Source organism: Armigeres subalbatus, chromosome 3 (assembly GCF_024139115.2).
Source record: "Armigeres subalbatus isolate Guangzhou_Male chromosome 3, GZ_Asu_2, whole genome shotgun sequence".
Lineage (NCBI taxonomy): Eukaryota > Metazoa > Arthropoda > Insecta > Diptera > Culicidae > Armigeres > Armigeres subalbatus.
Genome location: NC_085141.1, coordinates 109,398,409 through 110,456,641, shown reverse-complemented (window position 1 = coordinate 110,456,641; position 1,058,233 = coordinate 109,398,409). Strand labels below are relative to the sequence as shown.

General features: G+C 40.5%; 21 protein-coding genes and 8 long non-coding RNA genes across 42 annotated transcripts; 15 read left to right on the top strand and 14 right to left on the bottom strand.

The window, feature by feature from the left end:
• Window positions 1-7,258: 7,258 nt before the first annotated feature.
• LOC134221879 (uncharacterized) lies at window positions 7,259-32,388 on the top strand. Its single transcript, XM_062701048.1, has 10 exons — window positions 7,259-7,810; window positions 7,870-7,939; window positions 7,999-8,543; window positions 8,606-8,951; window positions 16,950-16,963; window positions 17,240-17,524; window positions 30,705-30,899; window positions 30,978-31,163; window positions 31,231-31,854; window positions 31,915-32,388. The coding sequence occupies exons 1-10, from the start codon at window positions 7,270-7,272 to the stop codon at window positions 32,253-32,255; spliced, it is 3,147 nt and encodes a 1,048-aa protein (XP_062557032.1). The 5' UTR covers window positions 7,259-7,269; the 3' UTR covers window positions 32,256-32,388.
• A 17,926-nt stretch (window positions 32,389-50,314) lies between these two features.
• On the top strand, window positions 50,315-101,083 carry LOC134221877 (cytochrome P450 4c3-like). Its single transcript, XM_062701047.1, has 10 exons — window positions 50,315-50,556; window positions 60,574-60,768; window positions 60,848-61,033; window positions 61,092-61,715; window positions 61,772-62,109; window positions 86,398-86,569; window positions 99,387-99,578; window positions 99,647-99,832; window positions 99,895-100,503; window positions 100,624-101,083. Exons 1-10 carry the CDS (start codon window positions 50,391-50,393, stop codon window positions 100,962-100,964), a joined length of 3,009 nt encoding a protein of 1,002 aa, XP_062557031.1. The 5' UTR covers window positions 50,315-50,390; the 3' UTR covers window positions 100,965-101,083.
• A 108-nt stretch (window positions 101,084-101,191) lies between these two features.
• Window positions 101,192-149,183, bottom strand: LOC134221876 (uncharacterized). Its single transcript, XM_062701046.1, has 11 exons — window positions 148,933-149,183; window positions 140,438-140,632; window positions 139,934-140,119; window positions 139,233-139,859; window positions 138,838-139,176; window positions 132,021-132,303; window positions 115,984-116,354; window positions 115,662-115,914; window positions 115,243-115,369; window positions 115,024-115,179; window positions 101,192-101,964 (listed from the first exon to the last, which is right to left on the bottom strand). Exons 1-11 carry the CDS (start codon window positions 149,093-149,095, stop codon window positions 101,374-101,376), a joined length of 3,291 nt encoding a protein of 1,096 aa, XP_062557030.1. The 5' UTR covers window positions 149,096-149,183; the 3' UTR covers window positions 101,192-101,373.
• On the top strand, window positions 106,125-107,213 carry LOC134224463 (uncharacterized). Its single transcript, XR_009982947.1, has 3 exons — window positions 106,125-106,416; window positions 106,477-106,552; window positions 106,621-107,213. It is a non-coding gene; the product is annotated as an uncharacterized LOC134224463 (long non-coding RNA).
• An 18,503-nt stretch (window positions 149,184-167,686) lies between the features above and the next one.
• On the bottom strand, window positions 167,687-170,985 carry LOC134220106 (probable cytochrome P450 313a4). The gene is made up of 5 exons (XM_062699088.1): window positions 170,739-170,985; window positions 169,598-169,792; window positions 168,872-169,057; window positions 168,160-168,786; window positions 167,687-168,103 (listed from the first exon to the last, which is right to left on the bottom strand). Exons 1-5 carry the CDS (start codon window positions 170,899-170,901, stop codon window positions 167,763-167,765), a joined length of 1,512 nt encoding a protein of 503 aa, XP_062555072.1. The 5' UTR covers window positions 170,902-170,985; the 3' UTR covers window positions 167,687-167,762.
• Window positions 170,986-182,822: 11,837 nt separating this feature from the next.
• Window positions 182,823-199,073, bottom strand: LOC134219612 (cytochrome P450 4C1-like). The gene is made up of 5 exons (XM_062698398.1): window positions 198,847-199,073; window positions 184,982-185,173; window positions 184,727-184,912; window positions 184,057-184,656; window positions 182,823-183,993 (listed from the first exon to the last, which is right to left on the bottom strand). The coding sequence occupies exons 1-5, from the start codon at window positions 199,010-199,012 to the stop codon at window positions 183,653-183,655; spliced, it is 1,485 nt and encodes a 494-aa protein (XP_062554382.1). The 5' UTR covers window positions 199,013-199,073; the 3' UTR covers window positions 182,823-183,652.
• Window positions 199,074-215,246: 16,173 nt separating this feature from the next.
• On the top strand, window positions 215,247-239,610 carry LOC134221875 (uncharacterized). Its single transcript, XM_062701045.1, has 10 exons — window positions 215,247-215,579; window positions 216,686-216,877; window positions 216,947-217,132; window positions 217,190-217,816; window positions 217,869-218,205; window positions 237,657-237,898; window positions 238,084-238,275; window positions 238,338-238,523; window positions 238,590-239,216; window positions 239,270-239,610. Exons 1-10 carry the CDS (start codon window positions 215,411-215,413, stop codon window positions 239,608-239,610), a joined length of 3,099 nt encoding a protein of 1,032 aa, XP_062557029.1. The 5' UTR covers window positions 215,247-215,410.
• LOC134227784 (uncharacterized) lies at window positions 223,115-223,573 on the top strand. Its single transcript, XR_009983760.1, has 3 exons — window positions 223,115-223,232; window positions 223,303-223,414; window positions 223,477-223,573. It is a non-coding gene; the product is annotated as an uncharacterized LOC134227784 (long non-coding RNA).
• On the top strand, window positions 226,675-227,701 carry LOC134227782 (uncharacterized). 2 transcript variants are annotated; one of them, XR_009983757.1, is made up of 3 exons: window positions 226,682-226,856; window positions 226,918-227,134; window positions 227,216-227,701. It is a non-coding gene; the product is annotated as an uncharacterized LOC134227782 (long non-coding RNA). The 2 variants fall into 2 exon arrangements; XR_009983756.1 differs by having other exon boundaries at window positions 226,675-227,134.
• On the top strand, window positions 230,218-231,221 carry LOC134227783 (uncharacterized). 2 transcript variants are annotated; one of them, XR_009983759.1, is made up of 3 exons: window positions 230,306-230,376; window positions 230,438-230,654; window positions 230,736-231,221. It is a non-coding gene; the product is annotated as an uncharacterized LOC134227783 (long non-coding RNA). The 2 variants fall into 2 exon arrangements; XR_009983758.1 differs by having other exon boundaries at window positions 230,218-230,654.
• A 6,306-nt stretch (window positions 239,611-245,916) lies between the features above and the next one.
• On the bottom strand, window positions 245,917-247,470 carry LOC134221874 (cytochrome P450 4c21-like). Its single transcript, XM_062701044.1, has 2 exons — window positions 246,921-247,470; window positions 245,917-246,851 (listed from the first exon to the last, which is right to left on the bottom strand). Exons 1-2 carry the CDS (start codon window positions 247,468-247,470, stop codon window positions 245,917-245,919), a joined length of 1,485 nt encoding a protein of 494 aa, XP_062557028.1.
• A 12,902-nt stretch (window positions 247,471-260,372) lies between these two features.
• On the bottom strand, window positions 260,373-261,002 carry LOC134221873 (uncharacterized protein K02A2.6-like). Its single transcript, XM_062701043.1, has one exon. It carries the CDS (start codon window positions 261,000-261,002, stop codon window positions 260,373-260,375), a length of 630 nt encoding a protein of 209 aa, XP_062557027.1.
• Window positions 261,003-270,570: 9,568 nt separating this feature from the next.
• On the bottom strand, window positions 270,571-280,065 carry LOC134226538 (protein HGH1 homolog). The gene is made up of 3 exons (XM_062707373.1): window positions 279,732-280,065; window positions 270,753-271,477; window positions 270,571-270,690 (listed from the first exon to the last, which is right to left on the bottom strand). The coding sequence occupies exons 1-3, from the start codon at window positions 279,984-279,986 to the stop codon at window positions 270,591-270,593; spliced, it is 1,080 nt and encodes a 359-aa protein (XP_062563357.1). The 5' UTR covers window positions 279,987-280,065; the 3' UTR covers window positions 270,571-270,590.
• A 1,211-nt stretch (window positions 280,066-281,276) lies between these two features.
• Window positions 281,277-282,200, top strand: LOC134225192 (uncharacterized). 2 transcript variants are annotated; one of them, XR_009983189.1, is made up of 3 exons: window positions 281,277-281,367; window positions 281,828-281,940; window positions 282,016-282,200. It is a non-coding gene; the product is annotated as an uncharacterized LOC134225192 (long non-coding RNA). The 2 variants fall into 2 exon arrangements; XR_009983188.1 differs by lacking the exon at window positions 281,277-281,367 and adding an exon at window positions 281,395-281,688.
• A 3,402-nt stretch (window positions 282,201-285,602) lies between these two features.
• Window positions 285,603-347,088, bottom strand: LOC134224736 (monoacylglycerol/Diacylglycerol O-acyltransferase). 3 transcript variants are annotated; one of them, XM_062704265.1, is made up of 5 exons: window positions 287,127-287,497; window positions 286,869-286,967; window positions 286,617-286,755; window positions 286,448-286,551; window positions 285,603-286,389 (listed from the first exon to the last, which is right to left on the bottom strand). In XM_062704265.1, the coding sequence occupies exons 2-5, from the start codon at window positions 286,942-286,944 to the stop codon at window positions 285,719-285,721; spliced, it is 990 nt and encodes a 329-aa protein (XP_062560249.1). In that variant the 5' UTR covers window positions 286,945-286,967; window positions 287,127-287,497; the 3' UTR covers window positions 285,603-285,718. The 3 variants fall into 3 exon arrangements, with proteins under 3 accessions (XP_062560249.1, XP_062560250.1, XP_062560251.1); XM_062704266.1 differs by having other exon boundaries at window positions 287,367-287,406; XM_062704267.1 differs by lacking the exons at window positions 286,869-286,967; window positions 287,127-287,497 and adding an exon at window positions 346,970-347,088.
• On the top strand, window positions 301,734-303,178 carry LOC134224735 (plancitoxin-1). Its single transcript, XM_062704264.1, has 2 exons — window positions 301,734-302,003; window positions 302,069-303,178. The coding sequence occupies exons 1-2, from the start codon at window positions 301,906-301,908 to the stop codon at window positions 303,039-303,041; spliced, it is 1,071 nt and encodes a 356-aa protein (XP_062560248.1). The 5' UTR covers window positions 301,734-301,905; the 3' UTR covers window positions 303,042-303,178.
• On the bottom strand, window positions 303,103-304,478 carry LOC134224739 (uncharacterized). Of its 2 annotated transcripts, none has more exons than XM_062704270.1 (3): window positions 304,284-304,478; window positions 303,695-304,223; window positions 303,103-303,624 (listed from the first exon to the last, which is right to left on the bottom strand). In XM_062704270.1, the coding sequence occupies exons 2-3, from the start codon at window positions 304,109-304,111 to the stop codon at window positions 303,184-303,186; spliced, it is 858 nt and encodes a 285-aa protein (XP_062560254.1). In that variant the 5' UTR covers window positions 304,112-304,223; window positions 304,284-304,478; the 3' UTR covers window positions 303,103-303,183. The 2 variants fall into 2 exon arrangements, with proteins under 2 accessions (XP_062560254.1, XP_062560253.1); XM_062704269.1 differs by having other exon boundaries at window positions 303,695-304,204.
• On the bottom strand, window positions 314,875-316,696 carry LOC134220468 (uncharacterized). Its single transcript, XM_062699522.1, has 3 exons — window positions 316,464-316,696; window positions 316,247-316,387; window positions 314,875-316,196 (listed from the first exon to the last, which is right to left on the bottom strand). The coding sequence occupies exons 2-3, from the start codon at window positions 316,270-316,272 to the stop codon at window positions 315,380-315,382; spliced, it is 843 nt and encodes a 280-aa protein (XP_062555506.1). The 5' UTR covers window positions 316,273-316,387; window positions 316,464-316,696; the 3' UTR covers window positions 314,875-315,379.
• On the top strand, window positions 318,265-319,135 carry LOC134224740 (uncharacterized). The gene is made up of 3 exons (XR_009983043.1): window positions 318,265-318,489; window positions 318,570-318,691; window positions 318,902-319,135. It is a non-coding gene; the product is annotated as an uncharacterized LOC134224740 (long non-coding RNA).
• LOC134224738 (NKAP family protein CG6066-like) lies at window positions 335,715-344,080 on the bottom strand. Its single transcript, XM_062704268.1, has 8 exons — window positions 343,849-344,080; window positions 343,152-343,564; window positions 341,698-342,121; window positions 340,760-341,406; window positions 339,200-339,524; window positions 338,876-339,052; window positions 336,297-336,793; window positions 335,715-336,070 (listed from the first exon to the last, which is right to left on the bottom strand). Exons 5-8 carry the CDS (start codon window positions 339,263-339,265, stop codon window positions 335,908-335,910), a joined length of 903 nt encoding a protein of 300 aa, XP_062560252.1. The 5' UTR covers window positions 339,266-339,524; window positions 340,760-341,406; window positions 341,698-342,121; window positions 343,152-343,564; window positions 343,849-344,080; the 3' UTR covers window positions 335,715-335,907.
• Window positions 347,089-348,477: 1,389 nt separating the features above from the next.
• LOC134227313 (26S proteasome non-ATPase regulatory subunit 11) lies at window positions 348,478-351,530 on the top strand. The gene is made up of 4 exons (XM_062708696.1): window positions 348,478-348,636; window positions 349,272-349,884; window positions 349,949-350,218; window positions 350,555-351,530. Exons 2-4 carry the CDS (start codon window positions 349,348-349,350, stop codon window positions 350,996-350,998), a joined length of 1,251 nt encoding a protein of 416 aa, XP_062564680.1. The 5' UTR covers window positions 348,478-348,636; window positions 349,272-349,347; the 3' UTR covers window positions 350,999-351,530.
• Window positions 351,531-366,829: 15,299 nt separating this feature from the next.
• LOC134227945 (N-alpha-acetyltransferase 30A-like) lies at window positions 366,830-388,672 on the bottom strand. Its single transcript, XM_062709657.1, has 4 exons — window positions 388,517-388,672; window positions 387,501-388,387; window positions 369,097-369,279; window positions 366,830-367,446 (listed from the first exon to the last, which is right to left on the bottom strand). The coding sequence occupies exons 2-3, from the start codon at window positions 388,329-388,331 to the stop codon at window positions 369,115-369,117; spliced, it is 996 nt and encodes a 331-aa protein (XP_062565641.1). The 5' UTR covers window positions 388,332-388,387; window positions 388,517-388,672; the 3' UTR covers window positions 366,830-367,446; window positions 369,097-369,114.
• Window positions 388,673-393,584: 4,912 nt separating this feature from the next.
• On the top strand, window positions 393,585-394,449 carry LOC134226436 (uncharacterized). The gene is made up of 3 exons (XR_009983479.1): window positions 393,585-393,882; window positions 393,941-394,200; window positions 394,289-394,449. It is a non-coding gene; the product is annotated as an uncharacterized LOC134226436 (long non-coding RNA).
• Window positions 394,450-396,472: 2,023 nt separating this feature from the next.
• LOC134225475 (uncharacterized) lies at window positions 396,473-397,771 on the top strand. Of its 2 annotated transcripts, none has more exons than XR_009983252.1 (3): window positions 396,473-396,649; window positions 396,727-396,911; window positions 397,531-397,771. It is a non-coding gene; the product is annotated as an uncharacterized LOC134225475 (long non-coding RNA). The 2 variants fall into 2 exon arrangements; XR_009983253.1 differs by having other exon boundaries at window positions 396,475-396,649; window positions 396,727-396,907.
• A 13,610-nt stretch (window positions 397,772-411,381) lies between these two features.
• LOC134225474 (maternal protein pumilio) lies at window positions 411,382-844,236 on the top strand. Of its 6 annotated transcripts, none has more exons than XM_062705574.1 (15): window positions 411,382-411,628; window positions 415,421-416,327; window positions 422,413-422,655; window positions 442,824-443,027; window positions 464,109-464,570; window positions 510,210-510,442; window positions 510,511-510,646; window positions 519,635-519,780; window positions 519,838-520,192; window positions 520,260-520,349; window positions 813,335-813,691; window positions 833,243-833,456; window positions 840,748-841,878; window positions 841,956-842,124; window positions 842,278-844,236. In XM_062705574.1, exons 3-15 carry the CDS (start codon window positions 422,653-422,655, stop codon window positions 842,765-842,767), a joined length of 3,990 nt encoding a protein of 1,329 aa, XP_062561558.1. In that variant the 5' UTR covers window positions 411,382-411,628; window positions 415,421-416,327; window positions 422,413-422,652; the 3' UTR covers window positions 842,768-844,236. The 6 variants fall into 6 exon arrangements, with proteins under 6 accessions (XP_062561558.1, XP_062561556.1, XP_062561557.1 ...); XM_062705572.1 differs by having other exon boundaries at window positions 415,337-416,327; XM_062705573.1 differs by lacking the exon at window positions 411,382-411,628 and adding an exon at window positions 414,872-415,235 and having other exon boundaries at window positions 415,337-416,327.
• LOC134219704 (small ubiquitin-related modifier 2-A-like) lies at window positions 452,168-452,595 on the bottom strand. The gene has a single exon (XM_062698541.1). It carries the CDS (start codon window positions 452,506-452,508, stop codon window positions 452,221-452,223), a length of 288 nt encoding a protein of 95 aa, XP_062554525.1. The 5' UTR covers window positions 452,509-452,595; the 3' UTR covers window positions 452,168-452,220.
• A 17,620-nt stretch (window positions 844,237-861,856) lies between the features above and the next one.
• LOC134225876 (histone deacetylase complex subunit SAP18) lies at window positions 861,857-867,413 on the top strand. The gene is made up of 2 exons (XM_062706307.1): window positions 861,857-862,120; window positions 866,828-867,413. The coding sequence occupies exons 1-2, from the start codon at window positions 862,052-862,054 to the stop codon at window positions 867,209-867,211; spliced, it is 453 nt and encodes a 150-aa protein (XP_062562291.1). The 5' UTR covers window positions 861,857-862,051; the 3' UTR covers window positions 867,212-867,413.
• LOC134225875 (uncharacterized) lies at window positions 867,297-907,147 on the bottom strand. 2 transcript variants are annotated; one of them, XM_062706306.1, is made up of 4 exons: window positions 906,860-907,144; window positions 880,655-880,747; window positions 879,972-880,351; window positions 867,297-867,711 (listed from the first exon to the last, which is right to left on the bottom strand). In XM_062706306.1, exons 1-4 carry the CDS (start codon window positions 906,878-906,880, stop codon window positions 867,516-867,518), a joined length of 690 nt encoding a protein of 229 aa, XP_062562290.1. In that variant the 5' UTR covers window positions 906,881-907,144; the 3' UTR covers window positions 867,297-867,515. The 2 variants fall into 2 exon arrangements, with proteins under 2 accessions (XP_062562290.1, XP_062562288.1); XM_062706304.1 differs by having other exon boundaries at window positions 879,972-880,747; window positions 906,860-907,147.
• A 38,126-nt stretch (window positions 907,148-945,273) lies between these two features.
• On the bottom strand, window positions 945,274-1,049,093 carry LOC134227687 (organic cation transporter protein). Its single transcript, XM_062709344.1, has 7 exons — window positions 1,048,195-1,049,093; window positions 982,167-982,569; window positions 970,665-971,233; window positions 970,302-970,476; window positions 959,835-959,980; window positions 947,483-947,658; window positions 945,274-946,027 (listed from the first exon to the last, which is right to left on the bottom strand). Exons 1-7 carry the CDS (start codon window positions 1,048,600-1,048,602, stop codon window positions 945,940-945,942), a joined length of 1,965 nt encoding a protein of 654 aa, XP_062565328.1. The 5' UTR covers window positions 1,048,603-1,049,093; the 3' UTR covers window positions 945,274-945,939.
• Window positions 1,049,094-1,058,233: the final 9,140 nt, after the last annotated feature.

Genomic DNA, 1,058,233 nt, shown 5'->3' with positions numbered 1-1,058,233 from the left:
TAAGAGGATTGGACTCACGATCAATACCAGCAAAACGAAGTACATGGTTGCTGGCAATCAACGTGGGTTCATTAGTGGTGGTGGTAGCGAAATGGTGCTGGATGGTGAAAAATTTGAAGTGGTAGAAGAATTTGTGTATCTTGGAACATTAGTGACGTGCGATAATGATGTTACCCGCGAGGTGAAAAGGCGTATTGCAGCTGCAAATAGGGCTTATTATGGACTTCGTAACCAGCTTAAGTCCTGTAGTCTGCAAACGAAAACAAAACTCGCGCTGTATACTGCTCTGATTCTTCCGGTGGCTTTTTTCGGCCATGAGACATGGACATTAAATAAGGCTGATCGGAGAGCTTTCGGAGTGTTTGAGCATAAGGTGCTGCGGACAATACTCGGCGGTAAACAGGAGAACGGGATCTGGCGACGTCGCATGAATCGCGAATTGTACCAGGTGTATAAAGGGCTGGATATTATTAGGCTTATACAACACGGCAGACTACGGTGGGCTAGTCTCGTTGTTCGTATGCCGGAAGAACGTCAAGCGAAGATAATATTTAGTAGAGAACCCGGAAGAGGCCGCAGGCTTCGTGGAAGGCCACGTACACTATGGCTTTTTGCAGTTGAAGAGGACCTGAGGGCGCTCAATGTTCAGGGCGACTGGAAGCGATTGGCCCAGGATCGAGTCCAGTGGAGAAGGATACTCCATTCGGCGTAGGTTCATCGAAGAGCTGTAGCCCATCAAGTATCAAGTAAGTATGCTCAGCGTTGGATAAATTGTTTACCTGTTTTTCTTGATTGATGACTTGTGAGGGAAGTCTGTTTTGGAAAAGATGTTTAATTTTGATACACATAGTTAAGTTTACTATTTAAGGGTGTTTACCTGTGATTAAAGGCTGAATAAGTTATTTTACTCAAAATTGGGCTATAAGCCCAATGTACGGTTTTAATTGAAAACAACCCACTCTTTCGTAGTTTTGGGTTTCAGTATAGGATTACGTCTTTCGGGATGATAGGTGGTCATTCTGCATATTCAATTTTGAGACCGTTAATCTCAGACCGTCACGAAAAATGTTCAGGAAGTATACGCCAATAACAACCGATATTGAAGATTTTGATGTCAATCGATCGACGAACCCTTTTAGATTTTGCTCAACTATCAAAACCAATAGATTAAAGGCGGTAAACTATTGAAAAATTGAATTTCTCCAGATACTTAAAAAACGTAACCAATCCCGTACGTGCATCTCAAGCACAGACATCAAAATCGTACAACTTACGGCTTACCCAGTCAACACAAGATCGGTGCCGTGTAAGATGCTAAAGTGAAAACAATATAGATATTTCCCCATACAACATGTACGTTTATCGCCTCCACTGTAGCATCTTATATTTAATTATATACGATTTCGTGTTGACTGGGTGGTCTCTAAACCTCAGCGTGGTCCCATCGGGTTAGGAAAGCGCATTGTGGAAAGAAAATCAGTTCTTTTCAAGACCAACAATTTATGAGACGAAAGTTAATTTTTCGTTTGCTTCATCACGACGACGAAATGGCAGACTCTTGGATCATCGAATGGCTGTCAGACAGCAGCAGCTCAATCGAGTGAAATTTTAATACATGGTTCGGACTTGAGGGCTACGGATATGCTAAGTTTAGACAAGGTAAGTGAATGTAACAAGTCGCTTGAATTGAACGCGAATTGAAATTTCTACCTCAGCAGACAACGAGGTGGAAATTGCTGCGGTGATCGAAATGCGTCTGAGGATGGTCGAGACAAAGTAGTAGACCGAAACGTCACGCAGGAAAACAAATGGCGTATAGTTATTGTTCACCGAAAAATATCAATAAATCAAACCCAGATTAGTGATTCTCCCGGAATCGAATACACCCGATTCTGTTTCTACACGATTTTTTTTTACACGGCCGTGTAAAAAAAATCCCATAAAAAGTTTTGGCAAAGTTGCTCCATTTTGCATGATTCGTCGAGAAATCATAAAACTTACACGGATTTTCGAATTTTGAACTGAAAACTTTTTTTTTACACGGAACGCATCCCACGTGTAAAAAAAATGTCAGTGAATAAGTGAGTGAGTGATGAGTTAATCAGATGGCGAGGAAAGCCTGAGATTGAGAAAAAGTGAGAGAACGAGGGGAACGAGTGATTGAGTGAGTTAGTAAATGGACTGTTAGTAAAACAATTAGTGAATAAGCAATCGTGTGAAGCGTGTGAGTGACTGATAGGGTTTGTGAGCAAAAGAAAAAGTGATTAAGTGAGTGGATGAGAGGGAAATGAGTAAACGAGAGAGCAAATGAATGATTATTAGAGTAAGAATAAAAATTACTTATGCCTTTTTTACGCGGATTTAAGTTTTCTTGATGTAATTTTTAAAAAGAGGTTTTATTTCACGCCCATTTTATAATGTATGCGGTTTTCGGGATTTACGTGGTTTTGATTTACACGGAACGTATTCTTCGTGTATAAAGCGATTTCATTGTACTTTTTATTTGTTTAATTCATTTTTGGCTTGTCTCCTCAATCTTTTGTTTGACAATTTTGTTTTTTCAGCCTTCTATTTTATATTCTTGTTCTAGAGTCAATCACAAACAACAACCTTCTTAAACGCCCTTTAGAAACTTTGCAAATAAAAAAGGAAGACTTGTAGGGGAAGTTGGGGAGACTTCATCTCCGGGGAGACTTGATCACCCCCTGTTTTATCGAGATCTAAAGTAGTTTTGTTCTAGCGTATTTTTTAGTATAGATCCTCTAGACAAATGACCTTTATGTGGTGAGTTATTTTTTGGATTGACAACCTTATTTGTATGTTTTGACCTTCCTAAAGATTTTTGTATTGGCCACGCAAAATTTGAACAACTTTTCATAACAATGACCAAATGCTTTCTTTTTATCACTGCACAAAGCCATGAATATGCTTAATGATCTGTACTGATGAAAATGTCAACATTTCATCAAAGTTTTAGCATATTTGGATTTGAAGTTTTTGCCTTGATATTAGTCACCCATACAAAAAATTAGCGAAAAAATTCAAAAAAATATGAATCTTTTCTCAGGCTTCTATTTTTTTGTAGATTTGACAGATTTTATGAAGGGTTGGCAGGAAAAATTATTTATTGCGTAGATATCATAGAAAGGGGATCAAGTCTCCCCAAATTTTAAAATTACATGTACTGTCGAATTCAATAAACAAAAATCGTTTATGTATACGCACAGCAATTCGAAAATTCCGCGTGTTAAGAAGGAAAAATATCTTAAAAATCTGAGGGCACCTTTCAAAGCATGTTCTTGGAGAGGGATCAATTTCCTCCAAATATTTTAAAAGTCGATTTTTGACAGCACTCCCAAAAATCGATTATGTATCAATAACAACAATATAGTTTTATAAAATGAATTTAACATTAAAGTTGTGAATAACCGACAGTCACGATACATTCTGTCGAGTCGTTATGAATTATAAGTCAGTTTCCCCATGTTCCCCAAGCGCAATACGACTGAAATCTCTGTAATATGAATGATCTCTTGTTTTATATAATATCATATAATTAGTCGACATATGTACGCTTAGAAAGTGAGATAGTAAGATTATCGCACCTGTAAATAACTTGTAACAAATCGTAAGCTCAGATGAAACGTTCTGCTATAGTGGAGTTCTAGTTTCTAGCAAATGGATGTTGCTTTTGTTGGTTTTAGCCCCTACGACGATGGACGGAAATACCTGCTGTGTCCCTATTGAATTATTAAAAATGACGGCAATAAACGACCGCAAGGTAGCCACCTACGTTAAAATCAATCACTAAAGCCACCTACGCAATGCAGCAGAACGTCAACGGAAATGACAGGATTTGACAGTTAACCCCTTTTATTTTCTATCAAATTTTGCCATTTCCTCTGAATTGTGTTTGGTACTTGAAAGCGACAAAACCAAAATCAGAATCATGAGAGAACATTTCACTTGGCTGCTACTAACGTCATCCATGCGAATATTTTTTTTGCAGCGTCTTCCTCTGACGCATGCTTGTGGTTCGGCTGCCGGCGGTAACATTCTGCTTCCGCCAAGAGATTACGATTTGCACTTTGAAAAAATGTGTCTCTTATCAATCTTCTCTTCTATAGGATTGTGGTTTTAAAGGAACCGATTTATTTTTAATAACTCGGCCTTCCCCAGTATTGGTAAAATCTCAAACTCTCAAGCCTCATCGGCGATTCAAATCATGCGTGAGTCAATTCCCATCAGAATAATGGCCTAGAAAATCGCTCATGATTTGAACCACGATTTACATCATTGCATCTCCCTACAGAATCGTAAGCGAGTTAGATCGTGCATGAAGCCTCGATGATTGCGATTTAAGGATTATTCTACCAACACTGACCTAACCTATCATTAACAACGGCAAAACCAAAATCAGAATCTCGATCTCGAATCTCGTCTGCTGCAAATCCATCCAGACGCGCGCCTCTCAGGCTTTGTGCACAAATTTTGTAACGCGAAAAATCTTGATTTTAAACCCCCTCCCCACCACATGTTACAACAAGTAATGCGTGTCCAGAAACCCATTTGGCCGAATGCCACTAGGCCGAAAGTTGTTTTCCTTTCGGCCAAATGACCCTTTCGACCAAATGACCCTTTCGGCCTAATGACCCTGTCGGCCAAATCCTTTTCGACCAAATGACCCTTTCGGCCAAACGACCCTTTCGGCCAGATGACTTTCGGCCTAATGGTTTGTTCGGCCTAGTGGCATTCGGCCAAATGGCTTTCGGTCGAATGGGCTTTGATCAAATGACCCTTCTTCTTTTAAGCAGGATAGCTTGAGCTTGAGCTTGATTGACTGCTCGTAGTTGCTACTCCACTATGGCCAGATCAGCTGTTCTTGCACAGGCAACCAACAGATGTTTGCTTGGGACTAGCACACATCTTCAATGTACAAGTACTGGTGATCTCATTTGTAAGGTCATACTGACGCCACGTCAGAATGCAAGTGTAGGGAAGGGGGAGGAAATGTTGATGCAATCACTCGCCCACTGAAAGCCGAATATACCTCTGCACTTGCCTCTGCACTGCAGTTTATACGGAATCTGTTGAAATTTTTGGGTTAGGTTCGAGAGGCAAAGGTCCTTCTTGGTTAACGAGCTGCCAATGTGATATATAGATGAAAGCAACTGATGGATTTTCTAATTAGATGTAGGAAACGAGCTTTTTTTATAGCTCATTTCCAATTCTAGCAGATTACTGCTAGAATACTCAAGTTGAAGGTATGGAAGTTCATTTCCAGTTCTAGCGATTGCTACAATATGAGAAATATAGAGAAAGATATAAAGTAGGAGAATGGAACGGACCTGGGATTGAACCCACGACCTCCTGCGTATGAGGCAGAAGCAGTAGCCATATGACTACCAAGCCCGTTGATAGAGCTTGATTGACTGCCCGTAGTTGCTACTCCATTATGACCAGATCAGCTGTTGTTGCACAGAGAACCAACAGATGTTTGCTTGGGACTAGCACTCATCTTCAATGTACAAGTACTGGTGATCTCATTTGTTAGGTCACACTGGCGCCTGCCACGTCAGAATGCAAGTCAATGTAGGGAAGGGGGAAGAAATGATGATGCAATCACTCGCCCACTGCAAGCCGAATATTTCTCTGCACTTGCCACGAGTTTATGCGGAATTTGTGGGTTAGATTCGAGGGGAAGTTCGTCTTGGTTAACGAGCTGCTAATGTGACAGATAGAAGAAGCAACTGATAGAATTTCTTACTGGATGTAGAAAACGAGCTTTTTCAGTCTAGCAGTTTCTACTAGAATAGTAAAGTTGAAGGTATAGTATAGACATAAAAACGGTATGGAAGTCCATTTCCAGTTCTAGCGATTGCTAGAACATGAGAAATATAGAGAAAGATACAAAGTACGAGAATGGAACGGACCTGGGATTGAACCCACGACCTCCTGCGTATGAGGCAGAAGCAGTAGCCATATGACTACCAAGGTCGTCCATTCTTCTTTTAAGCAGGATATAATATTAATGAAAATTATGTATCCCATTCCGATTTATTTTAATTTAATCTTTTTTGTTACGTAACGATTCACAAACTCCCCCTCCCCCCTATGTCACAATAAGTAACGGTTGCTCAACCCCCTCCCTCCGCCTCAAGCGTTACGTAATTTGTGCACAAAGCCTGATTCTGCAGCCAAATACAACTTTCTGTTATCGTCAACGGATAATGATTTGCATGTTGAACGAAATTCGTCTTGGCTCAACTTTCCCTTGTAATTGTTTTTAATCAATTCATTTGCTTGGTGGGTTTATATGTATTTGCCGATATTAGTGGTAACGATTATTTTTCATTAAACTTTTAGAAAAAAAAATAAATAAAATCTAAGCATGAAAAGGTATTTTTGTCATATTTTGCCAAATCGAAAAACCAAAAATTAGTATAAGTTTATATTTATTTGACAATGCCTGATTCTTCCTTGTTGGTCATAATTGTCGATTTGAAGGGCATTAATGGGTACGGGTGTATTGGCTAGACTTCTTAGTTAAATAGTTTTCAAAATTACAACCATTCAAACTCGATATCTTTTCTGGCTAGTAAAATATTGTTCAGCGTTTAATAGAATTGGACAAATTGGATTAAGAGAAAATTATTGATATGTCTACTAATTATGAATCTATTGTACGTTTAATTATATTTATTGAGCGGCTACTCAGTCTTATAATTTCACAACAAGTTTATTATTTATCCGACGTTTCGACACGGGAATTGTCTTTTTCAAGAAGAAAATATTTCTGTTGTTGTCTGTTTTGTTGTTGTTTGTTTGTCAAAAAGCAGTATTTTCCCCTCAAAAAGACATAATTCCCGTGTCGAAACGTCTTAAATGCGATCAATAACGGTCCTAAAACTTTTGTCTATCATAATGAATCAGAAAGCACGTTTCCAGCTAAATGTGTTTCTGATTGAGTTAAACGAACACCTTCGAAGCGTTATGATTTGCCGATATGTCATTAGAATCGTGCATGTACGTGACTTGGCTACCATCATATCGAATGAAATGGCACTTTGCACACTATGGCCGACTTCCATCCCACGGGAATGATCGACAATTTTCCTACCAACTTCTTCGATAAGATCTAATATAATAAAACAGCTTTCATTCCTAGTCACAGAGTCTGGAATAGATCGTGCAATTATATCCCAACGTTTATATAAAACCTTCGAACCGTTCAATTGCTCCATACTTAACACGGATTTCTCCGCAGTAATGTTCCAGTTCTTAATCCTGATACCGCTCCTCCCAGTCGTAACGTACATTGTGCTGCGATGGAAACACCATCGCTTCTACAGGATATCTTCCGAGCTGCCAGGACCTGCCAACTATCCATTGATCGGATGCGGTCATCTGTTCATCGGGAAATCCAACGAAGAGCAGTTTGCCATCCTGAATGACATTACGAAAACATATCCATCACCATGTCGGGCATGGCTCGGCCCCAAAATGTTTGTGTTCATCGACAACCCGGAAGACATGCAGGTGGTCCTTAACTCGACAAATTGTTTGGAAAAGGCAGACTTGTATCGGTTTTTCCGCTGCGAAAAAGGACTATTCTCCTCGCCGGCCAGTATATGGAAGGTTCATCGGAAACTGCTGTCTCCGTGCTTCAGTCCAGCAATTTTGTCTAGTTTTGTGTCAATTTTTAACACAAAAAGTGAAATATTAGTGCAGCGACTTGAGAAGAATATAGGAAATGGGGCATTTAATCTGTTTGGAGATATATCAAGATGTACCTTGGATATGATTTGTGGTACGTGATTTGGTATTTCATATGCACAGTTAATATTGATTGGGAAACGTGTTTACTAGCAACTACACTGGGTACCAACATGGACTTACAAAGCAACGAAGGCACTGAATTTATCAAAGCTATTGAAGAGTAAATATGTGTCAATAGGTTGGCATAAATGGATTTATAAAAAACATGTTTCGTTTCAGTGCTTGTGAATTGATCAACTCTCGGCTATACAAATTTTGGTTGCATCCCGAATGGATTTACCAGAAAACAAAATACTACAAAGAAGAAAAAGATTGCTACTTAAAGGCATACAAAATGTCACACAAAATTTTGGAGTTGAAGCAAGAAGCCAGGATCAATCTCAAAAAACCTTCCAGCAACGATAAAATTGACTTGAAAAAGCCGCAGATCTACATCGATCAAATTTTACGATTGGCAGAAGATACAGACGTTTTCGACGACAGAGCGATTCGCGACGAGCTGGATACCATAATCGTTGGGGGGAACGAGACTTCGGCGTTGACTTTGTCGCATGTGATGCTGATGTTAGCCATTCATCAAGACGTTCAACAAAAGGTTTACAACGAAATTGTTAATGTTTTAGGAAGCCGGGATCCAACGATTGCGGTTAACAACGATCACCTTCCAAAACTGATCTACACCGAAATGGTTATGAAAGAAACGATGCGACTGTTTCCTGTTGGGCCAATAGTAGCCAGAACGTGCACTGCACCAACGCGCATCTGTATTGAAAATAACTCTTAGAACAAATGTTCCATTTCACCCAACCCATTCAAACCATTCCAGCAAAGACCACCATTCCCGAGGGAACCAACATTGTCCTGGGGGTCTACAACGTGCACAGAAATCCAAAACACTGGGGACCAGATGTAGACCGCTTCAACCCGGATAACTTTTTCCCGGAGCGGGTAGCAGAGCGGCATCCATACTCCTTCCTACCGTTTAGCGGGGGACCGCGCAACTGCATCGGCTACAAGTACGGTCTGATGTCGATGAAGATAATGCTGTGTCACTTGTTGCGTGCCTATCGGTTCCGATCGCCACTGAAAATGGAACAGCTGCAGCTGAAAATGAGTATCACTTTGAAGATTGCTAACCGGCATATGGTAACGGTAGAGAAACGGGAGGGGTGGTAATAATTAAATTGAAATAAACATTAATCATTGTTTATACTATATAATGTACTTATTTGATATTTGTTAGATTATTGTTAAAAAACTCAAAGGTGCAGCCCAATCGGGTTGTACGCAAAGGTGACGTAGGACTACGTAGCTATTCGAAATTGATGGTATTTGCCATAATAATTTGTGTCGTTTTATTAACATTGAGCAAACTGCTCGGAGGCCAACTGAATCAAGAAGTCGAATAGTTGTTCCCAGTTGGATGGACTTTGATTCTCTAACCGTGGAATTAACAAGACTCATCGGCCGCTGAAGCCACTCGACTGGCTTTCAGTCGGGGACATCACAATCCTTACTTTGCCACATACGCTTACATCGCGGGCGAAAACCAAACGTTGCAAATAAATATATTTGCGTTTGGTTTCACGCCACTTCTGATTCTGCTTATTTCTCTTTTATTTCGTCCATTTTTGAGGATGGTGTTCTCCAAAAAGGTCCTTATACAAAAGAAGGTTGATCCGACAATCCGATATAAACTTTCTTCAAAGTGCAAAGCTCAACCGTAACTAGCAAATTTGATAGCGCGGCGGAGGGAGATGATGCAATTAATTTGAACGGATGGAATCATTAACAGCAACCAAGCTGCCACGATGCCAAACCCGATGCTGCCGAAACAGTCCATTTTCGCAATTAACTCTTTCTTTCCATAAAATGCTGGTCCTGAGACGAACCGATTTTCTTTTCCCAATGCGCCTTTCCAATAACTAACTGCATCCAAACGCTTGTCAGCACCTTGCGTTGAAATTGTCCGACCGCCACTTGATTTGGAAAACCTCCACCATTTGGAAAAAAAATTAAGCATTACCACTGCTACCCACGCCTTCGTGCTGCTGTGTCCGCTCCGCTGCATCAAATTTTGTCGAACCGCTCATTCCGCTCTTTCCGCAGAATCCCGATCAAAACGGCTCGCGCGCGTAGTAGTAAAGTAGTAAAAGTAGTAAAATTCTTTTTTATTTCATTACTAGCTTTATGTACCCGGCCTTGCTCGGAATTGCCAGTTTGATTCGCAGTTTTTTTTTCACAATCGGAAAATGAATAAACCAATTGGTCAACAGGATAATTGCGTTATCTTATCGATACTTCATCATTTGATCAAAAGAAGGCAGATTTCATTTGAAAACATTGACTGATTTTGGAAAAGGGAGCGAATCCATAATCGCCATATTCCGGGCAAACGTCTATTTCTAAAGAAGGACAAACATCCACCGATGCCTTATTCCGAGCAAACGTCTATTTTTAAAGAAGGGATCACATTCACCATCCAGAAGGAAACACATTAATCATTGCTTTTTACGTTGGGCAAACCATGATTTCGATAAATGGTTGAATTGATCGATAACTAAACAATACAATAATGGGTTCAGAAGTTAGGCTGGAGCACACACAAACATACAAACATTGAGTTTTATATATCTCGGCAACTTATTCAAAACGACGTATGTGATTTTGTAAACAAAGATGCATACGTCGATTTGTCAAATATGATGACACTCCCACGCAAACCAATACAACGAACATGTAGCCGAAACCTCCCCTACCTGTATGTGGCGATAGTTTGCGTGGGAGTGCTATCAGATTGCAGAAATCAACGTTTAAATTTTTGTTTACAAAATCACATACGTCACATACGTTGAATAAGTATCCGAGATATATAGATAGCTAATAGCTATATGTATCCGGCTTTGCTAGGGACTGAAAAGTAAATTATAGAATTAAAATGTCCAATGCTGTAGCACGAAACCCACAGAGGTAGATCTACCGCTCATAGAATTGAACCTTTGTATCAATATATTTTTATATCTTTGTTTGGCCCTACCTTTTCAATAAACATCTTCCAAAAATAGAGAATAAGTGTACCAAATCTGGTTGGAATTTATCCTGGGAGTTACACTGAATTGCTCATTTTTAAAGACAACCCCTTCCCCCCATAACTTTCCCTTTTCCAAAATGACCCTCCACCTTCTTTGTTATCTTCTCCTTAGAATAGAAAATGTGTGCACCAAATTTGGCTGAAATTGGTCCTGGGAGTTGGGTGTTACACTGAATTGCTCTTTTCTAAAGACAACCCTTCCCCTTACCCTCCCTTTTCCCAATGATCATCCCACCCCTTTGTTATTTGCTCCTTAGGATAGAGAATGTGTGTACCAAATTTGGATGAAAGCGGTCCAGGGGTTCAAAAGAAACACTGAATTGCCTGTTTTCTGAACAATACCCCTCCCCAGACCCCTCCCTCTTTCCCAAATTACACTTCCATGTGATCGACTTCTCTTAGTGAATACGTGTACAATATTTGGTTGATATGGGTACTGGAAGTTGGGAGTAACACTGAATTGCTCGTTTTATAAAGACAACCCCTCCCCATACCCTCCCTCTTTTTACAATGACCGCCCCACCCCATTTGTTATCTTTTCTTTAGGGTAGAGAATGTGTGTATCAAATTTGGTTGAAATCGGTGCAGGGGTTCAGAATTTACTCTAAATTACCCGTTTTCTGAACAATACCCTCCCTCCAGACCCTCCCCTTTCCCAAAATCTCTCATATGATTGTTTCCTTATAGTGAATATGTGTACAAAATTTGGTTGAAATCGGTCCTGGGAGATGAAAGTTACACATAATTGTTCGTTTTCTAAACAAAACCCTCCCCTTTCCTAAATGACCCTCCCACCCCCTTTGTTAACTTCCCCTGAGGATAGAGAACGTGTGTACCAAATTTGGGTGGATTCGGCCTAGTGGTTCAGAAGTAGTTAGCGAACATACATACATAGATTGGTTTTTATATATATAGAAGAAGAAGATTTTTGTGGTCTTACATATTTTTGGTTACATATCAAGTGTTTGATTTTGAGATCCTTCATCTTTGCATGACTTCAATTTAATAATAGTCTAGTTCGAAACATTTGCATTGCAAAATCATGTTAGCCTACTAAGGCATTGGTTGGTTTCTAATTAATTTGATAACCTAGCTACTCTATAGGGCACTGCACGGGAACATCTCTTTCTCTTTCGTTCTTCATAAATTTTGACGTTTACTGGCCTTGTTGTTTTCTAATTTCTTTGCAGCGAGAAAGAGACGAAGCAGTCCGTGCAGTGCTCTATTTACATTACGAGAAAAATTTGATAACCTAGATTGGAACAAGCGCCCTAATCGCTACTTGATCCGAGAAGGCGCAACGAACCCTAAACTTTTCTTTACACTCACCAAAGCGTTCATGTAAGGTTTTTATCCCGGCCAGACGGTGGATGTTCTTGTCCTGGGAGGGGTGTTGAGGATCATCCTCTGGAATTTGTTTTGGACCCGTTGAAGTTTCAGGTGGTGGGTTTCAGCACAGCTCTCCCATACCGGCATGCCATATTCGATCACAGAAATGATGATTTGCTTGTAGACAGCAAGCTTATTTTTCAGGGACAATGACAACCGGCGGTTGATCAAAGGGTACAGTAGTTTCAACAAGACGTTACACTTTGTCACCGTTTTGTCAAACTGTTGCCTGAAAATAAGCTTGCTGTCGAGGGTCAAGCCAAGGTAGTCGGCCTCATTGGCCCATTCCACAGTCGTGTCATTGAGGATGATTTTACAGTCCCCAGGCGGAACAAGTTTAGGGGATTTTTAGTGGGGGAAAGACCTGGGTCTTCGCCGCGTTGATACAGATCTTCCAGCTGGTGAGGTACTCTGTCAGGGCATCCAGGCCTCGTCGGAGTTTTGCCACTAGCGCTCTGATCACTCTACCGTTGTAGACGAAAGAGGTGTCATCTGCGACCAAACACAGAAAGCCGCCTTCTGGAGGTTCTGGCATGTCGGAGGTGAACAGATTGAAAAGCAGGGGCCCGAGGATACTGCCCTGGAGGACGCCTGCGACGATGTTGTGCGCATTGGAACTCGCTCCGCTGATTGATACCCGGAATGTCCTTGCCGACAGGTAATTGTTGATGATTTTCATCAGGTAGCTGGGAAGATTGTAGCGTTGTAGTTTGTACACCAGGCCATTATGCCATACATTGTCAAATGCCTTCTCGACATCGAGTAAGGCCATGGCGGATGTTTTTGAGACAAACTTGTTCCGTCTGAGGACGTTGCTAACTCGGGTCAGTTGATCGATCGCGTCGGAAACTAAATTGTTCCTCGAGCAAGATGTTGAGATTTTCGGCAGACTCAAGTAACCGGTGATGAATAGCTTTTTCGAATAGCTTGGATAATCCTGAGAGAAGGCTGATGGGACGATAACTTTTGGGGGAAGAAGGATCCTTCCCAGGCTTCCGGATGGGGATGACTTTCGCTGACTTCCAGGCCGATGGGAAGTAGCTGAGCCGGAGACACTGATTAAAGATCAGCGAGAGGTGCTCAAAGAACGGTGCACTCATGTGTTTGAGCTCGAAATGCAGGATGCTGTCGAAGCCTGGGGCCTTCATGTTCTTCGATGATTTGATATAGGCCGTCAATTCGCCAGCTGAGATTCCCAACTCCTCCGAGAAGTCGTTGGGAATCAAATGGATGTTGTTAGCATGCTCGTTGACGGCTGCTTCGTGTGGACTGACGATGTTCTGCCCAAGATTGTTTGAGCTGACGAAGTGACGAACTATTTCAGCGACCTTCTCTGTAGGAGTTATCAAGCGATCCTAAGAGCCATTATTGTCTAGTGGGATCAAAGGTGGAATGGACCGATGTTAGTATTTTGGTCATTTTCCAGAACGGCTTAGCATAATCTATGAGAGTGCGGATCTTATTCAAGAAGTCGTTATTTTTAAGGTCCACCATTTTGGCCTTGATAATTTTTGTGATTCGATTGCAGCGTGCCTTAAGCTCAGTCAGTCCAGTACGCTGGAACTGCCTGCGAGTGACATTCCGCAATTGAATCAAATCTTTGGTGAGTGTATCGATGTTTAAGGAGTTGCTTACCTGCCGAGCCGTCGGGACATGCTGCTCTCTGGCCACCGAGATTGCCTCTTCGATGGTGCACAGCTGGCGGTCGATACTTTCAGGCGTCTCCGGACGCACCTCGTAATCGACGGAGTTGTCGACGCACTGCTGGAACCGCTGCCAGTTCACTCGATGATAGTTTCGCCGTAACTGCTGGTGCCGATTGACCGAGGAGTCCACTTCCGCCACCACCGGATAGTGATCCGAGCTGAGCTCCTGGTAGACGACCGGCTGCGAGACGTGGTCGTTCATGTTTGTTATGTAGAGGTCGAGGGTTGCGTGGACACCGGACCGACTCAGCCGAGTGGGGGAATCCGGGCTCAAGATCGTGTAGTGACCTTCCTCCATGTCGTTGCTCCAGATGGTGCCGTTTCGATTGCCGCGACTGTTACCCCAGGCTTGATGTTTGGCATTTAGGTCGCCAGCAATAATGTACTGACCTTGCCTCCACGTAAGCTTGACGATGTCCCTCCGAAGGGCGGCCGAAGATCCATCGCCGGCTTTGGCTTGTGTTGGACAGTACGCCGCGATGAGCGCAATTGTGCCGACCGAAGTGGTGATTTCTACACCGATGGCCTCGATGACACTGAGCTGGAAGCTTGGAAGCAGACATGAACATGACTAATATTCCGAACATTGGTGTTTTGACGCCCTAAAACTAAAACTTTCATCGGTTTTCCGTACTGACGATCAAGATTACAAACGAATTCAAGTTTCTGTCATGTTCGGAATTTGAGTCAAAACGGTATCGCCTCGAAAAAATTTATTCAAGTATCACATCTAACTATAGCGGCAGTACCAGAGCAGCACGAGGAGTTGGCTTGATGGAGATTGGGAAGCAGTTGAAGCGTGTTATCCAGTGGAAGCAGATAAGCGACCGCATTTGCATGTTGAGAATGAAGAACAAATTCTTCAACTATAGCCTGATCAGCATTTATGCTCCAACGAGCGATAAGCCTGATGACGTGAAGGATGAGTTCTATGAGAGCCTTGATAAGGCCTACGGAGAGTACCCAACACACGATGAAAAGATTGGCATCGGGGATGCAAATGCGCAGAAGGGGTGAGAAAGTTTCTTTCACCCTATCAGTGGTACGGAAAGCCTTCATAATGGTCTGCGACTTGTAACCTTTGCTGCTGCTAGAGAGATGGCAATAAGCAGTACCTACTTCGCACGTAAGAATATCCGCAAACACACCTGGCAACAACCGAAAGGAGACACTTGCTCACAGATAGACCAAGTGCTGGTCGACGGACGACATTTCTCGGATGTTATAGATGTAAGGTCCTTCAGAAGTTCGAACATCGACTCTGATCACTACATTGTAGCTGCAAAAATTCGGAACTGCCTGCCGGCTGGTTGGATGGCCTCATATGCCCAATCTATAAGAAAGGACACAGGGAGGGGAGTGTGCCAATTATAGAGAGATCACCCTTTTGAACTCGGCGTACAAAATCCTTTCGCGTATCCTATTTAACAGACTGAGACCGCTTGAGGAGTCCTTCGTCGGCGAATACCAGGCAGGTTTTGTGAGGGCCGTTGAACGACGGATCAGATTTATAGCCTGCGGATAAATCCTTGATAATGATGAATCCTCCTTGATAAATTATGGGAGTACAACTTGAGAAATGAGCTGTGGCTGATAATGTCCGAGCATGGTTTTCCGGCGAAACTGATTAGTCTGAAACGTGAAAAGCTGGATGGCTCGAAATCAAGTATCCGGATTGCAGACGAAGAAACCTCGTTTGTGACCATAGACGGATTGAAGCAGGGTGATGCACTTTCGAATTTATTGTTCAACATTGCACTCGAGGGCGCTATTAGGAGATCTGGCGTGCAGAGGAACGTCACAATCATCACACGGGTGCATATGCTCCTGGACTTTGCGGCGACATCAACCTTATTGGAATCGATCGCAGAGCAGTAGTGGAGCCTTTTGTCCCACTGAAGAGGGAGACTGCGAGGGTAGGCTTAACTTCCACTTCAGAAACGAACTTTTTATGACAGCTTCGGAGACCCATAGTGTAATATACGAATCAGCTCAGCTCCACGAACTGAACAAATGTCTGTCAGTTCGTATTTATGTGTGTGCGCGTATGTGTGTATGTGTATGTGTGCACAAAAGACCTAAGAAAAACATTAACCAATTTTTCTTATGGTAATCCTTAACCGATTTTCTCGCAACAAGTTGTTTTCGACGAAGGGTAAATCCTAGTTGATTACAATTTGATAACAATCAGCCGTTGCATTCAAAAGTTATGAAGCAAATGGAAACATATGAAACCATATAAGGTTGATGTCTTGGCTAAACGCGAGGAAGGCAGTATCATCTCTAATCGGTGAATTAATTTAGTTTTTTTTTGCAATAATTCTAGCCAAATCAAATCGATATTAATCCACACATACATAAATTCAATAATCGCTCAATTGAGTCAACACATATATTTTATTTGAATGTAGGTCTTTTTGTACAGACACGTGAATCTATAGATTCCAACCCTCCTTAGGATATAAGAATGCAAAAACGGTAACTTGGCTTAGAAACCTTGCAGTAAATAACTGTGGAAGAAGTGTTTAATAAACATTAAGCGGCGAAGCGGCTCTGTCCCAGTGTAGGGATGTAATGCCAAGAAGAAGAAGAAGAAGAAGAAGAAGAAGAAGAAGAAGAAGAAGAAGATTTCAACCGACAAAATGTCTGAATGTTCTATGGTGTTGAATTATGTACTTGTGAAAGCTCAGAACAATTTACGGTAGTAAATCTGAATTTTCCTTTCGAAAAAAGTTTCATGGTGGAGACGAGCCAGCCTAGGGCTGAAAGTCTCTTAAATAAAGACAATAAAAAAAGTTTCATGGAAATCCAGAAGTGAATTCTAAACTAAACGGTTTCTCAATATTAGTTTCCAATCCTAGAACAACTTTGTAGAAGATGGCATCTTCTTAAATCCCATAGACCCCGAGATATCGAACCAAATTGGTAGGTAGGCAATATCCTTAACTCGAAAACAATACTCTTCCTCTTCTTACGGGAGCTAGGCAGAAGGAAGGTGGTGAGATTTATACCATCACAAATATTGCCCTCTGCTCCCTTTCAAATCCACATCTATAGAACATTCTTTATGCCTGTCGTATCCTAACGGAACTATCAAATCTTTACTCTCGCCTCTAATTCTATCATCAACATGTATGTCTAAGTTTGGAAGATGATATTAGCATTTCCATATTATTGAAAAAATAACATAGTCATAAATTTAAATGCTTCTCTCACTCTCTTTCTCACTTCTGTTCGGAGGATTCCCTCTATAAAAACACTTGCTTCCTGGTAGCCGGATTGCAATATCGAAACATACGACAACGACCGTTGCACGCACAACGTGCATTTGCAAGCTATCGTTCCGAGTTGAACCGTCGTCGTCAAGTTTGGTGCGCGAATACGACACAGGCCATGTGGCATACGGCGGTGGTGTGGCTCATCCTAACGGTCGTGATATCGCTGTGCTACTACCGATGGAGACGCCGAAAAGTGATAGCAATGTTGTCGAAAATGAGCGGACCGCGTGCGATACCGTTTCTGGGACATGTGCATCTGATGAGGGAGTTCACGTCCGGAGGTGATTTCGTTTAGTTCCAGTTGAGTGATATTCAAGGACCATTGACAATTTTTTTGTGAAGTAGTGCAAGCAATTTGCTTGGAAATTGGACGAAATTATAGATGCATGAGATTTATTTAAATTTCAAAAATATAAAAAAATAAATCAAATCGGACACCAAAACATGATATTTTGGCGCCAGATTTGAAAATATTAAACATCAAGGCTACTCAAAACAATCTGTGTTACTTTAGACAAGAGTAAAGGAGGAACGAATTCATATCGAACGTGTGAAGAAAACAGAAAGCGATTTAATTATCTAATTAATATGTGTAATGCTATAGAAAAGAAACTCTGCAAGTGCTCTTCTACGTTCACCAAAAACAAAACAATTTGGAATCACTAAAAACATACATTAGGCAATATTCTGTGGTTATCAAAATTTGGTGGAGAAATTAGTACTCTGTTCGTACCAGTGTAGGGGAAATAGGAGAACTGTTCCGTTTTCCATCTCACTGAACATATATTCATCTCATCGCTACAACAGCAATCTCGTCGCTTCTTTTTGCTAACACGCGTGCTCACTGGTGAAAAAAATCACAAAAATAAGAAACCAACCAAATTCCTTTTCATTGGTTTGTTTTTGATGGGATGGAAATAGGAGCTATGGAATGAGGTGCCGAACTGTTCTCCTACTTGGTATTTGAGAGAAGTGCACAAGTCTTGTGTGATTATTCGGTCGATGATCTTTCTCAACCGTTGATTAAGGTGCAGCGTGTTTTTGGAATACGGAGCAGTAAAAAAATAATTGCATGGTGGGTAGTGCACTGGTAGAGCGTTGCTTCGGCTGCATTAAAATCTGATATCAAGATGAATTTAGTTAAAACAATACATTCGTCATTAAACCTTCTCCTTTCTATTTCACGAGTGGACATTTTAAGGATGCCACGATCTCTTATAACAACATATGTCACATCACCATTCCTTGCTCCTTTTGATCTTGCAAAAAGGGTTTTCAAATATTGTATATTGAGGGTGGGATGTTTCTGTCAACTTCTATTTATTCGATTCATTGTGATTTTAATGTAAATCACGAAAAAAAAGTTGATATCCTGTAGAGGTTCTGATGGAGGTGAACAGGTGAAACAACATGTGCCCGAAGGTCCTAAAGGACGCCTACGCTGCTGTCGCATTAGAAATCACTTCGCTGATTCGGAACAGGATTGTCCTCAACGGCAGATAGTTGTGATTGATTTTCACCAGGACGATTGTAACGTTATAGTTTGTACACAAGGCCAACATGCTAAACAGTGTTGAATGCCTTTTCGAAATTGAATTATGCAATGGTGGATGGTTCGAACGCAAACTTGTGTTCCTTCTAAGGATATTGGATACATAGAACAGTTGATGTACGGTTGATTGATCGCGTCGGTAATCAAATTGTTTTCCGAGAAAGATGTTATTAGGAACGATAGACTCAAGAGGCCGGCGATGAATCGCTTTTTCATACAGCTTGGATAGCATGAGAGAAGGCTGATGATACGATTACTTTTTAGAGGAATAAGAGTTTTAAAAATTTCATAATAGGCTACAGTTCGTTAGATGAAATCTCCTAAGAGTTGGAGATGTCGTTGGGCGTTACATGAAGGTTGTTCGCATACTCGTTAACAACTGCTTCATGTGGACTGACGAGGTTTTGTCTCAACTTGCGTGAGCTGAGAAAGTTACGACTTATTTCGGCCGCCTTCTTTGCAGGAGTTATGGAGCGCCTGCCTATAAATGAGGCATTTTATGAGACAGTTTTTGCCAACTGTTTAAGAGGAAATATGGTCAATATGCAGTCCTTAAGGAAAACTCTTAGTTTGATGATGATTTCATTCGAAAAATTGTATCTTCGAAGCGTTTTTCAATAATCCGATATATCAGTCATTATAGTGTTTTTAATGAAAACCAACGATATTGTAAGAAAATTATTTCATTCCAAAATTGTGCATTTCAATAAAAAATGAACGATGTTTGAACACGATTAGTGTAAGTAATATTCTTCACGTTAGTCAATTTCCCGTACTGGTGTCAATAAATAGAATTATTTTTGTATTTAAAGAAAAAAGGATTGAGAAAAATTGCATCAAAAAGATCCAAAAATGCATTTTACTTTTTAAATATCTACTTAAAAAATTTGGACCAATTTTTTATGTAGGGCCTACACATATTTAATGGTTTCAGCTGTTCTCGATTTTGTGACATAATTTGAGTTATTGTCTAGGAAAATGTGGTGGCACATTCTACCCAATCGGCGCAGTTTAAGAATATTTACACTACTAATATGTATGTCTTCCTGGGTTAACAGTTCGCGGGATTCCTTTAATTTGGTTGAATTAGTCAATGCACGATGGGTCACGCCGGGAAATGAGGAGGAAAAAGATATGTTCACCTTGAAGATGATATTTTAGGAACAAAGTGTCTTCAGGCCCTCCTTATCCGTGCGGTAAGACGCACGGCTACAAAGCAAGACCATGCTGAGGGTGGCTGGGTTCGATTCCCGGTGCCGGTCTAGGCAATTTTCGTATTGGAAATTGTCTCGACTTCCCTGGGCATAAAAGTATCATCGTGCTAGCCTCATGATATACGAATGCAAAAAAATGGTAACAAAGTAAAAGCTTATTATTCAAGTTTTATTTTTAAGTATGTTGCAATAGGGTAGTCCCACTACATTTTGAGATAAAATTTTTAACTTTTATATTTCTTATCTTAGCATTGTACGATGTTCTAGAAAGTTGTTCCTTATTTAATTTTTAGGCACTTTGCCGAAGAAACCATTATTGTACGTCGTTTGTATCATTAGTTATGATAATTTCAATTAATAATATTAGGGTGACCCTAAAAAATCAATATTTTGATTTGATTTTGATTGATTCCTGAGTTAGTAAAGTATACGCCTCCTGATTACTATAAACATTTTTTTAAAGAATTGGGCGGAATTTTCGGTTTTACACTTCTAGAACTGATGATTTTGATTTCCTCGTACAGAAATCCATTTTTTAAAATGATGAATCAATCCTCCCAAATTCCCCAGTTCCAAAATATGCAGAGCAATCCTAAGCCCTTCCTCTGTCTAACCCAGGGAGAAATGGATCCCCTTTTCCCCCATTCAAAAATACAGGCATTTGAAAATTGCGGATTTTTTCAAAAAAAAACTGTTATATCTCTGCAATTCACCAATGTATTCACTTGGTTATGCAAAAACAAATGCAAAAACGTGCATTTTTTTATGCTCTAAAACTTTGTAGAAGACGTCACTTCGATAAAAATTAAAACTTAAAGGTTACAATCAAAATATTGATTTTTTAGGGTCACCCTAATATTATTATTTGAAATTACAGTCGACTCCCTACATCTCGATATCTCTCCGAATGTTGATGGTATCCTCAGTCCCTTCAATCTACACACATTTGGGCTTTCTACATCTCAATAACCTCTCACACTTAACTCATTTCACAGTATTCGGTAAATTTTACCGAGATCTCAACAGCAGAACTGTTCGGTAATTATTTTACAGATTTTTTGTAATTTTTTCCATTGTCCAACTGTCAAAATAACCGAAATGCAGTAAAATTATTTACCGAACAGTTCTGCTGTTGAGATTTCGGTAAAATTTTACCGAATTCGGCGATTTATTTTAAGTGTGCTCTATCTCGATATCTCTCTATCTCGATGTGTTCTAATCATATTTTATTCAGGATTCACTCACCTTATTTCGATATGTTCAAATTTGTTGGCCACTAGACCATCATTGAACAAAAACAAACACATCAACAATACGAAACGACATTTGTTTTATTGACGATTTTCATAGCAACGAGCTTTTTTGGATCTAGTACCCATTTCAATTTTCCTTCCATTCCTTGATCTCTCCCTATCTCGATGGTCCCTTCAATATCGAGATGTGGAGAGGCGACTGTATTATAACTAATGATACAAACGACGTACAATAACGATTTCTTCAGCAATGTGCCTCAAAACTAAATAAGGAACTTCTTTCTACAACTACTACAACTACAACTTTCTACAATACGAGACGAGCCAGCCTAGGGCTGAAAGTCTCGCTAATAAAGACAAAAAAAACTTTCTACAATACTAAGATGAGAAATACCGAAGCTAAAAATTTGATCTCAAAATATAGTGGGACCACCCTATCGAAAAAAAAATCAGAATAATGCTTAAAAAATAAGCTTTGACTTTGCTGAAGCTACTTTGTTCCTGAAATATTATCTTCAAAGTGAAAATATAATTTTCCTCCTAATTTTCCCGCGTGGCCCATCGTGCAATGGGTTCAATTAGCATCTCTCTACACATTTATTTTTACGATTTTTATAATTAGATTTTTATCAAACGTCCTAAAATTATGCATACAACTTGGTATTCTAAGGGATATACCCCGTTAGCCACCATAAGTACGTTAGGCATAACGGACGATAGGCATAGTCTAGGATAGGATGTCATTAAAAATCGTACGGATTTTCTGTCACAATCGTACCGGTTGCTGATTGGTTGAAAATGACAATCGATTACTTCGATTGGTGGCGGCGCGTTTTTCGTAGGGCTGCATGTTGTTGGTTTGGCCGTGTTGCTAGTTTGTAAAGTTGATATTAAACAAAACATGTAAATGTTTGAGTTCCAGTTTTTTGGGACAAAACAAATTTATAATGAACTGCAAGCGCCATATAAGTTTATCTTAAATTTAAATTAATGTATCTAAAGGGTTGTAAAGGTTTGAAACTGTTTATTTTAAGCATTATCATTCACCTTTCTGGCATTTTCGATCTCAAAGTCATATTTTCATCAGCGAAAACTGCTCTCTGTTACTCTTTCGCTTCTCTTATGTAAATAATGGATGGAACAGAAAGAAAAACATCAAGCTTTGATACATAATGTTTAGAAGATTTTGTACCAAATTATTTTGGATGCGCTGGCGACCACCTCGTCAGAGCAACCGACTAAAAAACAACAAGGCAGTCTCAATAAGGAAGCAGTCAAAACGAGTAATGCATGAGATGGCCTTTTTTCAATGGTAGTCAAATCAAAATTCATCACTATAAAACTACTAATCAGTGCAAAATGAGTGCAGGAGATAATCCTTTCACCTCATACTTCATTCCATATCTCTACTTTCTTCTAAAACAGCATCATTTTCTATAAATTTGCAAAATACCTGATTTCCCCATGCATTTTATCGATTTCCAACTACCATTCTTCCATTCTCATTATGCAACGTACACACCAGTCAAGCAGTTTGACGAACATTGACTCCGCCCCCAAGAAAACGCTTCGGTTGCTGCTTTGTTTGAACGTGTGTGAAGTTGTTCGAACAACCATTTGACAGTTGGCGGCTCGGTTGGAAAAAATTAAAACGGTTTGATTTTGGTTTGAGTTGTCGGGGGTGGAGTCAAGATTCGCCGAACATGTTCGAGCATTTGTAGTGAAGTTGCACAAACCCCCATATATTTTTTGATGGTTGGTGCTCAAGTTGTCGCTTCGGTCGTTCGTGTGTGATATTGTTGGTCGAATAAATTGATTGTTCGTGCCGCTGTTGGAAAAACTTAATGGATGTTTGAATAAACGAGAGGTGGAGTCAATGTTGGTCAAACTGCTTGACCGTATGTACGTTCCATTATGGAAATTGTGAAAATCTCAAAACATAGAGTAGCAGGTTTAACAACACAGATAGAAACGCTGGAACCGCCACTCCGTGACGAGTACCGTAAACAACTTTTTACGGCAACTCCCTAGCAACATCTTCGTGTTTTCTTCGTGTTGGTCTATGTGCCTGCCAGTATTCCGGATATCCATCCTGCAGTGCCCTTGATATCTCGTTTTATTTCTTCCAGTTAAAATCCTTATAACATCAACACGTTTTGCACCGAAAATCTTAGTCCAACGTCTATTCACACTTTCCGCTTGGTTGCTAGTTCTCCGGTGCTTCCTGTTTCTCACTCTCAAAGGCTTTAGTAATGTCGTCAGGTGGTACGAAGGCCATAGCTTGGACCTTTTTAAAAGTGCTGAGTACTGCTGGATCTTGACAAAAATCATTCAAGAAAAATAATGTTGTTGCACAAACTTGAGAGATGCTTGGCATCTGGAAACTCAGCTTGAACTGATTTAATCAGGGCCTTTTCGGAGTCCGTGATGATACAACTTGGCTCTAATTCGATATCGACAGAATCTGGAAATCTAGTAAATAGTTTCAACTCATTGTCGATAAACAATAAGTTTTTTTAAATCAGTAGTGTGAAACTTAAAGGATCTGAGCTCATGACATCAAGAAAAATTTGATGTCCTTATTTTAAAATTAGTATTGTAAGAATGAAATAAAAATATTTTTGGTGTGTTTCTACAATGTGTAAAAAAATTGAAGAATTTTTAATATTGGAAGCAAAAGTGTAAAAATGAGTCATTCCAATGATAACGTAAAAGTACTTCTGGTGATTAAAGAATGGGAAATTTAGTGTTCTCATGAAATCACTAATCAGTAATGTAAAATAAGTGTTCATGATACTTTAGTTTTTAAAAGAACAGTCTATGGTGTAAAGAATGGGAAATTTGATGTTTTCCATTACCTTTTGGTGAAAAATGTTTGATTTTGCGTGGGAAATATTAAAAGTGTTACATTTTGAAAAATAAAATGTTTAGAATTTATTCTAGAACATACCTGATGCTTCAATGATTTCTTCCCATACCATTCGATACAACGGTTCAGTCTTGGAAGTCATCAAAATAAAAACTAGCGGAACGGTCTGCTGATGAGTTGGCACGATACTTCCATGAACAGTCAGATTTGCCAGAAGCAATTATAGTACTGTAGTCAGGCTTGTAAAATGTCATCTGCATGTCATTTGACTAATTTGTTCATAACTTTCTTCGGAAGCCAAATTTACATCAAAATTTTAGATGCACGCATAACGCTTGAGTAGTGCAATATTTCCGTCCAAAGGTATATTACTCTAAATATAACATCTGAGGCTAGAGAGTGAAATCTCTCCAAAATGTCACGTGTCATTTGACATAATGTCATTTGAATGACATTTTGCCTCCCACACCCCAGATTACATATTTACAGCAATTTCTTGTTAGACAAAGTTGTAGCCACATTTAAGCGCTATAAGTTCGCCATACTTGATAGTTGATTGCTAACTACTGAAAAAAGTTCTGGGAAAATTATGAAAACGAATGCAAATGACATTTTACAACACTGACTGTAGAAAACTTACTGTCCATTACCCAATACTTCGCCTCTCTTAGGCGTCGCAGATTCTCATTCGTGTCGGAAGTCATTGTTCCATTCTTATCCACCACATCAGCAATTAGTTTCCGGTCGCATATGTTGTCCTTTTGAAATTCTTCCGGAATCACAAAACCGTCCAACCGTCCGGATCCGACGCTGGCTTCAGTTTGAAACGAACTCGTTCAATAATTTCTTTGCGAGATTTGTACCTGAACATCCGATGAATACTCTGCCAAAGTTCCTTGGGTCAATTTTGACGCTCCTCCTGTATCTGTTCCTTCCCGCTTTTTCAATTGGGCTCGAAAATGAGTGATTTAAGGACATAGTTGGAAGAGTACCACGATGGCAGTCAATATGGCACCGGACCTTCCACAGGTCAACCCCACACCTCCCGCACTCCTCTCCCACCAACATTCGAATGCATAGAACAGCATCGAAGAAAAGTTTAATATTCAAATTACTAACCTGTTCACAGCATATTTTCTTTATTTCCTATGATAATGAACAAGTTTCTTCACAGAGTCCTGTGTATTTCGGCTCGAATTATATTATAAATCGGCAGTTTCGTGCCAATTTAATAGCCGTTCGCGTTTTGGTGGGTTTTTCACTGCACTTCACTTCTTCTCAAAGGGCATTGATAAAAATCATTTTTTACTCACTTCTCCGCACATGAGTAGCCCGGGATAGCTGGCGGGATTCGGTGGATGATTATGTTCGGTGAGGCGGTGAGGATAATTGCAAGAATGATCTACTTAACGCCTAATGGATATAATTACCACCTTGCGACGGCCGGGAAATATATATTCGGATATCGCCAGCATATCGCCGCCACGTGCCGATTCAAAAACTACGACTTCGATGTTCTCCATTTCGCACATTCGATTAAGCCTGCCGTATCAGTGAACGAGGCGTTAAAAAGTAAGAAAACCCAAAATGGAGTAGGGTGTCCAATCTTTATAACCTTGACAAACCCATTGTTTGTTTGTTTATTGTCCAAAAGCGTAACATAGCGTACACACATCATAGGCTCCGCCCCAAGAAAATGCTTCGGTTGCTGCTTTTTTCGGTTATTGTTTGTTTGGAGTTTTTTAGAACAGCTACTTGACAGTTGGCGGCTCGGTTAGACAAAATCAAAGCAGTTTGATCAAAAGTGGACAGCGTTTCGAACGTCCACGACAGAAGAAGAAGAAGAAGAAGAAGAAGAAGAAGAAGAAGAAGAAGAAAGCAGTTTGATTTGGTTTGACCTGTCTGAGGCGGAGTCAAAGCGTTTGTAATCGATTGGTACTATCTCTGATTCGAGTGGGTCGAAGCCGCTAAATCTCTGGCCTCGACTCATAAGAAACATCGCTTTACTCTTTGTTTGATGTATATGGAGCCCGTTGCGTTTGTCTGGACCAATGTACAGTGGCGGAAAGCCGGACAAAACCTCAATAATTTTTTCGTGATTTTCCTGAAGCCCACTTTTTTTTTTAATTTAACATATATATAAAATGAGCTAGTTCCAATTTTTTTTTTATTGTAGCTTGTAAATTTAATTTTTGGTGTCTTGTTGAAATACATTCCGTTAAGTGTCTCCCGAACAAATATGTATGGGAAAATGAAATTTGGCTACACTTTTTTGGGAAAGATTCGAAAAGATTCGATTCGATTGTCTACTTTCCGGAGGTTTGTGTGGTGAATTGCGCATAGCTGCACCAAAGCGGGAAATTGACAGGTGCAATGTTAGAATGAGGACGCTGTATTTGTTCTACATCCTAGGGCTTGGGCTTGCGGAAGCCCTTGGTTAACATAAAGTATTTTTTTTAACCAGTTTATTTATTTGGTAGGCTCAGTCGCGTGTGAAGATTATTCTTTCATATATAAAAAATGGCTTGAGCACTCAAGGAGTAAAATTGTAAAATTAAGCCTTCAAAGATTATTGCTAATTTGAACATTCCAATAATTGGATGGTTTAAGATTAAAGTATAAAAATACAAAGTTTTAGATTGAAGTATAATCTATTAAGATTTTCTATCTGTACAAGGTATATGGAATTTACGGAAGGGCCGTTTGGCCGAAAACCATTCGGCCGGAAAATGTCTGACCGAATATACCATTTGGCCGAACAGACCATAAGGCCGAAAATCAACTGGTCGAAAGGGTCATTCAGCTGAATAGGTCATTTGACCAAAATGGTTGTTTAGTAGAAAGGGCCATTTGGCCGAAAAGGTCGTTTGACCGGAAGTGTTGCTTGGTCGCAAACGCTGTTTGGTAAAAAAAAAATCACTGTGAAAAGGATTTGTTCAAAAATGATACCACAGGTTTTAGGGGGCGGGGAGGGGTATTTTGTGACATATACTAGGTATACATAAAAACGTAAGAGAGAAGAGAGTCTAGAAATCTCCAAAAGTAGTGGACGTCTTATTTGAATCGCTCCAAGTAAAAAGTAGGAAATAAGAGCGAGAGTCAGGCGTCTTCTAACTTCTAACTTCGTAATTCTCAATTTGCACAATGAGAAGTGAGTACAGGGTAAGAAGAAGTGAGAAGTAAGAAGTGAAACGTCTCATTTCGTACTTCTCACTGCGAAAACAGAAAGTAAGACGTCCCCTTCTCACTGTGAAAAGTGAGTCTCACTTATCACTTCACATTCCTCGCTTTTCACAGTGAAAAAAAGAATGCGAAAAAGAAATTATCATTCCTTACTTTTTATTTCTCACGCTTCCTTTCTCACTCATAATTTTTCACTTCTTATTTCCCACTACAAGAAGTTTTTCTACGTTTTCTTTAACGTATAAATCTGAGTGCAAAATATTCCTGTGCGATAAGAAAATTATTTTAAGCTTTTAGTGGAGAGTATTCACTTGTTATAAGACGAGTTTGTACTTTTAAATTAAATTCCACTACTGTAAAGTAGTGGAATCAAATGGAATAGCATAAACTCGTCTTATGACAAGTATCCCTGTATAATTATTCGTAGTATGAAAATGACTTGATGAATAGGGTGGCTATTCAAATTCCTACATAAAAATAGATCAAACTTTTTCTGAATCTAATGTTAGGATTATTGTGCTTTAATACTCTTATCGAAAAATCCTTTTTTCAAAGCTTTTTCACTTCAGGGTACAACAAAAACAAATGGTGCAATTGGATCAATTACTATCAGCGATTTATTCACACATTTTAGCTTTATCCATCCTGAATTGCAACCCATAGAGTGCTCCGTCATCATCACAATGCAACAAATAATTTACCTCATTAAATATAATTTTATATGCGTATGTATACAGCTTGTTAATAGGATGAGATCTCCCAGTCCCAGGAACCGGGACAAATTGGGTTTTCTAAGAAACAATTCCATATGCTTCGTTTTATACTATGTGCAATTGAACAATAATGTGAAATCTTATCTGTCAGAAAGGGAACCTCAATAGTACCGCAATTTGTTTACGCTATAATAATATATTGAGGCACAACAGAAAAAAAAACACTTTTCATAGGTATTTGATTTTTTGGCGTAATACAAAGCGTCATTGATAATAAGCAATGTGGGGTGTATGGACAATAGGGTGGCTCAAATTAGTATGGGAAAAACTTTTTTTAATTTTTTTGATGGGTCGCCCTCTTATTCGGTTCTATTTGATGTCCTGATGCTCTGGACAAAATTTCAGCCAATCTGGTCAACGTCTGATACATCCAAAAACAGTGAATTGCAGTTGGACGGCACAACTTACGATGAAGAACTATGATACTAAACCTAAAACCAACGAAAGCAACGTACATTTGCTAGAACTCCACTATAGCAGAACGTTTCTTCTGAGCTTACGATTTGGTATGTATGAGTTTTACAAAAAAGCGTCTTTTTTATTGGTTTTCGAGACTATGACGAACAGACGAAAATACCTGCCGTGTCCCTATATTGAGGCACAACAGAAAAAAAAACACATAGGTATTTGATTTTTTGGCGTAATACAAAGCGTCATTGAAAATAAGCATTGTGGGTTGTATGGACATTTTCGGCTCCATTTGTATCGTTTTTTGTTGTTATCATGCGTGCTCACTACTGAAAAATCACAACAATGTGAAACAAAGTTGTTGCACTTAAATTCATTGTTTTAGATTGTTATAGATATGGGTACAACCGCAACTGTAACACGCTAGTGGATCGCTCCCTATCGTTGATATTCATGCAATGCGAATTTTTATACGATTGATAAAATCATTTAGGCTGTTCTCATCATACATTGTTGCAGAATAGAGGGTAATTAAGCGCTAGTTGATAGGATCCAACGGTACTAAAGCTTGATAATAATAGATAATGCTTCGTTTGTTTTAGTTTATATCTGTTTATTATGAACTATGGTATTTGAGATTTTCCTTTTCAAGTAGGGCAATGTAGGGTTCGAGATAGGTTAGTTCCTTTGTGAAAATTTGTATAAATTGAAGGTGAAATATCTCAAAATTAAACATTGCCATAAAAAAGGTTCCTTACTGGCCAAATATGTTTCTGAAAATAGTTCGTGTGGTGTAAATTCTTCTGAAATTTGTATAGGGGAACTGTTCCGATCTCCATCTCACTGTACATATATCAATCTCATCGCTAAACAAAGAAATACGGCACCAAATTCGTCGCTTCTTTTTGTCAACATGCGTGCTCAATGCTGAAAAAAATCACAAAAATAATGAACAAACCAAATTCATTTCCATTGCTTTGTTTTTGATGGGATGGAAATAGGAGCTATGAGATGAAGTGGTGAACCGGGGGAAAATAAAATGGAAATTACCCAACAAGCATTGGAGATGGGAAAAGCGCTTTTTGTCCAAATTTTTTAAATTTTCTCTTACTGACGGCATGAATAGCTTTGGATTTGATATTATAGTGATTTTATTCTGCCATAGATTAAAATCTTTATAACACTTGAAATAAATAAAAAAAGATTCCAACCTACGTAATCAAAATCGGCAATTTCATACCATCAAAACAAGTTACTGATTTGATCTCAAGCTTTGCGCAGGATGAGAAATTCGTATGGTATCTAAGAAGAATTTGCACCACACGAACTATTCTCAGAAACATTTTTGGCCGGTTATGAAGGAACGTGATCATTACTATTCTAAACCTTTTTTTCATGGCAGTGTTTAAAATTGAGTTATTACACTGACTTGTATAAATTTTCTCAAAGGAACCTACCTCTAACCCTACACTGACTTACTTGAAAAGATAAATCTCAAATCCCATAGTTCATAATAAACTAAAACAAACGAAGCATTATATGTTATTATCAAGCTTAGTACCGTTAGATCCTATCAACAACCTGGTAACTACTCTCTGTTCTGCAACAAAGTATCATGAGAACAGCCTAAATGATTTTATCTATCGAATAGAAATTTTCATTGCATGAATATCAACGATAGGGAGCGATCCACTAGCGTGTTACAGTTGCAGCGGAACTGTTGTGATTATTCAGTAGCATGGCAACAACAACAAACCTCACAAATTGAGGTTCCATTTCTGACAGATAAAATTTTACATTATTGATAAATTGCACATAAGATCAAATCAAACATATGGAATTGTTTCTCAGAAAATCAATTAGCTAGTCCCGGTTCCTGACACTGGGAGATCTCACCATACTAACAAGCTGCATATATACGTAAATAAAAATATTTTTAATAAGGTAACTGATTCTTTCCATTGCGATGATGACGGAGCACTCTATGGGTTGCAATTCAGGGTGGATAAGGCTGAAATGCGAGAAAAAGGGCTGATACAAAATAATCGAATTATTTTATTAAATTTATTTTTGTTGTTCCCTGAAGGGAAAAAAACTTTGACAAAAAGTATTTTTCGATAAAAGTAACACAAAAAAACGCAACTCAGCTACCAAGACAGTGCTCTACAACAAAATAATAGTAATTTAATATTTTGCCTTTCTGTTACAGAAAAAGTGTTTCACACTCTGATGCGGTACAGTTCTCTCTATACATCCCCACTGGCAGCAGAAGTGGGCCCTTTGGCACACATCTTCGTGTACACCCCGGCTCATATCCAAACGGTCTTGACATCGCCGTATTGCCTGGATAAACCATTGCAGTATAGCTTCTTCAAAGTTAATCGGGCTATATTCGGTGCACCAGGTAGAAAAATAACGTTAACTTAAAATACTGTTAAAAATAAGAAATATTTTAGTTTCGCATAACACAATTTATTTCCAGGCGACCTTTGGAAGCTCCAGCGCAAATTGTTTACCCCATCGTTCGGACCCAGCATCTTGCACAGCTTTGTTTCGATTTTCAACGAGAAAAGTTCGATTATGGTAGATCAGCTGGCAAAATTTGTGGGAAAGCCCCAGAGGAACTACTACGGCGAAATTGTCTTGTGTTTCTTGGACACCATTTGCGGTAAGCTCGAATCAATTTGCGAAAGTAACCACGAATTATTGGTTTTCAATCAATCTAATCAATCAAGGTACGGCATTCGGAGTAGATGCAGATTTGCAGCGTTCGCCCCTAGGGGCAGAGTATGCCGAACTGCAAGAAAATTTCGTCGAGTTCGTGACAAACAGACTTTATAATGTGTCTTATTACTCAAACTTCATCTACACTATGACCAATACATACCGAAAGGATAAAAAGAACTTTGACGGCCTAATGTCTCTGTTGGTAAAAGCGACACAAATAGAAAAGCATGAAAACAGATTCAAAATCTCCGACACTGATAATAAACGTGAACATGACGCTGAAATCAAAAAGCCGCAAATATTCATCGACAAACTGATAGACGAGATTCAAAAGGATGGTGAGATCAAACGAGAGGATTTGAGACAACATTTATTGACCATTTGTTTCGCTGGTAATGACACAACCGCTACCACTATGAGTGCTCTTTTATTGATGCTGGCAATGCATCCAGATATCCAGGAGCGCGTATTTCAGGAAGTCATGGTAGTTTGTCCAGAAAAGAATCAATTCGTCACAATGGAGGATGCCGCTAAGCTCACATACACTGAAATGGTTTGTAAGGAAACAATGCGAATGTTTCCGGTTGCTCCTATGATTGGCCGAGTTGCCAAAGAGGATATTAAATTGGATGGTATTATACTAATTGTTTCGATAAATTGTTGCGTAAAATTGTTTCTTCCTTACTTTTCAGATGAATTGACAATACCAGCAAACTCTACGGTGGTTCCCTGCATCTACAAAGTCCACATGGATCCGGAAATTTGGGGACCCGATGTAAAGAAATTCAACCCAGATAATTTCCTACCGGATCGGGCGACCGAGAGGCATCCCTATGCATATCTTCCGTTCAGTGGGGGGCCACGTAACTGTTTGGGAGTACGATACGGATGGCTGTCGATGAAAATATTGCTGGTGCATATTCTGCGAAGATATCGACTGAGGACAACCCTTACAATGGACACAATGACGATCAAGTATTCTATTTTCCTGAAAATTGTGGATGGTTGTGCACTTATCCTGGATGAGAGATGATACCAAATAAGTGATTTTTAATAGTTCCTGAAAACATGTTTTTCTTAATAAGTTACAAAATTTATTTTATTTCATATATTTAGAAATATGACAAAGGAAACAATCGATTAATAAAAAGCTTCCTTGATGTAAAGAAAACTGAGCAATCTTTCGTTTTTTAAGGACTGATCGTCTTAATAGAGATAAGTTGACGTATTCGAAACATATGTTTGTTGTATTAAACTTTTCTCAATAATTTGAGCATTTTCCGTGTTTCACCAACACTATCATAAGTTCATCCCTACCCTATCGGTATTATGGCAGGGATGCCAGACATGCAGACATGTCTGTATACATACAGACAACATACAGACATCATACAGATTACATACAGACTTTTTATTGAAATTACAGACTTTTACAGACATTCAGTTTATGAATACTTTGGGATCCTGTTGGTCTTTTCCAATTAAACCATTTTCCTTCGCGGTTGCCTCACATCTCAGGAATTTGGTCAGCGGATTTTTCCCCATTTTTTGCACATATGCGATGGTTTCGGGATCTGGACACGGAAAATCAAAATCCCGGCTTCATTTAAAATGCACGGGACCAAAATCCGGCGAAAAAAATGCGATGTTTTCGGGATTTGGGCACGGAAAATAAAAATCCCGGCCCCCTTTAAAATACACGGGGACCAAATTCCGGCGGAAAATTTTCCCGAGGTGTAAGGTAGCCTTTAAGGTAACTGTTCGATAGCTGAGGAGCGCACCACTAGTTCTTTCCTTTTCTGGACTCCGTCGGGTTTACGGTGGATAATTAATAACTTATTATCTGATCGGAAGCTTTCTTTTTTATTAGCACCTGAACTCTATCTTGATCAACTGATTACTCATTCAAACAGAAATAGCCAGAGTGTCATGGCACCTGTTGAAAATCATTACAGTGAACTATTCATATTACGTACTAGCAAATTCAAATTATGTAGCGCAAACAGTAACCTTTAGGCTTCTAAACAAGATTCTCTTAGGTTTCAAACAGAATCCTTTTAGAATTCTAAACAAAGATTTCTTGATTCCTTTCGGATCGCTAAATTACCTAAATTACTCCATTCTGAATCCCAAAATGAGCCGACTCGAAACCCAAAAAATTTATTAGGATGCACAAAAGATATCCTTTCGTACGGATTTCTGTACAGAATTATGTAAACTTCCGAACGTAATCTTACTAGGTTTACTCACGGAATCCCATTTCTGAACGAAATTCTTTTGGGCTTTCTAAAGGAATCACTCTGGGATTCTCGAAAAAAAATCCTTTTGTACTTCCAAGCAGACTTCTGATGGGGTTCTAAACAAAATCATTCCACAGTCCCAAACGAAATACTTTTGGTCTTCTGAACGAAATCCGTTTGGACTTTCGAAAGAAATTCTTTTAGAATTTCGATTGGAGCATTCTGGACTTCTGAACGGAATCTTTTGTCTTCTTCTGGAGAAGGGATTCCGATTAGAATATTTAAGGGATTTCCTACCGAAGCCCTAAAAAGATTTTGTTCGGAACTGCAAAAAGAATCGATTTGAAAACCCAGAAGAGCTCCTTCCGAAAGCCAAAAAGAGCTCCGCTCAGAAAACCAAAAAAATCTCGGTTCGTAAACCCAAAACAAGCCCTTTCTCTGGGTTTCAGAACGAAATTATTTGCATTTTGGAAGAAATTCTTTTATGTCATATGATGTCATATGCGCCTGATACACGGTCAAGAAAGCGAGCACAACCATCTTTTCACTCATCTATAGATTCTACTATCTATAGTAATCACCATATATATTATAAAACCCGACGGAATCAGCATCCCAAGCATGAGAAATGTTGGAGAACAACACGCAAGTGGTTCAGTTGTGTAAAAATGTGATGGAAAAAATTCTTGAAATATTATTAAATAAGAACTAAATGGAATTAGCATACACGGTTTTGCCTTTCTCGTACAACTAAGTTGTACCGAAAGGCTATCATTTCACTCCGAAAACGAACTTTTTATAGAAGCCTCTGAGACCCATAGTATTATATACCAATCGACTCAGCTCGACGAGCTGAGCACATGTCTGTCTGTCCGTGTGTATGTATGTGTGTATGTGTGTGTATGTGTTTTTTTTTTCTTCCTAAACAATGGAGGGGGAATCTGCTCAACAGACATCCTGGGTTGACCAGGAAGTGCTGGGTTAGGGGCCACCTCCAATGAGGGAGGCAGGGCTGCATCCCCGACCAGCTAAACCGTTTCCATTGCCGCCAAGCCCATTCGGTACAACCAGAAAGTAATGCTTCAAAGGGGGGCCAGTGCATGACGCACCCTCGAGGTTAGCTGCGTGTCCTTGCAGCATCGAACATCGTGACTCGCTTTTTTAGAAGAACACCATGGTATCGTGCCAGCGCATTGCCGGCTTTCCAGGTGGCCTTACCACGCCCTATGTCCTCGGAAGGTGGGCAGGGTCGACTTCGCGCCTGCTTCCCTCTGCACGACTGGTATCAAGAATGATGATGCCGCGTGCACCCCAAATTGACCTTTCTGCGATAGGGCCTATTCGCCAGCACACAGAGGGACTTGCCGACGCGAGGCCTACGCCTGCCCCAGCCTTGACGAGGACCCCTTTCCGTCCTCGGGCTCGGAACCCGCCCGGTTGACGGACGCCGCGAAAGCGACGATACCATGTTGTTCTTCGCGCGGCCACTTGTTCGATAAAAGGATCGAGTTTGACCACAGAGCATGACCACCGGTATGACCCATGAAGCCGACTCCGATCCCTTGGACCACCTCTTATTTGCGCCTGAACTAGCCATCCTTGAGTCCACGCGCCACCTTCTGTGTAGCTCCGAGACGATTTGGGCGATAGCCGATAAAACGGCGTTCCAGCCAACTTCGTCTTTACACATCCTCCGAACTAGGTTGTCCGGGGTAGTGTCCAGACCACATGTGGCAAGCATGTGGTCACGCATTGCGCGAAAACGTGAGCACACGAACAACACGTGTTCCGCCGTTTCCTCTAGACCTGCGCACACCAAACACTCGGGCGAAGCCGAGCAAGCCAGCTGCTTTACCTGCACTTTGATTTTGCAGCACGCTTAAACGCCGGGCACATCGAGCCCCCCATGGGGTGCTTGCTGTTCACAGCTTTGCTGGAACAAATCAAACAATTGGGAGGGTTCGTGCAGCATTGTGCCTTATGTCCCTCCAATCCGCAGCGTCTGCAGAGATTGCTTCTGTCAGGGCCTTTGCAGTCCCATTGCTTGTGCCCCGGTTCCAGGCACTTGAAGCAAACTTCGGGTTGCTCGTATATGCGCACAGGGCATACCGACCATCCCACCTTGACGCTCCCTAACTTGACTACCTTGGAGGCGTCCGCTGCAGATAGCCGAACCAATGCTACCTGCGTCCCTGCCGGACCTTTCCGTAGCCGAACGGCTGCGGTGGGCGTCTCCACTTCACACTGTCGCCGCAGTGCCGTGACGAGCTCTTCGACTTCAGAGATCTCGTCCAGGTCTTTAACCCTTAGATTCACTTCCGTCGTGAGTGCCCTCACCTTGACCGTCTCGCCTAGGACCTCCTCCGCCAACTTCTTGTAGGCGGCGCCCTTTTGCGAGACGCCCCGCTTCAGCTCGAGTATCATCTCGCCCATCCGGGTACGTCTTATTCGACGTACGTCGACGCCGAGTTCACCGAGCTTGACGTCACTCCTCATCGCCTTCAAAACATCCTCGTCCGCCGTGATGACTAGGGCATCGCCCCTGGAGCGATTGGCGCCTACCCTAGACTTCTTGCTACCCTCATTCGCCTGGGCCTTCTTTTCGGCCCTAGACGTCTTCGGTTTCCTCTTGTTCTTGACCAGGGTCCAGGAGGCGTCATTCCCCTCTATTTCCATGGTCTGGTGCGGCTGAGAACTTTCAGCCTGCCGTAACCCCTTACCACCGTCTTGCCTGAGTGGACGGACCTTCCCAGGTCCTTCCTCCCCCGGTTTTGGAGGTACCTGACCGGGGTTCAGCTTCCCAGCCCCACTACCCTTGTTCGGGGTAGTAACCCTCCGCGTTTTGGAGCGGCCCCCAGGGAGCTCATCCCCTGGAGACTGTCTCCCCCGTTTTTGTGTCTGCTCCGTTGGAGTAGTCTCCCCGACGTACCTGCAAATACTTGAGCCTCAGTCTGGGCATACTTTGGCACCACCGTCTTCGCTGGCACGCCTTCGGCCGACTCGACCTTGCCCGAGTCCGCGAATCCTTGGGCCTCAGTCTGGGTAGACCTCGACTCCACCGATTTCACGGGTTTACACTTGGCCGTCCCGACCGCCCTCTCCAGCTTGGCGCGTGTGTGTGTATGTGTGTTTTTTTTTTATAGAGGGATGAAGGCAAATCTGCATACAGACACCTGAAATTATCACTCAGGGAGTGGGGTTGACGCGTTAGGCAGAAGGCCAAACCGCCGGACCCACTAAACCCACCCAAGTAACAGAAGGTTACTTGAGTTACCCTCTCCCCTAATACCCTGAACCCCCCGGGACTACCTTCCAGTATTACTTCTGGGGGATAGGCAGTACTAAATGTACTCCTTCCAAAATGGCACGTTTCACGGCGCCTCTCTTCGATTTTCTATTTACTTCTGGGCCATTTGGCTCTCTTGTTTGTACCAGTAAGCACCCAAAATTCTTTATCTTTTCCTCGTGCCATTCAGCACCATCTCCTTTTCGAGCCATTTAGCTCCCAACGTGGTCGCACTCTACTCAGATAATCCCCGGCGGCGGCTCTATCCTACTCCGACGGGGAGTCCCCCTGCGGCGGAAACTCCCCCAAAAACGACGACTTGCATCCGTGGAAGGCTGTTTCGTTATCAACACCACTAATACACCTGGTCAGCAGGTCCTATTGTGGTGATCTACCACTACATTGTCTCAAAGCATCTACCCGTCATGGTGGATCAGGACAATGAAAACCAGGCAGCTCATCGATAGGTAAATAATTATGAATATTTACTTCTCGATAGTTACCTGATCATGTATATATATTAAGGGTATGCGATAACACACTTTTTCCTAACGAAACGAAACGAAACGAAATTTAAAATGTCAATGTTGATTCGGATCGAAACGAAACGAAATATAGTTTTACTTTCGAGACTTCGAAACGATACGAAATCAAGGTTCATTTATTTCGAAATTTTTCGAAACGAAACGAAATTTTATTTTTTTTTCCGCGGAATTTTTATCGGAATGGTGTTACGCAATTCTGATTTAACTTTTTTGAAGTCAAATAACTATTTTTAGAGTTATAATAACAGAAGAGGCAGTCTGTGATAAATCGCCGCATTCTCGCCGCAAATAACATTAGCGATAAGACAATACCCCAGCATTTGTGCCGCTTTCAAAGGAATTCATCGTGGAGCGTGTGCTCCTGAATCTGATCAATTTTATATCAGCAAGTACATAAAAAATTAGAAATTGTGGGATTTTTCATATACGGATTCAAATTTCGTTTAAAACCTTAGTTCACTTAAGGTTATGTACATAATTATTAGAGTGGGGCGCAGTTGTATGGAAAAACGCAAACTTCGTCCGATCAAGTGAGATCAAGGTTTTTCTGAATCATTTTGGGACCCCAATCAACTGTGCAAAATATGGGCTCGATTGGTTGCAACCTCGCATGCCGCATCGCGTTTTAAATTTACATGGAGATTAGTATGGGAAAACGTACTTTTTTACATTTTTGCTCTTAGCGGCTTCAATTTATCATCAATCACGTGACTCAATACGTTAGCATCTAGTCTGGAAGATGCTGAAATACTTTGCCAAAGAAGGTACGTAGCTGGAAGGTCTACAAAAAATGTTATTACGTTTCGAAAATTGATTGTGTAAACCATATGCAAGAAATCAATGTTTCTGCCAGCACTACCGGACAACCTATGGTTCTCGAAGGGCAAAACCCATCTTCCTTCTCGTCGGATTTTTTTTCTTTGTGAAATGATTCCGGATAGCTCCCATTAGCTCTAAAGCCCTATAAGATCAATTATTTTGAAATAACACTCAATTAAATTATTGGTCTACGTAGTACGGCAGTGCTGGCAGAATAAACGATTTTTTGCATATGGTTTGAACACTCAATATTCTAAGCGTTATAACTTTTTTCGTGGACGTTCGTGCCTTCTTCAGCAAAGTTTTTCGGCATCCTTTGGGTTATACTTTAACGCAATGTGCCACTTGGTTTACGATGAACTGAAGCCTTTAGTAGTAGAAATGCAAAAATATACGTTCTCCCATACTAATTTCCATACAAACTTTAAACGCGATGCGGAAAGCGAGGAAGCAACCAATCAGTCCCAAATTCTGCACAGTTGTTCAGGACCCAGAATGGCTTCGAAAAACCATTGATTTGAAAAAATGACCATGACGCCCCACTCTAATAATTATGCTGAAGCACACTTCATATTTAGAGGTGTGCGCCGCCGCCCCACGCCACGCCGCCGCGGCCGACAGTTTTTGGCACGCCGCCGTCGCCGACATTTTTGCATCGGCGCGCCACCGTTTAAAATTTGTCACGCCGGTGGTCCATAATCTTCCACGCCGATTCAAAATTGAAGAAATCCGCAGAGTTTTCCGGAAAATCCGAAGATTCAATGAAATACCAATGATATTCTTAAAAATTCCATACAATTTTCGTTGAAATTTCGAAAATCCCACCGTGAAAAGCAAGATCAACTTCGAGTGTAAATTTCGAAGGATTTCCCATTGAAATCCAAAAAATTATCGTTGAAATAGATTTTTTGAACGGAGAAGAGTTGTTTGGTAGAAAGCTATTTTGTCGAGTGCAAGAATGCCCAACAAACATTTGAGGAGAATAAGGGCTCCCCAAAACCTAAGCGATTTCATCGCTGCGACGGTGACAACTAGTCACCGCGAATCTATCGTTGGGTCGCTGCAGCCAATATTCTGTTTACGCTTCCATACCAACGGCGACAGAATCACTGTCGCCAAGCGATAGAATCGCGTCACGACTGTCGCGTCACGTGTGTTTAGGGGAACCTTAAAGCGCATATGTGACTGTTATTGTAAAAGAAGGTCTAGTAGCCTAGAAATTCTCACGAGAAATAGAGAAAGAGATAGAGAAAGAGAAACTTGAACAAAAATGACCAGAACACATCGCGATAAGGCGCTCCTTAGCCTAGCGGTAAGACGCGCGGCTACAAAGTAAGACCATGCTTAGGGTGAGTGGGTTCGATTCCCGGTGGAAATTGTCTTGATTTCCCTGGGCATAAAAGTATAATTGTGTTAGCCTAATGATATACAAATGCAAAAATGGTACCTTGGCTTAGAAACCTCGAAGTTAATAACTGTGGAAGTGCTGAATGAACACTAAGCTGCGAGGCGTCAATGTCCAGTGGAGGATGTGATGCCAATAAGAAGAAGAAGACATCGAGATATGTAGGTTATCGAGATGTAGAAGGCCCGAATGTATGTAGATTGGAGGGACCGAGAAAACTATATATATAGAACATCGAGATGTAGAGAGTCGACTGTATAGCTAAAATTCAAGCTTTATCTGGCAAAAGGGTGAATGTCGCAAGAGAGAATTCTTTTCGTCGATTACCCCTCTTTCAAATAAAAGTAACAAGCAGAAGATTTATTTGCGGTTTATAACCTCAGAATGCATGTTTTTATTCTTTTTTCTAGTTTTCTGAGGTGATAAACTTCAAAGGAATCCCCTGCTTGTCCCTTTTATTCAAAAGAAGGGAAGTCGGTGAAGAGAATCCCCTCTAGCGACATTCGCCCTTATTCCAGCTAGAGCTTGAGTGGTTTGTTGGTAGGTCCGAAAGTTGCAATGATATGGAAATGCTAATATCATCTTCCAAACTTAGACGTACATCAGAAAAATATATTAAGCTCGTTTAGTGGAATTAAGTACTCTCCATTTAATTCCACCAATTATTTTCGATATCTTTGGAGATACGTATTTCGACCACAACTGTGTGGTCGTCTTCAGTGTCTCGTACTTGACTCGATTTTTGACTGTCAAACATCCATTTCTGCATAACGACATTTTCGTCCTTATAACCTATTCAGCCAAACGACCATATCTGCCAAATGACGTATTGGGGAAGAGTGCTTTGACCAAATGAAATTTCTGGCCAAACTGGTTTTCGTTGTATAACCGTTTTGCCCAAACGTTCATTTCGATCAAATACAATTCTGCTGGATGATTTTTGACTTAACGTATTATTCGGCTTAATGGCTTTCGCCAAATGATTTTCGAATTTATTATGTACAATACAATAAATTTCCTGTAGAAATCAAAATAAATTCCTTCAAAAATCCGATTTTTTTCGTTGAAATACCAAACGGTTTCCGTAAAAAAAATTAAAAATCACGTAGGAGCTCTGAACAATTTTAGTTTACATTCCATAAAATTCACCTCGAAATTCCGAAGAATTTTCCATAGAAAATTTGAAAATAATCCCGTGCAAATTCCAATGATATTCTTATAAAAATTATGATCCATTCGCTGTTGAAATCTAATTTTGTTTTGTTGATGTCCAGATTTTAAACAATCTCCCGCGGAAAATCTGAAGAACTCTCTGTATAAATTTCGAAGAATACTCAACAAAAACTTTTCGTGGATTTTCCGAACATTTTCCTGTAGCAACTCAATCAATTTTCCTTGGAACTTCCGGAGTTCTTCCTTGGAAATTCCGAAGAATTATCAAAACTTCAAAGTAGTAGTGCTAAGTAGTGCCATGGAAAGTCTGAAAATAATTTTCATATTAATATTTTGGAGAAGCTCAGAGATTTTTCGAGAGAAAAACATCAGATTTTTCAGACGAAATGCAAAGTCTTGAAAACATCTTGTAAAAATGCAGAAGAAAAACTAAAAAAACAAACGTTAAAAATCTGCACACCGATTCATGCCGCCGCTAAAATAGCTTTCGGCGTGACGACGAAAACGCCGCCGCCGCCTACCAAAATTCTGACAAACGCCGCCGCCGACGATTTTCGGACCGGCGAACACCTCTATTCATATTGTCTTCTTGCCAGTCTGGTTTTATAGCATCGTGGTAAGTCAAAATTAGGAAATGAATGCTTAGATTTATTTTTTTATTTAGTGGGATATATGCCAAGCGTATACGCAGATAGATAATTGATATTACTAGACCAACATTTGAAAAGAGCGTAGCAGCCAAAACTTATTCCTATTCTTATTCTTTGTCTACATGTATATAGCATACATTTTTACCAATATGTTTATTTATGAGGCTCGGATGTTTAATAATAAACTCTACGGAGCCGAAAACATAAGAAATAATAGAACTAATTATTCCAAAGAAGTTTCAGAAACATTTTTGCGTGAGGTCTTCTTTTGTGGGGATCGGTCCATTGATCCTTCAGTAACCAAACGATTTCGTCGCTGACTCGTAGATTGCGCTAGTTGCTTTTTATCCTCTTTCTCACTCATTTTTCTGAGGGAGTCAGTGTAGCCCATGATTCCTTTCTTCACGAACCAGATCCGATCTGTATTATTCTTGAATGCCATAGTTTCTGCTAGTTTTTCGCGTTCCACCATTAAATCGGGAATTCCAAGTGGTTCCATCCGTTCAGTTGAATCGGTATCCAATCCAATCACTTCTTCCTCAGCCACTTCAATTACGTCGTTCTGCGCTGCATCCGATGATGTTTAACGGGTTGCTGCATCAAATCCGATAACGACACCGGAATACGATTTCCGTTGCCCACCTAGCGTTGCCATATTCGCCTCTTCTTTCCGATTGATCGTTCCTTTTGATCGTTAATTTTTGTACTTTATGGACACGCATCCTTCCGGTGACCTTCCGCTTGGCACATGAAACACCTTGCCTTTCCATATAGCATACATTTGCTCACTAGAAGAATCCTGTGCACCTTTCTAAAATGCATAAAGTTATGTATTTCAGAATGAATTTCACAGACCCATATCTAACGCAAGATCAATGTACTTCGTTTAATAAGCTTCTACAACACGATAGATTCCGCACTAAGTAATTTTGTGCTCTTCGGTGCAGACATTAGTTTTATCACTTCGCGTTCTCCCACACTAGTTGGAGTGATCAGCATCAACACGATAGATTGCACACTGGTTGAAAAAATTTCTGCTACCCGAGGTAGATTTTTTCACTCATTGGCGTCCCACGATCGATTCCGCATTCATATTGTGCAAATAGTAAAAAAAATATCACATAATTTGAATATAAATCTTGGAAACACTGAACACGTTTTATAGAAGAAAACTGCATAGGGGAACTGTTCCGATCTCCATCTCACTGTACATATATCCATCTCATCGCTAAACAAAGAAATACGGTACCAATTTCTTCGCTTCTTTTTGTCAACATGCGTGCTCACTGCTGAAAAAAATCACAAAAATAATAAACAAAACAAATTCCTTTCCATTGCTTTGTTTTTTTATTGGATGGAAATATGAGCTATGAGATGAAGTGGCAAACCGTTCCCCTACGTATTTGTCTATTAAGAATGGGGTTATGTAGTAAGCGTTAATATAAAAATTTGTATAACATTAAGTTTTGAAAACAACTTTCGAGTTCAGCGGCGCAGCAAAATTTTTGATAATATAAATTATGGTTTACGTTTAAATTTGTTTCGAAATGCCGCGGAATTCCGTTAAATTTCGTTTGAAGCTAGTTTTTTTCAAGCGAAGTTTCTGTAATTTTACGAAACGAAACGAAATTAAGAAATCAGATTTGCCATGCTCAAATTCCGCGAAATTCCGCGGAATTTCGTTTCGAACCACCTGAAACGAAATTTTTCGGAATACCGCATATGCTTAATATATATAGTATGTAAGTAGATAATAAAATTAGAGTTAAGGTAGAGCTTGTTCTTCTCTCCACCGACAATATCACATTCCCTAGGAGCTGGAGATGGCTGAGGCCACTCCAGAGAGGACGCGGCTTCGCTTCATTGGTGGCAGCGGTGGGATGCGTTGGACATCAGAGGAGCATAAACGGAACAGGAAACGGAACTGAGGTTCGAAGAAGTCGGAAGTCGGCAGTGCCGATACGATAGAAGATGTGGTAAAAGTTGCACCCAGGTCCACGCATCGAATTGACAGCAGTTTGTAAAGGTAGGTATTCTAGGCAGGATGTAATGATCCTTCTCGAGATGAGGGCGTTATTGCAATCCTTTGATCACTGCCGGTCCTCGAGAGGTACCTTCATAGCGCAGGATTGCCAAAACACCATTGTTGCATAATTATTTGCACACCGACACATCCTGCTGAAGAAGAAGAAGCTAATCCGAAAAAATAAATGATTTAAATAGTAAATCATTTATTTTCTCATAGGGGATGAGTAATGTGGTGATCTACCACTACATTGTCTCAAAGCATCTACCCGTCATGGTGGATCAGGACAATGAAAACCAGGCAGCTCATCGATAGGTAAATAATTATGAATATTTACCTCTCGATAGTTACCTGATCATGTATATATATATAGTATGTAAGTAGATAATAAAATTAGAGTTAAGGTAGAGCTTGTTCTTCTCTCCACCGACAATATCACATTCCCTAGGAGCTGGAGATGGCTGAGGCCACTCCAGAGAGGACGCGGCTTCGCTTCACTATGCACTTTCTCACGTCAACGGGTTACCGGACGAGTGCCGAAGTCGATCCAGAGATTCCGGGTGGAGCATAGCGTCCGGTTCAATGGTGCCTCGACGACCCGAAACCGGCCCTTCAACGCGTCGCGATCTACTCGACCTAGTCCCCGGCGATGGATCTGGCCTACACCGACGAAAAAATTCCCGGCGGCGGAATCTCCCCCGGATCTGTTCTCCCTTGTCTATGAGCCATTCAGCTCCTAGCCTGATATAGGTCTAATCATAGTCTTTTAACAACATTCTCGTGCCATTCATCATCATCTATCAACGTTGAGCCAATTAGCTCCCAGTTCCGTCGCGGACTACTCAGATGATCCCCGGCGGCGGATCTATCCTACTCCGTCAGGGAGTTCCCCGGCGAAGGATTTTCCCTCGAAACCGACGACCCGCTTTCGTGGAAGGCTGTTGCGTAGCCTGAACTACTCTTAACATCTAATTTGTCTTCTCCAATCTTCAGTCCTTTCTCACTTCAGCGAGTGACCGGTCGAGTGCCGAAGTCTATCCAGAGATTCCGGGTGGGGCATAACGTCCGGTTCAATGGCGCCTCGACGACCCGAACCCGGTACTCTTATGCGTCACGGTCTACTCGGCTTAGTCCCCGACGGTGGATCTAGCTTACACCGACGCACCTCCCCGGCGACGAAAGTTATTACGAGATTGATAATCCATAACCTTGAGCCATTAAGCTCCCAGCTTAATCGCGGACTACTCGAATAGTCCCCGGCGGCGGATCTATCCTTTTCCGACAAGAGGCTCCCCGACAGTGGAACCTCCCCAGTTACCGATTGTATCACTCTCTCCCTATCTTCGCGTGGTCGCTGTCGCTGTCAATTCATTCGCTGGTCCCGTCTCCAAGTTCTTTGCAACTCCGTAAGAATGTGCGATACTACATTTTTGACGATATCCCAAGTGGCTTCATCGCGACACATCTCACCGACTATGTTCTCCACGCTCAAAGCTGATATTTCTCTTCGTATGGTCTCGAACCTAGGGCATTCGAATAGAACGTGTTCAGGTGTTTCCTCCGCATCCTCGCACACCGGGCAGCATGGTGAACGTGCGTGACCAAAGCGATGGAGATACTTCCTAAAACATCCGTGTCCCGACAGGAACTGCGTCAGATGAAAATCTATTTCGCCGTGCTTTCTGTTTACCCAACTCGTCAAGTTTGGAATGAGGCGGTGGGTCCACCTTCCTTTGTCCGAGTTATCCCACTCATGTTGCCACTTGGCCATTGATTCTATTCTCACTGTTTTCCTCACACCTCTAATGTCCCTTCTATGGTAGCACTCAATATCCTCAGCCAGCATTATGCCGACGGGAATCATCCCGGCACGCTTTTTAGCTTTGCCTGGTTACGCTTGGTTTTAAGCGCATTACCCCAGGCGGGGACACCGTACCTCGGGATCGATGATGATACGCTCGCCAAAAGCCGCCTTCTACTACTCCTCGAACCCCTAACATGATTCGCGCTAACGCTGTGGTTGCCTTCGCGCAGGCATAGTCAACGTGGCTATTAAAATTTAACCGATCGTCTATCATCACCCCCAGGTGTTTCAGTCAACGCTGAGACCGAATTACGTGCCCTCCGACAGAAATTTCCACCCTCTGTGCGACTTTGCAGTTACTCACCAACACAACCTCTGTTTTGTGGTGAGCCAATTGTAAACTGACACTAGCCATCCAGTTTTCGATTATATCGATCGTTTCAGCTGCCAGCATTTCCACCTCCTCTAGATTCTCACCCGTTATCGACAAGACAACGTCATCGGCAAATCCAACGATCACGACTCCTTTGGGCAGCTTAAGCGTTAGTATTCCATTGTACATCGCATTCCAAAGAATGGGTCCGAGTATAGAACCTTGTGGCACTCCTGCTGTGACCCTGATCGACCTTTGCCCGATGTTTGTTTCGTAAGTCAGGACACGATTCTCGAAATAGCTCTTCAAAATCCTGCATAAGTGGGCCGGGACACGCATACTATGCAGTGCTTCAGCGATAGCCTTCCAGCTAGCGCTGTTGAACACGTTTTTAACATCGATTGTTACGACAGCACAGTATCGACCACCTCTCCTTTTTTGCTTAGAGGCCATCTCGGCCCTCTGAATGACGGCCCGGATTGCGTCCACCGTCGATGTACCCTTCCGGAATCCGAACTGCATATTCGATAGACCACGCTCACCTTCTGTGTACTTTGATAGCCTGTTGAGAATAAGCCGTTCCAAGAGTTTTCCGAGGGTGTCCAACAAGCAAATGGGCCTGTACGATGTTGGATCCCCAGGCGGTTTACCTGGTTTTGGCAACAGCACCAGCTTCTGTATCTTCCATCTATCTGGAAAATTGCCTTCTTCCAGGCATTTTTGCATTACCGTCCTAAACATGTCCGGGAACGCCAGTAGAGCAGTCCTCAATGCTACATTGGGAATTCCGTCCGGACCAGGAGCTTTTTTAACCTTCAGAGCTTTCGCGACAACTTCAAGCTCTTCGCTGGAGACCGTAGCATCAACAGTGTCGTCTTCATCATCGTACGGAGTTGATGGCCACAGCGTTGGGCTGTGATGCGGGAAGAGACCGTCCACTATTATCTTTAGCCTCTCCGGGCACATTTCAACTGGCGTTGTTGGTCCTTTGGTCTTTGCCATTATCGTCCGATAAGCGTAGCCCCACGGATTGGCATCGGCTTCGCGGCTCAACTCCTTGTAGCAGTTCAACTTGCTCAACTTGATCTCGCGGTTCAATGCTGCCCTAGCCGCACGAAATACTACCTTATTCTGTTCTCTATCCTCTTCTGTTCGCGATCTTGTAACGCGTCTTCTTGCCCTTAAACAAGCAGAACGAAGATCCCTGAGTGACTCGTTCCACCAGTAAGCCGGACATCGCCTATTGCGTGGTTCCAATCTTCTCGGCATTGATGCATCACATGCCCTCGCTACAGTTTCTGTTAACTGATCTGAATTTAGGTTTAGATTACCACTTGCCACATCCTCTCGCAAGACCTCATCCTATGTATCGACGTAAGATTTCTTTGGCCGACGCTGTACTGGCCTGGTGATCACTGTGAGTGTAATCCTCACTAACTCTCCAGTTCATATCTCCCATCAGACACAAGCTACAGAACGTGATATCGATTATGGATTCCCGACCGTCTTTGCTAACGTTCCCTTCGTTACACAGTCTAACTTCCAGCTTTGCTAAAGCCTCCAGCAAACTGTAGCCTCTTTCGTTGGTTAGCCTACTGCCCCACTCTACTGCCCAGGCATTGAAATCTCCTGCGATAACTACTGGATTTCGGCCGATTAGCGTGTCGATAAGTACATCCAGCATCTGGTTAAACCGCTCTATAGGCCACCTTGGCGGTGCGTAGCAACTACATACAAAGATACCATTGATTTTGACGATTACGATTCCCTTGTGCGAACTATCAACTACTTCCTGTATGAGATATCGGCCCATAACTTGTATCGCAGCTATCCCTTCTTTATCCGCTACCCAATTACCGTTATCGTGAGGAATTTGATACGGCTTTACAATAATTGCGACATCACAGTTAGATTCTGTTTTAGACTGCTACAACATTTGCTGAGCAGTGTCGCAATGATTGGGGTTTACTTGGGTTATCTCCATCACTGTTGGCCTGTAATCGCCTTTTTATATGCGTGACATTTAAAGCCACCCGTCATGTGGTCGTTTCCGTCCTCCGCTTTACAAAGCATACATCTTGCTGGTTTCGTGCAGTCTATAGCAAAATGTCCTACCCCGCCACATTTCCTGCAAAGTGTAGATCTGTCAGGACCCTTGCAGTTTTTTGCCAGATGTCCGAAGTCCATGCACTTGAAACATCTCTCCATTTGTTTGGAAACTCTAGGGATGGCTTTCAGAGAGCACACCGACCATCCCACTTTGACTTTCCCAGTCTTCATAAGCCGGTTGGCCGCTTCTACCGGCAGTCGAATCGTCGCCGTTTGTGTGCCTCCATACGATTTCCTCAACCTATCGACATTGGCATGTCCCCAAGGTTACACTGCGCTTTTAGTGTATCTCTCAGATCATCGGCAGTGGTTATCTCGTCCAAATTCCTACATTCGACTAAAACCTTCTGGGTCAGAGCTCTAACCATTGCCTCCTCGCCTGGTGGTTTGGCGATGAGTTCCCTAAAGGCCGAACTCTTGATCGAGGGGTGTTTTTTTTAGTTCGAAGAGCATCTCTCCTTTCTGAGTGCGCCTGGTTTTAACCACGTTTTCGCCCAATTCCTTCAACTCAGGGTCTTCTTGCACTTTCCTGAGTAGTGCAGCATACGAAGTTTGGTTGTTTGCCTCCACGATTAGCGCATCACCCTTGTACTTCACTCTGCGAGCTCTGGGTTTTTGCTTTGTTCGTTCTGACTTTTTATTTTCGCCGTTATCTTTCTCTTTTTTCCTCTTCTCCTTCTGCCTCTCGACGGTCATTCGGTGTCTTTTCTTTCTTTTTTTTCTTCGCACGCCATCACGTTTTGATTTTGTTGGAACTTTTTCCTCCCCTGGAGAATCCCTAACCCGCTTCTCTGTGCGAGTAACTTCTGTTTCGTTGATTGTTCTCTCTGTATTCTCTATCAGCGTCTTTTCAGCAGTTTCAGGACTCAACCTCAGCGATTTTTGTTCGCGTTCAGCAGCTGTAACGGTGGATTTAATACACGTCACCATTTCCTTGATCTTAGTGTGCACGTTGTTCCTGTCTTTAATGAACTCGTAGAGCTCATTAACTTTTCTTCTCAATTCCACCATGCTGGACCTCCCGAATTGGAGGCTTTCTTGAAAGGCACTGCCTCCTGCTTTCGGTGTGAGCATCTGATTCAGAATCTCTAGTTCTCCTGGAGGTCTTTGTTTCTTGACCTGCTGGTTGTTATCACTGGTCCTATCCACCGCTTTCATTGTCGATGCTGGTGATCTCAGCAACTTTCCGCTCCTTGCGAAAACATTCTCTTCGCCTGCTCCTTCGTTGTTTTTGGTTTGGTTTTCCATTCTATACGGGTCCCCCCTCCGGGCCGTTATCTCTACCTGTTGTAGATAGTCGCCTTTTGTGATCCCATGGGTCCCTATGTAAACAGTGAGGTCCATGCAAGGGTTGACTCCGGTGCCTTATAGCACCGTGTTCAGAGCCGGATCGGCGTAAATCAGAAATGATGCATCTGAACCTACTAGCCACCGGTATAGGTGACAGGTTTTGAGCATTACCGAAGGCCCGCCAGGTTGTTTACTGGGACGGAGGCAGACGAACTATTAGCCTGCTTGCCATTTCAAAAAGATGTAATTCGTTTTTACTCAGGAAGTAGAATTGCTCGACTGTCAGCTCATATCCGTCTAATCCTATCGTTAATCCGAGAATCGTCCGATGTTGTTAGCCGTGACCAGTATACCATAATCAGGATCTCACTGGCATTAATCCTGATGTGCCGGTTGGCACTCCTGCTGGGCTTGTGCGCTTTGAGCGGCACACGGTCGCTTTGGTAAGGCTTGTTTGCGGACACGTGCAGCTTTTTATAGAGGTTTAACAGAGCCCACTGTCAAACCCCACCACGTCCTAGGCAAGCCCCCTAACTCGCAGTGGCCATGGGGAGGGGTCGTCAAGCCCTTGGACATAGTCCCTGCTGCCCCCAGTGTGTGTGTATGTGTGTGCACAAAAGCTTTAAAAAACATTAGACAACTTTTCGTATAGAAATCCTTAACCGATTTTCTCGCAACAAGTTTCATTCGACAGGGGATAAAGCCTTGTTGATCACTATTGAATTTCATAACGATCGGTCATTGCGTTTAAAAGTTATGAAGAAAATGGTACGTCGGACCATATAAACCCCATATAAGGTTGGTGTCTTAACTAAAAGCGAGAAAGGCACCACCAACGCTAGGTGGATTAATCTGGGTTTTTGCCTTTTTTTAATGTCATTTGATAAAATGAATATAAATTAGAAAATTAAAAACATGGCAATCGAATAGTAATAACATTCACTTTCAAAGCTTTTTCTGTTGCAAATCAAGAATAGTACTTTTCGATTTCAATACAATACCACTTGGAATACAAAGCAGAGAACATTTTTTCTCAAGTATTAAACACTTGTGCCGAAAGTATTTTGCTGTTTAAACTAATATGTGACATAATGAGTTACTGAAAGTGTTTTGCATTCGAGTTTCACATGTTTGGACAGTAGGGCAAATCAAAGTGCAAAACACTTTAGCGTTTATATTTTTTGAGTGAAGTAGTTCTATAGTGACCCATTCTCACCCTCATTTGAAACATTGTCATCCCCCACCGAGGCTACATGGGAAAAAATATTAAACCGTGTTAACAATAAATTTAAAAGTTTCTCTCCTCCGCTCGGAGGATTCCCTCTATAAAAACACTTGCTTCCTGGTAGCCGGACTGCAAACGACCATTACACGCACAGCGTGCATTTGAAAGCTAACGTTCCGAGTTGAACCTTCATCGAGTTTGGTGCGCGAATACGACTCAGGCCATGGGCAATACGGCGCTGGTGTGGCTCATCGTAACGGTCGTGCTATCGCTGAGCTACTATCGATGGAAACGCCGGAAAGTGATAGCAATGCTGTCGAGAATGAACGGACCGCGATCGATACCATTTTTGGGACATGTGCATCTGATGAGGGAATTCACGTCCGGAGGTGATTTCGTTCAGTTCCAGTTGTGTGATATTCACGGAAAAATTTAAGGACTGTTGACGCTTTGTTGTTTTATGTGAATTTGTGCAGAAAAACTGGATAGAGAATGAATGATTCTTTTCGAGTGATGCAACAGAACAAAATTTTTCGGCAATGGACGCAATTAGACTCAAAATATGAATCGTACATTATTGCCTTTCTCGTACACCAAGGTGTAACGAAAAGGCTATATATATATTCACTTCCAAGACGATTTCATGATAGAAAGTCCGGAGACCCATAGTGTTATATACCAATCGACTCTGCTCGACGAATTGAGATGATGTATGTCTGTGTGTATGTGTGTGGGTGTGTATGTATGTGCGCAAAATAAAACTCACTCATTTTTTAAGCACTTATCTTGATCCCATTTGTTTGCAATAAGTTGCACTCGACGGGGAATCCTGTCCCATTGTTTCCTATTGAAAATTGGCCAGATCGGACTATGGGATCAAAACGTATGGCCAAAATACAATTTATATACAAAAAAACACGCTTAGAAAATTTTACTCAATTTTTTTTAGCATATTCAATGTACGAGAAAGGCACCAACACCGCTAGGTGGATCAATCAGGGTTTTGTATAAAATATAGCTTTTTATGCAGATACTGTATTACAATAACACAAAATTGAATTTTTTTAAAAACAATACAGATTTAACTGAACAATCTCATAAAACAATACAAGAAGTTTACATGAACTGGGAGAACATTCGGTAATTTTGGACCGAATTCAGTGAATCAGAGTCCGCTTCGGCCTTCTGAAACACGTAATCATCCTTTCCGCACAATTTCCCCAGACTTGGCCTTACAACATTCTGTAACACTTCCATTTTACAACAGAAAGCGTTAACATTAACACCTTTCTCGATAAAAACTTGTGGCTTGTCGCGCTTGCAAATACCTGACTACTACGGCGAGATAAAAAAAAACAAAGTGTATGAGAATATATTGGACACGGTGTGAACATACCTATTTCGCATCGTGGGAAAACAGTCCATTATTATCAACGTAAACCAAAGCAAAATTGTTTATTTGAGGCGATTCAAATATGACGTCCACTACTTTTTGAGATTTCTAGACCCTCCTTCCCCCTCTGTCATGCTGTATATGTATTGTCACAAAAGCTTAGCCCCCACCTAAAACCTGTGACATAATTTTTGAACGACCCCTTTCCCGACGTATTTCATTAGTTTATGCCAAAGTTCAAACGTAGGAAAAATTCACTCATTTTGAGTGAATCAGTGGATTTACTCATTTAAATGAGTAGATCCACTTATTTTCCCAAAATGGGTGAATTTTTCAGCAGAGAGAAAGAGATAGCATAGAAAAAGTACCCATTAATGAGTAAACTATTTTTACTGGGTAGTTTAGCCATAGATATAATAATTAACCTTTACTGATGTGCGACAGCCTTAGCTTAGTAACCTTGTTTTAGTCTCCGGCGCGAATTGAACAAACTGGAGTGTTCGCCCGCCATCTTCACACAATTTTGCACACCATCCACCGTTGCTTTGATCAGTCAGGTAAGCATCCCAGGGTAGCTGTTCTCGTCCATAATTTTACATAGCTCTACGCGGTATATACTGTCGTATGCCGCCTTGAAATCAATGAACAAATGGTGCGTTGGGACCTGGTGTTCACGGTATTTTTGGTATTCACTGGTATTTTTGGAGGATTTGCTGTACAGTAAAGATCTGGTCCATTGTCGAGCGGCCGTCAACGAAGCCGGCTTGATAACTTCCCATGAACTCATTCACTAATGGTGACAAACGACGGAAGATAATCTGGGATATTACTTTGTAGGCAGCATTAAGGTCTGAGGAAAGCTCTCTCGAGGTAGAGCGCTATTTTCATACTAAAATGCCTATAATTCGGAATTGGGAACGAATTTTGCTTATCGAACCGAAAAGCTCTTTGAAATTTATCAAGGAATGTTCCTAGACAATTTTGTGGACCTACTATTTCCCAAATTTGAATTAAGCTCTAAATACTAAACTATTGCCCAACTAAAATTTTCGCTTCTCAGTACCTCTCTCCGATGCTTTGACAAAAATTTTGAAATTTTTCAATGATCATTTTGATGTAGTAAAAAGTATTAAATTTTTTTTTAGTAAAAAGCATTAAATTTTGAAGGAAGCTCTTTTTACTTCAATCAAGTTTTCCAAATTCCATACAAAAATTGCCATTTCGGGAGAGTAATCAACACCATATTTTATTGTGCTGCACGGCAGGATAGGAGCGGTGAGAGCGATAGAAAGTCCGTCAACTTTGTATGTAGCGTGACACTAGAAAAAAGCTTATTCCCATTCATAAATATTTGGACAGAGCCGCCTCGCAGCTTAGTGTTCATTAAGCACTTCCACAGTTATTAACTGCGAGGTTTCTAAGCCAAGTTCCTACAGGAATTCCTCTGGAAGTTCCTCCGGGAATTTCTCCGGAAGTTAATTCGGGAATTCCTCCAGGAAGCTCTACCGGGAAATCCTACGGAAGTTCCTGCAAGAATTCCTCCAGAAATTTCTCCTGGAATTCCACCGGAAGTTCCTCCGGGAATTCCTACGCAAGTTTCTCCGGAAATTCCTACAGATGTTCCTCCAGGAATTCCTCCGGAAGTTACTCCAGGAATTGCTCTGGAAGTTCCAAGTTCATCCTTGCGGAGGAATTCCTGGAGGAACTTTCGGAGGAATTCCTGGAAGAACTTCCGGAGGAATACCTGGAGCAACTTCTGGAGAAATTCCTGGAGGAACTTCCGGAGAAATTCCTAGAGAAGCTTTCGGAGGAATTTGTGGAGGAACTTCCGGAGGAATTCCTGGAGGAACTTCCGGAGGAATTCCTGGAGAAATTTCCGGAGGAACTTCCGGAGGAATTCCTGGAGGAACTTCCGGAGGAATTCCTGGAGGAACTTCCGAAAGAATTCTTAGAGGAACTTCCGCAGGAATTCTTAGAGGAATTCCTGGAGGAACTTCCGGAGGAATTCCTGGAGAAACTTCCGGAGGAACTTTCAGAGCAATTTCTGGAGGAACTTACTTTATTTATCTTCTTTGTCTTACCTATCTTATTAGTCTAATTTGTCTTATTATTTGTCTCATTTGTATTATTTGTCTTATTTGTCTTATTTACACCAGCACCATTGTTATTACCCAAATCCTTTTTTCAAAGCTTGTCTGGAAACCTTGTACAGAAATACTCCCACGATATTTTCTAATGTTGTTCTAGAAACGGCTCATGTTTTCATTTTCCAAAACCAGCTGAAGTTTGTTTATTTTGATCTCCTCATTGCGTGAATGGTCGGCGCTGCTGCTGTTCTCTCGCCGAACCACAACATGAGTGATAATTTTTTCCCCATTGTTGCCAATTCCTTTTGTACTCCGTTTACGGCAAATTCTAAAGTAATTGCAAGCTGCATAATGATGAAATAATTTTGGCGACACAGCGTAATTCTGGCGGGCTGAATAATTCTAATTATTAGGCAATTTTCTCTCTCAGAGAATGCTACCACGTGCTTTTTTAACGGAAAACCCTTCCCTCAGACCTTAAGGATGGTGATCGCTCTAAAGTTCTCACACTCCAGCTTATCGCCTTTTTTGTAGATGCGGCATATCACCCCTTCCTTCCACTCCTCCGGTAGCTGTTCAGTTTCCCAGAATCTGGCTATCAGTTTGTGCAGGCAAGTGGGTAGCCTTTCCGGGCGCATCTTGATGAGCTCAGCTACGATACCATCCTTACCAGCTGCTTTATTGGTCTTTAGCTGTCGGATGGCATCCTTAACTTCCCTCAAGGTGGCGGCTGGTTGGTTTCCATCGTCCGCTGAACTGACGTAGTCATCTCCTCCGCTGCCTTGACTTTCACTGCCTGTACTCTCAGCGCCATTCAAATGTTCCTCGTAGTGCTGCTTCCACCTTTCGATCACCACACGTTCGTCCGTCAAGATGATCCCATCCTTATCCCGGCACATTTCGGCTCGCGGCACGAAGCCTTTGCGGGATGCGTTGAGCTTCTGATAGAACTTGCGTGTTTCTTGAGAACGGCACAGCTGTTCCATCTCCTCGCACTCCGCTTCTTCCAGGCGGCGTTTCTTCTCCTCAAAAAGGCGGGTCTGCTGCACATTGGAACAACTCAGAAAAAAGACGGTCAAAACCTCATTGTGGCGTTTAATACAGGTTTAGAACCATGATTTTTTCATAGAATGTGTTCAAAAAGCTGCCCGACAAAATCTAGAGCGTGAAATCCACTATTATGTTTTAATGCGATACCCGAGTAAAAAAAAAAGTTTCAAAAAATTTTATTTTGTTCGGGTTTTTGACAATGTTTTAGAATATTGTGTTTTGAGAAATTTTGCTAAAGATACTGTATGTTTTCTTCCTAATTTTAAAGGTTGAATCGTTGTTTTTCGATACTGTTGTCTAAAACTCATATAAAAATCGATTTTCAATATTTTCAAAATAAATATACGACATATCAACACGTTTTATATCACAAAATAAAAAATGGCACTAATATACGATCGTTTTCAGATAATATGGTCTTTCTGATTGGAATTTCAGTCAAATAGAACGGTTTTATTGAAAAAAAATAGGCTAATTTCTTGATTAAATATCAGCCTTATAGGCACATTTTGGCAGCTAGATTTCCGTTATTCTAAAAGCTGATTTTGTATAAAAGAAGCCAGTGACTAAAGCTCAGTTGGGTCTGATGAGGCTCACTGATTGTTGTTCCAATTTTTATAGTGTAGTTTTCGATAAATATTTCTCTTTCGCATCATATATCCATTTCATCGACCTTATTGTGTATCTATTTATTATTTCTATAAGTAGGGTGAGCGTACCCTTTGCTTATAATTCAGTGCCTAATTCAGCCAACCTTTGAAAAACATTGTTTTCTAACAAAATAGATTGGTTTTAGTAGTAAATTTGACTAAATAATAAGTGTATCTTTATGAGAGCTAAAACATCACTAGAACTTCTAAAATATTTTTAATAAATGCTCGAATATGGAGATATGGCCAAAACTCGGTACTGTACCCGTATAATACTTTATTGGTTAAGATACTTGCACCTTACCGTTAATCGATAATGCGAAAATAACTGCCTAATAATCAATTAAAGGCAAACCAAATTGAAACAAGAATATTAGTATATGTACTTATATTTTACTTACTTATCATGTTTGAGCGCATATTTCTATCTTCCATATCTTAAGGGAAGGGGAATGCTTTTTGTGAGCGGGAGCTATAGCATTTTTAGTACTATTTTTAGTACAAACTGGATACAGGTGAAACACAACCTATTTTTTTCGAAAACTACACTATAAAAATTGGAACAAAAACCAATGAGCCTCATCAGACCCAACTGAGCTTTACCCACTGGCTTCTTTTATACAAAATCAGCTTTTAGAATAACGGAAATCTAGCTGCCAAAATGTGCCTATAAGGCTGATATTTAATCAAGAAATTAGCCTATTTTTTCAATAAAACCGTTCTATTTGACTGAAATTCCAATCAGAAAGACCATATTATCTGAAAACGATCGTATATTAGTTCCATTTTTCATTTTGTGATATAAAACGTGTTGATATGTTGTGTATTTACAGTCGACTCCCTACATCTCGATGTTCTGTATCTCGATATCTCTCCCTATGTCGATGGTTTCCTCAGTCCCTTCAATCTACATATATTTGGGCATTCCACATCTCGATAACCTCCCTATCTCGATATCTCTCTATCTCGATGTGATCTGATCACATTTTGTTCTGGATTCATCCTCCTTATGTCGATATGTTCAAATTTTTAGGCTACTAGACCATATTCGGAGAATAACAAACATATCAACAACAGGAAAAGACATTTGTTTTGTTGTCGTTTTTCATAGCAACGAGCTTTTTTGGATCTAGTACCCATTTCAGTTTTCCTTCCATTCCTCGATCTCTCCCTATCTCGATGGTCCCTTCAATATCGAGATGTGGAGAGGCGACTGTATTTTAAAAATATTGAAAATCGATTTTTATATGAGTTTTAGACAGCAATATCGAAAAACAACGATTCAACCTTTAAAATTAGGAAGAAAACATACAGTATCTTTAGCAAAATTTCTCAAAACACAATATTCTAAAACATTGTCAAAAACCCGAACAAAAAAAAATTTTTGAAAAAAAATTTTTGCTCGGGTATCGCATTAAAACATAATAGTGGATTTCACGCTCTAGATTTTGTCGGGCAGCTTTTTGAACACATTCTATAAAAAAATCATGGTTCTAAATCTGTATTAAACGCCACAATGAGGTTTTGACCGTCTTTTTTCTGAGTTGTTCCAATGTGTGCTGTCTCCGCTTCCGTCTAAAACGTACCTTGCTGCAGCGCGACCACCCGCGCTGCGTCCTTCTCGTCCAGTCTCCAGTTCTCCTCCAGTCATCTGTCTGCACTCTTCGTCGAACCAATCGTTCTGTCGACTTCGTCCCATATACCCGACGTTGTTCTCCGCTGCGTCGTTAATGGCTGCTTTGACTGCAGTCCTCAAGAGGGGCCCCATCGAGTTTACCCTCTTCCGGCAACGCTGCCTCGAGATGCTGCGCGTTGCTTCAGTCGCTCTAGGTCGTACCGCGGCGGTCGTCGGTACCGAACATTGTTGATGACGGATAGTTTTGGGCGCATTCGATGTGTCCTGACGTCGATAATGTCCGTACTCTCTCGTTAATTATTCGTTGCGTGAGATTTTTAAAGGCTGCCCTGACACCAGTCTCTCACTTATCATCTCTGTTTACATATGGGTCATTCCGCGCCAAGTGACCGAGAAAAAGTGAAAACTTGCAGGTGAATACTATGAATTCCAACCAAAATGGGTGTATCTACTTACTTTGGGCCTACATTTCGAAAAAGCATTTGATCCGACCGTTTGAGCCGCCCCTCCGGCCAAACACTCCTCCCTGTTTTTGAAGATTTTTAAAAACATGCCATTTTCAATAATCGATATTTCCGCCCCTGATAAAGCGTTAGCACCAGTTTTCCGCTTGAAATTTTGTGAAGATTTTACAAAAAATATTTCAGATGCAAAGCAGTGTTGCCAACTACATTATTTTTATTAAAAAAATAAAAAATAGCATTTTTCTCAAAATACGTATAAATATTTTTTTGATTTCTCAGCGGATTTGAGTTTATCAGGCAATTTCCTGTCAGGAACACTTATCGTTACAAAGTAAAATGAGCAGTTCCTGAGTTATGACGGTTTTAGTTAGGCATAATCGAAGGTTTTCATTCAGCATATCGTTCAATTCGTTCTGTAAAGGTAAACAACTATGATAATGTAGTTTTTTTAGTTTTATTCGAATAATTTACAAAAAAAAATATTTTTGCAGCGCATAATGCTTTTGAGGCCAGTGATGCCAGATTTCCACTGAATATGTTTTAATGGTTTAAAGTTATTTTTGCAATTCCTGTTCATAATACCTGGTTTACAGTTCGTCTTTGATTGATAAAACGGCCTACTTTTCCATACCAACGAAATGGGTGATTCAATGACCATTATGCAACTCAAATGGGTTGCATAAAGGTTCTCCCAAACACACGCGACGCGACAGTCGCGACGCGATTCTATCGCTGGGCAACAGCGATTTTGTCGCCGTTTATATGGAAACGTAAATCAAACATTGCCTGCAGCGACCCAACGATAGAATCGCGGCGACTAGTTGTCGCCGTCGCGGCGATGAAATCGCTTAGGTCTAGGGGAGCCTTAAATTTCATTAAAGCACTCATTTGGGTGCTGTAATGACAAACCAACATTAGGACAGTAGTTACATGACTACATTTTGCTCAATTAGCTCTGCTGGTGGGCTACAAAGGTTCAGTTTCAATAGATCTTTAAACGAGGGAAATGCTTTGATTCCATTAACTTCAAGTTTCAAGAGAGCTCCCGTAAACATCAATCAGTTTGAAGTACTCGTGGATTACACATACACATACTGTATGAGTGCCTGCTCCTGCTGCTCCTGCTAAAACGCATTCGGGCGGCCGATGTTCGGCGAATTTGATAAATCCAATTCAATGAACAAAAATTCCTTTAAGAGGGCAATATTTCAGTCAGATTCGCTAGAACCAAACGCTTCTGCTTTTGCACCCGTTTTCCTCCTTCACGCACGCTTTTGTACTATATTTTCCTTGAATTTTTTGTACGAACTACTTACTTTGGGCCCACATTTCGAAAAAGCATTTGATCCGACCGTTTGAGCCGCACCTCCGGCCAAACACTCCTTCCTGTTTTTGAAGATTTTTAAAAACATGCTATTTTCAATAATCGATATCTCCGCCCCTAATAAAGCTACAAAAAACGTCAGGACCAGTTTCCCGCTTGAAATTTTGTGTAGATTTCACAAAAAATATTTCAGATGCAAAGCAGTGTTGCCAACTACATTATTTTTCTAAAAAAATAGCATTTTTATCAAAATACGTATAATTTTTTTTAATTTCTCAGCGGATTTGAGTTTATCAGGCAATTTCCTGTCAAAAACACTAATCGACCCCCAGGGCAGTCGCGGGATAGTCATTGATATGCCGCGAAAGACAACTCTTGATTCATACTTGAGTCCCTTTTTTGTCCTAAAAATGTATACCAGCTTTCAGATTTGAATTTTATAAGTAATGATTAGATTTGGAATACTAATAAACGAATGAATAAGAACAACAAATTTTTAGAAGTAAATAGCTTTCTTTAGGTATCCAAAACAGGTGAAAATATGAAAGCTGAACTGAGCTGGTCGTCAAAATCCATGTCCAATCCAAAAACAATATAAATTCAATTGAAAAATCTATTCGAAATCCAATCCGTATCTAAACCAAATTCAAACCAAATCAAAATCCAGTCAAATCATATACAAATCCAATTCAAATCAGATCCAAATTCAATCGAAATCGAATCCAATCTAAATCCAATCAAAATCTGATCCAATTCAGATCCAAATCTAATCCAATCTAAAGCTGATCCAAACCCTATCCAAATTCAATCCAATACTAAACTAATCCAAATCGTTTGAAATTCAATCCAAATCTAAATCCAATCCAATCTAAAACCAATCCAAATCCAATCAATGAGGGAAAATAAAGTATTATTATATTTATGTTCTATTAAATTTATGTTCTGACATAATTATCAAAATATTATTATCTTCAGACTAATTTCAGTGTTCAGAACGCTTAGTAAGGAACATGAAAAAATGCGTTGAGACAAAAGGTATTTTGTGCTGTTAGTATGGCTTCGTAATAATAGAAAGAGAAAGTAAACAAAGAGAGCCTCTCTTTAGGACTTAGGACGTTTTCAAAAATCACGCGAGATTTGTTCTGATAATGCAGTTCAACTCGTTCTATACAGCTGTGCGGTTCCCAACACAAAATGAGCGAAAATCATCACTTCTCTGGGGGAGCTGCCTATCCGATTCTGGTTTTTCGCACTTGTATACAAGTTCGATAAATTTTAACAGTCTATGCCTTTCTTTTATCGTAGTTCTTTATCTACTAAGAGCGATTTCTGCAAACCCTGATAGGAACAGATGATAGAGAGGGCCAGTATTACTTGTCCATGTCCCATATAATTAAGGAAGCGATTTCGAAAAGAAAAGAATATTTAAAAGAATCAACAACACACCAACACCCGAATAGTATAAAGGATCAGCTTTCTGCCAATATATTGACATAGAAGAAAATATACTCCTATCAGTTGTTACGAATTGAAAATATGAAACGGACACTAATTATAATACCACTATTACTAGAACACTAACCCTTAATTTGTCCAAAATATGAGGGCGCTGGCTTTTGGATTCGGAGTAGCAAAGCGTATAGAAGAAGTTACGCAGAGAAATTTGTGACAGAGCACAAGCAAGGGACACCACGATCTTTCCTCACACGACAAGCTAATATATCATTGATTAATCGTAACTCGGCAGGAAGACAGGGCTCTATAACGAAATGGTAATTTAATATTATGCTTTTCTGTTACAGAAAAAGTGTTTCACACTCTGATGCGGTACAGTTCTCTTTATAAATCTCCAGTGGCAGCAGAGGTGGGCCCTTTGGCATACATCTTCGTGTACACGCCGGCTCATATCCAAACGGTTTTGACATCTCCACATTGCTTGGATAAAACGATGCAATACAGTTTCTTCAATGTCAATCGGGCTGTATTCGGTTCATCAGGTAGATAAATACTGATAAAAAGGAATACTCGTTTTTCCGATGTAAATTCCGATAGCACTAAGTAGAGCTCATTTTCCAGGCGACCTTTGGAAGCTTCAGCGTAAACTGTTTACCCCGTCATTTGGACCCAGTATCTTGCACAGCTTCGTTTCGATTTTCAACGAGAAAAGTTTTATTATGGTAGAGCAGCTGGCTAAATTTGTGGGAAAGCCCCAGAGGAACTACTACGGCGAACTTGTCTTGTGTTTCATGGACATTATTTGCGGTAAGTTCGAATCAATTTGCGAAAGTAGCCACGAAATATTGATTTTCAATCCATTTAGGTACGGCATTCGGAGTAGATGCAAATATACAACGTTCACCCCTAGGGGCAGAGTACGCCAATCTGCAAGAAAATTACCTTGAGTTCGTGGCAATCAGACATTACAATTTATCTTATTATCCAAACTTCATCTACAATATGACCAATACGTTCCGAAAGGATAAAAAGAACTTTGACAGCTTAATGTCTCTGTTGGTAAAAGCGACACAAATGGATAAGCATGAAAGCAGACTAAACATTTCTGATATTGATGATCTACGCGAAAAAAACGCAGAAACCAAAAAGCCACAAATATTTATCGACAAACTGATTAACGAGATTCAGAAGGATGGTGAAATCAAACGAGATGATTTGAAGCAACATTTATTGACTATTTGTTTCGCTGGTAGTGACACAACCGCTTCCACTATGAGCGCACTTCTGTTGATGTTGGCAATGCATCCAGAAATCCAGGAGCGCGTGTTTCAGGAAGTTATGGTAGTTTGTCCAGAAAAGAATCAAATCGTCACAATGGAGGATGCCGCCAAGCTTACATACACTGAAATGGTTTGTAAGGAAACAATGCGAATGTTTCCGGTCGGTCCTATGATTGGCCGCGTTGCTAAAGAGGATATCAAATTAGATGGTATTATACTAATTTAAAAAAAAAATATGTATAAACGTTTCTTCCTTACTTTTCAGATGAAATAACCATTCCCGCAAATTCCACGGTGATTTCCTGCATCTACAAAGTCCACATGGATCCGGAAATCTGGGGACCCGATGTGAAGAAATTCAACCCAGATAATTTCCTACCAGATCGGACGACCGAAAGGCATCCATATGCATATCTTCCGTTCAGTGGTGGACCGCGTAACTGTTTGGGAGTACGATACGGATGGCTGTCAATGAAGATATTGCTGGTGCACATTCTTCGAAGATATCGACTAAGGACAAATCTCACTATGGACACAATGATGATCAAATTTTCCATTTTTCTGAAAATTGTGGGTGGTTGCGCGCTCATTCTGGATGAGAGATGATATCAAGAAAGTCAGTTTTAAATAAAATAAAATTATGAGAAACGCAGCGGCGTGTTGAGAGGATTTCAAAACTGCTAAATTCAGCTCATTGAAACATAATTATGACTACATCGTCACTAGCGTTCTAGTGTTTATGCTTTTACTGGTTCGCAGGGTCGAACAAAATGTTCAAAAAAAACCGCTAGGAAATAGTAATAGTAAAGTTATGGAAATTATGGATGCCGTAATGACGCTTTTAATGAGCCATCAAGGCACATTGCAAAATAAAGTAATGAGACTGCCTGTCGTGATGTCTCATCCGGAAGCTAAAATTTTGAAAAATCATCGAGTGGCCGTCGGAAGATAGCAGGACGATGTGAAATTTCAACGCATGGTTCCGACAAGTGTTTTGTTGCAGTGAATTGTTGGAAAGGAGCATTGGGGAGAGAAAATTGGTTCTTCTCAGGGCCAACATTTTCTAAACAGAAAGGGAAGATTGCAAAAATAGGCTGTTTCTAAATAGAAAAACAAAAAAATTCAAAAAAAGGGTTACAATATCGGGTCGAAAACGTGATAAAATCGAGGGTAGACAAAATTGGGAAGTGACAAAATCGGGTCAACACAACAGAAACAAAACCAAAGAATCTAGCCTGAAACGTTCACTTTCTGCCGATGACAGCCTAATCGATGAAGACGCCAACTTAGTGGAAAATTTCTACAGCAACCACCCAACGGCGACTGTCGCTTAGACCGACAGACGCCAAGCAATAATGTTTTGTACTATAAAGAAATTTCGTCTTGGATAAAATTTATTTTCTTACTGTTCTCAACAATACGCATTTGGAATCACCAACCAAACCAAATTCAGAATCTTGCGATAAAATTTCAAAAAAGTCTCTCCGATGCTTCGGAAGAGCGTTCCGCTACCTGTGGAATTCCGATCAAAATGGTTCGCGCGCTGGAAAGCAGCTTCTTGTAATTAAAGAAGTAATCCCATAATCGCCACCCCTTATGAGTACACATCATATCTACACCCATAACAGATCATAAAGAGGCGGGGCTAATGGGCTTAGTTTATTACAGGGATTGCAGAAATCGCTCTCAATAGATAACGCTAGACCAACATTTGAAAAGGGCGTAACAGCCAAAATTTATTCCTTCTGATTCCTCGTCTACATATATAGCTATATACGTAGACAAAGAATCAGAAGGAATAAATTTTGGCTGTTACGCCCTTTTCAATTGTTGGTCTAGAACGAACAACGATAAAAGAGAGGCAAAAACTGTTCCGAATCATAACAAGCCATGATAACAAATTTATCAAAGTTGTATACAAGTGCGAAAAAACAAAATCGGATAGGCAGCACCCACAGAAAAATGGTGATTCTCCTTTCGTGTTGGTTACTGCACAGCTGTGTAGAACAAGTTGAAATGCATCATCAGAGCCAGTGCTCCCCAAATTTGGAGCTTTCTATAAGAAATTTATCATGGGGTTTAATATCCCGAATCAGTTCTCTAGCATGGCAGCTTGCGAAAAAAGTTTCTCGCGGTATGCTACATATCGTATATGTATACAGATATGATAAGTGAGAGACTTGCTCTTTCTCTTTAGGATTCAATCCCTGGTTTATTAAATACAAGAAAGCAATTCTCCGGCACGCGAGCCATTTTGATCGGGATTCCGCAGAAAGCGATCGAAAAAGACTTCACGCAGAGCGGACGCAGCGAAGCGTACACAGCAGCACGAAGGCGTTGGTAGCAGTTTCAAAGAAAAACCATAGCAGTGGAGGTCATTGGACATTGGAGTGGTTTCTGCAGATCAGCAGCATGAATTGAAATTTCAACGCATGGTTGGACGGCGCATCGGAGAAGAAAAATTCGTTCTTCTCAAGACCCGCATTTTCTGTGAAGAAAAGATTTATTTGCAAAAATGGACTGTTTCGGTGGAATCGGCGTTTGGCATGGTAGCTTGGATGCTGTTCGTGATTCCATCCATTCAAACAAATTTATTGCATCATCCCCTCCGACGTGTTGATTGTGATTTAGCTACCGAAGTGCAATTTTCTGTCGTCGCTTTTGCACTTTGAAGAAAATTCATCTCGCATCAACCTTCTTTTGTATAGAATAATGGCCCGGAAAAAACGATTTCATTTCCAATGACTAACAGAAACAAAACCAAAGAATCTTGCCAGAAAATTTCACTTTCCGTCGACGACGGCCAAATCGATGAAGACGCCTCTTTAGTGGTTAATTTTGTTTAGCTGCTTAAGTGTTTGAAAAGGCACATTATTAAAAATAAAGAATCTTTTTAAGATCGTCATTGTCGTTTAAACGGATAAATTCTAAAACTTAACCCAAATAGTCTGCTTGTCTGGGTGAGGATTTCTCTCAAAGGTCAATACCTCTTCTTGGATAAATAGGTTTAGTCCTGAAAAGAGCTGTTTGTAATTAATTTTTGAATTTTCTCTCACTTTTCCACCGGCGCCATAAAAAACGATACACGTATGCTTCCATCGCGGACGGACACCTAACATTGCAAATAAATATATTTGCATTTGATTTCACGCCGCTTCCAATTCTGCTTATTTTTCCTTTATTTCAGACATTTCTGAGGATGGCGTCTTCTGGGATTCTGATATCCTCCACTGGCGAAAGAGTCGTTTGGCCGAAAGCCGAATGCCACTAGGCCGAACGAACCATTAGGCCGAAATCCATCTAGCCGAAAGTCAAAAAGCTCGTTTGGTCGAAAGGGTCTTTTGACCAAAAGAGTCGTTTTGCCGAAAGAGTCATTTGGCCAAGATGGTCGTTTGGCCGAAAGAGTCATTTGGCCGAAAAGGTCAAAAAGTGAGACGTCTCACTACTCACTTCGCGCTCATTTTGTACAGTAAGGAGTGAGAAATGTGGAATGAGAATTGAGACGTCTCTCTTCTTACTTCTAATTTCTCACTTTTCAAATTACCTATTCGGCCAAATGACCTATTCAGCCAAATGTCCTATTCGGCCAAATGGCCCTTTCGGCCAAACTACCCTTTCGGTCAAATGACCATTCCGGACGAACGATCCTTTCGGCCAAATGACCCTTTCGGTCTAATGACCCTTTCGGCCAAATGACCCTTTCGGTCAAATGACCCTTTCGGCCAAACGACCTTTTCGGCTAAATGACTTTTGGCCTAATGGTTCGTTCGGCCAAATGGTATATTAGGCCAAACAAATTTCGGCCTAGTGGCGTTCGGACAAATGGCTTTCGGCCGAATGGGTTTCGTATACGGGAAAGGCAAAAACTTGTTTAAACGCAATAGAATTATGTTCAGTTTTTCTCTAAATAATTTTAATTAGTCATTCGAATAAATGAAATTTATGAAAAAAACATCATTTTTAAAATGTTTAAAAAATATGTACCGAATATTTTCTAGCCCGTGGCTTGAAAAGGTTGAGCAGGCCTGATGTAAACGGAAACGAAGACAGCAGATCCACCTCTTTCAAGAAAAGAAACGCCGCCTGGCAGTAGCGAATTGCGAGGAAAAGATTACATTTGGCGAGCCTGTGGCGCTACCGAGGATGGAGAAATGTTGCCTCCAGTGTTGTAAAATGTCATTTGCATTCGTTTGTATATTTTTCCCAGAACTTTTTTCAGAAGTTAGCTGTCAATTCCTGAGCTATGGCGAACTTATAGCGCTTAAATGTGCCTACAACTTTGTCTAACAAGACATTGCTGTAAATATGTAATCTGAGGCGTGGGAGGCAAAATGTCATTCAAATGACATTATGTCAAATGACACGTGACATTTTGGAGAGTTTTCATTTTCCAGCCTCAGATGTAATATTTAGAGTAATGTACCCTTGGACAAAAATATAGCCCTACTCAAGCGTTATGAGTACATCTAAAATTATGAAGTAAATTTGGCTTCTGAAGAAAGTTGTGAACAAATTAGTCAAATGACATGCAGATGACATTTTACAAGCCTGGTTGCCTCAAACCATGCATTGTGCCATCCTATTGTTGATTCAGTGTTATCTGTTTAGATGTAAGCTGAATAAATGAAATAAATAATACCAATAACCTTCCAAAACCGAGGAGAGTAACCATAATTCTCCTTACTCATGTGGTGCATATATCAGGGATGGTGTTTATATGGCGAACTAAAGATTGCTTCATTTTCGTGTTCACTACAAAGGTCTGAACCGGCTGCTTTTCGTTCTGCTATCAATATTGTACTTTTTCTTACGTATAAGGAAGGCAATTTCTAGAAATTAAAATTACGCTGCTCAACAGATACGCCCCGTCTCAATTACAGACGACGCCCAGTTACTCTGAATCCCATCTCAATGGGAGTACTGGAAGCTAAATGATGCTTAACAACAGTTAACCAACAAAAAATCAGTTCTAATGCCATGCTTTTAACACATCATTAGTACCGATAATGATACTAAATCGATTCATCTCCATCAAAAACCATCTGCTAAGAAACACACACGCACTCATAATAGTGGCAAGATAAAATCGTGCATGCAATTAAGTCAGTCAATTTAAACTTATTTTTTCTATGCATTTACATTGAAGCTAAAACATTCATTCTCTAGAATCTGGTATCTGTATGAGTGTCGCAAGAGTTAATGAAAAAATGGAATAAATATCTGTTTGTTGCATCTAGGGACACGGCAGGCATTTTCGTCTGTTCGTCATAGTCTCGAAAACCAATACAAAAGACGCTTTTTTGTAAAACTCATACATATCAAATTGTAGGCTCAGAAGAAACGTTCTGCTATAGTGGAGTTCTAGCAAATGTACGTTGCTTTCGTTGGTTTTAGCCCATACGACGATGGACGGAAATACGTACCGTGCCCTATGCAATAAATCTTTGCATTTCTATAATGTAGAATGAAATAACGACAATGGATTCATGGCGTTAATTGAATTCAAACAATTTCCCGTAAAAATTTCAAAAATTGTTGAGAATTAACAAAACAAGTTCCGAAGAATTTCCCGAGGATTCCGAGTAACTTTGTGAAAAAAATCAGAAGATTCTGCCAAAGGGAATTCTAAATATTTTTTTGAAGAAATTCTTCAAGGAAATTCCGAAGAATTTTCAAAAGGAAATTCAGAAGAAGTTCCTAAAAGAAATTCCGAAAAGTTTCTCAAAGGAATTTCCCAAAAAATTGTAGAAGGAAACTTTGAAGAGCATCCCAAAGAAATTTCCTAAGAAATTCCAAGATTTTCCTAGAAAAAATCAAACGAATTTGGGATGAAATTCCGAAGAGATTCTCGAAGAAATTCTGATGAATATTCCCGTCGCAATAAATAACAATTTCTTGAAGAAATTCCAAAAATCTTCTTACATGAAATTCCAAAGAATTACTCAAAGGTGATTTCGAAGATTTTCCAGAAGGAAATCCCGAAGATTTATTCAAAGGAAATTCCGAAGATTTTCCCAAATGGAAATTCTTAAAAATTACACCGAGGAAGTTAAAAAAAACTGAATAAATTATGAAGATTTTCTCGAAGGAAATTCCGAAAATTTTCTCATAAGAAATTCCGAACAATTTTCCAAAACAATACCGAAGAATTTTTACAAAGGAAATTGCGAAGAATTTCCTAAAGGAAGCTCCGAAGTATTTTCCAAAGGAAATTTCGAATATTTTTCCAAAGATAATTCCCCAAAAAAAAAATCCGAAGAGCTTCCCAAAGCAAACTCTGAAGAATTTCAAAAAAGAAATTCCGAAGAATTTCCCAAGAAAAAAATTCCAAAGAATTTTGTATAGGCAGCTTCGAAAATCTTTATAAAGAAAATTTCGAAGAATTACCCAAAATAAATTTGTATTGAATTTCACAGAGCAAATTATGGAGAATTTCCAGAAGGAAATTCCGAAGAATTTCCCCTAACAAATTCCGAATAATTTCCCAAAGAAAAAGTCCGAATGATTTCCCAAAGAAAATTCCATACAATTTTTAAAGGAAGTTCCGAAGAATTTTCCGAAAAAAATCTAATAAGAATTTTTTTTTTTCGGAAAATTCTTCGGAACTCGGAAAAAAATCTAATAAGAAATTCCGAAAAAAAAAAGAAAAAAAATAGGAGCCCTCCTTAGCCGTGCGGTAAGACGCGCGGCTACAAAGCAAGACCATGCTGAGGGTGGCTGGGTTCGATTCCCGGTGCCGGTCTAGGCAATTTTCGGTTTGGAAATTGTCTCGACTTCCCTGGGCATAAAAGTATCATCGTGTTAGCCTCATGATATACGAATGCAAAAATGGTAATGGCTTAGAAACCTCGCTGTTAATAACTGTGGAAGTGCTTAATGAACATTAAGCTGCGAGGCGGCTCTGTCCCAGTGTGGGGATGTAATGCCAATAAGAAGAAGAAGAAGAAAAAAAAAATGTGAAAGGAAGTTTCGAAGAGCTTCCCAAGATCCTAAGAATTTCCAAAAAAAAAGAGAAAGAAAAGAAAAATTTCCCCTAACAAATTCTAAACAAAATTCCGAATAATTTCCCAAAGGAAGTTCAGAAGTATTGTCCCAAGGAAATTCCGAATAATGTCCCAAATGAGATGCGCAACAACTTCCCAGCGATAATTCCGAAGATTTTCCCAAAAGAAGTACCGAAGAATTTTCCAAACAAATTGCAAAGATATTCCACTAGAAAATCAAAGAGTTTCTTAAATGAAACTACGAAGAATTTCCCAAAGGAAATTCCGAAGAATTGTTCAAAGGTAATTTCGGAGATTTTCACAAAGGAAATCCAGAAAAATTTTCCAAAGGGAATCCTAAAGCATTTCCCAAGGAAATTGCGAATAATTACCTAAAAGAAATTCCAAAGAATTTCCCGAAAGAGATTCCGAACAATTTCCCAATGGAAATTCAGAACAATTTCCCAAAGAAAATTCCGAAGAATTTTCCAAAGGAAATTCCGAATAATTTCTTAAAGGAAGCTCCAAAGCATTTACCAAACGAAAATCGGAGTTCCGCAAGAAAGAATTAGACCTGTGCGCCGCCACCGGTGGTTTTACTCACGCCGCCGCCGCCGGCGATTTTATGTCGGCGCGCTGCTAATCATAATTTTTCCACGCCGATGACTAATCGCAATAAAAAATTCAATTAAGTTGAGTCGAGTCGAGAACGAAACACTGAAGATGGCCTAACAGTTGAGATCGAAATACGTATCGCAAAGCAATACAAGTTGGTGGAATTAATTGAAATAGTACTAAACTCGTCTATTGACAATGATGTTGAGGTAAACTCGTCAGAATTCAATTTCAAATCTTCCTCAAGTGATGGTGTCTTGGTGTCTCGAAGTCGGTGTAGTGACATGCATTGTCTTGATTAATGGAAAAGTTGGTTGATTCTATTGAGAGTTTGAACGAAGCTTTATCTAGTAAAATAATACATATGTTAATTGTTTAACTGGTTTTTGGAATTCGTCTAAGCCAGGGCCTCATTCAGTCGGGCACCTAAACTTGTAGGAGACTCCTAAACCATGTTTGTTGTCGTAAATAAGCTTTTGCTCAAAGCGCCCCTTCCATTCTTATAGGATGTGACAATGCAATGGTGTAGGCAATTCATTGCAGTTTAGGAATGTCAAGTTAAGAAGCACATTCATTATCTTGACAATATTTTCTTTTTTATTTATCAAAATCAACCAGGCCAGTTTTCTTTGTTTTTAGATTTGCGCCATTAGGACAGTTGACTTATTTGGCAAAATTTAGCAAAATAATTAAATCCCTACTGTGAATGCTTTCCTGATTCTTTTTTATTCCATGTAACTAATTTTTATTTTGAAATCATTTTTGAATATGATTGACAAAATCACTTGGTATATTGCGAACATCAGTTGAAAACCTTTTTCTTTTCTTATTAACTGCCACTGTTGGGGATGTTGTCGCCTCGCCGCGTAGTATTTAGTAAAATTATTTAGATGAAACGCCAAGAGTTTCAAATATTACAAAAATTTATTTTATTGTGCAATAGTTTATTGTGAAAGCTCTAGGAAAAGTTTCTTCAAATACTTCCAATTCCAGGAATTCTTGGGAATAATTGAAAAAGTATCGGTTCGACATTCATTTAGGATTTCCTTCGGAATTTCTTCCAGGGATTCCTTCGGAAAATATTCCAGAAATTGCTACGGAAATGAATCTAAAAGTTTCCTTTAAAAAAACTTAGAAAATTACATCAAAAATTCTTTCGGAAATTTCTTTATATATTTCTTTGGAAATTCCTTACGAAATTTCATACAATTCCTTCAGAATTTCCATTACCGATTTCTGTAGATAATCCTTTGCGAATTTTATTCGGAATTCTTTAAGGACTACATACGAAAATGTGTGCACTACGAATATTCTGTTGAGACTCCTTAAGGAATTCCTTCAGAAGTTTATTTAGCAATTCCTCCGGAAATTCCTTGAGAAATTCCGTTAAGAGTTTTTCCAAAAAATGCTTACAAAATCCTTCATTTTTTAAAAGCAATACCTTTAGAAAATTCCTTGAGAACTCCTTCGGAAATTCATCTTTTGAAATTTCTTTGGAAATTATTTCATGAATTCCTTAAATAAATTCTTCAAGATATTAAATAAGAAATTCCTTCGAATTTTCCCTGAGGTATTTCTTCACAATTACTTCAAGCAATTCCTTAAAAACATTCTCCGGGAATTCTTTCAGAACTTCCTGCAGGAATTCTTTATAAAATGCCTTCATGAGTTCTTTCTGAAAATCTTTTAGTAATTTACTGATTTTTTTCAACAATTCTTTCTGAAAGTCTTTTAGGGTTTATCATTAAAAAAAATATATAGCTAAGAAGTAATTTTTAGATTATTTAATCAAGTGAATTTTTGGAGGAGTTTTTTACAAAAATCATGGAAGGTTTTGTACAAGAACTTCCAAATTAACTTTTCAAGGCATTTCCAAAAAAGAACCTGAAAGGATTTTCGAGAATAATTCCAAAGAACTGTTAAAAGAGTTTTTGAAGGTATTTCTAGAAGACTTCCCAAAAATATTCCTAGAAGAATTTTCAAAGGGATCCATAAACAAATATTTGAAGAATATAATATATAGAATAATATATAGTTTCCAGAGGTATTTCTAATAGTGCCTACTGGCATTTCTGAAGTAAAATCTAGATTTCTCCAGCAATTTCTTTGGACTTTTTTTTGAGTAATTTATTCGCAATTTCCACCAGAAATTCCTTTTTTTTCGATTCGTTCGGTAAGTCCCTCGGAAATTGCCTCAAGGAACTTGAGCTTGAGCTTGAGCTTGATTGACTGCTCGTAGTTGCTACTCCATTATGACCAGATCAGCTGTTCTTGCACAGGGAACCAACAGATGTTTGCTTGGGACTAGCACACATCTTCAATGTACAAGTACTGGTGATCTCATTTGTTAGGTCATACTGGCGCCTGCCACGTCAGAATGCAAGTCAATGTAGGGAAGGAAATGATGATGCAATCACTCGCCCACTGCAAGCCGAATATACCTCTGCACTTGCCACGAGTTCATGCGGAATTTGTTGGAATTTCTGGGTTAGGTTGGAGAGGCAGAGGTCCGTCTTGGTTAACGAGCTGCCAATGTGATAGATAGGAGAAGGTAACTGATGGAATTTCTAATTGGATGTAGGAAACGAGCTCTATAGTTCATTTCCAATTCTAGCAGATTACTGTTAGAATACTCAAGTTGAAGGTATAGGAATAAAAATGGAAACGGTATGAAAGTCCATTTCCAGTTCTAGCGATTGCTAGAACATGAGAAATATAGAGGAAGATACAAAGTAGGAGAATGGAACGGACCTGGGATTGAACCCGCGACCTCCTGCGTATGAGGCAGAAGCAGTAGCCATATGACTAGCAAGCCCGCTTCGAAACAAGAGATCACGCACAGAACTGTTTAATTTTATTACCGGCCGCGCAATGCAGAACACAATAATTCGTCCGACCGCGCTATCGTTCTGCTGTTCGAAAAAAGGGAGATTACGCACAGAACTGATTAATTTTATTACCGGCCGCGCAATGCAGAACACAATAATTCGACCGACCGCGCGATCGTTCGGCAGTCCGAAACAATCGCGATCACGCACATAACTGATTCATTTTATTACCGGCCGCGCAATGCAGATCACAATAATTCGTCCGACCGCGCGATCGTTCTGCTGTCCGAAACAAGAGAGATCACGCACAGAACTGATTAATTTTATTACCGGCCGCGCAATGCAAAACACAATAATTCGTCCGACCGCGCGATCGTTCTGCGGTCCGAAACAAGAGAGATCACGCACAGAACTGATTAATTTTATTACCGGCCGCGCAATGCAGATTACAATAATTCGTCCGACCGCGCGATCGTTCTGCGGTCCGAAACAAGAGAGATCACGCACAGAACTGATTAATTTTATTACCGGCCGCGCAATGCAGAACACAATAATTCGTCCGACCGCGCGATCGTTCTGCGGTCCGAAACAAGAGAGATCACGCACAGAACTGATTAATTTTATTATCGGCCGCGCAATGCAGAACACAATATTTCATCTGACCGCGCGATCGTTCTGCTGTCCGAAACAAGAGAGATCACGCACAGAACTGATTAATTTTATTACCGGCCGCGCAATGCAGATCACAATAATTCGTCCGACCGCGCGATCGTTCTGCTGTCCGAAACAAGAGAGATCACGCACAGAACTGATTAATTTTATTACCGGCCGCGCAATGCTGAACACAATAATTCGTCCGACCGCGCGATCGTTCTGCGGTCCGAAACAAGAGATCACGCACAGAACTGATTAATTTTATTACCGGCCGCGCAATGCAGAACACAATAATTCGTCCGACCGCGCGATCGTTCTGCTGTCCGAAACCAGAGGTATCACGCACAGAACTGATAAATTTTATTACCGGCCGCGCAATGCAGAACACAATAATTCGTCCGACCGCGCGATCGTTCTGCGGTCCGAAACAAGAGATCACGCACAGAACTGATTAATTTTATTACCGGCCGCGCAATGCAGATCACAATAATTCGTCCGACCGCGCGATCGTTCTGCGGTCCGAAACAAGAGAGATCACGCACAGAACTCCCCTCGGAAATTGCCTCAAGGAGCTCTACAAAAACTCCAGAAACGAATTCCAGAAAGTCTTTTAGAAATTATTTCGGAATTTTGCTTTTGGAACGTATTGCTTCACAAATTTGTATACAAACCTTGGGAAATTCGTTGAGGTATTTTTCAACAAGTACCTTCAGAAATTCTTCTGAGAACTCATTTGGAATTCTTTACAAAGTTCTTGGGCGAATTTCTAGGAAATTCCTTAAGTATTCATGAACAAGTTCCTGAAAGAATATCCTGAAGAAACTTTCGACAATCTTAGATTTCTCCAAGACATAGGAGATTCCGTCAAGAGTTCGTTCAGAAATCCCTCTAGGGATCGCATTTATTTTTAGGAAATAAATCTACAAAACAAAATAAATGTTTAAATTTCTCAAGCTATTCCTCCAAAAATTCAAAAAAAAATTCTAAGGACTATTTCAAATCTGCCCTCAGAAATCATTTAAGAACTTCTACCAGGATTTGTTTTAGGAAATTCCTTTGGACAAACTTCATTCCATCTTCCATGCTTCACAAAATCCTCTCGAATATGCCTTCAGAAAATCCTTCACAAATTTCTTTTGAAATATCATCAGAAAATATTTAAGAAGATCCTTCGAAAATCCGTTTTAGAATTCCTTCAAAAATTAACTAAAAATTCCTTCTAAAATTCATTTACGGATTCGTTCGCAAATTCCTTTAGGCTTTGAAAATTTGCTTAGAAATTTCTTTCGGATTTTTTTTAGAAATTACTTTGGAAATTTCTTAGAAATTCCTTAAAGGGTTCCTTATCAAGCTTCTTGACAATTTTTCCTGGAATTCCCATAGGAATTCTTTCAGAACAACCTTAAGCAATTCCTTGGAAAATTCTCAGGATAATCTAAAATAAATATAAATTCATTCCATTTCCCTCAGGAATTCCTTTATAACATTCTGATAATTGCATTTGAGATGCATTCGGAAATTCTGTTAGGATTTTTTTTTTAATTGTCTGTCTTCCGGAAATTCCTTCAAAAAGTTTGCCGAAAACGCATTTACAAACTCTTTCGGGCCTTACATCAGAAAGTCCTTTAGGAATTCTTTCGAAAATTCCTTCGGAAATATTTCTACGAATACCATCGGAAACTATTTCATTTCTTAATAAATTTCGTATGAATTCCAGCAGGAATATTGTATGATTTTACTAAAGAGAACGTGAATGGATTTTCGGAAGAATACCTATATGATTTTCCGCAGAAATTCCCGTAGGATTTTATCAAGACGAGCTCGGTAATCTAGTGGCTATCGCTTCTGTCTTAAAAACAAGAGATCGTAGTTCAATTATAATGTTCATCCCATTCCTACTTTGTATTTCTCTCTCAGTTTTTTTTATCTGTATTTCACGTCCTACCAATCGATTCCACACTAACAATTCCAAAACCCCCTGTGGTATCTATGAGTAGAGTTCTCTGTATCTTTGTTAAGTAGGTGTTCAACTAAACGATGGTTTCTGGGGCCCTCCTTAGCCTAGCGGTAACACGCTCGGCTATAAAGCAAGAACCTAGCAGTTAATAACTGTGGAAGCACAAATACTAAGCAGCGAGGCGGCAATGTCACAGAGGGGGATGTAATGCCAATAAGAAGAAGAAGAAGAAGTCCAACTAATCATCCCTGCTCTTTCTCAGCATTCGCAAGGACGTGGCCAGAATAGACCTCACCTGTTGAAGAGTGCTTTGCTTCCATCTAAAAGATAGTTTGTACCACCTACGAATTGCTCAATGCCAACGCTAAATTCTCGAGGAATGGAATTTCCCAAGTAATTAGGAGTTTCAACACAAAATCTCGTTTTCCTTCAGAAATTCTTTCAGAAACCAAGAACTTTTTTGGCACATTAAACCACTTTCAAAAATCCACGGTAAAATTGACTTTTTCAGCCATTGATTTTTTCATCCACGTCGATTCATGCCGCCGCCGCCGATGAAAACCAACGGCGCGCCGCCGGGGCACAAGTACCACCACGCCACCATCGCCGATTACATGACAGGCGCACAGGTCTAATTCGAATAGCCTCCCAATGGAAATTCCAAAGAATTTCCGAAGAAATTTCATGGAATTTTTAACCTTCTTCGGATATTAGAAAAAACTTACGAATAAGATGTTGGGGTCATATTGACCCAGAAATGTAAATGCTTATAAAACAGTCAAATTTTAACCGAATTACAAAGTTTATATACCGTTCGAAAGATAAACTCAACAATTTTGTGGCTATGTGGTGATATGCTGGTTCTGGAGACAATGGCCACCGGGAAACGACTTCCACGGGGACCTTGTCGGTCATATAAGGAGAACATAAAAATCGCTCCATATATGCCATTCGATCGCTAATTCTTCATAGATTCTCTTAAAACGGTAATGTATGGTCCATGAGAGGGCTTCCGATGAAAGTGGCCACTCCTGGTACATGCAAGGTGCCCCCGGGGAACCCGCAGGAGGGGACATTTCCGTTTTAGCACCAAAATATGCCGTGCGGCGGCTCTTTCGTCATGATTTTCCACCAAACAGATGGCTATGCGCTTGAAATCGATTAGTGACCACATTGGCCACTCCTGGTACATGCAAGGTTCCCCCGGGGAACCCGCAGGAAGGGACATTTCCGTTTTAGCACCAAAATATACCGTGCGGCGGCTCTGTCGTCATGATTTTCCACAAAATATATGATAATGCGCTTGAAATCGCTAAGTGACCACATTGGCCACCCTTGGAGCCTATGAGGTGCCCCCGTGGAACCCGTAAAAGGGGACATTTCCGTTTTAACACCAAAATATGTCGTGCGATAGCTCTTTCGTCATGATTTTCCACAAAATAGATGATTATGTGCTCGAAATCAATAATTGACCACATTGGCCACTCTTGGAACCTATGAGGTGCCCTCGGGAAACCCGTAAAAGGGGACATTTCCGTTTTAACACCAAAATATGTCGTGTGGCGGCTCTCTTATCATGATTTTCCACCAAACAGATGGTCATGCGCTTGAAATCGATAAATGATCACATTGGGCACTCCTTGTATATGCAAGGTGCCCCCGGGGAACCCGTAGGAGAGGACATTTCCGTTCTGGCACCAAAATGTGCGGTGCTGCGGCTCTTTCAACATAATTTTCCACAAAATAGATGATTATGCGCTCGAAATCGATAAGTGACCACATTGGCCACTCTTGGAGCCTATGAGGTGCCCTCGGGGAATCCGTAAAAGAGGACATTTTCATTTTAACACCAAAATATGCCGTGCGGCAGCTCTTTCGTCATGATTTTCCACAAAATAGATGATTATGCGCTTGAAATCGATAATTGACTACATTGGCCGCTCTTGGAGTCTACAAGGGGCCCCAGAGAACCCGTAGAATGGGATATTTCCGTTTTAACACCGAAATATGCCGAGCGGCGACTCTTTCGGTGTGTTTTCCCACCAAAGAGATGGTTATTCGCTCGAAATCAATAAGTGATCACATTGGCCACTCTTGAACCACATTGGCTACATTTGAAACCTGTGAGGCTCCCTCGGAGAACACGTAGAAGCTGACATTTCCGTTTAACACCGAAATATGTCGTGCGGCGGCTCTTTCGTCATGATTTTCCACAAAATAGATGATTATGCGCTTGAAATCGATAAGTGACCATATTGGCCACTCTTGGAACCAATGAGATGCCCACGGGGAACCCGTAGATGGTGACATTTCCGTTTTTATACCGAAATGAATAAGTGACCACATTTTCCATTTTGGAACCTATGAAGTACCGCCGTGGAGCTCATAGGAGAGGACATTTCCGTTCTTACTCTTACTCTTACTTAGGGCCGATGCCCACGTAGCGTGTTTTCAAGCTGCGTGCACGCCGCGTCCACGCAAGGTATCCGGCATCAAATGTAGTCGTGCACACGTTTACGTGTGCATTACTCCATTTGATGCTGGGTACCTTGCGTGAACGCGGCGTGCAAGCAGCGTGAAAAAACTTTACGTGGACATCGGCCCTTAAAGACATGCCGTGCAGCGACTCTTCCACTATAAGGTTAAAAGACTATTATTCTTCCATTTACTTCCACTATTAACTTTTTTATGTATCAACAAGCAGATACGTATTTCGTTTCCTACTTGGAAACTTCTTCAGTGTGTGTTATCGAGTCGATAACAAACACTGAAGAAGTTTCCAAGTAGGAAACGAAATACGTATCTGCTGATACATAAAAAAGTTAATAGTGGAATAAATGAAGACTAATAATCTTTAACCTTGTAACATTCCTCTAAGACGCTCTAAAATAATTAATCTTCCACTATCATTTTCCTTCAAATAGTTGGTAATGCTCTTGAAATCTAATATCAACAGGGAACCCCAGGCCCAATTTTAGTAATTGTGGAGTGCCTTGAAGAATTCATTGAAAGTGTCTGTGCACACAAAATCTAACTCACTTTTGAGGAACTTTTCCTTAACCGAATTGCTCGCAGTAAATAGCATTCGACGAAAATCCTGCCCTATTGTTTCCTATTGAAAATTGGCCAGATCGGACTATGGGCTCCGAAGTTATGGCCAAAATACTAATTTCAGCAGCTACATGGGAAAATCACTTTTCTGGCACTTATGCTCATCCGATTGGCTTGCAATAAGTTGCATTCAGCAGAAAGTTTTAGAATGCAAATAAACAAATATGAAAAATAAGAGCTATCTACCTATTAGTGTTATATTAGACTTTTCTTATATATTTCTCAACCCTTTTGAACGAACGATAAAGGCACCATCACCACTAGGTAGATTATTCTTGTTTTTTTTTAGGTTTAGGTTTTTTAGGTAGATAGGTCATTCATTCTGAACTTAATATCTACAACCTACAAGGTACCCGCAGGAGTCTCACAGAAAGAGAGATTTTTTTTATATCAAAATGTTGCGTTTTCATATCATTGTCCACTAGAGTGGGGCGTCATGGTCATTTTTTCAAATCAATGGTTTTTCGAAGCCATTCTGGGTCCCAAACAACTGTGCAGAATTTGGAACCGATTGGTTGCTTCCTCGCTTTCCGCATCGCGTTTGAAGTTTGTATGGAAATTAGTATGGGAGAACGCATATTTTTGCATTTCTACTACTAGAGGTTTCAGTTCATCGTAAACGAAGTGGCATATTACGTTAAAGTATAACCCAAAAGATGACGAAAAACTTTGCTGAAGGAGGCACGTTGCTGGAACGTCCACGAAAAAAGTTATAACGCTTCGAAGATTGAGTGTTCAAACCATATGCAAAAAATCATTTATTCTGCCAACACTGCCGAACTACGTGGAGTAATAATTTACCTGAGTGTTATTTCAAAATTATTGATTTTAAAGGACTTTGGAGCTAATGGGAGATATTCGAAATGCTTTCACAAAGTAAAAACTCCGACTAGAACGAAAATGGGTTTTGCCCTCTGACAATTAAAGGTTGTCCGGTAGTGCTGGCAGAAACATTGATTTCTTGCATATGGTTTATACAATCAATTTTCGAAACGTAATAACATTTTTTGTAGACCTTCCAACTGCGTACCTTCTTCGGCAAAGTATTTCGGCATCTTCCAGGCTATATGCTAACGTATTGAGTCACGTGATTGATGATAAACTGAAGCCGCTAATAGCAAAAATGTAAAAAAGTACGTTTTCCCATACTAATCTCCATGTAAATTTAAAACGCGATGCGGCATGCGAGGTCGCAACCAATCGAGCCCATATTTTGCACAGTGGATTGGGGTCCCAAAACGATTCAGAAAAACCTTGATCTCACTTGATCGGACGAAGTTTGAGTTTTTCCATACAACGGCGCCCCACTCTATTGTCCACGGCGATCGGTGAAAACCTCAAACTTCTATGAGTCGATATTGAAGGGACCATCGACTAATGGTAATATCGAGATGCGGAATAGAAAATCCTTGGAGAGCTGTTCGAAGGAATCATCACAGTAGCCCAGAAACTATTTTTTTAATTTGACTCAGTATACTCAATTTCAAATGAACTTTTTGAAGACTTGTGGCTAGAGTAGACAATGATGGACGAAGATAGAGCTGCCGCAAAGGTTCCAAGAGTAGACAATATCACTAATAAACTCCAAGCACATGACCATCTGTTTGGTAGAAAATACCAAAGAAAGAGCCACCGCACGGCATATTTTGGTGTTAAAATGGAAATGTACTCTTCTACGGGCTCCCGGGGGCACCTCATAGGTTCTAAGGGTGGACAATATGTCAATAATCGATTTCGAGGGCACCTATTTGGAGGAAAACCACGACGAAAGGGCCGCCGCATGACACATCAAACAACGCGGATATTGTTGTTTCAATCTTCAACGTTGTTGTTTCAGCATGTTCACATGCTTTATTCAATTGAACTTTATTGTTGTTTCAATCTTGCATCGCATGATTGAAACAATAATAATATCGTTTTTTTGACAACCATTTCTTGATTTGGAAAAACTGTATAAACTGATCAACATAGATCAACCCGTCTACAAGAAATAAGCACGGTGCAGAGGTAAAGGGGACTCTCACTCCCCATGTAACTAGTTCGATTCTGCTTCTTTCACTTTTTTCTCTTTTGTTGTTGTCATCATATTGTCGGTAAAGAAGTTTCACAGCATTTTCGAATGTAAAAACGACCATGAATATTGTTGTTTTCTGATGTATTATTTGACAGTGACAGCTGGAAAGCATAGTTGAAATAAATATACTCGAGAGTTGAATCAACTATCGAGTATGGTTGATTCAATCCTATTTGTGGTTGTATCAACAATAAATATTGTTATTCATAAATCAATGCAAAAATATTGTTGATTTAAAGCAGAATCCGGTTGATTCTACCTTATTTTTTTCACCGTGATAACCATCTGTTTGGTGGAAAATCATGACAAAAGAGCCGCCGCACGGCATATTTTGGTGCTAAAACGGAAATGTCCCCTCCTGCGGGTTCCCCGGGGCGCCTTGCATGTACCAGGAGTGGCCAATGTGGTCATTTATCGATTTCAAGCGCATAACCAAACCATCTGTTTGGTGGAAAATCATGACAAAAGAGCCGCCGCACGGCATATTTTGGTGCTAAAACGGAAATGTCCCCTCCTGCGGGTTCCCCGGGGGCACCTTGCATGTACCAGGAGTGGAAAATGTGGTCTTTTATCGATTTCAAGCGCAATATCATCTATTTGGTGGAGAATCATGACAAAAGAGCCGCCGCACGGCATATTTTGGTGCTAAAACGGAAATGTCCCCTTCTGCGGGTTCCCCGGGGGCACCTTGTATGTACCAGGAGTGGCCAATGTGGTCATTTATCGATTTCAAGCGCATAACCATCTGTTTGGTGGAAACTCATGACAGAAAAGCCGCCGCTCGGCATATTTTGGTGCTAAAACGGAAATATCCCCTCCTGCGGGTTCCCCGGGGCGCCTTGCATGCACCAGGAGTGGCCAATGTGGTCATTTATCGATTTCAAGCGCATAATCATCTGTTTGGTGGAAAATCATGACAAAATAGCCGCCGCACGGCATATTTTGGTGCTAAAACGGAAATGTCCCCTCCTGCGGGCTCCCCGGGGGCACCTTGCATGTACCAGGAATGGCCAATGTGGTCTTTTATCGATTTCAAGCGCATTATCATCTATTTGGTGGAGAATCATGACGAAAGAGCCGCCGCACGGCATATTTTGGTGCTACAACGGAAATGTCCTCTCCTACGGGTTCCCCCGAGGCACCTTGCATGTACCAGAATTGGCCAATGTGGTCACTTATCGATTTCAAGCGCATAGCCATCTGTTTGGTGGAAAATCATGACAAAAGAGCCGCCGCACGGAATATTTTGGTGATAAAACGGAAATGTCCACTCCTGCGGGTTCCCCGGGGGCACCTTGTATGTGCCAGGAGTGGCCAATGCACATTGGGCCACGGAGCAAACTAGCCGACAAAATACCTTGGAGCTTAGGGGATGCGTAATTTTGAGTTGGTGTCTTCGGAAGAGTGTCGTGTTTTGAAGAAATATGAAGCCCAGCGTCGAGCATTAGTTCAAATTTTCGCCGCATAGGTGGCGCTGAAATACAAACTTTTTTGTTTTACGGTTTAGAGCTTTGTTGTCTTCGGCAAAGTTGTAGAACGTGGAAAAATAATTGTAGTTGCCGAAGACACCTAAGCTGTATACCTTCTATTTGCAGAGATATAGTAAAAATTGTAAAGTTTCGTCTTTTTTTCGATTTTCTTGGACTATTTACGAAAAATGTAAAAAATATCATATTAAAACCTAGTAGTCTGTCACAGTTGATAGTGCTCATGGTTTATGCAAGAGTTTTGATATTTCATCAAGTTGAAAGAAATATTAACCTAAATATTGAAACATATCATGTTTTTTTTTGACATTTCTTCAACTTTTATTGGACAACGTGACATATGAAGGAAAAAATAATAATAAAAGGACTAATCTACAAACAATTATGAAAATGCTTTTATTTGCTCACTTCAATAGTTGTTGCACTGATTTTGGGAAGAAATCTCTGGCCGTTCAAGGAAACTGTTTTCTCGACAATTGTTCGTATGGTGATATTGGATACTGATATACTAATTAATGTATGATATGTATAAACTTACCTTGAGCCATATCGATTATCGGATAAAAGCAACAAAAAACACATTCGCTATAATGTTTAACAAGAAAACCATAATTGATGAAGATGAAATGTTTTGATTTTGAAATCTCACCTGCCCATAACCCTCGGTAAATATGTATACTAAGATCAACAGCATACGCTTTGCCTACTACGATTCTTAATCGATATGTTGTGGCAAAGATTTGCAGAACACGTTACCGTGCATCGATTATCAATATTAACTATAATTGGATTGTTTAGGGGTATATATGTTTTTACATTTTCTGAATCTGCATAAAAAACTGAGCCTAACCCCAATTTTTCAGAATTGTTTGAGCCCCGGAACTATTTTTAATTTGCATTTTAAATTTATATGGGATTAAAAAATGTTCTTATGCTACATGGGTCAACTGTCAGTCTATGAATGTTAGTGTCATTCTATCGGTTGAAATGGCTTATTGTTTGCTGTATATAAATGTAAATAAAAGGTTTACAAACAAAATAAAAATTTGTTCGAGATTAGACAAGCATGCTTTTTATGTTGGACTATAAAAAATCTCATATTTTTCTTTGCTAAACAACCCAATTGAACATCCTAGTAGTAGGACTTAATTTATCGTAAACAAATATATATGACTAAAAATGTCAATCATGTTATGCGTTTAGATTGCATTAACTCATTGAAATCGATCTTTATCCGATGATTTGTACTGTGTGTTTTGTTACTCGATAAAAATAAGGACTACTCTGATCGGTTCCTTTATCTTAATATGATAGTTTATTGTTTCGAATTCAATAACTTCCTAACTCTATGATACTTTTATACCAAGTTACAGTAAAAACAACTCAAGCATGGACCATAACCATAATAAATTGTGTAAATCAGTTAGTTCTGTCGCGTGTGATTAGCTTTTTAGCAATTTTGGGTAAAATAGTGCGAGAAATATAAAACTCAATGAAATTTTACAATTTTTACTATATCTCTGCAAATAGAAGGTATACAGCTTAGGTGTCTTCGGCAACTACAATTATTTTTCCACGTTCTACAACTTTGCCGAAGACACCAAAGCTCTAAAACGTAAAACAAAAAAGTTTGTATCGCAGCGCCACCTATGCGGCGATAATTTGAACTAATGCTCGACACTGAACTTCATATTTTTTCAAAACACGACACTCTTCCGAAGACACCAACTCAAAATTACGCATCCCCTAAGCTCCAAGGTATTTTGTCGGGCTAGCTCCGCCCCGTGGCCCAGTGTGCAATGTGGTCTTTTATCGATTTCAAGCGCATTATAATCTATTTTGTGGAAAATCATGATGACAGAGCTGCCGCACGGTATATTTTGATCCTAAAACGGGAATGTCCCCTCCTGCGGGTTCCCCGGGGGCACCTTGCATGTACCAGGAGTGGCCAATGTGGTCTTTTATCGATTTCAAGCGCATTATCATCTATTTTGTGGGAAATCATGACAAAAGAGCCGCCGCACGGCATATTTTGGTGCTAAAACGGAAATGTCCCCTCCTGCGGGTTCCCCGGGGGCACCTTGTATGTGCCAGGAGTGGCCAATGTGGTCATTTATCGATTTCAAGCGCATAACCATCTGTTTGGTGGAAAATCATGACAAAAGAGCCGCCGCACGGCATATTTTGGTGCTAAAACGGAAATGTCCCCTCCTGCGGGCTCCCCGGGGGCACCTTGCATGTACCAGGAGTGGCCAATGTGGTCTTTTATCGATTTCAAGCGCATTATCATCTATTTTGTGGAAAATCATGACAAAAGAGCCGCCGCACGGCATATTTTGGTGCTAAAACGGAAATGTCCCCTCCTGCGGGTTCCCCGGGGGCACCTTGCATGTACCAGGAGTGGCCACTTTCATCGGATGCCCTTTCATGGACCATACATTACCGTTTTAAGAGAATATATGAAGAATTAGCGATCGAATGGCATATATGGAGCGATTTTTATGCTCCCCTTATATGACCGACAAGGTCCCCGTGGAAGTCGTTTCCCGGTGGCCATTGTCTCCAGAACCAGCATATCACCACATAGCCACAAAATTGATGAGTTTATCTTTAGAACGGTATATAAACTTTGTAATTCGGTTTATAATTTGACTGTTTTATAAGCATTTACATTTCTGGGTCAATATGACCCCAACATCTTATTCGTAACTTTTTTTGTGGGGTCGTTCCTGTTGCACCTTAAAATACTTTTTTCATGTCAGATGCTTCATTTCCACAAAATATTAAAAGTCAAGAAATTTCAGAACGATCGTATTATCAGGTAAAAAGTTATTCTACTTTGAAGTTTCGTTTTGGGTCATATTGACCCCAACATCTTACTAAGGTTAAAGGAAATAGCGTAGGATTTCCCAAAAAGAAATTTCGACGAATTTCCCAAAAAAAATTCCAAAGATTTTTTTAAGATCCAAATATTTTTCAGGGGTTTCCGAAAAAATAACGAAGAATTTTGCGATGAAATTCCGTAGAATTTATCAAAGAAAATTACGAAGAAATTCCCATATTAAGTTTAAGATCAAATATTCATGCATATTAGGGTGCGGCTTATTTTTAGATTTTTTCCGAAACCTGGAATTCGTGTGCTTAAACGCTTTTTTATGGCAAAAAAAAGAGTAACCTCAGAATTTGAGGTCAAAATATTGTTTAGAGGTCGCGCTTTCAAAAGTTGTTTAGAGGTCGCGAGGTCAAAAGTTTAAAGGTCGCGCAAAGGAAAAAAAAAGCCTGTGTTGAATTTAATTTTTGAGACGAAAATTATTTTAAGCTTTTTGTGGAAAGTATTCACTTGTCATAAGACGAGTTTGTATTTCTTCTTCTTCTTCTTCTTCTATGGCTCTACATTCCAAATGAAACTAGGCCTGCTTTCCAACTTAGCAACTATTAGCATTTCCACAGTTATTAATTGAAAGTTTTTTCTATGCCCGCCAGTGCATGAGTATGTATCTTGTGTGGTAAGTACAATGGATACACTATGACCAAGGTGTCGAAATTGTTTCCCATCCGAAAGCATTCTGTTTCGGACCAAGAATCGAACTCGCCATCTCTGGATTGGAAATCTTACGCCTTTGAAGGCCAACTGGAGACCCCTTGAGTATTGAGTCAAGTACGAGACACTGAAGACGGCCTTACTGTTGAGATCAAAATATGTGTCTCTCAAAGGTACAATAAAGTAGTGGAATTAAATGGAATAGTACAAACTCGTCTTATTACAAGCTAATTTTTGTATTAAAAATACGCAAATAAAGTTAAAAAAAAAAATAAAAACCAGAGTAATACTCATGTGCCGCATTTATTGTTCACAACTTCAGTAATCGACTGGTGACTGGCGCTAGTTGATTGTTTGGGAACATTACAATATTATTTGGTCACAAAATAGAGGGGTTTTTGATTCGTTGAAATCAATTGCATGTTTTATGTTCGTAGTAGTATAAATACTAAATTATTTCGACAATCTGCCATGTTAATGTCCCCATGAGAGTCTCCCAGGAGCAGGACCGCTATGGATATTGAAAATGTTCATTATCATATAACCATACAACCATATGGAGATAGATGGTGCAGTACAGGGTGCGGCAGAAAATAATGCGAAAATGTTTAAACTTGAATATTGGGTTAATTCGAGTAGCTAGTGACTAATTTCTGCTGAAAGTATATTTGTTTATGTTTACTTTCGAATGCTGCATCGAGAGATTGTAATTGTTTTATTGCAAATTTCTAAAAATGTACACAAAAGAAGTGGTTACTACCTTGTTGCTCGCCCAGAAGACGCCGAATAAGATTACTATGGTGGTAGAATGTCTTTTGGCCACAGTTTATCGCCTTAAAACCGATTTTTTATATCAAAAGACATCAAAACAGTGATGTTAACATAAACAATCACGTTGCTAGCTAGTAACAAGTTGTTACCTTCATTTCCTTCATGAAAGTTTCATGTTTGTTCATTAGTTAATTATTCATTTCAAAATTTCTTGGCAACTATCTCATTAAATCACTAGGCTCCCCATATGTCACCTGCGCACATCTGACAGTGAGAATTGAAAACCAGATTACACAGAAAAGTGCAATCAATCGGAAGGGGAAAAACAATGTTCACTATCTGCGTGACGAACGCTGTTTATGAACGAAAAAATAATAAAACTTTAAAAAATTGTGCAGAAACTGATGGAATTGGTTCAAAAATATTTCACGATTTCATTCAAATCGGGGAATGTATTGTGTTTAAAATATCTATTGATAGAGGTTTCATCAGACTTGAATAAAAAACTTGTCTGTATATGCGTACCAATTTACACTTTTAGTCAGCCATTGAGCCTAATTTCATACACCCTCATAACAAAGTAATAATTGCATTGCCAATTATTCTCCCGTGACCATCAGCGGTTTCTCACGATTCACAGCCGTGCTAGATTTCAGTTATAAGGTTAACCGGAATTCCAGCATGGTAAGTGGTATTTTAAGTGCTCATAGCTGCATAATGTGTAACTGGAGGAGTCAAGCATTGCATTGGTCTAATTTAATTTCATACTCAGTTGGTCGTGAGCAGTGCCTCCGAGCTGCAGCACCATTCAATTTGTAAAGATTTTGTAAAAAAAAGTGATTATCATTTTTCATCGATTTTATTATAAAAATAAAAATGTGGTTACCTTTGCTAATACCGTACTTTTGTGTGGGAGTGGTTTTGGTGTATTCGTGCGTACAGTGGACCCGTAGAAAGATGTATGCCACATTGGCTAGCATGTCCGGTCCCAAGCCGCTGCCAGTGATTGGGAATGCTCATAAGTTCTACAATGTTACCGCGGGTAAGTGCCAATAGAGTAGAACCCGCGAATTGCCTGCTGCTTTTTAGTGTTTGATGGGACAGCAAAGTGCGGAAGGCACGAAGATTCAGCTTGTATGCTTGTGATATAATGCATAGCTAACATGGAGAAGTGAATGTGCTTTAACTTACATTAAAATGCATCCGCTAATGGATAATCAACTTACTTCGAAGCGCATTGGCTCGTTAAAATGGAAAGGAATCACGTACAAAATCATATTGAAGGCATGAGCCAAAAGCCATTAGAATCATATGTGTGACTGTGTGAGAAATAGACGTTTCAGTTTTCAGATGATATGTATTATGATATGAAGAAAAGTTCTGAAAACAGTTTGCAAGGAATGATGGTTTGCGGTTTGTAATAACGAAAATTATTCAAAAAAATATATTTTATTATAGACTATGAAACATCAGAATGATATACAAAGTCGGATAGCAGATGGCTCAACATATTATATAATGGAATAAAATAAACATCATCGGAGTGTAAAAAGTTGATTTAAGTTGGTTTAGTGGAAAAGGCCCCAGCTAGTCATTAGAATCTAGGATCAGCTAGTCATGTTCTTAAAGGGTTGAATTAGGTAAAAATATCCATGAAGAAAATAGTGAAAAGAAGTATTTGCTTAGCTAGGGCGTATTGCCTCCCCTTCCCCTACCCCTGCACATTTATGCAGGGGGAGAAGGCGGAGCACTGAATCCCTACCCCAACATGTGCGACATCTAGATTTGGTTTTAAACTGTAAACAACAGTGTTAATTCTCTACCACCTTTTTGTTATGGCGAGGCAATTTTTATGCACACTTTTGTTTTCGATATTTTATCAAAATTAAACACTCAATCATGCAGCAATATAACGATATGGTATGCTTGAGATACCTGCTTAATTATAGGGACTCGAAAAGAATTTATTTGCAGTAACTAACCAAATATAAAAAATGTTCGCATTAACGATTGCGCCCTAACACCCGTTCTAAGCTTCGATGCAGAGTACACGAGCTTTGTTCGCCAGTGACAGGCGTATGAGGCCCTTGCATTTATGTCTATAATGGTTCTTCCATTGCCGACATAAGTCATCGCCGTGGGACAAAATGCTACAGTAGCGACGAGTTCTAGTGTCTTCACTGCTACACGTCGTATCTATGCAACCGAATCATTATGACGCCACCGAAGCTCAAAGATTTCATTTTTATTGTTCTTCAATTGGCAAACATCAGTTTTTTCCAAAACCGTTGTAATGTTGCATAAAGTCGTTATGGATGTTATCGGAAGATTTTTGTTATAAGAGTTTCCACTAACTGAGTGTATTTAAAACGCCATTCTCTTTTAACTAATCCGACTCTCGAGTGACGTACGCTCAATAACGTGTAGAAGTGTCGTCAAAACTTTTAGTTGCACTTGCACGACTATCTGCGTGATAACCAGGTAACACCAAGAAACCGAATAGATGTTACGTAGTTCAATATTTATTTATTATCAGACTAAGGCCGGAGTGGCCTGTGCTGCACATAAAAGTCTTCTCCATTCAGCTCGGTCCATGGCTGCACTTCGCCAACCACGCAGTCTGCGGAGCAGGGTTGGGAAAAATCAAATTTTCGAAAAATCGAGAATGATCAAACTCACTCGCGATTTTACTTTTAAATTATCAAGTGATTAAAACTCGCCAGCGATTAAAAATCGTTTGAAAATCGTATCTTGATTTGAAGCATTTACCGTTACCTTTTAAACAATTTTTCCTTACTAGCATGAAACTAAAACGCAAAATAGAAGATATAACGGGACTGTTGACAATTAGCTATTATTAGTGAAGATTAATGATTGAATGAAAATTCTGTGTTTATTATCGTTTGAGTACAAAATTTGAGAAGTTGTCGCCGGCGACAACTCGCCTACTGTTTTCACGTGAAAAGTTTTCACATGAAAATTGCAATCATGATCGTCTGATAATGATTAAGCACAACACTGGTGCGGAGGGTCCGCAAATCGTCCTCCACCTGATCGATCCACCTTGCCCGCTGTGCACCACGCCTTCTTGTTCCCGTCGGATCGTTGTCGAGAACCATTTTCACCGGATTACTGTCCGACATTCTGGCTACGTGCCCGGCCCACCGCAGTCTTCCGATTTTCGCGGTGTGAACGATGGATGGTTCTCCCAACAGCTGATGCAACTCGTGGTTCATTCGCCTCCTCCACGTACCGTCCGCCATCTGCACCCCACCATAGATGGTACGCAAAACTTTCCTTTCAAAAACTCCCAGTGCGCGTTGATCCTCCACGAGCATCGTCCAGGTCTCGTGTCCGTAGAGAACTACCGGTCTTATAAGCGTTTTGTAGATAGTCAGTTTGGTACGGCGGCGAACTCTATTCGATCGGAGCGTCTTACGGAGTCCAAAGTACGTACGATTTCCAGCCATTATGCGCCTCCGAATTTCTCTGCTGGTATCATTATCGGCGGTCACCAGTGAGCCTAAGTACACGAATTCTTTAACCACCTCGATTTCGTCACCACCGATAGAAACTCGTGGTGGGTGGCTTACATTGACCTCTCTTGAGCCTCTTCCTATCATGTACTTCGTCTTCAACGTGTTGATGACTAGTCCAATCCGCTTAGCTTCGCTTTTCAGTCTGATGTAGTCTTCCTCCATCCTCTCAAAGTTACGTGTCATGATATCAATGTCGTCGGCGAAACCAAATAACTGGACGGACTTCGTGAAAATCGTACCACTCGTGTCAATCCCTGACCTTCGTATTACTCCCTCCAAAGCGATGTTGAATAACAGGCACGAAAGACCATCACCTTGCCGTAACCCTCTACGCGTTTCGAAGGGACTCGAGAATGCCCCTGAAACTCGAACTACGCACATCACCCGATCCATCGTCGCCTTGATCAACCGTATCAGTTTATCCGGAAATCCGTTTTCGTGCATTAGCTGCCATAGCTGGTCTCGATCGATTGTATCATATGCGGCTTTGAAGTCGATAAATAGATGATGTGTGGGCACGTTGTATTCGCGGTATTTCTGCAATACCTGACGTATGGCGAACACCTGGTCTGTGGTAGAGCGTTCACCCATAAATCCCGCCTGGTACTGCCCCACGAACTCTCTTGCAATTGGTGTTAGTCGGCGGCATAAAATTTGGGAGAGTACCTTGTAGGCGGCGTTCAGCAATGTGATTGCACGGTAGTTGCTACAATCCAGCTTATCGCCCTTTTTGTAGATGGGACACACGACACCTTCCATCCACTCCTGCGGCAGAACCTCATCCTCCCAAACCTTGGTAATCACCCAGTGCAGCGCTCTAGCCAGTGCCTCACCACCGTGTTTAAACAGCTCTCCTGGTAGTTGGTCAACTCCAGGGGCTTTGTTGTTTTTCAGCCAGCCAATCTCCTCTTGGATTTTCTGGAGATTCGGAGCCGGATGTCGCATGTCCTGCGCGCGTGTTCCTAGGTTCATACCGCCACCGTTGTCTGCCATATCGCCGTTCAGATGCTATTCGTAGTGTTGCCGCCACCTTTGAATCATCTCACGCTCGTTCATAAGAAGGTTCACGTTTATGTCCTTACACATATCGGGCTGTGGCACGTGGCCCTTACGTGAACGGTTCAACTTCTCATAGAACTTTCGTGCGTTATTAGCGCGGTACAGTTCCTCCATCTCTTCACGGTCTCGATCTTCCTGCTGGCGCTTTTTCCTCCGGAAAATCGAGTTTTGTCTGTTCCGCGCCCGTTTGTATCGTGCCTCGTTCGCTCTCGTGCGGTGTTGCAGCAATCTCGCCCATGCTGCATTCTTCTCCTCAACTAGCGTAGTTCAATATGCACTAGGTATATATTTTCACTTTCTTCACTTGACGCGAATGACTGTTGGTGGCGAAGGTGTATTAAAAAGCGGTGGTGTATTAAGCTGTGGAACCACCAATGCTGGAAGAGGGTAAAAAGGCTCTAAATGAGCTGAAAACAGTAAAGCTGCTGAAAAGAGTCTAACTTCTAAAACTTGGAAGTGAGCAGCTGCATCAATCGATCAACTAAATTTTTTTAAATATTGGAGAAAAAATAGCTGACTACCGGCTGGTTGGGTGGCCTCATATGTCAGATCTATAAAGAAGGGCACATACTAGAATATGCCAATTACAGAAGGATCACCCTTCTGAACTCGGCGTACAAAATTCTGTCACGAGTTCCACTTAATAGACTAAGACCTCTTAAGGAGTCCTTTATCGGCGAATAACAGCCAGGTTTTCGTGAGGGTCGATCAATGTCGGATCAGATGTTTAGATCAGATCAGCGTACCATTCAGTGGAAAGAAATGAGCTGTGGTAGATAATGTCTGGATATGGCTCTCCGGCGAAACTGATTAGGCTGATACGTACAACGTTTGATGCCTCGAAATCAAGTATTCGAATTGCAGACGAAGTGTCAACCTAGTTTGTGATCTTAAATGGATTGAAGCAAGGTGATGCAATATCTAGTTTATTATTCAATATCGCACTCGAAGGCGCTATTACGAGATCTGGCGTGCAGAGGAACGTCACATATGCTCCTTTGCGGACGACATCGACTTTATTGGAATCGATCGCAGGGCAGTAGTGGAGTTATCAAGCGATCGTTATTTCTTGTGGTATAATGAGATCAGTTAATTAAGCATCCGAGAAGCCCACTTCTACCACTACCGGATAGCTATCCGAGCTGAACTCTTGGTAAACAACCGACTGCGTTCATATTGGTAATGTAGACGTCTGGCTTAACCAACCAGATGGGTGTACGACCAGTTGATTCCTTCCCGGCTAACGCCGATCCGGCTCTGAGCACCGAGGTGTCAACCCCCGCAGGGCCTTACTGCATCAGCAAAGATAACCATGGGATCAAAATGGCGACTATACCAGCTGGGTTCGAGGGCAGCCCTGGGGACCCAACAACCATGAATAAAGGCAACTGACCAACAAAGCAACGGAAGTGAACCCCTTCGCAAAGAAAGGTTTGGAGAGATCTCCACCCAACGCATCGAGTGCGAGAGAGATAGAGCAGAAGGACACGAGTAGCGAAGTAAATGTCGTTGAGAGCGATAACGATATGTTAATAGTCGACCAGCAGCAACAAAATACAGTGGAGATAGGGTCAAGTGGCATCCTGGCGAGCTTGGCCGTAGTCATGGTGCAATTCGATGACACAATCGACTTCACCAAAGGACGGGGCAATATGTCGAGGGATCTAAAGCTGAACTTGCTAAAGCTTCGCTATTTGGTTCTTTCTGGCAGGAACAGGGAGTGCTTGCGGCCAGGCTGGAAGGCTGTGGTAAAGTGGAGAAGAGCACACAGACTGCTCTCTTCTCTTTCCATAGTACCACAACCATGGCACATGAGGCGTTAGATTTTGCACTCAGCGACAGAGCCGCAGAAAGGAGGACAGACAAGCGACCCAGAGACTCGCCTGGCATTAAGCGCCATAAACAGAACGCAAAAAGGCGTCGGTAGAGCGCAAATCAGGAGAGCGGGCCCACGGAAGCTGCAAACATGGGCGAACAGCGTAAGAAGAAAGCAAGGATGAAACGAGCCATTTGGCCACCGGAGAAGGGGAGCCAACCCGACCAAGACAACCAGAGGTCGAACGGTCCTCGGCAAACGGTAGTGAGGAAACCGAAGGTGAAAGCAGCAAACACGCGCCCGGCGAGAGCCAGGGAAAAGAGAAAAGCGCTACGCCGACGTGCTCAAGGTGATGCGCAGCGCCGAGAAACTGGCGGACCTTGTGATCCTTGTCTTAAGCAAGGGCTCACAGGTGAACCGCATCCCTGCGGATAACGGGAGCTGGGTAGCAGACGGATCCAGATCAGCGGCGATTTGTATGACTGAAAGATTTCCAATCCAGGAAGTGGTAAACACAAGAGCGGAGGGAGCAGTTATAGCTAAGATAAATGGCGTGTGCTACTGCAGCTGCTATGCGCCGCCAAGGTGACCGATAGAGCAATTAACCCAGATGGTCGATCGGCTGACATCAGACCTGGCGGGTCGCAAGCCAGTAGTCATTGCAGGGGACTTCAATGCGTGGGCGACGGAGTGGGGAAGCCGCCTTACTAATCGGAAAGGGCAAACGCTACTAGAGGCCTTAGCTAAGCTGTACGTCGTACTAGGAAACGTCGGCTCCCGCAGTACCTTCCAGTGAAACAGAGTGGAATTGATAATAGATGTAACATTCTGCAGTCCAAGTTTGGCCGGTGTCCTGCAGTAGAGGGTCTACGACGGCTACACCCAAAGTGACCATCTGGCTAACCGGTGCATGATAAGCAGCGAGCAAAAGAGATGATGTCGAGGAGCCACCCCTCCTACAAGCTACAACCAGAGCATGGAAGGTCGCCCACTTCGACAGTAGAACTTTCAGTAAAGCTTTGCGCCTGGATGAAAACACGGAATGTTTGAGCGGGGATAAAGTGGATGCGGTTCTGTCAATAGCGTGCGACGCTACCATGCCGAGGAAGACACGACCGCGGAATTGTCGATCACAGGTATACTAGTGGAGCGAGCACATTGCAGTCCTTCGAAGGAAAATGCAAAGAACATGCTCGGCGGAAGATAGGAAGGAATGCATCGAGCAATTCAAAGCAAGGAGACTGGCTCTAAACAAGGCCATCAAAGAAAGCAAGAAAGCCTTCGACAGACTGTGCCATAGCGGCAACCCGAACCCATGGGGAAACGCCTATAGGGTGGTGATGGCCAAAACAAGGTGAGCACTGGCAGCTCCTGAGCGATGACCAACGAGGCTGAAGACGATAATCGAAGCACTATTCCCGCACCATGGCTAAACCCATTGGTCGCCAGCAGCGAGGGTAGGAGCAAATGACGAAGCAATGGCGAGGGTGACGGTAGAGGAGCCTATGACGGTGGCAAAGTCTCTCGACCCGATTAAAGCACCTGGTCCGAACGAGATCTTGAACATGGTGTTGAAGGCAGCCATAATGACTAATCGGAACATGTTCAAGTTAGCCATGCAGAGGTGTCTGGACGAGCGGACATTCCCGGATGCGGATCTATGCAAGAGACCGTGAACCTGTTACCAAAACCTGGTAAGCCACCAAGAGAGCCCTCAGCGTACAGACCAATCTAATAGACACTGTAGGGAAGCTACTAGAGAAGTTGATCCTGAACAGGCTGTCGCCATACGTGGAGGAGGTAGGAGGATTGTCGAGCGAGCAATTCGGCTTTCGGAGAGAAAGGTCTACTCTGGGTGCTATTAAATCGCTGGTTGTAACCGCAAAGGTCGCCATTGAATGCAAGCGGCGTGGTATACGTTACTGCGCAGTAATAACACTCGATGTGCGGAATGCATTCAACAGTGCGTGCTGGATGACGATCGCGAACTTGTTGCTTCGGCTGGGAGTACCGGTAGGGATGTAAAAGATTCTGGAAAGCTACTTCCAGAATCGAGTATTGATCTACGAGACAGACGAAAGCTTGGCTAGCGCCCCCATCACGGGAGGTGTCCCACAGGGATCAATTTTGGGTCCATTACTGTGGAACGTGATGTACGATGGCGTGCTGAGTAGAGATTTGAAAACCCGAGACCCGACCCGAACCCGAACCCGACGGGTTCGGGTCGGGTACGGGTCGGGTTCGGGTTTGGAAAATTAGAACAACGTTGGGTTCGTGTCGGGTACGGGTTTGTGAGATGATAAAATGTCGGGAAGATTTCCGATCCAGGAAGTGGTAAACACAAGAGCGAAGGGAGCAGTTATAGCTAAGATAAATGGAGTGTGCTACTGCAGCTGCTATGCGCCGCCAAGGTGACCGGCAGAGCAATTTACCCAGATGGTCGATCGGCTGACATCAGATCTGGCGGGTCGCAAGCCAGTAGTTATTGCAGGGGACTTCAATGCGTGAGCGACGGAGTTGGGAAGCCGGCTTACTAACCGGAGAGAGCAAACGCTACTAAAGACCTTAGCTAAGCTGGAAGTCGTTTCAGGAAACGTCGGCTCCCGCAGTACCTTCCAGCGGAACGGAGTGGAATCGATAATAGATGTAACATTCTGCCGTCCAAGTTTGGCCGGTGTCCTACAGTGGAGGGTCGACGACTTGTACACCCAAAAGGACCATCTGGCTATCCGGTACATGATGAGCAGCGAGCAAAAAAGATGATGTCGGGGAGCCACTCCTCCTATAACCAGAGCTTGGAAGGTCGCCCACTTCGACAGTAGAACTTTCAGTAAAGCTTTGCGCCTGGAGGAAAACACGGAAAGTTTGAGCGGGGATGAACTGGATGCGGTTCTGTTATTAGCGTGCGACGCTACCATGCCGAGGAAGGCACGACCGCGGAATTGTCGATCACAGGTATACTAGTGGAGCGAGCACATTGCACGCCTTCGAAGAAAAATGCAAAGGACACGCTCGGCAGAAGATAGGGAGGAACGCATCGAGCGATTCAAAGCAGGGACACTGGCTCTAAACAAGGCCATCAAAGAAAACAAGAAAGCCTTCGACAGACTGTGCCATAGTGGCAACCCGAACCCATGGGGAAACGCCTATAGGGTGGTGATGGCCAAAACAAGGTGAGCACTGACCAACGAGGCTGAAGACGATAATCAAAGCACTATTCCCGCACCATGGCTAAACTCATTGGCCGCCAGCAGCGAGGGTAGGAGCAACTGACAAAGCAGCGGCGAGGGTGGCGGTAGAAGAGCCAATGACGGTGGCAAAGTCTCTCCACCCGATTAAAGCACCTGGTCCGGACGGGATCTCAAACATGGTGTTGAAGGCAGCCAAAATGACTAATCCGGACATGTTCATGTTAGCCATGCAGAGGTGGACGAGCGAACATTCCCGGATATATTCAAGAGACTGTGATCCTGTTACCGAAACCGGGTAAGCCTCCAAGAGACCCCTCAGCGTACAGACCAATCTAATAGACACTGTAGGGAAGCTACTAGAGAAGTTGATCCTGAACAGGCTGTCGCCATACGTGGAGGAGGTAGGAGGATTGTCGAGCGAGCAATTCGGCTTTCGGAGAGAAAGGTCTACTCTGGGTGCTATTAAATCGCTGGTTGATACCGCAAAGGTCGCCATTGAATGCAAGCGGCATGGTATACGTTACTGCGCAGTAATAACACTCGATGTGCGGAATGCATTCAACAGTGCGTGCTGGATGACGATCGCGAATTTGTTGCTCCGGCTGGGAGTACCGGTAGGGATGTAAAAGATTCTGGAAAGCTACTTTAAGAATCGAGTATTGATCTACGAGACAGACGAAGGCTTGGCTAGCGCCCCCATCACGGGAGGTGTCCCACAAGAATCAATTTTGAGTCCATTACTGTGGATCGTGATGTACGATGGCGTGCTGAGTAGAGATTTGAAAACCGAGACCCGACACGAACCCGAACCCGACGGGTACGGGTCGGGTTCGGGTTCGGGTTTGGAAAATTAGAACAATGTCGGGTACGGGTTTGTGAGATGATAAAATGTCGGGTCTGGGTCGGGTACGAGTTTGAGAAATAAAGTATTGATTATTTTTTTATTCGTTTCTGGTAATTTTAAGGCTTGTTCGTTGTTTGGGCCTATACCCTTTTGGGTGTAAGGAGAAATATAAAATATCTAGTTTGAATTTTCCACCTGAAAATTAGTTCGGGTCCAGTTCGGGCTTAAGACAGCAAAAAATGTCGGGTTCGGGTTTGATAAGATTTTTCATTCCGGGTTCGGGTCGGGTCCGGGTTTGAAAGGAATTTCCAAATCGGGTTCGGGTATACAAAATGTGAAACCCGACCATCTCTAGTGCTGAGGTTAAAGCTTCCACCTAGTTGGTGGGATTCGATGACGTAGCCATGAACGTGTACGGAGAATCCATCGAGCAAGAAGCTTCAGCTGGCGCATCATAAAACGGAGATGATAGTCGTTAACAACCGGAAATCGGTTCAAGAGGCGACAATTAGAGTCAGCGGCTGCGACATCACCTCCAAGAGATCTCTGAAACAATTGGGGGAGATGCTCGACGACAAGCTGAGCTTTAAAAGTCACGTCGACTACGCCTGCAAGCGCGCGTCGACGGCGATAGCGGCACTATGGGGGATGATGGCGAACAGCTCTAGGGTGTGCTCCAGCACGCGCAGGCTTCTGGCAAGCGTGGCGGTTTAAATACTACGATGCGGTGATCCAGTCTGGGGATCGCCGTTGAACGTAAACTGCAACGTATGAAAGCTGGAGAGTACTCATAGGCTAATGTTATCATGAGAATCATCAGCGCTTATCGCACCGTTTCCCATAAAGCGGCATGTGTACTAGCAGGCATGATGCCTATTAAACTGGTGGTAGAGGAAGACGAGGAGTGCTACGCCCTCAGGGGCACTGATAACGCTCGAGGGAATATCAAGGCAGCTAATTCTTAACTGGCTACGGATGCTTCAAGTGGTACCTACACAGGTTCGGACACGCGGCTTCTCCCGCCTGTCCGCAATGCCCAGGCGTGACAGAAACGGATGAACACATCCTGTTCACATGTCCCCGGTTCGAAACGGAGAGGCTTGCGATGTTGGAAGCATGTGGAACGGATACTACCACCGATAACATCAGAAAAATGTGCCAGATCCCAGAAAATTGGAGAGCGGTCGCAAGAGCGACGTCAAGGATAGCCAACAACGAATAGAGCAGCAGCAGGCAGCCTTTACGGATAGCGGACCATGAGTACTCTGTGAGCTATATTGATCAACGGTTAAGCTATATGACTGAACGGTAAAGAAATGGCGCAGTGCATGGGAAATCGGTTAATTGGAGTAGGCTAGGTCCACCGCCGGGGACCAGTTGAGTACATCGTGACACGCGAATGCTTCGGGTTGTCGGGGCACCACTGAACCGGAAGCTTCCATCCGAAATCCTTATCTCTTATCTCGGCACTCGTACGGTCACCCGTTGAAGTGAGAATGTGTGTAGGACTTGAGCGGATATCTACCAGGTGAAAGTGTAGTGTTGGTAATGTAACAGCCTTCCACGGGTGCGAGTCGTCGGTATCGGGGGAGCTTCCACCGCCGAGGGACTCACCGTCGGAGTAGGATAGATCCGCCGCCTGAGACTATCTGAGTAGCTTGCGAGTACGTTGAAAGCTAAATGGCTCTAAAAATTAAAATTAAAAAAGATGTGGTGCTGAAAGACACAAGGAAAAAATAAAGGGCTCAACGCTTTCGTGTGCTTACTGGCACCAACAAGGGAGCCAAAGGGCTCAGACGTAGAACAAAACATCGCAGAGAGGCACTGTAAAAGGTGTCGTTTTGGGAGGAGTACTTTCAGTACTGCTTTGCCCCATAGAAGTAATACTGCAAGGTAGTCCCGGGGGAACAGGACATTGGGTGAGAGGGTAACTCAAGTAACCTTCTGTTACTTGGGTAAGTTTAGTGGGTCCGGCGGTCTGGCCTTCTGCCTACCGCGTCAACCCCACTCCCTGAGTGATAATTTCAGATGTCTGTAGATTTGCCGTCATACGTCTATTAACCCTTAAAGGCGCAAGGCGATTTTTTTAGAATTCGTCGGAAATAATTTTAACGTAAATAATCATTGGAATTATTAACATTAAACGTATTTCCGGTTTGTTGTTTTAAAACAACATTGCGCATTTAAGGGTTAAAAAACACCACCTCCCCTGGTCAACCGATCGAGTCGTACGATGCAAAAGTCCGGGATGTTGACGGTCATCTCCGGTTTTAGATGCGTTTCGACGACGACGACGAAAAAATCCTTCAGCTCAATTGTTTTGCTCTTGAGTGAGCAACTGGTCCAACCTAGCAGCCATTTCCAATGATGAACATGCCAAGAGTGAAGTCCTGGTCGAAACGGGTTATGTAACCACGCAGTCGAGTGGCGAGCTCCAAGAAGGTAGGCATCAGTTGCTCCGGAATGTGTGGCTGGCGATGGAATCCAAGAAGAGGGACCTGCCAGTGGCTTGTGCGGTTGAAATGGTGGGACTATTAGAATCGCTTGACAGGGGCCGGGGTGGCCGAAAAGAAGACCCCGTTGTATGCAGGAATATGGTTCTTCTTCGACAGAGTTCTGGTGGAAGTCTTCTTCAGGATTTCCTACCGCTTCGCCCGCTTCGAACAGCCCCTTGTAGTGGTCCGATGATAATCACCATAGTTGGCGCACTGTTCAAGCCACCACGCTCGAGAATTTCCGGAACTCGGAGGTATTACTTCCCGTTCTCCTCGAACGGCGCACAGAAATAACTTGTTGATAGTGTAGCACTACCAAAACAGTTTCTTCCATTTGTTCGTTTTTCTTAACGAAAGGTAGACTGTTTCGCAGTGTTTGAAGCAACTTCAAGATCTTCACGATCAGCTTACCCTTTCCAAGCTCGATTTGTGAAACGCTCCAGGAGGTGGACAAGGTACAGCTGGTTCCGATTCTTTCTCGTCTTGTCGTGACGAGCGATTTTGTGGATGGCTACAGGCTTGATGCCACAACCCTCCAGGTCAGCAATTAGTCCCATCTCATTCATATCGGGGTGTCCAAGCAACAAAGCCTTGAGCGGCTTCATGCTGTGATGGTCATGAGTACAGTACTCACACTTCTGGACCTGAAGGAACGCCACGAGAGACTGGTGCTGATACTGCCACCGAGTCTTCCATGCTACCTGTTGCTGTATAAATCTCGATTGATGATTCTTCTGGCAACGTTTCAGCATTACTTTTGCTCTGTATGATACTCATGAAAATGATGAAAATAGTCTCAGTTTGATGTTTGTAGCAGTATTGGCTTACCTAGGGCATATTCCCTCCTTTTTGATAAAGATAATCCACCAATAAAACTTCATACCCGGTTTCACGTATCTATCATATATTTTTCAGAGGCACTTGCCGACACCCTGCGCTATTTTGGAAGCTTCCCATCGCCCGTTTGTATACACATGGGACCGTTGCCTCATGTTGCAATTTTTGATCCCGAATCGGCGCAAGTGGTTCTCAACTCGCAGCACTGTCTCCAGAAGACGCATCAATATTCATTCTTTTGGATTCCTCGTACACTGCTTTGCGCACCCGGTAAAAAATGATCACGAATAAAGCTTAAATACCATTGCGATTATGAAATACCGCTATTTCAATTACAGCTAACGTGTGGAAAGTGCAGCGCAAAGTCTTAAATCCTTCGTTTGGTCCAGCTATTCTTGGAAGCTTCGTCCCGATACTCAACGAAAAATGCATTACATTGATCAACCTTCTTGAGCAACACGTTGGGAAACCGCAGAGGGACTTCAGCAGAGATATTCTGAAGTGCACACTGGATCAAATATACGGTGGAATGCGTTTATTTTGACTAGAGATAATTGATCCCAATTACAATTACTTTTTTTTATAGAAACGGCATTTGATTGCAAATTCAATATGCAGCTGTCGTCGGATGGCGACAAATCCATGGATCTTTTCGAAGGTTTCATGGAGCTTGTTGCGGCAAGGTTCTTTACTGTTTGGAAGTATCCTGATTGCGTATATCAATGGACAAAGGCATACAGAGATCAGCGTAAATATATTACCACGTATTACCAAACCGTGCTGGAAAAAATATTGAAGCACCTCGATTTCGTTAACAGTATCACAAAATTGGACAAGAATGAAGATACCGAAAAGCCCCAAAACTATGTTAACAACTTGTTAAAATATTTGCGAATGCAGGAATCAACGTCCAAAGAAGAGATTTATTCACATTTTGGTTTGATGGTTTTCGCGGGTAACGAAACAACAGCGAAAACGATCTCTTTCATTTTGCTCATGCTCGCAATTCATCAGGATGTGCAAGAACGATGCTACCAGGAAATAGCCGGTGTTTGTCCTGAAATAGATCAGTACATATCTGCGGAGCACGCTGCAAATCTCACGTACCTTGAAATGGCATGCAAAGAAACTATGAGACTATTTCCCGTAGCTCCAATATTGGGACGGATCGCTACTGAGGACGTCAAACTGAATGGTGAGATTATTTGTTCGTTTTTTCTTCCTGCATAACTTTAAGCTCCTACTGGCAATACTAAACAGAGACCGTTTAGTTCAATAACTTTCACCGAAACTTATAGTACTCTACTCTTTTCAGATTGTCACACGATTCCGGCAAACGCCAGAATCATAATAGGCACTCATCAAATGCATCGGGACCCGAAAATTTGGGGAACGAATGCGGACAGGTTTGATCCCGACAACTTTCTGCCGGAAAATGTAGCCAAGCGACATCCGTATTCGTACATACCATTCAGCGGAGGACCACGGAATTGCTTGGGAGTGCGGTACGCATGGTTGTCTATGAAAATTTTGATCGCATATGTACTGCGCAACTACCGCTTGAGCACGTCACTGGAGTATGACCAAGTCAGGATATCATACGGAGTGATGCTGAACATCAAAAATGGCTGTCAATTAACGATTGAAAAAAGATGAGTAAAATTTAGGAGAAAAAACTCTCAAACAGATTTCTGTATTTGAAAATTTGAGAAAACACTTATCCACCCACCTATCATCGATGGTGCCTTTCTGTAAATGTAAAATAATATGATAAAGAAAGGAAAGGACAAAATAGCACTTTAGAGATAAAGAGTCCATTCTACATTTACTTGCCTCCATTTATTTGTCACTCGGTGCTGTAAACGAATATAACGTTTCATATTATGTTAGGAATCACCGTGATACATATTACTTTTTCGGAATTAATTTATTTGCTTTTTTGGCGGTAAACCGAAAAAGCCAATAAATTAATTTCGATAATTACATATAACTTTTATTGAATAATCCATTTTTCAACTTTTTCTTACCTAGATTGTCATGAATTTACTGCAATTTACCCTTTAATTTAACCATATTTCCTTTTTTCTATCGTAACAAAATGTTTTCCAGATAATACCAATGCAGCATTGAACCTAAATCTAAGGTCTTCGAATCGAACTTTGGTCCTAATTTTGTATTCCCTCAAAAGATACACTAACATCAATTTCATACTGATCATGGCGTACCGCCATCCGATGCAATTACGCGAACCTCCGCTGAACGGCAAAAACGCGTAGGGATGCCTTCCGATGGACCGCTCCGCCGAAAACCGTTCCGGGTCGAACTGGTTTGCATCCGGGCCCCAAATGTCCTCCCGGCGGTGATGGGCGAACAGCGATATTCCCAAAACGTTACCGGCTGGAATGTTAGTTTGGTCCAACACGATGGGAGCCATGTTCTGACGAACAATGGTCGGAGCGGTCGGGCACAAGCGCAGACATTCATTCAGGAACATTTCCGTGTAGGTGAGGGTCTTAAGTTCCTCCGGCGAAATGGGATCGGTGTGATGCTGCGGAACAATCTCGTTTATTTCCGCGTAAACTTTCTCCTGAACATGGGGATACATTCCGAGGAACAAGCAAGCGTACGCCATCAGCTGACCCGATGTATCGTTGCCCTGGAATGCATTCGAAATAGTTAGATACCTATTCAAAGAATATGATTTTAGTGAATTCGATGTTGAAAAATTCTTGTACAAGAAGGATTAAGAGAAAAATGTTGCTCCAAATATGAAAACTAAATAATCATTTATAAATTTCTTAGTAGATGTCTGATTTTGGTGATTCAATTTGTAATTTCTTGCAATAGATTAAATTGCGACAATTCCTTGGCAATAGATCTAGGAATGCGAAATCCGATTACAACTCGTAAGAATAGACGCTTGCATGCCTCTCTTGGCTCAGCATTATCCACCGACTACACATAAACTTCAGATCATAATTCTGAGTCCACCCGACAACAAAATTGGCAAAGTTTTTTACGCATATTTCTTTAGTCTTATGTCCAATTTGAGATCTTCACTAGACCTGTGCGTCCCCGCACCACGCCGCGGCCGCTGGTTTTACTAGCGCCGCCGCCGATCATAATTTTGCCACGCCGATGACTAATCGCAATAAAAAAAAGTCAATTGCCTTAAGTCGAGTCGAGTCAAGCACGAAACACTGAAAACGGCCTAATACTTGATATCCAAATACGTATCTGTGAAGAAATACAGCGTGCTGGATTTAATTGGAATAGTACTAAACTAGTCTTATGGCAGTTCATAAATGTTGTTAAGGTGGATCTCGTCTAAATTCAATTTCAAATCTACCTCAAACGATGGTGTCTCTACATAAGTCGGTGAAGTGACGTACATTGTCTTGTTTAATTAATAGGTTGGTTGATTAGTTTGAGAGTTTGAACTTGTATGTATTATAATAATACATAAATTGTTAAACTGATATTTGGAATGCGTTAAGCCAAGGCTTCATTCAGTCGGGCACCTAAACTTGTAGGTGACTCGCAAAATGGATTTGTTGTGGTTTAGCTTTTGTGGGGCCTGGGTGCATGACCGAAGCGTCCCCATTCTTAAAGGATCTGGCATTGTACAGGAAAATTATTTCAGTTTAGAAATTTCAAGTTAAGGTGCACATTAGTTATTTTGACAATTTTGTTTTGTTTTATAGTTTCTGTTTTCTTTGTTTTTAGATTTGTGCTATTAAGACAGTTGGCTTGTAAGGCAAACTGATTTAGCAAACTAATTAACTCCCAACTGTGAATGCTTTACCGATTTTTTTGTTTCGACTCCCGAGTAAGTAATTTATATTTTATAATCAATTTCTAAATATAACTGACAAAACCACTTGCTGAGCATCAGCAAATCAAATATTAATGAGCAAATATTACGAGCTCCAGTTAAAAACGCTGCTTATTTTCTTATTCACACCCAAAACTAGGGCGTTGTCGCCTCGCTGCGTAATATTTAGTCAAATTGTTTAGTTAAAACGCCAGGTATTTTCAAACATTACAAAAAATTAATTTTTATTTCTTGAAATTATTTAATACTGTATTGTAAAAGCCTTATTGTGAAATTCCTGGAATTTCTGAGAATATTCGAAGAAGTATCGTTTAAACATTCATCTATGAATTCCTTCAGAAATTAAGTCGGAATCGGAAATAAATCAAGAAATGTATTTAATAATTCCCCCAGATATTCCTCCGGAAAGTTTCTTTTGAAAACCCTTAGAAGATTATTTTAGGAATTCTTCCTTAAATTTGTTTGGGTATTCCTTTGGATATTCCTTACAAAATTTCTCCGAAAATTCCTTAAGAATTTTCATTACGGATTTCTTCAGAAAATCCTCTACGATTTTTTTGTTCGGAAACTGTTTAAGGAATGCTTGAATTTTTATATTCTCCTTCGGAGACTCCTTGAAGAATTTCTTTGGTAGTTTCTTTAGCAATTCCTGCGGAAATTTCTTAAGGGATTCCTTAAAAAATTCCGTTCGTTTTTTTGAGAATTTCTCCGAAAATTTTTCCTTTTGAAATTGTTTCAGCAATTATTTCATGAATCGCTGGAAAGAAAATCTTCTAGATATCCACAAGGACTACATTCAAAATTTGCCTAAGGAATTTCTTCAGAACTTCTTCCAGCAATTCATTTAAAACATTCTCCGGGAATTCTTCCGGAACTTCCTGCAGGAATTTCTTCGAAAATGCCTTCATCTTCCCGAAAGTCTTTTAGTGTTTGTTGTTTTTTGGGTTTTTTTTTCAAATTCAATAAGTAACTACATCGCAAACAACTTCATTTTTAATAAATTTCAAAGGATTTTCTAGAAGATCTCCCGAAATAAAAAACTTGGAGAAATCTCCGCAGGAAATCTCGGAGGTTTTTCGAATAATCTTTTAAAGAAGTCCCTGGAGGAATATCCGAAGGAATTCCGGGCGGTATTTTCTTGATTATTTAAGAAATAAAGTTCTAGAGGATTTTCCGAATACAAAAATGTAGGCGTTATTTAAAACATTTGTGTTGGGTTAATGCAGAAATTTCCAAATAAATTTTTGAAGGCAATCCCAAATGGATTTTCGAAAATAATTCCTAAACTAACTTTTGAGTTTTTGAAGGTAAAATACTTCCATGAAGAATTCCTAAAAGAATTTCTAGAGGGATCGAAAAAGGTATTTTTGAAGGATTTCATGATGGAATTTCCGAAGGAATTCTCAAAGGGAATTACGAGGAAATTCCTAATAAAATTTCAGAAAAAATGCCAACTGGTATTTCTAAAGTAATTCCTTAGTTTCTTCAAGAATTCCTTTGGAATTTTTCCCAGTAATTTATTCTCAATTTCCTCCAGAGATTCCTTTGAAGATTCGTCCAGGATTCCCTAGAACAGCGGATCTCAACCTTTTTCTTGAAAGGTACCCCTTCAAACAAACCCCTAGCGTATTTCATAAGATATATTAAAAATGAACACTTGGGTTCCCACAAGACTTGCTAGGGACCTTCGAGTCTCTAGAAGAGAGTCTTTTGAGCCTCTTGAAAGGAGACTTCGCAGCATTTTGAAAGGATCTTGAAGGAAGGCCTTATGAAAAAAAATCCGAGCGACTTGAAAGGAAGCTTCTGAGCCTCTTGAAAGGAGGCTTCCAAGCCCCTTGAAAGAAGAATTCCTGAAAAATTCTTGAAACGAAGTTTCCTAGCATCTTGAACGGAGACTTCTAAACGTCTTGAACTGCCGAGCAGGAGGTTTCCGAGCCTATTTGTAGGAGGCTTCCAAGCCTATTGGCAGGAAACTTTCAAGCTTTTCGAAAAGAGGCTTACGAGCTGCTTCGGAAGGAGCCTATTGAAAGGAGGCTTCCAAGCTTCTTGCAACGAAACTACTGAGCTTTTCGGAAAAAGGCCTTCATGTCTCTCAACTGGATGCTTCCGAACCTTTAGATTCTTGATTTTAGTTTTGAAGCATATTATTCAATATTTTGTCTCGATCAGGTAGATTATATTGAAGATTTAAATTTGATCATTCGACGTTTTGCCTTTTTTTTTTTTTTGGAACAAGAAATTTTCAAACTTTAAGTTTTTACTGGAATTGTAATGCATTCGCCATTACGCATTTTCGTTCGAGGCCAGCGAAGGTACCCCCCCGGGGTACATGTACCCCAGGTTGAGAACCGCTGCCCTAGAAAATTGCCTCAAAAAGTTCTACAAAAACTTCTTCTGAAACGAATTCCAGAAAGTTCTTCAGAAATTCTTTCGGATATTCCTTAAAATTTTCATCAGAAATTACGTCAGATTTTCCTCCACGTATTCCTTTGTTAAAAAGAACCTTAGAAAATTCGTTAAGTTTCGTTCTTTCGGAAATTCTGTTGAAAATTTCGTAGGAAATTGCTTAAGGAATTGCTTCATAAAATCCTTCAGGAATTCTTTCGTAATTGGGTTGTTTAGCAAAGAAAAATATGATTTTTTACAGTTTAAAATAAAGAGCATGCTTTGCTGATCTCCAACATATTTTTATTTTGTTTAAGAACCTTTTATTTACATTTTTATACAGCAAACAATAAGAAATCGATAGAATGACACCAACATTCAGTTGGCCCATGCAGCATAAGAACAAATTTTGAATCCCATATAAATTTAAAATGAAAATTAAAAATAGTTCCGGGGCTCAAAAAAATCTGAAAAATTGGGGTTAGGCTCAGTTTGTAACGATGTTACAATATTATTAGCTATCAAAAAAAAATCTTAATGAATAATCACGAAAAAAAAAGAAAATTGAATTCAAATATACTGGACAAATGAAACAAGTCCCCTCGTATTCTTTGGTAGCGAATAGCTGTGAGCTATAAAAAAATTCATGCAGTTTCATAGGAGCTCACAAGCAACCAATGAAAAACCAACACGTCGCCGCGTCCGATTAACAAAAGATTCCTTCCAAAAATCAGGAGGTAGAGAAATGAAATGCTAGCATCGATCTCAGTCCGGTTTAGCCATTCTTACAGAAAGCTGTGGTCGGTGTGATTAGAAAACCTATAGAAGCGATTGTGAACAAAGGAAAGAATTGTAAGCGAGCACGTGAAGTAGTCACTAAGTTGTAAAGTGAGTGAAAAACAATTAAAATCAAAATTGTAACTCTAACTTAATAAGTTCCTTAACTAGGGTCGTCGCTCGCAGTATTCCGTTAGGAAAATATACTATTTTCGGTTATATGAACGATTAAAAAACCGTTAATCAGGTAATTGAGTTATTCGCCTATCATATAACAAGTTACATTGTATAACGAATTGTATTCTACGTTTGAAGATTCCTTCAAACGAAGGTCGCCGGGTCGGGCTTAAGCCCTAGAACGCCCTCCGGCAAGAACACCGACACACCAACCGGAGAGAACTACAGGGGCGCAATCCCGTCATATAATAGCGCCCGGGTCCAACATCGTGAAATCCAACCTCGAAATAGTTCCCGTGATATAGATCGGTCTGAAACCCGTCCATTTGTCATCCGGACACTAGACCAGGAGCGAACAAGCAGTGAGAAGTATTTCCCCGTTATCGCTACCACCGGCGGATAATTTCCACTCCAGGTGAGACCAAAGCACACGAGGTGATTTCCCATCGACCCCATCAAGCTGGTTGTCGTACAGTATCACGGCCAAGTACGGTAATTCAGGCCGAGAAAACCACCCGCTGCCAGCATACACCTAGTGGGGTGGAAAAGCGTGCCAAGAAGCTTTTGGCGTTAAATTCATCGGGTCGCATCGTACCGGTACGCAACGTCATCGTCAGCATCTTCCCAGCCGCCCGTTTCTTCGATCGTATGACGTCACACTGCAACCTAAGACCAGGTGATGTACTAGATTAAGAGTCTAATAGGAATAAATGCCTTATGCAAGATCGAAGTACTAGTATACTAGGTAGGCTGACCATACGTACCGTATTTAACGGGACAGTCCCGTTTTTTAGACCTTATTGTGCTGTCCCGTCGTAATCTAGAAAATCCTCCATTTGTCCCGTTTTTTCATTGATTTTTCCAAACTGCTCCAAAATAATATTCAAATAAATTAAATATTTTGATCAGGAATCTCAAACCAAATACAGAAGCCTATCTATGCCGTTATGTATTTAGCATGGATCGACTTTTCTTAGGATTTTTAACAGTTAATGACAACATACAGTTTCATTTCAATAACTTTTTTCTGCTTAGCGCAGGGACAGACATTCTAATTTCCATATTAAGTTCATTTTCATTTCCATATTAAGTTCATTTTTGCGAAGTAGGCTAAATATTCTTTTTTTTTTTTAAATCTGCTTTACCACATATTTTTCAATCGTTTGATTCTTTTCGAAACATTAAGAATCATTCAAAATCTTTCTGCATAATTCTGAATGTTTCAAAATTATTTACTGTAAAAGAACGACGACATAAAAAATAATTTATAAATTAGCTGAACAAAATCGAGTTTACGGCAGTTTCAAACCGAGCTGTAAACCAGCTGCTTCTGCTCTTTCTGCTTATCTCTCCAATGCCCAGACCGGCTTTAAGGCTAATTTACAGTGCGGAAAACGTTTCACGTGATTTGGTCCTCCATGCATTTTTAAAAGGGCGGGATTCACGGGATTTGGGCACAGAAACCGAAATTCTTTGAAAATACATGAGGGACCAAATCTCTTGACACGTTTTCCGAACTGTAAACCAGCCTTTAGGCAGGGTACTTTAACTATTTTTTTGTTATTTTCAATTGTTTAGATTTGGAAAAGTTTTTGATATTGGTCAGTAATAAAATTCTTAACGCATGTTTAAGAGTGGATTAAAATAAAATTTCAAAATTCCTCATCTGTTTTTTTATATTTAAAAAAATGCGTAATTTTTTGTTCCTTTGTGCTTTTGTCCGCGTCCCTTTGAATAGTAAAATTGTGATTTAGTATTTTTCTATAACTAACTTAATGCAATAGAAGGTTATGTTGATGAATGATTCACTCTACACACTTAATTTTTTTTACCGGGATCTCAACATCAGGGTAGCAATATTTCACAGTCAATGCAGTGAAAAACATGGATCTCAGTATAATCTGCAGTCGCCTTCATCGCCGCCGTGGATAGTGCGACTGGGTGCAGCCAAAAAATAATTTCCCACACCGACCATTCAATTTCGCATTCAGCCACTCACAAGTCGCTCTGACAGTGGCCCATTTAAATACGTGTTGATTTTTTTTTTTCAACTTGCTGGGTGAATGTGTACATTTTGCTGTGGTAAATTTTATCTTCGCGGCGAAGTGGGTGATATGAGTACTGTTGTTTACTTTTCTGCCTCTCCGGAAATGTGAGATCGATTTCAAAGCAGGAATAAAATTTAAAAAAAAATGATATAAAAAACATCACCTTCATCCGAATATTTACAACCCTGCTCAGTATAATGTTCAACTTTTACCGAGATTCGCACAGGCGTGGCCCAGTAAACCTTTTTTTTCCTGAGATTTCTGTCTAAGTTGCTGAAAATCAGCAATCAGTTTGCCGAAAATCAGCTAACAAACGTCATTTTTGCCGGGATATCAGTTTTTCATGCTGCAGAAATAAAAACTGTGTGTAAATTTTTCTCTAACTTCTGACACGGAAAATGAAGCCCATAAATATCCCATTGATATATCCCGTTTTGTAAGTGCGTTTGTCCCGTTTTATTACCGAAATGATCTGGTCAGCCTAATACTAGGAGAAGGGTTGAATAAATTCAGGCGAAAAAGCAACTAGTAGTGGCTAAATAAACTGGTTCCTGTTATCATTTTAAATTTATTTCGGTCGTTAAATTTTTATTCTATGAATTCCTAGCAATAATTTCGGAAAGTGTTGGTTCTTTAATGGGTTGTTAGTGGCTTGTGTGTTTCGGAAGTGAACCTATCAGAGTCTCATCGGGCATTTGTTACATCGCGGCTTTGCGGCAGCTTCGCTGCCTGGCGCGGAAGCAAAGTTAGTTTAGTGAGCTTCCCCGCTTGTTTCAAGTTTTCCCTGCAGATTCAGAATATGTAAAAACATTGTTACCCCTAAACAACCCAATTCCCTTGGAAATTCTTTCGGATATAGGGGGAAAGACGGCTTTGGCAGGTTTTGTTCTATTATTGGCAGGGGTTTTGTCAACCAAATTTTATGAAATTTGGCCACAATATTCTTTGATATGCAAAGAATGTTTAGGCCAAATTTGAGCCTAGTCAGTCATAAAAAACCCCTGCCAATAATAGAACAAAACCTGCCAAAGCCGTCATTCCCCCTACCTTCCGAAAATCATTCGTAAATTTCGACAGAAAATATTTTAGAATTCCTCTAAACATTCCTTCAGAATTTCATTCACAGATTCCATCGGAAATATGGAAATGGAAATATAGTCTTTAAAAGTTTGCTTTGGAATTTATTCGGAAGTTAATACGGAGGATTATTTTATGAATTCCTTCGGATTTAAAAAAAAACGTTCGATTTTTTTTAGAAATTCCCCTAGAGGTTCCTTAGAAAGTTTTTTGACAACTTATCTTCAAATTCCCATAGGAATTCTTTCAGAGCTACTACGGGTAATCCTTTGAAAATTCTTCGGTAGCTTTAGGAAGAAGTTCTTGGACATTTTCCTCAAGGGTTCTTTCTAAAATTACGTAACGCTAAATTTGGACCACCACCCTCTCCCTCGTAACACTTTTTGTATGGAAGGTTCATTTTTTTGTATGGATCGTAACGCTCGGCTTGACCCCCTCCCTCCCCATTCAACGTTACGTAATTTGTGAAAGGCCCCCAATAATTCCGTCACAACATTCTCCATTTCTTTTGATTTTTTCGGGAATGTCTTCGGAAATTGCTTTTGGAAACCATTCGGAAATTCTTCTAGGAATTCCCTAGAACATTTTTTTGAAATTTACTGATTTTTCTGCGGGAATTCCTTCGGTTCCCTAATGTGAACTAGTTTTGAAGTCGGTGGTACCGGGCAAAATTATAAAATATCTATAACTGCCTGCGTGCCCAAAAAAAAATCCTTCAGGAACTCCACCAAGAACTTTTTTGGCATATTTTACCATCTTTTGAAGAAAATATTCAATTTATTCGGTCATCGTGCCCCAGTCTTACTCAGCCGAGCTCATTTAAGTTATGTTGATCATCTATTGAGATTTGTGCATACATGAACGCGATGTGGGGAGTAAACTGTCCATTGTAGTTGTCATTAGTGGATTCCATCATGAATGTCGTTCCAGGATCCAAGGGTCACAGGAGGTGAACGAAGTAGCACTGCAAATTATCTAAATATACTAGATATGCAGCCGCTCAAACCATGCCCAATTGTATGTGTAACTCAAAGAATAATAGTTAGTTATTTTTTCTGAAATTTAGATATATTGAGAAGTAAATCGACTGAAGTTTACCAAAATCCTGAATTGGAAAAACTTTTGGAAAAAATATTAACAAATTAGTTCTATGACACCGAAGTCTAATTCTCAATACTGCTCAAGGGTTACGAAAAGTGAAGCAGGATTCGTTGTTAAATTTTGATTAATCAAAATCAGAGAATAATGAAATAGTTTTAATTTAAATAACATTTTAGATCAGGTACTTATTAGTGTCGCTGGTAATTTACTATGGAATGTGCTATTTGATGATCGGCAAAAATAGAATATTACAATTTTATTCTTCGATTTTTATACGGGCGATTCGTACCGTGCGAATCAAAACCGCGTGAATTCAAAAATCCGCGTTTAAATTGATTTTTTTAGCCATTGATTTTTTCATACACGCCGGTTCACACCGCCGATAAAATCCAACGGCGCGCCGCCGTGACGCCGCCGCCGATTACATGACCGGCGCATAGGTCTAATCTTAACCTCTTATTCGAAAGATAATGAGTAGATCTTGAACTTGAAATATTTGCTAGAATACATTATACATATTGCAAATGTACTAGGCTACGTCGGTTGACGAAATAAATAAATAAATAAAGATTGTCCATTCTTATTAGAAAGTGTGCAATTCATCATTGCTCTTAACAATCAACCATCATGTTTGCATTGCTTACACTCGCGGCTCACTAGAATTGACTGACTGTAAAAGTGTATCTCGTACGATGGCTGCTGTGATCTGTCATCTGACTGAAGAGCATATGTAGGAATATTAGGTTTGTTCATGTTTATAGGCCTGTCCAATGCTACACATTTCCCTTTTTCTCTAAAAAAAAATGGCCGGCATCTTATACGTAAAGGAAAAAAACAATTCCGACATATAAAATACAATGGGATTACTCTTCCACTATGATACAAGGCCATATTGCATCAAATAATCACTTCCGGCAGTAATCGCAAAACACTTTGGTTATACCATTAAGAGTGCCAAACCTAAATATGAAAAACCACGCTCATACAAATCATCACTACTACTACTTCCACCTCTACTTTGAGCATACGTCTATTGAACTGTGTATCTGTATATGTCAAACAACCAGCAACATGAAACCAGAAACCGTAACCGGACCGGTATCGATAAACAGCTTTGTATCGATAAACAGCTTTTTAATAGTGGGGCATATATATTCTCAACGAAATCAAACTTTTTGAACACTTTTGACCTTCTGGATTTACAATAAAACCATTTTTCGTGCGGGCATCCCACCAACGCAGTGGAAGAAACTCTTAAATGCGGGCGTCCCACCACGCAGAATTGTGATCATTACGATCCACAATAACACCATTCTTCTTGCGGGTGATCTTTACGATCCACAATAACACCATTTCGCTTGCGGGCGTCCCATCAACGCGGATGAATTGCGGGTGTCCCACTACGCAGAGTTGTGATCATTTTAATTCACAATAACACAGTTATTCATGCGGGCGTCTCACCAATGCAGAGGAAGCAACTACTGAATGTGGGCGTCCCACAACGCAGAATTATGATTGTTACGATCCACAATAAGACCATTTTTCTTGCGGGCGTCCCACCAACGCAGAAGAAAAATTTATTGATTGCGGGCGTCCCACCACGCAGAATTGTGATCTTTCCTATCCACAATAGCACCATTCTCCTTGTGGGCGTCTTTTCACGCAGAACTGTGGTCCATCCACAGCTACGCCAATCAAACTCTTTTTGTTGAATTTTTACATAGCATCCACATATTTCTCTATATGATAGATCAAAAACATTCAAAAACAACTCCATTTTTTTTCGAGTCTTAACAACATTAGCCATGAACAATATTCACCTAATCGAAATATTGTTAATCGATTGCAATTATTGTAATTCACGCGGTGTTGTAGGAATTTTCTTTTATAGCATTATTCCATTTCACTAAACTAACGGGTGGCCACTAAATAGAGGGAATGAAAAGAATGGCTCGGGAAGAAAACCACAAAGGAGTACAGTTCAATCTGATACACGTTATATAAAGAGTTGGCCTTTGTATTTAAACTTAGAATAATGAATAATAGCATGTGGTCCGTGGTCCGCATTGTGGTGTAGTTTAATCTTGCAGGTATCACATGACCTATGGACGGCGTCCATCTCCGGATGATGCTTATGATCCCATTGATAAGCTACTTCGTGTCTTTGGCCTTCCAATCTCCTTTGAATACAATGGAGCTCGGTCTACTGATAATCCTTTAACAGTTTTCGAATCATTTTTACGTTCAAAATGGCTTTCCTTGTACTTTTCCCACGATCTTTGTTCGTTTGAAAATCATCCTTTTTGTTTTGACAGCATGTTTAAAACAACTGAACATGTTGGAGTAGAAGTGTGTGGACGACAATTTTTTGAATATTCTAAGGATTCATTTACATAAGGAAATATTTCTCTGAAAAAAATAATGTTCTCATAGAAAAGTATTGAAGTATTGAAATTCCCGTTTTTAAGTGACCACCCGTAAAGATACAAGGAACAATGCGACTGCGTTTTTTGATAAATAAAGCTATTGTAAGCCAGAAGAAGACTCTGAAACATTTTGTTTGAAGATGACATCACTGAAATTATAACACATAGGAGAAATATTGCATTGTACTGTATGTGAATTCATCTCCAAGATGAGTTGAAATAAACAATGAAATAAAGCACCAATTACATCGATTTTTTTGCTATCGCCAGCGTGCACTTCTAAAAAAAATCACAAAAATAATAATAAACCAACTAAATTTCTTTTTATTTCTATGGTTACAGTTACTCTAGTTTAAAAAATTGAAACTTTTAAACTGTTAATTATGGAACAACCGTTTCTCATCCGTGAATTGTAGAGTTTCAGACTGCTTACTGAAAATCATTCCTATATCCGTTAATTCACTTTTTTTAATTACACCAAACATTTTTTCCGTGTGTATCGGTAATCACACTTCTATTGAGAAAATCTAAACCCTAACTGGATCATGTTGCCTTAGCTGACAACAAAAGGAAACAGGGCAGCTTGTTCGGAACTTAATTATTCAACTTATTATCTTGCGCACGTCATACACTTGATATAACAACCGTAAATCAAATCCTGATCGGATCCAATAAACTGCTCCGTTTAACAAATCAAAAGAAAGTCTAACAGAAACTACTATATTTGACACCGGGAACTGAATAGGTGGCCAATTGGTCTACCCATTGGTCATACCCGTTTATTCCATGATAACAAAGCTTCGGAGTTATCGACCGGTAGTTCTCTACGGACACGAAACCTAAAAGATACTCGTGGAGGATCAACGTGCACTGGGAGTTTTCAAAAGGAAAGTGCTGCGTACCATCTATGGTGGGGTGCAGATGGCGGACGGTACGTGGAGGAGGCGAATGAACCACGAGTTGCATCAGCTGTTGGGAGAACCATCCACTGTTAACGCCGCAAAAATCCGACGACTGCCGTGGGCTGGACACGTAGCCAGAATGTCGGACAGTAATCCAGTGAAAATGGTTTTCGACAACGATCCGACGAGAGCAAGGTGGATCGATCAGGTGGAGGACGATTTGCGGACCCTCCGCAGACTGCGTGATTGGCAACGTGCAGCCATGGACCGTGCTGAATGGAGAAGACCTCTATACACTGCACAGACCACTCCGACCTTTGTCTGGTACTGTTTACTATTATAACATTCTATTAAACAAAATGCTATCGAAGTCAATATAGGGACACGGCAGGTATTTCCGTCCATCGTCGTAGGGGCTAAAACCAACGAAAGCAACGTACTTTTGCTAGAACTCCACTATAGCAGAACGTTTCTCCTGAGCTTACGATTTGGTACGTATGAGTTTTACAAAAAAGCGTCTCTTTTATTGGTTTTCGAGACTATGACGAACAGACGAAAATACCTGCCGTGTCCCTACATGCCTTTTCCCACTGAAAGTCGATGAATCGCCTACACCTTCTAAAAACTCTCAAATAGTTTCCGGATTTTTAGTTGAAGGCTTTGCAGACTTCCCTTGAATTTCGAATAAATTCTATTCAACGGCGCTTCCGAAATTTTGTTTAATAAACATTTTCTTCTAAAAATTTTGGCCATAGGGTTTTAACCCATGTTGTAATACACAGGAAATTGGAAAAATGGATTAAATCTTCAATATATACAAGACCTGTGATTGAAATTAAATTTAAAATCATCAAATCTTCTTCGCATAGTTTGATGTTGGCATGAAATAAACCTGAAGGTGTTTTGCTAGTTTGTATAAAGTTGAATGTTTTGAAAGAGGGGGACATCTCCAAGCACACAGCAATCTCTAAGTCAACTAATACTTACCGCGATTATCATAGTGAAAATATTGTGAATAATATCCGTTTCACTGAATGAACTGTCCAGCTTCAGCAACTGGTCCACAAAAATCCGCGGTTTTCCGTCGGTATCGTTCAACTTCTCGCTGGATTCAGAAGATTTCTGTCTTTTCTCAGATAATAGCTAAAAATGTGAGCTCAATGTTTAAGTGAATAATCCCTAAAACACCCTTATTTTGGAACCCACTTGTCGGACAACGTTGTTGCAATACTTCAAAGATTCTGTTTCCTTTTTCGATCTCTGAGTCAGTTGAAATATAGGCTCATAATGTAGATGGATGTTCAAAAACCGACTTGAAGCTATATTGAAAAATCTAAGACAAAGACCAATTTAAAATCAAGTCACATTGCTGAATAGGGTTACGGATGGTATTCCCGACAAGGTTTCTCAAAAATCAAATACAGAAACATTATTTTGCCAAGACTCCTACGTAATCAAATGTGCTCACTTAAAAATTTTATTATGAAGCTAGTTGGTATTGAATTTAAAAATGCATTTACGACTTTAGAAGGGTAAGGCGAAGCGCAATAGCCTGCCGGGAATATCTGCCTGAAACCCTACATTGTAGCACAGAAATTTGGAAATTCACTGCGTTTTTAATTTACCTCTTAATATGTCGAATAAGGCAATCACTTTCAGTCGGCGGTAAACATCCACTCCCCAAGCTCGTTTCAAAAACCATTTCTAGCGTGCACCTCGCTGTAAAAGGCATCACATCAAATGTTTCACCGTCGCTGAATCGATTCAAATCACTGACCATCCTATGACAGCACTTCTCGAATATCGGAATAAAACTGTGAAGTATCTTCAAATTGAACGAAGAATTCAACGCTTTCCGGTGCCGTTTCCACAGCTCCGCTGTTTCGACGAGAACAGAAAATCAAACAGCATCAGTGGGCTTCACAAAAATCCTGCTCAAAACCATACCTTCAGCGAACAGCAAACCTTTCTTGATCCTTATGAATTGGTAGAAGAAGGGCTTCTGCAAACAATCCGGATGTGTCAGAACAATTTGCACCAGATCTGGATGCGAAACTCCTATGAACACCACTGGACCGAGCCATAGTTTCCACAATCGATGCGGTAGCGAGAACGATTCTACAACTCGGCTGAATTTGTACACATCCGAGGCCCACAGCAGACGCCACAATAATTTCACCACCGACTCACCAGCACGTGTCACGGTTGGTAGTTTTTCCGCGAATTCATACTTGGTTTGCACAGTGTGCACAAAGTTCACGATTACAAGAAGCAGGATAAGCAGACAAACGAATAACGTGAGCAGTGTTAGCAACATCCTGCTGATTCAACTCAAGCTGAAGTGTGCGGTTTGTGATATTATACTCACTATTATAAGACAATACCACAGTCATATAATTATGATAAAATTGCGAAATCAATTGAAATTATCCTACCAATGGGCGCCGAGTAGCGTGCGGCCATGCATGATATGTGTAATCGTATTCAGTTATCAACACAACAAGTTGCAAAATGCAACCTTCTCTCCGAATTAGTCAATCGTAAATTATAACATCAGCTGGAATACAAAAATAGCAATAAAAATTATTTCCAGATTATCGAATTACCCCTTTTTACATTTTTCTAATATTAATAAAACAAAATTTGATGTTTAATATCAAACACGCTCTGTTTGAGAAATATCATTTATTCTTGTATAAAACTGACGTCCTTTGACTGCAAGGGACGAATTGTAATATTTAATCGTTAAAATTTCTTTAGCATTCAGAAAAATACGCTACATCTGATGAATTGTGAAAAACTCAATATATGTTTCTTTTGTTCAACCCAAATGAGCAAATGAAATGCATAATATTTCTCCAGTGTGCATGGTAAGCCAAAACATGTGCTAGTCGTAATGGTATGCAATTATCATCGGCAAGTTTCACACTAAGGCTTATTTGCAAGATGATATCAATATTGCCGGCGGGGATATAAATTTGGGGTTCTACCATGGAATTACTGATGCTTCTGTAGATATTGAACGTGTAGTGTGTGCGTGCGTACACAAACGATTTGAATGAATGAAGGGTTGTCCACAGTTAAATTGAATTAGGGTAAGGGAGGTATTTTGGACCACTTTAGGAGATGGCCGAACAATTTTGTCAAATAAAAGTTAGATTTTGTAATAATACTTGATCAATTCCCTATGCAACTAAAAAGTGGTGAATGCTAAGTAGGATTTGTAGGTAAAAATGTTGTAAATCCCACTGAAAGAATCAAACTACCATAAATTCTGAAGATATGTAAGATTTAATTTTGGACCACCTGTTTTTATTTTGGACCACCTGTTGGACATATTTTGGACCACTCGAACAATTTTGTATTGCTTGCAAAGTTATGTTACTATTGGATTAAATTAGCGATCTCCAGCATTTTCGGCGTTTTCATCCTGAAAGTCCTTGTGAAGCAATACATTTTTATAGGCATTCAAAGCTTAGAACAATATCTACAAGCTTAGGGTATTGAAACTAATTTCAATGTCAGTACCACTCGGTACAGCATCATCAAAGCAAAACAAACTTGTGGCCCATTGCCGTGATGTATACACCTGCATACATACCCTGCATATTTTTATGTAGTTTGTTAGATCTGTTCCATTTGCGCCAATGATAGTAGTGGATTGCCTGGTTCTTCCTTGCTCATTGCATAGTCTTTTTCAAAACGAAACATAATCGTAGAACGCGGAACTCTGTTGCATTGGCAAATAGCACGGACGGAGAGCTATAGCAAAGATTGGTTCTTGTCGTAGAGATTTCTCAACTATTCTGCTCACAATCGCATATTATGGGACAAATATGGATAGGAATTACAGCAAAGGTGGGACTGATATGCGATCATAGGCAGTATTTTCGTACGGAAATAATAAAAGCAGTTACATGTTGGGTTAATAGACATTTTCTAGGGCTTACATCAATAAACGGTAATTTATAAATGCGGTATGAACAGTAATTTATGAATGGTTTGATACTAGAGAAACAAATGGTTGCTAAAAACAAAAGTTTAAGAAATCTAGAACTTAAAAAGAAGATATGTCGAAAATATGTTAGGTTCAATAAAAAATGAACCTATTTTGGACATGCCTCAGAATACTGTTTTTAAACTTACAATGTTTCGTTCGAGATATGGAACTGCTTCAATTAGGTTTTAATGAGTCAACAACATCATTCACGTGGTTTAAATCTATGTACAAATAAACTTACAGCTTTTGAAAGTTGACTTCAATTTTACAATGTCGTCTTATTTTTGGTCTAATCCAGCCGGCATGGGTAAATACGTGAAAATATTCTTAATAATTGCAATATTTTATAAGAAACAAATGTAGGGAATACCTTATGGATAGTTTCTTTGTGCAATAAAATTTAAATATTGCACGTTTTATTTAGTTTTGTGTGATATAAATACAAAATTCAGCTAGGTGGTCCAAAATAAGAGCCCGGTCCAAAATACAGCCGTTACCCTACTTAGGACTACTCGCCAAAAAAAAGTCTCTAAACCAATATATAAGTCAATACATCCAAATGCCCGTACTTTTTTCTTAAAAGCATATATTGGGATCGATTTTCGATTTGGGCGTACATGATGATTTTGTAAAAATCAACAACGATATCTTGCTAAAGCAAGTATTTCCTGAGAAATCCAAGCTATGTATGACAGAATAAGCTTTCCTCTATCAAATAAGAGGATTAGTTTTGGAGAAAAACATTTGCGTTCTGCCGAATCTATAAAACAATGTTTACATAATGAGTTGAGCCCAAATTGAAAACGGTCCCTATATAAGGTATTGTATACAAGTTTTTCAGCTTTTGGTAAGGAAGAATCAAAATTAATGCAAATTACTCCCCATCACACCGAAATTGCGGTCAGTTTGAAGATACTGGGTTGGAATGAAGCACGAATTAAAAAAAAACGCTGAATGTCAAATCCTGTCGCTACCGTCGACATTCCGTTCCATTGCGTTCAGGGCTTTATTGAAAATCAACTTTTATAAAAACGTTTGGCGTGTCAGGGGGAGATTAAATTCGAATTAAAATCATAAAAACTATGTTTTGGACTGATATTTGTCCTGATTTTGGACAATTTTTGGAATTGTTTTCAGGATCACTAAGCAACACTTTTTTGATTGTTTGTTTTAAATTTTTCAAGGGAAGGTTGACATTAATATTGATAAAGCTAAAAAGGGTTGAGACAATAAAACTACAGGAAAGGTTGAAAGCAGAAAAATGTTGGTTCAGGTCGGTACAAGTTGGTACGAATGCATTCGGATGTGTTAAAGGAAACGAGATGATTAACTAAACGGACATGAAATTTATACATATTGTATTTCATTCCCTAAAATTCCATGGCAATCGATTGAGACATTTATTTTTGAAGAGTAGATCTAAGTGATGCAATTTAACTGTGGACACCCTTTGGGTACTTCTAACTCAATTTCCTCGATTGGACATGAAACTATTAATTTCAATAAACTATCTACGTAATGCCAGTAAATGATAAATAATTTTACTTTTCTAAACGTGTTTAATGTGAACCGGTACGACACGATGCAGGAATATCATTCCCACTGGCGGTGCCAGAGTTCTGGTAATGTTCATTAAGAATTTGGCGTCAGCCACGACAGAAGTTAAACAAATCCGTTTTTTTAACTCTAGAACTCTAGAACTCTAGATTTAAATAGCACATATGTCTGGTCGCAACATAATTGTTTTACTTTTAACGTAACCAAAACATTTGCATAAATGGTAAATTAGAATAACCAATTTACGAGGCCTTGTTTCAAGGGTGTCAGAAGCAAAAAGTGAAAAATGAGAAGTTCATTTTTCACCTTATCCCTTCTTCCTTGCATTCTTCTCCTTCTTTCTGCCTTCATTCTTCTTCTTTCTTCTTTCTTTGTTCTTCCTTCTTCCTTCTTCTTTATTCCTTCTTTCTTCTTCCTTCTTCCTTCTTCTTTATTCCTTCTTTCTTCTTCCTTCTTCCTTCTTCCTTCTTCCTTTTTTTCTTTCTTTCTTCTTCTTTTCTTTTCTTCCTCCTCTTCTTTCTACTTTCTTTTTCTTTTTCTTTTTTTTCTTCTTCCTTTCTTCTTTCTTCTTCGTTTATCCTTCTTTCTTTTTCTTTCTTTCTTGTTGCTTCTTTCTTTCTTCTTGTTTCTTCCTTTTTTCTTCTTCATTCTCAATTATTCCTTCTTTCTTTCTCCTTCTTTCTTCTTCATTTTTCCTTATTTGCTTTTTTTCCCTTCTACCTTCTTCCTTTTTCCTTCTGCCTTCTTCCTTCTTATTTATTCCTTCCTCTTTCCTTTTTCCTTCTTCTTTCTTCCTTCTTCCTCTTTTTTCTTCTTTCTTGCTCCTTCCCTCAGCCTTCTTCCTTCTTGTTTCTTCCAATTTCCTTCTTCTTTCTTGCTCCTTCCCTCAGCCTTCTTCCTTCTTCCCTCATCTTTCTTCCTTCTTCCTTCTGCTTTCTTCCTTCTTCCTTATTACTTCTGCCTTCATCCTTCTTTCTTCTTCCTTCTTTCTCCTCTCTTCTCACTTCTTCTTTCTTCCTTCTTCCTTCTTCTTTCTTCCTTCTTCCTTTCTTCCTTCTTCCTTCCTTCCTTCCTCCCTTCTTTATTCTTCCTTCTTCCTTCTTATTTCTTCCTTCTTCTTTCTTCCTTCTTTCTCCTTCCTTCTTTCTTCTTTCTTCTTCCTTCATCCTGCTTCCTTCTTCCTCCTTTTTTCTTTTTGCCTTTCTCGTATACTAAGTATGTATACGTAAAGGCTATATGTTCGCTTCAAAAATGAACTTTTGATAGGAGGCCTGGAGACTAGGGCTTTCATTCCCGGAAACGATTTCCCGGGAAATCATATTTCCCGGGATTCCCGATTCCCGGGATATATGTATCAGTTTTCCGAATTTCCCGGGAAATGAATATACTAAAATATTTTGTAATAATTGTCTTTTTTTTTAATTTGATGAAAACGGATTTTGGGGTATCAATTACATTTTTTTACTAGCATCATCTCACTATCTTTTTCACTTTTGAAGTATAAGAATTTAAGTTATAACTAAAAATGCTACAGAATCATATGGTGCATTCCAACACGTGTTGAAGAAGGCGAGACAAAGAACCAGTTTGTATCTATTGTTCCTTTATTCAGTGAATCCAAACGTCGCACAGAAGAGTAACTAGAACAAATTCGTGGACAAAACCCAAAAAAAAATTTTCAACATTTATACATTCTTATATTTTTTTTAGATACTTAAAAACATTCTGCATACTATGGCTGTTTCAGAAGTGACCCAAAACTTTGTAAAAAAATATAATTAGGGCTCAAAAATGAGGTATTGAATTGGATTTTATCTACTTTATTTGTGGAGTATTTGGAAAATCTGATTTTTACACAACATAAATGTTATCAACAAGCTATTATTAGTACACAATGAGTAGATTATAGTTGTATGTCTCCATTTTGTTCATGTTTCATGTCAAATTATAAATTTTATGTTTCAGGTGATGACCACTTGAAAATCACTATTTTTTCTATTTTTTATGTTTTTCTTCAGAGGAAAAGATAATCTATACGGCAAGATCCGGCAAAGATAAATCACTTGGGTGTAACTTCAAGATATGGACTAAGCATTCCACGTGAAAACCCGTCCGCAAACGTCCGCAAATTAGATTCTGAGCTATTTGAATAAAATGCGATTTTTCATCATTTTAAAACAAAATTTTAACATTTGTTCATAAATTACCACATATAACGAATTTAGGAAAAAAAAGTAAAAAGCATGCTATTTAGCATGCATTTTATCAAGACACAAATAGAATAATGGGTCTCCCATGAGTTGCGTTGATTCTTTTTGAAAACCTTATACACCCAGGTTTTTTTTTACACGGTTTGGTTTTAGTCGTTTAAGACCTTCAGCGTCAATGAAACAATGAGTTAACCCCATGAAAAAATTCACAAAAAATCAAAGAAAAATCAGGTGGTATTTAAAAAGCTCTAAAAGTTTGAGTTGACCGAAAAATTAATGAACACCAACCGCGTAAAAAAAAACCTGGGTGTATTGAAATCGCTTATCTATAAATTCTGCATTGTAGAGAAATCTGTTACAACCTAGATTTAGGATGAACCCGAAAATTGAAGTGATCATAATTTATGAACGGTACCTTATTATGATAGTTTCGTCATGGCTAGCTATGATCGTTGTGGTTTCAAGCCATGGTAGGGACACGGCAGGTATTTTCGTCTGTTCGTCATAGTCTCGAAAACCAATAAAAGAGACGCTTTTTTGTAAAACTCATACGTACCAAATCGTAAGCTCAGGAGAAACGTTCTGCTATAGTGGAGTTCTAGCAAATGTACGTTGCTTTCGTTGGTTATAGCCCCTACGACGATGGACGGAAATACCTGCCGTGTCCCTATATAGAATACAGGTGATTTATATTTTTTACTACAGGCTTCACCGAATTTTTAAGGTTAAGGTTTAAGTTAAGGAGAAAAAAGTGTTCAAGCAAAAAACAGTGTTTACTTTTGTGCATGCGAATTTAGACAATCATTTTTCTTTTGGGGTCTTGTGCATGGGTTAAAATAGGTTAGAGGTTTTTTTCCTATGTAAATGTTAGAAAATCCATTTGAGAATAGAGGTTTAACTAGGGTTTCTTGCTACTTTGTCAAATATAGCCATTTTAGAATCGTTCGCGTAGCGGAAGCAAGAGATTTTACATAAAACGCGAGGTTTTATTTGAAAACATATGTATTTTAACATTTTTATCTGGTTTTACACTGTTAGGTGGATAGATTTAGCCAAAAAATTGCATTTTCCTGCATAATTGGCAATTATAACTTCGCCCTAGGAATATCAGGCCCAAATAACCGCATAAAATAGTTTTGGCCGAGAATTGGCTTATTTACTCCTATGTGCGTCGGTAAGCGTTGTGAAGTCGAATTAAAAATTTAGTGTCTGTGGTGAAACAGCAGAGCTACCAATGTTCGCAGATCGCAGATATTCAGGCAATAGCAGTGACTGCTTTGGCAGGTTTGTCCTATTATTGTCAAAGGTTTTTTAAGACCTCCACTCCTTTTTTATTCAATTCCCGAACTGACTCATATTCCGAAGAGTCGTATGTATTTCGAGATATTTCTGGAATATTTCATTTGAATATTTTATAATATTGGTGGACTAACAGATCTTGATGGAAAAACAGATTTTAGGTCTTTAGTAGGCGATCATTAAAACTGTCTTACAAAGGGTCGTACACTTATTACGTAAGCAATTTTTCTAGGTTTTTCGACCCTCACTCCCCCATGTAAGATTTTTCCCATACAAATGATTTTTTATTTATATGGCGAGTAAGAAAACAACAGACCCCCCTCCCCCCAAAAGTGCTTACGTAATATGTGTACGGCCCCCAACAAATACTCGCAAAACTTTTGCAATTTGATACGTTCTAGGTTCTGTTCGCCATTTCAAGCAAAGATTGATTGAAAAAATGTTATAGTCAGGATCAATAAAGTATGACAATCAAGCACTCGCCTGAAAGCTCTTTTTTATTTTGAATGGAAGAACTCTCATTTCAAATATTTCATTCACCTGCTTTAAATACAAAATGTGTTCAAGTGGACGTACATGAATAAAAAATGGTTTTGATTCTATGCACTAAAAAAAGTAGTCGAGTATAAGAATAGTTCTTGTTAGGAATATTTTGGCGATAATAGAAGAGAATTTCTCAAAGCCGCCGTTGTCCAAAAACTGGAAAAAAATCGGATACAACCTGAAAAAGTTTTTAAAAATATGGAAAAGTTGTACATAGCGGAGCTCATCAGGACACTGCAGGACTTACTCTTAAGCCAGCGCAGATGCTGATACTTATTTCGAACTAAACAAAAACTTTCACAGACTTTCAACAACTTTTCATCATTTGAGGACAAAATGGCAAGCATTCCTGAAGTCGAATGTATATTTTCGAAATCATATTTTACGACGAAATTTAAAATACGATTTTGAACTAGTTTCGAGAGTTTTTTTTATTCCGGAAATCCCGGGAAATTATTATTTTATTTCCCGTTTCCTGGGTAGTTGATTCCCGGGAAAAATGGAAGCCCTACTGGAGACCCATAGTGTTATATACCAATCGAAACAGTTCGATGAATTGAGGTGATGTCTGTGTGCAGTGTTGTGAAATTTTTTTTTTTTTTTTTTTGAGCTTTATTATCGTGATTTTTTATTTTACATATAAGTTCATCACGTAGTGTTGTGAAATGTCATTTGCATTCGTTTGTATAATTTTCGCAGAACTTTTTTCAGAAGGTAGCTATTATTTCATGTTGTATGACGAACTTATAGCGCTTAAATGGACCTACAACTTTGTCTAACTTGACTTTGCTGTAATTATGTAATCTGGGGCGTGGGAGGCAAAATGTCATTCAAATGACATTATGTCAAATGACACGTGACATTTTGGAGAGTTTTCACTCTCTAGCCTCAGATATTATACTTAGAGCAATGTACTCTTGGACAAAAATATAGCCCTACTCAAGCGTTATGAGTATATTCAAAATTATGGAATAAATTTGGTTTCTAAAGAAAGTTATGAGCAAATTAGTCAAATGACATGCAGATGACATTTTACAAGCCTGTCTGTGTGTATGTGCGTGGGTGTGTATGTGTGTGAGTCTGTGCACACCCACATACCAAAATGCAGCAAAAGTGTCACTAATTTTTCGGGCACTTATCCTCAACCGATTTGCTCGCAACTCGACGCAGACTTTTATTCCTTTGATTCCTATTGAAAATTGACCAGATCGGACTATGGGATCGGAAGTTATGGCCAAAATACTTTCTTTACGGAAAAAAGTGTCACTCAATTTTCGGGCACTATCCTCAACCGATTTACTCGCAACAAGTTACATTCGACGCAAAATTCTGTCCCATTATTTCCTATTGAAATTTTGCTATATTGGACCATGGGCACGGAAGTAATGAACAAAATACAATCACCACCACCAAAATACAATAGGCACCATCTTCTTCCGTTCTACTTCTTCTTCACTTCGCACTACTCATTTCTCACTCCCCAGTACTCATTCGGCCTAATGGCCATTTGGCCTAATGACCGTTCGGCCTAATGACCATTCGGCCTAATGGCTTTCGGCCTAATGACCCAGCATCGTTTCAAGAGGCTCGGAAACCTCCTTTCAAGAGTCTCGGAGGCCTTGTTTCAAGGAATTGGGAAGCCACTTTTCAATAGGCTCGAAAGACTCCTTTCAAGAGGCCCCGAGGCCTTGTTTCAAGGAATTGGAAAACCACCTTTCGAGAGGCTCGGAAACCTCCTTTCAATAGGCTCGAAGGCCACCTTTCAAGAGGCTCGGAAGCCTCAATTCAGGAGGATCGGAAACCTTGTTTCAAGAGTCTCGGAGGCTTTGTTTCAAGAGGCTCGGAGGTCTCGTTTCAAGGGATTGGGAAGCCACCTTTCAAGAAGCTCGGAAGCCTCCTTTCAAGAGGCTCTAAGGCCTTGGCTCGGAAACCTTCTTTCAAGAGGCTCGGAGACCTTGTTTCAAGGAATTAGGAAGCCACCTTTCAAGAGGCTCGGAAGCCTCCTTTCAAGAGGTTCGGCAGCCTCTGTTGGCGCAATAGATGGCAAGCAGGCAACCCTACCCTAGCAACACACATGTTTCACATAAGCTACTGCAACTCTTATGTGACCAGATTTAGTCAAAATCAAGTTGCCGCAACCATTTTTCGCTGACTTGTGCTGCTTGGGTATCCACCGACATCCCTGAAGCGCTGCCTGATAGCTGTCAAGGCGTCGCGTCAACATACTCCAGATGTCATGGCAATGTGTCATGTAATACTTCCGGTCGTACATTACCTTAGCGACAGTCGTAATAGAGTGAGGAATCATTATCGTGCGTTCCGTGCGAAATAAATAATCTTCAGTTATTATAATAAGATAATTTCTAGTTTGTTTCTCTGAAGTGAGCTATATATTTAGCGATAAAGTGAGGTTTCGACAAATCATCGGTGTTCAAGTATCACTACAATATTGAGGTTAGTTAAACTCGTGTCCATTGAATTCTTGCTTGTAATTCCGTAATTACTATGTAGTATAGGGTCCGTGAATTCCGCATTTCGAGTTCGTCTATCCATCTGAAAGTAAAGAGAATCCTGAAAAGAAACAGTAAGAAGAATATATATATATAAAAGTGATGATATCAAAATACTTACATAATTACCCTAGATCCACAGCGCGAAAACCAGAACAGTACCTTAGGGTGAACTAGTGAATAGTGGTCCACCGAATTGTAAGTGATAAATACTACAACAAATCTTTGTACTTACCTGTTAATTCATATTCTAGTTGAAGCTCATAATAAAGCTCTCGAAACCGGTTCTACCCAAAATTCACCCTGAACTTTTTCGACAAACTTCAAAATTCGCGGTGGCATGGACGGCAAACAGGATAAGAGAAGAGCCAGAGGACGGTGCGGCGAGGAATCTAGCTGTACCGCTTGCCAACGACCAGATAATGCGGAGGATATGGTCCAATGCGACCATTGCGACGTGTGGAAACACTTTTCGTGTGCCGGTGTGGACGAGAGCATAACTGGTAGATCGTTTATGTGCGGTGACTGCTCAGTCAGAGAGACCGAAGACGTTATTTCGCTGCGAAGTGCATCAAGTAAATCCAGCTCGGCGTCCGTTTTCTCAATCTGCCTGAATGCACTCGTCGAACGGCAACAGCTAGAACGAGCTCGTTTGGAACTGGAAATGCAACGCCGGCATGTTGACGAACAGCAGAAACTCGTCGACAAGGCTTTGGGAGTAGATGATCTGGATGTCCGTGGTGATGTAGGTTTGCCTGGTGCTGCGAACCGCAAAACGACTATATCAAGTAAGCTGGCCGCTTTGTCAACTCTTCCAGACAAGCCGCTTGCTGAAGTCTATCGTCGTTCAAAATCACAATCTGAAGCTCCTAAGTCGACCGAACCAGTTATGGTTTCCATTCCTTTTACAAGGCTGGAACCGAACACCGTGAAGTACTTGCAGGGGAAGAAGGACCCCCAAGCTGCCTTGAAAGAACTCAGGAACCTGGTGCGAGACTCGCGCCAATCCTACATCTGATCAACTGTCAAATCTACAATCGCAGCTGGAATTATGTCGGAAAATTTTAGAGGGGCTGCAAACCAATAGCCGAGAAAACGAGTCAGACCCGACGAAGCTAGAGAAGCTGCTGCAGCACGAGCCAGCTTACGTGTGTGGGGAAACAGACAGGTGCCATACCGAAGGCAAACCGAATGTTGCAATCGGATCCCGAGAGCGATCGAATTCAACCTGAAAGTGATTCAGAACTTGTCGCCATTGGAGGAACCATGCCGCTAAATGATATTTGGCCGCTGAGGACGTCGGTAAGCCACAGTTGCCGGCCATCGGTAAGTCAACCAGCGGAACCCCCAGGTAAGCGTCAAGCCTTGAGTCACTCCACTGAACATATAAGCAAATTAGTCCCTGATCATTGCCCCACGACCAATAAACCATTAATCAAAAGGCAGCAGCGAATCTTCGCGCGCCCGGGAGAAATTGATCTGCCTCTTACAAATCCCAACGAGCAGCTGCGAGATTCATTCGCGCTCTCGAACGATGAATTCGTCCTCAACTCCCAATCCGAACAAATTCCAACAGACGAACAAACGCGAAATCTCCCCCTGCGTACTGTTGAGTCGTCTCAGCCCCCTCGTCAGTCATCACGTCCCCAACAAGATCCGATTGGACCTACCAAACATCAGCTGGCAGCTAGACAGTCCCTGGCCAAAGAACTACCTCGATTCAGCGGAGATCCGGCGGAGTGGCCGATTTTTATCTCCAACTACCGCTATACGACAGAAGCTTGCGGTTACTCGGACGGAGAAAACATGTTGCGCCTTCAACGGTGCCTAACAGGACCAGCGCTCGAAACAGTGCGCAGTCGGTTAGTGTTACCCACGGCAGTACCACAAGTGATCGAGACCCTTCGAATGCGGTTTGGTCGCCCGGAGCTGCTGATCAACGCGTTACTGCGAAAGGTGCGGGATATTCCGGCTCCGAAGTCCGACAAGCTTGAAGGACTCATCGATTTCGGAATGGCGGTGCAGGCATTATGTGACCACATAGAAGCAGCGGATGAACGCGCTCACCTGTCTAACCCTTCACTACTGCAGGAGCTTGTCGCAAAACTTCCGGCAGACCAGCGGATGATGTGGGCAGGGTACAAACGTGGTTTCCAACAAGTTGATTTGAAAATCTTCGGCGATTACATGGCATCGGTGGTGCAGGATGCGACAAGTGTGGTTACTTTCGAACCAGAGGTAAAACGGAGCAGCGCTCGTGATCGTTCAAAGCATGGGGGATTCATCAATTCTCACGCTACAGGAGCATCTAGCAGATCACCGACTGATGCGAAGGAACTGCCAAAAGTTCTCGATTGTGTCTATTGCAAAGGCAGTGGGCACCGTGTGCGAGACTGCAATTCGTTCAAACAGTTGAGTGTCAACGATCGCTGGCGCAGGATTCGCGAGCTTGCTCTATGCCAAAGTTGCCTCTTCAGTCATGGAAGAAGGGCGTGCCGAGCTCGGAAGATTTGCGATATTGATGGTTGTCGATATAGTCATCATAAACTTCTACATTCCTCCGCTGGACCTCCAAAACTGACCGCTCCACGAGTTCAGGTAGCCGAGAACCATACCCATCGTCTCCTAACATCTTCCACTATGTTTCGAATCATTCCGGTTACTCTACACGGAGCCAATAGTTCTATCAACACTTTCGCTTTCCTTGATGAAGGCTCGGATTTAACATTGGTAGAACGGGACTTAGTAACCATGCTAGGTGTAAAGGGAACTCCACTACCGTTATGTCTACGATGGACTGGCAATACATCGCGTGAAGAGAAGGAATCACAAAAGATTACAATCGAGATTAACGGGATCGGCCTGGACAAACGGCGGCAGCTTTTGAACGCGCGAACGGTTCAGAGCCTTGGTCTTCCCAAACAAAGTTTTGACATGGAAGAAGCGGTAAAAGTGCATAAGCACCTGAAAGGTATTCCAATCGCAAGCTACCAGAATGCAGTTCCCAAGATTCTCATCGGAGTGGATAATCTGCGTCTCGCGGTGCCACTGAAAGTTAGGGAAGGAGAAGGAATCGCTCCAGTGGCAGTCAAAACCAGACTTGGCTGGTGTGTTTATGGGCCTCGTGGAAATAATAATCATGGATCGTATAGCTTCCATGTTTGTGGATGTCTCTGTGATGAAACGCTTCACGAAGCAGTCAAAAGTTTCTTCGCCGTTGAAGGAACTGGAACAACAATGACGGAAATCCCGATGTCTACGGAGGACGAACGAGCGTTAACTATAATGGAAGCTACTACCAAGCGAGTGGGCAAACGTTTCGAAATAGGACTGATTTGGGAAGAAGATTGGGTGGAATCTCTGAGCATCTACTCTATGGCAGTGCGCCGACTAGAATGTCTAGAACGCATGATGGATCGCGGACTGAAGGAAAATCTCCGGCGGAAAATACCAGAATACAAACTGAAAGGCTACGCACACAAGGCCACGGAAGCAGAATTGGAGGCAGCGGACCCTAGGAGGGTGTGGTATCTTCCTGTAGGAGCGGTGATAAATCCCAAGAAACCCAACAAGGTGCGTGTAATCTGGGATGCAGCAGCCAAAGTTGATGCGGTATCATTGAACAGCGCACTCCTCAAAGACCCGGATCAACTTTCTTCTCTTCCGGCTTTATCGGGTGGCGATCAGCTCGGATATCCAGGAAATGTTTCACCAGGTCAGGATCCGTGAAGAAGATAAGAACTCTCAACGATTCCTTTGGCGTGCTGACCCATCTATGAAACCAGAAGTCCACTTGATGGATGTCGCTACCTTCGGTAGCACTTGCTCACCAGCTTCGGCGCAATTTGTTAAAAATCGAAACGCGGAGCTGCATCGACAACTGTATCCAGAAGCAGCGAAAGCGATCGTCAATGACCATTACGTCGACGATTATCTGGCCAGTTTTGGTACAGAGGAGGAGGCAGTGCAGGTAGCACGAGACGTACGACTCGTACACGCCAACGGAGGATTCTCACTGCACAACTGGCGCTCGAACAGCCGGGAGGTTCTAAAACAGTTAGATGTGGTCCAACCTGCCACTAACAAAAGTCTACTTCTTGCCCAAAATGAGAATACGGAAAGGGTTCTCGGAATGCTTTGGAATCCCGTAACCGACATGCTGAGCTTCTCGACCCAGATGAGTGTTGAAATGCAGGAGTTAATTCGAACCGCTACAAAACCAACGAAGAGACAAGTGTTACGGTGTGTTATGACGCTGTTCGATCCATTGGGGATGCTCGCACCGTTCCTCATACACGGCAAGGTGTTAATTCAAGACCTATGGAGAGAGGGCACTAAATGGGACGCGCAAATCGGTCCTGATGGATACGTGAAGTGGCAGCGATGGATCCGGATGATCGAGTATATTAGTGATGTACAAATTCCACGATGTTATTTCCGTCACGCTAACCAGACAACCTATCAAAACTCTGAGCTACATGTGTTTGTTGACGCCAGCGAAGTAGCGTATTCGTGTGTAATCTATTTGCGCACGCTCAGCGAAGGAAGTGACCCACGATGCTGCATTGTGGCTGCCAAATCCAAGGTCACTCCAATAAAACCAATGTCCATACCGAGGCTGGAGCTACAAGGATGTGTTTTGGGCGTGCGTTGGTCCAAGTTCGTCAGGGAAAATCACGATATTCCAATTACAAGAACGGTGTTCTGGACGGACTCCAGAACGGCACTGGCATGGATCCGAGCAGACCCCAGAAGTTATCGACAGTTCGTGTCCTTCAGGGTAGGTGAAATTCTTGAGCACACGATGGCAAGCGAATGGCGATGGGTTCCATCAAAGGCGAACCCAGCAGACGAGGCGACCAAATGGGGCAGCGGACCATACTTTGACCCCAATAGTAAGTGGTTTCAAGGTCCAGAATTTCTGAAACTACCCGAAACTGATTGGCCTTGCCCTAAAGAACCAGTGACTTCTACTAAAGGAGACATACGCGCATCCATCCTGCACCATTCCACCTACGAGCAGGTTATTGATTTTCATCGGTTCTCCTCTTGAAATCGGTTGCATCGAGTAACTGCTTATGTACTTAAATTCCTGCATAATTATATCAACAGGCATCCGAAGCATACCGGACCACTTCAACAGGAAGAACTTCGTGCGGCGGAGGAAACGATTTTCAAGTTGGTGCAGCGAGAATGCTACCCGAAAGAGCTCGCTGCATTATCAGGAAGAGCACCTAATCGAACTGGACAGGAAATAATAAGTAAACAAAGCTCCATTTATCGATTGTTGCCGATTTTGGACAACCATGGTTTGCTGCGAGAGCGAGGTCGGGTTGGCGTAGCTGAGAACGTTGCCTTCAACGTGCGTCATCCTATCATTCTCCCGAGGAAACATCCAGTTACTGAGCTTCTAGTTCGCCGATATCACCAAGAATACCGCCATGGAAATGCGGAAACCGTGGTGAATGAAATCCGCCAATTGTATACGATTCCAAGGCTTCGAATGATAGTTAAGAAAGTGAGCCACGACTGCACATCTTGTAAAATCCGTCGAGCAAAACCAGTGATCCCACTAATGGCACCACTTCCTGCTGCCCGCATGGCCCACCATGAACGAGCTTTCACCTATACCGGAGTAGACTACTTTGGGCCACTACTGGTGAAACTAGGAAGGTCCAACGTCAAACGCTGGATCGCACTGTTTACGTGCTTGACGGTACGGGCCGTCCACCTCGAAGTCGCATACTGTCGACGGAATCTTGTATATCATGTGTTCGACGATTCGTAAGTCGCCGAGGTCCTCCCGCTGAGTTCTATAGCGACAATGGAACGAACTTTCAAGGAGCCAACCGAGTATTGCAGTACCAAATAAGCCAGGGACTCTTCGCAACCTTTACAAGTACAACTACAAAGTGGAACTTCATCCCACCAGGAGCGCCCCACATGGGCGGAGCGTGGGAACGTCTGGTGCAGTCGGTGAAAAATGCGATCGGCGAAGCGTACAACGAAGGGAAACTTGATGACGAGGGGCTGCAGACGTTGGTCGTGGAGGCAGAGCATATGGTGAACTCAAGGCCTCTGACGTACATGCCACTCGAGTCTGAGGAGCCAGAGGCGCTCACACCGAACCATTTCTTGCTACTGAATTCTACCGGGGTAAAGCATTGCGATGGAGAAGTCACATCTGTAGTCTATTGCCATCCAAATGAAATAGAACGCAGGAAAATTCTGGGAAAATCCTGGGGGTTGGTACAGCGGCAGCTTGATGTTCTCTGGAAACGTTGGCTGGTAGAATACCTGCCGATAATTCGTCGGCAACCCAAATGGTTTGATGAAACCCGAGCACTAGTGGCAGGCGACCTTGTAGTAGTCGCGGAGCCGACGAAGCGTAACGGATGGCAGCGAGGTAGAATCATTCACACAATTGCGAACCCTGATGGTCGTCATCGAAGAGCGATGGTGAAAATTGGAGAGAAGGCTGTGCTGCGACCAGTGTCACGGTTGGCACTGCTTGACCTCCGAGGAATACGTGAGATTCCGGAGACCTCCGGAACACACCCGGGGGAGACTGTTGGCGCAATAGATGGCAAGCAGGCAACCCTATCCACCGACATCCCTGAAGCGCTGCCTGATAGCTGTCAAGGCGTCGCGTCAACATACTCCAGATGTCATGGCAATGTGTCATGTAATACTTCCGGTCGTACATTACCTTAGCGACAGTCGTAATAGAGTGAGGAATCATTATCGTGCGTTCCGTGCGAAATAAATAATCTTCAGTTATTATAATAAGATAATTTCTAGTTTGTTTCTCTGAAGTGAGCTATATATTTAGCGATAAAGTGAGGTTTCGACAAATCATCGGTGTTCAAGTATCACTACAATATTGAGGTTAGTTAAACTCGTGTCCATTGAATTCTTGCTTGTAATTCCGTAATTACTATGTAGTATAGGGTCCGTGAATTCCGCATTTCGAGTTCGTCTATCCATCTGAAAGTAAAGAGAATCCTGAAAAGAAACAGTAAGAAGAATATATATATATATATAAAAGTGATGATATCAAAATACTTACATAATTACCCTAGATCCACAGCGCGAAAACCAGAACAGTACCTTAGGGTGAACTAGTGAATAGTGGTCCACCGAATTGTAAGTGATAAATACTACAACAAATCTTTGTACTTACCTGTTAATTCATATTCTAGTTGAAGCTCATAATAAAGCTCTCGAAACCGGTTCTACCCAAAATTCACCCTGAACTTTTTCGACAGCCTCCTTTAAACAGGCTTGGAGGCCTCCTTTCAACAGGCTCGAAGGCCTCCTTTCAAGAGGCACGGAGAACTCTTTTCAAGAGGCTCGGAAGCCACTTTTCGAGAGGATCGCAAATCTTCTTTCATGAGGCTCGGAAGCATCCTTTCAAGAAGAGCCGCGGAAGCCTACTGGGAAGTCTACTTTCAAAAGGCTTGCAATCTTCCAAAAGTCCTCAAAATATGTTTAACCTTAATTTGAATTAGAAAGCTTCATGAAATAGCGAACATTTTATACAACTTTTTGAAGTGCCATATTTCCCATTAGTTTTCAAGTCCGTTTTTCAAACTAAGTAATGAGTTTATCCTAGAGTCTAGTGGCTACCAGTTCTGCCTTATAAGCAGGAGGTCGTGGGTTCAATTCCAGGCTCGTCCCTTTCCTACTTTGTATTTCTATCTTAGTTCTTTCTTTGTTTCACGTTATACCAAAAACGATTCCTACTGTTATAACCTTCCACACAATCCCAAAACCTCCCGTGGCACCTGTGAGAGGTCGTAGAGTTCTCTGCATCTTTCTTAAGTAGGTGTCCAACTAACCATCCTTCCCCTTCCTCAGCATTCGCAAGGAGGTGGCCAGGACAGATCTCGACTATTGGAGAGTACATTGCTTCCATCTAAGAGTTAGTGATTAGTCCCAAATTAATATATGTGGTAACGGATGAAAGTGATGCTACTCTCATACAATAGTGTTGGCTTGTACCACCTACGAATTTGTGCGAACTGCTAAATGCTAATGCTAATTATATTCACAGTGAGAAAAAATAGGGGGTACCTCAATGAATGTAAAAACTCGAAGGGCTACCTCTCAAGAAAAAGATTGAGAACCGCTGTTCTATAGAAATTCATGTGGAAATCCATTAAGAAATTATCGAAATTCTCTCCTTCTAAAATTTCTCTAGAGATTCCTCTGAAAGTTCCTTCAAGTTTCTATTTGATATTCCATTTGGAATTTCTTTGGTAATCAGGAGATTCCTCAAATATTCCGTTAGGATTTCCTTTGAAAATTTTATTGAGTAAACTATTATTACTTGGAATGAAAATAACTTTTAAAAAATCTATATACATAAAAAAGAAGCTCTGTCTTTTTGATCCTTCCTTCGGAAGTGTCTATAATTTCACTTTGTATGCGTTACGCAGGTGTGTTACGTATTAATCTATCAAGAAATCTCGTGAATTATTAAATAAAATGTATGGTATTTGAAACAAATTCACTTTGACATTGAAAATATAATTATAACAAATGATATGACATGAAATTACGCCTATTTTTCTGATTTGTTTAAAAGAAACAAATGATTTTAATTGAGGAACATATAGAAGCATGTACAAAAAAATCTTCTCAGAAAAGCAAAAACGTAAAAATTTAAAGGGATTTCAAAAATTTCTTCAGTGGAAGCTAGATAGCAAATGTGAGCATGTTTTGAGACACTAATAGATCACTTGTATGCATGTATGTGTGCGTATGAGTGCAAATTCTGAAATTTACTACCATAAAAATCTCGCTCATTTTTAAGGTATTGAACAAGTTTAGTTTTACCAAATTAGGCATCCATAAGGCGAAATATATGTTATTATTGAACGCTATTGAGTTTCGCTCAGATCAAGAACTGATTTAGTTAGTTCTGGATTAATTAATATCGAGGTCTCTGGAAATTGCGAGTACAATATATGCAACCAGCGTTACGATAGTTATTTACCATGTCACAATAGTTATTCAATCCAACGAGCGCCTTATAGATAAATTTAGCATTAGCATTATTACGGTGTAATTCGTAGATTGGACCCTAGTGATATTCATGTTTTACTTTTGAGATCCTTATCTAGATTGTTATCGGAAATCAAGAAGGGGAGTGGTCCTTGATTCCAGTCTTAAACAAAAATAACAAAAGCATGAGGATTACTACTCCTGGCCACGCCCATCTTCACCATAACTAGGGAGAGGAAGGAAGTGTTGATGTAGTACTTACTTAACGAGAGGCCACCGACTTAGCGACACCCTCATAAGTACCACGGAGTTGGATAATGAGGAAGGTATTCGTTGGGTCAGGATTTGCCTGTAGCTGGCAATGTAACCGTGGTAGATCTTACCCCGTAACACACCACGTAAAGGTGTCTACCCAGCATTACGGGTAATCCGACGAGCGCCTTATAGATAAACAGCATGAAGTACAGTACGTTATCATTCGTTGAGTTGTCACTCAACCCATGACATCCGCCTTTGGGTAGGCAATTATTTTGTCACTTTCACGGTAAATCGCCGTGGGAAGCTGAGTTGTTTTATCTCGTTTTAAATACTGGAGTCTGGAGAAAATTTCCTTATAACTAAGGAAGGGTCAAAATCTCACTGTAGGTGGATTAATCTGAGTTTTTTTTGTTAAATATCTTGGCTGTACATATGCACAGCACATATTTCGAAATGGACAAATTGATATGAAATTTGCGAAAAAGAATCCACGTGTCCTGGAGGGACTCGAACCCTCAACCTCCTACTCTTTAGATAGGCGTGATAACCCCTACACAACAAGACCACTTAGAGGTCACGTTTGCGGAAAAGCCATCAGAATCCGAGTACCAACTATTGTATATCCACAGTCAAGCGAGTACACGCGACCGCATGCGTAGCGCAATCAAACTCATCAAATGCTTTAGCCAAGCGAGCCTTTGGCACAGCAGAGTGTGATTGATTCGCACTCTATACAAATCCGCCCAGCCCGTTGTTGGAGGCATAGAGTGCGTCTCTCGTTTAATAAACAATGTGCACTCGCTTGACTGTGGATATACAACAGTAAAGCACATCCCAAGTAACATTTTAAGTTTTATTCCCCTCTTGGAATGGTTTTCAAGATCAAATCATAAGAACTAACAATAAAACTCATAGCTACACGACAACCTTCTGATGACCACTATAAGAGTAAAATATGGCCAAGTGGCCCTCTCTAGACAACCACTATAAACCTCTTAGAAGAGTATTTGAAAAACCCTTTTTGAACCACCTGCAAAAAAGGGAATTTGGCTGCGGCAGCTGTCAAAAATGTTGCTTTAAAAAGGGAAAAAAAATATTGCGGGAGATAATAACAAAATGGACTGATGATGAAATTCATGAAGAGGATGTCAACAAAATAAAATTTATCAGGTTTGTTTTTCAATATACTTTCTTTGAAATAAGCTGCGCTTTCGATTTTATGGTGAAATCTAGGTAAAAAATAAGATTGCATACCACGCGCCGGCAAAATAATGTAGTTTAGCGCTTTAGACTGAAAACAACTAAAACATCAACATCGTAAATATCCACTTAATATGTTGATGTTTCTCCTAATTCCAATCATTTAGCAAGAAAAGTGTTCTACGCGATGAAAATATCATTTATTTATGGATTTCAGCGATAAATTTCACCGACCTGAAAATACTTCTCCTTTTCCAATATGGCCATCATGCATTCCGCGCAGAAAAACGTTGCTCTTATTTCACACCGTTATAAACTCTTTGCAATGCAAATATTCTTATTGGGGTTATTCATTTGACCACATTACGACTAAAAATTGTGGCTTTGATCGAGCTTTGAAAATATGGCTTATTAAGCTCTTTACCACAACCGTAGAGTTGCTCATAAGATCAATTGGAATTTGACGTTTGAAGCTTTTCCAGTAGATTTATGAGTGGTTTATTGATAGTTATAAGAGCGCCGAAAACTAGTCTTGGCGGTTGCTGTCATAAAACCACTATAAGAATTAAATAAATCCAACAAGCATGGAAATTGTTACTTGGGATGTGAGATTGGACAAATCAAGCATCCGAATGATATTCAATTTGCAAAAAAGAGCTAACCGCGGTGGAGGTTGGTACTCGGATTCTGATGGCTATTCCGAAAACGTGACCTTTAAGTGGGCTTGTTGTGTAGGGGTTATCACGCCTATCTAGAGAGTAGGAGGTTGAGGGTTCGAGTCCCTCCAAGACACGTGGATTCTTTTTCGCAAATTTTATATCAATTTGTCCATTTCGAAACATGTGCTGTGCATTTCATTTTTTTCATTTATTTAGTTAACATCTAAACAGATAACACTGAATCAACAATTTGACGCCACAATGCACGGTTCGAGGCCACATCTCTCCATCCTCGGATACGCCCCACGCTCGCCAAGTCGTTCTGCACCTGGTCTGCCCATCTCGCTCGCTGCGCTCCACGCCGTCTCGTACCTGCCGGATCGGAAGCGAACACCATCTTTGCAGGGTTGCTGTCCGGCATTCTTGCAACATGTCCTGCCCATCGTACCCTTCCGGCTTTAGCTACCTTCTGGATACTGGGTTCGCCGTAGAGTTGGGCGAGCTCATGGTTCATTCTTCGCCGCCACACACCGTCTTCTTGCACACCGCCAAAGATGGTCCTAAGCACCCGTCTCTCGAATACTCCGAGTGCTTGCAAGTCCTCCTCGAGCATTGTCCATGTTTCATGTCCATAGAGGACAACCGGTCTTATGAGCGTCTTGTACATGACACATTTGGTGCGGTGGCGAATCTTTTTCGACCGCAGTTTCTTCTGGAGCCCGTAGTAGGCCCGACTTCCACAGATGATGCGCCTTCGTATTTCACGACTAACGTTGTTGTCAGCCGTTAGCAAGGATCCGAGGTAGACGAATTCCTCGACCACCTCGAAGGTATCCCCGTCTATCGTAACACTGCTTCCCAGGCGGGCCCTGTCGCGCTCGGTTCCGCCCACAAGCATGTACTTTGTCTTTGACGCATTCACCACCAGTCCAACTTTTGTTGCTTCACGTTTCAGGCGGGTGTACAGTTCTGCCACCTTTGCAAATGTTCGGCCGACAATGTCCATGTCATCCGCGAAACAAATAAATTGACTGGATCTGTTGAAAATCGTACCCCGGCTGTTACACCCGGCTCTCCGCATAACACCTTCTAGCGCAATGTTGAACAACAGGCACGAAAGTCCATCACCTTGTCTTAGTCCCCGGCGCGATTCGAACGAACTGGAGTGTTCGCCCGAAATCTTCACACAGTTTTGCACACCATCCACCGTTGCTTTGATCAGTCTGGTAAGCTTCCCAGGGAAGCTGTTCTCGTCCATAATGCTGTGCATATGTACAGCCAAGATATTTAACAGAAAAATTGTTTTCGTACGGCCGAGTTGCCGAATAATATGCAATTGAGTTCTGTCTGTCAGTCTGACTCTCATAGACTCTGATCAGCTAGTAATTGAACAATTTAACCGTCTATTTATCCCCTTTATTTTCACACTTCATTTTAATAAATAAACAAAAATAAAAATCAGAATATAAACTTTCCATTCCATACTATTATTTCGAATGTGTTGAACAACGGTACGATGAGATTCGATGAAACACCGGGAAAGGTACTCTATTGATTTCTGTTCTCTATACTGATGCAGCAACCGTTCGCTATTTTAAGAGTTGCAAAAAATTCTAGCGTTATTCTATCCATTGTGAGTGTCGTCGTCAAACGGTACTTCCGCAGTATATGAACTATCATAATTTTCATTGAAACCCACGCGTACTTCATGGCAATGCAGTTCCTTATCCCGCCACTAAACGGTAGATAAGCGTAAGGATGTATCTTGCTGAAGTTCTCCGGCAAGAAGTGGTCCGGGTTGAATTCGCTTGCCTTTGGACCCCATATTTTGGGGTCCCGATGCGCCACGTAAATTCCGCACATGAGAAAACTCCCTTCTGGAATCTCATATTCATCTGAAATACTAGTTCTCTAGAAGAAAAATGCTAACTTGAAAAATTAACGACCTTACCGCTTAGCTTGATGTCTTTCTCCGCCACTCGTCCAATAACTGGACCCACGGGAAACAATCTCATAGTTTCCTTGCACACCATCTCCGTGTAAGTCAGTTTGGTGATGTCATCCAATGATACATACTGATCTGTGCCTGGACATGCTTCCATTACTTCCTGGTAAACACGCTCCTGGACATCCGGATGCATTGCCAGCATCAATAATAGGTTACTCATTGTATTTGCGGTTGTATCATTTCCAGCGAATACGATTGTGTTCATGTGTTGTGTGATGTCTTCTTTGGCCAGCTGTAGCTTATTGTCCCTGGCCAGTTCAAGAACCTTGTCGAGAAACATCTTCGGTTTTTTGCCATCTATATCGTCTGCAGTTGTAGGCACTTCGATCTTCCTTGACAGGATGTCCTCTGCCTTCCGGGCTATCAGAACTCGATCCGTTAATGTTTTGGCATATGCCAATACCTTTTGTTCTCTCTTAAAATCTTTTGTCAATCGATAGATTCTTTCGATGTAGCACCACACCGAAAACATGCGTTTCACGACCAGGTGCAGAAACTGTTCTTGATAGCTCAGATACTTATCGCCTTCAGGCGCTACTTGCATGTCAAAGTTTAACCCGAAAGCAGTGGCTGAAATTTTTTTAATTATTCTTCGAATTCTGATACACAATTTTTTTAACTACGAAGCATTTTGAGTTACTTACAATAAATTGTATCTAAAGCGGCCTTGGCCATGTCCCGATGGAAATCATGTTCACCTTTTCCCACATGAACACCCATGAGTCTGGTTAGAGTGGCGCTCTTTTCATTGAATATCGGTACAAAACTGCTCAGAATGCCAGGGCCAAAGGAATGACTCAACACCTTCCGTTGACCTCGCCACAGATGAGCTAGAAGTAAACCATAGGAGTTATGATGATTCTTCTAGTTAAATATTAAATGCTAATGGTTAAATAAATTGACACGTGGATAGATATTGAAATTATTTAAACCAAGAAGTTTAAAAAGAAAAGGCGATGACAAGTTCTTATCAATTGGTAATTGCGATTCACGTGTAAGTGTCAACCGTAGACCGGCTTAAAAAAAGATTTTTAATTTGCTTCCGAAAGCGTTACCGATATCTCGACCAATGGATTCTTAATTACCGTTTTATTCAACAATTCGAGCTTCACTCGGAATCATACATTGAATCGTTTCTCCAATCTTACCTGGCGATGAGAATATTCCACGGCTAACGCGAAAAAATCCGTACCACAGTGGGCGACTTATGCAGTGTTGGGATGTCATGATCGTTTGCAGATGTTCTGGATGATGAACTGCGACAACATTTATGTGCCCCAGTCTTATACCCACAGGTGACTGGTAGGTGTTGCCGACATGGACCATGAATTTGAAGATTTTTGCTATTGGTAGAAATGATTGCCATTAGTGTTTAAATGTTTCATCATCAGAGAGTTTTGTTTCAATGTTAGTCAAAGTTTAATTGAAATATAATTTACAGTCTTATTTAATTTATATTTCCATTAATGAACTGATCATATTCTAATAGATCTCACTAATAGATCTCTAATAAGAGATTGTTAATTCGCGACTTAAGGTGAAGGTGGGTTGAGTACCAAAACAAAGCTTTGAAAGAATTGGTACAATACAAACTGTCATATACTGTAGTAGTGTTGGTGTTGTATTTATGGAAAAACAAAGAATATTAATAATGCATATGTACAACATGTGATAGATTTAGTTCGGAAAAGGTATTGGAGGGTAACCGCCCCTTCGGTGGGGTTTAATCCCACGACCCCAGTTCGCATGACAGGTGCTTTCCCTACTAAGCTACGAAGGACCTCCGTCGTCCACCACAGCTTAGCGGGTACTGATGAAACCAAATTCCCAGCACCAGGTACCAGCCGATCTCTCGCAATACATTTTCAGAACTAACTCTCTCATATGTATTTTTGAACACATGCCAACCAAGTAGGATGTAGGGAAAGCACATGTCATGCGAACTGGTGTCGTGGGATCAAAGCCCACCGAAGGGACGGTTACCCTCCAATACCTTTTCCGAACTAAATCTATCACATGTTGTACATATGCATAATCGAGTTTCAGACATAGTAATTAATTTCCACTCCGGGTGGCTTAATACCCGGCATATAGGCAATTAACTTTGAATGTACTGAACTCGAGTGGCGATCTCTCTTCGCTTGTGTGGTCGGGTTGGGATCTGACGACCAAACTGGCACAACCTCACACAACCCTACTTCATTGAGCGCCGTTGCTGATGAAGCAAGTGTGTAGGAGCCGGACAATACTAAATACTTCGTGAATGTTGGATATCTCACCCCACGGGTAATTCCGCTACGACTACTAAGTCAGTAAATTCCAAAATAACTTCAAGATAACATATTAAGCCTCCCAAACAACTTTGTAGCATACGATAGATCTCCATATCTCAGATTTCAATAGAACTAGCTTAACTGGTAGTCTCATGTACACTAAAATCGCTAAGTTATACATTTCAAACTGAATTTATTTTAAGGTCACTCCTGACGGAATCCAAGTTTCAAAGTGCTCGCGTTTTCGGGGGCACACCACTCGATACGGAAGCAACGCACAACTGTCATTTTTATTATTTCACGCATGCTGCGACGCAACAAAGCTAAATCAACAAAAATGACAGTTGTGCGCCGCCTCTGAATCGAGTTATGTGCCCCCGAAAACGCGAGCACTTTTAAACTTGGATTCCGTCAGGAGTGACCTTAATCAAAATAAATGCTTTTCATGACCCACCTTGGGATTTTCTAGATTGTCAACTTTTTTTTGGCAGTCTCCCAGACACGCCTTGTGGTATTGCAAACCACAAACCAGCGGTCTCTCATGCTTTGTGATTTTTCAAACCACAATCCATTTTTCAGCGGTCTTCCAAACGCGCTTTGTGGTTTTCCAAACCACAAACCATTTTCCATCTCTTCCAGGCGCGCTTTGTGATTTTCAAACCACAATCCATTTTCCAGCGGTCTTCCAGACACGCTTTGTGATTTTCCAAACCACAATCCATTTTCCAGCGGTCTTTCAGACGCGCTTTGTGATTTTCAAACCACAATCCATTTTCCAGCGGTCTTCCAGACACGCTTTGTGATTTTCCAAACCACAATCCATTTTCCAGCGGTCTATCAGACGCGCTTTGTGATTTTCAAACCACAATCCATTTTCCAGCGGTCTTCCAGACACGCTTTGTAATTTTCCAAGCGCTTTGTAGCAATACAAACCCATTGCCTTGTGTTTTTTTAATCATAAGATATTTTAACACATTAGCACATTACTTGAATTCAACTCACATTTTGAAATCAGCGTCAGGATCCAACAAATCTTCTGGCAGGATCGCCAAAATGTGTGGCCCCAAATGGCCGAGGCGAATTGTTATGACAGCAGCTCTCCGTGGGTACGTGTGCACGCCACGGAGGTCTGACCAGAAGAGGCCGGGTCATGACTTGCTGCGCACTGATCGACACGCTTAAGTGTTAATGTATAACACGCTGATGGTAATATACTCAAACCCCACAGTGATAACGTCGCATAACATTTAAGAAATTGCTTTTGATATGATTCCTATCATTTATTACAAACACATGTACAATGCGTTCAAAATGTTGTTTCGCGTTCTGCTAAGACGAGTTTAGTACTTTCCATTTATTTCCACTGCGTTCCAAAACGTTGTGGAATTAATTGGAACGTATACTAAACTTTTCTTAGACAGTTGAAGACATTCCACTAAAAGAGCTTAAACATTTTGTCCGTTTCCAGATTCTGAGCCAATAAATTGGCTGCTTGACAGGTCTCTTCCTCGATTGGCTGATGATTTTTAACAGTTCTATTGGCGACACATTCGTATCCGCATTTCTCCTATCCAGGCCTTCAATTGTACCTACATACTTAGGCTTGAACGTAACGACGACATACCTAAGTATGTAGATATTTGAGTTGATCCATTTTTTACGGAAAATAAGTAAGATTTCCGTTAGAAAAAAAAGAGACGTCCGTTACCCCAATGTTGCATGCTGACAGGGAAAGGAGAATGTTCTCCTTTTTGGAGGAGCCAATCTGATCGAGCGTATGGTTTTCGCATTTGAACTGGCTCAAAACCGCGTCTGTTACCCATACTAAGATCGGATAATGAAAGGCTCCCTCTTCAGCATCATGTAAGTAGCATTACTCTGGTGAGGTAGAGTACCAATGTTTCTACAGTCCAAAAAATTGCAAAAGTAAAGCAAATAGATAGACTAATGGCAACAGTTCCACAACAAATAACGGAAATCAGAGCTTGGAACGAACCCGCAACTGTTAGGATTCTACCTTGTAAGATGCAGAAGGTCGACATGGGCGTGGCAGCAATCCAAGAAATACATTGGCCCAAAACCGGTAAAACACAGCCAGTCAACACAAGATCGTATTTGATATCACATAAGATGCTAAAGTGGAGGCCATGTAGATACTTCCCCATACAATATGTACGTATATCGCCTCCATTTAAGCATCTTATGTTGCAAAACATATGATTTAGTGTTGACTGGGGTATCCACCGCTTGAAATTCACGCTCACGTCGACCTTCTGCAGCTTACGAGCTAATAACCTAACACACACAGGATAAACATTGAATAAAGTCATTTCAACGACGGTCAAGCGTATGTGGTTAAGAAGACTCTAAATGACCTTAAAACAGTAAAGCTGCTGGCAAGGATGGATTCCCAGTCAAGTATCTCAAACTGGGAATTGACCTGCTGGACCAATCGATCCACAAAATTATGCAGAATTATTGGAAGATGAAGAACTGCCTACCGATGGATTACAAAACTTCAATCATTCAGTTAAAATTACTGTACCTAGCGTTACAATTCCGTTATTAGTGAACAGTGAACAGTAAAACAGTGAACGATTAGGCCGAGTTGAAGAAAAACCTATGCGTTAGTTGTACACCACACAAAACATTTTGAAATTTAGTCTCTGGAATGAGCTATTGGCAAACCTACTACCTATCTACCTATGATCAAACCAAGTTCGAAAAAAAAATGAAAACAAGGCTAGATTTCTCGAGTATGTTGCGAGGCGACAGTGTCCCAGTGGGGTGATGTAATGTCAATAAGAAGAAGAGGAAGAAGGCCTCACAATTAGATCTCAAAAAGTCATTGTAACCAGAGGCCAATAACAACTGAAATTGGGAAGCAGAAATGGGGCAATGTCGGTCACACCTTGCGTAGGAGCGGAAACGAAACCTGTAAACAAGTTTTAGACTGGAACCCAGCTGGACATCGCAGCCGAGACAGATCCAGAAGCTGAGCCTTCATAAAGCTATAAAAAAAGTAATCGAAATCAAAGTTGGCAACATGTTAGGGCGATATCTGGACACCGCTCAGGATAGAGATCTTTCAAGTCAGCCCTTTGCACCACTCGGGTGTAAAGGACCCATAAGTGAGTAGAAAACGAAAACCGCGTAAGAAAAACTGTTCGAAAAATCGAAGCGTAAATAAATTGTAGAATGCTTCCACTCCTACAAACTTTGTGAATATTCTCCAAATTACATTGAAGTTTCAGTCATTATGGACTCGTTGAATTAAGGCCAAGTTCTATGACCAAAAATAATCGACATAAAGTGAAACTCATTTTTCTTGTTTATATTACTAACTTATATTAAAACTCTACCCGGTTGTTGACATCATAGTAAGTTTCTTTTAGTCACATTTTCGGCAACTGAGAGTCTCAATTTTCATCACCATGGTAATTAAAATCACTATAATTATGCGGCATTGATTGCAACCAGCCCTGGTTTTCCATAAATGTCCCAGACACTTTCAAAGGGTTTTGGTTGTTACATCAGTGTTATCTTCAACCTGTTAAGGACACTCCTCACAAAATCCAAATTTCCAAGTACTAGCGTTTTCAAGGGCACACCACTCGATTCGGAATTAACGCACAACTGTCACTTTTATAATTTCACGCATGCTGCGATGCAGCAAAGCTGAAATGATAAAAATGACAGTTGTGCGACGCCTCCGTATTTGTGTGCCCTTGAAAACACGAGTACTTTGAGTAAATGCAATTTCCGCAAGAATTTGTTAAACAGTTTTCAAATGAGTTCACAAATAAATTTATAAAATGAATTATTCCAAAAGAATTTTGAAAGGCTTTCCTGAAACAATATTTTTTGAAAAATGCATGTAGGAATTTCTGAAGGGTTTTCTGTAAGAATTCCAAACAAATTTCCAATAATAGAAATACCTAAAGGATTTTTCAAAGGAATTTCTAAAAGAATTTCCGAGAAAAAATCTTAAAGAATTAGTAACGGAATTCTCCAAAGAATCCTTGCATTTTCGTGGAAATTTTCAAAGTTATTTCCGAAAGTAAATTGGAAAAATAAATTAAAATTCCAAAAATAAATAGGATGATTGCTTTGGAAAATTCATAGAAGGAATTATAATAAAATTTCGAAAACTCATTCCCTCTACGAATTCTTTTAGGAATTTCCTAATAAATTCTTTAGAAAATCCTTCGGAAGTTACTTCATAAATACTTACCGAAATTGTTTCAGGAATACTTTCGGAAATTCCTTCAGGAGAAATCCTTCCAAAATTTCTTTTGCAAAACCTTTGGAAATTCCGTTAGGAATTTATTCGGAAATAGATTTAGGATTTTCATCGAAATATATTTCAAGAATTCTGCCAATACTTTCTCAAGTAATCCCTTCAAAAATTCTTGGAATTCCTTCTAAAATTCTTACAGGAATACCATCGGTCATTCCTCCAGATCTTTTTAAGCAACTCTTCCAGAAATTCCTTAAGACCTTGGAAGATTCCTTTAGTAATTCGCAAAGGATTCTTTTGAGTGTTCTTTCGGGAATCTCTTCAGAACATGCTGCAGGAATCCTTTAAATTGTTTAGGGAATTTCTTCGAGATTTCTTTAGAAATTATTTTCAGGAAATCCTTTTGATTTTCCGTTAGAAACTCCTTCGAAAATTCCTTTATGATTTCCTATTTCATTCTTCAATAATTTTCCGGAAGAATTCTTTCAAAAAAAGTTCCAAAATAATTCCTGCAGGAATTTTCAAACGAATTTCACATTGTTTTACTACAGAAGTTTTTGGAGAAATTTACGAAGGCATTTCGGGAGGTTTTATGGAAGAATCCCTGGAGGAGTATTCAAATGAAACACTGGGAGTTACTGGGACTTTTGTAGATTATTCCTGGAGAAGTTCCTAAAAGAATTTCTGGATCGATTTTAGAAGAAATTCCCGGTGGAACACCACAAAAAAACAGCTGCAAGCATTCCTTCAGGAAATTCTTTGCAGAATTTCTCCGGGAGCTCCTTTGAAAATCCGGACAGTAATAAAACAAAACCCTGTTTAGAATCTGGTATTAAGAGCTCATGCCAAATATAAAAAATATCAAGAAATCCTTGAGAATTTACTTCTTCAGCAATTTCTCCAATATTCATGCAGGTGATATTTCATGGATTTATCCAAAATTCCGTTCGGAAAATCCTCCAGGCATATTTTAGATAGTCATTATTAAAATCTTTTAGGCATACCTTCAAAAACTTTGGAATTCCTCCAGTGATTCAATGCAAAATTCCTCAAGAAATGTCTTCAAAACTGCTCAGCAAATAAATGTAGTGTTTCAAATATTTCTTAAGCAACTTTTTCGAACATTTCTTCAAAAATTTGTCCAAGAAATCTTTTAGAAACTCCTCCGAAATTTCCTTTAGCAATACTTTCAGAAATTCTTTGGAGTTTGTGAATGAATTCCTAAAAAACATCTAAATTCGTTATGCATTCCTCCAAGAATGCCTTCGCAAATATCGAATACCAGGGATTCATTCAACAAATTCTAAGGAAATTAATTCGGAGATAAGGATCTCATTTGGAAATGCATCAAGATATTCCTTAAACATTCAAACCTAGTGAAATGCTTCTTGAGAATTTCTTCGGAAATTACTTCCGAGATTTCTTCGAAATTTCGTCCGGAAATTCCTCCAGCGGTTCCTTCAAAATTTCTTTAACCAAATATTTTAAGAATTTATTCGGGAATTCTTTTGGAAATTCCATCGGAAAATCCTTTGTAAATTTGGTCCAACGAAAAACTCTTCGGAAATACCTACGGAAATTGTATCAGGAAAACCTCCCGAAAAAAAGGAGAATTCCTGCTGAAATTTCTTTGTGATTTCATTTAGAAACTGCATTAGGAACTATTTATGATTTTTTAAGGAATTGCTACAGCAATTATTTTAGAAATTTCTTAAACAGTATCGACTTTTTTCAGAACTTCTACATTTTTTTAGAAATACCTTCAAAATTCTTTTGTTTTTTTTTAGGAATTCCTTCAAAATTTAATTAAATAATCCTTGAGTCTTTCGGATATTCAAAAATTCTGTTTTGAATCATTCAAAAGATACTTTAGGAGTCCTTTTAGAAATTTCGTCTGGGAATTCCTTTGAAACTCCCTTAAGAAACTCTCCAGAAAATTCCTTTTTATTCCTATTTCATTATTTAATAAATTTCCGGATTTTTTTCCGGATGAATCCTTGAGGTATTCCTAAAGAATTACTAAAGATATTTACGAAAAAAAAATCCAATAAAAAAATCCTAGTGGCCTTTTCAATTATAGACGAAAAAATACAATAAAAGTTCCGCAATATTTGAAACTGCCTGAAATTTTGTTAAATACGATTAACGCCTCCAATTATAGTTCTTACTACTGATGCTAAATCATAAATGAATCAATTACAGTGCCTTTTGGATTTTTCATTAAACTTTGAAGAGTTCGAGCTGTCAAGCAAATAATTTCATGAACTGTTTTATTTCAACACCTTATGCTTCGGAGTTCCGGAATTTGTTTTAAGCCTTTGAGACGCATGAAACAGCTTTTTTCGAAAAAGTTCAAATCCCTTTTGATTTTTTATGAAGAAGAAGAGAAGAATCAATTAAGGTATGATATGATTCATACACTGTTAAATTTTAGGCTCTCATAGGGGAGATCACAAAATTACCGTAACAAGTTCCAATGGTTCCGGATGATAAGTTTCATTTGAAGAAGAAAGTGTGAGCACTGCTGGACTTCTTGAAAACATTTGAAGAGTTTTAGGAGTCGCCTGAATGGTTCTTATACGGTTTAATTATGGCTTGTCTTACTGAATTCGTGGAATTTGAACACCAGTTCCATGGCCCAGGGCGCGAGGTGTCGAACGATGAAGTTTATTTTTGTACACTTTTATTCTACTAGATTTTCATAAATAAATCAAATGCAGCAATACATAATATTAAATATTTGCCCAAACATTTTAGATTTAATTCAATCTTTTTGGTTTTCCTAAAAATTTAATAAATATATGGAAAATTTTTATTTTACTAATTTTCAAAAAATATGTAGCAACAACATATGCGTGACATTCGTGTCCAATCTTATTTCAACAAATCCTACTTGCTGCGAGTGTAATCAAGTTTGATTTTAAATTCATTGCCAATTTCTGTTTTTGTCCAAATCACTTTGCTTAAATCACTTTGTAGTGCATAAAACGGCGAACAGTATTCCTTCAATTAACGTTAACCATCAGATTGTTTTCATCATTTTAGTGTATACACCAGAATCTTGTTCCACTGTTTATTTTCTTCCTTTTCCAACTATCGATAACCATTTTAATACAAAATCTCAAAGCACCTTGACTGGTGAATTTGACCAGATATAGATGTCCGATCAAAGGCATCTTCGGCGGTCCATTCATTTTGGCCATAGCAGCTATCACTTTCCGTCGAGACCAACGATAGTAGACAGCAAGCAACGCTATTGCACCTACTCCACACGCGATTACAGCACTCCACATTGTTCCTACCACCGTTATCTGAACACGTTTCTCTAGTTTTTAGCACGACCTATATCCTTTGAACGCACGACAACGCAAATCGAAAGCGAATGGCGGCGAACGATCATGATGACCGAGATTTATTGAGATAATTTTCAGAAATCACTATCTCCCACAGGAGATACCTTCTTGAATGAGATGGAAATCAACAGTTCTATAGCAGTACTTCCGACGGATTCCTCACTACCCCTGTCCCTTAACATGATTCATAACAGCTAAGGTGTTGTTAACATGATTCGTTACCGGAGCGGTTGATCACAGCCGTTGCGTTGAATTAATGAACCGTTAAATTAGGGTTTATAACGTGTTTGCATATTCGATCACAGAATTCCGCACGCGCCACCACACTCAGTGCACACTGGGTCATGGAGCAAATCTAGTGTTGGCAGAAAATAGAGAATGCGACTTGCGGATTTTTGGTCCAATTCAAGAAAGATAGTGAGAGAAATAGTTTAAAGGGCAATGGAATTTCAAACCACAGATTTAATCAAAACTAATCGTTTTATCCGACTTATTTCGCTCAGCAGCCCAGTATGCAGTTGAACTACTGATCGGAGTCAGTTGTCTTAGTTCTACATGACGGAAACTTTTTTTCACATAGCTCACAATGGGCGTTTAAGAACAATTTGCATTTTGTGAGAATTGTTGTGAACTTGTTGCTCCTGGAAGCGATGGATAGTAATTTGCGATGGCTTTTTATCCCCGGACGTGACAGCTACATATAAAACTGCCAACAATCTGTAGTCTTATGTTCCTATAGAACTTGGACCAAAAACAGGGTTTTCGTGCCATTATAATAACACGCAAAACTTATAACATTCGCAGAAAGGGCAATTTTGACTGACAAAACTGACTAAATTTTGAGACAAAACAAATTACGCTTCAATTCTTTACTTTAAACTAGCTGATCCGACGAACTTTGTCTCGCAAAAAAAATCAATTATTGACAAGTTTTTTATGTACATAATTTATTTAATTAGGTTAATTAAGTTATTAATTTAATTAGGTAAACAAAATTGGCAAAACACAATTTTTAAAATTTTTAAATTCAAAGCAAATTTCAAAAATTTTAAAATTTTATGTAAATTGTGCAAAAAAACATTTCATTGAAAAGAGAGAGTTTTAATTTTCATAGTACAGTCAAACCTCCATGAGTCGATATTGAAGGGATGATCGACTCATGGATATATCAAGATGTGGAATGTATAATCCTTGGAAAGCAGTTCGAAGGAATCATCGTAGTAACCCAGAAAACGGATCGACGGGTATACAACTAATAATAGAAAAGGGTATTCTTTTAAACTAATTTAAAAAACTAAATAAAAAACCTGATTTCATCCACCTAGAGGTGATGGTGCCTTTCTCGTGCATTTTAAAAAAAATAGTATTTTGGCCATTACTTTTGAACCAATAGTCCGATCTGGCCAGTTCTCAAGTAGGTTAAGGATAAGTGCCTGAAAGTGAAGTGCCTGAAGTGACATTTTTTTACGCAATTTTTATATGAAAAAAAGTATTTTATAATAAGACAGGATTCTGCAATGAGACAGGATTCTGCATCGAACGTCACTTGCTGCAAACAAATCGGTTAAGAATAAGCGCTATAGCGGACGGACGGACCCACCAAAGAAAAGGGCATCTACTGATTTGCAATCAGACTGATTTGTAGCAGAATCAGAAATTTTATTGCTGGTTATGTGAAGAATTCCAAACAGAATACGGAATTCTAAGCAGCTATCTGAGATCCAAAAAAACCCTTGAATGCTTCAAGTTCTTTGGGACTTTCATATATTTTGGATCCTGGATTTCCTAGGTTTTAACTAATGATCTTTTAAAATTCAACTACCAATTTCTGGACATGATTGGATCCCAAATAAGCTCTCGTGTATATGGCTTTGAAAATTTATTTTAATACCCTCAAACCAAGGAGGGGCCCTCCTTAGCCGTGCGGTAAGACGCACGTAACAAGCGATTCTTTACTCTTCTGGAATCTCTGGAGCTGATTGACAAAAGAAAATAGGCTTTCTGCTCCAAAAAAGCATTTTTCCGAGTTGGGTTCCATCCTCGTTAGGGTCTAGCATGAGCTAAGTCTCATGTGTGTAGAGGACCACTGGTCTTATGAGCGTTCTTTCATTTCATTTATTCAGACTAAGGCCGAAGTGGCCTGGGCGGTATATAAGAGTCTTCTCCATTCGGCTCGGTCCATGGCTACACGTCGCCAACCACGCAGTCTACGGAGGGTCCGCAAGTCATCTTCCACCTCATCAATCCACCTTGCCCGCAGCGCACATCGCCTTCTTGTGCCCGTCGGATCGTTGTCGAGAACCATTCTCACCGGGTTATTGTCCGACATTCTGGTCCGGCCCACCGCAGTCGTCCGATTTTCGCGGTGTGAACGATATATCTAGACCAACATTTGAAAAGGGCGTAACAGCCAAAATTTATTCTTTCTGATTCTTCGTCCACATATAGAGCTTTATATGTAGACGAAGAATCAGAAGGAATAAATTTTGGCTGTTACGCCCTTTTCAAATGTTGGTCTAGATATGGTTTTCCCAACAGCTGATGCAACTCGTGGTTCATTCGCCTCCTCCACGTACCGTTCGCCATCTGCACCCCACCATAGATGGTATGCAGCTCTTTCCTTTCGAAAACTCCGAGTGCGCGTTGGTCCTCCACGAGCATCGTCCAGGTCTCGTGTCCGTAGAGGATTACCGGTCTAATGAGCGTTTTGTAGATTGTCAGTTTGGTATGGCGGCGAACTCTTGCAGAGTCCAAAGTATGTACGATTTCCAGCCACTATGCGTTTCCGAATTTCTCTGCTGGTATCATTTTCAGCAGTCACCAGTGAGCCCAAGTACACAAATTCTTCTACCATCTCGATTTCGTCACCACCGATGCCAACTAGCGGTGGGTGGCTCACATTGTCTTCTCTTCAACCTCTTCCTATCATGTACTTCGTCTTCGACGTGTTCATGATTAGTCCGATCCGCTCGGCTTCCCTCTTCAGTCTGATGTAGGCTTCCTCCATCTTCTCAAAGTTACGTGCCATCAGGGTTACTGATTCCTACATAGCATCATCTTTCGCTTGAGATGCCGATCAGTTATGAATACCACAGCTTTTGTTCGTGTGTATTCGTCACGCGTGAGAACACGATACGCAATGAACCAAACCATACATTTTGGGCTTCCCTTTTCATCCGTGCTTTTGCCAATCACTGAGTTACCAGTATCTGCAAATTGGAAGCAAACGGCACTCACCAGTTATTCGTATCTGCACGGATTCTTGCTTTGCGTATAAAGTGTTCATCGGATTCCTTGTTGATTGCATCACGAGCGATGGATCGCCAAAACGCATCGCGAGTGATGATGATTGGGTATGATTGGAAGTTGTAGGGAGCGTTACACAGGATCCTCTTATGGATATAAACCTAGAGGTTCTGCTTTAGCCTTTCGGAACATTTGAAGCGCGAGCCCACGAGCTTTGTATTTAGTACATTTAGACGTTAATTATTGTTATATCGCTTCAAACTTAAAAGATAGACGCTTACAGTCTTCATTAAAGTTATTTGGGAGATCTAGGGCTTTTAGTTGAAGATGAGTTCAGGGATGCATCCGCTTGACAGCGGTAGCGTATGTGCGACGACGTAATGGGGTCGAAACTTATACGATTTTACTCTTTGAAAGGCAGACGAATCTAAACAATAAATTAACAAAAACAACAATAAGACGCAATGTTTACATGGTATTAAACTCGAATGAATGTTTGTTATACATTAAACAGTTCAGAAACATTGGAAAATTTGTGGCAATATATTTGCCACTGCCTTGCAAGCGCAATTTCAGCAACAACAAAAATAAATAAAATATTTTTAAAAATTAGGTTTTACGCTGGGTGCTGCGGATAGAGCCGCTTTTCTGCGCTCAAGCGAGTAGAAGGATATTTTGAAATCACTCCTAAAAACAAAATTATTTTGCAGTTACTTGGTTGTCAAACATTTCCCGCTCTTAGAATTTTGCTTTCCATGCTGCATGAAAGCGCACAAATGCGCTAGACTCCACAAGACTTTACGGTTGTTTATTCTTGCTCCATTTAGCTGCTGAATCTCGTGAAATTTCGTAACGAGTGCTTTTTGTTGCATTCCTACTAATTTTCCACTCGAAATATAATGTGAAAATATTTGTCACAATGAATACAAAACTAAAAAAACGCAATTTCGTCGAAAATCCAAAATTAATGTATAAGATTATATGTATAAGAAAAACAAAGCATTTTTCACAGGGAAAGCCCTCCGTGATGTCTACGATGACTTTGGAAATTCCGGAATTTACTTTAGAAATTTCTTTACGAATTTCTTTGAAACTTCTTTTGGGAATTTCTTTGAAAAATCCTTCAAAAAATTCGGAAATATCTTTGTAAAATATTGCAATTCGATAAGAAATTCCTATGAAATTAATATACTTCCCCCATTCGCATATATGCCAGTCTCATGCCGTTTTTGTCGCATACAGATATAACAGCCATTGATGTTTCAAATCGCATGTTTCATATAAAGTTTCAAACAATCTAATAATGATGTTTTACATTAGATGTTATTAAAATTTTGCTGAGTAGTTTATCATTCGATAGATTACCGTGAAACAATTTAGTTAGGGTTAAACAGTGTTTGGTTCTGTGCAGTCAGGATGTGCGAATTCTTAATGAAACTATTATGCGAGTACTTTCAATATTGAACGCACATGACTTTGTATTTTTGGACATACAAGATCAACACTATCCATTCCCGAGTAGACGATAATAGTTCGATAATATCAAATGTTGATAGGATAGCACAATAAGATATGGCCATGATTGATATAAGAGATAAAAGATCAGACCATAGTATCAATATTTTGCACTAAAATATCATGAGAAGAACAAGTTATGCTATTTGTAATAAGTGATCAATATCATGTGCCATTAGTTCTTATAGGTTCTTATTCATAGCATATGTTGATATTTTAATGATATTTCGGTGTAATTTTTTTATATATTTGCCTGTTCTTTTATCTCTCTTATCAATTAAGTCCACATCATGTTTTATTATTCTGTTCATGGCTTCTGCCCTGGTTGGGTTAACTCAAAAGTGATGAAAAGTGAAATTTTATTGTTATGTGAGTGGGGCAGTATAGGAGTTTCGATGAAAATTTATTTAGGAATCCTTTCTGAAATTTCTTTATAAATGCTTTTGGATTCTTTCAATTAATTTAGTATTTGTATTTGGTGAAACTCCAGAAAACTTCTTGATGAATTGTTCCAGAAATTTCTTGGAAATTACAGGAATTTCTTCAGAAAATAATTTGGAGATTTTTTTTTACAAATTTTTTAAGACATTCCTTCGGAAATATTATCAAAATTGCGTATACACCCGATTCTGTTTTTACACGGATTTTTTTTACACGGCCGTGTAAAAATCCCATGCTAAATTTTGCAAAGTTGCTCCATTTTGCATGATTCGTCAAGAAATCATAAAACTTTTTTTACACGGATTTACTAATTTTGAACTGAAAATTTTTTTTACACGGAACGCATCCCCCGTGTAAAAAAAAGAATCGGGTGTATAATCAAATTTCAGAATAAACATTCAATTTGGTGGGTCACGTGTCCCATCACGCCCTAGCTCCATCAGTGCATATACACTAGCGCCGTTAAATTATTGAATTGCAGACTAAACTTACTTCCATAATAATGGTTCTTATCTGTTCTTACAAACCAAATGGATTTTTGGTTTTGTGAAGGCTGCCTCAAAAAATTGTCCTGTTCTGCCTCAGAAAATGAGCGGAAATCATTTTGTTGAATGCAGGTTAAGTTATTTGAGGAATACATGATGGTTCGCTACCGATATTTGACTTGAGTAAAAAAGTCTTTGAGGTCATTGAATGTCTCATAAGACTATCACTATAGAACGTCGTCAGTTGCATTCTAGTAAAAATTCTGCTGATGCCTACTACACATGATGGTATAACTGCAAATATACATTACCAGGTGACAGATGGTGTTATGTTGTTGCGTATTTGTATCAATGTGGTTCAGCTTCAGCATAAACACTAGCTGTATCTGCTGTTCAATATAGTAGATTTTCTATGTTCCTTCCACACACACAAGGTGGAGAACAGCCTTGAAGAAATTTAAAGTAAATAACTAGAGTTTAGTATGGAGACATAATGAAAGCTCTTTTATTGTTTTGAACTGAAACCTATTACATATTCCAAGCATTTTTTATATCGACGAGATGCGTAGTTGGTGAGAACTACGCATGGTGAGAATGGGTGATTTGTCCAAAAAAGGAAATTAATTATACTTTAAATGTTGTGGCGCCATCTCTTTCAAACAGCACCACCGTTTTAGTACAGGTTCCCTGAAGACAAATTGGAAGAAGCACTCCGCGCCATATTTTAGAAATCTAAGACTTCCGTTTGATGCATATCGAAAACCTATTGGAAAATGAATTTTTGCTATCACGTTGAAATCTTGGGCAATGTTTTACCCCAATTCATAACTTCTTCAATGCATTATAATGAATAAATTCTTTGAACAGTGCTAATCACATAAACCAATGTGGTAAGATGATGCATAGCACACTGTTTTTGTTCTTCATAAGAAATGCTAAGCCATGTTTACCAGTATTAAATATATCCGCATAACAATATCAATAGAAACTTACATAAACACGTAGGCATATAGCAATAATTAAATAATGTTCAATGTGTCATGCTATCAGTAATCTATGATAAACTACGACGAGCAGCGATATCATTTGAACCTCGCTCCATACCTCCCATACCTAGGTACCGTGGAAAATCAAATTTCGGACACACTCAAACTTCGGACGCTTCAATTCGTATGGGAAATTTTCTCAAATATTTCATCGAAATGTTTCGTCAAGCTGGATCGGAAGGACTAATAGTTTTAGCTTGTTTTAGTATAGTTACATTCTAATAAGACATGTTAAAACAATGCGACGAAATGATTAAAAGACAGTCTGAGCTGTTCAGTGCGAATTATTCTCAATTATTCTTCCCGGTACTGTGTAATCAGGTGTCCGAAGTTTGAATCTTTCTGTCCGAAATATGAATCCAACCCCGCCGGTGTCCGAGGTTTGAATCAAACAGAAGCCGGACATTTTCATAAATTGCAAAACTTCTTCGTAATATCTTGCACATATTAAATGCGCAGTTCAAAGATGAATACTATACTTAGTGATAGCAATGGTGATTTAAACGGTGTGACTTAAAATGTCAGTAAACAGGATGATTTTATATCAGGAAGTGCTTAAGCGTCCGAAGTTTGAGTTTGCACGGTAGGTATATTATTCTGCACCCGCATCGCTTGCTGTCCGTTGCAATGTTTGCCGGCGGACTGCGATGATTCAATTTTCTATCATCATCACCACTCATCGCCATTCATCATCGCATCCGATCGCAAATCTCCAAATTCTGCTGGAGATAAATCGAGGCCGATGCAAAGCAATACGAACAGTACAACACTTTTGCACACACCGGAGTCACTCACCACATGGTGATGAATCAAACCCGAAGCTAATGCAGTACGAATAAATACGAAACATATTCATACAGGATTCACTCGTCAGCTTTGGGAAGATGTATTTTGTGCGCTTCATTCGGGATGCATCATTTATCGTTCTTTTCCGATTCCGTTCGCAAAGTATGAGTGAATGCGAGATACTTGATGCGATTTCCAGTAACCCTGCGTGCCATAATATCTATGTCGTCTGCGAAGCCAAATAGCTGGACGGACTTATTGAAAATTGTACCACTCGTGTTAATCCCTGCTCTTCGTATTACCCCTTCCAAAGCGATGTTGAATAGCAGACACGAAAGACCATCACCTTGCCGTAACCCTCTGCGGGTTTCGAAGGGACTCGAGAATGCCCCTGAAACTCGAACTACGCACATCACCCGATCCATCGTCGCTTTGATCAACCGTATCAGTTTATCCGGAAAACCGTGTTCGTGCATTAACTGCCATAGCTGGTCCCGATCGATTGAATCATATGCGGCTTTGAAGTCGATGAATAGATGATGTGTGGGCACGTTGTATTCGCGGCATTTCAGCAGCGTTCTCTGGAGCTGGTGGAGCGTTCGCCCATAAAACCCGCCTGGTACTGCCCCACGAACTCCCTTGCAATTGGTGCTAGTCGACGGCATAAAATTTGGGAGAGTACCTTGTAGGCGGCGTTCAGCAATGTGATTGCGCGGTAGTTGCTACAATCCAGCTTATCGCCCTTTTTGTAGATGGGACACACGACAACTTCCATCCACTCCTGCGGCAAAAATTCCTCCTCCCAAATTTTGGTAATGACCCAGTGCAGCGCTCTAGCCATTTCCTCACCACCGTGTTTAAATAGCTCTCCTGATAGTTGGTCAACCCTCCTGGATTTCCTGGAGATCCGGAGCCGGTAGAATTATGTCCTGCACGCGTTCCCCCAGGTCCATCACCATACCGCCATCTTCGTCTGCCACATCGCCATTCAGGTGCTCTTCGTAGTTCTGCCGCCACCTTTGGATCCCCTCACGCTCGTTCGTAAGAAGGTTCCCGTTTATGTCCTTACACATATCAGGCTGTGTCACGTGGCCCTTACGTGACGGTTCAACTTCTCATAGAACTTTGGTGTGTTATAAGCGCGGCACAGTTGCTCCGTCTCTTCACGGCTCGATCTTATTAGCGCGGTACAATTGCTCCGTCTCTTCACGGTCTCGATCTTCCTGCTGACGCTTTTTTCTCCGTAAAATCGAGTTTTGTCTGTTCCGTGCCTGTTTATATCGTGCCTCGTTCGCCCTCGTGCGGTGTTACAGCAATCTCGCCCATGCTGCATTCTTCTCTTCTACTAACTGCTCACATTCGCCATCATACCAGTCGTTTCTCTGATCCGGGGGCACCGTGCCAAGTGCAGCGGTTGCGGTGCTACCAATGGCGGATCGAATATATCTCCAGCCATCTTCAAGAGACGCTGCGCCTAGCTGCTCTTCCGTTGGGAGTGCCACTTCCGGCTGCTGCGCGTATTCTTGGGCTAGTCTACCGTCTTGTAGCCGCCCAATGTTAAGCCGCGGCGTCCGACCTCGACGCGTGTTGTACACCGTCGAGAGTTTTGAGCGCAGGCATACTGCCACGAGGTAGTGGTCGGATTCAATATTCGCACTGCGGTAAGTGCGGACGTTCGTGATGTCGGAAAAGAACTTACCGTCGATTAGAACGTGGTCGATTTGGTTTTCCGTTTCTTGGTTAGGTGATCTCCATGAGGCCTTGTGGATATTTTTGCAAGGAAAGAAGGTGCTTTGGACTACCATTCCGCGGGAGGCTGCGAAGTTTATGCATCGTTAGCCGTTGACATTCGATACGGTGTGCAGACTATCCGGTCCGATGACCGGTCTATACATTTCCTCCCTTCCTACCTGTGCGTTCATGTCACCGATGACGATTTTGACGTCCCGCAGTGGGTATCCATCGTATGTCTGCTCCAGCTGTGCGTAGAACGCTTCTTTCTCGTCGTCGGGTCTCCCTTCGTGTGGGCAGTGCACGTTGATGATGCTATAGTTGAAGAAACGGCCTTTTATCCTCAGCTTGCACATCCTTGCGTTGATTGGCTGCCACCCAATCACGCGTTGGCGCATCTTACCCAGCACTATGAAGCCGGTTCCCAGCTCGTTGGTGGTGCCACAGCTTTGGTAGAAGGTAGCCGCCCGATGCCCGCTTTTCCACACTTTCTGTCCTGTCCAGCAAATCTCCTGCAGCGCCACAACGTCGAAGTTGCGGGGATGTAATTCATCGTAGATCATATCCTGTCGCAACCTGCGAAATCTAGCGACTTGCAGTTTCATGTTCCAAGCTTCCAATCGTGATCCTTTTTTTGTCGCCTAGGCCTTTTCCGATTATATCGAGTCGCATTATCTCTTATATTGTTCGTAATTATTGGTTTTCTAGGCGGCTTATTGGGCCTGCGCAAACCTCCTGTCTCGTCGGAGGGCCGTCGTGTCAGGGCTGTTTAACGTCCCACCTAACACCAGGACTTGAACGTTCTTTACATGATACATTTGGAGCGGGTATGAGTCTTTTTGACGGCAGTTTCATCTGGAGTCCGTAGTGTACTGTCACTCTTGCAAATGATCGGCAAACAATGTCCATATCACCTCCGCAACAAATATATTGACTGGATCTGTCAAAAATCGAACCCAGGCCGTTACACCCAGGTCTACGAATGACACCTTCTAGCGCAATGTTGAACAACAGGGACGAAAGTCTATCACCTTGTCGTAGTCCTCGGCGGTCTTCGAGACGCGCTTTATGATTTTCCAAATCACAATCCATTTTCCAGCGGTCTCCCAGACGCGCTTTGTAATTTTCTAAACCACAATCCATTTCCAGCTATCTCCCAGCGGCGCTTTGTGATTTTCCAAACCACAATTCATTTTACAACCGTCTTCCAGCTGCGCTTTGTGATTTTCCAAACTTCTATCCATTTCCCAGCCGTCTTCCAGACGAGCTTTGTAATTTTCAAACTCACAGTTCATTTTACAGTGGTCCTCCAGACGCGCTCTGTGATTTTCTAAACCTCAATTTATTTTCCAGCCGTATCCCAGCAGCGCTTTATGATTTTCAAACCACAATCCATTTTCCAGCGGTCTTCCAGACGCGCTTTGTGATTTTCCAAACCACAATCCATTTTCCAGCGGTCTCCCAGCCGCGCTTTATGATTTTCCAATTTTTTGATCGATTTTGAGGGGAGACCCTTGGGAAAAAACAATGAGTTTTTAATTTTTCCGAAATGCATGTCCGATCGAGCCAATTTTCAATAGCAAACAATGGGACAGCATTCCCCGTCGAATGCAACTTGTTGCGAGTAAATCGGATAATGCTAAGTTTCAAAAAGTGTGTCTATAAAATGTGTACACATACACACATACACAGACATCACGATATTTTGTAACTCGATATTTTGTCTAACTCGATGAAATTTGAAGTTCGTTGAATCTAGCATACTGCGCTCCCTCCGTAAGTCAATTTTTACTCAATTTTTCTAAGTCGAAGAAATATTCCAAAGCATTTTCACCTCGCTAACTCAATGTTGTCAGAAACAGTACATGCACATAGTTAGATGTTAGAAGTGAAAAGTGATAAGCGAGAAGTGAGAAATGAGATATGAGAAATAAGAAGTTAGAAGTGAAGAATGAGAAGTGAGATATGAAAAGTGAGAGAGGAAAAGTTGAGAACGAGAAATTAAAAGTGAGAAGTGAGAAATGAGAAGTGAGGAGTCTAAAGTAAGAAGTAAGAAATAAGTAGTAAGTGAAAAATGTGAGAAGTGAGAAATTCGGAGTACGAAGAGAGTTGTGAGAAGTGAAAAATTAGAAGTGAGATGTGAGAAATTCGAAGTGAAAGTGTGAAATGAGAATTTAGAAGTAAGAAGTGAGAGGTGAGTAGTGGGAAGTGAGAAATGAGAGGTGAGAAGTGAGAAGTGAGAAGCGAATAGTGAGAAATGAAAAGTAAGAAGGGAAAAGTGAGAAGCGAAAAGGTAGAAGTGAAAAGTTAGAAGTGAAAAGTAATGAGTGAAAAATGAGAAGTCAGAAGTGAGATATGAGAAGTTATAAATGAGAAGTAACAAAAATGAGATGTGAGAAATAAGATGTGTGAAGTGAGAGGTGAGAAATTAATAATGAAAAATGCAAAGTGGGCAGTGAGTAGTGGGAAAAGGGAGATGAGAAGTGAAATGTGCAAAAAGAGTGATGTAAGAAGTAGTGAGAAGTGAAAAATGAGAAATGAGGAGTGAGAAGTAAGTTGTAGGAAGGAAGTAGTGATAAGTGGTTAGGAACGAGGAACAAGAAGTGAAAAACGATATTTTTTCTTTTTCCTTCTTAATTTTTTTCTCTTCCTTCTTCTGTCTTCCTTCTCCTGTCTTATATCTCTCCACTCACTTCTCACTACTTAACATCTCGCTTCTCAAGTCATAATTATCATCTCTCTTTCTCTCTTTGCTTCTGTTTTTCTCATTACTCACATCCTTCTTCTAACTTCGCAACTATCACAACTCACTTCACACCACTTTCTTCTCACCTCTCATTTCTCACTTTCCACTACTCACATGTTACTGCACACATCTCACTACTCAATACTCACTTCCGTTTCTCAGTACTCACTTCTCAGTACTCTTTACTCATTTCGAAAATCTCATTTCTCACTTCTTAGATCTCGCTGTTCAACATTCACTTCGAGCATCTCTCTTCTCACTTCACTTAACACGTACGTCCCCAACCCCCATTTTACGACAAAACTCAAAATTCAAAACCACGCAGCTCAGCCAATTTCTAATGGATTTTCAAGCAATCCTCTGGAATCGATCACAAAATTCCTATAGTTTTAGGAACCGAAGTCAATTTTTGTCCAATGGCCATGGTTCCGGATATATTCCGGGGAGTACTGGGGTTACCTCCCTCCCGGAAAAAATGGTCACTGGCTTATCGGCTTCGAAATCCATCGTGCGTCAAACTTCATGATTTTGCAAAACAAGTACACTGGAGTACATTTCGGCGATTTTCGATCGAATTGGCCACCCTCCGGGTACTTCCAGGGCCTGGTTCCCTTGGGGAAGTGGCCAATTTTCATTCAATATTGGAACCCATCTTGCGACATATCAAACTTCATGATTTTGCAAAACAAAAACACTTGAGTACATTTCGGCGATTTTCGATCGAATTGGCCGCCCCCAGGTACTTCCAGGGCCTGGTTCCCTTGGGGAAGTGGCAAATTTTCATTCGCTCTTGGAACCCATCTTGTGACATATCAAACTTCATGATTTTGCAAAACAAGTACACTGGAGTACATTTCGGCGATTTTCGATCGAATTGGCCACCCTCCGGGTGCTTCCAGGGCCTGGTTCCCTTGGGGAAGTGGCCAATTTTCATTCAATCTTGGAACCAAAACAAAAACAAAAACACTTGAGTACATTTCGAAATTCCTGGAATTCCAGGTGGCCAAAACCAGTTTTACGGAGGGATTCCTGGAGGAACTTCCGGAGAAATTCCTGGAGGAACTTCCGGAGGAATTCCTGGAGGAACTTCCGGAGGAATTCCTGGAGGAACTTCCGGAGGAATTCCTGGAGGAACTTCCGGAGGAATTCCTGGAGGAACTTCCGGAGGAATTCCTGGAGGAACTTCCGGAGGAATTCCTGGAGGAACTTCCGGAGGAATTCCTGGAGGAACTTCCGGAGGAATTCCTGGAGGAACTTCCGGAGGAATTCCTGGAGGAACTTCCGGAGGAATTCCTGGAGGAACTTCCGGAGGAATTCCTGGAGGAACTTCCGGAGGAATTCCTGGAGGAACTTCCGGAGGAATTCCTGGAGGAACTTCCGGAGGAATTCATGGAGGAACTTCCGGAGAAATTCCTGGAGGAACTTCCGGAGGAATTCCTGGAGGAGCTTCCGGAGGAATTCCTGAAGGAACTTCTGGAGGAATTCCTGGAGGAACTTCTGGAGGAATTCCTGGAGGAACTTCTGGATGAATTCCTGGAGGAACTTCCGGAGGAATTCCCGGAGGAACCTCCGGAGGAATTCCTGGAGGAACTTCCAGATGAATTCCTGGAGGAATTCCTGAAGGAACTTCCTGGCAAAATCCGGGAGGAGTTTCTGGAGGAACTTCCCAGAGGCACTTACGGAGGAATGTCCAAAGGAATTTCTTAACGATCTTTTAAAAAATCTAGTGGAGGAACTTCTGGAAGAATTCCTTGACGAACTTTTGAAGAAATTTTGGCGCTTGAAACTGGTTCACGCCGATCCACGCCACCGCAGATCACCAACGGCGTGACGCCGCTGCCTGAAAATGATCTATCACGTCACTGCCGGTAAAATTTCAATCAGCGCACAGGCCTACCTGGAAGTACCCGGAGGGTGGCCAATTCGATCGAAAATCACCGAAATGGAGTCCAGTGTACTTGTTTTGCAAAATCAGTTTGATATGTCGCAAGATGGGTTCGAAGAGCGAATGAAAGTTGGCCACTTCCCCAAGGGAACCAGGCCCTGGAAGTACCCGGAGGGCGGCAATTCGATCGAAAATCTCCGAAATGTATTCAAGTATACTTGTTTTGCAAAATCATGAAGTTTGATATGTCGCAAGATGGGTTCCAAGAGCGAATGAAAATTGGCCACTTCCCCAAGAGAACCAGGCCTTGGAAGTACCCGGAGGGTGGCCAATTCGATCGAAAATCGCCGAAATGTACTCCAGTGTACTTGTTTTGCAAAATCATGAAGTTTGATATGTCGCAAGATGGGTTCCAAGAGCGAATGAAAATTGGCCACTTCCCCAAGAGAACCAGGCCTTGGAAGTACCCGGAGGGCGGCCAATTCGATAGAAAATCGCCGAAATGTACTCAAGTGTACTTGTTTTGCAAAATCATGAAGTTTGATATGTCGCAAGGTGGGTTCCAAGATTGAATGAAAATTGGCCACTTCCCCAAGGGAACCAGGCCCTGGAAGTACCCGGAGGGTGGCCAATTCGATCGAAAATCGCCGAAATGTACTCCAGTGTACTTGTTTTGCAAAATCATGAAGTTTGATATGTCGCAAGATGGGTTCCAAGAGCGAATGAAAATTGGCCACTTCCCCAAGGGCACCAGGCCCTGGAAGTACCCGGAGGGTGGCCAATTCGATCGAAAATCACCGAAATGTACTCCAGTGTATTTGTTTTGCAAAATCATGAAGTTTGATATGTCGCACGATGGATTTCGAAGCCGATCTGCCAGTGACCATTTTTTCTGGGAGGGAGGTAACCCCAGTACTCCTCGGAATATATCCGGAACCATGGCCATTGGACAAAAATTGACTTCGGTTCTTAAAACTATAGGAATTTTGTGATCGATTCCAGAAGATTTCTTGAAAATCCGTTAGAAATTGGCTGAGCTGAATGGTTTTGAATTTTGAGTTTTGTCGTGAAATGGGGGTTGGGGACGTACGTGTTAATAAAGAAACAAATTTTATCTGTTCGGTTTAACGGCATTCGGCCAAATTTAAGTGTGTTCCCTATCTCGAGTAAGGGAGAGTTCACTGTATTACACTATCAAGTTATTTTTTTTTGTTTGAGCAGTCAAATAGCCCTTCGGTTTTATTTTACATTCACTGTCACTTTCTGTTTTGTTCAAATAATTCTTTTCAGTAATTCTTTTTTCAACTTTTCGACGTAAAAACCTGGAATTATGCTACACAATATGTTTATTTTTTTCCTTTTTCTACTTTTAATATACGGTTTTGAAAAAAATAACTTCCTTTTACTTCCACTAATTTGCAAATAAGTGGAAGTAAAAGGAAAATAATTTTTTTTAAACCATGTAACATTTTCCCCTAAGATGCTCGAAAATAATTATTAATTACTTTTAATATTTTATTTTGGCTAGTGCTTTGGCTAGTGGATTTGAGCAAAAGCAAGATGAATACACAGCTAGGTGTTTCAATCTGCCCAGTTTATGTACGAGAAGAAGGCGGGGGTGAAAAATTCATTTTCGGTGCAAAACATAAACAAACCGGCTGGCTCTTCCATACTAAAATCCAAGATGGCTGAATCGTGAATTTGGCAGATTGGAACACCTAGTGGTGTATTCATCTTGAGCAAAAGTAGATGTCCGATCAAAGGCATCTTCGGTGGTCCATTCATTTCGGCCATTGCAGCTATCACCTTTCGTCGTGGCCAACGATAGTAGACAGCAAACAATGCTATTGCACCTATTTCATACGTGATTATAGCACTCCACATTGTTTGCACTACCGTTATCCGAGCTAGTAGGGTAAATGCTCCCATATTAATAACAGTCCGTATATTAATCGCAACCGTCAATACACCTAATTGAAAATCAATTTAATTACAATATCTCACATCGAACTTGCACAACAATGAATGGGCCACATTCTTCAATGTTTGGAATATTATTTGAAATCCCGTTTAAGTAATATTTTAGTTCATAAGACTTGAATTATTAAAAACAAAGTCATTATTTTTATTTTCCCACCTCTGAGCTGTTGGTTTAAGGTCACTCCTGGCAGAATCCAAGTTTCGAAGTGCTCGCGTTTTCTGGAGCACACCACTCGATACGGAGGCGGCGGACAACTGTCATTTTTGTTGATTCAGCTTTGCTGCGTCGCAGCATGCGTGAAAAAATAAAAATGACTGCTGTGCGTTGCTTCCGTATCTCTTTCTTCTTCGTTGGCATTACATCCCCCACTGGGACATTGCCGCCTTGCAGCTTAGTGTTCATTAAGCACTTCCACAGTTATTAACCGCGAGGTTTTTAAGCCAAGTTACCATTTCTGCATTCGTATATCATGAGGCTAGCACGATGATACTTTTATGCCCAGGGAAGTCGAGACAATTTCCAAGCCGAAAATTATCTAGACCGGCACCGGGAATCGAACCCGGTCACCCTCAGCATGGTCTTGCTTTGTAGCCGCGCATCTTACCGCACGGCTAAGGAGGGCCCCTTGCTTCCGTATCGAGTGGTGTGAAAACGCGAGCACTTTGAAACTTGGATTCTGTCAGGAGTGACCTTAATGCACTGCTCGATTGTTACTAGCAGATACACCTGCTTTCACGACGTTGTTTTCCACTCAATTTCAAGCTAAAACAAATGTGATTTTGAAATACACTTCACTAGAAATAAAGCACATTACATTTTCACTATAAATATAATTATATTTGAAAAACGAAACTATTTCCTATAGTTTGAAAAACGTTTATTCCGAATTCAAATTATCCTTGTCCGTATTCCAAACTGTTTACAAGGCTGGTAGTATCCTCCAGGGCTGCCGACTTAGATTTTTTTTTAAATGGTTGCATGAACTTTTATTGTGAAATTCAACTCTCATAATTGTGAAATAAGGTATATCGCAAAGATAAATTATGACAAACATAGAATCAGTTATCAGTTCATAAGATGGAAAACTGTAACAAAAACTATAATTTTGTAATTTTATTTCTAATAATATTTCAGTTGTTTCTACAGAAATACAAAACATTGAAGAGTTCGGCATAACTATTGTGCGTAGTTTATGTTGGAAATAATATTATCAAAATAGGTACAGGCATAGGATTTACTGTTTTAGAATGTTATTGAAATGGGTGCATGGTGGTGATGATGGTTTTCAGTTAAATACTTCATTAGTGTGATATTAATTTCATTTTAGAAGTTACCAAATTGTTCTCAATTAAACATTATGTAAATTAAGCACATCTATTCTCACGGTACTTGATAATTGGGTGGGAAATCAATGTACTTCATGTGCACATTGCTTTAATCGGAAGCGTATGGCGGCGAATGATCATGATGACCGAGATTTATTAAGACAATTTTCGGAGATCGCTATCTCCCAAAGCGAAAACCCTCTTGAAATGATTTGATCAATAACAACTTAAGTGTTGTTAACATGATTCGTTACATTGAATTAATTACTGTTGAATTTGGTTTGATAACGTGTTTGCATACTGGATCACAGAATTCAGCACGCGCCACTACACTCAATGCACATTGGGTCAGGAGGCGAATATAATGAATAAAAATTAGGGAATGCATTTATTAGCAAGTGCTCCGATCCGTGTTCGTATAATTTAAAAAAGATGATGAGAGAGATACTTCAAAGGGATAAAATAATAAAATTTCAAACATAGATTTCATCAAAAGTAGATAATTGTTTCGTCTGACTTACTTCGTTCAGTGGCTCAGTGTGCAGTAAAACTACTGATTGAACTACTGATGAGTTTGTTGCCTAGGTTTCCCGTGATGATTTTTTTTTTTCACATAGGCGTTTGAGAACAATTAACATTTTGTGAGAATTTTTGGGAACCTGTATTTCTCTGCAAATTATTTTTTTCATGTTTGCTCAGAATAGTGTAATTTTCCGCGTCTGTATATTTTACGCGATGATTAGTTTTCAAGACAAAATTTTCAAAACGGGTATCTGCTTTTGTAAACAAAGATTCAAACGTCGATTTGACGGATCTGATAGCTCTCCCACGCAAACCAACACCATCAACAGGTAGCGGAAACCTTCACCTACCTATTGGTGGTGTTGGTTTGCGTGGGAGAGCTATCAGATTCGTCAAATCGTCGTTTGAATCTTTGTTTACAAAAGCAGAAAAGTCGTTTTGAAAATTTTGTCTTGTTTTCGTTATTTTTTCCTGTGTGTGTTATAGCCTTTCGGTACAACTTTGGCAAAAGGATTATTTTTATGATAAAACTACAAAGAGATTAGAGTGTGCCCATGCGGTGCCCAAACAAATAAAATAACTGGGGGTCCACGATATGAGATAGGTAATTGGCAAAAAACTAATTCTCGCTTAACTTTTCAAAAGGACCTAAGTAACATTTTTTCATGAATTAATTTGAATTGCGCAATCAACACAACAACATGAAAGCTATTGATTGCGCTATTCAAAATAATTCATCAAAAAAATGTTACTTAGGTCCTTTTGAAAAGTTAAGCGAGAATTGAAAACAATATGACAAAAATAAGAATATTTTCGATTACTTCTCATATCTTTATTTTATAAGGTTGAATTTCAGAATGATGCGATACGATGTCACACCGAGAACGCTTTTCTATTGCTATCTGTTCTCTAAACTAATGCAGCAACCGTTAGCTATTTTTAGGCTTCCAAAAAATCCTAGCGTTATTTTATCCATCGTGAGTGACGTCGTCAAACGGTACTTCCGCAGTATATGAACTATCGTAATTTTCATTGAAATCCACGCGTATTTCACGGCGATGCAATTTCTCACTCCACCACTAAATGGTAGATAAGCGTAAGGATGTAGCTTGCTGACGTTCTCCGGCAAGAAATGGTCCGGGTTGAATTCGCTTGCCTTTGGACCCCATATTTTGGGATCCCGATGGGCCACGTAAATGCCACAAATGAGAATACACCCTTCTGGAATCTCATGTTCATCTGAAATAATAGTTCGCTAGAAAAAAAAATCACTTAAAAGTCAACGATTGCCTTACCGCTCAGTTTGATATCTTTCTCCGCTACTCGTGCAATTATGGGACCCACAGGGAACAATCTCATGGTTTCCTTGCACACCATCTCCGTGTAAGTCAGTTTTGTGATGTCTTCCATGGACACAGACTGATCTGTTCCTGGACATGCTTCCATTACCTCCTGGTAAACGCGCTCCTGGACATCCGGATGCATAGCCAGCATCAATAATACGTTACTCATTGTATTTGCGGTTGTATCATTTCCAGCGAATACGATTGTGTTCATGTGTTGTGCGATGTCATCTTTGGCTAGCTGTAGCTTATTGTCCCTGGCCAGTTCAAGAACCTTATCGAGAAACATCATCGGTTTTCTGCCATCCATATCTTCTGCAGGTGTAGAAATTTCAATTTTCCTGGACAGTATGTCATCTGCCTTTCTGGCTTTCAGAACTCGATCCGTTAGGGTTTTCGCATATGCCAATGCCTCTTGTTCTCTTTTAAAATCCTTCGTAAATCGATACATTCTTTCGATGTAGCACCATGTTGAAAACATGCGTTTTACTACCAGGTGCGCAAACATTTCTTGATAGTCAAGATACTTATCGCCTTCAGGTACTACTTGCATATCAAAATTGGTTCCAAATGCAGTCGCTGAAAATATATTTAAAACATATATAATCTTCTGATTCCGATACCGCAACCTTTTCTATACTAGGAAGCATCTCGAGCTACTTACAATAGATCGTATCTAGAGCAACCTTGGCCATTTCCCGATGAAAATCATGTTCACCTTTTCCCACATGGACACCCATGAGTCTGGTTAGAGTGGCGCTCTTTTCATTGAATATCGGTACAAAACTGCTCAGAATGCCCGGTCCAAAGGAATGACTCAATACCTTCCGTTGACCTCGCCACATATGAGCTGGAAGTAAACCATAAAAATAATCATGATTCTTTTGAGTAAAGTAGTGGAAAATAATCTAATGATAATTAGTCGATCGCACCAGACGGCTTTTTGGCTGACTTGTGGTAATTTGTTCGTACAAGGAAAATTTCATATCAAATCGTTAGTGAATTTGTTGTAGAATATCCATTTATATGGTTTTAGGTGGACTTGATAAAAAATTATACTACAGTATGGTTCATAAAAAAATGCTTTAGTTTATAGTGTGGCATTCTATAATTCAGTTTGATTTAGCGAATAACTTATTTTTTATAAAGTCTCGGCGAATCATGTGTGTCTAGTTTCCCCTATCGATTTTTTTTTTACCGTTGGATTCTTGACTATCATTAAATTTATCCATTTAAGGGCCGATGCCCACGTAGCGGTTGTTTAAGCTGCGTGCACGCTGCGTTCACGCAAGGTGCCCAGCATCAAATGGAGCAGTGCACACGTATACGTGTGAACGTGTGAACGACATCGGCCTTACTAGTATAAAATCGATCTACAGTCTAATCTTACCTGGTGATGAGAATAATCCACGGCTGACGCGCAAGAAATCGTGAAAAAAAGGGCGACTTATGCAGTGTGGGGATGTCATGATCGTTTGCAGATGTTCTGGATGATGCACAACGACAACATTTATGTGCCCCAGTCTTAAGCCCACAGGTGACGGGTAGGTGCTGCCGATATGGTTCATGAAATTAAAGATGTTCACTGTGGGAGGAAATAATTGACATTTTTTGTGTTTTAATGTTTCATCACTCATCACTCACTAATGTTTCGTAGTAAAATGTATCTTTATTTCTTTTTTTTTCAACTTTTGTACATAGGGAATCCAACCCAGCCACCATCAGCATGGTCTTTCCTTGCAGCCGCGCATCTTACCGCATGGCTAAGGGGGAAGGGGAGGGGGCATACATAATAATAATAAATTAAAACATTTAGGGAACCCACGAAATTACATCAAAATCCGTAGGATATTTCGTAACAAATCGAACGATTATAATTCGAATGGGATATTCATTGAAATATTCCAAGATTGAGGAAGCCAGAAAATTTCAATTGTACTGCTTCAAATTACTGAGACAACGCATAAACTCAGTGGATCTCCAGGAATTCTTTTTCAAGCTTGATTTTTGGAAACTTGTGAATTATTCATGTGTGCATAATTCTATGATCAGAATTATTAATTTTTGAGATTTTTCGGCTATGCAGTCTGGTTTATTAGAACAATTTTTTTTTTAATTTTGTCCAACGTTTCGACATCGGGTTCGATGTCTTCTTCAGGGAAAAAAATTTGATTGCTCTTTGTTAAGTAATTGTTGGACAAAATTTAAAAAAAAATTGTTCTAATAAACCAGACTGCATAGCCGAAAAATCTAAAAAATTAACACTACAGTCGAAGTCAACAACTGAAAATTATTAATATTCAACAAAAATCATAAAGCTTAAAAACAGCGTGGAAAAAAACTTCCAAATCACAGAATTGTTGTTAGCAGTGGGTAGATCGCAATACAACAGTATCTATATCTGTATTAACTGTCACTGTCACAATAAAAAGATAATTCTTCTACCATCATTTTGACATTATAACTGGACTTATGTTGAACTTTTTTTCCTTTTTCAACTATTCATAACCATTTTATTAAGTACAAAGCACCTTGATTAGTGAATCTGATCAGATGTAAGTGCCCGATCAAAGGCATCGTCGGCGGTCCATTCATTTTGGCCATAGCAGCGTTCACTTTCCGTCGAGACCAACGGAAGCAGACAGCAACCAACACTATTGCACCTAGCCCACACGCGATTACAGCACTCCACATTGTTTCCACTACCGTTATCGGAACTCGTTTCGGGAGATTTGGGCACGATCGATTTCCCTCGAACGAACGACAACACAAATCGAAAGCAAATGACGGAGAATGATCATGATTGCCGAAATTTATTTATATAATGTTTAGAGATCGCTATCTCGCACAGGGAATACCTTCCTGAATTTTATATAAATTAACAATTGTAGCAGTACTTTCGACAAGTTTCTCACTGCCCCTATCCCTCAACATGCTTCACAATACCTTAGGTCTTGTTAACATGATTCGTTTACAGCCGTTGCGTTGAATTAACTAATTAAATTTGAGCTAACGTGTTTGCATACCCTGCGGTCGCTTTTTACGCAGATGCATTTGACAATTTGGCGGCCCATCTCAATTTTCACACCTTTTTCGTATTCAACTATAGATTTTTTTGATAGGATCAACTCAATATTTTAATGCCAGAAACAAGCAAACACCAACCGCGTAAAAAGTGACCCCAGTGTACTTGATCAAAGAATTCCGTGCACGCTAGCGCTGAAGTTTAGTTGCACAAACTACTATAAAGTGCTTTGATCCGTGTTGGTACCGTTGGTACTGATCGGAGCTAATTGTCTTGGATCTATATAGGGGTAATGACGGCTTTCTCAGGTTTTATTCTATTATTGGCAAGGGGGTTTTTTATGACTGATTATGCTCAAATTTGGCCCAAACATTCTTTGCATATCAAAGAATATTGTGGCCAAATTTCATAAAATTTGGTCGACAAAAACCCCCCTGTCAATATTAGAACAAAACCTGCCAAAGCCGTCTGTTCCCCTACGTGACGGAAACTTTTTTTCACCGTTTGAGAACAATTTTTATTTTGTGAGAACTATTTTGAATCTGTTGCTCCTGGAAGCAGAGGATAGAAATTTGCGATGGCTTCTTGTTCCCGGATGTGACATCTAATCAGAAAACTGCCATCATTCTGTAGTCTTACGTCCCAGTAGAACTTTGATTTCCGATCTTTATCTCGATATTTTTTCTCAAAAGCTCATGTACCAACTGTCATAGCTGGCCTCGTTCGACTATCTGTGGCTTTGAAGTCGATAAATAGATGATGTGTTGAAACTTTTGTATTTTCGGCGTTTCTAGTGTACGAAATTTTGGTCCGTGGTAGAGCGATCGCCCATGAATACCGCCCCGGGGATTTGAAGCTGGACATTTTTGTCCTGCACTCGTGCTCACCATACCACCTATGTTAGCGACAGATAACGTCAGATCGGCATTCGTTCGGTACTCGTTCGTGAGAAGATTCTCCTCCTTGTGTTAGAAGGAGTTCATCACCTAGCTGGAGGGTTTCGGCGTCAAACCTGTCGTCGTCCACGAAATCGCTCGCCACGACAGTTTAGCTTAGCTTGATTGACTGCACAAAGCGTAGTGGCTTGTCGTAATTGGCTTAGAAACAACAAATCTAAGAACTTTTTTCTAATGGGCCTAATTGTTTCTGGCCTTGATTTTTGGAATGGCGATTGTGCTCCTAATTCTAACTATTTTGGCCAACTAATGCACCCAACAGAAAGAATAGATTGCGATCTATCTGGTAATAACGTTGGTTGAACGAAGTATGCTGAATAGAGAGAGTATGAGTCGTTTCAAATTTCAAGGTCAAATACAGTTACGCCTATTTGAAAAAAAATCCTATAATGCACAACTCCCCAATTGAACAATTTTCTCGGGAATAGAAGTCTATTCTCACTGTACAAGCTTCGGAGTTTCTTTAATTCAAGACCAATAATGATGCCGGCCACGTCCTCACAATCAATTAGGATAAAGAGCAGAAGACACTCATTGCAACAAGAGACCGAGGAATCCTCTGCATCTCCTTGAGCGCACTGGAAAAAAATAGTTAGTTGGGAAGGAAATCTATTGGAAACAGCCTCGGCTGACCAGGGGCGATGTGATGGCTATCGCTCTTCGCTACAACATCAACTGTCGTCTGCTGCCAAGCTTCCAGCTTGTGTCATCGGCGTCGAAGTTACGACTTCTGCCGGCACAATCACGCTCATTGCGACGTACTGCCCAACTCAAGCCAAAGCTAGCGATAGATTCTTCTGAGTCCGGCTTCCCAAACTCGGTTGAGTGGATCCGGAGCTCATGCAACAAATGACCTGTTCATCATGAAGCGCATGAAGAAACCCATCGAGGCGATTACGATAGCCTGGGACCATGTGCCAATGGCGCGACATGTAAGCAAAACCCTAATTATTGATGCACACACCAAAGATCTGATTCATTTGCGAAATGTCACTCATAGGTAGTTCCAACGTGCTGGGCTGCTTGTGCTTAAGACACATTGTAATCGACTGATGAAAAGAAACCCGGTCAAATTCTCAGCGGAGTTGGAGATCTCAGCTGGCGAATTGACGGTCTACATCAAATGATCGAAAAACACGAAGGCCTCAGGATTCGACAACATCCTGAATCCCCTGTCTCCGTCTCAGCTACTTCCCATCGTCCTGGGAGTCAGCCAAAGTCATCCCCATCCGGAAGCCTGGGAAGGATTCTCTCTCTCCCAAAAGTTATCGCCTCATCAGCCTACTCCCAGGGATTCCCAAGCTGTTTGAAAAAGCGATTCACTATCGGTTACTTGAGTCAGCACCGAAGAACACAACATCTTGCTCAAGGAACAGTTGGGTCTCCGACGCGGTCGATCAACCGTGCACTAACTAGCCCGAGCTACCAACGCGTTGGTCTGAGGCAACGTCCTCAGAAGGAACAAATTTGGCTCAAAAACCCCCGCCTTGGCCTTACTCGACAATGTTTGGCATGTTTAAAGCTTGGTTTTCTTTTGTTAAATAGATGAGACATAATAGATCACTTCCAAATACCGAGAAAGACCTCGACAGTTTATTGCAGGCCTATTTAACCAACCACAAACAGTACATGCATCTATTTACAAAAGATTATAATAGTTGACAGTCCTCAATTCTGTCACTGGATCGCGTTTCAAGATGAAACCAAAAACTAATTGAGGCTTGGGGTCTCTAGAATTTTTGAAAAAAGGGACGCGGCTTCAAAATCCAAGACGCAAGTTTGTATGGAAAATTAGGGATGTTCAAGCCAAAAGGGATATCAAACGTCGTCTTTGTTCCTGAGAAAATAAGCTTGCTGTCTACAAGCAAATCATCCTCCTTCGAATATGGCATGTCGGTCTGGGAGAGTTGCGCTGAAACCCATCATTAGATACTCAACAGATTCGAAATGAATTCCTGCCGATGATTGTCAATACACCACTCAGGACAATAATATCTAAGGTGCTATCCTAAGGTTCACCGTCTGGTCGGGATTAAAACACTTCACAAGCGCTTTGGTGAGTGTAAGCAAAAGTTTAGGGTTCGTTGTTTACACTTCGACAAGGCAGGTATTAGGGAACTTCTACCATATTTGGTTGTCAAATTGAAGTGTAAATAGATAGATAAGTCTTTGGAAACAATAATTGCGAGCTTAGGCAAAACTGTAGGTATACTATTCAAATCTAAATACATAAAAATGAAGTTCTGTCTGTCTAATTCTCGTAGACTCGGAAACTACTGAACCGAACGGCGTGAAAATTTGTATGCAGAGATTATTGAAGCCGTGAAACGTTCTAAAGATGGTTCTAAAGATGGCTTTGGTACGGAGGGTTCCCATACAAATGAAACACCAATTTCTTTATAACTCGAAAATTCTGCAAGCAAATGGAACAAAACCTGGCATGTTTTAGAAGAGATGAATAAAAAATACACTGAAGTCGGTTTTTACACGAGGGATACGTTTCATGTAAATCGAAACCACGTGAATTCCAAAAACAGCGAAAATTATAAAATCCGCGTGATATAAAAACCGCGTAAAAATGACTTCATCAAAAATCGTTTTTTCACGGGTATTACGTGGTTTTCGATCTTTTTAAATGCTCACTTAGTTACTATCTCACTCACTTTCTCACCTATTGATTAAATCGTCCGTTTTTTATTCCTACTCAAATAATCATTAATTTGTTCTCTCGCTTACACTTTTCCCACTCATTCACTCACTTACTCACTTATTCATTTGCTCACTCACCCAATCAGTCACTCACGGTTTCACACGCTTACTTCCTCACTAAATGATTGACTAGTCCTTTTACTAACTCACTTAATCCCTCGTTCCCCGAGTTCATTAAATTTTTCTCACTCTCAGTCTCAAGCTTTCCTCATCATCACTCACTCACTTACTCTTAATTACTTGCCCATGTACCCATGTACTGCCCATTAGGGGCAGCAGGGACTTTGTCCAAGGGCTTGACGACCCCTCCCCATGGCCACTGCGAGTCAGACCGGGACCATTGTCCCTAACCCCTAATCCCAAGGCGTCAAGCGACCCGTGCCGAGGGGATGCATGGCCAGGGGGGTGAAATAATAAGCTAGGCCTTCAACGGAGCCTGTGGGGTACCTGGGCACCCTCCACAGTAATTGTCCCTTACCGCGTCATGCTGGGCTCTGGCGTGGTGGACCTCTTTTTCCGAGCAACTCGTGGGACCAAAATGGAAAACCAAGGCAATTCTTCAACTAGTGGTAGTAGTGTAGGCGACAACCCCTTCGCAAGAGGTGCGTTGTTCAGGTCTCCGCCTAGGAGGCCAGAGGCAATAGTCGGCAGCTCAGTGCGCAGCGCCAGCGTGGGTCACTTAACCTTCCTCTCGGGTAAAAAAACGCCGGTAGAGGTTATTGACGGCCCATGGCTTGTGGAGGCGATGAACCGCAAACGCGATGGGCTTTCGGCCTTCGAGGTGGCGACGGAACAGCTGGTCGCCATCATCGACTTTGCGTCATCGAAGCATAATATCAGTAAGGACCTCAAGAGGAGCTTGCAGAAACTTCGAAAGTCGATGTTGGACGCCAAGCTGGAAAAGGCGGTCGGGACGGCCAAGTGCGAACCCGTGAAATCCATGGAGTCAAGGTCTACCCAGACTGAGGCCCAAGAATTCGCGGATTTGGGCAAGGTCGAATCGACCGAGGACGTGCCAGCGAAGACGGTGGTGCCAAAGTCTGCCCAGACCGAGGCTCAAGTATTCGCGGGCACGTCGGGGTGGCTGCTCCAACGGAGCAGACACAAAAACGGGGAGACAGTCTCAGGGGATGAGCTCCTGGGGGCCGCCCCAAAACGCGGAGGGTTACTACCCCGAACAAGGGTAGTGGAGCTGGGAAACTGAACCCGGGCCAGGTACCTCCAAAACCGGGGAGGAACGACCTGGAAAGGTCCGTCCACCCAGGAAAGACGGTGGTAAGGGGTTACGGCAGGCTGAGAGCTCTCAGCCGCCCCAGACCAGGGAAATAGAGGGGGATGACGCCTCCTGGACCCTGGTCAAGAATAAGAGGAAACCGAAGACGTCAAGGGCCGAAATGAAGGCCCAGGCGAATGAGGGTAGCAGAAAGTCTAGGGTAGGCGCCAATCGCTCCAGGGGCGATGCCCTCATCAAAACGGACGAGGCTAAGTACTCGGACGTCTTGAAGGCGATGAGGAGTGACGTCAAGCTCGGTGAACTCGGCGCCGACGTACGTCGAATAAGACGTACCCGGACGGGCGAGATGATCCTCGAGCTAAAGCGGGGCGTCTCGCAAAAGGGCGCCGCCTACAAGAAGTTGGCGGAGGAAGTCCTAGGCGAGACGGTCAAGGTGAGGGCACTCACGACGAAGGTGAATCTAAGGGTTAAAGACCTGGACGAGATCACTGAAGTCGAAGAGCTCGTCACGGCACTGCGGCGACAGTGTGAAGTGGAGGCGTCCACCGCAGCCGTTCGGCTACGGAAAGGTCCAGCAGGGACACAGGTAGCATTGGTTCGGCTACCTGCAGCTGACGCCTCCAAGGTAGTCAAGTTAGGGAGCGTCAAGGTGGGTTGGTCGGTATGCCCTGTGGGCATATACGAGCAACCCGAAGTTTGCTTCAAGTGCCTGGAACCGGGGCACAAGCAATGGGACTGCAAAGGCCCTGACAGAAGCAAGCTCTGTCGACGCTGCGGATTGGAGGGACATAAGGCACAATGCTGCACGAACCCTCCCAACTGTTTGATCTGCTTCAGCAAAGCTGCGAACAGCAAGCACCATGGAGGTTCGAAGTGCCCGGCGTTTAAGCGTGTAGCAAAATCACAGTGCAGGTAACGCAGCTAAACCTGAACCACTGTGATGCAGCCCAGCAACTGCTGTATCAGACAGTTGCTGAATGGGGACGGATATCGCCATCATAGCAGATCCTTACCGGGTACCCGCCAGGAACGGTAATTGGGTCACCGATGGGTCTCAAATGGCAGCGATATGGACAACGGGGAAATACCCAGTTCAAGAGTTGGTGTCTTCGACACACGAGGGCTTCGTCATTGCCAAAATCAACGGGGTCTTCTTCTGCAGCTGCTATGCGCCTCCTCGATGGTCGATCGAGCAGTTCGGTCGAATGCTAGATTGTTTGACGGCTAACTTGATGGGGCGTAGGCCGGTGGTGATAGCGGGGACTTCAACGCTTGGGCCGTGGAATGGGGAAGCCGATCCACGAATCAACGGGGCAGATCCTGCTGGAATCACTGGCCATGTTGGATGTGGACTTGGCTAATGTCGGTACCAAAAGTACCTACAGCTGGAACGGCGCCGAGTCGATTATCGACGTTACGTTCTGGAGCCCTGGCCAAACGAGTAGTTCGAACTGGAGGGTAGATGATGGCTACACTCACAGCGACCACCTGGCGGTTCGCTACAGTATCGACTATACGACCAGCATTCAGCGGACGGAAGAAGGGGCGAGGCCTAGTCCTCGTATGTGGAAGACATCATACTTCGACGACGAGGTGTTTAAGGAAGCGCTCCGCCGCGAGCACAATACTCTCGGTCTGAGTGGCGAGCAGCTGGTAACAGTACTCTCGCGTGCATGCGATGCCACCATGCCTAGGAAAGTCCACCCTAGGAATGGGAGACCACCGGCTTACTGGTGGACTCAAGCAATTGCGAACCTGCGCCGCGCCTGCCTACGGGCAAGGAGGCGGATGCAGCGAGCACGCACAGAAGAGGAGCATGTTGAACGACGGGTGGCGTTCGTGGCTGCTAGAGCCGCTCTGAAGACTGAGATTAGATCAAGCAAAAAAGCCTGCTTCGAGGGCCTGTGTCAAAGTGCCAACGCGAATCCATGGGGTGACGCCTATAGGGTCGTAATGGCCAGAGCGGTCTCCAGAGATGCTGGAGAGGATCATCGCGGGGCTCTTCCCACGTCACGACCCAAGCCCCTGGCCTCCCTTCGTGGAGCTGCCAGGAGCCAGGGTGGCCGACGAGGGAAGAGTAACTGTGGCGGAACTTGCGGGGATTGCACAGTCCCTTAGTGTAGGTAAGGCGCCAGGACCGGATGGTATTCCGAACCTGGCCATTAAAGCGGCCATTGCCGAAGCTCCCGAGATGTTCAGATCTGTCATGCAGAAATGTCTGGATGAGGAAGTCTTCTCTGATGCATGGAAAAGGCAGAGCTTGGTCCTAGTGCCAAAGGCGGGAAAACCACCGGAGATCCGTCGGCATATAGACCAATATGCCTGCTTGATATGGCGGGGAAGGTGCTCGAGAAGATCATCCTCAACAGGTTGTTGATACGCACGGAGGGTGCGGATGGTCTATCGAGTAACCAGTTTGGCTTCCGAAAGGGTAAGTCGACCGTAGACGCTATCTTGTCGGTTACCAAATCCGCGGAGATAGCTATCCAGCGTAAGAGGAGGGGAGTTCGCTATTGTGCAGTAGTGACTCTCGACGTGAGGAATGCTTTCAATAGTGCCAGTTGGGCAGCTATTGCAGATGCGTCCTGCGTCTTGGAATTCCCGAGTACCTGTACAAGATTCTCGGAAGCTACTTCCAGAATCGAGTACTGGTATACGACACGGAGGCGGGTCGGAAGTGTGTTGACATAACCTCAGGGGTTCCGCAAGGTTCCATACTGGGTCCGGTGTTATGGAACGTCATGTACGACGGTGTCTTGAGGTTGAAGTTCCCGGTGGGCGTGGTAATCGTTGGCTTCGCTGACGATATTACGCTGGAGGTCTACGGCGAATCGATCGAAGAGGTGGAGTTGACTGCAGCCCACTCGATCGCAATTGTGGAGGAGTGGATGAGTTCCAGGAAGTTAGAACTGGCTCACCACAAGACTGAGGTGGTTGTTGTTAACAACCGAAAGTCGGAGCAGCAAGCGGTGATAAGGGCAGGCAACTGCACGATCACCTCTGAACGCTCAATCAAACTCTTGGGGTAATAATCGACGATAAGCTCACCTTTGGTAGCCACGTCAATTACGCCTGCAAGCGTGCCTCCACAGCTATAGTGGCATTGTCCCGGATGATGTCCAATAGCTCTGCGGTTTATGCCAGCAAGCGCAAGCTTCTGGCTAGCGTTGCTCTGTCCATACTGAGGTATGGGGGACCAGCTTGGGGCACGGCCCTGCGTATTAACTGCTACAGAACGAAATTAGAAAGTACGTATAGGCTCATGTGCCTAAGAGTTGCGAGCGCGTACCGTACCGTGTCGCACGATGCACTCTGCGTCATCACCGGTATGATGCCTATTGACATCGTTATCGGTGAAGACATAGAGTGCTTTGAAATGCGCGGCACGAGAGGCATCCGCAGGACTGTCAGGTTGGCCTCAATGGTCAAATGGCAGCGTGCGTGGGACAGTTCCACTAAGGGTAGATGGACACATAGGTTGATACCGGAGATAGGTACGTGGGTCAAGAGGCGCCATGGGGAAATCACTTTCCACCTGACCCAGGTCCTTACAGGCCATGGTTGCTTCAGACAGTACCTACACCGGTTCGGACACTCGGCCTCGCCCGAGTGTCCGGTGTGCGTTGGTTTAGAGGAAACTGCGGAACACGTGTTGTTCGTGTGCCCGCGTTTTCGCACAATGCGTGACCACATGCTTGCCACATGTGGTCTGGACACTACCCCGGACAACCTAGTTCGGAGGATGTGTAAAGATGAAGTTGGCTGGAATGCCGTTTTATCGGCTATCGTCCAAATCGTCTCGGAGCTACACAGAAGGTGGCGCGTGGACTCAAGGATGGCTAGTTCAGGCGCAAATAAGAGGTGGTCCAAGGGTTCGGAGTCGGCTTCATGGGTCATACCGGTGCCCTGTGGTCGAACTCGATCCTTTTATCGAACAAGTGGCCGCGTGAAAAACAACATGGTATCGTCGCTTTCGCGGCGTCGGTCAACCGGGCGGGTTCCGAGCCCGAGGACGGAAAGGGGTCCTCGTCAAGGCTGGGGCAGGCGTAGGCACCGCGTCGGCAAGTCCCTCTGTGTGCTGGCGAATAGGCCCTATCGCAGAAAGGTCAATTTGGGGTGCACGCGGCATCATCATTCTTGATACCAGTCGTGCAGAGGGAAGCAGGCGCGAAGTCGACCCTGCCCACCTTCCGAGGACATAGGGCGTGGTAAGGCCACCTGGAAAGCCGGCAATGCGCTGGCACGATACCATGGTGTTCTTCTAAAAAAGCGAGTCACGATGTTCGATGCTGCAAGGACACGTAGCTAACCTCGAGGGTGCGTTATGTACTGGCCCCCCTTTGAAGTATTACTTTCTGGTTGTACCGAAGGGACGATGGGCTGGGCGGCAATGGAAACGGTTTAGCTGGTCGGGGATGCAGTCCTGCCTCCCTCATTGGAGGTGGCCCCTAACCCAGCACTTCCTGGTCAACCCAGGATGTCTGTTGAGCAGATTCCCCCTCCATTGTTTTAGGAAGAAAAAAAAAAAAACTTGCCCATGTCTTAATCACTCTTTTTTTATTTACTCGCTCACTTACTCACTCACTCATTTACTCACTTTTTTACTCACTCACTCACTCACTTAAGCAGTCACTCATTCTCTCATACAATTATATCTTTATTTATAGGTTTATCGCGTTTGTCTTCTCATTTGTTCATTCAAAAATGAACGATAATCTTCCATTCACTAGTTCGGACTCACTTACTCACTTACTTGCTCACTCACTTGTTCACTCACTCACTCATTCACCCATGGACGTGGGAAATCTACACCCTCATCAACTAGCATTTTGATCGGATTTTACATACAGTCATATATTTATAATACGGTGCACTGGGGTCGCTTTTTACGCAATTTGTCTTTGGTTGTTTTTGGCACTTAGAACTAATAAAGCTTTACGTTTATCGCTCGAAAAAATCTACAAAAAATCGCGGAAAAATTAGGTGAAATTGCAAAAGTCGTGGAATTTGAAGTGACCGAAAAATTGATTAAATCAACCGCGTAAAAGGCGAGCTCGGTGTACATGACACTGTTTTTATATGACAATAAGCAAAAAACAAAGTAATTTGAGTGGTTTACAAATAAAATAGTTTTATGTGCGACGGCAGCATCACTCATATGAAATTTTCTTGCAAGTTTTAGACTAGCAGAGTTTTAGACATCTCGATATTTCCACGAGTCGATGGTCCCTTCAACATCGACTCATGGAGGTTTGACTGTATGTACACCCGATTCTTTTTTTACACGGGGGATGCGTTCCGTGTAAAAAAAGTTTTCAGTTCAAATTTGAAAATCCGTGTAAAAAGAGTTTCATGATTTCTCGACGAATCATGCAAAATGGAGCAACTTTGCAAAAATTTTGTATGGGATTTTTTTTACATGGCCGTGTAAAAAAAATCCGTGTAAAAACAGAATCGGGTGTATAGGCAAATATTTTAAAAAATCTACATTTTTAAAATTTTTGATATAGGGCACTGCAAGAAAGAAGTTCTTCAAAGTTCGATAGTTGAAAAACATTCTGAAAAATAATGAAATTTACATACAATGTGACTGGGATATTATTGGCCATAATTATTTGGCGACTCAAACTTTGATGTAACTTAATTTTACGTTTCGCTTAATGTGCAATCCATTTTAAATCTAAATTAAAATGTACGTCACTCTTAGGTATTCATATCATATTTCAAAATCAATATGCGTAGCGCTGTGGAAATCTATTCAGTAAGACATAAACTTACGCCGCGCGGCATGACGAAAAATCTTCGTCACCTTGAACGACAGTTAAGTGAGAAAAACTACGAGAGCCGCTATAGTCCAGTTCTTTGTTTCGTGTGCTGTTTTAATCTAACTAACGCGAAGCTAGCTAGACTACTCTAGCTAGACTAGCTAGACCACTAACAGCAATTTCGTCCTGTAGGACCACCAATTTTCTATCAAACTTTGCCAGCACTAAATAAGAAGATATTTCCTCATGCAGGTACCATGTAGTTGTCATTATGTTTTTGGAAAATTTGTCCAGTCACTCGTTGTCATTCCGTAACAATAAAGTTGTACTTCAATATTTATAAATTGTAAAAATACTGATGCTAATAAGTTGCAAGGCCAACTAACCAGTGAGAAACTAAGATCCACGAAAGAAAAGCAAAATACCTTGACATCGTTATGAACCTGTTGGAAATTGTAGGCGAGGGTAGCAATTTGCGACGGCTTCGTGTCGCTGTGTGCTACCAATTAGGTGGAGTGCGCACAGTGCACGTGTAGTCGTCACACAGAGAATAACTGGAACTGGGATAATTGGGCACTAGAATCCAGTCAAGAATGTTTTGCCTTTCTTGTTGACTCATATCGTGTGGAAACAAACATTAAACTAGTCGACTTTATGATCTAAAACCTAGAAAAATCAATCATCCGTTTTGCTAATTCACTTTAATTTTCCCCGTACTTTAGCTATGTTAGTTTAATATTTAATTCTATCAAATTTGCTTGAATTTCCATCATTATTACTAAAAAGGTTCACAAATTGTCCACAAACGTTCACATGGGCTTCACTCGAAACAATTCAACAACGTAGTGTGAATCTCCTGTTTGGATGAAAAAGTGATAAACAATAAATTAATATACAATTCAGTTCTTTTTTCCCAAAATTTTATTCATCGCTTATTCATAGTTTATTATTTTTTTATTTATTCGGCGAAAATAACGTAACATATGTACCTAGATATCAAAACGCTGCCTGTAATGAACACAACTCGATTTATATGCAAATACACTGCCACCGCAAGCATAAATATCCTATATTGATATATTTTTCATATCAATATGGGATAGTTATGCTTTTGGCAGCAGTACCAGGGGGAAATATGTAATAATATTTTATTGGTATTCGAACGTAAATCGTAGTATGTATTATTGGGGAAATGTCTCAACTCTGGGGTCGCTTTTCACGCGGTGTGTTTCGCTTGGTTCTGTATTTTGAATTTATTGAAACATTTAGCTGGCTCCCCGAATAAATCCACACAAAAATCAAAGAACAATCAGGTGGTACTTTGAAAGTTGTAGCAATCGAGGAGGGCCAAGAAATTGATGAAATCCAACCAAAACGACCCCAGTATACAAGACTAGAAGAAAAGTTCCACTACATTTTTTGTACCTCAAAACTATTCCATTTTTACAAAAATCATCATCTGTTTTATGAATTTTGGGTAGCTGTCAAAGCTAGGACTATAACGTCGATGTTCTGCTCAATTAAGTACGTAATCAGTTTCGTTGATGCATCTGCATTATAAAACCATTTCCCCATTTATTTTAGAAACAAACACAAATAAAATTCCACTCATTTGTCATTTGTGCTATCGAAACAACATAGCACAAATAGTCGATCACCATAACGTTCAAACAAAAACACGTTTTTTACAAATGATATTTCCACTTCCTACGTTTTGTCCTACGACCACATGGCACTCGACGAAAACACTGATCAATCATCTTCTCTCCAACTGCAATAAACATCCATTTTCGATATTCAGCATCACCCCGTACGAGATCTTCAGTTGTTCGAAAGTAAGCGAAGTCTTCAGTCGATATTTTCTCAATATGTGCGCCGCTGTAATTTTCATGGAAATCCGAGCATACCGCAATCCCATGCAGTTTCTCGGCCCTGCGCTGAATGGAAGATAGGCATAGGGATGTCGTTGGGCCGCTTTTTCCGGAAGGAAATTATCCGGATCAAACTGCTCAGCGTTCGGGCCCCAAATGTCTGGATCCCTGTGGATCTGATAGACGCCCAGAATTATATTGCAATTGGCCGGTATTGTGTGATGATCTGTAACGAAACAAAATGCGATCAATATCTATTTAAAATTACTGTAGGTCATGACCAAATTACCGTTGAGCTTCACTTCACCATTGGTCACTCGACCCATTATAGGAACGACGGGAAACAGTCTCATAGTCTCTTTGCATACCATGTCGAGATACTTCATGTTGACGGCATCATCTGCCGATACAAATTGGTCCTCATCCGGGCAAACTCCGATGATCTCCTGATAGCAGCGTTCTTGCACTTCGGGGTATATCGCAATGAGCAATAAAATGTAACTCAGTGACTTGGCCGTTGTATCATTACCCGCAAAAAGTGCCATGTCAATGTGTGAGAACAGCTCATTTTGTGTCGGTTGATCAACTGTTTGCATGTACTTCATCAGACATTGAATGAAATTGTCCGTTTTGGTTGATTTACAGGCTTCGTTGTTACCTTGTTCATTCAGTTTAATTCTGCTCAAAATATTTGCAGTTATGTCATGATGGGCTCTTAGCAGTTCTTGCTCAATCTTGTAAGCGTTTGTCATGCGGTAAATGAGTTCAGGATACAGCCAAACGCTAAATAACCTTACTGATATAATTTTCATATAATCATTCATCATGTCTACGGTTTTGTCTCCATCAGGAGATATCTGCATCCCAAAATCACAACCAAATGCTGTTTCTGTAATTAAACAATAATATATTTTCTGTAAAACACGATCACATACAAAATATGCGGATCTTTATTTTACCATAAATCTGGTCTAGGAAACATTTGGATATATCTCTACTGTAGTCCCGTTCAGGTTTTCCAACATGTTGCCCAAGCAAATCAGCGAGGATTGCGCTTTTGTTGTTGAATATTGGAATAAAACTTCCGAGTATAGACGGACCAAGAGAGGAGCTCATCGATTTACGTTGAACTTTCCACAAGTGACCTACGCAGTTGAACGAAAAACTTGCTCTGTTAAACGCTGTGCAACTAAATCCAACTGAAACATACCTACCGGGTGCACTTATCAGCGTTCCAGGAACTCTCAGAAATGAATATTGCAGGGATTTGTCGAGACAGTTCTGCGAGTTTAGAACCACACGGGCCTGGTCGGGATCGAAAATAGCTACCTGTGGCGAGGGTCCCAGATGGACGCACACCGGCGAAGGGAATTCGGCGAAATACTTGAGCTTGTCGACAATCGATTCTAAAAGCGAGAGAAAAAAAATAAAAGATTCACAATTACAAAGTTTCCGTTATTTCTTTTGAGCTATGCAAAAAGAATGCATTAATGAATAAGCGTTTACGAAAACAAAGTCGACAATAATTTACAATGTAGACTAGTGGTTAAACGGGGGAAATCATTGAAGATGTTAGTTGCGTAGCCCTAAACGTGCAGCGCTCTCTGGTTCTCTTCATTTGCAACCCTTTAAAACCCCGCCTTAAGAGGCTTCCCTTAGTCGTGCGGTAAGAAGCTGCGAGGCGGCAATGTGCCAGTGGGGGGTAAAATTCCAATAAGAAGAAGAAGAAGAAGAAGAAGAAGGGGCCTGGACATATAATACGTTTCCGCTGTACTTGACAGTTTTCCCATGGGAAATGTGTCAAACGCAACACAAACGTATCCTATGTGGAGGGCTCTTTACACTTGATCCTGATTCGACAAACGATACACGAATCAACCGTATCAGTTTCGCCGGAAAACCATGTTCTAACATAATTTGCCATCATTCATTTAGTTTCACTCAATCGTACGTTGCTTTGAAATCAATGAACAGATGATGTGTCTGCAAGTTGTACTCCCGGAATTTATCTCAGGGTAACATTCGATCCGTCGTTGACCGGTGGTTCCTGTGGTGGTTTCGTTTTTCAGCTGCTCTGGTCTCCTTGCAAAGATCTCTTTTCAATCGGGTACCCGAAACCAATATCCGGCTTCTGGTAACGTTATTCTCGTCACTTAATCTCCTACACTCCACAACGAACCAACCCGTCCTGGGTCACCTCTGTGCGGTGCCTATCACTTCTCGTGCTGTTGAGCTAACTAGCAAGATCACGATCTGTATCGATATGCGATCACGATATAGGAGAATAAAAATCTCAAAGAGCACCTAAATAAACGGTGGAGTAAATTTTTGTTGCGGGAACTTCTTGATTTTTATACAAAAAATGTAAGCTTTTTATGCAGAAACTGTATTAAAAAATAATACAAAGTTGTAGGACTTCAAAAAAATGATTGTATTACATTTTCCGAATTTCTATATGTCATATTTGTATACAGATTTTATATGGTTTTAAAGCAGAAGTGTTTCCTTCTAATCGAGAAACCACTTGTCACAAAATTTTACATTAATACGTCTAAGTTAATGTACCAAATGCGTACCTATGCGTACTATTAAACTGGCAAGTCAACTGGGATCGGTACGAAACCAATAGCAATACATGGTTTCCCTACACGATTTATATATTTTCAAATCGGATATTCTAGATCAGCGGTTCTCAACCTGGGGTACATGTACCCCTGGGGGTACCTTCGCTGGCCTCAGGGGGTACCTCGGACAAAAATGCGTAATGGCGGATGTTTAACAGTTCCAATGAAAACTTTTCAATAAAGATCTGATTGAGACAAAAAAATGTTGAATGATATGTTAAGAATAAGCTTCTGAACTAAAATCTAGAATCTGAAGGTTCGGAAGCACCCATTTAAGAGGCTTAAGGGCAATCCTCGCGGAATCCAAATTTAAAAGTACTCGCAAGACACTCGACAGCCTCCTTTTAAAAAACCTTTTAAGAGGCTCGGAAGTCTCTTTTCAAGAGACTCGAAAACCATCTTTCAAGAAGCTCAGAGCCCTTCTTTCAAGAGACCCGGAAGCTTCCTTCAAAAGGCTTGGAAATCTCCTTTCAAGAGGCACGGAAGCCTCCTTTCAAGAGGCTCGGAATCCTCCTTTCAAGATTCCAAATTTAAAAGTACTCGCAAGACACTCGACAGTCTCCTTTTAAAAGGCTCGGAAGTCTCTTTTCAAGAGACTCGAAAACCTTCTTTCAAGAAGCTCAGAGCCCTTCTTTCAAGAGACCCGGAAGCTTCCTTTCACGAGGCTTGAAAGCCTCAATTCAAAAGGCTTGGAAATCTCCTTTCAAGAGGCACGGAAGCCTCCTTTCAAGAGGCTCGGAAGCCTCCTTTCAAGAGGCTCGGAAGCCTCCTTTCAAGAGGCTCGGAAGCCTCCTTTCAAGAGGCTCGGAAGCCTCCTTTCAAGAGGCTCGGAAGCCTCCTTTTAAGAGGCTCGGAAGCCTCCTTTCAAGAGGCTCGGAAGCCTCCTTTCAAGAGGCTCAGGAAGCCTCCTTTCAAGAGGCTCAAGCCTCCTTTCAAGAGGCTGGAAGCCTCCTTTCAAGAGGCTCAGAGCCTCCTTTCAAGAGGCTCAGAAGCCTCCTTTCAAGAGGCTCAGGAAGCCTCCTTTCAAGGGGCTCAGGAAGCCTCCTTTCAAGAGGCTGGAAGCCTCCTTTCAAGAGGCTCAGGAAGCCTCCTTTCAAGAGGCTCAGGAAGCCTCCTTTCAAGAGGCTCCAGCCTCCTTTCAAGAGGCTCAGGAAGCCTCCTTTCAAGAGGCCTGGAAGCCTCCTTTCAAGAGGCTCGGAAGCCTCCTTTCAAGAGGCTCGGAAGCCTCCTTTCAAGAGGCTCGGAAGCCTCCTTTCAAGAGGCTCAGCAGCCTCCTTTTAAGAGGCATGGAAGCCTCCTTTCAAGAGGCTCGGAAGCCTCCTTTCAAGAGGCTCGGAAGCCTCCTTTCAAGAGGCTCGGAAGCCTCCTTTCAAGAGGCTTGGAAGCCTCCTTTCAAGAGGCTCGGAAGCCTCCTTTCAAGAGGCTTGGAAGCCTCCTTTCAAGCGGCTCGGAAGCCTCCTTTCAAGAGGCTCGGAAGCCTCCTTTCAAGAGGCTCGGAAGCCTCCTTTCAAGAGGCTCGGAAGCCTCCTTTCAAGAGGCTCGGAAGCCTCCTTGCAAGAGGCTCGGAAGCCTCCTTTCAAGAGGCTCGGGAGCCCCCTCTCAAGAGGCTATGAAACCTCCTTCCAAGAATCTTAGAAGCCTTCTTTCAAGTGCCTCAGAACCCTTTTTTCAAGAGGCTAAACTTAATTTGAATTGGAAAGTTCCACGGAATAACGAAAATTTCAAACAACTATGGATGGACCATGTATATAATGGAGAGCAGGGCTGGATTTTGCCGGAAGGGGGGCCCGGGGCCATGGCTCCCCGAACCTCCCCAAAATCAGACCCTGATGAAGAGCCATATGTCCCGTTAGTTTTCTGGTCCGTTTTCATATATCTGGTTAGTTACGCTAATTTTCATTACGGCGGTAAAAATAAGGGGTACCTCAATGAATGAAAAATATCGAAGGGGTACCTCGCAAGAAAAAGGTTGGGAACCGCTGTTCTAGATTGTCCAAATCATTCTAGAATTAAGATCAATTGGTCTATCATGTTGGCATGGCACGGAAAATGCTGGGTAAAGCATACCATTGATACTTCGCGTACCTGAAGGAATAAAATAAACCACATCTCGCGGTCCTTAGCCTCTTACCCAGCAACTCCTATCCCTACCTCCCCGTGGTGCTGGCCGGGATACGAGCAACCTTAGGGAAGCAACCGGAGGTGCAAATCTTACTGAGCGTCTGTTATCCATGTCAGGATCGGCTCACAACAGCGTCTGTTCTCCATGTTAGGGGCGGCTGATCATCGTCCGAGTGCCAGCGAGGGACTCTAAGTGAAACTGTGCACCATGGTCCACCGGTAATAAGGAGGAATGGTCCTCCGGAAATTTAGGAGGTTTGGTGTCATGCCCTGCAAGCCAGCCAAAAAAAAACATAAGCAACGAACAATCAACAAGAGAGTACGGACCGGAACCATCGACGAAAACCACTGGGACGAAAAGGGACTAGCGATTGGAAACTCGGTTCGTGGAACTGCAAATCTATCAACTTCATTGGAAGCACACGGATACTCGCCGATGTGCTCGAGGACCGTGGATTCGGCATCGTAGCGCTGCAGGAGGTTTGTTGGAAGGGATCAATGGTGCGAACGTTTAGAGGTAATCATACCATCTACCAGAGCTGCGGCAACACACACAAGCTGGGAACAGCTTTCATAGTGATGGGCGACATGCAAAGGCGCGTGATCGGATGGTGGCCGATCAACAAGAGAATGTGCAGGTTGAGGATCTAAGACCGGTTCTTCAACTTCAGCATAATCAACGTCCATAACCCATACTCCGGAAGCACTGATGATGATAAGGACGCATTCTACGCACAGCTGGAAAGTGAGTACGACAGCTGCCCAAGCCACGACGTCAAAATCATCATAGGAGATTTGAACGCTCAGGTTGGCCATAAGGAGGAGTTTAAACCGACTATTGGAAAGTTCAGCGCTCACCGGCTGACGAACAAAAATGGCCTACGACTAATTGATTTCGCCGCCTCCAGGAATATAGCCATTCGCAGCACCTACTTCCAACACAGCCTCCCGTGTCGGTACACCAGGAGATCACCACTGCAGACAGAATCATAAATTGACCACGTTCTGATTGATGGCCGGCACTTCTCCGACATTATCGACGCCAGGATATATCGTGGCGCTAACATCGACTCTGACCACTATCTGGTGCTGGTTAAACTGCGCCCAAAACTATCCGTCATCAACAATGTTCGGTACCGACGACCGCCGCGGTACGACCTAGAGCGACTTAAGCAACCTGATGTCGCCACTGCACACGCGCAGCATCTCGAGGCAGCGTTGCCGGAAAAGGGTGAGCTCGAAGGGGCCCCTCTTCAGGACTGCTGGAATGCAGTCATTAACGACGCAGCGGAGAACAACGTCGGGTATGTGGGACGAAGTCGACGGAACGATTGGTTCGACGAAGAGTGCAGACAGCAAGGTACCCGGCAGAACGTGGAACGTTATAGACGAAAGCGGAGACAGAAAACCCACCTTTTTCAGGAGAAGAAGCGCCGCTTTTTTTTTTTTTTTTTTTTTTTTACCAGGGAGAATGCATTTACACACTAACCCAGTACACGTGCATTGTAGTTGCCAAACTACCACACGGAAGTGTACTGGAGTGTCGGACTCGACCATACCGGTAATACCGACTAAACTCCCTTGGGCTCCACCATCGTTTCCCCCAGGAACTACCTCGCAGTACTACTTCTGGGGGATGGCAGTACTAAACGTACTCGCTCGTTCTCGCTCACACAGGCACCCGTCCCGTGCGAGACTGACTTGGGTGCTCGCTCTATCGCACCCTCAAACACACCCTACATACTCTGTTGCACCTCTGTCATGCCGTGCGGGTCTAACTTGTGTGCCCACCCTTCTCATGCCATGTGGGTCTAACTTGTATGCCCACCCAAACCCTTGATTCATGCTCATACACTCCATGCTTGCACACTACGCTAACGCTCCTATGGGTCTGACTTGTGTGCCCACCCTTCTCATGCCGTGCGGGACTAACTTTTGTGCCCACCCTTCTCATGCCGTGTGGGACTAATTCTATGCCCACCTTTATCGTACCATGTGAGACTGCTCACCTCTTTCATTCAGTTCGCGCTGACACATACTACTCGAGTCATTCGACCTAACACTCCCTCTGGCATCCCTTGTGGGACTATTCGCTTAGGTTCCCACTTCTGACATACCATGTGAGTCTGACTCACCTCATTCATGCCATATGAGACTAGCTCAACACGACTCAACTCATTCCTTTCGTACCGTGTGAGACTGACTTGGATGCTCCCCCACACTCCTCTGCCACGCCACGGGGTATCAGTAGTCGTAGGAACCAACATTCCTGCGCTACTCCCAGCGCGGCGTGTGCAGTCCATACATACACCTATTCATTCACCCTTCTGCCATGCTTCGAGGTGACGATCTCGGTTGCCACCCGCTGCGCCATTACCTCTGCATGGGCAGACCATTCACACACTTCTTCGCGTTCGGCACTTTCGCTCTAACTTACCAATCACAAGTTAGTCATGCTTGTCGATTGTTGCTCGGCGCGCCAGATTCTCTGCAAGCTGCAGGCAATCTGAGTGGTTGCAGTCGAGACTGCGTTCCACTTCTCCACCGCTTGACACATCCTTTGGATAAGATTATCCGGAGTTGTGTCCCGGCCGCAAACGTCTAGCATTGCTCTTCTTTCGACGTCGAAACGAGGACATACGAACAGTATGTGCTCTGCAGTTTCGTCAACACCTGGGCAGTCAGGGCAGACGGGGACCTCCGCGTGTCCAAACCTGTGGTGGTACTGTCGGAAACAGCCATGGCCTGACAGGAATTGTGTCAGATGGAAGTGAACCTCCCATGGGGTCTCCCCACCCAGCTTGATATGTTAGGAATCAGCCGGTGGGTCCACCTACCTTTCGAGGAGTTATCCCACTCGCGCTGCCATCTGGCAACCGAAGTCACCCTGGTACGCTCGCGGGCTCCTCTGGTGCCACGTAGGTCAAAACACTCCTCGTCCTCCCGGATGACCAGCCCGACTGGCATCATACTCGCTATCACGCAGGATGCGTCGCGCGATACCGTGCGGTAGGCCGATATCACCCTGAGACACATCAAGCGGTAGGTGCTCTCCAGTTTCTGCAGGTAACTGGTTACCCCCAGTGCTTTTGCCCAGGACGGGCCGCCGTACCTAAGAATAGATGCGGCAACGCCTGCCAGTAGCCTACGTCTACTGGCGCACACCTTGGAGCTGTTGGACATCATCCTCGATAATGCCGCCACAGCAGTCGAAGCCTTCTTGCACGCATATTCGACATGGCTACCGAAGGTAAGCTTGTCGTCTATGATGACCCCAAGAATCTTCAGACTCCGCTTTGGAGTGATCGCGACGTCTCCCACGTGTACAACTGCATGTTGTGCCGACTTACGGTTGCTGACGATAACCACCTCCGTCTTATGTTGAGCGAGCTCAAGGCCTCTCGCACTCATCCAGTCCGCCACAGTGCTGATCGCGTGTTCTGCGGTTAGCTCTACTTCGGGGATTGACTCCCCGTAGACCTCTAGGGTTACATCGTCAGCAAAGCCGACAATCTTCACACCAGGAGGGAACTTTAGCTTCAGAACCCCGTCATACATCAGGTTCCATAGTACCGGACCCAGGATTGACCCTTGCGGGACTCCTGCGGTAATAGGAACACTTTTCTGACCGGCATCGGTCTCGTATAGCAGCACACGGTTCTGGAAGTAGCATTCCAAGATCCGGTACAGTCCCACCGGCAGGCTAAGCCGGTGTAACGAGAGCGCGATGGCATCCCAGCTTGCGCTGTTGAATGCGTTCTTCACGTCCAGTGTCACCAACGCACAGTATCGAATTCCTCGCCTTTTCCGTTGGATCGCTACCTCTGCAGTCTTGAGGACTGAATTGATAGCGTCCACCGTGGACTTACCCTTCCGAAAACCAAACTGGTTACTCGACAGGCCATCCGTACCCTCTGCATACGGGGTGAGCCTGTTGAGGATAATCCTCTCGAGCAGTTTACCCGTCGTGTCGATCAGGCAAATTGGTCTGTACGCCGATGGGTCACCCGGAGGCTTCCCGGCCTTCGGCAGCAGTACCAACTTCTGCCTTTTCCATCTCTCAGGGAAACAACACTCATCCAGGCATCTCTGCATAGCTAGCCTGAACATGTTCGGGTTCGCTATGATCGCTGCCTTAAGTGCACTGTTTGGAACTCCATCGGGGCCTGGAGCTTTGTTCATCCCAAGGGTGTTAGCCACTGCGAGTAACTCTTCGTTCGTCACCGGAGCCACCATTTCGGCCACACTCCCAGCGCCTTGCAGCGCAGGAGGAGGCCAGGGACTTGTGGCTCGGGACGGGAAGAGTACTTCGATAATCCTCGCCAACCGGTCCGGTGACCGTTCGGGGGGTGAAGAGCCCCCTTTGGTCTTGGCCATCGCGATCCTATAGGCGTCACCCCACGGATTCGCATTGGCACCCTCGCACAGGTTGTCGAAGCACGCTCTCTTGCTGCTCTTGATGGCCTTGTTAAGGGCCAGTCTCGCAGCTTGAAACACTTCCCGGCGGACCGCTCTTTCCTCCTCGATGCGGGCTCGTTGCGTCCTACGTCTAGCCTTGAGGCAGGCTGATCGTAGGGCTGCAATTTCGGCACTCCACCAGTATACCGGGCGTCTGCCATTTCTTGGCAGGGCTTTCCTCGGCATAGTAGCGTCGCACGCGCGTGATAGGACAGCTATCAGCGCATCCCCGCTTAGACTGTCGGTGTTGGCCTCCAGTCCCAGGGCCGCGGTGAAAACTTCGCTGTCGAAGTGAGTGGTCTTCCACCCACGGACCTGACAAGGATCTCCCGCCCTCGGACGCTGCACACCATAATTGATCTTGAAGCGAATTGCTAGGTGATCACTATGGGTGTAGCCCTCGTCTACCCTCCAGTCTAGGTCCGAGACCAGACTAGGGCTGACAAGCGTTACATCTATCCATGACTCGACCCCATTCCTACGGAATGTGCTACTGGCTCCGTCATTGACAAGCACTGCGTCGAGTTTTGCAAGTGCCTCGAGTAACGCTTGTCCCCTCTGATTGGTGCAGCGGCTGCCCCATTCCACTGCCCAAGCATTAAAGTCTCCCGCTATAACGAACGGGCTCCGACCTACTAGGTCGGCCGATAGCCTGTCGATCATCTGGTTGAACTGTTCCATTGGCCACCTTGGTGGGGCGTAGCAGCTACAATAGAACACCCCGTTGATCTTGGCTATCGCGACACCCTCCGCGGAGGAGTGTACAACCTCTTGAACGGGGAACCTTCCTGTTGTGCAAATTGCCGCCGACCTAGACCCGTCCGCCACCCAGTTGCCGTTGCCGGCAGGGACGTTGTACGGGTCGGACAGGAGGGCGACATCGATCCTCGACTCCGAGACCGCCTGCCACAGCAGCTGCTGGGCAGGTGCACAGTGATTCAGATTCAGCTGTGTTACTTGCACGGCTTTTTCCGATTGGCTTCTCCGAAGGGACACGCAGGCCCGCCCATAGCATGGTTCCGGGCCTGCTTCTTACTGGCGCAGATAAGGCACCTAGGTGCCTTGTCGCATTCCTGTGCTTTGTGTCCCTCCTCGCCGCAGCGACGACACATCTTGCTTCGGTCTGGGCCCTTGCAGTCATAAGACTTGTGCCCGGACTCAAGGCACCGGTAGCACCTGTCCACTGAAGGTGGCTGCAGCACGCTTACTGGGCATACTGACCAGCCGATCTTCAGCTTCCCTTTCTCGATGACCTTTTTGGCGTCAGCCACCGGTAGTCTGAGATAAGCTACCTGCGTACCAAAGAATCCCCCTCTTAGACGTACAGAGGACCGCTCAACCTCTGTGCCGCACTGCTCTTTGACGGCAGAGACGACGTCTTCCGCGGTCGTGACCTCATCCAGCTGCTTACACTGGAGGGTCACTTCCGCACCCAACGACCTAACCTGAGCGCCGTCACCCAAGACCTCCTGGGCAAGCTTTTTGTAAGCCACCCCGCTGGATTGCGCGCCACGCTTCAGTACCAAGATCATTTCACCGTTCTTGGTACGTCTAACGCTGCGCACGTCCTGGCCCAGGGCCGATAGGCTATCGGCCGCTCGCAGCGATTTAAGGACATCGGCGTATTTGTCCTTGTCGGTTTTCACCAACAAGGCCTCGCCTCTGTCTCTCACTTTCTTCATTGGTCGAGGGTGTTCGACTTCCGCCCCTACTGACCAGTTGCCAAGGATTCGCATCCCCTTCGGCGGGTACCGATGGCTGGCTGGGGCCAGCTTGTGGCTCAGCAACTTGTGCCTGTCTAGTGCCTTTCGCCTTCTTGGGCATACGCCCTTCAGGCTCCGGTGCACCATCCAGGCGACGCTTCGCCTTAATGGTAGCGCGTTTGGGTCGCTTCTTACTTGGCGTTTTCTTGCCCTCACTGGCCGTAAGGGCGGTCGCCTCTTTCGCCGCAGTAACACCGCTAGGGGAGGAGAGGGCCTTGGTCTGCGTACCTTTGGCTACCCTCTCTGCTTCCGCTACACGCCTGATATAAGCGACCTGTTCTTGTCTTGCGACACGAACAGCTCGCCGGAGCACCAACAGGCTCTGCTTGAGCTCCTTGTTGGTGTTCTGCCTGCCGCTTACGAACTCGATGATCTCATCGAGTTGCTCGGCCACCACCCGTATCCCGGGTAGTGGTTCGTCAGGCGTGCAGGCAGGGCTACTCCCCACCACCGCTGGAGACTCTTCGGTGCTGCCAATAGCAACAGCCGTCACTCCACTTGCCCCCTCTTTAATAGGGGACCTCGCTAGGCCCCTTTTGGCAAAGGGGTCCGTCACCTCCAACTCCAAAGATAGGTTTCGTTCAATACTCATTTCTAATGGGTCCCCCTTGCGGCTGCCGCCGAATCCTACTGGAGTAGTCGCCTTTAGTGATCCCATGGTTATCTATGCCTGCCTTGCGGCAAGCAGGGAGGCCATGCGAGGGTTGACACTTGCGTGTTCAGAGCCAGATCAGCGCAAGTCAGGAAAGGGCATCTGAGCCTACTCCCACCCAGTAGGCAAAACTGGATGGCAGGATTGGGCAGCGTGCTACAAGGCCCGCCACGGTTTTATGGGACGGAAGACAGCCTAGCCATTAGCCCACTCGCCGTTTCGAGTCAGTGTCACCCGACCCTACTAAGAGAGTAGAATGTCAGACTGCCAGCCCTCACTTCACAATATAACAATATCCAAATACGAAACCAGTACACGCAACCAGTATGCCATAATCAGGGTCTTACTGATATCAACCCTGATGTGCCAGTGGCACTCTCTGGGCTTGTGCTTTTGAAGCGGCACACAGTCGCTTTGATAGAGTCTGCTTACGGGCACTTGTGGTTTTTTGGGAGGGATTTTAGCAGAGCCCACTGCTAAATCCCACCACGCCCTAGGCAGTTCTCCCTGACTCACAGACAGCTGGGGAGGGGTCGTCAAGCCCTTGGACATGGTCCCTGCTGCCCCCAAGAAGCGCCGCCTGGAAGAAGCGGAGTGCGAGGAGATGGAACAGCTGTGCCGCTCTCAAGAAACACGCAAGTTCTTCCAGAAGCTCAACGCATCCCGCAAAGGCTTCGTGCCGCGAGCCGAAATGTACCGGGATAAGGATGGGAGCATCTTAGCGGACGAACGTGTGGTGATCGATAGGTGGAAGCAGCACTACGAGGAACATTTGAATGACGCTGAGAGTACAGGCAGTGAAAGTCAAGGCAGATGACCACGTCAGTTCAGCGGACGATGGAAGCCAACCTTGAGGGAAGTTAAGGATGTCATCCAACAGCTAAAGACCAATAAAGCAGCTGGTAATGATGGCATCGGAGCTGAGCTCATCAAGATGGGTCCGGAAAAGCTAGCCAGTTGCCAGCACAAACTGATAGTCAGAATCTGGGAAACTGAACACGAACAGCTACCGGAGGAGTGGAAGGAAGGGGTTATATGCCCCATCTACAAGAAAGGCGACAAGCTGGAGTGTGAGAACTTTCGAGCGATCACCATCCTTAATGCCGCCTACAAAGTGATATCCCAGATCATCTTTCGTCGTCTGTCACCATTAGTGAATGAATTCGTGGGAAATTATCAAGCCGGTTTCGTTGACGGCCACTCGACAACGTACCAGATCTTTACTGTACGGCAAATTCTTCAAAAATGCCGTGAATTTCCAGGTCCCTACGATCTATTCATCGATTTCAAGGCGGCATCCGACAGTACAGACCGTGTAGAGCTATGGAAAATTATGGACGAGAACAGCTTCCCTGGGAAGCTTACCAGACTGATCAAAGCAACGGTGGATGGTGTGCAAAACTGTGTGAAGATTTCGGGCGAACACTCCAGTTCGTTCGAATCGCGCTGGGGACTAAGACAAGGTGATGGACTTTCGTGCCTGTTCAACATTCAACATTGCGTTAGAAGGTGTCATGCGGAGAGCCGACCGGGTGTAACAGCCGGGGTACGATTTTCAACAGATCCAGTCAATTTATTTGTTTCGGGGATGACATGGACATTGTCGGCCTAACATTTGCAAAGGTAGCAGAACTGTACACCCGCCTGAAACGTGAAGCAACAAAAGTTGGACTGGTGGTGAATGCGTCAAAGACAAAGTACATGGTTGTGGGCGGAACCGAACGCGACAGGGCACGCCTGGGAAACAGATTTACGATAGACGGGGATACCTTCGAGGTGTTCGAGGAATTCGTCTACCTTGAATCCTTGCTAACGGCTGATAACAATGTTAGTCGTGAAATACGAAGGCCTACTACGGGCTCCAGAAGAAACTGCGGTCAAAAAAGATTTGCCACCGCACCAGATGTGTCGTGTACAAGACGCTAATAAGACCGATAGTCCTCTACGGACATGAAACATGGACAATGCTCGAGAAAGACTTGCAAGCACTCGGAGTATTCGAGAGACTGGTGCTTAAGACCATCTTTAGCAGCGTGCCAAATGAACCACGAGCTCGACCAGCTCTACGGCGAACCCAGTATCCAGAAGGTAGCTAAAGCCGGAAGGGTACGATAAGCAGGACATGTTGCAAGAATGCCGGACAGCAACCCTGCAAAGATGGTGTTCGCTTCCGATCCGGCAGGTACGAGACGGCGTGGAGCGTAGCGAGCGAGGTGGGCAGACCAGATGCAAAACGACTTGGCGAGCGTGGGGCGCATTCGAGGATGGAAAGATGCGGCCTCGAACCGTGTATTGTGGCGTCAAATTGTTGATTCAGTGTTATCTGTTTAGATGTAGACTAAATAAATGAAAATGAACAAACAACTTTCAAAATCAGGATCTTCCTCGCCTACAACTGGGATTTGATAAAAGCTACGTTATGCTTCAAATTCTTGCTACACGAGTTAATCATCTTCCAATGTTTAATGCATTCTTAGTGGGTAAGTTTTGGTGAACAATTGATTATGAAAATTGATTACAAAATTTAAATCAAGGATTGAATCCTGACATCAATCGTGCATGCTGAGATTAGAAAATTTCAAGATTTGAAACGATCTTGAAAATAAAGCATGCTTTTTTTAAATCTGAGAATTTAAGGATGCTCTTGAAACACTGCTTGTCACTTTCACGCTAGTATCAATTTTGTTTTTCAGGGTTCATAGAATTTTTCCGATAATCTGATCGCCATGATGGATCAGTTGGATTGTTGGTTCTCTGTGTAATTACAGCTGACCTGGCAATAACGGAGTAGCAACCGTGGGCGGTCAATCATGCTCATGCGAACATGCGTTTTATTTCCATAGCCTGATTTACTGCTGATGTAAAGTATTAAAATTACTGTACTCTGCTGTACCTCAATACAGTTTTTAAGTCAATATGATATAAGTTTTCCAGGATTGCGGTGATTTGGATTTTACCAACTATAGTGTACTATTAGTAAAACTTCCAAAGATTTTAGTTGTTCTCATTGCAAACCATTCACTAATCGGTCTTATCATTTCACACCATCAATTTTTTTTGACCATGTTTCAACAGAATTCTTTCGACAATCGGGACAGCTAGGATAGATTAAAAGCACATAAATAAGTTGAGCTATTGATCCCATTTCAAATCACTTTTTAGGGCTTCCATCTTTCCCAAGACCAAACATTTTCACTCAAATATTTGAAATGTTCCTGAATACTTTCTAAACAACCAATATATCGATTTTTAATCTATCACATACATCCAATACACTTCAATTCACTTGAATTAACGATTCAACACGGAACGATATTTCAGCATTATTAAGGCTTAGTTCATTATAAACTATTTTGATCGTTAAATGTAATTAGTTTTCTTTATTAATTAAATCATAGTGACTACATATTGTCGAAGATTGGTGACGACAAAGGTCAACGATCACTGCATGTTTATTTTACCTGGTGTAAGATTCAGAAACCTATGACCATGCCCGATGATTGGTAACGTCTTTGGACAGGACATGGTAGCCAGGGTTTTATAAAGTTTCCTTCTCGTCCATTGAATATACGAAAACACCGCCAGCACGGTCGCACAAAAATACAGTACGGGAAATAACCACCACATTGGCTCGAGATTCAATTTTAACAATTCACAATCGAAAACAGGCCCACGACAAACCCGACGCACTTCTCACATCCGAATGATTCGGAAGTTCGGTACTTGGTAACATTTATCTCCCCCCACCACGTCGCCAAAACAGATCAAGCATTTCAGAAGCCTAATGCTGCTGACTACTGACCTTTCCATTATGACGTCTAAATTCCGTCGGCCACCTGATCATGAACGCGCAAATGATAGTGAATTTCACGCGCTTGCAACTTTGTAGCATTAAAATGTGGACAACGCGATAAAGTACACCGAAAGAAGACAATAAATTATGTCTTGATATCAGCAAATATCCATGTTAGGGTTAGCATTTACCATTTAGAATGTTCACCTTGTCGTTTCAATACTTATATTTTATAATCGTAAGCTCAATTGCTAAATTCTTCATTTCAACCTAATTTGTAAAACCAGTATGTCCGAAATATCTAAACTTTTCTCACCGTGCACCACACTAATAAACTCGCTCTGCATAAGTCGTTCCATATTTAATAATTGCTTTAAAGCATCGCGTATTAGCAGATCATAACCCGCGTGCGTAAGATCTCGTTACATTGTAAACATCAGTATCGGCTATTGCATTTTGGTGTTAGTCACTCTCTATCCAATATTGTAGTTCAACTTGAAATTAAGCCAATCAATATGTATCGAATCAACCGGTATCATGAGTTAGCATACAAATTATGAAACTTTGTACAGTCACACACATTTATTAGTAGCATTGATAGATAAAAAAAATGAACCAGTGAAACAAATATACTTCAGATTGAATTCATGCAAAATATAACTCAATAATTAATTGTGATGATACTCGACGACCTAAACGACACAGAAATCTTGTGTTTACATATTTTTGCCTTTCTCGTACAATACAGTTTACATTTCACTCTGAAACGAACTATTTATAGTAGGCTCGGAAACCCATGGTGGTATACACCAATCGACTCAGCTCGTCGAACTGATGAAATGTCTGTCTGTCCGTGTGTATGTGTGTACGTAATTATTAACCGATTTTCTCGCAACAAGTCGCGTTCGACGGGAGACAAATCCTAGTTGAACACTATTGAATATAATCACGATCGGTATTGCGTTCAAAAGTCATGTTGAAAAAAGCATATAAGAATGGTTGGAAGCCGTAAGTTAGGTTTTTTAAGCGACAAACGATTGAATCGAGAGAGGCATCATCATCGCTAGGTGGGTTGATCTGGATTTTTATTTACCAGCCCTAGCTTATAATATTAACATCAAACAATATCCCAAACCATCGTGGACTAGTCATTTTCTACTTATTTCTTAGAATTTCTCAAAAATTATATTCCCGTAGGAACTCCACAGAATTTCTCCAGGAAACTTCGCAAAATTTTCTGTGGAAAAATCGAATAATGTTATGTAACAACTCGTAATAGTTTTTCGTACATATTCAAAAAATCCCTGCGAAAATTTTGAAGCATTTTTCGTGCGAGTTTGGACGAATATTTCTCAAAGATTCTAAGAATTTTCAAAAGATTTTCACGTGGAAATTGGAAACAATTTTCCATGGAAATTAAAAAAAAAATCCCGTGTGAATTCGAAAGAATTAAATGTGAACATTCGAAAGCATTTCCCGCAATTTCTGCGGAATTGAGGAGCGAAAAAAAACTCCCGAGGACAAAATAGAAGATGAGGTTGGTTGGAGGTTGGTTGAGGTTGGAAAAACGAGATTATGATTTCCATATACATTGACTTATATTCGCTTCAAGGCACGTGTTGTACTAATGGGGAGGACATATTTCTAGATAAAATAATGAAATAAATCATGAGGAAGTTTTGTTATGCTTGAATGACGAATTAAAAACATTTAGCGGTTTCTTTTTTCCCTAGATTGGTGAATCGTGGTCGCTACCGATGCGAGTAGAGTAGATTGATGAAAATCAATTATCGAAGGAATGGAAGGCTTATCGGATCAACGCAAGATGATTGTTGCATCTGGGTCGGATAGCAATTCCAGCGAGTATATGAGAACTTCCCAGATAATAACAAAATTCCTTTAGTATCGACAAAGGAAAACTGGTATAAAGTGGCTATAGTAAAGCAGGATACATAATTCGAACCAGGATACCAATTGTGTACTAGAAAGCTGTCGACTGAGGAAAATAAAATAGTAAAGGAATGAACTGTTTTCGCCCTTTATGATGCGCATCACGCGGCAACTCTCTGATTGTGGATTTGAGAAGTAGGGTTAAGGCAGGCATTTTCGTCTTCTCGTCATAGTATCGAAAATCAATAAAAGAGACACTTTTTGTGCCAAACTCTTCTGTACCAAATCGTAATCTCAGGAGAAACGTTCTGCTAAGGTGGAGTTCTTGCAAGTACCTAGACGTTACTTTCGTTGGTTTTAGCCCCTATGACGATGGACGGAAAATTGTGAGTGATTCGACTATGCGTCCAATTTGGGAATCTCGAGCTCATTCAGTAGCCGCTAGGTTGCGAAGGCCGACGGAGGTCCTTCGTAGCTTAGTTGGTTAAAGCACCAGTCTAGCGTACTGAGGGTCGTGGGTTCGAGTCCCATCGAAAGGAAAGTGGTTACCTCCAATACATTTTTCAAATCAATATCTTCCACATAATGTACATGTTCACATATGAGTTTTCAGAACATTTGAATTATTGTCCAAGTCGGGTGGTTTAACCCTTCATAAGGCAGTGGTAACTATATTGCCACCAACAAATTATATGTTTTTCTGTTCGTTGACAAGAGCTCTACTTATTATTTCCCATGTAGTGTCCGTATCTGCTACCAAGTAACTCCCCAGATGAATTTGAGCCACAAAAAAATTGAAATGTCAATTTGAGAACAGTTTTTTCACGAACAGATAGTATGTTTCGAGTGGAAGAAAGATTTTCAGTTATAATTCGTTAAAAAACGACAAAGATATTTTCCCGTTGGTATTAATTATTTTGAATCTCTTGTGTTAAAATATGGCGTGATTAACGTGAAAAATGCTGTGCCTTTCTTTATATTTGGTTTTAGGATTTTTGACGAAATTGTGTTTTAGGTCGATTTATTTTTGTATTTTTTTATTTCCCTGAAATTTTGCATATACATTCTTTATGGTCAAAAAACATAATTTGCATCATTGGTTTGCCATTTTGACTCTAGCCTAACTTTTTACAAGGGCCTAAGCAAAAACACCTTGACCACTTTCAAAAATATATAACTTGTAAGCGGCTTGTCCCATCATTTTGGTGTCTATATGTAATCTATATGAAAAAAAATACACCGTGAAAAAAAATGTTCAATAATTGAAAATAAAACTTCAAAATCGATTTTCTCAAAAACGAATTTTTCAATATTTTTTATTTTTTGATATGTTGTAGCAGATAATATATGTACTTTTTTGCACTATGGGTCATAATGGAGAAATGATGAACAAAAATTTTTTTTTTTTTAAATAAGTTGGTTTTCCAAAAATGGTCGAAATATTTTTTTTAAGTTTTCATAAGCTGGGTTTTATGGAAATACGTAAAATCAATGAAAAGGTGTACGTCAATGTTTTTCTAAGTTCTACCGTCTCTGAGACACAGCGATCATAAGATGAAATATACCGATTTTTCAAACTTTCAGTCGTTTTCGAATGTTTCTCGAATCAATTCAACCTAGAATCAAATTTTACAGAGCCGTTGATATTTATTGTGAAATGCTGGTAATGGAACAGTGGTTGGCCATTTTCATGGTATGAGAGTGTGAAGAAAAAATACTTCACTAAGTAAAAAAACAAATAATCTGTCTTCCGCGTACAATCTCACAGGCAACCATTTTAAAAAAGAGTCTAATTTTTGGTAGATCTTAGAGTGTAAGGCTTATATTCAATATTGTACGGTGGATCAGGATGGACAAGTGATAAAGAGATATAGGAAATGTATTTGAAAAACTTCAAAATTATGATAAAAAGGAAGCCTTGACTTTCCTTGGCCAATAGTAGAGGACACGCCGTGTGCATTCGTTGCAGTAGATGAACTTGTATTCAATTTCTTTTTTAGCATTGCACAAATTGAGAAATATAGCCAAAAGTTGAAACTTTCGAGCCTTAACAATGAATTTGCTTGAAAATTTCATTGAACTTAGATCAATCATTCAAATATTTTCCTTTCCGTTACCTAATAAATCATCACCACTAGATTGGGTAGTTTGTCTGGTCAATTCCAAATCTATACCAACTAATTTAGCAATCAGAAAGATTTCCAAAACGTTTTTCAAACACGTTTTTCTTAAGTCCTTACAACAAGTGTCCATCTTCAAATGCATATATACCTTCTAAACCAGCGGTTCTCAACCTTTTTCTTGAGAGGTACCCCTTCGAACTTTTACATTAATTGAGGTACCCCCTATAATTTTTTGCTGTAAATAAAAATAATCGTTACTCTTAAAGTATATGAAAAATAGACCTGAAAACTAACGGAATATATGGCTCTCCATAAACTTTTCTGAAATTTTCATTTTTTTAATCTTCCCAATTAAAATTATGTTCTTACATCGAGGGACTGACTGTAGGGACTGCTTTGACTATTGAAGGCTTCCGAGCATATTGAAAGGAAGCTTCCGAGCCTTTTGGAAGTAGGATTTCGCGCCTCTTCCGAGAGAACCTTCCAAGCCTCTTGAAGATAGGCTTCCGAGTCTCTTGAAAGGCAGCTTTCGAGTCACTTAAAAGGAGGCGTCCGAGCATCTTGAAAAGAAGCCTCTGAGCTGCTTTAAGGTATGCTTCCAAGCCTCTTGAAAAAAGAATTCCGAGCCCCTTGAAGAGAGGGTTCCGAGCTTCTCGAAAGAAGGCTTCTACCCCATCAAGGGAGGCTTCCGAGAGTTTTGAAAGTAGACTTCCGAGCCTCTTGGAATGAGGCTTTCGAGCCTCTTGAAAGGAGGTTTTCGAAGCTCTTGAAATGAGGCTTCCAAATCTCTTGAAAAGAGGCTTCCGAGCCTCTCGAAAGGAAGCTTCCGAGCCTCTTGAAAGGAGGCTTCCGAGCCTCTTGAAAGGAGGCTTCCGAGCCTCTTGAAAGGAGGCTTCCGAGCCTCTTGAAATAAGGCTTCAAACTCTTGAAAGGAGGCTTCCGAGCCTCTTGAAAGAAAGCTTCCTGAGCCTCTTGAAAGGAGGCTTCTGAGCCTCTTGAAGGAGGCTTGAGCCTCTTGAAAGGAGGCTTCTGAGCCTCTTGAAAGGAGGCTTCTGAGGCCTCTTGAAAGGAGGCTTCTGAGCCTCTTGAAAGGAGGCTTGAGGCCTCTTGAAAGGAGGCTGGAGCCTCTTGAAAGGAGGCTTCTGAGGCCTCTTGAAAGGAGGCTTCTGAGCCTCTTGAAAGGAGGCTTCTGAGCCTCTTGAAAGGAGGCTTGAGCCTCTTGAAAGGAGGCTTCTGAGCCTCTTGAAAGGAGGCTTCTGAGGCCTCTTGAAAGGAGGCCTGAGCCTCTTGAAAGGAGGCTTCCGGAGCCTCTTGAAAGGAGGCTTTGAGCCTCTTGAAAGGAGGCTTCTGAGCCTCTTGAAAGGAGGCTTCTGAGCCTCTTGAAAGGAGGCTTCTGAGCCTCTTGAAAGGAGGCTTCTGAGGCCTCTTGAAAGGAGGCCTGAGCCTCTTGAAGGAGGCTTCTGAGCCTCTTGAAGGAGGCTTCTGAGCCTCTTGAAAGGAGGCCTGAGCCTCTTGAAAGGAGGCTCTGAGCCTCTTGAAAGCAGGCTTCTGAGCCTCTTGAAAGCAGGCTTCTGAGCCTCTTGAAAGGAGGCTTCTGAGCCTCTTGAAGGAGGCCTGAGCCTCTTGAAAGGAGGCTTCCGAGCCTCTTGAAGGAGGCTTCTGAGCCTCTTGAAAGGAGGCCTGAGCCTCTTGAAAGGAGGCTTCTGAGCCTCTTGAAAGGAGGCTTGAGCCTCTTGAAAGGAGGCTTCTGAGCCTCTTGAAAGGAGGCTTCCTGAGCCTCTTGAAAGGAGGCTTCCGAGCCTCTTGAAAGGAGGCTCTGAGCCTCTTGAAAGGAGGCTTCTGAGCCTCTTGAAAGGAGGCTTCTGAGCCTCTTGAAAGGAGGCTTCTGAGTGTTTTAAAAGGACGCTTCTGAGCCTCTTGTAAGGAGGCTTCCAAGCATCTTGAAAGGAGGCTGGAGGCCTCTTGAAAGGAGGCTGAGCCTCTTGAAAGGAGGCTTCTGAGCCTCTTGAAAGGAGGCTTCTGAGCCTCTTGAAAGGAGGCTTTGAGCCTCTTGAAAGGAGGCTTCTGAGCCTCTTGAAAGGAGGCTTGAGGCCTCTTGAAAGGAGGCTTCTGAGCCTCTTGAAAGGAGGCCTGAGGCCTCTTGAAAGGAGGCATCCAAATCTTTTGAACGAAGGCTTCTGAGCCTCTTGAAAGGAGGCATCCAAATTTCTTGGTAGAAGGTTTCCGAGCCTCTTGAAAGGAGGCTTCTGAGCCCCTTGGAAGGAGGCCTGAGGCCTCTTGAAAGGAGGCTTCTGAGCCTCTTGAAAGGAGGCTTCTGAGGCCTGTTGAAAGGAGGCCTGAGCCTCTTGAAAGGAGGCTTCTGAGCCTCTTGAAAGGAGGCTTCTGAGCCTCTTGAAAGGAGGCCTGAGCCTCTTGAAAGGAGGCTTCTGAGCCTCTTGAAAGGAGGCTTCTGAGGCCTCTTGAAGGAGGCTTCTGAGCCTCTTGAAAGGAGGCTTCTGAGCCTCTTGAAAGGAGGCTTCTGAGCCTCTTGAAAGGAGGCTTCCGAGCCTCTTGAAAGGAGGCCTGAGCCTCTTGAAAGGAGGCCTGAGGCCTCTTGAAAGGAGGCTTGGAGCCTCTTGAAAGGAGGCTTCTGAGCCTCTTGAAAGGAGGCTGTGAGGCCTCTTGAAAGGAGGCTTCTGAGCCTCTTGAAAGGAGGCTCTGAGCCTCTTGAAAGGAGGCTTCTGAGCCTCTTGAAAGGAGGCCTGAGCCTCTTGAAAGCAGGCCTGAGCCTCTTGAAAGGAGGCCTGAGCCTCTTGAAAGCAGGCTTCTGAGCCTCTTGAAAGCAGGCTTCTGAGCCTCTTGAAAGGAGGCTTCTGAGCCTCTTTAAAGGAGGCTTCTGAGCCTCTTGGAAGGAGGCTTCTGAGCCTCTTGAAAGGAGGCCTGAGCCTCTTGAAAGGGGGCTTCTGACCCTCTTGAAAGGAGGCCTGAGCCTCTTGAAAGGAGGCTTCCGAGCCTCTTGAAAGGAGGCCTGAGCCTCTTGAAAGGAGGCTTCTGAGCCTCTTGAAAGGAGGCTTCTGAGCCACTTTAAAGAAGGCTTCTGAGCCTCTTTAAAGGAGGCTTCTGAGCCTTTTGAAAGGAGGCTTCTGAGCCTCTTGAAAGGAGGCTCTGAGCCTCTAGAAAGGAGGCTTCCTGAGGCCTCTTGAAAGGAGGCTTCTGAGGCCTCTTGAAAGGAGGCTTCTGAGCCTCTAGAAAGGAGGCTTCTGAGCCTCTTGAAAGGAGGCTTCTGAGCCTCTTAAAAGGAGGCTTCTGAGCCTCTTGAAAGGAGGCTTTGAGCCTCTTGAAAGGAGGCTTCTGAGCCTCTTGAAAGGAGGCTTCTGAGCCACTTGAAAGGAGGCTTCTGAGCCTCTTGAAAGGAGGCTTCTGAGTCTCTTAAAAGGATGCTTCTGAGCCTCTTGAAAGGAGGCTTCTGATCCTTTTGAAAGGAGGCTTCTGAGCCTCTTAAAAGGAGGCTTCTGAGCCTCTTGAAAGGAGGCTTCTGAGCCTCTTAAAAGGAGGCTTCTGAGCCTCTTGAAAGGAGGCCTGAGCCTCTTGAAAGGAGGCTTCTGAGCCTCTTGAAAGGAGGCTTCTGAGCCTCTTGAAAGGAGGCTCTGAGCCTCTTGAAAGGAGGCTCTGAGCCTCTTGAAAGGAGGCTTCTGAGCCTCTTTGAAGGATGGCTTCCGAGCTTCTTGAAAGGAGGCTTCCGAGCCTCTGGAAAGGAAGCGTCAGACCTCTTGAAGGGAGGTTTCTGAGGCCTCTTGAAAGGAGGCTGAGCCTCTTGAAGGAGGCTCTGAGGCCTCTTGAAGGGAGGCTTCCGAGCCTCTTGAAAGGAGGCTTCCGAGCCTCTTGAAAGGAGGCTTCCGAGCCTCTTGAAAGGAGGCTTCCGAGCCTCTTGAAAGGAGGCTTCCGAGCCTCTTGAAAGGAGGCTTCCGATTCTCTTGAAAGGAGGTTTCCGAGCCTCTTGAAAAAAGGCTTCCGAGCCTCTTGAAAAAAGGCTTCCGAGCCTCTTGAAATGTGGCTTCCGCGCCTCTTAAAAGGAGGCTTCTCAGCCTCTTGAAAGGTGGCTTCCGGGCCTCTTGAAAGACCTTACGAGCCATTTTATGGAAGGCATCGAGCCTTTTGAAAGAAAAAGCAGAAACAAAAATTATAGAAAAAAGCTTGGCTTCCAGGCCTCTTAAAATAAAGTTTTCGAACCTCTTAAAATGAGGCTTCCGGCTTACCCGTAACGCTGGGTAGACACCTTTACGTGGTGTGTTACGGAATAAGATCTACCACGGTTACATTGCCAGCTACATGCAAATCCTGACCCAACGAATACCTTCCTCATTACCCAACTCCGTGGTATGAGGGTGTCGCTAAGTCGGTGGCCTCTCGTTAAGTAAGTATCACATCAACATTTCCTTTCTCTTCCTAGCTACGGTGAAGATGGGCGTGGCCAGGAGTAGTAATCCTCATGCTTTTGTTATCTTTGTTAAAGATTGGAATCAAGGACCACTCCCCTTCTTGATTTCTGATAGCATTCTAGATAAGAATCTCAAAAGTAAAACATGAGTATCACTAGTGTCCAATCTACGGATTACACCGTAACAATGCTAATGCTAATGCTAATGCTCTTAAAATGAGACTTCCGAGCTGCTTGGAAGGAGGCTTCCGAGAAGCGTAGAAGGATTCTTCCAATTCTCTTGCAACGAAGCAACTGAGCTTTTCGGGAAAAAGTTTTCATGTCTCCCAAATGGAGGCTTTCAAATTTGTAGACTCCAGATTACATTTTGTTTTAGCATGGTAGATTTCATAGAAGATTTTTAAAATTTGTTCATTCGAGGTTTTGCCATTTTGATGTTTTTGTCTCACAACCCTTCATCCATTGTACTGGTTGTGGAGGTCAGGATTCAATATGCCATGATCTACTGATCGCCATGCATATTATGAACAAGACAAAGTTTAAAAATAAGTTTTGATTGAAATTGTAATTCAACCGCATTTCGTTCGAGGTACCCCCTAGGTTCGGCGAAGGTACCCCCAGGAGTACATGTACCCCAGGTTGAGAACCGCTGTTCTAAACTATTGTAAACTTGTAATCTGCTTGTCGCTGTCATTAGAATAAAATGCAATTTCTATGATACTTGTCAACTATAACAGGAGAGCGTTGCTAAAATATTTATTTTATATGATAGGGTAAGACGGTATAATGCGCCCCACCTGGCCAAAACGGCCCACTTTGATATCTAGGAAACTATAACTAAGGGTCAAATCAGTTGGTACCTATAAATATTTGTAAAACCATCATCCTATGTGAATATGGGAGTATTTTTGTATTACGTAATAAAAATAATACCAAAATACAAAAAGTTACAGTTTTGATGTAACTTTCACTGTTTGTTTGCTCAACATTCTGGAGCGACTCGAGCATACTGTCCGCAAAACTTGCACTGGAACACTCAGTTGAGTTGCACAAAATAACTTTTCTCAGTGGTTATTAAAATATAAAATTGCTTCCATCTTCAAAAATGTAACGTTTTTCAAAAATATGTTCAACTGGTCAAAACGCCCCAGTGTATGCAAGACGATATGCCCTTACCAACGGGACACAAGCACAGCGAGCTTGCAGCAGTTGCTACTAAATTATATGGAAATTATTGAAATTGAAAAAGTAATTCCAACCTGCTTTAATGGACTTATGTTGTTTTTTTTTAATGTCAAGCACATAAGGATTTGTATCCTTTTTGCCTTTCTCGTACAACTAAGTTGTACCGAAAGGCTATCATTTCACTCCAAATTCGAACTTTTGATAGAAGTCCCGGAGACCCATAGTGTTATATACCATTCGACTCAGCTCGATGAGCTGAACAAATGTCTGTCTGTCCGTGTGTGCGTGTGTGTGTGTATGTGTGTGTGTGTGTGCACAAAATGCCATAAAAAACATTAGCCAAATTTTCACATAGAAACTCTTAACCGATTCTCTTGCAACAAGTTGCATCCGACAGAGACTAAAACGCTGTTGATCACTATTGAACTTCATAATAATTGCGAATTGCAAAAAATAGATAATATTAAAATAGTGATGAGACATAATTACATAGAACAATAATGTGTTATGAAAAATGCCTTGCATCTATGAATATTTTTAATGTTTATCCATAGCTTGTCCCCATTACGAGTTTCATCGTACTATAAAGATGCTCGTGTTGCGCGCATTTAGGCGTAAGTATGCTCTTCGTTCAGTTTCATAGTACAATGAAATTGTCCGAAAGTCAAAATTCAAACATAGGAAATTCGAGAAACTGTTGGCAGCGCCATCTGTCGTCTACTAGTGTAAATTTTCTATCATAACATTAGACGGTGTAGCTGTTTTGCCTTTCTTGTATCATCGAGGTGTAGGCGTAAAGGCTACATTTATTACCTTTTTGCGCGAGAAAGGCACCATCACCGCTAGGTGGATTAACCTGGGTTTTATTATGGGATTGACAAGATACTTATGAAGGGTTATGAAACGTCTTTGGTTAAGGTGGGGCGTATTGCCCAGGCACTTTATGCAATCCAAATCCTTTTCAAAAATGCTTTATTACGTGTTATCTGTAATATTTTTATATGACTACTCACCGGCAATACATTTGCGACTTCCTGGACTACCAAATAACACAAAGTTTGCATAAATTGCGTTGAAAAGCAAAAAGTTATCAAGGACTTGCTTTAGGGGGGGGGGGGGCATATTATACGGTCTTACCCTATATGCGTTCCGGGTTTTACCTGCCTTTTTGTATTTTTTTTATTTTCATTGCCCACCTTGACTTACTATGCAAAAATTTGTTCTAGTTTTCCGCCATAACATAAATTAGTATTGCTGAAAGATTCTTTCCCAAGATGCTTCACTTCAAGGTTATATTTATAAGAAAAAAACAAATAATTTGTTTTTTAAAGTAAAGTAATTTTTCCACAACCTTATACCATGAAAATGACCAAACACTGCTCCATTATTAGCATTTGTCAATAAAAATCAACGACCCAGTAAAATTTGATTCTATGTTGAATAGATTCGAAAAACATTCGACTGAAAATGTGAAAAATCGGTATATATTATCTTATATCCGCCCCTTGTCAAAAGTTAGGCTAGAGTCAAAATGACAAACCAATTATGCAAATTATGTTTTTCACCATAAAGAATGTATGTGCAAAATTTCAGGGAAATCAAAAAAACCAAATTTAAATCTCTAAAAAAACATTATGATTTCACAGAGAATTGCGCTTTTCTAAAAAAAAAAGAAGCACTCGTTATCGTTTACTATGGTCAATTCACTTTCTTTATTTACTCGTCAACCGCTAATTTATAACCGTTCAACTCAATCGTCTCTACCATTCTCCTCTCTTGCCCTATTTCGTTTTATCCATTCAATGGATTTTATGGTTTGTTTATGTCTTCGCCGACCTTGAAGTGGTGGATAAATGCCTCCTGTATCAACAACGAGTTATAATCCCTCGTACAATGCATAAAGACAAACTAAACTTACTTTATTCCGACCATAGTTGTAATGGCCACTGTTGTAATTGAACAATTTACGCGACGGAACAATTAACGGGGCCCTGGCTGAGCGTAAATAATGACGCAGAACGTTTTGTAGGTCGATGTGAGACATGCAGTTGTATGTCAAAGTGTCAAAAAATAAAACCTGGCACAAGAGGGGCCAGAGAATATAAAATTCAAAATTAACAATAAAAAAATAGTTATACATATTTATTTAGAAGACATGGAAGAAGGTACTCAAATTCCACAGATACCCGCCAAGCAAACCAAGCGAAGAGACTCAGGCCTGGGGATTGTCGCGTTTGTCAGTGACACCTGACAAGATACAAACATGGTCAGTCAAAAAAAAACTTGTCAAGTTCCAGTTTCCGGTCGCACGACTGGATCCCCACGACCAGATGACAACTTTTTCCAATCGCGACAATTTGCTATTGTTAGAGTGTAAGATTTCAATCGGTTCCGTCAATACTAAACTAAAATAACTAAAATTCAACAACACATTTTGCAGTGTAATTGATTTCAGATTTATCAATAACCGATCAAAGCTTATTTATATTAGAATTGTGCTGCCCTCTGAATGTCACGTACTCTATGACGAAATATTTCGGTATGAATGTTTTAAGCAAACTTTCGAAAACCTGATCAGTCACCTAATTAAAGGCGACTACAGTGAAATTTGTCAATTGCGCAGTAGTAAATTTCCACTGACCTTCGATTAGTCGAACTATTTGAAAATGGAAATCAAAAGAAAATTTAGAAAATCTCTCACTCTCCAGAACTGACCAATGGTAAAAGAGGTATAGAGCCCATTGTACACCATTGGGTAGTAATTGCGTCTAAATTTTAGGTTCGAGCCATTTCGATTCGCGTTCGTGCTTTCTTTCTGGTGGAGTTCGTGCTAGTGAAAACACTATATTTTCCAAGTGAAAGTTTATTCTTCAACGCCATTTTGAAAAAAAAGTTTCGTGATTTGATTTAACTAAATTTCTAAAAAGTTTCCGCTATTTTCATTAACTTTAGCATAAATAATGATGAATATCTTTTAATAGCTGAATTTGAAAAGTTCGTTAGAATAAAAATTGAAATAAATTGATCGGAAATTGGAAGGACATATTAGTCAGGTAAGCTTTAGTGTGTTTTCGGTGGATAAAAGTGAAGTAAAGTTTATAATACGTTGTTCAGGCATAGTCAGGCCCAACAACGTGGGCGGTTTATCCGGGTTGGTTCGGTTTTTCCGATAATCCAAGCGTGAATTGGCGCTGAGTCGTCATCATACGAGCCACGCGGTGGCGATTTGGACCAGTCTATTCTTCGACGGACAAGTTCTAATTGTGGGTGGCATTTTCCACACTCGTTGGTCCAATTGGAATCCGTTCAACGGTGGTGGTCATACTTATTCACCACGTGACTCGTTCCGTCAAGCTGTGAGCCTAGAGCGACGCTACATAAAGCTCCACCGAAGCCCGGGGACACATATACCCCGAAGAAAAAGCTCACACACGAGTTGCAGATTTTGAACGCGGGTAATTCGGATTTGGATTGTCGTACGCAAGAAAAAGCTCGTCGAAGAATTGTCGACGCTAGAACGACGCCTATACCCAACCGCCGTTGGAGCATCGCCTAGACGGATGCAGGTTTGATGTATATGTAGGGCGAGTGAATCAATTTAGGTTACTCTGTACTAATTAAAAGCTTCGCTAATTAGACGTGACGTCACATAGCCGCTAGGGTTGCCTAGGCTAATAAATTAGAATCGAAACAGTGAATCGAAATAGAATTTTGTAAAACTTTTTAAATTCAACGACTATCGCTTAGAGACCGACTTAATAAATTATGAAATAAATAAATTACTTCGAGTTTGGAAAAGCTCTACCCGATTTCGGTCGTTGATGTTTTTAAATTTAAATCGAAGTTGCTTGAATCTTTTATTCGGATTGTTTTACTGCCATTTGGTTTTGGAACGTATTAATTTTCAACGCGGTGTGCTAACAAAATATTGGGTTCGGTTAAACGTTTGGGTCGAAGTGGAATATTAGTTCTGCAATAAATACTGTTGGCCTGCCCTGAGGAGGCAGTCTCATGCCGGGATATTTCTACAGAGATAACGGTCCTTTCTCTAAAGATGGCGCTTAAGCCGTTAGCTTAAACTAAACAGAACGGAACGTTTCAAGAGCACACATCTGCGACAAACGTGTGACAATGCATACACTTTCGGCTCTGTGTACGGAGGTGTATTGAGTTAATTATTAGCTAAGATATTATAAGTTGATATATTTTGGCTTTTTCAGTCTGATATATTCAAACGGGTTTATATTCGCATTGCCCGTCGTTTCGGCCAGTGCGAATATAAACCCGTTTAAATATATCAGACTGGAAAAAAAAAAACAAAATATATCAATAAACACCCCTGTCGGACTGTAATCAATAGATATTATTAGTTTGGATTTTGGACAGTTTCACAACGAATCACCCGTCCGAAAAATTCTTCCATCGTCATCCCAACACATTTCGACTCGCAGTTAGAAGGCATTCAGCGATACCGCTTACTTCTTGCGAACAGTAGGGACAAATGCCTGTTCCCAATGAATCGGCGGCAGTGAGGGACTTAAATGCGCGAGAAGCAAGAAACGTGATAAATAAATTCATATGATTTTCTTATTATAAATTCATATATGTTTCTTATTTTTGTGATATTTTCAGCAGTTGGCTTACATGTTGGCGCATAAAAATAGCGAAATTTAGTGGTTCATTCTTAGGTTGGCGAAGATTTTACCTGATTGGTGTGATTTGTTGTCAATATTTATTATTGAGGAGCATCCGGAATGTAGCTCAAACCAAGGAATCTAAACAGGTTCACCTAACTGACCGTTTGTCAGATTTTCTAAGTATTCTGTACCGTGGGCATTCAAATCCGTACACCTAAGCACTTTATTCTTGCAATCAACTACTATCGCATGCAATTCTTATCAAACTAACAAGTTTGTTATAATTTATGCTTGACATGGGTCTCCTGATGTGACATCTGATATCTTAAGCTGGTTTTACAATAATGTAAACTTGAACTATCGAATATCCTTTTCCACTTCCCCCAGAGTACCTTATTTATTTTCAAGCATTAATTGATTAAGAAATTCTGTTTTGTTTCGCCTAAAGTTATTTTTCATAGACATCTTTTTCCAAGCTCAAATATCAATAATATTTCCAAAACAGGTTAATTTGCTAGCATGTGTGCTTTCTGCTGAAAGAATTACAAAAATGAGAAAAAAAGCATTTTCCACTCAAATTCTTTGTTTTTGATTTTTATTGATGTTGGTACCATGGGTACAATTTGACGAAATACCGATTACCATTAGTTTGATCCCATGCTGAATCATCATCGGCCGCGCAGCGTTCGCTTCGAGATGTCTAGACAATCCTAGATGAATTACTATATTCTGTCAGCAATCATCAGCTGGAACAAACGCTTGATGCTCACACATAATAGCATACCTTCAACAAGTAAGGAATGATAAATGCCTTATCCAAATACAGAAACTAGCCTGCAAAAGTGATAAGATATGGATACATAACAACCCTTGCTGTACGTGCGATTGTTCTTGTATATCGATGGATTTAAATAAAAAACTAAAAAAAATTGCTGGGTGAGATAAAATTAAACCAAAATTAAACTATAGAATCAAATAGATTCCGATATCATGCGCAAGTAAACGAAGCGTGCGTTCTGGTTGAATTGTAAACCATGCGCAAAAAGTAGGCTGTTCTCGTAGCCAGTGAAAGTGGTGCAGACAGACAGCCTGCTTTGATATGCCCCATACGATACTCCACCCGGTAGGGTTTACTTATCGATGCGAAGCGATAGAACATCAACGTTGCTGCACACCCGTTGATATTGATCAACTGCGTTTCTGGTGCATCATAAGTTGCATTACATAGATAGCGGCCTGCCGACTGTGTTTTTGCCTTTCTCATAAAGGTATTTTTGATGAAAGCATATAATTTGATGGTAAGTGATGAACTTCTTTTTCATGAAAAAATCACGTTAATAAAAAAAATATATATATATAATTTGATGGAAGTTAACATGAACTACCATATATGAATGCCGAATTTTATATTATGTCTCAACTTAAGTAATTGAAGAAATAGAAGTCTGTAAGTATGAATGAATTTAAGTCTATATGCTGTTAACATGCTTGAATAAATGCTGTCATAAGGCCGATTTTTTGCCAGCTGAATTGGGCACAACTGACCACGAGAAAGACCATACCATCACCAAGTGGATTATTCGTTTTTAGGCATAGATTAAACCTCTGGTTCGATTTCTTCTCCGTGCAATAAGCTTCGATTCCATTTGTTCTACAATTTGCTTAACTATTCACACCTGGGGCGGCAAGGGCTATACTGCGTTCCGTCACTACTTGAACAGTAATGCACCACATTATTGGAAGAAATCCAAATTCCGACGCTCAGTTAGCACCAGGCCGCACATACGCCGTACGCTTACAAACAATGCAAAATCAACCGTTATCGGAATAAATATTGTTTTGGTTATGATTATAGCACCACTTTCGTTTGAGCTGTGCTTCCGATGTGAGCTTGTTAGGATCTTTCCGCAGTGTAGCCTATAGTGTGCCATTTTCCCGCGTCTTAGGTGCTTTGTTGGTGATCAGGATACACAGTGCAGCATGTGGTGGTGGGATTTATTGCTAACGTATGTTTGCGCGAGTGTCATCATGGCGGTTTTCTACTTTCGATGGACCCGAAGGAAGATGAATGCCAAGCTGGCTACCATGTCCGGTCCGCGGCGTCTGCCAGTGTTGGGGCATGCCCACAAGTTCTACCGAGCGACACCAAGTAAGGAAGAGCCGTGTATAGATGACGAGAAACAAAGTGTTGTGAATAGTCACCTTTCACGATACAGTGATTGGGAAAAAAACGGTACCATATTGTGCAGTGATATATGCATGAGTGGAAAATTGTAGTAGTATTTATTGCGACGCATTAAAGAATAAGTCATAAACAAACTTGAGTTGAACGAAATGTCCTCATTTTTTAATTTACCCAGTACAGCGCTATAGCATGAGACGTGAGATAACATTGGACGATATCAACTAATGACTGTGAAAGTGCATTTAGAACACGAAGTTGAGATCCGTGAATCAACTAATATGCCATATTCAATAAAACTAGTTAATTTTAGTAGCTCACAGTTTGTCAGTCGACAAAACTGTGCAGTTTATCAGATGGCTGATGACAGAATAACAGTTACTGCTCTTGCAAATCTTCCATTGGTAGCGCTTCTTTCGGCTGCAGCATGTATTCCCTGACGTCAATCAACTACAGTGAGTCCAAAAAGTAATCGTCTAGCTGTATGTTTTCTCAAAAATATCAAAGTTAGGATATACTCAAAAATAAAACTAACATGGTGCAGCAGATTATTCGTCTTCATTTATTAAAATCAAACAGAAAAACATGACATTCACAAGTTTAAATTTTCATTTTAGTAAAATATATGCAGATGGATGAATATTTTTTGGACCCACTGTATACTTTAACTCTGTCTCGTTTTTATACAGTCGAAAGTTTTTGGCACGAAAGTCCATCACCTTATCTTAGTCCTCGACGCGATTCGAACTATTGGTCTGACCGACGACGGAAGATGATCTGGGTATCACTTTGTAGGCAGCATTAAGAATGGTGATCGCTCGAAAGTTCTCACACACAATCTTATCGCCTTTCTTGTAAATGGATCATATGACCCCTTCCTTTCACACCTCCGGTAGCTGTTCAGTTTCCCAGATTCTGGCAATCAGTCAAAACAAAGAAAATTTAAACAAGGAAGCATCCCCACTAATGGCATGAATATTTAAATTTAAGAAAAGCCAAATTGTCTAAAACTCACCATGGAAATAAGCAATTCATATCAAATCTCATTGGAAGCTGCATTTCAATCTTTTCAGAGGCAATCGCTGGAACGCTCAAATATTTCAGTGAGTTCCCTTCACCCGTCTGTATACACATGGGACCCCTACCGCACATCGCCATCTTCGATCCCGAACAACTCCAAGTGGTTCTGCATTCGCAAAACTGCCTCGACAAATCCGTCCAATACTCCTTTCTTCGGGTTTCGGAAACTTTAATCAGTGCACCAGGTATGAATTAAAATCGAAATACACATAATTATGGCTCACAGTCAGATGACTTAACCAGCGTTTACACAGGTCACATATGGAAAGGCCAACGGAAGGCTTTGAATCCTTCGTTTGGACCCGCCATTCTGGCCACTTTTGCCGACATCTTCAACGAGAAGTGTGCCATCCTGACTGAACGGCTAGAACAGTATGTGGGTCTACCGGAACGGAACTTTTACCGAGATATTTCAAAGTGCACCTTGGATCAAATTTATGGTTAGTTTATTAATCGTTATCGAAACATCTTTCTAAATTGATGCATTTTGTTTTCAGCGAGCGCTTTCGGATGTGATTTCAATATGCAGAAAACGCAAGACGGAGAACGCTCTCTGGATCTGCAGGAAGCATACATGAAGGTCATGGCAAGCAGATTTTTCTCGGTTTGGAAATATCCGAATTTTATCTATCAATGGACCCCTGGCTACAAGAAAGAACTTGAGTTACGTCGAATTTATCACGAAACGATAACATGCAAGCTAGTTGAGAAGGCGGGTGTCCAGGAGAAGCTACTATCAAAAGAAGATATGGATTTTAAAAAGGAAGAAACTGGGAAAAGAATTGCCGAAAATTTCATCGAGTGCCTTGTGAAGTACTTGCGCGCGGAAGGTGAAACTTCGAAAGATGCCGTTCATCCTCATATTGATATGACTGTCTTTGCCGGAAATGACACATCGGCTAAAACCATTTGTTCCATTTTGCTAATGTTGGCGATGCATCCCGAAGCGCAAGAGCGCTGCTATAAAGAACTCATGGAAGTTTGTCCTGAAAAGGATCAGCCTATTTCCTATAATGATGCTGCCAATCTCACGTACCTTGAGATGGTGTGCAAAGAAACCATGAGATTGCTACCAGCCGTTCCTTTCATGGCAAGAGTAACATCCGGCGATATCAAACTAAACGGTAAGTGTTTGTAGTCCTTGAAATTCATTTCATATTCTTCTTTCATTTCTAGACCAACATACAATTCCGGCCAACGTTACAATCATCATGGGCATTTTCCAAATTCATCGAGATCAACGAATATGGGGACCCAATGCGGACAAATTCAATCCGGATAACTTCCTCCCTGACAACGTGGCCAAGCGGCATCCCTACTCCTACATTCCATTTAGTGCCGGTCCACGGAACTGCATCGGAACGCGATACGCCTACCTGTCGTCGAAAATAATGGTCGGTAGCATATTGAGAAAATACCGCCTCAAGACTTCGGTCACGATGGATACACTCAGGATTGCGTGCGGCTTACTGCTGCACGTTTCCAATGGATGCCTAATGTCAATCGAGAAGCGGTAACACTGTGATAAATTTTATTTTTATTGTATGCTCACAATGGTTTGACTTTTTTGAGAAATTCCCTGAATCAAACTGCTCTTCTGAGATTTTTGTTAACTCAAATCTCAATAATCGAAGCCTCATGCACGAGCTAACTGCCTTGCGATCTGCAGAGAGAGCATCGCGCATTAGTTTTTCATGCAGAATCGCATATTTTCCTTCATTTGCCTGAAAATGATTTTGCTCCAAAAGTACCAAAACCCATTCGAAGCTTATTTTATATTCGCGTATGATTTTATTAACCATTGTTTTAAGCAAAGAAAGTAAATTCGAAGTTTCTTCTCCTGTCGTAGATTTGATTTTCTGTAAGGCCGTCACGGGAGACCCACGTGCGTGACCTTGTGAACCGCTCGATGAGGGAAGAGCGATCCCCGATCACCATGTCGTTATTACCACAAAATTCTCCGTTTTCGCTCATTTCTCCGGGACCATGACGTCCCATAATGCGCTCAAGGTTCGAGTTGTCGGATCCGATCTTAATTTTACCCTTCGGAAATCTATCTACGACGAGATTGAGTTGGCTGTTGAAGTTCTCTTTGTCTTGCAGATCGGCAGCATTGGTTGGGGCATAACATTAGATTATAGTAAGATTTTGGACCCGTGTTCTTAATCTGGCAACGATAATCCTTTCATTTATATGTTCCCACTTCAAAAGCGCAGGATCTCAAGCATCATGCGGCGTGCCTCATTAGCAAGTTGTGCCAATTTACCTTGCTGGACTGAGGTTAAACCGTTCCATGTTCCTATTCATATCCTTTATTTAGCGCTAAGAGTCGTTACTCGTTACCACCGGGATGGGGCTGCCATCTTTGGTATAACTTCCGGGGAATAGTATTTCATACCCAGCCACTGGATGCCTGAACAGACGCTGGTAGAGACGCACCTTCTTGATGAACAGACGCTTAATTTCCTGTGAAATTTTTGAATAATATTCTCGTGTTGCATCGGTGGGAATAAAATCGATGTAGATGATGAGTGTATTTGAGCTCACTGGTGACCGTTGAAAATGATACCCGCTATGATATTTCGAAAAACATCATGGCTGGAAATGGGGGTGGGGGGTCTTGTAGCGTAGTTGGCTACACGTTCGCCTTACAAGCGAATGGTCATGGGTTCGATTCCCAGCACCTCCAACAAACCCTCGCCACTCGCCAGATCTGCATCCCATACGGTGGCGTTTGGGGTACGCGCCTTACCGTCACGGCTGCCTGATGACGACTGACAACTTGTTCTTCTCGGAGGCATTTCTCCAACGTTTCCCGGATAAACGGCAACCGAACAATGCAACGATCATTGGATACACACGACATGCACAAACGGACACAATGGACTCAGGATAAGGGAATCAATATTCGAGCAAAGCCTAACAACATACCCTTTGTCATCATGAGAGTTTGTTAGGGGAAGGGGGGGCAATATGCCCTAGCTAAGCAAACACTGCTTTATTGTCTTATTTGTAACGCTATTCATGGGTATTTTTACATTATGCATCAGTTAAACAAGATAGCTAGTTGATGCCATTCAAAAATTGTCAAAAATCTCAATCATATTGATAATATACACATTTCAAAAAAGTGGTGATATTCTGCTCCCGGAAAATTTATGAGGCAAAACGCCTTTGAACTGGCAGCTCCTAGGGAACAAAGTACCACGCGTCGGCGAATCAGCATTCTGGTATGGATAGTACGTGGAGACGCAAGTACTTTGTGGGTTAGTGCCACTAAGGCGTTTTGCCTCGCCAAAATGTTAGATGTTTCTTCAAAATGTGGAAATATTCGGTTTTTCCGACCTTCCTATATACTATTTTGAAACTTTTTTCGCCTAACCTACATAATTTTAGATCTAGTTTTGTTACGGCCATCTAAATGATGGTAAATACACAGAAAGAAAGAACATTGTTTCTTTAAATATGTTGTACTTTACAATTGAAAAGTGCAATATTTTGTTGAATTTTAAAGTGAAATTGTATACCGCAAAAGTTAGTTTATCATTCTAAAAGTATGTTTCATCAGTTCTGTTAATTTATTTAAAAGTTCACACTTTCACTGTTAAAACTGTAGAACTGTCAAATCGCACCATAAAAAAATCAACAAAAGGCATTAGATCAAGGCACCCCAAGAAAAAATAAATACATTTTTATTTAAATTAAAAGATTATCAGTTTTAAAACATTTCGAATAACATGGTGAAAAATACTTCAAAATATTACAAAATGGGATCTAATCTTTATTGAATTATCTTTCAACTCTAAATTAATAAGAAGGCATTAGAAATTAGCATCACGCTTCTTAAAAGTGAAATGCAATTCCAGTATGTCAGAATCATTTCTTACAGTGTATTCATCCGCAGTCAAAAGTTTCCCGCACCCGGTCTTCTCAGTTTTATTAAGGCTTCCCCAGACCTAAGCGATTTCATCGCCGCGACGGCGACAACTAGTCGCCGCGACTCTATCGTTGGGTCGCTGCAGGCAATGTTCCATTTACGCTTCCATACCACTATAGGATTTCGGGCGGTCATTAATCGAAAATGTCATGTCTTCCGAATTATTTTAAAATATTTTCTCTCCATTGTCAATACTCTAATTAAGAGAAATTCTGAATTTGAAGTCTCTAGGTGCACTAGTTCCAAAGATATAAGGTGGCAAAGTCAGAAATGGGTAAAAAGTTAGCAAATTTTCTGAAAAATATTTTATTTTCAACTATTTATTGAAATATTTTTAAATGTTTTTCTTCAATGTTAATACATCATTACAAAGGTTATTGTATAAGCTTTTAAATGGTGTGCAAAAACTAATGGTTACACTGTGAAAAAAATTGAAAAAATGCGGAAGCAATATTTTTTCCAAAACGACGCTATTTTCAACTTTGATAGTGAAGAACTTTTTTCCTCAGGAATCCCCAGGTTCTTTTATGATACACATCAAGGACAAAGCTTCGACTAAAATGTCCCGAAAGAATTTCTTGCCAGTATTTGCAATTAACAGAGTTAAGTCACTCTGATTTTTTTTCATTTGTTTTTTACCGTGTTTTGCCTCTCTCGTACTCCAAGGTTAATGCTCATTCCAAAACGAATGTTTGATAGAAGGCCCGGAGACCCCTAGTGGTATATATCAACTAACTCAGCGCGAAGAATTGAGGTGATGTCTGTATGTGTGTGCATGCGCGTCTGTATGTATGTGCGCAAAAGAACGCAATCGCCATTTAGACACTTATTTGTGTCCGATTTTCTCGCAACAAGTTTCATTCGACGGGAAATCTAGTCCCATCGTTTCCTATTGAAAATGGGTCAGACTGAACTATGCGCTCAAAGGGTATGGTCAAAATACATTTATTGGTAATAACTTCGACTTTATTTATAACCATTTGAGCTCATTTAATTAACTTTTCAAAGGAGTAAATGAATAAAACCCCAATGCAATGCAGCACAACGGTAACGGAAGGATTTAACAGTTCGCTCATATATTTCCTGTCAAATTTTACCGTTTCCGTCGCCATTCCGCTGAAATGCGTTTGGGGCTTGAGTGGTTTGAGTCATTCTCTAAACCTAATTTTCTGAGCTATTCATTAGCTACTGATGGAGAACTAAATATGAGATTTCATAATATGTAAATATTTATAAATCTCCTGGAATCAATAATTCCCGACATGTTTATTGCAAAAGTAAAGACGAACAATATCTTAGTTAGAACGGAGCGTATGAAATTCCTGCTAGTGTTCATGAATGTCTGGCTAATGGTAGGGAAATATTTATTCACTCATCTACACTTTGAGGTTCACTGGCTGAACAACCAGCGGAAAGTCAATATAAACAGTTGAAGAAATTTAGAACTCATAATGCAAGAAAATGATCAAGAGAGGCAAATGTTGACATTTTCCTTCGTGCCTTACATGAATCAGATCCATTTTAAGCTCGATTTGGATAACGAGGAGACGTTGGAAAAAATTTTTCACTTAGTTATTCTTATGCCATGCGTAATTTTGTAATATTTGAAGATTTTCAAAAGTTCTTTATCTTCTAATACTTTAGATGAATTTATCTCATCTTCCATCGTTGATGGAATTGAAGAAAATATCATTGAAGACTTAAACCTTGACACAGAAAAGAATGATGCTGTATATAACTTGTAGAAATCATGAAAACAAATCAAAAGTAATTCAAATAGTGTTGTTATTTAAATTAAAAGAATTTTGCTTTTCGGAAGAATGGAGCATTCTTACATTCCACAATGAATGTCCACATTTTTGAGAATATATTAATCTCATTTTTGAATAACTTGTACACGTAAAAATGTCATGGGATTGCGATTTCTAATTTGCTAATACCCTTTTTCAAAAGTTATTTTCAATTCTGATTATTTGATTAACATTTAATGCTTTATGATCCTTCAGATCCTAGTACTTTGTCAAACAAATTGTTCTAAATACAAATTGTGAGGCATGAGAGTGAGAACAAAAAATATCACGGAATGTCATGAAATTAATGTCATTTAACATGATCGCCGCCATAATGTCCATAAATTGCTGAACTTAGTTTTTGTACAGCCCCTTCCTTCTCCTTAAGAAAACGCACGAAATTTCAACTTCCCAAATAGGTTTGCTTTGTCACGTTAATCGAACCTATGAAAAAAATAATTACGTAATTCATAGACGATCCCCAAAGGGGGGGGGGTTGGAAATTGTATATTCATGCTATTTCGACCATACACAGCTAAAACTAAGTGGAAAATCACTTTAAAAGTCCAATTTTATTTTTGACCGCTCGCTTGTATGGGGATCCCCCATAGTGCATACCAACGGCGACAAAATCGCAGTCGCCAAGCGATAGAATCGCGTCACGATTGTCTCGTCGCGTGTGTTTGGGGGAACCTTTATTTCTCCGTCGCGAGTGGCAATCGTTTGAACACCGTTAAAAAACGTCGCATCCCGAACAGCTTAAGTGCTTCTCAGGAATTATTATTTACGGATACTATTTATTTACATCAGCAGGTTAGATCAATTGATATTTGGCTTATTTTTCAGCTTCGTGATAAATCAAAACCAACATTTTTTTTCACAGGGCCACTGGCTGAACCGTTGAGGACAAGGCAGTTCACCCAAAGAGGCCTTTAGTAACCGGATAGGAGCAATGGACATTCACATGACGACGCACTGTGGAAGCCGAGAAACAGGTTCGTTTGATTAATAACATTGAAAATACCGCTTCGTTATTATCGTTGTTTATTTTTTACAGATCCAAAATGCCGGCTAAATCGTTGACCCAGATGGTTTATCGACGAAGAAGCAGACTATATGTGACCAAATTATCAATGTGCAAACGTAAACACAAGTTGAAAATGAAAAAGAAATAAACATATTTTCTTTGAAATAAAAACTATTGATACAAACATTGGGGTGGATGAAAAACTTCGTGTTGGGCAGGTGACAGGGTTAATTAAAACTTTATTTCAAATTTAAAATAATAAACTTTTTTCCTATAGTGTGTCTATTTTGATTTGACAGTTCAACAATATTATTTTAAAAAGTTTGTACTTTTATTTTTAAAGCTGCATGCCACTTTTGAAACCTGGGTAAACAAAAGTTTTTGTACTTATTATTATTATAGCTTTATTTAAGAGGTTTTCAGCCGGAGACTGGTTCACCTCTTAGTTTTTGTACTTTTATTTTGAGCATACCGAACTCTCTACGAAAAAGAACCAACGCAACTTTTTATTTTAACCAACGTTTTTTTTTAATTTGATAAATGATTTTTCTTTCTGTGTATGAGGGAAACCACAAAAGGCGTTTTGCCTCGGGGGGGGGGGCGTTTTGGGGCCTCTTCCCCTACTGACAAACGCACCTTGCAACAAGCCTTTGTCAGAACCTGAGCATAATAGAGCGATTCCAAGCAACTGCATCAAAATTTAACAAAATTTTTTATTCATGATTTTCTATTGAGTTGAAACTTTGCACAGTTTTTCAATTTCATCTAAATCGTCATTTTTCGATATCAAATCTTTTTATTGAGTCACGACTAACTTTTCAAAAGGGTGTATGTGAAAATGGTTCAAAAATATTCAAAGAGCTGCACAGCAAAAACGGAATGTTCGATTGTTATGATTTTTTCAGCAAAGTTAAACAACTAAATGGTGATTCTTAAAAAAATGTACACCGTAAAAAAACATTTTTTTTTGCTTTAGAAAATATCATTTTTGTCACAAAAACTCAAATATCTCAAAACCCTATCTTTTTACGGTCGGTTTAACGGTCCATTATATTAGCTATCTACCATAAAAATTTGATGATGGTAAACTAATAAACAAAAAAGTTATGACATTTCAAACATTTCACAATTTTCACAAATAGTAAACAAAAAAAAATTCCGTGTATTTTTTTTAAGAATCGCAGTTTGATGCTGATTTTATTGTTAAGGGCCTTGCGTGAGTTGAACAAGTTGTTTTTATGATATTCCATATTTATGTATTCATCGATATTATGTATATTATATGTATAAATAAATAAAAATGAATTAACAGATCACAAAAATAATCTTAGATTTAACATTTAATATCAGCACCAGAATATTTTTTTGCAGGGAATGATCGATGAGTCTCTCTACTCGATCTATCATATTATCATAATTATTAAATTAAATGTGGCAGTTACACAATGTTGTTATAGAAACTCTAAGAGTTTTGGGTTTGAATTTCGGTATGGGTTATGATATCATGAAAACAGTTTATTATAACTTATTTTCTATTTATTTTTATTCAAATTTTTTAAAATATCTAACACTTTTGAATTATTATCAGCACAGTTTGAGTATAGTTTTGCTTTAATTTTATTTTCCGACAATGGAATGAAACAGTGAAATTTTTGGGTTCCTTGGATCGTTTTTGCATTATTATATTGCTCGCTGAGCTCTGAAGCCTTTATTTCGTACTCTTCAGTAGTAGTAAAACAAAATTATAATTTGGTTAAATCTTTTTCTTTTCTACGATTCTTTCTTTCGCAGTTTTAATTGGATACTCACGTTCTTTGGCTAAACTTGCTCTTGTGGCCATGCGCTTTATTGTTCCTCCAATAGCATCACAAGGACCTATGCCATGTGACGTAGCAAAAAAATGCCATTCTGCATCAATTCCGTACATTGATTTAAATTGACATAGGCTCGAAAAATTCTTACGATTTTTGTAATGCGTCGCTGCTCCATCAGACATGAAATATATCTTTTTGACTACTATATTCTTATCAACGCGTAAAAAGTTGATCATTTTTTCAATGAACAAGTTTACGGATACTGAATCGTGTCTTAAATCTTCGGAAATTATAATAAAACTTAAGTGTTCAATTTCGTACTTCCATTAAAATAAATAACGAATGGATGAATTGTAGCTTGTTGTACGTTCCAGTGATGGGACTGCACTTCATCTTGCAATACAAAGCTGTAATTTTCAGAAAATCACAAATGACTAAAATTTACCATTTTGTAATGTATTTTCGTATTTTTTAAAAAGCTGGATTGTTCTGTTTTAATGAAATCGTTAGGGATTAAACTTTCTAATTTCAAGCAAAAATATGACACAAACTCATCTACAGGTTTTTACAATAGTTTCTATGTCACACCTATCCGTGGTCACCCATTGCTCAAATGATAACTGATCAATATATTTTTCTTCAAACTCAGCGAATAAAGTATTTTCCAATGATGAAGAACCTGGACAATCCGAACAAGATCGTAGATAGCAATTTGATGTTGTATTTTTACACAAAAGACTACTTGTTAACATTTTAATATCCTTTGTTAAATTGATTCTTTTCAAACTATGTAAAATAAGATTAATATTCTCATGGGTTGTGCTCACACACACATTATGTGTTCCTAAATTGGAAAGAAACTTTAATTGCCTTGGCCGAAGGCTTGCAAATGAGGAAAAATCTACTTTAATATTATCGTGAATTTCCTTGAAACGTGTGTACGCTTCTTTCAAAGTTGTCATCATTAATCGTTTTTGAATTGCTTGACGCTTTCCATCTTTTTTTACTGATACATAATCTTTTTGACCAGGCATAGCTCGACTTACTTTGTAACCATTCGGTTCCAAATGTATCTTGCTGGCTCTACCGCAAGTCCAAATTCATGTCCCACCCTAATGAAATAAACTGACAGCATCATGACTCTCATTCTTTCCTTTCGTGACAACACTCATTTGCAGTGGTGTCAGGGCCGGATTTATGGGGGGGCCGGGGGGGCCGTGGCCCCGGGCCCCCACAAATCTTATGTACCAAAACCAAACTTTTTTGTACATTTTGGGGCCCCCACATACCATCGGCCCCGGGGCCCCCTTCCGGCTAAATCCGGTCCTGAGTGGTGTGAATGCTCTGTCAAAACAATAGCATGTCAAAATGATGTCAAGCGCGACACATAGAGTACGCCAGTGAGACGCACGGATGTACATGTGAGGTAAGGAGGAAAATGTTCAATGTAAAATCAATTTATATTATGATTTTTGCATTCCGTTCTTACAAATTAAAATCTTATAAATACTCGGCCATGGCTAAGAAAGCTCTTTTCTGTCTCAACCAGCGGACGAAATAGTAGTGCGCGTCGTGATTAGCGAAATGTATTAAAAAGTATTTAATTTGATTGTTAAAAGTGTTAACTGATTAATTTATGTGTTGTTTCTTTTTGTAGAAGTACGGTTTGTGTTCCTTAAAAACTATTAGTACGGGCAGTAGTACGTAAACGTTATATTTGAGAAGAATTAGAAGAAATAGTACGGTTGGTGTCATTTGTAAACAGTTACAATTGTTAAAACTTAAAAATACCTTATTCTAGTAGATTTTGCCCATAATGTGCCTGATCTAAATGTATAGAGATCTATAAGAATAGTTGCTGTGAAAAGAGAAAGGTAAAATATTATTGATTATCGATATTGTGCAATGTGGTGTAGAAGATGGCGTCACAGTAGGGTGCTAATCCATGTGGTTAGGTCCATCAAGGGCCTTTCTCTTTATTTTCTTTTCTTCGGCACAAGTTCCGGCTAGCCGCTGGACCGACAAAGCTTCGCTAGATGCGCACGTCTATCCGCAAAGTCATGGATGAGCGCAGAAAAGGAAGACATTCGAGAGACCCCCCCCCCACTTCGGGCAGCATACGTCGGAGAACGGTGAGTCAGCCATCTTGAAAGGCCTTTCCATGCGGGAAGCCGTCTGTCTCCGTGTCGAGTCGGGAAGCATCGATAACTGCCCCGAACTTCCGACGAAAGTATACTCAAGCCACTACGAACCACCCACCGACATCAGAATACGCCACCGGAATCAACAGCAACGCCACCTATCAACTGCCACCTGCAAGCCAAAACCACTACGGATCCGGATCCCAACGAAAGCCATACGCAAGTACCTTATGTGACGTCAGAGTGTAGAAGAGGTGTCCAAAATGGACAAGTTAGTTAATAAATAGTTTGTAATTGGAACTTTGTGGTGCCGTCTACTTTTATTAGAGCGCAGCCCTGAATTATTTAGTTTGCACTTCCTATTGTTTTACGTTGTCCGTGTTCAAAAGGGAACATTCAAGCCTCGTCTTCCTCTGGTGAATATAAAAATGCTTTCTTACGGCTTTTGAGCACCCTTGTTGTAAGGCTTTATTTGTATGTCCGTCGTTCTCGTGCAAACTCCTCAAGCAAGTGTTGTTTTATCATTGTGTTCCCCGTGCCAATGAGCCTCACCAAGGAACTGAATGAGATTGGAAAGATGCTGCTCAAACGACCCTGTGATTCCTTCCCATCCGGTGAGCCGGCGGGTTTCAATGGCGCCCAAACTAAAATTACTATTCCAAGTCGTTTCCGTTCCTTCGGGAGGGGCGAGAAAACAGATCCCTGTTTTGGAGGATCCATTCGTTCTCCAAACGAAGATTTTTCAAATTATTGCTTTTTCTACGGAGTAGGACTTGATGTTCCTTTCCGAACCCGGATTCTAGAACAATCGTGTTCTTAGTCTAGGTCAAATTTAGTCTTTTTCCAATTGCATGTATTTTGCATGCGTTAAACACTTAGAATAATCAATTAAATAGTTCAATTTTACAATTTTCCTTGTTTACAATTCCTAGAATATGCAAATGCGTATGAAAAACAATTAGAATTTCAAATCTCAATCGTAATCGTCCGGAAAGACTCACCGATAATCGTAAATTTCGCGAATAACGCAGAATACCGTATCCGCGAAGTTAATTTAGCAATTTGTACGGTCGAAAAGTTCGCCACGGAAGTCTGAAGCAATCCGTTCTAGCTCAGAAAAGTCGTTCACAATGCCGATTACTACGAAAATATTCAAGAACAATCCGTGTTCTTGCACTTCCGAACACCACGGAGGCCCAAAATCGTTTACAAATGTCGGTTACTATAAAAAGGTTCGAGAACATTCCGAGTTCTTGTATTTCCGAATTCCGCGGAAGGATTCGGTCGAGATTACAAATCCGAGAAAAATACATCGCGACGCGGCTGAAGTGGAATGCTCTCAAAAAGAACAATCCACATTTCGGAATTATTACCGAAATTCGTTTATACTTACCACGATAAATTGATCATACTTACCGAAAATTGTTCATACTTACCTAGCTCCGATGATTCACAAAAACGCGATCGCGAAACCGGCGAAAAGAAAGTGACATCGCGTGAGTTGACGAAAACGAAAAAAAAAAAATGCTTCGCGTAAGCCCTACCTAGTCCCGGGAACATTCTTTCGAAAAATCCCAACCCCTCAAACCCCAGAATCTTTATTATTCGGTGCTTCAGAGTACTACCGTTAAAGTACAGAAATCATAAAATTCATTTTCTCGGGATTCCAAGAAAGGCCTGAGATTATTAAAATCAATCATCTGCTCAGGTCTTCCAAAGGAACCTGAGGGTATTAGAATGGCAACTTTGCCGAAAAGTTCAATAAAGTCTCGTTGCGCACCATGCCGGATGCGATATACACGAGCACTATTACATGCAAGATCGGGACCAGCTCAATCGACGAGCTGGCGAATCCATATATCCCATTGCAGTATTCATTACATCGGACAATTGAATAGTCCAAACCTAGAATCATGATTCACCATTTAAAATCTTCAATTCAGTCGCAGAAGTAGATTGATTGAGTACTTACCATTGAAAAATATCGGTCCGGACCACCTCCATTCATTGAGGAACAATGACACCACATCCTAGAAACAAGAAAACATTAAATCAAAAGTCTGTTTACATAAACTGATCTTACCTGGCAGGAAACAACAAAGTTGTCGTAGATAATTTCCCTCATCGCTCAGTCGAATCTGAAACATAAAATGAGAACATGACCGGATAATGTATATAGATTTACTGTTTAGGCACTTACCGAGATAATTAATCCACGGACACTAAATTCCTCGCCGGAAACGTCGCGAAATTAGCGGAATTGAACGCGATTGTAGAACGAGGACTCGCGAACCTACGTCCTAATCGCGTTGTAAACAAAAACATCGATTGATTTTTCATTGATTTTCAATACATAAGTGTATTGGTTATGAGTTACCATTCAAGTGGAATACTATTGCTTCGTCGTCAGATTGACGAAGGTTATTAGGGTATTCCCGGTAACAAACATTGACAGCAGATATTTACAAATCATTAATTCACCATAATCAGTAAATGATATTGGTTGTAGTAAATGAAAACATTGTTTTCCTATCGTTTCAAAATGAAATACTTTCATTTTGAAGAAGGACGATGGGGTAATGTAACCGTTCGGTTCCAAATGTATCTTGCTGGCTCTACCGCAAGTCCAAATTCATGTCCCACCCTAATGAAATAAACTGACAGCATCATGACTCTCATTCTTTCCTTTCGTGACAACACTCATTTGCAGTGGTGTGAATGCTTTGTCAAAACAATAGCATGTCAAAATGATGTCAAGCGCGACACATAGAGTACGCCAGTGAGACGCACGGATGTATATGTGAGGTAAGGAGGAAAATGTTCAATGTAAAATCAATTTATATTATGATTTTTGCATTCCGTTCTTACAAATTAAAATCTTATAAATACTCGGCCATGGCTAAGAAAGCTCTTTTCTGTCTCAACCAGCGGACGAAATAGTAGTGCGCGTCGTGATTAGCGAAATGTATTAAAAAGTATTTAATTTGATTGTTAAAAGTGTTAACTGATTAATTTATGTGTTGTTTCTTTTTGTAGAAGTACGGTTTGTGTTCCTTAAAAACTATTAGTACGGGCAGTAGTACGTAAACGTTATATTTGAGAAGAATTAGAAGAAATAGTACGGTTGGTGTCATTTGTAAACAGTTACAATTGTTAAAACTTAAAAATACCTTATTCTAGTAGATTTTGCCCATAATGTGCCTGATCTAAATGTATAGAGATCTATAAGAATAGTTGCTGTGAAAAGAGAAAGGTAAAATATTATTGATTATCGATATTGTGTAATGTGGTGTAGAAGATGGCGTCACAGTAGGGTGCTAATCCATGTGGTTAGGTCCATCAAGGGCCTTTCTCTTTATTTTCTTTTCTTCGGCACAAGTTCCGGCTAGCCGCTGGACCGACAAAGCTTCGCTAGATGCGCACGTCTATCCGCAAAGTCATGGATGAGCAGAAAAGGAAGACATTCGAGAGACCCCTCCCCCCCACTTCGGGCAGCATACGTCGGAGAACGGTGAGTCAGCCATCTTGGAAGGCCTTTCCATGCGGGAAGCCGTCTGTCTCCGTGTCGAGTCGGGAAGCATCGATAACTGCCCCGAACTTCCGACGAAAGTATACTCAAGCCACTACGAACCACCCACCGACATCAGAATACGCCACCGGAATCAACAGCAACGCCACCTATCAACTGCCACCTGCAAGCCAAAACCACTACGGATCCGGATCCCAACGAAAGCCATACGCAAGTACCTTATGTGACGTCAGAGTGTAGAAGAGGTGTCCAAAATGGACAAGTTAGTTAATAAATAGTTTGTAATTGGAACTTTGTGGTGCCGTCTACTTTTATTAGAGCGCAGCCCTGAATTATTTAGTTTGCACTTCCTATTGTTTTACGTTGTCCGTGTTCAAAAGGGAACATTCAAGCCTCGTCTTCCTCTGGTGAATATAAAAATGCTTTCTTACGGCTTTTGAGCACCCTTGTTGTAAGGCTTTATTTGTATGTCCGTCGTTCTCGTGCAAACTCCTCAAGCAAGTGTTGTTTTATCATTGTGTTCCCCGTGCCAATGAGCCTCACCAAGGAACTGAATGAGATTGGAAAGATGCTGCTCAAACGACCCTGTGATTCCTTCCCATCCGGTGAGCCGGCAGGTTTCAACTTCATCATCTTCAAAATATTGAACTACTATTTCTTTTGTCTCATCTGTTAATGCAGTACTAGACCTAGTATTTTTGGTTGAAAGACAGTTATTCTTCAATTGTTTTGCCTCTTTTACTGTATTTCTATTGATTTTGAACTCATCAATGGCATCCTGAATAGACCACGAACTTGGCAGCATCGACAAAATCAATATTTTTTCTTTCCTTGTCGTGGCTGCATTCGAGAACATTTCCTTCATATTTATAATTACCTCATCGTAGTCTGTATTTTCCACATCATCAGCTCCTAATTTGAAGAGGTTTCTTCGTACAGCTTCGTTTATTTCACGGTATTTTTTCTCCGGGTAATAAACGTAGTCCATCTTACTCCATTTAATCGGAGTCACTTTTATCCCAGCTGTGCCCTCGTTAAAGCGTTCGATGTTGACCTTTTGGATACACTCATCTTCCGATTGATTTGTTGAAACAGATTTCGCTGATGGTACGGTGGCAAGGCTCTCAGCACTTGATACTTCTGGTAATTCCTCAGTTGTTGTCGGTGCATCTGGCAATTCCTCAGTTGTTGTCGTTTTCGAACTTCCTGCGCTCTGCTCAACCGATGATATACAGATTGCTCTTTTTTCAACGTTTAGACGCCAGGACGTGCAAATGCGTAAATTTGTATTCAATGTGGACATTGGAGCATAACCAGTCGCTTTCAGTTTATCTATGGTGCTTTCGGTGAGATTTCGTAACTCTTTTGAACACTTTTTTCATCAAACGGCCTACAACAGTTGAGAAAGCGGCTACTCATGTTGTTCTTTATATTCCAATAAACAAAATCACTTTTAAGTTTTTACTGACTAGTTTGGTGTCATTTGCTTGACTGAACAAAAAAAAACTCTCCCAAATTTTATGCCGTCGACTAGCACCAATTGCAAGGGAGTTCGTGGGGCAGTACCAGGCGTGTTTTATGGGCGAACGCTCCACCACGGAGCAGGTGTTCGCCATTCGCCAAGTACTGCAGAAATGCCGCGAATACAACGTGCCCATCACATCATGCAGCTAATGTACGAACACGGATTTCCAGATAAACTGCCACGGTTGATCAAAGAGTTTCAGAGGCATTCTCGAGTCCCTTCGAAACCCGCAGAGGGTTACGGCAAGGTGATGGTCTTTCGTGTCTGCTATTCGACATCGCTTTGGAAGGGGTTATACGAAGAGCAGGGATTAACACGAGTGGTACAATTTTCAATAAGTCCGTCCAGCTATTTAGCTTCGCCGACGACATAGATATTATGGCACGTAACTTTGAGAAGATGGAGGAAGCCTACATCAGACTGAAGAGGGAAGCTAAGCGGATAGGACTATTCATCAGCACGTCGAAGACGAAGTACTTTATAGGAAGAGGTTCAAGAGAAGACAATGTGAGCCACCCACCGCGAGTTTGCATCGGTGGTGACGAAATCGAGGTGGTAGAAGAATTTGTGTACTTGGGCTCACTGGTGACTGCCGAAAATGATACCAGCAGAGAAATTCGGAGACGCATTGTGGCTGGAAATCGTACGTACTTTGGACTCCGCTCCGCTCCGTACTTACGCTCCGATCAAATAGAGTTCGCCGCCGTACTAAACTGACAATCTGCAAAACGCTCATTAGACCGGTAGTCCTCTACGGACACGAGACCTGGACGATGCTCGTGGAGGGCCAACGCGCACTTGGATTTTTCGAAAGGAAAGTGCTGCGTACCATCTATGGTGGGGTGCAGATGGCGGACGGTACGTGGAGGAGTCGAATGAACCACGAGTTGCATGAGCTGCTGGGAGACCCAAGTAGCACATGCACGCAACATCTTCCAAAAAGCACCTTGTTTCTATTCAGTGTCATTAAAGGCATTCGAAAAAAATCAAAGCGCGAAAAAGTTGCATCAAGATGTCAAAAACGTTCGAATTGTGATCAATGTTTTATTAACATTGCACTGCAGTACGCATTTGACATTTGGAAACAAACTACCAAAGAAAACTGCACTGCATGTTGCATACACGAAACAAAATCATTAAGTTGCATACTTTTTACCATGTATCTTCAATGCGTCTTTTAAAATAGCATTGTTCAACGTCTTAACAACTCACAATTTATTCAAGTGATGGTGCAATCAAGTAAGGGTTCATTCACAAATTACATAACGCGTAAAGGGGTGGGTGGGTACACAACATTGCGTTACAAAATGTTACGGTTTGGCTAGGGGGTGGGTGGGTTTGTTTAGTTCTGTTACGGGTAACAATTATAATAAAATAATTTAAAAAACGAAATTTCTAATTAAAGGCTCCCCCAGACCTAAGCGATTTCATCGCCGCGACGGCGACAACTAGTCGTGGCGATTCTATCGTTGGGTCGTTGCAGGCATGTTTCATTTACGCTTCCATACCAACGGTGACAGAATCGCAGTCGCCAAGCGATAGAATCGCGTCGCAATTGTCTCGTTGCGTGTGTTTGGGGGAACCTTAAATTCGAATTTGACAGTATTATTATGTGCTACACTCAGCGAACTGGACTATCGAAATTCATAACTGGCGCCTTATGAATCTTCGACTGATTATTCCACGAACAGTGCTTCTTATATGCAGTACCTTCCCGAGTAATCAAGCGTCAATGGGCGTGTGGTCTACATACCGGCCTCTCAACCCCGACGTCCATGGTTCGAACCCAGTCTGCCGCACTTCACTTTTTTTCAAATGAAAATCATCATTCATAAGGCAACATTTTGAAATTCATACCGATTCCTTGTGGCAAATTTTCATAAGGCGTTTGATTGAAAATCAAACGTCCGTTTTCCTCAGTGTATGAAGGAAGTTAAGGAAGAGTTCAATAAAAATACCAATTCATCATTTTTGTGAAATTTTAGTAAGACGTTATGCGTCACAGATGGGGGTGGGTGGGTATGAAGGAAATGCATTGGCGTAACTACAGGGGGGCTAGGGGGGGCTATATAGCCCCACCTAGGATCTGGCTAGCCCCCCTAGAAAATTTGTTACTTTGTATAAGTATTGCACATATCTAGTCCACTGATTATATACGGGGGTAAATGCAGAGAAAGGATTGTCTTCATTATCCAATCCCTCTCTTCGAAACACTACAGCAAGTTGAATCTATTCGCTCAAGTTTTTGAACTTCGATTGCAATTGTTATAAGGCTTGTTCACGACAAAATCTGGACCCCTCAAAACACGTTATAACTTATGAAATATCAAAGGAAATACCTCATCATCAAGAGAATTAAAAAATATATTATTTATTAGTATTACAAGTACTTAATAGATAATGGACAATTCCTTAAGATTTTCAAATTTTTCCAGGTTCTGTGAGTAATTGTTATCTAAATCGAGCGTATGATCTTAAGCTTCCTAACTAATACCAATCCTAAAAGCTGCAGCGCATTTTAATTATCACTGTAGGCTTCTTGAGAAAGGTTCGGTAAAACTCTTAGATTTCAAGTAGAGGTAACTAAAAGTTGAATAAGAAAGAACTTTGTATTCTTTCGGATGGATTTTAGAAACTCCGCATACTATTTAATTCTCTAAACTCCTATTGTCGCTGCAGCAATGAAACCAGTGAAAATGTCTCAGTAGGCGTGAAACAGACATACTGAGAGAAAAGATGTGTTAAATGTTCCTATGTGTAAACAAATGCTCCTATAAGTTAATTTGTTGCATTTTTTTTTAACTAAATTGAAAATTAACGACCAATAAGTTGTATTGGGATGTAAAACTGATTTTTTTAAATCATCCTAGAAGTTATTCTAATCAAGGGTGGCATTGCGCACCTCGACTCGAAACGAATTATGAGTGAATTTTTTAGAATTTTTCATTAGTTACACCAATGAGGAAATGTTACAAACAAGTCACGGGTTACTGTCCGACATTCTGGCTACGTGCCCGGCCCACCGCAATCGTCCGATTTTCGCGGTGTGTACGGTAGATGGGGTGGGGTGGGGGGGGTTTCAAATCTGTGTTTTTTGCGTTATGTAATTTGTGAATGAGCCCTAGCAGGAAACCTGACTTCAAAACTTCATGATCGTATGGTTTTTATTGTGAGTCAACATGCAGTCCCTTCGAAGTGTTGAATGGTGTTATCAATCACAAGATCCATAGATCGAATCCAGTTTTATATTTTTAATTTTTTTTCCCGCTGTAGTATTTTGCAACATTATTGCTATTTTATTGCAATCAAAGGAGGTTTCCGTAGGCTCCACCCCTTGCGCTTTTTAGATTGCAAGAGAGTTATATTTGATGGTGCATACGCAAAGATTGTTTCTTTCCGAATAGTTGCAACAAATTGAAATGTTCAGTAGTGAAACAAGTTGTGCTGCTTTGGGAACTATCTACCGTACACACCGCGAAAATCGGACGACTGCGGTGGGCCGGGCACGTAGCCAGAATGTCGGACAGTAACCCGGTGAAAATGGTTCTCGATAACGATCCGACGGGCACAAGAATTTTCAAAAATACAAAAAGCGGCTAAAATTTTTGAAAATTGTGGGGTGACAAAATCGGGTCGAAAACGTGATAAAATAGGGGGGTGACGAAATCGGGTCGACACTGTATTCCATTTAATTGCACTACTTTACTACTTATAAGGTAGTGGAATTCAATGAAATACTGCCGTAATCTGAAAAAGTGATGTATGTGCCAAATCACAACCTACATGTTTTCCATTTTTCTGTTAAGAGCTCGATGAGTGCTCGTTAACAACATTTTTGGAAAATGACGTATGCAGAATAGTACAAACTCGTCTTATGACAAGGGAGATAAACTGGTGAAAAATGATTTTCGAATCTTCCGTAGACCTCTGTATTTTGCGTTATGTAGGTACCTACATAAGTACAGAGCAGAATTAGTTCGAAAATAAATGGTAAAACCAAAACTGATTTGAATGAGTTAATTTCTTATCTTCAACAAGCATCACATTCGTGTTTACTGCTTTAAGGAGTAGTTAACCCATGTAATGGATATTAGTTTCAACGGCGAGCGCCACTTTCTTCACATTCTATACTAAATACATAATACAAAACCAACCACTAAGCAGTTTATACTAAGGATATTGCATCAATTAGACGGATCGACCCAAATTTTATAAGAGCTGCTCATAATCACGTCACAAACGAAAAAAAATAGTGCTGTTCGTCTGATACCACTCGATAAAAGAACGACTCTAAACTGCTGTGAACTAACCCAGCCAGTCCATCGATATACGGAACAAGTTATTAATTATACACACTTGATGCATTAACCAACTATTACTCGGCGCATCAAACTTACCAGCGGGGGTGTTAGCGTAGCGGACCCATTCAGTCCTACTGCTTAGTTCATATCATATGTACGCTTTACAGATATGGATTTTGACTTTTAACGTCTCGTACTTAACTTAAGTAAGTCAAGTTAAGTATGATACATAGATGACGATACTCGTACTTCAAAATTTTGATTGAAAATGTGCAAAATAGCGTTGAAATATTAATCAATGGAATAATTGAATTAGGAACATGCACCAGTAGAAGGTGGCTCTAATGGACGAATGGAATAAATATCATCCAAATATATATATAAAAGTTAGCTTATTCAATTCGCAATTACTTGAAAGATATTGTTACTGCCAAAGAACAGCATACGGATTACTTAAAACTAATTTATAAAACATTTTCTGGAGTAATAAGCTAATTCGCGAATATTTTTTCTCAGGCACATTTGATGTTAATTGTTATTTTTTATAAACATACCCAAAAAACTTCATGGTTTTCGAGCATCAATAATACGAAAGACTGTTAACTTTGAACTGAGGAAGAAAAATATATGTTTTTTTGAAAAGAAATTTAGATCTCGGGGGTTTTGCTTATGCACCTCTTAATCGCGAATACTTTTTTCCGTCACTGTATATTTTTTGCCGCCTGTTATTGAATGGGCCATAGTTGGTCTCGATGATCGACACCTGAAGAAACCAAAATTCCAACCTGATTAGTACATGCAAAAACACCAGCTAGCGGAATGAGAGCCCTTTCGTAGTACTTTATCGCACCACTTTCGTTGGGGTTTGCTTCCGTTCTGAGGTAGTTATGATTTTAATTGACGTGGAAAAGCGAAGGTGATCGGAGCCGCATATTTCTTCCGCTTACTGATACCAACGGTCATAATCGTGCGCACAATGTGGTGGAATTCGTGGTTCACGTGCCTTTGCGCAAGTGTCTACTTGGTGATAATGTACTTGAAGTGGTCCCGTCGGAAAACCAATGCCAAATTTGCCAAAATGTCAGGTCCCTCGAAGCTGCCTCTGATAGGACATGCCCATAAATTTTTCAGGGCCTCGCCAGGTGAGCGAATTGAGCAGATTATTGACAGAAATGGAAGATTTCTGAAAAGTGCGCCAAAGTTAACATATCGATCTACACTAAAAGTGAGCGCCAAAGGCGTCTAAAGAACAGTGACTGAACTAAAACAGTGATACTAATGGAGCCCTTTCCTAAATTAAGCTGATGCTTTCTATCTGCATTTCCAGGACAAATTGCTAACACCCTCAAATACTTCGGTAGCTTTCCTTCGCCGGTTTGCATCTACATGGGACCCTTGCCACATGTTGCCATCTTCGATCCCGAACAGCTTCAGGTTATTCTGAATTCCCAGAACTGCCTAGACAAATCCATTCAGTACTCATTCCTTCGGGTTTCGCGAACGATGATAAGTGCACCCAGTAATTCAAATTCCATTAGATTTTAAAAGCATTCAACTGATCATTATTCAATCTTGGAACAGCACACCTGTGGAAAGGTCAACGAAAAGCCCTGAATCCCTCATTTGGACCCGCTATTCTCAGTAGTTTCGTCCCAATTTTCAACGAGAAATGCAAAATCTTGACAGGACTACTGGAAAAACACGTGGGACAGCCCGAACGTAACTATACCAGAGACCTTTGCAAATTCACTCTAGATCAAATCTACGGTGATTTTTTGATGAATGATTCGTAAAAATCCGTCAAATCATTCAAAGCGATTTTATCCCTTTCAGCTACCGCCTTGGGATGTGACTTCGACATGCAACGATCACCAGATGGAGAGCGGTCTTTAGATTTGATAGAGTCGTATATAAAGGTAATGGTAGCCAGAATTTTCACGGTGTGGAAATATCCGGAATTCATCTACCGGCTGACTAGCGGTTACAAAAGAGAACAGGAAATTCTCAACACCTATCATGACACAATAATCATGAAGCTGGTACGAGCGATCGACTTTGAAGAAAAATTGAAGCAACCGACTGACGGGGAGCTCCCCAGCGAAGACATCGGAATGAAAAAGCCCAACAATTTCATCGACGGTCTGCTGAAACTTATGCGCGAAGGAGACGAAATCACCAAAGAGGACATCTTTCAGCAAGTGGATATGATACTGTTCGCTGGCAATGATACCACAGCCAAAACGACTAGTTTTATTCTTCTGATGTTGGCTATGCACCCTGAAGTGCAAGAACGTTGCTACCAGGAGATTATGGAGGTTTGTCCGGGGGACGATCAAATCGTTTCCACGGACGATGCCGCTAATTTAGTGTATCTGGAAATGGCATGCAAAGAGACAATGCGACTATTTCCCGTTGGTTCCGTACTGGCCAGGGTTACGACGGCGGACATAAAGCTTAGCGGTAGGAAAACACAAATCATTCTTAAAAGATGTTATTCATAGTTGATTTTGCAGATGAACATATCATCCCCTCCGACTGCACCGTAATCATGGGCATCTATCAAATTCATCGAGACCCGAATATCTGGGGACCCAAAGCGGACGAGTTCGATCCGGATAATTTTCTGCCGGAGAAAATGGAGAAGCGACATCCGTATTCTTTCTTGCCCTTCAGCGGAGGTCCGCGCAATTGCGTTGGCATGCGATATGCATGGCTTTCACTGAAAATTCTAACAGTTCACATGTTGAAAAAATACCGACTGAAAACTTCGCTTTCAATGGATCAGATTAGGATCAAATACGGGATAATATTGAACATAGCGAATGGGTGTCTGCTTACCCTTGAGAAGAGGTAGTACAATATGTAATAAACTTATTTAGTTATGGTTGCTTTGTCATTGCTAAATAATATCCGAAAATCATGTCAATTCTGTTTGTTTGACTTTTGTCTTCAATGTAAGAAATAGATAGAGGCGCAAAACATAAAGGCTCTAAAAAGTTAAACAATGGGTTGAGCCAAAATTTATTTAATTCAAAAGTTTCATGTGGATTCCCAAGTTTGATAGATGAACGAGCATTTCATCCTATAATAATGTGACCAGCAAGCGTCCTGCGAAACGCGGGACGCCTATCCGGATTGCATTACTGGCTCGAAAATGAATCTTCCAAAAATGCATTTTGCATAGATTTTGATGATGATACTACCATTACAGAGAACAGAACTACATAGCAAGCGGCGTGTCTGTCATTTAAAGATGTGTGAGAATTTCGCGGTTTTTGTTCCGCACCTCGCCTTCTTGTTCCCGTCGGATCGTTGTCGAGAACCATTTTCACCGGGTTACTGTCCGACATTCTGGTTACGTGCCCGGCCCGCCGCAGTCGTTCGATTTTCGCGATGTGAACGATGGATGGATGGTTCTCCCAACAGCTGATGCAACTCGTGGTTCATTCGCCTCCTCCACGTACCGTCCGCCATCTGCACCCCACCATAGATGGTACGCAGAACTTTCCTTTCGAAAACTCCAAGTGCGCGTTGGTCCTCCACGAGCATCGTCCAGGTCTCGTGTCCGTATAGGACTACCGGTCTAATAAGCGTTTTGTAGATTGTCAGTTTGGTACGGCGGCGAACTCTATTCGATCGGAGCGTCTTGCGGAGTCCAAAGTATGTACGATTTCCAGCCACTATGCGCCTCCGAATCTCTCTGCTGGTATCATTTTCGGCGGTCACCAGTGAGCCCAAGTACACAAATTCTTTTACCACCTCGATTTCGTCACCACCGATGCCAACTCGCGGTGGGTGGCTCACATTGTCTTCTCTTGAACCTCTTCCTATCATGTACTTCGTCTTCGACGTGTTGATGACTAGTCCGATCCGCTTAGCTTCCCTCTTCAGTCTGATGTAGGCTTCCTCCATCTTTTCAAAGTTACGTGCCATAATATCTATGTCGTCGGCGAAGCCAAACAGCTGGACGGACTTATTGAAAATTGTACCACTCGTGTTAATCCCTGCTCTTCGTATTACCCCTTCCAAAGCGATGTTGAATAGCAGACACGAAAGACCATCACCTTGCCGTAACCCTCTGCGCGTTTCGAAGGGACTCGAGAATGCCCCTGAAACTCGAACTACGCACATCACCCGATCCATCGTCGCTTTGATCAACCGTTTCAGTTTATCAGGAAATCCGTGTTCGTGCATTAGCTGCCATAGCTGGTCCCGATCGATTGTATCATATGCGGCTTTGAAGTCGATGAATAGATGATGTGTGGGCACGTTGTATTCGCGGCATTTCTGCAGTACTTGGCGAATGGCGAACACCTGGTCCGTGGTAGAGCGTTCACCCATAAAACCCGCCTGGTACTGCCCCACGAACTCCCTTGCAATTGGTGCTAGTCGACGGTATAAAATTTGGGAGAGTACCTTGTAGGCGGCGTTCAGCAATGTGATTGCGCGGTAGTTGCTACAATCCAGCTTATCGCCCTTTTTGTAGATGGGACACACGACACCTTCCATCCACTCCTGCGGCAAAACTTCCTCCTCCCAAATCTTGGTAATGACCCAGTGCAGCGCTCTAGCCAGTGCCTCACCACCGTGTTTAAATAGCTCTCCTGGTAGTTGGTCAACCCCAGGGGCTTTGTTGTTCTTGAGCCGGCCAATCTCCTCCTGGATTTCCTGGAGATCCGGAGCCGGTAGAATTATGTCCTGCGCGCGTTCTCCCAGGTCCATCACCATACCGCCATCTTCGTCTGCCACATCGCCATTCAGGTGCTCTTCGTAGTGCTGCCGCCACCTTAGGATCACCTCACGCTCGTTGGTAAGAAGGTTCCCGTTTATGTCCTTACACATATTGGGCTGTGGCACGTGGCCCTTACGTGAACGGTTCAACTTCTCATAGAACTTCCGTGTGTTATTAGCGCGGTACAGTTGCTCCGTCTCTTCACGGTCTCGATCTTCCTGCTGACGCTTTTTCCTCAGGAAAATCGAGTTTTGTCTGTTCCGCGCCTGTTTATATCGTGCCTCGTTCGTCCTCGTGCGGTGTGGCAGCAATCTCGCCCATGCTGCATTCTTATCTTCTACTAACTGCTCACATTCGCCGTCATACTAGTCGTTTCTCTGATCCGGGGGCACCGTGCCAAGTGCAGCGGTTGCGGTGCTACCAATGGCGGATCGAATATCTCTCCAGCCATCTTCAAGAGAAGCTGCGCCTAGCTGCTCTTCCGTTGGGAATGCCACTTCCAGCTGCTGCGCGTAGTCTTGGGCTAGTCTACCGTCTTGTAGCCGCCCAATGTTAAGCCGCGGCGATACACGTGTTGTACACCATCGAGAGTTTTGAGCGCAGGCATACTGCAACGAGGTAGTGGTCGGATTCAATATTCGCACTGCGGTAAGTGCGGACGTTCTTGATGTCGAAAAAGAATTTATCGTCGATTAGAACGTGGTCGATTTGGTTTTCCGTTTCTTGGTTAGGTGATCTGCCGGAGGCTGCGAAGTTTATGCATCGTTGACCGTTATCATTCGATACGGTGTGCAGATTATTCGGTCCGATGACCGGTCTATACATTTCCTTCCTTCCTACCTGAGCGTTCATGTCTCCGATGACGATTTTGACGTCCCGCAGTGGGCATCCATCGTATATCTGCTCCAGCTGTGCGTAGAACTTCTTTCTCGTCGTCGGGTCTCCCTTCGTGTGGGCAGTGCACGTTGATGATGCTATAGTTAAAGAAACGGCCTTTAATCCTCAGCTTGCACATCCTTGCGTTGATTGGCTGCCACCCAATCACGCGTTGGCGCGCCTTACCCAGCACTATGAAGCCGGTTCCCAGATCGTTGGTGGTGCCACAGCTTTGGTACAAGGTAGCCGCTCGATGCCCGCTTTTCCACACTTTCTGTCCTGTCCAGCAAATCTCCTGCAGCGCCACGACGTCGAATTTGCGGGGATGTAATTCATCGTAGATCATCCTGTCGCAACCTGCGAAACCTAGCGACTTGCAGTTCCATGTTCCAAGCTTCCAATCGTAATCCTTTATTCGTCGCCTAGGTCTTTGCCGATTATATCGAGTCGCATTATCTCTTATATTGTTCGTAATGATTGATTTTCCAGGCGGCTTATTGGGCCTGCGCAAACCTCCTGTCTCGTCGGAGGGCCGTCGTGTCAGGGCTGTTTAGCGTCCCACCTAACACCAGGACTTGGGCTTGTGCGCTTTGAGCGGCACACGGTCGCTTTGGTGGGGCCTACTTGCGGATACATGCAGCTTTTTATAGAGGTTTAACAGGGCCCACTGTCAAACCCCACCACATCCTAGGCAAGCCCCACAACTCGCAGATGGCCTGGGGAGGGATCGTCAAGCCCTTGGACATAGTCCCTGCTGCCCCTAAGTCGGAAAATCTACGCATGGCAATAATATTTTTTAAAATCAGAGAGCACCTTTCTAGTTTTACCTACCAAAGCAAGTTATTATAGAAGATAGAAGAACCAATTCCCCGCCGAATGTATACGAATATACGAAGATATACGACAGGGATTGACGCGATGTGCTTTACTACAGGTGTTGCCCAAACCCTTGAGTAGTATTTGTTCAGCGAACTTTCGCTCTTTTTAGAGAGAAACTCTCAGCTGGGCTGCCGAAGATGGTCGAGTGCGACCGAATGTGACGTCACGTCTGGCATACTCAGTACATTTTTTATAACAGACGTGACGTTTCACTCCGCCCGCCCGGGTGGCATAATGTTTTGGTTATTTTTTCGACTAATACAGACATAGAGGACTTTGGCCCACACTTTTACTGAAGCACATCGGGATTGACGATAGACATTGAAATGGAGGACAAGCGCGAAGAAGACATTCATATTCGGTTTACGATGGACACCTGAATCTGTGATAGGGCTTGGAATCCTGCATTACCCGTCGTATTGGTTCCACGAGATCCTTTGAGGAGCTCACCAGAACATCTATTACCAGAGCATTCTTTTTTTATCAACCCAATGCCTTTTGTTCTGAAACAAAAAATGTTTTCGTACTGGAAGTGCGTTAAGTTGCCATGGAGGAAATCATAAGAAAACTCCATTAGTCGGGATTTTATTTCTTCTGTCTCCACTGTTGCGGGACATAGAACAAATTAACAGCGCGCACGATGACCGTGCGACGGTGTAGTGTTACGGGCCGTAACTTACGGCCGAGGCATATAATTTGCTGCGTTGATCACAGTGGTCGGCGGCAACAGCATACGACAAAAAGTACACTTCTTTTTGTATGCTGATGCAATGAGAAAAATTATTAATTATATTTAGGGATTGCTTTGTAGAGGGTTTTTGGGAATTTAGGGTCAGATTTTTGCTGAACTTCGGACGAGTTAGGCCAGATTAGGATTAAAGTTGTGGCCATATTTCGGACGAGTGATTAGTGAAATTAAGATTACCCGAGCAGAAGCCATGAACAGAATAACAAAACATGATATGGATTTGATTGATATAAGAGATAAAAGAACAGGCAACAATATCAAAAATTTGCACCGAAATATCAATTAAATATCAAGATATGCTATGGATAAGAACAAACCAATGGCTCATGATATTGATCACTTCTTACAAATAGCATAACTTGATCGCCTTTTGATATTTTAGTGCAAAATATTGATATTGTCGTCTGATCTTTTATCTCTTATATCAATCAAGTCCATATCTTATTTTGCTATCTAATCAACATTTGATATTATTTTGCTATTATCGTCTACCCGGGTAAGGTGCTAATTGGCCACAAAGAAAAATGTGATTTGTGATTATAGATATCACATTCCGTTACACCTGCATGTGCCTGCATGTTCCTCTATACAACTTTGTAATATCGTGCTTTTACCGAGAAGGCGATCTCCTGACATAATATGTACCTATATATCACTCGTTATGCTATGTTTCAGCAATAATTACCCGTTTCCAATGCCAATGAATATTAATTGCTGCTCACCAGTTCTGAGTAAATATCTGAGCTCATTATTGCAATGATGCGATTGTTCAAACGTTTATTCTAATGACCATTACAATGTTGCGTAGAGTTAGCCATGCTTTGGGCATGTAAGCAGTTAGTAAACACCTAAGTAAACGGCAATCATCTCAGAATACTGTTATAGGCCAAATACAATGGATACGTTTGCGTACGTTTTGACAGTTTTCCCATGGGAAAACTGTAAAAACGCACGCAAATGTATCCATTTGCATGTTTCTATTATCACATGTTTCCTTTGAAAATAAACAATTGTCATATTTAGTCAATCCATTGACTAAGCTGTTTCTTAAAAGCATACCCTGTGTAATTCGTATTTGGAGAAAAAAAATAATTCTCAATTTCAGATTTTCTTGTTGTTATCATGGATGATCAGTGCTGTAAAACGTAACAAACAAGTTATGTTCCATTGCTACCTAGTGAATCCCAGATAATCTAGTAGCGTTGTGTTGACAATTATGCATTGCTTCTGTATTGAGTGGTGTACCCTCGAAAACGCGAGTGCATTTAGTTTTGGATTCCGTGAGGAATGTCCTTAAGGCAAGATACTCGTGGGAGTAGACACTTGATACTAATTATAGACTATTCAGATTACGCCATTTATGATAATAATTATCTTGTTGAATATGAGAAAAAATTGAATGTTTGTAAATTGGCATGAAGTTACTCTTTATCATGATATGTTTTATCATAAATGGCGTAATCTGAATATACTATAAGATGGATCCTAAGGATCGTCACACTTCTTGCAACTCCCCATCCCCTCTCTAAGCGTTACGTAATTTATGGATATTCCCTATTAAAAACAACAACAATAATTAAATAACGAATTAGAGGACCATTACAATAGCAAAACAATAGCAAATTATTTGACTTTTTAAATTATTTTTTACATGGCCATGGGGGACCAGATCACGCGACACGTTCTCCGAACTGTAAACCAGTTTTTATGACAATTATATTCAAGTTTTTAAGGTACTAAACCATCTTTGGACAATAATAACCACATCAAAAACAATTAATATCGAGATATGGAAAGGCGAATGTGATAAAAAAAACCTCTATAATAGTTTCCGAGTTTTCCTCATTTTCCCATTTGATATTACTGGCGTAACCGATCAGCATGAAAAAGCAATCGAATCTATGGGTAAATATCATTAAAATAAACTATTTCCGTCTTTCATTCACACCAATCAAATGCTTATTCTCGACCTTCAGTGTCATCGCCACTTTCAATCGAATATCCTTCATCCGCAAAGCTGTTTTCAGCTCCAAATGCCACAGAATGGTGGTCAGCATCACCTTCATCGATAGCCACGCGTAACGCGTCCCGATGCAATTTCTTGGTCCTGCACTGAACCCCAGAAACGCATAAGGATACTGCGGCCGATCGAGAAATCTTTCCGGAACAAAGCGATCTGCGTCGTCACCCCAGTATCTGCTATTCCGGTGGATGCTGAAAACGTCGATAACCAGGTTGACACCAGTTGGGATCGACAGCCCATCCAAGAGCACATCGGCGCTGGTCCGTCGCCCTAGAATTGTTGTGATCGGCCACAGCCGCATGGCTTCCTTCAAAACTGCTTCCATGTAGACTAGTTGCTGTAGGTCTTCGATGGTTATATCCTGCAGGTTATCACCGAACAGCTCATCTATTTCTGTTACAAGTTTTCGTTGTACATTGGGATGCATTGCGATGAGAAGGAGGACGTTGGCCATCGTAACGGCAGTAGTTTCGTTTCCACCGAAAATCATTGTGTTCAGTTCTTTCTCGATTACTTCTTTGGTGAAGTAAGAATCTTTGGCGGCAATCTGATACAGTTGGTCGATGAAGATTTGTGGTTTGTGCAGGTTAGTTTTCGAAGCTTTGGTTTCGCTCAAAAGGATTGGTTTCTGGCGGAGCACTTGTTGCGCAGGAGATTTGAAAATTTGCCGAGCATGCCTTTCTCGTCGATAGTACGTCGTCCATCGATAGATCCAATCTGGGTGAAGTAGAACATTGGTTACACGGTTTGTTACCAGCTCGAATAATTCATCCAATACATCGAGATATTCACATGATGCCTGTTGTTGAATGTTCATTTCTATTCCGAGTGTAGTAGCTGTTCATCATGGATAGAAAATCAAGTATAACGAGTGGTAATAAGTCACTGAATTTTCGTGGAACTTACCATATACCATATCCAAAGTGCATGCCGCAATGTGACCATATACATCAAAAACACCATGGCTAACACTTTGATCTTTCAGTTTCCGCACCAGCACATCTACTTTAGCTCTAAAAATGGGAAGAAACGTCTTCAAAATTCCCCAGTTGAAGCTTGGCTGGATGGCCTTCCGGTGAATTCGCCATTTCTTTGTCGATAGTGAAAATATTCCTTCTAGTGGAGTGTATCGATAGATCCAAGGCTTGTCCAAACATGCGGCCGAATTCAGAATAGTTTGAGCATGATCCGGTTGATTTAAAATGATGAAAGGTTTTGCGCCTAGGAAGAATAGCACCGGACTACCGTTGCTTCCGTATGCGGTAGAAATCCGATGAAATGCATCCAAAATCTCGGAATAACTTTTTCCGAGGAAAATGTAGCTGGATCCTAGCAATGGAACGCACGGTGGTCCTGGCAGATGTCCTAATTGTCTTTGTATGATTCGGTTGCGCCACCAACTTTTAAGATAGATAACGAAGCAGATCAAAAAGATTAGAGTAATAACGTGATACATCGTCATCTATTCAAGATAATTTTGTGAGACATCGTTTTATTCATTGTTATGCTCCAAAATTGAAAGTCATTCTGATGATAAATTACTGTGTGCAGGCGTGCCCGTTTATCACGGTATTTATAAGTAAGGGAAGAGGCCCCAGTACGCTCCCCGTGGCGAAACGCATTTTGGATATTCACTCATATTTAGTGTTTGAGAGGGTTTTAACAAAAGTAGACCTAAAATTATGTGCAATAGGCGAAAAAAGAAGACAGGAAGATAGTAAAAACCTAAATTCTCTACATTTTGATGAAACATCTAACCTTTCGGCGAGGCAAACGCCCTAGTGGAACTAACCTGCAAAGTACTACGCGTCTCCACGCACTGTCCATACCAGAAAGCTGATTTGCCGACACATGGTGTATTGTTCTTTCAGAGTGGTTAAAAGGCGTTTTTCATGAATTTTCCGGCAACTAAAAATCACAACTTTTTTAAAATGTGAATATACCCAATATGATTGAGATTTTCTACAATTTTTAGATGGCATCAGCTAGCTATAATGTTTAACTGTTAAATGAGGTAAGAATACTCATGAAAATCGTTACAGCTATGACAAAGTAAGCATTGCTTGGCTAGTGCAAATTCAAAAAAAAAATGACCGCACCTTCACGGAAGCTTGAGAATACCCATTAATGGGTATTCTCGTACCCATTTTGTAGAAAAGCGGCATAACTCATTTAATGAGTAAATCGCGTTTACTTATTAATGAGTAAGTTGACTAAACTTCATAAAATGGGTATTTTTTCTACTTGGATTTTTTGATAGGAAGTGGGTAAAAAAGCCACATTTATAAAGAACAAATGAATGAGGTTATGGCATAGAAATAAAAAGATAAGGTACACCAGGGCAAGTTGAAACGGTTTTTCAAAGTTGAACTTTGAAGTGCTATGAAAAAATCGATCTTTGATAAATTTTGAATCCGTTTGCGGTGTTTGCTAGTTCGGGCCAAAGAATATACATAAAAAATAAGCAACCTCAGCAAACTTTTTTATAAATATTTAGCATACTGAAATTACTTTTTATGTGCATCGTTTCAACTTGCCCCGCGTATCGGGGCAAGTTGAAACACTGCGCTTCTTACAGACATAAGCTAATTTTTCCGTATTAAAATCACAATATATGTATTCAGTGAGACTCAAGATGCACGAGGTTGTAAAGGTGACTAAATTCGCATAAGAGTCCCATGCAATTTTTTGACGATTTTGATTTTCTTTCTAGAAATAAGCTTAAAACTGTCTCCTGTTTAAGTCACAAGAGTAATTTTCAGGGTCCAAATTCTAGAGAACGCACTACGCTGGAAATTTATCAGATTGATTACCTCCTACTGGTGACCACTCGGATTACTTTTCAGGATGGTTCATTATTTGGTTCACTTGAATTGTGCGCTTGATAAATTCGGTTGTGGCTTTTTAATAAATTCACATTCATTAACCAGTGTATCTCTCATAAACTCTTCGATTGGAGAATGAGTGGGCTGAATAAGTGACAGGTGGAGTTAACGAAATGTTTACATGCTCTTTGTTTTATTTTTTTGAGAGCCAGTGCTGACTACGAGAAAAAGTAGATTAAGAATCTCAAAACTAGACCATGCGGTTTAAACATGACCCCTTTTCATTTTATTCTTTAGTCGAGATTGTAGGATTGTTGCATTCATGACGGGATGGGCGAATATTTATTAAATTTATTTTCAGCAGTTTGGACCTTTTTATAAATTTATGTTTTCCGAATGTATTTACAGACCATGTTGAATTTTAGAAAAAAAAATTGCAAGGGAGACGTTTTGAATCGTTGTTTCAACTTGCCCCGCACCACACATTTCTATTTGCCCCGATGGGTTTGAATTGCGGAGCAATTTCAAACGACCGAAATACACAAATTAAAACGGATCTTCCATCGATTTTTCATAACCATTATGCTTGTTCAACGTTGAATGATTACCTACCGTGAAAATTTGATGAAAGCATTCTTCCAAATATCATTTTGAGACCTGTTTTATTGGCACGTTAAAAAGTTGGTTAAAATTTTGCAAAGGGCGAAAAATAAACATAGGCAGGGATTGCGTTTTTGTAGCTGCAATCTTCCGGGTATGGCAGTCAGAAGGTGCGTTCAGGGGAGTAGTTTGTTGTAAAAAATAATCAGGGCATTGGGTCATTTCCGATCCAAATTACAGCTTCCGTTTCAACTTACCCCGCATTTCAACTTGCCCCGGTGTACCTTACATGATTTAAAATAAAATTATCATGAACAAATATGTTTATTTCCACCATTTTTTGAATAACAAAAACACTTATTAAATTGGTACATTTATTTCCACTTCATGCAAAAATGTTTGGTTTGGTACCCTGGTCGCTCCGAAAAAAAGAGCATCGTGGATAATGATAATCTTTCGGCATTCAAGCACAAGCCGCTGATGAGATCGGCTATATTCATTTTAAACCGAGCAATATGCACCGAGGTATGCACCGGTATACCACCGATTTCTTCCGTGCTTCGGTTGCATCTTGTAGAACAGCAGCTGCAGGAGGCAGTCCCGGAGGCACTTGGTGTGGTGTCTGAGAAAAAATATTGGAATTTCAATATGGAACTTTCTGCGTCTACTGCAGCTTCAACAGATACATTTATGGAACTTTTCCTTACCTCTTGTAAATGTAACGCACCGCTGCAATTCTCAAATAAAATTGTAGTTTAATCTGCTGTTTTCTTCTCGAAAATGTCTAGTTTTTTATCAATAAACTTCCGACTTCGAATGGCTATTTGATTACCCAAATGTTTCAGAGGGTACCATTTACCCATTATTAGATCTGACATATACATTCTAACGAATGGGGATAAAATACCCTTTTTTCGTTTTCGGAAAAGGTCCATTTTTTGACACATCAGAGTGATTTCAAAAAATGGGTAAATAAACTCCATTTAATGGGTATTCTCAAACTTCCGTGATAGAGGTGCAAAGAAAATGACAGATGGACGTAAGGCCTATTGTTACCAACCCTGTCAGCAGTATAACCACTTTTGCTCGGGTACGGTGAATGCCACGATGCGACCGTTGTTACCATGACGACCTGAGCGCACATCGAAGTAGACGAGTATGGTACATCGTGGTAGGCAAACGTGATGCGTCGAAGTAGGCGTTTTTTCAATTTGAATTTTTCACTCAACCCACATCTTTCGCACGTGTAAAAACATTTTTCTATCAAATTGTTCAATAAAATTGAGAGCTGCTAAAATTAAATAAATGATTAGTAAGTTTAAAACTAGTACTTAATCAATAAAAAAACGAAAAAGTGATTGGCCCAATTTGGTACCCTGTGGTGTGGACCGTCCCTTCATCAGCGGAATAGGCTTAATGCAGCAGGTGAGCACTGTCCCCGCGTTTCGCTACCAGGAAGTAGCTTACATTTTGGTCCTTCGAAAGCCAACTGCCAGTTTATATGGAACCACAGTTGCGCCGCTCTAAACGAGAAAATAGAGGCATACCACCGAAGCGATTGGACAATATCCTCATTGGACTTCCAAGTCAATCTACAATGTTTCGTACACCGGTTAATCAGCAAGGTGAGTCAAATCAGCGAATTGAATAATTATTGTCAGTGCCCCCTTTCAAAAATGTTACGGCGAACAACCCTGTTACTGGTTCCCGTGCATCGATTGGTGCTGATCTTTCTGTTCGACGTTCGAATGCAAGCCGATCTTCGCGATTCAGCAAAGCCGATAGCCAACTGAAGGAACTGTTATTGGAAGAGCAGATCGAAGAAGAGGAACTGAAGGCTTCAATAGAACGAGACACTATCCTGGCTGAGCAACAACTAGCTGCGCTTCGAATTCAACAAGATTTCACGTTAAAAACGGAACAGAGAAAAGCAGCGTTCCTGAAACGAAAACGTGAGCGTGAGATGAAAAAAGAGGAAATAAGAAGTGGTTCAAATTACGATTCGAGTATTAACAGCAGGTCAAGTGCGTCCACCAGTGCTTTCAGCCGCGTTGCTGAATGGATTGCTGAAACCGAAAATGTCAACGTGAGCAGCACGAACATTGAACCCCAATTAGGTGCACAGCGAAATAAAATACTGAACCCCGTAGCTAGGAATGGAGTCCCTGCAGTCGAACCTGGTACGAATACGATACTTTGTGAAGCATTCAAGGCGTTGCAAGGCCGAAACGTGAAAGATTTGCCAGTGTTCTCGGGCTCATGGACTGGGCAATTTTTGAAAATGAATTCAAAACGTCCACTGCATGGAAAAGCACGCACGACCGTGGAGCCATTGCTGTCGTCTCCGGATAATGTCGATCAAGTTATAAGGATGTTGAAATCGAACTTCGGGCGCACAGAATGGGTTGTAGCCAACCGGTTGGAAGCGCTTAGAAATTTGGATGCCATCAAAGAAGGAAGTATCGAATCATTCCGAGCCTTCTACAATGCGGTGGTCGGTACAAAAATTGCGATGCATAATGTTAATGCAGATAACTACCTGTTGAACCCTGAACTCATCTCGCATCTGGCTGAAAAAATACCTGTTTTCAGCAAGCAGATGTGGATTCGACACAAGGCAGCGCTAATAAAAGAAGACGTCGTGGTGGATTTCAACACTTTCGTCTGCTGGTTGGAGGATGAGATGGACAATCAACTAGCCAGCATCAACCCCGTGTTTGGAGCCAAGAAGCCGAATAACCAGGTGAAGCCGAGACAGGTCGTCTTCAACGTCAACAGTCGCGAAGAAGTAGCAGAAAAGGAGTGTCCCTTGTGCTCGGTAAGTTCGCATTCTAGTCTAGAAAAATGTGTGCAATTCCGTAAACTTTCGGTTGCACAACGTCGTTCTACTGCCAAATCGTGCAAAGTTTGCTACGTCTGCCTGTTATCGGATCACGCTAGGAGAAATTGCAAATCCGATAAAAAATGTTCAATTTGCAACAAAAATCACCGGTCGGATGTAGCTTCGAACGTGTGTAACATAAATGGCAAGAACGTTAATACACTGCTTCGTGTTGCCAAAGTCAAAGTTTGTGGTCCAAATGGCATCGAAGAAGTGTTTGCCCTGTTCGACGAAGGTTCATCGTTGTCTATGATGGATGCAGATGTTGCGACACGAATTGGATTACATGGACGGACTTCCACAGTAAACTACCGATGGACGAACGGCATTTCGCATAAGGAGGAGCATTCAATGATACTGTCATTCAACATCTCTGGACCGTCGGAACAAGCAAAGTGGTTTAAAGCCAGCTACATCCACACTGTGAAGAACCTCGATCTACCCATAGTGAAGTTCGACGTTGCGAAGGTGAAGAAGCGATATACAATGCTCGATGAGGATAAGCTGAACGCGGTTCAAAACGCTCGCCCCTGCATGCTAATCGGTTCGAACAACGCAGGCTTGATTGTGCCATTGAAAACAGTTCAATATTCACTGGATGGACTGCAGTTGACACGTTGTCACTTGGGCTGGACTATACATGGCGTAATCGAACCCAACGGAGCTGGAGATTCTGACAATCATGCGTTTCTATGCTCTGAGGACGATGACATCGAGCTAACGGAGTTAATCAAGCAGATGTTCATTCATTTTTTTCATTTATTTAGTCTACATCTATACAGATAACACTGAATCAACAATTTGACGCCACAATACACGGTTCGAGGCCGCATCTCTCCATCCTCGAATACGCCCCACGCTCACCAAGTCGTTCTGCACCTGGTCTGCCCATCTCGCTCGCTGCGCTCCACGTCGTCTCGTACCTGCCGGATCGGAAGCGAACACCATCTTTGCAGGGTTGCTGTCCGGCATTCTTGCAACATGCCCTGCCCATCGTACCCTTCCGGCTTTAGCTACCTTCTGGATACTTGGTTCGCCGTAGAGCTGGGCGAGCTCATGGTTTATTCTTCGCCGCCACACACCGTCATCTTGTACACCGCCAAAGATGGTCCTAAGCACCCGTCTCTCGAATACTCCGAGTGCTTGCAAGTCCTCCTCGAGCATTGTCCATGTTTCATGTCCGTAGAGGACTACCGGTCTTATTAACGTCTTGTACATGACACATTTGGTGCGGTGGCGAATCTTTTTCGACCGCAGTTTCTTCTGGAGCCCGTAGTAGGCCCGACTTCCACAGATGATGCGCCTATCGTATTTCACGACTAACGTTGTTGTCAGCCGTTAGCAAGGATCCGAGGTAGACGAATTCCTCGACCACCTCGAAGGTATCCCCGTCTATCGTAACACTGCTTCCCAGGCGGACCCTGTCGCGCTCGGTTCCACCCACAAGCATGTACTTTGTCTTTGACACATTCACCACCAGTCCAACTTTTGTTGCTTCACGTATCAGGCGGGTGTACAGTTCAGCCACCTTTGCAAATGTTCGGCCGACAATGTCCATGTCATCCGCGAAGCAAATAAATTGACTGGATCTGTTGAAAATCGTACCCCGGCTGTTACACCCGGCTCTCCGCATGACACCTTCTAGCGCAATGTTGAACAACAGGCACGAAAGTCCATCACCTTGTCTTAGTCCCCGGCGCGATTCGAACGAACTGGAGTGTTCGCCCGAGATCTTCACACAGTTTTGCACACCATCCACCGTTGCTTTGATCAGTCTGGTAAGCTTTTTGGGGAAGCTGTTCTCTTCCATAATTTTCCATAGCTCTACGCGGTCTATACTGTCGTATGCCGCCTTGAAATCAACGAACAGATGATGCGTTGGGACCTGGTATTCACGGCATTTTTGAAGGATTTGCCGTACAGTAAAGATCTGGTCCGTTGTCGAGCGGCCGTCAACGAAGCCGGCTTGATAACTTCCCACGAACTCGTTCACTAATGGTGACAGACGACGGAAGATGATCTGGGATATCACTTTGTAGGCGGCATTAAGGATGGTGATCGCTCGAAAGTTCTCACACTCCAGTTTGTCGACTTTCTTGTAGATGGGGCATATAACCCCTTCCTTCCACTCCTCCGGTAGCTGTTCGTTTTCCCAGATTCTGACTATCAGTTTGTGCAGGCAAGTGGCCAGCTTTTCCGGGCCCATCTTGATGAGCTCAGCTCCGATACCATCCTTACCAGCTGCTTTATTGGTCTTTAGCTGTTGAATGGCATCCTTAACTTCCCTCAAAGTGGGGGCTGGTTGGCTTCCATCGTCCGCTGAGCTGACGTAGTCATCTTCTCCGCTGCCTTGACTTTCACTGCCTGTACTCTCAGCGCCATTCAGATGTTCCTCGTAGTGCTGCTTCCACGTTTCGATCACCACACGTTATTCCGTCAAGATGCTCCCATCCTTATCCCGGCACATTTCGGCTCGCGGCTCGAAGCCTTTGCGGGATGCGTTGAGCTTCTGATAGAACTTGCGTGTATCTTGAGAACGGCACAGCTGTTCCATCTCCTCGCACTCCGCTTCTTCCAGGCGGCGTTTTTTCTCCTGAAAAAGGCGGGTCTGCTGTCTCCGCTTCCGTCTATAACGTTCCACGTTCTGCCGGGTACCTTGCTGCAGCGCGACCGCCCGCGCTGCGTCCTTCTCCTCCAGAATCTGTCTGCACTCTTCGTCGAACCAATCGTTCCGTCGACTTCGACCCATATACCCGACGTTGTTCTCCGCTGCGTCGTTAATGGCTGCTTTGACTGTATTCCAGCAATCCTCAAGAGGGGCCCCATCGAGCTCACCCTCTTCCGGCAACGCTGCCTCGAGATGCTGCGCGTAAGCAGTGGCGACATCAGGTTGCTTCAGTCGCTCTAGGTCGTACCGCGGCGGTCGTCGGTACCGAACATTGTTGATGACGGATAGTTTTGGGCGCAGTTTAACCATCACCAGATAGTGGTCAGAGTCGATGTTAGCGCCACGATATGTCCTGACGTCGATAATGTCGGAGAAGTGCCGTCCATCAATCAGAACGTGGTCGATTTGTGATTCTGTCTGCAGTGGTGATCTCCAGGTGTACCGATACGGGAGGCTGTGTTGGAAGTAGGTACTGCGATTGGCCATATTCTTGGAGGCGGCGAAATCAATTAATCGTATGCCATTTTCGTTCGTCAGCCGGTAAGCGCTGAACTTCCCAATAGTCGGTCTAAACTCCTCCTCTTGGCCAACCTGAGCGTTCAAATCTCCTATGATGCCTTTGACGTCGTGGCTTGGGCAGCTGTCGTACTCACGTTCCAGCTGCGCGTAGAATGCGTCCTTATCATCATCAGTGCTTCCGGAGCGTGGGCTATGGACGTTGATTATGCTGAAGTTGAAGAACCGGCCTTTGATCCTCAACCTGCACATTCTCTCGTTGATCGGCCACCACCCGATCACGCGCCTTTGCATGTCGCCCATCACTATGAAAGCTGTTCCCAGCTCGTGTGTGCTGCCGCAGCTCTGGTAGATGGTATGATTACCTCTAAACGTTCGCACCATTGATCCCTTCCAACAAACCTCCTGCAGCGCTACGATGCCGAATCCACGGTCCTTGAGCACATCGGCGAGTATGCGTGTGCTCCCGATGAAGTTGAGAGATTTGCAGTTCCACGAACCGAGTTTCCAATCGCTAGTCCCTTTTCGTCGCAGTGGTCTTCGCCGATGGTTCCGGTCCGTACTCTCTTGTTGATTGTTCGTTGCTTATGATGATTTTAAAGGCTGGCTTGCAGGGCCTGACACCAAACCCCTAAATTTCCGGAGGACCATTCCTCCTTATTTCCGGTGGACCATGGTGCACAGTTTCACTTTAGAGTCCTCGCTGGCACTCGAACGAGGATCAGCCGCCCCTAACATGGAGAACAGACGCTGTTGTGAGCCGATCCTGACATGGAGAACAGACGCTCAATAAGATTTGCACCTCCGAGAGGAGCAAACCCCCTTCCCTGTCAGCATACGACCATAGTTCCCACCGGGGTTGGTTACCCGATCTTCCCTAAGGTTGCTCGTATCCCGGCCAGCACCGCGGGGAGGTAGGGATAGGAGTTGCTGGGTAAGAGGCTAAGGACCGCGAGATGGGGTCTATTTTATTCCTTCAGGTACGCGAAGTACCAATGGTACGCTTTACCCAGCATTTGCCATGCCATCAAGCAGATGTACAAGGTGGAAAACTTCGGAATCATTGGGCAACTGCCGAAGATATCAGACGAGGATCAACGCGCCATTGATATCATGAACCGTACAGTTATGCGCCGCGGAGAGCGCTTCGAAGTGGGACAAATCTATAAATATAATAACTTTACGTTCCCGGACAGCAAGCCGGAAGCCCTCAGACGCCTCCAAGTCATGGAAAAGAAAATGGACTCAAATCCTGATTTCGCTGCAAAGTACTGTAGCAAAATAGAAGACTGCATCGATATGCTCGGAAGCTGGAACCTGATGAGCTTCATGAAACTTCAAACACCTGGTACCTGCCACAGCTCAGCGTGGAAACCGCCGGGAAATTTCGACTGGTTATGGAGGCCAAAGCAAAATCCCACGGTTTCTCTCTCAACGATCTGTTGCTGAAGGGCCCCGACTTCGTTCCTCCATTGATTGCGGTTCGGATGCATGCACGAAGTAAGAAGTTCGCCTTTGTAGCAGACATAAAGGAAATGTTCCACCAGATCCTTATTCGTCGAGTGGATCAGGACTCCCAGCGTTTCTTTTTCCGAGGCATGGATCGCTCCATGCCACCCGACGTGTATGTAATGATGGTGATGATTTTAGGAGCTGTGTCCTCTCCTTCCATGGCGCAATTTATTAAAAATTTCAAAGCCAAAGAGTTGGAAGAAGTGTTTCCCGGCGTGGAACGAGCCGTTTTGAAGCAACACTATGGGACGACTTTTTTGATTGCGCGGACACCGAGGAGGCCGCTGTTGAACTTGTTCAGCGTTTCATCGAGCTAACCAACCAAATTTTTGTCAAACTCTGAAGTGATCCTGAATTCACTGGATAGAGAATCGATCGCTGAGAATGGTACAGGTACCACTAGTGTGCTTGGCATAGTTTGGGACCTTCGTTCTGACGAGTTCGTGTTTTCGTTGGAATGCCCAAAGCTAATTGAATGTTTCCGAACCGGCGAGAGTATTCCTACAAAACGACAGTTATTAAAGTTCATGATGGGCATCTTCGATCCGTTGTGTCTGCTTAGCCCAATCACAATACAGTTGAAGATAATTTTCCAGGAACTATGGCGTCTGCAGATAGGCTGGGACGATGAGATTCCAGCATGAAATTGCGAAGCTGAAAGAAGTTCGTGTCTTAAGGTACTATTTCCCTGAGCTATCATCGTTTTCCAATGCCAAACTGCATGCTTTCCTGACACGAGTGACAAGGGCTTCGCTTGTGTAATTTACATGGTTCATCGTCGGGAAGGTAATTCGCAAGTGGCCTTGGTCTATGCAAAATCGAGAATTACTTCCCTGAAGTCGAGAACTGTGTCACGATTGGAGCTTCAAGGCTGTCTTCTTGAAAGTCAGATGAAGAAAGTACTTCAAGAAGAACTTCATTGTGTTGTACCTTGCACGAAGAAAATTTGGTCGATCTGCCCGACAATCAACGTTTCAATCAGATTTCAATCGGTTGATAAGGTCAACCGCATATTATCTAAGAATGGGAAAAATATTGAGATTACCCAAGAACTGTTGAACGGGACAATGACTACCTCTCTACTCAACACACTTTGTTCCATCACAAAACTCTCTCATCCTCTTAATTATAAAGACTTTGTTTTCTCAGTGCATAATAAAAACAACAACAACCGTGTGCGGACTTGTAAAACCGGAGTTATAAATAAAGTTACTTTTATTTCGTATTTCGCGCGTTTGATTCCTCCGTCGGTATCCCGAATTCCCGTGTGCCATTCCACTGCTGTACCTCGACTTTGCCGTCAGGTTATCGGCCCAGCGACCGCGGCCACGGAAGTGTTTTTGTGACGGAAAGATTCGGCCGGGAAGAGCCGGATAGTTTTTGCTTCGAAGAGGGTGTGCCTCGTTTTCGCGTGAAAGTCTGGACGGTGAAAAAGTCGCTCGTGAGAAAAACTAGCGGGACATTTGTGAAGTGCCTATTTCCGAAAGTGCGATGGCTGAAGCAAAGTTTTCCGTTCCCTTGCTTAATGGGACGAATTGGCAGACCTGGCGGATCCGGGTCGAGATGCTGCTGGCGCGTGAAAATCTTTGGGAAGTGGTCGATGACGATGTTCCGGACCAAGGTGATCAAAGTGCTTCTTGGATTTCAAAGGATCGGAAGGCCAAAGCGACGTTGATCCTGCTTCTTGATGACAGCCAGTTATCGCTGATCAAGAACTGTACCCACGCCCAGGATGTCTTCAATGCCCTGAAGAATTACCACCAAAAGACGACACGATCCGTCCGTGTGTCGTTGCTCAAGCGGCTGTGTTCTGCAAATCTGACGGAAAACGGCGATATTGAGAAGCACATCGTCGTTTTTGATGATCTCTTCGATCGTCTTGATGGTGCCGGAATGAATCTGGATGAGGACACCAAAATCTGCATGCTCCTGCGGAGCCTTCCTCCATCGTATGACGGGCTTGTGACTGCGCTGGACAGTCGAACGGATGACGATATTTCCCTCGACGTGGTGAAAGCAAAGTTGGTCGACGAGTTCAATCGACATCTCGAAAGGAAGGGCGTGACGGTGAAGGTTGAGAAGGCAATGCGATCCGCAGAGAATAGGTCAAGCAACGAATCGCGAACCTGTCACTACTGCAAGAAAGCGGGACATCTCAAGAGGAACTGCCGCAAGTTCCAGGCGGATCAACAAAAGAAGAACGGAAACTCGTCGAAAGCGGATGCTGACCGGAATATGAGAGCAAAAGCTGCACAAAATGATGCGAGAGGCGTTGCGTTCACGGTGGCGGAAGAAAACCACAGTAGCTGGGTAATCGACAGCGGGGCAAGCGCCCACATGACCAACGATAAGAACTTCTTCAGCTCGTTGAAATTGTTTGCTGGTGGTTTCATCACGCTTGCTGACGGCAAGCGCACACAAATTCAAGGCGAAGGTTCTGGTGTAATATTCGGAATCGACGGAGCCGGTCGCGATCAGAAGATTGACTTCAGCGAGGTGAAGTATGTTCCGGGTCTTTCCACAAACCTGGGGTGGCATTGTGCATCTCGATTCGAACGTAATTCTATCGAGTCGAACATGTTTGGCATTACAACTTTCGATTCGATCTCGAAAACGACTCATCGTTCGAGTATGCTCGAGGAGGTACAAGAATAACGAGATGTTTTGGCATTATGGAGACTCGATAGCACACTGAAAAACGACTCAAGTCGAATGAAAATCACTCGTCACCTTTATAGTTTTCGAATGTTGTTCGAGAGTCATTTCTTGCTGAAAGTTTTTCATTATATTTGTTATTATTTCTCTACGGGAAGAGTATAAATGTTTCATTATTGTATCTTGAAGGAAAGAATGTCATTAGTATACCTACTTTTATAGTTTCCAGACAATATGCAATCTCTAATTATCCCGAAATCCTCGTTGTGATATTTACATTAAAACCTAATATGGTCCGCGAATTAATTATAATTTATTTCGGTTTATTTAGCACTACTTTCAGTACGCCGGAGTTTAAACCTGTGTCCACGATCCGAACTGTTTTTTCAAACTAAGACTCTCCTCGTTCAAGGCCTACTCTATTTCTAATTCACCACATCTTCCTTTTTCCCATAGGTCACGGTTGGCCAACAACATAGTCTTGTTGCCAGGGTGGTCGGTATGTTTGACGAGAGGGGCGTGTTCTCGTTTCTAGTCCTCGGACGGGTGAAGGACTCGTGATGTCCTCCGTGGCAGTCGGTGGCGATTCTTCGTTACAGATTGTATTAGTTGGTTTTTCGGCTCCTGGTTCTTCAAGCGCTGTGTCCGTGACTACGACGTTTTCTACTTGAGGAATTTTCTTAAGATGAGATGTGTTCCTTTTAAATGTCCCGCCTGAAATGGGAGCGAAGATTTTGCTCGACTTCCCTTCTCTCAACAACCACATATTCTGTTCTTCCAAATTTTGGTGTGAGTTTTCCCGCAGTCAATAGATTCTGTAGTAAAACGCGATCTCCTACTTGTAGTTCTGATGGTTTAGCATGCCGCTTCTGGTCTTTTCTTTCTTTTCCCCAGTACTTTAGAGTTGTATCTCGGTCGTGAGATTCGGAACCCACATGTGGTGTGTTTTCGATATCACTTATCGATGGAATCTTGGAGCGGATCAGCCGATTTTGCAACAACGCAGAGGGAGCCTTACCTGTGACGGAATGTGCGGTGGTGTTGTACATCATTAGGTATTGGAGTAAATCGGTTTTCCATTCTCGATTCATAGAATGGCTTATCTTGAGACGTTTCAGGAGGGAACTGTTCTGCCTTTCGACCTCACCATTGGCCTGTGGCCAGTATGGGGCGGTATGGTTTAGCTTTATATTTCTTGACTGACAATAGTTATCGAATTCTGTGCTGATGAACTGGCGACCATTATCTAGGGTGATAGTCCGTGGATATCCTAGCCGGACGAAAATGGGTTCGATTCGCTTAATAGTTTCTTCGGACGTGATTTTCCTCATGACGCATCGGTTGCCATTGGTAGCAATGACTGTTAGATTAGCCTAACAGACCACCAATCTCCTACGGTTGCCAATGGCAACGTGTCATTAAGAAATGATAATTCTCACAGCGTGTTGATGTCCTAAGGCTCGAAAGAGAAAGTAATATTGAATGCTAACTATAACAAAATACTACAATATCGTCTGTACAATTCTACAGGTATGGAGGATCAAATATTCAAGCTACCACCATTTGAATGCGACAATGTACCACTAACGGAACTCAGGCAAACATGGATCGACTACAAGAAGCAATTCGAATACATAGCCGCTGCTCTAGGTAAAAAGCTTTCTCGCCGTCGCTGGTCGTCAACTGCAGCGAATATACGAATGCTTACCAGAGGACAACCATACAGCGATCGGAAATGAAGAGGACGATTTTGACAAGGTATTGCGCCAGCTTGACAAATACGTAGCTCCCAAACGTCACGATACATTCGAAAGACATTCATTCTGGAATGAAAACCAGTCGCAGGTGAAACATTAGACAAGTTCTTGCTGCGAGCGAAAGTATTGGCCAACAAGTGTCAGTTTGGAACCACAGAAAAAGAAAGTAAAGATGCAGCTGTAATTGACAAAATTGTAATGCTCGCACCGCCAGAGCTCCGGCGGAAAATTTTGGAGAAACCCAACATCAACTTGGATGAGCTAACAAATTTAGTCAACACCCATCTATCCGTCCAACAGCAGATTCGCGAGCTCAACCAACATACTACTGGTTCATGGAACATGCCCGAGGGCAGTCGGGGAAACATGTTCGTCAACAAGATCACCGGAAATGACAACAAATCACGTCGGACAGAAAATCGTTTCTCAACCGAGTGTGGCAGGTGCGGAAATAAGCAACATAAGCCCAATGAACAGTGTCCAGCCATAAATGTTTCGGTGTCGTAACTGCAACCGTTTCGGACACTATGCCAAAAAGTGCCGTTTTCTCGCAACTAAAGGAACGATAGAAGCAGTTAGGCCAAAACGCAAATTTACCATGGAGAACCAAAACTATCATGCATCAAAGATACCGAAACTCAACGCCATCAATACAAATGAATCGGTGGCTCAGCGAGCATCTAACTTCGAACGAGAAAATCAGGACTCCTTTATACATGCTATCAGCGACAACCATGATGAAATGGTATGGTGCAGAATAGGGAACGTGCTCATCGAAATGATGATCGACTCCGGAAGCAAGCACAACATCATCGACGAGCCAACATGGCGATACATGCAAGATCGAAATGCTACCATGAAAAACGTTCGACCATCGTCCAAAAAACTTTCAGCATATGCTCAACGCATCCCGCTGGCCATCATATGCACATTTGAAGCAGAAATAGCAGTTGTCGAAGGAAAAAACATCAGTTTCACTACCAGCTTCTACGTTGTGAAAGGTGGAGAGCAAAATTTACTCGGCAGAGATACAGCTAAACAACTTGGTGTGCTGCTAATTGGTTTACCCAGCGTCGTTTGCTCAGAACCACTTCCACACATCTCCGAAGACTCAGTTGACAGATTCCCTGTAATTAAAGGTAGTTACTAGTTTATAATAAAGAACAATTAATAATGATTCAATAATAATTAAAGGTGTAAAAATACGTATCAAGATTGACGAAAGCGCCACGCCCGTGGCACAGCATGTGCGACGTGTTCCAATAGCCCTTCGCCAACAGGTTGAAGATCAATTAAATCGTCTTCTGAATCAAGGTATCATCGAAAAAGTCCGTGGGTGTCACCCGTTGTAGTTGTCATCAAGGACAACGGAGACGTACGGCTGTGCATCGACGTAAAGCGAGCAAACACTGCTATCGGTAGAATATCATATGATACCCACACTCGACGATCTTCTTGCAAGGCTAAACGGATCCAAATGGTTTTCTCGGCTCGATATTAAAGATGCCTATCACCAAAATGAATTGCACGAATCAAGCCGATACATAACGACGTTTATAACGCATCTGGGAATGTTCAGATATACCAGACTGATGTTTGAAATCAGTAGTGCATGAGAAAACTTCTAGAGAATTATGGAAACATTTTAAGCAGTTACCCCAATTGTTTCAATTACCAAGATGATATCTTCATCTATGCTAAAACAAAAGCTGCGCATGATGCTGCATTAAAGCATATTTTGGAAACGCTCGAGGCTCACAATGATGTTTTGAACACTAAAAATTGCTTATTCAAGGTAATTGAAACTGAATTTCTAGGTCACAACATTTCTCAACAAGGCGTTAAACCCACAGAAAGCAAAGTATTGGCCGTTCAGCAATTTAGATCGCCAAAGTCTGCAGAAGAAGTTCGCAGTTTCCTAGGACTTGTAGGGTATGTAGGACGTTTCATTCCTGATCTGGCCACAAAAACGTTCGATCTGCGACAGCTGACCATTGGCGGTTTTTGAGTGAACATTTTTCGTTTTTGTTTAGGTCAACGCTTCGTTGCCCAGGTAACCCTTGACTTTGCTTCACTTGCCTGAGATTGTCCCAAGTTTTCGAAAAAGAAGAGTTTTTTTATACCTACCGGATCAGCTTTTTTTAAATTTCACTTGGGTTCGCCTCGTCGCCAGATTATGTGATATTTACATTAAAACCTAATATGGTCCGCGAATTAATTATAATTTATTTCGGTTTATTTAGCACTACTTTCAGTACACCGGAGTTTAAACCTGTGTCCACGATCCGAACTGTTTTTTCAAACTAAGACTCTCCTCGTTCAAGGCCTACTCTATTTCTAATTCACCACACTCGTAAAAACGACTTCAACTAAAATCGTTTTTTTTTGCAGTTTTCACGTATTTCTTTACAATTTCGATAAACCGCGTGAAAATCTATGGGGAAAATCTGCGTAAAAACGTATATTTTCCAAAATCTAAGTAAAAATAGTTGACTTAAATAAAAAAAAAACGCGCAAGAGATTACCCAAGTGCATCTAACTGAAACACATGGAAACATCAAAGTGATTTATTATCGAATCCTTTTAAGCTTTAAATTATTTAGCTCAAAATTGGATATGTGGCATAAACTCGAATAAATATAATAAATGCTAAAGCATTTGATGAGTTTGATTGCTCTACGCATGCGGTCGCGATTACAATTAGAGCAATCAAACTAAACAAATGATTTAGAAAAGCCATGCACAGCCAAGACATTTAACTAAAACAAAATGGTTTTCGTACGGCCGAGTTGCTGATAATTTATTATAACTTATAATTTGTGTCGTAACTATATCTCAATTTATAAAACATGTCGTATCGGCATAATGTTTTAATCGGTTTCAACTACTCAATAAATAATATTGCTTTTATAGTCTTTGAGCACGATTTGCTTGTTTATAAATTAACTGCCAATTCATGAAGGATGCTTTTCCAACAGGCAACATGCTACACGCAGATGAAATTACTCTTATTCTCTTTGTTTACTCACATTCGCAATGCGCTGAAGGTTGTCTCTCCAGCGGGCGGCATGATAAACACGGAGACAGCTATCTCTTATTCTCTCTGTTTACATTTCGTTTGACAGAACATACTCGATTGAGCTAGTACAGCACCATTCGAAATCTTGTACTGCGACTGAATGAAGTCGAACGAAATACATAATGCCGCAATTTTTTCGAAACGAATGCAAAAACGTACGAATCGAGTGATTCGATTCGAGATGCGCAATGTCACCCCTGGTTTCAGTCAGCAAGCTCTCCCAAAAGGGCTATAAGGTGAGTTTTGATTCGAATGGATGCGATATTATTGATGCTGAATGTAACGTTGTTGCGACGGGAGGGCGCCACGGCGGTCTGTATTATCTGCGAATCGCAGAGGCATCATTGACTGCTAACGAAGGTCAACATAAACTGAACTGCCAGCATCAATGGTACCGGCGGCTAGGGCACCGCGATTGGGCTGCCGCCGAAAGAATCGTGAAAGAACAGTTAGCTACGGGTTTGAATGTGAGTGACTGCGGCTTGCGACTGGTGTGTGAGTGCTGAATGGAGAGTAAATCGGCCAGACTTCCGTTTCCTCCAGTGGTTGACCGAAAAGCATCTCGTGTACTAGACATTGTGCACACAGACGTGTGCGGGCCGATGGATTGTGTCACCCTAGCGGAAATCGGTACGCAATGACCATAACGGATGATTATAGTCGCTTCACTGTAACCTATCTTCTTCGCCATAAGTCTGAAGCTGCCAACAATATTAAAGAGTACGTAAAGTGGGTAGAAAACCTGTTTGGACGTAAGCCATGTGTGGTGCGTTCGGATGGAGGGGGAGAATTCGTAAATAATGAGCTGCGTGCCTTTTATAAAGCTGAAGGAATCCGACTTCAGTACACTACCCCCTATTCGCCTCAGCAAAATGGCATAGCTGAGCGCAAAAACAGATCCCTTGGTGAGATGGCAACGTGTATGTTGGTTGACTCAGGCTTAGACAAACGTTTCTGGGGTGAGGCTATTCTTACAGCCACTTACCTGCAGAACCGACTTCCTTCTCGATCGGTCCAGAAAACACCATACGAGCTTTGGTGGGGAAAGCTTCCGGATCTTGGTCATCTCCGTGTATTCGGCAGCGAAGCTTTCGTGCACGTCCCAGACGTCAAGCGGAAGAAGATGGATAGTAAGGCAATAAAACTCACATTTGTTGGCTATGCAATCGAACAGAAGGGATACCGGTTTGTGGACCTGGAAACGGATGCGATAACCGTCAGCCGGGACGCTCGTTTCATTGAGCTCGGCAACGGTTCGTCATCGGTGGAGATACCGGTTACTGCAACGAACAAGAATGCGGAGGAAGATATTCAGCTGATTCCCTTCAAAGAAGAAAAGGATGAAGAAGAAGCCAATGAAGAGGCTAGTGATACAGTGGTTCCTGTAGACAACGAAGCTGATAGCGAGGAAAATGGTGAACTAGAAGCTGGTGTTCGTCGGTCTCGACGTGTCACTCAAGGATCGCGGCCAAGGTACCTGGAGGAATACGATCTGGGATGCGCCGTCGGATATGCTGCGTGTGCAGTGGAAGGTCCAGTAAATCATCGAGACGCTTTGAAAGATCCGGTGTGGCGTGAAGCCATGAACGAAGAGCTTGTCGCTCATCAGCGAAACGGGACATGGAAGCTGGTTCCACGGCCGAAAGACCAGAAAGTTATCGGCTCAAAGTGGATTTACCGAGTCAAACGAAATGAAGACAACCAAATCGTCAAGTGCAAGGCACGACTGGTTGCTCAAGGGTACGCCCAACGAACCGGAATTGATGTGGATGACGTCTTCGCTCCAGTAGGATGCCAGGCAACATTTAGAACGTTCCTCACGGTGGCGTCGAAGTATAACATGTCCGTTCGCCACTTGGACATAAAAACGGCATACCTATATGGACATCTGGATGAAAGCGTCTTTATGCGGCAACCACCAGGCTTCGAGGTTGCGGGTAAGGAGAACCATGTATGTGAACTTCAGCGGAGCATCTACGGTTTACGCCAGTCAGCCCGGTGCTGGAATAAACGTCTGGACGAAGTGCTAGTGAAGATCGGGTTTAAGGCTTGTTCGTCTGACCCTTGTTTGTACGTCAAAGACAGTGGAAAAGCGAAGGTATTTCTGATGATATATGTGGATGATCTGTTAGTCGCATCGACGGACGAGAATGAACTGGATAAGGTGTGTGAAGGTTTACGTGCGGATTTCGAGTTAACTTGTCTGGGTGAAGTAAAGCATTTCCTCGGCGTAGAAGTTCAGCACGTCGATGGAATGTACAAGCTGAGTCTGCGCAATTATATTGAAAAGCTGCTGAAGGTTTTCGGAATGGAAGAATGCAAAATATCGAAGTCGCCGATGGACCCCGGCTACTTAAAAATTGTTGATGCTGAAGAAGTGATCGCAGATCCAACGTCTTACCGTAGTCTCGTAGGCGGACTTCTGTACCTATCCGTTGTTGCAAGACCAGACATTGCTGCGACTGCTGCGATCTTAGGACGGAAGTTCAACGAACCCAGGGAGCTCGACTGGACGGCGGCTAAACGAGTTCTCCGCTATCTTAAGGCGACAAAATGTTATCAACTGCAGCTGGGAGGAGACAAGAAACAAAACCTCGTTGGATTCTCCGACGCTGACTGGGCTGGCGACGTCAGTAGCAGGCGTTCGACATCGGGAATGGTGTTCCAATTCGCAGGCGGTACGATTTCGTGGGCCAGCCGGCGCCAATCAAGCGTCACACTTTCCTCGATGGAAGCCGAGTATCTCGCGCTCAGCGAGACGTGCCGGGAAGCAATATGGCTGCGACAACTCCTCCGTGACTTGGGCGAAACTCAAGATCAGCCCACCTTAGTTCTGGAGGATAACCAGGGATGCCTATCTTTCGTGCGGTCGGAGAGAAAGAGTCGACGAAGCAAGCACATCGACACACGTGAGCGTTTCGTGCAGGAGTTGTGCGTGCGAAAGGAAGTACGATTGCTGTACTGCCCTACCGATCGTATGTTGGCCGACATCATGACAAAGCCACTTGGACCAGTCAAACATCGGGAGTTTTCGGAACTTCTCGGTCTTATGAAGAATGATTGAAAAGGTATCATTGAGGGGGAGTGTGGAACGGGACAATGACTACCTCTCTACTCAACACACTTTGTTCCATCACAAAACTCTCTCATCCTCTTAATTATAAAGACTTTGTTTTCTCAGTGCATAATAAAAACAACAACAACCGTGTGCGGACTTGTAAAACCGGAGTTATAAATAAAGTTACTTTTATTTCGTATTTCGCGCGTTTGATTCCTCCGTCGGTATCCCGAATTCCCGTGTGCCATTCCACTGCTGTACCTCGACTTTGCCGTCAAGAACGAGAAGCCTAAACGTTTAACAATTACTGTACATGATATGTCCGATGCGAGAAATGCGTGGTACAGGAAGGTGCAATCGGAGGTCTTCAAAGAAGAGCATCGCAGCATAAAGAATTCAGGATTCGTGAAAAGCAGCAGTCGTTTGAGAACCTACTCGCCGTTCCTACAAGATGGGTTGATCCACATGCGAGGCCGCGTGCAAGATGACAGCAAGCCGTTCGAAGTTAATAACCCCGTCATTCTGCCGGACAATCATCCTTTTTCAACATTACTGATTCGCATGTACCATATCGCTAATGCACATCAAGGCTTAGAAACAGTTGTCAACAACATCAAGGAACGTCATCGTATTCTCCGGATTCGCTCGCAGGTGAAAAAATGCGTTATGTTTTGTGTCAAGTGTCGAGAGCTCAGGGCAAAACATCGAATTCCGCAGATGGGAATGCTGCCGCCAGAACGAACAACTCCTTTCGTATTCCCGTTTACCAACACTGGAATAGATTATTTTGGACCACTATGTGTCAAGGTCGGCCGTCGTGTTGAAAAAATATGGGTGGTACTCTTCACATGTATCGAAGTTGTACCATCGCTAGATACAAGCAGCTGCATTATGGCCATTCGCTTTTCATGTCCATCCGTAGATTACCGCAATGTATCATGACAGACAATGGTACCAACTTCACAGGCGCACACCAGGAACTAAAGAAGCTAGTGAAAGCTTTGGATCAGCCGCAACTTGAGTGTGAGAGGTGTCGAATGGAAATTCATTCCACCAGGTGCTCCGCATTTTGGAGGATGCTGGGAGCGTTTGGTGCGCTCCGTGAAAAGTGGTCTTCGTGCAATGCTTAAGGAAAGACATCCGACGGACTTGGTATTGCGAACAACATTATGTGAGGTGATGAATACTGTCAACAATAGGCCGCTTACACATGTTCCGGAGCACCTCCGGAGATGTTGAACCTCTGACACCGAACATGCTGCTGCTAGGCCGAAACAATTCGACACAGTTCGATCACGACTTCGACGAACACGACTTGGACTGTCGTGCCGCTTACAAGCAATCCCAGGTTGACGCCGATCGTTTCTGGCGCAAGTGGATAGCATGTTATCGTCCTGAACTGATTAGGAGTCGGATATGGCCTGACAACAGGAACTATCACGAATATCATATCGGTGATGTAGTAATGATAGTTGATGAAGCCTTGCATCGAGGAAGTTGGATAAAAGGCATAGTCGAAGCAGTGTACAAGGGTCCAGATGAAAAAGTCAGAACAGTATCGGTTAGAACATCAAAATCATTGTTTAAAAGGCCAGTGACCAAGATTGTGCTACTCCAGTCCATCAGCTCGTTTTCGGGCCCGGAGAATGATACCAACCCTGTCAGCAGTATAACCACTTTTGCTCGGGTACGGCGAATGCCACGATGCAACCGTTGTTACCATAACGACCTAAGCGCACATCGAAGTAGGCGAGTATGGTACATCGCGGTAGGCAAACGTGATGCGTCGAAGTAGGCGTTTTTTCAATTTGAATTTTTCACTCACTCCAATCATTTTTCTATCAAATTGTTCAATGAAATTGAAATCTGCTAAAATTAAATAAATGATTAGTAAGTTTAAAACTAGTACTTAATCAATAAAAATAAAACGAAAAACTGCTTGGCCCAATTTGGTACCCTGTGGTGTGGACCGTCCCTTCATCAGCGGAATAGGCTTAATGCAGCAGGTGAGCACTGTCCCCGCGTTTCGCTACCAGGAAGTAGCTTACATTTTGGTCCTTCTCCCGCAGGTGAGCACTGTCCCCACGTTTCGCTACCAGGAAGTAGCTTACATTTTGGTCCTTCTCCCACAGGTGAGCACTGTCCCCGCGTTTCGCTACCAGGAAGTAGCTTACACCTATGATTTTGGAAACTTTTTGCTCCGGAATAAGCGCTTCATCAAGCTAATAGCCCCAGTTCCCTTAGGGGCCATCCAGAAAACAAACGATCATACATGTGGGAAAGGGGGGGAGGTAGAAGGTGGAGTTTGACGTACAGATGTCGTCAAATTCCGATTAATCGATTAGTAACTTATCGATGACTCTCGATTCTTGTCGATTATCGTCGAGTAGTAATCGATTCATCGATTTTTACAACGATGTATCGATTGATCGAAGTATCGATTAATTTGCGACATCTTTAGTTTGACGGCTGAAGCACGTGGTTTTCAATATTATTATAATTAATGATTTGAGTGCATTACTTCTACGTGAAGTTAAACGATTTACAATGATATGGAAATGCTAATATCATCTTCCAAACTAAGACGTACATGTTCATGATAGAATTAGAGGCGAAAGTATAGAATTGATACTTTAGCCTCTAATTCTATCATGAACATGTAAGTCTAAGTTTGGAAGATGATATTAGCATTTCCATTTCATTATTTTAATGTTTGGTAACACAAAAAGCTCTTAACGAATGATGAAACTTACGTGTCCGGTAAATTCTATCTAAAACTCAGATAGTTCTTACCTAATTATCACGTTAAATGATAATTCTACCGGTAAAAGTTACGCGAATTTCAGGTGTAAAAAATCTACGTGTTTTTTTTTCAGGTGGAAACAACGTGCTTAAATAAATTTAGTTTTGGATTCCGGGAGGCATGTCCTCAAGTTAAATTAATAAATTGAAGGAGCAGTTGTCAAAATGGTAAGGGACTGTTATTCAACAATTGCATACAAAAGTTCAGCATCTATTAAGACATTTATTGCTCAATTTCATCATCCATTTTTTCAATTTTCGATAAAACGTCCTCAGGAATGTCCAAAGCCTTCAAGTTATCTTCGCCAATTTCGTCTTCCGTCCTACAAGAAATGATTCGCATGTTAAATTATTTTTTCATATATTTCAACTAACAACAATTTACCTTATTAAAATATCCACCACATTCTCACATGTGACCAACACTCGCTTCTCCCCTTCCGGACTGCATTCAAATTTGTGCAGCTCCCTCAACACTTCGTACGTTCCTCGTTCTCTCAGGTATTCCCGACCTTTACGGGTGGCGCACAGCTGAGCCAATGATTCCAGCAGCATTTTCCTTATGTCCGGATCCTCTTCCCGTTTCTTGTCGGGCCCCAGGTATTGCAGCTCCACCGGCAGCTTGTCGTTTGTGTCATCGTCAAACTCTTCCGGCCCTGCCAATGGTAGCAGGATGAAAGGTAGCACGTCCACCTCTCCACCCAGCAGCCAATCGTGCACCGTAGAGTCGAAGCAAATATTTTTGAGTATGCCTACGGCACCACCTCGGCGCACGATGCTTCCCTCGTGATGCACGAACGGGAGAATACGCACTAGCATATCGGCATTTTGGTTGCAAATAACGTCCCGACCTCGTTTGCTTTGAGATAGGTTACTGAAAAGTGGTGCAAGGTAGTTCAGGTGGCCTTTTTGCGTGTTGTAGTTGATGCGGGTGAAGCAGACAGTCAAGTTTTCGATTGCATGTTCGATTTTTAGAAGCTCTGTCAGCACCGGATCCACCAGTGTCTCCGGGCGGCTCACATTGCACAGAACCATGCTCCAAGGATCGGCCAGCTTGCAGTCTTTGTTGGTTATAGCTGTATATGCCATTGGAACGATTTTGCTGGCAAGCTGAAATTCAAAACTGCTATTGATTTGTTGTTTATTCTCATGATAACAAAATTACGCATTGTATAAAAATGAATTTCTGCCTGTCTGACCCTTATAGACTCGGAAACTACTGAACCGATCGGCGTGAAAATTTGTATGCCTAGGTTTTCGGGGCGGGGAAAGGTTCTAAACAATTTAACATGGTTAGAGACCCCTCCCCTCTTTAGAAAGGGGGCTCCCATACAAATGAAACACAAATTCAAGCAAATGGAACCAAATGTGGCATGTGGAGGTTTTGAAAGAGAAGATATGTTGCTGATGTGGTTTGAAATCCTTCTTCGGGAAAGGATCTTTACCGCACGACAAATTCCAGTATAAATAAAACATAGTCATCATTCCCTTTTTATGTTGTTATGACCAGCCCCCTGAAACGGCTGTCATCTGCATACAATGTGGTTGAAGCCGAAAACTTGGTGCTAAACTTGGTGCTAGCTGTCAAGCGATGGCTTTAAGCACGGGACACAGTGACGCATGCGACAATATCGCTCGAGGGCAGATTTAATTCGAATAAAAAACAAAATAAACAGTTTTTTTTTTTATTTTAGGTTCGATTTTAAGCTGTTGTTAAAAGAAAAAGCGCACCATCTAAAATATGTTTCAAAACTTTATTGCTATTATCTCTATAGCTGATTCGTTCATTTCAGATACACATGTTTCGCTATAGCGCAAAAGTTATCAGCACTGTCTTTGTCACAATAACAAATATCAAATTAATTATAATAACAAATTTGTCAAGTCTGCCTGATACCCATATCGATATCTAAACAGTTTGATAGATATCTGAAATAATTTGACAAATATTTGGCATTGTGATAAAGAGTGGGCCTTTAATTCCTAATGCATATGTTTGAAAACCAAATTTTTGCAAGTAGAAAAATAAGACTACAAACCAATTAACTGATTGATCAGCAGTGATTCATTTTTCCTTTTTTAGGTCACTATTCTCGTTGGGATCTGAAGCCATGTTTTAATTTTGTTTTAATTTTGTTTAAATAAATGAAAATTATCTTACTGCTCAGAAACGCCGGGTGAAGTGCATTGATCCGAATTCCGTAGTTAAAATAATGTTTTCATTCGTCAAAACATAAAAGAAATGTTTGAATCTCGTGATTCAATCTGCAGAAAATAGAACAAAGCTGTGCAACAGTTTTAAGCTTTTGAATCTGAACTTAACCAATCTAGGGCAGCTGCTGGGAGATGCATGTCTTAGATTCATATTAAAATTAAATGCGCCAATTTGAATCACTACTAAACTGATTTAATTCTTAGGTTACTTAATTAATAATACTTAGGCGACATGGCCAGTATAATTAGGTTTCTTGTCATCCAAAAGAACTTTTTCTGGTGCATGATAGTTATTATTTTTAATCACCAGATGTTTACGCTAAGTCCATTATGCTTCCAAAAACTTTTATTCTAACAACACACAAATGGTCCAGAGTAAAGCAAAATTTTATCCCAAATGTGACATCCACTTCCAGTTGGATCAGATCAAATGTTAAGGAAAAAGGTTCCAATAGTGTTTCATAAAACACCTGTCGATGACACGTACAATGACTAAGTAGATTAATTTATCTTAGTTTCGACGCCCATATTATAGTGAGCTCAAGTTTGTAACATATCTCATAATGGAATGGCAGTTCAATAATTATCGAATAACTGCAGAGCAAGATTACTTTTGATAGATTTATGTTTTAATGGTTTTGGAGGGTGCTCCAGCCTTTTTTAAGACTGGGTATTTATTAAATCTTTGAACTGGCACTTTCAATTTTAATTCGGTAAATGAGACGGACCTTAATGTGTGTTTTTATTCGGATTCTGATAAACTTATTTTACAGACAACAGACGTGACGTGATCGAACAAAATGTCGTGGAAATCGAGTGTAAAGATTTAAATCGCGCCTCAGCACCGCGAACACAGGCTGCCGACATGAAAGCTCAATCTCACTAAGCGATGGTGTTGGAATACACAACATAAGATTGAAGATGAACGTCTGTTCTCTGTACTTATTTCTCGGAGGACCTTAGCCGGCCCGGGGTCTCCAGTAGCCTTGCGAGCAAAGGCGTAGGATTGCCAATCCGGAGATGGCGAGTTCGATTCTCGGTCCGGTCTAGGATGTGTCGAATTGGAAACTTTCTCGACACCCTGGGCATTAGACTGGCCCAGATTAGTATGGGGAGAAAAAAAAGTTGTCGAATTCCACGGGGCACCCCCCAGAATTGTGTCTTTGGGTGAGAAAATCAATCTCTGAAAATTTCAGCTCAATCGCTTGTTGCATAAGCTGGCGCATTAGATTTGAAGTTTGTATGGGGATTTCAGCCAAAATGTATAGGAAAATACACCTCCGTCACTCATTCGATCTGGAAATTGGTTCTGATTGCTCGATTGACCTCAGAATTGCAAAAACGGCAGTTGGTATGCTACAGAACAATTTCACAGAACATTGCATGATGATTAAATGAACTTTTATATAGTTTTCGGCTGATTTATTAGGAGCTGATTTGTGTATTTTTGGATTTTTTTATCGAATCGCATCAGCCAAAACCTATATAAAAGTTCATTTAATCATCATACAATGTTCTGTGAAATGGTTCTGTAGCATACCAACTGCCGTTTTTGCAATTCTGAGGTCAATCGAGCAATCAGAACCAATTTCCAGATCGAATGAGTGACGGAGGTGTATTTTCCTATACATTTTGGCTGAAATCCCCATACAAACTTCAAATCAAATGCGCCAGCTTATGCAACAAGCGATTGAGCTGAAATTTTCAGAGATTGATTTTCTCACCCTAAGACACAATCCTGGGGGTGCCCCGTGGAATTACACAACTTTTTGTTTCCTGGGCCAGTCTACTGGGCATAGTATATCCATTGTACTTGCCACACAAGATACATTGGCATTGGCGGGCATAGAAAAGCTTTCAATTAATAACTGAGGAAAGTTGAAGCAGGCCAAGTTCCAGTTGGAATGTAAAGCTATTGAAGAAAAAGAAGAAGACCTTAGCCGGCCCTGTAAACATACCGTGAAAAAAATATTAAATCTCCGGTTCAGGCATCCCTAAATTGTCAAAATTGGATGATAATTAACAGAATTAAAATATATTAAATTAATTTCTCTCAAAATTTGCTTATTCCAGTTAGGGTAAAGTGACCAATAGTGGACCCCCAACCAATAGTGGACCCTCCAGCCATTTTTACATTATTACTGCACAATGTCAACATTTTGCTATGAAATTCTATCGGGAAAACCTACCTTACAGTCCTATGATTTGATTACATGCATTAGAAATGCTATGGAAAGTCAAATTAGAAGATTTGTTACAATTCTATAAAAAATAAACACGAGCGTATCCAATATAGGAATATTTTGGGAGTCCATAATAGTGAAGAAGAACATTCCGAAACGGCACATGAAAATCAAATGCAGTGTCGACTATAGGGAAGCAATTTCCTAATATGGACCCCCAGGGGGTCAACTATAGGGCGAATTCTGTTAGACTTTAAAATGTAAATTTCAACGAATAACGTCGTGTATTTGGGTGTTTTATGTATGTATCGTGAAGAGGGGATGCAGAGCTTGTTGTTAGATATCAAGCAGAGTTAATATGTTGAACATTTCTAAGCCTTATGACAGGAAGGGCAAAATTCCGCTACTAGGGGGTCCACTATTGGGCGTTTTACCCTAATTTGGTCATGTACAGCATTTTTACGAGCGCTAATGACCGCCTCAAGTTTCCCATGAACTAAACCACGATGACGTCATGCGCCGATTTCCAGTAAGAAGAAAGCATCCGCTGCGGGTAATGTTTACAAAAAATGAACCTCGACATGAACATCCGGTGAACTAAAATGCTCCGAGTTCACTGAAATATTCCGATAAGATATAACGATATAACCGATAAGAAGAAACATCGTGGAAAAAGAAGACGCTCGTGGTAAGGCGATTAAAAGTTGCAAGAAGAAGAAGGATGATATTTGAAAAAAAAATCACCGGGAGGCAAACGGGAATTTTTTTAAAACTCTTCCTAAAAATTCTAGAAGTATACGAAAATTATTTGAAGCTCTTTTGGTGGAATGTTTAAAAGTAATTTGATTAAAAACGGAAAGTAGTATGTACGTAGTTGGACTTTTCTTATACTGTGTATGATATCACAAAATTAAATTTGAAATCGAAAAATTGCGTTTATTATGCAGTAGAAGGAAAGTACAGCCCCGTAGTGCCAACCGTTTCTAATTAAATTGCTCCTAAAATTTTTCTGAAGAGTTCTAATAAACTTCCCGTATGCTCCCCCGTGCAATTTTTTTTTTTCAAATATAATCCTTAATAATTCTTTTTCTTCATGCAACCTTTATTGGTCAATAATGATAAAGGCATGAGGATTGTGATGATCGCTGCGATGTCAAACGACACAAGACAATCGTCAAATAGATTGCACCTTACCAGAACATGTTAAATTGTCGCGGCCTGAGAGTGGCGGCTACGAAATTAATTGATTGGCTTTTTTCGGTAATAATTTCGGCTGATTTCGATGATAATTATATTGTGGCGGCTATTACCGCACGTAAAATGCTGGATAACAGAACAATATAACTTGAGTTATTGAAATTTAAATTTACAAGATCGATAATCATTTTGCGATCATTAAATACCCGCGCGAAATGTAATCAGTGCAATATGAACGGAGCTTTAAACTTCAAGAACAGCACTAGCGCCACACCAACAAACGGTGGCTTCAAGAACTAGTGCTTGTTTCACGGGGTTGGTTATGACTCGTCACGTTTCGCCCAATATTCATTGGTCAGTGCAAACATTTTTTTTCTGTATTCACCAGGGATTGAATCCTAAAGAGAAAAAGCAAGTCTCTCACTTATCATCTCTGTATACATATACGATATGTAGCATACCGCGAGAAACTTTTTTCGAAAGTTGTCATGATAGAGGACTGATTCGGGATGTTATACCCCATGATAAATTTTTTTTAGAAAGCTCCAAATGTGGGGACCACTGGCTCTGATGATGCATGCAACTTGTTCTATAGATGTATGTATGTGTATACACAGCTGGGCAGTAACCAACATGAAAGGACCCCATAAAAAATCCTCCCGACTTTCCCCCAGACTAAATCGGTTCTCGTCGGTACGATCGACCGATGATGTTCCCGACGAATTTATAGATTGTTTCACCGAGCCTTATGGGATTTTTACAGGGGAGCCATACGACGCGACGCCAAACGAATTCGGTAGACTATTGCGCATAAGCCCCAAAATTTTATTCCCACCTTTGGGTTTCCGCGCCGAGCACTCAGCGCCAGACTCGGCGACAAGGAGATAGTCGTCAAGTTGGTACTCCTGATTTTTTGACAACTGATGTCGATTGGTTGTGTGAGTGCACCGGTGTCAAAAAATAGAGCTTTTAGCTGAAAAATTAATTGTCAAATGCACATTTTGACAGTAATATAGATGTATGAGTGAAGAAAATGTGTAAATGCTCTATCGCGGAAGCAGTCGTTGAAGACAAGTGTCAATGATTTCAGTGACGAAACGAAAAGTTTCAATGCAAAAAGCAATAATATCTACTAAATCGAATGAATAATAGGTCAATTTCGTTTTTAATAATGTGTGATGAAACCAGACGAAATAGAGTGATTGTTCGACTTATTAAATTTTATTATTGAGCCAACCAGACCAAATCTGTAGATTGATCGGTGTGGAAAATAATACAATCAGACGAAATAGGGTGATTTATCGAAATATTCAATTTCATCATGGATTGAATCAAATTTAGTCTATAGATTGATCGGTTCGCAAAATAATGAAATCAGATGATATAGGGTGTTTAATCGGTTTAATACATTTAATCATGGAGCAGGTCAGACTAAATCTGTAGATTGATTGGTGTGGAGAATAATAAAATCTGACGAAGTAGGGTGTTTAATCGGTTTATTTATTTTCATCATTTAGCAAATCAGACTAAATCTGTAAGTTAATCGGTGTTGATAATCATGGAATCCGACGATATATGGGGTTTAATCTGTATATCGAATCGGGTGGCACGTCTGATCATTCTAGGAATACCGTAGACACTTTGTAGTCGTGCGGGGACGTCTCGAGCTTCATGATTCTGTAAGAAATAGTAGTAATTGTAAAGTTATCTGAGGGTATTTTCTCCATTCAATCATATCACGGAAAATCTTAGAACACCAAATCTGCTAACAAAGTAACTACAGTTTGACTCTGAATCCTGGATTAAAGCCCCAAACGCAATACGGAACGGCGACGGAAACGGAAAATTTTACAGAAAATATATGGGCTAACTGTCGAATTTTCCGTTTCCGTCGCCGTTCCGTTGCATTGCGTTTGGGGCTTGAGTCATGCCTCGGAACGCAGACCTTATTCCAGTGTTCTTAGTTTCAATTGTTGCCAAGCTATTCGTTGTTTAGCGAAAAATGAGAATTGAGAGATTGTATTAAAACATATTCACTTCCTCTGGGAATCAGTCATTCTAACAAATGTTAAAATCTATCAAAAGTGATCACTTACCTTCATTAACCGCTTACAACAAGATAACCATTCTCCGGGATGTTCCGGAATATGTCACAACCGAAAAATCTTACAATTAAGATCTTGTTTAACTTAATTAAATAGCAAATACTACACTTTGCTTTACTCTATGTTCATAAACACAGGGACCCGATTTCGTCTGTTCAATAATCAGACGATCAAAATAAGCAATAAATACACAATCAATCGATTATTTCACCGATGAAATAGGCACCGATTGCTCGCGACTTAATCATACAATAAATCTGGCGACGAAAATATGTGGCCTACGACAATCGACGTAGTCGGTGTAAAAATAGTTCGATTTAGTAGGCACCCGATTTCATCGGGTGATCGTGAAAATTCAGAGCTGTCAAATTTTTTATGGGGGAGCGAAAACAAAGCGAAAATCGCCATTTTTCTGTGGGGGCTGCATATCCGATTCTGTTTTTTCGCAATTGTATACAAGTTTGATAAATTTGTTATCATGGCTTGTTATGATTCGGAACAGTTTTTGCCTCACTTTTATCGTTGTTCGTTATCTATTGAGAGCGATTTTTGCAAACCCTGGTATTCACAGTTTGAGTTTGGCGTTTTCTCTGCCATTCGATTTCATTTTACCCGTGAGAAACCTCTTTCACGAGAGAGACGATGATGAGACTTCCATTTCTTTCCACATGCCAAATTTGGATACATTTGCTTGATTAGTTCACGACTTATGCAGCACGACACTAAGTTTCTCTTTTTCGAGCTTGGCAAAATCGGGCGCCACTGTAACTCAGCAAATTTCGAAACAGAACTTCGGCAGAAATGTTTTAGTGAAACCTTGGGCGGAACAAGACAGGCAGTTGGTAACAGGACTAATTTCCATGGCGTAATTCCAGTGAGACTTGGATTTTGGGCGTAGTAATGTACACTACTAAAAATCCACACATATTTATTGGCAAAAATCCATAGATTTAACTTATGATGTATATCAGCGCACACATAACCATTCTCCACGCGAACTACTTATAAAATATATATCCAAATAAACTTTATGTGTGGTCTCGAATTAGCAATTATTTAATTTATGTGTGGTTCTATATCGATTATATTAGGGTGGAGCTATTGCAAAAATCTATAACGGCGACACATATATCTTATATGGATATTTTTGGCAGTGTAGTAATGCGCATGTAATTTCCATTTATGAATCCTACACTTTGTTGCATAAATATTGGCATAACACATCGAAGAGAACAGTGGTTTTCTTCTATTGAATACATAATATTCAATTTTCATAAAATAATCACTAAATTGGAATTGATTTACAAGCGTGGACCTTTGCAAGAAATTTTCTCGGGTTTATGATAATGGAACTCATCCATTTGCAAATGTTGGTCTAGATCAGCACTTCAATTCAGCTTACTTGAATTGAAAGTGGCAAGTCAATTAAATTCAACAAAGTCGATCAATACATTAACTTCTTCTAAACACAACATTATTTTTGTTTTTTTTTATGATTTTTGAATAAAATTGACAAATTATTATTTGTTTCTATGTTTAAACGAACTCTACTTTCAGTATTCATGTTGTTTTAGATTGATTGACGACAGAGATGTTAATTTCAATTGATTTGCCTGCGCACTAGTCCAAACCATGATTTGATACCCTACCGGAAGACATACATACCTGATTGACCAGAGCTTCGGCCCCATCCTGTTCGGCAGATATATTGACCAACGCAAGAACGGCGTCTTTACGAATGACTTCGGATTCATCTGCGCTTAGATCCACCACATTGGCTAGCAATTCCTGGCACTGGCCAATCAACGATATTCCGTCCTTTGAACCGGTCAAACCAAGAACGTGTGTCAGTGAGACTGCTTTAAGGTCCAGTCGAGCGGATTTACTCAGGAAGGGTGTTATTTCTCGTAGCGCTTCCATATCTTGGCGGTGTGAACCGTGGATCTGGTTGACCGAGCACGCTATACCGTAGATAAACACTGTCGTATGTGCAGGGCTCCTATGCACGCTGTTTTGTTTTTATTAGGTTCCTTGCCTCTCTCCATTCGCTCTGTTAACTTCAAAAGCACGTGCGATGTAGAGAGGAACGAAAAAGACTATACTGCGCATAGTAGTAAAAACTAAGCATTGACATGGACATAATATTTATTTAAAACATTCCCACGTTCGCAAATTGAACTGCTTGAGTAATCTATCTTCTTCTTCTTCTTCTTCTTCTATATACATAAAAATAAATTTCTGTCTGTCTGAACCTTATAGACTCCAAAACTACTGAACCGATCGGCGTGAAAATTTGTATGCAGAGGTTTTTGGTGCCGGGGAAGGTTCTTAAGATGGCGCGTGACCCCTCCCTCCTTTGGAAAGGGGGGCTCCAATACAATTGAAACAGGAATTTCTGCATAGCTCGAGAACTAAGCAGAGAATAAATCAACTTTAGGCAGACCCGACGAACTTCGTTTCGCCTTTGTGTTACACAGGGTGTCGACTACCTGGAAAGACCTGGAAAACCTTGAATTATCAGGGAATTATTGTCAACCTGAAAAAAATCAGGGAATTCGTGAACCAATCAGGGAAATCAGCAAGAGTCTGAGGCACGTGACTCACCAAAATGAAATTTTTTCTTTCAATTTGTAAATATATACCCCGGATAAAAATTTACAGTAACTTGTATGACATAACCCATTGAAATACAATAGATTGTGTGGCAAACAATACAAACTATTGTATGCTTATTGTAAAATGTTCACGGTTGTAAAAGATCTTTATTGTACGTACATTAAAATCACAATATATTTAAATGTTTCCGATATATTCTATTATATATTTATTGTTCCCTTATGTTTAGTATTGCTCATCCAAAAACTAAACAGTTTTTAAAAGTATTCGGTTTGGATGATCTGGAAATCCGTCTAATGTTATTGAATTAATATAATTTTGGAATATTTCATGGATTTATTATATTGATGAAATAACAATTGAAAACAATAAAATTACAATAGCTTTGTTTGTTAAATAAATAAAAATGTTATACCGGTTCTCAAGTATATATTTTCATATTGCAGGTCTTGTTGCAGGTCTAGAAATGTTTTGCAATAAAAATTTGATTTCAAAAAATGAAAGGGAACAAAAACTTTTGCTTATCATTTTCCTCGGAGAATGGCTGGATTCATTTGAGCGTGTACAGTTTGTTTATAATTAGTGAAGAGATGAAAATAATGAAACTGTATGGTGCAAAAGTGTTTTTTTCATTGCAGTTTCTGCTGCTGGGAAAGCGGTAGAACACTATGGCTGCTGTACCGTGGTGAGTATCTAAAGTGTCGAAGCGCGTTAGAGCATCATTACTGGGCGCGAGTATTTTGATCACTCTCACTGTACTGTCATTTTAGATTAGTCACTCTTTTTCGCATCGGTCACTATTTTCGGTATTTTCGGTTATCATTTCGGTGGCTGCATTCCGTATCGGTGACGTTCGACGTTTGATAGTTCATCAAATAGTAGCGCTGTTATTTGGTCAATTTGGTCACCTGTCAGCTGCGCTACTGTTTTAGCAGCGCGTTTAGTAGCGACCGGTAAAGTGTCAAGTAATGATACTGCGCTGACAAACGGCTTATACTCACCACCGGTAATCGTAATCTTATACTACAAAAGTTCAATGTACATAATGAGCGCAGTGGTTCATCCCGAACAAAAAATAAATGAAAATTTTATCATCATAGTACCTGATGACATGCCTGGTAACATGTATCCTTGTTCCTTTACAGAAATGAAGCTTATGATAAATAAAATACTGCTGCTGGCTGGTCACTGATTGAAGATCGTTCAGTGGCTACCATTGGCCAATCTCACCAACGGGATATAATAAGAATTGATGCAGGTAATTTTTTCTTTTCTTCTCGACGTATTTTTTCTAATAAAACTGACATTCTTTTATAATTTACATTTTTCACAGGTTTATATCTATTCGGAACAAAGTTAGTACACTTTTTAAACCGATGTTGGATTTTTCTCCAGATACAGGCAACCCACTTAACTTTGGAAGTAGTGCGCTGGATTCGTCTAAAGATATGCTAAACAACCGGAGGAAAATAAAATGATATGTAAAACAATTAATTGTATTGTATTTTTATTGTAATATTGGAGTATAATGTATTCTAAATCCTGTTGTATTTCTATTGTAAAACAATAGAAGCAGTAATTGAAAACATTTAAAACACATTGTTTTCTATTGTTTTGTCGCTCGAAATCATCCCATTGAAGAACCGTAAAATCAATTGTTTTGCTCCGAATTTTGTATGGAAAATTTTCGATTTTTTTATTGTAAAGATACATAACAACCCCCCTTTTTAATTGTAAAAGTCCCATTTACCATTCATTTTATCGTGGAAAACCATTATTTCTCATGTGATTTTATTGTCAAAATTCCATTATATTCAATGGTAAAAATTATGTTTTAAATGGTGTTGTAACATTAAAATTTATGATATTTTAATGATATTTTTTATCCGGGACGCCAATATTTTTGGATGAATTTTCCAAGAAATTCCTGAAAGAATTCCCAAAGGACTTCTTGTATTTAGGAATTTCTTTGGAATGAAATGAAATTGTTTCGAGAATCTTTTAGAAATTCTTTCGAAAATTCCTTCATGTTCTGCTTTAAAATGTCTTGAAAAATTCCTCCGGAAATGTTTTAAGCAAGCGTAGAAGAAAAGTTCAACCCCTTACTGCTTACCGTTTTTATTTAAATTGCTTTTAGAATTTTTGAGTTCTTTTAAGAGTTTTAAAAACTTCTTCGTATGTTACTATGTCTGAAACTTGATTATGCATATGTACAACATGTGATAGATTTAATTCGGAAAAGGTATTGGAGGGTAACCGCCCCTTCGGTGGGGTTTGATCCCACGACCCCAGTCGTCGTGGGATCGTGGGACCCAGGGTCGTGGGATCAAACCCCACCGAAGGGGCGGTCACCCTCCAATACCTTTTCCGAACTAAATCTATCACATGTTGTACATATGCATAATCAAGTTTCAGACATAGTAATTAATTTCCACACCGGGTGGCTTAATACCCGGCATATAGGCAATTAACTTTGAATGTACCTTCTTCGTATGGTTTCCCGTGAAGATTTTTTCGATTATCATCTTTATGCAACATCAAAGTGCCAATAGTATTTGTGGGGTTTGAGTAAAATGCCTTCAGCGTATGTTAATAGATTCGCACATCAGCGTGTCAATCGGCCAGCAGCAAGCCATGACTTTCCCTCTTCTAGTCTTCTCAGACCGCAGACCTCCGCGGCGTGCACACGCATCCACGGAGAGTCGCTGTCATAACTTCAAACCGGCCATTTAGGGCCACAAATTTTAGCGATCCTGCCAGTCTATTTGTTGGATCCTGTCGCTGATTTCATGAGGTGAGTTGAATTCAAGTGGTTAAATTGTGATGCTTGGTATATTTCAGTTTGCAAAACCACAAGGAGCCTCTCGAAAACCGTCGGAAAATGGTTTGTGGTTTGCTAAATCACAAGACGCGTCTCGAAGACCGTCGGAAAATGGTTTGTGGTTTGTAAAATAACAAAACGCGCCTCAAAGACCGTCGGAAAATGGTTTGTGGTTTGCTAAATCACAAGACGCGTCTCGAAGACCGTCGGAAAATGGTTTGGGGTTTGCAAAATCACAAGACGCGTCTCGAAGACCGTCGGAAAATGGTTTGTGGTTTGCTAAATCACAAGACGCGTCTCGAAGACCGTCGGAAAATGGTTTGCGGTTTGCAAAATCACAAGTCCCTTTGTTCTGCTGTCCGAAACATGTGTGGTACCTAACTGTCAAATCGTATGTATTTTTTCTTTCATTGACATTTAGATCCCCTATCCAGCAAAAGATGTTCCGGACAACCAGGCGTGTTACCAGACGTACTTACTTATATACTTACTATACTTAATGACACATTGTCGGAAGAGCGTTCGGAAGTGCGGAAATCGACTTCCGAACTTCAATTTGGTGCCAGCGACGTTGTCACTGTCAGCGACAAAACAAGCTCGATTTTGTAACAGATAACACCGTGTATTTATTTTATTTTTCCGTGTGAATCTCGTCGGAAGTTTGCCTTGCTGCCAGTTCATCAGCGTCATACAAACAGTTCTAAATGCACAATATGTCAGAATGCATGTTATATACTTCGCTTGGAAACATGACGGTCTATGTGGGAAAAAGGAATTTTACTGCTGAATCTGTTTTCCAGGAGTCGTATATATAACGGGGAGATATCGTCTTTGCGATCCCCAAACTTGCGTTTTTCGATAATAAAGAGTAATGGTGGATGATAAAGGGCGACAACGGTCCTCGACTCCGCGACCGACTGCCATAGTAGCTGCTGAGCAGATGCCCATTAAGATTCAGCTGTGTCACTTGCACGATTTTCTCTTGTTTGTCTCTCCGTTGGGAGAGACACAACGTGGTTACAGACTAGCTTTTTGCTGGCGCAGATGAGGCACTTGAGTGCCTTATCGCATTCCTGCGTCTTGTGATCTTCCTCACCACCTAGGTTGCTACGTTCTGGGCCCTTACAGTCGTAGGACTTGTGCCCCGACTCTAATCATCGATAGCGCCTGTCCATTGAAGGCGGCTGGAGTTTGCTTACTGGGCATACTGACCAGCTGATCTTCAACTTCCCTCGCTGCGTTACCTTTTTGGCTTCCGCGACAGGTATCTTAACGTAGGCTTCCTGCGTGCTATAGTAACCGCCTCTTAGGCGTACTGAGGATCGTACGATCGTACTTCTAGATCTCTATACCGCACTGCTCTCTGACGGCATAGACGACGTCGTCCGCGTTCGTGACCTTGTCTAGTTGCTTGCACTGGAGGGTTACTTCCACTCCTAACGACATCACCTCGACGCCGTCGCCCAATACCTCATAGGTCAGCTTCCTGTAGACCGTCCCACTAGCTTGCGCTTCGCGCTTCAGAACCAAGATCATTCCACCGGTCTGACGCTTCGCACTTCCTGATCCAGCACCGAAAGCTTTCCGGCAGCCCGCATCGATTTAAGGACTTTGGCGTTGGTGTTGAATTTTATCTGTAGATTAAAAAACACATAAATAAAGTTTAAAAAAAGGACTTTGGCGTACTTATCAGTTTTCCCCAACAAGACCTCGCCTCTGTTCTTTTCTTTCTTTGTGGGTGGAGATGCGCTCGACTTCCGCTTTGCCCTACTAATCAGCTGCCAGGGATTTTCGCATATTTTAGTGGGTTGCACATGTACTGCCGCTAACCGCAAGTCGAACACATCTGAATATAGAACCCAATATACAGGTGTGCTCGACTTGCGCTTAGCGGCAGTGTAGTTCTTATACGAGATGAGAGACCAGCAAAAGATACATAGTAGTAGAGAACATCAGCTATACATTCAGTCTAGCACCGATCTACACGGGCTGTACGACCATCATATGTAGGTAGGTATAGGCTGTTTTTAGCAGATAGGAATGATAGAAATATGGGAATTGTCCTTATCAAATAAAAGATAAAAAATAACCCTAACATAAACACTTTGACCAGAGTAGCTATATTTGCAAGCTTCATGTATGTATAAGTACGGATAAAGTAATATGAATGTATTAGTCATTATTTTCACATCAGTTCCAATGAGTTCAAGCTTCCTCACTCATTCTTCTTTTTCGTAATAAATCTGTCTATCAAACCATGCAAAATGCTACCGGGTATTCGTTGGTTTTTATTGATCAGTTCCTCGATGGCGAACGCCACTTTCTCCTGTAATTGTTCCGGCGTCAGCGATGGGTCATACTCGATCGGCTTACCCAAATGAGTTCTGAATTTGACTGGGAATCCCCCGTAAACCGGTCTTACCGGGAACCTTACAGCATTATATAGTATAATAAATAACCGTTTTGCAAAACCAATAGAGCGGAAGCCCTCCCGTAGGTTTTCCGTGAACATTGGAATAATGGGTGCCTTAGATTCGATGGCCACCTTGGCGAACCCGACGCGTCGCCTCCACAGCAACTCATAATTGCTGTCCCCGAACTGGGCCTCATAAACTCCACCGGGTGAAATCGACAACATATTGCCTTCCTTCAACACATTGGAACACGATTGTATTGTTCCCGGGCTTACTTTCATTACCCGTGCCAAGCAAGACCAACCGGGAAGCATTTCTAAGAAGCGATCACCGACGGTGTAGATCAAACGGGATCGTTTCAAGTACACGCGTGCCACCAGATAATACATATCTATGGGAATGGCACCATGATAGTAGATAATCAACGCTGGTCCATTCTCCGGCAAATTTTCCATGCCACATACTTCGTATCCTTCAATAAAAAAAAAAAAAGTTTTAGAAAATGTAAACGATTCCAGATATCTAATTACCATGAAATATCCACCCATGAGCATCCCACACCACGGCGACTAGAGTACGTGCTACATCCCAAAAATCGAAATCACCATCATTGTATACTTGTAAGATAAATCGACTGAAACAATGTATAATACACACGTCATAAACAATTCAATATAACAAAACATTTTTCACACTAACCTGTGTAGTTTATAAACGTAGAGAAATGAGATTGATAGATATATCAACAGCACGAACAGCGTCGGTAACACGAAGGTCAGCATCAACGGGGTTAGTAACCGATAGAGCCATATCGAGTAGTCAAGATCTACGTATTGACCTGAAATGCAACAAACTCTGTGAGAACAACTCTTAAAATGATATTTAAATCATCAGCTACAACAGAACAATCGTTGACATATGACCCCACTTGTAACGTGTGCTAATACCCACCTATGTAGCTGAAAATAGTAGAATTCATTACTGTGTCATTATTAAGTGCTATTAATTCCTCTGCGACGGTGCCCATTGTTTGCAAATACCTGCAAAATCCTACGTTACGTGATGTAAATTAGTCATACCAATGAACACACTCCAGAAGCTGATGTTTTGCAACGTGTTTAATCAATGGTTCATATACAGATTCATTCCCAACTCATTGATTTCTTTTATCATGTTATCACGTCTGACTCAATACCGATAAAATATTACTTGCTATTGTGACGTATCGTGAAGTCCTACTTCCTACAATTTCGCTTTGTTGTGCTTGAAGGCACCCTAATGTGGGTCATCGCCTTCGCTGCGAAACGAATTCAGCGTCAAACACAACAAATAGTAGCATAGCACTGAAGACGCTTGTTTATCTGTCCACACTTTCACTTCGTATCCAAAATGTAATAAAAACGTCCTCGAAAGATTACATCAAGCAACACTTGATTGTTTTCCAATTACAGTCGATTTCAGTGCTGCTGAAGATATTCTTGAGGTATCACGGTGCGCAACAGAATGACGAAAAACAGCGCTCGTACAAGATCAGCACTGAATCAGATGGATTGGTAGTCAGAAAACAGAGAAAAGTATCTTGCCATATACAAATACAGTACGTACGTGCTTTTTTTTGCGCAAAACAAGACTTGCGAGAGAATACACAAACGTAAATGGTAAACAGAGAGCAAACAGATGATTAGTGTGAGCGGAGACCGGAGAGACCAGATTCTGACAATATAACTGTCAAACTAAACAGCATAAGAGTGACATATTTCATAACGTTAGAATTGGACGTAAAACTAAGAAGCCTGGACAAGTGGCGCAAAATTTCCATAACGATGATCATGCTTCTCCTCACTGCTATCCATCAGAAATGCGAAACATGACTGCTAATGCCATCTTTTAGTTCCGTCCTGTTCCGTCTTCCTCCACTAAAGAACCCCATATGGAGCTGTCAGACTGAGCGTGAAGCATTTACCTTCATAGTCACGAATTCATCGTCTAAGACGAATTGAGTACTGTCCATTTAATTCCACCAGTTAATTTTCGTTATCTTTGCAGATACGTATTTCGACCACAACTGTGTGGTCGAAATACGTATCTGCAAAGATAACGAAAATTAACTGGTGGAATTAAATGGACAGTACTCAATTCGTCTTAGACGGTTTAATACATTCCACTAAACGAGCTTAATATATTTTTCCACGAATTCATATTGATTTCGAACTGCCACTTTTTTAATAATGCCAAAATGAGCCCAATGAGCCCGTTCTCAAACTATATAACGCCTTAAATTGACAATTTTTAAAGCCGACTCCCCACCCATTCTCAAGGAAATTCCTTCAATTTTTTTCTTGAAATCCTTTTAGAAGTTCTTCAGGAATACACACAGAGGGACGAATCCCTAGAAAGAGGATCAAAAGGTCATTTTTCAAAATTATGTATTTTATTTTTTGAATATTTTTCTCGCATTATTTAGGACGGAACAAATTATATATTCTTCTTTTGTCACTTGATCGTAACTTATGTCGAGGGGGGGGGGTGAATAAAAAATAAAAAATAAAATTTAAACCGAGGAAAATGAAACAGTCTTTTTTTGCGCAGCTTGATCGTATATATTTACATTTTAACTTAGAATACTTTACTTAGTTTTTGCTTTAACGTTACGCTGCTTCGAATTTACGTTTTTCAACACTGATGCGTAACATGAGCCACAAATATTGAGTTTGTTGTGTGTCACGGACGGGTTACTTACGAGACACTTCGCGCATAAGTTTTTAAATCCTTTCAGAGACGAACATTGGAAATAATGAAGATGAATTGGATCAAAGCATTTGATTTTAGGATTTTGAAAAACGTCTGGTAAACCTTCAAGTGGAACACCGCAAATATATAAGTTTTTATCAAAAAAGCGTTCTGTTTCCATTAGTTGCTGCTTGGTCATACTGTATTGAGAATACAATAGACGCGGAAATTTGCATTCAGTGCATGTAATTATGATGCGCGCTCTGGTGGAAGCTAATGCAAATGAAGGATGAGGCAACCTCTCTTCTTGTGTATGCATTGCCTTAATTTTACTTGGTTGACAATCGTCATTCGGTTCAGTACCGTATACTTCATCGAATTCCTTATATTTTTCTCCTTTGAGTTGAGGCGTCGGTAGCCAAGGGATGTTGATGGTTTGATCCATCCTCTTTGCCTTGTGAAATTTGCAATTTGTATCATTACATTTCTTCACCTAGAAATTAAATTTGTTTAGGATTAAATGAATCGAAGTACAGATAAAGTTATACTTTACTTGGAAGGTATAGGATGTCGCTTTAACATGTTTGTCAAAGAATTCTTTAAATGATGGTACGTTCATTGCTTCAGCTTTCGAAATTTTGCTCAAATTAATCTCAGGCCATTGGTCTGTAATATTTGCTTTTATCGTATTTATCTCTGCTTCGTTTGCAGCATAAGATACGATCACCTTTTCTCCTTTGTAGCGCAGTGACTCAAATCTTGATTTAAGTAGCCTTCGGGCATCTTCTGTTCCTTCTAGGGCCAAGCGAGGATAATCGTTGTTAGGGTTTTTCTCGTGAGCCTCCCGCCATTGTTTTTTAGACTTTCACCCAGATGATTCCTAGACAACGAAACTCCAATCAATGCTATGTTAGCTGTTGCCATGAATCGTTCTGCTGGATTAATAAATGAAAAATTTGGAGGCGTGCGCACTGCACACAAAAAATCCAAGTCGAGCTCGAAAAATATAGCAATGTAACTCAGCATAACCATGATGGAAGTCAGGTTATGATCAGGTCCTCCATCTGATCCGATAAACAACATTGGTCGATCAAGGTCATCTTCCGAATAACGAGTGAGAAGTTCAGCAACGTGTCTAAATGCAGTGGAGTGTTCGAATATAGCGTCTTTGAGAATTATGCACGGTTGTCCTGCATACCAAGCATTAGATAAATCCGTAGGAGGAATCAGTTTAATTGATATCGAAGGGGTTAGATGCTGCGGTATGTTGTCGTGATCTAAAGCGTTCAATCCTCGATTATCCAAGCCTGCTTTAAGAACTGAACGTTGTCTTCTTGTAGCGCTGACTGGAGCGCCTTCAAATCCCACCGGAATTGCTGCTTTGTCATCCAGAAAGAAAACTAGACTGGAAGTATGAAAACGACCTGGAAGGAAAATTTCAATCATGATACAAATCGTCAAAGCAAGCGTTAAATGTCTAATAGTATATACCTGCCATCATTTTCATGTACTGGAATTGCTTTGCCCCATAATGTTGATCGGGATGTGCTTTACGTAGTGTACGCACTTGCAATCCATATTTGATATCAAACCTACTGTAGTACCTTTCAGCGGTACGATTACGTGGGTTTCTGGGTGTAAATTGTAGACGAAAATACTCAGCTGAGGGTACGTTGTTGTTCGGACATCCTGGGTACACACTTAACTCATTTCACAGTATTCGGTAAATTTTACCGAAATCTCAACAGCCGAACTGTTCGGTAATTATTTTACAGATTTTTCGTAATTTTTTTCCATTGTTTAACTGTCAAAATCACCGAAAATCAGTAAAATTATTTACCGAGCAGTTCTGCTGTTGAGATTTCGGTAAAATTTTACCGAATTCGGCGATTTATTATAAGTGTGTAAAGCTGATTCATTTTTTCTTCGCATATGTCCATCAGATCACGCAAGGGAACGCACAGCGGTGAAATCCAGCTAGTTGTACCGTGTCGTCTTTCCTGAGCAACCGATAGATCCTTTTCGGCGATAACGATTTCAGCAGCTTTCCAGAAATTGTCAAACTTGCCTTGCCTCGAATTCAGTTGTTGGGTTTCAATATGCAAAACTTCCTCGATTTCATGACCATCGCCGATTAACATTTTAAGTCCGTCCAAGTCATCTTGCTTAGAACTGCTAGGATCCTCATCATCATCTGAAATGTCAAATAGAATGCTTAAATGAAATTTCATTGTAGAACGAAATGTATTCAGGTACCTGTAGCCAACTGGCTAAACTCCTTAACTTTTGCACGGTCCACGATGCTATTCCCCCGAAAACTGCAGCTGCCTGTTGCATTTATCAGCTTTAACGCGATAAACGATATCATCTTCCAAATGAACAATTGTATTTGACAACTGGATTTCCGACCGTTCATTAAGATGAGGAAGTTTCCACACGAACGTAGCATTCGGCTTGAACGATCGATACACCTGAACATCGAAGTCGAAACTTAATCCCTGGATATACTTATATCGTGCTTTGCGTTCTGATGGAGCATACAATATTAAATTAACAGGAGCGTATGCTTCTCCGCTGTTAAGTTGCTGTTCTAGTTCTTTATACATAAGTTTCGTCAACGATGTTCTGGATGAACTAGCTGCTACAGTTTTTAAAGACCGATTTTCCAACAAGCTGCATCGATGATCAACGGATTGACTTTCTACTCGATCTTCCACTTTGTTGAGGTAATTGATATAACCGGCATATGTTGCACGTAGCATTTGCACATCCGATTGCACTTCTGACCAGGATTTCGAATTCAGTATCGCCGTTGCACACAGTGAGTCCAGTTCATCGAATAGTATAATCATTGGCGGAACTAAGGGAAAACTCTAGGGGGGGCTAACTTGTTTATTAATGTTTCTACTCGTTCACTCAAAACAGCCAAGCTATCGTTTTCACTCGATGCTCAACCCATCTGTTTCCATGTTGGCCTACCAGACAAACATTGACCTACCAACCTACAACACATCGAATGGCGAATTGAATATTATAAATGATGATCCTCAACGCTCAGTCCTAATATCGAGATGTCATATGATTCCTTAAAGGCAAACAAAATTCTTATAACATTTTCCAGACAGAAATGCATTCGAAAAGTCTGGATTCGATACATGCATAGGATGTAAGGTTGTATCACATTTTTAAAAGGATTTTTTTTTAATAATTCTGCTTCTTTTGAGATTATGTTAGAAAGCCAGACATCATACGTTTAGTTTATTCAAAATTATTCACGAAACTTTGAAAACAAACTTGAAAATCTTAAAAGATTGATCATTCACAACGAAATTCCATTCCAAGGTTAAGATTTTTTTTGAAAATTCTTCGGTTACCTAAGCATCATGTGTTCCTTTGAAACATAAACAATTTGTTCAAACTTTTATGTTATTGCAATATTAGGACTATACGGGAAGTGCAGCATTTTACTTGAAATTTCTTCATTCATTGAAAATCTCAGAAATTATATTACATATTAGTTACCCAATCAGCATTGAATCAGCATATTATCACTGCTGGTTCCTACTCCACTTCAACTTCTGCAAAGCTATCTGGAGCTGAGAATCAAGGAAGCAAAATATCCTTTGCGTATAGCGTTCCTATCCTCGCAAGCTATAACAATTCAAGATTCAGGCAGATACATTTTTTTTGTAACTAGGGTTTCTGCAGATATGTTCCATTATTAATAACATGCTCCTATATCAATAACATTCGCAAATCAGGCAATTTAGGCTCAATTTGTGTCGTGTTTTGTTGTTATCCGGCGTGCTCACATATTTATATTGGGTAAATCGTTATTGAGCCGAAATCATGGTATTCAATACACTTCTTCATAATTCCTATAAAATTGTAAACGTTTGTCTACAAAACTAATTCCCTTATCTGGGCGTGTAAAAAATATTTCGAGCTTCTTGTCGCTCAGGGTCGTCAGTCGTTTGGAATCGTTTTTTTTTTCGATGCTCTGATTGTTGTCTAATAGTGCCAAGATGTTGTAGATGCCGGAACGGGCGCAAACGGGCGTATCCGGCGCCACAAAGTGCCGCACGATGTTCGCCTGTTTTTACCATCACGGTTAGAGTTCGACTGATAGAGCTGTCAAATTTTGTCTGCTGACTCATGGGTTACTATGATTGATGCTGCATGGGTAGTTTCGTCAGTGCGGGTGAAGGTAAACCCATGAAAAATCGGCAAATTTTGACCATTTTTTTAATGCAAACGTTACATATCGTTTTCGCAAAAAAAAGTTATCCTGAATTTTCCTAAATTTGAATACTTTGAATAATTCGTTACGCACATGATCAAAGAGCTTAATATGTGCAATACTTATGCAGAAAAGCAAAAATTCTAGGGGGGCTACTTTGGTCCTAGGTGGGGCTATAGCCCCCCCTAGCCCCCCTGTAGTTACGCCAATGGTTTAATCATATCGGTCCGCATCATACGAGGAAGTTTTTTTTTTCTCCTTTCCATGATACATCACCCGAAATGTTTCTCGTGTTTTCGGAGTGAAGCAAAAACCTGCCGGCAGTTGAGGAACACATGGAGCTGATGCCAATTTTTCTGATTGTCCATCTAAGTACCATACGGCCGAAACTACTGCACTCATGAATTGCTCCATTTCAGTTTTCTGGAAGCGTCTGAACCCTGCTTTTTTGTCTATAAAGTATTGCACAACACAGTTGTAGAGCTCTGAACGACCGTCTCGTTCTTCCTTTTTATTCGGATACAAAACTACGGCAGCATTTTTCATCAAATGATCAAATGCGTTTTGAGGTTGCTTTGGAGGGTCAAATGTTGGTTTCATTAGGCACAAAACTTTGGTGCAAGTTCCGATGGCAGTCACAGCATCCTGCAAAATGGTTGACGGGTCGACCTCGAACAAAGCGTCGCGATTGATAGACTTACTACCAGCAAATACTTTATCGATCTTCTCAGTTTGGTTCAGTTTTCCGTTCAAAACTTGGTCGATAATTGATTCAAAGTTTGTTGTTTTTAAAACAGACACAATAGATTGCACCATCCGTTTTCCGTCCTTTTCCACCCTAACAGCAATCGGAATCTGCTCCATGGTGATACACAAACGAAATATTTTCTTCTTTTGAATGCACCCCTCGATAATCAATCGGGTGGACACTGTGGATAGAATCAATGGAATAAACAAATATGAAAATCTGTATTTAATATAGGGAAATTTAAATGACTCACGATAGATTGTATTTGAGTATTCGACACTTTTTAACAGCACAAAACTCCTACACGTTTTTTTTTCTTCAGCTTATGTTTTGACGTTTTGAGTGATGGCTTTGCACGTGCACTCGATTAGAATACAAACTAAAGGTAAGGAATAGTAGTGAACGCAACTGTATTAGAGAATGGTAAAAATGTAAACAATTGGTAAAGCACAGCGCACATAAGATAAGTTTGCGTTGCGTTTAGTAGATTTTGCATGGGAAAATTGCAAATGTATCCTATGCGCGGGGCTCTTGACGTTCATAATTGCATAATTTCTTAGGGGAGCTCGATTGAACGTAGTAAGAAATCTTTTTTGGATATATATATATGAATGTCACGTACACAAAATATGCGTTTCCTCACCTTAATATCTATTATAATTGTTTTGCACAAAACAATCGTTTAACAGACAAAATAAGTTTAGTACCACTTGTTCTGTTCGTTAAACGATTCTATTTTTTGCAAAACAATTAAAATATGACATGGAAACGAAGGGGAAAAATGTAGAATGTAAAAAAAAACAATTGATTCAAATTTCATTTTTTTATTTCCCCCTCCACGATATTTACAAATTCTGAAGGGAAGGGGTGACAAAAGAAGAAAACTAAATTTGTTCCGGCCTTACTTACTTTACTTATGGATCCTGTACACCTCCGGTGGTGCAAAAGGCCGACTTGAAAGACCTCCATCCTGAGCGTTGCCCGGCTGTCGCTTTAACCTGTTGCCAGGTTAGATTTCGGTCGACTTCTTTTATTTCTTTATTGAGGCTTCGCCGCCATGAGCCTCTGGGTCTGCCTCTGCTGCGATGTCCCGCTGGGTTCCAGTCTAATGCTTGTTTACAGATTTCGTTTCCGCCCCTACGTAGAGTGTGTCCGACCCAGCCCCACTTCCGATCCCGAATTTCTGTTGCTATCGGCCTCTGGTGACAACGACGATGGAGCTCGTTGTTTGAGATCCAGTTGTGAGGCCACCAGGCCCGAATTATATACCGCAGGCATCTATTAATGAACACCTGGAGCCGTTGAGTGTTCTCCACTGATACACACCATGTTTCGCTAGCGTATAACAGCACAGATTTCACGTTAGAGTTGAAAATTCGTATTTTGGTGCGTTTACTTATCTGCCTGTTTTTCCAGAAGTTTCGTAAACTCACAAAGGCAGCCATTGCTTTCTTGATCCGTGCGCCTATGTCGATCTTGGTACCGCCGTCGGACGCCATTTGGCTACCAAGATATTGGAAGCTTTCAACATTCTCCACTGGTTGCCCGGCTACTGTGAAACTGGAAGGAGTCACCGATTTGGTTTTGTTGACGTTGATGACTAAACCTGCCGAGGAGGAGCGATCGGCAAGGTCGTTGAGCTTACTCTGCATATCAGAGCGCCGTTGCGCGAGTAGTGCAACGTCATCCGCCAATTCGAAGTCGTTTAGGTGCTCCATGGTTATAGGCTGCCATAACAGCCCGCGGTTTGGTTCACGGTCAATCGCATCTACCAGAATCTCATCGATTACGATGAGGAACAGTAACGGTGATAGAATACATCCTTGCCTCACACCAGCTACGACCCGGATAGGGTCGGACAGGACCCCATTGTGCAGCACTCTACACGAAAAGGCCTCGTACTGTGCTTCGATGAGGCCGATGATTTTCTCAGGAACCCCCTTGCGTCTCAGGGCGCCCCACATATTCTCGTGATTGAGACGGTCGAAAGCTTTTTCGTAGTCAATGAATACCAAGTAAAGGGACTCTTGGAATTCGTTGACCTGCACCAGAATGATGCGGAGTAGGGCTTCTATTCCCGGAAACGATTTCCCGGTAAATCATATTTCCTGGGATTCCCGATTCCCGGGATTTATGTATCAGTTTCCCGAATTTCCCGGGAAATAAACATACTAAAATATTTTGAAATAATTCTCTAATTTTTTTTTAACTTGATGATAACGGATTTTGGGGTATCAATTACATTTTTACAAGCATCATCTCACTTTTTTTCACTTTTGAAGTTCAAGAATTTAAGTTATAACTAATGTGACCAGACGTCCTGACGTTCTGGCCAGATGCTGCATTTTTGAACCTCCTTTTACGATTTTATTACCATTCATACAGCCTTAAAAATATTTTTCTAATTTTTTTTTTGGGCCGAAATCTATGCGAAATGCACTTTTGGAGAATCCACTTTCAAGCCAGTGACGTAATCCAGATAGGCGTCCCGAGTTTCGCAGGACGCTTGCTGGTCACATTAGTTTTAACTGAAAATGCTACATAATCATACGATGCATTCCAACACGTGTTGAAGAAAGGCGAGACGAAGAACCAGTTTGCATCTATCGTTCGTTTATTCAGTAGGTTCAAACGTCAGTAAGCGTTGTGAAGTTGAATTAAAAACTAGTGTCTGTGGTGAAACAGCAGGGCTACCAATGTTCGTAGATATTCAGGCAATAGCAGTGACCGCTTTGGCATGTTTGTTCTATTATTGTCAAAGGTTTTTTAAGACCTTCAATCCTTTTTGATTCAATTCTCGAACAGACTCATATTCCGAAGACTCGTTTGTATTTTGAGATATTTCTGAACATTTCATTTTACTTTAGGTGCTGTTCGGCATTTCAAGCAAAGTTTGACTGTAAAACGAGCAATGGGTAATGTTTTTAACATAACCGCGAGTAGACGTAGGACTTGTATAAACGTAACGTATTTACATTTAACTTCTAACTTTTGGATCTATGGAGTTTGATTAAAGGAATCGATATTGGAAATGTCAACTTCCATGCTGTATAGAATTATTAGCTATTTGTTTATTCAAAACTTCTGGAAATAAAACTAATAATTAAATACATAATTAGAATTGCTTTGTTTCTAACTATTTAGTCCTTGTTTACTCCTGCAAATGTAGGGCATTTATAGATCTCTTATTGATGATAGTATTTGAAGTTTAAAAATTCTATTTATAAAATTTTCAGACTTGGGCAAAATGTGCTATTTTAGGGGAACTGTCCCGTTTTCCAAACAAAGAAATACAGCACCAATTTCGTTGCTTCTTTTTGCTTACTGCTGAAAAAAATCTACTAACCCTACTAAAATAGAGGAGATACTGCTAATACGTCGACGAAAAATTATTCAATGTTTTGATTCCAAACTCCGAGTCTACGTCAAGTTTAAATATTCTTCTGGAAATATTATTTGGGGACTGTTTTAAAACATTTACATGTAATACAGCGAAATTTTCTAATCTGGATATTAACACTATTGCTGACTGTGCATATTTAATTGCTAATGCCTTTTGCGAATAAAGGTAAGTACACCCGAATCTTTTTTTACACGGGGGATGCGTGCCGTGTGAAAAACATCCGTGTAAAAATAATCCGTGTTATTTCGAGAAACCGTGTAAAAAAAATCCGTGCTATTTCGAGAAACCGTGCAAAAAAAATCCGTGTTATTTCAAGAATCCGTGTAAAAAAAACCGTGTAAAAAAAATCCGTGCGAAAATAATCCGTGTAAAAAAAGAATCGGGTGTAATTATATTAATCAAATTTCTATTTTTATCAGTGTAGTTGATTTTGTTTGCTGGGGAATCAGAACTGTTATAGTATAACCATGTTTTAATATACGTGTCGTTTAGTGCCAAGCACAACTTAACATATGGTCAGTCAAATGACATGACTCGTACCCATCCCGGAATCATGTGGATTATGAAACCAATCACTTTTCGTGGATGAGCAGACCAAATCTCTCTAAGTTTATCAGAGAGGCGACAACGGATTTTTTTTCATATGGAGTTTGGCAAGTATGACAGTACCCTCTTATTTGGCGCACAAATATATACTCCAATGTCAAAATGCTCATAATAATAAATTGTGGTGGTGTTTGTAAAAATTTGTATTGTTTACCGTTTTTACAAGAGAGAGTGGTGTCGAAAGCACATATTAAATTAAAGATTGCAACGAACAAAAATACACTAAATCCGTAAATATGTAGTGTTTTCACTTTTTTCCTTACGCTAAATATGCAGATAAATAATTATGTTGGTAGAAGAAACTCTGTGCTGAGCAGAAACAGTTGTTTCTTGCATTATCCAAACTTTGTGCGTTTCAGAACATTCTCACTCACTGCAGTGTTTATTTTTCATATACTACGGCGTAGTGTTAGTGCCGTCGGCATTCGCTCGATTGGAGGCAACAAATATTTGACAGCTTAGCACCCGCCTGAAGTTTATTCTTCTTCATCCACCACCGCTGCCCTCACTGCCTCCGCCATCATCGGCCTCTAGCCGTGAACTGCGAGCGATGCGATGGACGATTGCATCCATTGCAACCGACACCACTGCATCCGATCATCATCAAGCACAGAATGACAAAAAAATGCGTCCACTTCTTTCATGCATATTCGCAGACCCACCGGCAGTTCTACCGCAGGTGACTGCATGCTATCGCTGTGTAGGTAAACAGCAAACGAACGAACGAAACGAAAAATGCGAGAGCAAAAAGCACGTCAGTACGCGCTGCTGTCCCAAAATGTAATGACTCGCACACGGCAGGCACTTTTATACACAAAGAAAATCTTCCGGTAGACCCGAAGGCCCGTGAGATAGCGCATTCTGATGTCCGTGTTAGGAATGCACGGGATTGGTTACATATGAAATTTTTGCTGGCTTTGACAAGAATTGAGATTTTCAATAGCTTATCGTTAATAATCTTAAGTTTCAATGAAATGGGCAAAATGCTGGAGAGTGTCCGAGTCGATTGATATATAAATCTTAAAAATCCATCGAAGGATAAAGGCGCTAGTAACGTTCAAAATCTTCCCTTCCAGCGTAACGCTCTCGATTTCCAAAAATCTAAATGACACCCAGTATAGTAAAGAAAGACGTAAGTCCTACGTCAAAAATATTATAGTCAGGATCATTAAAGTACGAAAGTCAAGCATTCGCCTGAAAGCTCTTTTATATTTCGAATAGAAGAATTCTCATTTCAAATATTCCATTCATCTGCTTTAAATAAAAACGTGTTCAAGTGGACGCAAATGTGTTCATATCCTTCAAAGTTGACCTGAAGATTCTATGCACTAAAAAAAGTCGTCGAGTATAAGAATAGTTCATGTAAGGAATAATTTGGCGATAATAGAAGAGAATCTCTCGAAGTCGTCGTTTAAAAACTGAAAAAAATGGAGATACAACCTGAAAAAGTTTTTTTTTACATTATTGAAAAGTAGCACATAGCGGAGCTCTTAAGGACACTGCAGATCTTTCTCTTGAGCCAGAGCAGATGCTGATACTTATGACATGGCGAACGATAATTTTGCATAGAACTTTGAGAACGGTACACAGCAACATAATGCCTCGCTAGTTATCGCATACAGTCAGGTCACCCTTTTTGGGCACCTTCACTAAGATATCTTGCATCCAGTCGACCAGGAAAGTTGTGGGGTCCCAGATATAAACGAAAATAAACGATGCAGTAGTTGAGCGGATGTCATGGGGTCAGCTTTGAGCATTTCGGCTGATATGCGATCGACCCCTGGGGCTTTATTCGATTTCATGCTTTGGATGGCTGTTTGAATCTCTAGCAGTGATGGAGCTTCGGTATTGACGCGTGTTATACGTCGGATCCTAGGCAGATCATGCCGAGGTGGGGATGGCCTGGCTGGCACTTAAAAAAGTTGTTCGAAGTGCTCGAACCAGCGTTTCAGCTGATCAGTTGGGTGGTATAACTGATCATTCGCGTCTTCCACAGGCATCGTTGCATTCATCTTCGCCCGCTTAAGCGTCATGAGATATCGTAGAGGAGGCGAATGTCCCCAGTTGCGGCGGCTCTCTCTCCTTCGTCGGCCAGAGAGTCTGCCCACGCTCGCTCTGATCTGATCGCTCTATCGCAGCTTTGGCTTCTCTTCGCTCCTCTATCTCCCTCCAGGTCTCATCGTCTCATTGTCGGATCCGATCTTCGCAGTTAAGTCGCCCAAACAGATCTTATATCATCCTTCAGAATTCTATCTACGACGGCATTGAGTGGACTGTAGAAGTTTTCTTTATCTTGCAGATCGGCAGCATCGGTTGGCGCATAACATTGGATTATAGTAAGGTTTCGGACCCGTGTTCTAAATCTGGCAACGATTATCATTTCACTTATAGGTTCACGTCCCGCAGAGTGTGCCTGAGCGCTTAGTAGGAAGCCAACTCCGCGATGCCGTCTCGCAAAAGGGCGCCGCCTACAAGAAGTTGGCGGAGGAGGTCCTAGGCGAGACGGTCAAGGTGAGGGCACTCACGGCGGAGGTGAATCTAAGGGTTAAAGACCTGGACGAGATCACTGAAGTCGATGAGCTCGTCACGGCACTGCGGCGACAGTGTGAAGTGGAGACGCCCACCGCAGCCGTTCGGCTACGGAAAGGTCCGGCAGGGACGCAGGTAGCATTGGTTCGGCTATCTGCAGCGGACGCCTCCAAGGTAGTCAAGTTAGGGAGCGTCAAGGTGGGATGGTCGGTTTGGTATGCCCTGTGCGCATATACGAGCAACCCGAAGTTTGCTTCAAGTGCCTGGAACCGGGGCACAAGCAATGGGACTGCAAAGGCCCTGACAGATGCAATCTCTGCCGACGCTGCGGATTGGAGGGACATAAGGCACAATGCTGCACGAACCCTCCCAATTGTTTGATTTGTTCCAGCAAAGCTGTGAACAGCAAGCACCCCATGGGGGGTTCGATGTTCCCGGCGTTTAAGCGTGCTGCAAAATCAAAGTGCAGGTAACGCAGCTGGCTTGCTCGGCCTCGCCCGAGTGTTTGGTGTGCGCAGGTTTAGACGAAACGGCGGAACACGTGTTGTTCGTGTGCTCACGTTTTCGCGCAATGCGTGACCACATGCTTGCCACATGTGGTCTGGACACTACCCCGGACAACCTAGTTCGGAGGATGTGTAAAGATGAAGTTGGCTGGAACGCCGTTTTATCGGCTATCGTCCAAATCGTCTCAGAGCTACACAGACTCAAGGATGGCTAGTTCAGGCGCAAACAAGAGGTGGTCCAAGGGTTCGGAGTCGGCTTCATGGGTCATACCGTTGGTCATCATTCTTGATACCAGTCGTGCTGAGGGAAGCAGGCGCGAAGTCGACATAGGGCGTGGTAAGGCCACCTGGAAAGCCGGCAATGCACTGGCACGATACCATGGTGTTCTTCTAAAAAAGCGAGTCACGATGTTCGGTGCTGCAAGGACACGCAGCTAACCTCGAGGGTGCGTTGTGCACTGGCCCCCCTTTGAAGCATTACTTTCTGGTTGTACCAAAGGGACTATGGACTTGGCGGCAATGGAAACGGTTTAGCGGGTCGGGGATGTAGTCTTGCCTTCCTCGTTTGCTGTTGGAAGTGGTCCCTAACCCCGCACTTCCTGGACAACCCAGGATGTCTGTTGAGCAGATTCTCCCTCCATTGCTTAGGAAGAAAAAAAAACACGCACACACACAGACATCACTTCAATTCGTCGAGCTGAGTCGATCGGTATATAACACTATTGGTTTCCGCGCCTCCTATAAAAAGTTCGTTTTTGGAGCGAACATATAGTTTTTACGTATACTTTGTATACGAGAAAGGCAAAAAGCACTTTAATAAAGATAAAAAAAAATGTTTCTGCACTGGGTAGGGTACTGACCAACGCTTTCGATTAATTAGAAGTACATACAACGTGATCACCAACATTCGCTCGCACATTGAAGATGAAAGCTTTTAGTTTTGAACAAGCATTCGTCTGATGATTGCAGATCTGTGCAACGAACGCAACTATACGGGCGATCAAGCTGAAGCTCAATTTTTCACTCATACTATCAGATTTAAAAATCTTATACCAACGCACTTCAGTTGGAGGCAAAAGCATATAAATCGTTAGAATAAACAGACGCTATTACTTCATTTGAGTGGATTGAAATAACCGCTTACTTGATATTACTTTTCTATAAATTACGCCTACACTTTTGTTCAATGTAAGCGAATTATTGTAAGTAATTTCGTAAGAATAAAAATGTTCACTATTTTGGTACTCTCCATTCTTATTTGCACCTTTAAAACTTGCTTCTGTGAAATTGGATGTAGAGACGAAGACAACAACCTAGTTGATTGGTAAGTCGCATTCAACAGCAACGTCCATATACATTTATCACTTGTTTTTTTTACATCACACACAGGTACTATCTTTACAAATTGCCTGAGGCTGCAGCAGATCACCCGTCCAAGAACGCCACATCGGGATTGCATTATGCGTTTATTACATCGCAAAGCTCGACTGGTTGGCAAATATCCGAGAAAAATATTAACCAAAGTGAGAGCATTCCTGGAAGAACGTTGGAACCATTATTTTTAGGCGAAAGTAATGAATTGTTGAAAATTCTATACAACGATGAACCTCCCAAGGGCGAAACCGATGGTACGAGAGGACACACGAAAGGTGTTGTTGCAACTGATGGAACCACAGGATTTTGGTTGATCCATTCCGTTCCGAAATACCCACCAATGCTGAACGAGTCTTACCATTACCCCGACACAGGTAAACACTACGGACAAAGCTTTCTTTGCTTCAGTGTGGGGGTGGACCAGATGGAAACCATCGGGCAGCAGTTGATTATGAATGAGCCGCACGTTTATTCGTATCACATTCCGTCCGAATGGGAAACTCGTTTCCCCAAGCTAACCCAGGCCACAGAAATGAAACCGATTACAACATCGCCGTACTGGAATGCAGTCAATTTGAAATCCATTGGAGGTGTAGTCTTCCATTCGTTTGCAAAAAGTCGTCAGTTCAATAAGGAACTTTACGCTGATTTCATCGCACCCTCGTTACAGGCGGACTTGCTGGTGGAAACATGGCAGCATGGTGCCGGAAATCTGCCAAGTGATTGCCAAACATCTCAGTGGAAAGTAATGAACGTAAAGAGTGTGGAAGTTACAGATAATTTAAGATTCACAACCATGAAGGATCACTCAAAATGGGCTGTTTCTGTACCGGGGGATCGCGACTTCATTTGCGTTGGAGACATCAATCGGCAGGAGCATCAGAAGGTTAGAGGTGGCGGAAGCGTCTGCAGTCAGATAGAGAGCATTGTTCAAACCTATCGTGTAATGGTGCAGGACGTTGAAAGTTGTCCAAAAAATGCAGATTGAAGGAGTTTTCAAAAATTAGTTTGATAGGAATTTAGTTGAAATATGCGTGTACAAGATCTCATTTTGAATTAGAAAAATTGATATTATTTTTTGTATTTAAATAAAGTTAATACATTGAAACAAATTTCCATATAAAACCGTGTCAGTCTTCTTCTTCATCTTCTTCCTTGATTTTATCGTATTGCAATGGATCTGAATTGTGGGACTTTTGATCTGTTGCTTGCTGGTCGAATCTGTCAGGCATCATGATCATTGGTTCCCGCTGGAACGACTGATCACACTTTGCCTCCAACAGCGAAATTCTATTTTCCAGAATGTGCATTAAATCTCGCATTTGAAGGAATGTTTCCCGTATGGCTCTAACTTCGTCTCGAAAACTATACCCATCGGCAGCCGGGGGTATCACGGGTCGTACTTTTGGTTTTGGCCTTAGTGCTTTTGGGTTGAGCAAATGATCCGAAACGAATTCAAAGATCGGCCGTGAAGATATCGCCGTTGAGTACATATAAATACAGACTACAATTGAAGTGGAATTTTTCCACCTTTCAATGGCAGCAACGTTCAAATGTCTCCATGGATAGAACTGCAAGAAAAAATAAATTGACCTGTTACAAAGTACCGAATCTAAACTAAATCTAAATATAGTTACTTACTCTTCGATTTCGCTTATCAATAAACGTTATGAAGCGATCGCCCTCCTCCATTGTAGGCCTAGTTGAATCACCCCAATGTACATCCACCACAGTGCCATTCTTATCCGTTTTCACAACGACCGCTTGTCGTATATGCGGCTCGGCAAGTTGCCACAAATTCACGCGAAATGTTTCGATACAGTGAGCTCCAATTAACCAATGGTTCAACTCTTCCAAAATGATCCTTTGTCCAACAAACTCTCGTTTGGCCACCCTGAATAAGCAGCGGATGGCTCCGTATTCCGGTCCCACGGTTTGGTTTACAATATCTGAATGCGACTCTGGATATAACGTCTGTTGTACCTTTCCCTCCTCGAATTCCATCTCTATTTCTAGCTCTGGTTGTGCTATCTGCTGTTTTTCGATAACCGGTTCCATGACTATGGAACTACTAACTCCCGAATTTCCAGGGTAAAAAATATTGGGAGCCCAATCGATGTCCGATATACAGGTTTATTGGAGCAGCCTGTCCTGTTAGATTGGAAATAGACTGTCAGCATTCAATGTTTATGTTGATCGTAACGTAACTACAAATACAAACAAGACTCACCGCTAATGAAATGTTTCGCGCAAATTCTCGCACTACCGTTTCTAACGGGAATTAATGTTATTCAAGGTGGCCATACGCTTCCGGCTCAGATTTTGATGATGAATAAATTGATTGAAAACGGATTCGAATCAGGCCACGCATGAAAGGAAATATTATAAGCTTTCGTTGTGTTGCAATTAGGTATACCTATAGGGTTAGGCGGGGCAAGATGGGTCACGAGGTAAGATGGATCAGGGCCGTTTTTAAGCATCACTGCTAAAAAAGTTTACACATAAAAGACTTTGAAGTATGCTCTTTTGACTATACAGTATTCAATTATGACTTCAAAGTCCGGAGGGAAAAGCGCCAGCAGGAAGATCGAGACCGTGAAGAGACGGAGGAACTGTACCGCGCTAATAACGCACGAAAGTTCTATGAGAAGTTGAACCGTTCACGTAAGGGCCACGTGCCGCAGCCCGATATGTGTAAGGACATAAACGGGAACCTTCTTACGAACGAGCGTGAGGTGATCCAAAGGTGGCGGCAGCACTACGAAGAGCACCTGAATGGCGATATGGCAGACAACGGTGGCGGTATGGTAATGAACCTAGGAGAACAGGACATGCGACTTCCGGCTCCGAATCTCCAGGAAATCCAGGAGGAGATCGGCCGGCTCACTGTGTTGAACTTAATCCTTGAATTAAAAAAACACATTAATAAAGAAAAAAAAAAAATCGGCCGGCTGAAAAACAACAAAGCCCCTGGAGTTGACCAACTACCAGGAGATCTGTTTAAACACGGTGGTGAAGCACTGACTAGAGCGCTGCACTGGGTGATTACCAAGGTTTGGGAGGATGAGGTTCTGCCGCAGGAGTGGATGGAAGGTGTCGTGTGTCCCATCTACAAAAAGGGCGATAAGCTGGAATGTAGCAACTACCGCGCAATCACATTGCTGAACGCCGCCTTCAAGGTACTCTCCCAAATTTTATGCCGCCGACTAACACCAATTGCAAGAGAGTTCGTGGGGCAGTACCAGGCGGGATTTATGGGTGAACGCTCTACCACAGACCAGGTGTTCGCCATACGTCAGGTATTGCAGAAATGCCGCGAATACAACGTGCCCACACACCATCTATTTATCGACTTCAAAGCCGCATATGATACAATCGATCGGGACCAGCTATGGCAGCTAATGCACGAAAACGGATTTCCGGATAAACTGATACGGTTGATCAAGGCGACGATGGATCGGGTGATGTGCGTAGTTCGAGTTTCAGGGGCATTCTCGAGTCCCTTCGAAACGCGTAGAGGGTTACGGCATGGTGATGGTCTTTCGTGTCTGCTATTCAACATCGCTTTGGAAGGAGTAACACCGACGAACCGACGTGTCTCTTAGAACAAAAATTCTATTCAAGACTGTCTCAATAATTTGAATAAAAATACGTTAAAACTGGGGCGACATCTGTATAATGGTTCGCCTAGTATTCATAATTGATGACATCGAATAAAATGACAGACACGTTGTCAAATGAACAATCATTCGCTTTTCTAGCGTTACATGTTAAAAGAACTATTCAAAATTGATAATTTGTTGTTCCATAAATATGTATCACAAAACACAAAAGATTCTAGCATAAAAATATTCATATAGATTCATAGAGCTATAAATTGAGAGGGCCAGTTAAAATTTAGAATGGAAAGATGATTTAATTTATATCGAACAAGTGTTGGAAAGCGTCCGTTGTTTATTCTTAGTTCTTCGGCTTTCAATGATCAGCAGTCAGCTCGGATTTCAGTGCATCATATATTCATTATGCGACCGACAACTGTTTATACGGTTTATACACAACACATGACACGACGGTATCAGATTAGCCACCGACGAACTTAGCTGCACAAATATTTATTCATGATAAAAAAGCAGGTACTGAAATTATGAAATGTATACATCCTATCCAGCTTTCCACGCTAGCCATAATGGCGGGTGCCATAAAGAAATCTGACAGTAACTGCTTCCGACGCTGACCTGCTTCCGACGCTTGTAGTAGCTTAGTAACCATTTTACATTGTTTGTTTATTCTTTCGAAAATTGTTACGAAACGTAAAATCTGGAAAAAAAAATTCGTGACGAGCATTCCTGAATTAGAAACTATTTTTAGATATGATTAACATGTTCATTATTTCTTTATTTTAGATTGACGCAATTCTCCAGATAGCTTTGCACAATTCGGCTGGAATGTCCTACTATCTGCACAAAGAAAACTTATACCTACGCACTGATACTCTTTCCAAAGTTGCAACTCCCGTTTCTATCATTATGCGAATCATATTGGAAGTAATTGCTGATATTGTAGAAGTTATTGTTATACCTAGTATAATTTAGTTGTCTTAATTATTGCTAACGGCTGACGGAAGTAACGACTACAGAAATTAAAGATTTTTTGATAAGGCGTTTGTGTTGGACGATGGCATTTGTGTGGAGGTAGCGGACATGAACGATGACAGCTTCCGGTCCTATGTCTATAAGTAAAGAGCAGGGTTTGTCGTCAATTTCTTTATTCATCATGTGCCAAATCCTAACTTCCTTTACCAATTTCACATCGGGTGTTCTAAGCTAAACTAAGCTTAAATCGGTGGCTTTTCGAGATTCCAAAAAATGATGAACAAATTATTAAAAAAAAAGTAAAACACCTACGAATCGGTTGCAAGTCTATTTCTCAGACGCGACTACACAACTTTTCATGCTCAGATACAATGTGCGCTAGAATGTAACATATCTGGATAAGTAAAACCTTAATCAATTTGTTACTTGAAAAAACTCCTGAGAGTCTTTCAACCACGTTGATTAGCAAGAAACATATCGTATGGGTTACGAGCGCTATTGAATTTGAACAATCGCTGATACTTCTGGTACTTGTACTCTCCATTCCATTCTTTGGATGAGTTTTATTAAACGAATACTACCAAGGAGTTGACACGGATAACAAAGCCGCATGGAGGCTCTATGTCGTATTTCGATTTTATTTGAGAACTGCAATCTCACCTTGGACTTCTCCGAGACTGACTTTCGGAGATAGAAGCTTGCAATAATTTCAACCCGTTTGCTTGGTGAATAAATTAGCCGAAAATATACAGATGGGTGTATATGTCCGTGTTATTTAAACCGGAACACCTCGAAAATACTTAAATACTACTGAAACCAATCTAAACCACTGTGATGTTCCTTTAGTATATTTGCGGATTAGGTTTCTTTATGCAGATAGGATTGGTAATTGTGTTTCAATCATCTTACGTTTAAGCTTAACATTGTTTGTTTCAGCCAGGCAGCGGAAAAGTTATTTGGGAATATTACGTCAACCTAAAATAAAGAAAGATTTAATTACCGTGATGTGCCCTAATTTCGCGCGCGCCCTAACTTCGCGCATTTTAAAATCATTTATTTTTTTCAATTTTTAGGTACCAGTCAAAATTGAAAAATCTGGAGGATTTCAAAATATCATTGTTCTTAAATGTTTTTCACGAAAATGATTGAAAACAAACTTGGTTTAGTACACCAAATAAAATTATTTCAATTTGATCCTCCCATCGACCACCATATTTGCTTGTGCTTAGCACAGCGACGAAGAACATGACCCAAGTAAACAAATGATTTTACTGTACAAAACTGGCTACTTTTTGGAAATATTTGTATCCATTATGCTCTGTTGGATATGTTTATTCGCCATTACTATTGAAAAGTGTAAAACTTTATGTATTTTGTGTTTATTTAGACTTTCACTTTGTGAGCGAAATTAGGTATATGAGAGTAATTATGGTGCCTAATTTCGTTTATTGTTGTTGCGTAGTTTCATTTGCAACATTTTAATGAAACAAAAGCAATACAATACACAGAACAGTTTTACACTGAATAGAACCCGAAAAGTTCATTCCCATACGCTTTTATCTAATTTTCAGGCGGATAACCACCGACATCGACTAATGTTGACTTGAAAAATCTTATAGATCAGTGCCTGCAATAGCTACCAAATCCGATGTGTTAAATGCAGAGCATTAGTGAATAATCATAGATTTAATCATGATTAATGAATAATGGGTTATTTAATCATTATTCATTAATCATAATCATACAAAAAATACGATTAAATCATTAATCACTAATCGTTAATCATAGATTTTTGCATTTAATCATTAATCACTAATCATATTCATGATTGTATTGAGTTTATTCATTAATCATCAATTTTAATCATTGCATACATCGCTTTTATTCATTAATCTTTAATCATAATCATACAATTTCAAAGGTAAAAAAAACATAATTTGGTCGAACGGTTACTTGATCACTATGCAAATCATTTAATTTGATATTGATCACTATGCAAATCATTTAATTTGATTATTCATAATCATTAATCATTAATAATTTCGGTTGTTAATCATTTATCATACACATATTGTGTCAACATTTAATCACGATCGGTAATCATTAACCATACAGGGGTTAGACAGAAAGGTTAAGATAGGCAAAATTTTGTCGATGTTCAAATCAGCATAGCTTTGCGTAAAATGATCCGATTTCGATGACACTGGTACCTTCGGACGCGGAAACTCTTCTAGTATACTGTCCCCATGTAAAACCTCAGATTGGCCTTTGGCCACCGGAGATGTTCCGGGTTTTCCGAGGATATGTCGTTTTATCTGACGTTTACTGCCATCATGTTTTACACTCTCCCTGGGAACTATAACTAATATGCTGACCAATGCTGGCTGCAGATCGAAAATTCGTTTGGTATACGCAAAGATATGGCCATTTTCGTAAAATCGGTACGGGATTGGCCATACAACCTGAACAGATGTCACTTTCGCAGAACACCCGGAACCTGTTACAAATTGGCCAGAGAGTCTTACAGTCACCATAATGTATCTTTAATAAAGATCCTATATTCATCGGCTTGGGAAAACATGAATTTTGACACGCATATATGCATAGTTCCAAACGGTGCCAAAACCGACCCCTCCTCGAAGGCCCCTTGAACCTGCTAAAAGGGTGGCTGTGGATACTATTATTCTGGAAATGTTTCTGTAATCATCGTCTGGCAAAGCCATGAAGATAGATACCCATATTTGCATTATTCCGATCTGTTATCATTTAAGCATGTTCCCGGAACCGTTTTTACGGAAATGGCTATATCTCTGCGTAGTTTTGATGGATTCTCGATCTACAGCCACCATTGGCCGGAATATTAGTTCTAGTTTTTGGGGAAAGTATAAAACATGATGAAAGTAAACGTCACATAAAATGACAAGCAGTGGAAAAAATGCATCTTGAACATACCTTCGGAAAACCCGAAACATCTACGGTGGCCAAGGACCAATCCTAGGTTTTGCAGGAGGACAGTATACTAAAAGAGCATCCGGTTCTGATTGTCCTGATTTTATCAAAATCAGATCATTCTACGCAAAGTTATGATGATTTGAATTTCGACATAATTTTACCTATCTCAACCTTTTTGTCTAACCCCTGTACTTTAAACGTTTTATTCATTAACCATAATCGTTAATCATTGTCAAAAATTAATTTAATCATTAATCATAATCATTATTCATTGTCAAAAATGAATAAATCATTAATCATAATCTTTAATCATAGAGTTGAATGATTTAATCATAACAAATTTAATCATTCATTGGAAGCTTTATTCATTAACGCTCTGGAAATGATGCTAAAATGTGCGATGTCTAAAATGATGCTAAACTTAAGATAAAACTACAGCAGCTTTTTCGATAATGTATATAATATTGAAGATGTCTTGAATAAAACACATATTTGAAGATGTCCTATGTAAGAGATAGCGGAATTTCTTTCATGACGTCTCGAAAATCTAAACTTTTTTTATACACCAGCTAAACATTGCTCATACAATGCCTTTTTTCTTAAAATATGGTTTATATTTCAGAAGCAAACGATATTTTAGGAATTATGACTTGTGTCAACTAAAATGCATGAAGTAAAATCTCAGCAAAGCTCCAGGGTCGAAATATAGGCACATACCATTTCGACTAAAGAATGGGTCACTGACGGCTGTCAGATACCGTTATCTGCATATTTTTAACAATGGATGCATGCTTCTATTGGTTAATTGATTATATTTCATCAAACCTATAACGATATTCAATTCCAAACATGAGCGAAGTTAGGAACACTTTTGCGCGAAATTAGGAACTATCCTATTTTCTTGCGCGAAATAAGGAGCATACAACGGTCTCGGATTCATACTCCAATTTTTTTAAATAGCAGCAAAATTTGCAAGTAACATTTTTTTGAGAACCTAGAATCCTTCTACTACGTGATGCAGTAGCAAATGTTTCCAAATGGCCACTACATGTTTTTTAATGAACGTTTTAACTTTGTCAGATCTTAAGTGCGCGAAATTAGGGTACTTCACGGTATTATTCTTATAAAAAATAGCTTCTAATTCTGAAATTCTTGTTACGAAATTGTTCTTCCAGATTTTTTTCGTTTGGTGACCATTTTCGTAAGAATAAATAAACAATGTAGAATGGTTGCTAAGCTACTACAAGCGTCGCAAGCAGCTCAGCGTCGGAAGCAGTTGCTGTCAGATTGCTTTATAGCAGCCGCCATTATGGCTAGCGTGGAAAGCTGGATAGGAATCGTAATATTTGAACAATAACATTACAATTAAAAAACGTACAGCCACACAATATCCGATTTCATGCGATACATTTCATTTATTTATGTTGAATTTACAGTGACTATAATAACAGTGTCGTCAAGTGTCAGAATTGGAACAGAATTGTCTGTCAGTTCCATACAAATGCGCGTTCCAAACGAGCATGAGACCTGTCAAACGTGGCACATGACGTTACTCTTCTTATAGGACTCTAGTTGAATTGAAACAAACTAATAAGTTGATGTATTAGATCTTGTTACATGTTACGCTAGAATAAAAGTGTGTGACAGTTCAACGCGAAACAAAACAAACAACCGGTGACTATCGATCTCGGGCGACTGAATTTTAAGTGAACAATATTATATACGTACGGAACCGTTTTTAATAAATTCAGCATATTCAGCATATTAAACTTAACATGGTAAGTGCTTCTTCTGTCCTAAAATTCAAGTTACATAACCATACCATTGACGAATACATAGACGGAGGGGTGGCCATTTTTCCGGGCACCACTATATACCCCTGGGGAGTGACGGATTACAATTATTATAATCACTCGACCATTGAGAAGCCCCTCAATTCGAACCATGAAAACAAAAATGAAAATGACAACTGTTGTCAAACTGACGTGCACAATTGTCATTTTCATTTTTGTTTTCATCTGAAAACCGATCGCACATCGCGTCCAACGGTTGTTCTCGTTTCCGATATGGAATCGCTCCAACAGCAGCACCAGCACCATTTATCGGGAAGTGAGGTTGCCGGTACACGCACCGGAGGTGCTAGTGCTCCTATCACAACGATCACCACGCCACGACCAGCACCACCAGCTCCACCGCCGCAGTGCTACTTGCCGACCTGAGTTCAATTCGCATAAAAGGCGACGAATTGTCGCGGTCTGCTTCATCTCCTTTGGTAAGTGTTAACATTTCCTGAATCAAAATTTACCTTTGTTTTGTACTTAAATGCCAATATTTACAGTGAATTGATCTATCTTCTCATACAGATGAGCAGCCGATCGAAGGAAATACCCGGCCTGGACAGCCAACGGTCTAGCCACTGTTCAAGCAAGCTACCAATCAATCAAGCAACGACTCAACTAATCAACCAACCAAGCAACCCACAAAACAACATATCAACTAACCAGCCGACGAGCCAATCAACCAAGCAACCAAATTACCAACCAATCAATCAATCAACCAACAATGAAGCAACCAACCAATCAACCATTATACCAACTAACAAATCAAGCAGCAACCAACCAACCCATCAACCAAATAACTAACCAATCAATCAACTAACCATTCAAGCAAGCTACCAATCAACTTATTAACCAATCTACCAAGCTACCAACCCAACAACTAATCAACTAACCAAAGCAACCAACCAACAATTCATGCAAGCTACCAATCAACCAAGCAATCAAGCAACCAACCAGCTAATCAACCAATCAAGCAACCAATCAACTAACCAACCAATCTAGCAATCAACTTATTAATCAATCAACCAAGCAGCCAACATAACAACTAATCAACTAACCAGCTTACTAACCAATCAATCAACCTGTTAAGCAACCAACCAATCAACCATACTACCAACTAACAAATCAAGCAGCAATCAACCAAGTAATCAAGCAACCAACCAACCAACCAATCAAGCAACCAACCAACTAATTAACCAATCAACTAAACAACTTACCAATTAACGAAACGACCAACCAATCAACTAAATAACCACAACCAATCAATTAAGCAAGCTACCAATCAACCAATCAACCAACAAGCTAATCAACCAAATAAGCAACCAACCAATCAACCATTCAAACAACCAACAAAACAACTAACTAGCCGACCAGCCATTCAATCAACCAGTAAAGCAAACAATCAACCAAATAACCAACCAATTAAGCAATCAATCAACTAATCCAGCAATCAGCCATTCAGGCAAGCTACCAATCAACCAAGCAATCAACCTACGAACTAATCAAGCAAGCAACAAAACAGTCGAGTCAAGTACGAGACACTGAATACGACCACAAAGTTGTCGTCGAAATACGTATCTGCAAAGATATCAAAATAATTGGTGGAATTAAATGGAGAGTCCTAAACTCGTCTTAGAAGGTTGAACAAAACAGTATCAGCTAACCAGCCGACCAACCAATCAATCAACCAGTCAAGCAACCAATCAATCAAATAACCTCATTGGTTGGTTGGATTGGCAACCAACCAACAATCAATTGATTGATTATTTGTTTTTTTTTTGGTTTCTTGATTGGTTGATTAGTTGATTGATTGATTGATTGGTTGGTTATGCTTGATTTGTTAGTTGGTAGAACTGTTGATTAGTTGGTTCCTTGATAGTTGGCTGGTTGCTTAATTGGTTGGTTGGTTGCTTCATTGTTTGTTGGTTGCTTGGTTGGTTATTTAGTTGATTGGTTGCTTGATTGGCTAATCCAGCAATCAGCCATTCAAGCAAGCTACCAATCAATCAAGCAACGAATCAACTTATCAACCAACCAAGCAACCATTGAAGCAACGAACAAAACAACATATCAACTAACCAGCCGACCAGCCAATCAAGCAACCAAACAATCAACCAGTCAAGCAACCAATCAACCAAATTACCAACCAATCAATCAATCAACCAACAATGAAGCAACCATCCAATCAACCATTCTACCAACTAACAAATCAAGCAGCAACCAACCAACCCATCAACCAAATAACTAACCAATCAAGCAACCTAGCAATCAACTTATTAATCAATCAACCAAGAAACCAACAAAACAACTAATCAACTAACCAGCCGACCAACAATCAATCAACCAACCAACAATGAAGCAACCAACCAACTATAAACCATTCAACAATTCTACCAACTAACAAATCAAGCAACCAACCAATAATCAGGCAACCAACCAACTAATCCACCAATCAAGCAATCAACAAATCAACTAATCAACCCATCAAGCAACCGACCAATAATCAACCAATCAACTAATCAATCAACCAATCAACTGAATAATTAACTAGTCAACGATTCCAGCAACCAACCAATCAAGCAAGCCACCAATCAACCAATCAAGCAATCAACTAATCAGCCATTCAAGCAACCAACAAAGCAACTAATCAACTAACCAGCCGACCAACCAATCAATCAACCAGTCAAACAACCAATCAACCAAATAACCAACCAATCAAGCAACCAACCAACCATTCAACAGTTCTACCAACTAACAAACCAAGCAGCAATCAACCAAATAATCATTCTACCAACCAACAATCAACCAACCAACCAATCAACTAAATAACCAATCAATCAACCAACAAACAATGAAGCAACCAAACAACAATCAAGCAACCAAACCAATCAATCAACCATTCTTCCAACTAACAAATCAAGCAACAACCAACTAACCAAATAACCAACGAATCAATCAACTAACTAATCAAACAACCAACCATTCAAGCAAGCTACCAATCAACTTATTAACCAATCAACCAAGCAACCAACAAAACAATTAATCAACTAACCAGCCGACTAACCATTCAAGCAACCAACCAAACCATTCAACCAAATAACCAACCAATCAAGCAACCAACCATTCAACAGTTCTACCAACTAACAAACCAAGCAGCAACCAACCAATTAATCATTCTACCAACCAACCAATCAAGCAACCAATCAACTAAATAACCAATCAATCAACTAACAAACAATGAAGCAACCAACAAATAATGAGCAAACAACCAACCAACTATTAAACTGATCCAAAATTATTTATCAGATCGCTCACTGCAGGTAAACTAACAGAATTCTAAATATTTAGAACTTCTGCTAGATCAAAAATTAACTTTTAAAAATCACATTGAAGGCCTTCAAGCCAAATGTAACAAATATATTAAGTATCTATATCCACTTATAAACAGAAAGTCAAAACTTTGTCTTAAGAACAAACTTTTGATTTACAAACAAATATTTAGACCAGCCATGTTGTATGCTGTGCCAATATGGACTAGTTGCTGCAATACCAGAAAGAAGGTACTTCAGAGGATTGTTCCTCCTCGGACCACCACGATTACCAGATGGTCTTCCTTCAGTCCCTCCTCGGTGAGGTTGTGACATGTTCGTTTCAACAATTCTGTCGAAAAATCGCATGGCGGGAATGAGTAGAGCACACCGGTTGCTTCCGGTTTTTTATTGAGTAACGATATAACGCCGGCCGCTTCTTTCTGCTTCAGGTAGGACACTAGATTACGCAGTGGACGCGTCTGAACGCTGGCATCATCCGACGATGCTACCGATGACGTCGATCCCGGCAGGCCGAGGATGATTGCGTGCGACGATGACGTCGATATGCGCTTCTGCACATTTTCCAACTTGGGTTGATCGAGGCCTAGTCGCTGAGTAATACGAAGGTGGTGTTTACCTTCCTCGTCCTTCATCAGGCTGTCCACTATTTCGTGGTCTCTGTCCGTTAGGTGCAACTTGGCGGGGAATAGTGTTCAAAATCAGCGCCCCTTGCCAGACTGTGGTAGATTTCCGTGCCACTTCTGGTAACGTTCTTGCATTCGATAACATGCCATTCCTACAAGAAGACGAATCAGAATCAGCCGGACTGCGTCGCCTCGGTGAACGGGAGCGAGATCTATCGATTCCTGGTTCACGAACGACGGCGTGAATCATATTTGCCATCGACTCCTGATCGACGCCATTCATCATTGTCCCCGTGGTGCGGTGGGCCATCACGATGAAAACCGCCACGGAAACCACCACGTCCGCGGAATCCTCCACGGCCGCGGAACGGTCTTCCACCATAGCCGTACGATGAATTTTCCTCGTATGATGCACCGCCTTCCGGATATTCGTAGTCGGGGCCGCAACGATACTCACCACCTTCCTCAAAACCTCCACTGCTCTTTGAGAACGATGGTGTTGTTCCGTTATCAGCAAAATCGATACGAAGGATACGAAACGGAACACATCGGTGGCGGGAATGAATTCCAGCAGGCGCGTGGTGAATTCATCACAGGCGAAATTTGAAGCTGCCGATACGAGAACGTTGGCATTGGGTTGTAGTTTCCAAATTTGTAAAACTGCCTCTACGATAGTTGAAGTTTTTCCAGTACCGGGTGGTCCAAATAATATGTACGGAGCAGGGAACGAAGTCCGATTCACGATATTTCGCATAGCAGACAGCTGCTCGTGATTTGTTGCGACATATTTGTTGAACCATTGAAAACTGTAAAACATTGCATCATTTGAGTTCGAACATTTTGTAACACAACTCACCTCTCGTATATGATCTTCTTTTCCATCGGTGGCTTAGGGAACAATGTTTTTTCAAAGTCAATTTCCTTCACCAAAGATAGGACATAGTATTCCAGCTGAAATAAGAGCCGACTGGGTGGGTGCCGTTTGAAATTGATCGATCTACAAATCGAATATAAAAGCATATAGAAATAAAATAAAATTGGATTATAAAAAAAATACGCTTGTTTTTACATACCGACAAACGATAGTACTTCTCTGAAATACCGGGCACTAGTCTAGCTTCATCGATTTTGTACTTAGCAACACCGAATGGGGTGACACGTTCCGCACGTACACCAACGTTCTGGCGTAATCGGGACGGTAGTCCAAACGCACGGCAAAACTCGATTCCTCCAGAATGTAGTCATCAACCTGACGAATGAAACCAAATATGCGCCCGTGTTTCGTCATGTGTTTGGCAAAACGGTCGTCATCTTTGCACTGTAACCGGCATAATACTTTTATCAATTTTCGATGATGGATTAGAAATCATTTTCACAAAAAAAATTGTTCTAACTCGAAGCACGCGTTGGAGTAATCGATCTGATAGTTATTAGTCTGGTACTTATTCAAAAGGACGTATGTGACTTTGTAAACAAAGATGCAAACGTCGATTTGTCCAATCTGGTGGCACTCCCACGCAAACCAACACCACCAACAGGTAGCCGAAGGCTTCTCCTATAGGAGAAGCCTTCGGCTACATGTTGGTGGTGTATTGCTTTGCGTGGGAGTGCCATCAGATTGGACAAATCGACATTTGAATCTTTGCTTGTAAATCACATACGTCCTTTTGAATAAGTACCCGAGACAAAACCGAAATGACGTCGCAAGGTGAGGGAGAAAAACAAACAGACAAACTGTCAAAACGTCAAGAGGGGTAAGTCAGCGCTCGTAAAATATTTATGTATAATGTAATTCGTCACCCACGAGGGGTATTTTCTTCAAAATGAAGAAGAAGACATGGTGCCCGATTTTCTGATGGCTTTGTACCGGACATTTCGGTCTATGTATTCGTCAATGACCATACATTACTTATTCCATAGAATCATCAACAATCCGTCTTTCGGCACAGAGTATCGATCGAGTTGGTTTTTTCCTGGATGCGTCTCTTAGCCGGGATATTGTCTGATTTTCTCAAAATTGCACGCGGCGAACCCTTCATGAAAGGTACCGCCGCACTTTCTGCAACCCGTTTACTTGATTCTTATGGGTGAATAGCATTGCGGTGTATCGTTTGGCGCGGCCGTACCTTTCGACAGTCATTCGCCGCGTGAAGTTTTGTGCATGTACCCATTTGGGAACACTACAAACGCCGCGCAGTGTATCATATCCAGAAAATCTGACAATAAAGGATACGATAATCGATCAGGAATGCGGAACAAATGATCCGCCGAGAAACGAGCGTTGGGTGAAAAGCTGGCGCTATTTTCGTTTGTGGTCGATCGTTTCCCACTGCACCGAAAGGGATTTATTGCGTGTTATTTAGTGTGGAGTGAGTTGAGTGAACATTGGTGTGGTTCGTGATCAATGTTTTTGAGCACTTATGTTTGCCCCATTTATGCTTCAAAATATTACCCACGAGTTGCCGCTTACCTAAGTACCATATATTTAAGTGATCAATGTGATAATGTTAATAATAATAAAGTTGAAACAAATAAGTAAAGCGTCGGTGATATTATTACAAGAAAATATAATTCAGGATTTTTTTGTACATTGAAATACTTACAACGGCAAGCACATTCGCGTCGCTTTGCGGTTACGTTTAAAACGTTTAGTTTTATCCTTCAATGCTTGTTTGGCTTTAACAGTTTTGAGAAATCCTTGTATACACAGAAAAAACAAACATTGTTTCTTTAAATAATTTGCCTTCTTAATTTGAAAAGCGTTTGATTTTCTTAAAAATAAAAGTAGATTTGATTCAAGCAAAAGTTATGTTTTAACTTCGAAAGTGTTTTCAGTTTATTCAGAGTGTAAATATAAAAGTTTTTATTTTCAACGCAAACATTGTTAAACTGTCAAACTAACCAAACACTTTCTTGTTTGTTTTGGCTAGGTTTTGCCTTTGTCATTTTTTGCCGCAATTATCTGCTGAGTGCTGACGAGCCGGGAAAACAAAAATCGTGCCAATCACCTTGTGATAATTAAATAATTAAAATTAGTTTGTGTCACAAACTCTTCGAATGGAATTTACTCGCTGGCGCTTTCATCGATTTCTAATACAGGTAGGTTATTGGTAAATTACACTGCATGTTGTGTTTTTGTTTCATATTAAACTTTGCTTCAATATTTATTTTTATTCTAGAACCTATACGATCCTCCATCGATGGATGCAAAAAACGCCCCTCCAGGTACGCGTCTCATGGCGGGTTGGTTCCGCAGGAGATAATTCATTTCCGGGCTGGCACAGTTCCTCGAAATCGAAAGGTAGGTCTTATGTTTATTAAAATTATGTATTCGGAAAAGTACCGGGACGTAAAAAATACCGGTGTGAATTTGTCTCACTTGAAAAACAGCACATGCACAACTCCCAGTTCAATAGCGTGAAGCTGCGGTGCTGTTTTTACTTGTTGAAATAAAGACACAATATAATCATAAATGTTACTTTATAAGCTATTCGATCATTTTTTATTGTAGATAACCTGGCATTCCTAATAACGGCGAAAACAAATGGCGCGATATTTGGATGGCTACGATGCGAATCCTAAAAATGAATGAAACATGTTCACCCTATTAAATCCGGTTTTGGAAGCTCGGATAAAGCAATGTTGAAACGACTCCTTGATGGGATGTTTTTTCACGTTTGTGTTTGTGGTCCATAAATAATAAAATTTTGAAATATAGAGAAAAAACTAAAATTACGATTAAATTTAATCCAAGAGAAAACCATAAATGGAAAGTTGGGGGTGGGAGATTTCGTTTCCAAGTAAAACATTTCCATTCTTATTTCGTTAGTGCTACCATTTTGATTTGACAGTTCTATACTTTTACTTCGACTTTCACTTTGAATGTTCAAACTTTTAATTTCAGAGCGACACTCAATTTTTCAACCATGGGAGTAATAAAAGTTTTCCTACTTTTATTTTGAACACACGCAACTCTCTACGAAAAAGAACCAACGCAACTTTTTAGTTTTACCAACGATTTTTTTATTTCTAATAATGATTTTTCTTTCTGTGTAAGAGTGTTGAAAATTTTATCGAGCGCAAGTAAAAAACAAGTTTTACATAGGCCATCATCAAAAAGTTCATAGTTGATATAACGTTTTAGATTTGTTTTCACTCCTACCTTATTTTGACCAAGGAACTTAGAGAACTTTTGATTGAATGCTGCGAAGCATAATATGCCTATATTATACAGTTTTTTGTTGGGCAAGTTTAGATCGCTTCCTGTTGTGATTTGCTTAAGTTTCACGAAATTATATGCTTCGTCCAGATCATAGTCATCCCTTTTATGTGTCAAATTTTGAACACATTTTTTATGAGGCAATTTGCGTACCGCGGCTCCTGTAATGTACATCAAGCCGTTAAGTTCTCGTAACGTAATCTCTAATGGCTTAGATGTATCCAACGGTGGTAAGACCGATGATGGTAGAGTGGTATTAGTTTTGTCGGCTTGGACGGCAAAGGACACACTGTTTAAATCACTATTATTAATGAGTGGTAGCGTCGTATCAGGTTCGCAGTTTTCACCGTTGAATACCTTCAAAGATGCTTCAACGGCGGCATATTTGAAAGCTGTTCCAAACTGCAATGCGTCAGGTGTATCGTTACTTCCACATCTGCGTCGAATCTCTGAAAACAAATTCTCCAGAAAATCTTGACAAAGGTGGTTAGCACATAAGTCATCTGCATTGTAAGTATTTTGGAGGCAATTCCAGAGAAGTTTCAGTGAATTTATGTTGCCTATGAACCCACGAATGTAATTAGGGCATCGCTACGTGATGGTTAGGTCTCTCGATTCATGTTTTGCCTAGTGTGAAAATAAAAGTGTTTTTAAAAAATAGATTGCAAATTAAGGGTAAATACCTTTGAAAACTGTAAGCACGATTTCTTAGTGTAATACATCTTACTCAATACTGATTGGGTTTCTTCATGAAACGCCCAGTGCTCTGAATTATTTTTTAATGCTGCTTTCAAAGGCTAAACAAATAAATGCTTTATTAGTTTCAGTTCCCTGGCCAATGTTTGTTATACATTACCTTAGCGGAGCAGTTTTGCAATTTGTTATTAAATACATCAAACAGTTTGTCGTGCATTTCGATAAACGCAGCAGTCTGCATTGCACGCTTTGGAAGCTCTTGCGTATTGACATAATATGAAATTCCAGTTGCCACCGATTGGCTGAGTGTTCTGGTAGCTAAGGATACATTCATAGGGGAGAACGGAGGAACTCTTATGTGCTTTTCCGTTAATTTTGGGACAAGCCGAGGGTTTGACAGTGAATCAATATTGTACAGCTTTTCAATATCTTCAAAGCAAGCTACACTACGATTGAACACCGCATTGTGCTTTTTAAGCATATTCCTTGCACTTTTAGTCAGGTGCGGTGGATCCCATAAAATATAGACTGGTTCTCCATCTACAATAAAGTATGGCTTTTCAATAGTCGCTCCAGCCTCCTTAGCCATCTTAGTGTTAGTAGCATATTGATCCATTGTTAGCAACAGAGTATTCAACCCGATATTCCGAACCGCACGAATGGTTTGTTTCACTAACTTCAATTGTTCACTGCTTCCCAGAGTATTGTGGGTTAAAAAACTACCTAAACCCTATGAAATAAACACATTGGAATGTTAGAACATTAAACTAATGAATTGCAATATCATCTTCTTATTAAAGTGCCTACTTGTTAAAAAGGTTTGTAAACACCACGCACCATAACAGCCACAGCCTCGGTTGCCAATACTGAGCACTTATTTCGTTGGTTCCGTTTTCAGGTCCATTATCAGGAAACCCATGGAATACATCCGATTTGGCAGAATAGTTCAGAGTGGATTTTACTACCATGCCATCAATGGCCACTACAACAACTGTTTCAAGATCATTGAACTTTCGACATTTCTCCTTCATCGTGTTTAAAATTACGCTATTTAAACCAGGTTCGAAACGAACTTCATTAGTCCATCGTTTGATCGAACGTTTCGCTGGTAAACACAACACCTTTGACCGTTGAATCATTCGGTATGTGCGAGGACCACTGAGATAAAGTGATACAGCAAACTTTTTCATGTGTTTGCTATATCGCCTTGCTTTTCCAGGTCTCATAGAGTTCTTAATACTATCGTATACCACAGGATTCCTCTTAAGTTGTGTCAACATGTCATCATCTGTTTTTCTGCGCTTTCGAATTTGTTTAAACAATTGGTTTTTATTTCGAATTTCACCTGCCCTTCGTTGCATAGAGTAGACCCGTCTATTACTGGTTCTCTCAGTATTATGCAATTTACGTTTCAGTGTTTCCATTCTGCCTATGAGATGTTGCTGCTTTTCTGATTCGACACGTTTCGCTACATCCGTCATACGTTTAACCTGATTTGCTATCATTATGATCTGTTCTGCGCTCGGCTCTAGGTTTTGCTTCAGGTCATAGCTCGTACCAACTTCTGGGTACGCCTGCAAGTCTTCTTGTGTTACTAATGCAACTTTGCTTGCTTCATTTTTCGGTGTGCAGTGATAGTTCGTCGGTGGGGATAGTTTTGATCAAATTCAGCATAAGCATAAGCTCTGGTGTAGTTTGGCTCATCAACGGTAAGATTTTCTGTTCTGATCTCTGTCGGTGCCGGATTAACATTCGGCCAGACTTCTTCTGATTGATCCTTGACTTGGGCATTTGTCATTAAATTATCTCCTAGCCAATTCTCTTCATGAGATTTATTCAACAGATCATCGATTGGCTGCCCTTCGGCGTATTCGACTAGCATCGCTACCGGAAACTCTTCATAATCCATTACTTGTAAATCATTGGGGGAATGCTGCAAGGACTGTATCGGAAACTCATCTTCAGCTAAATCCGCTATCATCTCTACCGGATACTGCATAGAATCGGGAGACGAATGTATCGAAAAGTCAGCATATTGAGTCCCTAGTCGATGATTGCTTGACGTATTCGCATAACTCGGATTGAACAGCACCTGTACGGAACCATCAGCGTTTTGAATCGGCAGGCAATCATCTAGTTCATCCTCTTGAGCTAAACCGTAGGTTGCTTGTTCTTCGGAAAGACACCACGAGTCTAGGAAATCCACGGATGGAGCTGCATTTATCTTGAGTCTACAAGAAAAATCTTTTTGTTTATGTTCAACAAATAGCTTTAAAAATATAACTTACCCTTTATCAAGTCGAAGAGGGTCTAATAATGAATCGTAGGTGAAGTGATCAGAGCATAATATTTTCTTGCTTAGTCCCAAAGGACCATTAGCCCTGAACTCCTTTTCCAGCAGCGGGGACTGGCAATATTCGACCCACTTTTTACACCTGAAAATCATACATATCGCGATTTTGTAAAATTGCTTCAGAATATAATGCTTCAGAATATAATAACAAAAGATATTTTAGTTACTAGATAAAGATTGTCGCTTCGGTTCCCTTTGTTCTGCTGTCCGAAACATGTGTGGTACATACCTGTCAAATCGTATGGATTTTCCTTCTTTGACATTTAGCTCCCCTATCCTCGCCAGCAAAAGATGTTCCGGACAGCGACGACAGCGACAATCTTTATCTAGTAACTAAAATATCTTTTATAATAACTTACCGCTCGAAGTGTTTAGGAAACTTATAAAACGATCGCCCAAAACATCTTCTATCATTATTCCCGCAGAAAATAGCTTCACATTTCCGACCCATAATTTAGAAAAACTTGTTTATTTTTCATCTGTCATCATTTCCTAATTTCAACATGGCGAAGCTGTTTGTCAAAGTTTGACATAAGCGATCGCCCGGGTTCAAAATGATCGTTATTTTGGTTGGGACACTGCTTGAGTGTAAGTGACACGTCGGTTCGTCGGTGGGAGTAATACGAAGGGCAGGGATTGACACGAGTGGTACGATTTTCACGAAGTCCGTCCAGTTATTTGGTTTCGCCGACGACATTGATATCATGGCACGTAACTTTGAGAGGATGGAGGAAGCCTACATCAGACTGAAAAGCGAAGCTAAACGGATTGGACTAGTCATCAACACGTCGAAGACGAAATACATGATAGGAAGAGGCTCAAGAGAGGTCAATGTGAGCCACCCACCACGAGTTTCTAGTGGAGTGGTGACGAAATCGAGGTGACAGAAGAAATTCGTGTACTTGGGCTCACTGGTGACCTCCGATAACGGTACCAGCAGAGAAATTCGTAGACGCATAGTGGCTGGAGGCACTGGCTAGAGCGCTGCACTGGGTCATTACCAAGATTTGAGAGGAGGAAGTTTTTCCGCAGGAGTGGATGGAAGGTGTCGTGTGTCCCATCTACAAAAAGGGCGATAAGCTGGATTGTAGCAACTACCGCGCAATCACATTGCTGAACGCCGCCTACAAGGTACTCTCTCAAATTTTATGCCGTCGACTAGCACCAACTGCAAGGGAGTTCGTGGGGCAGTACCAGGCGGGTTTTATGGGCGAACGCTCCACCACGGACCAGGTGTTCGCCATTCGCCAAGTACTGCAGAAATGCGTAACTTTAAGAGGATGGAGGAAGCCTACATCAGACTGAAGAGGGAAGCCAAGCGGATCGGACTAGTCATCAACACGTTGTAGCCTAGCCGCAGCTCACGGTAGGGAATTTTCCACTGGGATAAGTATGTTGAGACAGGGTCGTTTATGCTGCCAGTCTGTTACACACACAATCATCCACGTTCATTCGAAAGGGAACAAAAAGAGAAAATAGCCAGAAATTACGTAACGCTGGAAAAGGCAAACCAAAGTTCCCAAACACTGAGTGCTCACAAGCCACACTTGTGGCCCCTTCAGAACTGTCCAACCAGGACGAGGCCTGGAACTCCTTTATGAGCACGGAAAACGAAAACAAGGCAGAACTAGGTGTAAATTATTCAACCCCAGGGATCACTATATAAAAACTGGGCCACACACTATACTCATTTAACAAATTTTTAGTACCCTAATTCGATAGGCCTAAATAGTGACGTCACTCTATCTGTTTGTTTGGTACTTGCGGTTTCGTTTTAGATGGATTGTTCGGTGCTCAGTGGCTGGCAGATGTGGTACGGGAACTGGTGGGGTACGGGATGCGATGGTGGATTACGATGGCTGTTGTGCGGTTTCTGCGGTGACCGAATTCACGCCGGAACATGAACCGGTCTGAGATGCTCGGCTTCGATGATGGCGAGCAATGGCGATTTCAAATTGGGTTCTGATCAGCTGGACCAAATTGACGCCGTAACATAAACCGGTCGGCTGGCTGGGTAAACCTCAGTGGAACGTTGGGCTGGATGAGGCTTCTGTACGTTCATGGGGGGATTCCTGATTGGAATTTGGTAACGGATTCCAATCCTTCAGCCTTTCCGACGACGTTCCGAGGGTTCTGTGGAAGATGGAGTTGTCAGATGACGATCCGGACAAGCACTCGCGAAAATCCCAAAAAAGTCCCGTTGGACGGACCTGCCAAAGCAGATTAGCACATTATCACTTATAAGTTTGCCCATCCCGCCAGTACCACACTAGATCCATTACCTTAATTCATCTAACTTAATTCTAATTACCTTTTGTGGCTGCTTAGTGGTGAACTTTACAATGCTGTTCACGCTTATTGTTGTATATTGTATTCTAATATAATGGAAACAATAGAACAATTAAAACAATATAACAAACACTCTTGTTTTTCAACTAACCGTACTACAACGAACTGTGATAATAGTTTTAACGTTTTACTACTATCGTAATTTTAAGTTTTCAACCTACAATGACACCAAATGATTAAACAATTTACACCAAATATATTTTAACAATTAACACTAACTTTAACTTTAAGGATCACGTCGCGCACTTCTAATTCCTTTGATGGACACGGACAGAAAGGACGACATCGGTTTAGGCCAAGCATATAAATTCTAAAATTTGGGAAACGGACACGAACAAGAACGGATTTTTCGGATAACGTCCTCTCTGGGTTACCTTTTTTATCAGCTTTGCGCACTTTCTTGCATACAAGTTAAAGTTCAAACCGCTACAAATAAACAATACGACAATTGGGTGACAGGCATAACAGCATAAACGTTTGAGTTCTTTTGACAAGGACAGGGTCGAACTACTAAACAAGAAAAAACTCACCAAGGATAAACAGGAAAACGAGGAATATTTGTTTGTGGTGGAGCTACAAACTGCATTTTGTGACCAACGGTTACAACGTCGAAGACGAAGTACATGATAGGAAGAGGTTCAAGAGAAGACAATGTGAGCCACCCACCGCGAGTTTGCATCGGTGGTGACGAAATCGAGGTGGTAGAAGAATTTGTGTACTTGGGCTCACTGGTGACTGCCGAAAATGACACCAGCAGAGAAATTCGGAGACGCATAGTGGCTGGAAATCGTACGTTCTTTGGACTCCGCAAGACGCTCCGATCGAATAGAGTTCGCCGCCGTACCAAACTGACAATCTACAAAACGCTAATTAGACCGGTAGTCCTCTACGGACACGAGACCTGGACGATGCTCGTGGAGGACCAACGCGCACTTGGAGTTTTCGAAAGGAAAGTGCTGCGTACCATTTATGGTGGGGTGCAGATGGCGGACGGTACGTGGAGGAGGCGAATGAACCACGAATTGCATCAGCTGTTGGGAGAACCATCCATCGTTCACACCGCGAAAATCGGACGACTGCGATGGGCCGGGCACGTAGCCAGAATGTCGGACAGTAACCCGGTGAAAATGGTTCTGGACAACGATCCGACGGGCACAAGAAGGCGAGATGCGCAGCGGGCAAGGTGGTTCGATCAGGTGGAAGATGACTTGCGGACCCTCCGTAGACTGCGTGGTTGGCGACGTGTAGCCATGGACCGAGCCGAATGGAGAAGACTTTTATATACCGCACAGGCCACTTCGGCCTTAATCTGATTAAATAATAATAATAATAGTGGCTGGAAATCGTACGTACTTTGGACTCCGCAAGACGCTCCGATCGAATAGAGTTCGCCGCCGTACCAAACTGACTATCTACAAAACGCTTATAAGACCGGTAGTTCTCTACGGACACGAGACCTGGACGATGCTCGTGGAGGACCAACGCGCACTCGGAGTTTTCGAAAGGAAAGTGTTGCGTACCATCTATGGTGGGGTGCAGATGGCGGACGGTACGTGGAGGAGGCGAATGAACCACGAGTTGCATCAGCTTTTGGGAGAACCATCCATCGTTCACACCGCGAAAATCGGAAGACTGCGGTGGGCCGGGCACGTATCCAGAATGTCGGACAGTAATCCGGTGAAAATGGTTCTCGACAACGATCAGACGGGAACAAGAAGGCGAGGTGCACAGCGGGCAAGGTGGATCGATCAGGTGGAGGACGACTTGCGAACCCTCCGCAGACTGCGTGGTTGGCGAAGTGCAGCCATGGACCGAGCTGAATGGAGAAGTCTTTTATGTGCAGCACAGGCCACTCCGGCCTTAGTCTGATGATAAATAAATAAAGCTGAAGCCAAACATCAAAAACGAAACACAGATTACACTTTGAAAAGCGCATAATACGAATCCATATAGGTGACAAACACAAAGCACATTGTAAAAAAAAACGCATAATGCGAATCCATATAGGTGAAAATTTGTTGAAAAACTAAGTAAAAAACATATTCATAATCCCACCCTTATTCAACCTCAAGTTGAGATTAAACAAGAGTAGCTGAAGCCGAACGTCAAAGACGAAACACAGAGTACACTGTGAAAAGCGCATAATGCGAATCCATATAGGTGACAAACACAAAGTACATTGTAAAAAAAAATGCATAATGCGAATCCATATAGGTGGAAGTTTGTTGAAAAACTAAGTAAAACACATATTCATAGCCTCGTAAAAGTAAAACACATACCATAACTCACGTTGAGATTGAGCAAGAGTAGTCAAAGCCGAACGTCAAAGACGAGACACAGAGTACACTGTGAAAAACGCATAATGCGAATTCATATAGGTGACGATTTGTTGAAAACTAAGTAAAATACATATTCATAGCCCCACTCTTATTTAACCTCACGTTGAGGTTGAACAAGAGTAGCCGAAGCCAAACGTCAAGGACGAGACACAGAGTACACTGTGAAAAAACGCATAATGCGAATCCATATAGGTAACATACACAAAGCACATTGTAAAAAACGCATAATGCGAATCCATATAGGTGACAATTTGTTGAAAACTAATTAAAACACATGAACCTATTCTTATTTAACCTCACGATGAGGTTGAATAAGAGTAGCCGATTATCTCGGAGAAGTAAAAAGTCAACTACGCCATAGCTCCGGTTAGCGCAGCGATGGCTAAAATACTGTGAAGGGGCCCTGGTGCTTCACAGGCTCCGTTTGCGGTTAGGTTCTTATTAGACCCCCCTAACCATTCATTCGTAGGCACGGTAAGCATAAAGCCGCATCACACCGAAAATTAGGGGTCACCTGTATGGTGGACTTTTACCACTGGAACAGGCAATCCGTAATGTTATTCTTAGCCAGATAACCAGCTGCCGACACCACACGGCTATCTAGGCTGTTCGTGGAGAGATGTTGACATTGACTTTACGTCAACTCTCAATGTGGCCGAACAGCCATTTCATTTGTCTAGGCAATTTTCGGATTGGAAATTGTCTCCACTTCCCTGGGCATAAAAGTATCATCGTGCTAGCCTCATGATATACGAATGCAAAAATGTTAACTTGGCTTAGAAACCTCGCAATTAATAACTGTGGAAGTGCTTAATGAACACTAAGCTGCGAGGCGGCTCTGTCCCAGTGTGGGGATGTAATGCCAATAAGAAGAAGAAATACATTTCAATGTGGAGATTAATGACTTGATGTTAATATTGGGAACCCAATCGATGTTCGATATGCTGGTTAGTGGAGCAGCCTGCCCTGTTAGATTGGATATATATACTGTCAGCATATTTCAATGTTTATGTTTATGTAACTACAAATACAAACAAGACTCATCGCTAGTGAAATGTTTCGCGCCAATTCTAGCACTACCGTTTCTAACGGGAATTAATGTTATTCAAGGCGGCCAAACGCTTCTGGGTCAGATTTTGATGATGAATTGATTGAAAACGATTTGGATCAGGCCACGCATGAAAGGAAATACTATTCGAAATAATATTTTCTCTAGCAAGATGGCACACAGCTACATGTATATTGTACATTCTGCGCCTGCAGGGACAGGGCGACTAATGATTGCACTCGCAGATGTTTTCTCATTTGACGGTATAAATATACAATATTAAAGCAATTCACGATTTTACGGTACAATAAATTCGGTCACATGTTGGCAATTAGATTTAGAATGAAACAAATTGTAAAGGCCAAAACTTTTTTTGAGAAAATAGTCAATTCTCGCGCTTAGTTTGATAGGGACGTAACTGTATTGATCGATTTCTCATAATCGATTTTATATTTTGTTAATAACTCAATTGTTTTAAAAGCTATTGTCGGGCCGCCACCAAACCGGACCGCGCGATTGAGCACTCGCGCTGCGCGGCGAGTCGCGACATTTTGAAATATACTACTAATGAAATATTTCAAATTGTCGCGGCTCGCCGCGCAGCGCGAGTGCTCAATCGCGCGGTCCGGTTTGGTAGCGGCCCGACAATATTTCATTAGTAGTGCGCATCATGCACGCATGGATGTACTATCATGCGCACTAATCAGAAATGAGTTGCGACGTCTGATAACTGCAGATATTTCATTTTATTGAAAACAAGTTTTCGATCTTCTACTATACACGGAATACAACCGTGATTATTGGTTCTGGTGCAATATCCAATCATCCTTTATCGCACCAAACCATTAAATCATCAACAAACTAGTGCAATTCGGTACAATAATAAAAAGAAAACATCGAAGAAGAGAAATCGATCTATACAGTTACTTAGTTCCATAGGGACTAAACGCGAGATTTGCCGTTTACAATAAAAAAAAGTGTCAAAACGCACGCAAACGTATCAATTGTGTTTGACCCATTACACTTTAAGGTAGTAAATGTTTGTTTTAGACAAAATATATTTTAGTTACTAGATAAAGATTGTCGCTTCGATTCCCTTTGTTCTGCTGTCCGGAACATGTTGGGTACCAAGCTGTCAAATCTTTTGGATTTTCTTCTCTGACATTTAGCTCCCCTATCCTCGCCAGCAAAAGATGTTCCGGACAGCGACGACAGCGACAATCTTTATCTGGTAACTAATATATCTTTTTTTAGACTGATTGTAATTAGGAGAAAAAAATTGTAACTAAAGAAAATGCATTGTTGGCGAGAATAACGAAAATGCATCATAAAGGGCCCAAAGGGGGGTCCCGTAGCGTAGTTGGCTACACGTTCGCCTTACAAGCGAATGGTCATGGGTTCGATTCCCAGCCCCTCCACCAAACCCTCGTCAGTCGCCGGATCTGCAGCCCACACGGTGGTGTTTAGGGGACGCGCCTGACCGTCACGGCTGCCTGATGACGACTGACAACTTGTTCCTCTCGGAGGAATTCCTCCAACGTTACCCGGATAAATGGCAACCGAACAATGCCACTATCAATGGATTCACGACATGGACAAACGGACACAATGGACTCACTACGAGATGGACTGGCACCGACGACAATAATGGTAATGGAAATCTAAAAATAGATTCTGTGTGGATTCTGTACATCAGAATACCACAGTAGATCTCGGCACAGTAGCGGTAAAGTAACACAGAGTGCCTAACAAATAAATAAAGAAATTAAAAATAAAAAGGGCCCAAAAAAACCTTTTTTTTTCACAATTTTGTAAAAAAAAAATCAAGACGAGGGTGTCTATTATCCAGCTTTTTACGCGACAGTGCCATAATGGTTTGAATCACCCCTTTTGACACATACTGTGTCCACTATAATTTTCCACTATAATTTGCATAAATGGATCTTAGCAATAGTCATAGATTGCTAAGATCCATTTATGCAAGTTAAAATTTTCAATGAAAACATTGAACTGTCCAAATTTTGTTCAAAATTCGAGCATGTTCCTAAAATGGTTTATATATTTCTATCAATGGATTCTTTGGAAACATATTCTAATTTTAAAAACATTTACTTATTTTAGGTGTCCATAAAAGACGAGCTTGGCATGCTTCTTGGTGTACAATTCTCGATATTTTTTTTTAAATTTCCAAGTAGAATACAATATGCATTGATAACGAGCAAATCATACCATGGGAAGAATAATGGATTGAAACCCTCAGAAAATATGTAAATAGCTCATAACTCATTTCAAGAATCGATTTAAAAACATCACGATTAGGTACTGCAAGTGAATTTAAAACAGTAATTCGGGGAAAACATTATTATTATTTATCTTTATAATCGAGACTTTCGGCCCTTGGCCGGCTCATCTCGTGAACACGGGGAAAATAATTTACTTCACTATAGTCAAGGGTGGTGTCACATGGGGATTTTAATCATGCAGGCAGACCTTATTGGGCATGGTTCGTCATCTGATCTGTGATTCACAGTAACTAGAACATGCCCGCTACGAACAGCCCACTTCCAGATCAATCCGAGGGAGCTTCGTGCTCCCATAGTGGCGTGTTGGGTGTTGCGAAACGATCTAGACCTTTCATTTGTGGATTGCTTGTAGCTGTTGATCACATACCACCTAAAAACCACTAAAATTCAATCATCGCCGCCGAATGTGTTGCATAATGTGTTTAAATGGGTGTTGATACTTTTTAATCCGGAAAATTCCGAATTAGCGAGATCCGAACTAACGAGTCGTCGGACTAGCGAGGTCCGGATAAGCGGGGGGATACTGTATATACGAAATACAAATTTATTCTCTAGAGCATGCACTAATTATTCCAAACATAGTTATTTTGATGTTAGCAAATATGACAGAAACATAGAATCTAATTCATGGCTACCAAGATATCCTTCTTTGAATTAAGTTCACGGTATATGTCAAATTTGATTCACCCCTTGTTGATTTATAGCTAGCGTAAAAACCTGGATAGGCAAATTTTGGATGGTTCATGATAGGGAAGAACATCCCGAAACGGAACATGACAAACAAATGAAGTGTAGACTAATAGGGAAGCAAATTCCCAATTAGAAACACGTTTAGGGGTAGAGTCCTATAGAACCCGCAGTTATTGAACGGTTACTGTATTAGATATTACGAGAAATTATTAGGATATTGAAAATTTTCTTTTTGGCAGAAAGAGCAAAATCCCTCTACTAGGGGGTCCACTATTGGGCATTTTACCCTATACGTCGATGATCATCAGATTATGGCAGTGCAGTGCAACTTAGTATTACATATTCTATTTACTCAGGCTTTGGTCCGATTCGTGAATTAAAATGGATAAAAACTTAAAAGTGACAGTTCAAAAATTTCCAAATAACCCTTACTTTTGACAGATATTGAATCATTTTCGATAGATGTTTTGTTGGTCTTGCTTGGTACAACCAGCCATTCTTATGAGCGGGGGATTTCATAATTTCCGAACTGTCACTTTTAAGCAAGCCTTGGAAAATTTGTTCAAAAACGAACGAATGCTTCGTTTTTAGTATACAGTGAGGTTTTAATTTCGGTGCACCGATTGATGTGCGCTGGACGAGGTACTGCTGGCTGCACGAATCAAGGAAGAGGCAAATACAAAGCATTCGTTTTATACATTGAAAGTGGGGAGTTTTGAACGTGGCATCGTCACAGGTAATCTAAACCACCTGGGACCTTCTTAGTGCTTCCCTTAATGCGGGGTGACTGAAGTGCCTAAAACACTCTAACTATCGATTATTTGCAATAGTTGTCCTATCTCCATATACCAGTACTGTGTCAATTATGCGACTATTTCTCAGCCCCTTAGGCCTAGCCAGGTAAACTAAACCACCTGGGACCTTCTTAGTGCTTCCCTTGATGAGGCCACGGGGTGACTGAAGCATTGACGAATACATAGACGGAGTGGTGGCCATTTTTTCGGGCACCACTATATACCCCTGGGGAGTGACGGGTTACAATTATTACAATCACTCGACCATTGAGAAGCCCCTCAATTCGAATCACGTCAGTTTGACAACAGTTGTCATTTCCATTTTTGTTTACCTCTGATGAAAGAAGTTTTCACTGAGGATTGATAGCAGTATATTTACGGTTGCTTCAAAACTAAAATAAAAAGAGAATACTTAGTTTGGTAACTTTTACTATGCTAGATTGGGATCTTACAATTCAGTGGATTCTCTACTTTGAGCGTCCTGATAGCAACAATGAGCGGGTTTTAGTCCTTCTGAAAACTGAATTATTCAATGCATAAATTGACCTCTATCGGGTTTACTATTAATATTCATAAATTTCTCACATTATTACTTAGAGTATACGGGTTGAGTTGTCGCGACGAATGCCTGCGGCAATGTAATGTTTACCTACATCAAATCAAAGGAAAATATAACTATATGGTCGAATTCAATTTCACACATCAGATTGTGAAGTTGTTTGACCAGTATGCTGCCCATGATCGCATACTTGTAACACTCGCATTTTTGTTTATTTTGTAAAAAGCCTGTGAATCGTTCAGAAAGCTTAATTTACTGCATCGTAACAATAATAAAATAGGCTTTACTATCTTGCTTATTGGTGGTAAGCGTGAAATGATTGAGTTTGTGAAAAGGATTGACAAACGATTTAGAAAATCAACCAAAATGCAAATGTTACATTTATGCGATCATGGGCAGTATGGTGGTAGCGGTATTCAATCCAATAATACTGGAAACCACACACAAAAAAAATCGTTGGTAAAATTAATAAAATGTTGGTAAAGTTAAGAAAATTAGTTAGTGATTTTCAGTAGAAAGTATGAAACTGTAAAATCTATTACAAGTACAAGAATGTCACTTCGGTAAGAACTGTGACAAGAGTTGATTTTTCAAAATAACACTTTCCTCTCAAAACTAAATGTGTATTTTACTTTCGAATTAACAGTATAGCTTTCCAAAAAGACAAGTAATGTGCGCTTTCAATTTTAGTGTAGTATGTCATATTAAAACTTCACGTATTGTAAATTGAATATTCCGTTTTCGTTTTATTTAATATTTTAATTCACGAATACTATTTTTGTAAACATAGTACAAATCATTATACACACAAAACAATTGCTAGCTTAACGTCACTCCGCATTTCCAAGCCCGGTGTTGAATCATCGCCTCGCTCCGTTCGATCTGATCATCAGCTGCTAAATGTCCTGCATTTCGTGGCAACGTTCACAGAAGTCCGCACTGTACTCCATAACCTCTTTCGATGTTTGCCCTCCACCTCCTTGGCAATGTTTTCAATGCCATTCCGACCGATTCGTTGGTTTTGACTTTTGAACTGACTGAAGTCTTGTTTGTTCCAGTAGGTGAAGCCTTGCGTCAGCAGCGATTCTTTCCCGAGAAGCTCCTAATCTCTGAGCGGGTCCGCTTTGTAGATATTACGCTGTTCCTTCTATTGGACCTTGCTTGCTTCCATGCCCAGGTCCGGATTCTTGGGAACCTTGAGTCGTGAACAATTGGTTGCTTCGGAGGAAGGGGAGGTATCGATACTTTGGGTTCGTAGATTCGACCTGCTTGGCAGCTTGCTCTGCGGTTTGCTTTTCACCTTTCTGCAACATATGGTCGAAAACGCAATTGATGCTGAATCGAATGATGTTCAACATGATTTTGTTGTCCACAAAACGCCTTTGTTGAATAACCAATTTAACCACTTGATTAATAACTTGATTTTCGCACGTGTTGACCGCCGTGTTGGCAGCACCCTCGTCTATACCTTCGACGTCAGGAGCAAGAAAGGCTTCAATACCACATGGAAACGATCAATCATTTTGATGCATTCATTAGCGTCCCCCGATGCATTCATTAGCGTCGAGGAGTCAGGAGTCAAAATCATTTCCGATGTTGAAAATATCCGGCAACAGAAAATTCAGCAAAGCCCACAACTCATGCAAATTTTTCTGCGTTCCTTTCAGCCGACCTCAACATCCTCAAAATTTCCGAAAGCCTTGATTTTTCATTCTTGATACGACGATAGGCATTGGAACTACCGAGGAACGAGATGCGGACCGCGACGAAGGGCAAGGAGTTGTAGAAGACGTGCGTTGCAACGGTGGCAGTTTGGGTTGCCTAAAAAGAGCATCCAACAACGAGAGAGCTTTCGTTTGAACTGCGTGCCGTTGACGTGGATTAACTACCGTGCTTTCACGAGGCGGTCTTTTCGGTTTTCCGACAGATGGGCTAGTTGACCATTTCAATGCGATGTGTTTTAGAATGCGCTTAAAGTAGAAAAGAAATAAAATTATTTTCGAGAACAAAAAAAATATCTGATTTACGATTACCTTTTATGATTTGGGTGCCTGTTCTTTGGCCTTCGATTGGATTGCTTCAGATTTTCTTTTTAATGCGAACGTCTTGATTTTGTCAAGTGTTTAACATAGTTTTTTGTGATGACACCGAGGCAGATGTTGCAGGTGGTAATTCTGGTTCAGATTCAACAATTGGTTGATTGGCATCTTGAGGGTTCAGAACGTTATAATCTTCAGATATTCGAAGAATTTCACTTCCTGTTTCGATTTTTTTCTGTATTTGCAATGCCTCGTCGTCCTGAGTTTCCTGAGTTTTCCATCCCACAGATTTTGATGTAAATTGACGTCGTTGTCATCGGACTCTTCTACATGTACCCAGCGCCAGCCATGGGAGTCAACTACCTTAAGCTTGTCCGGTGGATCGATTAAAACTGTTTCTGTCTAGAACGACCGTAGGTTCATTTCGGTGCTTTCACAATTTCCTAATTCCACTCCAACTCATCTGATTGCTGCGTGCTCAACTCGGTAGTTTTTTCAGTACAAGCTACTTCATCAAAATGTCCAACATTCTCACTTTGTTTTGGGCTCGAGGAATTTGGTTCTCGGAAAGTTCTCGGTCAGCTTCATGCAATTCTTGAATTACGCTAGTCACGTTTTTCACTTGGTGAACAGGAGTGCAAACATCGGGTCCGAGTTTGGCAGTAAATTGTCATCCGCAGTGTCCATGACGGTAGGTGTGGCGTCAACTGGGGTAAAGTTTTGTGACTCAACTACAATGACCGGAACTGCATCTTCGAAGTCAGTTTGATCTGAACAATTTTGCATTTCGATTTTGCAGATTGGAGTTGTGTTGTTGTTTTTCCATATTTTATCATTAGGATCACCGATACTGGTACCAATCGCAGTAGTCGATACGCTTTTATTTGCTTCATGATACGTTGTCTCATCCAAAGGCTCTGAAATGGAAGTAGGTATTATATTTTTCATTGTCCATAGGTCCATATTATTTAAAAACAGTAATATAAAAGATAACCCAAAGGTGGCGGCAGCACTACGAAGGGCATCTGAATGGCGATGTGGCAGAAAATAAGTATGGAGACGAACCTGAGAGCACGCCCGCAGTTAATACTAGTTAACGCCTGTTAACGCTAAACTACTCAACGCTTGTCATTGGGGTTGTTTAGAGCTGATCATCTCCTTGAACTGTGACAGGATCTTGTTTTTGCGCTTCTGACGTTCTTCCTTGCTGAACATGACCAGCGCTCGTTTTTCGTCCGCAGAATAGATTTGATTTTCCTTACGAATACGGACCGCCTCCATATGACGATGTCTGAAAAAAGAAAAATTATGTTATTCATTATATTTTAAATGAACACATCCATATAAAGAAGAAAATCATGGCAAAAGTAAAAGATAGCCGAAGCGAGAATAGAAGAACAAAAAATAAAAAAACTAAAAAAACGAAAAGCTTAATGGAAAAGCAGCGCATTAATGAAAGTACATATACGAAAATTAGTAAAACGACAGAGTGATTAAAAAAAAGTGATAAAACTTACCTGCTACCACTCATCACGTATCCAAAGTCCTCAAAGTTGACAATCTCATCCGATGTAAGCCCGATTTCACCACGCCGCGGAATTCGCTTGTCCTCGGTCACATAGGTGGCCATCGCGGCACCCTCACCCTCAATCTCGTCCGATGTAAGCCCGATTTCACCACACCGCGGAATTCGCTTGTCCTCGGTCACATAGGCGGCCATCGCGGCACCTTCACCAGGCAGCAGTGCCCGACCAAAGTCCTGGCTTAGATTACGGCTGGTTTTGGTCGGTCCCACGACGCCATCGCCCAGTTCCTCGTCCGCGCCACCACTACCCATGGAAGTTCCGGCTGTGGCTTCCGCTTTGCTACCCGACTTTTCGACCCACTCCTCTTCCTCCTCGTTGTTGTCCGATGATGACGAATCCGCGGATGATGAGGAAGATACCTTCTTTTTCTTCTTAATATGCTTATTCTTTTTGCGGTTCTTCTTATTGGATTTCATGAATGGCAATGGCTGGAAAAAAAGGTGAAAGGTTCGAAAGTTGTTCCAATTTTGAAGCCGGACAAAAATCCAGCGAAGGCTTTTAGTTATCGCCCAATCAGTTTGCTTTCTTCAATAAGCAAACTGTTTGAAAAGATTTTTTTAAATAGAATGATGGTTCATATTAATGACAATTCTATTTTTGCTGATGAGCCATGGGCATTCAACCACTCATCAGTTATTAAGAGTTACGAACTTAATTCGGCTCAACAAATCTGAAGGATATTCGACTGGAGTTGCTTATAGAGAAAGCATTTGACAGTGTTTGGCATGAAGGTTTGATTGTTAAATTGATGAATTTTAATTTTCCTCTGTACATTATTAAACTGATCCAAAATTATTTATCAGATCGCTCACTGCACTGAATTCTATCTGATAGATTACCGGTTAGAGCTGGTGTTCCCCAAGGCAGCATACTGGGGCCCATATTGTATAACATTTTTACTTCTGACTTACCTGATTTACCACCAGGGTGTCAAAAATCTTTGTTTGCAGATGACACTGGTCTCTCAGCCAAAGGGCGAAGCCTTCGTGTCATTTGTAGTAGATTGCAAAAAAGTTTGGATATTTTCTCCACTTACTTGCAAAAATGGAAAATTTCCCCGAATGCTTCCAAAACTCCCACATAAGCCGAGAGCTTCTTGTTTGAAACCTTCTAGCAGACATATTGTCACTATGAATGGGGTTCCAATTAATTGGTCTAGATGCTAAATATTTAGGACTTCTGCTAGATCAAAAATTAACTTTTAAAAATCACATTGAAGGCCTCCAAGCCAAATGTAACAAATATATTAAGTGTCAGACACTTATAAACAGAAAATCAAAACTTTGTCTTAAGAACAAATTTTTGATTTACAAACAAATTTTTAGACCAGCCATGTTGGATGCTGTGCCAATATGGACTAGTTGCTGCAATACCAGAAAGAAGGCACTTCAGAGGATTCAAAATAAAATTTTGAAAATGATTCTGAAGTTGCCTCCGTGGTATAATACCAATGGACTTCATAGAATTTCTAATATTGAGACATTGCAACAAATGTCCAACAAAATAATTTCGAATTTTAGACAAAAATTGTTGCAATCTTCTATTGCAACGATTAGCTCCTTGTACCCTTAGTATAAATTAGGTTAAGTTTAGTTTAGGTTGAAAACATTGTAATTCCTACATGGTTTAATTCAACCAGAGACAATATCCTAACTGCCAGAGGCAATTGAAATGTATTAATAATAACTAAAAGCGTAATATAGCAAATAAGGATGATAGTGTTAAGAAAACACGGAACACCTAGTCTAAGAGATAAATGCATGTATTAGATAATTAGCAAATAAAATTGGTTAAAAAAACGGATACTTGCAGCTTTTTCACTCTAGCTGATGTCAGATAGACAACAGTTCCCAGGCTACAATAACAGCTATGCACGCAACCCTTACCTGGCGAATTCCATTCGGAATCCCAACAGGATTCTACTAGGAATATCAAACAAACGGATACTACTTAAAATCTCAAAGCGATAGCATACGAGTCTCAATAGGATTTCAATCGGTATACCAAAAATACTCCATTCGAAATCCCAAAAGGATTCCATTCGCAATCTTAGAAAGAATCCATTCGAAATTTCAAAAGGATTTCGTTTGGAATCTCAAAAGAATTCCATTCCGGCTCCCAAAAGAATTCCATTTGGAATTTAAAAGGATTCCATTCAGATAAAGGATTCATTTTGAAATCCCAAAAAGATTCCATACGGAATCTCATAAAGATTCCATTCGGTATCTCAAGATGATTTCAATCCTAATCTTAGACGGATTTCGTTCGGAATCTAAAAAAAAATCATTCGGAAATCAAAAGACTGGTTCATTTGGAATCCTAATAGAATTCCATTTGGAATCCAGTTATTAGCAGGCCTAACTGGTTTGCGACCTCTTGGCAAACCGGAAGATTGGCCATTTGTCTCATAACAATCTGTCGTTCCCGTTCCTTCTTTTCCGACTCGACATCTTGTTCATCTACGATAGACATATAAATTTCCTCCAACAGTTGCCCTCCAGCATACATACCTTCGTCGCAACCACCGACTTTAACTTAAATTTCGGTCGCTGTTCCGTAATGTTCGCATCATCACCTTCCAAGATAGCAATCAGATTGTGGTCTTCCAGTTCTTTAGTAGCATGCGTCGCCGCCGGAATATCGCTACCTAGGATCAAGTCTATAGGAATCTCAATCGATCCACTAGACTAGAATTGAAGACCCGGGAATCTGATGCAATTGTAAAGTAGAAACATCACCATTCGGAATCTCAAAAGGATTTCATTCAGATAAAGGATTCCTTTGGAATCCCAAAAAGAATTCCATTCGAAATCCCAAGTTCAAGTATTTCTTACCTGCTGTTTGTGACTGCATACGTAGAATATTATATGTCGATACGTTGAGAACCGCTGGTGGTGCATTCATGGAAGGCCACTAACACGCTGGCTGTTTGCGGTGGAATCGGACCTTTCGGAATCGGACATTCGGGAAAACTGGAGAAACATCGCTCAAGACCGACGGTTATGGAGCCAGGCATAGCAGCATCGGTGATGTGGCCAACCAAGTGTCCATGTACTCATATAATCGGAAAAGGATTCCAGTTCGATTCCGGTCACTAGTCGTGGTAATTGTCCTTGTTGCTGTATGGCACTTTGGGTTTCTTCAATCACGCTTTGCAGGCTAGAATAGGTAAATACAAATCAATAAGGGAAGATCCATTAATTACGTAACACAAAAATTGGACTTTTTCAACCCCCCCTCCCCCCTATGTCACACTTTTTGTATGAAGCTTCTGAAAATTATGTATGAATCGTCACACTTCACTCAACCCCCACCCTCTCCCCCCTCTAAGTGTTACGTAATTTGTGGACGTTCCCTAAACGGTGGTCACATCTGACATCATGATATATTATTTCAAAAACCAAAAAAGAAAAGCACAACTACACAAAGCTACAGATATTTCCCTACATTAATCCCATTCCAAACAGAAGCTTTATATGCAACTACATAGTTTATTTGTGGACGCAGTAGCGCCCGTGGCAGGTGTTTTTTTTTTCATAATAAACGGTTCATTCATGCATTAAAAAAAACAAAATTTTTAACGTCTGTTTTCTGTGATTTTTTTTAATCAAATGCTGTGTCTGGTTGTCTAAGGTTGTCACTGGTTTTGTTTTCTGCATCTGATAGTAAAAAAGAATTGAGGTGTCCAATATTTTATTTTTTGTGCGTGCTGCGTCTGGTTGGTTAGCTAGTCACCGGACAGACGAACAGGGCTATTATATAGTACAAGGCTATTATATATAGTATATGTACATTTTCTTCTGCATTGGCATTACATCCCCCACTATGGGACATTGCCGCCTAGCAGGTTAGTGTTCATTAAGCACTTCCACAGTTATTGACTGTGAGGTTTCTAAGCCAAGTCACCATTTCACCATGAGGCTAACACGATGATACTTTTATGCCCTGGGAAGTCGAGACAATTTCCATATAAAATATCGCCTAGACCGACATCGGGAATCGAACCCAGTCACCATCAGCATAGTCTTGCTTTGTAGCCGCGCATCTAAAATGTTATGCAATGTTGGCGATATCAAATATGTTATTAAAACTCAACTGTTATCTCTTCCGTTTAATACAATAAATGAAAATTCAACATAATGGTTGAATCGCCATTTTAGAAGGCCGATTCCAAAATGCAATCTGTCGGGAATTCCTGTTGAGGGCCTTTTACAAATTACGTAACGCTGAAGGGGGAGGGGGTCAAGCCGAGCGCTACGATCCATACAAAAAAATAATAAACCCACCATTCAAAAAGTGTTACGAGGGGAAGGGTGCGTTACGTAATTTTAGAAAGACCCTTGGGTTTATTTGTACGCGCTGTGAAAATCAAAAACATATCTGATCAGACTCACCATTGGCTGCAGGTGCCAGAAAAATCCACGGTATATTCTTCGTCCCACTCCAAAAATCGCAAAACATCGGTTTCGGGAAAACATGCTCGTCCTGTTAGACCGTTTCTTCGACTGGATTCCGCTTCATCTCTTCCATCTAGAAAGGCCGGGAATCATCAAGTCGTTTTCTGTAGATTCCAATTAATGATCCAGGCCACACTTCAAATCTAGGATGTTTTCCTAAATAGTTAGGATTGTGGTCAGCATTCCCAGATGAAATTGGAATTTGGACAAACTGCTTTTGCACAACTTCGAGCGGCTGCTGATCCATTTATTTCAAGATGTCATGTTCCTTCCTCATGCAAACCAACAATGTTCGGTTTAGCACGAGATGTTCCGTGATTGCGTCCTCCTTTAATTGGGATAATGTCATAGGCAGAAGCTTATTAGCCACAAAATGTGCTGACTCGTACGGTCCTCTCGCACAGGCCAGTGGAACTTTGATACCGTTTTCAAACATTTTACAACATTTTTGTTTCCAGCGCCAGTTCAAATATCAGATATTCCTTGTTGCCACCACCTGGCATCAGCTCCAATTTCAAAGTATTCCATATATCGTCCAAGTGTTTTTCATATCCGGTATGTCAAACGCTCCGCAATATTTTTTTCTGCAAATATGGACCATTTTATAATAGGTATATCAACATATTATGATTAGCTCAAAAGTAGGTAGATATTGAAAAAACATAGAATATGATTCCAAGTTTTACAGCTTAAGAAAACTTTTCTCTGTATCTGTATCTCTGTCAAACGCAATGCAGCGGAACGGCGACCAAAACGGCAAGATTTGACAGTCAGCCCATATATTTTCTGTCAAATTTGCCGTTTCCGTCACCGTTCCGCTGGCATTGCGTTTGAGGCTTATAACTCAGGCTTATAAGGGTGCACTACATACTTACCAGCACCAGCAATCGTAACGAATCCATCTTGGCCACCAGCAACTTTTTGTATTTGGCACGTTCATCCTTCGCTTGGCTCGGACAAGGAATGTTCAAAAACTGGTAGCTGGAAAGTTTGACGGCCGAACCACGCCGGAAGTGTTTAATAGAGGCAAGTGTCAACACCCTCCAGAATAGCTGGAATTACCTAATGGTTTTTCAACCGGTCACAGTCGTTGCAGTAGTATGTGTTGTCTGTGTCTCGGACAACAAGTCGGATGAAAGATTTTTATGAACCATAGAAAGCAACTGAGTAGCTTTCATACGAATAACGGGGTCTTCGTGGTTTAACGCAGGGCACAGTTCTTCTCTTCATCAAACACTGAGATGTCTGGTTTTTTGCCAGTATAAGCTCTGTACGAATATACAAAATATGGGAGCTCGACTAAAACAATAACAAATAGATAGATTAGGGTCTGTTCAAATATTACGTAACCAGTACGAGGTGGGGGTTCTTTAATTTTTGTTACGATTTCTCGCTTAACTTTTCAAAAGGACCTAAGTAACAATTTTTCCATGAATTAATTTGAGTACTGCAATTAAAAGCTTTCATGTTTTTCTGTTGATTGCACTATTCAAATTAATTCATGAAAAAATGTTACTTAGGTCCTTTTGAAAAGTTAAGCGAGATTTGTTACGCAAAATGTAGGGGGTGGTGGTCCTTTAAGATTTTGTTACGCGTAGCAAATTAATTGCAGAGAAAAAAGATTAAAATTTTTAAAAAATATTCATACAATATACAATACATAATAATTTATTGTACCGTGTTTCAAATGTTACCAAAACAATACTTTTTTCATTAAACTGTTTTTGTTACGCGTTGCGCATAGGGGTGGGGGTAGTTCTGAAATTTGTTACAGATTGTTACGAGGGGGTGGGGGTTCTTAAAAACATCGTTTTTCGCGTTACGTAATATTTGAACAGACACTAAGTAAGCTAAGTAAGTAAATACTATAGGAGTATCGAAGGAAAAATCAATAAGGTACCAGTCAAAACGATTAATGCAAGAGATGGCGTTTTTCCAGTGGTAGTAAAATCGAAATTTCAACACTATAAAACTACTAATCAGTGCAAACTAAGTGCAGGAGATAATCTTTTCACCTCATACTTCATTCCTTATCTCTACTTTCTTCTAAAACACCTTCATTTTCCATAAATTTGCGAAATACCTGATTTTCCCATACATTTTATCGATTTCCAACTACCATTCTTCCATGAGCTCATGGTGAAAATTATGAAAATCTCAGAACATAGAGTTGCAGGCTTAACAACACAGACAGAAACGCCGGTATCGCCACTCAGTGACGAGTATCGTAAACATGGTGCACGGAAGGTTGTTGTCTACACTTTTTACGGCTGCTGCACCCTGGAAGTAAATGTCATCGAAGTAAACAGTCGGTCCCTTATTGCCTTACCATTTTCTGTTTTACCGCGAGGTGGCACTGAAACGCAGATTGTTTTCTTGCTCCTAATAGTTCAATTACTACAGTTTGTCTTTCATTTCTTTCTATCGGCACCGATTTGGGATTGTTCCACGTTCGTTGTACCAATCACGACGTGAAGTCACGACAGACTGTTTCTCCAGCAAATGGTTCGGTATCTCCTGGCTGGCTTCCATTAGAATCGAATTGCACGTATTGATAATTTTCAGGGATTCGCCTCGAGAATAACCTTTTCACTGGAAATTAACTATTGTTAGTATCTCCGTGCTGTTTGTTCGGTAAACGGCTTCGCATCTTCTACATGCGTTCGCTATCGATTCACAGCTTCTCGCAGCTGCACTAGTGGCAGAGTCAAACGTTTTTCCAGGGATGCTGTTTTTGTCAACCTATGGAAGAGAAAAACGTGAGTTAAAACATTAGAACATTTTCGCGACTAACAATACATATGAGACTCCGATTTTAAAAATCCCGTATGAAATTTAGAACGAATTGTAATTAAAAACTAAACGAGAAAAATGGAATCAGCGGAAAAAGTCAATGTTTACGTTTGAGACTTTCGCCGTTATGAAACAACAATGTCGTATCTTTCCATGACGTTGAACTTAAATTTCCTTACTGCTTGCTTAATATTAGGTGCTCTCAGATACATATTCAATCACAGAGTACTTACGTGTCAGGATCGTTCGGAAATCCGTAAAATGAAACCGTATCTCCGGTTCGGCTTCCGCAGCCGTGCACCACACATTTTTTGCCCATTTTTCATTTTTCGATGACGATGATAAGAGCGAACGGCGAACCAGGTTCCGGTCAACTAAATCCTTTCCGTTTTTATTAATGGAAGCGGCTCTCATTTACTTCATTCTGCACAAAGAAACATTATTTTCTATACGAAACGACGACGCAAGGTGAGGGAGAAAAACAAACAGACAAACTGTCAAAACACTCAAAACGCCGAGAGGGGTAAGTCAGCGCTCGTAAAATATTTATGTAATGTAATTCGTCACCCACGAGGGGTATTTTCTTTAAAATGAAGAAGAAGACATGGTGCCCGATTTTCTGATGGCTTTGTACCGGACATTTCGGTCTATGTATTCGTCAATGACTGAAGTGCCTAAAACACTCTAACTATTGAATATTTGCAATAGTTGTCCTATCTCCATATACCAGTACTGTGTCAATTATGCGACTATTTCTCAGCCCCTTAGGCCTAGCCAGGTAAACTAAACCACCTGGGACCTTCTTAGTGCTTCCCTTGATGAGGCCACGGGGTGACTGAAGTGCCTAAAACACTCTAACTATTGATTATTTGCAATAGTTGTCCTATCTCCATATATCACTATTATGTCAATTATGCGACTATTTCTCAGCCCCTTAGGCCTACCCAGGTACACTAAACCACCTGGGACCTTCTTAGTACTTCCCTTGGTGAGGTCACGGGGTGACTGAAGTGCCTAAAACATACTCTAACTGTTGAATATTTGCAATAGTTGCCCTATCTCCATATACCAGCACTGTGTCAATTATGCGACTATTTCTCAGCCCCTTAGGCCTACCCAGGTAAACTAAACCACCTGGGACCTTCTTGGTACTTCCCTTGATGAGGCCACGGGGTGACTGAAGTGCCTAAAACACTCTAACTATTGAATATTTGCAATAGTTGTCCTATCTCCATATACCAGTACTGTGTCAATTATGCGACTATTTCTCAGCCCCTTAGGCCCAGCCAGGTAAACTAAACCACCTGGGACCTCCTTAGTGCTTCCCTTGATGAGGTCACGGGGTGACTGAAGTGCCTAAAACATACTCTAACTATTGAATATTTGCAATAGTTGTCCTATCTCCATATACCAGTACTGTGTCAATTATGCGACTATTTCTCAGCCCCTTAGGCCTACCCAGGTAAACTAAACCACCTGGGACCTTCGTAGTGTTTCCTAACTATTGATTATTTGCAAATATTTTCATTCTTAATAGTATTTTGGATTCATTTGTTTAGAATAAATCGTTCTAAATTTGTAACACGATATGTGCGTCGGTTCTTCCTCTTCCCATATAGCTGCGTGGAGAAAGGCACTATCAACTTTTGGGGTGGATGAGCATTCCGGGACTCGCGCCATTGTAAAAAGTACAGCTTGCTTGTCGTTCACAAGTATGAGTGATCCAGAACTATGTGAGTCCCGGAAGGTAATCATTTTTTTGTGGTTCAGTCATATCCAGGAATAATATAGAGAAGAAAATTATTTGGTTTCATTTTTATTTTACTACATCCAATTTTGAAGTATTTACCTTTTTTTTTAATAATTAAACATATTAGATTTAATTAGCTCAACATTGCGGCAAAATTTGAAGATTTGCGCGAGCATCTTGCATGCAAGTTATATTAGGCTCGCGCAAAACTGCTCGCGCACTTGATTCTGCTCGCGCACTTTTAAGGCTCCCCCAGACCTAAGCGATTTCATCGCTGCGACGGCGACAACTAGTCGCCGCGATTCTATCGTTGGGTCACTGCAGGCAATGTTCTATTTACGCTTCCGTACCAACGGCGACAGAATCGCTGTCGCCAAGCGATAGAATCGTGTCGCGATTGTCGCATCGCGTTTGTTTGGGGGAACCTTTATGCTGCCCCCCTTTTTTTGTTGCCCATGATGAAGTTGACTGCTCGCGCACTTCGACCGCTCGCGCATTTAACAGCAGTGTAGGATATCCTCAGTTATGGCCTTAAGGGATATCCGATACGATTTGCGATCAATTAAATCTGCTAAACGAAAGTTTTAGCAGGAAAATCGGTAATTTTTCGTTGGCGCTTGGTGCGATTTGGCTGAACCCCGACCATATTTGAAAAATATTACACGGGGAAGCATACTGAAATTTTTTTAACTCTTCACAGAAATTCTAGAAGCAATTTAATTAAAAACGGAAAGCAGTACGGATTTGGACTTGTCTTTTATTTAGTGCGGTTTGCCTGAACCCCGACCATATCATCCTTCGACTTCTTCTTCGTGCAACCAATGCCAATTCGCGAAGTCGAAGCAAAATTCTTCGCACAAACAATGACAGTTCTTTATGGGTTTTTACAGTAGAGCAACAGCGAGAAGGAGATGGCGGCCATGTTTCACTCAAACTCTGACAGATAGCAATGGGGTTTCCCATAGGAGGGAAGAGCAGAATAGACCAATGCAAACTCTAACTTAACCTCACTTATTTTGACAGTTCACAGAGCTTGTTTACAAGGTGTTAGAAGAAAAATCGATGAAGGGAAAATTAAATTTCATATTTGTAGTTCAAAATTGCTGTGATCCGAATATTTTAGTGTTATTCTTTGCATTCAGCAAGAAATCAATCGCAAAGAACATCTACATGCGAATAAAATGACGAAACATTTTTATCGGAAGCTGTCCGTCCCGGAGAAAAAGCTCTGTGAACTGTCAACCTACGTCATCATGCACTGGTCAATTTGCTTCGACTTCGCGAATTCGTGCACCAAAAATTCTTCGGAAGTCGCGCACAGAAAAAACGCCCAATACTACCGGTGGTGGTGCACATTCATCTCTACCTCTGGTCATGGACCAATATTCTGAATCAAGAATCAAGAAAGGCCCGAAAGCCTCGTGTTGTGGGAACTTACCCCCAAAAGATTGGTCTCGGGGTGTGTTTAATAAAACACATAACATTACATTATTCATATTTTCGGATAAATCTAAGGAAATTGTATTTTATTTCGGTCAATGAGAAACAGAAAGTATTTTGAACGAAAGTAAATATATAGCTCTAGCTCTAAAATTATTACTTACTGTGAATATAACATCCTTGACTTGATAAATACAAAGTGTTACACTAACAACTTTTTGTGTACAACAAAATAAACAAAATTTAAATACATAAATGCAAATTACTGTGATGGATTCTTTTACTGCCATCTGCAGAATACTGTTTGATTTTAATTTTTGAACAAAGAATGTTATTTTTCTATCGACCGCCGTGCGACTCCGTACAGGTAGCGGAAACCTTCACCTATAGCTATTGATGGTGTTAGTTAGCGTGGGAGAGCTATCAGATTCGTCAAATCGTCGTTTGAATCTTTGTTTACAAAAGCAGATAAGTCGTTTTGAAAATTTTGTCTTGAAATATTACTTTATAGGGCACTGCACGGACTGCTTTGTCTCTTTCTCGCTGCAAAGAAATCAGAAAACAACAAGGCCAGTAAACGTCAAAATTTATGAGGAACGAAAAAGAAGGAGATGTTTCCGTGCAGTGCCCTATAGGGTGCTTTCGATGACAACGTCGCTGGCACCAAATTGAGGTTCGGAAGTCGATTTCCACACTTCCAAACGCTCTTTCGACAATGTTTTGGTAGCAAATTCAAATTTTGTTCTGACGTTCATGATGTCGGAAGTAAATTCGGAAGTAAAACGTCGGAAGTCGGAATACAATTTAGTGCTGGCGACACAATAGCGCAATCAACAGAACAACATGAAAGCTATTGATTGCAGTATTCAAATTAATTCATGAAAAAAAATGTTAATTAGGTCCTTTTGAAAAATTAAGCGAGAATTCTATTGTTCTCTTAGAGCATCATTATCGGTCGCGAGCATTTTAATCACCCGCGCAGCGCTTTCATTTTAGTTTCGTCACATGTTTCCGTATCGGTCACTATTTTCGGCTCTCAATTTGGTTGCTGTATTCCGTACCGGTGACGTTTGACAGTTGACAGTTCATCAAATAGCAGCGCTCTTATCGCGCTACCAAATTTGGTCACCTGTCAGTCGCGCTACAGCATCAGCAGCGCGTTTAGTAGCGACCGGTAAAGTGTCAAGTAATGATACTGCGCTGCCAAACGGCTTAAACTCACCACCGGTAATCTTGCTCTTATTGTACCAATTAAATTGCCTTAAAGTTGTTCCAATAAACGTACAATAAAATCTCTTGACAGAAAAATGTTGACAATAGAGTTACAATAAATTTATTCGAGAAACAAACGATTTTTTTTATTGTTACGGTAACTAACAACCCCTATTTTCTATTGTAAAACAACCATTCACAATAGGATTTATGGTGGAAAACAATATTCTCAATTGTTATTGTATTGTGAGCAACAATAGAGTATATTGTAATTACAATTAAATTCATCGTATTGTTATTTACAATAATTTCTGTTGTATAATTCTATTGGACTTTCTCATTTGGGAGTCCAGTAGCCTGCAAAATATCGGAAATTGATTTCGGAAATTGAATACTGGGTGCACTGCCGACTGCTACCAAATTATGTCCATCAGTTTCGTGTTTGCCAACCTTACCAGCTCAAAAAGATCCGCTCGTCTGTCAAACACGGCGACCGTCATCTTTCAACAGAAGAAGCAAAGCAAACGACACGAAGTTGTGTAAGGAAATCCAAAGCCGAAGTAAAACGTAAAATTCAGCTGGTGTAAATCATTAAAAGTTGTTAAAATTACTATACAAGGTAAGTTTGAACTTTTCCGAGTTGATTCTCACAGAAATTTACCGCAGTGCGGTCGAATTTGTACGTTAATTTGGTGGATTTTGACCCTTGTTGACATTCCGCAATGGGGCAAAATTGGTAGCGTTTGGATGACTTGTGCGATTCGAACGTCGCTCGTCCTCGTTTGCAAGTTGTCCTTTCCTCACCCATTCACGTTGTTGAAAGTTGCAGAGATGCCAGACAAAATATGTTGGAATTATTTTGCACATCGCGAAATTATTTTGAATTATTGATTTACCATTTTTTGATAAATTTGAAAGATTATTATTTAGGAATTAAAGCATGCAGGACAATTCAACAAAAATTTCGAATCTGCTGTTCTGATAACAGCTTATTAAAATTAAAATTTCTCTCTTTGTTTCATTTTACTTCTGTATTTACTTGTAACTCTTCATGTTTTCATCATTTTCAATCAAGTTTACCTATTTTGCCTTAATTCTAAATCTAAAACTCCACTTTAAACATTTTTGATCACTTATCTGTTCGTAAAAAATCTAATGGCATCCCTGATGTCCCTTGTTCATAAAAAATGGTTCAAGTTTGCTTAATCATACAGCAAAATAAGGGAATAAATATAGCTTTTTGTTGCGTTCTAGGCTCTGCTGAACAAAGAGGAAATCACTTCCGGGAAAATACTATTAGTGAGGATAGCTGTTTCAAATCCCGCACACAATGGCTGGTGCAATGATGTTCGATCGCGCACAGTCGCTGCAGCTGAATCGCCAGGATCTGTCCACGATCGCCGCGGATCTCGAAGTGGATGAAAACGATGAAGAGCAAATCCGGCAGAAGGAGCAGAAAATTCTCGAGCTGGGTGAGGCGTACAAAAAAGAGGGCAAGGCCAAGGAGCTGGCTGACTTGATCAAGGTCACCAGACCATTTCTCAGTTTCCTGAGTAAGGCCAAGGCCGCCAAGCTAGTTCGATCGTTGGTGGATTTGTTCCTTGATTTGGAAGCGGAAACTGGCATCGAAGTTCAGCTCTGCAAGGAATGCATCGAGTGGGCCAAACAAGAAAAACGAACCTTCCTGCGGCAGTCGCTAGAGGCCCGATTGATCGCACTATATTTCGATACGGGAATGTACACGGAAGCGCTGGCTCTTGGCAGCCAGCTTTTACGGGAGTTGAAGAAGTTAGACGACAAGAATCTGCTTGTGGAAGTGCAGTTGCTGGAAAGCAAAACCTATCACGCGCTTAGTAATTTACCCAAGGTGAGATTTTTTGTTATGCATGTGGCTCAACTTGGCTTAATGACAATGTTTGTTTTTCCTACAGGCCCGCGCTGCGCTGACTTCGGCTCGTACGACAGCCAATGCGATCTACTGCGCCCCGAAGGTACAGGCCACGCTTGATTTGCAGTCCGGAATTTTGCACGCCGCCGATGAGAGAGATTTTAAGACCGCCTTCTCGTACTTTTACGAAGCTTTCGAGGGCTTCGACAGCGTGCAGAATTCAAAGGCACTGACCGCACTCAAGTATATGCTGCTGTGCAAGATCATGCTGGGCCAGAGCGATGACGTGAACCAGATTGTTAGCGGAAAATTGGTAAGTTTCCTTTACAATTACTCCACATATGAATCGGTTTGGAATAATGGTTGAAGGTTTTTTTTTTCATAATTCAATCAATATGAAATTACAAGAAATTTGCAATTTCATCATATAAAACTGATGCTTTATTTTAAACATAGAGTTTTACTGTTCTCTCGCAGCAATGTTTGCCACACAAAATATATATTCATGCAATGGCAGGCATAGACAAGCTTTCAAATGAAAATGGTCAAATTAATGCTCTAAATTGAAAAGCAGTCTGAACTCCAGTTTCAATGCAAAGCCATTAATTACGAAGAAAGAGACTTATTATCATGCTTTTCTTCTCCGCAGGCAATTACCTACTCCGGCCGGGATATCGACGCGATGAAAGCGGTCGCGCAAGCCTCGCACAAACGTTCGTTGGCCGACTTCCAGGATGGTCTGAAGCAGTACAAGCACGAACTGGAGGACGATGTCATCGTGAAGGCCCACTTGGGAACGCTGTACGACACCATGTTGGAGCAGAACCTGTGCCGTATCATCGAGCCGTACGCTCGTGTCGAGGTCAGCTTCATTGCCAAGCAAATCGCCCTGCCCATCGCCCAGGTCGAGAAGAAACTGTCGCAGATGATCCTGGACAAGAAGTTCAGCGGAATTCTCGACCAGGGAGTTGGCGTGCTGATCGTGTTCGAGGAAACTCCGGTGGACAAAACCTACGACACGGCCCTGGAGACGATACAGCACATGGGAAAGGTGGTAGACACGTTGTACCAGAAAGCCAAGAAACTGACGTAAGTAACTGCATCGGACGCGAGACATTAGGTTCTATTTCTATTTAGGCTTTTTGTTTTCTGATTCGTGCGGAGAAAAATAATAATCTATTCAATTTGTCAATCATTTTGTCGTCTCTATTATCCGTTATCGTTGGTTGATTCATCTACAGAATAATATAGCAAAGAAATGAGTCCATTAGCTACAGAATCGGATTGCAAAACCACACAGCAGGAATGTAACGAAATAATCAATAATATTCTCAAAAATCACTGAAAAAAAAACTTGAATGCAACTAACTACTAAGACTTTGAGCATACGCCGAAAACGAGGATACTTAGGAGCGTTTAAATATAATTGTACGATTTACGCTGATGAAAACGTTATGAAGAAATTGGGAAAGTGAATAATGTGAAGATCAGTAGGTAATATATGAAAGTCAGCGCTTCTGATTGGAAGCATTGAAAGGTGTGCGCTGCTGAAACATAATTTAGGAAGAACAACTAGACCTACAACTATTATCAAGTAAATTATTTCGTAAAAATCCTGAATCAAATTGTTTTTTAGGATTTTTCCAGGTGATGACCTTCCCTATATTAACTGTCTGTTGCAGACGATGTACTTATTTATTTGTTTACTTGAAGTAAGGCCGAAGTGGCCTGTGCAGTACATAAAAGTCTTCTCCCTTCAACTCGGTCCATGGCTGCACGTCGCCAGACAGGCGGTCTGCGGAGGGTCCGCAAATCGTCTTCCACGACGGCAAATCATCTTGCAGACGATGTACTGCAAGTCGTTTATTACAATTTATACAAATTGTTCTTTACACGACGATTTTGTATCCGGTTCTATGTTAAATATTGGTTTCGCTATCTTCTTTTCTGACATTCGCACTAAGTGATCAGTCCACTGAAGTCTACCATATTTTATACGATTCACTATACACCCGATTCTTTTTTTACACGGGGGATGCGTTCCGTGTAAAAAGTTTTCAGTTCAAAATTTGAAAATCCGTGTAATTTTTTTTAATGATTTCTCGACGAATCATGCCAAATGGAGCAACTTTGCAAAAATTTTGTATGGGATTTTTCTTACACAACCGTGTAAAAAAATCCGTGTAAAAACGGCGGTACCCCGTTTGGCATAATGCCATATGGCATAATGCCGTTTGGCATAACGCCGTTTGGCATAATGGCCATTTGGCATAAGGGCCGTTTGGCATAATGACCATTTGGCATAATATGTATGCGGTGTCAAATTGAAGGCCATTTGGCATAGCGACCATTTGGCATAATTTGTATGCGGTGTCAAATTGAAGGCCGTTTGGCATAAAGGCCATTTGGCATAATTTATATACGGTTCCAAATTAATTGCCGTTTCCAACAATTCATATGCAAAAAGAAGGGTAAATTACAGAAAAAGTGAATAAAAGTTTTGCTATCAAGGCTTTCAAGAAATGGTCATTTCAAAAATTTCATTGAAATAAACAAAAAACTGCTCGCGTTTCAAAGAAGGGTGAATTATAGGAAATGAAAATGATAAAATATTGAAGTGAATAATCTTCAGCGGGATATAAAGTGAACCCTTCAAGAGACGATGTTCTATGACTCGATATCGAGTCATGGAAGCAAGTTATGCCATATTATAAAATATGTTATGGATTTCTGCGATGGTCCCTTGAAAAACCCTAGCAGCACATGTTTCACATAGATTACTGCAATTCATCTGTGGCCAGATTTGGTCACAAACAAGTTGCTGCACCATTTTTGGCTGACTTTTGTTGCTCGGGAAGCTTTTCAAGGATTATATATCCCACTTCTCGATATTTCCCTGAGCCGATGGTCCCTTTATTATCGACTCATGAAGGATTGACTGTATCAACAATTATATGGTGTACCGTTTCGTGATGCACGTGTTTGCCTGTTATAAGGCAAAATGTGTTATTTTGCCTTCTATAACTGCTCGCATTTGCCCGGTATAAGGCCAAATGTGTTATTTTGCCTTCTTTGAATACTCGAATTTGCTCGTGTATTGGCAGCAAAACGATTCACTGCAAAATAATTTTGACTGCGGAATGATACAAAACGCAGAATGGAATATTGCGCAATGGTAATGCTCGCAATATGGTACATCAATAAATGGATTACCGCGGAATGTTGTACCGCAAATTGTTGTATAATCTTTAGAGCTTTAAAGTCTACTTAGCATCATCAGGTAATTCACCTCCGATGATGGTAAGTAGATTCCTAAACAAATAATTTGGAACAGTATGTAAATTATGCCAAATGGATATTATGCCAAACGGCCCTCAATTTGACACCGCATACAAATTATACCAAATGGTCGTTATGCCAAACGGCCCTTATGCCAAATGGCCTTCAATTTGACACCGCATACATATTATGCCAAATGGCCATTATGCCAAACGGCCCTTATGCCAAATGGCCATTATGCCAAACGGCGTTATGCCAAACGGCATTATGCCATATGGCATTATGCCAAACGGGGTACCGCCGTAAAAACAGAATCGGGTGTATTTTCTACTTTGTACACTTGGTTGCTTATTTACTTTAAAATAAGTCCGGAGTGGCCTTTGTAGTACATAGAAGTAGCATCCATTCAGTTTGGTCTAGGAGGGTTCGCAAATCGTCTTCCACCGGATCGCTTTCTTGTGCCCGTCGAATGTTGCAACTCGTGGTTCATTCGCCTTCTCCACGCACCCTCCGACATCTGCACTTCACCATAGATGATACGCAACTCCAAGTGCGCATTGTTCCTCCACGAGCATCGTTCAGGTCTCGTGTCCGTCTAATGAGCGTTTTGTAGATAGTCAGTTTGGTACGGCGGCAATCTCTGTTTGATCTGAGCGTTTTACGAAGTTCAAAGTATGTACAATTTCCAGTCACGATTGGTTTACGAATTTCTCTGCTGGTATCCTTTTTGGCAGTCATGAGTGAGTCCAGAGGCGCGGCCACGTTCCGAGACGTGGGTAGGACAAAAACCTGAAATCAAGACAAAATTTTCAAAACGACTTATCTGCTTTTGTAAACAAAGATTCAAACGACGATTCGACGAATCTGATAGCTCTCCCACGCAAACCAACACCATCAACAGGTAGCGGAAACCTTCACCTATACCTATTGGTGGTGTTGGTTTGCGTGGGAGAGCTATCAGATTCGCCAAATCGTCGTTTGAATCTTTCTTTACAAAAGCAGATAAGTCGTTTTGAAAATTTTGTCTTGAAATAAGATAAATGACAAAGATGGCGTAAACAACATATTACCCCTGTCCTGTCACATGTCGAAAATACATTTTCTAGACCAAATATTTTGTTACGTTGTAACTAAGCTACTGACATAAAGAAAAATTTAATATGAACTGATGATTCGAGACTTTATTCAATATGGGTGCAGTATTATTAGTGACTGTCGCTACAAACAAAACACCATCATTTCTTCATGTAAATAAGGCACTGGATTGTATACTGGTAGTAACTAGTGAAGCTGTGCAAGTTCTAGCTATTACTAGTTTACTTTTTTTTTCATGGTGGTTACAATGGCAGCTGTCCCTTGCTATTAATCTACACTGCACCCCGCCCATATTGGCTTCTATGAGCTTCTATTCTATTCATCATCACACAGACGTTCCTAAGCGATGTTGCTCATGTGGTCACTGTTGGGGACGTGTTGATAAAAGAATAGTTTTGTAGAATAAGATCCCACCTCCATCATTATTATCACTTATCACTTTCAATGTAATACGATAACTCAGAGCTTCCCAAACTTTTGGGTATGCGACCCACCTAGCAAAATTCTATATGTCTCGCGACCCACCTAAGAAAAAATGAATTTTACCAAGCATTTGTATATCATGAGGCTAACACGATGATACTTTTATGCCCAGAGAAATCGAGACAATTTCCAATCCGAAAATTGTCTAGACCGGCACTGGGAATCGAACCCAGCCACCCTCAGCATGGTATTGCTTTGTAGCCGCGCGTCTTACCGCACGGCTAAGGAGGGCCTTCATGTACAAATGCAAAAAATGACAAACATGATATTGTAAATTTGAATGATATTATTTGTCAAAATGTTTTTATTTTACTTCATTAAGGGGGCAGCTTTTATGCATAAATGTTTTCGAAAATAGCGTGGTGGTGAATATTTAAAATAAAACGCGGTTCGAACTTGAAATTATGTTCCTGAAAAAAATTATCAAAAGGTTCGGCATTCGAGGTGCAATTAATATTTGTTCTACGCGACCCACCAACAATTCGCTCGCGACCCCCCTGGGGGTCGGGACCCACAGTTTGGGAAACCATGCGATAACTAATAACCACGCCACATTTATCTTCTTCATATATTATCTTCATCACTTCACTATTATCTTGATCATATCAGTACAATTATGTATAATTATTATTGTCACTATTATTATTTCTGTACATCCACTTGCTTTCTTACTTCACTTCAATTTTCGCTTTAGCTATCTTTTCTCGCCGTTATCCGAAAATTACTTGTGTATTTAATATAGTTATATTTATTTATCATTTGTTTTTATAATTTGTATTAAAGCTGGAATGTTTTATAAATATCATATGAAATAACAATAAGTTACGTGAGCTGTAACATCAAGACTCTCTTTATCAGTAAAATTAAGAGTTTTTTCCACTAATGCTGTGTCAATGTTCTGTTTTCAATTTATGTTTTATGCCTTTAATCAGATTTACAAGTTTTGAAGAATTATCAAGTTGTTGAATTATGCAGATACACAAACATCCACATACACACACATAATGGATTGATTTTAGATGTCAGTAAGGTGATACAAAAGGGTGATACACATTTCCGCAATTATACAATTTAAAAAAGTTATTTTGATTTACCTTTTCATGAGTTTGTTTTAACTACTCACCACCACCGCTCAACTTTATATTAGTCGGATCACCACTGCTTTACTTGATGTGATTAGGGTCTTGATACACATCGTTGTCTCGTCATCGTTGGTATTTTCGAAGCCATTCACAATTATCGGTATTGAAGAAATGAAACAAAACAAAATTTGTATTAGTGGAAGTTATTTCATTAGCTATGATGGTTTGTTGGCTTATTAGTTAACTGTTATTCGGGACGTCATAGGTGTTTTTTTTCTTTTTTTTTTTTTTCTTGAGCAAGGGTAAACGGAAATCTGCAACCAGACACCTGAGGAGGTACTCAGGTAGTGTGGGGATGGGTATGTCATGTAACTCTTACCCGACCCACTAAAACCAAAACCCTTTCGCCAGTCCGTACCCCCGGCCCGCAATTAAGCAATACATCAGGGGGGGACTATTGAGAACGCTCACGCCTATGCTAACGCACTTGACGTCAATACACACAACATCGACTTCAAGGGTGGCTCACCACCCGTCGATCGCAAGCTATGATAGTAACCTAGCGGTCCGTATCATAATCTCACGTTGGAGACGAGCACCCCGACAACAACCACCGCGCGTGAACCGCAATGACCTCTATATCTACATACTGAGGTCCCCGCAGCCCACCCGCGACATGTTGGTTGTCGGGGTGAGCAAAGTGTTCACTGCATCACAGGTGCCCCTACTGCACACGTTGGTTTTGTTCAAGACGCCACCACCGCTGCAGTTTCGACATAATCTGTTGAGATGCTGTGTTCACCGCATTCCATATAGCTTCCTCCCGGCACATCCTCTCGACGAGGTTGTCCGGGGTTGTATCCATACCACTAATAAGCAATTGCGTTCTATTTCGAATCGCGGGCATGCGAAAGGACGTCATATATGTGACTTACGATAAGTGTCATGTGATGCATTGTTTAGAATAATTTATTTATCCAACGATTTTTTCCTAAATGTTGGTTCAGGTTAATTTCTATTTATATTAGTTTGTTTGTAAGTGATGTGTTTGGTCGTTGTATGCTTGAGTCGGTTTTAGTTAGTTTTGATAAGCCCCCTTCATTTTTAGTGTTTGATCAGTGCATGATTTGTAACATGGTCCCTGATTTATGATTAAGTATGTCTTTGTAACAGCATAGCTGGGCCTTTCGATGACAATATCGAAATACAATAATTTTTCCTCAATGTGGTCCACGTTGTGTTGTAACTGATTTAGCAAAAAATAATCGTGCACCCCAGTTCACAACTCATTTTAAACATTAACCCAACTCACAATAAGTCCAAGGACCGGTTACATTCTGGTAGAAGTCGTCAAGTTTTGATATCAGCTGATGTGTTTCCTTTAAGCTATGTCGTGTAGGACAATTTAAATAACTAAATTAATGATTTCGTGTGTGTTACTTCTACGTGTAGTTAAACGATTTACAATGATATGGAAATGCTAATATCATCTTCCAAACTTGGACGTACATGTTCATGATAGCATTAGAGGCGAAAGTATAGAATTGATAGTTCCGTTAGGATACGGCAGGCATGAAGAATGTTTTTATAGAAGTCGATTTGAAAGCGAGCGGAGGGCAATATTTGTGATGGCACATATCACACGACCTTCCTTCTGCCAAGCTCCCGTATGAAGGGGGAGGGAAGAATATCAGTGTGGAAGCCAGTGGAGATATATCAGCTTCCACACTGATATTCTCCCCTCCCCCTTCATACAGTTGAAAACGAAAAATCAAGTTGAAATAAGTTTATATAACTCTAGAGAAATTAAGTTGTGGAATAAGGTGTTTGAAAATTTGTATCAGCTTATTACCGCCTTTGGCAGTATACAGTTATAACACAATAGGAGGACAAGTAGAACTGACTGACTATTAAAAGGCTCTTTATTCAATAAATTCAGTCGAATTATACTTAACCTCCCTTAGCTTCGATCCGCGACCGGTAGCACGCGCCCTGTTGGTCCTTGAGGAAACCGTATAGGAGAGTACGAACATTCAATGTAATTTCCAAATTTACACAACTTTATTCCATCTACGGTACTAGATGGGTTCCAATTAAGCCCCTGTTCGTACAATCCTACCAGCACAGAATTACATTCTCCCGAAGCAAAACCATGCCGATGAACCATTACTAAATCACCATAGAGCCATTGAAGATCATGTTGAAAGATGTTTATAACAAATTACATTGGCTGAAATTCAATGATCCATGAAACGGACTGCCAACTAGGCTGTTCGGCCACATTGAGAGTTGACGTAAAGTCAATGTTAACTTCTCTCCCCGAACAGCCAAGATAGCTGTGTGGTGTCGGCAGCCAGTTATCTGGCTAAGAATAACGCTACGGATTGCCTGTTCCGGTGGTAGAAGTCCACCATACATGTGACCCCAAATTCTTGGTGTGATGCGGCTTTATGCTTACCGTGCCTACGAATGAATGGTTTGGGGGGTCTTAAAAGAACCTAACCGCTAACGGAGCCTGTGAAGCACCAGAGCACCCTTCACAGTATCTAGCCCTTACTGCGCTAATCGGAGCTATGGCTTAGTCAACTTTTTGCTTCTCCGAAATAATCGGCTACTCTTATTCAATCTCAACTTGAGGTTAAATAAGGATGGGATTATGAGCATGTTTTTATTTAGTTTTTCAACAAATTGTCACCTATATGGATTCGCTTTATGCGTTATACACATTGTACTCTGTGTTTCGTCTTTGACTTTCTTGATAAGATACCAATTTGGTTTCATCGTTGCTGTTCATATTAATGCTGAAGTTGTGGAGTGCATTATCTTAATTTGCAATGGCTCCAGTTAAGATAGCTCAAATCAATCTTCAGCATAAAAGAACAGCAACGATTAATCTTTGTAGACTTATGCAAAATGGCAAATCCCAAGTGGCTTTGGTGCAGGAACCCTATTTTCGCAAGGGTAGCTTCTACCTAGGTAACCTAGTGAACCCGGTTTTTGCTGCTTTCAGTAAAGAAATGGCAAACTCTCGATCAATGCCGCGTGCATGTGTGCTTGTTAACAATGCTATTGTTGCTACACTTATCTCTGAACTAACAACCAGAGATGTATGTGCTGTCACAATTGATGCAACTGGCGGAACCCCCGTCAGGAAATACGTCTATTGTTCGGTTTATTTACCACATGATGAACCATCCCCTACGGATGCTTTCAAACGAGTTGTCATATATTGCACTTCAAAAGGCCTTCCGCTAATTGTCGGCAGTGATACTAATGCTCATCACATCATCTGGGGTAGCTCGGATATCAATCTGAGAGGCTCCAGCTTGATGGAATACTTAAGTAGTACCGAACTTAGTTTACTTAACATAGGCAATCGCCCAACCTTTATGGTATCTAATAGAGCAGAAGTGTTAGACATAACCCTTTGCTCCAATAGAATCAGTCACGAGTTGACGAATTGGCATGTGTCAGATGAGGAATCGATATCAGACCATCAGTACATCTACTTTGATCATTTGAATGTTACTTCGCAGACCTTGCGTTTTAGAAATCCTCGTTCAACAAACTGGGATCTTTACACAGAGTTGCTCTCTACCAAATTTCATGGATATCTACCTTCTATAGAAACTCCTACCGACTTGGATGATGCAGTTGATACTACAACGTTGCACATCGTGGAAGCTTTCGAAGAAGCTTGCCCTTTTTGCGTTCTGTGAAAACCTTGAGAGGAACTCCATGGTGAAATTCCGATTTGGCTAAGCTCAGGAAGTGCATAAGGAGTTGGAACAGACGCCATTCAGCAGCGACGGATTCTTTCAAGTTGGCTCGCAAAGCTTACAAGAAGGCTCTACGATCTGCTGAACGATCCGGCTGGAAAAACCTTTGTGCAAATGTTTCCAATTTGAGTGAAGTCAGTCGATTGAATAAAATTCTTGCGAGATCCAAGGATTTCCAAGTTGACGAAATTCGCAAGCCAAATGGCGACTACACTTCTTCTGATGAAGAATCGTTAGAGCACTTATTTGATACGCACTTCCCTGGATGCGTCGATATAACATCTTCGGATGATCCTGATGTCTTTTCATGTAGCTATGGGTCTTGGGCTCAAGCACGTAGAAACATAACTACTGAATCGATTCAATGGGCACTTAACAGTTTTGCTCCCTACAAATCTCCAGGGGAGGATGGGATTTATCCCGTTCTACTTCAGAGAGGTTTTGAGCATATCAAACATGTTTTGTAAAAGCTTTTAGTATGCAGTTTTGCTACTGGGTATATTCCCATATCCTGGCGGGATGTCACTGTAAAGTTTATCCCAAAAGGAGGACGTGCTTCGTATGAAGAAGCAAAGAGTTTTAGACCCATCAGTCTGACCTCATTTCTTCTGAAATGCTTAGAACGTATTATCGATCATCACATTCGTGATGACTGTTTGGCAAACATGCCTCTTCATGTTAATCAACATGCTTACCAATCTGGAAAGTCGACCGTGACTCTTCTACACAAGGTTGTGTACGATATCGAGAAAGCATTCGCTCAAAAGCAATCGTGCTTGGGTGCTTTCTTAGATATTGAAGGTGCTTTCGACAACGTGTCTTTCGATGCAATATTGGAAGCCGCACGTTGTCATGGGCTACCTAATATTATTACAAAATGGATTCACCAGATGCTTAAAAACCGACATCTCTACTCGACATTACGTCAAGCAGCGATTAGGAAATTAAGTGTCTGTGGATGCCCTCAAGGGGGAGTATTATCTCCACTTTTGTGGAATCTCGTTGCAGATACGCTATTGAGGTTACTCAATAATGGCGGTTTTCCTACCTATGGATTTGCCGACGACTATCTAACATTGATAGTGGGTTTGTGCATTACTACCTTATTCGACCTGATGCAAAATGCTCTTCAGGTAGTTGAGAGTTGGTGTCGCCAATATGGCCTTTCGGTCAATCCGAATAAAACATCTATTGTTCTTTTCACGGAAAAACGTAATCGTAATGGTATTCGTCCATTACATCTTTTTGGTTCTGAAATCAATGTAACTGATCAAGTAAAGTACGTGGGTCTAATTTTGGATTCAAAGCTTTCCTGGACTCCTAACATTGGGTTCAGAATCAAAAAAAACGTGTATAACTTTCGGCCAATGCCGACGAACCTTGGGTAAAACTTGGGGTCTGAAACCCAAATATATCAAATGGATTTACAAAACAGTTGTACGACCAATTTTGGCTTATGGATGTTTTGTGTGGTGGCAAAAGGGGGAAGTGAGGACAATTCAGTCTAAATTAGGCCATCTTCAAAGGATGTGCCTAATAGCAATGACTGGTGCGTTCTCTTCAACTCTCACGGCTGCTCTCGAAGTTCTCTTCGACGTGGCCCCACTACACATACATCTCAAACAAGAAGCATTTTCTTGTACTTACCGACTATGGGTACTCGGTTTTATGGAGGAGAATCCTATAAACCGCAGTTCTACACACACTTCGTTGTTACCGCTTATGGTTAATTGGGACAAAATTTTCCTTGCTCCAAATGATCTCACACACGTTAGTAGTTTTCCTTATAGGACATTTTCAACACAATTCCCCTCGCGGGATGAGTGGACATCTGGCTATTTGGAGAGAAGTATGTCGGACAGCATTGTTTGTTACACTGACGGCTCCCTCCTCGAAGGTAGAGCAGGTGCAGGCGTCTATTCGCGTGAGCTGAGATTGGAACAGTCACACTCACTGGGTACACACTGCACTGTCTTTCAAGCGGAAATATTTGCCATCATGTGTGGAGTGCAATCTGCACTGCAGCAACGCATTATGGGCAAAGTAATATAGTTTTGTTCAGATAGCCAAGCAGCTATTAAAGCTCTCGCTTCAGCCAACTCAAGGTCGAAGCTATTAATCGCATGTCGAACTCAAATTGAGGAACTGAATTTAGTTAATACTTTACATAATACTTATTCTTCCATAGCTGGAAATGAATTGGCTGATGAGCTCGTAATGGAACATCACATGACTTAAGCCAGCTATTCCAATATCCAAGTGTTGGGTGAGGCTTTTGATCAACTCTGTCACTCAACACAAATGGCATTGGAGTAGTCTGGATTCATGTCATCAAACAAAATTATACATCCTGGAGCCATCTCCAGTAGTGGCAAGCTATTTAGCTAATCTGTCTAAACAGAATTGCAGTGTCTTAGTCAAGGCCTTGACAGGTCACTGCCGACTGAACTATCACATGGCAAATATTCATCGCGTTGAATCAACTGTTTGTGATATTTGTGAATCCGATTATGGAACTTCTTATCATCTAATATGTAACTGCCCAGTCTATGCACAATTGCGCTTCCAAATATTTGGTAAACACTTACTTAGTGAAATTGACTTCAGAAACCTGAACCTTCAGAGTATTTTGTTGTTCATAACCCGTTGTGGTAAGGAGTTATAAGCTCTTGTACGCTTATGCGTTATATGCCCTCTTCAAGGGCCCTTTTCCAAACATTCCCTTTGTTCTCCCATCCACATTCCTTTCCTTTTTGTTCACTTCCTTTTCCGTCAGGTGTGTGATGAAAAAAGGCTGTGAAGGCGATGGCACAAATCTCCCAAATTGAGGTGAACGTGCCCCTGGAGCCGACGTTCTGATACCTGAAGGTGTTTGAAAATTTGTATCAGCTTATTACCGCCTTTGGCAGTATACAGTTATAACACAATAGGAGGACAAGTAGAACTGACTGACTATTAAAGGGCTCTTTATTCAATAAATTCAATCGAATTATACTTAACCTCCCTTAGCTTCGATCCGCGATCGGTAGCACGCGCCCTGTTGGTCATTGAGGAAACCGTATAGGAGAGTACGAACCTTCAATGTAATTTCCAAATTTACACAACTTTATTCCATCTACGGTACTAGATGGGTTCCAATTAAGCCCCTGTTCGTACAATCCTACCAGCACAGAATTACATTCTCCCGAAGCAAAACCATGCCGATGAACCATTACTAAATCACCATAGAGCCATTGAAGATCATGTTGAAAGATGTTTATAACAAATTACATTGGCTGAAATTCAATGATCCATGAAACGGACTGCAACACAGAAAGATACCCACCATATGTGTCTTCTGGAGAATTATAATCCATAGCCCAGGGTAGTTCTAGCTATTACTAGTTTATTAAATCTATATAATACTTTAAGAAAATTTCATGGACTTCCTGGAGATCTTCTTGGATTTAAAGAGATTTTTTCGCAATTACCATCAACTTCTAGGAATTTGTACCTAGAAGCCAACATTGAAGGTCTAAGCGAGGATGCGTTGGTAGCTGTCCTATCGTGCGCGTGCAACGCCACCATGCCGAAGAAAGCCCTGCCGAGAAATTGCAGACGCTCGGTATACTGGTGGAGTCGCGAGATTGCGGCCCTTCGATCAACCAGCCTCGAGGCTAGACGAAGGATGCAACGTGCCTGCACCGAGGATGAAAGAGCGGGCCGCCGTGAAGTGTTTCGAGCTGCGAAACTGGCCTTTAACAAGACCATCTAGAGCAGTAAGAGAGCGTGTTTCGACAACCTATGCGAGGGAGCCAAAGCGAACCCTTGGGATGGCCAAGACAAAGGGGAGCTCTTCATCCCCCGGATAGGTTGGCGAGGATTATCGAGGAACTCTTCCCGTCCTGAGCCACAAGTCCCTGGCCTCCTGCACCGCACGGCAATATGGGTGAGGGCGAAATGGTGGCTCCGGTAACGAACGAAGAGTTACTCGCGGTGGCCAAATCCCTGGTAACGAACGAAGCTCCAGGGCCTGATGGAGTTCCGAACAGCGCTCTCAAGGCAGCAATCATAGCGAACCCGAACATAATCGGAATATACCCAATCCGGTCCAATAAGCATATGCGCATAATGTAAACCCATTTTTTTAATACGAGATGTTCAAGGTACTTCAAAACATTCTTAAGTTCAGTCGAATGGACCATCATAGTAACTTCTTCTTCTTCTTAGTGTTCACTTCCACAGTTATCATTCTCGAGGTTCCTAATCCAATATGCCATTTTTGTATTCGTATATAATGAGGCTAGCACGACGATACAAGAAAATGTCTAACCCGAAAATTTCTTAGACTGTGACCGGAATTAGAACCCAGCCACCTTCGGCATGGTTTTGTATTGTAGCCGCGCATCTTACCGCACATATAACTAATGGAAAAAAAAATGGATTGAAGAAACAACAATATTCTGGATGGATTTCAACAATAAATATTGTTAGCTCAGGGCTAATAATATTTTCCGTTTGAATCAATCCATAATATTGTTGTTTTTACAATCAAGATCTCAGTTGCTTTATTGTTAAAACAACAATATTATTGTTGAAGTAATTGTGATTATATTATTGATTTAATGCGTGAGTACGATCAATTCAACAATATAATATTGTTGAATTCATTGGATATGTATGTAATTATGTTATTTCTTTTTTTTTCTCGAAGGTAAAAAAAACAAATTTATTGTTTGAAAATCATATCTCGATTAGAAGCATTTACCCTTACATTTTGAACTCTATTTCCTTACTATCATGAAACCCGTGGTAAAACCATTTCACCAAATAGAATATATATCGTGACTGTTGACAAATAGCTGATATTAATAAAGATTAATGTTTGAATGAAAATTCTGTGTTATTTATCGTTTGAGTACAAAATTTGAGAAGTTGACACCGGCGACAACTCGCCTACTATTTTCACGCGAAAAGTTTTCTCATGAAAATTGCAATCATTATCGTCTGATAATTAGGCTTTCTGCGAGCGTATACGCACACGCACATTTCACTCACACTTTTACTCAGTTTGTTTGCAATCACGAGCAGCTGTCACGGCAAAATCAAATGGGATTGTTTGCAACCACAAACCGTGCGTTCATGTTGGTGAGAAACGTCGGCAAGACCCTAATGATTCAGCACAACACTGTGTATTACGATCACATGGATATTTTTGGACATACATCTCGGTTTAGGACATTTTATTTCTAGACATATTTTTTATGCACTCTAGGATATGTACTCCAGAACAGTTTGGCCGGCCTAGGACATCCGAAAAAAAATGCAATGGCAGCAGACCTGTAATTGATTGTAAAAGTAATGAATACAATCCTATCGACACAATGAACCTACTGGGAAGTTCAGCGATGTACGGATGCACATTGCTCAGGACTTGGTTGATCGGATGGATCATATATTCTAAACTCCAAGACGTTATGGAGAACCGAAAAGGGATGTAGTAGTTTGTATTAATATGAATGCAATTCTTTTGGCTCAATAGATCTGCTGGGATGTTTAGCGATGCACGGATACATTGTTCTTGACTTGGTTGATCGGATAGATCATATGTTATAAACCCCAAGACGTTTTGGAGAACCAAAAAGGCCTGTAGTAGCTGGTAAAAGTAATTAGTGAAATCCTATCGGCTCAATGGACCTGCTGGAATATTTAGCGCTGATCAGATACACCTTTCATGACTTAGTTGATCGGGTAGATCCCATGTTGTGAGCTCCAGGACGGTTTGAGGAACCATAAAAGACCTGCAGTTGCTTTTACAGGTAATGAGTGAAATCCGGCTCAATGGACCTGTTGGGATGTTCAACGATGCAGGGATACATCTTTCATGATTAGGTTGATTAGGTAGATCACATGTTCTGAACTCCAGGACATTTTGGAGAACCATATAGAGTAATGAGTGCAATCCTATTGGCTCAACGGACCTACTGGAATTGATACCGATGCACTAATACATCGTTCAGGACTTGACGTTTTGGAGAGCCTGCAATAGTTTACGTTTATTCAAAACTCGATAAATTTATGTATTATGATCACATGGATAATTTGGACATACATCTCGGCTTAGGATATTTTGTTTCTAGACATTATTTTCTGATGTAGGTACTCGAGGATATGTATTCCAGACAAGATTCCAGAGCAGTTTAGGACATCCGAAAAAGGCCTAGGACATACGAAAAAAAAATTCAATGTCTTTTTAGTTCTTTCTATACTAGTTTTGGCAGGATCTAGTGAAAAAAGACACCACTGCAGGCCTCGGGTATAGTGGTGGAGCGATCAAATTGCAGCCCTTTGAGCAACCTGCCTTAGGACTAGAAGAAGACTACAAAGGTCACGCTCGGCGGAAGTGAGGCTAGAACGCACCGAGATTTTTGAAGCGGCGGGGATGGCTCTAAACAAGGCCATAAAAGAGAACAAGAAATACTGCTTCGACAGACTGTGCCAGAGCGACAACTCAAACCCATGGGAAGACGCCTATCGGGTGGTAATGACCATAACAAGAAGGGCCAACGAGGCTGAAGACGATCATCGAAGTACTATTTTCCGCACCACGGTCCAACCCATTAGTCGCCAGTAGCGAGAATAAGAGCAGATGACGAGATGTGTTGAGGGTGACCAGGAGACCTCTCAGCGTACTGACCAATTGGTAGGGAAGCTACTGGAGAAGTTGATCCAAAATAGGCTGTCGCCGTACGTGGAGGAAGCTGGAGGATTACCGAGCGAGCAATTCAGCTTTCGGTGAGGGCGCTCTACTCTGAGTCCTATTGAATCGGTGGTTGACACTGCAGAGGTCGCCATCGAATGCAAGCGACGCGGTATACGTTACTGTGCAGTAATAAAACTCGACGTATGGAATGCATTCAACAGTGCATGCTGGATGGAGATCGCGAATTCGTTGCTTGAACTGCGAGTACCGGTAGGGCTGTACAAGATTCTGAGAGGCTACTTCCAGAGTCGAGTATTGATTTACGAGACAGACGAGGGCTTGCCTTCCCCCCCTTATCACGTCAGGTGTCTCGCGGGAATCAATTCTGGGCCCATTACTGTGGAACGCGATGTACGATACCGTGCTAAGGATGAAGCACCCGCCAGTAGTAAATTTGCCCTAATGGAGATAGAACAGTGGTGATCAGAATTCCATTGAATATTTTACACGAAAAACGCATAAACTAGTAGTACGCCAGACATTCGACGATAAACTTTATTTACAGAATAATATACGCGTGTGTTATGTTATAAATTAATAGTTTGCTGATTGGTTTCCTCTGTGGTTTTTACTACTTGTAAGTCAGACTCACTTACACCTGCGAATAATTCGCCCTCCGCAAACGTTGGGCTGTACGTGTTTTTTGTATGCATGTGTGTATGTTGGACTCACTGTTGCGCATTCTTTGTTCATATAAGTTGATTTCAAATAGGTCTAAAATTGTTAATTTATTACTTTGAATCTACCATCCATCTCGGGTTGACACATATCTATTGTTTTATACTTGATGCTATGAAAGATTCGGTTATATAAATTACAAACCTTATACAGTATCACCTGCTCTAAAACGACTGCCTAGAGTTTAGCCTAAAACCTTACCACGAGCTCTGATTGGGCCCCATAGGTCCCTAACATGTAATTGCCGTCATTGCTTCCGAAGCTATTTTTTGTTATGTCCTATAGTTGAAATTTTCGGCAACTTACTTCGTCCGTAAGGATTGCCTTTCAACCGACACGCACACACAATATTTTACAACACCATCATCATAGAAAAAATGCCTTTCTTATTGAGCCTATACACCAGTGGTCCCCAGCCTGCTTACTATCGAGGGCCACACAGCAATTTTGAACTGTTGAAGCGGGCCGCGGTTTATTTGTAATTTTTGTTTATAAATAATATGATAATTATCATTCCGAATTGAATTTTGAAGTATATTACAATGTAATCAAAGAATCTGTTTAAAAAACATACTTGTAGGGGCATTACATTCTACAGTGTAGCTGAGTTTAAGTTCATATTACACACTTCTACGATAGCGGACTTAGCGTGAAATTTTAGTTTTGCAACAAAATCTCCTTTGCTTTACCAAACAAAATCTGTCGACCGATTCTAAGAGTTTGAACTGTTTTTATCCTCGATGATTGTTGTTGCAAATAACGACAGCATGTTTGAAACGTGCTTCTGAAGCCATGTGAACTTACCAGCAGTACTAATTTTCTGACTTTTTGACGTAGAATTACGTCTTTCGGTAGGATAGGGGGTCATTCCAAAATTTCAAATTTGGAACCGTCACGAAAAGAGGCCAGGAAGTAAAGCCAATAACCCAGCCGTTTTTCAACGGATTCTGGATATTTTGGTATGAATCGAACAATTAACTCTTTAAGATTTCATACTACTATTGTAAATAATTGATAAAATACATTTAACTATTGAAAATCCAATTTCGACACGTAGTGTTCAAATTTCACAATCACAGTAAATTGCCTACATTTCGGCTATATCCATCCGCAATGAACATGCACAAAAAATTGAATTTCGCATCCAAAATGGAACTATACGTAATTCTACGTTCAATTTGCGGTCGTGTATTTGATACAACCTTCTACATTTTCGATCTGAGATATTCAAACGGAATTACACCTGCATTACCCGACGTGTCGACTCGTTTATTTATTCGTTTTTCAAGGAAAATGCTTATCAGGAAAAAGACTCAGTAACGGGCCGGAACGTCGGACTCTGCAAATGTAAACCCGTTTGAATGTCTCAAACTAACTAATTCAGAAAATGAGAACAATTATCCCAGTCGAACTACAATCACTTACCAGCAGTATTGAATAGAAAATTGAGTAAATCTGAACTCTGAACTGTTTACCGTGTTTCCATTATTTCTAAGTAATTGAATTTTCCGGAAACCTTTTCTTTATCATCCCAACTAATAGCAGCATGACAAAATCTTGGTTTCGTTGAACATTTTTCTTAGTGTGAAGTACGTTAACATGACGCATTTTCAGGAATTATAAATCAAGCTATTTTTAATCGAATTTTGCCACAACTTAACTTATTTTGAAGAAGGTAAGAATTCATATTAGGGTGCAATGTATGACAACATTATTTTTACCTAAAAACGTTGTATATTCAGCGCCAAAAATACCATCAAAGTATGTTGCCGTTAGTCTTCATAGCATGTATGAAGTGAGAAATTCATTTAATCATGCTGATAAAAAGATTCTTGGTTTATATGTTTCTTGAACATCATAATGATGTGAACTTGACTTATACCCAGCCAGAGTACAACGAAAAACTGGACACAATGAAAGCTATTCCTAGATGTGATGTTTGTCAATGGGCCACATGTAGTGTATATTCTGAAAACGTTCGCGGGCCGCAGGAAAAGGCTTCAAGGGCCGCATGCGGCCCGCGGGCCGCACTTTGGGGATCACTGCTATACACGCACGATCATGGCGACGTTCATCGGAACCACAGTTTAAGCCGCAAGGCGTCCACGCCGTTCAGATAGTAGTGAAATAGGCGTTTATCTCGCACGAAGCCCAGATTTTCGTACAGTCGCAGGGCTGGTCGGTTGGTGATTTCCGTCTCCAAGACTACTTCATCTGCATTGTCCTCCAGCATAGCCTGTGGAAAAAGAAAGTGAAGGTCAAACAACATTGGATTTTTTTTCAGCCTAATTTCACAGCTCGGTTGTTTGAACGTTATATGCAAGAATCCATATCACAGAGTATTCCCAGTATTCCCAATTGAAACACTGAATATGAGTCCCAAATGTTCTGAAAATTTTATCAACAGTAGGTAAACGAGATATGCCTTTTGAATGATTTTGTATTTGAATGAATTCATTCACAGCTCTAGTGTTCTGAAGAAGCACGTAAAAAATCAAATACATGTATTGGGTCCTTTCGCATTTTTTGGGTCACCCATTAGATTTATATTTTTTCATTTTTCTGAGGACCTTTGCCAATTTGGACCAATATTCCCATTGAATTAGTTTTTGGTATTATGCGTTTTTGAAGTCTACAAAAAAATTGAATATCGTAAAAAAACATTTTTTTTTACTGATTTTTGAAGTGTCTTTATCCTTATTAAAAAAATATTCTTTTCTCGAACAACTTACGTACTACAAAGAGCTGTTTATATGGAATATTTTCATAAAAAAAGATCCAAGAAATGTTCTTTAAGGGCTGAGATATTTCAGTTTTAGTAAATAGTCAAAAAGTGTACAAATTCAGTACTTTTTATTTAGGTACATGTTGAAATTTCATCAAGATAGCACCAAAATTTAAAATAAATTAAAATCGTTTCAAAAGCAAATAAATGGGAATATTTTCTAGGTAACATAGATTTTCTTTCCGATGGAGTTCTTCTTCTTATTGGCATTACATCCCCACACTGAGACAGAGCCGCCTCGCAGCTTAGTGTTTATTAAGCACTTCCACAGTTATTAACTGCGAGGTTTCTAAGCCAAGTTACCATTTTTGCATTCGTATATCATGAGGCTAACTCGATGATGATTTCGGAAGTCGACACAATTTCCAATCAAAAAATTGCCTAGACCGGCACCGGGAATCGAACCCAGCCACCCTCAGCATGGTCTTGCTTTGTAGCCGCGTGTCTTACCGTACGGCTAAGGAGGGCCCCGATGGAGTTGGTTACCTGAATTACAGGAATTACAAGTAATCAGGTTTACTATGATCTCTTCATTAGTTTTGATTCAATCATAGGATGCTTTTGATATGTCATATGACAGTCAAACAATTTTTTTCGTCGTATCAGTTCAACAGCTTTTCCATGAGTTCACATTTCTTGGATCTGTTTTTATGAAAATATTCCTTATAAACAGCTCTTTGTAGTACGTAAGTTGTTCTGAACGAGAAAAAAATTTTTTGTATGAGGATGAAGTAACTTCAAAAATAAGTCCAAAAATGTGTTTTTCTCGATATTAAAAAAAAATCGGTCTGCGTAAAAACGCATAATACCAAACACTAATTTATGGAGAATATAGGGCACTGCACGGACTGCTTTATCTCTTTCTCGCTGCAAAGAAATTAGAAAACAACAAGGCCAGTAAACGTCAAAATTTATGAGGAACGAAAAAGAAAGATGTTTCCGTGCAGTGCCCTATAGGCAAAGATCCACAGAAGACGAGCTCGGTGGTCTAGTGGCTACCGCTTCTGCCTTATAAGCAGGAGGTCGTGGTTCAATTCTAGGCTCGTCCCTTTCCTACTTTGTATTTCTATCTTAGTTCTTTCTGTGTTTCACGTTCTACCAAAACGATTCCTAGTGATTAGTCCCAAATCAATATCTGTGGTAACGGATGAAAGTGATGCTACTCTCTACTCTCATACAATAGTCTTGGCTTGTCATTCATTTCATTTATTTAGTTTACATCTAAACAGATAACACTGAATCAACTATTTGACGCCACAATACACGGTTCGAGGCCGCATCTCTCCATCCTCGGATACGCCCCACGCTCGCCAAGTCGTTTTGCACCTGGTCTGCCCATCTCGCTTTAGCTACCTTCTGGATACTGGGTTCGCCGTAGAGTTGGGCGAGCTCATGGTTCATTCTTCGCCGCCACACACCGTCTTCTTGCACACCGCCAAAGATGGTCCTAAGCACCCGTCTCTCGAATACTCCGAGTGCTTGCAAGACCTCCTCGAGCAATGTCCATGTTTCATGTCCGTAGAGGACAACCGGTCTTATAAGCGTCTTGTACATGACACATTTGGTGCGGTGGCGAATCTTTTTCGACCGCAGTTTCTTCTGGAGTCCGTAGTTGGCCCGACTTCCACAGATGATGCGCCTTCGTATTTCACGACTGACATTGTTATCAGCCGTTAGCAAGGATCCGAGGTAGACGAATTCCTCGACCACCTCGCAGGTATCCCCGTCTATCGTAACACTGCTTCCCAGGCAGGCCCTGTCGCGCTCGGCTCCGCCCACAAGCATGTACTTTGTCTTTGACGCATTCACCACCAGTCCAACTTTTGTTGCTTCACGTTTCAGACGGGTGTACAGTTCTGCCACCTTTGCAAATGTTCGGCCGACAATGTCCATGTCATCCGCGAAGCAAATAAATTGACTGGATCTGTTGAAAATCGTACCCCGGCTGTTACACCCGGCTCTCCGCATGACACCTTCTAGCACAATGTTGAACAACAGGCACGAAAGTCCATCACCTTGTCTTAGTCCCCGGCGCGATTCGAACGAACTGGAGTGTTCGCCCGAAATCTTCACACAGTTTTACACACCATTCACCGTTGCTTTGATCAGTCTCGTATGCTTCCCACACACTTAATCAGGCTTCCGCTGTTCGGTAATTTTTTTTACAGATTTTAATCGGTAAAACATGAGTTTACTGTAATTTCAGTAAAATATGTACTAGTTTGCGGAATTAGCTGCAAACAAAACACTGTTTTGCAGATAACCCAGTAAATTTAATTTAAAATACTGTATACCGTAATGAAAAATACTGTTTTTTTCGGTAATTTATGTTTTCGTCGGTAGCAGAAACAAAATCGGTAAAAAATTGCTGATAAAGCCAGTAAACATGCTAACTTTACCGAACTGTCCGTTTAAATCATTATAGTTTACCGACTGTCTCAGTAGATATTTTTCCAATGCAAACCTATCCGCCATTTTCGAGCCGTCGGCCTCAGCTTGTCTGCACGTTGGTTTTTGTTCAATTGTAGTGTTTATTGGAACTTTCGCAGAAATTTTGGCCAAAAATGGAAAACATCGTTTGTAACCTGATGAACGTTGATGTAGGAGTGGAAGAATTGTTCCGTAAGTAATTCTTTACTATAATATTTACTTCACAAACTAGTTTATAATATACGGTATTATTTATACTGGATTGCAGTAGAAACAACAATGAAAATTTTTGAAATAAATATATTCCCTGCAGGGAAGCTGTTTTCGTCCATAATTCTAGAGTGCTTTGAAAATAGGTCGTATGTGCAAAAGAGAGTCTCTCTTTGGATCTATTCTCTTTCGATTATTACGAAACTATACAAAAGTTTACTTAGAATTTCTTGGCAGATATCCAAAGACAATAGCTTTGTCTATCATGCTGAAGTGGAATCGTAGCAAAACATGCAAAACTAGCCGATTTATTAGCGAAAGAGAGCGTGATCAAAGAGAATCTCTCTTTTGCACATACGACCTATTCTCAAAGCAATCTAGAATTTTCAATAGCTCTACGCGGTATATACTGTCGTATGCCGCCTTGAAATCAACGAACAGATGGTGTGTTGGGACCTGGTATTCACGGCATTTTTGAAGGATTTGTCGTATAGTAAAGATCTGGTCCGTTGTCGAGCGGCCGTCAACGAAGTCTTGGCTTGTACCACCTACGAATTTGTGCGAATTGCTCAATGCTAATGCTAATATAGGCAAAGATCCACAGAAAAATAAAAAATATATAAAACGAAAAAATGTGAAAGGACCCAATATTTGATTTTTTACCTAAAAAATGCTCATTTTTCAAAAATCGATTTGGCGCGACCTCTAAATATTTTTTTAGAAAATCGGTTTGTTCTACAAAAATTCCAGACACTTATATCTTTCATTTCAGGTTTGAGCACCATGACTTTTCGAACATCGATTTTTTTTTGGGACACCCTGTTGTAGAGGCTTCTTGGTAGATTTTTTCACATGAGCATGATTGACCGCCTACGGTTGCTACTCCGTTATTGCCAGGTCAGCTGTAATTACACAGAGAACCAACAGATGACGTTTGGAAGTAACGTCATCTTCAATGTGTAAGAACCAGGGTTCGTACTTTTCTTTTCGATGAGAAGGAGAGGCTTTTTTCGGAGATCTTTCTTCCACCCCTCTTTTCTCTAGAGCGAATATAGAAGGTAAGCGAAAATCGTGCTTACTTGATGAATTTCTTTTTTCGTTTCATCACTTTTACACATTGGCGTAACTACAGGGGGGCTAGGGGGGGCTTTAGCCCCACCTAGAATCCAATTAGCCCCCTCTAGAATTTTTGCTACAGAGAGTGATTTGTTTTCATTGTATCTCTACGAAACACTACAGCAAGTTGATTACACTTTATTAAGTTTCTGAACTTGGAATAATTCTCGCCTGGTTTTCGAAAACATCGAATGTCAAAAAGAGAGGGCTCCGGTCCATCAACCCCATAACTGAAAGTATCCTACAACAAACGTACGTATGAATTGATATAAAATTATTTACGTTTTCCTTTTACGAACAAAAAATATCACAAGTCAGTCAAAAAGCTGCTTGGTGCGGTTTGGCAGCACCCCGACCATATACAAATAATATCTGGCTTTCTAACAAAGGTGCGTTGCATTCCTGAAAGGATTATGATTAGAATCCATTGGATCCATTACCAAATTCATAGTTTAGTATGGCCATATCGTATCTATTTCTTTCTTCGTATTTGTCTGGTAAAGTTCGTCAGAACTTTGAGATTTCAAGGGAGGTAAATGAAATTTCAACGAATTCACACAACTCCTATGACTTCTTATGAGGTCGAAGCTAATGATAAATATCGTTTGTTATATCCAAGCCGTCGGAAGATGAGTTAAAATAGCAAACTGGTAGACCAACTTTTGAACAATATACATTATTTGGGTGCAGCGTCGGGCGAAAACGACAACTTTCTGTGTTTTGACTGTTAAAAAATAAAATTTTGAAAGGTTAGCCTCCCCTAGAATTTTTCGTTAGTTACGCCAATGCTTTTACGCCTCACTCAGTTTTTGCAAAAATTTTCGGTAAGCAATTACAAAAATTTTATGACCGCAACGGGATTCGAACCTAAAACATAAACAAAAATGACGATGGGATACGGTCTCTATAGCCATGCTACCACATCAACTGAATGTAAAGATTAGGTTGTTTGTTCCATAAGGGGCTGTCCATAAACCACGTAGACTCTTGAGGGGGGGGGGGGTTCGAAAAAGTATACGTTAGTCTACGACGGGCGGAGGTCTACCAAAAGTCTACGTAGACTCTCTTTAATTATTTTTTTAAACAGTTTATACAGCAGCTATGTGCGAAGTATCTTTTGAATTTCTCCAGAAAATCTAATGAATTCCACTGAAGCAATAGCTAGAACTATGGCTTAAATCTATTATGGATTTCGCCAGGAAATTCTTCTGTGTTGAGCAGGAATACTATGGACACATTCGAAAAAATTCAAAATTCCCACTTGGACTTTATTGCAGAATCTACTAGAACATCTTTTGATTTTCGGCAGAAACTTTTTTGGAAACTATAAGTGATTCTTTAGGATTTTCACGGAAAATTATGTCGCACTTCATCGGAATTTTTTTTTTGGAATTTGCAAAGGAATAATTTTTTGGAACTTGTAAGGGGATTTCCCTGAAATTTCCACGAGAAACCCTCCAGAATTCCCAGATTTTCTGTGAAGTCCCCGGGATATATCCCCTTAATTTCGGAAATTCTTCGGAATTTTCGCGAGGAATTCTTTGGACATAAAAACGATTTTCTTCTTTTTTTTGTCTTTATTAGAGAGGCTAGCTCGCCTCTATAAACGAAATTCTTTGAAATATCCATGGAAAATTCTTTGTAAATTTCACGGCAATTTTTTTCAGGAGTACTAATGCAAATTATTTCGAGTTATCGATAGAAAATCTTCGAAATGTCTAAAGAAATACATCATCAAAGAAATTTCCATCAAAACTCTTTAGTATTTTTGTATTTTAGTATTTAGTAAGTATTTTCAATTTTTTTTTAGAAAGCCTTTGTAATTTTCATGAAAATTGATTCGAAATTTTTAAGAGAAATTCACCAAAGTTTCAACTGAAAAATCTCCATAATTTCCACCGCAAACTATTCGGAAAAGTCTTTGGAATGTCCATCGGATCTTTAAATTTGCAAGAACGTAGAAAACTATTAGGGGTCTCCAGTAGCCTTGCGAGAAATGGAGTAAGATTGCCAATCCGGAGATGGCGAGTTCGATTCTCGGTCCGGTCTAGGATGTTTTCGGGTGAGAAACATTTTCGACATCCTGGGCATAGTGTATTCATTGTACTTGCCACACAAGATACATACTCATGAAATGGCGGGCATAGAAAAGCTTTCAATTAATAATTGAGGAAATGCTAATAGAATACTAAGTTGAAAAGCAGGCTAAGTTCCAGTTGGAATGTAGAGCCATTGAAGAAGAAGAAGAAAACTATTCTTTAATTCCACGGGAAATATTCCGGAATGTCCATTTAAACTTAAAATTACCTCGGGAAATAATTTAATCGGAACATCATCATGCATGGATTTTTCAAGAGTTTCAATACACCCAATATTTTTTATACACGATTGGTATTCTTAAATTTCCCGGTTAACCTAATTTTCCAAAGCCTTTTAAATACTACCTGATTTTTCTTTGATTTTTCGTGATTTTTCATGGGGTTAACTCATTTCACATCAACATCAACGCTAAAGGTCGTAATCAGCTAAAACCCACCCGTGTAAAAAAAGAACCGGGTGTATACATTATAGCCGATATTTTGGTGAATATTCAACATTTTTAGCAATATTTGCATAAAAGTCCCATACGCCAAATCGGCGTTTTTTAAGTGTGATTTTTTCAGAGAAGTTCACTTGTCATAAGACGAGTTTGTACAATCCCATTTGATTCCACCACTTAATTGTACCTTGACAGATACGTATTTCGACCTCAACAGTAAGGTCGTCTTCAGTGTCTCGTACTTGAGTCAAGTCAATTAAATGGGATTGTACAAACTCTTATGACAAGTGAAGACATTCCACTAAAAAGTTCAAAATAATTTTCTTCAGAGAAGTTGTTTGTTATTTAATTTCGATGAACCTTGCTAAAAATTTCAAAATTCCCGAGCCTGCTGTGATGATTTATTTGTTTATTTAGAAAACTTGACTGACTGAAAATCATTTCTTAGATTTGTACTGACTTTGAGTAAAATTCAGTTTTGAAAAAATCATGTTTTGCCTTTCTCGTATACAAAGTATACGTAAAGGCTATAGGATCACTCCAAAACCGAACTTTTGATAGAAGGCTCGGAGACCCATAGTGCTGGCCTGGTAGCGAGTCACTTTTTAGTGACTTGGTCACTATTTTGAGTCTAGTCACTAAAAAGTCACTATTTGCATCCAAAAGTCACTAAAGTCACTATTTTTCGGAAAATGGTCACTAAAGTCACTATTTTTGCATTGCCTATTGTAAAAAAATCAAAATAAAAATCATTTGTACCTACTATTATTATTAACCAAACCAAATGTAAATCTGGTAGCAATATAGATATACAATTTGGGACATATGCACCACAAAGTTCCAAGTGTGTTTATTTCCGATTCATGTCAACTATGATCTCTTTCTCCACGAGTGGAATTTGTTAACATGCGAAAGGCTGACCTCGAGTATAGAGTTCAGAATTGAGGAGTTTTGGAACCAATACCTCGTCTGTTGGTGGGCGTACCCTCTGGTCACAAAAATTGTGAACAGCTTCAGTTTCGTCACATGACAATGATGTTTGTTGTTTCTCAATGTCTTGCGACCCTTCGGGATAAGATAGGGATAAGATAGTTATTAATATTTAAATTGACAAACAACATGACACCGGAATACTTAACCCATATTATTGTAAGAGGTAGAAATGTACACCGACACACAACAAGACAGGCTGACGATTTACGGGTGGTTCCATTCACAATGACCACCAATCAAAAATCAATTTATTACAACGGAATACGACTTTTTAATCAGTTACCTTCAGACGTGAAAATGCAAGATCAGTAATGGAATTTAAAAGAAAATGTACTGTGTTTGTCAGAAATATGTATAGATTAAGTTAAACATTGTATGAATTGTATTATAAATTATCTGATGATAAATAAATGAATTACTACTACTACTACTAGTGGGAGGAAGGTTGAAAGAAATTGTAGAGCAAGTTTAAGTCAGAAGTAATTCTGGCACTAGCCAGGTAAGATGGCATTTTGATCTCGGTTTTGACCGCGCAGGAAGTGCAGGATATGCAGGAAGTCGTGAAGGAAAAAAAATGCTTGATTAACAAAATGACACGAGGCTGTGCTCATTTTTGCTAACGAGAGTGTTCATTTTACTGTACTTAGCGCTCTTAAATCCGGTGAGATTTGTAAAAAAAATATATAAAAGGATTGTTTATTAACAATTAAGAATAGATAACCAAAAAACTACTGTGGAGGTAAATAAATTGGTTGGATTTTAAAAAATCTAAAATATAACAAAAATATAATTTGATTTAATTGATTTTTTCAACTTGATATTATTTGGTCACCCATTTTTTATTATACTTAAAATCTTTAATACTAAAATCTGCCATTTAGAAATTACAGCTTATTAGAATTTCTGGATTTCTATTAAGAGACCATGTTTTTAATGGATTTTAAAATGTTCCTCAGAATGCCACGTCGTGTTCGAAATCTCAAAAACTTCATTTTAATTAGTTGTTTAACCGTAGGTAAATAACAGGAAAAATCGTATTTTTTCATTCCTTGCTTATTTTAATTACTTTATATTTTTCAAACAAATGGTCTTACCAAAGATTTATAACCTTTGTGAATCCGAATAGTTCCCGCCTGCGAACCAATTAGATCATTTTATATCATCCTTTTACTGTTATACAGAGAACTTCGAGCTCATATTAAACAACAAATGTTGTTGTAATTATCAACATAGTTTTGGGTAACAACTTGTAACACACTACCCGTTTCTCGTTACGCCGGATAGATACCTTCTCGTGATGTGTTACCTAATATGAGGAACCATGGCCACATTGCTAGCTTCTGGCTAATCCAACGAATACCATCCTCAATACCCAACTCCGTGGTACTTATGACAGTTTCGCAGTCGCTGGCCTCTTGCTTCTATCCTCTCCATCCTTACGGTGGAGATGGGCGTGACCAATAGCAGTAATCATCATGCTTTTGTTATTTTTGCTTTTTCTTGATTTCTGATAGCATTCTAGATAAGGAATTTGAAAATAAAACACTTGTTGGCAATCTACAAATTATAATGTAACTTGTAGCTCTAAACAAGCTTAAAAACTCCATACAAAAGTCACTACTCGGTCACTTTTCTGCAATTGAAAGTCACTATTTGGTCACTAAAGTCACTATTTTGAACGGCATTCATCGCTACCAGCCCTGTGTTATATACCAATCGACTCAGTTCGACGAATTGAGGTGATGTCTGTATGTGTGTGTGTGTACAAAAATGTGAGACACACTTTTTGGTACTTAGCATTATTCGATTAAGCATAATTCGATTCGCAACAAGTTGCAGTCGATGAGGATTGCGGTCTAGTTGTTTCCTATTGAAAATTGGCCCGATCGGTCATTGCGTTCCAAAGTTATTAAAAAAACATTGTTTTTCTGCCAAGGGTCCCCCCTTGGGAAAAAAAATTTCAAAAACGAAATTTTTTTTTTCATGGGTTGCAGCAATGCATTCAAATGACCGCAAATACATATGAATTGATGGAAAAAGTAAAATCTATCCCCCTAAAGTGCTATTTCGACCTCTCTTATGTGTTTTTCTTATTATTTTAATGGGCGAGAAAGGCAATACCAACGCTAGGTGGATTGATCTGGGTTTTTGGAATAGTATTTGTATGAAAGGGCATGATTTTTTCAGTCCATTGCTGTTTAAAACATCTGCCCGACCCTACGCACCTTTGCATCAATGACATATGTGAAAAATACTATACAATTGCCTTTTTCCGCGATTGAGCTCCAGACATTATTTCACCGTTATAAATCGTGTATTTTGTCATTATATTTGATTTTGAATAATCAAAAAATATCGCGTTTAGAGGAATGACGTTATTATTGTCGGGCCGCCACCAAATCGGATTGAGCACTCGCGCTGCGACACGAGTCGCGACAATTTGAAATATGTCATTAGTAGTGCGCATCATGCACGCATGGATGTACTATCATACGCACTAATCAGAAATGAATTGCGACGTCTGATAACTGCAGATATTTCATTTTATTGAAAACAAATTTTCGATTTTCTATTATACACGGAATATAAAGTTTTGAAAATGAACTCCGTAGAGAAACTGTTAACCCCATCTCACTTAAATAATGGTAACAGTTATGCCTGATACTTCAGTTCAGGTACCCCTCTAAGTTAACTAATGGTAGCAGAAGTGGCGTCGCGTAACCTCACTTTTTACCTGTGCACTGACCCAAAAAGTGAAAATTTTGATATTTTGACGGCCCAAATGGAAAAGAAAATTATCAGAGTCGTTTATACTAATCAAAATCTAGTTATTCTAGGCATTTCCGCAAACCAATTCCTTAAATTTAAACTCAGTGCACAGGTAAGACGCGCGGCTACAAAGCAAGACCATGCTGAGGGTGGCTGGGTTCGATTCCCAGTGCCGGTCTAGGCAATTTTCGGATTGGAAATTGTCTCGACTTCTCTGGGCATAAAAGTATCATCGTGTTAGCCTCATGATATACGAATGCAAAAATGGTAACCTGGCTTAGAAACCTCGCAGTTAATAACTGTGGAAGTGCTTAATGAACACAAAGCTGCGAGCCGGCTCTGTCCCAGTGTGGGGATGTAATGTCAATAAGAAGAAGAAGCACAGGTAGATTGAGGTTAGGGAAACGCCACTGCTACCGTAGCAGTGTCGCATGATCTAACAACAACTGCCTATTTATTAGTTAATTTGGAGGTGCCGGCAGGGCTAATAACAGTCTAACTAACATAACTCTAAGACAAACAAGACCCTGAAACCAACGCTTATCCGTAGAAAGTAGAAAATAGGGGCGTCCCGTAGCGTAGTTGGCTACACGTTCACCTTACAAGCGGATGGTCATGGGTTCGATTCCCAGCCTGAGTTATCAAATCGCTAGATCGCTGGAGTTTAGTCAATCAGCCGTAAACCCCATCAGCTTTTCTATATCCCTTGTAAATAAAAAAGCTGAATGCCGATAGTCTTTTCGTTGTGGAGTGTGGGAGTTTGTTACATTGCTGCTCGAGTAAGGGAAACTGTCATCAAATAATGGAATTACGAGTTTGTTGTTAACAAATGTGATCGTATGTTATAAACGTCTTATTTATAAACCACTGATATTTCACGGATAAGCTTTCTAAGCTCTAAGGAACAGAGTTTGATAGCCCCCTATGACTTATGAGGCCTATATTCCAGCCGCAAAGACATAAGTATTTTTTTCGGTTTTGTGCATTCCATTCTTTATCGCGTTCTGCAGGAGGTTTACACGTCATTTTTTTGTTTGATTTGGTTTGGTAGCAGAAGCCTTCACCTACGTACTGATGGTGTTGGTTTGCGTGGGAGTGCTATCAGATTCGTCAAATCGACGTTTGAATCTTTGTTTACAAAAGCAGATAAGTCGTTTTGAAAATTTGATATTGAAATTTAGAATTTTGTTGGTGGTGGCTGGCCCATGATTACTTCCGGTCTTTTACTATACTTAGTATAGTAATAGTCAAGCATTCGTTGTACATATGACTAATATGGGGGGCAGGCGTGATGAAATGTTGTAGAATTTAAAAAGAAAACGAATGTTAAGACCAAGTGCCACTGGATGACTCCAAACGGGCCAGTATAATGTGGGGTAGTCAGGGTTTAACTAAATTAGCTAATAGTATAACTTATTTTGCCACGCAACAATTTCAGTATAATTTGTTTCTACGAATCAAATTCCTAGAAGTTAGGTTTTCAGCATTACTTACATTGTTTTCTTTCCCCGATTCGGTGCGTTATCATGAAAGATCAGCACTCATGGAACACATTGCTTAACGCGAATGTCAGCCGGGATCGATCAAAAGTGTAAGATTTAGTGTAATTAGTTTAATTATTTTTATTTTTTAGGCATCAAATGATAGGAGCATGTTTTCAGCGTCACACAGCCCAGGAGAGGGTGTAAGCTCTGCGTTGTAATGGTGTAGTGTAGGCCGTCTTCGATTGGGGTACTGTGGGTCGCATGTAGTGGCTGTGCTCGGGGCAGTTGTGTGTTGAAAGCAGTTTTCAGGGCAGTTAGGATTGAGTTTTAATATAAACAGATGTAGGATTGAACGAGGTTATAACCTTCAGAGTTCATATTGTTCATATTGTGGAGACTATTGACAGCCAAAGCGTTGAGTATTGAGGATATGATTGTAGTTAATAAAATAGCAGATATGCATGTATGATAATAAGGCAGAATTATAAAAACTGTATTTTTGTCTTTGTAGTAAGATTAATTACTTACTAATGTTTTGCGGGCCGGCGAGTGAAAGCGGCCCAATTCTTTTATCTACCTCTTTCCAGACGACCAATGATGAAGAATTTACTTCAAGGAAATCTCATAGTTCCGGTATCAGCAGTGGTATTCATAACTAATACTACCTACAACCACCGTCAATACAGGAAGTCTGTGTTCACAACGTGATTACTTCAAGGACAATCCCAACATCCTCTGTGAATTGCAGATAAGTATTGCGTTTATATTTTAATTGCACTGAGCTCGTTCTAATCTGATCGGTAAATGAATTGACTTGTTACATATTCTGATACTTCGTGAATAATCAATATCATTAGCAAATTTGAATATTCTCGTAGATTAGAAAAGCAAGTGCATAAATTAATATTTTATGGCAACATATCACTGCGAAACGGGACCCTTCGGAGCCTTAAGTAAAATCTCGGTCCGGTTGCATCTAAGGAGATTTTAGTGCAGTGCACACCGGACGTGTTGCCCGGTTTTACAAGATTACAAGAAATGTAGAATTTTGTTAAGCTTCAAAAATATTCGAACCAATTTACCTTCACATGCGAAAATGTTTGACATCGAATCAAGTTAGGCTTTGGTCCGATTCGCGAATTAAAATCAATTCAAAGCTGGATTGAGACTACAACTGGTCAACTCTCGAAATAAAATAATATTTGATTTTGAATAATATTAAATAGGTAGTAAAAGTGTTGATAAAGTATGATTACAGATCAAATTTTCTTTTTTGGACTTTCTTTTCTAAATAAACAAATGAATCATCGCAGCAGGCTCTGTAATTTTGATATTTTTTTAACAAGGTTCTTCGAAATTAAGTGACAAACAACTTCTCTTAAGAAATCACACTTAAAAAACGCTGTTTGGCCGATTTGGCGGATGGTACATTTATGCGAGTATCGCTAAAAATTGTGAATACTGACCAAAATGTCGGCATTAATGTATATTGAAACTCATGGTCCATTTCATCATTCCAATGACTGTGAAGTTTTTTCCATGTTTAGACAAGGGCTGCCCCAGTGTGCGTCGAAAATCCTAAGTTCGTGTAGCAAATTAAAATAAATTTCACCAAAATTGACCCCCTCGCTAGTTAAAGTATCTTATTATGCAATCCCAGCACATACACAATAGTTTAATTTTCCATAAACCGCCAATTTTGCATTTAAACATTTGTTACCAATGATTTTCAATTGCATAATTTCCTTCACTTCCGGAACGATATCACGAAACTAAAGAAAATCTGCCGGAAGTCACATGTAAGCTTATTTTTCAAAGGAAACTTTGATGAAATCAACGGTAGATGTTAAAAGAAACAAATTTTCCATCCGGGAAACCACTCGGCGATACGATTTGTGCCCATCAAACATTTCACGTTATCTTAATAGGTAACAGAAAACAGTGAAACTAATGTCGAATTCGTTTTTAAAAAGTTCCAACCTAGGTTGGAACCAGTTCCAACCTAAGTGCTGTCAAAGTGTTTTTATTCGCTCAGGTTGGAACCAGGTTCGCACTAGTTCCAACCCCAAAAGCTGTCGGTTCTGCACTGTGTTGTTTCACGGTTTCGCACCCAGGTTCACCAATAACCGTACATCAACTGTCAAAACCATATGGGTGAAATAAACAAGCCGAAGGAAATACAAACCAGAGTAAAAACGAAACTGTTTGTGCATTTAATAAAGAATGCGCATCGAAAGCCGTTTTACGGATTTTTTTTTATTCCGTATGGTATTTGTCAACATTTGCATTATATTTAAATTCCCTTAGGACTTTTTTCAGTAATCCCAGGAAAATTTGTTTTAAACGGAAATATTATATTGCAATTTGTTTTAAAATTCCCCCATTAATTATTTATTAAAGTAGTTCTTCAAAAAATCATACGGAAATTCTTCAAAGAATTCTTATAATTCGTTCAAGTATTCCTCCTTGAAGTCTTGTATGCATTCCATTGCGAATTCTTCCCAGAATGCATTACATAGAGCAATATTTCAGGCATTCCTTCATTTTATTTTCCAGAAGTTCATCTTGGAAATTCCTCCAAGAGTTCCTACGAAATTTCTTCCAAGAATTTCTCTGGAAGTTCCTCCAGGAATTCCTCTGGAAGTTCCTCCAGGAATTCCTCCGGAAGTTTCTCCAGGAATTTCTTCGGAAGTTCCTCCAGGAATTCCTCCCGAAGTTCCTCCAGGAATTCCTCCGGAAGTTAATCCAGGAATTCCACCAGCTATTCCTCCAGAAATCCATCCGGAAGTTCCTTCAGAATTTTCCCCCTGGAATTCCTGCAGGAATGCCTTCAGAAGTTCCTCCAGGAATTCCTCCGGAACTTTCTCCGGGAATTCTTCCAGGAATTCCTCCAAAAGTTCCTCCAAGAATTCCTTCAAAAGTTCCTCCAGGAATTCCTCCGGAACATCCTTAAGAAGTACCTCCGGAAGTCCTTCCAGAAATTTCTCCGGAATTTCCTTCGGAAGTTCTTTCAGAAATTCCTCAGGAAATTTTTCCCGAAACTCCATCAGGAATTCCTTCGGATGTTCCTCCAATAATTTTCTCGGATGTTCTTCCGGAAGCTCTTCCAGGAATTGCTCCGGAAGCTCCTCCACGAATTTCTCCGGAGGTATTTCTGGAGGGACTTCCTAAGAAATTTCGGGAGGGACTTCCGAAGGAATTTTTGGAGGGACCTCTGGAGGTATTCCTGGAGGAACTTTCGGAGGAACTTCTAGAGGAACTTTCGGAATGAATTTCTGGAGGAACTTCCGGAGGAATTCTTGGAGGAATAGCTAGAGCAATTCCTGGAGGACCTTCCGGAGGAATTCCTGGGAGAACTTCCGGAGGAATTCCTGGAGGAACTACCGGAGAAATTCATGGTGGAACTTCCGGATGGATTTCTGGAGGAGCTTCTGGAGGAATTTCTGGAGGAACTTCCGTAGGAGTTTCTGGAAGAACTTCCGGAGGAATATCTGGTGGAACAGCTGGTGGGATTCTTGGATGAACTTCCGGAGGAATTCCTGGAGGAACTTCCTGAGAAATTCCTGAAGGAAGTTCTAGAGGAATTCCTGGAGGAATCTCTGGAGGAACTTCCGGAAGATTTCCTGGAGGAACTACCGGAGGAAATTCTTGAGGAACTTTCGGACGAATTCTTGGAGGAACTTCCAGAGGAATTCCTGGAGGAACCACCGGAGGAAATTCTGGAGGAACTTTCCTAACGAACTCCCTAGCTCTGAACGTAACTTCAGGAAGAAGAGGAACTTCTGAATAGATTCCTGAAGAAATTTCCGAAGGAATACCTGAAGAAACATCCGGAGGAATTCCGGAAAGAAATTCCGAATAAATGCCTGCAAGAACTTGCAGGAGGAATTCCTGAAGAAGCGAAAGGAATAGAGAATCTGGGGTAGATATATCCATCCAAAAGTAAATTCCGTAATTCGCGAAAAAAATCAGAGCGCGTTCTTGATCATTTTTATCATGATCTGATTCGTTGTGGCCTACAAACTGCCAGTGCACTAGTAAAGTCCGCTATGGTGTCGAGCATATGTTTCGAATCAAAACAAACACGATGCCACGCACACCACCATATCCAATGACAGATGGAACTGAAAACGTTTTTTTATTTCGTGTCTGGGCTAAGTACCACCCAGGTTTAAAAACGAATTCGCCATATAACATGGCAAACGGCGTTGACTCTCAAGGAGAGCCAACACTGGTGGATGGTTTGCTGCTTGTAGCGAGTAGGCATTTTCGAAAGAATGATCTCAAAGTATGTAATCGAGAAAATTCTGGATAGCAGGGAAAGAGGAGAACCGTTTTAATAACAGCTAGGGAAAGTGGGGCAAGATGGCCATCCAAGCGGTAAACTGTAAAATAGTGACACTCTTTCAAATTCTTTGATTTCCATGAAACATCTTATGGTGATCCGTCTTTGACATAAGTATCAAAACACTGATTAATAAAGTTTGCATCTTATAAACTGGTTTTAAAAGAGCTGTTTATGTTACCTATATTTACCATATGGGGCAATGACCACCCCTGGGCAAGACGAGATGGACTATATCAAAAAGACTTATTTAGAATAGGGCACATTTCTTTTTTTTCTTTATTAAATAGGCTCCTCTAGACAATTTCTTGCACTTCTATAGATTATGTTCAAATGAAGCTTCGTTTAAAATGTCGTATTTCATGTAGGTTTCTTTGACAACGGACTACGACAATATTAATATTGCCTAAAACTAATTTCTACTGATAAAACCATATCCTTTGTTTTAACCATCTCTGATTCACGCAGAAACTATTTTGATCATTTTTCAAATGCATTTAGGTTAGGACTCTAATCCTGGAGATGACCTTGTTCCATATAGTTGGCAATTCGCCCCAAGCCGACATATACAAAGATTTATAACTCTATCGAACCAATACGTGAATCTCCTCAAATTATTATTTTATATAGGCTATAGTTATAATAAAGCTTGTAAATCAATTTGTCCCGAAAAATTAGTAATTTAGGCTAATTGTTAAATGATGTAACTAGAAAATTATAAGAAAATTCAATTCAACTAAACCATCTTCAAATCAATATTACAAAACAAGAGAGTTGTCAAAGTGCATTTTTCGAGTTAGCCGTCATAATGCATATTTGTCCATGTGCTGGGATTTCCTATATATAGGGAGGCGTATAACGCAGTATCGCCCTTTTTACATTATTGTAACCATCCTGTAATAATAATGTGAATATAAGCTACTCTAAGGCATAATTACGTGGCTTGTCTTGCCCATATGGCCATCTTATCCCACTTTCCCTATCCAGGGAATGTCTGATGGTACATCTTTCTTGAACGCCATTACAAACTTTCAAACCGATTGTCTGAAAATATAAAACTTAACGGATAGTAGGAAACTAAATGAGGGGGTGCTCCGATTCTTTATTAAAACCTCTGAAAACAGCGTTGAAGAATGACCCAGGTTCAAAACATAGGATTAGTTGAACATTATTGTTTGTGAAATACATCGCCAACAAGTCGTATGTGTATTGTATTCGTATCAACAGGCATTCCAACCGGGTCAAAACCTTTTGACAGAGACTATGAATGTTGCATGTTTGTCTAGTGTGATGTTTTCCTCAAAGAGCACCATGCTCAAGAAATCTTAGACAAAATTTAGGATTGAAAGACGTAACGTAAGATTTCAAATAAAAAATGATATTGTTCATGAGCAATATATGAACTAATCTTATCAAATTTAGAATAGACCAGAAAAAATTTTTTCTTCTTCCATTTTGCCCTCCCTTCCTCTTTTTGAGCTGAGAAAATAGTAATATATAAAGCAAAAAAGTTTATAATCTAATCGAGGCTATTGGTAGTTCATAGGTAATGCTGTCTAGGTAAAAAATCCATAAAATTATTAATCGAGACATCAAGTCTGACAACCTGAGAAATTTATTTTTTTTTTACATTTTTAAATTATGCAGGTTTAATCGCATGAGCTTCCAATCTAAAACCCAATTCAGTGAAACGATATTCAATATAGGTACAACTTTATTGTACGGGAAATGAAAAAAAAGTCATTACATTGGATCCCCATTGTATCACCAAAATTTCCCAACTCACCTGAATAGCTTTTTGCACCAGCGTCGTTCCAATCTTGAGCTTCCGATAGTCCTTGTCGACGGCCAGCATCGCAATGTAGCCTCGGCGCACGTTCTGCCGGTGGATGTCCAGCTTGCAGACGATCGCCCCCACGCAGCGTTCCTCGTGCCACGACAGAAAGCACAGCCGGGGCCAGTTGTGGATGAAGTATCGATACGTGTAGATAGAGTACGGTTCCGATAGGTCCTTCTGGATGAGAGACATTATGCAGGGCATTTGCAGCTCCGATTCGTACACCTGGTACGTGATTATGGGCTTTGGTTGCTGTTCTGGTGCTAAATCTGGCGGTGGTTCGTTAGCCGGAAGTACGGATGAATCTTTCTTGGGCGGTTCTTCGGTTTTACAGTTTTCGCTAGTATGCGCCACCTGCAGTTCGCTCCCACTAGCAGCAGTAGACTGGTTCTTACTTTTCTGTCTGTTTTTATGTTTTCTTTTTCCTGTAGTTACTACTGATTCCGATTTGGCCACTTGATGGTGCTCTTCTCCCGACATGCTCCCATTGGTCAATCCATTTTTGCCCAGTTTTAAGCTCTGTTCTAACTTCTGACAGATGTTCTCCGCAGAACTGCCCTCATCCTGAGTGATTCCATTTTGCTTTCCGGTGGCAATTTTACCATTCTTCTCCTTTTCCTGTGAAATATGATGCTGTTCCTGATTTGGATTTGTGACGATATTTTTAGACTTATTTTTCCTTTTGACTTTCTTCTTTCCACTTTTGCCAGAAACTGAAGTTGCAATCGCTTCGAGTCCATTCGCCTGCGGAGCCACATTTTCCTCCGTCTTCACTTCCATCCGGTCAAGCTACGACTCAAGTTGCACTGGTACGGCTGTTGCACCTAGGTCTGTTACTATAAAGTCGGAGATTTTTCTAATTTCCTATATTTTAACAAACTGTGGACAAGTCGCGATTTTTAACGAATGCCAGAAATTTCAACAACACATTATGTAATTTAGAATTGTGCAAACACGATCATTACTAATGAACGTAAAAAGTATTTTTGATTAGAAACTATTGATGATCTGCAATAAAAGTTTAATAAAATCCCGTTTTTCACAGTTCTTTGGATATTTTTTGCGTGAATTTTGTTCTTTCACATTTTTTTTCCTTGATGGTTCGTTATTTGACGTTTCATTTGCATCACGAAAAAAGGAACGAAGACGAACTGTCACTCACTTTTGACCAGGGCTGAATTCTGTATATACTATATATCAAGACAAAATTTTCAAAACGACTTATCTGCTTTTGTAAACAAAGATTCAAACGACGATTTGACGAATCTGAAAGCTCTCCCACGCAAACCAACGCCATCAATAGACGAATCCAAGTAAAAATAAGAAGAAGACACACGACGGTGTTAACTTTGACAGATCCTACAGCTCAGCATAGGGAGATCATTTTAAAATGCTTATAATAAATTCTAGACAAAATGTAATTAAAATCTGATTGATGTATGATACGGAAAAAGTTCCGAACTGTATGATAGATACGTTTCCAGATATGTAATTCGGAACTTTTTCCGTACCGTACATCAATCAGATTTTAATTACAATTTGTCTAGAATTTATTATAAGCATTTTAAAATGATCTCCCTATGCTGAGCTGTAGGATCTGTCAAAGTTAACACCGTCGTGTGTCTTCTTCTTATTTTTACTTGGATTCGTCTATAGGTAGGTGAAGGTTTCCGCTACCTGTTGATGGCGTTGGTTTGCGTGGGAGAGCTATCAGAAGCCTCAAATCGTCGTTTGAATCTTTGTTTACAAAAGCAGATAAGTCGTTTTGAAAATTTTGTCTTGATATATGGTAAATAATATTTCTAGAGTGCTTTGGGATTAGGTCGTATCCGTATGTTCAAAAGAGAGGCTCTGCTCAGGGGGGGAGTAAGCCTGTCATCCACGAACAAATCCAGCCTACCTAAGGACGTTTTCACCGCTGCTCTATTTTTTTGGTCTATTTTTCTAACAGTTCCAAAAATATAGACCATCAAAATTAGACCAAAAAATTTCCATTTTCACCGGTGATGTTTCAAACTGAATGTTTTCGTTTTGATCTGAAATGTTTTGATCACAATTGTGATTGACCAGCGAAAGGGATTGTAATTCACAAATGTTTTTAATTTTTTAGATGCTGGAAATGAATAAATTGGGACATTATACATTATTTTTAGCTGAATGGATTGCATCGAATCATTTCAGCACAGGATGGTTTCCCAACACTTTTCACATTGGCGTCGTTCCGGGAACTGCTCGGAACACCGTGGTTACAGCTTTCGATGCAATTCAGTAACGTAGTATTGATTTTACGACCCCGCTGCACCATTAACAGCGGTTGGAAGGTCTTCGGCAGTTTTAGCGTTCCCAGAAGATTCAAGTTGAGTACCAACGAGCTCCAAATTACGCTCTAGTTGCAACTCGAACTCGTCGAAGCATATCTCGCTACGTTGCATCCCAAACCGGAATCACCCTCGGTCACAATAACCACCTAGCGTTCGTCAAAGCTCCACTTTTGGCGTTCGTGGTTCTCTAGGAGCATCAACAGAGGTTTGGCCGCCACCGCCATCAGTCCCACATACTTGAGCACATCGGTGATGCCCTTGCGCTGCAGGATGCCCTTTGCACCAAACGGGCCACTTCCAATTCAGAACAGCGCTTCGGCGGTTAGAGAAAGGCAAATTGTCCCGGGCGATGAATACTGATGGGAACAAGCAAAGTAGACGATACCGTTACGAAGTAAAATTTCCTTTTTGACACTGATTGGAAAATGCAAATCCAGATTTTCAAGACATGCAATTGTATTATTCTAGCGTATCACTTCTTGCTTTTATGTTTGCTTCCATCGTTTTCGGGTTTGAAGTTCCCCCAGGAATTCCACCTGGAGTTGCTGCAAGAATTCAACCTAGAGTGACCTGAGGTTTCTCTAAGAATTCAACCTATAGTTCCACCAGGAATCCCACCTGTAGTTCTGGAGTTCTTTCAGGAATTCAACCTGGAGTTCTTCCAGGAATTAAACCTGGAGTTCCTCCAGAAATTCAACCTGCAGTTCCTCCAGGAATCCAACCTGGAGTTCCTCTAGAAATTCCTACTGGAATTCCTCCAGGAATCCAACCTGGAATTTCTGGAGGAACTTCCGGAGGAATTCCTGGAGGACCTTTCGGAGGAATTCCTGGAGGAACTTCCGGAGGAATTCCTGGAGGAACTTCCGGAGGAATTCCTGAAGAAACTTTTGAAGGAATTGCTGAAGGAACTTCCGAAGAAATTCCTGGAGGAACTTCTGAAGGAATTCCTGGAGGAACTTCTGAAGGAATTCCTAGAGGAACTTCCGAAGGAATTCTCGGAGGAACTTCCGGAGGAACTTCCGGAGGAATTCTTGGAGGAACTTCCGAAGGAATTCCTGAAGGAACTTCCGGAGGAATTTCTGAAGGAACTTCAGGGGGAATTTCTAGAGGAACTCCAGGGGGCATTCCTGGAAGAACTCCAGGAGGAATTCCTGAAGGAACTATAGGAGGAATCCCTGAAGGAACACTAAGAGAAATTCCTGAAGCAACTCCAGGAGGAATCCCAGAAAGATTTTCAGGAGGAATTCCTGCAGTAACTCCAGGGCGAATTCCTGAAGGAATTTCAGGAGGAATTTCTGAAGTAACTCCAGGAGGATTTCCTCAAGGAACTCCAGGAAGAACTTCAAAGGAATCCTGAAGAAATTTTAAGAGGAACTCCTAAAGGAATTTCTAGGAGTTTCTGGAGGAGGTTCACGAAGATCTCCAGCATAATTGATTGCATATTATTCGGCAACTCGGCCGTACTCTCCAGCATATTTCTGTACAAACTTAAGGAAGAAATCGTGCTGGAACTCTTAGAAGATCTTCTAAAGGATTTGAAGTATCTCCAAAAGGAATTCCTGGAGAAACTCCTGTATGAACTTTTAGAGAATTTTGGAAACGATTCCCATCAAAATGCTCAAAGTATTCCCTTCGGTTGCCCTAAAAACTACAGTTTGAAAACCCTGAAGATTACAAGGATTCACGTCGGCATACCGAAAGGATCCGAATTTCCGTCGGTATTCCGAAAGGATTCCCGTCTAAATCACGTAGGGATTCCCGTTGGAATCACGAAAGGATTCCCGTTGAAATTTTGAGAGTATTCCCGGCGGAATCTCAAAAAGGATTCCCGTCGGAATCCCGAAAGGATTTCCGTCGTAATCACGTAAGGATTCTCGTTAGAATATCCAAAAGATTCCTGGGTGAATTCCCAAAAGGATTTACGTCGAAATCCAGAAAGGATTACCTATCGGAATCCCAAAAGAAGTGGTGTCGGGATCCTCGGGATTCAAAAGAATTCCCGTTAGAATCCCAAACTGATTCCCGTCGGAATACCAAAAGAATTCCCGTCGGAATTACCTGGATTTCTGTCGGAATACCAAAAGGATTCCCTTCGGAATCCTGGAAGAACTCCTGTCTGAATCCCGAAACAATTCAAATCGGTATCCCGAAAAGATTGTTAAAGGATTCCCATCGGAATCCCAAAAAAAAGTATTCCTCCAAAGAACGACCATCGAAATTCCCAAAAGCTTCCTGTCGGAATCCTCATAGAATTCCCGTCAGAATCCCCAAAGAACTCTTGTCGGAATCCCCAAAAGATTCCTGTATGAATACCTAAAAGATTCCCATCGGAATCCCAAATGATTTCCGTATAGGGATCTCGTCGCATGGGTCGTGATGAAAATTGCGCTACCTATTTCATCTTATTAAAAAAAAACGTTGTCGTTACAAGGTATAGGATTCTGTATGTGCTTATAGTTGCTACCGGAGGAACTGGCGGGACATGGTGACTCGAAGCCAGCTCTTCCACCACTTCCGGATAATACAAATCGCTTTTTCTCGGAAGTAATGGTGGAGATTCACTCTTGGTACGTAGTAGCACAGATAACAGATATTTAGGCTGGTATAGCATACGTGTGTAAATATCCGCAACCGTTAATTCAAATGCATCGAACATTTGGAACGCGATTGGCAATCGTTTGGAGATGGCGCGATGATCATTACTGTGTAAAACGCAGCCTAAACACAACTGTCAAACATATTGGCTGCGTTCGACGGTTACTTATCAGTTGCGTTCGTATGTACTGCCGCAATCAGTTGAGTAGATGGCAGTAGTGAGTCAACGTATATCATTTCAAAAGTTTACACATGATTTTCAATAAAATTTGTTCTAGCTTAAATATCTGTTATCTGTGGTAGTAGGCTTCGGATCCACCAAAAACTGAATTTAAGTGTCGCCCAGTTTTTCGGAATCGTTTTGTGGCCGGATAACTGCTTCCCTGTTGACGCTGGTTGCCTATTTGGCTAGTGGTTGCACTAGTTCCGCGGGATTTCCGGATCTCTTCCGCGAAATCCTTCTTCTCGTGCTGGTATACCGCTTGACTTGACGTTTTTCGACGTTTCAGAATCAAAACAAACATTCTTCTTTGAATTATTTTTGTTTTGATAAATTTGGAGCGCAAGTCGAATTCTGGTCCAAATGTGAAAAAAATTGAAACAAAAGTGTATGACAGATTCATTTATTTAAAACGAAACTGTTCGAAAAATAAATTTAGACCGCCCCGGTGGAAATGGAAAATTTAGATTTGGTCTATTCTACTGTCAAAATTTGGAATAGAACGCGATCAGTGAAAACGTCCTAAGATGTATTATCCGGGCCTCGCCGCTTGGGAAAGGCGGGCCACCCTGGGCCACCCCGCTTGGCAAGTGTAACATTTTTCGAACTGGAATCTTGTAGGATATTGGTTAACCTACACTACTGCTGACTAACGAAAAAAATGTGGGATTGTTTATTTACATTTGCTTCATACTACATGCAGAGGAGGCGCGATGCACCGCATATTACCCCCCTGGCTCTGCTTGATCCATCAGGCAGGGGACTGATGGGCCAAACACAATTGATACGTTTGCGTGCGTTTTGACAGTTTTCCCATGGGAAAACTGTCAAAACGCACGCAAACGTATCAATTGTGTTTGACCCACACGAAGAAAAAGACAGATAGTTTGAAACAACCATCATGTTGGTTGAAGCTAACATTAACATTATGGTTGTTCCAAACTAGATTTTTGTTGATTCAAATCCATAATGTAGGTTCAATAGAATTGTATTCTTAGTTTGAAACAAACTAAGAATGATGGTTGTAATCAATGATGTTTTGTTTGTTTTGAATATATCATATATGTTGATTCTACACAAAATCGTAGTTTGATATAAACAAAATATAGGTTGTATAGGGTTGTATTAGTTTGTTTAGAAAAATATAATCCTGCTCTCTGTCTAATCACCTCTGCTTTATGTACCAGGGAAAAAGGTGAATATTCTCTTACAGTAAGGTCGCTCAATTATCAGTGAAAATTTATCAATTACAGGCGAAATGGTTCCTCTAAGATCAACATGTTCAACAGAATTGCCGTAGTGTGGCTCAGAATACGTATGCTGTTGCAGAGCAGCTACAGTAAAAGTTGAGTTACAGATCGACTGGTCGAAACAATTAGTTCGTCGGTACCGGAAACAACCTGTTTCATAGCGTTGACCAGGCGGTGACTATGTCGCACAAAATCCCCCAAACGGTGATGGAGCAAAAATTGATTAGAAGACCGGAATAGTTCTGACCTTGCGGCAAAAAATGGTAAATGCAATTTATACAAAGCATTCATTCTATCATGCCACTGAATGAATTATATTTTAATGATAAAAGTGTTATTTTACTGTTACAGGACAATCACTGCTCTTCTGAGTTCATGTAATATGGCGTGCATATGGCAGAAAAACAAAACAAGTAGTTCAACGTCCCCGTTGAGTAGTCGATGCCGATAGTTTTGAATAAATTTTATAAAAGAATATACAACCATGTACATAAACTAAAATTTTATCAATAAATAAGTCTATTCAAAGAAAATAGAAAAAAAAATCGCTAATAATATATTTGTATCAAACAACCAATCCATTTTGATCCAAACTAAATTTTGGTTATTTCAAACTAATATTTTTCAGTTTGAAACAACCAACGTTGTTGTTTATTTCATCGACTGTCAAAAAATAACCATCGTTTTTGGTTGTTTCAAACAATATTTTATTGAATTTGACTACAAAGCAAGGAAACAACCAACATCATATTCTAGTTTGTTTTAACCAACAATCCTGTTTGATGTAAACTAATTTTATGTTTGTGCAAATATCAACCCAAACATTAGTTTGAAATTAACTTAGATTTGGTTGAAACTACCAATTATTGTTCTCCGTGCATGAAGAGAAGGCTAATACGTCTACCCACCATTCATTCAATATGGCGTAGAATGTTTTTGTTTTAATTTCGTTTAATTCGTGAAAACAACTTCGGAAGTATCGACGAGCTAATTTTCGACATAAAGAAGCCATACAAATACAAAAGGATCGATGTACCTCAGGGGGGTAGTAGAAATACTACAATAAGAGATCGGCGAAGACGCCATCTTGTTTCCAATCGAACCGTCAAAAGCGGTTCCAATTCGACTTGTTTACTTTATACTGTCAAGCAGTTAGTTATTGGAAAGACGCATTGGGAAAAGAAAATTGGTTCTTCTCAGGACCACCCGCATAATAAAAAACAGTTCTATATGAAGTTAGAACAGTAATATTGACCTATGAAATAATGTCACTGTTTATTTAGATGTTCTTTGATTTTTCAACAATACAAGGTGTTGAAAACTGTACTGTGCAAAATTATATGTTACTATTAGAGATTACTAAGGGCCCTCCTTAGCCGTGCGGTAAGACGCGCGGCTACAAAGCAAGACCATGCTGAGGGTGGCTGGGTTCGATTCCCGGTGCCGGTCTAGACAATTTTCGGATTGGAAATTGTATCGACTTCCCTGGGCATAAAAGTATCATCGTGCTAGCCTCATGATATACGAATGCAAAAATGGTAACCTGGCTTAGAAACCTCGCAGTTAATAACTGTGGAAGTGCTTAATGAACACTAAGCTGCGAGGCGGCTCTGTCCCAGTGTGGGGATGTAATGCCAATAAGAAGAAGAAGAAGAATTAGAGGTTACTGTGAATATACAACACATGGTTACTCTATTGTAATTCATGTTCAATTAACTCAGCGATCGACTTGTTTTGTTACTTGGCCATACTTGTTTTTTTTATTCTTCAGAACTAGCCGGCAAATATTTGGGTGAGTGTTTTGAACAAATAATTTTAATATTTTTAAGTTAATGTAAGTTCTATCTTCTACTACACTGGCGGAAAAAATATTTCGAATTCCTTAAGTTTTACCTTATGAAACCTTAAAAAATTCATTTCATTTCGTTTCATAAGATTCAAATGGAAATCAAAAGTCTACCTTATGAAATTCATAACAATTTCTTGCGTAAAATATTCATAAGGTATTCTTATGAACGAACCTTGTTGACTCTGGCGTTCATCGAAAAAAGGTGACAAAATGGATTATTTTCCATTCTCATTGATTGGTAAGTTTTTAAGCAGAAAAAAGCATTTATTTTATAGAATATTTATGATTCAAACACTTTTCAGCTAAAAAACAACGATTATCGACCACTCGATTTTCAACACCGGATTGCTTATCCGCGCTACGAGCAGAAGATTCAAGAAATCCGGGACGGACGGATCGTCATGAACCTGACGATCGTTCTTGCGGGAAGTAGGATGTTGGCAATGCCCCCGCTTAAAAAAAGCAACAAGAGCTACTCCATTTGGGAGAAGCAGTTCGTACCGTTGATACACACAAAGAGCAAACATGGTTTTACTAAATGTTTTGCGCTTTCAATCCAAAAAGTGTTTTTTTCTGCCTTAAATAAAAGTTAAAATGGTCAACCTTAATGCTAAGTTCTTAATAAAAAAGTATTTTTCTTATTTTCTGAGTGTAAATTTAAAAGTTCAACATTTCAGCATGAAAATAGTAAATCTGTCAAATCAAGAAAACAAAACAGCACATACCGCGCTATTTTCTATGAAAACGTCAACAGCTGAGCAAGAGAATCAGGATTGTTTTTCTACCGTCCCTGGCAATAATTAGAAATTAGCTACGGTCCGAGTGCAAGGCCACAGCACGGCACAGTGAAAATTGTCAAAAAGGTAAGAGACTAGATTAGGAATAATTAATACGTTTCCCAGTTCATCAAATAATCGTCATTTCACACAACCAATTACAGTTCCTTCTTTATTTCTGCGTCATCTGACTGTGCTCCTGGTCCTGCATTGTCGGAGCGAATGTGTGCCAATAAGACTGCAATTGTGCCATCGCGTGAAATCACTTGTCCAGTAGTTGACCGAACTGAAGTATCAAGCACAAGTATTTCGACCATGGAAACCTTATGTCGCGGCTGTGTTCAAGTAAGTAAGTTGAATACTATAAACAGGGACGGGAATGGTTGACATTTCTTTTTACAATTCCTTCTTCTATGCAAAAAAAATAAAAACAAAACCACGGCAGCCACAGCAGCAGCCACGCCAAGCAGACGACAGTCAGCACATGCTTTTACCATTTTCTCTCCCCACAATTATTGTTTTCGTACAATAATTTCACAACGTATAACCATTTTTGGTGGGAAATATTCATTTCATTACTACTTGCTTGATTTAGAGACAAGAACGAATAAATCAGTACCTATGGATAGCACTCCTTCTAGGCTTTGCGCCACAGGTAATTAAACTCGATTCTGTGCTGTTTGCGCTGCGCACGAGCCGAAACAAAAAATCTCACGAAAATGTTGACCGCGCGCCGGCACGACTCTAACGTAGCAGCCAGCAAACAGTTTGCTTCATCGGAAAAATAAATGTCACGATGTCACGTACATTTTTTTTGTAAAACTGTTTCGGCTTGTTTGGCGCAAGAAATTTGACTGAAAAAAAGATAAACATTCGCATAATCAAAGTGTTTTAATGTACATTTCCCAACACTGACTATAAATAAGCTCCATTCAACCCTTTGACTAACAGTGAATTTTTGTTATCAGGGACCCATACAATCTGCGTTTCTATTAAAACCATTTTCCGGAAGTTTTGATAAGGTGCAGAACTGCAGCGTCAAAGATGGACTACCAACGAGGAAACCAGTTTTTTCGTGGCTTCTCACCAAGGTTTGCAACAAGTCTGCTAGCCCAGAAATTAAGCGACTATTGCTACGCAGTAGAGAAATTATGCGTATGCCACAGAAGTGTGTGCTATATTTTACTATTGCATGTGTGTTTTTCAACAATACAGAGTAATAAAAAATTAGCTTAAAATGAAAAAAATAGGTTCAGTCGAATTTAAAAGAAAAGCTTGAATGGATAAATGGGAAAACCTTTTTTTTGGGAAAATTTGAACTTCTTTTCAGATTGAAAATATTAAACTTTTATTTCGACTATTTCGATTTGACGGTTCTACCATTTTATTTTAAAAGTTTTGCACTCTTATTTTCATAGCAACATGTCACTTTTGGAACATGGGTGTAACAAAAGTTCTTGTACTTTTGTTTTGAATAAACTAAGCTCTCTACGAAAACGAACCAACGAAACTTTTTATTTTAACCAACGGATTTCTTAATTTAATGTATGATTTATGATTTTTCTTTCTGTGTACACTCAGAAATAAATTTATACTAAATAGGTTAGAAGTCATACTAACTGGCTATTCGCCTGGTTGACCCCAAACTCGTATATGATCCAACAATACCACGATAGTATAACCAACAATCAATATGAAACTGGTGATTTTTTGGTGGTTCCTGTTTCGTAAGCTATGAACGATCTTCGGTACCCAGTAAATAAAAGCGTCGCTTCAGTACGTAATCTATTGATTCCCCTTTAGAACATATTTTAGCACTGCTGCCATAGCAACATTTTTGTAGTTTGTTTTTTCTTCAAACAAAAACAAACTACAAGAATGGAAGCCACTTCGGAAATTATTGTGACCATTTTCGGCTTTCCTCCTAATTTTAATATAAACTCAAAAAACGTTGAAAGATGTTGAGCTTATCATGCGGTTAGATAAAAAGGTCAGTTATTATTTATATTCTACAAGCAAATGAACATCGCAAAGGTGTTGTGAAGTATAAATGATAAAGCATAAATACCACCATTGAAAGCATAACGAATTGTTTTCAGATTCGAACACATTTTTGAAGCCAAACCTATAACCTATGAACAATCCATTCAGGTGAAAATTCGGCACCTATTCCAAATCCCGATTATAATGCACAATGCTACTGAAGCATTGCATAACGGTCAGCTCAAGGGAAATATGATATCAACGTGTTATGCGGACAGGTCTAGAAGCGAGCATCTCATTGGAGGTCGGTGGCCGTGGAGGATTCCGTGCTGAAAGGGGAAGATTCAACAAGCAATAAACCTTCGTGATGTGCACACGACTTCCAGCATCTTTAGCGCCACTCTCGGGTTAGAGAGACTGCTGACACTTTCTGCAGGTTCGGCTAAGATCTTGTCTTCGGGCGAGTTTTAAACTATGGCTCAAGCACTCCGTCTTCTTGGACGTACCGAAAATAAAGCAAACTGAACTAAAAAATGAAATAAAGGACCTCCGAGTTAGCTATTAATTTAAACTCAATTCAACGAAATGTTTGTATTTTGCTAGCATTGCAAATTAGTTGGAGCAGTCCTAAGGTGTCGGTGCTGGAAGTTGGCGGCTGATGGGTCTTTGCTCGCTATAATCCAATTTAGTGAGAAAAATAGACTGAGTACAGGCTGGCAGCTTACTTTGCTGGCATCAAGGCGCGTTGGCACCGGGTAGTATGAGAGGGTGTGATACCTTGACGTCACTCACTAACAAGAATACTATACGGTCGGAGCGGGCGTAGGTGATCACCGTAGACGCTGGCGGTCGAATTCACAAAACTTTGGCTCTCATGAAAATTCACCGGAAAGGGGTTGAGCACGGAAACAGTGGATTTCGAAAGGCAAGCGGAAATACACACAAATGATACCAATATCACCCGATCATCCATTGCCACGTATCCCGATCGCAGTTTCCCTTTGGCTATTATTTGTAGCACGGGCCGTAGATCCCAATAGCGAACGATGGGACGTTCGCTGATATGAATCTATCACCATACGACACCCATGCTCCGCATTCGATTTGCGATATATATGAATACGGAGAGAAGATTATGTGGTGCCACAAATAAAAAAAAAACGCGAACATAGCAGAGTATTTTTTTCTTGAGAGAGGCAACCACCACATGCTGTCAGTCGGATTCCTTAGGAAAGCCTTGGAATTCGTGAGGTATCACATAGAACCAGGCATAAAACATATTGATCTTATCGTTACAAGCAGAATAGATTGAAGTGGTGTAATGTGCTTCACATTTCAAGTTTGGAAAATATTATTAAAACTAATTTCAACGTTATAACATATTACACATCAAAACTCCATCATAGCTTTTGGAAGCTTGAAAATGACTAAATACAAGATTTCTGTTTTGTTTTTGACATTTTGAAAAGAAACTTTATTAATATCATCACCAGGAACATTACTGAACATACCGGAATACCGGTTCCAGTATATTAAAACACATATCAGTATTTCGAGAGTATTATATTTTCTCTCTATTTGTTTTGTATAGGTTTAAACGTTGCAGGCCGGGCTTGTCAGTTTCCCTGAATATGATCAGACAAACCAAGTGTAAATTTCCAAAGGAATCTATTTTAGGAAATTTTATCTAATTTCCAAGCAAAATTCTTTTAAATTTCTACTTGAAATTTTCCTGAATTTTCAAATGGAATTATTCAGAATTTTTAAGCGGTTGTTTTTCTGAAACTCCTGAGAAAATTTTTCAAAATAATTTCTTCTGGGAAGGGATATTCTTCTGAGTTTCTCCGTAGACAAAAACGAACAATGGGTAATGTCTGTGACATAACCGTTAAGTGGACGTAGGACTTGACTTGACCATGCCTTTAAGATACATAATATGTCCAAATTTGCCACATCAACTATTTTGGATAAATAATCGGCGTTGCATACCATTCCTTGGCAAAATTTTCTCATCAAACCGACACAGAAATCAAATCTACCTCGAACAAAAATCATCAAAAAAAAAAAAATCAGGAAGTATCTGTACGGTCACGAAATATTAGCCTCGACAGTGGCAACCTTCCCACTGAAGGACTGCCTGAAATAAACCACAAGTTGGCTCAGCAGGGGATGTAGACTGTATCTCAGACCTTCCACTGAAGGGCCTTCTAATCCGTGCGATAGCGACTGAAGGAGAACATTATTTTAAACTCTTAGAGCCTTGAAAAAGGCTGTTTGCTTCGGCTAAGTGCACAAAGTAAGAAAACGATCTTTTCAAATAACCGCGAATTTCTAGTGATGGTATAAAAAAGACTGAATGCTCTGCGAGCGAATGCACTTTTCTTTTATACAACTTAATTTTGAATCTTCTCTGCCTCCAATTGGTGGGCCAATCAGCTAGTGTCTTGTATCCCGCTTCTTTGTCAGCCAAAGCGTCATCATCATCAACGCGTTCGAGAAGGGCTTCTTCTTTTTTACGCTTGTTGCTCGCTGCTGGCGTCTATTTCTTAACGGGACTTTTCGCTTGATACAGGCCAATAAGCCGAGCAAGCGAGCTTAGAATTGCAGTTCAGGTGGGTAGTAGGGTGTTCTTTTCTGAGACAACATTGTTAGTAGTAGAAGGGAGGAAACACCCGGACATGGGATTTCGGGTGATAAGATTTAGAATTCATAACATGGGACGATCTTTCAGTCACGTTCGCTTTGTGTGCGGTCAGTATCAAACAATGTTTTCGGATTTAGTTTTAGGAGTATTTAAACAAATTAAGTTCTATATCTAAGGACGTTTATTTGAAAATTAGTTTTATGTCTATCTAGATGGGCTTTATTCTCGTTAGCAAATGTTTTCGAGAACAAAATTAACGTTTGTAGTTATTTACTAACATCAATTTTCGGATATTAACAAACCCTGTTTGAATTCCATGGTTACACTCTTGAGCATTGATTAAACAAATGTTATGAGGAGAGGGGCGCCACTTGTTGTCATTTTTAAATCATTCTGAAGCATGGCGCATTCAAAACATGTCTGTTGAAGGACATGAACACCCGTGCTTCCGCAGAAATTGTTTTTGATGTTGATTTTGAAAAAAAAAATGTTGAAAATTTTTGAAAATGTTTTCCCGGAAGAGTTTTTGCAGAGATTCCCAAGAAATTCCCGCAAGAATTCACGTTGCGATTTCCTTCGAAGTTTATTTAGCTATGATCACAAGAATTTCTGTGAAAAATCCTGAAAATTTAACAACAGATTTTTCGGAAGTTTTTCAGCAGGAAGTCACCAACCAATTTCTGTTAGAATTTCCCAAGTGATTTCTGTAGGAATTAATTAGGGGTGTCCACGTACAGTTTCCGAAAATTTCCTGCATATTGTTTTTGAGGAATTCACAAAAATTTACGAAAAAATTAAATTCCGCATAAATTTCCTTGGAACCTTTTGCAAGAATGGAGAAATTTCCACAGATGTTCTCGGAGAAACACCCGCAGACAATTTTGGAGCTACTTCTTCAGAAATTCCAAGAAGGACCATCTAGATGATTGCTTTTTCCTTAATCCTATTTTCAATTTTGTACAAACATGTGTATCGTTGAAGTTAAAACATATACTTAAAATCGGTAATATTATAAAAACGAACTCGAAAAAAGACGTTCACTAAATTGTTGTAATGTTCAGCGTAATACAGTCGGAATTCGCTGGTTGAGATCTTAATACTTGGGCCACTTTTTAGTTGGGCCTCCGCTGGTTGGGTCATGGCCCAACTAAAAAGCAACCGTACGTCAAAATTCAATGTAAACATGGAAAACGGGATTGGGCGTCACTGGACATCATTTGTGATGTTCAAGTCGAAATACACGTGTTCAAACCAGAGCGTTAATGAATAAAGCTTCCAGTGAATGATTAAATTTGTTATGATTAAATCATACAACTCTATGATTAAAGATTATGAATAATGATTTATTCGTTTTTGACAATGATTAATGATTATGATTAACGATTAAATTAATTTTTGACAATGATTAACGATTATGATTAATGAATAAAACGTTTGGAGTGTGATTAACGATTACCAATCATGATTAAATGTTGACACAATATGTGTATGATTAATGATAAACGATCGATATGAATAATGATTAATGATTATGAATAATCAAATTGAATAATTTGCATAGTGATCAAAAAGCAAGTAACCTTTATTTCAAATTGGGTTATTAAAAGGTATAAAAATTATATGATTATGATTAAATATTAATGAATAACAGCGATGTATGCAATGATTAAAATTGATGATTAATGAATAAACTCAAAATAATTATGAATATGATTAGTGATTAATGATTAAATGTAAAATTCTATGATTAACGATTAGTGATTAATGATTGAATCGTATTTTTTGTATGATTATGATTAATGAATAATGATTAAAATAGCCATTATTCATTAATCATGATTAAATCTATGATTAATCACTAATGCTCTGGTTCAAACGGCTGTCAGTTGGCCCAACTAAAAAACCGAATTCGTTAGTTGGGTCGAGGTCGTGGCCCAACCAGCGAATCGCGACTGTATTTAACATTGATATTTAACGTGTATTTGCTTAGAATTTAGTTTTGGGTCGCGCGGATTTGGTGCAGAATGGATTTTCATGTCGCGCGGAAATGGCGTGGATTTGATTTTAGTCGGCGCGGATTTGGCGCGGAAAATATTTCAGGATCTCCGTAACAACTCTGCAATTTCTATCCCGAAGGGAATTGAAAGCTTTGATATTGATCTCTATCATTGGCTCTCTGAAGAACCGTTTGTTTTTTGGACATACATGCTGCATCATGTGGCTTTTCTTCAGCCTGCCTCGGCTCATCACCGATGCCGGCCGGTCTCGGCTCGACTCTGCTGCTGCTGCCGGTATCTGCTCAGCATTGCTGCTTTGTCGGGTCTGTAGGGTGGACTGCTGCTGTACTGGCTAGGTTTCGGCTGATGATGGTGGCTTCGATGACTTCATTCCCTGCTAAAAGGTGTGAGTGCTGTTCAATCGATGATGCGGTTGCTTCGCTTGTCCCGGTCAGAATGAAAGGAAAAAATCGCGTTGCGCTACACTACTAAAAATCCACACATATTTATTGGCAAAAATCCATAGATTTAACTTATGATGTATATCAGCGCACACATAACCATTCTGCACGCGAACTACTTATAAAATATATATCCAAATAAACTTTATGTGTGGTCTCGAATTAGTAATTATTTAATTTATGTGTGGTTCTATATCGATTATATTAGGGTGAAGCTATTGCAAAAATCTATAACGGCGACACATATATCTTATATAGATATTTTTGGCAGTGTATTTTATGGCTTCTCGGCAGACCCAGCGGCTGCTCATTCGCTGGTGTCAGCACCAATCAGAACGTGGTAATGGAATGATGCAAGAATTATGCGGTACCCATATTTATAGGTTCCTTTGATCTCAATGTTTTTCATTGAAAACAGTTTCATGCCTATTGAAACAAGCTTTTCGGGTCTTATCAAGCATGGACATGAAAGGCATACTTGAAATCCGTCGATTGAGGGGCTTACCGCAGAAATTCGTCCACTGAGAAGAACGCTATTAACGTTTAAAATCTTTCAACACAGCGTAACGCGGTCGATTTGAATATTTTGTAATGACACCCGGTATAGTAAAGAGAGACGTAAGTCCTACGTCAAAATCCAATTTTCTACGGGAAAACTTTTTTTATCTTCACGGAAAAACCCGATTTAAGCTACCATACAATAACATAACGTTTTGTATGTTGGAGTATTGAGCGTTGAACTGAAAACAAATAAAAATATTATAACGAAGAAAAATCAAAACTACCGTATTCTTTCGACATTCCCAAAACATAGAAAAATAATAAATAAACAGCCAGAATGATAACCTTGACAACCGTAGAAAATTAGAACAACTCAAATTTGTGTTGAAGCGTTGCTTTATTTCACTGGGTACCGAAATCTTAGTACATGGAACCATAACATGAGTACTAATTTGCACTGACCCCAACATCTTGATTATTATATCTATGGTATAACTTTCAATTATTTGTGAATTAGTATAAGTTAGCTATATCATTATTTAGATTATCTTTCCAAGCAGAAAATAATCCAGGCTTTTTAGGTTATGTTTGCTTTTTCTTTGTTTGAAACATGTCCATCTTCCTGAAGAAGTTAGAAACTACTAATCTATTACTATTCCATTATGACTAATCCACTCAAGAACTACCAACTTCGTAAGTGTACCTCACCACCCAGCTCACCATATTCCATCTAGGCGGATGGTAAGGAACAGAGCTTCAATTGTATGGCTAAATTAACGTTGTATGGTCAATGAAGTTCTCGATCTTGACATCCAATATCGGCAACCTTGGTCACCAAATAAGTAGCAGCGAGTATGGGATTTACAACCGTTTTTTTCCTCTAGTCAACTGATCCATAAAAGTGTCAGGCATCACGGTTCTTTCCGGCTGGTTTCCTTCAACAGGTTCCTCGCAACGACATAAATTACTACCGAGTCCTTCGATGCCACTGGCTGCACAATGTCGACCGCTACTACTTCTGTTCCATCCGCTGGCGTTACAGTTCCAATGCATGTTGCCTCCTCTTCTGTTTGGCTGCTTGTTTTTGCATATCGCGTCCATTTATTCCAGGGACAGTTTTTGGCAGATGTGCAGCACTTTCTCCTCGATTGCTTCCGGTAATGAGTGCTTTGGTGCTTGGCCATATACTTTAATCCAGAATTGATAATGCTCAAAACCATTCTTCGGTTTCGGATGCCGTTGAATAACAGATCTACAAGAAAAATTCATAATATAGAACATCCGCATAAATATTTTAAACTGAACTTATTAGTATCTCACATTTTTATCGAGGAATTTCAGATGGTGTTTGTTCAAGGATATATTTAAGTAATTGGATTCACCACGCGCGAGAAAATAACAAATTTTTCTAGAGACAGAATACTAACCAAATATATATTCGCGTTATACCGGCTTAGTTTAAATTATAATGTAAATAGTATACATTTTTATACTATGCCAGGTATAATATTAAAAAATGACAAAAACGTTTAATTTCAAATCTTTCCGGGGTTATTTATATTTCTGAGTGTACCCCAAAGGAAATCGAGTGCATCGTTGATCTCGGTACTTGATTACCGGAAATGAGCTACGGTGCAATTACTGCCATCGGATCTTGTTGCTGCGGAAGCATCCGACAGCGAAAATGATGGGGAAGATGACGATGACGCTACCCAAGTAACCATGAAGCTATATATACTTGTAAAAAATACAGCCCTAAAAGCTGACTTAAAGTGGAAAAGGGCACTTATAAGACCGAATTAGTGGTTCATTACTTTCACATGTTGAAATAAAGCATAAGTAATGCATCGCTGCATTCGTAATGCTGATTTAGAATATCGTTGTCTGACAGCTGATAAATAAATGCAACTTCACATCGTTAAAACTGATTTAATGCAATTAGCATTTAGAATGCCGGTTTATGATTGATATATGTGCAATATTGTATTGCTTGGTATTACTTGGGTAGGGACGGTACGGATTCGGTGATTTATATCATCAAGGATGGACGTTTGATGTGTTCGGCTTGCGATGCGGTGTTCAGGCGATGACTGCGGGAAGCTATTCGTTAGTAAGGACAATTTGGAAAAGCTCATTCAAAGACACGCGGAATTGATGGAAGTGGGTTGGATGGGTAAGCTTTTTTGTTTATTTATTTTAAATTAATTTCATGGGAAAAATATGTATATAAATATAATAAATTCCATAACTTATAATTCTTATCATTTTAGGACCTCGGCACTGCCAAAGCGGAACAAAATACAATTGACTCAACGTATGACGCATTGACTATACCTCAAGATCCGATGAGACTGTTATCGGAAATGTCAGAAGTTGAGGTACAAGATAATTACGACATCGGAGAAGTATAAAATTGTGATGCCAGCTTCCGAAGTTCATCGTCCGATTCTGATAGCCCCTAATCCGATTGCGATCGATATAAAAAAATGAAAAAAGAAAATCATTCCATCTATGTGATGAACTGGCTCTTGTAGCAGAAGTGTCTTGATCGCCACATGGTCAAGAAGTACGATGATCGAGAGCGGCCCTCCAAGTGTTCAAATTGCTCCAAACCCTATTTGACCAACGATGACCTGCAAGAGTACTTCCACATGGCTCACTTGAGAATCAAATTCAGCTGTAAGGAGCTTGCAGAACTGCAGAACGGTTAAAAACTGTTATGTTTACTCTGGTGCTCAGAACTGTGTACCTGTTCTATTCCTGGTTGGGCCACAGATCATTCAAAATCACACCCCTTCAGTTCCGAGATCAGTTCTTCGAAATTCTAGTAATTTTCAATGTCTGACGTCATGGTCGTCGAATGCTATCAACCTTCGGCCAAATGAGACTCGATGAAGTAAAGTGCTTCTGTGACTATAGAGAAATGGGTAAGCGTAAACTGTAAAAAAATAATGGATGACGAAGGTCTCGGGAAAGAAAATAACGAATCGCTGGAAAGAAAATAACAAATAGCTGTACTATTTGTTAAATTGGATAAACGTGGCTTGTGCTCAAGACCACCAGTGACAGATTAAATGTCCAATACAGTAACAGTACTGCGGTAGTAGGGCCGCATTCATGAAAGCGAAGATCAGATAACAACGATTGCGGTGGCAGTTCAGGGCGGGCAAAGAAAGCCATCACCCAATGTTTGCCAGCAACTCATAAAAAATAGATGTCTGCCACTGGTAAACAAGCTATTCCAGACTGGAAAGCAATCAATGAGGTCCCATATAATAACCATCCGGCAGGCAGTAGGCGATAAACAAACACGAGACCTTCGGCGGGTTCATGTCCGAGGGTGATGCTAACAGAGCAAAAACACTTCCGGGATCAGAAAAGCAGTTATTTTAATATCTAATGAATATATTATTTAATAAACTATATTATGTATTACCTTCACTATTTTTGCCTTTCTCGTACACTAAGTGTACGTAAAGGCTATAATATTGCTTCATAAACAAAATTTTGATAGGAGGCCCGGAGGGCCGATTTTTATATACCGATCGACTCAGCTCGACGAATTGAGGTGATGTCTGTATGTGTGTATGTATGTATGTGTGTGTGTGTGTATGTGTGTATGTGTACAAATTTTGTAGACACACTTTTTGGAACTTAGCATTATCCGATTTACTCGCAACAAGTTGCATTCGACGGGGAATGCGGTCCCATTGTTTGCTATTGAAAATTGGCTCGATCGGACATTTCATTTCGGAATTATTGAAAAATCATTGTTTTTTCCCAAGGGTCCCCCCTTGGAAAAAAAAAAATCAAAACCGAAAAATTTTTTTTTTACGAAAATGGTGGCAATACATTTTAGCTAATGCAAAAACATGTAAAATGATCGAAAAAATGTGATCTATTCTCCTAAAGAGCTTTTTTGTGATTCTTTCAATATATTTTATAATGCACGAGAAAGGCATCATCACTGCTAGGTGGATTAATCTGGGTTTTTTTTATAACAAAAAATAAAAAAAAACAAGTAAAGCCAATTGATACTACCATACTGCATGCAAATGAATTTCATAAGGTTATCTTATGGAATTTCATAAGGTTGCACTAAGAGGAACATACTTTTCAATATGAGCATAGTTCACCTGAAATTCATTCTGCTTCATAAAGATACCTTATGCTTTTCAAACCGTTTTCTTATGGCTAAATTTCATAAGGTAAGTTAATGAACTTCGGAAGGTTTTTTACGGCAGTGTAGGATTTCTCTCATCTCATGTGTACTGAGCTCTCCTAGGGGTACATAGGGCTAACCTAAAAGATCTCCATCCTGGACAGCTGCTTACTTTAGCCTTGACTTGGGCCCGGGTCAGATTCCTGTCATCTTCCTTTATTAGCTTGTTGAAGCAACGTTGCTAGGATTCAGGATTATAAATTGTAGGCAACGAGACGAACGAGCAGATCGATTGAAAGGTATGATTTCTTTTTATTTTCATTATGAGATTGCTAATTGCTTTTTCAGAACGGAGTGCCCTTTGCAGTACATATATAAAAGTCTTCTTTGCTAGTTCGGCCCCTGGGGCTACACGTCGCCAACCGCATACATGCTACGGACCGGAAGGCATAGGACAACTTATTGATAACAGGCGGACGATTAGTACATTAAACGGAGTAAGTTACAAACACATTTGAATTACAGCTCCGGCTTCTAGAAAAGCATCATGCTTGTCGCGAATTGCGTATTCTAAGTTTTATTGCGAAGGTTTTTATAATGATTCATCGATTCGATTTTAGAATTGTATTTTTAATGTGGTTGAAACTATTTCTTGTATTAAAATCTGGGTGCTGCGGATAGAGCCGCTTTTCTGCGCTCAAGCGAGCAGAGGGATATTTTGAAATCACTCCCATAAACAAAATTATTTTGCAGTTACTTGGCTGTCAAACATTTCCCGCTCTTCGAATTTCTCTTTCCACGCTGCATGAGGGCGCACAAATGCGCTAGACTCTACATGACTTTACGATTGTTTACATACACAGCTGATTGGAGAGCTGCTGAATCTCGTGAAATTTCGAAACGAGTGCTTTTTAATTGCATTCCCACTAATTTTACACTCGAAATATAATGTGAGAATATCTGTTGCAAAGAATACAAAACTCAAACAAAGTTTATTTTTATTTTTTCCCAAAATAATAACAATACTTCTCAATATTAGATCAGAAACGAACATAACCACAATCTTCAATGTTTGGCTCCGGCACAATAGAAAATTTTGGCTTCAGTTTGACAACCAAATCGATTCTATCCGCACCACCCAGATTAAAATGTGCTTGTAAAATAATACAAACATGTGTATTCATTATTCCATCATGAAAAAAATTGAAAACAAAAAAACATTGCAAAACGAAAATTAAAGCACAAGGGGCACATTCTACTATTATGCTTTTACAATAACTTCAAAACTACGTTTATGGTTTGAATCTCCAAAAGTGGATTATATACCAACCTTCTGGTGTATAATTTTAAGAAAATTTTGTTCGAGGAAATGATCGATTTTTTATTGTAACATAACTTAACCGCCCTTTCCTCATATTGTAAATTTGTCCAAAACAATTTCTTGTATTGTTGGAACAATTCAGGGTAGTGTGGTGGTATGGTTGCGTAGGACCATCTGTACAATTGTACAAGTATTGTATCGAATGGTTATTGATGATACAGGAGATAGCAATCTAATAATCCAGATATATGCGGGCAGAATTTAATGGAAAGAAAAAGTTAATTGCGAAAATGGATTGTTTCAGCGGCATCGGGTTTTGCGTGGTAGCTTGGTTGCTGTTAGTGATTCCGCCCGTTCAAATTAATTGCATCATCTCCCTCCGCCGGGCTATCAAATTTGCTAGTTACGATTTTGCACTTTGAAGAAAGTTCATATCGGATTGTCGGATCAACCTTCTTTTGTATGCATAAAGACCTTTTTGGAGGACACCATCCTCAAAAATGGCCGAAATAAAGGAGAAATAAGCAGAATCAGAAGTGGCGTGAAACCAAACACAATTATATTTATATGTAACGTTTGGTCTTCGCCCGCGATGTAAGCGTACGTGGCAAAGTAAGGATTGTGATGTCCCCGACTGAAAGCCAGTCGAGTGGCTTCAGCGGCCGATGAGTCATGTTAATTCCACGGTTAGAGACTCAAAGTCCATCCAACTGGGAACAACTATTCGACTTCTTGATTCAGTTGGCCTCCGAGCAGTTTGCTCATTGTTAATAAAACGACACAAATTATTATGGCAAATACTATCAATTTCAAATAGCTACGTAGTCCTACATCACCTTTGCGTACAACCCGATTGGGCTGCACCTTTGAGTTTTATATTATTCATGGTAAGATACGTTTACAATGGAATGATATCAGGTAAAGCTTATTACAACATGTATAATCTGCAAATTATTGCATATAATCGGGTTATTATTTTTATTAATCATATAATTGTACAACTATCATAAAGTGTATGATGATGATAAGTGGAATGGAAAGCTAATGATATTAACCATTCGGCGTACGATTTATTTCTATTCGGGTGTTAGGAATGCACGGGATTGGTTACATATGAAATTTTTACTGGCTTTGACAAGAATTAAAATTTTCAATAGCTTATCGTTAATAATTTTAAGTTTTTATGAAATAGGCAAATTGCTAGAGAGCGTCCGAGTCGACTGATATATAAATCTTCAAAATCCATCGAAAGATAAAGGCGCTAGCAACGTTCGAAATCATTCCCTTCCAACGTAACGCTCTCGATTTCCAAAAATCTAAATGACACCCAGTATAGTAAAGACAGACGTAAGTCCTACGTCAAAACTGAGCTTGAGTGTGGCGGCCGAGGTGGCGGCCATTAGCGCTCGCAAAATGTTGGACAGGAAATTGTGATGCATTTTTTTCGAACTGCATATGCATATGAAAATATTTTCTTAATGTTTACGTGATGGATATAGGGCTTTTTAAAATGTTAAGCGAGAATTACGCAATATTTTGACATTTGCTGTCATGCGCACACATCAGAAAAGGCAACCCTGTGCATTTCATCTGACAGAGCCGCACGGGACGCCATGCTGATTTCTCACTCGATCAAAGTGCGAATGAAGGATCTCACGAGCACTCACTCATCCACGGTCCGCGGGTCCTGCTAGCTGAGAGCTGTGAGCTGCAAAGCATCCAAGCAAGTCACTGAACGGTTTCGATAGTGTGTGTTCGTGCGCGAAGCAAGCAAGCAGCAGTTTTCTGAAGAGCAAGCTAGGCTTCAAGCTAGTAAAAAGTAGAAGATACGGAAAATGTAAATTTGATTGGTGCAATTAGCGTTCATTATTGTTCGAATATCGGTAAATGGCCAGTGAAAGCATTGTACATAGTGGAAATAACCTAAATGCAAGTGAATTCGTGTGGGATCGGTCAGTGAAGTGCAGCAAAAGTGAATGATAAAATTTGTGAATAAGGTATTTGCTTTGTCTGCTCTTATGGGGCCCAGAAAACACGATTTTGCCGGACGTCTTTTTGTCGCGTTCTGAGAGAGTGAGTGACTGCTGATGCCGCTGCCGAGTGCTGAGTAACGAGCTTGGGCACTGACACGGGCTGCACTCAAGGTAAAGTGTTGGCAGAAAGTTAGAATATTTTGATCATGATCATAACACCTGGTTTGCAATTGGCGTATGAGTGATAAAATCCTACTTTCCGTAGTTGGGGATTCACTAATAGGGGAGGAGAAGACCGCCAGCCGTCGTCGAGAGAAAAAGGAGAATCATTGAAATATCCTCGGAAATATCACACGGTGTGGTATAGGAAATGAAGTATATTTTTGTTACAAAACAAAAATTAAAGATGTTTTTCAAAAAAATCTTGGTTTAAGGGGTTAGAATTTTAAAAGCACACAAAATAGACATGATATCTCGATTTTCATATTTTTTTTTCGAATATGCAGCTAATGCTCAAGATTGTTGAATTTTTAACCCCACATTAAACAAAAAATTGTTCGGCTGAAAAAATTTATAACGTAGAGGAATTTTATACCTCATTTTCTATATCATATGCCATGTCAAATTTCTATGATTCTACTTTTTCTCTGAATTTTGCCAGGTGGCAGCACTGATGAAGGAACCGCCCCCATTGGGGCGAAATTCAATTAAAAATCTGCTTAACGTCAAAATGTGTTATCAAAACCGTATTGACGTTTTGTTTCCATGTTTTGCGGAATCGATATGTTTGGCGCATTTTTTTCTTCTTCATTGGCATTACATCACCCACTGGGCATTGCCGACTCGCAGCACTTCCACAGTTATTAACTGCAAGGTTTCTAATCCAAGTTATAGTACGTTCAGATTATGAGCTATATCACTTGATATAGAGCATCTTGACAACAGTGTTTGTACATCTAGTTTTCACTGGAAATAATGCATATGGCATCTCATTTCATGATTCACTATATCAAGTGATATAGCTCATAATCTGAACGTACTATTACCATTTCTGCATTCGTATAAAATGAGGCTAACACGATGGTACTTTTATGCCCAGGGAAGTCGAGACAATTTCCAATCCGAAAATTGTCTAGACCGGCATCGGGAATCGAACTCAGCCACTCTCAGCATAGTCTAGCACAATTACCTCAATTCATTGAGCAAAATCGATTTAAATCGGGTTAAAATCAGTAATATTTGCCTAGTGTTCTATCGATTGCGAGGTTTATAAGCCAAGTTGCCGTATATGTATTCGTTTATCGTTTTATATCTGCAGGTTTAGCCCAGTTGCGCTCGACTTACAATACTAAAACAAGACATACACCCAGCGGTCTGTACTAGTGAAATCCATAACTGGCGCCTTCTTCGATTGATTATTCCACCAACAGTGCTTTTTATACGCAGTTACCTTCCCGAATATTCAAGCGTCGATGTGCGTGTATTCTTGATATCGACCTCCTGACCCCGACGTCCATTGTACGAACCTAGTCTGCTGCACTTTTTTTTAATGGAAGATCATTCCTTGTGGCAAATTTTCATAGGCGTTTGATTGAAAATCATACTTCCATTTTCCACAGTGTATGTTGCACTGCTTTATTCTACAATTTCACACATTTTTCACCAGTACAACTAGTTCGTAAATTCAATATTTTTTTCAAGCATTCCTGAAAAACTTTTGTTTAGTAAATTAGTCCAGAAATCCTTTCTAGTTTTTTTTTTATAAATCCTGGAATTCTATTCATTTTTATTTGAAAAATCTCCTTTGAAAATTCATCAAAGTTAAGTTATTTGGAGTTGATTAAAAAAAAATTAAAAAAAATCCTTATTTTCTTTTTAGATTTCTCTAGAATTTTCTTGGGGAATTCATTCGTGATTTTGTCAAAGTATTTTTTTTATTAAAAAGTATTTCAGATGATTCTTGAGGAAATTTCCAGAAAAACATCTCGACATGTGTCATCCCGCCTAAAATGATATCAAACATCAACCACAGGTCGTTAAGTATCATTACCATTCAAAAATGGTCGTTTTTGCTAACAAAAAAAAGCATTTGATGGTTCTCTAAATAATAATCGTTTGGTGTATGATCGAAATTTAATAATGAATAATTCGTCTTTGTAAACGAAAGCTTTTTCCGTCGCTGGTGCGCTTATTTGGTCAGGGTTCTGTCAAATCGCACCAAGCGCCAACAAAAAATTACCCATTTTTCTTCCAAAGCATTCGCTTAGCAAATTTAATTGATTCAAAATCGTATCGGATTTCCCACTACCCCGTAACTAAGGATATCTTACAAGGAATGTGTGGATGAATTGATATGAAATGATTTCCGTTTTAATTTTACGATCAAAATATCACAAGTCAGTCAATAAGCCGCTTGGTGCGTTTTGGCAGAACCCCGACCATTTGTACCAACGCCATACAGCGCCATTTAATGAAAGAAAAGAATTCGCTGTTCCTTCAGTGAGGTTGGATTGCGTGGGTGGGTTCAAATTCGCCCACCAGCGACGAGAGAAGTTTTTGTTCACAAAAGCTGTTTTGCCCTTTGAAAATGTTGGCGCCGAATTTATTTTTTCATCTGTATCATAAAATCGTTAATGTGCTATACTAAAAACACACCTGTGGTACTTGTACCATGGTACAAGAGGACAAGACAATTATTCCAAGACTATCTTTAATAAAGATAATAATCGGTACGATACTCATTTCAAGATTCTTGTACATTGGTACTTATACCACCAGTGTGTCATTAGTATTACTTGAAGAACTATAATTCCATGAATAGAAACTGAACAATTTTCCCGATTCCATGAATGGTTCATTTCTAATCGGGTGAAATATCTACGAAAATTCCTCGAATAAATCAGGAGCTCAGCAAAAAAAATCTTCCAGCAATTCCGTTAGATTTTTTTTCCACAAATTTCTACGAAATCCAGCAATTTTCCATGGAAATTCTTCCAAGAACAGCTTCACTAGAGATTCCTACAAACTTTTCAAATTTGTACAGAACCTTTCACGGGAGTTCTTCTGGAAAGGCTTTAATATTTTTTCGGGATTTTTTCAAGAATTATTATATTGATAATTACCAGGAAAAAAACTTTTGCTGACTTCACTGCACATTACATACGTGAGTGACGAAGTCTAAATTCCGAGAGTGAGCGACTCTGGTTACTCACTGAGCCAAGGGAACTCACCGTGATTCTTCGCGGTCCGCATTCGAGTTCAGAGCAGACGAGACAGACAGGACAGAGAAGTCGCGAAAAAACAAATGGCGTAACATCGTCGGTGCCCACATTCAAAACGGGACGAGTCTAGCTCTTTTGGAAGCTTTGCAGTCGAAAGATTGGTGTAATTTGCGTATTTTTTTAGTATCCGATGTGAAAATAGCAGCCATTGGACTGCTGCTTCTTGTAAAAAGTTCAAAGTTCTCGGTTTTTAGTTCTTAGTTGGTGGATATCCTGCGGCGTGTTTGTAAAAAAGCAAGAATAACTTTGGATTCCGCTGTTCAGAAGCCTCTTTGTAATAACTTTGTGCAGAGTGCAGAATTTTCGCAGGGATAACCGCAGCGGACATCAGCAGCCAGCAAGCGGAAGAGGTCGGGCAAAAAAGTGATTTTTCAGTGTCCCATTTCGGCAGAAACTGTAAATAGTGCTTCGGATCGGACGATCACAGAAATATTATCCATCAAATTTTCAGTTCGGTTTTACGGCATTTTCTCCGGGACGGAACACTCTGCTCCCTGTAAATTTGTACAGTTAGTGATAGACACGATTATTGCAGCATTTTCGCGATTCCATATCCGCGGAGAAGAAGACAGCTTTGGGCGGTCGTGAGTGTGTTGGTGAACCGATCGAGCGCTTCTGGAATATCCAGTTTGTCCAATTCCTCGGCGGCATTCGAAGAAGAAAAATCCTCCGCCGCAGTGGCGAAGAAGAGTTTGTGGTACTGGTGAAGCGAAATTCCCTGGCTGCAGCGCCCCGAGCCGCGTTGGAGGTGTGTGCGTGCGGTTGTTAGCATTCGGGCAAGTCCAGAAGTGTGAAGCTAGACCCGGGCCTTTGGGTGGTACTACTTCCGGATTCCTTGGCCGGAGCAAGCAGAAAACTGGCGTTAGATCGAATTGTTTGCGCGTGAACGGAAGTGACCGGATTGTGACTAATCGAAAAATTTGCTGGTAGAATAATTGGGAAGATCATTGGCCCAATCGGAAGAAATTGTGGAATTGTGTGGAAAAGAGTACCCAGAGAGGACGCGGAAGTGTATAATAGTGAGTGGTTTGGAGCATTCGGGAGGGCAAAAAATCGGCAAGTCCTGGGCAGAAGAGAAGTGGGCACACAAGTGCTAACCATAGCAAGAGTGCGGTGTTACGCCGAAAGTATTATAACAGCAGAAGAGACCCTTTTGGGTTCGGCTAAGTGCATGGTTGTTAGATAAGAGCGGAATAAAGTTAATTCGATTAAGTCGGAATCGAGGGCAAAACGGAGAAGCAGGAAACGCACAAGCGACAACAATAATTTTTGTTTGTGGATTTGTTTTCAAACAATTCACTCTTGGCAGTAATCTCAACGCAACGCAACATCGCCGTTATCGGTTTCCCAGCTAGGAGAAGCCGGCAAGCTGCGTTAGCTCTGGTTGTATTGCGGTGCGTGCTTTTTCGTGCGTTGAGCGGGTTCTGGTTGGGTGCGACAAGGTAAGTGGTTTGGATGGTTTTCGTTTTACCGGGTGTTGGACTTGGAATGTAAATTGAAGAAAACATTTTCAAATAAGTTTATATTTTTGAGTAATTTTTTATTTGGAATTTGTGTTGTGTATTGAGAAAGTATTCGAAATAACGTTTTGTTATATTTTGTTTTCAGAAGTGGGTACATAAATTGGACTGGATAAGATTTTAACGCAATATCGTTTCAATAACTCATAGCTTTAGTTTTTCAAAAGTTGACCATTAGTTTGGAAAATATATTTAAAAAAACTAGAAATTTTTACTCAGACTCTAAACATGTCCTGCTAGAAAAATATAAGGGCTGAGATGTTCGTCATATTTTTTGGTAGTAATTAGTAATTTCTAATTATAGAAGGAATATACATTTCCCAGTACGTCATGAACTTATGAACCAAATAAAAAATCACGGAAATAAAGATTTAAAAAAAATACCGGTTCTATCTCATTTTGACTAGTTGATTTATAATTATCGGGTGACCAAATCAGCAATTTATCAAGTGAACTTCTCGTGGTAATTCAGTAGCATTTCCTCTTAAAAGAATCAAGAGTTTTTTCCCAGAAAATTTGGTAAACTTCTCCCAAGAAATCCTGGAAATTCGTAAGGAAGTTTGGATACTTTCCCTGTTTCCCTTTTCTGTAGGAAATTCCCAAGGACTTCGGACACTTCCCCGAAAAAAAGGAAATTCAAGAACTCCCAAAAAAATTGGAGACTTTTCCGAAAAAAATGTGACTTTCCCGAATAAATTTGAGAGATTTTTATGACGCATTTTGTTCTACTTTCCCGAGGATATTGGGAAGCGATTTCCTGACGAAATTTGGGAGATATTTTCCGAGGAAGTTCGGTGTGAGATTTTACTGAGGACATTCGGGAGGGATTTTCCAAAAAAATTTAGTAAAATTTCCCAGAAAAAAAATTGGAGAGATTTCCCGAGGATGTCTGGGGAGATTGCTCGAGAAAATTCGGGAAAGATTGCTCGAGAAAATCTTGTAGAAATTTTCCGAGAAAACTCGGTAATTTTGAGAAGATTTCCCTTAGATTCCCAAACGAAATTTGGGAGAGATTTTCCAAGAAAATTTGGGAAAGATGTCTCGAAGAAATTCTGATGATTTTTGCGAGGAAATTCGGGTGAAATTCATCGAGAAAATATGGGAGAAATTTCTTGTAGCAATTCTGGAGAGATTTTCCAAGGAAATACGGGAGAGTTTTCATGAAAAAGTTTTTGGAAAAATAAATTGGAATCTCTACCAAGATTTCGCAAAAAAAATGGGGTGATATTTCCCGAGGAAATTCAGAAGAGAAGTATTTTTGACGGAAATGTGGGATTTAAATTTTCGAGGAAATTTCGGAGATTTCCCGAGAAAATTCGATAATTTTGAGAAGATTTCGACATGACTTTTGAAAGATTTTCCATCGATATTGGGAGAGATTTTCCGAGGTAATTCAGTAGAAATTTTCCGAGGTAATTCAGTAGAAATTTTCCGAGGAAACTTGGGGGAGTTTTCTCGAAGAAATTTGATAAAAATTTCTGAAAGAAATTCTGGAGAATTTCCTCACAAAATTTGTGAGAGATTTCTCGAGGCAATTCTGGATAAATTTTCGGAGGAAACTCGATAGACGTTTCCCGAGGAAATTCTAGAGAAATTTCTCCAGAATATTCAGAAGATATCTCCAGAGGGAATTTAGGAGAGATTTCTCGAAGAATTTTGGAAAGAACTCCCGAGGAAATATAGAAAATGAGCTAATTTTGAAAATAAATTTAGGAAATATTTCCCGCGGAAATTTGGGAGACTCATAGCAAATTCTGCTAAAGAAATTCGGTGGAGTTTTTTCAAGAAATTTCGGGAAAGTTTTCTCAAGGAAATTTTGAAGAGATTTATTGAAGAAATTTAGAGAGATTTTAGGGAAGATTTCCCGAGGAAATTCTGGTTATTAATTCAAAATTTCGTTGAGAAATAATCCCCGAGTTTCTTCAGGAATTTTTTCTAGAATTTCCTCGAGAAAACTCACCAGAATTTCTTTAGCAAATATCTCCAAATCTCCAAATTTATTCGTAAAATTTCTACCAAATTTACTCTGGATATATTTCTAAAATTTCCTATCGAAAACTTCCGAATTTCGAGAAAAAACTCTCCCAATACTTCTCCTAAATTTCCTCGGGAAATTTTTCTGAATCTCATCGGAGAAATCTCTCGAATTTCACGGGAAAATCTCTCCAGAATTGCCTCGAGAAATCTCCCTAATTTTTGCGGTAAATATCACCCGAATTTTCTAAGAAAATTTCTCTAGAATTTACTTGAGAAATCTCTCTCAAATTTTTTTGAGAAATCTCCCGAACATCTTCATGAAATCTTCTCAAAATAACCAGAATTTCCTCGGGAAATCTTCCCTAAAATCTCTCTAAATTTCTTCAATAAATCTCTTCAAAATTTCCTTGCGAAAACTTTCCCGAAATTTCTTGAAAAAACTCCACCGAATTTCTTTAGCAAAATTTGCTATGAGTCTCCCAAATTTCCGCGGGAAATATTTCCTAAATTTATTTTCAAAATTAGCTCATTTTCTATATTTCCTCGGGAGTTCTTTCCAAAATTCTTCGAGAAATCTCTCCTAAATTCCCTCTGGAGATATCTTCTGTCTCTCTTCAATTCTGGAGAACTTTCCGAAAACATTCTGGAGAATTTTCCGAGGAAATTCGGGTGAAATTTGGCAAGAAAACATTGGAGGGATTTCCAGAGGATAGATGATGTTCCTATTTTTTTTTTGGGAATTCCGGAGACTTTTCGGGAAAATTCAAGACTCTCAATGGAATTCGGAAGCTTTCCCAAAGATATTTTAGTAAGTTTGGGAGAGATTTTATTGAAGAAATTCGGGAAGGATTCATCGAGAAAAACTTGAGTAAAATTTCCCGAGGAACTTTCCCACGGAATATTTCTTGATGAAATTCTGCAGGGAATCCAAATGAAATGTTTGAGAGAAATAAAGGGAATTCCCGAGAAAATTCTGGATAGATTTCCGGAAGAAATTCTAAAGAGATTTCTCGAGGAAATTTAAGAGAGATTTCTCGTGGTAATTCTGAAGAGATTTTCAAAGAGAAATTTCCCGAGAAAATTTGGGAGAGATTTCTCAAAAAAAAATAAGGAGTGCTTTCCCTGAAAAAATTTAGAAAGATTACCGAGGAAGTTTGGTAGAGATTTTGCGAATAAATTTGGAAGATATTTCCCCAGAAAATTCGAAAGAAATTTTCTAAGGAAATTCGGGAGAAATTTCTGGGGGAAATTTGGGAACAAGTTTTCGAGGAAATTCTGGATAATTTCCTGAGGAAATTTGGGAGAGATTTTTCGTGGCATTTCTGGAGAGATTTTCAAAGAAAAATCGAGAAACGAGATTTTTTTCGAGGAAAATTGGGAAAAACATTTCATATAAGTTCTGGAGGATTTTCCCGAGGAAATTCTGAGGAGATTTTCCGAGGAAATTTGTTAGAAACATTGGGAGAGGTTTCCCGAAAAAAATCGAGAGATTTCTTCCGGAAATTCGCGAGAGTTTTCATTAGAAAATTTTGGAAATATATCCGAAGGAAATTTGGAACCAAATTCACGAATAAATTTGGATACTTGAAGATATTTGCTAATGAAATTCTAGTGAGTTTTCTCGAGGAAATTCTGGAAAAATTTCCTAAATTAACTCGGGGATGATCTCAACGAAATTCGGGAGAGATTTTCCAAGGTAATTCTGGAGAATTTCCTGAGGAAATTTCGGAGAGATTTTCTGTAGAAGTTCGGGAGAGTTCTCTATGAAATTTTAGAGAGATTTTCCGAGAAAATTCGGGAAAAAATTCTCGAGGAAATTTTGGAGAAAATTCGGAAGAAATTTTCTGAGGAAATTAGGGAGAGATTGTCCGAAGAAATTCGAAAGAAATTTTCCGAGAAAAAATCGAGAGAGATTTCTCGTGGCAATTTTGGAGAAATTTTCCAAGGAAGTTTGAGAGAGATTTTAGAAAGATTCCTCGAGAAAACTTGAGTAAAATATCACGGGCAAATTTTGAAGAGATATATTTTGAAATATTTTTGAGATTTCCCCAAGAAAGATTTCATGAGAAAATTCTGGAAGGAATCGAAATGAAATTTTGGAGAAAAATGGAGGGATTTCCTGATAAAGTTGTGGAGAGATGTTCTTAGGAAATTCGGTAATTTTGAGAAGATTTCCAGAAGAAGTTCGGGAGAGTTCTCAACGAAATTTTAGAGTGATTTTCCCAGAAAACTCGGGAAAAAAATTCTCGAGGAATTTCTGGAGAATTTTCCGAGGGAATTTGGGATATTTCTCTATGAAATTTGAGTTTTTCCTAGAAAATTTTGGAAAGTTTTCCCGAGGAAGATTGGTAGGAAGAGATTTCGCGAATAAATTTGAGAGATATTTCCCGAGAAAACTTTCTGATGAATTGCGGGAAAAATTCTGGAGAATTTCCCGAGAAAATTTGGAAGAGATTTCTCGTGGCAATTTTGGAGACATTTTCAAATGAAATTTTCCGTAGGAATTCGTGAAATTTTCAAAAAAAAATCGGGAGAGTTTTCTTGAAAAAATTCTGGAGAAATTTCCCTAGAAAATTTGGGAGAGATTTCTTGAAGAAATTCGGGAGAGCTTTCCCAAAAAAAAAGGAGTTTTCCCTAACAAAGTTTAGAAAGATTTCCGGAGAATTTTTTTTGATAAATTACTCGAGGAAGTTTGGTAGAGATTAAGCCGAAATTTTTTGAAAGTATTTCCCGAGAAAATTCAGGGGAAATTCGCTTAAAAAAATATCTGGAGAGTTTTCTCGAGAAAATTCGGGAGAGTTCTCAGGTAATTCTGCCGATTGATGCCGATCCGAGGAAATGTGAGAGAGTTTTCCTGAAAAAGTTTAGGTGAATTTTCTAATCTAAACTAAATTCTGGAGAATGTCTCGAGGAAGTTCGGGTGACATGTCTTGAAGGAGAGATTTCCCGAGTAAATTCTGGTGAAATTTTCCTAGAAAATGTGTGAGTTTTCTTGAGGAAATGTGGGAAAGATTTCTCGAGGAAATTCAGGAGAGATTTCCCGAAGAGATTCTGAAGATTTTCCGAAGAAAAACGGGATTGATTTCCTGTGGAAATTGTAGGCAGCTTTACAAAGAAAATGTTAGATAGTTTTAGAAATTAATAAAAACACCCGTAATGCTGGGTAGACACCTTTACGTGGTGTGTTACGGGGTAAGATCTACCACGGTTACATTGCCAGCTACAGGCAAATCCTGACCCAACGAATACCTTCCTCATTATCCAACTCCGTGGTACTTATGAGGGTGTCGCTAAGTCGGTGGCCTCTCGTTAAGTAAGTACTACATCAACACTTCCTTCCTCTCCCTAGTTACGGTGAAGATGGGCGTGGCCAGGAGTAGTAATCCATGCTTTTGTTATTTTTGTTTAAGACTGGAATCAAGGACCACTCCCCTTCTTGATTTCTGATAGCATTCTAGATAAGGATCTCAAAAGTAAAACATGAGTATCACTAGTGTCCAACCTACGAATTACACCGTAACAATGCTAATGCTAATGCTAATGCTAATGCTAATGATAGTTTTAGAAATTAATAAAAAAGATAGAAATTTGGGAGAGTTGAACAGTTGAACGGAAACAACTTGTTTACATTCAGAGTAAACAAAGCCTTATGATATCAATTGATAATCTATTTTGTTCACTAGAGTATGATTATATCAACATCTTGAACAAATGGGCATGATGCTTAAATATTCTACCACACACAAATTCCAAGCTTCTGTAAATAGGAGAAATGACGGCTTTGGCAGGTTTTGTTCTATTATTGGCAGGGGGGTTTTCTATAACCAATTATGCTCAAATTTGGCCTAAACATTCTTTGCATATCAAAGAATATTGGGCCAAATTTCATAAAATTTGGTCAACAAAAACCCCCTGACAATAATAAAACAAAACCTGCCAAAGCCGTCATTCCCCGTAGTTCGATTTTTTTGTATCCTTAACCAACCTATCCAAACCACTCAACCTTCTAAACGATCGCTTATCACTACAGGACCGAATCCATCACCGGCCTACCAACCGATGCAAGTGTTTTAGGGTGCGCAACCAAATCGAAAATAGAAAGAAGATCCATTCGTTATTGTCGAAAAGTGTGTGCAGTGGCTGTCGTCTGCGTGGAGAAAAACCCATCGAAGTGCGCGCGTGGGCTTGGGCGGTGTTTTTGAAATATTGTTCCGGTCCCGAAAAGCTCCCAAAATTCATCTGGAAGTGGTGAGTATCGTATCGAACAATCATGGTGAGCTCTAATGTAGATTATTTTACTTCAGTAATAAGAACACAGAGGAGCAGACACGTTCACAGCAGTATGTTCGAGTACATGGTCAGATTATTTTCCTTCTTCTTGAACGGCTTCGGATGCTTTACGACTTTACTAAAAAAAAACAGAGAAACAAAGGAAGAGTAATACGTTCTCCATTACCGGGCGAACAAGTCGGAATGGTGATGCTTTTAGCGTTTGATAGTTGGTCCAAGCCGAAATTCAACTACGTACCTACCTACCTGCAGTTGGATTGCGTTTTTCGTTATGTTTACGACAGAAAAAAATGCGAAGTAGCATAAAACTGTGTACTCTTGAACCCCACAACGAATAGAGAGCGGCAAATAACTGATGAATAGGGTTAAGCGCTGAAAAAAGTTTCAACCAAATCATCATCCAATTTCGCTTTTGTTGTTTTGCTGTTCAGATTACTCAATACTGTGTTCTAACATTTAATGTTTTACTCGAATGACAGTGCAGAAGATTTTTTGGAAGTAGTTTTGAAAAATATTTTTTTAAAGACTCATCGCCATCCAGTCTTCGCGTTGGAGTCCTCAATTTTTTGTTTTTAGTATCTGGCTGGAGGTAATCAAAGTTTGAATAAACCGACTTTTGGATCTTTTTCATTAAAGTTGCGATTCGATATTTCGCAATACAACATTAATAATTAATTCGCTTCCATTCGATAGAAGACGCATAAGTAAATCGTTTCTGTTACCGATTTTTATTCTTATGACCGAACAATGTCCAAATGTCCACAACAGTTCGAAATTCTGCTCGAAACCCCATCAACTAACGAGAAGCAGCAAAAAGGCACCAAAACGAGCTTCGTTGCTTCAGCAGAAGAACGGTCGTCGGCACTCGACTCCGATACATAGCTCTGGGATCTTCCCGTTGTGTCTGTATTACCAGTTGCCGGAGTTCATAAAACGATTCCCATCGTCGTCGCCGTCATCGTTGGTAAGGCAATAACAACATCCATTCCCAGTCCCAGATCGTTGTCGTCCCGTTCTGTTCTGTTCTGGTGAAGAGTGTGCACTCTTCCTTTGGTGGTGTTGGTCGTACCGTCGCATCATCGTCCATCGACCGATGATCGGCTCAGTAGCCCCGGTAGTCCGCAGACGGCCGCTATCAGTCAAAAGAAGAATCACTCGACCCAACAGCTCTCTGGTCCGGTATCGGTATCTTGTCATTGTCGCTCACTTGCTGGTAGATGGGGGCTGCTCTCTTCATTGATTACCACAACTGAAAGCTTGAACGGGTATGTGTGTGTGTGTGTGCGAATGTACCTTCCAGCATATTACTCTGGGATACTTGTTTATATTTTTGGGTGAATCGTGTGAGTGGTGTTGCGTGTTGAGAGTACGTGCATTTTATTTTTGAAGCCGAACAGTGTGCGACTATTAAAAGTGCTTTTTGGACGAAAAATGCTACTTTGAAGAATAACCATTGAAGGGCAATGGAATCTATGGGAAATATTTTTATATAAAAAAAAAGCGACTTGGCTCATCTCAAAACTTAAGCACAATCGGTTATGATTTAGAAGTAGAGTATTCAGTTGCTCTTTCAAATATTAAGAAATCCATGATTACTTGTATTAAATTAATCATTTCTTAGATTGTCGGGGTTGTTTTCAAAGACTATCAGTTCCAATTTTTTGTTTAATTTATCATGTATTAAATCATCTAAGATTTTGTCTTATATTTCTCAGAATAGTTTGCGTCATTTAAGTTAATTATGAAAAAATCCAGAGATTTAATTCAATCGACTCGAAATGGCTGCATCGCGCTGTAAGGCTGACGAAATAGACATTGCGAATTTATGAAGTCTCGGATACTTAGATTGATTGAAGATTGAAACGTCGATTTATCCGATCTGATAGCCCTCCCACGCAAACCATCACCACAGACAGGTAGGGGAAGCCTTCGGCTACCTGTTATTGGTGTTGGTTTGCGTGGGAGTGCCATCAGATCGGATAAATCGACGTTTCAATCTTTGTTTACAAAATCACATACGTCCTTTTGAATAAGTACCCGAGAAGTAGAGAAAATAAAGCGTTTGTTTATTCACTACATAAAGTGCTATGAAAACCATCCGACCCTGTCAAACTGGAAGCGAAGGGAGTTCGATGCGACGAGACAGACTATGTGATGCTTTACTGCTAGATTATTGTTATAGAGTTCTGGCAGTTCCTCAGCGAAAATGCTGGGAATTTTTACCTACCCGGGCAATCTGAATGCCAAAAGGGTTCAGGCTCTGTGGATCTCTTTCGCCGGTTGACTCAAAAACCTATAATAGCGTTCGCACTGGATGTATTAGTTATGGTGTTTCATGATTCCTTTTACGATGCTGCAAGTTCCAAGAACTACTGTCTTTTGAATGCCATGGGGGTTATGAAATAGTTCCAGCTCTCTACACCCAAAACAGTTTTGTGTGATATTCTTTGTATTAAGTGTTGTATCAAATCTCGCATGTAAACCGATCAGAGGATGTCATACCAGATCATTGTTATACCAGATCATTGCATTAAGCCGATTTATTTGGTTTCGAACAATACATCTAAACGAATCCCGTTGGCTCCTCCTAGGTCAAGTATTCGAATCGTGTACAGCAATATAACTTTGACTCACGCAATCGTCCCGATTCCATTTAGCTTGATGACGGTAAAGGACACACATTTGCGTGGTGCTAATTCCACTTATATCACTCATTGCTATCCCTGTTATCCGTCCAATTGAGATTATGCAATCTGTGCATATGTCGCAAATTGTGGCAAACTGTACACGAAACTAATGCAGGATGGTTGGTTGGGTGTAAGAATCTCAGAAGAGATTCCCGGTTGCTGAGATAACTACCGAATTATACGCACGTTTTCCAGATGTCACGTCTGATTCAACTCCACCGCCAAGTCGTGGTACTTTGTTATCTTGTTGGAGAATGTTGTTTGGACATTATGGTCTTGCGGTACAGGAACGAGGCTTCATCATTTTGTCGTAGACCACAATATCGAGCCGATTGGCACGAATAAGGGCATCCGTTATGATCTTGCGATCCCAGGACAGCTTTAGGAAACTATTTACTAGAACCGGAACAGGCACATATTTCTAGACCAACATTTAAAAAGGGCGTAACAGCCAAAATGTATTCCTTTTGATTCTTCGTCTACATATATAGCTATGTATGTGAACGATGATTCAGAAGGAATAAATTTTTGCTGTTACGCCATTTTCAAATGTTGGTCCAGATTTGTAGTAGGCGTAGTAGGCGCGACTTACCGCACGGCTAAGGAGGGCCCACGTGTGAACACATATATACGGAAATACAAACATATATACGGACAGACAGACATTTGGTCAGTTTGTCAAGTTTCTTTATAAAGTTCGTTTTCGGAGTCCTAGGCCGTCCAAATTATTTTGGAGTACATATCCTCGAGTTCATCAGAAAATATGTCTAAAATTAAAATAATGTCCTGAATCTAAATGTATGTCCAAAAATATCCATGTGATCACAATACCTAAATTAATCGAGTTGTGATTAAACGTTAACTGTTTTAGAATCTCCAATACGTCCTGGAGTTTAGAACATGTGATCTACCCGATCAACCAAGTCTTGAACGATTATCCATGTATCGCTGAACATCCAAGCAGGTCCGTTTGGTAGGATTACTTTCAAAACCATGATCGCATATTTGTAACATTTGCATTTTGGTTGATTTTGTAAATCGTTTGTCACTCCTCCCACAAGCTCAGTTATTTCCAGCTTACCACAGATAAGCAAGATAGTAAAGCCTATTCTACTGTTGTGAGATTCATTCATTTCATTTATTAAGTTTGCATCTAGAAAGATAACACTGAATCAACAATTTGACGCCACGATACACGGTTTGAGGCCGTTTCTCTCCATCCTCGAATGGCCCCACGCTCGCCAAGTCGTTTTTGCACCTGGTCTGCCCACCTCGCTCGCTACGCTCCACGTCGTCTCGTACCTGCCGGATCGGAAGCGAACACCATCTTTGCAGGGTTGCGTCTGGCATTCTTGCAACATGCCCTCCCCATCGTACCCTTCCGGCTTTAGCTACCTTCTGGATACTGGATTCGCCGTAGAGCTGGGCGAGCTCGTGGTTCATTTTTCGCCGCCATACACCGTCTTCTTGCACACCGCCAAAGATGGTCCTAAGCACCCGTCTCTCGAATACTCCGAGTGCTTGCAAGTCCTCCTCGAGCATTGTCCATGTTTCATGTCCGTAGAGGACAACCGGTCTTATCAGCTTCTTGTACATGACACATTTGGTGCGGTGGCGAATCTTTTTTGACCGCAGTTTCTTCTGGAGCCCGTAGTAGGCCCGACTTCCACAACCTTCGTATTTCATTCTTATCAGCCGTTAGCAAGGATCCGAGGTAGACGAATTCCTCGACCACCTCGAAGGTATCCCCGTCTATCGTAACATTGCTTCCCAGGTGGGCTCTGTCGTACTTTGTCTTTGACGCATTCACCACCAGTCCAACTTTTGTTGCTTCACGTTTCAGGCGGGTGTACAGTTCTGCCACCTTTGCAAATGCTCGGCCGACAATGTCCATGTCATCCGCGAAACAAATAAATTGACTGGATCTGTTGAAAATGTTACGACTGTTACACCCGGCTCTCCGCATGACACCTTCTAACGCAATGTTGAATGTTGAATAGGCACGAAAGTCCATCACCTTGTCTTAGTCCTCGGCGCGATTCGAACGAACTGGAGTGATCGCCCGAAATCTTCACACAGTTTTGCACACCATCCACCGTTGCTTTGATCAGTCTGGTAAGCTTCCCAGGGAAGCTGTTCTCGTCCATAATTTTCCATAGCTCTACGCGGTCTATACTGTCGTATGCCGCCTTGAAATCAACGAACAGATGATGCGTTGGGACCTGGTATTCACGGAATTTTTGAAGGATTTGCCGTACAGTAAAGATCTGGTCCGTTGTCGAGAGGCCGTCAACGAAGCCGGCTTGATAACTTCCCACGAACTCATTCACTAATGGTGACAGACGACGGAAGATGATCTGGGATATGATATCACTTTGTAGGCGGCATTAAGGATGGTGTTGACAGTTCCAGCTTGTCGCATTTCTTGTACATGGGGCATAGAACCCCTTCCTTCGACTCCTCCAATAGCTGTTCGTTCAGTTTCCCAGATTCTGGCTATCAGTTTATGCAGGCAAGTGGCCAGCTTTTCCGGGCCCATCTTGATGAGCTCAGCTCCAATACCATCCTTACCAGCTGCTTTATTGGTATTTAGCTGTTGAATGGCATCCTTAGGCTCGATGCCCACGTAGCGTCATTTCAACGCAGAGTGCACGTGGCGTCAAAAAGGCGCAGGTATGCACCGGGAAAAGCGGTAACGCAGCGTCACCACGCCGATGCACACCAGCGTTATTTTAACGCTGCGTGCACGTGGCGTTGAAAAACCGCTACGTGGGCATCGGCCCTTAACTTCCCTCAAGGTGTGGGCTGGTTGGCTTCCATCATCCGCTGAACTGACGTAGTCATCTCCTCCGTTGCCTTGACTTTCACTGCCTGTACTCTCAGGGCCATTCAAATGTTCCTCGTAGTGTTGCTTCCACCTTTCGATCACCACACGTTCGTCCGTCAAGATGCCCCCATCTTTATCCCGACACATTTCGGCTCGCGGCACGAAGCCTTTGCGGGATGCGTTGAGCTGCTGGTAGAACTTTCGTGTTTCTTGAGAACGGCACAGCTGTTCTATCTCCTTGCACTCCGCTTCTTCCAGGCGGCGTTTCTTCTACTTAAAAAGGCGGTTTTGCTGTCTCCGCTTCCGTCTATTACGTTCCACGTTCTGCCGGGTACCCTGTTGCTTATTTTTCCAAACTAAATCTATCACATGTTGTACATATGCATTAATCAAGTTTCAGACATAGTAACTCTTTTATTGTTTAGAACTGTAAATCAAGTCGTGGGTACAAAAAATCTAAAAATTATTTGTTGCTTTTTGACCTAGCTTTCATATTGATGCGATGCGTAGTTGATGAGAACGGATGATGTGTCCATACTAGGGATCCTATATTAAGAGATGTGCGAATACTTTTCCAGACGATTTAGCAACGCTGTTACTTTCGTAATAAAACGCTGCCAGCACTTGCCGCACTGAAAAATGTTTAGGCTTGCACATGACTTTACATTCGAAGACACTTTTTGATAATTTTGTCTATCCTCTAGCAGTGCATTTTCGCTAAAAATAAAGAGCAATACGAATGAACACGATATAAGGCATCAACTAGACTACTTTTACTTACGAAAGCAAAACTAATTGTTTATTCGATAAAACTTTTCATAAAATCTATTTCACCAAAATCGCAATACCTTTCGATCAGCAACAATAACGATGTTCATTTGGCTCAGATTTTGACAGTTCTCAATGCTCGATTGGCTCAAGATGGCCGCTTTCGCATATCTCTGAATGTAGGATCCCTAGTCCATACAAGGAAATTCATTTTACTTTAAATGTTGTGGCGCCATCTCGTTCAAACAGCACATTTGCCTTTGCCTTATAATACCAAGGATTGGAACACGCTGTATAGGGGATGCATGTTGCATGAAAGAAATAAAACTTTCAATAGATTAGCATTGATAATCAAAAGTGTCAATACTACTGGCAATTTGGTTTGCGAATCTATTGATATAAAAATCTTTAAAATCCATTGAAAGATAATGGACTTATTGATGTTACAAATCTTACATGATTTCGTGACGGTCCCCAATTTTGTAATTTTCATTTTACACCCTGTATCCGAGTCTTCTCTGTCGTAGCCAAGCAAATCCGTCTTCCGATTTGCCTTTTACCAACGAAAACAAGCGCGGAACACCGAAGGATAATTCGCATGTTCACGCCTAAAAAACATAACACTGAATTATCGTTTATTTTCACCATTCGAATCATCTAGAATTCCTGTCAGCCTACTGAGATTGAATTTCAAATTTCTTCTCATTAGCTTTTTAGTATTAGTATGCTGGCATTTCAAATACCAACTACGATTGAATTTCAAATTCGTTATCATTTTTTCTATTAATGTAATTTTCAAATATTTTAGTTTATTTCATTATTTTTATCATGAAATAAGAAATACGTTCCACTTTATCCATCAATGTAACCAACAAATGCAAATGCATTTTTCAGACTCACTTTCTCCCCACATTCTCCCTAGACGTAGTTTACGTCAAAATACCTTGCCAGCTTTATTTACTTTACTTTACGTTTGAAGTCCATAGTCCCACACATTTTCGGACATTTCCAAGCATTACACTTTTGTTCAATCGTTCAACAAGTATTGTAAGAGGATGCCCGTCACTTTTGGTCATTAATTATTGATTCCTAAAAAGCATTTTTTATCTCGTCAAATCTTCCCGCCGGGATTTAGATTCTTCTATTATAGTATTGAAAGTTTTATATTCTAAATTAATGATTTCGTGTGTGTTACTTCTACGTGAAGTTAAACGATTTACAATGATATGGAAATGCTAATATCATCTTCCAAACTTGGACGTACATGTTCATGATAGCATTAGAGGCGAAAGTATAGAATTGATAGTTCCGTTAGGATACGGCAGGCATGAAGAATGTTTTTATAGAAGTCGAATTGAAAGTGAGCGGAGGGCAATATTTGTGATGGCACATATCGCACGACCTTCCTTCTGCCAAGCTCCCGTATGAAGGGGGAGGGAAGAATATCAGTGTGGAAGCTGATATATCTCCACTGGCAAAAGGAAGGTGGTTTGACTTGCTCATATGCCATCGCGTGCGGAAGGATTTGCTATCGACGAGTACTGTCTCCAAATTTCTAATATGACATCAGCATTTAGTCGAATAGGATTTTTATTGCACAGTTCATATTGCTTTCATAGCATTTCTCTAGAATGAATCAGAGTATATACAACAATTGAAAAAGGATTCTATGAGTCATTTAATAAATAAACTTCCACAGCTTGAAGAGGATTTCTGCAGAATAGTGCTATGATAAATTGTAAACATTTTTTGGAGAGATTCATAGAGGAATTCCTGTAGCGATAACAACAGACAAAATTTAAACTTTCCAGCTTGAATTTGGAAAAGAATTGATTTTTAGTAGGAATTGATCAAAAAATGTCTTCAGGAATTCCCAAAGCGATTTTTTAAGAAATTTACATATGCGTATCCAAAAAAAATTGTGTTTCCTCATGAATTCACGTGGCAATTTCCTCGGAAATTCCTGAAGCTATGACAGCAGGAATGCCTGTAAAAATCCGCAGAAATTCCGCTTTGAATTTAAGGGAAAATTCCCGGAAGTTCTTGTGTTTTTACCAACGTATTTATGTAAAAGAATCCAAAGCGATTTCAACAGGAATTCATGTATTGTCGTAAAAATCCTGCGGATTCTTCTGGATGAATTCCTCCAGATTAAATTCCTCCTCCTCCAGGTTGAATTTATGAAAAAGTATTCGAATGAATTTTTGCATCTCGGAGGATCTAGCGCAGCAATTTCCAGACAAACTTCCACAGGAATCTTGGAGAAAATTTGTGCAGATACCCTTGGAGATTTCCAATGAAATTCAAGTAATATTGACACAGGAGTTCCTGCTACATTTTTCAGTAGAATTTCTGTAAATAACCCTTGAAGAAATTTCTGCAAAAAATCTTATTGGACTTCGGCATGACAACTTTCTTCAGGAGAGTTTGATGTTTTAGAAAATATAACATTACCGAAACCTGAGCAAATTATTTGTATTAGGATATGAATTCAAATAATTTTTACTCGGAAGTTTTGAAAAGAAAATTATTTTGAGCTCGGAAGTTTTGTTCAAAACGAATTTACATGATCTTTTTACCTAATCTCTACGCAAGTTTGTGTTATGAACAAAAATTACAACACAATAGCAACCATCATGCTTCTATAAAACGGTGAATATGGAAATTGTTTAACTGGTTAATTTCGGTTTACTTAGCCTTGCTACTTCTATTGGTGAATAAGACCATCTAGAAGGGTTGTACATAATACTAACTGCGATTTTATTTTTTTCAATTTGATACAAACATGTATGAAGTAGCTTAAAATCATATTAAAAAATGAATAATATTGTATAATACGCACTTCAAAAGAAAACGTTCAGAAAATTGTGATAATTGTGATTATGTGACATTATAAAAAAAATGATATTTCGCGCGTATTGGGCCAGAATTTAGCTCTGAGTCGCGCGGATTTGGCGCGGATTAAATTTCATGCCGCGGTTTTGATTTTGGTCGGCGCGGATTTGGCGCGAGGATCCTCGGATCAACCCTTATTCGATCAGTAGTAGATTCCTGACCTAATAAGGAGAAAGATTTTCGTGAAGCAGAAAATTGTTCATTAGTTTACCGGGTGTATTGGTGATATCCTGTCGTGAAGTATTTAGTATGTAAAACCTGTGGTCGAAAACGCTGATCCCGTCTTAGTTAATCAGAAATCCTACGACGCAGAGTTGTGCACGCTTTTCAGCTTCCATATAATGCCTCGTTTCATTTCCTTACGCTTTGCAGTCCGCACGAAAATTGCATGAAAAAAAATCTCATAAAAATTTCAAAAATTGCCTAATTGGTGTACCGTACCTTATCTGTTTCTCAATCCTCATGATGCGTACCCATTCAACACTGTATACCGGCGATCCAAATTTGTGCAAATTAATTGTGGATCAGTGTGCTTCCTTGGTAAATGCTGCTCGAACCGAGCTTCCGCAGTGGAAAGAACGCTCAAGATGCGTAATCTTATAGAACCGGCAATCATAGATATGTCATCTTCGAAAAACGAAGAACACGATCCAAGTTGGACATCACTTCCTGGTTGTTAGCTTTTAAAAAAATGGTAATTCATCAATCCCCCATATTTCTAATAATAATATAGAGGTTTTAATAATAATAATAGTAATCGATGTTTTTGGAATACAACGGATGAAGAGTAGATATGTAGATGTATCCACGCATTATTGGGGCCCTTTCGCAAATTACGCAACACTATAAGGGGGTGGGGGTGGAAAACAATCCATATAGCCGTTATATAATTTCCAAATGAACCCATTCTGTGTGGTGATGGTGGACATCATAGTTTGTTTGCCTCTGTGCGGAAAGAAAAGTTAATTTTTACGTGTGAAAGTGAACTTGTGCCGCGGGAAAAATATTTCTATCGTGTGCCCTTTTCGTGATTATAACAGGATAAGTAGGAGGCATTAAGCCTCCGTGCCAAATTTTCATTTAATTTAACATTTATTACTCAACACAGCATCCCGTGAAGCCATAGTTCTACCTATAGCTTCGCGCGGCAAGCTGTTGTTGTTCATTTGCTTGCCCCATTTCTTTTATTCTCTGTGGATAGTGTAGTGTGTTGTTGCATGTTTGAATCCACTGCTGTGTAGAGGATGGAGTGCGAAAAGTGTAAAGTGGGGATCGCAATCAACGATTTCCCACTGTGTTGTTTTCAATGTGGGAAATATTTTCATGCCCGCTGCTCTCCTATTGAAGCGAAGGCAGCGGCTAGATTGATTACGGAGAATGCAAATGTTTTTTTCAAGTGTTGTGACTGTCTATCTAGTCGATCTTGCGACGGACAGAATGTACAGGTTCCGAATACCATTCGTTTCGATGAAGAGATGAAGAAACTTTCTTCTCTTTCTGATTCGATCGATGATATTCGGAATCACATTACTGCCCAAATAGACAGCGCGTTGTTAATCGGTATTGAGAAATTGCAGAAAAATGTATCTGAGGTTTTGAACGAGGCTGTTAAGGGGCTGTCCATAAACCACGTAGACTCTTGAGGGGGGGGGAGGGGTTTCGAAAAAGTCTACGTTAGTCTACGAAGGGGGACGGGGGGGTTTACTAAAAGTCTACGTAGACTTTTTTATATTTTTTTTTCTTTTGGAAAACAATTTATACAGAAGCTATGTGCAAAGTTCACTTGTTCGATTTTTTTAGGATCTTTATCTAATGAATTTCACTGAAGTAATAGTCTGAACTACGGTTTAAACCTATATGGATATTCCCAGGAAATTCTTCTGTGTTGAGCCGGAAAATTCTACGGAGTATTCTATGAAAACTTTCGAGAAAATTTCAAAATTTCCACTTGGACTTTATTGCTATTTTTTTTAAATTTTCCTCGTGATTCTTTATAATTTTCAAAATTTCCGCGAGAAACCCTTCACTGGAGATTTTCTGGGAGGTCCCCGGGAATTTTTTCCTAATTGTGGAAATTCTTCGAAATTTCCATAGGAAACTCTTCGTATATTTTAGGGCAATTTCTTCGGGAGTACTAATGCAAATTTTTTGGTATGATCGATGGAAAATCTTAGGAATTTCCAAAGAAACTGTTGAAAATTTCCACGAGAAATTATTTGAATATCCTACCAAAAACTCTTTAAATTTCCGTAAAAAAATGTTTGCTATTTTTGTAAGAAAGCTTTTGTAATTTTCTTGAAAAATTATTATTTTACGAGAAATTCACCAAAATTTCAATTGAAAATTCTCTATAATTTTCACCGCAAATTATTCGGAACAGTCTTTGGAATGTCTACAGAATGTCTTTAAAAAAATCCTCAGGAAATAGCTCCAAATCTGCAAGCAAGAACGTAGGAAACCATTCCAAAATTCCACGGGAAATATTTCGGAATGTTCATTTCAACTTAAAATTACCTCGGAAAATAATTCTAACTTTTCACGGAAATTCTGAAAATTCTTCGGTTTTATACAAATTTGAACCGGCGTGAATAATTGTAGGTCAGATGTGTGACAGATTTTAAGCAGTAACGTGCCGATGCAAAAGTGTCGGCAGCGGTGGTGCACATATCTAGAAGGAATCGAATTCAACAGAAATTGAATTATTTGACTTGGAGGTTTGGTTTCAGGAGCAGTGGACAGAGGATTAAATTTGATTTCGATTTTGATTGAAATCACATATCTCGGGTACTTATTCAAAAGGACGTATGTAATTTCGTAAACAAAGATTCAAGCGTCGATTTGTCCATTCTGATAGCACTCCCACGCAAACTATCACCACAGACAGGTAGATGAAGTCTTCGGCTATCTGTTGGTGGTGTTGGTTTGCGTGGGAGTGCTATCAGATTGGACAAATCGACGTTTGAATCTTTGTTTACAAAATCACATACGTCCTTTTGAATAAGTACCCGAGATATGATATTTTGTTAAATTTTGAAAAGTCTACGTAGACTTCAAGGGGGTGGGGGAGGGGTTTCGGAAAAGTCTACGAAAGTCTACTAGGGGGGAGGGAGGGGTTTGAAAATGTGAAATTTCAGTCTACGTGGTTTGTGGACAGCCCCTAATGGTCTCAAAGATTCGATCAGCAAAGAAATGAAAAATATGAAATGTTCATTTTTTCAATTTAACCCGAGTAGAAATGTAGCTGTAATGAATGAAATGCAAGGTACATCGCGAAAGGCTACGGGGCCTAATTTGACTCCCAAAACGAAAAAGCGTAAGGTACAAGATGTTGACGACACATCTGATATTGCAATGTCAGGAAATGTTAGTTTCGCGGATATTGTTAAAAGTAATGTTGGGAAAAATAACGTTAAAGTAATGAAAAAGTCACTGCGCCTAAGGAAGTAAAGGTCCCTCGTAAGGCTCGTCCGGTCATTGTGATTAAACCGAAAGAGTCCAACCAGAGTAGCGATGATACTCGTAAAGTTTTGAATAGTAAACTGGATCCGAAAACACACAGGATCAGTAACATTAGAAACAGGAAAAATGGCTCTATTATTGCTGAGTGTGCAACAGGATTTAATGTTGATGTTGTGAAAAATGGCATTCAAAGCGATCTGGGTGAAAACTATAATGCTGTTGTTCCCTCATCGGTGCCAAGACTAAAAGTGATGGGAATGTGCGATAAGTTTTCTTCCGATGAATTCATTCAGATTTTGAAAGATCAGAATGAAGACATCACAATAAATGATGTTAAAGTAATAAGAATGTATGAAAATCCACGTTTTAAGTATAACAAGAACAATGTTGTTATTGAAGTCGATAAAGAGACTTATAGTTGTTTGTTGACCGCGAGAAAAGTTAACATAAGGTTTGATCGGTGCCTTGTTGTTCCCGAAATTAGTGTTTTGAGATGTTTTCAATGTGGAGAATTTGGGCACATGAGTACGGATTGCAAAAACAGCATTGCGTGCTCAAAGTGCAGCGATCGTCACAAGACATCCGAATGCACGTCAACTGTATTGAAATGTGTCAATTGTATAAAAATGAATTCCGAACGTAAAATGAAATTGGACGTGAACCACAGTGCCTTCAGTACTGAGTGTAGTGTTTATAAGCGATTAGTTGAACGGAAAAAGAGCAGCTTACGTTTCAATGAATAGCAACCAAGTTCTAGTAGAAATGTGAGCAGATTCGATATTTTGTATTTGAATATTGCGGGTTTGTCTACAAACTACGTTGCATTACGTAAGATTGTAGAAGATAAACGTCCATTTTAGTGTTTTTATCTGAAACTCATATAGTCGACATTGAAGCATTTGATCAGTATAGCATTCCGGGTTATAGTGTAGCTGCTTGTTTATCACATTCTAGACACACTGGCGGTGTTGCTATTTATGTCAAAGAATCAGTTCAGTTCAAGCTTCAATTAAACGAAGTTTGTGATGGAAACTGGTTCTTAGGCATTGCAGTTGTACGTGGCATGAAGATGGGTAATTATGCTGTTTTATATCACTCTCCCAGTGCAAGTGACCAGCGTTTTATTGAAATTTTGGAAAACTGGTTTGAGTCATTTATAGATCCTAGTAAATTGAATGTAATTGCTGGTGATTTTAATATCAATTGGTGTGACGATTCCAATTCGAATCATTTGAAACATTTAGCGGATTTTTTTTAATTTGAAACAAAAAGTAAATTCTTATACGCGTATTTCCCAGCACAGTAGAACTTTGATTGATCATGTGTATACAAATTTTGATTCTGTAACTAGCGAAACGAGTAATGATTTAAAAGTAACTGATCATGAAACGCTAGTCATTAACGTTACCGACAATAATAGTAATGATAGTAATTTAATTAAAATGAAGTGCTGGAGAAAATATTCTAAACAAGCAATTTCGGGTCTTGTCGAAAGAAACGTGGATTTTCAAGAAAATTCCGGTAATATAGATAAAAGATCAGCTGTTCTTACAAACGTTTTGAAATCCTGTACCAATCAATTAGTAGAACAGAAGTTAGTAACTTTGCATAATTCTAACAGCTGGTATAATTTAGATCTTTTGCGCCTGAAACGTAAAAGAGATAAATTGTATAAAAAGTTTCGTAGAACTAGTAATGAAAATCATTGGAATAGGTATCAGGTAGCGCGGAACAAATATTCTCAATCTTTGACACGTACACGTTGCGAGTATATTCAGAGGAAAATTTATCAGCATCAAAACAACAGCAAAGAGTTATGGAAAATATTGAAATCATTATTAAAGCCTAGTAGTTGCAAGCCGCGGTCCATAACTTTCAATGGCACATTAGAACAGTCAGAGCAAGAAATTGCATCTAAATTCAACGATTATTTCGTCAATAGTGTCTTATCCATTAACCGATCTATCGAGTTAGTAGATGAGCCTGATGAAATAAAACAGCCGATAAATATTAACTGTAGATTTGATTGTTTTCACCCGATTACTTTTGAAGAACTTAAAAACATTTGCTTTTCTTTAGGTAAAACGGCTGGAGTTGATAATGTTAATGCTAGAGTTATTCAAGATTGCTTTCATGTCATTGGACGCAACTTGCTGGACCTTATAAATGATTCGTTACAAACTGGGCACGTGCCGCATGTTTGGAAGGAATCACTAGTGATTCCAATACAAAAAGTTGCTGGAACGATTAAAGCCGAAGAGTTTCGTCCCATCAACATGTTGCACACATTAGAGAAAATTTTAGAACTTGTAGTTAAAGGCCAGCTAATTACATATTTAAATAGTAATAACTTGTTAATACCGGAACAATCAGGTTACAGGAAGGCCATTCCTGTGAAACTGCATTGAACTTGGTATTATCTAAATGGAAGGAAAATATGGAGCGTAAAGATACTATTCTAGCTGTGTTTTTGGATCTCAAACGCGCTTTTGAGACAATTTCTCGGCCCTTATTGTTGAAAACTGTTAAGCGCTTTGGAATTTCGGGTTCTGCATACAAATGGTTTGAAAGCTATTTGTCTGACAGATCCCAACGGACTACTTTCAATGATTATGTGTCGTGTCCCGTGAAGAATGACCTTGGTGTACCTCATGGAAGTGTATTAGGGCCCTTTTGTTCATTATGTACATTAATGACATGCGACAGGTCTTACGTTATTGTGACATTAATTTGTTTGCTGATGATACTGTAATATTCATTGCAGCTCAAAATCTGGAGGAAGCGATTGAACACTTGAATGAAGATTTGCATTCTTTAAGTAGATGGTTGAAGTACAAACAGTTAAAATTGAATATTAGTAAAACAAAGTATATGGTTATTTCGCGAAATCGTTCAATTGATAATGTCTCTGTGAAAATTGATGACGAGACACTTGATCGCGTACGGGAAATTAAATATCTTGGCGTGATTATTGATGATAAATTGAAATTTGACCAACATATTGACAATGTCATCAAGAAAATAGCCAAGAAGTATGGAATCTACTGTCGACTGAAAAACGAATTAAATACAGCTAGTAAAATACAGTTGTACAAATCAATCATCTCTCCTCACTTGGACTTTTGTCCTTCCATTTTGTTTTTAGCAAATCAGACACAAATATCGAGATTGCAGCGCTTGCAGAATAAGATTATGCGTTTGATTTTAAGATGTAACAGATTCACTTCCTCAACTTTTTTGTTGGATGCATTGCAGTGGCTCTCGGTGAAGCAAAGAATTGTGTATTTAACAATGGTGTTCATTTTCAAAGTAGTAAATGGTTTGCTGCCTCGATATTTGTGTGATCGAATTGAAAGAGGAAGTGACATTCATAGATATAACACTAGAAACGCGGAGGATGTAAGAACACCTTGCATGGAGCTTCACAAAATTCTTTGTTTTTTTAAAGGTATCAATAATTTCAATTCGATGCCTACACATATCAAACGTGCAACGACATTATCACAATTCAAGAGACTTTGTGTTTCACACGTAAAAGCTGTATTTTAAGCAGCTACTTAGTTGACTTTTTAAAAATCATTAATTATTGTATCTTGACGCAGTTTGACCTACGGATATTTTGTTTGGACAATTGTGTTTTTCAATTATTGAGGCACTAATAAACTATTTTGTTCGCCTCGATGATGATGATGGATTTTATATTTATTGACGTAATTGTAATTTGACCTTTTTCTTGTGTAGTCTACAAAAGTTTGAGTCTCGCGCGCGTAAAGCAGATATGAATGATTTTTAAATTTATGTACAGACTTGCGCTTTTTCAGCTGTTTCAATGATTCTGCGGATTAGTAATAGGCTATCTAGTAGAGTTTGGTTTCCGCGGTTGATAACAAAACTTTTGATATCGACGGAGCGGTAACACAAGTTTTGATTTTGTTGACAACGACATAGTTTATTAGATTATTATTGATGCTTTCGAGTGGCTAACGTTACTTGTAATAACATGAAACGCGATTCTTGGTGGAACTTTTGAAATCTGTGCGAGAGGTATCACAAGTTTTGCATTTTTATGAACTCGAAGCATCACTACTGATACTTATGAGAATCTGTAGATGAATTAAACAGTTTTTACATTTATTATTTTTGCTGGATAGTAATGGAAAGTTATGAAATTTATATCTGTGATGGTAATCAGATCGTTTTTGTTTTGTTTTGCAAATCTGATTAAATTGTTGAAAAATTAAATTCAATCAATTATCTTAAAGATAAATCGTCTAGCTCAAACCTTTATAGGGGTATGTGGCGGGACCATCATCATCACCCTTGCAATCGCGTCTACTATGCCAAATTGACTTAGTACACTGTGAATAAGAAATACGCAAACATAGGCTTTGCCCATTCATGAGCATTCAGAATCAGCTTCGTTCGTACAAATTGAGTTGTTGTTAAGTCTGTCAGCCTACTTCGTTGTGCAATTTATTGCGCTCCCTCGATTCGTTTCAATTTTACTATCCACCTACGATCCTATCTTGCTAACAATCGTCCTCCGGCACCGTAGCTGTCAATTCAGTCAATCAATCGGTCGGTCGGCTGTCGCAGGCTAAACCTGTGAGACTGTTGTTTTCGTTTTGTATATTTTCCCCCGGAATGGTGTGGTGTGTTGTTTTTTTTTTGCTGGAACCGAATTTCAGTGTTAGTGTGTTACTGATGGAAGTGAGTAAGGTCGGGCTCTCTTTGTGTCAACAAGCACGTATCTATTCGATCAGTGAGAACCCTTCGCATTAGCTCTCGTTGCGGTTTCTGTAGGGCGCTCACACTCAATTCAAACAGTGCTCCCAAATGTGTAGCGATGTTCCCGCAACTTTTAGGCCGAGTAAAGGATTGTCGTTTCCATTTTCTAGGACAGAGTTTATTAAAATATTTTTCTTCCAAATATTTGTTTTGATAGAAATCTCGTATTTTATTGAGCACGCGCCTTGAAGAACCAAGTTCTATGGTTTTCAACAGTTAACATATACCGCTAATAAGGTCGACTAAATTGGTAATTACGTTGGATTATGACCACAACACTTTTTTGTTGGTAATATACTACACTGTAAGTATAGTTATCGTTGAAAATTTGTCAAAATATCAAAAATAAGTTTCTATTAAAAACGCAAATGAATGCAATGAAAGAATGTATTACGTGTACTCTATTTTTACCACATATGCTTAATTGCATTTTCTTTTTATCGAGAAAAATATCAACTCTGCTCAAGTGAGATATAGCTGTTTAGATATGTATGCTTATTATCCGAATCTTGAACCTGCCTTCTACACAAATCTACTTGTTTTGTTGGATTACAATTCCGGCTGGTCGCTTAAACTGTATCGGTCGCGCTCTCGTCTCGTGTTGGTTGGTGGGTTCTCACCGCATCCGCGCTGCATTCGTTCCCATGTTTATGCTGCTCGTGGACTGAACATACGATCTGCTTATGCGACGGGACGGCGCGACGGCGGTATCCAAACTATACCTACAGCAAACGGAGTGGTGAGAGAACGAACATAACTCCCGTTGTCGGTTTGTTCTGGTGTTTGTTTTGTTTTACACGATGCGATGATGCTATTCTGACTCTGCATGTCAAAAACCTTCCGCACCGCACCATTCAATGAAGCAGGAGACGACACCCCGTGCGCTGCACATTGAATCGTAAAGCGAACGGGAGAAGCACCACTGGTCGGATGCGATAGGAGAATCCTCATTCTACGCTGAACAAGAACAACAACACAACGAAACTTGATGCTTTCGATCAACTTCGGTTGGAGTTCGTATCGGTAACAAGACAAGTTTTGTTCCGCTGCGGTTCCTCCGTCCGTGATCTTTTTCACTCCCTGGTGGCTGATGATATGTGTCTGTATGTTGTGTTGCTAGTGAGAAGATAATTGATTTTGCTTCCAATTTCCGGTTTGATGAGCAGCGCCATTTCTACCATGGGTGATGGGTTCCGGAACAAATTGGTCGGATGGAGCTTCTCGCGTTGTCTGTCCTCTTGTTGGGGTATTCTTTGCTTGCGAATCATATCCCGAGCAGGAGCGACGACCTCGATAACAGAAATTGGTATGATTTAGCCTTGCATAAGAGGTAAAATACCAAAAAATAATACCAAAAACTTATATGCAGAATAATTGAGACATACCATGCTTAGGTATTTCAATACCAAACGAATAATAATTGGTTATGCATTTGGTATTGAAATTCAATTTAATAACTGCGTTTGTTATGGCTTAAGTATTGTACATATTAGTTTTTGGTATTATTCGTTTGGTATTTTACCTCTTATGCAGGGCTAGTTCATAACAGAGTATGGTATCAATAACAGAATTAAGTATTCTTGAGCCATTTTCTCCTGCTCGGGATGAGTAGCAATTCAAAAGCAACATTAGGTTGGTCCATAGAGCATGTTAAATATTAAATTGATGTATTCAGTTAAAATAAAACTAAATCGTGATAGTGATCTAAACATATTTCCTTGATTATGTGCCAAAGTAGTTTAAGGATTTTGAAAAATACGAACCGAGGACGAATCATACTTATTCGCAATATTCATACACACTTAAAAATTTTCGCCGAGATCTCAGCATTTTTTGTTTATTTTCCCGAGGTGGGCACCGCCGAGTTTCAGCAAACACGATTTTTACCGAGATCTCAGTAAAAGTGACGTTTCATTTGCTGAGATACGGTAAATATTTTGCCGAAAATCAGTAATAAACCAAATTTTCTGCCGTAGTTCAGTTCTGAAACTTACTGAGCTACAGCGGTGCCCGATTTTGCCGAGCTTGAGAAACAAAAACTTAGTGTGTACCTAATTCTTGGGAAATTTGATGAATGAACATCCAGGCCAATCAATGTTGTATATATTCTGTCCTTCTCTGCACGAAAATAAACCAGACAGGTAGGTACAAGCTGCTAGCTGAAGATATCCCAGCCAACATCGTAGGCTGAACTCGCAAAGGGCAAGTTTGCCCGAGAAGCACACGATTGCTCTTAATTGATGGTTTTATATGCATGGTCCCCGGTAGCAGCTGCTGTCGTTTCTGCGTTGAGGTCGTTGTGTGTAACAATATGCAGATACACAGCGGAAAGTTCTGTTTAATATGCTCGTAAAAAAGAAAAGCTATATCCAGAAGAGACCCTTCTCGTGCGATTTTATGCCCCCGAGGCAATATTTTGACCCTGGCGTAAAGTTTCAACCAGGAAGGAAGGCAAGTGCTCGACCGGGAGAACATAACTTCTACTTTGCGTGCAGAAATGGTGTGCGTGTCTGCTCCAGAATGTGCCTCTATCCTAGAGTCCATGCGAGCGCTACCAACCGAAGGTAGCGCATATTTCTCACCATTTAAGTTTCATGTTTCTCTTGTGTTTCTGTTTTCCTTCTGGGTACATTCGCTGCGCCGCGGCGGACAATGATGCCACATTACGTTCACCTGTACCCGGTCTCCATCACCACTACTTGAACAACAACAACAACAACCGAACAGCTGCAGCATCCACTCGAGCCGGAGGTGGCTGCCATGAAACTGCTCGGTGGACATGACGATGGTGGTGGACGGGGCGCTCCGATCCGATCACAGGACGACGCCGCTGTCGGTTATGTCTTTCAGCGGCATCCCAACGAGACCGAGTTCAACCAGTTCGCTCAGAAGCAGTCCCGGTGGGCTTCCGGGGATGATGCCATTATCGATGTAAGTATTGCGAACGTTACATAGCACGGCTTTTGTTACTTTTGTTTTATTGTGGTTCATGTGAAGCGGATGGTTTTTGTCCTAAGTGAAACAAAGGGTTATATACAATGTAGTCCTGGGGTTTTAAATTATTCTGTGGGCTTGTTCACTGATTACGGATGGGATTTTTCCTCACCGTCAACAAGATTTTGTTTAATATTTTTGATTATTCTTCTGTATGAAGCGTAAGACAATTCGGTCATATCTCCGTCGATCACCTTGCGCCATTTGCGTATAATCCCTGTTTCGTCTTGAGATTATTTGAGTTACAGTGTTGATATCTAAACATTCTAAAAACTCTAGAAACAAGAAGAGCAACTCCAGTCGAATATCCTTCCGATTTGTTGAGTCGAATTAAATTCGTAACTCTTAATAACTGATGAGTGGTTGAATGCCCATGGCGAAAACCGAATTGCTCATCAGCAAAAATAGAATTTTCATTAATATGAACCATCATTCTATTTAAAATATTCTTTTCAAACAGTTTGCTTATTGAAGAAAGCGAACTGATTGGGCGATAACTAGAAGCCTCAGCTGGATTTTTTCCGGATTCAAAATTGGAGCAATTTTGGCCTTTATCCATTTACCTAGGAAGTGTGCCAATTGAAAATATTTGCTAAACAAATTAACCAAAAAGGATAAAGTGCTCTCAGGAAGTTTTTTGATGAGTATGTAGAAAATACCATCATTACCCGGGGCTTTAATATTTTTAATTTTCTAGTAATAGATCTCTTCTTCTTCTTCTTATTGGCATTACATCCCCACACTGGGACAGAGCCGCCTCCCAGCTTAGTGTTCATTAAGCACTTCCACAGTTATTAACTGCGTGGTTTCAAAGCCAGGTTACCATTTTTGCATTCGTATTTCCCTCTTAAGGCGCTGGAATTGGCTTTTGAGGTATTTTAAGAATTTTCGTTAAATTCCAAAGGGGTTTCGAACTGAGATCCAACGAGACATTATTCTCAAAGTTGGCATTTCTCAGAATAGCGAAACGTTTTTTAATTTCATTTTGCAAATCTCGCCAAATAACTTTCAACACGGGATCGCGAGTTCTTTGGTATTGCCTTTGCCTCACATTTTTAAGACGGATCTCAGTAGCTAAAGATCGTCGTTAATAATAATGGAGTTGAATTTAATTTCACATTTAGAAACTGCAATGCCTCTGGCTTCGACAATTAAATTTGTCAAAGATACGATAGCATTATCAATATCACTTTTGGTATCGAGAGGAGTATCAACATCAAAATTCCTATCGATATACGTTTTATATAAATCCGAATCCCAACGGGCCCAATGTGTAAGATGCGAGGCTACAAAGCAAGACCATGCTGAGGGCGGCTGGGTTCGATTCCCGGTGCCGGTCTAGACAATTTTCAGATTGGAAATTGTCTCGACTTCCCTGGGCATAAAAGTATCATCGTATTAGCCTCATGATATACGAACGCAGAAATGGTAACTTGGCTTAGATGGGGGATGTAATGCCAATGAAGAAGAAGATAAATCCCAATCAGCTCTATGATAATTAAAAGTAGAGCTGATTGGATTGTTAATGGCTTCTTGTGAGATTTCAAACGTCACAGGAAGGTGATCAGAGCAAGTCACAGCAAGTCGAGTCAAGTACGAGACACTGAAGACGGCCTTACTGTTGAGGTCGAAATACGTATCTGTCAAGATACAATTAAGTGGTGGAATTCATTGGGATGGTATAAACTCGTCTTAGGACAAGTGAAGACATTCCACTAAAAAGCTCAAAATAATTTTCTTATCAAGGTGATCAGAGTCAAAGTCAGTATGAGCTCCCAATTGGGCACACAGCGGACTTGAAGCCGTTAAAACTAAATCAATTGTAGAAAGATTTCGACTAACAAGTTGGTCCATTGGGATATTGAATAGTATAATATCCCGCAGAACAATCTTCAAATAAAATGTTACCATTGGAATTGCTTTGAGCATTATTCCATGAGCGGTGTTTGGCATTGAAGTCACCAATTGTGAAAAATTTGGATTTGTTGCGAGTTAGAATTTGAAGATCAGCTCTCAACAATTTCCTTTGCTGCCCATTGCACTGGAAAGGCAAGTAGGCAGCAATAAAAGGGAAAAGTCCAAAATTTGTTTCAACAGAAACTCCCATGGTTTCGAAAACTTTGGTTACAAACGAAGAACATAATTTATGTTTGATACGTCTATTAATGTCAATGGCGACCCCACTACAGGCGCTGTCAAGACGATCATTTCGATAAATATAGTAATTTGGATCTCTTTCGATGAAGAGCCCAGGTTTTAAATATGTTTAGGTTATAATCGCAATGTGCACATTTTAACTTATAGGAAGTTGAATAATTCATCTTCCTTACTTGGATCTATTAAAACGAAGTCCAATAACAATTTTTTGAGTAAATTTGATACCAACCTGAACAGCTTCAGTTTTGGTATTTGCTTTGAACATTGCATCAATCATTTGATGCAATTGTTCATTTAGAAAATCAAAGTCGGAAGCAGACCGTTGAAGAATGGGTATGAAAATCATTCATCGTCGGTAAATTTTCAGAAATGAAATTTTGCCTGTCTGCAGCGATGCTTGCATAGGTAGGCATGTTTGGAAAATTAGAATTCGACGAACTGCTCGTTACCTGGTGAGAGGTTGGAGCAAAATTTGTTCGTTGATTGTGGTGGGCATGAATTGCTCGACCGGCAAATGATTGCGGATTTTGAGCGTTTGAAATATGTTTACCCGGCGAATCTGGGATCCTATTGGAATTTCCCGTCATCAATTTTGCACGGGAATTCAACACTTTTTCGCGCAAAGGGCATTCCCAGAAATTGGATTTATGATTGCCCCCATAATTTGGGCACTTAAATTTATTGGAATCTTCTCTCACAGGACAGGCGTCCTTGGCTTGGGAAGTTCCATTTGGCATCCATGTGGCAATGTTTAGTTCCGTGACCCCACTTTTGGCACTTACAGCACTGAGTGGGGTTTTGAAAATTTCCCCCAGACCTGCGGAAATGTTCCCATGTAACACGGACATGGGACATAATACAGGAGTTTTCCGAACTTTTCATATTATTTAGTTCACTTTTGTTAAAGTGAACTAAATAAAATTCTTGAGAAATACCCCTCTGACTCTGGGAAGTACCAGAGCGAGATTTCTTTTTCATCTTAATTACTTGGACTGATGAAAATCCAAGTAATAGAGAAATTAAAATTTAAATCTAATCCAGTGATTTATCATCACTGGGGAGACCTTTCTAGACGAGTTTGAACAATCGCTCAGTTTTGTCGTCGTATGTGAAGAATTTATGCCGCTTCTCAGATAAATACTGAAGAAGACGTTTGCGATCGTCAAAGGATCCCGGCAAAACGCGGCAGTCACCCTTCCTGGCAATCTGAAATGAAACTTTGATCCCCTGAAGGTTACTCAAAATCTCATTCCTAAAGCCAGAAAACTCGGCAACAGATACCACAATTGGCGGAATCCTTTGCTTTTTCGCATGGATCGAATCATCTGGGCTAGAGGTAGATTCGATTTGCTCAATTTCGTCATGAATCAAATCGAACTGATTGCTCAGTTCGAAATGAGAAGAATTATTTTCAATGTGAGAGTTAGAAGGAATATCTGAAGTTTCCAGCTTTCTTCTATTGTTTCCTCCCTTTGGCACGACGGTCTTGAAAGCTTGTTTCTTAGAAGGAAGTGGAGAATTCAGAAACTTACCCTTCCTCTTGTTTAATTAATGCCCATTGCTGAGCGTGGAGACGTGACCTTCTGAAGGAGATTGTCGGAATTTTACTTCCGCAAACGGGATCAACGTAAAACGAAGGCACGGGTCCAAGCAAAAATCATAACGGGGTCAGTAGGTACAAATCGCGCTGAGAAGCACTGTTGAAATTAAAATAACTTCGGGTAGTATTAAAAACTTTCTTCAGCAAAGAGAGAAAAGAACCGCACAGCACGAAAGCACGATGCGGTCTGATGCTGTCGATCTGTTCTGTCGTCTTCTGTTCTAGCACGTTGCAGCTTTCTACTGCAAAACGTTACATTAATTTACGACGTGCCTCTTCATTCTCTGAAAGCTGGTGCACTACCATCGTGCTGCAGGACCACATTAATATCGCAACTACTCAAGCAGAGTACGACCTTTATCGTTGGAAAGGCGACTGTCGTAGTCTACTACTCGGGATTTCAAGTCTCCCCTGTGGCCACCGGTTTTCAGGCGATTATCTTCGTGCATCGTTTAAAGCCAGTTGGCTTCAAGTTCATTTGTGTTATTGTATGCTCGAGCACGTCAATAACTTGAACAGGCCTGTCCACCAGTCCCCACTGCAGTGGTGTGTTTGTTGTCTACGCCATTGGAGTAGATCAAACACCTTGGTCCTTAATGTGGCCTGACTGGTGCGAGCTTGGCAATGCACCTCCGGCATAACTTGCTGTTGTTCGGTCCACAAGCTTAGGTTTTTTGACCGTAGCCCCAGACTTGAAAAAGGTCGGAAATGGTTGAATAATGTCCACTGTACATATTGAACAGCCTATTTTCAATTTAGCCTTGGATACCCGCATAACTCAGGGGCGTCTCGTGGACTTTTGGTACACCTGTTCTACCATCCTGCTCAAAAATATTCATCAAGCTGAGCGGTTTCCAATGAAAGTTGTGCATTTAATCTAATATTACAACCTTTTCTTGTACAACTTAAACAAATATTAGAAAAAAAAAGAATTTAAATAGAAATGATTTACAAAACAATAAATAGCATATTAACATATTACGGTCACTCCTGACGGAATCCAAGTTTCAAAGTGCTCGCGTTTTCGGGGGCACACCACTCATACGGAAGCATCGCATAACTGTCATTTTTATTGTTTCACGCATGCTGCGACGAAGCAAAGCTAAATCAACAAAAATGACAGTTGTGCGCCGCCTCCGTATCGAGTGGTGTGCCCCCGAAAACGCAAGCACTTTGAAACTTGGATTCCGTCAGGAGTGACCTTAATCTCTTTTGTTACAACAATGTTTTAAATTTAGATGTACTTAAAATTTTAAACTCTCGCAAGTCGTCTAAAATCTAACTTGGTAAAAGTTGGCAATAACTGAATATTGCTCATTATAGAGATCTTTCAAATCGGCTCATTCCACCATTCGGGGTACACGGGACCCATCGCCGCTAATATTTAAACTCTCACATATTTTGTTGCTACAAAAGAAAATTATATTTAATGTTATTAACCATTATTAATATAAAATTATTATTGTTTGATGCTACCCCAGATTGTGACGATCAATGAGTCACATTTAGAAGCTGAAATGTGTTCCAGTTATTTAATTTTTCAAATTTAATGAAAACTATACCTTTTTCTCTATGTTGATTGATTTTGAGTATTCGTAAAAAAAGCATTATTTTAATGTCTCTTTTGAAAACGCAAACATTAATTTGATATTGCTCTTGATGCATTGCATCATCAGGTCAGGAGAAAAAAGAAAAACAAACTGTTCCCAATCATCGGAGTAGGAACGAAAGCGTGCGCGGAGCGCCTTTCGGCAAAGCACAGCCAGACACTCCGACCCAAGATTTTTTTTATGTACAGGTTATCCGACTTCGTCAGTAGATGGGAATAACCAGCGCGGGGGGAAACATACATTTTCAGTGCAAAACGTAAACAAACGAGCATAAATTCCATACAAAAATCCAAGATGGCTGAGTTGGGGATATTGACAAGTCGGATAACCTGTATACATAAAAAAATCTTGCTCCGATCGAGTCTAACCGAAGGTGCGTCGCGTCGTTGATTGTTCTCGCAGCGCGTCGAACGGGTTTGACTCCTGCGCGCATAGCAGAACTTGCATCTGAACGTGCTTGCTTCTCATGCGAAAGAGGATGATGTGAGGAAATGAAGAAAGCTGGCAACGCTCATGCTGGTTCTCTGCGCGCGGAAAACGAGTGAGCAATACCAAGGAGGAAGTTATTTCAAATCATTTGTCATGGCGCAAAACTTTAAATTTGACTTCTGGCAGCGCTGCTGTTGGTTCTTCATTATGGATCGTACGACTGGCAAAAGCTTTCTATATGTGATGTGGTGTGGTGTGTCGGAAAAACACACATTTAGCTGCAATTTGACTCTACGCCAAGCATGTTGCGTTAACTTGATCTGCCTACGAAATATTTTGTTTCTTTAGATGTTTAGATGTTAAAATCATTGGAAATATTACGTGAAACTTTGTTTAAAAAACAATTACTGGGTAAATTATTTGCCAAGAAATTAATTTCCTACTTCTGACCTAAAAATGGTTACCTGTTCCATGAACAGGTAGAACGTATGGACGAGTCGCCTCTGGCATAACTCCTTCGTAATTGTAGATTTCGACTCCGCATTGATTTTTAGTGCGCCTAACAGATCTCCAGCTTCGGTGATTTAACCCAGCCCTTTTACACTGGTCTAATTTTACAGGGCTAACATAGGGATCTTATCTGAATTCCATCACCCAGCACCTCTTCTGTCAACTTTTTATACGCAGGACAAGAATCATCTTTCCGAACAGTTTGCATCCGACACCGAGCATGTATGGTGTAATATTTTTTCTCGTCGATGGGCAACAAAGATAATTTCTTTTGGATGATCGTATTTTAGTGATGCGCGTCGTTTCGGCCGTCTAAAACGCGATCCTCCTCCACATATGCCACCGGACAGGAATGGTGAGGAGTGTTCCTGCTCGGTTCTTAGACACTTCGCACGATCCGGTATCGCTGTGCTTTATGCGGTCGAGAAGTAAATCAATTAATGTGCGTTTGATCGTGTTTTTGCTCGGTGTGCAGGTAGTTCGTTCGTTCTGTTTGCGATGCGCACGAGCCGAAACAAGAAAGCTCACGATAATTCTGACAGCACCGACGCACAAGATTCTCACGCAGCAGCAAGAAACAGTTTGCCAATGAAGAGAAAAAAAAGTAAAAATGTCGCGTACAGTTTTTTGGCTAACTGTCGCGCTAAGGACAGCCATACGTTGCCGAAGCTCCGAAACTCGTCTTAGCTCCGGCTTAGTTTGAGTGGTTATGCAAGGACCCGATCACATCCATCCTTTCTCGCATTACCTCCTTATCATGGACAGTCATCGCTACTTGATGACTTTCTTCAGAGTGGCCCAATCGATTTCGCAATCGACGAGCACCTTCTCTGACTTGCCACCATATCGTTATCACCTCTTTCTCAACATTATTAGAATTTTCATTATTAGTTGACTTCATTTTTAGTCCCATAAGCACAACAGGAATAAAGGTGCCTAGCGTACGTTTTATATTATCAGTTTCACTGCCACTGAGTCTGACCATATGACCAGATTTACTCCTTCACACACCACTTGAAAGTATCTAAGACCAGGGATTGAATCTTAAAGAGAATGAACAAGTCTCTCACTTATCATCTCTGTATACATATACGATATGTAGCATCCCGAGAGAGACTTTTTTCGCAAGTTGTCATGATAGAGAACTGATTCGGAAGGCTATATTTCTTTTAGAAAGCTCCAAATGCGGGGAGCACTGGTTTTGAAGATGCATTTCAACTTGTTCTGCACAGCTGTGCATCAACCAACACGAAATGAGCGAAAACAAAGCGAGAGCCACCATTTTTATGTGGGGGCTGCCTATCCGATTCTGTTTTTTCGCGCTGGTATACAAGTTTGATAAATTTGTTATCATGGCTTGTTATGATTCGGAACATTTTTTGCCTCTCTTTTATCCTAGTTCGTTATCTATTGAGAACGATTTCTGCAAACCCTGTCTAAGACCCTACCATAACGCATCGAAATGAAAAGAAATGTTAAGTTTAACAAAGCTATAAATCCCGAATAAATAATCACAAAAATACAACTCAAAACCACAAAATTCCATTGTAGAAAAACAAACGAAAGAACGGAAATCGAACCTAGAAACGATTCCGTCTTCCCTGTCAGGTTTGCCTACTGATGCTGATACTCTGATATCGAGCCTAGACACGACGTATCCTTGGAAACTTTCCCATCCCGTCGCATCTCACCGCACCGGGTCGGCATCAGTAGAAATGGTTGAGGAGACTAGGTACACTGACTGCTGCATGGCCCACGGCCGACACGAGATGGTGGGCGAGGTAGCGGCGCAAAATTATAATACTCTCCATGCCACATAAATAGGGCAACGTTCTCCTGTCGTTGTTGCTGGCTGGTGCTTCGTGGGAAGGTTGAAAAACAGACACACAGAGGTTCTACAGGGCCAATAACGTCGCCACCGCTCGGGGACGACCGACACGGACCGACAGTGGATTGTCTCGTGTGGGTATGTGTTTGTGCGACAGAAAAACATTCTTCATAGTTTCCATATATAAGATGAGTCACTTTTTCTATCTCTCGAAAAAGGGTTCGAATGTTTACTGGGTCGTCTCATGGATACGAAGATGTGTTCACGTGTATGGTGAACATGTAGCATCCGTAAGGGATCTTTTTTGTTACGCTCGTTCATGTGCAGGAATATTCACATCCTGACGTTTTCCGGGGGAAGCTTCTGTTTTGTCTATTTCGGGAATACCCGTCATTTAATTGTTTTCATATTGTGCGCTTTTATATTGACTGTGGGAGTAGCACTGTAGATTTTTATCCGGGCCTGCTTATCGAACGGAACGGTATATTCTGTGTAGCCAAAACCAATTAGCGTTTGTTATTATGTTATAAGTCATATTACATTAATGATTTTCTATATGTGTAAACACGAAATTAAATATCAGTTTTAGTTCAAAATTTTGGTTCTTTGCTCGCATTGATATGTAAAAATATGAATACTCGCTTAACTTTTCAAAAGGACCTAAGTAACATTTTTTTCAAGAATTAATTTGAATGCTGCAAACAATAGCTTTCATGTTGTTATGTTGATTGCGCTATTCAAATTAATTCATGAAAAAAATGTTACTTAGGTCCTTTTGAAAAGTTAAGCGAGAATTGTATAAAAATAATCCTTACATGATGAGAACCCCCAAGAAATTCGCTTGCGTACACTAATTAAAACTGATAGAGATTTTTTAGCTATTCAAGGCCTATTCAACTTTTGATGGTGAATTGTGAACTCCAAATGAAGAAAACCCTCAAAACTAGTTTAGAATGCCATTTATTTTACCATCAAATACACGCACTTGGACGTAATTTAGACATAAAAATATCCTCCAGTTTGTTGCTGATACACCTCGATGGTGTCGCCTTCCTCCATCTCCAGTGTCGTCGGGGTATCGCCCTCGTTGATTGGCTGCCCATCGAACCGGAAGCGGACCACCTGCATCGACAGGCCGGCACGGTCGCAATAGGCATTCATCAGTTTTCGTAGCGGGGTTTGTTTCTTAATTTTGAACTGCACCACGGCGTTGTCCTGGCCCAGAACCTTCAGGTTGATGTGTTCGGTTCCCGAATCTTTGGTATCCTTTTTCTCGTCTGACATGGTGGTTGTGTGGGATGCACTTAAAAATCTATTTGGTGATTAGATGTTTTCACTGGATCACTTGGCACTGACGCTCTCCCACAGGTGGATTCCTTTTTATATAGCGGCAGGTAATCAGTGAAAGAAATATCCCTTTGGAATTTATCTACCGATAAACTATCTGATTTATCTACCTTCGTGGGTAATTCTTTCAGTGTTTCTTTGGTTTGTAGTACCCCAAGCTGATTTGAAATTATTAAAACTTACAAACAAAATGTTTGCTAATCTCAACAAATAAAGCAGTGGCGTCTCGAAACCTCACTTTTTACCTGTCCAACGACACAAAAATAGAAAATTTTAATATTTTGACAGGCCAAACAGAAAATAAGATTACCAAAGCTGATTACGCTAATCATAATCTACTTGTTCCATGCATTTACGCGCAAATATTTTGTAAATATGAATTCGTTGAACAGGTAGATTGAGGTTAAGAAATCGATACTAAAATAAAGTTACTCAATAATTCCTTGTTTGTTAAATACCGTCAACGTACCCGCATAGCTCACATTTATTTATTTACAAACCGGGTGGTTTTAGTTATTTTTATGAAATTAATGTTGATCTCCAGTTAGCCTTGCGAGCAAAGCCGTAGAACATTAAGTTGAAGAGCAGGTCAAGTTCCAGTAGGAATGTAAAGCCAAGAAGAAGACATGTTGATAGCATCATTGGAGCAAACAATAATAGCCAGTTGAGTGAGTATCAAACTTGCAAACAAGATAGCTAGAACGGGTTAACTGGTTAACTACAATACATTTGTCAAATCAAAATCTTCCACATAATGTACATATTATGTGGAAGATTTTGATTTGAAAAATGTATTGTAGTTGAGAACTTTTCTTCAATGGGACTCAAACCCACGACCCTTAGTACGCTGAACAGGTGCTTCTAAAGGTCGTGGGCCTTCGCAACTTTGCGGCTACTGAATGAGCCCGAGATTCCCAAAATGATTCTCATAATTTGGAACCGATTTGCGGTTTCAGGCCTGGTAGCGGGTCACTTTTTAGTGACTTGGTCACTTTTTTCGGGCTAGTCACTAAAAAGTCTCTTTTTTCGACCTCAAGTCACTAAAGTCACTTTTTCTCGCAAAAAGTCACAATTTTCAACTATTTTGAAACTATTGACTAAGATTTTTTTATAAAGCTTTATCCATCGGAAGCTGTTTTGTTTATGGCGGAAATGAAATTACGGATCTTGGAAAAAGGATCACTCTGAAACATCGCCAGCCATTTAACTCGCTGCTCCTATTTTCATTTCACCAGTAGCTAATTGAAGGTGTTTTACCTCACAGTTTATAAATTGGTATACAGTAATGCAAGCAGGAGACCTGTCGATTTAGAGTTTTTTTTTAACTCAAACTTTATGCAGTAGGGGAAGGTGAGAGGACTTGATTCTCCCCTGTTTTACCAAGAACTAAAAAACTGCCCATGATCGCATATTTGTAACACTCCACAACAGTAAAACAGGCTTTACTATCTTGCTTATCTGTGGTAAGCTGGAAATTATTGAGTTTGTGGGGAGGATTAACAAACGATTTACAAAATCAACCAAAGTGCATATGTTACAAATGCTATCATTTTTTCACAGCACAAATCCATAAGGTCACTCCTGACGGAATCCAATTTTCAAAGTACTCGAGTTTTCAAGGGCACACCATTCGATACTAAAGCAACGCATAACTGTCATTTTTATTTTTTCAGCTTTGCTGCGTCGCAGCATGCGTGAAAAATAAAAATGACAGTTCTGCGTTGCTTCCGTATCGAATGGTGTGCCCTTGAAAACTCGAGTACTTTGAAAATTGGATTCCGTCAGGAGTGACCATAAATATGCTAAATGATCTTCACTGATAAAAATGCCATCATTCCACCACAACTTCAGGATATTTGAATTTTGAGTTGTTGCCTCAATTTGAGGAGACTTTATCTGTCATTAGGCATCCATATAAACATTTTTCTAAAAAATTCAAGAAAATATAATTTGTTCTCAAGCGGCTTTTTTGTAGATTTTGACAGATGTAATGAACGGTTTGCTCTAAACAAATATTTATTGAGTAGATATCATAGAAAGGCGATCAAGTCTCCCCAATTTTGAAGATTGCATGCGCTGTCGAATTCCATAGCAAAAATCGTTCATGAATACGCACCTCAATTCGGAAAATCTGCGTATTTTGGAGTAAAAATATTTAAAAATTCAGAGTGCATGGTCCTCATTACAAGCAAAAGGTCGAGCGTTCAATCCCAAGCTCGTAGTACATTAATCTTCATAATTTTTGTATCGTTTTCTGCCGAAACGATCCTACTGTTGTTCCTGTCGCACTAAAAATTTCAAAAACATCCGTGGCACCTATGACAAATCGTTAGAGTTCTCTGCATCTTTCTTAAGTAGGCAGCTAATCCAATGATCGTAATTTTCACTTATTCTCACGAGAAGAGAATGCTCATTTACGCAGATATTCGCCGAGAAATAATTTTAAGGAAAGAAAAACAGGTGTTAAGATTGATAACTAAATTTCGATCACTTCCAGTGGCGTAAAAATTTGATTTGCTTGCAGACTACTCATAGTTTTAAGTTGTCCTGATTTTTACTGATATTGCGTAAAATTTCCGTGGGATTAAAAGAGAGGGAAATAATTTTACTTAGTCACTGAGTAGATAAATGTTACCGAGTACGATTTTCATTTTTCTTCTGAGCTCGTTCTAAGAGAAAAGAGTGCCGAGTGAAAGATGTTTTCCGCCACAAATTACAAAAAAAATATTCTCCTTCGACCCAAAAACGCTTGATTTCGTCTCATCGAACCTGCAATTGAAATTCGAAGTCACTTTTTCTGTAACTAAAAGGCACTATTTGGTCCCTTTTTTCGTCAGCTTTGGTCACTAAAGTCACTATTTTGAGTGGCTTCGGTCGCTACCAGCCCTGCGGTTTGAGCGTAACTTATTTTGTAAACAAACATGACTTTATGAATTTTGTAGAATGCAAGCGTTTTTCTAAACCGATTTCCTTACCTGATAGAGGAAAGCTTAGAAAATGCCTGTTTTAGGAGGAATTTGTATTCCAATATTTCTCGGGTACTCATTCAAAAGGACGTATGTGGTTTTATAAACATAGATTCAAACGGCGACGTCCAATCTGATGGCACTCCCACGCAAACCAACACCACCAACAGATAGCCGAATGCTTCCCCTATCTGTCTGTGGTGATGGTTTGCGTGGAAGTGCTGTCAGATTGGACATATCACCGTTTGAATCTTTGTTTACAAAATCACATACGTCCTTTTGAATAAGTACCCGAGATTTGTTTACGAAATCATGTACGCCCAAATTGAAAACCATTCCCGAATTTCTACCTTTGATTCCCGTCATGTGCTTTGACCTAACAAAGTAAAATCTGTTTGCTATAATGTTTCATAACATTTTTCATAAGTAGATACACTGACCCCACAATCATGTTTTGACACGAAGGAATTATAATAAATAAAATTGTGGCTGTCTTTGGTTTTTTTTATTATATGACAGAAAATAGACGCCGTCGGAGATTTCTATCGTAACCCTATTATTCTGGATTGCGCATATTAGCAAAATAAGGAATCCCATGGAAATCTTTATTTTAGTGGCGGCGTCGCGTAACCTTACTTTTCACCCGTGCATTGATACAATTAATGAAAATTTTGATATTTCGAGCCCAAATGAAAAATAAAACTATCAGAGTCGTTTAAACATATCAAAATCTAGTTATTCTATGCATTTCTTCATACAATTTCTTGAAATTAAAATTCACAGTTAGTTTGAGATTAGGGAAACGCCACTGTTTGTTTGGGAAAACCCATTAATTACATAAAGCAAAATTGGGCATTTTCAACCCCCCCTCCCCCCTGTGTCAAACTCTTTGGATGAAACATCAGAAAATTGTGTATAAATTGTCACATTTCGCTCAACCTCCCCTCCTCTAAGCGTGGACGCTCCCTTTTCACTAATTTCATCATTAATCCAGGAAAAAAAAACATTTCCACAACTAGGAACCGCCTTTGATGCAACCGACAAGCGATTTCATCATGATTATGTTGTTGTGTTCAACACAGATCATTAAACCGTGATTTTTTTTTAGGAATAATAGCATACCGAATTCATTATTTCTGTATCTAAAATGTTAAGAAACAGCAAAAGAAGAGAAAATCGAAACACACATTTTGCGCCGTTTGACGCCGTAAAAGGACATTAAGCACATTATTATTTTTTGACGTAGAACTACGTCTTTGTTTTCAATACGGATATCTGGGTAAAGTTCATAATTTGGAAAACTGAGACCTTCACAAAAAATTGATAGGTTTCGGAGAATGATAAGTCGATCATTTCTCAACGGTTTTTCATGATTTTTTTCGTCGAGCTTAATAGCGAATTAGTCCGCAATGCCCTAGCCCGACAGTCGCTGTATGTTTAGCCGCATGCTTCTCTCACGCCTCGAACCGGTGATGCTGGACAGCTTTGCGCGAATCTTACATACCACCAGATAGTGGCCAGTGTCGATGTTCCGACCGTTCATCAAAACATGATCGATTTGAGAACATTGTGCCATTGCCATATTCTTGCGTGCAAAATAAGTGCTACAAATAGCCATTCCTTTGGCTGCGGCAAAATTGACTAGCCTCAGGCCGTTGTCATTGGTAGTTGCGTGGAGGCTCTCCTTTCCAATGACTGGACGAAAGAACTCTTCGCTTCTGATCAGTGCATTTGCGCCACCGATGACACATTTCACGTCACGTGTTGGGCATTCTCCGTGTAGGTCTTGTCTAGACGCTCATAGAACTCGTCCTTCACATCATCTGGTTTGTCATTGGTTGGTGCGTATGCTTTGATCAAACTGTAGTTAAAGATCTTGTCCTCAATTTTCAACACGCAAATGCGATCACTTACCGGCCTCCATCTAATGATTCGACGCTGCTGCTTACAAGCACTACGAAACCAACTCCATGCTCCGCCATCTCGCTGCCGCTGTAGTAGCTGTGTCAAAAAATTCCAAGGTTGATAATTAAGGATAAATGGATAATATTCATCAAATAAGCGCATAAATAGATGTGCAAAGTTATTCATGTTCCTACTACGAGCAAAACACCACATGACAGTGAAAAAGCCGCTTGGTGCGGTTTAGCAGAACCCCGACCATGTGATACTCGAATGAGGTATTCGCAATTGGATAAACTGCGCGGAATTCCCGTTCTCCTGTTCCTCGCCACCGGACCTCCTGAAGTGCTGTAACCTCTTTCTTCACCTTTGCAACTCTTGAGGAAGAAGCGATTCATGCGGGTGCCAACAGGGTCCTAACCAAGGTGTCTAAAGGACAAGCCTCCCGGATTCCAAAACTTAGTGCACTCACGTTTCCAAGGGCACCCCATTCAAAACGGAAGCCACGCACCACTGTCACTATTATTATTCCACCCATGCTGCGACACAGCAAAGCTGGAATAATGAAAATGACATTTGTTCGTGGCTTTTGTGAGGCTTGTCCTTAAAAGGAAGTTATTTGATGTATCAAACAAGCAGAGGCGCTTCGTCCATACGTTCTACCTGTTCATGGAACAGGTAACCATTTTTAGTTCAGAAGTTCGAAACTTAATGTACTTATAATTAATTATTAGGGCAAACAATTACTCAGTGAAATTTTTAAAACAAAGTTTCACGTAGTACTTTCAATGATGGTTTAATATCTAACGAAACAAAATATTGCGTAGACAGATCAACCCAACGCCACATGCTTGGCGTACAGTCGAATTACAGTTAAATATCTGTTTTTCCGACGAATAACACCACACCACATCACATAGAAAGTTTTTGCCAGTCGTACGATTCATAATAAAGAACCAACAGCAGCGCTGCCAGAAGTCAAATTTAAACTTTTGCGTCATGACAAATATTTTGAAAAAAAAAATCATCCTTGGTATGCTCACTCGTTCGACGCGCGCGGAGAACCAGCGTGAGCGTTGCCACCATTCTTTGTTTCCTCCCATCATCCTCTTTCGCATGCGGAACAGGCACGTTTAGATGCAAGTTCTGCTATGTTGCGCAGGAGTCCAACCCGTTCGACGCGCTGCGAGAACAATCAACGACGCGCGATGTACCTTCGGTTCGGTTAGACTCACGCTAACTTTCACCTACTCAGTGACTGAGTAAAATTGTATTACCATCTCGTTTCTTCCCACGGGAATTTTACTCAATTTCCGTCAAAAGCAGGATTACTCATAGTTTTGAGTTGTCCTGTTTTTGACGGGAACTGAGTAAAATTTCCGTGGGATAGAAAGAGAGAGCAATACAATTTTACTCAGTCACTGAGTAGGTGAGAGTTAGCGTGCTCGGTCAGAGTGTCGGGCTGTGCTTTACGCTAACTTTCACCTACTCAGTGACTGAGTAAAATTGTATTGCTGTCTCTCTTCTTCCCACGGAAATTTTACTCAATTTTCGTCAAAAGCAGGATTACTCATAATTTTGAAAGTGAGTAAAATTTCTGTGGGATAGAAAGATATAGCAATACAATTTTACTCAGTCACTGAGTAGGAGAAGTGTTTGCCGAAAGGCGCACCGCGCACGCTTTTGTTTATACTGCGATTATTGGGAATGGTTTATTTTTCTTTTTTCTCCTGATAAATAGGTATTCATCAGAAACAATTCAGCATCAAGAACAATATTGAATTAATGTTTGAGCACAGGGAACAGACATACAAGTCCGTTTTCAATCGTGTGTAAGGAATTTAACAGACGTTTTGAAACGCAACACAAGTGGCAATCTCGTGGAGGCGCTGACATCGCATAGTTTCTCTCATCAAGAAGCTGTCAAAATTTTAGGCCACACCACCCACTATAGACATAAACAACAGATCCTCCTCCTCACTCTGTTTCCCATTTCATATGTGATGTTTCTTTCTCACACTAACGCAAGCGGTTTCTCTGCCGTCATGGAGCGCATGGTTTGTTTTGTAAAGAGGGAAGATCCATTAATTACGTAACGCCAAAACGATCATGTATGACACCTCCTCTCTCCTATGTTACACTTTTTATATGAATTATGTACCTAGAATTTTTGTATAGATTGTCACACTTCAGGGCACCCCTCTAAGCATTATGAAATTTATGGATGTTCCCTGAGATGTTTCGTTTGAGAACAGCAGCTACCGCCTTTGTTTGTATTTTTATTATTGTTACTTCTTTTGAATCTTTACCATCCGAACTGCGAAGCACTAAAAGGATGAAAACATAATTTGTCCTCAAGTATATTCATGATTCTTCAATTTTTCATTTCCCGTTTAGTTATTCAATTCAGGCTGTGTATGATAATATAACTAGCATTTCCGGCAGTAAATCATTATTTGGAACACTATCTCTCTTTGACAATAGTTAACAATTTTATCTAATCGCAATCTGAAAATACTATTATAAGCATTTATTTATTAAACAATATAAGAAGTGGCATTGGTAGCAGAAACTTTACTTGGCAATTGAATCAGGTTGTTTGAAGGTACGAAAATGCGTTTTGCAGATTTTTTTTTCACCTTGTTGGTTCCATAGTGCATGAAAAATAAACATCAACAGTTATCACGTGCTGGAAGAGGCGGCAGGTTTGGTATCTTTTTGGCGCGCAATGTGTGTTTGATGGTTTGATGAAATATGACAGCTAGTACGCATGACGCAATGAATGACACCTAGCGCCACCAAATGACGTATTGCCACAGTCAGTATTCTAACGTACTTTGATTTACACAGCTTTTTGAGTAAAATTTGTTCTAGCCTGGATGTCTGTTATCTGTGGTTTGAGTTTTCAAAAGAGACATCAAACAATGCTTTTTTTTTTTTACGAATAATCAAAATCAATCAACAAAGAGAAAAAGGTATAATTTTCACTAATTTTGAAAAATTAAATAACTGGAAAACATTTCAGCTTCTAAATGTGGACTCAATCTGGGGTAGCATCAAATGATGATACTTAATAATAATGGTTAATTACATTTCTGTCATAACAACAAAATATATGAGAATTTTTAAATGCTAGAAGCGATGGATCCTGTACCCCCGAATGGTGAAAAGAGTCGATTTGAAAGATATTATGAGCAATATCTAGTTATCGTCAACTGTTACCAAGTTAGATTTCGGACGACTTACGAGTGTTTTAAATTTTGTTTTGTAAATCCTTTCCATTTAAAATGTTTGTTCTTTTTTATTTGGTTAAGTTGTACAAGAAAAGGTTGTAATATTAAACTAAATGCACAAATTTCATTCGAAACCACTCAGCTCGATGCATATTTTTTTAACAGGCTGGTAGAACAGGTGTACCAGAAGTCCACGAGACGCCCCTGCAAACAAGCAAAACCGCCATACTGAGAGAGCGGGCCAGTTTGCTTTGATCTGGCAAACCATATGTGTCTGACACCACATTTCTTCTAGACCAACATAGATTCTAGACCATCTATAGATTCTACTATCTATACGTCTGACTAATAACTGGCAGCTGTACAAGACTAGACCAACATTTGAAAAGGGCGTAACAGCCAAAATTTATTCCTTTTGATTCTTCGTCCACATATATAGTTATGTATGAAGATAAAGAATCAGAAGGAATAAATTTTGGCTGTTACGCCCTTTTCAAATGTTGGTCTAGTCTTGTACAGCTGCCAGTTATTAGTCAGACGTATAGATAGTAGAATCTATAGATGAGCGAAAGCATGGCTGAGTCGATTTTTTTGCCCATGCACACGCGCATATGACGTCACAGCCCTTAACGTTTCCATTGAAATCGTGACGTCATGCTCGTTTGGAGACACGTTTGACAGCTCGTTTGGAGACAGAGGATTTATTTTCGCTCATCTATATATTCCACTATATATAGTCAGACGCTGTTTTGGGCCTATAGGTATAAGAGCAATGTTTTATTTAAATATCATAACAACTAATGTGCAGTCTTTTTAGTTTTGTTCCCGTGTTTATGACTTTCTATAATCATGCTCATGTCCATTAAAAATGATTTTTTTTTCGGAAAACTCAATACTTCGCATGACTACCGCGATTCTTCAGTCGTGTCATCAATTTTTTGGATAAATTCCCTTAAAATTATACAAAGTCTCCTAAGTAATCGATTTTCCAGACAATCGAACTCATTATTATAAATTATTTATATTTTTTTCGAGTTCTACCATTCATCATGTCCCAGGGATTTCCGATGCGGTTGTGATCCGTTGAATGATACGTTCTTTCAAGCATTAAAGTCTTTCTAGATTTGAAAAATTGTTTTTCTACAGTCGCACAGTGGCAGGCCCCAATACAAATGCCAGACAAAACCTATGTTGCTCGAATCTTTCACCAATGATTAATTTTGGGACTTTAGTCAAATTTTCTTTTTCCATACATCTCCCGAACGATGCTTTACAGCATAAACTTCAAAAAGCCACCAAATATTAAATTTACAAGCTATAATCATCTAATTTTGGAATCAGTTCATTTAATATTCGCGTGAAGTTAAAAAAAAATACGAGTTTCGCGAAACGAACGAAAAAAAGTGAGGTTTTGTCCGTGTTTCCGCCATTGTGCGTCGTCGGGGTGACAATTGGTGAAATGGGGGTGAGAATAGGTCACTGTTTTAACTACTTAGAATGCTTTTAGTGTAGATTGAATGTATTTGAGGGAAAGAAAACTAAAATATAAGAGACCTTTCCGAACGATTTTGTTATCCTTGTTATCCTTATGTCTTGCACTTGACTCGAAAAACATGGTAACCAGAAAGTCATCTAGCCGAATTGCTCGTTGATCAGGACGAAAATGGTTTTGCCAAAAATGTCGTTTGGTCGACAGCAAAGTAGGTCGTAAGGGACATATCGCCGAACATGAGCCTCTTATCAAGTGAGATCAAGGTTTTTCTGTGTCGTTTTGGGACCCCAATCAGCTGTGCTGAATATGTGCTCGATTGATTTTGTGTCCGCTTTCCGAATCGCGTTTGAAATTTATATGGAGATTAGTATGGGAAAGCGTTCATTTTTTGCATTTTTGCTCTTAGCGGTTTTAATAGCGGATTGATGATTGACGTGAATCACTACGTAGTCCAGGTAGTTCGGCATAAACGATTTTTTGCATATGGTTTGAACAATCTCGAAGAATTATAACTTGTTTTGCAGACGTTGAGCAACGTACCTTCTTCAGCAAACTTTTTCGGCATCCTTTAGAGTACTTTAGTGCCGCCATCGGGGGTGAGAATGGGTCATCTCTCTCGGCGGCAGTCTATGGGTCGTAGAGCAAAATCGTTCAAAAAGGTCTCTTATATTTTAGTCTCAACTGGGCAACTCTGGGCAACTCTGGGCAACTCTGATACTTTCAATCTTTTCTACAAACATTTCAACTAGTTGAAGCAGTGACCCATTCTCACCCTTATTTGACCCATTGTCACCCCCGACGACGGTTTAGTGCAATGTGCATTTGGTTTACGATCAACTGAAACGTCTAGGAGTAAGAATGCGACAATTTTAGTTTTCCATACAAAATTCAGACGTGATTCAGAAAGTGGATAATACGTTTTAGAGCGATAGATAAACATATTGACATATTGGAGCAAACTAAATTTTAATTTTAGAAAAAAATGACAAGACTATAAGAAGAAGCGATTATTTTATAGTTTTACCACAAAGAACCGATATTTATTCACCTAATAGTGATTTTTTACTAATTTATTTTTTACCACACATACACAAATCAGAAATAAGCACTTATTCCGGGCAGAAGCCATGAACAGAATAACAAAACATGATATGGATTTGATTGGTATAAGAGATAAAAGAACAGGCAGCAATATCATAAATTTGCACCAAAATATCATTTAAATATCAAGATATGCTATGGATAAGAACAAACTAATGGCACATGATATTGATTACTTCTTACAAATAGCATAACTTGATCTTCTCATGATATTTCAGTGCAAAATATTGATATTGTCGTCTGATCTTTTATCTCTTATATCAATCATGTCCATATCTCATTTTGCTATCTAATCACCGTTTGATATTATTGAGCTATTTTCGTCTACACTGGTGGAAATAAGTATAAAGACTAGCTCGGTTTCCATACAAAATTACCATATTGGGAGGTCAATATCTCGATTCTTAGCGATTCGATTGGGCTTATTTTTTGCCAGTAGGCCTAAAATGAATTAAATTTTTATTCAATGAAACTTACATTTATGCATATATTCTGCTTATACGCGTTTCTGCTGGAAATAATTATAAAGACAGGTCTTTTGAATGGAGCCCCATATAAAAAGTGGTGTCTTTATAATTATTTCCAGATTCGGAGGTCAAAATCAATAGGGATGTATACAATTCACTCAAAGATCGAAAGTTCAAGTTGAAAACAGGTGCCTGGTAAAATTTTAGCCAAATTGAATCGCTACGTATCGAGATTTCGAGCCTCAAACATGATGAAAATATATGAAAATCATGCTTGTCTTTATACTTATTTCCGGCGGTATACTCGGGATGTTTTGAAAATATCTGACATAGAAACGCCTCTTTAATGCCACGTATATTTCTTCCCTTCCTCCAGAACCAGGACAAATGGAAGTACAATCCAACGCTCACGAACAACAGCACCGGTGGGTTGCTTCCGCCTCCGTCGATGGCGTCGGTCAACAAACACCACCAAGCACAGCCGCAAGCCCAGCAGCAACAGCACCAGCAGCAGCAACAACAGCAACTGCCCATGATCAATCATCACCCGTCGCAGCTCGCGAGCCACTTGAACCATCAGAATCATCTCAACCAAACAATGCTCAACCACACGGCCATGGGCAATGCGGCCGCCGTCAGTGGCCTCCCGACGATGCAGATGCCCATGCAGGGCGCCGGCATGTACGATCACCTGCATCCCCCGAACGTTAATGTGAACGTGAACGGAGTCGTACCGAAGCCGCCGCCCGGCCAGGAACAGTTGGTCTTCCTGGGCGGTGGCCAACAGTACGGTGTCCTAGCGCCACAGAATCAGTACATCGCACGGAACAACGCAGCGGTAAGTCCTAAACAAACTTCACCTTTGTTCGTTTCTGCTGGCTTTGTATGTCGCACAGCGGGACGGTGAAGGTTCAAATGACCGTAACCAAGGTGATTATCACCTTTTTCCCATTGCGTGAATTCCGACAAAGTATTTACTTCATGTCTCATTCCGTTGTCGTTCGGTGCTGAATGATTTGTCTGTCGGTCCCCTTTTTGTGGATTTTCTTTGGCTATGTTTCACTCTTTCAGTTGTTTTACCTGACTGTGTTTGGTTCACATGGCCGCTAAATTTGATGCATGGGCGTTCCGGTGACTATCCTTGCCCACTTTGCGATTGGAGGCGCCGCTTCTTCATTGTTCATTTAGTTTTTGTGCGGTTTTGTCCGCGCAGGCTTCTCGTAGGCGAAATTTATTATGGTTGAGGATTGGGGGGCATAATAGGTAGCAAATGTGGGAGCATAATAAGTAACAAATATTGCATAAAGGAAGAGAAAAAATTACATTTGAGTACAAACGTATCAAATAGTATGGCGAAATAAGATAAAATGTTCTTTAAAAATTGTATAGATAAATTGATTGGTAAACTTTTACAAGTTCTGGCTTTTTATTACTTATGAGACCAACTTGTTAGATTCTTCTTATACAAATATACTTGGGTTTATTTATCTGCGATTGGATTTTGATTTTGAAGGGCTTTTCAATTGCAATGAGACTATGAACTGGCACCACGAAAAAAATGCACAAAATATTTAAGCAAAATTCAGATATTTATTAGGTTATTGAAGTTCAGGTCAATCAGAAAATTAATTTATGTCAACCACGTCATAAAAGACCTAGATTAGTTGTTCTGGTACAAAATTGTTAAAAAAGACATTAGCTGGTTGGATGTACACGTTTCAATTTCAGACTGTTAGGTACTGATTATAACCCAAATCCCCACATCAAAAGATTGATGTAGTAATCGAATCTACGAAACGCACAGCAAGTGCTCTATTATCACAGCAACGAAAGTGAGAAACGTTCGGTTCCAGTCTACCGGCTGCAATGCGAAATATGTGAATGAAGTAATATGTATCTGCGTACATATATTTCATCTGATACAATATGTTATTCAACTCTTGTTCAATATTGCTACTGTGAATTGCTATGTAGAGATGCCACAAATTATTTATCACCATGCAAATTGTTTAAGAACGTGAAATCGATAGCGCACATAATAGCGCCCTGAGCTGCACACTAATCGCACTGCAGCAGCACCACCACCAGGGCGAAGGTCAACAAACGGAAATTTGGCTGGTCATTGCAAACTAGCTCCCGTAGCGGAAACCGGGACATTACACGACAGCAGAGCTTCCAGCAAAGGTTGCCAATTTCAATAGGAAGATTAATGTTTGATTGAGTTTGCAGCCAAGTTTTCGGGCTCTGTCGAACAATACAAGTGCGACGAACTACAATGGGCAACTAACGAAAACTAAAACCGAAAACCAACAGCTAGAAGAAGAACGTGCCTTGTGCTGCAGCTCAAAAGCGCACATCTAACCCGGATAACTGTTAGGGTTGCGTTTGGGTTTGTTGGTACAGTGGGAAAAGAGTCGAGTGATCCCGTTTCCATAACATGTTAAGGGGTTTTGATAAACGAATACAACACTTTTCATGTTTGTAACATTTATGACGAATCATGTTTTGTGCAAAATTATGTTTTTAATTATCAAAACCAGGCAGGGGCATAGACAACAACAAAGTTGTACTGAAAAATTACAGCTTTCATTCAAAAACCGAATATTTTATAGGAGGCTTGAACTTTTATACCAACCGATTCAGTTCCACGAATTCAGCAAATGTCTGTCTGTCCGTGTGAGTGTGTGTATGCACTAAATCCAATGGAAACATTATCCAACTTTTCATATAGTTATCCTCTATCGATTTTTTCGCAACCTAGTCTATTTGATAGCTATTGAATTTGTTTTCGATTGAAGAAATTATAACGGAAAGTGTATCGAATCTAAAAGTTTGATAATTCCATCACATTCCTGCGGAATTAAAGGCAGGGTGGCCGTTGAGTCTTGTAATCGGGAAATATGCGGGAATTGAAAGTTCATGCGGGAAATCCGAGAAAATGTCGACAAATCGGCCATATAGTGCTACTTTAATTCTTATAAGTTTTAAAATAGCCGTATAGTGGCCCTATATGGCGGTTTGACGTAATATAGTGCTAATGGTTACTTGGGTTGGTGCCATTTTCATTTGAAGAACTATTCGGCCTTGTCAAAAGTACATTGGAAACGGTGTTGAAACCAGAATTCTTTAATGACAAGTCTAGAGTAGACTGGCCCAGGAAACAAAAAGTTGTCTAATTCCACGGGGCACCCCCCATGATTGTGTCTTTTGGTGAGAAAATCAATCTCTGAAAATTTCAGTTCAATCGCTTGTTGCATAAGCTGGCGCATTTGAATTGAAGTTTGTATGGGAATTTCAGCCAAAATGTATAGGAAAATACACCTCCGTCACTCATTCGATCTGGAAATTGGTTCTGATTGCTCGATTGACCTCAGAATTGCAAAAACGGCAGTTGGTATGCTACAGAACAATTTCACAGAACATTGTATGATGATTAAATGAACTTTTATATAGGTTTCGGCTGATACGATTCGATCATTAGATCCAAAAATACACAATTCAGCTCCTAATAAATCAGCCGAAAACTAGTTTTTCGAGTTTTTTGGAACAAACTTTTTTATTTCATCTGGTCAGCTGGAAGAACTAGCAATTTGGAAATGATTCATGAGCTTATCTCAAAATCGACAAAAATGCAAATGTTACAAATATGCGATCATGGGCAGTATAACTTGTATAAAAACTATCAGAATGATATCCTAAATTGAGGTGTTACTTGGAGGTGGCAATAGTATCACCCGTTGTCAACATAGACTTAGATATTGAATTTCGGCTCCAATTTTATATTTAAGTTATCTTCAAATATAACATTTCACTTCTCGGAAAACGTTTCTTGTGTCTTCCATTACTTGTTTGGTTAATTATTGACAGGCTGACGGTAAATAGACTGAAGGGAAAAGGAAAATCTATACAAAAACAGAAATTTTGAGATTCTACTAGCTTCTACAATACTCAAACAAATAGTGTTCAAGCGGTCAACATAGACTAGTTCTTCTAAGTATTGGTCCTAGTAGAGGCAAAACTTCTATTCGGGTCCAGTCTTGACAATTTAAGCTACCATGTAGCTCCAGCTGGATTTACTTACTTACTTATGAATCCTGTACACCTCCGGTGGTGCAAAGGGCCGACTTGAAAGATCTCCGTCCTGAGCGTTATCGAGCTATCGATTTAACCTGTTGCCTTCGGTCGACTTCTTTTATATTGAGGATTCGCCGCCAAGAGCCTCTGGGTCTGCTTCTGCTGCCATGTCCGCTGGGTTCCAGTCTAATGCTTGTTTACAGATTTCGTTTCCGCCCCTACGTAGAGTGTGGCCGACCCAGACCCACTTTCGATCCCGAATTTCTGTTGCTATCGGCCTCTGGTGACAAAAACGATGAAGCTCGTCGTTGGAGATCCAGTTGAGGCCACCATGCCCGAATTATATACCGCAGGCATCTGTTGATGAATACCTGCAGCCGTTGAGTGTTCTCCACTGATACACACCATGTTTTGCTAGCGTATAACTAACACAGCACAGCACAGATTTCACGTTAGAGTTTAAAATTCGTATTTTGGTGCGTTTACTTATCTGCCTGTTTTTCCAGATATTTCTTAAACTCGCAAAGGCAGCCCTTGCTTTCTTGATCCGTGCGCCTATGTCGATCTTGGTACCGCCGTCTGACGCCATTTGGCTACCAAGATACTGGAAGCTTTCAACATTCTCCACTGGTTGCCCGGCTACTGTGAAACTGGAAGGAGTCACCGTGTTTACATCCAACGATTTGGTTTTGTTGATGTTGATGATTAAACCTAACGAAGAGGAGCGCTCGGCTAGGTCGTTGAGCTTACTCTGCACATCAGAGCGACGTTGCGCGAGGAGTTCAACTTCATCAGCCAATTCGAAGTCGTTTAGGTGCTCAATGGTTATAGGCTGCCATAACAGCCCGCGGTTTGGTTCACGGTCAATCGCATCTACCAGAATCTCGTCGATTACGATGAGGAACACTAACGGTGATAGAATACATCCTTGCCTCACACCAGCTACGACCCGCGCGGAGACGAGCCAGCCTTGGGCTGAAAGTCTCCCTCATAAAGACATAAAAAAAAAGCTACGACCGGATAGGGTCGGACAAGACTCCATTGTGCAGAACTCTACACGAAAAGGCCTCGTACTGTGCTTCGATGAGGCTGATGATTTTCTCATGAACCCCCTGGGCGCCTCACATATTCTCGTGGTTGAGACGGTCGAAAGCTTTTTCATAGTCAATGAATATCAAGTAAAGGGACTCATGGAATTCGTTGACCTGCTCCAGAATGATACGGAGCGTGACAATATGGTCCACACAGGATCTTCCGGCACGGAATCCGGCCTGCTGTCGCCGGAGGTCGCATCGATCCTCCTGAATCCGGGCTAGGATAATTTTGCATAGAACTTTGAGAACGGTACACAGCAACATAATGTCTCGCCAGTTATCGCATACAGTCAGGTCACCCTTTTTGTCCACCTTCACTAAGATACCTTGCATCCAGTCGACCGGGAAAGTTGCGGTGTCCCAAATATTACGAAATAAACGATGCAGTAGTTGAGCGGATGTCATGGGGTCAGCTTTGAGCATCTCGGCTGATATGCGATCGACCCCTGGGGATTTCATGCTTTGGATGGGTATTTGAATCTCTAGCAGTGATGGAGCTTCGGTATTGATGCGCGTTATACGTCAGATCCTAGGCAGATCATGCCGAGGTGGTGGTGGCTGGCACTTAAAAAAGTTGTTCGAGGTGATCGAACCAGCGTTTCAGCTGGTCAGTTGGGTCGGTCAATAACTGATTGTTCACGATGATTAATTAATTTAGAGCGTCTTAGGGGAAATGCTACAAGGTTAAAAGACTATTATTCTTCATTTACTTCCACTATTCACTTTTTATGTATCAACAACAAGATACGTATTTGGGGGGAAATGCTTATCTAATCTTCCGGTCAATGTCATCGTATAGTGCATATACTCCTGTATATATACGATTGTGATGCATCACCAGTGCTACGATGTGCACGTATTACCTGGCAATCTAACTGCATTGATTGTCTGCCTTTTCAGAATTCCCAGTAATATTCCGTTTAAATATCACAAATGATGGTTAATTGTTTGTGCCAAGGGAAAGAAAAGTGCAGTGGGTATTGGCTAAGTTCCCCCTGGCGGTGCTAAAATGATAAGCGGGAACAATACCTAATTCCATTTAAATCTTTTAGTATCATTAGTGATTAGCACGCGTTATTATTTTATGTGGGGGCACGCATGGAACATATTTTTCAACGCGGGTGTCAGGCGGCTGACCCATGCTCGACCAAAATAGTAAAATTTAGCTAGAATATTTTAATTTTGTTTGATTATTTTTATTTTATTTTTATTTTTGCCATCAAATGATTAGGAGCTTCCCTAGCCAAGGTCACGGGGGTTGACGGTACTGAAGATAATATTCATCTGTGCATCATATCACATTTGGAGCACTTCAGTGCGCCTCTAACGATTCACAGTGGATCGGCTGCTTTGCAGACTGAGCCCCTGATCGTATGTCCCGGCATACTTATCAGGTATAGCTCTTTACATGGAGGATCCGCTAGGGCTCATTAGCACTCTCCAAGGGGTCGGGAAATTAATCAATTTCTCGTCAACTGGAAGTAGCGAAACCAACGCATGGCCATAGGTAGGATAGGATAGGTTGTAATATAGATTGAAATTGAGAAGTCTACTTTGTATTTTAGAGACATTCAATTTTCAGAATATTTTCAATTGGGAGTGGAGAACTATTTAGACTTATCAGGATTTACATCAGGTTGAAAAATTCAAAATAGTAATGTCATAGCAAACCAGAAATCAGCCAAGAAAAAACGTAGGATTAAAAAAATAGATTGATCACAAAATGAAATAATAAGATTGAACATTTTAGATTCAGTAATTAAACAGAATTTTATTTTTTAATTTTTGTTTCAGAAATGGTTTAGAGCAGCCAAGGTAGAAGTTTACTGTACTATTGGATAGAAAAATATTAAATTGAAAATCTGAGATAGAAGAGAGACAGAAGAAGGTTGAGGTTGGTTGAGGTTGAAAATCTGAGATAGAAGAGAGACAGAAGAAGGTGAGGTTGGAGGTCAGGTTGAGATTATAAAAGAGAAAAAGAGATTGATAAAAGGAGAAATCAGATATTGATAGATAGAAGAAGGACATAGGATTTGTAAGGCAATACTCAACAATTCTTTTGTAGTTTTATACATACTGTATCTAACAATGACTAAAACACTAATAAGACAAAGTTATAAAAGACCTTTATGTTGAAACATAACAGACAGACAACCGACAACAACACAATGACAATAACAGATCTAAAGACAAGAAGTGTTTTACATTAATTATACAACTCACAATAATAGAAATGACTATCCAACGAGTAGTACATATTTTTAATGATGTTATTCATATAAATCAATGCTTCATAATCGTAAAATTCATTCATTTAGCAAGGAAATAGACGCAATGAAGCATTACCATACCATTGATAACTGAATCTTGGACCAGACTTTAAAGACTTGAATTTTGAAGAGCGGAATTGAACATGACCATTTGACTACTGAAATTTATGATATCAGACAGTACTGTAAAGGATATGACGCCATAATCTTGATCAACCGCCAAAATAATGGAAGCTCTCAGATTAATATGTCGATTTATTGCAATAGTACTTAAATTAATTTATTGTATATTTACGATACCATTTAAATTATTCCATGTTGAAACAAAGTCCACTAGTATGATCCCATCACATTACATCAAAGTGTTATGGCTCGGCTGCAGTGGTGGGCGCGGTGACGCGTTTTGACAGAGAATACAGAATTACTGTCAAGATGCGCCGTTGCGTTAATCGCTGTAGAACGGCCTTTACTTGGAGATGGCATGAGTACCACCCGTTGTCAACATAGACTACTATTCGGTATTGAATGTCGGCTCCAAGAAAACATGTTAATTATTCGGAAAACATTCATGCGCGTGATGAGCTTTCATTATTATTGTTATTTGTTTTTAAACTGACAGACTGCGGGAAGGGAAATGTATCGGTATGATCACAATACGAACCCAGACCGCAGTGACCTAGTGAGCAACATAGCTTGAGTCGTCTGCTAGTATTGTGTATCAAATGGAGAGCCCAGTCGAGATACCAGTCTATTAAGACTACAACTGGTCAACCCTCGAAAAAAAAAAAAAAAAAAAAAAAATGATTAGGAGCTTATTTTCAACATCACATAACGCAAGAGAGGGTAAAACTCTGCGTTGGATAGAAAAGTTTAGGATTCGGTGCAATGTTGCACTGTCGTGTGGGGCATGGTTGTCTCGTGTCGTTTATGGCGATGTCGTTCCCGCATCTATGACGCCTTTGCTTGAACAAATCATTTTATGTAATGGCGGGACATGTTAATAATTCATTCTAGTTCTTAAATATTTTGGTAGATACTTCTGGAGGCTGTCAAGGCGGTGGGAGGGACATTGCATACGAGTGGCAGAGGCGGCTGTGCTCTGGGCGGCAGCATGGTGAAAGCAGTTTCGGGATAGTTAGGATTCAGTTTACATACTTAAGAGAATATCTAGAATAATGTTATATTTTGATGAGCCAACCTCTATTTTTTAATCACGAGCTTTATTTAGTAGCATAGGTTATCAGTACTCGTAATATACTTAATTCGGTGGGCACGCTTGGAACACATTTTTAACTCAAGTTCGAACAAAATTGTAAAATTTAATTGATTTATTTTAATTCAGTTTAATTATTTTAATCTTTCTGCGTCAAATGGTTAGGTATTTGTTCCCCCACCCCTTCTGCTCCCTCCTTTTCTATTTTATGTTTCCAAACTTAAACCAACGTGATCACACTAATCCACGGGGATGACAAGCTACGCCATCTTTGTCACATCTTTTCTGAATCACCAATACGAGTGCACTGCGAATGCAACATTAACAATTGCGAGGGTGATCTTATCTCACAATTTTACTACCCTGAAACTGAACTGTTTCGGACCCCTTATGGGTCTGAAGCAGAGGACGGGACACTCGAGCCTACCAGTCAGTGGATGGAAAGGTCCGTTGTGATAAAGGGTCTATCACAAGCCTCGGATAACCTGGAATAAGTTTTCCACGAGTCGAGTTCACATTGATTTCATGAGTTCTATAAATTAATCGTCACGTTGAAAATTTAAGCCAGCAGTGTAAACGTATTGCCTAATGTCATACAACGTAGATTGGCCACGGCCCGGGATACGTTGAGTATCAGGTATCAGGTATCAGAACGTCGGCTCCAGGGGCACGTACCTCAATTTGGGAGATTTGTGCCATCGCCTTCACAGCCTTTTTCATCACACACCTGACGGAAAAGGAAGTGAACAAAAGGAAAGGAATGTGGATGGGAGAACAAAGGGAATGTTTGGAAAAGGGCCCTTGAAGAGGGCATACAACGCATTAGCGTACAAGAGCTTATAGCTCCTTACCACAACGGGTTATGAACAACAAAATACTCTGAAGGTTCAGGTTTCTGAAGTCAATTTCACTAAGTAAGTGTTTACCAAATATTTGGAAGCGCAATTGTGCATAGACTGGGCAGTTACATAATAGATGATAAGAAGTTCCATAATCGGATTCACAACTATCACAAACAGATGATTCAACGCGTTGAATATTTGCCATGTGATAGTTCAGTCGGCAGTGACCTGTCAAGGCCTTGACTAAGACACTGCAATTCTGTTTAGACAGATTAGCTAAATAGCTTGCTACTACCGGAGATGGCTCCCGGATGTACAATTTTGTTTGATGACATGAATCCAGACTACTCCAATGCCATTTGTGCTGAGTGACAGCCCAAGAGTTGATCAAAAGCTTCACCCAACACTTGGATATTGGAATAGCTGGCTCAGGACCAATAGAGTCATGCGATGCTCCATTACGAGCTAACTCATCAGCCAATTCGTTTCCAGCTATGGAAGAATGGCCAGGTACCCATATAAGGTGTAAAGTATTAACTGAATTCAGTTCCTCAATTTGAGTTCGACATGCGATTACTAACTTCGACCTTGAGTTGGCCGAGGCGAGAGCTTTAATAGCTGCTTGGCTATCTGAACAGAAGTATATTACTTTGCCCACAATGCGTTGCTGCAGTGCAGATTGCACTCCACACATGATGGCAAATATTTCCGCCTGAAAGACAGTGCAGTGTGTACCCAGTGAGTGTGACTGTTCCAATCTCAGCTCACGCGAATAGACGCCTGCACCTGCTCTACCTTCGAGGAGGGAGCCGTCAGTGTAACAAACAATGCTGCCCGACATACTTCTCTCCAAATAGCCAGATGTCCACTCATCCCGCGAGGGGAATTGTGTTGAAAATGTCCTATAAGGAAAACTACTAACGTGTGTGAGATCACTTGGAGCAAGGAAAATTTTGTCCCAATTAACCATAAGCGGTAACAACGAAGTGTGTGTAGAACTGCGGTTTACAGGATTCTCTTCCATAAAACCGAGAACCCATAGTCGGTAAGTACAAGAAAATGCTTCTTGTTTGAGATGTATGTGTAGTGGGGCCACGTCGAAGAAAACTTCGAGAGCAGCCGTGGGAGTTGAAGAGAACGCACCAGTCATTGCCATTAGGCACATCCTTTGAAGATGGCCTAATTTAGACTGAATTGTCCTCACTTCCCCCTTTTGCCACCACACAAGACATCCATAAGCCAAAATTGGTCGTACAACTGTTGCGTAAATCCATTTGATATATTTGGGTTTAAGACCCCAAGTTTTACCAAAGGTTCGTCGGCATTGGCCGAAAGCCATACACGCCTTTTTGATTCTGAACTCAATGTTAGGAGTCCAGGAAAGCTTTGAATCCAAAATTAGACCCACATACTTTACTTGATCAGTTACATTGATTTCAGAACCAAAAAGATGTAATGGACGAATACCATTACGATTACGTTTTTCCGTGAAAAGAACAATAGATGTTTTATTCGGATTGACCGAAAGGCCATATTGGCGACACCAACTTTCAACTACCTGAAGGGCATTTTGCATCAGGTCGAATAAGGTAGTAATACACAAACCCACTATCAATGTAAGATAGTCGTCGGCAAATCCATAGGTAGGAAAGGTTTTCCTACCTATGGATTTAGCCAGCAGTGTAAACGTATTGCCTAATGTCATACAACGTAGATTGGCCACGGCCCGGGGATACGTTGAGTATAACAAGAATAACAAGAATCAACAACAAGATACGTATTTCGTTTCCTACTTGGAAACTTCTTCAGTGAAGAAGTTTCCAAGTAGGAAACGAAATTCGTATCTGATTGTTGATACATAAAAAGTGAATAGTGGAAGTAAATGGAAGAATAATAGTCTTTTAACCTTGATTATTCACGCCTTTCACAGGCATCGTTGTATTCATTTTCACGACGCTTAAGCGTGAGATATCGTAGATGAGGCGAATGTCCCCGGTTGCGGCGGCTCTCTCTCCTTCGTCGGCCAGAGAGTCTGCGCACGCTCGCTTGTCCCGTCGACATGAGCGTTTTACTTCCTTCCGTTTTACAACGCGTATCCTTGACGGGCTACGACTTTGGCTCCATTGGTTTTTGATCGCTCTATCGCGGCTTTGGCTTCTCTTCGCTCTTCTACCTTCCTCCAGGTCTCATTGATGATCCATTGTTTTCTCTGTTCGCCCAGATTGTTCTCGCTGGTGGCGATGAAGGCATTCTTGATCGCGGTTCATTGGTCTTCCTCGCTGCCACTTTCCGGAATATCTGCAGCACGCGTCTCCAATTCTTTAACGAAGGACCGTTTCACCGTGGCATCTTCCAGTCGGCGTGTGTTGAATCGTCGTCCAACTCTTTCCTCCTGCCGACGAATCCGCGCAATGCGCAGGCGTATTTCGCCGATGAAGAGGTGATGATCAGACGCGATAGCGTCACTACGTTTATTCCGTACATCAAGAAGGCTTCGTTTCCATTTTCGGCTGATGCAGATGTGGTCGATTTGATTTTCTGTAAAGCCGTCACGGAAGACCCACGTGACCTTGTGAACCGGTCGATGAGGGAAGAGCGATCCCCCGATCTCCATGTCGTTATTACCACAAAATTCTGCGAACAGCTCTCCTTTTTCGCTCATTTCTCCGAGACCATAGCGTCCCATAATGCGCTCATGGTTCGAGTTGGCGGATCCGATCTTCGCATTGAAGTCGCCCAAACAGATCTTGATATCACCCTTCGGAATTCTATCTACGACGGCATTGAGTTGACTGTAGAAGTTCTCTTTGTCTTGCATATCGGCAGCATCTGTTGGCACATAACATTGGATTATAGTAAGGTTTCGCACCCGTGTTCTAAATCTGGCAACGATTATCCTTTCACTTATAGGTTCCCACTTCATAAGCGCAGAGTGTGCCTGAGCGCTTAGTAGGAAGCCAACTCCGCGATGCCGGGGAGCGTGTTCATCTCGTAAACCAGAGTATAGCAGAACTTGTCCCGACGGCGTTCTGTGTTCTCCAAAGTTTGGCCAAAGAACTTCACTCAGTCCCAGGATCTCAAGCCGCATGAAGGCGTGCCTCATTGGCAAATTGTGCCAATTTACCTTGCTGGGCTAAGGTTAAAACATTCCATGTTCCTATTCGTGTCCGTTGTTTCGCGCTAATAGTCGTCGCCGTAAAAGCAGTTGGCCCAAGGTTAGCTGGCGGTCAATTGTCATTGGACGACCCGTGGAAGCCTGAGTATTGGATCTTGTGAGGACCAAAGCTATGTTAGGCGCTCCTTTCCGGATGTCAATTCACCATTTCTCTGTGTCGGTCGTTGTTGTTGTTGAATTTTCATTTTGTTGGATTATATATTTTTTGGAAAATTACATCTTGGGTCATTATCTTCATATTTTTTGTATAACTATATAAAATAGTTTATAATTTTTCAAATAAAAAGCTGTCGGTCAATGAAAAAGTGGTGCCAAAAAATGCCAAAAAGCCTTTCAGCTGGAAACCCAAAAAAAAAACTGGGTAAATTATTTTCTGCTTGCTACTAAGTCTTTTTTTTTACAAGGGAGAATGCATTTACACACTAACCCAGTACACGTGCATTGTAGTTGCCAAACTACCACACGGAAGTGTACTGGAGTGTCGGACTCGACCATACCGGTAATACCGACTAAACTCCCTTGGGCTCCACCATCGTTTCCCCCAGGAACTACCTCGCAGTACTACTTCTGGGGGGATGGCAGTACTAAGCGTACTCGCTCATTATCGCTCACACAGGCACTCGTCCCATGCGAGACTGACTTGGGTGCTCGCACACCATTCACTCCATTTGAGTCTTACTTGGATGCTCTCCCGGGCGCTCTGCTGCCATGCCTCGAGGTGTCAATAGCGGTAACTGCCTGGGCCTACAGATATTACGCTACGACACTCCTGCCTCAGCACAAGCAGATCAATCACACCACTGCCGAAGCAGACCACACGCTACCCTGCCGAAGCAGGGACACTCCCCATACACCACATGTGCACAACTGTAGGTGTGTGGGTACAACCCACTGCTACCCTGCCGCCGAAGCAGCTTCTCCAAAGACCATTCGCTCCATGTGACCCTTTTTCGGGTGCTCACTCTAACACTCCACTGCCATGCCTCGAGTTGTCGATAGGTACCTCGACTCCTACCTCAGCATGTGCAGTCCATACTCAGACTTCTGCTGCGCTTCGAGGTGACAATAGCGGCGACACGCTATGACACTCCTGCCTCAGCACAAACAGATCACTCACTCCCTGCCGAAGCAGCTCACGCGCTACCCTACCGATGTAGGGACACTCCCCATGCCAATTGGCACTCCCTGGGCTTGTGCTTTTGAAGCGGCACACAGTCGCTTTGATAGAGTCTAATTACGGGCACTTGTGGTTTTTTGGGAGGGATTTTAGCAGAGCCCACTGCTAAATCCCACCACGCCCTAGGCAGTTCTCCCTGACTCGCAGACAGCTGGGGAGGGGTCGTCAAGCCCTTGGACATGGTCCATGCTGTCCCTGCTGCCCCATTGCTACTAAGTCTAGTAAGTCTTATTCTTCCCATGGTCATCAGGCACTTACCTTCAACTGATTTGCTCGTAGAGTTCTCTGTATCTTTCTTATGTAGGTGTCCAACTAACCATCCTTCCCCTTTCTCAGCACTCAGACGTGCCCCGGGCAGATCTCAACTATTGGAGAGTGCGGTGTTACCATCCAAGAGATAGTGATTAGTCTCAAATCAATATCCGTGGTAACGAATGAAAGTGATTTTACTCTTATACAATAGTCCAGGACTATACCACGTACGAACTTGGGCGAATTGCTCAATGCTAATTATTTAAAAAAAAACATTAATCCAGCAGAATGAATTGAAAGAATCACATAAGAAAAGTAAAAAAAGAACTTTAGGGGTCTAGATCACATTTTTTCTATCAATTTGCATGTTTTGCATTGATTACTATGCATTGCCACCATTCCTGAAAAAATATGAAGAATATTATTATCATTTTAAAGTTTGATTGAATTTGCCCTATAGGGTCCATGATAGGAAGTTGCTGTCCTAAAGTTGACACTTCCTTTGATTACTGTGTTCTGTTCCGGCATTTTTTTTAAACAACCCAAAATATTCCTATAATGAGCACCTTTTTTAAAATAGTTTTTATACATTCCATTGGTCAATTTTGGCATTACGTAATTCGGGAATTAACCCAAATTAGACCAGCACTTTTTTTTCTAAAAAAAATACAAAAAAGAATGTTTCAGTTATCAACTTTAATAAATGTTCGTTTCATCCAAATGATTAAAAATAGTTAATAACGACTATTTCTATCGATTTTTCATCTGTCATTATGGCTTCATTCAATCAAAAAACGTCAGAATACTGATTTTTCCCAATATTGTTAGTGCGCCCATCGCATGTCTCGCATCCTAAAATAAAACGTGTGCCTAGCCTGCCTACTTACATTACCAATACACACCACCACGGTGCACGAAGATCGGCAAATTTGCACGTCTTCTAGTTCAGTTGATTAGCATGGAAGATCCATCCAGTTGACGTCTTCGCCAGCAGCGCCGCAAAAAGCCATTGAACTCTCGCTGTTTACATGATGGGGAAGCCGGTCGTCGGACTAGTGTCCGTGACATAATTTGCGAAAAGAAGCAAAAGATGCTTTCGGAGAGTGCGAGCGCGCTCACCGGACAGGTATGGGAATCGCTTCGCCATAATACGGCAAACGAGTTTTTCCCGACTGTTGTCTTCATAACCAGCCTCTGGTCTAGTGCAGCCCAGCCACAACCAACCGACGATGATGGTGTGGCGATTTTTGCCCGGCCTTGACTGTATCTCCTAGAAGCCAAACACCTTTTGTCAAAGCACATTGCCTGGCTAGTACTTGTGCTAGTGAAGCGTTTTTCCTCTCCGTTTTGTGCTGCTTCCTTTTTTGTGCTTCTGCTCTTTCGAACGGGTGTTGGGCAGCACCCTCTTTGGGGCTCCTCTCCACCCCGTTTGTAGGTTTGTACCTTGTTGAGGACCGTCCATTAACTACATCACACTATAGAAAGTCGCTGCCCCTACCATTTGCGTTAAGGTTGGAAAAAGGTGGAAGTATCAAAAGTAGAATTCTCAGTGACGTATGAAATGGAAGACCCATCTAAGTGTACTCATGGCTGATCCAAAGTGGAAGCGCGAGAACCTACCGGCTTTAGATAGTTCTATACCACAGATTGGAGCCGATGGGGCATGCTGAGTACCGAGGGAGAGCGGTTAACTGACTATATTTGTACTTATCAGACTCCGAGGGAGTACTGTCTCGGTACCTACTGAATAGCAGTTCCATTTTTGTTGCCCCATGTAGCTATGTACTACCGCACAAATACAGGCACGCTAGGAAGGTGTTCTAAAGTTATGCTACCGCAGCGTTGCAGGGATTTACTCGAGCGCAGCATTTTTTTCGCTTTCGTTACTATCTTGTCTGGTAATAATTTTACACCATCGGACACTGGGAAACTGCCGTAATCTGCAGTAAACGGAGAATTGTAGGTTTACTTGGCAAGTTGTTTCACTGCGTTGTTCTGTGCCTTTCCTTCTGGTTAAAACTTTTATTTGCAGAATTTCAATCGCATTTTACAGCACCGTTTTCTTTATGATCAATCGTTTACGGGCGGTTCTTGACCCCTCCAATGCGGCCGCTGCAATGCGCAGAACACACAATCCAACCCCAAAAAATCCCTTTCCTTCGCAATCCGGTCCGAAACAATCGACACGGAGGCTTGAATTTTAATTCGTGATTAATTCGTGGTCAACTCTCCCAGAACGGAATGGCTTTCCATCGTACGTGCCCGAGGCACTTCAGTGACGAACTCGCATCAGAAACCGACAAATGAGAAAACGTGATTAAAATTATTCTTGCTCCACCATTTCGCGAACAGTCACACCAAGAACAAAAACCGTCATCGGATGAAAGGTTTCCATTACCCGGCAAAAGCGGGGTTTCCATAACTTTCACATGTTCGACCGAGACATTCGTTTCCATTAGATGTGTTTTTTTTTGCGTTCTATCCGTTGGGCCGTGTTGGTGTTCTCTCCGTTGAATTTAGATTGTTTCCAAGCTACTGGCCAAGGTGTGGTCATGCTTTACATGTGAATGGCGTATCTTCATTTCACATATTCTGCTCCAGGGGGGTATATAATTTGCTGCAAATTTCATTCCCCAGACTGTACGATGTTTCCTAAAACTCGTACAGGTGGCTGAGCACTGACTGTTTTACAGAGGTACCCTTGAAGTGGCTTTCCATGGAAATCTTTGATCCCAATTCGAGTCTAGCTTAACGATGGTCCTACTGAGCCCATGCAACACGAATGTGCTTCAATTGTAGGAAGTGTATAACAAACTTTTACGAAAGTAGGCGGTACAATTCTATAAATGGAGATACAATTATCCTAAATCATGGTACAATTATGCACAAAAAAATTCAATTAGATGATTCCACACTTCCGTTCATGCTATTTTATTTTATTTCTTAACTAGCAAACCCGACGAACTTTGTTTCGCCTAAAATTGATTTATTCTCTGATTATTCATTTGTATAGGAGCCCCCCTTCCCAAAAGGGGGAGGGGTCTCTAACCATCTTAAGAACTTTCCCCGGCCCCAAAAACCTCTGCATACAATTGGTCACGCCGATCGATTCTGTAGTTTCGGAGTCTATAAGGTTCAGACAGACAGAAATTCATTTTTATGTATATAGATATACGTCTCTTGATAAGTGTAAGACGATATAATATGACCCCCCTCCCCTCCTAAGGCAATAGCTTATTACTTTTCAACTCAATTCATGCAAACTTTGTGTTATTTGGTGGTTCAAAAAGCCGTAAATGCTTTGTCTGTAAGCTGTCATTTAAAAATATTGCAGAGTACATGCAATAAAGCTTTTTTGAAAAATCATTAAAAAATGCATTTCAACTATAAAGCAAGACCATGCTGAAGGCGGCTGGGATCGATCCCCGGTTCGGTCTAGGAAACTTTTGGGTTGAAAATTTTCTCGATTTACCTGGGCTTAAAAGTATTATCGTGTTAGCCTTATGATATACAAATGCAAAAATGGTAACTTGGCGTAGAAACCTCGCTGTTAATAACTGTGGAAGTGTTTGATGAACACTAAGCTGCGAGGTGGCATTGTCCCAGTGGGGGATGTATTGCCAATATAAAGAATCAAATCTGTAACTTTTTGAATTTTGCTTTTATTTTCATTATGTAAAACGAAAATACTTCCACAGTAACATTGTATGATGGTCTTACAAATATTCAAAAGTACCAACTAATTTTTAATCTTAGTTAGTTATAGTTTTCTAGAAATCTCATAGAGACGTTTTGGCCAGGAGGACACATTATACCGTCTTACCCTATACAGCTATATATATACTTGTTGATCTCGATGCACACAGTAATGTAAAACTTTATGATTAGTTATTAGGGGAAGACACCCAGAAATCGCCCTCCCCCCAGTTTTCGCCCACCTATTTTAAAACTTTAATTTCTCGAAAACTAGTTGTTGGAAACAGTTAAAGTTCAGGTTTTTTCATAATTGATTGATGCTTGTATGGAAAAACTTTAACTGTAACTGTTTTCAACAACTAGTTTACGAGACTAGTACTAGTTTTAAAATAGGTGGGCGAAAACTGGGGGGAGGGCGATTTCTGGGTGTCTTACCCTATATTAGTTCAAGAGGTTTGACGAGAGGTTTGTATTTCGAACAATATTTCAAATTACGAACACTGTTGATTACACTGGTTGACAGTAAATTTGTATTCGCGATACTCATGTGTTGCATTTGTAGTTCTCGACCACTAAAATCGACTGGTTACCGGCCGTTTGTTTGCTTGGAAAAATTGCGAGATTATTTGGTCACAAAGTATAGAGGGGATCATCGCTTTTACGGCGTTGAAGTCACTAGCATGTTTGCATGAACATTCATCAAATCGTCATAATTTTCATCATTAAATGCATGATTAAGATCTGGTGTTATCTCTTAAACAAACTTGTTGAAAGACATTTGGCATAAAAAAATCGATCTCGAAAAAAAATCCCAAAAGTCAAATATTAGCATTAGCATTAGCATTGTTACGGTGTAATTCGTAGATTGGACACTAGTGATACTCATGCTTTACTTTTGAGATCCTTATCTAGAATGCTATCAGAAATCAAGTATCACGGTGTTGGATAATGAGGAAGGTATTCGTTGGGTCAGGATTTGCCTGTAGATGGCAATGTAACCGTGGTAGATCTTACCCCGTAACCAGTCTTCCCAAACGAACATCAAACACGCTGAGTACAGCTGTCCGTATACTCCATCTGTACCCTTGCTTCGTGTTTATACGTATACGCACGAAATGTATACTTGTACCCGAACTTGCGTTCGAGTTTCATTTTGTACCGATGTACTGTACATCTGTACAGTACACATGTACACTCTGGCTGTAAAATTTGCTGTTGAATAGCGTTCCAGAAGCTTCTCAAACAAAGCAAATGTAGATAGTGAACAAATTCATAGATGTGCGGATATAAGCAAATTTATTATATATCAATATTTTCATGAGGTTTTGTACTTTAGAAGGCTCAGTAAAATGGCCACCAAAAGTGTTCACGCAAAAATTAAGTTTATATCTTTCAAGTGTTATGCCTCTATTTTGTTGCAAAGTCAAAGTCAATCGCTTGTTGCGTGTTTAGTTAATTCTGAGGACAATTCTGAGAGGACAATGTTGTTGTCATTCGGAATGGTTCAGTTTTACATTCCTTGGTTATAGTCTGTACAAATTACGAGTATAGTCATTTGATATAATTTTAAAATAAAATGAGGTGTGTGATCTTTGATATCATTAAGTCAAAGAGCTGGTAGTCTGTGGAGGCTATTGCGTAATATGTTATGTATGGTATTTTCCAACACGAAGCCGGTTTTTGACAAAAAAAAATACTGTGCATTTATGGGGGCTGTGGATGAATTGCGTAACGCTATATAGGGAGGAAGGGGATAGCCTCAAGGGTTACGATTCAGCCGAAAGAATTAAATTCAGAAAAATATATTAAGCTCTTTTAGTGGAATGTATTAAACCGTCTAAGACGAATTAAGTACTGTCCATTTAATTCCACCAGTTAATTTTCGTTATCTTTGCAGATACGTATTTCGACCACAACTGTGTGGTCGTCTTCAGTGTCTCGTACTTGACTCGACTTGAGAATTAAATTGTCAATACATAATGTGCTCCAAAGAAGAGGATTGGATTCGCCCAATTTTATGTTACGTAATTTGTGAGCGGTCCCATAGTGCAACACGAAATGCTCTCTCCCGATGGAGCATTACTAAAAGCGTGACAATACACAATTTAGTTTTATTTATTAGGAATACATTAACAGAGTCGAGAAATTGTTCCACTGATCTATGAGTATACATAGTATTTACAATTATGCGCTTTCTATTCCTTCCCTGTTGAATGTACACGCTCAACAAAAGTTATATAGCGGTATGTGAATCGAAGTCAAAATTATCAACATCATCTGTAAACTTAATTATTGTTTACGTGATGTTGGAAGCCCATGTCAGTTGATTACCAACGTCGTGAAAAAGTTTGGCAACATTAGAAAATTTTTCGCAAAAAAAAGTCTTCCAGATCCACCCATCACTGTGCATCTTCATTTCAGCGTGCACAGTTTTCGAATTTCATTTTGTTCATTCTCTTTGTCTCTTGCCGGTCGACTCTCGGACCTGAAAGCAAGTTTGTACATGTGTTTTGTACTTAAGTACAAGTTCGTTTAGGTAGGTACTGGGTATCCCTTTGTACTCGAGTACGTTAATAATCCATGTTCAGTGTTCAACACGAGTTGATGAAAATGTACTTGTGTTGAACATCACACATGTTCGTGGGAAGACTGCCCGTAACACACCACGTAAAGGTGTCTACCCAGCATTACAGGTAAATAAATAAATAATAAAAAAAAATCCCAGAAGTCAAATATAATCAAAAACATGTTTTTTCGAGATAACGCCACATCTCGACGTTTTATGCATTTCTATGATATTTGGCATAAAAAAATCAATTTCCAAAAGTCCCAAAAAGTAGGTTTTTTTTTCAAAACCTTTTTTCCGAGATAACCCCAGATCTCAACGATTCATGCATTTTTTTTAAACAAATGACGTAGTTTTGGGGAAATTATCGTGTTTCAAATAAGTCAAACTTTGACCGCTTTGGTCAAACACTTAACGAAGTCCGATTAAGCTGAAACTTTGAACAGGGACTTTTTTCGACGTGATAAGACTTTTGAACACTACCCGTTGATTTCGAACAGTCGATTTTCACTGGCACCCTAAATTGAACATGCTGGGTTAATTTCGATGAGATATCAGGCGTAGTTGACCTTGTAGACCAATTGATCTCAATTCCAAAACAAATTGGAGAACCTAGAACATCTGCATTTACGGGCTTGCCTAGGATGTGGTGGGGTTTAACAGTGGGCCCTGTTAAACCTCTATAAAAAGCTGCATGTATCCGCATGTAGGCCCTACCAAACCGACCGTGTGCCGCTCAAAGCGCACAAGCCCAAGTCTTGGTGTCAGGTGGGACACAAGGCAAACCTGACACGACGGCTCTCCGACGAGACAGGAGGTTTCCGCAGGCCGAATAAGCCGCCACGAAAACCAATAAATACGAGCAATATAAGAGATAATACGACTCGATATAATCGGCAAAGACCTAGGCGACGAATAAAGGATCACGATTGGAAGCTTGGAACATGGAACAACAAAACGCTAGGTTTCGCAGGTTGCGTTAGGATGATCTACGATGAATTACATCCTCGCAACTTCGACGTCGTGGCGCTGGAGGAGATTTGCTGGACAGGACAGCAAGTGTGTAAAAGTGTTCTACCAAAGCTGCAAAAATATCCACAAGGCCACATGGAGATCACCCAACCAAGAAACGGAAAATCAAATCGACCACGTTCTAATCGACGGTAAATTCTTCTCCGACATCATGAACGTCCACACTTAACGCAGTGCGAATATTGAATCCGACCACTACCTCGTTGCAGTATGCGCTCAAAACTCTCGACGGTGTACAATACGCATCGAAGTCGAACGCCTTAACGGCTTAACATTGGGCGGCTACAAGACGGTAATCTAGCCCAAGGATACGCGCAGCAGCTGGAAGTGGCGCTCCCAACGGAGGAGCAGCTAGTCGCAGCGTCTCTTGAAGATGGCTGGAGAGATATTCGATCCGCCATTGGTAGCACCGCAACTGCTGCACTTGGCACGGTGCCCCCGGATCAGAGAAACGACTGGTATGCCGGTGAATGTGAGCAGTTAGTTAAAGAGAAAAATGCAGCATGGGCGAGATTGCTGCAACACCGCACGAGGGCGAACGAGGCACGATATAAACGGGCGCGGAACAGACGCCAGCAGGAAGATCGAGACCGTGAAGAGACGGAGCAACTGTACCGCGCTAATGACACACGAAAGTTCTATGAGAAGTTAAACCGTTCACGTAAGGGCCACGTGCCACAGCCCGATATGTGTAAGGACATAAACGGGAACCTTCTTACGAACGAGCGTGAGGTGATCCAAAGGTGACGGCAGCACTACGAACAACACCTGAATGGCGATGTGGCAGACGAAGATGGCGGTATGGTGATGGACCTGGGAGAACGCGCGCAGGACATAATTTTACCGGCTCCGGATCTCTCTCTAATTTGGACTGCACATAATACGCAAGGGCTCCAGAACTTGTATGGACATGCTGTGTTGATATCGATTGGATATCAGGCGTAGTTGTCCTTGTAGACCAGCTGATCTGAACTCCAGAACAATTTGCAGAACGTAGAACATCTGCACCAAACTAATTTGAACTGCAAATAATACGCAAATGCACGAGGGACTTGCATGGACATGCCGAGTTGATTTTGGTTCAATACCGAGAGTAGCTGACCTGCTAGACAAATTGGTCTGAATTCAGAACAGTTTGGAGCGCCTAGAGCATCTGCATCAAGGGTCATGGGTTCGAGCATCTACTGTAGGGTCATGGGTTCGAGTCCCATCGAAGGGAAAGTGGTTACCTCCAATACATTTTCCAAATCAATATCTTCCACATAACGTACATATTCACATATGAGTTTTCATAACATTGTAAATTAACGTCCTTGTAGACCAATTGATCTAAACTCCAGAATAATTTGGAGAACCTAGAACACCTGTATCAGACTAATTTTGACTGCACATAACACGCAAGGGCTCTAGGGACTTGTTTGGACATGCTGGGTTGATTTCGATTAAAAACCAGGCGTAGTTGACAGGCCAGACCAAATCATATGAATTCCAGAACAATTTGGAGAACCTAGAACACAGAGGCGTCGCGTGATCAGTTCTTCAACCTGTGCATCATTTGATTAATGTTAAATATCGAGAGAAACGCGTATAAAAGGGGCGTGAAATGTAACATCCCATATAAATTAATAATCTTTAAGCGTGTTTCCCATATGTTTGCCATTATCCATCTCACGTCCCTTTTATCGAATTAAACTCAAACTAAACATAAGAGTGACAGTGCGTAACATGAAGAAACTACCATTTTTATATGACAGATAAGACATCCATCTAACTATTCAATGGAACGGTCACTTTTATATGTTAATTAGAAATTGAAATATGTTAAGCATGAGTAGATGACTAATTCACGTTTGTAATTAGCATGTCTTATCAGAAAAATGGGGCCTGTACATAAAGTTTATAGTCTAAACGTTTCTCAATTATTATTTATTCTATTTTTAGTTTATTCTTTTGATAAATAATTTTCTTTCGGAAGGGGCAGATTTTGAACAGTTTTAGATGTGCACTTCCCTCTATCAAATTTTCTTAAATGGCCATTTTCAATAAATAATTATGGACTTTCGTCATACCCCTCCCCGATCAAGAATGCATAACAAAATTATAACAAGGGGAGTTATTTATTTCAGAAAAATAATGTAACAAAATGTGTTATAAAATTGGCTGGTTAGTTGTTAAAATAACAAAAATTATATCAAAATTCCCTCTAGCCGTAACATAATTATATCAGAGGTTGTTACCTTCATTTCAACATTATAACAACCGTTTATATGATTATGAGGTACATAAATCTACTTTCATAGTAATTGCTTACATCACGTATAAAAATGTGGTACGCTACAACGCCGGATTTCCATCCATAATGTAGGCAATTAACTTTGTACTAGCTATTAACATTGAACATTGATTCAAGTTATACTGGAGGTGATTACCTCCGCTTTTTTCCAATATCAAAAAATGTAGGCAATTATTTTGTGTAAATATACATAACTAATGTTGTTATAATTTTGACATGAAATAAAACTGGCCGAAGACACATTTTTATCGAATTATCTAATTATAACACACGTTGTTTTAAATAACAACCATTGATAGAATTGAGTTAAAATTTTGTTATGTATTCCTGATCGGGTCTACACGCAATGGCTGTAGGCCCTACAGTGTAGGGTCTTGTTTGGGCATGCTGGGTTGATTTCGGTTTGAAACCAAACGTAGTTGACCTGCTAGATCACATGATCTGAACTCCAGAACAATTTGGAGAACCTAGAACATCTGCATCAAACTAATTTGGACTGCACATTGAACGAAAGGACCCTTGGGATTCGTATGGACATGCTGGTTTGATTTACGTTTTGAAATTCTTCTTAATCGGTCAATTTTACTCATATTGAATTTGGTAAACCGAAATTTTCCACATTTTAAATAACAACATCCGTACTCCATCTGAACTAGCCAAAAATGGTGATTCCTAGAAACATAACAAACTGCCAAACTACACGAAATTAGATGAGGTGGATAAGACAACCGTGAAAGGCTTGTCATCATGATTCTAATGATTTCTTGATCGCAGTATTCGACATGTTAACCAAGAACATGTACTTCCCAACATGCAATTAGGTTCAGGTTTGCCACAATACAAGTTCCATACAAATGCTTGCATACTTGTTCATTTATTTAATAAAACCAATGAGATGAAATTTCCGTAAAAAGTTTAGTCACAAGATGAATCAACGCATAAATGTACCATGCGTCTCCATATGCTTTTATGCTTAAAGCTTTAAATCACTACCTAACGTTTCCTCTGGGAGGACCATTATTGTCTGAAAAACACTCATGGGGACACTCAGATATTGTAATAACTTAGTATTTTAACTTATCTAAACATGTAATCATGCAAACATGCAAGTGACTTCAATGCTGTTAAAGCGAAATCACCATAATGCTTTTTGACCAGATAATCTCGGAATTTTCCTAATCAAACAACAAACGCCAGTAACCAGTCGATTTTGGAGGTCGAGAACTACAAATGCAACATATAAGCATCGCGAATACAATCTTTTTTTTCTGATTTTGTCGTGTCCAGTGTTATCATTTTCAACACGTCTCTGATGATGAAATCTATTAAGTTAGGTACTGGTTGCACCAAATTTATTTTCGTGATAATTGAACCACACTAGATTTGTTCAACCGAAATCTTGCAACCTTGAGGAACTTGTATGGTCCAGGGCCACACCCCACCCACAGTCCATCCATGTTGTTGACGCTTGTATTTTTTTTCGATGCCGGCGTACTTTTTCAACTTCAAGCCTCCGACGGTAAAAAGTGTTCAATTTTGACCTCAGCTTACGGAATAATTGAGTGGGAAGACACGAATTGTAACCAAGGAGTGAGTAATTGTCGCTGAAAAATGCAAAAAAAGCAACAAAAGAGAATATCGATAAGTTTTGGTCCTCATCTACAGAAGAAGATAAAGACAATTTTGCGTTCCATTTTGTCTGCAACAAATGTGGTGAGGTAATTGTTGTGAACTTTTCAAATTGCGATAGTTCGTATATTTCAGAAGTAAAACCCAAATCATGCCAACAGATGGATATGTTATGTCTAAAGATTGATAACTGATAAATTCTTAGCCAAACACATATCGAAAACCGACTTGATCTAAATGTGCGGAAGGCAATCATTGTCCTATTATGTTACAGTTTGGATCAAACGCTTATTTCGAGATGAGTTGATGTACAATGATGTACAAAAGAGGACAATGTTGTTATCATTGGCAATATTGTAGTTTTAAATTCACTGATTGTAACACATTTTAATCAGCAGGTACATTGTTTCACGACGAAAGTAATTAGGTTAATATTTATTTGGAATGCATACTTTTCCAGTTGGTTTCCAGAGTTTTTGAATGAGAATGAAACTCATGAAACGTTGCGGAAAACGAAATTTTGTGTGATAATATATCATATCACTGCCACTGATTTTTTAGGTTTATCCACGAAATAGTGCAATCACTATTTCATTGTGGCCTCGTGCACCTGCGAAGGTTCTAAGTCAAGTACAATTTTTGTCTCGAAAAGTTTCTAAACCGAAAGTCGAGAAAAGTTCCTAATCCAGACCAGCAGCTAATTCAACCAAGTTTATTATGGTTTTATGCTTAGCGGGTCATCAATGCTAATAAATATGTAATGTACCCAAAAACCCAGATTAATCTACCTAGCCGTGACGAAACTTTCCCGATTATATCGTTTGGTTTCGCCTTATAAATAGCAAACATAATTTCCCAATAGTGATCAACTACAACTTGTTGCAAGAAAATCGGTTGAGAATTACTGCATTAAAGGATGGCTAATGTTCTTCGGTTTTCGCGTGTTATACTCTGTTATACGATAAAGATATTTCAGGTTTGGTAAAGCATTGGGGTTATAATCTTCAAAAATTGCATTCCAAAAACACGAGCTCCAATTCAATACTGAATCAGGTAGAAAAAGTCTGAAACGAAACGTACACTTCCAATCAGACCAACTCAATAGCATATCCCACAGAATCAGTAGTCAAACTTGACGCGCCGGAATGTATCAGAACTCAGAATCCAGTCCGCCCTCTGAAGTGAGCGGATTGCGGCGGCATCGCCATCGCCATCGCCGCAGTCTCTAGAAGCAAGAGACCTATCCAGCAAGCTAGCTGTAAATTTACGGCACACTCGACTGCGAAGTGGGAAAAATCTCTCCCGGTACCCACCCATCACAAGAGGAGCAACAAATTATGTGCGAATTTTCGTTGTGCTCCACTGACTTGGATAGTTTGGCGCTCTTCTACCGCCGTCTCTCCTTCAGTACTTAGTTAGTTGATGAATGTGCGATCGGTTTTTGTGCCACCGCCGCGCCGACCGTCGTCGCCACGACAGCGACCATACCACGGGAGAGTACCTACCTACATGAAACGATGCTGGGGTGGTTGATTGGAGCCGGAATGCGGACAGACGCTAGTCGGAACGAGAAGAACCCAGGAATAGCGCCCCAATTTTGCATCTCATTTCATTTCATTTATTTAGTTAACATCTAAACAGATAACACTGAATCAACAATTTGACGCCACAATGCACGGTTCGAGGCCGCATCTCTCCATCCTCGGATACGCCCCACGCTCGCCAAGTCGTTCTGCACCTGGTCTGCCCATCTCGCCCGCTGCGCTCCACGCCGTCTCGTACCTGCCGGATCGGAAGCGAACACCATCTTTGCAGGGTTGCTGTCCGGCATTCTTGCAACATGTCCTGCCCATCGTACCCTTCCGGCTTTAGCTACCTTCTGGATACTGGGTTCGCCGTAGAGTTGGGCGAGCTCATGGTTCATTCTTCGCCGCCACACACCGTCTTCTTGCACACCGCCAAAGATGGTCCTAAGCACCCGTCTCTCGAATACTCCGAGTGCTTGCAAGTCCTCCTCGAGCATTGTCCATGTTTCATGTCCGTAGAGGACAACCGGTCTTTTTAACGTCTTGTACATGACACATTTGGTGCGGTGGCGAATCTTTTTCGACCGCAGTTTCTTCTGGAGCCCGTAGTAGGCCCGACTTCCACAGATGATGCGCCTTCGTATTTCACGACTAACGTTGTTGTCAGCCGTTAGCAAGGATCCGAGGTAGACGAATTCCTCGACCACCTCGAAGGTATCCCCGTCTATCGTAACACTGCTTCCCAGGCGGGCCCTGTCGCGCTCGGTTCCGCCCACAAGCATGTACTTTGTCTTTGACGCATTCACCACCAGTCCAACTTTTGTTGCTTCACGTTTTCGGCGGGTGTACAGTTCTGCCACCTTTGCAAATGTTCGGCCGACAATGTCCATGTCATCCGCGAAGCAAATAAATTGACTGGATCTGTTGAAAATCGTACCCCGGCTGTTACACCCGGCTCTCCGCATGACACCTTCTAGCGCAATGTTGAACAACAGGCACGAAAGTCCATCACCTTGTCTTAGTCCCCGGCGCGATTCGAACGAACTGGAGTGTTCGCCTGAAATCTTCACACAGTTTTGCACACCATCCACCGTTGCTTTGATCAGTCTGGTAAGCTTCCCAGGGAAGCTGTTCTCGTCCATAATTTTCCATAGCTCTACGCGGTCTATACTGTCGTATGCCGCCTTGAAATCAACGAACAGATGGTGCGTTGGGACCTGGTATTCACGGCATTTTTGAAGGATTTGCCGTACAGTAAAGATCTGGTCCGTTGTCGAACGGCCGTCAACGAAGCCGGCTTGATAACTTCCCACGAACTCGTTCACTAATGGTGACAGACGACGGAAGATGATCTGGGATATCACTTTGTAGGCGGCATTAAGGATGGTGATCGCTCGAAAGTTCTCACACTCCAGTTTGTCGCCTTTCTTGTAGATGGGGAATATAACCCCTTCCTTCCACTCCTCCGGTAGCTGTTCGATTTCCCAGATTCTGACTATCAGTATGTGCAGGCAAGTGGCCAGCTTTTCCGGGCCCATCTTGATGAGCTCAGCTCCGATACCATCCTTACCAGCTGCTTTATTAGTCTTTAGCTGTTGAATGGCATCCTTAACTTCCCTCAAGGTGGGGGCTGGTTGGCTTCCATCGTCCGCTGAACTGACGTAGTCATCTCCTCCGCTGCCTTGACTTTCACTGCCTGTACTCTCAGCGCCATTCAGATGTTCCTCGTAGTGCTGCTTCCACCTTTCGATCACCACACGTTCGTCCGTCAAGATGCTCCCATCCTTATCCCGGCACATTTCGGCTTGCGGCACGAAGCCTATGCGTTGAGCTTCTGATAGAACTTGCGTGTATCTTGAGAACGGCACAGCTGTTCCATCTCCTCGCACTCCGCTTCTTCGAGGCGGCTTTTCTTGTCCTGAAAAAGGCGGGTCTGCTGTATCCGCTTCCGTCTATAACGTTCCACGTTCTGCCGGGTACCTTGCTGCAGCGCGACCGCCCGCGCTGCGTCCTTCTCCTCCAGAATCTGTCTGCACTCTTCGTCGAACCAATCGTTCCGTCGACTTCGACCCATATACCCGACGTTGTTCTCCGCTGCGTCGTTAATGGCTGCTTTAACTGTTCTCCAGCAGTCCTCAAGAGGGGCCCCATCGAGCTCACCCTCTTCCGGCAACGCTGCCTCGAGATGCTGCGCGTATGCAGTGGCGACATCAGGTTGCTTCAGTCGCTCTAGGTCGTACCGCGGCGGTCGTCGGTACCGAACATTGTTGATGACGGATAGTTTTGGGCGCAGTTTAACCATCACCAGATAGTGGTCCGAGTCGATGTTAGCGCCACGATATGTCCTGACGTCGATAATGTCGGAGAAGTGCCGTCCATCAATCAGAACGTGGTCGATTTGTGATTCTGTCTGCAGTGGTGATCTCCAGGTGTACCGATACGGGAGGCTGTGTTGGAAGTAGGTGCTACGAATGGCCATATTCTTGGGGCGGCGAAATCAATTAGTCGTAGGCCGTTTTCGTTCGTCAGCCGGTGAGCGCTGAACTTTCCAATAGTCGGTCTAAACTCCTCCTCTTGGCCAACCTGAGCGTTCAAATCTCCTATGATGATTTTGACGTCGTGGCTTGGGCAGCTGTCGTACTCACGTTCCAGCTGCGCGTAGAATGCGTCCTTATCATCATCAGTGCTTCCGGAGTGTGGGCTATGGACGTTGATTATGCTGAAGTTGAAGAACCGGTCTTAGATCCTCAACCTGCACATTCTTTCATTGATCGGCCACCACCCGATCACGCGCCTTTGCATATCGCCCATCACTATGAAAGCTGTTCCCAGCTCGTGTGTGTTGCCGCAGCTCTGATAGATGGTATGATTACCTCTAAACGTTCGCACCATTGATCCCTTCCAACAAACCTCCTGCAGCGCTACGATGCCGAATCCACGGTCCTTGAGCACATCGGCGAGTATGCGTGTGCTCCCGATGAAGTTGAGAGATTTGCAGTTCCACGAACCGAGTTTCCAATCGCTAGTCCCTTTTCGTCGCAGTGGCCTTCGCCGATGGTTCCGGTCCGTACTCTCTTGTTGATTGTTCGTTGCTTATGATTTTTTAAAGGCTGGCTTGCAGGGCCTGACACCAAACCCCCTAAATTTCCGGAGGACCATTCCTCCTTATTTCCGGTGGACCATGGTGCACAGTTTCACTTAGAGTCCCTCGCTGGCACTCGGACGATGATCAGCCGCCCCTAAAGCCCTCTGTACACCTCCTGTGAACATGAACATGAACAAGAGGTGAGAAAGAGCGATAATTTCACAGTGAACATCGTCGTGGACAATCGAGTCTAGTTGGAAGTGTTGTGTTGAATTATTGCCCACGAATGCAGGCAGCAAGTAAGTGTGCAGTAGTAAACGAAGAAAATAAAAATGAAACATATTGTCGCATATATGTATATGAATTATTTGAGTGGGTAATCTACGGAACGATGTTGATCAAGTTATTTAATTTTAATCATCTTTTCGTTTAAATGTTCGGGAATTTTGTTATGAAAAGCCAGTAGGTACATATACTTAATGATTTCTGAATGGCAAATTTTCAACTGTGCTACCAAATGTATACATTTTGCACCGTTCAAAGCTGAATTAACAAGTTCCGGTGATCAATTGACCTGAATCCAAATATTATCTTTCGACTAGTTCGCATCAAAGGAGTTCTGGCAAAACTACCCACGAAGCATGTAATTCACATGATTCATTCTGTTCTACACATTAATACAATAATGTTCAATTATGCAATTAGAGCTAAGAAAATACGAATTCACGAAAAGAGAAGAAATTTCTTCTAATTTTTTATCTAGTGACTTCTATCTCATTTGAACGATTGATTTTGACATGTAGTAACAAGTTTAATTTGATGAGGAGTTATTTATTTTTTTTTTTTTTACTTTTGCTAGATATAATTATTGACTTTCTCTTTTGGTTTATATTTGGTTAATACTTTTCTTCGTCTCATTTTTTTAAATTTATTATTCATTTGTTCGAATAGTGATAATTAATGTTTGAATATTTGACCAGTTCGCCAATAAAAAATCCCAATTTTTGCTCAAGTTTTCGTGTATAAAATTCAATTGATCACGTATCGTATATCCATACCGTATTTAATTGTTGTGTTTACTATTGAAAATCTTAATATGTATTCAATAATTTTTGCTGTGCTAAGATTTTGTTGATAGTCATTATCCAAATTATGTAAATTACTCACATAAACTGTTTCAAATAATCAACTTTATTGAATAAACTCATATAGGTATACCTAATCACAAACATTCTGAATGATAATTATTATTAATATCTGTACCTCGTGGATGGTCATAACGCAAAGAGCATACGAACATGTGTGTACCAAAAAACAAGGGCAGACAGACAGGCAGGATGAAAACGACAGAGAGGCAATCTACACATCTTGTTAGATTCTTCATTCTCCCTGTATTGCTGTGGTGGATATATGGCGTATATGGTGTATATATCAGAGAGGAGAGAAGCTTTCTCTGATAAATCAGGTAAAAAAATTCCACGGAGCTCGTTCACGTTCGAATGGCAAAAGCATTCTGAAAATCTGTTCACCGTGAACGACAGAGACGATGCACAAGCATATCGGAAGCATATCAAATGATTCAGTAGTAGCAAAGCAGAAAAAGTATGCCAAGCATTTATAACTAATATAGCTAAGACTTTGAATAAACAAAAAAAATAAATAAATAAATAAATGACTTCAAATTAATGGGTTGATAAATTAAAAAATGAAAAATCGATAAAATTACAAGATTATTGATTTGAAAAACTAATAAATGGATAATTTTTTAGATTAATAAATTCAGGAATGAATGAATTTATAAATTATTGAATAAAAAAAAATAAATATAATAAAATAATCAAAAATAAAATAGTAAAATAATAAAAAATATTCCATAATAAGTTCATAAAGGTATGTTAATAAATTATTAAATTACCAAATTGATAAATAAAAAAATTTATAAATTTATAAATCAATGAAATAATAAATTAATAAATTGATGAATAAAAAAATGGATAAATTAATCAATTAATAGTTTAAATTACTAAACTGCCGCTGCAAGCATAACTGTCCAATATTTACATGATTTGCTATCTATATGGAAAAGTTATGCTTTTATGAACAGTAAATTAATAAATTAAAAAGAAATTAATAAACTAATCACTCAAAAATCTAATATATCAACAACAAAAAATAATAAATCAATCAATTTATTTTGAAACCTAGTAAATCAGTAACTCCAAAAATAAGCAAATGAACAAATTGTAATTAATGAACAATAATGATGGTGTTGTAAAAAATACACAAAAAAATGATATTTTTTCCTTCATTGCACACTAGGTAATCCGCTTTCAAAAGAGGAAAAAAATAATAACTTTCTTTACGGACAACTTACAGAAGAGGTTAAGGGCTTATTCAAAAATGAATTTTCCAAAGAATTTAAGAATCAAGGACGTGGAACGCTTCTGTGTGTAGTTATGAGACTCGTTTTGCCCCAATGTCCCATATATCACGAGTTTACATTCACGAGTTTACAGTCATTTTATCTTTAGGACATTAAATTCTCTAAAATTCTCTAAATTCTCTAAAATTGTGTTTATCTCTTCACTGTGGATCGACAGAAGGGCACTACATATATTTTGATGGAAAAAGTTGAAAATTTCAGGGATTTTGGTGTTTAATAAGCGTCAAAATGCATTTTATTTGAATTTTTCGGCCGCGTCAATCGTCGCAAAGCAAATTGTCGCCAGCAAACATGGCCATAAGAGCTGTCAGATCAACTACGAACAAAATTGTTTGATTTCAATAATCAGATTATTTCCAGAAGTTGAGTATTTTTTTGCATGTTTTAATGATTTGGCTTTGCATTAACACAGATTTGAAATAAAGATATTGGCGACGATTTTAAAGGTGCTTAAAAAGTGATCGACGCGATTTGTTATTAGCGAAACTGAAAATACTATTAATTTAAATGATATTTGCCAATGAAATAATGAAAATAACAAATAATCATATATTTCATTGAATGTATTGAACTATAGGGGACTTTGGGGTCATACAAGTCTAAAAGCTCATAAAATATATATTTTTTTTTTACAAAATAGGATAACTTTTTTCACGGACGACAGAGGAGAATGAGAGCTTATTCAAAAGAAAATTTTCAAAGAAATTCAGTGAGTGATTTTTTATAGACGCGGGATACTACTGTATGTAGTTATTTCGTCCTTTTATCTTTAAAATATTGTACTAAAATTGTGTTTTCCTCTTCATTGTGGATCCTCAAAAAGCACTATACATATTTTGTTGGCAAAAGTTGAAAATTAAAGTGTTTTTGGGGTAAAATAAATCCCTTAAATTTCCAACTATTACCATAATTAGTGCACGTATATGGATCCACAGTGAAGAGATGAATACAATTTTAGAGAAATTTCCTAAAGTAAAATATAGAAAAAATATGAAAACTCGTGATATATGGAACATTGGGGCAAAACATGCTCAATATCTACATACAGAAGTGTTCCACGTCCAATGAAACAGCACTCACTGAATTTTCTTAGAAAATTCTCTTTCGAATAAGCCCTTGATTTCTTCTGTAAATCACTCGTAAAGAAAGTTAAAAAAAATTTCCTCCTTCGAAATCGGATTTTCCCATTGTGCATTGGCTCTACATTCCACTGAAACTATCTATCTATGAATCTATGAATATGAAATATCTATAAATCTATCTATGAAAATATATTTTTTTCGATTGAATATACGAATGATTGATGTATTAAAATAAAAAATATTTAAAAGGAAAAAAAATATTACCAAATAATAAAAAAGAAACACAATTCATTTATGAGAAACTACAGAGTTAGTTTCTTTCCGACCAAACCGATACGAGTATTAAAATGAGCGACAGCGACACACAAAGCAGGAACCCACCGAACCGATTCAACGAGAACAGTAAACACTCTCGGTCGGTGTGAACTCCCAATCCAAATCAATCTATTCTCCTTGTATTTTTGAATTCACCACAGCGCCACGTTCATGTTCACCGTCGCGTTTACACTTGCGATGAGTTCACCGCAGATACGATTTCACGATGATTTCACAGGCATGACCGTGGAATGCTCATAAATCTAATATTATTGATGTTTTTCATGTTTTTATGCATCTGACTACTAAATGCAGCATCTGCCTTTCATTTGAACATGATTCCCTCACGATTTGAGTATGTATGAAGAAGTTATTATCGAAAAACAGTTTGTTCACGTTCACGTTCACGGGAGGTGTAAAATGCGCTTAACATGGAGAACAGACGCTGTTGTGAGCCGATCCTGACATGGAGAACAGACGCTCAATAAGATTTGCACCTCCGAAGAGGAGCAAACCCCCCCTTCCCTGTCAGCATACGACCATAGTTCCCACCGGGGTTGGTTACCCGATCTTCCCTAAGGTTGCTCGTATCCCGGCCAGCACCGCGGGGAGGTATGGATAGGAGTTGCTGGGTAAGAGGCTAAGGACCGCGAGATGGGGTCTATTTTATTCCTTCAGGTACGCGAAGTACCAATGGTACGCTTTACCCAGCATTTGCCGTGCTTGGATAGTTTGGCGCTCTTCTACCGCCGTCTCTCCTTCAGTACTTAGTTAGTTGATGAATGTGCGATCGGTTTTTGTGCCACCGCCGCGCCAACCGTCGTCGCCACGACAGCGACCATACCACGGGAGAGCACCTACCTACATGAAACGATGCTGGGGTGGTTGATTGGAGCCGGAATGCGGACAGACGCTAGTCGGAACGAGAAGAACCCAGGAATAGCGCCCCAATTTTGCATCTAATATGCTCTGTTGCCGTGGGTGGTTGGGTAAGTGAATGGCAAAATAGGAGCGCGAGCCGAGAGTGCACATAGATTGACTCCGGAACGTGTGGCAATGGAATTAATTTTATTCAATTAAAAATTGTTACGATCGAAGACGTTTGCTGCACTCATTACTAGGATATGGCTTGGTCAGTGGCGTCGCGTAACCTTAATTTTTACCTGTGCACTAATACGGAAAATGCAAATTTTGATATATTTTGATTGAAAATGCAATATTTGATATATTTAAGCTAATCCAAATCTAGATATTCTATACATTTCCGCACCAAAAATTCTTGAATTCAAATCCAGAGGACAGGTAGATTAAGGTTTGGGGAAACGCCACTGAGCTTAGTGATTTGAAAGTAATAGCGATTGAAGAAAATGTTTGCTTCTGCGAAACTGATTTGCTTCTATTTGTAATATTTCGTGTTAGAATATCGACAAATCAAATTATGAAATATTTTTATCTCATGGGCAGCAGAGACTGTGTCTAAGGGCTTGACGATCCCTCCCCTTGAGTCCTAGTGTTGGGTGAGACACTAAACAGATCTGAAACGGCCTTCCGGCGAGACAGGAGGTTTGCGCATGACCAATAAGCCGCCTGTAAAACAAAATAATTACAAACGACGCAAAAGATTCGGCAACGATGACAGAATAATTAACGATGAGTGACGGTTTGGGCCAGCCATCAACACTTCGAAGACATGATACATGATAGGAAATGGTTAAAAAGAAGACAACGTAGTCTGTATCGTGACCGCCAAAAACGATATCAACGAAGAAAATCGGAGATGCATCATGGCTGGAAATCGTACATACTTGGGGTCCACAAGATGCTCGATCAAATGAAGCTTGTAGCCGTACCAAACGGATTATCTACAAAACGCTCATTAGACTGGTAGTCCTCTGCGGATACGAGACCTGGACGATGTTCGTGGAGGACCAATGCGCACTTAGAGTTTTCAAAAGAAAAGTGCTGTGGACCGTGGAGTAGGCGAATGCACCACGAGCTGCATTAGTTGCTGGGAGAACCATCCAACGTTCACACCACGAAAATCAGACGAATGCGGTGGGCCGGGCTCAAATGGTTCTAGACAACGATCCGACGGGCACAAAAAGGCACAGCAAGCAAGGTGGATCGATCAGGTGGAAGACGATTTGCGGATCCTCCGTAGACTACGTGGTTGACGACGTTCTCCCATGGATCGAGGTGAATGGAGGTGACTTTTATGTATTATGATTCCAGATGAAAATCGAATTTCGAACTCGCGAAAACCGATTTTATGCCCATTGTTCGCAACCAGATGCGCTATACAGCGCACCAGATGCGCAGTACTGAAACTTGCGACTAATAGGAGAAAAATTGATTTTTGCGAGTTCAAAAAGCCCCTTCATCTATTTTCTCTATTTTTAACTTCTTTTAAAAAATTCTCGAACATTTTACCACCTCATTAAGTTATCTTAGTGGTAATGTGATAATTCTGGCCCAACCACCTAAGGCAATTGCGGATCAATCACACTCACCCATATTCTCTTTTTTCAAGCTCGTGCTTTCTGTTATAGTATCGAAGAGTGTTTGTTTACTTGTCGATGAATGCTACAACGACTCCAATTGATAGCGTATGGCGTATGGCTATTGCATCTAAGTGTAGCAGTGCTGCGCTTTGACCCGCACATTCAAAGGATAATATGTAATGGATCGCCGTCAGGTTCCCACCGAGGCAGCGAATATATCGGCATATTTCTATAAAATATTCTATCTATCTCAAATGAAAAAAGTAATATTGCGATATTCCTCTAGGTATTCCGACGGGAATCCTTCGAGGATTCCGATGAGAATCCTTTAGTAGTTTCGAAGGAAATGTTCCAAAGGTTCCTCCAAGAATACCGAAGTGTACCGCCAAGAATCCCCCAAGAATACCGAAGGAAACCGCCAGGGATTCTGAAGGCAATCCACCAGGGATTCCAACAGGAATTCCTAATCCTTTTTCCAAAATGTCGATGGGAATCCTCTAGGGTTTCCGATGGGAATGTTCCAGAGATTCCAATAAGAATCTTCTAGATATCTTTCATCCTCCAGGAATACTGACGGGAATGTTCCAGGGATTCGGACTGGAATGCTCCAGAGAATCGGATGGAAATATTTCATGGATTCCAATGAGAATCTTCTGGAGATTCCGAATGGAGTCCTCCAGGAATTCCCACGGGAATATTCCAGGAACGCCGGCGGAAATGTTCCAGGAGTCCCAACGGGAATGTTGCAGAGATTTCGTCGAAAATCCTTCAGGAATTCCAACGTGAATATTCCAGGGATTGTATAGGCAATGTTTCAGGAATGTAGAAGCAAATTGTCGATGGATTTCGAAGCCATCTTTCGAGGAATCCAGAAGGAAATCATCGAGGGACACCACATTAATCTTCCAGGGTTTCCGTAAAGTATCCTTCAAAGGGAATCCTCCAGAGCTGATGAAGCTAATCGTTGAAGGATTCCAGAGCAAATTTTTGAGGGATTCCGAAAAAAATGTCGAGCGATTTCGAAGAAAATCGTCGAATAATTCCGAAGCAATTAGTCGAGGGATTTTGATGCAAATCGGCAGAGGGCTTCCGATCGTCTAATAAATTGAGGGATTCCGAGCCAAAACGTCGAGGGACTCAGTATAAAATATTCAAGGGATTCCGAAGCAAACCGTCAAAGTATTCTGCAACAAATCGTCAAGTAATTCCAAAGCAAATCTCCGAATGATTCCGAAACAAATCTTCGAACGACTCCGAATGAATTCCGAAGAAAATCAACGCGAGATTCTGAAGAAAATCTTCCATGGATTATGAAGGGTATTCCCCACAGATTCCCAAGGGTATCCCTCAACGACACCAAAATGAATCCAGTGTGAATTCTTCTGGATTCCGGTTGGAATACTTCCACGATTCTGAAAGGAATTCCTCAGAGGTTCCAATGAGAATTCTTCTCGGATTCTGATGAGAATCCTTCGCGAACTCTGATGGGAATTGTGGAGATTATCATGCTGCTAGACAAGCGGAAGTCTGCTGATAAACTGTCACTCCAGTCCGTGATGGTTGACTACATGTTTTTGACTGTTGGCGAAGTACCACGATTGCTTTGATTGATATTTTGGAGGCGCTCCGTTGTTGTTCATATCAAGTTTACTTTGATGCTTTCAAATTAATTAGATATTGTAACGGCTGATTCGTATAACGTTGGACGGATCGAAATCAAGTGTAAGGGTTGCGGATGAAATATCGACGTCACTTGTTACCTTAGATGGATTAAATCAGGGTGATGCACTCTCGAATCTACTGTTCAATATAGCGCTCGAGGGAGCGATTAGGAGAGCTGGTGTGCAAAGAAACGGTACCATTATCACAAAATCGCATATGCTCCTGGGATTTGCGGACGATATCGATATTATCGGAATTGATCGCCGTGCCGTGGAAGAGGCTTTTGCGCCTTTTAAGAGGGAGACAGCGAGGATTGGACTCACGATCAATACCAGCAAAACGAAGTACATGGTCGCTGGCAATCAACGTGGGTTCATTAGTGGTGGTGGTAGCGAAATAGTGCTGGATGGTGAAAAATTTGAAGTGGTAGAAGAATTTGTGTATCTTGGAACATTAGTGACGTGCGATAATGATGTTACCCGCGAGGTGAAAAGGCGTATTGCAGTTGCAAATAGGGCTTATTACGGACTTCGTAATCAGCTTAAGTCCCGTAGTCTGCAAACGAAAACAAAACTCGCGCTGTATACTACTCTGATTCTTCCGGTGGCTTTATACGGCCATGAGACATGGACGTTAAAGCAGGCTGATCGGAGAGCTCTCGGAGTGTTTGAGCGTAAGGTGCTGCGGACAATACTCGGCGGTAAACAGGAGAACGGCATCTGGCGGCGTCGTATGAATCATGAATTGTACCAGGTGTATAAAGGGCTGGATATTATTAAGCTTATACAACACGGCAGACTACGGTGGGCTGGTCACGTTGTTCGTATGCCGGAAGAACGTCAAGCGAAGATAATATTTAGTAGAGAACCCGGAAGAGGCCGCAGGCTTCGTGGAAGGCCGCGTAGACGATGGCTTTTTGCAGTTGAAGAGGACCTGAGGGCGCTCAATGTTCAGGGCGACTGGAAGCGATTGGCCCAGGATCGAGTCCAGTGGAGAAGGATACTCCATTCGGCGTAGGTTCACCGAAGAGCTGTAGCCCATCAAGTATCAAGTAAGTAACGCGCCTAAAAAAACTACTCCCTCGCTTATTTTTTTGTCACGAAAAATAAGCGCCAGATAGTCGCCTGAAGAAAAAAAACTACTTTGATATTTTACAATGTTATGAAAACTCATATGTGAATATGTACGTTATGTGGAAGATATTGATTTGGAAAATGTATTGGAGGTAACCACTTTCCCTTCGATGGGACTCGAACCCATGACCCTACAGTACGCTAGACTGGTGCTTTAACCAACTAAGCTACGAAGGACCTCCGTCGGCCTTCCCAACCTAGCGGCTACTGAACGAGCTCGAGATTCCCAAATTGGACGTATAGTCAAATCACTCGATTGACGACCGACTGGCAAATAGCTTACACAACACCACTTGATCAGTACCGTTGCTGATGAAGAATGTGTATAGCCGCCAGACATTCTAAATACTCACGCTCCTCTAATGTGGACGTGTACAATACACATGTGGAAGTATTGGCTTGAGAAATGGATTGCGAGTGATTTGACTATGCGTCCAATTTGGGAATCTCGAGCTCGTTCAGTAGCCGCTAGGTTGCGAAGGCCGACGGAGGTCCTTCGTAGCTTAGTTGGTTAAAGCACCAGTCTAGCGTACTGTAGGGTCATGGGTTCGAGTCCCTTCGAAGGGAAAGTGGTTACCTCCAATACATTTTCCAAATCAATATCTTCCACATAACGTACATATTCACATATGAGTTTTCATAACATTGTAAATTAACGTCCAAGTCGGGTGGTTTAATCCCCGGAAATAGGCAATTACCTTTGATTGAACTGTACTTTGATATTTTTGAAAATTTGGCAGCCACGTGGTGGATTATGGCGATGAATGCTTTGGTAGTACGTGTTTTTTTGTTCTGCGGAGAAATTTTACACATCTATGAGAGCCTTGGAAAATGATCACAAAAGTTGTCATTTTGTTGGTGCTAAGTTCTTACACAGTTCGGGAAACAACAAACGGAATCTCTGGAGAAAATGTTGAGTGACAGGTTGGTTGCCTACGAACGTGTTCTCGGCATGACTTTGAAGGCCAGACCAAGACGTGTTCGTCTTCCAAAGTGTAATAAAAATAAAGATACAGAAGCTCCTACAGGAAGTTAGCGAAGCGAAGTTATGCGTATTTTTGATCCCATTGGACTGGTAACTGTTATTGTTGTCCACGGGAAAGTGCTCGGTCAGCACATCTGGCGTTGGTAGGGGTGATCGGGGCAATATGGGCCACCTAAGAAAATCGTCCCGAAAAGCGCTGAAAAGCTCTAAAAAACATCGTTCAAATGTAGTTGACTTATACTAGAGAATGTTACCTTTCATATTACGTATGCGTAAATGCGTTTGGAAATTGTTGGAGTGCACTTTTGAAAATGTATTGATTTCAATGTGTGTTCCCGACTATACGGGGCAATATGAGCCACCATTTGGGGCAGTATGGGCCCTTCCAAAACCTTTATTTAGGCGAAAAAAGTATCGTAATATGGAAGAATATGATATTCCTACAACAGTTGTGAGTATTCCATACCAAATAAAATGAAAAAACTGCACAACAGCGGACTGAACTGATTTGCCACTCTCCACCGTTTGAACAGCCACATTTCAATTGGTCATTGGTCATTTTTTCTGTTTCTATCGCAGTAATGCGCTGTTGTAATTTTTCCGTAATGAATCTTAAATATATGATAATATTCTTGTATTTGACTACTGAAATTTGAACTTGTTCACATTTTGAGGCCAGATATCTTGTTCTATGCAGGTATGCTCATATTGCCCCGTCTCTATGGTTTTGGGAAAAAAAAAGTTTTATGATAAATTCAGATTTGTATCAATATAAACATGTATGCACAATATTCAATTTTAATATATCTTTTGATTGTGATGTATTTTTGACCTGTATTTTTATCAGTTTTGTGTCAAATCCTTATTTATAAACTTGAAATCTTATAATAATTTTGCCTATGCAGCGAAAATTTGCATTTTCAAGTGTATTTTCATGTTTGAATTGAATTTTAATGCGGTTTTCACGTTGATGCATACGTGGAGCATCCTCTTAAAGATCATATAACTTTTACATGATAAAACTTGTCAAGAAGCTCAAAATGAGGATGGCTCATATTGCCCCGTATGTTCATATTGCCCCTACTGCCCCTACTTGACTTTGGTGCCAACGCGTTCGAACGTTGTCAAACCAAAATTTCGAACCAAATGACACAAAGGTCTGAATACAGCCTCCGACAGTCGATGGTTGGTTCCAAGTTCCAACGTTCCTTATTCAAAACTCCTAGCAATCACCGAATGTACCTGACACAGAGAAAGAACTTCAATCGCTTCATGTGCATCATTTTGAAAGGTTATGAAAATGTGAATGTCTCGTTCGTGCTGTGGCCTACGTCCAGCGAGTCATTGACAACCTTCGCTGTAGATTTGAGAAGTAAGCGCCAAGAAAAACGGACGGCTTAACCGGTACGAAATGCTCCAATCGGAGTGCATTATTTTGAAGCTCATCGAACGCTGTGGAAATGAACTCACTATCCTTAAGAAAAACCAAGAGTTGCGCGGTAGAGAACAGTTAATATTGAGCACAGAGAATGTCAGTAGATCCAAACTTTTTCCACCTTGCTCGCTCCGCACCTTCTTGTGCCCGTCGGAGAACCATTTTCATCGGGTTATTTTTCAACTTTCTGGCTGCAGTCTTCCGATTTTGGCGGTGTGAACGATGGATGGTTCTTCCAACAGCTGATGCATCTCTTGTTCAGGGGCCGTACACTAATTTTTTGCTTAAAAAAACTAATTACATAAATACATAAGCATTTTTTCTGGGTTTTTCAACCCCCCACCCCCCAAGTATGGTTTTTCCCACATAGATATATATTTTTTTATTTATATGGAGCGTAAGAAAATGGCAAACCCCCCCCCCCTCCATAAGTGCTTACGTAATTAGTGTACGACCCTTTATTCACCTTCATGTACCTTCCACCATCTGCACCCCACCATATCTGGTACGCAGCACTTTCCTTTCGAAAACTCCAAGTGCGCGTTGGTTCTCCACGAGCATTGTCCAGGTCTGGCGGAGTCCAAAGTACGTACGATTTCCTACCATGATGCGTCTCCGAATTTTTCTGCAATTATCGTTATTGGCGGAGCTCAAGAATTCTTCAACCACCTGGATTTCATCGCCACCGATATAAGCTCGTGGTGAGTGGCTTGCGTTGTCCTCTCTTGAGTCTTTTCCTATCATGTATTTCGCCTTTAATTTGTTAATGATTAGCTCCCTCTTCAGTCTGATGTAGGATTCCTCCATCTTCTCCAAGTTACGTGCCATACTATCAATGTCATCGACGAAACCATATTATCTGAACGGACCATATTATCTCCATCTCTTTGTGATGGAGAAACATTTATTCTGGTAAACTTGTCCTCTTGGTTTTATATTGTGTGAATCAATCCAACAATTAAATTCAACATCTAATCAGTAATGCACAGTAATCGATAATTACATCAAACCAATTTCAATCGTCTGTTTGCCATGGCTGAACATTCCGCAATGCGAAATAAATTAATTAAATAATAAACGCTGGTGGCAGACAAAAAAAACTGCAAGTAGCAGCTTGCAAAAAAAAAGTTTTTATATTTGCCGCCATCTCCATAAACATAAAGCCAAGTAATTTTGTTGGATATGCTTCGGTAGGTGAACACAACAGTGCGATGATCCGTGTCAATGATTCTATCCGAGCAACCAACTGTTTTGTATCCCCCCTATATGGTTGGGTTAAATTGAACCTAAATCATGATTGTCGCCGCATTAGACATTCCGCATGTTGACAACCAGTCTTCGCGGTCCTTCGTCAGTCAACCCCGTTAGCGGACTGCTGCTCTTTAGTGCAAATTCCGAATCCGATCCGAAACAGCATCGCACTCACGCACCATACTCCAAGACATAAGCACGGTTCGGGTTTGTGTGCTGGTATTTTTTGTAGCAACCGCGGAGCAGGCCGCAATGGTTCACTATAGTATTGTAGTGGCTGGATGTGTGTAATCTCGTAACACCCATATCAAGCATACATCTTGGAAAGAGTTTAGTGAAGTATCTTTGATTACATTACAAAGAAACTTTAGTTTGCTAATTAATGCATAAAATATAATTCTTTTATACTTCAAAGTATTCACTTGGAATTCTTTTCCAAAGCAACCGCTTTAGTATAAGAAATACAATTCTTTTGAAAATTTTAGACTTACAACTTTTTCAAAACTAATACTTCAAATAGAGGGGAAAGTGGAAGAGGAGGGATGTGCCCGTCGGCCCCGTCGGGGAAGAGGGGATTATTTTCATCGTTTGTAGTAATTCTATTTTCCGTCTCTTTCCCGTTCGCGGTGTCTAGTTTTCATTTTGGTTTCCTCCGCGGGCAAACAGCCCGCCCGCCTAGGGCCAATTCTCTTTTACTACTTTCGCACCATTATGATTGAACTTGAACTGCCAGCCAGCAGTCAGTCAGAGTCAGTGCACGGAACAGCTCTTGAGCCATCATCGCCACATAGGGTACGTACAGTCAAATGCGACGGCGATTACCACGATGACGGAGGTGGTTAATTCGCCGGAATGATGTTACCATGTTTCAATCGTTGCATGGGAGATTTATGGGTAAAACGTTGTTCAGTCGAAGGGATAAATGGCTGCCGGGTCGTTGAAGAAAGTATGTTCTCTGTCGCTACTCTTGTGGGATCAATTTCAACATCAAGCCCTACTTAAATGACATTGAATCAAATGTTGTAGACGAGATGATGATTTGAAGCGCTTTTTTGCTTAGGTTTCTTCAAGATGTAAATCGATTATCAAACATTAGAGAGGTTAGACAAAAAGGTTGAGATACTATAGGCAAACTTTAGTTGAAATTCAAATCAGCATGATTTTGATAATATAAAAACGGTTTACGGACACCGGATGGGTTCCTGGTTTTCCGAGGGTATGTTAAAAATGCATTTTTTATTTTGCTTGTCATTTTATGTGACGTTTTATTATTTTCATCATGTTTTTTTTTGCTAGAGAACTTATTTGCCGACAATGCTGGCTGCAGATCAAGAATCCGTCAAGAATACACAGAGATAAAACAATTTCGGTGAAAACGGCCCGGGATCCAGAAACGATGTCACTTTCGCAGAACACCCAGAGCCTGTTATAAATTTGTTAGTGAGCCTTACAGTCCTCGAAATGTATCAAAATGTATCTATATTTTAAAAAAACATTTCGCATTTGACGGTTAAAATAGATTCTTTATTCATCGTCTTGGAAAAACATGTAATTTGATACCCATATAATATGCCTGCTTCCTTAATGGTAGTGTCCACTGCCTTCTTTACACCAGGTACCGTGGAACCATTGAACCAGACATATCTTCTTCTTCTTCAATAGATCCACATTCCAGCTGGAACTCGGCAAGCTTTTCAGCTTAGTAGTCTATATGCATTACAACAGTTAACCTTCTGTCTGTGCTCAAAAAAACTTACGTTGTCTGTGCTCTGGGGTCAAATTGACCCCAAATTAAAATTGCTATAAATTTTTTAATGCTTGGCCAATTTTGGATTTTTGGGGCTGTTTCGAAAGATAATTTAATCATATTTCAGGTCGTTACCAAAAATTGACTATTGGTGGGCGGGTAAATTGCGGGGAGGGGTTTTAGTGAACAAGGGTATAAAACTAGTGATTTTTCATGATTATTTCACTTATATCCGAAAATACTACCCATTTTGAACTGCACCTTTTTTAAAAAGGTTATGCAGGAAGGCATGTGCTCTGGCATGAGGCGTTGATAAGTTTAGAACTCGGCCGCCAGGTGGTGGTATATTTGAATTCATTATTTTGGACTACTTAAGATATTCCGATATATAGAATTCTCCTCAGTGTAAATATTCTTATCGCACAAATTCAAAAATTGGAAGACGTACTCGTTATATTGAGCACCGCTTTGTAGTGCTAGACATCCTGAACAATGTTGCCGAATACAACTTGAGTGTAGGTATGAGGGATCTCAAGCTAAAGCAATATTTCATATATGCAAGAATATTGCAAGTCCGCTAGCGCCGTCTATTTGTAAATTTCCTAATTATTCATTCCGTCACATGACAGTCCATTCCCACCAGACGAACTTTATTAAAGACGTCATCTTTACAAATTTCAAATTTGTGCGATAAGAATATTTACAATGAGGAAAATTCCATGTATCGGAATTACTTGAGTAGTCTAAATTAATGAATTCAAATATACCGCCACCTAGCGACCAAGCTCTAAACTAATCAATGCCTCATATCAAAGCACACGCCTTCCTGCATAACCTTTTTGAAAAGGTGCAGTTCAAAATGGGTAGGATTTTCAGATATAAGTAAAATAAGCATAAAAAAATCACTATTTTTGTACCCTTTTTACGAAAACCCCTCCCCGCGATGTACCCGCCCACCTATAGTCAATCTTTGGTAACATCCTGAAAGATGATTAACTTATCTTTCGAAACAGCACCAAAAATCCAAAATTGGCCAAGCATTAAAAAAGTTATAGCAATTTCAATTTGGGGTCAATTTGACCCCAGAGCACAGACAACGTAAGTTTTTTGAAAATAGTACACTGTAGCGCATATTTTCAAGATTTTTGAAGTGAATTTGCACCTAGGAAACAGATCTCGGCGAGTTTTACCAAACTACCAAAATTAGGAGAATCGGTTGAAAATTAAAAAAATGGCAGCCACTCAAAGTGGCCTGGGGTCATATTGACCCCAGAGCACAGACAAAAGGTTAATATATAGGTTTTCTAGGCCTGCCATTGCATGAATTATTTTGTGTGACAAGCACAACGGAAAACTATGCCCAAGGGTCGTGAATGTTCTCTATCCGGAAACATCCCAGATCGTGACCGAGATTCGAACATCTCAATTCTACGTCTTTGCTCGCAAGACTTACTGGAATCCCAACAAAATGTAGCATAGAACTATTAGTTTCGCTTTGCCCCTATTCACTTGGTACAAAATCTCAAATACAACCTATTTTAGTAATGATGCATCTACCCTCCCTCGTAGCGATTCGTTTTCAGCGGTCACCGCACCGACTCAATGTGATCTTTTGATCGAACCTCCAAATTTTGTAGGTCGTCGACAGCTCGTTTCGCCGCACCGCGAAAAGCGTCAATTGGCCTTTCTTCTGATTTATCTTTGTTCCGCCTAGTGGTAATTTCCTTGGCTTCCACTGCTTCCCATGGCTGCTCAAATTTGCGGCTTGCGCGCTCCAATGACGTCAGTGAATTAGCCCCAATTATCGACGCTCATTATCCAAATTGACTTTCCGAGCGCTTCTCATTCCGAATAGCACCGATTATGCATGGAGGAGGTCAGATCATGCTCTGGTGCAAGTTTCCTCCGTCGAGTTCGAGAGTTCACCTCGCAAATTTTCCAATACAACGCACCATCAGTAATATAATATGTGTTCGTTTGTTTTCTCATTTTCCCCCAGATCACCACATCAGCAACGAAGAAACTCTGGGAAAAAGGCGGCAGCAACGATGTGAAGGTGGCCACCGGAGGGGCCACTGGCCCGTTGGCGCCGCTTCAGCTGCACGGCACCACCGACCATCAGGTGTGGCGTGATTCCACCTGGTCATCGCAGGGCGATGCGATACTGGCCTCGAGACGTATCTTCCCGCACGCGCCCGACACGAATCCGACCGGATCGACAGGAATTTTAAGGTATGGTGGCGTTTATGGTATATTTGTTCATTTTTCCATAAATAATCTTTCCGTTTTGTATCTTTTAGCCCCCGGGATTCCACTGGAGGACTTGGTGTAAAAATGGTAGAATACGTCCTCGGTGGATCTCCAACAAACAAAGAAAGTCCGCTTGCTAGTTTAGAACCTCGATTTAAGGGATTGAAATTTGATGATAATGACAAAGTGAGTAAAATTTTATAATTTCGAATCATATCGTCCTAATCTTTGGCAGATTGGAATAGTGCACAATTTGATCATATTACTGGCGAATGAAGGTTGCAGTAACGTCCAACCCCGTACCGCTTACCGTTTTAAATTAAATTGTTTCTAGAATTTTTGAGATGAGTTTTAAAAATTTCTCCGTATACTTCACCGTACATTTTTTTTTCAAATATCATCTTTCGGATTCTTCTTCTTATTCATGCAGCTTTTATTCGCCAATTAGCCGAATCGAATCGTAAACCAAACATATTCCTTCGAAAATCCAAGGCTAGAGGTTTGCGCCAGTCGGCGACGGCACGCGTTGTCGTAGTTTTCGATTCGGTGTCACGCCGGAAGTAATCTTAACCAATGTCGCTGCATGGATTGGTGTGGCCACTTTTCGCCTTTTTTTTCAAGGAAAAAAAATAATTGGATTTTTCAGGAAATCCTGAATAAATTCCCCACATTATTTTTCAGAAAAATCCAAGTTCCTTCAAGTAATTTTTTTTTTATTTCCCAACATGTTTTTCGAAAAATATTCAAATGCTAGCTATTTAAAGCGGCTTTCTCAAATTAACTGACTGACTTAAATGAAGAAATAATCTTGTTTCAGCAATCGTGCACTATTGCAAAACCTTTTGTTGTTAAAACGGGACAACTGTCCCTTTAGGTGAAAGGCATGTTGAAGATTCAGTCATTTTTCACACGCACTGTTACCGTGACCTGCCCTAATTCCGCGCATTGCCTAATACCGTGGATTTTATCCAAATTGATGAATATAGAGGTACTGTCTGTCATACACATCACATTATTTGGTGAAATACACAAATATATATCAGAAAATGTTAGCAAATTATTATTGTGGGTATTTGTGACGTAAATTAGGCGCTAAAAAATAAATGTGAAAATGTATGGCTCGACCAGCCAAAATTTGCATCCGCTTAGCAAAAGGCTTAAAATTATAGTCATATTTCCAAGTCTTGTAACTTGATTTTTAAATGGTATTTACTTCCCATATCTCATTGAGCCCAGTTTTACAGCTATAAAAAATTAGCTGGGTACTGAAATGGTATTTAAATTTCTTGTTTTTGCATTTTTATTGATCAACACAATTGTCGCGGTATTAGGCCATCTTCTTCGCCAGTAGTGCCTAATACCGTGACTAGGCTATACCGTGAAGTTGATACTCAGAAAAATAAAACGTAACCATGACATTGAATACATAGACCACTAGACAATATCGTATAGGTATTGAAACATTCATATTAAATATCTACGACATTTTATGCGTAGGATTACTAGGGAAGCATCATTCAGATGAATTACATATTGCAATATGTATTATTCCAATACTTCCTCAAAGAGAAACTTCTGTTGGAAGACTTGAAGATGGTATACATCTAATGAACATACAAATCGTCTTTACTATGTCGTTAAGTACATACGGATACAATATTATTTATGCGATATTTACCACAGACTGTAGACGTAAATATTTTTCCTGAGCAGTTTCCTTCAGAAATAAAGATAGAGTATTTTTCATCTGAATTCAAATTCTTCCATTGTCTTCAAATCTACTTAGACACTCGATTCTATCTAAAACCTAAATAAATGTGAAGTAAATTATTTGAAAATTAATAAACGCTTATAAACCGTCAATATTGAGAAATTGCTAACTTTCCAAGGAAATGATTCTTTTCCCAGTAGGTATCTGTGTAAAATAGTAAATTTTTATGACGTTTTTTAGTATGTATGACCTAATAATTTAATTGAAATTTGTATATGATTCAATTATTTACATATTTTATTGTAAATATGCTCTTAAGCTCATCATTTGAGCTTGTTTGATAGGGCACGGTATTAGGCAATTTTCTGCGCGGTATTTGGAATCTTCTTCGGAATGTACGCGGTATTAGGCATATTCATAAGTCAAATGTCGAATACTATTATCTTCATTTTTTATGAGTTGAAGTACAAAACATATTTTTCCCTTCAAATGTATTTAATATTGATTAAAGCGACATAGTTTTCAAGGGTGATTGTTACAAATTGAATTTTATATAGCGAAATTATTGTGGACACGTCCTTAACCCCACGGTAATAGGGCATGTCACGGTAGTTGATTTCACAATTTCTGCTTCTCCTAATATGAATACAAAATTTATGCAAATGTTTCGGATGCATTAAATTGTAATATTATCCTGAGTTGTAGTAACATTGAGTTTTGTAAACTCTTACAAATTTGATTTGTTCGCTCACTGCTTTTTGACTGGGCGTTCGCTAAATGGGCCAAAGCCCAGTTGAAAAGCAGTTATCCGTCAGAGAAACAAAAACAAAGATTCCGCAGCGAGGGGATTTTAAATGATATTTTCTTCTCGTTAACTGGACTGATGTTTTATCCCACACGGACAGATAAATACCCAAATTCGGGTAGTTTTCCCTTTCTTTCCCAGGGTTGTTGTCCAAACTAGAACAAGATGCAAGCAACTCACCGGGGTCGTTCAGCCCAATAACCCAAATTTGAGTAAATTCAATATTCTCAATTTTGAGTCGGTCAATAATAACCAAAAAACAAATCGTGTTAAATTCGACCCCACTGTATTATTTTTAAAAGGAATCCGTTGATTGAAGTTTCATTCAATCATTCTAGTAAACAGTCTCTTTTAAGCTTATTTCTATCGTATGCTTCATCTTTGATGCATCAATGGTCAGTTCGATCCACTTTGATCCCTTTTCAGTCTAACGTCAGATGTTTTGCCAACTGTCTAGACGAACCTTGTGAAAAACTGATCTACTCGTGTCAATCGATATTCTTCACATAAGTCATCCTTCCAAATTCCAATGCCGCAGACAGACCCGTCAGCTTCGTAGAATCAAAATTACTAAGAGAGCTGCTCTCAGACGCTTCTCCATACACGGCTCCTTTTCGTTGCGTGAACACTACGAAAAAGATAAATTCTGCACACAAGATTGCTAGACGCCTCTGTTTCTCAATATCAGCAAAATAAGCAGCTTAACTTGAGGAACAGGCCGAAATCTTTTTGGAGGAACGTAAATGAATGAAGGAAACAGTCTGGACTTCCTACTACAATGACTCTGGACGAGAAAGTGGCCTCAACTTACATTTCAACTAGTACAACTCAACTTACTATTTGCGAGCACCTTTTGCAATGAAGCCATCCCTGACGCCATAATCGCCGAGGTGGGTGATAATCCGAGTAGAAGAAAATAGCAAAAGAATAACAATGTTTACAATTAATACTGTCGCCTCTCCACATCTCGATATTGAAGGAACCATCAAGATAAGGAGAGATCGAGTAATGGAAGGAAAATTGAAATGGGTACTAGATCGAAAAATGCTCGTTGTTATGAAAAACGACAATAAAACAAATGTCATCTCTTGTTTTATTGTGTTTGTTGTTGTCCAAAGATGGTCTAGTACATGGTGACCAGCGGACCGGGAAAACCGGGAGAACCGGGAAAAAACCGGGAATTGAAAATCACCGGGAAAATGTCGGGAAATATGCGGGAAATTTAATAACCACCGGGAAAATTTTTCAAATCTGCGTTTGTCTCCATGTAAAAAACATTATGAGAGAATTGGTAGACTTATTCGCTCATTCCATTCTATTTCAGAGTTTACAATTTTTCGTACATACTGTGAACTCATATAAATTTCTAAAGTAGGTCATGTATTTATGAATTTATAGACCCTAGATACCCCATTCAATCAAAGATCAATCCTCACCAAAGTTGAGTTTCAGACAAAGTATTTAATTACCACTCCGGGTTACTTATACCCGGAATATGAGCTATCAACTTTCATTGCACCGAAATCTCAATCGATTCCTTCTACGTTCTCCAATTTGTCCAAATAAATATATTTGGTATTCCTCCTCTTTTATTTCAAATATTGCAATATTTCCAAAGCCGTTCGTATTCAACAAAAAAAAATCAAATTTTTCTTTCACGATCCTCATGATGCATCAAAGAGTTGTGACGATGGAAATTTGATTCACAGTTACACATTATATTCATATGAGGTTTAGGTTCGGTAAAGAACTTTTTTTTATATTTCATCCGTATTCTTGTTTACGGACGAATTATACTTTCAAACATTAACAAGAATATGGATTTTCGATTAATAGAACATTGTACACATGTTCTTAGAAAACTAGGCTTATCATCAAATTGCCGAATGGTTTGAATAAATACGATACAGAGGAGATGTTTTACGTAAAAAACGTTTTTTTTGCACCTTTGCAGGGTCTTGTTTACAATTCCTTCAAGAAACTTTGGAATCAGATATAAATTTTGCATTAAAATATGTTCACAAGTTGTGAAGCAAATTCAGTCTTGAAAGGCCCTGTTTCTGATAGCGCATTGGTAGACACAAATGAATATAAATTTGAATAATTAATAGAAGTATGCATGAAAAGTTTCCCAAAGCAATCAAAGAATACCTAAGCTTTGTTGCTTTTTTGAAAAAGTCTATATAATTTTATTTAAAATGATTAATACAAATTTGTTACTATATTATCTATATTTTAATTATGTATAAAATATCCAACCAAGATAATTTGAAAAAACTCAAAACTCATGCCCGATTCAAACGAAATTATGTAGATTCGATCAACCGTTTTGATTTGTGTTATTCGTTGCTTAATGCAGGAAATTTATGTTTTTGGCATAGCATATTTGATAATATTAAATATGTGAGAAATAAAGTGCTTATTTGTTAGTTTTAAAAGCCTTTTTGTTGAGTTTTTTTTCTGACAAATGATTGAAATGATAACATTTTGCATGAAAAATTCAACCGGGATGTTTTTCTGCAGAATCGCAATGACTAAATAATTTGTCATGAGCTCATACTTACTTGAATAAAAAAATCAAACTTATAAAGCTAAAAAGCAGTATCACTCTTCTACATTTTAATTGGCAGTTGCAGTATAATTGTTATTATATATTATTTATATGGAAATTCTTTTCTATTTTTAATATTTATAAATCCCATTTTTTTCTAATATATGTATATATATTTTTATATTTATATTTTTTGTATCGGAAATTTTTTTATAATACCGGGAGAAAACCGGGAAATAACCGGGAATTTGAAATTCAAAATCCACTGGCCACAGTAGCACATAACTTATAGGCATCTTTGCCGTGGAATGTGGTCCTTCCATGATTTTGAAACGCTAGTGAACATAGCAGTGGATGTCAAGCTTTACTGAACGTGTGTCCCGTTCTCTGGCACATAGTTGAATCAAACGATGTCATCCTTCGGTTTGATTTGCATATGTCTCGCCTCAGGTTTTGAAACTCTCGGTTGTAGACCCGAATTCTTTCTGCGATGATGCAAATTGGTTTCACACCATTTGATGTGTTCCAGCAACTCGTAAATGTCATGAGTATGAATTGAAAACTTTTCCGAAGATAGTAGTACATACTACTTTCGAAAATAAAAGAGAAGTATTTGCTACAAATTATATCTGTTAAAACTTGGTTTGTTTATGTTTTGTTGTTCACGTTGCAATCGTTCCCTACCATATTTATTGAAAGTTCGATTCAAATAGAGTAAAAAAAGACTAGCATGAGGGAAATTTTGATTCTGGGAAGAATCCCATTCCATCAGTTCGACAATTTAACTCAACTTTTCCCGCAAATTTTCTGACACATTTCCCTGATTTGATACATTCGATTCCCAGTCCCTCCACCAAACCCTTGTCAGTCGCCGGAGGAGCAGCCCAAAACGGTAACGGCAGACACGGCTGCCCGATGGCGACTGACAAATTGTTCTTCTCGGAGGCATTACTCCAACGTACCCGTATAAACGGCAACCGAACAATGCAACGAGCAAATGGATTCATGATATGGAAAATGAACACAGTGGACAATGGATGAGAAGGTCCCCGGCAATGATAACAATAATGAATGTACAATGTTCTGAAAACTCATATGTGAATATGTACATTATGTGGAAGATTTTGATTTGAAAAATGTATTGGAGGTAACCACTTTCCCCTAGATGGGACTCGAACCCACGACCCTCAGTATAATGAATGTAAAAAAAAAGATTCTGTGTGGATTCTGTTCTGCAGAATGCCACAGTAGCGGTTTAGAAACACAGAGTGCCTACCAAATTAGGAAAGGAATAAAAAAATCCCTGATATGACGCTTGCTCTGGTATATGTAATACATTTACGCGTTTTTTAACGTAATTCGTTTTTACGGATCTATGTGTTTTCATTTTGGGATCTGTGTGGGTTTTCTCGCGAATTTTTCTAAAGTTAGCGGTATTTTATTATAGTCAGGGGTACGTGAAAATCGTGAAGAATCGATTATAGTTGAAGTCAGTTTGATTGCGGTTTCTGCAATCTGCTGTTTTGTTACGAGAATGTATTGATTTACAGCGGACGAATGTTCGCATTTGTCGTTCACCGCTTCTCCTCGTGATTCGGTTAAATAATGTTTCGTCAAACATTTTACGTTCACTTTCAAAAATCTATGCCGGTTTTTACGTGGAGAAACGTACCGCGTATACGCGTATACGTATAAATACCGCTTTGGAAACGATTTCAACGAAATCAGTTTTTACGCATCTTCCGATCATTTTAAACATCAGCGTAGGTAAAAAAAATCACGAAAATCTGTGTGGGTTTAAATCCCAAAATTGGGGAAAAACCGTCGCATGGAAACGACCGGCGTGAAAAAACGAGTGAAATGCGACCCCAGCGCATAAACTTTGATAGATATCACTAATCGTATAGCATTATTTTATTTACAGCGGTCATTACAATTCTTAAATACCGTTTACCTTGTAGGCAAATTCAAATCCAGACGATGGAGCTGACTACAAATAATTTGTAGTATTTACTGCTTTAATTCATACCAACTGCCAAACAAGTTCCACAAAAGTAGTATGTTCGAAAAATGTAAAAAGACAGGGTCACCGTCTTCGACCACAGAGTGCGCCTAGCATCTAGCATGAGGCAACGGACAGGACATTTCCACAACACCCAGTGGACCAGTGGAGAACTTTTCGCTTTACGAAAAGTTTTCTCCTTACCGGGGTGGGAATGGAACTAACACTCCACATCACATGCGTCTAGACGATTGACGTCGCTAACCGCACGGTCACGAAGCCCACAAGTAAAGTAGTAAAGTAAACGTGCTTTTATTCATACCGTTTTGCTACAAAAGAAGTAAATACTATATAATTTGTAGTAAAGTGTGGATTACTAATTTTTATTCATCGTAAGAGCGTTATACTGGTTTCAAACAGTGGCGTCTTGTACCATTACTTTTTACATGTTCAACAACAAAAAAATGGAAAAAAATCCTTATTTTTTCACCTCAAACTAGAAATCAAATAATCAGCATCGTTAATGCTGAACAAAATCTATTTATTACATACCTACATTTACATGCAAACATGCGGGCCCTTCTTAGCCGTGCGGTAAGACGCGCGGCTACAAAGCAAGACCATGCTGAGGGTGGCTGGGTTTCGATTCCTGGTGCCGGTCTAGTTTGAAGTGAGGGAATCGCCATGGTTTCAAGGCAATCCTGTTCTGCCTATGATCGCATATTAGTCCCATATGAAAAGATTTGTGGTTGTATACAAGACACGACCGCTCGACGTAAACTACGTATAACCAAATATAGTACACTGAACCAATTATTCCGCTCTATATAGAAGAGAAGGAACTATTCCACCGACCCTACTACCCAGCTTTAGCAGCATCTCCCACTTCGGAGGGAGTAGAGATCCCACTGTCTAGTAGCTGGGCCACCCCATTCATACACCCCAGTTCAACAATTGTTAATACCCTAAAAGTAGGCAATTACCAAGGATTGGAACGCGCTGCATAGGATTTGCATGATGCATAAAAGAACTGAAATTTTCAATAGTTTAGTGTTGAACTCAAAAGTTTCAATAGTACTTGCAAATTGGTGGAAAGTTTATGAATCGATTGATATATAAATCTTTAAAATCCATTGAAAGATTAAGGACCTATTAATGCTACAAATCTTACATGATTTCGTGACGGTCCCCAATTTTGAAATTTTCATTTTACACCCTGTATCCGAGTCTTCCCCTTAGACGTAGTTTACGTCAAAAAATATTGAATGGAGAAAATGAGGAACAAACATCAAGCCAACTTGTCCCATCTTGAAAATGATGGCATATGAGTCCCATACTCATGTGCGGTCATTTTTCATCTGGGACAAACTGGCTTGATATTTTTTTCGACTTTTCCTGAACAAACATTCCCATTTAACAGTTGCATTCGATAATACTATGATGCAAATGACCGTTACATGTGCTAGCATAGGATAGCATAGTTACGGTGTACTTTGTTGATTGGACACTAGTGATATTCATGTTTTTCCTTTGAAATCGCCATCCAGACTGCTGTAAGAAATCAAGGTGCGTGTAGTCCTTGATTTCAATCTTGGACAAAAATCACAAAAACATTATCAATTTTCATTTTTTTAGGAAGGAAAAAAATGAAAATTGATAACAGTGCTTCCGAAGTCATGTACGGACAATTAGACAAACAGACGGTGCAAGTTAGACTAAACATACGACGACAAACAACAAAAATATTTTCCCCTTGAAAAAGACACAATCCCCGTGTCGAAACGTCGGGTAAATAAAAAACTCGTTGTAATAAGTGCAAGACTGAGTAGCCGTTCAATAAATTAAATTAAAACGTACAGTCGATCCATAATCAGTAAATTGTTTTCATATGATTTATATTTAATGCTTCTTTCACGCACAAAATTGTGATACAATTTACGAAACTTTGCCTCAAATTATTTCAGATATAGGTGCAGAGGTACATAACATAGTTTGCTAGCATTCGCTTTTTGATCCTGTGCTGGGATTCCTGCAGCCTGCCTATAATGATTGTCATTTGTTTCCTGTTATTCTTAATGCTAAAAGTCTAACTCCTATTACGGAAGATACAATCTCAATTGCCCTTTCAGACATCTGACGATAAAGATAAAGCTAACTCGCCATTCGAATCGAACGGTTTGAAAAAGGAAGAAGTGAATTCGACCAATGGTGTGGTGATCGTAAATGGAATTGATGACGACAAAGGATTTAAGTAAGTGACACACAGTCTATAAAAAAACAAACTTACCATTTCAAATCATACTTACAGTCGCACCCCTGGTTCCCGACAGCCATCGCCGGCTGAGGAACAACTGCCGCGAGCTTCCAATCTGTTGGATGCTCCTTCGCATCACGGTTCCGGCTTCCCGCAGCACCCGTCCCTCCATCACATGCTTGGTTCGGCGGCTGCTGCTGCCGCCGCTGCCGCTGCGGCAGGGGTCGGAGCTGGTGCCGGAGCGAATGATTTGGCCCAGCAGGCGGCTGCTGCCGCACTGGGTTCCTACCACCATCCTCAGATGATCAATCAGATGAATCAAATGAATCAGCTTAACCAGATGAACCAGATGAGCCAGATGCAGAGCCACGTCATGAACGGCGTAGGAGGGATCCCGCAGATAACACAGGTTGGTGTTTTCTAAGACTAAGTAATAAGTTCAGTTCTTTTCAGTAACTCCTGGTTGTACTTTTCAGAGTCAAATGGTTAGTCAACCCGGTCAGGGTCCTAACCAGATTGAATCGCCCGCTAATCTGCTGCAGCAGCCTCACAATTTCGATGTACAGGTAAGTGAAAAAAATGTGGAATTTAAATTTAATTTTTACTTTTGAAACCGTAGCAAAAGTTATATCGAATATGTAGCTTGGTATGCGTTTCAACTGCTCTCCCGGATGGGTGTCTTGGGAAACCAATTGTTGCTATTTATGGAGTGCGCATGTCTTTCTATTGATAAGACGAACCACTGAATTTTAGTCATGGCTCACAGATGGCACCAACATACGTTTCGAGAGGAGCTTTTCCAATTTATGGTTTTGTGTACGTGCTTTGTCATAAGAACTTTCACGCAATCATAAATTTTACACTGTAAAAAATGCAAAATTTAGGGAAAGAAGTCAAATAGTTAAAAAAAAGTAAAATTTACAACATTTATTGTTATTTCCCACTGGAGGCGCTTTCGTGAACATTAAATGCAATTACCTCATGGTATATAAATCCATATGACAATGCTGGTACCGATAATATAGATTTTCACTTATAAAAACTCAAAGTAAAATGAAGAGGAATTAGACAGAATCAGGGTTTGCAGAAATCGCGCTAAACGTACAACGATACAAAAGAGGCATAAACCTCCTCGAGCAAGGTTAACAGAATGGTCTTTACAGAGATGGGTCACACAGGTAATTTCTCACTATGTTCAAAGATCTTTGGATCATATCGTATACACAATGTAATCTGTTGTCCAAATTTTGGATTTAGTTTTCATTTTTTAATTCAATTTTGTATTTATTTGAACGTGTATTAAATGCCTAATGCCTAAGGCTTTTAGAATACCCGTTTCAGAAAAAATGGAATTACTTTACTTACGGATCCTGTACACCTCCGGTGGTGCAAAGGGCCGATTTGAAAGATCTCCATCCTGAGCGTTGCCCGGCTATCGCTTTAACCTGTTGCCAGGTTAGATTTCGGTCGACTTCTTTTATTTCTTTATTGAGGCTTCGCCGCCATGAGCCTCTGGGTCTGCCTCTGCTGCGATGTCCCGCTGGGTTCCAGTCTAATGCTTGTTTACAGATTTCGTTTCCGCCCCTACGTAGAGTGTGGCCGACCCAGCCCCACTTCCGATCCCGAATTTCTGTTGCTATCGGCCTCTGGTGACAACGACGATGGAGCTCATTGTTTGAGATCCAGTTGTGAGGCCACCAGGCCCGAATTATATACCGCAGGCATCTGTTAATGAACACCTGCAGCCGTTGAGTGTTCTCCACTGATACACACCATGTTTCGCTAGCGTATAACAGCACAGATTTCACGTTAGAGTTGAAAATTCGTATTTTGGTGCGTTCACTTATCTGCCTGTTTTTCCAGATATTTCTTAAACTCGCAAAGGCAGCCCTTGCTTTCTTGATCCGTGCGCCTATGTCGATCTTGGTACCGCCGTCCGACGCCATTTGGCTACCAAGATATTGGAAGCTTTCAACATTCTCCACTGGTTGCCCGGCTACTGTGAAACTGGAAGGAGTCGCCGTGTTTACATCCAACGATTTGGTTTTGTTGACGTTGATGACTAAACCTGCCGAAGAGGAGCGCTCGGCAAGGTCGTTGAGCTTACTCTGCATATCAGAGCGCCGTTGCGCGAGGAGTGCAACGTCATCAGCCAATTCGAAGTCGTTTAGATGCTCCATGGTTATAGGCTGCCATAACAGCCCGCGGTTTGGTTCACGGTCAATCGCACCTACCAGAATCTCATCGATTACGATGAGGAACAGTAACGGTGATAGGATACATCCTTGCCTCACACCAGCTACGACCCGGATAGGGTCGGACAGGACCCCATTGTGCAGCACTCTACACGAAAAGGCCTCGTACTGTGCTTCGATGAGGCCGATGATTTTCACAGGAACTCCCTTGCGTCTCAGGGCGCCCCACATATTCTCGTGATTGAGACGGTCGAAAGCTTTTTCGTAGTCAATGAATACCAAGTAAAGGGACTCTTGGAATTCGTTGACCTGCTCCAGAATGATGCGGAGCGTGACAATATGGTCCACACAGGATCTTCCGGCACGGAATCCGGCTTGCTGCCGCCGGAGAGTCGCATCGATCTTCTCCTGAATCCGGGCTAGGATAATTTTGCACAGAACTTTGAGAACGGTACACAGCAACATAATGCCTCGCCAGTTATCGCATACAGTCAGGTCACCCTTTTGGGCACCTTTACTAAGATACCTTGCATCCAGTCGACCGGGAAAGTTGCGGTGTCCCAGATATTATGAAATAAACGATGCAGTAGTTGAGCGGATGTCATGGGGTCAGCTTTGAGCATCTCGGCTGATATGCGGTCGACCCCTGGGGCTTTATTCGATTTCATGCTTTGGATGGCTGTTTGAATCTCTAGCAGTGATGGAGCTTCGGTATTGACGCGTGTTATACGTCGGATCCTAGGCAGACCATGCCGAGGTGGTGATGGCCTGGCTGGCACTTGAAAAAGTTGTTCGAAGTGCTCGAACCAGCGTTTCAGCTGGTCAGTTGGGTCAGTCAATAACTGATCATTCGCGTCTTTCACAGGCATCGTTGCATTCATCTTCGCCCCGCTTAAGCGTCGTGAGATATCGTAGAGGAGGCGAATGTCCCCGGTTGCGGCGGCTCTCTCTCCTTCGTCGGCCAGAGAGTCTGCCCACGCTCGCTTGTCCCGTCGACATGAGCGTTTTACTTCCTTCTCAAGAGCCGCGTATCGTTGGCGGGCTAGAACTTTGGCTCCTCTGGTTTTGATCGCTCTATCGCGGCTTTGGCTTCTCTTCGCTCCTCTATCTTCCTCCAGGTCTCATCGGTGATCCATTGTTTTCTCTGGGTGCGTAGCTCGCCCAGATTGTTCTCGCTGGTGGCGATGAAGGCATTCTTGATGGCGGTCCATTGGTCTTCCACGCTGCCACCTTCCGGAATATCTGCTGCACGCGTCTCCAGTTCTTCAACGAAGGACCGTTTCACCGTGGCATCTTCCAGTCGGCGTGTGTTGAATCGTCGTCCAACTCTGTCCTCCTGCCGACGAATCCGCGCAATGCGCAGGCGTATTTCGCCGATGAGGAGGTGATGATCAGACGCGATATCGGCACTACGTTTATTCCGTACATCAAGAAGGCTCCGTTTCCATTTTCGGCTGATGCAGATGTGGTCGATTTGATTTTCTGTAAAGCCGTCACGGGAGACCCACGTGACCTTGTGAACCGGTCGATGAGGGAAGAGCGATCCCCGATCACCATGTCGTTATTACCACAAAATTCTGCGAACAGCTCTCCGTTTTCGCTCATTTCTCCGAGACCATGGCGTCCCATAATGCCCTCATGGTTCGAGTTATCGGATCCGATCTTCGCATTGAAGTCGCCCAAACAGATCTTGATATCACCCTTCGGAATTCTATCTACGACGGCATTGAGTTGACTGTAAAGTTCTCTTTGTCTTGCAGATCGGCAGCATCGGTTGGCGCATAACATTGGATTATAGTAAGGTTTCGGACCCGTGTTCTAAATCTGGCAACGATTATCCTTTCACTTATAGGTTCCCACTTCATAAGCGCAGAGTGTGCCTGAGCGCTTAGTAGGAAGCCAACTCCGCGTTGCCGGGGAGCGTGTTCACCTCGTAAACCAGAGTATAGCAGAACTTGTCCCGACGGCGTTCTGTGTTCTCCAAAGTTTGGCCAACGGACTTCACTCAGTCCCAGGATCTCAAGCTTCATGCGGCGTGCCTCATTGGCAAGTTGTGCCAATTTACCCTGCTGGGCTAGGGTTAAAACGTTCCATGTTCCTATTCGTGTCCGTTGTTTCGCGCTAAGAGTCGTCGCCGTAAAATCAGTCCGTATTCTTTCATTATCGGATTCTCGAACAAATTGATGTTTCGGGAACAGTAGGTTGTTGGCCAAAGGTTCCTATCCACCGGGATGGGGCTGCCATCTTAGATATAGCTTTCGGGAAATAGCATTTCATACTCAGCCGCTGGATGCCAGAACAGACGCTGTTGGAGCCGCACCTCCTTGGTGGACAGACGCTCGATCAGTCGGGTCAAATTTGTTTAAAGTCCTACCCAACACCAGGACTAGGCTAGTGCGCTTTGAGCGGCACACGGTCGCTTTGATAGGGCCTGCTTGGGGACACATGCAGCTTTTTATAGAAGTTCAAAAAATGGAATGGATCATAAAATAATCAGAAATATAAGCCGGAATGCCAGCATATGTACAGGGTTCGGCAATTGAACTGCTATATAAGTGAGTAAAAATAATATAATACAAAATACGTATTGGAAATAAGTTCTACAAAACGTCGTCAAACCGTGGGCACGTCGTTATTTTGATACCAGGGGTTGGATCTTACGGACATCATTAGACGCCGGCTCAAGAAGTGAAGAAAACCTAACCAAAGGATTTCCAGGGATCATTTCGAACTAAGAGCGGCCAGCGAGTTCACCGGACCTGAACCATATGAATTTCACTGCCTGGAGTATGTTGGAGGCCGCGGCTTCTCTGAAATATCATGTTTTTTTTGTGCATGAATCGACATCTGATAGCCTTTGGTGAAATAACACAAGAGCACCTGCGGGCCTCATACGATGCCTTCCTCGATCGTCTGCGACGAATGGTTAAGCTCAAGGACAAAGCAAATGAACTTTACTCGTAAGCTTTCAAAAAGTGATATGTTGTCTTGTGAAATTGAATGAATTGAAATATTTTTGTTTTGATCAATTTGTCTGGTAATTCTAATGTAGCACTTCAATGGCCGAACCCTATTGGCGATTAAAGGTTGCATGAAGAAGAAGAAGTCGAAGGACGATATTTGAAAAAAAAAAAAATGCACAGAATTGTTCAAACCCCGTACTACTAACCGTTTTAAATTAAATACGTAGCTCCTATAATTTTTGAGCAGATTTTTAAAAAACTTTCCGCATGCTTCACTGTGCAATTTTTTTTAGACGTGTCTTTTTACTATACCGGGTGTCATTTCAAAATATTCAAATCGATCGCGTTACGCTGTGTTGAAAGATTTTAAACTTTAATAGCGTTCGTCTCAGTGGACGAATTTCTGCGGTAAGCCCCTCAATCGACAGATTTCAAGTATGCCTTCCATGTCTATGCTTGATAAGACCCGAAAAACTTGTTTCAATAGGCATGAAACTGTTTTCAATGAAAAACATTGAGATCAAGGGAACCTATAAATATGGGTACCGCATAATTTTTGCATCATTCCATTACCACGTTCTGATTGGTGCAGACACCAGCGAATGAGCAGCCGCTGGGTCTGCCGAGAAGCCATAAAATAGCGCAACGCGATTTTTTCCTTTCATTCTGACCGGGACAAGCGAAGCAACCGCATCATCGATTGAACAGCACTCACACCTTTTAGCAGGGAATGAAGTCTGCACCGACTGCTTTTTCGGCTCAATACCATCGAAGCGACCATCATCAGCCGAAACCTAGCCAGTACATCAGCAGTCCACCCTACAGACCCGACAAAGCAGCAATGCTGAGCAGATACCGGCAGCAGCAGCAAAGTCAAGCCGAGACCGGCCGGCATCGGTGCTGAGCCGAGACAGGCTGAAGAAAAACCACATGATGCAGCATTTAAAAAAAAAACAAACGGTTCTTCAGAGAGCCAATAATAGAGATCTATATCAATGCTTTCAATACCCTTCGGGATAGAAATTGTACTTCGGTGCCAAATCCAATATTCTAGAGATAAAATTTTATGCGTGATTTTCATAAATAGCGTCAAAACTAACAGTGGATAATTTTTCTGATTTGACCGCGAAGTGGATGAAGGACTTCGCTTGACCATGCCTTTAAAGATTCATAAGATGTCCAAATCTCTCACATAATCTTATTTGGATAAAAAAAACACCGATAACAGCTCAAACATTAATAAACTATCAATCGATTTTTCATCAAATGTTGGATTTTTTGGCATTGATAAAAAAAAATGTAGATAAACATTGTTTGAGACTGACCGCACACAAAGCGAACGTGACTGAATGATCGTCCCATGTTACCAATTCTAAATCTTATCACCCGAAATCCCATGTCCGAGTGGTTCCTTCCTTCTACTACTAACAATGTTGTCTCAGAAAAGAACACGTACTTCCCACCTGAACTGCAATTCTAAGCTCGCTTGCCCGGCTTATTGGCCTGTATCTAGCGAAAAGTCCCGTTGGGAAATAGACGCCAGCAGCGAGCAACAAGGGTAAAAAAGGAGAAGCCCTTCTCGAACGCGTTGATGATGATGACGCTTTGGCCTTTGTCAGCCAAGTGGGATACAAGACACTAGCTGATTGGCCCACCAATCGGAAAGCAGAGAAGATTCAAAATAAGGTATAAAAGAAAAGTGCATTCGCTCGCAGAGCATTCAGTCTTTTTTATACCATCACTAGAAATTCGCGGTTATTTGAAAAGATCGTTTTCTTACTTTTTGCACTTAGCCGAAGCAAACAGCCTTTTTTAAGGCTCTAAGAGCTCCTTCAGTTGCTATCGCACGGATGAGAAGGCTCTTCAGTGGAAGGGCTGAGATACAGTCTACATCCCCTGCTGAGCCAACTTGTGGTTTATTTCAGGCAGTCCTTAAGTGGGAAGGTTGCCACTGTCGAGGCTAATATTTCGTGACCGGACAGATACTTCCTGAATTTTTTTTGATGATTCTTGTTCGAATTAGATTTGATTTCTGTGTTGGTTTGATGAGAAGATTTTGCCAAGGAATGGTATGCAACGCCGATTATTTATCCAAAATAGTTGATGTGAGAAATTTGGACATATTATGTATCTTAAAGGCATGGCCAAGTCAAGTCCTACGTCCACTTAGCGGTTATGTCACAGGCATTACCCACTGTTCGTTTTTTCAAATATCATCCTTCGACTTCTTTTTTTTCATGCAACCTTTATTCGCACCGGCGGATATCATCTACCAGTGCCACCTCGTCATTGTTGCGTGGCGCTGGTTTAGGGTTTAGGGCAATTTCTGATGACGTGTTCGTCGAAACCACAACGGAAACATAATCCTGCTCCCAGCAAAGCTCAGTACAACGATCAGAAATGTGCCGGAAGAGTTATAGTAACGGATTCGGAATCGGAACGTTAATCGATCTGCGGTTTGTTATTTCTTGAATTTGAAGAGGGTGACGTTGCACGTGTCGCATTTGTACGTATTTCTCGAAGTTGCGTAAACCGTCACGTTAGCTGTTTTGTTCCGTCAAATGCTTAGCTGGGTAGAGTACGGAAATATCAGCAGGTCGACCACGGAATCCATCGACAATAATTTTGCACTGTTTGAGCTTCGTCAACTTTTGTTTATTTATTATCAGACTAAGGCCGGAGTGGCCTTTGCAGAGCATAAAAGTTATCTCCATTCAGCTCGGTCCATAGATGCACGTCGCCAACCACGTAGTCTGCGGAGGGTCCGCATATCGTTCTCCACTTGATACCTTGCTCGCCGTGCACCTCGCCTTCTGTTCGCGGCGGATCGTTGTCGAGAACCATTTCACCGGATAACTGTCCGACATTCTGGCTACGTGCCCTGCCCACCGCAGTCTTTCGATTTTCGCGGTGTGAACAATGGATGGTTCTCCCAACAGCGTGGTTCATTCGCCTCCTCCACGTACCGCAATCTGCACCCCACCATAGATAGTACGCAGTCCTCCATAAGCATCGTCCAGGTGTCGTGTCCGTAAAGAGCTACCGGTCTAATAAGCGTTTTGTAGATAGTCGGTTTGGTGCGGCGGTGAACTCTATTCGATCGGAGCGTTTTGCGGAGTCCAAAGTACGTACGATTTCCTGCCATGATGCGTCTCCGAATTTCTCTGCTGGCATCGTTATCGAAGGTCACCAGTGAGCCCAAGTACACGAATTCTTCAACCACCTCGATCTCGTCACCACCAATACAAACTCGTGGTGGGTTGCTTACGTTGTCCTCTATTGAACCTCTTCCTATCATGTACTTCGTCTTCGACGTGTTGATGACTAGTCCAATCCGTTTAGCTTCCCTTTTTAGTCTGATGTAGGCTTCCTCCATCTTCTCATAGTTACGTGCCATAATATCAATGTCGTCAGCGAAACCAAATAACTGGACGGACTGAGCAGACACGAAAGACCATTCATTTGCCGTAACCCTCTGCGCGTTTCGAAGGAACTCGAGAATGCCCCTGAAACTCGAACTACGCACATCACCTGGCCCATCGTCGGCTTGATCAACCGTATCAGATTATCCGGAAATCCGTTTTCGTGCATTAGCTGCCATAGCTGGTTCCGATCGATTGTATCATATGCGACTTTGAAGTCGATGAATAGATGATCGCCCATGAAACCCGCCAGGTACTGCTCCTCGAACTCTCTTGCAATTGGTGCTAGTCGACGGTATAAAATTTGGGAGAGTACCTTGTAGGTTTAGCAATGTGATTGTGCGGTAATTACGACAATCCAGCATATCGCCCTTTTTGTAGATTGGACACACGACACCTTCCATCCGCTCCTGCGGTAGAACCTCATCCAACCAAAAGTTGGTAATTACCCAGTGCAGCGCTCTAGCCAGTGTTTAAACAGCTCTCCTGGGGCTTTGTTGTTTTTCAGCCGGCCGGTTTTCCCTCCTGGATTTCCTGGAGATCCGGAGCCGGTAAACGGTATCCTGCGCGCGTTCTCCCAGGCTCGTCACTATACTGCCATGTTCGTCTGCTACATCGCCATTCAGGTGTTCGGTTCAACTTCTCATAGAACTTCCGTGTGTTATTAGCGCGGTACAATTGTCCGTCTCTTCACGGTCTCGATCTTCTTGCTGGCGCTGTTTCCTCCGGAAAATCGAGTTTTGGATGTTCCGCGCCCGTTTATATTGTACCTCGTTCGCCCTCACCGTCTAGAGTTTTGAGCGCAGACATACCGCAACGAGGTATTACGGAGAAAAAGGATAATTTGGATAGCGAAATAACGCGCAGAGGTAAATCCCCCGCATAGAACAAATCACACACAGTGTGCGTTGAATGGAGTTTCAACATCTAAACAAATCAGCTGTCATAAAGTCCAATGATTCGAATGGCGTATACTTACAAAGGCATGAACATATTTAAAAATTATAAGTTTGAGGCCGAGATGACAATTAACGGGAAATGCATAAGACTTTTCCCTTGAGGTACCTGTACGCTGAAGTTGGGTTTTACGTGAAGGATATTCAGGGATTCCAAATTTTTCGGTAGTTGCGTACGTTCGTGATGTCGGAGAAAAATTTACCGTCGAATAGAACGTGGTCGATTTGCTTTCCGTTTCTTGATAAGGTGATTTCCGTGTGGCCTTGTGGTGCGGGCTTGGTAGTCATATGGCTACTGCTTCTGCCTCATACGCAGGAGGTTGTGGGTTCAATCCCAGGTCCGTTTCATTTTCCTACTTTGTATCTTTCTCTATATTTCTCATGTTCTAGCAATCGCCAGAACTGAATGGACTTACATACCGTTTCCATTACTATTCCTATACCTTCAATTTGAGTATTCTAACAGTAATCTGCTAGAATTTGGAAATGAACTCTATAGTTCTATAGCTCGTTTCCTACATCCAATTAGAAATTCCATCAGTTGCTTTCTCCTATCTATCACATTGGCAGCTCGTTAACCAAGACGGACATCTGCCTCTCGAACCTAACCCAAAAATTCCGCATGAACTCGTGGCAAGTGCAGAGGTATATTCGGCTTGCAGTGGGCGAGTGATTGCATCATCATTTTCTCCCCCTTCCCTACATTGACTTGCATTCTGACGTGGTAGGCGCCAGTATGACCGAACAAATGAGATCACCACTGCCGTAATCTGAAAAAGTGACGTATACGCCAAATTACAACATACATGTTTTCCATTTTTTCTGTTAAAGAGCTCGATGAATACTACTTGTTAACACCATTTTTGAAATGGTTAAAACGTCACTTTTCCAGATTACGGCAGACCAGTACTTATACATTGAAGATGTGTGCTAGTTCCAAGCAAACATCTGTTGGTTCCCTGTGCAAGAACAGCTGATCTGGTCATAATGGAGTAGCAACTACGAGCAGAGTCAATCAAGCTCAAGCTCAAGGTGATTTCCGTGTGGCCTTGTGGATATTCTTGAGGGGGAAGAAAGTGCTTCGGACTTCCATTCCGCGGTATGCTGCAAACTTTAAGGATCGTTGCTTGTTGTCGTTCGACACGGTATGCGGACTATCCGGTCCAATGACCTCCCTTCGATGGTCCCCCTTCGTGTGGGGAGTGCACGTTGATGATGTTATAGTTGAAGAATCCGCCTTTTATCCTCAGCTTGCACATCCTTGCGTTAATTGGCTGCCACCCAATCACGCGTTGGCGCATCTTGCAGTATAACATGTCGGAATAATATATGCTAAAAATCATTCTATAATCACATTTGATTTCTGAGTTTGAAAATATAGTTTTGAAAAATATAACTCAAATGGTTAAAAACTGTTAAGTTTGTGTTAAAATATTAATTTATATATTTATTATAAACAATTTATATAAACATTAGGAATCTAATACTTTTGAATCAACTGTTTCAGCACAGTTTACTGAAATAAAAATGACTCTATTTACCTGTTTCCAACAAGAGAGAACGCTCATGCATCAAAGATTCAAAAGTCTTAAAAACCTCCCATCAATCTGTTTCCCTACATTTAGTAATAAAGTTATCATTTCTCTTTAAATGTTTTTATTACGCAGTATCATGCTTCGTCCACATCGCCAACCCACTTCAAAGGCAGCTTGATGTAATTACAATTTCTGGCTTTGATCAGTATCACAAAATTCCACCAGTTTCAACAACATCGTCTGTCGTGATGATCAGCGACCACTGTATCAAACAGTCCAGTCGGTGTCCTGTTACAAACGCGATGCACGTAGCTATAACATTTTTATCGGAACCTATATATGGCCTTGGCGGAAGAAATCATGTGCGACTATGTATTTTGTCAGACGCCATGATGACCACTCTATAATCCGCATCCAGTAATCTACTCGCATCCATTCTCTTGACCTTCCGCGCTGCCATCAATGGAAAGTGATGTCAATGTTTCAACAACTATATGATGATGATAATGACAATGACAATGATGACGATAATAACGAATGTGTAACTCTCGGATGATAATAACAATGATAATGACGCCACATTGCAAGTGGTATAATAGTCTGCCGCCTCCACGCCTCGCCTTGACGAGGGTGAATGATTGGTGGTACCCGTTCTTCTCTATCTATGTGGAACATCTATCACGCGGCAGCCGTGGGTCCCCTCAGCGGAAGTCTCACCCTGCCATCTCGCACGGTGCCTCCATGTTCGGTGAAATATTGCGGTCCAACCGACGACTAATGATTATTGCTCGACGCGGGCTTGTCCTTTCGCTATTAACAATCCCATCACTCCCACCTGCTACAATTTGCAGAGGAGAGACAGACATGATGAGCAACCAACGCAGCAACTATTGCAAGAATGCAATCGTCTCGGAAAATTGATTGCTGCTAGTCGTTCGCTCAACGAGAAAACTAAATTAAAAGTACCATGCGACTCCACCGCATCGGAGTCGGTGTGATTTTAATGGCTTTGTCCTTCACTGCGTTTCTATGAGGATTGAGGACTGCTATCACACTCCTACTGTTTCCCCACTTAAGCACAACAGTTATTTCAACCATCCACTCCTAGTTGAATCTTTAGTTGTGCGTGTCAATGCGGTTCATGCAAGGCAGCTTTTGCATGCAAGATAGTGCTTCGTCCTCTTGTGGTCGTGTCATCGACGGAGGAAACATATTTTTCTGCTTGTATATTTTCCGTTGTTTATCCATTTCGAAACCCACACGGTTCACATATGTTTCTGCCATTTGCTTACTTGAAGTGGATTTCATTCCCGCCCCCGTTTTGCGTTTTGCATTTGATGTGGCTGTACACAATCCTGATCCTAGCTCCCGCTGTAACAATTGCCCCTGCGGTGTGGGACTCGCAATTACGCTCGGTCGTGTGTTGTGCAAAGAAGTGAAAAACTAGACTACACACTATCATGCTGGTGGCTTCCGCTATGTAAATGCAGTTTTGTCTAGGATAGGCCATCACCTTCAGGCATCATGATGGCGACGGTTTGATGTGTTGCTAGAGCGCGGGGTTTTGCCGCTTAGCACCACAAGTGCCAGTAACCTTCCTCCGTTATTCTGGCAGGTTGACGCGCAAATAGTGATGATAATAGCCCGCCTTGTGCTTGAATATTTATGGATATTTTTGAACTGAATTCAGGTTAGACGTGATGTGGGTTTTTCGATTTCGGCAGAGGCGATTTGGATTTGCACAATAGAGAAAAAACAATTTCAGGAAAATAACGCCTATTCAAAACTAACTAGATTGGGTGGAGCACGATGAGCTAGTACTGGAAATGGATAATGGAAATGTCGTTTTGTTTTCCAAAATATATAAATAACCTACTACATAGTATTAGTAAAATTTCAAGGAAGTTTTCCAAAATTTATTAGTAACATATTCAGTAATCTGTAATTGCCAGACCTTGTTAAACTATTTTTTCAATACAATTGTTTTACAAGAAAGGCAAAAACTCGGCTAAGAAGTCGATCTAATTCGCTGCTTGAAACCCTCAGCAGGATATTCTGCATGTAAAGTTATTTATTATCGAAAGATTTTCATTTTCCGAAGCAATGGCTGTTAAACACCATTCTCCGTAATTAACGAATCTACTGTTGAAACAATAACAATGGCAAGAATAAATCTGCTTAATTTTGTACATTTGTCAGGATGCGCAAGAAGAAAGCACAGTCTTATTTGGCTCATTCCCAAAAAACTAACCATCCTCCGCTCAACGTATCCTCGAATCGATAAATTACCGATATAATCGGACATCGACACGCTCTATCGTGATACAATCATCGGAAACACCGAAAGCCTATAATGGAACACGACGATGACGACGAGGCGCAACAGATTGAAACTTTTCTTCGCCTATCTGGTGACCACCCGTGGTCATTATTCACCATGCCATCGCCCTGCTGCCGGCGGAAAAGTTGGAAAACTGGGGAGTGTCGTATCAGAGCTGGAAGATGATGCCAGCGATGTGGCGAAATACTCGGTCTTCTCCTCCTTTTTGTTTGTTCTAATTAGCAATCGTGCCTTCATTTTTTTTCTCCGTTGTCGAAAATTATTTGTCCCCATCCACATAATTAGTAGAAATGTTCAATCTCGGAACGGATGTGCTGAAAAATCGTTAAATAGCAGCCTAAAATTAATTATTTTTTGCCCAATATTATAACTATTGAACGATATTTCGTTGTGCTGAATTTGAGAAGCAAGACGTCAAACTGCCAATGAAAACGATGAATACGAGTAGTGGGGGGGCTATTTCACGCTTTGGAAATTTATCAGCGGGTGGTAGTGTTAGACGATGGTTGCCGTGGGGAGCACTAATTAATTTCATCCGGTTCCTGCTGGCGAGTGGGGTTTGCTCGACTGACAACGGGAGAGTGCATCAACAAACGGTACCGCACCGGAAGGAGGAGATAATCAATGGCTCCACCAAAGTCCCACGTTAGTTGACCCTTTTTCCTCGCATATGTGTCCATTCGGGGATGGTTTTTCACCGCCATCAATTTATCGTCCAGAGTATTGAGCGAATCATAAAAGGCAGAAACGAACAGATAGCAGATGGCTTCGGGTAGGACGTGGGGCTCAAGTTTCAGGTCAAGTGGATGTCACGACAGTGTTTCGGCAGCCATGTAAACCAGAGGAAAGTTTTTCATCCGTTGCTTCGCTGGATTTGATGATGTTTCAGTTGGTGGAACTTGTCGAGTTTATCACCCATTTTTTTGTTGCCCTTGTTTCCGGTTTCTGGTGTTGTCAGCAATAGATTGACGAATTTATCGATTGGGTTGGTATGTGGTTGAAAGGCGAAAATAGGATGGTTCGGTTTAGGTAATTGTTTAATTTTCAAATACATTTGACCCATCCTTATCAGCTCATCTCTATGGAATGAAAACAAGTGATTTGCGACCTGAAGCTTTGTACGCAGATCAAGATGAAGAAAAAATATTAATGAAATTTTTCTTCAATAATTAAAAAACTTTAAGTAAAAAACATATTATGGCAACATAACTTATAAGAGACATAATTGTTTTTTTAATATTTGTATCGGCCTAATTAGTGTTTATTCAAATACAAGGCATCATAAAGGTGTTTCAGGAGCAAATCTACAAAATTTTGGAGGAATTTCACTGTTTTACAAGGGTTATCGCTTAGGGCGGCCATCTTGCCCCACTTTTCCCTACTTTTAAACTGCATAGGAACCCGACATAATTTCCGTCATTCCATCACAAAGCAACGTCTATTTATTATAACTCCACACTCTATACCGTTCTTCCTGAGCATACTTTTTGATACGAAAGAATAATGGCAAAAAAGTGTCGATTTTATTGGCTGTCTAGCCTATGTCGGGAATTATAACGCAGACGAAAATACCTGCCTTGGCCCCACCACATATAAGAGAAATTCTGCTCACGAAGAAAAAAAACGTTATCCTACTCCTTTGATATTAGTGCTGTCCAATGAGAGCTTGAAGTAGCTCGAAGTTTCTCCCTGTCTTGCTCATGCCCATTTGTTGACAAAAAAGAACGAGCAGGACGGCAACAACTTCGAGCTACTTCGAGCTGCTCATTGGACAGCACTATTTCTGTTACATTCCATGCAACTGGCCTATTTAATGGGATAATAGTTTTTAGCGAATAAGAGTTTTGTTCGTTGAATTCAAAATTCATAGCTTAAGACAAAACCACAAAACATGTAAGGGTTGATATTCTGTTTTCATTGAACCTTTATGTCAACATCACTCTCCAGGACGTGCGCATTTTTTGTTTGTTTTCGAGATTCACTGGCGGTCACCACCAACGGAACAACGCGGGTTTTTTTTATACCACACGACTAAATTGCCGGTTTAGAAAACGACGAACAGCACACCATTCCCTTGTTGTTTACTTGGCAACAGTTCGGTTCCAAGTTCCGACTATTTCTGTCTGCTGGTTCCCAGAGAACCATCCTCTTGCTCGACCGATTGCATTGCCTGTGCAGATGTTGTACTGTGATGAAATGCGGGTATGCAGTTTGCTGAATTGTGGCATTATGGCAAAACTATTAAAACCGACAATTCTAGGAATCTCGTCGCTTCTTGCTTACACTCCGGCGTTGGTTTGTGATGTGGTTTATAACAATCGTTTCCTATAAAGCAACGTTTGCATGCATGGGCATTGGATCCTTTCGTTATATTACCGGTATGTTGTCTATGCTGGCAAAACACCGTTATCCTTTTGATTTATCGTGATTTGGTTGTTAGCTAGTGGTCGTCTCTATTCCAGGTATGGTAGAAAATAGAAACCTTAACAACCGTCTTTATTTCAGGTATGGTAGAAAATAGGAATCCTAATAATCTATCAGGAGCGATCCACGCAAATCATTATAGAAAAATAGGTGGGACTTACATCGACATTTTTGCCGGCAAAATTTTGCAAAGAAAGAACTATCTAAAAAAATCCTGATTGATCCACCTAGCGGTGTTTGTGACTTTCTCGTACATCAGATATATGTACTAAAAAAATAAGCGAAAATTTATTAGCATGTTTTTTTGTATATAAATCGTATTTTGGCCATTACTTTTGATCCCATAGTCCGATCTGGCCAATTTTTAATAGGAAACAATGGGACAGGATTCCCCGTCGAATGCAACTTGTGAATGCAACGAATCGGATCAAGATAAGTGCTTAAAAGATGAGTGAGTTTTATTTTGCGCACATACATACACACACGCACACACATACACGCAGACAGACATCATTTTAATTCGTCGAGTTGAGTCGATTGGTATATAACACTATGGGTCTCCGGACCTTCTATCACAAAATCGTCTTGGAAGTGAATATATAGCCTTTTCGTTACACCTTGGTGTACGAGAAAGCCAAAAATATAGAAAGCCACTGATGATGGTGGCAAATTGCATTTACCGCCAGACCAAGTATTGTGACGAGTAATGATAGTATACGCATCGCAGCAGTCAGTAGTCCTTCGCAAAACAGTTGAAATCATTATGCTGGAAAAATATAAATCTCTTCGACAGCTGCCACACCACCCCATCTATTTAGATCAGTACGCAATCAGTGGCTGACGCAGCGTAATATGTCTCCAGTTATGAAAGCTGTCAGTCAGAACATGGTACCAATCTATTTCCACAATACCGGAGGTAGACACGGAGTCATCACCCCCCGTACGGTACCACCTGCCAATAATAGTTGCGATTTAGTGAGAATTGGAGATGTTTGTAATTCCTGTTGGTCTTATGGCAACCATTATTGGTGTATATTGATGCTTAATCTGGGGGTGTTCGTTCTCCTACGATGAGTTTAGCAGGGACTTTTTTTTTCATTCAGTGGGTTCGATATTAATTCTCCGTGAGCGAGTGGCAAATGCTTCGGGTTACATTTGCATTTTACAATTGGAATGCTATTTTGCTGGATATCCTGGCTGTTGCACAGAAAACAACGTCATATTACTGCTGATGAAGCCACTCGTGAGCGCGCAGGCATTATGTGGCTTTATGAATATCTATTCTTGTGGACGTATAGTTTTTATTATCTGTTGGTGACAGGGACAGGTCTGAACGAGCAACTTTTTAGTTATTCATTGCTGCCATTCGTTGTGTGCCTGACACTTGATGAGAATTCTACTTGGGGCTTTGCCTAACGTCAGTTGACTCTAAAGAGCGGAAGAATGGTGAAATGATTTATTCAATGCAGTGTTTGATCGGAAACAAATTAAAATTGCAACTGGTAAATGCTTGCCGGTTTATATTCCTCCTGTGCCGGATGCTGTATCCTGATTGTAGTAAATAAACACTGCTGTTGTTTGTATCTAATACAGTCTCAATACGGATAATCAAAAGAGCGATGTAGCTATTTGGATTCAGTTCAGACTTATAACTTTCGTATAGCATTTCAGTCTATGTTTTGAGCTGAAGATGACGTATATTGTGTTTGTATTGAAGATTAGAGCTACTAAAAAAACATGATGAAAATCGGGATCTCTACCCAAGAACGTTTTGAGGGGTTCTAGTTTGCCTAGCGAATAACACATTAGCACCGTGCCTTTGTCACTTGTTTTAACTTCTCTGCGAGCATCTTACAATGAGCATTTGAAGCGACCTTAATATTTTTACAATTCAACTTAATCCGAAAAACTAGGTCATAAACCTAAATCTTGCCATGTTGATGCTTGCTTTGATTATCTGCAAATATCCTCCGGGTATTCCTACGGCGATTCATCCGAAAGTTCTTTCGAAAATTAGTCCAGGAATTCCTCCGGGAATTTCTCCTTAAATTTCGCAAGGAATTGCTCCGGTAATTACTCTGTGACCTGTGATCCCTGTGAATCTGTGCAGGTATCACCTGAACTGAAGTATCCGTGACCTGTTAGGAACTGGGTCAAGCCAAAGTTTAACTATCCATGAGGTCTGCTAATGTATGCCGTCACACTTGGGGCACTTGGGTGTTGTTTTACTCCCTCTGCCATTTGGCTACCGTTGCTGCCTTGATATTCCTTCTGGCATTACCGGTGCCGCTGAGGGCGTAGCACTCCTCGTCTTTCTTCACCATCGGTTTGATAGACATCAAGAACGCTAATACTAACGCCGCCACGCGAGATACACTGCAATATGTGCTGACGACTCTCGGGCATATCAGCCTATGAGTACACTCAAGCTTTTGGGCGTTTCAGTTTGCGCGCAACGCCAGCACCCAGATTGGCCCTACCGGTACTCTCAGTCGAAGCAACGAGATCGCAATCTCCGGCCAGCAGGCACTGTTCAACGTATTCCGCACGTCGAGTGTTATTACTGCGTAGTAACTGATACCGCGCCGCTTACATTCAAAGGCGATCTCTGCAGTGTCAACCACCGTTTCATTGGCGCCCAGAGTAGACCGTCCTCACTCGATAATCCTACCGTCGCCTCCACGTACGGCGACAACCTGTTCAGGGTTTTCTCCAGTAACTTCCCTGTCGTATCTATTAGACAAATTGAGAGTCTCCTGATGGTTTGCCAGGTTTCGGTAACAGAATCAAACGATGTCTCTTTCATATATCCGAGAATGTCCCCTCGTCCAGCCATCTTTGCTTGGCTGATCTGAACATGTCCGGATTTGGCATTATGGCTGCCTTTAACGCCGTATTGGTCTATCAAATCTGGTGGGCTTGCGAAGTGAATCTCTTTACCAAGGACCGCCAGCTAACGTCGGCGAAGCGTTCTTTCTCTGTTTTGATAAGCAGCGCGTCCCCCTTCTTGGCTCTCGCCGGGCGCATGGTTGCCGTTTTCTTCTTCTTCGTTGTCCTGGATACCGTTTGCCAGGGCCGTCTAAGCGCTGGTTCTCTTGGTCCGGTTGGCTTCCCGCCTCCGGTGGCCAACTGGATTATTTCGCCCTTGCTCTTTTATTACGGCCTTCTCCCTTGCTTGCAACTTTTCTGGGCCTTTTCTCCTGGTTTTGCCCTCCCCGGTGCCATTTTGCATTCTGCAATTTATCAATTTCAATAAGAGATGTCACATGATGTTTACATATTTGCCTCTCTCATTCTCTGTTAGATACGCGAAGGATGAAAGGCCAAAGGCATGCTACAAAAAAATTCACCAATTTTTATTCCGTTACAGGGCATGAAAGTGTACAATCAATGTCTGTTTTATTATTGTGTTTATTGCCGTTTTCAACTCGGTGGATTAAAGGAATATGATTAATGTATCGACCAGTCATTGTTCTTTGCATATATCTATTGAAATGATTCAGAAATTTCAATTTTAACACAAGGCACAACATCCTTTCATGACTGCTTTTTATGCGAAATTGATCGGAAGAGCCCATGATACTTCCATTTGGTCGCCTGAGATAGGAAATGGTACTTTGCTTTCTGTCATATGACGATCATAACTTTTTGCAGTACTGGTCTGTATGCTCTTCTCCGTCTTGCCACAGCCTTCCAGCCTAGCCGTAAGCATTTATTGTTCCCGTTTTGCAGCAAGAACCAAATTGCGAAGCTTAAGTAGGTTCAGCTTCAGGTCTCTCGAGTTTCGACATATTGCCCCATTCATTGGTGAAGTCGAGTGTCATCGAGTTGAACCATGGCGAAGGTTAAGCTCGGCAGGACGCCGCTCGATCCTATCTCCACCGTACTTTGCTTCTGCATGTCGGTTATTGCCGCACTGCTAGCGCTCTCCTCGACGACTGCTTCGCCACTCCTTCAGTTTCATCTCTCTCGCACCCGATGCGTTGGGTGGAGACCTCTCCAAACCTCTCCATTGCTTTATTGGTTGGTTTAGATTTTTTTAAAAATATTTATTTTTGTGATTTATTGATGATTTTTTTAGATTTATTAATGACTAGCTTTATGTACCCGGCCTTGCTCGGAATTGCCAGTTTGGTTTCCAGTTTTCTTTTACAATCGGAAAATGATAAAACCAATTGATCAACAGGGTAGTTGTGTTTACTTATTCATACTTTATCATTTGATTAAAAGAAGGCTTTTGGAAACATTGACTGATTTTGAAGAAGGGATCGTGGGATTCCGGGAAAACGTCTATTTCTAAAGAAGGAAAAACAATCATCGATGCCATATTCGGGCAACGCATATTTTTAAAGAAGGGATCACACCCACCATTGCCTTATTCCGGGCGAATGCCTACTTTTGAAGAATCAATCATATCCACCATTCAGAAGGAAACACATTAATCATTGCTTTTCACTGGGCATACAATTATTCCGATGAACAACAATACCCAATCCCAATACCCCCCCCCCCCCTTCCCATTCCAAAAGTCCCTTCCAGCCTCTCTATAATAGTTTCCTTTGGGTAGGGATTACGTGCTTACGTGTTTGGTTTGAATTGACCTATGCGATAAAAGGTATACTAAACTGTTCGTTTAATGGATATACCCTCTCTCTCATTTAGCTATGGCACTCATACCCAGTCTGATATAGTCTTCCTTAGACAGATAATATGGGTTCCAAATTTGGTGGACATCGATAAATGGGATCAGAAGTCATGATGAATTGATCGATAACTAAACAATACCCCCTGTCCCACACCCTCCCCTTTTTTTTTAAATTACTTAACCACATCCACTAAAATCGCTTCCTTAGGACAGACAATATTTGATACAAATTTGGTTCAAATCGGTCATGTGGCTCAGGATTTACATTGAGTTAATCGATTGCTAAACAATACCCCTCCCCCCATACCCTCTCTCTTTTGTAAATAACACCCCTCCTCCCATACCCTCCCTCTTTTCCAAAGAACATGCCTAACCCCCTATCGTTCCCTTCTTAAGATAAAGAATTTGTGTTCCAAATTTGGTCGAAATCGGCCAAGGGGTTCAGAATTTAAACTGCGTTGATCAATAGTTAAGCAATACCCCTCCCCCCATACCCTCCTCCTTTTCCAAAGAGCACGCTTAACCCCCCTATCGTTCCCTCTGTAAGATAAAGAATTTGTGTTTCAAATTCGGTTGAAATCGGCCAAGGGGTTCAGAGTTTACACTGCGTTGATCGATAACTAAGCAATACCCCTCCCCCCATACCCTCCCCCTTTTCCAAAGAGCATGCTCAACCCCCCTATCGTCCCATCCTTAAGATAAAGAATTTGTGTTCTAAATTTGGTTGAAATCGGCCAAGGGGTTCAGAATTTACACTGAGTTGACCGATAACTAAGCAATACCCCTCCCCCCACACCCTCCCCCTTTTCCAAAGAGCATGCCTAACCCCCCTATCGTCGTCTCCTCAAGATAAAGAATATGTGTTCCAAATTTGGTTAAAATCGGTAAAGAATCGGTTGGAGGAATCGTAGTACGCTATGCACGCGACCGGACGTGTTTTGATTTAGCTCCCGTCATTTTCTTTGTACTTCTAAATTTTCATTTATTGTTTCGAGAATATATTTGAAAAGGTATTTTAGGCGCGTTTTACTTTTCTCAAGTGCGTCACCATGTTCAAGTGCTTGTGAGGTCTTAGTGCGTAATTACGGAAAAATAACTGTCAAAAAGTTCATTAACGATATTGCTGTACAACCATATGGCGCATCGCGGAAATGGAAAGGATGATATTTTATTTTATCTTGAAGCTCCAAATTCAGGCAAGGACATCGATCCGGTGAGTTTGTTCCGTGATCCGACTTATGACAATTATTCGTCCGGACTGTGATGAGGCAATGATTCTTATACTATCGAATCGACCATAGAATCGTCGGTAAAAGGGTAAGCTTAGAGGCTTGCACACGGAGGTCTCCGGCTCTGCTAAGTTCTAACACCAGACACTTTTTAAAAACAATGCTAGTAAACAGAATACCAACTGTAAGTCGTCTTATTGAAGGAGGATTTCTTTTGGGGTGGTCATGCTGGTTTTTATGAACGTCTTCAGCAGCGTTTTTCTTTTATTCGAAATGCGTAATCAGAATATGCAAAATTGAATAGTACATTCCACTTTCCATCTTGCCTTGCCTTACTGAAGCGATTTGAAGGGTAGAGTTGTAAGTAACGAAAAGCTTAGTTTCAAAAAAATGCCTTCAAAGATTTTTATTTATATTTTCTTTGTGAAACATACACTTTGTTAGGGCTTAGACTCAATCCTTGACATAAATACTTTTAGTTTGAATTTGACATTAGCACATGCGGGGAGGGGTTTTCCATATATGATTCTTCTCTTCTCGTTTCAGAGAGCGAGCAATGGCGCTTAAACCTAGGCTTATTAGCCAGGGCAAGTCTAATACCTTGTCCCATCCCAGGAAGTTAAACATCTAGGAAAACGGAGTGACATAAATTTCTTAGCATGGTCACTCCCAACGTTTGAAAAAACTTATCATATCATTTGCTTATGATGATATTCCAAAAATAAATTCCCTACCAATCATCCAACTCCTTGACATCTATGAGGGCGTCGGTGAGTCGCAGGCCTCTCACTAAGTAGATGTCATATCATCATTTCCTTCCCTTCCCTAGTAACGGAGAAGATGGGCGTGGCCGGCAATGGTAGTTTTCATGCTTTATCATTTTGGACCTCCAATTGGGTTGCTATTAATTCCCAAATAGTAATCCATAAGCAGTTGGGGTAAGAAAGTTAAAGAATATACATGACAGCTATCAGTATGCAATCTACGAAATACTCCGTTACAACGCAACGCAACGCAACGCAACGCAAATTTGGTTAAAATCGGTAAATGGGTTCAGAAGTTATGCTGGAACATACATACAAACATACAAACATTGAGTTTTATATATATAGATTGTTGAGTCCTTCTTAAGGCTGTACTCTAACCCAGCTGGAATAGTCGTCTTCTTGATCCCATGGTGCACTGTAGCTATCGATCAGTTTCAATGCCGTTGCATGGAATATCGACTTTGCGCCATCGGAATGAAGAAAGCCACTGTTAGCCGGTTTAAAGGGTCTATCTGGGATAGACTGAAATCTCCGAATCCAAGTAGGTACAGAGGCCTTGCCGCTATATGCCACACGGTGTTTTTAGTAGATTAATATTACTTACTTGATGCTTGATGGGCTAGAGCTCTTCGATGAACCTACGCCGAATGGGGTATCCTTCTCCACTGGACTCGATCCTGGGCCAATTGCTTCCAGTCGCTCTGAACATTGAGCGCCCTCAGGTCCTCTTCAACTGCAAAAAAGCCATCGTGTACGCGGCCTTCCACGAAGCCTGCGGCCTCTTCCGGGTTCTCTACTAAATATTATCTTCGCTTGACGTTCTTCCGGCATACGAACAACGTGACCAGCCCCCTGTAGTCTGCCGTGTTGAATAAGCTTAATAATATCCAGCCCTTTATACACCTGGTACAATTCGTGTTTCATGCGGCGCCGCCAGACACCATTCTCCTGTTTACCGGCGAGTATTGTCCGCAGCACCTTACGCTCAAACACTCCGAAAGCTCTCCGATCAGCCTCCTTTAACGTCCATGTTTCATGGCCATATAAAGCCACCGAAAGAATCAGAGTAGTATACAGTGTGAGTTAGAAGTTCCAAGATACACAAATTCTTCCACCAATTCAACTTTTTCACCATCCAGCACCATTTCGCTACCAACACCACTAATGAACCCACGTGAATTGACAGCGATCATATACTTCGTTTTGCTGGTATTGAACGTGAGTCCAATCCTCGCTGTTTCCCTCTTAAAAGGCACAAAAGCCTCTTCCACGGCACGGCGATCAATCTCGATAAGATCGTCCGCAAACCCCGGGAGCATATGCGATTTTGTGATAATGGTACCGCTTTTTTGCACACCAACTCTCCTAATCGCTCCCTCGAGCGGTATATTGACAGTAGATTCGAGAGTGCATCACCCTGCTTTATTCCGTCTAAGGTAACAAATGACGTCGATATTTCATCCGCAACCCTTACACTTGATTTCGATCCGTCCAACGTTCTACGAATCAGCCGTATCAGTTTCGCCGAAAAACCATGTTCAAGCATAATTTGCCATAATTCATTCCGTTTCACTGAATCGTAAACCGCCTTGAAATCAATAAACAGATGATGTGTCTACAAGTTGTACTCCCGGAATTTATCAAGGATTTGTCTCAGGGTAAACATTTGATCCGTCGTTGATCAAAACGAAAACCAGCTTGGTATTCGCCGACGAAGGACTCTTCAAGCGGTCTCAATCTGTTAAACAGAATACGAATAAAGTCTCGAAGTGTTGCTTCCACCTGGCAGCCACTTCAGTTTTATCTGTCAGCAAATTCCCTTGTTGGTCGTTGCACATGACGGGAGATGGCGCTGTCTTTCTCTGCACGCCATTGACAGACTCATAAAACCTCCACATATCGTTCTGCTCCATTTTTTCCTGCGCCTCACTAATCACTTGTTCTTCGTACTCTTTTTTCTTCCTGCGGTGGGTTTGTTTGTACCGATCTATTCGATCGGGTACCCGACACCAACATCCGGCTTCTGGCAACGTTCTTCTCGTCTGTCACTCTCTGACACTCCACATCGAAACAACCCGTCCTGTGTCGCCTCTATGCAATATGCAGTGCCTACTTCTCGTGCTGTTGTGCTCACCGCTCCATGGATCGACTCCCATAGATCGTTGATGTTGTCGCTAACGTTGATTGCACTTATCCGTTCGTCGAGCTTCTGGCGGTACTCAGCCGATACTTCTTCCGCCGACAATCGCTGGATATTGTAACGCTTCGTTCGCTGTGATCTTTCGTTCGATACAGTTGACAACCGTGATCGAATTTTACTGACAACGAGGTAGTGATCAGAGTCAATGATCGGACTTCTGAATGTCCGTACATCGATAACACCCGAGATATGGCGCCCATCCACCAAAACATGGTCTATCTAGTTGCAAGTTTCATCATTTGGGTGTCTCCAGGTGTGCTTTCGGATATTCTTTCATACAAAGTATGTGCTACTGATGGCCATCCCTCTGGCAGCAGCAAAATTTACTAGCCGTAGGCCGTTGTCATTGGTAGCGGAGTGAAGGCTCTTCCTACCGATTATGGGACGGAAAAAGTACTCTCTAAGTCTCTACCGACCTGAGCGTTAGCGTCTCCGATAACAATTTTCACGTCATGCTTTGGGCACTATCCATAGGCTTTATCAAGACATTCATAAAACGTGTCCTTCACGTCGTCGGATTTATCGTTTGTCGGTGCGTAAACGTTGATTAGGCTGTAATTGAAGAATTTGCCCCGTATCCTCAACGCACAGATTCGTTCGCTAATGGGTTTCCACCGCATCACTCGCTTCATCTGCTTGCCCATCACTACGAAACCAACTCCATGCTCTGCTTTTCCGCCGCCGCTGTGATAAATGTTATACTTGAATGCAGTGATGGTCGAGGGGTCCACGGCTCGGAATTCACGTTCTCCGGATCTAGGCCATCGGACTTCTTGAATAGCGGCCACGCTCACTCCAACCTTCTGCAGTTCACGAGCCAGAAGGTTCACTCGTCCGGGTTCATTTAGGGTCCTGACATTCCAGGTACCGAGTTTTCAATCATAGTCCTTATTCCGTTGCCGGGTCGGTTGCTAAAAATAGCGTTATCTTTTTCTTCTATCTCCATTTTTCCTGGTATTTGAGAGGCTTCAGTAAGCTACCTTACCGGGGTCGCGTTACCTACATCGCGCTGGTGGGGCTGCCACCTTAGGTATAGATGACGCGATACAGCATTTCGTTGATCAGCCGCTGGGTAGCAGGCAGACGCTGTTTGAGGCGCACCTCCTGGTGAACATACGCTCGAGGCGTACCTTCTCACTCTAGCTGATGTCAGAAGGACAACAGTGCCCAGGCTGCACTACCAGCTAGGTTAATATTATCACAAAAAAATGATCATCGTTAAAATTTCGACTACGTGGAAATATTGCTTCTTATCTTTTATTTTACGGATGTTTAAAAAAAATCTACCGAGGGGTCCCGAACCACTTTTTTTTACTCTTCCTTAGGATGTGTCCATAATTTCACTTTGTATGCGTCACGCAGGCGTGTTGCGTATTAATCTATCAATAGATCTCTGGATTTTTTTACAGCACTTCAAAGTTCAACTTAAAAAAAAACCGTTTCAACTTGTCCCGGTGTACCTTACTATACATTCCATTTCGTAATTCCAGAGATTTTATTCATCATGAATGAAAATAATGAATGAAATCTCTGGAATTATGAAATGGAATGATAGTAAGGTACACCGGGGCAAGTTGAAACGGTTTTTTTGTTCAAAGTTGAACTTTGAAGTGGTGTAAACAATCACCATCTGATATATTTTGAATCTGTTTACTCTGTTTACTTGTTCGAACCAAAGATTACCCATAAAAACTAAAAAACCTTACCAAATTATTTAAAAATATTTTGTAGGTATATGGAAATTATTTTTCTATATGCAACGTTTTAACTATATAAATAACATAAGTTTATATTGTCATATTAAAAACAAAAAGGGAAACAAAATATATGTACTCGGTAAGACTATACAACAAACCCACAAGCGTAATTTCCAAGGGAAAAATTCTAGAAAACCAAACTATGCACTACGCTGACTAGTTACCTCATGCAGCAGGTGACCACTCAGATTACTTTTACAGGGTGTCGACTACCTGGAAAACCTGGAAAGTCAGGGAATTTCAATTTGAACCTGGAATGTCAGGGAAAGTCAGGGAATTTTGATTGAGGTCAGGGAAAAAATCACAAAACTGTAATAATAAAAATTCATATTGATTTAAAAAGCTGTTCAAGCTATAAAGCACATTTTATTTTTTCGTGTGACCCGTTGGCAGTCTCAAAACTAAAAGTCCATGTTCCTCATGGTAATCTAATTTGCGTCTATTAATCTATTTTAGATCAATAACTTGCTCAAATGGTCACTGTTCAGGCCTGATCCAAATAGCATTTATGAAAAGTCCCTCCTTGTAGTTTATTATTTAAATTTAAAAAATCGCATGAATAAAGAAAAAAAATTACATATTTAGTTTTAGTGGTTTTGTGTCAGAGTAATTTTTTAATTTTTTTGCAGTTTCTTCATTAGTGGCGTGCAAGTCATGTTCCCATCAAACAGTTCTAAAAGTTCGGTCCAATATTTAATAATCAATCGAGAGAGTTAGTCGTAATGGAATTATGTTGATGTGATTGTAGGAAATACGATATATCACAATTAATTTAAATTGCTGACTAAATTGCAAGTAATCGACTCCAATGAAAAACCAATAATATCCTATTATCTTTTGATGTAAATTTATCGCCTAAATGTATGAAAATTATCTAGTGGAAGCAATCGAAACTGAATCGAAACGCATAAATGGGCCATAGTTCAGAACCGTTCAACAAACAATCAAAAAAACATTTCAACCTACAACCAAAAACTTGATATTTAAAGGCTTATTTCAAGAAAACGTCGAATACTACGATTGAGAGTGCCACAAACAAGATTCTGTAGATAATGTTTAAAAACCATTTCATGAACTTCCATTTGATGATGGGCTTATAAAGACATTGGCACTTAGGCGGTCAAATTATTGAGCATATTGAGAGAATGATGGTGGATAAAAGCATAATATGGTCTACCGCATGTAAGTAGGTGGCGATGGTAAAACGTTACTCCATACTCCACAATCTTAGACGCTCTCCTAGAAAATTGAAAGTAATTTGATATAAATTGACAGAATCAAGAAGATCACATCAATCAGACGGTTTCAAAATAATTCTTCAAAACTTTTCAACAATGTTTGTATTATCTACAGAAGACAAAGACAATGCTACGTTCAATTATATTTGCAACCGTGAGATATTTGTTGTTAACTTTTCAAATTGCGACTATTTGCATACTTATATTTTTTTTAAACCATTTTTTAATCTACTTATATTTTTTTTAAACCACAAACATTATTAAAAACCGGCAATGTTTCAGTATTACATTCGCTGCTTTGATTTTTTGAAGATTTATTAGAGTGATTTTGTATGTATAAAATAAGTTCATCACTAAACGTTTCTTTTGATGTTTACAAAACAATTTTATCAGGAAATATTCTGGTTGATGTTTGAGAATTTTTTCCAGAAATTACTTCAGTGAGATACACTGGATTCTGTTTTTACACGATTTACATTTTCTCAATTTTTAATTCATCCTAAATGTTAAACGCATAATAATAACCACGTGATTTTTCTTTGAATTATTTAGAATTTTTTTAAACATGTTTCAAAGACTTTGATGGCAAATTGAAGTCGCACGATCAAAATTACCAGCGAAAAAAATCGTTTAAAAACAGAATCCTGTGTACTTTGAAATATCTTCAGAAGATAATTATAATTATTTCTTTTTCAAAATTTTCCAAATTACTTCAAAATTCTCCCTGAAAAATAAAAAATGTTCAATAGTTTTTTTTTTCAAAAACTCTACTTCAAAAAACTTAATAGATTGTATGGTATTTACTCAAATTTAAATGTATTTGTGGAGGGATTTATACAAAAAATAGGCCTTCAAGCATTTTTCCACGAGTTGTTCAAAAAATTCCATTAGATATTTTTTATGAAATTTCATCGCTTGTTGTAGTTGTTGAAAAAGTCTAACATCGATTTGAATTTTCTGTAAAAAAAAAACAATGCTGTAATTCCAAAGACCAAAACGATTGATCCACTTTGGAAGTTTTGGCAAATAACTAAAACTCGATAAAATAAATGGAATAGATGTAGCTCTCCCTAACATTTGAGGCTAGTTATGCCACTTCTTCTCCGAAGGACCTGAGCATATTCAGACCAAAATTTTAAAGTATCGCAGTGGTTTTAATGTTTTCCTTATTGTAAGTGCTGTATAGATTTGTGTGAGATTGTAGGAATTGAATTCTTGAATATCTGTAAGATTGCAAGCAGTAAGTGATGACTGAATTATAATAACCTACCGGGAGCTCTGCGCATTTACTAGAATCTTTGTGAACGACCAGAATTACCTACCATTTATTGCAAAACCTTAATGTTCTGCTTCTACAAGTGAATAGGTTTCTAATAACTTAGGAACTCGTTTGGTCTACAAAGATTTAAACATGCAGGGATTTTCATATGCTTAAGAATTTGAAAAAAAAAAATCATACCTGGAATTTTTCGAGAAATTACTGGAAAGTCAGGGAAAGTCAGGGAATTTTATTTTCAAATTTGAGTCGACACCCTGTTTTAGGACGGTTCATTATTTGTTTTTTTTTTAATTGTGTGCTTGGTAATTCGTTTGCAGCTGTGCTGTCTGTTGCCTAATGGGATTCACAAAGTGGACTGTATTGTTAATATACTATATTTCGTCAGGCGCACCAAGACCGGTGAAATGATCTTGTTCTGAAACGCAGAGCGCAGGCTAGTGGAACTGACTACAGGAAGCTGGCCCAAGAGGTCTTGGGTGATGACGCCGAGGTGAGGTATTGAGGGCGGAGGTGTCTGTGCTGTCAGATACCAGTGCGGTAAAGATTTCGAGAAGACCTCTGTACGGTCCCTTTGGCACGCAGGTAGACTACCTACCGGTTGCGGAAGCCAAAAAGGTAATGAAGCGAGGAAAGTTGAAGATTGGCTGGTCAGTATGCCCAGTGAGCAAACTCCAGCCGCCTTCAGTGCACAGGTGCTATCGGTGCTTAGAGTTGGGGCACAAGTCCTACAACTGTATGGGCCCATACCGTAGCAAGCTGTGTCGTCATACAGTGTGTTTAACACTGTTAAAAATAACAGTAACCTCTACCTGTACAATTTACTTTCATTTTTCGTTCGTTAATTAACTATTCTGAACTGTGAGCATCATTTTTTTTGTATGGATTGTCACACTGCGGGCAACCCCCCCCCTCTAAGCGTTACGTGATTTATGGATGCTTCCTTAGTAATGCTTATTTTTTGTCATAATGGTCCCCCATACACATGCTATGCGCCAATTTTCTTATATTATAAATCTTATATTTTACGGACACGAAACCAGAACAATGCTCGTGGAGACCCAGTGCACATTTGGGCACTTTGGAGGAAAAAAATTCGAACCATCTATGGTGGAATACAAATAGAATACGGTGCATGGAAGTGGCAAAGGAATCATGCATTGCATCAAACAAATTAATATGTAGAATTAAATGATGTATAATCAAGCTTCAAACTGTCTATCCATCATTCATACCACGAAAATCGGACGACTGTGCACCAGACACGCAACTACAATATTGGGTAATTACCGGGTTGAAATAGATCTACATTGGTCATATCTTCCTTAGTTCGATAATAAATGAAGTTATTAAATAAGTAGGCAATGTTTGCTTACCCCATATAATGCAATCTATCGCTTCGCTAGACTAGGGTGGTCGGTATTGGCCATTTTTGAATAATACCGGTATTCGGTATTTGGTGGAGTCAATACCGGTAATACCGGTAGAATACCGGTTTTTGTGAAAATTTTAGGTATTAAAAGAAAAACTTTTAATTTGGACTTTTGGATGAAAAACAATATTTGTTGGCAAACTTTAAATTTTAAAATCAATACTTGTTGAGCAGGGCAAAGCGAAACTTAAGTAGGCATAACATACTGAGCGGTTCATCCCCCAATCCACATAGAATTTTGTTGGCAATGCTGCCAACTACTGAGTATGCCCTCTCTGGTTCACGTTCAACCTAGTTTGACGAATGGTTTCAAGACCGTCAAAAATCAGTGTCAAGTACGTGCCCTTAATCTCTTCAGATTTTTAGTATGAGAATTCCAAGTGTTTACAGCTACAGTCTCTTCACAAGTTTTTCTTTAACCGATAAACCAGAAAAATAATCCATAGAGGCATCTTCTTCGTAACGATCGTCAGGTATGGTCGTTGTCTCAGTTTCAACGATTGCATCAGGTATCACGTCCGCTTGCTTAATAAAAGTAGCTTTGGATGTCTTAAAGAAAATGCAAAAATCATTTCTGATCAATTACTTTACGGCAGAATTGTTCAAAAAAGCAAAAAGATGGGTTTTTCCCTCATTTCCCTCGAAATCATCGAATAAGTTGGCGAAAGTTTCTGTCGATTGATTTGACAATTGTTCCTACATAGATTAGAGCGCCACGTCGGCTTCATAGAGAGTGCAGAACTCACGGCAGAGTAGTTCCACAGCAGCTTGAACAGATTAGAGGGCTTGAATTATTTCACCAACCAACAAAAAATCATACTGAAGTTGCATTTGGATTAAAGCTTCTACTCATAGATTCGTTTTAGCATAGATAACATGTTATTCCAGCGTGCCTTGGATCAGCCACTAATTCAGAACAAACATATTTTTGCAGCAAATTTCATACATTTCAATTTCATATAGGGAGCGGGGCCATTAGGGCAGCACCCCTATTCCCGTCCGCAACGTTAATAACTCAACCGCGTTCCAACCAAATGGCTTGATTATTTGCACATCACTAGATATCGACAGAAACTAAGCATGAAGATGCTGGACATGTTCCTGTAAGCAAGCGGTGATTATTAAAATTGACTCGGAATTGCCAGTTTGGTGCGCAGTTTTTTTTTCACAATCGGGAAGTTGTGTTTATCTATTGACACTTCACCATTTAATTTTTGGAAACATTGACTGATTTTGAAGAAAGGATCATACCCACAATCGCTTTATTCCGGGCAAACGTGTATTTCTAAAGAAGGAAAAGCATCCACCGATGCATTATTCCGGGCAAACGCATAGTTTAAAAGAAGGGATCACACTCACCATTGACTTATTACGGGCGAATGCCTGTTTTTTAAGAAACAATCACATCCACCATGTAGAAGGAAGCACATTAATCATTGCTTTTCACTGGGCAAACAATTATATAATTATCATGGATTTATACCCAGCAAATGCATGCTTTCTATGAAAGGTTTTTCTGATGCTTTTCATAATTATTTCAAATGCCCTTTCATGTCGAATGACCGTAGGCCAAATAGTGTTATGCTTATGTTATATATGCAATATCATTTTCAGGGAAATGTCATAATCTGGGATATGTGTATCGGGAAGTATCATTTTCGGGAAATATCATGTTCGTTAAAGTCATTTTTAAAGAAATGTTATTTCCGGGAAAATGTTATTGTCGAGGATTTGCTATTTTTAAGGAATTCGGGCAATGAGTTTTCGGAGCATTGTACAATGTCAAAGAACCTCGGAAGAACTAAATAGTAGGGAATTTAGATTATGTCTAAAGGATTCAGAAGTCGTTTTCTAAACAATACCCAACCCCAATAACCTCCCGCATTCCAAAAGTCCATCCCAGTCTAGACTGAATTAGTGGTGATAAATATCCATACTTGTACAGTCCATTTTCCGAGATTGTATGATAAAGATAAAGATTTTAAGTTGATAATACTTTTCAGTTGCCTCTGTTTGTTTATTGCAACAACCTCAATTCAATTGAAACTAGTTGTCAATTGGTTTCGTATATTTGACTACAAAGTTTGCGTTACCTTCTATTCTCCATGCGATCCGACTTTCTATTTCCTTTAGGGCCGATGTTCACGTAGCGGTTTTAAAAGCAGCGTGCACGCCGCGTCCATGTAAGGTACTCGGCATAAAATTGGGTAGTGCACAAGCCAGGGCCGGATTTATGGGGGGCCGTGGCCCCGGGCCCCCACAATCTTATGTACCAAAACAAACCTTTTTGGTACATTTTGGGGCCCCCACATACCGTCGGCCCCGGGCCCCCTTCCGGCTAAATCCGGCCCTGGCACAAGCATACATTGCAGAGCGGAAGGCGAAAAAAGTGTCAACATAATCGAAAGGAAGGTGTAAGAAAAAACGAATTTTTTCACATTTTGATGAAACATATAACATTTTGGCGAGGTAAAACGCCCTAGCGAGACTAACTTACAATGTACTATGCGTCTCCACGCACTTTCCATACCAGAATTCTGATTCGCCGACGCGTGGTGCTTTGTTCCCTAAGAGCTGCTAGCTAAAAGGCGTTTTGCCTCATAGGTTTTCCGGCAACAAAATATCACCACTTTTTGGAAATGTTTATATTATTAATAAAGTTGAGATTTTCTACAATTTGATAATGGCATCAGCTAGCTATATTGTTTAACTGTTTCATGAGGCAGAAATACCCGTACATATCGCTACAGTCAAGACATGAAAGCAGTCAATGCTTAGCTAGGGCATACTGCCTTACCTTCCCCTACTGCCCATAAAAACTTACACATTAAGATGGGGAATCAAGCAAATGTAGGAAAATTTTGCTTGCAGCGTCAGTATGTGAACATCTCACTACGAATATTACTTGCAGCTACGTCTCCCAATTATTTCCACTAAAGGTCCTATCTTCTACGTGAAAATGAAGCTAAATATAAAGAGAAAAAAGCGAACATGTTTTGCCTCAATAGTCACATCGACAGTTTGATAAGTCAGACCAACAACGGCGATGGCTTGAGCCTGTCAAACCATTAGACCAGAAAGAAGAGAATGCACAAAACGCTCCACTTTTCGGTACCCATTGGACCAACAAGAACAACAGCGGGCAAACGATGGGACGTGTCGTTCTCCTAAGGCCAGCCGAATAACGAAGAAGCAATACCTAAGTACCTAGTATTTCATTTTTCGAGTATTTCAGTTGGTGGTGGCCAACCATCGTATCGCATCGCCGCCATGATGCGCCGCATTATATGCCTGGCCGGCAACATTTTGCAACTCGAGAGCGTTCTTTCGGTTGGTTGATTGGTGGCGGTGTTGACGTTTTGTCTTCGTCTAGAAACGAGCCAAAGCTGGACTATGTAGGGTCGATGGGCTAGTAGTCGACGCTTTGAGCTTTTCACATGATAGAGTGACATTCAATAATGAGTATGTTTATACGTCTCCACTGTTAACACGAAATGGTTTTTGCCACTACACAGATTTACGTACTGCAGGGTGACAAACAGAACTACCCCCTTAATTCATATTCACTTCGTGTTTTCTCATCAATCATCGTCAGTGTTGGCATTATAGCTGTCGATATCTATGGTACATATATGTCCCTCAAAAGCTAAATCTAGTTTAACTATCACTCCTAGAGTCTTATGCACATGACTACAGCAAAGCAAAATAGTCGTCATCATCGTTGAATTCTCGGCTGCTACTAGGGGTATTTCTGCTACCATGTGCCCATTTATCAGCACGATAGTGCGGGCCTCTGAGCATAAGGGCTGACTAACTGCTGTGTGTTGCACACAATTTCTCTGTTCTCAGCCGGAGGGATAACTTTTCTACTACATTTGTCGACATGGGACAAGCTATGCTGCTGGATGTTGAATAAATGGTGCGACTGCTACAACAAAATTCTTCAATGACGACAAGCAAGCATTCAATTTATATATTTATTTAATAAAGTTTAATTGAATAAAACTGAAAAATACTCACTCTCACTGGTTACTCTGGATGTTATGGCCAATGTACATATACGTACATGTATGGATCGAGTATTTATTTTTGTGTACGTTGAAATAATATTATTGGGGAACTTATTTTAGTATAACTTTTCCACGATTTGTTAACATTTCCAAAAAGATTTGTGTATCAAATAACAGATTATCTGAAACACAATTCAAAGTATCACGATTAAGAATTACCTAATGTACCACCGAGAACCAGTCACAAATTATCCTGTTCCATCATTGATTATTTAAGGAATTATATCGCCGACCTCGACTGAACTCATGAATTATGCAGCCGATCGAATTTCGTTCCATTAAACTCACGAACGTGGGCCGTGAGCTTTAATCCACCCCGGCGGCATAAATCACCAGTTGTTCTTCCTAATTATTTGTCGGTACCAGACATTTAGGCCAAACTACGTTATGTGGAATGATTTAGGCTGAAATTCTAGTATTGTATATTATTTCCAAATATTTCCTGGACCGGAGTGGGATTCAAACCAGATTACCTGCAAATAATCTGCTTTGTAGACTGGCGTATTATTGCGATAGACTAAATCCTTTTAATTAGCCTGGCTCTCATACAGTTTGCCAAAATCGGCCTGACAATTTTCGTCGTAAATTGCTTCAACCGAACATAATTCAGCCTATTGGCACATCACCTTGCTGGTTTTATTCGGAGAATAAACTAGCATAAAAAGAACAAAATTCATTGAATACACTCCCGATGAAATTTAATAAGGACCCACTCATATTACCTATTTGTGAGCAGATTCCGAAGTTCTCATTAACTGTTGAAAATGCTTCAACCACTGCTATTCGTCCCGTTTTGACGCCGGCACTGCCACAGGGCAGAACATTTAATTGGCCTTGAAATTAACACCACTCTAAAGCGCGGCCGGGGTTGCGATGTTTTCCCTTTCCCGAATATCCATCCATGGATTCCGGTTGGCTGACAACAGTGCCGTGCTTGCAGGCAGCGAAATATTTACAAAGTTAACCGATCAAATTTGAACTCTGGTGAAGGCTCCCGCAATGAGATTCCAGCCGCCATGAGCAGCCAACGGCGGTGCTAACTTGATAAGCGCGCCGTGCTGGGAAGGTACCGAAAAACGGTGAAAATGGAATCGAACACTTCCGAAGCCTGCTACCGTATATTGGACCAAAATGGTTACCATTTTCTGAAACATCAAAAAAAGTACAATATGTACTGATTTTTTTAATATGCAGATTGGTAAGGAGCCACGAGTACTAGAGTTAATTAAAAAAAAAAGATTCACCTAACAAAAGTACCCCTTTTGACGGTCCCCGCAACAATACTTCGCCAAGTGCACCGAGTAGTACCGGAATGCCTGAATAAATATTCAATTTTTATTTCCTTTCGCCGGAATAAAGGAAAAAGAAGAACGAAAAATTCATGATCCATTAGTAATCGAGAAATATTCAAATCAAGGCGGCGAAAGTGAGAGCGTGAATATACATTTGATGGGAAACAGTGAAAATATGGAGTGTTCGTGTTTATAGTTTCTGTCCCGCGGCAAAGTTGCCCGGTGCTTACAAACTGTTGTAACACGGCGAACCTCGGATTGATGGGGGGTCTGCGAGGGTGCGGCACGATAGCAATCAACCGTCAGCAATAATGGCTCCACTGTATGGATGGAAATGGTTGGAAGTTATTTATCAACACGCCCCATTCGTCCTAAAAGAACGCTGCCCTGTATCGTCCTTACACGTGGTGGAGCTGTTTGCGGGATGTCTGGGGGCGATGGCAAGGGGAGGTGACGGGTTGCCAATAGAGGTAGTCGCTTTTCTGGTGACCAGAATCGATATCTACAATGAGAAAAAATAAAGGTTTTGGTTTTACTGCTCCAGGGCAGCGTTGGACTGTTATCGCTTCAATCAAACCGATGACGACTGGTGACGATGAAAAATTATTCCAAAAAAGCAGTGTTTTTGAGAAGGTCTCCCTGAATTGCTAATAGTTATGGTTCTTATGATTCTAAAACCTTGTAATGCTTATGTTCCATTTCTGTAATTTACCTGTATCATACGCCAAGGATTAGTGAAGAGGCCCCATAACCATGGTCGAATCACTTTTTTGTTATTTCCACATATTAATTGTGTTGTGGTTGGGGTAGATGTAACAAAACGAGCCTCATATTATGCCGAAATTCTCGTTAACCCTTTCAAGACGACTTTTTTCACATGCATTTAACGAAAAGATTTGGATCTTTACGCTCGACCCTGTCAAAACTAGTAAAAAATGTTGAATATTTTTTTCGGATGTCCAAACTGTTCTGGAGTACATATCCCTCGAATGCATCAGAAAATATCTCTAGAAAGAAAATGTTCAGTACTGAGAAGATGTCCAAAAATATCTATGTGATCATAAGACATAAAATTATCGAGTTTTGAATTAACGTAGCCTATTTCAGGATCTACAAAACGGCCTGGAGTTCAGAACATACGATCTACCTGATCATCCAAGCTCTGAACGATGTATTCGTGCATCGCCGAACATCCCAGGTGGTCCATTGAACCGATAGAATTTCACTCATTATGTTTACCGGCTACTACAGACCTTTTCAGTTCTCCAAAACGCCAGGGAGCTCGAAAGATGCGATCTACTCGATCAACCAAATCCTGAACGATGTTCGTGCAACACTTAACATCCTAGCAGGTCCATTGAGCCGATAGGATTTCTTCTCTGTATACGTGCAACGCTAAACATCACAGCAGCTTCAGTAAGCCGATACGATTTCATTCGATTTCACAAGCTACAATAGGCAATCCATGATTCGATGTTCTACGACTCGATATCAACTCGTCGAAGCAAATGATGCACTTCTAAAAATATTTTCTCGGTTACTCTGACGGTTCTTTTGAACAAGGAACTTCCACTTTTTCCAAGGAACTTCTATTCCATATCTCGATGTATGCTTGAGTTAATGGTCTTTTCATTAGCGACTTATAGGATCGACTGTATTATAGACCCTTTTTGGAGCTCGGATCATATGATCTATCCAATGAACCAACTTATGAATAATGTATAATATGATATCCCAGTAGGTTCATTGAGTTGATATGACTTCAATCATTATTTATGCAAGCTACTACAGACCTTTAAGGTTCACGTCCTGAAAAACCGTAACGATTGAACTATTTGATCATCCAAGCCCATGAACGCAGAACAAATCGCGATTAACCTCATTCGCATTGTGCATCTTGACTTATGATCATTTTGTAGCACCTTGGACATTGAATCTCATGTTCATGGAAATTAGGGTCATATGCTTTTTGAAGTCAAAATCATTGCGACATACTACAAAACTGAGGTTTTGAGGACGATTGATGCCCCCAGGGGCCCGCTGCCAATACAGAAATGAGCCCTACGTATTCCAATAGGACGATACACTTTTATACACGAAAAATGCGATTTAGGCCTTATATGGGGACAATTTCATCGACTTTTTGGACAAAACTTTAAGGCCCAGCTTTCCGGATTTGAACTTTCTTAACTTTGTTGTTTTGGTCAGCAACATGGACCAGTTCAAGGTGATATTTCTCAAAATCTGGAACAGAATACTCATGCAGATCGTGTCTGCCACTTGCGATGGTTTTTAGAAACTTTTGAAGCAAAAATAGAGGTAATTCCAAAAGAAATGTTACTAACGTTCCTTATAAACAACACTTTCAATTAAATGGAACCGAAAAACTATTTTAATCTGATTTTCAAACATTTTTTGAAAGTGTATTCGAACTTATTGAACACCCAGTATACCGGATTGGGTAAATACCGATGATGAGGATATTACGAAAGTCTTGATAGATCTGGTACTGAACTCAAGAATATTTTGGAGTACCTTGAAGATCCCGTATTCACGAAAATTGGGTTTGCATGATGCGTATGCTACCTATTGAACAAGATTGGGGGTATACCGACGATGAGGACATTGCAAAAGCATTGATTAATCCGGTAGATACCGTTAGCTGAACTCAAGATCGCTTAAGAGTACCATGAGCATCTCGTATTCTAAAAAAAACCTTTTTTTTTCATAATGCGTATATGATTATTGAACCAGATTGAGTCTATACTGACAATGAGGACATTGCAAAAGCCTTAATTGATCTGATAGATACCGTGTGCTGAGCTCCAGAACATTTTGGTCATACCTTGGTCATCTCGTATTTAAAAAAATTGGATTTGCATCATGCGTATATGCTTATTGAACCGGATTGGGGGAGTACATACACCTGTGTTCAGAATAATAGCAGCAGAAGCCGTTTTTCATACAAAATGGTCAACTTTGACAAGCTGTAACTTTGTACCCCGATGACCGATTGAGCTGAAATTTTGGCAGTGAACTACAAATATGATGAATTTTACACATGCTACGTACCATTTTTTTCGAATGACGCATTCAAAAATTACGTACTAGGTCAAATTGTTCAAAAAAATAGCAGTTTTTATTTTTGTTATATTGGCCAATTCAAATGTCAAATTCAACAATTTATATTTTTTAAATTTTAAGCTTAGTGTCTCTCAGCACCTGATAACAAATTGATAACATTCCAATCAATTGTTTGATTGATATTTCCAAAACAAAAACTGCTATTATTTTGAACAATTTGACCTAGTGCGTAATTTTTGAACGCGTCATTCGAAAAAGTTGATACTTACTATGTGTAAAATTCATCATATTTGTAGTTCACAGCCAAAATTTCAGCTCAATCGGTCATCGGGGTGCAAAGTTACAGCTTGTCAAAGCTGACCATTTTGTATGAAAAACGGCTTCCGCTGCTATTATTCTGAACACAGGTGTATGTATGACGATGATGACATTGTAGTAGCCTTCATTAATCTGGTAGATACCGTGGGCTCTACTCCAGAACGTTTTGAGGTACCATGAGCATCCCGTATTCAAGAAAATTGTCTTCCGGATAAAGTCAAACTTGGCAAAATAACTGGCCGGCAGGTATGAAACACTTAAATATTCTACATTTGAATGTAATATCTAACAATATCAAGTAAAAAAAAATGCCTCCGCAATGCAAACTACTAAGTAATAAATGGGACTCCACGCACTGTTTAATAAAGATAAGCAGACGTTTGGTGAGTTGTTCTTTAACATTAATGACAACAAAAAGAACAAAAAGCCGTTGTGATTCCATGAGAAGGCGGGTTTGATGGTCATATGGCTACCGCTTCTACTTCATACGCAGGAGGTTGTGGGTTCAGCAATTCCAGGCCCGTTCCATTCCTTCACTTTGTATCTTTTCATATATTTCTCATGTTCTAGCAATCGCTAGAACTAAAAATGGGCTTTCATACCGTTTCCACCTTCTATCCTATACCTACAACACTTGACTAGTTCTAGCAGGTTACTAAAAACTCGTTGCGGCATCCAATTAGAATATACAACACCACCCTTTCATTATTTTCATTATTTCATCACATTGGAAACCCGTTAACCAAGATGAACCTCTGCCATAAAACCTAACCCCCCGATTCCAATAAAATTCCGCAGGAACTCGTGAGATGAGATATCCGGAATCAGGACATCACTATTTATTTTTTTAGAGGGGATGTCGGCTAAATTGGTCACCTAAGAATGATTGAAACGAGTAGAAACTTGCATTCTAAGGTAAGAGATCTGGAAAATTTAAGTGCACAATCCAAGAAATTCCGAAGAATTTCTATGAAAATTTTGAAAAATATCCATGAGCGAGAAGGATCAACTAATCCCGAACTCAGCAAGTTTCTGAAAAGCAAATGGAATAAAAATTAAGTCCCAAAGTTTTCGTAAGTCCCAAAAAGTAATTCTTTTTTCAATTTTTTTTTCGAAATGGCACCACTTATTCACTTTCAAAGTGTTGCTACTCAAAAGCTCATGCAGGTATTGGTTCGTTTTATTCTGCATTAGATGTATTCGTATGTTAATTTTCAAATCAGATTTTTTTTGTTTGATGGAAATTTGTTGTTTCCGATGTATCGCAAATTGAAAGCGATATTAAAATTCTAATTTTGGACACATGTCTCATGTGAAAAATCCAAGACCGCGCGCGTGCTAGACGATTAATATCTTCAAAATGTCGAGATAAAAAATCATAAACAAGCGAACGAAATAAAAAAAAAACAAGTCGATTCTCGCCGCCTCCTTTCGTTTTTCGGACCGACGTACACATCTACCGCGTTTCGTTGTATTTATGTGTGTTATGTTCGACATGTTGCTGTCTGAATGTTTTAAAAAATGGCGTCCATCTATTATGCATGTGTTTACATTTTTTCTTTGAATTCCAAGTTAAAATATCTTCGAATTTCCAATGGAAAATCATTGAAATTTCTCCGGAATATTCCTTTGAATTTCCACGAAAAATCCTTTGAATTTCTCCAAAAATCCTTTGAATTTTCTCAGGAAACTCCTTTTCGTTGGGAGAAAAATATATTAAGCTCGTTTAGTGGAATGTATTAAACCGTCTAAGACGAATTAAGTACTGTCCATTTAATTCCACCAGTTAATTTTCGTTATCTTTGCAGATACGTATTTCGACCACAACTGTGTGGTCGTCTTCAGTGTCTTGTACTTGACTCGACTCGACTTAGTCGAGTCAAGTACAAGACACTGAAGACGACCACACAGTTGTGGTCGAAATACGTATCTGCAAAGATAACGAAAATTAACTGGTGGAATTAAATGGACAGTACTTAATTCGTCTTAGACGGTTCCTTTTCGTTGTTTTGACGGAGAATCGCTTCGAATTTCCACGAGAAATTACGTTGCATTTCCCCGGAAAATTCATTTGAATTCCCAAGCGGAATTGCTTTGAATTTCCTCTGGCAACTTGTTTTTCTTTCTAAGGGAAATTTCCTTCTAATTTTCACTTTGGATTGGAAGGAATTCTTTTGGTTTTCCACGAGAAATTACTTTGAATCTTCTCGGGATGTTTTTTCGATTTCCCACTGAAAGTTAACCGAATTTCAGCTGGAAATTCCTAAAAAATCCTTCGAATTTCCACGGGAAAATCCTTTGAATTTTCACTGGAAACTCCTTCGAATTTCCTTGAATATTTGTATCGCGTCCGGTCGTGTTTTCTTTAGTATGCAGAACGATCGGTCATCGAAATTTTGCTCTGCTTTGTGCGGGTAAGGAAATTAAACAAAAAGTAAAAATTTGTATCGAGTCTAGACGTGTTTTCTTCAGTAGGTAGAACGATCGGCCGGTCATCGAAATTTTGTTCTGCTTTTGTGTCGACTCTCTACATCTCATATGTCGATGGTTTCCTCACTCCCTTCAATCTACATACATTTGGCTTCCTACATCTCGATAATCTTCCTATCTCGATGAATTCTGATCATATTTTGTTCAGGGTTCACGCTCCTTATGTCTATATGTTGAATTCCTTCAAATTTCTAAGGGAAATTCCCTTGAATTTCCTTCGATTTTCAATAGGCAATTCATTTGAGCTATCGTATGACGTTTCTCTGACATTCACGGGAAACTCCTCAGATTTTCTACGGGGAACTTCTCAGAACGTCCACATTTCACCTGAATTTCATTTTTTCGAAATTATTCTGAATTTTCACAAGGAATCTGATTTTCCTGGGAAATAATTATGAGTTTAAAGTTGGCTGTAGCCATTGAACAAGTAAATACAGTGCGCGTTTTAGTCGTCACGAAAATGAAGAAAAAAATCTATTTTGAATTTTCGCAGGACGCTGTTAAAGTTCCACGGAAAATTCTTTAAAATATTCACAAGAATTTTCAATGGAAGTTCTGTTCTTTTAGAACTCCGTACCTTCTGGGTGAAATGGCGAATACTGGTTTTGCAACGCTAACTGCAATGAGGAAATATTCAAACAGTCGTACACTATTGCGAAATTTTCAAATTACAATAACATATTTTTGGAGTACTGAACAATGTAACGTCTTTAAATTTGAACTGGCATGGCAAATAATAGATCAGATGCTTAACAGATTTTGATCAGCGATGCCCCAATGCAAAAATGTCATGGTCGGGATGATCTCTCTAATTCATTGGAGAATTTAATTTCCCTGACGCTGCATTAGGGCTATTAGATCCAAATATTGCAATAAGGTTGAAATTAATTAATGTTTTTGACCACCTCAATTCGCACTGAGCGCAAAGTGTCACACTTCTACGTTGACGCACCACGTTTCGTCACCATTGCGCCAAACTCATCGTTCAGCTCGCTATTGTGTAATAGACGGGCAACTGCTCACTCCATTCCGCTGGATACTACCTAAATGAGATCGTTTTCCTCAATACATTTCTTAGGTGCTTCGAAATATCATTATCATTTCCTGATGGTGGAATACAAAAATGTGCGATTGCATGTCTCACTTGTACGAAGGAATAAATCCCGGTTTTGTGGTGACGGTGTCGGCGGCGTGATTTAGGATTCACACCTTCCCCCACCTCTCAAACCAATAGCATCTAGAGAGACCTTTTTCAAAGAATACCACGTGCATGTTCCGACATGTGGAGGAGAGAGTCAAAGGCGCATCACATATTTACTCGCCGGGTCACGGCATCGCGGTAGTGCCACTCAGGACTCAAACAATAATGGGGCTTAGCGTTTCTCCTCCGGTAGAACATGACTGCCTAAATGTAGGTAACAGTTGTTTGTGTGCTTCTCAAGTGACGATGGGGTCTGTCATATGTTGGCCCACGCCATGGTGAAGCTAGGCTGCGGGGGAGAACGTAATAAAATTGCTTCTTATTTCCACGAGTGTGCAGTGTGCTGTCGGTGTTGGTGTTTACTTCAAGTAGGTTAGTCCTTTTTGTCCTTTGACGGGCTCGGGTGGCCTTCTTTTATTGAGAAGGATTTACAATTACACCCGCTGACGACGGCTCGCGTCCGTTTTGTTTTGAGTCATTATGCGACCTCCTTTTCCGACTAGCTAACGACAGGAACACACATTTTAATTTATACATTGTTGGATAATGTTGTCGAGTGTAGAGCGTCTATTTTTCCGTTCTTGGCGGAAATGCTTTAGCACCATTTTAAGGATTAGGGTTAAAGGACTTAAGGCTAGTGACTAGGTGGATTTGTCAGGATTCTTACAGTTGCACTCTGTTTGAAAGGGAAAACAATTAAATCAGTTCCTTTGTACTAACCCTTGCTTTTATGACAAGTCGTGAGACATTGTTAAGGCCATCAAACATTTAGCGCATTTCTTTTTCTAAATTTCTATGCACTTAAACCCCAGTACTGAAAAGCTGGCTCTCAGCTCCTATTTGAAACTTTCCATTTTTTAAAAACAAAATTCCTGTTGTGTTGTATGTATGTAAAGTGGCACAGTTGGAGCATGTCGGCGGTAGCGCCGTCGTCGTCGCCACATGTCGCATTCGGTTGTAAAGTCCATACTTCAGTAGAAGAAGAGTGCAGTGGTGTGGGTCGAAGGCGAATTGCTAAAAATATGAAAATTATTTCATTCCCTTCGCAGTACATTCTTAGCTGGTTCTCGGGCAAATGGCACGCTGATGGTTTGTGTGTAGGCGGAACTATTGCTTTGCACTTGGATCGCAGAACTGGGTCATATCCTTTTGGCCTTGCTTCCCTTTACGTCGCGGATATGCCGCATTACGGGAAAAGCACTACCAATGAAAGTTCTTGCTTGCAGTTCGAAATCTATAAGTCAGGTTTACATAAATTTGCTCTACGAATTGAAAATGGGTTGAGCAGTAGACAGATTTGACGTTGCTGGGGTTGGACTTAGTACGAATGGATTGAGCATGGGTTAGAGCAGAGTTTGATGTGGGCACATGGTATGGTATTTTGGATGATGTGCAATTGTTTTTCTGAAGGATATTTCAGATGTGCAAAAATAAACCTGGAGCATCCTTCTGAAAAAAAAAACATGTTCATGATTCAAAATCAATTACTGTAATTACAGTTGCAAATAGATAACAATTGCTCTTCATTACTCCAAGGGTTGAATGATATTAATATCTTTATTGATTTGCCGCTCCTCAAAAAACTGTATATTGAAAACACCAACAAGATATAAAACTAGGGCTAGGGCTTGTAACATGTTATTCGGCTATTCTAACGAGATTTTTTGTCGATAATTTGAATATAACATATGATTAAGGTCATGTACAATGCAAAACGCTTATAAAACCGGTAGTTCTGTACGGACATGAAACTTGGACCATGCTCGAATAGGACTTGCAAGCACTCGGAGTATTCGAGAGACGGTGAGTGGCGGCGTAGGATCAACGCGGTAGATACGTTCCGCGTAAACCAAAATCACGTAGACCTAAAAAATCGCATCAGAAAATCCGGGTAAATCCCAAATCCGCGAAAAACGACTTCATCGAAAATTGTTTTTTTTACGGTTGCTGCTTCCAAATCCAGAACACGGATTGTCGTTATGTCGATCCTCTACCAGAGTTAAAGGATTGTCGGTTTCAGGCCCTGGTCTACTCAGCTACACCCAAGAAAGGTCGAAAGTTGGATGATTTCTGACACTCTTCGGTCATTTTTTTTTTCAACCGCAACGACTGGAAGTTAAGCTTTGATATCTTTGTACATTATTCCAGCCAAAAGCTGATTTGGGCGCCTGCTATTCCGAACGAAGGGCCAAAAAAACAGATGCTTTTAAACCTTACGACTATGTTGTCTTCGTGGAACATGAACTTCTGAAATTTCATACAAAGGTCGTAAATTGTACAGTGAAGTTATAATGTCGAAAATTGAAGTCTTGGTTTAGGACTACATTCCATTGCCATTGACACGAGGGACAGCGGCATGTGACGGTTGTCGATTCTTAAACGATGGCGGTTTCAACTGTTCTTGGTTAGATCACGAATGCCATATCCAGTAGGACTCGTGTTTCTTAGACTGCTGATTTGATGCAACACAAAAGCCGACATTGTCTCTATCAGATGACGGAAGCAAAACTGTTGACAATTTCGTCTTTCTCCGTGTTACGGCTCAAGAGGAGGTTCGGACTTCTCACATACATTCTTTCACTCTATCTTTCATCTACTCAGTAACTGGGTAATTGTATTGACGTGTCCTTTTTTCCACGGAAATTTTACTGAATTTCTGTGGGAAAAAGAGTGAGCAATTAAATCTACCGCGTCAAAAATCGATCCAATCGTGTGAGGTTTCAGTTAGAACGTGAAGCGTGATATGCATCAACAGGTTGTGGTGCTGATCGACGTACACTCGAAGAACTTTGGAGCAGCAAAAGGTTTGGGGTGAACGCCAGGGGACGAGCCAACTCTCTGCTTTCACCAACACATTTAATAAAGTTTCATCACCGGATTTCTGCACACTGGCAAAGAACTAAAAGTCACTTTAACGGAATGAACAAGCGTTGCCCAAGCTCCTCCCATGTGGTGAGCAAACGGTAGATTAAACCTCCGCTGTAATAATGCAAAATTTTCATAGAAAAAGTTAAGAATTTTCCAAAGACACAAATAAGTGCTATCTTATAAACAAAAAATGCAATTATAAAAAAGAATTTTCTATAAAGAAATCAAATTATTCCAAAGAAAAAAATACAGAATTTCTATAAATAAATCAATATCAGAAATTAATAATTACAAACATTTTTTTCCTGCAAAAAATTTATTAAAACCACAAAAAATTAATAAAGCAATAAAAAAATAAGAAAATTTCCATTAAAAAATATAAAAATGCTGAAAAATTATTAAATTTTCTATGGATAATAAACGCTTTTAAAGAAAGAGTCATCCATGGAAAAAATACTCATATTTATTGTTTTTGCCTTTCTCGTATACAAAGTATACGTAAAGGCTATATGTTCGCTCCAAAATCGAACTTTTATAGGAGGCCCGGAGACCCATAGTGTTGTATACCGATCGACTCAGCTCGACGAATTGAGGTGATGTCTGTGTGTGTGTATGTGTGTGCGCAAAATAATCTCATTCATTTTTCAGGCACTTATCCATAACCGATTTGCTCGCATTTGCTTGCATTCGACGCGGTATCTTGTCAGATGATTTCGTATTGAACATTGGCCCAATCGGACTATGGGCTTCGGAGTGGGGAGACATAATTGTTTTTGTTTATATTTGAATCGGCCTAATTTATGCGCATTTTTTATTTTTTTTTCTATGGAAATTTTGATGATCTTCATTTATAATTGATATTTCTGCTTTTAAAAGTGCTAATTTATTTTTGTTTTATGGATGGAATTTACAAATTTGTTTGTTGCTTATGCCCTCATTTCTTTATTGGCAGTTTCCTATTTTTTAATGGAAAATTTCCAATTTTTTAGGAGTCGCTCGTAAACATACCGGATAATGAAGTGTTGATGTAAAGCAGCGGTTCTCAACCTTTTCTTGAGAGGTATCCCTCCGCACTTGTGAATTAATTGAGGTACCCCATATTTTTTTTGCTGTAAATGAAAATAAGTGTAAATCATAAGATAAATGAAAAATGGAACTGAGAATTGACTAAAGTTGGCTGAAATTTTCATTATTCTGAACTCTTGAACATAGGCATCCAAGCCCCTAGAAACATGAATTCTAAGCCCCTTGAAGAGAGACTTCCGAGCATCTCGAAAGAATGCTTCTGGGCATCTTAGAAGGAGGCTTCTGGGCCTCTTGAAAGGAGGCTTCTGGGCCTCTTGAAAGGAGGCTTCTTGGCCTCTTGAAAGGAGGCTTCCAGGCCTTTTGAAAGGAGGCTTCCCGGCCTCTTGAAAGGAGACTTCCATGCCTCTTGAAAGGAGGCTTCCGAGCCTCTTGAAAGGAGGCTTTCGAGCCTCTTGAAAGGGGGCTTCCGAGCCTCTTGAAAGGAGGCTTCCGAGCCTTTTGAAAGTAGTCTTACCAGCCTCTTGAAAGGAGACTTCCGGGCCTCTTGAAAGGAAGTTTCCGAACCACTTGAAAAGAGGTTTCCGAGCATTTTGTAAGTTGGCTTACCAGCCCCTTGAAAGAAGGTTTCCGAACCTCTTAAAAGGAGGTTTTTGGGTCTCTAGTAAGAAGGCTTCCGGGCTTCTTAAAAGGAGGCTTTCAAGACTCTTCGAAGGAAGCTTCCGAACCACTTGAAAAGAGGTTTCCTACCTTTTTGAAAGTAGGCTTATCAGCCCCTTGAAAGAAGGTTTCCGAACCTTATGAAAGGAGGCTTTCAATCCGCTTGAAAGGAGTACTCCGAGATGCTTAGAAGGAGACTTTCGAGAAGAGTTTAAAGATGCTTCCAATCCTCTTGCAACGAAGCAATTGATATTTTTAGGAAAAAACCCTTGTGTCTCTCAAATGGAGGCCCGAACATGTAGACTCTAAATTTTAATTCAGAAGCAAAGGTACTCCCAGGGGTACATGTACCCCAGGTTGAGAACAAGCTGATGTAAACGATTTAAATTGGCGCCCCTCTCCCCGCAACGAAATGGCGAATAGGCATTTTGCAAGTGGAGAAACTACAAGCAACTTTCAAATCTCGCGCTTGGGATCATAAAGACGTAACTATATTGATCGATTTCTCGTCGTTCATGTTTTCTTCTTACCAATGCAGCATTCTAACTACAACCTTCACTATTTATTGACTTCGTGTGATATTACATTCCCAGCGTTCAAAATTGCTAAATTTCTTTCAATACAAATATTGCATGAAAATTCTGCAGAATTGTATAAAAAAGTTAAAAAGTAAAAAACGATCAATTTTGGAAATGCCAATCTTATAAACCAGTGGTGCTCAGCACTTTGGGCGTTTTTTCCTCAATTTGCTTCTCACTCAATAAAAATGAACTTCGACCATACAAATTGGCATTTGGTCGAAAGCTTTTAAATACCTATATCTATCTGCTAAGGGTAATAAAATGGATATTGGTGTTAAATTCATTGCGTACGAAACGATCAAAGCAAAACAAAGCTGCGGGCTGCAGTGTGATTTTACTTTGATCAAGTCGTACGGAGTGATTTCGACACCAATATTCGTTTTAATACCCTCAGCTGATAGATATATTTGAAAGCTTTCGTCCAAGTACTAACTTGTTAGAAGAAAGCTCTTTTTCATTGTGTGACAAGCAAATTAATGAGAAAAACGCCCAAAATGCTGAGCACCATTGTTCTAAACAGATTTCAAAAGGCTCCTCTATAAATTTGATATAAAATCTGGCACCTGCTGGTTGTGCGTTGAAGCAAGTGTGCATACTATCAGAAATTCATATATAAAACTGTATTCTGGCATTCATAATTTATGAAAGAATAAAATAATTAATTTACAATTGTTTTTTTTTGTTTAATTTCAGGTAAATCAGTCGAATACTTCTTGATCATCCTCCAAACAGTAAGTTCTATTTGTGTAAGCCTCAGACCTTGGCTTTTAGACCATCGATTTTTTTATTTTATTTATTTCAATAGTTATCAACTGACATACATAGCAGGATTTTCAAAACCATCGAAAGTCACAATCATCAGCACCAATTTCGAGATACATATATCACCAAATCTTTAAATTTCCTAACGACAAGGAAAAGCAACGACAATCAATCATGCAGATAATACCGAATCCATTGCACTTGATCCGATCTGTTCACAGTTCGAGTTATATAATCCGATTGGTATTTGAAATATGAAACGTCACTTCACATCGCAAGTTATATTATGTATGTACTTCCGGCAATGAAATCCTCATGATAGCTGGCATGCGTGACGTCACCGTGAATATGCTCATTTTGTTCATGCGTGCCATGATTTTGATATATTCAACCATTTCATTCCATATGGTTTACGTGAAAATGATCCAAAACCCAGGTGACAATGTGAACCAAATGCCTTGGAAACTTGTATTACAGAAAGAAATTCAACTCTGAAGCATGTCTCAATTTTATTCTATTTTCGCTTCATGCATACTGCTTTATGCATGGTTGTAAGAAAATCTGTCACTCGTTTGTTCGGTTTTATATTTGCCCAAGTGCTGCCGAAGTGCTGATTGCCTTATGCTTCTTCTATGAATTCGTGCTGTTTACGTAACGAGTTGCTCGCATTCGCTCACAATTCGAAAGGATCTCCATACGTGTATTATCCTTCGGAAGAAGAGCAACACAGCCATTCTATCCCACGTGATGCAGCGGATTGGGGCAGTAAAGCTCTCAGACGAAAGCCCATTCCTTTTTCCCGAACGATTCTTAACATTCATATTCCGAAATTATGTTACAATATGTTTCCTTCTGCTGTGCTTAACGTTTTGGGGTATCGACGAAAGCTCTTTTGTTTTTATGTATGGCACAAGTGCCATGTAGCCGAACCGTATGAAGAGTAGCGGATTTTGTAAACTGACTGACCGCTCTCGCATTCTTGCTGAGTTGCGGGATGGGTGGGGCACTCACCACCACCGCCCAAAATCCTATATACCAGCGCTAGTTTGTGGATGGTAAGAGCGTCTATGATAACACACTAATCAAACAGCTGAAATTTTGTAGTGCTGCGGTTCTCTGTTTTGTCATGACGATGGTGTTTGAAATAAAGATGAAGTCCCGCATCAGATGTCGGCTGCCGGTTTCCAGCGGCCATGGTACTACGAATGATGCAACTGTAACAACCTCAAACCATATCCATTAAGCCGCGTCGCACCGCACGCCGTTAAACATAGAGGGATGATGGCGGTGTCCTCATCAAAATAAATTAAAATTCATTGCTTCAATTTATACCGACGACCGTTCGTTTGTAGCTGGAGGAAGCAGAAATACACACTTATACTATTTCCCTGTATTTTGTATGTTGTTATGCTGGTTTTATCCGCACACACGGTCTGGTGTTATGGAATGACAACATTTCGCCACGCTCACAATCTCTCTCGAATCCCCCCAAGTGCGCTCTTGTCTCGAAGGAAATAATTGAGTCCTAAATTCTCGAATCTAACGGTTCCTCTCATCAACGCCGATCTCCAGCCGCTTATGTATATGTATATAAAAATTTTGATTACATTTTCCGCGATTTCTTTGTCGGGTTCTCTCGCGGTGGAGGACCTATTTACCCTCTCTGTTTTGGTCGATCGCGATCATGCGCGAATGGTCGCTCCCGCTGTAACACGCTCATGATTGTTTACTGTCGTTCTTATTTTGTTTTTATTGCATCGGTCCATCCCTGTCCCTGATAATCCCTGTTACTGTAGTAACATTTTTTTCGAATTTTTTTTTCAGCTGGCGAATCCAATAATATTTTTGCCTTTCTCGTAAGACAAAATTGTACCGAAAGGCTACCATTTCACTTCGAAAACAAACTTTTAGTAGAAGTCTCGGAGACCTATAGTGTTATATATCACTTGACTCAGTTCAACGAGCTGAGCAAATGGCTGTCTGATTTTTGATATGTATTACACTAAGGCGAAACCAAACGATTGTTTTGAGAAAGGCGTCATCAGTGCAATGTGGATTAATCAGGGTTTTTTATCGAATAATTAAATTTGTATGTTACATCCAGACCCTAATGACAAACTATCCATGATTCATTCTTCGTTTAAAGTGGTGGAACTACATCAATAACGTGTGCAATTTTTTTTCAAGAAAATGAAACGTGTGCCGGACAATTGTGATGATTATTATTTCCCGCACGGTAAAAATGATTAACACAATGTTGTGTTCTATAGTCACGCAGTCGGAAATCCGACCTATCCTCAATTGAATTATTTTCATGAAGCGAAAATTTGCTAATCTTTTTATACTTTTCCAAAGGCTTCTCCAATTGTTTTGAAGAAAAGAAAAGTGCGATGATTATAGTTGTATGTATATTATTTCTAGATTCACATTTGAAAATTACCAGTTGGGTAAAGCGGGAAAAACCGGGAATCAGACTCGGCCGGGAAAAATGCGGGAAATCACAACGGATTTCCGCATTGCATTTCTGAAAGTTTCAAGGCTCTGCCTTCAATCCATTACATCTACACAGGTGAATCACACCATCAATAAAAAGATCTTCATCCTTTATAGCAGCTGTTGCCAGCTGCTATAAATAAAATAAGGAAATTTCTCAAAGAACTCGAAGCGCATGTAATTTTCAAGAGTTCCTAATGGAACTTATTGATGATCTTTAAAAGTTTCAAATAATGATATATAGCTTCTGATGATTTTTGCATGAAAATCAATTAATTTAAGAGGAATTGGAAGGACTAACGAGAAAATTGCGATGGAACTTGAACAGCATTTATACTTTTTTAAATACATTTTAATCAAAAAAATGTCCTCCATCAGGAAGAATTTTTGAAACATTATAAGGAGTAAAAAATTCTAATAAATAATTCTCTATATTTTTACTTAGAAAATAGAAAAAAACCATATCCCAAATCTTTGATAATTTAAATATTGCAATATTGTGTGAAGATTTTCAAACTTCGAATGTGGTGAAAAATCGTCAGTGTTGAATAGATTTCATAAATTATTTAATTGAATAAAAAATCTTAAAAAACAAAATTCCTAAAATTAAATATTTTAAATTGATGAAATTGTAAATTAAAAATTGTTTTTACGAACTAAGATTGATTTCTTCTTCTTCTTATTGGCATTACATCCCAACACTGGGACAGAGCCGTCTCGCAGCTTAGTGTTCATTAAGCCCTTCAACAGTTATTAACTGCGAGGTTTCTAAGCCAGGTTACCATTTTTGCATTTGTATATCATGAGGCTAGTACGATGATACTTTTATGCCCAGAGAAGTCGAGTCAATTTCCAATCCGAAAATTGCCCAGACCGGCACCTGGAATCGAACTTGTCTTGCTTTGTAGTCGCGCGTCTTACCGCACGGCTAAGGAGGGCCCCAAACTATTGATTTAAGAAAGTGTTTTTAAGCAAAACAGAAATTTAGATCTCAGATGGCAATTTCAATAGATTCTATAGTTCTTTCTAGATGGTTGTTCGAGATTTATCCTGTTTTGAAAAAAAAAAAGAGACAACATTGAGCCTAAGTCACTTCAAGAAGAAACTACGATTTAACTTTTTCTGTTACTTTGGATTTCTATAGTTCTTTCTAGATGGTTGTTCGAGATTTATCCTGTTTTGAAAAATTGAAGGACAAAATTGAGCCTAAGTCACTTCAAGAAGAAACTACGATTTAACTTTTTCTGCTACTTCGGATTTTAATTTTTTTGAAAAAATTGAACGAAATAAATACAAAATTTGAAACAGAAAGTTACCATCCATCTATCAACAATACACCTGAATGTTGATAATGGATATTTGGTAGTAATTTACGTTATAACTCTTGTTTCAAAGTGTCCAAAGTAGCCCCCGATTTGCCAAAAGAAGCCCCGCACAACGGTATAGGAATTTCTTGAATATGGTCTTCAACTATTGACATAATTTAGTAGGATTTTGGTCACCGTGATTTTTTATATCTTTGGGTTGTTGATTTTTTTCGGTGAAAAGGTGTGTGTCGTTTTTTACCGAAAAAAATCAACAACCCAAAGATGTATTGACATAATTTCTTGTGAATTCCAATTCCTTTGGGTTCAAATCAAATGTGACAAAAATGGAATTGATTCGTACTGAACGGTTCTAAGATCCTCTTAGTCTTCCTTCCAATGAAATAAACATAAACATTAGATGATTTATTTTCAATACGCTAATATGATGTTTCTACTATCAGTTTCTCCAACCGGAAAAAAACGGGGAAGCTGAAAATCGCTTTTGAATGGAAACCCTGCAAGGACGTAACAGCCAAAATTTATTCTTTCCAACAGCAGCCGAACTCCGGTCAAAAAATCTCTTGTAAGAAATCTTTTTTTTTTTCGATTTTTGAGATTTTCCAAATTTTATTATTTTGGAATTCCGACGCAAGAGTGGAAGAAATTTTTTGACAGATGAAAAAAAAGATAATTTTAATTTTTTCGATATTCGAGAGAGAGAAATTCGATAAGAGATTTTTCCGGGATGTAATTTGAAGGTATAATTGTGTCTTCACTTCCCAGAATGAGTGTTAAATAATGTAGGAAATATTTTCGGTTCCCTACATACTCATGCAATGGCGCCTAATAGAACGCTAAGCTAAAAAGCAGGCCAAGTTCTAGCTTTACCTAGTTACATTTTTTTAAGGCAATCATTCCAAAACACTCAAATTATTTATATATCAACTTTCATAATAATGATAAGTACGCAGAATGCAAAATCAAAGATTAAAAAAATATACTCCATTTGCTAAAATGTGATAGATGTGACATAGGGTAAAATGCCCAATAGTTAAGCCCCTAGTAGCGGAATTTTGCTCTTCCTGTCATAAGAAGTAGACATTTACAACATAATTATTCTGCTTGATATCTAATAACAAGTTCTGCATCTCCTCTTCATGATACATCCATAATACACTTAAATACACGACGTTATTCGTTGAAATTAACATTTTAAAGTATGACTGAATTCGCCCTGTAGTAGATCCCTTGGGGGTCCATAATAGTAAATTGCTCCCTTATAGTCGACACTTCATTTAATTTTCATGTTCCTTTTCGGGACGTTCTTCTTCCCTATTATGGATCCTCCGAAATTGTCCCATAATGGACACTCTCGTGTTTATTTTTTATAAAATTGTCAAAAAAATCATTTAATTTTACTTTACATAGCATTTCCAATGCATGTAATTAAATCGTAGAACTGTAAGATAGGTTCTCCCGATGGGATTTCATAGCAAAATGTTTACATTGTGCTGTAATAATGCAAAAATGGCTGGAGGGTCCACTATTGGTTGGGGGTCCACTGTTGGGCACTTTACCCTATTTATCACATTTCTCTTAATAATTATAAATCATAACTCACTACTTCCAAGTGTATTCGAAAGAATTAGATTCAAGTTTTCGTTATTTTCATCATTAGGTTGAATACTAATAATCAGTACTGGAAAAGGTCGTGATCGTCATAAGAAAGAGAGAAAAACGCCTTTTTCTATATCAGGCGACCAAATGAAAGAATCGTGGGTTCTTTGATCAATTTCGCATGAAAGACAGTCATGAAAGGGTGTTGTGCTTTATTTAAAAAATTAAATTTCTAAGTCATTTTAATAGATACATGCGAAGAATAGTGACTAGTCGATAAATTAATCATACCTCTTTAATTCACCCAGTTGAAAATGGTAATAAACACAAAAGTAAAGCAGCTATTGCACACTTTCATGCCCTTTCACGGAACAAATCGGGACTGATTTGCGATTTGGGCGTAACTTATTTTGTAAACAAACATTGGAATGCGAATTCCAGGTACAGCAAGCATTTCCTGAGAAAACCACGACATGTGTCCGATAGAATAGGCTTTCCTCTACCAGGTAAGGGAATTAGTTTTGGAGAAAAACGCTTGCATTCTACGGAATAAACAAAACAATGTTTGTTTACTAAATAAGTTACGCCCAAATCGCAAATCGGTCCCGAAATATTGTTTGAGATTTTTGTAGCATGCCATTCATCCTTCGCGTTTCTATAGATATTGAAAGGGGCAGATATGTAAACATCGTGTGACAACTCTCATTGAAAATGAGAAATTCCAATACTGCTAATAATTTTTTATCACTGCATTATTTCGAAAACAATAAGCTAAAGCATGTTTTGTTTCGATATGATGATGTTTTGAACAATCAGCTCAGTATGCAAATAGTTGACAAAAGACATCTAGTGGAAAATATGTGAACTAATATGTTTCTGCGCCATAAATTTTAGTTTTTTTTTTGTTGAAAATTTTGGATTTTTTTCTTGAACTTTCGGAATTGGGCTGCATATATGCATAAAAACCCGCGTAAATCCCGAAATTCTCGTAAAAAAACGCGTAAAAAGCGATCCGCGTAAATTAAACCTCGTGAAAAACGACGTGTAAATTGGGTATGAAGAGTTGACTCTTCCTTGATCGTATAGTCCATGAAAATTGAAAATCCGTCGAAAAACGGCTGATTTGACTGATATCCCATCGTTATTAGCTGGTTATGGAACAATTTCTCGCAAGGGCAGCTGTTATATACTTGGTCATACGTTCGTGTACCTAATGGAATAGTATGGGTTCAAATCCCACCGGCAGCCGAATCTTTTTTCGCATCGCTTTTTTTAGCACATGCACAGCCAGTATTGAAAAGCATCCTGGAAATGTCGGTTGTATTTCCGAGCATTTTCTTGTCAGTTTTAAGATTTGCGGCACATTATAAATATGACACAAATATTAAATCGGCCAGACCCACCGTGCAGGCTTGAAATTGGAAGATAATTCAAAACTTCCCGACAATCAGATTATTCAGTAATGAATAACATAATCAACGAAAAGTTTAGAATAGACGAAAGGAAGAAACACCATATCTCATAAAAAACACCTTAAATGGCAAACTTACTATGTGTATCAAAATCAAACATCTTTTCCAAAAAAGAAAAAAATCTGACTTCTCTCTCAAGTCATTCATCAACTTTAAGTAACTTTCGTTCCGGACGCGTTTCACACCATGGCAATCCTAATGAACTTTGGCATTTCGAAGGGAAGTCTCTTACACACAATTTCACCCGGACTGCAATTCAGTTAATGTATTCAGTTATGTATAAAAATTAATAATGTGATGTGTAAACGACTTTTAGCGTGCACACTTCCTTCAATCTCTTTCGCTCTCAATTTTATCATACCGATGGATAGAAAGAAAATTGCCGGAAACTTTTCCGACTTTTCGTACAGCGATGCCAGATATAAGTGAATTAAATTCTTGTTTAATAATTTCGAAATCCATTGATCGGAATGAAAACGGACAGATTGAGAACATAACTTTCTTCTAGTTAGCTTAAATAGAGTGCCAACATGAATATAAACATAACAACGCTTGGCATCATTGTGCCCCGAAACGAAGAAGTTCGTATCAGCTGAGCTGCGAGAGTGAGTGCAAGTTCCTCCTGCTGCTTGGTGTACATAGGAGAGTGAGAGTTCGCTGAACTATGCGGCCCTCTTGGTTGGGTGGACTGAATGTGGAAATCGAGCTTCGTGTGCCAGGCCAGCCACACAAAGTAAACGGAAGGCAAACTTTGAAAAATTGTTGATGAACCAACCAAACTCGCGGCCCCAGAGTCTAAGAGAAGAATATGTGCGGCGTATACCCGCAGGTCTGTGGTCTCCCATCTGGCAGTCGTGGCCGTTAGTCGATATCTGACTTGAAATGGATTAACTTCCTCCCACGGAGCAGCGTGCATAGCGGGACAGAACAAACTTCGTTTGCGTTCTCCATACGTGAAGTGTCGATTTTTGACAGATTCAGGCGGAAATATCGTATCGTGCGTTTCTTGTTCGTTGCCTTGTAATGAAAAATCTTTAACCAGAATTAGAGTGTCCAGAGTATTTAACAACGTTGACAATTGTGGAAAACAATTTAGTGAAACTCTTCCTATATTTCGAGAAGAAGTTGTTACGAATCGCCCTATGAATTCTTAAAGTTGAATTCAGTGTTTTTATTTAGTAAGTAACTTCTGACCCACCGATCTTATCCGATACCACCATCAAAATACCTTCCAGTGTGTAGTAAATAAACATCCAGAACTATCCAATACAATCAATATTTCGTGAAATTGATTTGAAGAAAATCTAATCGTTAAATAATATCTACATTTAAGTGAACTTTAAATCACACCCAGTGAGAATTTCCGTGCTTTGAAAAGTATACTACGAACTCATTTAAGGTACCGGTATTCCAACGTGCATACAGGTGCTCTCGCCCCCAATCTAAGAATGTGTGATTGATGACCGCGGTCCTCTAGAAGCAGTGTGCGAAACAAATTACCGCATCCGCTGCAATAAACGAGAGCGCTGGTGGTGAAACGTAAACAAAGAAGATCTCTCAAGTTTTTTTTTATGGAAATTCAAGTGCTTGGTGCCGAAGTTGTTATTGTTGATGGTGTTGTCTATGTACTAGGGGCGAAAGAAACCAAGTGTTAGAAATCTTCCCCGATTCAAGTGATTGGGTCCCATCGATCGCATCTTCGGGAGTGTTTAAGTGTGAAACGATTTCTCCCAGCCCGATTGCACCGGAGCGGTTTCCCCCCACGGACCTCGGACTCGGACGACGGAGATAGCTGCGGAAAAGGTGATTATTTCTCATACATACTCTCTGGTCCTCTTTGGCGTATTGCTTCTTGCAACGCAGCCAGTTTCTGGCATTAATTTAATTCCACTTTCAAATCATATACCGTCTACTTCTCACGTGTGAACGGGGTGGCAACGCGAGGCGCAGCGTTAGAAGAAACCACGGATGATGGGAGGGGATACGAACTACGAAGATGGTGCAGTAAGTGGCGAGACGATGAGTTGGCTGGGCCCGCTCGCTCACTCGCTGTACGTCCGGTGAATTAAAGTGTGAAGTTCATTGAATCTAACAGTACTTTGTGCTGGTGGAACCGAGTGGGGCAAAAAAGCAAGTTTTAAAATCGGACAGGTCCCACCGGGGGGAGAACGATGGTCAAATAGGTGAATTCTAGAATGCGACATGCTTAAATCGGGTTTTTTCCTGTTGCATTGTTAAAATTTTCAGGAATAGCCTTCTTGTGTAGTTTCTGGCAAATAGAAAGTAGATTTCTTCTTACATTTTCAAACCAAACGTTGTAAATTATTTTATCTGTAAATTTTTGATAGTTATAAGTTTTAATTGAATATTCAATTAAAAGCTTTACCCCACATTTTCTGAATATTGCTAATACTTGTTTCCAGGAGGACATTAAGACGTGTTTAGCACCATTACATTTGGTTGACTGCATCTACTTTCTAATAAACAAATAAAATATTTATGAAGATTTCCGAAAATTAATTGAATTTTTATTTTATTCAATAATATGATACATGATTCCGTACTCACGACGTAACACTGACAAAAAATCATTCCGGTGGCAACTTTGGAGATGCAATGGCTATCTCGGATTCTAGTAAAAATTGATGATTTGCTCACATTGCTTCCTTTCTTAGATCACCGAAATGACTTTGCCGGTACTTTTAATGATACGTAAATATTTTCTTTGGGCATAGAGTTTGTGTATCATTCTTTATTTACAGAATATCAACTACGATTCGTGCGAAATTCTCAAGTTCAAGATAAATAGCTTTCTATGGAAATCCTGTTCCAAATAACTACTTAATTAATAAGACTGGAAGCTTCATAATGAGCCACCAAACTCAAGTTCCAGAAATCTCTACTAAATGATTTATAGCAGACCTAATCAACCCGTAAGGGAAAACGTGCGTATCAGATGCATCCGAAGCAATCGTACGCATATGCTGCTGCTGCTGCCCTGTTTTGGGGTTCGTGTTAAGTGGGCGCTAATTTCTCGCCTCTGACAGAGTTAGGAAGCTCGAAAGCGAAAGACAAACTCTGTGGCAGGGAAAATTTCCTGATAACTACTAAGGCTTATGGAGAATTTGTCTTTTCGTCAGCGTGGGTGCTGTGCTGCCTCGTGCCAAGCAGCGTAGCATGAAATGATACACGAAATTGCGTGCGTATGAGCCAGTTCCATTGTCATCAGAGCATCGCATCGTTCAGCGCTCTGTCGGAACAAAGTTTCCAGTATTTGATTAAGGAGGAAAAATTCGAAATTAAATTTTCCTCTTGAAAGTTGTCTGCGTGTGTAATGTACTTCAAATGGAGCCCTTTCGTTATTGTTTTCGTTTGTGAAAGGTTGATGAGAGGAAAGGCATTTTCATGCGCACCGAGGAAAGTGTCTGTTTACCATTATCGAATTTAAAGGATGTTGAAGGCTTTCATCGTTTTCATGTGTTGCAGGAATGTAATTATGGCGGTCTAGCTTTGGAATGTTGTTCCTATTGATAATTTCATGCCAAATGTAAATTTTGCATTATTTAAATGAATATGTTTTGAATTGGGTGCAAAAACCTTAAGCCAACCTAAATTGCTGTTCATACTATTTGCATAGACAAAATTAACAAACTAACTGATGATAAGAAAATCTTCTGTTTTTGTTTCCCTTTACTTCGATTTTTCACATTATTTTTATATTTATTGCTTGATTGATTTAATTACAGGGGAACTGTTCCGTTTTCCATCTCACTAAACATTTGTTCATCTCATTGCAAAAAAAAAAGAAATATAGAACCAATCTCGTCGCTTCTGTTTGCTAACACGTGTGCTCACTGGTGAAAAAAATCACAAAAATAAGAAACAAACCAAATTCCGTTTTATTGCTTTGTTTTTGATGGGATGGAAATAGGAGCTATGAGATGAAGTGCCGAAGCGTTCCCCTACATTTATTCATTCCAGACTGGTAGTACCAATGATGTTTGCCTTATTCTTATTTAAATTTAACATTTGCTTAAAAGTTTATGTCCAATATAACCCTCAAAGCTTGCACATAGTCAGGTCGTTGCAGCTACAGGGCTTAGACAAAAACGTTGAGATGGACAAAATTTTATCGAAATTCGAATTAGCATAACTTTACTGTTCTGATTTCGATAACCGAGGCGATATATGGGATTTAATAAATGAAAGCGCATTTAAAATGTTCACGTTCCGAACAGACGTGCTAATCGAAAGCACGAATAATTAACTTATCAGTCGCGCAAAACGGAAAAAAAATCTCGTTTCTTCGCACGATTGTTCTGCATGCTGGTCGAAAACATGACCGAACACGCAAGAATTATCTACCGGCAGCTCAAATCAGAACTGATCACGCAACCGTTCTGCGTGCTAATCAAAACATAATCAAACGCGCATTTTTTTACTCTCCGATTGTGCAAAGCAAAAGTTGCATTCGATGGGGAATGCGGTCCCATTGTTTGCTATTGAAAATTGGTTCGATTGGACATTGCATTTCGGTATTATTAAAAAAATCATTGTTTTTCCCATTGTTTTGTCCTCCTTGGAAAAAAAATCTCAATTTTTTCAAGTAATGGTGGCAATGCGTTTTAATTAATGCAAAAACATGCAAAATGATAGAAAACATGCGATCTATTCCCCTAAAGTGCTTTTTGACCTTTCTAATGACATTTTGCCCTTCTCGTACAACAAAGTTGTACCAAAAGGCTAAAGTATTACTCCAATTTTTTTTATGGAAGGCCTGGAGAATAATAATGCTATATACCGATCTACTCAGATCGACGAACTGATGGTGATGTCTGTATGTATGTGTGTACAAATTTTGTAGATACATTTTTTTGAAATTTGGCATCATCCGATTTTCTCGCCACAAGTTGCATTCGACGGGGAATGCGGTCCAATATTGAAAATTGGCTCGATCGGACATTGCATCTCGGAATTAGAGGAAAATCATTGTTTTTTCATAAGGGAAAAAAATTCAAAACGATATTTTTTTTTCAATAATGGTGGTATTGCATTTCAATCAATTCAAAAACAAGCAACATGATCAAAAAATGTAATCTATTTTCCTAAAGAGCTTTTTTGAACTTTCTAATGTGATTTTTTCAATATGTTTTATAATGCACGAGAAAGGCATCATCACTGCTAGGTGGATTATTTTGGTTTTTTTTAATTAGTATTTTGGTCCTAACTATTGCGAGCAAATCGATTGAGGATAAGTGCCCAAAAAATGAGTTTGCACTTTCGTTCGCGAAAAAAAAAAGTATTTTGGTCATAACTTTTAAGCTCATAGTCCGACCTGGCCCATTTTTAAAAGGAAACAATGGAACATGATTCTGCGTCTTATGCAACTTGTTGCATTAGCATTAGCATTGTTACGGTGTAATTCGTAGATTGGACACTAGTGATACTCATGTTTTACTTTTGAGATCCTCATCTAGAATGCTATAAGAAATCAATAAAGTGAGTGGTCCTTGATTCCAGTCTTAAACAAAAATAACAAAAGCATGAGGATTACTACTCCTGGCCACGCCCATCTTCACCGTAACTAGGGAGAGGAAGGAAGTGCTGATGTGTTACTTACTTAACGAGAGGCCACCGACTTAGCGACACCCTCATAAGTACCACAGAGTTGGATAATGAGGAAGGTATTCGTTGGGTCAGGATTTGCCTGTAGTTTGCAATGTAACCGTGGTAGATCTTACCCCGTAACACACCACGCAAAGGTGTCTACCCAGTGTTACTGGTCGACGTCTTTTACAACTTGTTGCGAGCAAAAACAGCTAGAGGCTTCATTTTGTTTTGTTTTTTTCAAAACCTTTTTATGACCAGCGAGATTTATGTTGGTCAAACTAAAAGCTTGTCCAATTTTTCAGTGAAAAAATCAACGTAGTATAGATAGCGGAAAAAGAAAAACAAATATTTTCGACCTTGGAATCGTATGCGAGTACTTAGAGAAGTAAGTATTGCAATGAAATATTATAAAGTGACAATTGTTAGTCGGTATTTTATGTACCATAAAAGTGTTATGGTATGTAAACATGGATAAGGGGAGACCCTCTAGCGCTGGACACCTCTCAGTACCAGACACTTCTCAAAACGATCCCTCCACCATCTTATGTAGTACAAAAGGAAGCTTTCAAAAAGTTCTTTACCTGCATGGAACATCAGATCCTCATGTTGTAAACTTTGCACAATATTGAAAATTGAACAAAAATGCTAAAAATTTTGATGTTTCGCTTTACTTTAGAAGGTTTGAATCAAATATAATAAAATCAATTGAATGCATTCTTATTACGTAGAAATGGTCAACATTAGTCATATTGAAAATAACCATCATGATTTGTTAAATATATAATGTAACTGTGGTGCAAAATCAGTAGCAGTTCCCCCATCCGAACAGTGACTATATGACTAAATAGCAGGCCTGGTAGCGAGTCACTTTTTAGTGACTTGGTCACTATTTTGAGTCTAGTCACTAAAAAGTCACTATTTGCATCCAAAAGTCACTAATGCCACTATTTTTCGAAAAATGGTCACTAAAGTCAATATTTTTGCATTGCCTGTTGTAAAAAAGTTCAAATAAAAATCATTTGTACCTGCTATGATCAACCTAATCAAATGTGTAAACGGGCTTAGTGGTCATATGGCTATCACTTCTTCCTCTTACGCAGAAGGTCGTGGGTTTAATCCCAGGCCCGTTCCATTTTTTCTCAGTGTTGGTAGAATCATACTACCAATCGCTTGCGATTCTGTAGGGAAAGCATCGCGTTTGAGTTTCTCGGACAGAATCGCATCGCTTCGCTCATTCGCCGAAAAATGATTTCGCTCCAAAAAGCGTCAAAACGCAATCGATGCGTATATTTTGTTTACATATGGATTTATTAGCCATTGTTTTAAGCGAAAAAAGTTAATTCAATGCATTCAACACTGAAGAACATGTAAAAATCATGCAATGATGCAGATCGCGATTCGAATCATGAGCGATTCTCTGGACCATGATTCTGATGGGATTTGACTCACTCATGATTTCGCCGATGAGTGACACCAGTGTTGGTAAAATCATGCTCAAATCTCACTCACCGCAGCCCCATGCGCGAGATGCCTCGCTTGCAATTCTGCATAGAGAGCATCGCGCATGAGTTTTTCACGCAGAATCGCATCGTTTCGCTCATTCGTTGAAAAAACATTTCGCCCCAAAAAGTGTCAATACCCAATCGAAGCATATTTTATGTTTACGTATGGAAAGAAAGTTATTCTGATGAATTTAACGAAGAAGAACAAGCAAAAATCACGCAATGATGCAAATCGCGAGTCGAATCATGGACGATTCTCTGGGCCGTTGATTGGAATCGTGGATGAGATTTGAGAATTTAAGTTTTTTCCAACACTTCCAACACTCTCTCTATCACGGAAATAGTATATATAAAAAACTTACTCTTTCTTTTACTTTTGTATCTTTCCATATACTTCTCATGTTCTATTTCTAGCATAGTTTCTAATAATAAAACTAATAAGATTTGGAAGATTTTTTTAGCTTGTGATTATTTGGCAACAGGGAATCAATTTTTTTGGAATGCGCATGCGAAACAAGCGACAAAAGAGAACCAACGACAAAGCTTTGTTTTTGTCGGAGATAATAATGACAAAGATTCGCAAAATTTTGTCAGCAACAAAAAAGAAGACAATCTTGTTGCTAACTTTTCATCTCGTTATTTCGCATTATTTCTAGAGCAAATTTCGGTTTTATGCAACCATAGCTTCTGCTTTTATGGAAATATTCGAGAATCGAACAATGATTACAAAATTAGCATCGTATTTTCGGAAATATCAGTGCATGCAAGGCAAATGATTCTTGTCATATTGTGTGCGGGTTCTGATAAAGGTTTGTCGCTAGGTGCGTTTGTCAGTAACAAACTCTGTTGATGACAAAGAGTATATTGTTAGGCGTTGCTCGAATATTGACTCCCTGTTTGGCAACTCATTTTTAATCGACTTAATACTAAAGTCTACCATTTAGAAATTAAAGTTTATTAGAATTTGTGGATTTCTTATAAGACACCATGGTTTCATAATTTTCCTAAGAATGCCACGTCGAGTTCAAAATATCAAAAACTAGTTATAACTAAAGCAAGTTATTTTTTGTTATTAAACCATAATTTAATAACAGATAAAATCGTACTTTTTAAATTTCTCCATTATTTTAATTCCTTTATATTTATAAACCAAATGGCCCTACCAAAGATTTATAAGCTTTGCGAGTCCGAATAGTTTACCGTCTTGGAATTAATTAGATAATTTTATATCATTCTTTAGCTGTTGTACAGAAAACTTCTAGCCCTTATTAAACAACAAATGTAATTATCAACATAATTTTGTGACACAATTTGTAACTTTACCCGTTCCCGTGACGCCGGGACCTTTTCGTGGTGTGCTACTTAATATGAGGTACCATGGTCACATTGCTAGCTTCTGGTTGATCCAACGAATATCATCCTCAATATCCAACTCCGTGGTACTTATAAGAGTGTCGCAGTCACTGGCCTCTTGCTTCCGTCCTCTTTTTCCTAACGATGAAGATGGGCGTGGCCAGTAGCTGTAATCCTTACGCTTTTATTGTTCTATCCTTTTATTGATTTCTGACAGCATTCTACACATGGATTTCAAAAATAACACACTAGTTTGCAATCTACGAATTATACCGTAGCAATGCTAATGTTACTTGTAGTTCTATACCCGGTTCAAAACATCATACAAAAGTCACTTTTTCTGCAATTGAAAGTCATTATTTGGTCACTTTTCCGTTATCTTTGGTCACTAAAGTCACTATTTTGAACGGCCTTCATCGCTACCAGCCCTGAAATAGCCATTCTTTATACGTGTTTCGGTCAACTTCTTCACTTCAATTGTTTCTTCTTGCTAAGGTATCAAAAAGCCACAGCAATGAGCTGAAACAAAAATTAAAGATGACATTCAAAAAGGTGACTCGCCCCATTCCTACATTGTAACACTATCGATATTCTGGCTTGGTGTAACGTTCCACCAACCTTCAATACTTTCCCAACAATTGTGAAATTTAACGTTGACTTATCTTCTTATTTAAGTGTCTAACCACCCCTCGCCTCGCGGCATTCGCAAATGATAGAGAAGAGTTGCTTTAATATTCATGATGCTATTAATTAGACCAAGTAAGAGGGTTTTACTTTTTTATTATTTCGTTTTTTTTTGGAAGGCTCATTTGCCGTGAAGCATTACGGAGCCGAAATTAAGTTTGATAATAATTTCTTAATTCTTATACATAGTGTTAGTTAAGAGTGATTATTTAAGTTAGAAAATATTGAATTGATTGATAGTCATTTATCATATCCAAGGCCTACAAACTAACTTACGGATAAATAGCTATATAGGAATCGCTTAAATCTGTGGAAAAAAAAGCATCGTTGGTAAACTGTAAGTTTTAATACAAGGCAAGGAACCTTCTACACTTCCCTGGAAAACAAAGAAAAAGCGGATGATGGTAAATAAATCAGTTTGGAAATAGTTTTGTAGAATAAAGACCAAATGCAACTACCTCACTGTCGGAATATCTTATTCGAACCGTGCATTCATCGGTTAGTTGATAATAGAAAACCTGGTTCATGAATTGTAAAGGTCAAGTCAAAAGTTGATTACTCCCTAGAAATTGAAGCTTATGCTGTACCATCTTCATTAAAAGTAAATTAAAAATACACACCAGAAACTCCTCCCAGGAAAAACGAAAAACAATTCTCACCATCAACCGCCATATCGTTTCGCAAGCAAAAGCACCAGATGAAGAAAGTTTTTGTTCGCCCTCTTTCTCGCCTGGTGCCCTTTTGTTCGAACTCTCTGCCCCGAACAGCACCGAAAAACAATGACTGCCACTTGCACATCCACATTCACAGTGTGGTTCTATCGCGGCCTGGTTCAACTAGAATTCAGAACCATCCGGAAGTGGAACTGATCTGTGCTTCCTCGTGTGAGTTCCACCCGAGCGAAAAAAAAGGGAAGAAGGCTATCTAAGAAATTAAAATTATGCAACTAGTTGGTTCGCGCTGTGTATAATTCTTCAGAATGGCCAAGAAAACGGGGCTCCGGCACACCGCGGACGGCAGCTCATACGGCACCACATACGATACACTAATGGAAAAGCTTAACGCGCAGAGCCAGGGGAAGGAAGAATAATGTTAGGTACCGAGTACTTCTTCGTTTTCCTGCTGGCAATGTTGCAACATGCGGAGTTTGATGATTTCGATGATGATGGCGGAGGCCGGCACGGTGCGGTGGTGTTGTTGCAGCAGAGATTCGTTTCGTTCGGCATCGGCTTTGCACGGTGGAGAGCGCCGGGGGTAAACGTACCTTTTTCCTACATAAGGTCCGATGTTCACACAAGACGTCAAGAACCTCCCGAGTGCCTACGGAATATGGGAAGAGTCGCGCTGGAATGATATGCGCAAAACTGGCGGTCGGTCGACGGCCTGTGCAGAAGAGGGACCAAGCATGAATATCTAACTCTCTGATATGAAGTGATGCCCCCATGGTGAGGAATGGGAAAATGATTGGTCAGTGATGAGGGCGAGGGCAGGATGTTTCAGTAAGAGGCCCGTGATTTGCCGTACATTTCTAGGATAGAACGAAAGCAAGAACGGAGATCGGCCCATGTATATGTATGGTGTCTAACATAATCAACGTTGTTATCATCAGTCGAGCGGAACGTGTTTTTCTTGCTCCTACTCCAAGCACTGAGTGTGTTCTCCAGCAGACTGCTATCGAGGATAGTGCGGTGTATATGTAGCGCACAGCATAGGAGTGGTGGTCGCAGAAAGATGTGCACTATGAATTTTTATCGGTGAATTATGAACCATAGCTTTATCATCACTTTTCTCCGACGGAGCGGGTGCGATGTGTGTTGTGGCAGCGGCAGCGAGGGAGCAAATTTATAAAATGTTTACTGCGATAAACTCCAGGGCAGGAAATGTCAGCTGAAGCAGAAGCGAACAAAGACTTCCCAGAATTTGTAGTGCTTTCATGTAGCTCTGATAAAAATGAAACATTACTCACAGGAGAATGTGGTGTCGGTTTTCACTTCTGGAATTTGTTTGTGCTGTGATTTTGCACATGCAGTAAATAGAACGAGCGCGAGTGCAAAATGTAGGTGCACTGAAATAGTCGCAACTTTGCTTGACCGCAAATTTCAAATGTTGGCAGTTTATAGGCACCATAAAAATATTATCAAATTGAAATGCAATTTAGGTGAGTCCCGCTCGCAGCAGATGCGTATCCATTTTTCATTAATATAGTTGATTTTATGTTATTGATGCAATTGATCGGACAATTATCAAAGTGCTACGGATGGCCCGAGGGGTCTCGCCTTATCGTTGAAAAATGGCACTAGTATCGAATTGAATGGCAATATTTTGAATGGCGACCAAAAAGGAGTCTTGTCTAGCATAACCCCGATTCTCCTACAAAGTTGCCGTCATAACTTCCTGTTTATGCAACGACTACACAAATTTTGTCATGATATGGTTTTAGACATGATGTTGATAGACCATTCGCTTGCTGTAAACTGGCAAAGTGTCGTGAAGTTTTTTTTTACTCATCATAATCGTAATTATTATACAAATCTCTCAGTTGACAATCAAAATCATAAACCATAACAAATCAATCAAAAAGCGTACCTTTATACAATCTGCCTTGAACGGATTAATGTAGCTTTGCTTTGATCACAATCCATTGTCTCAAGTAGTACATTGGTGGTGCAAATTAGCCAACGAAACGCCATCGTTATTGCTGTTGTATCGCACATGGCGAAAGTCTTTCAAATCACATTTTCGCGCATTAGTCCCATTATGTGTGCTTGCGTTTGAACATTTTCACTACGGGCGGCGGTAAAACAGTCAAGTTTCAAATGTAGCAAATCTCATCGTCCACGGTGCAGTTCGATTCGGCAATGGTAACTTTGACGTCGCGTACCAGATGTTGAACGAATTACTACCAAACAGGTAGTGCGCAAACTTACGATACGACAAAGCATCCTTCAAATCCCGTTTTAATTGGGCATTTGAAAATTCGAATGGCCCTTGATGGCATGGCGGCGGTCTGGATTGTACGCTCTTGTTGGGCTGAAGTACTGCGCCGGCTCAGCACCGGAGAAATGTCTTCAGGATGATGATGGACGGCCGTCGTCGGTCGTGTGACGGATTCGTCCATCAAACCGGTTGCTTGGGCCCAATTAAGCTTTTCTAGCTCACTGCAAAAGCAATACCACTTCCCAAACACGTCAAGTGGATCACTATTTACTGACCTAACGGACGCCATGGGTTTGCTTTCTTCCGTATCGTACTTGCAAATGAATTCGATACTCTTCTGTTGTTAGCAAACAGCCAGCGTCATAATTGAACAGTAGTGTCGAATTTCCGCTAATGGATTCTGCCTGACGATTGTGCGTCAAGAGTAGCAAATAGATGGCGATGCAAATACCAGCAGAAGCTTATCGTTTGGAAAACTGCCCCCAAAATGCGCTTGTGACGATAGTAAACTAGACACGGAATTGTTTTATTCTCACCAAGTTTAACTTTTAATTCAGTTGAACGTTTTGCGTTATAAATTCATTTAGTCCAACATTTTCACAGTTTAAATTTCAGTAATTTTATAAAACAATTGTATACGATGTACTTGTTTTAAACGCATTTCGATCCTAGGTCAAGTAGTTCATATGTTACCAATTCTCGATGAATATACTTAGAGTAAAAATTTTTGTTATCTTTTTTATGGAATTTCGTTTATAGAATCAAACGTGCTGAATTTTTCCGCTTTTATCGACATTCTAGCTTGAACGATTTCTGACCTCGAAATAAGTTCACACAGTCACCGCCAGTAGCAACCCCTACTGGTAAGCATTCATTCGTTGTGCATCAATTTGTCTTGACGCCCCATCAGCACTCTATCGAACGGAATCGAACTGATACCGAACGGAATGATGATGTCAGGCTTTTCCGCGACACTTTTGAGTTTCTGGGCAGGGCAGGGCAGAACGGAACATTTCTCGCACTTCTCCAAATCCAGCAAATCCCTTTCGTGCCATTATGCCGAACATATCATCACCGAGGTACGTTTCATCCATCAAGTGCTGGTGCGCGCGATCGCATGATACGCCGCCGGCACAAAAAGTTTCATTTTCCCCGGCCAGTCGCAACTCTGCGTGAAAATACCGCTCTCATAAGCATAAAAGAGGTCGAGTCATCAATTCATTAATCCACGCTTGTTGGCGGACACGGCGCTGTGTGATGGAGACAAATTCCTGCCATTGTCGCATCGTTGATGACGCGAAATCGGTTAGGTACGCACGTTGTCGGTTGAGCAGGCCACTTGTTTGTTTGAACAAGCCCATCATGAGTGCTGGATTCAAAATGTGTTCCATTGCGGAGCATTGCACTGATACTGCTGACGTCTGTGAGCAATGCACTCAACTGTGTTCATGAAATGCAAGTTGACTGTCTGCTCTGGCCATACGAGAAACATAAACGGATTGTGATTTATTTATTTGCTTTGACGGAAAACTGTTGCGCAAGTTTGAAGAACAATATTTAAGTAATATGAACGGACGTATTTGTCATTGCATGGCAGTTGTTTTCAAATCAAATAAGCCGAAAAACTTTTGACGATTTTCCTAGTAGATACTATGTTATAAACAATTAACAGGAAGTGAGTAGCCATTTTGATGATACAACCACTTAAAACGTTGAGTTGAGTAAGCGGTAACTGATGGGTTGTGAATGAATATGCCAATGAATTTGGGGAAAATTAAACAACGGCTGCCAATATGTTTTGAAACAAATCCATACGAATCACCTTGGTAAGGCCAATCACCATTTTTAACGTGATCATGGCTTTTACTCAAATGTATTTGTTTACTCTGCGTTTTTTATGCGCTATGTCAAATGGGGTCTACTGAAAATGCAGATTTCTATTTAATTTCTTGCTGCTAACTTCAACAGTCATTCCTTATAAAGTTTGTCCGCATAACATCACGACACTTCCCAGAATCTATGGTAGTCTAATATATGCGGGGACTGACGTGCCATAAAACTAATTTTTGAAGCAACATTTGCTACAGTTAGAATGAGCAACGATAGCACACATAGTCGAGAATGTATGTTTTCACTAACAGGGATAAACAATTGATTATTTTTGCTTCAAGTGTTTAAATTGATTGAACTGAACGTTACAAAAGATCAGGGATCATGTCAATGGAAGCAATAGAAGGAAGGAAGGAGGAAGCGTATTTACGCAGCTATCGACTGGGAGCTTATAGAGAATGTGGACGTTTGATATTATTGCAACATCGACGCAAAAAATGGCTGTCGATATGAGCAGGCGTGGTACGAAGTAGTAAATAAATTGCATTACGCATTTCTGCTTGGTGCAGCTAGACATCGTATGACACCTTAGTTTCAGTAGGAAAAAAATCTGAATATGCAGCACAATGTATGATAGCTTAAAAAATCATTTTTGCCATTCTCGTCTAACAAAGTAGTACCGAAAGGCTATATGTTCACTCCAAAATCAAACTTTTAATGTAATGCTTCGGGGCCAGTCTGGCAAAATGTGATCATCTCGTTTGATTGGGATGACATCGTGTATTCCCCTGGAACTTCTCCCAAGATTTATCCTAAAACTTAGCTCAGGAATTCCACTGGAACTACCTCCGGGAATCCGCTTGGTAAATCACCCAAGAATTCTCCTAAAGCTTCCCTCGGAAATTCCCACTGGGGCTTCCCTCGAGATACACACTGGAACTTCCCCCGGGACTGTCCCTGATACTACCTCCGAGAATTTCCCTGAAATTTCCTTCGGGTATTACTCTGGAATTTTCTTCGGTAATTCTTCTGACCCACAAACTGAATAAAAATTCCTTAAAAGTGCCCAGTTTGAGATGTATTGACGGTTGGTAGGTAACAAAATTACCTACCTTAAAACAAAATTTGGTCCAAATCAGTGTATTGCTCATTTTGGAATTAAAAAAAAAAATTATTCGAAAGTTTGATTGATTTTGCAATAGTCACCCAAAAAAAATCGATAAAAAAAGTTTGGCTCTTTTAAAAAAATAGTCTAGATCAGCTGTTCTCAACCTTTTCTTGAGAGGTACCCCTTCGAACTTTTGCTTAATGAAAATAGGTGTAACTAATAAGATATATGAAAAACGGACCTGAGAACTAAAGTGATATATGGATCTCCATTATTCACATGGTTTCTATCCAAAAAGTTGTTTGAAATGTTCGTTGTTCCGTGAAATTTTCCAATTCAAATTAAGCTTATAGAGCAGCGGTTCTCAACCTTTTTCATGAGAGGTACCCCTTCGAACATTTGCATTAACTTAGGTACCCCCTTGAACAGAGGCTTCCGAGCCTCTTGAAGGAAGGTTTCCAAGCCTTTTAAAAGGAACTTAAAAGAAAGCTACCAAGCCTCTTGAAAAGAGCGGTCCAGGCTTCTGAGCCTCTTGGAAGCCGGTTCAAACACTATTTAAAGGAGGCGTCCAGGACACTTAAAACGAGGCTTCCGGGCCTCTTGAAATAAGGAAGCCGGTTCAAACACTATATAAAGGAGGCGTCCAGGCCACTAAAAACGAGGCTTTCGAGCCTCTTGAAATAAGGTTTCCGGGCCTTTTGAAAAAAGACTTCCGGGCTTCTTGAAAGGAGGCTTCCGAACAGGCTCCTGAGCCACTTGAGAGGAGGCTTTGGAGCCTGCCGATCTTTTTGACAGGAGGCTTCCGAGCCTCTTGAAAGGAGGCTTCCGAGCTTCTTGAAAGAAGCTTCCAAGCCTCTTGATAGGAGGCTTCCAAGCCTCTTGATAGGAGGCTTCCAAGCCTATTGATAGGAGGCTTCCAAGCCTATTGATAGGAGGCTTCCAAGCCTCTTGATATGAGGCTTCCAAGCCTCTTGATAGGAGGCTTCCAAGCCTCTTGAAAGCAGGCTTCCGTGCCTCTTGAAAGGAGGCTTCCGGGCCTCTTGGAAGGAGGCTTCCGAGCCTCTTGAAATGAGGCTTCCGGGCCTCTTGAAAGGAAGCTTTCGGGCCTCTTGAAAGAAGGCTTCCGGGCCTCTTGAAAGGAGGCTTCCGGGCCTCTCGAAAGGAGGATTCCGGGCCTTTTGAAAAGAGGTATTCGAGCCTCTTGAAATGAGGTATTTGAGCCTCTTGAAATGAGGTTCCGGGCCTTTTGAAATAATACTTCCGGGCTTCTTGAAAGAAGGCTTCCGAACAGGCTCCTGAGCCACATGAGTGGAGGCTTTGGTGCCTTTTGCAAGGAGGCTGCCGATCTTTTTGATAGGAGGCTTCCAAGCCTCTTGTTAGGAGGCTTCCAAGCCTCTGATAGGAGGCTTCCAAGCCTCTTGATAGGAGGCTTCCAAGCCTCTTGATAGGTGGCTTCCAAGCCTCTTGATAGGAGGCTTCCAATCCTATTGAAAGAAGGCTTCCAAGCCTCTTGATAGGAGGTTTCCGGGCCTCTTGAAAGGAGGCTTTCGGGCCTTTTGAAGAAGGCTTCCGGGCCTCTTGAAAGGAGGCCTTCCGGGCTTCTTGAAAGGAGGCCTTCTGGGCCACTTGAGAGGAGGCCTTCCAGGCCTCTTGAAAGAAGGCCTTCCGGGTCTCTGGGAAGGAGGCTTCCGGGCCTCTTGAAAGGAGGCTTCCGGGCCTCTTGAAAGGAGGCTTCCGGGCCTCTTGGAAAAAGGCCTTTCGGGTCTCTGGGAAGGAGGCTTTCGGGCCTCTTGAGAGGAGGCTTCCGGGCCTCTTGAAAGGAGGCTTCCGGGCCTCTTGAAAGGAGGCTTCCGGGCCTCTTGAAAGGAGGCTTCCGGGCCTCTTGAAAGGAGGCTTCCGGGCCTCTTGAAAGGAGGCTTCCGGGCCTCTTGAAAGGAGGCTCCCGGGCCTCTTGAAAGGAGGCTTCCGGGCCTTTTGAAAGGAGGCTTCCGGGCCTCTTGAAAGGAGGCTTCCGGGCCTCTTGAAAGGAGGCTTCCGGGCATTTTGAAAGGAGGCTTCCGGGCATTTTGAAAGGAGGCTTCCGGGCCTCTTGAAAGGAGGCTTCCGGGCCTCTTGAAAGGAGGCTTCCGGGCCTCTTGAAAGGAGGCTTCCGTGCCTCTTGAAAGGAGGCTTCCGGGCCTCTTGCAAGGAGGCTTCCGGGCCTCTTGAAAGGAGGCTTCCGGGCCTCTTGAAACGAGACTTCCGGGCCTCTTGAAAGGAGGTTTCCGGGCCTCTTGAAAGGAGGCTTCCGGGCCTCTTGAAACGAGACTTCCGGACCTCTTGAAAGGAGGCTTCCGGGCCTCTTGAAAGGAGGTTTCCGGGCCTCTTGAAAGGAGGCTTCCGGGCCTCTTGAAAGGAGGCTTCCGGGCCTCTTGAAAGGAGGCTTCCGGGCCTCTTGAAAGGAGGCTTCTGGCCTCTTGAAAGGAGGCTTCCGGGCCTCTTGAAAGGAGGCTTCCTGGGGCCTCTTGAAAGGAGGCTTGGGCCTTTCGAAAGGAGGCTTCCGGGCCTCTTGAAAGGAGGCTTCAGGCCTCTTGAAAGGAGGCTTCAGGCCTCTTAAAAAGAGGCTGTCGGGGCTTTTGAAAGGAGGTTTCCGGGCCTCTTGAAAGCAGACTTCCGCGGCTCTTGAAAGTAGCCTTCAGGCCTCTTGAAAGGAGGCTTCCGGGCCTCTTGAAAGGAGGCTTCCTGGCCTCTTGAAAGGAGGCTTCCGGGCCTCTTGAAAGCAGGCTTCGGGCCTCTTGAAAGGAGGCCTGGGCCTCTTGAAAGGAGGCTTCCGGGCCTCTTGAACGAGAGACTTCCGGGCCTCTTGAAAGGAGGTTTCTGGCCTCTTGAAAGGAGGCTTCCGGGCCTCTTGAAAGGAGGCTCGGGCCTCTTGAAAGGAGGCTTCCGGGCCTCTTGAAAGGAGGCTTGGGCCTCTTGAAAGGAGGCTTCCGGGCCTCTTGAAAGGAGGCTTCCTGGCCTCTTGAAAGGAGGCTTGGGCCTCTTGAAAGGAGGCTTCCGGGCCTCTTGAAAGGAGGCTTGGGCCTCTTGAAAGGAGGCCTGGGCCTCTTGAAAGGAGGCTTGGGCGTCTTAAAAGGAGGCTGCCGGGCCTCTTGAAAGGAGGCTTCCGGGCCTCTTGAAAGGAGGCTTCCGGGCCTCTTGAAAGGAGGCTTCAGGCCTCTTGAAAGGAGGCTTCCGGGCATCTTGAAAGGAGGCTCGGGCCTCTTGAAAGGAGGCTTCTGGCCTCTGAAAGGAGGCTTCTGGGCCTCTTGAAAGGAGGCTTCCAGGGCCTCTTGAAAGGAGGGCTGGCCTCTTGAAAGGAGGCTCTGGGCCTCTTGAAAGGAGGCTTCGGGCCTCTTGAAAGGAGGCTTCCGGGCCTCTTGAAAGGAGGCTTGGGGCCTCTTGAAAGCAGGCTTCCGGGCTCTTGAAAGGAGGTTTCTGGCCTCTTGAAAGGAGGCTTCCGGGCCTCTTGAAAGGAGGCTTCCGGGCCTCTTGAAAGGAGGCCTGGCCTCTTGAAAGGAGGCTTCTGGGCCTCTTGAAAGGAGGCCTGGCCTCTTGAAAGGAGGCCTGGGCCTCTTGAAAGGAGGCTTCCGGGCCTCTTGAAAGGAGGCTTCCGGGCCTCTTGAAAGGAGGCTTCCGGGACTCTTGAAAGCAGGCTTCCGGGCCTCTTGAAAGCAGGCTTCCGGGCCTCTTGAAAGGAGGCTTCCGGGCCTCTTGAAAGGAGGCTTCCGGGCCTCTTGAAAGGAGGCTTCCGGGCCTCTTGAAAGGAGGCTTCCGGGCCTCTTGAAAGGAGGCTTCCGGGCCTCTTGAAAGGAGGCTTCCGGGCCTCTTGAAAGGAGGCTTCCGGGCCTCTTGAAAGGAGGCTTCCGGGCCTCTTGAAAGGAGGCTTCCGGGACTCTTGAAAGCAGGCTTCCGGGCCTCTTGAAAGGAGGCTTTTTGTTTTGATTGCGCTATTTCGTCCGAGGACCCCCTGGGGCTAGCGAAGGTACCCCCAGGGGTACATGTGCCCCAGGTTGAGAACCGCTGCTATAGAGTAATAACCCGATTTTATAACCCCTTTGGTGAATTTTGGGGTGATAAAACAAGGTATGTGACAAAATAGGAAAAAATACAGTGTCGACCCGATTTTGTCACTCCCCGATTTTGTCTGCCCCTGATTTTATCACGTTTTCGACCCGATTTTGTCACCCCAAAAATTTTAGTCGTTCTTTTTATTTTCGTAAATAATACCGCCAACAACAATGATTTTCATGAAATAAATTTTATCGCATGTAATTTACTATGAATAACTTTTAACTATTGCGAAGGATTTTGTAAGCATTTTCGACAAGAAATTGCGAGTATTGATTTTGTAAAATAAATACAAAAAATTGAAAATATTTTTTTTCCTGATTTTGTCAAATGCCCCATTTTATCACCCCAAAAATCACCAGGGGGGGTGATAAAATAGGGATATTACTGTGTCTCCAATTTTTTAAGTTCAGTTCTCAAATATGAATCATTTAATGCCTTGGAAAAGCAAAATGTGTGAACGGTACCCGTTGTTTCTTGTCGAAAAAACTTACAGAATCCTTCAGAGGTACTCAGAAATCATTTATAATAAACTACTATCGGTGAAAGTTTTTTCATGAAAATCAAGGTTGTTTGCGGTATTATTTAAATAAAAAGAATGACTAAAATTTTCAAATTTTTTTCTAGGGTGACAAAATCGGGTCGAAGACGTGATAAAATCGGGGAGTGACAAAATCGGGTCAACACTGTACATCAGTCTTCCAAGCCTCTTGAAAGAAGGTTTGCGACCCTCTTAAAAGGTAGGTTTCTGAGAATCATGAAAGGAGGATTTCAAGTCCCAAAGAGAGGCTTCCGAGCCTCTTGAAAGAAGTCTTCTGAGAATCTTGAAAGGCTTCCAAGCTCCAAAAAGAGACTAACGAGTCTACTAAATGAGGCTTCCGTGCTTCTTGAAAGGGGCTTCCGAGCCTTTTCAAAGAAGGCTTCTGAGAATCTTGAAATAAGGCTTCCGTGCTTCTTAAAAAAAGGCTTCCAAGATTTATAAAAGGAGGCCTCTAAACCATTCGGAATGAGGCTTCACAATTGTTCCACATAAGCCATTGCAACTCATATGTGACCAGCTCACAATCAAGTTGCTGCAACCATTTTCGTCTAACTTGTGCTGCTTGTGATGGAGGCTTTCGACCCTCTCAAAATAAGGCATCTGGTAATCTTTGAAAGGAGGCTTCCAAGCCTTTTACGAAGAAGCCTACGAGTCTCTTGAAACGAGGCTTCCGAGCTTCTTGAAAGAAGGCTTCTTACACTCTTGAAATAAGGCTTCCGAGTCTTTTGAAAGAAGGTCTCTGAACTATTTGGAAAGGGCTTCTAAGGCTCTTGAAAAGAGGCCTCTGAGCCTCATTGAAGAGAAGCATCCGAGCCTCTTGGTATTCATCAAAGGAGGCTTCTTAGTATATTTTAAAGGAGGTACGAGTCCCTTAAAATAAGGCTTCCAAGCGTTTTGAAAGAAAGAAGGCTTTCGAGCTTCCGAGCCTCTTAAAAGAAGGCTTCGATTCCCGATGCCGGTCTAGACAATTTTTGGTTTGGAAATTGTGTTCCGACTTCCTTGGGCATAAAAGAATAATCGTGTATGCGAAGGCAAAAATGGGAACTTGACTTAGGAACCTCGCAGTCAATAACTGTGGAAGTGCTGTAATGTAATACCAATAAGAAAAAGAAGAAAAACCACCGTAACATCGATATACGTTGCATTTTTAACCCTCCTTTTTGTTAGTCCCTCAATCATCCCAAGTACATGCGAAAGTGCGATGGCTCATACGTCAACTTTGAAATCATGAGCAGTAAATCTGCAACCCAAGCTGCATTAAAAATACTCGCAATTTTTATTCTGCACACTTCTAAATCATATCGCCCCAAATATAATTTATACTTAATTGTTGCCGCTTGAACTTTGCATTTCGAGCAGGTTCATGAATTAATTTTGACTCGTTTCATCACGGGTCACTGCCTACCACATCAGCGAGGTGCACCATATAGGCGGTTATCATCGCTGAACGTGAAATATATGGCTCGAACAATGGCACTCGAAGTATAATCCTTTCATGGGTCACGTTTCTCGCTGGATCTAATTCGCTCGAGCATCATCATCATATGCGAAGTATCGATTTGCTTTCAGAGTTGCGAGATAGATTCGGTTCTCAATGCGATTTGCCAAATTAACGTAATTTAATTTCATGGTTGGTTGATTGAAAATGAGTTGTGCTTAAAGTGTTCTGTTTTTTTTTCTCATTCTGATTCAATTTATCAAGCTGAAATGTATTATTCGGAAATTGTTGATATCAGATTGGTAGATTCCCGACGAGTATGGTGGTCGAGGTGCTACCGCTAGAGCAAAAGGGTTATGGGTTCAATTGTTATCTCATTTGTTAATTTGTTTATGACGATTTACTGAATAACGTTACCGATAGAGTTCAACTTTTGAAGGATGTGTCAATCTTGTCCGAATGAAAAAAAAATGACTCCACAATGTCCACGTGTCTATTTGTGGAATCTAGTCATTAGATTGAAACGCGATTGAGTAATTAGAGTCGGGGCGTGAATCGGGGGACCACCAGTGGATATTTATCCAACAAAGAACATAAACCCATAAATGTGACTCGTGATCAAATATATTTAGTTAATCAACTCCTAAAACAATCAAACGTATATTACGTCTCGTCGTAATTTCACTTCAAATCACCGAAAATGTGTCGCCGTACTCGCGTGCGCACTGTCGAACGTGATATTTCCACGTGTCGTTTGGAAGTTAAACTGGGTAACATCAGTTGAAAAATAGCATTCGAGCCTTAAACAAACACCCGAAGGGAGCCGCATGTACACACGTGCATAATAAAGGCGTAAATATTTGATCGTACAAATGTTGTCCATCGACCAACCCATCCCATCACACACAAAAAAAGCTCGTACATTTAAAGGGGCGTCATCGCCATCGTGTTCAACGGGTACTGTAAACTCCCTTATCTCGAAAAGAGAAAGTACAAGAATCAACAAAAAAGTCTGATACGGACGAAACTAGGTGGAATTTTGGTCGTTTGTGTACTTAACGGCACAGCAAAAAGTTGAGAAAATTCCGCGAAATTCAAATGAAGAAGACTTAATTTTTCAAAATACATAGTCCATTCTATTTTGACAAAATGTGTTACCAAATGTGATTAGAATCATTCTACGACATAAGCTTTATGTAGAATTTTGAAATAGATGCTAATGAATGCAAAAAGCAACATAGATTCTAAACACCAAGCCTAAAAGGACGAAGAACCAGAATCGTAGCCGAACTATCCCAAAATGTGTTTAAAAATCGTATAATTAATTCGAATTTCGATTTGCTACAACTGCAATTTGGATTGGATTTCGCGCTTCAAATTTGTGCAAGAAAAAAGTTGCGAATTTTGTTTTTCTTTCTGTGTGTTAAAAAAAATCCTGATTGGAACTCCGTGAGGGACCGAACCGCCTGTTTTGCGAAAGGATCTCTGATACGTACGTACATATTTTGTTAGAAGAAACAAAACAAAAAAGCTTGGCACGCGGTCACGTGCCCATCGCCCACAAAAGGATTATGGATAAGATATCAGATGGTTGTGTGCTTGCGGTTCGTTGCTTGAAGTGGGTTCTTCTTATCTTCGATTAACGAACAAAGTAGCTTTGCTTATTCAAATTATGCTTTGTATTATGTTGTGCGCTTCGAAAGGAAGACAGCCAGCCTAGAAGTGGGGGTCCAGTTGTATCAGAATATGGTATCTTGAATCCTCTCGCAGGGAGAGAAACGTAAATGTTTCATTCTTTTCTTATGCAACGTGACCGAGTACCACGACGGATAACGGCCGAACGAAGGAATAGTAATGGAAGAAAAGTCCGAGAAAAGAGTGCTTTATTTATATTTCAAGAGGTCAGTGACTAGAGCGTCTGGGTAAATCACCTTCTCGGGCATCCTACGATGGTGATGGCGGCCATTTCCACATTTCCACAGGTCTAACTGAAGAATGCTTCTGTTGCTCTCGGGCTGCGAATGTCTATAAGTTTGAGTGATTGCCGAAGAGTATTCTTCCACTTATGTATTTTTTCTGCAGTAGAAGTAACGAAGATAGTAGTTCCTTCTTGAGATACATACTTTGTCGGCTCAATGACTTGAGTTAGTTAATCAAGTCACAGTAAATCTTAGGCGATAAATCAGTCATATCTTTCTTTCTTCTTCGATACAAAATCGCCGGCAATTGAGCATCATCCAGTCTCTGTACTAGTGATTTTAAATCGGCACAAATGGACAAAATTCGGCAAATCTTGATATATACTCTCTCGATGGTTTCTCAGATCGTAAAAAAATTGAACAACCTTAAGGCTTATAATCTGGTTTTATTATCATCATGTTAACAAATTTACATATATATTTCCTGAGAAAGGTACACCCAGTTTTTTTTTCATAAATGGTATCTAAGAAACAAAACAATTTGTTCAGCATACAAATCGGGGCGGCTTTTGGAAGTTTGAAAATTTAATCTCTTCAAAACAACCAACAATGCGTCGAAAAAGGGATCCAAGAAATAAATTCATCATACCACATACCAAAAAATGGACCGTTAAACTTTGCGGAAAATTCATCCATCCCTGCTCAGCTATCCAGCATAATGCCACCCTTCACTGAATCCGCATCCTTATCAATTGCAGAAAGAAAATTTGGTGCAATACCATCGTGTCCACTTCTGTCGCACGCCATCGCACAATAGCGCAACTTTAAATTTTTTTTCGAGTTATTCTTCAATTTATTTTTACCGCCGTTGGGGACGGTAAAGAAAGCAGAAAACGATGTTCCGAAATTTGCGTCAGATATGCCTACAATTTAGGTAAATCTATTTTTTTCCTTCTTTCCATAGCAGTGTCTGGTGGGAGATGTATCCCAACCGGACGACGAAACGCAGATTGACACTGATGGATAGACCTCATTTGTTGTGGCTACAGGAAAACTTTTTCGTTGGCGATTATATATAACAAGGACATCAACAAATGCAAAGCAAGGGAGCAAGTTTATATGGTCTCGGGAAAGTGAATATTTAGTTCAACCTTTTACTGACAAAAAATGGTAACAGGCAAGAGAGAACACTTGCTTTTTTTTATCAAAAATTATTCTTGTAAGCAGGTTGGTATTTAAGACCGAAATGCCTTTCCGTGTTCGAACAGTGTTTCAATAGCAAATGACGGGGTTCGAGATTCAGCCCGAGCGAACCGAAAAGACCAATAAGACTTCTATCAGGAGTAGACTTTTGGAGTGAACTTATATTCTTTTTGTACGTCTCCATTTACTAGACAGGCAAACTATCAATGAACTTGTAAGAAAAACATCCGTTTAAAGCGACTCATCGTAAATAATCTCGTCAAATGCCTTTAAGCGGTCGAGAATTTCACGAAACAACTTTCCGCGGTAGAACATTTAATAGATTGCACCTTTCCAAAATGGCTTTAGGTGGAATGTAATATTTTGTGGAATATATTTTTACAAATTTTTATTTTTCCAGATAAGAATCGTGTAGAATAGCAGTTGAAGTAAATTGGTAAAATAAAAATAAATGATTTTGATTAACAATATTGATGAGCTTTATTGTTCTATTTGATTTGAACTATTTTGTTTTGATTTTTGAAAAGATTGTTGTTTTTTAACAATCAATATTCTTGTTCGTATATTTTTTTTAAATCAATAATTTTGATTGAAAGCGTGATGAATGTTACAGGCTAAACACTTTTTTTGCGAACCATCAGTTTTCAAAATCATGATTGTTGAAATAACGAAACAGACATTTCAACATTGATTCCTGTCGCTGCGCGAACCAAATTAGTTTTCTCTTCTATTTGATTTCGTTGATTTCGTCGTCAAATGTGCTCATTCCAGCTTCTTGATTTGCTGGAGCCCTCCAGACGTTCTCGTGTTGTCGATGTCGAGATTGTGTTTGAGATTCGTGAAGGTTTGCTATTAGCACAAATGCCCACAATTGACACATTGATTTTGTAGTCCAGGGATTTACTCACAGACCGACCCGCAATTGGCACACTGGAACAAATGCCTGCAATAAACCCTCTGATCATTAATTTACACTTGCCTTGCAGGCCCACAATTGGCACACTGGCCTTGGATTTGTTCTAGAGCTCACAACTGGCTCGAAGCTGTTAACAGAATCGCTGAACTGCTACAGTTATTCTGGGTGCAGAAGCTACGTAAATTTTCGAGTGGAAAGACGTTTTTCACAAATGCACACCACGAGGCTGCTTTTCCTAGGAACAACTTGTTTCTCCTGTTACAGAGATACTTTTTTTATTCAAGGCAACAACAAGAACATAAATTGAAAATGTCCTACCCTACAGTGTAGCGAGGTTCGTTTTGGTAAACAGTACGCCTGGAGTAACGTGTAGTTTGACCGCACAAAGCAGAACGAAATAACGGGGATCTTGAGATCGTTCTGCGCTCCAATACACGTTCGATCGCGCACTAAATGATTTTCTTTCAACCGCACGAAGCGGAACAAAATTACGCGATCGTTCTGCTCTTTAAAACATGTTCGATCGCGCTCCAATTTATTTTCTTTGGCCGCACCAATCAGAATGAAATTCTGCTCTCTCCAACACGTTTGATCGCAGAAGAACGAAATAACGATAGTAACGCGGATCTCGAGAGCGTTCTGCGCTTCAAAACACTTGAAACGTTTGTTTGAGAAACTGCATATGTTACATTTTTGGGCCAAAATGAGATTTTAATATATTCTGAATCCTAGTTCAAAAATATGTATTCTGGCAAAAAAACACAAGAAAAAATTATACAGGAATGTAGGGTTTTTTTTTTCAGAAACTGTATATGTGCGCGCACTTTGAAGAGCAATTATGGAGTACTGCTTGCAGTTTTCGCACTGGAAGTGCCCCAGGATGTAGAGTTTTGCCAAAAACTATTGATCTGTATTGGAGAAATCGAAAGATTCGGTGCCAATTTGTTCAAAAACATTTTTTTGTTATTTTATTGAAATTATGTAAATTGGATATATGCAGTTTCTCAAACAAATTATTCACTTTCAGAATGCGCACCAAATGATCTGCTCCCTAAAACACGTTTGATCGTGTACTAATATTTTTTATTCGACCGCACAAATCAGAACGAAATTCTGCTCTTCAAAGCACATTTGTTTGCGCACTAAATTATTTTCTTTCGACCGCACAAAGCAGAACAAAATAACGCGGATCTTAATAACGTTCTGCGCGTCAAATCACTTTAAAAATGCGCACTAAATAATTTTCTGTCGATCGCACAAAACAGAACAAAAAAACAAAACATGTACGAGAGCGCTTTAATTAATTTTCTTTTGACCGCACAAATCTGAACGACATTTTGCCCTCCAAAAAACGGTCGTTCGTGCACCAAATAATTTGCTTCCGATTGCACAAAGCGAACATAATAATGCGGACCATGATCTCGTGGTCATTCTGATTTCCAAAATATGTTCGATCGCGCACTAATTAATTTTCTTTCGTCCGTACAAAGCAGAACGAAATTTTGCTCTCCGAAACACTTTTGATCGCGCACTTTTTTTTTCGACCGCACAAATCTGAACAAAATTTTGCCCTCTAAAACACGTTCGATCGCACACTAAATAATTTTCTTTCAACCGCACAAAGCAGAAGACAATATTGCAGATCTGGACCTCGGGATCGTTCTACTCTTCAAATCATGTTCATTCGTGCTTTACATTTTTTTCTTTTGTCCGCAGCGAAATAACGCGGTTCTTGAGAATGTTATGTGCTCTAGTACACTGTAAGCGCTCTAAATAATTTTCTTTTGATCACGCAAAGCAGAACAAAATAACGCGAATCTCGATCTCAAGTTCGTTCTGCTCTCCAAAATATGTTCGACCGCGCTTTGACAGGATTCGTTTGACCGCACAAACCAGAACGATATTTTGTTATTTGAAACATGTTTGATCGCACCCTGTTTTTTTTCTGATCGCTCAAATCTGAACAAAATGTTGCCCTCTAATACACTTTTGCTTGTGCACTAAATAGTTTGTTTTCGACCGCACAAAGCAGAACAAAATAACGTGGATTTCGATTTCGGGAACATTCTACTCTCCAAAACAAGTTTATTCGCGCTTTATTTTTTTTTTACTGTAGGTATCAAAAAGAGATTTTGCTCTTCAAAACACATTTGATCGCAAATTAATTTTCTTACAGTCGCACAAAGCATAACGAAATAAAGTGGATCTCGAAATCGTCCTGCGCTGCGAAAAAAACGTTCAATCGTGCACTTTTTTTTCGTTCCCAGGAACCAAATCATAAAGTCCTTCTTGAAACTACTTTTCCCTATACGGAGAGACGTTTCTGTTTTAATTAGGGGGTAAAGACTGGAGTGTCGGATTCTATTTAGAGAATCTGAAGTAAACATCGAACTTAGTTTATTGAGACATTACAAGGGGTTAGGATCTTAACCCTGCTCGGTATGTTGTCGATTTACAATTTTAGAAATGTTCAAAGGGACAGACAAATAGGTTGAAATAGGCAAAATTATGATTTATTTCAAATTAGTATTACTTTGCTCAAAATAACCTGATTTTGATAAAACTAGAACCATAAAATGTAGAAAGTCTTCTGATTCTAAATCTCAAAACAAGTGCACCGGAACCGGAGATATTTCGAGTTTTCGGAGAGTTTGTTATGCTTTCCTCAGAAACTAAACTAATTTGCCGACCACATCTTTTGCTAGAGAGAAAACAGAAATCATATCCTATCTCTGCCCAATATCGCGCAGACGTTTTCATTTAAAGGGTCTGGGCTAGGGTGGCTCAAAAAACACTTTTTCAATTTTTTTGATGGGCCGCGGTTTTCTGCATAACATTCTGTATTAAATTCTTCAAGATCTGAATGAGTATCATAGTTCTTTATCGTAAGTTGTGTTGTCCAAATGCAATTCACTGTTTTTGGATGTTCCTGCATACATTTTTGCATATAAACTTCCAACGAGTTTAGCACCGCCCAAGCGTTGACCGATTTGGCTGAAATTTTGTCCAGAGCATCAGGGCATTAAATAGAACCGAATAAGAGGGCGGCTCATCAAAAAAATTGAAAAAAGTTTTTCCCATACTAATTTGAGCCACCCTAGTCTGGGCCTTAAAGTCTTATTTCCTTTCATTGCTTCATACTGCCGTTCTACGCACAATTGTCCCATGTTACCTTTGATGGAAAAAATCAAACTCGAGTCAATTTGTCCCACTAATTTAAGAATCGATCGGATTTTAAAATTTAACAAAAAATTCTGGGATTTTATGAGCGTGGGCAACACTGTTCCAGGACATAAAACGAATCACTACTTATTTAAACGGTTTCCAGTCTCTATTATCATCAAACAACAACTTCATTTTTCAGTGGGACAAATTGACTCGAGTTTGAGATTTTTCATCAAAGGTAACATGGGACAATTATGCGTAGAACGGCAGCATAGTGGTCATACATTAATTACCTAAGCATTTATGGGGAAGGGGAGTCTGCCATTTTCTTGTGCTCTATATAAATAAAAAATGATTTGTATAAGAAAAATCTCACACGGGAGGAGGGGGGTTAGAAAACCCAGAAAATTGCTTACGTATAAAGTGTCGGCCCCATACCAGAAAAATGTTTCTAATAAAAAAAAGCATCATCTTCCCTGCCTGAAAAAAAATAAAAAAATATCGTTTTTATCTAATTGTTAATGTTTTTATCTAATAAATACCTTATCTAGGCACGAATTCGGCTTGTTCTGGGCAGGTGTGTTGTTTTTAGTGTCGCGAGATGCCGTGACTGTCAAATGACAATCACCTGGGTGATATCATTTATCACTTCCTAGCGCGACACGTCATCAGCGTGAATCAGCAATCCAAATTGTGAGCTGAATTTTAGATGTCACTTTCATGCCTGAGAAAAATGAATCCTGTTGCTGAACAGTGTTTCTATGGATTTATTTTTGTATATGTATCAACTCCGATGTTAATCCTATTAAAAATCATCGTATTTCTCACTCAATCAGACAAGCAAAGAATGCTCACATGTTTTCTCCGAGAAATCGTTGTGTGAGAAATAAAAAAAACGTTCGAGGGGTGATGCCATTTTTCGCTCACCTCCAGTGCCGCGAAAACTTGATTCACTCGTTTTCTCACATCGTTCAAGACAAAATTTTCAAAACGACTTATCTGCTTTTGTAAACAAAGATTCAAATGACGATTTGTCGAATCTGATAGCTCTCCCATGCAAACCAACACCACCAACAGGTGGGTGAAGGTTTCCGCTAACTGTTGATGGTGTTGGTTTGCGTGAGAGAGCTATCAAATTTGTCAATCGTCAATTTGAATCTTTGTTTACAAAAGCAGATAAGTCGTTTTGAAAATTTTGTCTTGAGTTCATCCTTTTCGTGCCGTCAACATTGCCAACAAAAGTGGTCTTTATGGTACAAATAACCTAACCCCTACACACAGTCAATGTGGTGGGGCGACTAGCGTGAGCGCATCCTCACGACATTTTTGTTGATGTTCTAAGTTCGAATCCCGTTGCGGCATATCATTTTTTTTATAATTGCGCACCGGAAATGTTCGCGAAAAATGAGTAATGAGTAAAATGATTAAACGAAAAAAGAATTTCATCAAGTAGGCACGATTTTCGTTTATCTTACAGGTAACGAGTGAAAGATGTGTTTCACCACAAACTACAGAAAACACTTGTTCCCGACCCAAAAATCGTTTGATTTCGTATCATCGGAACGAAAATTACAAACCCTGATCTCATTTGTGCTTCTCAGCTGCTGAAGGATTTTGCTGTGATGTATCTCTAAAAGAAACTGGACTGGTTCTGCAGTTCCGGAACAATCGACAAGCGATCGATTGTAAACATTAAGTGGAATCTCCTAACTTCACTTTTCACCTATTTAAAGAAATACAAAATGGAAATTTTAAAGTTTTGTCAGTTTAAATTGGAAATAAAATTTATATGTGGAAAATTCAAACAAAATTTATTTATTTTTTCAACATTTTTACACATCCTACCCGTTGAAAAAAGAATCACTACTTTAACATTGTCACATCCACAAAGTTCATCCTACCAATGATCAAAACAAATCTGTTAACCCGTACGATGAACGAACAAAAAGGCACCAACTGAGTGCAATCATCACCCCAAACTAAACTGGCTACGACCCAATTTCTGCTCCAGTCCGAATAGCCTTGTTGTTGCGAACACGGGCGCTGCAATAACGAGTTTAACGTCGAATCAAAACATCCCGCATCCGGCTTTGGCAATGCAACAGGACAACGCTTTAGATTTCGTACGAGGAGAAACGGCCACATTTCGCATACGCTGTGTTGCTGCCCACGATTCAACAAGCAATTTTCACAAATTTGTCCCCACCCGAAAGATGTTGATGGCTCCGGAGCGAGTGGTCCTCTTTTGGGTCCTTTCACCTGGCGACGCTGACACCTCCGAGGGTTGCTTTCCAGGAGAACTACGCTTGCAGGAATTTCAATCACGATCCTCTAGCGCCAATGCGACCGCATATCACGTCGTCGTCGTCGATAAATGTGGTTTATGACGTGGTTTCTCGCACCACCGCATCGTCAGTCGTCAGGGGGATGCGCTCGAACCCTCTGGGACCAATCCACCGCTCTTCGATCGGTGGTTGTGTTGTGTTGGTACATAAAATTGATTTATTGGCACATTCCGGCGCCCACCTGACAGAACAGAGGTGGTAACTCACACCGGAACCAACCGACTTGGGGCCACATAACACTCCGTTGCACTACTAAGCCAGTATATTTTGACATGTGAGCGCGTACTCTCGGTACAAGTATTTTTTTTCGGTGCGACTGGTTTATGGCATTGCCCTTTCAGTTTTCCAATATTTCGCGTCCTTTTTTCCATTCAATCACCGTCCTCCTTCGAATGGTGAATCAACAAAAACAACTAGGCGTGGGCTGAAAACTTTAGCGGAAAATCTCGCTCGGATTCGCTCAACAGGGTGTAGCAATAGAAAAACAATCATGGTTGGAATAAACATGTGACTTGAATCTGTAATTCTATATTTCTATTTATTTAAATAAATCTAGGGGAAAATTGGTTTGCCGTCAGACAAAACGTCGAAGAGTATGCTTCGAATATTTATCAAGATTAGAGACATAACAAATAAAAGGCGCTTAGCATTTGGACTAATACGAAAGCATCTTGAGCAGTCAACATCATTATGATCCCCTTTGCAGACGATCACGGCAGTCAGTAATCATCTAATTTTCGGAACGACATCTGTAAGTCTTCATAATAAAAACATCCTTATAAAGATCATAACACTTACCGTAAATGGCAGTTTGATTAAATGACTTAATTTTGTCGATTTTTTTTTCCAACGCATACAGTGTACGGCACTAGACGCGCGAACGTTTTCGCAAAAGGATCACCGCACCGTGCAATCCGGAGGAAAGAGGGACTTTACCTACCGATTTCTGCTCTGGCACGAGTTCGATGATGGCTCCCGGCAGTCCCATGACTGCGCGGTGATTTTCCACACACTTTCACGGTCGATTACGCAATTTACGGTTCCGTTGCCAGCCATCGAGCAGCCACCGCACCCGGCGGCAAACATAGCACGCCCAAACCCGCACCTTGTCTCATGAATATCCCAGTTCGGTACGCCACACGGCGACGGCGGCGCGGGCCGGAAAGGATCAAACATTTTTTGAATACCGAAGGGATTCTCCCATTCAGAAGTCATTCCATACACCTGAATAAGGGTGGTTGTGGTGGTGGCATGGCGGGACGGCACGGACGGGCGCGCGTAATGGAATGGAACTGCGGTGGAAATGAACTTTATAATTTATGCAAAAGCATATTTCGCAAAGAGGGTGCTTAATTTTGCTATCTGTGTTGCTGCCTTCCGACGAAAGATTTCGTTCAATGTTTGGAGCCGCTTCCGATTGGGGCATGGATAAAGAGTGCTATTATTTGTGTGCTTTGTTTGCGAAATTTCTTCGATTATTCTTCGATCGTAATATGTACCTAAAAGGATGCATGGAAATTTGCAGAAAAAGTGGCATAAAATGTGTAACAAAATTGTAACATTATTGGGGAGATTATGTTTCATTTTATTCCTTTGTATATTTTGGTTATCTAAAGCAAACACCGTTCCTGTGATCTGCATTTAGAGAGGGACCATTTCTAGAGCATTTTCTATATTATGTAAGTAAGTTAAGGTGATTGATTCAAATTCTTTGCTTTATGCCTTTCTCGTGCACGACAAGGCTGTTTACTCCTTAAATGATTTCTTGATGGAACTCCAGCAGATCTATAGTATGATGCATATCAGTCTTAACTCTCACGTAGAGCCTCTTATTAATAAAAATGTAAACAACGCCGGGATAATTGCTTAAAGGAACTTTATTTAATTTATTCAAACTTAAGATGATAGCCATGTATTTCGTTTTGTGTTACAATTACAGTCAACTGTATAACAATTCTAAGAAATCGCTATTTATAATTTGATTTTGATTCGGATTTGAACCCAATGTAGATATAAATGTTAAGTTAGTGATTAATCGAAGATGTCAAACATATAATGGTTTTGGCACGCACAACATTTGACAAAACTAATGTTGCTGGCACCAGCTAGCAGTCAACCCGAATCGGAAACCATTTCCTTCAGGCAATAATTTATTTTTCTCATTTGATCCTGCCGTCAGCCTCTGCAGAAGCTATTTCCACACTGGGCATATGAATTATAGCCCTTCTGTTGGACGTGTGCCCGTTGTTGGAAAACTGCGTCGGCGATATTCCGCTCTCGCTTAATTATCTTTTCCGCAATCACTTTTCCTTCCCTTGCCAATAGTGCGCGCTGGAGTCGAGTTTTGGATCATTCAACAATGAGCACTTGTGCTTGATGGCGCTAGATCTGAGTGAGCATAATTCTGCCAGCCGTATTTTACTGCAATTGTAAACTTTTGCCAATCCATAAGAAAGACATAGCATGAAAGCTTCAAGAATACTGGCAATAAAATATATGCCATGGCAGCAAAAGCATACATCCATCCTCCAGGGGACAATACATTGTCGCGCATCGAGGAAGTTAACGAAGCGTTAACACGATCCCAAATGGAATCATTTCTTTTGATGTCTTTGAAATCGATTCGATTTCACCTGTTTCGGAATTCCGCCCCGATCGGAAATCCCCAACGATGCGTGTTGCCTTCACAAAAAAAAAGAATCCTATACCGAGGAAAGTACATTTCTCATGAACATGGTTAAACGAGGCAGCACAGTTTCTCGAGAAAGATTTATCGAAGGGGTCCAGCGGTGCAATTAGTTAACGGTGCTCCCGTGACCCCCTAAGAGGTGGACTTTTTTTTTATTTTGCTTCAAAGCTCCACCCGGCGAAGGCTAGCGTCACTGAAATTCTATTCTGATTTCCCCGAAAACTTCGGAACGAAAAAAAAAGAAAGAAAAACAGTCTGTGAAAGTGGAGTTTTCTCAACACGGGAATTTCCGTGACTGGAAAATAAAATAGCGCTGCTCCCGCCAAACGTGAATCCATTCAACAGCGTGTTGAGACCAGGCCATGGCTAAAGTTTCGAGAAGCAAAAGACCAGTAAAAAATCGATAGTAACAGAATGTAAACAATTCAACAGCTCGGTGGGCTGCCCTTCCTCCCTCCCCGTTCTTCCATCCAGCGTCACCGAAAAACCTCGCCTTGTTTGGCCAACTTTGGTGGCGGACGAATTCTTGCCCACGGGCAGGAATGCCGGTACCATCCTCCCGATGAAAAGGACACGTTTCTCACGAGGATGGTACTAGCGTCATCTAGATATGTTCGCCAGTCAGTGACAGTAGCAGCTGGCTGAAAAGCGTACAAAAGCGAACAAAATTGAAACAGGCTGGTGAAAGGCCGAGGAGCTAGTGCTATTCATCGTACCCATTTTGCCACACCTCCTCACGTTTTTTTCTCCATCTGATCCATCTATGAAGGCTGTTTACCCTATGCATCCTTTCGGTGCCGTTCATCCATTCCGGGCAATCTAGCAGGATGTTGCTCTTCATATAGGATGGAAAGCACCTCGAGGTTGGTCGCATCTCTTATTTATACGATAGGCGCACAATAAAGTTGACGGAAAAATTGAATGGAGCATCTCCCCTCGTCGGCTACTATACCGTTGGTTGATACAGGGCGGCTTCTAATAACCGTTCGTGGAGGAGGTATCGATCGTTGGACGGGTCACTGTTGAATTATGAAAAAAAAATCGTTTAAATACATGCAAACATAATAAACAGTAGGTACCTAGCCGAGATGGAAAATCTCGGCCATCGTAAACCGGCATCATCGTTCAAAGCTTTAAGCTCAAAATGAAGAAAATTGTCTCTAACAGGAGAATTGTAACTAACAGGCTTGGTGATCGTATAGCTACTGCTTCTGCTTCATAAGCGGCAGCTCGTGGGCTCAATCCCAGAGTCTTTCTACTCTCCTATCTTGTATCTTTTTTATGGGTGATATTAGTGGACTTGGGCCCATGCTCATTTTGTCTTAGCTTCTCGGGTCCTTTTCCGTCATCAAGCTTAAACGGAATGGGCAAGATTGTTCGAGTCTCAATAGTTATATTGCTGTTGTCGTTTCATCATAGCTCAGCGATATTTCTTGTTATGTGTTGTTCATAATCTAATATGGCGACCGACAATGAGCTGGAAAAAAATTAAACATACTCTGATTGGTTTGCATGTGAGATTTAATAATGCCCAAAGCAAAAAAAAAAGTCTCAAAATATTTTTTGGGTGTAGTTTCATGCTATTTACAATGTGCCAATTGTGAAATGCTTCTTGTCATAAATATCAATTAAATAATGCAGTCGTGCGCATGTTAGGCCAGGAATGGGGTAAGAAACCCTATATGCCATCGTAACCTATTTTATGGATCATCCAACAAAAACACCCAATTATTCATCTCCCTGTAATGTTTTTGTGTGAGACTTCTAAAATTGTGAATAGATTATTAACATCCGGAAATATAGATTTTCAATACAAATACATAAAAATGTCTATCTTGTCGCATTAACGACGAGATCTGGTTGAAAAATGATTTCAATGACCTACAAATTCCGAAAAACCTCAAAAATTATTTCGAAAATGGAATAATCCTCATGAGTACGGATATGGCTTTAGAATCAGACGATTTTCAGGTACGGTATATCTTGGGGATTGATCTGGACACTAATGACACAGACCATATTGCTCCAAAAAGTAGAAAACTGGTTGCATTAGTTAAAAAGAGAGCTCGAAATAATTTTTAGTCGCTGTTAATTTGAAATTGTTCTAGTTCTCGTCCGATTGCAATTATTTAATTTCCAAAACCCAAAATGCTCGTTAAATGAGTACCAAAAACAGATCGTATTGATAAGGAGAAATATTAATGAATTTTTTTGAGTAATAGCTGAAAACAAAATTCTCAACACAATGGGAAGTAAAAATTCATAGAACATGATAAATATTCGAAACATTCTCGAATACTCGATGCTATTTCATATAATAAAATTTTGGGCCATAGATTACTGAAATAATTAATATTGAGCGTCTTAGGGGAAAATGTTACAAGGTTAAAATACTTCCATTTACTTCCGCTATATTCACTTATGTATCAACAGATACGTTTTTCGTTTTCTACTTGAAAAATTCAGTGTTTTGTTATCGTTTTGTCGATAACAAAACACTGAAGAAGTTTTCAAGTAGAAAACGAAATACGTATCTGTTGATACATAAGTGAATATAGCGGAAGTAAATGGAAGTTCAAAATATTTTAACCTAGTAGATTACTTGCAAAAAATTGGAATTATTCAATAAACAAAGTGTATTTATTATTATCGGAACGGTCTACATATTTCCCTCCTCTATTGAGCGACCGCATTCATGGACATTTTCAATCCATTTTTTTTTAATTCCATGATGAATAGAACAAGATTGATTACGTAACGTAAATAATTATCATTTACAGCTGCCCTCACACATGTATGTCGCACTTTTTGTATGAAGACCAACTTTATTAATCAGAGAACAAAACCCGTTCACTATTGCAGGCCTCGTAATGGGTAACTTTTTAGTAACTTGGTCACTATTTTCGGGCAAGCCTCTAAAAGCCTCTTTTTTCGACCTCAAGCCACTAAAGTATTTTCTCGCAAAAGTCACTATTTTCAACTATTTTGAAACTATTGACTAAGATTTTATGCTAAATGCTCTGTACTGATAAAAATGCCAACATTTCATCACAATTTTAGGATATTTGAATTTTAAGTTGTTGCCTCAATATGAGGAGACTTGATGTTCTTAAGCCGCTAATTTAATTTATATTTTTTTGAGAGTTTGCGGAAAGCGCTAAGGTTTATTTATTCTAGGCTGAGATACATGTACTGTTGGCGTTTCAGATTGTAATCAGATAATGAAAATAAAATGTTCAATTTTCGATATTCTTCCTGGTGCTTCAAGGTAACCAATAGTTGATGAAATGCTTGTTATTTAAACAATAAAACAAACATGCTTTTCAGTTTTTTTTTTTATAACAGAAAAATGTTTTATCACAAACCGCGAGCTTTGAATCATAGTGGCGTTACTGCATCAATCCATTTCTCTTCGTCGATGTTTTATTTTTATCAATGTAGCGAATTGTGGTAGTTTGTCGAAGATTTAATGGTTTGATGTGATAAAGGATGATTGTATCTTGCACCAGACGCAACAATCACGGTTGTAACTTTGGAAACAGTTAAGTTAAACGAAACAAAAAATCGATTAATACCCTTCTGATTCTCAGCGCGTAGCATAAAAATATTTATTTTTGAAACGAAAAAATGATATTTGCATCTATGATTGATACTGCAATCCCCTATTCGATTGCAGTATCAATCATAGATGCAAATATCATTATTTCGATTCACTAAATACGATACATTAAATATTTAAGGAATCTCCAAAATATTGTTGCTGTAAGGAATATGAAAAAATAAAAGCCTTTCTTCCCTCCCAACATCCACTTCGAGCAATACTTTAGAATTTTCCAAAATATATTATGGTGATAATTTATACATTTGAAATTGCATAAATGTAAAAGATTCCAATATGAAAAATTGTGAATTTGTATTTAGATTTTGTTAGATTTGGATAACTTTGCCCGATAGTTCTTCATTATAAGCAGGAGGTCGAGATTTTTTGTTTCTTTCGCACTAAAAATTTCAAAAACTTCCGTGGCATTTATGACAAATCGTAAAGTTCTCTGCATCATTCTTAAGTAGGTGTTAAGCTAATCCAGTGATTGTAATTTTCACTCATTCTCACGAAAAAAGAATGCTCTTTCACGCTGATTTTCGCCGAGAAATCATTTTTCGGAAAAGAAAAAACAGGGCTGGCATTGCGCATCTCGATTCGAAACGAGCAAACCATGCAAACTGTCACACAGAAGAACTGTTGAAAGCACATGCGCAATGAGGCTACAGGTCTTATGAGTGATAACCATGTTTCACTCGCTTCCAATGGCGCAAAAATTTGATTCGCTTGCAAGACTACTCTGCTTTTGACTGATATTGCGTAAAATTTCCTTGGGATTAAAAGAGAGGGCAATACAATTTTACGTAGTCACTGAGTAGATTTATTTATTTATTTATTTATTTATTTTATATTCTTATGTCCATCGGATCTTTAAGTCTACATGGACAACTCCTTATAAAAATACATTTGATCTTCTTGATCTATCGGAAAAACGACTGGATGGCTCATTGAACTCGAAGAGGTCTTCCACTAAGATGAACGTACTTATGCAATGAAGTCCTGTGGAAACTGGGTACAATCAATGTAGAATGCCGCAAATTTCTACTCGGTATACGGAAGCTTAGCATCGATCGGAGTCCTGGGGCATTGATCTCACCGTTTATCAGCTTGGCAATAAGCAACGCCTGTTGTATTTTCCTCCAGCGTTGTAATGTGTCGATTCCCAGTAGTCGACATCTGTCCGGATAAGGTGGCAAATTTACAGGATCTCGCCAAGGTAAATCTCGCAGCGCCTGGCGAATGAAGCGCTTCTGCACACGTTCAATTCGGAGGCACCACGAAACTTGATGCGGTAGCCAAACAACAGAAGCATTCACAAGGATCGGGCGGACGAGTGAGCAGTGTAATGCTTTCAAACAGTGCGGGTAATTAAAATGTTTGGATATTTTGAATATAAATCCTAGTCTTCTAGTGGCTTGTGGCACGATCGTTGAACGCTGTAAATCAAACGATAATTTTGCATCCAGCTGTACCCCCAGGTCACACACATGCCAGAATTTCACCTGCGATATTGTAGTCGAAGCGGATGGGATTCAAAGTTCGGTAGAACGTGATAAACGGCCTGCCCAACCTTTTCAAGCCACGGGCCAATTTTTAGAATTTACACTTGCTGGCGGGCCAGAAAATATTTGGTATATAACTTTTTGAATATTTTCAAAATTATCAAACAAACACGATTTTTTTACTTTCAAACTACCTTTTTTGTGTATTTTGTTTTTGTCGTTGCATTAGGGATCCATTTGAAACATTTCAAGTAAATTATTCACATCGGTAAACGGTGTTGAAAAATTGAAATTTCGTAACTTTATCGGCATTTTGAACATATTTGCATGAACTGTTTTCAGCAGGATAAAAGAAATGTACCCGATTTCAGCAACCCACTGTGCCAAAGTGCTTTTTGCTCATGTCATTGAGATGTTTTGCGTTATTTATCTGCCAAGTCACTCATCTATTCAGGATTATTCAGCTCGAGCAGTAGTTTTCCCGTATCTTGTAAAAAATAGTGCCCTTTTCTTTTCAAAAAAATCTCTCTAGCATGGTACCAAGGCTTAGTCAATGAACTTCGCAATAATACAGCAAGTCTCCGTATTCGTCATTTCCGTCAACATCATTTATAATTGGTGGTGGCTGAGTTCCTTAACGTTGATAAAGTTGATTGTCTTAATAACAAGCGTCAATACTTGAGGAATATTGATCGTTTTCGCATAAATCGATTCTTTTGGTAAATATGCAATATGGCAGGGAAATATGGCCATACCTTTGTGATTGCTTTTCCATGCTTAGAATTGTCACAACGCCATTGTTATTTCTTGTCATTGATTACAGGTGCTTCATCAATCGTAAGGTCACTTAACTTTTCGAAGGAGAAAGTTACTTCACACAGGTCTTATCAGCCCTCAGGTTTTTCCCGTTAGTTGCTCCCTGCATAGATATCAAAGCTGCCAATTTATCTGTCATTCGAAGATGATCATAAATTTCTCTTATGAAGACAGCCACCATTGCCAAGTTTTCCACGTCAGTATCTTCATCGTTTGCAAGAAAGTAGAATATGAAGCAGGTGGCTTTTTCACGTAACGTAGCTTTCAAATCTTTTGCGAGAACTTGTACTCTTCATGCAAACTAATCCTACTGAAGGAGGCAATTTCCTTAGACACCCGAAATGCTTTTCTTAACGAGTTCTCCGTCCTGAAAAGGTTTTATCCGTTTTGCCAAAATCTTACTAACAGCAACTGGCCCGTACTGCATTTTCTGACTTCGTATTTGCTCGAAATTTTGTTATTTCTATAATCCACTGTACCATTAATTTGAATCAATGAATGGAGATTTAAATTAATTGAGCAGTACTTGAGCACCCTACTTTTGAAGCTCTACCAACTTTTGTTTCCTACCTGAGCCTTTTCAAATATCATATTTCATAGAATGCTTGGATTCAGATTTTATTCCTTCAATATAGCAAAACGTTCTGAACAAATTAAGCAAACCGGCCTTCCTTTTATCTACGTGAACGTAAACTATTCGTTCCAATCTTTATTGAAAACGCGATGTTCCACATCAACCTTTTGTGTCTTGGGATCCTCAATGCAATCATGTCAAATTATGTAAAATATTATTTTTCGTTTCGAGCTTTGATTTAAAACTTACGTATTTAATAATGAATAATAAAAAAAAGCTTCTCGAGCCAGCTAGAAAAGCTGGCGGGCCGAATCTGAGTTTATTTTTCTTACACGCCGCGGGCCACAAAATACAGAGCCGAGGGCCGTTCGTTGGGCAGCCCTAAGTTAAACAGACTGAGAAAAGCGCGAAAAAGATGCATCGCTAACAAAACAGACGAGAAAGGGGATTCATCCTATAACGATCTATTTGACTTGCTACCGACAAAGTGCAATCAAAATCAAAGAACAACCCTTCAATGTTTTGGAAGTTTATTAAATCTCAGAAATCGCCGGAAATAAGTATAAAGACAAGCATGATTTTCATACATTTTCATCATGTTTGAGGATCGAAATCTCAATTCGTAGCGATTGGATTTGACTGAAATTTAACTAGGCTCCTGTTTTCAACTTGAACTTTCGGTTTTTGAGTAAACTATATACACCTCTGTTGGTTTTGACCTCAAAATTTGGAAATAATTATAAAGACACCACTTTTTTATATGGGGCTCCATACAACGGAACTGTCTTTATAATTATTTCCAACAGAAACGCGTATAAGCAGAATATATGCATAAATGTAACCATCATTGAATAAAAATTCAAGTCATTTTAGGCCTGCTGGCAAAAAATCGAGAGGCTGGCAAAGGATCGAGATATTGACCTCCCAACATGGTCATTTTGTATGGAAACCGAGCTTGTCTTTATACTTATTTCCACCAGTGTATGGTCCGTGGTTCGCCGTGCGGCGCAGCTTAGTCTTACTTGTATAACGTGACCGCTGTAAGGTTCTACCACATTGATTTTTGGAATGCTGCTTCTGATCCTGATTATGAGTTTCTCCATGTCTTTGGCCTTACAATCACCTTTGTATGCAATGGAGCTGAGACATTTTCACGCTTAAAATGTTCGACAGTGTACTTTTCCCTTAATATTTGTTTGCTTGAAAAATTTACAAGGCTCGCCGCAGTATTTCCTGTTTCCACGGCATTTTGTAAGCAATGTTGGAGTTAAAGTGTGTGTGCGACAATTCTAAGGATTCACTCACATAAAATCATATTTCTTTGAAAGCATTATTATTCTGATAGAAATATATTGAAGTTATTTCAATTTTTTAGTTGCCACCCGCATGTTGTTTTGGTAAATTTCCAGAATTCTATGATCCACAAAGTCATTTAATCTGGAACTCAACATATAATGTCAGAACACCAGCATGTCGATCTACTACAACCAACCTGTTATGTTAATCTCTAACGTGCTGTTTCGTGAAGTCTAACTATCAGGCGGATTCGATTTATTTTGATTTTTCGAAATCGTTTGACTAAGTACCACATAATTATGCAGTGAAGAAATTGCGACAGATGGACTTTCCAGACTGGGTAGTGGACTGGATTTGATCCTTTCTGACTGGGAAAATAGCTTACGTTAAAACAAATTCTGCCCAATCTGAGTCCTTCGGCACTCCTTCGGGGTTTCTTCAAGGCTAGGGCCTTTATTTTTTTTACATCAAAGACCTGTGTCTTCGGGTCTCCTCTGCAAAACTGCTGTATGCTGATGATCTCAAAATCTTCAAAGTGATCAAATCATTATTAGGCTGCGTTGCGCTTCAGGCGGACATTGATTCTTCTGCGTTGGTGCAATGAAAATGGGATGTGCGTTAACATCAAGAAGTGCACGGCGGTCACTTTCTGTCGAGGCTTGTCTTCAATTACCTTCGCTGGCATGGAGCTGCTCTCGTTTATCCGAGACTTGGGAATCGCAATGGATTCTATACTGCGTTTTAGTGAGTATATTTTTATAATAAGTGCCAAGGCTTGGGAAGTTCTCGGATTAACTTGTCGCAAGTTAGCAGATATATACGCATTGAAGTTACTTTACTGCGTATTCTTGTCTTGAGTATGCTGCTCCTGTCTGTTTGGGATCCTTACCATACTTTACAACTCGTTCGGCTAGCCCCCCTACACGAATTTCAATGGGAAATTCCTTCAAATAATCAGATAAATAATGTTTTTTCTAAATAGGTTACTGGAAATACTTTCGAACTTCAACGGGATTTTTTTCTCGAATTTTTACGGGAAATTCTTTTAAATTTCAGTTGGAAGTTCTTTTGAATTTTCACGAAAAAATCTTCCGAATTCCCACAGGATTTTTTTTTGAATTTGCATAAAAAGTTTCTTAGAATTTCTTTCAAATTTCCACAGAAAATTCTTTTAAATGTCACATCAAAAATAATGAAAATCGAACAGGGCGTAAAACTTGATATATGGAATTTTACGTTTTTCTTCGCTACAATAGTACTCTTCCGATACAAGTTTGCTTACAACAAGCATGCAATATTGACGATTCACATCAAATATTGTATACATTTAGGCAAAATTTTGTGTGGAATAATGTCGATAATGTCGTTCCATTTATGTGAATGATTTTTAGCGTAAATTTTAATGATTTTTTTTCTATTTTCCACAGAAAGATTCATTCGGATGTCTGCGGGACATTTTTTTGCATTTTTTTTTCTTGTGTTTTCATGGAAAATTCTTTCGAAACTACGTAATAACGTAATGGAAAGTTCACAACAAAAACTTTTTTTTGTCGCTGGTATTTTTTTTCGGATCTTTGTCATATTAAAATATGCATGATTAAAAAAGAGTCCTGTCGTATACTCTCTTTTGCCGATTGGTATGTACGCGAATCAATTCAAATTTCAAAAATCAACTGATTTTTTCTCTTAAATTCCACGGGATTTTCTTCTGGAATTCTACGAGGATTTGTTTTAATGTTTTATCGATTTTCTTTAGGTACTGCTAAAATTGAAATTGGTACCACTCGAGAAATCGCCCATAAATTCATTATTCCAGATTTGGTTCAGTATAATTGAATAAAATAACGCAAAATCATCTGATAAATTGTTTAAAACGTCTGCCTGAATCAAATTGTCAAAATCCCGTTTAAGCGACTCAAATCTAAGAAGTTTAATTTCCCTTGCTGAAGGTGTGCTTACCCCTAGCAAGCCTCAACTACCCTTCCCGAAGCCATTTCTTCCCAGAGCTCCTCTGACTGTTGTCCGTCTGGGTAAAGAACCCACGTGGCGAAGGCAAATGCATACCGTGTCGCTCCCTTCGAGGACAAACGACATCACATTTAGGGCACACGTTGCTTGTTTGTATCCTACCTGTGCTCACGTGAACTCTGTGAACTACTTCACCAGATGGTGATGGCAGTGGTGGTGGTGTTGGTAGATAAATGCCAAAGGTAATCAAGCATACGGCGGAGAAGACTGATGACTTTGTGAACGAGCACCGACAATGGTGCTGTCGCAAAGTTAGTGGTCTCGGTTCCACCGATAAGGCGAAAGCTCTTCCCTGGTAGGAATGACAATAATGCACTATTGTCAAGTTGTGGTTACCGTAGCACTATAACTTAACGAAACAAACATACGTCCTGACATTGGACGTTAGCGTTGGTGGCAACACAAACATTGACGTCAGAATAGTTTAGCACCATACGGTTTATATTTCTTGTTGCGAAGAACAACTTTTTTCGTACTCTATTAAAACGAGAAACAAGTACACGAAGAAGTGCCGGGGACACGTGCAACTTTTATGGAAGGCACAAACACACGCAGAAGCCTCGCCACGAGATCGCACTCGATGTCGCGCGTTGTTCAACAAGTCCATTGTTTTTCGTTACACTCTCTCCGGGGGGAGTGTTGTGCTGGCAGGGCACTGGATGCCACTTGGGAATAAGTTTTCCAATTTACGCATCACAATGGGGAACTGTGTAAATTCGATGATGTAAAGTAAGGTGGGCGGGCCGGCCGTGTTGAGAGCGTAAGTGCGCCCCGGTCTTTACCGGTATTGATTCGGCGACAGGAAAAAGGGTTCGCGGTTATGGGGAAGGGTTCATTTGTCGTCCCAGTTGTGCGATAAAGCCATTTTGAAAGTTTGATTGCCTGGTGAAATGGGATGAAAGTGAGTTATTGTGTAACCTATCGTACGGATCGTATTTTTTATAAGCTATATGCTAGAAAATGTGTTCAATCGATGATTTTATATCGAGTTCGGAAGACCTTAGATGCCTCTAGGAAGTAGAAATTGCTGCATATGGAGCAATTTATGGCAGCATGTGCTTTCACATCGTTTTGATTTTAAGCGTTATGACAAAATCCAGTTGGAACAGTATTAACATTAGTCTCTCGTAAAACATCAAAAATGGCGTTTCTGTTCATTTGATTAAAGGCTAATTTCTTCATTTCCGCTTAGAGTTAAAGTCAGGTCACTGGACAGTTAGGCAAAGATGAAGACATTGGCTTTAAGAGAATAATGTGGTACAAAGGATTATCCGTTTTCAATGTTGTTTTTGTTTTTTTGCTATTATTCATGCTATGTTTGTTTCAGCCGTATTGTGAGGAAATTCCCAAAACAAATAATGCCTTTTATAATTTAAGGAGCTTGATATACAAATACAGTCACATGCCTAGTTCATCGCCGAGAAACTGCGATACTGAGTCATATGTGATTTGTGAATCCTACTCGAAAAAGATATGTGCTTACCCACAGGATACAATTTCATGCAATGGTAGGCAGAGACAAAATGTAAATAATAGATGTGGAAACAATTATGAGATCGATATGTTAAAAATCAAGCCACGTTCCAGACACAAAGGTAAAAATAGTCTGATTCTGAACATCATAGTTTACACAAGCGAAAAATACTGAAGAAAACATTTAATCTTCTACTGAAATGCAGATTGTTTATCTCTGAAGCCACAGAAACCGACCACATCCCACCCATTTCCGGTCGATAACAAAACCGCTCGTCAAGGAAATCCAAGAAGACGACGTTATTCTGTTTTGCGATAGTAGCGTACCATAAACAACCTCCCACATAAGCTGCTCTGCACGTCTCGCACCCACCAGACGATATAGTCCTTGTGTATTGTTTTAGTTATCGACGAAGGACGGTTGAAATTATCCATTTCTTCTTTCCTCGCTAGGATAAAAAACCCACTCCGTTATTCTAAAGGGACCTCAAACACGGAGTGACAAGGCAGTCCAGTTGGTCCGCCTCGGTATTAGTCGGACAACCCTACCACACCGCGCCCGAACCGATAAAGGATATCGCCTTATAATCATATGTACGGCCGCAACGGTGCCGGCGGGTGTGGTACGACCTACGATTATGTTTGTTGGGAGTGTCACTCTGCTGGAGCGAGGAAAAACGCTTTTAGTGTGATTATATTTATCCGGGGTTAGCGGTTGACCTCAATCCCACCCCGTTCGCTCCGACGACTACTGAAGTCATGGCTTCTCGGTTGCCCAGCTCGGAACGCGATACGGTGTGAATAGAAATGGTACATGAAACGGGACGATCCCGCTGCTCCTGCCTGACTAGTTTAGCGCACAGCTCTGATCTATGTGCAAATTGTGCATAGACGAGAAGCTCTGCTGGGGATGCAACTTTCGCGGACGATTCTATACGAAAATTTGTCATTTTTGCCCAACCATTCAATTTTTAATCACCAAAAAGAGCACGTTTCACGCTCAATCTGAAGGTTAACTGGGTACGTGAAGGTACGAAAAAATAATGTTTAATTTAAATACATTTTTGTCGGATCCGTGCTAGTGTGACATCGAGAGCTCTTCTGGTCTGCTTGCTCGAGAGACCGCATTGTTATTCAGTCGGAACAGGAGACAACCCAGATTGATCCTCCTTATTCGAGATGATGCCTATCTGGATTAGTAATTCGAATCAACAACTCGAAGTTGTTGTAGTCAATTTATTTGGCGGAACCTTAATTTTGAATAATTCAGAAGCGGTTTTCGAATAAGAAATTGTGTTACATTCATAACAAGTAAAGTATTAACTTATTTGTGTAATTATTTTTTCCTTATTGCACTTATTATAATTATTTTTCTTACGTGCTACTGGAAAGTAGATGGATTAATACGCGAAGTCAGTGATGGTATAATTATCTCTCATTTGATAACTTTATATGTTAAAAAAGACAGGCACAGCCGTCACAAGAAAATCTGACTCTTGTTTATTTATTATAATAACCCAACTGACCGTGGGCCCGTCAGCCCTCCCTAGCCGTGCGGTAAGACGCGAGGCTACAAAGCAAGACCAATGTGAGGGTGCCTGGGTTCGATTACCGGTGCCGGTCTAGGAAAGTTTCAGATTGGAAATTGTCTCGACTTCCCTGGGCATAAAAGTATCATCGTGTTAGCATCATGATATACGAATGCAAAAATGGTAACTTGGCTTAGGAACCTCGCAGTTAATAATTGTGGGAGTGCTTTAGTTAACATTAAGCTGCGAGGCGGCTCTGTCCCAGTGTGGGGATGTAATGTCAATAAGAAGCAGAAGAAGAATCCAACAGACAGACAATAAATGTTCGAAAGAATAAAAATAAATTAGAACTAATTGGTTACGCACGGAATGAGTCAAGTAGCCGGAGAAGAATCACGTCAACTGGTTAGCCAAATTCAAACATGTCGAAAAACTCACTGAAGTGCCAGTCGCTAGATCGAAAAATATTCATGAAGTGCATAGTTACTAATCTGCTGTTCTAAATGCAAAAATAGGAGTTCACGAATAGTTCTTTTAGGTGCGTACAGATAACATTGCGAAAATAATCAGTGTTGGACAAACGATGTGATCCGTGAGCAGCTTCTCGATAAACGATGCTTGAGCTTTCCTTTAGAAGTTCGATGTTTATCAAACGACAGCGTTCCTTGTACGGTGGCTGGTTCGTTGGATCACGCCACCTTACAGAACGATAGAGTATCATACACACTTTCATTGGACGGCTCCAATTCTAGCAATCCAGGTGGACCGGAAAGGACATCAAACAAAAACAGATGATTCCAATATTGAACATCATTTAAGTAATCTAAAACATAGCACGGAACTCGTCGACAATTTTGAAAATATAGCCCAATTTGGACACGATCAAGCGCGCACTAATTTTTTTCCGAACCGCACAAAACAGATCAAAATGTTTCTAAACTCACGATGGACTGCGTATCAAAACCGCGATCAAACGCGCGCTAATTTAGTTATTTGAGCCGCACAACGACTGCGTACAAAGCAAAACCACGAACAAATGCGCACTTATTATTTTTCTGCACAAAACAAAACGTTTCGTAACTCGCTAACGACTGCGTGCAAAGCAGAATTTCTTCGAACCTCACAAAACATCAAAATGTTCTTAAACTTACGAACGACTGCGCAACAAAACCACGATCAAACGCGCTCTAATTTATTCATTCGATCCAACAAATGCAGAACATTATGAAACCCGCGACCAATTGCGTATAAAGCAAAACCACGAACAAACGCGCATTATAGACGTCTAAAAGTATAACTCGGACATAGGATGTAAAACGAAAATTTCCAAATTTGCAACCGTTACGAAATTAGGCAAAATTAGGAAAATTTCAATTCTCTACAATCCCAGTGCGGTCGTACGGCAAAATGCGCGGATTGAATTTTCGAGTTGATAATTTTCTCGACCATTCGCATGACATACGAATGAAAAACTGGTTTATAAAAACCCCGCAGTTAATAACTGTGATAGGTGCCTAATGAACACTAGGCTGCGAGTTGGCAATGTCCAAGTGGGGGGGTGTAATGCCAATAAGCAGAAGAAGGCGATCAAATACAAAACGTAATCGATTGGCGACGGCAGAAAGTTGGCGTTTGTAGCTGAATCACAAGCACGCGACTGAGAGAGACGCTGCAATGCTTTTTTTTAATCTATCGTTTATTTGGAAGGCTCATTTGCCGTGAAGCGTAACGGAGCCGAAATTATGTTTTTCAATACAGTTTTTGATGATTCTTATACACTAATGTTAGTTTTGGGGAAATGAAAGACTGGTCGAGGTTAATTAATACAATATTACAGTACTGCCGTCATACGCATATTTGTCCCATGTTTGCTGGGATTCCCTATATACATGACACAATTATGCGTATAACGGCAGAGTAGGAAAGGAAGGGAATTTAGGGTGCTGATTGTCACATAGTTGACATTCTTGGAGATGTTTCACATCTGTAACGGGACATCCAAACTGTTTTTTTGGGAGACAATAACTGGAGGACGACATACGAATGAGATTATCGACAGAAATTGAAATGGACAACAAGAGGAAGACATTCGTGATGGGGTACGACAGGCAAGGGGATGGACAGACTTTGATTAAAGTCTATCATCAGCAATTTTCGAAAATTAGTAAACAAGGGACATGTACTCACGATCAAGGCCTGTCAACACTTCTCTAATAGACATATGTGCAGATATGGGGCACGCTACCAAGCGGCATCAAAATTTTTCGCATGAGCGGCTGCAGAAATATCTTCATTTGGGTGGCGTCTTCAGCGATTTGACGGTAAATCATCAAAACGATGCCTTTGGCGATAAGTGAAATCTTCTTACTTTGGTTTTGTTGCAATTAGTGATTAAAAATTCGCATTATTGAAAAAAAAATCATAGTGGTACAAGACACGTCCGCTCGACTTAAACTACGTAAAACACTGTAGAGCCATACTACGCGTCTTTAACATATTTTGACATTTTAATGACAAACACTGAAAACAGTATGAACTTCTACAATGCCAGTCGTAGTACATTTCATTTCTCCAAAATCATACTTAGTTTAAAACAATACGATTTTCTAAAAGTACAATTTCCTACGAATTTAAAAATGGCAGGGGATTGTTTATTTAGTGACACAAATAATGCCACTCCACTTGTATCAACCAATCTTCAAAGATACATGAAATTCAGTAAATGCCGCAATAACTTTTCGGAGCCAAAATGTTTAATTAACTGATGGGACTTCAAATGTGAATGCACGAACTGTTTTATGTAGTTCAAGTTGTGCGGCCCTATCTTGTACATAAACCTTCTGATATGTTTGCCTTTCTCATACAACAAAGTTGTACCGAAAGACTATAGGATTACCCCAACAATGAACTTTTAATAGAAGGCCCGGAGAACCATAGTGATATATGCCGATCGGCTCGACGAACCGAGGTGATATCTGTTTGTGGGTATGTGTACAAATTTTGTAGACACACTTTTTGGAACTTAGCATTATCCGATTTAATCGCAACAAGTTGCATTCGACGGGGTATGCGGTCCCATTGTTTGCCATTGGAAATTGGCCCGATCAGAAATTGCATTTTGGAATTATAAAAAAAATCATTGGTTTTTCCCATTTTTTTTAAATCGATGATTTTTTTTCAAAAATGGTAATGTATAGTAATTAATGCAAAAACATGCAAAATAATAGAAAACATGCTATCTATTCCCCAAAAGTGCTTTTTTGACCTTTCTTATGTGATTTTTTCAATACATTTTACGATGCACAATAAAGGCAGAAACACCGCTAGGTGGATAAATCGGTTTTTATTTTTCTTTTTCCGAGTTTAGAAACTCGTGAACTTCTGCGTGTAAAGCAAAACCACGATCAAACGCGCACTAATTTATTTATGTAAACCAGAGTGTGGCCCTCCTTAGCCGTGCGGTAAGACGCGCGGCTACAAAGCAAGACCATGCTGAGGGTGGCTGGGTTCGATTCCCGGTGCCGGTCTAGGAAATTTTTGGATTGGAAATTGTCTCGACTTCCCTGGGCATAAAAGTATCATCGTGTTAGCCTCATGATATACGAATGCAAAAATGGTAACCTGGCTTAGAAACCTCGCAGTTAATAACTTTGGAAGTGCTTAATGAACACTAAGCTGCGAGGCGGCTCTGTCCCAGTGTGGGGATGTAATGCCAATAAGAAGAAGAAGAATAAACCTTTCAAAACAGAAACTAGATTTAATACAAGATACGAGCCAGCCTAGGGCTGCAAATCTCTATAACAAAGACAAAAAATTGTCATACAACATTTAGTGAGACACAACATGTATTGATCCATTCTACTTAATGTCGTAAACAACAAACCAATTTATCCGGCACAGGCGTTGTTTCAGAACAAACTGACACAAATCCGATTGACACTGATATCTTCTCTAGACATCCGTCACTAATTTGTATGAGATATTCGTGTAGTGCAAGTCTAATTTCATGTACAGCGTTTTTCAAAATCCGTAACATCTACACAGAATGTTTATTGAAAACAAGAAGACCTCCCTCCATGAAAAACGAAAAATCAGAAGATAAATGCGATAGAAAATTTCACCCTTGAAAACGACCAACATAAAACCGAAACGTTAAGAAAAGGAATACTCATCGTTTTGATCAAAATTGTTCAAATTAAGAGCAGTGGCCAAAACCGGTACAGTCACCCTACGTGAAAATAGAATAAATAAGATACAAAATTTCCTGAAACTTGACCACATTCCAGTAGGGTAAATGTTCCGATTGTCATAGGTGCGACTGTGATATTGCAGTTCTTATAAAATCTTTGAGTAGAACACATAAATACATACAATATGTAAAATAAAAATGTTCCTAAAAAGTATAATTTAGATACATTAATCAACATTTCAAATAGTCATTTTCAACCGATTGTCTCGTAACGAGTTGCATTGCAATCGACAGGTGGTAAAGTCTTGTTGATCACTAATAAATGTTATCACAGGCGTCCATTGCGAAAGTTATGAAGAAAAAAGTGTATCAAACTATAAAAGGTTTTCTTCTGATTCATCTGTAAATCATTGTTCGAAAGTTTGGTATGTATCACACTAGGGCTGAACCCAACGGAAAAGGCATCATTACCCAGGGGTATAAATTAGGATTTTTATATTTATGATGATGACAATATTGAACCTCATTCACGTCTAAAAGCTTGTGAAGTATCCAACAAGAAAAATGATAATCCACATGAATAAGTGCGATTCCGTACACTTGGGGCTGGAAATGACAAGAAAGCATTGTAAATCATATTCAAGGTGTATAAAATATTCTAGCATAAAAATATGCAATTACTGTCATAAATCGACAACATTTGACGACACCGCCAAATGAACATTTGATCGAAAGACAAGAAAAAAACGATGCTGAAAAAAAAAGGAAAATATATTGTGGCTATCGAAGCCTACTATCGATAGAAGCACATAATTTCTCGGATAAACTCATATCCTTTCTGTTCTTCTTGGTGTTGGAGAAAGGCACCAAAAACGATAGCTACCGTTCTTCGGGAAGGGGTACCCCCGGGACCCGGGCCCGGGAATGTGTTTGAACAAAACGATGATTGATGTGTACTTTCGGCTTCCCGAGAGTGCGGTATCTATCCGGTGGACCTGACAACGGTGACGACGATGGCCGGAACGAAAAAAAAAGTAAACACAAAATGATGAGCTCCTCCGAGTTTGTCTCCGGGTGCCATGAAAATGTGAGCTTGGTGATTTCCATTCTCGACAGTTCTGGTCCGAACAAGTGTCGGATAACCGCGCTCTGCCACTGCCACTGTGCTGGCGATAATGTGGATGAAGCGCACCGGAACAAGTGCGCAAAGTGGGTGAGGGCCTGCTCTAGTGGTGTGCAATAATGGGATTCGTTCGGTCTGGACGTCGACCGACAGCGAAAAATAGTTAGTTGGTTGGGAATAAGAGCTTATTGTTTAAAATTGCAATCGCTTGGCCGTAAGTACTGTGCGGTAGTAGTACCCGTCCGTCGTCACAGACGATAGTGCAATTGGTGGGACCGCACCAAGAATGGCTACGATAATCCACTGGAGTCATCTTTTGGATTACAAGCATGGCATCGTATCGTGTATTTTGTGCCAGGACAATTTAATGTGATTAAAACTTTCAACAAGGAGGTTCACGAGGAGGAAAATTTGCAATGAAATTAAAACAAATTTGATTGGATTTAGAGAATGGCAATCACTATCATTGAGTAGACCGACCGACTGTCACTGGTATGCTGCAGTGAACTTCGTACAGTAGAACAAAAATAGATGTCGGCAAATGACAAAATTGTCGTATCTTCTGTATCTTCTTCCGTTGACGAGTTATATCAATTTACTTGTTAAAACATGACTTCAGTAAAAATGATAAAACTTGAGATAAAAAAAAATAACATAATCCAATTAGGTAAAATTGCTCTAAATCAGTTCTAAATTACTTCTAATTATATAACTAAAACCCTACACACTTAAATCATTTCACAGATTTCTGTGAATTTTGCTTCATTTCACCGAAATCTCAACAGCAGAACTGTTCGGTAATTATTTCACCAAATTTTCTGCGATTTTTCCTTTGTTCAACTGTCAAACTTACCGAAAATCTGTAAATTTATTCACCGAACAATTCTGCTGTTGAGATTTCGGTGAAATTTCACAGAAATCTGCGATTTATTTTAAGTGTGTATGTTTTGGTAGCACCATGATGATGGCCTCACTATTTCTAACAATTTTGTAGAAAAACAATTTTTCCTAAAAAATATCGTACATAAACAATGTTGCATGTGTTCAGGCTTTAGTTCGAAATAATTCTTGCATAACTCCTTTTATGTGCAGTAGTCTACGCAAAACACCAAATCATCTTTAGTATGGGAAGTTGCTCGGTATTAGGCACAATTAGTTAGTTTTTCCATAACTTTGTTACCTAAATTAATTATTTGTATAGACATATTTGATTATTTGTATCATATTTCATCTGACTGTGTTGTCTACATGAAAACTTGAAGCTAAACAGTGTCAGTTGTTATAAAATATTAACAGACGTTGCCGAAATTCGAATGAGCTGATGTCAAAATCGAATACAATATATGTATAAATATCAATGAAAAGCGTAGACCTTAACTATGGCCGATACAAATATTTAAAAACTATTTTGTCCCTCTTCCCCTCGGAATTTTTTTTTTGCCAAAAATATATTTTGATGGGGCAACAAAATAAAATTCAGATAATTTTGAGGATTTTCAAAACATTATTTAACAAATCCGAGGAGGTTTTTGATTTTTTTTTCATTTTAATCTTAATTTTTTATTATCCCCCCCTTGACCTTTCGGAGAGCAGTAGGACAAAATGTTAATTAAATATTTGTAACGGCCTAACTACTGATGTAAAAATAATTTTAATAGTGTCAAGTGAAAAAAAATTGCAATTTCTTATGAAGTAGTCAATTTTGACAACATTTTTTTAGCCAATTATGGGCACCTCTGACATATATTTCTAAATGAAAAAATATGGCACCTCATAGCGTATAAATGTCGATGTAAGCATGAACATTAATTCCTGGGGATGGAATTCCAACAATACCAAAAAAATGAATAAAAAGATTTATCCACCTAGCGTTGAGGATGAATAATTCGCGTATCATCTCCATAATCGTAGCCAAGGAGGGGGCTCTTTGGAAAAAAAGACAATGATTTTTCAATAATTTCTGGACGCAATGTAAAACATTATTCGGTCCCGAATGCGAGTAAATCGGACAATGCTTAGTTACAGAAATAAGCGCCAGTAGCTTCGGTGCTCAAAACCGAAAAATGTAATGTTGTAAAAAATAACCAACATTTTTTTTTTCATCAACATTTTATTATAAGCCGATATAAAATCACGAAACATAGTAAAAACGATGATCCAATCTCACTCCCTAGACCTATTGTCACCCCCTTGAAGGAACCGTTTTGATTCAAGTTACGGACACTCAATTGAAATATTTAATGCAAACGTTCCATATACTTTTCAAAAAGATATGCTAAGGAATTTTCCCAATTCATCTTCAGTACATGAATTGTCTAACCAAAAAACGGATGGACCAATAAACCACCACTTTGGATTGGAAGTATCTTCTTCAAACTTTCCGCAAACGGTTTCGCATGTTTCTCTGCTGTCCGTTTTACTTCTTCTTCTTTAATAGCTCTACATTCCAACTGGAACATGGCCGAATTTTCAACAAGTCTCATATTATCATTTCCTCAGTTATTAATCGAAAACTTTTCTATGCCCGCCATTGCATGAGTATGTGACGTTTTTTGTGACAAGTACAATACCCAGGTAGTCGAGAATCGAACTCGCCATCTCTGAATTGGCAATCCTCGCAAGAATAAATGGAGACTGAAGTAGTTTTGGTCTTATCTGCGGAATCGTACGACTCTTTTCGGGGTTCCCCAAAGAGTCAACTATCTCGTAGGCTCATCGACAACACTTGTCAAATCCGCAAATATCTCCTAGCCATTCTTTTAAAGTGTGTCAAGTAATTCATAACTCATCACCTTTCTCTGAAGGTGAACGGTTTGCAGGTATTCGATCGTGATGCATACTTTTGAGGAACGTGACGTCAGCACACAACTATAGGAAGTTGATGGCTCTTTGGGAACTGGACCTGGTTCGAATAGGCTTACACCATCTTTTATCAAATATAGTTCGCATACGATAGTTTTTCTAATGTCCCTGCTGTTCAATCGTTCACTTGCGGACAGTTCTTTTCTTCCAATGAAAAGAAGAAGGTGTGTTAATTACACCTGTCTATTAACCGATTCGTTAGGGATTTTCTTCACCTTGCTTTAACATAAATTTTGGACATACTGCTTCAAAACCGGTTGCAAACCATGAAAATGTTGAAATATGGGAGAAATTTTTTTTTGTTATTCTAGGGCTTCCAAACCTTCCTTAAGTTCAGATCTTCATGATCTACTTAAACAACAAAGCGTTTTATACGGTCTCAATCCTAATTTGAAGTTGGAAATGCTACTGGAGACATAATTAAACTATTTTTTTATTAAATCGCAGTGTTACCAAAACATCAAGGGTATTCCAAACTTTTATTGAGTTTAGATCTTGGAGGTCTACAAGATCAACAGAGTGATTCATAGGTTCTCGAGTGTGTTTGTTAGTTAAAGAATCCCCATAGAACATCTTTACACCAGTATATGCAAAATACAACATTTCCAGAATATCTACAGTACTCCAAACGATTCTTGAGTACAGATCTTGGAGGTCTACAAGACCAACAGAGCGATTCATAGGTTTCTGAGCTTGTATATTAGTTGGAGAAGCCCCATGAGACATCATTTCACCAGTATATGCAAAATACAACAATCCCAGGTAGTCTAAACCATTCTTGAGTTCAGATCTTGAAGGTTTACAAGACCAACAGACTGATTCATAGGTTCCCGAAGTTTTATGTTAGTTGGAGATGCCCCATGGGACATCATTGCACCAAAATATGCAAAAAACAACAATGGACAATGGACATCATTACACAGTACGTACCTACGAAAAAACGTGTTATTACACACTCCGCATCGAAATTTTTTTTTCGTTCCTTTTGAAGTCTATAGTGTTATAGAATAAAGCTTAGTTTACGGGAACCACGGCGTCCGTTGATGACCGGCTGTACATGTGAATTGTTGCTACTCCATAATCGATCAGAATTGGAGTAAGCTGAACTCCGAAGGCGTTTGCACTCTCATACTTATTTGCTTTGTACGTATACAGTAGAGTGGGGCGTCATGGTCATTTTTTCAAATCAATGGTTTTTTGAAGCCATTCTGGGTCCTGAACAACTGTGCAGAATTTGGGACCGATTGGTTGCTTACTCGCTTTCCGCATCGCGTTTGAAGTTTGTATGGAAATTAGTATGGGAGAACGTATATTTTTACATTTCTACTACTAGAGGTTTCAGTTCAACGTGAACCAAGTGGCACATTGCGTTAAAGTATAACCCAAAGGATGCCGAAAAACTTTGCTGAAGAAGGCACGCTGCTGGAACGTTCACGAAAAAAGTTATAACGTTTCGAAGATTGAGTGTTCAAACCATATGCAAAAAATCGTTTATTCTGCCAGCACTGCCGAACTACGTAGACCAATAATTTAACTGAGTGTTATCTCAAAATAAATGATTTTATAGGGCTTTAGAGCTAATGGGAGCTATCCGGGATCGTTTCACAAAGCAAAAAATCTGACAAGAAAGAAGATGGGTTTTGCCCTTCGATATCCATAGGTCGTCCGGTAGTGTTGGCAGAAACATTGATTTCTTGCGTATGGTTTGAACAATCAATTTTCGAAACGTAATAAAATTTTGTGTAGACCTTCCAGCTACGTACCTTCTTCGGCAAAGTCTTTTGGCATCTTCCAGACTATATGCTAACGTATTGAGTCACGTGATTGATGATAAATTGGAGCAGCTAATAGCAAAAATGTGAAAAAGTAAGTTTTCCCATACTAATCTCCATGTAAATTTAAATCGCGATGCGGCATGCGAGGTCGCAATCAATCGAGCCCATATTTTGCACAGTTGATTGAGGTCCCAAAACGATTCAGAAAAACCTTGATCTCATTTGATTGGACGAAGTTTGCGTTTTTCCATACAACTGCGCCCCACTCTAGTATATGTTAAATTCACTGTCACTCCTTGGCACTGAAAAAAAAAATCAATTCCGACAAGAAAATTTTTTTGTTAGTAAAACTTTTGTCCCTTAAAAGTGTCAAGTTTGCGATGTATGGACGGTTGGTAGGGAACATAACAGAGGCGTCGCGTCCGCATGTGCAACCTGTGCACTGCACATGTTGCAATGTTATCCCCAACATTTAAACTCTAGATATATTTCTTGTCTTTCTAATCCAAGTATGTATTTGAATTATGTGCATTTGAAAGATGTTTCATGCAAATTTGACTATTAGATAAATAAACGGAAAATATGCATGTTTTTTTTATAGGCGACATGTGATGTGAGGCAACCAAATGCTGCGATGGGGACGCGTTATATTTTTCTCTACAATACCGAACCGACCCACCGACACCACATGTTGAATGAACACGGAACTTTCAGCCGAGAACGCTTTGCCATGCATCATACACGCATTATTTTGTATGTGTGGATCATCTGCTCTAACCGCAATCGGCGATGTATAGGTAGTCAAAGCGTTCCTCGCAGGCAGTGCACGGTTTGGTGCCTATCGAGAACCGCTTCAAACAGCGCATGCGCGATTCGATGAAGAGAGCGCGATCGGAACAAAATCGAAAGAGAAGAGTAAAGCGCGAGCATTTCTGCTTCCTCAAAGCGTTCCATGACGAAAGTTCCGCTTTGTATTATAAGCAACGCGAAGCAAAAGCGCTTTTGATATTTGATGTTAAATAGGATGGCCCGTTTACACATCCACTAATCCTGACGATAATGTACTGTCCGATAATACTAATGCGATATTAGCTCAATTTAAACAGAAATTGTCATCTGCTAATAAGCGTTTGCAATATAGCCTGTTTACAGATACGCCTATTATATTCAACATTGAAATATCCGACAATATTAACATATTGTAAACAGACATTAAATGTCTTCTGATGAAAATCTATATTGTCGCAGAATTAGCGAATATGATCCTATATATTTAGTTAGAAAGGGGGTAAGTTAAATGACAATGGTCCACACAAATTTAGGAAATTTTTTATGAGCATGTTTCCATGCTGATGGGCGGAAACTTCTCGATATCTGTCCAGTCCAGAGTATTGATCAAAGATATAAATTGTAAATAGAATAATTGAATCATTTGTTTGAGAAACTGCATAAGTCCATTTTACACTATTTCGAGAAAACAACAAAAAACTGTTTTTGAACAAATTGGCACCGAATCTTTCGATTTCTTCGATACAGATCAATAGTTTATGGCAGAACTCAACACCCTGGAGCACTTTCAGTGCAAAAAATGTAAGCAGTACTCCATAATTGCTCTTCAAAGTACGTGGACATATGTAGTTTCTCAAACAAACGAATTTTTTTTCATACATTCCTGAACAAAAAAAAAATTTCGTATTTTTTGCCAGAATACGTATTTTTGGACGAGGATTCAGAATATATAAAAATCTCATTTTGGCCAAAAATGTTACATATGCAGTTTCTCAAACAAACGGTTCAATTATTAATTGAGAAGAGTAAGGGCTATGAACTTCATTGTTCTTTTTATTGTACAGACTTTATTTTTCTGATATGACATGCTAATTACAAATTATTATTTGAGCCTTTGCATGATTGATATATTCCAATTTCCTTTTCTGTATTTAAAACTTCGTCTCATTTTACGAATAACTCACTTTTAAGTTTAATTTGATTTTAATTCGCGAATCGGACCAAAGCCTTAGTGAAGTTTGAGTTAATTCAGAAAATAAGAAGTAGCTAAGAACCAGTTAGATGCAACAAAATGAGCAAACATATTGAGAAACGCGCTGGAAAATTATTTGTTTATCATTTCAGGTCCCTTTTATGTGTTTTTCTCGAAATATTAAAATAGTGCACAGGTTGAAGAATTGATCACGCGACGCCTCTGGAACATAATCACCTATCTTGAGACACAATTCCATACAAATAAAAAAAAGCGTTTTTTTCGCAAATCGAGTTTTAATTTTTAAAACTGATTTTTTCAGTGTAGGGCTCAATTTGAATTGTTTCCGATATCTTTATTAGAAACTTTGACTGATTTTGCAATAGTCACCCATACAACATTTTTTTTGTAGGATGCGTCGTTTTTTAATTGTTTCCATTTGAAAAAAAATCAATAAAAAAAAATTTGGCCTTTTTCAAAAGATAGTCTGGATCAAATTTGGAAAAACAATGTATGTACTTTTCTTTTAACAGCACCTCTTAAAATATTGCACAAAAAGTCAATATAAACAATAAGAACACTTAAATGTTCCCAAAAGTTCTATTTTGGCTTCATGCATTTTTATCACAGCAAAAATCCATTAATTCCGCTAAGTGGATTATTCCATTGCTGTCGAGCGTTGATTTCGAACCAAACACCGCATAGGTCAAATGATCATCACGATAGTCAAGATGACATGGATATGACAACTACAACATCAGGAAAGTTTTCCTATCATTCATACTGGTGATCACAGGCAGAAGAAGTGAAGACATAGTAAGTGACCAAGCGCTAGTTGCTAAAATGTCACTTTCATGGTGATCGTTACACCAAGCATGTGAGATCCACATTGAGCATCACAATTGAATACTTGACACATGACCTGGATTTTGTTATTGTCACGCTTTGCGTGACTTGTACGGTGACACTTTGCAGCACTGCCTCCAATACATTTTTCAAATCAATATCTTCCACATAATGTACATATCCACATATGAGTTTTCACAACAATGTAAATTAATGTCCAAGTCAGGTGGTTTAATCCCCGGAAATAGGCAATTAGCTTTGATTGAACTGAGTCTAATATTTGATGAGCTATGTCTTTTGTTCAATCGATATCATTGAGGAACGTAAACAAATCCGTGCGGTACATATATGTTGACATCTCGAAGGCTTTGGACCTCATCAGGTTGGCTGTAGTAGAACTTAAGGTGACTCGGGGAGGCACTACACACCGTGTTATTTTTTCCTATCTTTCGTCTCTTTCTAGCATTGTCACCTCGTAACTTTGGAGCGGCGTATTTCGGTTTTCTGTTGTTTGATGTAACTGTTAATGTATCAGCATGTAGATTGCTTGTAAGCACGCGCCAGTGATACTTTTTCAAAATCATATTTGTTGTAGAAAACAAATTGAGCATTCAATGATGAAAATGTTCAGAATTTGATGATTGGTTGTGGTTCCCGTGTCACCTTAAGCCGGATAGGTTTTCCTGATTGGATTGGATCGTACCTCTATGATCGTTGTGCGTCCGTAAAAGTCGGACCAGTTTCATCGGATCCCTTTCAGATTACTTTAGGTGTACATCAAGGGAGTCATCTTGAGCATGTGCTCTATGTACTCTTTGCTAACGATTTTATGCAACGAAACACGTGTAAAATCGAGTATACCCCGTTAGGCATTAAGACGTTAGGCATTAAGACGTTAGGCATAAGTACATAAGGCATTATGTACGTTAGGCATAATGGAATTTGGGCATAAAATTACCCAAAGAACAGCCTATGACATAAAGAATCTATGTCAAACGTCCATTATGTACATTATGTCATCGTCCGTTATGCCGCATTATTTTAGAGGGTCCGCGACCCCTGTAAAATCATGTATGCTGATGACTTGAACAATTCTCGAGTCAAATCATCACTGGATTGTTGCGCGTTTCAAGCTGATGTGAATACCATTTTGGACAGATGTGATAGAGATTGAATGGAAGTTAATGTACAAAAGTACAAAACGCAATTATCTTCACTCGTCTTTGTTTTCCAATTACTTTCGACTATTCGGCAATCAAATATTTTGGTATGCGTCCCTCTGACCAAAGTACTAGACGTAATTTCGTACAGCAAACTACACTTCACTGAGCATAGGGGAAAAGGCCCCACAACGTCCTTTGGACGAAATGTTTTTCGACCAAATGGTATAGATTCCAGCAGATTTGCTCTTCAAAAGCTTTCAAATCGAGATCAACCACTTCATGAACAAGAACATCGCTGTGCACTTATTTATCTCCCTTTTTTGAGGAAGAGGAGAACGTTCACTAAAGGCTTATCGTTCCTGACATGCATGAAGGTAACATCGACTGCTTTGCCCTGTACTTTTGGAAAGCCTCGATAGTATAAGTACTAGAACGCTAGTGGCGCTGTAGTCATTTAAATTAATTTGCCAAATTATTATATTAGGATTCAATATTCCCGAAAGATCAATGCACCATAACAAATTCTTTAGACGTTCATCGCATCGAACACAAATTACAATACGCTAATATGTTATTGTTTTTTTAATATTGTTTAATATTGCTTACCATTTGTATAACTTTCATAGTAAATAATAAATTCTGTTAAATATCACATTTGTTTCAATTCCGAAACGCTAGACTATTTCTTCTAGAAATGTAATCCGGTCCGGGTACACATCTTCTCAGTGTGCGGACCAAAAAAGGTTTGAAAGAAACGTTCTAATAAAGTGGAGTAATAGCAAATTGATGTTGCTTCCATTTGTTTTAGGCACCTATGATTCTAATCAAATCATAGAAGGAAATACCTGCTAAGTTATAGATTTTTTTTTTAATTTTGCATTTCGTTTTCTTTTGAGCATTTGCTTATAGAAAATGTACTGCGAATCTATGATAAGCTACACCAATATAAAACAATAAAAATATACAACAATTAAAATATTGCACAATTTATTAGGCCCCTTGCATCAAAACCGAAACGAACACACGGTAGCGATGTAAGTAAATATTTATTACAACAATTGAAAGTTGATCTTGAGTGAATGGATAAACCAGAAGCAAGCTCCAAAGCAAGGCAGATGATTGAGAGTGTTCAACTTGATTCCGTTCCGGTTCCCGTACGAATGATGGTTTTTTTTTCGTTGCCCAGCCTTTGTTTTATTTTTCACTCGAAAACATACGTTGAAAAAATAATGAAAAACTGGAAAGTTAAATAATATATGGATTTACACCCATTATGGGCGGCTATCATCTCAGCGCCCGGGTAGTGTGGATGGAGTGCATGATTTCCACCCACAAATAACTTCACGCGGTTTTACCTCGGTCGGTATGAAAAGGGATTGAACGATGCACAGAAGAACTAGACTGCACCCGCGCCACTTAGGTATTCGAGCGCGTCGAAGAGTTTCACTTCCGACCCCTTCTCGGCTTTCCTCCGGTTTCTCGCGTAGCACAATTACATACAACACAACCACAGATGCACCCGTGATTGTTGGGGAGGTGGGCGGTGGATGAGCACTACACTCATTGGGCAGGTGCGTGCACCTACCGCAGACTAATTAATAGCAACTTCACTGTCTGCTTGAGCTGCAAAGTTTCTACTTAGCCAGTTGGAAAGTTCTATAGAAATTCGCCAGGCAGCACGAATGATCGCGTGCAAGGAGCAGCTCACCGCCCGCCGTACGGTTCACTAGGCAGAGCCGAGCTTCGGCCGGCCGGTTGCGAGAATTTCTAGTGTTTTGCAACTAAAAGCACCATTAATACGTATGTAGGTACATATTAGCAGCAGCAGCAGACTACAGACTGTTCAAGTGAAACCGAGTTAAAAGGTTAATTCGTCTCCAACCACCGAGCCGTGACCGAAAAACCAGCATGTGCCGGTGTTTGATGGGCATGGGCATGTAAGATTATCTTCAAGTGTAATAAATCTGTTACAATTGCGAATTTGCTCTGGATTTTGTCAGACTGAATGCATCATATTCACTGTTTGATTCTAGATAAGCTAGTGTTAGTGCTCCTGGACTTTATCTCATAGCTTTAATATTCATCCCACGAAAAACAAAAGCAAAGAAAAGATATTTGATTTGTTTCCTTATTTTTGTGTTATTTTAGGAGCGACGAAATTTTTGCCGTATTTCTTTGTTTCGCGATAAAATGAATATATGCTCAGTGAGATGGAAAACGAAGCGTAACTAGATAAGAAATTGCCAAAAAAATGTCTAAATGCAGATCAAAGCAAGGCACTCTATTTCATATTGTTGAATGCTAAATCATTTTAATTTATCATTGGAATCACAGAAATAGTTTTGTTTGGATGTAAAACTGTGTAATTCAGCGGTTCTCAACCTTTTTCTTGAGAGGTACCCCTTCGAACTTTTTCATTAATTGAGGTACCCCCTATTTTTTGCTGTAAATGAAAAAAAGCGTAACTCATACCTAACGGGATTTATGGTTCTCCAAAAAGTTGCATGAAATTTTCATCACTCCGTCAGTTTATAGATCAAGCTTCCTACAGGCCTTTCATGACTATTGGAGCCTTCCGATCCTCTTAAATGGCGGCGTTCGAGCCAAGAAGGTTTCTGAGTATCTTGATATGTCGCTTCAAAGCCCCTTGTAATTCCGAGCCATTTGAAGGGAGGGTTGCAAGCCTCTTGAAAGGGGTGCTTCCAAATCACTTGAGCCGCTTGAAATGAGGCTTCGGAGCCTCTTGAAAGGAGATTTCCGAGCCTCTTGAAAGGAGCCATCCAAGTCTTTTGAAAGAAGGCTTCCGAGAAAGTAGGCTTACAGGCGTTTTGTAAGGAGGCCTTCGGGCCTCTTGAAAGGAGGCTTCCGGGCCTCTTGAAAGGAGGCTTCCGGGCCTCTTGAAAGGAGGCTTCCGGGCCTTTTGAAAGAAGGCTTACAGGCCTCTTGAAAGGAGGCTTCCGGGCCTCTTGGAAGGAGGCTTCCGGGCCTCTTGAAAGGAGGCTTCCGGGCCTCTTGAAAGGAGGCTTCCGGGCCTCTTGAAAGGAGGCTTCCGGGCCTCTTGAAAGGAGGCTTCCGGGCCTCTTGAAAGGAGGCTTCCGGGCCTCTTGAAAGGAGGCTTCCGGACCTCTTGAAAGGAGGCTTCCGGACCTCTTGAAAGGAGGCTTCCGGGCCTCCTGAAAGGAGACTTCCGGGCCTCCTGAAAGGAGGCTTCCGGACATCCTGAAAGGAGGCTTCCAAAACTCTTAAGAGGAGGCTTCCGAATCTTTTGGGGTCCTCCGAGCCTCGTGATCGTCACGTGGAAGCGAAAAAAAAATGCATTTTCATTTTCAAGAGACCAAATGAAAATGTAGCGGGCTCCCGATCACCTGTCACATTAAAAGCAGTCATGATGGGAATGTTGCTTTGTTTTGAAGTCTTGAAATCTTTTAAATAGGTACGTAGTTTTAATAAATCTGTGCTAACAACGATGACTAGTCGATGAAATTATTATATTCTTCCTGATTTTCGAAAAGGAAGGTTCATTATTGAAGGAGAAACAGCGTGTTTACAATAGTTTAAGGGCTTCCATGAAATAAAAATCCGTGAAAATTTGGCGGAATTCCTTTCATTGTTTATGTTTTTTTTTTGAAAGCGGGAGAGAATAAAATGTAAATATCGCGTGACCTCTCTCAATGAAAATGAAAATATCAGTATTGATCCGAGCCTCTTGAAGGCAGGCTTCCGAGCTGCTTGGAAAGAGGTTTCGAGAAGCTTCCAATCCTCGAGCAAAGAAGTTACTTAGCTTTTCGAAAAACAAAAAGAAATTAGTTGGGAAACATATTCTTAACGTATTATTCAACATTTTGTTTCGATCAGGTAGATTGCATTGAAATTTTCAAAATTTGTTCATTTGACGTTTTTGCTTTTGATCTGTTGTCCACAGTCCTTCATAAACTGAGCGAGTTGTGGAGGGCTGGATTCAATAGGCTTTGGCTTTACTGATCGTCATGCATATTATGTTCAAGACAATGTTTATGTTTATGTTTTGCAATGTTTTGAAATTAAAAATATTACATCTTATCAATAAATTTTGATTGGAATTGTAATACATCCGCCATTATGCATTTGTGTCTGAGGTACCCCCTAGGGCAAGCAAAGGTACCCCCAGGGGTACATGTACCCCAGGTTGAGAACCGCTGGTGTAATTCAAAGTACATTTATGTATGAGCGAATCGAGCTTGTTTTTAGCAGAAATGTTGTTCCCAGAAGAGCAGAATTGTATGCTAACTAGATACATCATTGTTTGTTTAGTCCGGAGCCATTTTCTAAGAACGGCAATTTGAATTCGATTTCCGACCGAAACGCTAGCAACGCACACAGTACAGTTCCTTATCGATATTTCCTAAGGCGGGTAGTTTCTTTTCCTGGACTCCAGCGGCGCCAGCAGCGGTAGCGATTGCTCCCCCGACTTCGAATTCGGCGAAGCTTAATTCCGTTTCGAGGATGTATTCCGGGAAATCCATCCGGTCGAGAAGTGTACTTCAATAGAGAGCAACACTCAATTAGGCTTTCCTGAGGAAACGGGCGCGAGCAGTGCGCAGTGTTTCAATGTCGGGAGGAAATGGCACGCAAACGGAAGGGGGTGAGCGTTGGGTACTGTCTAACCGAAGTAAAACGGTATTTAATTAACTTGAAAGCGCTCCGAGCGGTGCTCTAGTCTAGAGAGGGTATCTTTTGTGGTAGCCTGTCACCAAGGTTTTTTTTTTCGAAGAGTGAAGGGAAGAGGAAAAGGAAAAGTATCCATTTTACAAAATGAGTATCGACACGCAATGGTCTTCCAGGGAAAACGATTAAACGACACAGACGGAACTTGGTCGGACCTAAAATTTGTTCATCTGTAAAATATCTATTGCTTTATTTAATTGATCAAGATATTATTGAAAATAATGTTATTGTATGATAATTACTTTCAGAGGAAGCTTAATTTCAAATTGTCTTAATTACGAGGCCCTCGTGTATTGATTTTCTATGTTTCAATCGTTTGACAATTAGGAGATAACCAGTACACAGTCGGGAAAAGCGAAAAAACGGGCATTGGACCCAACCGGTAAAAAACGGAATAAATGCGGGAAAGAATTAAACCAACCGGGAAGTTGAATCACAAACATTCATCACCACAGTTATGTTCAATTTTTTGTGTCTTGAGCAGCGACGGGAAATGTCATTTCGTTGTCATGGGACTAATTTGCTAATAACTTTCTTCACAATTTATCTACAATAGACTGGCCCAGGAAACAAAAAGTTGTCTAATTCCACGGGGCACCCCCCAGGATTGTGTCTTTGGGTGAGAAAATCAATCTCTGGAAATTTCAGCTCAATCGCTTGTTGCATAAGCTGGCGCATTTGATTTGAAGTTTGTATGGGGATTTCAGCCAAAATGTATAGGAAAATACACCTGCGTCACTCATTCGATCTGGAAATTGGTTCTGATTGCTCGATTGTCCTCAGAATTGCAAAAACGGCAGTTGGTATGCTACAGAACAATTTCACAGAACATTGTATGATGATTAAATGAACTTTTATATAGGTTTCGGCTGATACGATTTGATCAATAAATCCAAAAATACACAATTCAGCGCCTAATAAATCAGACGAAAACTATATAAAAGTTCATTTAATCATCATACAATGTTCTGTGAAATTGTTCTGTAGCATACCAACTGCCGTTTTTGCAATTCTGAGGTCAATCGAGCAATCAGAACAAATTTTCAGATCGAATGAGTGACGGAGGTGTATTTTCCTATACATTTTGGCTGTAATCCCCATACAAACTTCAAATCAAATGCGCCAGCTTATGCAACAAGCGATTGAGCTGAAATTTTCAGAGATTGATTTTCTCACCCAAAGACACAATTCTGGGGGGTGCCCCGTGGAATTCGACAACATTTTTTCTCCCCATACTAAGCTGGGCCAGTCTAATCTACAATTATGTTTTCATATAAACATGTAACCGTAGCCCTTAAAATACCCGTCTTACGCTTTGTATTTAGAACAATGATCTGTAAGACGAAGCTCTATGATCCTTTAATAATCCCAATTGTAGATACATTTTGATAAAAGTTACTAGCAAATTAGCAATATGAATCCCATGACATGTTTTGACTGATTTTGAGACACTGTCACTCAAAGATACTTATTTCAGTTATGATGCTGTAACATGATTACTGAAATCATTAAGAATAAAAAATTAAAAATATTTCCTAAAGTATAAGATTTATAGAAGCATAGTGGGTATTTCTGTTGTTATAGACGTATCATGACGTATCATACTATTAGGCTAGTCAGGGTTGTTACGACTACGCGGATTTCGCGATTTTCGCGGATTTCGCGGTTTTCGCGGAATTGGCGCGGATTTACATAACGATTTTAGGGTTTCGCGCGGATTTGGCGCGGATTTAGTTTTAGGTGAAAATTTCTAAGAATCTAAGGAAGTTTATTTGAAAATTAGTTTTATGCAGGCATTGCAATATCATCTGAGCACTATCTTTGCTTCTGCAAAGATATTATCCCTAATCAAAGAGCATTCTGGAAATATATTATCATTTGAGCAATTCAAGACAAAATTTTCAAAACGACTTACCTGCTTTTGTAAACAAAAATTCAAACGACGATTTGACGAATCTGATTGCTCTCCCACGCAAACCAACACCATCAATAGGTAGGTGAAGGACTCCTCTAACTGTTGATGGTGTTGGTTTGCGTGGGAGAGCTATCAGATTCGTCAAATCGTCGTTTGAATCTTTGTTTACGAAAGCAGATAAGTCGTTTTGAAAATTTTGTTTTCAATTGATGATGATCCTGATAGCCAGCGCGGTTCGGGGTTTGTTCACGTTGCGAGGCCGTTGCTACAACAAAAGTAGTGAAAAAATGTTTCTCCATGTCGAACATTGCACTTTGTTTACTGAGCAGATAGATAACTAAGATCGATATCCCTTCATAACATCAGTATCTTTGCTCAGAAGATCGAATGATTTGATAAATTGCAATGCCTGGTTTTATGGCTATCTAGATGGGCTTTATTTTCATTACCAAATGTTGTTAAGAACAAATTTACGTTTCAAGTTTATTAACATTATTTTTTGGATATGTCCAGGTCCTTATTTAATGGCATGCATTACACTCTCAAGCATCATTTAAACACATGTTATGAGAAGAGATACGCCACTTGTTGTCATTTTAATCCATTCTAAAACACGACGCACATAAACCATGTCTATTGAAGGACATGAACACCCATTTTCATCTTGTCAATTTCTTCGTAATTCCAAGATATTTGTCAGTTTCTGATTGGTTGTTTCTTTTACGATGAACCACTCAGCATATCATTTTTCAATAGTCGCCAGGAATTCTTTCATAATATTGGAACATTTTATATTTCCTTTATAACATTCATCTAGTACGAATGAAGGTTTATACAACAATTGAAAACATCTGTGATTTAATGCAGATGCTTCATTTTATTAATTTCTTCCGCAGAAAGTCGACCAAAATTCGATCAAAGATGATTTTCAAAAGTTATTTCTGGGCTCTGGCGGCCTTTTTATGATATTTTCGGTTAACTCCGATTTTACAGGATTACCAACAGAAAACGAAGAAGGACCCTATGATGACCCTTCTATAAATTCCTTGCAAATAAATTTCCACAGCATAAAAAGGATTTCTGCAGCATTAAAAACCCGAAAATTTTTTAGAGGAATTCCCTGGAGGGGTGACCGTAGGAATGACTATAGAAATTTGAAAAGAATGCCGCCTTGAATTTACAAAAGAGTTATAGCGATGATCACAGGTATTTCTTTAATAAGTGCTCAAAAATAGAACTGGGAGTTTTTCCGCAGGAAGTCACTAATCAATTTCTGCAAGAATTTCTAAAGCGATTTCCGTAGGAATTCATGAAGGGATTTCTGCAAGTAAGCTCTGAAGATATTCCGCAGGTTATTTGTGGAGAATTTACTTGAACTTACGACAAAATTCCCAAATGAATTACAAAATAATTTCCCAGGGGAATTTTTGTAAGAATACTCGGAGAAATTCCCACAGATGTTCTCGGGAGAATTTCCACAGACAATTTGGAGCAACTTCTGCACTTCAGCAGATCCAAGGGCAGTTGGATTTCTGCAAATATTACCATGAAAATTTCCGGGAGAATTTCCGGAGGATGATCCGCAGAAATCTTTGGGATGAATCAGCGCACGAAAAATGAATTTCTACAGGAGTTCTCGGAGTTTTTAAATGAAATTCCAGTAAGAATGGTAAAAAAAATCGGCGTGAATTTTTAGAAAAGCTTGTGACAAGAATTGAAGGAGAAATAACGGACTAATTTCTGTTGGACTTTACGCAAATTATTATGCCGTATTTCCAAAAGAAATTTCTTCTGAAACTTCTAAAAAATTCCTCTGGAATTTTGAAGAAATTTACGTTTGATTCTGAATTAAACATCAACGGAGCTTGAGCAACTATGTTAGATTTTGTATTATTTGTTTCTTGATATGAATTCAAATATTTGTTTCACAGAAGTTTTGTTTAAAACGGAGCTTCATTGTCTAATTCCTTAATATTCCTTAATAAGTTTGTCTTGTGATCAATAACTACAACAAAGCTGCCTAATTAATTACTTTAAAAGAAATTGCGGTTTTGGCAGATATTTTAATATTTGGCACGTTTATCTTCAATCATTTAAAATCAAATCTGGCCTTAACATTCATTTGTAATCAACGTACCTTGAGCAGAATTTTATGAAATTCTATCAACAAAAAAAAAACTGATAATAACGGAACAAATCATGCCAAAGCCATCATCTAATCCAAAAAGCGGTGCTTATGCAAATAGTTTTGACTGTTTAGTTCTTGTTCCCTTAGATTCAGTACTTCTAGTGGCGAATAAGGCCATTTAGAAGGGTGCCGGTTTATTAGTCCTATTAGCATTTTGATACAAACATATGTTGCAGTTTTGAATCATATTTAAAATCAGTAATAATTGTAAAAAAAAAACTTTTAGAAAAGACGCTCAATAAATTGTTATACAAAAATTGACATTTAACGTGTATTTGCTTAGAATTTAGATCTGGATCGCACGGATTTGGTGCGGAATGGATTTCATGTCGCGCGGAAATGGCGCGGATTTGATTTTAGTCGGCGCGGATTTGGCGCGGAAAATATTTCAGGATCTTCGTAACAACCCTGGCTAGTGTATATTAACTTAAACCAAGAACATTTATAGATTTCCTCGTACAACAAAGTTGTATCGAAAAACTATAATTTCACTCCGAAATCTAACTTTTTGTAGATAGCTCGGAGACCCATGATATTATATACCAATCGTCTCAGCTCGTCAAGCTGAACAAATGTCTGTCTGTCCGTGTGTATGTGTGTGCACAAAAAATCTAAGAAAAACATTAGCAAACTGTTAAGAAAATTATTTTGAGCTTTTTAGTGGAATGTCTTCACTTGTCATAAGACGAGTTTTTACAATCCCATTGAATTCCACCACTTAATTGTATCTTGACAGATACGTATTTCAACCTCAACAGTAAGGCCGTCTTCAGTGTCTCGTACTTGACTCGACTTCAAGTCAATCACGAGACACTGAAGACGGCCTTACTGCTGAGGTTGAAATACGTATCTGTCAAGATACAATTAAGTGGTTGAATTCAATTGGATTGTACAAACTCGTCTTATGACAAGTGATTAGCAAACTTTTTAATAGCGATTTTCTCGCAACAAGTTGCATTCGACAGGGGAAAATCCTTGTTGATCACTATTCTAATCACTTCGGTTCCAGATGTGTCAAATATAGACATTAAATTTTCATTGAGATTGATTCATACTGTACGGAGTTTAGAACCTCCTAGCAGTATAGGAAAATGCCATTGCCGTGCCATGAGATTTATTTGCTAATAACTTTCTCAACAAGCCCTTAACGGATCCTATAATTTTATCTAACAGGTCATTGATCTAAACATGAAATCGTCGGCGTGAGAGCCGAATAAGCGACAAATGACATTGATGTCGTGACATTCCGTGACATTTTTTGTAATTTCGCTCCCATGCCTTACCGTTTGTTTTTTATGTCTATATTAGGGAGACTTTCAGTCCGAGGCTGGCTCGTCTCCGGAGAGAAAGTTACCGTTTGTATTTAGAACAATGATCTGTTCGACAATGTTCTAGGATTTTTTAGACATTAGATGTTCATAAAAAAATCGAAGTTATTTGCAAACTACGATTAGCAATCTTATGGCATTTTTGTGACATTTCTCAACACTTCCTTCTAGTCCTCCCCCAAGTGCAATAATTCTCAAAAGTATTTTGTTTTTATTCCGCTACTGTTTATATGATAATTCGAAAGACAAGACAAGAAAAAAAACACGGAAATCTGAAAAGAGTTGGACATCCTGTGTTCAATATCATGGACATTTACGTAATAAAATTTTTTGCAGTGACATTTTCACAACACGTTTTAAACGTTTATGTTACCGAAATCGAATAGTTTTTGTTTTTTCAAGATACTGCTCCATGATACTCTTTTTCTTTACTTACTTTGCATTAGAGCCGTTTATATGTAATTCTCCATCACGGACCTTTTATTAGATTTGTTTATAATTTTGCGTAATGTTGTATGCCGATTTAGGGAACTAAACGTTTTTTCAAATAAACTTTATATTTAACGCGGATTTTTAACGTCAACTAGAATTTAACTTAGATTTTTCACGCGGTGCGTATCACTTATGTAATAACAGACAGACTATAGTGTATACGCAATTTCTAAAATTAAAATTTTGTTTTGTTGAAATCGAATAATTTGGTTGGCCAGATTCATTTGAGAACACTATCCAACAAAATTGAACTTTTTTTTTCGCTTTCTTCAACCATTTTCAATGTACTCAATAGATTTTTTTTTACGCTGAATTCAAATATATATTCAGATTTTCTGTAACACGTCCAGTTTTTGAAATAGATGGATTGTTTTCTCTCCTCTGCAAAGCTGAACTTCGGCTTCTCACTTTGAGAATGAAGTTTGAATTTTGTAGAATGGGCCTTCTAGAATGCATGTGGATTGTTTGATTTCATTTGGCACGTACATGTGTTGTGAAAAACGGAATTAAATTCACAAAAGTACGTATTTTCATAGAAGTTTGGTTCTCTCCTCTGCAAAGCTGAACTTGGGCTCCTCACTTTAAGAATAAAGTTTGAATTTTATAGAATAGGCCATCTAGAATGCATGTGGATTGTTGTATTTTATTTAGCACGTACACTGCCTATGATCGTAATTTAATTTGTAATAGAACAATGAAGTTTGTGATATGCGTAAGTATGAAAATCTCAATGATTTTCTATAAATTCTCATAACACTTTGACCAGTTTGAAACTTCGGCAGCAACATTTCCATTACTTGGTATTTGAATGCAAACTTCGTGTTTGTTCACATCACATGGCGTACCGGCAATAAAGTTTTTTAGTGTTACGATTACGCGATCACTTTGCCCAATGTTACAAAACAACTTGGTAGTTTTTTCGAGTTTTTTCGAACAAACTTTCTTATTTCACCTGGTCAGCTGAAAGAACTAGAAATTTGGAGATGATTCATGAGCTTATATCAAAATTGACAAAAATGCAAATGTTACAAATATGCAATCATTGGCAGTACATGTGTTGTGTTAAACGGAATTAAATTCACAAAAGTAAGTATTTTCAAAGAAATTTGGTTCTCTCCTATGCAAAGCTGAACTTCGGCTCCTCATTTTGAGAATAAAGTTTGAATTTTGTAGAATGGGCCTTTTAGAATGCATGTGCACTGTTTGATTTTTTCTGGCACGTACATGTGTCGTGAAAAACGGAATTTAATTCACAAAAGTACGTATTTTCATAGAAATTTGGTTCTCTCCTCTGCAAAGCTGAACTTCAAGCTTTCATTGACAACCTTATTTACTCTATTATTTACTGTGTTTTGACCATCCTAAAATTTTTTTTAGTGGCCACGCAAAATTTGAACAACTTTTCCCAATAATGAACAAATGCACACAAACAATTCCACAGCACAAAGCCATAAATATGTTACATGATCTGATAAAAATGTCAACACTCCACCACAATTTTAAGATATTTGGATTTTGAGTTGTTGCCTCAATATAAGGACTCTTGATCCCTCATTAGTCATCCAAAAAATTTAAGAAAATATAGATTGTCCTCATGCAATGTAGAATTGACAGATGTAATGATGGGTTTGCTCTAAAAAAATATTTATTGAGTAAATATCATAGAAAGGGGATCAAGTCTTTCCAATTTTGAAGATCGCTTTCGAATTCAACAGCAAAAATCGTTCATGAAATGCACAGCAAGTCGAAAAATCTGCGTATTTAAGAGGAAAAATATTTAAAAGTTCAGAGAGCACGGTCCTGAATTATAAGCAGGAGATCAAGCGTTCAATCCCAGGTTCATTGTACCAGAATCTTCATATTTGTTGTTTCGTTTTCCACCAAAACAATCCGTACTGTTGTTCCTTTCGCACTAACAATTTCTTAAATTTCCGTTGCACCTATGACAAATCTTAGAGTTCTCTGCATCTTTCTTAATTAGGTGTTCAGCTAATCCAGTGATCGTAATTTACACTCATTCTCACGAGAAGAAAATGCTCATTCTTCTGAGTTTATTTTAAGAGAAAAGAATAATGAGTGAAAGATGTTTCCCGCCACAAATTACGAAAAAACAGATTCTCCTTCGACCCAAAAATGATTGATTTCGTCTCGTCGAACTTGCAATTGAAACTGGAAGTCACTATTTGGTCACTTTTTCTGCAACTGAAAGTCACTATTTAGTCCCTTTTTTCATCAGCTTTGGTCACTATTTTGAGCGGCATCGGTTGAGGGTCATTTGGCCGAATAGTTGACATTTGTTTTCTTATTAAGTGTGTAGTGAGTGAGAATGCTCGAAAAGTGAAAAGTGTGTACAGCAAAATAAGAAAGAGGTAGTCGAAGTGAGAAAAAATAAGTAGGATGAGAGAAATGAGAGAATGAAAACTAATGAGAAACAAGAAAGGAGAATGAAGAAAAAAGAAGAAAAAGCAAAAAAGATGAAGGCGGATTGATGACTGAAGAAAAAAGGAGGAAAAAACAAGGAATTAGAATTAATATCTCACTCTTCAATTCTCATTTCTTGTTTCTCACTTCTCATTCTTTATTTTTGACCTCGGACTACTCCGTGATGAACTTAAGGAAAATCCATAAAATACGTCACTCAAGAATAGTTATTTTCAACCCCCTTTCCCCCCGTTGTCACGATTTTTGAATTCATTCTCCGTTAGCTGCTCGAAACCTTCTCATCCTCCCCCTCAGATTGTGATGGTGAATGGTCTTTTAAAATTAAGATTAAAAATCACGTTAACAAAGCAATAGGAAAACATTCTGGCTACTTACACTTCACCTCTAATTCCTCATTTCTCACTTCCAACTTACTACTCACTTCTTTCTCATTTCTTTGCTCACGTCTCATTTCTCACTTCTCACCACTATTTTCTAATTTTTCACTTCTTACACTTCTTACACGGTTTGATTTTGAGAATTTCTGGCCTTTGGTAAACCCAAAACATTGAGTTGACCTCACGAAAAAATCTAACAAACATCGGGTGGTATTCAAAATTGAAGTAAACCGAGAAATTGAAAAATCTAACCGCGTAAAAAGCGACCCTAGTGTACCTCTTATTTCTCACTTCTCTTTTTTCGCATTTCTCACTTCTCACTTCTTACTACTTTACTACATTACTTCTTTCTCACTTCTCATTTTTTATTTCTCACTTCATACTTTTAACTTCTCATTTCTTGAGTAAGAAATGTCTCATTCTCACTTTTTATGAGAAGTAAGAAATGTCTCATTCTCAGTTCTCATTCGCAATTTTCACTACTCACTTTCATTTCTCACTTTAAACTTGTCGAAATCTGAGGATTTTTTTACAATTATTCGGCCAAGCGTAGGCTTACCAGATCAAATTTGTTCGAAATAAACACATTTTGTTCTACGGATGGGTAAACATGAGGACATGTAAAAGGAATTATTAATATGTGCGGTTTTATTGAAAAGATCTTAATTGTACATTTTTGAATTTCTTACAATATTATTTTTAAATTATGTTACAGTGACTAGAAATTGTTCCTGGAAGGCCAGCAAGACCGGTTCTTCGGAAGCTTTTTTTTGTTTTGAAAAAAAAAAAACACTTGCTGGCTACCCGTGGATTGAAACTTAACTACGATTATTTTGCTCATGGATTGCTTAGCTATTGGTGCTATATGGATTCTGCTTTCATAATGCTACATTCTGCTTTCATAATGGTATTACGCATTGCAAGAAAAATTTGGATTAGTGGAAAATTCAAACCGCATTGAGCGGATATTTCCCTGGCAAATGATCATAGACATCTATGCCTAACGTAACAATGTTTATTTTCAATGTGTCATTCAGTGTCATAACTACACGAAGTTGACCCACTTTGGAAATCATTATGCGAATAATTTAGAAAATGCTAAGCATTAATTCATTTCCTTCTACTTTTAATTATAGTTTTCTCTCATATAATAGCTCAATATTCTACGTCAGTCCGGTAGGCATGTCCTATCGCTATAGGAATAAGAACTACGAGCTATGTGGATCGACAGGAGGGAAAGAAAGGTGCACTAGTGACACTGTCTCTTAACTGTGTTTTTGGGGCTTTTTAACTTTGCAAGTTATTTGGTAGAATAATGTTAGAATAATTATGTTGTAAGCATTGCCTACGGATAGACTTATATCAATGAAGCCAGTTCCAACCCATACCGTATTAGTTGGTCATTTTGTTATTTGCAATACATCGGCAACCCTCATGCTGAATTACAAGCTCCAATTTTTCCATTGTTCGTTTAGTTAGATTGGGTAAACGCAACGCTTTCCGAACTTCACGCCAAACCTCCTAGGAACAACAATCTGCTCAATTGCAGAAAAATAAAACCAAACTTGTCAATCATGCATTTTCAAAACAAGAATTGAAATCAAGGCATTCTTTGTTACACTTCCTCCTTGCGGGGATTGCTCATTGCGCGTTATTTCCGCGGAGCTATCCAAATTTTTCTTTTTCTCCGTAATACATATAACAATTTTGGAAAAGGTTCAAAAAGTTCAATTGACACTTTATAATTGGAAATTACTCGGAACTATTTTGACAACCAAGTGGAAATGAATCAATTTTTATTCGGAATTCACCGAACTTTGTTTTGCTCTGACAAAATTTCTGGAACTTATCGATTGGCGATTTGGCGTTGCAAGAAAAAGAAGAAGCAGAATGTCGCGCATTCGAAAAATTAGCACGGGAAAGGATAGGAAGAACATTTTAAAAATCTACTCAACAAAGAAGAAATTTAATTTAAAACGGTTATCAGCGCGGGGTTGGAATTCTTTTGCACGGCGTAATAGACGTATAATTTAGATATTAAAATTTTATATTTGATGTTTCGTTTTACTCACAGTATTAAAAATTTCCAAACCCGTAGCGATAACCGTTTTTGAATAAATTACTTTCAAAAATTTTGAGCCAAGTCTTTTAATTCCTTTATTTAACATTTCAAATTCTTAGCTGACTTGCTGTCCTGGGAGAGTTGCTTTTCAATGCAACCGAGCAACCCGATGACTTTTAATATTTAGAAATTAAAACACCTTTTAAGGCTCAATCTATTTCGAATGCTCATGAATACATAAACTCTGAAAATGATTTTTTTTGTTGAAATTCACTTCTAAAACTATATGACGCGCTAAGCTGGTATCCGTCACAGCATTATGGCTTATACAAATTTTGGAACCCTTCCACACAACAGAACCGCAAGGTTTCTTAGTTCTTAGTTTCCGATTTTACATTCCTATATCATGATGCTAACACGATGATACTTTTATGCCCAGGGAAGTCGAGATAATTGTCAACCGAGTTTGTTTTAGACCTGACCGGGATGCAAAACCAGCCAACCTCAGCATAGTCTTTCTTTGTAGCCGTGTAGTGTAGTGTTTTCGAAAACTTGCATTCAGTGAACATTTTCATATTAACATTAAATATTTTTAAAGTTTTTAAACCGTCTGCCCTTTCTAAACATTCCTATTAATGGCTATCACGAATACTTAATTCCTTAATTGTTCTGAAAATTTCCTAGACTAGATGATATGATAGACTAGATAGGTTTGTAACTCAGCATGGTCTGCTTTGTATCAGCGCATCTTCTCGCTCAACAACTGAAGGCTCCCCAATCGTGTATCTGTTGAAAAAAAAAGAAGAAAATTTGCCAAAGAAACAACATCTGTTCGCCAGAAAACCTTGATCAACATCTAGATTTTCATAAGAAAAGAAGCGTAAAATAACAAATAGAGCACATTTTTACCGTTCTTACATAGAACTTTGAAGTACGCTTGGATTCATACCAGATTAAAATAGATTATCATTTTGGAAACTAAATCCATCAAATCATGAATCAATCTCACAACCTTCGCTATGCTTACAACGTTCTAAAATCAATTAATCAAGCCCCATCCAGCCTGGCTAGTGGCGCTAAATTTACTTATGATATCAATATTGAAACACTCGCCCAGCCAGCTGCCAAACTGCCACTAATCCACCGTCCGTAATTAATCACTTCCGGGAGCAATTTTGCTACATTATTCATGTTGCCAAAAGCAAAATAATCCGTCGCGGTATTTGCAGCGAAATACTGACAGCGAGTGGCAACTTCAGGATAATCAACCACCCATTCAAAGTTCTTGTCCTGCCGCTGCCGCGTACCCTTTCTGCATTTCATTTTCCACCGCGCCGCCCGCCCGCGCTCGGTGCAGATTTCATATTTCCAGCTAGATGCCGAAGCGGATTCAACGCGAGTGTACGTACATACTGCCACCGCTTCGATGGTTCCATCTTGTGATGGTGTTCCACAAATCTAGGACCCCGATGAGATGTAGTTGCAGATATCCCGTCTTCACACGGGCGCACAGATTGCAGTTTTGAAAGGGCAAACATTGGAATTGCTTCTAACTACCAGCAGCCTGTCTAACCAAACCACACCAGCCTCTCTATGTGGTAGATGTGTACCTTGGAGGGACAAGCATCCTCGCAGTTGTGTAGATAGCCAAGATTAACCGGAGAGTGAAAATCCATTACCCGCACACCGTTGGTTAGTTGCTCCGAAGATTCCCACCGCCATGGGCTGTACATAGGAAATAAAATAAAATTGCCACATCTTAGAAATCTGGGATAGGGCATGGCGAGAAAAATAACTTTGAGCACGAAAAGACTCTCTGAATTATTGAGCAGCCCGTTTCCATACCATCGTGCTGGGGTCTGCACGAGGACCTTGGTGGTACATAGTTGAGGCCTCCGTCGCTTTCCGACCGAAAGCAAGTAAGACCATAAAGCAGAAATTCTATGAATGGTTACGTTGTAGCCATTAGAGTACATAGAGCGAGTCAAATACACCGTCGTCGTCGGTTTACTTACGGTCTAGTGGAGTGCTTTTTTTCCTCTACTCCAATCTATCCATGCTCAATTTAATGGAAAATATCGTGAACCGTCGTTGTATGAAGAACTAAAGAGAACGACAACGGAACGGCATCAGCTCGGTCTGCTCTATGAGGTGCATAATTGTGTGCGGCAGATAATTCCACGTCAACCGGGGCCCAAGCGTCCTGCAATTTTCCACTGGCAACCACGGCATGGGATAAGGGTTGGTATCGAAGCACTTTTTTGTTAGTAACATGATTACTCTTCCAGCTGCACACTATGCATCGAATCTATTTCTCGTGGGAAAGCCGCGGGAGCAACATTATTCTCCGATATATCCATTGACATAGCCGTTTTAAGCTACCAGCCCTGTAATATAAGAGACCACACCATGACATGACTAATAATGAATGGCTCTTTCGGAACTGAACGAAACCGTCGGCATGATGAGGGTATAAAGATAGCTGGCACAACCGAGCGGCAGCAACCTGATGCCGGGATGAGCTCATCCGACCTACATATTTCAACTTTGCATAATTCGCCACAAACTGGGGGACAGGTTTTCTAATTCCACAATTCATCAATTGGGTCAAGCGGCTAACAACCTCGCACAGCAGCGGGTAACTTTGAACAGAAACCTGTTATTCTGTGAAACCTATTTACCAACCTCAGTCAAGTCTAGGGGCAATATGGCATGGCATTGGTTTATGAGGTCAGTTCCCGACCGCCATATTATTTTTTTTCCGTTCACAGTGCCCACTTCAGGCGGATAACTGTTAAACTGGATGGCCCCACAGATCACTGAGTAAATTGCGAGAAATTGGATCTGATTGATGTGTTGCTCCCTCGTCGAGCAATGATTTGTCCGGAGACATATTGTGCTTGTTTCGTTCTGTGGTTGATCCAATGTAGCTGACAAGCACAAGTCTATTCATTTGTCCAAGTAAACATCACAGAAGCTTACAATTCTTCTCTCACCAAAGATGAATCAGCCGTCCGAGTCGCACCTCGCGGGAGCAGTTTAAATTGGCCACAGTAGTCAATTGTTCTACATTACTCTTTCCACATCAATTTCCTACCATGTTATGCTCGAACACTGAAATCGCCTATGGCTACCAGACCAGTAGCCTGGTGGAACCTGAAGTATCAGCGAAAATCTATGGCAATTATACATTCTCCAGCCGTGTGCTCGATCCGTGAACGACTGCTACGCGCTTCATCGCGAGCCTCATGGCCAAGAAAGCGCAAAGTTAGCCGCCCCGGCCCGGGCTTCCACCACATCCCCCGGCTGTTGGTGCGGAGGAAAGTCCATTGAACTTGGCGTTCCATGGTACACTTTTGCCGTTCGGTTGCTGCTTCTATCATTCCACGCATAGCCGCAGTGGCAAGCTATTCATATAAAAAGATAAAAGCCCGATAGTTGCGCACCGCTTCGGAATTAGTCCGATCGACAAAAATGATGGAATAATATTGATACGCACAATCAACAACTGGAACCTTCGAATACGCCCAGATAGATCGATTGGGTAATTTCCGAACATGGTGCCCTATGGGTCCATTAGGGTGCATTGTATAATGGACGAATGTATGTGGTAAAATAGAACGCGTAATTTCGACATACCTGCCCCGGGCGTTGTGCGAAGGTAATTGAGCGAAAACGAAATCGTTACGTTATTGGAAGATTAGTGTGAGATGTTGAACAAACAAAAAGTTGCGACTTGGGAATATCTTTGGAAAAATATCGACTTTAGATGCTTTGTTTGCTTTGTTAGGATAATTCAATTAGCATTGAAGTAACTAACACATTCTGAATGAATTAAATTATTGCTTTGTTTGTTGAGGAAACAATATAAAACAAAACGTTTGACGTATGAATAAAAAGTAAAATGAGTAAAACATTGAAAATTTAATCAAATGAGCTTAGAAAGCAAAATCAATTTTGATTCGAAATACATATTTGCTTTAAAAATATCTGGTGAATTCTTTTTTGAGGGGTAGCTGGATGGAGTGCAGCAGTTTACTGATGAGACAGACCTTCATTTTTCCTAAACACAAAATGTTAGAAAAAAAAATGAAAACACGTGCCTCATTTCGTGCGTTATTATACCAAACAAATCATATTTTCCCGGTGCCGGCCGGTTTTCTGAAGACAGCGCTTATCACATATGAAAGAATAACAATTCTCATACGTAGATTTTTCAATCTTGGTGACAGCAAACCACCATACGGGATTTGTTTTCCCATAATCACATGTACATATACGAATCCGGCCTCTGACGTACATTGCCAGAAGAAAAAGTATAAGTCACATAACATACGGGTTCGAAAATCGCAATGCTATCACTACCAAGACCGCAGCACATCCCGAACGTAGACATATTCAAAATATTTACGAGACGCCGTCAACAATTTGGAACCGCTCTGTCACAAGTTTCCTCCCCGCAGTGGCCACGTCCCATTAACTAGTCAACATGTCCACTCGTACCTTGTGGCATGTGCCATATTTCCTTGAGATTTTTTGTTTTAGCTTTCCGGTCTTCTTTCGCTCACCCAGGCCCAATGCCCGCTCTGCGCTGTGCTACAAAGACGTGATGTACCTGTCACATCATCATCATTATATATCGTCATCGGAATGTTTATTTTTAATACCCGCTCTATTTCGGTGTGGCCCGATGATGGCATATCCAAAGCCGCAAAGTTGCGCCAACCAACATAACAGGATTCATCATTCTCGGGCTGCCACCCTGGAGGGGGTTTCCCTTTGTGAATAGACAACCTGCCTCTTGTGCTCTCGTTACACTATGCACTGTCTCGCTTAAGTAGGTAACAGACCCATATATATTATTTCCGCTCCACCCGGGCACCTTTCACTGCCCATGCAAACAAAACCGCCCAGCGCCCTTTCCGCGGCGAATCCTTCCGAACGCCAAGTTGTTGCAGAAAATCATTTATTTTCAAGCTTCTTGCCGCGTGCTGCCGCCTTACCCATCCTTGACGGGACCGTGTCTTCAAGCTTAGTGTTGCGCTTGCTGAAAGAAGCAACACACAGGACGAGAGGTGAGAGCCTTGCGAAGCAGGACTAGCCCTTAGGGCGGCATTCGTCACAGGCACAAACATACTCACCGATAGCAGTGACTGCACTATGGAACATAGCACTTGGCCAATGTGCGCAACATTTCTCAATCAAGTTTTCTACATTTATCGTATGGTAAGCTTTTTGGTAGCAAATAAAGTTAATGGGCAGACTTGTTTCAAATAGGGGAACTGTTCCATTTTCCATCTCACTGAACATATATTCATCTCATCGCGAAACAAAGAAAGACAATTTCGTCGTTTCTTTTTGCTAACATGCGTGCTCACTGCTGAAAAAAATCACAAAAATAATAAACAAACCAAATACCTTTTCATTGCTTTGTTTTTCGTCAGACCAATATCGGAGCTATGAGATGAAGTCCAGGAGCAGTAACCCTACGACATTTTTAGGTGAAATTTATTTCCTGTTCATTGTAAAATTCATCTGATTTTCTACAAGAAAAATCTCTGAATTTCCACGGAAAATTTCTTGGATTTTCTCAGAGGATTTTCTTTTGATCAACCACAGGAGATTCTTTCGATTTTCGTCATGAAATCTCGATGTGTTTCCATGGAAAAGTCCTGTGGCTTTCCCGGTTTTTTACCACGAGAAATACGAACTTTTACGAATAGTCCCTTGGAATTTCCTTGGGAAATTCCTCTAAATTTCCATGGAAAATTCCGCCGAATTGCTTGCTTTTGAATATCTACGGAAAAATCCTTCAAATTTCCACGGAAAATTCCTTTGAATTTCCACTGGAAAATCCATCGAATTTCTACGGCAAATTCTTTCGAATCTCCACGAGAAATTCCTTCGGAAATTCTTATGAATTTCCATGGGAAAATCCTTCGGGAAATTCTTTAAATTTTCCAATGGAAATTCCTTCGAATTTCCCAAGGGAAATTCCTTTCGAATTTCCACGGGAAATTCCTTCGAATTTCCCCGGAAAATTCCTTCGAATTTTCACGGAAAATTTCTTCGAATTTTCACGGAAAATTCCTTCGAATTTTCACGGAAAATTCCTTCGAATTTCCACGGAAAATTCCTTCGAATTTCCACAGGAAATTTTTTCGAATTTCCTCGGGAAATTAAAAAAAAAATCTTCGGGAAATTCCTAAGAATTTTCACGGGAAATTCCTAAAAAAATCACGGGAAATTTTTAAGAATTTTCACAGGAAATTCCTTAAAATTTTCACGGGAAATTCCTAAAAATTTTCACGGAAAATTCCTAAAAGATTCACGGGAAATTCCTTCGAATTTCCTCGGGAAATTCCTCCGAATTTCTTCGGGAAATTCCTCGGGAAATTCCTAAAAATTTTCACGGAAAATTCCTTAAAAATTTCACGGGAAATTCCTAAAAATTTTCACGGGAAATTCCTTCGAATTTCTTCGGAAAATTCCTTCGAATTTCATCGGGAAAATCCTTCGAATTTCCTCGGGAAATCCCTTCGAATTTCCTCGGGAAAGTCCTTCGAATTTCCACGGGAAATTCCTTCGAATTTCTACGGAAAATTCCTTCGAATTTCCACGGCAAATTCCTTTGGATTTTCCACGGGATATTCCTTCGAATTTCCACGGAAAATTCCTTCGAATTCCCTCGGGAAATTCCAATGGATTTCCTCGGGAAAATCTTTCGAATTTCCTCGGGATATTTTTTCGAATTTCCACGGTAAATTCCTTCAAATTTTCACGGGGAATTCCTTCGATTTTTTACGGGAAATTCCTAAAAGTTTTCACGGTAAATTCCTAAAAATTTTCACGGGAGCTTCCTTCAAATTTCCTCGGGAAATTCCATTCGAATTTCTTCGGGAAATTCCTTTGAATTTCTTCGGAAAATTCCTTCGAATTTCCTCGGGAAATTCCTTCGAATTTCCTCGGGAAATTTATTCGAATTTCCTCGGGAAATTCCTTCGAATTTCTTCGGGAAATTCCTTCGAATTTCTTCGGGAAATTCCTTCGAATTTCTTCGGGAAATTCCTTCGAATTTCTTCGGGAAATTCCTTCGAATTTCTTCGGGAAATTCCTTCGAATTTCTTCGGAAAATTCCTTCGAATTTCTTCGGGAAATTTCTTCGAATTTCCTCGTGAAATTCCTTCGAATTTCCTCGGGAAATTCCTTCGAATTTCCTCGGGAAATTCCTTCGAATTTCCTCGGGAAATTCCTTCGAATTTCCTCGGGAAATTCCTTCGAATTTCCTCGGGAAATTCCTTCGAATTTCCTCGAAATTCCTTCGCATTCTCGAATTCCTTCGAATTTCCTCGAAATTCTTCGAATTTCCTCGAAATTCCTTCGAATTTCCTCGAAATTCCTTCGAATTCCTCGAAATTCCTTCGAATTCCTCGAAATTCCTTTGAATTTCTCGAAATTCCTTCGAATTCCTCGAAATTCCTTCGAATTCCTCGAAATTCCTTCGAATTCCTCGAAATTCCTTCGAATTCCTCAAATTCCTTCGAATTCCTCGAAATTCCTTCGAATTTCCTCGAAATTCCTTCGAATTCCTCGAAATTCCTTCGAATTCCTCGAAATTCCTTCGAATTTCCTGAAATTCCTTCGAATTTCTCGAAATTCCTTCGAATTTCCTCGAAATTCCTTCGAATTCCTCGAAATTCTTCGAATTCCTCGAAATTCCTTCGAATTTCCTCGGGAAATTCCTTCGAATTTCCTCGGGAAATTCCTTCGAATTTCCTCGGGAAATTCCTTCGAATTTTCTCGGGAAGATCTTCCAAATTTTCTCGGGAAGATCTTCCAAATTTTCTCTGGAAATTCTTCCGAATTTCCACGGGAAATTCCTTCGAATTTCCACGGGAAATTCCTTCGAATTTCCACGGGAAATTCCTTCGAATTTCCACGGGAAATTCCTTCGAATTTCCACGGGAAATTCCTTCGAATTTCCACGGGAAATTCCTTCGAATTTCCACGGGAAATTCCTTCGAATTTCCACGGGAAATTCCTTCGAATTTCCACGGGAAATTCCTTCGAATTTCCACGGGAAATTCCTTCGAATTTCTACGGGAAATTCCTTTGGATTTTCCACGGGATATTCCTTCGAATTTCCACGGAAAATTCCTTCGAATTTCCTCGGGCAATTCCTTCGAATTCCCTCGAGAAATTCCTATGAATTTCCTCGGGTAAATCTTTCGAATTTCCTCGGGAAATTCCTTCGAATTTCCTCGGGAAGTTCCTTCCATTCCTCGTGAAATTCCTTTAGATTTCTTTGGAAAATTCCTTCGAATTTCCTCAGGAGTTTTCTTCGAATTTCCTCGGGAAGTTTCTTCGATTTTTCTCGGGAAATTCCTCTGAATTTCCTCAGGAAAATTCCTTCAAATTTCCTCGGGAGATTCCTTCGAATTTCCTCAGGAAATTCCTTCAAATTTTCACGGGAAGTTCCTTCGAATTTCCTCGGGAAATTTCTTAGGGAATTTCCACGGGAAATTCCATCAAATTTCGACGAGAAACTTCATCGAATTTCCTCGGGAAATTCCTTCGAATTTCCTCGGGAAGATCCTTAGATTTTTCTAGGGAAATTCCTTTGAATTTCCTCGGAAAATTCTTTTGGATTTCCTCGGAAAATTGCTTTAAATTTCCTCGGAAAATATCTTTTAATTTCCTCGAAAAATTCCTTTGAATTTCCTCGGAAAATTCCTTCGAATTTCCTCGGGAGATTCCTTCGAATTTCCTCGGGAAATTTCTTCGAGTTTCCACGGGAAGGAATCTTCGAATTTCCACGGGAAATTCATTCAAATTTTCACGGGGAATTCCTTCGATTTTTCACGGGAAATTCCTTCGAATTTCCACGATAAAACTCCCTCGAATTTCCACGGGAAATTCCCTCGAATTTTCACGGGAAATTCCTGTTTATTTTGTTTACGGGAAACTGTTCGGAAATTGCTTTGAATTTTGTAGAATTTCGAATATTTTTTAAATCTGTTATTTTTCCTGGATTTTTTTTTATTATCGCTACACTTTTTTTTAAATTTCACTGAAGCAGAAAAGCGCTTCCATTCTACGGAATCAATGAAACAATGTTTGTTTACAAAATAAGTTACGCCCAAATAAAAAAATCGGTCCCGATTTGTGTGTGTGTGTTATACAATTCGAAGTTTCATCGCAATATCGCATTTTCAACAAGAGATAGCTTTCAGAGCACTAGAAACGCTAATGGACTATTGAGAAGCAGTGCTTCCACGAAATTGGGTCCTATGCGCATCACATACCACGATCCATCCAAATTGAATGCACTTCCCAGAGATTTGACATCAATAACAAATAACATCCATTTCAAACACAAGTTGAGGCAGTGTGTAATAAGGAATGTTAACGAATTTCTTTTCTAATCGTGTCGACCGTTTGCATATATGCGGGTTTTTCTAGCACTTGCTGTTTTTTACCCTGTATATTTTATTAATTGTAGTATAATGATAATAGTATAATTCTCGCGCTTAGAATCATACGAGCGTAACTGTATTGATCGATTTCTCTTCATAGGTTTTATATTTTGTTAATTACTAAATTGTTTCGAAAGCTACACCCGTGATTATTACTTCTGGTGCAAAATGCAATCATGCTTTATCACACCAAACCATTAAATCTTCATAAAACTACTAAAATTTGCTACAATAATGAAATGAAAACATTGACGAAGAGAAATCGATCAATGCAGTTACGCCCGTATGATTCTATTAGGGACAATCCTCACGGAATCCAAAACTAAATGCACTCGCGTTTTCAAAGGCACACCACTCAATACGGAAGCAACGCACAACTGTCATTTTTATTATTTCAGCTTTGCTGCGTCGCAGTATGCGTGAAATAATAAAAAAGACAGTGTGTTACTTCCGTATTGAGTGGTGTGCCTTTGAAAACGCTAGTGCTTTTAGTTTTGGTATTCCGTGTGGATTGTCCTTAAGCGCGAGATTTAAATAATTTATAGCCACACCGTTATTACTTGTTTCTGTTCGGAACCAAGTTCCACTGGGATTCACCTCAATTTATGTCAGTAATTTGTACCCCGCGTTTTCATTATTTATTTTTTTGTTAGTAAGTGATTATTACTAGGGGACTCAGAGCATGAGCTTTTTGGTATGAGGGTAAAAAAGTAAAAAACAAAAAGAAAAATGAGAAGGAGGTAGGAAAAAGGAAGAAGGAAAAGAAAGAAAAAAGAAAGAAACAATGAGAAGAAAGGGAAAAGAATGAAGAAGGGTGAAGGAAGAGGAAAAACTGATTTCTCACTTCTCATTTCTCACTTATCACTTCTTACTTATCATTCGGCCTAGTCACCGTTCGACCTGATGACCATACGACCTAATGACCGTTCGGCCTAATGTCCTTCAGTCTAACGGTCTTCAACCTAATGATCTGATAGCGTTAATGTAAGTTTTGAGACAAGTCTAGGTTCAAATCCTGATCAGACCTGAAAACCTTTTTTACACCAATACACGGGTAAATACTTCTTTTTAAATTCTCCATAAGGCCGTTACAATTTAATTTAAATTATGTCCTAATGGTTTCCTAATGGTCAAGGGAGGGGGGGGGGGGTGTAATAAAAAATAAATATTAAAATAGAAAAAAAATCAATAAAACTCCTCGGATTTGTTAAAGAATGTTTTGAAAATCCTCAAAGTCATCCTAATTTCTTGTTGTTGCCCCCTCAAAATATAATATTTTGTCAAAAAAAATCCGAGGAGGAGGGGAGACATAATTGTCTTTAAATATTTGTATCGGCCTAAGCAATATACATGAAACTGTGGTTTAGTCTTTCACAATATTTGTGTGTGCCAAGTTCTTATTTAGATCCTGCATGTCAATAATGCAGGAATGTATTGAATTCTAACATCCTTTAGTTGGGTGTAGGTATCTGAACTCCAGTTAAATTTTCAGCGAAACTGAGTCATGGACTGTGACGATCTAGATTTGGGTGCCAATGGAATGTATGGGAAAAAAATTGTCATCGAATTTCAAAAAACGACATTGCTCACAAGTTTCATTACCCCAAAATATGACCCCATGCAAAATTTGAGATCAATCGGACATGATTTAGGGGTGCCTAAAACTTTACCAATGACTTGAAAATGCATGAACCGTCGAGATCTGATGTTACTTAAAAAAAAAATTGATGGGAATCGGTTTTTACTCTTAGAACATTTTTGGGACTTTTTTTTTTAAACTTTGATGAATTTTAGACACCCCTAAATCATGTCCGATTGAGCTAAAATTTTGCATAGGGGGATAGTTTTGGCTACGAAAACGTTTGCGTATCGTCAGGTGTTAAAATTCGATGAAAAAAATTATCATCATCTGAAAAAAGTCCCAAATATGTTCTAAAGCTCTGTCTCATTTGGAGAATTAAACTTAAAAGTGACAGTTCGAAAATTTAAAAATCACCCCGTTATAAGAATGGCTGGTGCTACCCAGCAATTTCAATTGCAGGCCTGGTAGCGAGTCACTTTTTAGTGACTTGGTCACTATTTTGAGTCTAGTCACTAAAAAGTCACTATTTGCATCCAAAATTCACTAAAGTCACTATTTTTCGGAAAATGGTCACTAAAGTCACTATTTTCGCATCGCCTATAAAAAAGTTTAAAATAAAAATCATTTGTACCTACTATTAATATCAACCAAATCAAATCTAAATCTGGTAGCAATATATTAAATATGGGAAATATGAAACAAAGAAGTTGCAAGTGTGTTGTGGTTATTTACTATTTATGTCAACTATAATCTTTTTCTTCAAGAATGGAATATGTTAAAATGCAAAACGCTAACCTCGAGTATAGAGTACAGAATTGAGAAATACTGGAACCAGAACCACGGATGTAAAAGGTTACCGCCGCCAGGGGTGACAATGTGTCAAATGATGGTGAGAATGGTTCACTGTTCCATTGTCACTACATAGAATGCTTGTAGAAGAGATTTAATGTATCTGAGGACAAGAAACTGAATTATGAGAGACCTTTTTGATCGATTTTGTTTTCTGACCTCCACACCGTCGGTGAGGGCGCTGACCCCCCAGACCGACCGATCGTCACCCCCAACGACGGTATTAGGAATAAAGCGATTGAATTGCATTCCGTATATATTGGATCAGCTCCATTTGATATTACAAAACATTATCCGGGGACTTTAATATTATCCGATGATTATCCGATGACAAACTTATATAGTCGAAGTAAATAAACAAATAACATCTTTTCGGAAAATTTAGAAAATAATAAGTGGTGCTCCATCAAATAACAATATCTAACTCCGCCAGTGGTAATACTATGTTCGCACTATGGCCTTGTAACATGTTATTGGCTATCTTGATGAGTTTTCTTTTATCAATAATTTGAATAACATGTTATTCAGGCCGTAGTGCGAACATAGTTTAAAAGATTGTTATCTGTTTATGATAGTTAAATAGGCATTTAAGAATAGATACCAAAAAACTAGTGTGGCGGTGAATGAAATGGTCGAATTTTTAAAATCCAAAATAAAACAAAAACTCATTATATTCAAAAGTTTTTTTTAACTCGATATTACTTGGCCACCCATTTAGTATTAACTTTAATACTAAAGTCTGCCATTTAGAAATTATTTAAATTATTAAAATCTAAGGGTTTCTAATAAGAAACCATGGTTTTATTGGATTTCCAAATGTTTTTTTCTCAGAAAGCTACGTCGTGCCCAACATCTCGAAAACTTCATTTAAATTTGTTATTGAACCATAGTTGAATAACGGGTCAAATCGTATTTTTAAAATTACTTAATTATTTTAATTACTCTATATTTTTCAAACAAATGGTCCCACCAATGATTTATAAGCTTTGTGAGTGCAAATAGTTCACCATCTATGAATCAATTAGATTATTTTATATCATTTTTGGCTGTTATACAGAAAACTTCGAGCTCATATTAAACAACAATAATGTTGTTGTAATTATCGACATAATTTTGTTAAACAACTTGTAACTCACTACGCTTTCACGTGAAGCCGGGTAGATACCTTCTTGTGGTGTGATACTTAATATGATGTACCATGGTCGGTCAGATTCCTAGCTTCTGGCTGACCCAACGAATACCATCCTCAATATCAAGCTCCGTGGTACTTATGAGAGTCTCACTGGCCTCTTGCTTGTTTTTGCCTTTTCTTAAATTCTGATAGAATTCTAGATAACGATTTAAAAAATAAAACACTAGTCTGCAATCTACGAATTATACCGTAACAATGCTTATGCAACTTGAAGTTCTATACCCGATTTAAAACTTTATACAAAAGTCACTATTTGGTCACTTTTTCTCCAATTGAAAGTCACTATTTGGTCACTTTTTCATCATCGTTGGTCACTAAAGTCACTATTTTGAACGGCATTCATCGCTACCAGCCCTGCAATAGGACATCGATGGAAAATGATTCGATATCTGTCAAAAGTAATCTTGCTCTGCGAGCAGGGTTATTCGATAATTATGGAAATGTCACTTCTAAGTTTAATGTCAGTTTAATTATCCAATTGAGACAGACCCTAAGAGTAAAAACCGATTACTTCAAAAACAAATTTTTTGAAGTAACATCAGATCTCGATGTTTCATGCATTTTTAAGTCATTTGGCATCAAAAACAATAATTCTATTTTCGACTTTTCCTTTGGCCTTGGGAAAATTTTCATGGGTAAAAATGTCAAAACTTTGATGAATTTTAGGCACCTCTAAATCATGTCCGATTGAGCTCAAATTTTGCATGGGGTCATATTTTGGGGTAATGAAACTTGTGAGCATTGTCGTTTTTTGAAATTCGAAAATGTCATTGGCACTCTATAGATCTCCAAAGTTGGTTATTTCGTGTTTGAAAACGGCTGTTAGACACATTTTTTACAGTTGACCCGTGTAATCAACATCCCAATTTATCAGATTATAATTTCACTGTGACTTAACATTCAATAAAAATTAAATGTGTGGCCAGAGAAAGTGGGATTTAACAGTTGGTCAATAATAAACAAGAATTATTCTTTGAAACACGAAGAAATCTTAATGAGGAAAATAAGTTTTTGTGTAGTAGAGTATTTCGCTTCGGCATTGCGTAATAGGTTTTTGTGACTCAGATAAGGGAATTAAGTTAATGTTTGCATTCTGCTACATGTATAATACAATGTTATTAATATGTTACGGCCAAATCGCAAATCGGTCCCGAAGTATGATAAAAATATCCGACCGTATTTTGACCGTCTATCTGTGCGCATTGTGGACTAGCTGACGAAGTCGACAGTGCTGGCCCCATTGCGGCGATGGAGACTGTTTGTTGGGTAACTATTTTCTCCACAGGTAGCTCTCGCGCTCATACATCACCGTACGGTACGTGGAGGAAATGCAAGAAATTACGGTAGAAGAACCCGCCACTTGTGCCACAAGGAGATGCTTCAAGAAATTGGAACCTCTTGCAAATCGCGTTTGATCAAATTCCTCGGTAATATATTTTCGAAATATTTGAGGAAAGTTCTTTTCGAATAGTTATTTCCCGAATTAGTCTGGATTGTACTGTCAACATTGCGAGAAAAATGTTGAACGTATGTACTTTACTGACATCACATCCCACAGCTGGGACATTGCTTTCTTGCAGCTTTAACCACTTCTACAATTTTTAACCGTGCGGTTTCTAGGCCAAGTGACATTTCGTGTATCATGTGTCACTAATCTGTCGAGGAATTATGTCTTCTTTGTTGCCGCGGGTGTTATTCCTGAACTACGAAACTGCGGGGCCTCGTAGGACGTGGTTTCGTAAAAAAGCAATCGATTTCTTGTGTTATTTTCAAAAACAGATCCATCCATATTTGATGGAAGAAAACTTGTTCTCTCCGGGATATACTTAGATTTTCCTAGAAAATGGTTGTTTTGGTAAACAAATAGGATTCAAACATGTCGATGTACGGTTGTGGTTCAGGTTAGGCTTACCAGATGATTTTTATTTCGAAAGAAGGACATTTCGTTCTACGGATGGGTAAAAAGGATGACATATGAAAACAGTATGATTTTTACTGTGTGGTTTTTTGTAAATGCCCTTCACTTTAAAACGTTTTTGCATTTCTTGCAATATATTACATATATTTCAAGACAAAATTTTCAAAACGACTTATCTGCTTTTGTAAACAAAGATTCAAACGAAGATTTGACGAATCTGATAGCTCTCCCACGCAAACCAACACCATCAACAGGTAGCGGAATCCTTCACCTACCTATTGATGGTGTTAGTTTGCGTGGGAGAGCTATCAGATTCGTCAAATCGTCGTTTGAATCTTTGTTTACAAAAGCAGATAAGTCGTTTTGAAAATTTTGTCTTGATTTGTCAGATTTTTTGATAGCAATCATCAATAGGGGAATGCAATATCAAACTTTTTCATGTCGAATGCTGGTTGGATTCGTTATTGAAACTTATGAAACCATATGAAGTTTAGATACCACTTTTTGACCCTATGTAGACAGCAATTGATCCTCCGGAAGTTCCTGAACATCCAGAAAAGAAAAGTGACAATTTTATTTTCAAATCTGTTCTAGAAAACTACTTTTTTCAATCGTCTGCTACAAAAATCTAAGCTCAAGATCAAAATGGTAAGGGGACTAGGAATTAACACTATTTCCCACCCGAAAACATCCTAGACATCAAACCCGCCATCTCCGGATTGGCAGCCCTACGTTGTTGGCTCGTAAGGCCAACTGGAAACACCATAAATAAATTATATAAATGTTTTGGAAAAGTGATTTCTGTTGGCAAAATAGAGCGGTTCAGCGATGCGTCATTAATTTTTGAGTGCTTGGACGTTTACACTTAATTTTTCTTCGTCGTGATCTCAGCATTTTTTTTTGTTTATTTTGGCGAGGTGGGAACCGCCGGGATCTCAGTAAAAGTGACGCTTCGATTACTGAAATATACGGTAAATAATTTGCCGAGAATCAGCGACAAACGAATTTGTTTTCGCCTGAGTTCGGTATTGCATTTTACAGAGCAACGGCGGCGCCCGATTTTGCCGAGCTCGATAAAGAAAAAAGCTCTGAGTTTAATTGGGGCACAGGCAAACAGACGTAACAGCTCGAACATTTTTCTGAAAAATCCGTCGCCCAACTTCACTACCACCATCTTTCGAGTATGTTACACGAAACAATGTTTCATGATATAACATTGTCACCAGAAGGCGCTGGAGTGGAATGTCAAATTCAAAGAATTACAACATTACCGCCTCTAGTTTTGAAACGCGCAATCAATCAAATTCAAATTGATCGTCGAGGTCATAATCGATGGTAATTTCTCTAGTGTTACGTCGGTTTGTCTTTGGATGGGGTTGGTTGATTTTTCTGCTTCAGACAGCTGGAACCGTCACGGACGATTTATTAATTTTTCCTGCCTGCGCGTTGAAACATGCTTCGTTTTGCTGGTGCTGCCCAGTGCCCATGATTATATTTTCAGCTTCAGACAAATCATGACTTAATGAATACCTTTCTTAAGGTGTTACGCCACAGTATGAAGAGCGCGATACATATTTCGAGATTTTGTTTTGGCTAAACAAAGACAATAATTGAATATTTTAATCTGAATCTTAAAGTACAATAAGAAACAATCGTGTCGTGTAGATCGAATCTCCAGCGACGTCTATTAATCTTTGGTTTCGCTCGGCTTTGACGTTTGTACACTATCACCATCTAAAAACAGATTGTCTACACACAGTGTATTTAGCATTGAGCGATGATGTTTCTGTCAATTTCGACAATTTCGATTGCATTTTCCAAGTGTAATGTCTGTGTCTCTGTGCCTAAGTATTCCGATGTTACCGTCATCGGGGGTGTCATCGCTCTCACCGGCAATCTAGAGATCGTAAAGCAAAATCGTTCAAAAATGTGTCTTATATTTTAGTCTTTTTGCCGGATACATTCAACCTATTTTCCAAGCATTCTAAGTACCGTCGTCGGGGGAGAGAATGGATCAGCGCCCTCACGGACAGTCTGCAGGTCAGATAACAAAACCGTTCAGAAAGGTATTTTATAATTCAGTTTCCTTGTCCTCAGATACATTAAATTTATTGTACACGCTTTCCGGGACAATTGATAAGTCAAAAATTTGGACTTTTGGAATTCGTTATTGAATTTGATTTCTGTAAACATAATATTGAACGTTCAAAACTGTTCTCTTGTTATATAATCTGCATTAACGTCAATCGTCATCCACCGCATCTTGATAATACACGTGAGAAGGAGGTATATGATTTGAAAGGTAACTTCCGGATGTCTTACCCTACACAGGGAACGGAATCCTGGCAAGTTCTCCCATAACCCATCGATTTCTAATCACACGCCATAAATTTCATTACTCCCCTCCATCAGGTTTCCCGAACGTGACCGCACAAACCACCAAACAATCTCTTCCAAGTGGTAGAAAGCTTCACCTGTCAAATCAAATCAAAAGAAGCGAAAAACCAGGTCGAACCAACATCCAACGGGTGACACAATCGACGATAAGGGGCGCTGCTGCATCGATAACGCACACACTATTAGCCAATTAAACAAATATCGGGAATAGGGGCGATTGTGCCTCGATGATGATGACGACGACGACGATAACCGTCAACTTGTAATGACTATTACGCGTCAATTCACTAAACGATAATAAGTGCGCTTTCGTTTCAATTTGGACCAGTATCACAAACACATACCACCTAAAGGCTTTAATCGTTTTGTCTAGATTTAGAGGAAAGTTTGACGAATCCCACGCGCGGATGCGTTTATGTTCATGCGGATAACTGTTTGAAAAACGGACGAAAATAAAACACCAGTGGCCTCCATCTAGTATAACTACTTAGCAGCACACAATGCGACCATTAGCTGTATCCCAATCATAGAGAAACGATATTATTATATCAGGCAGAGTAGCGACAGAGCTTGTATTTACCGGAAGCCTTAGAGTGGGCCGAGTGTCGTACGGACCCTCGACAGCCAGTCAGTCAGTCATTCAGCCGTTCAGCCAGGATACGGCTCTGACGACAATTGAAGTGATATCATTACTCCGATACTCGGGCGTTATCAGAAGAAAAAGAAAAAAATCGTGAGCGCGAGAGAGAGGCAGCAACGCCAGCTACGCCGGAGCCAACCATCAGCGATCGCCTCAAATCGGCTGCGGAGTAGTTTCCAACCGACAGCGCGAGCATACGGAGTGAAAGCAGAACGGGTATAATACATATTCATGGTGTTTGTTGTTATGGTTGTTCGGGAAATATCTGCTTTCTTTGCGGAATATGCATAATTTGCGATAACAACCGACGACGGGCAGCGAGCTCCGATATCAGCGAGGACCAACCAGAAGAAGGAAGGACGAAAAGCATATTTTTCCGTTTATATCCCCCTACACTTCAGTGATTGCGTTGCGACCAAAGTTGTATCCATCTGGCAGGAACCAGTAGTGAAGGGAATCAACGTCAACGGGACGCCCCAAAAAGTCGCGCGCCCTGTGACGAAACTAATAAAAGATAATGAACGGAGAAATAATCAAAATAATAAGTGTGCTATAGGGGAGTGCTAGTTCCCCCCTGAAACCAACCACGTGCCTCACCCAGCGCCTAGATCCCGCCGTGGCCACCCCCGCATCTGAAGAGCCTGACGACACTCCCTGGTGCGTCCAAGCGGTGTGAGCATCAAGGTTTCGTCTCTTTGTTTTTTATTTTTCCTGTGCTGAGTGACAATCAGAAAGCAGCAGAAGAAGAGACTCCAGCCGTGGCGGGCGCGCACCAGAATAGTAACAAGCGTGAAATTTTGTTACGGTTGACGAAACACACTTTCTTCCAAGTTTCACCCATCACTTCTTCAGAGCACGGTGAATGGAAAACGGGCGAACATTGATGTTGATAGTGATGTTTAGTGTACTACGGTAAAAGGTGCTGCAATCAGAGCGCATCGTAAAAAAAAAAACGAAGAAACCAACCGGCGGAGGAAAATTTGATGTTTTATTTTATCGGAGGAGATTCCAACAAAAGTGCTAAAGGATCAACTGTGTTGGTGGTGTGTGGTCGCGATAGCTCTGCCTAGATCGCGGTTGCTAGTTGATGATGGAAGTCCAATAAAATTAATGAAGAAATAAGTGCTAGTGAAATTCAATTATAATTCTCGACTCATAAAGTTTTTTTTTGGCTGCACTTTTCGGGGTTCAGTGAGTTTATTTTGATATACAACGGGAGAAACCTGTTTTCCAAACACGAGAGTGCAATAAAAGCAACCGTCGATATAAAGTGAGAAATTTTCGGCGAGCGGTGCGTTTTTTTTATTTCCATTTTCTATTGGTTCGATGATTCCCGGTAGCAGACAGCAGCAGTGTAGCAAAAATTGAAACAGTACCGTACGACGATACAAGCAGCGGTAGCAGAGCCAGTATCAACAGCAGCAGCAGCAGCGGCAGCAGCACAGCATCCTCGTCGGATACGATGGTCGTGCTGGAAACGGCCACAATGACGACCGCTCTGTTGGGTGGCCCCTACGCGCAGGGGGCACCGGCCCTCAAAGTGATGCCCAAACGTTTCGTCGGGCTGCACCAGTGGCTCAGTCCGATGTGTGCCGGAAAGGACGTGAAGGAACTCGTGAATGCTTGGGTAAGATTATTTGTAATGAAATGGTGCTTTGTTTTGTTTGGGGGCTCGGGTTGCATCTGGCTGCTGCAGTCGATTGGATGAAATTTCGAGTTGATTACATTAGAACGGTGCTGCTGTTTTGGATAGTGCATCAGTGTCAATCTTCAAATGTATCAAAACTCAGCCAATCAAGATAAATCCTTATCAACGTTATTATTCTTCATATTTGACGGAAACTATTTTTTTTAATTAAAAAATTGATGCTTTAATTGATGACTAAAGAGGGGCCCATACTTTTGGCGTTAAAGCTTGTAAATATTACGAAGATCTTTTGAGCAAAAACCCGATCAAACTATGGAATTATCAATTTAACTTTCGAAACTTCTTCTTCTTCTTCTTCTTCTTCTTCAATGGCTCTGCATTCCAACTGTAACTTGGCCTACTTTTCAACTTAGTATTCTATTAGTATCCTCAGTTATTAATTGAAAGCTTTTCTATGCCAACCATTGCATGAATATGTATCTTGTGTGGCAAGTACAATGGATACACTATGCCCAGGGTGTCGAGAATGTTTCCAACCCGAAATTCATCCTAGACCGGACCGAGTATCGAACTCGCCATCTCCGGATTGGCCATCCTACGTCTTTGCTCGCAAGGCTACTGGAGACCCCGGAAGGCTACTGAAATTGAACAACTTCATAGTCACGCCATATTCTTGTGCATGCTGCATAAATTGAACTGTTTCTCTGGATTTTTTTTTATTTCTACGGGAAACATTAACAAATTTATTTCTACGGGAAATTTATATCTACGAAAAATGTTTACGGCAGATTGTGTAAATTTCCCATAAGAAATTATTTTTTTTCTCTGATTTTTTTGAAGTTAAACGAAAAGTACGAAAAAATCATTTTAATTGCCACGGAAAATTTCGTTTGAATTTCTACGATAAAAATGTTTGATTTCCCACAACAAATTCGTTGCAATTTCCATGAAAAATTCCTTTGAATTTTCACGGAAAATGTATTAGATTCCCACGGGAAATTCAGTTTTCCACATTAAATTTATTTAAATTCCCACATTAAGTCATTAAGTTTTCTACTTAAAATTCATTCTAATGTTCACGAAAAAGTTGATAAGATTTCTACTACAAAGTCGTTTGCATTCCCACGGAAATTTCGTTCGAAATTTTAAAATTTCTTCTGAATCTCCACAAGAAAAGCTTTTGAATTTCCTCTATAAATTTTAATTAACGCGAAAAAATCATGGAAAATTCGTTTTATTTTCACAAAGAATTTGTTTCGATTTATTTGGAAAATTTCTATGAATTATTACGGGAAATTCGTTTGAGTTTCCACGGAAAATTCTTTAAAATTTGTGCGAAAAAAAAATATCGAAAGTTCACGGCAAATTCATTTAGATTTCCTCAGGAAATTCGTTCAAATTTCCCCGGGGAAATCGTTTCAAGTTCTACGAGAAATTCGTTTGCATTTCCACGGGAAAGTCGTCCGAATTTTCAACTAGAAATACGTTTGAATTTCCACAGGAATTTTGATTGAATTTCCACGGGAAATTTGTTTGTATTTCCATTGAAAAATCGTTTTAATTTCCACAGGAAAATTTGTTGGATTTCCACGCAAGAATTTTGATTTCCTTTAAATTCCTATATATCAGCGGATCCCAACCTTTTTCTGGAGAGGTACCCCTTTGAGCTTTTACACTCATTCCCGAGTAGACGAAAATTGCTCAGTAATATCAAAAGTTGATAAGATATCAAAATGAGATATGGACATGATTGATATAAGAGATAAAATATCAGACGACAATATCAATATTTTGCACTAAAATATCATAAGGATATCAAGATATGTTATTTGTAATAAGTGATGGATATCAAGTGCCATTAGTTTGTTCTTATCCATAGCATATCTTGATATTTAAATGATATTTCGGTGCAAATTTTGATATTGTTGCCTGCTCTTTTATCTCTTATATCAATCAAGTCCATATCATGTTTTGTTATTCTGTTCATGGCTTCTGCCCGGGTTGAAGTATCCCCACCCAAATTTTCGCTGTTCCGTAAATCTTTCCAGTTCAAATTTGGTTTACACATACTTTGAGGACTTTTGGAAGCTTCCGAGGATCTGAAAAGCCTCTGAGCCTCTTGAAAGTAAGCTTCGGAGGCTGTTGAAAGGATGCTTCTAAGTATTTTGCAAGGATGCTTCCGAGCCTCTTCTTCGAGACTTCTGACTCTTGTCTCTTGAAAGTAGACTTCTGACTCTTTACTCTAGAGAGGAGGCTTCCGAGCCTCTTGAAAGAGACTTCCGAACCTTATGAAATGAGGCTTCCGAGCCTCTTCGAAAGAGGCTATTAATCCTCTCGAAGAAGACTTCCAAGCCTCTTAAAAGGAGGCTTCCAAGCTTTTTGAAAAGAAGTTTTTTGTGTCTTGAAAAGAGGTTTTCGAGCCTCTTCAAAGGAGGCTTCTGAGCCTTTTGGAAGGAGGCTTCCGAGCCTCTTGAAAGGAGACTTCCGAGTCTCTTGAAAGAAGACTTCTGAATCTCATGAAAGGAGGCTTCCGAGCCTCTTGAAAGAAGACTACCAATACTTTTGAAAGGAGGGTTCCAAGTCTCTTAAATGGAGGCTTCCAAGCCTCTTGAAGAAGACCTCCAAGCCTCTTGAAGAAAGTCTTCCAAGTTTCTTAAAAAAAGGCTTCAAAGCTTCTTGAAAAGAGGTTTCCGAGCCGCTCGTTTGTCGCATTGAATGCGTGTATGTAAACAATAAATTGCCAACAAATTGATTTTAAACGCTTTTTGGAGTGAAATGCATTTTTCTGGCAAATGAGTGAAACGATACGTACTTGCTTTAAAAACTCAGTCGTGATGCATTCAGGCTTGTCATTGATCACCGTCCATAGTCATAGTCAAACAATAAATACCAACGTTTCACTTGCAGGATCATTCAATCGCAATAGGCTCGTTTAATTGCAAATCCGCGTTGAATAGTTTACATAAGATATAAATAGATTGATAAAAATTGGAGAACATATTGGTCGCGACCATCAAACTAACAATGGTCAGGGCCACTGAAGGTCAAGGAATGAAAAAACTTATTATGATTACCAGTGGTTTCTTGGTCGCGATGTTATGGCTTTTGAGTAGGGTAAGACACCCAGAAATCGCCCTCCCCCCAGTTTTCGCCCACCTATTTTAAAACTTTAATTTCTCGTAAACTAGTTGTTGAAAACAGTTACAGTTAAAGTTTTTCCATACAAGCATCAATCAATAATGAAAAAACCTGAACTTTAACTGTTTCCAACAACTAGTTTTTGAGAAATTAAAGTTTTAAAATAGGTGGGCGAAAACTGGGGGGAGGGCGATTTCTGGGTGTCTTACCCTATGAGATATGGTTGCTAACGTTGCGTTTGTTGACGACGATCAGTAGTAGAAAAAACTAAGCATACCAATCACTGTCATGACCAATGCCAAGCCTGGATGCATTCCTTCTAATTCGCAAACGAGTTTGTTCGCGCGGATAGGCTCGATAATTGAGATTTGTGAATGATTTTACCAACACTGCTTGTAACGAAGCTATTTAGCTTTTTGGAAAAAGTTGTCATGCCTCTCAAATTAAAAACCAACAATCAACATCGAAAATAGACCTCGCTGTAGTGGCAGGAATAGGAGGAGATCTCCCAGTGCCGGACACATAATCCAAAACAAAAAACTCTCTCTTACTTGTATACCATTTACACAAAATATGATCATTGATGATTAGGTATTGGTACTGGGAGCTGTCCGGAGCTGGGGGATCCCCATAATAGGTTTTCGTTTACTAATCGCCATGCATATCATGTACGATGCAAAGTTTTGGTATAAAAAATTACATAATTATCAAAACTTGATCAATAAGTGTTTATTGGAATTGTAATACATCCGCCATTACGCATTTTTGTCCGAGGTACCCCTTTGGCCAGCGAAGGTACCCCCAGGGGTACATATACCCCAGGTTGAGAACCGCTGTTTTAGTGGAATGTCTTCACCTGTCATAAGACGAGTTTAGTCTTCTTCTTATTGGCATTACATCCCCCACTGGGACAGAGCTGACTTGCAGCTTAGTGTTCATTAAGCACTTCCACAGTTATTAACTGCGAGGTTTCTAAGCCAAGTTACCTTTTTTGTTCCATTCGTATATCATAAGACAATTTCCAAACCGTAAGTTGCCTAGACCGGCGCCGGGAATCGAGTTTAGTACTTCTTCTTTTTCTTCTTATTGGCATAACATCCCCATACTGGGACAGAGCCGCCTCGCAGCTTAGTGTTCATTCAGCACTTCCACAGTTATTAACTGCGAGGTTTCTTAGCCAGGTTACCATTTTTGCATTCGTATATCATGAGGCTAGCACGATGATACTTTTATGCCCAGGGAAGTCGAGTCAATTTCCAATCCGAAAATTGTCTAGACCGGCACCGGGAATCGAACCAAGCCACCCTCGGCATGGTCTTGCTTTGTAGCCGCGCGTCTTAGCGCACGGCTAAGGAGGGCCCCGAGTTTAGTACTATTTCATTTATTTCCACCACATTGTAATCTTCACATATATGTATTCTAACCTTAACTGTAAGGCCCCCTTCAGTGTCTCGTACTTGACTCGACTTGTTCGATTTTTTTTATGCCAAATGTCTTAGAAATGCATGAAACATCGAGATCTGTTGCTAAGAATATGAGCATGATGAACGTGCATTTCGTAGTTGCTACTCCGTAATTGACCAGAGCAATCGCAATTACACAAGGAACCAATGGATGGAAGCATGGGATTTGCTATCCAACCCCAATGTGCACAGTTCGAGAGCTCTAATATCCTGAATGATCGATAACGGCGCTAGCCAAGTCCTCACGGTCTATCGGGGGTGGGAAGGAATTGATGATGCAATCACTCGCCCACTGCAAGCCGAGAACACTTCTGCACTCGCCACGATTTCATGCGGAATTTTATTGGAATCTGAGCAGGGTTTGCAGAAATCGCTCTCAATAGATAACGAACAACGATAAAAGAGAGGCAAAAACTGTTCCGAATCATAACAAGCCATGATAACAAATTTATCAAACTTGTATACAAGTGCGAAAAAACAAAATCGGATAGGCAGCCCCCACAGAAAAATGATGATTCTCGCTTTGTTTTCGCTCTTTTCGTGTTGGTTACTGCACAGCTGTGTAGAACAAGTTGAAATGCATCATCAGAGCCAGTTCTCCCCACATTTGGAGCTTTCTAAAAGAAATTTATCATGGGGTATAACATCCCGAATGAGTTTTCTATCATGACAGCTTGCGAAAAAAGTTTCTTGCGGTATGCTACCGTGGAGGTACCATATTCTGCGCATTTAAGAAAATTGTGAAATAAAATCGTTGTTTTCGAGAAGTCATAATGATTTATGAATACTTTTTTGTAGTAGTTGTGTAACTATAATCCAGGGAAGACTATGAATCATTAAAATTTTGATTAAATTGACTAAGAATATATGTTATTAGTCGATTTGTGAATTGCCATATGGTTCCTAATTCTGCGCACATATTTTAAAATGTTCCATATTCTGCGCACAATGTTCCTAATTCTGCGCACAATAATAAACACTCAGTTTGAGTAATTTTTTGTCTCATGAAATGGTTTTGAACATTTTTACAAATATGTCATTACTTTTACACGTTTTTAGTACCATGTTTGTTTCCTAAAGTCTATCTGACTACAACGTTTTACCGTTCTTGTATGCTAAGTATACGAAAAAACGTCCGCTCCAAAACGAACTTTAATATAAGACCTAGCGAATTAGACCCAAACCCAATCGACTCATCTGCGATGAATTGTGATGAGTGTATGTGCGTGTATGTGTGTATGATGTATGTGCTCAAAGATCTTATTCATTTTTCAAGTCCATTATCCGATTGCTCGCCATCGCCACATGATGCTTTCGACGATCCATTTTTCCATTAGACAACTTTCCAGATCGGTTGTGTTCATGTCTATGGTCAAGTCACTGTTTTGCGTGCTAGTCACGTGATAATACACATTTAGAGGAAATTTTAAAAAATGTTTTAGTGTCAATGTGCGCAGAATTAAGAGCCGCGCAGAATAAGGCACACTCACTACATATCGTATATGTATACAGAGATGATAAATGAGAGACTTGCTTTTTCTCTTTAGGATTCAATCCCTGAATCTGAGGGTTAGGTTCTATGGCAGAGGTTCGTCATGGTTAACGGGTTGCCAATGTGATATAGTTATGAAAGGGTGGTATAAATTGGATGCCGAAACGAACTTTTTCGGTCATTTCGAATTCTATCACCTGCTAGAACAAGTTGTAGATATAGGAAAGAAGATGGAAAAGGTATGAAAGCCCATTTCCAGTTCTAGCGATTGGTAAAACATGAGAAATATATGAAAATATACAAAATAGGTGGAATGGAACGGGCCTGGGATTGAACCCACCACCCCCTGCGTATGAGGCTTGGCGGTCATATGGCTACCGCGACCTCAAAGCCCGTCATGTGCATGAAAGTCAAGATCTGGTGATTCAACAAAAAAAAAAACTTTTTTCGCGAGGATTGACTTTTTGGGACTTTACTCTGTCATGTTCTAAATATTCGTTTTCTGAACAATACTTTTTCTTCGTGCTCCTTTGTTTTCTGAATAATACTTCCTATTTTCTCAACGACACTTCGACCTTTTTATAATCGTCTGCTTGGGATTTGGTTGCTGGTCTGCAGGATAGAGAATATGTGCCCCAGATTTCGCTTAGATCGACCCATGCGTCGACATCTCTGAATGATGTCCTCGTCCACATAACTTCCCGCTTCCGGAACGAACCTAGTTCCCCTTCTATAATCGTTTCCTTAAAATGAAAAATTTGTACGTGGCCATGCTTTCAGAAACTTTAATTAATTATTCGTTTTATAAGAAATGCATCTCCTTACCACCCTTCCTCTTTTCCCAACGAAACTCCCACTCCATCGGCTCCAATGGTTGAATTCGTTCAAGGGACTTAGTGTCGATTTATTCACCTCCGCTTAGGCCCTAAACCATGTTTAAGCATGGTGTAAGCACCGCTTAAAAGTTAAGCGGAGGTGAAGAAATTGGCCCTTAGATATTTTCTTAATTGTACATTTTCTAAACAGTATTCGTCACCTCTTCTCCTTAGGGTAGAGAATATGTGCTCCAAATTTGGTTGAAATCGGTAAAGAAGTTTGGAAGTTATTCTAATTTGTTCGTTTTCTAAAAAGTAACCTTCTCTCTCCTCCGTTTTCCAAAGACCCTCCAACCCCTTTTTTAATCGGCTTATCAAGATAGAGATTATGTGGCCAAATTTTGGTTGAAACTGATCAAAAGGTTTAGAATGATGAGATGAGATCTCATAACTATTTTTCTCTCACTACCAGTGCCGCGAAAAGTTGATTTCATCGTTTTCGCACTACTTTCGTTAGTTTTCTGAGTGGTAGAATTAAATGCGATAGTACGAACTCGTCTTATGACAAGTGAAGACATCTCGAGCAAAGTCTGAGAAAATAATGAGAGCATATTGAAAACATATTTTGATTTTGACATCAAATTGAAATAATAATTGTTTTCAAATATGGAATCATCATGATTGATTACATGTTTGATTTCATTTTGCTGTAGATTTCTAAATTGCAATTGCTTTGCACGGGATTTCACTAAAAACTCAAAATAATGTTCGAAAAGAGTAGCCTTTATGGAAGTTCCTATAAGCAGTTGATGTGGTGGTATGGCTATAGTGACCGCAAACCATCGACATTTTTTTTATGTTCTAAGTTCGAATCCCGTAGTGGTTATATTTTTTTTGTAATTGCTCACCGAAAGTTCTCGCAAAAAGTGAGTGAGGCGTAAAAATGTTAAAACGAAAAAAGAAATTCATCAACTATGCACGATTTTCGTTTATCTTCCAGGTTCGCTCTAGAGAAAAGAGGGCTGAGTTGAGTGTTTTTCACCACCAAACGACGAAAAATGAGTTCTCCTACGAAGCCGAAGGAGACAAATTCCGAAAAATCTTATTGAATATTAAGAATCCTCAAGAAACTAATGAATACTATATTGAATGTTCAACTTTAAAGCCCATCTAATCACTGCTTAAATCACATCTCACTGGGCTGAATAAGGTCTCTATTTTTTGCGACATTTATGAATAATGAATTATGCCATGGTTCGTAGAGCACTTTCGGCTAAATGCCTTCCAGTCACCCTAGTTTCCGCTGTTTCATGCTTCCCCCCATGGATGCTACTCCACGCGTTACTTTATATGGCAACTTGCTAAAGCACACAAAAAAAGACACTCCCGCTCCGGCTTACTACAGCGAACAGTGTTAGACGTTTCCCTTTCCATTGTCATAAAGTCACACTATGAAAAAGTAGGGTAGTTGTTACCTTCTTCGTCCCACCACCACCGCAAGCAAGTCGCAGCCGCGGGCGGAACCTCATCCGCCGTGTCGTTGGTTCGAGTCAAACTCAGCCCCAGCCTTTTGCGAGCCCTCCGTTTCGCGATTTGATTCCTTTTGCACTTCTTTGTTGACGTTTATGATTGTTTAATGTTTGCCGTACTAATGTGCTGGATTTTTGATGGAAGTGATTTCCCTCCTAAGCGGCGCGCTGGTTGTTGGCTCACGAAAGTGATCCCTACTTTTATTTCCATTCTAACGTTGAGTAAGGGTAAGTTGGGCTATTTGTGTTCGGTGTTGATTTACCCATTTTTCTTTTATGCTTCGCTTTGATTGACCTTCAAGAAGCGACGACTGTGGATGGTCAGTACTGAGTACGCTATCCAAATCCGAGGTTTATTAGTCGGAATTAGGGTACACTTTCTTTTATAGCAAATAAAAGCAAAACCTTATTGATCTGTTCTTCCGTATAATTCGTTCGGTGCTTTTTTGGATTTAAAATTTCAAATTTCGAGCTTTACACATAACGATAACAATTTTAATAAACCCATCCAGCAAATCTGCAAACAAAGATAGACTTCTATCATAGAACGTTGGTGTGAAATGAAGTCCTTTATTTGTTTTAAATTTAATTGTAAAAATTAATAAACGGATAATTTTTCCCAGCGTTTTTAATGTCTTTCCTCGGCCTAACGATAATATAATTCTCGCTAATGCCAACGGTAGGGTGTATCTCGCGCTGATGAATGTGTAGCGAAGTGTATTTTATTGACATTTTATTCAAAAGTCCTAATTGACCTTTGAATCGATCCAACAGCTGACATCACCGTGCGGCTGTCCCGTCGTCGTCGTTGATAGGATATCGAAAACTTCTATGGCTACCACCGCTCTGCTGCTAGGACACTCGTCTCGGTGGAATCGACTCGGGATAGTTGCGGGAGGATGGCAGTAAGAAGACAGGAAGGTGAAGGTGATTGCATTATGATGTTCTCACTCATCCCACACCCCAGCTCAAGTCCGGATGGACCGGACGAGTCAAGAAGTGATAGGATGCCCGTATAGCGATTCTGCAAACTCGTCGTCGGAATGCATATGCATAAACTAATGAGAGCTTTTTTGGAGCTACATGTGTTAAGCTGATAGAGCACCAGTAGTGGGAGGTGAGAGAAAAGGCATAATTGAGTTAAAAAACTGTCTGTACATATTTCATACAACTTTTTCTATCATACTAAAGGAAATGTTTGATGGTATGGTTTAAAGCATCCAATTATCATTTGAAAAATAGTTTTCTTTAATTGAAGAATAAAAATGTCAGAACGGAAATCTCGAATAAAATATCAAACAAAGACAAGACTAAAATCTAGACAATTGGAATTCGTTAATGACTTAAACGCAACGATTCTTACGATGCATTGATAAATGCATCCACGTTTTTCATCTCATAGCTCCTCATTAGCTCATTAGCTCCTCATTAGCGGGCTTGGTAGTCATATGGCCACTGCTTCTGCCTCATACGCAGGAGGTCGTGGGTTCAATCCCAGGTCCGTTCCATTCTCCTACTTTGTATCTTTCTCTTTATTTCTCATGTTCTAGCAATCGCTAGAACTGGAAATGGACTTCCATACCGTTTCCATTACTATTCCTATACCTTCAACTTGAGTATTCTATCAGTAATCTGCTAGAATTGGAAATGAATATAGAGCTCGTTTCCTACATCCAATTAGAAATTCCATCAGTTACCTTCTCCTATCTATCACATTGGCAGCTTGTTAACCAAGACGGACCTCTGCCTCTCCAACCTAACCCAGAAATTCCAACAAATTCCGCATGAACTCGTGGCAAGTGCAGAGGTATATTCGGCTTGCAGTGGGCGAGTGATTGCATCATCATTTCCTCCCCCTTCCCTATATTGACTTGCATTCTGACGTGGCAGGCGCCAGTATGACCTAACAAATGAGATCACCAGTACTTGTACATTGAAGATGTGTGCTAGTCCCAAGCAAACATCTGTTGGTTCCCTGTACAAGAACAGCTGTTCTGGTCATAATGGAGTAGCAACTACGAGCAGTCAATCAAGCTCAAGCTCATAGCTCCTCATTAATTTTGTTGTTATCTAATAGCGTAAAATACAATTTTTTTAATATACTACCTCCGGTGATTATCTCATTAATTTTGAACAGAAAATTATGTAGAGCTTTTTAGGGGGATGTCTTCACAGGCAAGTCAGTTTTATTTCATTTAATTCCTCCACTTGATTATAACATCACAGAAACGTATTTAGATTTCAACAGAAGGACTGTCTTTAGTGTCTCATACTGGACTCGACCTAATTATTTTTGTAATTTTAATAAATTAGTAATTGTTACTGACAATGGTCTCATTTGGTTGGTTTTACTCCGTTCTTAATCAGTCATTAGCACAAGTGGTGACGATTCTCATCATCACAGCAACGGTTCATCATCTTCAGCTTCCAAAGCTTTATTGTACCTATTATCATCACAATCTCAACAAGTCAAGTTGGGGAAGCTGCTCATTTAAACGCAAAAGAAGGAAGGAAGGATGCATCCTTTAGAAGCGTCTCTTCAGATAGAGCTTTTTCCTGTCATCGAAATCACAAAATTCGCATACATCCTCCTTCTCACTTTCCAAGTAATACCCAATTCGAGAGGTTATCGAGACGACAGCGACACCCAAGCGTCCGTACGCCACTTTCTTGCTCACTCGGAAAAACGTGGAACCTTATCTCTAATGACACGCTCCTTTACCACCGAACGCTCCAGTTTCCTTCAAATTGCAGCCCATAAAACGCGGAGGAAAGCTCCAAACATTCCACTCGGTTACCGCCGAACTCCCCGGCAGAGGCACTAAAACCGAGATCTTCTGCGGTTGAATGTTTCACTTGGAGCGCGGTTTTTCAGTGGCATGTCATTTAATCGAGGTTGGTTCTGAATCGTGGTGCCATGGAGGAAGCCGAAAGGGGGTGGAAAGAATCAGGATGTCGGCATCCTTTTTATAGCGCTTCTCCCACCCGTAAGTGTTCCATCGATTTCTAGATAAGGTGGTTCGCTGAGTTGTGCACTTCGTACTCACGATAGGAAGTACATACACTTAACGTGAAGGGGGAGATGTCATTAGTTTCGACGATACTAGATTGCTAATGACGATGCGGTCCTGTTAGTAGGTACCGCGATTCCGTGTAATATATTTCATTCGGTGAAGTGCTTCAAATCAGAACATTCAAAATGATCTCAAATCAGTATGAAATAGGCCACATCATCGGGCTCGGCAAACAACCGACCCAAGCCTGGGGTCTTATCTGCCGACACGTCGTCGGCCGTGCCGGCAAACAGCTTGTAAGTGATAAATGGAACACTCAATTTTCACTCCGCCCCGGCCGGACCGCAACCCATCAGCAACAATAATGAAGGCACCCAACAATGGATGTCGTCGAGTCGAATTTACGGAAACTGCTAAGTAGGATATACCGAGCATCGATATCACTCTGTAGGGCGCGAAGCGCGGGGTGTTTGCTCCAAGAGTTTCGTCACATCATCATATCGTTTGCCATAGTAACAACGGCTCAGAATGCCATCCGATTTCGGTGTACTGGCAGCTTCTTGCCTTTCTAACACGATAAGTGCAACCATAAATACATTTATTCCACAATAATGATTCAAACGCCGACATTTAAGTAGTCTTTAGTTGTACACTTTATTGCTCCATTTGTTCCAACCACATCCAGGTTAACATTTATTTATTATTTACTAAAAGTTGGTTCCTGGCCTCATTTTATCCGAACAGGTTTTGCAACAGCTGACCCACAATTCTGGTTGACGTGTATCAGAGCGTAGTGTACCGCTCTCCTCCATTCGAATTAGTATAGGCACAGTTTAGCCATCCATTTTATTGTGCAAACAACTTAAGGGAAAACATATACAATTTCAATACTATCGGCGCCCTTGTGCCATCGATGCTGGTTGACTTGAGCCACATAGTGAAGGGGGCGTTGAAACTTGCACTTGTAAGGAATAAGTTCCGCACGAGAGAACGTATCTATTTCGCTGCGACATCCCTAGACTTTGTGGAGGTGCCTTTTATTATGCGAGAAAGCTGGACGATTCGATAGAAACTCCATTAGGTCATGAATTATGAAAACATAATGAAATAATATTATGCTTAACGGTAAGAGGGTTTGTCGTGTATTCCAAATGTCAGTGAAAAGAATGGTAAAAATGTAAAAATTATGACCCCGGCGGAACGCAATTATAAATCTGGAACATTTTCAGTAGTAAAAATAGAAACCTATCAAACGCAATTTGTTGCGAAAAAAGGTCGTTGCTGACTGCCGGAAATAGTGCATATAACAATTGGCCCTCAAATGCTTTAATAAAATTACCTGTCAGTGATGCTGCTTTTCGGGAATCGAACGTAGATCCGCTGATTGAGAGTCTTACTCTTTACCACACAGTCATCTCTACCCACTGAATAGAATGTTATTTTTCGACACGTAGTTTACGGACTACTCATTTTGAAATGTCGATACACTCAGGTGATTGCATTTGTGCACGTGTTTAACGGCAGAGTTGCTGTCTCATAAACATAAAATCAATGCATCTCGAAGAGGTTCCACCACAACCATTCAATGTAGGACAGACTACATCATGGTATCCTCTACTCAGGTTGCTTCCAGATAAATGTCATGCCCGAAGCGAAATAATGTTGCATTGTCGCTATGGTGCTACTCTGAAACCCATCCGATATTGTTATTATTAGCTTGAGGTGCGCTGTTTTCGCCCTTGCATCAGCGGAAAATGTTCCCCGTTCGTCCGACATTGCAGCTTGCTATCTCTCGTACCAGTTTTACCAAGAACTGCTAAACGACGTTGATGGGCACATGTGTGTTTCTTTTAGAAAGACGTAAGCATTAGGATCGGATGACACCTTTCTATTGCCGTCATCATCATCATCGTTGCCGTCGTCGTCAAGGAAGAAGTCCAAACGATATTGGTTTGCAAACCGTTGACGTTCGGTCGGTACCACCATTCCAATAAGTCTTTTAAATGTTTTGATAGATAAGCGTAATATGATGAGAGCGGTTTAGTCTGCTTCGGTGCCGTGGCGAGAACATGGAAACCTGTGCATATAATGTTCGCACTGAAGTGGGGAGAATGGCTGTGATCGACATGTTATTGAAATGTGGTATTTTTCTTGCTGAGGCGAGGTATCATCAATCGACTAGAGGTACGTCCGCTTGAATATCTTTTTATGACATGATTTCCGAGAAGTCTTTAATATTAACTCGAATTACTCGAGACAAACAAAACCGCTATTCATGATATAAATTATTTCCATAATTCATGTTTTTTAAGTTCCCCTGTGTGTCTTTAATTCCCTAATTCGTTGGGTCAAACTAAAAAATTTAATAAAACTATACAACTATGTGATCCGTCCGTACTTTTCGTTCCGATGAGACGAAATCAAGCGATTTTCGGGTCAAATAAGAATCTTTTTTTTGTAGTTTGTGGCGAAAAACGTCTTTCACTAACCACTCTTTTCTCCAGAACAAACCTGGATAAACGAAAATCGTGTCCTAATTCATGAAATTGTTTTTTTTTTCGCTTCGTCATTTCTTGCGAAAATTTGCGGTGAGCAATAATAAAAATGGTATGACTGCAAAGGGGATTCGAACCCTGAACATCAACAAAATAGGCATTGCGATGCCACTCACGTTGAGGGTCATTTTTTAATTCACTCACGAGGAATATTAGAGTTCTTAAGTTTATTGGTTCACTTGTTCGTGATCTGTAAGTAAATTAGTTCACGGTTCATTCCTGGCGCCAAAGGTACAGTCGTTAGCCAAATCAACATGTGCGAGACCGGGCATCGACCTGGGTTCCTGCTCTGTAAAATAACATTCGGGTTGGGAAGCGAGATGGAAGATTTGGCTCTAAAGGTGGGGACAAAATGGTTTTATGATTAATGAAAAGATTTGTATTTGGTATGATGATTTTTGACCTTTCGCGAAAACAATCAACTTCGTTGTTTTCGCATAATTTCTGGCGACGAAGATCTGAAATCTCGCGCCTTGATGTGAGGATCTTAAAGCTTGACTCTTTCACTTCGTTCTGGTCTGTGGAAGAGGCGAGAGCGGTCCAAGTTAAGTCCCGCGCCGTGGTTGTGAAGTTCAGATAGGCAGAGTAGCTAAAGTGCCTAAGTGTGTGCGTGCGAGTGCGTAGAATTTGGATGCGACAGATCTGTGGCAAGAATTACGAGACCCGTCACACCACCCTTTTCGTCAGCGACCGTTTTCAACCCCGCAGTCCACCTTCGAGGCATTTTCCCGGTGATTCACGTGACCGGCCGGAGAGGGCAGCGAACGCTATTTCCTAGGCAGGGCTAGAGCAACGACCTGTGAGCTAACCGAGAGAAGAAGCCAAGTTTTTTTTTTCTTGTTCGGGTGTTCCACTGCGACCAGTTATTAGATCTATTGTAGCGTTACCCGTATCCTTAGTGTTTAAGTGCATGTCGAATTACTCCATTACTATTAATAAGCAATGCAGTATCGGTTTCGATACAGTTGTTGTTTTGTTTTCTCAAGAGTACCATCACCAGGTCCCGCTACTTCGACCCTTCACAGAGAGCAATCCCATTGAAGGCGCGCCCCTTATCTATAGAAAATCAATCCTTTCTTGAGAAAACAGAACAGTAATACTATTTTTGGCCATGAATCGGAGCCCTAGCCACATTCTTGTCTTGTTTCTAGCATGAGGATTTGTTTAGTAATAAGTACTTCCGTATGTTCCTCTCACTACCATCGTTCACCATTTCATAAACCCCTAACTCAATTTTTCCAGCAGTCAGTTCAACCTAGGACCGGGTACCGAGTTTTTTTTTTAACTAATTGCTTGAAAAGTTGTTTCCGGAATTCGAGTCTTTCAACTGTCTGCAAGGTAATATTATTTATGTTCCATTTCTGAGACTGCTGTTGGTAGCGGGGACTAAATACGATGAATCCTTAATTTACCACAACTTATTGTCCTAGCTATAAAAATGGATTAAGCTAGGGCTCTGTTGGGTACGTCAAAGTGATCTACCGTGTTACGGGAAAGAAGCCAAGTTAGTCGACCAACGTTCCGGTCGTGAACCGGAAACAGCTGCGAAAAAAGTCTTCCGGAGCCGGATTCGAACCGACGACACCAGCGTGCAAGGTGCGCACGGTAGCCCTTACACCATCAAGTGAGGCGACAGCCGCGACAACTGCACACACTGAGGAAAATGGACGTATGATTTTCAATCAAACGCCTTATGAAAATTTGCCACAAGGAATCGGTATGAATTTCAATATGTTGCCTTATGAATGATGATTTTCATTTGAAAAAAAGTGAAGTGCGGCAGACTGGGTTCGAACCATGGACGTCAGGGTCGGGAGGCCGGTATGTAGACCACACGCCCATCGACGCTTGATTACTCGGGAAGGTAACTGCGTATAAAAAGCACTGTTGGTGGAATGATCAGTCGAAGATTCATAAGGCGCCAGTTATGAATTTCGATAGTCTAGTTCGCTGAGTGCACGACCGCTAGAAGTCCACCGATCCTCGCGCAGGAGGCGTCGATGGCGTGAAGCACGACGGCAACCATCGAATAATTGTTTTTCGGAGTCCGCAGGAGTTAAACGGCCGCGGGTCACACACGTGGCGACAGCTAACAGTAGGCGCGCCTGCCGAACCGTGAGTACATGCATGTTCCAATATTTCCAAGCGCTTGGTGAAGTTTGCCCCTAGCCCGAGTTAAACCGCTAGCGTGGCCACCGTTTCGACAGCCCTACCGCTCGTCTCGTTTATGCGTCGGTAGTCGGCAAAGTGAATTTGCATACCCCCAGTTACCAGTAGTGGCAACGCACGAATTCATCGCCCAAACTAGCTAGATAAAGGGAATAAGTAAAGTAGGCCTATAAGAATATGTAGTCGATAAAGAAGAGAAGAATAGAGGAAATGAAATGAAGAAGGAAATTGTTTTTCTTTATGAATGGTCGAACTGCTTTCAATAAATGGTTAAACTGAAGCTAGAAAGTGTTCGAACAGCTAGTCGAATGAGAGAAATCTGATGAGGTGAAGGGAGAAGGTTTTTTTACGTTTCTGGGAAGGTTGGCCCGATTCCAACCACGGACAGCTTTTCATTCGAACGAGGTCGTTCGGGGTGTTTTCGAGACGAGTTCTGTGGATGGTAACGGCCGCGAAGGCAATAATTTTGTCGTCGGCGGAAATCATCATTCCGAACACGGATATTTAAAAATAAAAAATAAAAATAAAAGTCGTGAAGTTCCCACGCTACCTTGCCAGCCCACTAGTTTCTCTTTATGACACCTGGGTAAACTTGAACCCTTCCCTTAAGGGTCGCACAGGTCGGGCAACACACAATCGCGGTAGATGATCTCCTTTGGGAGTGGCGCTTAAGCCATTTTTACTTGAACCCGGGAACTCGTGTGGCTGACGGGTTGCAAGTTCTATAAAAACTTCTCTGGCGCTTTTGAAAGCACGAAAAAGATGGAAAAAGTGAGAAAACGACCAAATAAACTTTTCGCGGCACTGGAAGTAAGCGAAAAATGTTTATCACTCATCACACCCTATTTTCTCCCGCAAAACGATTTCTCGGAAAAGATCTTTGTGATTGAGGAAACTCTGCTCGTGAGATTGAGTGAGAATTACGATCCCTGGTCGTGAGACAACAAATATTCACAGCTCACCAAATGGATAGTCTTCCTGAGATAAGAAAGCTATTTTCACTGTACATGCTTTGGAGTTTCATAAATCCAAGTCCATTAGCGATGTTGCCCACAATCAATTTAGGATGTGATGAGTAAAAATTAGTTTGCCACTTATTCCTACAAGAGAACGAGGGACCCTCTGCATCTCCGTGAACAGCACGGGAAAGGAATAATTGGTTAGTTGGGAAGATAATATTTGGGAGGTTATTTTGGTAAGCGACTAAATATTTCAATTGTTTGAAGTTATTTTGAAGGCACAAGGACGAGAACCTTGTTTCAATTCAAGGCCTCACGCAATATGCTTCGACTAAGAAGTGATAACACGATCAAATGCCAACTCCTCAAAATGCATACTAAAGTAAGTAGTAATTTATACAAGAATATTGTTAGCTTTAAAGAATCATTTGGACCTTGACGTTTGATGATTGTAAAATGTAATAAATAAGAGGAAAAAAATAAATAAACACGATCGCAGCGACGCGCACTACAGTAGCACGATCCATCAAGTATCAATAAATCATTTGCCTTCATTGTCCCGTGACGAGATAAAAAAAAGCTGCAGACTCGATTGTGCTAACTATCGAGGTATAATACTTCTAAGACCACCAGCCTAGCTTGATGGTATTTTCTCGCGTTCTGTTTAAGGACGAACTTTTCAAAATACAATTTTATTCCACCTCGCGTTTTCAAGGGCATTAGTTTTAATAAGGAAGCAACGAGCATCTGTCTTCTTTTATTCCACGCTTGCTGCAACGCAGCAAAGCTAAAATAAAAAGATGACAGTTATTCGTTGCTTCTTTGTTGAACCTCTGAAAATGCGAGGTTAACATTATTTGAATTGTAAGAAGTTTCACCTTAAAGGACTGTGCCAATTTACGAACACCATTTTTTGGCGAATACCAGTAGAGTTTTCGAAAAGCTGAAGCATTTGCGGAATCGTAAATTATTATGATAATAAAATAAACAGTTTCAAAAAGAATAAAAAAAACAAGCATTTACAAGAATTCTTCTTATATGTTACTTTGTATCCAACTCATATTCAGCGATATATGTCTTCTCTTCTTGACAAAAAAAAAATGTTTTGTGTGGTCTGGTGGTGGTTGCATGTTCCCAAAGCCATGCATATTTTGATCGCATATGCATATTGATATGAGTTTTATGATTGTTTCTATCTTTTCCATGCTCAAGAAAGGCATTCAAATCGAAAAAAAAACAATGATGGTTTGCGATGTCTGACAGTATGTAAATTCTGCAATGAACTGATGTATATTTGTATGTGTGCGTTTTTTCTAGTTAACGATGTTAAACTGAGGAGTGTCTATTAAAGTTCGAGTGGTGGTTTTCTTTTCAATATTTAGGCCGCACGAGGACTCCTCTCACTGAATATGGCCGTAGCAATAGATATTTTTGCAGTTTTATATGAAAGTGGTTCAATCTCACCACAGCTGGATTTATTCAGATGTTTATTATTGGTTTCGATATGTTGTTTATTTGTTTGCTATATTCCACTCCTTCACCTGGCTTCATATTTTTGCCAGGATTAGACACCTCCCGATGTGCATCATCGTACACCATTCAGTTTGATGATTGATGATACTTTCTATCATGAAATTCGCACGTATCTACCTACACGTTCCTCCCATCTAAGCTTCGAAATACGCGTCATGTGTTCCTGTATAATATTTTTTGTCGAATTGATTTTCTTCCGGAAATGACGAGCTCGGTGGTCTAGTGGCTACCGCTTCTGCCTTATAAGCAGGAGGTCGTGGGTTCAATTCCAGGCTCGGCCCTTTCCTACTTTGTATTTCTATCTTAGTTCTTTCTGTATTTTACGTTCTACCAAAACGATTCCTACTGTTATAACCTTTCACACAAACCCAAAACCTCCCGTGGCATCTATGAGAGGTCGTAGAGTTCTCTACATCTTTCTTAAGTAGGTGTCCAACAAACCATCCTTCCCCTTCCTCAGCATTCGTAAGGACGTGGCCAGGACAGATCTCGACTATTGGAAAGTGCATTGCTTCCATCTAAGAGATAGTGGTTAGTCCCAAATCAATATCTGTGGTAACGGATGAAAGTGATGCTTCTCTCATACAATAGTCTTGGCTTGTACCACCTACGAATTTGTGCGAATTGCTCAATGCTAATGCTAATGCTAATTGATTTTCTTCCGGAAATAACCCTTTACCGAAACGGATTTCGTTCCCGACGTACTGTCATTTCACACAAATAAGAACAAACTCGAATCAATTTCAATGGTGCATCAACAATGGCAGTAACTTCAACCACAACGCGTACAGTTGAAGAGTTCTTTTTCCGCATGGAAGGGTAAATTTCCCATCAGCATTTACCGGCGGAAAGCTTTCGGCGGTTGATTGCACAGTTTTTTTTCTCTTCTTTTCCCCGCCACACGCGCTCAAAACTTTGGTTGTTGGCTGATGTTGATGGCACCACCGTGCTGCAGCCGCGACCGCTCGGGCTCGCTCTACACATATTTCGGGCTTTTCCAACTTCAACAATAATCACTGAACCGCCAATTTCGCGAAGCTATGATTTCGAATAAAACAGCAACTCACAACACACTTGTACTCGTTAACTCGGTGCGGTACCACCGAATGCTGTTGTTTGTTTGCTGTTGCCGTGAAAAGAAGAGTTACAAATGTTTCAATAACAGCAGGGAGAGAAAAAAGTTAACGTCCATTCGTTTATTTGGTGGAAAACTCGCCGCAATACCGCAAAATCCTTCGCCGCAGCCCTTATTGTGCTTTATAGGCAATGGTCAACAGCAACGGTGGCGGGCGGTGAACCCTGTGCCAAACCATAAACCTTCATTATTATTTGGAGGGGTTATGCCAGTCCTCATTGTTGTTCTAATTAACCGAGCCAAATATTGTTGTTAATGTGTTATTCCTTTTCTCCTTTCTCTTTCCAGGTGAGTTACTGCGTGCTACGACTGAATGATGGTCAAATTTATAATGACTGCGTGATGGGTGGAATCATATAAGGTAGGAAATTTCTGGGGATGAGCATCAATCTTCACCTGAGTGATAAACGACAATTGATTGTGCAATAAATGAGTATTCACCTGTATGTGGATATGCATTTGGGCTTCTACAGGTCTGAAGCTGAGTCACGTTGCACTTTTGGTCACTTTTTTTTTCTGGCCACTCTAGTCACTTTTTCACGTATGAAGTAATTTTTTTTCGCATTTTGAAATAAATTAAATTTGATAACAATATTTCCAACATTTTATATACATCAGCATTCTTGATGTTACTCAATTATTTTTTAAACGTTTTAGAATCTGTTTTTTTGACACTAGAAAAAGATCATATATGTATATATACAGCCGCTAATTCAACTCATTAGCAGTACTGCTTTAACAATATTTAAATGATGAAATTTGTCATTTGTTTGATGACTCCTTATCCGTGCGGTAAGATGCTCGGCTACAAAACAAGAGAAAATTTTATCGACTTCGCTGGGCATAAAAGTATTATCGTGTTAGCCCCATAATATACGAATGCAAAAATGGTAACTTGAGAACTCACAGGGGACACTAAGCGGCGAGGCGGCAATGTTCCAGTAAAAGATGTCAATAAGAAGTCATTGGTGTCATTAGAAGATGGTGAAACGCCAATAAATCGATCGGAAAGTGCCAAAATGTACTTATTTGCCCAAAAATATACTATAAAAAATTAATTTATATTTCCGGAAATCTCGAAGGATAAAATCAGCGTTTCAGGTGGTCAGTTGGGTCGATCAATAATTGACGGTTCTAACACAAGCGCCCGAATGACACATGTTAGAATATTTTGACCAAACGAACGAGAAGGCGATCTGCCCGAAATGATCGAAAACACGAATCAACCATTTAGTCAAGTTAAGTTGTTCTTCGGTATATCTTAATTAGCAAGATGTTCTGCCCGGGGCTGGCTCATCTCGTCCATGAGAATGCGATTCCTTCTTCCTTAGCACGCAAATACGCAAAAAAGGAATCATTCACTCTTCGCATTTTGGGCGTTAGACGTTAGAACAGCCTACACCATGGAAGAGGTCGAATTAACCTTTCCCGTTAAATGTTCGCTCGATCGATTTTTTAACTTATTCGAGGGGATATTCCAAAAGAAAAGAACCCATATTTTCTGATGCCTCTAGCCATTTTTGAAATTAAAAACAAAATAACGAAAAAGTGCTGCCATTTAAATTTGCCCGATTTTGGACCAACATCAGGCCAGTTCACACGACAGCTTCTTTGTATGTTGCGTTAGAGGCCGTAAAAATATGGGTTCTTTGGAAGAGTTGACCCTGAATAAGTGAAAGAATTGACTGAAATAATAAAACGAGATGATTTTTCTAACAAAGAAGGTCAATTGACCTTCATGCCAATATGCATTCTGTCAAATGACCTAACCAAAGACAAAACAGAATTTATGGTTGAAAACGTTTTTTTGAAAAGCCGTTTGGACGAGTATAATTCGGACCAAAGCCATTAGCCATATGACTCATTCAGCAGAAGACATGTTCGACCTAATGGCTTGTTCGGCCAAATAACCTTTTTTTGCCAAAGATCTATTTGGCCAAACGGCTTTTCGGAAGATGACCTGTTTGGCAAAGTGGCCTATTTCGTCACGATTTTTGTTTTTTGAAAACAACCATTTCGGTCAAATTATCTGTTAGGACAAGCGACTTTATCGGCCATATGTCGCTTTCATCGTAATGAAATGTTCAGCCTAACCTTTTTCGACCTTATTACCGTCTAGTTCCGACCAAACGTTAAATTTGGCCAAATGAAATTCGGCTAGATAACTTTCGGCTTAATGTGTTATTCGGCATTCGAACAAATGGCTTTCCGCTAAATAACTTCCCGTCGTTTGGCCGAAAACCATTTGGACACAAGGCTTAAAGTTGTTATGCCGAATATGTAATTTGACCGAACAAATCATTAAAATGAATAATTGAATTTTTTAAATTACTTCATTGTCACATGTCACAAGCGTTCCAAGGTAAACAAATTCTTCAACAACTTCGTACACATCCCCATCAAGCACTACCTCAGCACCAGCACCTCTAGGTCTTCATCTATCTCTACCTGCCACAATGTAGGGTATCTGTTCCCATGTCCATCTCAGCCCCTATCTCCATCTCATTTGGCATTCATCAAATTTTAATTAGGCATACAACTCTAAAATCTAACTGAACGAATCGAATAGCTAAGGCAGCACATTCTCACGGGTTCAATTTAGATGTTTTCCAACTAATATATGCGTGAATTATCTTTACATATCGCAATTTTCAATAAAAAGAAGTGAAGCATGTTCCATCTAGGATGAAAAATTTACCTTAAAAAAAGTTATCCGTCTTACTACCCCATACATGCTAGTAGAAAACCACTTTCAAACACTCAAATTTTTCACATTATTGCGAACTAATTATTTTCCTCTACGAATCACGGCGCACAACAAAATTTAGAAAATAAATTCACAATTTCACTACTTTCTAATGAAAGATAGCTTTCAAATGCTAGAAACTCTATGAGATGATTTTTTTTTTATAAAAAAATAACACTTGTACGTATGTACATCTCATTTTACCATCTTCTTGGCAGCACAGAAGAGCCAGTTTTGAAGACAAAATAATATTTCTTAGCATATTTTGCTCTATCTGACACTGATATCATGTTAAATTTAGTTTTGAATATTTTTCTAAAAGCTTTAAATACATAATCATCATCTATTTCACATAATTTCGCCAGCCTCGGGCTGAAAGTCTCTTTAATAAAGACACACAAAATAAAAAAAAAAAATTTCGCTAAAAATATAAGCGGAGCATTGTGCAGTAAATTATAAGCATAGATTTTTTTATTTTTATTTTGGCATCACGGCCTCCACGCTTGCTTAGCATCGAAATACGCATGCGCAAGTTGGCAATGTGTGCGAGTTTGTTGAAGATAGGCAAATCAGCAAATTACTTGAAGCGCTTTTTTGTTGTTTTGTTTTGTATAAGTTATACAAAAGATCTAAGTGAGTCTGTACAAGACCCACAGTAGTGTTGAGCAAATTTGCGGCAATCAAAAATAAGACCGATATCGGTACATTCATCGCCATCCACGTGAAATGAAAATTCTACGGTGATATGGATATATGTTCAATTCACTGACTGTTTTAAACGTTTATTGGAATAATTAGGTAAGGAAAAAGCACCATTTTTGATATGCAATCTAATCATCGTTTGTGAGCAAGCACGGTTTTGATATTTGTTTGAACATCATATTCGATTTCATATTGAGATGGATATAGGGACATATACCCTACTTTGTCTTGGTAGAGTTAATGGTTAAGCCTATCCTCGCCATCTCCCTCTTCAGTGGGACAAAAGCCTCCACTACTGCACTGCGATCGATTCCAATAAGGTCGATGTCGTCCGCAAAGCCCAGGAGCATATGCGACCGTTTGATGATAGTGCCGTTCCTCTGCACGCCAGATCTCCTAATAGCGCCATCGAGAGTGCAATGTTGAACAATAAATTCGAAAGTGCATCACCCTGGTTCACCCTGCACCCTGCACTTTTTAGTCTAATCAGTTTCGCGGAAAACCATATTAAGACATTATCAGCCACAGCTTATTTCTTTTCACTGAATCGTACGCTGCTTTAAAATCAATGAACAGATGGTGGGTCTGCAAGTTGTACTCCCGAAATTTATCAAGGATCATGCGCAGGCTAAACATCTGATCCGTCGTTGATCGGCCCTCAAGAAAACCTGCCTGATATTCGCCGACGATGGACTCCTCAAGCGGTCTCAGTCTGTTAAACAGGATACGCGATAGGATTTTGTACGCCGAGTTCAGAAGGTGATCCCTTTGTAAATGGCACACTCTAGTCTGTGTCCTTTATAGATTGGGCATATGCGGCCATCCAACCAGCTGGCAGGCAGTTCTTTATCCTCCCATATTTTTTGGATAATATGGTGGATTGATTGATGCAGCTGCTCACTTCTGTGTTTGAGAAGCTCGATCGGGATCTTGTCCTTCCCAGCAGCTTTACTGTTTTTCTGCTCGTTTAGAGCCTTCTTAACCTCGTCCAGCATTGGTGGTTCCACAGCTTGACCGTCGCCGACTATGTTCATCCTGCCCGTTAATACACCTTCATTTCCACCGTTCAACAAATCTTTGAAGTGCTCCTTCCACCTGGTTATCACCATAATCTTGTCTGTCAGCAAATTCCTCTCACGGTCATTGCACATGGCAAGCACCGGCGCACTCTTATGCCGCGCGCCATTGGCAGTTGCGTAAAACCTCCGCATATCGTTTCTATCCATGTTCTTCTGCGCTTCAGCTATGACGCTCTCTTCGTGTTGCATTTTTTTTTCTGCGGTGGATTCGTTTCTCTTTTGCCCTTGCACACTGTACCGCTCTCTATTGGAACGGGTACGAGCACGCATTATTGACTTGGAACAAGTGTATTATCGTTATGTGAGAATGAAATAAACGCAAGTGCTATTCTTCGACCCTCTGGAAGTCTTTGATCGTCAATTGAAGTGAGGAATGTTTTGAAATCGTTCTACAACCTTTTCTTAACCATTCATTTAACCCTTTCAGGCCCAAATTTTTCCAAGCTATACCATACAGTAAATTTGATGTATTCCGTTTGTTTTGGTGCTCAATAATGTAGAAACGGCTAAATATGTTGAAAAATATTTTTTTAGGATGTGCTAGGTCATCCAAATTGTCCTTGAGTTCAGGACTTCGAATCTACTCTTGAATCAGATGCATTTTTTGTAATACAAAGATGCGATATGAAGTCAACTATATACATCTTGCCTTCTGAAAACCCAACAGACATCGTAAGAGAATTTTGAGATATTTTGGGTCATCCAAATTGTCCTTGAGTTCAGGACTTCGAATCTACTCTTGAATCAGATGCATTTTTTGTATTACAAAGATGCGATATGAAGTCAACTATATACATCTTGCCTTCTGAAAACCCAATAGACATCGTAAGAGAGTTTTGAGATATTTTGGGTCATCCAAATTGTCCTTGAGTTCAGGACTTCGAATCTACTCTTGAATCAGATGCATTTTTTGTATTACAAAGATGCGATATGAAGTCAACTATATACATCTTGCCTTCTGAAAACCCAATAGACATCGTAAGAGAGTTTTGAGATATTTTGGGTCATCCAAATTGTCCTTGAGTTCAGGACTTCGAATCTACTCTTGAATCAGATGCATTTTTTGTAATACAAAGATGCGATATGAAGTCAACTAAATACATCTTGCCTTCTGAAAACCCAATAGACATCGTAAGATAGTTTTGACATATTTTGGGTCATCCAAATTGTCCTTGAGTTCAGGACTTCGAATCTACTCTTGAATAAGATGCATTTTTTGTATTACAAAGATGCGATATGAAGTCAACTATATACATCTTGCCTTCTGAAAACCCAATAGACATCGTAAGAGAGTTTTGAGATATTTTGGGTCATCCAAATTGTCCTTGAGTTCAGGACTTCGAATCTACTCTTGAATCAGATGCATTTTTTGTATTACAAAGATGCGATATGAAGTCAATTATATACATCTTGCCTTTTGTAAACCCAATAGACATCGTAAGATAGTTTTGAGATATTTTGGGTCATCCAAATTGTACTTGAGTTCAGGTCTTCGAATCTACTCTTGAATCAGATGCATTTTTTGTAATACAAAGATGCGATATGAAGTCAACTATATACATATTGCCTTCTGAAAACCCAATAGACATCGTAAGATAGTTTTGAGATATTTTGGGTCATTCAAATTGTCCTTGAGTTCAGGACTTCGAATCTACTCTTGAATCAAATGCATTTTTTGAAATACAAAGATGCGATATGAAGTCAACTATATACATCTTGCCTTCTGAAAACCCAATAGACATCGTAAGATAGTTTTGAGATATTTTGGGTCATCCAAATTGTCCTTGAGTTCAGGACTTCGAATCTACTCTTGAATCAGATGCATTTTTTGTAATACAAAGATGCGATATGAAGTCAACTATATACATCTTGCCTTCTGAAAACCCAATAGACATCGTAAGAGAGTTTTGAGATATTTTGGGTCATCCAAATTGTCCTTGAGTTCAGGACTTCGAATCTACTCTTGAATCAGATGCATTTTTTGTATTACAAAGATGCGATATGAAGTCAACTATATACATCTTGCCTTCTGAAAACCCAATAGACATCGTAAGATAGTTTTGAGATATTTTTGGTCATCCAAATTGTCCTTGAGTTCAGGACTTCGAATCTACTCTTGAATCAGATGCATTTTTTGTAATACAAAGATGCGATATGAAGTCAACTATATACATCTTGCCTTCTGAAAACTCAATAGACATCGTAAGAGAATTTTGAGATATTTTGGGTCATCCAAATTGTCCTTGAGTTCAGGACTTCGAATCTACTCTTGAATCAGATGCATTTTTTGTATTACAAAGATGCGATATGAAGTCAACTATATACATCTTGCCTTCTGAAAACCCAATAGACATCGTAAGAGAGTTTTGAGATATTTTGGGTCATTCAAATTGTCCTTGAGTTCAGGACTTCGAATCTACTCTTGAATCAAATGCATTTTTTGTAATACAAAGATGCGATATGTGGTCAACTATATACATCTTGCCTTCTGAAAACCCAATAGACATCGTAAGATAGTTTTGAGATATTTTGGGTCATCCGAATTATCCTTGAGTTCAGGACTTCGAATCTTTTCTTGAATCAGATGCATTTTTGTAATACAAAGATGCGATATGAAGTCAACTATATACATCTTGCCTTCTGAAAACCCAATAGACATCGTAAGATAGTTTTGAGATATTTTGGGTCATCCAAATTGTCCTTGAGTTCAGGACTTCGAATCTACTCTTGAATCAGATGCATTTTTTGTAATACAAAGATGCGATATGAAGTCAACTATATACATCTTGCCTTCTGAAAACTCAACAGACATCGTAAGAGAATTTTGAGATATTTTGGGTCATCCAAATTGTCCTTGAGTTCAGGACTTCGAATCTACTCTTGAATCAGATGCATTTTTTGTATTACAAAGATGCGATATGAAGTCAACTATATACATCTTGCCTTCTGAAAACCCAATAGACATCGTAAGAGAGTTTTGAGATATTTTGGGTCATTCAAATTGTCCTTGAGTTCAGGACTTCGAATCTACTCTTGAATCAAATGCATTTTTTGAAATACAAAGATGCGATATGAAGTCAACTATATACATCTTGCCTTCTGAAAACCCAATAGACATCGTAAGATAGTTTTGAGATATTTTGGGTCATCCAAATTGTCCTTGAGTTCAGGACTTCGAATCTACTCTTGAATCAGATGCATTTTTTGTAATACAAAGATGCGATATGAAGTCAACTATATACATCTTGCCTTCTGAAAACCCAATAGACATCGTAAGATAGTTTTGATATATTTTGGGTCATCCAAATTGTCCTTGAGTTCAGGACTTCGAATCTACTCTTGAATCAGATGCATTTTTTGTATTACAAAGATGCGATATGAAGTCAACTATATACATCTTGCCTTCTGAAAACCCAATAGACATCGTAAGAGAGTTTTGAGATATTTTGGGTCATCCAAATTGTCCTTGAGTTCAGGACTTCGAATCTACTCTTGAATCAGATGCATTTTTTGTATTACAAAGATGCGATATGAAGTCAATTATATACATCTTGCCTTCTGTAAACCCAATAGACATCGTAAGATAGTTTTGAGATATTTTGGGTCATCCAAATTGTACTTGAGTTCAGGTCTTCGAATCTACTCTTGAATCAGATGCATTTTTTGTAATACAAAGATGCGATATGAAGTCAACTATATACATATTGCCTTCTGAAAACCCAATAGACATCGTAAGATAGTTTTGAGATATTTTGGGTCATTCAAATTGTCCTTGAGTTCAGGACTTCGAATCTACTCTTGAATCAAATGCATTTTTTGAAATACAAAGATGCGATATGAAGTCAACTATATACATCTTGCCTTCTGAAAACCCAATAGACATCGTAAGATAGTTTTGAGATATTTTGGGTCATCCAAATTGTCCTTGAGTTCAGGACTTCGAATCTACTCTTGAATCAGATGCATTTTTTGTAATACAAAGATGCGATATGAAGTCAACTATATACATCTTGCCTTCTGAAAACCCAATAGACATCGTAAGAGAGTTTTGAGATATTTTGGGTCATCCAAATTGTCCTTGAGTTCAGGACTTCGAATCTACTCTTGAATCAGATGCATTTTTGTAATACAAAGATGCGATATGAAGTCAACTATATACATCTTGCCTTCTGAAAACCCAATAGACATCGTAAGATAGTTTTGAGATATTTTGGTCATCCAAATTGTCCTTGAGTTCAGGACTTCGAATCTACTCTTGAATCAGATGCATTTTTGTAATACAAAGATGCGATATGAAGTCAACTATATACATCTTGCCTTCTGAAAACTCAACAGACATCGTAAGAGAATTTTGAGATATTTTGGGTCATCCAAATTGTCCTTGAGTTCAGGACTTCGAATCTACTCTTGAATCAGATGCATTTTTTGTATTACAAAGATGCGATATGAAGTCAACTATATACATCTTGCCTTCTGAAAACCCAATAAACATCGTAAGAGAGTTTTGAGATATTTTGGGTCATTCAAATTGTCCTTGAGTTCAGGACTTCGAATCTACTCTTGAATCAAATGCATTTTTTGAAATACAAAGATGCGATATGAAGTCAACTATATACATCTTGCCTTCTGAAAACCCAATAGCAGGGTGGCCACCGAACCGGGAAAAACGGGAAAAGCGGGAAAAAGACGGGAAATTGAAGTCACCGGGAAAAAAAGCGAGAAAAACCGGGAATTCGGAACATTAACCGGGAAAAAAATAATTCTTGACACCTTACATTCAAAATTCTCCAAAGTTTTTAATGGAGTTGATATAAACGGGAAAGATTTTCACATATTCCTTATTCAATCGCATTTTAACTGAGTTATTTGATTTTAGTACATATGTGACTTGGAAAAAAAAGTTTTTTTTGTCTAGATCCTATTGTCTCTTGAATATTTTGATTCCAATTTCGAGTAAGCAGCTTTTTGACTGACGTGTGATATTTTGTACGTAAAAGAAAAACGGAAATTATTTCAAATCAATTCATGCGTACATTTGTTGTAGGATATCCTCAGTTAAGGGATTGCGGGATATCCTATAGTATAGGACCTCTACTATTTGTGATCAATTAAATCTGTTAAACAAAAACTTGGGCAAAAATATGAGTAATTTTTTGGCGCTTGGTGTGATTTGGTAGAACCCCGGCCATATATAATAAATATTATTTTATAAGGAAGGTATAAAAGCATAGAATCGAATATCGAAATATTAATTCTTTCGAATCTAATGTCCAAGTTTGCCTTTGTACTGCTGTTATTTGTATGTAATTTCCAATTGCCCACAATTCGAAAAAAATGAAAATGGTAAAAATATATATTTTAACACATGTTCAAGAGTCGTTTGGAATTATATTTGAAAATTCTACAAATAATTGAAAATGGTAATTTTTTCATACTTCGTGAATATATCTGTAATATTCTGAAGAGTAAAATATCCTTAGTTCAGTATTTTTACACAACTAACCTAATATTATAGAAGGTGATGATGGTGAAAAAGATACTTTAAGACAGTTTTCTAAATTGTTACACGGGGAATAATGAATAGGTTCCAAAGCTTAAAACATTTAAATATACTAATATTGAATGGGGACGTTCGAGAGCTGAACATCAAAAAGATGTCGGCTATACTATAACTATAACATTATTGCTTTCTGTGAACTTTATGCTTTAAGAAGAAAGAACCGTACTAGACTGGCATGCAATTTCTATTGGCACTGTCAGAAACTAACGAAAGTTGTGCATCCAAGAAAAAAATACGAATGTTTTGCAAAGTTGCAAGTTCTAAGAAGAAATTAAATCATTGTAATTAGGTGCCAATGTAGAATTACAATTCGATATTGACTAAATGCCGATTAACACTAACTACATGGTAACGAAGCGCACAATTTCAGTGTGCCTTTTTATAAAAACCATTTTCGTAATTTCATGTATCTAACTTAAAGGTTCGTTATAAATTATCAGTTGCTTCGATATAAAACTAACCTCCGGTTTGGTCAGAAAATAAAATATCTAGTTAAAGTATAAAAACTCTTGCCATGTTTTTTGCAAGTTAAATTAAAACCGGGAAAATTTGACAAAAAATACCGGGAAAAGCGGGAAAAAACCGGGAATTTGAAAATCGAATTTCAGTGGCCACCCTGCAATAGACATCGTAAGATAGTTTTGAGATATTTTGGGTCATCCAAATTGTCCTTGAGTTCAGGACTTCGAATCTACTCTTGAATCAGATGCATTTTTTGTAATACAAAGATGCGATATGAAGTCAACTATATACATCTTGCCTTCTGAAAACCCAATAGACATCGTAAGAGAGTTTTGAGATATTTTGGGTCATCCAAATTGTCCTTGAGTTCAGGACTTCGAATCTACTCTTGAATCAGATGCATTTTTTGTAATATAAAGATGCGATATGAAGTCAACTATATACATCTTGCCTTCTGAAAACCCAATAGACATCGTAAGATAGTTTTGAGATATTTTTGGTCATCCAAATTGTCCTTGAGTTCAGGACTTCGAATCTACTCTTGAATCAGATGCATTTTTTGTAATACAAAGATGCGATATGAAGTCAACTATCATCTTGCCATCTTGCCTTCTGAAAACCCAACAGACATCGTAAGAGAATTTTGAGATATTTTGGGTCATCCAAATTGTCCTTGAGTTCAGGACTTCGAATCTACTCTTGAATCAGATGCATTTTTTGTATTACAAAGATGCGATATGAAGTCAACTATATACATCTTGCCTTCTGAAAACCCAATAGACATCGTAAGAGAGTTTTGAGATATTTTGGGTCATCCAAATTGTCCTTGAGTTCAGGACTTCGAATCTACTCTTGAATCAGATGCATTTTTTGTATTACAAAGATGCGATATGAAGTCAACTATATACATCTTGCCTTCTGAAAACCCAATAGACATCGTAAGAGAGTTTTGAGATATTTTGGGTCATCCAAATTGTCCTTGAGTTCAGGACTTCGAATCTACTCTTGAATCAGATGCATTTTTTGTATTACAAAGATGCGATATGAAGTCAACTATATACATCTTGCCTTCTGAAAACCCAATAGACATCGTAAGATAGTTTTGACATATTTTGGGTCATCCAAATTGTCCTTGAGTTCAGGACTTCGAATCTACTCTTGAATCAGATGCATTTTTTGTATTACAAAGATGCGATATGAAGTCAACTATATACATCTTGCCTTCTGAAAACCCAATAGACATCGTAAGAGAGTTTTGAGATATTTTGGGTCATCCAAATTGTCCTTGAGTTCAGGACTTCGAATCTACTCTTGAATCAGATGCATTTTTTGTATTACAAAGATGCGATATGAAGTCAATTATATACATCTTGCCTTCTGTAAACCCAATAGACATCGTAAGATAGTTTTGAGATATTTTGGGTCATCCAAATTGTACTTGAGTTCAGGTCTTCGAATCTACTCTTGAATCAGATGCATTTTTTGTAATACAAAGATGCGATATGAAGTCAACTATATACATATTGCCTTCTGAAAACCCAATAGACATCGTAAGATAGTTTTGAGATATTTTGGGTCATTCAAATTGTCCTTGAGTTCAGGACTTCGAATCTACTCTTGAATCAAATGCATTTTTTGAAATACAAAGATGCGATATGAAGTCAACTATATACATCTTGCCTTCTGAAAACCCAATAGACATCGTAAGATAGTTTTGAGATATTTTGGGTCATCCAAATTGTCCTTGAGTTCAGGACTTCGAATCTACTCTTGAATCAGATGCATTTTTTGTAATACAAAGATGCGATATGAAGTCAACTATATACATCTTGCCTTCTGAAAACCCAATAGACATCGTAAGAGAGTTTTGAGATATTTTGGGTCATCCAAATTGTCCTTGAGTTCAGGACTTCGAATCTACTCTTGAATCAGATGCATTTTTTGTATTACAAAGATGCGATATGAAGTCAACTATATACATCTTGCCTTCTGAAAACCCAATAGACATCGTAAGAGAGTTTTGAGATATTTTGGGTCATCCAAATTGTCCTTGAGTTCAGGACTTCGAATCTACTCTTGAATCAGATGCATTTTTTGTATTACAAAGATGCGATATGAAGTCAACTATATACATCTTGCCTTCTGAAAACCCAATAGACATCGTAAGATAGTTTTGAGATATTTTTGGTCATCCAAATTGTCCTTGAGTTCAGGACTTCGAATCTACTCTTGAATCAGATGCATTTTTTGTAATACAAAGATGCGATATGAAGTCAACTATATACATCTTGCCTTCTGAAAACCCAATAGACATCGTAAGATAGTTTTGAGATATTTTGGGTCATCCAAATTGTCCTTGAGTTCAGGACTTCGAATCTACTCTTGAATCAGATGCATTTTTTGTAATACAAAGATGCGATATGAAGTCAACTATATACATCTTGCCTTCTGAAAACCCAATAGACATCGTAAGAGAGTTTTGAGATATTTTGGGTCATCCAAATTGTCCTTGAGTTCAGGACTTCGAATCTACTCTTGAATCAGATGCATTTTTTGTATTACAAAGATGCGATATGAAGTCAACTATATACATCTTGCCTTCTGAAAACCCAATAGACATCGTAAGAGAGTTTTGAGATATTTTGGGTCATCCAAATTGTCCTTGAGTTCAGGACTTCGAATCTACTCTTGAATCAGATGCATTTTTTGTATTACAAAGATGCGATATGAAGTCAACTATATACATCTTGCCTTCTGAAAACCCAATAGTCATCGTAAGATAGTTTTGAGATATTTTTGGTCATCCAAATTGTCCTTGAGTTCAGGACTTCGAATCTACTCTTGAATCAGATGCATTTTTTGTATTACAAAGATGCGATATGAAGTCAACTATATACATCTTGCCTTCTGAAAACCCAATAGACATCGTAAGATAGTTTTGAGATATTTTGGGTCATCCAAATTGTCCTTGAGTTTAGGACTTCGAATCTACTCTTGAATCAAATGCATTTTTTGTAATACAAAGATGCGATATGAAGTCAACTATATACATCTTGCCTTCTGAAAACCCAAATTTAAATTTATTTTCAGTTCATCAATCTTACCAGAATACCCGATACACATACTGATCATTGTATCGTTCAGGACGCTTGATGGTATTTTGTAGATGTAGTGAATAGAGCAATAATCCCTAATAGCAATGTTAACTAACCTGTAAATAGCTGTAAATATAAGTAATGAAAAAAAGTAAAATAAAAAGATAAAAAAAACAACAAACCACAGTTATTTGGGTAAGTTAACATTGCTATTACGGATTATTGCTCTATGTACTACACATATCACAACTTGGAATGCCGATTGAATCTGTTTTACAAGCATAGGTCCTAAGCTAAGAGCTGGAAGACCCAGATCATCTCGTAACCATTTTATGATGTCTGTCCCAAAAAATGGAATGAGTGTAATTTATTACCCATCGCCACTTAGTATAGTAACCTGTTGTTGCAACTGTAGATCCCAAAGTTCCAAACTCAAGTAAAGTTTGAAAGACATAGAACATCTCGAAACCATTGTATGATGTATTTGACCTTCCAGAAGCTGAAACAAGTTTAGTTGATTTTATATCACAACTTATAAAAGCGAAAAAATCCGTAGTCACAACTGTGAATCTCATGTTTTGAACTCAAGGATAGCTTAGATGACCCAGAACATCTCGCAGCCATGTTATGATGATATCTGTTGACCCTCCAGCAGATAAAATTGGTAAAATGATTACACATCACAACTCAGTATAGCGACACACCCACCTGGTACAACTGTAGATTTTAAGTTCAGAATTCAAGGACTGTTTGGATGACCCAGAATATCACAAAACTCTCTTACGATATCCCTTGGCCTCCCAAGAGGAGTAATGGATATAAGTGAATGCCTATTGACGCTTTGAGTATTGCAAAAAGATTCTCTTCCAGCTGTAGATCTCAAGTCCCTAACTCAAGGACAGTTTGGATGACCCAGAATATCTCAAAACTCTCTTACGATATCCCTTGGCCTCCCAGAAGGAGTAATTATTATAATTGAAAGCATATTGAAGCTTGAGTACTGAAAAAAGATATTCTTGCAACTGTAGATTTTAAGTTCAGAACTCAAGAACAGTTTGGATGATCCAGAATATATCAAAACTATCTTACGATATCCATTGACCTCCCAAGAGGTCTTCTTCTTCTTCTTATTGACATTACATCCCCACACTGGGGCAGAGCCGCCTTGCTGCTTAGTGTTCATTAAGCACTTCCACAGTTGTTAACTGCGAGGTTTCTAAGCCAAGTTACCATTTTTGCATTTGTGTATCATGAGGCTAACACGATGATACTTTTATGCCCAGGGAAGTCGAGACAATTTCCAATCCGAAAATTGTCTAGACTGGCACCGGGAATCGAACCCAGCCACCCTCAGCATGGTCTTGCTTTGTAGCCGCGCGTTTTACCGCACGGCTAAGGAGGACACCTCCCAAGAGGTGTAATGGATATAAGTGAATGCCTATTGAAGCTTTGACAACTGAAAAAAGATTTTCATCCAGCTGTAGATCTCAAGTCCCGAACTCAAGGACAGTTTGGATTGACCCATGCCTATTGAAGCTTTGAGAACTGAAAAAAGATTCTCTTCCAGCTGTAGATCTCAAGTCCCGAACTCAGGGACAGTTTGGATGACCCAGAATATCTCAAAACCCTCTTACGATATCCCTTGCCCTCCCAGGAGGAGTAATGAATGTAATTGAAAACATATTGAAGCTTGAGTACTGAAAAAGGCTATTCTTGCAACTGTAGATCTTGAGTTCAGAACTCAAGAACAGTTTGGATGACCCAGAATATCTCAAAACTATCTTACGATATTCGTTGACCTCCCAAGAGGTGTAATGGATATAAGTGAATGCCTATTGAAGCTTTGAGTACAAAAAAAGATTTTCTTCCAGCTGTTGATCTCAAGTCCCGAACTCAAGGACAGTTTGGATGACCCAGAATATCACAAAACTTTCTAACGATATCCGTTGACCTCCCAAGAGGTGTAATGAATATAAGTGAATGCCTATTCAAGCTTTGAGTACTGAAAAAAACATTTTCTTCCAGCTGTAGATCTCAAGTCCCGAACTCCAGGACAGTTTGGATGACCCAGAATATCTCTAAACTGTCTTACGATATCCGTTGACATCCCAAGAGGTGTAATGGATATAAGTGAATGCCTATTGAAGCTTTGAGTACTAAAAAAAGATTTTCTTCCAGCTGTTGATCTCAAGTCCCGAACTCAAGGACAGTTTGGATGACCCAGAATATCACAAAACTTTCAAACGATATCCGTTGACCTCCCAAGAGGTGTAATGAATATAAGTGAATGCCTATTCAAGCTTTGAGTACTGAAAAAACATTTTCTTCCAGCTGTAGATCTCAAGTCCCGAACTCCAGGACAGTTTGGATGACCCAGAATATCTCAAAACTGTCTTACGATATCTGTTGACCTCCCAAGAGGTGTAATGGATATAAGTGAATGCCTATTGAAGCTTTGAGTACTGAAAAAAGATTCTCTTCCAGCTGTAGAACTCAAGTCACGAATTCAATGACAGTTTGGATGACCCAGAATATCTCAAAATACTCTTACGATATTCCTTGCCCTCCCAGGATTAGTAATGAATATAATTGAAAACATATTGAAGCTTGAGTACTGAATAAGGCTATTCTTGCAACTGTAGATCTTAAGTTCAGAACTCAAGAACACTTTGGATGACTCAGAATATCTCAAAACTACCTTACGATATCCGTTGACCTCCCAAGAGGTGTAATGGATATAAATGAATGCCTATTGAAGCTTTGAGTACTAAAAAAAATAATTCTTCGACCTAGGCCTAGGACGTCCAAGGAAGACTAAAAATAGTTTATTGTGTATCACGGTATCTCTACGGATACGTTCGAAACAAAATCTTTTTTTGAAACAGTAAAATCCGCTGCCAATATACCTTATATTGTATTGTTCATAACTTCACCAAGTTCATGACGTTATAGGCTGCCGTAAGGCCGTTTTTGCCCATGCCTGATATTTTTCCCTGATAGGGGAGTTAATTTCAAGCCATTTTGCTGAAGAGACCGTTCACTTTTATCCATCGTGCGATTTTATACATCCATTTTTCAGTTGGGGTCATATATGACCCCGTGGGCCTGAAAGGGTTAAGCCATCTCAGAGCACAACCAGTGATGTCAAGTATCTAGGAATGAGGCCCAGGTGATCCGAAAGATTCGCAACACTTAGGAAAGTGATCAATTCCTAAAATACAGCCTAAAAACAACATTTTTCTTACACTTTTTTTTTTTAATTTCAGAAATTTGAACCGCTTAGGGTTAATGAAAGATTATATAAGAAGTTTACCTTCCAAATCCGTCAGTTACAGATCTACTCTTTCAGTTGACCCTAGACCTACAGAAAAAGTTTTGAAAAAAGTCTAAACGAACTCAAAATTGGCGACTACTAGTCTAGCCCAAGGGTAATTTTATTTCGGAATTCCATCGAACTTCGTTTAAAGATTTTTTCCGTAAAATATTCGTAATAAGAAAGAATTGTTGAAACTTTAACCCTTAACTGACGGTCGATTATCATAACCAGAACCGTGGGAACATAAATATTAGATTTTTTGGACCTTAGGTATTCAATTGATATGATTTTCCTTTTTTCCTATGCAGTTAAACCCGGGATTAATTGCTTATTCGCATGTTACTCAAATACTCAAACGATGAAATATAACAAAATACTCTTCATGCTTCATTGATGTCGGTTGCTTGCCGAAAGTCATTTGGTTTCATATTGCAACTAACTCCTTTGACGTCCTGACGTCCCTAACTAGCTCACCTTGTAGTTCTCTCAGGGTCGACCAACTTCCTGCTTAAGGGGCACACGCAACCTCCCAAAATTTTCGGTAGAAAACTCAAGGACGGTGAAACTTGTATGGAAATAGGGTTTTGATGGACGCATAGGACATAGCACCTACAAACGAAAATTTTCGGAGGATGAGAGCTCAGATGAGAGTCTGCTTGTTGTTCTACTGCCCATGATTTCATAGTTAACGTAACAACCATTCGAAATATCAGCAAATTTCCTTCATTCTGATGATGATCCCAGTCACCACGCACGAGTACGCTGGCTTCTACCCCTTTGTTACTAATTTCATAATAAGATGATATGATTGTACATATCACAAAGAGCCATGGCTCCGTAAAGAGTTATACACGCCTGAGCCTACCAAATAAGCAAACTTGGAAAAAAATATAACAAGTTCCAATGATTTCTGATACCGTCGTTAAAAAACAATCCCTCAAATCATTACTAAGGATATTCTGATTCTATAGTATAAAACATGAGAGCTGGCGTTTACGTCACTTATGAGATGATCAATTGGAAATTGGTCAATTGTTGTAATAAAAACTGTTATCATACCACATTATCATATCACATATTTTTCGTAAAAAGATCCTGGTTCTTTGAGGCATATCGTAAAATCTGGCGTTTACGGCATTTATACAATTATCTGTTCAATATAGGTCAATTACGCAAATAGTAGTTTTTATCATAAGTGACAATTTTCCCAAAATGATCTCGATTATACGAAGCGTATTATATGTTATGAAATTTGGCGTTTACGCCACTAATGCAATTATCAATTTAACATAGGTCAATAATGCAAATCGTAGAAAAACTAGTTTACAATCATATTCCCAAAGACACCGTTGAGTTAAAACGTGTAGAATGTAAGTTATGATTTTTGTCCCGTAGTTCCATACGTTCGAAGCACTGTGCGTCGCCGCATTGGAGATGTGAACCAGTGGCGTTAGTCGGGTACACGGTCAAGCCGGAATAGCCACATAACTATTTTAGTTATATGCCTATTCGCTAACTTAGGTGCTTGATGCAAAGCCTCGCAATATTTTTATTTTAGTGTTTGGTTAATAAGACGTACTGTTTAGTGCATTCTGGCGGATAGTCGTTAAAAATGGTTATCGTCGGTAACAATATCATCTCTAAAAATAATTTAATAATCTACCATCATTTCAGCCAAGATGAATGCACCACTAGGTGTTCCAATCTGCAAAATTCATCTTGGTTTCAGCACTATGACACCAATTGTCCAAAACCAAAACCAAATCTTCAACAAATCCTCTGTTATTAAAACGATTATGAATTGTTCATCTCCAAACCATTTGTTTATCAATCTATAATTAATTTGTTCTGTGATTTTGTTTGAATTTATTTTTACTGCAGTCTTTAGTTACATAGTAGCATAGCTTTTCAGCTGAATCCTTTTCAAACGAGCTCATGGTTATCGCCTGCCACCCCATAGTAGGTAGGCGCCATCGGCGTCGATTTCATTTTCGGCATAATGCCAAGCCCTTTAACCTTTAGCCACCCCCATGTCATAGCCGCCGCGGCAGGCAAATTATGTACAGTTTTTCTTGTTGTTACCACAGACACAGACTCTTTCGGTCGCGGTTTGTCCAACGCAACGTGGCCCCAAAAATAGGTGTGCTCAGCTAGCCTAGAGCTGGTTAGTTCATTCCGTGACCGGTCACCATCGAAGTCATTTATCACTGGCTTCCGAGCGCAAAGTTTGGCTTTTTTCTGTGTATCGACCTTTGGAAACATTACGCGGATTCCTCGCAACGGTAATGACGTAATTCGTTACCGAGTTTCCGAACAGTTCTTGAAACTAAATTACTTGCACGCGTGTACCAATGGGTAAATGGATCCACACGTGTTCAATTTTCAAGGAATGTACTTTGCATCAAATATGAATTCTGATCAACATTGTAAATGTTAACAGGTTCGTTGATTGAAAAACGGGGAAAGCGATGACTCGCTGTTGTTGCCTTTCATACATAAGTAGACGGGTCCTTTGCGGTTTTTATTACCAATAGATATGTAGCTGGCGATGTCGAGTTGCTGGAAACTATTATTGAAAAGGATACTCTGCTGCAAAAGCTCAGTCCGCGTTGTTCGCTAATGGATTATTGATTGCGCTCAGGACTCACGACATGTCCGGAAGAAGAGCGAGTGGCTAGTGCTTCGGAAAAGTTGTTGTTTTTTTGTTTGTTCTCCTTTGGGCATTGTAAATGACGGTCGGCAATGACCACCACCACCCACCCAGTAGTAATCGAACAGGGCAAAAGGGGAATGGTTAATGGAATAACAGAAAGGTAAAAATTCATTACGGCGCGCTCTTGATGAAGAAGTGAGCCTCACTGGTTGATGCAAGTGGCGGACAATTGATCGATTGGGACACCCGGGGTGACCTTTCGTGTCATTTATGAGGAGGAAGGAAGCTGAAATTGGTTCGATTTTAATTAAGGTGACTTCGTTATAGGAAACCACCGTCACCATCACCTGATCACATGATGGAGCCACTTGCAATGTGTAACAATTGTCACGTGGAAATTGCTACTCGAGTCGATTGAATGTGCAGACAGAACAGGGGCTCTTATCAGTTCGCCTGCAGCCCTGAAATGGGGATGTGCGGCAATACAAAATATAATCAATATCTGGGAAGCTTATGGGAGACGATTGATAAGTATCTTCCCTGGTTTATTGTTCCGTAAATATGTAGACAGTGCACGGGCTGGATGGATCGATAAGACTTGAACAAAGTGCCGGATGGTTATTGTTATTTATGTACGAAAACATTACGAAAAAGTGGATTGGTTTTATTATTCTACCGAATCGACCACATGCATCCTCTTTCTTCTAAATACCTTCTTCCTATTACATGAATAGGAAAACAAATTGAAAATGAAATACAGTATGGATTCCTGAAAATAAGAGAACGCAATATGCACAGTCTTTGATCGCCTGGAAGGGATGGACACTGACCTGAATATCGATACGTATCTAAAAGCAATGCCATTAGAAGGTAATCGGATTAAATGAATGTACAGTATAAACATATAACGTATATATTGTTAAAAGACTGAAGCTTTTTGAAAATCTCCAAACGTGATTGACGTCGTATTTAAACGGCCCCTTATAAAAGCATCTCCGCAGAGGCAGATAAATATACAAAGTGCAATTTATATAAATTAGGATGGGAGTCTGTTAAAACGTAACGAGCCATGCTGGAATGCGTTTCAAGCAAATTGAACATTACGTTATCTGACAATAACCTTTCACTCTGATGAACATAAAACATAGCTATCGTTATCAAACGAGTAGAACTATTATTTTCATTTCGTCGAATCCCATAAAAGAATCATAAAACCGGATGAAACCGTTATCCTGTGTAATCCCATACTATTAAGTTTGCTAAGGATGAACCAGCTTCAACTGTATCCATGTCTCACCAAAACACTGTGCATCTCGCTTCAGTGTTTGATGAACGTCGCCAGTTCTGTCTGCTTTCTATGCAATATGTCAATGACATCAAGATGATTTTATGGAAACGTCCATAAATTACGCCACACTTTGATGGTAATTTGAGGAAATGTGATGATTCATATACAACATTATCAGATTCCCATGCAAAACGTGTGATGTAGAGGGACGTAATCGTTGGATCTTTTCTTTCCAATGTCTAGAAAAGAAAAGTCTGCGGTCAAATAATTCCATTCGTCGCGTTGTCGCCAAACCATCAACATTCCACTTTCCGATTCGTTCTTCTTCAAAAACAGCATCCAAACATCACTTCAGTTCAGTCTATTCATTTTTTTCTGCTCTATGGCATCATCGGTTCTTCGATTGTCATCATCGAATTTAACGATTGCTGAAAGCACTACTTAACCCAGATTTTTTTGCCTTTCTCCTACAACAAAGTTGTACCGAAAGGCTACAATTTCACCCTAGAAACGGACTTTTTATAGCTGAACATCTATTGAAGCCAACTTTCATATACTACTTTAATCAGATCGATAAATTTATGTGCAGTATGTGTGTTTGTATTGTCAATTTTTTAAACTTAAAATGGTCACATTAGCGGTGCATTCAAAATTGAATAGAAAATGCATTTGTGTCTCAATTTCTAAATGGAAAAGTCGTTTTACCACTAGGTGGATTTATTGGAGTTTTTCCCTGAGTTCAACTTTCCACCCACTGCAGTGGCTGTGTGTTAGTGTTTGCGAAAGTGCACGCTTCCCTCCACATCCTCCTGGAGATGGAATCGTGATATCGGAATTCAAATCTCACTGAATCGAATTCGATTCCACTCGTTGACATTTTTCGGCTCCAGATCCTTGAAACGTGTTAACTTTTAGGGCCAGCTCTTAGTGATAGGAGGACGACGGCATCCTCATCATCATCAAACGCACGGTGATTACCACCGGAGTTGGAAAGGGCGGAGGGACCTGATGTGGACGTGACTATTTCTCATCCTGTTTTCCATTTCGGCATCGGTATCGTCACCAACCACCGACCGACAGTACCAGCGCTTCGCCTATGGCAATATACGTCGCGTCAAGAGGCTTCGGGGAAAACTCTTTTCATTCCATTACATGAAGCAGCAGCTTCGGACGATTTCATCGAAATCGAACGGAATGGATGGGTACATATAACGGGACGGAACACGTACCGTAAACATCCTGCCCGGCCGGGGGGGAAAAAAGTTAGCATGGTGTCTGTCCTGCACCTTTTATTGGTACCAAATGTGCGGTGCAGCATGGAAAAGGGAAAAGGATTCCGATGTCAAGTTGCACGTATTGCATCATCATTGGATCGTGCTATTTGAAGCTGAAGATAGATGAGATGGTCTGTAATAGGGAAAAGAGGTTGAATGTTTTTATGAATTAAAATATGAGTTTACGATTAGATTTATGTTGGAAGTTAAACAACAAGCTGCTACACAACTAGCTTCTGCAGACATTGAATCATGCAATAAGATTGTGATTCCGATTTTCAATAAGAACCCTTTTTTTGTGAACAGAGATTGTAGTATCTTTCCGCAACTGTTGAAGAATGATGAAATCACTTTTCTTGGCTATTGGAGAATGCCTTTTTTCAGCCTAGTTGTAAAATGCGCAGCTACAAAGCAAGACCATGCTGAAGGTGGCTGGATTCGTTTCCCGATTCCTAGTCTACGAAATTTTCTCGATTTCTTTGGGCAATAAGAGTATCGTCGTATGCCACATGATATCTTTTTTCTCATTGACATTACATCCTCCACTGGGACATTGCCGCATCGTAGCTTAATGTTCATTCAGCACTTCCATAGTTATTAACTGCAAGGTTTCTAAGCCAAGTTACCATTTTTGCATTCGTATATCATGAGGCTAACACGATGATATTTTTATGCCCTGGTCGAGAAATTTCCAAACCGAAGATTTCATACACCGGACCGGAAATCGAACCCAGCCACCTTCAGCGTGATCTTGCTTTGTAGTCGCGCATCTTACCGCACAGCTAAGGAAGACTACTTTCCTCATGATATACGAACATATAAAAATGGTAACTTGACTAATAAATCTCGCTGTTATAACTGTGAAAGTATTTGATGAAAACTTATGTCGTATTCGTTTTTAAAACTGAGAAAGTTCGAAAATAAATTTCTCCGGAAGTTGCTTCAGGAATTACTCCAAAAGTTGCTCCAGGAATTCTTCCGTAAGTTTCTCCAAAAAGTCCTCCAGAAATTCGTGCGAAGGTTCCTCCAGGAAATCCACCGGAAGTTGCTTCCGGAGATCCTCCAGAAGTTCCTTCACGAATGCCACCAAAAATTCTTTCAGGAATTCCTCCCGAAGTTTCTTTAGCATTTCCCTAGAAACCTCCTTCAGGAGTTCCTATGGAAGTACCTTCACGAATTTATCCGGAAGTTAAACCGAAAGTTACTCCAAGAATTCTTCCGAAAGTTTCTCCAGGCATTCTACCGGAACCACCTACAGGAATTTCTCCAAAAGCTCCTTTGGAAGATCTTCCAAGAACTCCTCTGGAATTTTCTCCACGAGTTCGTCCGAAAATTGCTCCAGGAATTCCTTTGGAAGTTGCTTCAGGGATTCCTCCGGTAGTTACTCCAGGAATGCAATCGGAAGTTGCTCCAGGAAATCCTCTGGAAGTTTCTTTAGGAATTCATCTGGAAGTTCCTCCAGGAATTCTTCCAGAAGTTCCTGCAGCAAGTCTTTCGGAAGCTTCTCCAGGAGTTCCTCCGGTAGTTTCTCCAGAAATTCTTCCAAAAGTTTCTTTAGAAATACCCCTGAATTTTTCTTTAAAAATACGCTGGAAAGTTCCTCCAGAAATTCCTCCGGAAGTTTCTCCAGAAATTCCTCCTAGAGTTCTTCCAGGAAAACCTCAGTAAGTTCCTTCAGTAATTCCTTCGAAAGTTCCGAAAGCTCCCGAAAGCATCCTCAGGAATTCCACCGATAGTTCCTCCAGAAATACCTTCGGATAATGCTCCGGGAATTTCTCCAGAAGTTGCTTCAAGAATCGCACCAGAAGTTGCTCCAGAAATTCATCCAGAAGTTACTGCGGAAATTTATCCAGAAGTTGCTCCAGTAATTCCTCCAAAAGTTTTCTAAACGTCGCTTCTGTAACTCTTCCGGAAGTATCTCCAGAAGTACCTTCTGGAATACCTGTTCGGAAGTCACTACACAAATTTCTCCAGAAGTTGCTCCCATAATTCCTCCGAAAGTTCCTCCAGAAAATCCTCCGTAAGTTCCTTCAGTAATTTTCCCGAAAGTTCCTCCAGAAATTCCTCTGGAAGTTCCTCCAGGAATAGCTTCGGAAGTTGCAACAGGAATTCTTCCGGAAGTTGCTTCAGGAATTGCTCTAGAAGTTGCTCCAGAAGACCCTGTAGGAATTCATTCGGATAATCCTCCAAAAATTCGTCCGAAATTTCCTTCAGGAATTCCTCCGAAAGATCGTCCAGAAGATCTTCAAAGAATTCCTCCGGAAGATCGTCCAGGAATTTATGAATACCTCCGAAAATTCCTGAATTCCTGAAAACTACTCCAGGAAGCCAGCTGATTCTTCCAGAAGTTCCTCCGGAAATTCCTACAGTTTGATCCAGAAATTTCACCAGAAGTTGCTCCAGTAGTTCTTCCAGAAGTTGTTCCAGGAATCCTCCGTTAGTTACTACAAAAAATTCTCCAGAAGTTGCTCCTGTTATTCCTTCGAAAGCTCATTCAGGAAATTCTCCGTAAGTTCTTTCAGTAATTCTCCCGAAAGTACCTTCAGGAATTCTCCCGAAAGTGTCTCCAGAAATTCCTCTGGAAGTTCCTCCAGGAATACCGTCGGAAGTTGCTACAGGAATTTCTCCGGAAGTTGCTCCAGGAATCGCTCTAGAAGACTCTTTAGGAGTTCATTCGGGAAATCTTCCAGGAATTAGTCCGAAAGTTCCTTCAGGAATTTTAGCATTAGCATTGTTACGGTGTAATTCGTAGATTGGATACTAGTGATACTCATGTTTTACTTTTGAGATCCTTATCTAGAATGCTATAATAAATCAAGAAGGGGAGTGGTCCTTGATTACAGTCCTCAACAAAAATAACAAAAGCATGAGGATTACCACCCCTGGCCACGCCCATCTTCACCGTAACTAGAGAGAGGAAGGAAGTGTTGATGTGGTGCTTACTTAACGAGAGGCCACCGACTCAGCGACACCCTCATAACTACCACGGAGTTGAATAATGAGGAAGGTATTCGTTGGGTTAGGATTTACCTGTAGCTGGCAATGTAACCGTGGTAGATCTTACCACGTAAAGGTGTCTACCCAGCGTTACGGTTATATCTGAAAGTTCCTTCAGGAATTCCTCCAGAAGATCCTCTAACACGATGATACTTTTATGCCCAGGGAAGTCGAAACAATTTCCAATCCAAAAATTGCCTAGACCGGCACCGGGAATCGAACCCAGCCACCCTCAGCATGGTCTTGCTTTGTAGCCGCGCGTCTTACCGCACGGCTAAGGAGGGCCCAGCATGTACCGCAAGGAATTCCTCCAGGAATTTTACAGAAATTCTTCCGAAAACTTCTCCAACATAAATTCCAGGAGTTCATCTGAGAATGGTCATCTGTGACTTGGTCGTCATACGACGAATTCCAATAAAATGGTTGTGATCTAGAAGCATATTATATAGATCGACATCGAAAACCTTTCAAAATTTGAACAAGTGAAAATTACAAAAAAAAAAGTATCCCGCCTAAAGGCAAGCGGTCTTGGGCGTTAGAGGATTGATTTTCAACATTTAAATCATCGAACATCGTATTTTTAGCAACACCCCGATCCTGTGTTCGAACGTAATGTTGTTCGAAACGTAGATCGTTTGCAAGTTCTTTTTCTAATTTTGTAGTACACTAAGTTCTACTTAGCGTAGCATAAACCGTAAATTAACTAGCCAAAGACTCTGAATAAATTGCGTCGGTTAAATCAATGAGAAGCTGAAAGATCCTGATCTAACGATATTGGTAGGTAACGATATATGTAGGTCGAATACTAAGACTATTTTTAGCGAGAACATTTCTCTGTCTGAATGTATCTTTAGAACTGTCTTCCTTCTTCCAGTAACCTTCAATCCACTTTTTCTTTTGTATTTCTTCTTTTAATTTTTCCTACTTTCTTTAGATTTGCTTTGGTCTTCTTTACTTATATTTCTTTTTTGTTCTCTAATTTTTTTATTCCTTTTTGACTTTTTTTTCTCATTTCCTTTTTTTTATTTAATCTTATTTCAAAAAAAGAAAAAAAATCCTTTCATGTTTTCATTTTTTCTGCATTTTCTTCATTTTTATTCAGTATTTCTTTTTTATTTCTTCAGTCTTATTATTTGTTTCTTTCTTTGTTCGTTGCTATTACTTTATGTTTTCTTTTCTTCTCTTTTTCTTCTTCAAGTCCTACTCACTTCTCATGTCCTACTATGTACTCTAGTAAACAGTAATTAGTGAAAACTAGAACATTTTCCTTCCTGCTGCCGTTCGGCTTACTTTATTTAAAAAAAAACTAAAGATCATCCTATCTCCATTTGGAACACCCATTCATTCACTCAATTTTACTTCGTGACCTACAAATATAATTCCCAGTCTCCCCCTTTTTTTATCAAGGAAATGAATTCCTGTTTGAAAAATTGATCCACGGTAAAACTTATTTTAAAAGACATTCCCCTAGGGCCCCATTCTGCATCCACTCCAGAACGCTGTAAGCTTCTGCTGGTAAAGCGGAAATTACCGACCGGGGAAAATAACGATCAACCGATTGAAACTTTTGGGAAAAGCAACTTTTTTTTTGTTGTACGTCCCATCCGGCATCCCCACGCCGTCCTTTAGCGAGTCAATGTTCTTACCACATGTTTTGCGTTCCGGGCACTTAAAAATGGATATTCCGTCTCTCGAACTTTTGCACCACTTTCATTCAGTTGCCATGGCCATACTAAGGTTTTTTTTTGCGCGCAAGTTTCGCTATCCTCACAGCCTCCGGCTTTGGTGCGATTTTAAAAAAGGAAGCACACGATCCGGAATTTCAATTTTTCAAGTCAATTCCACATTTTAGGAAAGTTTTCCCACGTCGCGTTTCACGGCGCGCGCGGTATAGTGCACTGATAAATATCTATCCTCATACGGAATAGCATATCAAGCAGATCATTTGCAGGCGTACGTATGGAAAAGTTGTCGGTTTGAAATCGTTTATGGTTTTTGATATCGGAACTCTTTGCTTTTGCAGCATCAATTGGTGTGCTGTGTTTTTATTGCCGTCAGTGATTCCTATCAGAAGCATTTTTTTCAGTTTTTCACACTTTCCACTGTTCAGACTGAAGTGGTTGGAAACACGCGTTTCAGATAGACACGTAATGAAGTGAAAATGACGTGATTATGCGGGTTTGAATTTTCTAAACGGTTATGCCTCCAGTTAGTGGAATGGCTGATTCCATTTTTGGTTTGTTCTAATATTCAGATGTTCGTAGTTGTAAAACTACGATTTCAGAATTAAGGGACAGTTCAAAGTAGACCGACTTTAACAGTAAGTGGTAGTGTGGTGTAGCAATCATCCGTGAAGATGACCACACTCAGCCAAACTACGAACCCATCAGTCAAGCCATCCATCAGTCCATCATTTTTCGCGGGAGTACATTCATCTTTAAATCCATCACGTCCATCCGTCGTCTGTTCACGGCATTGGTCGGTCGGTGGGCAAGTGAGATGTTGAAAGCGAGAATTGAAGAAAAACATCACGCTGCACAGTGACCGCAAATTGGTTGAAAGAATGTTTTATTATTTTTAGTTTTCTTTCTACAGTAACCAGTTTTGACGTTGATGGTCCTTCTCAAAACCTGCCTTGGTATTTGCCAACAAAAACCTGAACAATGTGAACAGTCTGCAAAACATTACACAGGAGGAAATTATGCAAAATCATAGGTACATGATAAACATATGCTTATGTTTCAAAACATAAATATCGTCTAATCAAGCGGCTAATAATGTAGATTTTTAGGGGTGGAAATTTCCATACTTGAATATGTAGAACATTATCAGAACGTTGGAATTTTAGTACTATCTCATTTAAGTCCACAACTTCACAGATACACATTTTGACCTGAACATTCGATTGTTTTCAGTGCCTCGTGCTTGACTACTTTCTTGTTCAAACTCATTTTTGACAGTTCTGCTGCTACTGTTCTTCGCATTGTGTCCAGTCTTCTTCTCGGCGGTCCGCTACTGTGCACCGCGCGGTGCTACATAAGTGCTGGCGACCATATAGTGCCATGGCAGAAAACTCATTTTCACCTTTTCGTTTCGTGGTCGTCGCTCAATCCGTGCCGCTTTTCCTGCGAGTATCTGTGTCGTCTCCGCAATTCGTAACCGCTTTATATGGTTCATATATCTACCGGGAACGTATGTTTCATCCAAATTTCTACCTCTACGATAGCGCTCTGTACGGATGCGCTGTGGTTTTGGTTTCCTCTATTCAGTCTGTTTCCTACGTTTGCACACACATTCCCCCGAATGATGACGTGGAAAATGATTTGCTGTTCAAAATTCGTAGTTTTAAAAATAAAGTTCTGCGTCAAGCCGGCTGTATATCCGAATCGCGGGACCAACCCCAGTAACGGCTTCCAAAAATTTCCCATTGCGACCGAGAATGGATTGAATGCCTCGTGCCGATTGACTTTTCACACGCACCGTTATTTTTTCTTTAGCACCTTGTGAATATTTATCTTTTAAGCGGATTACCCGATTAGATATTCCGTGCCCTTCGGAAGTTTGTGCCCCCTGCAAACGATGTCATGAAGCAGTCAACAGGAACAAAGCACACTTCATTAACTTCAACGAGGCGCCTGATCCGTAAAAGTGAGCAGCCAAACATGCACGTGGAAACAAATTTGTTGATGTCAAGAAAGCGACGACGACGACGACGACGACAAAGGAAACACGGCAGCAAACACTTGCTCGACATGCTGGAATTGGAGCGCCCTCCCTCCCACGAACCAGGGTACCGTTCGGCTCAACTTAATTTATGGCGACCATAAAGTTTCAACTTTGTGCGGAATGCAATGCTGGGGATTCCACGAAACAAATCACCCAAAGCTAAGGAAAAAACATTAAGCCAGTTGGTGTCGAACGCCGTCAAACGACCACTGCGCGAGACCGTCAGGTAAATTGATTAGCTACCGACGATGACGTTGGGAGTTGGAAAACTTGAAGAAATCTAAGACCGTCACGAGCAGCAAGCGGGCCGGTAGTTTGAATTTTTCATTAGATGGCGTGGAGAAAATCACTGGACGCGCGACTTCCATGGTGTGTGCGGTGGACGATGAAATACGAAACAGTGGAGTGAATAATTAATTATGATGTGGTGAAATTGTTTCGAGAGTTGTTCATAGATCTTTGTGGATTTGTTTGGAAAGGTTACACGAATGACCTTACATAGGGAAAGGTCGCATGGAAGGACGTCTGTACTAATAAAGCTGATAAAAAAACAAAACTTAATGAAACGTGCAGAAAATTAAAATTCTATTTAGATAAATCGAATCTATTTAATCTTGTAGCTTCAGTCAAGATTCGTGATAAAGGGGAGAAATATTGGGAGGAAATTTAGAGTACTTCAACTTGAAACCCCAGGAATTACAGTAAACCCTCAAACAAAAAAAAATAAAAATAAAGGAACTATTTGGTGGTATTCTGTATTGTATTGATAGGCGCTTTCGAACGGAAATGGATGCGTAATTTGGTTTACACCAGCAAATCACAGGATTCTTTTGAAAGTTTCGGGCGTTCGTTAGCAAAATCTTCATACATGCACACAACACCTTCTTTCCACTCTTCTGACAGAACATCCCCTCCCAAAACTTATTAAGACGTACACGTAAACATAAACAAAGCCATGCTGGACCAATTCGCTCCGTTATGATTTTAAACAATAAACACATTTTGATCACGATTAACTTCCGCAACGTTTTCTATTTTCACAGCTGTGTAGAATTGTTTTGTTTATTTCTTTTGGTTTTTCTCCTGCTTCACAATACTTATGATCGTTTCGTAAAGTTTGATCTGTACCGATTGTGATGCTGTATTATCGCACGCGTCATCGAGTTTTCTTGTTTTGATTCATGGATCAGGACAAGTTCTACAAAATCGGCATTTTTACCCTCTGGAAATTCGGAAAAAAAATACCTTCTGGAAATTGAAAATTTGGAAGAAGTTTCCTCCGGCAGTTCGATTTCTCCCGGAACTTCAGAAGAATTTCAGTCCGGAAATGGAGAAGAATTTTGCTCCAGAAAATCAAAAGAATTATCCTCCGGAAAAAAAATGCATCTGGATATTGAAAGAACTTCCCTCCGGAAATTTGAAAGAATTCTTTTCCGAAAATTTGAAAGAATTCTTTTCCGAAAATTTGAAAGAATTCCATTCCGGAAATTAGGGAGATCTACCCTCAGGCAGTGTTGTCCTACACTCAAGGCAAAAAATTCTGCTCTTTGATTTTACTACATCTAAACGATTTTATAGTCTCAATTAAGTAAGTTCAACTAATAGAAGGATATTTGAATTTTCTGAATGTCATGGCAAACTGTCAAAAAAATGCACTCCAGTAAAATCAAAGAGCAGAATTTTTTGCCTTGAGTGTAGGACAACACTGCCCTCAGGTAATTCTTATTTATTCTGTGAATTCAGGAGATTTGCGGATAAAAATTTCCCTCTGGAATTTCGTAAAAAAAAATCCCTCCGGGAATTCGGAAGAGTTACTCCAAGGAAATACGGAAGAATTTCTTTCTGAAAATTTCGAAGAATTTCCCTCCGGAAATTAAGAAGTATTTCCCACCTGAAATTTGAGACAAATTCCTTCCGGGAATTCGGAATAAATTCCCTCCGAAAATTCGGAACAATTTCCCTCCGGAAATTCGGGACAATTTCCCTCCGGAAATTAGGAACTTCCCTTTCGAAGATTCGGAGCGATTCCCCTCCGGAAATTCGGAACAATTGCCTTTTCAGATATTCGAACAATTTCCCTCCAGAAATTCGGAACAACTTCCCTCCGGAAAATTCTTAATTTCCATTCCGGAAATCCGAAAAAAATTCCTTCCGGCAGTTGGAAAGAATTTCTCTTCAGAAATTGGGAAGAATTCACCTCCAAAAATTCGAAAGAATTTCCCTCCGGAAATGCGGAATAATTTCCCTCCCGAAATTGGGAAGGATTTTCCTTCAGAAATTTAGAAGAATTCACCTCCGAAAATTTGTAAGAATTTGTCTCCGGAAATTTGGAAAAATTTCCCTCCGTAAATTTCGAAGAATTCCTTATGAAAATTCCAAGTTTCCGTGGATTCACACGAGTTTCCCTTCGTAATTTCGGAACAATTTCGTTCCGGAAAATCGTAATAATCTCCCTCTGGAAATTCAGAAAAAAATCCTTTCTGGAATTCGGAAGAATTTCCCTCCGGAAATTCGGAAGTATTACTCTCCGGAAATACGAAACAATTTCCCTCTGAAAAATTCTTCCGGACATTCTGAAGAATTTCTCTTCGTAAAAATTGGAAATTCGGAAAAAATCTCTCCGGAAATTTGGAATAAATTTGCTCCAGAAATTAGGAATATTTTCACTCCTTTAAATATTCGGGAAAAATTTCCCTCCGGAGATTCAGCACAATTTATTGCCTTCTGGAGACACGGAGCACTTCCCATACAAGAAATTCGAACATAATTCCTTCCAGAACATAATTTCGGATAAATTTCCTACCTATAATTCGGAACAATTTCCCTGCGATAATTCTTAACAATTTCCGTCTCGAAATTTAGAAGAACTTCCTCCCGGAAATTTGGAAGAATTTTTCTCCGGAAGTTTGGAAGAATTTCCCTGCGGAAATGCGGAAGAATTTCCCTCCGAAAATTTGGAAGAATTTTCCTCCGAAAATTTGGAAGAATTTCTCTCCGGAAATTTGGAAGAATTTTCCTCCGGAAGTTTGGAAGAATCTTCCTCCGGAAATTTGCAAGAATTTCCCTCCGGGAATTTGCAAGAATTTCCCTCCGGGAATTTGCAAGAATTTCCCTCCGGAAATTTGGAAGAATTTCCCTCCGGAAATTTGGAAGAATTTCCCTCCGGAAATTTGGAAGAATTTCCCTCCGGAAATTTGGAAGAATTTCCCTCCGGAAATTTGGAAGAATTTCCCTCCGGAAATTTGGAAGAATTTCCCTCCGGAAATGTGGAAGAATTTCCCTCCTGAAATGTGTAAGAATTTCCCTTGGAAAATTGGGGAGAATTTCCCTACGAAAATTTGAAAGAATTTTCCTCCGATAAAGTGGAAGAATTTCTCTCCGGAAATTTGGAAGAATTTTCCTCCGGAAGTTTGCAAGAATTTTCCTCCGGAAACGTGGAAGAATTTCCCTCCGAAAATTGGGTAGAATTTCCCTCCGGAAATTTGGAAGAATTTCCCTCCGGAAATTTGGAAGAATTTCCCTCCGAAAACGTGGAAGAATTTCCCTCCGAAAATTTGGAAGAATTTCCCTCTGGAAATTTGGAAGAATTTTCCTCCGGAAATTTGGAAGAATTTTCCTCCGGAAATTCGGAAGAACTTCCCTCCGGAAATTTGGAAGAATTTCCTTCCGGAAATTTGGAAGAATTTCCTTCCGGAAATTTGGAAGAACTTTTCTCAGGAAATTTGGAAGAATTTCCCTCCGGGAATTTGGAAGAATTTCCCTCCGTAAATTTGAAAGAATTTCCCTCCGTAAATGTGGAAGAAATTTCCTCCGGAAATTTGGAAGAATTTCCCTCCGAATTTCCCTCCGGAAATTTGGAAGAATTTCCCTTTGGAAGAATTTTCCTCCGGAAATTTTGAAGAACATTCCTCCGGATATTTGGAAGAATTTCCCTCCGTAAATTTGGAAGAATTTCCCTCCGGAAATTTGGAAGAATTTTCCTCCGGAAATTTGGAAGAATTTCCCTCCAGAAATTTGGAAGAATTTCCCTCCGGAAATTTGGAAGAATTTCACTTCGGAAATTTGGAAGAATTTTCCTCCGGAAATTTGGAAGAATCTCCCTCCGGAAATTTGGAAGAATTTTCCTCCGGAAATTTGGAAGAATTTCCCTCCGGAAATTTGGAAGAATTTTCCTCCGGAAATTTGGAAGAATTTCCCTCCGGAAATTTGGAAGAGTTTTCCTCCGGAAATTTGGAAGAATTTTCCTCCGGAGATTCGGAAGAACTTCCCTACAGAAATTTGGAAGAGTTTCCCTCCGGAAATTCGGAAGAATTTCCCTCCGTAAATTTGGAAGAATTTCCGTCCGGAAATTTGGAAGATTTTTCCTCCGGAGATTCGGAAGAACTTCCCTACAGAAATTTGGAAGAGTTTCCCTCCGGAAATTCGGAAGAATTTCCCTCCGTAAATTTGGAAGAATTTCCGTCCGGAAATTTGGAAGATTTTTCCTCCGGAAATTTGGAAGAATTTTCCTCCGGAGATTCAGAAGAACTTACCTACAGAAATTTGGAAGAGTTTCCCTACGGAAATTTGGAAGAATTTCCCTCCGTAAATGTGGAAGAATTTTCCTCCAGAAATTTGGAAGAACTTTCCTCCGGAAATTTGGAAGAATTTCCCTTCGTAAATTTGGAAGAATTTTCCTCCGGAAATTTGGAAGAGTTTTCCTCCGGAAATTGTGAAGAATTTCCCTCCGGAAATTTGGAAGAATTTTCCTCCGGGAATTTGGAAGAATTTTCCTCCGGAAATTTGGAAGAATTTCCCTCCGGAAATTCGGAAGAATTTCTCTCCGGAAATTTGGAAGAATTTCCCTCCGAAAATTTGGAAGAATTTCCCTCCGGAAATTTGGAAGAATTTCTCCGGAAATTTGGAAGAGTTTTCTTCCGGAAATTTGGAAGAATTTTCCTCCGGAAATTCGGAAGAACTTCCCTACAAAAATTTGGAAGAGTTTTCCTCCGAAAATCTGGAAGAATTTTCCTCCGGACATTTGGAAGAATTTTCCTCCGGAAATTTGGAAGAATTTTGCTCCAGAAATTTGGAAGAATTTTCCTCTGGAAATTTGGAAGAATTTCCCTCCGGAAATTTGGAAGAATTTCCCTCCGGAAATTTGGAAGAATTTCCCTCCGGAAATTTGGAATAATTTCCCTTCGGAAATTTGGAATAATTTCCCTTCGGAAATTTGGAATAATTTCCCTTCGGAAATTCGGAACAATTTTCCTCCGGAAATTCGGAGGAAAATCCAAAACATTCGGAAATTAAAAACATATGCCTTTACGAAAATCCAGAAATTCGGAAAAATTTCTTTTCAGAAAATCTTCGGATTAATTTCCCTCCGGGGACTCGGAACAATTCCCTGACAGAGATTCGAACAAATTTTTTTCCAAAACATTATTTCGGAAGAATTCACCTTCCGAAAATACAGAAGAATTTCCCTCTGGAAATTCGGAAGGATTTCTTTCTGGAAATTCGGAAGAATTTCCCTCCGGAAATTCGGATCAACTCTTCTTCGGAAATTCAAAACAATTGCCTTTTACGGAAATTCAGAAATTCGGAAAAAATTCCCTTCAGAAAATCTTCGGAAGAATTTCCCTCTGGTGATTCGGAACAATTCCTTTCCGGAGATTCGAACATAATTCCTTCCAGAACACAATTTCCGAAGAATTTCCTTTTCGGAAATTTGGAAGAATTTCCCTCCGGAAATTCGATAAATTCTCCCTTCGAAATTTCGGAAGAATTTCCCTTCGGAAATTCGGAAGAATTTTCCTTTGGAAATTTTGAGAAATTTCGTTTTGGAAATTGGAAACAATTTCTCTCCGCAAATTTGGAACAATTTCCCTTCGGAAATTTGGAACAATTTTTTCTTTCGGAAATTTGGAACAATTTTCCTTAGAAAATTTGGAACATTTTCGGAAATTTAAAACAATTTCCCTCCGGAAATTCAAAACAATGTCCCTCCGGAAATTCGGAAGCTTAGGGAATCTTATGAATATCAACACATTATTTTCTTGTGCCGAAATTTCAATAGAAATATTATGATGGTGACCACTTCCTCACTGTAACTTCCAATGACCATTAAGATTTTGGATTCATTGCACAAGGAGAGAAATCGAAGCGAGAACAGAACATATTTATAAACCATTACAAATATGTAAATAAATAAAAATTTCCCAATCGTTCATTTTTTTTCCTTTCGGCGACTAGAGTATAACGATTTACACATCAGCAATGGACATGATGATGCTCCAGATTTTTTTCTGCTTCTGTTGCCGTTTCCGAGTGCGACTCAGCTGCTGGGAAGCAAAATTTCCGCTGATGCATGAAAATTGGCCTAAGACGACACGGGATGCGGGTGTGTATTTTTCTTTTTATCGGAATTCGCTTACGCTGTTGTGGCGCGGGTGCGAATGTTTTCTCAGCTCCCGATCCGATCGTCTGGACTGCTTTGGCTGATGTCCGTCGTCTCTCGAGCTCCACTGACTGGATTGGCGTGCGAAGTTTATAACCGATTGAAAGGCACATTACTCGCGCAATTTTGTATATTTTGAGGAGATCATTACGGTTCGCCATGTAATGATTGATAGGTACGAGTCTGACCGGAACGTTTTATTCCGAGGTCATTACCGAAAGTGCTTCGTCGAACGAGTAGGGCGAGTGTTTGGGCGACGGTTTCTGCCATACCAGCTGGAGATATTAATAGCATAATTCACTCGAAAACAGTAAATAAGAAGCGTTTCATCCATCTGCAATGAATCATTTTAAATTTTCCTACAATTTAGATCTTTTCTTGGAAAGAAGATATTAAATCAGCGTAGCCAAGAAAGAAATGAAAAGCTATATTAGAGGAAGTATTTTCATGTCCGGATCACCAATGACTTTTATCACTAGAGAAGGCAAAAAATATTTGTAAAATGAAATTCATGTCGAAATTAATAATTAAATTCTTTATGTTTCAATACGTAAAACCTGCATTTTTTATTTTTCACATTTTATTATTTAATACACGTCCGTTGGTGCATCATCCCATTCCTCTGTCAGAGGCTCTGTGTAACTCCCGATAAACCCGTTTTTGGAGTGCGCATATAGCCCTTCAGTGCACCTTGTTGAACGTCAAAAGCAAAACCTTCCCAATAAAAAGGATCTTGTAGAAGGTGAATCAATTTAGTTTTGACCCTCATTAACAGCATTCTTGTATGTATACAATATACATTGTAGCATGATATGATATTCTGATTCCGCCTATTACATCTTTCCATGTTTACAATTTCAACCAACAAGAAACGCCCCAACGTGCGCTGAGGCAATCCCAAACAAGAAGCTTCGCAATTCCGTATCCCAAAATCTCCCGGCGATGAAAGAGCCTATCGTCAAGATTTTATTACTCAAAACAACCGTGAAACCTCTATTCCACTTTCCTTCGCTCAACGCTACGCACTGCTGCTGCACGTCACAGTGACTCAACGAAATTGTTTCACTGTCTGATGCTTGGCTCCAGCAAGCAGCGATGAGCCAGCAACCAGCTGGAAGAGAAGCTCTTCTTATTTCCTCCCTTGTACGCTAGAGCGGCACCGTTAGCGCGATCTCAATCTTTCGCCCTTAACCGTTAGGTCTTTTCCCGGATAAGGTCAAAGCATGTATTTTAACAACGCTGACGTCGTCGTTGCCGTCGCCGCAAGAAAACTGGTTTCAGGTCTTCCCCCAGAGCTCCAAGCTCCCCGGCTCAAACTGTGAAACCTTTTTATGTATAGTAGTGTAGGTACCTATCATCATCAACATCAAGCTAAACCTACCGTCGCCGTCGGCGTCGTAGTTGTTGGCGGAATTTTGCAAAGAAATTTCTCCGGTCTTTTCCTTCACCCTCTACCACCTCATCCGACCGTATCCGATCCCCTGGATTCAAATGTTTTCTTCGAGCTTTCGAAGTATCCAATACATATTTTTTTTTATTTTGCTCTTCTCCTTTTGGGAACAACTTCCGTATTCTGTTCGAAAATTCCTATTTCGGATTGCGGTTATCATTTATCATCATGGATAGATTGGTTCTCTGTGTTGTGACAGGTATCGCATAGTCGAACGACGACGGTGGTCAACAAAGCAACAAAAAGCCACGACAGCACAGTTTGGAAGAAATATTGCCGATTGTGTTTTTTTTATTCACGGTATTTGTTCACTTTTCTCATATCATGCCTTTTAAATAGCACTATAGAAAATAAAGGGTTAAAACCCAGTTTATTTTATTTTTTTTTTAATTGTGTGCTTACTTTATAAACAGTAACGAAAAGATCATAATATGTGCGTGTGGTGTGGTGTGGGATTATTAAACTTAATTCTAAAAATATGACAACAATTTAAGTATATAAACGTGAATACATATTGGTTGTGTATTCCCCGTTTGATACAGAAATTGGAGAATTGGAGCGCAAATTTGGGCCCTGGAAGGCCCTCGAATCTATGGCATCAGAGAAATGCCGACCGTCCATCAAGACGCAATCGATTTGAGAACACGTATCGTCATTTGGGTTTGCCTGGTTTGCTTTTGAATACTCTTGCGTGCCAAATAGGTGCTACAGATAGCCATTCCTCTGGCTGCGGCAAAACTGTCGAGCATAAGGCCGTTGTCATTGCGTAGTTGCGTGGAGGCTTTGAATTTTACGTCGTGTTCTGGACATTCCCCGCATGATTTGTCTAGACGCTCATAGAATTCGTCCTTCACATCATCATATACCGACCTCCATCTAATGATTTCATGCTGCTGCTTACCGCGCACTACGAAATCAACTCTATGCTCCGCCTTCTCGCTGTCACTGTAGTTGATGTGATACTTGAATGAGGTACCCGCAATTGGAACAACTGCGCGAAATTCTCGTTCTCCTGTTCCTCATCATCGGACCTCCCTTAGTGCTGCAACCTCCACCTTTTGGAGTTCTCGAGCAAGTTGTTTTTTCGGTATGCCGCCTTACCAGGACTGCCACGGGCTGCCATCTTAGGAATAGCTGACTAGACACCGCATTGCTCGTTCAGCCGCCCGCTACGGATCAGACGCTGTTTTGTGCCGCCCAAAACTTTTTATAAAAAAAAATAAACGTCTAAAGTTTATGTACGAATCCTCGTCGCGTCGTAAAATTAGACCGTCACGAAAATATGATAAGTTTTGGAGGCTAAAAAACCAATCATTTTTCAACGGAATTTCATGATACTATCATGTATCGATTGCAATTCAAAATCACCATTAAATCTTTAGAAAATGGGGAGGGTGTGGAGGGAAATGTATTGTTTAGTTATCGATCAACACAGTGTAACTTCTGAACCCCTTGGCGGATTTCAACCAAATTTGAAACACATGTTCTTTATCTTAAGGAAAAGTGGGAGGATATGGAGGAGAGGTATTGTTTAGTTTTCGATCAACTCAGCTCAGAAGCTGGACGAGTGGATAGGAGATGCCACCGGATCTGGCGACGTCAACAGATTGTGGGAAAATATCTATGAAGCTGTGACTGTGAAGCGCAGGAAGTGTTATGCACTGCACAGCGACGCCAACGAAATGGTTGGTTTGACGGACGGACGGTTTGAGTGACGGACGTGAAAAATGCTCCTAGGAGTCGAATGTTAGTGGCTCCTACCCGTTCCAACAGAGAGTGGTACAGTGTAGCAAGGGCATTGGCAAGGGCAAGCACGATTCCAGCGCAGAAAAAAAAACAATTAGAAGAGAGTGTGATTGCTGAAGCGCAGGGGAACATGGATAGAAACGATATGCGAAGGTTTTACGCAACTGTCAATGTCGGGCGGCATAAGACTGCGCCAGTGCCCGCCATGTGCAATGACCGAGAGGGGAATTTGCTAACAGACAAGACTATGGTGGCAGCCAGGTGGAAGGAGCACTTCGAAGATTTGTTGAACGGGGAAAATGAATGTGTATTAAGAAGCAGGATGGACATAGTCGGCGACGGTCAAGCTGTGGAACCACCAACGCTGGACGAGGTAAAGAACGCTCTAAACGAGCTGAAAACAGTAAAGCTGCTAGGAAGGACGAGATCCCGGTCGAGCTTCTCAAACACGGAAGTGAGCAGCTGCATCAATCGATCCACCACATTCTCCAGAATAATATGGAAGGGTGTAGAACTGCCTGCCGGCTGGATGGCCTAATATGCCCAATCTATAAGAAAGGGCACAGACTAGAGTGTGCCAATTACAGAGGAATCACCCTTCTGAACTCAGCGTACACAATTCTGTCGCGTATCCTTTTTGACAGATCGCTGAGATCGCTTGAGAAGTCCTTCGTCGGTGAATACCAGACAGGTTTCGTGAGGGCCGATCAACGACGGATCAGATGTTTAGCCTGCGGATGATCCTTGATTAATTCCGGGAGTACAACGTCCAGACTCACCATCTGATTTCGAAGCAGTGTACGATTCAGTGAAAAGAAATAAGCTGTGGCAGATAATGTCCGAACATGGTTTTCCGGCGAAACAGATTAGACTGGTACGTGCAACGCTAGACGACTCGAAATTAAGTATTCGGATTACAGACGAAGTGTTAACCTCGTTTGTGACCTTAGACGGTCTGAAGCAGGATAGGCTTAACCTTTAATTCTACCAAGACAAAGTACATTGTGGCAGGTAGAGATAGAGGAAGACCTAGTGGTGTTGGTGCAGAGATAGTGCTTGATGGGAACGTGTTTGAAGTTGTTGAAGAATTCGTTAACCTTGAAACGCTAATTTTACCAGTGGCCCCTTATGGACATGAAGCATGGACGTTAAAAGAGGCGAACCGGAGAGCTTTCGGGGTTTTCGAGCGAAAAGTGCTGCGTACAATATTCGAAGGGAAACAAGAAAATGGTGTGTGGCGCATGAATCATGAGCTGTATTAGGCATACAAAGAAGAAAATATTGTGAATCGTATAAAATACGATAGACTTCAGTGGGCTGGTCACTTGGTGCGAATGTCAGAAGAAAGAATGGCGAAAACAATATTCAACAGAGAACCAGATAGGGGCCGGCGACTTCGTGGGAGACCGAGCCGTTGCTACTGCGACCGTTTCCAGACGATTGACGCTGTTCCACTCGATCAAAAATGATGCGCGCGTGCAAGACACGACTTTTTAGGCATCGAGAAAATGATGCTATGGGCCTAAGGGTGCGTACCTTACATCAATCTGATGTCTGTGTTGGGGATGTATGAACGGGATTCGTTGGTTCTGAAATTTTTATCGGGCTCAAAAGATTTTTTTAATAGTTTGAAGTTGAAAATCAAGAGTTTTAATACAATTTACAAATTGGCGAAAAGTTTGCGGATTGATTGACATGTATATAAATCTTAAAAAATCCATCGAAAGATAAAGGTGCTATTAACGTTTGAAATCCTTCATGTTTTCGTGACGATCCGTGATTTCGTGAAATTTTCATATTGCACCCTGTACCCTGTAGACATAATTTACGTCAAAAAATAACGAAAATAAAGACTGGAACGGGAAAAATCTAATCCACGGAATTTCGCCGTCAAAATATGCAACACATTCGGCAAAAGTCTTACCAGATGTTTTGCATATGATGTCCGCTTCATTCGATAGATTGGATGATTACCGTTCCAGTCTTTCTTTTTGTTATAATTTCTGCTCAAATTTCACCAAGTGATATTTGTAAAATAAAACCTTTCGCGAAATACAGGTATTACAAGAGTAAATAAAATCCTACGACTTTCACAAACCATGCTTTCAATGCTTCAAAACTAATATTTTTTTTAAATTCTTTCATTTCAGGTATGTTTGCCAGATTAGGACCAATCAGAAAACCATTTCACGATGTGATGATTTGGTAGAAAGAGAAGTACAAATCATTCGGGAAGTAATTTTCATGATGAAAAAGCACATTTTCTTTTGAACCATTGAGCAAACATCAGATGCTTTTAACTCGTTTCAAGTCAAAGAGTTTTCGTAGGTGAAATGCTGCATTCAATTGGTTGGTTTCGAAATTATTCGATCCTTCCTATAGACGCGTCACGACCCGATTCTCGTTTATTTTCTTGAAGTATGTATCAATCCGTACATACCGCTTCACCTTTTCCAATTGCTCCATCCATCGAACAGTCTGCAATCAGGTTTATTTGCCCCCCTCATTATTTTCCTGTTTTACTTTGAAACTAACAGAACAGCATAAAGTAAACCCGCCACAAACCACACGAACCAAACATTTTCAAGCAAGGGCCCAACTGGTGCAACATCTTCCTCAAGATGTGCAAGATTCGACGTCATTGCTGCAATTTCCCGTCCCCTTGCTCGTTCGACCCATTTCAAGGGGAACCCAAAGACCCAATCATCTGGAACAGCGCCGCCGCCGACGACGACGACGAAGATGGCAACAAAAGAACAAAAACTCGTTCCGTTCGCGTGGTCGTGGTGACGTCCCACATTCAGATCCAGCCCTCCGCTCGCTCGCTACAGCAGGGCGCAGTGTGGTGAAAAGAACACTCTTGGAGTGGTTCCTACGTTTGATCAACTCTCTGCGCTTCACCTTCAGCTTCGCGGGCCGCGGCATCCAAAGAAGAGAACAAGAATACCGTTACTTTGACCGATTATATAACGGTAGTGTGTACTACACACAGCGAAGCAATAACACACAATCCAATCTCTTTCTCCCGTGTGCACAAATTATGCTTCCTCTTCGGGTGGAGTGTCGTCCCACTGGATCTTGGTGATACTCCGCCCGTCCTCACACTGTTACGGATCTGGAGTTGCAGCAGCAGTACGCGGATCTATCGGCCTTTCTCTTTTGACCGCGTTGTTCGCGTGTTCTCGTTGTTGTTCCATTATTGCTCGAAATTCCGCATCTCCTCGGCGGAGTGCTCGGTTGTGCGCTTTGCTTTATGCACTTTCTTTTGCTTTCTTCGTGTGTTGATCCAATTTCTTTGCGCTGCGCCCGTTTGGGTATTCCAACGCACTTGGTTCGCAGGTTTATGGAGCGCTCTGCCTGACATGGTTCAAAGCGAAGGATTGAAACGAGGTCAAGCGCGACGATCCGTTCGTTTATTCTGCTGTTGGAAATGATTTTTGTTTGTTCCGTATAGAGAGAAGCTGATCTCGTTGTTTTTGTGTAAATTTTCTTGTTTTCGGAATTGAGGCCGCTTGTTAGTGCCGTGCGAAATGTATGGAAATAAGAGGATTATGTATTGAGCGATACTCGCCGGCCGGTTGTTGGCCGGTCTATAACCAGCGAATGCAGAATGATATAAAATCCATAATTAGTTTCGATAAAGCCGTAAATAACTCCCGTTATGGGATTTCGGAGGTAATTTTCTGTTCGGATTGCTGAATTTATAATTTAATATGTACAAATAACCGTGTACTTTTTTCTCGGATATGTGAAATATAATTAAGGCTTAACTAGTTAAAGCCGTTTAATTCAAGCTGCACGCTATTTGAATTTAATTGCATTCAAATTTGAGGCATTATTTTCAAATATTAGTCCACAGTTAAGGAATGAAAGGGGCTGCCTCCTCTCTATTGCAACATTTCATGAAATGAGGAAGAGTTGTTCAAACCCGTCTATTGGGTTAATTCTGTAATTCAAGGCTCGGCTGTGATGTTGTATGTGAGAACTTTTTCAGAGAAGGAGATTTTTCAAACCCCCCTGGATTTCGCTAGGTGCTACAGCTTACGGGTCTGCCCCATGGTGTTTGGTCCTACATACAGAAGTCTGATTGATCACAGTAAACATCACTACCTTGATCAAATCGATTTGCAGCATTAACTATTGCTACCAGCAGATAGAATAGATAGTAGAAAAACATAATCATCATCATCATCATATTTACGAAAAAATAACGATTTTCAAGTACCTCATCAGTGTTACGCTTCTTCACCACGTTACAGAAATGGCCACCCCCCTTATTCTACTATTTTAGGTCGATACAAATATTGAAAAACAATTATTTCTCCCCCCTCGGATTATTTCGCCAAAAAAAATATTTTCAGGGGACAACAAAAAAGTCGCATAATTTTGAGAATTTTCAAAACATTTTAATATTATTTTTTTTATTATACAGAATTCATTTTAAATAAGTTTTCTAGACTTCAATAGTGTATTACTAAAATTGAATAAAACACATAGATTTGAGAAAAAACTTTTTCTCTCCCTATTTTACGTAGACCACCGAAACGATCCCCTGGGATTAACTTCACAAACAGCGATTTCCATTATTCACGGTCATTCGTTCGTTATCCATCTTCATCAACCTTCGTGCTAAATTCCTTCACCCAAGCTTCGAGCCCGTTTGACGGAACCGCAAAAATCCCCCAAGATTATTGACCTTGCCATAAATCATGTGCCGCGCTAGTCCCAAATCGCTACCGTTTCGATCCAAACCAATGATGACTGACGGATCAAGCACCGGTCCCAAAACTTTCGTTTTTGGTTGGGATGCGATTAAATAGAGGGCGACCACTTGATAATCACACAACAAAACAAACAATTTGAAGCAGGGGAGATGCGGTTTCCCTAATCTCTTCCTCTCGGAAAGATTCGGGGTTTCACCGGTTACGGCAAACACTTTCTTACCGTTTCTCAGAAAGATCGATGAAATAGCCAGCATAAAAAGGTGTTTTTCCCCTGTGACGTCTGTCGACGAAGAAGAAACAAGAATTTCACGGAACAGTTGTTGTTGTTGTGGTTGTTGTTTTTTGTTGCCTGTCGTCCGGACCGGAAGCTGTCCTTTCCGCACCTTTTTCCGCTGGGCCAGCGTGAAGTTATGTTTGCACACTTTTCACAGAACTAGAACCACGTTGAACAATGGTGGAATTTGCCAACGTAATCCGGGAGGCCCGGGATCGACCGTCCGGTGAGACAGGGCTCTTGACTCGAACGGAACCGGCTTAGAGAAGAAGAACACCAGCAGTACGGTCAATGTACTTTTCTCTTTATGCATATTTGCCTTCGCTTGCTGGATGTGTCCAGAGGATGAGCATTTTCCGGAAGTTTAAAACTAAATAATATGATGAATGTGTTTTAGTCCCGTTCGTGGCGAGAAGCCTGGATAAAAGATAGCAAAGTGCAGAAAAGATTATATGCTGATATTTTTTGTCCGGTATAGATATTCATATAATAATATTTCAAAATATACTAGATAGAAGCATGAAACGCATTTTTATTGAACAAAATTTGAATACTAATCTAGACCAACATTTGAAAAGGGCGTAACAGCCAAAAATTATTCCTTCTGATTCTTCGTCCACATATAGAGCTATATATGTAGACGAAGATTCAGAAGGAATAAATTTTGGCTGTTACGCCCTTTTCAAATGTTGGTCTAGTAATATGGAATTTACCAGTTGATTTTATTTTGGTCGTATTCCATGATTTTTTTATAGTATCTGTAACTCCAAATTTTACTTGTTCAAGATGTCGTCTTTCCGTACATGGAAAGACAGAAATAACCGAGAAATAGTCGATTGCAACTAAATAACTTTTACTCCAACTTATCTTTTCATTATTTATCCTGGAATAATCTTCTAAATATATTGTTTCGTCGACCCGTAGTATAGCATTGGCTAAACATGTACAAATAGAGGCACCCCATTAAAAAAAATTAAAATGTGCAGTTTTTTAACCATAAAATCGATTTAATTCTAATGAGAGAAAAATGCTTCAAGTGGCTGTAAATAAATGTATGGAAATGCACAGGAAGCTGGAGCTGGTCAGTGTGCGTGGAATCCACGCCGTGGATGTAACGAAATGCTTATGAGTTTTAAAAAATCTGTAATTGTTCTTAAAAGTTCCTGAAAAAAGAACAAGATCACTCCAGAAACGAACTATAGAAGGCCCGGAGACCCACAGTGTCATATAATAATCGAATCAGTTCGACGGACTGGGGTAATGTCTGTATGTGTGTGTACATAATTTTGTAGACACACTTTTTAGAACTAATGCATTGGATTTACTCGCAGCAGGTTTAATTCGACGGGGAATCCTGTCCCATTGTTTGCTAATGATAATTGGCCACATCGGACTATGGGCTCGAAAGTACTATTTGTTCTACGCAGAACACATTAGAGAGGATTCACTCAATTTTTATGGTATATGCAAAAGCACCGACACCGCTAAATGGATTGATCGTTTTTTTTTTTCATAAAAATATATCAATTGAGCAAATAGTATGAAACAATTATTCGATTCAAATTTTCAATTAACAAATTTGAAATGTTCATGAGCTATCCAAATAAAAAACAGAAAATCACTTGACAAAATTAATTTTGTCATATTAATATATAAATATTCTATAAACAAATCAAATGCAATGAATAATTGTAGAGGTGTGCGCCGGTCCGATAATCGTCGGCGGCGGCGTTTGTCAGAATTTTGGTCGGTGGCGTTTTCGGCGTCACGCTGGAAGCCTTTTTAGTCGGCGGCGTGGCGATTTTTTATTACGTTTCTTAAAGATTTTTATTTTCAAAGAAAGAATCTTTTGAATTTCACATGAAAAATCTAATGAACGTCTGCATAAAATTCTATAAGTTTTTCCTAAATTTGGAAATTATTTTTGAATTTTCACGGGAACTCATTTAAAGTTTCGAGAAATCTTTCAAGAGAAGCTCTTTAGAAATCCTAAATAAAATTGTTTGAAATTTTAGTATAAAATTCGTCGCAATTTACATGAGAAACTTCAGAATTTCTACGAGAAATTGTTCTTAACTTCTACAGGAAAATCTTCGTAAATTCACGGATCATAATTTTAGGAGAGTGTGGCTGGTAGAATGGTTGTTTTAGCGTTGGCTTTCTCAGTCTAGAATAATTAAGATGGCTAGTTCAGCATGGCCAACGATAAAACAGTAAATTCTTAAGAATTTTCACGGAAGACTCTAAGAAGTTTTCAAGGAAAATTATCTGGAATATTCACGAGAAATTCTCCGGAACGTTAAAGGGAAACTTCTTTAGAATTTTGTGCTGTTCAAAATGTAGATTTCAATAAAAAAATAATTTGTATTTCAACAGAAAACAGTTCGCATTTTTTTTAACTTCTACAGGAAATTCTTTGTACAGTAGACGTTTGATAACTGGAAGTCATTTAACTACAATGCTTTTAACTGCAATTCGAAACTTACATCAGTTTTGCAGTTATCGTCCAGCTGAACTTCAAAACGATTTCAAAGTCGATATAGCTGCATTGCACTGCACACTATTGGTGCACTTCTATTGCATCTGACGTCTTCTGACAATCATTTGACGTCTAGAATGCGTCGCAGTTATCGAACGGCCTGTGCTAACTGAAACTAGAACATGTTGCAGTTATCGAACGACTAGTGTTTTGTCCATAAGAAATTCTTGGGAAATTCCATTGGCCGAAAGTGGCATACGGCCAAATTGGTAATTTGGCGATAAAAAGTCGTTTGCCCTAACAGGTCGTTTGGCCGAAATGATCCTCTAACCGAAAAGGTCATCAGCCCAAAAATGCCGTTTGGTGGAAATGGTCGTTTGACAGAATAGCCCATTCAGAATTGGCCGAAAATATCGTTTTTAGTCAAAAATATCCATCCGTTTGGTCTAATGACCGACATTTCGTAACCTCTCTACTTTTTAAGTCGATACTGGCCTTTAAGTCAAAAGTCATTTAACCAAATTGAAGGAAACTGTTATCAGGTCGAAAATGGTTTGACCGAAAGCGACATACAGCTGAAAAAAATCATTTAACCGAATAGATCATTTGATCGAAAATGCCGTTTGATAGGAATGGTCATTTGGACCGGAAATGACCTTTCTGCAAAAAAAAACCTTTTCATTCAAACGGCATTGTCTGTCAAACGACCTATTGGGCTAAACGCCATTTTGGCAAAGTGATAAACACTTTTCAAAGAAGGTTGCAGAAAGAACATTTTTGGGCCAAATGGCGCTTTCTGCCAAACGACCCCACATCGCATAAGAATGCACGTTTAAAATCGTTTACCGATCCAAATTTTATCAAAATGCATTGTGGAGCAAAGCTCATCAGTTCATTTATAAATTTTCCTGTACAGTAGGCTATTTTACGAGTTTATTCCAGTTATCTGGGAATTCTTACCGAAAGACGTTTTTGGTCAGATGATCTATTCGGTCAAATGACTTTTTCGGTCGAACAGCATTTTTAGCCAAAAGGCCTGTTGGGGCAAACAACTTTTTACAAGCCCGGCCTAATGTTCCTTTTCGCTGTACGCGACTTTCGGACAAACTACATTTTCGGTCAAACCAGTTTTGACCTGATAACAGTTTCCGTTAAACGTTTAGTTTTGCTAAATGGTACTTGGCTGGATGTCTTTTGGTCTAAAGGCCTGTATCGATTTAAAATTAGAGAGGCTACGGAATTTTGTTTAATGGTCAATTGACGAAAAGGCCATTTAGCTAAACGAGTGGCCATGTTTGACAATATTACTTGTTCAGTCATTGACATTTGGCCGTATGACCAAATGGCCCATTCTGTCAAAAATCCTTTCAGGCTAAACGGCATTTTCGGCCAATGATCGTTTCGGTCAGGCGACCTGTTGGGGCAAACAGCTTTTTCGGCCAAATTTCCAGTCTGGCCGCGGTCGCTTTCGGTCAATGGAATTTCCCAAGAATTTTCTGCAGAAATCCAAAACTTAACATTCCGAGCATATTTCCGTTGTTTTAAAGTTGACTAGGCCAAACTAGCCGTCTAGTGATGAGCTTATCCCTGCAAAAAATCAATCTAATAAAGGATAAAAAACTAGCCGCCTTATACAATCTAGATTGAGGAAGTCAAGTTTAAGGCATCCCTTTTACCAGTCACAATTTTCTGTGTAAATTTCAAAGAATACTCGACAGAAACTCAATAGGAACTTTCCGTGAATATTCTGAATATTTTCCTATGGAAATTTGGAACAGCTTACCGTGAAAACTCTTAGAGTTTCTCATGTAAATTCCAAACAATTTCCCTTGGTAAATCCAAGGAGCTCCTCTTGGTAATTCCAAAGAGATCTCGAAAATTGTAATTCCTTTAGAAAATCTGGAAATAATTTCCAAATAAATATCCTGGAAAAAACTTGAAGAATTTTCTGGGGAAGTTCATAATTTTTTGAGGTGAAAAAAAAATCTCCCGTTAATGTTTTGAAAATATCCAAAATGACCAATTCAGCCGAACGACACTTTCGACCGAATGTCTATTTCGGCCAAATGGCCCTTTCGACCAAACCACTATTTCGGCCAAAGGGCATATTCGGCTATTAAGCTATTCGGCCAAGTTTTTTTTCAGTCAAAGGAACTGTTCGACCAAATGACATTCTCGGCCAAATAACCTAATGCTATATACCTTAACAAAGTCTGAAAACATAATGAGAGCATTTAGAAAACATATTTTGATTTTGAAATCAAATTGATTTATAATTTGTTTTCCAATCTGAATCATCATGATTGATCACATATTTTTATCTCATTTTGCTGTATATGTAATACTAAATTGAATGGTAGGACATCAAAATGTGTACTTATTTTGTTATCGGAAACCAATATCAGAATTAGTTTTGGATATCAAATTAAGTAAATATAATCGATGATTTCACAACATTAAAACAAGTTATCGCTTTGCTCTCAAGCTTTGCTTCTACCAAATAGTCTTTTCGGTTAAACTACATATTTTGCGAAACAACTTTTAGCCTTGTGGTCTTCGGCCAAATGGCTTTCTGCCGAACGACGCTTCTCGGTTCAAAAATTTAATTTCAATGATATTTTTTTTGGATTTCAACGGGAAACCCTTCGAAATTTTCAGACGAAGTTTTTAGCCTAGTTTTTACGCAGAGCTTTCCACAATTTTAACAAGAAATTGCATGAAATTTTCATGGAAATAATGGTATCTTCACGAAAAATTCTCTGGAGTTTCATCGTGATGTTGTAGAGATTTATCAGTGAATGATACGGAACTTCCACTGAATCTTCGGAATTTCCACAGAAAATTTTGCGGATTTCTTCAAATTTAAATCGGAGTGGAAAATTATAGATCAGCGGCGTGGAAAATTTTGAACAGTGAAAAGTGAGACGTCTTGCTTCTCACTAATCATTACTCACCTCTCACTGTGAAAAGTGAGAAGACGCCTATCTTCTCACTCATTTATAACTTCTTGATTCTCCCCTTTGCAGTGAGAAGTGATAAATGATGATTGAGATTTGAGAAGCGAGAAGCTATACGTCAAATGACTTATTTGGTCAAATATTATATTCGACCAAATGATCTATTCGGCCAAACGACGTATACAGGAATTTTTTTTTTAATTTTATTTTAGTGGTGTTTTCGATAAAGGGAGTTCGTCACTTAATATTCGGCCAAACGACCTGTTCTGCCATATGACCTTTTCTTTTCACAAAAAAACGCGGTTCAAACGATTTCTATGACAGCGAATCAACATTCTGCTATTTTTGAAGTTATTACTCTAGCAGGGAGCGGTTTTTTCTTTTATTATTGTTTGTAATTTGGCATGTTTTTTCCACGGAGCGTTTTTAATGTAGTTGTTTGAGTAAACCTGTAAGAATTTGATAATTCTTCAAATGATTATTATTTTAATAATATTCAATTTTATATGAAATGCGATTTCTGTTCAGGCAAGCTGACTCTTAACATTGAAAGATAACAATTGAAACACTAAAAAGTACCACAGAGCATATTACATTTGCTAATTTCTACTGATTCCGAAATATTTCGCTTTTGCAATAATTCAAATTACAACTTAATATCCTTTAAAATTTTGCTAGACAGCCAATTTACTCTTTTGGACATCTCGAATTAACGCATTTATATGATACTAAACTAATGTTACATTACTTGAAATCTACAGATTCAAGTACTAAAAATCATGCATTTCGGTTATAATGTGGTTGAGTAATTTTCGCTCGTGATGTAAATAGGGATGCTGCCCGAAAAATCATCTCCCTTACAACTTGTCACAAGATCTAATTATGTTTTTTTGTCCGTTACGTCGATATTATTTCATCAAAACGGCCACTCCTGCTACAACTAATTATCCGATGTGATGAAATGATGAGTCTCCCTTGTACAGAAGAAAGCCCCGCATCCAATTTTATTAGTCAGCCAAATAACCACGCAAAAGAAGAACCAGTTCCGCAAAGTGAGTCCGATCTGACCAGCATCGCTCGCCATACATTTCTTCTCATACGTTGCCTCACCTCACCGGGGCTGTGCCAAATTTGATCACAGTGAATCAAACCTGTGATTTCCGTGGCCCACTAATGGCCCATGATTGTGTGCGTTTGCCAAACAACTACCGCGCGTCGCATAACCCATCCTTCCCTTGCGCACCGCAAGTTTTCTGCTGCTGATTGAGACCGACAACCGACCTCTCGGCGCACTCTTATGTACCGTTTTCATTACCTTGTACGCGATCATCGGTCAGCAGAGCAAGTCGCTTGGACAAACAACGGTATTCAATTCAAGTATCGTCGTCGTCAGATATGTTGGCGCGATTGACGATCTTCGCAGTGTTGTGACCAGATGTTCCATCTCGGTTTGGTTTTTGCGGAGAGTCGCGGAACACTCAAATTCGTGAATATCGTGCGCGCGAGAAACTTGAGTGCGAGGGTCACTCATTCTCTGTGCCGTGCTCGTGAGAAGAAGGAAAATAATTATTGTTATTGCATATTTCTCTTCGTTTTTGCCTTCGTCGGGGAGGAGGGCGGGAAATTTAGCGAAGATTTTCTTCCTCATTATAGGTGGTAGAAGAAAACGATAAAACACGCTAAAAGTCATTTACACATCGCATGAATAATTTTTACACATAACGGCGATGCGATGCGAAAATCGTTATCCGTCGACTACACTTCAATATGTAACATGGCACTTGCACATAATATGTTTTGTCCCAAAAGAGGGCCGGAACACAAAATTTTGTTAATCATTCTCAGCGTGTATGTACAAATAGCATCCTCACATCATCTCTTCTTTTCGTCCGTGTCGTTTGTATCGAAGTGATGCTGTTTGCGACAACGCTCTTCACTCACATGCACCATCAACTGCATCTGGATTTTGTTTCTTTCCCTTTGTGCGATGTAATGAAGCACTGAAAAGCAGTCTTTGCGATTTTCGCGGTCGTTCTGAATACAGGTTAAAAAGAGCTAAAAGCTAAACATAACAGCACTTCCAAAGCACAGCACAGTTATTCTGTGCGGTTAATAGGTACTTTAGTTTGAATGAGGAGCCTTCCCAGCTCCCGTTGTGCCTTGGCATGCGAAGAGTGGTTTTCTACTTCTTGCTTGGGGAAACCTTACACAAAAATAATGGGAGCATCTCTCTTGGTTGGTTAGGTGTGGTTCGGTTGGTGTGTTGGTTGCTAGGTCGTTAGTGAATCGTTCGTTTTCCGAACTGAAACTCACTACCGGTTGTTGTTATGATTGTAGGGATCATCTGAACTGCTGCTGAACTAGGAAGCATAAAAATGAACCGTACACAATATACCTAATAACTATAATGAGGGAACAGCGCTGCTCGTGTCGTTGTCAAAGAGATCCCCTTCTTCGTGGACTCGAGTAGAAGTCGTGTCATCTTTAGTTTCATGATGCATCGACCGCCTTTAGGCATTGAAGTCGAGTGTTTGGAAACTGGAACTGTTATTGCTGTATCTTCCATTTCCAGTTATATATTATGTGTTGTCGTCGTATTAAGAAGAAGTTTTCGACATTGCGTTCTCCCGTGACAGGAAAACATAACTGTATATTGAAATATTTCGTACAAGAGCATCTGATTTAATGATGAAATCTGAAACGATTACATCATATAATATCTTCTGGATGAAAAATTAATTAATGCTCCCAAGTAACCTGAATGAAAAAGACAGATGGGCTTATTCGGCGAGTAGACTGGCGTGATGGCAAAAACAGACATCATGTGCAATCATATGTATTTGCACAAATCAACGAGAGAATTTTTCGAAACCAACATTATTATTTACTAAACAAACATTTTATTTTTATTGTTGGTTTCTATAACAAACATGTGAATAGCATGTTTTATAATCCAGTTCGTTGCTTTTGTATGGGGCCGGAATGCTGCCAATATGGACATTGATAGCCCGTGTCCTAAGATACATCGAGAAAGTCTACATCTCTGCTAGGTGTTCCACTCAGATTCGTTTTTATTACTCGAATTAGCAACACTACTAAACTACAAATCCTCCTCCCAAAGTTATAAACAACACAAGCTCTTCCTTCTCCCACCCGGAGAGCCTCTTTATATTTACGACCCAATACGAGCTGGATGGTAGCAAAAGCATAAATTTACAGTCAGGCACTTTCTCCAATTTATGCAAAATACGAAGCTCTATTCCGAATCGAGGCTTCAATTTGTAACGAAACAAAATTTGGCTCATCCATTTGAATAACAGAGAAGAATATAAAAAGGAAGCGAAAAAGCACTAAAAGCTCCACTGGCACCCCAACCAAGCCAACAGCAAAACATTGTTTCGCTAACGAACGTTCACCCATTGTGCTTCTCGTTTCTGACGTTCTCCTCCCACCGAACCGAGGAGCGAGCGAGGGAGCGTATACGACTTTGTTCTAATCTGCATAAAACTTGACAGTCGGCAACCTCAAATGCCACCGTCACCAGTCAGTTCCAGTCTCGATGGGCGCGACGCGACACACTCCTCTTGGAGTTATTGTTTTCTTCGTTCTCCCGCTGAGGATATCTAGCGAGAGTGTTCGAAACATATTGGTCATGTGATTGGACGGTTCGTTGTTTGTGATGTGAAAGCATCATGACGCAAAGATGAACACTATCTGGCTATGATTGGCTGTTAGGGTGCGTTTTTTCATTACGTCGCTATTTTTGTATAATAGACGATTCGTATCATTTACGATCTTATACTCTCACTTTTTCTGAAAACTAAACATCTATCGCAAGCAATTTTCTTGATTTTATCAATATAACCCTAAATTATTGGTGCATATGACGCATTCTTCCTTGCAGGATTTAATGGAAAATAAAACAAATTTTCATTCACTATCCAATGTGTCTTCTCAAATCATGCGAAGTCAGAACCAGACGTTTAAATGTTGGGCTTAAGTATAGTGAACCAAAAAGTCGCACCCTATGAAACAATGCTTTAGATGAAAATGGAGAGCTAGTTTGTTGTTGTTATGATTTCCACTTGTCTCCGAATAGGAACGCTGAGGCTAGGCGTCCATCGATCGGCGTCGTCGTGGAGCGTGCAGTCTTCTTTTACTATATGCAAATTGTTTGTCTGCTCGATGCTTATTTTTTGAGGGATGGAGCTATGTTAGTGAGTTGAACGTTCACATGGGTCTTTATGGTCATTATTGCTGACTGCAGTTCAATTTACATAAATTCGCACAGCACCATATCGTTTTCTATGCTATCGAATTACAGAAGAGATTAATTATCGTTTATCAGCAGCAATGTTTGATGGCATACGATTGACTTTTGTATAGCTACCACCCAGCAAATCAATGATTAAATTAAGTAGAAATAAATTTATTATTGGATTCTTCAACTAGTATGAAACATGATAAAATCAAAAGATTCCCAAAAACTTATTAGGGTATCAAGGATCCATAATACATATGAAAGTTCAAAACAACTCGAAACATTTCGGAGTCATAAATTCTCCTTAAAATCCTTCTAGAAGCTCCCCTGGGAACTTCTTAATTCCTCCGGGATGTTATCCACAAATTCCTTTTGAAAATCGTTCGAAAATCCTTCTCATGTAATTGTAATTCCTTTTTATCTAGAAACCCCTCACTATTTTTTTTTAGGGAATTCATGAGGAAATTCCTTGAAGATTTTTTACTTCTTTCTAAGTTTTACTTCTAGAAATTTCTTCGGCTATTCTTCCAGCAAAATCTCCGGCATTTCTTCTGGAATGTATTCGAGAGTTCCTTCAAGAATACATACGGAATTTCCTCCCGAAATTCCACCAGAAGTTTCTTCAAAAATTTATGACTGAAATTCTCCGATTTCGCTCCATAATTTCACTTGTAAATCTATAAGAAATTCCTTCGGAAATTCTTCAAGGAACTTCTTCAGGCATTTCTCCAGGAGCTCTTCCTTTAATTCCTCCGAGATAAAACCGCCATAAACTTAATAGCGAAATCCTCTAGGATTTCATTCTAGAATTCTTTTCGCAATTACTTCAGAATATCCTTCAAGAATTCCTCTACAAATTTCTTTGAGAATTTCTCCAGGAGTTCGTCCAAGTATTTCCCCGGAAATTCTTCCAGGTATTTTTCCGGGAATTCCTTCAGGTACTTCTCCTGGAATTCCCTCAGGAATTACTCCGGGAATTTTTTCGCAGAATTGTCCTAGAATTCTTTCCGGACTTCACTCGGAATATACTCCAGAATTTCATTCGGAAATTAATTTGAGAGTTCCTCCAGGACATCTTCCATTGAGTTCTTCCAGGATTTTTTTCAGAACAAACGCCCGGGAATGCATCCAGTAATTTCATCAGCAATTCATCTGGGAATACTTTCAGGATTTCATCTGGGAATTTAGGCATCAATTCCTCCTGGTATTTTATCCGGGAATTACTTCTGATATTTCTCCGGAAATTCCTTCAGGAACTTCTCCAAGAATTATTTCAGGACTTCCTTGTGGGAATTCCTCCGGAAGTGCTTGTGGGAGTACCTCCGGGAGCTCCTCCAGGAGTTTTACCAAGAGTTCCTCCGGGAATCCCTCCAGGAACTTCACAGGGAATTCCTGGATTCGAGGTGAGCCAGCCTTGGACTGAAAACTTCCCAAATAAAGATAATAATAATATTTGAGGTTATGGCTTTCAGTCTTCTTATGCTCAAAAACGGGTTTTACGTTTTTATCCGACGTTTCGGTTACATATATTGTACCTTTATCAAGGAGTTATCTAAGTCCGGTTTTATTGTCACATTGTCTTAGCATTTCCTAATAAAACGGGACTTAGTTAACTTAGCGACTTAGAATTCCTCTGATAATTTCTACGGTAATTCCTCCGGAAATTACTCTGGGAATTCCTCTTCTGAGGTGTATCTCCCGGAGGAGTTCCCGAAGGAACTTCCGGAGGAGCTCCCGTAAGAACTCTCGAAAGAATTTCAGGAGGAACTCCTAGAAGAATTCCTAGAGGACCTCCCGGAGGAACTCCCACAGAAACTATCGGAAGAACTTCAGGATGAATCTCCATTTAAATTTTTTTAGAAAGCCTTAATGATTTCCTGAAAAAAAGCCTGGATGAGTTCCTGACAGAGCTACTGGTGGAATTCCCGAAGGAGTTCTCGGAGGAATTCTCGTAGGAACTTCCGGAGGAATTTCTGAAGAAACTCCCGGGAGAATTTTCAACGGAACCCCCGGAGGAAATGCCAGTGAAACTATCAGAAGAATCCTCGGAAAAAATCGTGGAAAATTCATCTTATAGACAAATCTCGTCTAGCTGAAACCTTTGTAGGGGTATATAGCTGGACCATCGTCATCGTCAGAGGACATCCCGGAGAATTCCCGGAGGAGCTCCCAGAGAAATTCTCGGAGGAGCTTCTGGGTGAATTTCTATATAAATTCCTGAAGAAAACTAAATGAATTCCAGAAAGAAAGTTTGAATGAATTCCCAGAGGAAATTCTGGAGAATTTCCCGGAAGAATTTTCAGAGGAACCCCCGTAGGAACTGCCGATAGAACTACTGGAATAATTCTCGGAGAAAATCATGAAGGAACTCTTGGAGGAACTGCCAGTGGAACTCCTGGAAGAATTCCCGGAGGAGTTTTTGGAGAAACTCCTGGAGGATCTCCCAATGGAAATCTTGATGTTTTCACCGGAATTCTTTCAGGATTGCTTTGGGAATTAATCTAGGAATTCCTCCGAAAATTTCATTTTCGGTATAATATCTGTATAAATGTTCGGTGGAATTCCAGGAGAAATTCTTTGAAATTTTCACAAGAAAATAATTTGAAACTTTCAGAACTTATAAAGGAGCTCGTGGAAGATTTCTTGGAGTAAATAATGGTGAAATTTTTGGATTAATTCCCGGCGAAGTTAACGGTGAAATTCCTGAAGACATTGCCGAAGAAGTTGCTGGAGGCATTCTTAAAGAATTCCTGATAGAACTTCGGATAGAATGACTGGAGCAACTGTCGAAGGAATTCCTAGAGGAAGCTTGCATTTTGTTTTTTTTCTGCCTATTTGATAATAAATATTATTTCAGAGCGGATTTGTTTAGAAATTCAAATATCATTATTGTTGTTTGATAAACGCACAACGCGAACGTTGCATTGTGGGCATGAATGCGTCACATTTATTAGCGTTGCGTTCTAGTACAAAACGCTGACATCAACGCCCAGCGCAACGTGCTATTGTGATCCAGCCTTTACTGTTGGTTGTGGACAGGGATGGCAAAAATCAAATTTTCCAAAAATCGAGAATGATCAAACTCACCCGCGATTTTCCTTTTAAATTATCAAGTGATAAGAACTCGCCGGCGATTAAGAATCGTTTGAAAATCGTATCTTGATTCGAAGCATTTACCGTTACATTTTGAACTATTTTTCCTTACTACCATGAAACCATAACGCCAAATAGAAGATGTAACGGGACTGTTGACAATTAGCTGATATTATTGAAGATTAATGATAGAATGAAAATTCTGTGTTATTATCGTTTGAGTACAAAATTTGAGAAATTGTCGCCGGCGACAACTCGTCTACTGTTTTCACGTAAAAAGTTTTCACATGAAAATTGCAATCATGATCATCTGATAATGATTAAGCACAACACTGGTTGTGGATTTCGTTTCAAAGTTTTGGGAACTTAGAAGGAAATAGTGCCAAGCACTAATATTCATTTTTGTGTTTTCTTAAAACCACTATAAAACTACACCCAACCGGTGGTTGTTAGATTTTCTAACAATTCTGTATAAGAATCTACCAACACCTGTATAAGAGCTGGGCATATGCGACATTGCTAGATTCTTATACAACTATTGTATAAGAATCTAACAATATTGTAAGTTTTTCTTACAGTTGTCGCACTAGTGGCCAGTCCCATAAGAAAACAATGGGATTTGCCAAATAAGGAACCAAAATTAAGAATAGTGCCACAACTGGTGCATGCGTTCCTATTATGGATTAATCAATTTTGAGGATTATAACAAATTTAATTGTGGTTTTCACACCTGTTCTAAGGAGCAGGAAGTAAAACCTTTCGCTTGATATATAAAGTCCACCCACATGCCTTTTACTTATTTTTAAAAAATAGTTGTTCTTATGTATGGCGACAATTGGTACACCGACCCTAATGTATTATTAACAGAAGACTCTTATACGGAATATAAATTACCTGCATCATTCTTCACCAACTGGAACTTGGCCTGCTTTCCAACTTAGTATTCTATTGGCATTTCCTCAGTTATTAATCGAAAGCTTTTCTATGCCCGCCGTTGTCCGAGAATCGAACTCGTCATCTCCGGATTGGCAATCCTACGCCTTTGCTCACAAGGCTACTGGAGACCCCATCATTATGGATACTCTAAAGGAAATTCTATACCCAGTCTATAACAACTATATTAGATCCGTCTCCGGGCTGTTGCAATCGACCCTGACAGCCTCCATTTGTGTTGACCTTGGAGTTTCTTCCATTTAGATTCAAATCCAAAATCCGGAGGGCGCGAAAACAGCAGGAAACTATACGTTTTCCCTCGTAGACAAAAGTAAAGGATTATGTATGGCCAATGGACTCCACAGCTACCAGTTCTCGTAGATTCTTTATTTGGATGCAACTTATGTGGGAAAGAGGCAAGTCAACAATGAAAAAGGTGGGTGCAGTGTTGTATAGTAACTACCGCCTTCATGCCCGAAGGAATGCTGACAAATTGGAAAGTTGTAGTGATCGACCAGCATGGACGAGGGAGGAGCAAAACTGCTGGAAGGATTTCAAACGTACTCATTCCAGAGCGGATGATGAGAGGTACGTTAACTGCCGAAATATACCAGTTGGAGAGATGTCCCAACAAGAAGGAACAATGTAATGCCTTCACGGTGTATTTTGTAGAACAACTTCAACTAAAAAAATCGGCATGTCTGAAATTTTGCTACATGACAGAGGGGACTCATTTGCAACCTGGATGTAAATAATCCGTCGGAGGTCTAGTGCAACTTTTTTTTGAAGTTCTTTTTTATCGAATAATAAATAATGAACTTTGAATGAGAGTTCATAAGTACTCAAAGCTGAAATTTGCATAGCATTATTTTAAATTCATACTTGATAAGGAGAAATAGTAAAACTGTACCCATTAAAAAATGAGAAAGTTGGATGGGAAAGGGGGGGGGGGCTATTATATATCTTCGCATTTAAGTTAACCTAAATCTGAGAACAAATTACAATTACAAAAGTGAAATGAGTCTGGAATCTTTTTTGTGACGTGATTTATGAATGGTCGTTCATAAACCACGAGGTCCTTTGGTAAGGATTATAGGGTGAAAGGGGGGTAGAGTGAGGGAGGGGCAGTAGAGAGGATTCTCGCTGAAGATGTTAGTCCGTACAAAGTTATGGAAACAAAAGATCTCGGAGGAAAAGTGAGCGGTATCGTGTATCACAAAAATGTATCCACGTGATTTATGGATGACCATTGGTGCCCTCAATGTGGATGAACCTTTAAAAAAAATCGTGCTTAAAACACGTGGAAAATACTATTGGTAGATAAATAATAAGTTCTATTATTTTAATGATACTTCAATTATTTTCTATTCAGTTTTGAAACAAATGTAGCAGAATTTATATGCTGAGTAAGCGAAAATTACTAAATGTGATCGCTGTTGTACAAAACTACGGAGCGAAGCAAACGATCGTCGTACTGGTTAGATGACTCCGGAACTTTTCATTTCTGCCAGGTCAATCCAAAGTCAAAATGAACGGTTTCACTGGCCTGTTCACCGTATCGTTCCAATCCCGATCCTGTAGCGTTACAAAACTTTGGAATATGGTAGCGTAAGATATGAAATTTTGAGCTGTTTGGAAGCCCAGCCTGAAGCCTGTTTTTACAAATTCTTCAAGTTTGATCTCGTATCCAGCAACCAACTTTTCTTGCAGGCATGCAGCAAATACCTCTGCAAAGTTGTCAAGCACCTGTAAGTGTCAATCAAATAATTTTATTACAAGAACAGAATCATTTATTGAATTCTTACGGTTCTCAGCACTCCAAATGCTTCATTTTCCAGATTGGTCCTCTTATCTATCAGTTTGAGACAATTTCGGCCAGTGAAGCCATACTTGCTGTGCCGTTGTTGGCAGAAAATGAAGTTTGATGAGATGCTTAGATTTTTCGGAAATTGTTCTCAAACTGCTCTTCTTTAAACACAAAACACAAACTGAGTTTTGATTTTCCTCGTGGCTTTTCGGTTTCATTTTGAATTTATAAGTATTTTGAAGCTGCAATTTCGCTACATAGTGTCATTTTCTATATACGATTGAAAATAAAATATTCATAAACTTAGGTTCCAATAGTGATAACAAACTTGAGCAATTTTGTGGTCCTTATTCCAATCATCTGAAGATTTTAAAAATTGATAAATAGACCAAATTAAGTGTTGAAAAAATCTCGCCAAAATAAATGGCCTTTTCTATCAGTGAAGATTGTATGCTGTACTGGACCCGCAAACACTGCTTGGAGATCGAAGATTTACCACAACGCAAGAGACTTCACACGTCTACGTGGGCTGAATTTCATGAATTGTGTTATTCCTTTGGCAAACCAACGAAGCTTCATCCCAACGTTGGTACTGGCTCAGGATTGTCGGAAGGTATCAGAAATTGAGAACAATCATCCGTACCAAGTGAAGAGTTCAGATCAAACAAGCTACTAGTTCGGACGTGTTTTGCTTTTCGGTCGCGTGTTTTCCTAGTTTCGGCTGGTGATTCGGCTGGTAGTCAGCCCTTTAGTGGATTTTCGGCCAAAAAGTTACCTGCCATTTTTTAGCGTCCGTTGGGTGATATTTGGCTAGTGCGTCAGGGACCAGGTTTCCGTACAGGACCGTACAGTGAAAACCGTCCCGATTCGCCCGAGATTCGGAGATTTTTAAGGATCGTTCCGATAGCGAGTGGTACGTTTTTTTTTTCAGTGCACGAAAAGTGGACTTCCCGTAGCATTCGGTGCTTCTGGACAGTGCATCCAGGGTGGGGTCCCTTATCATGTGGCCAAAGAATCAGCCCGATCGGTCCGAGGTGACTGGAGATCCGGACTACATAGCAAGTGCGGTGAAAATTTTCCCATTTTTTTTTGTTTTTGTTTACCGACTCTCGAGTTCAGTGTGCGGCCGTGCTGAAAAGTAGGGGCGCGATTTGTTCACCGGCGTGGTACCATCACACCAGAGCGTTGGTGTTGTCTATTCGTCTTGCTTGGTTAGCTCGTTATCGTTTCGCGCGTTTCAAAATAAAAAGTATTCGATTCATGAACATTTAAAGAACAAAAATATAAATAAAATAGATATTACTATATACTCTTTCGACAGCCGGCTGGCAAGAGTTTTAATTATAAACACATTAACAACATATGCAATGGGTCGAGTTGTCAGCTTGAGGCAAACGTCCATGACCTATCTAACCCTACCCAACCACAAACTCCGTAGATCTTATGAGGGCGTCGCCAAGTCAGGGGCCTCTCGCTAAGTAAGTTCTACATCAACATTTCCTTCTCTATCCCTAGTTACGGTAAAGATGGGCGTGGCCGGGAGTAGTAATCCTCAAGCTTTTGTCATTTTTATCTTAGATTGAAATCAAGGATTACACCCCATCTTGATTTCTGATAGCAATCTGGATAAGGATTTCAAAAGAAACATGAGTATCACTAGTGTCCAATCTACGAACAACGTAACAACGCTAACGCTAATTCCAATCATCTGAAATGGCAATGTTCCTAATTCCGTTCATTCGTGTTCCTAATTCTAATCACCAGAAAAACATTTGATTTCTTGGAGATGTTAATATCAGACAAAATTTTTCTCACAAATTCATCTTTTCATTCATTATTATTGAGCATGAGCATGATTGACTGCCCACGGTTGCTACTCCATTATTGCCAGGTCAGCTGTAGTTACACAGAGAACCAACAGATGAAGTTTGGGACTAACATCATCTTCAATGTGTAAGAACTGGTGACCCAAAAAATAAGCAATACCAGCGCCGGCCGTGTCCGAATGCAGGTCAATTAGGGAATAGGTACGAAATTGTTGACGTGATACTCGCTTTGATAGAAGCCAACGAGTCATCTGCACTTCCACGAGAGATCACTGGGATGTTGGATATATGGGGTAGGGAGTGTGGCAGGGTTCGTTTTGGTAAACGGTATGCCGTGTATAGCGTGTAGTTCGATGGATGAAAACAATATTAATTTTATATATTATTTTATTTTTAAAGGCCGCACAACGCAGAACAAAATTTCGGTGATCGGCTGATCGTTCTGCTTACCGCACAAAGCAGAATCAAACTATGATGACCGGCCGATCGTTCTGCTTACTGAAGAAAACATGTCTAGACGCGATTTAAACTTTAACTTTCTAATTAATTTACACACATGCAAAAAGCAGAACGAAGTTTCGGTTACCAGCTGATCGTTCTGCTTACCGCACAAAGCAGAATAAAATTTCGATGACCGGCAAATCGTTCTGTTTACTGAAGAAAACACGTCTGGACGTGATCTCCGATCCTTCTACGTCCAATACACAACACGAACAAATCTACACTGAAATGATTGTTTCACTTTCCAGTTCACTCGCCCACACAGCAGAATCAGATATTTTGATAACCGCGCGACCGTACTACGTCCAACACAAAATACCCAAAATTCGAACACACTTGCACTCTTTACGATTTATCAACTTATATTTATTCCGTGGAATATCCCGCGATGAAGAAAAAAATCTCACAAACCGACGCGCACTTCAAAACGATCTATCAAGCACTCTTTTCAAAACTAGGGGTAAATGATGGAAAAAGTTTACGGTTCTTCAAAATTTATACAAAATATTTAAAATACAAAATATTTTCAGAATATGTTTTATATATTTTAAAGGACTTTTGTGTTGTCAGTATGTACACATGATATTTATCATTACTTATTAGATTCTATCACGTTCAACCATTTAAAGACCTGAACCATATCCACATCCAGCGAATCATAAACCATGTCATTGCTATAATAGATAAAGATCTGAATCGCTGTAGGCTTAAGTCGAGTCAAGTACGAGACACTGAAGACAGCCTCACTATTGAGGTCGAAATACGTATCTGTCAAAGGTACAATAAAGTAGTGGAATTAAATGGAATTGTACAAATTCGTCTTATGACAAGTATATTTCTGTACTGGAATTTTTCTTCATTTCAACCAATTCGTTTAAGATAATTATCATAATAAATTAGTTAACATCTCAACATTGATCACAAAATTGAACAGCAATGTTGCCTTTAAACTCAGGGTAGGTGATTTCGAATATTCATATTTGCTGAGAAAAAACGATGATTCGCGGGTTTTTCATGACCGCTTAAAAGTTCGACAGAGGGCTCAACTTACATGAAATATCCTGGAATAATGTATGTATACGTTGCTAGTTTTTCCTCTAGCTCTCAGAAATCAAAAATAACGAAAGAATAAAAAAACCCTTATTGGACTAATCTCACCAAATTTTACATCGGCCAGCCAGTACTCCCCATATGGTCCAGCTCGTTACTACCGGGGGAGCGTATGTCAGCAGTCACTACACTACATATTACACTGCATCAAACATGACTATAAGTACAAATTTATACATGTTTCTAAATTTATATTAAAAATTTTCTCTTCACCAGCCGAAACAGAAAAAAAATGACGGGAGCTGCTGCAACAAAAAATAGCGTCCATTCGCGAGCGCGGCAGTCTTCGATCTCCATCTTTTCATTCATTATTATTTCAAATAAAAAACTTAATATCTTATTTTCTTTCAAATTTAAAATACAATGAATGATATTTACTTAGTTTAGACAAGTTGATACGATTCACTATCAAAGTTTCCCATTTTATCCTCAACGTAATTTTTACATTTAATTCAATTTTTACCGTAATTTAGGCCTTTATTTTGACCTGAATCTCTGAAACAATGTCTCTGTTTGTTTGGAATTGTTCGTATCGCTGTTTCGTTTAAGTTGAATATTTGTTCAGTATTCTTTAAAACACCCTACCCTACTTCTACAAAGTATTCACGGATTTCGGTAAAACATAATCTTATTTGTAGCTCAGAGACGGTAGTATTTTGATAGTGGACACAAAACTCGCCAAGAAATATCCGGATTTTAGAACTTCTAGAACAAGAACAAGAACTAAAGCTTCTAGAACAAGAACGCCACAATAAAATGGGTTGTGCTGTTTGAAACTGTCCGTGTTTTTCGGATACCCTTTCCTAACATTGTCCAGCAACCACTTGACAATTCGTCATTCACGTCATCAGCTGAATAAAAACTGCGTTTTCCCGGCATGAGTTGAAAAACGTTCCCATAACCGTTATGCGTAGAGTCGTAAACGGAGTTCCTTTCGGTTTGACTGCTTGCAGGATAAAATTTGTAAAGTTCATCATTTATTTGGCTTCGTTCATGTACGATGTACCTTTTCTTAATCATAGATTATATACTATATAGATTATCATGAATGGAACTTTCGGAATCCATCATCAAACCCATAGAACGGAATAAGGAACGAGTTGATTTAGATGTATCCTTATTCCGGTATTTTCACCTAAAAATGCTTAAATATTTTGACAAGCATTCTAAGCAAGTGGGTTAATGAAAACAGTCTAAATGGCGCTTATAGTGACGACCATCAAATTTTGTTGAAATTTTCAATCTTAATCGTTAAAAATGACGCTGCTTTTCATTTAATTTCATGCATACATAACCATAGAAAAGTGAAAAAATGTGTTTCTGTTATTTTTATACAAAAATTCTTCATTATTTATTATTTTGTCTTGCGTGAACGGAATTAGGCGCTGATTGGAATAAGGGCATAGCACGGTACTATAGGGGTGCAAAAATATTTAGTACTAGCTGACCTGATGAACGTCTTATTTTTCCAAATTATGAAACTGCTTTTTTGCTGCGCTTTTATTTATTTTTGGATGTATTTATTCCGAATGATTCAAAGAACAATTGGGGAATGGTACACGTTTTCGCTATGATCATTCGATCACCTAACTTAAAAAAAAAAATTGCACTAGGCCCCCCGACGGATTATTTACATCCCGGTCGCAAATGAAAGGTATGTGCCTTCATGAATGACTACTTGGACATAGGTTACATGCAAAGGTTAATGGAAGTGAAGATGCAAGATGAGACTAACGGAATGGAAGAAATGGCTCAACGGAAGGTCTGTTACTAGTCGCACCATGCGATGCTCAAGAGACAAGGGGTCAGCACGGCAACAAACTTGCGCGTTGTATTTGATGCCACAGCATGCTTCAGTAGAGCAGTGGCTATTCCCCCAACTATGTCATGTTGAAGGGACCGGTAATTCAGGACGAACATTTCCATATTATTGTTCGCTTCCACACGTGGCTCTTGTGGAGTTTGGAGAGGCAAGATTTTCAACTGTTCAACAAGAATGAGTCAATTGGTATCTACGAGCTGCTATGTGTCGGTAACGGAGGTCCTGCGTAGCTTAATAAGAGAAGCACCTGTCTAGCATACGGGGGTCGTGGATTTCTATTTTTGGTTTTCGAGCCTGTGCCGTATATTGGACCCTGCCGGGAATACCATCCGAAACCCTATATGTCGTTTCCATTTACTGTTCCGGCAAAATATTCTATGAAATTAAAGTAAAAACAAAAAAAATATAATCGGCTTAGATTCCGCTATTGGAAAGAAATGCGTCAGCCGGTATTTTTCATAAACCGCGTGAGACTTATCCCACAGCTGTGTCTCCCTTCCTAAGGGTTATCTTCTCATGAAATTAAAAACTGCTCTACTCCGTTTTCGACCGCAATCACGCACGATTCCACCGCTGACATCAGCTAGTCCTTCCACTCAACCAGGGAATCGAAGTCGATCTCATTTCCCACAAAAGCTCAATTTCACCCAACAACGACAACGGCAAGCACGTGCCTACGACGGAGGTCTACCCCAACCGACTCGTCTCCCGAGAATAACCTTTTTTCCTTCGCCACCACTCGGCGCTGCTGTTGCAGTTTCAGATTTGTGCCAGCTTCAGCAGAACTACGACCGGGCTTACCTCTGGCTAGAGATAATAATCTTGCTCTCCATATTGAAAGAACGGGAGGACGTGCGTCCCTTAGTGTCCCCCTTCGTCGTCATCATCTCCGTCTGGTCAGCCTCGTTCCATCGAGAAGCTCAGCACAAGTGGAGCGGAATGTGATTACTTGATAATTTGTTTCGATCCACTGGATGCTGCCGTGTCGAGCAACTGTCGCCGTTGTCAGGTCCGCTGGGGGCCGTTCGTAAAAAAAATCGTGTTCATTCCGTTGTCTTTTGATTCGAGCACCGGCCTGTAATAGGATTGAGTCTACCAGCTGGAATCAATTAGGTGGGAACGTTGAATGTAGCGGGACTACGGAACAGGAACTGGAGGGTACCCCATGGGGATCAGGCTGGACGTATTCGATGAGAAGATGAGTCGAGCTGGATGTGGTTGGGTTCGAATGACTAAAAGGCTATTCTGAAATTCTGGACTTACAGTAATTGTTTTGATTTATATTTATCTCTTCAAATAAAACAAATAGTTGAGTTTTCTTTTGTCACGATTGAATATGCGAAAGAATTCGATTTGTAAGACATTTTCACCGATCGATTCGTCATGGAAAAAAATAGAGTTTTCCCTTTTTCTGTTCAAGCTTTCGTTTATCAGATTTAATTGATCGCAAATCGGATATCCCTCAACCCCATAACTGAGGATACCATAAAACGGAATGTACGTATGAATTGTCATTAAATGATTTCAGTTTTTTTACGAACAAAATATCGCAAGTCAGTCAAACAGTCTTTTGCTTGCTGGAGATTTGTGTTCCAGTAATTTTGACGAAGTTTTGAAAAAAAATCACCGTCGTCAACGATTGTCAATCGACTTAGCAGCGTAGCCTTCCATCGTTTAGTTTACACTGGCGTCGCTTTTAACGCGATTTGTTTTTTACTATTTCTGGCCTAAGAATTTATCAAATTGGTTGAACCCACAAAAAAAATCTACACAAAATCGAAGAAGAAGCAGATGAAAATTAAAAAGATGTGGAAATTTAGGTAAACCAAGAAATTGACAGAATCAATCCGCGTAAGAAGCGACCGCAGTCTATAAACTGCATTCTACAATTTAGTGTTTTCATTTCAATGCACCGGGACGTCAATGCCGGCGCACTGATCTAACCACAATCGTATCAAAATTCAGCGGAAAGCCACGTGCCCGGATTTCCGTACGTTGTTGCTCCCGTTCGAGGTCGTGCACGTAACAACCGCTGGCGCTGGTGCACGTTCCCGGAATTAATGCCTCTACCGTTGATACTGGGTCGCACTTGATCTGCACCGAGGACACAGGAGGGATCCTACCTCGCAGGACACCGAACCACGAAGCAAGCACGAATGAACCCACCACCCATGTGTGTGCTCTCGTTTAATGTAAAGTGGAGCTTAAAATCACATCTTTTTTCCGTCGCTTACGGGGAGCAAGCCCGGTTCCCTGTGGGACAGACCGGTAGGTAATCGAATGGCGATTACCGAAAGTGATGCTAACGAACACGCAGATTAAATGTAGCTGCTGCTGCTGCAATCGTGTTCTAGCGTGGGTGGTTTTTACACTGTGTAACCGCCACCTCCTTAATTGGCTATTTTTTTTTGGGAAATAGGGATATTGCTACCTTTGGATCGTTACCATCGAACGTTGGCTGGTTTGAGCTGATTAAATCGCAAAAGGGGTCGACGTTTTGCAATGTTTGATCAGCAGTGGAAATAGGTTGAAATGAGATTAAATTGACTACCTGGAAGGATAAAACCGTAGGCTTTATGGGTTTTTAATAAGATTTGACATAGGTTTCAGTTACTCGAAACAGTGATTACAAAATTTGTGAAATTAATACGACCACATATTGACTCAGAAGGGTGTTTAAGGGGTTTTCCTAGTCGAATACTTGTTGCCTGGTAGAGACATTCTCGATAATTCTATACATCTATGATATACCGGAACGCTACAATTTATTTCAAATAAAAAATAAAATAAAATAAATGTAAAAAATTGGGTTGTGTTTCAATTGTTATTACAACATTCATATGGAGTTTTGAATGCATTTCTGCATTTGAATTAGTTTCTTTCTGGTCGAACTAACCATCCAATTTCTCGTAGCATTAAAATTTGATTGGACGTCTCTCTGCCATTTAGAAAAATACATATGCTATAAAACTACTTCATAATTCATGTTCTAAACCAAAAACTTGCAATTCAACAGGGCGCATATTGGCTAACGCATATCTTCATGATAGACAGCTCCCATCCTTCTTTTATAAATGCAATATCTACGATGATGACCAGAAATTCAAACCGTGCACCTGTGAACCTTGACCTTTTTTCCTTCCTCCACATTCACGATACCGAAGGCACAGATGTCGTCATTTCCTCGTTTCCTCAATTTTCCCTCTATCAAGGAAAAATTAATTCTCCCCATTCGATATTCCGAACAAGCAACGCAACGCCACATGTAAGCGCGGGCAACCTTCTTGGAAAAATATTGGTAGGTAACACACCCCACTCCCTTATGACGTACCACTCTCGCCTGCTTGACGAAACGAGAAGAAAGGAGAAAACTTTTGGGGAAAAGTTCGAATCCCAGCTCAAAAACATCCTCGAAGCGATTTACCGGTGTCGTACCGTTTTGCCTGATGCTGCAGGCAGGCAGGTGATGTGAAGGTGCCGTAACGCCCCACAGGTAGATAGACATGGTTTCTGTTTGTAATATTTATGAGATCATCGCCGTCCGCCCGCCCGGTGAGGCGCTTTTCTTGTCCGGACCGGGAAGAGCGTCGGAACTGTGCTAAGAAGGAGTTTTGGCTTTAAATGCTCAACTAGGCTGTACATTTCCACAAAATATGAACTATCGGAAGATGGTTCCGTGGTTTAGGAGGATTTCGTAGCTTAGAGGATAGATGCGTGGCTTATTTAGAGGTCGGTTTGGTTCAGAAACATGGTTATAAGAATAAATTATTCCAGACAAGGTGCGAGGCGTCGCACTCGTTTACTGGAATACTTTGCTAGAAACAGGATAACTGTAAAGCTATGTTAAATCAATCAAATGAATTTTATAAAAGCCAGAACCACATATATTGTTAATTAAATGGAATTGAATTATTTTTAAGGTGAATTACGACAAAGTCCAAAAATGGCAGCAACAATGACCGTGCTAGCCCTCACCTCACGTTTTTGCTGGCAAACATGTAATTTTTTAGACGATTTAGGTACATCAGGAAACCATTTTTTCGTGCATGCTGCAACTACTTATCGTTTTTGTCTGTCGTTTACTTTTCGAGTTATGTGCCCCTGAAAGCGCTATGTAGTTTTCAAATTGAATTTAAACGCGATTCACCTTACATCGAAATTGACCTTTTCAGTCCAAAACTTTTATCGGCTCGATGGATTCTTCCGTCATTTTTTTTTTTTCAAAGAGCCCATATTTATGGCACCTCTAAATATTTTAAAAATTTTAAACAAAAAATCAAAAAAGGGTAGAAATTTTGGATCACACTGTTTTTCGGATTTCCGCAGAAATCCTTCAAATTTCATTCGGAAATTCTTCCGAGCCAAAGGAATTTCCTAATGTAATTAGGAACAACTTCCTGTGAAGATTCGAAGCACTTATTTGTGGAAGTTCGTTAAGGAGTTCAAAAGCCAGATCCAAGATCCAGTTGAAATGTAGAGCCATTGAAGTAGACAGAACAGTTTCAGTGGAAATTTTCCATAAGAAGTTCATCCGAATTAAAAAAAAAACTATTTTCTGGATGGATGACTCGTGGTCATTTTTCAGGGTGTATCTATTACTTGGTTTTAGTTCCGCTGTGGGTACATTTAGATGGATGTTTTTTGTTAAACCTTCGTTTTCAAATATTTCTAGATGAAGAGACGGATGCTTGTGATGTCAACGGCAGTTAGATGGGGATTTTCGCTTGGTCGTAGATGAAGAAAGAGGATTATCCGGCAGAGATTGATTAGGTTTATCAATGTAATGGAGATGTAATGGCGCGTAGCAGGAGTTTAGTTCCTATCTGTCCGGAACGAAACTCGGTTGAATTGACCCCCGGCAAGAAGGGGCTTCGATGGATGATCGCATTGAATCCCGACGGCAATGGCTGGTTAAGAGGGAGTAGAGTTGGGACTTCGACGATGAGCCGGCAAATTCCGACGGACGAGAAAGACTGCCGTATTCTTAGAAAGCGACAAAAACACTTTATTTGCCATAACACACGAACAATTACGCCTACAGCAAAAACGAACGACAAATCTTCTTTTTGAAGCACGTACTTGTTTGATCAAAATCGTAATGATCTTTAACTACCGTGAATGTCCGGATCATCGACGATAGCGGCTTATTGTAGCCGAACGCTGTTCGATGGAATCGGTCCTGTAGCAATGATCGTTGCCGGAGAGGACGTTGAATTGCGCGGAAGTCCAGTAGCCAGGGTTTGCAGAAATCGCTCTCAATAGATAATGAACAACGATAAAAGAGAGGCAAAAACCTCTTCGAATCATAACAAGCCGTGAAAACAAAACATCGCACTTGTATACAAGTTGAAAAAAAAAACTGATTCGGATACACGCAAAAAAAAAACGTTCATGAATTCGTGAACTAACGAGTTCACGGTGTATTTTTTCGGGAACAACAGTCACGTTTTCTGGAACGTTCTGGAAAACATGACTGGTGTTTCCGAATCCATGAATTAAATCACGGTGTATTTTTGCTGGTTCACGAATTCGAGAACGTTTTTTTTGCGTGTAGGCGGTCCCCACCGAGGGGTATTGATAAAACGCTTTGTTCTTGCTCATTTTATTATTTTATGTTGGGGACCATACTTTTTTCGCACAGCTGTGTAAAACAAGTTGAAATTCCTCATCAGAACCGGTGCCCCCGCAATTGGTGCCTATTAAAAGAAATTTATCATGAGTTGTAGCCCCCCAAATCAGTTCATTATCGTTACAGCTACCGAAAAACGTCTCTCACGGTATGCTACCTATCGAGAGTGTATACAGACGTGATAAGTGAGAGATTTTCTCATTCTCCTTTGGATTCAAACCATGCCAGTAGCGCAAGCAACTGTGGAGAATCAATTTCGTTGTTCAGTACCTTGGCAACGAATGTTGCATGCTGCACTCTTCTTCTTCTTTCTAGGGCAGCGGTTCTCAACCTGGGGTACATGTTCATTCATTTATTTAGTCTACATCTGAACAGATAACACTGAATCAACAATTTGACGTCACAATACACGGTTCGAAGCCGCATCTCTCCATCCTCGAATACGCCCCACGCTCGCCAAGTCGTTTTGCACCTGGTCTGCCTATCTCGCTCGCTGCGCTCCACGCCGTGTCGTACCTGCCGAATCGGAAGCGAACACCATCTTTGCAGGGTTGCTGTCCGGCATTCTTGCAACATGTCCGGCCCATCGTACCCTTCCGGCTTTAGCTACCTTCTGGATACTAGGTTCGCCATAGAGTTGGGCAAGCTCGTGGTTCATTCTCCGCCGCCACACACCGTCTTTATCTTTTATCTTAATATTTTTTCTTTATTGTTGTTGCATCAACAGGCTACATTTGGCCCCAATGATATAGAGTATTTGAAAAAAAGTGAACATTAAAAGATGGTGTCAAGGGATAATACAAAATAGGTATAAAACATTTAAACAAGCATAGTCATTGGCTTCGTCTGTTTATGGCTGCGAAGAACGATGAAAATCTTCGGCGTAACATGCTCCGTGTGGCGTAGAAATCGAAGAGTGATGCGATTCTGTTGAAGACACGCTGTAGGCCACATATAGCTTCATGCATGCCATAATGTGTACGACGAAATGGCAGCCTCAACATATGGCTGTTACGGAGCATGCGTGGCTGGACGTTCAGGTCTATTTGTTCATACAAAGCTCCACAGTCGATTCGTCCCTGCAGGGTATCGGCGATCATAATGGCTTTGTCGACATCTCTCCTTGAGCGAAGTAGCTCCAATTTGATCAACTGACATCGGCTTTCGTAACTCGGTAGGCAAAACGGATCCAGTCAAGGTAGCTTACGAAGCGCGAATCGAAGGAAACAGCGTTGAACAGATTCGATTCTCTCAGCACCGTTGTTGTAAGACGGACTCCAGACAACAGAACAGTACTCTAGAGTCGAGCGCCCCAGGGAGCAAAAGAGAGCTTTTGAACAGTATATGTCGTTGAAATTCTTCGCAACTCTGAAGATGAATTCCATTGTTCTGGATGCTTTGTCGACGATGAATGAGATGTGTTGCTTGAATACTAGTTGCGAATCTAGGATCACGCCGAGGTCCTTCACATGGCTCACTGGCTCTATTTCTGTACCAAGACAAGTAAGACAATCGAGGACATTCGATAACGGAGATTTCAACGTTGTTGGGGTCCAGAACGGTTAACCAGTCAATGCTGGTAAGCACGTTCGCGATACTGCAGTGGTCGGCTTTCGAAAAGTTATATGAAACAGAAGAGGGATGAGCATTGCTAGGAGGTATTTGAAGGTTTTCGAAAGTGGCTATCAGCGGGGGGTGATGAGGAACATGTTTTACAAAAGGACAAGGTTCCACCGAAATAGAGGGGGCTTTATCTTGGATTGAAACAAAGACAGGTCCAACGTGCGAAGGTTCTCGTTCGCTACGTTATTATCTGGGTTAGCCTTGCTACGCTGTAGATATCAAGGAGTCCAGCGACACCAGTATGATATTGCGAGCGTTCAGGGTCTGGATACAGAAAGCCACTATGCGAAGGTATCCACCGAATGCCAGGCATGTTGAAGTCGCCCAAGATGCGAATCTCGTCAGTCGGAGATGCAGTTTCTAATATAGTGAAGACGGACTGACAGTGAGCGTCAATAAGGTGATTATCTTCAACTAGATCCGGAGCTATGTATAGCGCGCACAAAAGCAATTTACGGCCGCCCAATTTTAAGGATATCCAGATTTGTTCTAGACAGGCCCAAGAACCGTTTTCAATAGTCGTCGCTTTAAGGCCGGAGTGAACTGCTACCATAACTCCACCCCCGGTGGACTTCCGGCTGTTTAACGGATTTCTATCGCAGTGGAAAACTTCATAATCAGATCCGAACACCTGACAAGAAAGCGTTCGTGTGTTCAACCACGTCTCTGTAAAGACGATAACATCGTAGAAAGAATCTGAGACAGCCAAGCGATAATCATCGATGCTAGAGTTCATTCCTCCGACGTTTTGGTAGTAGATGCTGATGTGTTCTGTTGCATTAACGAGGGCGTCGGCAACGTTTTTGGATGTCGAGGAAACAGCGAATTTCAAGGTGGTACTAGAACACGGAAGTTGATCAGGCAGAGAACTGATGCTAGCAGAGTCATACTTGCCTGAGAGTGGTGTTTGGCGGACCCCTACACCAGACTCAAACCCAGGGCCAGAACGACTCTGAAGACAAGAAGCATTGCGGTGAGATCCGGAGGGACTTAGCACGACTGGGTTGAGCGGTTCGGGGTCCCCCATGAGGCGGCAGGCAATGCGTTCTGGTAATGGCGACCGGTTTTCAGGAGGCTTGGGCGAGGATCCATTGACGGAAGGCAGCATAAGTGCCTCAACACTTCTTGCACATCGCCAAAGATGGTCCTAAGCACCCGTCTCTCGAATATTCCGAGTGCTTGCAAGTCCTCCTCGAGCATTGTCCATGTTTCATGTCCGTAGAGGACAACCGGTCTTATTAGCGAATTGTACATGACACATTTGGTGCGGTGGCGAATCTTTTTTGACCGCAGTTTCTTCTGGAGCCCGTAGTATGCCCGACTTTCACAGATGATGCGCCTTCGTATTTCACGACTAACATTGTTATCAGCCGTTAGCAAGGATCAGAGGTAGACGAATTCCTCGACCACCTCGAAGGTATCCCCGAAGGTATCGAAGGTATTGGATAATTGTGTATTTTTATCATTTTAAAACTTTGTCTTGTGCATAATATGCATAGTGATCAGTAAATTAAAGCAAATGAATTATTGGCAGTGGCTGATTTTCTACCCATTGCTGCCACATCCAGGCGCTATATTATATGCGTAAAATAGCCAGCATGAGTAAACCGCCAGAAATTTGTATGGCGAAAGACATCTAACGCGGGTTTTCTTAAAACTAGGAACCTTTCATGAAAAACTATTTGGTATAGGTTATGTAGGAAGGTGTTCGCTACTACGGCCTACCAAATATTTTTTCGATGAAGGTGCTTACTTTTGAGAAATCGAACATTAGATACCTTTCGCCATACTGATTTCAAAAAGTTAACTCCTAGTGTGCCGCTGTAAGCACGCTCAAAGTGGGCGATTCTTTGAATCCTGTCCTTTCAAGAGGCCCGGAAGCCTTTCAAGAGGCCCGGAAGCCTGCTTTCAAGAGGCCCGGAAGCCTCCTTTCAAGGAGCCCGGAAGCCTCCTTTCAAGGAGCCCGGAAGCCTCCTTTCAAGAGGCCCGGAAGCCTCCTTTCAAGAGGCCCGGAAGCCTCCTTTCAAGAGGCCCGGAAGCCTCCTTTCAAGAGGCCCGGAAGCCTCCTTTCAAGAGGCCCGGAAGCCTCCTTCCAAAAGGCCCGGAAGCCTCCTATCAGGAGACTTGGAAGCCCCCTTTCAAGAAGCTCGAAAGCCTCCAGTCAAAAAGATCAGCAGGGTCCTTTCAAAAGGCTCGAAAGCCTCCTCTAAAGTGGCTTAGGAACGTTTTTTCGCTTAGACGACTGACACCGGTGCCGCTAAGCGTACGAAGCCCAAAGCCCACATCTGTACGTTTAATCAGTTTAACCGGTTAAGCTCAGCGTCGGTATATTTAGCGTTATTTTATATATTCCTACTTTTTTCTTTTAGAATTTCATCATTTTCATCGTATTATTGCATTTTCTGCCTTCATTTGTTATGGCATCTTCCTAATAGGAATTTATCTCCAACCGTTAGGTTTCATCATATGACGTATCAAATACGTTTGAGTATATGAGATTGCAAGATTGTGTGTGATATACGAGATTGCTATTTCATAAACGTACAAATTAAGCCCCCTTATTCTTGGTTTGGATTTGCAAGGGAGATCAATTCTTGAAGCTTCAAGTTGAAACAATCCTCTTCATATAACCCATAACGTAAATTGATATATAAATCTAACAAGCGGCTCTCTATGTCTACGACCATCTCCAGGTTTTTTTTCTTCGGCATCAGTTTACGATTGATTGTCCCCATGGTCAACACGTGTAGGATGACCAGAGGGCGCATCCTTTCCGGGTACTATTTTTCGTAGCTCATCCTCTCTGCCATCCCGTTTGAGAATATGAGGATGAGGTATATAGCGACATGTGTTTGTGTTATTTCCGGTGATAAATGATACCATCAAGTCAACACAGCAGGTTGAGCTAATCAGTTGAACAAAGGTCTTCTCTTTTGTGTGACACACGCTAGAGCCTCGGTCTAGGAACACTTTGGAAGGTGAAAAATGCGAGTTGAAGACGGACAAGACAGAAAGCGGGTCTTCGTAAGATAATGCCGAGCTTTCCCATAAAAATAAATAGACATAAAGTTGGTGTGGCTTCCGTCGTCGTCGTCGTTGTGTTCATCGTTTGGCCGGACAATCTGAATCTGGGTCAGTGCCTCTCGCCAAGGCATGGAAAAACGAATGGAAGAATTTATGACCACCACCGTCATCTTTGTAGTCTTCGGTAGGCGTCCTTTTGTTCGGGAAGACATCTCCGCTTAAATTGCCGGAAAATCTGCCACTACACGAGGATGATACAACACCTCTCTGGGTTCGTTACTAAATGCCTTCCTTTGTTTCTCGACATGATGTGTTAGGCGAGAGAACTATTTTTAAAACAAGCTTCATTGTGATCTCAAAGGGCAGCGGAAGAGCGCCTGTATGGATTTCTTGTCGTTCCCTATTGGCAGTGCTGAACGAAGATATGCTTCATATTTCTCAAGACACGACTTTTTCCAGGTTGGAGATTGCATTTCTGCCACTTTCCGGTACGGTTGGTTGGACACGGTGCAGAACGAAGCTGTTGTGTCTTACAAGTTTTATTTGCTGTGATAGGGTGACCAGAGAATACTAACAGAATAACAGCATGTCGTTAAAGTTGTGATTTTAAAAATAATTTGGTCTTGAATGATTTACAAAAGACGAATTTGTTCAAAAAATTACAAAAACAGCACCCGCATCATAGTCTCATAATTAGCAAACATTCAATAGCAAACGAGCTTAAATTCAAATAAATTGTTAAAACTTCACCTATAAACATATTGAATTTAAGAAAAAACAAATCTGTACATTAAATTATCTAGTAGAATTACGTACCGGAGTTTAAAACCTTGATTTTTTTGTTGTTGTTGTACAATGTTGTAGAACAAAAAACGTGATTCCTTATCCGCTAGGGATAGGTAATAGAAAGTGATTCAGATCCATATTCAAAGGTAACCCTATTGTTTTCCGAACTCTCTAGTTCCAGGAAAAATCCAATAATTTAAAAATTGTACGAAGAACATTTCTACCAAATAATACCTTCTCGCTCAATACCAGGTTCCCACGAATCAAAAACTTATTGCCTTCCCCAAATCGAAGGAAAACTTTTGCCCGGAAGCTAAGCCGTCCGAGTTCCGCTCTCGATTCCCGTTTTGACTGCGGTGTGCGCTGTCTGTGTTGGTTGGTACGGAACGAACCAGTGCAACCCACACCGCATCGAAACGGAAGGGTTTCAACTAGTTTCTGCAACTGAGCACTGCACTCTACGCAAAGTTGGCTCCCAGCTGTCTGCCTGGCGCGTTACCAAAACTCCCACTGGAGGCAGCTTTATATCTCACCCGCACGCTTGACTTCGCTCTGCCGACGGGACCGGACGAGTGCAAAAACACGGTTTATCGAATTGTTCCGAGAAGATGAGCTTTTTGCTGTGCTTGAAGCAGCGTTGTTGTCTGTTGCCAGGGTCCGGCAGCTGGAACGTTACGACCTTTCGAGCGAGGATTAATTGGTGTTTTGATCGGATGACGGGACAGGAATTTTGGAACCTAACCAAGCGGACGCTTATCACTTCGCTTTCTTTGATTAATTGTCCCAGTATTGTCGTCATCTTCATGGTTGATGATGGTAGTGCCGCCAGCGACGACCGCTTGACATTTTCCCAAAGAATAGAATCAATCTGTCAAAATTTTGGTGACGAAGGGCGGCTTCCGGAAACAATGATTTAGACTGACTCTGGTTTGTCGTTGATTGCTTTAATTAATTGTTGTTTCTTTTTTTTTCTTTGCAGGTACGTTTTAATTCAGTTCAACTCAGAGGAACAATGAATGAAATCTGTGAGTAAGATGATTCGGCAACTAATTATCCGCAGAAATGAGAGCTTTCTTGGAAATTTCTTGGCTAGCAACTCGAGTATGCTTGTGAAAAAATAAGAACAAGTGGTAATCAGAAGAATGTTTACAGCTTTTTAGTGGAATGACTTAACTTGTTATATGATGAGTTAGTACTATCCTATCAATTTTTACCAGTAAAACTGGGTTCAGTATCTCGTACATTGACCCGGTAGATCGAACTGACCTGATCTTTGTAAAAAAAAACGGAACACCGTCTCCGACCTGAGGTCGTACAGACACCTAGCTTGAGCCAGCGGAAAGGACACATAACATCCAGAAGAACAGAATTTTTCGTATTTCGAACAGTTTTCTCCTTAACGGGGCAGGAATCGCACCCACACTCCATAGCACATGCGACTAAACGATTGACGTCGCTAACCGCACAGCCACGAAGCCCAAGACCGGACCGAAAATCAAATCGAAATCTTTGGATTGGCAATCCTACGCCTTTGCACGCAAGGCGTACTGAAGACCCAGAGAATCGAATTCGCGATCTCCGAATAGGTGTTCTTTCGTTCGCAAGGAAACCCCACTCCGGATACCACAGTAGAAGCATAAGTTCTAGAACGCTAGTGGCGCTGCAGTCTTTTATTACCTAATTATTCATTTTTATGTTTACTTATGATTCAACAAGCTTCAATTGGCCACAATTTATGCATCATCTTGTAGTGCATGTTTGGTTCCATTACCAACATCGATTTGACACTTGTAGTACCGGTACTTTGGCTACCAGCTCAAAGTAACCTAGATGTTAGTCACGCGAACAGGAACGACGTTAGCAATCTAATACTTTTGAATCAATTGATACCACCGAGCCCAAATGTTTTGAAACACCTCTTAAGCGAATGGTTTAGCGGGTTTTCATGAGTCTTGAGGTAACTTGGTTCCGGAAAATAGCTAGAAAAACTTCGAACTCATAATCCCCGAATAATGTAGCTTGGCTTGCAAATTGGTGCGACCCAAAAATGGATTCGTTGTTAGTCCATGCAGGCCATCAGGGACTGTTGGAGATCAATGGTCTTGAGATCTTTCAGGCGCTTCTTAGTCTTGTCCAGCGTTAGTGGCTCTTCAATCGCTGTCACTCATCAGAAAACCAAGTACTTCGTGGACATGGCAACGCAGTGCCTCACGATGATTGTGCCATGGGTGCCATTCTGTCTTCTTTATGTCATCGACTAATCTTTGGCGCATTATGCCTAACGTCCATTATGCCTTATGTTCTTGTTCCTGACGCCCTTATGTCTATTGTTCTTATATCTAACGTATTTACGCCGATTGTCATCCCTGTAGTAATAGGACAAAATAAATTTTTCTTCCGATATGCGCGTTTGTTTACCTGATATGAATACCATCTTTGAACATGTTTTGAACACTTTTCGTAGGCCTTATCAAGGTTCTCGTTGAAAACATCCTTCACGTCATTGGGCTTTTATTCTCAATATGCAGATTCGGTCGCTTATCGGCTCATTTGCTATAGTAAAAAGTGTCCACAATAACATTGCAACATTTTGAAATCGCTGCCATACTGTTAAACCTTGAAAGCTTAGGGTAAATTGTTTGCCTTTTGTAGGTTTCTTTTAATACGTTGGAATATTTAAAAAAAAATGACTTGGAAACAAAATTGAAAACATCTAAAAATATTAAAATTGAATGGAAACTTGAAGAAATCAAAGGCTAATGTGCAAATCATGTTGATTCTCATGTACACAATTTAATGACGTCTCAAAGAAAAAGTGGCGAAATTTGAAATCGACAGTGATTGAATAAACATGGCATATCGTAGCAAAGAGGTTTTATTTCACATCCTGAAGGTTTTAAGCGCTCGGCTTTGTCCCGCACACTCAAAGGATAAGATGTGACGGATCGCTGTTTTTGCATACAGTCGACTCTCTACATCTCGATGTTCTGTATCTCGATATGTCTCCCTTTGTCGATGGTTTCCTCGGTCCCTTCAAACTACATACATTAGGGCACTCTACATCTCGATAACCTCCCTATCTCGATATCTCTCTATCTCGATGTGTTCTGATCATATTTTGCTCTGGATTTACTCTCCTTATGTCGATATGTTCAAATTTGTACGCTACTAGACCATCCATGGACAATAACAAACATATCAACAACATGATATGACATTTGTTTTGTTATCGTTTTTCATAGCAACGAGCATTTTTTGGATCTAGTGCCCGTTTCAATTTTCCTTCCATTTCTCGATCTCTCCCTATCTCTCCCTGGTCCCTTCAATATCGAGATGTGCAGAGGCGATTGTATTTCACAAATATTCTATCAATCTCAAATGAGAAAAAAAATGCAACATCCGACGGGAATCCTCCAAGCATTCCGATGAAAATCTTTTAGTGATTCCGACGAGAATGTTCCAGGAATTCCGACGGGAATCTTCAGAGATTTCGAAAGGAATCCTCCAAGCATATCAAAGGGAACCTCCAGGTATTCTGAAAGCAATTCACCAGGGATTCCGACAGTAATTCCAGGAGGTCCGAAGGGAATGTTTCAGGGATACCAAATCCTCCCGAGAGGTCGACGGAAATCCTCCAGGGATTCCTACGGGAATATTTCATAAATTCCAACGGGAATATTGCAGGGATTCCAGAAAGAATGTATCAGGGATCCAGGAATCCTCCTGGAATTCCGACGGGAATATTCCAGGAATTCTAACGATAATGTTCCAGGAATTGAATGTTCCAGGGATTTCGTAGGCATTGTTTCAGGGATGTAGAAGCAAATCGTAGAAGGATTCCAAAGCAATCTGTCGAGGGATCCCGAAGCAAATCGTCGAGGAACTTCGAATTAATCCTTCGGGGATTCCGAAAAGAATCCTCCAGCGATTCCGACGGGAATCGTCCAGAGATGTTGAAGCAAAACGTTGAGACATTCCGAAGCAAATCATCGAAGAATTTCAAAGCAAATCGTTGAATGATTCCGAAGCAAAAATCATCTTCGAGGCATTCCGAAGCAAATCGTCGATGTATTCCGAAACGAATCGTCGAATGATTCCGAAGCAAATCGTCAGAGGAATTCCGATCGTCGAGAGATTCCGAAGCAAAACGTCGAAGTATGCTGAAACAAATCGTCAATGCATTCCGATGCAAATCTCCGAACGATTCCGAAACAAATCTTCGTACGATTCCGGAGGAATTCAGAAGCAAATCAACGAGAGATTCGGAAGCAAATCATCCATGGATTTATCCCCCACAGATTCCCAAGTGTATCAAGATCAACGATTCTGAAAGGAATCCAGTGTGATTTTTTCTAGATTCCGGGTGGAATACTTCTTCGATGATTCTGAAAGGAACTTTTCAAAGATTCCAAATTCTTCTCTAATTCCGATAGGAATTTCTCTCAGATTCTGTTGAGAATCCTTCTCGGATGCTGATAAGAATTGTGCAGATTATCTTGCTGCTAGACAAGCGGAAGTCTGCTGGAAAATTGTCACTCCAGTCCTTAATGTATGACCACAAGACATATGTCTTTGACTGTTGACGAAGTATCACGATTGCTTCGATTGATATTTTGGTGGCTTTCCGTTGTTGTTCATATCAAGTTTACTTCGATGGTTTCAAATCAATTTGATATTACAATGATATGGAAATGCTAATATCATCTTCCAAACTTGGACGTACATGTTCATGATAGCATTAGAGGCGAAAGTATAGAATTAATAGTTCCGTTAGGATACGGCAGGCATGAAGAATGTTTTTATAGAAGTCGATTTGAAAGCGAGCGGAGGGCAATATTTGTGATGGCACATATCGCACGACCTTCCCTTCTGCCAAGCTCCCGTATGAAGGGGGAGGGAAGAATATCAGTGTGGAAGCTGATATATCTCCACTGGCAAAAGGAAGGTGGTTTGACTTGCTCATATGCCATCGCGTGCGGAAGGATTTGCTATCGACGAGTACTGTCTCCAAATTTCTAATATGACATCAGCATTTAGTCGAATAGGATTTTTCTTGCACAGTTCTGTTTTCTCATTGCGTCTGATATTGCCTTTTCGTAATTAACACCAAGTGCAATTTTACTGCCACACAGGAATCTTTCTCAGCAATGAGTAAAAAGCTCATTTCTAGACTAACATTTGAAAAGGGCGTAACAGCTAAAATTTATTCCTTCTGATTCTTCGTCTACATATAAAGCTATATATGTACACAAAGAATCATGAGGAATAAATTTTGGCTGTTACGCCCTTTTCAAATGTTGGTCTAGATTTGTCTCCCACTTTTTTCATTATGATAGGGTGAATATGGGAGATAACACTTTTGGCTTCAAACGTTTTCAGTAATTCATTTTTCATTTGTAATTCATCAAAATAAATAAACAATTATTATGCAATTGCCGAATCCTCGTGTCGTCATCATAATCGCTTATAGCCCCAATGCTCAATTCAATCTGTAACAGTTCAATATTCTCTCTTTCGTCTCTAGCTTGTTTCCCATCTGCGGCCTACTAACAAAACGAAGCAAAAAATCAAACATCGATTATGAATCGGATATCAGCACCAGCCCGGATTGCCCTCTGCTGACAGATCGATCAAAACTTCTTCCTCTTTGCTGTAGTTGAATAAATCTATCGGCGGGTGGCCCAGAGGGTCAAATCGATTTCTCTCGGTCCTGTTGATGGCCTAATCCCATTCATCTTACATTGTTTGAATGGAACGCTGCTCACATTCATATATGCATGTTAGGAAAGCATCGCTTTCTCAATGTTATCTATAACAAAGTTGGCTTTCAGCGCTATCGCAGCTAATCTCGTCTATGGGATGTTATCATTTACGCTTATCTACCGACCAAAAGTCGAAAATGATCAATGGCTGAATATCGGACATTGATTCGCTTCAAGGCTTAATCAAAGATGTAAAAAAAGATATCAAACAAATCTATCAGCTGTTTTTATTTGTTTGCAAATTAGGCGTATTTGCATTTGATTTTGAAATTTAAAACGTACTCCGTTTAGTCAGCTTATTTCAAATAACCGATGCGACTATTATATGGATTGGAAACAATTGTTTCTGTTGATCACATAATTGGACCAAAATTATTTGAAAAAAGAACAAATCGCCGTACCAAAATTTGAAATTAAAAACAATTTCATCCATTTAGAAAAAAGTCCAAGGAAATGTAAAATGCTATCTGTTTGTGAAATCTTAATCACCCTATTCGTATGTAAAATCATGTCTCCCCCGCTCTGGCAAATAGAGTTAACTAAAAGAAATTCTGTTCCCATTGCCGATACTGTTTCGATCTATTTCTCATATCAGACATTTGTCTATCAAAAGTCAAAACAGCACATTTTTCGACAGTGTCATCATTTTTGCCGTTTATCCGTCTCGCATACCAATTCTTCTGATTGCGTTTGTTTGAAGCGTGTCAGCCAGCGGAGGAGGAGGGCTTTTGTGTGTCGATTTGCCGCCGAATTGGAGTCTGGAAGATTATCGGTAACACTTGTAGTGACGTATGTACGTCGACGATGTTGTTGACAGCACTATACCGCATTGGCAATTTCGATCGATCGAAAAGAAGAAGATTAATGAGAAAGTCACTTGCAAAAATGCGTGCCTCACGGGCGATTGGTTTTTCGGGTTTCGACTGACGGCAGCTAAGGACCAGCGTGGTGTGTAATTTGAAATTTATCGTTGGCATCTTTCGGAATAAGGTCCAAAGCTTGACGGAGTATATTTTCTAACTACTGCACCGTGGGAAATCGAAGCCAACATGTTCGCGTTATCGATAAACGATGGGCCGGGCACCCGAAGGTTCAATCAATGTAGATGATACATGTCATTATTTCATCGGGCGCATTGTTGCCCCTTGTTACGGCAACAGACTAAAGTTTTTAACCACGCCACGCGAGGCCAAGAACAGTCGTGGACCATGCGAACAAACGGTAGCTTGCTTGCTGCTGGAAGCTTTCATTATGACATTATGCAGTTGTTTCTCTGCTCAGTACAATGCACAAGCGCACTATGGTTCTCAGAATGACATAAGGGTAAAAAAGTTCAAAAGTTCAAAATTTTCAATTTTGGCTTTTTAGGTAGTTTATGAAGAATTTTCTCAGTGCTTGACTTTTGAGTTACTCTTATTAATTTTCTTATTTTCTTATTAATTTTCTTATTTTCTTATTAATTTTCAACGAAAGACGAATCTTTGAATTTTGTCCGCCCTCTATTCTACTGTGAAACGAGTCTCCAGATGGCACGTTAGTCGGGCAGACAGTGAACCGGACCCGGTTCAATCGAACGATCGGAGCCAATGAGCCAATTTGAATGCAGTAGAGCGGGAAAATGTGCCAATAGATGGACAAACGCGACTGAGAAGCGCACAGTACGAAAAACCTTATTCTCATCAGAGGACAAGTTATGATTCTCAAATGGTTCAGTCCAAGCAGAACATGGACCATGGTTTGGTCGAGTCGAGGTGGAACATAATGCCAAAGGAGGTGCTGCTGGCTGGCTGGCTGGTGGTAGTTAAGCTAACGGTTTCCTCTCAGATGTTGGGCGCTGATGAGGGCGATCGTTGATTGTGCAAGTCATTGAACTTTCGGGAGCCGGGAGACATGCGACCGGTGCTGTCCTGTCCATTGCTGTACATAATGAGTGTCCTCTTTCGGTTCGATGGAATGATGATTGTTTCAATTGCATCTCGAGTGGACACTGAATAATGGTTGTTGACGCAAATTAGCCGTCGATGACCATCGTGATGGATGTTTTATTGAATTGAGGTTTAATGTAGCTGCAAATAGATGTCAGAATGAATTATTTCCAGAAATATATGGCAGCTATGAAGTTACTTCGGGTTTAATCGATTAGAATGTTAGAAAAAAAATCACAAAAACATACAAACTTTCTTTTTAACGAGAATAATCATCAAAAGGAGAGAGCTGAACTACCTCTAATACACTTCTTAAATTAACACTTTAAAAAGTTTCATTTTAATTCAAAATTTATATTTTTCGATTGTTGAGATTTTAGTTTTATATTTTTTTGCTTCTATCGAGCATGGCACGATCTGAGCTCGAAGTAGATGTGAGCAATTGATGCAGATTAGTTTTGAAAAAAGAAAAAAAAAATCAAGCAATTTGGTTACGATTGGACCGAGAAATAAGCGTGGAGACGGCAATTGAGAGTGCTACCCAAATGATTTTCCCAAATGATTTACTGATTTTCGTTAAAAAAAACGGCGCTGGTGCTTGTAAAGCTTCATAATCGTGGGTCTTGGACGATGTTCCTCCAATTTTCCCCGAACGTTTAGGTTCCTAGGGTTGATTCTACCGCGTGCAGCCAGCGTATTCGTGGTCTCCCACGAGGTCACTGGTTCTCTGTTGAATATTAAATATAGGCCCGTATAGGCCCAAGTGAAGAAAGTCAAATTAAAAATGCCACTGCTCCTCGAATATTTGACAGATATTTTTTTCAGCATTGGACTCGTACAGGTTTCTAGTTTCCGGGAACATGTTGTTAGAATCGAAAATGTCCCTGTGGCCGGATTTATACCGGAGGGTCACTTTGACAAATTCGTTCAAAAAGGCAATTTTTGGGACCACAATGAGACCGCCGAAAAAAGTGACCAAAAATAGAATATGGGTATAAAACTTCATGAATTGCAAATGGCATTGCGAATAAGATATTTTTGGTCTTCCTTTCAAATCAACTGGCCACTTTGTAGCTAGTTTCGGAAGACCCTGGGAGACCCGGAATAGCAGCCAAAAATGGGATCAGAGCGGACCAGGCAATATGGATATCAAACTTCATGAATTTCAAAGGACATTCTTCCTTTAAAATCAATTGACCACTTCGTAGACAATTCCGGAAGACCCTGAGGGGCCCGGAATATCGGTCATAAATTTAATTAGTCCGGACCGGGTAATATGGGAATTAAACTTCATGAATTTCAAATGGCGTTACGAATATCCCATTTTTGTTTCAACTCATCTGGCCACTTTGTAGCCGATTCCGGAAGACCACTTCCCTCGGTGACTTCATCCGTAATCAATTAGTTGGCAGTAGCAGTACGTCCTTTCCCTGTACGGGAAACGTTATTTTGATATATCACAAGCGTTCGAAGTCAAACAAATTGTTAAACAACTTCAAACACATCCTCATCAAGCAGTACCTCAGTACCAACACCACTAGCAGTACCTCAGCACCAACACCACTGGTTATGTTTATCCTTACCGTATCCCCCATCAGTGGGATAAAAATCTTCCTTACTCAACCGTCTAAGACGAATTAAGCACTCTCCATTTAATTCCACTAGTTAATTTTCGTTATCTTTGCAGATACGTATTTCGACCACAACTGTGTGGTCGAAATACGTATCTGCAAAGATAACGAAAATTAACTAGTGGAATTAAATGGAGAGTGCTTAATTCGTCTTAGACGGTTGAATACATTCCACTAAAAAAGCTTTATATATTTTTCATTCCTTACTGTTATACGTCCGATCAGGTCGATTTCTTCCTCAAGGGCCTGGCCATAATCCAAATATATGAAACTGGATAACTCCAAATGTAGTTCCATTTTATCGTATCTAGTTTGTTGTTCCAAAGGTTCAAATGAGGAGTCGAAAATACAAGAATAAGTAGTGCATATGCCATAGGGCAATGAACCACAAACAAGCTGTCAAACAACTCGCCTCACAACTTAAAAATGATAGAATTGAATACTGACTGAATTAAACTTAGCCTCTATTTGAGAGACATGAAGGACTTTACCGAAAAGCTCAGTAGCTTAGTTGCAAGCAGCCTGGGAGCCACATTCTAGATGTCTCAGAAGCATCCTTCTAAGCAGCTTGTAAGTCTCCTTTCAAGAGGCTCAGAAGCCTTTTTACAAGAGGCTAGGAAAGCTCCTTTCAAGAGGCTAGGAAAGCTCCTTTCAAGAGGCTGGGAAGTTTGTTTCAAGAGGCTCGGAAGTTTTTTTTGTCTTTATTAGCGAGACTTTCAGCCCTGGGCTGGCCCGTCTCGAAAGGCTCGGAAGCCTCCTTTGAAGAGGCTCGGAAGCCTCCTTTCAAGAGACTTGGAAGCCTTCTTTAAAGACGCTTAGAAGCCTCCTTTCAAGAGGCTCGGAAGCCTCCTTTCAAGAGGCTCGGAAGCCTCCTTTCAAGAGGCTCGGAAGCCTCCTTTCAAGAGGCTCGGAAGCCTCCTTTCAAGAGGCTCGGAAGCCTCCTTTCAAGAGGCTCCGGAAGCCCCCTTCCAAGAGCCCCGGAAGCCTCCTTCCAAGAGGCTCAGGCCTCCTTTCAAGAGGCTCAGGAAGCCTCCTTCAAGAGGCCTGGAAGCCTCCTTTCAAGAGGCTCAGGCCTCCTTTCAAGAGGCTCGGAAGCCTCCTTTCAAGAGGCTCAGAAGCCTCCTTTCAAGAGGCTCAGAGCCTCCTTCAAGAGGCCTCAGAGCCTCCTTTCAAGAGGCCTGGAAGCCTCCTTTCAAGAGGCCCAGCCTCCTTTCAAGAGGCTCAAGCCTCCTTCAAGAGGCTCAAGCCTCCTTTCAAGAGGCCCGGAAGCCTCCTTCAAGAGGCCTCAAGCCTCCTTCAAGAGGCTCAGGAGCCTCCTTTCAAGAGGCTCAAGCCTCCTTTCAAGAGGCCTGGAAGCCTCCTTTCAAGAGGCTCAGGCCTCCTTCAAGAGGCCTGGAAGCCTCCTTCAAGAGGCTCAGGAAGCCTCCTTTCAAGAGGCCTCGGAAGCCTCCTTCAAGAGGCTCAGAGCCTCCTTCAAGAGGCCTGGAAGCCTCCTTCAAGAGGCCCGGAAGCCTCCTTTCAAGAGGCTCAGGAAGCCTCCTTTCAAGAGGCTCAGACTCCTTTCAAGAGGCTCAGAAGCCTCCTTTCAAGAGGCCTCAGAAGCCTCCTTTCAAGAGGCTCAGGCCTCCTTTCAAGAGGCCTCAGAAGCCTCCTTTCAAGAGGCCTGGAAGCCTCCTTCAAGAGGCCTGGAAGCCTCCTTCAAGAGGCCTCAGGAAGCCTCCTTTCAAGAGGCTCAGCCTCCTTTCAAGAGGCCCAAGCCTCCTTTCAAGAGGCCTCAGAAGCCTCCTTTCAAGAGGCCCAAGCCTCCTTTCAAGAGGCCTGGAAGCCTCCTTTCAAGAGGCCTGGAAGCCTCCTTCAAGAGGCTCAGCCTCCTTTCAAGAGGCTCAGAAGCCTCCTTTCAAGAGGCTCGGAAGCCTCCTTCAAGAGGCCTGGAAGCCTCCTTTCAAGAGGCCTCAGCCTCCTTCAAGAGGCCTCAGCCTCCTTTCAAGAGGCTCAAGCCTCCTTTCAAGAGGCTCAGCCTCCTTCAAGAGGCCCAAGCCTCCTTTCAAGAGGCCCGGAAGCCTCCTTTCAAGAGGCCTGGAAGCCTCCTTCAAGAGGCCCGGAAGCCTCCTTTCAAGAGGCCTCAGAAGCCTCCTTCAAGAGGCTCAGCCTCCTTTCAAGAGGCCTCGAAGCCTCCTTTCAAGAGGCCTGGAAGCATCCTTTCAAGAGGTTTAGATACCTCCTTTCAAGAGGCCTGGAAGCCTCCTTCAAGAGGCTCAGCCTCCTTTCAAGAGGCCTGGAAGCCTCCTTTCAAGAGGCCCAGCCTCCTTCAAGAGGCTCAGAAGCCTCCTTTCAAGAGGCTCAGCCTCCTTTCAAGAGGCCTGGAAGCCTCCTTTCAAGAGGCCTGGAAGCCTCCTTCAAGAGGCCTGGAAGCCTCCTTTCAAGAGGCCTGGAAGCCTCCTTTCAAGAGGCCTGGAAGCATCCTTTCAAGAGGCTCAGAAGCATCCTTTCAAGAGGCCTCAAGCCTCCTTTCAAGAGGCTCAGAAGCCTCCTTTCAAAGGGGCTCAGAGCCTCCTTTCAAAGGGGCCTGGAAGCCTCCTTCAAGAGGCTCAAGCCTCCTTTCAAGGGCCTGGAAGCCTCCTTTCAAGGGGCCCGGAAGCCTCCTTTCAAGGGGCTCGGAAGCCTCCTTTCAAGGGGCTCGGAAGCCTCCTTTCAAGGGGCTCGGAAGCCTCCTTTCAAGGGGCTCGGAAGCCTCCTTTCAAGGGGCTCGGAAGCCTCCTTTCAAGGGGCTCGGAAGCCTCCTTTCAAGAGCCTGGGAAGCCTCCTTTCAGGAGGCTGGGAAGCCTTCTTTCGCGAGGCTTGGAAGCCTGCTTTCCAGACGCTTGAAAGCCTACTTTCCAGACACTTGAAAGCCTACTTTCCAGACGCTTGAAAGCCTACTTTCCAAACGCTTGAGAGCCTACTTTCCAGACGCTTGAAAGCCTCCTTTCAAGAGGCTCGCAATCCTCCAAAAATCCTTAAAGTCTTGTATGAAGTTTGATGAATATTCGTTCACGGAGCAACAAAAAATCAGACAACCTCTTGGAGAGCCATAAATATCGTTAGTTTTCAGGTGCGTTTGTCATATATATTATGAGTTACGTTTATTTTCATTTACAGGGAAAAAAAGGGGTACCTCAATATACGCAGAAGTTCGAAGGGGTACCTCTCAAGAAAAAGGTTGAGAACCGCTGCAAGGTTTTTTTTCAGAATTTCCTTACGGAATTCTTTCGAATTTTCGTTTAGGAATTTCATCGGATATTCCTTCAGAAATTTAGTGGAAATTTCCTTCAATAATTCTTTCGGATGTTTCTTTAGAGAATCCGTCTGAAATTTCTTCAGGAATTTCTTTAGAAATTCATACCTAGTATTTTTAATCCCTTTAGGAATTTATTTACAATTTCCTTCAGAAATTTCTCCTGAAATGATGTTCGAAGTAATTTCTTAAAGAATCTCCAATGGAATTCCTAAAGGAATTTCAGGAGCAACAATTGAAACAAAAATCCGAAAGGAATTTCCTAAAAAAATGTTGATGGAATTTGTAAAACTATAAAAAAAATTTATTAATTTCCGGCGGCATAGTATTGGCTGAAAACGGGATACACACTTAAAATAAATCGCAGATTTCTGTGAAATTTCATCGAAATATCAACAGCAGAACTGTTTGGTAAATAATTTTACAGAGTTTCGGTGGTTTTGACAGTTGGACAATTTTGAAGACAAACTCACCGAAATCTGTGAAATGATTTAAGTGTGTACGGCCAAAACTGTCATTTGCTGAACGAACCAAATGGCCAAACGACGCTTCCGGCCAAATGACCTATTTTACCAGACGATTTTCTTTGCCAAATGACCTTTTCGGTCGAACGTCATATTCGAGTTTCGGCCTTAAGGTTCGGCCAATTTTCAAGGAAAATACCTTAGAATATTTTTTATCTTCAGATTTTCCACAACTAGTTGCTCAAATTTTTCACGGATATTTTTTTTTAATTTTTGAGGAATTTTTCGGAATCTTCTTAGGATTTTTTTTTACTGGTCCGAATTAGAACAAAGTCTGAATTGAATTAGACAACAACACATCTATGTATTCGTGTTCTTAATTTTAATTATTTTGTTTTTTCTTTTCGTTTCAGGTAAATTCGCATCAGAAATCGTCAAACACAAAATGTATTCTTCCTGTAAGTAGGATGATTAGACTGTCAATCTTTATGGAGTAGGGGGAAAGACGGCTTTGGCAGGTTTTGTTCTATTATTGGCAGGGGGGTTTTTGTCGACCGAATTTTATGAAATTTGGCCACAATATTCTTTGATATGCAAAGAATGTTTAGGCCAAATTTGAGCCTAGTCAGTCATAAAAAACCCCCCTGCCAATAATAGAACAAAACCTGCCGAAGCCGTCATTCCCCCTAATTCAGAGAAACAAAACAACATTCGCATATTGGTTTGAAAAGTCTCAGAATGCAATTTTTAAGAAGAGAAATGTGGATATGCATATGGCAACGGTTCACCTTGACCTTCTCATGTCTACAGATCAACTTTTATTTTCATTTCATTCGCTATGCGATCAAATTCCTATCACTGAATTAAATTCTGTTTCGGGCGATTTAACATTCCGTGGCATAAGCCAATCACCGTTAGATTAACCGATACCGAAAACCACCTAATCGCACCCCATCAATGCGCCATTTATGACTAGCCGAGAGCACTTTATTAAAACCTCTATATAATCAAATTCAGATTTCTATCTAAACCTCCCCTAACGATCCTAGCTAGAATATTCAAATTGATCCTTAATAGATTCCAATCGACGGCGCTGCGTATGCGTGGGAATTTCATAACTTCCTTAACGACCGTCGACTGCCAACGGCTTCTTTCACCTTTACATCGGTTGCCAACGAATGTTTTTTCGGGGGCGGAAACTGGTGTCCGAACTAATGCTGCTCGACCACAGCCCAGTGGTAGCCACATGCCACTGGGCATTTGTTTAGAACCAACCTTGTAATCAAATGAAATGGGAGTCAGCTCTTGAGTGGTTTTTGGAAATCGATCAGTTGCCGGCTGCTTCCCAACTACAGAGTTTGCGAACGATAGATTGTGACAGCCAACTGTAGCTTGTCAGCATCACATTCTGACTTAATATTTCTGTCTACAGAAGTAGAACAAATATTTTATTTTCTTGTATGAATCGAGCGGGTTTGATAGTCAGTAGCTGCTTCCGTTGTATCTTATCTATGCTTGTCTAAACTTTCCCTCGTTCTTTACAATGGAGAAATTCATGAAAAGAGACTCGCTAGTAGATTTCCAAAAATAAAAACAATTTTTGAATACCAGAAAATTATTAACACCGGTGCCATGAAAGTCTTCACATCATTATCCGAAATTCTCGAATACATAATAGCTTCTAATGCTCTTGCTCTCTAATAGCTTCTATGCCAAATGACAAAAAAATAAATCTGTAACATTTTCAATTCGCGTGATATCATAACAATCAATCCAAGTCCTTACCATCTCGATTCGCCCAGCTTGCTCCAATCATTTCAAGGGTCTCAACTATTTACTAGCCTTAACTGGGCGTCGTCGCGACAGCGATTCAACATAAATATGAATATGATATGAATCGTCATATTTCCATAAAGGGCGTGATCATTAGTGAACGCGAATGCGAACATAATGCCTTGTGAAAGCCAACCAGACTGGATCTATGGAGGGAGACGACGCACCCCGGCCACGACGTTCACTTTTTGCGGTCCTTGCTGCAGCAGTGTGGAACTGAAGGAGCAACTCTCGGGAAAATCGCATCAATTTATGACTGCATTTAATTCTTGTGCTTCGTTTGCCTAATCGAGCTTAAGCGGCGTTGGCGTCGCGTCGTCGACGTTTTCGTAGTTGACGTCAGTGTGGTTGCTGGGTGAATAAATGAATAATGAATTTGCAGCCCATTTACATCAGCCAGCGCGGCGCAAGCTGGAAAACCTCCTTCTCTTTTGGTCACACGTTTTACATGATGGGATAACATATTGCTATGCATAAGCATTATGCTACGGGGAAAGAGGAAGAAGGACAGGATTGGTTTTCCAGAGCGTCATCTAACGGAGAATTTTCCCTACACCCCCACACAGAGTACTAGCTACCGCTGTGGTGAACGGCTTCTGGCAAAAAGTCGATGAAAATATGGATATAAATTTTCCAATTTAACGTGCGCTGGATGAAGATGGTTCAGAATGGTGAATAAAGCCCTCGCCGAGGAGAAAAATTCGCTTTTATTGGGAATGGACGACGTGCAGCGCGCGTTTGGATTGCTGAGTAACTACACTATAATAGTGGCAGATAAACGTCATACAGGACTAAGTTAGCAATATATTTTTTCTTGATTGCCGGAAATTTCAATTTTTAACTAACACTTTGTATATTGCTATAATTAATGTATTGTTATTACTAATTGGAGTATGCAGCTATGTATGTAAAGGAAATTACTTATTGTCGCATGGCACAACCGTTAGATAAGCGACTGTCCTGCTCCATAGAGTTGGTTGAGTGAAAGTATGTCTTTCTGATTTTTTTACTAATTGAATCGAAGTATCAAAAGGCATAAATTCTGAATTCCTCTCACTTGTAAATGTAAATCATGTTCTGTTAGACAAGTTGACAAATATTTCCAAGAAATCGAACCGACCCAAAAAACGGTGTTCTTCCTGATTTCAAATCACATCCGGCCTGCGACACTGCCGCAAACAGCTTCTATCTCCGGCCAATAGCCACTCATTTCCTACCATCCGTGTTTCGACACGAAACATCGTCATTTTTTCCACGCAGTTGCCTTTGGTCGACCAACGACGGACCGGGTCACCCACCGCAAAATGGCAATAACGGAAACCGGAACTGCTGTTTCCTTCTGGATCCTTTTCGAAAGGGGAAAGCAAATACGATGATGAGACAGTTTTCTCTAATCGGATGAAGTGACTAAAGACGCAGAAGAAAACAGTTCAACCGGTCACAATTTGGTCGGCATTGAACAATATGGGACTTGGGTTGGGGTGTAGTTGTCGAGGGTTGAGGACTCCACGGAGGAAAATGTTCCATCTGTTCAGCATCTTTGGCACGTCAGCAGTCACTTGTTTACTGAAATTCTGCGTTTGCTAGTATTTTGTTATTGAAGTGATTACATCGCCGTTCACTTTATCTGTCCTCGAACTCCACGTCGTGCCTCATCTTTCAATGCCATATTTTTTGACCGAAGAAACAGATGATTCAATTTCCATTGCTAAGTTAAGTAAATTTGTACATTATCCATCATCCGGCGTAGTGTCGGTCGGCGGCGGCGTCGACGGCGATGATGGTGATGACACTGTTCTGGCGGTAACGACGCACAAAAATATTCGAAATCCGGTGACGGATGAATGGACAGAGAGTGGAAAGAAAAATGGCACCCACCAAATGGTTGGAGGACGACAACGCATCGTTCTTCGTCAGTATCGACAGCACTTTGATGGACATGTCAGGGCCTACCTCTGCCACCTATGCCTATTCATCGCCTTCGTTTCATCATTCCGCATGGACGTCTTGAGGATTTCAACGGGAGGGTTCTTTGAAGTGTCCCAGTGTACTCCCAATTCTAGGCCAACGTCATAGCGACGTTTAGAACCCATGCTGAGTAAAAAAATGTACATTCCATTTTTCGCTAGGAAATGCTCTCAAGTCGCTGTAGGGTTTCTAAAGAAGCAATCAAATCAAAACCTTGTCTTTGTCTTTTTGGTCTTGATAGTTTTTTGTGCCCATCCATCTCACTCGATTGATTGATCATACTCATCGACGTGTTTACGTAATAGAAATTTTCTTTTAGAACAACACATTCCAATAAATCACAAATGAACGATGACTTCATTGATATCTAATCAAAGACCTTTTCCGGCTCGGTCGGCGAACAAATTGGCAAATTTCAACAATCTGATTTACACGACATTTTCATTAGCTGACTTGCTTTATTAGTCGTTAGACTGCTCATTAGTTCCGCATCACATACTGGGGCAAACGACTCGCCCTAATGAAGCCCCAGGCACAAATGAGATAACAAATTTGAATGGCCCATGCTTCCATCGTTCGGCAGCGAAGTGGGCCCTGAGTGCTTTCGCTTTGTCCTTAAAATAGATCTTCGACACATTTACGCCGATATTTTCCCATTTTCCCCGACCTTATCGCATCCACATTAAAGAATGGCGTCAGCATCTCTTAGTGCGTCCAAATTAGCAACGAAAACAAAAGAGCAGCACCAGTAGCGGGCGCCGCTCGTTCGAAATTGATAAAAGCCATCATCAACCAACGCTGTCACCGTCGAAGATCAATGCTCCCCGCCGCGCCGATGCGATGTCGCCGTCATTCGGTTCCGCATCATAGAGGCACCACTTGGCGTCGCATTGGAGAAAATTAATTCGATTGAGTAGCGATAACAAAGGATAGATACCTAGTTTGGTCTGCAAGGCAATCCAAAGAATAAGACAAAGAACGACCTTTAGCGATTCGATAGTTATGGCTACGAATAGATTTATGGTTTAGTTGTAAGAACTAGAACAATGCATCTTGTCTATATCTGTATTGTGCAAAGCGTCGAATGGGCAGGACAAATTTCAAGTCATAAATGATGATGATATAGTAATCCTTATGGGTGTCTAGTTGCGTGGTTTCCTCGTTCAGAATTTGAAAATTATTAAAGAGATCATTAGGACAGTATTATTTCCAAAAGTGGTTATGGTATCTGTTTCAGATATTCCCGTATTCCAATTCCAATCGAGATAAATGTGGCCCAGGAAATGCAAACTACCACAGAATGCCTGATGGTGTTTGCTAATTTTCTGAAATTCTTTCCGGTTCCAAACGGGTCAAACATGGTCCAAGAAAAACGAAACTGAAATCGTGATGTTTGATATGTCTTATCATGGTATTGAGAGTAGAATCGCTTTCATCCGTTACCACAGATATTGATTTGGGACTAATAATTATTTCTTAGATGAAAGCAATTCACTCTCCAATAGTCGAGATTTGTCCTGGCTACGTCCTTGCAAATGCTGAGGAAGAGGAAGAATGGTTAGTTGGACACCTGAAACACAGAAAGAACGTAATTAGAAATACAAAGAAGGAAAAGGACGAGCCTGGACCTCCTACTTATAAGGCAGAAGCAGTAGCCACTAGACCACCGAGCTGGTTTTTTAACTAAATTTGATTTAGTCTATGCAAAAATGGAAAAAAAAATCCTAATTTGCGTTACAGAACAGTGGCCATAGAGCAATTCTCTGTGAAATCGAAGATCGATTTATTTTTGTATTTTTTATTTCATTCATTTACATTTTTTTATCGGTTTAGGGTCATTTGGCCGAATAGTTGAAATACGTTTCCTTACGAAGCGAGAAGTGAGTAGTGAGAACCAAAAAGGAACAAGGATGAAGGAAGAAGTAAGAAGGAAGAGGAGAGAAAAAGGAAGAAGGAAAAAAGAATGAAAAAGGAAGAAGGAAGAAGGAAAAAGGAATAAGGAATAAGGAAGAAGGCAGAAAGAAGAAAGAAGAAGGAGGAAGGAAGATGGAAGAAGGAGAGATAAGGAAGAAGGAAGAACGAAGAAGGCAAAAAAGGAAGAATGAAAAAGGAATAAGAAAGAAGGAAGACGAAAGAAGGAAGAAGGAAGAAAGGGAATTAAGAGGGAAGAAGGAAGAAGGCAGAACGAAGAAGGAAGAATAAAGAATTAGGAGGGAAGAAGGAAGAAGGCAGAACAAAGAAGGAAGAATAAAAAAAATAAGAGGGAAGAAGGAAGAATGCAGAACGAAGAAGGAATAATGAAGAAGGAAGAAAGAAGAAGTAAGAAAAAAGGATAAGAAAGAAGGAAGAAGGAAAAAAGGAGAAGCAAGGAGGAAGAAAGAAGAAGGAAGAAGAAAAAGAAATAAGGATGAAAGATGAAGGAAAAGAAATAAGGATGAAAGAAGTAGGAAGAACGAAAATGAAGAAAGAAGAAAGCAAAAGGAAGAAAAAATAAAGAAGAAGGAATAAGGAAGAACGAAGAAGGCAGGAAGAAGAAAGGAAAAAACGGAAGAATGAAGAAGGAAGAAGGTACACGATAGAAGGGAAAGAAGAAGGAAGAAAAAAGAATTAAGAGGGAAGAAGGCAGAACGAAGAAGGAAGAAGAAAGAATTAAGAGGGAAGAAGGAAGAAGGCAGAACGAAGAAGGAAGGAAGAAGAAGTAAGAAAAAGATATAAGAAAGAAGTAAGAAAAAAATATAAGAATGAAGGAAGAAAGAAGAAGTAAGAAAAAGGGATGAGAAAGAAGGAAGAAAGAAGAAGTAAGAAAGAAAAATAAGGAAGAAGGAAAAAAGGAGAAGGAAGAAGGAATAAGAAAGAAGAAAGAAGAAATAATAAGGATGAAGGAAAAAGGAAAGGAAGAAGGAAGAAAAGAAGGAAGAAGGAAAAGAAATCCTTATTTCCTAAAGAAGAAGGATGAAAGAAGAAGGAAAATGAAGAAGGAAGAAAGAAGAAAGAAAAAGAAAGAAGCAGGAAGAAGGAACAAGAAGAAGGGAGAAGGAAGAAAGATGAAAAAAGATGGAAGAATTAAGAAGGAAGGAGGAAGAGGGAAGAAGGAAGAAGGAAGAGGGAAGAAGGAAGAATTAAGAAAGAAGAAGAAGGAAGAAGGAAGAAACAAAAAGAAGGGATAAGGAAGAAGGAAGAGGGAAGAACGAAGAAGGCAGAAGGAAGAAAGAAGAATGAAGAAGGAAAGAGGAAGAAAAAAGAAGGACGGTAGAGGATGGAAAAAAGAAGAAAAAAGGAAGAAGGAATAAGGAATAAGGAGTAAGGAAGAAGGTAGAAAGAAGAAGAAAGATGAAGGAAGTAGGAAGAAGAAAGATGAAGGAAGTAGGAAGAAGGACCACTCGTAAACTGAGGTTAACTATTCAGCCAAACGGCATTCGTTCAAATGACCCGTTCGGCCAAACGGCATTCGGTCAAATGGCGTTCGGCCAAACGGCATTCGGCCAAATGGCCTGACACCTTTTTATCATAAAACTTAATTTGCATCATTAGTTTCCCATTTTGACACTAGCCTAACTTCTGACAAGGGCCCAGCAAAACACTTAGCAATGTGTTAGGTAATCAATTCTCGGGTACTTATTCAAAAGGACGTACACCCAATATTTTTTTTACACGGTTGGTATTCTTTAATTTCCCGGTTAACCTGATTTTTCACAGCTTTTTAAAAACCACCTAAATTTTCTTTGATTTTTTGTGATTTTTTTCATGGGGTTAACTCATAGTTTCATCAACGCTAAAGGTCGTAATCAACTAAAACCCACCCGTGTAAAAAAAGAATCGGGTGTATGTGATTTTGTAAACAAAGATTCAAACGTTGATTTGTCCGATCTGATGGCACTCCCACGCAAACCAACACCACTAACAGGTAGCCGAAGCCTCCCCCTATCTGTCTATGGTGATGGTTTGCGTGGGAGGGCAATTAGATCGTACAAATCGACGTCTGAATCTTTCTTTACAAAATCACATACGTCCTTTTGAATAAGTACCCGAGAATTGGGCCATATGAAAAAATATACACTGTGAAAAAAATTGCTCAATTTTTCAAAAAAGTCGATTTTTTTGCGTTCTAATCAACTCCATTTTATGAAAGTATGTAAAATTTCCAATGGAAAAGTCAAACTGTATTTTTTTGTTTTTCGAATCAAATTTTACTGGAAGCGGCGAAGCAGGCTTGGTAGTCATATGGCTACTGCTTCTGCCTCATACGCAGGAGGTCGTGGGTTCAATCCCAAGTCCAGATCATCTTCGACAAATATCTATTCCCTCCCTTTTTTCAGAAAAATATGAACATGTCAATTGCAACAACAGATATTTCACTGATGGTTCTCGCATTAACGGATCCACTGGCTTCGGTGTTTTCAATGTAACTTCAACCACCTTCCGAAAACTTCAGGAACCGTGTTCGGTTTATGTTGCTGAGCTGGCAGCAATTAACTTCGCTTTGGGGATAATTTCCAATCAGCCCGTAGACCATTATTTCATCTTCTCGGATAGTCTTAGTTCTATCGAGGCACTCCGGTCGATGAAACTTGTTAAGCACGCATCTTACTTTCTTTCAAACATAAGAGAGCAGATACGTGTTTTGGTCGAAAGATCATTCAAGATTACCTTTGTTTGGGTCCCATCTCACTGCTCAATCTACGGCAATGAGAAGGCAGACTCGCTGGCAAAGGTGGGCGCACAGGAAGGTGAAGTTTATGATAGACAATACTCGAGCAACGAGTTTTTCCCATTAGTCCGTCAGAGTACTCTTCAAAGTTGGCAAAGAAATTGGACACACAACGAACTTGGACGGTGGCTATTTTCCATAGTTCCAAAAGTTTCTGGGCGAGCGTGGTTCAGAGGTGAGGACTTAAGTCGAGGCTTCATTCGCGTGATGTCGAGACTTATGTCTAATCACTATTCACTAAACGCACATCTGTACAGAATAAACCTTGTCGATAGCAACTTATGTAGGTGCGGAGCCGGTTACGATGACATCGATCACGTAGTTTGGTCCTGCTCGGAAAATGACGCCTCCAGAGAGCAATTGTGGCCCGAGGTAAACAACCCTTCAGGGAAGTTCGCGGTGTTTTGGGAGATCGTGATGTTGTCTATATGCAGGCCATTTATAGTTTTCTTTGTGCTTCTGACATCAAAATCTAACATTTTGTTTTTTTTTCTTTCTTTAAAGTTTTTTTTGTTCTGTCTCTGCCTTTTTGTTCCGTAGAGCTCCATAGCTCTTGCCATCCGGAAGATGCTCCCAGTCGAACCATTCCTCGAGCACGACGACGCGCCACATCGTCACTGACGCCAAATGCCCGGATGAGAAGCTGAAATTTCCTGATCCCAAATCCTAAGCCCCGTCCATCCTTAAACATTGTAAACTAACCTCGAGTCACCACGAGTACGCTGGCTTCTACCCCCATCTTACTAACCGTATAATAAAATGATATTGATTGTATATATCACAAAGAACAATGGCTCCGTAAAGTGTTATACACGCCTGAGCCTACCAAATAAACGAAATTGGAAAAAAAATCCCAAGTCCGTTCCATTCTCCTACTTTGTATCCTTCTCTATGGGCTTCGTGGCCGTGCGGTTAGCGACGTCAATCGCCTATACGCATGTGCTGTGGAGTGTGGGTTCGATTCCCACCCCGGTAAGAAGAAAACTTTTCGTAAAGCGAAAAGCTCTCCACTGGTCCACTGGGTGTTATGTAAATGTCCTGTCCTTTGTCTCATGCTAGATGTTAAGTGTTCAGTCTGTGCGACCTCTGGTCGAAGACGGTGGTTCTGTCTTTTTATATTTCTCATGTTCTAGCAATCGCTAGAACTGGAAATGGACTTCCATACCGTTTCCATCTCAATTCCTATACCTTCAACTTGAATATTCTAACAGTAATCTGCTAGAATTGGAAATGAACTATAAAGCGCGTTTCCAAACATCCAATTAGAAATTCCATCAGTTGCTTTCTTCTATCTATCACATTGGCAGCTCGTTAACCAAGACGGACCTCTGCCTCTCGAACCTAACCCAAAAATTCCAACAAATTCCGCATGAACTCGTGGCAAGTACAGAGGTATATTTGGTTTGCAGTGGGCGAGTGATATTGCATCATCATTTCCTCACCCTTCCCTACATTGACTTGCATTCTGAAGTGGCAGGCGCCAGTATGACCTAACAAATGAGATCACCAGTACTTATACTTTGAATATGTGAGCTAGTCCCAGGCAAACATCTGTTGGTTCCCTGTGCAAGAACAGCTGATCTGGTCATAATGGAGTAGCAACTACGAGCAGTCAATCAAGCTCAAGCTCAAGCTCAAATTTTACTGGAAGCGGCAATATTCTTCACTCAAATGCTATGATTGGAGCAGTAGTAATAGGTTATTTCCATGGTATTATAATGGACAAATGATGGACAAATATTGAAAACAAATTCGAAAAATGACAAATTTACGATATAAAGAAAGCTATCCTTGGATCAATAGTACAGGACACGCCGTTTGCATTTTTAACCTTTTGGAATTCGTTTCAGTATTTGAACTTGTATTTACTGTTTTGGTCTTGCACACATTAAGAAATATACCCAAGAGTTGTAGAGTCCTAACAATGAATTTCCTTGAAAACTCTTTGAGTTGCTCAATTATTTAACACTCGAGCACGCGCGTTGTTGTATTTTTTTTTCGTCCGTGATACACAGCACGAGCGGGCCTGCATGAGCGTTCTAGGACCGCGTGCGCGCTGAACAACTATAGAACTTTCCGGTTTTGTATTTATTGAATCTGTCTTTTGTATTCAATATTAGTTATCAGAATATTTTCAGAGGTACTGGAATATTTTGGAATCGTTGAATTCATATTTGATGATGAATAAGGCTCCAGGCTATGATTAATCATCCTAAAATCTTCCTTTCCACTACTAAATAAATCATTACCACAAAATTGGGTGGTTTATCTGGCTAATCTTGATCTACATCAACTAATTTAGCAATCAGAAACATTTCTAAGAGATAAACCGGTCAAGGGCCGATAATCTCTATAGTTAAAGTATAAAAAAGAAACATTTCTAAATCGTGTTTACACGATTACTTAATCCTGGCAGCAGGTATTTAACTTCATCTTCATTATTATCTTCTGAACTATCTTTAGCTCGTCGTTGTCACTTGAATAAAATGTCACAAATAGTTCTATGATATTTGCTAACTATAGTAGCAGAGCGTTGCTCAAATATTTATTTATGGTTGGAATATTGTATATCATTATCTGAAATCAATTCACACACGTTTCAAAAATTGTCCTTCTATATGTTTCTTTTTTATTTTAACTTATCTTGACCCACTATGTGAAGATTAATACTAGTCTTCCGCTATAACATATAGTTGAATGATTTTTTATCGAAAAGTTTACTCTAAAGCTGTATTTTAAAAACAAAACATTTGATTTTTTTTCAATACATTTTTTTTAACATAACCTTATATCATGAAAATAACCTAACACTGCTCCATTACTAGCAGTTAAGTCAATGGATAGCGACGCTTTCAGTAAAATTTGATTCTAGCTTAAATAGATTCGAAACACATACGAAAAGACAGAAAACAAAACAAAAATTGATAGAAGAAGACCCATAGTGCAAAATAATACATATACTAACTGCTATAACATATGAAAAAATAAAAATATGTACTGAAAAATTCTTTTTCGAGAAAATCGATTATAATGTTTTTTTGCCAAAGACACCAAAACGATCGGAGAAGTCGTTTTCAAGTTATATTTTCTTGGAAGTGTGCAAGGTGTTTTGGTTGGGCCCTTGTCAAAAGTTTGGCTGGATGGTGAAATGGTAAACCAATTATGCAAATTATATTTTTTGATCATAAGCAATGTAGGGGAACTGCTCCTGGAAGTCATCTCACGGCTCCGATATTCATCCCATTAAAAATAAAGCAATGGCAAGCAATTTGAGTTGTTTCTCATTTTTGTGATTTTTTCAGCAGTGAGTACGCATGTTGGCAAAGAGAATCATTAGTGGTAGGGTGGTCGATATTGGCCATTTTTGTCAAATACCGGTTTTCGGTATTTGACGGTAATACCGGTTTTTGTGAAAATGTCAGGTAGTAAAAGAAAAACTTTTGATTTGGACATCTGGATGAAAAACAATATTTGTTGACAAACTTCAAATGTTAAAATCATTGCTTGTTGAGCTGGGCAAAGCGAAATTTAAGTAGACATTACATACTGAGCGACTCAGCTCCCAATCCGCATTGGATTTTGTTAGCAATATTGTCAACTACTGAGAATGCCCTCTCTGGTTCAACCGAAATAGGACGAATGATTCCAAGACCGTCCAAAATCAGTGTCAAATACTTGCCCGTAATCCCTTCCGATTCATAGTAGAAGAATTCCTCACGGATTGTATGCAAGGATCCCGGCGTCAACGTTTTTGCCACCAGCAACGCAAGTGTTTTGCTTTGCTACAGTCTCTTCACAAGTTGTTCTTTAACCGAAAAACCAGAAAAATATTCGTACCGATCGTCATATATGGTCGTTTTCTCAGTTTCAACGATCGCATCAGAAATGATTAGACGCTTCAAGATCCCATACGCATGCTTAATCTAAGTAGTTCTGGATGCCTTGAAGAAAATGCCAAAATCGTTTCTGATTATTGCTTCACGGCAGAATTATTCAAAAAAGCAAAACGATCGGCGTATTTGGATCTTCTCTCTTGGATTCATTCCTTAAATTCCGAAATATTGGCGGAAATATATGTGGCTTGATTTGATAATAGTTGCAACGTAAATTGGAAGGCCACATCGGCTTCATATAGAGTACAGAACTCACAGAGCAGTAGTTCCACAACAGCTTGAACATGTTTGAGGGCTTGAATGATTTCAGCGTGCCTTGGCATCAGCCACTAATTCAAATTCTTTTCCGAATTCAGGACGGACATATTTTTGCAGAAAATCGTTTAGATCTACGGTGATCTACGGAAAAGAACTACTACTTCTCGTACCATTTTCAAAATTTCATACATTGCGGGAAAATTCTGGACGATATCAACAATGTTCATTGAAGAAAAAGTCAGATTTTTTATACTGACAGCAAAATTTTCAATACCGAAAATACCGGTATTTTCCGTCTTTAATACCGGTATTTTCGGTACCCAAAATAGGCCGGTAATACCGGGATTACCGGTTAGACCACCCTAATTGGTGGTGTATTTTTTTGTTTCGCTATGAGATGTGAGATGGAGATCAGGACAGTTCCCCTATATGCAAAATTTCAGGGAAATCAGAAAATACAAAATTAAAATCATGAAAAAAAATCGTGATTTTCTGGAGAACTGCTCCATATCCAAATACCCTATTTGAAATCCGAAAGGTTTAATTTTAAACCAAAAGAGATCCTGATGCGTAAAGTCTTCTGTCGAAAGTTCAATTCGTTCAGTTCAAAACAAGTGAGTGAACAGGCGAACATTTTTTTCTTTTCATAGAAGCCCCAAGCTTATCTCCAATTTGATACAAGATATTGCTATTTATTACATTCGACAATTGACGCAATTGGACAACGATGGAAGCACACTCCCTCGTTATCATCCATCAATTGGATGGTGTCATGTTAAATTAATTTCTCGAAACAACTAGTCATTTATTCTAACACATTGGGTTATTTTCTGGGTCCAACACATTTCGATCCTGATTACAGAAAATTACCCACTTTTTTTTCGTGAACATCGAGTTTCAGTTCGGCCACGCCTAGTAATAACCGCAGGAGCCAAACAACTTGTTATGATATGGCAGACTCGCACCTCCTATATTACCCTATATTGCCAGCTAGTTAGGCAGCTCGTGGCGCTTTAATTTATGACTTAACTCTACCCCTGTACCGTTTGCGCTATATCCTTGCCAAATAATGATGGCCTTACATCGCTGTCGCTTGAATAGGCACGCATCACGCATTTCGGGAAAAGCTTTTCGACACCAGAATTTTCGCTTTTGGCGCCGTGGCCTTCTCTGTAGTGCAATACACAGCGGAGGAGCACCGTCCCAATTGATTCGTTATAGTCATCCACTATTAGGGGGTGGCTCGTGGTTCTGGCAATTGGTGCCAATGGCCCTGTGTATCGTACCGTTTAGGTGCTCTCTATTCTACGATTGCTGTAGTGTGTCCCAGCTCATTCGTGCACTATTTTATTTCCTCCCATAACAGTACAGGAAAGGTGGTTATTTATCATGACCATCGGAACCGCCACAAATCCACTCCGATGTAGTTCTTGCCGGTTGCAGATGAAATTGGGAAATGGATAGACGTAATTTAGGAAATTGTACCTTCCTATTTTAGTATGTGCGAGAGGACCTACATTTCATAATCGTTGCTTCAGCACAAGACCACCGGCAGAGAGCGAGTTGGCTTTCCATCGTCGAACGATACGATTTGTTTGGAAAGTAAACAGATTTAGCGATCGTCGATGGCAGTGAATCAAACGGAGGAAAAGTTTTCCAAAATTGGATTTCAGCCCAACACGGTTACAAATTCTGCCAATCATCGTAGCTCGTAGCTCTCTTTAATGCTTTTCTTTTTTTTACTGACGTTACATGTCCAACTGGAACACTGCCACATCGCACCTTAACGTTGATTGAGCACTTTCACAGTAATTAATCACGCGTTTTCTAAACCAAATTGTCTTTCATGCACGCATAATTACATGGGGCTCAGCTGATGAATTCCTAGCCTGGACCGAACCGGACCATGCTTCGACGCCAGGCACTTTCAGCATCTTCAGCTGAGCCACGAAAACAGCATCGTTTCTGCCTGCAGGGGAGCTATATTCTGACGTCTAAAGTGTTTCAAGCCTTTAAGGAGCCTGCTGTTTGTTCAACCCGACAGGTGATTAAATCATCGCAAAAGTGTCTCGCCGTCGTCGTCACACTTTTATCATCAGCGGCGGAACATGCCTTCGCCACCGGCGGCGCCGGTTATCGAAAGTTGACACTTTCTGTTTATTTTCGTCAATCAAATTTCCCCCCGACAGCATTCGAGCCTAATTGATTGCCTGGAGAAAAGTTGGTTTGATTCACTTAACGTTCTGTGAAACTCCAAATTTATAGCTTTTGATGTGCCATATTATTTATTGGTCTATGTATAGGTCCGTCTGTATAAAGGGAACCTTCCATGAAATTTAAACTGAATGATTTAAACTGAAAGATCAGTAAAAAACATAGAATAAGAGCCAACATTAAATGGCACATAAAGATTCCCCGAATATAACACAACACAATTCATATATAGAGGGAAAGACGGCTTTGGCAGGATTTTGTTCTATTATTGTCAGAGGGGGGGGGGGGTTTGTCCACCAAATTTTATGAAAATTGGCCACAATATTCTTTGATATGCAAAGAATGTTTAGGCCAAATTTCAGAATAGTCAGTCATAAAAAACCCTCCTGCCAATAATAGAACAAAACCTGCCAAAGCCGTCATTCCCCCTATAAGAAAATTATTATTTATTTTTCCATGTAAATTATCCATGCAATTTAATTTTAGTTTATAATTTGAATTACAAATTCTGATTTAATTATAAAAAGAGATTTCTTTATTTTTATGGATTGAATGTCTGCAAAAAATACACCTTCATCAAAGTATTAAAATATTTCAGTATGGCCCAAAAAATTATCAAATTCATATTTGCTTAGTTACATAGTTGAAGGACTATGTTCGATAGTTATATTTTTTTCATGAATACTTTCACTAAATACAAATGTATTTTCATGATACGTTTACTTACACACATATGCATATGCTGACACGGAATGCGTCTTTACACAGACGATATTTTAGTTGGTGTGTCTCTGTGTATTTTGTTTTAAAGATTGTAGTAGTCGAAAGAATGCAATACTTTCTTTTGTGAATAGCTTTTAATCGCATGGGTGAAAATGAATTGTTGAGTAAAAATAGTTTAGAGTGTAATGTTAACATCTGCAAAAATCACAAGCTGTCAAGTGGGTATCGAGAGATGGCTTTCAAACAAGAAGTTCTTCGGCTAAAAGGGCGCGGTCGTGGGAAAATCAAACAGGTAGACTGTGAAACAGTTCGACCGTGTCCCGTGTGATGGAATCGTTGAAGGAGACCCAGACGTCAAGATGGCAGCGAAGAAAAAGCTGAGACCACTGACTTCGTGATCGCAAAGAAGGTGAGGGTTTTCTTCAAGCGCAATCCGAACCATTCAATACATGGCTAAGAAGGTTTAATTTTCCATCTAGTCGGTCCAGTAGATAATGAAGCAGGCCGGACTTCATATCTTCAAGGTGGGAATTCCTTACGGCACCTTACCTTGTCGGTCCGGTAGAACACGGTGACCAAATCCCGATAAGAAGCTATACCGCGAGTGGTTGGTGAAGTCGAAATGCATCGTAATGGACAACGCAGATCTCCGGCCTAGAGACCCGTCTGGATGTTCCGAAGCGATTCCGGAAGAAGAAGGTCGAAAAATTTGCCTAAAAGTACTTGGTGTGGTTGGGTCAATGGGTTTGACAAATTCTACAAGTCGTTGGTAACGACCGGCACCATCAACAGCCAACTATATAAAGAAGAATGCCTTCAGAAGCGCCAGCTATTCTTCCTTCAGTCCCACAAAGGTGACACTCTGTTTTACATTTCGTGAAACCGGTGATGCAGTGGTACGAAGCCAGCAATGTTGTTTTTGTGCCGAAGGAGGCAAATCCGCCAAACTCGGCAGAACTTCGCCAAATATGAAAATTCTGGGCAACAAAAATATTAAGAAATAGCCATTGATGAAACTGTGTAAGAAAAATGGACGAAGTCAAAGGTGCTGACATTTAGCCTATGAGAAAAGGTTTAATTATCCACTTACTTACTTACTTATGGGTCCTGTACATCCAGAGTGGTGCAAAGGGCCGACTTGAAAGATCTCCACCCTGAACGATGTCCAAATGTTCCCAGGTCAGATTTCGGCCGACTTTTTTTTTCTATTTTCTATTTTTATTCTTTTATTTGACGCTGCGCCACCATGAGTCTCTGGGACTGCCTCTGCTACGTAAGGTGTGGCCAACCCAATCCCTTTTCCGATGCCGAATATCAGTGGTAATCGGCCTCTGGTGACAAGCTCGACGTTGGAGCTCATTGTTTGAGATCCTGTTGTGAGGCCACCAGGCCCGAATTATGTACCGTAAGCATCTGCTGATAAACACCTGCAGCCGGGAGCGGGTCATTTGGCACAACGGACATTTGGCATAATTGACCACAGCGACAAAAGTGAGGGTCATTTGGCATAACAGACATATAGCATAATTTTTGTTTGTTCATAAAATAAATTACTAGTGGTGCTCAGTGGTGAGGGAATATAACATAATAAAATGCATAACCCTTTCGAAGAAACCATGCCGATTATGGAGCGCCTTCTCGGATCAAGGAAATGGTGGATATAATCTCTTTTTTTAAAGTAGGCGTTTGCTCGGATTAAGGCAATGGTGGATATTACCCCTTCTTAAAAAGTAGTTGCTCGCCCAGATTTGGGCAATGGTGGATATGATCCCTTCTTTAAAAGTAGGCGCTTGCTTGGATTACGACAATTGTGAATGTGATCTCTTCTTAAAATTAGGACGTTCGCTCGGCATAAGGCGATGGTGGATGTGAGCTCTTCATTAAAACTAGGCGCTTGCTCGGATTAAGGGAAGGGTGGATGTGATCACTTCTTGAAAAGTAGGCACTTGCCCGGCCTTTTTAAAAAGTAGTTGCTCGCTCAGATTTAGGCAATGGTGAATGTGATTCATTATCTTGAAAAGTTGGCGTTGGTGGTTCGATGTGGTTCCTTTTCTTTAAAAGTAGGCGTTTGTCCGGATTTAGGCAATAGTTGAAATAATCCCTTCTTTAAAAGTGGGCGTTTGCCCGCAAAAATGCAATGGGGGATTTAATCTCTTCTTCAAAGTTAAAAGTGATTGCTTTTATGAAAATAGAAGTTTGTTCAGAATACGGCAATGGCATACGTGATTCGTCCTTTGGAAGTTGGCGTTTTCTTGGAATATGGTGGTAAATTTAATTACGGGCGTTGTCCCGGGGTAAGGCAATTGTGGATGTAATTCCTTCTGTGAAAATAGGCTTTTGCCCGGATTGAGACAATCTTGGATTTGATCCATTCTCTAAAATTAGGTGTTTGTCAAAATCAGGTATTATTATTATTTATTCAGACTAAGGCCGAAGTGGCCTGTGCGGTATGTAAGAGTCTTCTCCATTCGGCTCGGTCCATGGCAACACGTCGCCAGCCACGCAGTCTACGGAGGGTCCGCAAGTCATCTTCCACCTGATCGTTGTCGAGAACCATTTTCACCGGGTTATTGTCCGACATTCTGGCTACGTGCCCGGCCCACCGCAGTCTTCCGATTTTCGCGGTGTGAACGATGGATGGTTCTCCCAACAGCTGATGCAACTCGTGGTTCATTCGCCTCCTCCATGTACCGTCCGCCATCTGCACCCCACCATAGATGGTACGCAGCACTTTCCTTTCGAAAACTCCGAGTGCGCGTTGGTCCTCCACGAGCATCGTCCAGGTCTCGTGTCCGTAGAGGACTACCGGTCTAATGAGCGTTTTGTAGATGGTCAGTTTGGTACGGCGGCGAACTCTATTCGATCGAAGCGTCTTGCGGAGTCCAAAGTATGCACGATTTCCAGCCACTATACGCCTCCGAATTTCTCTGCTGGTATCATTTTCGCTAGTCACCATTGAGCCCAAGTACACAAATTCTTCTACCACCTCGATTTCGTCACCACCGATGCCAACTCGCGGTGGGTGGCTCACATTGTCTTCTCTTGAACCTCTTCCTATCATGTACTTCGTCTTCGACGTGTTGATGACTAGTCCGATCCGCTTGGTTTCCCTCTTCAGTCTGATGTAGGCTTCCTCCATCTTCTCAAAGTTACGTGCCATAATATCTATGTCGTCGGCGAAGCCAAATAGCTGGACGGACTTATTGAAAATTGTACCACTCGTGTTAATCCCTGCTCTTCGTATTACCCCTTCCAAAGCGATGTTGAATAGCAGACACGAAAGACCATCACCTTGCCGTAACCCTCTGCGGGTTTCGAAGGGACTCGAGAATGCCCCTGAAACTCGAACTACGCACATCACCCGATCTATCGTCGCTTTGATCAACCGTGTCAGTTTATCCGGAAATCCGTTTTCGTGCATTAGCTGCCATAGCTGGTCCCGATCGATTGTATCATATGCGGCTTTGAAGTCGATGAATAGATGATGTGTGGGCACGTTGTATTCGCGGCACTTCTGCAGTACTTGGCGAATGGCGAACACCTGGTCCGTGGTGGAGCGTTCGCCCATAAAACCCGCCTGGTACTGCCCCACGAACTCCCTTGCAATTGGTACTAGTCGACGGCATAAAATTTGGGAGAGTACCTTGTAGGCGGCGTTCAGCAATGTGATTGCGCGGTAGTTGCTACAATCCAGCTTATCGCCCTTTTTGTAGATGGGACACACGACACCTTCCATCCACTCCTGCGGCAAAACTTCCTCCTCCCAAATCTTGGTAATGACCCAGTGCAGCGCTCTAGCCAGTGCCTCACCACCGTGTTTAAATAGCTCTCCTGGTAGTTGGTCAATCCCAGGGGCTTTGTTGTTCTTCAGCCGGCCAATCTCCTCCTGGATTTCCTGAAGATCCGGGGCCGGTAGAATTATGTCCTGCGCGCGTTCCCCTAGGTCCATCACCATACCGCCATTTTCGTCTGCCACATCGCCATTCAGGTGCTCTTCGTAGTGCTGCTGCCACCTTTGGATCACCTCACGCTCGTTCGTAAGAAGGTTCCCGTTTATGTCCTTGCACATATCAGGCTGTGGCACGTGGCCCTTACGTGAACGGTACAACTTCTCATAGAACTTTCGTGTGTTATTAGTGCGGTACAGTTGCTCCGTCTCTTCACGGTCTCGATCTTCCTGCTGACGCTTTTTCCTCCGGAAAATCGAGTTTTGTCTGTTCCGCGCCTGTTTATATCGTGCCTCATTCGCCCTCGTGCGGTGTTGCAGCAATCTCGCCCATGCAGCATTCTTCTCTTCTACTAACTGCTCACATTCGCCGTCATACCAGTCGTTTCTCCGATCCGGGGGCACCGTGCCAAGTGCAGCGGTTGCGGTGCTACCAATGGCGGATCGAATATCTCTCCAGCCATCTTCAAGAGACGCTGCGCCTAGCTGCTCTTCCGTTGGGAGTGCCACTTCCAGCTGCTGCGCGTATTCTTGGGCTAGTCTACCGTCTTGTAGCCGCCCAATATTAAGCCGCGGCGTCCGTCTTCGACGCGTGTTGTACACCGTCGAGAGTTTTGAGCGCAGGCAAACTGCAACGAGGTAGTGGTAGGTAGTCAAAATCAGGTAATGGGATTTAATTTTTCAATCAATTCGGAGGCAGCGGACAACTTTTGTTTTTATTGTTTCAGCTTTGCAGTGTCGCAGCATGCGTGGAATAATAAAAATTACAGTTGAGTAGTGTGCTCTTGAAAACGCGAGTGAATTTTGTTTTGGTTTTTGAGATGCTTGTCCTTAAGGTCACTCCTGACGAAATCCAAGTTTAAAAGTGCTCGCGTTTTCGGGGGCACACCACTCGATACGGAAGCAACGCACAACTGTCATTTTTATCATTTCACGCATGCTGCGACGTAGCAAAGCTAAATCAACAAAAATGACAGTTATGCGCCGCCTCTGAATCGAGTGGTGTGCCCCCGAAAACGCGAGCACTTTGGAACTTGGATTCCGTCAGGAGTGACCTTAACAATTCCAAATTATGCCAAATGTCCGCTATGACAACTGATACTGATACACATCATTTATGCAACACAGATTTCACGCTATAATAAAAAATTAGGGTTTTGGTGCCTGTTTTTCAGATATTTTGTAAACTCGCAAAGGCAACTCTTGCTTTTTTGATAGTGATGGAACTTCGATATTGAGGCGTGTTATACCGAATTATAATATCATGCCGAGGTGGTGGTGGCCTGGTTGGGCATTGAAAAAGTTGTTCAAAGTGATCGAGCTAGCGTTTCAGCTGGTTAGTTGGGTCGGTCAATAACTGACACTTCGTCAATAACTTTCACAGGCATCGTTGCATTTACGTAACTTCTCTCCGCTTAAGCGTCGTGAGATATCTTAGAGGAGACAAATGTCCCCGATTGCTGTGTCTCTCTCTTCTTCGTCGGCAAGAGAGTCCGTCCGCGCTCGCTTGTCTCGTCGACATGGATGTTTCACTTTCTTCTCCATAGCCGAGTATCCTCTATCTTCCTCCAGGTCTCATCGGTGTCCATTGTTTTCTCCGAGTGCGCAGTTCGCACAGATTATTCTCGCTGGTGTCGATGAAGGCGTTCATAATGGTGGTCCATTGGTCTTCCACGCTCCCGATCACGCTCTTCGTTTTCGCTCATTTCTCCGAAACCATGGCATCCCATGATGCGCTCATGGTTCGAGTTGCCGGATCTGATCTTCGCATTGAAGTCGCTCATACACATCTTGATATCACCCTTCGGTATTCTATATTCGACGGAATTGAGTTGGCTGTAAAAGTTCTCTTTGTCTTGCAGATCGGCAGCATTGGATTATCATAGTAAGGTTTAGGGCCTGTGTTCTAAATCTGGCAACTTCATAAGCGCAGAATGTGCCAGGGCGCTTAGTAGGAAGCCAACTCCACGATGCCGGGGAACGTGTTCACCTCGTAAACCAGAGTATAGCAGAATTCTCCCTGACGGCATTCTGTGTTCTCCGAAATTTGGCCAACGGATTTCACTCAGTCCCAGGATCTCAAGCTTGATGCGGCTGTTCTCATTGGCAAGTTGTGCCAATTTACCCTGCTGGGCTAGGGTTAAAACGTTCCTATTCGTGTCAGTTGTTTCGCACTAAGAGTCGTTGCCGTACAATCATTGTGGGATTCTTGAACAAATTGATGTTTCGAAAACAATAGAACTTTTCAGTAAAATTTAAAAGAAATTCTTGATGTTCTTTTAAGGACCGCAGAAGTTCCCGTGGAATATTCGCTAGTTTTCCAAAGGGAAGTCAGAAAGATTTGATGTAGGTAGTTCAAAAAATTTCCCGTGGAAAGTCCCAAGAATTTCATGTGGAATTTTTTCGTGAAAAGTTCACCAAAATTTCTGTGGAATTTCTGAAAAATTTCCAATGGAAATTCCGACAATTGAAGAATTTTCCGTGGAGGACAAAGACTTATCGCTATTCTTTTTTGTTGCTTGTTTTTTGCATTTCTTCAGCGACAATTATACTCCTTGTCCATTATACATCACATATTGAAACTCAGAAAATTATTAAGACCTTTAGTGGAATGTCTTTACCTATCATAGGACACTGAGCTCGTCTGAAATGAGTTATTGACAAATTCATAACTTAAACCATCATAACTTTAGGAATCTTATAAATCTCCCAGCTTCAAGTAAATTTAATTACGCAGTTCATTTCAATTTTCACCTTAAAAAGGGGTTCAAAAAACATTAAAACAATATGTCATCTATCGCAAAAGACGCTGCTAAGGCCATTTTAAAGTTCCTTTATTTCACTCTTCAAATGCCATTACACCCCTCCAACACCACCGTGTTTATAGTCCCCTCCATGGTGATATCTCATATTTTATCGTTTTTCCAACCGACCGTAAATCCCGCATAAACGAACATTTAATTGCCGTAATTATTGTCGTTTTCAGCATGTCGGTTGGCCCCTATTCACCCGCTCTCGCCGCCATGGCAGTCCTTCACGTACTCATTTCGGGCCGAAAAAAAATCCTATCAACCCTGAGTTCCCGATGCCATTAATAACTTAATTGTGCATCCCAATTCGCCCTAAATTCAATCAAATTTTATAGCACACACCACGTTTGAAGTGTGGTACATATACATCGTAATTCAATTCCGTTCACTCTCTCATCGTCGCCATCGGAATGTGAGGATGGTCAAATTATTTTGATTTCGGCACATCTGTGAACCGACGACAATCCGGGAGGCATACCGAGTGGAAGGAGCCGGAATTTTAATTATCATCAAACGACAACCGTCGTCGTCGTCAGCAGCAGCAACGTTGGAAAAGAACGCAGCGAAATTGCTTCTTCTACACCGAGTCGTGCAATATGAATTCCGTTGCGAATAGTTTCCATCCTTTATGGGTCATTTCAAACTAGACACTGAGCGACGGAGAAGCAAGAAGTGGAATACATGGTTTGACATTGTATTAAGTGCATGATTAAACTCGCGCTTGTACCTGTTGTTGAAGGTAAGAGTAACTGGTAGCACTTAAATTCTAAGTGGATGAAGAATGATAAAAACAAAAGATTTTACTGCTTTGACAGTCTTCTTCTGTGATGATTGACGCGAATTTTAACTCGTCCGACATTGTATCAGTTAGTGTTGCAAAATAGAGTACCGTGTGTCCAGCTGACCATTGTGAGCTTCACCAAACGACATGAATGGGATGCAGTTAAACCAAAGGGTTGTGTCGCTTGCTTTATTTATGATCCTCGCTCGGTTCGTGGAGCGAATGTTTGCGAAATAGATGGAATATCTAACTGTATAAAATGTGTATTAATGGTTTGTTCCAACCGACACGAACTATGAACTTAATTCCAGTCAAATTGGAAATTTAGGGATTGTAGTTGCAGCACAGGAAAATGTCGACCACCAGCATTTGTGGTTAACCACGTACTTTTCTGTTCGATTCATAGATGTCGGCCGCGGGTGATCTCATCTCCAGCGAAATTCGACCGAAATTTCCCAAATTCTGGGGTACACCTGGTGGATTATATTTATGTATATGGGTTTGATTCATTGGAATGTGTTGTGCGCGATTTCACTTGTTTATTTCTGTTCGATGACCCACTAAATAAATAGTTTATGTTCCGTGGGTTGTTCTTGTCGTTTATTCTCTTGTTTTTTTGTAGATCGTATATTGATAACTGAAGCTATGTATTTGTTTAGTGAAGTTAAAAGTATGTTTATCTGTCATCAAACTTGGAAAAGTAAAAAAAATAATGCTGACCCTTGAGCGTCCAGAATAAATATTGGCTCAAGAACACAACATTTTTTATTAGTTTATTTTCTTTATTCACGTTCAAAATTTTCCAGAAGCAGATTTTACTTTGGCTCTATAGTTGGTTGAGCAGTAAAATGTAACTCGAAATCTTAGGTACTACACACAATTCTATTGTCGACATACCCATTCACCGTTGGGAGATATGAAAGAAACACACAGATAAAGTTCATTAAAACAGTTTCTGAAGAACATTATGTTTAGCTCACGCTATTAGATATTACATTGACCATCATGTAACTTCATAAAATAAAAGAGACCTAACTTATTTCTTTCACACAACCCAAGAAAAATACGTCTGGTCTATCGTACTGTAATTTTAGTGTACAAAAAATCTTTGTTTCCTTCTCCCCATACAGAACATAGGAAGAGCATGTTAGCAACCGCGTGCTATGTATGAAGAAGCACCATCGTGAATCCATTCAATCATTTTCAAAGTGCTTCACTTCAAAAACCTTGCAATCATTCAAAGAATTTCTGCAACAAAACGAACGTTTAATATATTATGTCTCGGTGATGGCACCATCCCTCAAGCCTACTGAAACGCCGTTCTCCGAACGTAGGGTGTGGAAGAAAATTCCTTCGCCGCGCCATCACATAAAAGCACAACTTTGTAGACAAAACCTGAAATCAATAGCGTGCTCCGTTCCGTTGCCTGCAGCAACCAAACGCCACCGCGCCGCAACGTTGATAAGAATCTTACTCATCCTTACCGCCCTGCCGGAAGCGATGGCACACCATCTGAAGTGAGTGTCTACACGGCTACGGCATCGATGATGGCGGCGGCGGCAGCGTCCAACCTTTCCAAACGTGTCTTCCGACCTGATCCCCACGGAACCAATGAAGCAGGAATCAAACCACATTATCGTTTTGTTCTACGTGACGCCGTCAGGACTCTCTGCCGCACTGGAAGGATGCTTCCGTGTTCGTTTCCCCGTTGTAATAAACCAACTTTCCTTTTCACATCGAGTCGTCTTCTAAGGACGGAAGATTTGTCCAAGCACCTTCTGTTATGCTTTGCTTCCAGCAGTCGTCACATGGACCGGCGTCGTCGCGTGTTCAAGCTTGAGAGACCGGAAACAGAACTAGTGGTACCGAGAACCGCACCAACCACATTCGTTCCTTATAGCTTTGAAGCGCAGTGCACGCAATCTCTCGATGGAGACGGCTTGTGCCCCATACACGGTCAGCTGTTGGAAAAGGATTTACGAATTTCGAAACGAGTGCGGTGGCTGAAATGATTCGCTTTTACTGTGTGTGCTGTTATCTTCAGCAGTTTATTATGAGAGAATCATCTCCAATCACCATCGACTCACTGGATGGCGGTTGATGTTCATAGTGGAAAATTCAATTTACTGTCTTCAAATTTATATTCGTTTTTGCTAAATTGATTTTCGATGTTCTCAGTGTGATGTATTGCGCTGAGTGCTCTATTCATAATAGGGCTTCCCACTTTATTCTAGAATGTTTTCAGTTAATATTTCTTTATTTTTGATTTTGTGGTTTATGCTAACGTTTATAATAAATATTTCTTTAACTTGAATATGATACGTTTGTGTCGGGAAAATCGCATTTATTGGACATTCCTCCGGGATTTATATGGACATTCGTCCATATTGTTCGTTTCTTCCTGTTCTCAGTTGCTTTAAAACAAATTAGGATTGTCCTTCCACGTAATATACTGAAACAAAATTTGGGAACCCTATAACAGTGTGCAAACCAGGTCAACATTAATGATATCACTGATATCCGGTCGCTATGCGATTCAGTCTCCGTCACGACATAATTTACCCAGCAGCTGCGGAAATATTATCTCCGTTGTCCTGGACGTTTATCTTATGCTGGCTGGCAGCACACATTTAGGTAGGTACGATGATTCGCATTTGCATATGACATCGTGTGTATGCTTCTAAAACTGCACCGCTTTATAGCATTTAATACGAAGATTCTACCATCTGACTTTCCCGGAAAATTCAATTCTTTATTAAGCTTTATTAGAGTTTTTTAACAAGCAAAACGGTTTCGCATGCATTGATTCTTTCTAAGTTGAATAAGTAATTGTTTGAATTGTTCATTTTTAAAGACTTATTTGACGAGTAACGAAAACTAAAGATTAAGGATCCCATAAACGAATCCACACTCTTTGGAACCATTTCTTCAAATATCGTTTGGTATGTTGTCTTGTTTCTAGGATTATTTCAAAAAGTTTTTTAAACGTTTGAAAAGAAATAAACTTTATGTGAAGTGAAACGAGATGAGCTGGAGAATGGAAAATAACTTTTGTTTAAAGTCCATTAGCCAAAATAACCTTTTTCGACGCCACCCACTCATGTAACACTTTTTGTAATAATGTAATCATTAATATTTGTGAGAATCGAACCCTTCTACAGACGCCCACTTAGCTACTAAATCGTTACGAGCCCTGTCATTGATTATGCCTTGATCAAACATTTTCATCGTGTCTTTCGCGAAGTAGCGCTTCACTTTGCTATATCACATTGCCAATCTGTTAACAAAGAAGATTCTGTGCCATAGTACCTAACCGCCGAATTTCAATAAATTTCCGCATAAATTCGGGGCAATCGTAGAGGTATATTCTACTTGCAATGGGCGGGTTGGTTGAAATCTGCATTTATCTGAATCATAACACTAGAATATGGTTCCCTTTTTTTCTAAAGTGTGAAGTTAGGCATGAGTACGTTAAGCATAAATACGTTAGGCACAACGAATGTTAAATATAATTCAATTCATGCTTTATTACATACTAGGTTCTTTGGGATTGTGCAATTCTCTGAAAACCAAAGCTCGAATTGAAAACTTCCCCAAAATAAAATTTCTCGAAAATAACATTTTCCTGAAAATAACATTTCCTTGGAAATAACATGTACACCAAAAATCATTTTCCCAAAAATAACATTTACCCAAAAAAAAAGCGAAAATAACATTTTCTAGAAATTGACATTTTTGCTAATCATTTTCTAAGAAAATTATTTCTTGAAAATGAAATTTCCCCGAAAATTGCATTTCCTCAGTTAAAAACATGTTTTCCGAAAATGACGTTTCCCCGAATACAACATTTATTCGAACAAAACATTTACCCCAAAATATCATTTCCTCGGAAATATCTTTTCAAAATAGCCATTCAAGAATCGTATTCAAAAAGCTGTTTGTAAATCATAAAGTTTGATACCCATATTGCGAACCGGATTAGTTCAATTTTTGGAAACGGTGGCTATAATCACCGGGCGACTTCTGGAACCGTAGTGTTTTATATCAGTGAGGACGATTTACTCTCAAATTCAATTATTTGAATTGATTCAGCTTTCCTCAATTGATTTCTTCAAGGACTATTCCTAATTTCAATTTCCTAAGGATAATAATTGACACACGATGAGCAAACGTCATCATACGAAATGGTCAATGAAAGAGGAATCTTGATTGATTTTTTTTTGTATAAATGCAAATAAGCGTAGTTCATAAGATCTATGAAGAATGGACCTGAAAAGTAACGGGATATATGCTGCCGTGAATCGCATTTTTGTAGCATATGAAAAAGAAACACATGAAATATGGGAAAGTATGCGATTCACGGCAGTATGGCTCTACATAAAGTGGGCTGAAATTTTAATTATTCCGTGAAACTTTCCAATTCAAATTGAGCTTATACATAAAGCTTACTACAGGACTTTTATGACTATTGGAGGCTTTTGAGCCTCTTGAAAGAAGGCTTTTAATCCTCTCGGAAGAATAATTCCGAAACCTTGAAAGGAGCTTCCGAATCTCATGGAAGTTGGCTTCCGCGCCTCTTGATAAGAGTCCTCTGAGCCTCTTCCGAGGCTCTTTAATAAAGTGGCTCAAAAGGAGGATTCCTAGAATAATTGAAAGGACGCTTCTGAGCCTCTTGAAAGGAGGCTTCCGAGCCTCTTGAAAGGAGGCTTCCGAGCCTCTTGAAAGGAGGCTTCCGAGCCTCTTGAAAGGAGGCTTCCGAGCCGCTTGAAAGGAGGCTTCCGAGCCTCTTGAAAGGAGGCTTCAGAGCCGCTGGAAAGGAGGCTTCCGAGCCTCTTGAAAGGAGGCTTCCGAGCCTCTTGAAAGGAGGCTTCCGAGCCTCTTGAAAGGAGGCTTCCTGAGCCTCTTGAAAGGAGGCTTCTGAGCCTCTTGAAAGGAGGCTTCGAGGCTCTTGAAAGGAGGCTTCTGAGCCTCTTGAAAGGAGGCTTCGGGCCTCTTGAAAGGAGGCTTCTGAGCCTCTTGAAAGGAGGCTTCTGAGCCTCTTGAAAGGAGGCTTCCTGAGCCTCTTGAAAGGAGGCTCTGAGCCTCTTGAAAGGAGGCTTCCAGGCCTCTTGAAAGGAGGCTTCTGAGCCTCTTGAAAGGAGGCTTCTGAGCCTCTTGAAAGGAGGCTTCCAGCCTCTTGAAAGGAGGCTTCTGAGCCTCTTGAAAGGAGGCTCTGAGGCCTCTTGAAAGGAGGCTTCTGAGCTCTTGAAAGGAGGCTTCCTGAGCCTCTTGAAAGGAGGCTTCCAGCCTCTTGAAAGGAGGCTTCTGAGCCTCTTGAAAGGAGGCTCTGAGCCCCTTGAAAGGAGGCTTCCGAGCCTCTTGAAAGGAGGCTTCCGAGCCTCTTGAAAGGAGGCTTCCGAGCCTCTTGAAAGGATGCTTCCGAGCCTCTTGAAAGGAGGCTTTCGAGCCTCTTGAAAGGAGGCTTCCGAGCTTCTTGAAAGGAGGCTTCCGAGCCACTTGAAAGGAGGCTTCCGAGCCTCTTGAAAGGAGGCTTCCGAGCCTCTTGAAAGGAGGCTTCCGAGCCTCTTGAAAGGAGGCTTCCGAGCCTCTTGAAAGGAGGCTTCCTGGCCTCTTGAAAGGAGGCTTCCTGGCCTCCTGAAAGGAGGCTTCCGGGCCTCTTGGAAGGAGACTTCCGGGCCTCTTGAGAAAAAGGCTTCCGGGCGTATTGAAAGGAGGTTTCCGGGCCTCTTGAAAATAGGCTTCCGAGCCTCTTGAAAGTAGGCTTCCGGGCCTCTTGAAATGAGGCTTCCGGGCCTCTTGAAATGAGGCTTCCGGGCCTCTTGAAAGGAGGCTTCCGGGCCTCTTGAAAGGAGGCTTCCGGGCCTCTTGAAAGGAGGCTTCCGGGCCTCTTGAAAGGAGGCTTCCGGTCCTCTTGAAAGGAGGCTTCCGGGCCTCTTGAAAGAAGGCTTCCGGGCTTCTTGAAAGGAGGGCTTTCGGGTCTCTTTAAAAAAGGGCTCCCGGGCCTCTTGAAAGGAGGCTTCCGGGACTCTTGTAAGGAGGCTTCCGGGCCTCTTGAAAGGAGGCTTCCGGGCCTCTTGAAAGTAGGCTTCCGGGCCTCTTGAAAGTAGGCTTCCGGGCCTCTTGAAAGGAGACTTCCGGGCCTCTTGAAAGGAGACTTCCGGGCCTCTTGAAAGGAGGCTTCCGGGCCTCTTGAAAGGAGACTTCCGGGCCTCTTGAAAGGAGGCTTCCGGGCCTCTTGACAGCAAATAGTTTTGAAAATTCAACGACGTGTTAGCAGCAGAATTTTACAAGCAAGAAAAGCTTAAATTTATTTCGAAATAAAAGAACAGTAAGATCAGTTGATTGTTACACTTATTTGCATGCTCCAAATATGTGCATGAAAATACATTTAAAACCACAACATATTTGTTTCTGTCAATGCTTCCGAGCTACTTGGAAGAAGGCTTCCGAGAAACGTAGGGTGCTTCCAATCCTCTTGCAACGTGGCAACCAAGCTATTTAAACGGAGGCTTCCGAACCTTTAGACTATAGAGTTTAGTTCAGAAGCATATCCTCAAAAAACACTTTTAAAATTTTTTTGATGGGCCGCCCTCTTATTCTGTTCTATTCGATGCCCTGATGCTCTGGACAAAATTTCAGACAAATCGATCAACGTTTGGGCGGTGCTAAACTCGTTGGAAGTTTATATGCAAAATGTATGCAGAAACATCCTAAAACAGTGATTTGCAGTTGGACGGCACAATTTACAATCTAGAATCATGATACTCATTCAGTTCTTGAAGAATTAAATACAGAATGTTATGCTGAAAACCGCAAGAAGATTAGAGTTTATAAGACAAAGATATTAGCATTTTACTGGAGTGTTGTAGAGGTGAATTTATTTATTTTCAAAGGTAAAAGAAATTTGCTCAAACCCATTTCAGAGAAATGCTAATAACTTCGCCGAGCAAACTCTAATCTTCTCGCGGTTTTCTGCATAACATTCTGTATTGAATTCTTCAAGATCTGAATAAGTATCATGATTCTTGATCGTAAATTGTGCCGTCCAACTGCAAATCACTGTTTTTGGATGTTTCTGCATACATTTTTGCATATAAACTTCCAACGAGTTTAGCACCGCCCAAACGATGATCGATTTGGCTGAAATTTTGTCCAGAGCATCAGGGCATCAAATAGAGCCGAATAAGAGGGCGGCCCATCAAAAAAATTGAAAAAAGTTTTTCCCATACTAATTTGAGCCACCCTACTTAACATATTATTCAACATCTTGTTTCGATCAGGTAAATTACATTGAAGATTTTTTTTTAATTAGTTAATCCGACGTTTTATCCTTTTGGTCTTTTGTTCCGCAGCCCTTGCTCTGTTGGTTATGAAGGCAGGATTCAATTGACTTTGATTTATTGATGCGTATTATTTTCAAGTTTTAGACAAAGTTTTGAAAGAGAAAAAAAATATACAAGTATCAAAACATTAGAAATGAGTTTTGATTAGAATTTTAATATTACGGATCTCTGTAAATGTCAATTGTGATAGGGGAAATGCGCCAGTTTTTGCCATGTTCCTAATTTGGCCAGTTTTTTACATCACTTCAGAAATAAAGCAATTTTCGATGGTTTTACTAGCTCTAACAGAAGATATACCCCTATTGCTCCTTACTGTTGAAACTGATCGATATTCTTTGGAAAATGTGCATTTTCCAGGGTTGGCCAAATTAGGTACTAAGGTAGCCAAAACCGGTACACTTACCCTAAAAGGATGAATGAAATAAAGTTAAAAGCAATAATATACTGCTATTTGTCATTTAATACCTATAATTATGAATGTTTCCTTTAGATCTTCCAAAAGTTTGGTTGCGCTCAAGATGATGAAGTATTTTGAAACAAATTCAGAGTAAATCACCACTACTTGGTTGTAAATTTTCAGATACATATTTCTGCTTTAAACTCTTCAGTTTCTCGTACCTATAGTCGAGTTTTAATCAAGAGGTAGAATTTAATGGATTACTTCTAAATCGTTATATGTCGACGTTATGATCCGTTCACTAATCAAGCTATCAAGCTTTAAAAATATGTTTGTTTTCAGAGCTTGGTGGGATTTCACAAACAGATGTTTCGAGATGTGTTAAACTTTTTTAAAAACGAATATGAGTTAGGATAGTGAAAAGAGAAATGATAAATCGACTCAGATGGGTGTATTTATGTGCCAAACAAAAAAATGTATCGAAAATAGCATGTTCGCAAACATATTCAGCAAAAGCACAAATACCATTCGTTTGCAACGAGAATGTTTATCTGATCTTACATGCAGATAATGTTTTGATTGGTGTATCAAAACATTGCAATAAACCGGTTCACTTGACTCTGATAAGTAGGTCCGGTACCTACAAAAAAATATTAAACGGGTGCATCGAGTCATTCAATCTGGTCGCATCCGTTTTGTTTGGCGGTATGGCACACAAAACATCTGATGCCAATTTGAAAGATTTCACACACGGCTCACATAACACTGCTATGCCATCATAGTTATTTTGTTCAGCTGGGCCTGAACTGCAATTACAAGAAAGTCACCATCAACGCTAGGTGGATTAATTTGGGCTTCAAAAGACAGGAACAGCGTCTTCGGCCAGAGGTCGTACAGACTGAATACTTAACACCTAGACAACGGACAGGACACATAACACCCAGTGGACCGGTGAAGAATTTTTCGATCACGAAAAGTTTCCTCATTACCGGAGCGGGAATCGAACCTTCGCCGATTGGCGTCGCTAACCGCGAAGCCCAAGCTTTTTCAGTAATTGATGATGGGTTATTTTCTATCAATCGTAAATGTGTTTCATTTACTACTTTGACTTATCTATAATCGAATTTGGTCACATACAAGTTATAAATCAATAAACTTACCGACAGAGAAAGAGTTCGATTGACATTTATGAAAAAGCATGGAACATTAGAGTGATCCAAATGTTCACTTGTTCGTTCCCGTATGCTTAAACGATGGCATTTACTATTTTAATGATCCTACTTATTATTAGTTGCAATTTGACTGAGCCCCAAGCAGTTTGAAATTTGTATTAGAATTCAAATGAAGAGAGAAAGGAGAAAGCAATTTGGATGAATCATGGGAAATACTTTTTAACATGTAAAAGAATAACATCAATATCAATAATGAGCATTTTTGTCTTCTCTACAGCTTTGCAACAACAAATGACATTCAGTTTTGGAAGTGTGCTATAAAGTAGACCCGTTGGTTATATTCAAACAGATTATGGGCTACCTCACGGAACGATTTTTCATATAAATAGTGATTTCCATGGTAATTTCCATGCTAACTTCAAATAAAGCGTGCACAATCAAACTACATTAAAATTAGCTAAAAAATTAGGAAGAATATTAAAAAGATAAGTACAATTATTTAAGCAAAGGGGAACAAAAAGTCAAAATTTGAATCACTATAATGGAACATATTTATAAGCTCAAATATTCCACTGAAAATATTTACCCATGATAGAAGTCCTGTTTGTATACCTTAGTTGTAGCCTGTGTGATTGCCGGGGTTTTTACACTGTGTGTATTGTGTAATCAACTCCTATTTATGTGACGATTGCCTGCCTGAATGGTGTTTTCAATTTACTTTGGACATATACAATTTGTGGTGAGCTGATACGCCTTGGAAACTGTCAAGCACATCCTTAACCTACAACATTCCGTTCATCAGTGCAACATTGTCTGTTGATAATCAATTTCCTCTATTATACTCTATTTTCTCCCAGAGAGCAACGTTAAACTTTTCGAGCAGTCCTATAGTCGTTTGCAATGAATAAATGCTCTTCTGTGGTTTTTCACAACAAATCCAAACCGGCTGCATTAGCAATAAGCATAGGAATCATCAGTAGTAGCTGTAGCAGCAGCAGCGTAGCAGCGAGAAGGCAAATTGAAATGTTTTCAATCAGCAACAACAGTATCCGCCACCCCTCCCCATGGTTTAAATGACTTTTTTTTCCCTCAATTGAATACAGCTTCAATGTTGAAGAAATCCAACCCATTGGGAAAATGATTTCAATTCGCTCCAGAAATTGTAACAGAAAATGATGACAGGTCCGAGCTGGATTGAAAAAGCGCCCTGGAGTGGTGTGATGTTATTTCAGTATTTTTTTAAAGAAAACTCTACAGGGGGCGTAGTGGGGGTCAGTGTTGGAGTTGGAGACATCTAGGGAAATGAGAAATGTGAAAGCTAAAGTATATATTACTGGACGATGAATCCAGTGATATTTAAGTTCACTTTGTCTACGACAAATACGGAATTATGTTTGTACTGTATATTTGTTGCAATTTTGACGAATATATTGTCCAAATAAAATTTTTCATCTTTCTTGTACACCAAGTTTACGTAAGGGGATAAACGCTTAAGGATCACTCCAAAACCGAACTTTGGTTTTTAGACCCATAGTGTTTTATATCATTCGACTTACGAAATGAGGTGTTGCCTGTATGTGTGTGTTAAAAATGTGAGACACTATTTTTGAAACGAAGCATTATCCAATAAGCTTGCAACAGGTCGTGGCAATTCGTGATGAAAGCCAGCGCTAATAAGTAAAATACGGCACTTTTCCACCAACATTCTCAGCATACTACCGCACGGATTAGGATGAACGTCTGTTTTCTGTGATGGAGTCTATCTCCCTGAAGTGCAATTTTGACCTCTTTCATGTGTTTTTGTCTTTCCAATACACTAAGGTGTACAAATATGCTATATGTTTACTCCAAAAAGGATATTTTTATAGAGGGCCTGAAGACCTCTAATGTTATATACCAATCAATTTAGCTCGACAAGTTGAGGTGATGTCTGTATGTTTGTATGTATGTGCGGTATTTGCACAAAAAAACGCACTCATCTAGTCACTTATTTTTAACCAATTTTCTCACAACAAGTTGCGTTCGACGGAGAATTCCGTCCCATTGATCGTATCAAACTATTGAAAATTGAACGGATCGACCTATGGGCTTAAAAGTTATAATTAAAAAATATTATGTATGAGAAAGGCACCATTTCCGCTAGGTGGATTAATCAGGATTTTTTCATTACATTATATTATACACAAAATCACCGCTAGGCGGATCAATGTTTTATTTTTAAATTTGAATTGAATACTACCATCCATCAGTCTATAGTCAGTCTAATCAATCCAAAGCTATTCGTTTTAGTCCAAGCACTATTGTTCGATCACGATTTTAATCAAATTTCCATCCTGTTACCTTCTATTTATAGCAACTATTCAGATCCAATCCCGGTCTAACGGCTGCCAACTCGGCGGTCCCGGGTGCACCAAACGGACAGCCACTGCCACAGTCAGCCCTCTCGCTATCGGCGGCCCAACAACAGCAACAGTTTCTAGCGCAACACAATGCAGCCTATGCGGCGCAACAGGCGGCGCCCTACGTCATCAATCCGGGTCAGGACCCGTCGCCGTATATGGGGGCGCTCATCACGGCCGGTGTCCCACAGTACTATGGAGTTGCAGCCCCCTGGGGCGTTTATCCTGCCAATTTGATCCCCCAGCAGCAATCACAGCCTCGGAGGCCATTAACGCCCTCCCAGCAAGGTGCCGAAAATCAACCCTACCAGGTTAGTACCGCCAGTGAGCATCAAAAACCATGACACCAAACACGTGGTTGTTCCCTTCCTCATCCCTGTTTATCAAATCCTTGAAAACCCTGCGGGTCGAGTGCAAAGCTCTGGCCGACGATTATCCATTTATTCCAATTAAGCAATTTCAGTCACCTTCCATTCTACCGCATCCATTCATTCACCCTAGAGGCTCTACGTTCGACAGAGATCTGACTTAGTAGCTAAACGTTCCATTTCCGCTAGGCAATGTTTCTCGAACCTAAATAGAATAATTGTATTTGCGATATGCAGTCTTGTCCCTGAGCATGTAACTCGGGACAATCCATTTTCGAGCGCTGTTTTATTTTACTCACACTTTGGCACATCCACTCTCCTCTCCGCCCGCAATCTATGCCGAACTAACGAGTTTAACCTGTCTGTCATGTCATATGCACATTTACATTTTTGTAATGTTTTCATTTATGCATAATTGAACAGTGCGATACTCCCATTCTGGGCGACCGACCCCGCGATCCCTACATTCCGAGCATACATTATTCAACTACTGTGTGCAACACGAGGGCGACTGCAAAAGCGGATCATTTAACGGAACACTTTTCAGGTTCCAATCATGAATCCTACTGGCGCGTTTTCAAGTGCACCTCGTATAATCAGTCTACCTACAATCGACGAATCTTTTACAGAAGTTCCCAGTTTTCAGTTGTTTCTATGTTGAGATGCCGCTGAAAACGCGTAGTGCTTTTCTTTTGTTTTTATGTTGTATTCCTGACAGTTTTACCTTAAATTTTCTACACCCTGGCCCCGTGATACTACGCTCCCCGGGGGGAGCTGCAGCAGTAAGCGATACTTAATTCCAATCGAGTGACATGTATCTATGTTATAGCTATATTGAACCCACACGGGGAAAGACCCCAAAGTTTGCACATGCATTTATAATGGAATTTTGTTCGAAATACATAGAGGTGTATTGGAAGAATAATAAACGGATGGAATGTGACGCCTTTCCATGCTCGTGATAGGTATATTATCCATTTACCCATTTTAAATGCAAATTCATGCAAATTATTGATCTCGGGATTATTTTGAAGGTTTTTCATGTCTAAAATATAATGACGTTTCTTGGTGTTGCAAATGACTTTTTGCCTTTCTCGTACAACAAAGTTGTACCGAAAGGCTATCATTTCACTCCGAAAACGCACTTTTTATAGAAGCCTCTGAGACCCATAGTGTTATATTACCAATCGACTCAGCTCGACGAACTGAGCACATTTCTGTCTGTCCGTGTGTATGTATGTGTGTATGTGTGTGCACAAAATCTAAAGAAAACATTAGACAACTTTTCGTATAGTAATCCTTAACCGATTTTCTCGCAACAAGTTTTATTCGACAGAGGACAAAGCCTTGTTGATCACTATTGAATTTGATAACGATCGGTCATTGCGTTTAAAAGTTATGAAGAAAATGGTACACCGAACCATATAGGCCCCATATAAGGTTGGTGTCTTAACTAATTGCGAGAAAGGCATCACCAACGCTAGGTGGATTAATCTGGGTTTTTATATTCCATTTGTCCAACTTATTATTATTATCCAAGTAATTTGGTAAACAAACGCTTGGAAAGTAAATACCTGCCAGGCATAGCCCTTTCTGGGCAAAACACTGTACAAAAAAAGCTTTGCTTTTTCAGATACGGTCATCATAAGATTTGGAGAAACACGTTGACATTCCAGGAAATTTCTAAAACAAGTGTTTGCGTTGCGCTTACAATATCTATGACATCAACATCGCTTTATACTCTGGAATTATTTCTTCTTTCCGCCTCCCACCTTAGTGTTCATTAAACCGATCTGGTTTATTTTAAACAATGGGAATTCACTAAAAATAAATGCCTGAAATATGAAGGAACCTTCAACTATTTGCTAGTGACGTTAGTTTGCGTGAACGAGCCATCATGGACTCAGATTCGTCGAATCAAGGATTTGTTTACGTTTGGCTTTTAAGCCCTAATCATATGTTATAAAGAATTGTAGTGCTATTTAATGAACAGTTTGTAGTCGCTCAAAGTTTCTCCCATCCTGCTCGTTTTTTTTTTGTCTTCAAATGGAAACGAGCGGGACTGGAACAAGGACTTATCATTCAATTATAAACCGCACTTATACCTAACTTGTACAGACCTCATTAGATTTTTTTTTATTTTTCCCATTCCCGCAAGTCTGGAAAGCCAGATATGATACTTTTCATGCATTTGCGCTCTCTTTGAATTTTTGTTTCAAAGTATGCATCCGTCCTGTCTAAGATAAAAGATAGTTGTGCTCTTGTATACTGCAGGATGTGATTAGTACCAGTGCTGAAAAATTTCATCTCATTTATTCGAACACCAAATAGTAAATCCAGTCAGCCATTTTTTGTCCTTTTCGTTTTCCATGCCGTTTCAATTGAAAGACTCTATTCTGTCAAATGGAAAAATAGTAGGTATTATTGAAGCCGAATTGAGATTTGTGCCAATTGTGGTAAAAATTTCTCTCATAAATTGATTCACGGCAGTTTTTCAAACAAAAAGCACTAAAAGTCAATCGAATGAATGCGTTTGCTGCTGTCAATCGATAATAGTTATGATAGGACCGGGCACTAATAGAAAACACATTTTTTAAGTGAAAAGTGAAATACGCAGTGATCCGCTTATTATACACAGTTCGAACAAAACCTGTAAATTTCCATTCAAGTGGATGTAACAAATTGACCTCCGTATTAAGCAACGTGAAGTTATAGGTTATTTTAAATTTACACGTGCTGTAATTTACGAGTTCATATTTTTATAGAAAAAAAAAATGCGACCAACATGGGAATCGAACTTCAATCCACAGAGTGAGAGGCCATCTCGTTAGCCACTCGTGCATTTCAACTTCTTGAAAGCGAGTCGACCAAAAAGTAACAAGTTAAGCGTTCTGTCGATTTAATTATTCTTCATCAGACTGAACGATAACTTAAATTTACATGACACGGAAACTTCTTCGAGACGCGAATGTGTGAGACGCAGTATGCTGAATACATCACAAATTTCTCGAAGGGATGTTAGAAAATCATTGAGTTACGACGAAATGCTGCGTTATGATGGCCACTTTGTACGAACATCCGAATATTTCAAATTGATTGATGCTTATATGAATAAAATAAGCGCCAGCTGCGGTTTGCATGAAATGGCATGGGATTTGTTTTGATTTGTTTTGACAGCCACGTTCTCGCACTACAAGGTTTCCGTTAGACGCATGTAAAATTAGGTCATATTGAATGGAAATATCAACATTTTTATCGTTTACATCACAGAAATTGAAAATTATGATCTGGTACACATTTTGTTACCAAATTTTACATTCAGTGAGGATTTCCGTCGTGGCTAATTTTCAGAATATTTAACTGTGTATGTTAGCAAAATTTGAACAACATGACGTTGAATCAGTGTTGGAAAAAACTCAAATTGTTAAATCTCATGCGCGAGTCAAATCTCACTAAACTCATGGGCCAGAGATTCGTCCATGGTTCGAAACGCGATTTGCATGAAAAACTGAAGCGTGATGCCCTTCCTGCAGAATCGTAGGCAAGTTATGAAGTGTCGATGATTTATATCTGTGTAGGACTAACAATTTTCCTTTGTTATCCAGGATAATTTATCTTGAATTCTGAAGTGTATTATTTTCAGAAGAATCTATGACAAAAGGTCGAAAGGACAAAATGTTGAAAAGTAAAAAAGTGAAATAAGAAGAAGGATGAGGTAGGAAGAAAGAACGAAGAGAGAAGGAACAAGGAATAATAAAGAGGGAAAAAGGAAGTTTTTAGAAAAAAGAAGAAGAAATAAATAAGATTGAAGAGGGAGGAAGGAAGAAGGAATAAGAAAGAAGGAAAAACGAAAAAAAAAAGGAAGAAGGAAAAAGAAATGAATAAAGAAGCAAAAAATAAGAAATAAGGAAGAAGCAAGAAGTAAAAAGGAAGAAAAACAAAGAAAAAAGGAAATAAGAAGAAGGAAGTAGAAATCTAGGATAGGATGTGCCAATTAGTCATTAAAAATCGTACCGATTTTCTGCCAAAATCGTACCGGTTTCTGATTGGGTGAAAAGGACAATCGATTACTTCGATTGGCGGTATCACATTTTCAAAAGGGCACCTTGTTGTTAGCTTGGCCGTGTTGCTGGGTAATTAAATTGAAATTTATGACAAAATCCAAATGTTTGTTTTTTGATTTTTTGGGGAAAATGAATTTATGCTAGACTGCAAATGATGTACGCATGATTCTCAAGGGTTATGCTTCGATTTGAAGCATTATTAAACAACTTTTTACCAATTTCACTATAAAAGTTTTCTAATTCCAAGCGAAAAAAAAAATTCTGATAGTACGTAACATCTTTTATTACGAGTAACGGAATAAATGAACGAGAAAACATTTTATTTACATATTTTGCCAATAAAATATTCGGAAGCACTGGCCACCACCTCGTCGGAACATTCGAGTAAGGAAACAACAAGGCAGTCACAATTCAATTGTCACATCAAAAAGAAAGAAAAAATAGAAAGAATAAAGAAGAAGGAAGAAAAAGAAAGAAGCAAGTAGGAAAAAGGAAGAAGAAAGAAGGAAGGAGGAAAAATTAAGGATACAAAAAAAAGTAAAGGAAAGGAAGTAGAAAGAAGGAAAACGAAACGTGGAAGAAGGAATAAAAGGAGAAAGAAGGAACGTACATGAAGTATACGTAAAGGCTATAGGATTTTTTTTAGTTTTCGATCTTTTGTTGCGTTAGACTTTTTGACCTTTTGTCCTTTCGGCTTTTTTTCGTTCGACGTTTCGTCCTTTCGACCTTTTGTCCCTAATTTACCCTTCCCTAACATTGCTTCAACTCCATTTTTCAAGGTGTCCATCCAGTCGGGAAAAGCGGGAATAAACCGGGAATTGGACCCGACCGGAAAAAAGGCGGGAAATCATAAAACCAATCGGGAAATTGAATTATAGATCAAATCATAAACATTATGAACTATTTTTTTTTCTTGTAATACCTTAAATAACATTTCATAACATTAATCATTTTAAAATAATATGACTGGCAATAGTGTGAGTCACTCATTTTTTTCACCTTTCGGTAATAATGATACACCCGTCCCGTTACGCTGGGATATGGATACTCTGAAGTAGTGCGTAAAGGTGTAAATCCGATCATATCGCCAGGCTCGGTTAAACACTGAAACTGACAATATGACGTCCCTAACCCCGAATCCCAAGGTGTCAGGCGACCCGTGCCGAGGGGATGAATGGCCTGGGGGGGTGAAACAATTAGCCAGGCAGTTAACGGAGCCTGTAATGCTGGGTAGACACCTTTTTTCGTGGTGCATTACGGAGAAAGATCTACCACACTGTGCTCTAGTTCTTACTATTCTTGTTAATACTTATGAGTGTTGGTCGGAAGAGTATGGAACGACTATAATCTGCTTTTAGATGACCCACCTTTTGCCACTTTTGGATGGAGTCAATGGAGTAAGTTATAAAAACGTAACTCAATCTTAGGCTGGTTTTAAAGCCGATGACATGAATCTCAAAGCTCCAGAGCGCTGATTAATTAGGAAAGAAGCGGATACGAATTTGGTGGATCTGCTGAACCCTCTGACTGATTAGAGCTCTGTGTAAAGGTGAGATTCAGAAATGCCAAACGCAATGAAATCAGATCTCTGTACAAAAACGAATCCGGAACTCATAAGAAGACGCAAAAATATGTTTGAACTACAGTACTGATGCATGGTCAAAATCAGTATTATCCCACTTATTGTTGAGCCGAAACTGATTGAGGGGCGCGCCTTTGAGAGTTGGTATAAGCCGTTTCTGGAAGGGTATAAATAGCGGTACCTTAATCTAAAGAGGCCTTACATTAAGCTTGAGGAAATATCTGAATAAAAAACGACTACCTCATTTCTTCTCAATAGAAATGGAGCAGAAAGACATGCACTAAACAAATGACACGGGTATTCTACAAAAGTTCAATGAAATGGACGCAGTGGTTCATCCCGAACAAAAAAAAATGATGAAAAATGTATAAAACATAGTTTACATAGATCGCGACCCCCCAGCTTGTGTAAGTCTTATGGAAGGTGGTCGCGACCTCCCAGAGTATTTCATGGTTTCTAAAGTTGTTACTAACTTATCACAATTCATTACTATGTTAGTTATATTTGAAATTTATTCTCTATTATCGATCTTTGCAATTTGCATTGCATTTCTGAAAGTTTGAGAGTTATAAGGCTTAAAATAATAGAGATAGCTTAAAAGGAACTACGAATAGTCCTCCTCTAAGGTCAAACATATTTTTAACGGACATCTCATTGTGCATGTGAATTTTTTAAAAACAAGAACTTTTTTTTCAAAATAATCTAAATTTTTTGATCGTTTTCTATGTTAAGTATTATTTATAAATTATGTCGATATTTTATTATTTGATTAGGTGGGTTATTTTGCTTCAACATCTATTTTATTTCCTTTGAGCTGTTTGTCTTCACACACAATTGAATCATAGCATAAATTGAAAGATCTTCATCCGGGGCCTGAATCAGTTGCTTGAAAATAATAAGGAAATTTCTCGAGGAACTCAAAGACCAAGGCATTCTCAAGAGTTTCTAATGGAACTTATTGATGAATATCTTCAAAAGCTTCAAATTATGATAAATAATTTCAGATGATTTTTTCATGAAACCGAAAAATCTAAAAGGTAGAATTTTTTTTTCAATCCAGAATATTTCTCTAACTTTTTACATAGAAAATAAAGAATAACTTCCATAACTTTGAAATTTCTAATATTACAATATTGGATGAAAATTTTGAAACATTAATTGTGGTGAAAAATCGGCTTAATCAACAATCTTGAAAAACAAAATTCTAAATTTTAACACACTAGGTAAGATCGGGGCCCTCTTTAGCAATGCGGTAAGACGCGCGGCTACAAAGCAAGAACAGACAGAGGGTGGCTGGGTTCGATTCCCGGTGCCGGTCTAGGCAATTTTCGGATTGGAAATTGTCTCGACTTCCCTGGGCTGGGCATAAAAGTATCATCGTGCTAGCCTCATAATATACGAATGCAAAAATGGTAACCTAGCTTAGAAACTTCGCGGTTAATAACTGTGGAAGTGCTTAACACTAAACTGCGAGGCGGCACTGTCCCAGTGTGGGGATGTAATGCCAATATTAAATAAAAATTTGGGTTCTAGAAGGTTAAAGAACATCATCAATGAAATTCTGAATCAATTCCAAGGGATTCTAGAGTTATTTTTAGAAGATTATTTGAGATTGATCTGTCTTGAGGAATTGAAAGGAAAATCTAAGCCTAAGTCACTTCAAAAAGAAATTGTGCTTCTGCTTTTTCTGTTCTATCAAAAGTTATATTGGAATTTCTTGAATTAATTGATTGATTGTCTTTATTAACCTTTCCGTCCCCAACGTCTGTTTTTAAGGGCTTTAAAAAATCCAAACTGCTGTAAAAACCGCATTTCTTGACCGATTCTTTCGCAACAAGTTGCATTCCATCCGGATGGATCCCAATTTTTGATTTATACTAGTTTCGAGGCTATCCACATCACGGTTCCAGAATTATTCCAGATTCCGTTGGGGTCAGTTGTCAATAAGTGGCCATTTACAATTTTAAGTCAAAACAGGTCGTGCGACACCTCAAACTTCATGATTTCACAAAGCAATGATACGAATGATATTTTTGGGGTTCCTGGCCCACTCGGACTCAATCTGGCCACATCGGTCACAATCCGGGGACCAACGGAATGGTCATTTTCTAAATTGATTCAAAATAGGTCGTGCGACACCTCAAACTTCATGATTTTACAAAGCAATTATGCGAATGATATTTTTTGGGTTCCTGGCCCACTCGGACTCAATCTGGCCACATAGGTCACAATCCGGGGAACTACGGAATTGCCATTTTCTAAATTGATTCAAAATAGGTCGTGCGACACCTCAAACTTCATGATTTTACAAAGCAATGATGGGAATGATATTTTTGGGGTTCCTGGCCCACTTTCAATCCGGCCACATCGGTCACAAGCCGGAAACCAACGGAATGGCCATTTTCAAAATTGATTAAAAAAAGGGCGTGCGACACCTCAAACTTCATGATTTTCCAAGCAATTATGGGAATGATATTTTTAGGGTTCCTGACCCACTCGGATTCAATCCGGCCACATCGGTCACAATCAGAGGACCTACGGAATGGCCATTTTCTAAATTGATTCAAAATAGGTCGTGCGACACCTCAAACTTCATAATTTCACAAAGCAATGATGAGAATGATATTTTTAGGGTTCCTGGCCCACTCAGATTCAATCCGGCCACATCGGTCACAATCCGGGGACCTACGGAATGGTCATTTTCTAAATTGATTCAAAATAGGTCGTGCGACACCTCAACCTTCATGATTTTACAAAGCAATGATGAGAATGATATTTTTAGGGTTCCTTGCCCACTCGAATCCATTCCGGTCACAATCCGGAGGACCTACGGAATGGCCATTTTCTAAATTGATTCAAAATAGGTCGTGCGACACCTCAAACTTCATAATTTCACAAAGCAATGATGAGAATGATATTTTTAGGGTTCCTGGCCCACTCGGATTCAATCCGGCCACGTCGGTCACAATCAGAGGACCAACGGAATGGCCATTTTCTAAATTGATTCAAAATAGGTCGTGCGACACCTCAAACTTCATAATTTCACAAAGCAATGATGGGAATGATATTTTTAGGGTTGCTGGTCCACTCGGACTCAATCCGGCCACATCGGTCACAGTCCGGGGACCTACGGAATGGGCATTTTCTAAATTGATTCAAAATAGGTCGTGCGACACCTTAACCTTCATGATTTTACAAAGCAATGATGAGAATGATATTTTTAGGGTTCCTGGCCCACTCGGATTCAATCCGACCACATCGGTCACAATCCAGGGACCCAGGAATTCCACCGAAAATTTATACAGAAATTATACCGTAAATGAAATCAACAATGGAATTTTCGGAGGAATTCCTAGATTAATTCCCAAAGAAATCCTGATAGAATTCCGGTGGAAACTTCAAGATTTCTACTGGGACATCCTCCAGGAGTTTTTCTGAAAATTCCTCCTGGAGTTCCTCCGGGAATTCCACCGACAATTCCTCAAAGAGTTCCTGCAGGATTTCCTCCAAGAATTATTCCGGTAGTTCTATCGGCAGATCCTACGGGGGTTCCTCTTCCGGGAATTTCTCCAGAATTTCATCTGGGAATTCTTCTAGCTTTGTTTATGGAATTCATTTAGGCTTCTTCAGGAATTATTATAGAAAATCCTCCAGAAGCTCCACCGAGAATTTCTCTGGGAGCTCCTGAAGGTAATTTCCGGGAGGTCCTCTGATGATGATGATCCAGCTCAGCTACATACCCCTAGAAAGGTTTCAGCTAGACGAGATTTGTGTATAAGATGAATTATCCAAGAATTTTTTCGAGCATTCTTCTGGTAGTTTCACTGGCAGTTCCTTCGGGGGTTCATTTGAAAATTCTCCCGGGAGTTTTTTCAAAAATTCCTCCGGAAGTTATTTCAAGAATGCCTCCGGAAGTTCCACCAGTAGCTCTTCCAGGAAATCACGCAGGCTTTTTTCAGGAAATCATTTAGTCCTTCTTCATAAATTCAGCTGGAAATTCCTCCCAAAGTTCTTCCAATAGTTTCTCTGGGAGTCCCTCTAGGAATTCTGCTAGGAGTTCCTCCTGAAATTCCTCCGGTAGCTCTTACGGGAGCTCTTTCGGCAGTTACTACGAGAATTCCTCCGGAAGATCCACCGGCAGTTTCTATGAGCATTCCTCCAGAAGTTTCTACGGCAGTTCCCCCGAGTGTTCCTCTAAGAAGGAACTGCTGGAGTAATTTCCGGAGAAGCTCCTGGAGAAATTTCTTTAGGAATTTCCGGAGAAATTATCAGAGGATTTTTCGGAGGAACTTCCGGTGGAACTTCTGGAGGAATTTCTTAAAGAATTACAGAAAGAATTTCTAGAGTATCTCTCGCAAGAGCTCTTGGATGAACTCCCAAATGAACTTCCGTAAGAATTCCAGTAGGAACTCCTGGAAGAGTTCTCAAAAGACATCCCAGAGCAACTCCCAGAGAAATTCTCCGAGGAACTTCTGGAGGATTTTGCAGATAAATTCTCTTCAAAAAGCCCTAATGAATTCCCGGAGGAGCTACTGCTGGAACACCCGGAGAAATTTTCAGAGGAACAGTCGTTGGAATATCCGGAGTTGAATTTCTAGAGGAACTTCCGAAATTCCATTTCCCGTGAAATTCCTGCCATATATCCTCCTGGATTTCCCTGTGAAGTTCTTGGAGGGATTCCCAGAGGAACTCTTAGAAAAACTCCTGGAGGAGGTCCCACAAGCACTTCCGGAAGAATTCTCACAAGGAAGTCCTGAACTAATTCTTGGAGAAGTTCATGAAGGAATTTCTGGATAAATATCTGAAGGAATTCCCGGAAAAATACCAGGAGAAATTATTGCAGAAATTCCCTGATGAAATGCTGAAGAAATTACCGGATGAATTCCCGAAGATAGTTCTGAAGAAATACTTGGAAGAACTCTTGAAAGATATCTTGGAGGAACTTTCAAATTAATATCGAAATGAAATTCTGGAGTGAATTTCTAGTGAAGTCCGGAAAGCATTCCAGGACAATTCCGCGGAAAAATTTCGGGAGAAATTCCTGGAGAAGTACCTGAAGCAATTCCCGGGAAAATACCTGGAAGAATTTCCGAGGAAATATATGGACGAATTCCTGGATAAATTTCTGAAGAAATTTTCAGATGAATTCTTGAAGGATATTCTGATGTAATAGCGGAAAGAATTTCAGAATGAAATCCTAGAGGATTTCGCTATTAAATTTATGGAGGTATTGCCGGGTACGATGGGCAGGACATGTTGCAAGAATGCCGGACAGCAACCCTGCAAAGATGGTGTTCGCTTCCGATCCGGCAGGTACGAGACGGCGTGGAGCGCAGCGAGCGAGATGGGCAGACCATGTGCAAAACGACTTGGCGAGCGTGGGGCGTATCCGAGGATGGAGAGATGCGGCCTCGAACCGTGCATTCTGGCGTCAAATTGTTGATTCAGTGTTATCTGTTTAGATGTTAACTAAATAAATGAAATGAATAGCGGAAAAACTCCTGAAAGTTATCCTGGAGGAATTAAAGGAAGAGTTCCTGAAGGAATGCCCGGAGAAGTTCCTAGAAGAATTTCCGAAGGAATTTCTTATCGATTTACAAGTGAAATTGTGATAAATTTCTAAATTTTTCGTCCTAAATTTCTAAAAAAACTTCTAGCGGAATTTTGGAAGGAAATTCCGTTTGCATTCTTGAAGGAACTCTCGAATGTATTCCTGAAGGAAATGCCGGAGGTTTTTTCGGAAGAATAGCCAAAGAAATGTCTAGAAGGAAAAATTGGAGAAGAAAAGAAATCTTCAAGGAATTTCCTCATGAATTTCCTAAAAAACAAATTTAGTGAGGTGTTTCTAGATAAGGAGAAATTACAATTACATGAGAAAGATTTTCGAACGATTTTCAGAGGAATTTGTGGATTACTTTCCGGAGGAATTTAGAAGTTCCCAGGGGAGCTTCTAGAAGGATTTCAAGGAGAATTCTTGAGCCCGAAACTTTTCGAGTTGTTTTGCCCCAACCTGCCCACTCTGGCTACGCCCTTGTATCATTTCCATCATTGCTTTGTAAAATCATGAAGTTTGAGGTGTCACATGACCTATTTTGAATTAATTTAAAAAATGGCCATTCCGTAGGTCCCCGGGTTGTGACCGATGTGGCCGGATTGAATCCGTGTGGGTCAGGAACCCTAAAAATATCATTCTCAACATTGCTTTGTAAAATCTTGAAGTTTGAGGTGTCGCACGACCTATTTTGAATCAATTTAGAAAATGACCATTCCGTTGGTCCCCGGATTGGGACCGATGTGGCCGGATTGAATCCGAGTAGGCCAGGAACCCTAAAAATATCATTCCCATCATTGCTTGGAAAATCATGAAGTTTGAGGTGTCGCACGACCTATTTTGAATCAATTTAGAAAATGGCCATTCCGTAGGTCCTCCGGATTGTGACCGGAATGGATCCGAGTGGGCCAGGAACCCTAAAAATATCATTCCCATAATTGCTTGGAAAATCATGAAGTTTGAGGTGTCGCACGACCTATTTTGAATCAATTTAGAAAATGGCCATTCCGTTGGTCTCCGGATTGTGACCGTTGTGGTCGGATTGTATCCGAGTGGGTCAGGAACCCTAAAAATATCATTCGCATCATTGCTTTATAAAATCATGAAGTTTGAGGTGTCGCACGACCTATTCTGAATCAATTTAGAAAATGGCCATTCCGTAGGTCCCCGGATTACGACAGATGTGGCCAGATTGAGTCCGAGTGGGCCATGAACCCCAAAAATATCATTCCCATAACTGCTTTGTGAAATCATGAAGTTTGAGGTGTCGCACGACCTGTTTTGACTTAAAATTGTAAATGGCCACTTATTCCGGGGACAACTGACCCCAACGGAATCTGGAATAATTCTGGAACCATACTGTGGATAGCCTCGAAACTAGTATAAATCAAAAATTGGGATCCATCCGGATGGAATGCAACTTGTTGCGAAAGAATCGGTCAAGAAATGCGATTTTAACAGCAGTTTAGATTTTTGAAAGCTCTTAAAAACAGACGTTGGGGACGGAAAGGTTAAAGAAATTATTGTGGAATTCAATTCATTCGATTCCGCATGTGACAAAACTGGGATTGATTCATACTGAACGGGTCTAAGAGCTCCCTAGTCCCCCTCTAATAAAATAAAACATAAAAATTAGCTAATTTCTTGTTTAGATCCGCTGTTATGATATTTTAGTATCATTTCCTCCAACCGGGAATCTGAAAATCGATTTTGAATGGACACCCTGATTTTTTAATTGAGGTGAAAACTGCGACGAGAATTCACTCTTCCAACTTCATGCGCCCTAATGTCAACTCAAATCATCAAAATATTACTTAACCTATTAGAGAACACTTCAAGCTATTCCCCATACTTCAAGCTATTCCCCATATTCAACTTTCGATTTCTTGCTCATCGTAAATTAGCATTCAAATGACATTTTATTCACACGTTCACCATTACCACGAGCGAAGATATACACAAGAACTGTGTGCACGAATAGCATCAACACCTGGGAAAAAGTTTAAATCACGTGCTAATTAGACGTCAACTATTCATAACAGCAATTTGCAACTCGAACCAGCTCAAATTTTGCAGTTTACACTGACCGTGGGATTTCTCAATCGACTCTACGCGAACCGCCGTACCGTCGACAAGTGGCTAACAAGCTGGGTAGCTGTGCTATATTGTGCGTTTTTGTTGTTGTTGGCCAGACGCCGAACGGGGGTAACTTTTGACATGAAATTGTTCTCAATCAGTGTGCTCTATTGGCGCGCGGTAATTCTAGCACCGTGTTAAAAGCTAAAAGTTCAACAAGTTCCACGAACGCGTCGGTAACCTTTTACGGTACATTGGCCATTAGACACAAACTGGAGTCGAGTGTCGTCCTTTTCTTCTTCCACAGACATTAGACTGTAGGATAAGAGCGCAAGAGGTTTACTAATCTCATGTACCGGGTGTGTCCCTAGGGGTGGTGGAAACATTGGTAATTAACAACTTCCACAGCTTCGAAACAGCACTACTTTCCGGGGGGACATTGCCGTGTACTGTAATGGCCTTCCCGTACTGAAACAAGAAGCCCACGTGGGTAATACAGGTCAGAACATGTGTTACTCTCACCAGGAAAGGTTATGACCGTGACAGAGCAACTCTTCGTCGTATCGTGAAGAGAGTGCTCCCATGTCGTGTGTTGAAATCTCACCCTTCCGTAGACTGATCCATAAAATATTGACATTAACTTATTGTTTGAAAAGTTTAATCATTTGAGGTTGATTTCAAGTCATGAAAATTTAAATAAAAGTTCGATGTATTTTTTTAATATTTTGAATTTTTTTTTGCGATGGGATGACTATATGAGATGGAGGTGGGAACAGCTTTCGTACACGCAAAAAAAGCATTTCGGGAACTACAGTCATGTTTTCTGAACGTTCTGAAAAACGTGACTGGTGTTCCGGAATCCATGACATTAATCGCGTTTTTTTTTGCTTTTTTTGCGTGTACATGTTTTGATGAATATTACACTGATTTGTTTTTCCGTCTAATACAACCTGTTGCAATCGAATTAATTAAGGCCAAGTATGATAATGTATGTTCATATTTTTATTCCGACACTACTTGCGAAATTTTGAAAATTTGTTGGTGCACGTGTTTAATCATCAGTTCAATCCGTTCAACCAGTCTAAACTAAACTCAAAAATTATTTCATTATCTTTGCGTGCTGCTCGATATGAGATGTGTTGTACACGATGTAGCGCAGCTCAGTGACCGCTTAACGCTCCATACCATCCATAAGGAGCACTAGAATGGAAGGGTTCGTCGGCATACCGCCAGATGAGTTGGTTGGTTCGGTTTACTAAGCAAGTGCACCAGATGGTGGTTTTCCCGTATACCAACGCAACGGTGGAGTACCTTTTAGTTCAGCGAAATGACGGTGGAGATTATGGTCGAGTAATTGTTGCAAAATAATTTCATCCGGCTAAATCTCCGACGGTGAAATCTTTGTTCAAGATGCTTACTCGGTTCAACAGTCAGTCGAGCTATAATTAAGTGGTTATGGTGCAGAGATTATTAGCCTTTGCCATCGTTCTCCACAGACTGCTCGCACCTCATGTCCAGGTTGAAAGATCTATTAATCATAATCAGAGCAAATAACAGGTGGGTGTGGGATGGGATTCGCATGTTCCTACTGACAGCTCAATTTGTGAACACTTCTTAATTATTTCGCACCTTGTGCAAACATTAAGATGTGGTTCGAAAAGTTGATGTGAAGTGTGTATGATAAAGTGCAAAATATCTCATTTCAACACTTCCAATGCACACCTCATGTTTGTCACCACAAACAACAATATAGTCATAGTTGAACGATGCCGGCTTGATTCAATTAAATCTGCCATACTTCAGAGCAGCATTTTGATTAAAATTTCAATCGGCAGGTAAACAAAAACAAGTGGTCCGTTGTGGGTACTCAGGCAAACACATTTGATTATGCTTTTTTAATGAACCTTGATCAATGATGTAAATGAAACATGCAATCGATTTGTTAATTGGTCGCGCGCGACAACCACAGTTCGTTTACTTTATTCAAAATTGAAAAAAAAAACCTCGCGCTCGCAGCAATGTAATGTGGTGTAGTTGAATCGTTGAGTGGGATTTTGTTTGTCTATTCATTGGTGTCAACATTTGTACGAGCAGGCTGAAAATTGTGAATTTAATGAGCCATGCTGTATTTTATGTGAACATAATATGTATCTTTTGATAGGCATTATGTTTACCAACGTAATAATCAAGGTGACCAGCGAAACTGGAAAATCGGGAGAATAATAATCAGTGTGTTAAAAATACGAAGTTTGGGTTCAGCCAAGAAGGTCGTTTTTACTGTGACCAATAGAACATTTTTGGAATGATTTTAGAAAATTATGCTTTTTATCAATACATACTACGACTGGTTTGAATAAATGCGTAACAGAGTTGTTTAAAAACCGTACATTTGGTGTTACGTAATAAATGAAAGCTGTTACCTATCTGGATATCTGGTTGGCTACAGCGTCGATACACCTATGCCTGGCGTATTGTAGAGTTCCATAATCGTCGGTATTGGGCGATGTTCCTCCAGTTTCCCCGAACGTTCAGGGTCCCCAGGCCCGATTCCACCGCGTGCTACCAGCGTGTTTGTGGCCTTCCACGAAGTCGCCGGCCCCTATCTGGTTCTCTGTTGATATTGTTTTCGCTATTCTTTCTTCCAACATTCGCGCTAAGTGACCAGCCCACTGAAGTCTGCCGTATTCTATACGATTCACAATATTTTCTTCTTTGTATACTTGATACAGCTCATGATTCATGCGTTTGCGCCACACACCTTTTCTAGTTTCGCAACTGCTCGCAACTCCAAATCCAAGCCAATTCAAATATGGCTGCCCCTTTGTTATTATTGCAAATTGAGGATACACTCTTCCTCTTTCCAACGATATGCTGATCCCTAAGATCGGTTGAGAAATGTTGAAGTTATGACAGTTTTGGTGAATCGAGAATTTATCGACAAAAATCGAAGGGTCCATAAAAATTATTTTGTCCATAACTAACGAGGGGTCAATTTTTCTGAAAAATTTAACTCTGATCCCTAAAAACTCGCCGAAAGCATTCGAATGAACATAAATTTGGGCATTTTCAAAGACCTCGTGCAAATAGTGGCCCGGTCTCAGTGAGAATTACTCAGATGTATAAGATACGAAATAACAAAAAGTAATATACAAAATATTCAAGGCATAACATATGTTGTTATTACAATATCAAAGGCAAAACAAAATTATTTTTCGTTTTGTATTAAAATATCTGATAATGTTATGCCTAAAGTATTTATTTTGGATATTAATTTTTGTTATTATTTTTTGTCATATTACCTCTTATTCATATCAAGTTCATAAGAACTGCTGTTTTCAAGATATTAGCTTCTGCTCAGGCTCTATAACAAAATGGTGTGGCGTTTGTCATATCACGAAGTAAGCCATGGAAGCAAAACACTTAAAAATAGCAAATTAGTGCTTGGAAATGAAAAAAAAACGGTAATTTTTTATTGCAATAATATGGGGTTATTTTCAATTATCCCCTCGATTTAAACACCCTGAAATGAAGCCTGAAAGTAGTGGAATAAGGTCGAGAAAACAGATTGAAAAAATGTTTGCGCCATTCATATATACAGCCGTTAGAAGAAAACGTTTTTTTCGAAGAAAAACCTCAATAACTTTTGATCCGCATAAGATATGGCAACGCTAAGTCCATGAAAAGTTGCGCCCTGCAAAGCACAAAAAGTGGTCTGAACATCACATTGCTGAGAAATTTGAAACAAAAAAGTTAGAGCAAAAAAACTGTTTTTTTAGGGGTCACCCTAAGTAAACTTGGGAAAATTGCTCTAAATCAGTCAATTTAAGAGCTAGAGAAATATTTTTTTAGCAAAATTCTTGGAATCTGGCTGAACTATAACTTCGCGGAACATTGTATAGCCGTATCTCTGCAAATGAAAAAGTTTCATTTTTCATTTTTTTTTTAATGTGGCCCACCCTAATTTTTATGAAAACCTCAATAAGCCCCTCACCGTTAGGAGCAACTTTGTAGAACAAAGTTTTTTCCTATCTCTGCTATGTTCGGCTTGAACAACTTATTACCGCTTTGTATGCTACCTGGACCACTGTGCACTGGTAGAATCAGAGTTTTGTATAAAACAAATTTCGTTTCCGTCTGCATGCTGCGGGACCCAAACTGGTTACGTAATCTTTAAAAGGTCCTATTCGCATTGAAATAGCTAACAAAACATCGCTTGAAAACAAGTAATGGCATTAACAGAAAATAATTATTTATTCATTTCTTGAAAATGGTTGAACTGATCAATGCTATGTTGATCTATTTCGTTTTCTCTGAGATAAAAATATTTTAATCTCTTTTTAGTGGAATGTATTCAACCGTCTAAGACGAGTTTAGCACTTTTAAGAGAGTGCTAAACTCGTCTTAGCAGTCATTTTCTCTATTAAATATATTGACTTGGCAGGATCCGTATTACTTTCTCAAGAATATGATTATTGTCAGTGGCTCGTTCTTGACGTGCTTATTTATATATCTATTTGCCAAGTTTTCTATGTTATACTTCTTCCACTCAACCTACGTGATATTTGATCAAATTTATCTAGATTTAGTACTAATTTGTTAAGCAAAAGTGGAAAAAGACATTTTGACCCGGGGAGTTTTAAACTGTTCTGTGTTTAACGCCATAACTTAACGTTCACTTTGTATTCTATACCACCGTCTCCCAGAAAAACAAACAAATCAAAAACCCCTAATTATTTATTTCCAGCAAATAAGAAAGCTCGTTTTTGTTTTTCTTTACCCAGAATCACCTGCCAAGTGCAGCAATCGCTAGTTATAATTGTAGCATAGAATGTTGCACCTAAACCGTGATACACATAACTTCGCCCATAATTGTATTGTCTGCGTTTTAATTACTGGAAAGCTATCGGCCATCGTGCTTGAAGCCAGCCAATCATTTTCGCTACTCGAAGCGGAAAACCCAGCCACCGATGCTGCCGCGCGCCAAGCAGGCAGCGGCAGCATGATACGCGATTATTAATAATATTGCACCTTCCTTCGTTTCTTCATTTATTATTTGCTCGCTAGCTCAAGTGGTTTTTCGCGCACTAGCTTTGCACCGTTGTAGTGTTGTTGCACGGAGCGTGCCAACTGTTGGCACTTGTGCCTTACTCTAATTAAATGCTACAACGTGCCAGTTGTAGTTCTTCTCCTGCCGCCCCACATCCTTCTCCAATGGGACGATGATGATTCAAGTAACGAGTAAGAAATAATTTTTCGTTCTATTTTCTCGGTAATGAGCCACAACGGCTTGCCACTTGGCTGGCGCAGGCGAATTCTTCGCACCATTGAGAACCACTAGAACGTCGCGTTCTGATCGGTGTGGTGTAATAGTTTGGGTGGTCTGGCCAATTAGGTGAAGATGGAAATTCCGGAAATCGGAACCCATTAAAAAGGGTATTTTTTTTATCAGCAATAAACTGTAAAACAAATTAGAAACATTTGTCATCCAAATATTTACTATTAATTATGCTCGAAAATAGTTGAGTTTAAATCCTTATCACCGGAAAAATGTTTTCTTATTTTTCATGGTCCTAGCTCTGTCCATTTGAAGCATATTGATAATCCAACGTTTGGATTACTGCAGCTAGAAATAATTATAAAACCTTCATTGTTTGGTATAATATGCCATACGATACAAGTGCTTCTTTAGAATAGCACAAACTTTTTGTGATTACAAATAAAATCATGTTAAACCAGCCAGGTAAATCAGCTTCTTCGAATTGCTATTATCTGAGATTTCGATTCCCAAACTTGAACATTTATCAGTGTATAGATTGATGCATCTACCTTAGAATTTCTTCAACTCAACGTTTGGTACAGTTAAAATGTACTTCCTTCCCATTCCTTTTCAATCCTAATAACTTCCTTTATTTTGATTGTAAAATTCACTATTTTAACATGTTAGATCTACACGTTTTAAATTACCACTTTTATATGTAACATTTTCTAGGTTAAGAATTGTACATAATGTCAATAATTCCCTAATGTATGTTTGTATATTATTTTCTTTCTCTTTTCTCTTATTCCGAAAATAAATCAACAAACCCATATCACATTCACAACAACAACAACAAAAAAAACACGTAACCATACCAAAACAACTCGTTACCAATCAATCAATCAAACCATGTACAAATTCTATCACACGCCATCACTGCCGCCGTCGCACCACGTCCGTCCAGGTGATATCGGCTTTCTACGATCAGAGCGGTTCGCTGGTGATGGGACCTCGCACCGGAACGCCGATGCGGCTGGTGAGTCCGGCACCACCGGTGCTGGTACCGCCGGGTGCGGCCGGTCCGCGCGCTCCCCAAGCACCGCCAGCGATCTACCCGCCGCAGACTGCCCAGCAGAGCATGTATTCCGCCGCCGCGCAGAATGGATCCAACATTGGAGGTAACGATGCATTAGATTTGTATTTTAAAAACATTGTTGCAGCTAATAATTTGTACAGCATTTCTGATATCGATGACAAATTTAGAATTTCCGCAGGATATAAACTGTGGAAATGAATAACACCTTTTTCACATTGTACACCTTATTGTTTATAATACTCTATCAAAATGTTGAACGTTTCGCACTTTCATTAAAAATATTTTGTATTTATGCTGTATATTAAAATTAAATATTGTTACCAATCACAACACTGTTTCGAGAAAGACTCTTGCGTAATCAATAACGAAAATGTTCAGGATTTGATTTTCCATACTTATTACTTGACCCTTTATCGATGAATATCCACCGAAAGCAAACGGTTACGTTTTCGATTCCTGATGAAACAACCGCCTTTTAATGTAAGAATACTTTTAGTAAGCGTTAGAATAACCACCCCTTATAACCTTTCCATCAAAATGAGCAGCTTCTGAACCCCTGAAATTTTGCAGTAGGGTAAAACATAGGTCGTTTGAAGGAGTTAAACACAGTGTCAAGTCAAGATAGATTTCGAAAATTGTTTAAAAACACATTGTGGTAGTTGAATAGGGTGCTCTTTAACTCTAGTTTCGTAAATATTAAGTGAAATGTGTTACACTTGTGTTGTTTTGTTTTTATTACAATGAAAACAAACTAACGTAATTGTAGCATGCAGTTGTAGCATGTTGCGAACTTGCCTATATTTTTATATAATGATAGTTAAATAGTGATCAGGAAGTACTTTTAATCCTAAAAGCGTTCAAAGGTGTCTAATAGCATATTTAAATGGATTATTACAAGTTCACGGTAAAAAGTTTTGTAGTAACCTGGGAGGATTTATTGAAATCTAAAGAATCACAAACATCCCCCAGCCGCATGAAATCTTTCCTGCAAAATTGGTGGGAGCCATGACCTCCGCTGGAAGCATGTACAAAATTTAGAAAATAAGAAGGATTCTATGATGGGCTGTAGAATGAAAAGATTGTAGACAAAAAGACAAGGGGTCGAATACTTGACTGGACAAGTATAAGGGACAAAAGTTCGAAAGAACAAAATTCCAAAATCTTTAATTTTATGCATTTTATGACGACCGAGACGATATTTTCAACAATTATTTTGGGAACATACTTCTATTACGAGAAGGGCCGTTTGGCCGAATGTCATTTGCCCGAAGGCCACTAGGCCAAAAGTTGTTTGGCCGCATACACCATTGACCGAACAGACCATTAAGCCGAAAGTCATTTGGCCGAATAGGTCATATAGCCGAATAGGCCATTTGGCCGAATAGGACATATGTCCGAATACGACATTTGGCTAAATAGGGCATTTGGCCTAATAGGACGTTTGGTCGAATGGGACATTTAGCCGAATAGAACATTTGACCGAATAGGACATTTGGCCTAATGTGGAAAGTGAGACGTCTCACTTCTCACTACTTATTTCCCACTTCTCACTGTGAAAAATGAGTAGTGCGAAGTGAGAAATGAGACGTCTTACTACTCACTTCTCACACTACTCACTTTTTACAGTAGGAATGAGAAATGAGGAGTGAGAAGTGAGACGTCTCACTTCTCACTCCTTATTTCTCACGTCCTACCGTGAAAAGTGAATAGTGGTGAGTGAGAAGTGAGACGTCTCGCTACTCACTTGTTACTTCTCACTTTTTACAGCGAGCAGTGAGATATGAGTAGTTAGTAGTGAAACTAGAACTGTTGCCCATATCCTCTATTCCCCTACTTGTCCTACCCTCGACTTGGAACGTGGATGCGCCTCTGGGAACTAAAGGAATTTCCTGACCAAGATTTTTTAAACTTTTGCTAGAGGAACTTCCGAAGGAATTTCTGAAAAAAAATACAAAGGCATTTCCGGAGTATTTTTGATGAAATCCCTAAATGAATGGAAAAAGAGGAACGGTTTTCGAAATTTTCTAAAATTTTTCTGGTGGAAAGTCCTAGAAATGCCTAGATTTCTCCAAATATTTCTTCGGTAATTACTTAAGAATTTTCTTCTTGAATTCCTTCAAAAACTCATGCAAAAGCTCTGCTAACGATTTTTTTTTCTTTTTTTTTCAAGCTCTTGCCCGTTAGGCATTACTGAGCTGACATCCTTACAATACTATTTTAAATCAATCAGAACAGCGTCTTTTATTATTTCTATTGATACCTTTGATACATTGATATTAGGGTGGCTCAAATTAGTATGGGAAAAACTTTGTTCAATTTTTTTGATGGGCCGCCGTCTTATTCGGTTCTATTTGATGCCCTGATGCTCTGGACAAAATTTCAGCCAAATCGGTCAACGTTTGGGCGGTGCTAAACTCGTTGAAAGTTTATATGGAAAAATGTATGCAGAAACATCCAAAAACAGTAAATTCCAGCTAGACTACACAACATACGATGAAGAACTATGATACTCATTCAGATCTTGGAGAATTTAATACAGAATGTTATGCAGAAAACACGAGAAGATTGGAGTTTGCCCGGTTATTAGTTATTAGCATTTCTCTGCAGTGGGGTTTGAGCAAATTTCGTTTCTTTTACCTTTGAAAAGAAATAAATTCACCCCTACAACACTCCAGTAAAATGCTAATATCTTTGCGTAATAAACTCTAATCTTCTCGCGGTTTTCAGCATAACATTCTGTATTTTATTTTACAAGAACTGAATGAGTATCATGTATCACATTCTTGATCGTAAATTGTGCCGGCCAACTGCAATGTTTTTTGATGTTTCTGCATACATTTTTCCATATAAACTTCTCACGAGTTTAGCACTGCCCAAACGTTGACCGATTTGGCTGAAATTTTGTCCAGAGCATCAGGGCATCAAATAGAACCGAATAAGAGGGCGGCCCATCAAAAAATTTGAAAAAGTGTTTTTTGAGCCACCCTAATTGATATATATGTATTATTGTTTGATACTGTCATTGTGCTGAATGATTCACTTCTACTTTATCGGCATCATAGAAGTGAACATCTTGCTTACGCCACCGCAGTTCGGTTGTCCATCTAGAGTAGTCCATTTTGGAAGCCATGTTTCGGTTGCCGTTGTTCGTATCTGTAGATCAATAACATCTGAGGAGTGTCATATATCGCAACTACTGGTTGATGGTCGAGCTTTGAATGGGCGTCTCCCATAATCCCATCCGCTGAGCACGTCTTCCAGTGACTGGACGAAGGTTGGTGAAGGGGCTGGGAATCAGACCCATGACAATCTGCTTATAAGGTGAACGTGTAGCACGCTACGCTACGGGACCACGAGACGGGATGATTCGAAAAAAGAAAATTTTGATATTGTTACAGCTCAGATGGAAAATAAAATTAATCAGAGTCTGGTAGGCTAATCAAAATTTAGTTATTCTATGCATTTTTTGCATAAAAATTCCTTAAATTTAAAGCCAGTGCACAGGTAGATTGAGTTTAGGGAACCGCCACTGGTTATTTGTAAATAAAATATTTTCTTCTACACTCAAACAACGGATGTTATATTTTCTTAGAATTCTGTGTAAGAACCTACCAAATCTGTATAATAACTTTGCATAAACAAAATAACTAGATGTGGTAGCTTCTTATTCAGATATTGTATCGTGTGTCCGTCCCATGTAAATTTATTGTTAATTTTTGATTTCTTTCTGCAATTACATAAAAAAACAAATCTCACACTTTTTGTATAAAATATTGGCATATCAATTTTGCAAGGTTTTATTACAAAAAATATAAACTCTTCGTACAGATGTCTTCTTCTTCTTATTGGCATTACATCCCCCAATGAAACATTGCCGCCTCCCAGCTAAGTGTTTATTCAGCACTTCCACAGTTATTACCTGCGAGGTTTTCAAGCCATGGTACCATTTTTGCATTCGTATATCATGAGGGAAACCGAGACGATTTCCAATCCAAAATTTGCCTAGACCGGAACCGGGAATCGACCCCAGCCACCCATCGCATGGTCTTGCTTTTTAGCCGCGCGTCTTACCGCTAGGCTGAGGAGGGTCCCCTTTACAGATAATAGTGCTGTCCAATGAGCAGCTCGAAGCTGTTCCCGTCCTGCTCGTTCTTTTTTGTCAACAAATGGGCATGAGCAGGACAGGAAGAAATTTTGAGCTACTTCAAGCTCTCATTGGACAGCACTAATGTATTTAACTGATACAACATTGTGAGATTGTAATACAATGATTGTGCATTGATGCATTGTGGATGTTCTGGAGAAAATGAAGTTTAAATTCCAAACCAATTCGGCTGATGTCATGATGTTTGGCTTGGTGGCCACAACGGTTTGAAACTGCCTGTTTTCATTTATTTTGGGCTTAAAATCAATACCGAATTAGGCCGTTACAAATATTTAATTAACTTTTTGTCCTACTGGTCTCTGAAAGGTCAAGGGGGGGGGATAATAAAAAATAAATATTAAAATGAAAAATATCAAAAAACTCCTCGGATTTGTTAAAGAATGTTTTGAAAATCCTCAAAATTATCCGAATTTTATTTTGTTGCCCACTCAAAATATTATTTTTTGGCAAAAAAAGTCCGAGGGGGGGGGGGCGCTGTTGACAAAATAGTTCTTAAATATTTGTATCGGCCTTATTTATCGGTATTTTAAAGGACCAAGCGCTTCCCTGGGTGAAGGCCAAATTCTCCGATGATCAAAACGTTGTCCTACAGCATGATGGAGCGCCAATCGACCAATCGACCCAACAATTGCCTAAGGAATAAAGTGAAATTTTGGTCGAAAGAATTGTGGCCCCCTAGCAGTCCGGATCCTTATCCGTTGAGTTATATGATTGGGGCGTATGTTGAAGCACGAGCCTGCAAACCATCGCACCCTTGTGTGAAGACCCTAACGTCAGCAATGACATGCACATGGCAGTCGATGTCAGAGGACTAGGTTCGAAAGAGCTGTTTTAGCTCCGGCGTTGTCTTGAAGATAGTATGTATAAAAAAAGAGCACACATTCAGTAATTTTGTTTGAAAGGACCTTATAATGATAACTGAACTCGAAAATGGTGATATTATTGCTTGAAGCAGTTCAAATTGGATTTTCAAGAAATAGAACCAATTTTATTTTCCGCCGCACCCTGTAATTCCAATTAGTTGGGTAAATCACGAAACAGATGGCGATAATGAACAAACGTCAAACTAGAGCAAATCCGATGCACACGCCATGAGTGATCTTTTGGCCAACTAATGATTATTTGAATTGATCGATAAATCAGTGAACGATGAAAATTTGCAAGTGTAAAATGTTCCGAATTTTCTTTTTCGATGCCACAGAAGCGACACATACACAGATCTTAAGGTGATTATACTATTAAACCGGTGGTGTACAGTACTGCACAGGTCACTCCGGCCTTAGTCTGAGTAAATAATAAAAATATTATTTTTAATTAAAAAGCATGTAAATAAATGTTTCACAGTTTAAAAAAATCGTTCAAAGCATCAATAATACCAATAATACCAAGTCAAATCAATATTGAGCTGAGTAGTGACACTAAAAAAATGTATCGTTTTATGACTTAATTGAACGCATTTCTATAACGTATTAGTTTTACCAACTTTTACCTTACGAATCCATGTCACCGCCTTCCTTGAAGATCTCTTCATGATTGTAGGCACATCAAATGCTTTGATCACCGTAACATGATACTTTTGCAAATAGCATACTTCCATACAACATGCCAGCATATAATAATCTTGATTTGTGCATTCTTTCCACTGGTTTGTTCCATCCGAAGCGTATCTAAGATGCTCCAGTTTCTTCGGTTTATATTCGGTCTGATCTGATGAATACCACCAACATGCATGGACACAATTCCACAAGTCAGTACGCCCGGCTTTCCTTCGTATGTATGTCTAGCAATGAGCAGACAAACACGATACTATCTGCTCATAGTCAGGAAAAAAACGCTGTCAACGCCAACCTCATTCAGTCGTTGTTGGCTCCAATTGTCCCCCAGCCAGACTAACGAGAGAAAGGGAGCAATGCACCAGCCCTACCCGGAGCAAACCAGTAATCAAGTAATTGATGCTCTTATTACCTTCTAATGGAGAAATCGGTCTAATCGATGGGAGCAGACAGCGCGCAGTTCCTATACTGATAGAGACTGAGACTAACAAAGCAGAAGGTGCCGACGAAGGAAATTGTCGTTGATTTCTCCAGCACACGTCGAAAAGATGCACACATGGAAGATTGAACTTGGATTGATGCTCCCAGCCAGATGTGGTGCACTTTCTTGATGGTTGCATACCGAACCGACATCAATGCAGAAATCCGGTTGTTGTGTGATTTGTATACTCCAATCAACTGAATCCAACTTTTGCTGCACATGGTTGCATGTGCATCTCAGTTCCATCATTGTAGGGTTTTCTGTTCACATGGGACTGATATGAGATTATGATGGGTGGTATGATTTAAATGAAAGTCGCTTGTTCAGACGCGAATTGCAGATGATTGATAACAGCGCTATCTAATTTATGAAAGAGGCTGTTACTAATTCAATAGTTTACTTTCATTGCAGTATCGTTAACATTGTCGGTGTATGAATGTAAGAGAAATGGATTGAATACATTGTAACTTATTGATTTTCTGTAGATGCCTTCAAGATTGGCCGAATAGTTTGAACAATAATGTTACAATCACTGGTTGTGGTTGAAGTAACAGAACAGGCAGGCATTCGGTGTCTACATGTTTTATATTAGGTACATATATGGTTTGAAATGTAAATTTTCCATTGGATAGTACATTAGTAGAATGAAACCAAGGTAGTAGTCATAAATAAAACGACAACATTGCAAATTATCTATACCTACCACAATTTTTCTTTGCAACAGCTTGAACGCCTACATAATCGTCATAGTCAGTCGTTTCTAAAATCACTGTATTGTAAACCACAATTGCACGATGGGCTATGTTTATTGCTCGAAAGTTGCCATGCCCAGTGCGACGTAATAGCCTTAAACTGTAAAGTGAAACAATTCGACAAATAGCCGCGAACCTACCACGGATCGGTGCCGCAACCGTTTTCACTAACCAATTAGTCAAAGGTAGCTTTTTGCATCCGCCGACATCGATGTCGCGAATAGCGCCCCGTGTTTCAATTACCGTTTAGTATAGTTATATAAATCCGCATAACTACGAGAGACAATTGGAATTTAATCAACCATGAAAATTGGTTTACAAGACTTGTTTTTCCTCATTTATGGTGCTGCAAAAAAAATTATGCAATCTCAATTGCCATAATAATTAATAACATCATTTTCATCATTCAACCTTCCTTGCAGGTCTGGCTCTAAGCACATCGTCCCTGACAGCCCGTAGGGACTCGTTCGATCGTAACACATCGGCCTTCAGTCCTTCGTTGGACTACACATCGGCGTCCACGAATGCCGTGGTGAGCAATGCAGCGGCAGCGGCGGCGGCCGTCGCCCGGAAGTGGCCCGTAGGAGCAGGCAGCTATGGAGGTTTAAGCGCAATTACGGCCTCGGCCAGTCCACTTGGTGCCTCAATCACGCCTCCACCGGTTTCGGGACTGGGAGCGCTGGTTACAAGCCGTGCGCCGGGTGCAGAAACCAAGTATCGGCAGATCAACCAGTTAGCTCCGGGTATTTCGGCGAACGCTATGTTCGGATCCAGTAACTCACTCTTCTCCAAACTATCCGGAACGGCAGTCAGACCCACAGCGGCAGCAACGGCCGTAGTTACGGCCGTTGCCGGAGCTGCTCCAGGAATGGATCGTCCACCAGGACGTTCGCGATTATTGGAAGATTTCAGAAATCAACGCTATCCTAATCTTCAGCTACGCGACCTCACTAACCATATCGTAGAATTCTCACAGGATCAGCACGGTTCACGATTCATTCAGCAAAAACTTGAGCGAGCGACGGCTGCCGAGAAGCAGTTAGTTTTCAATGAAATTCTCGGGGCCGCGTACAGTTTAATGACCGACGTATTCGGTAACTACGTCATTCAAAAGTTCTTCGAATATGGCTCGCCGGAACAGAAGCAAGCCCTTGCCCAGCAAGTTAAAGGACACGTACTCCCGCTAGCTCTTCAGATGTACGGTTGTCGGGTCATCCAGAAGGCCTTAGAGAGCATTCCGACGGAACAGCAGCAGGAAATCGTCCGGGAGTTGGACGGCCACGTGTTAAAATGCGTAAAGGATCAGAACGGAAACCACGTGGTACAAAAGTGCATCGAATGCGTTGAGCCAACGGCACTGCAGTTCATCATCGATGCATTCCGCAATCAGGTTTACTCGTTGAGTACTCATCCGTACGGATGTCGGGTCATCCAGCGGATACTGGAACACTGTACGCCGGAGCAGACGTCGCCGATTCTGGCCGAACTGCATGCCAATACGGAGCAGTTGATCCAGGACCAGTACGGCAACTACGTCATTCAGCATGTGTTGGGTATGATGAGTTAGTGAATTTTATTAATCTAAGGTGTGGGTATAAATATGCTTTATTTTTGTTTCCGAATTTTGCAGAGCACGGTAAACCAGAGGACAAATCGGTTCTGATTGCCGCTGTGCGGGGAAAAGTGCTGATTCTGTCACAGCATAAGTTCGCTTCGAATGTGGTGGAAAAGTGCGTAACGCATGCAACGCGAGCCGAGCGGGCACTGCTGATCGAAGAAGTGTGCTCCTTCAACGATGCGTAAGTGTATCTTTTTGTTTATTGTATTTATAATCTATGTCCAAAGCGGCTTGTGCAGCACGTAAAACTGATCTCTATTCCATTTCAATATTAGCCGCAAATAATAACAAGTTTAATAATCATCTTTATGATTTTTCATTTTATTTTCCACAGCGGTCTCCACGTGATGATGAAGGACCAGTACGCCAACTATGTGGTCCAGAAGATGATCGACGTGTCGGAACCGACGCAGCGTAAGGTGCTGCTGCACAAGATTCGCCCGCACATGAACTCGCTGAAGAAGTACACCTACGGCAAGCACATCATTGCCAAGTTGGATAAGTTTTCGCTGAAAACACCCAACTCCATCGGTGGCGGTAGCGGTGGACCGGCGGGCGCTGGTGGAATACCGAGCGGTGGCGTGGGTGGTGCCAACAGTAGCACCGTTTCGGTTAACAATGGAAACAGTAATGGCAATGGGGACGTCGGAAGTGTCGGTACCAATGGAACCAACGGCGCTGGCCAGCAGATGGTACCGAGCTCGAATGGGAATTTGTCAGCCAGCAATGGAACCGGTGTGGTCGTCGTCAACAGCACTGGCAACGGAGGAGTGACGAATCTGGGTCCCATCGGGCCACCACCTACAAATGGGGTGGTAATGTAAGTTGAGAGAAAAGGCCGTCGATGATTAATGATTGTATCATATATTTAGGGAGTTTCTTTTAAGAGGTAAGAAAAGTTAGAATGCGCGCTTGGTCAATAGTTCGGATTATGCACACCAGAAAAAAACGAACACACACACTCAAACGCAAAACAAGATGCTTTACGCTACTGCACACGGGAATGTGCCTTCGATCGCCGGAGGAAAAGCTGCCACAAACGCGGGGAGTTAGAAGTGGTGGCGCGACTTTTATTTTGTATAGAAACCATTTGTAAATATTTTTCCTATTTTTTTACATTCGGAGATTTTTCTCTGTCGAAACATGTGTTTAGTAGGTTTTGTTTTAAAAGTGGCAGGATCGAACCGAGAAAGACTTTTGATTATATAAATACTAAGAACAAACGACGTGGTTAGTAGTTAGATGTTCTGCACAGTTCGGATGTACACAATCTTCCCCCAACAGATGTAATAAGTTATTTGTTTATAGGAACATGCAGATAAAAATGAAGACGGATCTCAGCCCCATTTATAAGTTTAAAACACGTTCGAGACTAGATAGAAACTGTTCGGAGACAGTTCCCGTGTATGTTTTATTAAGGAGATAATGTATTCGTTTTTATATTATTATTGAAGAAACTATTCTTCTCCGCGATAGAAGCGCATTCCAAGAGATTAGCCAAAGCTGCAAGGCATCCTCAGAATTAATCCCCATTTGAATGCCATAGAAAGCACTCAAAGACTATTATACAGAAAAGGATTTGCAATTTCAAAACCCAGAGATTATCGTGACAAGAAAATTTTAATCAATAGTTTTACAAATAGTTCAGGAAATGAAGCATTCATATCAACATCAGCAGTACAATAATTCACTCATAATGAAATCCCATCATTTTTTATAGTTTGCCGGTAAAATATTGTCCATAATAGAGCAGATATTTAAAAAAAAAGCGCTTCGAACTTTTCGACTTGATCGGTTTGAGACTCCCGTTCTAGGCGATTTAGTATAGAGTGTACGATTAGGATGAAAGGAAACTCTCTTTGTTGTGGAACATTGCAACATATACATATAAATTATTGAGCGATAACAAAGAGATGGCGTAACCCGGTGGGAGCAGCAACTATACATAATATGAATTGGTAATATTTTATGTGTATCCTGTATTGTAATCAAAGTCTTAACGCTATTGTAGATTGATGAATTTGTAGTAGAAAGAAGAAGACTTTTGGATGTATGTAAATCACGTATAAATAGTAGCTAATGACTAGAAGAACTCGACTTTAGGCGCAGCTTTTGGCAGTAGAGGGAGGCTATTTAGCTTGTGATACATTTAGCTCGACGCATGCAGTGTATAAAAATTTGATTAGTGCACTTCATGTTTCAGGATAAGCAAAAAGATCAGCTGTATATATTTTTTGTAATATTATTTATCCGAGGAAAACAAGGAAAGTTTGAAACAAACCACGAACGCAAACGGCTGATGAGTTATTTTTCTTGATCGCCTAAATGACGAACACACACACCCCCCAAATAATTTTAAGTCTGAAACGAAGAAGAAAAATTATTTATCTTTCTTGAGGGTCTACAACAGTAACAGAAAACTTTCTGGGCTAGCTAAGGCGATCGCATCAAATGTAGAAGTGGGTCAACGTAGAGAGCGACAATCAACCATGTTTTGTCATCACAGCTTTGCTATGTTTTCACTGCTGTTGCATACAATGGCAAAATTAGTTGACAGTAGATACGTAAAATTGTCCTTGTATTCGCTCTCCAAAACAAAATTACAATGAAAAATTGCAACGTTTAGCTTTTTGGTTCTTTTTTAAACTCTCTTTTTCAGTTTAGTTTGGAAAAATGATAGTGTAGCCAATTTAATGCCACAATAATTGTTGGCAGAGGCTGCGCGCAAAAGTACGAGTTCCTCTGTTCGCGAAAGTTCTCAAAGAAGAGAATCTATCGCTTGTGTTAGTAGGCGCCAGTGATTAAAAATGTTTTAAAACAATTTATTGAATAAAAATTAAACTGTACAAGAAAATAACGATATCTCGAGGACAGCATAATATTAATCCAAAACGAATGGAATATTCGTTCAACAGAATTAGAAAAACTGATTAAAGTAGAACGCGAAAGGTGTGTAACAAAAAAAAATAACATTTTAACATTTCTACGAACGACGCAAACATAGAAATTGTTAAAACTGGAAGCAAAAAGCAAAATAATGAGGCAACCAAGTATCAATTAGTTATTTTATTAATAGAAACAAGCTGGCATAGGGATCATTTTTTCGAAGAAAATAAACAAAGAATTTGAATAAGTACACTGTACTGTGGACCCACGCATTCACTAATAAACAAATAAACGGAATGTTATAAATGTGGCGTGCAAAAGTATACCGAGTTTAAGTATCGCGCGAACAACCGCGCATCGGAACCAATCGTTACGAGTTTAAATGGTATCGCTCTAAAGACGCAAATCCGTTGCACTGTCTTGTTTTTTCTATAGGAACAATTTTCTAATGATTTTCTTTCTTTTTCGAGCGGGTGATTCAAATGGATTAACAAACTGGAGATGATGAATAATCTAAAAAAATGGTTGTCATGTCACCTTTTCTAATTTATTGAATCCCGCCGCTTTGGTAAAAAAAAAGCTCTCTATCATTTCCTTTTTTCGGTTGCGATTTCGCAACCGGATTGTTATGTTTAAGTTGATACGAAATAAATATTGTTAGGATTATATAAGTAATAAGCAACACTCCTCTAAAGCTAAATGGTCCTATTATAAATCGTTCATAACTAGAAACAGTTGGTCATCAACATGGAATATCGACTACGTCGGCTCCTATGCAACGGTGAAGTTGTTGCCGTGGACGTTGTGAGCAAGCACTTTCCTCAACTAACTACTTATAGCATTTAAACAATGAGTAACAGAACATAAATATGCTAGGCAAACATGATTGCGTTTCTCACAGCAGCAACTTCGAACAGGAATGATAAATGTGTAACGTTTAATAGTTAAACATACAAAACATGATAGCATTTATTACACGAGACATGTAAACGGTAAATGAAATAAGAAAACAAAAATGTTCTGCTCTTTAATACATACAATTATAATCGACGGTAGTGTTTAAAGTACAAGAAGTAAATCTAAAACTCTAAAAATTAAACTTTTGAGAGGCATGCAGTCGCAGTGCAGTAACCCGAAAAAACTAATACAACCGAAAGGAAAAGTGAACACTCTGTATGGTTTGTAGCAACTAACATCATCAGGCATAACAAAGCGGTGGAATCCAACCTCCGCTCGTTTTTGAAGCCTATTATATTTTTGCTGTCAATTTTTCGTGTGTAGGTAATCGTAACCATACTTTGCTGTATTCGGAAAGTAGGGGATTAAATTTAGCAACGTATCCCACGAAACTGACGAATGTTTCGCAAACTTACGATAGGAAATGAACGTTGGCAAAGACGCTCAAATCAGCGAGACGCTGTGAAGCAAAAATGGTTTGAAAAATTTATAATAATCCAGAAACTTACTTAAAAGCTTGTTCATTTTTTGAAGAGGTCAAGGATCTTAGCGTTGGCTGTTTTATTATTTTGTTGTATTTTTTTTATGAATTTCGGAAAATGTTTTAAGCTATTCTATTCTGTTATTTATGAAGGTAAACAGAGAACTAATTCTTTTATGACAGTAAGACTTCAGTTCAGTCTTACACGCTATTTTAAAAATGGGCTTATTCGGCATGTACATGCTTTCTCACTTTATCCTCTTGATTCATTCAATAATGAATTCCATTTTAGTAGAACTTTGTTCTCAGCCGGTTTGAATAAACAATTGCGCTAGTTTTACGAATTCATAGTGTTCAGTTTCGGCTTCGCTTCGAACCGACAGGGGGCTCACCTGTACAGAGAAGGACCAAATGTTCAGTTTCGGCTTCGCTTCGAACCGACAGGGGCTCACCTGAACAGAGAAGGACCAAATGTTCAGTTTCGGCTTCGCTTCGAACCGACAGGGGGCTCACCTAGACAGAGAAGGACCAAATGTTTAGTTTCGGCTTCGTTTCGAACCGACAGGAACAGGGGGCCAACCTGAACAGAGAAGGACCAAAGATTCAGTTTCGGCTTCGCTTCGAACCGACAGGGGGCTAACCTGGACAGAGAAGGACCAAATGTTCAGTTTCGGCTTCGCTTCGAACCGATAGGGGGCTCACCTGGGCAGAGAAGGACCAAATGTTCAGTTTCGGCTTCGCCTCGAACCGACAGGGGGCTCACCTGGACAGAGAAGGATCAAATGTTCAGTTTCGGCTTCGCTTCGAACCGACAGTGGGCTCACCTTGACAGAGAAGGACCAAATGTTCAGTTTCGGCTTCGCTTCGAACCGACAGGGGGCTAACCTGGACAGAGAAGGACCAAAGGTTCAGTTTCGGCTTCGCTTCGAACCGACAGGGGGCTAACCTGGACAGAGAAGGACCAAATGTTCAGTTTCGGCTTCGCCTCGAACCGACAGGGGGCTCATCTGGACAGAGAAGGATCAAATGTTCAGTTTCGGCTTCCCTTCGAACCGACAATGGGCTCACCTGTACAGAGAAGGGCCAAATGTTCAGTTTCGGCTTCGCTTCGAACCGACAGGGGGCTAACCTGGACAGAGAAGGACCAAAGGTTCAGTTTCGGCTTCGCTTCGAACCGACAGGGGGCTAACCTGGACAGAGAAGGACCAAATGTTCAGTTTCGGCTTCGCCTCGAACCGACAGGGGGCTCACCTGAACAGAGAAGGACCAAATGTTCAGTTTCGGCTTCGCTTCGAACCGACAGGGGGCTCACCTAGACAGAGAAGGACCAAATGTTCAGTTTCGGCTTCGTTTCGAACCGACAGGAACAGGGGGCTCACCTGGACAGAGAAGGACCAAATGTTCGGTTTCGGCTTCGCTTCGAACCGACAGAGGGGTAACCTGTACATAGAAAGACCAAATGTTCAGTTTCGGCTTCGCTTCGAACCGACAGGGGGCCCACCCGGGCAGAGAAGGCCCAAATATACAGTTTCCGCTTGGCTTCGAACCGACAGGCGGCGAACCGAGACAGAGAAAGACCAAATGTTTAGTTTCGGCTTCGTTTCGAACCGACAGGAACAGGGGGCTAACCTGAACAGAGAAGGACCAAAGGTTCAGTTTCGGCTTCGCTTCGAACCGACAAGGGCTAACCTGGACAGAGAAGGACCAAATGTTCAGTTTCGGCTTCGCTTCGAACCGACAGTGGGCTCACCTTGACAGAGAAGGGCCAAATGTTCAGTTTCGGCTTCGCTTCGAACCGACAGGGGGCTCACCTGGACAGAGAAGGACCAAATGTTCAGTTTCGGCTTCGCTTCAAACCGACAGGATTGGCGAGCCGATTTCGTCCTTTTCTATGCAGTTCGTTCTTCGGCTTGACTACTCTGGAAGGGCTTTTAATACTTTTCGTATCTCCGGCGAGGAGAGAGAAACTAGTTTTTAACGCTTGGAAATTTTTGTTTTATTACCGTACTTAACAACGGTTGTTTGGATAATAACAATTTTCTTTTTCCGGTTCCAATGCTTACTTGATTTCCTCAACACATAGAAGGCTGTTAAGAATAGTGGGGCATTATTTTTCAGTGCCCTCATTTGGTTTAGAAACAATCGCCCATATTCTTGACTACGAACGATCGATACTCCCAAGTGAATCCGATTCATTACGAATGATTTCCCCATTTGATTTTGTTGGCGTAAACGAGGATGTACATCCTGATTCGTTTATTTTTGGGGTGAAATACAATAGTCATTAAAATACTGATTGAAAAAAATTACGCCGTAGAACCTCTCGGAACAAATGAAAATCGAACACTGGTTAAACTCATTTAAATATCCGCTGTATCCTTTCTGGCCATAGTTCGCACAACAGTATTTATTTATTTATCATCAGACTAAGGCCGGAGTGGCCTGTGCTGCACATAAAAGACTTCTTCATTCAGCTCGGTTCATGGCTGCACTTCGCCAACCACGCAGTCTGCGGAGGGTCCGCAAGTCGTCCTCCACCTGATCGATCCACCTTGCCCGCTGTGCACCTCGCTTTCTTGTTCTCGTCGGATCGTTGTCGAGAACCATTTTCACCGGATTACTGTCCGACATTCTGGCTACGTGCCCGGCCCACCGCAGTCTTCCGATTTTCGCGGTGTGGCCGATGGATGGTTCTCCCAACAGCTGGTGCAACTCGTGGTTCATTCGCCTCCTCCATGTACCGTCCGCCATCTGCACCTCACCATAGATGGTACGCAACACTTTCCTTTCGAAAACTCCCAGTGCGCGTTGGTCCTCCACGAGCATCGTCCAGGTTTCGTGTCCGTAGAGAACTACCGGTCTTATAAGCGTTTTGTAGATAGTCAGTTTGGTACGGCGGCGAACTCTATTCGATCGAAGCGTCTTGCGGAGTCCAAAGTACGTACGCAGTGTAGCAGTTGGCGTTAGAGCTCTATGCAATCTGTGAATAAGCGGATCTTCAGATAAACTTTGGAATCATCTGCCTGTCTGAACATTCGATAACACAATTCAAATCGTTGAAATAGAACTGGGAAATCAACGGTCAAAAGTGTGTACCCTGCGGAATACTAGGAATGGCGTTGAACCAGGCTGAATAACATTCTTCTAAGCAACCGTAAGTTGCCGATCCGTATGATAAGAACGGATTCAGCATATCGCTATCAATTACAAGCCTCTCTAGCCTCACGATTGCAACCTCATGGTTTAACTTATCGAAAGCAGCAGAAAGATCGGTGTAAATAACATCCGTTTGAGTTCGTTCCATTATGGAACGTACACACGGTCAAGCAGTTTGACCAACATTGACTCCACCTCTCGTTTATTCAAACATCCTTCAAGTTTTACCAACAGCGGCTCAAACAATCAATTTATTCGACCAACAATATCACACACGAACGACCGAAGCTCCAATTTGAGCAACAACCATCAAAAAATATATGGGGGTTTGTGCAACTTCACTACAAATGCTCAAACATGTTCGGCGAACCTTAACTCCACCCCCGACAACTCAAACCAAAATCAAACCGTTTTAATTTTTTCCAACCGAGCTGCCAACTGTCAAATGGTTGTTCGAACAACTTCACACTTGACTGGTGTGTACGTTGCATAAAGAGTTTTATATTTTGTTATCAAGGATTATTTTATCATTTTTTTAGCAAACAATCGATCAGTTAGCAATAAACTTAATTTCACATAAACAGCCACAAAAACGCATCCTGCCTCAATCTTAATTTCCATAGAACTGATTTTCATTGTTTAGAGTCCCATGCATTTGGTACAACTCCAGCGTATTAGAACGCCCGCACAGTGGGCATGTTCTGTTACTGTGAGTTATATTGAAAGAATATTGTCTTCGTTAGTTGTCGTGCCCTTTAAATTAGACCCTAAACGGAAATACCTAACTAAAAGACTATTAATTTTCAGTTTGCATTCACTGTTGTAAAACACCACCTCGTCAGAACCTAAATTTAGTCAATCTCCTGCAAGAAAAAATTGTACATGATGTAGCGCTGCGTTGTGTCCCCGTCATGAAGAAAATATTCTCAATGATAATATAGGTTTATTAGTAGTAAATTTAAATAGAAAACCGATAAACTCAGTGCGTAGAACATTTGATGGGGCATGAGTGCCTTTTCCGAATGAGTTCGGCAAAAAAATAGAAGAAAAAAAACTTATCGTGAAACATGGAATCTCCTTTGATTAAATCTACATTTGGAATGACGAGCTTTGAAAGTATAAAAATTCCGATATCACTGTACTATAAATCTACTTATCGGGCACTTTGTTTCCTTCCGGTTGACAATATTTTACGCAGCGCCCTCACAATTGTTCAACGCGCTGAGTGTTGTATCGATTGTGAAGTAAAAGAAAAAATAGGAAAGTCGATTTTATTTGTAATATTTTTCATCTTTTTATTAATTTAGTTTACATCCTAGTATTTTTAAAATGCTTAAATTATGGTTAAACTGATTAATCAGATAGCTTTTCCATTTGAAAAGTAAAGTATTTTTGGTAGAAATGAATATTAGAGTAGAATTTTCTAAATACTAAATAAAAATTATAGCAGAAACACTAAGACAGTGAATCTAGTAGCATGAATGTAACTTTGAATGGCAAAAGTGACAGAAAGTAATATTGTATATCGCTGTACAAAATTTAAATAGTTTTTTACTGACACAAACCACATTAAAACGAGTTTTAGCGAAGCAGCAAAAAAAAACTAAGACGAAACAAATTTGAACATAACTGTAACTGTACATTAGAACATCTGTAGAAATTGGAAATAAAAATTAGAGTAAAGCAGCATCGCCTCCTCCGCCGTTTGTAGTAAAAGCAGTTATACTGAGCATAGGGGATATGTAAAATTTCTTGTAAAAACACGCAGACTTTTTCGGAAATGGCATCGGACCAGCCACGCTTGAGGCGTGCGATTGGGCCATGAAAATGATTCAGAAAGTTGTAAATAACCAGATTAGTATTAGCCGAAAACACGATTTAATTCCAGTGGTATCATGAAAATTTTCAAACCAACTCTCCCAAGTGTGTGTCCTATGATGAAGGAAGGAACCCTGGTAATGTGTTCCTCTCGCGTTTTTTCTACCAATGATGAGATATGTAAACTTGTTAAACCTACTCGTGTAACTGTAGAACGCAACTTGTTATTTGTTTTCTCTATGAAACCTGGACGTGTCGGAAACCATCGAGAGTGACCGTATATTGAAATAAAACTTAAATATTGTCATTGAAATCACAACGCTGATAGATCAAACATCTTTGAAACCGAAAAAAAGGCAGTTCGTGAACAAACTGTGAGATAGAGAAAGTGTAAAAATTGTAATGAAAATAATTGTAATATGTTTGTAAATCGGAATTTTCTATAAATATATTTTAAACGAAACAAAGCCACGTGAATCTGTAAAGTCGAATCATCAAAAAAAGTGAAAATTATCATCCAGTGTTAAGACAAACCAAAATCGTGATATGTACAGAAAAAAAAAACACTTTTTTACTAACCCGATCAACCACATACAAAAAATAAGAACCATCAGCCGAAAAAACTTAACCGAACAAAACTGCTTTGAACGCATGCATGCAATTAGTTATTCAAACATAAACGAACAAGATCAACATTAAAGGAACTAGTCTTTGTTGTCAATATTGCAAGCCAGACTTTTTCGATGAGGAGGGGAAACTAAACGATCTGTGATTAAATTCTTCTTTTTCTTTTGTGGACAATTTTTTTTTATTTCGTTGATCTTTTAGAAGAAGAAGAATGAAAAACAACTAACTTTGAACATAGTGCGACCGAAAAACCGCTGTAAAATGTGTACAATTTTATAAATAGGCTATTTTAAAATTTAAACACTCAAGATTCTTGACAACATTGCCGCCTTCGAAGTTCTTTCAAAAAGAGAACTGTAAATGGAAGCACGTTTTAGGAAAATTCATATATTATGGATGCTTTTTTGTATGGACATCAAATTGGCCTACAGCCGAGAAAAGAGAATTTCGAAAAGCATAGGAGAAAATATTTTTGTATACACGGCAGCAGTTTTTTATATGAAACCATATTCATGCACACGGTTCGGACTCAAGAATTTTACTTTGTACAATAATCGTGTAAATTTGTTTCACAATACAACTGATTTGTAATTATATCCATATGGACAAAACATGAGCGAACTGAACAACACATGAACTATCTAATCGGCAAGTGAAATATGTACATTTTGCGGAAAGTATCATCTTGTACAAAGCAACAATAAATCCAGCACTGTGTAGCAAACACAGCAAGAGATCCTCCTTCACAAAAGAAATGTTGCAGTGCAACTTTCCTGTACAACACCCAACGGAGGAAAACATCTTTTAAAATCAATGACAATATTTTTGATTTTCATTTCTCTTCGGATTTGACAAATGCGAGTTGGCGAAATTGCCTCTGCTTTGCCACCGAAACACATACTCATATTGTACAATTTTGTGAATTTTCCCATTATTTAGGCATATGCAAAGTGAAGAAACACTGAACAAACAATGCAAATACAAATACAATTCAGCGATGTAAATACTAAAGCGAATTATAAAGGATTCAACGTTTTCTAGCATGGAAATATAGTGTACACAAACACATAAAAACTGCCACCAATTGCAAAGTTATTTGTAAAACAGCAAAAGAGAGGATTCGAAGGGAAGCCCGATGACTAACAATTAGCCCAATCAATTGTGCAACAAACAGGAGCACACTAGCGCCGCAGTTTAGTTTTCACAATGAAACATTATATAATTTCAACCTTGCATTTTCGCATTGAAGAATCATCGTTTATAGATAAAACTAAATAGCAAAAAGGTGTTATTTTTATTACTGAACGGATGGAATCAAGGTATAGAAAAATCAAACAAGATACTACGAGCAACATCTTAGACAAAGTGAGGCGATGGCTAGTACTTTAGCGAAACACTGTAGGCAACGGAGCATGTCACTCCCCGGTGAATTTAAACAACATATACGCATGAGATCACTGTGAGAGGGAAAACATTGAGATTTTCCAGGTAGTATTTAGTTTGTGTATTTTTTGTTTCTTGTATCATTAAGTTTTCTCCTCAATCCACAAATCGGCTTAAACGGAAGCCAAGTAAGCACACCTATGCGAAACATATAGCTAATAGCAATAAATCTAACAGAGTAAATAGACTTCGTTCGTTCATATTGACATGAATTGCTCATCGAGTTTCATTTTGTATGTTTCAGTGTAACTTGTCATTTTTGTTCTCCTCGATTACATTGATGTTGTAACTGTATTCTCATTACTATTAATCATAATGTGCTTCTCATATGTAGACAAATAACCGCGTGCAACGGTTGAATTAATTTATTTTTGTTTCAAAACTATCGTTGGAATACTTTCAATGTTTCTAAGGAGGAAAAACGTATATGGAACGGAGTACAGAAGTATGGAGGAAAATTGAAAATACACGAATGCTATTTGTATAATTTTTGGAGAAATACTTTGAAGTGGAAAGCCCTATAAATAATGCATTATAAATATGAAAACTAATATTGATAATGAAGCAACTATAAATATTATACTATTATCAAATAAATATAAATTTTCTGTAATATTGAATGAACAAAGCGGTGTGATATTTCAATCTGATCCGAAATTTCTTGAATGCGCCCATTTCCTGCCTATGTTTGGTTATCACCCATATTCACCCAGTTACATATACGCTAGTTTTAGCGGACAATGAACTATCCGACAATACTAGCGTGGTATTAGCACAATTTAAACGCTTATTAGCCAAGACAATTCCTGTTTACCCTGTTTACCAAAACAATGGCCCGTTTACATATACGCTAGTTTTAACGGACAATGCACTGTCCGACAATACTAGCACGAAATTAGCATAATGTAAACACTATTAGCAGATGACAATTCCTGTTTACATTGTGCTAATATCGCGCTAGTATTGTCGGATAGTGCATTGTCTGCTAGAACTAGCGAATATGTAAACGGACCATTACATTTTGCTAATATCGCGCTTAGGGGCCCTCCTTAGCCGTGCGGAAAGACGCGCAGCTACAAAGCAAGACCATGTTGAGGGTGACTGGGTTCGATTCCCGGTGCCGGTCTAGGCAATTTTCGGATTGGAAATTGTCTCGACTTCCCATCGTGCTAGCCTCATGATATATGAATGCAAAAATGGTATAACCTGGCTTAGAAACCTCGCAGTTATTAACTGTGGAAGTGCTACATTATGCTAATTTTGCATTAGTATTGTCGGATAGTGCATTGTCCGCTAGAACTAGCATTAGCATTGTTACGGTGTAATTCGTAGATTGGACACTAGGCTAGGTGTACCAGTTGTGGCTATAGTACCAGTTGTCGCACTAGTGCTTTATATGCCAAATGACCAATCAAATCACCGCAAACCAAGTTCATATCGATAAAGCATATTCATATGACACGATAACACCTTTGATTTCCTCCAAAACAAGCAATTGCTTAATTTTTAACGTCCTTTGCACCAGTTGTGGCACTAGTGGTCCCAATTTGTCAGTCCCATAAGAAAACAATGGGATTTGCCAAATAAGAAACCAAAATTAAGAATAGTGCCACAACTGGTGCATGCGTTCCTATTATGGATTAATCAATTTTGAGGATAATAACAAATTTTTATTGTGGTTTTCACAGCTGTTCTAAGGAGCAGGAAGTAAAACCTTTCGCTTGATATATAAAGTCCACCCACATGCCTTTTACTTATTTGCTAAAAAATAGTTGTTCTTATGTATGGCAACAATTGGTACACCGACCCTATAGTGATACTCATGTTTTACTTTTGAGATTCTTATCTAGAATGCTATCAGAAATCAAGAAGAGGAGTGGTTCTCGATTCCAGTCTTAGACAAAAATTACAATAGCATGAGGATTACTACTCCTGGCCTCGCCCATCTTCACCGTAACTACGGAGAGGAAGGAAGTGTTGATGTGGTACTTACTTAACGAGAGGCCACCGACCGACACCCTCATAAGTACCACGGAGTTGGATAATGGGGAAGGTATTCGTTGGGTCAGGATTTGCCTATAGCTGGCAATGTAACCGTGGTAGATCTTACCCCGTAACACACCACGTAAAGGTGTCTACCCAGCGTTACGGGTCAGTGCATTGTCCGCTAGAACTAGCGAATATGTAAACGGTCCATAAACGGTGGTAAATATTAAATGTAAAAATTTCAATCATTCCGTGGACTACAGTACAGTACTGTTGAATGTTTTGCCTTTCTCGTACAACAAAGTTGTACCCAAAGGCTATCATTTATAGAAGTCTCGGAGACCCATGATGTTATATACCAATCGACTCGTCGAGCTGAACAAATGTCTGTCTGTCCGTGTGTATGTGTGTGTGTGCACACGAGAACCGAAAAACATTAGCCACTTTTTCATATAGTAATTCTTAACCGATTTTCTCGCAACAAGTTGCATTCGACGGGAGACAAACCCTAGTTGATCACTATTGAATTTGATAACGATCGAACATTACGTTTAAAAGTTATTAAGAAAATGGAATCAAACTATGTAAGCGCCATATAAGGTTGGTGTCTTTGCCTATACGAGAAAGGCAGTGTCACCACTCGGTGAATTAAGTTGTTTTTTTTTGCGATGCCGTATTTTTATTCTTACATAGAGGCCTTGATAAGAGAAACGCGGATTGACATGTGCCGCCTAGAGATGTCGCCAATTACTCGATTAGTCGTTGTGATAATCAATTAGTTTTGAATCGATTCAATAATCGTCAAGAATCGAGAGTAATCGATTAATCGAGATTTTACGACTTCTCTAGCCGCCAATAATCAAACCGTCAAGAAACAGCAGCCAATCGAGCAAGGGACCTGTCAAGCAGCCAAAACATCTGCTCAAATACTGAAAACTGCTAAATTCGATTTAATACCATTTATGAATGAACAAATTTTGAATTCATTTTACATTTGTTATCAATCATTCATTTATTTAGTCTACATCTAAACAGATAACGCTGAATCAACAATTTGACGCCACAATACACGGTTCGAGGCCGCATCTCTCCATCCTCGAATAGACCCCACGCTCGCCAAGTCGTTCTGCACCTGGTCTGCCCATCTCGCTCTCTGCGCACCACGTCGTCTCGTACCTGCCGGATCAGAAGCGAACACCATCTTTGCAGGGTTGCTGTCCGGCATTCTTGCAACATGCCCTTCCCATCGTACCCTTCCGGCTTTGGCTACCTTCTGGATACTGGGTTCGCCGTAGAGTTGGGCGAGCTCGTGGTTCATTCTTCGCCGCCACACACCGTCTTCTTGCACACCACCAAAGATGGTCCTAAGCACTCGTCTCTCGAATACTCCGAGTGCTGGCAAATCCTCCTCGAGCATTGTCCATGTTTCATGTGCGTAGAGGACAACCGGTCTTATTAGCGTCAATGACACATTTGGTGCGGTGGCGAATCTTTTTTGACCGCAGTTTCTTCTGGAGCCCGTAGTAGGCCCGACTTCCAGAGATGATGCGCCTTCGTATTTCACGACTAACATTGTTATCAGCCGTTAGCAAGGGTCCGAGGTAGATGAATTCCTCGACGACTACCTCGAAGGTATCCCCGTCTATCGTAACACTGCTTCCCAGGCGGGCCCTGTCGCGCTCGGTTCCGCCCACAAGCATGTACTTTGTCTTTGACACATTCACCACCAGTCCAACTTTTGTTGCTTCACGTTTCAGGCGGGTGTACAGTTCTGCCACCTTTGCAAATGTTCGGCCGCCAATGTCCATGTCATCCGCGAAACAAATAAATAGACTGGATCTGTTGAAAATCGTACCCCGGCTGTTACACCCGGCTCTCCGCATAACACCTTCTAGCGCAATGTTGAACAACAGGCACGAAAGTCCATCACCTTGTTTTAGTCCCCGGCGCGATTTGAACGAACTGGAGTGTTCGCCCGAAATCTTCACACAGTTTTGTACACCATCCACCGTTGCTTTGATCAGTCTGGTCAGCTTTTCAGGCTGTTCTCGTCCATAATTTTCCATAGCTCTTTTTTTTTTTTTTTACAAGGGAGAATGCATTTACACACTAACCCAGTACACGTGCATTGTAGTTGCCAAACTACCACACGGAAGTGTACTGGAGTGTCGGACTCGACCATACCGGTAATACCGACTAAACTCCCTTGGGCTCCACCATCGTTTCCCCCAGGAACTACCTCGCAGTACTACTTCTGGGGGGATGGCAGTACTAAGCGTACTCGCTCATTATCGCTCACTCCATTTGAGTCTTACTTGGATGCTCTCCCGGGCGCTCCGCTGCCATGCCTCGAGGTGTCAATAGCGGTAACTGCCTGGGCCTACAGATATTACGCTACGACACTCCTGCCTCAGCACGAGCAGATCAATCACACCACTGCCGAAGCAGACCACACGCTATCCTGCCAAAGCAGGGACACTCCCCATGCACCACATGTGCACAACTGTAGGTGTGTGGGTACAACCCACTGCTACCCTGCCGCCTAAGCAGCTTCTCCAAAAACCATTCGCTCCATGTGACCCTTTTTCGGGTGCTCACTCTAACACTCCACTGCAATGCCTCGAGGTGTCGATGGGTACCTCGACTCCTACATCGGCATGTGCAGTCCATACTCAGACTTCTGCTGCGCTTCGAGGTGACAATAGCGGCGACACGCTATGACACTCACTCCCTGCCGAAGCAGCTCACGCGCTACCCTACCGAAGTAGGGACACTCCCCAACTCACTCTAACACTCCACTGCCATGCCTCGAGGTGTCGATAGCGGTATGTAGGGACCAATCAACGATACTACGCTACGACACTCTTACCTTAGCATGTGCAGTCCATACTCAGACTTCTGCTGCGCTTCGAGGTGACAATAGCGGTGATGCGCTATGACACTCCTGCCTCAGCACAACCAGATCACTCACTCCCTGCCGAAGCAGCTCACGCGCTACCCTACCGGAGTAGGGACACTCCCCATGCCAATTGGCACTCCCTGGGCTTGTGCTTTTGAAGCGGCACACAGTCGCTTTGATAGAGTCTGATTACGGGCACTTGTGGTTTTTTGGGAGGGATTTTAGCAGAGCCCACTGCTAAATCCCACCACGCCCTAGGCAGTTCTCCCTGACTCGCAGACAGCTGGGGAGGGGTCGTCAAGCCCTTGGACATGGTCCATGCTGTCCCTGCTGCCTTCCATAGCTCTACGCGGTCTATACTGTCGTATGCCGCCTTGAAATCAACGAACGGATGGTGCGTTGGGACCTGGTATTCACGGCATTTTTGAAGGATTTGCCGTACAGTAAAGATCTGGTCCGTTGTCGAGCGGCCGTCAACGAAGCCGGCTTGTTAACTTCCCACGAACTCATTCTCTAATGGTGACAGACGACGGAAGATGATCTGGGATATCACTTTGTAGGCGGCATTAAGGATCGCTCGAAAGTTCTCACACTCCAGTTTGTCGCCTTTCTTGTAGATGGGGCATATAACCACTATAACACAGAGAACAGACATGGATGCTCGAACAAAATTTCGTTACAAACGTTTGTAAAGACCATATAACCCCTTCCTTCCACTCCTCCGGTAGCTGTTCAGTTTCCCAGATTCTAACTATCAATTTGTGCAGGCAAGTAGCCAGCTTTTCCGGGCCCATCTTGATGAGCTCAGCTCCGATACCATCCTTAACTTCCCTCAAGATGGGGGCTGGTTGGCTTCCATCGTCCGCTGAACTGACGTAGTCATCTCCTCCGCTGCCTTGACTTTCACTGCCTGTACTCTCAGCGCCATTGTTATCAATAATATATGCAAATCAATGATAGATTATAAAATGCAATTGCTATGTTTATTGGATTTTATTGTCATGTGATGTGAAAACATTAAATAGTATGGTTTTTGAAATGTTACTTGAAAAACCATTTCTTCCTTTTCATCTGTTGTTCTTTAAGATTGACTGCAGTGTTGGCAGAGTTATATTTTCTATCCGCGTTTCTCTTATCAAGGCCTCTAGTCGCAACGCCTAGCCGAGTTCAGAGTCGGCAGCAAAAGCACATGGATAACCAGATTGCAAGGATCTCCGGCATGCGTTACACTATAGCAGTGAACAAAAAATGTCAATTCAAAATGCATTCCGTGTACTGCCGTGAATCGCATATCTGTCCCATCTTTGCTGGGTTTCCTATTCATTGAGACAAATATGCGATTCACGGCAGTGTAGCTCTCTCACTCTTTCATTGACCGAATTTTCAAACCATCGAGTCCAGTATTGAATTCAACGCACAATAAATCGAGACAAAATTTTCAAAACGACTTATCTGATTTTGTAAACAAAGATTCAAACGACGATTTGACTAATCTGATAGCTCTCCCATGCAAACTAAAGAGGCTGCACTCATAACAAAGAGACGAAGTGTCAAAATTGGAACAGCGCATTTGCTGTCAAATCAGTTGTTCCAATCGAGCACAAGGTTGTTAAAGGTAGGAGTATTGCGTCTCTTTGTTTTTCCAGGCTCGTTAATGCAAACCATCACCATCAAAAGGGTGGCGGAAACCTTCACCTACCTAGGGTCTGTCTCATTTGGAGAATTAAACTTAAAAGTGACAGTTCGAAAATTTAAAAATCACCCCGTTATAAGAATAAATTTTGTTTACAACTGGGGTGGGTGGAAATGGGGTGTTAAAAATATGCCAGCTGATGCATAATGTTGCCAAACTTGACGAAATGATTATTTTACATCATAACACATGTTCACGGTGTATCAAATATATGGGTACAGTATACCCCCGCTGATCCGACAAATGTATGGCCGGACTATCGGGGTTTCTCTCGTTAATCCGACTGTCAAATCCATACAAATGAACCAAAACAAAATCACAGCACAAATTTGAAAACTGACAGCATAATGTGTTTAAATGGGTGTTGATACTTTTTAATCCGGAAAATTCCGAATTAGCGAGATCCGGACTAACGAGTCGTCGGACTAGCGAGGTCCGGATAAGCGGGGGTATACTGTATTTATCGGTTTAAAAAATTGTATACCCCACTTGGAATGTAACAGAAGCTTATATAACATGTTTAAATATTTATTTCTGGTTTATTTGTTCAATCCGACAAACAGCAAAGATTTTTTCCAATAAATAAATCTGGCAACGGTGAAGTGATGATTATTTTCTTGTGTATGCACACCTTTGTTTGCGTGTTGGCTAGCGTATACGTTGTATTCTTCGGATTGAATGAAGTTGCATCGCGTAGATTTTGAACTCACCATTTCACTTATTGCGCTAGTGAATTTGAGTCTTCCGCATTTTATTGCTTCCACAATACGGTCGTCGAATTTGTCTCTCACTTCGATTTTTGGAAAGCAGTTTTCGTCAGTTTTTGGACGTGAAGTGAATTAATTGGAAGTCAAGATTGAAGAAAAATGTGAAATGCAGTTAGTGAATATGTTTTAGGAGTGATAACATTAAGGAAACAGTGGAAAAAGATCAAGTGAAAAATCATGTGCGTGTGTATGTGTTTACTTCTAACGTTCGGAGCTAGTATGCGTACGATAAAAATGCGAATCTCGGCTTAGGAAAAAAGCAGTTTTCAGCGTTTTACCAGCAATTACTCAGTAATTGTTAACTTGGATAAGTGGAAAATTAATATGAACCTGTAATGAATATGCAATGATGGAGGTAAGTCGGCAAATAGCTCCAAAATATTGAAATTAGTACAAAACTTTATTGGTATTAGTGCGGATTCGAATAAAATCATCGTCAGTATCGGATTGATTACGGTTTATAGAGCCTTAAAAGTAATCCTGCTCTGCGAGCAGGGTTATTCGATAATTATGGAAATGTCACTTCTAAGTTTAATTTCAGTTTAATTATCCAATTGAGACAGAACCCTATTGGTGGTGTTGGTTTGCGTGGGAGAGCTATCAGATTCGTCAAACCGTCGTTAGAATCTTTGTTCACAAAAGCAGATAAGTCGTTTTGAAAAATTTTGTGTTTTTTAAGCAACGGTACTTTGTTTTGCACACATACGACCTATTCACAATGCACTTTAGAAATGTTAAAAATTTAATATTTAATTTATTATTAAATATGATGTATTGTCTGTTTCCTTGGTAACAAAACGCACCGACCATTTTTTAGGCACTATCAAAATCGTCGCCAACATCTTTATTCTAAAATTATGTTAGTTTTATTAGAAAATAATGTCAATCTGCATTAAAAACAGGGCTCAATTTTGGGAAATAATGTGATTATTGAGTATATAAAATTTTGTTCACAGTTGATTTGCCAGATCTTATGGCCATTTCTGCTGGCGACGATTTTGGCGTCAATTTGTTTTGCGACGATTTCAAATCGTCGCGGCCGATAAGGTGGGAAATTGATTATATATATTCCACCAATTGTTATGCATTTTTTCTGCAAATTGCCCCTACTTTTCTATAAATAAAATCAAGCCACTCCACTGGATTTACGCTTTTGATGCCCTATCAGCATTCTGTTCACCAATCAGTGACAGATTTGTCAAATACGAAAGTCAAAACAAAAAGGAAACGAACCACCAGCCGAGCAGCGTCCGTAAATCGATTTCATTGGTTTACTTCCATATTTTGTGAAAAAATACGTACAACTAACCAAAATCCAGGTTCAAGAAGTGCTCATATTGGTGCCAATAGATCAACGTACTGCACAAACCGGTCGGATTCGGAATCGCATGAATAATGGCTGGGCTAGAGTCGATGATCGTCGAGGATAAACAGCAGTCGCAGAAGTCCGTCGACCGGGAGAAGGTAGGTGGGATTTGATCGATTTGTGGAATAGAAAAATCTAAATTTAATAAACTAGGTATATACCTACCTAGTTAATTGATTCTAACCATAGATTTTGGCGGTGTTAAGTAGTTTTAGCTTCCGCCTAAATGAAAATTCTCAGGCGCTTAAGGCGCTTTTTAAAATCATGTTTCGAAAGGCACAAGTAAACGAACAATGGGTCCATTCAAAAAAGTTAGGCCAAAAATTTGTTACAGAAATGTTTAACTTTGACATTAATTATTGTAAAATAAAATATTTTTAATCAAATTATTATATTATATTATACTGTAGAAGGTTATTGAATAATTTTGCAAATACACATTTAGTATTTATTATGAAATGTGATTTACCATCCTGAACCTAACACAACTCTAAAGGATAAGTATAAGTATATTTATTTGTTACGACAGCCTACCAGTTACAGGACTTTTACTTAGGCCAAGGAAGTTTGAATGGTAATTAGATTAGAATTTTTTTTAAATTTTAATCTTACACATAATAACTCTGGAAGTGCTTAATGGATACTAAGCTAGTGTTTCAGTTATAGGTGAGATTCCAATAGATAGAAAGTAGATAAGTGTACGGAGGGTGCTTTTAAAAAAGGAGTCATATCCCCCTTCAACTTAGACCGGGCAGATGCGAACCTTCAAAGAATGAAATATGTTCTCCCTTACTTCAAGCATACGCTTGTGTAAAGCAAAGAAATGATAACATTCTGCCTTTTGAAATTTTGCCTGTCGTATTTCCGCCGTATGATATATTTCGCCTTTTGTTACAAGTTACATGTATTAGGAAGGTCTGCCTTTCGAAATTCTGCCTTTTGTAATTTCGCGTAATTTTGCCTTTCGTTAGAATCCCGATAGGTTTTCATGAAACAAGCTGCTTATGAACATATCATAACGACCTCCATATTTTGAGTTATACGCCTTTGACTGTGTCGAAAAATTATCACGATGGCCGTACGTTTCCCTACCGATACTCCTGAGATATTTCTGATAACTATAAGAGATCATCCATAAATTACGTAACTCTTGGAGGGGGAAGGGGGTTGGCCGAAGTGTGACAATCCATACAAATTTTTAAAATGATTCATACAAAAAGTGTGACATAGGGAGTATGGGGCTTCAAAATGGCAAATTTTTGCGTTACGTAATTAATCCCCTAAGTTGTTTCCGAATGGTGACGTATTCGGTGTTCTGGTGGTTTTTGTTTTCAAGATGGGCCACATCGAATGGTAAATTTGCTTCAAGCCAGGCGAGTTGGTAGGCTCTTCCTATTTTTTCAAAAATTGTGGAAAAATGCATCCACTAAAATACTAATAGTCCTTATTGCCTATGAGCTGACACCAAGTATTGCCAGAAAATATATTTGTTATAGCTTGCGGATCTGTAGAACCCATAGAACTGCTGAGTGAGTCAATCACATGTCTTTTTTGCTCTGTAGAAGCGAACTGTTTAAATCTGTATGGATAATTTGCAGACACCCTGTAAATAGCGTTCGAAGGTGTGTGTTCGGCCGTGACCTGCCCGACAACTATCGCCACCGAGTTTGCTGCTACCTTTGAACGATATTATACTTCTAAGAGCTTCCAGAATACATATGCTTTACTACTCTACAGCAAGTCCAAATGCAGCGCAATCGAAATTTCATTGTTCCACAATCAGCCCAACTGAAGAAAAGCGTGCTGGTTCATGGTGTCTGCCGATGGACAAAAATGAAGCAAAGACTGAATGCCTTCAAACGATTCCTATAAGTGTTACAAGAGGCTAATTAATTATCTAACTTTAGTATCGAACTGTTATAATCCAATAGTAATAAACTGCTTTCTTGACTTCATTGAAACAATTACAGACCCCATTCGATTTTGGCAACACGTTCGAAACATTATGTTGTTTAAATCGAATGTTGCCAAAATCGAATGGTTTTTTTTCATGATACTTCAACATTATTCTTCACTTTTTGTGACGCTAGACACACTGTGACCCTTATTAACACGAATTTTGAAGTCTAAATGTTCACACTAAAATCGTCGTTTTCGGGGGTTAGAGATTTCTCGCGTGATTTTTGAAAATGTCGTAAGTACAGTGAGTACATACAGTCCTCTTATAGTGAGAATTGGTTCCTATATATAATTTGATTCTGAAATAAGTTCAGGTGAATTATGTTTCAGCGCAGATGGATTTTCGGTAGAAGCATCAGAATCAGGTTCTGTGGTAACTCAATACCGCAATACTGCGAAGGTGTTTGATGATTCCTATAAAATTTATTTCATATCAGCATCTGATGTGTCGAGTGGAAACTTCCACCTGTGTGGGGTGCGTGTATGAACATTTGTAAACACATGTTTAGGACCATTTTTCGTAACAAGTTGCACTCGACGGGAAATTCAGCCCCGATGGGATATTGTTTGCTATTAAAAATTGATTAGTCACTTCGTTCCGAAGCTATTGCAAAAATCCTGTATATATGTAAATGAATTGGGCCTATCTTATGGCCATGCGCTAAGAAGAGCGACGACAAAGTATGATGTGTAGATGGCTTGGCTGAACTCACGGTCAAATGAATGTTCTGTTTCATCGTGTTAGGTTGTGAACCATTCCACCGATTGTATAATGTATAATTGTATAATGGGACAAAATGACCCGATATTTTTTCGAAAATTTTTCGAACAAACTATATGTATTTATTTGTCTAAAATAAAATATACATTAATTAAGAACGTTTGGTGCATAAAACTCAAAAATGTTTAAAATTGACATGGGACAGATATGTTTGGACGGCAGAATAGGTACGAGACGAGCTATTTTTGCCTTTCTCGTATACTAAGTATACGTAAAGGCTATAATTTCACTCCAAAACCAAACTTTTGATAGAAGGCTCGGAGACCAATAGTGTTATATACCAATCGACTCAGCTCGACGAATTGAGGTGATGTCTGTTTGTGTGTATGTATGTATGTATGTGTGTGTGTATGTGTGTATGTGTACAAATTTTGTAGACACACTTTTTGGAACTTAGCATTAACCGATTTATTCGCAACAAGTCGCATTCGACGGGGAATGCGGTCCCATTGTTTGCTATTGAAAATTGGCCTGATCGGACATTGCATTTTGGAATTATTGAAAAATCATTGTTTTTTCCCAAGGGTCCCCCCTTGGAAAAAAAATTTCAAAATCGAAAAAAAATTTTTTTTCAAGAGTGGTGGGAATGCATTGTAATTAATGCAAAACATGCAAAATGATAGAAAATATGCGATCTATCCCCCTAAAGTGCTTTTTTGACCTTTCCTATGTGATTTTTTCAGTACATTTTACGATGCACGAGAAAGGCATCATCGCCGCTAGGTGGATTAATCTGGGTTTTTTCAGTACATTTTACGATGCACGAGAAAGGCATCATCGCCGCTAGGTGGATTAATCTGGGTTTTTTTGTTATTATACTGGTTTTGTGTGCCTTTTTGGCAGCTTGCTGTGAGTTCAAAAATTAATGTTCAAATTTTGGCGAAAAATAAATGCAAATTTATCCGAAGGTTATATCATTCAGCAGCAAATTTAGTCAAGATTAAGATACCTAACTCACAATAAGTAATTGTGATAACAGGAAATGATATTTTATTCATTTCTCGAAAATGGTGAAACTGATCAATGTTACCCCGGTGATCAATGTTGTTCCCCCGGATTACGATGTTTATTAATTTCTCGGTTAACCTAAATATTTAGTCTTTTGAAACACCACCCACATTTTCTTTGATTTTTTTTAAAATTTCTCGTGGGGTGAACTCATAGTTTCATTGACGCTGAAGGTCATAATCGACTAAAACACAACCGTGTAAAAAAGAATCGGGTGTATTAAGCAAAAAACAGTAACATTTGGGAAGATCCATTAATAACATCAGGACAACCCGTAGATAACATCGTTAACCCTCTGCCGCCCAAGATCGCTGCATATTCAAATGTGGTTAAAAGTTAATTTAAAAAAATCTGTACATAAAGAAAAAAAAATGAAAATTGAGTATTTTTTTATTCTTCCCTTTTTTGTTCGTTACCTTTAAAGAGTGAAATATTTGTAGTGAAGTATTTTTCTACAACTAACCTTATTCAACCTTATTCTTCTTCGATGGCTCTACATTCCAACTGGAACTTGACCTGCTTTTCAACTTAGTATTCTATTAGTATTTCCTCAGCTTTTCTATGCCTTCCATTGCATGAGCATGTATCTTGTGTGGCAAGAACAATGGATACACTATGCCCAGAGTGTCGAGAAAGTTTCCAACCCGAAAACATGGTCCTAGACCGCACCGAGAATCGAACTCGCCATCTCCGGGTTGGCAATCCTACGCCTTTGCTCGCAAGGCTACTGGAGACCCCGATGGTGAATGATACACTCTAAAATATTTATCTAATAAAAAAATAAAAAAAGCCATGAAAATTTAAAATTTGCATTGGGATTTTTTAAACTCTAAATATGTTGAAAAATTTAAAAAAGATCAATAGATTCGAGAAATTTTTTTTTTGGGTTAAACAATCAAAATGTGAAATTGATAAAATCGCGAATTAAAATTTGTTATTGTCCAAAACGTGTTTAGAACGATTTTAGATAGCAAAATATGTAGTGATTTTGAGCGAGACCACAAATTTGGGTTTAATTACGAAAACATCATTTTATTCTAATTATACTGTTCCACAGACCTGCCCGCTACTGCTCCGGGTGTTCTGTTCCACCGGACGGCACCATTCGTCCAACGAGTTCAACCACGGAAATGTTCCATCGAACGAGCTGCAGATCTACACGTGGATGGATGCCACCCTGAGGGAACTGACTACCCTGGTAAAGGACGTGAATCCGGAAACCAGACGCAAAGGAACCTACTTCGATTTCGCGATTGTTTACGCTGACCGTGGACCCAACTACCGGATGCGTGAAATTGGCGTAACCTGTTCCGGCCAGAAGGGGGCCGATGACACCAAGACCTTGGCCCATGCAAAGTTCACCATCGGAGATTATTTGGATATCAACATCACCCCACCGAACCGCCTGCCGCCACGTGGTGGACGACCAAGACCCTACTAGGGGTGTATCCGGCCCGGTATTCGGCGGGCCCCTCGTGGAAGAGTACCCCGAAAAGGATCACGCGTGAACGTTGAATGAAACACAATTTTTCGTGTTTTCCTAAGGGGAATCTTTTTTCTCTTTTTTAGAATTCTTAAGTCGTAAGTGTAAAATAAATACAATCCTAATGACGAAGATACAGCTGAACGCAATTCAATCTGAAGATACTGTTGGCTTGCTTCCTCTTATGTTAACGATGAGAAATCTCCTGCACTCTTAAAACTCTTTGTAATTCAGTCCGTAGACAGCCCATCAGCGGTATGTCTTAATTTCTATAGTATTGCTGTTGTTGCTGCTGGGGCTGGGGCCGTTTCGACTTGGACGGGATGTTTTTGTACTGAAGTTCCTCTTCCAATTCTTCCTCGTCTTCCTCGTCGCGCTTGTTTGGATCGCACTTGATGCCCGTTTCGTACGTGAAATCACGCTTCTCACCGTCAGGATCGACATAGCCGTAGCTTCCACTGAAATGATGGAGAGATGAATGAGTCTGGTGTTCGGGACAATGTATTGTAGCAAGGTAAGTACAGGTTAGTAGTAGAATTATGTTTTTTTGTTTACCGATGTGCATGCAAAACCAAAAATAAATTGTACATACGAGAAAGTAATTTAGATCATAACTTATTCTTAGATCAAATGAGATCAAATATCTATGTCTATTCAAATTCATTTCACGCAGTTCAACAAACTTTACTTAGTCGACTAATCAAATACCTAAGCTAAAATATGAATATTATAAATTATATTTCTTCGAGCTTTAATTTGCAAAGGTACTAAATTTTATGGCTTCGTAGTTGGAAAATGTTCGTATTAATAAAAACCCATTTAAATCACCGAGTAGTGATGCTGCCTTTCTCGCATCTGGTCAAGACACCAACCTTATGTGGGGCTTATATGGTTCGATGTAGCTTTTTCTTCATAACTTTCAAACGCAGCGGTCGATCGTTATGAAATTCAATAGTGATCAACAAGGCTTTGTCCCCTATCGAATAAAACTTGTTGCGAGAAAATCGGTTAAAGATTACTTTATGAAAAGTTGTCTAATGTTTTTCTTAGATTTTGTGCACACACATACACACACATACACACGGTTAGACAGACATGTGCTCAGTTCATCGAGCTGAGTAGATTGGTATACACTATGGGTCTCCGATGCTTCTCTAAAAAGTTTGTTTTCGGAGTGAAATGGTAGCCTTTCGGTACAACTTCGTTGTACGAGAAAGGTAAAAATGAAACCCCTTAAAGGTTCCCCCAAACACAGGCGACGCGATTCTATCGCTTAGCGACAGCGATTCTGTCGCCGTTGGTATGGAAATATAAATAGAACATTGCCTGCAGCGACCCAACGATAGGATCGCGGCGACTAGTTGTCGCCGTCGCGGCGACGAAATCGCTTAGGTCTGGGGGAGCCTTAAATTTTCAGTGGGTGGATGTTAAGTGGTCCTTCAACGGATCTGAAGCAAAAGAAGTTAAAGTCACCTTCCATACAGCGTCGAGCATGCTGCTTGGTCTAGTACAGCGGTTCTCAACCTTTTTCTCGAAAGGTATCTCTTTGGTCTTTTGCATTCATTGAGGTACCCCCTATTTTTGGCTGTAAATGAAAATAAAAGTAACTCATATTCTTCTTCTTATTGGCATTACGTCCCCCACTGGGACATTGCCGCCTAGAAGCTTAGTCATTAAGCAATTCCACAATTGTTAACGGCGAGGTTTCTGAGCCGAGTTACCATTTTTGCATTCATATATCATGAGGCTAACACGATGATACACTTGTCATAAGACGAGTTTGTACAATCCCATTGAATTCCACCACTTAATTGTATCTTGACAGATACGTATTTCGACCTCAACAGTAAGGCCGTCTTCAGTGTCTCGTACTTGACTCGATTTGACTCGAAGTCGAGTCAAGTACGAGACACTGAAGACGGCCTTACTGTTGAGGTCGAAATACGTATCTGGCAAGATACCATTAAGTGGTAGAATTCAATGGGATTGTACAAACTCGTCTTATGACAAGTGGAGACAATACACTATTTAAAAAGCTCAAAATAATTTCCTTAACACGATGATACATTTATGCCCATGGAGGCGAAATACAGACCTGAAAACATTTTCACATTCAATGCTTATACATCAAGAAGTTTCCTACAATAAACCTTTTCAAAGAAGGCTTCCAAGCCTCTTGAAGGGAGGCTTCAAAGCCTCTTGAATGAAGGCTTCCGAGCCTCTTGAAAGAAGGCTTCCAAGTCTCTTCAAAGAAGGCTTCCAAGCCTCCTGAAAGGAGGCTTCCGAGCCTCTTGAAAAGAGGCTTCCGAGCCTTTTGAAAGGAGGCTTCCGAGCCTCTTGAAAGAAGGCTTCCGAGCCTCTTGAAAGGAAACTTCCGAGCCTCTTGAAAAAAGGCTTCCGAACCTCTTGAATGGAGGCTTGCGAGCCTCTTGAAAGAAGGCATCCGAGGCTCTTGAAAGGAGGCTTCCGAGCCTCTTGAAAGGAGGCTTCCGAGCCTCTTGAAAGGAGGCTTCCGAGCCTCTTGAAAGTAGGCTTCTGAGCCTCTTGAAAGGAGGCTTCCGAGCCTCTTGAAAGGAGGCTTCCGAGCCTCTTGAAAGGAGGCTTCCGAGCCTCTTGAAAGGAGGCTTCCGAGCCTCTTGAAAGGAGGCTTCCGAGCCTCTTGAAAGGAGGCTTCCGAGCCTCTTGAAAGGAGGGTTCCGAGCCTCTTGAAAGTAGGCTTCCGAGCCTCTTGAAAGTAGGCTTCCGAGCCTCTTGAAAGTTGGCTTCCGAGCCTCATATTTGAAAAAGGCTTTCGAGAGTCTTGAAACGAAGCTTCCAAGCCTCCTGAAAGGAGGCATTTGAGCCTTTTGAAAGCCTCTTGAAAAGAAGTTTGGGAGCCTCTTGAACTGAGACTTCCAAACCATTTGAAAGGAGGCTTAGGACCTACATGAAATGAGGCCTTCGACACGCGTAGAAGGCGATTTCCAGCCTCTTGCAACGAAGCAACTGCGCTGTTTTAAAAAAAAGCCTTCATGCCTCTCAAATGAAGATTTCCGAACATTTAAATTTAAGATTTTAGTTCAGATGCATATTCTTAATATATTATTCAACATTTTGTTTCGAACAGGTAGATTGCATTTGAAGTTTTTTTTCAGATCTTTCATCCAACAGCCCTTCATTGTGGTGGGCAGGATTTAATAGACTTTGATTCACTGATCGCCGTGCATATTATGTACAATAAAAAGTTTTGAAATAAAATAATATACAATTATCAGAACATTATCGATAAATTTTTATCAAAATTGTAATACATCCGCCATTACGTATTTTTGCCCGAGGTACCCCCTGGAGTCAGCGAAGGTACCCCCAGGGGTACATGTACCCCAGGTTAAGAACCGCTGGTCTAGTATATACGCGTCATAGCTATCGATATGCTGCTCATTAGTAATGGCTTTCAGCAACCCCGACGTGGCATCATACATGACTTTTTTTGTGTTAATAATGTCCTTTGACACACTAATGTGAACTTAGAGAAGGCGTTCGACAATGTTTGGAATGATCCCAAGCAGCATAATTCAGACCAATTTTGTGGCAGCAACTCAAATACGTCTGAAATCGGTTGTACACCTGACAAATAAACTTTTCTATGACAAGTGTGCTGCACAATCTACCCAGCTACCTGATGAAAACCACCCACAACTATTTATCGACGAGGAATAATAGTGCATAATAGTCTTCTCTATTCAGCTCGGTTCATGGCTGCACGTCGCCAACCACGCAGTCTACGGAGGGTCCGCCAATCGTTCTCCACCTGATCGATTCACCTTGCTCACTGCGCACCTCGCCTTCTTGTTCCCGTCGGACCGTTGTCGAGAACCATTTTCACCGGGCTACTGTCCGACATTCTGGCTTCGTGCCTAGCCCACCGTAGTCGTCTGATTTTCGCGGTGTGAACGATGGATGGTTCTCCCAACAGCTGATGCAATTCGTGATCCTTTCACCTCCTCCACGTACCGTTCGCATTCTGCACCCATAGATGGTACGCAGCACATTCCTTTCGAAAACTCCCAGAGTGCGTTGGTTCCCTACGAGCATCGTCCAGGTCTCGTGTCCATAGTGAACGACCGGTCTAACGAGCGTTTTGTAGATAGTGAGTTTGATATGGCGGCGAACTCTATCCGATAGGAGCGTTTTGCGGTGTCCAAAGTTCATACGATTGCCAGCAGAAATGCGTCTCCGAATTTCTCTGCTTGCATAGTTATCGGAGGTCACCAGTGAGCCCAAGTAAATGAATTCTTCAACCACCTCGATTTCGTCACAACACTCACAACTGATACAAACTCGTGGTGGATGGCTTACATTGTTCTCTTTTGAGCCTCTTCCTATAATGTACTTCATCTTCGACGTATTGATGACTAGTCCGATTCGCTTTGCTTCCCTCTTCAGTCTGATGTAGTTTTCTTCCATCTTTTCAAAGTAACTTTCCATGTCGTTGTCGAAACCAAATAGCTGAACGGACTTCGTGAAAATCGTACCACTAGTGTCAACCACTGCCTTTCAAAGCGATGTTGAATAGTAGGAACGAAAGACCTTCACCTTGCCATAACCCTCTGAGCGTTCCGAAGGAACTCGGTACTTAGGACCATCTTTGGCTATGTGCACGAAGGTGATATGTGGCGGTGAATGAGGAATTACGAGCTCGCCCAGCTCTACCGTGAACCCAGTATCCAAAAGGTAGGTAAAGCCGGAAGGGTCCGATGGCATGTTGCAAGAATGCCGGACAAAAACCCTGCAAAGATGGTGTTCGTTTCCGATCAGGCAGGTACAAAAAGGCGTGGAGCGCAGCGAGCAAGGTAGGCTGACCAGGTGTAGATCAACTTGTAGAGCGTGGAGCTCAATTGAGTATGGAGAGATTTCAGCTCGAACCGTGTCCTGTGGTGTCAAATTGTTGATTCATTGAAATTAAATTTCCTAACACACTATAGACTCTAAAGATACCCAAGTAATGAAGCAGCTTATATCGAGTCAAGTACGAGACACTGAAGACAGCCTCACAGTTGAGGTCGAAATACGTATCTGCATAACAAAACCTAGTGGAATTAAATGCAAATCACTTAACTCGTTTTAGACAGTTGAAATTCCACTAAAAGAGCTTACATTTTTTTTTTCTAAACACGTTAGTAGTTTTCCTTATAGAGCATTTAAAAAAATTTCCCTCGCGGGATGAGTGGAATAGCCAGATGTATGTCGTATTACGATATTTTTGTGCCGCACTATACATTTGCTATAGAATATGTACAGCCTTGCAAATCAATCGCACGCAAGGCAACCCCAATCCTCTCAACGAGCAATCTCTCACGATCGTACAATCAGAACCAGGGAGACAAACATTCCTTACCAGACGTTTGCTGCTGTCCGCCTGTGTAGTCGCCATCACGAAATCTCGGTTAACTTAACACGTGTGAAAAGCGAATGATAAAACCAGCGAAGGTGACAAACGGGACAATCTGTGGCCAGGCAAATAGACGCCCCAACGCCGGCACACTATCGGTGGAACACCCAGAGGGTAAATTTCAACGAAATAAAGGAGAAACATAGACTAGAAAATCACAACATTCACAGATCCGGCAACCTGTAAGGCCAGGAACAGCAACGCCATTTGCTCTCCTAGAGTTCACCATTGTTCGTGGGAAAAGGCGGTTACAACGGAGGCAGCAGCAACGACGGTAACATCAGAGTCCTCGCACAAGCGACTAAGCGATCCGCGTAGATCACGAAAGGCTCTCCGAGGAGGGCCTTTTATTGAAATCGCTCAATCTAGCGCTTCCCGACGGTAGTCAAAACTTTGTCACATCATCGGCAGTGCTAAAGCAACAGTACGTCTGGCTGAGGCAGTAGGCAGTATAGGTCGGCGTATTGTGCATCGCACACCCACAAAGGTTACGTTGAGCAGGGCTAGTCAGTGAAGACGAGCCGCAACCAGGGATGCCAGATGATATTTTCAAAAGTCTTCACAGTCGTTTAAAAATGTCTTCCAATGTCTTCAATATTAAGATGATGATTAGCGAGATTATGATCAGCGAGAAATTTCAAAATTCAATTGATCTTCTTCTCCTTCTCCAATCGCTCTATATTCCAATTGGAACTTGGCCTGCTTTTCAACTTAGTATTCAATTAGCATTTCCTCAGTTATTATTTAAACGCGTTTCTATATACCAGCCATTGTATGAGTATGTATCTTGTGTGGCAAGTACAATGGATACACTATGCCCAGGGTGTCGAGAATGTTTTCAACCCAAGGGCCTCATACGCCTGTCACTGGCGAACAAAGCTCGTGTACTCTGCATCGAAGCTTAGAACCGGTGTTAGGGCGCAATCGTTAATGTGAACATTTTTATATTCGGTTAGTTACAGCAAATAAATTCTTTTTCGAGTCCCTATAATCAAGCAGGTATCTCAGTGTTTAATTTTGATAAAATATCAAAAACAAAAGTGTGCATAAAAATTGCCTCGCCATAACAAAAAGGTGGTACACAGCACATGTCGCACATGTTGGGGTAGGGATTCAGTGTTCCACCTTCTCCCCCTGTTTCAACCCGATTGGCGCTTTGATGTTGCATGAAGAAGAAGACTGATAATCGAAAAAATCTCCACGGGAAACCATACGAAGAAGTTTTTAAAACTCTTCTCAAACATTCTAAAAGCAATTTAATTAAAAACGGTAAGCAGTCCGGGGTTGCATGCGGAGAAGAACGACCAACAAAATATCATCATCGTCAGTGATTCGCATCGGTGTTTACAATCATCGACAACGAGTGTGCGTGTGTGCTGTCCCGGCAGCGAGGAGAACGATTGAAGAGCAACTGGAGAAGAACGATCATCAAAACAAACCGACGAATGCAATTTTGCGGATCGTTTTGATGGTACCACAACGGCAGCCTCGTTCAGGAATGGAATGAGCATGATGATGAATGAAAGGTAGGCCTCGAATTAAGCGCATGAAAATATAGAAAATGATTGAAATTGATAGTTGTTAGATTATTGGAAATAGCGAGTATAGTTCCTTTGGGTGTTTGGGTTGTTAACCGTTACCGTGCCGTACCGTGACTTTGTACTGGCAATAGTCGGACAGCATTGTTTGTTACACTGACGGCTCCCTCCTCGAAGGTAGAGCGGGTGCAGGCGTCTATTCGCGTGAGCTGAGGTTGCAACAGCCCCACTCACTGGGTACACACTGGACTGTCTTTCAAGCGGAAATATTTGCCATCATGTGTGGAGTGCTATCCGCACTGCAGCAACCCATTACTTCATATAGCCAAGCAGCTATTAAAGCTCTCGCTTCGGCCAACTCAAGGTCGAAGCTAGTAATCTTATGTCGAACTCAGATTGAGTTAATATTTTACACCTTATATGGGTACTAGGGTGGTTCAAAAAATCGATTTTGCTCCACAGTGCTTATCTGATTCTTTACCATGTTCTGAGTGTCCTCTGAAAATTTGAGCTCATTTGGATTTAAACTGATTTAGCACAACCCGTTTCAAGTTCGCATGCAAATTAGTATGGGGAAATTTATTTTTTCATTATACTGTTAATGACTTTCCCCCATTAAGCGAAGGTTAAAAGAAAACCTTCTCAGCTAGAAGGAATACTCAACAACTTTAACCCAACGAAAATCGCATGTTGATTAATCGTCCCAATAATTAGTAATCGATTTTAAGATAGGTTGCGAATCTTTAGTCATGATCATTAAACTTCTTTGAGGGCATCACTGAAATGTGCAGTGCAACATAGTAGCCCGAATTTGTGTGTGTTATCTTTCGCGCCACAGGTAGCAATGTTGCCTGTTGATGAGTTATGCAATTAGCTGCAGAAAACCACGGAATAGATTAAATTCGATTATTAATTATTGGAACGATTAATTGAGATGCGGTTTTCACTGAGTGAAAGCTATTGAGTATTCCTTTTAGCTATTTAAGTTTTTCTTTTAACCTGCGCTTGATGGGAAGGCATCATTAACAGTATAATGAAAAAATTAATATCCCCATACTAATTTGCATGCGAACTTGAAACGGCTTGTGCTAAATCAGATTTAATGCAAACGAACTCAAATTTTCAGAGGACACTCAGAACATGGTAAAGAATCAGATGAGCACTGTGGAGCAAAATCAATTTTTTGAACCACCCTAATGGGTACCTGGCCATTCTTCCATAGCTGGAAACGAATTGGCTGATGAGTTAGCTCCTAATGGAGCATCACATGACTTTATTGGTCCTGAGCCAGGTATTCCAATATCCAAGTGTTGGGTGAAGGTTTTGGTTAACTCTTGGGCCGTCATTCAGCACAAATGGCATTGGAGTTGTACATCCGGGAGCCATCTCCGGTAGTAACAAGCTATTTAGCTAATCTGTCTAAACAGAATTGCAGTGTCTTAATCAAGGCCTTGACCTGGCATCACCTTGGTATCACCTGGCAAATATTCAACGCGTTGAATCATCTGTTTCTGATTGTGATTTGATCACAACTTGTGAATCCGAGGCCATCTGCGAGTTGTGGGGCTTGCCTATGATGTGGTGGGGTTTGACAGTGGGCCCTGGTAAATTCCTATAAAAAGCTGCGTGTACCCGCAAGTAGGCCCACCAAAGTGACCGTGTGCCGCTCAAAGCGCACTAGCTTAAGTCCTGGTGTCAGGTGGGACACAAAACAGACCTGACACGACGGCTCTCCGACGAGACTGGAGGTTTGCGCGCAGGCCCAATAAGTGGCTTGGAAAACCAATAATTACGAGCAATATAAGAGATAATACGACTCGATATAATCGGAAAAGACCTAGGCGACGAATAAAGGATCACGATTGGAAGCTTGGAACATGGAACTGCAAGTCGCTAGGTTTCGCAGGTTGCGATAGGATGATCTACGATAAATTACATCCCCGCAACGTCGTGGCGCTGCAGGAGATTTGCTGGCCAGGACAGAAAGTGTGGAAAAGCTGGCATCGACCGGTTCCCTTCTACCAAAGCTCTAGCACCACCAACGAGCTGGGAACCGGCTTCATAGTGCTGCGTGGCAGCCAACCAATGCAAGATGTGCAAACTGAGGATAAAAGGCCGTTTCTTCAACTATAGCATCATCAACGTGCACTGCCCACATGAAGGGAGACCCGACGACGAGAAAGAAGCGTTCTACGCACAGCTGGAGCAGACATATGATGGATTCTTACTGCGAAACGTCAAAATCGTCATCGACGACATGAACGCAAGGTAGGAAGGGAGGAAATGTATAGACCGGTCATCGGACTGGATAGTCTGTACACCGTATTGAATGATAACGGCCAACGATGCATAAATTTTGCAGCCTCCCGCGGAATGGTAGTCCGAAGCACCTTCATTCCCCGCAAAAATATCCACAAGGCCACATGGAGATCACCTAACCAAGAACGGAAAACTTAATCGACCACGTTCTATTCAACGGTAAATTCTTCTCCGACATCACGAACGTTCGCACTTACCGCAGCGCGAATATTGAAATCGACCACTATCTCGTAGCAGTATGCCTGCGCTCAAAACTCTCGACGGTGTACAACACACGTCGAAGTCGAACGCCGCGGCTTAACATTGGGCGGCTACAAGACGGTAGACTAGCCCAATGATACGCAGAGCAGCTGGAAGTGGCACTCCCAACGGAAGAGCAGCTAGGCGCAGTGGCTCTTGAAGATGGACATATACGGGAACATGCTTACGAACAAGTGCAAACAATCCCAAAATCTCCCGTGGCACCTATGAGAGGTCGTAGAGTTCTCTGCATCTTTCTTAAGTATGTGTCCAACAAACCATCCATCCCCTTCCTCAGCATTCGCAAGGACGTGGCCAGAACAGATCTCGGCTATTGGAGAGTGCATTGCTTCCATCTAAGAGTTAGTGATTAGTCCCAAATCAATATCTGTGGTAACGGATGAAAGTGATGCTACTCTCATACAATAGTCTTGGCTTGTACCACCTACGCTAAAATGATCTAATCGGTCAAACAACTTTTTCGTTCAATCGACCATTCCGGCCAAATGACATTTTCAGCCAAATAAACTGTTAGGGCAAACTACTTTTTCGGTCTAATTACCAATTCAGCCGAATGAGCCTTCCGGCTGATTGTCGCTTTCCGCCAATTGTCGACCTAATTAAACACGTGTAATTCGACCTAATGGAATTTAACCAGATGACTTTTGGCCTAACCTGTTATTCGAATAAATGTCTTTTCGTTAAATGACTTTCGGCCAAACGACAGACACAAGGCCGACAAGTGTTTGGCCGAATATTTCATTTGGCCGAACAAAAGTTGTTTGGCCGAAATTGCCAAACAGGTGGATATTTTTGATCATATTACCCGTTCAGTAATTAACATTTGGCTGTTTGACCAAATGACATTTTCAACCAAATGGCCCTTTCTGTCAAACAACCATTTCGGTCGATCGACATTTTCGGCCTTATAACCAATTCGGCCAAACGAACATTTCAGCCAAACGACGTGTTGGAGAAGAGTACTTCTTCGGCCAAATTATCTATTCGGCCGTATGTCGCTTTGGCCAAATGAATTTTTTGGCCAAACTGTTTTCCGTTGTATAATTGTTTTGCCCAAACGTTATTTTCGGTCAAATACTATTTAGATTGATGATTTTCGACTATTCGGCAAAATGGTTTTTGGACAAAATGTGCACTCGCTTGACTGTGGATATACAACAGTAAAGCACATGTGAAGATTGGATAAATCAAGCATCCGAAAGATATTCAATTTGCAAAAAAGAGCTAACAGCGGTGGAGGTTGGTACTCGGATTCTGATGGCTTTTCCGCAAACGTGACCTTTAAGTGGTCTTGTCGTGTAGGGGTTATCACGCCTATCTAAAGAGTAGGAGGTTGAGGGTTCGAGTCCCTCCAAGACACGTGGATTCTTTTTCGCAAATTTCATATCAATTTGTCCATTTGGAAACATGTGCTGTGCATATGCACAGCCAAGATAGTTAACAAAAAAAATAGATCTGAGTGTTTATCTCGGAATGCATATTGCGGATCTTTTCAAAACTTCCCTTTTTGCGGATTCCAACATCAACTCTAAAACTTGTCAACGTTCAATTTATTTTTGTATTAAAAAATCGTTTTACTGGTCTCCAATATAAGTTATAACATGAACCCAAGTTATGTTACTCCTTGTTACACGGTTACTCGTTGTGCTGTAATACCTAGGTATGTGGTTTTCATTCCGATCAAAAAGCCTTACCACGAATTAGTTGCGTGCAAATTTGATTTTAAACAGGAATCCCATGGGTACACATAATTCACCATTAAATGAGATCGTGCTATGTGCTGTTCTGAATATTTTTTCAGTGATTTGGTAATGCCTATCAGTAAATCATTTTGGTCTTACATTCTTACATTCATTTGATTTAATAAAAAAAACAATTGGTAGCAAGTTTTACACGTTTTGTATTGACTCCCGCCTCCCGGAATCCAAAACTAAATGCACTCGCGTTTTCAAGGGCACCATATTCAAAAGGGGAGCCATGCACAACTGTCAACGCAAGTTCATTTAGTTTTGGATTCTGGGAGGCTGCCTTTAAGCACCAATAAGAAAAAAATCATGATGATAATTAAAATAATTATTTGATTGAAAGAATTAAAATTGTCTGCCTGGCCAAACACATTTTTCGTTTAGAATTTTGAACTACGATTGCTACGATCTATTCAATAGTATTAACTAAAGACACTATAAACAATGATGGGAAATGTAACAATTGGAATAAAAAAAATGCTGTTTCTGTCAGAAAATTTGTTCTTTTAGCTTCGGAAACTCGCACAGTTGTAAAAAAGTACAACACGTTGAAGGAAAAACACAGTTGTACATAGTTCACTGCAGGGGCTGGACTGCGTGAGTGGGCTACAGAAGTTTAAAAACTTCACACGTAAAAAATATTAGGATCCACAATAAATAAATTTAACATAAATTAAATAAATTTAAAATAAATTTAACATAAAGGATGAATCTACATCTATCTACATTGGGTTTCAAAATTATTTTATTTGGCAATAGACTTAATTTATTTCACAGATTCACAAAAGTAGAACTATTCGGTACGTAATTATTTCCCAGAAATCTGTGATAATTTTCTATAGTGTATTGTAAAAATTACCGAAAATGTGTAAAATTATTTATCGATCAGTTCTGTTGTTAACCAATTTATTTCAAGTCTGTAGATTTTTGGATTGTTTGGGAATCGAGAAAAGATTAACATGATCTTTTAGTCATCTATGATTCAGTGATAAGAATATGTCATAGCAGTTCAATATCACAATTTCCGTGCGTTGTTCTAAGTTCTATGTCTAATTTTGTTATTGTTTCCCGTCTTTGTTTACAGTATCTTTAAAGTAAACATGCTTTATGAATTAGTATGGTAAAAGAAATATTTTGGATTTACCTAACTGCTGTAAAAAATGTCTGAAAAAGTTACTTCAGAGGTCATTTGTTGACCTAAGATTAGGCAAATGAATTGTTTTGATCTCATGCAAAAATACGCACAACATTTAAAATAAAATATTGAATACAGCATATTAAGGAATCTGATTATCTTTGCTTACTCATATGATCAGTAGTTTGACGTACATTTGTAAGTAGGATAAACATTTCTTAATATGTATCAGGTATTCATAAGACGTAAAACTGTGCACACCCATTCCAGCAACCCACAACCAACCTACCGGGTAATGCAGTCGATTCCGATGGTTTCCTCCTTGAACGAACCGTCGTCGTTTTCGAAGCCCCAGGTGATGGAACCGTCCTCGTGTTCTTCGCGCCACTTCCGCAGGATCTGGGCCACCGGTTTGCGGCGACGCTCATCCTCCTGCTGTTGTCGGCTGTGCGGCCGGTCTTCGTCATAGTGCTGCTGTTGCTGGCGGACCGGGGCCGGCCGAGAGATGACCTGCTGGGGCGCCGGACGGTACTGCTTGGGGGCTGGGGCTGGAGCGACGGGACGTTCCGAGGTTATGGCAAACCGTTGAGCGTTGGACGGGATATCCTTGTCGGTGGCGAAGAAACGCTCTGGAATCTGGGCACGCGGGATGGGGGCAGGTCGGTTCTCCTGTGAGTTGAAGCGGGAAAGGATGTTCTGTTGAATGTCACGTTGTTCGTCATGATCATCGGGGATGGAGTGCTGGGGAGGGGCGGGGGAGCTGTGGATAATCGGGATGAAGGGTTGGGAGAGTTCGTGTTCTTCGTGGTCTTCGGTAACGGGTTTCGCTTCCGGCTCGAGGAACTTGGGGGTGGATATTTGGATGGAGTTGGGAATCAGGGTGCGGATAGGCGCGGAGCCCGGTCGGCGCACGCGAAGGATTTGGGGCTGTGGGGGAAGCACTCGCTCCTCGCGGATCGGCACACCACGTACTACTGGCAGCGGGATGGCACCGGGGATATTGATTCGGGGTGGGGCTGGGCCGTATTGGGCGGTTGCTAGCGACACGAGTCCCACTAGGGGAATCTGGAAATGGGAGAAAATGGGAATGAAAGATGGTATATAGTAACAAGTCAATTTTGCATTATATATGAAGGCATTAAGGCAAAGTTTATTGATGTGCCGATGAACAATGAGCTTCCATTAACTTCAAATCATTTCCCGTATGCGACCATCAGTGATTCCGAAGCGAGGCTTTCTATTTGTGAAGCACAATTTTACACTTCGAAAATATAAATAATTCAATCAACAATTCCTTTCCTTAATTATCATGCAGAGAACTGCACCGTCGTGGTCATCACGTCGCTTGTACGATCATGCTTCGTACAACGCTTAACCAACATTGTTGTGTCCATCATCAAACGCCGCTCCACAGCTACGAAGTCGACAACGTCGCCGACGACATATGCGGTGCTTTCTTTTCGTGTGACTTTTTTTTTGCATATAATTGATTCAGTTCAACAATTTGCATTTTTCCGGTTTGCTAAACCACCTACCTACCTCCCGAACCCACACTCTGTCCTCGAAAGGAGGTGTGGGAAATTGCAGGCAATCAATAGCAACTGCACGCTCCGAACCATGGAAATCGAAAGTGGAGCCGGTTTTCCCCAGCGCGGTTTCAATTTTACCATTGGAAGCTGAGAGTTATGTAATGTTTGTTTTTATTCGAGCGGAAAAATGCACCTCGTCTCTTCAGTAATTTAAATCTTCGCAGGGAAATTGCATTTTAAACTTGACCATCGAGGGATAATTTTTCGCTTGAAATTGCTTTTCTTGTATGACAGTGTCAATTAGATAATTTTCCAATTAGTTTGTTACGACAATTTCCCATTTGCGGTGGCCTCGAAATGCCAAGACATAATTGTAGGCAAAGTTTTACTTTATTTTGTTCAAACTTGTCCACGACCATGGCCAATGATGCGAAATGGATAGATGAAAGTGACGCTTGGTGAACGGATTGTTATGTGGATGAGGAAGCATAATGTGCTCGTAGCTTAATGATCGAGCTCGAACATCATAATACGATCATTTATGCAGCCGGCTTGATCATAAGACATGTTCATATGACTTTATGATTACGCAAGAAGTCAATAAATAAATACGACTGATGAAATATCGATGATTGTGATTAAGTAATAAAAGTTTAATAGTCAATCGATCAATCAATCAATGCATAGATTTGTGTCATTGTAAAAAAATGATCAAATTTGAACATCATCTATTTTTTTTAGAAACTGCGCATTTCCAACGATACCGAAATTGGAATATAAACAATATTTAAGCACAGAGATGCATCTGAACACGAGAACGCGTGTTCAAAAAGTTCTGAACACTGCACACTAGACTGGCCCAGGAAACAAAAGGTTGTCGAATTCTACGGGGCACCCCCAGGATTGTGCCTTTGGGTAAGAAAATCAATCTCTGAAAATTTCAGCTCAATCGCTTGTTGCATAAGCTGGCGCAATTGATTTGAAGTTTGTATGGTGGTTCCAGCCAAAATGCATAGGAAAATACACCTCCATCACTCTTTCATTCAGGAAATTGGTTCGGTATGCCCGATTGAGCTCAGAAGCAGTTGACATGTTAAAGATCAATTCCACAGAACATTATAAGATAATTAAATGAAGTTTTCTATAGTTTCGGCTGATTTATTAGGGGTAAGGTTGTGCACTTTGGAATTCATTGATTGCCATGAAAAACATGCCATCAAAGGATTCTGTTCTCTGTTTAAGCATGAGCATTATGGTTTGAAATTTAAAATTGTGTACATGGAAATATTTGTTGCAGCGTTACTGGTTCTTTATTCAGGTTAAATTGTTGTACGGCACTCAAACTTATTTTTTCTTCTTTATTTCCACATTGAAATGCGTGTTTTTTTTTCTAATTTTCCGGTATGTCTTTTAACTAATTTTATTTGTTAATTATCTAAGACATGCATTCATCTCTGTGTCCCGTGCTTTCTTAACACTATCATCCTTATTTGCTATGACACATTTTTAGTTATTCTCAATACATTTCGTTAGTTAGGTTGAATTGAACCATGTAGGAATTACAATGTTTTAAACATAAACTAAACTTAACCTAATTTATACCAAGGGTACAAGAAGCTAATCGTTGCAATAGAAGACTGCAACGATTTTTGTTTAAAATTGTAAATTATGAATGATTTGTTTATCGGCTATATCGGTCAGTTCTACTCAAAGTATGAGGGAGTAGAAAATCGAAAGATAATTGAAAAATCATCAGATTCAAAACTTGCCCGGCTACAAATATATTATATTAACAATATGGTTCACTTCGAGCTTTTCCATACAACGAAATGGCGAACCATTTGCCGGTGATAACAACATCATCTAGCGAGCAAAGAGGAATCTAAACATGTTTTCTTCTTGTTTATTCTAGCAAATCCCATGGCGACGATGGCGACAGTCATGCAGCTGAAAAGATGACATTCGAAGGTATAGGGATTCCCATACTTTTTTGAATAAATCGATCATCAAATGATCGATTTTCCTTGTTTTAATAAAGTTTTACGATAATATAGAGAAAAACAAATTATGCTTCATATAGTAATAGTAGAAGCTGCTCCGACGTGGAAATGCTTGCTGCGCTGGTTTTCTACCCACAGCTGCTAGCATCTGGGTGTATATGTATATGCGCGGGAAGCTAACAATTTGTATGGCGAAAGCATAACAAGCGGGTTATCAAACTGTCGGAACTTGTGGTTTCTAAAAATGTGGTTTTACAGGACGGTGTTAGCTACACCCAAAATAATCTTCCCATCATATCTACGTGAAAAACAACGTGTTTTTTTCACAGCACTATTCACGTACCAATTAAGTGATTCAAAGGTCGAGGCACTCAATTTCACTCAATCGGCTAGCACTAGTGTGTTACATGAAGATTACGTGACTGTTTTATTGCTTTCATGACTGATCTAAATTAGATTGTTTTTCTTTTACTTTTTCGAAAATCTAAAATAGAACACAAAATTCTTCACCGGTTTTTATTTCAGAATTGAAAATCTAAACATAAATTTGTACATCTTTGTCTTTAAACTCAAATGAATGACATAAAATCCATTATAGCACTCATTTGGATGCTATAATGAAAAACCAACATCAGATCAGTAGTTACATGACTACATTTTGCTGAATCAGCTGGGGTAATGATGGCCATGACATCAGAATTTTCCAAAGGCAAGTTCAACTATCGCTTCATGGCTTGTCGAGCTACGCATTGTGGTACGATAACATGGAATATGACGGTTCTTTGCAGCAACATGATTTATTGGTAAGAATGATCATTTGAAGTAAATCAGTTCGTACCGTTTTGTTACAGATTTATCATATTAGAGCCCATTTTCCGTCATTGCAAAATAAAGTATGTGGAACTCGTTGCAAAACTAATTTTTTTAAGCACTCTTAGTATTTATCCAACTCGACAAGCCTGGTTAGATAAACGTATAACTCGATATCGATATCAAAATAGTAGTTTGTGCAACAAGTTGCAAAAAGATGATTTTTTTCAGCAGGAGTCGTACGTTTATCGAACGAAGCTTGCCGAGTTGGATAAATACTACGAGTGCTGAAAAAATCGAGTTTTGCAACGAGTTGCACACGCTTTTTTTGCAATGACGAAAAATGGACTTTAAATATGACAAATCTGTACCAATATTATACTTGTACATGTCCAATTCCTTCTAGAATTTACTCAACATGATCATTCTTGCCGTGCCACATTGCATGGTTCGATAAACCGTGAAGCGATATTGATATTGACATATGCATTAGGCAAGTGACGAAGGCATGACAGAGCATGTCATTTGTCAAGCGTAAAATAAGCACATGGAAGAATGGCAAAAATGTGCAGTAAACTCTATGCGTCAAACAAATACATTTGGTTTTTAGCTGTTTTTAGATGCGTGCAGTTTTGCAGTCTAAAATTATTTACAATATTTACACATTTCAATAAAAGCTAACTCAAATCAATATTTACCATAATTACCATTAGAATTTTTAGAGTACGCCATTTATTATATGATAATTGGTATTTCGTATTGAAGAGGCCGTTTGCAACATGATATTCAATTCATTTCGGGCTGTCAAAAGAAATCTTTTCAAACAATATAATGAAGATTTCAGTATACTAATTATTGTAAGATAAGTTTTTCTTATAGGAAACCGAGCTAGAAACGCATGTGCAATAAAGTCACTAGATATAAAGTCTGGCGAAGACACTGCCAGGTCACCAATCGAACTGTCATTTGCGGGATCCAATCGAATATGACGCTTCGAATGGGCTTGCAGCAATTGAGAGTATTGAGATAGTGCTGAAAAATATATTGGAAAATTATTCAAAAAAACATATCGACAACATAGCGACCAGAATAAATACACATGATCAAATGGTATAAATATTAGCAAAAGCATAGTCCAAACCAGTGTTTTTACGTTATTTGGCTACTAATGAAAGTGTGGTATCTCTCAATGGTGCATATTAGAATCTATTATCTTCATTGACAAATTCTCCCAGAAGTACTTTTAGTATTTTCGATCTACGTTGGGTTCTTTTTGAGCTTATTGGAAAAAGCGGGTAAACAGAAAATGTGACCTTCCAGTTTCCATCTTGTATTTTTAATCCACCCTCGTTAGTTCTACAAACCCGTTTTATGCAAAATTCTCAATAAGGTTTTCTACCCAACTGTCAAATCTTAGCTGGAATAATTCCTCATTCTATATAAATTTAAATGCATTCCAAATGTTATATTTAAGCTATTCTTCAACGTATCTTGTTAAATTTACTTTCAACCAGATTCAACCAAAAAAAACAATAAAGTGCGGATTAAATAGTGACAAAGGATATCTCAACTAATTTTAGATACGTATAATAAGCCATGCAGACAACTTGCTGTTTGTCTCAGACAATTCATTGATTTCTTTAATGTCAAATTTCCCAAAGAATCATGACGCCTCTGTGTTGCAGTCAAATGAGCATATGGGCACATGGTGTGCGAAACAGAGAGCGAGTAGGTACAATGCGAGAAGAACGTAAACCTCCACAGTAACCTCGTGTAGCTCTCTAACTGCTTCAGCGAGCGTCAATTTCGAAATGGTGCACCGGTATGGTCCCGCCGGATACAGTTCAACGAGCTATATCAAATTTATTATACATTTCCACAAAAATATGCCTACCACACTTCTGCTACAACATTTGATTTTCCGTTTGCATTCGATTAAACATAATCGATTAAGTTTGCAAAAAAACATCAAGCATCCCTATATTTTTTCATGATGACATTTTGAAGTGTGTGTAAAACGATCGTCATATTTTGGGTAGTTCGATTTACGTGTGTATCGATCCTTTCGGACGCGAGTTGGCGCCACATGTGGTGTCGCCAAAATTTCGTGAGAGTGAATCATATTGTTAATATAGTATATTTGCCGGCTATCGCTTTAACCTGTTGCCAGGTTAGATTTCGGTCGATTTCTTTTATTTCTTTATTGAGGCTTCGCCGCCATGAGCCTCTGGGTCTGCCTCTGCTGCGATGTCCCGCTGGGTTCCAGTCTAATGCTTGTTTACAGATTTCGTTTCCGCCCCTACGTAGAGTGTGGCCGACCCAGCCCCACTTCCGATCCTGAATTTCTGTTTCTATCGGCCTCTGGTGACAACGACGATGGAGCTCGTTGTTTTGAGATCCAGTTAAGAGGCCACCAGGCCCGAATTATATACCGCAGGCATCTGTTGATGAACACCTGCAGCCGTTGAGTGTTCTCCACTGATACACACCATGTTTCGCTAGCGTATAACAGCACAGATTTCACGTTAGAGTTGAATATTCGTATTTTGGTGCGTTCACTTATCTGCCTGTTTTTCCAGATATTTCTTAAACTCGCAAAGGCAGCCCTTGCTTTCTTGATCCGTGCGCCTATGTCGATCTTGGTACCACCGTCTGACGCCATTTGGCTACCAAGATATTGGAAGATTTCAACATTCTCCACTGGTGCCCGGCTACTGTGAAACTGGAAGGAGTCACCGTGTTTACATCCAACGATTTGGTTTTGTTGACGTTGATGACTAAACCTGCCGAGGAGGAGCGCTCGGCAAGGTCGTTGAGCTTACTCTGCATATCAGAGCGCCGTTGCGCGAGGAGTGCAACGTTATCAGCCAATTCGAAGTCGTTCAGGTGCTCCATGGTTATAGGCTGCCATAACAGCCCGCGGTTTGGTTCACGGTCAATCGCATCTACCAGAATGTCATCGATTACGATGAGGAACAGTAACGGTGATAGAATACATCCTTGCCTCACACCAGCTACGACCCGGATAGGGTCGGACAGGACCCCATTGTGCAACACTCTACACGAAAAGGCCTCGTACTGTGCTTCGATGAGACCGATGATTTTCTCAGGCACCCCCTTGCGTCCGGGCTAGGATAATTTTGCACAGAACTTTGAGAACGGTACACAGCAACATAATGCCTCGCCAGTTATCGCATACAGTCAGGTCACCCTTTTTGGGCACCTTCACTAAGATACCTTGCATCCAGTCGAAAGGGAATGTTGCGGTGTCCCAGATATTACGAAATAAACGATGCAGTAGTTGAGCGGATGTCATGGGGTCAGCTTTGAGCATCTCGGCTGATATGCGATCGACCCCTGGGGCTTCATTCGATTGCATGCTTTGTATGGCTGTTTGAATCTCTAGCAGTGATGGAGCTTCGGTATTGACGCGTGTTATACGTCGAATCCTAGGCAGATCATGCCGAGGTGGTGATGGCCTGGCTGGCACTTGAAAAAGTTGTTCGAAGTGCTCGAACCAGCGTTTCAGCTGGTCAGTTGGGTCGGTTAATAACTGATCATTCGCGTCTTTCACAGGCATCGTTGCATTTATCTTCGCCCCGCTTAAGCGTCGTGAGATATCGTAGAGGAGGCGAATGTCCCCGGTTGCAGCGGCTCTCTCTCCTTCGTCGGCCAGAGAGTCTGCCCACGCTCGCTTGTCCCGTCGACATGAGCGTTTTACTTCCTTCTCAAGAGCCACGTATCGTTGACGGGCTAGGACTTTGGCTCCTCTGGTTTTCGATCGCTCTGTCGCGGCTTTGGCTTCTCTTCGCTCCTCTATCTTCCTCCATGTCTCATCGGTGATCCATTGTTCTCTCTGGGTGCGTAGTTCGCCCAGATTGTTCTCGCTGGTGGCGATGAAGGCATTCTTGATGGCGGTCCATTGGTCTTCCACGCTGCCACCTTCCGGAATATCTGCAGCACGCGTCTCCAGTTCTTCAACGAAGGACCGTTTCACCGTGGCATCTTCCAGTTGGCGTGTGTTGAATCGTTGTCCAACTCTTTCCTCCTGCCGACGAATCCGCGCAATGCGCATGCGTATTTCGCCGATAAGGAGGTGATGATCAGACGCGATATCGGTACTACGTTTATTCCGTACATCAAGAAGGCTCCGTTTCCATTTTCGGCTGATGCAGATGTGGTCGATTTGATTTTCTGTAAAGCCATCACGGAAGACCCACGTGACCTTGTGAACCGGTCGATAAGGGAAGAGCGATCGTTATTACCACAAAATTCTGCAAACAGCTCTCCGTTTTCGCTCATTTCTCCGAGACCATGGCGTCCCATAATGCGCTCATGGTTCGAGTTGTCGGATCCGATCTTCGCATTGAAGTCGCCCAAACAGATCTTGATATCACCCTTCGGAATTCCATCTACGACGGCATTGAGTTGACTGTAAAAGTTCTCTTTGTCTTGCAGATCGGCAGCATCGGTTGGCGCATAACATTGGGTTATAGTAAGATTTCGGACCCGTGTTCTAAATCTGGCTGTTGAGGAACCGGGTAATTACCTCCTTCGATTTCCTTGGCGGCTCCCAACACTCAAATTGGTCCGATTCGTTGAATCACAATTTCCTTTGGCTGGCGATTGTTCTTGGGGTTTCATGAAGCTATCCTGCATCGATAGCTTCTGGGGAATAATCCTTCTTGGGCAAATTGCAAACACTCGCGGACTGATTAAAAAACACTTTATTTAAAGGAAATCACAAACTACACATAAACTACATTTATTCTTTATTTAAAGCTAACATAATTTGTTCTTAATTACTACACACGTATACAATTATTCTTTGCCATGCGAAGGGCACTACGCGCGCCTGTGGTTCAGTTTGAGGACCGATTCTAACTAAACTATTCTCAGGATTGAAATCTGCTCCTAATTAAAACCACCTAATCTCGCGCAACATACCCACCACTGCAATTCCAGATGGTCGCGCTCTCTTGCGTGCTCCTAGGTAACGATCAGAGCTCTCCTTATACCGCATTGCCTATCGGAGATGTGGATAGATTCGGGTGATTGTTTACCTTGCCTGGTCACTTTCGCTTTCTATCCACACTCTAGTCTTGCTAAACATATAGCTATATTTGACTAGCCGTCTGATGGCTTGCTGGACCGCAGGCAATCCTTTGTTCTGCAGTCAGCAGCATTCGATGTAGGCTCGCAGTTAATTTATCGCACCAGGGTTGTAGTTTTGGGTAATTGAGGCGATACTACTCCACAACACTGGCAACGATTATCCTTTCACTTATCTATAGGTTCCCACTTCATAAGCGCAGAGTGTGCCTGAGCGCTTAGTAGGAAGCCAACTCCGCGATGCCGGGGAGCGAGTTCACCTCGTAAACCAGAGTATAGCAGAACTGGAATTGATTGATTTCCTGGAATAATTTTTCATGAAATACCTAGAGGATTTCCAAAGGAATTCCTTAAACAAATTGAAGGTAGATATTTTTAGATTCCTGGAGGTATTTCTCGTAGAATTATTTTGGGTTATTACAAAAAAAAATATCTGGAAGACTTTCCAAAGATTTTGTGGATAAATTAATATTTCAAGAATATTTGGATCCTTTCAAACGAAGTTCAATAACAATTTTTTGTGTGAACTACATACCAACCTGAAGTTTGTCTACCAGCAGCGGTACATTTCAGATTGCTATTCCGTGTATGGTAGAAAATCGGAAATTTGTTTTCAATAAAATTAAAATATCTGCAGTTATCAGATGTCGCAACTCATTTAGATTAGTGCGCATGGTAGTACATCCATGCGTGCATGATGCGCACTACTAATAACATAATTTGAATTGTCGCGACTCGCGTCGCAGCGCGAGTGCTCAATTGCGCGGTCCGGTTTGGTGGCGGCCTGACTATACTAAAGACACTATGACCCTCGAAATGACCCAACCGTGCCTGCGCTTGTCTATGGAACCTATAGTGTCTATACTCGCTACAATTGCTCGTAGGAGGAGCAATTTTTTTTCGTTGATTCTAGTGGGTATGAATTGCTCGACCAGCAAATGATTGCGGATTTTGAGCGTTTGTAAATTTTGTATTCATCTTCAAAGGATCCCGGCAAAACGCGGCAGTCACCATTCCTGGCCATCTGAAATGAAACCTTGATCCCCTGAATGTCATTTAAACACCAGGGAACTCAGCGACAGATAGCACAATTGACGGAATCCTTTGCTTCTTCGCATGAATCGCACCACCTGGACTAGCCTCTAGGTAGCCTAGCTAGCCTAGAGGTGGATTCGATTTGCTCAATTTAGTCATGAATCTATAGAATCATAGGAGAAGAATTATTGACAATGTTAAAGTGAGAGGGAACATCTGAAATCTCCAGCTTTCTTCTATTATTCCGCGCTTTGGTAGGACGGTCTTGAAACCTTGTTTCTTTGAAGAAAGTGGAGAATTCAGATATCCCCTTCCTCTTGTTAATGCTCATTGAGTCATTGCTGAGCGTGGAGGCGTGACCTTCTAAGAGGTTTTTCCCAGTACGGTTCCCTTGCAGGATTACCATCGCTTGTCGGAAGTTTTCTTCCGCAAACGGGTCCAGCGGAAAACAAAGGCACGGGTCCAATCAAAGATCATAACGGGTTCAGTAGTAATTACAAATAGCACTGAGAAGTACTGTTGAAATTAAAATAGCTTCGGGTAGTATTAAAAACTTCCTTCAGAAAAAGAAAAAAATCAACCGCACAGTACAAGACAAGAGTACAATGCGGTCTGAACATACTCAAGTATTTTAATTCTAACCAAGGAATAATTTGTTACGCGTTTGGTATTGTAATAACAGAGTATGTTATGCATGCAGTATTGTTATACCGTCGTCGGGGGTGACAATAGGTCAAATGGGGGTGAGAATGGGTCACTGTTTCAACTACTTAGAATGCTTGTAGAATGGATTGAATGTATCTGAGTGCAAGAAGACTAAAATATAAGATACCTTTTTGAACGATTTTGCTCTATGACCTCTAGGCTGCCGGTGAGAGCGATGACCCATTGTCACCCCCCAGACCCATTGTCACCCCCGATGGCGGTACATATATAATTTTTTGCATTATTGTTTTGGTATTTTAACACCTAGTTCATACACAGAAAAAAATATGTTGTGATTTTAAATGAATTTTCATGCATCTTTTAATTGAAATAAATTTAAACCGTGCTTGCTTGTGAAATTCAATCAAATTTAATTGAATATCAAGTGATTATTCGTTTGTTGGGATTAGCTGCAATTTTACACGTCGTTGAATTTTCAAATGTATTTGCTGTGTACCTGTCTAAGGTATCAACAACAGAATGAAGTATTATTTAGTTATTTTCTCTTGCTCGGGTACCCAACTGGGCTCCTACAGTCTGAACAGTAAGTATTGCAATCTCCACCCTAAACTAATCACTTTGTGATCAACTGTGTCACCCACTTCAAGAACGCCCACATTCGTTTGGCGCGCACAGAATTAGTTGAGCGCGGTAAGTTCTTGATAAACGTTAACCGCTTTCGATCAGTTTACCGTTAGCGGGGTGTCCGTTGTATACTCAACCGTCGACCTGGGGCTACCACACCGATTACCAATGTCTAAGGTAATCTCTTACGTGACCGCTAATCAATAGGTGCCAATATAGTGCACGGTTCCAGCACCATCAATGGCCCGCGGGAGTTTAGTGGTCGCATTCCGCAAATGGCTCTGGCTACATAAACCAACTGCAGGCATGACAGTGTCCAAACCAAACTAAGACGCCGGCGCATGGCACGGATAAGTCAAATTGGGAAGGTGTCACGTCCGTGTACTTGCAGCTACTGACTGCAGCTTTAACTGCTGGTTCGAACTCATGCCATTGCATACCAATGAATGCAGCAAACGAATGGTCTAGCACCGAACGTACTAACAAATCAGAGTGAAATTATCGGCCGAGTGAATGGTTTCCAGTTACCGAACTGCATAAGTATTATAAAACGGTCAATGACGGTGATATAGAGCCTTTTATTGGAAATCAAAACGCTCACGTACTGTCCTCTATTTCGAAGACATACGTATGGAACGACACTAGATTTACCAGTGGAGTGAAATAAGTTGCACTTTCGTAACGGTTCAATGACAGTGACAATAATGGATGGCAAGTGGTCCGGAAACAATAGAGAAGCTGTTGCTGTTTAGAGATCAGAGCTAGGGTATCTGTTGCATATTTAATATCAGCTCACATTTTTTTCTTTTTGATTATTGTGGATTTCAGTCCTGATGGGCTACTTTACAACTCACATATTCGTTTGGTATCCAAAAACACCCCTATGTAACAGGATTTTAGATGTTCTTCTTCTTCTTTTCATTGGCATTACATCCTCCACTTGGACATTGCCGCCTTGTAGCTTAGTGTTTATTCAGCACTTTCATAGGTTTTTAAGCCAAGTTACCATTTTTGCATTTGTATATCATGAGGCTAACACGACGATACTTTTATGCCCAGGGAAGTTAAGAAAATTTCCAATTCAAAATTTCTTAGACCGGACCGGAAATTGAGCCTGGCCATCTTAAGCATGGTCCCGAGCAGCACAAGTCAGACAATAATAGTTGCAGCAACTTGATTGCTAATAAATCTGGTCACATATGAGTTGCAGTAACCTATGTGGATCATGTGTGCTGCTAGGGGTCTAAGGAAGGTGTAAAAGTCTTTATTATAACGCTTATCAATAGTGATGCTTATATATCGTGCAAATAGTATTGAGGTCATAAATTTTGATCTTATAGTCTTGGAACAATTGTATAGCGTAGAGTTTCTTGAGGTTCATAAGTACGAATTTACACTCATGACCTTCGTGGTACAATGCCGATCAAGACTTTGTTGTGAGGGTTTCGAGGGCAGAAATTCGTTTATCACGAAGATAATGTGTTACGACCAACTTTACCTTCACATCCCTTTATAGAGGGAAAGTCAACATGACTTTAAAAGAAAGCTAAGTCTCCGGATGTAAAAAAAGAAACATAACAATTAAGTCTCTATGGCAGATTTTCAAAATAAAATATGGTCTAATGCATCGACTTCATCATTGACGTTTGAGCGGTGCGCTGTTTACTAAGAATGAATACTTTTTGTGTTCATGTTGAGTTCATGCAAGTGTTCATTTTTAGTAAACAGCGCCCGACTCAAACGTCATTGTGTTCATTCGGTGCATTGGACCATATACAGGTCGATAAAGCAGATCACGATTTGTAAACTCCACGGAGTATAAATAGAAATAGGTTGGACCAGTGGCGTAGCCACGGGGGTGGTTTTGGACATAAAACCCCCCCCCCAAAGACAACATTTTGGAAGGAATTTTTTTTTTCGAAAAAAAAAATGTTCAGAAAAACCCCCAGACCAACTTTCTGGCTACGCCACTGGGTTGGACATATGGCCTGCTATGCCGGTCCAGTTAGGTGGGGTGTGTGTGCAAAAGAAAAGCACCACCCCAAACAGAAAGAAGAAAAAGAAGAAGGCCAACTTTACAATGCTAGGAAGGAAGGACCTAAAGATGGTCAACGACATGGCGTAATAAACAAAGTCATCGTGGGAGTGATACAGGTAGAAACGTCACGCAGTACACTGATTGTTCCGTCTTTTTACACGGCACCTGTAATTGCCGTGTGACAAAATAGTAGTGGCCGATCCTAAGTGGGTCAACTGGGGGGACAAAAACAGTGTCCCCACAAAACGCTGTTCGAAGCGGGCAGAGCTTCTGGAAATGCTGAAGAAGGTTACCATCAGGAACTTGGCGAAGAAGAACTGGAGGAGCACCTTGTATTTGTTCGCAGAGTGATCAGAGCTAATGTGGCTAAAACTAGACGTCGCCTTTCGCGGGGTGTTGCTTTTTCAACTTCGTTTTTGCCTCTCTCGTATTACTAACTACCGTAATCCGGGGGAGCATTGAACATTTTTTTTAATTGTTTTGTAAATATTTTCCTCCGTAAGTGAATTCATGGCTTTTTTTCATATTTTAAAATTGACCAAATAGGAATATGGGCTCATTAGTTATGGCCAAAATATCACTTTTTCATACCAAAAATAAGTAAAAAAATCAAGCTAATTTTCAAAGGATTTATCCTTAACCGATTTACTCGCAACAGGTTGCATTCGTCGGAGAAACCAGCTCCATTGATTCGTATAGAAAATGGACCGGATTGAAATATGGGATCTGAAGTAATGGCCAAAATACTACTTTCTATACCAATAATGAGCCAAAAAGTTTTGCTCACTTTTCCGGCATTTATCTTGAACAATTTGCTCGCAACATTTGGTCTGATTATTTCCTTTTAAAAATGGGCTAAATTGGATTAGGGGGTCAAAAGTTATAGCTAAAATACAGAATACTACATAATGCACGATAAAGACATTACTACTGATAGGTGGATTAATTAGGGTTTTCAAAGATATTTCGACTAACTTTTTAAAAGGTCCTATGTATCAATTCACTCGTTCCGAGAAAAAAGGTCTTGAAGACTTGTAAAACATTTTTTAAAAGTGTCCCGTTTCATTTATGGGCAAGGAGAGAGGTTTATTTAGCTGTAGAAGCACACAACATTACATTACTTATTGAATTTAAAGTAATAAGATTGGAAAAGTCAGATACGACATAATGAATACCTCAGCTGTAAGGACAGAAAAAGTCCCTTTAATTACACTCAAACAGTTGACGTCCAACGCACAATCAAGAACAGCAGCAAGCGTCGACTCTCGATGTCAGCTTGGTGTGCGGTGTCAAAACGAATCTTCAGCTTGGCACATTCATAAACAATTTAAAATCTCAATACATGAATATCATTTCATACTGCAGTGCATGGATTTAACATTTTGAAGTCAGATTTCGAAAAGATATGCATCTGTTTAGTACAACGGTTCTCAATTTTCAAGAACATTGTTTTACGTACATCGACTTATCAATTTTGCTAACAATCATAATTTTCATATTAAAGTGAGTTAACTTCAACTTTAATTATAACACGGATGCGTTACGAAAACAAAGTGAAATTTAGGATACTTCCACAGAAAGGGTAAAAAATAAAGATGTTCGGCGTTTTCGAGAAACAAAACGGATCCTGAAACTTTGAGTCTTCTGATGCAAGTCTATTATGAAGGAGGCTGGGTTTGATTCCCGGTTCGGTTCAGAAAGTTTTCTCGACTGGGTGGTTCCAACGTGAAAACAATGCAAAAATAACAACAAAGTTCCGAAGCATCGCAGTTAATAATAGGGGAACTGGGGGTAGGACGCCCACGTTAAGGAAAATGCCATTTTTGCCTTTCTCGTACAACTAAGTTGTACCGAAAGGCTATCATTTCACTCCAAATTCGAACTTTTGATAGAAGTCCCGGAGACCCATAGTGTTATATACCATTCGACTCAGCTCGATGAGCTGAACAAATGTCTATCTGTCCGTGTGTGCGTATGTGTATGTGTATGTGTGTGTGTGTGTGCACAAAATGCCATAAAAACATTAGCCAAATTTTCACATAGAAACTTTTAACTGATTTTCTTGCAACAAGTTGCATCCGACAGAGACTAAAACGCTGTTGATCACTATTGAATTTCATAATAATTGCAAATTGCAAAAATAGATAATATTAAAATAGTGATGAGACATAGTCACATAGAACAATAATGTGTTATGAAAATGACTTGCATCTATGAATATTTTATCCGTGGCTTCCCATTAAGAGTTTCATCGCACTATAAAGATGCTCGTGTTGCACGCATTTAGGCGTAAGTATGCTCTTCGTTCAGTTCCATAGTACTATGAAATTGTGCGAAAGTCAAAATTCGAACATAGGAAATTCGAGAAACTTTTGGCAGCGCCATCTGTCGTCTAGAAGTGTAAATTTTCTATCATAACATTAGACGGTGTAACCGTTTTGCCTTTCTTGTATATCATTGAGGTGTAAGCGTAAAGGCTACATTTTATACCTTTTTGCGCGAGAAAGGCGCCATCACCGTTAGGTGGATTAATCTGGGTTTTATCAATGAAAACCACCATTTCAGCCAGTTTTCATCAGCGCATACTGAAGAACAGCATATCTGCGACTGACTACCGATAACAGATATCTAATTGTCCATTTTATTGCACAGAAATTTGATTTTTAAAAAGCACCCGAAAAAAAATGATTTTGAAACCATGCGGGGTGAGATGCGCCAGTGGATGGGTTAAAACGCGCATGTGCTTATCGTACTGATTTTCATTTTAATTGCCTACATTAAGGCAATTAACCGAATGTTTCAGCTGTTTCGGTCATACGAAATGAGCATGGGCGTAATGCCCCACACCGACCTCAGAAGTTTGAAGGCCCATAAAATCGTTTTAAAACCATTTTTGACGACGATTTCGTGTGGAACATAAAGAACACGAGTAAGCAGCATGGCTCATGGCTCAATTATTAATTTATCAATGTATAACAGCGACAGAAAGACTAAATTCCACCGAGCTAGAACTGCATCAAAACACGCAAAAATCGTTTTTTCGAGTTTTTCATGTATAACTAGAGAAAAATCATGAAATATATGTATCCAATGGCAATATTTTTCATTGCTTTATCGTATAGACTATTGAAAATAATCAAAATGGGGATATTTAACCTTATTCAGGGGTGGCGCGTTTTAACCCCTATGGGCGTGCTACCCCCACTTCCCCTATAATGCCAAGGAAGAAGTAATAAAACTTTAGAAACTCTGAAAGGATTTTGAACTTTTTACTAGGTTAAGAAAATATTTTTAAAATATGGTAGCCTGAGTGAAATTTTGCAATTCTTATCAAAATTCTAAAAAATAAAAGGGACAATGTTAGGTGTCAGTGTTTGAAAAATTTAGTTTTCTGTTCTCAAAAAAAGGACTCTCTTTTAAAAACTGGCCTTACATCTGATGGTGCTGGAACAGAAGCATAGAGTTTGCTGTCGTTTAATCACCTTTCTCTTTCAAGTGCATACCAAAGATAGGATTTGTTTTCATCGGGAATCGCTTCGGAGGTGTTTCCCGATGGAAACAAATCCTATTCACTCTGTGCACGTGCAAAAGAAAGACAATTAAATGTCAGCAAACTCTATGCTTCTCCTGTGCCAGCACCATCAGATGTAAGGCTAGTTTTTAAAAGAGAGTCCTTTTTTTGAGAAGTTTAGAGATAGATAATCAATTTTATCAAGGCAAGGGAACTCAACCACCAACAATTCCAAATGATGTTGACAGACATGGAAGCAGGATACGTAGATGTGCTGTATTAGCGGGAAGTTCGTTGACTTAGCCGTGGTACAATGCTTGAAAGGTGTTATCACAGATAAACGGACGTAACACTTCATTTTAATCCATCGTACTTGCATTATTTTGCGCGATTCGTCCAGTAGAGGCGCTAGAAGTCAAAGATTTTGACTTTTGACTCTCGTAGTGCCAATTATCTGACGCGACGCTTTACTCTGCATCATAGAGCTTGCTGACGTTTGATCATCTTTCTCTTGTACGCGCACAGAATAGATGGGATTTGTTTTCATCGGGAAACGCTTGGGAAGCGTTTCCCGATGAAAACAAATCCTATTCCCTCCGTACGCGTGCAAGAGAAAGATGATTAACGTCAGTAAGTCTTATAGCATGCGTCTCTCAATGAGGCGCAAACAATAACAAGCCTCGGTTTTCACGGGGAAGCGAAAATTGGGGCAGATCTAGCTACTTGAAAAATTGTTAACATATCAGACTAAATCGAGATCGCTCTCAGACGCTCCAACGCTGTTTAATTAGCGTTTACCAATCAGTGATTTTTTTTCCGGGAGGAGCATTTCATATTCAAACTGTGAATACAAGTGAAAACGCTGTTTAGGGTGCACCTCCTAGGAGAACAAGCGATAGATAAGTTTTTTTTTTTTTTTTATTCTTTATTTGAGTGATTTTTAAGGTTTTACAAAGTTCATCACTAAGCGATAGATAAGGTTGGCACCACACAAAAAGAGCAAACGTCTCTCTACCCTTTTAGCATACGGTTAAAGCATAAACCTGGCTGAGTTACGCGATCTTTAGGATAATGTTGCTTGTATCCCTGTCTGTACCACGGGGAGGAAGGGATATTTTATTCTTTTATGTACGCGGAGTACCAATAGTATTCATTACCGAGCAATTATCAGCTAGTTTTTTTTTAGAAACTAATGAGATTAAAACTGTTTTGCTATAGCAGACTTACTGAATGTTTGATTTAGTATACTTTAAAGATAATATCTCCATCTTGATGGTTCAAGGGGTAGCATATTTTAAAAGTTTATTACATCGGTTATATCACAGACAAACAGACATAACTCATTGAACATTCACTTATCAAATTCATCGTCGTACAAACACTAATGACATCTGTTATTTTCACTTAGTTGGGGCTAACCACGAACCAGATGGCGTTAGTGGGCAAACGTCAAACTCGAGTAAATCCGATGCGCGCGCCACTTGTAACCGATTAGCCAACTAATGATTATTTAAATTAACCAGTAAATCAGTGAACGATGAGAATTTCATGAGTGTTATGTCTGTTTGTCTGTGGTTATATTGTTGACAACAGGAATTGTCAACTAGCGAAGTTGGATAAGATATATTTGAATAATTAAAAACGGACGATGCTTTCCTTCGACGATGCGTTAAATTCTCCTGTCGTAAAACTGTATTAAGAATAATCTATAACCTATCACTATCAGCATGGCTCCAAATTTGTCAATTGATGTTGGGCTTTTATATTTTTTTCTATAATCATTTTCCATCATTCCTTGTTTATCATGAATCTAATAAACATATCCAACAAATCACCATAGCAGCACTGATGAGCTATGATCAAGCATTGCTTGGATGTAAACGTGATGCAATAAAAATGGAAAATCAATCCGTTGCTTTTAGAGTTGAAACATCAAACACAAATTCATCATGGCTGCCATTGATTCGAGTAGGTTGTGCAACAGATGGCGCTAGTGTATCCAATATTTTTTAAATGACGAGAATTTTTCAGTTTATTTTCAGTAAGAGTTACGTCTGTTTGTCTGTGGTGTTATTCTCTTCGAAAAGAAATCGCACTATTTTTACAAGAAAAAGGAAAATCAGTGGCCGAGCTGAATGATCCTAAGTAGGAAACTGAATAGCTTTTGTAGTAGATATCACCAATCTTTTTGATTACTTGAATATAAAGCTGCAAGGCAATGATCTACAGTCGAGCTTTTATTTTCCAGCTTTTATTTTCCAGCTTTTAAAACACAGTTGGTTACTGAAAATTGGAACATTGCCCTCATCTTGTCGAAAATAGTTCATGCTGAAAACAGTTTACTGGAGTTTTCAAGCCTATTCGCTGATTTTTGAGGACACAGTAGCAAAACTTTTATTTTTGCAACACCGTTTACTGAGGCTATGAATAATGTTCCTGGAATATTTCAAATAGAGATTATTAACCTCCAATGTAAAAACGAGCTTAAATCTAAACTTTAGAAAGAAACATTTTTCCTGAGATTTTCTCTCTCTAGAAGCACTGTGAACAGCTCTTTTGAAGAATAAAAGCAGTAAAAAACCTATAATCCTGGAGATCAGTATTAAAGAGTAGCGAACAATTCCATGTTTCCCATTCAATGTTTAACTAATACCTACTGCGTAGAAAGAAAACGAAGTTAGCATTAGCATTAGCATTTAGCAGTTCGCACAAATTCGTAGGTGATGCAAGCCAAGACTATTGTACGAGAGTAGCATCACTTCCATCCGTTACCACAGATGTTGATTTGGGACTAATCACTAACTCTTAGATAGAAGCAATGTACTCTCCAATAGTCGAGATCTGTCCTGGCCACGTCCTTGCGAATGCTGAGGAATGGGAAGGATGGTTTGTTGTACACCTACTTAAGAAAAATGCAGAGAACTCTACGACCTCTCATAGGTGCCACGGGAGGTTTTGGAATTGTGTGGAAGGTTATAACAGTAGGAATAGTTTTGGTAGAACGTGAAACACAGAAAGAACTAAGATAGAAATACAAAGTAGGAAAGGGACGAGCCTGGAATTGAACTCACGACCTCCCACTTATAAGGTAGAAGCGATAGCCACTAGACCATCGAGCTGCGTAGAAAGAAAACGAAATTAAACAGAAAATCTTAATTTAGTACGCCTTAAAATTATATTATTTTTTTTTTCTAAAGAATGTTTAGTCATTCTGGATAAATGAAGGAAAGAAAACATTCGATATTTTGAAAACATATAGAAAAATATGTTCCAAATATTTTCTGGCACGCCAGCAAGTGATAGTTCTGGAAATTTGCCCGTGGCTTGAAAAGGTTGGGCAGGCCAGTACGTAATTAGTTTACGGCCTTTATGAACTCTGGAGTTACTATGGACTTTTAAAAACTGCCAAATATTTCGTTAACATGTTATATTGTGTTTGAAAATCAATTTTCAATATATCAATTAATGTTTTTTTTTTTCAAATGAACGTAATAGATTTTCTTGGACTTTGAACAGCGATTGTAATATCTCACCAAATCCCTAACCTCATAAAAACTTTGCTTTTTATTCAGGACAACAAATGTGCTCATCAGAAAGAAAATCTGTTGTTTTTGATAGTAATATCATATGAATGAAATAAACTGAAATGAACTGAAATAAAATGAAAAAAGTCGTTTAAAATTCAAGATCAATCCTAAAGTGAGTTTTTTTCCGCCATCCGCCATTACGCATTTTTGTCTCAGGCACCTCCAGAGACCAGCAAAGGTACCCCCAGGGGTACGTGTACCCCAGGTTGAGAACCACTGGTTTAGTATATAAAATAAAATAATTATCATTTATCGGTGTATATCAAGAGCATTTCAAAACATTTATTTACGCTCGATTTTCAATCGGCTATTGAGGATCAGGTAGAAAATTTGGTTTGGAAGTTTGACAGCATGCTGCAAGATATTCGTGTCTGCATTGTCGAGCGTTGATGAATGTGATAGTAAAACGAAGATTTCCGTCCCTGACCATAACCACCATCCACTGGTTGAAAGGACAAATCGGCACCAACATCTCAGAAGGGCGAAACTGCTTTTGTAAAGAAGAACTCCTCACGTCGCTGGTGGGCTAGTTTGTGACCACCCACGCAATTCAGTGCCATGAAATAACATAAAGAGGATTCGCTGCTTCTAGCAGTCGTGTTGGATAGCGTGGGTGGGCTCAAATTAGCCAACCAGCGACGTGAGAAGCTCTTGTTTACAAAAGCAGTTTCGCCCTTTTGAAAAGTTGGTGCCGAAATGATAGCACTGCAGCGTTATTTCTCCCACATGTTAATGCGCATCAACGAGAAGAACGTGGCAGGGGAGCCAATGTCAATCTTCCAACTGGGAGATAAAAGCAGTACTGGAAAAGGTCGTGATCGTCATAAGACAGAGAACAAAGCGCCTTTTTCAATTTCAGGCGACCAAATTAAAGAATCGTGAGTTTTTTTTTATCAATTTCGCATCAAAGGCAGTCATGAGAGGCTGTTGTGCTTTATTTCAAAATTAAAATTTCTAAGTTATTTTAATAGATATATGCGAAGAATAGTGACTAGTCGATGATTTAATCATACTCTTTTAGTTCACCGAGTTGAAAGTGGTTATAAACACAAATTAAAGCATATTTTGCACACTTCCATGCCCTGTCGCGGAACAAATATCTTTTGAGATTTGTGTAGCATGCCCATGCCATTCATCCTTCGAGTTTCTATAGATATTGAAAGGAGCAGATATGTAAACATCACGTCACATTTCTCATTGAAAATGAAAAATTACAGTACTGGATAGAAGACGGAAGAAATCCACGATCACGCAGTTACAAACGGGAGAAGACGAAATCATCGTCGAGTCTCAAGCAATCGAGGCAAGTCTGTTTGATTTTCTCTCGAGTATTTACTTAGAACAAACAGCAGAAAACGTCCCACCGACGCGACGCCCCACTGAACGAAGCTTGCGTGGAGGAGATATGTACAAACTGCAGAAATTCTATCTGCTATCAGGGCGAGCGCACCCAAACGATCCCTCGGTGCCGACGGGGTTCCATGAGAATTTCATCTCCGGCTGTTCGGCGTCATCCACCGTGAGTTGAACATGCTTATGAATAAAACACTCAACGGCAATTTTCTTCCATGCCTTCGTGGAGGGTGTCAAGATTTTTTTATGTATAGGTTATTCGACTAGGGCCCTCCTTAGCCTTGCGGTAAGACACGTGGCTACAAAGCAAGACATTGCTGATAGTGGCTGGGTTCGATTCCCGGTGCCGGTCTAGGCAATTTTCGGATTGGAAATTATCTCGACTTCCTTGGATAGAAAAGAATCATCGTGTTAGCCTCATGATATACGAATGCAAAAATGGTAACTTGGCTTAGAAACCTCGCAGTTAATAGCTGTGGAAGTGCTTAATGAACACTAAACTGCGAGGCGGCTCTGTCCCAGTGTGGGGATGTAATGCCAATAAGAAGAAGAAGAAGGTTATTCGACATCGTTAGTAGATGGGAATAACCAGCGCGAGAAGGGGGCTTATTTCCAGAGCAAAACGTAAAAATCATACAAAAATCCAAGATGGCTGAGTTGGGGATATTGACAAATCAGAATACCCCCAAAAAATGCATCCTGGAGGGCGTCATCTAGTGAGGAAGAAGGGAAGTGACAACACAGCCCGAGCGTACCGGCCCATATTGATCAGGGTTCACTCACTTCGACAGTATATGGGAGAGACTAGCGCGGGGGTGAAAAATTCATTTTCAGTGCAAAACATAAGCAAACTCGGTGGCTGCCCCATACAAAAATCCAAGATGGCTGAATCATGCAATTGGCATACTGCTACACCTGTTTGTATTCACCTTGATATAGACTAACGCAAAATGAACTCCCCTAAGAAATTATGACGTTTGAGCGGGACGTAAATGAACGCAAAATGAACTTTTGTTCGAGTGAATACCCAAGTGTCAAAATCAACCCCGTGGCAAGACATGCTTTTCAGCGTAGCGAACATCTTCATGAATATGTCCAGCATACATTTTGAAAAGTACTTCTCCCGAATCGTGCGTTTACAAGCAACTACATTTTATCCAAACTATTGTTGGCTACATATTTTCAAATTATTCAAAAATAATACCAGCTATTATGGGCATGTAAATATAATCCTAAAACATCTTTCTGCACACCATTTATTTCATTCCAATTTCGCTATTGAATGTTGTTCGAATTGCATCCCCGGACCATTTCAACTGTGATGCTCATCACAGTATAAACAATAATAATATCTTTTGTTTGATTCGGAGCGGGAGAACAAGTTACGAAATATGATTTCGTGCAGCGTTTGATTTCACCTATCGATTCACTCCAATTCGTTAGTTTATTATATTTTATCATCAAATAACATAATTCCCATGGTCAAAGATGGAAATCTTGCAAATTATTTCGAAAACAATTTTCAGATTTAACCAAAACAAATAGTAAACAAAACACATAATGTTTATTTTCGTACAATAACAACGGACGGTAATGAGCTACCGTCCGTGGACATGGTGGACATGGTGGCTATTGTCAAACCCCTTGTGGTAGTATAGGACGCCAGGGGGTTGGTCAAAATCCATTAGGCGAGTGAATGATGAACTTCTGCACAGGTGTATCGTATAGACACTATAGGTTCCATAGATGAGCGCAGGAACGGTTGGGTCATTTCGATTAAGTGTGTTTTCCCACTTTTTCACAGTGTACCACGTCAATTTGACGTCACACGCTCCGTTGCTTGGATTGCAATCGTGACGTCATGCTCGTTTGGCTACACTAACTGACAGTTCGTTTGGCTACACTTGCCTTCTCCTCAACTCGTCTATGGAACCTATAGTGTCTATAGTCTATCGCTGCTCAACAGTGATTATAGATTGCTCTCCCGCGCCGGTAAAGCTCATCACTTTCGATCTAGAGAATGCTTTCGATCGGGTGCGGCACTCGTTCCTTTTCGAAACCATGCAGTTGCTCGGGTTCAACGAGGAACTTATCTCTTTTCTCTCGAACATAGCCAGTCGGTCCACATCCCGGTTGCTCATCAATGGGCACCTCTCATCATCGTTCGAGATCGCACGGTCACTGTTGCAAGGCGACCCGTTGTCCATGTATCTGTTCGTGCTCTATTCTCATCCACTGATGTGTGCTCGAGCAACTATGTGGGGATGGTCTGTTCGTAGCCTTCGCCGACCAATTAGTGGTTGTGACGACATAGTTCCAAATAGAAGCGATCAATGAAATGTTGCGCTGAACGTTGGTTTTTTCAAGGTAACGGAATTTGTACCCAGTGACTACAAACAGCTTACGTGGTTGAAATTATGTGTGTTACCTTCGCCAACTCGATTAGGCTGATGAACACAACTGGGATGCGCTGGTGGGCAAGTTTTCACAGCAAATGTGTCTGCAGCACTTGCGTAAGCTGATTCTTCACAAGGTGGTGATTATGCCAAATACGTTTGACACATCGAAGCAGACACTTGAAAGAGATCGACTCCATTTCTTATTATAAACCCCTTCTATTCCACGCAATTCCTCGCCCCGCAATTTCTATAGATAATCCTGACCTAAAATTAATCCTATCACATTTATCCCAAATTCCCTACCATATCCCTCCGCCGATCTGATCCACCGGCATTTCGTCCAGCAAACCCAACTGCCAAAGATGGATCGAAACGGTCCAGCGCTAGACTGGCCACGCCGTGGCGAAATATTGGGATGAAAGAGCTTTCCTCATCGCAGCGATCTCAACGCTGTGACATACAGGCGCCTAAAACGCTCCAGAACAAGTTCTGTAGCTGCACTCGTGTCGGCCCGGCGTGGACGGTCCTACAGCAGAGGCTAACCGGCTACACGAATGGTTGGAGGAGACCCTCGTTCGAGGAGCTCGCGAGTCCTGGAGCCTCATTGCACATCTCCTTTCGACCGCTCTTTTGTATGACAGTTTGCATGGTTGGCTCGTTTCGAGTCGAGGTGCGCAATGCCACCTTGGTTTTGCCAGGATTTGGAGTAGCTGCGCGAGTGGAGAATCTCCGCTTGCTTGTAAAATACATCGGCTTTGTTAACTAGCGTATCGGTAGAATTGATGTAGACGCTAAATTCCAGTTAGATTTAAATTAATTTGAAAATGTTTAAACTACAATTGTAAATAATTGTACATAGAATGACGAAATATATCTTTATTTTTAACCACAAAAAAATTACCTCTTGATCTGTCAAAGGTATTATATTTAAATGTATCAATAATACGAAATGCTGCGGGACAAAACGCCGTTATAACTAGCAAAAACCGCTATAGCTAAGGCATAAAAGTTATGGCATACTGCCCCTCCTTCCCCTACAATGCGCTAATGTCGAACTGACGATGAGGATGTTTATTTGAAAATGTTATTGCATACACAGCAAATAATTTTGAAAATTCAACGACATGTAAAATTGCAGATAATCTTATCAAACGAATTAACATTCGTTATTCAATTGAATTTGACTGAATTTTACAAGCAAGCACAGTTTGAATTTATTTCGATTTAAGAGGGCAGCGAAATCGATTGAATGTTAGGTTTATTTGCATGCTCCAAATATGTGCATGAAAATACATTCAAAATCACAACATATTTTTATCTGTGTAGGTGTCTTATTGCGTTGTCGATCACTGTATATATTGATCAAGTAGATGAAGATTGAATTGCTGGTGAAAAACATTTGATATGCAAATTAAAATCTTGAGTTTGATCGCGATTCGAACCGCATGGTATTTCAGGGGTTTTCAACAAACTAACAAGTTCGACGCCCTAATACAGGATTCAAACCAAGGAAGTTTCATGCGCAAGTAGTAGAAAATTTGATAATTCTAAATGACTCATTGCCGCACAACATTCTTTACTGTCACTTCTAGCTTGTTCACTAACTAAGCCGTTCCGCACCGTGGCATACCAAAGCAGCTGACCAAGAAAAGTGAATGTAGTCTGATCGCTCAATAAATAAAAAGTATGCTGCTGTCGTACTTGCCTATATCTAGAATAAGGTGGAGCAACCAAACGCGCTTTTTTTAGTACGAGTGAACGACTCTATAGAGTGGCTTATGAAGTCAAAGTCATTTTGCAGCGTGGTGACGCGTTGTCGGTGTCTGGTACCAAGTTTTTAATCCAGACATAGAACTAATCAACAAGGGTGTGCACATAGTTGCCTTGAACACTCCGATTAAATTTAGGGTTGAACGTCAGGCGGTGAATAAACGCACAACTTGTATCATGGTTAGATCGTTGAAGCAACTAAAATAAGATATTTGGACATGGGCCACAATCAACGTTTAAAACTAGACGGAACGGGTTAGCCGCGTTTAAGGCAATATTTGCATGATCCACGTCGAGTGCAATTGTTCAACTAGTTCAACTGGTTCTACCAGTGATCCATTTTTTACTCAGGCATGTCATAAAACCACGATCAATGGGGCGGTGCAATATCCTTGAGATTATTTATTAACAGTCCTTCGCTTTTCTCTTGTTTCGTTTACCGTTGCAACTTCTACAAGACAGAGAGCAATACCTACACTATTATTCAATAACTGGCCAAGCCCAAGAAAAGTACATTATAATAATTGTTTTGTTCATCTCATCAATGCACTTTTTTTTAGTAATTGTAGAAAACTTCAATAATATAACACTAACTGTAGGTCGCAGTATTTCATTTTAATGATCACTTAACGATCAGGCATCCGATATTCATTTCAATATTATAATCATTTCATCATCGACGTTTTCACCAGGTAAAACTCCTTAAATCCGATTCGTCTGAATGTCATCTGTAGCGCACTCACCAGTAATAACATGTTCTTCATGCTCGTAAGCAGTATGGCCTCGTCCTGCAGCAACGCGTTCAAAGTTCACTGGTTGACACCGCTCCGGATAATCACACTATCACTTCAAAGCTCACTGCTGGCACTGAACAAAAGAACTTCAAGCCACACGCGACGAACCCGGTCGTCCTTACCAGATGGAATGTATCACACCAACAGCACTGGCGATAGCGAAAGTGGTTCCCTCTTGCACCCAAGGTAGATCCGTTCGTCGAGACTTTCCGAAAACAAATAAGCAGCTGCGGCTTCAGGCGCGTGGGTCTTATACTGGGTGTTGTTTTTTTTTTGTTCAAAGACCTCTGCGTTAGCCCCGCGTGATCGTCGGTGTGGAGCTTGTCTTTCTCTCTTTCGGCGATCAATTCACGACGACGACGACGGAGGACGGTTGCGACTTGTGAGTAACAACAACGGTAATCAAAGCACAGGGAAAGGTTCAGCGGGTCTAGTGCGAGCGGGAGTCTCGTGGAAAATTGCACTGGATGCACGCCCCGCACGGCGAAGGGTTGCCAGGGTGTATTTTCAGGAGATATCGACTATCATGAAACGAAATTTATATTATAATCTTTTGTTACAGGAATCAATCTTAAACATTTTGTTTTGCTTGTGCATACATTTCTAGAAAGCAAGGATCGATTAGATCCAAATTATCAGCGCACTGTCGTTTCCTTCCTTGATTGAGTATTACCACATATTTTTTTAAGATTGCTCGATATCTGGCAACAAGAAAATTTTGCATTCGACAATGCTCGCAGCTTAAATCACAGCTAACTGCATTAGTTTACAATTCAAAGGCAACGACGGAATGTTAAGTACACTACATCGAAGAAAAATACTCTCAATTGGCGAAGCCAGACCGGATGAGACAGATTGCCAGAAACTGGAGGGAACAAGATAATATGCGCACTATGAAGAAATATTAAAATTAGGCCCAGCCGAGGTATTTTCATGACCATCCACACAATCCAACATATTATGTATGTGTTCAAGAGGATGTTTTACTGTAAATGCTTAGTTTCATCTAAAACAGTCACGAAATGATTGAAATAGACATTATTAAAACATTTTTTACTTTCTTGACGTTTACTTTCTAGTTAGAACTACTGGCAGCATTTTGGCCTTTCTTGTATACTAAGTATACGTAAAGGCAAAAGAATCACTCCAAAACCGAACCTTTGATAGAAGGCTTGGAGACCCATAGTGTTATATACCAATCGAAACAATTCGACGACGCCCAACCGGAGCCAATTCCGGAGTTATTAGATAAAAATTGTTTTTGTTCACCCTAGCCAAAAAAAAACATTCAAACCGATTTTTTTTCATAAACTACAGCAATTCATTCAAATGAACGCAAATAAATGTGAATTGATAAAAATTACTAAATATATCTCCCAAAAGTGCAATTTTGACCTTTCTTATGTGCTTTTCTCGTTCTTTATAATACACGAGGAAGGCATCATCTGGGTTTTTTATTACTTATTTTTGTCACATACTATTGGAAGCAGAGTGGTGCCCTTTATACCAATTCTCCTTGTCTTTGAAGGTACGACGCGAAAATGCCACTGTACCTACTAGCAGCTGAGAGTAAAGTAGGGTTACTGCTCCTGAGTATGGAGAAGAATCTCAAATAAATTTGTGATCATATGTTAGTACTAAACCGCTTGGCTAGTGAGCTAATTCTCGTCTTAGTTGGTACTGCCTTGTTTTCAAATCTAATTTACCCCTTTTGCTACCGACAAAAAACATGGTACCCGGGTACCGACGAACTTAAAATGATCATAGATTCATAGCATTGTCTGTTTTTTTTACCGATTTTGACAATTTTGGTTGCTACGGATTTAGGAACTTACCCGCTATTCGATAAATGTTACATAAAACCGATTCGGATAATCTACTTACTGGAATTCCGGATTTACTGGGCCAAGTCCTAAAGTATGTATAAACTGAAGATATATGGTCAACCCGATAAAGATTTCTTGCGTCATGACTGATGAACTTCGTTGGAAATTAAAAGAATATAACTTAACTACGTTTCAGGGCCATCTCATGATTAAATTTCGGAACTGTTATTCCGCAAACAGGTTCCCGCGGGGCCTAAATTAGCCACAAACTCATTCTGAAGAAACTCTGGCAATATGAGTATCGAAATTCATGATATTGTTTCGGAAGCATGATCTTATGTGGAATTAGACCATTCGATGGTTTGGAAACGGACCGGTCATTCTCGAACAGGTTTTCGTGGGGCCCAATGGGGCCGCTCATCCCGATTTTATCATCGCCAAGGAGAATTTTGGGGTGATAAAATATGGAATATGACAAAATCGGATTTTTCTTATTTTCAATTATTTCATCGATTCCACAAATTAGAATAAGTTTATACCTCGGAAAGGTAAAATGCGTGAACGGTACACGTTATTTCTTGTCAAAAAGGCTTAAAAAAATCTTGACAGGTACCCAGAAAAAAAATACAATAAACCACAGGCGCTGAAAGTTATTTCATGAAAATCATTGTTGTTTTCGGAACAATTGAAAAAATAAAAAGAACGACTTAAACGTGACAAAAGCGGGACGTGATAAAATCGGGTCGAAAATGTGATAAAAGCGAAGGTAAGCAAAATCGGGGTGTGACAGAATTGGAGAGTGAAAGAATCGGGTCAACATTGTGTCACTTTTCACTTCTCTCTTCTCATTTCTTTCATTTCACTTTTCACTTTTCTCTTTCCACTTCTCACTGCTCACTTCTCACTATTCACTCATTACTTGTTATAGATCTAAATTCGGCAAAATGTCCGTTCCGCATAATGGCCATTCGGCCTAATGACCCAGCATCAGTCCCACCTTTTTGGACAAACATGTTTCCAACAATTCCAAGAATTTTGATGCCTGGGTCTCTTCTAGATGAGTTTGCCATTCTGGAACAGGTTCACAATTCCAAGAATTGTGATGCCCGGGTCTCTTCTAGATGAGTGTGCCATATTGCCATATTTCTAGGGTTTCTTCTAAATGAATTTATGGCCACTTTAGGCCCTCCAAGAGCCTGTTCCAGAATTACCATTCTGGTTGATATCCATCCAATGGTTTCAATTACATGGATACCATATTTCCGAAACAATTCCAAGAAATTTGATTCATTTCATTTATTTAGTCTACATCTATACAGATAACACTGAATCAACAATTTGACGCCACAATACACGGTTCGAGGCCGCATCTCTCCATCCTCGAATACGCCCCACGCTCGCCAAGTCGTTCTGCACCTGCTCTGCCCATCTCGCTCGCTGCGCTCCACGTCGTCTCGTACCTGCCGGATCGGAAGCGAACACCATCTTTGCAGGGTTACTGTCCGGCATTCTTGCAACATGCCCTGCCCATCGTACCCTTCCGGCTTTAGCTACCTTCTGGATACTGGGTTCGCCGTAGAGCTGGGCGAGCTCATGGTTCATTCTTCGCCGCCACACACCGTCTTCTTCACCGCCAAAGATGGTCCTAAGCACCCGTCTCTCGAATACCTGAGTGCTTGCAAGTCCTCCTCGAGCATTGTCCATGTTTCATGTCCGTAGAGGACTACCGGTCTTATTAACGTCTTGTACATGACACATTTGGTGCGGTGACGAATCTTTTCGACCGCAGTTTCTTCTGGAGCCCGTAGTAGGCCCGACTTCCACAGATGATGCGCCTTCGTATTTCACGACTAACGTTGTTGTCAGCCGTTAGCAAGGATCCGAGGTAGACGAATTCCTCGACCACCTCGAAGGTATCCCCGTCTATCGTAACACTGCTTCCCAGGCGGACCCTGTCGCGCTCGGTTCCACCCACAAGCATGTACTTTGTCTTTGACGCATTCACCACCAGTCCAACTTTTGTTGCTTCACGTTTCAGGCGGGTGTACAGTTCGGCCACCTTTGCAAATGTTCGGCCGACAATGTCCATGTCATCCGCGAAGCAAATAAATTGACTGGATCTATTGAAAATCGTACCCCGGCTGTTACACCCGGCTCTCCGCATGACACCTTCTAGCGCAATGTTGAACAACAGGCACGAAAGTCCATCACCTTGTCTTAGTCCCCGGCGCGATTCGAACGAACTGGAGTGTTCGCCCGAGATCTTCACACAGTTTTGCACACCATCCACCGTTGCTTTGATCAGTCTGGTAAGCTTTCCAGGGAAGCTGTTCTCGTCCATAATTTTCCATAGCTCTACGCGGTCTATACTGTCGTATGCCGCCTTGAAATCAACGAACAGATGGTGCGTTGGGACCTGGTATTCACGGCATTTTTGAAGGATTTGCCGTACAGTAAAGATCTGGTCCGTTGTCGAGCGGCCGTCAACGAAGCCGGCTTGATAACTTCCCACGAACTCGTTCACAAATGGTGACAGACGACGGAAGATGATCTGGGATATCACTTTGTAGGCGGCATTAAGGATGGTGATCGCTCGAAAGTTCTCACACTCCAGTTTGTCGCCTTTCTTGTAGATGGGGCATATAACCCTTCCTTCCACTCCTCCGGTAGCTGTTCGTTTTCCCAGATTCTGACTATCAGTTTGTGCAGGCAAGTGGCCAGCTTTTCCGGGCCCATCTTGATGAGCTCAGCTCCGATACCATCCTTACCAGCTGCTTTATTGGTCTTTAGCTGTTGAATGGCATCCTTAACTTCCCTCAAGGTGGGGGCTGGTTGGCTTCCATCGTCCGCTGAACTGACGTAGTCATCTCCTCCGCTGCCTTGACTTTCATTGCCTGTACTCTCAGCGCCATTCAGATGTTCCTCGTAGTGCTGCTTCCACCTTTCGATCACCACATGTTCGTCCGTCAAGATGCTCCCATCCTTATCCCGGCACATTTCGGCTCGCGGCACGAAGCCTTTGCGGGATGCGTTGAGCTTCTGATAGAACTTGCGTGTATCTTGAGAACGGCACAGCTGTTCCATCTCCTCGCACTCCGCTTCTTCCAGGCGGCGTTTCTTCTCCTGAAAAGGCGGGTCTGCTGTCTCCGCTTCCGTCTATAACGTTCCACGTTCTGCCGGGTACCTTGCTGCAGCGCGACCGGCCGCGCTGCGTCCTTCTCCTCCAGAATCTGTCTGCACTCTTCGTCGAACCAATCGTTCCGTCGACTTCGACCCATATACCCGACGTTGTTCTCCGCTGCGTCGTTAATGGCTGCTTTGACTGAATTCCAGCAGTCCTCAAGAGGGGCCCCATCGAGCTCACCCTCTTCCGGCAACGCTGCCTCGAGATGCTGCGCGTATGCAGTGGCGATATCAGGTTGCTTCAGTCGCTCTAGGTCGTACCGCGGCGGTCGTCGGTACCGAACATTGTTGATGACGGATAGTTTTGGGCGCAGTTTAACCATCACCAGATAGTGGTCAGAGTCGATGTTAGCGCCACGATATGTCCTGACGTCGATAATGTCGGAGAAGTGCCGTCCATCAACCAGAACGTGGTCGATTTGTGATTCTGTCTGCAGTGGCGATCTCCAGGTGTACCGATACGGGAGGCTGTGTTGGAAGTAGGTACTGCGAATGGCCATATTCTTGGAGGCGGCGAAATCAATTAGTCGTAGGCCGTTTTCGTTCGTCAGCCGGTGAGCGCTGAACTTTCCAATAGTCGGTCTAAACTCCTCCTCTTGGCCAACCTGAGCATTCAAATCTCCTATGATGATTTTGACGTCGTGGCTTGGGCAGCTGTCGTACTCACGTTCCAGCTGCGCGTAGAATGCGTCCTTATCATCATCAGTGCTTCCGGAGTGTGGGCTATGGACGTTGATTATGCTGAAGTTGAAGAACCGGCCTTTGATCCTCAACCTGCACATTCTCTCGTTGATCGGCCACCACCCGATCACGCGCCTTTGCATGTCGCCCATCACTATGAAAGCTGTTCCCAGCTCGTGTGTGCTGCCGCAGCTCTGGTAGATGGTATGATTACCTCTAAACGTTCGCACCATTGATCCCTTCCAACAAACCTCCTGCAGCGCTACGATGCCGAATCCACGGTCCTGGAGCACATCGGCGAGTATGCGTGTGCTCCCGATGAAGTTGAGAGATTTGCAGTTCCACGAACCGAGTTTCCAATCGCTAGTCCCTTTTCGTCGCAGTGGTCTTCGCCGATGGTTCCGGTCCGTACTCTCTTGTTGATTGTTCGTTGCTTATGATTTTTTAAAGGCTGGCTTGCAGGGCCTGACACCAAACCCCCTAAATTTCCGGAGGACCATTCCTCCTTATTTCCGGTGGACCATGGTGCACAGTTTCACTTAGAGTCCCTCACTGGCACTCGGACGATGATCAGCCGCCCCTAACATGGGGAACAGACGCTGTTGTGAGCCGATCGTGACATGGAGAACAGACGCTCAATAAGATTTGCACCTCCGGAGAGGAGCAAACCCCCCCTTCCCTGTCAGCATACGACCATAGTTCCCACCGGGGTTGGTTACCCGATCTTCCCTAAGGTTGCTCGTATCCCGGCCAGCACCGCGGGGAGGTAGAGATAGGAGTTGCTGGGTAAGAGGCTAAGGACCGCGAGATGGGGTCTATTTTATTCCTTCAGGTACGCGAAGTGCCAATGGTACGCTTTACCCAGCATTTGCCGTGCCCAAGAAATTTGATACCCACGCCAAAACGGCGGTTGATAGATTTTTTTTGTATAAGAATCTATCAACACCTGTATAAGAACTGGGCATATTCGAAATTGCTAGATTCTTATACAAATATAGTATGAGAATCTTACAATTTTATAAGCTTTTCTTACATTTTTTGTATGAGTGTTTAACAATTTCGCATATGCCCAGTTCTTATACAGATTTTGGTAGACTCTTATACAGAATTGTTAGAAAATCTAACAACCGCCGGTTGGGTGCATATTTCCAGGGTTTCTTCTAAATGAATTTGTGGCCACTATAGAGCCCACGGAAGCCTATTCCGGGATGTCCATTCCGAGACCAAATGATCAGGGGTCCTAATACGCTGTGAAGTCATAATAATCGAATTTTCTACGAAACTGGTAACTCAGGATACAAGAAATCATCATTATCTATTTTTAAGACATGGTCTAGTAAATCAGAAATTTCGGTAGCCATGTAATATAATTCGGTTTTTAAGACATGGATCGGATAGACTAGGACGAATTTCTGAATCCATATAAAACAGAATTGTTCAAATCGGTTAAAAACTGAAGAAGTTATGGTCATACCAAAAATGTGGGTACCCAAGGACCCTGTGGTACGTTACGGGGTAAAAATATTCAGAAGCCACTTCCCAAGCCCCCGCTTACTGGATTTTCATTTTGATACCACCCAAACCTAAATTTTGCCGAGTTTGAAGATGTCACGGAGTTTCAATTTTCTGCGATGTTTAAAACCCTCAAAAAATTTCACTTGAAAACGAAAAAGGTGTCCGGGTATCTTTTTGGTAACATAAGGGTTAACCTTCCATTAAAAAGGTGCATTGAAAAAGTGGCACATTGTGCATTTACGGGTCAAAAATGACCCCAACTTCAATTCAAAGTTCATTTTCGAGCCAATTTTCAATCTTTTGTAACCAAATTGAAGGTTTGGATTTCGCGGTCTGGTTTTTGCAATTTGACCATTATGGTTCACAAGAATTGGTTTTGAAGGAACTTAGATTCTTAGGTAAATTTTTGGCGTGATTTCTTGCCTATGAAAGGTAATTTTAGAAATTCTCTCAAATTTGCTTAGCAAAAATCCCAATAGAATGTAGCCATTACCTATTTCCAGGGATCAACACAATTCCTGATTATTCCACCATCCAGTGTCCCTCCGGAAGATCAGGAACGTCCGTTAAAATGGTGAATTCATGGCAGCTGAGCTAGTTACCACCAACAAATTTTCTTTTCCAAAAGTTAGGAAAAGTCAGAAATTTTCAAATGCCTGACTCATTTGGTTACAAAACTGCAACGGTTTTAATTCATCTCTGGGCTTAAATAGACCCCAATGCACTAGGAAGGTTAAACGCTTGCTCAACTACCGATTCTAACTCACACTAGCTACACGCAATGAACAAATCATGGTTTATTAGGAGTTGGTCTTTCGAAAATCTGTTTACGTCCATGAGTTCATTCGTCTTATCCAATATTCGATGAAATGCTATCAAATTAATCCGTTGATATTGGTATGCGAATTTAACAAGTAAACCAAATTAGTTTTTATGTGGTATATATGCACTGTGTTAAATCAAAATGACATAAATTTATATAATATGGGCCTGTTTTATATATGTTTTGTGTCAATTGTGGGACATAGAATAGAATATGTGTATGAAAGATGTTCGCGGTTATCCATGAAATTCCTGAAGTTGGAGACTACAGATATACACGCGTAACCAATGATCTATATGCTTGTTTTGAATGTGTTATGTGCCCAATATGGCACCGCATATGCTGGGTAATGTACCATTGGTACTTTGCGTACCTGAAGGAATAAAATACACCCCATCTCGCGGTACTTAGTCTCTTACCCAGCAACTCCTATTACTACCTCTAAACTATGGACGCATGCTGACAGGGATACGGGAGGAGGGGGTACAAATATGATCTAGCGTGTGTTCCCCATGTTAGCAGCGGCTCACTACAGCATCTGTTACCCACGTTAGGGGCGACTGATCATCGTGGTCCAACGGAAATTTAGGCGGTATGGTCTTTCGGAAATTGGGTGGTTTGGTGTCAGGTCCTGCAAACCACAGCGACGAAAAGGGACTAGCGATTGGAAACTCGGTTCGTGGAACTGGAAATCTCTCAATTTCATCTGGAGCACACGCATACCGATGTGCTTAAGGACCGTGGATTCGGCATCGTAGCGCTGGTGGAGGTTTGTCGGAAGGGATCAACGGTGCGAACGTTTGGAGGTAATCATAACATCTACCAGAGCTGGGAACAGCTTTCATAGTGATGGGCGATATCTAAAGGCGCGTGGTCAGATGGTGGCCGATGAATAAGATAATATGTGCATGTTGAGGATCAAAAGCCGGTTCTTCAACTTTATCATATTCAACGTCCATACCACACACACCGGAAGCACTGATGATGATAAGGACGCAATTTACGCGCCGCTGGAACGTGAGTACGACAGCTGCCCAAGCCACGACGTCAAAATAATCATAGGAGATTTGAACGCTCAGGTTGGCCAAGGGGAGAAGCTTAGGACGACTACTCGAAAGTATATAAATCCCGAGCAGCACACATGTTCCACATAAATCACAGTAATTTCTATGAGACCAGATTCAGTTACCGTCAAGTTGCTGCAACCAGATTCACTTGACAATTTGACGCCACAATGCACGGTTCGCGGCCGCATCTCTCCATCCTCGGATACGCCCCACGCTCGCCAAGTCGTTTTGCACCTGGTCTGCCCATCTCGCTCGCTGCGCTCCACGCCGTCTCGTACCTGCCGGATCGGAAGCGAACACCATCTTTGCAGGGTAGCTGTCCGGCATTCTTGCAACATGTCCTGTGGGCAAGTTGTATGACTGTTGGATAGTACAACTTGCCCACAGACGGTCCGACTTCACTCCGACCGAACGAGATTTCATGGGGTCGGAGTCAAAGTTGTACAACATGTCGGATCTTGTATGGAACCCCCAAAAATTGTCAATTAAAAGAAAAAGACAGGAAATTTGTTTCGAGTTATTATCAGTTTTAGCCCACTGTTGGCAGATCGAGAATCATACTCAGCAGACGCTGAGAAAAGAAACACACTCAGCAGACGCATGATTACCACATGTTAGTGGAGACGCTTGGTCACTCACAAGATCTTTCAATTAAAAGTGCATTAAGGCTCAAGACTCCATCACAATGTTTTGAAAATTAATGACTGTATCACTTGTTTCTAATAGTGATGCAATTGGTACGGAAAAGTGCAGCAGCGATAAATTAATTTTGTTTACAACTGGGGTGGGTGGAAATGGGGTGTTAAAAATATGCTAGCTGATGCATAATGTTGCCAGACTTGACGAATTGTTTGTTTTATATCATAACACATGTTCACGGTGTATCAAATATATGGGTATTTATCGGTTTAAAAAAATTTATACACCACTTAGAATGTAATAGAAGCTTAGATAACATGTTTAAATATTTATTTTTGTTTTTTTTTATTCAATCCGACAAACAGCAATTATTTTTCCCAATAAGTAAATCTGGGAACGGTGAAGAGATGATCATTTTCTTGTGTATGCTCATCTTTGTTTGCGTGTTGGCTGGCGTATACGTTGTATTGTTCAGATTGAATGAAGTTACATCGCGTAGATTTTGTACTCACCATTTCACCTATTGCGCTAGTGAATTTGAGTCTTCCGCATTTTATTGCATTCACAATACGATCGTCAAATTTGTCTCACTTCGATTTATGGAAAGCAGTTTTCGACAGTTTTTGGACGTGTAGTGAATTAATTGGTAGTTAAGATTGAAGAAAAATGTGAAACTTTAGTGAAGTTAGTGAAGATATTTCAGGAGTGATAAAATCAAGGAAACAATGGGAAAATATCAAGTCAGTGTGTATGTGTTTTATCCGAACGTTCGAACGTTAGTATGCATTCGATGAACCTACGAATATCGGCCTAGGAAAAACGTAGATTTCAGCGTTTTTCAAGCAATTCCTCAGTAATTGCTAGTTTTGATAAGTGAATAATGAATATGAAAATGCCAAGAATATATTTTTTGTTGAAAGTAAGTAACACTTTAGTTTCCAAGTCATAAAAATAGATTTAGTATCAGTCAAATAGTTCAAAGCCGTCGATGATTCTGAAAACATTTTGGACACTCCCAATTTAGTTTGTTCAAAGCCGAATTTTAAATTTCGTGAAGTCAGTGAAGGAATTAACAGTGGCATGGATTTTAGATCCGTAATCAAGCAAATGTCACCCGGAGGGTCCAAATTCCGTAGAGGTTCAAATCAGTTTGGTTACCCTACATATACTAGCTTTTACCCGTGCGCTCAATGAAATTAAATTAAAAAATACCTATACACAACGTGCGTCATTCGCAAACTTTGTGATTTTTTTTATTATTGAAAATATGTTTTAGCAAAATCCTTTGAAACCAGTCTTAACAGTTACACTGAATTGCCCATTATTTAAACAAAATCTTTCACCTGTCATAAGACGAGTTTATACCATCCCATTGAATTCCACCACTTAATTGTATCTTGACAGATACGTATTTCGACCTCAAAGGTAAGGCCGTAAGGAAGACGGCCTTACCTTTGAGGTCGAAATACGTATCTGTCAAGATACAATTAAGTGGTGGAATTCAATGGGATGGTATAAACTCGTCTTATGACAGGTGAAAACATTCCACTAAAAAGCTCAAAATAATTTTCTTATCAAAATCTTTCATTCCACATCCCCCCATTTTTAAAAGAGCTTCCCATCTTTTTTATGATCTTCCCCTTAGGATAAGAAATATGTGTACCAAATTTTGTTTAGATCGATCAAGTACACACATACATGCATTTATTCATTGATTTTTTAAATCTGTTCTTTCTACATACTATAGGCAAATAGTTAAAGATAGATAGATAGATAAATAAATATAGTATATGTATATAGAATTCAAACGTTAAACAGAATAAGGATAAGGAAGGATAGATAATTATAATATGTAGATAGTGTTATATCTGTATTAAGTTGAAGTTTGGCTCGTCGCCCTGCCATGGTAGGCTTGAATGAAGTTTTCTTCAGGATGGTGCACATCCCGTTTGCATTTAGCATCTGGTCGACCTTACTCCATTCAGAAAAGTTCGAGTTCTGCAGAGTGATGGATATGTATTGTGCATACAACAGTTCTTGCTCATTGGAAATTGAAAATGCGGTACCTACCCACTCGTATCAACAACTGCTATACCCATTTGTATTCAAAATATTATTATTAGTTGATTGATCAACGTGTTTATTTAAACCCCACACAACTACGGTTATCTTAAGTATCTACCGCTTGCTCCAAACATCCACATTTTCACTTGTCATAAGACGAGTTTATACAGTCCCATTGAATTCCACCACTTAATTGTATCTTGACAGATACGTATTTCGACCTCAAAAGTAAGGCCGTCTTCAGTGTCTTGTACTTGACTCGACTCGACGACTAAGTCGAGTCAAGTACAAGACACTGAAGACGGCCTTACTTTTGAGGTCGAAATACGTATCTGTCAAGATACAATTAAGTGGTGGAATTCAATGGGACTGTATAAACTCGTCTTATGACAAGTGAAGACATTCCACTAAAAAGCTCAAAATAATTTTCTTATCATCCACATTTTTTTCTATCCAACCAAATTTAAACAATTGGAACAAATGGCTCAACAGTTTCCGATATATCGATACACTATCGCTGTGGCATTCATCCAACTAGACCGATAATCTAATATACGTTGCTGAATTAATAAATTGGAGGTCTACATTCCCCATTTATCGGATTGGCTGGCGCATATGTAAGTACTTATTCATAAATGATGTCATGTTATCTGGGGAGATGGTAGATTTGACAACCCATACGAAGGTGTTCAGGACAACGTGGCAAATGGTTATTATTCATGTGGCGTCATTTGTGTATGAGCCCAAGGTAGGAAAGCACTCACTCACCGACAAATAAGCTCCACTGAAGCGGAACGCCTTTTCAATAACTAAAATTTTCAGCGAATTGGTTAGCAAGAGGTTGAGCGCACGACATGCATTAGTGTATACTTCCTTAGCGTGTTATTTAATTGAGTTTGGTTTAATTGTGTCCTCCTGTTGTTTAGAAAAAGGAAAATGTTTGTTCGATGAATTGAAATCGAAGTTCGCGCGATTTGCATTGAATGGATGTGTGCTATGAGGCAGCGGATAGTAGATCGATTACAATTTTATTCACTTTCTCGGACATGAGGTATGTTTAATCCAAATGTTGTGTTATGATGGCAGTTATTCCCAGCAGCGGGTTTCTTTGCGCTATGCAAACCAGTAGTCTGATAAATCAAACTTTATTTCACTCCTCATAGGCAATTGTTGGATTTATTATATTTGAGAATCAAATTATCTTTAATTCGGTAACATGCATAAATTGTGTTATTTTAAATTATGCACTGTGTCAAAAAAATTCCGTACAGTGATGACTCGGATATAAAACCATTTATGAAACATATTTAATTGATTAAGGTGAAGGTGGGTTTAGTATCAAAACAAAGCTTTGAAAGTATTAAAATAAAAACTGTCATATACTGTAGTATTATTGGTGTCGTATTTAGAAAAACAAATAATATTAGTAGGGTGGTTCAAAAAACGACCCAGTTACACCACACTCACTCGATTCCGTCCCATGCTTCTAGTGTACTCCAAAAGCCGATTTGAACAAAAACTGATTGAGCACAAGCCGGTTCAAGTTTGTATGAAAACTAGGACTCTTTGAAGAAACATGTTCATTATCACAGGAAGAAAATTATATTACAGGTTAGTAATTTGATTAATTAAACTTTTCTTCGGTGCTATTCGATACATTCGAATGTTTGTGGGAGAGGAGTGCGGGAGGTGTGGGGTTGTCCCGTCCGTGGACGATTCGGTGCCACATTGACTGCTATCGTGATACTCTTCCAACTATCTCCTTAAACAAACGTCACATTCAGAACCGTAGCGCAGACTCCTAGAGCCCTTGGCGAAACTATTACTGTGCGCTTCTTGCTTACTTGCAGATCTTCAAAACAAAGAACATGATTAGAAAACTTAAAAACATTTTTTACGTGGTGCACCTTATGAATATTTGATTTATGGCTTGGTGATCATAAAGCTTGATCCACTTAGAATTTGGCCGCACGAAATTAGACATTTCTTTGCCGAAAAAGTTTATAAAAAAGTGGGTCAAGTTTTATAATACAGGGAATTTAATAAACTTTGAAGGAAAAAATATCGAAAAATGATTCATTGGCACTTCGGATGAAATCTCGTTTTTTTTTCTCTCAATACCACTCGTTATTTTTTGCACAGTAGAACGGTCAACTTAATCTGTCATTTTTTCACACAACTTCTCCATATAAGATGGTTTTCTGAGTGTTTTGCACCAGTCGCGTCGGGAGTGGGTGGGACAAGTAGGACATGTACTACGCATGAAAATAACTGGGTAGGACAGTCGAAGTATTGTCCTACCCATGATTATGGTAAGAATATACCATACGCATAACTAAAAGATCTAATACTATCAATACTGTTTCCATTTAAAGAACTGAGAAAAAAAAATAAAACGTTTTAAAGTTAATTAGAGATTTGAAAGTTCACCAGAGGTTAAACTGACAATCGTGGAGGTTTTCGGGATTGTAAAGGAGAAATCTTTTCCGAACGGCTTCTAAGAGTCAGAGTGAGGAATTCTTTTAATTCCAAAAAGTGCTCAATGATGTTTCTAATAGTTTCTGCTCTTCCATAAAATTGTTGAAAATTTTCTGGAAGTACGTAAATATTTCTACTAGCTAAGGGTAGCTCAGAGAATTTCTGAAATTTTATAAAAATTAACTGACTGATTGGTGAATTAAACAAAAGTTGAATATCTAAACAAGGATACAGCTTAACTTAGCTAAGACTGACTGTACTTGACAATGGTTGCTTCTCCGTGACTGGTCAGAACTATTGTAAATTGGACCACGATCCAAGTGAATAACCTACGCTACGGTGCCAGTCAGTTAAAAAAGGAGAAGAATGTTAGTGTGTTATTGTTGTTATTGTTGCTACTAAATAGATACCGAAAAATCCTCTGCATCCCTACAATACCACGGAAAGGAAATTTAGTTAATTTGGTAAGGTAGAAAAACAGAAGTATAGATCGATGATTCACTTAGAAAAGTGATGTAGTCTATCTTACACTATGTGATGTAGTCTTTGCCAGACCTCCTGTCTATGAGGCAGAAGCGATAGTCACTAGACTGCCGAGCTCCTCTCCAAAAGTTTAGAAACTAAACAAGGATATAAGAGAACAATCGCAGAATATGCGAATATGAAGTAGTTTATGATGATTGTAGCACACCAAATGTCTGGTAGCAAGACTATGAGAAGAAGAACTCTGAAAGCTTCTAAGAGTTTATTAGAATCTGTAGGAATCACAAATATACCTACACTTGCATAAAATCTTAGAAGTTGGAAAGAAAACCCGTAAACAGTACTGAACACCCTGAATTTTTTTTGGAAGATCATAAGCTTTACTGGTAGATCGCAGCGACGTTTCTGAAGATTTCTTAAGCAAATAATTGCATATTATTCGGCCGTGCGAAAATCAGTGTTTTTGATGAACACATATTTTGAAATGGGTAAATTGATATGAAAGTTTTGAAAAAGAATTCACGTGTCTTGGAGGGCTCGAACCATCAACCTCCTACTCTCTAGGTAGGCGTGATAACCCTTACACAACAAGACCACTTAGGGTCTGTCTCATTTGGATATTGAAACTTAAAAGTGACAGTTCGAAAATTAGCAAATTACCCTATCATAAGAATGGCTGGTGCTATCCAGCAATTCCAATAAGACATCGATGCAAAATGATTCGATATCTGTCAAAAGTACCTAATCTTGCTCTGTCAGCAGGGTTATTCGATAATTATTGAAATGTCTCATTTGAGTTTAATTTCAATTTAATTCTCCAAATGAGGCAGATCCTTAAAGGTCCCTTTTGTGGAAAAGCCATCAGAATTCGAATACCAACCTCCACCGCGGTTAGCTCTTTTTGCAAATTTAACATCTTTCGGATGCTTGATTTGCCGAATCGTCAATACTGTATATCCACAGTCAAGCGAGCTCACCTTGTTTATTATCGAGAACCACACACTATGTCCCCAACAACGGGTTGGGCGGATTTGTATAGAGTGTGAATCAATCACCCCTGCACTCTGCTCACACTCTGCTATGTTTAATAAGATTTCTAAAGATTCGAATCCCTGTAATTGCTTGAAACCACCAAATGTTTCATAGAATCCGTAATCACTACTTGAAATTTGTAAAGATGTTGGAAGACATGCTTCTTGGAAATGTTCTATGAACAATGGAATTGTAATGGTTGTCAGTCATAGGGACTTTTATAACTTATCTGAGGACGTCCGAAAAAATCTCTTGAATTCCTAGAGGGTCTTCGGAAAGTCCCTGAAATTCCCTAAAAGTATTCTATAAATTTGATAATCCAGTTTTTGTCCTACCCACGTCTCGGAACGTGGCCGCGCCTCTGTTTTGCACCATTTCTCAAGTTTCCCTATGATAATTGCCGAATATTTTTCGTTGGGACGAAAATTTGGGCATTTTAGTGGGTTGATAGTTTTTTCAATAACGTCATTATCATTCGGTTCATACCAGGCTATTGACATCCCTATCTAACTCCCTTAGCCTAAAAATAGCCACCATGTCCCGGGCACAGTGTGCAGATAGACCGCTGTCAGTTGCATGAGATGTCAACAATCGTCAACAACACCAATGATTGTAGCTTGATAATTAAAAATATCCACAACAATAAAAGAGCAGGATTTATTTTTAAATTCTGCTCAAGCTTTTCACGGTGAAATAAAAGACAAATTGTTGTTATCCATGTAAGTAAAATCAAAATTGATCATGTAGATAAGTTTTGAATCAATTAAACTCATTAGTCATATTTAATGAATATTCCCGATTAAAGTTGCATATTGAAGAAAGCTGAATTTGGATGTTTTATGATGTTAAGCTTTTTTAGCTTTGACGTACGTTGCTCGGCGTTGGTGTTGGTGTTGGCTACGCTAAACATGAGCTCTTAGCATAGGCCTGGTTCATACCATTCCATCACATCCCGTCTGTAATGGCAGCTTGTTAAGTCAGGCCAAAGCAACACCGGAGAGTCGTGTGATTAAATTGATGGCAAAAATCGCTTCTGAAGACACTCCTCCTTGTATATTTGCCCATTTATGGTCGCTCCAGTGATGAAAACTTTAGTTTTCTTTCCACAACTGCAGATGCTTTGACATACCATAAATTTGTGGGCAATCTTGCCTGCATATACATATTTGAATTTTCCTGGGGCATTACCCTTCCGTTTGGCAAGGTAAAACTTGTGTCCCGGGAATTGAAAGTCAATTTTAATATTAATTTCATTGCTCATCAAAATACATCAATTGTATTTCGTCAGAACCTGCTCGACCAGCATTCTTGCGCGCTGTTTGGCAACCAGGTTCTGTTTCAAGGTCCTGTTGGGACGCTTGCTGACATCATACGACTTGAAACCTTCACGCCGACAGATTGTTTGAGCTGTGCTGTTCGGCGCAGTGAACTTTCTCGCTAAATCATGTAAGGAAATCCAAAATGGTTCCGAACAGCTCTGCAGACTTTCACTTGTAGTTTCTGGTCGTATGTTCCACTTCTACGATTGTTTTGTGCTACGCGATCCAGCAATAGTGTTTCCCGATAACGTTTGACAGTTTTTACAGTCAATTTCGCTAATTTTAGGTACTTTGAAATCATTTCTCCTGACCATGTTGGATTTCCAACGTGAGTGTGCAAAATTTGTTCCCATCTCTCGCGTTCCATTTTCGATAACTTTTGAACGTGAGCATCAATACTGATGAAACTTTCACCATAAATTAAACAAACCTTCCGCAACGATGTGATGTATTTTACTTCTCGGTACGGCCACCAGAGGCGCCGCAGTAATTGGAAAGAAACGACCAAATACTAAGTGGATCGAGCTTTACATACTGTCAGTACATACTGCAAAAAGTCGTCATCGTCATAAGACAGAGAGCAAAGTGCCTTTTTCTATCTTAGGCGAGCAAATGAAAGTATCGTTCGATCTGCTACAATCCATCCACTGCGCGCGTGGTCCTAGGTTCATTACCATCCCGCCACCGTTGACTGTCACATCGCCATTCTGGTGCTCTTCGTAGTGCTGCCACCACCTTTGGATCACCTCACGCTCGTTTGTAAGAATGTTCCCGTTTATGTCCTTACACATAGCGGGCTGTGGCACGTGTCCCTCACGTGAACGGTTTAACTTCTCATAGAACTTTCTTGCGTTATTAGCGCGGAACAGTTGCACCGTCTCTACACGGTCTCGATTTTCCTTCTGGCACTTTTCGTGATGTCGGAGAAGAATATATATATTCGTGATGTCGGAGAAGAATTTACCGCCGATTAGAACGTGGTCGTTTTGTCCGTTTCTTGATTAGGTGATTTACATTTGGCCTTGTGTATATTCTTGCAGGGGAAGAAAGTGCTTCGGACTACCATTCCGCGGGAGGCTGCAAAGTGTATGAATCGTTGGCCGTTGTCGTTCGATGCGGTATCCAGACTACCCGGTTCGATAACCTGTTGTTCCACCTGTCGACGGCTTCTACTCAGATCGATACTGATGCCATCAAATTTTCTTCAGTCAATATGCGAACAAATTAAATGCCACCCCTCCCTCCGACGCGCGTTTGTGACGACGTCAACTTTCCGCCGTAAATCGATCCTTATCAGGGCCAAAATTTGTAAAATTGTAAAAGCGCATCAAGAAGCTTAAACCGGTTCTTTTCAAGAAAACCAAATCAAACGTTAGATCGCAACGAAAAACTTGAAGAAACTACATAAATAAAAAATTTGATGGGTAAGAAAAAACTTTAAACTTTTGGTAAACTGATTTAGATTTTTAATTCAGTGAGTTCATCCAAAATCAGAACACTTTCCAGATGATCCGGTGTTTTTTAAGTTCAATTATTTTCCATCTTTAACGACAATTGAACACCAAAGCCGGGATCTCGAGGGAATATTTACCACTCAATTGCTACAGAACCCATCCCAATCAACATAAGATGGTTCTTTGCACTGTGGGGAAAATTCCTCTGTACTGCTACTGGTCGACCACACGATGATTTATCGCTAAACTGGGGCAGACGTATGCGTTGAGATAATGTTCGGCGGGCTGCCAACGTTTACGGCGGTTCTTCAAGAACCATTGCGACTGAGATGGCTATTTGACTTCGATGGTAGTGAATGCTGCAGAAGTTTTATTCCGCCGTTGGCGTGGGTAGCACGCCTTGGGGGATGGTAGCTGCAAGATAATTTAACCTCAACGTGGGCGTATGCTGCGGTTGTCCTGCCAATCATCGTGTGGACGTCATCAGCAGTACTCAAATGATTTTTTTTTCTGAAAATTGTGGTAAATCATCGAGTGGACATTGTTGACTTCATGAAATATTCTACTTTGGTCGCTGTTAGAAATTGTAACAGAGTATCAAGAAGCGTAAATAGGATCTTGCCAGGACCACCTGGCACCTGTGATTTTATTCGCAGCGAAAATTTTTAGCAATAATGTCGTTGGTGTCGGCCCAAACGATCGTCGTGATGTGTAGCTATTCAGCAATAGTGAAATTTCCTCGTTACAATCGTTTGGTTGTTGTTAGATCCCACTGTGCCACGCGACTTATACGGCTGATCCATGATCCCACTGCTGTAACGTTGAAGGTGGGGGGATGTAATTTATCGTAGATTTTCCTGTCACAACCTGCGAAGCCTAGCAGAAGTTTAACAAAGCCAACTGTCAAACCCCACCACATCACATGTAGGCACCACAACTCGCAGATGGTCTGGGGAGTGGTTGTCAAGGCCTTGGACAAAGTCCCTGCTGCCCCACCGGGGGTGTACAGGGCCCATAAGTAAGCAAGTTTGTAGCTATTCCTGTACTTGTAATGTTCTAGCAATCGCTAGAACTGGAAATGAAGTACATACCGTTTGCATCTTCTATTCTGAAACCTTGAACTAACTATCCAAGCATTGCGTTCGTGAGTTATTATTTTGGTGCTATTTGCACCTATTTTCATAAATTATTTAGCTTAAATGTAAATGGTTCGCATTAATTTCAATGTAACGCATTGAAAAGTTGCGAAACAGAATGTACTTAGATTCTGAACTGAAATTACCATCATCTGTTCATAATTTCAGTATATGTAAAAACACATGGTGGTGCTATTTTTATTTCGCTCAGTGTAGTTGACCAGTGTAGGGGCCCTCCTTAGCCGTGCGGTAAGATGCGCGGCTACAAAGCAAGACCATGCTGAGGGTGGCTGGGTTCGATTCCCGGTGCCGGTCTAGGCAATTTTCGGATTGGAAATTATCTCGACTTCCCTGGGCATAAAAGTATCATCGTGTTAGCCTCATGATATACGAATGCTTAATAACTGTTAATAACTGTGGAAGTGCTTAATGAACACTAAGCTGTGAGGCGGCTCTGTCCCAGTGTGGGGATGTAATGCCAATAAGAAGAAGAAGTTGACCCAGCTTGATGTTGTACTTGATTCAAGATAATTTTTCTTGAAATCGACATAAAATTCAATAACGTAACATATTGCTACCTATATTGGTAGAAACACGGAGCGCATAATTTTTTGATACATTTCTACCTAACCAGTTGTATAAAATTTCCTGGAAACAACGATATATATTCATATCTCGTCAAACTTCTGACGAAGCTCAACGTCTGCAATTTCTATTACCATGTTTTGACCCGTAGCTCCTCCTGGAATCCTGCTGACCAGCCAGCATCCTACCGAACGTTCCGACCTCCTGATGAATTCCGTCCGGCCCTACCCACGACTTACGTGGCCGATCCATGACCCCACTGTGCCACGCGACTTATGCGGCAAATTCTTCTCATGCCTCGTCAAACTTCTAACGAAGCTCAACGTTTGCAATTTCTATTATCGTAGACCCGTAGCTCCTCTTGGACTAACCAGTTGTATAAAATTTCCTGGAAACAACGATATATATTCATATCTCGTCAAACTTCTGACGAAGCTCAATGTCTGCAATTTCTATTACCATGTTTTGACCAGCCAGCATCCTACCGAATGTTCCGACCTCCTGATGAATTCCCTTCAGCGCTACCCACGACTTACGTGGCTGATCCATACCCCACTGTGCCACGCTATTTATGCGGCTGATTCTGGAATCCTGCTGACCAGCCAGCATCCTACCGAACGTTTCGACCTCCTGATGAATTCCGTCCGGCCCTACCCACGACTTACGTGGCCGATCCATGACCCCACTGTGCCACGCGACTTATGCGGCAAATTCTTCTCATGCCTCGTCAAACTTCTAACGAAGCTCAACGTCTGTAATTTCTATTACCATGTTTTGACCCGTAACTCCTCCTGGACTCCTGCTAAACAGCCAGCAACCTACCGAACGTTCCAACCTCCTGATGAAAGTCGTCCGGCGCTACACACGACTTACGTGGCCTGTCCATGACCCCACTGCGCCACGCGACTTATGCGGAAGATTCTTCTCATGCATTCTGCGGAATGCATACCGTTTGTGGTCTGAAAATTTGTTTGTAAATCAAAAGTTTGTTCTTTTGACAATGTTTTAATTTCTGTTTATAAGTGGATGTAGACACTTAATGTATTTGTTATATTTGGCTTGAATGCCTTAGTTAATTTTTGATTCAGCAAAAGTCCTAAATAAGACCCCATTCATAGTGACAACCAGTGGCGTAGCCACGGGGGGGGGTTTTGGGCACAACCCCCCCCCCCTCAAGAGACGAAATTTTTAGAAGAAATTTTTTTTTGGTGGAAAAAAAATGTTCGGAAAACCCCCCCCAGACCAATTTTCTGGCTACGCCACTGGTGACAACATGTATGCTGGAAGGTTTCAAATAAGAAGCTTTCGGCTTATGTAGGAAAATTGTAAGCTGATTTTTGGAAGCATTCGGGGGAATCTTCCATTTTCGCAAGTAAGTGGAGAAAATATCCAAACTTTCCGTGTCCGTGTCATCTGCAAACAAAGATTTTCGACACACTGGTAGTCAATTTGCTCATTAACAAATATTAAATTGTCATTAATATGAACCATCAAGTTTTTTGAACAGTATGTAGAAATACCATCATCACCCGGGGATTTCATATTTTTAAATTTTCTAGTTATAGATCTCACTTCATCCAAATTAATCCTAAAAAGTATTCTGATTTTGGGTGAACTCAAAGCCTGTATCTCTGCATCTCTGATTGCTACCTATATATCGGTAGAAACACGGAGCGCATACTTTTTTGATACATTTCTACCTAATCAGTTGTAAAAAATTTCCTGGAAACAACGATATTATTTCATTCATTATATAGGATCATTATTTTTCTATAAATCAAATTTTCCAGATCTAGAATCCAGATTTTCTCTCAAACTGAAAAAGCATGTTTTTTCCCACTGTGCGATAGATCAGATAAATGTGAAATCCAATGGTTAAGAAGGACAAAGGTTAAGAAGGATGTCTAATGCCTGCTTATTAACTTACTATTCAAACTCAATTCGACCACCCTTTCAGAGCATCACATCATAGTCGAACAGAGAACTTTAAAAATCATTAGTTCAGTACAATGTTTAACTTCTCCAATGTGCTGAAATGTGATAAAACGAAAACGTAAGTTCGACTTCAAATAAAGGTAGTAAACAAATAAATAGGTTATGTCGAATATTAGTTAGATTAAATGCTGAAATGAAATCTGTCTAGCAAATGATTCAGCATCCATTTTATTCAGTTGTATAAAATTTCCTGGAAACAACGATATACATTCATATCTCGTCAATGTTGTGACGTAGCTCAACGTCTGTAATTTCTATTACCATGTTTCGACCCTCCTCTTTCTGGACTCCTGCTGACCAGCCAGCATTCTACCGAACGTTCCGACCCACGACTTGTGTGGCCGATCCATGATCCCACTGTGCCACGCGACTTAATCTTGAACTAACTATCCAAGCAATTTGTTAGAATTGGAGCCTTTTTAAAAAAATACTCGTGCCATCCATCTGACATTGCTATGTGCTCCTGTTGGCGAAAATTTAATTCTTTTCACACCAAGAAATGCTAAAGATAAATTTAGCAATGTCGTTGCTAAAGATAAATTTAGTCTTGTCGTTGCTGTTGAATATTGAGTTGGTTTTTCAAAAATTCAATCAAATGTTCTGTTTCACCAAGGATCTCAATAATGTTTTCGTCTACCATATTTTCATCAAAGTAGGCCATGCCGATTTGAATTTTATAAAAATACTTGAAGAAGGGCCTTTTGAAGGAAATAGGTTTTCCCAAGCTGCTGTCATCAAAACTTCGGCAATATGATGCCTACACACCAGCCGTAAAAGATCTCTGCCAATCCGCTTCTCGATTAGGGTACAAGCGCCTTTTTTGATTCCTGTATTTGGTGCTGTTGTATCAAATCCCATTGCACAGATACGATCGCTTAGTTCCCATGCATTCAACCATTTGCAAACTTCGTTTGCCTGTCTTTCACCATTTGAACATTTGCTCCAGAAGATACCAAAACTGGCAATCTTTCTACTTTGTCAGTACCTGAAAAGAAAAAAAATCAAATAGATTCTTTTAAAAAAAGTTAAAAATATGTTACAAATAGCTTCTTTAAAAAAAACCATTACCAAATGTAATCTAAAATTGTAGGAAAGAAATTTCAAATAACAAAAAACCTATCGATTACTTCAAATCATGCTTGTGTAATTCAACATCGAATATGAATTATATGATTATATGAATCACCCATTATGTTTACATTGCTTGCACTCGCGACTCACCTCGTGATGAAGGAGGAATTGACTGACTGCTAATGTGTCTCTTGCATGCGATGGCTGCTACGATCTGTCATGCGACTGAAGAACAGTATATAAGACTTGTTCATGTTTATAGGCCTGTGCAATGCCACACAATGCTTAGTTAGAAGATATCCAAAAATCATAACACAGAATAACACATTTCAATACTATAAAAAATACTCAAATATATTACCTGTGAGATCTTGAAGTAGCTTTTCATCCCAATGTACAACAAGTGGTCCATTTAGATCAAAATTGCTTTGGATATTTTGAGCAATCTCTTCGCGATATTCTGCACGGGCCCTTGAGATTGTTTGTCTGCTAACGGTAAAATCGTCTGAAAAATAGATAAAGTTGATAAAGATTTTGTTTTAGTTACAAGATACTATCAATATAATAAAATTAAACTCAAGGAGAAAGAACAATACAATAAAAGTACTGTTAAGGAGAACTTACCTAAGTTTAGTCCAGCACTTGTTAAAACCGCAGAAATAACATACATTGCATTTCGGTCGCTTAGTCCAATACGGTCTAGGGTGGCAGCTAGTATAGGAGTCATTATTTTTGATTTACTTCGCTCGGAAAACGCTCTACTAGTGGAGGGTTTCTCATATGGAAGCAAGACATAAAAATATTGACATATAGTAGAAGTTACCATCTTATTTGATTATATTCTTACCTCCTCCATCAATAGTAGAAACGCTGGTAGCTGATTGAGATTCCAAGGAAGGCTCTGGTTCCGTTGTTGGTTCTTCTTCGATTTTGCCTTTTTTAACTCTCGCAAAGGCAGATCCAGGCCTTCCAACTTCCCTTTGCAGAATAAGGAACTGTTTATCCTTATCGTTTTTAATCAACGTGTGTATTTATGCTCACTGCTGACTGCCGAAAATAACACCAGCAGAGAAATTCGGAGACGCATAGTGGCTGAAAATCGTACGTACTTTGGACTCCGCAAGACGCTCCGATCGAATGGAGTTCGCCGCCGTACCAAACTGACAATCTACAAAACGCTCATTAGACCGGTAGTCCTCTACGGACACGAGACCTGGACGATGCTCGTGGAGGACCAACGCGCACTTGGAGTTTTCGAAAGGAAAGTGCTGCGTACCATCTATGATGGGGTGCAGATGGCGGACGGTACGTGGAGGAGGCGAATGAACCACGAGTTCACATATCAGAAATATATATAATATTTACTCTACGGTTGAGATAAATTGTGTTCCAGTTGAGGAGTGCGGTGCCAATGTTGGTAGACCACTAACATATTAATAAAACTTTGATCAAAGGAAGGAATGCGAAAGGTCTGTCTTTGCAAGATTAGTTTAGTTTGAATACATTAAGTTAAAAAAATCTATCAAGAGCACAAGTTTTTTTTGGCTGCGGCTTCCATAATCGCTTCGAATGTAATCTCCAGTCAAAAGCATCTTTGTTATGAGGACTATGAGGGTTGGATAACATACTCATAGTTGGATAACAAAGCGCTCAGAAGCACGGTTGAAATTAAAATAGCTCCGAGTAGTATTAAAAACTTACTCTTAACTTACTCTTCCCTCTGTCACGCTTTTTTGTATACCTAGTATATGTACTGTCACAAAATCTTAGACCCCCTCCCCCTTAAAACCTGTGACATCATTGTTGAACGACCCCCTTGTGGCGTAAGCTATGCATGGTGTATGGAACCGGTTCCCAATTTGTTAGTAGTGTCATAGTTTTGGTGGAAGAAATTACAGCTGATTTAAATTGCAATCGTTTTACGTTGAGAGAATCCGACAATGACTCGGAAGTAATGGAATAACCGTAGTCGACTGCTGTATGAAGATTGGCTTCCAGGAATGTTTATTATATTTATTTAATCAGACTAATCGCAGTCGTCCGATTTTCGCGGTGTGAACGATGGATGGTTCTCCCAACAGCTGATGCAATTCGTGGTTCATTCGCCTCCTCCACGTACCGTCCGCCATCTGCACCCCACCATAGATGGTACGCAGCACTTTCCTTTCGAAAACTCCAAGTGCGCGTTGGTCCTCCACGAGCATCGTCCAGGTCTCGTGTCCGTAGAGGACTACCGGTCTAATTAGCGTTTTGTAGATTGTCAGTTTGGTACGGCGGCGAACTCTATTCGATCGGAGCGTCTTGCGGAGTCTAAAGTACGTACGATTTCCAGCCACTATGCGTCTCCGAATTTCTCTGCTGGTGTCATTTTCGGCAGTCACCAGTGAGCCCAAGTACACAAATTCTTCTACCACCTCGATTTCGTCACCACCGATGCAAACTCGCGGTGGGTGGCTCACATTGTCTTCTCTTGAACCTCTTCCTATCATGTACTTCGTCTTCGACGTGTTGATGACTAGTCCGATCCGCTTAGCTTCCCTCTTCAGTCTGATGTAGGCTTCCTCCATCTTCTCAAAGTTACGTGCCATAATATCTATGTCGTCGGCGAAACCAAATAGCTGGACGGACTTATTGAAAATTGTACCACTCGTGTTAATCCCTGCTCTTCGTATTCCCCTTCCAAAGCGATGTTGAATAGCAAACACGAAAGACCATCACCTTGCCGTAATCTTCTGCGGGTTTCGAAGGGACTCGAGAATGCCCCTGAAACTCGAACTACGCACATCACCCGATCCATCGTCGCTTTGATCAACCGTGTCAGTTTATCCGGAAAACCGTGTTCGTGCATTAGCTGCCATAGCTGGTCCCGATCGATTGTATCATATGCGGCTTTGAAGTCGATGAATAGATGATGTGTGGGCACGTTGTATTCGCGGCATTTCTGCAGTACTTGGCGAATGGCGAACACCTGGTCCGTGGTGGAGCGTTCGCCCATAAAACCCGCCTGGTACTGCCCCACGAACTCCCTTGCAGTTGGTGCTAGTCGACGGCATAAAATTTGGGAGAGTACCTTGTAGGCGGCGTTCAGCAATGTGATTGCGCGGTAGTTGCTACAATCCAGCTTATCGCCCTTTTTGTAGATGGGACACACGACACCTTCCATCCACTCCTGCGGCAAAACTTCCTCCTCCCAAATCTTGGTAATGACCCAGTGCAGCGCTCTAGCCAGTGCCTCACCACCGTGTTTAAATAGCTCTCCTGGTAGTTGGTCAACCCCAGGGGCTTTGTTGCTCTTCAGCCGGCCAATCTCCGCCGGTAGAATTATGTCCTGCGCGCGTTCTCCCAGGTCCATCACCATACCGCCATCTTCGTCTGCCACATCGCCATTCAGGTGTTCTTCGTAGTGCTGCCGCCACCTTTGGATCACCTCACGCTCGTTCGTAAGAAGGTTCCCGTTTATGTCCTTACACATATCAGGCTGTGGCACGTGGCCCTTACGTGAACGGTTTAACTTCTCATAGAACTTTCGTGTGATATTAGCGCGGTACAGTTGCTCCGTCCCTTCACGGTCTCGATCTTCCTGCTGGCGCTTTTTCCTCCGGAAAATCGAGTTTTGTCTGTTCCGCGCCTGTTTATATCGTGCCTCGTTCGCCCTCGTGCGGTGTTGCAGCAATCTCGCCCATGCTGCATTCTTCTCTTCTACTAACTGCTCACATTCGCCGTCATACCAGTCGTTTTTCTGATCCGGGGGCACCGTGCCAAGGATCGAATATCTCTCCAGCCATCTTCAAGAGACCTAGCTTGACCTAGCTAGCACTTCCGTTGGAAGTGCCACTTCCAGCTGCTGCGCGTATTCTTGGGCTAGTCTACCATCTTGTAGCCGCCCAATGTTAAGCCGCGGCGTCCGACTTCGACGCGTGTTGTACACCGTCGAGAGTTTTGAGCGCAGACATACTGCAACGAGGTAGTGGTCGGATTCAATATTCGCACTGCGGTAAGTGCGGACGTTCGTGATGTCGGAGAAGAATTTACCGTCGATTAGAACGTGGTCGATTTGGTTTTCCGTTCCTTGGTTAGGTGATCTCCATGTGGCCTTGAGGATATTTTTGCGGGGAAAGAATGTGCTTCGGACTACCATTCCGCGGGAGGCTGCGAAGTTTATGCATCGTTGGCCGTTGTCATTCGATACGGTGTGCAGACTATCCGGTCCGATGACCGGTCTATACATTTCCTCCCTTCCTACCTGTGCGTTCATGTCACCGATGACGATTTTAACGTCCCGCAGTGGGCATCCATCGTATGTCTGCTCCAGCTGTGCGTAGAACGCTTCTTTCTCGTCGTCGGGTCTCCCTTCGTGTGGGCAGTGCACGTTGATGATGCTATAGTTGAAGAAACGGCCTTTAATCCTCAGCTTGCACATCCTTGCGTTGATTGGCTGCCACCCAATCACGCGTTGGCGCATCTTACCCAGCACTATGAAGCCGGTTCCCAGCTCGTTGGTGGTGCCACAGCTTTGGTAGAAGGTAGCCGCTCGATGCCCGCTTTTCCACACTTTCTGTCCTGTCCAGCAAATCTCCTGCAGCGCCACGACGTCGAAGTTGCGGGGATGTAATTCATCGTAGATCATCCTGTCGCAACCTGCGAAACCTAGCGACTTGCAATTCCATGTTCCAAGCTTCCAATCGTGATCCTGTATTCGTCGCCTGGGTCTTTGCCGATTATATCGAGTCGCATTATCTCTTATATTGTTCGTAATGATTGGTTTTCTAGGCGGCTTATTGGGCCTGCGCAAACCTCCTGTCTCGTCGGAGGGCCGTCGTGTCAGGGCTGTTTAGCGTCCCACCTAACACCAGGACTTGGGCTTGTGCGCTTTGAGCGGCACACGGTCGCTTTGGTGGGGCCTACTTGCGGATACATGCAGCTTTTTATAGAGGTTTAACAGGGCCCACTGTCAAACCCCACCACATCCTAGGCAAGCCCCACAACTCGCAGATGGCCTGGGGAGGGATCGTCAAGCCCTTGGACATAGTCCCTGCTGCCCGCAGGAATGTTGTCATGTATGTAATGTTCCGGTGGAAGAAGAACAAGATCAACATCTTTCATCCCGAGACTACTGCGAGGCAATTGCGATGACCAGGCATCTGATGCGGATCTCAATGGAGAATGGGCATCAAAATCACATACGAACCCGGTGAGCTCGTTCCAGCACTTACTTTTATGCTTATATTATTGGATACTAAATACGTACAGGGCATCGTTTGCTGCTATTGCCGCGGATATTGTGGGAGTCCCAGGTATCCGCTTCAAGCGTTAGTTTGAAAGTGTTGGTTATGTTATGTGATGAGTGTTGCCGAGAAATTCGTGGAATTTTAGTGTTATGCGTGAATTGTTTGTGAATGGCAGGTAAAACTCGTCTTTATGTGTAGGTTTTCCATGTACAGTAGCGACTGCAGGGGCCCTCCTTAGCCGTGCGGTAAGACGCGCGGCTACAAAGCAAAACCACGCTGAGGGTGGCTGGGTTCGATTCCCGGTGCCGGTCTACCCAATTTTCGGATTGGAAATTGTCTCGACTTCCCTGGGCATAAAAGTATCATCGTGCTAGCCTCATGATATACGAATGCAAAAATGGTAACCTGGCTTAGAAACCTCGCAGTTAATAACTGTGGAAGTGCTTAATGAACAAGCTGCGAGGCGGCTCTGTCCCAGTGTGGGGATGTAATGCAAATAAGAAGAAGAAGAAGAAGCGACTGCAGTAGAGAAGGGCGTGATTAGCCTCCACCACCCTAGAAGACCGCAGCCAACCACTCACCATAGTCCTCCAACCCAACACCAGAGGGCCAGAAGCACCATCGTCGAGCAGCCATGAAGGGGTGGCGTCGGCAACAGAAGGAGGAAGGTGTCAGCCACCGACGCTACGTAGGCCGTTGAAGGGCGAAGGAAGTAAAGATTCCGTACCAAGGAAGAAGAAAGCCGCCGTCGCCGGCGTGAATGCCCTTGCATCGAAGGTTGAAGACAAGGAAGGACGGAAGAAGAGCTAGGCAGAGGACGAGGAAGGACAGGAGTTGAAAGAAGAAGAAGTGAAGTGGTGGAGTGCTGCCAGGAAGAGGGGAATAAAGTGTCGCATTGTGAAGCTCTGTGGTTTTCCCTACATTTTGATTGCGAGAGTTCCCTGCCCGCGAGTAGCTTGAGGTGAGCGTGCCGACCCTGAGGCCATTGGTTCAGGGAGTCTCAGCATAGCTCAGGCCATACTTACCCAGTTATTACAAGTTAGCAACGGTGGCTCTTCTTGACCTTCTATTCCTGAGTAGTCAGTACGAATAAGGGCGTCCTTTTGAAGTTTTGCTGCACCTGTTGTGGATAGCTAGTATAAGGTACACTGGAGGAAGTGGAAAAGGAAAATCGATAGTGCATGTTTGAATTAGTGTAAAACCAGTTTAAATGAACTAAATGCGTTCAATCAAAATGGGCTATCAAAAACAGTCTATTTTGAACCAACTGTGCGGTAATTCATACCATTTTGGTCGCTTGAAATTTATGGAAATAGATTTAAAAATTAGGAGATGTTTTTCCACTTACCCTAGTGGGATGGGGTAAGTGGAAAACCGATGTTACCTTGACCTTCAATAGTGATGAGTAGTTGCATATAACTAAAATCAATACTATAATTGCTCTGCGTATCTTTTGTGGAATAATTTCAATACCTTAACGGAATAGATCCTCAAGGAATTCTTGTAATAGCTAGGGGAGGGCTGGTTTTGTCTTCTCGAATACTAAGTGTACGTAAAATCTATATGTTCGCCCCAAAGATGATTTTTTTAAAGGAAAAATGGGACTTACAGGGTTATAAACTAATCAATTTAGTTTAACGAATTGAGATGATGTCTGTATGTGCGTATTTGTATGTATGTGTGTGCGCAAAGCACGTTCAAAATTATCAGCTAATCTTAAGCACTTGTTTACAAAAAAATTGCATTCAACGGTGAAACTTGTTATGAATAAAAATTAACGTGGATTAAAGAATATATTTACCTATCAGTGCTATTTTTAACTTTCTTATACATTTTTTCATATGTGAAAGGCATCAATACCGATAGGTGGATTAATCAGGCATTTTCTCAATTATATTACTCCAATCGCCACTGGAATCACAATGATAACAAAGAAGGAACACATTAAGATTCACAGCTATCGAAATAAACCCTGGAGGGAAGAAAAAAATTGCGTAATTAGAACATTATCCACTTCCCCCGCAGTGTTTGATACCTGGGGTAAGTGTAAAATCTTTGAATTATTTGATTTCTTGGTACAAACCACTACCAATTGAATAAGATTAGTTTAATTATATTATAATGGTCACCTGTGATATAAATTCACTTGAAAAATGGACAATTGATGCAAATAAGAATTGATTTTATGGATGCAAAAATCAACTTTTAGCGAAACCTAAAATTACAGTTCAAGCGATAACCGTGTTAGTGTATGTATTATACAATCTCGTATCTCGTCAAAATTCTGACGAAGTTCTATGTCTGCAATTTCTATTACCATGTTTTGACCCGTAGCTCCTCCTGGACTCCTTCTAACCAGCCAGCATCCTACCGAACGTTGCGACCTCCTGATGAATTTCGTCCGGCGCTACCCACGACTTACGTGGCCGATCCATGACCCCACCGTGCCACGTGACTTATGCGGCAGATTCTTCTCATATCTCGTCAAACTTCTGACGAAGCTCAACGTCTGCAATTTCTATTACCATGTTTTGACCCGTAGCTCCTCCTGGAATCCTGCTGACCAGACAGCATCCTACCGAACGATGAATTCCGTTCGGTCCTACCCACGACTTACTATCCAAGCATTCTGTTAGAATTGGAGCCTCAATAAAATAATACGCATTTTGCCTTAGCCTGGCTGGCCTGAAAATTAGTTTGTAAATCAAAAGTTCTTAAGACAATGTTTTGAAAGACTTTTGAAAGTTAACTTTTGATTCAGCAGAAGTCCTAAATATTTAGCTTTGCTAGACCTAACCCCATTCATAGTGACAATATGTCTGATGGAAGGTTTCAAATAAGGAGCTCTCGGCTCAGATTTAGAATTCTGATAGTTTACCTATACTGAGCGATCTGATAAATAATGGATCAGTTTAATAATGTACAGATGAAAATTAAAATTCACCAATTTTACAATCAAACCTTCATGCCAAACACTGTCAAGTGCTTTCTCTATATCAAGAAGAGCAACTCCAGTCGAATATCCTTCAGATTTGTTGAGTCGAATTAAATTCGTAACTATTAATAACTAATGAGTAGTTGAATGCCCTGGCGAAAACCGTATTGCTCATTAGCAAAAATTGAATTGTCATTAATATGAACCTCATTCTATTTAAAAATATCTTTTCAAACAGTTTGCTTATTGGAGAAAGGGACGTCGGACGTGGCGTCGGCAACAGAAGGAGGAAGGTGTCAGCCACCGACGCTACGTAGGCCGTTGAAGGGCGAAGGAAGCAAAGATTCCGTACCAAGGAAGAAGAAAGCCGCCGTCGCCGGCGTGAATGCCCTTGCATCGAAGGTTGAAGACAAGGAAGGACGGAAGAAGAGCTAGGCAGAGGACGAGGAAGGACAGGAGTTGAAAGAAGAAGAAGTGAAGTGGTGGAGTGCTGCCAGGAAGAGGGGCCCCGAGGAAGACAGGTTAGCTAGACTTAAGAAAGTGGAGGAAATAAAGTGTCGCATTGTGAAGCTCTGTGGTTTTCCCTACATTTTGATTGCGAGAGTTCCCTGCCCGCGAGTAGCTTGAGGTGAGCGTGCCGACCCTGAGGCCATTGGTTCAGGGAGTCTCAGCATAGCTCAGGCCATACTTACCCAGTTATTACAAGTTAGCAACGGTGGCTCTTCTTGACCTTCTATTCCCTGAGTAGTCAGTACGAATAAGGGCGTCCTTTTGAAGTTTTGCTGCACCTGTTGTGGATAGCTAGTATAAGGTACACTGGAGGAAGTGGAAAAGGAAAAATCGATAGTGCATGTTTGAATTAGTGTAAAACCAGTTTAAATGAACTAAATGCGTTCAATCAAAATGGGCTATCAAAAACAGTCTATTTTGAACCAACTGTGCGGTAATTCATACCATTTTGGTCGCTTGAAATTTATGGAAATAGATTTAAAAATTAGGAGATGTTTTTCCACTTACCCTAGTGGGATGGGGTAAGTGGAAAACCGATGTTACCTTGACCTTCAATAGTGATGAGTAGTTGCATATAACTAAAATCAATACTATAAGTGCTCTGCGTATCTTTTGTGGAATAATTTCAATACCTTAACGGAATAGATCCTCAAGGAATTCTTGTAATAGCTAGGGGAGGGCTGGTTTTGTCTTCTCGAATACTAAGTGTACGTAAAATCTATATGTTCGCCCCAAAGATGATTTTTTTAAAGGAAAAATGGGACTTACAGGGTTATAAACTAATCAATTTAGTTTAACGAATTGAGATGATGTCTGTATGTGCGTATTTGTATGTATGTGTGTGCGCAAAGCACGTTCAAAATTATCAGCTAATCTTAAGCACTTGTTTACAAAAAAATTGCATTCAACGGTGAAACTTGTTATGAATAAAAATTAACGTGGATTAAAGAATATATTTACCTATCAGTGCTATTTTTAACTTTCTTATACATTTTTTCATATGTGAAAGGCATCAATACCGATAGGTGGATTAATCAGGCATTTTCTCAATTATATTAGTCCAATCGCCACTGGAATCACAATGATAACAAAGAAGGAACACATTAAGATTCACAGCTATCGAAATAATCCCTGGAGGGAAGAAAAAAATTGCGTAATTAGAACATTATCCACTTCCCCCGCAGTGTTTGATACCTGGGGTAAGTGTAAAATCTTTGAATTATTTGATTTCTTGGTACAAACCACTACCAATTGAATAAGATTAGTTTAATTATATTATAATGGTCACCTGTGATATAAATTCACTTGAAAAATGGACAATTGATGCAAATAAGAATTGATTTTATGGATGCAAAATCAACTTTTAGCGAAACCTAAAATTACAGTTCAAGCGATAACCGTTTTAGTGTATGTATTATACAATCTCGTATCTCGTCAAAATTCTGACGAAGTTCAATGTCTGCAATTTCTATTACCATGTTTTGACCCGTAGCTCCTCCTGGACTCCTTCTAACCAGCCAGCATCCTACCGAACGTTGCGACCTCCTGATGAATTTCGTCCGGCGCTACCCACGACTTACGTGGCCGATCCATGACCCCACCGTGCCACGTGACTTATGCGGCAGATTCTTCTCATATCTCGTCAAACTTCTGACGAAGCTCAACGTCTGCAATTTCTATTACCATGTTTTGACCCGTAGCTCCTCTTGGAATCCTGCTGACCAGACAGCATCCTACCGAACGATGAATTCCGTCCGGTCCTACCCACGACTTACTATCCAAGCATTCTGTTAGAATTGGAGCCTCAATAAAATAATACGCATTTTGCCTTAGCCTGGCTGGCCTGAAAATTAGTTTGTAAATCAAAAGTTCTTAAGACAATGTTTTGAAAGACTTTTGAAAGTTAACTTTTGATTCAGCAGAAGTCCTAAATATTTAGCTTTGCTAGACCTAACCCCATTCATAGTGACAATATGTCTGATGGAAGGTTTCAAATAAGGAGCTCTCGGCTCAGATTTAGAATTCTGATAGTTTACCTACCGTCGTGCGGGGCTTCTTTTGAAAAATCGGGGGCTACTTTGGACATTTTGAAACAAGAATTATAACGTAAACTACTCTCAAATTGCCATTGTCACCATTCGGGTGTCTTGTTAATAGTTGGATGGCAACTTTCTGTTTCGAATTTGGTGTTATTTACTTTTAGTTTCTTTAGAAAATCAAAAATCCAAAGTAGCCCCCGGAATCAAAAGAAGCCCCGCTCGACGGTATACTGAGCGATCTGATAAATAATGGATCAGTTTAATAATGTACAGATGAAAATTAAAATTCACCAATTTTACAATCAAACCTTCATGCCAAACACTGTCAAGTGCTTTCTCTATATCAAGAAGAGCAACTCCAGTCGAATATCCTTCAGATTTGTTGAGTCGAATTAAATTCGTAACTATTAATAACTAATGAGTAGTTGAATGCCCTGGCGAAAACCGTATTGCTCATTAGCAAAAATTGAATTGTCATTAATATGAACCTCATTCTATTTAAAAATATCTTTTCAAACAGTTTGCTTATTGGAGAAAGGGAACTGATTGGGCCTCAGCTGGATTTTTGTCCGGCTTTAAAATTGGAACAACTGTGGCGTTTTTCCATTTATCCAGCACCATTTCACTACAGCCTCCACTAATGAACCCACGTTGATTGCCAGCGACCATGTACTTCGTTTTGCTGGTATTGGTCGTGAGTCCAATCCTCGTTGTCGCCCATTAAGGTGATTATATAATAAAACCAAAAATCGGCCATTTTGTAAACCACGTGCTTTTCCAATATTTTTTTCAAGGTGATTATAGAATGAAGCCCGTGGTGAATTTCAAATTCACCACACGTATATTGACATACATATCCAAAAGCCCAAATCTGGCGTAATTGTTTTCGTACAGTGCCGAAACTCAAATTATGATTGTTCAGCATAGCTAAGCAAACGATCTACCATTATTTTAGCCCCATACGCGTTATGCTTCTTTCATCTCGTTCTCTTGAAAAAAATATTGGAAAAGCACGTGGTTTACAAAAAGGGCGGATTTCTGGCTTTATTGTATAATCATCTTAAAAAGGCGCAAAAGCCTCTTTCACGGCACGGCGATTTGCACACCAGCTCTCCTAATCGCTATCTCGAGCGCTATATTGAACAGTAGATTCGAGAGTGCATCACCCTGCTTCAATCCATTTAAGGTAACAAATGATGTTTATAATTCATCCGCTAACCTTACACTTGATTTCGATCCGTTCAACGTTATACGAATCAGCCGTAGTATAATTTGCCATAATTCATTCCGTTTTCCTGAATCGTACGCCGCCTTGAAACCAATAAACAGAAGATGTGTAATTAAATATAATATAAAACGATAATATGTATAAGACTTCAGTGGGCTGGTCTCTTAGTGCGAATGTCGGGAGAAAAAATAGTGAAAGAACCAAATAGAGGCCAGCGACTTCGTGGAAGTCATCAGTATCCCGGGTGCCTTCTAAGCAATTTTCACAATTCTTTCGCGGTTGTATTATCCGCCTCATCTAGTTTCCTGTAGTTTGCTAGTTTTTATGTTTATAGGGATTCTCATTTTTTAGGCAAGATCAGCTTGAGACCGATGCTGTCATTAGGAATGTAAAACATTTGGATTTATTAAATTCATAATGAGCAAAATTTATTGATTCAGATGAACTTCAAAACGGAAATTAACATTAGTTTGTCCATTCCCCTAAGGCCCTTGCGTATTATATTGGTTTCAAAGTGTTCTGGTGTTCAGATCTTACTTACTTACTTATGGATCCTGTACACCTCCGGTGGTGCAAAGGGCCGACTTGAAAGATCTCCATCTTGAGCGTTGCCCGGCTATTGCTTTAACCTGTTCCAGTCTAATGCTTGTTTACAGATTTCGTTTCCGCCCCTACGTAAAGTGTGGCCGACCCAGCCCCACTTCCGATCCTGAATTTCTGTTGATATCTGCCTCTGGTGACAACGACGATGGAGCTCGTTGTTTGAGATCCAGTTGTGAGGCCACCAGGGTCGAATTATATACCGCAGGCATCTGTTAATGAAAACCTGCAGCCGGACTAAAAATCGGAAGCTTGGAGGTTAAGTTTAATCGCCGATGGCGATGTGGGTGTCGGCTCGATGGATTAGTTGACGGGTGGCTTGGATTGACGGTTCGGTCGACTGATGGCAGGACAGCACGTGCTGGCGGATGACGATAGTCACAAAACTGGATTGGTTTGGCTTGTTGGACCGGCCGTCGGACGCTGTGGCGGACGGGTGACCTTGTCCTCGATTTGTTGTCGGATGCCCAAGATGGGTCGACGGGTGGTGGAACTCACTGGATTGCCGATGGTTCGGCCGCCGGATAACGGATTGCGTTGTACTTGGTAGTTATGGCCAAAAAGGGGTCGACGGCGCCGAATTGCCGACGGATGGCGTGACTCGTTGGGATGGTCGACGGATGGAGCGATGCGGAACTCGTCGGTTTGCCGACGGATGGAATGGCCGGTTGGAGGTCTGACGGGTGACGTTGTTCTTACACGATTTGCGGACGGATGTCCAAAATGGGTCGACGAATGACATAACTCATCGAATTGCAGATTGAGGGTTCGGCCGACTGATGGCGTGGTTCGCCGGAATGGCCGACGGATGGCGCGATGTGGAGCTTGCAGGTTTGCCGATGAATGGTTCGGCCGACGAATGGCGTGGCCGGTTGAAGGGCTGACGGATGACGGAAATCTTCAAATTGCCGATGGAGGGTTCGAACGACTGATGGCCCGATGCGTGGACTTATCCAACGGACGGTAAAACTCGCCCAATTTAGCCCAAAAGCAACCGGTTTCAGAAGGAGTGCAGGCTCTCCAGTCATCAAAACTTTTAACACAATTACTTTTCGGAGGGAGATCGCTAGCGAACTATCCACTTTGACTGTCGAAAACCAAGCAAGCACGGCTTCGCATTGTTCGCTTCCAGGTACCTCATTTCGGCTATCGTCCACATTCCCATCCGTTCCGTATGCCGCAGTACTAGCATCCTAGCTACCAACGAAAGCCTTCATGCTGCTACCACGCAAAGTTGCACCCACCAGAGCAAACAGTGTTCTAAACCGACGCAATCAAGTTCTTCTTACCCAGATATTTGCTCATTTGTAACGCTTGACGGTTACAGATCAACTATGTCTGGTATCCAATCGAAATCAACCCAGCATGTCCATACAAGTCCATAGAGCCCTTACGTATTATGTGCAGTACAAATAATTTGCAAGACGGTGCAGCAGGTGGAAATCGTGGTAGGGGCGTGGTGTATTTAGCTTAAAATCAAAAGGGAGTGATAATTTGACGTCCGTCTCAACTTCAACAGCCACATCAATTATGCGTGTGGGAAGACAGCGGTTGGTTGGAAGGTTGCCGCACTATCCAGGATCATGTCAAACAATTCTGATAAGCAGTAACAATAACAAGGTAACAACTAGCTGATGTTGCAACATCAGTTGAAAAGTATAAGGCCCAGCAGGATTCTCAGACTGGAGACGAAGCGAAGCATATACACTTCTTAATAACACCTACGTGATTAATTTGATCTGGAGTCTGAGATAACTTAGCTTCCCTTTAGTTATGTGATATTTTTTTTCGGGCAATCAAACAAGATGTTTCATAAACATTTTTTTATTTATAGTAAAACTGATTCCATTTATTTACATCTTAAATTCTTTATTTCTACAACAATATAATAATATATTCACTATTGTAGTATTCAAAGGTAATGCGTAATTTATATACACAATGATAGTTATGCGCAATGACACAACATCGCAATAGTTCGGGACGAAATATGCCAAACTGCGGGATACACTGGCTATTACGGTTTTTATTTTGAAAAATCGGAAGATTTGTGATATTTGACAAACCCACAGAACGGCAATCGTATTCGAACGGTCTACACGTTGTTTTTGTGTGAAATCAACTCCGCATTAACTCTGAATACAACAACTGTACTGCCTGTAATTGCATTTGTCCCATCTTTGCTAGATTTCCTATCCATATGGGACATATAATGCGATTATAGGCAGTATAGGTTCTAAACTGAAATGTAAAAGGGTTATTGTTCCGGTTCTTCATCTCATAGCTCTTATGATTATCATATCAAAAGCATAGAATTAAGAAGCATCATGTTAATCATTTGTTTTTTTTTGCATCAGTGTACACGCATGTTTACAAAAAGACAACCGGCAAAATTGATGCTTCTTTAATTAATTTCGAGATGAATTTGTTATCTTGAGATGGAGAATGGAACAGCTCCTCTACAAACTTGAGTATAGCTATTAAATTCTTCATTATTATTTTCTATAGTCCACATGTTTTGCAATCATCTCAACAGCTGAAGCACATTGATACGTAGATCATGTTATGTCGGTGCGGGCTGATTATCCCATCAGGGAAAACCAAAAAAAAACTTATCGTAGAAACACCGGACTACAGTCGGCCTAGGCGCTACAACTCTGTTCACCTGCTGAAAGTGAGCTGAGCACATGTACTACCTTTTGCTGGAACATATATCCTACTATTTTTACACCCTCGTAACAGCACTGTACTATACATGCTACATATAACGCTAATAGCTAACTGTGGTAAACCGACCCGCGAACATTCCACGCAGCCAGCACTTTTGATTGCACCCGTTCGTCAATCTATCATTGGACAATCGATTTGGAACCAGCCCGTTCGAACGCAGTATATACCAGAAGAAGCGTACCCATCAACGTCCAATGTGCGTTTCATTCGTCCTATTCACACTAAAAAGCTAAGTTTCTTGTACTCTGTCATCAATCGGCAACCGCACGTGGACCCACATTTGTAAGTGTTTGGCGAAGTATGCGGTTCAAAGGAGGAGTAGAGGGGGTCAGCAGGACCCATGCGGCTTTTATATGTACATTTTGGTCCCATCAGCAGCAGCGTGGTAGACAGGCGGCCACGCTCACCTCACAGGAATATGCTCTCGTTCTGAGCAAATCCGATGTTGCTCAGTCCATTTTCCGAGCTGTCCCGCGGAAAGTGTTTTTGTATGCGCCTGAAAGTAGATTTGTAAATGGTTGATTCAATAGAAGTGCTAACGGTTAATGGAAATGAAGCGAGCAATTTGGATTAGGGTAGCCGTACCCTTAGTAGAGGTAGTGCTTTTTGAATGCGTAACTCATTTAATGCTATAATAAAGAATTCTCAATACAATTTACAATGATTACAGATGTTACACGGCAGTTTTGTCCAATCTGTTAGATGCGACGAGTTAAAAAAACTAAGGAAGCTGTAGCTATTGTCGGCGTAGCACCAAATTAGAATTCGGAAGTAGGGACTTCCGAACCGAATTTTCTTCCGAAGTTTTATCTGTCCAACTAAATGTTGCGTTGTTTACCATTGTTTACATAAATAAATAAATAAGTTGGGTAATTTGCCGGTATATCGACAAAAATCCTTCTCAGGTAGAAAATGTCGTCTAATTTTGTACCGGATAGACCATATTAGGGGTTAGTATTCTGCCCAAGATTGCATATTTCGGGACTGATTTGCGATTTGGGCGTAACTTATTTTGTAAACAAACATTGAAAGGCGAATTCCTGTTAAAGTAGGCATTTCCGTAGAAAACCACGGTATGTATAAGGGAATGCGTTTTGGAGAAAAGCGCTAGTATTCTACGCAATTCATAAAACAATGTTTGTTCACAAAATAAGCTACGCCCGAGTCGCAAATCTGTCCCAATTTGTAACATTTGAAATATTTGTGATTTTGAGTAAGGCTCATGAATAATTTCCAAAATCTAGCTTGGCGAAATTTGAAAGTTTGTTTTAAAAATTTCGAAAAAACTACCAAGTTGTTTTGTAACATCAAGCAAAGTAACCGCATAACTGTAACACAGGAAAAGCATGTCATGTGTGCCTAGTTCGTTGAGCAGAAATTAACGCAATTAATTTGCACTCAAATATCAAGTGATGCAAATATTGCTGCCAAAGATTTCAACTGCAAAAATTGTTTGCGCCATTTTCGTTTTTTTTTTTTTAAAATCAGTTAGATTTTCATACTAATGTGCCATATCACAAACATTATTGTGCCATCTCTCCCATGTCTACTTTTGTCAATTGTTACAAACATGTGATCACGGGCAGTACCATCCTCTATTAAAATTTTAACTAAAATTTTTTTTTCAAAAATACTACTATTCTTGGCGCAAACAATTGTTGATGGTTATTAAGGATGGTTATTAAGAAATGATATAGATAACATTGTTTTTCATATTTGGATAGTGCTATTTTTCTCACCTTACTGTAAAAGCAACCTAGATTCTTGAAAAACCGTGGTTATTCAAAAATAGGCAACCACTGTTTGTTCAACAATTTGGCTTGATTGGATAACAGTATGAGAGAAACAGCGTGGATTAGCGTGCAAACAACAGAATCCATATCAATAAGCAAATGTGCGAATGTTTAGAGAAAATGCAACAATAGAACAGAAAACGGTTCAGTTATCTTACCTCGTATCTTCATCGGTGGACCGCGTGACGCTACTAGCCGCACTGGCTCCACTTCCGCTCCGATGCCTCTGCTGATGCTTTTTGCTAAGCTTATCCTTGAGTGCCATCAGTGACAGCCCACCAATTATGCTGCACACTCCCATCACCGTAATGGGCAGATATTGGTCAACGTGTTCCTGCAAATGCGGATGAGAATTGCGAATGAGAATCGAGAGTGCAGTCCAGTTGACTGAATACTTGAGTAATCTAAATGCCAATCGTCCTTCGCTTCGGGATCGAACCAAAACCACATATGAGATCCATACTTGACTAAATGGGTTCAGTCAGATGTTGTCAATATACGTTATATTGCATATAGGAAGAATTGTTTTCCAGTATGCAATAGTACGGATGTAAATTGATATCTAAGAATGCCTGAATAATTAATTCAATGTACTACAGAACTATAAAGTTGATTTGCGAATGTGTTGCTTTCCTTTGTCACGCGTTGACCCATTCTTACCTTCTTGATCCTTAGACAAACAAAATATGTCATTGGTTTCGAACGTATAATATGAATCATGAATCTACCGTCCATAATATAAGATTTTCTGAATAATCCAGTCCGATGAATGAAGCAGCAAGAACTTTTATGGCATTTACTACCAGAGTGTAAAATAATCGAAATTTTTTGGTGAAGTCCACCTTTCTTCACTTGTCAGCTCACTTTCAGACGCATTCATAGTCGGCACTGGACTGTCAATATTCGATTGAATATTAGTCATTGAATATTTATGCACATTCTACAAATCGATAAATTATCTGAAATCTAAACACGTTTTAAATGAGTGAAGTAATTTATCACATAGAACTGATTCCGATTTGCATCAGTGAGGCACTTTCAACGGTAAACATCAATATAAACAAAGCTAATTTTTTTTTTGTTAAATATCTTGGCTGTGCATATGCACAGCATATGTTTCGAAATGGACAAATTGATATGAAATTTGCGAAAAAGAATCCACGTGTCTTGGAGGGACTCGAACCCTCAACCTCCTACTCTCTAGATAGGCGTGATAATCCCTACACAACAAGACCACTTAAAGGAAATTGGACAGGATTCTGCGTCGAATGCAACTTGATGCGAGTAAATCAGTTGGAGATAAATGCTTGAACAATCAGTGACATTTTTTGCGCGATTTTTACGTTAAAATTTGTATTTTGGCAATAACTTCCGTGCTCATAGTCCAATCTGGCTCATTTCCAAAAGAAACCAATAGGACAGGAGTCTGTGTCAAATGCAGCTTGTTGCGAGCAAATCGGTTAAAGATAAGTACCTGAAAAATAATGACCTTTCTTTTAAAAAAAACTGTATTTTGTAACCTCCGAGCCCATAGTCCAATATGGCAAATTCAAAGTGCTTAAAAAATGAGTGACATTTTTTGGGTCGTTTTGCGCACACAAACAGACATCACCTCAATTCGTCGAACTGAGTTGATTGGTATATAACACTATGGGTCTCCGGAGTCCGGGTCTTCTATAAAAAGTTTTTTTTTTGGGCGGTTACATAGCCTTTACGTATACTTTGTATACTTAGTAGGGAAAGCACCTGTCATGCGAACTGGGGTCGTGGGATCAAACCCCACCGAAGGGGCGGTTACTCTCCAATACCTTTTCCGAACTAAATCTATCACATGTTGTACATATGCATAATCAAGTTTCAGACATAGTAATTAATTTCCACTCCGGGTGGCTTAATACCCGGCATATAGGCAATTAACTTTGAATGTACAAATAAAAAGTGTTCAGGCTGTTTTTTCAGACAGGCTTTTCAAGACGCGTGTTTTGCTATTAGAACATCGTCTATATCTTTTTCCGAGTTAGGGGAAAATACCTATTCTTGGCAGTCTAAGACATTCGCCAAATTGAATGGTAAAAATAATTGAAAATAATAAATATTTGAGTTGAAATATAATTACAAAATTCCAGTTTTCATTGTAGTTTTCCAACTTATCAGTCTAACTTTATGTTTGTCATAGCTTATCTCTTGGATATACCTTGTTTTACAAACATAAGAGTTGAATTTCACAGTAAAAGTTCATTCAAGCATTTTTGAAATAAAAATCTAGGTCGGCAACCCTTGCCGATGCTGCAAGCCATGTAAATAGTTTGGAATACGGACAAGAATAATTTAGACGTTGTTCGGAATAAACCTATATCAAACTATAGGAAATCGCGTTAGTTTTTCAAATATGATTATATTTATAGTGAAATTGTGATGTGCTCTATGAGTTGTGAAGTGTATTTTGAAAGGATTCATTCGTTTTAGCTTGAAATTGAGTGGAAAACAACGGCGTGAAATGAGATGAATCTGCTAGTAGCAATCGAGCAGTGCATCAAATGAACAGTTCAGAGGTAGGAAAATGAAAATGAATGTGTTTTATAATTTTGTTTTTAATAATTTGAGTCTTGTGAACTAAAACATTACTCAAACGGAATTTTAAATAATATTCCAAACATTGGAGAAGGTGGTCTATTCATTATTGTGTGAATACGATGTGAGAAATTGTAATCAAATTGATTTTTTATTTGGTTTATCGACGGTTGAGATTAATATACGGGCTGTTATTAATATGGGAACAGATACCCTAAAACACAGGTACAGCTTAACTGGTATACATTTGTATGCTCTTTCTTTGATGATTGGTGTTCACTAAATATAACAGCTTTTACCACAAACTCAGTAAATTTATTATAAAGTAACAGGTCAACGTTTCTTCTATTGGCATAGCAATTTCTATTATCAGCAATGGATTTGCTCCCTTTAGCAACTAGACATGGAAGTGAAAAACTGGTAATGTATTGGTGCCAAATGCTGGTTGTTTATATCCTCCAGTAGTAAAATTCATTCATATTAATCGGCTGCACGCTCATCTCGCTTCACTCAATTTTGGAACAAACTTTATTGTTTATCAAAACTGGCTTAACACAAAACATTAATTTTTAGCCTTGGCATAAATTTTATGTCATGTACACAGATAGGCAAAAGCATTTAAACACATTGTAAAACAAATTTCACCCATATGAAGCCAACAAAAATCAGACGTGAATGGCAGATAGGGTACCCGTGTACCCAGATATTGATATTTTCATTACTTTTACCATTTTCAACCTATTTGAATAATGTTTGCCATTTAGGAGAAGGGAACTTATATGCTTTTTGTCCGCTGCCAAGATTTACATCTTTTGTCTTTTGTAATGCCTTAGAGTCGCGTATGCAAAAGCCTATCAACTTGTTTCAAATATACAATTTGCTCTTTGCGGTTCTTACATGATATGTTTGTTTCATAAAAAAAATCATGGTGGTTGTGTACAAGACACGACCGCTTGACGTAAACTACGTGAAACCAAATCCATACACATAAGAATGAATATTTGTCGGTCTGCCCTTATATACTAGGAAACGGCATGAACATTTGTATGTAGAGGTTTTAGCGAACGATGAAGATTCTTATGATGATATTAGACCCCTCCTCTTCTGGAAGAGGGACTCTCATACAAATGAAGTACACATTTCTGCTTTAATCGAAAATTAATCTTAAAAATGGAATCCAAAATTTGCAAATTTCGAATACTTAACGTCTTTTAAATAATATAAAAAGTATATATTTAATCAATTTTAGGTAAAACGAAGCTCGTCGGTTCTGGAGCCACCCCATTCTTACATTACGTTTCACAGTTGAATAATAGATAATACCCTAAAAGTAGGCAATTATTTATGGTTGAAATGCGCTATGTAGGAACGGGAATGATTATAATTTTTTCGATGAGCTTGGAAAGTATTGAAGTTGCAAAAGGAAAGCGGTCCTGTCAGCCACATAAGGGTTAAAACACTACGGTGTTGCTATCACTTTTAATATAATCCATGGTCTGCGTAAAAATCCGAATAGAAACATTTGTATTTTAACACTTTTTTTAAATAAATGCCATCGCCGGATATTTTGTTCGTATTTTTGCTGAAATCAAATCACATAGAATTGTGCGTGGTATCTTTTTAGCGTGTGTTTGATATGCTCACAAACACATTCTCTCGCTCTATTCCGAAGTGTGCTGCTGTCAAAGAAAACGAACAGTTCCGATTTTATTTAGTGAAACATAGAGCAAATATTGCATAAATTTGCTCTTTGTGGTAATAAATCAAGTGGTGATAAAGTGTAAAAAGTAGTGTACGTACTTAATTTGTCGTGTCAAACGCAATAAAGAGGAGAAACAGGCGATCCAAAAAAGTAAGTAACAGTTTGCTATTCGTGCGCTGCTTTCTTTGGCAATGCAATAATGGAAAGGATTTCGAAGGTGCAAATTTGTTTCGATGATGAATTCATCAAATCTTGCTACTTTTACACAAACAACTTATTCAAATGAAAGCTTAGACTTGAAATTGTGTGATTGAATCAAAATAATGTTCATAAATAGTGTATGTTTGCTGGAAAATGCAAATATTGTTGAGGGTGCCAACAACTGTCGCACCCTGCCAATGCCGTATTCTACCCTATATCAATTTATTTGAAAAAAAAATTACACTACATATTAAAATTGGTAAAATTTGAGATAAAAACAACATATCTCCAATTTTTTGACACAATAAAGAACATGAGTTGTTCTTTTGAATGCCGTGTAAACATACTTTTATTTGGTTTGCCCCAAATCGGAGATATCAACTTTCAAAAAAATCGTATTTTAACAGAAAAACGATCATAACTTTTGATAGGCAAAGGACATTGAGCATATTCACACATCAAAAGTTGCATTTTTTTAGTTCTAAAGATCACCCAAAGATGACTTTTCCGTAAAATCGAAAACAAGACAAGTGAATTTGTTTTTCGAGGGCCGCCCTAAGCCAAGTTGGTAAAATTGCTCTACATAAGCCAACTTGAGACCTACGGAAAACATTTTTTTATCGAAATTTATTAGAATAAGCTGCGTTACAATTTTGTAGAGCATTGCATGTCAGTATTCCGTGAAATTTATTTTTCAATTTTATCGTATACTGGGCAACCCTATGTTTTGATAGCACTATAATGATGGCCTTACTATTTCGAACAACTTTGCAGAACAATTTTTTTTCTAAACAATATAGTTTTGGCGTAAAATGCTCTTTCCGCGTACATATATCTGTATCCTAGCCTATACATAGAAATGTTCTTGGAGAAGCAAAGCGATCTTACACTTCAGCTGATATATTCTATACCCATGCAATGGCTAAAAAATCACCTGAGTTGCGGCCGATCCAAAGATACTGGACTAGAATGAAAATTAGAGTTTTGATCCAACATTTTGCATCATGAAACATAAAATGCTGTATTGGTCCCGCGCGGTAATATTTTTAATTGGCTAATAATAATAACGTCAACATTTTTAATAATTTGACTAATTTCAGGTTAGCTTCCCGAAAAGCCCATCTGTTATATCACTTGTATACACCCAGGTATTTTTTTTTACGCGGTTGGAATTCATTAATTTCTCGGTTAACTCGAGCTTTCACAGCTTTTTTAAATACCCCCTGAATTTTTTTTTGAATTTTTTTTCGTGGAGTTTACTCATTGTTTCATTGACGCTAAAGGTTTTAAACGACTAAAACCAAACAGTATAAAAAAAACCCAACTTAATTCACCGAGTGGTGACACTGCCTTTCTCGCATTTAGCCAAGACACCAACCTTATATGGCGCTTACATAGGGGGAATGACGGCTTTGGCAGGTTTTGTTCTATTATTGGCAGGGGGGTTTTTTATGACTGACTAGGCTCAAATTTGGCCTAAACATTCTTTGCATATCAAAGAATATTGTGGCCAAATTTCATAAAATTTGGTCGACAAAAACCCCCCTGCCAATAATAGAACAAAACCTGCCCAAGCCGTCTTTTCCCCTAGTTCGATTCCATTTTCTTAATTACTTTTAAACGCAATGGTCGATCGTTATCAAATTCAATAGTGATCAACTAAGGTTTGTCCCCCGTCACAACTTGTTGTGAGAAAATCGGTTAAGAATTACTATATGAAAAAGTGGCTAATGTTTTTTCGGTTTTCGGTTTTCCACACACACACATACACACGGACAGACAAGGGGCAGCAGGGACTTTGTCCAATGGCTTGACGACCCCTCCCCATGGCCACTGCGAGTTAGACCGGGACCATCGTCCCACGAGCAACTCGTGGGACCAAAATGGAAAACCAAGTCAATTCTTCAATTAGTGGTAGTAGTGTAGGCAACAACCCCTTCGCAAGAGGTGGATTGTTCAGGTCTCCGCCTAGGAGGCCAGAGACAATAGTCGGCAGCTCAGTGCGCAGCGCCAGCGTGGGTCACTTAACCTTCCTCTCGGCTAAAAAAACGCCGTTAGAGGTTATTGACGGCCCATGGCTTGTGGAGACGATGAACCGCAAACGCGATGGGCTTTCGGCCTTTGAGGTGGCGACGGAACAGCTGGACGCCATCATCGACTTTGCGTCATCGAAGCATAATATCAGTAAGGACCTCAAGAGGAGCTTGCAGAAACTTCGAAAGTCGATGCTGGACGCCAAGCTGGAGAGGGCGGTCGGGACGGCCAAGTGTAAACCCGTGAAATCGGTGGAGTCGAGGTCTACCCAGACTGAGGCCCAAGGATTTGCGGACTCGGGCAAGGTCGAATCGACCAGAAACGTGCCAGCGAAGACGGTGGTACCAAAGTCTACCCAGACTGAGGCTCAAGTATTTGCGGGTACGTCGGAGCAGACACAAAAACGGGGGAGACAGTCTCCAGTGGATGAGCTCCCTGGGGGCCGCTCCAAAACGCGGAGGGTTACTACCCCGAACAAGGGTAGTGGGGCTGGGAAGCTGAACCCCGGCCAGATACCTCCAAAACCGGGGAAGGAAGGACCTGGAAAGGTCCGTCCACCCAGGAAAGACGGTGGTAAGGGGTTACGGCAGGCTGAGAGTTCTCAGCCGCACCAGACCAGGGAAAAAGAGGGGGATGACGCCTACTGGACCCTGGTCAAGAACAAGAGGAAACCGAAGACGTCAAGGGTCGAAAAGAAGGCCCAGGCGAATGAGGGTAGCAAGAAGTCTAGGGTAGGCGCCAATCGCTCCAGGGGCGATGCCCTAGTCATCACGGCGGACGAGGCTAAGTACTCGGACATCTTGAAGGCGATGAGGAGTGACGTCAAGCTCGGTGAACTCGGCGCCGACGTACGTCGAATAAGACGTACCTGGATGGGCGAGATGATCATCGAGCTGAAGCGGGGCGTCTCGCAAAAGGGCGCCGCGCACAAGAAGTTGGCGGAGGAAGTCCTTGGCGAGACGGTCAAGTTGAGGGCACTCACGACGGAGATGAATCTAAGGGTTAAAGACCTGGACGAGATCACCGAAGTCGAAGAGCTCGTCACGGCACTGCGGCGACAGTGTGAAGTGGAGACGCCCACAGCAGCCGTTCGGCTACGGAAAGGTCCGGCAGGGACGCAGGTAGCATTGGTTCGGCTATCTGCAGCGGACGCCTCCAAGGTAGTCAAGTTAGGGAGCGTCAAGGTGGGATGGTCGGTATGCCATGTGGGCATATACGAGCAACCCGAAGTTTGCTTCAAGTGCCTGGAACCGGGGCACAAGCAATGGAACTGCAAAGGCCCTGACAGAAGCAATCTCTGCCGACGCTGCGGATTGGACGGACATAAGGCACAATGCTACACGAACCCTCCCAATTGTTTGATTTGTTCCAGCAAAGCTGTGAACAGCAAGCACCCCATGGCAGGGTTCGATGTGCCCGGCGTTTAAGAGTGCTGCAAAATCACAGTGCAGGTAACACAGCTGGCTTGCTCGGCCTCGCCCGAGTGTTTGGTGTGCGCAGGTTTAGAGGAAACGGCGGAACACGTGTTGTTCGTGTGCTCACGTTTTCGCGCAATGCGTGACCACATGCTTGCCACATGTGGTCTGGACACTACCCCGGACAACCTAGTTCGATGTGTAAAGATGAAGTTGGCTGGAACGCCGTTTTATCGGCTATCGCCCAAATCGTCTCGGAGCTACACAGAAGGTGGCGCGTGACTCAAGGATGGCTAGTTCAGGCGCAAATAAGAGGTGGTCCAAGGGATCGGAGTCGGCTTCTTGGTTATACCGGTGGTCATGCTCTGTGGTCGAACTCGATCCTTTTATCGAACAAGTGGCCGCGCGAAGAACAACATGGTATCGTCGCTTTCGCGGCGTCGGTCAACCGGGCGGGTTCCGAGCCCGAGGACGGAAAGGGTTCCTCGTCAAGGCTGGGGCAGGCGTAGGCACCGCGTCGGCAAGTCCCTCTGTGTGTTGGCGAATAGACCCTATCGCAGAGAGGTCAATTTGGGGTGCACACGGCATCATCATTCTTGATACCAGTCGTGCAGAGGGAAGCAGGCGCGAAGTCGACCCTTCCCACCTTCCGAGGACATAGGGCGTGGTAAGGCCACCTGGAAAGCCGGCAATGCGTTGGCACGATACCATGGTGTTCTTCTAAAAAAGCGAGTCACGAAGTTCGATGCTGCAAGGACACGCAGCTAACCTCGAGGGTGCGTTGTGCACTGGCCCCCTTTGAAGCATTACTTTCTGGTTGTACCGAAGGGACTATGGGCTTGGCGGCAATGGAAACGGTTTAGCGGGTCGGGGATGTAGTCCTGCCTCCCTCGTTTGCTATTGGAGGTGATCCCTAACCCCGCACTTCCTGGACAACCCAGGATGTCTGTTGAGCAGATTCCCCCTCCATTGCTTAGGAAGAAAAAAAAACACACACACGAACAGACAGACATTTGTTCAGCTATATTGGTATATAACATTGGTATCCGAGACTTCTATAAAAAGTTCGATTTTGGAGTGAAATGATAGCCTTTCGGTACAACTTTGTTGTACGAGAAAGGCAAAAACCTGGGTGTAGTTAAAACCAAAATAAAAAAAAATCTAAAATTGCTGAAATATAATTTTGGACTGATACTCGCCAAATTTCGGGAGAGCATCAATCTCATTGTTCAGGCCGTTTCACACCGCAGTACTTTTTCGATTTTTGTAATAGTTAGATGTGTTTAAAAATATGGGTTATTTGGCAAAGCTGAACTTAAATAAGTCAAATAATCGATTTAAAATAATTGGGAAAGATTTAAAGCGAAAAATGTTGGGTTAGGACTTGAACAAAATCTTATGAGTTTATTTGAGAAAAAAAGTTCCAGCATTCAGATGTATTGATGATATATAATTACGCTTTAAGATCCATTAATTACGTAACGCAAAAATTGGCTATTTTTGACCCCCTCCCCCCTATGTCACACTTTTTGTATGAAACATTTGAAAATTTTGTATGAATCGTCACACTTTACACAACCCCACGCTCCCCTTTAAGCGTTACATAATTTGTGGAAGCTACGTAAGGGTATTGCATTTCAGTTCCTGAAAATTTCATGACAATCTGTTAGTAGGCTTATTTTTGGAGAGTACCGTAATCCGGGGGAACATTGATCATTTTTTTAAACGTTTTGTAAATATTTCCCCTGTAAGTGAAATCATAGCTTTTTTCTTCAGATTTTTAAAAGGAGTACTGCTACATGTAGAACGTATGTTGTTCTTATTAATTTGATAATAACTTGTTTTAAAATCTTTTTTGTCGAGTTTTTTGATTTTTCAATTTGGGGTGACTTCATCAAAGGTTTCGATCATTTATCTCTTAAAAATTATATTGAAATAAAAAAAGAAAAACGTCTCTCAAAGCGAATTGATGTAGATGAAGCAATGGAATAACTAACTAAACTAAATTACGATAATATTGAACTTTTTATAGAAGGCTCGGAAACTCATAGTGTTGTATACCGACTCAGCTAGACGAACTGAGCTAATGTCTATCTGGTGTGTGTTTGTTTGTGTACGTATGTGTATGTTTGTAGTAATCCTTACCCGATATTCGCGTAACAAGTTGAATTCAATTTTATAACTACCGACCATTTATTTTGAATGTTATGAAGAAAATGGTGAAATTTTCATTTTGTAACGTCCATAAAGCAAACGTCTGTAAACACCTAAAGCACAAAGAACAGACATGGATGCTCGAACAAAATTTCTTGCAAAACATATGACAACAATTGAACCGAACCTCAACGCAATCGACGTCGACATTGCAAGTCACAATCTCATTTTGACAACATAATGTCGCTGGTATACTCTTGCATTCAAAATGACACTAACGCACAGTGACATTTTTAGATGATGCTAGCGCCAATACTGCACGGGATACGGCGACAATTCAAATCATTTCAAAATGAACAGTAAAAAGTTATCAAAATATAGCGAGTGCAACTTCAACGTCTGTTCTCTGTGCCTAAAGATAGGCAACTATAGTTGTAATTAGGCGATGCGCATCGATTGTTTCGAGAAAAACATCATTACTGCTAGGTGGAATTATGTGGGTTTTCCACAATAAAAATTTAAAATTTGAAACAAAAAATATAACAGGAAATAATATTTTATTTATGTCTTGAAAATGGTGAAACTGGTCAGTGTTACCCCGGTACTCAAAATTACCCGGGATTACGGTAGTTCTTAGTGATGCAATTTGATTCCGAACACCCTTTAGGGGTAAGAGGGTCATCTTAACCACAAGATATGGAGAATGATATTGTAGAAAATCATAAGGGTTTTTGCATGGATGTGGCAGAGCATGGAATGGCATACAGACACAGTTTTCTACTTCTTCTTCAATGGCTTTACATTCCAACAGGAACTCAGCCTTTTTAACTTAGTATTCTATTAACATTACCTCAGTTATTAATTGAAAGGTTTTCTATGCCCATTGTATGTTGTGTGGCAACGGCAAGTACAATGGATACACTATGTCCAAAGAGTCGAGAATGTGTCCCACTCGAAAACATATTTTGACAGGAATTTCCAATTGAAATTGCAAATCATTGCAAAATATATTTCATATTTTAGCCCCCTTGGTTAGGTGATCCCGTTTTCCTCTAAACTTGGCTTAATGGTTTGTCACCATTACGTTAAAATTGATCCTGTAAGATTCATGCAGGTGTTAATACCAGGAAAACCATCCCACTTTCTCTGATAAAGGATCGAACTAAAACGGCTCGACTAGAGTGCTGCAGCTGCACGAGGCGAATAATCATTGAAATTAATTGCAAGAAACTAAATCAGTTGAATTAATTACAACTGATTGTTTCATGCAGCACAGCCATAGGCACTAGACAGACAGGTTGTAGATGGGAATCGTGCCGTCGGCTGTAACCTGTGGGTATGTCCATTGCCTATCCTTCGGTAGGGAAATCGTATAGGGGAGAATTGGTCAAAATGCACCCTTAAGCTTTTTTGATGTTTTCACCAATAAAAACAAGAATACCGAACCATTTCAACGTGCAGATGTAAAATTTACAAAACCAGTCACATTTCACAATTATCTCCTAATTAAAATAACAAGGTTTTTGTGACTTTCTAACGTTTTGAGACTTGGTTTAGGGTGATGTAAAATGTTTGTTTTGTCTTTACAGTTTGGACGAAAAGCCTACGGTGAAAGGTGAAAGAATCACTAATCGTAAAATTTAAGTAAAAATAAAGGGATTTTGCCCAATTTTTCCATTGTAGCTCAATTATGAATAACTAATATTGAATTGAAATAGTAACATTCGTTCGGAAATGTCCTACAAAAGGTTATATGAGTAAAATTATGAGTCAGACCGTTTGGCTCAGTGAGTGCGTTTTGCACTGTTTTCCCCTAAACAGACGTGTTAAATGGGTCATTGGTGCAACCACCGAGAGGAACTGATGATGTTGCAAATGAACCGCAGAGGATCACGTTCCTATTTGCTTGGTTACAGCCATTGAGGCATGAAGTTGGTAATATGTAAATTAATGCAAGACATGCATTGCATGCGCCAATGGATTTGACTGAACGAATGAATTGTAGTAAGATTCGAAAGTATTTCTGTAAGTAGCTGACATCAAATGCTATGGGAATTGTTGTCAATGAAACGTTCAATATTAGGTATCCGGATTGTTCATTGTTGCTATCTTATAGAAAAGTCGTAACGAATAATTTGCAATTAAGCGTTGTTAGGGCTCTAGCTTTGAGATTATGTCAAGTAGCAGGTTGAGTTTACACCCATAAGTGTTTGGATGATTCTTTATCTAGCTTGTGTCAAACCATTTAAAGCTTAAAAAGGAAGAAGGAAGGAAGCTGAAAGTGGTGAAAAAATTGAAAAAGGAAGTAGGAAACGGAAACAGGAAAATGGAAGACGTGAACAATTAAGTTTCGATGGAAAATTAAAGCGATTCCGACAACAACATTGAATTATTGAATAAAATGTTCGACAAATAGTAATCACATAATCTTACCAGCAGCCACAGGTACGGCACAATGATGAGCGCCACGCCAGCGGCAAAGTTTCCGGCACCGACCCCGAGGTTTCTCATCGTGGTTGGATATTGGTAGGCTGTGAACGTCGGTATGATGGCATTGCACGCCCCTACGGAACACTTGACTGTAAGTAAATAAAGCATGCAATAAATCGATCGTGAGCAAATATTATACCAATTGGCAACACATGGGGACACACAGTGTAGCTTTAATCTAACATGCTATTAAATGCTAATTAATTTGGGTCGTGCCTACGATGCGATAGCGAGATGTCTAGAGAACAAAGGACGTGTCCTACTTGGGTGACTGAAAGTTCTCGCAGATGGGAATTTTCCTTTTGGTGTGACTTGCTTTAATTCTAGTCGTGAAAGGTAAAGGGACGAATCATCTACTCAGCTACACACTTGAAAAAGAGTTTTTGAGGTGCTGTAACTGGTTAATTAATTAAGGATAGGAAGCGGTGTCACGTTCGTCGCATAGTGGTGACCTAAAGTTTTCTGCTATTCGTCTATGTGACCTTTCTTTTGTTTGCATCCATCACTAGATAAAGGACGTGCAAGAAAAAAATTACATAATTTCTTGGATAAATAGGTTCAAAATTTGTCAAACAAGAATAAACCGTTCATAGTGTTTTGGCGGTTGTTTTAAAAGTCAGCCATAGAATGCAACTCTCAATCAATCATGAATTATTGAACTACGCTGGATTATGTTTTTACGCGATTTAATATTGCACTTATCCTAAATGTTTATCGCATATTATATACCATGTGAGTTTTCTTTGAATTATTTAGGATTTTTTGAAACATATTGCAAAGACTATTATCAATAAATTATCAATCAATAAAATTATCAATAACCTTTATGATTTAGGTCGTAAAAACAAAAATCGCCCCGTCGATATAAAAAACTTCGTTATCAATCACGTGTGCAAAACTGTACCAGATAGCACATAATCATACCGAAGAATCCTTCAAACAGCTGTAAAATATTAGCTATAATTTGAGAAAGGAAATTTCGGTTCATACCCTTCAGCGTTGCGTCCCAGATGCTTCTGTGCTACAACCTTGAGATCATCATCTTCTTCTTCAATGGCTCTACATTCCAACTGGAACTTGGCCTGCTTATTAGCTTAGTATTCTATTTAGCATTTCCTCAGTTATTCATTGAAAGCTTTTCTATGCCCGCCATTATTGCATGAGTATGTATCTTGTGTGGCAAGTACAATGCCACATTGGTCCAGGTAGGAGACAAAGTGGTAATGAGTTTTTCAAGCCGAAAATAGCAGAGATAGAAAAACATTTTGTTCTACAAAGTTGTTCCTAACGCTAAGGGGCTTATTGAGGTTTTCATAAAAAATAGGGTGGGCCACATTTGAATAACAAAAAAATGAGAAATAAAACTATTTTATTAGCAGAGATACGAATATACAATGTTCCGCGAAGTTGTAGTTCAGCCAGTTTCCAAGAATTCTGCACAAAAAAAAATATTTCTCTAGCTCTCAAATTGACTGATTGAGCGAAATTTTTCCAAGTTTACTAAGAGTGCCCCTAAAAAGCAGTTTTTTTACTCTCACTTTTTTGTTTGAAATTTCTCAGCAATGTGATGTTCAGACCACTTTTTGAGCTTTGTAAAACCTTTTTTTCTAACGGCTGTATCTATGAATGGCGCAAACATTTTTTAAATCTGTTTTCTCGACATTATTCTACTACTTCCAGGCTCTATTTCAAGGTGTTCAAATCAAGAGGATAATAGAAAGTAACCCCTATTAACTCATTGAAAAATTACCGTTTTTTCATTATCAAGCACTAATTTGATATTTTTATGTGTTTTGCTTCCATGACATACTTCGTGACGCCACACCATTTTGTTATAGAGCATGAGCAGAAGCTAATATCTTGAAAACAGCAGTTCGTATGAACTTGATATGAATAAGAGGTAACATGACAAAACATAATAACAAAAATTAATATCCAAAATACTTTAGGCATAACATTATCAGATATTTGAATACAAAATGAAAAATAATTTTACTATGCCTTTGATATTGTAATAACAACATATGTTATGCCTCGAATATTTTGCATATTAGTTTTTGTTATTTCACATCTTATACATGTCCATAATAGGAAAAATCCCTGCCACCTTCAGCAAAATGTTTGCGCCATTCATAGATACAGCCCTTAGTAGAAAAGGTTTTTTTTTTCGAAGAAATGGAGTTTGAAAGTAGTAGAATAAGGTCGAGAAAACATATTGAAAAAATGTTTGCACCATTCATAGATACAGCCCTACAGCCCACACATACAGCCCCAACGTTAGAGCAAAACTGCTTTTTAAAGGGTCACCCTATTAAACTTGGGAGAATTGCTCTAAATAAGTCAATTTAAGAGCTAGGAAAATAATTTTTTGAGCAAAATTCTTGAAAACTGGCTGAACTACAACTTTTCGGAACACTGTATATCCGTATCACTGCAAATAAAAAAAAATGTTTTTCATTTTTTTCAAATGTGGCTCACCGTAATTTTTATGAAAACCTCAAATAGGCCCCTATCCGTTAGAAACAACTTTGTAGAACGAGTTTTTTTTCTATTTCTGCTATTTTAGGCTTGAAAAACTTATTACCGTTTTGTCTGCTACCTGGGCAACTGTGCAACTATGCCTATAAGTGTCCAACCCAAGAATATCCTAGACCAGACAGAGAATCGAACTCGCCATCTCCCGATTGGCAATCCTACGCCTTCGATCGCAAGGCTACTATTTAGAGACCTTGAGATCATGTATCTGTTTATAACGCAATTACGATACGCTAATGTCACTTTTCATTGACATCTACGGTGAAGATTTCATCATGGTAACTGGAAGACGGTATAGAAATTCCACTCCAAGATACCAACAGTTTGTTCCTGGTGATAAATCTATCCAGTCCGAAGTTCTTCAACGAGTGATTCGATTACATCACTAACCCTGCGGTTTATCCTATTTCACTCATCGAGACACAATATCGATAGTGAAGCATAGTATAATAAGGTCCAGCTATCTGATGATTCCGGACAGTTTTCACCTGTTTTCACCAACATTTTTCATTACACGAAACAATATTTTGTTTGGCATTCTCACCAAAAGGCGCTGAAAACTCGAAGTATTACGACGCCAGCGCCTTTAGTTGTGAAACGCTCAATAAATAAAATTCAGGCCGAGCCTTTTGGTTCCAACCAGCAACCGGACCAGTTGGTCACAACAAATTTATTAGACCTGTGCGCCGATTGAAAATATATCGGCGGCGGCGTGATAGATCATTTTTTGCCAGCTGCGGCGTCACGCCTTTGGTAATCAGCGGCGTGGGTCAGCGTAAACTTATTTCATGCTAAGAAATTCATACACAAATTCCTCCGTTAATTGCACCAGGAATTCCTCCGGAAGTTCCCCTAGGAATTTCCCCAGATGTTCCTCTGGGAGTTCATCTGCAAATTCCTTCGGAAGTTTCCCAGGAATTCCTCCGGAAGTTCCCTCGGGAATTCCTCCGGAAGTTCCTCCGGGAATTCCTCCGGAAGTTCCTCCGGGAATTCCTCCGAAAGTTCCTCCGGGTATTCCTCCGGAAGTACCTCGGGGAATTCCTCCGGAAGCTACTCCGGAAGTTCCTCCGGAAGTTCCTCCGGGAATTCCTCCGGAAGTTCCTCCGGGAATTCCTCCGGAATATCCTCCGGAAGTTCCTCCGGAATATCCTCCGGAAGTTCCTCCGGAAGTTCCTCTGGGAATTCCTCCGGAAGTTCCTCCGGGAATTCCTCCGGAAGTTCCTCCGGGAATTCCTCCGGAAGTTCCTCCGGGAATTCCTCCGGAAGTTCCTCCGAGAATTCCTCCGGAAGTTCCTCCGAGAATTCCTCCGGAAGTTCCTCCGGGAATTCCTCCGGAAGTTCCTCCGGGAATTCCTCCAGAAGTTCCTCCGGGAATTCCTCCGGAAGTTCCTCCGGGAATTCCTCCGGAAGTTCCTCCGAATTCCTCCGAAGTTCCTCCGGGAATTCCTCCGGAAGTTCCTCCAATTCCTCCGGAAGTTCCTCCAGGAATTCCTCCGGAAGTTCCTCCGGGAATTCCTCCGAAGTTCCTCCGAATTCCTCCGGAAGTTCCTCCGGGAATTCCTCCGAAGTTCCTCCGAAGTTCCTCCGGGAATTCCTCCGGAAGTTCCTCCGGGAATTCCTCCGGAAGTTCCTCCGAATTCCTCCGGAAGTTCCTCCGGGAATTCCTCCGGAAGTTCCTCCAGGAATTCCTCCGGAAGTTCCTCCGAATTCCTCCGGAAGTTCCTCCGGGAATTCCTCCGGAAGTTCCTCCGAATTCCTCCGGAAGTTCCTCCGGGAATTCCTCCGGAAGTTCCTCCGGGAATTCCTCCGGAAGTTCCTCCGGAATTCCTCCGGAAGTTCCTCCGAATTCCTCCGGAAGTTCCTCTGGAATTCCTCCGAAGTTCCTCCGGGAATTCCTCCGGAAGTTCCTCCGGGAATTCCTCCGGAAGTTCCTCCGGGAATTCCTCCGGAAGTTCCTCCGAATTCCTCCGGAAGTTCCTCCGAATTCCTCCGGAAGTTCCTCCGAATTCCTCCGGAAGTTCCTCCGGGAATTCCTCCGGAAGTTCCTCCGGGAATTCCTCCGGAAGTTCCTCCGAATTCCTCCGGAAGTTCCTCCGGGAATTCCTCCGGAAGTTCCTCCGGGAATTCCTCCGGAAGTTCCTCCGAATTCCTCCGGAAGTTCCTCCGAATTCCTCCGGAAGTTCCTCCGGGAATTCCTCCGGAAGTTCCTCCGAATTCCTCCGGAAGTTCCTCCGAATTCCTCCGGAAGTTCCTCCGGGAATTCCTCCGGAAGTTCCTCCGAATTCCTCCGGAAGTTCCTCCGGGAATTCCTCCGGAAGTTCCTCCAGAATTCCTCCGGAAGTTCCTCCGAATTCCTCCGGAAGTTCCTCCGGGAATTCCTCCGGAAGTTCCTCCGAATTCCTCCGGAAGTTCCTCCGGAATTCCTCCGGAAGTTCCTCCGGGAATTCCTCCGAAGTTCCTCCAGGAATTCCTCCGAAGTTCCTCCGGAATTCCTCCGGAAGTTCCTCCGAATTCCTCCGGAAGTTCCTCCGGAATTCCTCCGGAAGTTCCTCCGGGAATTCCTCCGAAGTTCCTCCGAATTCCTCCGGAATTCCTCCGAAGTTCCTCCGGGAATTCCTCCGGAAGTTCCTCCGGGAATTCCTCCGGAAGTTCCTCCGAATTCCTCCGGAAGTTCCTCCGGAATTCCTCCGAAGTTCCTCCGGGAATTCCTCCGGAAGTTCCTCCGGAATTCCTCCGGAAGTTCCTCCAGAATTCCTCCGGAAGTTCCTCCGGAATTCCTCCGGAAGTTCCTCCGAATTCCTCCGGAAGTTCCTCCGGGAATTCCTCCGGAAGTTCCTCCGGAATTCCTCGGAAGTTCCTCCGGGAATTCCTCCGGAAGTTCCTCCGGGAATTCCTCCGGAAGTTCCTCCAGGAATTCCTCCGGAAGTTCCTCCGGAATTCCTCCGAAGTTCCTCCGAAGTTCCTCCGGGAATTCCTCCGGAAGTTCCTCCGGAATTCCTCCGGAAGTTCCTCCGGAATTCCTCCGGAAGTTCCTCCGGGAATTCCTCCGGAAGTTCCTCCGAATTCCTCCGGAAGTTCCTCCGAATTCCTCCGGAAGTTCCTCCGGGAATTCCTCCGAAGTTCCTCCTCCTCCGAAGTTCCTCCGAATTCCTCCGGAAGTTCCTCCGAATTCCTCCGGAAGTTCCTCCAGAATTCCTCCGGAAGTTCCTCCGGGAATTCCTCCGGAAGTTCCTCCGGGAATTCCTCCGGAAGTTCCTCCGGGAATTCCTCCGAAGTTCCTCCGGGAATTCCTCCGGAAGTTCCTCCGAATTCCTCCGAAGTTCCTCCAAATTCCTCCGAAGTTCCTCCGGGAATTCCTCCGGAAGTTCCTCCGGGAATTCCTCCGAAGTTCCTCCGGGAATTCCTCCGGAAGTTCCTCCGGAATTCCTCCGAAGTTCCTCCAGAATTCCTCCGGAAGTTCCTCCGGGAATTCCTCCGGAAGTTCCTCCGGGAATTCCTCCGGAAGTTCCTCCGGGAATTCCTCCGGAAGTTCCTCCGAATTCCTCCGAAGTTCCTCCGAAGTTCCTCCGGGAATTCCTCCGGAAGTTCCTCCGAATTCCTCCGAAGTTCCTCCAGAATTCCTCCGGAAGTTCCTCCGGGAATTCCTCCGGAAGTTCCTCCAAATTCCTCCGGAAGTTCCTCCGGGAATTCCTCCGGAAGTTCCTCCGAATTCCTCCGGAAGTTCCTCCGGGAATTCCTCCGGAAGTTCCTCTGGAATTCCTCCGGAAGTTCCTCCGGAATTCCTCCGGAAGTTCCTCCGAATTCCTCCGGAAGTTCCTCCGGGAATTCCTCCGGAAGTTCCTCCGAATTCCTCCGGAAGTTCCTCCGGGAATTCCTCCGGAAGTTCCTCCGGGAATTCCTCCGGAAGTTCCTCCGGGAATTCCTCCGGAAGTTCCTCCGAATTCCTCCGGAAGTTCCTCCGAATTCCTCCGGAAGTTCCTCCGGGAATTCCTCCGAAGTTCCTCCGAATTCCTCCGGAAGTTCCTCCCGAATTCCTCCGGAAGTTCCTCCGAATTCCTCCGGAAGTTCCTCCGAATTCCTCCGGAAGTTCCTCCGGGAATTCCTCCGGAAGTTCCTCCGGGAATTCCTCCGAAGTTCCTCCGGGAATTCCTCCGGAAGTTCCTCCGGGAATTCCTCCGGAAGTTCCTCCGAATTCCTCCGGAAGTTCCTCCGGAATTCCTCCGGAAGTTCCTCCGGAATTCCTCCGGAAGTTCCTCCGAAATTCCTCCGGAAGTTCCTCCGAATTCCTCCGGAAGTTCCTCCGGGAATTCCTCCGGAAGTTCCTCCGAAATTCCTCCGGAAGTTCCTCCGAATTCCTCCGAAGTTCCTCTGGAATTCCTCCGGAAGTTCCTCCGAATTCCTCCGAAGTTCCTCCGGGAATTCCTCCGGAAGTTCCTCCGGAATTCCTCCGGAAGTTCCTCCGGGAATTCCTCCGGAAGTTCCTCCAAATTCCTCCGGAAGTTCCTCCGAAATTCCTCCGGAAGTTCCTCCGGGAATTCCTCCGGAAGTTCCTCCGGGAATTCCTCCGAAGTTCCTCCGGGAATTCCTCCGGAAGTTCCTCCGGGAATTCCTCCGGAAGTTCCTCCGAATTCCTCCGAAGTTCCTCCAGAATTCCTCCGGAAGTTCCTCCGGGAATTCCTCCGGAAGTTCCTCCGAATTCCTCCGGAAGTTCCTCCAAATTCCTCCGAAGTTCCTCCGAATTCCTCCGAAGTTCCTCCGGGAATTCCTCCGGAAGTTCCTCCGGGAATTCCTCCGAAGTTCCTCCGGAATTCCTCCGGAAGTTCCTCCGGGAATTCCTCCGAAGTTCCTCCGGGAATTCCTCCGGAAGTTCCTCCAGAATTCCTCCGGAAGTTCCTCCGAATTCCTCCGGAAGTTCCTCCGAATTCCTCCGGAAGTTCCTCCGGAATTCCTCCGAATTCCTCCGGAAGTTCCTCCGGGAATTCCTCCGGAAGTTCCTCCGAATTCCTCCGGAAGTTCCTCCGGAATTCCTCCGGAAGTTCCTCCGAATTCCTCCGGAAGTTCCTCCGGGAATTCCTCCGGAAGTTCCTCCGAATTCCTCCGAAGTTCCTCCGGGAATTCCTCCGAAGTTCCTCCGGGAATTCCTCCGAAGTTCCTCCGAATTCCTCCGGAAGTTCCTCCGAATTCCTCCGGAAGTTCCTCCGGGAATTCCTCCGGAAGTTCCTCCGAATTCCTCCGGAAGTTCCTCCGAATTCCTCCGGAAGTTCCTCCGAATTCCTCCGGAAGTTCCTCCGGGAATTCCTCCGGAAGTTCCTCCGGGAATTCCTCCGAAGTTCCTCCGAAGTTCCTCCAGGAATTCCTCCGGAAGTTCCTCCGAATTCCTCCGAAGTTCCTCCGAATTCCTCCGGAAGTTCCTCCGGGAATTCCTCCGGAAGTTCCTCCGAATTCCTCCGAAGTTCCTCCGAATTCCTCCGGAAGTTCCTCAGGAATTCCTCCGAAGTTCCTCCGAATTCCTCCGAAGTTCCTCCGGGAATTCCTCCGGAAGTTCCTCCGGGAATTCCTCCGAAGTTCCTCCGAATTCCTCCGGAAGTTCCTCCGGGAATTCCTCCGGAAGTTCCTCCGAATTCCTCCGGAAGTTCCTCCGAATTCCTCCGAAGTTCCTCCGAATTCCTCCGGAAGTTCCTCCGGGAATTCCTCCGGAAGTTCCTCCGAATTCCTCCGAAGTTCCTCCGGGAATTCCTCCGGAAGTTCCTCCGAATTCCTCCGAAGTTCCTCCAAATTCCTCCGGAAGTTCCTCCGAATTCCTCCGAAGTTCCTCCGGGAATTCCTCCGGAAGTTCCTCCGGAATTCCTCCGGAAGTTCCTCCGAATTCCTCCGAAGTTCCTCCGAATTCCTCCGGAAGTTCCTCCAATTCCTCCGGAAGTTCCTCCGAATTCCTCCGGAAGTTCCTCCAAATTCCTCCGAAGTTCCTCCGGGAATTCCTCCGGAAGTTCCTCCGAATTCCTCCGAAGTTCCTCCGGGAATTCCTCCGGAAGTTCCTCCGGGAATTCCTCCGAAGTTCCTCCGAATTCCTCCGGAAGTTCCTCCGGGAATTCCTCCGGAAGTTCCTCCGATTCCTCCGGAAGTTCCTCCGGGAATTCCTCCGAAGTTCCTCCAATTCCTCCGAAGTTCCTCCGGGAATTCCTCCGAAGTTCCTCCGAATTCCTCCGGAAGTTCCTCCGGGAATTCCTCCGAAGTTCCTCCGAATTCCTCCGAAGTTCCTCCAATTCCTCCGAAGTTCCTCCCAATTCCTCCGAAGTTCCTCCGAATTCCTCCGAAGTTCCTCCGAATTCCTCCGGAAGTTCCTCCGAATTCCTCCGAAGTTCCTCCGGGAATTCCTCCGGAAGTTCCTCCGGGAATTCCTCCGAAGTTCCTCCGAATTCCTCCGGAAGTTCCTCCGAATTCCTCCGAAGTTCCTCCAGGAATTCCTTCGGAAGTTCCTCCAGAAATTCTCCCGCAAGTTCCTCCAGGAATTCCTTCTGAAGTTCCTCCGGGAATTCTCCCGGAAGCTCCTCCGAGAATTCATCCAGAAGTTCCTACGGGAATTCCTCCAGAAGTTTCTCCTAGAATTCCTCCGGAAATTCCTCCAGAAGTTCCTCCGGGAATTCCTCCGGAAGTCCCTCTGGGAATTCCTCCGGAAGTTCCTCCGCGAATTCCTCCGGAAGTTCCTCCGCGAATTCCTCCGGAAGTTCCTCCGGGAATTCTTTCGGAATTTCCTCCGGGAATTCTTTCGGAATTTCCTCCGGGAATTCCTCCGGAAGTTCCTCCGGGAATTCCTCCGGGAATTTCTCCGGAAGTTCCACCGCCCGATTTGGTAGACCATAGATCGTAAATTTTGCTCATGGTCTCTAAGGGCCTGTATGGACACCATGTGTTGCTTTTGGCTTGGTATCGAGTCTAGTTGACTTGGTAGACCAATTTATCTGAACTCCAGAATGATTTGGAGACCTGGAGACCTGAACATCTGGTTTAGACATATCCAAATCGTGAATCACGAATAGGGGCTTGAAGGGCATGGGTTGCTATTGACTTTGTATTGAGCACAGTTGACATGGTAGATCAATTCAATACCAAATTTTCAAAACTACTTATCTGCTTTTGTAAACAAAGATTCAAACGTCAATTTGTCGAATCTGATAGCAATTCCACGCAAACCAACACCATCAATACGAAGGTGAAGACGAATTTATTGGTTTGCTTGGGAATGCTAGAGGCGGGTAAGTCGTTTTGAAAATTTAATATTGAATTGTTCTTAACTCAAGAATGATTTGGAGAGCTTAAAACATCCGGTTTGGACATATCCAAATCGTAGATCATGTGCATGGCCTCTAAGGGCCTGTATGGACACGGTGGGATGCTATTGGATTTATATCGACCCCAGTTGACTTGGTAGACCAATTGGTTCGAAGTCCAGAATGATTTGGAGAACTAAGAACATCTGGTTGGGACATATCTAGATCGTAAATTAGGCGCATGGTCTAATAAGAGGGCTGTAAGTCAACGAGCAATGATTTGTTAGTCTGATATTTATTTCACTAAAACGACAACCTTATCGTATCAGAACGTCGGAGCACGATCATCTCAATTCTCGAGTGAGCACAAAGCGGTGAAGTTCATGCAAAATAATTTCGATATCATTGAGCCTGAGCCATTTCCACAACAGTTTTTGTATTACATAGGACATGTACACCAATAAAAAAATCGTTTCGTTAAAATATCCTTTCATACGATGGTCCTCCGATTGCTTGACGCAAAATGTTCAAATTTTTTCGACACGCCCTATATACATGTATCTACTAATTCATCTTCAAAGGAATTAAGACAGAGAAATCGACTCACCTACCATCGCCAGCGTGATAATCACCCAAAGGTTCCCGTCCGGAATGAAATTCATCAAGATGCACGACAAGCCAGCGACGACCATGTAGATGAATAAATTAACACGTAATCCGAGCTTCAGCACGACCACTATGCTGAGGCAGATTGCAATCGATTCGACGCTACCGGCGAGGACCTGTGTTCGTGGATGCGGAAAGAGAAGATAACAGAGATGTGGCCAAAGTTTTGCTCGCCTCGCTTGCTGGAAAAGTTATCACTCATGCACCGAATGTGATTAGTTTCGATAATCACAATTAATTAGTTTTGGATTAGGCGAGGTGCTAATAGGATTTCTCATTCTATTAATTATATCATCATACTCACTGTGTTGAGGTAGATGTCACCGCCAAGATTGCTCAGGTGCAGTGTAATTCCGAAGTAGATCAGCACGATGCCGAACCAAACAATCAGCATGAGGAGCGTTGTTCGCAGAAATTTCATCCGAAATAGGTCAAAGACGGATACCACGTCGCCAGAAGTTTCTGTTTCGGAAACTTGGAGAGTTTTCTCGTACCCCTGAGGAAGCTTGAAGCCATTGACTCGGGCTGCCTGATCAATGATCGCTTTCAGTTCTTCGATCCTGCCTTTGGCCAGCAACCACCGAGGAGACTCTGGGCACCAGTACCACACCAGAAGCAGGCATGCTCCGGGGGCTGTAATGACGAACTGCATCAGTCTCCACTCGCGGGTGAAGAAGGCAATGGCGGCTGCTATCACGTAGGAAATGGCCACCGGAAGGATGTTGAGGATACCGATGATTGTCCGGTACTTTCCGCTGACGAGTTCGACCACCAGCACGAAGCTGACGACGGCTACCGACATGGAAGCGAAACCGATAATGACGCGAATGGCCATATAGAGCTCAAGCGATGTGACGAATCCGAGCAGGAATCCTGTGGAAGAGGATGATAATTAATTAGATGTTGGTGAATACTATTAAACGGCATTATATTTGCCCAAACAAAATAAAATTAGATTGACATCCAGTTTCATTGCAATTGAGTTAACGAAGCTTCGACCTGTATTTTGAGTTTTACAGACTTTTGAATATTGATACTTCGTACAGCTAAAGTAGGTATTTTGATACAAGTTCGTTATCGATACAAAGCCAATTATCATTTGCAATATGGTTGACGGCAAGTTATAAAAATCGAAAAAATACATATGGTTTAAATATCAGTCATTTTTGGGGAATATCTATTAAAACTCATTAGCATATTGTTCATTGCACCCAATGAAGAGTGTGGAAACTTTTGTGAATGTTGTGCATCATCAGCAAATAGTTGGGTTATTCACGTCGCACATCAACTACTGAATTACATCCATTTTGATGCATCAGGGAATCACATTGAGCGGGAACACAATTGCAGGTATAAGCCTATATGGGAACCAGGGCTAAACTACTCATCTTGAGATAAGTGAGATAACACTCGGGTCACTCCAAGCATGTGCAAAAATAATGTGCGAGTCTGTTACTTCTAGCATTCCTACCGCACATATCGCACATCTCCGAAATCAAAGTTTAAGTGACAGTAAATTGGTTTGATAAACCACAACCCGGGGTAATTCAATTTGACTGGGAGAGATGACGATGTCGGCAGGCGGATATATGACGGAGTGCTGTTTAGGAAAATTTCAGTTCGGAGACATGTAGTCTGTCGTGCAAAACTAGTAACAATCTTGATACGGGGAAAGATGAGCACTAGAAGATAGCGCCGTGTATCAGCATTACTGCGAACAATCTATCTAGCATCTACGTAATGGCTTGTAGACGGGAGTCGTGACATCGAGTTTGACGGAAAAAGCGATGTCAGAGAAATTGCAGTAAAATTGAATGCAATTAGCCGTTTAACATTTACTGCAACGTGAGATCTGATGCGGCGGATCTTCTGTTGTTTGTTTCATGTTACGGATGTACGAAGGAAATGTCTAGCATTTTTTTCTAATTGTTCAATGAGTAAATTTGATCACCTTTGTGTTCTACACAAAAGACAAATGGGAATTTGTGTTAATAAAATTTTACGAATCGAATAAAAATTCACGTTCTGACTTCACGAATGAAGTATTAGCTATCAGCTGAAAACTTTTTAGGTCTTAACGTTAGCCAAATTTGTCCCAGTCAATGATATTCTGATCCAGATACTAATGACGGCTTAGCCTTCATACAGATATAAAAGAAATCGGATGTAAATTAACGTTGGCAAAGGTTAATGAGTTTTTTTTCAGGTCGGGTGACATTCATCTGTAATTGATAAGTTTAATTTTGAGTGAAATGTAGTGTTCATTATCCATTGCTTTCAAAATGTGAGAATTGCTGTTTTCTCATATGTCTACTACTAGAGAGATTAGCAATACTATTTCGGGTCAAAACTGGGTTTTAGCAATTAAAGTAGTCAGAGGGCTGAAACAAGGATCGTATGATTTGCTCTATCACTCACCAAATGCGAATGATAACAAGTTTTTAGATTTTTTAGAACAAAATTGGATTGAAAACGTTTTAGATGAAAACCAGGTGAACTTGATTGCGGGAGACTTCAATATAAATTGGGAGAACCCAAGAGACAGTGATGGCTTGCGCAAGGTTGCAGATTGCTATGATTTAGACCAAAAGGTAAAAGAAAAAACAAGGCGTACCAGAATATCGCAAACAATAATAGATTTAGTTTTTTGTAATGTTAATCAAATTGAAGTGCCGATTGTAAATGATCACAAAATATCTGATCATGAAACATAGGAAATCAATTTTAAAGAAATCGACGACATAGTAGAGGATGTTTTGATAATAAAGTGCTGGAAACAATATTCTAAAGAAGCTTTTGTTGCTCTCCTGAGAAACATATTACTGAATGATAGTGTTAGACTTTTGGATGAGAAAGCAGATATTTTATCTACGATTCTGAAGGAAAGTGTTAATCAACTAGTGGTAAGAAAAATAAAATGCAGGTCGCGGAAAAAGTGGTATACATTAGAATTAAAAAATCTCCAACGGTCTAGAGATGATGCATATAGAAAGGCAAGTTCCAGTTGGGATGAAGCCGATTGGCATCATTATAAAGTTTTAAGAAATGAATACTCCTATTCTATTAGAAATGCAAAAGCGGAATACACTCAGAATGAAATAGACCAAAATAGAGGTAACAGTAAACAATTGTGGAAAGTTTTAAAGGAGTTATGGAACAATAAAGAGAAATCGGCAAACTGTATAAGTTTTAATGGGAAGAACACAGAAAGCAACCAGGAAATTAGTGAGAATTTTAACTCGTACTTTTTAGATAGTATTCAAGAGATTCATAACAGTATAGATGATGTTGCTGCTACATTTAATGATGATAATAGACAAAGTTTTGAACATTGGGGTAAGTTTAGCAAAATAACTTTAGAAAAACTGAAAAAGTCAATTGATAGAATAGATAGTTCGTCAGGTATTGACAACGTAAATTTACAAGTGCTGAAAGACTCATTAGAAGTTACAGGTGAACTAATGTTAGACATTATCAATCAATCTCTAAGAACTGGTGTTTTCCCAAGCGAATGGAAACAATCAGTTGTTGTAGCGATTCCAAAAAAGCCTAGGACAACAAAGGCAGAAGAATATAGACCGGTTAATATGTTGCCCATTTATGAGAAAGTATTAGAAACCATTGTAAAAGATCAACTATAAGATCAACAAATGAAGAAATTTTAATAGAAGAACAGTCTGGTATTAGACAGGCACACTCTTGCGAGTCGGCCCTGAATCTAATGCTGTACAAATGGAAAAGAATGATAGAAGAAAAGAGGACGATTGTGGTACTGTTTTTAGATCTCAACGAACATTCGAGACAGTTTCTCACTCTATTATGCTAAAAATTTTGTGGGAATATGGTATTGGAGGAAAAGTCCTCAGCTGGTTTGAGACGTATCTGAAAAGTCGTACACAAGTTTGTAAATTCAATGATGCTGTTTCTGGGCCTAAACCAGTGCCGTTAGGAGTACCACAGGGCAGTGTTTTAGGGCCGTTACTTTTTATTTTGTATATAGATGACTTGAGGAAGGCTGTCAAAAATTGTGATATTAATCTATTTGCGGATGATACTGTACTATTTATTGGTGAAAAGGACCCATATTTGGCAAGCAGAAAAATCAAATGTGCTATTGCTACTTTAACTAAAAGGCTAAAATTTGAAAATTTGGAATTGAATATTCAAAAAACTAAGTTGATGATAATTACCAACAAGAAGCAAATTGACTATGAAGACATGAAAGTTGAGATCGATGGATTTGAAATCGAGAAAGTTGATGAGTTTAAGTATTTAGAAGTTCATATTGACCATAAATTGACATTTAAGGAGCATATAGATAATGTAGTCAAAAAAGTTGCATAGAAATACGGAATGCTAGTACGATTGAGAAAACAGTTCACTTTTTGGAGTAAAATATTTTTATATAAATCTCTAGTTGCACCACACATGGATTATTGTTTATCGGTTTTGTTCCTTGCTAGTGACACTCATTTAAAAAGATTACAGAAACTGCAAAATAAATTTATGAGGTTTATTTTGAATTGTAACAAATACACTCCTATTCAAGTGATGTTAGACACATTACAATGGCAGTCTGTGAAACAAAGAATTACTTTCAATGTGCTTTTGTTAATATTTAAATTGACAAACAACATGACACCGGAATACTTAACCCATATTATTGTAAGAGGTAGAAATGTACACCGACACACAACAAGACAGGCTGACGATTTGCTGACATTCACAATGACCACCAATCAAAAATTAATTTATTACAACGGAATACGACTTTTTAATCAGTTACCTTCAGACGTGAACAATGCAAGATCCGTAATGGAATTTAAAAGAAAATGTACTGTGTTTGTCAGAAATATGTATAGATTAAGTTAAACATTGTATGAATTGTATTATAAATTATCTGATGATAAATAAATGAATTACTACTGCTACTTTTCAGACATGAAAATTCTCAAATAAAAATTAAATCACAATCTTTTGCAAATAATTCGACTATATTGTTTGGAGGATTTTTCAAAGATGTCGTCAATGCACTATGGTCCATGATACAGATTTACGCGAAAAGATGCATTTTACGCCAAAACTATATTATTTTTTAGAAAAAAATTTTCTTCTACAAAATTGTTCGGAATTTTATTTACTAGGATTTAGGGGGTCCCGCAAAAAACAATATTTTTGTTATGCTTGTTTTATTGTTTATGTCACGAATGTCACCTTTTGAAGACTTTTGGGGGTTTTCAAAACGCGTGTTTTACTATAAGATTAAAATATTTTAGTTGACTAGTTAAAGTGGAAAATATAAAACTAACAATTTCTCGAGATGATGTGAGTACTACCTAACCTGTGATTGTTGCCTGCGTAAAAGGTCCACATCCAACTGCCGCCAATGAATGCTGACCAGATGGGTGATGTCAAAGGACCTGACGACAATTTCAAAGTTTAAATTAAGAACTATCTAGTAGTTGATGATGCACTGATTTTCCATGTTATTCTTTCAATCTAGCATGTAGTGGGAATCTATAATCTGTATAGCTTCTGGAATGAAGGTAGGGTAAATGTTCCCATATCTTTTCAAACGGGATTGAAACGTCGATTTGACGAATCTGATAAGTGAAGGATTCTGCTATGTGTTGGTGGTGTTGGTTCGTGTGGAATTGCTATCAGATTCGTCGATTCGACGTTTTAATCTTTGTTTGCAAAAGCAGATGGATCGTTTTGAAAATATGGTATTGTTTTGATATGTTGATTAAAAATGTGCCGTTTCTACTTGTTTGTGCATCATGTCTATAGAGCAAAACACTAAATCTTCTTATACTACCGAGTAAGATGTTCAATCCATTATCGTTAAGCGGTAGATTAAAATGGACCACTACGATGGGTCGAAATTGACGTTTAGAATCTCGTCTTATACCTAGATTTAATAAAAAAAAACTACGCGCAGCAGCTGGAAGTGGCACTCCCAACGGGAGAGCAGCTAGTCGCAGCGTCTCTAGAAGATGGCTGGAGAGATATTCGATCCGCCATTGGAAGTACCGCAACCACTGCACTAGGCACGGTGGCACCCGATCAGAGAAACGACTGGTTGACGGCGAATGTGAGCAGTTAGTTGAGGAGAAGAATGCAGCATGGGCGAGATCGCTGCAACACCGCACGAGGGCGAACTAGGCACGATACAAACGGGCGCGGAACAGACAAAACTCGATTTTTCGGAGGAAAAAGCGCCAGCAGGAAGATCGAGACCGTGAAGAGACGGAGGAACTGTACCGCGCTAATAAGGCACGAAAGTTGGAAGAGAAGTTGAACCGTTCACGTAAGGGCCACGTGCCACAGCCTGATATGTGTAAGGACATAAACGGGAACCTTCTTACAAACGAACGTGAGGTGATCCAAAGGTGGCGGTAGCACTACGAAGAGCACCTGAATGGCGATATGGCAGACAACGGTGGCGGTATGGTAATGAACCCAGCAGCACGCGCGCAGGACATGCGACTTCCGGCTCCGAATCTCCAGGAAATCCAGGAGGAGATCGGCCGGCTGAAAAACAACAAAGCCCCTGGAGTTGACCAACTCCCTGGAGAGCTGTTTAAGCACTGTGGTGAGGCACTGGATGGAAGGTGTCGTGTGTCCCATCTACAAAAAGGGCGATAAACTGGATTGTAGCAACTACCGCGCAATCACATTGCTGAACGCCGCCTACAAGGTATTCTCCCGAATTGTATGCCGCCGACTAACACCAATTGCAAGAGAGTTCGTGGGGCAGTACCAAGCGGGATTTATGGGTGAACGCTCTACCACGGACTAGGTGTTCGCCGTACGTCAGGTATTGCAGAAATGCCAACGAATACAACTTGCCTACACATCATCTATTCATCGACTTCAAAGCCGCATATGATACAATCGATCGGGACCAGCTATGGCAGCCAATCCATGACAACGGATTTCCGGATAGACTGATACGGTTGATCAAGGCGACAATGGATCGGAAGATGTGCGTAGTTCCAGTTTCAGGGGCATTCTCAAGTCCCTTCGAAACGCGCAGAGGGTTACGGCAAGGTGATGGTCTTTCGTGTCTGCTATTCAACATCGCTTTGGAAGGAGTAATACGAAGGGCAGGGATTGACACGAGTGGTTCGATTTTCACGAAGTCCGTCCAGTTATTTGGTTTCGCCGACGACATTGATATCATGGCACGTAACCCGAGCAAAAATGAATAACTAATTGATAACAAATTCTATTATCCGGTTATCGAACATATTGATAACTGAACTTGTTATCGTTTTGGCTGAATTAACAGCCAACATAACAAAAATGATACCAGAATTTTGTTCCTGAAATAACTACCTGAAAACAAATTAGGTTATCACTGATAACAAATTGATAACATATTTTGTTATACATGTTATTTACTCAAATAACTAACTTAGTTATTATTTAGTTATCAGTCCTCACTGCTTTATCGACCAAAATAGTTAAATCTTCTTTACCGACTTCGTTACGCATTGAAAAAAATGTTGGCATTCACTGGGATTCGAACTCGGATCGAGTGATTGTATGGCGTCGTCTCTAGGCACTCACCCAATTACGGTCTCTTGAGGAGCAGGAGAGAAGAGCACTACGCTTTCTAGGATCTTGCATTTACAGAAGACTATTTATAATCAAATCATGATGTCATGACCATTTATGTAAATAACAGTCGGCTGGACAGAGTGCAAAGCAGAATAACTTATTAATAACAAACTTAATTATCCAGTAATATTGATAACTAGAATTGTTATCATTCTGGTTGAACTACAAGTCAACATAACGAAAATGATAACCGAAACGAATTTAATTCAAAATAGCGAATCGGCAATCAATTAGAACAAGTACGGTTCATCGTCATTTTGTTGAATACATTTTGTTTTCATTTGTGACCAATTAAATAATAGGCTTAGGTTAGTTTTCCTCTCTTATATTATCAATCTTTAGGTTGCTAGCAGCGCAATGCTGTAAATCGATTTCAACTATAGCTTTTATTCAAACTAAACCACAACCTTGCATTTCACAGTGAAATGTTTCATGTTTTTATATGCATATATAAACATAAACACTGCTGATACCAGGAAGAATCAATCCGTCTAAAAATGTTGCTATTCGGTGGATCCATGGCCGGACAGTTTTCGGGGGGCCCTAAATGTACGAAAAAGGTAGATTAGAATTTAGATTTAGGAATTAGGATTCGTATGAAAATTTCGTATGATCGTAAGATCAAGGCGAATAAGTGTACAAAGTGGAGGCCATATACGTGCACTTTGTATGCAGTCAAATAGAGGAATGCGCCTATATCGCCTCCACCTTGTACACTTATTCACTAGCATATGCATCACTTTAATAAAGACCAAAAAAAAAAAAAAAAAAACTAGCATATGCGACTTTGTGTTGGCTGGGTGGGCTACTGTGATGGCCCATTCAAATACCGTCCAAAGGATTTTCTATTTCACATCTCGATATTACCTATATTCGGTCGACTGTCCCTTTCAACATCGACTATTGAAGGCTTGACTGCAGATGATCTTGCTCGTTTACGTTCAAACCAAGGTAAACTGTCAATAGTTGAGCAATTAGTCTTTGATTGAGCACATTGCTATTTCGACTAAAGTGCGAGCATGATTGTTTTCGCCACAACACACCAGATCGTTGCAATTTCTTGATTATCCGACACTTCCAGTTAAATTTTCCGCTTCCCCATATAAATAAGCACTGTGGATCCCAAGACGAATTATATTGCGGTTAGTCAAGATTAGCCACCGTTCCTGAATGAGCACATGCCCTTAATTGGCCCAATTGGATTATATGTTCCAGGAGCTGCAACGCCATTTCAAGTACTTATTAAACTACAACGCTTGGTTCTCAGATACATATTTCATTATTCTACGATACCTGAAATGAAAGTAAAGTTAATAAGCATATTATAAAATAAATAGGAAAATTTCAACTGTTGTCCTTTGTTGACAGAGAAATGAACAAATCAGTAGATATCGTTAGTAACGAGGAAAGTCACCGTCTGCTTAGACGGAAATTTCAGTTCAGTGCTTGGAAACAGCTCTTGTCACACTATTCATAGCATAGGCCGGGTACATTTAGCATAAGTTAGTATTGTGCCTTGCAACAAAATGACACCACGTGGCGGTCAAATTTTCAAAATTATCAAAGCAGCTTTTTTGCTACAGGTATGATTTTCTTGGGCGACTATCTGGCGTTTATTTTTGGTTGCGTCGAAAAATAAGCGGATGAGTAGTTTTTTTATGCGGTGTACAATATGTTTGAAAGAATAGAATGCTTAGCCCGATATGTGAACGACGCGAAATTTAGAAGAAAATACCAAATTTGTATTGATAATAAATTTTGTTATTATTCAGTTATCAGTTAATCACATGATTGATAACTAAATATCAAGATGATAATAAAGATAACTAATCGTGTTATCAGTTTGATATCATTTCAGTTATCTGCCTTTGCTCGGGAACTTTGAGAGGATGGAGGAAGCCTACATCAGACTGAAAAGCGAAGCTAAACGGATTGGATTAGTCATCAACACGTCGAAGACGAAGTACATGATAGGAAGAGGCTCAAGAGAGATCAATGTAAGCCACCCACAACGAGCTTCTATCGGTGGTGACGAAATCGAGGTGGTTGAAGAATTCGTGTACTTGGGTGACCGCCGATAACGATACCAGCAGAGAATTTCGGAGACGCATCATGGCAGGAAATCGTACGTACTTTGGACTCCACAAAACGCTCCGATCGAATGAAGTTCGCCGCCGTACCAAACTGACAATCTACAAAACTCTCATTAGACCGGTAGTTCTCCACGGACACGAGACCTGGACGATGCTCGTGGAGGACCAACGCCCACTGGGAGTTTTCGAAAGGAAAGTGCTGCGTACAATCTATGGTGGGATGCAGATGGCGGACGGTACGTGCAGGAGGCGAATGAACCACGAGTTGCATCAGCTGTTGAGAGAACCATTCATCGTTCACACCGCGAAAATCGGAAGACTGCGGTGGGCCGGGCACGTAGCCAGAATGTCGGACAGTAATCCGGTGAAAATGGTTCTCGACAACGATCCGACGGGAACAAGAAGGCGAGGTACACAACGGGCAAGGTGGATCGATCAGGTGGAGAACGATTTGCGGACTAATTGCGGCTTAGCCTTACAGAAATAAAAGAAGTCGGTTGAAAATGCGGACGATATCGATATTATTGGGATTGATCGCCGTGCCATGGAGGCTTTTGCGCCTTTTAAGCGGGGGACAGCGAGGGTTGGACTCACGACCAATACCAGCAAAACGAATTACATGGTCGCTGGCAATCAACGTGGGTTCATTAATGGTGGTGGTAGTGAAATGGTGATGGATGGTGAAAAATTTGAAGTTGTAGAAGAATTTGTGTATCTTGGAACATTAGTGACGTGCGATAATGATGCTACCCGCGAGGTGAAAAGGCGTATTGCAGCTGCAAATAGGGCTTATTACGGACTTCGTAAAAAGCTTAAGTCCCGTAGTCTGAAAACGAAGATAAAATTCGCGCTGTATACTACTCTGATTCTTCCGTTGGCTTTATACGGCCATGAAACATGGACGTAAAAGGAAGCTTATCGGAGAGCTTTCGGAGTGTTTGAGCGTAAGGTGCTGCGGACAACACTCGGCGGTAAACAGGAAAACGGTATCTGTCGGAGTCGCATGAATCACGAGTCTTCTTTTTCTTATTGGCATCACATCCTCACACTGGGACAGAGCCGCCTCGCAGCTTAGTGTTCATTAAGCACTTCTACAGTTATTAACTGCGAGGTTTCTATGCCAAGTTACCATTTTTGCATTCGTATATCATGAGGCTATCACTGAGACTTTTATACCCAGGGAAGTCGAGACAATTTCCAATCTGAAAATTGCCTAGACCGGCACCGGGAATCGAACCCGGACCCTTGTTGTACCAGGTGTATAAAGGGGTGGATATTATTAACCTTATACAACACGGCAGACTACGGTGGGCTGGACACGTTGTTCCTATGCCGGAAGAACTTCAAGTGAAGATAATATTTAGTAGAAAACCCGGAAGAGTTCGCAGGCTTCGAGGAAAGCCGCGTACACGATGGCTTTTTGCAGTTGAAGAGAACCTGAGGGCGCTCAATGTTCAGGGCGGATGGAAGCGATTGGCCCAGAATCGAGTCCAGTGGAGACGGATACTCCATTCGGCGCAGGTTCATCGAAGAGCTGTAGCCCATCAAGTATCAAGTGAGTAATTTTCTATTTTTATTTTCAGTAACGTTGAAACAAATTCTTCCGGTTCTACAAATTGAATTTACTTTGGGCCGAGCCGAGCTGTCAAAAAATGCAACAAGTTTTTAAGCTAGTCTAAAAAGACTTCAGTCTTACAATATATTGTTCTTAGTTGATAGAAACAATGCCACAGTCCACGGCATCTATTTTATCGTAGTAATTAATCTTGAAATTATTGCTAAACAAAATCACTTTAGTTATCACCAACATGCATGTAGGACTTGAAATCGTTGTTAACATTCCAAACATGCTTCCACAATTGAGGTATTCATACTGCCCTACAAATCGCTATCACTGTCACCTTGAGTGTAGAACGCTTCTAGCATGTACTTTATTAGCCACAGCGCTGTCAACCTTCAGTTCGTGATATTAATACCTATATCGTTCCGTCAGCTCCGTGTGTGATGAAAATCTACTCGATCATAACGGAGCAATTTGTCAAAATACTACTCGCCGACTCTCATTACCCCATAGCATCATAACTTACCGGTAACGGCTTGAATCAGCGCAAAGCACATCAGCGTGTGTCGCCGACCGAATTGATCCGAGATCCATCCACTGCCAACAGCGCCTAACGCCGCACCCGCCAGAAAACACATCTCCACGATGCTCATCATTTGCGCCCGGTCGCACACCAGCCCAAATTCGGTGATCACTGTTTGGCCGAAAATGCGCGAATCGAACTCGTACCCCCGGCAGCTGACCTGCTCCAGCGAGGATACGTTCACCGATGCGAAGTAATCGGTGAAGTTATGCACGCTCAGCTGTTGGTAGGGTGCGTTCACGTGCGAACATTGACCCCCGTTGGGCTGCGTTAGGTTGCGCCACAGCTCCAGCGGTATAGAGCGAAGGTGCGCGGGACGGGCACACCAGAAGTCGCGGTTTGCGGCCTACGGGAGAGGAATAGAGAAAAAAAGTACGCGGGAATTAATCACATGTGGGAAACGAGATTGAATATAATGAGCGGCTATTAGGCGGGGGATAAACGGAGATTGCGATCGATTCTCTCTCGGTGACGGTGCACAGTGGCTGACTTTTTGAACGAACGCCGAATAAAAGCGGGAACTCTTGTGCCACAACGTATTCCAGGATTTTTTTGTATTGTAATACTAGGTAACTTTGTAAGGCTATTAACAAGTCGTTGATCAATGAAATATGAGCAGAACAGTTAGAGGAAATAATAGTTTTATAGATTTTTGTCATGTTATAATTCGAACTATCTAGACATTTGTTCAGTTCGACGAGCTGAGTCGATTGGTATATAACATCATGGGTTTCCGAGACTTCTATAAAAAGTTCGATTTTGGAGTGAAATGATAGCCTTTCGGTACAACTTTGTTGTACGAGAAAGGCAAAAAATGTATTAAAGTAATCATAAAAATATTTACAAAATCCTCAAAAAATTTGGAAATGTTTTTTTTTTATTATTCTTGTTTTATTCTATTCTTATTTTTGAGCAAACAAATCCGTGAGGGGTGGGGTAGACATATATTTTTTAATGGAATGTTTTCACTGTCCTAAGACGAATTTAGTACAATTCCATTTGTTTCCACCAAATCGTATTACTTTTACATATACGTTTTTCGACCTTAACTGTAAGGTCGTCTTCAGTGTCTCGTACTTGACTCGACGTCGAGTTAAGTACGAGACACTGAAGACGACCCTACAGTTGAGGTCGAAATATGAATATGTAAAAGTAATACGATTTGGTGGAATTAAATGGAATTGTACTAAACTTGTCTTATGACAGTGATCTATTCTTGGTTACAACCAGTTATGGTACGGAAACAGTCGAGTAGCCGAATACTTCAACTGATTAGTCGAAATTAAACATGTCGATGAACAGTTTATTCTTTGTTTCTTGGCAGTACGCCCCTATGCGCGACGGAAACTTAGTACAGACAACTACCGCGATTAAAAATAGCGGGAAGAAATCATATTGTAGGTGTCGAAACGTACATTGTCGTAGGTAATTATCCTCTTTAATAGATATGATTTATTAGTGCAAAAGGCATCCCCGTAGAAAATCACAGTAGGTGAATTGATCGGTTCTTTTTTTATATATGATCTATATCCACAACCGCAAGTGTTAACAAATGGCGTTGGTTGTTGAATTTTAATAGTTTCATTACTATTCACCCACTAACGGTAAGCAGTCGGGTAACTAACCGGTAGTGTGTACGGTGCGCGACTGCTACTAAGGATGTACGGAAGATCAAACGTAAGTATTGAGTTCGCTGCCTGGTTGTAGCCTTCATTATAGTTTAAATTCTCATTTGATAAAACAACAAATACTGTTGATATGAATCTAATCTATATTTAGTTTTGATTGCTTTTATGCACCGGTTAGTAGTATTTTTTTTACAGTTAATGCAACGTTAGTTTTGAAACAAGTAGTGTTCAGTTCTGCGTTAAGCTGATTTGATTGTAACCATTAGAAATATCTTCATTTTTTAAGGTCGTTGCCAGTACCGGCAAAGTTTAATATAAGTAATTACCATATAAGGAATCATTATAATGATCAGATCATCTACTAGTAAAAATCGGGCAGGTCAAATTAGATTTTCAAGATATTTATATCAACCTTAATGGATTTGGATTGGATTTGGATTGGATTTGGATTGGATTGGATTTGGATTGGATTTGGATTTGGATTGGATTTGGATTGGATTTGGATTGGATTTGGATTGGATTTGGATTGGATTTGGATTGGATTTGGATTGGATTTGGATTGGATTTGGATTGGATTTGGATTGGATTTGGATTTGGATTGGATTTGGATTGGATTTGGATTGGATTTGGATTGGATTTGGATTGGATTTGGATTGGATTTGGATTGGATTTGGATTGGATTTGGATTGGATTGGATTGGATTGGATTTGGATTGGATTTGGATTGGATTTGGATTGGATTTGGATTGGATTGGGTTTGGATTGGTTGGATTGGTTTGATTGATTTGGATTGGATTTGGATTGGTTTGGATTGGTTTGGATTGGTTTGGATTGGTTGGATTGGTTTGGATTGGTTTGGATTGGTTTGGATTGGATTTGGATTGGATTTGATTGGTTGGTTGGATTGGTTTGGATTGGATTGGTTTGGATTGGTTTGGATTGGTTTGGATTGGTTTGGATTGGTTTGGATTGGTTTGGATTGATTTGGATTGGTTTGATTGGTTTGGATTGGTTTGGATTGGTTTGGTTGGATTTGGATTGGTTTGGATTGGTTTGGATTGGTTTGGATTGGTTTGGATTGGTTTGGATTGGTTTGGATTGGATTTGGATTGGATTTGGGATTGGATTTGGATTTGATTGGATTTGATTTGGATTGGTTTGGATTGGATTTGGATTTGGTTGGTTTGGATTGGTTTGGATTGGTTGGATTGGTTTGATTGATTTGGATTGGTTTGGATTGGTTTGATTGGTTTGGATTGGTTTGGATTGGATTTGGATTGGTTTGGATTGGATTTGGATTGGATTTGGATTGGTTTGGATTGGTTTGGATTGGATTTGGATTGGTTTGGATTGATTTGGATTGGTTTGGATTGGATTTGGATTGGTTTGGATTGGATTGGTTTGGATTGATTTGATTGGTTTGGATTGGTTTGGATTGGTTTGGATTGGTTTGGATTGGTTTGGATTGGATTTGGATTGGGTTTGGATTGGTTTGGATTGGTTTTGGATTGGATTGGATTGGTTTGGATTGGATTTGGATTGGATTTGGATTGGATTTGGATTGGATTTGGATTGGATTTGGATTGGATTTGGATTGGATTTGGATTGGATTTGGATTGGATTTGGATTGGATTTGGATTGGATTTGGATTGGATTTGGATTTAGTAAGTAAGTAAGTAAGTAAGTTAGTTCGTAAGTAAGTAAGTTTGTAAGTAAGTATGTAAGTAAGTAAGTAAGTAAGTAAGTAAGTAAGTAAGTAAGTAAGTAAGTAAGTAAGTAGGTAAGTAAGTTAGTTAGTAAGTAAGTAAGTTTGTAAGGATTTTGTTTTTAAAAAAAAATATTGTTATCTGGGACCATCTCCGTATTGGCAATCCTTTGCCTTTGCTCGCAAGGCTACCGGAGACCCCAATTAAATGATGCAATTGACTAAAATTCAACAAGAATGGCACTCACAACCATCTGCTCATAGCACTTGGAATTTATTTTTCATTTTCATGATTGTCACTGGATTACTAACTAAACTAGTAAACTGTAAAATTGATTTCGCGCTTATGAGAGAAAAACATTAACCCCGAGAAAACGCCCAAGGTTTATTTCTAATATACAACATCAGTTGCAAAAGACGGCTAACTAGCTTCAAGTAGCAAATTTCGACATCTTCGCCAAAGCATGAACAAATAAGTAGGTAAATATCGTCGCTTTGTCTTCAGCCGTATAATTCTGCGTCGAATTGCAACGAGCAGGGTGTACAAGCTCATTCTCTCCTGTGTCTAAATCGCGGCTGTTGAATTACCCACCCATGAGTAAACCGTGGTCGGTAAAGTGAAAATCATCAAAACATTGGCTCGTTGGTGCGGAAACAATAATGTCAGAGCGTGAGGTATCCGACAGCTTTGCAATATACAAATCAATATCGCTACGCCTTGGATATGTCTTAGGCACGAGGCTTCAGTTAGTCAGTCAGTAAGACACTACTCAAAAGCGTGAACTGTGTTTGATTCTGTGACGCAGTAGAGAGTAAGTGGCTCAACCTTCAAACGCTGCTTTCGACCTATAAATGGTTCAATTAACTTGAAAATTACCTGCCGTTGCATAATAAGCATATGGTTGTCATCGTTTAGAAAACCCAAATATCAACAGTTCATTATAAATGAAATGACATCGAATTATTACCACCGCTAGGGCATTGAATTTGAATTGAACACGTGCGATAGTTGGCTTCCATTGACAAACGGTATACCTAGATGAACCGCCGCAAATGGAAAATGAAAATTCTACAGGTCTACAGATGATAGAATGTCGGAAAGGGAAATAAATAAGAAACAATTAATCGAAGAAGAAAAAAGATATAATAACTATCAAGCAACAGAAAACAATAATTAGTATAAAATGGATGTCAAAACTAGACGAAGCATATTTTGTATTATAATAATGCTCCGAAAACAAAGGCTTCACATATTCATATTGATATCAAACTGTACGATCAACGTGCTCGGAAATAGGAACTACATTATCAAGATCATCGCTCTTTAGACTTCCGAAATCTAGTCCAGAAGCGATTACTCACGTACCGCCTCCAGAGTGAACAACGAAATTCCTTATATCCGTTTCTCCCATCGTGACTGGCTCGTCGTCTAGCCAAGAGGCAAAGGATGCCAACTCCTGCCTCCTGCCTCAAGCCGTTAATCAGTCAGTCAGTGAATGCGAACGATCGAATCCGAGATCGTTGAACGCTGATTCCGCGTTCACCGCAATAGTTGGCGACCTAGAGAAGCTAGTTTTTGTGCATCTTTCACCCATGCGCGTACGGAACTCGGTGGAGCTGATGCACTGACTGGGGACATTCTTAGTGTTGCTTGCCCGCCCCAACCGATGTGAGCTTTTTTATCTGGGCTGTTTTGCCTCAGTTAACAGTTCAGTCCTCACAGATAAATCAACTCGTGCTAAGGTCATCGCAATATGTAGAACAATAGTTGGGACACCATAATGGATCTTGAAAGCTGATATTGATTATCTCAAAGATCATGTCAATCAATTAGTCAACTTCTTTAGAATGGACGGTGGCAGAGCCTTCGAAACATTAATTGGGAGGATAAAATAAAAGTATAAACGATTTGTATTGCGCCTCAAGTCAATAGCCGGTGCCGCTGTTTATTCACAATTAAGAAAGCATATCATGTTTTGCGTTTTAGCTGTATGTAGTTGGGAAGCAAGAAACTCGTGATGAAGTTGAAAATAAAAATAAGGAATTGGGTTGTATTAAAATTGATTTATTTGATATTTGTTGGTCTAAAAATTGTCAATGAGATCTATTAATTTTGTGTCAAGTTTTTCCGAATGACATCTCAAAAATGCATACAATATCAATTATATCGAAAACATTCACATTTGTAAAAATTGGTAATATAACAATCACTTGTCATAAGACGAGTTAGTACTATCCCATTCAATTCCAACACTTGACTGTAACAATCTAGTGGTAAAGTTAACCTCAAAATGTGACATTAAACTGGATAGCACTATATCGTTTATGACAGGTGAAGACATTCCAATAAAAAGCTCTAAATAATTTTCTAATCAATATACCAAGGCTAATGCTATTCTTGTATTTACTTTTTCAGGTTGTCGATGTGGTTTTGGACAGCCGTGTTTATTTTGTTTTCCGGGTGCTATCAATCTTCATCAGTTGATGAAATAGTATATTATTTTGAATCATTTCCATCCTACAGAAGTAGTAAACTGCCAGTTCAGCAGGAATGCCAAGTAATAACGCCCTCATTGGAATACGCGCTTCGATTAGAATAATCCACTGCGGACTCCAGAGTAAATTACCATTTTTATTAGGACCACCACAGTTCATTCATATAACATTGTCAAAGCCCAACCAGCACCGTCTCGTCCAGATATAGGGCACACACTGCTGGTAAATTATTGGAGACCTGGTTGGTGAAAATTTATACAGGAACTGATGCAACTTTCCGTTGATATTTCATGATGTGAGCGTCTGGGTTTTGGTTGGATAACCCGTCCTAGATATGTCATTTGTACCGCCGAGGATCGTAAAGTGCGCAGTAAATACCATACTGGCGCCGAAACATAGGTGTAGAGTAAGATATCTCTAATCGGCTTATGAATATTACTTTGTTTTGGAAAATATCATGCGGGCAAATTGATAAGTGGAGTAAAATTGATTATTCTGGTACAAAGTTGCATTCAACTAGGAAATACGAACATTTATTGACATTGCTTTCTGATTTTTTTCCATGGTCTCTCGAGTAATTAAGGTAGACGTTGCACAACGTTAGGCCATCTTGTTGCGATTTATACGTCAAATCGCTGAAGATGATAAGAAAATTATTTTGAGCTTTTTAGTGGAATGTTTTCACCTGTCATAAGACGAGTTTATACAATCCCATTGAATTCCACCACTTAATTGTATCTTGACAGATACGTATTTCGACCTCAAAAGTAAGGCCGTCGCTGAAGATGTTACCTTTAGCGAATATATTTTTGCACCAACCGCTTGTCAAAGGCCGCCGCTGGAACCGTCACTGGCGAAATCGAACAAAAAGCATTACAAAAAGCAACAAACAAATTTTACTTAAGGTATTACATTACGAATTTAGATCTAAGGTAGCAGAGCATGTGTAGAAGGGAAATCACCCAATTACGGCATCACATATTAAAATCTTAAGAAATGTCTCTTCCCCATGGAAACTCGATGTAGCTGAGAGTTTGGAAATCCACCGACAGGTACAAACAGCGCTGTTGAATAAGGATCAGGGAAACGGCAGCTCTTGGCTCTTCAAGTTTCTACCTAAGCAATGAAGTAATTCTAGGAACTTTTTTCAAGTGGGCGTAATTAAATCTGACCTTGAAACTTGAAACGGCTAATACTCATTCTATCCAACATATTTTGTTCATTTGACGTTACTACCAGATAGATTGGAATCCATTCTTTCTGCTAGGCACATTGGTTGACGAAAATAGTTTTAATGAAGCGCACAATCGCTGTTCCAAAAACTACGGTCAAAATCAATTACGCCCATTTGAAACAAATCCCTTGAATTTACTGTATAGGTAAATAAAGTAGGCAAATAAGATTAGATTAGGTGCCTAGCGTAGTATAAATAGTGTAAGTTGCGATTGTTTTCTTCAAGTCGAGTCAAGTACGAGACACTGAAGACGACCACACAGTTGTGGTCGAAATACGTATCTGCAAAGATATCGAAAATTGATTGGTGGAATTAAATGGAGAGTACTTAATTCGTCTTAGACGGTTGAATACATTCCACTAAAAGAGCTTTATATATTTTTCTGAAATTTTACTTGGTGCTTGAAACGCTACAGACGCCATCCATGCGAATAAATTTGTTGAAAGGTTAAAAGACTCGCATTTCTCCTAAGACGCTCTAAAATAATTAATCATAAATTTGTTGAAGAATCTCCATCTGACGCGCGCTTGTGATTGCGCTACCGACAGCTACGTGTAGAGATGTCGCAAATTAATCGATTACTTCGATAAATCGATTCATCGATGTGATAATCGATTAATTTTGAATCGATTATTACCAAACGATTAATCGATTCAATAATCGAAAGGAATCGAGAGTAATCGATTAGTTACTAATCGATTAATCAGGATTTTACGACACCATAAGGATGTCGCAATTGGATTGATTACCTCGATTGATCAATTCATCGTTGTGATAATCGATTAATTTTGAATCGATTACTATCCAACGATTAATTGATTCAATAATCGACAAGGATCGAGAGTAATCGATTAGTTACTAATCGATTAATCGGAATTTTACGACATCTCTAGCTACGTGTTATTTTTAATACATTTTTATTTTATCCAATATTTCTTGTACGAATATACACAGGGAATCAATTTTTCTGGAATGCGCATACGAAACAAGCGACAAAACAGAACCAACGACAAAGCTTTGTTTTTGTCGGAGAAAATAATGACAAAGATCCGAAACATTTTGTCAGCAACAAAAAAGAAGACAATCTTGTTGCTAACTTTTCATCCCATTATTCTAGAGCAAATTTCGGTTTTATGCTATCATAGTTTCTGCTTTTATGGAAATATTCGAGAATCGAACAATGATTACAAAATTAGCATCGTATTCTCGGAAATATCAGAGCATGCAAGGCAAATGATTCTTGTCATATTGTGTTCGGGTTCTGATAAAGGTTTGTCGCTAGGTGCGTTTGTCAGTAACAAACTCTGTTGATGACAAAGAGTTTACTTCGATATTTCGTACATTTCGATGTTGTTCTGTTGTTTTACAATGTATTTTATGGGCGAGTATTTATTTTTAAATAAAGTTCAGCTAGCAGTGTGAAAAAGCTTTTCTTGTCAAAAAATCCAACACAAACTTGTTCATTTTTCTTAATAAAAAAATGAAAACGACCCGAAAAATGAAATTCTTTATTTATTAACTATGAAAACAATGGACATAATTTTTGCTTGCTTTTCGCTACACTGTTTTTATGAGAATTCATTAATTTGGTATCAGTGATCACTGACGGGTTCGAACAAAAGCATGATGACCTACAAAATTTAATATTTTTACCGAAATTTAATTATATACGCCAACATTGTTAAAGCCTTTCTCGTGTGTTATAAAAATAGTATTTTGACTATAACTTCTGAGCCCATAGTCCGATCTGGAATATTTGCAACTTGTTGCAAGCAAATCGGTTAAGGATAAGTGCCTGAAAAATGAGTGACAAATTTTTAAATTGATTTTTTTTTTGTAAAAAATAGTATTTTTGCCAAAAGTTTCGAGCACATAGTTCGATCTGGCTAATTTTCAATAGGAAACAATGGGACAGGATTCTGCGTCGAATGCAACTTGTTGCAAGCAAATATTTTGAGCACTCCTAAATTATGTCCGATGGATCTCAAATCGATGAAAAATTGTTTTCGCCATAAGAATTTTTTTCGAAGTCCCAAAACAGTCGATTTTTTTAAAATTTATTATCAAAGTTTCATGCATTTTGAGTCCTTTGGCATCGAAAAACAAAAAAAAATGCCCCCTAGTGAGATTTTTTTTAAAAATTATTCTGAGCACCACTAGATCATGTCCGATTTAGCTCAATTTTTACATAGGGGGAGTTTTTTGGCTATGAAAACGTTTGCGTAGTGTCCCAAAAGTCTCAAAAATGTTCTAAGAGAAAAAAGGGAAGATCCATTAATTACGTAACGCAAAAATTGGCCATTTCCATCCACCCTCCCCCCTATGTCACACTTTTTGTATGAAGCATCTAAAAAAAATGCCTGGGTTGTCACACTTCGAGCAACCCCCCCTCCCCCTCTATGCGTTACGTAATTTATAAATGCTCCCAAATCGATTTCTCTATTTTTTTTTTGAATTCACGTCAGATCTTGACGTTTCATGCATTTTTAAGTCATTTGGCATCAAAAACAAGAATTCGATTTTCGACATTTCCTGGGAAGTTTTTCATGGGTAAAAATTTCAAAACTTTGATGAATTGTAGGCACCCCTAAATCATGTCAGATTGAGCTCCAATTTTGCATGGGGTCATATTTTAGGGTAATGAAACTTGTGAGCAATGTTGTTTTTTGAAATTCGAAAATGTCATTTTCATTGGAACCCTATTGCCTATATTCCGGGAATTGAACCACCCGACTTTACAATATTCTGAGAAATCATATGTGAATATGTACATTATGTGGTAGATGTTGTGTTGATTTAAAATGGGACTCGAACCCACGACCCTCAGTACTGTTCAGTGCGATTGGAAGCAATTGGCCCAGGATCGAGTCCAGTGGAGAAGGATACTCCATTCGGCATAGATTCATCGAAGCCCATCAAGTATTAAGTAAGTACATAAGGGTCTGTAACCATTTTATTATGGGATAGATAAAATACTGATGAAGGGCTATGAAATGTCTTTGGTTACGATGGGGCGTTTTGCCCAGACACTTGTTGAAATAAGTAACTTATAAAAGTAAAGTAAGAAGTTATCATAGGGGGGGGGGGGTCATATTATACAGTCTTACCTCACCTGAATTCTATCTGAAATTTTGTTGGAAGAATTTACTGTACTGAAAAGTGGAATAAATAGTTTCTAATGAGATTCCTAAAGGGGTTTTCGAAAGAGTGCTTAAAGGACTGTTCGAAGGAATTTCTGAAATAATATATAAAATTTTTGACGAAATTTTCAATGGAATAGTCAATGAATTCTTTAAGCGATTTCCGAAAAAAATCCAAAAGGATTTTTCTAAGAATTTTCTGTAACGAATTTTCAAAGAATCTGAGAAAGTTCTCGGGGTATTCCTAAAAGAATTTCCGTGAATTTTCATGAAAATTCTTTTAGGAATTTCTGGAGGATTCTCTGATGGTCTTTCCGAAAAAAAAATCAAAGGAATGTTCTAAAAAATTATTAAAAGAATTCTGAATTTCTGGAGGAATTGCCAAAGAAATGTCTGGAAAAGTTGCTGAAAAAATTGCAGAGAAATGTCCTAATGAAACTCCTTAATGGATCTTAGGATTCCCATTTTCCAATTTCCTAAGGAATAGATAAATTCCTCAGCAAATCCATAGAAATTTCTTAACCAATTTTTAAGGAAACTCCTACGCCTATTTCCAAAACCTAAAAAAAAATCCGAAGGAATTCCTAAAGGAATTTCCAAATGAATTCCCAAAGAAATTTTGTAAGGAATTTTCGAAAGAATTCCCAAAATATTTTCGTTTGAACATCTAGAGTAATTGAAAACGAATTTTTTATATTTATTTCGGAAGTTATTTCCGGATGAGGAACAGAGGAATTTCTGAAAAAGTCTTGAAGCAAAAAAGTCTTCAGAAATTTTCTTGATTTTTGTTCTAGAATTTTGGAAAGAATTTCTGGGAGAATTTTCAAAAGTTTTCTTAAACAAATGTCCGAAGGTTTTCCTAAGCAAAATCTCGAAGGAATTCGTTATGAAAATTTTGAACTGATTTCTGAAGGAAATTTCGAAGAAATTTTCAAATTTCCGAAGGAATTATCGCATTCGTTTCCTAAGGATCTTTTGATGAAATCCTTAAAGTAATCTTCCAAGAAATTTCTGAATGACTTTTATAATGAATTACTGTAAAAGTTTCAAAAGGAATAAAGTTCGGCTATTTTCGAAGGAATTTCCGAAAGTATTTTAAATTCTTAAATCTTCAAGGAATTTTTTTCGAAAAAGCGTATAGAAACTCCTTCGGAAATTCCTTCAGGGATTCCTTGTGAAATTCCCTTAAAAATCCATTGAATTTTTTTTATAAAACATTCAAAAGCGTACGTTATATTGAGGGTACGGGGTTCCTTGGGGGTTCCTTCAATTTTCATAAATAAATGTTATGTTATTTAAATATTTTTTAGAATTTAAACTTGTCGAAATGGCCTTGACGATGAGCTGGCTTTAGCAATGTTTTATCCTAACTACTACCGTCGTGCGGGGCTTCTTTTGATTCCGGGGGCTACTTTGGATTTTTGATTTTTTGAAAAAAATAAACGGAAAAAATACCAAATTTGAAACAGAAAGTTGCCATCCTACTATCAACAAGACACCCGATTGGTGATAATGACAATTTTATAATAATTTTCGTTATAATCCTTGTTTTAAAGTGTCAAAAGAAGCCCCGCACGACGGTATGTTATCTTTTCCTGGGAGGGGGTGTTTATAATCATCCGCAGTGATGCATTCCGACCCGTCATAGTACCAGATGGTGGGTTTTGGTGCAGATCTCCCAAACCGGCATGCCGCATTGAATCACGGGGATAGGATGATTTGCTTGTAGAAAGCAATCTCATTTTTTTTAGGTACAATGACGACCGACGGTTGATCAAAGGGTACAGCAGTTTGAACAAAACGTCACACTTCGTAACCGTCTTGTCAACCTGTTGTCTGAAAATAAGCTTGCTATCGAGGGTCAAGCCAAGATAGTCAGCCTCATTGGTCTATTTTACTGTCGTGTCATTGAGGGTAATTCTACAGTCCTCAAGTGGAACATTTTTGGGGGATTTTGGGTGGGGGAAGATGATGACCCTGGTCTACACCATATTGATACAGACCTTCCAGCTGGTGAGGTATTCTGTCAGGGCATCCAGTTTTCGTTGGAGTTTTGCCACTAGCGTTCTGATCACTCAACCTTTGTAGACGAGAGAGGAGTTATCTGCGAACATAGACAAAATACCGCCTTCTGGAGGTTCTGGCGTGTCGGAGGTGAACAGATTGAACAGTGGAGGCCCGATCATACTGCCCTGGAGTACGCATGTGACGATGTCGTGCGCATTGGAACTCGTTCCGCTGATTGAGATCCGGAATGTCCTCACTGACAGGTAGTAGTTGATGATTTTCACCAAGGAGCTGGGAAAGCGATGTAATTTGTACACCAGGTGTGTTCCTCAAGCTAGATGTTGTTGTGATCAGCAGACTCAAGTAGCCGGCGGTGAATCGCCTTTTCAAACAGTTCGAATTGCCCTTAGAGAAGGGTGATGGGACGAGAGCTTTTGTGAGAGGAAGGATTTTTCCCAGGCTTCCGGATAGGGATGATTTTGGCTGACTATCAGGACGATGGGAGGTAGCTGAGACGAAGACACTGATTAATGATCAACGAAAGGTATTCGAAATACGCAGCACTAATGTATTTGTGATCGACATTCAGGATGCTGTCAAAGCCTGAGGCCTTAATGTTTTTCAATGAGTTGATTTCATTCATTTCATTTATTTAGTTAACATCTAAACAGATAACACTGAATCAACAATTTGACGCCACAATGCACGGTTCGAGGCCGCATCTCTCCATCCTCGGATACGCCCCACGCTCGCCAAGTCGTTTTGCACCTGGTCTGCCCATCTCGCTCGCTGCGCTCCACGCCGTCTCGTACCTGCCGGATCGGAAGCGAACACCATCTTTGCAGGGTTGCTGTCCGGCATTCTTGCAACAAGTCCTGCCCATCGTACCCTTCCGGCTTTAGCTACCTTCTGGATACTGGGTTCGCCGTAGAGTTGGGCGAGCTCATGGTTCATTCTTCGCCGCCACACACCGTCTTCTTGCACACCGCCAAAGATGGTCCTAAGCACCCGTCTCTCGAATACTCCGAGTGCTTGCAAGTCCTCCTCGAGCCGTAGAGGACAACCGGTCTTATAAGCGTCTTGTACATGACACATTTGGTGCGGTGGCGAATCTTTTTCGACCGCAGTTTCTTCTGGACCCCGTAGTAGGCCCGACTTCCACAGATGATGCGCCTTCGTATTTCACGACTAACGTTGTTGTCAGCCGTTAGCAAGGATCCGAGGTAGACGAATTCCTCGACCACCTCGAAGGTATCCCCGTCTATCGTAACACTGCTTCCCAGGCGGGCCCTGTCGCGCTCGGTTCCGCCCACAAGCATGTACTTTGTCTTTGACACATTCACCATCAGTCCAACTTTTGTTGCTTCACATTTCAGGCGGGTGTACAGTTCTGCCACCTTTGCAAATGTTCGTCCGACAATGTCCATGTCATCCGCGAAGCAAATAAATTGACTGGATCTGTTGAAAATCGTACCCCGGCTGTTACACCCGGCTCTCCGCATGACACCTTCTAGCGCAATGTTGAACAACAGGCACGAAAGTCCATCACCTTGTCTTAGTCCTCGGCGCGATTCGAACGAACTGGAGTGTTCGCCCGAAATCTTCACACAGTTTTGCACACCATCCACCGTTGCTTTGATCAGTCTGGTAAGCTTCCCAGGGAAGCTGTTCTCGTCCATAATTTTCCATAGCTCTAAGCGGTCTATACTGTCGTATGCCGTCTTGAAATCAACGAACAGATGGTGCGTTGGGACCTGGTATTCACGGCATTTTTGAAGGATTTGCCTTACAGTAAAGATCTGGTCCGTTGTCGAGCGGCCGTCAACGAAGCCGGCTTGATAACTTCCCACGAACTCGTTCACTAATGGTGACAGACGACGGAATATGATCTGGGATATCACTTTGTAGGCGGCATTAAGGATGGTGATCGCTCGAAAGTTCTCACACTACAGTTTGTCGCCTTTCTTGTAGATGGGGCATATAACCCCTTCCTTCCACTCCTCCGGTAGCTGTTCGGTTTCCCAGATTCTGACTATCAGTTTGTGCAGACAAGTGGCCAGCTTTTCCGGGCCCATCTTGATAAGCTCAGCTCCGATACCATCCTTACCAGCTGCTTTTTTGGTCTTTAGCTGTTGAATGGCATCCTTAACTTCCCTCAAGGTGGGGGCTGGTTGGCTTCCATCGTCCGCTGAACTGACGTAGTCATCTCCTCCGCTGCCTTGACTTTCACTGCCTGTACTCTCAGCGCCATTCAGATGTTCCTCGTAGTGCTGCTTCCACCTTTCGATCACCACACGTTCGTCCGTCAAGATGCTCCCATCCTTATCCCGGCACATTTCGGCTCGCGGCACGAAGCCTTTGCGGGATGCGTTGAGCTTCTGATAGAACTTGCGTGTATCTTAAGAACGGCACAGCTGTTCCATCTCCTCGCACTCCGCTTCTTCCAGGCGGCGTTTCTTCTCCTGAAAAAGGCGGGTCTGCTGTCTCCGCTTCCGTCTATAACGTTCCACGTTCTGCCGGGTACCTTGCTGCAGCGCGACCGCCCGCGCTGCGTCCTTCTCCTCCAGAATCTGTCTGCACTCTTCGTCGAACCAATCATTCCATCGACTCCGACCCATATACCCGACGTTGTTCTCCGCTGCGTCGTTAATGGCTGCTTTGACTGTATTCCAGCAGTCCTCAAGAGGGGCCCCATCGAGCTCATCCTCTTCCGGCAACGCTGCCTCGAGATACTGCGCGTATGCAGTGGTGACATCAGGTTGCTTCAGTCGCTCTAGGTCGTACTGCGGCGGTCGTCGGTACCGAACATTGTTGATGACGGATAGTTTTGGACGCAATTTAGCCATCACCAGATAGTGGCCAGAGTCGATGTTAGCGCCACGATATGTCTTGACGTCGATAATGTCCTGCCGTCCATCAATCAGAACGTGGTCGATTTGTGATTCTGTCTGCAGTGGTGATCTCCAGGTGTACCGATACGGGAGGCTGTGTTGGAAGTAGGTGCTACGAATGGCCATATTCTTGGAGGCGGCGAAATCAATTAGTCGTAGGCCGTTTTCGTTCGTCAGCCGGTGAGCGCTGAACTTTCCAATAGTCGGTCTAAACTCCTCCTCTTGGCCAACCTGAGCGTTCAAATCTCCTATGATGATTTTGACGTCGTGGCTTGGGCAGCTGTTGTACTCACGTTCCAGCTGCGCGTAGAATGCGTCCTTATCATCATCAGTGCTTCCGGAGTGTGGGCTATGGACGTTGATTATGCTGAAGTTGATTATGCTGAAGTTGAAGTTGAAGCTGAAGTATCAATGAGTTGATACAGGCCGTTAATTATCCAGCTGAGATCTCTTACTCATCCTAGAAGTCGCTGGGAGTCAGATGAATGCTGATTGCATGCTTGTTAACGGCAGTTTCGTGTGGACTGATGATTTTCTGTCCAGAATTGTTTGAGCTGACAAAGTGACGACCTATTTCGGCGACCTTCTCTGCACGAGCTATCAAATGATCCTTAGAGCCATTGTTGTCTTATGAGATCAAAGAAAGTATAGGCCAAGGCTTGGATTATAGAATTTTAGCAATTTCTAGATCGGCTTAAAACAGTATGGGAGTGCTCGGGTCTTATTGGATTATTAAATCGCTATTTCTGAGGTCCAGTATGTCACTACTGCTTGCGAGTGACATTTCGTAGACGTTGGTGGTGTTAGGGTGTTGCTTACCTGCCGAGGCTATTGGAACGTGTAGTGCACGGGCCTGGGACAGCGCCTGTTCGATAGCCTGCAGCTACTCGTCGATTTTGTTCGTTGTTGCCAGATGATGCTGATATTCCATGTTGTCGTTCTTGCACCTTTGGAACCGACTCCAGTTGACTCGATGATAGTTCCGCCTGGATTGTTGCTGCCGATTTACTGAGGGTCTGAGCTGAGCTCCTAGTAGAAGACCGGTGGTGAAATATAGTCATTCATGTTGGTGGCGACTGGACCGACTCAGCCGAGAGGGAGAATCCGGGCTAATGACCTTCTTCCATGTCATTGCTCCACATGTTAGATCACCGATGTGCAGGCGTTGAACCATCGCTGGCTTTGACTTTAGCTGGGCTGCGATGAGCGTGAGTGTGCCGACATAAGTGGTAATTATGACATCGACAGCTTCAATGACACTCAGCTGGAAGCTTAGCAGTAGGCGACCGTTGATGTTGTAGCGTAGAGCGATTGGCACACCGGTCAAGTCGTACGACCGGTTTTAGCTGTGTTTCGATGATGAACGCCACGTCTATTTTCTTCTGCACAAGGAAAGCTCGATGATGGAGCCGGTTGTACTGGAGCTTGAATCGGTTGTAACGGTAGGAGTGTGGGAGGATTGAAATCGCTCAACGGGAGCCAGGATGTCCGGATAATTTACCTCGTTGAGCGTAGGAACACGGTTATTCTTCGGCAGGTTCCTTATGGCAGTCTTTTTCCGGATTTCCAGGAACTCTTCCCACTTTGGACAACCCTTGGTGGTGGTCCGATGTTTGTCACCGCAGTTGGCGCACTTCCATCTTGTTGCACTGATTCGTTTGCGGATACCGTGCCGATACCGTGCCCAAAGTTGAAGCAGGTAGCGCACTGCGTGACGTCGCGGTGCACAGCAGATATCGCTCCCAGTCAACGACTCTTATGCACGGACACCACTGGTTTAAACTTCCGAGTTCAGCTCTTCTTTCATGTCGTTAAGTCACTCGCTCCAAGATTCGCCGTCTGCTTCTTTCGTTTTTTTCCGGCCGAATACCGGCGTGGTCAATTAGTTACGACGAGAGGCTGTTGCTTGACAGAAAATGATTAGAGGGGTTTCCTTCGCCTCCAGTTGTGGTGCGCTTTTCTACCTTGCCAGCGAATGGGTCGGTCACCGAATCGATCTTACTGGGGCCGGGAGATAAGAACGCCAACGCGTGCGAAACAGCAAGAGAATGACGTACAAGCAAGAAATACTCTATTAATAAGTGCGAGCTAACGATACATCCGGTTGGGTCACTTACGAGTCTTGAATAAAATACGCGTGCCCGTGACTCTTTTTATGCCCAAAAAAATTGATTGGGGAACCAAAATGCCCGTCACTTACACTAATTTGATGTCTGTGTTGGGGATGATTTCTTTTTATTCCTTTATTTATTTAGTAGGCACTCTGTGTTCGACGACCGCTACTGTGCCGAGATCTACTGTGGTATTCTCGTCGCTTAGAATCCACACAGAATCTATTTTTAGATTACCTATTTGCCATATCATCGTCCGTTCGTTCGTCCATATCTTGAGTCCATGTAGATGCTTTGTTCCGTTTGCCATGTATCGAGTCCGGTGGAGGTATGTTTCCGAAAAGAGGATCAGTTTGTCAGTCGCCGTCAGGTAGCTGTGCTGGTCAGACGCGTTCCCCATTACGCCGTACTGCTGCTGCACTTCTGGCGATGGACGAGAGGTTGATGGGGGGGGAGGCTGGGAATCGAACCCATGACCATCCACCTATAAAGCGGACGTGTAGCCAATTAAGCCATGGGACCCCCCTAAATTGGGGATGATTGAATGAAATTGGTTCATTATGATATTTGAACTGGGTTTGGAAAGGATTGATCATATATATAATTATAATCAATCACTTTATTTAAATTGGCATACTGGTAGAGAGTTTCCGAGTCGATTGGTACAATAATTTTCAAAATCCATCGTAAGATAAAGATGCTTTTTAGACGCTAGATTCTCATTTGACACACAGAACCTTCAAATAAGACGTTGTCCGACATAAAAAAAATCCCGAGAATCATATTTTTTCAGGCCACCATATATAGGTGAAAACAGTGCATAAAACACCCACGGAGTAAAATGGCCTAACGCATAGGACTGTTATGTGTAAATATCACCATTACAATTCAATATTAGTTATTTATTATTGAGCTGCATTAAAAATGAGCAAAATCCCCTCATTTTCACTTAAATTTAAAGGTTTACGATTGTTTCGATTGTCGACAATCGACAAACAACCAAACAACCATGCGTTCACCATTATTTTACATGCAATTGAGTAATTTTACACCACTATTCGAGCGTTTTGTAACTTTTGTATCTAAACGTTAAAATTGTTCGGTATTCTTGTTTATTTTGGCAAAAAATATCGAAGCTTAAGGAGAGCGTTTTGGACTGTTCTCCCTCTACTAACCCCTTAAATATTACAGTAGGGTATTCAATCATGGTGTGAGCAAAAGAGGCTTTAAATTATTGAGAAAGAATGTCGCTATCCGTAACAACTTTTGCTGACTGGGTGGCTGGGACAATGAAAAAATCCACACGTTTTTACAGTTCTGCTCCCAACATGTTCGGAGATTAGAACAAACAAGTAGAGAGAAAAAAAATATATCAAATAAAAACCATTTTCTAAGAAAATCAATAATCGAAAAACAATGTTTGAATAGTTTAAATTGTAACACGTGGGAATAGACCTACATTTTAAATGAATGCAAATGTGGCATTACTCCGTGACGGCAACGTTTCATAAAGCAAATGAAGGACATCCAACTGAAGGTGAATAAACAAACAAGAGTGGAAGCCGTTCCTGATTTTCTCACCCAGGACTAGTCGCATGCGAGTGAATATTACTTATCTATGTTTTCCCACAGTCAGCGCACTGCTCCTACTTGGCGAGCGCACGACTGACTATGAATTCCACTTTACTGATTTGACTCATGCACATGGTACAAGCTGATGAGAATTTGATTCCGTTTGCTCCAATCAGCCACTTGTTGGGTTTCTTTCAGTAAGATCGAAACAGGCCGGCAAAATGAAAATGTTGCGCTGTACGGCGCATTACCTACATATCTATGCATATCGGCGGCTCACGCGACGGGGTAGGCTTGTGCCGCATTGCTCTGGTGGATGCTGGTGAGCCGAGTCTTAACGAATGTCATTCCACAAGACGGGAGGTTAAGGAGTGCACAATAGGACTGATGAACTTGAACTTGGTTGAGATATCAAAGAATGAAACTCGGGTGCCAAATTAGGTCACAAATCGCTACAACAGATTCCGATATAATATGAGCTTATATTTGTCTAACAAAAACGACAAACACGGTTCGGGGACTTGAATGGGTTCAGCATGTGGTTATTAAATCGTATTGTTGCCATTATTGACTGTTTTTCCACGTGTCATTAAATTCTAATAATTATTTAAGCTGAAGTGTGCGCTACAAGGTGAGAACTGCTGGTAAGGAACGATCGCTGATGCATCGAAGGGCGCGTCGTTAATTATACATATCTATGGAATTCAAAGGGAACAATCATATCGCAAATCTAATTTTCAAGTAGACTTACATTGACCAAAATTGTTAAATGAACTATTAAAGCTCAATTAATTTTGTAAATGCAAATGTAACTTAAAAGTGTGGTTTGGTGCATTAAAAAAATCTTTGAATTCTTCAATTGTATAATTTGAGACAATAATCAGCTGAATTAACTTTATGCCTTTCTCGTACTGCTTCACCTGGTTGGAATGTAGAATGTGTTAAAAAAAAAGGAAAATTCAAACATCTCGGGTTTAGTATCATACCGAAAGCCTATACGATTACTAAAAAAAAACTTTTGATAGAAGGCCTGGATACTCATAGTGTTACATACCGATTGACTTAGATCGACAAACTGGGGCGATGTCTGTATGTGTGTATATGTACAAATTTTGTAGACACATTTTTTGAAGCTTAGCATTACCCGATTCAACGGGGAATGCGGTACCATTGTTTGCTATTCAAATTTGGCCATCGGACATTGCATTTTGGAATTATTGAAAAATCTTTGTTTTCACGGTGTGTCTATGGGGAAATATTATTTTTCAAAAATCAGTATCTCTGAGACACCCACCACGTGAAAGTATATGCTCTCCTCTTTCATATAGTGGGTAAACTAAAATGTTCAATCGTGGGGTTTAGATCAATTTTTATTTTTTCACTATTTTTGGTGCAAACTCCATAGAAATCTCAAATGATAGCCGATTCAAACCCCCCCCCCAAAATGTATGGAAAAATGACCCCCGATAGAACATAGAGGAAACCCTAACTGTCGTGTAGTGAGTGTTTTAGAGATACTGATTTTTTTGAAAAGAAGCCTGTTCGGACAAACACAACTCAGGCTCAATATATATTTTTTATGGTGATCTTGTTTGTTTTTTCTTTTCTTTTTGATTCATAGAATGAGATGAATCTCCCTAAAGGATCACTGAAATCTACATAGGTAATTTCTTTTCAATATTTCTAGACCAACATTTGAAAAGGGCGTAACATCCAAAATTTATTCTTTCTGATTCTTTGTCTACATATAAAGCTATATATGTAGATGAAGAATCAGAAGGAATAAATTTTGGCTGTTACGCCCTTTTCAAATTTTGGTCTAGATTTCATTATCATTATTTTGTGTTACATCATCTAATATTGTTTGTTCCTTTATTTTACGAGTTTTCGATGGATGATCCGCTCGCTTTATGGAAAGAAGCGATAACGGCGGGACTCAAAATTTGTGATTTCAGATGACGCGACGATGAGATTGATTCCTCGTCATATGAAAAACTGATTGGACCCCTTTTTGTGTTGCCGGAAGAGGGAGAGTTAAAATAAAATAGGTACTAGCGTAAATTGCCGAAAACCGAAGCTAATAGTCACAAAACTAAACTATTCATTTATATCGCGTTATTCATATGTGCAACTACTCTATAAATTGTCAAATAATGTTTCATTCAATAATATATTTGATCAATAATAATGTTTATTCGATTTCATTATTGTATAATAAATTTAATAAGCTAGTTAATTCAGTTGAGTCTTCCTCACAGATCAACTTTGGAAGTGGAACACGAGGTAAACTGCGAATCTTTCGTTAATCAGATTTACCATACAGATTAAAATTAAGATTAAGTGGTAATCCCGCTGTCCATTCTCACCATAATGGTGGATGTTATATGTTTTTAAACACTGAACTGAAAGTTTCGTCTAAGCAGACGGTCTTTTCCCTGTTACCAATATCTATTGATTTGTTTATTTCTCTGTCAACAAATTAATTTGCGCAAGAGTTCACATTTTCTTATTTGTTTTATACTATGGTTATTCACTTTACTTTCATTTCAGATGTCGTTGAATAATAAAATATGTATCTGAGAACCATACATTGTAGTTCAATTAGTACTTAACATGGCAGCTCCCGGAAAATATGATCCAAGGGCATTCAGGAACGGTGAATACTCTTGACTAACCGCCTACTATGCAGGACAATGTCTATATAAAAAGAGTTTGCATTTGCTTTGAGGCATAGGTATCATGCAGCGATGCAGTTATCATTTTTGTTATGTTGACTGGTAATTCACCAACATGATTACAATTCTAGTTATCAATATAACTGGATAATGAAGTTTGTTATTAATAAGTTATTTTACTTTGCTCTCTGTCCAGCTGACTCCTATTATAATTTCATAATTATCATAATTTCGCTAAAAACAGTTTTCAGTAAATGCAAAATTGTACAAAGCGTAGTGCTCTTCTCTTCTACTCTTCAAGAAAGCGTAATTGGATGAGTGCCTAGAGACGACGCCGTACAACCACTCGATTCGAGTGATTTCGGTGAATGCCAACTTTTTGTTCAATGCGTAACGTAGTCGGCAAAGAAGATTTAACAATTTTGGTCGGTAAAACAGTGATGGCTTATGACTAAATTAGTTATTTAGGTATATGGGGCTGTCCATATACCACGTGGATAGGTTTTGATCAGTTTCAGATACCCCCTCCCCACGTGGACAATTGCTTATATAAATCTTCAAAAATTTGTTCGAATTGTTGAGATTCGCCACACCCCTCCTCCCCACTAGGCTGTCCACGTGGTATATGGACAGTAAGGTGGACCCCTCTTATATGAAAAAACTCGTAATTATTTCTTCGAGACGTATACCCCTGGAAATAAAGATTTTTGTTCCCAGAAGCTACGATAAGAATTTCAGCCAGATCTAGCATGAAGTTAATATTTAAGTTTATATGATTATCCCCGTATATTATTTATGCTCGTTGAGCAACTTGACGGTTGACGGATCTGGTTGATTTTTTTTACAATAGCTTCTGGGAGCAAAAAACTTTATTTTTATGGGGTATACGTTTTAAAAAAAGAAAGGATTTTGAATTTTTCCATGTAAGTGTGGTCCACCCTAATGGACAGCCCCTAACATGTACTGTAAGTATAACAAAATGTGTTATCAATTTAGTACCAGTTATAACTTAATATGTTTTCATTTATGTCGTTTTTGTTTATTCACACCACCTGCACCGCTTTTGCACCTGTGCACGGCAAGTTGCACTCAAACAGTACACTGAGGAAAATGAACGTATTATTTTCAATCAAACGTCTTATGAAAATTTGCCACAAGGAATCGGTATGAATTTCAAAATATTGCCTTATGAATGATGATTTTCATCTGAAAAAAAAGTATAGTGCAGCAGACTGGGTTCGACGTGGACGTCGGGGTTGGGAAGCCCATCGACGCTTGCTTACTCAAGAAGGTAACTGCGCATAAGAAGCACTGCTGGAGGAATAATCAGTCGAAGATTCATAAGCCGCCAGTTATGAATTTTGATAGTCCAGTTTGCTGAGTGTTCGTTTATAAAAACGGTGCAGTTCCATTATTGCACCCTTTTGACACCGCGTACAAAAATTCTACACCCAACTCGAACAGGGTGTAGAGCCGGTTTACCAATACAGATGCAAATCTTCAAACTGTCAGCGGTGTTTTGTTTTGATTGTTATGATACTTTTCGCATCTTCATGTTTGATTTCGTTTACGTAAAAAACTTGATAAAAACATGGAATTGCTTCGCGGGTGGATAATTTTATGACTACTATTGAACGTTACGGGGATGAAGAAGTAAGTTATATTATTTTGCAATATCTACTCAACATAAAATAATAAAGTTAGTGAATCGAATATTTACAGTCCCAAAAAAACTTCCGATTGACCAGAAGTACATCAGAACTGCTAGTGGATAAATACGACGTATTGTGAGTGCGGAAAAACAGAAGTTATCATTTTGTGGTAAATACAAATTCAAAATATGTATACGAAATATGGACACATTATGTGAGCTTTGCCTATTTCAGGTTCTGCGCCAACAAGAACTCTTATAGGGAAATCTGCAATCTGTTTGGCATGTCGGAATCAACTTTTTTCAAACATATGGAATCGATCCTAGATTTTTTCTACAGTATTTCTAGTGAGCAGTCTTCACGAAAACATGAACCGCGTTTAAACAAGTGCAGTTTTCCCGTGTGCAAGTTCGCACTCAAACATGTATACTAGATCCAAATAGAGTTCATCATCAACCGAACCAAAATCGCACCCGGTTTGAACACGAGTGTGCCCAAGTTCAAACACACGGGTTTGAACATGGAAGTTTAAACATCAGTTTACACACAGCATGCTGTTCATCTGTTCATATTGGTAAAGTCTCGCGTAACATTTGAAAAGGGCCTACAGCCAAAACGTAAACACTGAGAAAATGCCGTTCGAAAAAAATGCATCACAATTTCTATTCCTATTTCCCAGGTTTATGATATTTTAAGCAGCCAAAACTCCTAAAAGCACATAATCAGCACTATCTATCCATCCATAACCCTATTTGCATCGAAAACATGCAAAAATGTGTCGAAATCGTTAAAAAAAAGTTTAAGTCTATTTTTTTTTCCCGGGATAGGCCTTCTTGATAAGTCATTCTGCATTTGCTTGTCATTCATAGACCCTTTGTTTATGGCATTTTTCGAAAGTAAACACGGGATAAGGCTTTTCGGGAGGGGAAATTTTCTCTCTCCGAGGTCGGGCCGATGACGGTTCGGAAAAAATTCTCGTTATCGGCCCGAAGTTGGAGAAGGCTTATCCCAGACAGAAAAAAACGAGTGGCTTGGCCGTTTTTTAGGGTGGACCTACAAATATTTTGAAAATAACACGTTGTAGGCCCAATTAAAAATTAGTTTTTTCTACGTAATTTAATTGAAGATGCGGAACATTTTTATACTATTAGTAGCTATTAGAGGACGCTATCGAAGGGTATTAAAATTGATTTTTTTTACTCTTCATTGTAGGCCCTAATCAATTGTTAAGCGAGAAGTGGTTTCTCTTATTTAGTAGCGGTGATAGCCTAGTGGTAACTCGTTTGGCGTTCACTCAGGGCACTAGTGTTTAAATCCTTGTCTTGATGATGATGATGATGATGATGATGACGATGGTCCCGCCACATACCCCTACAAAGGTTTGAGCTAGACGATTTATCTTTAAGATAATTAATTGAATGATATAATAACAATTTAATCAGATTTGCAAAAAACAAAAACGATCTGATTACCATCACAGATATGAATTACATAACTTTTCATTACTATCCAGCAAAAAAGGTAAATTAAGAAAAAAACTGTTGTTTTCATCTACAGATTCTCATAAGCATCGGTAGTGATACTTCGAGTTTATACTAAAATGCAAAACTTGTGATACCTCTCGCACAGATTTCAAAAGTTCCACCAAGAATCGCGTTTCATGTTTATACAAGACCACGTTTATCACTCGTAAGCATCAATAAAATTAATAATCTAAGTCGTCAACAAAACTAAAACTTGTGTTACCGATTCGTCGATATCAAAAACTTTGGTATCAACCACGGGAACAAAACTCTACCAGATAGCCAATTACTAATCCGAAGAATTATTCAAACAGTTGAAAATGCGTAAGTCTGTACATGAATTTTAAAAATCATCCATATCTGCTTTGCGCGCGCGAGACTCAAACTTTTGTAGACTACACAAAAAAGGTCAGATTACAATTACGTCAATATATATAAAATCTATCATCATCATCGAGGCGAACATAATAGTTTATCCGTGCCTCAATAAATAAAAATACAATTGTCCAAATAAAGTATCCGTAGGTCAAACTTCGTCAAGATACAAAATTTATTGAATTATAAAAAGTCAACTAAGTAGCTGCTTAAAAGGAAGCTTTTACGTGTGAAACACAAAGTCTCTTGAACTGTGATAATGTCGTTGCATCGTTTGATATGTGTAGGCATCGAATTGAAATAATTGATACCTTTAAAAACAAAGAATTTTGTGAAGCTCCACGCAAAAAGTATGGTGTTCTTATATCTTCCGCGTTTCTAGTGTTATATCTATGAATGTCACTTCCTCTTTCAATTCGATCGCACAAATATCGAGGCAGCAATCCGTTAATTACTTTAAAAATGAACACCATTGTCAAATACACAATTCTTTGCTTCACCGAGAGCCGTGTTGTGGAAGTGTTGAGGAAGTGAATCTGCTACATCTCAAAATCAAACGCATAATCTTATTCTGCAAACGCTGCAATCTCGATATTTGTGTCTGATTTGCTAAAAACAAAATGGAAGGACAAAAGTCCAAGTGAGGAGAGATGATTGATTTGTACAACTGTATTTTGCCAAGCAATATTTAATTCGTTTTTCAGTCGACAGAGGATTCCATACTTCTTGGCTATTTTCTTGATGACATTGTCAATATGTTGGTTTAATTTCAATTTATCATCAATAATCACGCCAAGATATTTAATTTCCCGTACGCGATCAAGTGTCTCTTCATCAATTTTCACCGAGACATTATCAATTGAACGATTTCGCGAAATAATCATGTACTTTTGATTTTTTTTAGGAATGGCACATGAATAGTTCTAGTATAATAAATGCCACTTTTCAGCCCTTGTCAGGTAGTTTGCACTTAGTCCGATATCTCAATATTACAACAATTTGATTACTCAACATTTTGCATACAATCTTCAGATATTTTTCTTAATGTTCATAACAACTGGATATTATGTCCATTTTCCCAGTAAGACAACCGGCAGCCTCCAATGTAATGATTATTTAAAGTGTCCCTGCGTTTATGTTCTAAACGAGGTAAAATAAGTCTCTGTTCGTCTGTCTAAAATGTAGCCTCTAATTATTTTATATCCGTTACATATGCAAGCATGCATTTTGGTTTGTTAGATACGATGGGATTTGCATTTCGTGAATTAAATATAGATGTTGATTCCAAAAAGTTCTAAGACATACTTTTAGTGGGAGAGGGAGATTGTTAACCAAAAATTCAAATTGATAGAAATTTAAAAAGATAGTAGGGGGTCTGTTCACAATGTATTCTATATTGCTATGTATAAATAATACACCGATGACATTATGCAATACAAAGAAAATTCACAAACGATGGAGCTCCAGGTCAAAAATGAGCCCACAAATCCTTAAACATAAAAGTCTTATAAACTGCATGGCTCTCATAAAAGATAAAATCTCCAATTATGACAATCTAAAAAAATATTAAACTGGAATTAAAGCCCGGTTGATCATAAGGTGCTTCAAAAAGGTAGAAAACCCTCTCCCTGGAATAAAGAAATCTCTATGCAACCCAGAACTTCGCTTCAGATTTTCGGTATATTTGTCAAGTACTACCGTAAAGTAAGTAGAATGAATTATCCCCATATAAACGTGTCAGAAAAATCTAAACCCAAAATTTTAGAAATATGAACTAATCAGTTTTTTGGTGGTTGCAGAATCCCGAAATCCTAAGAAGAATTGCTTTCAGAACCTCGAAAATGGAACAAAAAGCTCCGCTCAGAGCAGATTCGTACCTAAGACGTCCTGAATGAAAGGCCTGAAAAAGGACCTCACCTCTATAAACGCTTCGTTATGCAAGTGCGAAAAATGTGCACAACATGTTTCAATTTTTCAATCATACCTTCATTGAAGTTTGGTTAAATTCTCTTATTCGAGACATGAATAACAAGGCTGGGAAGCGTGAAGAATCAACAATAGTTTCCCTAGCAACCCGTTCATTTACCCAAGCGTAGCATTCTCGTGGCAAGCGTACATGTTTGAACCCAAGTTTAAACTCGATGTTTGAACATTGCTAGTGAGTTCATAAAAATGCCTGAAAGTGAGCAAGAAAAAATGAGTGTTTCAAATGAGTTCGAAATGGTAATTGGTTAAATTCTTATATACAAAATGAATTTGATTGTGTTCGTATCTGCATAACTTATAACGTTTCATCACTTGCTGGTTTTCTTTATTTCAAACATTATTTATCTGATTTTTATTATTTGATCGCCGGTTTCAGAAACGTAATCGAATTTAATCTATACCGTGGATTTCTGGAGCTAATTGCATAACTCATCAACAGGCAACATTGCTGCTCGTGGCGCGAAAGATAGCACACACAAATTCAGGCTACTATGTTGCACTGCACATTTCAGTGATGCCCTCAAAAAAGTTTAACGATCATGACTAAAGATTCGCAACCTGTCTTAAAATCGATTACTAATTATTGGGGCGATTAATCAACATGCGATTTTCGTTGGGTGAAAGCTGTTGAGTATTCCTTTTAGCTATGTAGGTTTTCTTTTAACCTGCGCTTAATGGGGAAGCGTCATTAACAGTACAATGAAAAAATAAATTTCCCCATACTAATTTGCATGCAAACTTGAAACGGCTTGTGCTAAATCAGTTTTAATCCAAATGAGCTCAAATTTTCAGAGGATACTCAGAACATGGTAAAGAATCAAATGAGCACTGTGGAGCAAAATCGATTTTTTGAACCACCCTAATGCATACCCAATACGTGAACATTTGTGGACGCCATTCAAGGATTATGGCAATTTAATTAGAAAGCATAAAAAATACAATAAACGTAATTGTCAAACTCGTACTAAAATAGAACTGTTTTCAACTGTTTTCAATTGCTTAAACAGGGTTTCAGGCAACTAATGCGCTTGGATTTTTTACTTCACATTGACCATTTTATTCGCTAAAACAAAGAACCATGTTCATCTTGAACTACATCATTTCTTTCAATATTGTTTAAACCACTTACAGTATTTGTTTCGAAGAAATATATACTCCTTCGTAAATCAGACAGTTTATCAATAACTGGAACGTAACAATTAATTGCATTTTATTCGTCAACTCGGCCGTACGGAGACCTTTTTTGTTAAATATCTTGGCTGTACATATGCACAGCACATGTTCCGAAATGGACAAATTGATATGAAATTTGCGAAATCCACGTGTCTTAGAGGGACTCGAACCCTCAACCTCCTACTCTCTAGATAGGCGTGATAACCCCTACACAACAAGACCACTTAAAGGTCACGTTTGCGGAAAAGCCATCAGAATTCGAGTACCAACCTCCACCGCGGTTAGCTCTTTTTTGCAAATTGAATATCTTTCGGATGCTTGATTTGTCCAATCCAACATGTGCTTTACTGTTTTATATCCACAGTCAAGCGAGTGCACATTGTTTATTAAACGAGAGAATCGCACATTGTAATCAAGTGTCAGTCTTCCACCGTCATTAGTCGTCTGCGTACACGCGACCGCATGCGTAGGGCAATCAAACTCATCAACAGATGCAATAAAAAAATTTCACCAACGGTCCAAAACAAATGAATTTACTGGATTTAGTAATTTTAACGAATTTTATAGCTCCGCTTGAAAACTTCGGAATCCTTGTGCGGTATGAGTTACAGATTTAGTAGCTCTACACTACGCATTAGATCGAATTGCCTTTCTTCCCTCTGATCAATACTTCATTTTTACGAATAGCCTTACCTCCCTTGAAGCTATTCGTTCAATGAGGTCGGTACAGCACTCACCGTATTTCCTGAGCGAAATACGATCCACTTTGAGATCTATATCGAATCGATTTTACGCTATCGCCTTGGTATGTGTCCCTTCACATTGCTCGATTCCGGGAAATGAGAAAGCGGACTCACTAGCCAAGGTTGGCGCAATGGAAGGCGATATTTACGATCGTATTTTTTTTAAATTGCTCGTCATAAGCCTTGCTTAGTTGGCAAAGGAAACGAAATTATGGGTAGATGGCAACATTCAATCCTCCCGCAGGTGTCGGTTGAAGCATCATTGGCTGAAGGGGTTGGACCTTAGTCGCGACTTTATTATCCGGGCCCAAGAGAAACCAGACAAAGAAGACATTATAGATGCGCTAGCTTGACTCAGATCGTATGTCCCTGATATATAATTTCCTGAAGCAATGCAATGTCTTCGTCTACCCCCCTCATATATCGTTAGGTCATGTCCACTTTGCTCCCTCCCCTCCCTCTCGGACAAAATAGTTTTTGTTCACCGGCTTTTCCGTGTTGAGCAGAAACAAAAACACCACAAAACTGCTGCTCCAGTACGACGAAGACCGTCACTTCCCTCCATGTTTTGCCTTCCTCGTACACCAATATGCAATGAAAAGACGATATATATTCACTTCCAAGACGATTTTGTGCTAGAAGGCCCGGAGACCCATAGGGTTATATACCAATCGACTCGACTAATTGAGATGATGTCTGTCTGTATGTGTGTTGTAGATATAAGATTAAGATGAATTAAATTTAAATAAAAAACGAAAGGATGGGTTTTTAATTAAATAAAAATGAAAATCCGGAAAAAAAATATTTCTGCGCAATATTCCCTAATTAATTTAACGGTTTTCATGCTAGTACTGGCGTAATAGCATCCCAAGTAACATTCTTACAGCTCTTTGGCATTCGATGTTATTTATTATGGTTTTATTATGGCAATAGGCTTTGCTCTCTAGTTTTGAAAGCATTTACCACGCCTGAATTATGATTTATCTTCAAGCTGTTGCCAGAACCTTTTGTGACAGGTTATTAATTCCAAATACTATGAAGATTTAAATAGGAATTTATTAGGGCAGTCCATGCTTTGATTAAACCTGCCTGGGAAATACCATTAAAACTCCTTGATGTTTGTTTTATTTGTCGTGATGAAATACTTCTTAAAGTCGTTTTGTTACTATAAAAGTTACTTTCGGCTTTAGATCAGATCAATTGGCATTTGTGCTTGCTTCATAAAGAGTCTTATAAAATACAAACTCTGCAGCTCTGAAAAAAATCAGAACCAAAAAAGTGGGAAAATGAAGACGAGTAGTAAGAGCTGAATCCTTCATTATTGCAGAAGAAATAGCTCTGAAGCATCACCACGCTGCTTGCTTACTCATAATATGCATCCTGACCAATTTTCAGCTTTATAAATCAACTTGATATAAAAATATTCATTCCCAAAATCACAAGGTGACAAACTTTAAAAAATACAAGATAGAGGAAAAACACGGTACGTAGACCCGCTCCAGTCGCTATAAAAAGTTTCACTTTTCCACTTTTCCAACAGTCGCACGGAAACATTTTTTTATGTGTCCGACTGATAAAGCCCCGTCACTATTAGTTGAGTACTTCATGTTTTACTTACGTTTATTAAATGATCAATTTGAATTCTATCCATACCCTGTGTTTTTCTTTCGTTTGGTAAACATGAACTGTCAAATCTACTCTAGTTATGGCCACCATATATGTCGAAAAATGACCAATCAGCATTTATAACAGTCATTCGAGCCTTCATACATGCCATATTTAAGCATTATGATTTTATTGTTAATTTCATCAAAGCAAAGCTATGTGAATAAATGGATGGCGAGAAATCATCTCGGATACCATCGCCATATTATTTTCAATACACATTAGGAGAGAATTTGAAACGAAATATCTATTAGTACTGCATTACATTTATGATTTTATATGACATTTTATAAACAACTCAGCTGCAAAAATAAAACAATTAAATATAACGCAACCAACAGATAAGTGCAAATTTAACAACAATTTGTTTTTTCGAAAAATAATATTTAAAACGGGGTTTACTGAGAGTGCATCAGTTATATCGGAGTTTCGCACTATATGACACAATCAATCTCATTTGGCACCAAAAATTGAAGCATCATACATCAAATCTGCTTTGATTATTTTTCTCGATGATTATAAATATTTCATTTCAATATTTGATTATGGCACTTTATGGTTTCATGTACAATAAACTTTAATTCATTTTGTTGAGACGTATTTTATTATTTCATGTGAATGTTTGCATAAAGCTAGATCTAGAGATTTCCGCAGGCATCAAGTTTAAATGGCTTAGAAAAGGTCGCAAATGAGGCCAACTGTCTTTTATAATGGTTAACAAATATATTACGAAAGGTTTTTGGTGCGGAATTCATATTCATGTTTTGTCATATTCTGATCTTGAAACCCGTCTTCTATTTACCCTTCAAAACCATTTCAAGAGTGGGCCAACTAGGCAAATACTACTCTCCAAGAGGTTTTGGTGTTAGCGATAAAGAATAAAATGCCTTGACTATGGTTTTATTGTTGTAGGATTCAAATACTCTTGTAGTAAATCATAAATCTGAAAATGTTACTTGGGATGCGTAGGAGTGGCACAACACAGTATTCTTTAAAAGGGGCGGAGCCTGTTCTGCCACATTTCCAACTATAAAACACGTGGTACTACCGTACAGAGACTCATTCATTCATCGGACGTCGTGACGGACAGGTCGCGCATCACTGGGTCGAGTCTTCCCCAGCCAGCAGCAGCATCATCGGACGAGCTCTCCCTTTCTCAATAGCATAGCATAGTTACGGTGTACTTCGTAGATTGGACACTAGTGATACTCATATTTTTCTTTTGAAATCCTTATTCAGAATGCTATCAGAAATCAAGGTGGATGTGGTCCTTGATTTCAATCTAGGATAAAAATCACAAAAGCATGAGGATTACTACTCCTGGCCACGCCCATCGCCACCGTAACTTGGGAGGGGAAGGAAGTGTTGGTGTAGTACTTACTTAACGAGACTCAGCGACACTCTCATAAGTACCACGGAGTTGGATATTGGGGAAGGTATTCGTTGGGTCAGGATTTGTCTGTAGCTGACAATGTGACCGTGGTAGATCTTACACCATAACACACCACGCAAAGGTGTCTACCCAGCGTACGGGGTGACGAGCACTCCCTTTCTCAAGGGTACAAACCAGACTGGTCAAACGTCAGTAGGTTGAGACTTCCACACCCCAGTCAGCATAGTCGGAAGATTGGAAGAGGTTATTTGGAGGAAGGTACACATAGTTCCTTGAACTAAAGGGCTATTGCACAGCTGTAAAAAGCTGCGCAATTGAAGTTAATTTAAATAATTTTCTGAGGGGATACGCAGCACGGCTTCTGGCATAATTAATCAATTTTCGTTTTCAAAATGGATTAATTATGTTAGGAATTCGAACCGACCTATATTATTTGGACAAGTTTCCAAATGAGTTAATTAAAATAAATTTCAAATACACCAAAGACCATCATGGAGGACAAGCTGCAGCGGAACACTTTATTGCCACGACAACTAATGGCTGAAGAGCCAACGGAAAATTTCGACATGTGTGTGCGTGTGGGTATTTTTGTGCGTAAAATAAAACTCACTCATATTTTAGGCACTTATTTTGATCCGGTTTGTTTGCAACAAGTTGCATTCGACGGGGAATCCTGTCCCATTGTTTCCTATTGAAAATTTGCCAGATCGGACTATGGGATAAAAATTGACCACATCTAGGTGGATGAATCAGGGTTTTTTTTTTGTAATCCCAAACCTTGACCAAACCGCGAGTCTTTCGGTTCCCCAAAACAAACCTTTAGCATTGAAACAAATAACAGTTATGAAACTGTAAAAATCAATAGTTTCGGCTCCGTTATGTCTATTAGCGCTTGAGCCTTCCAAATAAAGGTAAATAAAAAATCCAGAAGTATCCACCTAGCGTTGGTTGTGCTTTTCTCGCGCATTATAAAAATGAGAAAAGACATAAAAGAGGTTAAATTAGCATTGCAGTGGGATAGATTTTACTATTTTCATCAATTTATGTCTATTTGCGTTCATTTGAATGCATTGCAGTAGTTTCTGATTTTTTTTTTTTAATTTTGGGTACTTAGTATAAGAGAAAGGCAAAAAGATCTCCGTACTTCGATCCCAAGGCCAAGACTAACATTATTCCACATATAAGCTTTATGCTAGACTGCATATCAATTTGAGCACCTAGAATAATCCTCCTAGAGGTAGTTATTTGAACTCAGCTGAACCAAAAGGATGTTAGTCTAAAATTTTAAATTGATTGAAAACAACAGCAATACTTTTCTGAATTTCTGCACAGTCAGTGACCAATGCTACATTGAATGAACCGACCACGTGCCATTGCATGTCACCACTTTAAACAAACGAGCTCATTGTGAACTGCATGACGAAATTACTGATAACGCGATACTTAACCTGTTAATTCAAACAATGTTTGTCATGTTAAGCAATTTGAACTCAATATGCCTATTGTCTGTAGAGCAAGATTCATTAGAAAGCAATTTGGAGGCAATTTTCTGCTGAATGATTAACATGCCGTTGCAATATTCATAACGAACACGTTTATCAGCTCTTCTAGGAAGCCGAAACGTGACATTGGCACAATACGCTTTCTGCATCAGTTTACGTGCTTGGTTTGGAGCACTGATTAGTAAACAATGCATAGTACAAATAAACCCGCAACCATTCTTGAACGCTCCATCAGCTACCCAACGGTATTCGTAGCACTTAATCTGTCATACCGCACATTTCAAGGTCACTCAACTAGTTCTTTTACTGTGAACCGATCCTTCTGGGATGATTGAATGGTAGGAACGATCCGCTTGTTTCCGTATCTTTGACCACCTCATTCTGAGCCCTCGTCGCTGCCAGTAATATATTCTTACTATTCCGGGACTGTTGTGACTCAATGCATGTGAACTGTTAGTCGTAGCCTAAGGGCAACCAGCTCGCATCGACTGATTTCTCCATTAACCTGTAGGTATGTGGACGTTTTGTTCCTACTAACAAATAAATGAAGTGGACTATATCCTTCCTGATTCGCATTGAAATCATGTATCGACCGGCACATGTCATGCCAACAACGAACAACGGGTCATGAGTTGGAAGCAATCATTTTGTGTTTCCGTCGTCGGTGTTTTGATTGAGAGCTTCTACAACGACTGTGAACAAACTTTTTGCTTCAAGAGGAGATACCTACTCAATTAAGGAAAGGTTTGAAAAGGATATTTTATGGCGTCGTTGAAAAAGCATGGTGCGTAATATATTATGACTTTGTATTTCTCATTTCCGTTAGAGACATTTCTAAGATATCTTGATTTGGTGATTGATTGCTTTACGAAATGTCCTTAGTTTTATATTCGCAAACGATCAAAATTTATTGCTCAGCAAGCGCAAAACGACAACAGTGTGATAGAGTTTCATTGCAATTACTGTAGGAATTCCGATTGACATCTTAATATCACAGATCTTGATAACAACTTCATCAGAATGCAAATGGCGTTACATCTTCAGTCAATATTCAAATGATTACATTTTTACTACTCATGTTCTGGCACCATTGCAGCACTCCGTGCAGAAGATGATCGATGCTTAATGCGACAATGGTCTGGGGAGAAGGTTTGAACAGGTAAAAACAAACACAATTTATAAGATGTATAAAGCAGATTCAACGGGGTTGGTTGATTAATCTTGTTGAATCCTTGATTGAATATATGATGTTTGTTTAAATCTAAAATGGTAGGCGTATATTAAGTAGGGGAACTAGGTTTAAAATGCGCCAGTCAGCTAATACGAGCCATTGCATTTTCTGGGTTAATATGCTTAATTAAGTTACAAATGGCAGCTGACGCCTAAACATGTTTTTAGATCAACAAATTAAAAATAATAATCAAGACATCAATAATAAAATTTTTAAAAATAAATTTGTTCTTTTTTCCGCCTTTTGGTGAAATTTAAGTTTCCGTTCCGTTAAGGATTTTCCACTAGATAAAAACATTTTTTCAATAATCTTTGCACATACCTATCTGGAAAAACAAATTAGTAAAGATTGTGCCAAGTTACTAAAAAGTTAACTTTACTACATTTTTCGTGGAAAAACACATATTTTAATAAAACCTTTGCATGCAGGATAAAACGCGCCCATCTGATGTGCTTGACTATGGATGTCGTATAGTTTGAGAAGGGCGTGTGCCAATAATAATTTATTTTTAAATAATTATCAATTAAAAAGTGAAAAAGTAAGAATTGAAAAGTGAGAAAATACAAGTGAAAAGTGATGAGTGAGAAGTTATGAGTGATGAGAAGTGAGAAGTGAGAAACAACAAGTAGGAATTCGTGAATTGTAAGCTGAGATTTGGGATATGAGGAGTGAGATGGGAGAAGCGTGAAAAAAAAAGAGAATTGAGAAGTAAGAGGCGGTAGGCAAGCAGTAAAAAGTGCGAAATAAGTAAGAAGCAAGTAGTGAAAGGTGAGAAGTAATAAGCGAGATACTTTGTGTGAGAAATGAGCAGCAAAAAAGGAGGAATATGACAATTGATAAATGGGATGTGAGAAGTGAGAAACGAGACGTGAGGGGTGCAAGGTATAAGGAGTGAAATTGCAGAATAGAGAAAAAAAGCGAGAAGAGAAACGAAGGGAGAGAAGTAAATAGTGTGGAGACCACTCAGAATAGAGTTTTTTTAGCATACATTTTTTGGGCATCCGAGAAATCCCTGGAGTAAGGGCTAAAGATCTACAAGCGTAGCTAAAGATCAATCGGACTGTTTCAATTATGGCACATGTCCTTCTGGATGTGTAGAAAAGAATGAGCCAACGTAAGAGATTCTGGGTCATTCAAGAAATCTCTGGAGTTGGGCTTTAAGATCTACATGCATTAGTAAAGATGTATCGGACGGTTTTAAATGTGGTACATGCTCTTTTGGATGTGTAGAATAGAATAAGTCAGCGATAGAGGTTCTCGGTCATCCAAGAAATCCCTGGAGTTAGATCCTCAGATCTACACGCGTAACTAAAGATTAATCGTACTGTTTTCAATGTGGTACATGCCCTTCTGGATGTGAAGAATAGAATAAGTCAACGGCAGAAGTTTTCGGTCATCCAAGAAATCCCTGGAGTTGGGCCTTAAGATCTACACGCGTTAGTAAAGATGTATCGGACTGTTTTAAATGTGGTACATGCCCTTTTGGATGTGTAGAATAGAATAAGTCAGCGATAGAGGTTCTCGGTCATCCAAGAAATCCCTGGAGTTAGGTCCTCAGATCTACACGCGTAACTAAAGATCAATCGTACTGTTTTAAATGTGGTACATGCCCTTTTGGATGTGAAGAATAGAATAAGTCAACGGCAGAGGTTTTCGGTCATCCAAGAAATCCCTGGAGTTAGGTCCTCAGATCTACACGCGTAACTAAAGATCAATCGGACTGTTTAAATTATGGCACATGTCCTTTTGGATGGTTAGAATAGAATGAGCCATCGTAAGAGATTCTGGGTCATTCAAGACATCCCTGGAGTTAGGTCTTTAGATCTACAAGCGTCACTTTAAGATTTTTCGGACTATTTTAAATGTGGTACATGCCCTTTTGAACGCGTAGAATAAGTAGTCAGAGGCAGAGGTTCTCGATCATTCAAGAAATTCCTTGAGATTGGCACACAGGTCTGCACCTGGGAGCTGCGGACTCGAACGATTCTAATTTGCAAGATATTTTGCTTGAAACCTAAAAATTTCTCAGTGTTTAATGTACACGCTACGATTTCCTCACATTGAATTATCATTATGTTTATCTTTCAAAAATTAATTTCAAAGATTTCGTCGATTTACTGCATTGCATAAATTATTGTGCCGATCTTAAAATTAAATCATGCTGTTTATTGATATTCCTTATTGATATTCCTCAATAGGTTTGAAATGACATCAAATAATTGAGTTTTGTTAGAAATTAACTACAATTAGTATGAGTTGATTTACACGTGTACTCTCTTGGCTGCGCTCAGAATGCTCACAAACTCTCTCGATGCGATGGATACTTTTTGACAGCTTGCTTTGGAGATTTTTTGACAATCGTTTTGACTCTATCCAGGTCTGCACGAGTAACCGAAGATAAATCGAGCGATTTTAAATGTGGTGCATGCCTATTTTTAATTATAGAATATGATGTATCTAGGGCATAGGTTGTCGCTTATCCAAGACATACCTAGAGCAAAGCCTTAAGTTCTACTACAAAACAAAAGAGAATTGCCCTTTGTGGTGCATAGAAACCATAGAAACAGGGCATGTATCATATTTGAAATAATCCAATTGCTCTATGGTTACTTTTGTAGATCTAAAGGCCTTAGTCCAGTGATTTTTTGGACAACCAAGAATTCATACTTTGGACACATTCTATTCTATGCATCACAAAGGGCATGGAAGTCCAAGAACATATTACGCATTGCAAGAAAAATTTGAATTAGTGGAAAATCCAAACCGCATTGAGCGGATATTTCCGTAGTAAATGATCATAGACAGCTTTGCCCAACGTAACAATGTTTACTTTCAATATGTCATTCAGTGAAATAACTACCTAGACGAAGTTGACCGACTTTGGAAGTCATTATGCAAATTTTTCAGAAAATGCTAATCATTAGTTCAATTCCTTTTACTTTTAATTATAATTTTCTCTCATATAACTGCTCAATATTCTACGTCAGTCCGGTAGGCATGTCCTATCGCCATAGGAATAAGAATAACGAGCTATGTGGATCGACAGGAGGGAAAGAAAGATGAACTAGTAACACTGTCTCTTAACTGTGTTTTAGGGGCTTTTTTTAACTTTGAAGAGTTAGAAAGAGTAAAAGAGGTTATTTTGTAGAATAATGTTAGAATAATTATGATGTAAAAATTGCATACGGATTAGACTTATTTCAATGCAGCCAGTTCTAATCCATACCTTATTGGTTGGTCATTTTGATAAAACAATATATCGGCAACTCTCATGCTGAGTTACAAGCTCCGATTTCTTCTTTGTTTGTTTAGTTAGATTGGGTAAACGCAAAGCTTTCCGAGCTTTACGCCAAACCTCATAGGAACAACAATCTGCTCAATTGCAGAAAAATCAAACCAAACTTGTCAATCATGTATTTTCAAAACAATAATTGAAATCAACGCATTCTTTGTTACACTTCCTCCTTGCGGGGATTGCTCATTGCGCGTTATTTCCGCGGAGCTATCCAAATTTTTCTTTTTCTCCGTAATATTATGTGAACACATTTTATTCTATGCATCACAAATGGCATGCTCCATATTTGAAACAATCCAAGTAACCTTTGGTTACGCATGTGGACTTAAGGCCTTATTCCAGGGATTTCTTGGTCGACCAAAAACCTATGCTGGGTACACATTCTATTCTATGTGTCAGAAGGGGCATATATTACATTCGGTTTGAATTTGCACGAAAATGCAGCGCTTTAAAATAAAATCGTTTTCTCGGAATATAATTGGTTTTTCGTTCAAATTTTTATTCCATATTATAGATGGTAAGTTGAATTAGTGCTTAACACATTGGAAGCACATACTTTCGATTGTTATCATCGTTAAATTCGAAGATTTGCTTAGGGGCGCATATTGATTGTCCTTCCCGTATATAAACACTATAATTAGACTTTGCGAAATATCTATGTGATGTAGGTTTGACATGAAACGTATTTAGGTATTAGATTTATAATCTAAAAATACGATACAATAACTGGTCATCTGGCTCTGGATCGTAGTTCAAGTTCGAGTGTGGGAGAATTAGGGACGAAATTAATGTGGGGAAATTCTGAAATGTAGGAATATGAGAGCTATTGATGATAATAGTTGAATAGTTTCAGCCATGAGTAGTTTTACCAGAACCGGAGCCTGCTGCAAGGCATTTCTCGAAACCATCCTAGCACCCCATGATCGTCAGTATTTGAAAACAATTGCATTTTTGTTCGATTTTGAGTTAAGTGTATGAGTCGTCTCCAAATTGTTGGTTTTTTTAGTTGAGCAAAATCAGAAAGCATGAGCATTAGCATGAGAATTATGACCATTGATACTCCGCGATTGACCAGAACTTGCGAACATGCACAGAGAACCAAATGAATGGAGCTTGGGGTTAGATAATGACATCGGCAAACGATACAATGAACTTTGTAGCCTCCTGTGTAGAATGATAGTCTGAAACACTTTCTTCTCTAGCAAGAATATTCACTAGGCCACATGGAGATGACCTAAGCAAGAAACGAAAAATCAAATCGATCACGTTCTAATCGACGGTAAATTCTTCTTCGACATCGCACCTACTGCAGTGCGAATGCCGAATATTGAATCCAATCACTACCTCGTTGCAGTATGCCTGCACTCAAAACTATACTGTGTACAATATGAGTCGCAGTCGAACGAGGCAACTTAACATTGGGCGGCTGTGAAGAGACGGAGCAACTGTACCGCACTAATAACGCACGAAAGTTCTATGAGAAGTTAAACCGTTCACGTAAGGGCTACGTGCCACAGACTGACATGTGTAGAGACGTGAACGGGAACCTTCATTTTCCAAAGATTTGTGGATCATTTATTATACGCTAGCTTTCATTGCTAAAAAGCGAGTGTAAACAGGTAAGGTAATGGTATCAATATTCTACAAATCTTAATCACTGAGACTGAGAATTCGCAGCCCTGGTGTATACATGCAAACATATATTTTGCCATTCGGATTACAAAATGGTGGGTTGACATCAAGGAAAGACCGTTAAATATAGTTCTGGTCCTCAAAATTCCCATCTCACGCTTCCACGGGTCGACCGATGACAAAAGACCGCCAGCTAAGGGTTGTGTACTTGACTGGTAGTGCAACCTGGTCACTGCCATCAGCTAGTCTCTAGAGTGATAAGGTATGTCTTGAGCGTCTGTCCACCAGGAGGTGCGGCTTATTAAGCCGCTTAAACAACATCTGCCTGGTATCCAGTGGCTGATCAACGAAACGCTATATTGCGTCAATTATACCTAAGGTGGCAGTCTCACCAACCCGATGTAGGTAATGAAACCCTAGTACTGAAGCCGTTCAAAAACAACGAAAAATGGAGAAAGAAAACGAAATAAAAACTGTGATCGAAAATTCGGTACCTGAAATGTCAGGACCCTAAATGAACATGGACGAGTGATCCTTCTGCCTCGTGAACTGCAGCAAGTTGAAGTGAACGTGGGACCGTTAATTAAAAAGTCAGCTGGACTAGATCCGGAGAACGTGACCTCACAGCCATGGCGGCGAAGAAGTAAAGCATGGAGTTTCAGTACAGGAGTAGAGAATGGAGTATTGAGTGCAACGACCAAGAAGGGCATTAGCTGACAGATAAGACCGAAGTGGCTGCCAGATGGAATCAAAACTTCGAGACTTTGTTGAACAGTGGAAGTGACTATGGACAAGCTGCGAAGCCGCCTACACTAAATGAGATTAGGAAAGCCATTAAAGAGCTGAAAAACGATTAGGCTGTGGGGAAGACCTGCTCCCGGCATAACTTCTCATACAAGGCAGTGAACAGCTTTATGAAGTTCTGCACCATTTTATGGAGTAAGGATCGCGAAGTGAGCAGTGGGAAGCATGAAATGAAAGGTGAGAAGTTAGAAGTGAGAAATTTGGAGTGCGAAGTGAGTAATGAGAAGCGAACAGTAACAAGTGAAAAGGAAGAAGTGAATAATGAAAAGTGAGAATTGAAAAGTAAGAAGTGAAAAGTGAGATATAAGAAGTTATGAGTGAGAAGTGAAAATTGAAAAGTGAGAAGTGAGATGTGCGAAGTAAGTAATGAATAGTGAGAAATGAAAAGTTATAAGTAAGAAGTGAAAAATTCGAATTGAGAAATGAGAAATGAGAATTGCGAAGTAAGAAGTTAGAAGTGAGTAGAAGAGAGTGAGAAATGAGAAGTGAGAAGTTGGAATTAAGAAATGGGAAATGCGAAGTAGTAAGGAGAAGTGACAAGTTAGAAGTTAGAAGTGAGAAGTGAATTCGGAGTGCGAAGTGATTAAAAAGAAGCGAAAAGTGACATAGTGACAATAGTGACAAGTAAGAAGTGAATAATGAAAAGTGACAATTGAAAAGTATGAAGTGAAAAGTGAAAAGTGATAAGGGAGAAATGAGAAGTTAGTGAGATATAAGAAGTTATGAGTGAGAAGTGAAAATTGAAAAATTAGAAGTGAGATGTGCGAAGTAAGTAATGAATAGTGAGAAATGAAAAGTTATAAGTAAGAAGTGAGAAAAGAGAAGTTAGAAGTGAGTAGAAGAGAGTGAGAAATGAGAAGTGTGAAGTTAGAATTTAGAAATTGGAAATGCGAAGTAGTTTGGAGAAGTGAAAGGTGGAAAGTTAGAAGTGAGAAGTGAGAAGTGAATAGTGCGAAATGAGATATAAGAAGTTATAAGTGAGAAGTGAGAAGTGAAAAGTGAAAAATGAGAAGACAGAAGGGTGAGGTGTGAAGTGAGATGTGTGAAGTGAGAAGTGTGAAGAGCGAAGTGAAAAGTGGGAAATTAATAGTGAGAAGTGAAAAGTGCGAATTGAAAAGCAAGAAGTAAGAAGTAAGTAGTAAAAAGTGAGAAATGAGGAGTGAGAAGTGAATTGTGAAAATGGAGAGAAATGAGGACCAAGGAACGACAGGTGAGAAAAGAGATTCTTTCTCTTTCCTTCTTTCTTTGTTCTTTTTCCTTCTTCTTTCTGTCTTGTATTTCTCCACTAACTTCTCACTTCACAACATCTTGCTTCTCACTTCTTAATTATCATCTCCTCACATTATACTTCCCACTTCGACACTCTCACATCTTAATTCTCTCTATTCATTTCTCAGAACTAACTTCTCATTTTTTACTCTGCAGTACTCAGATGTTTGCCCGCATCTCACTACTCAATACTCACTTCCGTTTCCCAGTACTCACTTCTCACTACTCTGTACTCGTTTTGAACATCTTATTTCTCACTGCTCGGTTCTCGCTGTTCACTATTCACTTCGAACATCTCACCTCTCCCTTCACTTAATAAGAAAACAAATTTCAACTATTTGACTAGACGGCATTCGATCACATATAAATGTGTTCCCTTTCTCGATAGGTTCCTTCGATATCGAGTGAGGGAGAGTTCAAGTAGTATTTTATTTATTTATTTATTTATTTATTTATTTATTTATTTGTTTGATCCTTGTTTTAAAAATACCTAAAATTAACGAAATTGAGACTCACTTCCGTTTCCGATCGACTTTGTATGCGCAATGGTTGCGCTTTTCACAGGGGACCACTGGGAGAAAATTCATTTTATCAACTTTTTTCGTCATACGTTCTTGGCTGTTCAATATCGGAAAACATTTTCAACTAACGATGAGATAAGCTTTGGACTTAACAATGTTTCGGCATAACATTAATTAATATGTCGAAAATAAAAATAAAAATAAGAGATCCAGCAGTCTAAATTTTATCATTAGCATTGTTACGGTGTAATTCGTAGATTGGACGCAAGTGATACTCATGTTTTACTTCTGAGATCCTTATCTAGAATGCTATCAGAAATCAAGAAGGGGAGTGGTCCTTGGTTCCAGTCTTAGACAAAAATAACAAAAGCATGAGGATTACTACTCCTGGCCACGCCCATATTCAACGTAACTAGGGAGAGCAAGGACGTGTTGATGTGGCACTTTCTTAACGAGAGGCCACCGACTTAGCGACACCCTCATAAGTACTACGGAGTTGGATAATGAGGAAGGTATTCGATGGGTCAGGATTTGCCTGTAGCTGGAAATGTAACCGTGGTAGATCTTACCCCGTAACACATCACGTAAAGGTGTCTACCCAGCGTTACGGGTTGATCCAGCAGTTTTAATGTTATTTACAAAAATCAAACTGAATTTTATGGAACAAATTGTTATTTTCATACAATTTCGAGTTCTTCAACATTCGATTCGCTACATATTCATTTGCCTACATATACACGGAACCGCCTCATTCCGTGCCGATAGTTCGAACGAGCCAGACGTGTGTGCTGTGTCTCATCGCGGATTGTGTTCGGTAGTGCGAGTTGTATTGTGCGGTGCTATTCCTACCTACGGATCCAAGGCGATCGCTGTCGGCGAGTGGAAGTAGCTGCTTCTGGCGACGCCAGTGAAGCAGGCTATTGTTACTGCTGCTACCTACAGCAGCAGCCGCAGATAAGTGGCAAAGATTGTTGTATTGTTCTCCCACAGAGTGGGTCTGATTAGAATAGCTTGAATTAGTTTTTTTTATTAGTTTTTTTTTTCTAATTAGTTAATAGTTATTAGTTCTTAGCTTGTAATAACTATACTTCCAACACCTTGCGAGGTGATAATGGAGGCGGAGACTGCGGAGGGCAGTGGGCCTCCCAAAGATGGTGGTCGCACACGATTCTACCATGCATCTTCTCCTGGGCCTTGGGTTGTTTATTTTCGGCAGAAAGTGAAAAGCCTAGATTTTCTCGGCATTAAGCGAGATTTGACGCGTCGTTTTCCGAAAACTGATTTCCATCAGGTAAATCGGAACAAACTACGCATAACCGCACCTACATACAAGGATGCAAACGAAATCGCTAAAGACAAGGCCTACAATGTTGAATATTTGGTTTATGTCCCATCGCGGGAGGTCGAAATCGAAGGTGTGATCAACGCAGCGAGCCTGACTTGCAAGGATGTACTTGCGGGAAAAGGCCGCTTAAAGAATGCAATGCAGTCTACTGTGGATATTCTGGATTGCAAGGAGTTGCATTCAGCTACCATGGTAGATGGTAAAAGAGTGTATTCTAAGTCAGGTTCGCTTCGGGTGACGTTCGCCGGTTCGATTCTCCCAAAATATGTAGATATTGAAAATATGTTATTTCCGGTGCGTCTTTTTGTGCCGAGGGTGTTCAATTGTACCAACTGCAAACAGTTGGGGCACACTGCCGAGTTTTGCGACAACAAGCCCCGTTGTGGCAAATGTTTTGAAAAGCATAGGGAGGAGTCCTGTCAACAACAAGCTACAAAGTGCGCTTATTGTGGCATGGATCCTCCCCATGGTTTGCAAGAATGCCCGGTGTACAAAAGCGCACCCAAAAAGTGAAGCGCTCGTTGGTACAGCGCTCCAAGCAGTCGTATGCGGAAATGGTTAAGTCGCAAGACACATCCGCCACAACCACCGCCACGGCTGCTATTTCAGCTGCCGTTCGAGTAAGTGATTACTACGATTCTATTGCCACTGATGAATTGGACTCCGACGTAGCTGATATGGATGATTCTTCGGAGGTACACGTGCCCGAAAAGAGGAAGCAACCGTCTTTCCCGGGATCGCGCCGTAAGAGAACAAAAGTCATCCATAAAAGCTTGCCAAAATCTGAAGGGAATGTGGGATTATTTAGAGTCCCGAAGCAAGCTGTCTTCACTGCTCCTTTGGATCCTAGTTGCAGCAAGACATTCCCGCCATTGCCTAAAACCGATGTTTCCAAGAAACATCCGGTTAGGAAGAATCAATGAAAGAAAAATGCAATTCGCACTTCCAGAAAAATATTCCGTCCAAGCGAGGATTGATCTCCTTTAAGGACCTCGTGGACCGTTTTTTGAATTTGTTCAATATTCCGAATTCATTGAGGCCACTCATTGACCTCTTTATACCAACAGTAGAAAGTTATCTGAAGCAATTGACTGTTTCATGGCCCCTTCTTGCAGAAATTGTAAATTTCGATGGATAATACGGCCATGCAAGATACAATCACTGTGCTGCAGTGGAACTGTCATAGTCTGAAAAATAAATTAGAATAAATTGCGATATATTTGCACTCTGTGAAACATGGTTTTCTTCTGAAGATGAAATCAACTTCCACGATTTTAATATTATTCGCCAAGATCGGGATGATCATTATGGTGGCGTTCTTTTGGGGATCAAAAAGTGCTACTCCTTCTACAGAATTCCCATTCCGACTGTTAATGGCCTAGAGATCGTCGCTTGCCAAATAAATGTAAACAATAAAGATCTTTGCATAGCTTCAGTGTACATTCCTCCAAATGCCTCTATTAATCGTCGACATTTTTGGAGCGCAGTCTCCCTCCTATCATCTCCAGTATTGATATTGGGTGATATGAACGCACATGGTATTGGATGGGGCGAAACGTATGACGATTATAGAGCGCCTATTTTCTATGATTTGTGTGACGATTTCAATTTGAATATTTTGAACACTGGTGAAGTAACTCGAATAGGACCAAATGGTCAACAAAGCCGTATTGATCTGTCTTTATGTTCAAATTCACTATCATTAGATTGCACGTGGAAGGTAATTCAAGATCCCCATGGTAGTGACCATATGCCGATAGTCACCACAATTAAGAGTGGCTATCAACAATCTGAGCCAGTTAATGTTCCTTTCGATCTCACGAAGAACATTGACTGGCAAAAATTTGCATCGGCGGTAAAATTGGTATTGAATCATCTGATACTCTTCCCCTTTGGATGAATATCGATTCCTTACTGAGTTGATTCAAAAAGCGCACTAGAAGCTCAGAAACGACGCGTTCCAAGTACATCTGTCATCAGAAGACCAGTCACACCTGGATGGGATGATGAATGTACTAAGTTGTATTCTGAGAAATCTGATGCCTTCAAGGCCTTCCGTAAACACGGAAGGTCAGAGCTTTGAAGAGTATTTGAGGCTCGAAAGAAAACTCAAAAATCTTCTCAAGGCAAAAAACGTAGCTACTGGCGACGTTTTGTCGAGGGACTATCACAAGAAACATCAATGAAAACACTTTGGAAAACAGCTCGCAAAATGCGGAACCGCATTTCCACCAATGAGAGCGAAGAATACTCCAATCGATGGATATTCAACTTCGCAAAAAGGTCTGCCCAGTTTCCTTACCAGCAGAACCGCTTTGACGAGAATCAGTCTCTGTTCCCGGTTCATTGGGTGGACCATTCACAATGTTGGAACTTTCTATGTCTCTTCTTTCATCGAATAACTCTGCTCCGGGATGCGATAACATCAAATTCAATCTTCTTAAAACCTCCCAGATATCGCAAAAGACGATTACTTGACCTGTACAACTGTTTCATGGAGTACAACATTGTGCCACCTGAATGGCGACAGGTCAAAGTAATAGCTATTCAAAAGCCTGGGAAACCAGCGTCTAATCACAATTCATACCGACCGATTGCCATGCTATCATGCATGAGAAAATTATTGGAGAAAATGATCCTTTCAAGAGTCGACCATTGGGTCGAAGAAAATGCATTGCTTTCAAATACTCAGTTTGGATTTCGAAAAGGGAAAGGAACAAACGATTGCCTAGCGTTGCTTTCTTCAGATATACAACTGGCCTTTGCGCACAAGGAGCAATTGGCTTCAAGATTCTTGGACATTAAGGGCGCTTTTGATTCAGTTTCCATAGAAGTACTGTCAGACAATCTGCACAGTAATGGATTACCCGTTATTTTGAATAATTTCTTGTACAATTTGTTGTCAGAAAAACAAATGAACTTCACACTCGGCACTCTGACAACTTCCAGAACTAGTTACATGGGCCTTCCCCAAGGTTCATGTTTAAGTCCCTTGCTTTATAATTTCTATGTCAAAGATATTGACAATTGTTTGGAAGGACAATGCACGCTCAGACAACTTGCAGATGATGCCGTGGTCTCTCCAAGAGGTCCATGTGCAGCTGTCTTGCAAGGACCATTGCAAAGTACCCTAGATAATCTGACTGTTTGGGCCAGACATTTGAGGATCGAGTTTTCACCGCAAAAAACTCAGTTGGTTGTGTTTACTAGGAAGCGGTACCCTGCTCAACTGAAACTAAAGCTGTTGAATGATGACATCAACCAATCTTTATCTTCTAAATACCTTGGGGTCGTGTTTGATTCTAAATGCACCTGGAGACTTCATATTGAGTATTTGATACAAAAATGCCGGAAAAGGATCCATTTTCTACGTTCTATCTCCGGAACATGGTGGGGTGCTCACCCGGAAGACCTCATCAAACTCTATAGAACGACTATTCTCTCTGTTTTAGAGTACGGCTCCTTCTGCTTCCTCTCAGCAGCTGATTGCCACCTTATCAAATTGGAACGAATTCAATATCGTTGTTTGCGTATTGCCCTTGGCTGTATGCATTCAACGCATAACATGAGCCTGGAGGTGCTTGCTGGAGTCACTCCTTTAAAGCACCGTTACTGGGAGCTCTCATTAAGAATACTAATCAAATGTGGAACAAGTAACACACTTGTCTTACACAACTTCGATAATATGCTTGAACTGGTTCATCGGTCAAGATTCTTAAGAGTTTATCTCAACTACATATCGTCAGATCTTTGTCTTCCATGTTATACTCCCCCTCGAGTTGACTTCACCAATGACAGTTTCTCAATTGAATACGATCTGTCCATGAAACATGCTATTCAAGGAATACCAGATCATCTTCGACAAATATCTATCCCTTCCATTTTTTCTGAAAAATATGAACATGTCAATTGCAACAACAGATATTTCACTGATGGTTCTCGCATCAACAGATCCACTGGCTTTGGTGTTTTCAATGTAACTTCAACCACCTTCCTAAAACTTCTGGAGCCGTGTTCGATTTATGTTGCTGAGCTGACAGCAATTAACTTCGCTTTGGAGATAATTACCAATCAGCCCGTAGACCATTATTTCATCTTCTCGGATAGTCTTAGTTCCATCGAGGCACTCCGGTCGATGAAACCTGTTAAGCACGCATCTTACTTTCTTACAAACATAAGAGAGCAGATGCGTGTTTTGGTCGAAAGATCATTCAAGATTACCTTTGTTTGGGTCCCATCTCACTGCTCAATCTACGGCAATGAGAAGGCAGACTCGCTGGCAAAGGTGGGCGCACAGGAAGGTGAGGTTTATGATAGACAATTCTCGAGTAACGAGTTTTTCCCATTAGTCCGTCAGAGCACTCTTCAAAGTTGGCAAAGGAATTGGACACACAATGAACTCGGACGGTGGCTATTTTCCATAGTTCCAAAAGTTTCTGGGCGAGCGTGGTTCAGAGGTGAGGACTTAAGTCGAGGCTTCATTCGCGTGATGTCGAGACTTATGTCCAATCACTATTCACTAAACGCACATCTGTACAGAATAAACCTTGTCGATAGCAACTTATGTAGGTGCGGAGCCGGTTATGATGACATCGATCACGTAGTTTGGTTCTGCTCGGAAAATGACGCCTCCAGAGAGCGACTAATGGATACCCTAGTGGCCCGAGGTAAACAACCCTTCAGGGAAATTCGAGGTATTTTGGGGGATCGTGATGCGGTCTATATGCAGGCCATTTATATTTTCATTTGTGATTCTGACATCAAAATCTAATTTTTTTTTTCTTCTGTCAAAGTTTTTTTTTGTACTGTCTCTGTCTCTATGTTCCGTAGATCTCCGTTACTCAGGCCATCCGGAAGACGCTCCCAGTAGAACCAATCCTCGAGCACGACGACACGCCACATCGTCCCTTACGCCAAATGCCCGGATCAGCAGCCGAAATTCCTTGATTCCGAATCCTAAGCCTCGTCCATCCTTTAATATTGTAAACTAACCTCGAATCACCACGAGTACGCTGGCTCCTATCCCTCTCTTACTAACTGAAAAAAATGACATTGATTGTATATATCACAAAGAAATATGGCTCCGTAAAGTGTTATACACGCCTGAGCCTACCAAATAAACGAACTTGGAAAAAAAAAAAAATACACGACTTATTCATGTAACTACTGTTCTGGTGTTTTTAAGTACTTTATTTTTTCTGTGAAGGGGAATTTTTATCTTTATCTCTTGCTAATGTATCTTCTCGATAGAAAATAAAGTATTAATTGCTTCGGTTAGTACAAATGTGCGTATCTGCATCTTCTTCTTCTTATTGGCATTACATCCCCATACTGGAACAGAGCCGCCTCGCATCTTAGTGTTCATAAAGCACTTCCACAGTTATTAACTGCGAGGTTTCTAAGCCAGGTTACCATTTTTGCATTCGTATATCATGAGGCTAGCACGATGATACTTTTATGCCCATGGAAGTCGAGGCAATTCCCAATCCGAAAATTGCCTAGACCGGCACCGGGAATCGAACCCAGCCACCCTCAGCATGGTCTTGCTTTGTAGCCGCGCGTCTTACCGCACGGCTAAGGAGGGCCTATCTGCATACTGTTTGAAAAAAATTCACAAAAATGCTTCTCCCAACACTCCTATTGGTTGTTCAGTCTGACAGGCTTCTCATGGTAGGAATATCGGAACCATGAGATGAATAACCGGAACAGTATGAACTTTCCAATGTTTCATTTGCGTTGTTCTTTCTGCGGGGATTCCTTTCTATGTTCATTGCCGGAACAGACGCTTCTTATTTCGATCATACACATCAGGCGGATTAACCGAGAGGTTGAAAAAGTGCTTCCATATACGATCGTGCACGCTTTGGTGTGAATCTTTCAAGTTCAACCGCCAATTGGCACGATTGAAGGTGAATAAACAGAACGGCGATCAGTGAACGCAGAAAAGAACATTAGAATTAATCATCGATGTTCTTTTCTCTTCTTTGTGTGCTATTTTGTTTCTTATGTGAGGAAAGTGAGAGTGAATGGCTGAATGATGCTCGAGCAACGTCTTATTTTATGCGACTGGAAATAATTTCCTTTTCAAATTGAATTTTTACAACTTTTTAATTATCACAAGAAATCAAATTGCATACAATATACCCTGGCGCTAATGAGATAATTGGCAACATATAGACTAGGTTTGTTTCAATCATTGCATGTGGACTACATTTCTAAAAATTCGAAATAGTATTGGCTAGAAATGAAATATTCTCAAGTGTAAGTTTTGAACGACTAACAAAAACCGTTCGGTGAAAATACGGAATGTATTACATTTCGGTATCGTAGTTGGAAATGTAGTTTTAGTCTAAGAGGTATGGACATATAAAGCATAGCTATAGTCTGTATAGACTTTTATTTAGGCCTCTTCAGCTAGTGGTATGATCTTTTCCTTGAGAGCAATAAATCGTCCCACGCGACATCAATTATACATTCTGATTGACGTTTCATTGTGGATCCAAAAGTGCAATGAGATCCATATTCATAATCGCAAAAAAGAAACACAGTATCTGGGCCACGGCCACGGATTTATAAAGTCAAGATCAAAAGACAAGACACGTTTGATGTGACTTACATTGCTTCACAAATCCATCTATTTTCAATGGGTACTTGGCAAAGTTACCTACAAAGTCTTGTCGACCTCGATCTGACTAAAAATTTGGATGATCTCCACTATGGAGTATGATTCTGTTTATAAACTTCCTTTGAGATAATTAATTATGATCAATGTGTAGCAAACGAATGATGCAATTACTTATACATATAAAAATTTCACAATAAATTTTCTTTATAGTAAAGCAAAAAAATGTCTGTGGAATCAGACCTTATATCCAGAATAAAAACGATTCCAAGATCCTATCGAATTATAATATTAGTCGGATATGAGATATCAAATAAATATTTGCTTCGATAAGTGTTCGTGATTTCAACAGTCAAAATTCTGATGGTCAACTTCTACATACTTCTCACACGTAGAATTCAGCCCCATGCTGATTGCAGCTGAGTTTAAGAAACCAGCAATTCCTTTCAATTTATTAAATTATCTCCTTTTGGCCTATCATTATGGACATGATGAAAAATCCTTACACCGACTCATTATCGCTGCGAAACGGAAAAAAAGTGTTTTAAGCGCCGAGAAATATTTGCCAATTAAATTGACCGTGCTATCATTAATGACGCCAAAGGCGAGAAGATTAACAGTTGCAGTTCAAACAGGAACGAACTTACCGAATCAATCTGTTTTAATCTAGTGCAGACGCCTGCGTGCTAATTTAACAACAAGCAACAAGTTTTTCTCGGTTGCATCCTGAATGTAGCAGCATTGGCAAGTCTGTTTTTAAAGGCCATGGGGTAAATAGTAATATGAGTCACGTTTTCAATTTTGGACTTTGTATTTTGCCATCAGAAGAGATTCAATTTAAAATATATGTTTTCAATTTTCCGCTTTGAAAAATAATGAGATAGTATTACCATAGATGTTAGCTAGAGTAGGTGATATTGCTTTGTCTCCCATAGTGAATGATTTCTCTGGCCAGGTTGTCGCTACTAAGTATTGTTATTTGTCTGAAATACGATTAGTGGTGCTAATTACTCTCGTTACCCTATATGACATGTGTAATACGAAAATTCCAAATTATGACGTCAATCACTACTTATTTACATTGCTCAAAAATGATGATAAGATTTTTTTTTTAATTCAGCGTCCGTCCAATTTTAAAGAATTATGAGTGCAATACATCGTTTCATCGATTATTGGCGGTTTCCTTTCAATTATGGTTGGATGTCTACAGCTGTTTATCTCGAAGATTCCCACCCGCATTATAATATAAGATAATGTGACCTATTATGAAAGAATTAAGCAACGAAAAAACTACTCTTCTCCGCTGGCATTGGTAAAGTCAGTCTCAAATCTTAATCATCAAGTCCTCACGTGCCAGTTATCTTGTTTGCGATTTAATAGGAAAGCATCGCAGTTAAAATGTTGAGAAAGACCAAAATCTCTAATCAAAAGACAATATGAACAAAATAGCAAGATTATCGCTACGGTTCCCTTCTTGCCTTTCTGGTATACTGCCGTGAATCGCATATTTGTCCCATGTGAATAGGAAACCCAGCAAAGATGGGACAGATATGCGATTCACAGCTGTATACTAAGCATACGTAAAGGCTATAGGATCACTCCAAAACCAAACTGTTGATAGAGAGCCCGGAGACCCATGGTGTTTTATACTAATCAACTCAGTTTGACGAATTGATGTCTGTTTTTTTTTTCTTCCTAAACAATGGAGGGGGAATCTGCTCAACAGACATCCTGGGTTGACCAGGAAGTGCGGGGTTAGGGATCACCGAGGGAGGCAGGACTACATTCCCGACCCGCTTAACCGTTTCCATTGCCGCCAAGCCCATAGTCCCTTCGGTACAACCAGAAAGTAATGCTTCAAAGGGGGGCCAGTGCACAACGCACCCTCGAGGTTAGCTGCGTGTCCTTGCAGCACCGAACATCGTAACTCGCTTGTTTAGAAGAACACCATGGTATCGTGCGAGGGCAGCAGGGACTATGTCCAAGGGCTTGACGATCCCTCCCCAGGCCATCTGCGAGTTGTGGCGCCTGCCTAGGATGTGGTGGGGTTTGACAGTGGGCCCTGTTAAACCTCTATAAAAAGCTGCATGTATCCGCAAGTAGGCTCCGCCAAAGCGACCGTGTGCCGCTCAAAGCGCACAAGCCCAAGTCCTGGTGTTAGGTGGGACGCTAAACAGCCCTGACACGACGGCCCTCCGACGAGACAGGAGGTTTGCGCAGGCCCAATAAGCCGCCTTTAAAAACAACTATTACGAACGACATAGAAGATAATACGACTCGATACAATCGGCAACGACCTAGGCGACGAATAAAGGATCACGATTGGAAGCTTGGAACATGGAACTGCAAGTCGCTAGGCTTCGCAGCTTGCGACAGGATAATCTACGATGAATTACATCCCCGCAACTTCGATGTCGTAGCGCTGCAGGAAATCTGCTGGACAGGACAGAAAGTGTGGAAAAGCGGGCATCGAGCGGCTACCTTCTACCAAATCTGTGGCACCACCAACGAGCTGGAAACCGGCTTCATAGTGCTGGGAAAGATGCGCCAACGCGTGATTGGGTGGCAGCCAATCAACGCAAGGATGTGCAAGCTGAGAATAAAAGGCCGTTTCTTCAACTATAGCATCATCAACGTGCACTGCCCACACGAAGGGAGATCCGACGACGAGAAAGAAGCGTTCTATGCGCAGCTGGAGCAAACATACGATGGATGCCCACTGCGGGACGTCAAAATCGTCATCGGTGACATGAACGCTCAGGTAGGAAGGGAGGAAGTGTATAGACTGGTCATCGGACCGGATAGTCTGCATACCATATCGAACGACAACGGCCAACGATGCATAAAATTTGCAGCCTCCCGCGGAATGGTAGTCCGAAGCACTTTCTTCCCCCGTAAGAATATCCACAAGGCCACATGGAAATCACCTAATCAAGTAACGGAAAACCAAATCGACCACGTTATAATCGACGGTAAATTCTTCTCCGACATCACGAACGTCCGCACTTACCGCAGTGCGAATATTGAATCCGACCACTACCTCGTTGCAGTATGCCTGCGCTCAAAACTCTCGACGGTGTACAACACGCGTCGAAGTCGGACGCCGCGGCTTAACTTTGGGCGACTACAAGACGGTAGACTAGCCCAAGAATATGCGCAGCAGCTGGAAGTGGCACTCCCAACGGAAGAGCAGCTAGGCGCAGCATCTCTTGAAGATGGCTGGAGAGATATTCGATCCGCCATTGGAAGCACCGCAACCGCTGCACTAGGCACGGTGGCACCGGATCAGAACGACTGGTATGACGGCGAATGTGAGCAGTTAGTTGAGGAGAAGAATGCAGCATGGGCGAGATTGCTGCAACACCGCACGAGGGCGAACGAGGCACGATACAAACGGGCGCGGAACAGACAAAACTCGATTTTACGGAGGAAAAAGCGCCAGCAGGAAGATCGAGACCGTGAAGAGACGGAGGAACTGTACCGCGCTAATAACGCACGAAAGTTCTATGAGAAGTTGAACCGTTCACGTAAGGGCCACGTGCCACAGCCCGATATGTGTAAGGACATAAACGGGAACCTTCTTACAAACGAGCGTGAGATGATCCAAAGGTGGCGGCAGCACTACGAAGAGCACCTGAATGGCGATATGGTAGACAACGGTGGCGGTATGGTAATGAACCTAGGAGCACGCGCGCAGGACATGCGACTTCCGGCTCCGAATCTCCAGGAAATCCAGGAGGAGATCGGCCGGCTGAAAAACAACAAAGCCCCTGGAGTTGACCAACTACCAGGAGAGCTGTTTAAACACGGTGGTGAAGCACTGGCTAGAGCGCTGCACTGGGTGATTACCAAGGTTTGGGAGGATGAGGTTCTGCCGCAGGAGTGGATGGAAGGTGTAGTGTGTCCCATCTACAAAAAGGGCGATAAGCTGGATTGTAGCAACTACCGCGCAATCACATTGCTGAACGCCGCCTACAAGGTACTCTCCCAAATTTTATGCCGTCGACTAACATCAATTGCAAGAGAGTTCGTGGGGCAGTACCAGGCGGGATTTATGGGTGAACGCTCTACCATAGACCAGGTGTTCGCCATACGTCAGGTATTGCAGAAATGCCGCGAATACAACGTGCCCACACATCATCTATTCATCGACTTCAAAGCCGCATATGATACAATCGATCGGGACCAGCTATGGCAGCTAATGCACGAAAACGGATTTCCGGATAAACTGATACGGTTGATCAAGGCGACGATGGATCGGGTGATGTGCGTAGTTCGAGTTTCAGGGGCATTCTCGAGTCCCTTCGAAACGCGTAGAGGGTTACGGCAAGGTGATGGTCTTTCGTGTCTGCTATTCAACATCGCTTTGGAGGGAGTAATACGAAGGGCAGGGATTGACACGAGTGGTACGATTTTCACGAAGTCCGTCCAGTTATTTGGTTTCGCCGACGACATTGATATCATGGCACGTAACTTTGAGAGGATGGAGGAAGCCTACATCAGACTGAAAAGCGAAGCTAAACGGATTGGACTAGTCATCAACACGTCGAAGACGAAGTACATGATAGGAAGAGGCTCAAGAGAGGTCAATATGAGCCACGCACCACGAGTTTCTATCGGTGGTGACGAAATCGAGGTGGTAGAAGAATTCGTGTACTTGGGCTCACTGGTGACCGCCGATAACGATACCAGCAGAGAAATTCGGAGACGCATAGTGGCTGGAAATCGTACGTACTTTGGACTCCGCAAGACGCTCCGATCGAATAGAGTTCGCCGCCGTACCAAACTGACTATCTACAAAACGCTTATAAGACCGGTAGTTCTCTACGGACACGAGACCTGGACGATGCTCGTGGAGGACCAACGCGCACTGGGAGTTTTTGAAAGAAAAGTGTTGCGTACCATCTATGGTGGGGTGCAGATGGCGGACGGTACGTGGAGGAGGCGAATGAACCACGAGTTGCATCAGCTGTTGGGAGAACCATCCATCGTTCACACCGCGAAAATCGGAAGACTGTGGTGGGCCGGGCACGTAGCCAGAATGTCGGACAGTAATCCGGTGAAAATGGTTCTCGACAACGATCCGACGGGAACAAGAAGGCGAGGTGCACAGCGGGCAAGGTGGATCGATCAGGTGGAGGACGACTTGCGGACCCTCCGCAGACTGCGTGGTTGGCGAAGTGCAGCCATGAACCGAGCTGAATGGAGAAGTCTTTTATGTGCAGCACAGGCCACTCCGGCCTTAGTCTGATGATAAATAAATAAATGGTATCGTGCAGCGCGTTGCCGACTTTCCAGGTGGCCTTACCACGCCCTATGTCCTCGGAAGGTGGGCAGGGTCGACTTCGCGCCTGCTTCCCTCTGCACGACTGGTATCAAGAATGATGATGCCACGTGCACTCCAAATTGACCTTTCTGCGATAGGGCCTATTCGCCAGCACACAGAGGGACTTGCCGACGCAGTGCCTACGCCTGCCCCAGCCTTGACGAGGACCCCTTTCCGTCCTCGGGCTCGGAACCCGCCCGGTTGACCGACGCCGCGAAAGCGACGATACCATGTTGTTTTTCGCGCGGCCACTTGTACGGTAAAAGGATCGAGTTCGACCACAGAGCATGACCACCGGTATGACCCATGAAGCCGACTCCGATCCCTTGGACCACTTCTTATTTGCGCCTGAACTAGCCATCCTTGAGTCCACGCGCCACCTTCTAAGTAGCTCCGAGACGATTTGGGCGATAGCCGATAAAACGGCGTTCCAGCCAACTTCATCTTTACACATCCTCTGAACTATGTTGTCCGGGGTAGTGTCCAGACCACATGTGGCAAGCATGTGGTCACGCATTGTGCGAAAACGTGAGCACACGAACAACACGTGTTCCGCCGTTTCCTCTAAACCTGCGCACACCAAACACTCGGGCGAGGCCGAGCAAGCCAGCTGCGTTACCTGCATTTTGATTTTGCAGCACGCTTAAACGCCGGGCACATCGAACCCCCCATGAGGTGCTTGCTGTTCACAGCTTTGCTGGAACAAATCAAACAATTGGGAGGGTTCGTGCAGCATTGTGCCTTATGTCCCTCTAATCCGCAGCGTCGGCAGAGATTGCTTCTGTCAGGGCCTTTGCAGTCCCATTGCTTGTGCCCCGGTTCCAGGCACTTGAAGCAAACTTCGGGTTGCTCGTATATGCGCACAGGGCATACCGACCATCCCACTTTGACGCTCCCTAACTTGACTACCTTGGAGGCGTCCGCTGCAGATAGCCGAACCAATGCTACCTGCGTCCCTGCCGGACCTTTCCGTAGCCGAACGGCTGCGGTGGGCGTCTCCACTTCACACTGTCGCCGCAGTGCCGTGACGAGCTCTTCGACTTCGGTGATCTCGTCCAGGTCTTTAACCCGTCTCGCCTAGGACTTCCTCCGCCAACTTCTTGTAGGCGGCGCCCTTTTGCGAGACGCCCCGCTTCAGCTCGAGGATCATCTCGCCCATCCGGGTACGTCTTATTCGACGTACGTCGGCGCCGAGTTCACCGAGCTTGACGTCACTCCTCATCGCCTTCAAGACGTCCGAGTACTTAGCCTCGTCCGCCGTGATGACTAGGGCATCGCCCCAGGAGTGATTGGCGCCTACCCTAGACTTCTTGCTACCCTTATTCGCTTGGGCCTTCTTTTCGGCCCTTGACGTCTTCGGTTTCCTCTTGTTCTTGACCAGCGTCCAGGAGGCGTCATCCCCCTCTATTTCCCTGGTCTGGTGCGGCTGAGAACTTTCAGCCTGCCGTAACCCCTTGCCACCGTCTTTCCTGAGTGGACGGACCTTTCCAGGTCCTTCCTCCCCTGGTTTTGGAGGTACCTGGCCGGGGTTCAGCTTCCCAGCCCCACTACCCTTGTTCGGGGTAGTAACCCTCCGCGCTTTGGAGCGGCCCCAGGAGCTCATCCCTGGAGACTGTCTCCCCGTTTTGCGTCTGCTCCGTTGGAGCAGTCACCCCCGACGTACCCGCAAATACTTGAGCCTCAGTCTGGGTAGACTTTGGCACCACCGTCTTCGCTGGCACGCCTTCGGTCGATTCGACCTTGCCCGGGTCCGCGAATCCTTGGGCCTCAGTCTGGGTAGACCTCGACTCCACCGATTTCACGGGTTTACACTTGGCCGTCCCGACCGCCCTCTCCAGCTTGGCGTCCAGCATCGACTTTCGAAGTTTCTGCAAGCTCCTCTTGAGGTCCTTGCTGATATTATGCTTCGATGACGCAAAGTCGATGATGGCGTCCAGCTGTTGCGTCGCCACCTCGAAGGCCGAAAGCCCATCGCGTTTGCGGTTCATCGCCTTCACGAGCCATGGGCCGTCAATAACCCCTACCGGCGTTTTTCTAGCCGAGAGGAAGGTTGAGTGACCCACGCTGGCGCTGCGCACTGAGCTTCCGACTATTGCCTCTGGCCTCCTAGGCGGAGACCTGAACAACCCACCTCTTGCGAAGGGGTTGTCGCCTACACTACTACCACTAATTGAAGAATTGACTTGGTTTTCCATTTTGGTCCCACGAGTTGCTCGGAAAAAGAGGTCCACCACGCCATAGCCCAGCATGACGCGATAAGTGACAATTACTGTGGAGGGTGCCCAGGTACCCCACAGGCTCCGTTAAAGGCCTAGCTCATTATTTCACCCCCCTGGCCATGCATCCCCTCGGCACGGGTCGCTTGACGCCTTGGGATTAGGGGTTAGGGACGATGGTCCCGGTCTAACTCGCAGTGGCCATGGGGAGGGGTCGTCAAGCCCTTGGACAAAGTCCCTGCTGCCCCCAAGAGGTGATGTCTGTGTGTATGTATGTGCGTATGTGTGTGTCTGTGCGCACAAAAGTGTCATTCATGTTTTTGGCACTTAGCTTTAACCGCAAAAGGTTGCATTCGACGCGAAAACTGCCTCATTGTTTCCTACTGAAAATTGGCCGGATTGGACTATGTGCTCGAAAATTTTGGCCAAAATACAATATGTTAATACCAAACAGGCGTTAAAAAAGTGTCACTCATATTTTGGACACTTATCCTCTACCGATTTGCTGGAATGCTGTACCATTGTTTTCTTTTGAAAATTTGCTGGATCGAACGTGAGATCAGAAATAATGACCAAAATACATTTTTTTTGTACCAAATTGGCGTAAAGAGTGTCACTCATTTTTTAAGCACTTATTCTAAATTGATTTACTCGCAACAGGTTACATCGGATGTGGAATCTTATTATATTTTTCGAACATTTATCTTCAACCGAAAGACTTTTGCATTCGACGTATTCCCGTATTTTAGCTTCCTTCCAGTCAACACAAGATCGTATGTGATGTCATAAAAGACGGTAAAGTGAAGGGGATATACATACTTCGCAATTTAACATGTACGTTTATCGCCTCCACTTTTGCATTTTATGTGGCATCATCAAGGAATGTAAAATAACAAGAATGCTAATGATAATGATCGTAAATGTTGGGACAAATTCAACTCACAATAAGCGTATGTCCCAAACTGCAACAGAATGGGACAATAATCACCTGCCGCGCATTTAGCGAGGTTGTCGGTTTTCAATGATATTTTTGGTTAAATAAGAATCAGTTATCAATGTTTAGATATGAACTTAAATATCTGTTTTGATTTGTGTTTTACTTCAGAAGTATACAAGTTATCGCAGTTTGAAAAGTTCACAACAATTACCTCTCCATGTTTGTTGCAAATAAAATGGAACGCAACATTGTCTTTATCCTCTGCAGATGAGGACAAAGAGTTATCGCTATTCTCTTTTGTTGCTTGTTTTTTTGCATTTTTCAGCGACAATTATTATCAATTTAGTAGAAATACCTAGCTACACTATTAGGTAAACCTGCGATAGCTGTTTATCATTAAAGATTACACGGAATCAATAGGTCAGGCAAACCAAGAAAATCAGTTAAAGATGAATGCCCGAAAAAATAATGAGTTTTATAAACGTATCTTTCGTATAAAAACGTATTTTGACCTCAAACTTTGAACCCATAGTCCGATCTAGCTAATAACCTAATAAACTCGTATATGATGCCCAAGGAATGTATTATCATAAGAAAATTATTTTGAGCTTTTTAGTGGAATGTCTTCACTTGTCATAAGACGAGTTTATACAATCCCATTGAATTCCACCACTTAATTGTATCTCGACAGATACGTATTTCGACCTCAACAGTAAGGCCGTCTTCAGTGTCTTGCACTTGACTCGATTTGAAGAAAAAGAAGTAAGCACCGTAGACAAGTGATGTATTATCAATTCAGTAGATAACCGAAATATAGCCGCTAACGAAGTTGGATTTTTCTCATAATCCATACGATTAACCGAGCCGGTGACAAGCGTGGTGTCATCATCATCAATAGACATAGACCGCTGTCATCATTGAAACGCAGTATGAAAAAAAATATAGCCCGGGACATCCTGGCTACGATCTGGCGATGGGCTTAACAATAGGATGTCAATAGCCTGCGTTAAACCTAACTTCGGAAGTGGTGCGCTGTTTTCATTTGGTGATGCGCTATACAGCGCACCACTTCAGAAATTAGGTTTAACGTATGGTTTTTGAGAAAAATCCAACTTCGTTAGCGGCTATAATTCGGTTATCTACTGAATTGATAATACATTCCTTGGGCATCATATACGCGTTTTTGGGTTATTAACTAGATCGGACTATGAGTTCAAAGTTTGAGGTCAAAATACGTTTTCATACGCAAGATACGTTTATAAAACTCATAAATTTTTCGGGCATTCATCCTTTACTGATTTTCTTGGTTTGCCTGACCTATGGATTCCGTGGAATCTTTGATGATACACGGCTACCGCACGTTTACCTAATAGTGAGAATTCAGTAGCTCGGACGATGGTATTTCAAGACCTTTTGAAGTTCTATTGGGATGATAATTATAATAGATTATAAGTATAATTATAATTATAAGAGATTGTAATTGGTGAAAGCGATTCTTATGTGACTTAGGAGAGACAGAGGGTTACGAGTGAATTGCAGATATCTGTGAGATTTTACCAAAATCTCAACAGCAGGGTTGATTGGTAAATATTTTTATAAATTTTCGGTACAAAAAAATTACAAGAAGTCTCACTACTCACTTCGTGCTGCTCACTTTTTACAGCGAGAAGTGAGTAGTGCGAAGTGCGTAGTGAGACGTCTCTCTTTTCATTCCTAATTTCTCACTTTTCATTAAACTATTCGGCCAAATGTCCTATTCGGCCAAACAATCTTTTCGGCCAAACGACCCTTTCGGCCAAATGACCTTTTCGGCTAAATGACCTTTTCGGCCAAACAACCCTTTCGGCCAAACGACCCTCTCGGCCAAACAACCCTTTCGACCAAATGACCCTTTCTGCCAAATGATCCTTACGACCAAATGACCCTTTCGGCTAAATTACCCTTTCGACCAAATGACCCATTCGGCCCAACGACCCTTTCGGCCAAATGACTTTCGGCCAGATGGATTTCGGCCTAGTGGCATTCGGCCAAAAGGCTTTCGGCCAAATGACCCTTCCCCATCTGGCGCTAATGTTCTGTTGTGATTAAAAATAAGCGGAGGAGTAGATTTTTTATGAGCGGTACAGTAACAAACTACAAAAATGGTACCGTGACGACAGTACTAAAACCACGGAACTGACACTTGTATACCTTCACTACAGCTTGTTTCGTAGCCAACATTGAAAATTCCGCACTGACAACCATACCTAAGGGTAATCACGAGAAGAAAAGAGATAGCTGCGGTCCACACTGACAGTTCCATAAACGAAAAGCAGAAGAAAAGAGACTGCATCTGTACTACGAAAACCAAATCAGACCCCCGGCTAAATCTTGTTCTAAAGGGCCATCATGGATTACGAACTGATTACTTTGATGACTTTTTTGGGTACCAAGGATCGTAGATAGTATGCGCAACTGGAACCACGAAAAAGTCCTCAGTTTTATATTGATTGTTGATATCAGTTCATAATGGATATGAAAAAAAAATGTTTCTGAAAAACTGCAAAGAAGAATTTAAAATTATATTGAGTTGAACTCACCAAATACAAATCGAGGTCCGTTGAAAATAGTTGACTTTAACATGACTATTAAACAAAGCCAAAATCTTAAACCACGTGTTTTTTTCAGTAAATTTTCAAGAACACGCATCAAGCTGAAACAATTTGTAGGTCGTTAGCTTACTTACATTTCAGCACTGTGCGAAAATTATTAGGTTACATTTGGGGCCCTCCTTAGCCGTGCGGTAAGACGCGCGGCTACAAAGCAAAACCATGCTGATGGTGGCTGGGTTCAATTCCCGGTACCGGTCTAGGCAATTTTCGGATTGGAAATTGTCTCGACTTCCCTAGGCATAAAAGTATCATCGTGCTAGCCTCATGATATACGAATGCAAAAATGGTAGCCTGGCTTAGAAACGTCGCAGTTAATAACTGTGGAAAGTGCTTAATGAACACTAAGCTGCGAGGCGGCTCTGTCCCACTGTGGGGATGTAATGCCAATAAGAAGAAGAACATTTGGGCTTTTGGAAATCAATTTTTTTTTACGCTTTAACCCCTAACGGTAATGTGACCAAACGTCCCGCGTTTCGCTTCATTTTACAAATTTATTTCAATTTATACAGCCTTACAAATATTTTTATAATTTTTTTTTTTTTGGGCCAAAATCTATGCAAAATGCACCTTTGGAAGATTCATTTGCGAGCCAGTGACGCAATCCATATAGGCGTCCTGCGTTTCGCAGGACGCTTGCTGGTCACATTATCTAACGGTCATACACACCTGCTTTTATTTAACGATCCAATACAGTTTCTTACTTCGAAATCCATTGTATAATCACCACATTATTCGAAAAAAGGTTGATCTTTTAGCGCGTCAGAAACAAAATTAGCATAGTGCTGGAGAAGATGCGCTAACATGTAATTAAATGGCAGTCAATTAGCGTTTTGACGACATGTTCAACTGCAGTTAATCTTAGATGCACAGCACAGCGCATGCATCCAATCCGTGGAAAATTTGTTTTCTTTGGCATGCCTCTAATTTGCGTCAGACCAGGATCCACTAATCTTTAATTGGGGATGCTCAGTCGGGATGGCGGCAGCTTCCTCATCCTCAATGACCAGCTTCTAAAGTAGGGATCCGTCAGGAAGCAGACGGTAAAATGTACTGTTGGTCGGTACTAAATTGTGACAGATTTCAACATATTTTTTTCTGTAGGTACACAGGATTCTGTTTTTACAGGTTTTTTTTTTCACTCGTATTTTTTGTATTGTGACTTTAATTTGCCACGAAAATCTGTGCAACATGGGGCCTCCTTAGCCGTGCGATAAGACGCGCGACTACAAAGCAAGACCATGCTGAGGGTGGCTGGGTTCGATTCCCGGTGCCGGTCTAAGCAATTTTCGGATTGGAAATTGTCTCGACTTCCTTGGTCATAAAAGTATCATCGTGTTCAAGATTTTTTTATGTACAGGTTATCCGAGTCAATATCTCCAACTCAGCCATCTTGGATTTTTGTATGGAATTTATGCTCGTTTGTTTACGGTTTGCACTGAAAATGTATGTTTCCCTCCGCGCTGGTTATTCCCATCTTCTGACGAAGTCGGATAACCTTTACATAAAAAAATCTTGATTGTTTTAGCCTCATGATATAAGAATGCAAAAATGGTAATTTGGCTTAGAAACCTCGCAGTTAATAACTGTGGAAGCTGCGAGGCGGCTCTGTCCCAGTGTGGGGATGTAATGCCAATAAGAAGAAGAAGAAGATGTTTCAAAAAATCCTGAATAATTCAAAGAAAAATCACATGGTAATTAATATGCGTTAAACATTTAAGATGGGTGCAAAATTGAGAAACTGTAAATCCAGCATCCAGTGTATTTAATTTTTCACACCGAAATAAAGTCAATATACTTTTCTCAAACACAACAAAGACAACAAACCCACAAGAGACAAAAAAAATTACGGCTAATTTTTTCTGAATCCCTGTCGCCTAATAACTTACTTAGATCTGCAATACCTCAATTTCGATTGTAATACCGCTTGTACCGCTCATGATAAAATCTACTCCTTTTAGTCGCAACGAAAAATAAGCTCCCGATAGCAGCCTAAGAAAAACATACCTCCAGGAAAAATTTACTCCGATATTTTTGAAAATTTGGTCACTACGTGGTTGTTTCTGACGGTGAATGCTTTGATAACACGTTTGTATATCCATTTTAAACAGTTCCGAGAAAACAACAAAAAACTGTTTTTGGACAATCTGGCACCAAATCTTTTAATTTATTCGACACAAATGAATAGTTTTTTGCAACATCCTGGAGCACTTCCGGTTCGAAAACAGCAAGCAGTACTCCAAAATTGTTCTTCAAAGTGCGTGTACATATGTAATTTCTCAAACAAACATGAAAAAATTTATTCATTGACGATCTCAGACATTTTTTTTTCATATTTTTTACCAGAATAATATTTTTGGACGAGAATTCAGAATATATAAAAATCTCATTTTAGCAGTTTCTTAAATAAACAGTTCATTTGTACGGCGGATAAATTTTACACATCTATGAGAGCTTTGGGCGGACCCCTCAATTCGTTCAAAAATCACGTAAATACCAAATGTTACATTTATAACTCATCTTAATCCACTTGGAGGTATTGGTGCCTTTATACAAAGCAGAGGTATAATAAAATGTAATGAAAAAACCACAAGAGGAAAGGTGAAATACAACTTTTTTAAATATTTGATTAATTTTATCAATTAACATTAACTTGTATTTATTTTGATGAATTTATTTATCTGCATTTTGTTTTTCTCGGAACACTCCAAAATCGAACTTTTGATAGAGAGCTCGGAAACCCATAGTGTTATATATCGTTATATATCGAATTAGCTGGACAAATTGAGGTGATGGCTGCCTACGGGTATGTATGTGTGTATGTGTACAAAAATGAGAGACACACTTTTTGGTATATACTGGGCATTATTTTTCGATTTACTCGCAAAAAAGTTACAATCGACGCGTACTGTGGTCTAGTTGTTCCCTATTGAAAAATTGGCCTGATCGGTCATTGAGTTCCAGAGTTATTGAAAAACATTGCTTTCCCTTCTTAGACAAAAATAAAATTTAAACTGGAGATTTTTTTTCAAAAATATCTGCAATGTATTCGAATGGAAGCAAATTGATGTTAATTGAGAATAATAGTGGAATATATCCTCCTAAAGAGCTATTTTGACGTCTCTCATGTGTTCTTTTCATTACATTTTATATCACACAAGAAAGGCACCAAGATGGCTGCAAAATAAAACTTCCTTGAAGAATTAGAAATAAAAAAATCCATAAAAAAATTGGGAAATTGCCAATAAAAAAATCAGAGTATGAGCAATAAATAAATATAAATTTTCCACAAATAATACAAAATTTCCATAAACTATTAAGAATTTCCCACAAAACAAAAATTCATTAGCATTTTTAAAAGCCAAACTTGCAATTATGAAAGAAGATCCTTCCTTAAAGAATGTTCCACGGAAAAAATACAAAATCTGAATAAATAAAATGCTTTTTTATATTTCTTTATAAACATTTTCATATTTTTTTATTGCTCTTTATTGATTTTATCGTAGAAAGCTTTTAATGTGGAAGAAAAGGTTATTTTGTGGAAAATTTTGTAATTATTTATTGCTAATACCGCCATCGGGGGTGACAATGGGTCTGGGGGGTGAGAATGGGTCATCGCTCTCACCGGCAGTCTGGAGGTCGTAGAGCAAAATCGTTCAAAAAGGTCTCTTATATTTTTGTCTTCTTGCCCTCAGATACATTCAATCTATTCCACAAGCATTCCAAGTAGTTGAAACAGTGACCCATTCTCACCCCCATTTGACCCATTGTCACCCCCGACGACGGTATTTATTTATTTATGGAAATTTTGTATTTTTTCGGTGGAACATTTTGATTTCGTTATGGAAAATTCTTCTTCTATAATTGCAGTTTCAGCTTTTAAAAGTGCTAATTTATTTTTGTTTGTGGAAATTTTTTAATTGTTTTTGGAAATTTTGGATTATTTGTGGAAATTTCATATTTATTTGTTGCTTATACCCTGATTTATTTTTTTGGCAATTTACTAATTTCTTATGCAAAATTTCTATTTTTAGGGAGAGTTTAATTTTAGTTCACCAACACTAGGTTAATTATTCTGTTTTTTGCCTTTCGCGTATTTTATTGATTATTTTCGAAGTCTTGTCAATAACTCCGGAACGCAATAGCTAATCGGGCTAATAGCGAAAATCTAGGCTGCGTTCCACATTGAATACAACCTCTTTCAAGCGAATCCGATAATGCGAAGTAACAAAAAGTTTATCTTATTTTTTTGTTCACACAATTTCATTCACACATACAGACATCACCCAAATTTGTCGATCTGAGTTGATTTATATAATGCAGTTTAGATCTCCGAGCCTTCTATCAATAGTTAGGTTTAGCTTAGCCTTCATTACACTTAGTGTATGAGAAAGGCAACATTTCACAAAAATCTATGTAATTTTTAAGAAACTAACTTTGAATAAATATCTTTTGTTGAACTTAACTAATGTCAAAAAAAAACAAACGGATAAACGGATAAATAAGAACCTCCCGCAGAATTGTAATAAATCTGGCACCAGCTGGTTGGGTGTGTTTCATAAAAAATACATCGTAGGATTTATTTCACGTTTTGGTACGAAAAGGTAACAGAATGTCTTTTTCCAATCAACATGTTCTACGTGGTATTAACTCACCTGGAAGACCAAACAAAAAATATGGAAGGTTGTCGGGATCTGGAATAAACACAGCAGGAACGTCCAGTAAAACTGCCACAGCCCGTAGTGTCCAATGTATTCCGTGATTATGTCGCTATCCTCATCCGCACCTTTTCCACCTATTTCACTTTCACTCTTCTCGTGGCTATCTTCGTACATATCCTTACTCTTCTTGCCCAGTTTACTCAAATCACTCGCCGGCTGGTAGATGTTCACAATTCCATAATCGGGCGGGTTCTGGTCATTGGTCCCATCGTACCCCACGTTGACCGTTCCCCCACTTTTGTAGCCATCCTCCAGACTGGAGGCCCCGGAGCTTATGGTGCTGACTCCAACGGGAATCACTCGCTGCGGGTTATTCATCTGTACGAAGTAGTGTCGCCTCATGAAGGTCACTTATCACACTGAATGCACTAATTGCTACTCAGAATCACTTATCGGTCGAAGGTAGTTGCGATTGCCGGGACAATCACGGGTAAACTTCTAATTTTTATTGACAAATCACAGACGATGATGATAATAGAAGAGACGATCATTCCCACACAAGGTGCACTAATCGGATGTCATTACTGCACTATCAACAAAGTACAAAAGCTGTCCAAGAATGCGTCGGTGAGCGATAAAAATTAATCACTCAAAAGGTAGTTGACGCTTATCACTTAGCCTTGGCCCATAGAGACAATTTTTTACGATAGATACGAAAAATCTCGCACACCGAGCAATAGAATAATTACAGAAATTCGCAATCCAAGATCAGCAGAAAGTTTCTGAACGCGCGCGCTTTGATTTCCTAAGATACTAGCACCAGGTATAGAGAGCAATGTTGAGCTACGAAGATCGAGCTGTACAAGGAAGGAAGCGTTAGCAGACACTGAATTTTGTCCGCCTGATAGCGAGCGTTAATATACCACGGAGTAATGACTCTGGGGTTGTAAATAGAGACAATAACTCTGCCGGTAGCACAATCTTTGCTAGAGCTATGGAGAGCTAAGTACTTCTATGCATGCACGATGCAGTGTGCCAAGTCGGGTTCTGATGGTGTACTTATGGTGCCGAGCTCAGCTGAGTTCCAACCGACGACGACCACGACGGCGAACACAACGACTGTTGCCGTTACCAGAGAGGAGGCTTAGATTCAGGAGACAGAACATTGTACAAGGCATGGCAAGCGGCGATCGGTAGTAATAACAAATGAATAGCCAAAAGAAGCGGCGTGCTTCGATCTAGTCGGCGGTTACCGGTGTCGATGGGGTGGTTCTCACTGTATAAATTACATACACAGTGCAACAAGTTTTTGTCCTCAGAACCAAATATAATATATAAGTTGAAACAGATAAACTTTTAATTATGTCATCGTAAATTTCTTCATTCATGATGTTGTTGTGTGAATTTGGAAAAATGTGTAAGGTAGTTGTACCAGTTTCGGCCATGTTCCTAATTTGGACAGTTTCTTGCATAACTCCATAAGTAAAGACATTTTCGAGGCTTTGATTAGCTCTAACAGGATATATATCCCTTATCTTTTTTCGCTGTTGAAACTGGTCGATATTTTTTGGAAAATATGCATTTTTTAGGGTTTACCAAATTAGACTCTAAGGTGGCCAAAACCATTACATTTCCCCTACATGATAATCATAAGAACGCAGAATTAGCTAAATATGATTTAATGCTCAAATTTCAATAAATTTTAATTCTGTTGCCTACACCCAACCGGCGGTTGTTAAATTTTCTTACAGTTCTGTATAAGAATCTACCAAAACCAGCACAAGTTCTAGGCACTTGCGAAATTGTTAAATTATTATACAAAAACTGTGAACGTTCAAACAAACAATACTTGTATAAGAATCTAACAATTTTGCATATACCCAGTTATTATACAGGTTTTGGTAGATTCTTATACAGAATTGTTTTAAAAAATCTGGCAACCGTCGGTTGGGTGTAGCCTTCAAAGTGGATGAAGCTTGCATGCAATCATACACAAGAACGATCAACTGGAACTTATCTACTGGTTGGTTGATTCTGCTGATGAATAGCCCAAATTTCTATCATATATGTTGTCATGATCATAAATAGCAGGAATAATCAGGATGTCTAGAATTGTGTACAGTATCCGTACATGTCTTCATTTGAATAAACATGATCAAGGAGCTAACAACAGAACGATGCGTTTCAACATCCAACGCTTATCAGTTGACGGAGTTGCTGAACAGTACCACCAGAAGCTGGACGAGCGAATAGGAGATGCTACCGGATCTGACGACGTCAACAGATTGTGGGAAAATATCCACAGAGCTGTGACTACAACGAAATGGTTGGTTTGATGAGGAGTGCCAGCGAGTGATGGACGAGAAAAATATTGCTAGGAGTCAAATGCTAGTGGCTCGTACCCGTTCCAACAGAGAGCGGTACACTGTAGCAGGGGCAGAAGAGAAACGAATCCACCGCAGAAAAAAGGGAGCGCGAAGAGAGTGTGATAGCTGAAGCGCAGGAGAACATGGATAGAAACGATATGTGGAGGTTTTACGCAACTGTTAATGGCGCGTGGCATAAGACTGCGCCAGTGCCCGTCAGTAAAGCTGCTGAGAAGGACGAGATCCCGGTCGAGCTTCTCAAACACGACATCGACCTCATTCAAATCGATCGCAGAGCAGTAGTGGAGGCTTATGTCCCACTGAAGAGGGAGACGGCGCGGATCACACTAATTTTATTTCGCTGGAAACCAGCAAAATTTTGCTGGATTTTACTGTGCTGTACATTCAGCAATTGTTCCAGCACAAATAATTTTGCTGGTTAACAGCAATGCGGCTGGGCGAAATTTTGACAGTAATTTTACTGATTTTAAAGCAATTTTTGTTTTCTAAGCTTCCGGAATCATTTTACTGGATATTCGGAAAATATTTTCGATTTTTCTTATTTATCGAAAAGAAATTTTAATTTTGAATCTTTTGTATTTTTCAACGAAATTTCTGTTTGTTTTTGTTTAAATGAATTTAGAAGCCGAGTAAAAACAATACATGAGAAACTTGTTGATCTAGACATCAATCAATATTATTTTGGCACAATCAGGAGCTGTCAGGAAAGCGTCGTGCTCGAAGGCTTTGAATAGTATTTGCGATTCCAGTCGCCTGATCACCGCGAGGCACAAAGTTAGCGAATATCTTGGTTCTCATGCTCAGCACAGGCAAGACGATCGGCAGTCGAAAAAATATTTCCCAAATATGTTGCCTTTATTTGATTTGCTTGTATTACAAAATCCTTCTTGGCATTTTATAGATATATGCTGATGAAGAATCATAATATGTTCTACTTTAATCGATTGGCTCACTTAAAAGAAGTTATAAACTTACGGCTTTGTTCTCCCGACATTTTTGAAAAACTTTTCACGAAGTGTGTGACAGATGAATTCCCAGAAAATCGGCGAAAGTTGTTTTTAGCTGAATTATCAGCATGTTTGGTTTTACTGAATGCATTTCAGCAAATCATTTTGCTGGATCACAATATCAAATTTTGGTGTGTAGGCTTAACCATTAACTCTACCAAGACTAAGTACATACTATCGATCACGTAGTTTGGTTCTGCTCGGAAAATGACGCCTCCAGAGAGCGACTATTGGATACCCTAGTGGCCCGAGGTAAACAACCCTTCAGGGAAATTCGAGGTGTTTTGGGGGATCGAGATGCGGTCTATATGCAGGCCATTTATAGTTTCATGATATGACAACAAATCAAATTTTTGGTTTTTTTTCTTCTGTAAAAGTTTTTTTGTACTGTCTCTGTCTCTATGTTCCGTAGATCTCCGTTACTCAGGCCATCCGGAAGACGCTTCCAGTCGAACCAATCCTCGAGCACGACGACACGCTACATCATTCCTTACGCTAAATAATTACGATGAGCAGCCGAAATTCCTTGATCCCGAATCCTAAGCCCCGTCCATCCTTTTATATTGTAAACTAACCTCGAGTTACCACGAGTACGCTGGCTCCTGAAAAAATGACATTGATTGTATATATCACAAAGAAACATGGCTCCGTAAAGTGTTATACACGCCTGAGCCTACCAAATAATCGAACTTGAAGAAAAAGTACATGGTGGCAGGTAGAGATAAAGGAAGACCTAGCGGTGTTGGTGCTGAGGTAGTGCTTGATGGGAATGTGTTTGAAGTTGTTGAAGAACTTTTTTACCTTGGAACGCTTGTGACATGTGACAATGACGTTTCCCGTGAAGTGAAGAGACGTATTGCTGCTGCGAATAGGGCCTTTTACGGATTACGTAACCAGCTTAGGTCCCGCAACATGCTGATGGAAACGAAATATGCTCTCTACAAAACTCTGATTCTACCAGTGGCCCTTTATGGACATGAAGCATGGACGTTAAAAGAGGTGAACCGGAGAGCTTTCGGGATTTTCGAGCGAAAAGTGCTGCGTACAATACCCGGAGGAAAACTAGAAAATAGTGTGTGGCGCAGACGCATGAATCATGAGCTGTATCAAGTATACAAAGGAGAAAATATTGTGAATCGTAAAAAATACGGCAGGCTTCAGTGGGCTGGTCACTTAGTACGGAAGAAAGAATAGCGAAAACAATATTCAAGAGAGAACCAGATAGGGGCCGACAACTTCATGGAAGTCCACGAACACGCTGGCTGCACGCGGTGGAATCGGACCTGCGATCCCTGAACGTACGGGGAAACTGGAGGAACATCGCCCAAGACCGACGATTATGGAGCTCTACAATACGCCAGGCATAGGTGTATCGACGCTGTAGCCAACCAGATATCCAGGTAGGTAATCTAGGAGCTTCAATTCTCGGGTACTTATTCAAAAGGACGTATGTGATTTTGTAAACAAAGATTCAAATGTCGATTTGTCCAATCTGATAGCACTCCCACGCAAATCATTACCACATATAGGTAGGGGAAGCATTCACCTACATGTTGGTGGTGTAGTATCCGAGAATTGGTAGTTCATTATTGAAAATTTGACGTGCCAGAGAAGAATACAACATCATATTCACATCCAATAGAACTTATTCCCATAGATGTTATCGATCATTTAGAAATCAGGGTTCGATCACTTATTAACTTATCAATAGGTAATTGAAGAGGCCAAATTTTAAAATGCATTTAGAGCAGAGCGTGAAGGGTTTTCTACAACACTGCCTTATAGTTCGTTGATCGGATCCCACTAATAACGGAGTTAAAGCGCTAGTTGCAGTAACATATTTTTTATCAAGACAGCTTGCGATAAAAAGTCCTCCACGGTATGCTACGTATCGTAATGGATACATTTTTTTATTCTCTTTTGGATTCAATCAGTTGCTTGGCACCACCACCGTTTCCGTGGAAGGTTCAGAACCAAAGTTTATAAAATCCTCGTCGACTTATTCAGTAAAGCATTGTTAAGTTTTAGAGAGTTGGAGATCCAGTTGCGAAACTTAATACCAGCTTGCGCATGTAGTACATGTCGAATTTCTGCACACTACTCCGCATTTAAATCTGTTTATGTATTGGGCAATTACTGGACGAACAATATGCTTCAAAGGTCGTAGATAATTGGAACTACATCCGCTGCCAGTTTTGATCTTCTCCCGAAATCCGTGGATTGGTGGTGTGGAACATTTTATGGATTTATGGATTATGGTGGCGTTTTATGGATCATTTAGATGTTATTTACGAATCGTTTTTCAACGGTACAAAGTCAGGGCTGTCCGTTGAAAACCAAGTGGGTTTTTAGGATCAAGAAGGACAAGAACGGACGTGCCGTGCGACACATTCCGGTGGCCAAACCAGCGACGATCAGAATCATTCTGGCGGTAGGTGCTCACTCACGAGGGCTTCATCTTTCACGAGATGAGCGTGACTACTTTACGGCGAACTAATGGAAACTATCTACATAAGTGCCCCGGACGGTATAACGGCAGCACTGGGGACGGCATGTAACTGCAGAAGTCGCTGTATGGGCTGAAGCAATCGTCGCGGTGTAGGAACCACAAGTTTACCAGCCAGATCGAGAAGCTGAGCTTTGTTCGGTCGAAGAGGGACTACTGCCTGTGCGTCAGGTACCGTGACGGCGACGAGGTGTACATTATTCTGTACGTCGCGTCGATGATCTTCTGATTGCAGAAAGAAACTTGAGTTCCATCAACGTCGTCAAGAAGAAGCTGACATCCACAATGACAGACTGCGGCGAATTGCGGCGTTTTCTTGGTATGAGAGATACTGTCGCAGGAGTCTAGCATTACGAAGCTGTGCTAAATCGTTTCGTGATGAATGAGTGCAATCCGACCAGGGCTCGTGGACCAGGACCAGGACGATGGAGAAAGGCCTTCAACTTCCTCGTGGTGCGCCTAATGCCGGTGAACCGTATCGAGAACTGCTTGGAAGCCTGATGCTTTATGTCAGGCCAGATGTGTGTTACCCTGTCGGGTACCTCGGGCGGTTCCAGCAAGATTCGTCGACCTCACTTCGGAACGTCTTGAAGCGAGTTGTGCAATACTTGAGTGGGACACAAACCGTTTCTCTAGAATACCAGAGGTATAGTGAAGCAGAAACGCTCGTCGGCTTTGCAGACGCCGATTGGGCCTTGGCGGCCGACCTTCAGGACCGAAGGTCGATAAGCGTCTCATGGAGCAGCAAAAGGAGGAGCAGCGAAGAGGAGTATGTCGCTCTTAGTGCAGCAGCGACAGGGGCCGTATGGTCGTTTTGGAAGATCTGCATGTTGCTGCCAACCCGGTGACCATTTTCGAGGACAATCGTGGCTGTGTGTGCATGGCCAAAAACCTGGAGAGCAACAGAACCAAGCACATCGACGTGAAGCATTACTTCATCCGGGATCTGGGCGTGAGAGTTACGCTGAACGTCGAATCCTTTGGTACTCATGATCAACTGGCTGATCTGTTCACGAAGCCTCTGCAAGCCACCCAATTCCAACTGCTGACATCAAACCTAAGAATGTCTGATTGAGAGGGGTTTAAAACATGTGAAAAACAAAGTAATCTGGGACTGCCGAGACCCACACGGGAGTTTAGTTTTTTTAAATTACTTTTGAGTTATTTTTTCTCATCCCTTTCATCCACTCTTTCTTCTGTTATCAAAAACAAAAGAGCGAAACAATCCAACTACGCCAGATTATAGATAGTTGAATATTCTACTATATATACGCCAGATCAATACGGGAAGTAAATTTTGAGTATATTGTCTGAACTCAAAATTGAGTGATTTAAACCTCCAGTTGGGTAAATAAATTTTCCGTTGAGTACTTTTTTAACATTAGAGTAAAGGAAAACTACTTCGACCCCATTTACTTAATTTTGGCTTCCCGTACGGATGTTCGAGATTGGGTGGAATGAACTCACTATTGGGTAGTTTATTTCTTCCGTGCACGTTTGACACCGTTGTCGAGATTCCAAACAATAATTGAGCGCACAATGGCGGAAGCCTGGAGAAAACCTCTTTTTGCCTTTCTCGTACAACAAAGTTGTACCAGAAGGCTATAATTTCACTCCAAAAGCCAAATTTTGATAGAAGGCTCGGAGACCCATAGTGTTATATACCAATCGACTCAGCTCGAAAAACTGAGCACATGTCTGACTGTGTGTGTGTGTGTGTGTGTGTGTAGCCCCGGGAATTTTTTATTGTTAAACACGTTTCATATAGAAGGACTTGACCGATTCGAGTGCAACTAGGGTATCTGTTCCTATATCAATAACAATAAGGCAATGCGCATATGAAATGCATTGATTTCTCACCCAATAATCAAGAAACATAAGAATAAGTATGCTCGGCTCATGTAATTTTTAATTGAAAACAATTTGGTGACTTCAAAAATGAAATTTTCATCACATTATAGAAGTATTTAGCTAAAAAAAATCATCACCGCCATGCACCTTTTTCAATAACATTCAAAAACAGTTAATCCTATGCCTAAACATATATCAATAATACTGTTTCCAACATGAAATACGCACACTATTACTTATGTGTATACGTAACGATATGATTGCAGTGATGCCGAATTCTACAATGTTTTGTATTTGAGTTGAAATATAATTACAAAATTGCTGTTTTTGTTGCAGTTTTCCATCTTATCAGTTAAATTTTGTGTTTGTCATAATTTATGTTTTCGATATAATTTATTTTACAAACATAAGAGTTGAATTTCTCAGTGAAAGTTCATTCAAGCGCTTTGAAATAAAAATCTAGTTCGGCAACCCTTGAGAGTACTGCAAGCGATGTAAACAGTTTGGAATACGGACAAGGATAATTTAGACGTTGTTCGAAATAAACCTATATCAAACTATAGGAAATCGCGTTGGTTTTTAAAATATAATTATATTCATAGTGAAAATGTGATGTGCTTTATGTGCTGTGAAGTGAATTTTGAAGGGATAGAATTGTTTTAGCTTGAAATTGAGTGGAAAACAACGGCGTGAAAACAGATGAATCTGCTAGTAGCAATCGAGCAGTGCATCAAACCATCAGTTCAGAGGTAGGAAAATGAAAATAAAAGTGCTTTATAATTTTATCTTTTCATAATTTGATTGTTGTGAATTAAAACATTACTTTAACAAAATCTTGAATAATATTCCAAACATTCAAGAATGTGTTCCAACCATTATTGTGTACATACGATGTGAGAAATTTTAAATAAATAAATATTTTATTTGGTTCATCGACTGTTGGGATTAATATACGGACTGTTATTAATATGGGAACAGATACCCTAGTTTCATTCGACGGAGAAACTTTCCTAGTTGGACACTATTGTTTTTGTTTGCTAATAACTCATTTGATTTGAATAATATTTCTATTTTTCTTTTAACAAATACGCTGTTTACATGGACACTTTAAGTCATTAATCAACTTAGCCATGACGCAATCCATTACTCTCATAATAATTGCTTAAAAATTACTCAATTATTGAGTAATTTATAAGCAGCGTGATAGAGTTGCATCAAATATTTTAACCGCCAAGATGTAGGCACTTAGCACAGCATTTACAACATTAATTCGAATCCAACATATCGAATCGAGAAAGGCATAATCACCACTTGGGGATAAATTTGGGTTTTTTCGTTCGTTTCGCGAGGCTCGTATTTTTTTTCTAATTTCGCACATATATTACATGGACTAATTACAAACCTTGATGACTGTAGCTTGTAAATTAATGATGAAAAGTTAACAACAAGATTGTCTTCTTTTTTGTTGCTGACAAAATTATTCGGATCTTTGTCATTATTATTTCCGACAAGAACAAAGCTTTGTCGTTGGTTCTCTTTTGTCTGGTTTGTATTTCAGAAAAAATGATTCCCTGGCTACAAGTGATACCTACAAGAGTTTATATGTGGTAAACTGCGTGATACGTGATACGAACTACTGGTGAGAGGCGGCTACGTTATAAGATGTTGCCTTCATAATGTGACCAGACGTCCATTTCTGCATTCGTATATCATGAGGCTAATACAACGTACACACCAGTCAAGCAGTTGGACGAACATTGACTCCGCCCCCAAGAAAACGCTTCGGTTGCTGCTATGTTTGAACGTGTGTGAAGTTGTTCGAACAACCATTTGACAGTTGGGGGCTCGGTTGGAAAAAATTAAAACGGTTTGATTTTGGTTTGAGTTGTCGGGGGTGGAGTCAAGGTTCGCCGATCATGTTTGAGCATTTGTAGTGAAGTTGCACAAACCCCCATATATTTTTTGATAGTTGGTGCTCAAGTTGGCGCTTCGGTCGTTCGTGTGTGATATTGTTGGTCGAATAAATTGATTGTTCGTGCCGCTGTTGGTAAAACTTGGTGGATGTTTGAATAAACGAGAGGTGGAGTCAATGTTAGTCAAACTGCTTGACCGTGTATACGTTCCATAACACGATGATACTTCTATGCCCAGGGAAGTCGAGACAATTTCAAATCCGGAAATTGTCTAGACCGGCACCGGTAATCGAACCCAGCCATCCTCAGTCTTGCTTTGTAGCCGCGCATCTTACCGCACGGCTAAGGAGGGCGATTGCGTAATAGATG

Bases quoted from the DNA above. Each gene is read 5' to 3' on its own strand.
- LOC134227945 (XM_062709657.1), bottom strand. From the start codon at position 388,331: ATGGAAGTGAAGACGGAGGAAAATGTGGCTCCGCAGGCGAATGGACTC. The intron at 369,280-387,500 runs GTGAGTTGGGAA...CTTTTTCCACAG, and splicing joins TGGTGCAAAAAGCTATTCAG to GCTATGCTGGAGGACAATGC.
- LOC134225876 (XM_062706307.1), top strand. From the start codon at position 862,052: ATGGCTGGGCTAGAGTCGATGATCGTCGAGGATAAACAGCAGTCGCAG. The intron at 862,121-866,827 runs GTAGGTGGGATT...ACTGTTCCACAG, and splicing joins AGTCCGTCGACCGGGAGAAG to ACCTGCCCGCTACTGCTCCG.
- LOC134221874 (XM_062701044.1), bottom strand. From the start codon at position 247,470: ATGTATCACGTTATTACTCTAATCTTTTTGATCTGCTTCGTTATCTAT. The intron at 246,852-246,920 runs GTAAGTTCCACG...CATGATGAACAG, and splicing joins CACTTTGGATATGGTATATG to CTACTACACTCGGAATAGAA.
- LOC134225875 (XM_062706304.1), bottom strand. From the start codon at position 906,880: ATGAAGAACATGTTATTACTG. The intron at 880,748-906,859 runs GTGAGTGCGCTA...TCCCATTTCCAG, and splicing joins TGAAGAACATGTTATTACTG to ATTCCCCTAGTGGGACTCGT. The intron at 867,712-879,971 runs GTAGGTTGGTTG...CCATCATTTCAG, and splicing joins GGAATCGACTGCATTACCCG to TGGAAGCTACGGCTATGTCG.
- LOC134221879 (XM_062701048.1), top strand. From the start codon at position 7,270: ATGTTCCAGTTCTTAATCCTGATACCGCTCCTCCCAGTCGTAACGTAC. The intron at 7,940-7,998 runs GTAAATATGTGT...GTTTCGTTTCAG, and splicing joins TTTATCAAAGCTATTGAAGA to TGCTTGTGAATTGATCAACT. The intron at 31,855-31,914 runs GTATTATACTAA...CTTACTTTTCAG, and splicing joins AGAGGATATTAAATTGGATG to ATGAATTGACAATACCAGCA.
- LOC134221875 (XM_062701045.1), top strand. From the start codon at position 215,411: ATGTGGTGGTGGGATTTATTGCTAACGTATGTTTGCGCGAGTGTCATC. The intron at 217,817-217,868 runs GTAAGTGTTTGT...TTTCATTTCTAG, and splicing joins CGGCGATATCAAACTAAACG to ACCAACATACAATTCCGGCC. The intron at 239,217-239,269 runs GTAGGAAAACAC...TTGATTTTGCAG, and splicing joins GGCGGACATAAAGCTTAGCG to ATGAACATATCATCCCCTCC.
- LOC134224736 (XM_062704265.1), bottom strand. From the start codon at position 286,944: ATGGGCACCGTCGCAGAGGAATTAATAGCACTTAATAATGACACAGTA. The intron at 286,552-286,616 runs GTTAGTGTGAAA...ACATTGTTTCAG, and splicing joins TACGTTTATAAACTACACAG to TCGATTTATCTTACAAGTAT. The intron at 286,390-286,447 runs GTAATTAGATAT...TTTTTATTGAAG, and splicing joins TCATGGGTGGATATTTCATG to GATACGAAGTATGTGGCATG.
- LOC134221873 (XM_062701043.1), bottom strand. From the start codon at position 261,002: ATGAGGAAAATCACGTCCGAAGAAACTATTAAGCGAATCGAACCCATT.
- LOC134219704 (XM_062698541.1), bottom strand. From the start codon at position 452,508: ATGTCAGACGAGAAAAAGGATACCAAAGATTCGGGAACCGAACACATC.
- LOC134224735 (XM_062704264.1), top strand. From the start codon at position 301,906: ATGTTCACTATTTTGGTACTCTCCATTCTTATTTGCACCTTTAAAACT. The intron at 302,004-302,068 runs GTAAGTCGCATT...CATCACACACAG, and splicing joins GACAACAACCTAGTTGATTG to GTACTATCTTTACAAATTGC.
- LOC134225474 (XM_062705574.1), top strand. The intron at 443,028-464,108 runs GTAAGTATTGCG...CCCTTCCTCCAG, and splicing joins GGGATGATGCCATTATCGAT to AACCAGGACAAATGGAAGTA. The intron at 510,443-510,510 runs GTATGGTGGCGT...TGTATCTTTTAG, and splicing joins GGATCGACAGGAATTTTAAG to CCCCCGGGATTCCACTGGAG.
- LOC134220106 (XM_062699088.1), bottom strand. From the start codon at position 170,901: ATGTGGAGTGCTGTAATCGCGTGTGGGCTAGGTGCAATAGTGTTGGTT. The intron at 168,787-168,871 runs GTAAGTAGCTCG...ATATATTTTCAG, and splicing joins TGCTCTAGATACGATCTATT to CGACTGCATTTGGAACCAAT. The intron at 168,104-168,159 runs GTAAGGCAATCG...CTATTATTTCAG, and splicing joins GAAAGATATCAAACTGAGCG to ATGAACATGAGATTCCAGAA.
- LOC134227687 (XM_062709344.1), bottom strand. From the start codon at position 1,048,602: ATGAGGCGACACTACTTCGTACAGATGAATAACCCGCAGCGAGTGATT. The intron at 982,570-1,048,194 runs GTGAGTTAATAC...CCTCTCCCGTAG, and splicing joins TTTTTTGTTTGGTCTTCCAG to GCCGCAAACCGCGACTTCTG. The intron at 970,477-970,664 runs GTGAGTATGATG...CCACGAACACAG, and splicing joins GTGACATCTACCTCAACACA to GTCCTCGCCGGTAGCGTCGA.
- LOC134227313 (XM_062708696.1), top strand. From the start codon at position 349,348: ATGGCTGGTGCAATGATGTTCGATCGCGCACAGTCGCTGCAGCTGAAT. The intron at 349,885-349,948 runs GTGAGATTTTTT...TTTTTCCTACAG, and splicing joins CGCTTAGTAATTTACCCAAG to GCCCGCGCTGCGCTGACTTC. The intron at 350,219-350,554 runs GTAAGTTTCCTT...TCTTCTCCGCAG, and splicing joins AGATTGTTAGCGGAAAATTG to GCAATTACCTACTCCGGCCG.
- LOC134226538 (XM_062707373.1), bottom strand. From the start codon at position 279,986: ATGGAAGCGCTACGAGAAATAACACCCTTCCTGAGTAAATCCGCTCGA. The intron at 271,478-279,731 runs GTATGTATGTCT...TTTGAATTTCAG, and splicing joins CCGAAGCTCTGGTCAATCAG to CTTGCCAGCAAAATCGTTCC. The intron at 270,691-270,752 runs GTAAATTGTTGT...CATTTCTTGTAG, and splicing joins GTGGTGGATATTTTAATAAG to GACGGAAGACGAAATTGGCG.
- LOC134224738 (XM_062704268.1), bottom strand. From the start codon at position 339,265: ATGCACCACCAGCGGTTCTCAACGTATCGACATATAATATTCTACGTA. The intron at 339,053-339,199 runs GTAAGAAATACT...CTTCAATTCTAG, and splicing joins TATGCAGTCACAAACAGCAG to TCTAGTGGATCGATTGAGAT. The intron at 336,794-338,875 runs GTATGTATGCTG...CTTTTTTTCCAG, and splicing joins AGTCGGTGGTTGCGACGAAG to CCATTGCCATTCATGAAATC.
- LOC134221877 (XM_062701047.1), top strand. From the start codon at position 50,391: ATGGGCAATACGGCGCTGGTGTGGCTCATCGTAACGGTCGTGCTATCG. The intron at 50,557-60,573 runs GTGATTTCGTTC...TTTCTGTTACAG, and splicing joins GAGGGAATTCACGTCCGGAG to AAAAAGTGTTTCACACTCTG. The intron at 61,034-61,091 runs GTAAGTTCGAAT...CAATCCATTTAG, and splicing joins TTTCATGGACATTATTTGCG to GTACGGCATTCGGAGTAGAT.
- LOC134220468 (XM_062699522.1), bottom strand. From the start codon at position 316,272: ATGGAAAAGAAGATCATATACGAGAG. The intron at 316,197-316,246 runs GTGAGTTGTGTT...AATGTTTTACAG, and splicing joins AAGAAGATCATATACGAGAG to TTTTCAATGGTTCAACAAAT.
- LOC134221876 (XM_062701046.1), bottom strand. From the start codon at position 149,095: ATGTGGAGTGCTGTAATCGCGTGTGGAGTAGGTGCAATAGCGTTGCTT. The intron at 140,120-140,437 runs GTAAGATTGGAG...GTTTACTTCTAG, and splicing joins TGGAATATTCTCATCGCCAG to CTCATCTGTGGCGAGGTCAA. The intron at 101,965-115,023 runs GTAAGTATTAGT...AATGCATTCCAG, and splicing joins TTTTCACTATGATAATCGCG to GGCAACGATACATCGGGTCA.
- LOC134219612 (XM_062698398.1), bottom strand. From the start codon at position 199,012: ATGTGGTGGTTATTTCCCGTACTGTATTTTTGTGCGACCGTGCTGGCG. The intron at 184,657-184,726 runs GTAAAATAAAGA...GTTTAATTACAG, and splicing joins TTTCCTAGACCAGATTTATG to AAACAGCATTTGGTTGTGAT. The intron at 183,994-184,056 runs GTAATTTGGTCA...GTTTCGTTACAG, and splicing joins TGGTGAAGTGAAGCTCAACG to ATCATCACACAATACCGGCC.
- LOC134224739 (XM_062704270.1), bottom strand. From the start codon at position 304,111: ATGGAACCGGTTATCGAAAAACAGCAGATAGCACAACCAGAGCTAGAA. The intron at 303,625-303,694 runs GTAAGTAACTAT...TTTTTCTTGCAG, and splicing joins TTGATAAGCGAAATCGAAGA to TTCTATCCATGGAGACATTT.